This window comes from Schistocerca gregaria, chromosome X, assembly GCF_023897955.1.
Source record: "Schistocerca gregaria isolate iqSchGreg1 chromosome X, iqSchGreg1.2, whole genome shotgun sequence".
Classification (NCBI taxonomy): domain Eukaryota; kingdom Metazoa; phylum Arthropoda; class Insecta; order Orthoptera; family Acrididae; genus Schistocerca; species Schistocerca gregaria.
This window is the reverse complement of record NC_064931.1, coordinates 824,835,730-825,989,162: the sequence shown is the minus strand read 5'-3', so window position 1 is coordinate 825,989,162 and position 1,153,433 is coordinate 824,835,730. Positions and strand designations below refer to the sequence as shown.

General features: G+C 42.8%; 1 non-coding gene and 1 pseudogene across 1 annotated transcript; both read right to left on the bottom strand.

Annotated features, from left to right (window-relative positions):
* Window positions 1–29,429: 29,429 nt before the first annotated feature.
* Window positions 29,430–29,504, bottom strand: Trnas-cga (transfer RNA serine (anticodon CGA)). The gene has a single exon. It is a non-coding gene; the product is annotated as a tRNA-Ser (tRNA).
* A 249,932-nt stretch (window positions 29,505–279,436) lies between these two features.
* LOC126299934 (5S ribosomal RNA) lies at window positions 279,437–279,554 on the bottom strand (annotated as a pseudogene).
* Window positions 279,555–1,153,433: the final 873,879 nt, after the last annotated feature.

The window sequence follows — 1,153,433 nt, the reverse complement described above, 5'->3', positions numbered from 1 at the left end:
AAGACTTCTATTGTGTTCTTGCAGCTGCTTTAGTATCGTTGTTGAATACACAAAACATTGGCGAAGTGACGGCCAGGTAATGTAGCAGCAATTTGAAATGAAGCATTAGTAGTTAATAAAGGCTGAAACCGGAGGCTAGGCTGTGTGGTCGCGAGTAACCCTTTAAGTGTAGTGGCTCCAACTTATTCCGTGTCAGAGGAATTTATAGCTATTTCTTTTTTTGTGAACCTAAATAAAATTAAGGCTACAGAAACAACGTATTCACACTAAAGTATAATCGGTAATGCCAGACAACAAATCCAATTTTTTTTCTTTCAACAATTTAAGTCTCAGGTATAGAATAATTTACTACAACAAAATCGGTGTGTTAGTGTATCTCTGATACAGAAAACTTGCGCCCAAAGCAGTGGTAGTGTTTAACGAGCCAGCAATCCATTTAAGCAATTTACAAAGAAATCATCGACCTCATATTACTAATTACTGGCGCGTCAATAAAGGTTGAAAATACTGATGCAGCAATTTTTCTGTGAGGCCTATAATTTGTTCTTCAAAAGAATTTATAACGTATTGCTTTACTTTAAGTAATACAGTAACTACCAATTCTGTACCTATTTTACTTTATACCAATACGCGTTTCGGACTTTCGCCCACTTTCAGTTGGTGTAATACATATTTAAAGCTTCATTTAGCACATTGCTGAAAACGTTGATAGCAATTTGGATGCAACAGTTAACTTGTGCAAAATAACAATTCTTTTAACTACCACACTTCGCTTGAGTACTACAGGGTGTTTCAAGACGAATTTACGCGTTTTAAGGCTTCTTAGCATTAATTTCATTCAACTTACAATTATAAATAACACATCAAATGAACGAACAGCTCATACATGTTTTCTTACAAGTGTTCAATGTGAGCAGTATACGTCACAAATGGATTCGATAGGCCAGTTCTTCGCAAACCTTTATCAGTGTCCGAAGTAACTGTTGCAACAGAGCTGTTTCTGAAGTCGTGTAGATCAGCTTGTAGTGGAGGCACACATACATGATCTTTTATGAACCCCCGAAGGTAAAAATCGCATAGTGTCAGCTCACGTGCGAACGTGTAGGTGATGCAAAACAAGATCTGTCATCCGATTCTTTGCGGACCAGTCACGTGGTGAGTTATGGCAATTAGGCGGTGCACTAACTTGCTGCCAAGTAAAGTTCTGTGGTTCAGCTTCTTCCAGCTGACGAAAGGGCCATAAATCTAGACCGTAGAGGTAAGAAAAACGTGTTACATATGCTTCACTGAGAAAGAAAAGCCCATAAACATTCCGCCGGGTCATGGCACAAATAACATTCAATTTAGGGGAGTCCAGTTGCAGTTATATCATCGGGCGCGGATTTGCGCACCCCCAGATGTTTACAGTATGTGTGTTCACATTTTTGCTTAGATCAAAAGTCGATTCATCACTGCAGACCACTCAATCCGCAAAAATCTTCATCGTCATGCAACAACATTTTGTTTGCAAAGATGGCACATAAACCCTAGTGTATAGGTTTTAGAAATTGGAACAACTGTGAAAGTGAAGGAGAATAACAGGATATGCTGAATGGAATGAACATTCTTATGAGTAGAGAATAAGGACTGACAGTAAATCGAAGAAAAATGGAAGTAATGAAAAGTAGCAGAAATGATAACAGCGAGAAACTTAACATCAGAATTCATGACAGCAGAAATGATAACAGCGAGAAACTTAACATCAGAATTAATGATCACGAAGCAGATGAAGTTAAGAAATTCCACTACCTAGGCAGGAAAAAAACTATGACGGACGGAGCAAGGAGGACATAAAAGGCAGACTATCGCTGACAAAAAGGGCATTCCTGGCGAAGAGACGTCTACTAGCATCAAACCGAGGCCTTAATTTGAGGAGGAGATTTCTGACAATGTACGTTTGGATCACAGCACTGCATGTTAGTGAAACGTTGACTGTGGGGAAAACCGGAACGTAAGTGAATCGAAGCATTTCAGATGTGGTACAGAGTAATGTTGAAAGTCAGGTAGACCGATAAGGTAACGAATGAGGAGGCTCTCCACAGAATCGACGAGGAAAGGAATATACGGAGAACACGAGAAAAAGTGACAAGATCATAGGACGTCAGTTAGGAGATCAGGGAATAACTTCCATGTTATTACAGGCAGTTGATGAGAGTAAAAACTGTACAGGAAGACAAAGACTGGAGGGAATGCATCCTGCAAATAGATGAGGATACAGGGTGCAAGTGCTACTCTGAGATGAAAAGGTTGGTTCAGAAAAGGAACTTGTGGGGGGCCGAATAAAGAAAAAGATGCGTAAGGACGTAGCTATAAGCGTATCCTTAAAAGTCTCCACACAGACGTCACTGGAATTACTAATTTCTTCCGAAATCATTTCTTAAGGCTATGCATAAAACACTTTCACTAGTTCAACACGTTCTTAGTCACTCATGGTCGTTCTGTACCCCTCCCGCTGCGCGCCGGTATACAAACAAAATTGTTTGAGTTGCTCTTTCATTTGATGTATTATTTATAATTCTAAGTTGAATCTAGTAAATGATACAAAGGCTTAATACCCGCATATTCATCTTGTAACAGTCTATACACTGTTAATATACAACTAGCGAACTATTGTACTGAAATAAAATTATTAATTTCCACAGGGCAGCTGCAGCGTCAAAATTTCATTCCCTGTTTTTAACGTTGTATTAACTGAAGATTTAAATATATGTTATATTACTGAAGGTGGATGAATGAAGGTCCGAAACAGGCGTTGCTGTAAATAAAAAATGGTTGATTGCAGTATTTCTTAAAGTACTATATCCCACAGCCACGGAGCTCAACAACCAGTAAAATTAATAAATTAAACTTTTAGATCATACTGCCGTATCCTGAAATACTATATGTGCGACTGGTCATCGTGAAACACATTTTGAATGCTTTCCGGAAAGTAACTGTACTGAATGTCGTGATAGGTCCTCTCTAAACGACACGGAAGATTTCCTAAGTCACAGTTTTCCAATCAGAGCTACTACGAAAATCAAACTTTTTCTCTCGCGACCAGGCATTGAGGGTCACACGATGCCTAACGGCCGCCTTGCCATCCTCTGCCATATGGTGCCATTTGGATCCATTTTCTAGAGGAGTAGGGTTAGCGTACCACTCTCCCGTGCTTTGGCAACTGTCCGAACTTTAGTGCCAGCACTTCTCATTCAAGTTATTCCGCAGCTGGTCTCACAGGGCTGAGTGCACTCTGATTCAGTCCTCCACCAAGAAAAAATTGTACAGAGTACTAAGAACTGAAATGCGGTTCTCCGAATTGCGGTCAAATACTCTGAGGGTTAAGCTAAGGAGACGAACTGTTGGATATACACCGCAAACACGCAGTTGAGTCATAACCCTTAAATAATACACGCTGCATAGATGATGATGCAAATAATGTAAATTTATCTTCAGCACAAAGGTTGAAGCGCCCATGAATCTGGTATAGGTATGTGTATTCAAATACAGAGATATGTAAGCCGTCAGAATACGGCGCAGCGGTCGGAAACCCCTGTATAAGACAACGAAGTCTGGTGCAGTTGTTAGATCGGTTACTGCTGCTACAATGGCAGGTTAACAAGATTTAATTGAGTTTGAACGTGGTTTTATAGTCGGTGCACGGAAGATGGGACACAGCATCCCGAGGTACCGATGAAGTAAGGATTTTCCCGTACAACCGTTTCACGAGTGTACCGTAAGTATCAGGAATCCGGTAAAAATCAAGTCTACGACATCGCTGCGGCCGGAAAAAAGACCCTGCAGGAATAGAGCCAACGAGAACTGAAGAGAATCGTTCAGTGTGACAGAAGGGCAACTCTGCCGCAAATTGCTGCTGATTTCAGTACTGGCCCATCAACAACTGTCAGCGTGCGAACCATTCAACGAAACGTTATCGATATGGGCTTTCGGAGCCGAAGGCTCACTCGTGTACCCTTGATGACTGCACGACACAAAGCCTTACGCCTCACCTGGGCCCTTCAACTTCGACATTACACTGTTGATAACTGGAAACATTGTTGAGGATGCCCAGGAGAGTGGTACGTTGACCCTACTCCTCTCGAAAATGGATCCAAATGGCACCATATGGCAGAGGATGGCATGGCGGCCGTTAGGCATCGTGTGGCCCTCAATGCCTGGTCGCGAGAGAAACATAACCGCTTAGTCTGACGAGTATCGTTTTAAATCGTATCGAGCGGATGGACTTGGACGGGTATGGAGACAAGCTCATAAATCAAAGGAACCTGCATGTCAGCAGGGGACTGCTCAAGCTGGCGGAGACTCTGTAATGGTGTGGGATGTGTACAGTTGGAGTTAAACGGGACCCTGATGCGTCTAGATAAGACTCTGACAAGTGACACGTACGTAACCATCCTGTCTGATCACCTGCATCCATTCATGTCCACTGTGCATTCCGACGGAATTGGGAATTTCCAGCAGGACAATGCGACACCCCACAAGTCCAGAACTGTTACAGATTGGCTCCAGGAACACTCATTTGAGTTTAAGCACTGCCGCAGGCAACCAAACACGCCAGACATGAACATTATTGAGCATATCTGGTATGTCTTGCAACGTCCTGTTCAGAAGAGATCTCCACCCTCTCGTACTCTTACGGATTTATGGACAGCCATGCAGGATTCATGGTGTCAATTCCTTCTAGCGCTACTTCAGACATTTGTCGACTACATGCCAAGTCGTGTTGCGGCACTTCTGGGTGCTCGGGGGGGGGGGGGGGGGGCCTACACGATATTAGGCAGGTGTAATAGTTTCTTTGGCTCCTCAGTTTTTATTGAAAATACTAGCTTATTTTCGTATTCCTAAGATCAGCTACTTCTTCACTATAGAAGGATGCTGACTTTAAGGAATGAGAAAGCATGTTACTGAAGTAAGAGACAGCTGTATCGCCATTTTTCTGATGGAAGTTGAGTGTGTGCGTGTGTGTGAGAGAGAGAGAGGGAGAGAGAGAGAGAGAGAGAGAGAGAGAAAGAGAGAGAGAGAGAGATAGAGAGAGAGAGAGTATGTGTAATAGAAGTGGAATGTAGAGTGCTTATAGTGTCTACAATGACTCGTGATGAGACAAGATTAGTTTTGTCACTAACACGTAATGTATGCTCGTAAAAGATTGCCACACACTGTAAAATTTTTTTAATACTAGACCTGTAAATAATTATATGCCTTAAAGTATGAACTTTTAAAAGTATATATTATTTTTAACTTCTAATAATTTAATATTTATTGTTGTGTTAATACATGCCTATTTACGCAATAATATGATCTGTGGATGACTACATTACTAACAAACTCACAAAGACAACCTGTACTCCCATTGCAATGACCTCGTCGTGAATCCCTTTGTAGCCCTTTAAGTAGTCACCAAAAAGTAGCGAAAAAGCGTATGAATAATCGTTGTAAACAACTTCCATATTTAAGGTCGTGCATTTGAGGGCTTATCAGCAAGATTGCCCCCTTAATTGTCTGACCAACAGCAATGACTGGTTAAATCTGTTTTATGCCTGATCGTTGAGCAAATTTCTGCGTTGGATTACCGAAGGCAGAAACTTCTGCAGAGCGAATAACTGCCCTCTATCGAGCGATGAAGGTGATGGGTGCATTTGCACCACACACGAGCCTACCCCAGGGAAGCAGCGCTGGCGGAGAGCCAGACAGCGGCATGCGCTCTTAAGGTAACTCTCAGCACTCCACTCCGCCTGTCTGTCATCGATCCGAATGAATGGAAGACCAGTGCCTCCATCTGCGTTCTGTATGGCAGGTGCCGCAACACATTTTTGCAGTCAGTATAAGAACGCCACATTAGAATCAACACTGTCGCGACACGCTTCACTGCATGTTCATATACTCCTATTCATTTTTCCTGCATTTTCTGGCAGGTCTTATCAATTGAGCAAAGAGATACACGTCCTCGTCCACCGACTGAGGTGACAATGTGGATAGAAAAGAGATCAATTCATCGTCCGGCTGTTCTGATATGGATTTCCCGTAAATTATCCCAGACAAATGTTAACAATATAATGACATATTTTACAATAGTACATCATATAATAATAATACGACGATGAACTAACCGATCACTAGGATATATTTCCTTATCTCAGCTGGTGCTCTGTCTACAGTCATCTGAACGTCTACAGGACATTGAACTGTAATTAAATAGTGATAAGAACTACGCTCAGCTTCTGCAACTGGCATGGTTTCGACATTCTTTTTATCACAGATGAACTTCGGTTATTTTGGAAAGGTCGAATGGTGATGACAGGTGAAGTCTAAGCTCATTCCTAACCTGTAAGGTCCCTCTAACGTTTATCCCAGACTTGTCTTTGTCAGTCGTCGAGACAAAGTAATGAAAGGATTAGGTGCGGCTTCATATTACTGTCATTATTTCATAATTGCTCGTATCCATTACTTATTTATAATATTCTTGAAGAGATTTAATTCATTTTTATCATAAGTTTATTAATGAAAATCAGCACTTGAGGTGATTAGTATTTAATGGAATGTTGCGGCACCATTAAGGAATTAATAGGTCAATGAAAAGACCAAGTAATATCACAAACTGGTTTGTTCCCAATAACACTCTGATTTTGGATACAGATGCTTGGATAAAATTACTGGGCAGCTGCACTAAATTGCGGAAGAACCCGCATGCGTATGTAGATCCAATAACCTTTGAGAATGGAAGTAAATTAGAGACGCAATGGTTACATCTATCTTAACAGATTTTGCAGGAAGCAAGATGGTGCAGCACTTAGGAACTGGATTCGTATTCGGCCAATCGTATCGCTCACTGAACTTGCAGATTTGGAGATAAGTTGCAAATTGTTTTTATTCCATTTTGAACATCAGCTGAGTTTCCTTGTTACTTTGGCTGCGTTACAAGGCACAGCACAAAAGTGCCTGGCTTTGCAGTTTAATTTTTAAAATTCTCTCACGGCGTACATGCTTGGGAAAACAGTCCACTATTACTTGACTACCACAACTGAGAAACAAATGGAAAGCATGCATTTGAAAAATAATTTTAAACTATCATTTAAAATGAAAGTGCGGAATCATTCATATTTGTGCAGAAAAGTACATTTTTATAGTCGCAAAGCGATTTCTCCGCACGGAATGATGGTGTTCGGTATACAAGCCATTGTTGTCTCGTAATTTCCTTTATGTAACTTAAGGCCGTGTTTTTGTTTTTCATAATACTTGCAGGAAGAATATACGGTGTTTTTTTTTCCTTAAAAATAAAAAATTAATCATTTTTCCAGTAAGAAGAGAACTGACAATACGGCTGCTATTTTGCATGGGAGTAATGTGAAGCAGTCATTACAAGCAGATAACTAGAATATCAGCATACAGCAATATAAGTGCATGATTAGTAGATAAGAACCAGTTCAGGAACGGCACTGATTTTTCAAATACTCAAACATTAAATCATGATTTTCAGTTTTAAGCAAACTAATGAGTCGTAAGCTGCATTATTGTATCCCTGTAACTGTTTGGAGCAGAATCTTCGTCATTTAGGCCGTCACTACAGACAGTCTTTAGGCTGGACGTCCCACCGATTGTTAAAAAGGCCACATGTAAGGAAACTGATCAATACCTATGTCATTTTTGAAGACTGAGATTATCTAGACCCATAAGCACCAAAAATTGGCAAAATCTTTCTAATATGATGGCGCTGGCTTCCGTGGCCAGAATCAGTTGACATAGAAGATTTCTGAATATGGTCCGCGTCATAGCTTAAAAACTCAGTTGTACACATCATGACGTGGAACCATAAACAGAAAACGTTTATGTCAAAATATTTCTAGTTTGTCTACATCTTTCGAAGCGAGGAGCGGGAAAGGGTTTCATTTTCGCATCATCTCTGACATTAGTTCGCCACTGACGGCACTGCCAATGTGTTTTGAACAGCTCAATACAGAGAAATATACCGTAATCTTCACCAACTTTCTGGTACGAGAAAGTATCCACCAAAAAGCAGACTATGAGAAAAGAAACAAGAAGAAGATGGTGGCTACGAAGAATGAATAATTCAAATGTTCGTATAACACACGACATTCGCGAGCAGCAAGCTCCAGTTCAAATATGCAATCACGCAGTGAGACTGCGGCGTAGAATCGAATTCATTTTATTAATGACAACGTTTGACATTTTGATAATTTGAAAGTTGCAGTGAAGTGTACACAAAAGAAGAAATTAAAGTTTTCGCTGACCAAAAACGACTACGTAACGTAATTAGTGTCGCATTTTTTAATCAGACAGGCTAAATTCTTCAACTGACCTCAGAACTCTACGAATAGTTACGACAGATATTAACAAATCCCGCTACACGACAATGAACTGGGAATCCTGTGTGAAAGTAGGACAAAAACTAAAAAACAATTCTTCAGTGGAAGCTTCGGATATAATAACGAAATCTTCGGGAGTCATACATTATAACAGAGAAATTTCTGGACCTACATAAAATTGCCAATCGAGTCGAAGGCTTCCATCGCGTCGACGAATCTAGTGTGGTAATATGTCACAGCTAAACGAAAGCTCAAGTGTTGAACTTCGAGTATGAAAACTCGTTCACGCAGGAAGATTGTACTCATACCACTGTTTGACAGTCACAGGCTCCAGTGTTGAAAAGACAGAAATAGATATATATTTGCAGCTCTTTCAGTTGTTTCTCAGCGCCAGATATCTATTTCTGTCTTTTCCACACTGGAGTCTGTGACTGTCAAGCAGTGGTATGAGTACAATCTTCCTGCATAAACGAGTTTTCATATCTAGGTCCGAACGAAATCCCAGTTTGGTTTTCAAGAGTGTACTCTACACAATTGCCTCCTTAGTTATCTCTCATTTATCGGGAATCGCTGGCCAAGTGCTAAGTCCGAAGTGATTAGGATAAATTTTAGGCTGCTCCCGTACACAAGACGGATTGATGAACGGACCCGCAAAATTAAAGAACCATATCCTTAGCTTCGGAATGCTACAGATTTCTTGAGCATTTACCGAGTTCGAATATAGTAAACTTTCTTGCGACAAAAATGATTCTTTCCCCAGATTAGCACTATCTGCAAAGCACCACTCGTGCGAAATTCAACTCGAAGTTTTCTCACACGGTGTCGTGTGAACAATGGATGAAAGGCAACACGCATACTCCGTATTCCTATATTTCCGGAGAGCATCTTACACCGTGCTCCACTTGAGAAAGTAACAAAGATTTTGGCATACTTAATAGTTTCCCAGATATGTGAGTGGCTCGCGGGCTTCTTACGTAATAGAACACATTTCGTTGCCCTCGAGGGCCAGTGTTCATCAGGACAAGTGTATCGTCAGGAGTTCCCTAGAGAAGAGTAATAGGACCGCTCTTGTCATCTATACGCATAAATGATCTGTCGAAAACGGCGAGCAGCAATCTGCGACTGTTCGCCGATGACGCTGTGGTGTACGGAAACGTGTCGTGGTTGAATTGGTGTAAAAGGACACAGGACGCCCCCACGCTTATTACAGGGTGAAAATTAGTGAACTACATGAAATAAAATCGTCATACCTTCTGAACGATTTGCGTTAGTACGGCCAAACTGCACGGTTGGCCGCCGGGCAAGATGGGAATTAGTATGATTCGGTTTAGAGACGAAGTCCACTTTCACTTCAATGGGTTCGTCACTAAACAGTATTGGTGCATTGGGGGGGGCTGAGAATCCGAATTGCGCGATCGATAAGTCTCTTCACTCTCAACAGGCGACTTCAACAGGCGACTGTGTGGTATGCAATGTCCAATCACAGAATAATCGGTGCGATATTTCTGTTGTCTCATAACTTCCGTTATGTTAGTTAAGACTGTATGATTGTTTTTGAAATACTTGCAGTGTGTTTCACCGTGTTTTGACGATTTCGAATCTGAATAACGTGCGCATCAAAGAAAATACAGTGACTGTGGCACCATATACTAGTAGCGTGGAATGTCAAGTTTCATCCATTTACACGTCAGTAAACGTGTCGTACTGGTCGAAGAAACATCGTGCCTTCGCGGTGGAGTGCTATTTTCGCTACGGCGAATCCATCGTGCGCCTGCAATGAGCCTTTCTTACGCATTTCAAGATTCGGCCGCGATATCCAATTCCTACTCGTGGAATAATATGAAATTGGGTAACAACCTATGACGCAACTGCTAGTTCATGGAATCGAAAGTCAACCGGCCTTGGAAAAACGTGAGAAATCCTGGAACATCTAACGTGTGCGCAGCAGTTTAGAGGCAAGCCCTCGTCGATCGTTACGAAAACATTTCAATAAAACTGCGCATGCCACATATCCAACAACATCTTGCAAGTTCTCCGTGAAGCATTTGGTAACTACATAATTCCAAATGCGCTAGCGTTGAACGGCCGCCTCTCTCGCGTGATGTAACCGTTCCAGAGTTACTTGAAGGCGAGAGTGTACTCCGACAGGCTGAGAATTTTGCAACAGTAATGAGATTTAATTCACGATTAAATTTCCTGAATTACTCCACCATTTACGAAATATGTGTTCAAAAACTGCGTGAAACGCCTCGAGTATTGTGTAGCCCAGAATGGTTGTCATTTGTCCTATGTGTCATTCCCTAAGTAAACTCGAATAAATGTTGTGCCTTGTGTAAAATGTTAACTATGTTTCAAGATTAGTCTGTATATTATTCAAATCTGAAATTATCACAATATTGCTAAACACCCTGTATGTATAGTTGATGTGCATAGTTTAGTTGGGGCACACCACTTTTTTTCTATCTGTAACAGAGCAGAAGATGGCAATAACCGATACAGAAAAATGGTTCAAATGGCTCTGCGCACTATGGGACTTAACCTTTGAGGTCATCAGTCCCCTAGAACTTAGAACTACTTAAACCTAACTAACCTAAGGACAACACACACATCCATGCCCGAGGCAGGAGTCGAATATGCGACCGTAGCGGTCTCGCGGTTCCAGACTGAAGCGCCTAGAACCGCTCGGCCGGCCGATAGAGAAAACTGCAAATTGTACAACCTGTGTGTTCAAGACTGACATTTACAAACAAAATTTCTTATTAGTTTTGCTCTTTTTCAGTACTGGAAGTCTCTGCTGTTAAACATTCGCCGAAGCGTCTGATATTTGATGTTTCTCTGTTGTTTGCGTTACTCTTTCCTTCCCGGACACCGTCTTGGATGCCAGAGAGGGCAGTGGTAGTGCGCGGCCAGAGTCGACCCTTGCAGTTTGTATTAATTGTTCCGCCGCTTGCCGCTTACTCGAAGCTGTGGGCGGCACCTGCTCAAACGCTAGCGGCCGCCTTTCCAAACAATGCCGGCGTGCTTGTGCCGCGTACTGCGGTGCAACTATTGTCCCGCTTAACGAGCGCTGTGCTCTTATCCCTCGGCGGATATAAATAAAATCAAACAAAACTGAAGCGGCATTCTCTTTCTTTTGGACTCTTCCCGGCTGAGCAGCTTTTCATGTACGCGCACTCGCCGCTGCCAGGCGAAGTAATTAACGTGTCCACTATGGACGGTGGTCTCTTTTATCTGGTTGAGTGACCGCCATGACAGCGGCCACCCAGTGATCGGCCTACAATCCGGAACCCCTCGATTCCGTGGGGTCGTTTTATGTGCAGTTCATCGTAGGGGTTTTAAGGTTTTTAGCTTGTTTTTGGTATTCCATAAATGTGATGTGAACTCTGCATTTTCATTCGATGTACTATATCTCGTATTTCTACAAGGAATTCTTAAGGGACCAAACTACTGAGGTCATCTGTCCCCAGAGTTACACACCACTTAAACTAACTTAAACGAAATTATGTTAAGAACAACACACACACCGCCGGCCGGTGTGGCCGTGCGGTTCTAGGCGCTTTAGTCTGGAACAGCGTGACCGCTACGGTCGCGGGTTCGAATCCTGCCTTGGGCATGGATGTGTGTGATGTCCTTAGGTTTAAGTAGTTCTAAGTTCTAGGGGACTAATGACTACAGATGTTAAGTCCCATGGTTCTCAGAGCCATTTGAAGCATTTTCGAACACACACACCCATGCCCGAGGGAGCACGCGAACCCCCAGGGGAGTGGCCTCGCAATCCGTGTTATGGAGCCTAGACCGCGCAGCCACTCCGCGCATCTCATATTTTTCAAACAGAAGTTCTCAGTTAAGAGTTTCTGATTAGAAGCAATGTGGACTTTGGTGGACAGTAGCATTGTCATTGCCAGTAACACACTATGGGGAGTTGGTGAGTCGGGTGTCGGTCACGATACTAAGCAGTCTAGAATTTGCTAGCAGAGAACAGCGATAAAGGTACAGAAGATGTTGAATTTTGGAAATACGATTTGCTAAAGATTTATTTAAGATGTGTGAAGATTTTCAAGTAATTTTGCAGCATTGATTCCTTGTATGTAATTTATTATGAGTTTGGAAAAGGGAAAGACTTTACTGGAATTTTTCTTTATTGGTTCGCATCAGTTAGCATTATTATCGAGACGCAATTAAAACAAAATCATCTGTTCGCATAGGTTACACTCAGAGGTAGACGTTCACCACTCCTTTACCACCACAGTATGGCAGAATAATATATTTTTATACAAGTGGTTCTTGTAGAGATTGTGATATTTGTTAAGGTATCAGAGGTTCAGTATAGTTTCTGAATGCTAGTGTCTTTTACATCATTCAGGAAATGGCATATCCTCCACCGTCTCCTCACCCAAGTTTCATTTTCTAACAATAGTGTCGCCACACTGCACTGAGAGTAAAGGAAAACAGCTCTACAGAATTAAAACTGGAGTTTAATATGCTCAGAATAGTTGCATGTCCTTTCATCGTACTGCTCAAAAGGCTTTCTTTCCTTTGCCTCATTTGCTGCTGTGCTGTATTTTAATGTTCATCACTTTTGAGCAGTACCGAGTTTCCGTAGCCACAGGTAAGCATTGAAACTTCGTTAGCTCCAGTTCAACCTTACCGCCAAGACAATAAGACTTCTCATAGTTATGATTGCATTTCAGAATTAATATCAAGCTCAGTTTAGGTAACGTTGGGTTTAGATGTCATTTCTTATGCAGACAATATTCTTCTTACAGTGCTGTGTTACATTTGCGTGTACATCCTTTAATGTTTGAAATTTTATTTAGTCAGATTGCGTATGTAAAATAACAGGGCATTTTTACGGAAACATTTTGGTTATTTATTCTTTGAAAATTCGATTTCAAATTTTATTCAATATTTTTATTCTGTTCAAAGGGTTCAAATGGCTCTGACTACTATTGGACTTAACTTCTGAGGTCATCAGTCCCCTGGAACTTAGAACTAGATAAACCTAACTAACCTAAGGATATCACACACATCCATGCCCGAGGCAGGATTCCAACATGTGACCGTAGCGGTCGCGCGGCTCCAGACTGTAACGCTTAGAACCACTCGGCCACCCCGGCCGACTGACTCATTTCATTAGATAGCGTTATCATTAGATAGCGTTTTTGTAGTTACGCTACTTGGCGTTGTTCAAGATCACAATGCACACACACACGAAGCTATAAAGAATAGAAAGACAGTTCAGTTCTTGTTCACATAATCAAAACAAACATTTTTTTTTAAACGCGTTAAACTGATCATACACTTTTGCGCTTCTCGCAGAGACAAGAGCACTTTACAAGCAGATTCTCTGATGAAATGATGTCCATGCAGGCCTCATTTCATTCCTACCGTAATTTTTTATCTGTTGTATAGCCACAAATTAGCTTTAGTTTATTATATAACATTATTTAAACTGTACGTTGGGCATGTGACGATAGTGCTTGTAAGTTTGAGTATCAGAAAACCTTACTACAAAGTATCCGAAGCAACCTACATCTTCCCATGGCACAGATCAAGGGATCCACAGAAACATGATACTCGAGGATTCTGATCCCTATTATATTAGTTGCCTATCCCTAAATTATTCCCTACAAACGAATATCGGGATGCTTTCAGAATAGGTTAATGTGAGTGCTGTGCCTTCGCCAGCGATAGCATCAGAGGGCGTCACGTAACAAGCAGTCTCAGCGTGACAACACCAATATTATGTTCAGTCACCTCCCAGATGGCGCTCAAACTAGGGCGTTGAATTAGTACTGCAACACAATTTTTTTCGGCCAATTTCAGTTGAAAAAATGTGGAGTTTGCTGTGAGACATTGTGGAAGATTCCAGCTTCAGCCCCTATAGTTTCATGAAATTCCGATAGGTGGCAGCGCCATTCGTAGCCTTCAAAATGGCGGCTGTATCGGAGGTGCCTTCCATGCAGAGAGCTGCCATTGAGTTTGTTTTGGCGGAAAACCAGATACTCAGGAAATTGAAGAAACTGCTCTACCGGGTTCGTCGCCAGAAAAATGCAAACGATCTTTTCTTTCTCCATGATAACACAAGGCCTCACGCACGTCTGCGATCGGAGAGGAGCTCACAGAACTTCGCTGGACTGTTCTTCCTAATCCACGTTACAGCCGGATCTCTCTCGTTCCGACTTCCTTCTTTGTTGCCAATGAAGGATGCTCTCAGCGGTAAGCAGTATGTGGACTATGGAGTATTGACTGATGCAGGAAGACATTGGCTCCGCCCCTCGTACCAGGGGGTATATTATGCTTCCGCTCAAGACATTCAAATAACCCATTCCTCTGACAATAGATACGTCTGCCACCGGAGAGAACGCTGAAATCAGGACCTGTTTGACTCATCCGCCAAATAGTTAAGATGATGACAAATACATGCCGAGGAGATGATTCAAGCAGCCGCACACCGACACTCAGCAGTGATCGGCAGTTCCAGCAGTCAGCGTCCAGTTCTACATTTGCCTACAAGTTATTTCCAGTGCCGAAAAGCCTTATCGTTTAACAATTTACGCCTATTGTCGAGCCAGCCGGAGTGGCCGAGTGGTTCTAGTAGCTACCGTCTGGCACCGCGCGACCGCTACGGTCGCAGGTTCAAGTCCTGCCTCGGGCATGGATGTGTGTGATGTCCTTACGTTAGTGAGGTTTAAGTAGTTCTAAGTTCTAGGTGACTGATGACCTCAGCAGTTAAGACCCATAGTGCTCAAAGTCATTTGAACCATTTGAACCTATTGTCCAACATAAGAACAAGTGACAGTCAAAGAGTTTGTGATTTGACTGAACTTAAGCTCTCCAAAAAGAAGTCCTTACTGATCTTCTGTTAGAATAGTTCGTTAACATCTATTATGTTGCATTAGCTTAAGTGAAGAATTTACGTAAGTACCATAGCTTATCTGCAAGGCAAAGCTTAGTACAGATTTATGTAGCTATCTTATTAAGTAGATGATGTTTGTTGTTTCTCATGTGTTGCCTAGAGATTTTGTTTTACAAATATTGTCCTTCGAAAAGTTCGTAGCTAGCATACAAGCAGACCGATTCCATTTAGCTACAGATGTCGTACAGAATGATCGCTTCCTGTTACCTTGGACACCTACTTGTGGTGTATACAACACTGTGCTAATGGCTAGATTATTGACGTACACAAAATAGTGGATTCCCGTTATTAGCAACGAGGTAGGGGATTTAAAAACTGCTAAATCGAATAAATTTTCTGGGTGCTAATTACGTTTGTATGAACCATTGTGCAGAAATTTTTCATTGAGATCCAATGCCATCTGCTCACTCTACGAATGCTGCCGGATGTTGGGGCTGCCCCCTCAGGGGCAAGATGTGTTTTCGGTAGAGGATATAACAATGTTGAAATATCGACATGTAAGGCCCATACTGATTTCCGCAACGTCGAAAAAGCCTGAACAGTGCTCACTGAAAACATGTATCTAACAAAACAACAATACGTAAATCAATGCATAACGAATGACATTATCATATTTGAACAAAGTAATAAGTGTAATACCGAGAAGAATAGACTTACAGGCACATTTTAAACATATGGAAAAACTGGGAGGATTCTTGGTGAAGAAGGAAGTAGTGAAAGTAGGGGGAATTCAGATCCTACAATCTGTGCATAAAAGTTTTAACAGTAAAAGAAACAGCGTGCTGTGGCAGTTTAGGGTAAGTAAGGATCTCCTACAAAGGAACATTCCCAAGTGTCAATAAACGAACCTGATGAAACTTGCTTGGCGGGTGTGTAGAGAGGGCAAAATTGTGCTATACGTATCTCTTTGTTTGCGCCCCAATTTCGCCTAAAGCCGTAAAATCACCCCGGGATGTAATCTGGCATTTTAGGTTTAGAGGGAATATTTTCGAAACGATGATATATAAAAAACTTTTCATATAAAAGTTGATATGTAATTAATGTTCTTGAAAACTCTTTAACTGGCTTTTGTAATAATTTAGAATTTAGCAAATACCCCACCACCATTAATTATTTTTTTTAAATGAAAACTTTTGTGAGAACATAAATTAAAGAAGCTTCCAAGCCACATACGTTCCAGTGTAATAGGGCTGGTTTCCGATATACCATTTTTGGAAGCTGTACAAATTGTACTGTCAGAGTGTTTTCAAAATACCTCATTAAATTATTCACACATAATTAATTATTCTAAGTATTTGTTTTACCTATATTTGTTTCATCTTTCAGTTTATTATTTTACGTTTTACAATCATGTTTTTGTTTTGTTGTTTTAGTCTATACTTCCATATACGTGTATTTTGTTAGCTGAAAATAATTACTAACTCATTGTTAGGATAGAAAATAATTACAATAACTATAATCGGTAAAAAAAATGCTTAAAACGTAACGTCTTATGTACCATGCACATAAAATGAACGAAATTTCTTCACCTAATATAAACGGCAGAAAATACAAAAATAAGTCACCAGGATTTCAAATTGTCACGAGTGATATTTAAATTCCTGATTTGTATCGGGCATATTTCATTTCATTGATAAAACGTGGTGAAGAGGACTGATTAGGTACTAATGATTGACTAGACTCATGGAAATTGAAATAAGAACACCGTGAATTCATAGTCCCAGGAAGGGGAAACTTTATTGACACATTCCTGGGGTCAGATACATCACATGATCACACTGACACAACCACAGGCACACAGACACAGGCAACAGAGCATGCACAATGTCGGCACTAGTATAGTGTATATCCACCTTTCGCAGCAATGCAGGCTGCTATTCTCCCATGGAGACGATCGTAGAGATGCTGGATATAGTCCTGTGGAACGGCTTGCCATTCCATTTCCACCTGGCGCCTCAGTTGGACCAGCGTTCGTGCTGGACGTGCAGACCGCGTGAGACGACGCTTCATCCAGTCCCAAACATGCTCAATGGGGGACAGATCCGGAGATCTTGCTGGCCAGGGTAGTTGACTTACACCTTCTAGAGCACGTTGGGTGGCACGGGATACATGCGGACGTGCATTGTCCTGTTGGAACAGCAAGTTCCCTTGCCGGTCTAGGAATGGTAGAACGATGGGTTCGATGACGGTTTGGATGTACCGTGCACTATTCAGTGTCCCCTCGACGATCACCAGAGGTGTACGGCCAGTGTAGGAGATCGCTCCCCACACCATGATGCCGGGTGTTGGCCCTGTGTGCCTCGGTCGTATGCAGTCCTGATTGTGGCGCTCACCTGCACAGCGCCAAACACGCATACGACCATCATTGGCACCAAGGCAGAAGCGACTCTCATCGCTGAAGACGACACGTCTCCATTCGTCCCTCTATTCACGCCTGTCGTGACACCACTGGAGGCGGGCTGCACGATGTTGGGGCGTGAGCGGAAGACGGCCCAACGGTGTGCGGGACCGTAGCCCAGCTTCATGGAGACGGTTGCGAATGGTCCTCGCCGATACCCCAGGAGCAACAGTGTCCCTAATTTGCTGGGAAGTGGCGGTGTGGTCCCCTACGGCACTGCGTAGGATCCTACGGTCTTGGCGTGCATCCGTGCGTCGCTGCGCTCCGCTCCCAGGTCGACGGGCACGTGCACCTTCCGCCGACCACTGGCGACAACATCGATGTACTGTGGAGACCTCACGCCCCACGTGTTGAGCAATTCGGCGGTACGTCCACCCGGCCTCCCGCATGCCCACTATACGCCCTCGCTCAAAGTCCGTCAACTGCACATACGGTTCACGTCCACGCTGTCGCGGCATGCTACCAGTGTTAAAGACTGCGATGGAGCTCCGTATGCCACGGCAAACTGGCTGACACTGACGGCGGCGGTGCACAAATGCTGCGCAGCTAGCGCCTTTCGACGACCAACACCGCGGTTCCTGGTGTGTCCGCTGTGCCGTGCGTGTGATCATTGCTTGTACAGCCCTCTCGCAGTGTTCGGAGCAAGTATGGTGGGTCTGACACACCGGTGTCAATGTGTTCTTTTTTCCATTTCCAGGAGTGTATATTGTTTCTCAATTGCAGACTGATATCATAATCATTTAACAGAAACAAATCGGAAAGTTCTTCCAACATCGAAAGCTCTGTAGGTCACACGTCTGTATCTGTGCCGTCGAGCCATTGTGTACAGCTTATTTTCCAAAAATAGTATTTTGGAAACCAGATTTATCACACAGGGATGCAGGTGGCGTGAGATGTTCTTTAATTTATGTTGTAACAAAACTGAATTTCAAATTATTGCAGAAGTTGATTATACAGTTTTCAAGCGATTACATACCAACGTTTAAATGGAAAACATTTTCTAAATATCATCGTTTAGAAGATATTCCCTTCTAGACTTAAAACGCTAAATCATTTTTCAGGGTGAATTTTGCCCCTTAAAAGTGAAATTGTGCACAAACAAAAGTATACGTATTGTACTATTTTGACCCTCTACACACTCGCCAAGTTTCATGAAGATCTTTTATTGACACTTGGGAACCTTCCCTTATTAGTAGAGGCAAATCTGAGGAGTAACAGCTTATCATTGCCAAATTCGAAAATAGTGTTCGGTTTCGATAAATGATGAATCTGCTTCCTACTGTCGTGTAATGCGATGGGAAAGTGTTCCCAGAAGAGTCTAAGTTGAAATTATAGACATAAAATACCATATTGAATATTTGCTCAACCTTCTGAATATCTGGAATCAAACATTAAAACCAGTAACTATTTAGTGAGCAGAGTAGAGCATTTTGATGTTGAAGATTCAGAAATAATTCAGCTTTGAGTGTCAAGAAAACTAAGGAACTCTCAAAAAAACCAGTCCATATGAGAGCGAATCTTCGTACAACATGTGGCGTGTAGTATATCTAGCTACTGCAATGCTTAAATTGGTTGATTTTATAGCTGATATATTTGCGTGGAGAACGAATAAAACTTTGAAAGACGGATCTTTAATTTACGTTCCATCATTGAAATATCAACTTCCATCGTGTGCTCCAAGCGCAAGCTCCTTTTTAATTGTTTTTCTGTTTCCAGACAAAAGTGAAATTAGCTCCAAAGTTGCTAAATGAGGTTCTTCAGGGAAAATAAACTCGTCTCAATAGTTATTACTTGCAGGAAAGATTTATTTCGGTAGTAAGAGATATAACGGCAGAGAATCCTGCACCGAAATGGAAAGAAAACAATAGTTCCGTTCCGTTCAGAAGTACAAATTATATGCAAACATGCAGCTGAAATGCCGCACATGCCCTCAAACTGTAACTGAAATTATATATCATCGCATCTTATATATATTTCTTCGAGAAAGCACACAGTACCTGACCTTTCCCGACGGTAAAAAGCAACAACTCCATATTTCAGACAGTAATCTGTCCGCAAGTCATACGTAAGCATCTGAAATTTTGTTTTCAAAGGAGCTGCGTATAAGACTGAATCAATTGTGTGTGCCGCTATATAATTTAATCATTGTAATTCATTGCTCTAAAATAGAGACATTATAATATTTATTGTTTGACAGTTTTCCCCGTGAGCCATCGAACAACGTCAGATTTGTGGCAGGTTTGCCCCGCAATGCATGTTAGTAAATACAACTTTAGAAATGCGGAAACCCTTACAAAATAACTAACCTAACTATGGTATTTTACGATGCGGAACCAGAGTGAATTAAGATTTTTCTGGAAATATCAGCACTTCCCACTATCACGCTTAAGACAATGATTAGTGAGACATACACACATCAAAAAGTTCTGCATCACCTCGGTTCCGAGACTTCCGGAACCAGTACAGAAGACTGGAATAGAGATCAACATAAACATTATTTCTGTCCTTTTTATTCCTCATGAAAACAACACATTGCATGTTGTACCACCATACAGCGAAAACTTCAGGGGCGGTGGTCCAGATTGCTGTACACGCCGCTACCTCTAATACCCAGTACCTCTTGCATTGATACATGCCTGTATTCGTCGTGGCATACTATCCACAAGTTCATCAAGCACTGTTGGTCCAGATTGTCCCACTCCTCAACGGCCTTTCGGCGTAGATACCTCAGAGTGGTTGGTGGATCACGTCGTCCATAAACAGCCCCCCTCAATCTATCCCAGGCATTGTCGATAGGTGGTGGTGGTGGTGGTGGTTAGTGTTTAACGTCCCGTCGACAACGAGGTCATTAGAGACGGAGCGCAAGCTCGGGTTAGGGAAGGATTGGGAAGGAAATCGGCCGTGCCCTTTCAAAGGAACCATACCGGCATTTGCCTGAAACGATTCACGGAAAACCTAAATCAGGATGGCCGGAGACGGGATTGAACCGTCGTCCTCCCGAATGCGAGTCCAGTGTGCTAACCACTGCGCCACCTCGCTCGGTCATTGTCGATAGGGTTCGTGTCCGGAGAACATGCTGGCCATTCTAGTAGAGCGATGTCGTTATCCTGAAGGAAGTCATTCGCATATGCGACACTCATCGGTGAAAAGAACTTGTTGCCAATCCTGAGTGGTCCATTCGTCATGTTGTTGGGCCCATCTGTACCGCGCTGCCATGGTGTCGTGGTTGCAAAGATGGACCTCTCCATGAACGTCGGGAGAGAAGCTGTTCATCATGCATCCTAGTGCGCACAGTTTAAGTCGTAACACGACATCCTGTGGCTGCACGAAAAGCTTTATTCAACATGGTGGCGTTGCCGTCAGGGTTCCTGCGAGCCATAATCCGTAGGTAGCGGTCATCCACTGCAGTAGTAGGCCTTGGGCGGCCTGAGCGAGGCATGTCACCGACAGTTCCTGTCTTTCTGTATCTGCCCCATGTCCGAACAACATCCCTTTGGTTCACTCCGAGACGCCTGGACACTTACCTTGTTGAGAGCCCTTCCTGGAACAAAGTAACAATGCGGAAACGATCGAACCGCGGTACTGACCGTCTAGGCATGGCTGAACTACAGACAGCACAAGCTGTGTACCTCCTTCCTGGTGGAATGACTGGAACTTATCGGCTGTCGGACACCCTCCGTCTAATAGGCACTGCTAATCCATGGTTGTTTACATCTTTGGGCGGGTTTAGTGACATCTCTGAACAGTCAAAGGGAATTTGTCTGTGATACAATACCCGCAGTCAACGTCTATCTTCAGTTCTGAGAACCGAGTTGATGCAAAACTTTTATTGATCTGTGTAAGCTGTCGAATGGCTGCATCTAGTGGTAAATCTGACACTAAAGAAACAGTTGAGTTGGGTTTATGGAAAAGTGGCTACACCTTGCTGGTGTATTGAAACAATTGTCTCTTCTGTTGCTTACAGCGATATAATCTCTGGTGGCATATGTAACTTCTTTCATCGTCGCATGACGCCATCACAACGTAATTCGTTCACCTATTACACATAAAATACCGGTACAGCCAGTTCCTGACGACGACTGCGGAAGAAACAGTCAAAAGCTTGGGATATCATTTAAATCTAAGACGGTCAGAAAACCTAAAGTATTTTAATTATTTCTCAGAGTTTATCTTACAGGCTCGAGCAACCCACCTGCTGTGACTTTCGATGTTCGAGCATCGTATTCACTATAAACTTAGAAATTGTCTCCCTTTGAGTGAAGGAAGCAGTAAACTTATTCATTCTTTACCTTGAGCCCTTCTCTGTGATGTTAATGTTTCCGTAAACAGAACCTCTTGCTACATAACGCTACTATAATTGACAGTATCAATAGTATCACATGAATTGCTATAAATATTTCGTTATTAACTGCGTCGATTTCCCTTTAACAAGAGGCATTGCCCATTTCCTTTCAAACGCCCTGTGTCTAAGGATCTCGGTACATTAAACTCTTAATTTTTCTTCCTTCCTCCTGCATTTTCAGATCTCTTTTATAGGAATAAAATGTTTCAGATACGTTTTTCCTCGATCAGATTTGACATTAAGTAATCAGAAATAACAAATAAAGCCGGCTACGAATGTTTGTGCTCGCTAGGTATACCTTTTAAAAATTATACGCGACAGAAAGAAAGAAACTGAAATGCCGAAGACGCAGTGTAAAATAACTACATCCGCCAAGAGTAAGGACTGAGGGAGCTATAAACTCGGATGCAGAAGGATCGTTGTTGGATTCCTGATTAAAGTTTTCGGCCGCTTCCGAACTCGGTCTCGGAAAGCCTGTTATGGTTCGTTAGGCAAGGCCATAGTCGATTCCTTTCTTTGTGGCTGCAAGGGCTGTGCTTCTAACGACTTCCATGTCAACATTGTAGAAAGAGCTACCATGGAAAAATGAAATGAAAAGCGAGGCTTCCAAGAGCCAGAGGTAGTTTATTTTAGATGCTTAATAAATGTATCTATTAAAAATAGAGAAAAACGAAGAATAGCAAATAGGGAAATTGTTTGGGGTCAAACGGTGTTTTCAGAATTTTCTCTGCGTTGCAGTACATACAATCATGTTACTTTTTCCTTCGACGAGTACGCCAAAATTAATTTATCGGAATTACGTTCAAATGCCTCTGAGCACTATGGGACTTAACATCTTAGGTCATCAGTCCCCTAGAACTTAGAACTTCTTAAACCTAACCAACCTAAAAACAGCACACAACACCCAGCCATCACGAGGCAGAGAAAACCCTGACCCCGCCAGGAATCGAACCCGGGAACCCGGGCGTGGGAAGCGAGAACGCTACCTCACGACCACGACATGCGCGATCGGAATTATGTAAAAATAGCTAGTTGAAGACACACAGCTGCAGTTCTAGGTTTTTCAGTGGTGTTCCAGAGTAAACTGAAAGATCATTCGTAGTGCTGCTTCTCGTTTCATATAAGAAAACGAAGGATTTGTTCCTTTAATTTGCTGCAGACACTATATCAATAAAGTAAAGTAAATACAAAGAGATATATTATTTTGTAGAAACGCCATCACAGCCATAGTATATTACAGCATTGATGACGAAAATTTCACAAGAACGTCTGGTAAAGCTGCTGTCATCACTAAAGGAATGTATGTGTAACCAACGAGGTTTACGAACGACGCAAGTAGTACAGAGCTTAGCTTTGCAAAGTCGGTTGTGGACCTAATGACTATCCGATTAAGCCCCAGCAGACGGTTAGTTGTGTGGTGGCAGACTGATTTGCAACTTTCACAGATGGTGCCAATAATTGCCATCAACTGTATGTCGTCGAGACCGATTTCCTTGAACAAAGGTTGACTGAGTGATCGTCTGAGAGTATGGAAACGGCGGAAAGTTTCCCCAGTAGTAGAATCAGCATCAACAAGGCGGAAAATAAACTTTACTGAAGCTTCCAGCAGTTCCTCAGAGACTGCAGTGGTCATCCCTGAATTGTGTAGAGTTTGTCCTAAAAGTTTCAAGAGTAAAATTCTCCAACGATACAAAAGGGCTAGATCGATGCGGTTTCCTTCGGGGACGGTGGTAAGGGATTGTGGCTAACGAATGCGAGTTGGTTCAATCACCTTCGGTTAGTGACAGAACTACACTATGTGATCAACCTGAACCCTGGCTCAAAATGGCTTACAAGTTTGTGGCGCCCTCTATCGGTAATGCTGGAGTTCAATATGGTGTTGGCCCACCCTTAGCCTTGATGTCAGTTTCAGCTATCGCAGGCATACTTTCAAACAAGTGCTGGAAGGTTAGATCAGGACTCAGTGCAGGACAGTCCATTACAATGAAGTTACTGTGGTGTAACCACTCCTCCACAGGCTGTGCATTATGAACAGGTGCTCGATCGTGGTGATAAATGCCGTCGCCACCCTCAGTTTCTCTTCAACAGTGGGAAGAAAGAAGGCACTTAAAACATCAATGTAGGCCTGTGCTGTGATAGTGCCAAGCAAAACAACGGCTGAAAGCCCCCTCCATGAAAAACACGACCACACCATAACATCAACGTCTCCAAATTTTACTGTTGGAATTACACACGCTGGCAGATGAAGTTCACCGGGAATTCGCCATCCCCACACCCTGCGATCGGATCGCCACAATGTGTACTGTGATTCGTCACTCCACACAACGTTTTTCCACCGTTAAATCCTCCAATGTTTACTCTCTTTACACCAAGCGAGGCGTTGTTTGGCATTTACCGACATGATGTGTGGCTTATGAGTAGCCGCTTGACCATGAAATCCAAGTTTTTTCACCTCCTGCGTAACTGTCATAGTACTTGCAGTGGATCCTGATGCAGTTTTTAATTCCTGTGTGATGGTTTGGATAGATGTATGCCTATTACACATCACGACATATTCACCTGTCAGCGGTCTCTGTCAGTCAACAGACGAGGTCGGCCTTTATGCTTTTATACTGTACGTGTCCCTTCTCGTTTACACTTCACAATCACATCTGAAACAGTGGACCTAGGGATGTTTAAGAGTGTGGAAATCTAGCGTACAGAAGAATGACACAGTGACACCCAAGCAACTGACCATGTTCAAAGTCCGTGAGTTTAGCGGAGCGCCAAATTCTGCTCTCTCACGATGGCTCATGACTACTGAGATCGCTGATATGAAGTACCTGGCAGTAGGTGGCAGCACAAAATGGAAAACATATGTTTTGTCCGGATACTTTTGATCACAGAGGGTAGCATCGCGTCTCTTGCGTAGTTGTTTCCGTGATGCTTCGAAGTTCGAGACGCAATAGTTAAATGAACAGCGATAAGCTATCAAATTTTGCGTTAAATTGAAACACTTGGATGCAGAGACGGTGGGCCTGATACAAAAGGCGTTTGAGGAGGAAGCCAAGTCCTAGCCAAGAATTTATGAGCGGTACCCAGTTGTTCTAGGAGACCCGAAGAAACTTTGACGACAACGATTGCTTCGAGCATTAGTGAGCAGCCCAAACCCACGCAAATATGGAGTTAGTACGGAGACCTTTGAACATGGATCGACGCTTAAATGTATGAATCATAGCAGAGAATTGCAGTATTGCGAAATTGGGTGTTTATCGCATTTTAAGGATTAGAATGTTATGTGGGAACAGGAAGAAATCGGTATGTTGAAATGTTACGAGTTGTTGGAACGCAGCGATAGTGAACGTAATTTGCCGACCGTTGTAGCCGAGAAGTTCTAGGCGCTTCAGTCTGGAACAGTGACACCACTACGGTCGCAGATTCGAATCCTGCCTCGGGCATGGATGTGTGTGATGTCCTTAGATTTGTTAGGTTTAAGTCATTATAAGTTCTAGAGGACTGATGACCTCAGATGTTAACTCCCATAGCGCTCAGAGCCATTTGAGCCATTTATTGACCCTAATTTAGTATTCAGAGCTGTGATAGAAGACGATACATGCGTTCTCGAGTATTTCTCGAATCAAAAACGCAAAGGCCGAGTGGCGCACGGAAAATCCATTCCTCCTGAGGAACACCAACGTACACAAATCATAGGTTAAGATAATAGTCACTATGTTTCCCTTTTAATTCCGACGGTGTGATTCACAGAGAATTTTTGCCTCATGGACAAACAGTTAATGACCAGGTTTACACTCAACTCATTTATCTGTTGCGTTGCAGTGCGAAACAAGACTCAGAAGACATCATGAAGAACTTGATTTTGCATCAAGACAATGCGCCAAGCCAAGCCGCCCTCGTTGTGCAAGAATTTCTCCCCAGGACCTGTGTGGCAACTCTGCGTCATTCGCCATACAGTCCTAACATGAAAGCATCGTACTTCTTTTAATTCCTGAGGATGAAGAGAAGGTTGGAGGGACGCTATCAAAGGTGGCATGACAGGGTAAGAGAGGTTTTGAAGTGCTTCCCAATGGATGGTCACTACAATGCCATCAAGGAAGGTAATTTGGAATGAGCGAAAAGTCGCAGCCTTGTAACATTAGCCAACTTACTGCTGGTACTGTGAATGGCTGAAACCGAAGGGAATCTACAGGATGACAGTTATTGAACTATATGAAAAAAAGTAAATTAGTTACAAACTACGGCGTGCACACATTTTATTCAACATATAAACATCACATATCCTCTGCATCTATTCATCTCCCAGGGTACACATTTCTTAGGGCAGACAGATCAAAAAAGCGAGGTGGCGGGGTCGGCGCATATATACGAACAGATCTCAAAGCGAAAGTCTTATGTACGTCAAATCCTGCTGAAGAAAAAGAGGCTGAATTCATGTTCATTGAAATAAATATACAAAGTCGGAAATTCTTGACTGGCGTCGTGTACAAGCCGCCAAAAATAAGCTCAATGAGTTCTTTCCAGTCGGAATTATATTCACTTCAGTGTCAATACGAACATGTCATCGTAATGGGTGACTTGAACATAGACCTGCTAAGAGACACTCCCTCCGCAATAAACCTAAGAAGATTGTTTAGTTGCAATAGCATGAACATTCTTCCATTACAACCTACACACCATACGGCGCACAGTCATACTCTTATAGACGTGATCGCAACGAAACAGACTGACAAAGTAAGAGATGTTGGTCAATCATCGGCCCCTGGCCTCTCAGCACATGATGTAATATTCCTGGCCTACTCTGTGCAGCCCCCAAGGATCAAATCGCGTTACATAACTTGTAGGAACATGAAACGTATTGACCTTGACGCTCTAACAGCCGATTGCTCAGAAATCTCATGGCATCAAATAATCAGAGAACCTACAATCGACGGCAAAATTAATGAACTTGGTGATAAACTCACTGCCCTCTATGACAAACATGCACCTGTGCGCGCAGTCCGTGTAAGAAAATCTCCTGCTCCATGGCTGACAGCTGAATTACGTCAAATGATGACTAATAGGGATGCTGCCCACAGGCGTTTCAAGGCAGATCCGAAACCCGAACGTTTTGAAGAATATAGAAAGCTACGGAACAGAGTGAAACAATGCATTCGCAATGCCAAAATCAGGCACGCTCGCTCCCTCGTATGCAGCGATCTGACACCCACGACTCTATGGAAGAATCTCCGTAGCTTGGGGGTCGGAAAGGCAAAATCGGAAACTACTTTTCATGTGTCAGCTAACGAATTAAATGAATTCTTCTCTGCACCTCTGAATACCAGCACGGCTGATGATTTCCGTCCACAAGAATCCCCAAACAGGATAACTAACAACGATACCTTTCATCTAAAACATGTAACAACAAATACGGCAAGAAAAGCAATAATGAGAATCTCTTCTGATGCAATAGGCAACGACAGTATCGGTATAACCATGATTAAGAATGTTGCCGATATCTTAGTACCTGTCTTAACTGACATATTTAATTTTTCCCTCGTGAACGGAATATACCCCACTGCATGGAAAAGAAGCATAATTCGACCCATCCCTAAGGTCGAAAACCCGCAACTGCCTAGTGATTACCGACCAATTAGCATACTGCCTGCTGTTTCCAAAGCACTGGAATATATTGTTCATGACCAAATCACTGAACACTTGCATGAATTCAGTCTATATGACAAATTTCAATCCGGTTTCCGTAAACATCACAGCACAAACACTGCTCTAATTAAAGTAACTGATGACCTGAAATATGCCATCGACAATCGAAAGGCAACAATATTGACGCTACTGGACTTCAGCAAAGCTTTTGACACTGTTAACTTTGACATATTACTCAGAAAAATGCAACAGCTTAATTTCTCGGATAGTGCAATGAGATGGTTTGAAAGCTACTTAAAAGACAGACAGCAATGTGTTGTCTGCGCAAATGAAAAATCTTCCTGGAAACATGTTTCTTCGGGAGTGCCACAAGGATCAGTCTTAGGACCACTTTTGTTTTCTTTATATGTCAACGATATTTCGTCGGTTTTGTCCTCCTGTAAACATCATTTCTATGCCGACGACCTCCAGCTCTATCTCAGCGTCAGACCTGAAGACGTAAACACTGCAATCGCTCTGATGAATGATGATCTGTCTTCAGTAGTGACATGGGCGAAAAACCTGGGGCTTAAATTAAATGCAAAAAAGACGCAAGTAATCTTAATAGCCCATCAGAAATTAATAAGTTCAGATTTCCGCGAACGGCTACCTCCTATTCTGCTCGAAGGTACTCCAATACCATATCAGAAAACAGTGAAGAACTTGGGTGTAACTTTGGACGAGCATCTCAACTGGGCGGAGAATACAGTCGCAGTGTGCCGAAAAACGTCTGCTTGTCTCTATGCTCTCAAAAAGTTTCGGAACATATTCCCACAGGACTTGAAACGCCAGCTCGTGCAAGCACTCGTTCTACCGAACCTCCACTATTGTGATGTGATTCAACAAGGCATGAGTAGTGAAAACAAAAGACGGCTAGAGCTAACCATGAATGCCTGTGTGCGTTACACCTGCAACATTCGCCGATATGATCATGTTAGTGCTTCATACTCCGAGCTAGGGTGGCTGCGGCCGGACAAACTGCGTGACTACCACACTCTATGTCTACTTCACCGACTCCTCATCGCGCAAGCACCCCAGTACCTAGCTTCAGAGATTAAAATCCTGTCATACCATCATAATCGAAACACGAGGTCACTCTTATCTGGTATCCTAACTGTGCCCACTCACAAAACAAAAACTTTTGCAAACTCCTTCTCAGTTGCCGCTGTCCGCCTCTGGAACAAACTGCCCCTTACCTTGAGGAAAATTCAATCTCCTGTTGCTTTTAAGAAGAAGTTGAAGCATTTCCTACTATCATCCGCATAAAATTCTCCACAAAATTAATGTGCAAGGCAAATCCTCTCATCTGTCAAATAGCAAAGCTAGTGTCTCCTATCTTGCTCCTGAGATGTCTTCCTCTTCATCTATCTCTATTAGACACGCAGTCTCCTTTTCCTTTATATTTTCCTTAATTATGTTTCATCATGTCTCTCTATTCTTCTCCTCGCTTCACCATGAGTCTCCCTCATACTCCCTGCTGCCAGCACTCCTATCTTAAATCTTTCTCTTCAATAATGTATTTTTCGAGGTGTACCTTTCTAATTGTTTATCTCACTTTTTGTATTAGGTGTAGTTTAACATGCCTACTGAAACATATGACTGTAAAATAAGTAGAATGCCTGGTTAGATGTAAGAGAGGGCCTGATGGCCCTAATCTTGCCAGGTTAAATAAATAAATAAATAAATAAATAAATAAATAAACACTACCGATGAAACCTCCTGGCAGATTAAAACTTTGTGCCCGACCGAGACTCGAACTCGGGACCTTTGCCTTTCGCGGGCAAGTGCTCTACCAACTGAGCTACCGAAGCACGACTCACGCCTGGTACTCACAGCTTTACTTCTGCCAGTATCCGTCTCCTACCTTCCAAACTTTATAGAAGCTCTTCTGCGAGACATGCAGAACTAGCACTCCTGAAAGAGAGGATACTGTGGAGACATGGCTTAGCCACAGCCTGGGGGATGTTTCCAGAATGAGATTTTCACTCTGCAGCGGAGTGTGCGCTGATATGAAACTTCCTGGCAGATTAAAACTGTGTGCTCGGTCGGGCACACAGTTTTAATCTGCCAGGAAGTTTCATATCAGCGCACACTCCGCTGCAGAGTGAAAATCTCATTCTGATCACTACCGATATTCGGGTTTAGGTTATGGCATCTTCGATATACCTGCTATGATCGGTGATGACGTGGCGCTGACGAATAGCGAAATTCCGCATGACCCGCTGAAGTGTCGGAACATCGATGCTGTCGATGACCTCCTCATCTGCTATTTTCAGAAGTCGCATGTGTTCAGATCCGGAGAATATGGCGGCCAATCGATGCCCATGCCAGTGGCCTCTGGGTATCCCAGAGCCAGAATGCTGTCCCTAAAGTGCTCCTCCAGGACATCAAACACTCTCTGGCTTCTATGAAGTCGAGCTCCGTCTTGCTTGAACCATATCTCGTTGAAATCAGGTTCTCTTTGGAACAGGGCTTCCTGGTCAGGTCAGTACAACTTCATTAACACAAAATCTGATAGGGTAATGCAGGAATAGGTCTAATACTGACTAAGAAAAGAGAAAGGCAGGTAAGCTTCTATGAACAACATAGCGAACGCACACTCGTAGAAGACATAGTCACAAAGCCAACGCCCATCACAGTAGCAGAAGTTCATAATCCACACAGCTCCATAGATGATGAAATGGAAAGAAAGTATGATGAGAAAAAGGAAATTATCCAGACTGTTGGGGCAGACGAAAATTTAATGATGCAGGGGGACTGGAATTCGATGGTAGGAAAAGGAAGAGAAGAAATATCTGAATAGCGTGGACTCGAGGAAAGGAATGAAATAGGAAGTCACGTGGTAGAATTTTGCGGAGAGCGTAATTTAATCAATATTAATGCTTGGTTTCGGAACCAGAAAGAAGGTCGTGTACGTGGTAGACAACTAGGGACACTGAGTAGTTACAAACTAATTGCATAATGGAGATTGCGAAACCAGGTTTCAAACTGTGAACCATTTCAAGGGGCAGATGTAGAATCTAGCAAAACCGGTCATTTACCGGTTATGAACGAAACACTGAAACTAAAGAAGTAGCAGAAATGTAAGTAATTAAGCAGACTGTACGCTGGATAACTTTAAAGAAGCAGACTTTGATGTGTGTTCAAAAAGGGATCATTACACAACTACAAAATGAAACACGGGAGAGAAATACAACAATAGGCGAATGGATAGCCTTGCGACATGAAATAGTAATGCGTCAGAGGATCGAATAGGCCAAACGAAGAGGTCCAGGAGAAATCCGTGAATATAACAGGAGGTATTGTGTTTAATTGATGAAAGGAGGGAATATATAAATGCGACATTAGTGTAAGCAAAAGATAATACAGATGTGCTGTTTCAGACATTCCCGTCATAATAAATGCTTCGGTGGTTCACGGGTGTCGCGTCGAATGCTGTTGTGAAAGCAGGACATTATTTTTACGAGACAGATGCTCGTGATCATCAGGTGCTTACAGAGGTGTTGCTGCAGTGGATCGCCAATATACTCGTTGGCTCACTAGAAAAGAGCAGGCACCAAGGGCTGAGGCTATAACGTCATCGTAGACGATCATAGAGGAATGTGAAGTCTTGTGCCCCTTCTGGTAAGGCCGGCCGAAGTGGCCGAGCGGTTCTAAGCGCTACAGTCTGGAACCGCGCTACCGCTACGGTCGCAGGTTGGAATCATGCCTCGGGCATGGATGTGTGTGATGTCCTTAGATTAGTTAGCTTTAAGTAGTTGTAAGTTCTAGGGGGCTGATGACCTCAGTAGTTAAGTCCCACAGTGCTCCGCGCCATTTGAACCATTTTTGTCCGACAGATGGCGCTTCATCTGATCAGAATAGCAATATTTAGCATAACAAAGTAAGACAAAGCAAAGATGATGTTCTTTATAGGAAATGCTCAATACGTCCACCATCATTCCTCAACAATAGCTGTAGTCGGGGAATAATGTTGTGAACAAGACTGTAAAGCATGTCCGGAGTTATGGTGACGCATTGGCGTCGGATGTTGTCTTTCAGCATCCCTAGAGATGTCGGTCGATCACGGTACACTTGCGACTTCTGGTAACCCCAAAGCCAATAATCGCACGGACAGAGGTTTGGGGACCTGGGAGGCCAAGCATGACGAAAGTGGCGGCTGAGCACACGATCATCACCAAACGACGGCATCTGTCGCACATTTTATGAACTTTGTTTTTTTTTTTGTTCTATTTAAAACCCATGTCATTCCAAGCATGTGTGTCAATTTTTACCTTTGTGTCTATATTATTCTGTGGTTTATTAAGTTTTCAAATTTATACCGACTTTTTGATCACCCAGTGTATGAGTAGTTATACTCTGACAACAATTTGACATAAGCTGAAACAAGACGTCAATAATAGAGGATTTTTTTTTAGAATTGTTGTGGTCTTTGGGAGGGCCAGCTCAGACATATATATTTAGTTTACAGAGGGTATTTCATAGTTACTATTACAGGCTTCTAGTGGTGGTAGAGATGGGTTGGTGGATAAAGTTCTGATCAGGAACCTATTTTCGGAAATGTACCGTTTGGATATCAAAGTTTGGACATCGGTTCACTTTAAAATCTCCCGCCTCACGGCACGCATACAAACTGAGAAGAGGGTACCGTCGTCAGACCTTGTTGAAATGATGAGATCACGTCCAATTTTTGTCCGACTGTAACAATAGCTGCAAGAAACAAGTATGTTTGCAAGTAGGAGGGTTGCACTCTCAATTTGAAATAAATGGCTTTTGTCACGAAGATGAGATCCCGATGACGATTGCTCGAAACATTGGCTACTCCATGGGCTCCGCTATGTGCATACCGTGAAGCGAGAGATTTCAAAGGGATACGATCTTCAGAATTATTTTACTCGGAAACGATACATTTCTCGACATGGGTTGCTTATGAGAACATTATGTACTATATTTCCTCTGAAACTCATAGAAGCCTGTAATAGAAATTGTGAAACGCCGTGATTACGATGCGTGTTATGTTGAAGAACGTTGAGTTTCATGTACTGTATTTCACTACTGCACAAATTAAATTACCTGAATGTTGTAGGCAGATAATTGTTACGTGTGTGGATTATTTAAGGTGTGCAGCATATAGAGGAGGGTACTTAGTACCAGTATTAATGACTTTGTCCAACTTCATTCGCACATGATACGGTGGTAAAACGACTAAATTAGTATAATTTGTAATTTATATATGTTCGCCGTATTACCTTTCCTAATTTATTCTGTGTGACAGGGACCTGAACCTTGGACAGTATCTTGTAACAGAGTACTATCAAATTCGTTGTATTTTATGTATGCATGATCAGGTCTGTAATGACACATAAAGAGAGCGGCCATTTATTACACCCACTCATTATACTGTGTAAGTCATCCTACATTTGTTTACTATCATCCGGCCTCGAACCATTCATTTAGATAACAGCTTCGATAAAGAAGAACATGAGAATGCCGCTGATACTGTCTGATAAGTCATTTATCTAAATCAAGAATATTTACAGTCTTGTAACACTTTCCTACGTCACACAAGATGCTACATTCACTTCTGTTGGTTTATTGTCGTTCAATACAACGTACTGAGTTCTATCAGACGAAAATACTTCAAACCAGTCATCCATTTGTGGAGACACTGTACAGTTTCGAACGCACTCTGGACATCTAAGAAGCCTGCTTTCCAGAATATTCGTTCCGTCAAGGATTCTTGTTTAGTATTAGTTAAAATGAGTACTCTGTGCAAAATCTAACGCCGATTCTATTATGACCTTGTATCTTGAATAGTGTTGCTAGTCTCCGAATATTTCGCAATACGAGCGGTACTTGCTTCAGTGACAATCTCTTTTGGGTTTATGCAATAAAACACCGGCAAGATAGTAATTTCATTATGCATCAATGCATTTTTCATTGCTTAACTTAATATTTCAACTCTCTATTTTTTAGTTTCATCAGCAGACTATTCTGCGAGATATTTAATGCAAAGTTTGTACCCCTCTACAGACTTTACGGAGGACCAAATCTCTCTACGCATTTAATGCACCATTCATCACGTTTTGAATATGGAAACTTAAGTAGGCTTCGTGAATGAAAATTCTTTTAAATGCACGAATGCCATTACGTTTACTCGTATTGTTTCGTAGTGGGAATGTAGCGATCTCCGAGTTCGCAAAATCATACAATAGCGCAATTAAGCAAAGGTGAGCATTCCTTACTGACCTGTAGCTGTAACTACAACTGTTTCACTGCTGTCGAATTTCAGTTAAAACTTCGTTATTCATCTTTGCAACAAGGTGTTAATGGCTTATATGTCAGTTCTATCAAATACAAATACTTCTTGAGTTATCTTTATGAACTTTTCGCCTTTGACATCCATCGCCTCCAAAACAGCATCTTGGCTGCTATTCCCTGTCCATTTGACATCACACTAGACAAAATTGGGTATGTTTTAGCAAAGATGCCTCAGATGTATCTTCAAAGTAGCTATTTTATAACACATTGAATACTAATTCGCACGACTACCTGTCCTTACCGCTGATAGTAATGCACTGTCTGCCATCTCGATTTTCAGTAAATTAAAATCGCCCTCTACCACTACAGCAGGATCCAAGTATTTCCATGCTGTCGTATGTGGGCTGTGTTTGAACTCCTACACAACCAGTCTAATGGCTGGTACAAACATTAGATTGTCTAGACAACTCCGTCCATAGGTAACACTTGCGTTAAGCAATTCACTCAGGAGGGTGTCTAACAAACCTTTCCTACATTCATTGGATTTATTGTTGAAAGTTTCTCTGCGTTCCACTTCATATTTCAGCCAACCCACAGTTCCTAAATTTTCTTTAATTGTATTGCTTTCTTGGAGTGAGGTAACGTGTGGGACATAGTTGTGAACGCTGTGACATTTAACATCTGGTGTTTTGATGTTCTCACTCTCCATATTTGAATCCGTTCTGTCTTAACAGTTTTTTTCCGAACGATTGGTTCCCGTCTGGGGATATCTAAGCCTCTAACACCCACGAGATATAGGAGCGATACTTCAAATCGAAAGCTATGCTAAAATCTCAGTAGTAAGGCTAGCTGTCTTCGTTGTTGTTCATCAGCCTAATTCTTCTTGACTGAATTATAGTTAGTTTTACTGATAACATCTCAAGGGTTTTGCAGTTTTGTATCTGCAAGCATACTAGACCCGAAAACATACTTAAATCATTCTTTGTTATTATTATTGAGATCCAGTTCGCGAACAAAGTTTTATGTCTGAAGTGTTCATCGCACACGCAAAAGTTTAAAAAATTACTTCGTAAGTGACACGTTCCTTATAAAGTTTGTTTTGCACTGCGACGTGCATGAAACGTTATACATTAATAAAGGTTTTGTTCGGAAACATTTTGGAACTCAGTATATTGAACATGTGGTACTGTTTACTTGTTTCTCAGTTATAAATAGTATGTGACAAGAATCAAAGTTGCAACTGCCTAAGAAAAGTGTCATTGATCACTCATTTATGTCTTGCGACGAATCTATTCGTTTAAAAGATACATTCTTAAAAAAAGCATTAGGATTACTTTATAAATGCGCAAATAACTAGATTTTTCTGTCATTGCATGATCGTCGTAGATTATATGAATACATAAATTTGTATGAACGTTTGTGAGTAGGGGTGCGGAGAGGGCGGCTTTCTGGGTGTGTACACTCGCGTGCGAGGGAATAAGGGCTGAGAAGGTAGAGAGACGGAGGAGGAATGGGGAGGCACGGATTTCTGACAAATGTGGGAAGAAATACCAAGTTTTGTTGTTTCTTCCCGCAACCAAAGATCGGCCCTTTTCGCTGCACGACTAGTGTGAGGCGAGGTAGGACTACGGCTGGCGACCACTTAGGCGAGAAGAAATTAATGACTTCCGAGTCCCGGATGAAGTGCACCCATTAAGGTGGCCCTTTGAACGCTCGTGACCTACGTTGGATTGATGACGATCGATATGAGAGCGACTCCGTCGTGTTCCACATAAACGATGAGGATGGTACTAATGGAAATGTGTGCTTCGTTACACGTCCGCCAATTTAAATTTTTCATACTATCGAAGTGAATAGCAATTCGTGTAAGGCATACGTGCCACTGTAAGACTTTATCAACAGCTTGAACCACGCAATGTATAAGCGGGAGGACGTATACACTGGAAAAACTGTGCTTCACGAGAAAATGTACAATGTGCAAGAACAGAATGCTGAGATATAAAGCTAAGCTTTGAATATAAATACAGAAAACTGAAACCAGATATTTTTGAAATATTTGTTTATTCCCATTAATTAGTTTTCGAGCCTCTTCAGGCTCATCTTCAGATGCGGCATCCTTAAGTTAAACCTGCATTACCGTGGCATCAAGCAGGATATTGGCTCTGTGACGAAATGATAGATCGTAAAACAAATATCGCCGTGACTGGTGGTTATATGGAAATTAAATCTGAAGTTGCCTGGTCGATACTAACTACAATTCTGTGCTTACTGTCCTGGAAAGTAAATCATTTTTCAACACATCTTGTCACTTTACTATCTCTCATGCTGATGCTATGAAGTTTTTTAACCCCGATGCAAACATATGGGTGTTACAAGTTCAACGTGTGTATCTGAGTATCTATCTGTGGCATCGTAACTCCACAACAAAGGTCCGATTTTAATGTGAAAACCTGGTTTAATCGTGATGGTTCTTAGCTATTTTCCAGGAAAGACTATTCAGAATTTTAAATTTCATCAGCTAAATTAAATAAAAATATTTTCCGGCAGCACGCTCTCTTGATGTACGCTACGTAATAAGTAAGAGCTTCATCAAGCTTCGTAGTACCTGACCGTAGAGCTCAAAAAGATTTAAATGAAAGTCCGCGAGAGATGTGGTTATCTCTACTCTTAATCAATAATAATGATTTTTGTCTTTTGAAGTCACCCTGTTCAGTACCCACAAATCAGAAAAATGGTGATTTTGACTCAACTGTAAAAGATAAACATATGATTTCGCAGTCCTTGTTGTAGTTTTTTGACGTCTACAGTTCAGTACTAAAGCAAGTGATTTTGCCCTAATAGTATATGCAGCCGGTTGCAAGAGAGCGCAATGGCAGCTCACTTTCCTCCGACTCGACTTAGAGCCATCACCACTGCTTATAGCTTATGTTACCTAAATTAACTGAATATATACTAAAATATAGTCAACGCATATGTGTGTGCATTAAAAAAAGAAACACTTATACAACGTAAATGGGAAAGATATAGCGTCGCCTCTTGTTTCGTTCCAGGAAGTATTTGTGTGAATGTGGGAATAGAATGTCGATCGTACAATGTCTATAAGTAAAATATACAGTTTAAAAAACATGAAATAAAACTTAAATTTACAATTTAAGAAGCCTCGACACAAAGAAACCTCTAAAAAGTAAAAAAAAATGTATTGCCAGTTGAAAGTTAATATTAGTAGTAATATTTTGACCGAGCGTCGTCTCGTCGGGGGACTGCTAAGTAAATAAAACAGATATAGCATACATCTGAAAACGATAAAACATGAAATTTAAATACAACTGAGCTATCTAGGCAGTGCTGGTGGATCTCAAAACAACAATATCCAATCGTCGAGTCTAAGTCTTAATTAGTTTACTCCAAAAAATTCGCAGTATAGACACAAACCGTGAACGACACCTGGCCTCACGGGGTTCGTCTCACACTCCTCACCACACGACTCGTGCTGGCTGTTTTAATGTATAGCGAGTTAGTTTAAAACCCCTGCAGGACATCGACCTCGTAAGATCGATTAATGCATCAAACTAAATTCGTAAGTGATTGTTGGAATATGAAATAAATAGGTAACTCTATTCGTTAACGATGTTAGGCTAAATAAAGACGGATTGAAAATGGTTCAAATGGCTCTGAGCACTATGGGACTCAACTGCTGTGGTCATTAGTCCCCTAGAACTCAGAACTACTTAAACCTAACTATCCTAAGGACATCACACACATCCATGCCCGAGGCAGGATTCGAACCTGCGACCGTAGCAGTCGCACGGTTCCGCACTGCGCGCCTAGAACCGCGAGACCACCGCGGCCGGATAAGACGGATTGATTTCCGTATTTTATGTAACAAGTAATTATAACTTCACTACCCATTTTGAGGTGTGGATGCAAGATGCGCAGGACTTCAAAGATAATGTTAAACGGAAAAGGGTTGTGCCCGGCAATAATGAAAGTATACTATTCTAGATAACATAGCTGAAGTTAACTTCTATTTTTTATTTACTTAACCATACCCTGTCACTTCGACGCTTGGATCAAAATAATACTACTTATATTAAACTCAAAGGGGAAATACACTCCTGGAAATTGAAATAAGAACATCGTGAATTCATTGTCCCAAGAAGGGGAAACTTTATTGACACATTCCTGGGGTCAGATATATCACATGATCACACTGACAAAACCACAGGCACATAGACACAGGCAACAGAGCATGCACAATGTCGGCACTAGTACAGTGTATATCCACCTTTCGCAGCAATGCAGGCTGCTATTCTCCCATGGAGACGATCGGAGAAATGCTGGATGTAGTCCTGTGGAACGGCTTGCCATGCCATTTCCACCTGGCGCCTCAGTTGGACCAGCGTTCGTGCTGGACGTGCAGACCGCGTGAGACGACGCTTCATCCAGTCCCAAACATGCTCAATGGGGAACAGATCCGGAGATCTTGCTGGCCAGGGTAGTTGACTTACACCTTCTAGAGCACATAGGGTGGCACGGGATACATGCGGACGTGCATTGTCCTGTTGGAACAGCAAGTTCCCTTGCCGGTATAGGAATGGTAGAACGATGGGTTCTATGACGGTTTGGATGTACCATGCACTATTCAGTGTCCCCTCGACGATCACCAGAGGTGTACGGCCAGTGTAGGAGATCGCTCCCCACACCATGATGCCGGGTGTTGGCCCTGTGTGCCTCGGTCGTATGCAGTCCTGATTGTGGCGCTCACCTGCACGACGCCAAACACGCATACGACCATCACTGGCACCAAGGCCGAAGCGACTCTCATCGCTGAAGACGACACGTCTCCATTCGTCCCTCCATTCACGCCTGTCACGACACCACTGGAGGCGGGCTGCACGATGTTGGGGCGTGAGCGGAAGACGGCCTAACGGTGTGCGGGACCGTAGCCCAGCTTCATGGAGACGGTAGCGAATGGTCCTCGCCGATACCCCAGGAGCAACAGTGTCTCTAATTTGCTGGGAAGTGGCGGTGCGGTCCCCTACGGCACTGCGTAGGATCCTACGGTCTTGGCGTGCATCCGTGCGTCGCTGCGGTCCGGTCCCAGGTCGACGGGCACGTGCACCTTCCGCCGACCTCTGGCGACAACATCGATGTACTGTGGAGACCTCACGCCCCACGTATTGAGCAATTTGGCGGTACGTCCACCCGGCCTCCCGCATGCCCACTATACGCCCTCGCTCAAAGTCCGTCAACTGCACATACGGTTCACGTCCACGCTGTCGCGGCATGCTACCAGTGTTAAAGACTGCGATGGAGCTCCGTATGCTACGGCAAACTGGTGACACTGACGGCGGCGGTGCACAAATGCTGCGCAGCTAGCGCCATTCGACGGTCAACACCGCGGTTCTTGGTGTGTCCGCTGTGCCGTGCGTGTGATCATTGCTTGTACAGCCCTCTCGCAGTGTTCGGAGCAAGTATGGTGGGTCTGACACACCGGTGCCAATGTGTTCTTTTTTCCATTTCCAGGAGTGTACATATTACTGTCTCTAGAGTTTTTCGCCTCTTGTTTAAATTTTTTTTATTTAAGTTTATATTATCTAACTTCTTACCAACTAGCATCATGGTATGGAAATGAAAGATGTAATTTGAATATGAGATTTAAAAGACTTGAAAACTAGTTTATGGGAATCAACTCATATTTCAAAAAGTAACTGGCTGCAGTTTTCTGTATTGATATAAATTACAAAGTCACAGATTCAACAACATTCGTAACGGATAAGCTTTATGTTAAGCTTTCGGAATTTCGGATGTCATCAGATGGCACTTATCTATAGACAGAACTAATTTATGGTGGGGCCTTAGTAAGTGAAACAGGGCCTCACATAAAAGGGTATTCAAAGAATTTGCGTCAAACGTATAGGCGTGATAGATCACGTCATAGGACAACTTTTATTCGAGGCAAAATGATGTATGAGATTTACCCTCCGACATTAGGCTTCCGTTTATAGCGATTATGCCCCCCGCGCACGTCAAGGATACACTCTGCTGCGGGCGGCAGTCTTGTGTGTCGTCTGTAATCCAGTCATCTGCTTCGTATTAAAGTGGACAGGCCCAGGATAATCAAAGTTTCTGTTTCGCTTCTAAAATACCTTTCCCCGCTTAGAGACACGCATTGTTCGGGTTTTCTAGTTGAAAATCATTCAGCACACCTGATTAATAGACACCCTGCTAATTCTGTGAAATCTGGTCCTCCCGGAGCCGGCGAAAACTGAAGGACGCGTAGCGTCACGGGGAAGCTTCGGCTAATATTTTGTCTCTAGTAAAAGTTGTTCCCCCTGACGCGATCTATCACTCGTAGACGTTTGATACAAAGACTCTGGAACATCCTGCATACTTATGACATAGCCAAAGGCATTGGTTGCATTCCGACATGAAGCATTGTAACATCGGAACAAAATACGAACGGAGACAGTCATTAGGAGGAATATCTATTCCACTTAATTTATTTCCAGTAACAACTACTACCACTATAATTATAATTACTGTTAGTAGCACTGATAAAGTAAAAGAATACGATGTACAAGCACTTATCTGAACTTGTGGCATTGTCTCGAGAGTTCATTATGTGGTCGTAACCAATCTACAGTTTTCGGCCATACGTCACTGCTTGTGTTATCATCCACCGTAAGACAGTTGAGCAGATGTGTACAAACAGCACACACAAAACTTCCATCACTCACATATTTCGGCAAAAATGGTGCTGAATTGTTCATGTTACGACATGAATTTCATCTTTTTGATGAATATGCCATGAATGATAACTTACACAAGACAGTAATTTCTGCTGACACAAAATACGAAAACTATTGCGGATTGGTGTGTCCTAGAATACGAGAAGATTGGTTACCTTAGCGCAGATCTGTAAGTACAACGATCTAACATCAGTGTAGTATGAGTAACGCACAAGGCAGTTATTGGACTGCCACGGCATGGTTTCTGAGGAAACAGCGAGTGGTCAACGGCAAAAACCGTACGAAAATCAAAGGCAAAAACCGTACACAAATCCGAAGGAAAACCGAGAATAATACAAAACGGGAAAGCCAAGCAGCGTTAACAGGGTACACACAAACCCACAATAGCAAACTGGGAGAAGATCCGAGAGCAAGTGAGCAACTGTGTGCGAAAGTAACGGCAACAGTCGGAAATCTTAGGAAATGGCAAAACACAAGTGGACGAGCAAAGCGCACATTTTTCCCCTAGCTTACGCCTCCATAGTGTCTTACCAGCTGACGCGATGCCCACACCGCGTCCGGTGTGGACGCGAAACCAAACAACTGTGGATGGCAAACGCTCATGTGTCTATTTCGATCTCCATGTTTGAATCCTATGAAGATACTAAAATACTCAATTTGCTTTGACACTGGAGGGCAACTATTATTTCCTTGGCTGAGAAAACCGCTGAGATACATATAGAAACTGTATCATTGTTACAGAGAACATGCACACTTACAATATCGTTATACGGGCTTAGAGAGCGAAGACCCCCTGCGATGGAAGAGAAGAGAGGTTTGTTTATCTTCACAAAATGAGTACCATAGTTTTTCAACTAGTAAAAGATACAACAAACAGTTGCAAACAACGTTTATGGCATATGCACATTTCGGTCTTTGTCCAGTTGGGACTATGTGCACGTATACAACGTTTTAATGTTTTTGCTTACATTTATTGCACTGTAGATGACCACACGATACCCGAAATATGGATATGGACAAATGTTTTTTGCTACTGATTGCTGTACCCTTTGTTACTTGTAATAGATACAACCGCTGGGCACAACTGCATCCCAGTGGAATCAAACCTGGCTACTGTTTTTGATTGCTTCTAATGGAGAATAGGTTTTCTACTAACTACTATTGCAACTGCTTTGCAGCTAAAGACAAGGAACTCTCTAAACGTTTGTCGATTCTATTACTATCACGGTGTGTATACTGACTACAGCCATACTCGTTCGTCTGTTTCATCTAAAAGGATTACATTCAACGTAATCAGAAAGGTGATCGGCGATTTGATGTTGAACGACCCCTGTACACTACATGTTAGAAAGACCACGCCTAACCAGTGTGGTGTCACCGCCAGACACCACACTTGCTAGGTGGTAGCCTTTAAATCGACCGTGGTCCGTTAGTACACGTCGGACCTGCGTGTCGCCCCTATCAGTGATTGCAGACCGAGCGCCGCCACACGGCAGGCCTAGTCTAGAGAGACTCGCCAGCACTCGCCTCAGTTGTAGAGCCGACTTTGCTAGCGATGGTTCACTGTCTACATACGCTCTCATTTGCATAGACGACAGTTTAGCGTAGCCTTCAGCTACGTCATTTGCTACGACCTAGCAAGGCGCCATATTCAGTTACTATAATTACTTCAAGAATGTATTATGAACAGATAATATTGTGAATCATGTACCGTCAAGAGCGACGTTCATCATTAATGGATTAAAGTTAAGTATCAAACCAATTATGTCCGCTTTCTGACTTCTCATTCCTTGTCATGTTCCAGACCTTAAGTCAGTATAGTTCTTCCATCTTCACGCCATGTGCGTGAGCTAAAACGTGTGCATTTCGGCCTCCGCTCGTAACACGGTGTTGGCTCTTCTGCTAACATAAAAACCAGCGTCCATAGTTCCGATCTATACCGCAATATGTTCAGCTTGCTCCGTTGTTAGGCATGGTTTCACTTGGACTGGACTACTCGTATGTTGGGCAAGAGGTCAATTTTCCCATTAAGTCTGCACAATCACATATGATGGGTTTGTTGGTTATTGGGAGCTCTGAGTGTTGGGTGGGTGGTGGAGACACTCAGGGAAACGGCAGATAAGTCTCAAAGAAGGGTAGTGAGCAGTCGGTATATTTTCCTTAGGTTAGTTAGGTTTAAGTAGTTCTAAGTTGTAGGGGACTGATGACCATAGATGTTAAGTCCCATAGTGCTCAGAGCCATTTAAGCCATGTTGGCCTGGCGGTCTCTCCGAAATTTTGGGGGGTGGGGGGGGGGGGGTGGGCGAGAGGCTATGCCAGCTACTACTGAACAGACTGGGCACAACAGACTGCGGATAGTGGCAACGAAACCTGCTGCTTGGGTTCTGACGCCATCATCGGTTCCTTTGAGCTGTTCGCTGAGTTGGTGCAGGCAGTTAGCATCGCTCGCGGGGTGTAAGCTCAGTCCTCTATTTGTAGCATCGTAGTCAGAGTTGATCGTGCTCCTCTGGTCTGGAGCAGAGTGGAAGGTCTAAACCAGTGGATCAGACGATTCTGCGACGATTTCCGATGCAGATTTTTCGACCTTCGCTATTGAGTGGTGAATTGTAGGCTCCCCCGGTTAGGTGTGCACCACCCGCAGGATGAAACCACTATGGAATCGTAGTACATGTGGCGTGCACATGAGGGTTTTTTTATAGAGGAGAATGTCCCTGGGATCAGTGATGAATTGCAGGCCCAGATCTAAGTGGACTAAGCCACGTGATTCACAGATAACGTTCATCGCCGATCTGAAGTAGAAATGGTTACTTTGGTATTACTACGTTGCCGAAGTTTACACGATAAATTTCCAGGATTATTGCTGTTTGTTAAAGGTAATAATGCGTAAATAGCATTAGGAACAGAAATTTCCTGGAAGTGAATACCAACGAAATCCAATAAACATAACGAGAATAGGTTAAACAACAATGATGGCCGTGTATTTATTATGTTAAAGAATTTAATAATGTCTGGAGAGTTTATTACAGGTTTAGAATGTGAAATAATCTGGGTAAAGGGGTAAATGTAAGCATAAAAAATTGGTCAAACATGGTAGTCAGATGCTTTTACAGACCAGAAATGTCAGAAGTTTCAGTGGCACAGAGCTTAAGACATTTGCCAAAGAGAGGGATTCCTGTGAGACGGTTCTGTACGTCTTGTCTGAAAATTACTTGGAACACACAGACATTCCACACGTGACAGCAATACCTTCGGCCTACAAGTAACTAAGAGACCCGAAACTTTCGAATCACCTAAAGTCGAGGAGGCAGTCGTTCATCATTAGGCTCTGACAGCATCAATGACTAAGGGCATTACAGGGAAAGTTAAAAAACTTCGAAAAGATTTTCGGTTGACAAGAGTGGCAGAAGACAAACTGTAGTGTCTACTTAGTCACCATCAAATATTCGGCTCCAGGACGAAGATGTGGAGCCCAAATGTGTAAAACATAGATGCATTGTACAATATGTCTTAGACAATTATGTGCTGACCAAGGTTGTGAAAGATGGAAAAGATCGTCCGTGGCTCAGTAGCTGATATAGAAAGATGCAGCGAAAGCAACGGCAGCTGCGTTTCCGATTTAAGCCTGGTTGAGAAAGAGAAGCCGAATGAACCCAAATTGAGCGTGAGGAGAGACATGAGAGAAGTGTTCAATAAATGCAAGGTACGCTCCGCCTTGCACCATATTCATGTAACTGTACCTGTTGTAACAGGTAACGCAAAATGGTTTGTGTTGCACTGTTATCGTCTTCTGGGCTCGACACTCATAGGGTGATGAAGGAGCCAAAGAGTGAGCTGAACCACGTCCGTATCTTCCCTAATGGTAGCCGCGTCATAAGGATAGTTACAACTGGAGCCAAAGTAAACCTTTTGTTTCGATGCGTAAGCTAAAATCTATCCCCAGATTTTCGCTTTAGTAATGCGTGAGATATAGGCTTGTGAAATCGAATGAGTGCTTTCGAACGCCCAGTATTGTGTCATATACACTACTGGCCATTAAAATTGCTACACCACGAAGATGACGTGCTACAGACGCGAAACTTAACCGACAGGAAGAAGATGCTGTGATATGAAAAATTATTAGCTTTTCAGAGCATTTACGCAAGGCTGGCACCGGTGGCGACACCTACAACGTGCTGACATGAGGATAGTTTCGAACCGGTTTCTCATACACAAACTGCAGTTGACGGGCTTTGCCTGGTGAAACGTTGTTGTGATGTCTCGTGTAAGGAAGAGAAATGCGTACCAGCACGTTTCCGACTTTGATAAAGGTCGGATTGTAGCCTATCGCGATTGCGGTTTATCGTATCGCGACATTGCTGCTCGCGTTGGTCGAGATCCAGTGACTGTTAGCAGAATATGGAATCGGTGCGTTCAGCAGGGTAATACGGAACGCCGTGCTGGATGCCAACGACCTCGTATCACTAGCAGTAGAGATGACAGGCATCTTATCCGCATGGTTGTAATGGATCGTGCGGCCACGTCTCGATCCCTGAGTCAACAGATGGGGACGTTTGCAAGACAACAACCATCTGCACGAACAGTTCGACGACGTTTCCAGCAGCATGGACTATCAGCTCGGAGACCATGGATGCGGTTACCAAAAATGTTCAAATGTATGTGAAATCTTATGGGTCTTAACTGCTAATGTCATCAGTCCCTAAGCTTACACACTACTTAACATAAATTATCCTAAGGACAAACACACACACCCATGCCAGAGTGAGGACTCGAACCTCCGCCGGGACCAGCCGCACGGTCCATGACTGCAGCGCCTTAAACCGCTAGGCTAAATCCGCGTGGCTCTGCGGTTACCCCTGACGCTGCATCACAGATAGAAGCGCCTGTGTACTCAATGACGAACCTGGGTGCACGAATGGCAAAACGCCATTTTTTCGAATGAATCCAGGTTCTGTTTACTGCATCATGATGGTCGCATCCGTGTTTGGCGACATCGTGGTGAACGCACATCACCCGACGCGATGGTATGGGGTGTCATTGGTTACACGTCTTGGCCACCTCTTGTTCACATTGACGGCACTTTGAACAGTGGACGTTACGTTTCAAATGTGTTACGACCCGTGGCTCTACTCTTCATTCGATCCCTGCGAAACCCTACAGTTCAGCAGGATAATACACGACCGCATGTTGCAGGTCCTGTACGGGCCTTTCTGGATACAGAAAATGTTCGACCAATGCCCTGGCCAGCACATCCTCCAGATCTCTCACCAACTGAAAACGTGTGGTCAATGGTGGCCTAGCAATTGGCTCGTCACAATATGCCAGTCACTACTCTTGATCTGTGGTATCGTGTTGAAGCTGCATGGGCAGCTGTACCTGTACACACCATCCAAGCCCTGTTTGACTCAATGCCCAGGCGTATAAAGGTCGTTATTACGGCCAGAGGTGGTTGTTCTGGGTACTGATTTCTCAGGATTTATGCACCCAAATCGCGTGAAAATGTAATCACATGTCAGTTCTAATATATTATATTTGTCCAATGAATGCCCGTTTATCATCTGCATTTCTTCTTGGTGTAGCAATTTTAATGGCCAGTAGGGTATTTTGCTCAGACTGAGGAGAAAATTATGGTGATGTGGAAGACAACAAATCGATCAAAATAGATGAAATAGTTTGTTTTTCTACCGTACGAATATAATTACTGAAATATTGTCAGGGCATAATCTGTGTATCTAGTTCTGTCTCCGGCGGATTAGTTTCGAGGTCCGGTGTGCCGGCCAGTCTGTGGATGGTTTTTAAGGTGGATTTCCATTTACCTCGGCGAATGCGGGCTGGTTCCCCTTCTTCCGCCTTTTTTACACTATGTCGGCGATTGCTGCGCAAACACTGTCTCCCCGTACGCGTACACCATAATTACTCTACCACGCAAACATTGGGGCTACACTCGTCTGGTATGAGACGTTCCCGGGGGGTCGACTGGGGAGCGAACCGCACAATAACCCTGGATCCTGTGTGGGGCGGCGGTGAGGTGGGTGGACTGCTGTGGTCTGTTGTGGGGCTGAACCACTGGGAACTACGGCGGGACGAAGCCACTTCGTCGTTTCTAGGTTCCAGTCCAATACACAATACACGTAGTACAGCACACACTTTATCTGCCAAGGAAATGTTTGGAATGTTTTTATTTTCTACTCACGTGAACATGTTAAGTACATGGACGACGATAAAAGTTTCGTTAGAGTTTTAATATACCATCAACATTAATCACTTGTGGAAAATGCTAACTCATTCAGCTATATTTTCGAGACAATGGATTTAGGTTATTTATAATCAGTTTTATTTTCTTAAACTATAAATATTACTCATTCCTGAATTCTTCGAGGATTAAACGTGCTTTTTGTTTATCAAAAAGTAATACATTGAGATAAAGATATACCTTAGAAAAACATGATTGCCGAAGAAACTAAAAGGAAAGAAGACAATCAGTAATTGAACTAAATTTTACTTATTAATGAAATATAAATAGCGAAGTCATGAAATATATGTGAGAAGCAGTAACTTTTCATAATCATTTGAATGTGTCACTCTCTAAACTGAACATTTTAACTTTATTTCCTGGTACAATCTTTGAAGTTCTTCTCTCCACAAAATATAAGAATGTACATTCAAGGTGATGTCTCACGGCCTTTCTGCAATACAATTACAAAGTTCTGAGCATGAGTATGAGTTACCACAGAACTGGGGAAGAAGATTCCTTGGTATGTAAGCACAGCAAATTGCTGTAATATCGAAGTCACGAACTAGAGTTCGTCTGGGTTAATCACAATTCCTACCTTGTAGGATATCCCTTTTTCGTGTTTGGCGGTGATAGTGCAGACCTCAGCCACGTAAGGGCGATGATATCGTTATAGCGATCTGCAAAACGTTTTAGGACAATGGAACAACCCGAGGGATGTCATAATTAAATTCCTAACTGATTTCCTAATGATCACTGAGGACAGGCTGGTTTCTTTTTTCGAAAGTTCGCTCAGCCGATCTGCGGTTGGAACGCGGCGGCCCAAAGGCAGCACACCTAATAATTAAATTCCATCTCTCCAAAATGGCGCATATTGTTAGGTGCTATTCCGCACAAAGCATTCTATTATTAATTTCCGCGTATCGCGGAGATATAAACATTAGCATTCGCTACTGTGCTTAGTAATCAGTTTTCATTGCTTACTGGAATCGGAAGTAACTTAATCATATTTCCTTGCATTTATGTTCCTGCTGTGATGTATTTGGAGTTAACTTTTTTAAAATCCCGTAACTGTCTCCCTTTGTGACGCAGAACTTCCCCTGTAATGGTCCAAAAACGTGGCGCCCTGCGTCGTTACACTCGGCCTCGGCGACGCTTTGAACAGCAACGTGTCGACACGTGCGAAAAGAAGGTCAGAGCTCATAAATTCATCTTAGGTGTACAACACGCGCCACTGTGGGCGTGCCACACGATGGAAGCGTCGCCTCACCCCTCTTCCCAGATTTCACCCGTTCTTTTAACGCATCTGCGATAGTGGTCAGAACAGCGATGCCCAGCGTTGAAATCACGCGGTTTTCTAATGATTGGGCAAGGAAAACATTTCAGACACACCTTTTCTCAGTATCGTGTCGAAAAGGTCTCAAGAGGAGGAGTAAAGGGTGTCAGAGTAACCACCCATTCCCTCGGGGTGCTCATTCTCACACATTTTGCGGTCTAAAACGACTGTTCGTAGTCACACTCTTGGCAACCCCCTGGACGATTCAATCCTTCTGAAAGGACTTCGTGAACCTGCAAACATACTAATCGTGATCGTACCCGTTTCCTGTGAACTGTAGCTCGACCGTAACTTTTCCTTTGGTATACGCGGTGGAACTACTACGGACCATTCAAAACCATCTGAAAAATTTTAAATATGATCCGAAGAGGCTAAAGATGTTTATGCTTCTTCATCCCTCGTGTTTCACGCCATCCTGTGGCGTGATAAGGTGTGGGTGCAACATTGGCTGCGTTAATAAAATAACGGTACAGGTTTCCCCTGAGTCCTCCCTCCGCCCCCCTCCCCCTTCCCAGTTCTCCAACACAATGAGTGCCACCCACACATCTTGACTGAGCACGTGTATAGAGACAGCCAATCATTGATTACTAGCAGCAGGCCTGACAGGTAACGATTTCGACACCTCTGGGATGAATGGCCCAATGAGGCTGACCTAGCTCCTGTTGGATGCATGCAAAATCTAAGGTGCGTCAAAAGGAATGCCCGTCACCCTAGCACCCACTAGTCAGTGACTGGCTGTCTCTGTATAGGTACATTTTTAAATGCTCAACAGAGATGAGAGTGGGACACCGAGGGTATTGCCCAACTAGGGGGACGGGCTAGCATCTTAGAGGGAGCCTTTGCCGTTTAGTTCACTCATGTGTCAATATCGCACACACCCGTGATCTCTCTACAAGAGGGCTGAAAATATATAAATTCACCCTTTGCTGCATCGGATCAAGTTCAAACTTCGCCGAATGGTTTTGAATGCCCCCGAGTGTTTCCACTCCGCATACCAGAGCAGAAACTGCCGTCGCGCCACAATACAAAGGGGTACGAGTAAGTTTAATATTGTTACAGGTCCTCGGTGGCCTTAGAGAAGATTTGAATCGTCCTGGGAGTGTCGGCAGCCGCAAAAGATGTCAAGAACGTCGTCCTGTTGCTCATTGCACTTCGAACTCTCGTTTTCGACAGCGAAATGTATGGTAATTAACGCTCTAAGGGAATGAACGCTTCCTTTGACGCTATTTCTGCCACTCCCTAAGGCCTTTTCATGCCAATACAGAGTGGCGGTGTGTCTAAAACGTTTTCCTCGGCCGGCCATAAGAAAATGAGTGGTTTAAAAGCTGGACATTGTGGTTCTCACCTCCATCACAGAGGCGTCGAAAGAAGGGGGTGTGACTGAGCCTCCTGTCTTGTATGTGTCTCATGCATCGTGGTGTTGAGCAGCATTGTGGTGAAAATTGGTGCCAATGTGACAAAATTAACCCAATTTTCACTTAACACGGTTTTCTGAGCTCTGGCCTTTTACGCATCTGTCAACTCCATGCTTTTTGCAGCGTCCTTGAGCCCGAGGGTGACGTCGCCGTGCTTCAAGCCTCTGGGTGACGCCAAATGTTTAGATGCGTGTGAAATCCTAAGGGGCCAAACTGCTGTGGTCATCCGTCCCTAGACTTACACACTACTTAAACTAACTTATGCTAAGAACAACACACACACCCATGCCGGAGGGAGGACTCGAACCTCCAGGGGGAGGGACCGCTCAATCCGTGACATGTTGCCGCTAACCGCGAGGCCACTCTGCGCGGCTGGGTGACTTCTCAAGGTGACAGGAACACAGGTAAGTGTTCTGTAACAGTTGAATAATTTGTACTGTACTTCCATGCTCTTACATGTTCCTCTCATCTGGTGTCAAATGTCCTCCTGGTTTCGCCTATTTGTCACCAGGTACAAAGAACATGTAGGAGCATCTAAGTATAGGACAAGTCATTCAACTTTTGTAGGACACTTACACTAACAGCAACATAAAATTGAAGCGAGACACACGGACATAGAACTCATAAGGACAAACAACAACAAAATCACCTCCTCACATTACAGGGAAACGCCCACATCGAAAAAATCATAACAGAAAAGAAACAACTCATAAATGATCAGACCGACTGGGCAAACCACACACTCCTTAAACTATTTGACCACTTAGTATAACATTAAATGTACACATATAACCACAGGCTTCATTTACCACTACCATCTCCTCCCTGATTCTACCCAATAACCAGCGTCCAGGCCCACCCGGTTCCACCATCCCCTTAAAATTTGTCAGCCCACCCGCTCCTCTCACATCTCTACCTATATGCAAACCTACAAGACAGTTTCACAAAATTTCGCTAACTCACACCCACACATAAAGTCGTTTCGCAGATTGGCAACACTCACAACCTGGACGAAAACAAACGAACAGACATGAACACTGTTCCAGTGCGGAATGAGAAGCTGTTAAGAAACTAAAGTGTAAGTAATGTAGCGCAAGAAATACTGCAGAATCGTAAAAACCGCCAAGTGTAAATGTGAAACGAAGTCATTCGACATCAACTGCTGCTAGCAAGAAGGGAGGAAGCAGAATATATAAAGAAACACCATAAGTATCCTGCACACTTGCTTTAGAAACATAACGACGTTTTTAACCTAATACTACCAAAATGTACAAACGTATGTGTCCAATTTGCAAAATAACCACTGAATATGCTTTATAAATAAAAGCTAAACGCGTTTGGTGTAATTCTTTGTAATTAAACTGCCGTCAGCTCAAGACGGGTAACATATAGTAACATATATAGGTAAATTTCTTACTGAGATGCGTTTTCGCTGAAGGCCACAGTGTTCTTAGTATATACGAAAAACGCGTTTGAAGGTAGTTTTTGTACGTTTTTCCTGAATAGTTCGTAAACTGTGGCCTCTAGCGAAAACATATCCCACGATAAAAGTTAACTACATTAAATTTCCTACGAAAAGGTCCTGTTCAATTTTCCTGCAGGACTAATAAGGTAGGTTGCGCGTAGCGAGCCGGAGTATAAAAATCTTCAAATGGTTCAAATGGCTCTAAGCACTATAGGACTTAACATCTGAGGTCACCAGTCCCCTAGACCTAGAACTACTTAAACCTAACTAACCTAAGTGCATCACACACATCCATGCCCGAGGCAGGATTCGAACCTGCGACCGTAGCACCAGCACGGTTCCGGACTGAAGCACTTAGAACTACTCGGACACAGCGCCGGCTAAAAATCTTCCACGCGGTATTTGGATGTGTTGTGGGTTGAATAAAACCCATGAATACGGACAGCTGGATCACATTTTATACATTGAATGCTGAAGCAAAATAATTATGACCACTGCCCTACAGACTGCCGCCAGGTGGCTTTACAGGTACGTGATGGGGTCGAAACTATAAAAGCAAAGCACACACCAGTACGTTATCATTCCAGTGATACTTGTAGCAAGTAGGGATATCCAGTGATAAAAGCAAATCTGAAAACAGCATATTCTTATGACGCGGTGACGGGAAATGTGCATCTCGAAATCGGCGATGATGGTATGCTGTTCGCGAGATATTGTCGTGAGCATATTCGAAAAGTGCCTGAAGGACAGTAAAGTTACGAGTACTCGACAAGGTGTTGCACGTGCACGGTTCATTACAGAATGTGGAGGTCGGCTTCTTTCCCTCTCAGTAACGCAGCACAGACGAGAATCTGCGGCAGATCTGACGACGCAGTACAATTTGCTGTACTACAAGTGTTTCGGAACTCAGTTCTGTCCACTTTGTTGAACATAGGGCTTCCCAGCAGATGATCCCCACCTTTTCCCTTGCTGACCTAACGACATCGTTATTTACGTTCCCAATGGTAAGATGATCATCAAGATCGGAACGTTGATCTATGAAAACGTATCGCTTAGTCGGTGAATTCCGTTTCTTATTACACCCGGCCGATATAGTCATAGCGAATAACCTGTCATCTAGGTTAATGACTGCTCGAAATATGTACCTCGCCACGGATGGTGGAGTGGCATTATAATGTGAAATGGCATACGCCTGGGCTTCCGTGGGACGAGTGATATTAATCTACGGCACCGTGACAGCTGTGGACCACGTGAACATTATTGCACCTGCACCCTTTCACTTTATTTGTTCCCCGACGCCGGTCGTATCTTCCAGCAGGATAGCTTGTAATGTCTCTGGGATTACAGCACATGAAGTACAACAGATGCACGACCACGCCACCTGTGCAGTACCCTATGCAACATGCAGACGTGCACGAGTAATAGTAACATATGTGCTAATGACAGGAGGTTTATACTCATCCCACCTGGTAGCCGAAGAGTACGACTGCGTATTTAATTACAGCTACCCACCACTAGGAGGTAGTTTATATTAAGAATTACGACAGGATATAATCTACATCTACATCTACATGACTACTCTGCAATTCACATTTAAGTGCTTGGCAGAGGGTTCATCGAACCACAATCATACTATCTGTCTACTATTCCACTCCCGAACAGCGAGCGGGAAAAACGAGCACCTAAACCTTTCTGTTCGAGTTCTGATTTCTCTTATTTTATTTTGATGATCATTCCTACATATGTAGGTTGGGCTCAACAAAATATTTTCGCATTCGGAAGAGAAAGTTGGTGACTGAAATTTCGTAAAAAGGTCTCACCGCGACGAAAAACGTCTATGCTGTAATGACTTCCATCCCAACTCGTGTATCATATCTGCCACACTCTCTCCCCTATAACGTGATAATACAAAACGAGCTGCCCTTTTTTGCACCCTTTCGATGTCCTCCGTCAATCCCACCTGGTAAGGATCCCACACCGCGCAGCAATATTCTAGCAGAGGACGAACGAGTGTAGTGTAAGCTGTCTCTTTAGTGGACTTGTTGCATCTTCTAAGTGTCCTGCCAATGAAACGCAACCTTTGGCTCGCCTTCCCGACAATATTATCTATGTGGTCCTTCCAACTGAAGTTCTTCGTAATTTTAACACCCAGGTTCTTAGTTGAATTGACAGCCTTGAGAATTGTACTATTTATCGAGTAATCGAATTCCAACCGATTTCTTTTGGAACTCATGTGGATCATCTCACACTTTTCGTTATTTAGCGTCAACTGCCACCTGACACACCATACAGCAATCTTTTCTAAATCGCTTTGCAACTGATACTGGTCTTCGGATGACCTTACTAGACGGTAAATTACAGCATCATCTGCGAACGATCTAAGAGAACTGCTCAGATTGTCACCCAGGTCATTTATATAGATCAGGAACAGCAGAGGTCCCAGGACGCTTCCCTGGGGAACACCTGATATCACTTCAGTTTTACTCGATGATTTGCCGTCTATTACTACGAACTGCGACCTTCCTGACAGGAAATCACGAATCCAGTCGCACAACTGAGACGATACCCCATAGCTCCGCAGCTTGATTAGAAGTCTCTTGTGAGGAACGGTGTCAAAAGCTTTCCGGAAATCTAGAAATATGGAATCAACTTGAGATCCTTTTCGAATGATGTGTAAATAATACGGATATGCATTTATTGTATTTATCGTGTCGTATGCTATCATTATGTACGTCTGTTTGGAAAAACATCATTATTTCTGTAAGAAATGTGTAGAACCCATTTGTAATAAGAGAGAGAGTGAATCTGACGTAAAAATCTAATTATATAAATATATTAGTAGTTTGTTTATTTGCGATTGGCAAGACAGCGAAGGAAAGTTAGACTAAAATAGAAGCTGAAGTTGGTTTGGCGCTTAAGAAGTAGTTCTGAAACTCAAGAGACAGTTGGTAGTAAGAGCTGGGATTTACGAGACAATATGGCGAGGTAGCTTACAGGACTGTCTGGCCCGCCAAAGTTTACAAAAATATGTTAGGTGACTACGGGTGAGATTACGGAAGAATTTTAATTCATTTTTTGTCGTCCACAGCATTTTATTGTCTGTTACACCAGAATTTCTGTTTCATGCATTATTTACCTGTCATTGATTCCTTTTTCTTGCTAGCAAATCGTCACAAATTATTCTGAACTGATAATTCCCAGAACCATTGTCCTTGATCCTTTATGTTCCTTTTTTTTACTTTGGCCTCCGTTCTGCATCGGAATCCTTGATTTTTGTCTTCTGCGTGCCGCAGTTACTAGTTTATGCCACAACTGTAGTCCGTAGCAGCGTAACACTGTGAAAAAGCTGGAAGATAACCTTGTACTAATTTCTAGCAGTATACAAGATGTTCGGAAATTCCCGTTACAAACTTCTAGAACTTGTTGGCTGGAGTGAGTTCATAATATTTTAAACGGGAACCCATGTACGGAACCGTACTGTTTCCGTCCTACGACGGTTTCAGTTCAGATGCGTAACGCGCTCACGCCTGCTGAGTTAAGAAGTAAAGCTCCAGAGTTGCTTGTCCTGATGCACAATAGCGTAGATGGGATGACGTGTTCTACGTCAGACCTGATGTCACTTACCGTCTACCTCGCTGCGAGACCCCTGCAGAGGCAGAAGGAGATCTCCCTGCAGCAGTTCTGGCCACGACCTTAGAAACTGAAGAGGCTCGTACAGTATACTGTGTTCTCTTTTGTTTAAGAATAATGTAAACACGTAATGTTTAAGTGTTAATACAAAGAAATGTGCTTAAGTGATAAACTGATGTTTGATTATGTTTCCTGTCTAATTGTTTCCTAATAACAGTACTGCGTCACGCCTAATTCAATTCCTTAAGCAGAGACAGATGATTTAAACAACTGATCGAAGCTGTCGTAGAACGGATACGGTACGTTTCCTCACATGGGTTCCTGTTCACAATGTTATGTACTCACTCCCCTCTACAAATCCTGGAAGTTTGTAACAGGAATTTCCGTAGTCTTCGTATGTTTTTAAATGAATGCGTTCTGTTCGAACCAAGGTTGCATCTGAGGGAATAGTGCTTTCGACCCCGCAGCTTGTCTTCTCTTCTAAATCACTTTTGTTCAATATCTGTTTCATTAAAGGCCTCTCTCAGTCCCATTTCTCTCTCTCTCTCTCTCTCTCTCTCTCTCACACACACACGCACACACACACACACACAGCGAGAGAGACAGAGAGAGAGAGAGAGAGAGAGAGAGAGAGAGAGAGAGAAGGAGAGAGGGAGGGGGAGAGAGAGAGACTGAACTGTGCTGTGATGTGTGGGGAAGATGATTACTTGAGAAGGGAAGATGGGTGCTTGAGATTTTCGAGTAAGACTCGTGTATTTTTCAGCATGACTGATCGGGGAGAAAGGGGACGATAGCACGGCTACAAGAGAGTTGCCTCCGGCTCGCGAGAACAATGCCCCGCTGGCAGCGTAATTGCGACTCTTTTCGACAGAATGGCGTTGGCTCCGTGCCATCAAACACTCAAGAAATCGATCTGGACCAAGTGGAGGCGCGAGCCTCCGTAACATTTAGCGGAAGGATGTTCGCGACCCTCCATAACGAAACTAAAGGCCCCTAGTACAAAATATCTTCCCGTCCAGTGCTTTGTTGTGCCTAGGCGGCGTGCCGTATAAAATGAGCTACAGTATGTTGCCAGAAGAAGCGGCGGCGGCACGCCAACAGCAGGCAGTAATTTCTGTGCGAGACGCAGCAGCAGCGGTAGGCGTGCGGCTGCAATGCGGATGACAGCGCGGCCAAGTCGGTCAGCGCTCGCTGGCCGAAGGCGGGGCAGCTGCGCACAGCCACGTGTCCGCAGCTAAAGCAGTCAGCTATTCTGAGCTTCGCCACAATTAATTGTCAACTAAAACTCAAATTCGATAAACGAACCTGATCGGAATGACACTGCAATACCAGGGATCTGTTGTTGATCCTCTTCTTTCAGTTCGGTAACAAATCTATTCTTCGCTCAGTGTAAATGTCATATTTTTCTTACCTTCATTCTTACACAGTAAATAACAAAACTGTTTACGATGGCAATAAACCGTAAATAGTTTCCATTCAAACCTTTGAAGACAAAACGGCGGTAGTACCAAAATGCGTAAGATGTGAAACCACTATTATCACATATCGATAAAAATCCGTAGTATTAGTTGACATCCTTTGTCGAGAGTCGAGATGGAGTGACAGGGAAAAACTGTGTCCGCTCTAGAAAGAGACAGCTTCGTCAGTTTCTATGCAGGATTCCCAAAATGTATACTTAAGATTCTGTTACAAAATGAATTAGCAGTTTACGAACCAGAAAGCACTGCAGCAAATGCATTAATTCCCAAAAGGATTTTCATTTTTTGCAGTTCCCGAAGTGCTCCCCAACCTACCCAGCACATGTACCCTGCAGTTAACAAACTTCGAGTAGCCATTTATTGTTTGTTCGCTTTTAGAGCCAGGGGAGTCGTTACCAATTACTTAGTACCACGACAGACTGAGGAATAGCGTTCCCACTAAATGTGCTCACTTCGCTCGCGCTGAAGCACCGTGCATGAGTGTGACGATTCAGTCCGTAACCGCCTGACTGCTACTGTCGCAGGTTCGAATCCTGCCTGGGGCATGGATGTGTGTGATGTCCTTAGGTTAGTTAAGTTTAAGTAGTCTAAGTTCTAGGGGACTGATGACCTCCGATGTTACGTCCCATAGTACTCAGAGCCATTTGAACCATTTGAGTGTGGCGAAAACTGGCTGTGGCTGAGTGGCCTTAGGCTGCGGGCGCTGATGCCGCGGTGTGTGTTACACGCTTCCTCTCAGCATTTGACTCGTCTCTCAGAAGACGATAGGTCATTCTGCTCTGATGCACGGAGTCTTTGTATGGCGGGATAACCCGCCACCGTGCTGTGCAACTTCCTTTAACGAGCGACGTAACGTAGTCATCAAAAAAGTTACTCTCTTTCTGCGGGCGGCGGTCTGACACCTCGTTCGGCCGGGGTGGCCGAGCGGTCCTAGGAGCTACAGTCTGGAACCGCGCGACCGCTACGGTAGCAGGTTCAAATCCTGCCTTGGGCATGGATGTGTGTGATGTCCTTAGGATAGTTAGGTTTGAGTAGTTCTAATTTCTACGGGACTGATGATCTCAGAAGTTACGTCCCATAGTGCTCAGAGCCATTTGAACCGTTTTTTGTCGTTTCCTTAAAATGCAAAAGCTAATGCCGGGATATTTCCGTTCAAAAACAGACTTCTGATTTCCTTCCATAATCTGAGCTTCAGCTTTGTTCCTCGCGACCTTGTCGTCAGTCCGATGTTATACCGTCAACTTTCTTTCTTCACTTCTTTGTACTCCACATTTTTACTGACAGTATTTTATATCAAGACCAAAGGGTAACATGGTAACATCTGGTTTTGACGACTCGTCTACCATCTATCTTATCAGGGGATTATGCTAATGTGATGCGTGTTCAAAAATTTTATATTTTCTTAAATCTCCTAATTAGCATGATAAGTAGGAGACCTTATGGCGTTATTAGGGCGGTTTACCATCCGTTTATTTTCTTAGTGATCATCCAGCTACATATTCCCGACCAGTATTTTCTTCTTCATTGAACTGAGTATTTGTATTGTAACATCAGGTGTTAATTATGTGAATGCGTGGTGTCTGTACTTTCCGACATGTCAGGAAGTACAGACACCACATATTCATAGAACTGATTGGCTTCAGTGGGCAATGAATCCAAGATCTTTCGTGCGGATGCACAATTACGTCCGACCTCGTGCTGCGCCGCAAATAAGCACAGGCGTAGGTTTGGCGAATTCTGGTAAATCTCGCGCATCTATGGCCGGAAGGCAGTAGTTAAGGGAACGATTGGTACATCGGATGGCAAGAGCGGGCGGTGTTGATACTTTGTAGATGATACTGCGAGGCATGTTTACGACATCGCTGGCAGGCTAGAAGGCTCGGCCCGGCGGGCATTGTACAAAAATGCGAAGTAATCAGGGCAGCTCAGGGCACCTACGTACTGTGAAGAACCCATACGTTGTAGTTACAACACCGCCTAGTGACCTGTGTGTAGTGGCCGAAACGAGCTGAGGGAAGCTAACGTTGTTATTATCGAACAGCACTCCACTTGTCTCTGCTAGAGAAACTACGTCATACGCGTAGGGAGGAGACGTATAAATAGGGAGGCCGGAGGCTCAAAGCGGGCAGTCGTATCGCCATTCTGTCTGCGTGCAGAACGAGACAGAGTTACGATTGCTTAAGTTGCAGGCCCACCACGACGACCCTTTGGTGACGGATATCTGCTGCACTGACGCGTCACTGCAGTGGCGGGGCACGTCGCACACTGAAGATACACCGGCACGAGGAGCGAGAGGGCTGCAAGCCTCCGATCTCTGGGTGGCATTGTCCGGCGGACAGCAAGCTGCTGTCCGCAGGAGCGGCTCCGCTGCGAGAACTCGCAGCCTCCCAGATGTGGAGCTGTCTGCGGGCACTGGACGAGCTGCTCTGTGCGGACGGCCGGGGCTGCTAAGGCTCGCTATGACGACGGCGGCCGTGTTGCCGGTCACGGGTACAGTTAACGCACGCGGCGGCCACATAGCCGTGGTGCAAGTGGATAGCTACGTCCGTAAGGCCGGCCAACCGACGCTGCAGATTCCGACGTTCGCGGTGGCGCTGTCCAACGCACGCCTCGCGGAGCCGTTACAGAGTTCAGATGGAAGCCCGCTGTATACCTTCGATGTAATAAAGTCAATGACACACTTGCCTATGTTTCTCTGCACACTTTGGAGTGAGCCATCCCTCTCTCCCAAACCGTGCCTCTCGATCGTTCTGACATATTACAACCCCTGAGCTCGTTGGGTTGTAACACTCTTGTTGGAATCTCAAAGTAGCGAGCATGGAGGACATGGTTCGAAATCACGATCAGTTTCGGGAAATTGTGAGCTCATACAAGACTGTAATAGGGAAAATTAAGAAGCTATAATAAGCGACTGTATGATGATGATGATAATGATTGGTTTGTGGGCCGCTCAACTGCACGGTCATCAGCGCCCGTAAAATGTCCCTGTTTTTACAAAGTCCAATATTGCCGCTGTCACGAATAATGATGATATGATGAGAACAACACAAACGGTCTAAGGCGCTGCAGTCATGGACTGTGCGGCTGGACCAGTCGGAGGTTCGAGTCCTCCCTCGGGCATGGGTGTTTGTGTTTGTCCTTAAGATAATTTAGGTTAGGTAGTGTGTAAGCTTACGGACTGATGACCTTAGCAGTTAAGTCCCATAAGAGTTCACACACAGAACAACACAAAGATCCAGTCTCTAGGCGGAGAAAATCTCCAACCCGGCCGGGAATCTAACCCGGGCCCTCGTGATCCAGAGGTAGCAACCCTGGCCACTTTTTGGGGGGGTGATCTTATTTTTTTCTATACTGTTCGTTGTATTTGTTCTGGGCGGATGTCCGCTGACACCCGTTTAGGTTCTTCGTTGATCCATTCACTCAGTTTTTTGTTACAGAGGGTAGCTAACCCTCTGACCAAACACGCTGAGCTACTGTGCCGGCTTCACTAGACCACGAGCTGCGGACCCGCGACTATATGAGGCTTAAGACTAGTTGTTATCATAACTGTGGGGGAATGACTATCCATCTCTAAAAAAGAGGTTGATAGGGTCGCGTTAGTCAGAATAAAAACGCGAGTGTCGCACCAGGTAGCCACAAAATAACCGATGGAAACTGAGCGGTCGGAAGCAGTTAAAGGAAGGGAAATACTAAGAATCTATCACACAACAACGTAAGATGACTTACACCGGTGGGGCGCGTGGCCACCTCCCACAGTGAACACAAGGCTGCGGGTACTTGATCGCCGGATGTGAAGCCGAGACACCGAATGGTGCCAGAAGACAGCAGCGCTGGAAAACTGGCGACCATCGTCCTACAAAGGAATGTGCGGCCACCTAGTGGCTATAGTAGTCTTGAACACCTGCTTATAGGTTATAGCTGCCTCAAACCGGTCGTGGTTTAGATCCAGTTAACTATTTCCAGCTGAAGCGGTTGATTGTTTTTCTTTCTCTCTCTCTCTCTCTCTCTCTCTCTCTCTCTCTCTCTCTCGCTCTATCCCACACACACACACACACACACACACACAACACCTTCATTGTTTTTAAAGACGTGCCCGCTCGCAGTGGCTAAAGCGCTTCGCTCTCAACAGTTATAGGTAGGAGTGCCTTACTGTAGTAGTGCAAGGTAATTCAGGAATCTATAAGAAATATTAATACCAACTGCCGCTGATTTTATTCTATCGTGCTATCCCTCACTGCTTATCAGTCGCCTCCTTCTTCAGTATCTTTGCGCACAACTTAACAGCTGGTTTGTTCAACTTCATAGGAGACCTATGTATTTTGTACAAAGGTATTTCTATAAGTAATATCGACCTGTCTTCTTGAATGAACTCTCTCACTATTTTTTCTTTCCCGTCAATCGTCAAAGCTACAGCTGGGAAGTACAGCTGACATGCGACGTGGACATTGCGTATTAAAACCTTCTAAGACATCGCATGCCTGCTGCTCAACTTTAAAAGTAACTCCAACCTTCCTCTGCTCCCCGTGTAATACTAGTTCTAATAATCTGCATTTCTGCTTTGCAGCCATATCGACCAGCTTGCTGACCAAGGAGAACGCCTTAATTAGCACATATCCGTTATCATATTAAGCTAGGTTTCATCGTAATAACATCTTTAACGAAGCTAAGCAGCAAAGCCACATGGGTTTTCACGAACGCAGAGGGAGATGGAGAGATAATTATCGACTACAGAACACGAGACCGCTACGGCCCGAGGTTGCGGCAGACGAATATACGCTAAACAACCTTGCCTGGTTTCAATGGCAGCTGTACGTCTGCGGCGAAGCGTAAACAATGATACTGTCTTCTCTGGATATCAGTTTGGCTAATGTTCGCATCTCCTGTCTAAATGAGCCTTTACCGTGAGTTTTCTGCTGTTAGTATACAAATTCAGGTCCACCGCGAACTCCACTCGAGAAGTCAATATCTGATTACAAGTAGCATAGAATGGCGCCGCCAACGGTCCAGCCGGTATGAGTACGATTTCGCAGTTTGCGATAACGTCAACCCTCAGCCGGGAATTATACACCCTCCCTTCATCTGCTGTTTATTCAGACTCCAAATACGAAGGGAGTCGACGGCAGAGAAATGGCATAACAGTGGAACATAACACTCTTTACTCATTTGACAGTGAGAAACATTAAAATTTCGGACACGCAGCATTTGTAGTAGTAGCATTAAAGCTTCATTTTTGAGTTACTCTGTATTTTCCATATTGACTCCATGTAATCGCTACATTTAGTCAATATGTTGGAAGTGGTTTTATGCGGTCGACTCCAAATTTAGTGATTTTCATTGAAAACATAAATTAACATTCTTCTGATATTGATTTTTAACAACTTTGGGATGAACGGGTATGTCGATAAATAAAACTATCAAAACGTTATTTGTGATGAAAGTAGTTATTTAGTTTCGCTCCTGCAGGAACATCTTCCCATCGTGACTAAAGGTACTGAAGATGCGTGTTGAAAGGGGAAGGCACGTGTGACTCAGTGGTGGAACTTGATGGCAGTTGAAAGCTAGATTCCATCCCGGACCTTGAGCCCGGAACCTTAGCTTTTGCAGGCGGTGTGTGCTTGTTAGAAAGCTTCGTATGCCGCTGTTCCGGAGCAGTAGGTATATAGTCCCGGTGTGTTGACTGTATTACTCGATGACGATTTCCATCCAACAGAGATGTCGTAAGTTTCAAGCTTCTCTTGTCTTCTCAGGTTCTTTCGAGACGAAGTCGCCAACGGTCTGTATTCTATGAATTTTCTACAAGTGAAATAACGCTATTGCTTCCCTTCATTTTCATTTTAAATTCCGAAATTTGTTCACTGACCGCGAATTCCTTGACATGAGTTGTGTTAGGTATAGACCTACCAGCCATTAGTGACATATGACAGTTTGTGCCGGACCGGGGCGAGTATCCGCATATCCCGCTTATCGCGAGCGGTTGCCTTCACAACATGTCTGTTGGGGAAATCCAAGCAATTTTGCGAGACTTAGTGAGGAATTTAGTAGACTACGATATAAGGATGTAGGCAGTATAACATATGAAAGTCTAGGCCGATAGACGGTGCGTGCACGCATAGCCCAAGTGCTTAAGGCGACTGCTCGTCATCAACAGGAAATCCGTGTTCCAGCTCCAGTCCGGTATACATTTTCATAAATCACTGTTTGGTAGTAGATCTATACCTAATACAGCTGATGTCAAGGAATTCAGACTCACAGTAAGCGAATAAATTTCGAAGTGTTTCGCAGAGCGGTGGATCGTCAAAAGTTTCTGTACTTTCAGACATACGTGTCATAGTTAATTGAAAATCATTAACAATTTGAAAGCTTTCCTCTGTATCTACGATTATTTTGCTATTTCGTGCAGCCCAGGAGGGAGTCTTTTCACAGTACCCCACCTAAATACGAATATCAAACCTTTAATTGTTTGGCCCTATAGTATACCCGTGGAAGTAAAAAACTTGGATAAAAATATATTACATAATCAGAGGACACGGAATACAAAATACGTTATTAAAAATATTGCGCGTATATTTACTAGTTTATGTTATAGCTCCTCACCGTACGCGAGAGGTTAATACATAACTGAGAAAGTGAGTACAAACTACGTAACGCACACAGTTGTCTCACTATATTGCCGAAAATGTACTGTATATGCAGTTTTAATTATTGCACTGCAACAGCTGAGGCAATGTCACCCAGGAAACTATCGAGCTCAAGTCAGGTGGTTTATTGGTATCAAGAAATGATTAGTGACCGAAAAGAAGAAACTGGTGTCATGTTGATTACCAAAGAGTCGTGACTCGCCCGCATTGGTTCAGAATAAATCATCAGATCGGAATAGGTACATTTTTAAGCAGAGCGCCACAAGTTACTAGTAGATTTTGATTTCTCTCTTCACGTTATGTGATCTTGATTCGTTCTCAGTTACACGTACAGTTTACGCCTCGTTGTTAGTTTAAAAACGTTTTAGCAAAAACGCGACTGAATAGAGCTCAAACTGTTGCATAATGAACATAGTAAATTGGCTCTCAACTCCCTATGGCTCGGCGACTACGCTTTGCAGACCATGTCCCCCAACCAGCCGAAAGCTATCCAGGGCGAACAGTGTATCTGGTTTACCCACTGAACTGCAGTTTTGAACACGTCACCAGAGATTATGGAACCATACTGCGACTCACATCTCATAAAAATTCGTATAGCCGAATGGTCAACAAAATGTCTGTCGCATAGCTAAATGATGTGGATGATCGTGGAGCCTCAATACAGTTATTCTCGAATCATGTGGGAAATGATGAAAGAAGTGACAAACTGAATTCAGCCCTCTCAAACTTTTCGAGAGGCAAATTAGTTCCTCCAATACAAGTGGAGAATTTTGCCGTAGTTGTAAGTAATATGATCCCACATCTACATCAAGCCACCTTACTGTAGGTAGCGATAAGTATTTTGTGTATCACTGACACTGCCCCCTTCTCCTGTTCCAGTCGCGTATAGTTCGCATAAAGAACGATTGCTAGTAATCCCCGGTGTGGGCTCTAATCTCTCTAATTTTATTGTTATGGTCTTTTCGCGAGATATCCGTAACTTGAGTCATCTCCGTTTGCTGCACGCAATAACGTGTCTGAGACTGTGCGCGCATGGTAGGTGTATACATTTAGTATGAAATAATATTGAAAAACTAGGCGAATAGCTAGGCTCTTGACATCACGTTTTAACTATAACAATGTGTTTTTAAAGATATTCTTCAAATTGTGATATATAATAGAGACTGTTTATGATTGTCATCAATGATGCACCAAAACATTATAACTACTTCCCACCTCTGCACTCCGTGACACGAGTTGGCATTGCGGGCAGGAGATGTGCTAAACAATGTACATATAAGCGAACCATAGACCAATATGGACCGGTCTGGTAGCGAAATGTGTCGTAAATGGGGAAATTCAGCAATCTAAGCGACTTTACAAATGGCGGATTGTTACGGTCAGATCAACAGTGCCACTTCTAGTGGCGGCAGCGAGCGGATGTGTTTTTACTTCCGAAAAGACGAAACGCGAGTTATTCGCGTCTAGCGAAAGAGTAAGGAGCATTTTATGCGAGAATAGTAAGCATATTTTAGTACACGTTTGCGATCATAGCAACACACAGTTATTTGCACAAATGGCCGAGCCCCTGGCGGTGGTCAAGTCATACAGTCGGCAACGGAAATTTGGCATCAAAATGCACCACCAGCGTGCAATGCAGCCGACGTCGGAGACCGAGATCCAGCAGGGTCAACTGACGTTTCAGATCCAGCAGCTGCTGCTACTACAGGGACTACCAAAAGAACGGGAACCGCGGGTGTTGTACTAACACCACCAACAAATACAATTTTTACAGCAACAACTGTTCCAGAAGCACTAGCTCCAGTTTCTGTACCTACAGCAACAGCATCAGCATAAGACACGTCAGAAAGCAACATGGCACTGATACGCAGCTCTCCATGACTAACCGCCACCATAGCCGCGGCGCTAGCTCTCGCCTAGTAAGTAAGCCATTTCGAATCCTCGTGGAAAGCCGGTTGAAATCCAGGTGATGGATGAAGTTCCGCGACCTCTTTGGTTCTGTTCAAGAGGAGTGGGTTATGTGGTGGTGCCGGGTTTCTCACTCTTCCTGCTTCATTTATCACTGTGCAACACTAGACACCCAACCATTGCGCTTACCTGCTCTCTACAAATAGAACACAACATTCACACTGCAGCAAGAAAAGGGGCCAATGGGAGCGGAGTAACAATCCAGCCCGTAGCATACACCAGCCAACAATGCCGTACAACGTTTACGTTTGCCGTACAACATTTATCGATAACATGCGACAGAAAAGCGGTCCCATCAATAGACGGCAGTGTGTAGGCTCTAATGCTGTTTCAAACTGTGAATGAACGAGATACGGGGTCCACACATTCCTGAAAATATCAGCTTAGTGTCAGAAACAACTGATCATTCTCGGGTCCAACAAGCGATCCCTTAAAACAATGTGTTTGTGCGATCAAGTGAAAAGAACAGATACAATTGGTATCATGCGGTACCACTCATTGTCTTCGTGGAGAGCCTGGACGAGAACATTAACAAACTACACCCTATGTTACTATGCAAGACACCATCAGCCTATCAGACAGTAATTTAATAGATACATCCTTTCGTAAAGATCATAGCTTAGACGTGTCTGTCCCCACCATCTTGCTCCATATATAAGGAATTATCCGAGATATCAATATCAGCCTGAAAGTATAAAAATATAATTGACGCATTGGTGAGTCTGTAAGCTATTCTTGGTACCAATCGGTACACGAAGAAACTTAATAGAAAATGGTGTCAATTCCAGTCTGCATGGAGGTGTTTCGTTCACAAAATTGGCCCTACCATGTTAACATCTTGGGGACACTCTGCTATTTTGAGTGGCAAGACTCCCTGAAGATCAATACAGAAACTGTTGGCGTTTCCATCATCGGGCGAACGAGTGCAGAAGTCATATCTATATCTACATCTGCATACATACTCCGCAATCCACTATACGGTGAGTGGCGGAGGGTACCTCGTACCACCATTAGCATCTTCTCTCCCTGTTCCACTCCCAAACAGAACGAGGGAAAAATTACTGCCTATATGCCTCTTTACGAACCCTAATCTTTCTTATCTTATCTTTGTGGTCTTTTCGCGAAATATAAGTTGGCGGCAGTAAAATTGTACGGCAGGCAGCTTCAAATGCCGGTTCTCTAAATTTCCTCAGTAGCGATTCACGAAAAGAACTCCACCTTTCTTCTAGAGACTCCCACCCGAGTTCCTGAAGCATTTCCGCAACACTCGCGTGATGATCAAACCTACCAGTAACAAATCTAGCAGCGCGCTTCTGAATTGCTTCTATGTCCTCCCTCAATCCGACCTGATATGGATCCCAAACGCTGCAGCAGTACTCAAGAATAGGTCGTATTAGTGTTTTATAAGTGGTCTCCTTCACAGATGAACCACATCTTCCCAAAATTCTACCAATGAACCGAAGACGACCATCCGCCTTCCCCACAACGGCCATTACATGCTTGTCCCACTTCATATCGCTCTGCAATGTTACACTCAAATATTTAATCGACGTGACTGTGTCAAGCGCACACTACTAATAGAGTATTCAAACATTATGGGATTCTTTTTCCTATTCATCTGCATTCATTTACATTTATCTATATTTAGAGATATCTGCCATTCTTTACACCAATCACAAACCCTGTCCAAGTCATCTTGTATGCTCCTTCAGTCACACAACGACGACACCTGACCGTACACCACAGCATCATCAGCAAACAGCCGCAGATTGCTATCCACCCTATCCGAAAGATCATTTACGTAGATAGAAAACAACAGCGGATCTACCACACTTCCCTGGGGCACTCCAGATGATACCCTCACCTGCGATGAACACTCACCATCGAGGACAACGTAATGAGTTCTATTACTTAAGAAATCTGCGAGCCACTCACATACTTGGGAACCAATCCCATATGCTCGTACCTTAGATAGAAATCTGCAGTGGGGCACCGAGTCAAATGCTTTCCGGAAGTCAAGGAATATGGCATCCGTCTGATAATCTTCATCCGCGGTTCGCAAGATATTATGTGAAAAAAGAGCGAGTTGCGTTTCGCAGGAGCGATGCTTTCTAAAGCCGTACTGATGCATGGACAGCAACTCCTCTGTCTCAAGGAAATTAACTATATTCGAATTGAGAATATGCTCGAGAATCCTGCAACAAACCAATGTTAAGGATATTGGCCTGTAAATTTAAGGATCCGTCCTTCTGCCCTTCTTATACACTCCTGGAAATGGAAAAAAGAACACATTGACACCGGTGTGTCAGACCCACCATTCTTGCTCCGGACACTGCGAGGGGCCTGTACAAGCAATGATCACACGCACGGCACAGCGGACACACCAGGAACCGCGGTGTTGGCCGTCGAATGGCGCTAGCTGCGCACCATTTGTGCACCGCCGCCGTCAGTGTCAGCCAGTTTGCCGTGGTATACGGAGCTCCATCGCAGTCTTTAACACTGGTAGCATGCCGCGACAGCGTGGACGTGAACCGAATGTGCAGTTGACGGACTTTGAGCGAGGGCGTATAGTGGGAATGCGGGAGGCCCGGTGGACATACCGCCGAATTGCTCAACACGTGGGGCGTGAGGTCTCCACAGTACATCGATGTTGTCGCCAGTGGTCGGCGGAAGGTGCACGTGCCCGTCGACCTGGGACCGGACTGCAGCGACGCACGGATGCACGCCAAGACCGTAGGATCCTACGCAGTGCCGTAGGGGACCGCACCGCACTTCCCAGCAAATTAGGGACACTGTTGCTCCTGGGGTATCTGCGAGGACCATTCGCAACCGTCTCCATGAAGCTGGGCTACGGTCCCGCACACCGTTAGGCCGTCTTCCGCTCATGCCCCAACATCGAGCAGCCCGCCTCCAGTGGTGTCGCGACAGGCGTGAATGGAGGGACGAATGGAGACGTGTCGTCTTCAGCGATGAGAGTCGCTTCTGCCTTGGTGCCAATGACGGTCGTATGCATGTTTGGCGCCGTGCACGTAAGTGCCACAATCAGGACTGCATACGACCGAGGCACACAGGGCCAACACCCGGCATCATGGTGTGGGGAGCGATCTCCTACACTGGCCGTACACCTTTGGTGACCGTCGAGGGGACACTGAATAGTGCACGGTACATCCAAACCGTCATCGAACCCATCGTTCTACCATTCCTAGACCGGCAAGGGAACTTGCTGTTCCAATAGCACAATGCACGTCCGCATGTATCCCGTGCCACCCAACATGCTCTAGAAGGTGTAAGTCAACTACCCTGGCCAGCAAGATCTCCGGATCTGTCCCCCATTGAGCATGTTTGGGATTGGATGAAGCGTCGTCTCACGCGGTCTGCACGTCCTGCACGAACGCTGGCCCAACTGAGGCGCCAGGTGGAAATGGCATGGCAAGCCGTTCCACAGGACTACATCCAGCATCTCTACGATCGTCTCCATGGGAGAATAGCAGCCTGCATTGGTGCGAAAGGTGGATATACACTGTACTAGTGCCGACATTGTGCATGCTCTGTTGCCTGTGTCTATGTGCCTGTGGTTCTGTCAGTGTGATCATGTGATGTATCTGATCCCAGGAATGTGTCTATAAAGTTTCCCCTTCCTGGGACAATGAATTCACGGTGTTCTTATTTCAATTTCCAGGAGTGTACAAGGATACACAAGGATTGTATGTAATTAAATATGCAAGCTCACAAACACTCGGAAAGACATTAAGTATCATACTATAAAAAAATATGAAAGCTAAATATGCGACTCGTTGCAGCAAATGTGGCGATCAGCAATCAGAGGATACGTGTACGACAATAGTTCCAACTTGCTTACGTTGTCCTGATCGGCACACAGGCACAGACAGGATGTGACGAGTATTTATATGGCAAGAAGAGCTAAAACGTGTAAGGTCCTACACTACATCTGGAGGACATCCGTAAGTTTTCAACATAGATACTCAACTTTATTAAGACAAGTTACCAATCACGAGACTCATGCGAAGTTTTGAAGTTTCTCAGGCAGCAGGTGACAAAACTGAAGCATGGGGTCAAGGTGTGCCCTGTAGGACGGCAGATGGCTTGCACGAGGGAGTGGCAGTGGTGGGGTCAACACGCGCGACCAGCGCGGGCAGACCCAGGTCGGCCCAAGCAGCAGCGGCCGCCACAGCGCCACCGACACCAGTCTCTGTTTCCGACTTCCGTCCCGCACGAACGTTCGGCGTGCCCTAAGCGATGGGCTGCTTTTAATGCTTGCCAGGACAAAGGCCACATCGCCTCCTGCGTCGTTCGCCGAAGGTTGCTCAGGATATTGACATGGACGTGCCGGCTGGTGTGGCCGAGCGGTTCTAGACGCTTCAGTCTGGAACCGCGCGGTCTCAGGTTCGCAGGTTCGAATCCTGCCTCGGGCATGGATGTGTGTGCTGTCCTTAGGTTAGTTAGATTTAAGTAGTTCTAAGTTCTAGGGGACTTATGACCTCAGATGTTAAGTCCCATAGTGCTCAGAGCCATTTGAACCATTTTTTGACATGGACGTAAACAGTGTGACTGGAATGCTTTCGACATCTCCCGAGTTGTTTATTGAGTTAAATGTTTTCCACCAAGTGCTCCAGCAACAGATCGTTATAGTTGCTGCAGTGACGTTACTAAATTCTCAAATTTATGTGAGTTTAGGCTCGCCACCGTTGACATCGATCACGTGGAAGCTGGTCAGTTACATTGCGTTGTTGGGACAACGTACGGCATGAACCTCTTACAAGTCAGTGGTTCGTCCCATTACATTTTTGGTGGTTGTTGATACTGTTGTTGAGAACTTCTTCGGGATGGAGACAATTCATGCATATGGATGTTCTATAATTGACGCAGTTCACCTTCTGTCCAATCAGGTAGTGTATTCTCAATTAAAAACATTTTGTGTTGACTTTCCGAACTTGTTGTCGGAAGTATAGGTCGTACTATGAATTTTTATGCTCATATTTTTTTGAAATCCAGGGCTCGGTGTCGTTTCTGTCATGCGCGCCCTATTCCTGTCGCCCTAAAAGATCAAGTGAAAGCAGAATTTGACATACTTCAGTATCTGGGGGGAAGTGCAACCTGCTATGTCGTCGAAACTTCGCCTCTGTGGCGACTTCTCCGACTCCAGAAGGAACTTTTGGCGAAAATACCTGGTAGCCAGTACTTTTCAGAAAATTGTTTTTTCTCAAGCGAAACTGTGGGTTCCTGTGGACGAAGAGCCTCGGTGAGTTCTGGTTTCGAATACTGCTTTTGCTCTCTAACAGTATTTACGGATTCCTTTAGGTGTGGCTAGTGCCCCTGCTATTTTTCAAAGACCCGACAGCAGTTGACTATGCCTTTTCCTGGTTGCATTAATTATCTGGATGATATTGTTAACACGGTCTCTACCACGACTGATCAGTTGAAAAATTTACCCACTATGTATCCCGTGTTAGTCCGCAGTCTTACGGTGAAACCTTGTGAAATCTCAGTTTCTTCAACCTTCTATTGTATATATGGGATTAGAGGACTCGAGGGATGGTATTCTCACTCTGCCAGACCACATCTCCACTGTTACGTCTGTGCATCGCCCCTCGTCCACGAAGGAGCTTCAGGCTTTCCTGCGGAAAATGGCCCACTACCACAAATTCCTCCCCGGGGCATCCGCAATGTCACACCCGTTGCATGCCTTGTTACACAAGAATGTACATTTTTGCTGGAGCTCGGATTGCGAACTTGATTTATGGCTGGTGAAATCCAAACTACTATTGGCACCTTGTTTATCTATGATCTTTCCGGACAAGCACATAGTTTTGGCGATTGATGCCTCACAGCATGGCGTCGGAGCGGCCGGCCGTTGTGACCGAGCGGTTCTAGGCGCTTCAGTCCGGAACCGCGCTTCTGCTACGGTCGCAGGTTCGAATCCTGCCTCCGGCATGGCTGTGTGTGATGTCCTTAGGTTAGTTAGATTTAAGTAGTTCGGAGTCCAGGGGAGTTATGGCCTCAGATGATAAGTGTCATTGTGCTTAGAGCCATTTGAACTATTTTGAGCCTCGGAGCGGTCCTAGCGCAACGATATGCCGACGGCTGTGAACGACCTGTTGCTTTCGCCTCTAAATCTCTCACTCCGGTCCAACAGCGTTACTCTCATCAGACGGAAAAAGAGGCTGTTGCTACAGTCTATGCCAGGCTCGTCCAAACTGTTCCCCTGGGGCGCTAGCGCCCGTGATCGCTATCGGCCAGCGCCACGGGCGAATACGTATGTTGTCGCAGTGGCCTAGCCGTGCCGCTTAGCTGGCCGTGCGGACCGTCCGCCCGCCCGCCATGCCTCTCGACCTTATACCGTTATAAGACACAACCACAGGTTTGGATATTTTTCTAGCCGTGGTAAACGTGTTAGAGCCAATGGATTTAAAATGGGAACGCCTGACCAGTGTAACAACATATGGAGCCCCTGCGCTACGAGGGATACGCGCTGGATTCCTGGGTTACGTCAGGTCAAAAGTGGCTAAAGTCGGCTGTTCCTTATCCGCGGCAGTCTATTGTCTGATATACCAGGAGGCACTCTGTGCGAAGATTGTCAACATAAAAAATGATATGGACACAGTACTTCGAACGGTTAATTATCTTCGATCGTATGCACTCACACATCTCCAATTTTAAGAAATTCTGGCTGATATCTAAGTTGAATACTCGGACATCCCCTACCACACTGAAGTAAGATGGCTGAGCAGAGGAAAGGTGTTTCACGGGATTTTTCTCCTTGAGGGGTGAAACAAACGTCCAGAAGAATTACTTTGTGATCCTAAGTGGGTGGAGAATTTGACTGTTTTGAGTGACCTTACTGGTCATTTAAATACTTTGAACATTTCACTCCAAGGCAAAAATCAGTCTGTTGCTGATTTAGTTCAGAGGATTCGAGCATTTAAAAGAAACTTATTTTGTGGGGAAAACAGTTGCGCCAGAAGAATTGTGGACATTTTCCTGCAGTATACAGTGTTAAAGAAGATGAGAATTTTTCAGATTATGTTCAAATCATTTGCGAATTACAAGAACAGTTTGAAAACAGATTTTTGGAGATAAGTGAGCTTCAACCGGCCTTATATATATTTGTTCGCCCGTTTTTCCTTCGGGCAGAGGATGCCTCACAAGTGCTTCAGCTAGAGCTGACAGACCAGCAGTGCGATATCCACCTGAAGAACCGCTTCCTTATGTGTAAAACTTTGGATGACTTTTACAGATGTTTCCACGAGGGAAATGTCCTCTTTTGCACAAGCACGCGGACAAATTTCTCTCAATGTTTGGTTCTACGTATATTTGCGAGCGCCTTTTCTCTCTTTTAAAGTTTGCTGAAACTAAGAACCGTTCATTACTTGGCGATAAAAATTTGACTAATTCTTTGAGGTTAGCAGTGTCACGGAATATTCTACGAAACCTAGATAAAATCGTTTCCTCGAAAAAGAAAAACGTGTAAAATGTTAATTGTCTTCTTTAACAATGTTGACTGTAAGAATTAAAGAGCTTCATAACCTTAATTCTATTTTTAATATGTTTTCAAAAGTTCTTCAGTTAAAATTATTACGTGTAAAACAGCAAACTAAGGATCCGATTTCTAAACTCTGAAAAGGGATAGAAAAAGCTGTAGCACAAAGTATAACAAAAAATATTTACTTGTAACTACTATCAGTAAGAATGAGACACTGTATCCCTTACAAAAAATTATTTCTAAAATAGAATATTTTGTCTGCGTTGGATCAGACCGCGGGACAGTCCAGCGCAGAGCAGTGCTGTGCGGTCTCACTCGCTCCGCAGCTCTCTCTCTCTCTCTCTCTCTCTCTCTCTCTCTCTCTCTCTCTCTCTCTCTCTCTCTCTCTCTGTCTCTCTCTCTCCTATGGCGACACTAGCGTCACACGGTCGCAGACGGGGCGCTGAAGTACACTGTCTTGCGCCCCCGGGGCGCGGGTGCTCCCGCCGGCCGCAATTCTTGGATGAACCTGCTCAATGCTATCCAGAAACTTCTTATATCTTTTTTTTGTATGACGTCAAGTTTCACTTTATTACTGACTACAAACCACTTCCTTGCCTGACAGGGTTGCACACAACTTACACCATTGGCCGCTGTTCTTGTCTCGCTACAATTATGAAATCCGTATTCCACCTACGTCTAAACATGCCAGTGCCAACACCTCGTCCCACCTTCCTGCGGGTCCTGATTCCGTCGGGTTCGTCCGGCCGTTTCGCGCAAGGATCGCCGCTTTGGGTGACAGTGTTTGGTCGCCGGCCCAACTGCATAACGGCCACTGTTGTCCGCCATCTGCGTGAGGCCGGTAAGGCCGACGGGCTAGTGGCGCGCCACTTCGATCCTGCTGTGGATGTGTCCCATCGGCTGCCTCTTACACGTGAGGCGTTCTCGGGACGCAGCTCCCCGGCGCCAGGCGCCGGTCCATCTGTAGCCTCAGATCAGTTTCCGCAGCCTGCTGTTTTGGCGCCTCTCGCCGCCATCGCCTCAGCCTTCGTCGCCGGGGGTCCAGCCCCGTCTCTCGCACACTGGTGCCGTCCGCGTCTTCGTCGGGACCGCCTGTGGCCGCTGCCCATCCGCTGGATGTCTCCCCCGTTGCCTGGGAGCCCACTTCGCACGAGGGAGAGGTGTGCTGTAACCTGCTACTAATGTGCGTGAGTGTGAGTGAGCCGAGTGTGGTGCCGCCGCGCTTGTATACTTATACCAACCGTCACCTATATCAACGCGGACCGGCCGCTAGAAGCGTGCACACGGCACCGTCTCCGCCGCGGCGTCTACCGGCGCCTCGCGCCTTTCTACTCACGGAGCAGCACTCACGATATGTTCTTTTAGTGTGTACCGCTCACTTCAGTTCTTCTGTGCATCGCTTATGTTGCACATTTGTGTCATTCTTTTGTCTTGTTAAGTGTAGAGTCACGAGAGGCTTATTTTCATTATTGTTTAGAGGTTTGTGAATAGAGCTGTATTTGTTTTACTTGGAGCGCTTTCGTGTGTTACTTGGTTACTACAAAGACCACGGCCAAACTTGCAGGAAACATTACTCACACGCAAATAAAGAACAGATGTTATGTGAACATGTGTCAGGAAACGCTTAATTTGCGTGTTAGGGCTCATTTTAGTTTCGTTAGTATATATTGTACTTCCTCGATTCACCGCCAGTTGGCCCAATTGAAGGAAGGCAATGTCGACTTCGGTGCTTGTGTTGACATGTGACTCATTGCTGTACGGTACTAGGATCAAGCACATCAGTACGTAGCATCAACAGGTTAGTGTTCATCACTAACGTGGTTTTGCAGTTAGTGCAATGTTTACAAAAGCGGAGTTGGCAGATGCCCATTTGATGTAAGGAGTAGCACGGGGCAATAGCCGTGACGCGGTACGTTTATATCGAGACAGATTTCCAGAACCTAGAATGACGAGGACACCTGCAATGGACGAGGCAATTCTTCGTGCAGTTGACGATAACCCTAATGTCAGCGTCCGAGAAGTTACTGCTGTACAAGGTAACGTTGACTACGTCACTGTATGGAGAGTGCTACGGGAAAACCAGTTGTTTCCGTACCACGTACAGCGTGTGCAGGCACTATCAGCAGTTGATTGGCCTCCACGGGTACACTTCTGCGAATGGTTCATCCAACAATGTGTCAATCCTCATTTCAGTGCAAATGTTCTCTTTACGGATGGGGCTTCATACCGACGCGATCAAATTGTAAAATTTCACAATCAACATGTGTGGGCTGATGAGAATCCGCACGCAATTGTGCAATCACGTCATCAACACAGATGTTCTGTGAAGGTTGGGGCAGGCAGTGTTGGTGATGTCTTGATTGGACCCCATGTTCTTCCACCTACGCTCAATGGAGCACTTTATCTTGATTTCACACGGGATACTCTACCTGTGCTGCTGTAACATGTGCCTTTAGAAGTACGACACAACTTGTGGTTCATGCCTGATGGAGCTCCTGCACATTTCAGTCGAAGTGTTCGTACGCTTCTCAACAACAGATTCGGTGACCGATGGATTGGTAGAGGCGGACCAATTCCATGGTCTCCACGCTCTCCTGACCTCAACCCTCTCGCCTTTCATTTATGGGGGCATTTGAAAGCTCTTGTCTACGCAACCCCGGTACCAAATATGGAGACTCTTCGTGCTCGTATTGTGGAAGGCTGTAATACAATACGCCACTCTCCAGGGCTGCATCAGCACATCAGGGATTCCATGCGACGGAGGGTGTTTGCATTCCATGATTAATGTGATTTGAGGAGAAGTAATAAAATGAGCTCTAACATGGAAAGTAAGCGTTTCCGGATACATGTCCACATAACATATTTTCTTTCTTTGTGTGTGAGGTGTGTTTCTTGAAAGTTTGGCCGCACCTTTTTGTAACACCCTGTATATATATTCAAAGCATTTTGTCTGAGATACACAACAAAAAGCTTAGACTTATGTGTAATGTTATATCCATAGAATATTCCACCACCCAAAGTATCCAGATTATTCTGTTGGTTTACATTGCATCAAAGTTTTATGATAAATCTGTACAGTTATGACTATCTCCTGCTGTATGTTCAATGTTGCCTAAAGCCAAAATAAGGAAAAAATGGAAGTTATGTTCAGGCCCTTGCGAACGACTATCTCTGAAATGATGAATCTCGTCGACTGTTCGCATGCTACTGTCTCAGCATCTATGGAAAGTGCACGTGAAACGACGAGTAGGTGACACCGTGTAGCACGTCCCCGTCTCATCACAGAACGTGGATGTTGGAGGCCAATAAAGCAGCCTAGGTGGCGATCTTTGGCCTATATGATGACACAGTTCAGTGTTAGTCCAGGCACAAGTGTTTCAGACCACATCGTTCAGTGCAGTGTCGAACATGGGGTTCGCAGCATACCACTCCCACGCCTTCCCACGTTGATCCAACGGCAGCGTCAATTACGATTTCAGTGGGCACGCGATCATCATGATTGCATCGTGGATCGCTAGAAAATTGTCGCCTGGTCAGAAAAATTAAGTTTCTTGTTACACCGGCTCAACGGTCGTGTTCAGATACGCCGTCATCAAGGCGAACGTCTGCTCTAAACAAGCACCACGCCTCGCTCGCAGACCGGTGAAGGGAGTGCAGTGTTGTGAGACTCCATGGGACCTATGGTAGTAATGACAGCTGTGGACTATGTGAAAATTGTTGCGAACCACTTACATACCTTCATCCTTGACGTGTTCTCTGGCAGCATTTGCATCTTCCAGCTCGATAAATACACGTACCATACGGGTAGAATCGTGTGGAACACGGAAGTGAACTCACGTTGATGTTGTGCTCCATCGGGTTCACATCGGGTGAATTTTGTGACTACACCTGAGATGCTCCGTGCCCACAGACCGTGACCCGTAGTTGCGGGACCTGAGTGTAGACAACTGGTGCCACATTATCAAAGACTTGTCCAGTCCATGGCACTCCGAGGCGCTGCTGTACTGCGTTCGGAAGTTGGAACAACACGCTATTAAGCAGGTGGTCATAATGTTCTGGCTCATCAGTATCTCTGTACTGTAGTCAACTAACAGGGTCGATGAAATGACGAAGAGGTGAATCACATCCCGACCATGTAATACTTCCGAAGAGTGTCATTTAGAGACTGAAGCAACAGTGGTTCTGCGAAGCTTTCACTGTACTGAGAACGTCTGTGTTGGTAAACGTAAGCGAAACATACATAGAACCATGCCGGATGAAACAGAACTTAAAACAACACGGTGAAATCTATAAAATAATAAAGACTTTTAATTCTTAAAAGTTGGCAAAAGGGATGGAAGACGAGTTTGGCGTACAACAATCCGTCGGGAAGAAGCACAAGTTCTGACTGGACAAGATCTGGAATGCAAAGCGTAGTGTCGTTTTCAATCTAACCATCCGATTACTGGCCTAAAACGACTTAGGGAAACATCGAAAAATCTTATCTGGCCGGGGTTTTCTATTATCATCTTTCCAAATGAGAGTCCAATTCCAGGGGTATGGAAGTAGTGAACCTTGTAGCTATTTTCCCAACTCTGAAAAGGAATAACAAATAAGCATTTTGAGTGTTATATAGGTATGAAAGATGGTAAAATTTTTATTTAACCTCTTGTAATCCCCGAAGACGTTCTACAATACTAAAAAACAAGCTCAAGGTATCAAAATATTTACATCTCAGAATCAGAGTGGAATTTTCGGAGTTCTGTGGGTAGACTATATTGTAAGGAACTTGCGCGCTCTTCGAGATTGGAATAATAGAGAAATATTGTGAAGGTGGCCCATCACGTAGAAAAATTGAGGCATCATGGGTGAAGTGTATGCTCAAGGTTGGAGAAAAATAAGTCATGTGTGAAGACATATAATCAGTTCGTTATCTTTCAGAAACTAAGAGTGGGTGAACTGAATACCCATCTCGAGAAAGAAATGTGGTGCAAGCGAGTGTTCGCAAAAATATCTAACGTGAGCTAGAGAATAAAACAGCATCCGCCGAAAGAAAACAGCTTTGCAAAAGAAATTTTATGTTCCCACAGTTTGACGTCTATTGAATACCGCTGCTTCATCGAGTCAGAATTCATTTAAAATGTGGAGTATTAGAGTATCACAAGCCTAGTTGTTTTAGTTAGAAAGACGCTGCGCTGTCATAACTAGAGGGTACCCGCAACAATACGATGACTTCCAGTGGCAAGATCTCAAACGTGTAGGCAGCATACCCTATAGAAGGTGTTAGGCCACATTCGCAGTCATAATCGATTAGTCGTGCTGCCCTTAAGCTCGGAAGACATCGCAAGTCCAGACTGAAACATCGTACACAGAGGCTGGCCGCTGGCTTGTGTTTCTGGGAATCCAGGTCAACTCCTCCCACGAGCAGCGTGTAACCTGGCTGTGTCCGCCAGGTAAGCAATGGCGAGATCAGCTGACAACAGATAACATCGTAAGCGCCGCTGTGGCTCTGTCTAGGGATTCAGGGCCGCCCGCAAGTTCTCAACTGTTCGCGCTAATTTCTCTAATTTGTGCTCAACTACCGATTGTTTCCTAGACGGAGATGCACTGCGCAAGTTTTCGCATTTATCCGAAGTGCCTGGCTAGTGTAATGTTGATACCTGAGCAACGAAATTATTCATCTGCGCCAGGCGAGTAGCGAAACTGTCTCGTGCCTGTGCATCCCACAAGAAAACAGTGAACTCCAAGTTACCATAAATGTTGTGCTAACAGCATACCACCGTCAACTTTCTACTAGGTGGTCATGTAGACAACGCAGAAGGCTATTCTACTTTTCAAAGTACGAAACCCTACTTTTAACTACGTGCTCACGTTGTACGAGCGAGAAACTAATAACTCTGTACTGAACTACAGTTTTTCATTTTTTCTATCTGACTTCTAAATAAATTATTATTTAGAAAATCTGGTTAAATGTCTAGAGAAAAATTACTTCAGTAAACATACATAATTATGACCTCTGTCGTCTATACCTTTCTTGGTCCTGCTTGTACATGAAAAGTAAAGGGTTTTCCTCTCAATTTCTATGCAGTTGTCTGAATCGTTCAATGAAATTTGCACGGGTTTTTTGAATTTTTAATGCATTTGTTCCTTTAAGAAATCCCAGACAATGAAATCCGGAGATGTATGATCAGGTAATTATGAAGAGCAGTTTATTGTATTATCCAATCGGAGACAGTTACTTCTGTAATTGCGAGTTGATGCCGCCCGTGCATTTCCGTGAGTCATGTTCTGAGAAACTATCATCCCGTAATTACATAATTCGGCTGTTTGGAGACTAATTTATTGATTAAATGATGGTGATTAGTCTTTGGAAGGTTTGCATGTGTTTTTCCATACAAGAGGCATTTCCAAACAAGCAACAACGACCGATAGATTTGCCACCTATTTTTTCACTGAGGTGACCAAGGGTACTCATGAACTTCGCGCAAACGATACACGGCGAAATAAATCTTCCAGGGGTTACGTTGTCATTATCTTTGTATCGTCGTTACTGTACGCAAATTTGCCTCCATGGTCTCGCGTAGAAAAAAATCTGAAGCATATGTAGCTTCGTACCAGGGTACGCACTAAACTTACGTATCTTCCGAATTCTCAACTCACAAAACTGTCGTATCGTGTTCCCACTATTCAGATGGCTGTATGGACAAGTACCAGAAGCCGATAAATTAAAAAGTAACCCTCTAATTTTTATAAGTCTGCTAACATAGCATCTACATACGTAGGTGTGAAATATGTGATGCCTTAATATTCAGAGGACACAAGTCTGAGATATTACAGGCATATGAGTAACGAAATCACGTCAGCCTTCATAGCAACAACAGTGTCCCCTTGATTTGAGCCGCTTGCAGTACCAACATCAGGAGGCTATGTTGGCTGATATTAGAAGGCAGATCAGTCAGAGTTAATCATCGACTGTTTCCCGTGCAATTACTAAATGTCATGCTGCCCCCCCCCCCCTTTAGAAACAATATGTTAGTCTGACACTTCCAAAGTGACCCATTGTGTTTACACCTAGGGTACGACTCCCCATGTCTTGCGGTATATACGCCACCCCACCGTGCTATAGTCGATGGTTCGAGGAGTAGGAAGAGGAGCTGCTGAACACGAATATGCAGTCAAAAAGGGATTCCCACTAAAAAAATCGAAGTTGATCACTGTTTCACAGAGCACAGCGGCATCCTATAGAAAAATGGATGGCTCTATATTTGGATCCGATCCTCCATGCACACCGTAGGATCCATATTTACGGAGATACACTACGTGCTCAAAAGAATCCGGACTCCTAGCTGAAATTGACTCACAAGTTCGTTCCGCCCTCCATCGGTAACTCTTAGCCTTGATGACAGCTTCAACCCTCGCAGGTATACGTTCAATCAGGTGCTGGAAGTTTTCTTGGGGAATGACAGTCCATTCTTCACGGAATGCTGCACTGCAAACAGGCATCGATGTCGGTCGGTGGGGCCTGGCAAGAAGTCGGCGTTCCAAAACCTCCCAAAGGTGTTCTATAGGACTAAAGCCAGGACTCTGTGCAGGTCAGTCCACCAGTCCATTAGAGGGATGTTATTGTCGTGTAAGCACTCCGCCACATACCGTACATTAATTACAGGTGCACGCTTGTGTTAAAAGATGCAATCTCCATTCCCAAATTGCTCTTCAACAGTGGGGAGCAAGAAGGTGCTTAAAACAACAACGCAAAACAACAGGTGGTGCAAGCCCCCTCCATGAAAACAGGACCACACCATTACACCACCGCCGTCGAATTTTACTGTTGGCCCTACACACGTTGGCAAATGACGTTCACCGGGCATTCGCCATACCGACAAGGGTATCGGATCGCGATATTGTGTACTGTGAGCCGACCTCGGTGGCCAGTGGTTCTAGGCGCTGCAGTCCGAAACCGCGTGATTGCTACGGTCGCAGGTTCGAATCCTGCCTCGGGCATGAATGTGTGTGATGTCCTTAGGTTAGTTAGGTTTAAGTAGTTCTAAGTTCTAGGGGACTGATGACCTCAGATGTTATGTCCCATAGTGCTCAGAGCCATTTGAACCATGTTTTGTGTACTGTGATTCGTCACTCCATACAACGTTTTCCCACTGTTCAATCGCCCAATGTTTACACTCCTTACACGAAGCGAGGCGTCGTTTGGCATTTACAGGCGTGATGTGTAGCTTATCAGCTATGAGTTTTCTCACCTGCTATCTAACTGCCATAGTACTTGCAGTGAATCCTGATGCAGCTTGGAATTCCTGTGCATTGGTGTGGATAGATGTCTGCCTATTACACATTGCGACTCTCTGCAACTGTCGGTGGTCTATGTCAGTCAACAGACGAGATCGGCCTGTACGCTTTTGTTTTGTACGTGTCCCTTCACGTTTACACTTCACTATCACATCGGAAGCAGTGGACCTAGGGGTGTTTAGGAGTGTAGTGACACCCAATCACCTGACCACGTTCGAAGTCCGTGTGTTCCGCGGAGCGTCTCATTTTACTGTCTCACGATATCTAATGACTACTGAGGTCGCTGATATGGAGTAGCTGCCAGTAGATGGGAGCACAATGCACCTAATATGAAAAAGGTATGTTTTGGGGGTTGTCCGTATACTTTTGATCACATAGTGTATTTTGATGTCTCAACTTAAATGATCCAAGCTGGATGCACCAGGAAGGAAAATTAGGGCTAAACATCTAATGCTACTACGTGTTCAGAGTTGGAGCACTAATTCGGATAGGACATGTGTGGGAAACCTGATTGTGGTTATAAACGCCTTTGACAGTCAGTATACAATATTTTGATCAGTTTTGGTAGTCATTTGTAGCTATGAGAAATGCCATGCTGCAGCATGATTCGAAGTCCACTTTAAAATGCTGATCTCCCTCTACCCAGGTGGAGGTAAGGGTCTACCAGGTTTAAGAGAACTAACATCCACAGATTACAGTACTAAGGTATTCAAGCTAACCTTCTATATCAGGACAGCTTCAATGAAACTTCCTCAACAATGAACATCTTCTTTCTGCCAGATCGTCCCATCGAAGTTCGATAATTGCTTTCGCAAGACTGCCGGCCGGAGTGGCCGAGCGGTTCTAGGCGCTACAGGCTGGAACCGCGCGACCGCTACGGTCGCAGGTTCGAATCCTGCCTCGGGCATGGATGTGTGTGATGTCCTTAGGTTAGTTAGGTTTCAGTAGTTCTACGTTATAGGGGACTGATGACACCAGGTGTTAAGACCCATAGCGCTCAGAAACGTTCGAACCATTTAAACCTCCTACGTCATCCTCGAGGTCGGCGACACTTCAAACAGCAAGTTGTCGACACATGCGAAAAAAGGATCAGAGCTCAAAACTTCATGTGAGGTACAAGGTGGGTTAACAATGTCACATTGTCACCAAATTTCACCAAAATTCTGTACAACGCGACTGTGGACATGTCATACTATGGGAAGGTCATTACACTCTCTCTCACACATATTTCATCTCTTCGTTGACGCTTCTTCGATGGAGGTCAGAAACGCGAGTTCTAACGTTGAAATCACGCCGTATTCTTACGGATAGCCAAGTAAAACATTTCAGGCGCACCGCCGCTCTGAACTGACACGACAAGGTGTCAAGGGCGGCATAACGGGTGTCAAAGTATCGCTTTCTCTGGGGGTTGATTCCCACACAATTCGCGGTCGACATCGGCAGTTTGTGATGTGATGAGTGACAGGACGACGTTGGCAGCTTTTGACACTCCTGACCCCACCCGGACGATTTAGAACTTCTCTAACGACATCTTACGCTAGAAAACCCCTCTGAAGTTAGCGCTACCGCAGTTTTTGTTCTGCTCTGGTGTTCAGTGTGGAGCCACTGGTGTCCATTCAAAACAACTCTACGAAATCTGAATGCGATGTGAAGCAGCAAAGGGTGCCTTTGTTTTTTCAACAGTACCGTTTCGCGCCCTCACTTGGCGTGATCACGGAGGAATGCGACATTGGCACACGCGTGAATAAAGCAGGAAGGGTCCCTGTGTCACACGCAGTTCGGCAACACCTTCAGTGCCACCCGCCCGCCGTTGTCGAGCAATTTAAAGCAGAGACAAGCTGAGAGGAGAACCCTAGGCGCTGGCAGGCGAGCTACGCTAATGCTATTCTTTTGTCTGCTAGCAGACATGCTGAATCAGAGGGAGGCAAAAGGTTGTCTGTCTGAAAGCGTCTAGGACTCCGACACAACAAATTTTTGTTAACACTGTACCCTTTAATGTAGCCAATAGTCCGAAAATGAACGCAGGCTTTCGAAACCCGTCACCTATACTAACAGGTATATGCAAGTGTAACAGAAACCCAAATAAATTGTAAATAAGTATTTTGGTTTCTACTCATCCGAATTATTCTACAGTTGCTCCACGGGGATAATTCTCTTTGTACAACTACGCACTCAGCAAACTATAAAAGTTTGTCTCTCATAATGTATGACATGTGTTCTTAAAATCTTCGATGCATGGTGTAATGATAAAGAGAACGTGTAAGATTCCAAAAAAGTACCTTCACAGCCATAGCAGTCGACTATGGTCACGCTATACTTCTTGACAATGTTTATAAAGCTATCGACTTTGTATTTCGTTGACTATCTAATGATGTGTAATGTCAGTGTTTCTATGAATAACAATTTCAGTATCGTATATGTTCCCAAAGGTGTATTGTAGTTAATAGTGATTACGTCAAAGTAAAACAAGTATTTTATTTGCACGTTCTCTCATCTTTTTATGTTTCATTCGAGGTATTTTATGTTTCCGGTACCGCTTGTGGTTTGGTAGTTTAAGCCCTACATGAAACCGTTGTCGCTACAGAAGAGCAACGAAATGCTCGAAGAGAGGACTAGGAAGGCAGAAGTGGCGTGCGGAGCCGCCGTTGCTGGGGTTCTCGGCTGTTTCCTGCCGGAGGTTAGGTCTGAGAGCCCGCCAGCCCGCACCGCACGTCTCCCGTTTCCGCCTTTCAGCCTATCACACAGTTGACATGCGACCGTCGCTTTTGTCTTCTTCCTTATTTTCTCCGTTGTTAGGGTACTAACCAAGTCGACATCGGGTCACGCACTCGTCTGTTACCTTCATACATGAGGACCGAAGCAGGCGGATGGAAATATTTAACTCCTACCTTGACGATGGTCTTAGTGGAATGCCTATTGCTCTTCACAACCTACTTAACCGAAGACAGACACACAAATGTCTTCTGTCACTCACTTTTATGAGTTCTTCTTCCCTCAGAAGTTGCGTGTATGTTGATACGGAACAAGGTAATACAACTACCACGAAACGACGTATAATGTGTCTGAAATGTCACCGAGTACGAACGAGCTGAAGAAGGGGATGGAACGGTATAGTTGTGTGTCGTACTTGGATAGTTGCCAGTTTCGCCTCGGCGGTCGTAGCGGTCTGTCACGCGGTTGTCTACTCGTGTGTGCTGCAGTGTGTTTAAGGTTACGTGTTATTCGTGGTGCCTCTTTAGCGTGTATTACACAGAAGCGTTACGTGGAAAGTGAGCAAGCTTACATTTAGTTTAGTGTATTAAAATGTGTACACAATAATGGAAACATACCTCCGGAGGAATACTGTCAAACTGGAATTCACCAGGGACAACGAGCGACTAACAACTCTAGAAACTCAGAACCTAGGTAATACCTACATGAAAGTAATAAAAGATCACGTGCAACTTAATACAGGTGAATCGATATTTTATTTCAAACTATGCTCTAGTGTACGGGAAAGTAATCCGTGAGATTGCCGGTAGGTAGAGGTAACGTTATCAACAGGCTCGGTCTCGAAGTATACCATTACTGGAGTCGAAGACAGTTCTGCATGTGTGCCTGTTCTTAACATTCCTTTGGAAGTACGAAACGAACAATTGAAACTCAGTTTTCAGGCTTATGGACATGACAATGCAATTTGAAATGAGGTCTGGCAAGATTTTTTTATCCATCCCTGTCTGAAATGAAATAAGATTTAGGAAAATGGAGCTTACAAAAGCGACGCCCTCCTCAGTGTGTACGGGGACTGTGAAGCATACAATACATACTCTGGGCACCTACAATCATGATTCATATATAATAAAACGGATCATGCAAAACGAGACTGACCCAGATAAAAATTTCGTCTCGAATGCAACTGAACTAAAGTTAAACATTATTTTCTAACCCCATAGCCGGAATAAGTATAGAACCAATAGAGAACACTCCTACCCCAAGTAATTCAACTCCTGTTAATGACCCGGAGACTGTGCACAATACGCTTGGAAACATTAGCGACGTTATAAATGTTGTAGGCGAACATGCATTTCTCCTTTTGGGCATATATGGAGAAAATGGTGACAATGGACGTACGTGGAATACTGATCCATTACATAACAGTGTAGCGTAGCCCAGGGTACAAGTACAGCTTAAGATAATACTTGTAGAACAAGTGGTATTAGCAATGTCGAGGCAAGAAACTGTAAACAACAACACCGGTAAACTGACATTACAGTTGCGGTCAGACAGCTTCCAACAAATAACTAAGAAACGTTCGCGATGGTGATCATTCAGGGTGACGCCACTGATGCTGTTCCGAAGACGTGCCGTGAAACACAATCGATGGTATAGAAGAAGAAGCATCTGTGGATTGACCACCTGCAACTACAGGGCAACCACACATGCTGCGCAGGAAAACTGAGTTAAGGTTTGGATTAAAAGTCAAATAGGAAACTCTCTGCGAGTAGCAACTAAGATGGGAAAAACGATGTTGAAAAACAGAAATCTAGATTGACGATACAGAAATATCTGAAATAGAGGTAATATCGTATGTCGAACAACAGTTGTCTACGGTCAGTCATAAGGGAAGAAAGAAAATAGCAATTTGAGGAATGTAGGTTCAAATAAAGCCAAAGAAAAGGAGACCCGAATCAATTGACAGGATATAGAAACACTATCAGGGTTCTTCGTATACTTATCGCTACATAAGTTTCATTTGCAGAATAAAAGAGACACAATGGATTTATGCAGAAGTAGAAATTTCTGAAAATTTTACGACGAAAGGAAAATGTAATCAGGAAAGAGGACTTGATTATGTTATTAATTGTTTGTGGTTGCATGATATGAAAAATTTTCCACGTACTTTTCTATTAAGGCGAACTGACTTTAAACAAATAAGAAAAATAACAGCTATAGGACAAAGACGTTGCTGTGTTGAAAAATAAAACTTAATTCATTTCATTTCTTTCATCTTTCATGTGAATTATTATGTATAAACAATCAACATAGGAGAAAGACACCTTGGCACTTAACAAGAAGTACATACAATGAGGTGACAAAAGTCATAGGATACCAAAATACACATAGCGGTACATAGCGGTAGTATCGCATACACAAGATACGTACGGGCCAGTTCTCACATTTGTACATGTCAAAAGGTTTCCGATGTGATTATGGTGCAAGATGGTAATTAACAAACTTTGATCGCGGAATGGTAGCTGGAACTAAGCACATGGGAAATCTGTTTCGGAAACCTTTAGAAAATTCAGTATTCCGAAATCCACATTGTCACGAATGTGCTGAGAATACCAAATTTCCGGCATTCTCTCTCACCACGGACAACGCAGCGGCCGACGGCATTGACCGAGAGCAGCGGCTTTTGCATGGAACTGTCTGGGCTAACAGACGAGCACAACTGCGTGAAATAAGCTCAGAAAGAAATGTGGGACGTACGACGAGCGAATTCGTTAGGACAGTGCGGCGAAAACTGGTGTTAATGGGACATGGCGGCAGACGACCGACGCGATGCGACTGCCTTTGCCAACAGCAGCGCCTCTCCCTGGCTCATGACCATATCGGTAGAGCCCTATACGACTAGAAAACCGTGGTCTGGTCAGATAAGTCCTGATTTCAGCTGGTAAGAGCTGATGGTAGGGTTAGAATGTGCCCCCACGAAGCCATGGACTCAAGGCACTGTGCAAATTGATGGTGGCTCGATAATGGTGTGAGCTGTGTTTACGTGGAATGGATAGGATCCTCTGGTCCAAATTAACCTATCACTGACTGGAAATGATTATTTGCTGCTATTTGGAGACAATTTTCAGCCTTTCATGGACTTTATCTTCCCAAACAAAGACGGAATTCTTATGGATGAGAGTGCACCATGTCAGTGGGTCACAATTGTCGGAGATTGACTTGAAGAACATTCTAGACTATTAGAGCGAATGATTTGGCTATCCAGATCGCCCAACAGCAATTCCATAGGATATTAACGGTACGGCCGGCCGGTGTGGCCCTGCGGTTCTAAGCGCTTCAGTCTGGAATCGCGAGACCTCTACGGTCGCAGGTTCGAATCCTGCCTCGGGCATGGATGTGTGTGATGTCCTTAGGTTAGTTAGGTTTAAGTAGTTCTAAGTTCTAGGGGACTGATGACCTCAGATGTTAAGTCCAATATTGCTCAGAGCCATTTACAGTACATAATCGAGTGGTCAGTCCGTCCATAAAATCCTGCAGCTGCAACGCTTTCGAAATTATGGTACAGCTGCAGAGGCAGCATGGCTCAATATTTCTGCAGGGGACTTGCAACGACTTGAGTCCACACCACGGTGCGTTGCTGCACTACGCCGGGCAAAATGAGGTCGAAGCGATATTAAGAAATATCCCATGCCTTTTGTGTCTCAGTGCGCAGTTAAACAGCACAGAAGACTGGCCGAGAAGGCAACTACATGTGCGTGAATTGAAGGTCTATGAAACAAGGTGAGATGACCCATAAAATAACAGTTCAGTCAGTGGAGTACTTGCTCGTGAAAAGCAAAGGCAGTTCGAGGTTCAGTGTGGCATAAACCGTTAATCAGCCAGGAAGTTTCACACCAGGGCTCGCTCCGCTATAGAATAAAAACTCATTCTGGAAAGATGAATATACGACAAAATACTGTACGATGTATTTTTCAGAGATGCAGCATTAATTCCGATCAACAGAAAGTCTGACTATCATGACGTCCTACTGAAGATCTTGTAAGTTATATTTACAACAGATATGCACATTTCAAACCACGCAAATTTGCGCTAGAACTATTAGGACTTGCTGAAAAATTATGCATCAGAATTGATTATGCGAAAACTGTTTAAGATTTTTAAATCAAATAAACCATAATTTTTGCTCTCGAGCACATGTTGGAAGCACTAGACACGGTTCGAAATCATTCGAATAAATTTGAACGTGATCCTAAGTAACAAAGGGTGCTTATGCTTTCCCCGACCCCCTGTTTTATTGTCTCCTGTAGCGTGATAGCGGAGGAGTATGTCACTGACACATGCCTAAAGAGAACGCACCACCTATAATGCAAAGTTTAAAAATTAACAAGTACAGAGACGGCCTGTAAAGTAGTCGAAGGCACCTGTATGTAGGCAAACCCTTGACATCCCTGCTGTTCCAGTTGCCTGCATGAAAGCTCCTCAGACTACTTTACAGGTTATAAATAAAATGTACTCGTAGTTCCGATTATGAACGATCATCAGGTAGGTAATGGAAATTTGGACGATGGAAATTTGTACCGGATCGAGACTTGAACTCCAGTTTTCTACTTATCGCGACCGGTCGCCTTACCGTTCGACCATCCGTGCACGACTCACTGCCAGACCCAAACATCAGTATGCCGTCACCCACGTGACTACAACCAGTACTCCTACGTCCATTATGCATATTTCCCCGCAGGGACGTTTTACATGAAAGCGGGTTGTCCGGTGTCGGCGGATAAATACGATATAGCAGTTCAAATGGCTCTAAGTACTATAGGACTTAACATCTGAGCTCATCAGTCCTCTACACTTAGAACTACGTAAACATAACTGACCTAAGGACATCACACACATCCATGCCCGAGGCAGGATTCGAACCTGCGACCGTAGCAGCAGCGCGGTTCCGGACTGAAGTGCCTAGAACCGCTCGGCCACAGTGGCCGGCACGATATAGCAGTAAGTGTGATATTACAAATTACTATGCAATGTTTCTTAGGAAACTCGACTTTTCCGAATGAACATTTTTTTGCCGTTTGGAATAACACAAGCACTGCAATATCGTACATTACAGATTGTCTCTGTACACATTAATTTCTAAATTCTCAGTAAAGGTGCGCAGATGTCACTGAAGGATTTTGCCGCACAGGGACGCTTAGGCGGATCCTTGGCAGTTTTTTGACGTATGTCTCAATTCCATAATCCTCAGTGATCACATCACAGAAGGACGCAAAACAGGGGATCTTGAAAAGCATAAGTACCGTTTGCTGATTCTAATTACGTTCAATGGTTTTGAATGGTCCCTAGTGGTTCCAACATATACACGAGAGTAAAAAAGTCGTCACGCTGCACTACAAAGGGATGTGACCTCGTCTAATGGTATACAGCTTCACAATGTCCTTCAAGAAGGACTGAAACGTCCGACGGTGTGAGTAGCACCAAAGGTTGTCAACAACGTCTTCCTGTTGCCCACCGCACTGCGAACTGTCTTTTTCGATCGAGAAATGTGTGGGAATCTGCGCCCCACAGAAAGACCTGGTTTAGTTGACGCCCTCTATGGCGCCCCTTGAAACCATTTAGTGCTGACTGTGAACGGCGGCGAGTTTGAAATGTTTTCCAGGACAACTCGTAAGAAAACCCCGTGATTTGAACGATCGGCGTCGCGGTTCCGACCTTCATTGCAGAGGCGTCTGTAGAAGGAATGAAACTGGGTGAGAGGGTCACGTCCACGGTGGCGCTGGGCAGAGTTGTAGAGAACTTTAGTGCTATTGCGACATCATTAAGACATCGTTAACCCACCATCCGCGTGACATGAACTACTGAGCTGCGGCCTTTTTTTCGCATATGTCGACAGCTTGTTGTTTGAAGCGTCGCTGAACCCGACAGTGACTTCGGAGGGTGCCACGCTTGGACCATTACATAGGAATGATGTACGCACCCTTGAACGAAATTTTAAAGTTATGGGTCTTAATGGGAGACAAATACGCGGTTTAGAAAAGTGATCCTTCAAAGATGACTTAGCATTTAGTTTCTTTGATAGCTACACGATTATATCACGACGCTACTAATGTGTGACACAATTTACATTGTGCTTTTGCGGTGTATCTGTTTTATATCTGCACAGTTTTTCTGAATTCTTCTGGAAAGGAAAACATGTTTTAGTAGGAAGTTTGTGGTATAGCTACAATGAGACAGCCTTTTCTGTAGCACAACAATACGTTACAGTACAGTACTTAATTCATCACGGCAATAAGCGCAGTAACTACGATATCTATACGCAAAGCATTTCACTTTTGTTTATCATGAGGTAAGTACATTGACTTCTGCAGAACTTAGCTTTCGGAGGACGATAACTGCGACACTTCCACAGAGATTATCTTACAACAAGACGCACAGTTTAGCACTACAGTACACGTATTTGAGTAATTAATTTTGTACTTAAAACATTTATTTTTAAAGATATTTGAAGTACAGTGATACAAAGTTTTTCCGTGATACATTTCATTCCATTGCTGTAATCTGTAACACCTGAGGATATAATTACGTTAATCCTCGGGGGGGAGGGGGGTGGGGGGGTACACGCTTACTTTGTGTACCATGTGTGTGGCAAGCACAAGGAGCCCTAGCTAATATGGTATTTGCTTACACAACTTTACACATTGGTACCATATTTCTCTAACACAGAATTACACAGCTATGTGATCATTTAACTGAGAAAGACAAATATTTATTTTACTACATCAGTGACAGATGTTTATGTAATTAGACAGTTGGATAACTTCAGACTTATGAAATTGTATTTTGTCTGTACATTGTGAACTGTACATATTTTTTCGGAACCATTGTGGTACTATGAGAGCTTTCAATGACGTATTTGGTATGAGATCATGATTTTTAAAGTACGTTTGAGGTAGATGACACTTTTGACATGAGCAGAGAATTTTTTTTTAGGTTTTGAAATTATTAGAGGAAGCTACGACGATTTTCAGAATTTGACTTAGGTGTTATGATATTATTACGATGACTATGTGTATTATGCTGTTGCGGTATGTTTATGATCAATACGCTGATGCTATATGAGTTATTTGATTATGCTACATATCTGTTATGATGAAATATTGAAGAAGTGTCGACGAATAAGGTAAAGAATAATGAGTAGTGGTTGGGGACTCTGGTTTGAGAAAAAGGTTGTTGGAAACCAAGAATCGTACTTTAAGAGTTATGACATGTATGTAAATGCGTGAACGTAATACAATACCGAAGAAATTTTTTTGGACGCTGTTATATTTATAGGATTTTATTTTCTACACATTTGTAACGCAAATTCTCAACCTGTGAAAATATTTTTATATGAGACTGTCACTGTAGCGGAAACTGCTGTCGTAAATTTTTCAGTAAGAATGGTAAGTGACCACCTGCACGTAATACGTCGTGGGCACCCAGCTGCGCGACAGGCGCCTGGAAAAATCGTTAGTGTGTGCCTTTCAGAGGCACAGGTGGAGAAAAAAAAAAGAGGCCATTATCCTCGCTATTGACATTCCCTTGTAGAAAGCATCGCAAATACGACACGCTCAAACTTGAAAACATATGATTATACTGTGGAGCTCTTAATTTATGATATTTACTGAAATGCCTAATGAAATGATGAGAAACATTTAACTCTATTGTCTTTCTAGTTGAGAGAATTTTTTTGCCTTTGGAGACGCCATTTGCCTAGTGAATGACGTTTCATATGTTGCTCATTTTGTTTAATATCTAGTTTCTTGCTGCACTGCAGCATTGGTTAAAATAAAATTTAGTAAATGTACTAATATAACAATTTTCTTTCTACCGACCCAGTAAAGAATAATTTTATGATGTACTTTAGTAAAAAAGGAGGAACACAAATAGACATTTCCCCTCACAGGAATTGTATAATTAATTTTTTTAACGACTTGGTAACTTTTTTTTGTGATGCATCACTCTAGTGTTAAGATGTGATATAGGTATTAAACATGGCCATTTTTACTTTAATATTTTGTTTTCTTGAGCTTTGTCATGATGAGTTATTACATTTGCTGCTGCTTGCTTTGACAATTTCCATTTTTGTCATTGCTGTTTGTGTTAATTGTTTTGCGCTGCTGCATTGCCTCGTCCCTTAGTTTAGCATCTGAGCTCAGTAGATTTAAGTTAGCTTAAGATGGGGTGGGCCATATAAGAGAACAAGTTATGACGAATTGGAAGAAATGCATTGAAAAGCTATAAGAAAATGGTTTGGCCAAAAAAGTTGTGTACAGTGGAGATAAACTATTTTTGAAAGAGGATGTGAACAGAATACAGAAAGCAGGCTTAGATAGGACTTTTTGGGAATAATGATGAACGAAGGGAGATCTCTATGTAAAATACTGCAGTAAAACAAACCCGGTCCTTTCCTTTTGTGTTATCCCTCTATGTGTTTGTGTACCCTTGTGTATTTGTATTTTTCCTGTCTTTGTGTGTTTAGCTGATGCGAGTTATGTTGTAGAATTTTTCTAATACTATGTTATCTACCTTGTAAAGATGCTTAGACATTATATATTCTGTTTTGTTTTAATGCTCATGTGTGAAGTTGATGTTTCAAAAGTTATTCTGATCTTTTGTGTATGTACTTATGTCATAATTCTTTTAACAATGGTGTACATGTTTATTTCTATTCTTTTGTAAAGCCTGTTTTACTACAAATGTTATCTATATTGTTTTGTTCTTTAATAATGTATTTTGTACCTTTGTTATTGTATTCTTATGTTATAAAATTGTAATTGACACCAGTTCATCAAATTAAGTAACTTGTAAGTTACATTTCACTGCACACGTTTCTGTTGGTCATAGTATATGGAAAATATGTGAGAAGTAGGGACTGATAGTGTTTGCACGTCTGTTAATAATTCAGCAAGAGACTGGATAACAGCATTGCTGGTTCTAAGGACGTCTCAAAAAAATAATTTGTGAGTGCACAAGTGATGGTTATGGACTTGCTATATTATCCACAAGACTCTTCAACGGTGATTGAGCACCAGCATAGACAAACAGATGGCTGCTGACCACCCCTACAAGGACTACAGTGGGTCTACACCTTTGATGACCCACCAATACCATTATTTCTACAAGGACTACACTGGGTCTGCACCTCTGGTGGTCCACCAATACCGTAATCTCTAACAAGACTACAGTGGTCTGCTCTGTGATGACCAACCCACCAATATTCTTCAAAACTTAGACTGACTCTGCTGTGGGTTTGCTCTGTTGTGGCCCATTACCTGTCAGCATGTGAAGAGTCAGCATTGTCTTTCCGTTGGAAGGATAACACTACTTCTTCAAGAAGGCATGGAAATCCGCAACTTCTGTGTGCATTTTCTTTTACTGCTCAGATTTTGAGAAAAGAAACACTGCAATTTTACTGTGATGAATGATCAGGACTGTCTTTATGGACTGTGAGAAAATTTTAGCTTTTGACTAACATTGTATTAATAAGTGTGTGCATTTGATATCTTTCTTACTGTAATTATGAAAAATTTCTTCAAATCTGTATTGGCCAGTGCCCAAAACAAATTGTAAAATTTTTTGTGTGGAGCATGGGGGCTATGTAAGTAGGCTGTTTAGGTTTTCTTATTGGTAACGCCACGTAGCGCTCTGTATGAAAATCACTGGCTGTGCTGTGTGCAGTCTGTGGCTAGTTTGCATTGTTGTCTGCCATTGTAGTGTTGGGCAGCGCATAACGTTGCGCAGTTAGAGGTAAGCCACCAGCAGTGGTGGATGTGGGGAGAGAGATGGCGGAGTTTTAAAATTTGTAAGACTGGATGTCATGAACTGCTATATATATATATATATATATATATATATATATATATATATAATGACTTTTGAATACTAGTAAGGTAAATACATTGTTTGTTCTCTATCAAAATCTTTCATTTGCTAACTATGCCTATTAGTAGTTAGTGGCTTCAGTAGTTCGAATCTTTTATTTAGCTGGCAGTAGTGGCGCTCGCTGCATTGCAGTAGTTCGAGTAACGAAGATTTTTGTGAGGTAAGTGATTTGTAAAACGTATAGGTTAATTTAGTCAGAGCCATTCCCTTGTAGGGATTACTGAAAGACAGATTGCGTTGAGCTAAAAAAATCTTGTGTGTCAGTTTAAGCACAGTTACGTATAATTTTCTAACGTACCTGCTCTATTAAGGGATCTGACATTCCACGCTCCGATCTGTAGAACGCCACTTTTCTTTCTCTTGATAACGACGTCCTCTTGAGTAGTCCCCGCCCGGAGATCCGAATGGGGGACTATTTTACCTCCGGAGTATTTTATCCAAGAGGACACCATCATCATTTAATCATACAGTAAAGCTGCATACCCTCGGGAAAAATTACGGTTGTAGTTTCCCCTTGCTTTCAGCCGTTCGCAGTACCAAAACAGCAAGGCCGTTTTGGTTAGTGTTACAGGGCCAGATTAGTCAATCATCCAGACTGTAGCCCCTGCAACTACTGAAAAGGCTGCTGCCCCTCTTCAGGAACCACACGTTTGCCTGGCCTCTCAACAGATACCCTTCCGTTGTGGTTACACCTACGGTACGGCTACTTGTATCGTTGAGGCACGCGGCAAGGTCCATGGTTCATGGCACCTAGTGAGCATGGCACCTAGTGAGCAAAATTCGAGTCAACGAAATATCTGACGAAGTTAGTTGTTGGATTGAAAACTTACTGCACTGCAGAATTCAACACATCTTTCGTATTTATTAATGGCGAGAACCATCTGTGGGAAGGTAGCCTGGTAGATACCACAAGAGGCTTTAACAGGGTCGTTTCTATCCACGAGATATGAGTAACTGACTGGATAACATCTGAAGCGACAAATATTGGTCGCGGACGATGCCGTAGTATGCACGAAAGTTACAACGGCAGAAAATTGTAGTTAAATGAGGGTAGAAATATGATCAGCGTTTGGTAAAGGGACATACAGATTGCCTGCCAAGTAAATGGTTGTAATTTACTACCTACAGAAAATTGTAGTGACTAATACTACCCTTTCTGTATAGAGCAAACCAAATACTGCGAATCATTACCAGAACACTTAGAAGCTGCAACAGGTTTACTAAAGAGACTGCTTACACCAAGCTTGTCCGCACTGTTCTGGAGTATTGCTGTGCGCTGTGGGTTCCGCATGAGATGTGACTGAGGGATGATATTGAAAAAGTTCAATGAAGGGCGGCTCGTTTTGTACTATCGCGAAATAGGGGAGATAGCGACACAGACATGGTACGTCAAATGGAGTGGCAATGATTAAAAATAAAGGCGTTTTTTGTTGCGACGGGATCTTCTCATGAAATTTCAGAGACCAGTTTTCTCTTCCGAATGCAAAAACATTCTGTTGGCACCAACTTACATACGGAGAAATGATCATCACGATAAAATAAAAGTAGTTAGTTGTCGCACAGTAAAATTGAAGTGTTCGTTTTTCCCGCTCGCCGTTCGAGAGTGGAACGGTAGAGAACGGTTGAGGGTGGTTCATTGAACCCTCTGCCAGGCACTTTATTCTGAACAGTAAAGTAATCATGTAGATGTAGATATAGATGTAACCGATGTGTGTTCTTGATAAGTGTTTGTGAACGCGAAGCTGTACTGACTTTGCGATTTTTCTCAGATGTTATACTGAAAAACGACAAGCCTGCGTTACAGCATTTGTCTATTTAGAGTGTTGACTGGAATGCATTCTTTGAAATTCAGTAGGTATCAGGGATAAAAAACAGGGAACAAGAGATTACCTACAACTGGTGGAGAAACCTGACTGCAGTTGTTTGTGTTGAAGACGTGGGACGGAGGCTGTAGGTGAGAAGCGAGCGACACAGCGTTATAGCTGGTCTCCGATCGTGTTCCATCTGACCACTGAGCATGCAGCCAAGGAAACCGAAACGAAGTATCGAAAAGATGTTAAAGATGAAGGAGAAAAATATAAAAATTTTAAGGAATGCGGGTAACACAGGCTGTCAGAGAGGGTAAAAGATTTTGAAGATCGTTTGAACGTGATGAGGCTATAATATGAATAAGGAGAGTAAAATAATGGCATTCGAGTGTAGCCGAATTAAAACCAGTGATGCTGAAAGAATCTGCAAAGGAAATGACGAAGTAGAGAATATAGGGGATATAAAATGCAGACTGGCGATGTAAAGGTAAGCATTTCTGAAAAACGTTAAATCTGTTAACATCGAATATTATTTTTAATATTTTTGTGAAATTTATGAAAGTACTTGTGTTGTGTTTAGCTGTATGTGAAAGTGAAGTTTGACCTATGAGTAGTACAAGAAAGACTAGAGCAGAAGCTTCTAAAATGTGGTGTTACAGAACAAAGCCTGCGCCTTTAAGAATAGAATTACACTTAGAGCATAAGCAACCATCCTCGGAATGTAAGATTCAACCTACATTCCGGGACTTCATTCTCCAGCGGATGCGATGGAGCGCAAAATCCACAACTACTTCTGTATTCTATTACCTCATCAACTTTTGCTTCAATCCGAACTACTTCGTGTGTCTAACGCACATACAGTTTTTGGTAACACACACACAGTAAATCAGATTAAACCGTGATAGTTTTCAAAATTTATAAGCAGTGTTCCACTAGTAACACAGCAATTTTTTTATTTTATTAAGGAGGAGTTCAGTTAACCATAATTAATGGTCGATGGGAAATACAACTCTCGCAACAAGCACCAATAAATAAATCATTAGCAGAGCATAAAGCTAAATGAGAGTAAATACAAGCGGTAAGATAAACGACTCCCGCATGCAAAGGCTGCATGCTAGACGCATCAGTGTGCGGTCCGGTGTCCGGCGCCACTAATGCGAGTTGAACGGGGGATCCATGCCGCAGGCTGATTGACCTTTCCCTGACATTTTGCACCCGCAGGAGCTGCACTTTTACTTTCCGATGCTGATTTCCAATACTGGGGGCTTCTCTGTTGGGCACTATATGCGTGCTTCACCATTTTTCCGACCATTTCTCAGCTGTTATTCCTACTTCCTCTGGAGGCGACTAGTTGTTTCGCGGTAGATAAACGCCTCTCTAAGCAAACAATGTTAAAATATATAGGTAAGGGAAAGTAACGTCCACCAAAGCGCTCAAATCAGCAAACAGAGGAGACTGCAGTTGTAATATTGTTCTAATGAGGAATATTTCGTGAATGTGGTTAATTTCACGACAAAATCATTACGTATAATGTAATCTGAAATAGCTGGCCTTTTAAAAAATCCTAACTTGTAACAAAAATTCTGAAACTACCGTATACTCAGCTCGGAGTAAAAAATGATAATCTCGACAGCTGCAAAAGATTACAGATTACGCAGGGTGTACTCTAACTAACTCGAGGTTGCTATTTTACTGCCTGAGTCTAGTGTTTTATAGTTTGGACTATCTTGTATATTTTGTAGTTAGAAATCTCTTCACAATTCCTCGTTGGAATGCACATCACTGATGAGTCGCGTATTATTGTGTACATTGACTGGAGAAAGTTTATCTGTAGCAGTTCGGTTAGGCCATATTAGCTGTGCATTCTGTGTTCGCTCACAAACCTTACGTCAAAGATATCTTCCACACGTCAAGTCTCTCTTATCCGCGTTGCCCAGAAGAGATCTCCGGCAGTCGCGTGTGCGGGCGAGAGTAAATTAGCACTCCAGCCACGGCAGCTACTTTCTCGCTCTCAGTTTCTTCCTGACGGCGTTTGGGCATTTATGGACAAGCTATAATCCTTACCTATGGGCTTCGGCTTGAAGCATTCAAATTTGTTCAACGGGTATAGCGCTACCTCTACTTCAAAAATGAATCTCTACTGTGGAGCGGAGCCTGTCCTGATTTGAAACTTCCTGGAAGATTAAAACTGTGAGTCAGATAGGGACTTGAACCTATACTCTTTGGTTTTTAAGGGACAGTGCTCTACCGACTGATTTATCCAGGTACGACTCACCTCTGCTTGCTTTAGATAGATCTTTTAAATTAGTAGCTTCCTACCTTCTCATGACGACTTACTACGATAATAGTAGCTAATCTTCCAAACATCTGAAAGTAAAAAACGGTCCTAACTCTTTACCTTCGTATATTATTTGCCACTTCTATTTTAACTTCTCGTAAGCATATTGAGGTATACCAGTGTAAATTTCCAGCAAACTCTGCTTCTTATAGTATGATGATCTACAGTCAAAGGCGACAGGGATACGTATTTAATAAACGTACTTTGTCGGGAATCAGATGGCGTTGTACGCAGCGAGAGAAAAAGAGAAAATCTCAAACAGAGAGAATAAGCAGCTGTTACGCAGAAGGTACAAGTTTCAAGAAAAGGCAGAATGTGCAGACGCGTGCAGAAACCGTTTCATAGTTGTTGCGACACAAACACTATCTGATCAAAGTCATTCGGAGTACCCATAAATTGACCACTAGATGTCTCGGGAGACAGACCCGCCCGTCTAAAAGGAGGATTGGAGTGCTTTGTTGTTAGTAGAAACGAAAACAGCAAAATGGGTTCGTAAGGAGAAGTCTGAGACTTGAACATGGACTAGTCATTGTATTTCACCAAAAAAAAAAAATCGATTAGGCGTAGTTCAGCCATTATAAAGCTACTCACATTGACTGTTGGTGATGTGATAGGGAAATGGAAGCCCGAAGGAACAACCACAGCTGACAGGTAAACCATAACCAAGCGGACTTCATGTACTGACGAAACGGGACCGGCGAGAGTTGCAGAAGGTGTTTCTAATAAATCACATGGAATCAGAGAAATCACTTGTTACTTGCAAAGTACTATCAGTAATGAAAGCAGCACAATGACTGTGCGTCATGGTGTTAAGCAGGATGTGGTACAATGCTTCAGATGTTTCTTCTGAACCACACATATCTGATAGTGAAGTCCTGAATTTCTAATTTACGCTGCCATATTACACATTAGAGTGAGATGTTGAAGTTGATGATAGTCATGATGATGATGATGATGATGATGATGATGATGGTGATGATGATGATGGTGATAATGATGATGATGACAATCGTGATTATTGTGTTCAATTTGCTTCGAGAATATATCAACTCCTCCTACACCTACAAAACAACGAAGTACACTAATGGCCATTAAAATTGCTACACCACAAAGATGACGTGCTACAGACGCGAAATTTAATCGACAGGAAGAAGATGCTGTGATATGCAAATGATTAGCTTTGCAGAGCACAAGGTTGGCGCCCGTGGCGACACCCACAACGTGCTGACGTGAGGAAAGTCTTCAACCGATTTCTCATACACAAACTGCAGTTGAAGGGCTTTGCCTGGTGAAACGTCGTTGTGATGCCCTTTGTAAGGAGGAGAAATGCGTACCATCATATTTCTGACTTTGATAAAGGTCGGATTGTAGCCTATCGCGATTGCGGTTTATCGTATCGCAACATTGCTGCTCGCATTGGTCGAGTCCCAATGACTGTTAGCAAGATATGGAATCGGTGGGTTCAGGATGGTAATACGGAACGCCGTTCTGGATCCCAACGGCCTCGTATCACTAGCAGTCGAAATGACAGGCATATTATCCGCATGGCTGTAACGGATCGTGCAGTCACGTCCTGAGTCAAGAGATGGAGACGTTTGCAAGACACCAATCATCTGCACGAACAGTTCGACGACGTTCGCAGCAGCATGGACTATCAGCTCGGAGACCATGGATGCGGTTACCATTGACTCTGCATCACAGACAGGAGCGCCTGCGATGGTGTACTCAACGACGAACCTGGGTGCACGAATGGCAAAACGTAATTTTTTCGGATGAGTCAAGGTTCTGTTTACAGCATCATAATGGTCGCCTCCGTGTTTGGCGACATCGCGGTGAACGCACATTGGAAGCGTGTATTCGTCATCGCCATACTGGCGTATCACCCGGCCAGATGGTATGGGGTGCCATTGGTTACACGTCTCGGTCACCTCTTGGTCTCATTGACGGCACTTTGGACAGTGGACGTTACATTTCAGATGTGTTACGACCCGTGCCTCTACCCTTCATTTGATCATTGCGAAACCCTACATTTCAGAAGGATAATACACGACCGCATGTTGCAGGTCCTGTACGGGCCTTTCTGTACACAGAATATGTTCGACTGCTGTCCTGGCTAGCACATTCTCCAGATCTCTCACCAATTGATAACGTCTGGTCAATGGTGGCTGACCAACTGGCTCGTCACAATACGCCTGTCACTACTCTTGATGAACTGTGGTATCGTGTTGAAGCTGCATGGGCAGCTGTACATGTACACGCCATCCAAGCTCTGTTCGACTCAGTGCCCAGGCGTGTCAAGGTCGTTATTACGGCCAGAGGTGGTTGTTCTGGGTACTGATTTCTCAGGACCTATGCACCCAAATTGCGTGAAAATGTATAATATATTGGTCCAATGAATACCCGTTTAAGATCTGCGTTTCTTCTTGGTGTGGCAATTTTAATGGACAGTAGTGTATCTGCTGTTCTTGTGACAGAGGAAAACGACATTGAGAATAAAAGTGAAGCATACGAATAAAATGATGAAACGAGTGTTTCTACAGATTTTGACTGGGGTAATGATGACTCAAATTATCAATAATGTTTATTGTAACAGACTAAGCCACAAATTGTCGCAGATGCTAACTAGTTTCAGTTACTTAATGGTCATCTTCAAATCTACAAATAAAAATAAAACTTTAAGAAGTATGTATTTAAGAAAGCAACCCAAATTAAAACATTTAAAAGGAAGCAGCCGGTCGCTGTGGTCGAGCGTTTGTAGGCGCTCAGTCTGGAACCACGCGGTTGCTACTGTCGCAGGTTCGAATCCTGCCTCGGGCAGATTCTGGCAACAATCATTCATTGTGCTTCGTTAAGAGTAGAAAGAGTTTGGCCAACCACAAATTATAATTTTAAGAAAGGCTTTGAATTGGACTAAAGGCTATAATAATAAGGAAAAGAGGCTATAGGCTATTAATAACTGTACTGAAAATTGTATTTCCATAACGCATTTTTCTTTTTACGCTTGCGGGCCGCGGAACACTGAAACTAAAAGAGTTAGTAATTACAAAACGTACGTCATAAATTCTATCGTCCGCGTATATGTTGGATGCATCGGTTTCCTTTCTTTTGCGCTAAGAGGTTCGCTAGCAGTCGTTTCTTTCAGATAATAATTGCAGTCTGACTTCCTGTTTACCAACTTGCTCTGACCGTTATTGAATTTGAGGATGTCTACATCACCGGATCAGATAATGTAACACGTCAAGAGAAGTACAATAGCGTAGCGTTTACATAGAAAACACGTATTTCAGGACTCAGACAAAAGACGAATTGGTGTAGAGGTGATAATGAGCGGCAGAATAGCTACACACAAACCGGCCCTTTGTCACTGGCATCGCAGGAGGCGCAGGTAAATGAATAGTCCAGAAACGCCCAAAAAATAATTTTGGGATTCTGGGGTGTATCCGACGCAAACAAGAATAACAACGCAATCGCTGTTCGGCGATGGTAACGAATGGCGTTTAGTAACGAACTTATTATCATTTCTATGTGATCCGTGGTGATGGAACAACGGCGTAAGCCTTGGTATTTGTATTTATGCATACACATGAGGTTTATACATCGTATTCTTTGTCAACAAACTACAAAGAGGTTGGAAAATGTGACGCCGCTGTCCCGTTGCAAACGGAAAGCTCGTTAGGCGGGAGAATCTCCGACCTTCGGCTAATTAGTCTCCGAAGCTCCGCGAAAAGTTTTCAGTAACGCAACCGAACACCGTTTGCCTCTATTCCTATATCGTCTGTATTTGAACTGTGTTCATTTCATTCTCTGTGGTAAGCCTTATAGCCACATAAATATTCCAGTTTGTGGTTTAAGAGAGAGCATTCATTTACAAAAATAGTTAAACTCGAAATTATTACTTTGTTCAACGATATCGCTCCTCAAATATGGGATATTTAAATAATGCAGAAGATTTCCGATTTCACAGATGAAAGCTTTGGATAACATCGCATGAAGTGTGTCCTTTATGGTCAAAATTCTTTCTTTTAATTGTGTGACCATCTATAAATAAATAGGTCCATACTAAGCAAAGCCCGCGACTTACAGTGAATATAGTTGTAGAACGAGTTGATGAGTTGGGCACTTCAGTCAGTTGAACACAACAGCTGGGTTGCCGGTTTAGTGAAAATGACACTGGTTTATTTTGTTAACTACAATAATATAAAAATGATTTTCTGTGGGCGGATATAACTAGTTTTAGAATATGCCAACGAGACATGGACTAAATTGTCGATATAATTCGAAACTTGAGGTCTGTTCACAGGCAGATGGAGAGGTGCGTGTTCTACATTACTAGAAACACACGAAAACAAATAAAAACATCAAACAGAATGGAGCACAAGAACTTAAATGGAGGTGGTAAAGACATGCCGTCAGACATACGGAGTATGAATGTGAAGTTCTCCGGGGGTTTTCAACAATCAGTAAAAGACTGAAATGTTGCCCTTGTGGAAGATACGAGCGCATGCTGAAACGTAATGATTCCGAATTTTTTATGTTTAAACTCTGAAAGCTCTTTAAATGAAACAAACATTATAAACACTCTGCACTTTTATTCTTCATATCTACTTATTTCTTTTCCGATATTTTCACCCTGGCGACGAGCACATTTGTCCTTACGAGCGACCAGTTTGTTAATAACATCACGTCTACTTCCACCGCTCCATCACTATCACAGTGAAGTCCTCGAAGATCTTCATTAAGTTTTGGAAACTGATGAAAACCGGGGAAGACTGTATGGAGATGATCTATGACAGTGAACGTAAAGTGTGGAACTTTTCGGATGTCGCAGCGCTCGTGTGTGCTCAGTCATTATCATGATGAAGGAGAGGGTGGTCCATGTATACACGAAGTCTACGTCATGTTTTCTAAGGTTAGAAACTGGATTACAGCATGCTGTTTCTCACAGTTCGACATAATTAGGTTACAACATACCGCCATGTTACACCATACAATTAGGAGCCCTCTAGCGCCAGAGGGCTGAAAATCTGTAGACCTGAAGAATAAAGACGTAGATTGTTAATATCCTTTGTTTTATTTAAGAAGCTTTAACAGTTTCCCCATAAAAATTTCGGATGTATTACTTTTCAGCACTCCCTAGTGGGTGGGTTATACATGCAGGAGCAAAGCGGATTTGTACGGCTTCATTCTTCAATTCAGGATAATCTCTAGAAGAAGTCACTACCTTGATGATGATTGTGGTTAATTTCTTGACTTTCATACATGTCGTTTCGCCATATTATTCTAGACGCTATACGTAAACGAACCTTATGGTGGTTGTTCAAATTTAATAACGTTTCATGAAATTAAGCTCCTCTTCGTATGTCTTTTAAGAGGTTACCCTTGTTTCCACGAGATATTTTGTTATACATTTCGACGTCCATGTTTCAGAACAAGTAGCAGTAAATTGCAGATAAAATTATTCCATTTCGCAGTTTCATCTCGACTTCTTTCTGAAATGGTTAGTACAGACGTTTAACAAAGGTATCTGCCGAAAGTTACGAGAAAATTAGCATAACTCATATAATTTAATGTTATTCTTCGTTCTATTCCTGTTGCAATCCTGTCTGACCAGCTCTGCAGATATTTCATTCGAGAATATACTTCAAAGGTATGGCGATAAATTTGCGAGCGAATAATTGTTTACCTTATATCTAGCACTGGAGAAAGGACGGTTATGAGATTAAGGGAAGAAACGAAGTTATATTTCACCTGTTCTTCCGAGAATTGTCGACGAAGTAGGAGAGGCTGGAAGATAGGAGCTCCAGGCGTGGCGAGCGCTGGAAATGGAAAATTCAGTGTCCATACGCAGGCGTATATTCAGGCTGGAATGCAATCCGTCTGAGATCGAAGGGCGCGCCATGGCCCGGCACGCAGCGCCGGCCGGCCGTAAAAGACGCGCCTTCTCGCCCCTGTCGCGCCCACACAAATTGAACCGCGTGCTGCCAAACCAGAGGCGGCGTAGCGAGTCTGTGACGGAACACACAACGACTTTTCTCTCGACTGAGTGTGGTTTAGGTACTGAATGAAAAAAATTGTCACTTCAGTTGTTATACTAACCTCAATTACCTTGACATTGTGCATAACATTAAAAAAATCGGTGGCAGTAATGTTTGACGGGATCTGTTTGGACGGGGAAAGAAAACTATATAGACTCACCGTCAGTATTTTAATTAATATCTTATTGTTGCCTTCACCATCATATGAGTCAATCTTGATTTTCTTAAGTAAATCCGTTAGAGATACCCACTTTACTATCTAATGAAGTGAATATATCATTTGCGAAGCCTGGCACCTAGGCAAAAAAAGATATAGCGAACACCTGAATTCGTATCACTACAGAAATGAGCCAATGATGCCGCCATGTTTTCTTCTACTAGCATTGTGTGCAAATGTTACTGTGAGGTTTCTCCGCTGCATCTTGTCAAAAAATTCCACTACAGTAAAAGAATAATTAATGTCGCCCTTAAGGAAGATGATAATACACATATCAAAAAAGGGTTTGCATCACCCCAGTTCCCAGAACTCCGGAAGACAGACGTTGAATGTGGATCACAGACATAGTCTCTTTGACTGTTCAGAGATGTCATTAAACCCGCCCAAAGATGTAAACAACCAAGAATGAGCAGCGCCTATTTGACGGAGGGGGTCCGACAGGCGATCAGTTGCAGTCGTTCCACCAGGAAGGAGATACACGGCTCATGTTTGTAGTTCAACCATTTCTAGACGGTCAATACGGCGGTTCGCTCGCGTCCGCATATTTTCTTAGTGCCAGGAAGGGCTCTCAACAAGGGAAGTGTCGAGGAGTCTCGGAGTGAACCAAAGCGATGTTGCTCGGTCATGGAAGAGAGACAGGAACTGTCGATGACATGCTTTTCTCAGGCCGCCCAAGGGCTACTACTGCTGTGGATGACCGCTACCTACGAATTATGGCTCGGAGTAACCCTGACAGCAACGCCACCATGTTGAATAATGCTCTTCGTGCAGCCACAGGACGTCGTGATACGACTCAAACTGTGAACAATAGGCTGCATGAAGTGCAACTTTACTCCCGACGTCCATGGCGAGGTCCATCTTTGCAACCGCGACACCATGCAGCGCGGTGCAGATGGGCCCAACAACATGCCGAATGGACCGCTCAGGATTGGCACCACGTTCTCTGCAACGATGAGTGTCGCATATGCCTTCGACCAGACAATCGTCGGAGATGTGTTTGGAGGCAACAAGCTCCGGCTGAACGCCTTAGACACACTGTCCTTTGAGTGCAGCAAGCTGGAGGTTGCCTGATGTTGTGGGGTGGCGTTATGTGAGGCCGACGTACGCCGCTTGTGGTCGTGAATGCCATCTTCCCACCGATAGTGCAACTATATCGGCAGCATACTGGCGAGGCATTCGTTTTCATTGACGAAAATTCGCGCCCAAATCGTGCACACCTTTTGAATGACTTCCTCCAGGAGAACGACATCGCTCGACTAGAGTAGCCAGCATGTTCTCCAGAAATGAACCCTATCGAACATACTTGGGTGGGACGGAAAAGTGCTATTTTTGGACGACGTGACCCACCAACCACTCTGAGGGTTATGCCGTTGAGGAGTGGGACAATCTGGAACAACAATGCCTTGATGTACTTGTGAATAGTATGCCATGACAGATACAATAATGCGTCAGTAGCAGAGGACGTGCTACTGTTTATTAGAGGTACCGGTGTGTACAGCGTTCTGGATTACTACCTCTGAACGTCTCGCTGTATGGTGATATAATATGCAATGTGTGGTTTTCATGAGGAACAAAAATCGTGGAAATGATGTTTATGTTGATCTCTGTTCCAATTTTCAGTACAGGTTCCAGAACTCTCGGAACCAAGGCGATGCAAAAAAATGGTTCAAATGGCTCTGAGGCCATCAGTCCCCTAGAGCTTGGAACTACTTGAACCTAACTAACCTAAGGACATCACACACATCCATTCCCGAGGCATGATTCGAACCTGCAACAGTAGCGGTCACGCGGTTCTAGACTGAGCGAGGTGATGCAAAGCTTTTTTTATGTGTGTATAACCGTAATCAGACGTAAGTAATAGGAGAAAACATCGGAAATATTAGATTATTGTTGAATTGCTGTAAATATTGGAATATTGTTCTCTGTCTTTTACGAGAGCCTGTAAACTATTTCTGTGGTCAGCAATAAAGCGATGGAGAACATTCTGACTATAGCTCCCAGTCTGCAAGTCCACATTCTTGTCCAGCCCACTGAGTGGAATGTTTCTATTTTCTATTTGCTCATCGGCATCAGGACTATGATTATAAATGAAGATTTTGAGTTCTAATTGATAGATGTATTTGCTAAAGTTTGACATGCTCAACATTGCAATATGCATTATGGTAACACTGACAATAAATCTATCCATCCTAAACAGCACTATGAGCGGTTCAGAGTCGACCTCTACAGTAACTTCCTATTAAATTATCTTTCGCCCTGACTTCCGGTAATCAAAATAATTGCTATCGACAGGAGCTGAAAATAACTGTCACCACTTGCTACACGGATCTGTTAACATTACAGGTGGGACACCAATAGTTACTTCCTCTAAAACTAAGCAATCCAGGGCAGTGTGTAGTCCTCGCGAGTTCACTTTCTATTGTTACTCAAAATAACAGCCTGTCTGTGACGCCATCCGAGGCTGGGCGCACTCCAACTTTTAACTGATACGTATCGTACAGTGACTGGGTGCGAAATGGAGCCTCCTCTTGCCTCTCGGGCTGTTTTTATATAAGTGGCACAGCGGACGGACAAGGGAACACCTGCTGTCATCCTCCCTATTCCCACGGTAGCCGGCGCTACCCTACACAAGAATCAGCAATGGGCCTCAAAGCTGGCGTCCTTCACTCCAGACGCTAATTCATGGGACGCCGTACGTTTCTTCACTAAACGTCGAACGCGGATCTCACCGCTGGACACTCCCACAGGCACTGTTTACACGCCGGAAGATAAGGCCAATGCCTTGGCGGATGTCTTCGAAGCACATTTTCAGCCAATGAACAATGACGTGGAGCAGCAGCACATCGCCAACATTGAGACAGAAGTCGACGACATACTCTCACAAGAAGACCGGGAAGACGACGTCATACCACCATTGACAGCAGAAGTAGTTCAACTTTACGTCCGAGCCATGAACAACAACAAAGCCCCTGGACACGACGGCATGCCAAGCAGAGCGCTCAAGCAGCTACCTCCAGATGCATTTTCAAGAATTGCGGCCATCTTCAACAAAATTCTCCGAAGCAAACGTTACCCCTCACAGTGGAAACCTGCTACAATAGTCGCCCTGCCCAAGCCAGGGAAGGGCAGGCAGCACCCATCCAACTACCGGCCCATCAGTCTGTTGCCACAGATCAGCAAGCTCTTCGAGCGTCTACTTCTAAAACGACTGATGCTCATCGTGAATGACCGCCAGCTGCTACCTCCAGAGCAATTTGGCTTCCGCAGCGGGAACTCCACAACACACCAGCTACTTCGAGTTGTGGAGTACATCACTCAGGCCTACAACAACCAGCAATTCTGTGCTGCGGTCTTCCTGGATGTTACAAAACCCTTCGATAGCGTTTGGCACAAGGGCTTAGTATGGAAGCTAAACAATTTTGGAGTGCCTTTGCCCTTCATCCAGTTCTTCTCCTCGTATCTCGAAGAAAGAAGCTTTGCCGTCAAAGTCGACGACTCTCAATCGACCATCCGCCCCATACGTGCCGGAGTTCCACAAGGATCCGTACTTGGACCAACGCTATATACCTTGTACTCTTCGGACCTGCCACAGTCTCCCAGAGTAGAGAGAGCCATATACGCGGACGACACCGTGCTATATACAAGAAACAGATGGACCGAAGCAGTGCACCGACGCCTACAAGATGCATGCCATGACCTCGAAGACTGGTCCCGCAAATGGCGTATTGGATTTAACCCCCAGAAGAGTCAAGCCATCGTTTTTACGGAAAGAAGAGCCTTTCGCATACAAAAAATCTCTCTCTTTAACACTGTATTGGAATGGCAATCCACAGTTACGTACCTAGGAGTCGTTATGGATGCGCACCTCAACTGGAAATATCAAGTTGACTCTGTTTGGAACAAAGTCAACCAGAGGACTGGAGCTCTCTATCCTCTGATTAATGAGAACTCCGCGCTCTCAGTCGAGAATGGTCTACTGATATTCAGGATGTCCATCAGACCAGTGATGGATTATGCATGCCTAGTCTGGGGCACTGCAGCACATACACATCTGCACCGACTTCAGACAATGCAGAACCGGATTCTACGCAGAATTTTCCACGTGCACTACATGTTTCCCCATCGTCCTCTTCATGAAGCAGCAGGAGAACCAGAAGTCTATGCCAGAATTCAAGCCACAGCAAGAAAATTTTACGAGAGGAAGGATGCCTCAAGCAGCGAACTTATCAAGAACCTGGGCGCACCGAATGACGACAGAGACCGCTATAAGCGGCCCGTGGCCCTGCTGTTTCGCTAATCGCAACAGCATCCACAAGAAGACGAAATAAATCAAAGTCAGTACCCAATTACTACCGTAATAAAGATGACATGAACACCCCATGAAGTTACAAAAAACAGTCCTACACTCTCAATAGTAGTCAATGCTCTCGAGTAAATGCTACACTAACACAGACACATAGTCTAAGAAGAAGACGGAACGGCGGTAGCAACCTCTAAACGGCCGCTTTCTCGGACACATAATGTTTTGTAACACTTTTGTGTATTAATTTAGAATATTCCCAATTTTTGTATTCATGTAGTTAAAATCACATAAAAAGCTTTAGCTCGCCTGAATTTAGTTTTTTCCGTCTAGAATTTTCAGAACGGAACTGACAGTAGAACCTGACCTCTGAACTACAACTTTAAGAGACCCTGTATTTATTATTATTTACATCCAGGACTTTAAATTTGTTATAGATCTACTATTTAATAGGTTTCATCGCACGCTGTAACCAAAGATTTCTAGCGTTAACACAGTAGATACATAATCGATTATAAATAAGAACGTTTTTGTTCCAAATTTAGTTTTTTCTAAATTACTCGAAAACTATTAGAGGTAGCTCAATGAGGTTACATAATTAATATTTTCTCTTGAAATGAAGCTTCATAAAAATTTTCATCTACATGACTACTCTGCAATTCACATTTAAGTGCTTGGCAGAGGGTTCATCGAACCACAATCATATTATCTCTCAACTATTCCACTCCCGAACAGCGAGCGGGAAAAACGAACACCTAAACCTTTCTGTTCGAGCTCTGATTTCTCTTATTTTATTTTGATGATCATTCCTACCTATGTAGGTTGGGCTCAACAAAATATTTTCGCATTCGGAAGAGAAAGTTGGTGACTGAAATTTCGTAAAAAGGTCTCGCCGCGACGAAAAACGTCTATGCTGTAATGACTTCCATCCCAACTCGTGTATCATATCTGCCACACTCTCTCCCCTATAACGCGATAATACAAAACGAGCTGCCCTTCTTTGCACCCTCTCGATGTCCTCCGTCAATCCCACCTGGTAAGGATCCCACACCGCGCAGCAATATTCTAACAGAGGACGAACGAGTGTAGTGTAAGCTGTCTCTTTAGTGGACTTGTTGCATCTTCTAAGTGTCCTGCCAATGAAACGCAACCTTTGGCTCGCCTTCCCGACAATATTATCTATGTGGTCCTTCCAACTGAAGTTGTTTGTAATTTTAACACCCAGGTACTTAGTTGAATTGACAGCCTTGAGAATTGTACTATTTATCGAGTAATCGAATTCCAACGGATTTCTTTTGGAACTCATGTGGATCATCTCACACTTTTCGTTATTTAGCGTCAACTGCCACCTGACACACCATACAGCAATCTTTTCTAAATCGCTTTGCAGCTGATACTGGTCTTCGGATGACCTTACTAGACGGTAAATTACAGCATCATCTGCGAACAACCTAAGAGAACTGCTCAGATTGTCACCCAGGTCATTTATATAGATCAGGAACAGTAGAGGTCCCAGGACGCTTCCTTGGGGAACACCTGATATCACTTCAGTTTTACTCGATGATTTGCCGTCTATTACTACGAACTGCGACCTTCCTGACAGGAAATCACGAATCCAGTCGCACAACTGAGACGATACCCCATAGCTCCGCAGCTTGATTAGAAGTCGCTTGTGAGGAACGGTGTCAAAAGCTTTCCGGAAATCTAGAAATACGGAATCAACTTGAGATCCCCTGTCGATAGCGGCCATTACTTCGTGCGAATAAAGAGCTAGCTGCGTTGCACAAGAGCGATGTTTTCTGAAGCCATGCTGATTACGTGTCAATAGATCGTTCCCTTCGAGGTGATTCATAATGTTTGAATACAGTATATGCTCCAAAACCCTACTGCAAACCGACGTCAATGATATAGGTCTGTAGTTAAATGGATTACTCCTACTACCCTTCTTGAACACTGGTGCGACCTGCGCAATTTTTCAATCTGTAGGTACAGATCTATCGGTGAGCGAGCGGTTGTATATGAGTGCTAAGTAGGGAGCTATAGTATCATAGTTCTAAGTCTAATATTTAGCGCCTTTAATTTTTCTTAAAAATGCAGAAAAATTTGGAATTTTGTGGTAAGGTCTTATGGGACCAAACTGCTGAGTTCATCGGTCCCTAAGCTTATACACTATTTAATCTAAGTTAAACTAACTTATGCTATGGACGACACACACACCCATGCCCGAGCGAGGACTCGAACCTCCGACGGTGCGAGCCTTGCGGTCCGTGACAAGACGCCGAACACCGTGCGGTTAACCCCGCGTGGCAAGCAAGAAAACAAAAATCGCGGATTCTGACCAAACTATTTCTTTAACCCAGATAGTCCTGAATTTTTGTTTTACAAAATTGATTTATATCTTATCAACATTCATTCACAAGGTTGTAAGGAAGAAAGTAAAAACAATTTTGAGTATTTATTTTTATTTAGTATTTTCAAAAATGGGCGTCCTTCCAGAAGGACGTCAGGATAATAAGGGAACATGTTTTTAAAGTATATGACATTGCACAATTAACTTGTATTGGTTTTTATAATTTCAAATAGACATAAATAAATTTGAATTATGGACTAAAACAGCTAATAAATTCAAAATACAAAGAAAATAACCTATACACATATTTTATGCACTAATATGATAAGACAAAAAGCAACAAACATGAAGTGGTTCGTTATATTTTACGCACATAGTAGTAGTTTTTTGTGGCAACTTCGACATTTCAGCTGCTTCTTCTGTTTTGTTATCTCGTCCGTTGGAAATTCAGAAACATAATGTTCTCTTCCATCAAATCTAGTTTTGCCCTCTTACTAGGACGTCCTATGCTGGTAGTGACTCTTTTGTAACTTTCAAGAACTGCAGTGACAATTCGACGATGAAATGTCAGATGATCTATGGGTTCTTCGTTGTGCTTGTAAAGATCCCAGGCATTTTGCTCTGCAATGTCTATAAAATGTGCAATGATCGGGAAATACCACTTTTTCCCTCTTATAGAACAACTATATAGGGATAAATTTTGGTCAGCACGATCTATGCCTCCCATGTGAGTATTGTAGGATTGTAATAAGTTAGGCTGAAGCACGCTAATCCTTTTCTTTTGTTACCTGGAAAATCTTGCTACAGAGCGTAGTGGTTGCACTCTGTCAAAGTTGGTGGCTACAGTAACAATATTGTTGTTATTTCAAAGTACAATGGAAATACCGGATACTGAGTCAGAACCAATTTCATATGATCCTCTATTTTTTTTTATCATTTTATCGACAGATGATAGAGAACAATTCTTAACTCTGTTTCCTCTTATTGTTCCTGTTGCTTCCACACCCCTCTCTTTTAGGCCATGTAGCGCAGTAGAATTGTGATGACTTGCTGGTAACTTATCTTCACTTGGATTTTCTTCAGCAGTCGAATTTTCATTTGTTACCTCATCAGTTGAATTTAGAGGAGGTGTAATGTTACATTCACACCAGTATTCGGTATTAACTCATCTTTTGATTCTAACATGTCCAAAAGTTCGATAAGTGTACATCGTATTCTGTGAATACAAAATGATAACATATTACCCTGACGTCCTTCTGGAAGGACGGTTGAAAACATTATTTAATTACAACTCGCGAAAACTATCTATCGTAATATGAACCCATAAATAATATAGGTTAACTCTTTAAGATGTTATATGACAAGTTTCAGAATTATTGACGCAGTTTGAAAGAAAATATACATACCCATCGATGACAAGGTCAGTCAGTTTGTTGATGGTAAAATCGGCCCTATTTTCAAGACACAGTTTCTCACTCACCATGACCGACATCGTCAAATTGACTGTCGCAGCACGCAACTAACATTGCCTGCTTCATATAACTATGTGTCACAGTCCGTTGCAACAAGGCGTTATTCGCAAAAATAAATACACTCCTGGAAATGGAAAAAAGAACACATTGACACCGGTGTGTTAGACCCACCATACTTGCTCCGGACACTGCGAGAGGGCTGTACAAGCAATGATCACACGCACGGCACAGCGGACACACCAGGAACCGCGGTGTTGGCCGTCGAATGGCGCTAGCTGCGCAGCATTTGTGCACCGCCGCCGTCAGTGTCAGCCAGTTTGCCGTGGCATACGGAGCTCCATCGCAGTCTTTAACACTGGTAGCATGCCGCGACAGCGTGGACGTGAACCGTATGTGCAATTGACGGACTTTGAACGAGGGCGTATAGTGGGCATGCGGGGGGCCGGGTGGACGTACCGCCGAATTGCTCAACACGTGGGGCGTGAGGTCTCCACAGTACATCGATGTTGTCGCCAGTGGTCGGCGGAAGGTGCACGTGCCCGTCGACCTGGGACCGGACCGCAGCGACGCACGGATGCACGCCAAGACCGTAGGATCCTACGCAGTGCCGTAGGGGACCGCACCGCCACTTCCCAGCAAATTAGGGACACTGTTGCTCCTGGGGTATCGGTGAGGACCATTCGCAACCGTCTCCATGAAGCTGGGCTACGGTCCCGCACACTGTTAGGCCGTCTTCCGCTCACGCCCCAACATCGTGCAGCCCGCCTCCAGTGGTGTCGCGACAGGCATGAATGGAGGGACGAATGGAGACGTGTCGTCTTCAGCGATGAGAGTCGCTTCTTCCTTGGTGCCAATGATGATCGTATGCGTGTTGGCGCCTTGCAGGTGAGCGCCACAATCAGGACTGCATACGACCGAGGCACACAGGGCCAACACCCGGCATCATGGTGTTGGGAGCGATCTCCTACACTGGCCGTACACCTCTGGTGATCGTCGAGGGGACACTGAATAGTGCACGGTACATCCAAACCGTCATCGAAACCATCGTTCTACCATTCCTAGACCGGCAAGGGAACTTGCTGTTCCAACAGGACAATGCACGTCCGCATGTATGCCGTGCCACCCAACGTGCTCTAGAAGGTGTGAGTCAACTACCCTGGCCAGCAAGATCTCCGGATCTGTCCCCCATTGAGCATGTTTGGGACTGGATGAAGCATCGTCTCACGCGGTCTGCACGTCCAGCACGAACGCTGGTCCAACTGAGGCGCCAGGTGGAAATGGCATGGCAAGCCGTTCCAGCGTCTCTACGATCGTCTCCATGGGAGAATAGCTGCCTGCATTGGTGCGAAAGGTGGATATACACTGTACTAGTGCCGACATTGTGCATGCTCTGTTGCCTGTGTCTACGTGCCTGTGGTTCTGTCAGTGTGATCATGTGATGTATCTGACCCCAGGAATGTGTCAATAAAGTTTCCCCTTCCTGGGACAATGAATTCACGGTGTTCTTATTTTAATTTCCAGGAGTGTAATTTCAACAGTGAGTTACGTCGTCCTTCCAGAAGGACGTCAGGGGTATCTGGGTTTTACGTTCAGACTTGTATCAGTTAATTTTGACATACACCTGCACATTATGACCAGTTTTTGGGTTGCTAGCTTTATTATTTAGTGCCACTTATTTTTTTCATGAAAGGATGTATTTAGGGAGAAATATTGATCTGATCATTTTGAGATTTGACAGTTAACTAATTAATATACTAACGTACATGCTAACAAAGTCTGCAAAAGCAACTTCAACTTTTAATTCCATTCCTAAATTGTGATGCAATACTTGTGTGCTACACACAGACGCGTTGTGGTGACGTGGCGCTACTAACAGTGAACTGAGGTAAGTCCAGGCACACTCGCTCGCCTCAGTATCTCACACACGATGCAGCACTTGTTTCGCCACAGGTGGATGATGTAAGACATGAAGAAGCACAACAGATTTATACAGCTCCAGACCGTAATGCATGGTAAAGTCTACCCCGATGGTAATGGTGATTAATTCGTTCGCTTTTGTATGTTGGCCATATTATTTCAGGCGCTATACCTACACGAACTGTATGGTTGTTGCTTAAATTTAAATACTTTTTGTAAAATTAAACTTCTCTTCATAAGTCTCTTGAATAGTTACGCTAGTTTTCACGAGATATTTTGTTTTGGAGTTTGACGCCCATATTCTAGAACGCGCAGTAACAAATTTCAAACAAAGTTATTTCATTTCGCAATTTTACCTCTTCGTTTCTGAAACGGATCGTATGGACTTTCACCAAAAAAATCTTTTGAAAGAACGAGGAAATCAGGATAAGCTCCATGTTTAATGTTATTCCCCGTCCTGTTGAGCAAGATGAAGTTCCTGTAGAATTCCTGTTTGTACAGCTCTTCAAATCATTCATTAGAGTTTTATTACAGAATTGTGGCGATAAAATTGCGAACGAGTATTTCTTTGCCCTATACCTATAACATCTAATCTTTTCTGAATGGGCATTAAACTTATCTATTGGTTTGCTCAAAAAGTAAAAGTTTGCCAGTACAAGTGTACCAAATCGTACTGCCGAACACTATTGAACCTCCTTGAATCTCTAATGGATGCGTTGAACCTACGTGGATCCTTACAGGATGCCTGAGGATGATCATGAAATCGATGAACCGTCAATTTCTGGGATGGTGTTATTGGTAATCGTGTTGTTGGTCCCCATTTATTTTGGGGGAGGGTTGGACGGGAGAACGTGCACCAACTTCCTTCGGAACGAATTATGTGCTCTGCTCGAATACATTGCTTTAAGATCGATTCAGGTTATACTGATGTAACAGGATACTGCACCTAGCCACTGCACTGCATCTCTGCACGAAGCTGCACGCAATCTTTTACCCGTAATAGGCTGACCTGTGGCAGTGCACCATCAGCTAGTTCACCTGATCTGTCAGTCCCCGACATCTATTTCTGGGCATCAATAAATGATATGGTGTGCACACAACAGTATTAAAACCGTAAAGACATGGAAAATATTGGTTCAAATGGCTCTGATCATAATGCGAATTAACTTCTCAGGTCATCAGTCGCCTAGAACTTAGAACTAATTAAACCTAACTGACCTAAGGACATCACACACATCCATGCCCGAGGCAGGATTCGAACCTGCGACCGTAGCGGTCGCTTGGTTCCAGACTGTAGCGCCTAGAACTGCACGGCCACTCTGGCCGGCATGCAAAATATTACGAGGCAGACCTCTGCACTTGATGGGTTGTATGATTTATTGCACGCAAAAACTATTATCCGTCCTACGCTGGAACAATGTTGAGGACAAAACGGCGGTTTCTTTAAACACCTACAGTGCTGCACTGATTCAATCAAATAGTGATTTCATTTTGATTTGTTCGTTTTCGTTTCCTTCTTTTATTATTTATTTATTTGATTATTTAATGAGTTTGCGTGGAGTTTTTTTATTTACAAAACAAATATTTGTTTATTCATTTGCTCTGAGGATTTGTTGTCTATTTTACTTCGCCTAGAATTTAGGATTCCTTTTTTATGTTAGGAGGAATTTTAATAGATCACTTGTCCACAACTAAGTATATATATAAGCCGCGCGGGATTAGCAGAGCGGTCTAGGACGCAGCAGTCATGGACTGTGAGGCTGGTCCCAGCGGAGGTTCGAGTCCTCCCTCGGGCATGGGTGTGTGTGTGTGTTTGTTTGTCCTTAGGATAATTTATGTTAAGTAGAGTGTAAGCTTAGGGACTGATGACCTTAGCAGTTAAGTCCCACAACATTTAACACACATTTGACAGCCGGCCGGTGTGGCCGTGCGGTTCTAGGCGCTTCAGTCTGGAACCGCGTGACCGCTACGGTCGCAGGTTTGAATCCTGCCTAGGGCATGGATGTGTGTGATGTCCTTAGGTTAGTTAGGTTTAAGTAGTTCTAAGTTCTAGGGGACTGATGACCAACGATGTTAAGACCCATAGTGCTCAGAGCCATTTGAACCACTTTAAAAAGAACACATATTTGAACACAAGAATCAGAAATAAATTAGCAAAATAAGCTCATGTTGATTATGTAATGCAAATGAGTTACAGAAAGTTGTTTTGATAATGACTAAGTAATTTATTGATTGTGTCTCTGTGTTTAGCTGAAGTTGTGGAAAATTTTGTACACCCATATACCATTTCATATGGTCGAGTATGTCTGACTCCTCCATGTGGCACTGGCAGACGAGTTAAAAAACTGATACGGAGATTTTGAGAGGGAGCTGCTTCTGCGTCTGCCTGGCTAGTGGTTGGTGAGGAGGCAACGACACTATGCTCTGAGACTACGAGGAACTCCTTAGTTTCATTTTAGATCACGAATCGGGTTTCTGTAAGTTTGTCCTTCACTTACGTATCGGGTTTCTGATAGTGAGCACTCTTGTTGTGGGTTTCAAGCAGTTAATACTTGGCTTGATTACTTACGTTATGAGGTATTTTAATGGAACTTCGGTTGTCAGAAGCTTTTTTTGAGCTGTAGCTCGCGAAATTAAAGTCATTGTTAGCCGTTTTCGCTGGAAAGAACTGCCGACTTCCTCCGGTAGCACAGATGGCATTTGGAGGTGGACAACACTAGCAAGCGACTTCCATAATCTGTGAACTAAATAAACCAAACGCATCAATCCCGAAACTGTTTGGACAAGAATATGGTTAAAGTACCATAAGAGGCCACATATCCAGGCGTATATCTATATTTTGCTTGCAAATCGCTCATTGCAAACACAAAGATACTTTCACCAATGTAGGCGGTGAGCTGCAGGAGTCATTTTTGTATTTGATTATGTCTCAATTGCTCGTAAGTATTTCGATTACCAGTGTCACTGAAGCATCAGTATCTGACTGAAATTATACAGGTTGAATGCCAACCTGCTGAGAGACGAACAGTGTGGCGAATAAAGTCTGACTGTGACTATTCGTTCTTATTTTCAGAAGAATTTCTGTGGCTGAGTTGTTATTGACGAAGGGCATAGTTGTATATCTATTAGATCGGAATTGGTTAGACTGAGGCTAGTTTTCCACTGAACGTTTCTCTGTGCGAGTCAGTCGCTTTCGTCCATTGTAACCTGTGTAGATTTCCAGCAGTAGGGGCTACAGTTTCAGAATGAGAGATCATAATTACTTCCTTTCGATTTTAAAGTGCGTGGATTACTGCAAAGACTTTTGAATACGAGCGGTAGTTTATTGAAACTGGATGCAGCAGTATACTGCACACCTTTCTGCACAAGAGTTAAGGAAGTCCAATCCAAATACAGGTTTGATTTCAGCCGAGTATTAACTGAGTGAAAGTTGTTTATTCTTGGGAATAAGCTAATATTGTTAACACGAAGTGACACTAAAGAATGTATATATATTGAGAGGACAATGTCAAAATACTCAGACTCGTGAACAGGGGTCGACAAGAGGTTCGTGAGCTTACACCACTTTTTGCCCGAACCGCCCGTTTCTGAACCAAACGTATCCTTTGAGAATGGGAAGTGCTACTACAAAATATAATACCATACGACATAAGTAAATGACAGTAAGCAAAGTAAACTAATTTTAGGGTCGAACGATCACTCATTTCACTTACCGTTCGAATTGTAAAAACGGCAGCATTAAGACTTTGAACAAGATCCTGAACATGGGTTTTCCACGACAGTTTACTATCTATCTGAATACCTAGGAATGTGAACTGTTCTGTTTCACTAATCATGTGCCCATTCTGTGAAATTAAAACGTCAGGTTTTGTTGAATTTGGTGTTAGAAACTGTAAAATCTGAGTCTTACTGTGATTTAGCGTTAGTTTATTTTCTCCAAGCCATGAACTTAGTGTCATGAGCTGTACTATTTGAAACTAGGACAATGCTGCAAACAACATCTTTTACTACCAAGCTAGTGTCGTCAGCAAACAGAAATATTTTAGAGTTACCAGTAATACTAGAGTGCATATCATTTATATAAATAAGGAACAGGAATGGCCCTACATTGATCCCTGGGGCAACCCCCACCTGACTGTACCCCACTCAGAACACACATCACAGCCATCGTCAACATAGTATTTTGCTGTTTGTTGCTAAAGTAAGGAGTGAACCAATTGTGAGCTATTCCCCATATTCTGTAATGGTCCAACTTCTGGAGCAATATTTTGTGATCAACACAATCAAATGCCTTAGTTAAATCAAAAAATATGCCCAGTGTTCGAAACATTTTGTTTAACCTATCCAGTACCACACAGAGAAAAGAGAATATAGCATTTTCACGGACTCTAAATCTGAACTGTACATTTGATAACAAATCGTGTGATATAAAATGATCAATTATCCTTACACACAGCCTTTTCAATAGCGAACTCTGATGGTGTAGAAATAGGTCTAAATTCTGTATATATATCTGATTTATCAGTAAGAGAAATATTTTTACTGCAAACTGACTTCATATCGTCGACCTTGTTCTCGTGACCAGACTCTACCTTCACAACTGACCACATGGTTTTAATTTAATCCTGTGAATTAGCTATTCCATTTTCATACCACATACTCTATGCCTTCCTAATAGCATTTTAGGCACCTTGCAATACTGTTTGTAATAGGCTACTGCAGCTTGATTGTGACTACTTCCAACATTTTGATATAATTCCCGGCTTGTTCTGCATGATATCCATATCCCATTAGCCAGCCACCCGGGCTGTCTATTACTGCTAGTACCTCGTTTAGAACGTTCTAATGGAAAGCAACTCTCAAAGAGCATGAGAAATGTGTTAAGGAAAGCATTATATTTATCATCTATGTTATCGGTACTCTTGTTCCTTGACAAGGTTTAAAAAACTCTCTATTGCTGTTGGATTAACTTTCCTACATAGTTTGTAATTATATGTGACATTTGTTTGAGTACAAACGCCTTTTAGTGTTAAAATTTTGTGCATCATGGTCTGAAAAGCCTTTCACCCTTTTACTAACTGAATACCCATCTAGTAATGAAGAACGAATAAAAATATTGTCTATTGTTGTGCTACTGTTCTCCTGCACCCTAGCTGAAATATTCAAAGTCTGCATCAGATCATATGAATTTAGGAGATCTACCCACATCCTTTTTTTGCACCATCATGTACAAAATTTATATTTAAGTCACCCCATGTAACTAATTTCTGGTACCTCCTAAAAAGTTAATCAAGAACGCTCTCTAGCTTGAGCAGAAATGCTTTGAAGTCAGAGTTAGGGACCTATAAACAACAACAGTTTGAAGTTTAGTTTTACTAAATTCAACTGCCCCTGCACAACATTCAAATGTCTGTTCAGTGCAGTGCCATGATACGTCTATGGACTCAAATGGAATACTGAGTTTTAAGTACATAGCCACTCCCCCACCCGGCAAGGAACTCCTTGAAAAACAGCCAGCTAAGCTGTATCTTGGTAAAGGATTTGTCAAATTATTCAAGTGGTGCTCCGATATACCAATAATTATTTGAGTCAACATCTATAAGCAGTTCACTAGCTTTATCTCTATTACCTCTTATATTTTGATAAAATATGCTAATTCCTTCTCTACTTGGAAACAAGACGTCCTCTGAAAGTGAACCCTTAGTTAGAGGGATTTCCTTTAAGCAGGTATGCCTATCAGCTGACTTTAATCTAAACGTCCAATGTTAGCTGCACTATCAGTTGGAATCTGGAACTGCAGTGCAATAAAAAAGACAAATGACAATACGGCCGCTGCTGACCTTCTTTCTCTCCTAAAATATTGTTGGTCTTATAGACCAACTGTCGTATCAAAGGATATGAGTACATATCGAAGATACATGACATGGCTGACATTTTACACAGTGAGAAATCTTTAACACACAGTATTTATAACCATTATATGCCCGTAACCTGCAGTCGTCATTTCTGTTCATCAACTGACATTAACATATATCAAAACATTGACAGAGATCGTAACAAAACGGCACAACTGTGTAACCCATATGATCTTTGCTTTACATAGACATTACTAGATAAATATTTATTTAGCTAAAAGCTTAGCATGTTCTTGTAATACATGTTCATATCACCTTCTTACAGGTGTACATTGTAATACTCCAAACTCAGAGTATAAATGTAACCATTTTAGATTCACCATAAAATTATGATCTCACAACGATCGCGTATCCGCATTGTTATAAAATCGTATTCACAGGTTCATGGAGACTACCATAAAAGACGTCACATCTGTACAGTGTCTTGCCGGCCGGCGTCGCCGAGCGGTTCTAGGCGCTACAGTCTGGAACCACGCAACCGCTACGGTCGCAGGTTCGAATCCTGCCTCGGGCATGGGTGTGCGTGATGTCCTAAGGTTAGTTAGGTTTAAGTAGTTCTAAGTTCAAGGGGACTGTTGACCTCAGACGTTATGTCCCATAGTGCTCAGAGCCATTTGAACCATTTTGTACAGTGTCTTGCACGATCTAAGTAAAATGGAACTGATAGATCCTGACGCAGACTTACTCATTGACATTCTCTAAACGTTTATAAAATACGAAAGTTCCTCACTAGAACACGACCGTTGAGTAGTAGGAGAAAGTAAAGGGTTGGGGAGGTGGTTGAGTGAGTGGCAAGGCGAGGGATTTTCCGACGATGTCACAGACAGGCCAGACATTTTTTAAAATGTAAGTAATGTTTTCAAATTCGAAGCAAATGCTTGTTCCTATGCCCTGCACTGTATGATACATAAGCTTCATTAATTTTCAATTCAACATGAACTTGAGATTGACTTTAAAGCCAAATCACATTATATAAAATAAATGTACAACTAAAATGGGGGAAATTTCTTTCATAAAAAGTACACACACACACACACACACACACACACACACACACACACACACACACACACACACACACACATTCAAGTCGAGATTTGTGAGGAACAGAATTTACTTAGCGTTTCTTTTACATGCACACTTGCTGTGTGTGCCCTGACGTATGATAGTGCCGGCATTCTGCATGGCGGAGAAAGCAATATTAGCGGTCATACGTTCCATACCGTTTCACACAAAACTATGCCAGGTCAGAACTAGTTGAAGAAGCGGCTCGGTGAGGCGCCCTTTGTATACGCTGTCATCTGTGGCGGAGGCTGGTCACAACACCAGGCACATTACAGTCAAGTTCAGAGAATCTCGAACTTTCTGACCTTCGATTACTCTAAGTCAGTCACTGAGCCTAGGGTTGCGATGCTTTAGATACGCAGCCCGCATTCTGTTAGCAGCAATATTCTGAATAATGTTATTGCGAAACATTTCGTCTTGAAATGATGTACCGCAGAGCAGTTAAATTTACAATTCCTGGTTACGTCGTTGAGTTCGGTGATCCATTCCTTGTTACAATGATTGTTACGAAGATGCGTACGAAAAAATCTCATCGAACAGCAGCTACATGAATCTGAGCTTCGAAGGAGTCGTTCAATTTGTTAATGTAATCTTCATACTGTAGGCTTTGGGGTTCTAACTGTGGGAGCAACATGCGACACAATAGGCAAATATGGACGCCTATCCTCGAAGAAAGAAACATCGTCGTGACTCGCATTATATGTTATATGCAGCGAAATGCTGGTCGAACTGCAGGGGGTACTCTGTCCATTCATCTTGTTTTGCATCAAAAGTGGGCAAGGGCGGAGGTGGCACTTGGCCACTAGCATTCTACGCTTCTTTCGTTGTCGTTTGCTGGGTTTCCTGTGCATCCATCAAGCTACTTTTAGCAGTGAACAACGAGCTGTTTTGTGGCTCAGAAACTGAGTAAGTGCAGTGACTGATTGCTCCCCAGAAGCCGTGCATTATAAACAGGTTCTCGATCGTCTTGAAAAATGCAATCACCGACCCAGAATTGCTCTTCAACACTGGGAAGGAAGAAGGTGTTTAAAACATCAATGTAGGTCTGTGCTGTGATTGTGCCACGCAAAACAACACGGGCTGCAAGCTCCCTCCATAAAATACACGACCGCACCATAAGACCACCGCCTCCGAATTTTACTGTTGCCACTACACACGCTGGCAGATGACGTTCACCGGGCATACGACCCTGCCATCGGATCGCCACATTGTGTACCGTGATTCGTCACTTCACACAACGTTTTTCCACTGTTCAATCGCCCAATGTTCACACTACTTACACCGAGTGAGGCGTCATTTGGCATTTATCGGCGTGATGTATGCCTTATGAGCAGCCGCTCGACCATGAAATCCAAGTTTTCTCACCTCCCGTCTAACGGTAGTTGTACTCGCAGTGGATCCTGATGGAGTTTGGAATTTCTGTTTGATGGTCTGGATGGATGTCTGCCTATTTCACATTACGACACTCTTCAAATGTCGGCGGCCTCTGTCAGTCAACAGAAGAGGTCGCCCTGTACGCTTTAGTACTGTATATGTCCCTTCACGTTTCCACTTCACTATCACATCGGAAACAGTGGACCTAGGGATGTTTAGGAGTGTGAAAATCTCGTGTACAGACGTACTACACAAGTGACACCACGTTCGAAGTCTGTGAGTTCCACGGAGCACCCAATTCTGTTCTCTCACGATGTCAATTGACTACTGAGTTCACTGATATGGAGTATCTGGTAGTAGGTGGCAGCACAGTGCACCTAATAAGAAAACCTATATTTTTGGTGTTGTCCGGATACTTTTTATCACAGTGTGGGTGGTTCTTACCCCACACAACAGTATTTCCAGCCAATAGGTGATACGTGTACAAAATTTGGCTGATATTGGTCCAGTTGTTTAAAAGAAGAAGTGGAAGATACAGAAGTACCTACATACGTACTTACATATATACATCAATCCATTTTTATAGAGTGTGTGGATATGTACACGTAGTAATTGAGATATACATAATTTTGTATTGCAGTTGATCCTTTTGTGGTGCAGAGTTACGTGCAGTGAGAGTAGTGCTCTTAATAGAAACAAATATTCTTAACTGCTGATGCACGCTGCTGAGACAGTGACACATTGAAATGTTAGCAGCGTCGTCCTACTGCGATGTAATTGCCCTACTGCAGTCTTTCATACTGTAAGTTAACTGTAGTCTCTGGGGCGAAAATCTGAGTGCGGCCGATATAAAGGTCAGGCAGTGAGGGCACGTCAACCCAGCGCGCTCTGGCATCGTGTAAGCGTGGCGAACCCGCCCGTCCCTCTCCCCTCCCTGTGGGGGACAGCGAGCGATGGAAGAGTGAGTACGCCGGGCGGTGTGCTGGCGGGAGGTTCAAATGTGCCGTCTCCCAAGTAGCTGTGAGTGGCGTGTGGTCGACCACAATGCTGTTGTTGAAACTGGCACACCCAGAAACAAGAAATACTGGACAAACTAAGAAAGAGACAACGCCAGATTAGGCTAATCCAAGGAAGATTGAAGGTTTCAGCAGCCAAACAGGAGTGCACACTTAGAAAGCTTTTATAAGGTCGCTGTTCGAATATAGTGCCCCCACCCCAGGGGGAATGTCTCAAACGGTGGCCAAGAAAATGTGTACAGCTGAAAGAAGATTACTACGCAGCTTTCTAAGAATACACACTGCAACACCAAGCAACGAAGTGTATCGAATGGCTAGAGTAATCCGGCTGTAAACGAGGCTATTCAACCTAGGACGCGAATCCTTCAGAACTGGCCTGACTTACAACACATACTATCAACGAATCCCAAATTTAAGTACACACACACGAACAGGTCAGTAGGTTAGATGAGGACAAAGCTCTTCTCGGACCTGGCACTCACCATGCTGCCTCTCACAGAACATAAACAAACAGCAGCACACCTGGATAAAAGGCAACAAGACCCGGGGTAATACCGAAACACGACGCTAGAACAAGGAACAAACAACAACAAAAACACAGTAGCAAGCAGTCACTGCACGCAGTGCGTTCGTTCATAAATATTTACTATCATAAGGAAAAGGTGAAATAATGGCGTGGGGAGGGGGGGGGCGAAGCACGTGCACTGCTCTGCCACAGATGACTTTGTTCGTTGTTCGTTGTCTGTTTGGTGTTTATACTCACTGTGTCTCTCTTGAGTCGTCCAGATAGCCTGTAAGACATACACTACCCGAACTGCAAGGGATAAGATATATGCCCGGTTTCCGAAGTCCTGGGTCATCCCTGACTGCCTCCAGCAAGACTGTTGTCTTGACTCGTGTGTGGAATATGCCCTAGCTGCGCGGGATTAGCCGAGCGGTCTCAGGCGCTGCAGTCACGAACTGTGCGCTGATCCCGGCGGAGGTTCGAGTCCTCCCTCGGGCATGGATGTGTGTGTTTGTCCTTAGGATAAGTTAAGTAGTGTGTAAGATTAGGGACTGATGACCTTAGCAGTTAAGTCCCATAAGATTTCACACATATTTGAACATTTTTGAACATGCCCTAGACATTGTCTTTCCGGAGTATTCTTCTGATTTTTGATGATGTGTTCCAGCCGTGTAGGATAATCGCCATCGCAACAGGTTTCTCTTCATCCTCAACACGCTGCGGCCTCTGCTTCTATGGTTTTATGGCACAGTGTATCTGGCGACTATTGTACCCGTTCATACGGAACGCGTCCTGTAGGTGCTACAATTCGGCTGCTATACTGTCTTCAGTGTGAGATTTTGTATACTCTGTGCAACGGTGTGCCAAGGATCCTTTCTCCTCGTGAAAGGGCATGGCAGTTCGAGACATGCAAGTAAAAATCTGTACACGTCGGATTACAGTAGACGCTGTGTCCTAATGTACTATCTTATCTTCGTTTGACGAACACATCCAGAAATGAAAGTTGATTATTTTCTTCTACTTCCAGAGTGAATTTGACGTTTTTGTGCAGCAAATTCAGATGTTCGAGGATGGCTTGTAGGTGATGCTGCCCATATGGTCGGATTACGAAGATAGCATCTAAATCTCGAAAAAGGCACCAGGACTTGTACATGTACGACTCCAGAGCTGCTTCTTCAAATACCTCCGTAGGCATATTGGCCACTTCCGGGGTCTTGTTTTATTTCTGCGTGCCACGAAACATCTAAAACTAACTTTCTCTTTCAATAATGAAGATTTTTCATTCACCAACACTTTGAAAACCCAATTCTAGTTAAAAACCGTTTTTCATCAAGTTTAATAATAATTTACGCCCATTGTCAACTTTTTCTTTGTCCGGGTGATGTAGCATGTGAACAACCTTTCCCTCTAACATATTTAGCCTCTCTTGTGAAATGGAAATATGCGTTTGGTGTCATTGGCTGGGAGGCGTCTTATGGGGCAGGTTCGGCCGCCTTGGTGCAGGTCTTGTTACATTCGACGCCACATTGGGCGATCTCCGTCCCGGATGGGGATGAAATGATGATAAAGACAACACAACACCTGGTCCCTGAGCGGCGAAAATACCTGACCTAGACGGGAATCGAACCCGGGCCACATAGGAGGGAGGTCCATCACGCTGACAATTTTCTTTTTAAACTAGGACGGCCTTTCGCCATCACTTCAGGTTTCGCCAACGAAACAGAAATTAAATATGCTTCTGAACGTTTTATAAAAAAATAATAAAAGGAGAAAGGAAAGGGTATAATACTTTATTATATTTTATTTGTTGTTCATTGTGTTCTTAGTTTGTTTTTGTGTATTTATTTGGATTCGAACGCAGGTCTCCTGCCCACTTTTTTTTATCTTTTTTTTATTTATATAGGTATCAATGTGCGAACAGTCATAGTTAATCAAGCCTGGAAAACTAAAACACAATGAAGACACCATCGAAGATATTAAACGTAAATAACATGAAAAGAAAGCTACCACGTCGTAGTTAGGCTTCCCAGCGACTGCGCACACTGATAGAGATTGTTCAGTATATGCTTGTCTGCAGTTCGTTCTGACCTCATCTGCCACTGCCTGGAACATCCCAGCTGCACGACGGGCCGCGAAAGGCACTCCATAGGTAGTTTGCGAAGCATTGTCGATAGCTGGTACGCCCGGAAATAGCATAATGTCTTTCTTGCAAATAGAGCTAGAAGTCAAGGAAATTCTTGTGTCCGTCACGACAGAGGTAATGGACCGCATGTCCACGTATCCAGGTGACGGAGTTGGTTCGAGTCTTGGGGTAAAATGTCTCATCCAGAAACAATAACGTGCGTGCAGATATATGCTCCGGCCTAACTCGCAAGAGATAAGCCAGTATCTGCCCCACTAGGTGCCAAACCGGTTCCGCCTCTCCACAGCTGAGGCGGTGCTCGTCAGAATCTACTGTGTTACAACTCACACAATTGGGAGATTCTGCCATGTGGATATTGTAGAGACGTTCTTGCGTCACCAGCTTCCCATTAGCTACCATTGGGAAACAACGTCGGAATCAAGCATGGCATCGTGTACAGTCTTCCACACCACGCGCTACCGTACGTCAGGATATTTTAGTTCGACCACATTTAGGGGGCGGCGTTGCAGCATGTCGTGATATAGGCGTCGAGTCGTGGCCATTGGTGGTGTCGTGAGCGCTACACTGCAATAACTTTGTTCTAAATAGAAACGTCCTATATAAAAGAGGGGTGCTGGGATGTCCTGTGGTGGCACCGGCTCTCTTAATGAAGCAGGTCGTAGCGCCGTCAGAAGCAGACTCGTGAGGCTCGTAGGACAACGCCGCAACAGACATAAATGTGAGCTAACATAGAGGGCAATTGCCCTATCATGGACGTTGACTAGGCCGAGACCACCTTTTTCCTTGGGGAGAGTAAGAGATACGTATCTGATCTTCAGTAACATACCAGTGGTGACGAAGTATCCCAGAACTGCCACAATGCTACGAGCTAAGGGTTTCGGAATGGGTAGCGTTTGGGCGACATGCGGTATGCGGGACGCAAGGTATACATTGGCATAATACGCCCGCTGAACGATGTTGAGGGAGCACAAGCGATGATTTGCAATTCCGGCCCTAATTTAGTGAAGAAGGCGTCGATAATTGAGCGTCGTCGCGCGTCGCATGTCGTTCATGAAATCTAAGCCCAAGCAGCGGACAGTATCACTGAAGCGTAAGGGGGCAATGTGTTACTGCGGTAGCCCAATCCAGATGCTCAAGGCGACAGACTTGTCATCGTTGATTTGGCTACCAGAAGCTGTACCGTAGGTTGCAATCCAGTCCAACGCCGCGGCCATATCGTCAGCTCCTCGTATGACGATCATCAAATCATCCGCATATGCGTTGCAGTGATAGATGGAGCCGCCGAACTGTATCCCATTGAGCCTTTCTCGGAGACCACACAACAAAGGTTCTAAGGCCAATGCAATTAACAATGTTGATAATGGACATCCCTGTCGTACTGATCGGCGGATCGGCATGGGTGCCGTCAGTCTTCAATTAACAAGAACTCGAGAAGCAGCACCATGCACAAGGCGTGTCAACACTGTGATAAAGGGGTCGGGATATTCCATGCGCCGTAGAACGGCCGTGAGGAAAGTGTGGCCCACACGGTCAAAAGACAGGCTAAAGTCGATAGACGCCAGGGCTGCCGGCAAACGTCTCACCCGTGCAAGGGAGATGAGATCTATGTAACGACATAACGCAGTTCTGATGTTGTTGGGTCCCCCCAAGGACATCTGATCGCTGGACAGGATGTGCAATAGTGTGCCGCAAAGACGTTCTGATAGCAGCCTCGAAAAGATCTTGAAGTCGCTGTTCAATAACGTTAAGGGGCGATAATCGCAGACATGATTCCGTCCCTTCGGCTTATGGATGGGGACAATCAGTCCTTCCAAGAACGGTGCAGGCAACGGTATACCCAGGGACATCAAATTTCAACCCAACACGGTACCAACAGTTGTTTAAATGCTCGATAGAACTCTAATGGTAATCCATCGATTCCTGGTGATTTTTGGGGAGCACCTTTACCAATGGCGTCGAGCACTTCCTCTTCTGTCACTTCTCCCAGTAAAGTCGGTACCATGTCTGGTGGAACTGTACCGTGGACATGTGCTGAAACGGTGTCTACCGTCGTCATATCAGGGAGCACTGCTGAATAAAGTTGAGCGTAATGCCCATAGAAGGCTTCTGCTATATCTGCTTGTTCTGCCACGTGTCGTCCGTCGTCCGTTATCATGTCGGTTACCAGTGCCCTGGGGCGCCTCATGCGTTCTAGGAGCACGTGATGCATAGATGGCCTTTCTGATTGTATCATGACTGGAGCACGCGACCGTATAACAGCGCCTTGTAAATGATGGCGTGCTAAGGAAATGAGCTGCGCTTTCGCGCGATTGACTATGATCTGCCAGTCAGGTGAGGGCTCCATAGCAAGACATTCCCCTATGACGGTGTAATAAAAGTTTTCCGTGCTCCCCCTCCATGCCGCCGCTTCCCGGCCGTAAGCCATGAAGGTGCGCCTAAGAGCAGGCTTCGCACATTCAATCCACCAACTGAGGGTCGATCGGTAACGACCACAACGCTGTAAGGACGCGTTCGACGACTCTTCGATAGCACCTTTACATGCCGGCTCGTCCAGATGGGCGACGTTCAGTTTCCAGGGGGGCCTACTGCGCCACACACGTGCTGGTTGGAGGGCAATGGTGCAAATATAGGCTGTGTGGTCGGTGAATGCAGAGGGCCAGAGCTCTGCTCCTCTCGTCGCCGTCGAAAGGGTGCTTGTGACGTAAATCCTGTCTAACCGACTTGCTGAATGACTTGTATTATGGGTGTATCCAGGAGCTGGGCCATGGGTGTGGCGCCACGTGTCAATCAGGTGGAGGTCACGCACTAGCATATCCAATTCCGCACACGGGACATGATGTGGCTGCTGATCAGACGGAGATAATGTACAGTTACAATCTCCTCCAATTACTATATCGTATATGCGGCCCATAAATAGACGCGTAATATCTTCCGAAATAAACCGGGCCCGATCTCTGCGTCTCCCTGATCCTTAAGGGGCATATACATTGATAAGTCGTACACCGTTGACAGTTACTGCCATGGCTCTTGCACTCGGTAAGTACAGTCCGTCCGTAGCCGCCAAACCTTCCCGTAGCAGAACAGCCACACCACAATCGGCAGAAGAGGCGTGGGAGGTGTGGGCGGTATATCCGTAGAAGTCAGGGAAACTAGCGACACATACTTCCTGTAAGAGGGCCACGTCGACGTCCGCCGCATCAAGTATGCGTTGTAGCATTGTCAGTTTGTGTGGTGCCCTTATCGCATTGATATTGACTGTGGCAAGGCGAAAGGTATGCTGCTTAGCCTCTTCACCTAGGGTAGACGCCATTGCAATCAAAGCTAACCGCAAGAGATGCCGCACCCACCAAACCCTTTACAAATTATGAGTCTTTCACGCTAGGAGTGGGATCTCCAATGCCACCCCCTCCCCTGTCACCCGTGCCCTCTTCGGGAAGTTCCTCAACATCGTCCGATCAAAGTGGCTGCAACACGATGCTGTGTAGCTGATCGGCTCCTAAATCTCCCGCACGTACGTCGTCTTTGGGAGAGGTAGACGGAGCGCCATCCATCGACGTGACCTGCTGCATCTGTGGTGCAAGAAGTAACTTGGAACTCGTAGTATGGGCATGTGAACCGTCTACACCACTTAGATCCTCAGCAGGCCCAGCATCCATGCTGTCTGATGAGATGTCACCTTCTTGACCGGCCGTGTGTAGGAGGCAATCGTCAGAAGGGGTCCACCGACGTCGTTCCGTCGTCGAGGCGATCGTTGCTTTCGAACGTGGAATGTGGGAGGCAATCCAACGTCGTATCACCTTCCGCTAGGAAAGCCGCAGTCGGGACAATGTTCGCGTCCACGTCCATCGCGTTCTGAATGTTACGTTGCGTCTGGAGTCCGTGCGACTGTTGCTGCTGTTGTTGCTGTGGAGGGGCGACATACGGGTTGGCATCGGGGATCCTTCCGCTTCCTCCCTTGGTACTTCTGGCTTCGATGGGTGTGTCTGATCGCCCGTTTCGTCCTCAACTATGGTGCGCATCGTCGTCTGAGCGTACGTGAGGGGCAGGATTGTCGTTCCCGTCGGAGAAACGGAGTCTCCCACTGGTATCTGCGTAATTTGACGTTGTAAGCAGCTCGATCGAACATGGCCTTCCTGCTCACATCCGGAACAGGTACGCGGTTGACCGTCGTACATGATTATGGCACGACACCCACCGATATTCAAATACGACGGCACATGTTTCTTGAGCTCAAGTTTAATTTGGCGCACACCATTGTAGACCTTATACGTCGAGAAAGTTTTCCACTTGTCTGAATCGTGGCTGATAACATTGCCATATGGTCGGAAGGCGTCCTTGACAACTTCCTCTGGGACCTCGAATGGGATCTCAAAAACCCTTACAGTCCTTAGGCTCATGCCTGCATGATCCACCGTCACTGCACCGATATGCCCGTCAGAATGTTTGAATCTGAGAGAGTTCGAGTACTTAGACACCACTGTCGCGCAGACCTCTGCACTGGTTATATTAACATAAACCACGCTCGCCGTTATAGAAAAATGTATTCCGATGACAGTCGCCGGATCTAAACGTAGATCGTCGCGTATGAACTGTTCTATTTCATAGGCTCGAGGAAGCGCGTGAGCTGGTTGGAAAGTAATTTTGATCGTATCGTGGCGCCATGTGTGTGCCATAGTCGCACTTAACTTGGAACTAATACAACTCGCGCCGCGAGAAGGTAAACACAAGCAAGCGCTCACGGTCGCGCACGGCGGGGCGCAGCGGACGTCCTCGCCCCACCGCAGCCGAAAGCAGACTGCGCCATTCAGCTGCCGGAGCGGATAGTATCTATTATTGCAGGCCACTAGTAGAAACAAACAGTTGCGGCCTCATGCAACTTTTGTGTCTAATCACGAATTCAAAGCTAATAATAAAATAAAAATTTTAGTGACCAAAAAGAATAGAAAGTGTTACTGTAATATGAGTGAGCACCGCGAAAATTGTTTACAGCTTCCAATGTTAGCAGACAACGCCATCGACTCCTGTTTCTGCGCTTGCGTAGTCTTCAGCACATTTAAGGTTGAATAACAAGTGCACTGCTTTTGTTCTACTGATTTTTGTTTACTTCAAACTAGTTTGTGGCTTATTGGGCCATCTTCAGGAAACAACTGACATGGGTCTCGAAGGGAAACTAGTTCTTGAATAACCAAACATTGTAAGCATAGATACAATCCACTTGTATGGAGTGTTGTGCATCAAACTTGTTTCTTAACTTTGAAATTAAAATTTACACAATGGACAATGTTAAACACAATAGATAATGAATATGCACAATATTACAGGTTAAGTAGTTATAATGCTAAGCTTTGTGAGTTCTTGACATTGGCTACGGAACTACTGAAGTGAACATTCTTCAAGTATGCACTCTCCATTTATGTTGTGCAACAAACATGGTTTCTAACACCACAAACTAAACTCTTCGGCAATGGACAGTATTATATATAATACTTAAAACACACAGTTTGACAGTATTACAGGATATACGTCTACGATGCCATAATTTTACAGGTTGCGACTTCAGTTGAGAACTGTCTAACTGAGAACTAGTAACTTATGTTGTGCAACGAACATATTTTACATTTTAAGTTCAATTTTCATGCAATGGGAAATATTAAACACAATACAAGATTAAAATTCACAGTAATAAGGTATTACAATTTATAATTTTGAGGTTTGTGGAGCAAACATAACAGTAATAGGAATGGGAAATTCTATTGTGTCTTAATTTTGTGGGTCAGTATGTGTCATTATAACTGTTTATGGGTATGTGGCTGGTTGACTGCACCATGTGAAGCTTAGAAGTAGGGATGCGCTCAGCTGAAACTTATCATTTAGAAGGAGCTGGGGATTTTGAGCTAAATGTATGTCTGTCTAAAGTGCTTCTAACGCTCTTAGTTATCTTCTTCAGTTGGCTATATGTAGCGCTTCTGAGTGGATTTGGTATCTGTGTCGTACCTTCAGTGCGTGATTGGCAAAGGTGGAGTCTGGCTTAAGTAATTTCCAGCTGCGTTCGTGTTCAATCAGCCTAGCTGTTACGGCACAGCCTGTCTGATCAGTATATATTTTTGGCAGTCGTTGCAAGTGATTTTAAGAACGCCACTGTTACTTGACAAATCTGTTTTGTCCTTGCTGTTGAATAGGATATGCGCTGTAGTGCCTCTTACATAAAAAGAAGTTTCGTAATTGCGAGCTTTGAGGGTTTTGGCTAATTTGATGGAGAGCATTCCTAAATATGGGGTAGTACACCAGACGGTTTGCGATACGCCTGTTGCTGCAGAAGGGGTATGCACTTAGGGTAACATTTTCTTCTTTGGTTTTTGAGCAATATGTTTTCAATTCTGTGGTATAGTTACTGTGTGATGCAGAATTCTTAATGGTATGTATATCTGTGTTGGCGTCTAAGAGTCTTCAGCGTACTCCCAATATTAGAACTCTATGTTCTGCCCGATCAGTTATTCAGTGGTGTGACTGATGCCTTAGCGACACGGATGGCGGTTGATTTATACTCGTTCATGTGACACATCCCCACCACGAGTAGTCAATTTTGATCAGAATGTCAGTCGTGTAAAACAGGTTAACCCTCCAACTCGCGTCTCGTAAAATACAAAGGCTTCTTACAGCACACCAACTGTTGCTTTTCCTTACAATAAGTTTGGATCCATGGTGCTTTCAGGCCTTATCTGTCAATAAACCACTACAGTATGTAAACTGTATGACTTCATTATCAGTAAAAGTGCTATTTTGTAGCAGACTCTGAGCACTGTGCCATCGTCTATTATCGCGCCGTCTCGGCAGTGCAGGGCCACCGTGGAGGTTACGAACCTTGCTTTCCTCCTTGCCATCTTTCACCCAAAATACTATTTAGCATAGTCAGTCAGGAACTTCTGTAAACAAACTGCTTGAGAGTGGAGTGCGCACATTCAATTTGGATCGAGCATTAAAGTTAAATGTTTTCCAGCGTGAGTCAAGGCCCGTGATTTCTCGATCGATGATCCTGATTCAGAACACTTAAATAAGCTCGACTAGAAAATAAATTTCTTTGCAGTAGAAGTATTGAAATGGAATGAAAACGTCTGAACAAGTCAAAAGACAGCATTCTATATTACAAAGAGCTCATCCGAACTCTGAATCTCCATCACGAAGCAGCGGAGCATGTAGCACGAATTGCCTCTGGAACGCTGCACGTGGCGTTGTGTTGATTGACTCAGCGGTAAGAAACTACACTGCGTTAATTAATACGCCGTCGCATACTGCAAGCTTTGATGGTCGCTAATTAATCAGCAAGTAGATGCAATTTCCGGAATGTATGACAGCGACTCGCAAACAATCAGAATAGCTGTGTGCGACGCTACTACACGTTCTGACAGGATGGTGTCGAGACGTGTGATAATCTCGAATCAGCTCCTTTAATCGAAAAGACAATAACATGTTCCTGAACAGCAGATGTAATCAGAAGAAAAAGCTTTTAACTCGAAGAGAAATGAAAGGTCGCAAAATTAAGATGACTCTGCGTGAGAACTTATGGAATCACCGTCACTATCTGCAGAAACGGTCTCTCCTGGCATGCTGAAGAAATGCGCTTCTAAATATAAAATGGGACTCAACAGCCTTATGCAGAAGCTTCATAATATGACGGTGACATTAGTTGTGCTACTTCTAAGGTACAGATAAAAAAACACCTCACAGGGTAGGTGTTTAAGTGTGCTTCTAAACTAGAATGGAGCTGACTTTTGTAGTAGTAATAATAATAATAATAATAATAATGATAATTACAATGATAGATGGGCAATGGGAAATGTAGTGATCGCTTACGTTCCTTCCACCTTTCATATAATTAACTATTTCTATTTCGAGTTAGAAAGCCTTTTCATAGAGAACGTAAAGCAGGGAGTAAAAGATAGACACGTAATGTCACAATATACGTACATTTCCAGATATACGCTATGAATCAAAAGTATCCGAACACACCCAAAAACATACGATTTCCGTATTAGGTGCATTGTGCTGACACCTACTGCCAGGTACTCCGTATCAGCGACCTCAGTACTCATTAGACATCGTGAGAGAGCAGAATCTGGCGCTCTGCGGAACTCATGGACTTCGAACGTGGGCAGGTGATTGGGTGTCACTTGTGTCATACATCTGTACACGAGATTTCCACACTCCTAAACATCACTAGGTTCACTGTTTCCAATGTGATAGTAAAGTGGAAACGTGAAGGGACGCGCACAGTACAAAATCGTACAGGCCGACCTCGTCTGTTGACTGACAGAGACCGTCAACTGTTGAAGAGTGTCGTAATGTGCAATAGGCAGGCATCTATCCACACCATCAAACAGAAATTCCATACTGCATCAGGATCCACTGCAAGTACTATGACTGTTAGGCGGGAGGTGAGGGAACTGGGATTTCACGGTCGAGCGGCTGCTCATAAGCCACACATCAGGCCGGTAAATGCCATACGAGGCCTCGCTTGGTGTAAGGAGTGTAAACAATGGACGATTGAACAGTGAAAAAACATTGTGTAGAGTGACGAATCACGGTACACAATGTGGCGATCAGATGGCGGGGTATTGTATGGCAAATGTCCGGTGAACGTCATCTGCCAGCGCGTGTAGTGCCGACAGTAAAATTCGGAGTCGGACGTGTTAGGGTGTGTTCGTGCTTTTCATGGAGGGGGCTTGCAGCCTTCGTTGTTTTGCGTGAAACTATCGCAGCACAGGCCTACATTCATGTTTTAAGCACCTTCTTGCTTCCCACTGTTGAATAGCAATTCGGGGATGGTGATTGCACCTTTCTACAGGATCGAACACCTCTTCATAACGCACGGCCTGTGGCTGAATGGTTACACGACAGTAACATCCCTGTAATGGACTGGTCTGCACGGAGTCCTTACCTGAACCCTTTAGAAACTCTTTGCGATGTTTTGTAACGCAGTCTTCGTACGAGGCGTAACCGACCGACATCGATATCTCATCTCAGTGCAGCACTCCGTGAAGAATGGCCTTCCATTCCCTAAGAAACCTTCCAGCATTTGACTGAACCTATTCGTGCATACTGAATTCGAGCATTACCTATAGAGATCGCCACAAAGCTGTAAGTCATTTTCAGCCAGGTGTTCGGATACTTTTTTACCACATGGCGTAAATAGTGAGGAGTAAATCGTAGGTTGCATATTACGTAGTATTGTGTTAATATATAAGTGTGCTGATTAAGCAATAAATTACACATTCCTGTATGTTTTTTTAAAGAATTTAAATTTGTGAAGTACACCGTTCACAGAAGACGGGGAGTTGTTACCCATACTGTGGTCAGGGGATTAGGTACAGAAAATTATTGGTAGGGATATATCAAGAAACACCAGCGTATCGGCGTTGAAAATTTTACTGAATATTTCGTACGTAGATGTACTCTCCGATGTGTCTAGCAAGAGATTATTTCTTTTTTTTTCATTGCAGTATTCGATCTATCCACGGAAACGTTGAGGTAGTTTTTGGAAGACCTAGGCGACCCAGCTCCAAGAACAGCTAAAGAGATAGACAATTTTTTTCCCGTAGGTAATCTTTCACGTTAGGTTCAGGCGGAAAACGTAGGTGGGCTCGAGTCTTCGAATCGTCACTACTACCTACTTGGGACTGATCACCTACCCGATGGTAACCAATAGACCAAGCGCAACAACAACAAACGAAATGCATAATTTCCACTGAAACGGGTACTAGAATATCCCTTGTTTAATTTGATAGTATATTGTAATGACAACGTTGTACAACAACAGCTAATAATCAAACAAATGAATAAATATTGCAGAGGCAGAGGTGGCTCAAGCTGCCTGAACTATGACATAGACTGTTATCGTTTAGCTCTTGTGTATTTAAGCTAACCTACAGCGCATTCAGTTACAGTAACACGTAGTATGTGGTGGACGTCTGTTTGTCTGAGACATTTATTCCATTTAAAATGTCTTCATTTAGTAGATAGTAATGCTTCGAAAAATGATTTTTGTGATACTGGAAGTATTGCTATTGCCTACTGCAGAATATTTCAGGGGTTAAGCCCGCTGACGTCTTGACTCGCATTGGGATGATGGCAGTTAAGATACCCATCCTCCCACCTAAATTTGGGTTTCTCGTGGTATTCCTACATCGCTTCAGTCAAATGACAGAACGCCTCCTTTGAAAAGGACACGTCCGATTTCTTCTCCCACCTTTCCCCAATCCGAGTCTGTATTTAATATCAAACGACATCGTCGTCGATGGGACGTTAAAGCCTGAACTTCCCCTTATTTGCAGGTGACACACTCCAGTTTTTTCGCCCTAGATGATACTAACGTAGAACACACTGCACAAAAGAATGAAAGTGTCACGATTTGAAACCTCATCATTTTACTCATAGCGGCGCAGAAGTGTGAAACGATCCTCTGCGATGGTGGAAAAGTATCGCCCTGAAACACCACTCTGGGATTCGTTGACGATTCAGACATCAAAGAATCAACACGTGCTGTGCGCTCAGAAGTTCGTGTGAGCTGAGTTAATGAGCTTACGTTGGCCCCAAATTTCACCAAAAATCTGCCCATTGCCATTGCAGACGTGTCAGAAGATGCGAAGGTCGTCACTCCTCCCTTAAACACATCTGCGATGGACGTTAGAACCGCTACGCCCAGCGTTGAAATCACGCAGTTTTCTTGTGGTTGACGGCGAAAACATTTCACACTCGCTACCGCGCAGAGTCAGTTCGAAAAGGCCTACGTAAGTAGCATAAAGGGCGTCAGTGAAACCATTCGTTCTATTAAGCCGTTCCTTTAGACACATTTCGCTGACCACTCAGCTACGGAGGCGGACTCCAATGCAAGTCGAAGAGACATCAACATCTTGAATAGATCTACATGCCTGAAAGGATCCCTCTCAATATAAAACATACTGTAACTTGTTATGAGACTACCTCTGAGCATTTTTGTTGACTCATTACCTTTTGCGTGTAGCAGTCAATTAGGGCGCATCACTAAAACGTTAATCTTAATAAATGAACCAAAGAATAGCAAAGTATTGTCTGATGAGTATTAAAAAGGATATTAAAAACGTACAAACTATGTTAAAGTGATTTACTCCTTCTAAACGCAACATTTACTTAAAAATGTTCTCACATCTCTTTATTGTGACTGTTTTCAAGTAATATTCGGTATTTTATAAGGTTAATTGCAATAAATTCTGCTACACGTTCCTGAGGAGTACTTGCAACTGAGTTAACTCTTTAACACAATTTGTACGTGAGGAACAGCTGTACAGTTCTTCAAGTGAGTCTTCGGTTAAGATGGTATTGAGATGCAGTAGGCGCGCCGTGGGCCGTACGTTGCACTGGTGTGGACAGTTACCGGGCCTGAGGCACCTGCAATCAATGCGGAACACTGTGGGGACGCTCGCCATGCACGCCCCACCGGCTTTGCCTCCACAGCGACCCTTCTGTCCTTCTGCTGCTCTTGTGCTTACACGCCACCCTGCTCTTAGCTACTAGCTATCGTAGCGACTCCTTCCACAAAAGTCTTATAATATGACCGTCATAATTTACTGGTAACTGAATACTTCCAAACGCTATAACCAACGACTATAGTCGAGTGGCATGCTGTTTCCTGTAGGCCTACGTCTTCTATTATTAAATAACACAATAAAATACCTTTACACTAAAGTTCGACTGACAACTACCATGGAATCCTGAACTATCAATTATCTTCGGGAAACCCACACTAAACTAAAATTACTAGCCGGACGCCCATGATGAAACAAGCCCACTACCCTTCACTCCTACGAGACCTACATCTAATCTGTCCTTACCGATTCCTTGATTTCTGCATCCGTTTACCGTCTCCACATGGACTGTTTACCACCTCATCAAATTACCACCCGCCGTCAGCCAAAGTGAACGCCACCGTTCATGCTACACTATCAGCAACTCGACTGAACAACCACCACATTTTCCCTATCATTTCCGAACCCATGTATGCTACCGCGTCTATACCTACACATCACATCAACCCAACTACTACTGACACTCCACACACTCTTCCAGCAAAACATCCATCGACTCCCTTTCCCAGACAATGATGTCTATTAATATGCTTTTCAGCTATCTCAGTTCTAGATCTCTTGTTCTTATCTTATCGCACCTTTCCGTAAAGCTCCGTTCTTCTTCATAATATGTACCAGACCACACCCACGTCTATTTGCCACCTACAGTAAAGCCCGACATCTACCCTCATCTCCACAGCCACAACTCGGCTAACATCTTTGTATATATACCCACACCACCGTACCGTATGTAATTTCTAATCTTCTCCCTGCTGACTTTATTCCATTCCAGTGAAGGTCCATGCAGTATCAATGAATGTGCTACTTTTTCCCGCCCGTCCATCTTTCGGTAAATGTTGATAAACTGAGTGATGAATTTATTTCCTAGAAACGTTTTCAGTTTCTTGTGCGATCACGTTTCCGACCCATTCGCATAAATTGGCTAGCCACAGGGTCCCGAACCAGTACATACGTCAAAGAATTCTGCCCTGAGTATATGATGTCAAACACAAATTTTACAGACAGGAGGAGGTCTGGAATAAGTAACGTATATGAGGCATGTGATTCTGAACTGGGGGAGGAGGTATATATTATACCTTTAGGTGGACGCATAGGCAATTAACTCTTTCCGTGTAGAACCATGAATGCTCAGGTGTTTGGAGCGCAACATCCGTAAGATACAGAGGCGATACAAAATGAGAAGAACACAAAATCAATATTACGGAAAGTGAATGGGAGACTTAGATTCTTTATAACATTTCTGAAGTAGTCTAGTGGATCTGTAATAAAAGGTCGCATAAAAGACGCAAGAGCTCTGTTTCAGCGTTCGGGGTACTTATGGAGTACAATTGACAGTAGACATTGAAACATTTCAAGAAGCTCTGCTCTATGCTCATAACAGGTTGTTTTAACCCATATGAAAAGCTATGGTAAAATAAACGAGATTTCTTGGGAGTGGCACGAAGTATTTCTTGTGAAACCGTGCTTCATGGGTTTGTTCTCTTTGTTGTTGTTGTGGTCGCTGTTGTGGTCTTTAATCCGAAGATTGGTTTCAAGCCACTCTCGAAGTTACTCTGTCCCGTGCAAGCATGTTTACCTCCGAATAACTACAGCAGTCTACAGCTATTTGAACCTGCACCCTCTATCCTTCACTTATTTAAATTTCAGCATTGTTCTGCATCATCACATTAAGCTGAAATCGTCTTCTAGTTCGAACTGCGTATCGTCTAAATTTCGCTTCCCTACAAGGCTACACACTAGAGACGTTCCTTCAGAAAATACTTACTAAAAATTAAATTTCAATTTGATGTTAACAAATTTCTCTCTTTCAGAAATGCTTTTCTTGTCTTTGCCCCTCTAAATTTGATATCCTCTCTACTTCGCCCTTTAACAGTTACTTTTCTGTTCCAATGGCAAAACTCATCTACTACTTTGAGTGTTTCATTATCTGATCTAATTCCCTCAGCATAGCGTGATTAATTCGACTACATTACATTCCGCTTGTTTTGGTTTTGCTGATGTTCATCTTACATCTTCTTTTCAAGAGACTGTCCATTCTGTTTACGTGCTCTTCCAATCCCTTTGCTGTCTCTGACAAACTTACGTCATCGATAATCCTCTAAGTTTGTATTTCTTCTCCCTCAACTTCAATTCTCTTTTCGAAATTCTCCTTTGTTTCCTGTACTGCTTACTCAACGTGAAGACTGAGTAACATCAGGGACAGCCTAAGGTTCTGTCTCTCTCCTTTCTCAGCTACTGCTTCCCTTTCATGCTCTTCCACTCTTATAACTGCCATATGGTTCCTGTAGAAGTTCTGTATAACTCTTCGTTCCTAGGATTTTGTCTCTGCTTCGTTCATAATTTCCAAGAGTGTATTACAGTCCACATTGTCAAAAGGTTTCTGTAAGTTTGCAAAATCTATAAACTTAGATTTGTCTTTCTTTAATATATCTTCTAAAATAAGTCGTAGGGACCATTATCACGTAGCGTATTCCAACATTTCTCTGGAACCGAAACCGATCTTCCCTGAGGTCGGCAGTTACGAGTTTTTTCATGTATCTGTTAAATAATTCGTGTCAGTGCTTCGCAATCATTACTTGTTAATCTGATGGTTCGGTAGTATACTTATCAGTAAGTCTGGTCCCTTTAACCCCCCACAAACCAACCAACTTATCAGTAACTGTTTCTTTGGAATGGGAATTATGACATTCTTCTTGATGTATATGGATATTTCCGCTGTCGCATGTATCTTGTACATCAGGTGGAATAGTTTTGTCATGGCTGGCTTTGTCAAGGATATCAGTAGTTATGAGGGCATGTCATCTTCACTTGATGTCTTGCAGTGCCCTTTTAAATTCTTCTCGCAGTATTATGTCTCCCATTTCATCGTAATCTTATTCCTCTTCCATTTCTGTAATATTTTCTTCAAGTTCATTTCTCTCGTATAGTGACTCTGTACTCGTTGAAGTGTACATAGCTACATAGGAATCAGATGAAGAAGAGGTGGACAGGATATATGAACAGAGAGAAGAGGTGGTTGATGACTTTTGTAGGAGATTGTGGACTAGAGCAATAGAATGAAAGAGGAGATAAACTGAAAGGGTATTATGAGAGTCTTGACTTTTGGATCGTCTCAGCTGGTTGAGGAATCAAACAAAAACTATATACGTCGAAAAGCCCTGGGGATAATACTACATTTTAACAGAGGAAAAGTTTAAAAAACAGCTTCGTGATGTCTAAAACTTTCCCTGCATTAAATGCCAATACAGATTAAAACTTACTTCTGGCAGAGATATATTATGAAACACATTAAACAGTAAAAAACTAGCAAAGAAGTGTAATGTGGCCAGACTGAAAACTAAAGATGCAGAGCGCTTTAAAAATACTGTTTTTTTAGTGTCAATGTTTCACGATGTACTACGCAATGTCCTTCATATACGCATCTCGTCTAGACCGTCCGCGACAAATAAGCCTCACCGAGTGCGTGAATCACAGCAACTGTGCGGGTGCAGGACGTGGACACAGGGTGACGTATAGGGGTTTGGGTCGATCCGGGAGTTTTTCTCGAACAGTCGAAGTTGTTAAGGCCAGCGCTCGCTTAAAGAGGTAAATCCGGTTTAGAGTCCCAGAACTGTGCAGCTGAAGTCTAATCGTAATCAGTGTTAGGAGTGTTTTTCTTCTTTCCTTTACCAACAGTACTTGGGAAGGGTGAGACCAAGTTTATATATATCAGTAGAATGGATTACCATCGGGGATGCAATGCTTGTAACTTCACAGAAACAATTTGGAAATGCGGCAAAAAGGAGGAATACAATTTTGCGGATCGCGCAGAATGTATTAAATATAACGGATGATCAAAAGGTTTCCGTTCGAAGGTCGTGCAGTCCCAAATTGGTTTTCCAATCAGGCGAAATCGCCGTGAGCATTGTGGCACTCATCTCACCGACCTACAAGGTTGGAGATAAGAGTTGGTAAACACAAAGTCTTGTTGCGTGAAGAAGACGGTAACTGACGAATGCACATCTTCGCCCGACAGGAATAGTCGACCCTTCAAGGCCTTTTTTTAAGGGACTGAAGTGGTGATAATACCATGGGGAGACATCATGTCTGTAGGGCGGGTGTTTGAGTGTCTTCCATATGAATTGGCGTAAGTTAAAAATACTGAAAGATACTGGTAAGGACTGTAGGGATAGAAAGTTGGTGAAGCAACTCTATATGGGTCAGAAAGTGAGAGTTCGAACGAAAGAAAGTGGAACTGAAGAGGTCAGTATTGCAAGTGTTGTGAGACAGGATTACTGAATGCCACTAGTACTACTCAATATATATCCTGAAAAGCTATTAAATAAAGCCTTGGAAATATCAAAATTACTTGCATTCAAGGGGAAAGCAAAAATACCATCAGGTACACTGATGTTATGACTGTTAGCTGAAACGGAGGAAGAGCTCCAGGTAATGATGGAGACTATTTGAAATGTGGATAAAGTGTTTGGAATGAAACTGAACACTGGCAAGATCAAAGTGATGAGAACCGGAAAGAAGACATCACGGTGAATATATTACTAGATGGAATGGTATTGGAACATGCTTAGTTATTCCAGTATTCGGGAAGCTTGATGACATCCAGCGGAAATTGTATAGAGGAAATGAGACCCTGATTTTCCAAGGAAAAGAGAACTTTCGGGTTTTTCTGACAGCCAGAAGCATCCTCAATATATTTGGGAAGAGATTTGCCAAATAATTTGTGCGGAGTTCGGTGTCTTATGATTATGAAAACTGGACATACGGGCATATAGAATAAAAATATTTAGTAAGGTTTGAAATGTGGTTTTAGATAAGAATGGAGAAAGTGAAACAGATTGACAAAATGAGAAAATTAAGAGGTGCTGAGCAGGGTTGGAGAACAGAGGAATTTCATGAGGATTATACAGAAGGGAAAACATATTCGGTGGTACACGTATTACCTAGGAGTTGTCTACTACAGAGAATGATGGTGGGAAAAGTAGAAGGAAAAAGGAAAGGAAGAAGATTTGGAATACTAACAGCTCTGAAGAGAGGAAATAGTTACAAGAAAATGAATGGAGGACGTCTTCGTTACATGCCTGTGGACCGATTTACTGAAAGGAGGCGAAAGACTTTTTAATTTTTCAGTTAGCGGTATCTGTCTGTGCTCTAGTTACATGTTCGTCTACAGACTTAACATTTCTCCTCCGGCCGGTCACGCTTAGACAATGCGCACTCTCATTTTTGAAACGTTTGTGCTCTATTTTGGCGGCTTCATTTGCTGCATTTTTAGATTTCATCGTTTAAATAATTAAATTTAGTATGTCCTACGGTGTACAAGGGGCTCTACTACCACTGGCTCCTTCATATTATCCAGGTTCCATCTCACTGATTTCTTAACTTTTTACGACTTTTTAGTTTTAATGTAGAGTTTATAAACAATAAATAGTGGACAGAGTCCATATATGCCCCATAAATGCCTTACAGTTTACGATCCGGTTCCCAAATCTACATCTCACCATTATACAACCAGTCAGCTACCTCCCAGTGTCTCTAGGACTCTTCCACGTATGCAGTCTTCTTTCATGATTTTTAAACCACTTGCTAGCGATGATTAAATTGTGCGCTGTGCAAAATTCAACCAGGCGACTTCCTCTTTTATTCCTTTGCCCCTCATATTTTCCTACTACATTTCCTTCTCATTACAATTAAATTTTCCTCTCAGTTTACTATCTTAACAATTTCTTTTGTGTCATCTTCCATTCTTTCAGTCTCTTCTGTGGTATCGACAACATCTTCGTATACCGCACCAGGAGGGCCGAGCGCAGAACACAGCTACGTGGGAACTGACAAATTTAAACCCGTGCCAGCGCGTCGCAGGCGAACTCCACATTTCACCGCTCGCTGTCTCTGATGGGTGGCGTCAAGCATACAACACCACCGGAGGACGCTTAGTTCACATGAACTCACTGCCTGCGACTCTGATTGGCCGGCGTGTCTTCTCAAACAGCTGCAATCAGACCTTCGCCCCAGATTTAGTGGGTCATCAGATCGCTTTCATCCTTAGTACGGAAGATGGCAGTGAGAAATTACGATGCTACTAAGCATTAGTTCTGGTTAGAGACTAGTGGAGTCTGACTGCATTCAGGGCTATTTGTATCTACCAGCAACATTACTCTCACTGCATGTAAGTTAACACCACGGAAGAATTCGCAACAATTATTGTTACATATATCTCAACAATAAAGTTTACATATTGAAAATAGATTTATTGATGTATTATCTTTTAGTAGACATCTTATTGTCTTTCTTGACCTCCTCAGTTATCGAGATATCTTCATCATCATCTACGGAGTTGGTTGGCTTATAAACTTGTACTACTATCATGGGTGTTGGCTTTATGTATGTCTTGGATACGGTTATGCGTTCACTACGTTTTTTTTTTCTTTTCTAGAATGTTACCTTCATTCCTCTTTCCTTGTTCGTTGTTATACTTGCTACATTACCTCTATTTGATTTTGTATTTCTATTACTGTACTCACTTAACCAGAGGTCCAGCTCATCCTTCCACTAAACATCAATTATCCCTATCATATCTAACGTAAACTACGCATTTCCATTTTTAAATGTCCTAATATTCCATCAGTTTATTTTTCTTGATGATGACATTCTCCTGAGTAGTTCTCACCAGAATATCCTTGAAAAGGACTAGTGTACGTCCGAAACATTTTATTCAAGGGGCCATTATCACTTAACCCTTCAGTAAAAATGCATGTAGTCCTGAAAAGCAACAGCTATAGTTCCCATTTATTTTTTGCCATTCCTAGTACCAGCACAGAAATGCCATGTTGGTTGATGTTACGTTGCCAAATCAGTCAATCGTCTCGACTGTTGCCTCTACAACGACTGAAAAGGCTACTTTCCCTCTTCAGGAACCACATGTTTGTCTGCCTCTCCACACATACCCCTCCGTTGTGGTTGCATCTACGGTGAGGCTGTCTGTATCACTGAGGCGCACAAGCCACTCCAGCACAAGGTCCTTGTGGCACCATGAAAGTTCATAGAACATGTATTTGAAGAGGACAGAGCTACCGTTATGCTGCACTGTCATATATCTCGCACAGGAATCCGGAGAATATAGTAAGAGATATTAGGATGAGTAAAGAGGCACACAGACTGTCTTTTGACTCTCCTCAATACGTGAGCGGAATAGCACAAAAATCGACAACACTGGTATCAAATAACCTCCGACTCGTACTGTACAGTGGCTTGCAGAGCATTTATATGTCGATGTAGATGTAATAGGAGATGATTTTATCCCACAAGAAGACAACCTCGTACCACACAGGATGAACAGGAAATACACTAACGGAAAAAAGTCGCAACACCCGGAAGGAATTGTGTGACGTAAACGAAAATTGGTAGGCGTGTTTCTCGCTAGTAGTTCCACTGTGAGGATGCAAATCAGGTTCTATTTAAATATACTGTGTAATGGTCATGAGTGTTAGTTACCTATGAGATTGGACGTGGTGAGCTGATGTTAGTCAAGAATGTGTTTAAGGTGACAAAGACGCTTTATCAACACCACACTGAGTGTGAATGAGGTCGTGTAGTAGGGCTACGAGAAACTGGATGTTCCTTCTGCAATACTGCTGAAAGAGTTGGCAGGAATGTAGCCAATGTACACCATTGCTGGCAGCAGTGGTCATGGGAATCTACAGTTGGATGAGGATCGGGCACCGGACGACCACGTGGCGCTACCAAGAGTGAAGTCCATCGAGTTCGGTGTATGGCACCTCATAATGCATCTGCAGCAGCAATTTGAGCAGCAGTTGGCACCTCAGTGACGCAACGAACTACTACAAGTCGGTTTCTTCAAGGACAGCCAGAAGTCCTAAAGCGTGCATCCCGCTGAACCCAAACCACCGCTATTTGTGACTTCAGTGGTCTCAAGCGAGAGCTCATTGGAGGGTATGTTGGAGGTCTGTTGGGTTTTCTATTGAAAGCTGGCTTTGCCTCGGTTCCAGTGACGTCCGTGTGTTGGTTTGAAAGGGGACAGCTGAGGGTCTGCATCCAACCTGTCTGCGTGCTACACACACTGGACCCACTCCTAGAGAGACATCGTATTGCAGCAGGAGCACTCTCGTGGTTATTGCTAGTACCATAACTGCCAATCTGTACACCACCCTGGTGATTCGGCCTCTTGTGCTGCCACTCACGACCAGCATACGAAAGGGTGTTTGCAACAGGATAACGCTCGTGCGCATACCGTTGTTGTAGTCCCGCAAGCTTCATAGAGTGTCGACTTGTTGCCTTGGCCTGTTCGATCATCATATTAGTATCCAGTTGAGCACATCCGGGACATCATCGGACGACAATTGCACCGTCATCCACAAACTGCATGAACTGTCCATGTATTGACCAACCAAGTGCAACAGGCTCGTTTGCATGCTTGCATTCAACATTGTGACGGTTACACCTGCTGTTAATTTCACACTTACAATGACTTACCTCACACGTACATTAACCTATGACGTTGCAATGTTAATCAGTTAAATCGTTTCCTAGACGAATGTATTCTCGAGATTTCATTATGCTACTTCTTTTTGTGCTGAGATTTTTTTCCTGTCACTGTATGTAACAAATTGAATGGCATCTTTAACGCCCGGCGTTTATTTCACGGAGATACGTTTTGTTTCATTCTTTTTAATCTTCACTATCATCACGATAAGAAAGAGAATTCACGGGTCGCACAGAAAAATTTAAGTGCTTGTTTTTCCCGCGTGCCGTTCGAGAGTGGAACGGTAGAGAGACAGCTTGAAGGTGGTTTATTGAACCCTCTACCAGGCACTTTATTGTGAATAGCAGAGTAATCACGTAAATGTAGACGTATTTTGGTGAAGGGATCCATTGTCATGCTAGCAGCATTCAGCTGTACGAGTTGCATTTACATCCTGCTAAGTTCGTTGACATCATTTTTAGGCGTATCACAAATTCTCGAATGTATTGCACTTTGGCCGTGATAAAAGGTATCCATAGCGATGTAGTATTCTTAAAAAAAGCGTCATTTTCGTACCTTACGAATCTTCTTCATGTTCATATGTAAACTGCCTCTCAGGAAATCAGATACCACGTTTCATTTGTGTCATATCATGTCTTCTAGAATTTGACGAATTTTAGTCAGATTAAACGGAGCTTGTATATCTTCTCTTTATTTTTTCTTGGTTTAGATCGTGTAATCAATCTAGCTCTATATCCCCCCTCCCTCCTCCCCAACAGAAATCTAATATACCACCTGGGTTTTGGCCGTGTTTGAACTTCTTTTTGTTTACAAAGTATTTAATTCATGATTTTGGAGTTTTCTAGTATTCGGCCAAAACTTTGCTTCATACATATTTCTCCGTTTATGTATCAATAATTACTTTTGCTGATACTTATGTTACGAGACTATACCACGAAATATAACAGTAAAAGAGTGTGTAAAAGAGAATATTACCACTTATTTTTATGTTACTAAGTCGTTTTGATGTTGTTCGACATGAATACCCGTATTCATATTTTTACTGATTTGCAATCGATATCCGGTTAAGGTATGAACGTAAATTAAACCCAATAACCTTAGAAATACTTACTCTTATTTTGCAACACAGTTAATGCCTGTTATTTTCATAAATATCTAAAAGAATTTACATCTGGGAAACATAAACTTTAAATTGAAAATGCTATTAACTTAAAAACGGAAGTTACATAGATAGTAATCTGATCAAGAGAACTTTCTAGAAGCTTTCAGAGCAGTCGGCTGGGTATATACTATTCTTGCTTGGCACCAATCGAGAAAGGGAGACTCATTCTGCATTTCAGAGAGTGAACATCACGAAAATGTCTTTGATTTTTGTGGTTATAAAGACAATGGCTCTCTTTTTAACTTCTATGTACATCCCGAATTTATATTTTCCTCGTGACAGTGGTTTGATTAATGTTAAATACTAAACTAAACTAACTCTGTCCGAACAGGCCTTGGAAGGCCCAATGATACCGACCGGCCGCCGTGTTATCCTCGGCCCACAGGCATCAATGGATGCGGATATGGAGGGGCATGTGGTCAGCCCACCACTCTCCCGGCCGTATGTCAGTTTACGAGACTGGAGCCGTTACTTCTCTATCAAGTAGCTCCTCGGTTTGCATCGCGAGGGCTGAGTGCACCCCGCATGGCAACAGCGCTCGGCGGACGGGATGGTGACCTATCCAAGTGCTATCCCAGCCCGACAGCGCTTAACTTCGGCGATCTGACAGGAACCGGTGTTGCCACTGCGACAAGACATTTGGCGATTAACGTTAAATGGTAATAAAAGATCGGATTATAGCTTCAAAGTTGTCATGTACGAATCCTATTTATACTACTCACTTACGGAGACCCCTGGACACTGACTTCATTTTCAAGTTCAGTGAATAATTAAAAATGTGTATACGGATTTATCTCTCGAACTTTATTAACATTGCTACCAAAGTGACTATCACTTATGTACAATGATATCAACTATTAAAATTTGAATGTAATTAATAAATGAAGCATCTTTACAATAGTCAGTGTATGTACGTGCTGCGTATTTCATACGAAGTCAAAATCAAAAATAATACTTCCAATTTCGAAATCAGATGTATGATATAAAAAATATATTTCATGCAACGATATACTGTTGTAAAAATTGAACCATAACATCCAAGATAAAATATTATGAATGATTTAATTTAGAGAACTTACTGTCCGAAAGGAACTACCGTGTGCCGCACTTCATTATTGATAATAAATTTGATTAATTGTCTAATGTAGATTACGTTGTTGTATTGGAACGTTAATACTTTGCTCATTTGCAAATAGAAGTTAATAATGTTTATCATCTGTGTTAGTATAATCTTTTTACCAACGCTATGCCTATGGGTTACGGTATCTCAAATTTTTGCTGTTATTGGTAATATCAGTTCTCACTCGAGAAACTTGCCCTTTCTTTGAGAAATTGTTGTCTTCTCTTTGTAGTTTAAACTCGGCGAACTAACTTACTCTGTCTAGCAGAGGAAATTTTGGTATCAATAGTACGTTCCGCTTTCCTATAGCTTTAGCAACTATTGATTTCCAATGTCAGTAGTTCTACTGCCATGGTCGACTCGTGAAGTTTATATGCAAGAAGTAATATGTTTCTCTGGCATTAATTGGAAAATCCGCTTTCGAAATTTGAAAAGTAAACGTCCAGATAAGGCGCAACGCTTTCCTTGCACCGTCTGACACTCAACCTGGATGGGCATTTTCGTGAACCATTCACACTTACCAAACGAATCCATGACGCTCTCACACTGGGAAAATGTCTGATAACAGCTTTCATATTTCTAAGACCTATCTCTCTGTCCATTCTTCCAGCCCCGTAACTGTATCCATCTGCTCCTTTCCCCTCACTGTCTACCCATCTCTTACTCCCACGTACCCTCTCCACATCATCTCCCCTCCTGCAATAGGAGGTTGCTGCTTCTTACCCTGACAGCATTTCTTTTCAGATATTATGTAATACCAGTACCATGTTTGGTCGATATCGATTCTGAGGTTTAGCCAGGGCTTTTTCGCGCGCCTTTGCGTAATGCAGTAGCTTTTTACGCAACTCATTATTTAAGAAATTATATGTGCTGAACTGTGTGTCGTAAAGTGGATATATTTTTTTCAAGTGCATTCTGTGCTATTTGTGAATACAATCTGAAAAAGTTGTTGCCAATAGAGTTGTTAGTAAAGAAACAATAAATTAAATGGTCATGCCTGTTGAGGCATTTTCACTGCATGAACAGCGAAAATGTAGTAAGAACTTTTTCTTTCCCTTATTTTTTGAAGATGCAGGTAAGAAAAAGTCTCATAATGGTTTGAAATTATGTGTGACGTTTGTTGCAAGTCACTAAGTATTCCCTTTCTCAATTATTGGATGAATATAATGTGGCTATTTGCACGTCGTTAGCTAAGCTTTTTTTCACCCTCGACCCTGATACATAGGTGGTTATCACGCCTACGGTGGTTCTTTCCAGACAGTATGTGATATTTGTACCAAGTTCGCTTAAAATCGAGGCAGTGGTTCAGGAGGTGATGTGTAACATACATACATTCATGTTTAGAAAAACAGGACACCTTGAACAACTAGAGATAGGACGTTATATTCTCATGACATGTACATTACTATGTTCTGCACAAATGATTAGCATTTGAACAATATCGACTAGCGGGTTCAGGGTCAAATATTGATATTGCGGCGCAACACCACGTATCGGGAAAATGTGCTTGCAGCTGTCGTCGCTATAAACCGAAGACAATTGATCAGTGTGACTTCTGCAGACGTACAGGATGGCTCGCAGACGTATGCGTAAACAGTACCGTCAAATCAGTGACATTGAAAGAGGGCGCATTATTGGCATGCGAGAATGTGATACATCAATTCGGGAAATTCCTGCTCGTGTAGGGCGAAGTGTCTCTGCAATGGAACGGGTGTGTTCATGGGCGGCCGCAGAACACAACGACATGCGTCAGTTCGCACCAGCCAGACCACCTTCTGAGAAGATCGACACCCGGTCCGAATGGCTTTGCATGATAGGTATGCGTCCTCCTCACCTCTGGTGCAACAGTGGAACAACGTAACACATCGTACACTATCAGGGGTGACAGTCCATCGTTGTTTATTACGGCATGGGTTACAACCTCGTTGTCTACTTCTCCGCCTACATACGACGAATGTGGAGAAACATGTCAGAAATCAATGGTGTATAGAACGACGTCATTGTGGACAGGAGTGGAATCAGATAGTGAATTCAAAAATGGCAGCACATAGTATTTTCGGTCGAATACAGGTTCAGTTTCTTTGAAAAGGGTGGCCGCATTTTGGTTCTGTGCAGACGGAGGGAGCGGCATCACAGTGACTGCATTCGCACAAGACATACAGTGCCAACTCAAAGCCGTGTGGTGTGGCACGCTATTGGGTACAACGACAAATCACAGTTGATGCGTGCCCAGGGCACTGTGGCCAGTGTGATCTTTCTGCAGAGACACGTGCCTTCTTGGTATCACAGGATGTTAGCCATTTGCCCTGGCCCTCCAGGTCACCAGACTTGTCCCCAATCGAAAATGTATGGGATATGGTCAAACGTCAGGTGAAGTGCTGTGACCCAGTGCCAAAGATCACAGATTAACTTTTTAACCAGGTGACTGCAGCATGGATGGCTATACGACAGGACGCCATTCGCGCCTTATAGGCGTCGATGCCATCACGCGTGCAACAAGTTATCAGGGCCAATGGCGGACTCTTTGCATGCTAGGCCACAGGACACACGCCCGACCGAGATGACTGAAATGCTAACCACTTGTGCAGAACATAATAATCTACATGTCCTGTGGAGATGGGCGTCCTATCTCTATTCTTTCAAGGTGTTCGCTTTTTCTGAACATGAGTGTACTTACATACTAGGGCTTGCTGAAAAGTAATGCATCAAAATTTTTATGTGAAAACTCTTTATGCTTATTAACTAAAAATGTTATTATGTTGGTATATTTATTTCTCAACATAGTCAAAATGAGGACGAACACATTTCTTCCAACGGGAGACCCGTTTGTTGGTATCGTTACTGTCGAATGTTTGGCTTTGTTGGCACTATCGAAGTGAGATCTTTAAGTTCTGGAAACAGATGAAAATCCTGTAGGGCGAATTCTCAGTTGTATGTAGGATGATCGAAGATCATGAACCCGAGGCGTTGGACCGTAGCAGCTGTCGCAGCGCTCCTGTGTTGTCCGACATTTTCAGGCTGAAGGAGTCCAAGTGTGGACGAACTATTCAGATTCGAAACTCGATTAGAGCTCTACGTCTCTCACACACCGACATAGGTACGTGGCACATTACTATGATACACGCTACAATTCCAAGACCTACGGCAGATGAGGGCTGAAAATATGTAGACACGACGAATGGAGACGTTTTTTTAAAAGTCTTAATAGTTTTCACGCAAAAAATACTGAGTCATTACTTGGCAGCTCGCTCTTGTACATACATCCATTTGTATAGTATGTATGGATTAAGGGACATACATAGGCATACAGACATTTGACTTGCTGAGTACGGTTTGGACTGGGTAAGAAAATATATATACTGCTACGATGTACCATCCACTAGTGGTTTCCAGATTGTATGTGTAGATACACGTTATTACAGATTTTCCAGATGGAAATACACGAGAGAGCTTCGTTCACAGCGCCACCTTAATAATGATCCATCCCGTTCGTACTTTAGTCTCTCTCACATAAGATGAAAAGATAGATCAGTTGATGATTATGTGTATGCACTTAAGGCATTGTTACGAGAACACAAATAAAATTACATTTTTCAGAATCAACAACTATTTGTCCCGCTCTTTTGTCAGTCCGCGTGACCCTCGGTCCATTGCTGGGTGCTTTACTCGTCTACAGAACACACTAACAACTATTCTGATTGGTTCGACGTTACGTAGATTTGCTGTTTCAATAACTGAGATGATGGAACGCGCGGGCAATCATCACGGCACGTTGCTTCGCAGCTAATGAGGAAATTTAATGCTCCGACGTTTCATCCCGTGGCAGAAATGACGTGTCGGTCCGTGTAAATGACAGCTTATATGGTGCTGATCAAAAACGAGGCGCCGATAGGGTTAGCTGGAACACAGCCTTGGGCGTGCGACGCCAGCAATCTCGTCGTGATGGCGCTGCTAATGGGGTACAAAGCGTGCCCGGCGCACACGGCTGACGGCAAGAGGAAGGTACCACTGTCTCACTTCAGTCCGTGCGTGTCACCTTCCATCCGCCTTGCACCGGATTCCATCAACACTACACTAAATGGCAGCCTGTAAACGTAACTCTTATAAAGCGTCGTAAGTTTCGCAACGACTAACATTTTGAAAGAAACATCGGTGATAGTGTGTGTGACGAACATTCACGTGATTACTACAATATTACAGTCAAATCAAAGAAAATATTTATTACCGTATTCGCGCTGAGACTCAAATCACGAAATTTAAATCCTGAATATATACGTAGTAGAAGGTGAAAGTACTGGGAGACTTACGTGACAGACATGCCAAAATCAGTAGTACTGATGAGGAATGGAAGGAAGCCAAACGACTTAGCAGAAAAACACATCAAGAAGCGTGGAAAATTTTTGTAATTGATAAGAGAAATGATATACCGGTACATGGGACACAAAAATCTCCTACGAGGTAATAAGGCACCTAAATCTGTCCGTAAAAGTTAGAGCCGTTCTAAATATAGCAAAGAGAAACAGCCACAAAATGGTTCAAATGGCTCTGAGCACTATGGGACTTAACATCTGAGGTCATCAGTTCCCTACAACTTAGAACTACCTAAACCTAACTAACCTGAGGATATCACACACATCCATGCCCGAGGCAGGATTCGACCCTGCGACGATAGCGGTCGCGCGATTCCAGACTGAAGCGCCTAGAACCGCTCGACCACAACGGCCGGCAAAAGAGGAAATACACTCAGTTTCAGTTAAATCAAATGTACTGTGAGCTGTGAACATAAAATAATGCCACAGCATAAATATTATAATTAATGAGCTTTTGTGACTAGTTTTCAAGAGTAATTGCGAAAATTTGATTGGCCCCCAAACAGTACCGTAGCCAAACCGCAAACAGCGAAAATGCGTTCTGAAACCCAGGAACAGTGTTGTTTGAATATTTCAATTTTTAATTCGTGGACTCACACGCGGGACTCAAGAACAAACCAACAAATTATTGACAGCATAATTTATTTCTTTTATACTAGTCATGTAGCGGCACGTCGATTGTAGTGATAATGTTTTATACGGTCACAATACCGTCAGGAAATAAATATGGCCACCCCGTTCCTCAACTTTCCGTAAAGTAGTGAATCTAATCGAGGGTAGGATTTAGCTGCCACGTAAGTTATGGTAGATGCCCATGAAAAATAGATTATCGGACTTAGGTAGCAGCTATCAAGGTGAACCGAGTACACTGCCAGAAAACGACTACACAGATAGCTTGAATGTCAGTAACCACGGAGTGACGGGAATATTCATCCTCGAAAGAAGTCTTCAAGGTTAAGGATACTGCGCTAAATGCTAGTGCGCAACGCAGCTACACAAAGATACACGAAATTCAATCTGTTAGTAATATTGTTGCTCTCAGTACCTTTGACTATGAGATACTCCATGTAAAAATGAAGGTAGAGAAACATCGTTTAGCTGTCGTCAAACGATAAGATTATGGTTTTGTTCAAGACCATTCTTTTTCTAGTTTCCCGTTCGGTTGTCCGTCAGGACATTTGGTGACAGGAAAACGCCTTTTCCTTTCTGTCGCGAGTTCGTTTACACCTCCCCTCTTCCCATTACATCCAGTCAGTCACTAAGATGGTTCCTGCTGTCTGTTAAAGCTTATCAGTCATTCCTTATCTCGAATGTGACACACGACGAAGTAGCATTCGTATCTGCAATGCCACATGCCACCTAATCTGTATAATGTCTGCGGCTTTTGCGGTATTCAGGACACACTTCGCCATTTTCCTCACTTGCGTGGATGCATTTACATTCAGCACATGCGACACATGAATTATACGCTGCGAACATTTCGTCATAAAAAAACAATCACGTTAACATCATTAGTCTCACGTCATGCCAGGGCCTTGAAAGCTTTTATGTGTTAAACTCGCAGCTTTTGTTCTTCTCATAGCAGCTTGACCCTGAGGAATTGAATATCCAACAAACCACACATACAAACATCATCGCTGGTCTACAACTGACCCTGTGATGAATCTCTCGTTCTGCGTAGAGGATACTGTAATGCAAAATGTGCGTTTTATAATTTCAGGAAATATGTGTAGAGTGAATTTTGGGAATGATTATGTTGATTCAGAGCGTTAACACAAGGGTTTAGGCACAATAGTAACGCAATGAAGCAAATGAAGACATTGTGCAAAATTAAATGAATTTCTCTACGTTTAGCTGAAATAAGTGAAAAGCAGTTAGATTCTTCACCCTATACTTAGAAAACTTAAAACACTTCTAGCGCTTTACGGCAGTTTATTCAACACAAAAACTGCACACTTATTTAATCAATCAAATTAAAACGACATTTGATTGTCAGTTTTAAGATGGATCTTGTTCTGAATAATAATTCATCAATTAGTGGCCCAAAGAGTGCATCTGTTGAAGAACTTTTCATGCACAACAGAAATTAATTTCATGTTATGTTTGTCCAAATCCAAGGCAAAAAGAAAGAGAAAGGGATTTCCTACGTGCACAGTTCTATACCACAACTAGCTAAACCCGCTCACGCTTCGCGGCGGCCCAGTCTGGTGTGAAACGAATGGGAAAGCTAATAAAAGTACTCTAGTAAACATAGATTCCCCGCAAAAACGTATCATTCAATTAAGTACCCTGCCTTGCGTTGCTCTGGCCATGTGGAATGAAAGGAAAGGTTGAAAAAAGGCATGCTTTCACAGAAAGTCTTTTTTTATTGTGAAGGTGGTGTATTTACCAAATTTTTTTTTGTTTTTTCAGTTTCCAGCATAAACATAAAGGACAGACGGTTTATCAATTGAGAAGCATGCGACGTGTAACTGGCCATGGAAGATGCTATCGTTGTCTAGTATCAAACTGCATGCTTGCAAAAATTGGCTCTGTGCTTTACTGATAGTCATGCCGAACGCAAAGCGTATTATAAATTGTAGTCGTTTGAATTCGAACTCCATGCCGATCGGAATGAGAGGTATTTGTGGAATTAATATGTTGTCACCTTTATGAAATCCATTCAAAATTATTGCTTCAATTACATTGTTTATGAATTATTCAACTACTAATCGTGTGCCATTGCATAACAGTGACTAGTTTATGTTTTGGAGTAATATAATTGGCACTTCAATTTTCAGATTGTGTTGAGGTTCTGAGGAATGTGGACAGAGTGTCCTTCCTTACTCTCGATCCAGATCATGAAGATTTTATCACTGAATTTGAATCAGGTGAGGTTTTTGGAATTCTGAGTGTTTAGGAAGGGTTCCTGTGAATGGCCCATGAATAGGTTGTCATAGGATGATGCCATGAGAGTGTCCATAGCCATACCCCGGATTTGTTTGTAGGTAATTCCTCAAATGCCTTTGAATTCATTCAGATGCCTTTGAATGCCTTCAAATGCCTATGAACGTATTACCTACAAACAAATCCGGTGTACGGCAATGGGCACCCACATGGCACGATCTTATGCCAACCTATTCATGGGTCATCTAGAGGAATCTTTCCAAAACATCAAGAATCTCAAACCTCTCACCTGTTTCAGATTCACTGATGACATGTTCGCGATCTGGATCCACATTCCACCAGAATCTCAACATCTTCTCTCCCATTCACTTCACCTGGTCCAACTCAACCCAGAAAGCCACGTTGCTTGATGTTGACCTCCCTCTCAAAGATGGCTACCTCCACCCGCATCAAACCTTCCAACCACCAGCAACACCTCGTCTTCGACAGCTGTCACTCATTCGCAGCTGTGGCCGAGAGATTCTAGGACCTTCAGTCCGGAACCGATCTGCTGCTACAATCGCAGGTTCGAATCCTGCCTCGGGCAGGGGACTGAGGACCTCAGATGTTAAGTGCCATAGTGCTCATTCCATACTAAGAAGACCCTTCCATACAGCCCAACCACCTCTAGCTGTCGCATCTGTATTGACGAGTGGTCTCTCTCGAATTATACCAAGGGTCTCATTGAAGCCTCCACAGACCGTAATTACCCTCCCAACATTGTACAAAAACAGACCTCCCTTGCCTTGTCCCTCCCGTCACGCACCACCTCACAACAGACGAATCGCGGAAACTGACAGAGCGCATGCACTGCAGCTTTAATATCAAACCTTTATGGGACATTTTCAACGGCGTAAAAATGTTTTCAGCAGTGTTGAGATGTTACCGCTAAACATTACATGATATTACTGAAAGTGGAATAAATGGTCTCTGACAAAACTGCTAGAGCTACGCGTGAAGTTAGAGACTTCAGCGAAGACAATTGTGGGCCGACGTATGTACATTTTGTCGAATGAAGAAATATTTCAGACTGGCAGCAAAAGTACGCGCAGTATTATAGGACAACAACTCCAACACAGTTATGAAATTTATGCCCGAGTGGGATACTGACGATGGAAAAAGTGACATCTAGTGTGACTAACAGTGACAAATCTAGTTTTCAGGCCTTTTCAGTTTTCTAGTTTTTTTATCACAATGTCCCTTCCTGAATATTTGGCGTTTTGTGACGTACAAAGCAAAATTAGACAAAAGGCATGTGGATGACGAGAACAGGAAATCCCTCTTTTAGTTTTCGAATTTTTCGCAGCAATATCTTCGTATAAATCCTTATCGGTATTCAAGCCACTTGAGTTCCCTGAGATATTCATCATCTTCTTCCGACGTTGAAGAGTCATCCTCCAAGAGGGGCTAGAGTACCATAAAAGATAAAGAAGGAAATACGTTTCGTTTCCTTTTATGTGTTCCCGTTTTTTTTCAAAATTGCGGACAACTGTAATTCAGCTTAATGGCTGAAATACGACGACAAAGCGGTAATTTTGCTATAATTCTTTCTACGAAAAAAATTTACAATTAATGTACGGGTGGCTATAATTAAACTATCGCCACTTGAGCCAGTTTAGACCGAAAACTATTTACCGTATGGGTGCCCAGCTTTGCAGAAATGATGTTCTGCAGAGCTGTTTTTTTTTTAAATAACAAGAATAGTTCTGCTACTCTTCACGAGTTTCGAGTCATTAGAGGAATACGGAGAGGTCCCCTTTCCGCAACGGGGTCGCAAAATGTGATTCGGAAGTTCGAATTAAGTGGTCATTTGGGAATTGATCCTGGGATAGGCTGGCGGCCGATTGCGCCACATGTTGTTGAAGAAGTTACTGTTGCCAAGGCTGAGAATTGTGCTATCTTCAGGCAGGGCATGAGATTTGTGGCGACAGCTGAAGCCCTGTGGTCCACCGCTCGAAAAGTGCTGCGAACAATCTGTAGCGGGGTTCCTGGCTGTCGTGGATGTAGATGATCGTCACAATGAGCAACGTTTCTAACCTGGAACTTAAACACGGTACGCAGTTAACAAATGTGGAAATTAGAATGTGGTTCCTTTTTCTATTGCTTATTCATTATTTCTGTTCCACGTATCCTTACAAATGTCTCTACAAAATTTTGTTGTCCTACGATCGCTCGTTTTTGTGCAGTCCCTCTCAAGTAGCGGAAATTTAATTATAACCGCCTTGTAATTCTGTTTCCTAATACTCTCCGACCGCAGCGTATTCACTCCATACAAAGAAGATGTCCTTTTGGCAGATACTTTTGGCGTTTACGAATACGTACAGCGACAGAATAATTGCAAGAAAATTCGCAAACATTCAGATCAGACCAAGTGTAATAACTACAGATAGCGTGGCAAAAGCGACTAATAGAAGCAAAGCTAAAAGTTCTTAGATTAAGCAACACCACACGTTCAACACAGCGTGTTCTCCTGGTATTTCACAAATTGATGAACATATTTTAACAAGGTTTTGGAGGAGCGGCAGTAAGCACTGACCAAGTACCGTTCTATGTTTGTGGTAGTCGTAACGCATTTATTTAGAAACTTTAATCTGAAAAGGAATTTTGAAGACGAAGCTCGTCGTAATTTTCGTTCTGTATCCTGGTATCAAAGTACTGATGTCGGTTACTTTTTCATGAGCGAATAATTTAATTCCAAAGATTAAGAAGCATTGTACCACTGTACACCTGTTTTCAAGAACGTCCTAAATGTCGTTAAGAAAGTATAGAGTTGGTTTCAGTACCTGTTGAGATAACTGTGCAGGGCACTGGCCTGCCGCGTAACAGACGCGGCAAAGGCGCAGGGTTGGTAGACGCCTCGGTACAGTCCAGTCCAAGTCTGGACGCAGGCAGGTTCAGTCGCGGGCGTAAAGCACGCATGGGCAATCTTTGATGGTCTGGTTCACATACTGGCTGTGTTGAAGGTGCAGTACAACTTTAATGAGTTCTATGACCCAAACTACTTAAGGTATTCGCACCTTGTTAGGCTTATATGACGCACTATCTCACAACGTTTTACGCCATCCAATCAATCTCACCGTGTGCGGCTTTGGTGGCACGCAAAACATCCGATCTGTATTCAAGCTCTGTTTACACTGAGCGCAACATATCCGCATCAGCTGTGGCAGTGGCAGCAACGATTAGGTTCTTTAAATTACTGATGTTGACAGGTGTTCAGTAGGCTCTATTCTTGGCGAATCCCCATAGGAAGACTCATATCGGTGTAATGTCAGACGACCTAGGAGAGCAGGGAATTGGACAACCCCTTCAAGTCCAGCGACCTGAAAACAGCTGTGTCTTGGCGGTCAGACAGTTGGTTAAACGCAAACAGCTCCACCATATTTACGTAACTGTTTGAATTACTTGCTTTTTTCCTAAGAAAAGGAATGGTCCCACAGTGCGATCAACCATCAAACACTTCACTTTAGGGCTTTCACGTACCTCTTCCATCACCGTATGTGGTCTAGCTGTGCCCCAAATGCGGTCAATGTCTTTGTTTACCTTACCATACACGTGGAATTTCGCTTCCTCAGAAAATGATAAATTGTTTAGAAAACTTCCCTCCTCCTTTACACCATGAAGAATATTCGCAGCGAATGGCACATGTTGGCGTGTGGCTTCAGTGCGTGCAACAGTTGCAATCGGTATGGATACTTCTGTAAACGTTTCCGAACGACCCAGTGCACGGTGATTTAGGGATTTGCAGCTACTGCGACGCTCTCTGAAGAAACTTCTGCTGTGAGCGTTGAAAAGCCAACCGTATACGTTCTGAGTCAGCTTCACTTGTTCCAGGTCGTCCAGTACGATACTTCAGATAAACACTTCCTCTCTGCATAAAATTCCTACACCACCGGCTTATCGAAGTCCGTTATTGGTGATTCCTAATCCGTGTTTGGAAGTTCCTTTGTACCTGCGTTTCCGATTGAGCACGAATAAACCATTCCACACACTAAGCCTTTTGTTGCACCGTTGTCGTTATGCTTCACTCACGACAACCTGCAAGAACCACAAACGAAACTTAGCGAGTTTGTCTGTCATATAAGCCAAACATGCTGCGAATATCTTAATCAGTTCGAGTGCTATAGTACATTAAAGTGGCATCGTGCGTTTTGAGACACCCTGTACTTACTTCATCCCACAGGCCGCCTCGTTATCTGACGGGACAGCAGAGCTCCTAGGGCATGAAGTCAAATTATAGCATCCGTGACTTCAACGTTTATGGGGTGGAGCATGAAACGCACGTTTTTGACATTACCTTAATTTTATTTTCACGCCATCTTCAGATGTTTACATTTATTTACGCGTAGTGAACTTTGTTTATTTACTTACGTTTTTTTATAAACGCTATCTTAATAAAATTCCATTACACACTTTCGCACACCGTTAGCAAAGAAACAATGTTCACGGCACGTAAATAAATGTATTTAAACAGTTGCAGTGTCCTAATATATCCACAACGGAGAAGAATTATTTACTAATGTTAATGGGGAAAGAACAGGAAAACAAAATACGGCTGAAATAGAGAATCCTAGTGGACAAGCGATAGGACTAACTATGTGAATTCCTCCCGAGGTCCGGATTGAAACCAATCGCATTGGAGCAATCACATCAGACGGCACCTGAGCCTCTGATATTGCCTGAACCGACCTCAATGCAAACCGCGGTTATCAGGAGGACAGCAAGTAAACTTAACAGTTCCTGCGTGTGGTTTTGCCCGGGCGAGTGGCCATTACCAAGCAGTGTGTGTAGTCAGAGAACCGAGATAGCGAAAACTCCAAGACCGTAGATTATTTCTCTGAAGCGCATGAGTAAATCTAGCTTCAATAAAGCTAAATCTCAGGCATTGACGCCACATAGAAGATAAACGTGGCGAGGAAGCACGTTTAATGACCCAGTCTGTAGGCGGAAATGTACGTTAGCTAAAGACTAAGGACGTTCAAGGTGTATATTTTTCTTTAGAAATAATAACAACATGAAAACACCAAAGGGATCGTAATGAAAATGTTAGCTCTTGAACGGCGCTACTGAAAGTCAGTTTCAGATTGTTTGTTAAATCATTGTAATTTTAATGATAAGCCATAAAGCTGATAGAGCTAAAACTCGTTTAAAAATAAAATAATTTTACAAGTAGTAACTATAGCAACACTATGGGAGGGTAAATGAAACGTATTATTCTTCTTAAGTTCAGACGGTTGGTTGAGAATAATTTTGACTGAATAGTCCTAATGAAATGTAAATAAATCACAAACTATCCCCTATAAGAAAATTTTAGTGTCACACCACTAGCGTTAACGGAATTACTGTTTTGTCTTGCCGGCCGGTGTGGCCGTGCGGTTCTAGGCGCTTCAGTCTGGAACCGCGTGACCGCTACGGTCGGAGGTTCGAATCCTGCCTCGAGCATGGATGTGTGTGATGTTCTTAGGTTAGTTAGGTTTAAGTACTTCTAAGTACTAGGAGACTGATGACCACACATGTTAATTCCCATAGTCTTCAGAGGCAATTGTCTCATGAGTAACAGCTGTGGAACTAATAAGACAGTGTTACTTCAGAATTAGAGTGCGGGTAAGCTACTACAAACAGCTTAGTGAACGCATTATTGTGGCCACGATAGACACGAAGCCCACACCTACTACAATAGTACAAGTTTATATGTCAACTAGCTCTGCAGGTGATGAAGAAATTGATGAAATGTATGATGAGCTAAAAGAAATCATTAAGGTAATCAAGGGAGACGAAAATTTAATAGTCATGGGTGACTGGAATTCGAGAGTAGGAAAAGGAAGAGAAGGAAACATAGTGGGTGAATATGGATTGGGGGAGAGAAATGAAAGAGGAAACCGTCTGGTAGAATTTTGCACAGAGCATTACTTAATTATAGCTAACGCTTCGTTCAAGAATCATAAAAGAAGGTTGTACACGTGGAAGAATCCTGGAGATAGTAGAAGGTATCAGATAGATTATATAATGGTAAGACAGAGATTTAGGAACCAGGTTTTAAATCGTAAGACATTTCCAGGGGCAGATGTGGACTCTGACGACAATCTATTGGTTATGAACTGTAGATTAAAACTGAAGAAACGGCGAAAAGGTGGGAATTTAAGGAGCTGGGACCTGGATAAACTGAAAGATCCAAAGGTTGTACAGAGTTTCAGGGAGAGCATAAGGGAACAATTTACAGGAATGGGGGAAAGAAATACAGTAGAAGAAGAATGGGTAGCTCTGAGGGATGAAGTAGTGAAGGCAGCAGAGGATCAAGTAGGTAAAAAGACGAGGGCTAGTAGAAATCCTTGGGTAAGAGAAGAAACGTTGAATTTAATTGATGAAAGGAGAAGATATAAAAACACTGTAAATAAAGCAGGCAAAAGGGAATACAAACGTCTCAAAAACAAAATCGACAAGAAGTGAAAAATGGGTAAGCAGGGATGGCTAGAGGACAAATGTAAGGATGTAGAGGCTTATCTCACTAGGGGTAAGATAGATACTGCCTACAGGAAAATTAAAGAGGCCTTTGGAGATAAGAGAACCACTACTATGAACATCAAGAGCTCAGATGGAAACCCAGTTCTAAGCAAAGAAGGGAAAGCAGAAAGGTGGAAGGAGTATATAGAGGGTCTATACAAGGGCGATGTACTTGAGGACAGTATTATGGAAATGGAAGAGGATGTAGATGAAGATGAAAAAGGAGATACGTTACTGTGTGTACAGTTTGACAGAGCACTGAAAGACCTGAGTCGAAACAAGGCTCCCGGAGTAGACAACATTCCATTGGAACTACTGACGGCCTTGGGAGAGCCACTCCCGACAAAACTCTACCATCTGGTGAGCAAGATGTATGAGACAGGTGAAATACCCTCCGACTTCAAGAAGAATATAATAATTCCAATCCCAAAGAAAGTAGGTGTTGACAGATGTTAAAATTACCGAACTATTAGTTTAATAAGTCACAACTGCAAAATACTAACGCGAATTCTTTACAGACGAATGGAAAAACTAGTAGAAGCCGACCTCGGGGAAGATCAGTTTGGATTCCGTAGAAATGCTGGAACACGTGAGGCAATACTGACCCTACGACTTATATTAGAAGCTAGATTAAGGAAGGGCAAAACTACGTTTCTAGCATTTGTAGACTTAGAGAAAGCTTTTGACAATGTTGACTGGAATACTCTCTTTCTAATTCTGAAGGTGGCAGGGGTAAAATACAGGGAGCGAAAGGCTATTTACAATTTTTACAGAAACCAGATGGCAGTTATAAGAGTCGAGGGACATGAATGGGAAGCAGTGGTTGGGAAGGGAGTGAGACTAGGTTGTAGTCTTTGCCCGATGTTATTCAATCTGTATATTGAGCAAGCACTAAAGGAAACAAAAGTAAAATTTGGAGTAGGTGTTAAAATCCATGGAGAAGAAATAAAAACTTTGAGGTTCGCCGATGACATCGTAATTCTGTCAGAGACAGCAAAGGACTTGGGAGAGCAGTTGATGGCATGGATAGTGTCTTGAAAAGAGGATATAAGGTGAACATCAACAAAAGCGAAACGAGGGTAATGGAATGTAGTCGAATTAAGTTGGGTGATGCTGAGGGAATTAGATTAGGAAATGAGACACTTAAAGTAGCAAAGGAGTTTTGCTATTTGGGGAGCAAAATAACTGATGATGGTCGAAGTAGAGAGGATATAAAATGCAGACTGGAAATGGCAAGGTAACCGTTTCCGAAGAAGAGAAATTTGTTAACATCGAGTATAGGTTTAAGTGTCAGGAAGTCGTTTCTGAAAGTATTTGTATGGAGCGTAGCCATCTATGGAAGTGAAACGTGGACGATAGATAGTTTAGACAAGAAGAGAATAGAAGCTTTCGAAATGTGGTGCTACAGAAGAATGCTGAAGATTAGATGGGTAGATCACATAACTAACGAGGAGGTACTGAATAGAATTTGGGAGAAGAGAAACTTGTGGCACAACTTGACGAGAAGAAGGGACCGGTTGGTAGGGCATATTCAGAGGCATCAAGGAATCGCCAATTTAGTATTGGAGGGCAGCGTGGAGGGTAAAAATCGTAGAGGGAGACCAAGAGATGAATACACTAAGCAGATTCAGAAGGATGTAGGTTGCAGTAGGCACTGGGAGATGAAGACGCTTGCACAGGATAGAGTAGCATGGATAGCTGCATCAAACCAGTTTCTGGACTGAAGACCACAACAACAAGAATGGAACGCCGGCCGCAGTGGCCGTGCAGTTCTAGGCGCTTCAGTCTGGAACGGGGCGACCGCTACGGTCGCAGGTTCGAATCCTGCCTCGGGCAGGGATGTGTGTTATGTCCTTAGGTTAGTTAGGTTTAATTACTTCTAAGTTCTAGGGGACTGATGACCTCATATATTAAGTCCCATAGTGCTCAGAGCCATTTGCACCATTTGAACAATGGAACACTCACTCCTGTCTGTTTATTCTGTATTTCATGCCTCAGCCGTGTTCGCTTTTTAACGTTATAAAAGCATTGAGTTCTCTTTTAAATTAATCGAACTGTACTTATTCCCACATAACGATTTTCTGCCAGCGGAGAATGTAAATGCTGTATTCCTGGTATTTTCTTTGCGTCGTTCATTATGTGACGGACCCAGAATTACGTATTTACTTGTAAAGGTCTCCAATCTTCGTCGCGTTGGCTTCTGCTTTAGTAAAAGTTCAGTGTACATGAATGGCAAAAGTGCATCACAATGGTCATGTTTTTCTCTTTTAGTTATGCTGCATTTTTCGGGCTGACGACCCATTTATAATATGAATGCAAAATACCCCGGAGTGGATATTCTATACAATGCGTTTCTGAGGAAACTTTTACGTCCCTACGTTCGCTATTAACCTGGCTGCCACGGACTCCACAATGCCGCCGTTCAAGTACTAGGAGTTATTTTTCTTATTCGACCGCAAATTCTCATTAAGGCATGGTGTATTGCGCCACGACAGTGTTACGCGCTTCACAGCGAATTCTTACACAAATTACTGGATCGATGGAACATAAAAGCAACGTAAAATATGTGGATGTAGAAATAATATATAGTGGATTAATCCATACATCAGCATTCTGTGAGAAACATGCGGTTCTCACTGAAGAGAAAATGTTCAAATCACCAACGCATATCTCATAATACGACTGTTATTTATGAAGTAAAAACACATCAAGAAATGCATTTTTAAAGCACGACAGGTGTTTAAAACGTGCATACTCAACATATAAATTTACGAGTCTGGTAAAGAGATTTCTTTCATTAAAACTAGTACACACGTTCACCCTTTTTCTCCAGTCTCTTTATCACTGCCTCTTCATCACTGTCGTCTAATCCGTAAAACTTAATTTATACATATGTCTAAGACTTCATATGATAAGCTGTGTTATTGAGGATCTCCTTCTTTCGAGATAGACACAGAAAATAAATTTTTTTGAAAAGGCTCAGGGAGATAACTATGTGGTCTTCCATGTGATATGGGCACCTTGACCATTTAATAAATGGTTAAAGATACCATAACACGTGTTTCGACAAACAGTATTATGCAAAGGGGTATACGTCGTTACCAGTGCTTTTACCAATCGTGTTTGAAAAGCGTGGCTCTCCAAAGGCTGTCAGTAGTTCTAATCGAATGTTGTCTACTCTCGGGGTCTTGTTTCGACTTAAGACTTTCAGTGTCCTGTCAAACGCTTCACGCACTATCATATCTCCTATTTTATATTCATCAACATTCTCTTTCATTTCCATAATACTGTCCTCAAGAACATCGCCTTTGTATAGACCGTCTATATACTCCTTCCACCATTCTGCTTTCCCTTCTTTGCTTAGAACTCGGTTTCCATCGGAGCTCAGGATGAAAGTGGTTCTCTTTTCTACAAAGGTCTCTTTAATTTTCCTGTAGGCAGTATCTATCTTACCCCTAGTGATATGCGCCTCTACATCCTTACATTTGTCCTCTATCCATCCTTGCTTAGCAATTTTGCACTTCCTGTCGATCTCATTTTTGAGGCGTTTGTATTCCTTTTTGCCTGCTTCATTTGCTGCATTTCTATATTTTCTCCTTTCAACAATTAAATTCAATATGTCTTCTGTTACCCAAGGATTTATATTAGCCCGCGTCTTTTTACCTACTGGATCCTCTGCTGCCTTCACTATTTCGTCCCTCAAAGCTACAGATTCTTCTTCTACTGTATTTCTTTCCCCCGTTCCTGTCAATCGTTCCCTAATGTTCTTCCTGAAACTCTCTGCAACCTCTGGTTCTGTCAGTTTATTCAGACCCATCTCCTTAATTTCTCACCTTTTTGCAGTTTCTTCAGTTTTAATCTACGGTTCATAACCAATAGATTGTGGTCGGAGTCCATACCTGCCCATGGAAATGTCTTACAATTTAAAACTTGGTTCCTGAATCTCTGTCTTACCATTATGTAATCTATCTGAGACCTTCCAGTATCTCCAGGCTTCTTCCATGTAGACAACGTTCTTTTATGATTCTTGAACCAAGTGTTAGCTATGATTATGTTATGCTCTTTGCAAAATTCTACCAGGCAGCTTCCTCTTTCTTTCCTTACCCTCATTCCATATTCACCTACTACGTTTCCTTCTCTTCCTTTTCCTACTATCGAGTTCCAGTCACCCTTGACTATTACATTTTCGTCTCCCTTAACTATCTGAATAATTTCTTTTATTTCATCATACGTTTCATCAATCTTTTCATCTGCGGAGCTAGTTTGCACATAAACTTGTACTACTGTGGTAGGCGTGGGTTTCGTATCCATCTTGGCCACAATAATGCGTTCACTATGCAGTTTGTCGTAGCTTACCCGCATTCCTATTTTCCTGTTCATTATTAAACGTACTCCAGAATTACCCCTATCTGATTTTGTATTTATAACCCTGTATTCACTTGACCAAAAGTATTCTTCCTCCTGTCACAGAACGTCACTAATTCCCACTATTTCTAACTTTAACCTATCGAGTTCCCTTTTTAAATTTTCTAACCTAACTGACCGATTAAGGGATCTGACATTCCACGCTCCGTAGAACGCCAGTTTTGTTTCTCCTGATAACCACGTCCTCCGGAGTAGTACCCGCCCGGAGATCCGAATGGGGGACGATTTTACCTCCGGAACATTTTACCCAAGGGGACACCCTCATCATTTAACCGTACAGTAAAGCTCCATGTCCTCGTGAAAAATTACGGCTGTAGTTTCCCCTTGCTTTCAGCCGTTCGCAGTGCCAGCACAGTAAAGAGGCCGTTTTGGATAGTGTTACAAGGCGAGATCAGTCAATCATCCAGACTGTTGCCCATTCAACTACTGAAAAGCCTGGTGCCTGTCTTCAGGAACATAGTTTGTCTGGCCTCTTAACAGAGGCTATCTGTATCGCTGAGGCACGCAAGCCTCCCTAACAAAGGCAAGGTCCATGGTTCATGGGAGGGGGAGGGGGCGTAAAAAGAAAATTTAGAACGGCAGTTAGATGAAACAACCAAGAGAAACAAATTACTAACATGTCACCACACATTATGTTTCGAGTAAGGGGAAGTGAGTGAACAGGAAAGTTTTCAAAAATTTTTATAGAGGCAACAAATTAATTAATAAGGAAGGAAGCAGAGGCACTACAAAATTCAGTAACAACGGAAAATAAATGGCTAAATGTAGGCTAAATATAAAGCGTCAGCCATTGACCATATTGAAAAAGTGTGTAAATATTCGAACAATGAAAAATTAATGTGTAACAAACGCAGGAAAAATCTTACAATTGTCTAAATTACTCACAGTTAACGACAATATAGAATAATTACGACTCTTGTGATAAAAATCATCATCTGGAATGAATAATATAGTTGGTCTCGTGTAGAGTTTGGGAGTGGTTGACCTTTACGATGGGTGCTGGAACTAGTGGTTTTTGCGCGGTCATGAAGCAATATTAATATGGCTGCTTCTCCGTTTTGGTATCTCAGAGTCCCACGAGCCAATATTACGCTCATTCATAATAACGTGGTCGATGACGTGTTGGATGATGCAATCGTAGGCTTTCTGCTAAGGACGGAAAAGCCTGCTGAGCGTAGCCTTTGCTAGATTATTGTCAGCGTTGCATGTTGTCACCGATCTCTCGCAGACAGCGTGATGCATTGCTCGTCGTTAACACAGCTTATTCTCAGTGTAGCACTTGTGTTTCACGCCGGCGACAAGAAGTTTATGTTACTTCTTTTACAGCATCCAGCGCCTGTAATTGTTTGTGTTTCCTTGCTTCAAAAGAATACGTCTTCTGAAGCTATTCGTCTGCAGGACTTCACACACCTGGTCATTGGCCCATGTCTTCCTCGAACTGCTACCTCGTTATTTGCTGCTGGAAGAAAGGCGGGAGCGACATCGAGTGTTATTTTCCTTTGTCTCGTTATAGGAATCCACGTACGTTTTCTAGAAACGACGCTACTCTTATTAGGATGTAGTACGTGCTGAGATAGCATTGAATAAAGTTTGCTGGACCTGGAAAATTTCAATTCCGCCCGCAGGTATGACGCAGTAATGCACATATGCAATGAATATATCTGGTTGTTAGTTGTGCTGTGCTGAATATTTCTTATACTCAAAATCTTCATGAACTTCTGCAGGACATGTGGAACTTGACGGAATAGTCCTAGATTTATCCAAACAAGTGCAATAAATCAGTTACAGGCCGGCCTGAGTGGCCGAGCGGTTCTAGGGGCTTCAGTATGGTACCGTGTGACCGCTACGGTCGCAGGTTCGAATCCTGCCTCGAGCATCGATGTGTGTGACGTCCTTACGTTAGTTAGGTTTAAGTAGTTCTAAGTTCTAGGGGAGTGATGACCTCAGATGTTAAGTCCCATAGTGCTCAGAGCCATTTGACCCATTTTTTAAATTTCACTTGTTGATTTGTGATTTTAAGGTTCCGTGTTTTAAAGCATTTTTGTGTTATCTATAGCTAAACATGCAGGTTGCGTTATTTAAAGTCTTGTTCTTCAGTTGTTAAAAAGAATCCATAAAGTTTGACTCTTGAAGTTATTTGTGGCGGTCTCAGGATGCATTAAGATTTTATGTTTTGCATGTTTTACAATGTACCTTCTCTGTTTTACTTATTCCTCAACGATCCAAGGAGCCAGTCTGCGAATCCCTTTGAGTTGGAACTGCATTATTGTAAGATTAAATTTGAAGTCGCAGGTTCCAATCCTGCCTCGGACATGGATGTGTGTGATGGCCTTAGGTTAGTTAGGTTTAAGTAGTTCTAAGTTCTAGGGGACTGATGACCCCATAGTGTTCAGAATCACTTGAACCATGTAAAATTCGGTTATATGAAAAACCAGTTAAATCTCAGGCCGTAAACTCAACTAAATACCTAGGAATTACAATACGAACAACGTAAATTGGAAAGGAAACATAGAAAATGTTGTGGGGAAGACAAACCAAAGACTACTTTTTACTGACAGAACACTTAGAAGATGCGACAGCTCTACTAAAGAGACTGCCTACACTACGTTTGTTCTTCTCTTTTGGAGTTCTGTTGCTCGGTACGGCATCCTTACAAGATATGATTAACGCAGTACATCGAGAAAGTTCAAAGAAGGACTACGTTTTGTATTATCAAGAAATAGGGCTGAGAGTGTCACGGATATGACACAGGTTTTGAGGTGGACATCACTGAAACAAAGGCGTTACTCGTTGTGGTGGGATCTTCTCACGAAATTTTAATCAGATACTTTCTTCTCCGAATGCGAAAATATGGAGAAACGATCATAATAAAGTAAGGGAAATTAGAGCTCGTATAGAAAGATATAGATGTTCATTTCTTTCCGCGGTCTGTACGAGAGCGGAATAATAGGGAATTAGTGTGAAGGTGGTTCGACGAACCCTCTGCCAGGCACTTAAGTGTAATCTGCAGAGTATTCACGTAGATGTAGATGTATATTCTGATGCCTGACGCCAGTCCGTGAAGTTGACGAATGCTTTCTCCGTTGTTGCACCTCTGCTCTGGACGTAAAAGGATTACAACTGCCCACACTGTTACACACAGAAAAGGCTTCATAGGCACTTATTCCTTACTACTCGTTTCGTATTCTGATGAAAGTTCTTCATTAGTAAATACTTTAGTCTGTAGCCTCATTACTTTCAGCAGTTCTCACACAGAGGCGAGGCCGTTTCTCCTTTTATTTTGTTCGGAGAATTCCTCCATCGGAGCGCAAAAGTTGGCGGAGGATAAATCGATTGATGTAAATGGACGGGAAGCCCTGGGGAGGCATAAGGCAAGCGCTTAATCAGCATACCGTTGCCCTCTGCTCGCACCCACCTTTGTTTCAGAAGGTGAAACGCAAAACACATTTCTACTTTCACCTTTTCGTTTCTCCTACACGTGCTTCATACAAACTACATTAGTACGTTACACTACCTCAATCGTCGTCTGAATTTTTTTATTCCGAAGCTAAATTTTTTATATATTATTTGCATTGCGTTTGTGCAAAGCAATAGTGATCTAGTTTACTGCAAAGTAGATCATAGTCACCCCATTTTCACTTCTAGCACACAAAAGAGAAAATCGTAAGTAAACACTTTAAGTTTCTCACGTCCCATACCTACTTAGATACCACTCACAGATAGCAAGAGAGTACTTTAGAAAATTAGTGTTAACGAAGAGACTATATCAAATTATTCATTCTAACTCGTGAGAAAAGTTATTTTAAATGAAGTTGAGGGAAAAAAAATTTGTACTCTAAAAAGAAGATTAAGATTAAACGTGTCCTCAGTGACGTGATCATTAGAGACGGAGCACACACTTGAATTGTGGAAGGATGGTCAAGGAAACTGACCTTTTTCTTCTCGAAAGATATCAATGAGTCATTTGCCTTCGCATATTTAGGAAGCCACGAAAAATTTCTCTCAGTTTGTACGTAGCAACTGAGAGCCACGGTCCTGCTGAATAACATCTGCTCACGAGTATTCCATGCGTGTTTCATGGGCAGTCTCACAATAGAGAATCGTATAAATCGAATACTACAGAACGCTTCAAAAATATCTTATCGTTATGAAACATGGATTTACACGGCACAGTCACATTAATGTGACCATCGCCTAACTTTCACGTCAACGTGCAATAGCCAATCGTAGACGGCAGATACGAGCACTAATAGTGGGAGCTATATGGATGGTGTCGGGGGAACGCGGAGAACAGTGCAATCGTTATCGCAATGCGGAAACCGAGCGATTTATTTGACGTCCAAAAGATCGTGAATATTGCCTAGCGTGGAACCATTTCGTTAAAGTGTAATTCTATAAACTGTTCGCCTTCCGCTGTAGTTAAGGTATTCAGTGCTTGGCAAAATGGCGCAATACTCAACCGGCGCCGAGACACCTATGGTTTCCCACGAGCCGTAGATGCCAGGGGTGGATGACGGATGCGGAGATGTGTACGGGCGAATAGACCTGCAGCTATTGAACAACTGACCATCCTGGTGAGCCAAGGGTCTACTAACGATGTGTCCTCAACGACAGTTGACCGAACGTTGCTGCGTTCGGACGTCTGCAGCAGCGCAGCAGGCGCCTGGTTTATGCACCCATGCTCACTGCTGATCGTCGGCGACGAATGCTGGAATTTTCACGCCAATACTGCAACTGGACGTCCAATGAGGGGCGACAGATGGCTTTTTCCAGGTGACAAATGGCCTTTGGCGTGTATGGTGTGACACGCTGCATCTTTCGTCGGAAATGTCCAGGCTGGAGGATGAAGCGTTATGGTCTGGGGAATGTTTTCGTGGTATTCTCTGGGTGATATCGTCATTCTGGGAGGTGCACTGGATTTACACAAGTATGTATCCATCTTTGTGGACCACGTTCATCCCTACATGCAGTCTGTGATTCTTCAGAAAGACGTCATCTACCAGCAGCACAATGCAAATGTCCCACATCGGTAAGGTACGTGTAAGGCTCGAAGAGCATCAGGATGAGTTTAATGTAGTTCCTTGGCCACCGGACCTCCTGGACTTAAACGACATGGATCGTCAACCGAGAAACCTAGCGCAACTGCCCACTGCACAGGGTATCTTCCAGAATCTCTTCCTGCACATCTCATAGCTGTCCACACTGCAAAAAGGTGAATATTCTGGCTTTCGACAGGTGGACACATTGATGTGATTAGACACTGCATCTTGCTGATAAGACGTCGTTCCATTCAGTATTTTTCAGTACTTACTGGTTGATATTTTTATTTTTAGTTGTAAGATGAAGTTATTACAGTACTCGGTTTCGTAATTCCAACATATTGGATGACACAAACACCAATGCGGTTTTACACACAGATATAAACTAAGACCTGAAGCTTTGATCCAGGAGTAGGACTCGGAACTTCCTTGTATTTCATGAAGAGACGACTTAAACACGACGGACTTACATAAATTATCAGCATCGCTCAACTTTGTCCTCGTAATCCTCGAACGAATGCAGTGGCGCAGTGTTAACACACTGTCTTGCATCTGGAAAGACGGCTCTTCAAGAACACGATTGCTATCCGCGGTTTCTCTAAATTGGCGGAGGCAAACACAGCCAACGTCCTCGTGAAACGGATACGGGCGAATTTCGTAATGATCACTACTTCTTAGTGTGAGTTCGTGTTGCATTTGTAATGCTGTCGTCATCGAAAAGACTTTTAACCATAGTCGTTCGTACCTGTTTGCTTATTTTACCTTACCCTTGTAAGTATAATTTCTGCCATCACCGGACGACTGAAATGAAAGTTCGTGTAAAGTCTGTCCGCTAGCTCTGGGTCAGCAATCTCGTGACCACTAAATATGAAACATGTGTCTGTAATTTATCATCCTCAGTGACACAACAGTCAGGGCTTACAAATCTTATTCTGTAAGCAGTCTACCTGTCATGACAAAGCAGAATATTCTGTCACACTCACACTAATGAAAAGATATTTTCTTTTTTTCCATACCTAGGAAGCCAATCTAGACAAAATAGTTAGGAAAATTTCATCCTTAACTTTTGTTGATGTTTAGTACCTCCTCGATACCTTCGGGGATAGATTTAGGACGATCTTGAGCGATGTGCATAGAACGCATTAGCCTACTTCGTAGTAAGACTCATCAGTTCAGATTAAACCACACAGTCAGATGAAATCCGCTCGTGTAGGACCTATTTACCATACACGCACGCCACACAACGGTCATGGACAAAATGTAGTCTGCAACTATTCTGGCCAGCAGTTGCTTTCTACAGGGTAGACAAAAAGAAAGCAAAGCCCCAGAAGAGCATGAGGAATTAAAACGAAACTTCGCCATTTCAGAGAGTATGCGAAATTATTTAAGTCATTACAAAATCGAGTCAAATTTACAAAGAGCTTGGTGGTACTATCACTCTTATCTGTATGACATTGCATTCCCTGTGGCCTGGATACGTGCACTAACTCTGTTAACCATTGTAAACTCTCTTGTGGCAAGCAGCCTAAAAATTGTTGTAGCTCGTCCTTGATATTCTGCATAGTGGTCCCACGCATGTTCTATCGAATTCAGATCTGGTAATCCTGTTGTTCACGGGAGTACCTCAACATCACGCACACAGTTCATAAAGGTACGCGTTGTCCTGTTGAAAAACGGCAACATGATACGTTCGCATGAGAGCTAACACATGAGAACGCTGAATGTTCGTGACGTGCCATTACGCCACCAGATTTCCCTCAATCACCACCAGGCGTGACCTGAAATAAAGCCCGATATCTTCCCACTCCTGACGCCAGGAGTAAGACCGCTGAGTTTGCAGGGAAAAAAATATCCTGTTGTTACCTAGTCGTTTTGAATAAATTGTATTCCAATTACCATATGACACATAATAAAATGTGCTTCGGAGATTCGGCTATATTGTTTGTTTCGAGGTCTCCAGCTGTGTCTGCTCTAAGGAAGAATCGCAGTTATTACATGTTATTACGACGTGGAGTGGGTACATTAAAGCGAATTAGCACCCCATATAGATAGGCATCGAACACTGAGGCAAGGTTTTTCTCTGCATGCACGCGAGCACTTGAACACCGTGTAATCGATAGTCATCTCAGAGCCGCCATTAACATCTAACTGCTTGATGCTGTCAGTATGATTGGCTTTATCCTCCAGTACACTGCCAGTTAACATTTACCTACATAACCACAAATATAAGATCTACGAGGTAGGTGTAGTTTCCTCTCCTGTAGACCGAAAATATGAAAATAAGCAAAAGATATTTTTTAAGATTTGGGTTTAATATTATATTTTCCTCAGTATGATTGGCTTTATCCTTCAGTACACTGCCAGTTAACATCTACCTACATAACCACAAATATAAGATCTACGAGGTAGGTGTAGTTTCCTCTCCTGTAGACCGAAAATATGAAAATAAGTTAAAGATATTTTTTAAGATTTGAGTTTAATATTATATTTTCCTTGAAATGTATCAAACATTTTGTTGTGTGCACATCTAAAACTTTGTGTATTGAGAAAATGCAATTTATTTGTAAGCAAAAGATTCGGCTGTACATCTGATCCGTTAGACAAGACGGGTAATTGGAAACATTGTGCAGAATACGGACTAATTAGGACCGGACAGTTATGAAGCTGTAACTTAGGCATTAATGGTGAATCAGGCAGCTTCACTTATTGTTTCATTGTGTCCCACAAAAATAGTCACCAAATAAATTGCTTGTCGTGACTGAAGTGATAGCTTTTAACTAGACTGGTACATCCTCCTTTTTTCAAAAATAATTCGTCCACGGTGAAATCTCTTCACATCTTTCTTTACTACTCTTACTAAACAAAACTAAATATGAAGGTAGTTACTGTAGCACCCAAACACATCACAGTGCCACATAGCAAGCACGGTTCGACGAATGACGTTTACAATTTATGCAAATAATATCTCTGACTTTGCCTTCGATGATGATGATGATGATGATTATGATGATGATGACGGCGATAACTCCGATATACAACTGATATCATCAGGCAAACCAAAAACAGAAAATATTTAAGGAATTAATTATTTATTCAGCGACCCGAAAGTATCTTTCATTACAAGTAAGGTCATTGAAGTGTGTGTGTAAGCTAAAGTGAGGGTCCAATATTACTTATTACATCTTTGAAAAATCACCGGTGCCAAGCACATATATCAAATAATTATGCTCTCTGGAAAGATTCTTACTGTTCTAAGCAAGCGTTTCTTACTTACAAAATATACAGGGTCATTAAACTGCCACTACCGATGTTGTTTTATGCAACCCGTAATGTTATATGCGGCCTTCGTAAACCACACATGAGATGGTCTTATTCTCTCTCTTGCTACGCGCAAACTGTTGGTCCGACAGAAAAAATTAACATACATTTTTTTTAGGACACATAGTGTTATTAAATTTGGTACTGAGATACGCTTTAGCTAGAGCCTGTAGTTTTCGAGTTATCTTCAAACGAGTCCCCACTCCCACAATTATCTCCCATCAGTAAACATTTCTAATATGTTGTTCACGGCACTCCCTCCTACCACTGTATAAAAACTTGCGACTACAGGAGTTATTTACCACATTCGATTGTTTTTGGTCCTCAATGAGTGGCTTTACTACGACACCGACATATCCGAGCACTTAAAAATTGTAAGACTGACGTTTGTGTAAATTTACCTAAAAATGGTTCAAATGGCTCTGAGCACTATGGGACTTAACATCTTTGGTCATCAGTCCCCTAGAACTTAGAACTACTTAAGCCTAAGGACATCACACACATCCATGCCCGAGGCAGGATTCAAACCTGCGACGGTAGCAGTCGCGCGGTTCCGGACTGCGCGCCTAGAACCGCGAGACCACCGCGGCCGGCTAAATTTACCTACCAATTTTGTGAATTTTAACAGCATAAAGGCAGCAGTTACATAATTCTATTCGCCATGCCTTCTGACTACGAAACTATTTTGCTTCTAAGACTTACGTTTGGCTCGAATTGTCAAAGTAATTAGTTTTAGCGTAATGTTTACAGGAGTCGTTTTTCTGTAATTGCCCTGACGGGCATTCTTAAATCAGTAATGTTAACGCGAGACCCGGGTATGCCAGTGACGTAATAGCCCAATCAATAGAGACCAACGAAGGTGGAATATCGGGAAAAACGTCGCACTAGAAATACTGACAGTTGAGGCATGAGTGTGGGTGTGAGGGGGGTATGGCGGTGGAGATGAGTGTAGTCACTTTTGTAGGTATTTCTTGAGTAACTCGAGAACTGTGATTTCCAGTGAAATCGTATCCCAGTGCAAATCTTCACTAAATTAAATTAATACATAAGACTTGCAAGCAGCAACGACTATATACAAGATCTCGACCCGAAACACACACCATACCACAACATGATGCATGGGACAACAGAGATACGATCACTGATATGGAAACAGATGAGCATATAGAGACAGATGATGACATGCACACTACAATATCACCAAATACACATACGTCATAGTAGCAGATCACATGCCTGCAACAATACTACAAGTAATACAAACATGGAATGTAGAAATAAGTTAGTCGCAGAAATAAAACAACGAATTTTCCTGTTTGTATAAGTAAAACGAGTACTTATTTAGTTCTATGGAAAATTGTTTTTAAACGTGTAAATGTGCATTTGTGAAACGTATAAGATGCAAAATGTAAATCAAGTGTACCTTACAAAAATTGTGCATAAACGTACGTATGCTCTATAATAAGACGTAAATACGCAAACACAAGCGCACAACATAGACAAGAAGCGCTCTTCGGGGAGACGAGGCTCGATGTCACCTCCCGAGGCTCCTCTCCCGCTTACGGCTCGGTAAAGTGGAGGTTAGTGAGAAATAGTACTGACATAACTTATACACAAATCACGTAAAGTTAATATCACGAGGTATATACGTGTAGTAGTAGCTATAATAGAATAGAACATGATAATTCAGGTGAGACACGCTGGAACTGCTCCCACTTGAAAACGTTAGGTAAAAGGGCCGCTCTTGCTGTTTATATTTCGTGTATTATATTCTTCTTAAGAATATATTAACTTTTCTCAACTGTACTGTATGTACCTTGTGTTTGTTTTGTTTTTATTCTTTAATTAACAATTTAAATATATAAAAACCAGAGAAATACTAAAATTCAGATTTTTTTTCTAGTTTGTAGTAGCAAAAGACCCACTAGAGTTATCAAGGTGGTGGGTCGCATTGTAATGTTAATAAATAATTAAATAAATAAATAATATTCATGTTTGCGTAGCGGAAAAAACTAAATCTTTTGGCCTGCACTACGTGATCTAGAGTTGAACTAATACTAGATATCCCTTTTTGCGCAGCTCCTCTTTGAATAACAACATCGATTTAAGTGCATTTAAAGACGTCAAAATTTCTTTTCTATATACGTGATCTGACGATATACATGCAGATGAGAGAGAGAGAGAGAGAGAGAGAGAGAGAGAGAGAGAGAAAAAGTGGTAGGTAGAGAGAGAGAGAGAGAGAGAGAGGGAGGGAGGGAAAGCGCACTGAGCACAAGCTCGGAGCAGCGGGATTAGCCGAGCGGTCTCAGGTGCTGCAGTCTTGGACTGTGCGGCTGGTCCCCTTCGGAGGTTCGAGTCCTCCCTCGGGCATGGGTGTGTGTTTTTGTCCTTAGGATAATTTAGGTTAAGTAGTGTGTAAGCTTAGGGACTGATGACCTTAGCAGTTAAGTCCCCTAAGATTTCACACACATATGAACATTTTTGAACACAAGCTCGGAATACGGAAGCATGAGTGTAGCGTGTTCAATAATTTGGAGGTCAGTATGCGACCACTTACCGGAACGACGTTGCGTGCTCTGTGGCCTACATGCATATACATTGTATCGGTTAGGAAGGTTGCCATAAAGCCGTTATATCCTTTTCTGAGGGAAGCTGACCCATAAGTGTCATATCTGGTCCTTGATATCCTTGATGATTGAACTGCGACGGAGGGGACGTCCGAGCCTGGTCCCATTCATCATCTGCCGAGGAGAGATCTGAGGATCTTATGGCCACTGGAGTGATTCCACGTCGCGCAAACACAAATCCTTGAGTGGTGGCGCGTTCTCCTGTTTAAAAATGGTGCCCTAACACAGTCTCAAGATGTCCGTGGCGTGTTGTTGGCAGTCAGAGCTTCCCCAGTCACTACCAAATGGCTTCAAAAGGCTCTGAGCACTTTAGTACTTAACATCTGAGGTCATCAGTCCCCTAGAACTTAGAACTACTTAAACCTAACTAACATAAGGACATCATACACATCCATGTCTGAGACAGGATTCGAACCTGCGACCGTAGCGGGCGCACGGTTCCAGACTGAAGCGCCTAGAACCGCTCGGCCACAATGGCCGGCACAGTCACTACCAGCCATGACCTGAAATCATACAGGGAGGCTCCCCATAATATGAGCCCAAGAATAAGGCCTCTGCGCCCCTCCAAAGCGTTAGAAGGTTGTGACATTTCCCATGCTCTCCGCTACACTCGCCAGCTGTGGTCATCCGTGGTAGTGCAGTAAAGCAATTCGTCGCTGAACACAATGAGGCGCCATTTATGAGCATTCACGGTGCCAGTCCAAACGCAGCCATTTGTGATATGTTGTTAACGGCAGCCAACGCATGGGACGATAGTTCTCTGGCCCGCCTTCTGCTAGTCTCCGTACTAAGGTGCGGGGTTGCAAGAATGTTGAGGCAGTCTATTACTTATTGTCGCGTGGCAGGTCCATGTGTGAAGGGCTTACAATGTGCTTCGTGCACAGTACGGTGACCTCGTGTGGTCATTCGAAGCTTAACGCATGATGATGATGATGATGACTATGTGAAGATGATGATAATGATTAGTCGCTCACGACCCTGGGTTCACTTTCCCATGCTGTCCAGTATCGGGTTACAGTCACATCGGAATGCCCTACAAATCTGGATAGTACACGATTCGACCAACTGGCGAAATGGAGCCTCACAATGGGACCTCTTTCAAACTCTGCCAGGTGCTGATAGTGCTGGTTCTCACCGAGCACACGGTATCTCCGGGTTCTTTAAGATGATCGCTAAACATTTCACACCCCTTACACACTATACTAGGGCCGATAACATTAAACATGGCCGGTCGCAGTGGCCAAGCGGCTGTAGGCGCTTCAGTCTGGAACCGCGGGACCGCTACTGTCGCAGGGTCGAATCCTGCCACGGGCATGGATGTGTGTGATGTCCTTAGGTTAATTAGGTTTAAGTAGTTCTAGGTCACTGATGACCTCAGATTTTAAGTCCCATAGTGCTCAGAGCCATTTGAACCATTAAACATCGCCGCACTGGGTAGCCTCGCGGTTTGAGACGTCTTGTCACGGCCCGCGTGGCTCCTCCCGTCGTAGGTTCGAGTCCTACCTCGGACATGGGTGTATGTGTTGTCCTTAGTGTAAGGTAAAGTTAGATTAAGTAGTGCGTAAGCTTAGGGGGCGATGACCTCAGCAGTTTGGTTCCATAAGACCTTGCCACAAATCTCCATTAAACATCAGTAACACGAATGCATCCTGGTGGCCGTCCTACCCGTCACGGAGGATTGTATGTCTAACAGCGTTCATACCCGTCAATAGCGCGTACGTGTACGAAGCAGCGTTGAAATTGAATGATGTCTTAAAGGTACTTCACTTTTTTGACAGGCAGAGTATTTGTGTGAAGTAATGGGAATTTTTTTAAAATTTTGAACCTAGCAAAATACTTTTTTTCTGGGTAGGACGTATATGAGTATAAGAGCAAAAATACTTAAGCGATAATGCTCCACAAAATCAAGCTTCCAAACACAGCCCCATGTTACCGAGAGGGGTGGCGCAGTTGGAAGAGATTGGACCCTTATTAAGCAGGACAGTTGTCCTTAAATCGCTTGGGCTGCGCTGGATCTTCTGCTTACCCATGCTTTCCCTATCCGAGGTGCCGATCCGTGTGTGTTCATTTCATTGTCCTTTTATGTTATTGTTCCGTTTTAGAAAGAAAAATACCTGAAGGAGAAGGGTTTTTGTAGGTAAGAAGAGTCCTTCTGTACGTTGCTGACACAAAAAATGCCGCAATGTAGAAAGAAAAGAAGGATTTTGTTCTGTAGGTATGTTTTACTTTTATCACACGTTTGCTAGAAGAAAATTACATTAATACCGAGAAGACATTCTCTAAACACCGAAAATATAGACACGCTTACTGCCGTAACTGATTTAGAGAGTACAATATCTTTATAAGCGAAATTTATTGGTTTTATATACGAAATTAATTCATAAAATATTCTGTATGAGTTACTCCAATATTATTATCGCCAGATGGCTACGTATTGAGAAGTGATCGACGCCTCTTTGCTATTGTCTATGTACTAAAATGTATTGGACCGAGCAGTACTGCTCAAAAAGGCGGTGTTCCACCGGGGAAGTATTAGCATCTTGGAGCTGGGCCATCTTATCGGACTTCTCCATTCCCTAATCGCGGGACGACGTCCTCTCTGAAGTTTGCAGTCGATTCAGACTTTCAGAGAGCTTGTCGCGCAGCTAGGAGCATCGCTGGCGCCTTTGCTCCCATACCCGCCTTCTTCTCACATTAAAGGGAAACTGGGTAATTCCCATTACTCGGCTAGCGCCAGTTCTGCATTGGCAGTCACATGTGTATCTTGATTTTCGACGCGTGAACGTTATCTGATAAACTCCCACGCTTATAAGGTATAGAATTTTACGAATGAATATTTCTGTAGGCGTTATCAACTAGGTAGTAAATTAAACCATCGTGTTCTGGGATCTTTTCATAGTTTTCCCTCAATGAACGCTTACATAATTTAACAAATGAGGTTGCCCAACTTCATTGTTGAAAATGGCTCTGAACACTATGGGACTTAGCATCTATGGTCATCAGTCCCCTAGAACTTAGAACTACTTAGACCGAACTAACTTAAGGACAACACACAACACCCAGCCATCACGAGGCAGAGAAAATCCCTGACCCCGCCGGGAATAGAACCCGGGAACCCGGGCGCGGGAAGCAAGGACGCTACCGCACGACCACGAGATGCGGGCAGCTTCATTGTTGGTAACCGCGGTTTCTTATTAAAATAATGTCCTCGAATATATTGAACACAGCTTGAACTTAATTCATGTAAGATAAGAAACTCATTTATTTAAAAATTGATACCAATGGCAACCAATAACAGGTAGTAAATATTCCTCATGGATCGTAGGAATATTTCTTAACAACCGATTTAGGCCAACATTTTTTATCGTTGAGCGCAAATCATCAATTTGCATCAAAGTGCCATGACAGTAAAGTAATCCTCTTTTCAGAGAGCAAGGTACTTCAACTGCAGCTAACCAACTTACAAATGAATACTTCCATCGCAAATATGTATTTTCTGTGTCTTATAATTAGGTCCTTGTACGACTGAACATGAAGCAATAATAACACGTTGTTGTTTCTAGTTAAACTAACTAACTTGCAAGTAGATATTTAACTTGATTAATAGTTAGCATTCTTGCAACTTTCAGAAGGTGAGAAATATAAATTATTTCCTTTTTTATTTTTAAACCATTGACATAGGTTAAAAAACGTACGCCGATAACCTTTCACACAGAAAAGATGGACACTCCTGAAAAATACCACGAGTCGGGTCAGCGAGGACTGTTATGGGTCATTGAACAATCCGGATGAGCTCTCAGGCCGCTCATGCTTACTCACATAAACTTCATACTGGTCACGTGTTTCAACCCAAAGCGAAACCAAACCATACAGACTATGAACGACTTATAAATGGCACCCATAAATTTTCTCTAGCATTCACTTCATTCGACATTATTCCTAAAGAATGGGCATGTGACTGGGTGGAATGGACCGTGAAAACGAAACAAAAAACTAAAATCAGACGTGTAAATCAACGTTCACTGACTTCACACACGCTTGTTGAATGGAAAACAGAATATGTTGCTTTGTATCAAGTGATTTTTTGCTATTTTCCTGATTTATTTGCGAAGTGTATCGCCTCAAATTTGTTTCTCTATATTAGAATTGTTGATGATTTGTTTTCGTATAGACGAGTAGTAACAAGGGATTAATAAGTTAATGAGGAACGTGTTCCCCCACGATCTCTAAATTCAGGCACGAAAACTTCTGCTATGCTCTTTTTTAGCTAAGCTATACTTTTAATTATGCAGAATATCAATTACACAGGAGAGAAAGTCAATAATATAACGATTTCGACGGCATCATAAGGGAATATTGAATATAATTGAAGCTAACGTTGGTATCATTTCCACAGGGTTCCGTGGCACTTTACTTGACTCTCACAGGAAATATGCACCACCGAGATAAGATAATTTTGTGATGGCTTTGGAAATACTTGAATGAAGCACAGTGAAAACACCATAAAGCAGATCATTTTTGTAGTGAGTTACTCCGATATCAAGATGTAGTATATTCTCATCTTGACAGCTGCTACACCGAAGATCCACTGGCAGTACGACAACCGGTGTTAAACGCAATTCCGTATGATTCTTGAAGTAACAAAGTGTGATACTTGTACCTGTGAGGAATGCGAAGATTACTTTTGTGACTAGTGCTTATCTCTCTTTACCTTATTACGGAAGTTATATGAACTGATTCTAAGTTGGTAATATTTCTTCTTTGGATATGTTTACTCTGGCCAGATTTTGTAGTCTGTTGAAGTGTTTTGAGAGTAGTGATGTAAGCAAGACGAATTCAGTAGCATCTAGCCGGGGTAGCCGTGTGGTCTAGGGCGTCTGGTCACGTTCCTCGCGGCTCCACCCGTCGGAGATTCGAGTCCTCCCTCGGGCATGGGCATGTGTGTGTGTGTTGTCCATAGCGTAAATTTAAGTTAGATTAAGTAGTGTGCAAGCTTAGGAACTGATGACCTAAGCAGTTTGTTTCCACAAGATCCTACCATATATTTCAATTTTTCAGTAGCATCTAGACAGAAAATGTTTTGTAATCTGTTCTACGGCTGTTCTAAATAAGTTATTACCACTTCAGTCACTCGTCATTTGTAAAGTCATTATTGCATACATCTAAAATAGTTACGAATTAGCATCTATTCGACGATGTAACGCTTTTGCGAGGAATATCACTATTATGAATGAACTTAGTGTGCATTGGCACTGTTTCCATTGCTCTTAAATTAAATCCTTCTGGATGTAATCTCAGAACTGAACAAGTGTCTCTTACTTGTGTAAAACATATTTCTGTTATAAGAGCCAGAAACTTCTGATCATGCGCCATCGAATTCGCCACGAAACAACAGAAAATCCGTCGGTCACTGTCTTGATACTTCCATGTAACGTTCCAACCAGATGAAAACATATCATCAACGACTTCAAACATGAAAAATGTCTGAGATGGAAGAGAAATCTGTGTATCATACTAGGAAAATGTTCATACCTGACTAGATAGCCTAGCGTTTCACCTGAAAGTCAAATGATAATTGATATTTGTGACAGAACACGGTTGCTAGTTATATGGTTTAACGGTTTGATTAACCTGTCTGGCCACTGTCAAAGCCAACGATAGTGGCGATAATTTGCATTGTGTGGCACGTGGATCAGCAAGTATCTGATTGTTTCAAAGATATAGGACTTAAGTAATAACAAAGTAAGTCTTTTCAGATGTTACTCAGTCAGGGCAAAGAGTCGGATAAATTGCCCGAATGAGGTAAGAACGCCAATAGTGCTACAGGTAGATGGTAGTTACATCTCGGCTGTACTGGCAACAGAATCACCTCCGATGACTCGAATATTCTGCTGTTTAATAAGGCTTTCGTTCCTCGTGCCTGATATACAGGCCAAATGCGCCACTGCTATATTTGTTTGGTGTTTATGAAACATTATCTGGAAAATGGTGATTGGTTGAAGCATTTCGTCATATATTTTAACAAATGCAGAAAACCTCTTCTCTCTTTTCTCGAAGGATGACCTGATTATCCGTCCTTTTTATCCAGGGAAAGCGTAAGAAAACGTAAACGATGGTTTTCACACGCATATACTAACAACGATCTTGCCGAATGTGTGTGTCGAGCTCATTATTGTCGCATCCTCTGGTGAATACACACAAACTCGATCCTCCACAAATAACAAGACCCTCAGATTCCAGTCAAAGAGTCTACCCTTGTGTTACACCACTAACTTATCTCCAGCACAGCCACCAAATCCGACGGCGACTAGGAGACTAATAACAAAAAGAGGAGTGCGTTCACCTGTTAGCAGGGGCCGGTGTGCGAGCTCGTTAGCTTCGATTTCCGTTGCTTCTCTATTTGGCAGTAATAGCGCGAGATCGGCACTGGCGAACAAGTACCCATTATGACGCACAATCGAAGCAAAAGGAATCGAGGACGTGGTTGCGGGGGCATGCGAGCCTGCGAGGGCAGCCGGCGTCCATTGATTCAGCGGACCTGCAACGCCACGCGAATTCTACACACAAGGGCCTCACGCGCTGAATGCCAATGGAGTGCCGCAGCGCACACGCTCGCCAGCTCTCTCCGCCAGACCCCAGTTCTCAAGCTTCCCTCTTTTCCCTAAAAACTGAATACATCGATGAAACACTGCTTTAATTTACTACCCTTATAAACTAGCGCTCGTTGCTAGCAGTCGAGTACGGTTTAGCAGTGTGGTTGAGTCCATTTTGTACGTTTAGAATCTACACCAGAAAGAGCTTCATGCAAAAAGCTTACAATAACACAGTTAAAACCACGCGGGTTGCAAAGTGTTTCTGTTTCTCATGATAAAGTATCCTGCAGTCGACGTGCTCTACCTCATACATTATTTATCAAGACAACACCCTTCTTTCTCAACACATAATAATCGTACAGGGATGAATGAGGTATCACTAGAAACCAGATTTTGACACTGTATATCTATTTTGAACTGAAACTTACTACTCGCGTAGAAATTTAACATAAAAGAGCCTTTTAACATAGACAAAAAGACATCATAGACGCCTAGCTTCATACCCATATTTTACAATGAGAACTTACTAACCATCAATAAGAGACCCCGTTTCATATTATCTTATTACAAATACCATTTTCTTTGTTTTAAAATCCTTATTAACTGGGTAATTTTTATATAGTATTGTTACAGATAGTAATAGTGACCACTGCTGTAGTTCATTATCTCTGCCCGTCGTACACTTAGATTTTTTTGGGTACCAATATACTTTCAGGAACCCAAAAATAATTGTCATTGTCACTAGCTGCTCTTATCCCAACGACTACACATATTCCAAATACTGTCATTGTTTACAGTTATGAAAGTACGGGAGTTCCGCACGGGTCCCCTGTTCACAAGAAGTGCTGAGCTGACTGACACCGGGAAAACAATTGTAATATCACGGATAAACTAAACACCATCTGATCAAAACACGCCTGTCCGACAGAAAATTAGGTAGATGACTATTAAAATTGCATCTACGATCACTACAAATAAGTCACTGGGACATACGATTCAAAGAGCACAATTGTATTTACCAAATCTCGTCTTTACTCACGAACAATATTGCCGCAGCTGTTTTCGTAAATTACACTGTAGGAAATGCTGCAACAATCGACAAGTTTTCTTGAAATGGTTTTATTATGCCATTAGTAGTTTTTGGCCTGAGCCCCTTGTCACATAGTAACGTTCACGTCTTGTAAGTTTTACATTTCTGTCCTAAAATATAACAGAATATTTTAAACTTAAAAAAGATGTTTCATGTTACGTTTGCGTCCCACAATTTGACAAAGCTTTTGTTATTTATTTTGTAAAATTTTTAGGACGTAACTGTAAAATGAAATGTCTTTTGTAGACTATGCATCAGAATTTTCTTTTATATATAAATGTGAAACTTGCATGAAGTAAACGCTACCAGGGCCGAAACTAGTAATGGTATAATAAAACCATTTCAAGAAAATTTGTAGCTGGTTGAAGTATTTTCTACAGTGTAATAAGATATGTAGAATGCTGAAGAGTAACGAAAACATCCAACATTTTGGTATTCCTCAAAGAAAATGAAAAAAAATTACACGAAGGTTACATTCTTGCGTGAAATATCTTTTACACGGAGGTATATCGTAATGTTCTGTAGATATTTTGCTCAAAATTATGTGCGTAGAAATGTATATGCAAGGATGTATAGTAAATTCATGATTATTATTTCACGGTGTTGGGTTCATTTTTAAGACGTTTTAATTCTGCATTCTAACAGCTATTCTTACCTTATCGACTCGCTTATTCCAAATAAGTTTCTGACGGATCACCTGAATTCATTAACCGGTCCGTAAGACGAATATCACTCAGACGAATATCAGGTAGGAAATCCGATAGCTAGTCGTTAGTGGAACTTCTGGACACCTTCCCGCGGCTTAGAAACCTTCCTCTAGGCTCACAGTCAAATAGAGGGTCTTACAAAACAAAAGCAATATATGAATCTTTTCGCCGTACTGTAAACGCGATGGGGTAATAAGAAACACAGGTAACGCCGCCATTACCTATTGGCAATCAAAAACTAGATAATCAAATAAAGAATGGTGCATAGGCAGATTCTACCGTTCTTCTCTCGTGAGTGACTTATAGCTTTAACTGGTCTTTCTGGCGACTCTAATGATCAAATATATGTTCAAAGAGGAGTTGGAAATACCCACCACTGAAATATCTACGTTGACATCTGCAGTTGCATACAGATTGCACCAAACATTAGGACAAAGTTATACACTCGGTAGATGGTACTGATTAGAGTATTTATAGACCAGAAATTAATGGCAGAAGCGAGATATGTCAGTTCATTCGAGGTTTTGCATGTAAGGAACTTGTATGTAAATTACTGAAGTTTCTGCACCGCCGTCTACGTGCTACCGGGATGACGCAGCTCCTCTCAAAGGATTAGCATGGACACAGCGTTAATGAGTCCAATGTAACCCATACGAAAGTCTAACAGAAATTCTCGGGGAACTAAAAGGAAAATTCTTGGACGAACGAGATGAACATCTCGCCAAACCTTCTCAGATGAATTTACAAATTCTTTGTTTAAAGAAATCTGTAGACCGTTACTGTGCCACAATCGTATATCTTTGCTAGGAATCATGAGAATAACATTAGTGAATCAAACGAATAAACGGAGAAGAAGAAGACGAATCTAACCTGAAAACGTAGAGTGGATCAGCGCAAATAATTGTTACAAAACTCATAGGACACGAGTAAAGATGGGTAGAGTTAACCATAGTAGATATTATATGCTCTCATTTCTTTGGAAAAATGAACATCAAGTTGTGTTCCACTGGAACGACGTTTCGTAAATCCATTACAGCTTTGTGTCAATGGATCGTCTACTTCCGTGTAATTCATTATGTTCGTATACAATATATGTTCCAAAATCCTACTGCACATCGACGTCAGTTGTATGGGTTTCTAATTCAGCAGATTACTCCAGTTTCCTTTCTTCACTATTGATGAAATCTGTGCAACTTTCCAGCCTTTAGGTACGGGTCTATTGCCGAGCAAGTGGATGTATATCATTGCTAACCATGGAGTTATTAAATCAGCATGCAGTGGAGGGAACCTGATTGGTATACAATCTAGAGCGGAAGACTTGCTTTCATTAAGTGAGTTAAGTTGCTTCGCTAAACCCAGGATATCTATATAAAAGGAACTCGCATTAGCAGTTGTTTTTGATCTGAATTCGGGAATATTTACTATATTTTATTTCTTTGGTGCATGAATTACGAAAATCTTGTTTTTCAACTCCATTTCAGTAGCAATGCCATCAGTAACATTACTATTACTGTCGCACAGTGAAGGTATTGATTGTGTAATGACGTTGATGTACTTTACATACTACCAGAATGTCTTTCGAGTTTCTGCCAGATTTTTAGACACAACTTCGTTGCGGAAACTATGAAAAAAAATCTTGTATTGAAGTCGACACCAAGTTACGAGCATCTGTAAGACGTCACCAATCTTACAGAGATTTTCGGTTATTTCAATTCTCACAAGGAGTTTCAGCTGCTTCTGCAAAAGTGCTCTGACCTGTTTTGTGTTCCAAAGGAAATCAGCTCACTTGCTTATTAACTTACTTGGTATGAATCTCTCAATTGCTGACAAAAACAGATATTTTTGGATTCTTTTTTTGGTGGATCCAGATGTTATGCTATTCATGCCCTTGTGATCACCAATCCCTGCATAAACTATACACATTCAATCATTCGTAACAGGGTCCCTGAATTTACTGTCCTCCAGCCAAGCATTCGCGTCAAAAAAAATGTTCAAATGTGTGTGAAATCTTATGGGACTTAACTGCTAAGGTCATCAGTCTCTAAGCTTACACACTACCTAACCTAAATTATGCTAAGGACAAACACACACACCCATGCCCGAGGGAGGACTCGAACCTCCGCCGGGATCAGCCGTTTAGTCCATGACTGCAGCGCCTAAGACCGCTCGGCTAATCCCGCGCGGCGCATTCGCGTTCAGATTACACACGGAAACGAGAGCTGGATTAAACAGGAAACTGCCTTGAGCAGTAGTCCGACAAAAACTGCCTTGAGCAGCTAGTTCGACAATCCTCATTAAACAGAAATGTCTTAGACTGTGTTGCTAAAAAGAGGTCTGACCTTATCGACAGTGTCACGTATAGACAAGGATGTCATCATAGCGGCGATGGTTCCTGTAGCTAATAAACACATCAAAGAGGCTGAGAGCGTTTTTATGATGGAGAGAAAAGCGAAGTAACTGTTAGCATCCTATCTAGATAATGAGCGGACATCATTTAGTTCCATTACCAGTGGCACCTGATTCTTTAAAGAATCAAACTCCCATGTACGAAGGCTATTCGGAAAGTAAGGTCCGATCGGTCTCGATATGAAAACCAATGTGAAAATAAAAAAATTGTTTTTTCTTTTTTTTTGCAACAGTTAGCTTTACCTTCCAGCTACTTCTCTAGATAGTCGCCGCTCCGACTTACACATCTATCATATTGTTGGAGAAACATTCCAATATTACCGTTACGGTCGCAGGTTCGCATCCTGCCTCGGGCATGGATGTGTATGATGTCCTTAGGTTAGTTAGGTTTAAGTTGTTCTAAGTTCTAGGAGACTGATGACCTCAGATGTTAAGTCCAATAGTGCTGAGAGTCATTTGAACCATTTGAACCATTCCAATATTGTCGTCATAGAAGGCGGCCGCTTGTGCTTTCCGTGAATTCTCTACTCTGACCTACAACTCGTTGTCTGTGCCAAAATGTTGTCTTCATAGCCAGTGTTTTATATGAGCCAGTTACGGACTGTATTGTAGGTGAGCAAACACTTCCCAACAAAAACGCTGCAGGAAGATCTTCATTGTCCTTGCAGGGCGAGACCGGGAATCGTCACGAAGAATGAAACACATGACAGTTGTGTTATGTGACTTGGCTGACATCAGACGAAATCCCTCACTAAGTTCTCATACTTGGTGAGAGGCATTATTTTCTAAGCGTAATTACGTGCTCTCTGTGTGCTCAGAACTGAAAAGAGCGATGCGACGTGATCGACGGGTATACTAGAGACACTGCCCAACACATATGCGCAACCTTCATCGGTTTTTCTCTGTGGTTTCTATTTTGCGTCAGATTGGACTTTACTTTCCAATAAACCCGTACAAACAGCTTCAAACGTCTGATTACTTTTCAAAGGAGTTAATATGATACATGAAACTTCCTGGCAGATTAAAACTGTGTGCCCGACCGAGACTCGAACTCGGGACCTTTGCCTTTCGTGGGCAAGTGCTCTACCAACTGAGCTACCGAAGCACGACTCACGCCCGGTACTCACAGCTTTACTTCTGCCAGTATCCGTCTCCTACCTTCCAAGAGTGGTAGAGCACTTGCCCGCGAAAGGCAAAGGTCCCGCGTTCGAGTCTCGGTCGGGCACACAGTTTTAATCTGCCAGGAAGTTTCATATCAGCGCACACTCCGCTGCAGAGTGAAAATCTCATTCTGGGAATATGATACATATTTCGGTTTAAGAATGTAAGCGAGAAATTTTTTTGAAAAGTTTTGAAATTATGCTTTGCTGGAAGTCACTAAGTGCTGTAACTATCAAATAGTGGATGAGTATAGTTAGGATAATAAGTGCTTTGTTTTAAGCAAAAGCTAGATTCTCACACTTCTCAGTGTTTATGAAGTCATGCATGTCTCCTGAACTATGTGTCGTAGAGTGGTATATTTTGCTGGTGCGCTCTGTGGTATATGTGAACACTGCCTGCAAACTCTGTTGTGAACAGCGATAGAAGTCATGACTGATGCAGATGTCTGACTGCACGAACACCGAAAATTTAGTGAGCGTATAATTTTTTTCCATTCGTTATTTTGTTTGGGGTACCAGAGAGAAAAAAGGTTTTGCAATTATGTGAAGTTTGTTGGGAGTCCCTAAGTATTAATGAAGTCTCTGTATACGCAAGCCTTGAGTTCACTGCCTCAAGACGAATACGCAGTTGCTAACTATAGTACATGCTTTCTGCGTTAAAATTGTAAAGTAAGATTATATCTATTATGAGTAGATGTATATAGCTTTCCAATTCTTAAATTCGTCAATAATGACCCAAAATACTGAAAGTCGGATTTTTGTTGCCCCTAAGCTGCAGCTGGTATCTGGTCACGGGCTCCGGGATAGCGTTTTAGTGTCATAAATGATGGACGTAAAGGAAATATGATCAAACTTTAAACAAATTGTAAATCGCGTTGTGGAGAAGTATGTACTGGGTAAGGGCAGTTTAGTAACAAAATTTGGAAAATACTTAGGAAACCGAGATTGTTGTACGCTAGGTTCAAAAAAGATAGCAGTAATATCTACAGGCAAATGTTAGATGAAGTTCGTCAGTCTATAAAAATGAGTATGGGGGAAGGACGTATACAACAACTTCCACCTTCATACATCGACGAACATCTAGCCGTCACCGGAGAGTCTCCTGGTGCTACGTAAAATGACTAAGGCTTCTGTCGAGTCAGTCGTCGACCAGTGTGCTGTGGCAGTAGATGGAAACTGAAGTCTCTAAATTTCATATTTAAAAAATCATTCAAGCAGGAGGATCGTGCAGACATGACGTAGTTCGACCGTCTCACAGACTCATGTATGGAGGACATAGTAATAGACTTTCTGGAGAAGCAACTAGAAAGAGCTGAAATCAAGTAAATAGCCAGGTCCTGATAGCATCCCAGTTCAGTTTTTCCTATAGTACTCTAGGGCACTGGCCCCTTACTTAGCTTGCATTTGTTGCGAATCTCTCGACCAGCGCGAAGTCTCAAGCGACTGGAAAAGTACGCACGTGACTCCTGTATATAAGAATGGTAAAAGAACTAGCCGTAAAATTATATATCAATATCTGTTGCAGTATTCTTGTGACAATGATAAGTTCGAATATAATAAGTTTCCTTGAGGCACAAATGCTTCAGTCCATAAATTTGCACAGATTTAGGAAGTAACGCTCGTGCGAATAGGATGTCCACAGCAGGCCCAACACTGTGATATCCATTGGCAACAGCTTCTCCTCAAGCTCCGAGACTGTAGCAGTCACCGCACGGAGCCGTGAGCTGAGGCTCACCAGCTCAGCTCTCATCCGAACAAAGCATCCAAAATCCCTGTATCTACGGTGTCTTCATGTTTACACAGGTCAAAGGACCAGGACTTGAACTATGTGAACGTAGATCGAGGAAGGATGTGTTTATGACATTCACCTGCGATGCAAAACTCTTCTCTAAGTGATGAAAAACTTTTCTCTGTTGTTGTCCTCGTATGATACTGTTCTAATATATAAGAACGTAAGTGAAGCAAAAGTTGAGATGGGAGCATGACAGGTTGATGAGTTTTTCATCACATCGAAAAAGTTTGGGAGACGAAAGACCGAATTGCAATAAATATCATATATAAAATCAAAGCTGCTATTATGCCACAGAAAGTTCACCTGAAGGTACTGTTCATATACATGGCGAAACGGATAAGGGATTTAGAAGAAAATGGCGTTTCAGTTGATGAAAGGAATAAGTATAATTAACTTCAGTGTAGTAGCTTATATCAAACATGGATAGTCTTTAAGTATTCGTAACAGGAATTTCATCACACATGACGTATGAATGCAATAAAGAAAATTAATGAGATTACTTCTAGTGCAAGATTTACAGTAATTCAGTGATAGTATGTGAGTGTTAAGGGTATTGGAAATATTCGTTCTTGCTGAGCTGTAGTTGCCCCATTTAGGTTTTATAAGCGATGAGCAAGATGAAGTTGCTTCATTGGTGTGGCATGCACACAGAAATAGAATGATCCTGCCGAAATTCGCCAGTGGCAGTACATTCTTTCTGAGAATTCTGAGACTGAAACGTGAGAAACCACTTCTTATTAAATGAAATGAAAGAAAAGGCGGCCGAAAGGCAGTTACCGGCAGTCGAAGTTTTTACTTAATAATAATAATAATAATAATAATAATAATAATAATAATAGTTATTATTATTGTTGTTATTACCAAGCATTCTATAAAGACAGAGTCAGAATATGACAATGAAGTGTATCATCAGCCATTCGCTTTGTAAGCTTTATTTATATCATTATAAATAATGACATACAGTGATGCTAATTCTAGCAACAGATTCTTCAACACATTTGTATTGGTTAAGCATATATGAAAATCTTGAATCACCGTTATAGATGACAGCTCTACGTTGCATCTGTTCCTGGCTCGATTTTAGTAGATTATTATTGCTGCATATAATAAAATAACGTTGAGGGAAGTGTCAAAGCTCAGTAAAAATGTCCCAAACAAATCCATATTCAAGGAATTTGTTATTGACGTTGCATTTAGGCCCATTTGGGTGCACCAGCGCCACGATGAAACCATAAAGAAAAGTCAAACGAAGTGTAAACGCGGAAGCAGGTGTCAGTGTACATTGCGAGTCGTGTATCACTAGAAGTGTGCAATCTTTGATGTCACTGCTCCATGTTCAGACACAGAACGCTGTTTCGCACCGACAGCATCTCCCGCTATCTTTCATTCCCAGAAGCTGCTCATGGAGAATGACAGTTGGTATTGTCTCCCTTTCGTGATGGTAATTCCGCCATAAATTTGTAAGCTGCATGTCTGCAATAGAGAGCACGGTCCTCCAGCTGCCGCAAGTATCAACATTGATGCCCTGTCGAGGAACACACAGGTGACCTCTTTGTTCCTATCGATAACGTTTAAGGCTACGATTACAGCACGTGTAGTCTTAACACCATACTGATTTCTGAAAGCTGAGATAATTTGCAGCTCTGTAATCCTAGTCGTTTGTTTGCCGTCGTGCGCCTTTCCTGTGGGATAAAATACCTTCTTCGACATTGCTATTTTTAGTGGCAACAATCTACAATTGCAACTGTTGCAAAACTACGCTCTTTCATAGACTACAAATAAGTACGAAATTTTACCGTTTGCCGATGGGAAAGTTGGTTATACGTAGCCACTACTGGCTCCAGCGATATGCAAATAATTCTCAACAGTCTAAGAAGTATCTTTACAGACATCATACATACGGATCGGTTATTTGCTTTGCTGTTAATCAAAATCTGTAATGGAAGGATAAGTGGATGACTAGAGAAGAGACTATGTGTATGTGCATGTACCAGTGCGTGTGAATTGTCATTAACCGTGAGCCACTAAGCTCGTAGCATCGGCAGTAGAGGAGTGTGCTGAATAAACTGGCAATATTCCTCTCGCTGCTTGCGCTGGCCGGCCTCCGTTATTTCAAAGTAAATATGACAGCAGGCTATTGCGTTTTGAGGCTGAACCTTATTTGTGTGACATTATCGCCAACAAGTAGTATTCATGTAGTGCACTTTGTGGCGCTGATGTAACTAGACTAATGGACTGTAACTATCAAAACACTAATGAGACATTGCAATTACGCGTTCATTTCCCTGTGCGCTGCAGCAACCGAGGACCATTGCAGTGTAGTGTAAAGTGGATCAAAGAGCTTACACGAGGTCATCGCTAATCACCGAACTGCAGCCGCCGTTAGGCTTATTCCATTCTGACGCAAAATCTAAATCACATGAACGACGTTTCCAATTAGGCGTATTCCGGTTCATACAACAACAGAATTACATAAATGCTATCACTTGAGTGACCAATTCTAACAGATTCATTGATTAAATATTATTTCCATTTTTCGCCTCTGTCGTGAAGGAGCTCCTTTCTGCTACAAGTATTATGTGTGCCGATATATATATTGGTATAATGATCATTTCTCTTGAAATATGACACATTCAGCTGACAATTGGCCTTCAGCGTCTAGGCAATCTCACAAGATTGACTAAGGGTGACTAGAATCTGGCAACTGATTCTTCTTTTTATAGTTTAGTCGTTTTACTTCAGTTAAGAGTCTCGAAGAAGTATAAAAGCTCAATGAATACTTACGGTTATTCGCCGTGAATCAACAGATTTATGACTGCCTCTATCCAGACATCTCAACAGCAGACAAGGTAAATGGAAATATAGCGTCATTGGTGCTTTGAAAGTCTCCTACGAAGAATTTTATTTATATTCGTACCTACTGGCCACCTCTGTTCTCACTGTGATATTTCGTATATGGCGCGTACAGATTTATGGGAAGAGACTGTGCTAATTGTGTGTAGAGTGTATCTAGTGTCGTTGTTGATGACGTTGTGCGCAACCCAATGATCGAGCTTCCGAGAAAGTTGGCGCAATTGTTAGCACACTGGACTCACACTCGGGAGGACAACTGTTCAAATTCGCGACCAGCGATCCAGACTTATTTTTTCCGTGATTGCCCTAAATCGCTTACGGTAAATACCGAGATCGTTCCTTTGTAACGGCACAGCCGATTTCGTTCCTCTCTTTGTGCCGCTCCTCTAATGGCGTCGTTGTCGACGGGCATTAAACCCTAGTCCTCCTTCTCTCATTGCAGAGCTTAACGTTCCCACACGATGGATGGCGTCATACACATTTACTTCATGCTATGCAGCGATCCCAGGGCGCAGATCTCAGATGGTTCAAATGGCCATGTTCTAAGTCAGTAATCCTTCCTGACCGACCCTTTCTACTCTTTCAGCTTCTCTACTGGCACAACAGTACTCGTTTTATACCGTCGGGTCAGCTTCTGGTGACATATAGTGATCAATTCCGCATTGCTAGTGCTGTTCGGGTGCTTTTGATCAGATAGCGTTCGTCATTAAAAGGAAATTCTTTTCAAAAGATTGCAACCGTGCTTAGCAGAGCATTCGAATGTTCAGTGTTTGTAAATGAAAGGAGTAATTAGTGAATATCTAAAAATAACTGGTTTCTCAGTACCTTGATGGCATGTGCCAAAAGGTTGTCCTAAGGAACCAGTTGGACAGCATTAGTAAAGATCTCGTTCTGAAGTTTCAAATAGCTCTGAGCACTATGGAACTTAACCTCTGAGGTCATCAGTCCCTTAGAACTACTTAAACCTAAGTGACCTAAGGACATCACACACTGTAGCAGCCCGAAGACCTCGTGAAACGTTAATCCTGTCCAACCTGCTGGCCGGGTGGCTGGTGAAACGTGTGTATCAGCGTCGGTCACCGGGGATTAGTATCCATGTGTCATGCTAAGTCCCCGCCCACGACGAACTGCTCTGTAGTGCCTTGAAACAATGGAGTTACCTCAGTAACGTTATAGAGCGTTCCATCTCAACACTTTACAGTACCAGACGGGGCATACAGATTCTCAAGGTTGACTACGCCGGTGGTGAGCCAACGCCTCGCACTGATGGCAAATACTGAATATCCGTCGGTTTTATGCCATCGCGTAGAAGTGCGGCCGTACCACCACTACATTGGTAGTTAAGGTGACGTAAGACGTGTATCCATATACTTCCAGGTGCAGATCAGGCCGTACCTCTTGAAGAAACACGATACCAATGCCCGCTGTCCGAATCATGTCCTTTAATAGCTCGGTTTTGATCGTGGAATAACTGCGTTGACTCTGACTGTACCACTCGTTTATACCTGGGTCATTGTATAGTACGATGACGTAACCTGCACCCGTTTAAGCCAGTAAGCGCCACGTCGCCCGCCTAACCGTCTCTGTCACCCGCACCATACATATTACTGATCTCCAGAGACAAGTGTCCGTCCAACGACCCACCACCCACGGCCATTAGGTTGTCGCTCGAGGCGGACATCATTCTTTCCATCGCCATCTTTGACGCCCAATCTCCAAACTGGAGCTGTAATACGTTAGGTGCCGGATGACGTTCATCTGGCTTATCTTTGTCCTTGGGCGGACGTTACCAGCGGGGAACCAGGACACGTTGGAGTGACGATCAGGGCCTGGGCCGCAGAGATAGTGTCCTCGTCCTCCTGCAACGTGCCACCAACTCGCGAAGCATTTACTGCCGACAGCCTTTTCCTCTTTTGTCGTTTGGGTAGCTTCTGCCAGCGAGACCGCATGTAAGCGTTCTGTGCATAGAAACGAACAGTAGACACCTCTCGCATCTCCATGTCCGAGCTCTAATCGATCTTTTGGTGCTCTCCTTCCTCACAAGACTGGGGTGCGGACGTGGTCGCTGCTGTCAAGCACGTCGACGGCTCCGATGCAGGCAGCGTAGTGGTGGGCTCCGGGTGTCGGTAACTGGAGCGGAACAACGTCCGCATCCCTCACGTTCCTCACTGCCACAAAGTATGTAATACGCAGCGTCTTCGGTTGCGATGTAGGGGTCGTATGCGCAGGTGGTATCTGTACGAGGGGCGTCTGCAGGCATTCAAAGCAAACATGCCCTTCCTTCCCACACCCCGATCAATTCTACGGTTGACCGTCGTAAATGAGGACCGCTCGACAGCCACCAACGGTCACGTACGATGGAATGTGTTTGTGCAGTTCGATTCGCACCTGACGCACTCCGTTCAGAACAGGATACGTCTCGAACGTGTGCCACTTTTCTTCCACGTGAGTTAGTATTTCCCAGTAAGGCCGCAGCGCGTCCACGACTAGTCGGAACTTCAAACGGCAGCTCGAAGGTTCGTAAGTTCCGGACGCAGAGGCCTGCATGGTCGACAGACACTACGTCCACAATGCGGTCAAAGTGGTGGAAACTACATCTGTCAGTGGAACCGTATATAAGCCGTTCGCACGCTGCTTCGTCGACAAATTTCAGGTATACTGTGCTGCAGACGATGGAAAGATGTGTACCGAGAAGTTCCTGTGGATCGACGTCCTTACTTCACGCAGGAAAGGCTCTGCTTCGTAAGACTTAGGTCGTGCGTACCGGGCATGGAACGTTAATTTTATCGCGGGCTTTCTGTACGAAAGCGCCTTCGTCGTTCGAGGTGATTTGTTTACACTGCAATATCACTACCCGAGCGAGTAAACGACGGCTCCCTCGCGGAGCGCCATCCACAGAGCCCCGCGCACAATCGCTTCGCAACACAGCTGAGAGCCGGCTGCCAACTCAACCGCACTAGATCCTCAACACCGTTATTCACAGACACGGTTGTCCTGTGTTCTGTTGTTTCTTTTAATTAACGTACACCCATGTTCTATTGGACGAGAGCACACAGCACGAACAGAAATGGTGGTTTTATTGATACTCTCTCGACATACGACGTATAGTACCGATCTTAGTGTCTGACATCTGGAGCTTTGGGTGTGATTAAAAAATTCACCAGGTAAATTTAATCCCTTCTAAATCAGACCAACAAGACTGACGGTGGTGTGATTGTGAAGCGGAACCGCGAAACATCTTCCACAGCTAAACCAATACCAAGCAGATTTTATGTACTGACGGACAGGGATCGCCGAGCTTTGCAGAGGCTGGTTGTAAAACTGCACGAAATAAGCGAAAGGAATTACTCTCGAGTTATTAAGTACAACCGGGAGTGCAGCTATTATAATAACTGTGCGTAAGGTGTTAGAACGAATTGGGATGAATTAGAATGTCGACTTCGTCCCAAAACCCAGAGTCCAACATCACTACATTATTTACTTTCGGGCCTCGAGGAAGAATGCCTCCACAGACACTCAGGCATCTTATTAACAGTGTCCCCAGCAGAACTGAAGCCGTCGTAAAGACAAAGGACGGAAACATCCCATATTAATGTCGATTGATAGGTGTCCGGATACTTTTGATCTGACAGTGTGTACTTAGATCTCACAGTCTGTCCCATCTAGTGGTTTAATGTCAGTTCTCCGTCCACGTACAAGTATATCACAAAGCAGGAGATTCGCATTGTGGTTTGCTAGCCACAGCTATTTGCGATGTACTGGTGTCGAAAGAAGAGCTATGAAGTCTAGAGGAAGACACAACACACTGTAATAGCAAAGAGGATTTTAATTTAATTAAAACAGAATGAAAGCAATTTTCCACGCAGTCAGAAATGAATTAATTACTTTTTTTTTGAGAAGAAGGTAAACAATTTCTTGTGAAGTTAGTTAACAGTTTCAAGGACACAGATAATCTGTATTGAGACGGAATCTCGAGAACACTGAGTGTTGAAAATTATTTCAGATTAATTAAAATGTAGTAATGGGAGTGAGCATTAAATAAACTTAGATAATTAAGGTATCCACAGATGTTTTATAAAAAATACTGAAACTCCTGACCAGAGTGTATCTAATAGGAGAATAAAACTAAATAAGAGAAATCAAAGACGTGGGTAAAGTTTGTCTCCAATCAACTACACTAGAACATAAGCGTTTCTGATGACAGGCTACGCTATGCTTCTGTTAATTTCTACTTTGTACTACACTGTGTGCTGTGTACTGACCCAAAGCCTTTCCATATCGTATCCGAATGACGCCATTGCCAGCCGGTCGGTGCTGGATGGGCCGACAGCACCAAGAGACGGAGCATTAGCTTTTAACTATTCGCTGTAGTAAAAGATTTGTTAACACATTTTGAAGCTGTTTTACGTAGGATCCCCTAGAAAATGCTACTTCAGGATAGCTATTTATGAGGTGATGGATTTATCATATTGTCCAGCTCGTATAGATAATTTACATCAATTGTGTTGTCAATAAAAGTATATCTAGATTCTCTTCATCTGTACATAAATTATCTATTTTTGACCAAGGCTAAATTGATAACTGTTACCTTTTACAATATTATTTACTCTGATGTATTTAAACCTTTCCAATTCGACCGAAGTGAAGGAAAAATATACCCACTGTATTAATGAGGAACCCGTTGCTTCTTGTTTTGAAAAGGACAATCCACCATGTACCACTTTGTGCAGCTCTAGTTTGGTGGCAGCGACAAAGACTGTAGCGTGGCAGGTGTGTTACCTTAGAGACGAAGCTGACACCAGACGAGACTGGTCTTGAGACTAAATTTCTCGAGCAGCCCTCCATCGTGTGTGGCAGTGAAATATACCCAGCGGAAGTAGATGGGAATTTCATGACTCCATGGATTTCTAGAAATTCTCCTCTGACTGTGTCTTACTTTTGGCTTTCTTTGTCGCGGCAGTGAAAGTATGTGTTAGCAGCTGCCGTTGCCCCTGAATAAATCCCCCTTTCCCACGCTAAAAAGCCGCAGTTGCTATAAAATTTCTTTTTAACAGCATACGAGACCATTGTTCAATTTGTCCATCTATCTCAAAGAATCGGAAAAATTGGTAGGATTGTAAGTTATCTCTTCATTCAACAGAGCTCAGGCTGGTCCTGTCACTGATCCTGCAGCCTCTGGTTCCTCCCGTAACTGCAAAAGAGACCGAGACGTCATCGTCTTTGATTCCTGTGTCTTTCGGCCGCCACACTTGGTGACTTATATCTTCCTCTGTAATTTGATGCATCTCTCACTGATTAGGAGCATCGATTTTCCCGCGAGCGCGACCGGCACGGGGAGGGAAAATAAAGTGATGGCGGTCGGCCGCCAGCGCCCACACCTCTGACCTGCGAGGCGCGAGCGGCTGCCGTGTTGACGCGGCCGCTTAAAACCGATAGCCGGCGCCAAATCTGCCGCCCGTCTCCCCGCCCTCACTCGGAACGTCGATAAACGAGTAATTACAGCTGTTACACTCTCTAACGGCCGCTAATGACGAATTGGCGCCAGTTTTTCGGAATCATTGCGCCACTCGGAAGCGCCGAATGGGAGAGCGAGGACGTTCTCCGACGTGTTTCATAGGTAGCGCCACTGCAGTTGCGCTGTTTGACTGTCCGGTAGCTGCAGCTGTGGATGCTAGTAACTGAAAAATGGCTTGTAAAAGTGGTAAACTGTGGGGCAGTATCTCGGGCGGTATGGACATCTGTGTTACGACAATCACGAGAGATGGCGTCCTGAACTCGTAATGGATGTTGCCTCAATTCTAGTCCAGCATCTGACGTTTTGACGTAAGTTTTCTTGGTTTCACTATAGCGGTCGACTGTCTCAATTACGGTCAAATCTGAGGGAATGATATCTCCGCGATAATGTCCCAATCTCGAAACGTAAAGTCCACGAAAGTCATACAGCTGTGGAAAGGGCGTTACTGACGAGCCAACATAATCCAAAACTAACAAAATTTTGTAGAGATTCATATATTTTACGTATAACAACTATTCTGGCGGAAGAAACAGTTACCATCTATGAAAAGCGTCTACTGAGGTGGAACTGTGTGGATATCCCGGCAGGATGAGATAGTGAAAAGATCCCAATATTATCAAATATGCGTGTGTGTGTGTGTGAGTGTGTGTGTGTGTGTGTGTGTGTGTGTGTGTGTGTGTGAGGGGGGCGGAGGGAAAATACTAGGTGTCCTATTGCTATAACATATTACTAATGAGTCAATGCAAGGCTCACCGGATACCTGACTATCAATGATTAATACAAAATAAAGGAATACATCGTATATCCTGTAGGCTGGTCGGAAGCAATCTGCTATTTAAAAGGAGATTGGATCCGCGGATTTGCCATAAGAAACGATGTCCTTCACATAAATGTATGGCTGATGGCCTCTCTTAATATATATTAAAATGACATGGTCTAAAGTAACTACCTGAAGGTTACGAATAAGAATACGATAACCACACATTTGTTTTGCAGAGAAAAGCTAATCAAGGCGAACACCTTCGTTCAAAATATCTAGAAACACATGAAGTATTAAACAGTCTCAGTTACATGTGAGTGTGGTGGGTCCGCAAGCTACTAGGAAACACGGTGTAAAAGAGGCGTTAGATCTAGAGAACGTGACAGAATAGATTTTAAATGAAGTGGCAAAAATAAATGAGGTTCGCGTGGTGCTAAGCAGAGTTCAAAGGTGCACCAGGAGAGTTAATGAGCAAGTCAATGGTAAGTGAAAACTCATTTTAGCAAATATTGAATCCCAAAACGCGAAACAGTTGAAACTAAAAGCTAAAATTCGTAACTATGGCTGTGAAACGACTGTAAATTGGTCGCAAGGTTCCATAACTGCATATATAGCGATATCAATGACATCCTAGTAATGCAGTGAGAATGCTCACCATTTGGGCTGCCATCGCGGAGCTCGAACGAAGGCCAACTGCTCTCCATCGATATCTTCTCTCTACCGCTCTCCAGGGCAGAATGTTCTCTGCACCGCTCACGACAACTCAATGTTTCGTGTACTTTTTAGTTTCTCTAACTCTGTCGTCTCAACAAAAATAATTCTGCCAAAAACTGGTGTGAGCCAACCAGGGCTCATGCTTATTTGCTTGACCTATCGGAAAAGAGTAAATTGTTCACGCGAGTTCCCTCCACTCGTCTTAAGAGCTTAAGAAAGATCTATGCCACATATTATCCACGACACATTAGTAGTCAATGAGAGCTCTAGGCTTGGCGTTAACCTATGTAACATGAGCAAATGCACTTCTCCCACTGTCATTGTATTTTCTGAAAGCTTCTTCACTGTTCCCACTGTTTTGGTTATCACCGTTGGTGGCGGTACATCTGCTGTAGGCGTAACTTCCTATTTACTCAGCAGGTTGTCAATGTAATACCGGCACAGTATGTCGCGTGGGGGCGAACACTGTATTTTATTTTCGGGGCTGGAGCCATCGCGTCTGCAAGAGGCAAAAGGAGTCTCTCCACCGTTGATCAGTGAAATGCCCCGGTGTATTTCGCCGAGAACGGATCATGACGAACCTCTAGTGGGCATGTAACGCAACAGCCCTTGTCAGCGCGTCCTCTGACTGTGTTACGTGAAGTTTCGGCATTGTACGAGGGATATAAGGAGGGCCACCTTGCCGGAAAGGCCGCGTGACTCGGTTGTGAAACTCGGACATACCAACGAAATGCTATCATCTCAGTGGGATCCGACTTTCTTGTTTCTTGACCTTTTAAAAGCAGTATCAAATTTTCTATCTACATTCTATTACAAGGAGCTAGTTATGAGGGTGACTGCAATTGTTTCTGCCCATTTCACATTGAAATTATTGCTGGAAACCAATCTTAACCGACTTCTAATGACATCAAGCGAATATATCGGTCAAAATTCCAGTAGTGAGACCCACACATTCATTTGGCCATGTTCCTTTTATTGACCTGCCTCTTTATCGTTTGTTAGACGGGATTTTCCTATTAGTTGGATTAATAATGAAAGCATGGCCCAGGCAGGCGGTATTATGTTTTTGTTATATCTGTAATACGTTCGAAAATGGTGACACTGGTTTATACATCAAATGTCTAAAAGCTCTTACACATGAGTACACTTTATAACCCAAGTTACTTACATACCTTAAGCTTCCAGCTTCATTTTGTATTACAATACATCGCTGGTACATGTCGACAGGAATACATCTTTCGTCTGTGCGTATGTGGCGCAATAACAATGCACTATTGTAAATGTTTGTTTTCAGTGTTTGAACGGTCGACGGAAGAAGGGCGTTCCTTTAAGTTTCTGATTGCCAGTGTGAGAAACAACCGTGCCGGCTAGTGGCCAGACTTCTCCTTGTTGATGGGGACGTAAGTCGGCGGTCCCCTTAATGTTGGTCAGGAAAGCTTCCTATGTGTCTGCATGGGCTTTAATCCTCTCTCTTCCTTCAGTTACGTCCAAATTATAACGACATAAATTAGGTAAGATGTTGGACAGGCCTCGTCACAGTTGCCCACGATCCATGGATGTACGTTTGATATGTCAGAACCGGTCAGAAGGAAACAAGGGATTATTAGCCTCTAGTAAGAAGCAACTCATGATAATAACGTCAGGTTTCGTACGGGGGTGGCCATTAAGAGCTTCCGCTTCAACTGCGCCTCAAGAAACTTGTATAATTTTCTCTCTGTCACACAAGGCTTTTAAAATGGAGAGGGGAGAAGACCCTAGGTATTTAGCGGCTACAAAATTCAAACTCGTTATATACCATACGTATAAAGTAAATTATTCTCTACAAGTCTTGAAGAATACATTCTCGAGGTCTAAGAAGTAGTAACAACGACCGTCTGTGAAGTAGTAACACCGAGAGTGCTTATGTCTATACACGTTACGTGAGCTGGCTATCACGATAAGAGCTCTTCAGCAACAACATTGTGAGTCATACTGATTCGAGTGAAACATTTGGCGTCCACTGCGTTGTGAGGTAGGGAAAGTAGTGGCTATCTGGCTATCCACACAACGATTCTCAGGGTTCCCACATTTTTTGTGGAGCTTGTAGGTTGTGAAAGGTTGCATTAAACGCAACAGCTTAAGTCGAACCGTGATTACTAACACAGCTGCAGCAGTTACCAAAGTACGAACCACGTCCAACGAATGGCGTACAGACGGTGTGATCCACCTTCTGTCTTCTGCTCTTCTGGAGCGGTCTCAGTAATCTATGTCGTCAGACTGCCCGCATGTAGAACACTTTTGAATAAGCTAAGAAGACAGATAGGAGAAATTTATCTCTAAGATAATGATGTTCGCTACACATAACATGTTCAGCAGGGCATTACATAGCCTCAGAGAATGAAGTGGTTAATGCTCCTTTAGCCAGCATGTCTCGAAAGGTATTTGTTGACGCCAGACCGGTCTTTCTTTCTCCGCTAATGCTGTATTATACTGAAGGAAGGTCGATTTGACAGTCAAACTCCCGCATTCTGTGGATCGGTTGTCAAGGGACTACCACACTCACTGTTACATATTCAGTACTGTTTTCTTGTTTTATTTTCGAACGAACTTCTCCGACCAGGAAGTTCGTAACGCATTATATTCCTGTGAAAGGTGTCCACCCCCCCCCCCCCCCCCCCTCCCACACACACACACCGCCCTGTTCTCCACTGTTTAATATAGCGACACAATTTGATTTAATGAGTTTCCACAATCGCAAAACCACGGGAGGGAGAAACACTGAATGCAAGAAGATATGAGCAGGTTTATACAAACAGCCGCCATTTCCTGCTATAGAAAGTTAAAATTAACTAAACTTAAAATATCGCCCAATTCATAAATGTTATCTAGCTTTATAAACATTTAGAAGAGCTAAAGTTTCAGAGCGGATTGAATCTGTGTCCCGAACCAAGAGTCGAATCATCTACCCTGACTTACTCGACCAAAGCTCTTACTGTCTGAGTCTGACGGCCAGTCCTCCGAGCTTCACTTCTTAGCTGCACAGGAGTCATCCTACATACCTCGTGGCCCCACCAAGACAGGATGTCCCCGTACTTTGTCTTTTTTCCTAGCCTTTTCTCGTGTCTTCATAGTGTCGGCATGTTAATTTGGTTAGAAAGTGGCTGGGTGCACTTCTCCCTCTACACTCTCTATGTCGGAATTTGTGTACCCTATTTATCTGCATTTAGCTTTATTTCACGGTAGAGTGTGAGAATGTTTTCGGAATGTTTCCAAATTGTGTAACTGAGGGGGGACGTCGGTACCAGTCCAGTGTTCACCTACCTGTATGTGGGGAACCGCCTAAAAACCACATCCAGGTGTGCTACCATACTGACACTCGGATTCAATTGCCACACACCCGAGTGCTCGAAGTAGAGTGATAAAGCTTGTTGCTGTCCAGACTGGTTTACTAAAACATGATATTAAAGAGAAATGGCTTAGCCACAGCTTAAGGGATTGTTTACATGATAAATCTTTCTTCCAGTGGTGCAAGTTCCGCAAGGTGTTCAGCAGAACGTCTGAGACGTTTGGAAAGTATGAGAGAGATACTGACAGAGAAAGAGTGTGAGTACTCTGTCATTAGTCGAGTCTGAATGCTTATCTGGGTGAAAGGCAGCGTACCGAGTTGAGTCCCCGTTCGGCACGTAGTTCTAAATCTACATAGATACTCTGCAGGCCACCGTAAGGTGCGTGGCTGGGGGTACTCTGCACCACTATTTGTCATTTCCCATCCTGTTCCACTAACAAGTAGAGCGAGGGAAAAACGACAGTCTGTACGCCTCCGTATGAGTCCTAGTCTCTCGTATCTTATTTACGTGGTCCTTACGCGCGACGTATGTTGGTTGGAGCAGAATCGTTCGGCAGTCAGCTTCAAATGCCGGTTCTCTAAATTTTCTCAATAGTGTTTCCCGAAAAGAAAGCCGTCTTCCTTCCAAGGATTCTCATCTTCCGAAGCATCTCCGTAACACTTAAGTTTTGTTCTAACCTACCAGGAACAAATCTAGCACCCCTTCTCTGATCAGCTTCGATGTTTTCCGAGAGATTTCATCAGCTGCCGAGTGAAAGATTCTTTTAGGATAACCAAGAGATTTTTATAAGGCTTGAACCTTGTAAGTGGAATACTTCTCCCACTCTTTAACCACACGAGCTTTGGATTCAGCCGCGTGGAGTGGCCGCGCGGTTTGAGGCCCCATGTCACGGATTGCGCGGCCCCTCTCGCAGGAGGTTCGGGCACGGGTGTGTATGTTGTTCTTCGCCTAAGTTAGTTTACGTTACCTTAAGTAGCGTGTAAGTCTAGGGATCGATGACCTCAATAGTTTGGTCCCTTAGGAATTCACTCACGTTTGAACATTTGGATTCAGCTTAAAAAAGAGGTTAAAGGTAACTCTGCATGGCCAACTAAGGTTAAAGGTAACTCTGCATGGCCAACTAGATTTCAGTAGTTCAATTCACAAATAGCAGTTCAGTACATTGGCAATTGATAGTACTACTAAATGTCAAATTCCTGTGTGAACAAGGAGAAATCGGCAATGATAACACTTATACCGTCAAGATGGCGCCGTGATTATGATGCATTACGCATATAAAGGAACAAACCCTGCTGCTCACCCAGACATATACGTTTTTCTAAATCACTCGCGGTGAACACCGGTGTTTTCATTCTCCATTCTGAGTTTGTGCTCCATCTTCCGTAATCTTGAGGTTAACCTCTTATATGCCTTTAATTTTTTTCATCAAATCATGACTAAAACTAGCAGCGCTCTATTTTCATTTCTGACATTTTTCAATGACCTGATTCACTTTACCACGATGCAAAGAGAGAAGAAAGCTCGAAGCGGACAGTAATCGCTGAGAGCTAGTTGTTAACAACGTACCAGCGGAGGAAGCTGGCAGCGCAGCACGTGCACGCTGACGGAAAATCGATTCCTTGGCAGTTTTCCTGGCGAAAAGCCTCAATCCCTAAAGTACATTTGCCCTCGCCGGTCGCTAGTACAAACTCGCATAATGCGCTCCATCCATTAACCAGCAGTCTGCGCAGGCGCCGGCGCCACTGCCTTAGCTCTGCTCTGAGCGATACTTGCCTTCGCACACTTGCATTTGCCTTCCGTTCCATTAGCAGGCCGAGACCGACTGCGCCAGAAAAGAAGGATACTCGTATGCTCCTGAACATACTACAGGAATGCAGATAGGACTGTACTTCTAGCAGCACGTTTCGTGAAGCAAATATGCTGCTGCAGTAGGTTAGCAAAGAAGAGTTATGATTTTTTTGTTTCCTGTTTGAATTTGTCATAAGTTAATGACTTAGACAGATGGGTGTTAGGAGGTATCACATTTATATAAATTATTCGAGTTCAGTAAAAATCAATTTATAAGGTGCGATCAAAATGTCTCTGTTTGAGGGCGTTGCTACAGCTTATGTGCAAAGTAGTGCGACTGAGATGTTGGTATATAAGCACCGACACGTAGATAAGGGATTAATATAGCATTCGTTTCTTTCCCGACTGTGGTAAATGTGGAAGCGTGAACTATGGAGGCGTTATCATCAATTACGTCCGAACCTGACCAACATGTTTGTATTCTTTTTTTGCTGCCGAAGGACAAACACCGGTAGAATATATCGGAGAACGAAGAATGTGTACCGGACAGCATGTCTGTCGAAAAGCACCATTGTGGAATGGTGTGAAACGGAGTGCTTCTACTTCGCGGTAACGCACGTACCCTTTTCGCAAATGTCGTAATGTGGAAGTTGCGCCAAGTCAACGGGTAGACACTCGATCAGCCGCTCTACAGTCGTGATCTCTCACCAAGCGATTATCACGCCTTTGGTGCCTTAGAGAAGTCCTTGAACGGTCAACTACTCCTATCGGACCTGGATGTGCAGCAGGCAGTTACGTACTTCTTCACGCAGCAGGACACGGTATTTCACCATACGGATATCTTCAACCTGTTGCCCTAATGGTCACGGTGATTTTGCCGTACTGGCGTACCGACCCTGAAATATTACGGCCTTCAAACGGAAACATATAGATTATCCATTACTCATTTCAAATATTAGAAATAAGGTGTTTATGATGCCAACATACTAATGCACTGAAAACAAACGCGATTTCTATCACTACTTCATTCTTCAAGCTCGAACTCTTGTTCACATATTACTGTTTTAGATAACGTTTTTATCTAATTTAAAGCATTTGCTTGCAAAGACGTGCATATACGTATATAGAAGATAAATTTGTGGATTGTTCAGACAGACAATATAAAATACATGATATTCCATATCCTGAGTGGAAAATAAATTGAATAATTCACAGTCATGTTTAGTAGTAACACCTATTCTGGTTCTGCAGTCTGGTTTCCGCAAACAGCCGAGACTTTTGCGATACGCATTTTTCTCAGTAAAATGGCTGTGATGTTGTTGTAGCCAAAAGAGCGTTTTTTCAGTGGCACTTCAGAAATTCTGCGTCTAAATCTATATTCTGTAAACAAGTGTAAAGTGCGTGGCAGAGGATACTTCTTGCAATATCTTCCCCCTCTATAGCGTAAGGAGTGATGTAAGGGTGGCTGTTTAAATGTCAGCAGACGCTTTAATTAGTTTAACTTTGTCTACGTGACCGTTTATGGGGGCTGTAATTTACTTATACATTCCTCATTGCCAGTTCTTTAAACTTCAGAGATCCAAGATGTGTGTTTAGAGATAAATAAATCATCATTTACCTTGTAGATTACGTAAAAATATTTAAAGCAGAGGTCAGTGAAGGGAACAAATCTAAAACGTTTTCCCTGTTCGAATTATCAGTTTATTTTACCACCTCTGAGAAAAAAATCAAATTAACAGGTAAAGACTTGTTATTGCAAAGTAGCTTCTCCAACAGCTTCGTTTCCGCCATCGACATTGATGCACCGTCACTGCGTCTTTCATTTGTCCTGTGGTGTCCTCAGGTCAGACTGTTGTCAGTTCTAAGCCCGACTTCCTTTATTCAGCTTGCCCGCTGAAGCGAAGCAAATTACTCACGGTCCCTCAAGCAAACACCAGCACCGGCCTAAAAGTGCAGTACGATCAATGATTTGCGCTTGGGACAACGCAGACAGCAGACATAGCTTGTGGCTCCTACACTGCCTTGTAAACAACGAGAGGGAAGCAGTCCAAGGAGACTTAGGTGCAAACAACATGACTACGTTCACTTATCTCTAGGAAAAGATGCTTACTTCAGTTTCAGAAAGTGAGTGAGGATAAAATTTTTACTGAAGGAATTAATAGGATTTAAGTGATAGTTTTGTAAAACAGAAAGTAAGTAAAAATAAGCAGGCTCGAGAAATACGGCCTAGCAATATTCTACGCCGATGGCTTCCTTATTCGAACATTCACCTGACATGAAAACTGCTGAGAGGTTCACATCACATTGCTTCTTTATCGAAGGGAGATTAATGGACGTAGCAGTAAAATATATATCCCTATCTCTTCTATAATAAGCACCCTGCAGGATACGAAAATACATAAATATCTAAAGACGGGCGAGATTATTTCAAACTATGATATGGCATCAAAACAATTAGACTGTGAGAGAGGTATCCTGCACACAACCAGAGCAACGCCTTCTGCCAGATATTGCTAGAAGAATATACAGAATGAATCGTAAGTAAAAGTGGGCTAAAGTATGTGATAACAGCCGGCCGCTGTGGCTGAGCAGTTCTAGGCGCTTTAGTCTGGAACCGCGCGACTGCTACGGTCGCATGTTCGAATCCTGCCTCGGGCATGGATGTGTGTGATGTCCTTAGATTAGTTAGGTTTTAGTAGTTCTAAGTTCTAGAGAACTGATGACCTCAGATGTTAAGTCCTATAGTGCTCAGAGCCATTTTTATGTGATAACAGCAGGAAACGTAGACATGCCAAGATCTGCGAATCTGTTACTACAAACCGCCACTGATATCCCTACGAAACATGGTCCTGGGTAGTATAAGTGGATTCCAAATACAGTGTCTGACGCGTATTACACTGAAGACAGACAAAGAAACTGGTACACCTGCGTAACATCGTGCAGGGTCACTGCGAGCACGAAGAATTGGCGCAACACAGTGTGGCATGGACTCGACTGATGTCTGAAGTACTGCTGGAGGGACATGGCACAATGAATCCTACAGGGCTGTCTATAAATCGGTAAGAGTACTTGGGGGCGGAGACCTCCTCTGAACAGCTCATTCAGACATCAATAATGTTCACGTCTGGGGAGTTTGGTGGCCAGCGGAAGTGTTTAAACTCAGCAGAGTGTTGCTGGAGCCACTCTCTGGCAATTCTGGACGTCTGGGGTGTCTCATTGTCCTGTTGGAATTGCCCATCTCTGTCGGAATGCACACTGGACATGAATGAATGCAGGTGATCAGACACGATGCTTACGTACGTGTCACCATTCAGAGCCGTATCTAGACGTATCAGGGGCCCATATCACTCCAAATGCACAAGCCCCACCCCATTACGGAGCCTCCACCAGCTTGAACAGTCCCCTGTTGACATGCAGTGTCCATAGACTCATGACGTTGTCTAAACACCCGTACACGTCCATCCGTTCGATACAATTTGAAACGAGACTCGTCCGACCAGGTAACATGCTTCTAGTCAGCAACAGTCCAATGTCGTTGTTGACGGGCCCAAAAGTTCATATCGATGATGTTTCGTTGAATGGGTCGCCCACTGATACTTGTTGATGGCCCATCACTGAAATCGGCAGCTATTTCCGGAAGGCTTTCACTTCTGTCATGTTGAAAGATTCTCTTCAGACGTTGTTGTTCCCATTCTTGCAGGATCTTTTCCCGGCCGCAGCGATGTCGGAGATTTGATGTTTTACCGGATTCCTGATATTGACGGTACACTCGTGGAATGGTCATACGGGAAAATCCTCACTTCATCGCTGCTTTGGAGATGCTGTGTCCCATCTCTCGCGAGCCGACTATAGCACCACGTTCAAACTCACTTAAATCTTGATAGCCTATAGCAGCAGTAACCGATCCTACAACTGTGCCAGAGACTTGTTTTCTTATGTAGGAGTTACCGACCTCAGTGCCGTATTCTGCCTGTTTACATATCTCTGTATTTGAATACGCATGCCTGTATCCGTTTCTTTGGCGTTTCACTGTAGTTAAGATATTTCCATCGATTACTGGGGCTGATATCTGAACAACATCACATCAGTATGTACGTAATTTGCGGACTAATAATTATAACTATTACAGGTCTTATGTTCTTAGGTTGGGTAGTAGCTCCAAGTACATGTGGCAAGAGGTACCCATTAATACTCATTTTTACTTGGGCAGCCAATCAGGTGTTAAAGTGGGACGCGTGGACGCATAACATGTAATCTATACTGCGGGGCGTCGTTCACTTCGCGGCACAGGTACGACTAGAAAACATCAGATCGTCAAAGCTGTGACGTGTTTTTGGGAAGACTATCCGACGAAAAGAAGAAACAACCAACATACTAATGTGTGTGCGTTTTAAGGTACCACATATAAAAATATGTGCACTTACACCTGTTTTCTCTGCCTCGTGATAACTGGGTGTTGTGTGGTGTCCTTAGGTTAGTTAGGTTTAAGTAGTTCTAAGTTCTAGGGGACTGATGACCATAGATGTTAAGTCCCATAGTGCTCAGAGCCATTAGAACCATTTGTTTCATTGGTATAAAATATCTGATTAAGTTGCCATCTAATTGCAATGGCACTTCAGCATGTTACATGTTGCAATTTTCTATACAATCTTCCCTGTTCATGGAGGGGTTCGACGTGTCGTCCTCGCATTTGAATGTGGTACTGCGCTCGTCTCTGCTTTGTGTTAGGCATTCTTTCTCACACCCCTGAATCATCTCATAAATCTTAAGAAGTATGTACAACTCACTGATCCAGTTCTTGAACTTTGTCAATATGAGTGCTGTAAGCTTCTTTTTGGGATATGCACAGACAGAAAAATTCAGAACTCTGAGATTGGGTGAACTTGGATGTCGAGGTACAGGCCCTGGTCGGGCTCTCCATGTTGAACCATACTGCAAAATGGGCTGCTGCCCTATCATCTCTCTACCACATTCGCCAGTTATGGGCTGTGCGTAAAAATTGAAAACATTTAAGACTTCTGGCAACGACATTCATCCACAAGCGTGGCTCCATCAGTTCTCTCATTGTTTTACTCCCAACTGATCAATAGAGCACAGATTAGAATTTATGTGTGGATACTTGGAGAATGAACCAGCTGTAAGAATGCGATCGGTCATTCACGATTGTCACAGTGGACGAGAATTTTATCATGCCTTCCTCTCAGCATATTGGTCTCAAGCTACACAAGACCGAGTAAAACATAGCATCATAATGATGAAACATTTCGAACAATCTGCATTTTCCAGTATTGTCAAATATTTCGAAGACATGTTACATAAGAATCAATATCTTTCAAACCTATACAGCCCCTCAGAACTCATCCGCATTTGCTTAATCAAATTACCTGAACATTTACTACAGATTATTTTAGCAGGACGATGCAAAGACGACATTGAAGCTTTTCAGGGACTGTTACAAGAACTGGAAATTGACACTGACAATCGCGGAACGCGAAAACAGGAGCACAAAAATTACAGGTCACAATTCCGCGATGACAGAAATAATACACGACAAGGCTATTCGTACAACGTAAATCGTGACCAAAACAGACACCAACCGTATGACAACCGTTGGCAGAGTAGTAATAATTACAGGGAAAGATCACCTCTCCGCGGTAATGACTATCACAGAGACAATCAGAGAAACAGACAATACGGAAACCAAAATAATTATTATCAAGGGAGACAAGGAAGACTTAAGACGCAACGGTCCAGCGCGCAGTTACGATTCAGGGAGAAATTCTCCACCACGTGACCGACAAGAAAGAAACTATGGAATCCACCGACATGACGACTGACGATATGATCATAACGACAGGCCTGAATTGCAGCAGAACTGGCGAGATTCAAACAGAGCAGGGCACTCTCGACAAGGTGAATTTGTAGAAGGTAGGTCTCCTAATCCCAATAACGACGCGCGCCAATAAAGAGACAGACAATGACCCGCACCGCAGGCAGCCGCGTGCGCCGGCTGGCTCAGAGAAAAATAACATAGACGCTAACATTGAGAACAATTTTACCATTCCTTACCGACGTATAGAACATGGTAATTGTTATGAAGTTTAACCTGTCTCCACTAGGAAGAGTAAAGGTTTACACCACATTTCACATGTAAAACCGTTTATTGAAAGATAATCTGCTTTTTAACTTTATCTTTGCCATTAAACTTTTCACTTCACGTCACTAGTATGCGTTGTCACACTTTGAATCTGTTATCCTGCAACAATGTTTTGAAGTTAACTATCCAGTCTAGAACCTACTGAACATATTTAGACAGTAATTACCTCTACATTGTGATAGTGTACAGAGGACACAGTGTTACTGTGTGTGTACATTCTTGCTTGATAGTTTCACGATTACTAACGACTATAAGGCTTACATACTTAGAACATATACTGCTAATGAGATTTTAATGCAACATTTTGGTTTACTTGAAAAGACATTCCCTATTTCAAGTAGTTTTTGTGACATTAAAGATGACACAGTGGTTAGTTTATTTGACAGCTACACGATTATATCACGACGCTACTAATATGTGACACAATTTACATTGTTGCTTTTGCGGTGTATCTGTTTTATATCTGCACAGTTTTTCTGAATTATTGCGGAAAGTAAAACATGTTTTACTAGTAACTTTTGTGGTATAGCTACAATGAGACAGCCTTTTCCGTAGCACAACAATACGTTACATTATAGTACTTCCTTGATCACGATAAGGTACGTAATAACTACGATATCTATACGCATAGCATTTCACTTTTGTTTATCATGAGGTAAGTACATTGAATTCTGCAGAACTTAGCTTTCGGAGGACGATAACTACGACACTTCCACAGAGATTATCTTACAACACGACGCACAGTTTAGCGCTACAGTACACGTATTTGACCGACTAATTTGGTACTTAAAACATTTATTTTTAAAGATATTGGAAGTACACTGATGCAAAGGTTTTCCGTGATACATTTCATTCCATTGCTGTAATCTCCAACACCTGAGGATATAATTACATTAATCCTCAGGGGGGTACACGCTTACATTGTGTACCATGTGTATGGCAAGCACAAGGAGCCCTAGCTAATATGGTATTTGCTTATACAAATTTACACATTGGTACCATATTTCTCTAACACAGAATTACGCAGCTATCTGAACATTTAACTGAGAGAGACAAATATTTATTTTACTACATCAGTGACAGATGTTAACATAATTACACGGTTGTATAACTTCACACTTATAAAATTGTATTTTGTCTGTACTTTGTGAAATGTTCATAATTTTTCGGAACCTTTGTGATACTATGAGAGCTTTGAATGATGTATTTGGTATGGGATCATGATTTTTAAAGTACGTTTAAAGCAGATGACACTTTTGACATGAGCAGAGAACTTTTTTTAGGTTTTGAAATTATTGGAGGAAGCTACGACGATTTTGAGCGTTGAATGAGGTGTTATGATGTTATTATTACGATGACTATGTGTGTTATGCTCTTGCGGTATGTTTATGACCAATAAGCTGATACTATATGAGTTATTTGATTACGCTAAGTATCTGTTATGATGGAATATTGAAGAAGTGTCGACGAATAAGGTAAGGAATAAAGAGTAGTGGTTAGGGACTCTGGTTTGTCAAAAAGGTTGTTGGAAACCAAGAAACGTACTTTAAGAGCTATGAAATGAATGTAAATGCGTGAATGTACTACAATGCCGACGAAAATTTTTTGGAAGCTGTTATATCAATAGGATTGGGTTTCTACAGATGTGTAACGCAAATTCTTGACCTGTGAAATTTTTTATATGAGACTGGTGTCGTAAATATTTCGGTAAGACAGTTAAGTGACGACCTGTTCGTAATGCGTCATGGGCACACAGCTGCGCGACAGCTACCTGAAAAAGAAAGCCATTAGGTGAAAAAAAAAGAGGCCATTATCCTCGCTATTGACATTCCTTTGTAGAAAGCATCGCAAAAACGATATGCTCATTACTTGGAAAGATACTGTTTTACATCGGCACACCTGATAATGACAAGCGTCTTTCTATGAGAGTTGAGGGAATTTGTACTAACTTATGAAATGTCACATGACTATTGAGTGATATTTTTATGCTTTGCCTTTCATAGTTGCTTATTTCATTTGATATCTGGTTTCCAGCTGTGTTGCAGCATTGCTTTTATAAAAGAAAATTAAATGCATTTGCCAATGTGAAAACTTTCTGTCAACAGAGCTATTAAATAATCATTTTATGATCCACGTTCTTCGAAAAAGGAGCACTTGGAAAGGAAAGAACAATAAGAAGGGATTAATAACAGTTACTGCATACTTAATTTTCTTATCAACTACTTGGTAATATCTTTTGTAGAATTAGTTTTGTGGTGCACCACTTTAATGACATAGATATTAATATGTGAATAGACATTTCCCTTTTCTGCATTGTTGTCTTTACTGTAATATTTTTTCTGCTTGAGCTTTGTCATGTTTAGTTATAAGTTATTGCATTTGCTGCTGCTGTGTGCCGGGCATAGTGATACTAAATTTCACTTTGTATTACGCTGTTAAGCCAGTTTTACTACTGATTTATTTTTCTTCTTTGCTGCTCATTGCCTTATATTAGTTGTATTATTGCTGCTTTCTTTGCGAATTTGAATTTTTGTCATTGCTGTTTGTGTTAATTATTTTGTGCTACTGCATTGCCTCGTCCCTTAGTTTAGCATCTGAGCTCAGTAGATTTAAGTTAGCTTAAGAAGGGGTAGGCCATATAAGAAACTAACTATGATGAATTGGAAGAAAAGCATTGAGAAGCTATAAGAAAATGGCTTGGCCAAAAAAGTAGTGTACAGTGGAGAAATACTATTTATGAAAGAGGATGTGAACAGAATACAGAAAGCAATCTTGGATAGGATTTTTTTTTTTTTTTTGGCTGGAGCAAATGTTGAAATCAGAGGGACGATCTATGGAATGAAGTTTGGACTGCAGCACCAAATGTTACCCTGAAAACAAACCCTGCCCTTTCCTCTTGTGTTATCCCACTATGTGTTTGTGTACACTTGGGTATTTGTGTTCTTCCTGTCTTTATGTGTTTATCTGATGAGAGTTACATTGTAGAATTTTTCTGATAACATGTTATTTACTTCGTAAAGATGTTTACACATTATTTATTCTGATTTGTTCTAATGCTCATGTGTGAAGTTGATGTTTCAAAAGTTATTCTGATCTTTTATGTATGTACTTATGTCATAATTTTTGTAACACTGATGTATTAGTTATTTCGAATCTTTTGTAAAGCCTTTATTACTGCAAATGTTATCTGTACTATCATGTTCTTTAATGATATATTTTGTACCTTTGTTATTGTATTCTCATGTTATAAAATTGTAATTGACACCACATCATCAAATTAAGTAACTTGTAAATTACATTTCACTGCACACGTTTCTGTTGGTCATAGTATATGGACAATATGTGGGAAGTAGGGACTGATAGCGTTTGCACGTGTGTTAATAATTCAGCAAGGGACTAGACAACAGCATTACTGGTTCTAAGGACATTTCAAACAAATTCTTTGTGAGTGGACAATTGGTGATTTATGGGCTTGCTATATTGTCCACAAGACTCTTCGATGGTGATTGTGCACCTGCACAGTCGCAACAGTTGGCTGCTAGCCATCTCTAAAAGGACTACAGTGGGTCTACACCTTTGATGACTCACCAATACCATTATATCTACAAGGACTGCAGTAGGTCTGCCCCTCTGGTGGCCCACCAATACCATAATCTCTACTAGGACTACAGTGGATCTGCTCTGTGATGACCAACCTAACAATATTCTTCAAAACTTCGACGGACTCTGCTGTGGGTTTTCTCTGATGTGGCCCATTACCTGTCAGCATGTCAAGAGTCAGCACTGTCTTTCCGTTGGAAGGACAACACTACTTCTTCAAGACTGCATGGAAATCCACTACTTCAGTGTTATTGTAATTATGAAAAGAAATTTCAAATGTGCATTGGCCACTGCCCAAAACTATTTGTAAATTTTTTTGTGGGGAGCATGGGGGCTATGTAAGTAGGCTGTTTAGGTTTTATTATTGGTAACATACTCGCCATTGTAGTGTTGGGCAGCTGGATGTTAACAGCGCATAGTGTTGCGCAGTTGGAGGTGAGCCGCCAGCAGTGGTGGATGTGGGGAGAGAGATTGCGGAGTTTTGAAATTTGTAAGAATGGATGTCATGAATTGCTATATATATTATGACTGTTATGGTAAATACATTGTATGTTCTCTATTAAAATCTTTCATTTGCTAACTATACCTATCAGTAGTTAGTGCCTTCCGTAGTTTGAATATTTTATTTAGCTGGCAGTAGTGGTGCTCGCTGTATTGCAGTAGTTCGAGTAACCAAGATTTTTGTGAGGTAAGTGATATGTGAAACGTATAGGTTAATGTTAGTCAGGGCCATTATTTTGTAGGGATTTTTGAAAGTCAGATTGCGTTGCGCTAAAAATATTGTGTGTCAGTTTGAGCACAGTTATGTATAATTTTTCTAAGGGGACGTTTCAAGCTTGGTACACATATCATTCAACGTCCGGAAAGAATCACTGTTGGGGTAGCAGCCACCCTCCTATCACAGAAATGGTGGTTGGGGTGTAGAAACAGTGTAGCTCACGAAGCGAGAATACCTACAATCGAGTCACGCAGTATTTGGAAATGAGTGCACTTAGAGATTTGAAAGAAACTTTACTTATAGTTTCATACCGTTACGAAACTTTTTGTCGCTGACGATCCCCACAAAATCATGTAAGGGATAGAGTTTATCGCTTACTACATTTTCGCTGCCCATGCAGTAAAAGTACCACATCAGGCGTAGCGTTTTAATTTATTACTTCGTTATTACTAACTTTATTCGTGACAAAATTTGCACACAGTAGTAAAATATGCCACTGAATTTAAGAGAATAATTATATCATTGTGCGACCCATAGTTCAAGAGGTATGAAGTAAAATACTGAGGTTCGTGAAAAACTGCCGTATCATGCATGATATCCCGGGTTCGATTTCCGGCGGGGTCAGGGATTTCCTCTGCCTCGTGATGACTGGGTGTTGTGAGATGTCCTAAGGTTAGTTAGGTTTAAGTAGTTCTAAGTTCTAGGGGACTGATGACCATAGATGTTAAGTCCCATAGTGCTCAGAGCCATTTGAACCGTTTGAACTAACTCTATCGACAACACATTTCCTAGACTTTAGGCTAATATAGGACTGGATTTACCTGTCAAACTGTATCGTTGTACAGCACATAGTCCACGAGATGCAACGTCCTAAACATTGAGCTGAATGAAAATGAAACTACAGGTCAAACTTCGGTAGAAATGCTGGTGAAATGTGTGTACAAATCCGCGCGAAGTACGTTAAATACATATGAAATATGCAGGGTATAATGGGTCTAAGTGCAAATATTTCTACTGGAGACTGAAGGCAGTGTACTGAACAATATTACATTAGTATTTACCTAATTTGCAGACAAGTAGTTATAGGCATTACTAGTCATATGCCGGCCGCGGTGGTCTCGCGGTTCCAGGCGCTCAGTCCGGGCCCGCGCGACTGCTACGGTCGCAGGTTCGAATCCTGCCTCGGGCATGGATGTGTGTGATGTCCTTAGCGTAGTTAGGTTTAAGTAGTTCTAAGTTCTAGGGGACTGATGACCACAGATGTTAAGTCCCACAGTGCTCAGAGCCATTTGAACCATTTGAACTAGTCATATGTTTTTAGGTAGGTTAGTACCTCCAAGTATATGTGGCGCTACCATTAATAATGCTGATTTTTCGCAAGACAACAGTTCAGGAATTGAAGTGTTGATGCATGGGCACAAAACAATCTATACAGACAGATAGAGGCAGATTACGACCGTGCAGAAAACATCAAGTCGAATTGTTTGTGACATGATTGAGGAAAAACTTTTTGACTCAGAGAAAAACAACCAATACAGTGATGCATGCACATATTAAGGTACCACAAATAAAAATATATGCACTTGTGCTCATTACACCTTGTTTCTTACATGTGCGTATGCACACAAAGCCACAGGTAATAAGCTCATCCTATATCCTTGGAACGATTTAAGTAAAATTTGGAACACATATTAGTTACACCTGGAAATAAATACTGTAAGGATAAGAACCACCAGCCTCCTGATGGGGTAAGCATAAAACGTAGAGAGAGAAGGGAGGACAAGGAAACTGACCAGATAGTGAGGGGGAAGCTCAGATAGGAGGAGGAGGAGGTGGACAGAAAAAAGGGTAGAAGAAATGGACAGAGAGAAGGATGAGGAGCAGTTGGACAAGGAAAGGAAAAAAAAAACTAGATAGAGAGAGACACGGCTAGAAAGCGATAGGCAGGGAGGTAGGGGAGAAGGAAATGGACAGGTACAGACTGGAAGGGGTTGGAGGAGATGGAAAGAGAAAGCGAAGAGGAGGAGATGGACAGAGAGAGGCAAGACCGAGAGGAAACGGGGGTAGGTGAAGAGAGAGAATTGGAAGGGGGAGAAGGTCAGAGTGTGTGGCAATCTCCTTCACACGGGGAATGGATGATGTGCTGTTCTTTATCATCATTTCATCATCACCGACACGCAAGTCGCCCAGTCTGCGTGTGATGTCTTTAGGTAAGTTAGGTTTAAGTAGTTTCTAAGTCTAGGGGACTGAAGACCTTCGATGTTAAGTCCCATAGTGCTTAGAGCCATTTGAACCACCCCAGGTTCGTATCCCGATCCGGCGCAAGCGTTCAACTTTACCCATTCATTTAAGTCAATGCCCATTCGCAGCCTGTGTCTGTAATTCCTTTGTGTCTTAATTCATAGTGGCAACTGTATCAAAATGGTGTCTGTTATTCTGGACATGTCCGGAAGAACAGACACCTCATATACGGTATATATGAATAAGTATCTCTTTACATGTAGATAATGTGACCAACATATTTGTCCCTTGAGAGGCATGTGAGTAATAAAATATCGGATGTCGGACCCCGCTGGCAAATGGTGCCGTAAAGACGGAATGAAAATGAAATGATAGTATGGCACTGATGGCCGGGGGTCCCCATCAGGGGAAGTTCGGCCGCAGAGTTGCAAGTCATTTTAGTTGGCTCCACACTGGGCGACTAGCGTGTCTATGATGATGAATGATGATAAGGACAGCACAACATCCATTCCCCGTGTGAAGGAGATTTCCGACGCGGTTACGAATCTAACCCAGGACCGCTGCAAAGCATTTAGACGTGCTGACCACTCAACGAAACAGGCGGACGGCAAGACGAAAGTTAACAGAGCGTACGTATTTATATTGGAGAAATTAAGTAATTATTATCAAGAAGAATTTAATAGTCCCAATTCCAAAGAAAGTAGTAGGTGCGGATTGCTGTGAATGGTAATCAGAAGAAACAAAACCCATGTTTACAGCATTTGTAGGTTTAGAGAAAGCTTTCTGCAGAGTTGGTTGGAACACACACTTTGAAATTCTGAAGGTAGCAGATGTATAACGCAAGGAGTGAAAGGTTATCTACAACCTTTCCAGAAATAAAACTTAAATTGTGTTACTCAGTCTGTACTCTGAGCAAGCAGTGAAGAAAACCAATGACAAATTGTAAAAAACTTTGTGGCTTCCCAATAAAACAGTAATTCTGTGAGAAAGCGCAACGATTTGCAAATGTACTTGAATGGAAAGGACAGTGTCTTGAAAGGAGGGCCGGCCGGTGTGCCCGAGCGGTTCTAGGCGTTTCAGTCTGGAACTGAGCGACCGCTACGGTTGCAGGTTCGAATCCTGCCTCGGGCATGGATGTGTGTAATGTTCTTAGGTTAGTTAGGTTTAAGTAGTTCTACGTTGTAGGGGACTCATGACCTCAGATGTTACGTCTCATAGTGCTCAGAGCCATTTCAACCATTTTTTTGAAAGGAGGATATAGAGTTAACATTAACAAAATCAAAACAACGGCAATGGTATGCAGTCGAATTAAACCAGGAACTGCTGAGGGAATTGTATTAGGAAATGAGACACTAAAAGTAATAGACAAGTTTCATGGCTTGGCCAGCTAATTAACTGACAATGGACGAAGTAGAGGGAACAGAAAATCAAAACTAGCAATAAGAAGGAATTTATTTCTGAGAAAACGAAAATTTTTAACAACTGATATACGTAGATAGAAACGTTAGGAAGTATTTTCTGAAGGTAACAGTTATGATTGTAGCCTTGTAAGACAGTCAAGTGTGGATGACAATGAACTCAAACAAGAAGAAAGTAAAAGGTTTTGAATCGTATTGCTGCAGAAGAATGCAGGAGATTAAATGGGTAGATCGTATTATTGAGGAGGATGTACTGAATGAAAATGGGGAGAGAAGGAAATTTATGGTACGACATGACTAAAAGAAGGTTCAAATTCAAATGGCTCTAAGCAGTATGAGACTTAACATCTGAGGTCGTCAGTCCCCTAGACTTAGAACCAATTGAAGCTAACGAACATAAGGACACCACACACATCCATGCCAGAGGCAGGATTCGAACCTGCGACCGTAGCAGCAGCGCAGTTTCGGACTGAAGCACCTAGAACCGCTCGGCCACATCGGCCGGCCTAAAAGAAGAGATCGGTTGACAGAAAATGCCGCAAGGCATCAAACCGTCTTCAACTTAGTAATGGAGAGAGCAGGATGGCGGGCAGGGGAGAAAGGTAAAAATTTTGAGTGATATTTCAACTTGAATACAGTACGCAGGAGCAAATGGATATAGTTTACAACAACACCTGGGTAGTTAACTAGCTCAGTGACAATACGACTTTCAGTAACGGAGACACTGAAGACGTTAGGCACGCTAAATATAACCCTGAACAAATTCTCGATCAGCACGAATACTGGAAATTCGATACCGTGGCTACAAGGAAATGGAAAAATAAAAAAGGTTTGCCCTAGCAAGCAGCTCACTAAATAGCTAATACACAGTTGCACGATATACTGCAGCCCGCCTACCGGCCACTCGGCGCGCGAGGCTCTGGTAAAAGCCAAGTGCGGACGCTGGTGCACGCCGCATTAACCCGGGGAAGGGCGAGCCGATAGCGCAGTGAGGCGGCCTGTCCGGAGTCCCAAACACTTAAATATTCCACTTAGGCGGGCGGCCAAGTTACTAAGCCGGAAGGAGCTGCGGTCAGCGGCCAAGTCGGCCGGTACTTGCTCCGGGCCCGGGCTGCCTCGCCCGAGTTGTCGGCAACTCCCGCAACGGCCGGAGGCCACCACAGACAAAACCGCACGCAAAACTCTTACAAGTGCCAACACTTGCCACCTGCGCCCCTCTGACGCTCTGAGTGCTTTTTCAAATCTTGTCCACAGTTGTAGCTCAAGGACTGTGATTATGCCACAGTTTTGATGCGCTTGCCAGGCGCCATTTAAGTTCTTAGACTGCTGTAAGCATCCTAGCCTTTCAGCCTCCACATCTTCGTACAAGATTTCCTTCTATAAACGACTTCATTCATTTACTTCTGTGAGCATACTATCAGTACTGCTTTCTGAAGGGACAAAATTTTCGCCTGTAAGTTGGAATAATGCAAGAAAAGAAGCAGAAACGCAAAATTATTATTTAAACGAGCGTCATTTTTATAAAGAATGGAAAATAAAACTCAGATATTATTCCTACAGTACATGCACAAAAAATAGAGGAAGACGCTCCCGTAACAAATTTACAGACTATTAATGTTGAACAATGCATACTCTCAGGAGACGGAAGTTCCTCTGTATGAGGCAGCTAAAATAACAATATCGGCGTAAAAGATAAATTTAAGGCATCGTTGCTAATAGTGTCGCACAACCGAATTTTTTTGTGGCTGAGAAGTTCAGCTTTTAGTTTTAATAACAAAACGTGCACGAGATAGTAAACCCAGAAAAATATCTGCAGAAGTCGTCTTTTATACCATATAGACAGAATACTGAGGTAATGAAACAAGTTTTATAATTTTTAAGGGGATTTTGTGTAACAATAAAATTATAAAGTGCCGAATTCTCCAACGCTGATGGAGAATATTTAGGACAGAATACAGGCAAGTGCCAGGAAACTCTGTAAATCTTTGTACCCTAATTTTATAGTTTATCATCGTGTTTTTTTTTTTTTTTTTTTCAAATGTGTGTGAAATCTTATGGGACTTAACTACCAAGGTCATCAGTCCCTAAGTTTATACACTATTTAACCTAAATTATCCTAAGGACAAACACAGACACCGATGCCCGAGGGTGTACTCGAACCGCCGCCGGGACCAGCCGCACAGCCGCCCGGAGTGGCCGAGCGGTTCTAGGCGCTACAGTCTGGAACCGCGTGACAGCTACGGTCGCAGGTTCGAACCCTGCCTCGGGCATGGATGTCTATGTTGTCCTTAGGTTAGTTAGATTTGAGTAGTTCTAAGTTCTAGGGGACTGATGACCTCAGACGTTGAGTCCCATAGTGCTCAGAGCCATTTGAACCATTTGAACCAGCCGCACAGTCCATGACTGCAGCGCCTTTGAGCGCTCGGCTAATCCTGCGCGGCACCAGTTTATCATAGTACTTAATGTGTCATATGTATGCGCTCATGCATAGTCACAGTGCTACGATCATCTTCTAGCCTCTGAAGTAATCACTGTTCATAACATACGCATCCTGGCGAATTAAAGGCTAATGAGTTAGTTGCTGATTCGACTGTAGTACTCCCAGCAGCATCTAACGGCACCGTGGTGAATTCATATGAACTCTACGATCAAGTTGAACCACCACGGTTAAGAGATTAGGTATGGGTTGTCATTGGAAGTTTACAGGTGTGCAAAAGTTAAGGACTGAAACAACTTCCACATGATGTGTTCTGCCGAGTAACACTGACCGATGAAACTTGGACCGTACATAGAAAGAACTGCTAGAGCACAGTACACAAGATAACTGAAAGAAATACGCAATAAGACCAACAAAAATGACTCACTTATTCAAAGACTATACTTACCCACAAGTCATCGCGGTTCATGACGATCCACTGGACATTAGAAAAGGCAGGACGTGGTTGGTAATAGGCTGTGTGATCACCACGGGCGGCACTGCATGTTCTGAAACGTGCTGCCATGCTGGCCACAAGAGGTGCCTTGGTAGGTTGCTCCATTCCTCCACCAGCACAGCTCGATGTGCATCTGGACGTGCTACTATGCGTCCCACCTACGCATCACACACGTTCTTGATGGGTTTTGTCGGAGAAATGGGCACGCCAGTGCAGTCGTCAAATTTCCTCTTGTGCCAAGAGCTCCTCGACCTGCGTTGTTCGATGCGTTCACGCATTGTTTTCCATGGATAGGAAGTCAGGGCCAAGTCCACTGCACCGAATAGCGCAGGTGGACGAGCTCTTGCAACATGAAGATATGCACTGGTCTTCCCGTACCTTCACTTTAATTCCATGGAGAACATGTATGATGGGTTGTGGAGTCGTATAGCAGCGTCCACAGGCACCAGCGACCTGCCAAAGTATTTCCTACCAACATGACAGGACGTTGCAGAGAATGCATTGCCGTCCTAGATGACCACGCACCCTATTAACAGTCACGCTCCGCCTTCTGTAATGTTCAGATCCCATCGCTAAACGCGGTAACTTCAGGCTAATTATTGTCATTGAATAAAAAAGTCATTTCTGTTAGTCTCATTGTGTATTTCTTTCAGTTATCTTATGCACTATATTGTAGCAGTTCTTTCTATCTATGGTCCAAGTTTCGTCGGTTTCTGTTATTTATCAGTGATACAGGATGCAAATCTTACTTTTTCCCTCACGTTTTGTACACCAGTGTCCACTGATGTTTTCTCCTTTTTCCCATAATCCATTTTCTAAAGGAGATTTTAATATTTCTAGTGTTTGCGTCAGAGATTAATCGATAGTGGCACTCACTAACTGTGCCTGTACGCATACATTAAGATAAATTTGTCATTGCAGTTGGTTGAGATTATTGCTGGAGGTTTGTGACTGGTCGTAGTACAGTTGTGATAGTTAAAATAGTTCCAGGATCTACTATCAGTGAGGTTTTGCCGCGTCTTCCAGATAAAACAAGATGGTAAGGTACCGTTTTTCTAAAGCAGCACAAGTATTGAGAATCCAAGATCACTTGATCACTTCTATTTAAGGCTACATTCTAATAAATACATTCAGGAAATATTTCCTGACATTTAAATTTGCAATTTGACTTTAACAAGTTTCTGTTTTTAGGAAATGTTTTTCTTACTATACCTGTATTATATATTCTCTCTTTTACTTTGCTGTCGAAATAGCAACGCTTATTGATTACTTTTACTGTCTCATTTTCAAATATAATTCAATCAGTATCACCTGATTTGTTCGATTAAATTCCATTGCGTTTATTTACTTCATAACTTCTTTTCCTAAGAGAAATACAATGTTATCGCAAACTTCGAACTCTTTATTTCATCTCCCTTGACTTCAATTACCCTTTCTGATTTCTCCTTAAGCTGTTTTATTGTTTGCTCAGTGTACGGTTTAAATAACATCGAGGAGAGGCTAAAACCCTGTTTAATTCCCTTCTCAAATAATCCTTCGAGCAACTAAGTCATTTTTAAATATTCTAATACAACTAAGCACGTATAAGTTACATTATTTTCTGTGATATGACTTAATGAAGAATCTGAACAGAACAATATGGAAAAGCTGGACATTTATCCTGAGATTTGAAATGCCAAATGAGTCTCCAAAACCTTGATGATAAAATGCCTGAATTCTACGTCTTCCTGGTTGTTCTACCAAATAGTACGTAGGAATAACCCCATCATGCAATTTAAATTAATTCCATAACGTATTCATGAAAAAAATTTATGCGAAAGAGTAATGCAACCACTAATGTCGCTGGAAAGAGAGCTGTTGAAATTGGGAACCAGTCTCTTCTGCGATTCAAAGCGGCCCTATTTAATGTCTTCTACAGCAGCGCTGGTGAAAATATTTCAAATGTTCCCACTGTGACTCAAAAAAATCATGAGAATCGCTTAAGTCTTTATCATTTCCATGCTAAACCCGTTTGGTAACTGTTCCAGGCTGTGGAAGAACAGTCAGGAACGAGTCGGTAGAGATATTTCGAATTAGATGTCGTCGTGGACATGATTATGTTTCTAAAAATATTCCAATAAATCTAATTCTCGGGCAACTAGATTTGTGTGGTTGTTATGTGAAAACGCAGTGTCACTTGTAAGACTTAAAATTTAACTGATACTGAAGCTTAATGACATGGAATGCTTTACTAGAAAAGAATTTAGAAACATTTCCCTTCTAACGAGAATTTCATTACGTCAGGCTACTGTCAATTTTGAATCCAAATGCGACCCGTCATTCGCAAACACAACAAATTATTCGAAGTTTCTGTACCTGTCTATGAATACTTCTTATTATAGACAGTAAAGTGCTACACTGGTCTGGATTTTTGAGACCTAACTCTGACACACATCGGCTTTTGAATGTGGAAAGTATACTCAGCGCATCTATCTAGGGGAACGGTACAAACGCCTACTTCCTTTTGCTTATTCGGTGGTAACCACGCGCTTGCGGCCGTGAAAACAATGTGCAAGTAATTTCTCAGTTTCTCAATTCGTATCGTGTCCTTCTGAACTTTAAATGAAGTTTGAGGTCCAGATTCCAATCAAAAGCGCATTAGCATACAAATTAATTTGTTTTCCTTTTCCATGGGACCAGTTACGAGAATCAACAGATCCTGCAATTTATTCTCTTTGAAAATATTCTTGCAACCCGACGAGATCGATTGTGGATTTCTAAGAAAAATGGTAGACTCATTTCTGAGCGAAATATAGAAGTGTGACCTTTTGATTTTTAAACAGAACATTTAAAATTACCTGAATTCAGTTTGTACTGTATGTATCTATCACTTCAAATGCCTCTGTCTCGATTACATAATGTGCTTAAGCGTTTCGTTTTAATTAAATACAGCCTTTACAGCCCAACATAATCAAGCAGTAAGGAATTTTAAGTGAAGCGCTACTTAAACTTCTGCCATTTATATTCGGACACGAACTGTGTCAATCAGCTGTAGCAAAGTAACTCAAAAACTTCGTTGTTATTTCATAACCGTATTTGCTGTATTATGCAAACCGCACTTTTTGCCATTGACAGTTCAGTGACATTATTTTATTGAGTATCTATTGATAATTTGGCAAAAGGATCATGCTTGTGGCTTAATTGCTAGCATTACGTTACTGAACGCTTATCTGATCAGTGATTGTTGTCGCTGGTTAGTGGCACCAAAGTCCTGGGGTCGATTCGCGATGAATCAGACTGTGTGGGAAGGTCTGTCTCATATTGTAATACCACAAAGTTCTCACAGAAACCATCAACTACTTGGCGCTCAAGTGGTATAATAGAGTTTCAACAACTGGGCGTTACACCTTTTATTTTATGTAAATTCGCTATGTAGATGTATTCGAGCTGTTATATTCCGCCGGCCAGGGTGGCCGAGCAGTTCTAGGCGCCAAGTCAGGAGCCGCGCGAACGCTACGTCGCAGGTTCGAATCCTGCCTCGGGCATGGATGTCTGTGACGTCCTTAGGATAGTTAGGTGTAAGTAGTTCTAAATTCTAGGGGGCTGATGGCCTCAGAAGTTAAGTACCATTGTGCTCAGAGCCATTTGAACCATTTGTTATATTCCAGTGCTATGTACATTCCCTTGGGGGAGAGATAGATAGTCCCAGAAGACACAGAAACAAACAAATGAAGCACTAATGTACATATGAGAACGTATTGTATCTCGGAATACACAAGGAATAGCACATGCTTAGAATGCATTGTTTATTTACTACAGTGAAGGGCAGCTTGTGTCTTCTCTATTTCTTTCTTTGATCTAACCTTTAATGTTGTGAACATCGGTGCTGTCATGAAACCGAGCCATTTAATTGTCATTTGCAAGTTGTATCTCGTGAGTGTCTAAGTCGAAGCGACTGCGAATGTACCAGAGATGTATAAGGTAACCGTTGCATTACACAAATGTTCCCCAAATGTTTTCACTAAATCACATACGGTGAAAGGTTGCTGCTTTTGAGTTGGCAGTGCTCTTGCTGAGGTTACAAAATATGACATGCAGACTTCCGGTACGGACTACCGCATTTTTTCTGCCATATTTATATTTTAATGTCGCTCTGCGTAATTGCACAATTAAACTCTGTGCCGGACCCAGTGGCTTCACACTATGAAAACTAAACTATGTGAATAATATTGTAAATTCTTTGTATCTTAAAAGTTATTAATGATGAAGGAAGTAGCAGAAAACTTATACATATGTTGTAGCCGATAATTTAGTTTCCTTTACGTGGTACCCAGCTTCAACTTGTGTCATCCCTCATAAAATGAAGGAAGTCCGAAAAATTAAATCAGGTGTTATATACTAATAAATGTTGCAACGAAGCCTTATTAATAAATTTTGGTTAAAATCTTATAACGTATTTGGGATTGAAAAATATTTACAGTCTATCAGTTGCTCTAGCAATTCCTTACTTTCTACTGACACTGTTATGCGTATAGAGACGCACAATGTCCAGGTGATTAGCGTTTCTTACAGTGTTGTTAATTTGTGAGCAGAAACACACGATATTGGACATAGTTTATATACAGTCTGAAGTTTATCTGTCACTATTGGCTTGTGCCTTTATCTCTACAGGAACGGAATATTAAATCAAATTATAAAATATAAAGGCATGCGGTAAAGTAATGCCTCCGAGTTTTTAATGCGAGCTCTCTGGAAGCTTTTTAAATGAAACAAATGTTATTGACATTTTTCATTCCTATTCTTCATGTCTACATATTTATGTCTAAACATAGTAACTTGACGACGGAGAGAGAGCTGTCGTTTGTACTCAGGTGATTCATGTGAAAAGATGTCCGTCATGGTTATGGCCGCACGAGGGGAATTAACGGACTTTGAAAGCGGTATGGTTGTTGGAGATAGACGCATGGGATATTCCATTTCGGAAATAATTAGGGAATTCGATATTCCGAGAACTAAAGCGTCAAGAGTGTGCCGAGAATACCAAATTTCAGACATTACGTCTCACCACAGACAAAACTATGGTCGACTGCTTCCACTTAAAGACTTACAGCAACGGCATTTGCGTAGACTTGACAGTTCTAACAGACAAGCAAAAGTATGCGAAATATCCGCAGAAATCAATGTGGCACATACGACAGTGCGGTGGAATTTCGCGTTATGGACTATGGCAGCAGAGTGTCTTTGGTAACAGCACAGCGTCTCACGGGCTCCTAACCTATCGGTTGGGCCCTAGAAGCCTGGAACACAGTGGCCTGGTCAGATGGGTCACCATTTCACTACTTACGAGCTGACAGGAGGTTTCTAGTGCGGCGCAGACTCCGCGAAGCTATCGACACAAGTTGTCAAGACAGCACTGTGCAGTCTAGTGGTTGCTCCATAGTGGTCTGGGTTGTAATTACATGGAATGGACTTGGTGCTCAAGGCCAAACGAACCGATCATTAACTGGAAGCGGTTACGTTCGGCTACTTGGAGACCATTTGCAACCATTCATGAACTTCATGTTCTCCAACAGCAACGGAATTTGTGTGGATGACAACACGCCATGTCACCAGGCAACAATTGTTCGCGATTGGTTTGCAGAACATTCTGAACAATTCGAGGGAATCATTTCACCATCTACATCGCCCAGCATTGGACATAATCGAGAGGTCAGTTCGGGCACAAAATCCAGCACCGGCAACGCTTTCGCAATTACTAACAGTTATAGTGGCAGCGTGGCCCATTATTTCTACAGTGGACATCCAAAGACTTGTGAAGTCCATGCCAAGTCGAGTTGCTGCACTACGCTGGGAAATAGGCGGTCTGACACGATGTTCAGAGGTGTCCCATGACTTGTGTCACCTCAGTGTATACCGTCACCGTACAGTGTTTTACTTCGTTGATGGAACCACAGCGTCACCTGTGCTTTCACCTCTTCATATTACTATCAAAATGAAGTCATCAAAGGTCTTCTTTAAGTTTTGGGAACAGGTGAAAATCAGATATTGGCACGCTAGGATTGTGTGCACGAAAACGATGACAGTGAACCTATGTCGACGGATTGTTCCAGATGTCGCAGGACTCGTTTGTGGTCTCGCATTCTCATGTTGAAGGAGAGGGTGCTACATGCGTGTAATACCTCTAGGACTCCCAAAAGCAATTAGAGCACGTTCTTTATCACTAACCGATATAGTTACGTTACACACTGCCATGTCACCCACTACCATTTGGAGCCCTAAAGCGGCAGAGGGCTGTAAATAAGTACACGTGGAGAATAGAGATGTAGATTGTTAATACAGTTTATTTTATTTAAAAATATTTTTAATATGTCACATGAAACATAGGAGGAATTACTTTTCAGTACACCCACGTACGTTAGAATGTTTAACCTTGAGGAAAAAGTTTTTACTATTTCTCATATATTCTTCTTCGATGTTACACTGTACTCAGAAAGTTTCTCTTTAGTTTACCATATGAGGTAAGTAGTAGTAAACAAACAAATACCTACTGCCATCAGTACGAGCAAAATATGGAACGTAGAAGCAATTCACTATTTTGTGTTTCTGCCTGCCTTTCATGGGTCGTACTTTAATACAATATTCCATCTCCTTCTGATAATGATTTTCAGTGTTCTGTACCTCTTAGAGACAATAGTCGTAGTCCTATCAGCTCAGTTATTCGAATTTGAGCTCTGTTTGCTCTGTGGATTATACACTTGAAGCACCAGAGAAACTTGTATAGGCATTCAAATACAGAGGTATGTAAACAAGCAGAATAGTCCGCTGCGGTCGGAAACGCCTATATAAGACAAAAAGTGTCTGGCGCCGTTGGTAGATCGGTTCCTGCTGCTAAAATAGCAGGGTATAAAGATTTAAGTGTTATACTTGGCGCACGAGCGATGGGACACAGCATATCCGGGGTAGAAATGAAGATGTTCAGGTACGACCACTGCGACCGTACCGTATGTAACAGAAATCCGGCAAAACCTCAAATCTCTGACATCGCTGCGGCAGTATAAAAGATCCTGCAACAACGCGACCAACGACGACTGAAGAGAATCGTTCAGCGTGACAGAAGTGCAAACCTTCTGCACGTACCTGCAGATTTCAATGTTGGGCCATCAACTAGTGTCAACGTGTGAACCATTCAACGCAACAATAGCGATATGGAGCCGAAGGCCTACTCGTGCACTCTTGACGACCACACGACATAAAGCTTCACTCCTCCTGGGCCCTTCAACACCGACATAGTACTGTCGATGACAGGAAACATATTGCCTGGTCGGACGAGTCTTGTTTGTAATGGTGGCGAGCGGATGGACGTTTACGGGTATGGAGACAACCTCATGAATCTATGGACTCTGCATGGCAGTAGGGGACTGCTGAAGCTGATGGAGGCTCTGTAATGGTGTGGGGCGTGTGCAGTTGGAGTGATGTGAGACCCCTGATACGTCTAGATGCGACTGTGACAGGTGATACGTACGTATTGTGTCTGGGCACCTGCATTCGTTCATGTCCATTGTACATTCCGAAGAACTTGGGCAATTCCAGCAGGACAATGAGACACCTCAGACGTCCATAATTGCTACAGAGTGGCTCTAGGAGCACTCTGCTGAGTTTAAACACTTCCGCTGGCCACTAGACTCCCCAGACATGAACAGTATTGAGTATATGTTGGGTGCTTTGCAACGTGCTATTCAGAAGAGATCTCCAGCCCCTCGTTCTCTTATGGATTTAAGTATAGCCCTGCTGGATTCATGTTGTCATTTCCCTCCAGCACTACTTCAGACATCAGTTGAGTCCATGCCACGTCTCGTTGTGGCACTTTTGAGTGCCCGCTGGGGCTCTACATGATATTAGGCAGGTGAACCAATTTCTTTGGATCTTCACTGTAGTTACTCACTTTTTATTCCTGGCACAATGCTATTTTAATTACCTTTACTTGTTTCAGTCGTCGATATTCGAAGGTTTTTATAAGGTATTAGAAGTGCTATTGCTTATGATTTAACAGATGTGTTCTAAATCTACGTACACACTCGGCAAATCACTGTGAAGTATAAGGCAGAGAGCACTTAGCATCATATTGCATGTTAGGGTTTATATACGTTCCTATTGCATATGTAACTTATGATGAGCGATACCTTAAATTTCTACATGCTTGCTGTAGTTTCACTAATTTTTCTCTCCAGCTGGAGAGACATGTAGGGGTATCAGTATCTTCACTTAATGTGGATTCATGAAACTTTGTAAGTAGGCTATCACAGATAACTCGCTTCCATCTTCCGTGTCGATTTCCAGTCTCGGCACTTCCCGAATGATGGTGGGGACAACACAAACACACAGTCCTCGGGAGGAGGGGGGAGAAAATCCCCTACGCGGCAGGAAATCGAACCCGAGTCCTAGTGATCAAGAGGCAGCAACGCTATCCACTAGATCACGAGCTGCGGAGACAGAACAAACGTGTAACTATTCCTGCAGTCCTTCTTTGTGTACGTTCAATCTACCCTGTTAGGCTTATTTGGTATGGCCTCCACACAAAATGGTTGAAATGGCTCTGAGCACTATGCGACTTAACTTCTGAGATCATCACACACATCCATGCCCGAGGCAGGATTCGAACCTGCGATCGTTGCGGAAGCTCGGTTCCAGACTGTAGCGCCTAGAACCGCACGGCCACTTCGGCTGGCGCCCCCACACATTTGTGCAATTTTCTGAGATGGGATGCACAAGCATTGGTTCAAATGGCTCTAAGCACTATGGGACTTAACATCTGAGGTCATCAGTCCCCTAGACTTAGAACTACTTACACCTAACTAACCTAAGGACATCACACACATCCATGCCCGGGCAGGATTCGAGCCTGCGACCGTAGCAGCAGCGCGGTTCTGGACTGAAGCGCCTAGAAACGCTCGGCTACAGTGGTCGGCCTGCACAAGCATTCAAATTCCTTTGTAAAGTGACTCAATTTACTCAATAGCCTGCCAATGAAACAACCTAATTTCCTCTTTACCTAAGACTGATTCATGTGATCGTTCTGTTTCATAATCGGCTGCTGTGGCCGAGCGGTTATAGACGCTTCAATCCGGAACAGCCCTGCTCCTATGATCGCAGGTTCGAACCTGCCTCGGGTATGGATGTGTGTGATGTCCTTAGGTTAGTTAGGTCTAAGTAGTTCTAAGTCTAGGGGACTGACGACCTCAGATTGTGCTTAGAGTCATTTTTTTTCTATTTCGTATTCCTACAACTTTTTCCACTCAGGTATTTGTACGAGTTGACTGATTCCATCTGTGTCACGTGAGTGTTGTAGTAATAGGATACTACATATAGTAGTCTTGTCAAGTGTATAACTGTACATTTCAGGACATTTAAAAAATTAGACACATGAAATTAGTATTAATTCAATACCAGGAACACTTTCCGAAAAGTCATGAGTATGAAAATTTGAAACACGTTGTGAAAATAATGACTAGAAATGGTAACGATTCCTCTGTCTGGTTCTGTTGACGCGTTATTACTATTATTATTGTAATGGACTCGAACAGTTGACGTTGTCTGTGTTGTAATGTCTGGCGTATTTCTTTATGGAATAAGAGATTTTATATAGTGTTTGTTCGTTGTAGCGTGTTTCCAGTCGCCTAATTCTGATTTAGAAGAAATCTCAACAACTTCTAACTGACGGAGCATACTGATCGACGGGAATGAAATATCTTTCTCCATCAGTAAGTTTGGAATTTCACAACTATGTGTTAAGAGCGATAGTTTAAAGCGCATATAGGGGTGCCTAATAATTCCTCGGCTCGTACATTCAGTGTACGTGGATAAGCGGCCAGGACGTCCACGTGTTGCGGTCCTGGAGACAAAATGTCGGCGCAGCTGCCTCGCTCGAGAAGCAGCCCCAGGCTATAACTGAATTTCAAATTTCATTTCTGGAATATCTGCACTAGTTCGCGTGGTAACTTGCTTTCACAGGGAAAGCCTGTGGCCCGATACGAAGCAGTTATTGAATTCGCTGCAAGGATCCAATGCCGTTCTGGAGCAACTGAGCCGCGAAAAACGTCGCGCTGCCGAGACATCGGGAAGGCGGAAACTACAACACAATCCCAGTCTCAGCCCCAACGTAAAACTTTCTTACCGCTAATTCTTTTCCATTAAAAGTCTGGTGCCTCTCTTTTTGACCCTTAAAGGAAGACCCCCGTTCCTAGTAGAAGCAAACTACCTTAAGGGCATGCAGCCATGATGTGTAGACACCCATTAGGTTTACTGTGGCAGCTAGACATTCATAGTTAAAAATATTTGAGTTTTGGTCGTTGTACGGAAGCGAATGCAGCACGACTTCCGAACACCAGCATCTGGCAGGTATTCATCCAGAGGCGCAGATGTTCTGGTTTCCGAGCAGTTATCGTCTGCGAAAGATTTAGCCTGACAAATTAAATTTCTGTCGCCATACATACTCACCCCGTGCAAGATCAGAACACATGTTACATCGATAAAAGCATAAATTTTATACCTTCGCGAATTCAGATATTTCCATGTATGAGTAAAATAAAAGTTCAACGGGTAGCACCTAAAGCAGGTTTCATGTGTTGTGGAGGATGCTACTTTGATTATTAAATAGAATTTTTGAACGCTTAACAGTTTTCCTCTTTATCAGCTACCTGAAACTCTTAAAGTGAATGTTTATTTATTTCGCGATTTACATTTACACTATCAGATGCTTTCGGCACCTTGCCCATTATCAGGTCAGGTGATTGGTTCGATAACCAAGATGCCGAGGAAGAACACTGGTGTGTTACTGACAAAGCAAATTATCCCAGAAGGTTTCTTCTTGTAAGCTACTTAACAGGATTCAGAGCTTCATCTTGACTTTATAGTAATTACAAGAGGACGATAGTGTAAATAATATTCCCAAAGAAACATTGTGCAATATCATGTGTATACGTCGAACTAACATTAGAACGATTCCGAGAAAGTAGTATTTTAATGCTGAAGAAACTGGCAGAGCTATCCACTTGATTAACCATCATTTCACAAGTAATTTAAATATAAAATGAATAAAGCAATATTCTCGCACATTTCCTAAGATATACAACGCACATAATAGTTTCAGCTAGTGGAGGATATCGCCTCTCCGGAGATAAAATGAATATAATCTTGAGGAAGATGGCTACTACAGCCGTCTGGTCATGATGATTGCACATTGAGTTATCTGGCCTGCGCTTAAACTTAAGCACAGAGCTTAAATTATTTAGTTTGCTTCTTGCTCCATGTTTCGGGAATTATTGCAAGGTTACCTTTAACAATTCATGTCTGTGTACTTTCGTTATTACAGTGTGTTGTGCTTCCTACTAATTCTGCTTATCATTTTAAAACATGTAATATCAAAAACTCAGTAATCATTGTGATTCTGAAATGTAACGTAACATTGTTTCACGCAATAACGAACTAAACAGCGTACAGCCGCTTGTAAATAATACAGAGATCGAAGAAATATTGATGCCGTAACAACATGTTCTAGCCTCTGGTAACATTCACAAGTCACTCATAGTATCTATTCACTACGGTTACTATGCTGTGGGGTTCTACAGCTTCTCCATCACTACTGAGTCTGTTTCGAGAATTTATGTTTTTAAAGTCTGTTCCTAGACATAAATTATTTGCTGTTTCAGAATAGATAATTCACTTATATTTATTGATATAGTGACATATTTCGAAGTGTCTCAAGTTTTAATCTGTTGGATCTGTCTGAACTTAATAATTTTAGTTGTTATAACTAATGTAAGAAGACGAAACTGAGTGTCCACTTTCGTCTTAAATCTAGGTGTTTGAATTTCATGTCGTCCCTTTACAATATCTGTAATCGACTTAATGTAAATGAGGTCTAACTTACTCCAAAACAGTGTGTAATTTTTATTTTACTAGGACAGCTATTTAGATAACAGGCTCTTTTCAAGCGAAAATGCGACAAATGTAGTAAACGGTGCCAAAACGAAGCTCAAATATATTGGTGTAATATGCAGAAATTGTGAATGGAGATAGGGTGCGGTCTCTTAAAACTGCAAATATGTAAAGACATGCTATTTAAATATTTAGATGTATTAAACCGTACATTTCCTGAATTTTCCTTTAACTGTGTTACCCACTGATTTTAGTTTCCCACGCTGCACATTAAGGACACTGCAAGGTTTTTACACAAGATCCTATCTTTGCTCAAGGTGGACCCTTACGTTTGAGTTACGTGGCAGAAATTAATTCTTTTAAGCATTAACGATTTATTTGCTAACTGCCTCTTTCACACACTGATCGCAATTGTCAGTGAGTTTGTAGCTAGTACCTGATAACTAGGCTGACATTGACTGGGGAGCCGGCCACTCGTTTGCTGAATATCTTACCTGACATTTCAAATAATCCTGATGAAAACCAAGTTTTTCGCACAATAAACTGAACGGTTAGCAGATATAAGAAATGAAGGCCAATCTAAGAACCGCCGTTCTCAGTCTCAGATTATCATACTGTGGGGCACGTCTTATTGACCTCCAGAGGAAAGCACACTACAAAAGCAACGTGTGTTAACGAAACAACATTTTCTACTAACTTCACGGAGAGGATTACCGTTTACATTCTAAGAAGACTGAAGCAAGATATTACTTCTGCCAACGTACATCATTAGAAAATAAAATGGGGCACATATCAGTCAAATTAGATTTCATACTGAGGCTTATCTGCGGTCGCTCTACTCATGCACTATTCAGGAATCGAACTCGAATACTGAGAAATGGTAGTGCCCTCCACAACACACCATGTGCTTTGCGGAGTGAACATGTGTGTACACATATGAATTACGTATAAATTTTACTATACAAACGTAATTAATGTTTTCCAGGACGTTACCTTAGTAAGTGTGACAGGTGTAATTATAATTTTTCAGTTTTTTGAGCAAGCTAATTTTCTTTCATAATGACTAAGGGAAAATGCAATATATACTGTAAAGAAGGTTAAATGCATCTAGAGATAGTGACGGATCAATGGCAAGTTTCTAAACTCAGCCAGTCGTAAATAAGATTGTTCTGAGCAGAATTTATGAGTCGAAGTAAGGTACATTCTAAGTAAATGCAGTGTTAGGGTTTTTGATCTTCTGTTACAGAGTTTGTTCGCCATTGCAAAGTCCGCTAGTGAAGACTAATCGCCCAAACAATATTTGGAAATTAGTTTTACTTTAATGCTGTGACAGATGTCTTTTATACGGCCACAGTAGTGATATGCCGAAATGCAGAATAAATTCCCAACAGCATCAGAAGAGTTTGGGTTAGAATTGTAGCTATTATGTATTAAGGATCCGATGCGTTTGCGTAAAAATACGGGGGAAATCACTTTGGCACTGTACGATACCAATGGCGGATACATCAGTCAACGGATTCATTCAATGTGGCACACCTACCTATTTCACAAGTAGCGCGTTAGCACTAGGAGTACGTCCTCCAACATGTGTCACACAGAACTTTTATATCTTAGCCCAAAGCTGCTATTCTTTTCACAAATTAAGGAACATTATGAATGTTAATGCCTATGAGAAAGTAGCGAGATATAAACAGTATACACCATAGTGCTGAGCGAATCTCAATTACAACGATGGAAACTTTCGTTATGCATGCCCCTGCAGATTAAGTATTTTCCGTCTGGTGGAAAATGCGATTTGCACGATAGTGCTGTTGCGAGCACAAATTCTGGTACATTAGTTGTTTACCATAGTGACAATTTTATTATAATCAGCGGAACGAAATACGCAAAAGCTATAACCGGAAAAACGCAGCCGCCTTGATTACGTATTCCTTTCTTAGATTTGTCAAGCTGATGATATTTAAGTAACAAATCCTGTCACTGGCACCCTCTCGACCCTTCACCACACAAGCACACGCACTCAACGCTGTTCTCGCTCAAAAACCACTCTGCATTCTGCAGGTGTTTCAATATTCATAAAGGCTCGACAATTAATTATGCATTCACGACTGCGACGATTTCTACATAAAAATAGACTACCATAAGAGTTTCTGTGACAAGATATCTCATCCATGCCAGCCTAGGTAGCACTACCACATGTAGTAAATTGTTCCTAAGATCCCTAATGGTTATAACAATGCTTGACAGATAATCTCAGCAATTCATTAAAGAACCATTTATGACAATTGCCATTCCACGACCCACACCGTGAAGTACATTCGAAGGACTAATTGTGAAGTTTTAAATATATTCTCGAAAACTAAAGTAATAATTATGTAGTTTGTTTGTAGGTAAATTAGACAAAACAAAATTAATCGCTTGTACTGACGACTGCGAGTAACTTCGGTTGTGTACATCTGGTACCACTGGGAACACAACGCACACTGGAAACGGGGTCAGCACTACATGTAGCACACTTTTAACATTGTATGTGCTCCTTTCTTGTTATAATTATTTTGCTTATGGATCTTCCCGATTTTCTGTGACTGCATATAATTACCGTATGTTCTTTCAACTATATACACAGTGTAACGCATACTTTTATCTATTTGGAACGCCCAGGTGTTTCTGCGTAGAACATATAAATAAGGGCAGCCCCATGTAGTTACGTGGTAGCAACGTGGCAGTGATTGAGAGCATGGATTTCCACAGAAGTAATTAACGTTTTCGTACCCACGATACCATTTTTTACATTGTGTTGTTTGTTGATGTGTTGCAAGTTTAACACGAATATAGCCGAGATATTTCGAACATGAGCCAAAGACGGGTATACCACAAATCGTCATTTACTTCCACGGTGTCTCAGCACACGCAGGCCACGAAAGTTAGGGACCTGTCCATCGTACAGTGTGATGTTTACATTGCGCTGTCACAATGTAAAAAAAAAACAAAAAATAAAAAAAATAAAAAAAATAAAAAAAATGGTTCAAATGGCTCCGAGCACTATGGTACTTAATATCTATGGTCATCAGTCCCCTAGAACTTAGAACTACTTAAACCTAGCTAACCTAAGGACAACACAACACCCAGCCATCACGAGGCAGAGAAAATTCCTGACCTCTCCGGGAATCTTTTTTTCGTTTTTGTTTTTTTTAAGACGCTACCCCCATTTTTTTTGTTTTTTTTTCAGTTTAAACTACTCACTTTTTTCTGGGGAACTGTTCTTTTTTTTAAGGTGGGGGAGGGCGGGGAAGGCAGAGTGATCAGGGGTCGTAACCCGAGGCCTGGTCACAGTGTCCCCCTCGTCCGTCAAGGAATCAAGGTATCAGGGATGGGAAGGAGAAATCTTTTGTGGGAATCATTATTTATTTGTTTATTTATATTTACTCATTTTTAATACAAAGTTAATGTGGTTTTACTTTATACCACAACAAAAATAAATGTATCTAGCACCGCATCGTGCTCTGAGTAAAAAAAAAGAAAAAGAAAAAAAAAATTATCTCGGCACGTTCCTACACCGAGGTAATGTATATGGGGAAAACGAAAAAAAGAGTGCTTCATACAGGGTGTGTCGCTACTCTCCTTACGCTTCATCATCCAGGTACGACTTCACGAATATCATGTTATTCCACCGAGAATCGAACTTAGTCTTGTCAGCTCACTCAATGGGTGTCTTCTCCTACCTGTTGATGATCCAGCTGCGTGGAGGGTCACGTAGGGCACTCCCTAAGTAATTAGAAAAATACTCTCTGTATTTTGGGTTCCGTACGCTCTTGCAATGACGTTCTTGTAGGTAGTTCCAAAAGTCGAATACATCTTTAGGTCCATCGTGAAATAAGTAGTGTACCGCATGCGCACGGATCCACGTAACAGCGTTGGTCTTGGCGCGCGGGAAATACTGTTGATCCGGAAATAGTAGAAACTGAGGTATAATGTGTTCCGGAGTCACTCGTAGAAAATACGACAAAATTTGTCGCACCAAGCGCCATACGTCTTCTGCCGCGCCACATGTGAGACGGTGTTCGTCCGTGTCTGGTATCCCGCAGTCTACGCAGAGAGGCTATTCCGCCATGTTTATCTTGTGGAGGCGTGATCGGGTGATCTGTTTACCATTGACTGTGATATACCATGTGGATCGGACGGCTGTGTCTAGTGTAACCGCGTGAATCGTCTTCCACACCACCTTCCAATTAATCTGAGGGCTTTTGGCCTCCACGATGTTTGGTGGGCGCCTCTGCTGTAGGACATGATATATATCCCACGCCGACGCCTGTTTCGTCGGTGCTACTGCGATACGGACATAGCTGTGTTCCCGAAGTAATAGAAGGGTGGGGGTATGTCTTGCGTCGTCAGTGGGGGCATAAGGGAGGGCGGAGCTAAGGACTCCAACAGCAAACCTGTCAAACTTTCCGGGTGGTGGCGCCACAGCTTGATGTGTGAGCTGACATACAGGGCCACAGCTCTGTCGTGGACATGGACTAGACCAAGACCTCCCCTTTCTGGGGGAAGGGTCAGTGACTCATAACTGACTTTGAAGAGCATGCCTGTACTGACGTAGGCTCCGAATGCCGCTAATAGACGTCGAGCCATCAGTAACGGTATTGGAAGAACACGCGCTATGTGTGGAAGGCGCGATGCGAGGTAAACATTGACGAAGTGTGTCCTTTGGAGAATGTCCAGGGTCCGCAGACGAAGGTTGAAGATCTGGACCCGAATTTGTTGTAATAAGTGGTGGTAGTTAAGAGCCGCGGTGCACCGTATGTCGTTGTGAAACTCTATTCCAAGACATTTGATAGTGCCACGAAGCTGTAAGGGTTCGACACACGCTGGGGTCAACCCGTCTCCTATGGCCATGGCGACGGATTTGGCGACGTTGAGACAGCTGCCGGAAGCCACACCGTACGTGGTAATCCATTCTAGTGCTCTGTTGACATCGTCGCGATTGCGGAACACGAGGACCAGGTCGTCCACATATTCTGTACAGCGAAATGTGACGTCACGTAGGGTAAGACCGGTGAGGCGTTGACGGAGGCCACAGAGGAGCGGTTCCAGTGCCAGAGCATATAGTAACGTCGACAAGGGGCAGCCTCGACGCACGGAGCGGTAAATCGCGAGGGACTGCGAGAGACGCCCGTTAACGAGTACTTTGGAAGTCGCCCCTCGGAGGAGGGGAATCGAACCCGAGAACCTGGGCGCGGGAAGCGAGAACGCTACCGCACGACCACGAGATGCGGGCTGTCACAATGAAGTGATCCAGTTCCAGCAGGACAACTCATCGGTCCACACGATGTAAATCGTTCAACAATGGTTTTCGGAACAGGCTGACGTGACCAGTGAACTGCCTGTTCGAGCGCTGGACTTGAACTCAATTTCAAATTTGTAGACAAAAATGAAGAGTCACACGAATTTGCAATTGCCGATACCGGCCCCCGGACATAGCGCTGGGTAAGAGGGACAGTCTCACGGACGATAGCTGGCCGCCTCCATGCCTGGTCGGATGAGGTGTGCAGTTGATGCCAGTGGTGGATGGACCTCATACTAGCCTCATTCCTGATGTGAACCTTTCCTCTTCTTACATTACTCCATTTCATATGACAATATATGATACAACTACATGTTTGTTAATTGGAACGGGAAATCATTGTGCTTTACATTTTATTTAATGAATTCGTGCTACTTAACAACCATGTTCACTTGTATAAGGCTCAAACAAGTCAATTAGAAATGGTGTCCTAATACGATACTGTCGGAGAAAGCACTTAATGTCGACGAATATAAGAACACGTAAACCCTAAAATAATAATATTCTCCTCCGTGCTTCCTGTTCACCATTCTATGCGTTTATTGTGCTAACTAAATGCAGTCAGGGAATAAAAAAGCTCTTTTTAAAGTCAAATTTTTTCGGGAGCCCTTGCTCTGTGCCCATTTCTCTATGATAATCTTCAGAGAAACAACCACTGCAGAGTACTCAGTCAGTGTCTTCTTCTTCAGATTGTACCTCTGAGCATGAAATTTGTATCAGCCTACCAATGACTGGAAGATTTTTGCTTGTGCTCTCTATTTTTCGTTTCCAGGAAATAATAATCCGCATCTGTCTTTTCTGTTTCCACTGTAGCTTTCATAGTTTTAAATTCTTTCGATCGTTTTCTGTATGGAGACCATATTTGCTACATAGAAGATTCAGAACGTGCTGATTTTCCAAGATCACGTGGTTCTTGATGCACCGTACTGATTTTGGGAACTGGCCGGATGCCAACTGGATTTATAAATACTCCATTATTTGAATCCAACAGCTGGTGTATTGCAAGCTCATTGTCTCTATGTATATGCCTATTAAATGTGAAGTTCTCAGTTTCCCAGAGGCAGTTCACAGCATTTCCTAATGTTACTGCTCCAAAGCAGGCCGCTTCGAATAACCTCCTTATCAAAAATTAGGTTGCTACTTTACCTGGGTTATATGCCAACCAAGTTTATATTTATTGGAAAAGAATTCGTTTTAAGCGGCCGCATGAATTCCACACAAGAGACTGTATTTTATGCGTGGAATGAGGTGATAAACAGATGATATGGGCAGTGTTTTCTCCTGGTTTGTCTATCATATAAATGTAATATGACGCCAGTCAAGTATTAGCACAAGAGGAACATAACCAGATGTTATCACAAAATTCACAAATCTGTCAAACCGATCATTAAGAATATGTTTCTGAATCCTGCTACTAGAATGACATGATGAAGTTAGCATAATATGAAATATCATACTTTCTCACTTTTAGGAACGCTTTCGTAATAATCAACTTTCCTCCATATTCAAAACAATTTTCAGTAATGATTGTATCTTTTGGGTAAATTAGAAAAGTATCAGATCAGTACATACATAGTCATTTTCTCAAATTAAATTCCAATTGCAGTGAGAAAAAGAATGGCGCAATAACTCATCTGGTGACTATAGTTTCATACCCACAGACCACCGACATAACTGAATTATATTTTCATTAAAAGCTACAGGGAAACGAACCAGTCTCTTCCGTTGGAGAATCATACTCTAAGCTTGTTCTGTAAATTGGATGACCGAGCTATTTCGTGCCCGTTTATCTCTTTCGGATCGTTGTCAACGTCCAACCGCATTTCAGTAAGTACTGTTTGACGAAATTTAAACGTTCTTTGCAGACCCATTGTGCTGAATAGTTTAACTTATTTTTCCCAGCATATTTGTAATTTTAGTTGAAGACCTAAATTTGTGAGCTCATCGTTAAACATTTCATTTTCATGATTTTTTCTGTTGCATCTGATTTTTCGTTCTGTCTACAATCTCTGTGAATAGTTTTATGCCCACAGATAAAACTTTCTCCTTGGCAACTGAATTTTGACGTGATTATTTTCAAAACTCAGAGTGATAATGAATTTTAGTTTTCCGAATAAAAGGTCAAAAGCATTGCTGTTGATCTTCGTTCTTCATTTTAATTGCATAATTTGATATAAAGTATGTCATTACCAGTTTCATTCGTGTCACAGAATTGAATATATATTGGACTAGCCAACCAGCAGTGCTTCACAATTGCTAAGTCTGGGAATTGGATATAGGGTGTGCATCCTCTCTCTGTCCACCTCTTCGTCAACCCTGTCTCTGTCTCTCTCTTCCTCCTGTCCCCTGCCTCTGTCCATAACCTGCTCCATCTCTCTCAATTTTCTCCTCCCTTTCTTTCTGTCCATCTCCTCCTCCCCTCTCTATGTCAAGTTCCTCCCCCACCCTACTGACCATCTCATCATCCACCTTCTCCGTCACCTAGTTTTTGCAAACGATACTTTGATTGGGGGCTGAATTCGCTTCAGACGAATGGGGAATTTTTTTGCATCACTAGAATGTGGGATTCGAGGAAGACCTCTCCAGCTGATCGATCTATCAGGATGGTAGCTTTAATGAATGTATTTTGTATAGTTTTAATCTTTGGACGGTTCTGAGCACAGCGTTTCTATGATTCAGGTTCCATAGTAGTATTCTAATCGTAAGTCAGAAAGCCTTAGAAACCACTTTTCTATTTTCTGTTAAAACCAAAAGCGAGTACGAAAACAAAACTGCATGTTATTGTGTATATGATTTTTTCTTAAAATTATATACCAGGACACACAATATATTTGAGGGAAATAGTCTAACAGTTTAAATTCCTTGATGTCACAGTTAAAACTGACTGCGAAAATGTTAACGAAGCTGCACGTTTTCACAGCACATAATTATCTTTCTCGCAGTTAGGTTTAACATAAAACTTGTCAATTGTTGTTTAAAATGTATATATTCTACGTCAGTATGAATATTTGTTAGAGAATTGTGTAATAATTGTGAGTAAATTGGTTAAGCACTTTTCGAGATTTTTGTTAACAACGTTTGTACTCGATGTATCACATAAATATTTATATATCATATCTATGGAAAATATAGAACCAGTTGTCGGTCCAAATTTGTATTAGGCTATCACTTAAAGATCTGAATTAAATCGGTGAAGAACGTTTCGAGATTTTTGGTAACAACTTTAAACTACGCTTGTCTTTATTGTATAGTAACATATATTTTTTACTCTCGCTCTCTCGTTTGAAATAGGAGCTTTATAAAAGATAAGGTTTTACTAGAAGTCTGATTGATCTAAAATCACTTACTCCTCACAATAATAATATTCTCTCACTCCCATAAAAGGATTTTCCTGAAAATAATTTGAATTAATTTTCTTTAAAATTTTGGGAGTTTTTGATATAGTTTCTTACCACTTACTACAATAATTCTCTTAAACAGTACAAATAGTACTCAGAACGATGTAGCCATAAAGACGAGAGAAGCAACCACAGACATGTTATTGGCAACTACAACGGCGGGGACGTAAAACGCAGTACTGGCCAGCTGGAGGAACCAAACTCTGGGTCAACGGCTGACTACCGGGCATAGTGACCGTGAGCTACTTGCATAAGGACCTAAACACCTCCTTTGCACCGCGTCTATGGCTGTCGGTCAAATCACTAACAGTTTCGTGATACCTGTCAATCTCCTGTATTTCTGTGTGTTAATATGCAGTGTTTTGTACAGTACTCTCAGTGGTACGATAATATGTTGCCGCTGAAACACAACATTGGCGTTAATGAGGCGAAAGTGTTCTCACGAATTGTGACGTGGCTGCATAAACCGAGAATTCCCAATGTTGGACTTGGCCGACTTCCGAGAGAATACTATTGTTTGGTCGACTGTACATGTCGGTAGCTATGGTACACACTGAAATGCCTGCGCCACAGTTCTCAGTACAATAGCACGCCGCTAGAAGTGCAAAACAATACGGCGCAGCTCAGTGACATGTGCGGAAGTGCTGCCGCATTCTGTTGCGCCTTACCAAGTGACGTGCTATTTAGTGTAGGGCGGGGATATCATCATGTACCTCAGCTACAGGCATATACCTGAAAACCAAGTTAATTGCCTACACTATGTGATCAAAAGTATCCCGACAACACCAAAAACGTACATTTTCATATTAGATGCATTTTGCTGCCACCTACTGCCAGGTACTCCGTATCAGCGACCTCGGTAGTCATTACGCATCGTGAAAGAGCAGACTGGGGCACTGCGAGGAACTCATGAACTTCGAACGTGGTCAGGTGATTGGGTGTCACTTTTGTCATACGTCTCTACGCGAGATTTCCACGCTCCTAAACATCCCTAGGTCCACTGTTTCCGATCTGATAGTGAAGCGGAAACGTGAAGGGACACGTACAGCACAAAAGCGTACAGGCGAACCTCGTGTGTTGACTGACAGAGACCGCTGACAGTTGAAGAGGGTTGTAATGTTTAATAGGCGGACATTAGTCCATACGACCACACACGAATTCCGAACTGCATCAGGATCCTCTGCAAGTACTATGACAGTTAGACAGGAGGTGAAAAAACTTGGATTTCATTATCGAGTGGCTTCTCATAAGCCACATATCACCCCGGTAAATGGCAAAAGACGCTTCGTTTGGTGTAAGGAGCGTAAACATTGGACAATTGAACAGTGGAAAAATGTTCTGTGGAATGACGAATCACGGTACACAATGTGGCGATCCGATGGCAGGGTGTGGGTATGGTGCATGCCCCGTGGACGACATCTGCCAGCATGTGTAGTGCCAACAGTAAAATACGGAGGCGATGGTGTTACGGTGTGGTAGTGTTTTTCATGGAGGACGCTTGCACCCCTTGTTGATTTGCGTGGCACTATCACAGCACGTACCTACACTGATGTTTTAAGCACCTTCCTGCTTCCCACTGTTGAAGAGCAATTCGTGGATGGCGATTGCATATTTGACACGATCGAGGACCTGTTCATAATGCATAGCCAATGGCGGAGTGGTTACATCACAATAACATCCCTGTAATGGACTGGCCTGCACAGAGCGCTGACCTGAATCCTATAGATCACCTTTTGGATGTTTTGGAACGCCGACTTCGTGCCAGGCCACACCCACCGACATCGATACCCCTCCTCAGTGCTGCACTCGGTGAAGAATGGGCTGCCATTATCCAAGAAACCTTCCAGCACCTGATTGAACGCACGCCTGCGAGATTGGAAGCTGTTATCAAGGCTAATGGTGGGCCAACACCATATTTAATTCCAGTATTACCTTTGGAGGGCGCCACAAACTTGTAAGTCATTTTCAGCCAGGTGTCAGGATACTTTTGATCACAATGTGTATCTTTGTTTTTCGACTTCGTTAAATCTTTATGATTACCCTTCATAATATACATGCCAAGGCACACACACACACACACACACACACACACACACACACACACACACACACACACACACACACGACAAAAGAAAATGCGTAATAGTATGTGTTCGAAGTCGGTGATGAGTCACTGGCCCCACATACAACAGTCAAGTACCTTGTAACGTCTGTACAGAGTATTTTAAAGAGAAACGATCAAGTAAATCAAGCAGATGCCACACTCAGATTAATTGGAAGAAGAGTAAGTACGAAACTGTTGTATAATGTATTAAGTATTGTCTGATGGTGTGGGACCGTGCGAAGTTGGATGAACTGAAATTCGATTATAGTTGCATAGAAGAACAGGGGCTCATTTATCCAGGACAATAGTGTTACAGAAAGTACCAGCATGCTGCTGCGGGGGCAACAATAATCGCCGGCCGGGGTGACCGAGCGGTTCTAGGCGCTACGGTCGCAGGTTCGAATCCTGCCTCTGGCATGGATGTGTGTGATGTCCTTAGGTTAGTTATCACCTTTGGAGAGCGCCACAAACTTGTAAGTCATTTTCAGCCAGGTGTCAGGATTCTTTTGATCACAATGTGTATCTTTGTTTTTCGACTTCGTTAAATATTTCTGATTACCCTTCATAATATAAATGCCAAGGCACACACACAGACACACACACACACACACACACACACACACACGCGCGCGCGCGCGCGCGCCAAAAGAAAATGCGTAATAGTATGTGTTCGAAGTCGGTGATGAGTCACTGGCCTCACATACAACAGAACAAATAGTTCTAAGTTGTAGGGGACTGATGACCACAACAGTTATGTCCCATAGTGCTCAGAGGCATTTGGACAACAATAATCGTGCTGTGCATCGCTGGTATCGCTAGGTACAAAACTTCAACAGCCGACGTTCCAAAATTGGTCAGTAAAAGTATCACTTCCACCAGCATTGATATCGCATAATGACAATGACAGTAAGACTAGAGAAACTCTGGCTGCCGCAATCTCCATTCTGCTTACAATTCGCGAATGGAGGAAACAATGTGGCACAATGCGTAAACACTGCTGTCTGGCTTCCTGACTACACATATGGGTGGGATTAGCAGCTACCGGCGTCAATAACAGGACTTGTCCGGGACAATTAAATATCGACGGCCACAAATGGAAGAAGTATTGGCTAGTTAAAAAGTTACTCAATATCATTTCTCATATCGCACTGCCGTGTAATTTTTTTCCTCAATCGAACAAATTTCCAACAAATAATCTTGTATGAAAGCAACTAATAAGCAAACAGTACTAGAAAAATAAAGCGAAACAAATAAAAAAAGAGTCTGTGGGCGACAAAATGTGATAGAAGAGCGAGTTTGTTTTGCGAGCAAAACGAACGCAGCGGGATTGCACGCCGTGAACACAAGCCGACCAATCGTGATTACGTCCCGTCCCCCGTGGGAGCGGTTTAACATCTCATCTCGCGAGTCAACACACGCCGGACACGGCTTTTTCCACACTGCCACGTAAGGACGATATACCAGTCCCACAAAAGTGTACAGGTATATGCCCGTTATCTGAAAAGTCTCTGCCATTTTACGATGTAGCGGTTGGGTAACTAACGATAACTAAAGTAAATGAGTATTTCTATTACAACGTAAACAACTGTTTCTAATAGTTATGCATTTCAGCGTTTGATACAGACGATACCATTATCACTGCACTAAAGACTCATAAGGCACTCCGTCTTCAGGCCACAAGTGTCTTACCGGGAACATCCGACAGCCGTGTCATCCTCAGCTGAGGGTGCGGATAGGAGGGGCGTGTGGTCAGCACTCCGCTCTGGTTTTCTTTGACCGGAGCTTCTCAGTTGGCATCACGAGGCTGATAGCACCCCGAAAAATGGCAACGGCGCAAAGATTTCAGATTGCCATAGTTTCCATAAATAAAGTTTCAAGTGGTCCCCTGAACACGGACAAGTATATATAATTTCTACGTCGTATGTTTGACTTGTAGAGCATTTAATTTTTAAAAGCAGAAAGACGTCCTAATATGCTCCGTTTCTTAATGTCACGATCGTAGTATACATTAAGCTCTGATGACGCTACATTGCTCTGTCATTCAGTTTCGTCGTCCATGGAAAGAAGAAACCATTTATGTATATTGTGAATAGCAGCGGTCCTATGACACTCCCCTGCGGCACACCTGAAATCACTCTTACTTCGGAAGACTTCTCTCCATTGAGAATGACATGCTCCGTTCTGTTATCTAGGAACTCCTCAATCCAATCACACAATTGGTCTGATAGTCCGTATGCTCATACTTTGTTCGTTAAACAACTGTGGGGAACTGTGTCAAACGACTTGCGAAAGTCAAGAAACACGGCATCCACCTGTGAACCCGTGTCTATGGCCCTCTGAGTCTCGTGGACGAATAGTGCGAGCTGGGTTTAACACGACCGTCTTTTTTTAAACCCATGCTGATTCCTACAGAGTAGATTTCTAGTCTTCAGAAAAGTCATTATACTCGAACATAATACGTGTTCCATAATTCTACAACTGATCGACGTTAGAGATATAGGTCTATAGTTCTGCACATCTGTTCGACGTCCCTTCTTGAAAACGGGGATGACCTGTGCCCTTTTCCAATCCTTTGGAACGCTTTGCTCTTCTAGAGACCTACGGTACGCCGCTGCAAGAAGGGGGGCAAGTTCCTTCGCGTACTCTGTGTAAAATCGAACTGGTATCCCATTAGGTCCAGCGGCCTTTCCTCTTTTGAGCGATTTTAATTGTTTCTTTTTCCCTCTGTCATCTATTTCGATATCTACCATTTTGTCATATGTGCGACAATCTAGAGAAGGAACTACAGTGCAGTCTTCCTCTGTGATGCAGCTTTGGAAGAAGACATTTAGTATTTCGGCCTTTAGTCTGTCATCCTCTGTTTCAGTACCATTTTGGTCACAGAATGTCTGGACATTTTGTTTTGATCTACCTACCGCTTTGACATAGGACAAAAATTTCTTAGGATTTTCTGCCAAGTCAGTACATAGAAGTTTACTTTCGAATTCATTGAACGCCTTTCTCATAGCCCTCCTCACACTTCATTTCGCTTCGCGTAATTTTTGTTTGTCTGCAAGGCTTTGGCTATGTTTATGTTTGCTGTGAAGTTCCCTATGCTTCCGCAGCAGTTTTCTAACTCGGTTGTTGTACCACGGTGGCTCTTTTCCATCACTTACGATCTTGCTTGGCACATACTCATCTAACGCATATTGTACGATGGTTTTGAACTTTTTCAACTGATCCTCAACACTATCTGTACTTGAGACAAAACTTATGTGTTGAGCCGTCAAGTACTCTGAAATCAGCTTTTTGTCACTTTTGATAAACAGAAAAATCTTCCTACCTTTTTTAATATTTCTATTTACTGCTGCAATCAAAGATGCAGTAACCATTTATGATCGCTGATTCCCTGTTCTGCATTAACTGATTCAAATAGTTCGGGTCTGTTTGTCAGCAGAAGGTCTAATATGTTATCGCCACGAGTCCGTTCTCTGTTTAACTGCTCAAGGTAGTTTTCACATAAAGCACATAAAAAAATTTCACTGGATTCTTTTTCCCTGATACCCGTTTTGAACGTTTGAGTCTCCCAGTCTACATCCGGCAAATTAAAATCTCCACTCAGAACTATAACATGTTGGGGAAATCTACTCGAAATAGTTTCCAAATTATTCTTCAGGTGCTCAGCCACAACAGCTGCTGAGCCCGGGGGCCTATAGAGACATCCAATTACCATGTCTGAGCCTGCTTTAACCGTGACCTTCACCCAAATCATTTCACAATTCGGGTCTCGAATGATTAGATGATGGATGTAAAAGAGTTAATAATGTGAAAAGACTATAATTTTGCAATAATAACTAGATACATATCCATATGCATCCACAATATGCAAACCACTGTGAAGCGTATGGCAGAATGTACTTCGCACTTAACCAGTTATTAGAACCGAGCGAGGTGGTGCACTAGTTAGCACACTGGACTCACATTGTGGAGGAAGACAATTCAAACTCGCGTCCGGCTATCATGATTTAGTTTTGCCGTGATTTCCCTGAATCGCTTCAGGCAAATATCGGGATGGTTCCTTTTACGGGGCACGGCCGATTTCGTTCCCCACCCTTCTCTAAGCCGATGGGACTGATAACGTCGCTTTTCGGTCCCTTCCCCAAATCCACCAACCAATCAGTTATTAGGGCTTCCTCTTGCATTCGCATACTGAGCAGAGGAAGAGTGATTCCTCAAAACTCGCTGTAATTTATCTAAGCTTCCAACCTCGATACCTAAAGGAAAAGTGTACAGGTTTTTTTAGTATATTTACAGATTCAAGCATGCATGCATGTCCGAAGGAATAGGAAGTGCGACGACTACAGGCGTTATGAAATACATGAAATGTATTCGCAGTTGCGAATATGGACAACGATTAGCAGTATAATCCAACGACCAAATGTAAACTTGCACCAGATTGGGAGTCGAACCCGGGAGTCCATCTTATAGCGAGCGGTCGCCTTACCATTAGGGTTCGAGTCTGAGTTCGAGTCCCGGTCCGCAACAACTTTTCATTTCTTATTTTCATTATACAGCTCATGGCTGTCCATATTCGTAACTGCGAATACATTTCATGTATTTCGGGCTGACTTTCTCGTTTGTTGCTTTTAAGTTAGACCAGTAGGTTACACATTTCATTCACCAAAACGAAATACAAGAGCGTGTATTACTCTATGTCCTATCCACTAACCACCAAAGGAGGTACCTTTCTGTGTCACTACATCTAAATACCACCGTCCATGCACCTCCATGCCATGTCCACTCTGCCCTGCTGGAACCTGATCCAATTCCTATTCGTCAACGATTAAATCCTTCTTCAGTTACAGCCTTCCTTCCAGTCCTAACCAGAAACGCTCCATTTCAGTCTATCATTTTGTTTTCCTTCCAACTCCATCCTCCCTCACAATGGCTGTAAAAAGGAAGGAAGGGAGATTAGGGTTTAACATCCTGTCGACAATGAGGTCATTAGCGACGTAGCATAACATAGGACTGTTTCAAGGATGGCAAAGGAAATCCGCTGTGCCCTTTCAAAGGACCCATCCCTTCATTTGAGTGGAGTGATTTAGGGAATCCACGGAAAACCTAATTCTGGATGACCGGACGCGGTTTTGAGCCGTCGTCGTCCTGAAAGCGAACCCAGTGTACTCATCACTGCGCCACCTCGCTCTGTTAGTCGCTTCCCACGGTCTCTCGGAACCTCACTGTCGTACTCATTCCACCTCCATCATGATCCTCATCGTTTTCATGCACCACTGGCATCACCATTGTACCACTGCATCATATCATCATCATCATAATCATCATCATTGGTTGTATTTAAAGATTTGTGCCAAACCATCTCAAATATTTTAAATATATTAAAATTTGTTCTGTATTTAAAAAGAGAATGTCTTCTCATCCTCTTGGCGAAAACACAAAAAATACTAGCGACCTTCCCTGCCTCGTGATGACTGGGTGTTGTGTGATGTCCTTAGGTTAGTTAGGTTTAAGTTGTTCTAAGTTCTAGGGGACTGATGACCATAGATATTAAGTCCCATAGTGCTCAGAGCCATTTGAACCATTTGAACTAGCGACCCGATCCGGCTTCTCTAAATGCAACAGGACGACTTGTCTGGCGTAGTACTAATAAGTCATATACGCAAACCTTCCCCGTGTGTCAATCCGTGCATTAGTCGAAACCGTATCAAAAACCCTACAGTAGATTCTTAGATTAGCCTTCACATAGAGACAGAAGGACACCTCCTCCCCCTTTTGTGGTAAATTGCTGCAAAGAAAAAAAATGCTATTGCCTATACCTATGTTCACAAAGGAACAGAAACCTTACGTCATCGCTTATGCTACGTGCATTTAGGTAACACTTCATTCTAGTTTTAAAACTGTATTCATAATTACTTGGCAGATTTTGTAGATTTTATAACTAATATTATTGTGCCCTCTTTTCCATCTGTAGACAGACTCGGGACAACTACTGGTTGGTTTTAACCGACAACTGCTCTTGGAATTTTATTTTGTGTCTGTTATCACAAGAAAATGAAGGAAGAGAAGTTGTTGATGCTCTGTCGACAGCTGCGTCAGGTTAATTGTTAGGGGACCAGAAAACTTCCGATCAGAAGTTCACTGCTGTCCAATGTATGATGACAATAACAATACTGGTGAATCATAGAAACCTGGCAAATAACAAGGAGTGATCATTTAGAATAGAGTGGACTTTGTAGCACGCTATATTTTAGAAGCCTGAGTAAGCCTTCTAGTCCACGTACCATGCAGTTCTTCGGAGCATGTTACTAATGCACTTGAGGTTTGTTATTCAGCCAACCAACTCCACCTGTAGATCGAATGCCCTATAGCCGCACAGGTGATCTTAACGAGTTTCGATATATTTAGATTTATGCAGCCGCCTAACGTTAAAAAGTTAATAGTTTTGCGTGAAAAATGTATATTTCTTACTCTGAAGCTTTTGGAAGCGTAAAGGTAATGCAGGAGTTGGTGGAATAAAGAAACAACGCAAAAGTAATTGATGTAAATCTGTAGCATGTGACTCAATAATAGCGCTGTTCACATTTCATCCCCGAAGAAGGAGATGAAAACCGCACTGTTGCAGTCACCGTACAAAATACTGGTGGAAGGCCGCTAGTGTCAGCCAGAGCTACTAAATACGGCCAAGTCGATTTAAAAACCTGCCAGAATTGTAATGGAGGAAACTCAGAGGTGATCGTCCCGTACACATCGAAATCGTGGCAGACGCGACGAGTGGCAAATCAGTGGACTCGGATTCAAGAATGGCCCGGTTCAAACGCCCAGCATGCCTTCGTCATTTAGATATTTCATGGTTTCTTTCTGAAATGACTGGGCTGATTTCCTTCTCCACCATTTTCTAATCCCAGAGTGAGAACCCTATTAAAGGACCTCACTGTCCAATTTAAGTTGAGCCCTAAGATTCCTTCCTACCTTCATAGAGGACGGAGAACTTCCTCCATTGTACAACTATTAGAAGAGAAATTCGCTGTGGGCTTACGAAATAACTTATTGCGGCATTTATAGGAAATGGCACAGGAAATCCACAGAAAACTTTAATGAGGATGGCTGGATGTACATTTCAATTTTTTTCTCCCGAGTATGCTACCTTAATCATAGGACTACCCTGTCCGGTAGAGGTGTACAGAAGAAACGCAGGATTAACACACCTGAATAGCTTTACGACTTGAAGAATTAGTATAACATCAGATAATCGGGGTGAACGGCGCAGACAACAGCACGTTGTAGTATTCGTCTTCATGGAATTATCGCGGATATAATTGATCATCTGAGTCAACGCGTTTTGAAGAATGGCTGCTCCAGCTAGCCACATTCCTACAATATCCTAAAATTCACTCTAAGAAAAAAAACTACAATAAAATAAAACGACTCACCACGGAGAACCGATTGGGACGGAAATTGGTAGCTGCGATATACATGTAAATCCAAACAAATGAGTACAACTTGAGAGACACTGGATAACACGATGGTTCGTTTATCTGTTGCCCTTATGAAGGCAGTTATTCACCTTGGCATTGAATGATATAGTTGTTGGATATCCTCCTGAAGGATATCGTTTAAATTATGTTCAATTGGCAAATTATAACGTCAGAATCCCGAACTGCCTGAAGGGACCCGCCCATAAAGTTCCAACATTTTCAGTTGCGGAGAGATCCGGTGATTTCAATAAATCTTCTAATTTTTCTGAAATTGCAATCATTTGTTTGTCTGTACATGTACATCACATTTACCGATTTCCGTTCCATTCAAATAATGGATAATCCCTTCGTGGTGAGTTTCTTTTTTCTATTTTTTTTTTTTTTTTTGTCTTACAGTGTAGATACGTGAGTGTCCGTCTACATTTTGTTGCTCTGAATTTAGTCAGTCATTATTGCTATCACTCCGATGGGGTGTCTAGATCAAACACATAATCAGATAACGAACTGTCAGCGGATAGGTGAATCGAGTTTCCTTACAATGATTATTTTCCTAAACTTTCCGTAATCTCTGTCATGTTCAATGTAGAGTAGTATTAACCACTTTTATTCTTGATCTATAATGAGGAATCTGTAAGATTAGTTTCACTACTTAAAATCTCACTGTCGATAACAGAAGTTCCCTATCACGAAGCCGGCCGGAGAGGCCGAGAGGTTCTAGGCGCTACAGTCTGGAACCGCGCGACCTCTACGGTCGCAGGTTCGAATCCTACCTCGGGCATGGATGTGTGTGATGCTCTTAGGTTAGTTTGGTTTAAGTAGTTCTAAGTTCTAGAGGACTGATGACCTCAGAAGTTAAGTCCCATAGTGCTCAGAGCCAGAGCCCTATCACGAAAATTCAAACAAACACGTCTGTATTTTCTCTTTTGCTTGATTCATGTACAGAGGCAAGAAAAACATTGAGCGCGCCTATACAGCAACAGCCACATAAAGACTCGGTAAGCCTTTCTTTGCCAAATGGCGTAAGTATTTGATTATTAATTGTACTGATCTAACTATGAATAGAGTTAACCTCGACCCTCTACCAGGAGATGCCGCTGTAGTCTGTATACTTTAACTTGCAATATGATGAAAAAAAAAAAGAAAGTAATGTTTGTATAAAAGTATTCTCGCTACAAACTGATCTTGGCGAATGAGATGAACGTTTCCATTACAACGTTTCGAGGCTAAGATTTAGCAGCCTCTAACTAGAGACTGTGATATACTGCGGATATTTTCAGGTCTGTTCCGCTGGGTAAAGTAGCCGTCTCAGTTGCTCGTTCAAATTTTCGAGCGCTGGCGAAGGAAATGTATCGCGCTCACACACGGGGCGGCCAGATAAAAGCTGCGCTCTATTTCCCAGGGGTTCTACCCTCGCCTCTCGCTGTTCATTAAAGCAGACTGGATGGACGGAAAAGTCGCTGCCCGCTCCGGGACCCGATCCCGGTTGTGCAATTAGTAGCTCGCCGCAGCTGCAGTGCTGCCCGCGCACCGCTCAATGCAGACTTTGATTTCTGAATGAGATTCTTCGCGGTTGGCTTCGTGCTGACAGACACGCTGCGTTTCGCTGCCCATTGATACCGCTACACTCGCCCGCACAACCTGGACGGTTCGTATACTCGTCAACCTTGTGTGCTAAGCACTGCGGTTTGGCCACTGTTTCGTCGAGAGTATAAAAAAAAATTGCATTGCATGGACCACTGTGTGGCTGACAAGGCCACTGTGAATTCCTTGAATTTTATTAGACGTGTTTTCTGAACTACAGTATAATTTTCCTTGTGCAACATAGGTGATTTTTCTTTTTCTTGAAGTGTGTTCAATGCTTATGATTGAAAACAAACTAATATTACTATTTATATCGGATCACTTTTGTTTTACACAACGGTAAACACTAATAATACATAAATCATAAATAATGATAACTTGCTATCTACCACAGTAGTACAGCACAAAACCGAAAACAAGATTCGCAGGCGGTATATTCGACACCTAGTGATGGAGAAGATCACTAGGTACCATTAATACAAAACACTCACTCTCAAGAAAGGTAAGTGTGAACGCGCTAAAGGCAAGAATAATTTTCATTGCGCTGGCTGAACTTCACCTGTGCCGATTCCAGACCAATAATGTCACACACTACACTTTTTCTTTGTGCGTGATCTGTTTTAGAACGATGAATGTTTCATGCAGATTTGGTATAAGCTACTAACATACCAAGAAACTGACTGTACCTGCTACTGGATATATTTAAATGCGTAGTTTTTGAGTGAAAACTTTTTTCGTGCCACGGAAACGAATACATTTCACAGTAAATGAAGAAAATGCCAACGTCAGATAATCGATACAAATTTACTGTTATGTGGATGGTGTTACAAAAAAATGGCATGATTCATTTCAGTCAGCGTAACTTTTAAAATTTCGATAATTTGCAGAAATATAAATTTTTGACACAAATGGCTTGTAAATTTCTTCTCTCATAACTAGATTTTCTATAGGTTATGGCAGCCATGCCAGAGTAACAACAATATCCTGAGCTTTTACGTAAGAGCTGGCCGGAGTGGGCGAGCGGTTCTAGGCGCTACAGTCTGGAACCGCGCGACCGCTACTGTCGCAGTTTCGAATCCTGCCTTGGGCATGGATGTTTGTGATGTCCTTAGGTTAGTTAGGTTTAATTAGTTCTAAATTCTAGGCGACTGATGGCCTCAGAAGTTAAGTCGCACAGTGCTCAGAGCCATTTGTACCATTTTTTTTAATGTAAGAAATTGTGCTATTTCATTGTTACTCGAAAAACATCTATAGTAAAATGTGAAATAATGCATTGTCCTGATGCAATTAGTGCTGTACGATTCTGATAGGATATTACAAAACCAAGGACTCATAGGTGTCGATAGTCGAGTAAGACAGTGTGAGGAGCACCAAATATGTCACTCTGTACGTCTAAATGAAATTACACTTTGTCACGATTTGCTGGGAATGCGTTTAGATATTATCTGGCTTTCTGAAGTCCCCCTAGAGATTATTGGATTGAGGATTATTGGTATTGGAACATGAAGTGCACAGAAATTTCGTATGTTGAAGACAAAATGAATTTACCTATTCTTTATGGCAAACACCTGTGTCGATAACAAAGCAATTATGGTTAATAGCGTGTTACAGAGAAGGCACGAGCTGACAGGTTTGCGTATTACTCTACCATCTGCTTAAGAAGTCATTGTTGCAAAATAATGACGCACATTATTTAGAGAAGGATGGAAAAAACTGGTAAAAGCCGACTTCGTGAAAGATTCATTCGGTTTCCAGAGAAATAGAATAGCACGCGAAGCAATACTGATCCAAAGCCTTATGTAAGAATATAAATAAAAGAAAGGTAAATCTATGTTTATAGCAATTGTAGATTTAGAGAAAGGTTATAACAATGTTGACTCGAATATACTCTTTGAAAATTCGCAGGTAGCTTGGATAAAATATGTGGAACGAAAGGTTATTCACAAGCTGCATAGAAATTAAATTGTTGTTTATAAAACTTGAAGGATATGAGAGGGGCGCTGTAGTAGAGAAATGAGTGAGACAGGGTTGTAAGCTGCTCCAGTGTTATTTCATCTGTCCACTGACCAGGCAGTAAATGAAATCATAGATAAATCTGGGTTGTCAGTTTAACTTCAGGGAGAAGGAAATAAAGTCTTTGAGGTTTGCCGATTCTCTCAGAGACGGCAAAGAACTTGAAAGAGCAGCTGGACGGAATGAACAGTGTCTTCAGAAGAAATAATAAGATCATCAAAAAAGTACATTTAAGTTAAAGGAACGTAGTAGAGTTCAACCAGACCGAATTACACTGGGAAATGAGACACTAAACGTAGTAAAGACGTTTTGCAATTTTGGCAGTAAAGTACGTGTTGATGCCGAAGCAGGGAACATACAAAATGCAGGCTGGTTTTAGGACGATATGCATTTCTGAAAAAGAGAAATTTCTTAACATGTATTATAAATTTCATTGTTGAGAAGTCTTTTATGAAGTAATGTATATGGAGTGTCGTCTTGTGCTACAATGAAACATGGGCAACAAGAAGAAAATAGAAGAATGCTGAAGGGCAAATGGGTAAATTGACTAACTAATGAAGAGTTAATGAATCTAACTGGGTAAAATAAGAAAATTTATTGGATAATTTGGTAAAAGAAGGGATACGTTGATAGGACACATCCTAAATCGTACAGGAATCGTTAATTTGGTAATATTGTTATTCGGAGATGAAGATGTTTGCTCAAGATAGACTAGTGTAGAGAGCTTCACCAAATCAGTCTTCGGACCGAAGACCACAACAGTAGCGGTGTGAGTCGTCGTGACGTCGGAGACCGTAACATAAATCAGTGTCGTGAAAGAACGTGGAATCCATATACTTGGCTGTAGCCCACGTCTTATTCGTTCCACTTTGGGTGAAGTTACTAAAGAGCTTAAACTGCAGGGCATCGTTCTAAAGCCATAAATAAGAAATTATTGGGTTCTTCCATCTTTCCGTTGATTTACGTATGTGGAGAGTGTCGGTGGCACACCAGGCAGTTTCAGGTTCTACAAAGAAACGTTTCACTGTCTACATTTACGCCCACTACCAAGTAAAGGCAGAATCAATATTCAGCTGAGCAAGAGTAGTCATTTTTCAACAGGAACATGAAACTCAATTGTATCAGCAGAGCTGATATCTACCGTCCGTCCAGCAGTGTTCTGACGAAATGTGCCTCAGAGATCAGATATATTGACTTACAGTGTAGATTGTGTACAATATTTCTGTATTTTCTGAACATATATTGTAATAATGTGGGTATGTTACATGTTTGCAACCCTTGTCTCAGTATCGTTACTAAATTCTCCTATTTGTTGACAACTCACGACGAAAGTAAAGTGGTTACAAGTAAGCGAGGAAAACGAACTATGGGCGCGGAATAACTGCCCCTATTATACTCATGTTTTAACTAACATTCTTGCTGTAAGTCGTCTACTGTTGGTCACACTTCATGTCGTGCGTTCATGCGCGAGTCAACACGCACTTGTCCGCCTGAAAGAATCTGCAGTCATCTAGTTTTCTGTGGGTAGTATATCGTTGGGTAAAAATTATGAATTATTTCTCAGCAAGTTATCACAGCCCTGACCCGAGTCTGCTCAGCGGTAGTACCAGCTCACGAAGCCGCGTGGTCGCCTGGCAAAGACTCGACTCGACACACTTCCTGCGCTTGCCGTTGTAGCTACGCGCTCGTCTCTTCAGCGCAGATTCTGTCTTGTAAGGAAATGGGCACAATAGAGCGACTTTATCCTAGTTAATCGTGAGATGTTTGCAGGCTCCCTTGCTTTCGCTGCATTTACATAAATGTCTGCTCATGGATCTTATAATTAGGGAACACTGCATTTCTTTATCCGAGACACTTTGCAGTCGTATTTCATGTGGGCAAGGTTAAATTTTTGTTGGTGTTCACAACTTCCTTAGAACACGCCGAGATCAATATCCAATTTTCATCCAGTCTTGTGTAATGCTAACTACGTATCTTGTTGCTCTTTCATTCATCAAATAATATTTCGGGCGTTAATATCAGTACGTGGTGGATTTTCATGGTCTGCCGTACATGGATGATAATTTAAAGACATGTGGTCCATTCTACACCTACATATACATAGATACTCTGCAAATCACATTTAAGTGCATGGCAGAGGGTTCATCGAACCACCTTCACAATTCTCAATCATTCCGTACGAGCTCTGATTTCCCTTATTTTATCTTGGTGATCGTTCCTCCCTATGTAAGTCGGTCTCAAAAAAATATTTGCGCGTTCGGAGGAGAAAATTGGTGACTGGGATTGCGTGAGAAGATTCCGTCGCAATGAAAAACGCTTTTCTTTTAATGATGTCCATCACTAATCCTGAATCATTGAATCATTGAATTGGATTTTGGTATGGAACGTGATATTTTGTACTCAAAAATGGTTCAAATGGCTCTGAGCACTATGGGACTTAACAGCTGAGGTCATCAGTCCCTAGAACTTAGAACTACTTAAACCTAACTAACGTAAGGATATCACACACATCCATGCCAGAGGCCGGATTCGAACCTGCGACCGTAGCGGCCGCGCGGTTCCAGACTGAAGCGCCTAGAACCGCTCGGCCACACCGGCCGGCTTTTTAACTCAGTTAGCATTAATTTTACTTCGAGATTCTTACAAACGTTTTCACTTATTTTGGTCTATGTTCAAGTTAACCTTTTATGTGTCCTAGATCTTCACATGTGTTCACTTAATAAACACATTCTCGAATATATCCTATTCACTTTAGTAGCATTATGGCCGCCAAGGTATATGCTGCCTTCAGCAGTGATGTGATTTCTATTTTAAATGAAATTTTCAGGTATGCTGGTAATATAGTATATTAGGTACTGTAGGATACAAAGTGCAAAATTAAACGAATTAAAACGGTAAGGTGTAATTCATACACGAATGCAATGCGTAGATGTAAGAGGTCTGTTGTAAGGATTGTGGCTCCAGTTTTGTCTAGGTGTAACTCTTGTTAACGCACTTTTAATTATTCCGTTACGCTATCCAATAGCTTACCCCACTATGAAGTTTAAGAACTAAGTTAGTGACATTGCATTTATTTACCATTGGGTCACATTTTATATGAAAGGGTACTGTTCCTGGGCAGTAAAATCCGGACTCATATTCTCTTATGTACCCACAGGTTAAAGTACAAACTAATGGGAAGTATAAAACAATGATCATCAGACTCATGTTCTAAATATGTAATTATCTTCTTTCCATATATTCTGTATAATACGTGGAAAATGCTAGCAGCTGTGCGCCAGTTTTAGTTGTACGAACAAATGATTTGATATGTAACGTTTTTATAGACAAATTCAATATGTACGATTTTTTTCCTCATTCTGTTTATTGAATTGTAAGAGAACGTGAGCACCCACTCACACACACAGACACACACACACAAGGGTATTACGCAGCGCGGCAGCTGCCGCATGACGTAAGTACACGCAGGTACTCAGGCGTAGCGACGTGCGCAACCTCCTAGCCACAGACATGGCATGCGAACCCAGCGAGTCCATCACCCACGTAAGCCCGTCACGAGCGTGTCTATAAGGACATGCTCATTTGCGTTTCTACTCGAGACATACTTTCTATAGTATCAAAATAACGGGCTGGCAAGGGAGCATAAAAAGCTAAAGTTCCAATCTGCTTTTGTCACATTGAGTGTAAGCATTAGCGACCTGCTCGTACAGATTAGCTCCCAGAGCGGTAATGTTGGACACAGGGGGTGAAGTATTGATGTACCAGTCAGGCTGAGTGTAGTATTTCCAGAGTTTCTCACACAAATTATAAGCTAATCGTTCTCCTTTTCTTCGTAAACAAAAGACGCGAACGCTTAAAACACAAAAATACGCACAACAGTACTTAGCAGACATGAATTCCGTACGTAATCTTCCCTCCTATCTCAGTTTAACGGGACACTTTAACGACAGGAATGATATCAGAGCATGGAAATATAATAATTCTAAAATCTCGGCAGGAAAGGGCCGTGGACGTTTTAAGCCTTAGGCCGAGGGAACTCCACGGAAACGAAAAGTGTTGACTCCTGTTAACGAGAAGCCAACTATTCCGCAGAGCTGTTAGTTGCAAAGTCTGGTAAACTAACTTTGTATGTACAGTGTACACACTTGGACAAACAGCGAATCGAAATCCGTTTGCTGGTGTGAATTCAGTACGTGGATAACAGATTGCCTTCATTTTGAAGGGAAAGTCTTCTAAAACTAGTTTTATAAAATTTAGCTATTACTTAAATCTCCATAAGAAATTATAGTGTTATCAACGATCATAAAAATAAATATTCAAGAAGCTACCATGAAATCAGTAGTAAAATATTCAAATATTGTCCTGCTGAACCTAGTGATATATTGAGTTGCCTATGTCATTCACCTTTACACAGTGATAGTTTCCTGGAATTTTTGTTACTGTCAGTTTTATTAAAAATGATGTTCAGTAAGTTTTATAAACAATCAGTATAGTAAAACACCCATCAGCTGAAAGATTATATTTCCAGGAGGACTTCCATGTGAATAGGCTTCATTTACCTTCGTATACGATGTGCTATACTCAGTGAACCAGAAGTAATAGACAGTGTTAAAATTTTGTAACGTGACTTTTGATAGTGTGAACAATGACATATTCGCGCAAATGCTGAGATATTTTGGAATAATAGGCACTATGACTCAATGGTGTTTATGTTATCTGAATAACATGAAGAAAAATGTATCAGTTCAGCTAAAAGGTTTGATTTCGGATCCTCTGTTGTTTCTGATAGACATAAATGACGTTTCACATGCTGTTTCAGAAGACGCAATTTTTGCCTTTTTTGGAACATGGCGCTGGTAGAAGAATAAAGCAACATAATTCATATCAAAAGAATTCTCAATTTCGAATAAATTTAGTACGTTTTTTGAGCGCTGCTCACGAATGTTGCACCCATATTAGCTTGCTTTAATTGAAGGAACAAAGGAAATCCAATGTATCGTCATCGTACAGTTTAGTAAGCGTGGCAACATACCGGAGATAAATAATAACTGCAGTGGGAAACACCACAGTTAAGGCGTTGTGCATTACGGGAGACTTTATGTTAAAATTCCGAGAGGGAACTTTTCAAGAGGAACCATGCTAAATGTTGGTCGCCCTCAAATACGTTTAGCGAGCTGACTGCGCTGAGCAAAACAGAAAAACAAGAGCTGTTACGGAGACTTGCAGACGGTCATTGTCGCCCCCCCCCCCCCTCCCCCATTCGTGAATGGAACAGAAAGGGGCGAAATGACTTTTGTAACAGAAGTACCCTCTGTCCAATACTACGAGTATACGTTTACTACATCTCACTACGAGCGACAGCGTCATGCCACACTGCAAGCATATTTCGAAATGCGTGTATTGACATTTAATTTGATCGGTTCATCTGTTCACTGATTTTACGTAAATAGTTCGTTTTTGCACGATGTAAGATCGCTACACTGCCTGATACTTAGAAAAACAATAACTTTGAGTCCTGGCATTTCTTGCAGAAGTATTGGCGTTCATTTTCGTAAGAGTCGCTCGATGTGTTGCTACAATTCAACGCCCTGAGCAACACTCGGGAGTATAGGTCCAGATTTTCTTCCCTGTTGCTGGATGAAACATTAATAATACAATGTTCAGTAAACATGTAATTCATTATGCGCGCACCTGATGATTTCACTTCGTACTAAACGCATGATTATAATTTGAAACAAGTTTTCCGGTGGAACATTAGATTCGTTTAAAATCAGTGAAATCGTCGTGTGATTATCATTTCATCTGATTTCACTACCTTAAAGCTGTAAATGCCTTTGTTTAAAAGTAAAAAAAAAAAAATGAAAATATAAGATTTCTGAAAACACTATTGACACAAGAGGCAGAAAAGCATTTCTTAAGAAAAAATATCGATGTTATGAGTATCGAAGGGTCTCAAGAAAACACAAACTATAGCAATATTTAATTTAAGCAAGGTATTCCTCTGAGCATGATGTCAATTAACTGCAATTTGTAATCGTGATTACATTTTATTTCGTAATATGAAAGAGAAGATATTTTGGGACTTGAGTGTTGCAGAGATTCCTAGTACTGATATTCCATGATACATGGATACCAGAGCACACCCAGGCCTCTAGTAGTGCAGAAGTTCATACCAAAGCGATGCAAAGAGAAATCATCCTCGCGTTCAGAGGAATGGGTTAATACCATTGCACTTGGTAGCAACAACAAATCCACTCCACCGTTTACGGCACACTAACTGCAACGGAGCCGGCCGCGGTGGTCTCGCGGTTCTAGGCGCGCAGTCCGGAACCGTGAGACTGCTACGGTCGCAGGTTCGAATCCTGCCTCGGGCATGTATGTGTGTGATGTCCTTAGGTTGGTTAGGTTTACGTAGTTCTAAGTTCTAGGGGACTGATGACCTCAGAAGTTAAGTCCCATAGTGCTCATAGCCATTTTGAACTGCAACGGAAGTTTCTGGTACTGGCCCTATGACAGACATATGATCGCAGCAAAATGTTAGTTAAAACTGTTCTTGTGTCGATATTAGCACCGTGCTCAGCTCTTAAGCCTTTTCTTACTCCATTACGATGTTGTATATAACTTTGCTGCAGGTATATTTGAAAAAAAAAAAAAAAAACTTTAAAGATAGGCAGTATAGAAACAGGTGAATTAATAAATAGAAACAATAAGACTCTTTTGAGAACATTATAGTAAGATGGAAACGAATAATTAAATTCAAATTAAGGAAATATGCTGATCTTGACAAGGTATAATGAAACACAAATAATGTGGCCTATATAAATATGTCTAAGACAAATACATTTTAGTAACAGAATCATAGAATAATTGCTGTCGACTTGTATTGTATTGTATATAAGACCGAATGTATCACAAACACAAATGTTTATGTATCGCCTGCAAGAAAGCTATAGTGACAACACTTGAGGTCTCTCAAAAAGGTTTTAGTTACATAATGTCTCTGTAGAATGCGAGTACCTGGAGAGTACGTGCGCAAACTAAACCGAGCATGTATTTATTAAATATATGTTTAGAATATTTTTTTCTGTTTCCTGGAAGTAATTGTCTGAATCGCACAGAGTTGCAATGCAGGAGTGCCTGCTGATCGTAATGACTGGAAAATCCAAACTGTCATCAGCAACTGCTAACATCTCACGTATACATATCACATTACCTTCAACATAATTAATCTAATGATTCTCAGTAGTAATCGAACCTGTGCCGAACACCAGTTACGAGCTCATCACTCGCAATTCCTGCTGTTGCGGAGCTACCGAATGCTGCACTTACATAATTGCAAACCTTGTAATATTTTCCGATTATCAATTGTAGTCTTGTGTCAAGACACTTCATCTAACAGCGATGTTATGCTAGAAAGCCTGTCTAAAAGTCAATCAAAAGAAATGTATCTTCCAAAGAACTCACACACAGTTACGGCAATAACAAGCAAAGTGTTTGAAAGACACTGGTGCGTACCAAACTTTTTGCTATAATTATTGTCATAATGAACCAAATTATCTTAGAAATTACCACCGAACGTAAAACACTCAGACGTAAGAGCTGCTAAAAAGAAAAAGAAGCAGGATGGGTGTCCCTACCAGATGATGGAATATATGCATGTTACCCGTGAAAAACCTCTTGAGTGGCGAACATATAGTTTACTAAAAAACTAAGCCTACTGAATCCATACGATGGGCAGCGCTTCAACTAATTTTACTATGAATCAGCAGCTTATCAGCATACCTGAAGTTAGAATCATCATCTTTTAAGAAATGGAACGTTTACTAGCGAAAGGGCCTCTTTTCACCTCTTAACGTTCTAACGGTTATAACCGAATAACTTTCTTAAGATCCTGAAAACATTGTTGAAGTTCCCTTTTATAAGTCTCATTTACTGCTATCAGGATCCTTTGGGACAATTGTTAGTAGTTCCTGTAATGCACGTATAAACTTCATGGTTCATGATTCTGTTTTCAGTTCACTGGTCAGTGGATATGGAAAACGTATATATCAAGCTAAAAGGCGTAGGTGAATGAGCAGGCAGAGAACGTAGCAGTTGGTGCGTTGTTTCTGTAATTGGCGGCACCTCGAGCAAGAAATTAGAAAACTTACTTCAATTAACAGAACCGCAGAGCGCGACTTGCAATTTATCGGTATAAGGATTGTAATTACCCCAGGGTAACATATTCTATGCGGCCCATTAACACTTGTTAGACAATAAATATCTTGTTAGAGACTGCATCTCTGAGCACATCGGGCGGGGTCTATGTTACCTGCAACCTCGCTGGCCGTCTAACTCATTTTATCCCATTTATTCCTTCTTCCAGTAAACTAGCACGTAAACAATTCAAAAATGCTGAATGAATTAGTTCTGAATATCTCATGTAAGCAGTTTTTTCATTGTTGAGAACGTTTCTGCTGGAAATGGCTATTACTCGTTTGTACGACTCATTTATTTACATTTAAACAATCATAGGTAAAGTGTCTTCAGTTCCTGTTATTCACAGTTAATGTATTTCATCTGAAATAGAAGGTGATTCTTCACGGAGCGGAAACGAAATTGCTTTGTGCCTGATTGAATTTTAAATTGTTTCTCCGCAAGTGTTATGTGATGGATTGCGTTACTACGATCAGCCTGCAGTTTTTTCTAGAAGAAACCTAGAGAATAGAGGAAAAACTCACCGGTTATACATTTTTTTTATCACGTGGAAATCAGCCACCATACTTACACTGGTTCTCGCTAAAACTATTGGAGAATCAAGCAATTTGGTACTCAGTTTGTAATTCGGGTACCACGGTGAAGTAGGTTGATGAGGTACGCATAAAAACTACAAGAGTTCTTTCGGTACTGGGCCGTTGCGGCTTTGCATCATTTTCTTGATTCTGTAACCTAAAGCCATGTTCGGTCTTCGCTGTCATTAAATCAGTTACTTGTAAGATACTTGTAACAAACAGTACGATAGCTGACATCGCGTCGTTATTGATGAGACATATCCTGATAGATTATAAACTTACGGGACTCAGCTCTTAGGCTTGATAAATGGCACAGAACACTGCACAGAGACATATATATGAAAAATTCTAAACAATGTTTCTGCTTTTTCTTTTTTGTCAGGTCTTATATGGAGTTGGACGGGGCTTACGTACGATGATAATTCTTTTAGAAAGTGGGATACTTCGTTTCAATCTGTATTTTATAAATCTGTGTTCTTATATTACGCGGTCCTCTTGCTTAAGATGACAGAGGATAACCGTCTCGACAAATTCATAGTGTGAAGCCAATACGAGAACTAAAAATCTCTCCAACCTTACACTTGTGTGTCAATAGAAAACATACATTCTCTTCTTCTTATTGATTGTCATGCACTGTTGCGTAGTAGTTAGTTAAGATGAAATGCTACTGACAAGAGATTTTTCGTACCTCAACTTCCAGTCTAGAATAAAAAGTATGGAAGCAAGAGTGTTTGGAAGAGCAGAAGAATGTAATTTGTACTTTATAAGAATTATTGTACAAGACTGCAGCGAGAAATAACGCCCTAAAAACTTTTTATGTGGAACTCTCCAAGCTTTTTCAATGACACAGAGTTTATTAATATTATACATCTTTATTCTCTATGTCTACATATTTATTTCTCAACATAGTCACCCTGGCAACGAACGCATTTCTTTGCAAAAACGGACATAATGTCTGATGGGATAGCAGCAATCAGTTATTGTATAATGTTACTTATAATCCGTCTTGATTACAATTTTTTTAAATTCATATGATCGGTTTTGGTTCATTCAGAACCCTCTTCAGATCTGATATTTCAGTTACAAGAGTAACCCGTCCAAATCCAGCAACTTTAACATGCTGCGTCACATAAAACGGGTTAGTCCTGTAACTGAAACATCAGATCTGAAGATGGTTCTGAATGAACCGAAACCTGTCATACGAATAAAAAAAAATTGCAATCAAGACGGATTATAAGTAACAGAACACATTTCTCCAAACGAGAGACCACGCTGTTGATACCGTCACTACAGATTGTTTGACTCCGTTGATGTAGCAAAAACGTCACCTACGCTGGCGCCGCTTCATCACTATCTAAGTGAATTCCTCGAACATGTTCTTTAAGTTCGGGAAACGAATGAAAATCGGAAGGGGGCAAATCGGAACTGTATTAAGGATGATCGTACTACATCTACATCTACATCCATACTTCGCAAGCCACCTGACGGTGTGTGGCGGAGGGTACCCTGAGTACCTCTATCGGTTCTCCCTTCTATTCCAGTCTCGCATTGTTCGTGGAAAGAAGGATTGTCGGTATGCTTCTGTGTGGGCTCTAATCTCTCTAATTTTATACTTCCAGTCTAGAATAAAAAGTACGGAAGCAAGAGTGTTTGGAAGAGCAGAAGAATGTAATTTGTACTTTATAAGAGAGATACGCGAGATATACGTAGGAGGGAGCAATATACTGCTTGACTCTTCGGTCAAGGTATGTTCTCGAAATTTTAACAAAAGCCCGTACCGAGCTACTGAGCGTCTCTACTGCAGAGTCTTCCACTGGAGTTTATCTATCATCTCCGTAACGCTTTCGCGATTACTAAATGATCCTGTAACGAAGCGCGCTGCTCTCCGTTGGATCTTCTCTATCTCTTCTATAAACCCTACTTGGTACGGATCCCACAGTGTTGAGCAGTATTCAAGCAGTGGGCGAACAAGCGTACTGTAACCTACTTCCTTTGTTTTCGGATTGCATTCCCTTAGGATTCTTGCAATCAATCTCAGTCTGGCATCTGCTTTACCGACGATCAACTTTATATGATCATTCCATTTTAAATCACTCCTAATGTGTACTCCCAGATGATTTATGGAATTAACTGCTTCCAGTTGCTGACATGCTATTTTGTAGCTAAATGATAAAGGATCTATTTTTCTATGTATACGCAGCACATTACACTTGTCTACATTGAGATTCAATTGCCATTTCCTGCACCGTGCGTCTATTCGCTGCAGATCCTCCTGCATTTCAGTACAATTTTTCATTGTTGCAACCTCTCGATACACCACAGCATCATCTGCAAAAAGCCTCAATGCACTTCCGATGTCATCCAGCAGGTGATTTATGTATGTTGTGAATAGTAACGGTCCTATGACACTCCCCTGCGGCACACCTGAAATCACTCTTACTTCGGAAGACTTCTCTCCATTGAGAATGACATGCTGCGTTCTGTTATCTAGGAACTCCTCAATCCAATCACACAATTGGTCTGATAGTCCGTATGCTCTTACTTTGTTCATTAAACGACTGTGGGGAACTGTGTCAAATGCCTTGCGGAAGTCAAGAAACACGGCATCTACCTGTGAACCCGTGTCTATGGCCCTCTGAGTCTTGTGGACGAATAGTGCGAGCTGGGTTTCACACGGCCGTATTTTTCGAAAATCATGCTGATTCCTACAGAGTAGATTTCTAGTCTCCAGAAAAGTCATTATACTCAAACATAATACGTGTTCCAAAATTCTACAACTGATCGACGTTAGAGATATAGGTCGATAGTTCTGCACATCTGATCGACGTCCCTTCTTGAAAACGGGGATGACCTGTGCCCTTTTCCAATCCTTTGGAATGCTTCGCTCATCTAGAGTCCTACGGTACACCGCTGCAAGAAGGGGGGCAAGTTCCTTCGCGTACTCTGTGTAAAATCGAACTGGTATGACATTAGGTCCAGCGGCCTTTCCTCTTTTGAGCGATTTTAATTGTTTCTTTTTCCCTCTGTCGTCTATTTCGATATCTACCATTTTGTCACATGTGCGACAATCTAGAGAAGGAACTACATTGCAGTCTTCCTCTGTGATGCAGCTTTGGAAGAAGACATTTAGTATTTCGGCCTTTAGTCTGTCATCCTCTGTTTCAGTACCATTTTGGTCACAGAATGTCTGGATATTTTGTTTTGATCTACCTACCGCTTTGACATAGGACAAAAATCTCTTAGGATTTTCTGCCAAGTCAGTACATAGAACTTTACTTTCGAATTCATTGAACGCCTTTCGAATAGCCCTCCTCACACTTCATTTCGCTTCGCGTAATTTTTGTTTGTCTGCAAGGTTTTTGCTATGTTTATGTTTGCTGTGAAGTTCCCTTTGCTTCCGCAGCAATTTTCTAACTCGGTTGTTGTACCACGGTGGCTCTTTTCCATCACTTACGATCTTGCTTGGCACATACTCATCTAACGCATATTGTACGATGGTTTTGAACTTTTTCAACTGATCCTCAACACTATCTGTACTTGAGACAAAACTTATGTGTTGAGCCGTCAAGTACTCTGAAATCTGCTTTTTGTCACTTTTGATAAACAGAAAAATCTTCCTACCTTTTTTAATATTTCTATTTACGGCTGAAATCATCGACGCAGTAACCGCTTTATGATCACTGATTCCCTGTTCTGCATTAACTGATTCAAATAGTTCGGGTCTGTTTGACAGCAGAAGGTCTAATATGTTATCGCCACGAGTGGGTTCTCTGTTTAACTGCTCGAGGTAGTTTTCAGATAAACCACTTAAAAAAATTTCACTGGATTCTTTTTCCCTGCCGCCCGTTATGAACGTTTGAGTCTCCCAGTCTATATTCGTCAAATTAAAATCTCCACCCAGAACTATAACATGGTGGGGAAATCTACTCGAAATATTTTCCAAATTATTCTTCAGGTGCTCAGCCACAACAGCTGCTGAGCACGGGGGCCTATTGAGACATCCAATTACCATGTCTGATCCTGCTTTAACCGTGACCTTCACCCAAATCATTTCACAATTCGGATATCCGTGAATTTCCTTCGATATTATTGCACTTCTTATCGCTATAAACACGCCTCCCCCTTCACTGTCCAACCTGTCTCTGCGGTATACATTCCAATCTGAGTCTAGGATTTCATTACTGTTTACGTCTAGTTTCAGCCAACTTTCTGTCCCTAGTACTAAATGGGCGTTGTGACAGTTTATTAATGAGAGCAGATCTGGGACCTTTCTATAGACGCTCCTGCGGTTTACTATTAGCACATTAATATTGTTATTCCCTGTAGCATTTTGCCTACTCCTATCTTGCCGCGTCTCAGGAGGCCCACAAGGTGTAAGATTGCAGCAGATGTCGCAGCGCTCGTGCGTGGTCGGGCATTGTCATGTTGAAGGAAAGTGCTGCATATGTGGACGAACTCTTCGAACTCGCTCTTCCAGTCTTCTGAAGGATTGCAACAGCCTCTTTCTCACTCACCGACACACGTAAGTTACGCACTGCCATGCTGCAATTCGGAGCCCACTAGCAGTAGAGGGTTGCTACTTACGTCAGCGCAGTGTGAATGTCAAAGAAGAAAGGAAGATTAAGTTTTAGTGTTCTGTCGACAGCGAGGTCATTAGACACCGACACAAGCTCGAATTACGACATAAGGCGAAAGAATATCAGGTATTCACTTTTCGAAGGAACCATCACGGCATTTGCCTGAATACATTTAGGGAAATCACGGAAAATCTAAATGTGGACGGCTGCACGCGAATTTGAACAGTCGTACTCCCGAATGCGGGTCCATTGTTCTAACAGTGGGAAAGTCGTCCGGTTAATATGAATGACATGTAATACTCTAATTGATGTTGAGAACAGAATTTTAAAAAATGGAGATATAACTGTTCAGGACGCCCTCGTAGCAAGAGAAAGTTTACACTTACTGAAGCATCCGTAAGAATTTTGTAAGAATTCCCTCAAGAAATTAATCTGATTTTTCCCTTCTGTTAGTGTTACTACGAGTATACTCTAAAGTATGGGAGGTTTTACTAACGTCGTCGGTAGATGTCAAATACAGCGTTTCTACAAGATTTCTTCAGGAGACTATAAGAACTTTCCACCTCGAACGTAAAAAGGTAGCGCAAAGCATAGTGATAAGAGAGGCTACTCGTATCTGAAGGTGGAATCCAGACTCCTGTCTAGCTCATCCCCTACGTATATTCCAGTCTCTGAAACTTCCTGGCAGATTAAAACTGTGTGCCGGTCCGAAACACGAACTCGGGACCTTTGTCTTTCGCGGGCAAGTGCTCTATCAACGTTTTTTCTTTGCATTTTGTTCGTTGTTGATAGTTGTTTTTCGTCGTTGCGGACGTCACATGACATTCGATCAAGTTCGTTTGTTGATCCTTCCACTCAGTTTTTTTTTATTACAGGCGCCAATCAGCGCTCTGACCGAATACGCTGAGCTACGGTGCCGGCTACCAACGGAGCTACCAAAGCACGACTCACGACCCGTCCCCACAGCTTCAGTTGTGCCAGTACCTCGTCTCCTACCTTCCAAAAGTTTCATATCGGCACACACTCCGCTGGAGAGAGAAAATCTCATTCTGGATTCCAGTCTCTGTAACTAATGTAAGTGAACTAATGAGGTGGACTCTTCATGGCCATTTCCGACAACCTTCTTCATTTCATATCATGCAGAACTCTAATGAGCTAAACAACAGGCGGACTTCAGCTTTCAGCATCTTTGCTTTTCCACTTGAGACAGGTCTGTTACATTATATGACCTGTAAACTTCTTAAGGCATAGAAAAGGAATAACAGTAATTATTACACTGTATTTTGGCTTATTGCATTGTACACTGTATGTTGAGTGAACAGGAGAGTACAACGAGTGGTTTCACAGATAAATAACTAATTGTCGGAAAAGGAGAACAAAGTGAGCAGTAAGTAACATAAAATGAAAACGTTTTGCGGAAGATGATATTCTATTTCAGTTCATCTTTCATATCTTATCTGATTTATTTTCTTAGGAAGATTTGACTTTCATTGCCTGCATATCAGACGTCGTACTGTCTTAAGTGTAGCTACAGATATTACAACGTGAAAAACACAATACATATAATTTATACGTCGTTATAAAATCATCTCACTTACAATGACTTTAATTGTACCCAAACTTAAAGAAATAAACGAGAATAAGAAAATGACAGAAAATAAAGAGCTAAGGAGTTAAAACTACCTGTCACTTTGTATTTCAGTAGGGAGTCTGTAAATCTTGATGCATATTGACTCAGAGCGAGAGAACGTTAACGGTATAGGTATTCAGAGAGATGGAAAATTAGTTTAGTTTCTCAGCTGCGGAAATCTATAGCTAGGTATCATGGGATAGGTCACGTCAAAGTTTACTGTTTTACTGTTTGTAGCACAAAAGCACCTGCACAAACACGTGTGGTATAATTAGGACTGAAAGTAGTTTAGTAAACATAGATCAGCTGATCCTCGATTGTTGAAGAAATGGGTATGCCATATTTGAAGACGAATATATGGGACTGTAATATGAACGAATCGATAATTGCTTTTAGGCTACATGTGACTATGACAGTTTCCAGTGGTGAGGATGATGTGATCATAAAGTAGCTTGGAGGTAATGAATTTAGCATAAGAAGACAGCCATAAGTCGATGCACAGTACAGATTTCTAGTACAAAAAAAAACAATCAAAAATGCCCGAAACTGGCATCAGGACCATTATCGTTTCAGTGTTTCTAGGAAAAACTTTTTTGTGTTATTGTGAAATATTAAGTGTCAGAAATGCCTTTAGAAAAAAAATTATTTGCAGTTCAGTTTAAATGTTAATTCGATGTGAACCAAGATTTCTAACTGAGAACATAAAGGAATGTCTACATTGTTTACATGGAACTACGGAATTGATTATCACTGATGTGATCGTATGAGTCATTACCGTACTGTGGTAATGTATTAAGGTTCTGCTAGGGTCTTAGTTTCGTGGCACATTCAAAAACAGCTTAGAGATCTCCGTTGATGGAGTCTATAGCTGTCTTCAGACTTTCTTGTCTAACGCTCAGATATATTGTAAATCATCCGAAAAAGACGGTAGTTACAATATAAAAAAGTAAATGAGATTTTAACGTTTCATGGACGATGGGGCCATTACAGTCGGATTACAATCAGTTGCTGGTAAAGGATGGGGAAGGAACTCCGCCGTGTCTTTCAAAAAATTTCATTGCGCAATTTAGTGAAACAACAGAATAAGTAAATCTGTAGCACCAGCAAAGGAGTCGATCGTTCGTCTTGCAGAAGACAAGTCCAATATTTAGTACTGCATCATCAGACACTGTGGGCTTCCACAGTGACAGGGTATGGACAATGTGTGATCAGCATGTAAGGAAAATGATACTAGTCTGATCAGTCACACAGTAAGGACCTCTGATGTTTAGTCTCTGCGGTGCTTAATGTATGTTTCCATCATTCCAGCCGTTTATGAGTCGTGACGGACAATCCAAAGCTTTACGTTTTTATTTTGTGGAATAGTAGAATGTTATAATTGGCAACGACCCATGGGCATGGAATTTCTTACCAAAAGTAAATTTATTTTTTATGCACTTCCTGGTGAGAAGTGCCTAAAGAAAGTAGACAAAACGTTCACTGTCATCTGCTTTTACTGCTATAAAAGTGATTCAATAGCAGTTCCAGTTCCATTAAAATATATTTACTGACACAACCAGTTTCGGTCAACAGATTGTTTTGAAATGAGCAATTAGTTGGAAAGGCTGGCGCTTCCTTGCGAAAACCTTTTCTCATATCATAGGTCTCCAGCACAAACTGTGTTAGTCACTTGTTGATAGCAGAAAGTGGATCTGCGGGTCGACTTGTACGGTTATGTGATGTATCTTTGTCAAATATAGGGATCTCTTACCGACTGAAATCGGCCACTGGGAACGCGAGTGGTTCCAGCACGCTATTTGAACCACGGAGAATTCAGCACTTCTAGTGTTGTCTTTCACCTGATGGGCGCTCAGGTAACAGGTAGTAATCCACAGCCGGCCGCGGTGGTCTCGCGGTTCTAGGCGCTCAGTGCGGAAACGCGCGACTGCTGTGGTCGCAGGTTCGAATCCTGCCTAGGGGCATGGATGTGTGTAATGTCCTTAGGTTAGTTAGGTTTAAGTATTTCTGAGTTCTAGGGGACTGATGACCACAGATGTTAAGTCCCATAGTGCTCAGAGCCATTTGAACAATTTTAGTAATCCATACGTTAGCCTTGTACGCAAAATTGAGGCTTCTGACCATCACAATTCCATCTAAATAACACGCATGGAGACGCACACACTGCAGTTGGTTTCATATGAATGAGATTGGTAATAATACTAGGTTCAGAAAATATGGTCACTACAGTGGCACATGCGAATTTTTGTATAGCATCATATTTTCTTTACAACACGTGGTGACCCACATCTGTTTCATTCACAGATGTCTGTATCCCGAAGCGAATAATAGGCAGCCCCTACAACAGTTGGAATGCAGTGGGAGTTTGGAATACAATTGATCACTGAATGAAGTCACAGACTCATCACATGACTTCATGACGTACTACGCGCATCTCCACCTCTCTTCCTATCCCTTCACCCTACAACCCTTCTACTTCGCTTCCCTCCCCTGCCCATACTCACACCACCGAAAAAGAAACCACAGTGTAGTATTTCAGCGGAAAATAAAGTGAAATAACCAAACACGATATCAAAAAGGATTTGAAACTGTTCTGTGTGATGTTCAAACATTTGTGACAACACACGATTTCCACCTCTGCATTATTTAACAAAAATGTTTATGTCGAATGCCCTGCTTACCACTCACTTGTGCGCATGCAGCATGTAAACTTAACATGAAACGCGTAAAAGGGCGTACTGTTCGAAACCAATGATCTTGCCAATACTAAAGTATTGGTAAAGACTATGTAAGTTTCTCCACATGTGTTGTGTAAACTGACGCTCTTGCCCCCCCCCCCCCCCCCCCCCTCCTCCCCACACACACACATGATTGTGCCACGAACCTCTTACAGGTTAAATAACACTTAGGAAAGATCGTATTTCGATGTACGAACTGTACTTGGTGGTACAGTTGGTACAATGGAACCTCATATTAAATACTTCCAGACCATAATTGTTCTGTAAAATACCAAAAACCTCTCAAGAGTCACATTATTAATTGAACGTCTAAAGTGTCAGCAAAAATACTTAAATTTCTTAATCAACACACTCTTATTTAAATATTTAAAATATTTAACAACAGTGATGCTTAAAACATGACTATGGACTCTCAAATTAATTTCCACGATGGTCATTCCACATGTAAATTGTTCTATACCTGTAACTTTCTCGGGGAAAAAGACAATAACACAAGTGTGGCTATGGAATTTTCAGGTTTAAAATGTCCGTTAAAAGATATGAAGAGTGTTTCTACGTCTAAAATGTGTGTAAAAAAATTGTAGTTTTTCAGTTATAGCGTGACATCATCAAACATCATTTTAAGGGTTAATTTTATTGTATTTAGTGTAGGCACTGAGGCTATGTACAGAAAAAAATTACAGGAAAGACTGGGACATTTACCAATCAGAATTAGTTGACAAGGCTCTCCAAAATATATATTATTTCCATGATAAACATTAAATAATAGTATAAGTTAACAATTATTCTCCAAAATGCAAGATGTAAGAACACACAACATAGTCAAACAGAAATTAACAGACCAAGCACTATTTTAGGAGGAGACGACAGTATTTTAAGGAGTTTTATATTGTCTTGTCACACTTAAACTGAATATTTACGTAATATGCCAGGAGACTTTCCAAATGCACAGAATACGAACGTAGACATGGCGAAAGACGATGGTGGAACAAGGTTACAGAAAAAGAGGCGAAACTTCAGTAACTATTTGCGCATCAGAATTGCTATCACAGATGAAAATTCAATCATTACAGAAAAACTTATAATTATTTATCAAACTTTCGAGTTCGTTAACACGAAAACACACGTTGCTTATTCTAAAACGTTAAGTGTAATTAAAGATCTGATTGCCAACGAAAATTCGATCGCTATGTTCAAATTAAATTATTTCTGAAAGTACAAACCATACTGGGCACTACTGTAATAACTTACATAACATTAAAAATGCGCTACTGATGAAGTTTATTTGTTAAGGCGATGATAAAATTTCAATTATTCTTAACGCAATGGAAGGCACAGATAAAATATCCCATCATCTAAACTATCTCTGTTACTTATCAGAATTCGTGTGGAGCTTAATTCGATCTTTGTACAATGCGTTAAGTAAACCAAAATACATATAAATAGGTTGTATAACTATACAGACACACATGTGATACTACTGCTGAACTAACGTGTAGCTTAAAGTGTGCTTATTGAATTGAATAGCTTGTTCTTTGTACCAGTGTAAACAATGTTACTCACTTGATATTGCAATTGAAAACATCTTATGCTTGGAAGAAGCGGTTTCTGCTAGCCCACCACTGATATGTAGGCCTATCCAAGTTTCAGATACATTTGGGACACTAATATGACCCGAATGCCTAACGCAAGGAAGTACTTTTTGTTGATACCGTGGGTGGCCAAAAATATGGAAGCACCACGAGAAATGAATGCTTCAACGTAAATGCACATACTGGCCAAACCTGCAAGTTGTGTTGTTCTATTTGACTACGAGTGACAGTTCTGCAGAATCTTCAGTAAGTTGCGGGTGTCCAACGTGGTCTGAACAGTGTTCTGTGTAGCTGTGAGTGCACTGAGCTAAGTGAAAGTGAAAGTGCGCAAATTATTGGCGTTCGCTGGTGGGTGCTTATGTCAACAATGTGGCAGAAATGTTTGGTGTTTCAAGAAGAAAACAAGTCGCAACGTGGAGGAAACTGTGTTTTGAGTGACGGTGGTTTGCGGTCATTGACAGGATTAAGACGACAAATAATGGAACAAAAGCTGTAAAAGTCACTGCAGAACTGAATGTTACACTTGCAAACCATGTCAGCACCATAACAACATGAAGACGCTCAAGAAGCATGGAAACGCAGGGAGAGCCGAAATTCCGGAACTAATCATCACTGATGCATATGTCGGTAACAGAAAAATGTGGTGCCGAAGACATAAAAACTGGACTGTGAAGCAATTGAAGAATATAATTTGGTCAGATGAGTCTTCTTTCACACGTTTTCAAACTCTGGGCCGAGTTCACGTCCCAAGAGTGAAAACTGGTGGGGATTTGAGAATAATTTGGACAGCCATATCATGTTATTCTATCGGCCCCATTGTTACTCCGTAAAGGCGCATTACTGCCAAGGATTATGTGATCATTTTAATTAATCAGGTTCATCCCAAGCCACAGTGCGTGTTCCCGAATTGTGATGCTCTGTTCCAAGATGACAAGGCTTCTGAACACTCAGCTGGCATCCAAGGACTGATTTTATGAGCACAAGGATGCATTTTCGCATCCCCCATCGTCACCACAGTAACCAGTTCTCAACATTGTACAGCCTTTGTGGTTTGCTTTCGAGAGAACTCTAATACTATTCCCTGAACCTGCCACTACTCTGCAGGAAAACCATGCATGACCTGTATTTATCAAACGCACAACGATTGGAAGCTGTTTTGAATACTAACAACTGTCCTACGCCGTATTAGGTACAGTGATATGTCGTTCTTGTGGTGTTTCGATACTTTTGTCCACTCTCTGTACGTCAAATCGCGACTGTCTACGCAGGTAACAAAAACTCTACGATGGAGGAGCCGTTGATAGTCACGGTTGCTAGTGCATCACACTGTAAACCGCCCACAGTTTCTTTCAGGCTTTAAACTGATGTCACTGTGCTAACCTGAAAACTGACCATCATTGCTACATTCTCAAATTTTCATCATTGCGCCAATTTTATTTTGACTATTGGCAGTCACCATACATCACCTGACCATCAATGCCCCAATTGCATTTAAGGTAATGGTAGTCAGCTCCCTCTTGTGTATGTTATGGGAGGCCGTATAACCGTGGTTGAACCGGAGCTCTGGGGTAAAGTCTTTTTATCAGGTCCTGGTTCAGTCCTGAGTTGTTGAGAAGACCGATGGTCTTTCTAGTCACAGCTGTTGTAGGGTCCTTCTCCACTTGTATCTAGGCCTGGTACTGCAGCAGCGAATTAAACTTGTCACAGAAGTCAGCCGCTCTTACCAGCACCGTCGCGTTCCCTTTGTCTGCTGGTAGAGTGACAGTGTCTTCATCTTCTCTGAGGCTGCGTATCGCCCTGCGTTCAGCAGGCGAGATGTTGGATTTCGGCATTCTCGCTTTGTCTAGGATTCTAAAGATCTCCTTTCTCAGCTCTTCAGTGGCTTCTGATCGCAGCCCACATATGGCCTGTTCGACGCGGCTGCTGATATCTACCGTAGTTTTGATAATGTGCTCGGAACCGGTGCAATGGAGAAGGAATTACATGTTTGCACCTGTTACTGTCCTCCAAAGTAGTCATCAGCGCTGTGTAGAACCAGTTTCAAGCGATATGTATACCGTTAGTAGAGCCTGTTGGGTTGGTGGTGCGAATGGAGCGGTCAACTGCCTGTCGAATCTGTGGAATAGTTCTGATGCGAATGCCACGAAGTAGTTCCTTCATCTTGGGAATCAAATCAAAGTCACTAGGACTTAAGTCCGGGAAGTATGGTGGATGGCACAGTACTTCCCAGTCCCATCGACCGAACAGAGCAGCCACAACTTGCGCTGCATTCGCCCGCGCATTGTCGTGCAAAATAATGGGTGTGTTGCACACGAAGTGCCGCCGCTTCTTTCGCAAAGCTGGTCGCAGGTGATGCTCCAGAAACGAACACTAATACTGTGCATTGACGGTCTGCCGTGGAGGAACGTAAGGCGTTAGGGTAACACTACCATAGTCGTACACGAGAATCACCACAACTTCCACCATACTGGGGCTCTGACGCACTTTCGACTTTCGCGGCGACCCCAAATGACGCCATTCATTGGTATAGCGTTTCACTTTCGGCTTCGTGGCTTTCGCTTCAGAACTGTTCCAGAGATTCGACAGGCAGCAGGCCGCTCCATTCGCACCATCAACAGAACAAGCTCTGCTAAAGGTATATTACGTCTTCGACATCGCTGTCGGCGGGTTCTACACAACGCTGGCGACTACTTTAAAGGAGAAGGACATTAACAGGTACAAACGTGTAACTCATTTGTATCGGATGTGAATAAATAGTCGCCACTATTTACGTTCCAACGCCCGTAGATGTGATATACGTCATAATATGTCAGTTGATTGTAAAATATTTATTTGCTGGTGGCAATAGCTAGATAGTGTTGGTAGAGAAGGATGTTTAGTGCAACATAGACAGTGCATCAAATAGTGCAGTTGATGGCTTTTAGAAAATAAATGGATGACAAATCACAGTAAGATTCAGATTTTACAGTTTCTAACACACTAAAGCTAAACTTAACTCCGTCCGAACAGGTCCATGGACACCCAACGGTACTGACCGACCGCCGTGTCATCCTCAGCCTACAAGCGACAAGGGATGAGGATACTGAGGGGCGTGTGGCGACCACACCACGCTGCCGGCCGTTGTCAGTTGTCGTGACCGGTGCCGCTACTTCTCAATCCAGTAGCTCCTCAGTTTGCCCAACAAGGGCTGAATGCAACCCTCTTGCCAACAGCGCTAGGCAGATCTGACGGTCCCCCATCCAAGTGCTAGCCCAGCCCGACACCGCTTAGCTTCGGTGATCTGACGGGAACCGGTGTTACGACTGCGGCAAGGCCGTTGGCCGTTCCTAACACGCAACTGGGCTAAAACAGACATTTTAATTACCCTGAGTGGGCATATGATTAATGAATCTGAGCAATTCAATTTCCTGTGTGTTCCAATAGATGGCAAGCTGTTAGTGGAAAGCCCATGTCCAGGATCTTGTTCAAACACTTAATGCTGCTATATTTACCATTAGTACACTGTCTGAAGTAAGTGACGGTCCGACATGAAAATAAGTGTATTGGTTATTTTCATTCGCTTATGACACACGGCGTTAGTAGCTGGGGTAGCTCTTCCCATTCAAGAACGGAATTATTTGCTCAGAAAAGGGCTGTTCGGGTAATATGTGGTGTACGTTTGCCAACTTCTTGTCTACCCCTGTCCGGGGGTCTGGTAATTCTGACACTGACCTCTCAAACTTTATTTTACTTAATTTCGTTTCTTTTCTGTCTGCATTTGGATCGCACCTCCATGACTCTTTTGCAGGAAAGCATGCAGGATTCTGCTGCATCCATTCTCAATAGGCTATTGCAAGAATTTAAAAAAAAAACTGCAGTAATCCTCGCACATTCAAATCCAAATTGAAAAATTTCCTCATGAATAACTTTTTCTGTTCTATCGGGAAGCTTATGTTAATTTCGTGTACTGACTAGTTCCGTGACCATGGAGATTTGCTCCTCAGTTGAGACGTGTAAAATGAAAAAAATTAAACCAAAATAACTAGGCGACCCTCGTCAATTTTTTTTTTAAATTAAAGTCTAGGATGAGAAGTAAACTTGCACTGTATCACAGTACATATGCTTCTTACCCCGAATAACGAATTACCTCGTTATATATGTTTACTCCACAACATCACACTCATGTCTTATTTTACTAAGAAAATAGTTCGTTAATTTCTATACGAAGACGGACTACAGACATTTTTAGCAATAGATCAACATGGACAGCATAATATGGCCTCTGGGTGGAATTTTATCATTTTATGTGTTACAGTAAACGTGTTACGATATTTTTAACAACCTGTAACATTACAATCGATATTGTAAATAATTTGTACTGAATAATTCTGAGTAATTTAAAATGTATACTCATTATTATGAAATGTCTTTGATCTACACTAAAGAAGTAGAGTTGCGTGAAATGTTTACTGTTTGCGAGTTAAGTTCTTTGTATTAGTTGGCTTCTTAATATTTGTAAATGATGAGATTTTTAAAGTATGTTTGTTGTAACTATGTAATAGCTGGTTCATACCTAGAGACTTTGCCTTATATAAAGTAAAACCAAGAGTTATTCCCGTCTGCAACGGAAGTGGTTCGGCGCAAGCGAAAAGGTGGTATCGATGCTCAGCTTGGGCGGCAAACGAGAGAGCAAAGTAGTCAGGCAGCCTGCAGCCGATGAACGATCAGCGCAGGTGCTGAGAGAGGCGCACAGTACTGCAACTGAGATGAAATGGTCTCGGATGTAATTTGTGGCTGAAAATAGTGCTCTCGCATTGGGAAAGGCTCTAAAAATGATATCAACGACGCCAAGATGAAGAAAATAGAACTTATTGATGCCAACGTATAGACCACGTAACCGCGACAAGTTCGCCACAACGATTGCGCAACCACTTCACCACACATACGAGAGGTTAGAACTGTATAACTGTATGAACCAGTACTTTTGTGTTTGGTTTGGTAAAATTACAATTCTAGTATTGAAAAACTGTGTTTAAACAATTATGTCCCGTGCACTTATCCAAGTAGGATTCTCTCCTTGTACGTGATGAAATCCGAGTATCCTCGTTATAAATAACTGGTTAATTTTCTAATTAACTTACCTGTGCCAATTATTTAGTGAGAAAATATTAATATGTTGTTGATTAAATTAACTCTTGCATAGACAAAGAAAGGCACTTCATTATTAATATATTTGAAAGTTTTAACAGCTACACATTGCTTTCAAATTGTGTGTGACAAAGTTTTGTGCTAGTACACTTAATATGCTTGGTAAAAGTTACTTGTTTCACGTGCAGATAAAAAGAGAGTCCTTATGTATGATCATTTTGAATCTTAAGCATAAATTGAACTTCAATAGAAAATCAGGGAAGAGTATTACCTGGGGAAGAGTGTTTTAAAGTTCATTTACATTAAAAAGTGTCAGTAAAATTCACTTTCTTCACAAGTGATGTAAAAAGAAAGTTGCTTTAGATGTTGATGGAAGCTTAACTTTCACTTGAAGTCATGTTTATAGTAGTAGATACTATTGTCAATGCTAGTAGTGTTGAAACATTGCAAGATTAAAGATCTCAAATGGGGGAGTAATCTGACTTTTACCATAATACCACATAATTCTGAAAGTGTGTATAATTTTGCTTTTATAATGAGGGGATAGTTTGTGTGACCACATTTCATTCCTTTATATCAGAAAAACTAATCAGAATAACTGTTTTCTAGCCAAACGAACTTAAAGTGATTATAGGAAAAGTGATTCTAGAACTTTGTATACAGTGACTTTATTGTTGTATACTGTAAATAAGTGTTATTTGAAATTGACTGTTATCATGTGCTGTATTGTCTGATGTGAGTTGTGAAAAACCAGTTTAGAAAATTAGTTAAAGGCAGAAGTAATGATTAAGATGAGTAAGGGAACGGTCAAACCTGTAACTGCTCACCTATAAAATTGATAACTGTTGCTACTTACTGTGGTTCATCCAGTTGTGTGTTTTCATTGCACTTCGCTAATCAGTAATTAATGAAAATTCCTCTTGCAATAGTAAGATTAGATTCTTCATGAATAATGTTTTCACATTATTGTGCCTAATTAGGCTGGCGACATTACTGTTATTTCATTCACCAGTAATTTGTCACTGAAATTTCTTGCCAAATTTAGTCTTTCTACAATCTGCCAACTACTATCATTACGAAGTTAAAGTTCGACGTCCTATTTCTATTAAGAAAAACACGGTCAAAACCAAAACTTCTCTCAGAGGGTAACATACACGGTGCGTAGTAAACCATATTTGGAAATTGATAGCACAATGGACGCCAATAGTGTTATAAACCCATCCAGGAAACGACAAGCTACAGGTGAATTGCACACACGAAATCCTGATATTACTAATGATTTTCACATATCTATTGAATTAAGAGAAATGGCCATCTTGTAGTACCCGACACAGCAGAAACCAACAGTTATTTTGCATCTTTTATTGTTAGGAGAGTGGCCTGAAATAATGTGGTTTTACTGAATTACTTCATGTGTATGTAATCTAACAAAATAGAACAACATGTTAACTAATTTCCATATATAGGTGCAGAAAATGAGCTTCTTTTTTCTCAGATACACATTCTAAACTTGGTCATCGAACATGTAATCATTTGGAAGCTAGTAATCGACGGACGATGAAAGAAGGGTGTCGGCAGCGCCTTAGCGCGAGGCCTCGGCCACTTACAGGGGGTGGAAGGCTCGCGTGAGTCCGGTTTCGCTGGCCTGTCATTGGAATGATTAGGGAGATTTCCGCCCGGGTAACTGGGTGACAAGCGGCGTATAGCGGCACGCTGCACGCAACCACACTCTTAACAGCTCCCCTCCTTCGTGCTCATTTCATTTTCTTCTCATCCGCTTCATTGTTTAGCAAGTCGCACGAGTCGCATAAATAAGAAACTCTAATTATTTCGTCTCCCTCCTACATGGGAAAACGTTCCTGCTTCTTAGCAGTACGCCAAGATATATTAAACAGCTAGAGTTATCGTGGCTAATCGCTGCATGATAGCAGTGAGGAATGAGGCTTCTAATTCTGATGCTCTCTCCATTTCTTCTTACTTTTGGCCCCTAGTATCACTTGTCTCATGGTGGAGCCAGGTCCATTGTTTAGTTGAGTGTTTCGTGGCGTTTCACGAAACGTTATCATGAGAGAATTATCTATGTAAAATAAATTAGCGGAAATGGATTTAATGCCTGACTATGGGGAGATAATACATTTAGATCTGCTACCACACTTAACAGAAGAAATGAAACCGGGACTAACATATTCGTATCGATTTATCATTTCCCGTCCTTAAATTAATTTATATATAAATCTTATATTATTAGTCCTGGTTCTTACCAGCCCAAATACATGTAAAAATTCTTTATTTCACTTCCGTTACCGGTTTCGTCCATCATGACCATCTTCACGTTGCTGCACTTTTTGTAGTACAGTATCATATTCCTCAGCACTATGTTCACTTCCACACAACATAAGGCTGTTTCCGTAGTAGGTTGAAAGCTTGAAAGCTTGCTAAGGTTAAATGCATTAGTCATCCTCACACAAACCTGTGTCGTTCGTTATTTCTAATTACCTCTCTGCTATTTAGCTACATACGGAGTTGAACTCGTAAACTTCACATTTCATATAGTGAGCTATGTAGGAAGTTTGATGTTATCGAATTTTTTCAAGTAGATGTTACGTAGCACTTGAAAAATATTTCAGAAACTATCAAAAGACAGTGTCGGTTACTCAAAGAGACGTCTACAGTTGCGGTCACCTCCCTTACACAAGACGAAATGCACTAGAGTTTCTGAATATTGCAGTGCTGTGAACGAAATACGAATGTCGTATGTACTCACTGGTTGACCAAATCTCTGAGAGAGAGAGAGAGAGAGAGAGAGAGAGAGAGAGAGAGAGAGAGAGAGAGAGAGGTGGGGGGGAGAGAGAAGAAAGACTATTGGAATTACGGAACGCTGCCGCAATCCTTGCCATCTTCGTCGTCGACGTATAAATACTACACATGAAAGTAGTATACCGGATGTGAAGATGAAACCTAGACATATATCATACTTAGCGAACGTAATCTTTATCAATAAAGTCTTGCAAGATACTAGACTGCAGCCATTTGGCAACGAGAAAGGGCAATAGCAAGAATGATCAGAGCCGTCGTTTTTTCCTAGCATCAGGAAATCGGAACTTGTTAGTCCTAGTGAGGACATAATAATTACCTTATAGTTCACACAGCTTAACACCTTGAATATTTAACGACGGTTGTGAAGCGTATGTGACTACGATTACGTTAGTGTGACAAATTTTTCTGTATTGAGCAGTCCTCAGCCAACACTGTTCAGGATATCTATCTACAGAAACTATCTTGAGACTGAACGCACATACGTAAAATAACTAATGAAATGTGTAATACAAAGCAGAAAACCGAGATTCGCGTAATGGTATACGAAACGAAGTATTCTGTTACAGTCTGCAATTGAGTAGCACTGAACACATCTAAGGACAGCCGCTCTCATCGAAGCTACTCGTGAACGTCAGTCTCTCACAGTGGCATTGGGTGCCACTGACGACAAAAGATAAAGTAAGTAACAGTGATACTTTAAGTTTAGTCATAATTACTCCGCAAACCAGTTTACGGCGTACTGCACCATAACACTTCCATGCCATTTGTCATTGTATTTGCTAACTGTGCTCCATAAAACGACTGTCGATCACCTATGAGCTTGTATTGCCCTGAGTTTACCATCTCCATAACTTGGCATGGCGTCTTGGGAGGAAGTAACATATTACGAGACCATTTTCGGAAAGTACGATCTTAGAATTTTAACAATAAATCTCTGCTAGGCGCACAACGCGCTGAATTTCTTAAGATTTCGTGTGTTTATTCCACCTAGCGATTCACAAGTACCTGTGGGATTTCAGAATACGGCTGCGCGAAAATTAAAGACATACAGGAAAATGTTACATATGGGTGGATAGATCATCTCTCCCAATTTCATTCATAATACCTGCAGTGACGGAGTTGCAGAATGCAGCACTATGGTGCAGACGTGTCACTACACGCAGACCAATCATCCACCCCTATTAATTCTCACTTGTAGAAAGGCAAGCCAATCAACAGTTTTCCAAAGTGGATAGATTAGCGCCTTCCCACAGAAGAGCCTTCAAACACGCCCATATTGCCGATTGCCGCATCACAACCGGCGACTGTGATGAGGATCTGTAATCTAAGTTACAAACCTACGAAGAGACTCTATCCACTGATATATATGTATACTTTCTGTATGTCTCGTAGTTTTGGCACAGTCATTTTCTTCAGGAACCCCAGAGTTACTTACGAATAACCTGCATTAATCCTACGTAGTACATTGAGGCGAAGGAAGTCATGGGACAGCGATATGCACAACATACAGATGGCAGCAGTATCCAGCACACAAGGGATAAAAGAGCAGTGCATTGACGTAGCTGTCATTTATATTTAGGAGATTCATGTGAAATGGTTCCCCTCATTATTGGGGTCGCAAGGCGGGAAATAACAGACTTTGAACGCATACAGAAATTGGAGCCCTACGCAAGGGCCATTCTATTTCGGAAATCGTTACGGAAATCAATATTCCGAGATCCACAGTGTCAAGAGTGTGCCGAGAATACCAGATTTCAGGTATTCCCTCAAACCACGGGCAACGCAGCAGCCGACGGCCGGCCTTCACAGACGACCGAGAGCAGTGGTGATCGTGTAGAGTTGTCAGTGCAAACAGACAAACAACACTGCAGAAAACAATGTGGGACGTACGACGAACGTATCCGTTACGACAGTGCGGCGAAATTTGGAGTTAATGGGCTACAGGAACAGACGACCGACGCGAGTGCCTTTGCCAACAGCACGACATCGCCTGCAGCGGCTCTCATGGGCTAGTGAACGAATCGATTTCCCCTAGACGAAAAACGTGGGGCCTGATGAGATGGGTCCCGACTTCAGTTGGTAAGAATTGACGGGAGGATTCGAATGTGGCTCAGACCCCACGTAGCCATGGACCCAAGTTGTCGAGAAGGAATTGAAAAACCTGGTGGTGGCTCCGTAAAGGTGTGAGCTGCGTTTGCATGGAATGAAGTGGGTCCTCAGGTCCAATTGAACCGTTCATTGACTGGAAATAGTTATGTTCGACTACCTGGAGACCATCTGCAGCCACTCAAGGACTTCATGCTCACAAACAACGATGGAATTTTTTGTTTGACAATGCCCCATATCACCCGGCCGCAACTGTTCACGATTAGTTTGAAGAAGATTCAGGAAAATTAGAGCGAATGATTGGCCCATCCATAATGGCCGACATGAATCCCATCGAACAATTATGAGACATAATCGAGAGGTCAGTTCGCGCACAAAATCCTGCACCTGCAACACTTCCGCAATTCTGGGCGGCTATAGAGGAAGCGTATTTCAATATTTCTGCAGGGGACTTCCAACGTCTTGTCAAGTCAGTGCCACATACAGCTCCTGCACTTCGCCGGGCAAAAGGAGGTCCGACACGATATTCGGAGGCATCCCATCACTTTTGTCACCTCACTGTAAGGGCCGTAGGTTTGCAAGCAGTATCTGAGAGTTGGTTAAACGAGGGTTTTATAAAATAGCTCCCTGGTAGGTAGAACAAATTTTTTTCACATACTTCCTGTGAATTTGTAAGAAAAAGTTAATGTATTGAGTTGAGTACTTCTGTAACTTATAGAGGAGAATGTCGCGATTATTCTGACACATGTAAGTAAAATTTAACACTTATGGCTACTGAATTACGATCTCGATTTTCTAAAAGCAGTTCGGTGGTTTGAGTAGATGCACTGAATTTAATACAAACTAAGTAATGTATGGAAAGAGTAACAGGATATCAGTGCCGCAAACCAACGTACACCAGTAATGAGAAGTAATACGTTAGCTCTGTTGTAGAAGACCCGGCCGGTGTGGCCGTGCGGTTAAGGGCACTTCAGTCCGGAACCGCGCTGCTGCTACGGTCGCAGGTTCGAATCCTGCCTCGGGCATGGAAGTGTGTGATGTCCTTAGGTTAGTTAGGTTTAAGTAGTTCTAAGTTCTAGGGGACTGATAACCACAGATGTTAAGTCCCATAGTGCTCAAAGCCATTTGAACCATTTTTTGTGGTAGAAGATTTGAGCAAACGCCCAACTGAGACAGGTTTCTGAGATTTTTCCTGCGTTATAAAAAGCTCACAATGTTATCATTCATCAATGATACTCGCCATAAATAAATTCAGGGCAGATAATAGTGCCCGTTTAATAGTCTTGACTTAAAACAGCACAGGCTCATCTGATATGGCATTTTATGTCTTCGTAAGTCTTATGTGTTTCCTTGTAGATCTGCTCGTCCAGTAGTTGTTAATTGTCACCACAGATTCAAGTCCAGAGGAGTTAGGCCTGTTAATAGTGCAGGTAACTTTGTATATCCAGTACGAGCGATCCAACAATCTCCAAAAGGTTTTGTAAAAAATGTCTGCCATTATCTACACAGACTGGGAGGGACATTCATCATGTTTGTGCCACATACACAATGTAATAAAAATATCGGTACACGCTCAAAAGCATACGTTTTTCATATTAGGAGCATTGTGCTGCTACCTTCTACCAGGAACTCCATACCAGCGACCTCAGCAGTCATTAGACATCGTGAGAGAGCAGAATGGGGCGCTTCGCTCACTTGACGAAAGATCTGTTCGTAAAGACTGGAAAGTACCACAAGTCACTCCAATATTCAAGAAAGGAAATAGGAGTAACCCATTGAATTACAGACCCATATCACTGACCTCAAATTGCATGCATATGGAGTATCGTCTCAGTTGTGTGACTGGATTCGTGATTTCCTCTCAGAGAGGTCACAGTTCGTAGTGATAGACGGTAAATCATGGAGTAGAACAGAAGTGATATCTGGCGCTCCGCAAAGTAGTGTCATAGGCCATCTGCTGTTCCTGATTTACATAAATGATGCAGGTCATAATCAAAGCGGCCCCCTAGATTGTTATCAGATGACACTGTAATTTACCGTCTAGTAAAATCATCAGACGATCAATTCCAATTACAAAATGATCTAGAGAGAATTACTGTATGGTGCGAAAAGTTTCAATTAGCACTAAACGAAGAAAATTGCGACGTTATCCACATGGGCACTGAAAGAAATACGAAAAAGTTGGGTTATACGATAAATCGCACAAGTATTAGGGCTGTCAATTCGATTAAATACCTAGGAATTACAATTACGAACAACTTAAATTGGAATAGAGATCAACATCAACATCATTTCCACCCTTTTTATTGCTCATGAAAACCACACACTGCATGTTGTACCACCATACACGGCTGTACACATCGGTACCTCAAATACCCAGTAGCACGTCCTCTTGCACTGATGCATGCCTGCATTCGTCGTGGTATACGATCCACAAGTTCATCAAGGCACTGTTGGTTCAGATTGACCCACTCCTGAACGGCGATACGGCGTAAATCCCTCAGAGTGGTTGGTGGGTGACGTCGTACATAAACAGTCCTTTTCAGTCTATCCCAGGCATGTTCAAAAATGGTTCAACTGGCTCTGAGCACTATGTGACTTAACTTCTGAGGTCATCAGTCCCCTAGAACATAGAACTACTTAAACCTAACTAATCCAAGGACAACACACACATCCATGCCCCAGGCAGGATTCGAACCTGCTACCGTAGCGGTAGCGCGGTTCCAGACTGTAGCGCCTAGAACCTCTCGGCCACTCCTGCCGGCCATGACGGCGCCTTCCGCGACCAGCAGCGGCCTACGTCGGCCACACATAATGCCACTCCAAAACATCAGGGAACCTCCACCTTGCTGCACTCGCTGGTCGGTGTGTCTAAGGCGTTCAGCCTCACCGGATTCCCTCTAAACACGTCTCCAATGCTTGGTTGAAGGCATATACGACACTCATCTGTGAAGAGAATGTGATGCCAATCCTGAGCGGTCCATTTGGCATGTTGTTGGGCCCATCTGTACCGCGCTGCATGGTGTCGTGGTTGCAAATATGGACCTCGCCTTGGACGTGGGGAGCGAAGTTGCGAGTCATGCAGCCTATTGAGCACAGTTTGAGTCGTAACACGAAGTCCTGTGGCTGTACGAAAAGAATTATTCAACATGGTGGCGTTGCTGTCAGTGTTCCTCCGAGCCATAAGCCGTAGGTAGCGGTCATCCACTGCCCTTTGACGGGATGAGCGAGGCATGTCATCGACAGTTCCTGTCTCTCTGTATGTCCTCCATGCCCGAACAACATCGCTTTGGTTCACTCCGGGACACCTGGACACTTCACTTGCTGAGAGCCCTTACTGGCACAATGTAACAATGCGGACGCGATGGAACCGCGGTATTGACCGTCTAGGCGTGTTTGAGCTACAGACAACACGAGCCGGGTACCTCCTTCCTGGTGAAATGACTGGAACTGATCGACTGTCGGACCACCTCCATCTAATAGGCGCTGCTCAAGCATGGTTGTTTACATCTTTGAGCGGGTTTAGTGACATCTCTGAACAGTCAGAGGATCTGTGTGTGCGATACAATATCCACAGTTGACGTCTGTCTTCAGGAGTTCTGGGACCCTGGGTGATGCAAAACTATTTTTTATGCGTGTACAAAAGTTGCCTCTTCTACATGGCGTACAATGAATATTTGTTACGTTCTGAAAGGCACTATATAAGTGTCTCAGAGCAAACGTGAGTTATTCTAATTTCTAACGATTGTTTTCAGTAATTTCATTAGTCTACGTTTTTCCAAAACGCGAATAAGACTGTATATTTCTGCATTGCTTGGGAATTTGTAATATTAAGTGGCACATCTGGATCTCTTAAAAGTCGGCAATCCTGTACAGGTTCAGGAACTCTCGGAACCGAGGTGATGCAAAACTTTTTTGGTGTCTGTAGATTACCTGGAGACATAAATAAAAACAAAAAATAAATAAAATCGAGGGAAGCATAGGAAATCAGTATCTCATTTGAGAAACCAACTCAGCCACTTCATGTCAGTGATATTTCTTCATTTTTGGGGTTACTAGATCCACCGCACATAGGACGAACTCCGAGACAAACAAGTAAAAATCTGTGGTCCAACGTAATGGTTACTTCTCCAAGGACTACACGTACGTGTAACGTGTGTCATTAGTCACTGATGTAACAATTTCATGGCGAAAGAACTGTTTGCATATTATTGTTTCGAAAGACAGTCCTGATTTTCAGAATGAAATTATTGATATGATGGTTACGTGGAACCTACTTATCCGTTATCTAAGTAACGTAAATGACATCAACAACACTGAAATGTCGTTAATAATTTACATTTTCGAGATATTTCTTAACCTGTAGCGCTTTGTTAGCAGCAAAGTTGTTGACATGTTGAACCGACCGCTTGCCACACAATTTATCCCTCTTCCCCAGCCCGATTATTTCCAGATAGTCGGCCACGTGTTGTGATCACATTTACGAGCCAGCCGTGTCATTAATGGACTTGCGGGCGCTGCTGGCGGCGTCAGGCCATTGAAACCTGCTGCCCGCTACACCGCTGCCCACAATGCCCCTGATGAATTTATGAGCCACACGCGCCTGCTTTTGTTGGCAATTTCATAGCAATTTTCAGTTCCTGCGACGTCATCAACATTTTTCTGTGTTGCATTTGCTGCCAGAGCATACCTTATATCAACCGTATTTTATAGAATTTCTTTTCCCTTCCGTAAACTCAACGAAGCAAGATATGGTTAACATGAAGTAAGTGACATACTATTTAAGAAAATGAAGGATAAACGGACGGAAACATTCCACAAAATATTGTTCATTTGCCATTACGCGTTTAAAATGGTTTAAAACACGAAGGAACAATTTCAGCGACTAGTGTATCATTTTAGAACTACTGTTTCTCGTAATTTTTTTTCTTTCCATAAATATTTACTTACTGATTTAGACTGGTAAGATTAGTTGATTCGGGTCGTCTGTTACTAGGTGGAGCAGACCTAATAAACCCAACTGGTGTTCCGCAGGGGAGGGGGCGATCAACGCCACGTTCCTCCATACAGATTTAGGTTTTGCATGATTTACATGAATGCGAATATCGTAAAGGTTTATTGATACTTCACAGCAGATTTCCTAACCTATCCGTCCCTTATTCGAGTTTTTTTTCTCCATCTCTAATGACCTAATCGGTGATCGAACGTTAAATCGTGAACTTCCTTGCTTTATTACTATTGTATCTAACCAGGCATCAAACATATTTTATGTTACATACAGTACAACACACGTGTCTGCGTAGAGAAAAACGCTACAAGATTGCTGTCCAAACGTGAGTCTAGGCGCTTCTTACCACATCATATTTAAATTATAAACTTTCAAAGCGGTTACCGTACACTCTAGGGTGCGTTTGATACACTATGGGAATCCTGTATGGCTGTCCACGGTCAGATCCTTGTGAAGACCGATTACCATTCCTACTACCAACCTGCTATTAAATGTCAAAAGTAAGTATGTGTCGTGTGATTTTGACGAGTAATTGTATACTGAGATGAAGTGAGAGGATTACATGGAATTAGGGAAACTGCGAGGATAAAATATTTTGCCTTTTCCTCACTAATATAACCAAGCAGACAGTCCGCTAATACGGTAATATACAACCATTCTACGGGTAATTCATAATCCCTATGCTTTCGCTTCATGGGTCTATGGTGAGACGTTTGGAATATAACCAAGAGTTTTGACAAGTTGTCATATCTCCTTTTCTTTCATGGGAAATTTCAGCGATATAAATTTATTCCAGGACAAGAAAACGAACAAAAAATCTCCAACGAGAGCTCGATTACAGAATAGAGTAAATTATTGACTCATAAAACAAAATTGGCTTTACACAAAGATTAGCTGCTGAAATTCTATTCAAGTATACATATAAACTATTATTGTGTCTCTAAGTAAATTTTCCTATCTGGAAAGCAATCGGTAACGGATACTTCTTATCACTAACAGGTCTGCAGCGTTATAACGTAATTTCTTGTATTACACATTGTAGTGACTAAGGTTATCAAGAAAATGCGGCTCGCATATAGAAATTACATTGCGATGGAACTTCGATTATACGGACCCACCACGCAAGAGTTTGGTACTTTTGCCCAGGATTTAGTCTGATTAGATATGTGTACAAGCGGAACACAATTTTCGAAAATTGAATACACAGCACAAGAAATTCGTTTTCTGAATGACTGGGACATGATAGAAATAGCCACTCATTAGCAGATCTATGAGGCCTACTTGGGCTAGGGATTGAGTAAATCAGTGATTGACATTTGAATCAAAATTCTGGAATGTCCAAGTTGAAAAGCCAAGTGGCAATTCGTAAAAGCTACGAGAATCTGGTGCAGAGTTCTGGTGAGGTGAGATGGCACACGTCGCTTACATGCGCCTCTGTGCCAGTGAAAAGACTGCTGCCAACTGTTTATCGTATACGTGCTATGGAGCGCTCCCACTACTCTGCGCGGCGAACCTAAATCTAATTCCACTACGTGTTGAAGCACTTAATCGGTATTTCACAACACAGTTAACTTCATTTTGCCCACACTAAAAGCCGAAAACAATCGGGGCCACAACAACGTGGCAATTCACAGAGTTAGCCACGTTTCTCCTTAACTGTCTTTGTGGAATTCAATTACACGGATTGAGTTTGTAGGCTCACACTACAATAAACTTATTAAATAGTTTACTGAACCTCTGCTGCCTACAGATATCATCTTTAACTAGTATCTTACTGACATCGTTCTGTGAGTACACCTGACAACAGAAACCTATAAATCATTACCCAAGAAAGATTCTACCACAGAACCTTCAAGATACACCGCCGTTTGTCTTCTACCAATACCATGCAACACTATAGAATACTCTTACACAATTAAGGACCAGGCTGGTGGCAAATTAATAACCATTAAAATTTTAGATGAATGATAGACAAACACCCGTAAACATTTCAGCACAAAGATTGCTCTGATGAAAGATACGGTCAAGTCATATTAACGTGACTATTCATATTAATGTGCCTATTTTCGACTCAAAGTGCAATAACCACTCACAGACGACAGGTGGAAGCAATAGCAGTGAAGAGTATATGAAGCGTGTCGGAGGGCGGAAGGGGCGGGGGGGGGGGGGGGGGGGGGGGAGCGGAAAACAGTGCGGTAGATGTCGTAATGTGGAAACGGAGCGATTTATCTGACGTTCGAAAGGACATGATCATTGGCTTTTGGGGCAAGGCTGGAAGCATTTCCAAAACTGCTACGTTTTTAAACAGTTCTCGTGCCACCGAACATCTACATCTACATCTACATCCACATCTATATTTCTACTCAGCAAGCCACCCAACGGTGTGTGGCGGAGGGCACTTTACGTACCACTGTCATTACCTCCCTTTCCTGTTCCAGTCACGTGTGGTTCGCGGGAAGAACGACTGCCGGAAAGCCTCCGTGCGGGGTCGAAACTCTCTAATTTTACATTTGTGATCTCCTCTGGAGGTATAAGTAAGGGGAAGCAATATATTCGATACCTCATCCAAAAAACGCACCCTCTCGAAACCTGGATAGCAAGCTACACCGCAATGCAGAGCGCCTCTCTTGTAGAGTCTTCCAGTTGAATTTGCTAAACATCTCCGTAATGCTGTCACGCTTACCAAATAACCCTGTGACGAAACGCGTCGCTTTTCTTTGGATCTTCTCTATCTCCTCTGTCAACTCAACCTGGTACGGATCCCACACTGGTGAGCAATACTCAAGTATAGGTCGAACGAGTGTTTTGTAAGCCACTTCCTTTGAAGATGGACTACTCCCAATGAACCACAACCTGGCACCCCCCTCCCAACAATTAATTTTATATGATCATTCCACTTCAAATCGTTCCGTACGCATACTCCCAGATATTTTACAGAAGTAACTGCTACCAGTGTTTGTTCCGATATCACATAATCATACAATAAAGGATCCTTCTTTCTATGTATTAGCAATACATTACATTTCTCTATGTTAAGGGTCAGTTGCCACTCCCTGCACGAAGTGCCTATCCGCTGCAGATCTTCCTGCATTTCGCTGCAATATTGCAATGCTGCAACTTCTCTGTATACTACAGCATCATCCGCGAAAAGCCGAATGGAACTTCCGACACTATCTACTAACTCATTCATATATATTGTGAAAAACAATGGTCCCATAACACTCCCCTGTGGCACGCCAGAGGTTACTTTAAGGTCTGTAGACGTCTCTCCATTGAAAACAACATGCTGTGTTCTGTTAAAAACTCTTCAATCCAGCCACACAGCTGGTCTGATATTCCTTAGGCTCTTACTTTGTATATCAAGCGACAGTGCGGAACTGTATCGAACGCCTTCCGGGAGTCAAGGAAAATGGAATCTACCTGGGAGCCTGTATCTAATATTTTCTGGGTCTCATGAACATATAAAGCGAGTTGGTTCTCACACGATCGCTGTTTCCGGAATCCATGTTGATTCCTACAGAGTAGATTCTGGATTTCCAGAAATGACAAGATACGCGACCAAAAAGTTAAGTATATACACTGCATGGCAAAATGGCGCTACCTTAACCTGTGCCGATGCAACTGTGGATCACCACGGGCCACAGAGGACACAGGAGAACAACGGCTGTGGGATGCGTGCGGGAAAAAAGACGTGCAACTATTGAGTAGATGACCGCCCAGATGAACCGAGAGATTACCGACAATATCTCGTCGACGAGTGTACAGCAAGCGCTGAAAGTGTTGTGCCTTCGACATTTGTCAGCCAAGTTCTTCTCCAATTATATCTTGTACTTGTGAGAAGGTATCATGTGTGTCAAGAAAGGCTTCTTTTGCAGAATAAGCGTTAGCTCTATTGAGTAATTTTTTACTTTGTGGGCTTAAAATTTGTAGTAAAGGTGATTTAGGGATCACTGCAAGTTTACCTCGTGAATGTATCTGTGCTACCCTGAAACAATGATAACTACTTCTTGTATAATTATATTTGATCAGTAGAATTTATACTTTAGAATATTGTACACGGTCAGCACTAGTGGTATAGTGCACACTATTTCTTAGCAAACTTTCATTCCATGTCGTTATATGTTATAATTTTTTGAAGTTACTTCTTTTAGATGCCCTGAATATTTTTACCCAGCTGATGTATACCTCTGTTGGACGAGTTGTGTATACTTGAATGATCTGAGACACTCTCTGACCTTCGTGGTCTGTTTGTATACAGATCTTACGCCGTGGGTGGTGCAATATACAACAAATTCTGCCATTCGCTCTGGGAATGTGCAGCAGGAAGTCCGCATGTCGCACAAATATGGCGTGAAGATTTTGCACAAATTTACCAAGAAGATTAGAGCGAGTTTCAGGTTGATGCGTTAACGAAGGACAAACGGAGCCTATTCATAGTGTCGGGCGTATACCATGTATCGCGTGCAAGTGAAAAAGTCTACGTTGGAGTGATGGGACGCTCCATCACTACTACGATCGTCGAACATAACGGCAACAGATAGAGGAATCGACTGAAGTGGAGCATGGATTTTGAGAGTTGGAGCACGCAATAAAATTCGCTGACATGCATCTGTTCGCTGTGGAGAAGAACTATCACCACGCAAATTAATAAGCTTATCAGCAGTTTCAACAAGAACGAAGATAACGAGAGCTTGAATTCCCACGCTGTAGCGGACAACCGTTGCAGGTAACAAGGGGAGAGCTACAGCGGTGATGACCCTTAGACGTTGGCGTGGCGAGTACTTGTGTAACTCCGACTGCGGGCTCGACTCCCTTCCACCTCCAGGAATAGTGGGTGAAAGTCTGACGACGCTGGGCACTCGTGCTGGCGAAATGTAAGGAAAACAACTAAACGCTCGTCGGCCGACGATCCCGAGACGACCGTTGACAGCGCTAGGTATCACTATACTGCATCGGCCGTTAAGCCAATTACAGCGTGTACAGAGGCATTTAAGAAGCAATTCCTCTCTCGGTCCATACGCTAATGGAACTGGAAGAAACGTTCATGACTGGGTGTATCTAATGAACATTATTGATTTCAACATTAATATACTAAAAGAATGCAGCACCCATTACCTGAACTGAAGCCAATGGAATACCTTCATTGAGAGCGCACGTGTTCAGTATTATTCAACAAATTATGAAACTTTCTGTGGAACATACGTTCACTGAACTTTCTTGAGTATGTTAGCTACAAGCGCCGGGGTTTTCTCCTGGAAAACTATTTATTTCATGCAAGGAGTATTTTAGATGCACTTAACTCTGTTGTGTGAATGTAAGTCCCAAAAATCAGTGGAACGGTGACAATAGGCTTGACATATTGATACGTGAATAATTGACTGTGTTATCATAATTGTGAATCATTCAGATACACAGAGAAGTTGAAAAACCGTTCATGTGAGTAGTATTCAGGGTGCTTTTGCGTAATCCGGGTATTTGGTGGAGCAGGAGGAGATTATGTGTTAACATCCCGTCGAGAGCGATGTCATTAGAGACGGAGCGCAAGCTCGTATTAGGATGGATAGAGCAGTAAATCGGCCGTCCTCTTTCAAAGAAACCATCCTGACCTTTGTTTGAAGCGGTTTGGGGGCACCACAGAAAACCTAAATCAGGATAGTCGGATGCGAGGTTGAACCGTCATCCTCCCGAATGCGAGTCCAGTGTGCGAACCACTGCGCCACCTAGTTCAGTCCGTGTATTAGGATTTGGCTTCTCCGTTGTAGTTCTAAATCACTTTACGAGCAAGCAGGAATGATTCACAGCAATAGGTACGCCGTTCCCCTTTCAGTTACTTATCATTAAGACCTACAAATTGTTAAACTACATGTTTATTCTCATTATTACTGTTATTTGTATCATTATTATTTCTAATGACCTTTTCATTCAGTAATTCATAATTTCATATATTGTTAAAACGTTTTGACTGGTTCTATTAATAGAGTTGAGTTTCTGTCATGTGTAATTTTCTGACATTTACACAAATTTCCAACTAAATAAAAATGAAAAACACAAATAAGTATGTAAATATGGTCTCAAACGAGTATATGATGTTACGGGGCAAAACATTTCTCTTTTTTTAATGACGTGGAACTAGTCCGACCTACAGCAAGTTCACTGATGAGCCACAGTTACATGTAAATGGTTCAAATGGCTCCAAGCACTATGGGACTTAACATCTGAGGTCATCAGTCCCCTAGACTTAGAACTACTTAAACCTAAGTAACCTAAGGAAATCACACACATCCATGCCCGAGGCAGGATTCGAACCAGCGACCGTAGCTTTCGCGAGGTTGGAGACTGTAGCACCTAGAAACGCTCGACCATTATATGTAAAGCGCAGATACTTATACAGTATGCGAACATTGACTTAGCTGCCTTATCACAGACGATTTGGTCTGAAACTACGAGGGTAATTTTTTTTCTGAAGGTTCGATTGCTCGGTAAATGTAAACCACAGTGCAAATCAAAAACATTTCATTTGCAACATTTATCTACAGCTTCCCGCTACTTCTCTATATGGTCTCCGCTCCGTCTTAGACATTTTTCGTAGCCTTATAACAACATTCCATTAGCCTAATCATGAAATATAGCCGCCTATGCTTTCCGTCAATTCTCCGCAGTGGTCTGAAGCTTCTTATCTGTGAGAAAATGCTGTCCTTACACCCAGCGATTCTTGTAAGCAAAGAGGGAGCCAATTCCGGGCTTTATGATGGATGATCAATGACTATCCATCGAAAACACTGGAGGAGTGTCTTCGTTACACCATCAGTGTGACGCTGTGCTTTGTCATAAACGAGGATATCACCTGGTGACAACATTAATTTACGCTTGTTCTGAGTTGCCTTATATAGACGATGTTCTCGAATCGCACTCGCTTAACAAGATCCTCAGTTGGCACGAACATCCTTCTAAGACGTCCTGAATTCTGATCGTCTGTCCGTGCTCTTTTAACATTCCAGCGCCATTGCCGCGCTTCGATGTCATGCATGACCGTTACTTTATGTGGGATGCAGGAAATTGGGCGAGCCCCGTCAACAAAAAGAAGTCGAATGAGCGCACTCACATCATAGTTATTGGGAGACTATTCTTTTAGGCATCTTTACACGCTCACTGTCACTCGTAATTTAAAATTGCAACTTTACGTGATTGATTGGCACACAAGAAACACTGTGCAACACATCTGTGCGAAACTTTATCATATTTTCACTATGGTTTTAATTTAGATTGATTGGGTACTGAAAAAAATCATCTTTCGTAAAAACATGTAACATTACACCAATTTTAGTCTCACCGATCCTCGGTCTTAACAGTTATAGAAGCATAGAAACTTGCTGAGTATTGATCAAACAGCCGAACTACACTGCAGTTTGTATAAAGACGTAGTTGTCTCTCCACGCCCTACGGAAATCATCTGGAGCTGTGAGAGGAGTTCGTAGAATTACAAATACTTCAGCTTTCGATTATGATGATATACACACGTGAACCCAGACGGGTTGAAGCAGGTGTTGAATCAGCGTAACGCGTGAGTGATGTTTATATTTCAACCTAAATCATTTCAGTCTTCTTTCTGTTCAGTAGGATACAAGTGCACGGGACGATTTGTCTGAAACATCACCGAAATCACTAACGTTCCCAGTTTCAGAGGAAGGGTAACGGTTTTTCTTCCATAACGATAGTATCCTCTCTCTTAAAATTTGTTTGCAGCTCGATATAATCTATCTTCAGTATCCTCCAACACACATGGAGAGCCATTTATATTTACAATGTGCCTTCATTTCTCCAGCATTATCTCTTCGCGAGATATACGTAGGAGGAAGCAATATACTGCTGGACTCCTCGGTGAAGCTATGTTCTCGAAACTTCAACAAAAGCCCATACTGAGCTACTGAGCGTCTCTCCTGCAGAGTCTTCCACTGGAGTTTATCTATCATCTCCGTATCGCTTTCGCTATTACTAAACGATCATGTAACGAAGCGCGCTGCTCTCCGTTGGACCTTCTCTATCTCTTCTATCAACCCTATCTGGTACGGATCCCACACTGGTGAGTAATATTCAAGCAGTGGGCGAAAAAGTGTACTGTAACCTACTTCCTTTGCTTTCGATTGCATTTCCTTAGGATTCTTCCAATGAATCTCAGTCTGGTATCTGCCTTACCGACGATCAATTATATGATCATTTCATTTTAAATCATTCCTAATGCCTAATCCCAGATAATTTATGGAATTAACTACTTCCAGTTGCTGACCTGCTATATTGTAGCTAAATGATAAAGGATATTTCTTTCTTTGTATTCGCAGCACATTACACTTGTCTACACTGAGATTCAATTGGAATTCCCTCCACCATGCGTCAATTCGTGGCAGATCGTCCTGCATTTCAGTACAATTTTCCATTGTTACAATCTCTCGATGTACTCCAGCGTACTCCAGCGGTCGGGCACACATTTTTAATCCTCCAAGGCGTTTCATATCAGCGCACACTCCGCTGCAGAGTGAAAATCTCATTCTGGAAACATACCCAAGGCTGTGGCTAAGCCATGTCTCCGCAATATCCTTTCTTTCAGGAGTGCTAGTTCTGCAAGATTCGCAGGAGAGCTTCTGTAAAGTTAGGAAGGTAGGAGACGAGGTACTGGCAGAAGTAAAGCTGTGAGTACGGGCCGTGAGTCATGCTTCGGTAGCTCAGTTGGTAGAGCACTTGCCTGCGAAGGGCAAAGGTCCCGAGTTCGAGTCTCGGTCGGGCACACAGTTTTAATCTTCCAGGAATTTTCATATCAGCGCACACTCCGCTGCAGAGTGAAAATCACATTTTGTGAATAGCTTTTCGCTGTCTGTATTTTACCCTTGCTACCTTCATAATTCCAAAGTGTGTGCTCTAGTCAACATTGTCAAAAACTGTCTCTAAGTCTGCAAGAAATGCAGATTTTCCGTTCCTTAACCAATCCTCTAAGACAAGTTGTAGGGTCAGTATTGCCTCTCGTGTTCCTACGTTTCCCCAGAATCCAAACTGATCATGCCTGAGCTTAGCTACTGCCAGTTTTCAATTCTTATTTTAATCGTTTCGATGTTTCTACATTACCCCTTCATTCAAGAGTTGCATATTTTATAATTCTTGAAGTTTCTATCATGATTGTTATAACATATTCTTTGATGTCGATTCTTGATAAACTAAGTTTTGTAAAACACGGAATTCAAAGTTTGATGTCGTTACACTATCCTCACTTACTCTACAAAATAGTAGTCATGTTGATCAAACAGTCCACGGATGAACCGGCGGTTCACTGTGCTTTGGTGCCCAGGGACATCGTTCGCAAAACTACGCTGCACAGTGAGGAACGGCACCGCTCATGCACGCGGCCGCGACTTTGCTGAACGGTAAGTTACAAGTCTCCAGGAGGCGTACCGGGAGCGAGGCCGCTGCAGTACCGCCTAGCCTCGCTTCTGCCAGTCACGTTGCACTGCATCACTTCCGGAAGAACGGTCATTCAAGCAGACGCAGTTACAATAGCGGATAATTCAACGCAGGCATGAGCCAGGTTGTGATATTCACGCGGAAGAAGCTACCAGCGGACATCTAGCCGGTGCAGATCATGGGTGGTCCCATCCTACGGTCACGCACTGGTCTGTACCTCGGCGTTACATTGGACATGAGCCTGACGTGGAAGGCGTATATCCGGGAGGTGCGGGCAAAGGAGCTGGCCAGGACGCGAATTCTGTACCAACTGCTCAACCCAGAGACGACGCCGCTACCCCCAGACTGCGGCAGGAAACTGTACCAAACGCTCATCAGGCCCACTGTTGGAATACGTCGCCATATTTTGGGGAAACGTGGCCGGCCATCAGTGACGTTGTTCCAAACCGTGCAGAACAAAGCCCTCAGGCTTGTACTGCATTTACCACGTGAATTCCTCACGATGGAACTCCACCAGCTTGTCGGAATACCGCCGCTTAAACAGCGCATCCGGCAAGTAGCTACGAGATTCTACGCACCGACGAGAGAATCCGAAAATCAGCTCGTCAGTGGCCTGCGTAGCAAAGTCCACTAGCGGCCGACCACACGCTGGCGGGCCTGCTGAGAGTATCGAGCGCGCATCACCAGCAAAGGAAGCAACGCAGTCCGAAAATCTGTGACACCGAGAAGAAAAACCGAAAAGAAAAGAAATAAGCACCATAGGCAGCTGTCGGAACAGGCTGCTTAACCTATGTCGCACTGAGGCAAGAAGCCTTATGAAGTCACAACGGCGCACAGCGGATCGGCTAGAGCTGGCCATCTCGTACGCCGGCTGCACTGCAGTCCGTCAATAGCTCTCGTCGGCGTGCCAGCGAAGTAGACGACAATCCGAAGTGAAGCTTCGTTTATGGCGCTATCTGTGTAGATTGTATATTTTCTGCCCTACTCTTGGGCGTTATCTAGCGTTCAGATTGCTAGGGTATGTGTCTTCTCGCAGGAGGAGTGGAAGACACTTCCTGTTTAATTTTTGTTCTTGGTTGACCTTTCTGAAAGGAATAAAGAACCATTGTGAAATACTAGGGCCAGTCGTTAAGTACCAATTTAGCAACATTATAGATAGTATCCAACGGCTACATTATTTCGGCGATTAGACATGCCATTATCAGGTACGCTGGAGAACTGGGGCCGCACTGGCAACTTACACTGGCGTTCAAGACTTAAGGATTAAAGTAACTTTCACATGATGTGTCACTGCCAAGTAAGACCCCGAGCGAGGTGGCGGAGTGGTATGCAAACTGGACTTGCCTCCGGGAGGACGACTGTTCAAACCCGTATCCGGCCATCCAGATTTATGTTTTCCGTGATTTCCCTAAGTCGCTCCAGGCAAATGCAGGGTGGTTCCTTTAAAAGGTCACAGCCGATTTCCTTCCCCATTCTTGACACTATCCGAACTTGCGCTCTGCCTATAATGACGTCGATGTCGTCGGGACGTTAAACCCAATATTCCTCCCTTTCTTACCAAGTAACGTAAGTTGGTGAAACTGGAATCGTACATGGAGAAAACTGCTACATTATAGTACAGAAGCTAACTGAATAAAATACGAAGTGGGACAAATGTAAATGACATTTTTATTGAACGACACTAATTACACTGAAGCCACCGGGATATGTGATGGTCCATTGGATATTACAAAAGGCGGGACATGGTTGTCAGTTGGGTGTGTGATCACCACGGATGCCAAAGTATGCTCTGCAACGTGCTCCAACGCTGGCCACAAGGCCAGTAAGGAGTCCTTGTGGTGGGCGTTCCATTCCTCAACCATAGCGCGTGACATTTGCTGAGTGGTTGTTGGCTCATGTGGATGTACTGCTCTTGTAAATTGTAGTAAAATTCAGTTTTCAGTGTGCGTAACGCACACTTCAACTAAAACTGACGTTTTCATTGCACAGAGTGGCCTTGTGATTAGTGACCCTGGAAAATTATTATTTTCATGTATTGAAATAGACAGTAAACTGTCATGGCAAGCTCATGTCAGAATCTTGATCAAAAACCTAATGTTCCTATATTTATCACTAAGAACTGTATTAGAAATAATTAATGGTCCCATAAGAAAATTAGTTTACTTCGCTTATTTTCATTCATTGTGGTATTGTACTCTGAGGTAACTCTAACAATACAAAAGAAGTCATTTCGGCTCAGAAACGGGCAGTTCGAGCAATGTGTTGTGTAAGGTCGCCAACCTCTTATCGATCGCTGTTGAAGAGTCTTGGAATTCTGAGTTCCGGCTCTCAATATTTATTTTCTTTAATGTCATTTATGGTTATCAATATGAGCTTATTCACAAGAATTGGACGCTTTCACTCATTTAATACAAGGCAGAAACTAATCTGCATTTAGTTCGCACGGCCTTATCTCTTGTGCATAAAGGCTTATAGTAATCTGATGCACCCATTTTCAGTAAAGTACCGCAAGAATTAAACAATCTTAGCAGCAATCGTCGCACATTCAAATCCAATGTGACAAATTTCCTTATGGCTCGCTCCTTCTGCACTGTCGGGTGTTTATGGAATAAATTAGGATACCATAATCGTTGATTATGGTAATATATACTCGTAGCTCCCCGTCTGCACAGGATTCGTCTACATTTCATTTTATGTTCGTTAATTTCAATCAGTCGCTCATTCCATGACTGTGCAAACTTGCTCCCGGGTTTTGTCCTGTGGAACCACAGGTGTAAATTAAAAAACAGACGCATCCTTCACGTGCTTTAAGTCCGGGGAACGGGCAAGCAAGAACATTCGCAGAATATCCTCTCGTTTCTGGAGCTCCTTCATCTGCGCTGATCGACGCAGCCGCGCATTGTCATCCATAATAATGAAGTGGGGGTGAATGCTCCCCTGAAGAGACGCACGTTGGGAAGGAGTGCAGCGTCACGATAATCTTGAGCGATGAGTGTACCTTGTTCCAAGATCGGAAGCAAGTACGCCTATCAAAATTATGCCTCACCACACCGTACCGCCTACACCACCAAAACGATAATGTTTGGCATTGTTAATGGGTGATTTACGTACCCTCTTTTGGTCAGGTGTAAACACGGCGTGCACCCAGGAACACTGTCGCACATGATATTTGATGGTCTGGGGGTTATAGTACTGGGATAATGTTGCATGGGCTTATTCTCTTAAGAGATCTTTCAACACGGTACGCTCACGGCCCAGCATTATTGTGACACTGTACTCCTTCCCCATGTGCGTCCTTTCAGGATTCATTCGGCCCTCACTTCAAATTCTCATATGACAGTGCATGACCGCATCGAACGACCCAGGGGGGGGGGGGGGAGCTCTTGGAACGAGAGGATATTCAGCTACTGAACTGGCCTTCCCGTTCCACCGACTTAAATCACATCGAGACGTACTGTAACATGTCCTACCACAAAACCTCTTACGAACCTTGCGGCCAGAGTTGGAACACTTTACAGAGCGTGCTTTGTCATTCGTTGCGAACCACGTCCCACCTTTTGTAACGTCCATGGGACCGGCATAAATCAAGGTGGCTTCAGAGTAATTATTGTCTTTGAATGAGTGTATCATTTCTGTTTGTTCGCTTGTGTATTTTTTTCAATTAGCAGTTCTTTCATTATGAGAATTTCGCTCCGCATCGGAGTGTGCGCTGATATGAAACTTTTCTGGCAAATTGAAACTGTGTGACGGACCGAGACTCGAACTGGGGACCTTTCCCATTCGCGGGCAAGTGCTCTACCATCTGTGCTATCCAAGCACGACTCACGCCCCGTCCTCACAGCTTTACTTCTGCCAGTACCTCGTCTCCAACATTCCAGACTTTACAGAATCTCTCCTGCGAACCTTGCAGAACTAGCACTCCTGAAAGAAAGGATACTCCGGAGACGGGGCGAAACGCAAAGGTTCCGAGTTCGAGTTTCGGTCCAGCACACAGTTTTAATCTGCCGGGAAAGTTTCAGTTCTTCCAGTATATGTCCCAAGTTTCACAGAGTAATTTTACTTGGCAGTGCCACAGCATGCGAAAGTTACATTCGACGTTAAGTCATCCCAGTAATTGTACTTGCATGTGCGACCTCCCCGCTATCCGCAACCAAAGGTGCCCGCTGGCGGCCGAAAAGGCGACTGCGTCGGCATCTGTGAACGGTGGCATCCGTGGGGGACACTTCTGCTGCAGTAGCATAGCTGTAGGCACTCCGTCTGTCGATTCCACAAATAGGAAAACCATTGTAGGTCGAACATAAAAATGGGTGTCCTTCAATTAAAAAACCATCGCTAGATAACTATCTTTACAGAAAGATCAAGGCTGCTTCCAGTAAGAAGATGGAGAACAAGAAGACCAAGGCTATTAACAGTTTTTGACAACCCCTTTTCAAATCAAATAATTGGGACCACAAAGGCCTGTACTGCAAAGACTTCAGGGACTACCTAAGGTCCACAAAAGAGTGTGTCATTACGCACCACTGTCAGCAACATCAGTGCTTTTATATCTTTGTCAGAACAATACTTCAAAGACAAACTAAACCGTTAAGTAAATAAAGCCATCACATTTGCAATTTTATGGATTTTGTGAAACGCCTCGACACCTTCAGGCTGAAGGAGTCAGGCACCGTGGTGAGATGCCATATTACAGGGCCATTCTAAATTATGAACCCATTTTCAAAACTTTGTATTTATTCAAGTACAAATCCAAACTGAACAAGCTTTATACCAATGGAAAGAGGAAGTTTCAAAGTGTCTTTTTCATATTGTTTGATATCAATTGAATAAATTTAATAATTTGTAATTAATTTTTAATAATTAGTTAATGATTAGAAATGTGATAAATTTTATAAATGTTCAATTTGTCCACCGTTGGCTGCACGGCAATCATCGATGCAGTAGCCAAACTCGTCCCGCGCACGCGATGCGTATCTGCTGTTATTGAGTGTATGGGAGAAGTGATCCGGTTCCGTAGATCGTTCAGAGTGGTGGGTAGAAGCGGGACGTAAGCAGCTTCCTTCACATAATCCCCTAAGAAATAGCCGCAGGGTGTGAGATCAGGAAATCTCGGTGACCAGAAGTGCAGAGCCAGGTCCTGACGTCCCCTGCGTCCGATCCAGCGCTGAGGAAGGGAGTCATTCAAAAAGCCGCGTACATCACGGTTCCAATGGGGCGGAGCTCCACCCTGTTGGAAAATGAGGTCCTGGAAATCTTCCACAACTTGAGGGAACATGTCCATTTGTGTAATTCCCGTTACAGTTCCTTTCGTAAAGAAAAATGGTCCATTAACCATTTTACGGGATGCGGAACAGAACACGTTGATCTTCGGTGAGTCTCTGTCATGTTGCAACAGTGAATGTGGATTTTCCAAACCCCATATGCGAACTTTGTGTGTGTTGACTTTTCCACTAATGTGGAACGCCCCTTCATCGCTAAAAATTCTAGGCTGTACAAATGCTTCATCTTCAATCTTTGCTAGCACGTAACTACAAAATGCGAAACGCTTCTCTTTGTCATTATGGTTGAGAGCCTGCACAGGTTGTCATCGGTGCGGCCTGTACAGCAAACGCAGCCTCGGAACTTTCAATGCAGTTGCTTGGGGTATTCCAAGTTCTCGACTGGCTCTATTGACAGACTTGCTGGGACTGCACACAAAACTTTCTTGAATCCGTCGGACATCATTCTCCGACACACGCGGTCGGCCTTTGTCCTTCTCTTTGCTTCAACCAACGACTAATGGTTTTGCGAGTTTGTGGTTGAATACATTTGGTACGAAATCCCCTCTGAATTACTATTTGCGACTCACTTTTCGCGAACTCAAGAACGCAGAAAACCTTCTGCTCCACGGTTGCCATCTGACGTACAACTGACAGTGAAACGGAATGAAGCCCTACTGCCACGTGAACTCTACCGGCTGCTTCTGAAATTATCACCGCTCGCCCGGATGGCGTCCGCCAAAATCTTTGAAACTTCGTATTCTCATTGGTATAAAGCTTGCTCATTTGGGATTTGTACTTGAATACATAAAAATTTTAGGAAAGGGTCCATCATTTGGAATAACCCTGTTTCTCATTTCTCTAATTCCCTCAGCATCACCTGATTTAATTCGACTTTATTTCATTATCTTTGTTCTGCTTTTGTTGATGTTCATCTTATACACTCCTTCCAAGACACTCTCCATTTAATCAACTCCACTTCGATGTTGTTTGCTTTCCTGACAAAACTACAATGTCATGGGCAAACTTCAAAGTATTTAATCTTTTCTCTCAACTTTAATTCCTACTCCAAATTTTTGCTATACTGCTTGCTGATTGTACAGACTGAGTGACAGGCTATAGGCTACAACACTGTCTCACTCCCTTCTCAACCACTACTTCCCTTTCATGCCCCTCGACTCTTAGTACTGTCATCTGGTTTCTGTACAAGTTGTAAATAGCCTTTCACTCCCTGTATCTTACTCCTGCTACCCTCAAAATTTCAAAGCGAGTATTCCAGTCAACATTGCCAAAAGCTTTCTCTAGTTCGAGAAAAGTTATAAAAGTAGGTTTGTCTTTCTTTAACCTGTCTTCTAAGATAAGTTGTAGCGTCAGTATTGCCTCTCGTGTTCCTACATTTCTCCGGAATCCAAAATGATCTTCCCTAAGGTTGGCTTCCACCAGTTTTTCCATTCTTCTGTAAGGAATTCTGTTAGTATTTTCGCAACCATGACCTATTAAACTGGTAGTTCGGCAGTATTCACACATGTCAGCACCTGCTTTCATTGGAATTGGAATTATTATATTCCTCTTAAAATCTTAGGGTATTTCGATTGCCTCATACATCTTGTTCGCCAGAAGAGTTTTGTCATGGCTGGCTCTAACAAGGCTATCAGTAGCTCTAACGGATTGTAGTCTACTCGCAGGGATATTTTTGGACTTACTTCCTTTTGTCAAATTCTTCACGCAGTGTCATATCAGCTATCTCAGCTTCATCTACTTTCTCTTCTATGTCTATAATATTGCCCTCAAGAACATCTCCCTTGTTTCGACATTCTTTATACTCCTACCACAGTTCAGATTTCCCTCCTTTTTCTTAGGCCTGGTTTTCCAGCTGCGCTCCTGATATACAAACAGGTGGTTCTCTTTTCTCCAAGGTCTCTTTAATTTTCCTGTTGGCGGTATCTATCTTTCCTCTAGTGATATATGCTTATAAATCCTTACATTTGTCCTCTAGTGAATCCCGGTTAACGATTTTGCTCTTCCTGTCAGTCGTATGTCTTAGGAGGTCGTATTCCCTTTTACCTACTTCATTTACTGGTTGTCTGGATGTCAACGTATTTTCCTGTGTAATGGAGAACTCTGAACTGATGGAGAGTGTCGCACTGGGCAGCCCACTATCGTCTATAGTTACCAATCTCAGTATGGAGTACTTCGTTCTAAAATCAAACAAATGGAAATCCTCTTCATTCATCGATTAATGTAGACAACAACGTTCGACCTTTGTCCTCATGGAAGTGACAAGCTCCATGACTTCATCCCGGTCACCAGTGATCTTTCCTCGTTGAAGACACCCGTTACTGATAGATCACCGCACTTAAATGAACTCGGGTGTGGGCTGTACTTGGATGGGTAACTACCTGTTTACACCATGTGCTACTAGCTGTTTTCTCTTTCCGTTTATAGCAGAGGGGAAGGAATGGTGGCATTAAGTTCGTGATCACCAAACTTTGCGCCTCTATTCTAGACTACAGTTCATACCCTTCTGCAGTTTCTCATGAAGTGAGGCATGTAACCGTGTTGAAGATAATCCGCCCATTGGACGTGGACGTTAAGTTCGGTGGAACCCTTTATACTATGCGACAAGAGTAGGCTGTATGCTCGCACCATGTTCCACTCTCACCGCCTTCTCATCATCATCCAACACAAAATTGCAACCACATTACACACACCTATTACAGTCACCTACAGTAATCAAATACCATAAAACACACAACTCTTACACAACACAAAAGGAAAGGCACCACTGAGTTCGAAGGATATAAAAATACTTTCCAATCAGGCGGGTGAAACTTACTTGATCTCCCTACCGACAATGCCATGCAACATTAATTTTCTTCATTTCCTTTCACATCTGAACTATCTAAACACTATGCATCCGAATGTCAGATTCACTGTGGAGACCGAGGCGTGGGGAAGATTCCCTTTTCTGAACACATGGCCGAGAGGAGGAGAGGGGAGGGGAGGGGAGGGGAGAGGGGAGGAGAACAGAAGGGAGGGGAGGGGAGGGGAGGGGAGGGGAGGGGAGGGGAGGAGAGGAGAGGAGAGGAGAGGAGAGGAGAGGAGAGGAGAGGAGAGGAGAGGAGAGGAGAGGAGAGGAGAGGAGAGGAGAGGAGAGGAGAGGGAGAGGAGAGGAGAGGAGAGGAGAGGAGAGGAGAGGAGAGGAGAGGAGAGGAGAGGAGAGGAGAGGAGAGGAGAGGAGAGGAGAGGAGAGGAGAGGAGAGGAGAGGAGAGGAGAGGAGAGGAGAGGAGAGGAGAGGAGAGGAGAGGAGAGGAGAGGAGAGGAGAGGAGAGGAGAGGAGAGGAGAGGAGAGGAGAGGAGAGGAGAGGAGAGGAGAGGAGAGGAGAGGAGAGGAGAGGAGAGGAGAGGAGAGGAGAGGAGAGGAGAGGAGAGGAGAGGAGGAGAGGAGAGGAGAGGAGAGGAGAGGAGAGGAGAGGAGAGGAGAGGAGAGGAGAGGAGAGGAGAGGAGAGGAGAGGAGAGGAGAGGAGAGTAGTGAGTGTCTCGACCGGTAAATGATCACCTCAGAACAGTGTTCTGGGAAAAAAGGTACTCGAAATGGCAGAGTAAGGGCCTGTGCGCGTTACTATTACAGTACAGCCTATGGAGACGGACGATATTGAGAAGAAAGCGGCAGCCACCGTACATCAGCATCCTATCTGGAAAAATCGTGCGCATACTGACAAAGTACCGAGCAAGAACTGTCATTTACCCGTCCAGCAACACCCGAGCATTATTGGGAATCTTCAAGATGGCGCCGTTGTACGGGAGGTCGGTGTATACCAGATCCTATGCAAATGTCGCAAGACACATATTGAACAGACAGTCAGAAGTATCGAAGATCGTTGCTGAGTATATTAGCGGCACACTTGGCTAACCTATATTAACAGCTGGCGGCCAGGGCAGACGAGGTGCCTCAGTATCTGTCTCGCGTGTGTCGACGCCGACAAAATTACCTCTTCGGTCCACACGTACTTACGGAGAGGCCCAACGAGGATACCGGTGTAAGTCGGCCGTGTGCCCCTGAGGTCTGTTTTGGAGCCCACCTGACGATGGCGACATGTCTGATAGCCGAAATATTGTGCTCGTTCAACACTAAGAACTCGCAGTACACCTATGGACTGTTCGGTCCACTAATACGCAGAGGGAACTGAAGGATCGCTGTAATCACGTAATCAGACTGGGACTACAGTACGTCAGCCTTTCACAACAACATCCAACAATAACACTAGTCTCATTTAGCAATTGGAAAAAATTTTAGAAACTAAAATTTGATTAATATACAAAACGAATTACGCAATTCAGTTTAGGTTCAAAAAGAAGTGAAACGTAAGTTTCCGGTTCAAAACCAAAATTGGTAAAATAAAATTACTTTGACTAATTAGAAACTACCAACACAGGACCGGCAGATACCATAAATTTTGCCCGAAGTACATGAATAGCTATTGGTTAAGAAAATGGAAATCCCACAACATCCGATGCAAGAGGGGGCCTGAGAGGAATCGTATGGTCAACTAGAATTCACAAATAACTGTCTCAGCAACAGAGACTTAGTCACAGGAACGTACTGGCGTGTACAGTAAACATCAGTACAAAGTCTATTAATTTATTTTATTTATTGTCAAATAGATCGATCACTAAATCGTATGTGTTAAAGAAGAAATTACTTGTCATAAAATGCATGTCTCTGTAGCGTAAATAATTAAATAACGTTGCACGATACTATATGTCATCAAGAGGCACTATACTTACGTAGAGAAAGCACTTGAGCACTTCTTACAGATTAAAATCCATAAGTGTTACATACACAGAATTCATATATTGTCGACGACACACAATAAGTCGCATTAACAAAATACGAAACGTCGTCGTTGCCCCTCCCCCCCCCCCCCCCCCCCCTCCCGTCACCTAATCTCTTGTTGTAGTGGTGACAGCATAATGTATAATGCTGGCAGAAAGAAGCCTTTCGGATTCGGAACGGAAGTCCGTGCAACATCAGCCACTTAGAATATCCTTTAGAGTCTCTTATTTTCACGTTCTCGCTTTAGACCTGTGTCAGCTAAAGGGTGCAAAAGAAATTCTAAAAGCAGACGGTGAAACACACAAAAGCCGGCAGAAGGTAATCTGTGAGCCGCGGCTTTGGCGCGTCGACAATAAACTGTCAAGTGTCGACACGGCGGTCGATAGCTAAGCCGGCGCGCGAGAAGCGATTTCCCGCCTCGGCCTATACACGCCTCTCCAGAGTTTAGCCCGGCTCACACATATGCGCCTGCTGACATGCTCTCTATCGCCGACGTTCCACAGCTGGACCTCAGTGCTGCTGCTGCTGCTGCTGCAGCCAAATTGAGAATTACTCCCAACTTGGCAGTTTGTCACTCCTTCTGTGAACTGACAGTGCGCAAAACGAAGAATATTTCATTGTAAAAATTACTTATATGTGAGTACACATTCGTATAGAAATGAGATTCAAATCAGCTCGTATGGAATATCAGATAGCGACAAAATTAAGGGCCAGCAATTACAATGACAGGTATGGTATTGTTTACACGGTGGTTCACCTGTTTCCGATAGCAGTTCTTATAATCACAAACGTATTTTTTACTCTTAAGTGTACACCAGTGCCAGCCATTTGGCATCTGCTGTTAATAAAGGTTCCTCCGCACCTTTCCAAACATCACGACCTGCAGCTATGATGATTCATGCTAATCACACGTGTTTTCTAGTTTCATGTACTGATCTACCATTACGTCGTTTACGTCACTTCTGAATTTAGGGAACAGCTACCTTGCTCCATCTTTTATCCAACTGCCTAGCTACATTTCAGTTCCTATGTAGTCATCAATATATGTTCCGCTCCAGTATGTCGCCTAACAGTTTTATTTCCATTATTGTCCCCCTTCGATTTTTTAACATGCACCTCGCCAAAGCTCATTGAACAAGCCTCCTTTTTTGAAGGTTTTTCTCATTGAAAGCCCACGTGTCACAGCCGTGGATCAAAACTGCTCACTGAATGTAATCCTTGAGTTTCAGGCACTTTCGAATTTTCCCTTCGGGTATTTTCTTTAGTTTATCGTAAGCTCTGCAGGACATTTCTAATCACTGTTTATGTATGGGCGTTCTTTTGTGTCGAACTGCATAAAGAAGAAATTAATCTCCTACCAAACGTTACTCTATAACTGACCCGGAAGCCGTAGTTGACTATTTATGTCATATTTATGGCTTTACCACCTTTTCTGCATCCCTCCAAGGGCAATACGTCTGTCCTTCTAAGATTGGAACACTCTCGAATTGTTTAATATTTCAACGATTATACTTTCACTAACCTTCCATTGACCTACATGTACCATTAATATCAACTTTGCAGTTTCTAGACCAACATAAATATTTTTGCCTGATATCTATCCTTTCGCCTCGAAAAGGAAACATGTTACATTATTTTCTTGTGTGGTACATATAACAGGTTGCATATGAAATTATAAAGAATGTAGCAACCAGTCGCTTCCGCGACGTCTGTCTTCTTCTTGTTGTAGAAACTAATAAGACATTCACTTTTACTGGCCTCAGGGAATCGTGGAAAAACTCTATAATGTGTGGAAAATCTATATATATGTGGACAGAGGTTTGTACCCCAGTACTTCTGCATACAATGGAGTGTTTTAAGAAGTGCACCTATCTCATTGGTCGTTAACTTCAGCAACTGAATTGATTCAGCATAAAGTAGTGAAAACGAGAAACAAGGATATAATAATACTAAATTCGTACACAATGTCATACCAATGTAATGTCACTTGTACAGACCGTTGTGCTACCGCGCTAGCTGGAACAGATTAAAGAAACAATTTCTCATTCTGGAGGAGAGATGTTCAGCTGTTCTGTTTTAGGGTGTCCCTGGATTCAAAAAATCACTTCAGAATGCCAAAATGGTTCATTCAGTGTGGTATTATTCCATATCCATTGCACCTTGCGTCAGCTGATACTCCGTCTCTACTGACCTCGCCTCAAATCATCCCTTTCTACTGTGACGTGCACAGTGTAACGAATATTGCGTCAAACGGCCCCGACGTATTCAGATAACATTTTGCACAGTTGATATGTCTAATTATTATGTACACTTCGAGAGATGTTTGACTGTTCAGGCATCAGTTAGAGATAAGTTACATGTTTGTTTCCAGGGGTAATTAATTCTGTACTGTGCAGTGGATAATGTGAGCTACCACATATCACTGTGATAAGTCACTAAAATGTTAACGACAATACACGGTCCACTCACATCAATATGACCACCGCTCATGTCCCACATCCACTTGTAATACCCACTCACACAGGGCAGATGGGAGCACTAGCAATTGAGGGTATATAAAGTGTGTCGGTGGTGGACACTGAAAACCTGCAGTAGTTGTCGCATTTAGACACGGAGCAACCTATCTGATGTCCAAAAGGGCACGATCATTGCCTTTCGGGATAAGGGAGGAAGAACTTCCGAAACGGCTAAGTTTTTAAACTGTTCGTATGTCACCGTGGTTAAAGTATGCCGTGTTTGGCAAAATGGCGGTACCCAAAACCGGCGCCGAGGCTACTGTGGCCCAGCACGGGCCATAGACAACAGGAGTGAAGACGGTTACGGAGATGTTTACAGATCAATAGACATGCAACTGTAGAGCAGCTGATGTCCCATATGATCCAAAGGGCTCTAACAGTGTCTCCTGAACGACAGTTCAGCGAGTGTTGCTGTGTATGGGCAGGCCCTCGTTTCGTGCACCCATGCCCACTGCTGCTCATCGGTGACGAAGGCTGGAATTTTCACGCCACTATCGCAACTGGACCGCCACTGAGCGGCGAAAGGTTGCCTTCTCAGATGAACGACGTTTGATGTTCCATAGGACAGATTACTGTTGGCGAGTATGGCGTGACACGTCTTAAAGCAAACATCCTACTACAATTGTCGGTAGCGTCCGGGCCAGAGAGCTTTCCCTGGCTGATTTAGTCATTCTGGAAAACACTATGGATCAGCACAAGTATTCGTACATCCTTGGGGACCGTGTCCACCACTACATCCAGGTTGTTTTTCCTCGACACGGTGGCATCTACCAGCCGGACCACGCAACATGTCATACAGCTCACAGTGTGAGTGTGTTGTTCGAAGTGCACTAGGATAAGTTTACCACACTCTCCTGGTAATCACACTCACCGGATTTAAACCTGATCGTGAATGTGTGGTACCACCACGATCAGGCTCTTCGGGTCTTGGATCCCGAACCGACAAACTTAGTACAGCTGATCACGGCTCTACAGTCGGGTTGGCTCCACATTCCTGTCAGAATATCACTGCCTCTCCCTGCACGGCTCAGAGCGCCCCGCGATGCAGAAGGTGGCTGTTCCGGCTTCTGACAGGAGGCAACACAGAGTAACAACAACAGCAACAATAATAATAATAATAATAATAATAAATACACTCAACAGCGATTCAAATAAATCTTCTCTCACATATTTCTGAGGAAACAGGTATAGAAATATACTTATCCGAAACTAAGTACGAGACTAACATTTTGGATGCTATTACATAACTGTAAACAGATTTTGGGAGGTTCATATATGTTCAAAAATTCAAATGAGTTGGAGAAATTACTTAAACAAATGCATGAGAAAAGGAAGCGTATCACATTTGAACCTCAAATATTGAGAACCCTTACCAACTATCCAAGGACATCTAACATAAAAGATCAGTCTTCCTAAATACAGAAATCAAGTCTTACGTTATTCTGATAAAACTTGCAATACTCAACGAAGCTGTATGATTGCTTTATTTAAAACATAAGAAATGAAACATACATTAAAAACACCTAAATTTCTGGGACCAAAACCAGTTTCAATTTCGACGTATATACTAAGACGCAATAAAGAACTTCATAGGAATCTTCAGAAACAGTTTAGAAAGAAAAACCTACCACATTCAAAAAATGGCTCAAATGGTTCAAACGGTTCCGAACACTATGGAACTTAACATCTGAGGTCATCAGTCCCCTAGAACTTAGAACTACTTAAGCCTAACTAAACAAAGGACATCACACACATCCATGCACGAGGGAGGATTCGAGCCTGCGACCGTAGTGCTCACGCGGTTCCAGACTGAAGCGCCTAGAACCGGTCGGCCACACCGGCCGGCCTTACCACTTTGTTTGGTGTTATGAGAAGAATGGAGGCAAGCAAAGTTACTAAAAAACAATCCCGACTATAGAACACCAAAAAGAAAAATAAGTGGATTAATGAAACTGTACGAAACGTAGAGGAAATGAATGTTTCTGAAGATTTCCAAAGCAGAGTTGCACCTTAGCTCTGCTTCCCCCAGAAAAGGAACGCCAAGACCACCTTAACACGAAACGCCATAGCAGACTGACACAAAAAATCACAGGACAAATTCGTGTTAAGTGCTCCGCATAAGACGCTGTACGTGTATTATGCCGACGCCACAAAAACCGACAAAGCAGGTCGGCTCTGTTGTCACTTAGGAGGGACCGTTTCGGAAACAATGACAGACGGAGTTCGTATAAATACTAACCATTTTAGATAGGCAGTATCAGCCAGTACCTGAAGATAGATTCGAGGGGGCGGTTACGTCAGTCTACGACTGGAACAGAGTCACCAAGCTACTACCTCCAGACGCCGTCTCCACTAGCTCACGGTCTGCTGTTCGTGCTGTGTCCGAATACTGCTGAATTGCTGCCTTCCAAACGGTGGGCCACCTGTTGGCTAACTCCCATCCAGCGCTGGTCGACTACATTGCGGATGCACGGTTCGTGGCAGACCCACCTAGCTGCCCAGCCTTCATCGTCTGTGTGGGCAAACCCTGTTTCAGTCCGTTATCGTCTTTGAGAGCACACGTCACCGCTGTGAGCCTCCGCCTTCCATTCTGGGTCCACAATTTGATCCTACACGCTCCGCTGCGTCCCACACTGAGCTGACTCGTACTAGGCGGTGTGACTGCCTGCCCCGTTTCGGAGCCTGAGCCAGCGCTGCGCCGCTAGAGCGCTGACAACGCCGCTTTGTCCCGCCTTCGCCTGCTACCCAGGCCGATGCAGCCCGCCGGACACGATCCGCTACAGTACCATCCGACTCCGACTTGCGCCATGAGAGTCTCGACCACCGCCTAGTATCACTACGACCAATGTATTATGGTGTGGAATAAAAGATTATATGTAAATGTTGTCGTTCTTACTGGTCGTCAGCGAACGACCTGGTACCTACCCTCCACACTGCTACAGCCATGCCAAGGATGGTGAAAAAAATGGTTCAAATGGCTCTGAGCACTACGGGACTTAACATCTGAGGTCATCAGTCCCCTGGAACTTAGATCTACTTAAACCTAACTAACTTAAGAAAATCACACGCATCCATGCCGAGGCAGGATTAGAACCTCCGACCGTAGCGATATCGGGGTTCCAGACTGAAACGCCTAGAACCGCTCGGCCACTCCGGCCGGCCGGCGGTGCTATGCAGACTGTATTTCAAATTTCGATGTTTGATTTCAATGAGCCTTCGAGAAAGAATTACAGATAAAAAGTAAGTCATTACGTTGCACTCCAATGTTATTCTTTACGCACATAAAAGCTCGTTCCGAGCCTACCAATATTCATAGAAGATAGGAACAAAATACACTTGTGTTGTAGTAGTTATGTTTTAAATTATCATAACAGTTACGAATGGTAATTCATGTAAAATATCACAATTACGTAAAGCTACGTGTCTCTGAGTACCTAAATTGATTTATTCACGCTGCAACGATACGGAAGACACATACACTAGCCGTGTAGCCCGATGTAGCCTGAGATCAGTAAAAAATGAGCAGATAACTTTACCGTCACACAGCATTTTCGGTTCCCAAATATTGGATTTCGGCTTCGGTAATGAGTATGAGGTCAAATGCCGAGAACATTCGCAGCACGTGCAAGAACATTTAAAATTTGTGGAGGTTAGTAGACGGTGTCGGCAAGCAAGAATACACCTGGAGGAAATGGTGTTGACTCTGACTGCGAGAGATATGTTTGCTGAAGGGGAGACGGGAGGGCCAGCCGCGGCGGATGGAAGTTAATTATCAAGTTTAGTGCTGGTTAGCACGCCATACTTGTTTCTATGCAGAACGATCGACAAAACGCCTTGGCGCGGTCTCCGCGGCCCGCGGCCGGTCGAGCCTCCTGCAGTATCGCTGCGTCTCTCTTTGTACTCGCTGTTCATTAACCCTGGCGCCCAACAACTCTCAGCCAGCCTCTCACATCTTCGTGTCGTACCCAGCAGTCACAAACTGCAGCTGAACTCTTTCAATGCCGTGTGCGTGTCATTAGACGCGAACCGATATTTAGGAGAGAGGCTCCGATTGCAGCATACACAGCGGCCGGTTCCTCCGAATGTCTCACCGGTTTTAGACGAGCTAGAGCGGCCTTGGAAAGACGTGAGAGGGCCGGCTTCCGCGATACCCATTGCATGTAATGCCGGGAGCAGCTCCAGCGTCTTACAACATGCGTATCAGCAGTTAGTTGGAAGGTGGTACATAACGAGAAGGAGCCGAAAACAAAATAACGTAATTGCCCATCCAAGTAATCCTCTTTATGTACAATAAACGTTATTAGCCGTGCGGGGTAGCCGAACGGTCTCAGGCGCCTAGTCACTGTTCGCCCCCCCCCCCCCCCCCACCGGAAGGAGGTTCGAGTCGTCCCTTGGGTATGGGTGTGTGTGTTGTCCATGTTACATTAAATAGTGTATAAACTTAGGGACCGATGACCTTACCACGAATTAAAAAAAGAAGTTTACTGAAATGTTTACAATCTAACTGGAAACTGTCAGTGGATATATTTTATTACACGTCTACAGATGTGTTGTATAATAGGAAAATGTGTACTTTATAGGATTCTTTTAAGACACTGGTCTAAGAAATCTACAGGCGTCAGATCCAGTCGGGGAACTAAGTTTTACAGACTTCCTGAGTTTCTGATTTAACTAACATCATTTTCTCTGTGCACTAGAGGAAGAGTACCCTGTGAAGGCTTTGTGCATTTTGGAATACTGGAATAATTTTCTCGTCAGTTTTGTGCCGTAACCTGACACTGACATAGGCAGATCACTGTCGTGGACAACGCAGCGTGTGGAAACCGGCTTTTAGTCTCCTAAGAGCAACCGGTATCTATTGCCTGCTTCTACGGGGTTGCCAATAGTGTTAGCTTACGCGGAAAGGCTCAGAGCTTTAATTTGAACACCAGGGCAGAACCTGCCTCTCGCAGCTGCCGGCTAACTGGTTTCTGACTAGCTACCTTTCATGACGTCATGAGAAAGGCAGAAAGTCGGTAACAGCACCGCCTGGTGACTTCCCCTATAAGGTCTTCTACTGACTTACTACCTACACAGCAAAGCCTTTAAATACAGATCTACCCACGGCACAGTTGTCATATTGGATGGCGAAGTCAATACACATTACGAACTGAAGCTTCGGTTAAGTAAATGAAATGTCGAAAGCACGTCGGTGTGCTATAGACCTCGGTTGTTGTGACAGACTAGTCCGTGGGATAGTCAGAGTAGATTGGTAGGTGATTGTCACTACGAATTACTAGTGAAGTAACAGTGATTTATAGCAAAACACAAAGTCTAGATGATTAGCATAGTCAAAAAAAAAAAAAAAAACTGATGGGTGTATCCTCCATTACCTCGGAACTCGGAGTCATTTACGGATATTTCATATTGTGGAAATGCGTAGTTTTGATGACGATATGCTTCTTTCACACAGATAATTTAAATACTATAGCTGCAGGTCATGCAACAACAAAAATTAGCTTGATGATATTATGATTTTATGACACAGGGTCTCGATGTTTTTTCAACATATAAATCTTCAGAGGTTTGCAGTACTTAACTGCGAATTTGCTTTTTCATCGGAAGCAGCAGCAGCAAATGAGGAAAACCGGACTAAATATGTGTGAAGTTTGCCTCTTGCATTTTTAATGTAGTTTATTACGATATATGTAGAAAATATAGACCAAAATACTTATCAGAGTCTTTAAAGATCAGAAGGACGTCGTCGAATGTTACGTGTCAGTCGGGTGAACGTGTCCGTGTTATGATATCCATCGTAATGTAACCAAACCCGATCCAACGGAAGCCTAGATCTACTCTGGGATGTCTGAAAAGGTACGCATACTGGAGAAGGGCTTTGGAAATGTGAGCAGAAATCAGACGCGGCTTTAGCTGGTGTGCGCCCTCGCTCTGTCATTCCCATCTCGGCGTGCCTCCCGGGGGTGCTGGGCGCGGGAAAGCCTCCTAAGATATTGGAAGCGACGGCGGACGCGGGCGTGGACCTCGCCCTGCCAGTGTGGGGCGGCGCGCTCCCCTGCGGCCGGACACCCGTCCACATCCACCGATAAGATCGGAAACGACACTCTTTCAATAACACCACATTCCCCGATTTTCTTATTCTCCGCTTTAGTCACATACAGGAAAAGTAATTGCTACTGTTTTCGTACTGTTTGATATAAGATTAAAATTAATTGTTATCGTAGCCAGAAATGATTTTTTTACGAACAAATATTTTTCATCGACCAGCTAAATTTAGGTATTTGCTAATACGAGTAGTTTGGTAGAGTCACTTTAATAAATCATGTCTGCAAAATACTAACACGAATGGAAACTCTGGTAGAAGGTCAATTTGTATTCTGGAGAAATGTAGGACCACGAGAGGCAATACGGCCCCTACGACGTATCTTAGAATATAGGTTAAGGAAAGGCTAACCTTTGTTTATAGCAAAGGCGAGAACGTTTTTGAGAGTGATGACTTTAATACTCTCTTCGAAATTCTGAACGTAACTGGGATAAAATTCATGGAGTGAAAGGCTATTTACAACTTGTACAGAAACCAGACGCCGGGAATGAGAGTCGACATGCATGAAAGCAAAGCGCTGGTTAAGGCGGACACAGACAGGATTGTAGCCTATCCGATATGTTATTCAATCTAAACAATCAACGAACAAGAAAGGAAGCCAAAGAAAAATTTCGAGTAAGAAATAAAGTTGAGGGAAAAGATATAAAATCTTTGAGATATGCCGATGACATTGTAGTTTTTTCAGAGGCAGCAAAGGACATCGAAGAGTAGTTGATAAGAATGGACAGTGTCGGGAAAAGAGGCCATAATATGAACTTCAACAAAAGCAGAGCCAGGATAACGGTATGTAGTCGAATTATATTAGGTGATGCTGAGGAAATAAGGTTAGGAAATGAGGCACTTAAAGTAGTAGATGAGTTTTGTTATTTCGCCAGAAAAATACCTGTAGTTGTTCGAAGGAGAGAGGATTTAAAATGTAGACTGTCAATGACAATAAACGTGTTTCCGAAGAACAGAAATTTGTTAACATCAAGTGTAGATTCATGAGTGAGGAAATCTTTTTTGAAAGTGTTTGTATGGAGTGTAGCCATGTATGGTAGTGAAACATGGACGTTAAACAGTTTAAACAAGAAGAGAATAGAAGCTTTTGAAATGTGGTGCTACAAAAAATGAGGAAGATCGGTGGGTTAGATCACGTAACTAATGAGGAGCTGCTGAACAGAATTGGGGAGAAACGAAATTGGTGGGCCAACCTGACTAGAAGGAGGGATCAGTGGTCACGATACATTCTGAGACGTCAAGTGATCACCAGTTTAGTATTGTAGGGGAATGTGGAGGAAAAATCGTAGAGTGAGACCAAGAGGTGAATACGGTAAGCGGATTCAGAAGGATGAAAGTGGCAGTAGTAACTCGGAGATGAAGGGGCTTGTACAGGATAGAGTAGAATGGAGAGTAGCATCAAACCAGTCTTCGGACTGAAGATAACAACAACTACAGTTTTTACAGCACCTTAATGTTTTACTGCATCTCCTCTACAATTCAGGAAGCGCTAGTGTCAGAAGCGAAAGAAGGATCCGGTGATGTTCGTATGTTGCAGGAACCTATAGCATGTTTCAAGCTCAAAGAGTATGGCTTTCTTGAATAAAATCAACTCTCTATCATTCAGAATAAAAACCACTTGCGTGAAATATGGCTTGTTTTTTTTCATACTTAATTTCTCCCAACAACAGATGTATTGAGGACAAATACATTACGTCTTCTTATATTTGTGTGGAGGCTCGAGTGACGAAACAAAAATTCTTCCTACTGTACTTGAACTTCTCCCTAAAAACAAGTATGAAACACATGTTTGCCTGTTTCGTCTGATTAAAAGAGTAGTTCAGTGACGTCCTAGATAAGTGAACGTCGATTTTGAGGTAGCTGCGGTATCGCCCCTTCGTCCAGTTTTCTCCTCAAGTGAAATAAATTAATGCTATTTCATATCAAGAAGAGTTTATGGAGCAGACTTCAAGATCTCGAGGATTACCGGCACAACAAGATTTTAAGATTTCACATCGGCATTCTTGTAGCTCTGGTATTTATAAAACCGGAGGACGTAGGTAAAGGGTGGTTTGAGATCCATGCACAAGCTCCTGGTAACGAAAGGCTCTCTCAGTATTTTGACAAGTTGGTGGACCACTGGCTACTGAATGAGGCTATCCCGATAGCAATGTGAAATTTCTACAAAAAAAGTCACCGAAAGACAAAAGCTCCTGAAGAAAGGCACAACAAAATAAATGGTATTATTGGAAATACTCAACCTAGCATCACTTATTTGTTGAAGTGTTTGAAAAAGGAGGCGGAGCTCACAGACTGTACGTACATGACACTGGAGATGAATCCTGGAGGGAAGAAGAGGAAGAAGAAGTAATGGAAGCTAGACGACAAGACAGAGACAAGTGTAATAAACCGTGAAGAGACTGGCAACATTAGGTCCTGCTTCAAAGATATCGCCCATAATCAAAAATTGGACAATGTTAAAAAGAAGTGTATTAAAAATTTATGAAGACCACTAAGTCCTCGCAGTTTATCTACTTCAAATTGTTAAGTATACTGAAGCAGCATTGTTATTGTTGTAAATAAAGTGTACTGTAGTTCTTGCGTAAAAAGACAAAAAAATGGTAAATGATAATTTATCATTTATAGTATCTGAAGCCTGTACTAAATGCAATGGGAATCAGTGTTCATTAATTGACAAAATTAAAACTGTAAAAAAAAATTGTAAGAAAATTCAGGCTTCACTATAGTATCCCTAGCTTAATGACGAAATTAGAAAGTCGCAGCTCAGTTCACTAGTGTTTAATCAGTTACCAGTGGGATTTGGATCAACTAAACCAACACTAAACATAACTCAAACTACCCTCTTGTCACCAGAAATTACAGCTACATTTAACTTTCTTCAACTGTAATTTCCTAGTCAGTGACAGTACTTACTTTCTCTGATTTGAACTTTGTCCCGCGACACATAATAAATGATCTCTTGGCCGCAAGAGATATCAGCGTTCAAAATGATTAGCGAACATTCGCATTCTTTTTACATCGTTCCTTTCCTGTTCCTCTTATAGCTATGGGCTGTTTCTATGTGATTCATTAAGTGTGGAAAGAGGCTACTGAACTGTCGGAGGGAGGGCTGGGCTATATTTATGCTTGGAAGGACTAATAACATATTGGAATAGTCGATGGAATTGTTTTGGTTTCCCAAAATGTTAAATATTTCGATTTCTGGATACTGACAAGAAGCTGTATATTTCCGTACAGTGGAGCGGTAGGTGGAAATATATTGATGTTGTTGTTGTTGTCTTCAGTCCTGAGACTGGTTTGATGCAGCTCTCCATGCTACTCTATCCTGTGCAAGCTTCTTCGTCTCCCATTACCTACTGCAACCTACATCCTTCTGAATCTGCTTAGTGTACTCATCTCTCGGTCTCCCTCTACGATTTTTACCCTCCACGCTGCCCTCCAATGCTAAATTTGTGATACCTTGATGCCTCAAAACATGTCCTACCAACCGATCCCTTCTTCTAGTCAAGTTGTGCCACAAACTTCTCTTCTCCCCAATCCTATTCAATACCTCCTCATTAGTTACGTGATCTATCCACCTTATCTTCAGTATTCTTCTGTAGCACCACATTTCGAAAGCTTCTATTCTCTTCTTGTCCAAACTAGTTATCGTCCATGTTTCACTTCCATACATGGCTACACTCCAAACAAATACTTTCAGAAACGACTTCCTGATACATAAATCTATATTCGATGTTAACAAGTTTCTCTTCTTCAGAAACGCTTTCCTTGCCATTGCCAGTCTACATTTTATATCCTCTCTACTTCGACCATCATCAGTTATTTTACTTCCTAAATAGCAAAACTCCTTTACTACTTTAAGTGTCTCATTTCCTAATCTAATTCCCTCAGCATCACCCGATTTAATTTGACTACATTCCATTATCCTCGTTTTGCTTTTGTTAATGTTCATCTTATATCCTCCTTTCAAGACACTGTCCATTCCGTTCAACTGCTCTTCCAAGTCCTTTGCCGTCTCTGACAGAATTACAATGTCATCGGCGAACCTCAAAGTTTTTACTTCGTCTCCATGAATTTTAATACCTACTCCAAATTTTTCTTTTGTTTCCTTTACTGCTTGCTCAATATACAGATTGAATAACATCGGGGAGAGGCTACAACCCTGTCTCACTCCTTTCCCAACCACTGCTTCCCTTTCATGCCCCTCGACTCTTATTACTGCCATCTGGTTTCTGTACAAATTATAAATAGCCTTTCGCTCCCTGTATTTTACCCCTGCCACCTTTAGAATTTGAAAAAGAGTATTCCAGTCAACATTGTCAAAAGCTTTCTCTAAGTCTACAAATGCTAGAAACGTAGGTTTGCCTTTTCTTAATCTTTCTTCTAAGATAAGTCGTTAGGTCAGTATTGCCTCACGTGTTCCAACATTTCGACGGAATCCAAACTGATCCTACCCGAGGTCTGCATCTACCAGTTTTTCCATTCGTCTGTAAAGAATTCGCGTTAGTATTTTGCAGCCGTGGCTTATTAAACCGATAGTTCGGTAATTTTCACATCTGTCAGCACCTGCTTTCTTTGGGATTGGAATTATTATATTCTTCTTGAAGTCTGAGGGTATTTCGCCTGTCTCATACATCTTGCTCACCAGCTGGTAGAGTTTTGTCATGACTGGCTCTCCCAAGGCCGTCAGTAGTTCTAATGGAATGTTGTCTACTCTGGGGGCCTTGTTTCGACTCAGGTCTTTCAGTGCTCTGTCAAACTCTTCACGCAGTATCGTATCTCCCATTTCGTCTTCATCTACGTCCTCTTCTATTTCCATAATATTGTCCTCAAGTACATCGCCCTTGTATAATCCTTCTATATACTCCTTCCACCTTTCTGCCTTCCCTTCTTTGCTTAGAACTGGGCTGCCATCTGAGCTCTTGATATTCATACACGTGGTTCTCTTCTCTCCAAAGGTCTCTTTAATTTTCCTGTAGGCAGTATCTATCTTACCCCTAGTGAGATAAGCTTCTACATCCTTACATTTGTCCTCTAGCCATCCCTGTTTAGCCATTTTGCACTTCCTGTCGATCTCATTTTTGAGACGTTTTGCCTGCTTCATTTACTGCATTTTTATATTTTCTCCTTTCATCAATTAAATTCAATATTTCTTCTGTTACCCAAGGATTTCTAGCAGTCTTTGTACCTACTTTATCCTCTGCTGCCTTCACTACTACATCCTCAGAGCTACCCATTCTTCTTCTACTGTATTTCTTTCCCCTATTCCTGTCAATTGTTCCTTTATGCTCTCTCTGAAACTCTGTACAACCCCTGGTTCTTTCAGTTTACCCAGGTCCCATCTCCTTAATTTCCCACATTTTTGCAGTTTCTTCAGTTTTAATCTACAGGTCATAACCAATAGATTGTAGTCAGAGTCCACATCTGCCCCTGGAAATGTCTTACAACTTAAAACCTGGTTCCTAAATCTCTGTCTTACCATTATATAATCTATCTGATACCTTTTAGTACCTCCAGGGTTCTTCCACGTATACAACCTTCTTTCATGATTCTTAAACCAAGTGTTAGCTATGATTAAGTTGTGCTCTGTGCAAATTCTACTAGGCGGCTTCCTCTTTCACTTCTTAGCCCCAATCCATATTCACCTACTATGTTTCCTTCTCTCCCTTTTCCTACACTCGAATTCCAGTCACCCATTACTATTAAATTTTCGTCTCCCTTCACTATCTGAATAATTTCTTTTATTTCATCGTACATTTCTTCAATTTCTTCATCATCTGCAGAGCTAGTTGGCATATAAACTTGTACTACTGTAGTAGGTGTGGGCTTCGTATCTATCTTGGCCACAATAATGCGTTCACTATGCTGTTTGTAGTAGCTTACCCGCATTCCTATTTTCCTATTCATTATTAAACCTACTCCTGCATTACCCCTATTTGATTTTGTGTTTATAGCCCTGTAGTCACCTGACCAGAAGTCTTGCTCCTCCTGCCACCGAACTTCACTAATTCCCACTATATCTAACTTTAACCTATCCATTTCCCTTTTTAAATTTTCTAACCTACCTGCCCGATTAAGGGATCTGACATTCCACGCTCCGATCCGTAGAACGCCAGTTTTCTTTCTCCTGATAACGACATCCTCCTGAGTAGTCCCCGCCCGGAGATCCGAATGGGGGACTATTTTACCTCCGGAATATTTTACCCAAGAGGATGCCATCATCATTTTATCATACAGTAAAGCTGCATGTCCTCGGGAAAAATTACGGCCGTAGTTTCCCCTTGCTTTCAGCCGTTCGCAGTACCAGCACAGCAAGGCTGTTTTGGTTAATGTTGCAAGGCCAGATCAGTCAATCATCCAGACTGTTGCCCCTGCAACTACTGAAAAGGCTGCTGCCCCTCTTCAGGAACCACACGTTTGTCTGGCCTCTCAACAGATACCCCTCCGTTGTGGTTGCACCTACGGTACGGCCATCTGTATCGCTGAGGCACGCAAGCCTCCCCACCAACGGCAAGGTCCATGGTTCATGGGGGGAGGTTGATACCAGATGAAACTGTAGTATATAAAAGCCATTTATGTAGTGGGACAAATGATTATATCAATATTTTCATTTGGCAACTTCATTTCAAGAAACCATGATGTCGAAGGAGGAGGTCACTTCCGTGCTAGCTGTGTCTGGTAACATGTGGAGACGTCGGTTTGAATGTGAACACGACGGCTACAAGGAAGAGCCTCCCTTGCCTGAGAGATCGCAGATCAAACTACCTGGCAAACGTGCTGACCGCAGATGTCCGGCAAACACTACCGACCGGAAATGTCCACGATCGCAATGATCGACAATGACCGCCACCAGTATCCAGCAGTTTAGTTAACATGAAGAGGATCACTAGAAAAGTAGTACAATAGTCGAATTTATAGTTGGTTTTGGTGTTTCAGAATGATGCATCCAAGCAGACAAAACACTGTTATTGCAACTGACAGCATCCATAAAAGCAAACGGACTGATACCATCTGCAGCCTTTAACATCACGACTCTATGTTTTCTTTGCTATTGGGTCCTTGGCAACAAATGTAGCTACGTTAATGTAGCTGCATCCTATCCTGACGAAGAAAGCAAACAGTCTAAGCTGCGAGTTCCGGTAGCAAGAATAAATCTGTGCTGAAACCGTTGTTGTCTGTTTTTGTGTTAAAAACAAGCATTCGCTGAGATTAACATGGCTATATCCTCTTCACTCCTGAGACAATATAAAAAAAAAGGAATTTTTCCTTTCCATATTTTCCACCAAACTAATAGGCAGGCATGATACAAATGCAAATGAAATATTTTTTCATGATTGACTAAGACATTAATATTGGTCCACGTATGTTGACCTTAAGGCTTGTTTGTCTTGAAAACATACTAGTTTTTGCTTTCTATCTTCTTTCCCCTTTCTTAAGTAAAAACATTATATTCAGCATCACATATATTTTATTTGATATGGTGAACTATATACGCTAGTGCACACAGAAGGTGTAATTCCTAATGCTAATATTTTTGAAATTCATTATTTCTTGTACAAGTTTCTGTTGTTGCGCTAAAACAACTTCACAAATTCAAGAAAATATTAATCATAGAATAATTTCGGGCATGTAGTAATTTGCTACTGCCTATAAACATATATTCACAGAATGTTTTATGATAAGCTTCAAAACAATTGTTTTTCACGACACCTAAATACATTCCACAATGGACGCATATGTCTCGAATCTTGAAAATGCAGCCGGGTTTCCGGAATGCCTTGGCACAACAAATCCTGGAAGGTGGCTGGACTTTAAAACTTCACTTTTGAAACTGGTTGCAACACAGCTCATCTTGGCTTTTTATTCATATTTTCTATATCAACTACATCTCACTGGCAGAGGAAGTCGCTGTACAAAGACGTCCTTTCTCTTAGCTACTGCTACGTCATATTAACGTTCTCATTGTTTACCAGTCTGTTTCATTTAAAAAATGGTTCAAATGGCTCTGAGTACTACGGGACTTAACATCTGAGGTCATCAGTCCCCTAGAACTTAGAACTACTTAAACCTAACTAACCTAAGAACATCACCCACATCCATGCCCGAGGCAGGATTCGAACCTGCGACCATAGCGGCTGCGCGGTTCCAGACTGAAGCGCCTAGAACGGCTCGGCCACACCGACCGGCTGTTTCATCAAGCTCAGGAGGACAATCACTAGGCAAATCCGAGAATTCGCCGTTTTCCCAATTAGCTAACCCCGTATTGCCGTCATTAAAAGGGGCTTCTAACTGCTCATCAGTTAAAATTCATGAACTGCTATGAAATGTAGAAGTAACAGTCATATGGGCGGCAGTGGGATGGGTGGACTACTGTGGCCTGCTGTGGGGTTCTGAACCACTAAAGGCTACCGCGGGACGAAGCCTTTCCGTCGTTTGTAGGTCCCCGGTTTAATACATACACAATACAGTCATATCAGTAATACATTATCGAAGACCAAATTGAAATTAGCAAATATAAACTCCTGGAAATTGAAATAAGAACACTGTGAATTCATTGTCCCAGGAAGGGGAAACTTTATTGACACATTCCTGGATTCAGATACATCACATGATCACACTGACAGAACCACAGGCACATAGACACAGGCAACAGAGCATGCACAATGTCGGCACTAGTACAGTGTATATCCACCTTTCGCAGCAATGCAGGCTGCTATTCTCCCATGCTGGATGCTGGATGTAGTCCTGTGGAACGGCTTGCCATGCCATTTCCACCTGGCACCTCAGTTGGACCAGCGTTCGTGCTGGACGTGTAGACCGCGTGAGACGACGCTTCATCCAGTCCCAAACATGCTCAATGGGGGACAGATCCGGAGATCGTGCTGGCCAGGGTAGTTGACTTACACCTTCTAGAGCACGTTGGGTGGCACGGGATACATGCGGACGTGCATTGTCCTGTTGGAACAGCAAGTTCCCTTGCCGGTCTAGGAATGGTAGAACGATGGGTTCGATGACGGTTTGGATGTACCGTGCACTATTCAGCGTCCCCTCGACGATCACCAGAGGTGTACGACCAGTGTAGCAGATCGCTCCCCACACCATGATGCCGGGTGTTGGCCCTGTGTGCCTCGGTCGTATGCAGTCCTGATTGTGGCGCTCACCTGCACGGCGCCAAACACGCATACGACCATCATTGGCACCAAGGCAGAAGCGACTCTCATCGCTGAAGACGACAAGTCTCCATTCGTCCCTCCATTCACGCCTGCCGCGACACCACTGGAGGCGAGCTGCACGATGTTGGGGCGTGAGCGGAAGTCGGCCTAACGGTGTGCGGGACCGTCTCCATTCGTCCCTCCATTCACGCCTGTCGCGACACCACTGGAGGCGGGCTGCACGATGTTGGGGCGTGAGCGGAAGTCGGCCTAACGGTGTGCGGGACCGTAGCCCAGCTTCATGGAGACGGTTGCGAATGGTCCTCGCCTATACCCCAGGAGCAACAGTGTCCCTAATTTGCTGGGAAGTGGCGGTGCGGTCCCCTACGGCACTGCGTAGGATCCTACGGTCTTGGCGTGCATGCGTGCGTCGCTGCGGTCCGGTCCCAGGTCGACGGGCACGTGCACCTTCCGCCGACCACTGGCGACAACATCGATGTACTGTGGAGACCTCACGCCCCACGTGTTGAGCAATTCGGCGGTACGTCCACCCGGCCTCCCGCATGCCCACTATGCGCCCTCGCTCAAAGTCCGTCAACTGCACATACGGTTCACGTCCACGCTGTCGCGGCATGCTACCAGTGTTAAAGACTGCGATGGAGCTCCGTATGCCACGGCAAACTGGCTGACACTGACGGCGGCGGTGCACAAATGCTGCGCAGCTAGCGCCATTCGACGGCCAACACCGCGGTTCCTGGTGTGTCATCTGAGCCGTGCGTGTGATCATTGCTTGTACAGCACTCTCGCAGTGTCCGGGGCAAGTATGGTGGGTCTGACACACTGGTGTCAATGTGTTCTTTTTCCATTTCCAGGAGTGTACGTTAGGACCTGAGGTCCACATGCGAGGCCCTTCAGAAAATGCGTTATTTCGCAGTAATGAACCAAATTTATTCAAATTTGAACTAATTCTCAACATCTAGAGTAGCTAGCGGACGTTTGGGATAAAAGAGACCGAGAGAATCTTAGTTTAATATTTAGGCACAATAGTAATTTCCATATCTTTTCGATTTGTAGAAGTAACCGTTGTCTGCGCACGACCTGCTGTAAACTAAATTACGAGTCGTACCTAGGAAGGTATTGCATCCTGGTTTTAAACCTAAATATATATGTGGTGTCGGTTCTTTCTGATATTTCCGAAAGAACAGAAACCAATTTGATCCTGCAGCTACTACGAATCAAGACACAACATTACCTCTCAGTTGCACTGATTTAAAATAATGTGGAAATTTGAAAATTTGTGGTAGACCGGCATTCGAAACCGCATTTCCTACTTACTAGGGAAATGTACAGACACCTGCGCCACCCGGACACATTGGTCACGGTAAACTCTGACACACCTCCCGGCAGGCCCAAATTCTCAACTAATAATCTAGGGCCCCCTGCCCATTATATTCATTACTCGCAGCATTTGCCGGCCGTGCGGTTCTGGCGCTGCAGTCCGAAACCGTGGGGCTGCTACGGTCGCAGGTTCGAATCCTGCCTCGGGCATGGGTGTGTGTGATGTCCTTAGGTTAGTTAGGTTGAAGTAGTACTAAGTTCTAGTGGACTTATGACCTAAGGTGTTGAGTCCCATAGTGCTCAGAGCCATTTGAACCATTTTTTGAACTCGCAGCGTTTCGCTGATTCCCGTAATACCTCGAGCGTAGTGTGCATAATCGGCAAAGGGCACTACTTCAGTAGTGAGTGGACAAGTTGACAATTAGGATCTGGTGGGAGGCATGCCAAGGCAGTCCGTGCTAGGACCACTGTATCCCGATGGGGCAGTGGTCAGCACATCTGTCAAGAAAGCAGAAGACTAGGGCTAGAATCCAAGTCTGGCATAATTTTCAACTTACCTCATTTATTTAAATCCGTGGCCACGGGCAACTGAGGCATTAATTCCTTTGTGCCTTAAAACTAAGACCCAAAAAGTTCACACTCAGGGACCTTCACTCTATAAGCGGAAAATTACCTCTGTTTACGGAAAAAAATAATGATCGACTGTCCACATTTGTGGACCGAAGGAACGAAGAGGGTAAATTAGCTGAAAGACGTCTCGGATGGACGCCGGGTAAAGAAGTGGGCTAACCACTGATAACGGACGGCACGGTATTTGTGCGGAAACGTTTAGAAGCAGACAGCCGAGCCGGTGATAACTTTGCGAGCCGCGCCATTACTGTAGCGCCACAAACTGACGTCCCACCATAACGCAGGAACACAATTGCACTTTTTTTATTCCCGTTTTATGAGAGACTTATTCTTGAGCCTTACCGCCAGTACCAAAACATAGCAGTATACAGTGTTTATGGTCGTTGGAAAGTAGTCATTTTCTTCAGCTACGGGTATTGTAGAAGATTTAAATGCGACACAGAGCCGTTAAACAGTTGTTTTCTACCACGTTTTCAACACTAGTGAACACTGGTAAGTGTCTCTTGTCGCTTAGAGACAAATCAACAACGTGAATGACCGCTCAGTGCTTGCGTGTCTCTTACACAAATAAAAATGACATGCCGAGAGTTGTAAAGTCGTACCGGAAAAGGTGTAAAAATGTTCTGGATTTTAAAAGCTATTCGCTTCTAACGGTTAGACATTAATGTTTTAATGTCCCATTGTGGGCGTGTAGTCAACAAGATTCCATCTGAAATTATCATCTCGTCGACTGAACGTTACACACTCATCATCCTTCCTTTCCTGATGAAGCCTCGACAAATGTTTGGCAGCAAGCGAAATTGTTCCATTTTCTTCCAATTCATTGCATTTAACCACATATAAATGTCGTAAGTCTTGTAACAGTTTTAAATAGAGGAACGTAAAAGAGTAGATATCCTATATGGAACTCAGGATCACTACTTTAAGCAGAAGGAAAGTTCAATTGAAACACTTCAACTTCTTGAACATAGTTTCCGTTTTTGCTTGTCTTTTAAAGAAATGTACCTACAACACAGATGTTAATTTCTATAAGAACGAAAGATGCGTTACGATATCTTAGAAAAAGAAACCTAGAGGTTTAGCTCACCTCGCAGTTATTAGTGGCAATTCGACTTAGCGAAGTGTAACTGTTTACATTAATTTATAGCCGAATTTAGTGCTATGAATATATTGTCGAGAAATCTAAGTAGACACACAGCCTGCCGGCCGATGTGGCCGAGCGGTTCTAGGCGCTACAGTCTGGAACCGCGCGACCGCTACGGTCGCAGGTTCTAGTCCTGCGTCGGGCATGTATGAGTGTGATGTCCTTAGGTTAGTTAGGTTTAAGTAGTTCTAAGTTCTAGGGGACTGATGACCTCAGAAGTTAAGTCGCATACTGCTCAGAGCCATTTGAAACATTTAAGATATACAGCCCATTTCTTCGGAAAAACAACAAAGTTGCTCCCGAGCTTAACATTCTAATCCACCTAACGGCTCAACACGTCATGAGACGATGCTAAATAGTGCTGTGTTTCAGCTGAGGCCTTTTCTCTCACTATATAATTTACATTCTTTTCTACATCTACGTACATACTCTGCAAAGCACCGTACAACGCGTACCGGGGTGTACCTTGTACCACTAATAGTCATTTCCTTTCCTGTTCCACTCACAAACAATGCTGATGAAAAATAGCCTCGGCTATGAGCCCTAATTTCTCGAACCCTATCTTCGTGGTGCTTACGCGAAATGTATGTTAGCGGCAGTAGAATCGTTCTGCAATCAGCTTCAAATGCCGGTTCTCTAAATTTTCTCATCACTGTTTCTAGAAAAGAATGGCACCTTCCGTCCATGGATTGCCAGCTGAGTTCCCGAAACACCTCCGTCACTTGCTTCTTGCTCGAATCTACTGGTAACAAACTAAGCTGCCCGCCTCTGAGTTGCATCGATGTCTTCCTTTAGTCCGACCTGGCACATAACCGAAACACTTGAGCAGTACTCAAGACAAGGTAGCACTAGCGTCCTCGTTTACAGATAAACCACACTTCCATAAAATTATTCCAATAAATCGAAGTCCACCATTCAGCTTACCTACTACAATTTTTACGTACTCACTCCGTTTCATATTGCTTTGTAACGTAACGTCCGGATATTTAAACAACGTGACCGTGTCAAGCAGGAAACTACTAACGCTGTATCCGAACATAATCGTTTCATTTTTGCTACTTATCCACACCTACTTATATTTTTCTACATTCAAAGGTAGCTGACAATCATCTCAAGAACTAAGAATTTTTTTCTAAGTTGTCTTGTATCTTACTATACCACCACACTACACATTCCCGAACACCACTATATCATCACCAAACAACAGATGATTACTGCTCACCCTTTCCGCCAGATCATTCATGTACATAGAAAATAAGAGAGGTCCTATCGCACTTCCCTGGAGCACTGCTGATGATACTCTTGTCTCTGATAAACACTCGCCATCGAGGAAAACATACTGGTTTCTATTACTTAAGAAGTCTTCTGGCCACTCACATATCTGGGAGTCGATTCCATATGCTCTTACATTCGTGAACAGTCTGGAGTGGGGTGTCGCGTCAAATGTTTTCCGGAAATCTAGAAATGTGGAATCCGCCTGTTGCCATTCATTCATATTTCACACTGTATCATGTGAGTTAAAGGATAGCTGAGTTTCGCGCGAGCAATGCCTTCTAGAACAGTGGTGATTCGTGGACATTGCTTCTTTGTCTCAAGAAAATTTATTATATTGGAACTGAGAATACGTTCAACGATGCTGTAACAAATCGATGTTAAAGATATGGGTTTGTAATTTTGCTGGTACGTTCCTTTACCCTTCTTATACAGAGTGAATGGCCTGAAACGTGCACCGCAAATGTTGCGGAAACGGAATGTTCTATTGACGTGCAGTTTTCTCAGATGGATTGGTATTCATGAACTTGTATTGTTAGACAATAAACAGATTATAATTTTGTGCAGATCTGCATGGTTTTGAATTTACCTATACCTACTGACGTTAATAAATTAAATATAGGATAAATCAGAATGTCACTGATGTTTGTGACAGGAGTCTAGTGCGAACTATTTACGAGATATCGTATTTCGAACAGTTTCCACGCCGACACTTATACAACACCTGTGGTAGCACACATCAGAGAACAACACAAGTGCATACACTAGAAATGTGGATGCTGAAGAGTAACGAAACAATTGACCATCGCGGGTTGTGTTCAAAATGACCTCCGGCAGCGGCAATACACGCTTCCAGTCTGGTACCCAGTGAGGTGGCGCAGTGGTTAGCACACTGGACTCGCATTCGGGAGGACGATGGTTCAATCCCGTCTCCGGCCATCCTGATTTAGGTTTTCCGTGATTACCCTAAATCGTTTCAGGCAAATGCCGGGATGGTTCCTTTGAAAGGGCACGGCCGATTTCCTTCCCAATCCTTCCCTAACCCGAGCTTGCGCTCCGTCTCTAATGACCTCGTTGTCGACGGGACGTTAAACACTAACCACCACCACCACCAGTCTGGTATTCAAATGGTTCAAATGGCTCTGAGCACTATGGGACTTAACATCTATGGTCATCAGTCCCCTAGAACTTAGAACTACTTAAACATAACTAACCTAAGGACAGCACATAACACCCAGCCATCACGAGGCAGAGAAAATCCCTGACCCCGCTGGGAATCGAACCCGGGAGCCCGGGCGTGGGAAGCGAGAACGCTACCGCACGACCACGAGATGCGGGCTCCAGTCTGGTATGGAACGACTGCTGCACACGTGATAGTATTTCAGTTGATATGTCCGAGCAGGCTGTGGTAATACGTCGTTACATATCATGGGGTGTAGGTCGTATTTCCTCATAGAAAGCGTCTTTCAGCTTTCTCCACAGAAAAAAGTCTACAAACGTCAAATCCGAGCAACGGGCTGGCCAAGGCACAGGTCCTCTGTGTCCGGTTCAACGATTCGGAAACAGCTAGGGAGAACATGCTGCAGTGCTTCGTGCACTATGGGCTGCACAGCGACCGTGTTCGTGCCACAGGTTCCCCCTAGTCTGCAAAGCAGCGTCTTCCAGCATCTGTGGAAGATGGTCTGTTAGGAGGCAGTGGAAAGTGTGCGCTTTTACTGTTCCGTCTATGAAACAGGGGCCTATCAGCTGATTCTTCAGCAACCTACACCACACGTTTACACTGCTCTGACTCTGACTTCCCACATGACTAAGCCAACGGGATTCGTCAACAGATCAACAGAGCATGTTTCGGCGCTTTATCTGGCCGTGATTACTAAATGTGGCTTCATCACTAATTAAGATACGTGACACCTCCGTAGTGTCTTGTCTTAATGCCCATGTACAGAAGTTAACACGATTCTCGTAATAGTTTCCACGCAGATCTTGATGGACAGAGATATGATAGCGATGCATCCTATGTCGGTGGAGAGCGCGCAGAATACTTTGCTGACTCGTGCCATTTCCTCGTAATTGGTTGGATGCTAACGGGCGGATCAACTGCAACAGCAGCAAGAACGTTAATTGCCCTTCTGTTTTCACTTGTTTCCTTCTGTCACTTTGTCTAGGTTTACTCTACCACCTTCACGTAACTGGTTGAAGAGGCTGATAAATGACTGCCGAGGTGGTTGACGTATATTGGGATATTTTGCCGCTTACACCGTACAAGAACGAACTACATGGTTCCTAGACTCTCCTTACACCATGAAACTATCGGCTTTTTTGCATTGATAAATTCCATTGACCATTCACGACCTACCTACATGGTTACTAGACTCTCCTTACACCATGAACGTATCTGCTTTTTTTGCATTGATAAATTCCATTGACCGTTCACGACCTACTGCTTGGATTGTCACTAACTGACTAGCAAGTCAGAGTGCATTCAAGGAACACCCAATCACATTGTAAGCAAACGTAACACCATCGTACCTAGCAACTACGCAGGTTGAATTATACAAACAAGTGTCGGTGTGGGAACTTTCGAAAATATGTTATCTCGTAAACGACTCGCAGTAGAATCCTGCAACAAACACCACTGACACTATAATTCATTCTACTTTGAGAGTGTTAATCTCAACAGGAAATTTTACTTTTGAAACAGTGTATTTTTGCACAATAACCCATTTTTTTAAGTTGTCTTACAATCTGTTTATCGTCTGAAAATACCAGTTCCACTCTGTGAAAACCGCACATCAAGCAACACTTACAATTTCCGAAATATTTGTTGTGCAAGTTTTCGGTGATTCTCCCGTATACAAGAGTCAACAGCGCTTTTTTCCAGTCGCTTGGGACTTGGTGCTGGGAGAGAGATTTGCTTTCAATCCCAGGTAAGTGAGGGCCCAGTCCCGCAGAGCACTCCTAGTAAAACCGAAATGGGATTCCATCCGGACGTAGCGACTTATTTGTTTTACCTCACGGTCTAGTGTATCCGGATTACGACATGTCTGAACGTAGGACCGTTGCTAGATTTCATCAGCTCTTAACCAGACCACATTCGTCCTAACAGGCCATTGCACCATACACCAGTAGGACTTCGGAGGAAATATTTTTAACTTTATTATTCCAGTTTCGCGTGACTTTCAAGGAGTACCTATAAATTTTCTCTAGAATCTGTTGGTTATTGTGGTTCATACGAGCAACTTGAGACGCTTTGGGAACTCAAATGGGAATACCTGGAGGAAAGGATACGTCCTTTTCGAGAAACGCTGTTCAGAAAATTAAGAAAACGGTTAACTGAAGATGAGTAAAGAACGATTAGCGTACATTTTGTGCCAGGACCACAGAGATAAGATAGGAGAAATTAGAGCTAGTACGCAGATATATTAACTGTCGTTTATCCCTCGCTCTACTTGCGAGTGGAACAGTAAAGGAAGTGACTGTCAGTGGTAAAAAATACCCACCGCCACACAACATACGGTGACTTTCGGAACTTGTATGTAGATGTAGAACTTACGTTACCGAGAAAGTTTTACAGTGCTACCTGTAATATACATGAAGATACGAGCAATTGTGCTCTAAGCCCAAATAACTAACATTAATGGAACTTTAGACTTTCAATCGTCATATTGCGTGATACTAATCTGAATTAGTAATGATTTGAGTTCCGAAGTATAAACCAGCGAATGCTATCCACCCGGCAACACAATAAACAGCTTTGTGTGTTATGTAACATTCTATTAATAATTTGGCTACGGCACACAATGGAAACAGCGTCAAATTGAAACAATATCTTAGTGTAATGCTAATTAATTTTGTTCAATAAGGGTCGCCTAATCATTGGATAGGTCGTAGGAAGTAGGTTTCATTAATGGAAGCCGGTATCACAATACTAGTAACCTATTCAAATTCAAAACCAAAATTGAATTTTGCTGCAGCGTAACTTCTTAAGAGCAAAAACACAGAAGGCTAACTGAAATAATGAAGTTAATTGTGTGAGATGTCGACTGATATAGTTAGGAAGACAGAAAGAAGAACAAAATCATTTTTTCATCCCTGCAACTTGCATTTTCAAATAATCAGGAGAACATGATGAAATAAACTTCACATCCAATACGCATAAAGAACCAGTCAAACTGCAAGCTGCTCAGATAGCAGACTCTGAAATATGAAGTCAACACCTCTTGCTGTAGTAAAAAGCGACTCTTACATCTTCAGACTGTACAGTCAGTATGGGACGACAACCAGGAAGCGAAATATAGCCTGCAAGGGACGACTTTTAGGAAACGAAATTATTAATGTTTACCGACTTTGAACGGTCTTGCACTACTGGAGAATTTGTCACAGTATGTGTAAAAACAGGGAGGCAATACACAGCGTTGTCCAAACAGAACATCTGTTGAGATGAGCTAAATTTCTCGCGTTTCATGGGTACGGAAAGGTAGGGCTATTGTTGGCATCTGTATTAAGTACATACTTGCTACAACTCAAATGAGCACTTGGAGGCTATGGCACAGCTGCGCCAGCACGCCAAGGATCAACTTCCACAAATCGCAACTTCAGAATGCACCGAATAGGTCTTGGAAACCACCAAGTATGCTACCCAACTTTCGAGTAATAACTCCACAGTACAAGCAGGATCTCACAGAATCCGCCTGCTCATGTGAGAACCTTTCAGCTAACATACAACAGCTTTCACTGCCCATTTTACTAATTAAGTAATTGTAACTGAACTGACACAGGACGCGTGAAGATATATCGACGAGCCATCTTGCAGATGTTTATGTGGGAGGTACATGACGCTAATTTCCTGAAGAACCATGCCGCAGAAAAGAGGAGTTCTAATAGCATAATATTTTGTTACATAGTTAATGCAGTAGAATCAGCAGGAGCGGAACCTGTAGGGATAAGCGATTGAAATCGTGTACGAATATTTCGAGCCTGGAACCCGCAAATATCTACACAGATGAACAATGTTCACTTCAACACTATAACCTACCTTTCTCTCATGTATTGATTTTATAATTGATTCAGTATTTGACAACTCACATTTGCGAAGAGGGAGGCATTTGATGTATATTTCACAGTGATATTAGCCTAAGGAGGCACTTCTGTGATATTTTGAGACGGATTTTCGTAACATTATTCGGGCACACTCACGAAAGTTACTGCGGAATTTGAACAGGATGTTTATTTGAACATCGTCGGTGCCCATCTCTTTTCCTTTCTTCCACAGCTTCGTTGTGAGTGTATTGTGAACACTTCCGTCTTCTAAGATGTCAAGAGCCGTGTTCACATGGAAACAAGGATTCTGGTTTCACCACCATTCAGGCTCTCTGTCACACATCGATTGGTCCATCAAAACAACCGATCTTGAACCTATGGGACTACTTGGAATAACAAGTGTAACCTACATCTACGAAATGTGGTAGCAATGCTTGATGCAACTAGCACTGGGTGGCTTCAAGCAGATATGGCGTATCTGGATAAACTTGTAGACCTTCTTGCGTAATACATCAGGGGATGACAAATTTTTTGTCCGGTGTTCTCATAACATTCTGCACCGAATGCGTAGTAGTCATTATTTCTTTCCTGGAACTCATTGCAAGGAATGCTCGTAACCAAAAATGGAACAAAAATTTACTAAATCTTTGTGAAATAGCAGTCGGATATGGCACTGCACCAGAACTTTAAAAGTCGCTACGATGAGTGTGATGTAGGCTACTTAGCAGCTGAGGGAAGGTGTTAGCCGTGCTAGGTTGGACTAAAGGGACACGCCGCTCCATGGACACAGTACTTGCTAGGACGTGGCGTCGAAGGTTTATCACTTCACTCAACGGGCGACAGGTTTCAGTTCCCATGACTGGCGGAGAGGGTTGTATGAGAAATACCACAGCTGCAGGAGCACAGCAGCTAAACTGGTGGTTTGGCACGTGGCTTGGAAAACCCAAATCAGAGCAGCCGTTTCTGAGTTGTTATTAGATTGGTGCGTAAATTCGTTTTTGTTTTCCGTGTCATTCAGTCATTTGGAGACGCTGATTGAAGTTGTGGACGTTAAAAAAAATGGAGTATCAAGTGGAGACATTGGAACACTTCCCACCTATTCTTCTCTTCGAGCTCAGTAGAGTGTGACAGCAACAGAGGTAGCCTGAAACATTTTCGCTGCAACTGGACGGAGCACGGCAAGAAAATTGTTTTCTCGTTTTAAGGAGGATCGTTTTGACATTAGTGACTCTCCACGTTCAGGGACCTCTCTGGGTTTGTTGAAGATTGTCTGAACTCATTAATCCACATTGATCGACGTTAGTGTATCCGAGTACGGGCACATGTGATGAACTACGATCATTCTAGCGTCGTGCGACATTTGCATGCAATGAGGAAGGTTCAAAAATTGGATGTATGGGTACCGCATGCTCTAAGCTAAAATCACAAAAATCTGTTTGTGGTCATAAGTGCATCGATGATTGCTCGTCATCAGTGGGATCGCAAGAAACGCCGACCAATCTTATCGTGTACTGGTAGTGGTGACCATATATGGTGTTTTTATACTAACATAAAGAAAAGAAAGGAATTGTTGATCCCAAATAAAACAGCAACTCACTGTGCAAAGGCCTCCTGGCAGTCGCAAAAGATTTTATTCGTCTGGTGGAACAGCGATGGTGTGATGTACTACGAATTGCTTCCCCAAGGTGTGACCATCAATGCAGACATTGTTGTCAACAACTGAGACGTCTTGCAGACACAATCCAAGAGTCAAGGTGTGATGTACTACGAATTGCTTCCCCAAGGTGTGACCATCAATGCAGACATTGTTGTCAACAACTGAGACGTCTTGCAGACACAATCCAAGAGTCAAGGTGTGATGTACTACGAATTGCTTCCCCAAGGTGTGACCATCAATGCAGACATTGTTGTCAACAACTGAGACGTCTTGCAGACACAATCCAAGAGTAACGACCTGGAAGACTGCGTGAAGTCATGCTAGTCAATGATAACGCCCGCCCGCATTCTGCAAGACTGACAAACATTGTCAACAACTGGGGCGTCTTGCACACGCAATCTAAGAACAACGACCAGAAAGTGATGCAACTCCACGGGAACACCCGCTTGCATTCTGCTAGACTGCCAAAAATACTATACAGTTCAAATGATTCAGATTCCTCTGAGCACTATGAGAATTGACATCTGTGGTCATCAGTCCCCTAGAACTTAGAACTACTTAAACCTAACTAACCTAACACATCCACGCCCGAGGCAGGATTCGAATCTGCGACCGTAGCAGTCGCACGGTTCCGGACTGAGCGCCTAGAACCGCTAGACCACCGCGGCCTGCTACTATACAGTTGCTGAGTCGGGAAGTCATTCAGCATTCGCTTTAGTTACTTGGTTTGGCGCCCTCAGATTTTCACCTTTCCTGCTCTCCAACGAACAACGTTCAAGGAACTTGTTTTCCGGATGAAAATGCGCTCCAAACATGGCTCGACGAGTTCTTCGCCCCAAAATCACCTGATTACTACAGTCGTGGAATCAATAGATTACTCCAGCATTGGAAGACTGCTGTAAATAGTTAACGGAAACATATCAGTGATGCTTAAAGTCTGTGCTGAGATAAACTGTTGTGTCCATCAATCTTATGCAGAAACCCAACGAAATTATGCACCAACCTAAGAGTTATCCAAGCTTTGTAAATAACATGAACTATATTTATGTATTTCCAAAGCTTTAGTCGATTTCGTGAACCTATATGTCAACGAACAGAGCTTCAGAAGCTGCATCAGAGTCTACTTATAGAAGTTGTGTACATAATATATAGTTTGAACTATACTTTAAAGTATGTGTTCCAAGGCACAAAAACATCGTTTTCACACAAAATAAAAATGAAATTGGCAAAAGTAGCGACAGAATATTAAAAAGGGATTTATGTGTAAAATGATTTATTTTTATACGTTTTAATTTTCTAAACAGGAAGTATTCTAGATTAGCTACCGCTTCGATAAAACTGTACTTTTTGAGAAAACTGTAAGACTCGGCCAAACTCTAACGATTTTATCGGAAATCTGAGAAATTTTTTGTCTATTTCGTTATGTTTCATGTAGGTTCAATAAGAGATAAATGTTTCTTAAGACATATCGAAAGTAATGTATTACAATTTTCGCGACGTCAAACTGAGGGCATAAACAGTCAGTGGAAATATTGACCGCAGGCAGCTGGGCCGGAGACCTGGAACAGACTACATTAGACTCGCGAGTGATTCGAAATTTTTTTGAGTATGAGTTCGGGGAGTTGTAAAAAATCTCATGCATCAGTGGTGAAAACTTACAAGATTCCTGGCGAAAGTTTCATATTGAAATGTAAAATTTCTGCAAGTTAGAGAGTGATTGGGCTTGCAGTAATACTCGCAGATTGTACAGAGTTGATCTATAATAATGCCGTGAATTTTTGTGAGGGTAATTTCACAGAAGTTCCCTAGTGTAGAACATGTAAAATTTCTGCGAGTTAACGAGTGTTAGGACTTAATAATTTCTCACCAGTTGGACAATTTCAAATTAGAACACTTCAGTGAGTTGGCGTGAGTTAGAGTTGTAGTAATTTCAAACAGGTTAGCCAGTGCGGAGTTTAATCTCTGAACACAAACGACTGGACTTGCAGTAGGTTTGCGACTTCACCGGAACTACTTAACAGTAATAACATGGTGCGCTGCTCTGATCAATAAATTCAGGAAGCATTGGTCCTGTAACTGTGTTAACTCAACTGCGAAACGGAATTCATAAGCGTTATTCACTTTCAATCGAAAGTTGAGAACATTATTTGAACATTAATCCAGCCTTCTTTTTTATATGAACTATTACACAAGTGGTACGAGGATTAATAGTTTATTGCGACAGATTCATTGGCTGTCCCCAAGACAATAAACTAAATCAATTAACTCAAAAGCAACAAGGCACTGGGAAACCCCCATAGATGCGCAAATTTATTTTCTGTACCGTCGCATCTTTCACATGAAGACACGCATATTAATATGCAGAGTAAATTAGTCTTATTTGTTACAATAATGATTACTGGCAGTAGACGAATTCGTGAAATTGTAGACAACGAACCGTACACATTGTTATATTACAAAAGTAATGCAATAAAACATAGATTACGTGTCCAAGACAATGGTTAATTGACTACAGATCAGTAAACTATACCTATTGCGTGAGTTACGAATAAGAGACAAACCGAGTCACTATAATCTTGGTTGATTAGTGCGAATAAAATATTATAACATAGCTCATAACTCGGAGGAATCATATCAGGAAGTGAGATCTGTTATTATCATCATTTGGACTGGTTGACGTCAAAAAATAACAACCGATTGCCGAAAGCTAAGAAATACACTATGTACATGTGCAAAAGTCCGTGGGCAATGCAGTGGCTGTGACGCTGTCTGAAAAAACGTGAAAGGATCCTAAACGGTGACATTTGGATGTATATAAGTTTAAAGTGAAGTACTACCCCAGGGTAAATCCGCTGAAGTCACGAATTTAAACTATATATCCACGCATGTATTACATAGGTTACTTGCAGCTTACACGGAATCACACCATCTCCTATAAAGGATTGTCTTCACGTTTCAGGCAGCCCATGGAACATTTTTAAAGCTTTTAAAAATTGGAACTTCCAAAAAACTAAATAATTGACTAGTCTCGTTCATTAAAATCCACCGTGACAAGAAAGTATTCATTTCTAAGAATGTTTATGAAAGTAAAATATCGTTAGAATTTCATCCATGAGAATTCAGTACAAGGCAATGTAGTCAACACTTCCTACTGCACCCTTCATACATACACAAAGCGATATCTTTCTCTGGAGTCAACTGAAAGATCTCCGCAATGGTGGGTTCTACACAGAAAAACTATGGTTCTGTATATACCTCATTCTTTCAGATACTGAGCTACATTTGATGTTCAATCTCAACCCTTCTGATTTAATATTGCGCTGCAGGTAATGCTCTTCCCGTGGATTTACTGAAGAAAAGAAATGACACATAATCGTAATTATAACATTTATTAAATCAAATAACTCTAATACAAGTATCGTTCACAAAGAAATAAATTCTTTAAAAGTGAGGGGATGTAAACTTGCGTCTGAGGATTATCTCTAGCTTCATTTGAAAGTGAAGAACTTGAACCATCGTGACAGATTAAAAGTGTGTGCTGAACCCTGTGCTTCTTAGGCAATGCCCTTCCTGACTGAGCTTCTGATGCACGGATCGCGACTGGCGAAACTGAGGCTGCCAGATGGCGTTAAGAGTTCTGTCTGGGCAACTCAGTCCGAAAAACATGTTTCTGATTCGAGTCCCACTCGACACACAGTTTGCGTGTTTACTTTCTCTTATTATGACTTTAGATAAAATTTTTGATACGAGCCTACGTTGGAAAAAAATACGTCTCATTTTGTGATACAGATCCACGCAGTATTTTTACTTAATCGACGCGAGTCTTTACTCAAGTCATGCTCCGAATCACCCGAAATTATTGGAACGTTGGCAGTAAACGTAGTCTTTTCTTCCATTTCACGTGATTTTTAGGGCGTGTTTTATTGCGGGCTCCCGTTTGTGTCGACCATGCCCCTGCAGCTTCGGGTCGCACTGGTCTGGGCAGTGGAGCTCGGACTTCCTTTGATGTGAAGCGCTGCCGCACGCTTGTCCGGTTGCATTACGGCCTGCAGGCGACACGTGTTTTTCTTTTATTTTACCGATACAATCGCGTTAAACCAGACGGCTGCTGGACGAGAAAAAAATTATCAGGTTGCACGACAGACAGGAATATTCCAATAATTTTGGTTTATTACATTTTATAGGACCGTTCCCATCTCTTATTCCCCGTTCTTCCTCGTCTAAATTCATTTTTACACGTGCTGTGTTGGAGAAATTTTTATCGGAGATCTTACCTGTCATTCAGTTAACATTAATGACGCAACGGTCCTACATTAATACATTCTTCGTTGAGGAATGGAATTTTGAAAGTAAATGGAGCAGATAGTGATGGTAAGTTAGTATTTCACGAAAAAGTATTTTGTTTTACTCGTACCTCACAAATAGAGTTACTGTAGACTGATTATTACATCAGTACTACCTAAAAAAATGATGTACAGGTGCGAGTAGACTCGCTCTATGGCAGATCCGTACTAACTTAATTCTGTATACAGATAGTTCATCTAAAGGCTCTGATGAACATATTTGCGAAAATGAAAACATGTAACATGTATGTCCGTGTCTTTTGATTGCATTGACTTGGAAACTTAAATTCTGTACACTACCAGCGGACCATCGATCTAAGTATTTAATATAACTTTCAAATTGATAACTGTACTCGTTCCTGAGAAAAAGGTGCCTTAACAGACGGAAAGACAGACAGACAGAAAATTGTCCCAGAAAATGGATGACCTTACGCTTATCACCGCTAGATGAATTTTAACTCAGTCAATTAGCACGAAATTCTTGTAAATTATATACACAAACCTTCCTCGTGAATCACTCTACCTATCACTGAAAACCAGATTAAAATCCCTACAGTAGTTCCTGAGATGTTTTACGGATTACGAATGCAATGTAAGTCTGTAAGTACAAAAAACTATTTTTATGTGATATAATTACAAATTAACAATTTTCGAAGATTTTAGGTCAACGGAAAGTACCCTATAGTTTTTATGGGTGGGTTTGTGAATCTGAAAATAATTGTTGTAACTTCGGATTGCTTTGACTTAACGCTTAAAGCCTCTATAACGCCAAGAGACCATAAACCTTAGTATTTCACCCGTTCTTAAGAGAAAGAGGTCTTAACAGTCGGAGAGTTAGATGAACAATTAAGTGATACTATGAGAGTTCCGTTTTTAATGATCAAGGTAAAGACCCTTAAAAATAGCGTTAAATGGTTATTACATTAGTCTTAGGTAAAAACGTATACAACAATTTAACTCACAATAAATGATAACGCAGTTAGAGGCAAACAAGTGGCGAAAATCTAAGAAAGTGAAGAGGGAATGAGAGGCCATGTAGCAGCTGTTCCATTGTTATATGTACACGTGTTCCCTCAAATGGCCGCTCGCAGTTGGAGGTCAGGAACGTTCTCCACTGGCACGGCCACTACCACGTTAACTTCCCTATGTAGCCGCGAATATGATTCTCGACACACACTACATAGATTGCTTCCGTAATTACCTGTTTGTGTGGTATTGTAAAGCATAGCGTCTACTTCTCCTTTAATCCAGTTTCTTAGTGCATCGAGACTGACCAAAATTTGCCAAGTGGAGTACATACTGAGGAACTTGATTCAGTACTCCTAAAACGGAATATAGCCATGTAATAAAATAACATCGAAAGGACGGCTGTATGTGCTCCATTTTATTACATAAGAATATAAACTTGTATCCTATCAAATAACAGTCATTTAATACCCTGGGTATATTTGAAAGTGAAGTTTAACAGCTATGCCTATATCGAAATCAGAATTCACTCAACTAAAGACGAAAGCACTTTTTTTTTCTACCAAGCGCAGATGCAGCTGAGCCAGGTCACACATTGGAGTCATACCTGTACCCAGTCATTCTGATCTGGATTTCCCATAGCTTTCCTAAATGACTTGCTGGAACAGCAGAAAAATCACTGCCGAAGCTATAGCCCTTTTTTTCGAAATAAGCCACTGTTAAGTCTCTAATGACTTGTGTCTCGACTGTAAGCTAACATCGACTTACATTCCAGCCTTCCTTCTTTCACTATGGTTATCGCACCTCAACCGTTTCATTAATGCTGTAGTTAACAGAATATTTAGTACGAATTAATACGTGAACAGAAGGGTGCTAGTTAATGGTCAGGCAGACCGTTACCGTGGATACTGTGTGCAGCGAAGTAGACGATTTCTTGCGTGGCATACGTGCCGATGCTACTGATGATGTGTGTAAGGGTCACGCACCGCTCCGTGACATTTACTGTTTTTAGTGTTTTTGTGCACTCTTTTGTCTACCTAGTAGTATTTTCTGGGAGCCACTGCGCCACGACGCATTGTGTTAAGTATTAAATTGTAGCTGTTGCACTTGTTCTACATTTCTCTCTGGAGGGAAGATCCAGCTCCTTGATTCTTAAGTTTTTCTCTCTGTATTTCATCGACGAGGCACATAAATAGAAGTAAATCGGGAACATTTAAGAGCTTGGATGACGCAACTCAAGTGTAAAAGTGAATATGCTTACTGGTACATACTTGCGTCCGTGAATCTAGGTCAGAAGCGAGCTCTTTTAATCTAAATATATAATCATTCTTTGTGTCGGTATCCCGTTTAGTGCAGAGTCACGTCTATGATCGCAAACGATAAGACATTTGTCTCTGTCTTAACGTTGCTCATAATGCCCCATCGCCATCTGTACGTAAACATAAAAAAGAATTATCTCACTTTTCCTTCGAATTCCTACAGAGTTTTGTAACTACTTTTTCTCTCTTGCTTCTAGTGCAATATATTGCCTCAATCGCAACACACTGTCAGCTTCGTTAGAGGCAGTTGATTTCGTAGAAATAGGTATGTTCCGTACGGACGTCATTTCGTACGGGCGAAATAACGGCGTTATTCAGAACATTACACGACGATGAAGCCAACTAGATATAAAACACAACTAAATTCTACAAAAATAAATAAATAAAATTAAAATAAACGAAGAAAATAAAAATAAAGTAAATAAAAGTAAAATAAAGATTCGTACGCCCCGGTAAGAGAAGTACTGTGCTACACAAGTGACTGGGGATCATATCTCTGAATCAAAGAAGTGCTATCACCTCCCACGGTTTTGTCTGGCTGTTGCATTACTCAGTTTCCATTCTGTACCTCTAGTTTGGAAACATATTTCCAGCTTCGTAGCAGGGTACGAGAATAGCGCTGCTGCGGCAGTCCGTTAGCAAGACGAGGAGCGGTGGCGCAATAAAGCACAAAAGAGCAAGAGGCGATAGTAAATTTTTCACTGTCGGAGGGGCGATGGAATTCCGGGCGCGCGTCACGCGAAACCTACCTCGCCGGACTGCGGGCTGGTCACGTGATGGGGCGAGCAACTGAGGAGTGCCTTCCTTCTGCGGGTACGTGCCGTGGGCTGCAGGCACAGCATGTTCACATCATTCAAGAGGCGCTATAATTCGCTGGTCCCTCAAATTAATACGTTGTAATGGTTACTGTTGTTGATGTCTTCATCCGAAGACAGATTTGAAGGAGCTCTCCACGACAGTCATTCCTGTGCAGGCCTCTTCATCTCTGCGAAATAATTGCAACCTACATCGAATTGAACTTTCTTTGTTTTATTTGAAGCTTTGTGTCCTATATTTTACCTCCCACATGACACTCAGTTACCAAATTAACTTTTCTTTGGTGCTTCAGCGTATATCCTATAACCCAATCACTTCTTTTGGTCAAGTTGTGCCATGAATTTCCTCCCCCATGACTAGATTCAGAATCATAATTAGTTATCCGACCTACCCATATCACTTTTAGCCTTCTTACGTAGGACCACATTTAAAAGCATCTCTTCTAGTCCACATCATTATCGTCCACAATTCACTTCCGTACAAGACTATATTTTACATTAATACTCTCAGAAAATTAAGCGTATTGCATAAATTTATGTTTCATGTCAGTCTGCATTTTGTATCTTCTTTAGTCTGTTCATCTTCAGTTATTTTTCTGCCAAAACAGAAGATCTCTCCTTCTACATTTAGGCTTAATGCTATAAATCGACTACATTCAACTACCCTTGTTTTAATTTTGTTAACGACTATCTTATAACCTCTTTCCAGCATAACCTGTATTCCGTCCAACTGATCTTCAAAGTCATTAACTGTCTCTGACAGAATTACAATGGCTTCGGAAAACATTAAATTCCGCCAATTGTAATTTAAGTCCACAGATACTGGAGCACGGACGACCCTGACGTAAAACAACATTGAAATTAATCTAAAAGTACATGTATACTCATAATTAGTATTTTCAAATAAATCACCATTATAAGTGCCAAGGACATTAGTATTCCTTTACTGAAGCATTTACAAATCTGTGTATGCTTATAAGGAACAATGAAATTCCAGTTATGTTAGACTGGATTTCTGCTGGACTCTCTCCAGTGGCTGAGTGACAATTGAAGCACTTACCATATCTCATGCAGCTGTGATCTTCTCTAGTAGCAATCTTACACGCTGCGTTGGGTAGTATGCGTAGCTTAGTAGACAGATGTCTAATATGAAAGTGCATTTGTGCTTGACGTATTTCCAGAGCCCCTATACGTTGCAGTGCTGTCTCAAACACGACGACAAACTGATCAACAGATTATCGCCAGGACATCAGCAGTGGTACACAAACACGATTTTGAGAAATTGTCGCTTTACATCCTATATCAGTTGCCATGCTGTTTGAAGTCATTGTATAACAAGGGAGTCGCTTCCTCATACGCAAGTCCATTTAATGGCGGCCTCTACGGCGATAGGACTGAAAATCGGTTCAAAACCGGAAATGGCGATGTGTTTGTTTCAGAATGAGTGCTAGAAGATTGTTAAAAACAGAGTTATCTTCCTGTGATGTGCTGGACAAACACTGAGAAGCACTGAACGGCATCGGAACGCAACAGATTCGATACTCCTACAGACTATCTTCATGGCTTCATTTAGCTGCACAACGATTTGGCTAATACGAACACTTCCATCTGACAGATGTTACTTTCATTTGTATCAAAGAGGTGTCGACACAAGTGAATGTAAGATAAAGGGGAAACTTATTTAGAGGTGGTCAGTTGTAAAACTGGGAAGAGGAACTACCAATGTCTTATCAGAACAGCATGCCAGCAGCGACAAATCACGATCTGAGAGCGAGGACTGTGGGAAAACGTAACGAGCTGGATGTGAGGGCAGGGTCAGAGTCTTGTTAGGGAGCTCGGAGACCAGTCTCATTACGAACCGGCCGAAAAAGAGCCATTTGCAGGCACTCTTGTGTTCCGCCATATAAAGTACTTGGCCGACCAATTTACAGAAACGGACGACGAAGCCTACGTAAAGCGGGCTCGTTTTCTCCAGGGCACAAGTTATTCTGCATGCTAATTGCTTTACTGTGCGCGTGCGCTTTATTTATGAATCCGCGTTGCGAGCTCTGGCCTGTTCATAATTCAGTCCTCTTCTTAAATTGGGCACGAGTCGGCCAGGCTGGCAGCGCTGCTCGGCCGGGGAATCAATTGAGCAAACAGCGCAGGCCGCACTGTTCTCAGGGATACCTCGCAAATCACTGACAGGTCCACACCACACTTACATGCTCTCTCTCATTTAATACAGAATCTTCTCGTGTTATGCATCAGGGAAAAGAAACAGTTTATATGCTTTTTTGCGATGTTAGTGTACTTAATTTCTCGCCGTCTGTGGGGTAGCAACACGATAGGCCTTGACGAACATTCGTTAATTCCGCTGAGAAATCAGTTTTTATGGAATTTTTATGTGAGTTTTCAGTTTTTCGTTAAGACTTATCCCACATCCCAAAGAATCTAGTTTCACTGATCCGGCACGATTTTGTAACATCTTCACAAATTTCACAAGAGCGTACGCTCTTATGCAGTACGGAAACGTTATTCTAAAATTATGTGATCATTTGTGCTGCCCTTCTTTCCAGTCACTCATGCCCCTCGTTAATTCAAGATATGGGTCCCACACTCTAGAATACTAACTCAGTTACGGCCGAAGAAGTATTTTGTAACCATTAATTTTGTAAAAAGCCGTAGATTACCAGTATCATATCAATGATACGAAGCTTTAGGCTTTATTTGCTTGAATTACTTACATGTTGTTCCAGCTCTTTTATCGTAACGAAGTTCACTGTCACTAACCTGTACAACCCACCTGACCCTTGTTCTGTTCACTGATAGTGAAGGAGATAGTCTTTATACTGGAGGTTCTGTCAATTACAAAGAAGTCTAATACACATCTCATTAGAGAAATCCATTTCGATTTGAAAAAATAATGAAAAACCAACTACCGGTTCTTACTTTTATCACTGTGTTTAATACTGTCCAAAGACAGATACTAGTGTGCTACTACTTCGTTCAACACGTGGGATTCACATTCTTGCTAATAAGTTTCATTTCTGAAGGTTGGACCGCGATACTCATGACGTCTATCGCGGGGTGCGTGCGGGAAATGAGGCGTTCCCGGAAAATGACAGACTGTATTTATTTCTGTCACAATCTTCTTGAGTGAAGGTAGTGATTTATCCGAATTTCGAATGAGGATAATCTTGGGCTTTTGGTCTGGGGAAAGGATATGGGGAGGGTGAAGAAGATAGTATTTAGGAGAGGGTGAAGCTTAAGAAACGTTCGAGTGCCTCTGCAGTGGAGTGTCTTTATGCGTGTGGACTCTGAGGTCACATTGTGAATTACCTTCGTGCAATCTGCGGGAATTCGCGTCCAAGTGATATCCAACGCGAACATGTACTACGACTGTGGGGGCCAGCTGACATGCTGCACTGGAATAGCACGTCAGACCTTCGGCGAGCTCACCTGTGTATGGCTTCTGAATCAGTCAGGCGTTGCCTCCATGTAAGCTAATATCAATGTATCAGTGGACTTGTGATGACTGGCCACTGGCGATTCCAATGAGTCCCTTTGTCATGGACGGACTTCGATCACACAAATAGACAATATTAGAGAACAGCTTTTCTTCAGTAAGCTCTGAAGGAATACAACTCGGTTGAGGTAGCGTATGGCATAAGGGATGCTCTTGGGTATTCTCTAAGAGTAAAAGTTCTCGTCAAAAACGCTCTCAGTTGGTTTCGTGAAGCATCTATCATCGAAGATTAAAGCTATCTACATTTCCACACGACGACCTGACCTATCCCTATCATCACACGTCTTACCACAAGGTTAGAAATAGTCTTAAATGTATGGCAGAATTCAACAAAATGTACCACGTAATTCCCTTCCACGGAAAGTATCGATACTAGCAACCCAATAAGCGTACACGTCTGTGGTACCAATACGATTGTTACGTTCGCTGCATGGCTCCGTCGTGAACCTTTCGACCGCCTAGGGGAACACGTGTGACACAATCGCTTTGGATACTTGTGGCCACCTTCGGGCATTCGACAGTTCCTCCTCTGGGCACCAGTAGGTGCTCAGCGTGACTCGACAGCGTTGGTGGCGTTATCAGTCTCAATAAACTGCAAAAATAACTAAATAATAACAGTAGTCACGGGAATGGCTTTACGTATGATGACTAATGGGTTTCTACGTGTGTAGTGAAAGAATGAAAAGTAACAGGCGTATTTTGGAAATACACTGAAATCGTCGTGGCACTAGTAACATACCGAAGGTTGGCAGACTGGCTGCCTAGCCGACCTCGTAAAAACATCATCCGCTGTAGACACGATAAACTGCTGTGACAGCTTGGAATATCCGTATGTTGACATAATTTGAGTGGCCGAAGGAATAATCTGTAGGGCGATGAGTTGTTGTTGCGGGAAAGATGTTCGTGAACATACAAATTGGGGTGTCGTATCTAATCGTGGCACACTTCCAGTGCTTCTTGCTCGAAGTTTCTTACAGAATAATGATCACTACGACGACATATTGTGACCCATGGAATCTATATTCGTCATGAGTTTGTACATGCGTTCAGCAGCTGACCACTGTCTAGCCGGCCAGAAAATAAATAACTACCGAGCGAGATGGCGCTCTTGCTAAAGTGCTGTAGTTATACTGTGGAAGACAGAGGTCCAATTTCCTCTCCTGTCGTTATGATTTAAGTTTTACACGGTTTAAATAAATCACTTCTTGTCTATGTAGTGGTAACTCCATGCCATGACGATGTGGACAATTCTTTCTTCCAGTCGTACCTATGTATGAGCTCCTCGTATACAGGAAGGTACGTCGACCAGTGCCATGTCACCCTCTTCCTTCCGGAATCAGGTGGATACGGTAAGGAGGAGAATGTGGTGAGCACATCGCCCTCCCGGCCATTTCCCCGACCTAATAGACCTTGCAGCCTCTCTTACTCGGTCAAGTAGCTCCTCATTTAACATCACGAAGCTGAGCGCACACCGTACCAGTTCTACCACCAAGGATAAACTCTTGGCAGTAGTGGAAGCTGGAACAGGGTCCTCCGCTTGGAAGTCATTTACGCTGACCACTCAACTACAGAGACGGAGAGCAATCCTTCCTAATGCTCATGCATAATACATGGAAATCGATAGCCAGTTAAATTATCACTAGTTTCGTTTTCCTACGAAGCGAAGTGGCCTTCCCGTAGAAGGACATAGAGGCCGAAATGCACGCGTTTTAGCTCACGCAGGCTGGTATGAGGAGGGAAGAACTATACTGACGTGAGGTCTGGAACATGACAAGGAATGAGAATTCAGGAAGCGGACGTAATTAGTTTGATACTTAACTTTAATCCATTAATGATGAACGTCGCTCTTGACGGTACATGATTCACAATATTATCTGTTCAGAATACATTCTTGAAGAATAAGACGCCTTGCTAGGTCGTAGAAAATGACATAGTTGAAGGCTATGCTAAACTGTCCTCTCTGCAAATGAGAGCGTATGTAGACAGTGAACCATCGCTAGCAAAGTCGGCTGTACCACTGGCGCGAGTGCTAGGGAGTCTCTCTAGACTAGACCTGCCGTGTGGCGGCGCTCGGTCTGCAATCACTGATAGTGGCGACACGTGGGTCTGACGTATACTAACGGACCGCGGTCAATTTAAAGGCTACCACCTAGCAAGTGTGGAGTCTGGCGGTGACACCACAGGGAGGAACTTGCTCAGTAGAAGCGCTGCCGAGCATCTCCAGTCCTGTGTTGTCGTACCGTCTGCTCGTAATAATGTTGACAGAATTGTTGGGATGTTAATTTGTTCTCTCTGTAACCTGAACTGTTTTCCTCATATGTTGTTCTGTAGTTGTGTTTTAAAGCTCTTGTCCTAAAGGTTTTGTCTTGTTTTGTTTAATTCTTCTTTGTATTTTTGTTTCACTTCAGGTATAGTTCAAGTCTAAGTTGTCGTTCTTGAGCTGTCTTGGTTCTTTGGTAGTATCTTCTTTTGCCACGTGAGACTTTCCCTAGTCTTGTCAACTTTGTAGACCGTGGTAGTTCATGTTTCCGACCGGATTTCGCCCGTATAATAGCTACTCACTAGGATCTTTGGAGTAAGTCTCATAAAACATACGTTTTGTTGTCTGTGCTGCCGTGGACAGCATATAGTGGAAAATCTTCTACAATGTCTCTAATTTTCTGTCAATTTGGCCAATTTAGAAGTAATCGCTGACGTTTTGAGTTGTGCTGTGTGTGTTCATATATCCGTCTGTGTGAATGATTATCGCATTGTGGCCACGGTGTGCTACTTTGTCCAGTACTTCCCATTTTCTTATGTGTGCTGGTGAGTTTTTGTTCCCTAGTTATATGTCTATATTACTTATTCCTCCAGTGTTACCACAATATGCTGTTACTTGTCCTCCCTTGTATTACAACAAGAGAAGGCCCCTACAGTTAAAATGGCATTGGCGCAGCTGCCACGACCATTCTCATAACGAGATTTGTTTGCGTTTCTGTGGTAACGTGTCAGTGCTGGGTAGGTACGACTTTAAGTTAGTGTTTCGGCAGACATTAACGCTTCGTGGTAGAAAACGCTGCTAGCCAGAAGGGCTCCTCGCGCCTCATTGTGTATGGAATACTGTCGTCTCCTTGAATTGTCTCTAGGCCTGGATTACACGGTAGTTATACATGCTGTGTCTACAACAGACTCCATGATGTGCAGAACTTGCATGGAGAAATTTTGCTGTTGCATCGCCTGTTATGGAATGTACTGCATTGAGGGAATGAATTCTTACCCGGGAGTAGCTGGATTCTAATCAGACACATGATTTACTTTTTTCCAGTTTCTCAAAAATAATTTTGATGAATGGCGAGATGTTAAGGGTGCGGGAAATTTGAACCGACATCATTCATCATTTTTCCAACTTCTACTTGATCCGAATGTATCACACACTCACAAAATACCAAAAGCCATCTAATCCATGTCCAGGTCTTCTTTACACAATATGAGCATGGCACAGGATTATAAGATGGTAAGTCTCTGCCGTACTCATATGTTCGTCCTCCATAAGTTTTAATCAGACCTGGTGGATTCGTGTGGAGGGATTCATATTACACGAAGTTCAAGTCTACGAACGGCGCAGTCGATGTGTCGAAGGATCCTAGAAAGATACACCTAAGGTACACGTATTTGCATAATGTTGTCTGTCAGAAGCTCCAGTTCCTCCTAGAGATTGTTTACAAATCTTCGAATTCTGGGGCTTTCATTTTGCGTCAATTTATCTTACAGCTGAAGTCACAAGAGTCACAAAACATTTGGTACAGTGCTACGGATATAAGAGTTGCCAGCAAGACACAACCGATAATGGGGTTTTAGCTGATGCCAAAAAACATTTCACAGAATGTGCTGAACTTAATGTGACATTATTCACAGCGACTCATATTCGACAGCAAATTGTAACACATTTCGAGAAAGAGCTACTGCGCCCATGTCAAACAAATGGGAGAATAGTTGGAATTTAAAATGACGACGCCGTTGACTTAATAAAGACGTAGCATTAACGTAAAAGAAAAGAAACTTGTGTGGTTGGGAACAATCTCTCAGTCTGCTTATTTTGTGATTGAAGGAAACCACTGTAAGCGTACAAATAAAGGACCATTCAACGAGCGGAGTATCGGATCTTATGTTTGTATCTTAAAACAGTGCGCCACTTCTGTCGGTCACGAGTCTTACATAGAAACCGCTTCTTTGTGAAGCAGGTCAGCCAGCAGCCTACGACGCTGTCAAGAATTAATAGTTTTATATGGGAGATGTAACGTTTACGTGCTCGATTCTGCGTATTTTGTAAGCTGCAAAGCACGTTTTTCAGGAAACGAGCCGTACGTGCATATGAACGGAGCATCCACGACATCCTTGAGAAATAACTTAGAAATATAGCGTAGATTTTGTCTACATAGGAGAAACATATGGATAATAGTGTTCATTAACATGACAACCAATGAAAGAAACAGTGCTTAAAAATCCTAGAAAAAAGCGCTCGGAGTAACAATGGATCAGCAGTGTTATGAACCCGGATAAGCTGCGGTTTTGTCAACCTGCTAAATGCAAATACATAGTTGATGGAGGTGTGGCATCGCTATTAGATGGTGGCTCCCAGGTTATCTGCAAGCCAACACAGCATCATATCAGCATTCATATGAGACTAAAGTAGTTATCTCCTGTCAAAGCCGGAGAATAATGACATTTCCATGGCGAATACACACCCCTGTATTGCAAAACGATATTCGGCCTCAGAATGCGCTCTGTTTCAATCCTTTAGTATCAGATTAACATTTGTGCGCTTGTTCCGTACACAAATTACTAAGTTGCCTTATCACATTCTCTTTGTTCTTATGCATTCTACACCTGTTATCTCTACGCAGATTATCACACGTAATGAAGCCATGAAAATCTGGGAAGTGTTGTGATGGGCAAGTGACAAGGATATAATTGCAAAAATCAAAAATAATTTTAAGTCAACCACATTACATTTCTTGTTTCATAATAAATTAAATAGAAGTTGTGGTGGGATTTTAAGGAGATGGGACCTGGATAAACTGACTAAACCAGAGGTTGTAAAGAGTTTCAGGCAGAGCGTAAGGAAACAAATGGCAGGAATGAGGAAAAGAAATACAGTAGAAGAAGAATGGGTAGCTATGAGGGATGAAGTAGTGAAGGCAGCAGAGGATCAAGTAGGTAAAATGACGAGGGCTAGTAGAAATCATTGGGTAACAGAAGAAATATTGAATTTAATTCATGAAAGAAGAAGATATAAAAATGCAGTAAATGAGGCAGGCGAAAAGGAACACAAACGTCTCAAAAATAAGATCGACAGGAAGTGAAAAATGGCTAAGTAGGGATGGCTAGAGGACAAATGTAAGGATGTTGAGGGTTATCTCACTAGCACTAAGATAGACTCTGCCTACAGGAAAATTAAAGAGACCTTTGAAGAAAAGAGAACCACTTGTATGAATATCAAGAGCTCAGAGGGAAACCCAGTTCCAAGCAAAGAAGGGAAAACAGAAAGATGGAAGGAGTATATAGACAGTCTATACAAGGGCGATGTACTTGAAGACAAGATTATGGAAATGGAAGATGATGTAGATGAAGATGAAATGGGAGATATGATACTGCGTGAAGAGTTCGACAGAGCACTGAAAGACCTGAGTCGAAACAAGGCCCCGGGGGTAGACAACATTCCATTAGAACTACTGACATCCTTTGGAGAGCCACGCTTAACAAAACTCTACCATCTGGTGAGCAAGATGTATGGGATAGACGAAATACCCTCAGACTTCAAGAAGAATATAATAATTGCAATACCAAAGAAAACAGGTGTTGACAGATGTGAAAATTACCGAACTATCAGTTTAATAAGTCACAGCTGCAAAATACTAACGCGAATTCTTTACAGATGAATGGAAAAACTAGTAGAAGCCGACCTTGTGGAAGATCAGTTTGGATTCCGTAGAAATATTGTAGCACCTGAGGCAATACTGACCCTACGGCTTATCTTAGAAACTAGATTAAGGAATGGGAAACCTACGTTTCTAGCATTTGTAGACTTAGAGAAAGCTTTTGACAATGTTGACTGGAATACTCTCTTTCAAATTTTGAATGTGGCAGGGGTAAAATATAGGGAGCGAAAGGCTATTTACAATTAGTATAGAAACTAAATGGCAGTTATAAGAGTTGAAGGGCATGAATGGGAAGCAGTGGTTGGGAATGGAGTGAGACAAGGTTGTAGCATCTCCCCGATGTTGTCAATCTGTATATTGAGCATGCAGTGAAGGAAACAAAAGAAAAATTCGGAGTAGGTATTAAAATCCATGGAGAATAAATAAAAACTTTGAGGTTCGCCGGTGACATTGTAATTCTGTCAGAGACAGCAAAGGACTTGGAAGAGCAGCTGAACGGAATAGGTATTGTCTTGAAGGGAGGATATAAGATAAAAATCAACAAAAGCAAAACGAGGATAATGGAATGTAGTCGAATTAAGTCGGGTGATGTAGAGGGTATTAGACTAGGAAATGAGGCACTTAAATTAGTAGACGAGTTTTGCTATTTTGGGAGCCAAATAACTAATGATGGTCAAAGTAGAGACGATATAAAATGTAGACTGGCAATGGGAAGGAAAGCGTTTCCGAAGAAGAGAAATTTAACATCGAGTATAGATTTAAGTGTCAGGAAGTCGTTTCTGAAAGTATTTGTAGGGAGTGTAGCCATGTATGGAAGTGAAACATGGACGATAAATAGTTTAGATAAGAAGAGAATAGAAGCTTTCGAAATGTGGTGCTACAGAAGAATGCTGAAGATTAGATGGGTAGATCACATAACTAATGAGGAGGTGCTGAATAGGGTTGGGAGAAGAGAACTTTGTGGCACAACTTGACTAGAAGAAGGGATCGGTTGGTAGGACATGTTCTGAGGCATCAAGGGATCACCAATTTAGTATTGGAGGGCAGCGTGGAGGGTAAAAATAGTAGAGGGAGACCAAGAGATGAATACACCAAGCACATTCAGAAGGATGTAGGTTGCAGTAGGTACTGGGAGATGAAGAAGCTTGCACAGGATAGAGTAGCATGGAGAGCTGCATCAAACCAGTCTCAGGACTGAAGACCACAATAACAACAATGTTGAGAGAATTATTGTCATCTTTTGGATAACTGATTTGGCATTCAGTATGAAAACAAATACCAAATATTTTTTTAAAAAAAGGAGGCTTTCATAGATCTTATCATTACAAATATTCTTTTTGCCATAGCAACCTCAGTACCCACTGTGTAAAGCACTAAATCCTATGCCACTGGCCATAGATACGCCACTATAAAACACAAATTACGTACTTCACCGAGAAGTGGCAAAATTTTATTCATTTTCCACAAGAGCCCTTGTCAGTGTTGGCATTACTTGTAAGTGTAATGTAAATGACGGAAATGCAATACAAAAAATAATCAGTTGGAATTCGTAATAATATCACAAATTCTTGGGGACGATGGAGATGGGCAAATATGGCAATCTGAGATAGGGAAAAGTAACCTAAAAACTACGGATTCAAAAGTTAGGAAGCCAAAAAGATTGTGGGAGACCTCTGTCAGAATGATACAAGAACCTATGAGTAGTTGTTAGTACGAAGTAATAAACAGATTCGTTATGTACACAACTGCTGGCACTGTAGGATAGGAAAATCCGACTAGTATGTAGGCTTTTTTTAAGAGGGGTTGGGGACGAAAGACTGTGGAAAGTATTGTGATGCGTACACTGTCAGGGTCGGCCGTGAGATAACGGTGTATACGACAGCAGCCTTACATTGCTATATTTTATCCTAGCTACCTTCATAATTTGAAAGAATGCGTTATAGGGAACACATTATAGGGAACAGTGTCAAACTCTTTTTTCTAAACCAACAAAGACCATAAATTTTGGTTTCCCTTTTTTCAACTTATCTTCGGTCAAAACTGGCTCTCGTGTTCCTACTTTTTTCCAGTAAGCAAATCCTCCCCGAGAACAGCTTCTAGCAGTCATTCATCCGTAAATAAATCGTGACAGTGTTTTACTACTATGATTATTAAACTCATTCCGTTATGTTTACATCTACGTTTCATAAAGATAATAATAGACCTAGCATGGTCCCATGTGTTCTTGACATCTTGACATTAATGTCGAATTTAGAGACGGTTAATGACTAGGGAGGTCTGTTGCCGATTGAGCAAGGAGACACAACTAGTGGGCTTGCACTGGTCTACGTGCAGTAGACCTGAACAGGAAATAATTCGTGGTACTACGTACCATTTGGTGAAGCCATCTCCACTAACGGATTTTATACGTGAAATGTGACTAACTATTCCCGAAGGAAAGTGGGAAACGTACAGTATAACATTAGACGAAGTACTAAGAATATTGGCGAAATAGTTCACGGGTTAGCGTCTAGCACATAGCCATCATTAGGCGCCTGATGATGTCAACGTGATCACTTGTGTCCTTTGGACACTGACATCCAGCCGTTCACCCGTGAACTGTTTGGCCACGAAGTACGCTGCGAGAAGCTAAAGAATCTTACTGCTACGTTTATATCCAGGGAAATATATTACAGTTTTTATGTACCTTCTCTTTCACGCATTATGTTCTTACTAGTTTTTATAACTCCGCAGATAATGCGCAGTCTATAGGAAGCCCACCAGCAACGGTAAGTGTCTGCCCGTTATACCTCACTACCATTCACAGCGCAAGAATTCGTCATATATTAAGAAGACTCACCGAATACGCTATCGGATGGAATGTGCACAAACTGCGTAACATCTTAAAATGTGAAAGTATAAATTAGTCAAGCCATCAGTAGAACCATGTTCAGAAAGAACGAGAGTTAATAAAGAATGGAAGGTGGAACAAACAGCATACATGAAGGGAATCACCGACAGAGTAGGAGGAAACCTCCGCCAAATGAGCATGAAACCGATCTATCGGAGCCACAGCAAATTTAGATATTTGCTGCTGTCAACCAGAGATTGCGTCGATACACTGCTCACGGCGGAAATTTTGAGGTGCCGAGTAGTCTATTCAGAAAGTCAGGACGACCTTTCAGAACATATCTTACAGCGCCCGTGCGTTACCCAAGGTTAGAACCTCACAAATCCGCGGTGGCTGGAAACAAAAATGAATTTAGTGAACACACAGATTTTGAAGAAACTCGTGTGCTAGCTAGACAGGAACTTATCTCCGAAAAAGGGAGCAGGGAGGCGATCGAGATAAACTAGCGCCCACCAAAAATGGATCCGGCTTCCATCGCCTCGGCTGACAGCTGTAGCCAGAAGCAAGTCGGCGCTTGTACTGGCCTAAGTGCTGCAGAAGCAAGTCCACGTCACAACAAGCAGCTCCTTCCTTATTCATCCATGTAATTTCATCTTAAATTACCATCTATTAAGAACATCAAGTCCCTCCTCCTCTACTACCGATATCGCGTCGCATGAAATTTTTTATTAACGCTCTATTTTAACAGCTATAGGAGCAACAGTGGAGAAAGTATGCCAGCGTTGAGAGTCAGTTTTCCCAAGTATTACGCCACGTGCTGATGAATCCCATTTGCGACAGTGATCAAAATTATTCTTACATTTTACAACATAGGACGGTTTACAGTCCAGAGGAATTTTATAGAAATACCATATTCGCAGCAAAAACCCATTTATCCTCTCTAAGGTAGTAGCAAATCGTCCACGGCTGTTTGTTACTCTCCGCACCTCGTACGTCTTATATTAGGGAACCAGTCCTTACCATCAAAAACTAGTGAAACAGTAGCTTCCAATCAACTAAATATTCTTGGTGTAGCCTACTATTACATTTTCAAAGATCTACGGATCTTTCATTGTATCGAAAAAAGAAAGAGATCTAGCTGCAATGAACTATATCCCGTGAGGCGCCAGCAATCATGGAGTAGCGATATGTATACATACAGGTGGCGGTAGTGGTGTCCGCATCAGGTGGGACTGACAGATGACATCGAAAAAGTTCAAGTAAGGGCAGCTCGTTTTGTACTAACGCGAAATACGAGAGATAGTGTCAGAGACATGATACGTGAATTGGAGTGGCAATAATTAAAACAAAGGCGTTTTTCGTTGCGTCGGGATCTTCTCATGAAATTTCAATCACCACTTTTCTACTCCGATTGCGAAAACATTCTGTTAGCACCCACCTATTTGGGGAGAACTGATCATCACGATAAAATAAAAGAAATGAGGGTTCGCACAGAAAAATTTAAGTGTTCTTTTTCCCGCGTGCTTTTCGAGAGTGGAACGGTGGAGAGAGCTTGAAAGTGGTTTATTGAACGCTCTGCTAGGCACTTTATTGTGAATAGCAGAGTAATCACGTAGACGTAAACGTAGATGTAGGAATTGCCTCTCACACGGACAACGCAGTGGCCTGTGGCCTTCAAGTAACTGAGTGAAATAACTGCGGAAAACAATGTGGTACGTTCCGACAGTAAGACGAAATTGGGCGTTAATGAGCTACAGGAGCAGACGTCCGACACGAGTGCCTTTGCTAACAGCATAATATAGCCTGCAGAGATTCTCCTGAACCCGTGAGCATATGTGTTGGATCCTAGACGACAGAAAACCGCTGCCTGTTGAAATGAGTTCAGATTTCAGTTGGTAGGAGCTGGTTGTAGGATTCGAGTGTGGTGCAGAACCCTGTGAAGCCATGGCCTAAAATTGTCGATAAGGCCCTGGAAAAGCTCGTTATGGCTCCATAATTACATGGGCTGTGTTTACATGGAATACAGTGGGACCTATGATCCGACTGAAGCGATCGTTGACTGGAATTGGTTTTGCTCGGCTACCTGGAGACCATTTTCAGTCATTAATGGACTTCTTGTTTCCCAACAACAATGGAGTTGTTATGGATGACAATGCGCCATTTCACCGGGCCACAATTGTTCGCAATTGGTTTGAAGAAGACTGAACGTTTCGAGAGAATGATATTGCTGCCCAGCTCACCCGACATGAATCAAATCTTACGTTTATGGGACATAACTGAGTGGCCAGCTCATCCTGCAACGGCAATGCTTTTGCCCATGGGACTTCCAACGACATTTTGTGTCCATGCCAAGTGAAGCTGCTAAAGCAGGCCTGACACAATATTGGTGGGAATCCCACGACATTTTTTACCTTATTGTAAAATCAATTAAAGGAAACAAAACGATAAACGCATTACAACGAAGGAAGCAAATGAATAGATATGTAACTAACAAATAACATTTATTTACTTGTACACCATAACTCCGTCTTAGTATAGTAAAATAAAAATTTTGCCTCGTTGATGGATGTCAGTTTAGCTCAGATAACTGATTTAACATGTAGGGCTTCCCTCTCCAGTCTGGAATCGAAAATTACTCTATTCATGCACTATTACTACGTCCAAACCTACCAGAGAACGCAGTCATCAGGAAGGAAGGTAGGAAGATTAGGGTTTCATGACCCAACAGCAATGAAATCATTAGAGACAGAAGAGATTCTCCGATGGGCCGATTGGGGGAGGTAATCGACCGTGCTCTGTCATAGGAACTATCAAATGAAAACCTCTGAAAAGATCGTAATTCCGTTGACAGTGGAAGAATCTGCTGTCCTCATAAGAGCGCTGAGGTTCCGAACTCGCCGCTTGACGGACAGGGGGCACACCTACGTCACGTCAGAGTGAGCACTTACCAGCGTCGAGCATCCACTACACTCAGTCTTGCTGTAAAGAGTGATATGGAGGCTTCAAAAGAAGAGTAAAATAGTGGACTGCGTTTTGTGGCGACGGAAAGAGTGCGGAGAATGGAAACTCGTTCAAGAATGACAAAAGACTACGTAGATCACTGCATGTCCATTGCAATTCCGAAGCTCACTCCAACGTTTGTAGCAGTGGGCGCTACCGAAACACGGCGGTCTCAAACAATTACGGTATGCACCAGCTGGACAATGGCATCGGTACTGCGGTATAGTGTTCCAGAACCTACATAACCGGGCAGCGACATCAATTTGTAACGCTGGAAATGCATATCCTCCTATTTCCATCTATTGTACTATAAATGTTTTCCTTATTTTGCCTGAAGATATGACATTTTTGCGTCTTTATATGTTGTAATTGTTATATATATATATATATATATATATATATATATATATATATATATATATAATTGTTTTGTAAATATTATTTGTATTTTTACGCTGGGTCTTGCCTAGGGAAAACTATGCTATCGAGCGATTACATCGATAGGTCGTGTGGAGAACCAAAGTGTTTAGGATCTTTGGTAGTGTTAACTCTGCCGCATGCAGCGCGGGCAGAGGGAGAGTCTGGCTGGAGTAGGGCGGTGCAGTAGGTGTGTTGTGTGACGCTCCCGCGAGTTGCCGCGCTTTCGGGGTTTGGCAGCATGTAATTGCGCTCGACTTGCTATGATAGTTTTTGATACAGTGTCGCAGACGGGAAACATTAGCTGCCGCACATCAAGAGCCCGTTTTGCCTGGCGACCGTGTCGGGAAGAAGGCGCGCCAACATCCAGCTTCTGCAACAGCGACGGCCGACAATGAGTGACTGTCGTCACCTCCTCGATCAACGACTTCAAACCTTCAATCAACCAACAAGGAAGACTGGAAGCACGTAAAGTTTTAGAACTGCATGGCAGACTTCAGCTTTTCAAACAGTTCAATATACTTCAAAAATTACAGCAACATAGCATGAACCTTTGTTGCCGATGGTCCCAATTGCATTACCAAACAGGGTCCCTTCCTTTTCCGGAATGAACCCGAGTGTCGTTGAAATTCAAACGTCAGCATTAAAGTAATATCATTCCATTTCGCTGCTTTAATTTCAAAGTTCAGTTAAAGTATTCATGGCTGGCTACAATATTTAGATTACACAAGCACAAATTAAGAGTGCGAGTTTTGTTACCATATTTTAGCTTACCTGTGACTGCAGTTCAGCTTGGTACGTGCTAAATTTTACTATTGTTAATTGTTCAGAATCATTTAATTCAAGTTCAAAGTTAAATCTCTTATTTCTAAATTGAGTAGATTCAAGTAGCTTGTGAAATGATTGTTGAGGTAGCCCAAGACTAACCTTATTTTACTGAATTTCGTAGTGCTTCAGAAACAAAGCTCACTATTCATTTCAGTCACTGAATTAACTTTCAATTTTCGGTTTTATTCATTCTTTTGCTAAATTAAGTCAGAGTGTGGCGAAATGTATTACTTCTGACAAACATTCAGGTCCGCAGCTCGTGGTCGTGCGGTAGCGTTCTCACTTCCCTCGCCCGGGTTCCCGCGATCGATTCCCGGCGGGGTCAGGGATTTTCTCTGCCTCGTGATGACTGGGTGTTGTGTGATGTCCTTAGGTTAGTTAGGTTTAAGTACTTCTAAGTTCTAGGGGACTGATGACCATAGATGTTAAGTCCCATAGTGCTCAGAGCCATTTTTGAACATACAGTCAGTTTTCACACAACACGTGTCAACCTTCAGTTGCCATGCTTTTAGTGCTAATTATATGTGCATTAAACTTTCATTTTCAGTTATTAAAGTAGTTGCCCATAGGACTGGCGACCGTAATTTTCCCCAAATCTCAAATATCTAATTAACGCCAATTAATTGTTGACGTAACGACCGTACATTTACTTTCTTTATTAATTTTACCCTTTTCTCAAAATTAATTTCCACCAATTTCATTTGAATTTTTCCTTTCAATTAGATGTAACCCTTTCCTCCCTCTTTACCGACAAATTAACTTCGTTGACGATTGCTTTTCCCAAATTTTCATTAGGTGCACGCGGTTTAATTTTTCACTGTCCTTAAGATCGATAAATGAGGGCGAGGTTACAAGTTCTCCTATGAATCACTTGTGCCACCCCTTGACCCTTGCAACGAACAAGCAGTTCTCTCCCTGGAGCTGTGCCATTCTTCGATGAACATCCGTTGCCCGCAGCCAGGGAACGCACTACACCTCTTTGCTCGTCTTTTGAAGACTTCGTTTCATTGTTTTCTGCACGACTGACAATGCGTCTTGTCGACCCCGGCACGTGTTGGAATTTTCGTCACTCACATGTGCGTCCCTTTCCCCCTAATGGTAAGTCTAGGACATCAACGCTCTTACAGGGACCGCAGCTTTTCCGAAAGACGTGACATTCCGACCCTTTGAGCAGCTTTCATTTTACAGCTTCCAACTCGTTCCTTTCTTAATACACCTTATTCATTTCAGGGTTTACCTCTAATTAGCGGCTAGTCTCTGTTTACGATATATTCAAAATGATTGAAGTTATGACAAACTAAACGACAACGGTAGGAAGTATTCTCCCCGTGTCTTAACTAACGTGCCACATAGATAGGAACTAATACACCAGAGTGTGTTGTGATATATTTCCCACACATGTAATAGTCATGTAATTAAGACAGATAATGCACGAATAGTTTTCACCCAAAGAAAATCTAAGAAAAATTAATGAAAATTGTTGTAACTTAGCATATTAGCATTCTGTCTGGATTGCGAAGCCACTGGTTTAGTTTACAGTTTGATATTTATGAAAACGTGACAGAATGAATCTTTAACTCTGTAGCAGGCTCTGCTCTGCTGTGAATCTTCGTAGCAGATTAAAACTGTTTGCTGTACTGACCCTTGTATTTCGCGGGCAAATCTCTTACCGTCTAAGCTATCCATTTACGCTCATGGCGCACACCCAGAGCTTCAATTCCGGCAGTAACACTCTCTCCTAATTTCTATTTTTATACAAAATTAAATTATAGTGTAATATTTAATAACCGAAAGCTATACGCAAATTTCAAAACTCTTCAAAAGTAGCCTAAGTGTCGTAAAGCCTAATTACTTCCCACAATACTGACTCAAGAAAAGTTTCAAAGTAGATGAAATACGGAAGAGTGTGTACGTCCGTCGGGAGAGGAACTGGTCGACATAGCAGACGCAGCTGTGCTGAATGTAGTCTGTTGTCCCGACTGCAGTGGATGCGGCGAGCCTAGCTTGGAGTACGTCGGCCTGAGACGGTGATGCAGAAGCTGTTTATTGGCGGCGGTAGCAGCGGCAGGCGCGACCCGAGAAATTACCCGTCCCACTTCCCCCCCCCCCCCCCCCCCACACCAGCGCCGGTCATTTATTAAAATTTGTGACAGAGCGTAAAAAGGACGGAAATCTCTAAAGGATACCATTTTCGGCACGCTGCTTCAGTGTCAAGATGAAATATGAGAAGTGTTATTATCATAATGAATGGGGGAGTCACTCTTTCCTCTTCTTCGTGTTTTTCTTCTTGTCTTTCGTGTGGATATCAAGAGCGTTCAACTGCTTCGATTGTACTTGAAACATTATTTACTCTTTAGTTGAGTATCGAAACTACAGTAACAGATGTCACTGAAGATGAGATAAAAATCGTATCTTCCTCATTGATTTTATTGCGACTTTTACTAACGAATTTCAGGCGTTTCTTTCTGAATAGCTTGTCTGTAGCGCCAGGAGAACCGACAACGTACAGCTACGGCTGTATGTTATTATAATAAAAGTTTATAGATCAGTGAAGTAATATTTTAAGAGATAATACTGGAATAAAATATTTACTCTACAGCTGATACAGCTGTACAAAAATCATAAAAATGGTAATTAGGGCACTGACAAGTCGCAGAAATATTTGCAAACGTATTACATAGGGATATCAATCATTGCAACTACCATCCAAGCTGTACGTCATATGCTACAAAGTTAATCTCGAATATCGACTAAAATGACGTAACACTTAATGAGAAGTGCCACTAAATAATACATTTTGCACATGATGGTGACTTTTCTTGTAAATATGAGGCAATACAACAGGATTCACGTCATCACATGAACGAAAATCTGAAGAAAACAAAATAAAATCCACGGATTGCAAACATGATTACAATGAAGACAAATGTGTGTCTCAAGAGAGAAGAGGTAAAACAGTTATAACTTAAACAGGCATGTTCAGGTGCTACTTTCACGAAGGCATAGTCAGAGACGACGTACAAGGGGGAAATCCCAGACGAAGCAGTTGTTTGACTAATCGATGTTAACATCTGAAAGTATTCGTTGCTACTAAAGAGCTCCTGGACGCTAAGGATGCATGCACGTAAATAACTGGGAACTTTCGACAGATAATTTTGGTAGAAAAATACGAAGATACCGTGAATAAAATGGGTGGCCAAATACTCCCAAAAGCGGAAACAGAAATTCTGTTTCAGGGAACTGTAAAATTATGTGCCTTAGACCGTTCAGAGTTGTTTACGTTCATCATTGATTGAAGGAAAAAGTAAAAGAAAACCATCTCTAAAGGTGAACGTTGTTGGCGTGTAAATAATTGACAATCTACGCCGAGGCTGAAACTTAGACCGCATCAACCTCGGGACTGCGGAGGTGAGGGATGTGGATTGCAAAGAGGAGAATAGAGGAAACCTCATTTGTAAGATCGCTTTACTATCTAACCGCGATATAATTACATTTGGCCTCGGGTGGCCGTTATCAGTAAAACGCGATTACGTTGCAACAAGCAAAAACTATATCCATTTTTTAGCTGTCGTATACATTTCGGAAGTCCGAATAACTTCACGGTCAAGTTTTCTGGTTGTTCGAACAGCCGAACACATTCTGATGGGCTTCAAACCCATCGGAAAATATACGAGTCGAGCGAAACGCCTTCGCTCCGGTGTGCAATAACATTGTGATCGACTGATACTTGAGGATGAAATGAAAATATTTACGATGAAAAAATTACGTAAAAATGTCGATAAAATTAGAGATGACCTTGTAGGGTAAGTAGCGTTTACGTATAGTGGAGGGAAGGGTTGACTGACAAGGGATCGCTTTCATTCATATGCCAGACAATTTTCCTCTGTCGTTCATTAATCTTATAAGTGCTACTGAAATCTGAGAATAAAAAGTAAACGGTATTCAGTGGAGATTTTTAAAACATATTGTTGTGAGTAGCAACCCCGGGTCCAGTACCAGACTGGACGATTAAGAAGAATGGTTCACATGTTGCATGCTATAATTTATCTTATTTTAGTGAAGCCTACACGAATTAAACTCTTCATGCAACAGAATTGTGCCACGCGAATTCCTCAAATAGTGGTTTACTACATTTCGGAAACAATGTTCCGAGAGAAAAATGTTGCCTTTCTTTCAGTTAAGTTTGCAGGGTGTCTGTGTTATACTTTGGTGTGAGTTGCACTAGGCTGTTACGATACTAGCAGAGCGTTTTCTTTGATGCTGACTTGACTAGCAATCCATAAATCCAGGACGACTAGCTATCTGGGATGAGGCTCAGTGTATGCAGTTACCGTCGGCCAGAACCATTGAATGTATGCCGATGCGCTGTGGTTTAGGGAGAGTAAACCTATGCACTACTCGATCTCGCTAGATAACCTCAGTTGACCCAGGGATGATTTTTGACGTCTCCTGTAGCTTCACACTGATTGAAAAAAAAAAACAGTAAGAAACAAAAAAAACTACATATCATGACACGATAAGAACATTTGAGGTTCGCAGTATGAAATACCTAAGCATTTGCTAATAAGAGTACATAGTACGTAGAGATGAAGCGTAATGAAATTACTTTTCCGTCATGAGGCGAGACAGTCGAAGCAAACTTTAATCCCAAAGTAACAAAACGGCCGTACAGGTAGAACGAGTCCATGAACTTCTGGGCCTCTACGACAGAACCCGTTGGCATTTTCATTTCACATTTTTATCCCTTCAGAACCTTTTAATTAGACAGATTCGCCTGTGCCATTAGAGAAAGGTGGCCTTTGACTTCTATGGAAGTGAGTTATCGAATTAATGCGTTAATTTATGTCTGAACGAGGTGTGCGGCTGCGAGGCTGACACTGCGCTAACAAGCTGTGGAGAGCGCCCGCCCCAACCATAATTACGGCGACGATCGACGTCGGCCGCGGCCGCTCAAAGGAAAACCACGGACTCCACAATTGTGGTCTCGCCCCAAGAAAGTCGCTTGCCACCGCTTGGTCGTAGCACGCCTCACATCTTCGACGACTAAGTTTTATTTCATCTACAAACGTAGTGAGCTTGGCGACGCGAGGGAACAAACATTCGCATTGATTTATCAGTTTTCATCGAACGCGACTTAGAGCAGACGGAGTGTTTTCTTAGTTGGCAGTTCGTTTGTGTTACAAAGAATGCACTTTGCTTGTAAATCGTCTACGAGACTTGTTCATATTTTTAGGCGTATTGTGTTAGCAACTTTTCTAATGTGTTTTACATTAGGATATTCTTCGTAGGTACTTGTAAAGACATATTGAAAAATATGTAATTTTAAAGTATTTTGCACATTTTGACCAGTATTTAATATGGCCTTAGTGAAAAAAGCAGCATATGATTTCATAAAAGATATATTACAACGAAAGTAGGTTTCCAAAAACTGATCGTATATCAAGGGGATAGATTAGTGTGTGCGTGTATTTCACATTCGCAGATTTTTTAAGTACAAAATATTGTATAAACTGTTTTAATAGCCTAATGTACATATCTGCAATATGAGGACTCTTTAAGTTACATGTACAGTGACATAATTAATGGTGTGCTTTCGGGTTTTATGCCGAGCTGCTGATTTCATTTTTATGCTCGATATTTCGACAACTGACCCACCTGAACGAGCACAGTTAATCAGTCACACCAAGAAAATATGAGAGAAGAGGAACAAAATGTTTTCTGAGGGTTCACAGGGACCTATACTCTTCCTGGATGGTATTGTGACAGTGGACAGCCTGAATGCCAATGGCGTAGTATATATCCTCCTCCGTGAATCAAACTTTTTGTGAAAATGTCAGTGAAACTGATTGTGGCCATTATATAAAACCACATTTTTTTTTACTTTTGCAAAAACTGTTATTGCAAACATTTTAAAATGATAGTATTATATAGTATATTTCTTTTTAAGAATTCTTAACTTTTGTTGCCTATATTCATCATTCCTTTGCTGCAATGTCATAGTGGATAAGAAGGAACTAGTGTAAGTACAACAATAATCGTGACTGTCAGGCAACAGAGAACCGCCAGCTTACACAAAGCAGCAGTGTTTTTCTGCAGGCATCGTTGCTGCGCTGTAGTTTCAATTAGCTGCTAGGCAAGTACAAGCAATTGTCTCTCGTTCAGCCACCGCAGCACAGGCATGGTAACTTTTCGAACAGTGACATCTGTTAATACATAATAATAGGGAAAGGTAAGAATACATAAGAAAAACCGCCTTCAGAACTAAGAAGTTTTGTTGCCCTGAAGAGGACTTGCAGCAGCCGTTAGCAACGTCGTTTTCATTTTATACAATCTTTCTAGCTTTGCAAACTGACGCTGGCTAATGCGACTTATGATATTATTGAAGTTAGCGTTCACTGTGGAAGCCTAACGCAACAATAATACAAAATCTGTCCCCTTCAAAACTGCTGGTTACGCTATTTCGTTTCACAACGGTGTTCTATGTAAACAAACACTTTGTTTCAGGAAAAAGTGACCTACATCAAATCAAAATGAACTCGTTTTGATCTTAGGTAACAACGATACGGAGTTTCCAATCCTAACTCACTCTAATCAGTCGTCTGAATTTACAGACTAAGACTGCACCGAAAACTCGATCACCAGTCAAACCCTCGTTCTTAAAATGAGAACCGTCTATGAGCAATAAAACTTTGCACTGTCGACGATATTAGATTTAGAGTTTCAATTTAGATCAACTCTATTACACTTACTTGAACAAATAAATCAGTTTAATAACTGATACTTGAAGTTCGCATATATAATTTCGCTGCTCAGAAACACAGGAAATACCTCCTTCAGTGATGACGTATTCTATGGAGTATAGCGGGTGTCAGGCGAAGAGTGCGTAGCTTGTCATACTAGTACACGTCTAAACCTACCTTCTTCCTAAATATAGAAAAACTTGGAACGAAATATCTCTAGTTTTAGTATATCGATAGCAACGACTACGTTGATTACGATTCACAAAAGAAACGAACGAATACATTGTTCATATGCGATAATGGTCAGAAACGTGTCAACGACTCAGGACGAATGGGTGCCAGGAAGGTTCAACTACTCGTGAGTGTGGTATACTTAATGCTACAGTTGTTGAGGCATATACTACTAAGAAATGTGGCAGCAGCTCAAAAAATAGGTGCTCAGTAATCATCACATAGAATTTATATTTCAGTGCAGAGGCAACCTTATAATGATGTGAAGATAAGCATCAGGAGTCCTTCTGCACGGTTAAGAGCTTGTAATGTGTCAATAAAATTTAACAATGGTTCTGTCTGTGCTTAGAGTGACTACAGCAAAATATTTCACGCTATCTTGTGGACGTGTAATGTAATAGTCTGATGCGAAACAGGAAGCTAATAGAGGAACTGTTCCCTAATAGAGGAACTGTTCCCTTTCGCGTAATTTCGAGGCCCAGACTCACTGGTTCCAAGAAGCCACTTTGAGAGGAGAAAGTTAACTGCCCTCTGTGTGTGTACACTAGTGGTGCTGTAATATTCGATGATGTCACGGCGGCGTTGTGGAGAGGTCGGGATTTGCATGAACAAACGCGGGACAGGACGCGAGAAGCGACTGACAACCGCTCGTAGCAGCCTACTGAAGCGGCCGCTGTCGTATCGTTCTCAGATATCAAAGTTTCTGTTTCTCTTGGAGACATGTACGTCTAGCGCACATTTCTTGTACCTACAGTCTCAGTTGAGAATGTAGGGCTCGTAACAATCTCACAAACTTCTCGGTAACACGAAGAAACAAAATACTGGTATACAGGAACCAAAAACAATCATATTTGCAACGTACGCAGCTCGTGGTATAGGCAGTTAGCTGCCTTCTGTAATAAAAAAAAAACTGAGTTATTGGATCAATTATGAACTTGAACAAGCGTCATGAGATGTCCGCCTCGAACACAAAGAACGAAGAATAACGAACAAAATGAAAACAAACAAAAAAAAGAAAGATAGTGGCTAGCATTGCTATCTCTGGATCACGGGGTCCCGGGTTCGATTCCCGGGCGGGTTTGAGATTTTATCTGCCCGGGGACTGGGTGTTTGTGTTGTCCTCATCGTTTCATCATCATCATCATCATTCGCGCACGTGGCTAGAATGGACTATGAAAAAAAAATGGGACTATGTACGGGCGCTGATGATCGCGTGGTTGAGCGCCCCACAAACCAATCTATAAACACATCAAAAACAGTTTAGCATCACCCAGGCTCCCAGAACTCCTGAAGATAAACGTTGACTCTGGATACTGTATCACAGACACTGGCGCTTTGACTGTTCAGAGATGTAACTAAACCAGCCCAAAGACGAAAATACCATCCACGAGCAGTGCCTATTAGACGTAGGGGGTCCGACAGCCGATAAGTCTCAGTCCTTCCACCAGAACGGAGGCTCAAGGCTCGTGTTGTCTTTAGTTTAACCACGCCTAGATTGTCAATACCGCGGTTCCATCGCGTCCGCATTGTTACTTAGTGCCAGGAAGGGCTCACAACAAGGGAGGCGCTCAGGCGTCTCGGAGTGAACCAAAGCGAAATTGTTCGAGCATAGAGGAGATACAGAGAGAAAGGAACTGTCGATGACATGCCTCGCTCTGGTCGCTCAAGGGCTACTACTGCAGTGGACGACCGCTACCTACGGATTATGGCTCGAACGAACACTGACAGTAATGCCACCATATTGAATAATGCCTTTAGTGCAGTCACAGGATGTCGTGTTACGACTCAAACTGTGCACAATAGGCTGCATGATCCGCAACTTCACTCCCGACGTCCATGGCGATGTCCATCTTTGCAGCCACGACACCATGCAGCGCGATACAGATGGGCCCAACAACATTCCGGATGGACCGCTCAGGATTAGGATCACGTTCTATTCACCGATGAATGTCACATATGCTTTTGTTCCGATACGATTGCCGTGACAATCTAAAAATAATGAAAGTAAAAGTTATTCAATAATGTAAAACTACATTCTGTTACCACCTACTTTAGACATTGCAATTGAGCTGGTTTACTGTAAATCAACTATGATTGTAAGTAAAATAATCGCTCACTTCATTATACACATTATTGCACGGAGTTAAGCACGGTGTAAGTCGTTACTATATTATGTTGAGAATCTGTGTTACAGCTTATGTATATAAAGCATATTTATGTAGTTATTCGATGTAAAGGTGAAGAGCTGCTTCCTGCAGTAGTGTTAAATCTTCGCTGGTTGGCATATGCGTAACAGACAAATGATTTTTATATGGATGGGTGGACATCGTACTCACAAAGGCAGACTCTATTGCAAAGAGATGTAGGTAGATCCAGTGTGTGATGTAACTGTCGTTCGTTAGGATTTAATTTTCGCGAAGTGGGCGCTTGACTGGACAGCTGCCTTTTCTGTTTATATGGCATTGCATCCACCACGTTTTGTTGTGATGCTAAGCAGGCGTTACACCAGTACGACGCTACGTATTATACTATTCGCCAGAGCGAACACACGTGACATCCGTGACTTTTCGTTTGGTGCACTCTGAAGCCACATGAAGGGAGTTGCGATACACAAAGGGTGCATCACTTTTACTTGGAAATGGAAACTGGAAACAACGTGCGAGGAAGACAAACACTTAAATTTTGCCGTGCGATCTCTGATTTTTTTCGATGATCAATTCTCTCTATGCAAGTGAGCGTCAACGAAGAAGGCCTCTGCTTTAGTGACTGCTGCCCCAAAATCGCGTAACACATCTGCAACACTTTCCCCAGTATTTCACGACAACAAAAAACGAGCTGCCTTTCTTTGAACTTTTTCGATGTTCTCCGTCAGGCCTTTCCCATATCGCAAGACAGCACTCTAGCACAGGGCGGAAGAGTCAAGGAACAGGCAGTCTCTGTAATGGATTTGTTGCATCTTCTAAGTGTTCCGTCAGTAAAACGTAGTCTGGCCCACAACATAATCGACGTGGTCGTTCCGACTTAAGCTGTTCGTAACTGCTATCCCCAGATATTTACTTGAATTATATCCAGTTGATTTGTGTATTTAGTGTACAGGATCTTAACCGATTCTTTTCAGCGCTCAGGTGGATGACCTCACATATTTTCGTTATTTGGGGTGAAGTGCCACTTTTTTCACCATAAAGATATTCTGTCTAAATTGTTTTCCTATTGGATACGATCTTGTAATGACTGTACTAGACAGTGGATGACAGCATCAGGTGCAATAATGTTAAGATGACTGCTCATATTATCTCCTAAATCATTTATGCTGATCAGGAACAGCAGAGTACGTATAAGAGTTCCTTGGTGAACGCGAGATATCACTTCTATTTTTCTCGATGCCCCTCCGTCAATTACTACGAAGTGTCACCTTTTCGCAGGAAATAACGAATCCAGTAGCACAACTGAGACGGTACTCCATAGACACGAAATTTTATTAGAAGTCGGTTCTGACGAACGGCATCAAAAGCATCCTAGAAATCTAGAATCAGTTTGGAATCCCCCGTTAACAACGCTCATTAATTTGTGAGAATTAAGAAAATGATCAACTATGTGAAAATTCCTAAGAGACCAAACTGCTGAGGTCACCAGTCCCTAGACTTATACCCTACTTAAATAAACTTTTGCTAAGAACAATTATATATAGATATACACACCGTCAGGTGGCTTGCGGAGTATATGTATATATATATATATATATATATATATATATATATATATATATATATATATATATATAGAGAGAGAGAGAGAGAGACCGGAAGTATACACACTTTATTCACAGAGATCTGAGTTCCTTATCGCAGTTACTATTGAAATGGTTGCATAGGGAAAGTTAGAGATTCTTCATTGTAGCTGCGACGAAGACTGAAGATCTCTGACTCTAAAGTCCTCATTTATGAAATCAAGAAAATTATCTTCAGCATGGCATTTGAGGATTTTGTAGTACATGAAAATGGAAAGTACGATACACAGAACACGATACAGTTCAAAATGTCACTGGCAAATGTAAATACTAAACAATTACACAGAATAAAAAAATAATAAACCTATACAGTACGTTATACAGAAGAGGATAACTCATCCAAAAGTAAGTCGTTCACAAAGGCGACCACTCATAATGCTCAGTATATTGTTCGTTTGGACGAGCACGCAGCTGAGTCGAATCTTTAAAGAGTACTTAATGGTACGGAAGCAGTATTTGCATTATTTCGGAAATTAGTCAAGCAGAATAACACGCAGAGTTTATAATATGTGTGAGAGCATTTTAAAAGCAGAGGGAGATCCTATGCGAATTAAATTAATAATTTGTGGAGTGATGACACCTGTGAAATATGAAAACTGACAATAAGAACAATGCAGTGGAAACATATTTCTCATAGCGAAATATGAAGATTTATTGCTTGTAAACTCTTGATATCTAACATCAAAAAGTTGTCGTAAACGGGCAGATTATTATAGGCGTAATGCAAGCGTTTATAACCTCACAAAGAGGAATGCAAATCGTAATGCCGCAGACCGGTTCATATTACCGATTTACATTCAAAACACATTGCTGGGAATGGATAGCAAAGAACACTCACAGGCAGCCATAAACACAAAAAAGTCCACTTTAACCACTGTAGAAAATATACAAGCAATTTTCATCAGTAGTACCTGTGCACCATACATTTCAAACACGGAAGATCTTTCACAAAATACTGTCACACTGCTATTTTTTAAATTTGAACGTACGAATACTCTAGAGAAATTTTGTGACTTTCTTTTACATTATTCTTATTAGCACAGCGTGATTATGTTTGCGATGCAAAATGGCGATGTTTTTATATATTCATATTGTTATAATAAGGGATTATGTTACAAATAACATTCTTTTAATTTTTTTCTAGTGCTTGTACTCGTAATTCTAAGCCCTGGCCGTGAATATACGAATATTATATGTACACTGTTGACCAATAAAACTATATCGTCATGAAAGAGGGGTGCAACATACGTCGTACTGACACTGAGTGAGCCGGCCGGAGTGGCCGAGCGGTTCGAGGCGCTACAGTCTGGAACCGCGCGACCGCTACGGTCGCAGGTTCGAATCCTGCCTCGGGCATGAATGTGTGTGATGTCGTTAGGTTAGTTAGATTTAAGTAGTTCTAAGTTCTAGGGGACTGATGACCTCAACAGTTAAGTCGCATAGTGCTCAGAGCCATTTGAACCATTTGAGACACATAGCCTCTTTCTCAGGAAAAACAATAAAGTTGCCACCGAGCTTCACTTTCTAATCCACCTAACGGCTCAACACGTCATGAGACAATAGTGCTATTTGAACAATTTGTGTAAGAAGGCATTTAGAGGATTTTGGTATGTTGAAGGTTAATTCTTTCTGCCAGTCTTTGTTCTATGATTCATTGAATTGTGGTCGTTGTTATTACGTCGAGATCAATAGAAAATCTCTGTAGGCGTTTTTTAGGATTCAAGGGCTTTAAGAAATAACATAGTTTACTATGACGCGTAGTAAGTGCTGTACCTACACCCGAACATTAATACTTGGCACTCTCTTTTCTGTACAATAAGTCGTCGAACCAGCCGGTCTGCGCATATTAACCACTGGTCCTCTTTGTCCATGCCAAGGAATTTGGATGTTCGTGATACATGTATTTGTGTGTAGTTCGATAGTCCGCATACTCCTAGGTGACTGACTACGATTTTATTAGATGCATTGGCACCCACTGAGGTATTAGGGGGATTGCCGTGATTTTGGATATGTGGATTTACGGTTCTTATTGTCCAGAGGACTAAAATTCATTGAATTAATGTACGAACAAGCACCAGTATTTTTGACAGTGGTATTCTGATATTATGGTCGTGCACCTGAAGTTGCCCATTAATTGTTGAGTAATATACTCGTATAAACAGTTATCAGCTGGAACCATTCGAGTTAACGAGTGACAAAGTTACAATTATTTCCTACTTAAAGTGACGACTTGCAAATTAAATTACCTCACGATAGTGGGTCCGCGTAGAACCAGCACCTGAAGAGACTAAAATTTGTTTACATCATGTAAGGATCAGACTGGAGGTGGCATGTAGGCTCTTTGTTTATTTTTTTAAATATTACTATCGTTTCACGTGGGTTTCATTGTCGACAGTTCTCGTTCGTTCGTATCGTCATGGTGCTGCTTGAATAAAGAAGTAACTAAAGCCTAGGTTCGCAAAATAAATTTGGAGCCCACGCATTTTCATTGGAAATAAATGTAATTTTCACTTAAATTTAACTGAAGCCTCCAAGAGAAAATAAGAAATAGCTTATAATTTGAAACCAACAGAAATAAAGAAAAAGGAAGAGTAACGGAAACAGAACAATAATGAAACCGAAATAAATGTTTCATTGAAGACGGGGTACTAATAGTTGCGGAAGGTTAAATTTTGGCAAAAAGTATCACAGATAGACATTGCTTCAAAAATTTCAATTTTGTAAAATATTTCGCATCTGCAACCAATAAATAGAAGTTATTGTATTATCAGCACAGGTACAGAGACTCATAGCAGAAATCGTTATGACACTTTTGTCTTCTAAAAGAAAGAGAGTAAAAATTTACGTAAACTAGTTATGAACAAAGGCAGAAATAAAGTGAGAAGCCTCTGACTGTATTTCTATCTTTGTTTCTAATTACTTTACATAAATTCTTATTCTCGTTCTCTTATAAGACAGAACTGTTATAAAGACTACTGCTATCAGTCGCTGTAGCTGTGCTGATAATACAATACAGATATATCTGTGGCTTAGCCCTAAATTATGTCGCGAACAGTACAACGATCGGCAGTAAAAGAACTGAAGAGCTTTAAAATGTACCGTATCGTGGGTGGAAGCAAATAAATAGTCGTTAAATTGTCATTTACACATTAGCGGCTTGTGTACGATTTAGATACAGTAATTAAAACATAGGGAATTACTAGGCTATTAACAGAATCATTTTGCCTAGTCAACGATGTGTGCATAGTCTCCGCTGGCGTCGGAACGCGTCACCAAAGAAGCATGCCGCTTAATTATCCAAGAATCTTGATTTAGTGGTGAATGCTTTAAGATCCTGTTAACAAGCTCGACTAATCGAGAATACGGGATAGCTAACAGTCTGTAGTTTATAGAATAGAGAAGATAAGAGAGAGATTGACGTATTAATTACTGGTTTACTTCACTGGGTGGTTTAGTATATTTTTATAGAATATCACTTAGTTGTACATAAATCGACTGAAAGTTAAATACTGCTTACATATTATTGCCCCCGACATACTAGCAACCTAATACGTCATCTAAGAATCTTTTGATGGTTAGCTGCGTTTGCATGTATAACTGTTAGTACGTCATTTGAACAGCAGAAAGTGTACTGGGACTCCATAACATCGTGTTGTATGCACATGGCACACGCACTCGCAGTAAAAGCAATATAATTTTGCCAAAGGTGTGTGTCGTGACTGTCTCCGAATTTTGGGCTCGGTAGTAGAACAACAACAATCGTATATTATTCCGAGTTAGTGCAGGTTGTTGGGAGGCTGGTATGTCATCACTCGGCGGCCTTATCGACTGATGCTGTTGGGCAAATTCTGAAGTCGCATGGGACAATACAACCGTACCTGCCATCCAAGCTCATTTCTACTCCACCCTTCCTCGAGCCACAGCCGTTCTCGCTATCACACGTGCCAGAACTGCGTATAAAATTTTGCACTCTGTAAACATCCAAATAACATACAAATTCGATCGTCTATTCTTCTTACCATACACGCCTTAATATACACGCCCAATAAGTAAAATTTCATTTCTCTCTATCCCTCCAGTTGTGGAAATTATAGCCGAGCAGTGTGTACACTGAACAGCCGAAATATTGTGACCACTCCCCACCTCGCAAATGGATGCCGCTAGATGGCGCTGCGGGAACGTGGCGCGGTGGGGAAAGTATGTAGGCGGAGAAGAGATGGCAGGGAAATCATTCTAGCGACGATACCGACCGCAAATGGGGAAATCTTCTAAAAAAAATGGTTCAAATGGCTCTGAGCACTATGGGACTCAACTGCTGTGGTCATCAGTCCCCTAGAACTTAGAACTACTTAAACCTAACTAACCTAAGGACATCACACACATCCATGCCCGAGGCAGGATTCGAACCTGCGACCGTAGCAGTCGCACGGTTCCCGACTGCGCGCCTAGAACCGCGAGACCACCGCGGCCGGCAAAATCTTCTAAGATAGGCGACTTTGGTAAAGGGCAGATTGTTATTACCCAGAGCCTGTGAACGAATATCTCCAAAACGATGAAGCAGGCCGAATGTTCACGTGATACAGTCCTGAGCATCCACAAATAGTGGTAGAAGGTCAGTGAAACTACCACTGGGGCGCTGAATGGATGGACGACCACGACTCTTCACAGAAAGTGTAGTTTGGAGCTTGTCTGCTCTGTAAAGTATGATAAGTGGCGATATGTGGCATCTCTGCTGGAAGAGCGCAGTGCTGGTGCACGCAATAGTGTTTCGGAGCCAATAGTTAAGCGCACAATATTGAACATGGGACTTGACAGCAGGCGACATCGTCAGTTAAGGTTGCAAAGGATACAGGATCAAGGTTAGACCGTGAATCAATCGAAAGATGTCGGCTGGTCGGTTGAGTCACGTTTTTGCTACACCAGGTTGATGGTCGTCTCCACAAACGCCGTCATCCAGATGAACAGCGGATTGGTGGGAAACGTATTACGCTATGTTGAACACTTTCTTACGCTGGCATGGACCTGTGGTTGTAATCAAAGACACAATGTCAGCTTAGGATCACCTGTATCTCTTCTTTCTTGATGTCTGCCCCGACGGCGATGTCATCTTTCAGCAGTAAAATTGCCCGTGTCTCGAGGCCAGAATGACGCCACAGCGGTTTGTAGAGCATATTAGTGAAATCACACTGACGTCTTGGCCACCAAAATCGCCTAATGTGAATCCGATGGAATTCACCTGGGTCGCTATATAGCTCCATCGGCGCATACACAAATCAGCAGCGCGTTATTTGCGGAAATTACATGACTTGTGCGTAGACCTCTGATGCCACTTACCTTCACAGATCTACCAACAAACTGTAGAATCGGTGATGTATTGTGACCAAAGGTGGCCCACCAAGGTAAGAAGCATGTGGTATTATGTATTACGTATTTAAACCGTGGACCTAGAAACAACGGAGAGGCTTCGTCCCGCCGTAGCTCTCAGTGGTTCACAACCCAGCTACAGGCCACAGAAGTCCATTCACCCCACCGCCGCCCCGTGGTAGAGTAATTATGGTGTACGCGTACGTGGAGACTGTTTGCGCAGCAATCGCCAACATAGTCTAACTGATGCGGAATAAGAGGAACCAGCCCGTATTCGCCGAGGTGGATGGAATATCGCCTTAAAAACAATCTACAGGCTGGCTGGCACACCGGACTTCACACTAATCCGCCGGACGGATTCGTCCCGGAGACCGGCACGCCTTCCCGTTCAGGATGCAGCGTGTTAGACCGCGCGGCTAACCGGGTGGGCTAGCAAGTAGTCATAATTTTCTGCCTCGTCGGCGTATAATGTTCACTAATGAAGAGTTGGCACTAATTTACAGAAATTGGAAAGAGTTGAGGCACCAGCAGTATTGGCTACAAACTGTAATTTTTATTATATGAGTTTTTAATATTGCAGGAAACTGGCACAAAAAAAAAAATTGACAGACCATTATGAATACCTCCAAAAAGCAAGCTTAAGACTTAATGATAAATTGTCTGTTCGAAACGATGAAGGACAACAAATACTAAAATATTAAAATATTTTGGTAACTGAGTGGCCGGCAGCTGCTTCATAATAACCATATTACGAAATTACATCAACATGTTATCCACAAATAGTATAATTTTAGTTTTGATTTTCTGAAAATTCTGGCTTACGCAGCCACTACAGTACGCTCTTTCAGACTTTCATTCAACAGAGGGAAAAGGAAAATAGAGAAAAACGCAACAAAACAAAATAGGAACTAATTGTTTGCGCTGTTAGTAAACTGAGACGGTATCTTTTATCCACTAATGTGCCTAGCGAGGCTGTGAAGCAAAGCCTGTCCACATGTACTATTCCGTCTCACACCGCCAACGGATGGCCAAACCGCGCGTAATCGATTCCAGCACCTGAGCGCACTTAAAAAAACGCCCTTAATTCACAGGGCGGCTTCCCAAGGGAAAGCCCCGCCGGCCACCGCCCCTTCGTACTCGGCGAAACCATTTCCCCCAGTTCTTCTCTTTTCCCTCCGCGCTAAAGCGCTAAAGTAGCGGACGCTTCGCTGCCTGCGCTAGTGCAGCTGACTTCAGCATTTAGTTCTTCCCACACTTCAACAAAACATTTTTACGACAACACGAGCACTATAACGCGTTCTCTGTGTACGATTTTCTCTGCAAGTTATACAAATGAAAAGCTGTTGGCTAAAATAAAGACCTGAGACAATTAGTTTCAAGATAATCCGCAATGTCCTTCATGTTGGGTCGACTTTCTTATTGTATGACCATATTTTCCTGTCTAATAACTGAAGAAAAGGAATATTAGGGGCCAAAGGTAGTTCGACGTCGAGCTGATTAAAGTTAAAGTACAGGCTCAGATTAGGGAAGGAAATTCGCCTTATCCTTTTCAATGAAGGTAGTCTGTCAGTTACCTTCACTGATTTACAGAAACCACGAAAAACTTAAATCTGGATGGCGTGATGGGTATCTGAAACGTTGTCCTCCAGAAGGCATTTCTAGTGTACTAGTATTACTATTGCTAACACCTCGCAATACTCGAAGATGACATTCAGTTCAAAGCATGTCTTGATATCTGCGTGTCCGATATTCAGCTAACATTTCTGTAATGATGATTTCAGCGTTTGGTTCTCCTTCGAGTGGAGGGATGTGACATTTAATAAACAATATGTAGTAGCATCGAGCCTTGTTGATGTGATGATAAACACTGTAAAGCGGGCCGGCTGGTGTGGCCGAGCGGTTCTAGACGCTTCAGTCTGGAACCGCGCAATCGCTACGGCCGCACGTTCGAATCCTGCCTCGGGCATGGACGTATGTGATGTCCTTAGGTTAGTTAGGTTTCAAGTAGTTGTAAGTTCTAGGGGACTGATGACCTCAGATGTTAAGTCCCATAGTGCTCAGAGCCACTTGAACCATTTTCTTTTTTTTTCTAAAGCTGAATGAGCCGTGTAGAGACCGACAGGGACTATCTCCAGCGTTATCTTCCTTTCAGACTACTCCTGCAAACCCCATAGGGTCCCGTCAGCATGTGTCCTAGAAATCGCTCAGAAACATTTTCAACGCGTAGTGCTCCTTGCCATGAGTAAATCGCTTAGCTACTAGAAATAAAAAGATATAAGGGAAAACTATGAAAAGGAAACTGGAAAAGAGAAAACTGTTAACATCTTTTTCAAAATAGATATACAAACAGCTTATGCCTTTTGGAAAAATCGATGGATATTTACAATTGTCATGGAGCAGTTACGACTCATACAGCTTCGTAGTCAGGTGAGGACATGATATCCATAATGTCGGAAGGCTACTTCATAAGTACCTGACGCTGATTATAAGCGAGCAGATCAGTTACAGCACACTATGGATCATTATATTTGTAATCACTTTCAACAAGAGATCGAGCTGTTGGACTTAAACATACTAATAGCCCTATGGCATTATGTTTCTGCCTAAAGAATGCTCATACATGAATGCACGTGGTCGGATCATCAACCGGTCGGATTCCCTAGCGGGTTAGATTAATAAAGTCTTCGAGTTTCGAAAAGTGCGAAATAGTGCTACTCATTGATGAGTGTCTTTCATCATCTTCTGGCGAAGACTCTCGATATAGTTATTTCTCCGGTAGACTTTTCTCATATGATTTAACACTGTAGGTAGGTTTCCTCAACCCCTATGATCTGATATAGCAGCTATGGGTAGTCCAATAATAATTTTAAAAAATAAAGATACGGACAACTGCGAGTAGGACTCGCGCTCTGAAGGTTCTGTGTGCGCGTGTGTGTGTGTGTGTGTGTGTGTGTGTGTGTGTGTGTGTGTGTGTGTGTGAAATCCTATGGGACTGCTAAGGTCATCAGTCCCTAAGCTTACACACTACTTAACCTAATTTATCCTAAGGACAAACACACACACCCATGCCTGAGGGAGGACTCGAACCTCCGCCGGGATCAGCCGCACAGTCAAGGTTCTGCACAAACTTCATTATGTATATAGGTAATAACAACGACAATAAAAATAATAATTTCGTCTGGCTCAATGGCCTGGTGCAAGTCTTTTTGTTGGACCTACTTCGCCGACTTTCATGTCCCTAACCCTACCCGGTTAATGAAGGGGAAAAGTTACATACAGTTTAACTTGGAATCTGACACTTGATGTTACTTCCGGTGACTTCTCGGATCGTTGAGACGGGAAGGATAGGTACAAACGAAGACTAAAAATCTGTCTTCCGACCGATATTCGATACCACGGCATCTCTAATTCTAAGCACGCACTTTGTCGCTAGACCTGTCTTTAACTTCTTCACATTTGTTGTTTTATTTATTGATCTGTTGTTTGTTGATGATCTGTAATGCACGGAGGATGATGTATGGCATGTTTCAATTTCGGTCTATGAAAACCTCATTCACGTTTTTCTATTACAGAGGGTTACCAGTTATCTGACCATACACCCTGAGCTTCTGCACTGGTGACAAGCACGCTTGACGTGCGTGTGGATATATACCAAAGAAAAGTCGCCAAACAGATGTACATTTTCAGAAGTTGTTTCATTTAGACAATTTCAGCAACTCATTAATGCCATCTTCAGGCGACCTATGCACTCCATGTCTACAGAATAAGATAGATCCGAACATGCATAACTGAAGCCATGAATATCTCGATTCTGTGCGGAACTTGAGAACTACTGAGCACACCTGTAATACGAGAAAGTTCATTGTTTCGCACTCAGTGGACACTAAAAGTCTCCCATCTGGGTAAAGTGATAGGGATCGTGAGGAAATGTTCCCTCAGTTCTCCTGTTCTTTCCTTGTCTCTGTTGAACTGGTGGGCGCATTTAGCGAAACCGAAGCTTTGTCAGTCCTTAATATCATACTGTGCTGTTCGAACAAAGGACATCAGAAAAATTTTATTACACTCTTCTGCGTGGACAGTATGAACGAACGAGTGACGGATCCAAGGCGTTCGCCGAATTAAAGCAAAGCTGCTGGAGCTTGAGAGGTATCAGATGGAAGGTTTGAAGGTCAAATCTGAACCTCGGTCACTTGCTGAACGGCAACTGACATCCTTGTACTACCTACTTCGCCATCAGGCGCTACGTCGTCGCTCTTTCGTCACCCTCACAATTGTTGAAGGCAGCCAACGGATTGCTCAACGTGATATTGTTAGATCCCTCCACAAATATTACGTGGAACTATATGCGGTGGATGGCAGTGTGAGAGCCCTTCCCGATTATGTTCATGGAACGTAAGTGTATTGATCACACCTGCTCAGAACATTGAATTTCTGACCTCGTTGCAGGCAAATGAGGTGTCTGCTCGTATTACTGCCTCTCCCTCTCGTAATTCACCTGGTCTGGATGGTCTCCCTAAGGAGTCTTATGTCCGTTCTTGGCTGTTTACAGAGCATGTTAAACCAGGTTAAGTAGAGGAAAAATGTGACCGCAGCCTTCAAGAACGGTAAAATAGTATTAATACTGCAACACCGTGGCCGTGTCAATGTGGATTCTTTCTTACCTCTCATTTTGCTTAATTTTGATTACAGAACTGTTTCTAGGACAATCAATAGCAGATTATCCTCTCTGTTGGAGAAAGTAAATGGAGAGCATCGGAGATGCTTTCCTTGTCGCTCGAGTTTGATTCCAATTAGCGGAGGACTGGCACATGATTTCAGTTGCTGCAGACACTTGCGTTTAGTATGTCCTTGTTTTTCTGGATTTCAGCGTTTCTCAGATATATTTGGCCCGTGTGTTGGGGATGTTCAGTTTTAGCACCGAGGCTCGTGTAGTGCTTTCCAATGAGTATCAGGGCGTTTTCATTAAGATACTTCCTAATGGTCAACGGGCGCCGCCGATCGGGAGTACAAGGGGTGTGCCTCGCGGCTGCCCGCTTTGTATTTCATTATTTGTTCTCTCTTTGGAACCTCTGCTTTTCTGTCTCGCACTTCGATTATGTGGTATACCCTTTCTGATGCGACCCCCAGGATTAGGGCGTAGCCCGACGATGTGAGGACTTTTTCTTCCTAAACGTGGTTTAGGTGATTATTTTCGAGTCTCTGATGTATGTCTGAATGAGGGCAAAAGGCAAAGTTTTACGCTTCAGCTCTTCGATGATACTGCTATTCCGCGGGCTACTGAGATACGTCACGGGGGACTCATCATCGATCGTTGCCCTATTAAAATGGCGACACATAATTGGCAAACTGCGAATGACAAATTTCAGGGAACCATACTGGATCACATACGGGCGAAAGTTACAGTTCTCAAAAAACGTCGCGTTTCGGATACTTATGTGTTGTGTAAGGCATTTCCCATTGCCAATGGTTATCGCTCCCTGCGATGATGGCAAAATATTCCACCATTCGTCTCGGTGGTTCTTATTTACATATTTAGGTTGCACTATGCGATCACAACCGCAGCACATATCTTCGCCGGTCTGGGCCCGGCTGATTTCAAGACCAAACTTTCTAATTTATACATTCGTCTCAAGGTTTTGATTGTTACCCAGGAGTCACATACACTGACGTCTCGACTATTCACCCTGGTGTGTCCATCGGGTCTTGCTCCACCTGTTGATGTCGGTCGCCGTAGTTTTAAAGTACACAACGTCAGAGAATTTTACATTCTATCTCTCCTCCGTCAGAACAGGTCTCATAAGGCCGAACGCTACCGACCGACAGCCGTGTCATCCTCTGCCGATAAGAGTCACTCGAAGCAGGCATGGAGGGGCATGCAGTCAGCACACCGGTCTCCCGGCCGCTGCCGGATTTCGTGACCAGAGCCGCTAGTTCTCATTCAAGTAGGTCCGCAATTGGCGTCACAAGGGCTGAGCGCATCCCGCTTACCAACAGCGCTTGACATATCCGGACAGTGACACATCCAAGTACTAGCCAAGCCGAATACTGCTGAACTTCAGTGATTTGACGGGAACCGGTGTTACCTCTGCGCCTAGGCCGTCGGAAATTTTACATTGTTGTGAGCTACTTGGCTGCCGATGTACTGCAGCGGCCGGTACTTACGAGCTGGTATTCGCTTGCTCGCTAGGAGTGGGTGACCTGTCCCAATCACAGTAACTATTGTCACCATAGATCGCCTGGAAGAGAATATAGAAGAAGGTTAGTCTCGCGATTCATTCCACGGCAATGGCCTCTTATTATACAAAGTCGTAAATAATTTGATCCTGTTTGCATCGGATTGGAGTGAGTAACATGCAAAAATGTAGTAACTGTGGTCTCATAGATACCACCCATCATCGATTTAACTGCTGTGGATATTAAGCGAACTAGTATTGGCTCCGGATGCAGGTGGCTTTCCTTGGTAGGCTTGTTGACAACGCCTACAACACTGACGTTGTTGTGTGGTCTTTTGAGAACGAAACATAATACAATAATGTGGCTGCTGGGTCATTCTGAGTACTTAATGGTTGCTAATGATGTTCAAGACGATCGCTTAGCGTTTAGCCAACATATGCATTCTGCATAATGGCGCAGCAGGCAGTTGCCCCGATTTCAGGACACCTTTGCGTCATGTTCTCCCTTACGTTTTACAGGCAGGACATTGACTAAGGCCGGATGCGGTTGCCGGATACTTGTATTGGCACGTCATGTGGCCAGCTCCATAACAACACTCACGTGAGAGAGGACTACACTAACACCAATAGCTGGTGGGTAGTGAAAACGTAATGGTACAAATTCAATTTATAAAATTAAAAAAATTCTGTTTAGCATAGTTAGTTGATGTGCTACGTTACGGCATCGAGGTTACTTTGGAATGGGTTTTGCGTCTCGCTGTATTCAAAGCTCTTCTTACGCACCTTTGTGTTTCCTGCATGCTTGTGGGGACAAAAATAAATAAAAAAGCTGAATTGTCAGTGCGTAAAAATTCCACGTGAGGAGCTCGGGTCCGATTCCCGGCCGGCCCAGAGATTTTCTCCTCTGGCTGTGATGTTTTCTTCATCGTCACGTCATCAGAGTCGACACACATGTCGCCGAAATAATGTCAAGCGTGAGGACTTTCACCAGGTGACCGGTCACCCGACGGTAGGCCATAGCCACACCCACATTTTATTTCAATGCAGTATAGGATGTACATAAGTAACCGCACTCTCAAATAATTCCTGCAGTTTATTTGCGATTCCTTAGGAGACGTGGTGGCTGCATAAAGAATCTCTTCAAACTTTATGTATTCGCCACCTGAGACTCTATACTATAGTACTTTAAGTAGCCGTGCTAAGAGGCTAGAGTAGTAGTGAATTCCTTTGCAAAACAAATTTTATTTTGGCCTGCCAAATACCAATCCCATAAACATGCGAGGTGTTACCAAGTGTCTGATCGGATACTACAAATCTTTACCTCTTAGCACGTAAGAATTGTTTGACCTACATAAATTTATCTAGCACTGTATACCTTCGATCACATTTTAATATCTCTTAGAATCCGTGTAGCAACAAATTCGCATGCATTTGCCTAGGTAAGATTCTGTTTTCGGTTTGTTATAGGCAGTAAGAACACTGTATGCTTTACTTCGCAAGCGAATATGGAATACAATGTTCAAAAAGATTATTTAGAAATGTCTCCCTACAGTGGTGTGTTAATATCGCCTGATAAATGCTGTATGGACTGTACGATGAGCCCCAGAAATGAACCTAAACGCCGGCCGCGGTGATCTCGCGGTTCTAGGCGCGCAGTCCGGAACCGTGCGACTGCTACGGTCGCAGGTTCGAATCCTGCCTCGGGCATGGATGTGTGTGATGTCCTTAGGTTAGTTAGGTTTAAGTAGTTCTAAGTTCTAGGGGACTGATGACCACAGCAGTTGAGTCCCATAGTGCTCAGAGCCATTTGAACCATTTACAACCTAAACTCAAGTTAAATAATAAAAATTAGCTTATAAATAAACGAACATTTGTTTATGAATAAAGTGGAAAGGGATGTACATGGCTTAAAAGGAAAATATGTGACCAATAATGAAAATCGCACAACAGGGCAGAAAAAATATATTTATTATTACTGATGCATTAAAGTATCAAAAGATGGTGGAAACAAAGCTGAGTTGATGATACGATGCGCAGTAGAAGTAAAAAACTATTTTATTAAGTGTCTAAACATTCTGTAAACTAATATGTATCTCAAATTACGTTCAAAGTGAAAAAAGTCATTGAACGTTTCGCCCAAATTAAATTGTCGAAGAGAATGACTCCAGTCAACAAGAGAAATCGTTTGTGTAAACTTCTGCCGGCTTCTACCGACACAAATATAAAGCTGCTTTTAATCTATAAGCTTCCATTTATTAGAATGAAGGCTTCATTTACCAAACACGATGCTCACTCAATATACGCCATACCGTACAACAAAACCATATTGTCTTAAGTGTTTTCCTAACGACAGTATTTCTCGTGGCCGTACGGTTTTGACGTTTCTGTGCCTCTATCACAAGAATCAATATGTATGCATGCCGTTGCGTCACTTTATTTCAAGCTTTTCCTGCAATTTCGATGTACCACCATAAAAATAAGAAGCATTAGCCTTGTAACAATTCTATAAACAGAGTAAAACAAAGACGGACTTTTAGTAAGATGCAACGCCATTCTACGCAGAGTTTTTTCTTCAGTCTGTCCGTTGCAGCTTACTCTCAACAACCAGTTTGCTACGACATAGGTCAATATTGCCTCAGTTGTTGTAAAGGAATCGCGTATTACTATTACAGCTTGTTAATTTGTTGTATCAGTTTTCCATACGTCGTGTTTATGAGATATTATTTTATTTCTTGTTCTTTGGATTTGCCCCACCTGTGCGGTTACCGTTTGGCAGTTGTTCGGTCACAATAAGGAAAGCTTTTATTTAGTTCTGATACTTAATGCCTTCCTCGTCGCTTTGAACATCAGCTATGCAAACAGAGAAATTTCCTGTGCTCCATCTAACAAACGGCTGTGTAAAGCTTCTTCTATGAGTGAGTATCACGCCTTTGTTTATTGCAGCAGTTGCTATTACTGTGTGTGCAAGATCGCAAGATCATAGCTGCTCAAATTTCTTCCTCCTTGCATGTTTGGAAGCTGTGTAACAAGGAATAGTCCATTTTGTGTTGCTCGCATAATATTCGCTTGGCTACAATGGTATTTTTCGAAGGTAATATGTACATTGTATCTGTAAATAGTGAATGCTGTTGACAGTACGTTATTACATGTCAAGCAGCTGCATGACGAACACTGGCACTTGCCACGGAGCTAAGACAACTTTAAATCTCTGACGACAGATAAAATGTTGAAAGAGTGGGTAATGAGTTACGTTTCTAATTTTGTTTTTAATTGGTAGGGATTCCCAATTTCCTGCTTTGTTCGGAAGAGTGTGAGCATTCCAAGAGTCTTAAAAAGCTTCTACAACAAGTACAGTTACATACTTCACATCATACTCTCATTACTTGCTTCTACTCAACAAACACTATTTACTTTGGGTGCACTGCCCCAGAAGATAATTCCACACAACAGGAAAATTAGCATATAGATGCAAACAAAGCCAACATTTGTCTTTAGGTCAGCACAACGAGAGAGATTTCTAAGGACATAACAGAGTGAACTCCCATTTAGTTGAACCATGTGTTGATTCCGTTTTAACTTTTTATTTACTTGGACAGCAGAGAATTTTGTGCTTAGAGCTTGATTCAGTGTATGGAAATGTCCCCTACTGGTACCAATAGGTCATCCAGTTTCGAATAAGCGTCGTAGAACAGATGCATATTATTATAGGCCTATATCGTTGACGTCAATCTGTTGTAGGTTTACGGAATATGTTTTATGCTCGTGTATTATGACTTCTGCGGAGGAGGAAAATCTTCTCTGTAAAAACGAACATGGATTCCTCAGGCAGAGATTTCGCGAAACTCAACTCGCTCTGTTTCTTCAAGAAATCCACAGCGCTCTAGGCATCGGCACTCAGGCTGATACCGTGTTCCACGACTTCAACATTTCACACTGTTATATGAATGTTGGGATATTCCTTCGGACATTCATACAACTGATTCGACTCGATGGGCAGTGAACCCACGACCTTTAGTGCGGATGCACGATACTGTTCGACCTCCAGCGGAAATCTAAATTAGGCGAGCATGAAGGACATGGACGGGGACAGCGGTTAGCTGGCGCTGGGGAGGACTGTGGGTCGACAGGGAGCATTCGATATCGTCCGCGCGTTTGCAATGGACACTGTTTCTGGGTAGCGCAGTGGTTAATGCAGTTGCCAATTAACCAGGAGATCCCGGGTTCGAACCCCGGTCCGCCATACATTTTCACTCGTCGCCGCCAATTCCGCACAGAGCCCGTTGCAGCTGATATCTTCAGTTAGTTCCCCTTCCCTTCCCCTGTCCGTCCTTCACCTTCAATTTAGGAAGCCTGACACTGTCTCGAGTGAAAAAATTCGAGCGTACCAGGTTGCAACTGGATTCAAGACTTAGTTGCAGACTGGACTCAACATGTCACTGTTAACGGAACAAAATCGACAGACGATGAGGTAATTTGAGGTGAAAGCCATGCAAGTGTGATAGGACCGTTACTATTTACAGTGTGTATAAATGATCAAGCAGCGTAAGTCGAAAGCTCTTTAAGGCTATTCAAAGATGATGCGCTTGTCTGTAGAAGGTAGCAACGCCGGAAGACAGCAACGATTTTCATAAGAACCTGCAGATGACTGATGAATGGTGCAGACACTGGAATTTGACCCTTGACGTAAATAAATGCAACATATTTCGCATACATAGTAACAGAAATCTACTACTGTACAGCTACACTATTGATCAGAAATGTAAGCTCCGTAAAATATCTAGGAATATCTAACTGGAGAGACCTCAAGTGGAATGACCACATAAAATAATTAGTATGAAAAGTAGATACGAGGCTCAGATTCATAGGAAGAATAATAAGGAAATGTAGTTAGTCCACGATGAAAGTGGCCCACAAGGCACTTGTTCGACGGATTCTTGAGTATTGTTCATCAATCTGGGATCCTTACCAAGTAGAACTGGTAAGACAGATAGAGAAGGTCTAAAGAAGAGTAGCGCGTTTCGTCACGGTATGGTCTAGTGGGCGCAAGAGAACTGCAGAAATTTTCAACTAACTCCCGACACAGACACTACAAGGGCGGCGCTGCGCATCACTGGGAGGTTTACTATTGAAATTTAGAGAGAGTACTTTACGGGAATAGCGGGAAAACATGTTACTTCCTCCCACATACGTCTCGCGAAATGACCACAACGAGAAAATTCGAGAGGTAATACAGAGGCTTCATAAGAATGATTCTTCCCACGTGCCATTCGAGAGTTTAATACGGAAGGGGGTGTCAGGGGTACCAGAATTCCCCTTGTTACGCCATAATGGATATTACCTACTGAAAAACGGTCTTATCTTTGTATGTTTTTACTTAACGTGACTCACGTACCACCATGCTCTCTCATGTAACACAGGTGTAAATGTTTAATTCATTATTTATGATAATATATGTAATTGCAATTAACTTCTGGATGTAGTTTCAAAATTAATGTGCCTTAAAGGAATATAAAAGTTAAAACTTTAATTATAATACTGGTTCAAGAATAGGGAAAGTAGGTTTGTAATTATGAAAAACATGGAGGGAAGTCACTCCGCAACATAACTGGCTAAGATGCAATAGAGAAGATGGATCTGGTGGTCGAACTGCAAAGCTACTGTGTGGCATGAGTGAGTGGGTGGCTAGCAGGCAAAGTGTGCGCATCTTGTGAACTGAAAGAGGCGATACGAACTGTAAGACTATATAATACAGCCTTGGGTGCGGAAGTAATTCGGCTTATTATTCATGGCATACTTTGGTTACCTCTGTACTATGAAAATCTGACGTTAAGAAGAGAATTTTCAGAGCTTGTCACACAGAAAGAGCCATGGATACTTTTGCTGCCTTTTTTTAATAGTACAGGAGATCTACACTGCCACCACCTTATCTCAAACTATCAGTTGAGTACTGCATAACTGCATGGACCAGTTATGTGGTTTCGTTTTCAATAATAATTTTGTGTTCTGTAAACTACGTTTTGAGCCATCGTATTTTATCCTTAGTCACTTACCTAGACAGGGTCGTATCCCAGATGCTACGAGAAATCCTAGAATCTTGTTCTTATTAACTGAAAAGCAATTGTCTTCTGCACAGAAGCTAACAATATTTGTAGAGCTCTAAAGTATATAATTATGTAGTAAGCATTAAATTTTTGTGGAAATTTGTGGCAAGGTCTTCTGGGACCAAACTCAGCAGTCCCTAAGCCTACACACTAGTTAATCTAACTTTAACTAACTTACGCTATGGGCAACACACACCCCCATGCCCAAGGGAGGACTCGAACCTCCGACGGGGGAAGCCGCACGGACAGTGACAAGGCCCCCTGACTGCGCGGCTACCCTGTGCGGCCAGTGAATATTAATCTTGAAATACCCCACGTAATTTCAGCAAATCGACAGTTTAAGTTTCGTCGAAGTACAAGTACTAAAAGAATATTTAAATCATTCAGTTGAAAGATCCTTCTTATTGCAATAATAGTGTTTCCAGTTTCATGTGTTGTGTAGTTAAGTTTTCCATATTGTGTTTCAAATGGCTGTGAGCACTATGGCTCTTAACATCAGTCCCCTATAACTTAGAACTACTTAAACCTAACCAACCTAATGACATCACACACATCCATGCCCGAGGCAGGATTCGAACCTGCGACCGTAGCTGTCGCGCGGTTCCAGACTGAAGCCCCTAGAGCCGCTCGGCCACACCGGCCGACTCCATATTGTGTTCTGACTAAAGTAAGCAGCCTCGATCTGAGTCTACCGATAGATTAATTTGTGGGTCCCCATGCTAATAGTTGAGCCAGCTTTAAACGTCATTTTACAGAAACAGCGACCAAGAATAAGCAGCAGGCTACAAATATTCAAACTGTACTAGGATATATACGAAAGATAGAACTGCTTCATAACTTTTTCAATAGTTATAATTTCCTATAATTAAACTGACCAATGAACCTCTGGTCCAATTCAGTAGTGCTGCACCATTAGTAATCATTAACCTAACATTATTATTATGGTCCTACTGCAATATACAGATAATATGTGTTATTGAGAGCCAGTTGTTGGCTCAAAGCATTAATATTCCTGTGTAGTTCGTGGCAAATCACTGGTACATTACTTGCTACACTGTGCTCCTGTCTTTTATCTCATAAGCAAAACGGAAATTCACTTCAAGTTATGTCAGTCCTAACAGTTAAATTTCTTTTGGAACCACGCTAGTACTGGGTACAACATTATCTAATTAGGCTGGCTACCTTTTTCTTTTACGTAATTACAGTTTATTTGATTAATAATAAAATCTTGATTCCATTCACATTTGTTTTGCTGTTGCTCCCTCTCAACAGCAATATTTCCAGAGTCGAAAAGAGACCGGCCCCTTTCCATTGCACACAGTCACCATCACATAATAAAAATACTTTCACAGGTTTAACAATATCAGCACATTACTCAATTAATAGTAGCCGGTAGTGTTGTACTTTGCTTGTTCTGTGACAGGACTGTAAGTGGTTCTGTTATACGCTCAGGCTGACATCGTCTGGTACCCTGCGATGTTTTAACGTAGATGCAGAATGTGTGTAGTGTTTCTGAGTGAGAGCCAGCCCGGCATTTGCCTAGATAGATGCCTGAATGCTACTAAGATCCGTCTCTATGTCGGCCGCTGTAACATTCCACCTGTCGTTAAACCGCGCGAGGATTCTATCCCACTATAAAAAATTTACCTCCGTTGCACGTATATCCGTACTCCATATGGTGTTTTTCTCGGTAAGCTATACTATCTAGTCGGTGGGGTAATCCGAATGAGATTTTCACTCTGCAGCGGAGTGTGCGCTGATATGAAACTTCCTGACAGATTAAAACTGTGTGCCAGACTGAGACTCGAACTCGGTACCTTTGCCTTTCGCGGGAAAGTGCTCTACCATCTGAGACGAGGTACTGGCAGAACTGAAGCTGTGAGGGCGGCTTCAGAGTCATGGTTGAGTAGCTCAGATCGTAGTCTCGCTTCGCGCGTCGGGCGACTAGGTTGTGCTCTTAGTTCCGCCTCTACCGTAGCGCAGCGTGTTTTCCTCCTGTCAGTTTAGTGCCGTGTTGGTCTCCGTGCGCGTCGCATCGCTGGTTGTCGGCTGGTGTTTGGTGTTCGTGCGGCCCTTCCTGTCGCGGCGTCGTCTCTCGCCGTGATGTCCACCATGGTTCCCACGAAAGTTCCGCGTACAGGTACAGTAAGTTTTACCTTTGACAAATCCACGCGTCACGTCCAGCCCGGTTCTTTGGAGATACATGACTGGTTAGTCGATACAGTTAAGATCACTACTGATCAGGTGCATACCGCATATTTCGACAGCGAATTATATGTGTTTTTTGTTAAGTTTCTTGACCCGCTCCAGGTTGATAGGCTACTTTCTCGTCATGGTTCTCAGGTACCCTTTACGCACCGTGATGGTTCCACTAGTATGGTTCTCTTGGCAAATGCAGAAGTGATATATACGAATGTTCGGGTATTTAACCTTCCGCCCGAGGTTGACGACTGTTTTCTGAAGTCCGTTTTGCTTCCTTATGGGGACGTACGCCATATTCGAAAGGAACGCTGGTCTGCTCAGCACCTATTCCTTCTCACCTAAAGGTATGTGGTTATAGGGTCCATATCACGTACAGTGGCCAGGAAGGAACATGTTATTATAGTAATGAAACTGGTCATTTCCGTACTAATTGTCCGCGGCGTGTGGTGGTATTAAAACCTACATACGAACAGCGTAAAAAATTGACTTTAGCTGATCTTCTCCCGCAAGGATCTCGGACTGAATCGCTCACTGTTACTGAGGGACGCAGTGGTCCGTTGCCCGACAATGGCCGTGATTTTCCCCCGTTGTCCTTGAGTAGGGATGTTGCTGCCCTTAATTCCGATGTGCCCGCGCGAATTTCTCACAACAAGCGTCGGCGAACACAGGATGATGCGGCTGATGAATCTTCCTTATTGGCCCGCCCTTCCGATGGGCCTCCGGTAAAGGACTCTCTTTCTCAGTCGGAAATCGTGGATGAGGACGCCACAGGTGCTATCACGCCTTTGCAGAAGCTCCCTGACACCTTATCTGACGTTGTTCCTGCTGCCGCGGCAGCCTCTTCGGAGACGCCCGTGACGGAACCTGCTTCTGGTTGCCACGTGTCTTCTCCGGTGCTCTCTGACACTTCTCCTATTGACTCTGTTTCGCATCCCCCTTCTGGAATTTCTGTCGCCCCCTCTGGGTCACAGCCTCCTCCCATCAAACAACTGATTGATTCTCCAGAGCCAGTGGATCCCGTTGTTATTCACCAACTGTCCCACCGTGAACCCATGTCTGCGGACGAGTGGGATGTAGAGGCCTCTCTCCCGCAATCTGACACGGAATGTCTACATGATGCTCCCACGCAGCCGAACGCTGCAGCGTCGGCACCGCGGAGCCGCAGTCGAATCCGTAAACAGCCACAGAGAGCCGCGTCACGGCCGAAGAAAAAGCAGTGGGAAGATGAGGGTTCTGTTTCATAGTTTTTCTCTCGGTGGTTCAGCGCTTGTTTCTGGTATGATTACTTGTATGTTGCTCCGTCAGCTGACGGCTCTCTACCGATCTTTGTTCTTCTTTCTGGGTTGAAGTTCCATGCAAGCATATACATTTCTTACTCTGAATATTAACAGAATATGTTCTGAGCTTCGGCTCGCCGCTTTCCGACAGTTTATCTATCAGTCTGGGGCAGATGTTGTTTTTTTTACAGGAAGTCCTATTCGACCAGTTTTCCATTCCTGGGTTCTCGACGTTTTTTAATGTCGCTTCCGAACTTTCTACGGGCACTGCCTTGTTTTATAGAGAAGGCATTCCGTTGATGAATTTCGAAGTACTCGACAGTGGAAGGGGGATCGGGTGCACGTTTTATGATCTCAGTTTACTCCTTCTTTATGCCCCTTCTGGTTCGGGTTGTACTACTGCACGTTCGAGTTTTTATAAAGAAGAAGTCATTTACCTGCTTCGTAAATCCCCGACAAAGATAATTTTAGGTGGGGACTTCAGTTGTGTTCTACGGCCGGTAGGTCAGTCTCCTAATTTTAATTTCAGTAAAGAACTCGACGACCTTGTGCGCTCCTTGCACCTGCGTGACGTGTGGGTTTCTCGCTATCCTACACTTGTGCGACATACCTACTTTACTCCCACGTCTAGCAGTCGCCACGATCGCTTTTACCTTTCCGATTCCTTGTGTGGGCAACTTCTGGCTGTTGATGTGATACCAGCCTGTTTTACTGATCATTGCGCTGTAGCCGTTACGTTTAATTACGAGCGACAACCGGTAAAATTGTTTCGTCCTCCTTGGATGCTCAATATCGCGTATTTGCAAGATACCTCCCTTGGTATCGTCCTGGAGGACATTTGGACTCGTTGTTCTCGTACTATGGACCGGTACCCGTCTATCGTGGCATGGTGGACACTGTATGCAAAACCACACATCCGTAGGGCTCTCATGCGTTTTGGGGCTGCGAAGGTGGCAGAAGATCGACGAACGCAAGAATTTTACTATTCTGTCTTACGTCAACTGTACGATAGTGCTACGCATGCTCCCCTACGGGTTACTGATATACAGCGCATCAAAGCCAAATTGCTGCAGCTCAAACGCATTCAAATGGAGGGCCTGCGGACGAGGTCTCAACCACGTTCCCTTCTACAAGAGGAACTGACGTCACTCTACCATCTAGTCCGTTTACGGTCGCGCCGGAAACGTGGGTGCCTTGCCTCCCTCACAACCGCTGACGGCCGCGTGTTCACCTCTCACCGTGACATTTCTGACTTCGTTTTCACCTATTTTACTGATCTGTACGATACTCATGTCCCGGCGGAAACCTCTCTTGACGACTTTACCTCCTTGCTGCCTCGCGTCGTCACTCCTCAATTAAACGACGCCTTTCTGCGTCCCTTTCAGAAGGATGACATATATGATGTTGTTGCAGGATCGCAGTCCCGCAAGTCGCCTGGATTAGATGGTATTCCTAAGGAGTTCTATGTTCAATTTTGGCCGCTCATTGGTGACACCTTAACGTCAATGGTAAATGAAGTGATGCGGGGAGTCTCACTTCCTGCTCCTTTTCAGGAAGGCAGAATGGTCCTCCTCCCGAAATCCACAGGTCGACCTGCAATTGATTCCCTGCGTCCTATTACTCTCCTTAACTTTGATTATAAACTTGTCGCTCGAGCAATTAATATCCGTCTCTCTAAGCTGCTCGATACCATTATTGCCGCCCACCAAAGCTGTGTGCCTGGACGCACGATACTGACTTCCGTTCTCGAATGTCGCGATGTAATCTCGGTGGCGGCTGCCGCTAATATCCCAAGGGCTTTGCTTTTTCTTGATTTCCAAAAAGCGTTCGATCGCGTCAGCCATGATTTTTTTATCGAGAGTGCTCACCGCTGTCGGCTTTAATAATGATGCTCGACAAGTCTTAACTAATCTTTTTACCGGTATAAGTGTCTCGGTGATTGTGAACGGTCACCCTACCCCCCGGATATCGATCAGACGGGGGTTACCCCAGGGAAGCCCCTTATCCATGTCACTTTTTGTTCTATCCTTAGAGCCCTTACTTCGCCATCTCACCATGCAATTACGTGGCTGGAATATATTGGGGGAAATTTTGGCAGTTCGTGCATACGCCGATGACGTCATGGTTTTAGTACGACATGCCGAGGACATACCGCGGCTTAAGGATACCTTGGATTCATTTTGTGGTCTTGCTGGTGCTCGCATTAATGATCGCAAATGCACGTTCCTGCCGTTGAGAGGCTTTGATCATGTCGTCATTCCTTGGGCGACGGTTGTCAATCGCCATAAGACCTTGGGGATCATAGTGGATCGTAATCCGATCAAAATGGCGGCACTAAATTGGCGTGAGGTTACGAGTCGTGTTCACGGGGCGATCCTTGAACATGACCGCCGTTCCCTTAGCCTCCTTCACAAGGCACGGGTTTTAGAGACCTATGTTTTCAGTAAAATATACGAGTACTACGTTGCGCAGGTCTTCCCGCTTCCCGCGATGATGGCCCGCAGGCTGAAACAGCTGTCTAGTCGATTTCTGTGGCGCCGCCATGTCTTCCGTGTCCGGTATGAAGTTGTGGCCAGGCCTCGGAAGCTTGGAGGATTGGGTCTTTCAGATATCAAAGTGAAGACGTCCATCTTATTTGCCCGCCGCAATGTTTTAACCTGTACGCGGGCTCCGCATTCAGTCACCTCTCGTTTACTTTCCCGCCTCCGGCCGGCCAGTCTGACGCCTCCTGTTGATGTTGGACGGATTAATCCTAAATTGCGGCACATTCGTGAATACTTTGTACTTGTCGGTATTCTGGGTGCTGATATACTTTCTATGACGCATATTACTACCAACACGCTACAAATCCGTTGGGGTACAGCATGTTTCCCTTCTTCTGTTGAACTTGCTTCCCCGTCAACGTCATGGAAAACGGTCTGGTCTCATCTTAGTCTTCCCATTTTGCCGATGGAGATTGTTTCAACGTGGTATAAGGTCATTTACCGTCTGATACCTACTGGTGATCGTCTTTTTCGTATTGGCCTTCGTCCGACTGATCTGTGTGAGGAATGTCATCAAACTGACACCTTACTTCACAGGCTAGTTGCTTGCGGACGGGATCATTGGCTCTGGGTCCGCCGTCAATTAGCTTTTCTTACTAGAGGGCCTGAAACCGCATTCCCAGACGACATCTTCTTACATCCGGACATCTCTTATTTTCCTCAGACGAAAACGAACACGATTGTCTGGCTCTTGGGTTACTATGTCCATTACGTCTTTGAAGGAGGTAATGACCCAGATCCCCGCGTTTTTCACCATTATTTGTCAACTGCTCATTGGAAATGGCAGCGGTTACCACAATACCGAACGCTTTTTGCGAACATGCTTTTTCTTGTGTTTAACCGTCAAGGTGTTGGTTAAGTTCCCCTGTGATTCCTGTTTCTTCCCTGTGCTTGAGTCCCCTCCCTTGTTGTATTTTTTCGTAATTTTTTTTTTTGCATGTATATATATATATACACCCAAAATTCATACGGGTGGGATAACGGGTTGGTCTTCCCCTTCAGAAGAAATGTTTTATTTGTGTTTCAACTAATATGTTGATTTTCTTTTTGCAGCTAATATTAAATGATGATTTGACTATGGTTGTCTGAATTCTCGTGAAATATACCAAGTCAATCTGATAATAAAAAAAAAAGATGGTAGAGCGCTCGCCCGCGAAAGGCAGAGGTTGCGAGTTCAAGTCTTGGTCTGGCACACAATTTTAATCTGGCAGGAAGTTTCGGCAGGGTAATATTTGTGATTTCTAATTTCATGACGTCGATAATTCTTTTAATGGTTTAATACTCGTAGTTGCACCTCAGAAAATATTTTTATATCAGTGTCAGTACGTTCCTTCTTTGGTTTGAGTACCTCGTAATTTACTTCATTGCGTGTGGAGCAAAGTATAAGGAGGAAAGGGAGTTTAATACCTAACTTCTCGAAAATGATTCAGCACGTGCTTAAAACGTGGTCGAAGTCCTATTGCACACCGTTTGTTCTTAAGCTTATTCTAGTGTAGAGGTATTTGTTGTTGTTGTTGTTGTGGTCTAAGTCCTGAGGCTGCTTTGATGCAGCTCTCCATGCTACTCTATCCTGTGCAAGCTTCTTCATTTCCCAGTACCCACTGCAACCCACATCCTTCTGAATCTGCTTAGTGTAGTCATCTCTTGGTCTCCCTCTACGATTTTTTCCCTCTACGCTGCCCTCCAATACTAAATTGGTGATTCCTTGATGCCTCAGAACATGTCCTACCAACCGATCCCTTCTTCTGGTCAAGTTGTGCCGCAAACTTATCTTCTCCCCGATTATGTTCAGTACTTCCTCATTAGTTATGTGATCTACCCATCTAATCTTCAGCATTCTGCTGTAGCACCACATTTCGAAAGCTTCTATTCTCTTCTTGTCCCAACTATTTATCGTCCATGTTTCACTTCCATTCATGGCTACACTCAATACAAATGCTTTCAGAAATGATTTCCTGACACTTAAATCTATACTCGATGTTAAGAAATTTCTCTTCTTCAGAAACGCATTCCTTGCCATTGCCAGTCTACATTTTATATCCTCTCTACTTCGACCATCATCAGTTATTTTGCTCTCCAAATAGCAAAACACCTTTACTACTTTAAGTGTCTCATTTCCTAATCTAATTCCCTCAGCATCACCCAACTGAATTCGACTACATTCCATTACCCTCGTTTCGCTTTTGTTGATGTTCACCTTACATCCTCTTTTCAAGACACTATCCATGCCATCAACTGCTCTCCCAAGTCCTTTGCTGTCTCTGACAGAATTACTATGTCATCGGCGAACCTCAAAGTTTTTATTTTTTCTTCATGGATTTTAATACCTACTCCGAATTTTTCTTTTGTTTCCTTTACTGCTTGCTCAATATACAGATTGAATAACATCGGGGAGAGGCTACAACCATGTCTTACTTCCTTCCCAACCACTGCTTCTCTTTTATTTCCCTCGACTCTTATAACTGACATCTGGTTTCTGTACAAATTGTAAATAGCCTTTCGCTCTCTGTATTTTACCCCTGCCACCTTCAGAATTAGAAAGAGAGTATTCCAGTCAACATTGTCAAAAGCTTTCTCTAAGTCTACAAATGCTAGAAACGTAGTTTTGCCCTTCCTTAATGTAGCTTCTAAGATAAGTCGTAGGGTCAGTATTGCCTCACGTGTTCCAACATTTCTACGGAATCCAAACTGATCTTTCCCGAGGTCGGCTTCTACTCGTTTTTCCATTCGTCTGTAAAGAATTCGCGTTAGTATTTTGTAGCTGTGACTTATTAAACCGATAATTCGGTAATTTTCACATCTGCCAAAACCTGATTTCTTTGGGATTGGAATTATTATATTCTTCTTGAAGTCTGAGGGTATTTCGCCTGTCTCATACATCTTGCTCACCAGATGGTAGAGTTTTGTCAGGACTGGCTCTTCCAAGGCCGTCAGTAGTTCCAATGGAATGTTGTCTACTCCGGGGGCCTTGTTTCGACTCAGGTCTATCAGTGCTCTGTCAAACTCTACACGCAGTATCGTATTTCCCATTTCATCTTCATCTACATCCTCTTCCATTTCCATAATACTGTCCTCAAGTACATCCCCCTTGTATAGACCCTCTATATACTCCTTCCACCATTCTGCTTTCCCTTCTTTGCTTAGAACTGGGTTTCCATCTGAGCTCTTGCTGTTCATACAAGTGGTATTCTAATCTCCAAAGGTCTCTTTAATTTTCCTGTAGGCAGTATCTACACTCCTGGAAATGGAAAAAAAGAACACATTGACACCGGTGTGTCAGACCCACCATACTTGCTCCGTACACTGCGAGAGGGCTGTACAAGCAATGATCACACGCACGGCACAGCGGACACACCAGGAACCGCGGTTTTGGCCGTCGAATGGCGCTAGCTGCGCAGCACTTGTGCAGCGCCGCCGTCAGTGTCAGCCAGTTTGCCGTGGCATACGGAGCTCCATCGCAGTCTTTAACACTGGTAACATCCCGCGACAGCTTGGACGTGAACCGTATGTGCAGTTGACGGACTTTGAGCGAGGGCCTATAGTGGGCATGCGGGAGGCCGGGTGGACGTACCGCCGAATTGCTCAACACGTGGGGCGTGAGGTCTCCACAGTACATCGATGTTGTCGCCAGTGGTCGGCGGAAGGTGCACGTGCCCGTCGACCTGGCACCGGACCGCAGCGACGCACGGATGCACGCCTAGACCGTAGGATCCTACGCAGTGCCGTAGGGGACCGCACCGCCACTTCCCAGCAAATTAGGGACACTGTTGCTCCTGGGGTATCGGCGAGGACCATTCGCAACCGTCTCCATGAAGCTGGTCTACGGTCCCGCACACCGTTAGGCCGTCTTCCGCTCACGCCCCAACATCGTGCAGCCCGCCTCCAGTGGTGTCGCGACAGGCGTGAATGGAGGGACGAATGGAGACGTTTCGTCTTCAGCGATGAGAGTCGCTTCTGCCTTGGTGCGAATGATGGTCGTATGCGTGTTTGGCGCCGTGCAGGTGAGCGCCGCAATCAGAACTGCATACGACCGAGGCACACAGGGCCAACACGCGGCATCATGGTGTGGGGAGCGATCTCCTACACTGGCCGTACACCTTTGGTGATCGTCGAGGGGACACTGAATAGTGCACGGTACATCCAAACCGTCATCGAACCCATCGTTCTACCATTCCTAGACCGGCATGGGAACTTGCTGTTCCAACAGGACAATGCACGTCCGCATGTATCCCGTGCCACCCAACGTGCTCTAGAAGGTGTAAGTCGACTACCCTGGCGAGCAAGATCTCCGGATCTGTCCCCCATTGAGCATGTTTGGCATCTCACGCGGTCTGCACGTCCAGCACGAACGCTGGTCCAACTGAGGCGCCAGGTGGAAATGGCATGGCAAGCCGTTCCACAGGACTACATCCAGCATCTCTACGATCGTCTCCATGGGAGAATAGCAGCCTGCATTGCTGCTAAAGGTGGATATACACTGTACTAGTGCCGACATTGTGCATGCTCTGTTGCCTGTGTCTATGTGCCTGTGGTTCGGTCAGTGTGATCATGTGATGTATCTGACCCCAGGAATGTGTCAATAAAGTTTCCCCTTCCTGGGACAATGAATTCACGGTGTTCTTATTTCAATTTCCAGGAGTGTATATTACCCCTAGTGAGATAACCCTCCACATCCTTACATTTGTCCTCTAGCCATCCCTACTTAGCCATTTTTCACTTCCTGTCGATCTTATTTTTGAGACGTTTGTATTCCTTTTTGCCTGCTTCATTCACTGCATTTTTATATTTTCTCCTTTCATCAATTAAATTCAATATTTCTTCTGTTACCCAAGGATTTCTACTAGCCCTCGTCTTTTTACCTACTTGATCCTCTGCTACCTTCACTATTTCATCCCTCAGAGCTACCCATTCTTCTTCTACTGTATTTCTTTCCCCCATTCGTTTCAATTGCTCCCTTATGCTCTCCCTGAAACTTTGTACAACCTGTGGTTCTTTTAGTTTATCCACCTCCCATCTACTTAAATTCCCACCTTTTTGCAGTTTCTTCAGTTTTAATCTACAGGTCATAACCCATAGATTGTGGTCAGAGTCCACATCTGCCCCTGGAAATGTCTTACAATTTAAAACCTGGTTCCTAAATCTCTGTCTTACCATTATATAATCTATCTGATACCTTTTAGTATCTCCAGGCTTCTTCCATGTATACAGCCTTCTTTTATGATTCTTGAACCAAGTGTTACCTATGATTAAGTTGTGCACTGTGCAAAATTCTACCAGACGTCTTCCTCTTTCATTTCATTGCCCCAGTACATATTCACTTACTACGTTTCCTTCTCTCCCTTTTCCTACTACTGAATTCCAGTCACCCATGACTATTAAATTTTCATCTCCCTTCACTATCTGAATAATTTCTTTTATTTGATCATACACATCTTCAATTTCTTCGTCATCTGCAGAGCTAGTTGGCATATAAACTTGTACTACTGTAGTAGGTATGGGCTTAGTGTCTATCTTGGCCACAATAATGCGTTCACTGTGCTGCTTGTAGTAGCTTACCCGCATTCCTATTTTCCTGTTCATTATTAAACCTACTCCTGCATTACCCCTATTTGATTTTGTGTTTATAACCTTGTAGTCACCTGACCAGAAGTCTTGTTCCTCCTGCCACCGAACATCACTAATTCCCACTATATCTAACTTTAACCTATCCATTTCCCTTTTTAAATTTTCTAACCTACCTGCCCGATTAAAGGATCTGACATTCCACGCTCCGATCCGTAGAACGCCAGTTTTCTTTCTCCTGATAACGACTTCCTCTTGAGTAGTCCCCGCCCGGAGATCCGAATGGGGGACTATTTTACCTCCGGAATATTTTACCCAAGAGGACGCCATCATCATTTAATCATACAGTAAACATGCATGGCCTCGGGAAAAATTACGGCCGTAGTTTCCCCTTGCTTTCAGCCGTTCGCAGTACCAGCACAGCAAGGCTGTTTTGGTTACTGTTACAAGGCCAGATCAGTCAATCATCCAGACTGTTGCCCCTGCAACTACTGAAAAGGCTGCTGCCCTTCTTCAGGAACCACACGTTTGTCTGGCCTCTCAAAGGATACCCCTCCGTTGTGGTTGCACCTACGGTACGGCTATCTGTATTTCTGAGGTACGCAAGCCTCCCCACCAACGGCAAGGGCCATGGTTCATGGGGGGAGGTAGAGGTATTTAAGGAAGTCAAAGATTTTCTCCGTCTTATTTTACTGTAGTAGTCTGCAATAGAAAATAAATTTGAGAAGGAAGTTGCCAAAATTCTCTGTACATGAATGTCCACTATCTAGACGTGCTGATAAAGAACTGGACGTACTATCCACTCTCATTTTTGAGCACTTACTCCCCTTCAGTAACTTTATACATGAGACCGTACAGAAGGATTTGCTGTGTGATGCAAGCGCAAATCAGATTTTGAAGTGGTATTGCGACAGAATATCTGCCATGCAGATGGGTACTAAGTGTTCGGTGGCGAGTGGACAAAGAGACCGCCAGACTACGCTATGTGAGTGATAACCAAGCTGCTTTCCGCTGTACTCGACTACCTGGACCGGCGTTTCACCGGCGCAGCTTCCGATTGCTGACACAGCTGGCATCACGAAAAGCCCCCAAAATTCCAGTCAGGCTTCACATTAAGTATCTATGAGCTGGTCTGGTAAATGTTCTTGGTATGTTAGCATCCATTGATAGGACTGTTGTATGTGTTCCGTACGACTTCGTACCCAATGGTAATGAGAGGTGGGCTACAGTGGTGCGGCAACTGACCGCAGCAGAAATCATTAGCGAACAAGAATACATAGAAAACAGAAGATACACTTAACCTGTGTTACTACAAAAGTGTGAAGACGCGTTACAAAAGTGCGACAACAAATACAGTTCAGCTCCCAATGTCAACAAGGAATAAACTCTCTATACTGGGAGGTTTAATAAGGTAAGTAAATCAATAAATAATCGTAACAAGGAAAGCAAATAAATTTCTCAAATGAATTTCATTAATAAAGAATTTAAAAGTTATCCTGCTCGATTGCAACAGGCTCTTGCACTCACTCTGTTACACGTTCTGGTATCCTGTACTCCTTTAGAACTGCTGTATGGATGGTACTTGTCATATAAACATTCAAAGCAAATATACCCGCGGCCCCAGCAACATCTAATAAACTCAATCTTCTCGCAATTACATCGTTCCTTTCAAAGTTTCGGAGGAAGACAAACTTGGCTTACATTTAAAAATCTTTCTTGATCGGGAAATGATTTTGATTCACGCCGAGCATACTACAATATTCCCTGAAAAATCTGTGCTGAATGTTGATCGTGGCGTACACTGTGAATCGGTATTGCATCCGCATGGTTGTGCAATTCCCGCTGTGTTTTCAGAAGTAGATTGCAATTCTGAAGCCTCGAAATAAAGTTTTTATCTTGGTGATGAAGGTAAACATCACGTGGCTAGAGGGCTGCACTTTGATGGTACTACTTCCACCGTGCAAGTTTGCTAACCTTCGTCGTCTATAAATGTGGTATCACAGATGGCGGTATTATTTTTTCCACCCCTGAAATCCAACATCGTACAAAACTTGTTATCAGCGACTTACAGTTTTCAGTTATCATCAAGATATGTACTGTAAATTTAATTTGGCGATTTACCGGATATGGAGAAAGTGACGTAAACATTTCTTAACGAGTCGGTTAAAAGGTTGACCTCCTCAATGCAGCAAGGATCAAATAAGTCATTAGCTTCTTATAGGCGCAATTCTCCAGACCCTGATTGAACACACCGCCGTGTACGAGTGCGTTGTGTTATATATACCCCCAACTGCGACATGAGTTAGTTTTGCTCCCCTATGCAATAACGGGGGCGAATGCTCGTCTCCATTCTACTCTGCCCTAAATTGTTTTCAACGAGGATCAAAATTTTTATTATTTATTAATCCAAGTCGTTTGAGGAATTTCTTTGCCTATCTTGTTACTATTCATTATTTATTTCCTTACTTATTAACCATCGTATTCCTTAGTTATGGAACTAAAATAATACAAATAAAAAAAGGTATTTGGGAACAGAACATACGTTTCCCGCTCCCTAGCCAGAGGCCTTGGTCGCCATGCAAGGGGCGGTATCGTTGCACAAAGTTTACCTTATTGGTGCATTAGCGGATGTCAAAAAAGTTTCTCTTCTTGATCCGTAAGAAAGTATGCGTTTACGCTGATGAAATATCCTCAGTTTTCAAGTACCTATCGGTCCCGTCAATTTTGAGTCAATGTCCGTCATAAATATTGAGGTATCAAAAATGCGTTCATGTTAAGAGGAAATGTCTTCGAGTGTTTAATTTTAGGTTGTACACAAGCGATCTGCCAAATGCGAACCGAATTGTTTGGCCGTGCCTTAAGCCTTCCCTTTGTAAGAGCGGCTCATGGTATTCTGAGAATAGCTATCTATGCGAGATTTCCGACCGTTTATAGGATGGAACATGGCATGTCGTTTATATCGGTACTTAACAATTTGTATTCATCCGCCTGGAGTTCAGAAGGTGATACCCGACTGAATACCCGAGAAATATTCAAAACAGACCTATGCCGGGAAAATATCATATCCACATTGTAATACAAACTCAGAAAATTACTATGCTCACCAAGTTAATGTCTCATTTCATAAACTTCCAGGCAACTTTTGCACACTATCGTGGAATTTACTTTTTTTTTTCGTTAGTTGGACGCGATCGTTGTGGCCCGTTAACGTGGGTATTCTCGAGAATGTTGAGACAGTGAGATACGATCCAGTACTCCTTGTACTGTATGTAGTGTTTGTCTGTGTAATATGGATGTTTATGAAGGTTGTTTGTGCAGTTTAGGAAGGAAGGAAGTTTAAAACTTAACGTACACTCGACGGAAGCAGATTCTGCGTGACCCTAACGATAGTCAAGAAGATTACGTTTAATCTTTGCTAAGGGAGTTACTTTTCCGTAAGACGAACGGATCAACATTACCACTGTGAGATGCGTCTTCTTTATTAACCACTGAACGGAGACTTAGGACATAGGACAGTGACCTAACCAATCAATGTCTTCTCCTTTCCGACTTACGTACCTGTGTGGACATTTGCTTCCACAAAAGTACTGAAAGTGGCAACCGCCGTGTGAGCTCCACGACAACAGCATGCATCTGCGTGCTCGGCTACAGAGCTGGCTGCTTGTGTATTTGATTCGACCCTTTTTACCTCATCTTCTTTCTTCCTATTAACTCTTAATTATCTTGCTCCTGCAGGTTCCCTTCATGCGAAGACCTTAATTTTGATCCTGGTATCAGTCCATCTATGAAAGTCGATCGTTATCCTATAGCTGTAGTTACCCTCCACTGGTGCGTATGAATTATTTCCATGATTCCATTTGCTTTGCAGTCCTCACTTTACAGTCAATTCTTCCCTCTTAGGCACGTTGCGCAACATACCTTCTGGATGAAAATGTCGTCCATCGTCATGAGGTGCCCACAGGTCTCAGTCTTCTCCTCAATATCAATCCTGGTACGAGGTTTATCACGAAGCTACTGTCTTCGTACATGAACGCAGGCTTCATCTTATTTTTCCTGCCCTAGATGTCTCTAAAAACCATCCGTTCCACCTCCTCCAGCTGTATCGGGGTCTCTTGTCGGAGATGGTTGTCTTCATTGCACGATATACAGATTCTTACCGTAGGTTTTCTTTGCAACATCTACAGTATTTGAGACCTGTGTATTGTGGGTCATTAGGTTTACGTCTGTGCCAGTTTTACATTCTTATTGCTCTCTTCCTTCTAAGTAAGATCTATACTTTGTGTAATAGCAATAAATCACTTAGTTGACAAAACGGTTGCTACAAAGCATTGCACTGCACGACAGGAATGGAAAAACTTTTCGTGTCGCAGCAAAATGCTACCATCAGAACCTTTGCTAATATAACCTTCCCCCGTCAAACAACATTCCCATTGAAGGGAAATCGTGCAACTTTCCTATTTTAAAACTTACTTCATGATATTTCCCACAGTTTTCCAGCGCCAACATTGACGCGGCGTGACACAATATATACCTTGTAATGTTCTCTATCCTTCACATTTACGAAGGATGGAGGATGGGGCTTAACACTTCATTTAGCTTGCAAAATCATTTTTGTCTCTCTTGAAGAATGTACATTTCATCTACAGTCTTAAGATCGTAGACTTCCAAGGACAGTGTCTATCTGAAAAATGGGGGCGACTAACTGCTAAACAAAATGGCTCTGAGCACTATGGGACTTAACATCTGGGGTCATCAGTACCCTAGAACTTAGAACTACTTAAACCTAACTAACCTAAGGACATCACACACATCCATGCCCTAGGCAGGATTCGAACCTGCGACCGTAGCGGTCACGCGGTTCCAGACTGAAGCTCCTAGAACCGCACGGCCACACAGGCCGGCGACTAATTGCTAGATTCTGTGCTGGGGATGTTCTGTGCTGCATGCTGTCTTATTTCGGTTTTCAGGTGACTACAGCCGGCACATTCTGGTATACCATGGGACAGTTCAGTACAACCATCATCCATAGAAATCATTACTTCGGAGAGGACCGCTGCAGAAATGCTCGCAACGTCCATGGCTAATTGATTTAGTGATTTATAAAGACGCGATCTTATATCCAAAAAGCTTTAAATTTTACTCAGATTTTGTGTATAATCTTATTTGGAACTGCAAGGTTTTATAGAGGGTGCTCCTAAGTTGAATCGCCTCAGTTTAAGAACTAGAACATTATAAGAATGAAGATGTCCGCCATGGCGTGCCACGGTCACTAGCTATTAATGTTCTGTTTTATTTTACATTTTAGTTTGTTCAGTTAATATCGGTGTTTATTACGTATCTAGATTGTGACTTTGACTTTTTACATTTGGTAGGATAATAGGAAGAGAAGATTTAGACTGAAACTGTTTGTAACCACAAGTAAACACTGCGAGTGTAAGTCCAAGAATAATTCTGTGACAAATTCATCGTCACTAAATTGTGTTACCTCCGGTTCTTATTTAACAATGCACATTCCCATGAATAGAGAGACGGACAACAAAATAACACGTCCGTTGTTTGTCACTCACCACACAGACCGCAAATGGAACAACTAGAGTCATTTGATTCAGGTAAGTGATACATCATCTGCATTTCAGTCGACATCAGAATAGCGGCCCAGTACAAAACGCAACTCACGATTCACGACATCTCTTTCTGAAAACTGGGAAGAGGAAAACACATTTCAAAACCTTCTTTAACCTACTTTCTTCTTCATTTTTAGTATTCTGAGAGGCGCTAGGCATCTGTAGTAGTGGAACTATTACTTTTCGCAAAGTGTTACAGTTGGTGCAGCAAACGTCGTCGTAGCATGCCGTCTAAAACCATAAAACTACAAATTTACTCTGCTATTTTTCTTAACTGAAGTTGCCTTTAATCGAAGCCATATTAAGCAATATTTCTTGATGACGAATTGTTCAGTTGCCAGAAGTTATACTACCACTGGTTAACATCTTTAGAATTATACTGATTACGACCACTTACAGAAATACACACGATAAGCATCTGCTCAAATCTTTCATCAATTCTCTAGACAGAGAAATCAGTCAGTGGTGCACGGTCAATAACTGCATGTAAATGTGCCCTCTATTGAGCTGGGTTAAGTGAAACTGGAGTGGCGCCTTAAGTAGGAAGGCTGTGTGCCTGCGCTGTCGTGACTACTTCGCAAAGGTCGCGCCTGATCAGTCTGTTCAATATTCAGCATATGACTCTCGGGTGCAGCCAGTTCCGAGAAGGGACCTCTTCTCATTCAATTTGGGGTTAACTCGCTTTCGTGATGAGCCGTAACTTGCCGTTACGCCGTTTAATTTTATGTAACGGCCTCTCTTCTGGCTAAATCAAAAAACTTGGATCAGCTCGCCTTTAAAGGAACTTCTCCGACTGCCGCCGGGGTAGATATGAACATACGATAGCAGTGCCCACGTTTAGCTGTTACTATTACTTGAACGTAGGGTTTCTACCAGCTGTACGGTGACAGTCCCGTGAAATTCTTCACGTTTACAAATACATCACCCCTAAATAGAAGCTACGAGATCAGTGAACTATCTGAAATAAAATCAGAAAAACAGTGGACAGTTGAGTAATGATAGTCATTTTAAATATTTGTAACATCGACTTAAATATAAAACTCAATCATATAATAAGAACTATGATTAGGTTGTAGTGCAGCGTTTTCCATAAATCATCTGGAACCAGGGAAAAATAGCAGGTGCAAGATTAATAATACGCTTGGAGCATCTAAGTGCCGTGCTCTTTCTCCGTCAAGCTGAATAAACGAATTATGTCCACTATTCCCGCCCACTGCTGGCCTACAGCCACAGCCTACTGTTTAAATGTAGTCCGTTTTCCCTAATTGGTGCACTTTTATGGAAAAATGCGCTACTGGCCAATTTCGACAGCTAAGGCAGCAAATTGACACGTATATGTTCGCTTTATATCTTGTGGGTTATAGTAGCCATTGGAGCACAAATCTCATGTTTTTCACAGGCTACAAGTTCTTATTGTCTTGTAACTTTCTGTTAATGTTTCTACCGCAATAAAGTCAGTTCAATGTTAAGTTATTTCGTCTACAGAACGACTCTGAGTGACTCGTAAGCGTCACCTTTTTTCAGAGGCAGTAATCACAGCAACCTAGCGTAATGTAGATGTATCCGATATTGTGCACATGACCTCTAAACGATTAGTTCCAACCTCATAAGTAAAATTAAAAGTAGTGTCCGGCAAAGCTAAACATTTTCGTAAATTACGGTAAAGATTCCATTCTGCACGCTTTCAAATGTTGCTCACAATCCACTGTGAGAAGATACGATGTGTGGCAAAGCCTTAGCAACCAAATAATGTAGACAGTAAATGACTCGAAGCCGAATATTTTGAGATAAAGAACCCTTGATTGAAAATGAATACTTTACGTGATAAAATGTCATGAATTAGTGGGATTCTGGCTCACAAGTGTTGACGAATGTTGCGTACTTCCGCCTGCTGCCGGGAAAGCCAGAGGGATATGTTTCCCTGCTGAAGCACACGCACGCATCGAGGTCCGTCCCTACTTCCGAGATGTTGACCTTGCTTGTTTGTGGCAAGCAGTGGCGGGAAAAGTTGTGTGTTTTGAAAATCAGGAGCGCTTAAGTTTGTCCGAACAGCGATGAAGCAGTGGAGGCAACGAATGTCGTTGTCCCCCAGTGACGGTCGCCTAGGTTTGCATAAGAGCAAGGTTCAGCAGAGGCCTGAAGTCAGTGTTACTGAATATTGCTAGTTCTTGAACTCGTCATCATATATGATACTGAGGGCAGGAACAGTTTGTGGATGGTATTGTCCCCACAGTGAGCACAAATATGCTCAGGGCTCAGCAGAATGAGGCCTACTTCATTTGACGCGTCTCACTTGGGACCGCCATTGTTTCCTGATGTGTCCGTAACGAAGGCAATCACGTCATTGCCTGACAGTTGGCACACAAGGATCTACGGAAATCTAGTTCCACGAATAGCCACAGCTTCCGGTGGGAGCTTGAGAGTCAACCAGGCGTGCAGTTTTGACGATTTGTTATTTGCCATACCTCTACGTGAATCTGCGAGCACCTCTAATAGAGAAGACAGATTGCACGACTTCCAAAATCTCGTCTTGTTCAAATTCTGTGTCAAATTTTTTTTAATTGATTCATTTTTTTTTTTTTTTTTTTTTTTTTTTTTTTTTTTTTTTTTTTAAAGCTGATGAGGTATTACTTATAACATTCTTGAGTTCTGGTAAGGGAAGATGCAAGCGTTTCCCTAAAGCCAAAGGGGCACACGTCCTATACTTTTATCAAAACGTTCGCTATAAATGACATAGGCCCACTGTCTGGGCGTTTGTAGAAATTAGGAGACCGCTGAGTAGTTACATTTCCCACTGGAGGAGTATTGGTAGCATTTTGTTGGTTGGCAGCGGAACCAGAAGCTACTGCTGCAAGTTGATCAGCACCGTTGAAACATTAATAGTAGATTAGACATGGTTAACTTCTTCACTGAAGGTTTTCTTATTCCATAAATTTGAACTAACCTCACTTTGTCGCTTATGTCTCGAGCTAGAGAAGCCACAGGGACCATGCTCCGACAACTTCATAGTCTGTTCTGTAACGCGTATTCCATATTCACCCTGCACGACTACTAACGCGTGGCTGATAACATCCATTCTGGTTTGGTTTCCAAAGTAGTACCTGAAGGCTCTAGAAAGGGAACTGCATCGGGATGTGGCCACTGGGCAGGCGATTTTAGTTGATGTTGTTCTGAGGGGACACTGAAATCACCAACCCCAACATACAAGACGGGGTTTGCTGCCATCAAAGGTCAGGTGTAAAAGTTCGTCGCAGATAACAGGACCAAAAGTACAACCAGTATTCACACACGAAAACCAAAGTCCTTCACTTGTTTGCTAGACGTAAACAACTCGAGCTATAGTGTCGCGGAAGTAGCAACAAGCCGAACGCTGTTGCGCCTCAAGCGGAACTGGTTGACTGTGTTATCTTGGAAAACAACCATTTGTGGCGTGGCTACGAAGAAGTTTACCACTACTGACAATTCACGACTGGTTATCGAAACTGAGGCCTTACTCTGTGGTGTTACCGCCAAGACACCACACTTGCTAGGTGGTAGCCTTTAAATCGGCCGCGGTCCGTTAGTATACGTCGGACCCGCGTGTCGCCACTATCAGTGATTGCAGACCGAGCGCCGCCACACGGCAGGTCTAGAGAGACTTCCTAGCACTCGCCCCAGTTGTACAGCCGACTTTGCTAGCGATGGTTCACTGACTTTTACGCTCTCATTTGCCGAGACGATAGTTAGCATAGCCTTCAGCTACGTCATTTGCTACGACCTAGCAAGGCGCCAGTATCCGTACTATTGATATTGCGAATCATGTACCATGAAGAGCGACGTTCTCCATGAATGGATTAAAGTTAAGTATTCCACCAGCTACGTCCGTTTTTCTGAATTCTCATTCCCTTGTCATGTTCCAGACCTCACGCCAGCCTGCGTGAGCTTAAACGCGTGCATTTCGGCCTCCTTTACTAACACGGTTGGCTCTCCTGCCAACCACAACATATTCCTACCTCGAACATGACCACAAGCGTATGAAGTACGAAGCAGCAATATGTGGTGAACCAGAAAGCGAAAATATATACAGAGGAACGTCTCACAACAAGCGATATCATGATTAGAGAAAATGTATCGTCGTCGATAGAAATTTATAAGAAACCGCGTCGTTTGTGCTACAGAGACCTGTCTCGACAGCAGTTCTGCACACAGTAGTATCTGTGGGGATAGTACTCGATCGAGAGGGGAGGAATAAGAATTAAGTACCTGTCAACTTGCCTCTGAAATGCACAATTCGAAGGCTCCACTGTGCAGAGTACCGATGGAGCATCAGTTACACGTGTATCATTAGCAACGTGAGCAAGCAATATGGCCACAGATTTTTGTTTTGTTCCAGAATCCAGTTCTATCAATAGATTATGTTGTATTTCTTGTTCTGATTTTGATGAACTGCTGTAAGCTGCATATTGGATATTTTGTTTTTTTTAGCTCATACGTCTCTGTCTATAGGATCTTTTACCATCTGTATAACTTAGAATGTAAAGGCAGGGGCACTCCTTATGGCGAGTTTTGTCCTTAAATATTATCGTTTTGACAAATAAACAAGGGTTGAGTTTGAGCAGAATTATATTTGTGTGAAACAGAAGTGTAAACCGTAAGTTTCATTTTCTTTGAATATGATTCACAGCTCCCTTTGGAGTTATTAGACACGTGGTAGTGAATCTCAACTGAATCGGCGCTATTTTGCGAACATTTACTTTTCCGACAGTTGGTTACTGAAAATTCTCCGCATGTTTCACATTAAAACATTTTATATCTCATTATACAAGCTAAGTACCTGTTGTTGCTCGTGTATGCATTTATTCCGATCTTCTATTAGTTTCCTTCTCCTACTCTGTCTGTCCATCTGCCCCTCCACTTCTCTTTGTCCATATCCTCCTCCACCTCTCTCTGTCCACCTTCTCCTGCCTTGTTTCTGTCTACCTGCTCCTGCCTAGATGGCTCCGTCCATCATCTTCTACCTCTGAGTGTCCATCTCGTCGCCCCATCTAGCTGTCCATCTGTCCACCTCTTCCACAACTGTCTGTCCATCCCCTCCTCCGCCTCTCTCTTTACCTTCTCCTCCCCCCCTCTCTCTCTGTCTACCTCCTCTTCCCATTCTCTCCATCCACCTTCACCTCCCCCTCTTTGTCCATCTCCTCCTCCCATCTCTCTGTCCATCTCATCCTCCCCTCTCTGTCCATCACAACGCTGTCACCCCCAACTCAACAGAAGGTTTGTGGTTCTTCTCTCCACAGAATTATCTCCAGACAGTATGCATTATGCGTACCAAGGGTGGTTGAAATCGATCCAGGGGTTTAGAGGGAGCTTTTTACAGGGTGCTTCGCACCCTTACGCGTATATAACATATTTTTCGCACATGTTTGTGCACATACCTCACCTGTATCTTTCGCGAATTTCACCCTGCAGTTTTCTTTTCACACAACTCTGTGTTCATGAAGACATATCTACTAAACTACGTGCCCTTCAGTGATACAATTTTGCAGGTATTTCTTGGTATTTTTCGATACTGTTTGCAAAACGTGTTGCGAATAGAGTTAGTAGTAAAAATGTCGTAAGTTAAAACGCCATGGATGATGCGGCTGTTTTACAGAACAGAAAAAACTAAACAAATTCCCTTTCAACATTTTGTGGGAGGTGTGAGCATGAAAAAGTGCTCTCATTCTCAAATACTAGAAGAATAAAGTGGGGGTATTTGGCATCGAGGGCTACGCTTTCGTTTCATACCCGTCTTTTCGACATTGTATTTCCATGTATTGCTTCTTACTTCCACAGCACTTGTTTTCAGTCAGTTTAATAGAAATGGATCTGATGGTTTAGGAGGAGCTATTGAACATACATACATATATACATACTTTTTTTATAAGATGTATTGATTTCATTAGTACTATGCTCGTCCATGCAGCTTTCATTTACTTTAGGCCATGTAAGAACACATGGAATGTATAGTCTATCATTAGGAAATGTAGGAGTTCCCTGTCAGAGTCCGGTATCACGATGGAAATGCTGCGACTATTGACTGGCTGGCATGTAGTATCACACGGGCTACTGGTCGCGATGATGCCGCTGGAATAATTCGTGCGGTGTTGCTCCGCGCACTGGCTAATGGAACTGATTCATCACCGCAGCCATCGTCCAGCCAGGTAGCAATGCCTAGCAAATGATTCCAGTTAGTTTGCGTTCCAAACTAAAACATAGTATCCCCTGTTTTGTCTTAACAAAACGAATCGTTGCCTATATTCTTGACAATCTGGATTGAAGCTATATTTCTTCCAGGCTCAGTTATGGCAGCTTGTAACTGGCTCATTCTAATCAGCACTTCGTGCTTCTACTGGATGGTGAAACTGTCGATGCTACGATGTTATGTTTCAGTCCTCGTCAGGTAAACAGACTGTTAACTAAGTCTGTAGAAGGTAGTATGATGTTCCATCTCCCGACAGATAAAGGAAAACACGGCCAACCGTGTTTTTACTCTACCGTCACAGCTTAGGTTTGGGCGTATGCATCTGTCAGTGAAAGCGAATGGTGAATGCAAAACGAAGGGAAGTAGTTTGGAACGTAGCCTTCAGAAGTATTTACAGGCAGAGAACTAAATGTTTTGGACAATGCATTCGGGGATTTTCATAAGAGTTACAGCATGAGAGGAAACAGGAGTAAAATAAGCTTCTGAATGTGAAGCAGAAGCGTTTCTCGTTACTGACCTCTCGGTACGCGCTGTCACATTCAATAACAGAGCTACTGAGAAGCGACTGAAGCTGAAGACGACTCGCCGCAACAGTGTGACCGTAGCTCTGGAACAGTTGTTACACCCACACAACAACGGTTCCAAGCCCCACGGTACTGAAGCATCGTACAGGCGCTAGTCAACCAGAAGACACGGTCGGATGTCAGTCCAACTTTGTACACGTACACAGCAGTTGAGGGTATGTTGATCTTTCGAAATGCAGTTCTTTGTGACAGATATATTTCCACTACAGTCCATTAGTGTTGTTCGTGTTTCCTGTTGTTATCGGGCACGGCAAGGCATATATGTGGTCAGCATCAGATTTTGAGTGATCAGAACACGGAGATGCCGCATACTGCTGTCATACAGAGCTACCCCCCCCCCCCCCTCCCCGCCGTGAACCATGGACCTTGCCGTTGGTGGGGAGGCTTGCGTGCCTCAGCGATACAGATAGCAACCACAACGGAGGTGTATCTGTTGAGAGGCCACACAAACGTGTGGTTCCTGAAGAGGGGCACCAGCCTTTTCAGTAGTTGCAGGGGCAACAGTCTGGATGATTGACTGATCTGGCCTTGTAACAATAACCAAAACAGCCTTGCTGTGCTGGTACTGCGAATAGCTGAAAGCAAGGGGAAAGTACAGCCGTAATTTTTCCCGAGGGCATGGAGCTTTACTGTATGATTAAATGATGATGGCATCCTCTTGGGTAAAATATCCCGGAGGTAAAATAGTCCCCCATTCGGATCTCCGGGCGGGGACTACTCAAGAGGAAGTCGTTATCAGGAGAAAGAAAACTGGCGTTCTACGGATCGGAGCGTGGAATGTCAGATCCCTTAATTGGGCAGGTAGGTTAGCAAAATTTAAAAATGGAAATGGATAGGTTGAAGTTAGATATAGTGGGAATTAGTGAAGTTCGGTGGCAGAAAGAACAAGACTTCTGGTCAGGTGACTACAGGGTTATAAACACAAAATCAAATAGGGGTAATGCAGGGGTAGGTTTAATAATGAATAGGAAAATAGGAATGCGGGTAAGCTACTAGAAACAATATAGTGAACGCATTATTGTGGCCAAGATAGATACGAAGCCCACACCTACAACAGTAGTACAAATTTATATGCCAACAAGCTCTGCAGATGTCGAAGAAATTGAAGAAATGTATGATCAAATAAAAGAAATTATTCAGATAGTGAAGGGAGATGAAAATTTAATAGTCATGGGTGACTGGAATTCAGTAGTAGGAAAAGGGAGAGAAGGAAACGTAGTAGGTGAATATGGACTGGGGCAAAGAAATGAAAGAGGAAGCCGCCTGGTAGAATTTTGCACAGAGCTCAACTTAATCATAGGTAACACTTGGTTCAAGAATCATAAAAGAAGGCTGTAACATGGAAGAAGTCTGGAGATACTGACAGGTTTTAGATAGATTATATAATGGTACGACAGAGATTTAGGAACCAGGTTTTAAATTGTAAGACATTTCCAGGGGCAGATGTGGACTCTGACCACAATCTGTTGGTTATGACCTGTAGATTAAAACTGAAGAAACTGCAAAAAGGTGGGAATTTAAGGAGATGGGACCTGGATAAACTAAAAAAAACAGAGGTTGTACGGAGTTTCAAGGAGAGCATAAGGGAGCAATTGACAGGAATGGGGGAAAGAAATATAATAGAAAAAAAATGGGTAGCTTTGAGGGATGAAGTAGTAAAGGCAGCAGAGGATCAAGTAGGTAAAAAGACGAGGGCTAGTAGAAATCCTTGGGTAACAGAAGAAATACTGAATTTAATTGATGGAAGGAGAAAATATAAAAATGCAGTAAATGAAGCAGGCAAAAAGGAATACAAACGTCTCAAAAATGACATCGACAGGAAGGGCTAAATGGCTAAGCAGGGATGGCTACAGGACAAATGTAAGGATGTAGAGGCTTATCTCACTAGGGGTAAGATAGATACTGCCTACAGGATAATTAAAGGGACCTTTGCTGAAAAGAGGACCACTTGTATGAATATTAAGAGCTCAGATGGATACACAGTTCTAAGCAAAGAAGGGAAAGCAGAAAGGTGGAAGGAGTATATAGAGGGTCAATACAAGGGCGATGTACTTGAGGACAATATTATGGAAATGGAAGAGGATGTAGATGAAGATGAAATGGGAGATACGATACTGCGTGAAGAGTTTGACAGAGCACTGAAAGACCTGAGTCGAAACAAGGCCCCCGGAGTAGACAACATTCCATTGGAACTACTGACGGCCTTGGGAGAGCCAGTCCTGACAAAACTCTACCATCTGCTGAGCAAGATGTATGAGACAGGCGAAATACCCTCAGACCTCAAGAAGAATATAATAATTCCAATCCCAATAATTTCAATGTTGACAGATGTAAAAATTACCGAACTATCAGTTTAATATGTCACAGCTGCAAAATACTAACGCGAGTTCTTTACAGACGAATGGAAAAACTAGTAGAAGCCGACCTCGTGGAAGATCAGTTTGGATTCCGTAGAAATGCTGGAACACGTGAGGCAATACTAACCCTACGACTTATCTTAGAAGCTAGATTAAGGAATGGCAAACCTACGTTTCTAGCATTTGTAGACTTAGAGAAAGCTTTTGACAATGTTGACTGGAATAGTCTCTTTCAAATTCTGAAGGTGGCAGGGGTAAAATACAGGGCTATTTACAATTTGTACAGAAACCAGATGGCAGTTATAAGAGTCGAGGGACGTAAAAGGGAAGCAGTGGTTGGGAAGGGAGTGAGACAGGGCTGTGGTCTATCCCCGATGTTATTCAATGTGTATATTGAGCAAGCAGTGAAGGAAACAAAAGAAAAATTCGGACTAGGTATTAAAGTCCATGGAGAAGAAATAAAAATTTTGAGGTTCGCCGATAACATCGTAATTCTGTCAGAGACAGCAAAGGACTTGGAAGAGCAGTTGAACGGAATGGATAGTGTCTTGAAAGTAGGATATGACTATCAACAAAAGCAAAACAAGGATAATGGAATGTAGTCGAACTAAGTCGAGTGATGCTGAGGGAATTAGATTGCTATTTGGGGAGCAAAATAAATGATGATGGTCGAAGTAGAGAGGATATAAAATGTAGACTGGCAATGGCAAGGAAAGCGCTTCTGAAGAAGAGAAGTTTGTTAACATCGAGTATAGATTTAAGTGTCAGGAAGTCATTTCTGAAAGTATTTGTTTGGAGTGTGCCATGTATGGAAGTGAATCATGGACGATAAATAGTTTGGACAAGAAGAGAATAGAAGCTTTCGAAATGTGGTGCTACAGAAGAATGCTGAAGATTAGATGGGTAGATCACATAACTAATGAGTAAGTATTGAATCGGATTCGGGAGAAGATACGTTTGTGGCACAACTTGACCAGAAGAAGGGATCGGTTGGTAGGACATGTTCTGAGGCATCAAGGGATCACCAATTTAGTATTGGAGGGCAGCGTGGAGGGTAAAAATCGTAGAGGGAGAGCAAGAGAAGACTACACTAAGCAAATTCAGAAGGATGTAGGTTGCAGTAGGTACTGGGAGATGAAGAAGCTTGCACAGGATAGAGTAGCATGGAGAGCTGCACCAAACCAGTTTCACGACTGAAGACAACAACAACAACAACAACAACAACAACAGCGCTACCACCAACGTAAAGGAGTTTGAAAGTGGAATCATGGTGGGTCTCCATTTGACCAGCTGGCAGAATCGTGCAATATTCAAATTTGTGTGGCATTAGGATGTGACAGTGGCCGATGTAGGAATTCTTGGGAACGTGAGGGTAACAATACTCGTGGTCAAGGTTCCGACTGATCACGCTTGACTACTACAAGGGCTGTATTGCGCAACAGGAGCATCGTAACCCATTCACATTAGCGCCTCGCTGCCGAGTACAAATCATGGACTCCCTGCAATATTCTGTGACATGGTGCATCATTGATCGGAGTCTAGTAGGCACCATATTAAATAATTATCGTCCAATGCGCAAGCTGCAGTTAACTTCACAACGCAAATGGTTGCGTTGGAGTGGTTCCGTGACTAAGAATCATGATCTGCGGCTAATGGTGCCACATTGTTTTCAGCTATTAATCGATATTTTGATCTTGGGTTCTCCGATGGCACTACTGTCCGTCACTGACATGCTGCGTCTTCATGTATTACTTACATCTTGAGCGACAGTATGGCAGCGCCCTTTTTTATCTGGACAATGCTCGTCGACACATGCCACGCGTGTTTATAACCTGCCTGCCTGAAATGCACTTACGTGGCCAGCAAGATCCCCACAACTGCTCTTGGCAGAACATCTGCGGGACCAGCTTCAGCGTCAGTTCTTCCCATTACTACGATCAAGCGGGTCAAGGACCCGATACAACAGTATATGAAAGTGGTATCTGTTCGTTTGGACATGAGATTTTGCAGATCTCAAATAATGAAATACAGACCATTAGCTACTTACAGGGGTTGATAAATATCAACGGGGACAGTTGAAAATGTGTACCCCGACCGGACTCGAACTCGGGGTCATCTGCTTACATGGCAGACGCTCTATTGTACTGAGCCACCGAGGACACAGAGAATTGTGCGACTGCAGGGACTTATCTCTGGAACGCTCTACGTGACACCCATATTTCTAACTTACTCTCCACACACTTCATTTGCAGTCCCCCTGCCCACTATACTCATTACTTGCGGCGTTCAATGTACCGGTTCCTGTAAGAGTTTGAGCAATGTAAGTGCGTCTGCGCTGAAGAAGATCATTGGCCGGTAAGCCTTATCCATGCGAAGATGGTATCTGTTCTTTCAGACATGTCCGAGAGAACGCATACCATCTGTTCTCTCGGACACGTATGAAATAACATATATCATCTTTATATACTATTGCATCTGGTCCTTGATACCCTTGATAGTGGTAATGGGAAGAACTGACGCTGAACCTGGTCCCATAAATGTTCTGCAGAGAGCAGATCTAGGGATCTTGCTAGCCACAGAAGTGGATTTTCAGGCAGGCAGTTTATAAACACGCGTGCCATGCGTCGACGAGCATTGTCAAGATAAAAAAATGGCGAACCAGGGTTCGAGACCCGATCGGGGGACATATTTTCAACTGTCCCCGTTGATATTTTTCAACGCCTGTAGGCAGCTAATGGTCATTATAGTTTCATTGTCATTTCATTCTTCGAGAGCTGCAAGATCACCAATGGTATCCGTTCTTTCGGACATGTCCGAAAGAACAGATATCATCTTCATATAGATAAGTCTTAGCGGGCAATGATCTTCTTCAGTGCGTTTGAACTCACATTGCTGAAACTCTCACGAGAATCGGTATACTGACTGCCGCGAGTAACGAGTATAGTGGGCATGGGCACTACAGATGTAGTGTCCGCAGTTCGTGGTCGTGCTGTAGCCTTCTCGCTTGCCACGCCCGGGATCCCGGGTTCGATTCCCGGCGAGGTCAGTGATTATCTCTGCCTCGTGATGACTGCGTGTTGTGTGCTGTGCTTAGGTTAGTTAGGTTTAAGTGGTTCTGAGTTCTAGGGGACTGATGACCATAGATGTTAAGTCCCATAGTGCTCAGAGCCATTTTTTTTTTACAAATGTAGTGTGTGGACAATAATTTGGAAATGTGGGTCTCACTGGGAGCGTACCAGAGATAAGTCCCTACTGTCGCACTAATCTCTGTGTCCTTGATGGCAGTGCCGGCCCAGACGCCGCCTTATGCGGAGTGGGGCACGTCGTCGGCCCTACGTCGCTGTAGCTTGTGAGCACAACATAGACATTCAGCTATGGAAGCTCAGATTAGGGTGTCTACGTTGAAATTTTCGTTCCCGTTTGGATATGACGGGCCGAAAGTTTATGAAATAGACGATTGGTTGTCTGAAAAGATAGGTTTACAAGATGATGAAGTTCACGCATTGTCATATGATTTCCTTGGTAATGCAGTGTATGTTGAAGTGCGAGATGTTGAAACACGTGCCCGAATTATAACAAAAACAGACGGTTTCGTGAATTTTCTTCATTCCCGTGGTGAATCTAGTTCAACTGCTATCAGATACGATGGTTTAGGGTTGCGATCTGTGCGCTTATTCAATCTCTCATTTGAACTGAAGTTCGATCTCATCAATCAACCGTGACGCCTTACGGAAAGGTTTTGCAGGTTACTGGTGAGAAATGGACGGGCAATAAACATTTAAATATTGACAATGGTGTGCGAAATGTTAGAATTGATCTTCATAAGGAAATCCCGTTGTATATTATGGTTCAAGACTTCAGAGCTTTAGTTGTTTATGGTGGCCAACCAAGGACCTGCGTAGTATGCGGATCGACGGATCATCTTAAGGAAACCTGTCCTGTGTCACATTCTTACGGAGGGAAAACCAGGCAGTCACCTCCGCGGGTGATGTCGTCATCAACAGAAACTGTCGTATGCGGAGACCTTGTCAGCCCCATTACAGGAAGCCGGGAATGGGCAGATCCCTGACGTATCACATCAGGGAGAAAATGACGGAAATCAGGATTCAATTTCACGTAGAGTACCACCAACTGAACAGAGTTCAACGGTTACCCTGCTAAACTGTTCGAATCACACTTCTCCAGGAGAGACTAATTCCCAGACCTTAGACGGTAGCAAGATACATGGAAAAGAAATTACTATGCCTGTTACACATCGCGATGTAACACTAAGTTGCAATATGATGATATTCCAGTGTCATCAGTAGGTAATGGCATGTACGCATGTGGGATGTAACAGGGAATGAGCTCACAGATATGCACAATGAGTTATTAACTAATCAGGCGTTCCCTCCTATATTTACGGAGGGAACGATTGCACTCATTCCTAAAAAACCAGATAGCATGAGGCTTCACGATTTACGACCACTCACCTTACTCAACCTTGATTTTAAAATTCCCACTTGTCTCCTGAACAGATGGATGAAGTTCCTCCTGCAGACTATCATAGGTCGTTACCAAACGAGTGCAATAAAGGGAATATCAATGTTAGACACCTTATGTGAGTAATATATATGTGCTCAATGTGTGTGAAATCTTATCGGACTTATCTGCTAAGGTCATCAGTCCCTAAGCTTACACACTACTTAACCTAAATTATCCTAAGGACAAACACACACACACATGCCCGAGGGAGGACCCGAACCTCTGCCGGGATCAGCCGCACAGTGCATGACTGCAGGGCCTTAGACCGCTCGGCTAATCCTATGTGAGTATATGGACGTCATAAACCTCACTTGGTTAAGTGTCAATAGTCATTAATTATTGTTTTTAGATTTTGATAAAGCCCTTGATAGGATAAATCATGGTTTTTTATTGAGCACCATGCAGAAAATGGGTTTCAATGACCGTTTTATAACTGTCATTCGTAAATGTATCAGTGGTGGTTTTTCACAGATTAAAATCAATGGTCAACTGCCTGAAACATTTCAAGGGCAACAGTCAGTACGTCAAGGATATCCATTGTCCATGGCATTATCTGCGATCGCGGTAGAACCTTTGCTTTCGACAATGCACCAGCACTAGAGAAGACTACAGACCTTCAATATTAAGACAATTAGTCACGGTTATACTGATGACATAAGCGTTATTGTAAATTCGTATAGTGAGGTCGATGAAGTGCGATGCTTGGTACACCAGTACTCACGATCCTCTGGCGCAAAACTTGATCTTAAAAACTCTAAAATAATGTATCTCTGCTCTTACAATAGTGCAATAGGTGCGCACTGCGCACTGGTTAGATGTAACTGAAGAGAGCCTCCAACTCGGATTGTGGTTAAGGACGAATCACAATCTCATGGCTACGAACAATTGGGAGCGAAACTTAATGTCATCAGAGCCATGTTGAAGGACCATGACATGCGACCTTTAGACCGACTGCAAAGAGATCACTTTATAAATACGTACATGCTCAGCAAAATATAACAGTCGCAGCAGTCTTACCGATACCGCAGGTCACCGCACATAAAATACTAGCTGCAGTGTGTTGATATTTGTGGAAACAAAATATCTTCGAAGTATCCCTCCACACGGCGACTTTGTAGAGGCAAAACGGAGGACTTGTAATAAAAGATTTTAAATCTAGATGTGAAGCACTGTTTCTAACTCTTGCTTTTAAACAAATACATGCCACTAACACAGGCATCACGAAACGTCTGTTCCTCTCGTTAGATCCTGAGGATAGGAACGCTCCTGTTAATGTGGCACATGCCAGCCTAGATTATGTCCGAAAGTACTATGTCGATTGGAGCTATATCAGACTTCCACCAGCACAAACCAACACTATAACCGCCTATGATCATGTTACCAGGCATCGTCTTCACAATCCAATCCAGGTTAAATATCCGACTAAAAGCTGGATGATCGTCTCGAAAAATATCAACAATAAAATTCTACCAACTAGAGTCAGTGCCGCATGGTACGACGTTGTAAACTAAACCATACTATCAGTGGAACGATTATGGAAAATCAAATTGAGACCATCTCCATATTGCGACAAATGTAGACTTGTAGAAACTGTAGCACACATGTTCTTATGTAAAAACAGAATCAGAATTTGGAACTGGACTAGGAAGAAATTAGCACTTACCAGCAGAACCGAAGAAAGTTATATATCGATAAGTGAAGCTGTACACCCCGACTGCAAATGTTACCCGTTCGCAAAGAATAACAGTTATTCGTGGCTTTTGGGACAGTTTGTATTTTAACAAACAAAACTTAGAACTTAGAAAAGTACATGTTTTATATAGCAGAAGAACATTTTAAGTTGAAGAATAACAAATATAAGGAATTGTTTCAAAATGTTTTCTCTATTACTTGATTTAGACTTCTAAGAGGTGGAAGGTTTTATTGATTAGAAGCAGAATACTATTCTATCTCTTATTTTATTCCTGGATTCTTTTTTATGTTGGATCTAAAATAAGAACTGTTCTAATTTGGCAAAACCCCTCTGGCTCCGAAATTTCTTTCATTTCTTGAAAATATACGGCTTCCGTACAGACTTCATATGCATCCAGTGGATAATAGCTTAAATTGTGAATGTGTTTCTGAATGAATGTTTCGTATGTATTTTTATGTCACACTTTTCCCTGTTATGAATTATGTCTACAAGGAGCGCACGCAGTTGGAAGCGGCAATCTGTAATTTATTTTACCTTAAATACCACTTCAGTTTTGTTCTACAATTTAAGGCATATATGGGAACAAACATGGAATACATGGGAATAATGGAGATACTGAGAGACAGGTATGGGGTAGGCACAGTGGCCAGGCCTCGGATCTTCCACCCATACCCTCTTTGCCTTCGCCTGCCTGTTACTGAAAGTCTTCTCAAAGCCAATAAAGTAAAAAGAAGTATACTACGATACATGTGAGCAGGTGACAGGTATGGGGGCCTCAGAATTCTTGACCCCTGCCCTCTTTGCCACCACGTGCCTGGCACTCACACGAAAAAGAAAAGGAAAAAAAAGTAATGGTGCAATGATCAGAGCGTAGACAAAAATGGCTCTCGGATAGAGCGTTTGCAATGTAAGCACATAAGAAAAAGGCTCTGTTGGATAGAATTAGCAGGAGATCCTGGGTTCGAGTCCCGGTAGGGGCACACATTTACACATTTTCAACTATCCCTCTTCGTACTTACCAACGCCTGTAAGCAGCTAATGGTCTTGATTTCATTGTAATTTCATTCAGATACATTAGTTTTGTACCAGATTGTGTCAGGAGAGGGTACAAAGGCTTTATGATATATTTCTCAAGCGAATCAGTGCATGCATCCAAGCCACAGGAATTGCAACGTCATACTGTTATGTGTGTTCATACTGACAAGTTATCTGTAAATTTCACTCGATTTTCTAATCACTGAGCCGCGCGGGATTAGCCGAGCGGTCTAGGCGCTGCAGTCATGAACAGTGCGACTGGTCCCGGCGGAGGTTCGAGTCCTCCCTCGGGCATGGGTGTGTGTGTTTGTCCTTAGGATAATTTAGGTTAAGTTGTGTGTAAGCTTAGGGACTGATGACATTAGCAGTTAAATCCCATAAGATTTCACAGACATTTGAACTTTTTTTTTCTATTCACTGAAATAACATTATATACCGTCTCAATCAGTAAAGTTGCATTTAGATTCGCCCTCTCCTTCTGGGTGCTTCACTTTTTAGTCAGCTAGTGTATTTTAGCCATGGGTATTCTCCAGCTGTCATTTCGGAATTAAATCAATAGAACTCTCACGTAACGCTGATGGTTTCCGGAGGGCGAAATGTGGATAGGAAGCCAAGCCTTCAAATTTCATCCGTTGAATCTGACGAGTAGGGAAAGTACAACAACCAACACCTACTGTAGTCCACCCTGAAACTATAAGTAGACTTTTGTGTAGGAACATTCGTAGTGTCAAACGGTGACTTAGTTTGAAGTTTCCTTGTAACATCCTAAGGTCTTGCCACTGTTCACGATATATGAGGGATGTTTCACTGTTGATGGGATGTAAGTGTCTGGCACGATCCAAACGTGGATACAGAAACATAGAATACTACTGGAAAAAATCTAGTGCGAAAGGAATATGAAGTAGCCAGGTGTGTGTACAGTGTTCTACAAGCTCGTGTGTGTTCGATGTCGTTTTTATCCGTATTAGTGAAGCAGGCAACAAAGGTCCAAGCCGGTGTGTAACACCATGAATAGTAGCACCCACAATAAATTACGAGAGCCTACGCCTCTTTTAACCTTCAAACGACTTAAGCTGAATAAAGAGGGAAACAATGAAGATAACTGAATAAGAAAGTTATACATTTCACCGAAAGGATGACCTCAGTGGGGGATGTTCAGAATGGCGATTAGCCATAGCTGTAATACATGCATATATCTCGTTTGTCCCTCTCCCAAACGACTTACAAGCCATTTTCGCATCACTGTGTGTACATCATAATATATCGGTATGGTCCACACATATTGCGGTGCGCAAAACTTAAGGGTGAAAGTAACTTACGACTAATTTCTCACTGACAAGGAATATGATTCTTAACATTGTGTGTAATCACTACGGACAGCATCTTATGTTCTGTAATTACGTCTCCTGACGATCACAAACCTGGTAAGGAGTTCTTTTGGTAGGGCGTCCCATTCCTTCACCAACGTGGTTGACAGCTGATTGACAGTCACTAGTGAATGTGGTAGAGCTCCGGTGTGTCTTCCCATTGAATCCCACACATATTGGATGGTACTTCAGACGAGGGAACGGGAACGCAGGTCCATTAGCCGAATAACGTCTCGTAACAGGAGCCCCGCCATCTGCACAACTCGATGAGGTCGCGCTTTGCCATCCACAAAAATGAAGTCAGGGGCGAATGCACCCGTGAAAACACGCAGCGCGGTAGTAGAACAGTGTTACAACAATGCTGGGCGGTTAGTGTACCGTTTCCAATTATCTAGTCACTATGTTCTTGCAGCATCATACCTCACTACAATATACTACGTGGACCACCCGAACGAATATGTTCTACAGTTTTCCTGCGTGTATTAGGTGTTCCCACCTCTCGTCATATGAGAGTACGTCCAGATTCATCAATCAAGACTGAAAGTACTCTCATTCGAGAAGAGCACGCAATTCCATTGCTCACTGATCTCTCCCCAATGCTCTTGGCACCATTGCAAACGGTGCAGTTGACGTGCGGTTGTCAGCAGAGCGCAACGTACTGATCGTCGGGCAAAAAGACCACAATCTACACAGTCGTTGTGTCACTGTGGAGCATGAGATAGTGGGCCTTGCAGTTAAATTAAATGTGATTAAAACTGAACCCGCTGTTTGACGTGGGTCCCTTCTTGCCTGTTTCACACTGTAGCGGTAATCTGTTGGTGTAGTTGACTGTGGTCGACTGCTTACTCTTCTTCGGACAGCAGTGCCTGTGGTTCCTAACATTGCCCATGCAAGTGGAAGAATGCTGTTCAAAAAATGGCTCTGGGCACTTTGGGACTTAACTGTTGAGGTCATCGTTCCCCTATAACTTAGAACTACTTAAACCTAACTAACCTATGGACATCACACACATCCATGCCCGATGCAGGATTCGTACCTGCGACCGTAGCGGTCGCGCGGTTCCAGACTGTAGCGCCTACAACCGCTCGGCCACGAAACAATGCTGTGAGCAGTACCAAATACATGGGCGATACTTGTCACACTTCAAATTTTTTCCAGTTTCCCAATAATCTTCCCAGTGCGAAGCCATCCACCTGCCTCCGAACATGTTGTAATGCAGAATACCATCTCAGCATACCGTAAGCGCTCGCTGATTGACACACACTGACTTACCCGTTCCTTCAACTGCCTCGTGTTGCAGGGCCATCCCCATTGGGCGCTATAGCCACGCTGACCTCACGTCATTTCTGCATCTTCATCTACATGGCTACTTTGAAATTCACAATTAAGTGGATCGGAGAGGGTTAATCGAACCACCAAGTTATTTCTCTACCTTTCCACTGTGCCACTGCGCACGGAAAAAACTAACAAAGCTTTTCATGCGAGCTTTGATTTCTCTTATTTTGTTACAAAGTTAATTCCTCCCTGTATTGGTGGGTGCCAATAAAATATTTCCGCATTCATGGGACAAAGTATGTGATTGAAAGTTCGTGAAAAAAGCTCGCCGCTACGAAAAACTCTTTTGTTCTAATGATCGACACAACAATCCGCGTATGATATCTGTGACACTCTCTACCATATTTCGCAATAACACAAAATGAGCTGTCCTTTTCGATGTCCTCCGTCAATCCATCCTGATAAGAGTCGCACACCGTGGGAAATACTCCAGAAGTCGACAGGCAAGCTTGGGGTAGTAGCGTCTTAGTGGACCTGTTGACGTCCAACATTCTGTGCACGGCTCGGAGACCTGTGGCCTAATCTTCGCGCACGCTCACTTATTTCCAACAAGTAGTTAGTTTCCTGTGTTACCTAATCTAGCTCGTCCTTAAGTTCTGCAGAGCAGTATATATCTCACCTGAGGAAGCTGCTGGTAAAGACAGTCCATCATACATCTTAATGTTTCCTTTCCCTGTATGGAGCTGTCAGTCGTGGGATTTTCACTCCCGTGGGGGTCGAAAGCCTGATTTCTTTCACGACGGACGTCTTTTCAATCATTGAGACTCGTTCTCATTAGTGTTTGGTGCATGGAATATAGTCACCAGCGGAAGATGGCACCAGCTAGTGGTGGTTTAAGTGAAGAGCTTTCACGATGCCATATTGTGATGGAGAAACTTATTTTGCTGTCAAGAAGGCAGCAGTAATTTAACTTGCGACGTGCACTCATATGTAGTTAATTGCGAAGAATGTCTAACACGCGGTATCTAACTTTGTCTTATGCGAATGTTTTGAAAACTGCTTATGTTTGTAGCATAGTGCTTGACTCATCCACTTTATAGGTCAGTGATGAACCAGTTACACATAAACAGGGTGGACAAAAATATGGAAACACTAAAATCATAGCGCAGTACTATCCCTAATACTGTGTAGGAGACCCAGTGGCATTCAGATGAGTTTACAGTCTTAACTGAATCGATAAATACAGGTTCTGTCTGAGTATTTAATGGAATGTTACATCAGTTACTAGTAGCAAGTTCACTTGACTATGATGGAGGGGAGTAGAGATAACGCACTCTTGTCTCAAGAGGTAGATCACAAACGCTCAATAACATTGAGACCCAGTGACTGCAGTGGCCTGGTGAGACGCGACAGTTCATCCTTCTACTCGCAAAACCATACCTGGATTATGCAAACTGTTTGAACAGGGGCCCTGAAACACAGCATCCCCATTGGGGACCATACATTGTAACATGAGATGGATCTGGATCTGATTAGCGAAAATGGCCGCATAATCCGTGGAAGTGAGGTGACCTTGGAGAGAACCCATGAGGTACCACGATATGGCTATCAAAATCATCAACGAATCCCTACTAAGTTTCACTCCTAAGTAGTGAACTCGGCCAGAAGTTGGAAACAGTGTGAAACAAGACTCCCATCGCCCATAGTCCAGGTTTCTATGGTTTCGCCGACCAAAGTGGCCGAGCGGTTCTAGGCACTTCAGTCTGGAACCGCGCAACTGCTACGGTCGCAGGTTCGAATCCTGCCTCGGGCATGGATGTTTGTGATGTCCTTAGGTTAGTTAGGTTTAAGTAGTTCTAAGTTCTAGGGGACTAATGACCTCAGATGTTAAGTCTCATAGTGCTCAGAGCCATTTTGAATTTTTTTATGGTTTCGACAGCTAGTTTTCCTTTTACAGGTATTTGCATCAAAGTCATTTTTGAATTATGAATTCCAGCTCGCGATGCAATTACCTTTTTATGGGACTCCCATCGTATTTTTCTGGTGCTGACGGATTTCGCGAGTTTCGACGTTCAGTTCTGATGTGAGTTTTGTAGCTGCCGCCCCCCCCCCCCTCACTCTTTTGTCGCAGTCTTCTTCGATGTCCTTCTGTCAATACCACTCGTCTGCGTTATTACTTAGCGGATGATATTTTTTCTGCTTTACCTGTATGCAGTATAGTTCTTCGATTCGTTGCCTCTTGAAACACCAAACACTTTGGCTACCTTGGTAGGGGGCACCCACCATACCAGCTCCAGCAATTTGCACACGTTCGAATTCGATTACCTTGAAAACAGTGCACTCACAACTACACACAACACTGTTGTGACCATAACTGACACTTGAGACGTGTTGTGGACATTGCACTGGGGCCATCCATGGTCAATAGCGTAACCTGCCAACGTGACTGTCATCTGCGTTTATGTTCAGGTATCTATTTCTCGCGTTGTTCCCACGTTTTTGTTCGACCCCTGTGTATGCCACAGTATTTCAGTAAATATCACAAAATGATAAGCATTCATCTACTGTCGTTAAATATTTGACAGACTTTGTAAACCAGAAACAGAAGGTACCATTGAGCACTGAATCAGAGTCATACAGCAATAAGATAGGTTCTAGAATATATTCCAATGCATCGCAAGGAAGTTATAGATTCTACGACAAGATGTTGGTAAACATGCAAAATACAGGAGTAGCACGTTCTAGCGTAAGCTGCTAGTGATTTAGGGAGACTGCGAGAAATGTGAATGAGTAGGGCCCGCCACATAATTTGCGGTATCGCCTTTCAGTAAGGCGCGCTGGACGCGGGGCCTGGCCGGTATTTCGGGCAAGCCCGCGCCGTTATTAACGACGTGTTAACTACAGCCCTTATACGATGCAAAGCTATTTACGAACATAGTTCCCTTATGCATATTCAGACCGCTAGTCCAGACTATCTCACAAGTTGGTCCGGCCGCGGCTCACTACGCCCCTCGGATTGCCATTAGTACCATCAAAAACCTTGTTCTCGGCAGTATGTAGCCAGAGAGCTCATTTGGCGCACATTCTCGTAGCTGAGGAACTCGCGAGTGAATATTTGTGTTCCGTATTAGATTACTTAGCGCCATATTAACTTGCTGGTAGCACGCATTGTCTGGCACAACTACGTCAAACGACCAAAATTAGTGGGCAGTACCATTCGCTAGGACCGATTGTTATCTGAATGTTACCTGCGTGGTTTGATGCAATTCAGTTGGGAAGAAGCAAATAAAATGTGTCAGATATCATAAGCATAATCGTTCTCATAAAAAAAACTTCGTTGCCATTTACTGAATTTTATCCGAGGCTTGTACATGACCACATAGTAGTGGTATGCATTTCGGAACAGTTGTTATCTAATGATGTGTATACAGATTAACTGCGTTTTGAAGTGGCTAATGGCGGTTATTTTCAATTTCATTTCTGCAACTAACTTCGTAACGTGTGAAGCGTCCCCTTCGAACAATTATACAAGACTGTGCTTAAACTGACACACTATATTTTTTAGCGCAACGCAATCTGACTTTCAAAAATCCCTACAAAAACAATGACCTTGACTAACATTAACCTATACCTTTCACCAATCACTTACCTCACAAAAATCTTCGTTCTCGAACTACTGCAATACAGCGAGCACCACTAGTGCCAGCTAAATAAAAGATTCAAACTACGGAAGGCACTAACTACTGATAGGCATAGTTAGCGAATGAAAGATTTTAATAGAGAACAAACAATGTATTTACCTTAATAGTCATAATATATATAACAGTTATATAACAGTTCATGACATCCATTCTTACAAATTTTCAAATCTCCGCCATCTCTCTCCCCATATCCACCACTGCTGGCGGCTCACCTCCAACTGCGCAACGCTACGCGCTGTTAACATCCAGCTGCCCAACACTACAATGGCAGACAACAATGCAAACTAGCCTCAGACTGCACACAGCACAGCCAGTGATTTTCATACAGAGCGCTACATGGCGTTACCAATATAAAAAACCTAAACAGCCTACTTACACGTGCGCTGTAACTACCTCATTAAAAAAAGAAACCTAATATTTAAATGTGTTTCCCAATGTTTTTAAATTACCAGTTTCCATCTTAACTGCCAGGAATGTTGTGCCATTGATTTGTATTCACAGTAAGAATATGGCGCTATTTCTCGAGATCATGTGTCCCCGAAACTATATTCTTCCGGTTCTCCCACCTCTCAGGCGAGATTCATAGTTGCCATGTTACACGATGCGATCAAAAGTATCCTAACGCACCTCCCCCCCCCCCCAAAAAAAAAAATACGTCTTTCATATTAGGTGCATTGTGCTGCCACATACTGCCAGGTACTCAATGTCAGGGAGCTCAGTAGTTATTTTACATCGTGAAAGAGCAGAATCGGGTCCTCTGTGGACTCGCGAACTTCGAACGATGTTAGATGATTGGGTGTCACTTGTGTCATACGTCTGTACGCGAAATTTTTCACATTCCTAAACATCCCTACGTCCACTTTTCCCGATGTGATAGTTAGGTGAAAACGTGAAGGGACACGTATAGCACAAAAGCGTACGGGCCGAACTCGTCTGTTGATTGACAGAATGCCGACAGCTCAAATGGTTCAAATGGCTCTAAGAGCTATGGGATTTAACATCTCAGGTCATCATTCCGCTACACTCAGAACTACTTAAACCTAAATAACCTATGGACATCAAACACAGCCATGCCCGAGGCAGGATGCGAACCTGCAGCACCGCGGTTCCGTACTAAAGCGCCTAGAACCGCTCGGTCACAGAGGCCGGCTGCCGACAGTGGAAGAAGGTCGAAATGTGTAATAGGCAGACATCTATCCAGCCACGTACGCACGAATTCCTAACTGCATCAGGATCCACTGCAAGTATTATGATAGCTAGGCGGGAGGTGAAAAAACTTGGATTTCATGGTCGAGTGGCTACTCATAAGCCGCACATCGCGCCTGGAAATGCCAAACGACGCCTAGCTTGGTGTAAGGAGCGTAAACATTGGACGATTGAACAGTTCAAAAACCTTGTGTGGAGTGACGAATCACGGTACACAATGTGGCGATCAGATGGCAAGGTGCCGATATGGCGATTGCCCGATGAACATGATCTGCTAGCGAGTGTAATGCCAACAGCAAAATTTAGAGGCGGTGGTGTTATGGTGTGGTCGTGTTTTTCATGGATTATCCTAACGCACACCTCCCCCCCCCCCCAAAAAAAATACGTCTTTCATATTAGGTGCATTGTGCTGCTACCTACTGGCAGGTACTTAATGTCAGGCTTGCACCGCTTGTTATTTTGCTGGCACTATCACGGTACTGGCCTACAGTGATGTTTTAAGTACCTTCTTGCTTCCCACTGTTGAAGAGCAATTCGGGGATGGCGACTGCATCTTTCAACGCGATCGAGCACCTTTTCATAATGTACGGCCTGTGGCGGAGTGGTTACGCGACAATAACATCGCTGTAATGGACTGGCCTGCACACAGTCCTGACCTGAATCCTGTAGAACACCTTTGGGATATTTTGGAACACCGACTTGATGCAGAGCTCACAGACTGACATCGATACCTCTACTCAGTGCATTACTCCATGAAGAATGGACTGCCATTCCCCGAGAAACCTTGATCACTTGACTGTACGTATGCCTGCGAGAGTGGAACCTGTCATCAAGACTAAATGTTGGCCAACACCATATTGGATTCCAGCATTACCGATGGAGGGCGCTATGAACCTTGAAGTCATTTTGAGCCAGATGTGCGGATAATTTTCATCACATAGTATATCTCATAGTTCTTGTAAACATCGCATAAGCCTAACGAGGTAGGTTTCACCTTTATTGCACAATGACGAATTTTTATTCTGCTGATTATTCTTGTCAGAGTATGCTGGCAACAATACTTGACAGGAGATCGATTTTGTGCTGAAGTAAGCTGCTGCCACCACACCAGTCACCAAAGAAGTTACAAAAAGATCTATAATAGGCGTTGAATCAAGCGCACCTATCAAGAGAGGGGCCAAAGACAAACTCGCAAGCAACGAGCCGCCAACGCCCTCTCGATCACAAGTAATTAGATCGGCGCCGCCGCCGCAGACCAGAGGTCCCAGATAAACAGTCAGCCCAGTCAGCCGCAGTTGCAGTCAGCTCAGTTGCTAGCTGTGTCACCATTCTAGTTGGTGTCTGACAGTTCACGTAACTGGCTACGAGTGTGTAGTGTTTATAGCAAGACTTGTACTTCTCCAGTAGGGAGGCTAACGTGGACTATTACGGAAGAGCTTGCACCACAATACATGGACTACCTTTAAGAGAAGTAGCTTTCTGTTCTGGTAAATAATAAACCATGTTAATACATGTGTGCAGTTGTGTTGTAGACAGCCAATACCGACCAACAAACAATATCCTCTCCCTTGCTTCCACTGGTAAAAACTCTACAGTGTCAACGACGACACGAAAGATTGCTTGAAAGTCTGCGACTAAGAAATAAAGGGATGTATACAATCTATAACGTCTCAAGAACTGGTTAATATTCACTGATTCCTCTATTTCTCATCACAGATTACTTCGACTTCAACAACATGGTATTTTGTTGCATTGTCCATAACTGTATAAAACCGCAACGACAATCACATTCTGGCAGACGAGAGATATTGGTCAGAATACACGCGACTATTCCGAATTCCTAACACAGCACTACCAATTTCGTCGTCTTCTCACAGACGCCTGAGGTTGATGCAAAAAGTACTGGTCACTTTAACCAAACAACATATTTTCGATCCATGTGACTTGCAAAATTGTTTGATGATAGCGACATCTTGTATATTTAGGATACATGCAGTAACGTGATACCACGTCTACAGATGTCAACGGTATTCTGATGTCTCTATTAGCTCACAGCAACAGGCCATATTAGTGAGTCGGTGTAACAGAGGTCTCATGCATGTAGCTCTGCTCCAGAGTTATCTTTGCAAAGCAGTTCGTCCCTTACAACAAAAGTAGTTTCAGTGAAGATTAATGACACACGCCGGATTGTCTTAATCGTTTTTCTACAACGAGTTCATATTGGTCCAACAGACCTCCATTGCGAAATCCACCATTTCTTTCACTAAGAGAGTTGCAGCAAGCTATAACGTAATTGCCACTACCTTTCAGTCCAACGGATCTACATAGCACCCTATGGTACTCGCGGTGAACGAGACGGACCTTACACTGTATCAACGCTATGGATACGATGACCTCTGTCCGTCAATTCCCAGATCGCTTTCTACTGCACCATCTCGGTACACATTATTTCTAGCTTCTGAAGTTATTCTTAGGCTCGACAGTCTAGAAGACAGAATCTTCTGCTCGGCGTGGTTATTCATGTATTACTATGACTGAAATGCAACTCTCACTGAGCGAGTGAATCTGTTACGTAATAAATGTAAAAAGGAAGTGCGCGATCTTTGACACTCAGAACCACACAAAAATGTACTCAGAAAGAATATCGCTCATTCCAAAACTAGTGTTCAGAGCGGTTTACAAGCAAAACTACGAATCTTACCATGAGGGACATTCGAATGATCATATGTTCAAGGCCTAAGAATGGAACTTTGGTAGGCCGGCTGGTGTAGCCGAGCGGTTCTAGGCACTTCAGTCTAGAACCGTGCGACCACTTCGTTCGCAGGTTCTAATACTGCCTTGGGCATTGATGTGTGTGATGTCCTTAGGTTTTTTAGGTTTATGTTGTTCTATGTTCTAGGGTACTGATGACCTCCGATGTTAAGTCCCATAGTGCTCAGAGCCATTTGAACTATTTTTTAACTTTGGTAACACGGGTAAACAAAATATCGGTATAAAGGACCAAAAACCCGCTTGTATGAATGTCATGACTTAATGCAATATTTACCCCTGCTTAAAATAATTTCGCTCTCTGAGAAAGAAATATCTTCAGCTGACATGATGGTGTAATACTGATAAATAAATAAATGACAATGGTGCACAGCTACTGAGTTTTCAAAGAGCAGGCGTGGGATTTCCATGAAGTTCTCAAAACAAAATAGAACAGAACAATATGCACATCTGATTACAGCCACTCTAACATTCAGCATCACTTCCGCGTTCAAGCAGGTTATGGCACTGATATACCAACACAATTGTTTGAAAACGTAAGTAGGGTGTATACCAACACAATTGTTTGAAAACGTAAGTAGGGTGTCGTTTGACATTGGAATACCTGAATGCAGAAGAGAATCTGAACGTGAAAAAGTGGCTTTCGTCATATGTTCATATCGCTCTGTTCCACTTTGCTTTGAAGACTGAATAGGTATACAACAATATAATGTCAACAGAAAAGTTTCTTGTTCAGATAGCTGAAATACTTTAAGCAGGAGGAAATACAGCAATAAGTCACGACGCTGAAATACCTGTGTGTTTGTTTCGTATTATATCCACAATTTGATACTTCGCTTTACCAAAGTTCCTCTCTTAGACCTTGAATAGGTGATAATTTAAATGTCTCTCGTGGTAAGATGCACGCTTTTGCATGCGAATGGCTCATTTCCTTGTTTTTGGGGTAAGCGATTTATATTCTAAGCACGATTTCGTGCGATTCTGAGCGTTAGAGGTCACGCACTTCCGTTGTTAGTGACCGAGCGGCTGAAACGAAGATAATTGGAACCACGAGTTTATCTCGAAGAAGAGGTTCCACGAAGTCTTCATAGGAAGGAACTATATACACTGCTACCCAACGGATAAACTGTACGATTTTCATCCGACACGTCCTCAGTGAAACGTGTGAAGACGAGAGAGAGCAAATTCTAAAATATTTCAAAGAAATTAAGCAATTTTGTACACTTTACAAAACGAAGAGCACTGCGATCGCTACAGGAGCAAAATAGCTGCCCCAATCAACAGGTATACTAGCACATATGTTAAGTTGTTGAACAGTTTATTCTGATAACTACACTCCACATTACGAAGTACAGCTGAAAAGTCACCTCTGTCGGATGCTGTGACCATGAGGCCAATAAACATAAGTCAGCTCACTTTGTTATTGGCTGTATGACCTCCACATAATCCGAGTGCGTGTCATTTGTTCTGGCCTTGCGTATCCCGGTTTCTCTTCTGATACCTTCCAGTGACTTTCAGCGAGCCCACTCCATGTTCACGTTTCATTCTCGATCTACGTTTCTATTTGTCTCTCGTTTGCTGTTTCGTAAAGTTTTATAAGTTGAAGTTTGTCGGTCACTTCTTGGGTTGTGCTTCACGGTTTACCCGTGCGTAAGATTTAACATACCGTTGCTGATACTGTATACAGGCAGCAAGTAGTAGTGACATTTATTTAGTTTGTCTTTGCATCGCATAAAACAACTTCGGCGAGGCGTAAGAGATATATGACACAGATATACAAAGGGAAATCGAACATGAACGGGAACTATTTTTTGTAAACTTTATGACATCAATCAAAACAAGAATACACCCATATCATTTTTTCTACGTGCTCCTGACCTAGCTACATGTTTTCTGCATCGAACTGGCAACTATTTTATGCCATCCTCAAAGAAAGAAAGAACATATGTCCGCAGCAACTCGCTCACCAACTCCACTACAGCTACGTTGTCATCAAACCTGTGTCCTCCAATTTCTTCTTTCAACGGCTGAAGCATATCGTAGTCGCAAGGTGATAAATCTGGGCTGCAAGAAGGATGACCGATAGTTACTCAATAAATCACCTCCAGTATTTTCTCGTTAAATTAGCGGAGTGCGGCCATGCATTGTCGTGCAGGAGACTCACGATTCAACTTGATGATCGGCGTCGTTTGTTGCGGTTTGCGGCTTTTGCCTGAACCAGAAGTCGGCATCATGTGTAATAAGGTCCTGTGCGGCACGAATGCACTCTTATGTGATGCTTGTTGGTGGTCATCTTGGGTGTAGTACGTTCTTCACAGCTACCCGTCGTACCACTAAATTTTTATGCCATTCATGCATTTGGGTCTTTGAAAGGGTTTCTTCTCCAAGCTGTGCACGGATATTCCTCAAGAGTTCAGTAGGTTTGGTACCTTCATTCGAGAGAAACTTGACAACAGACTTGTGTACTTCTTGCTCGCACGTGGTTGCCTGCTTCGGGCGCTCGCGTGTCAGTAACTACGGTATCACAGTGCTATTCCAAATATCGCCACCATGATGGTCGCACCCATATCTGTCCACTATCACAGCCACCGCATCTAAATATTTTATACACCGTTGCTATATTACTCTGTAATGTGTTTCTGTCGCCGCACGGGGTTCGCCGAGCGGTCTCGGGCGCTGCAGTCATGGACTGTGCGGCCGGTCCCGGCGGAGGTTGGAGTCCTCCATCGTGCATGGGTGTGTGTGTGTTTGTCCTTAGGATAATTTAGATTTAGTAGCGTAGAAGCTTAGGGACTGATGACCTTAGCAGTTGAGTCCCATAGGATTTCACACACATCTGAACACTTTTTTTTGTGTTTCTGTTTCAAAAATATCAGACAATTCGCGTCAGTGGTCCGCAAAAGACTAATGTTAGACTCTACGTTCACTTTGTGACTCTACGAACACGATAAGCTGCAACCGCTCGTAAAACGTATGTATTCAGTGGTAAAGCTCTACGAGGCCAATATATTACGTCGGACTGGAATTGCCTGCTTAGAATACGTTCTCAATCTTCCAACATGAAGTCAGCTTCCGTAGCTGACTGTCATTTGGTGCTCTTGGGTTAGAGTTCTTGTACTGATAAGGATTTTTCATTGGTGGGAAGACTGGCAAGGCGTGCACGCAGCCTCGTGAAGTCAACTAGGAGCTACTCGACCGATTAGTAGTGATTCCAACGGCAAGAAATCCGGCAACGACCGGGATAGTGGTGTGCTGACCGCATGATGGTCCATCCCGCTCCGATGACACCCATGGTATAGGAAGACACTGCTGTTGGTCGGGACTAATTGTCCCGGCTGGGGCCGGAAAGTGAAACTTCACCTTTTATCTTCAAATATCAAACAAACCCAGAAAACATTTGTTGCTTGAATGTTGACGATAAAGTTCGCTGCCAGTTGGGACACTGTTCTCCTAGACAGCTGGCTGTGTGGTTGAGGGCATGATCTGTCGTTCGGGAGGAGACAAGACTCCAGAATCTAAGCAATACTGATTCTCGTTCCCCTACATCATTTGAGGAGAGTGCTAAGTTGATTCCTTCCACAACGCCATGGCCGACTAGTCCTCCCGTCCTTCTGAAACACTTTTTTTTTCAGTCCCTAATGATCCTGCAATCAATTAGTGCAGAAATAATTATTTAATGCCTCAGGTGCGTTGTCATTGCCGACATACTCTTACTGCTGTATTGTGTCGATTCAGAAGTACAGTTTTGGTGAGCCTAAATTATAGATGACAGAATAGCCTATGGCTAGGTTGTAAACCTACCTTATGGAGGGGTTAGGTCTTCGGCGAAATACTAAATACTACTTTAGCAATGCAACTGTACAGCAGTAAATCAGCCCGTTTTGGTATATTGTTTACCAGTGGTACTGAATCACAAAATGAAAGATTCAATATCGCCTCACTCTCCACTCAAACCATCTCTCTCTCTCTCTCTCTCTCTCTCTCTCTCTCTCTCTCTCTCTCTCTCTCCTCCCTCCCTCCTTCCCTCCCTCCCCCACCCCCCTAGAGAAGTGGAAATTATCGGAAGGGGACTGGGTATTGCCCGAAGACACTATGCAGTACGCTGTGCAAAACTAGTTCACTGCCGAGAGGGAAAGAAATAGACAATATTTTTAAACAAGTACGCAGTGTAGAGCACAGTTGCACAGGTAAATGCGAAGCAGTAATAAAATTTTTGATGCGATTGTACACCGTTAGCGAAGCGTATTTAGACTGAGGAGCGATAACAGAGGATGGCGAGCTCAGTCGGGCTCACTTGGCACTAATACAAACAAGCCGCCTTCTCGCGTTTTGTCCTTGGTTTGTAGAGATGCGGTCGAGGTACAAAATTTCCTGAGTACGGACTCAGGACGCCTAAAATACGTAGAGTAAGGAAGGAATGTGTCCGTGTCATCAACAGAGCCTAATAGTAAGCATACTTCGCACTCGTGAACACACGTTGACGGAAAGATACTTTTTAAATAAAGCTGGACTTAAACATGCGAATCGATAGATAAAAGAAACAAGGAGTGTCTCGCTGACAAGGTGGGAACGGAGTGTGAAAGCCGGTGGCTCAGTCGAATACACACGGTAGACAACTTCTGACGGACTGTTCTCGATTAATTCCTAAGTGTTTTGATACAAGTCAACTTCTACTTTGACATCTATTAACGAATGACATGGTAATTACGTGTTAAATTTCATCGTTTCGCTTCCTCAAAGATGGCGTACGAGAGCTGAGGACCAAAATGCATACTACCATTTCAACAGTATCAACAACAGTCCTCTTGTCACATTATCAACCTTTCTTACACTAATAATTTTTTTTGGAGTTCATTTAAATTGGATAAGTGATAGAATAGCTTGTAAACATATTTCCGAAATGACACATTATTAGAACTATAAGTCGTGATGACGTTAAGAACGGAACATTCCTAAAGTTTTTCTATTTTATTCTGCCACTGAAACGCCCGTAGGTATTTTTCTCTTCATTGCGGAAACTCACAGTATTTGACAGAGACATAGGCTGTTAGGTGAATTTTAATAGTTCTATATTCTCAGTCATTCTGAATATATGAAATGCTAGTAGAGTTGTATTCATGTTCGAAAGTAAGTTGACTCCCGAATCGCGTAATATCCCGTTTTGGCTGTAGAGCCATCGTTTTCCGTCGTAAACTGCAGTTAAGTGAAAGAACCTATATCTTATGGGCAACTATGTTGAAAGAAATGAATATACTTGTGCGGTGAAAGGCATACGAAGAAATTCTACACTGCTATAAGCTGAAACAAGTTTATCTGGCTGGCTGATTCGGGGGACGGAACCAAAAATAAGATCCGATTAAGGAAGGATGGGGAAGGAAGTCGGTCGTGACCTTTCACAGGAACCACCCCTGCATTTGGCAGACGCGATTTAGGGTACTCACGGAAAACCTAGGTCAGGATGACCGGACGCGTTTGAACCATCGTCCTCCAGAATACGAGCTCAGTGTGCTAACCTCTGCGCTAGCAGGTTTATCAGTTAGGCCTAGTCAGTGTTGTGATCTTGAAGATTTGGACTGTAACGTGGTAGAGAAAACTTTGACATCATATTTCTGTAAACTGTCTCAAACAATGTGCAAGAAGTGTTTGATACTTGAAACTTGGTAGAGCACTTGCGCGCGAAAGGCAAAGGTCCCGAGTTAGAGTCTCGGTCCAGCACACAGGTTTAATCTGCCAGGAAGTTTCATATCAGCGCACACTCCGCTGCAGAGTGAAAATCTCATTCTGTTTGGTACTTGTTCTTCGCCACGCGGAATTAGCCGAGCGGTCTCAGGCGCTGCAGTCATGGACTGTGCGGCTGGTCCCGGCGGAGGTTCGAGCCTCCCTCGGGCATGGGTGTGTGTGTTTTTCCTTAGGATAATTTAGGTTAAGTAGTGTGTGAGCTTAGGGACTGATGACCTTAGCAGGCAAGTCCCATATGATTTCACACACATTTGAACATTTTTGAACATACTTCGGCTTCACGTGTTACGTAATATGAAACATAAAATGTTTTTAGGATTAATTTAAATATTTCCTCAACCGAAAGATGAAAAATATCAATGTTCTGCTACGTTGGATGAACTCGAGTAAATATGGAAAAATTAGTCGAAATACGATAGATATGTGCAAAAAAATGTGCGATTACGCTGGGACTCGTAATGGAGAAATTGGGGTTCATCCATGTTACCGTTAAAACCATCATTCATAAAGATGCAGGTGCGTGGAACACAGTCTGAAGGACAGCATTGTATGGAAGAAAAACTGGAAGGGAAAGGACAAGGAAGATTTCACATATGGTTTTACAGAAGGAAAACGCTGACTATAAGAGAGATAAGACGACAGCACTTGTGTCAAGAGCCGGCCGATGTGGCGCTTCAGTGTGGAACCGAGCAACCACTCCGGCCGCAGGTTCGAATCCTGCCTCGGGCATTGTTGTGTGTGATGTCCTTAGGCTAGTTAGGTTTAAGTGGTTCTAAGTTCTAGGGGACTGATGACCTCAGATGTTAAGTTCCATAGTGCTCAGAGCCATTTGAAACATTTCTTTGTGTCGAGACATCAGATAAATCGTTCCTTGTACTAGAGGGGGCTGCAGGGGAGACGCGAAATTAAAGGTGAGAACTGAAGTGGATCATACAAGTAATCGCGAGCTTTGAGATAAAGAGGTTACACACGAGAGGAAGCCCTGACGGGTAGCATCAAAGCAAGCCGGAAACTGCTGGAGGTTTATTATAACAGGTTATCGAAATCTATCTTTCCTGAAAGTCTTCATAGGAAGGAACTATATACGCTGCTACCCAACGGATAAACTGTAGGATTTTCATCCGACGCGTCCTCAGTGGGCAGCAATCTGCATCGTGTTCTATAAACATGTAAAGACGAGAGAGAGCAAATTCTAAAATATTTAAAAGAAATTAAGCAATTTTGTACACTTTACAAAAAATGTATTGTGCCAAATGGAGTTCTTTTAAGGCAACGAAAGAATATGCCGTTTACGCAGCTTGTATGTAATTATACTGACACAGGTTTGTCGCGCTGTAATGCACTAATACAATGGCGAAAACCTGAATTAGGGACAGGTATCGGGACTGGAATATTTGTGGGTGACGTAACAAAAGCGTTATACTGACAGACTCGATATTGGCACGAGGATAGGAGAAGCAAATGTATTTCATCCGTATCACCTCATTCCATGTCTAACGAAGTGCTAGCGCTGGATTATTCTGTCCCCGTTATATCCAAGTTCTGCAGCAAGTAGTTAGAAAACCTCTATTTCGACATGGGTCTCCGACACATGTCCGACAAGCGCCGCAGTAGGTTACCCCAGAATGTAATAACGGTTACAATGGCCAACACGCTACAGGTCACTCGTCATTTCGGTGCTGGAGAGAAACATATGGCCATATGTGCCATTCAGAAACAAATGCTCGTTACAACGATGCGGAAACCACCGACCTCACCACTACATATTCCGACCGCGCTTACGGTCAATTGACGTGGTAATAGACTATGGATCACTCGCGCCAAAGGGGTATGGTTTCAGTCGACGGTAGCGTAATCGTATCGAATAAATTTACATGCAGTAAAATCACAACATCTGTATTGCTGCCGTTCGCTCTATACTGATCAACCACAGGTGCAGGTCTACTAGCTGTTAGTCTAGAGTGGGGATCTAAAGATCCTCACATAAAGATTGCGGGATATTAGACTCTGTCCCGTCATTCCTAAAATACCGCAGCCGTTTGTGAAAATTGAACAGATATGTTGATAACTGAATAGCCCTACAAGTTAACTAGTCTCAGTTCTAAGGAGTTCGAAGGATGTTAAAAGTGACATCGTGAAACGTGTAAACACGGTTTCTGAGAAGTGCGTGAATCTGTATGTCGGAAAATTCATGCCATGAGGAGGGGCTGTCATGCTAGTAGGCAGATGCGCCAAATTCGACTGTTGTTCTGAGTAAACGTGACAGTCAGCTTAGGCATATGACGATGATATTCAACAGTTGCAATTATGAGAACCCGTCATAAAGTAGGAGTACCTCCGTTAGTCTAGCATCTTGACTCTCAAAATGTTTTAGGTATGACAAGCACATATGCTGCTCCGCGTTATGTGGTAATCTGTTGACAGACAGGGCTGCCAGACCCAGATAATCTGTAAGTAGGCTGTATAGGTTTCTATGTTGGTGAAGTCACCTATCGCTCTGTATGAAAATCACTGGCTGTGCTGTGCGCAGTCTGTGGCTGGTTGGCATTGTTGGAATATTCGCCAATGTATTATTGGCAGTTGGATGTGAACAGCGCGTAGCGTTGCACAGTTGGAGGTGAGCCGCCAGCAGTGGTCGATGTGGGGAGAGAGATGGCGGAGTTTTGAGAGCGGATGATCTGGACGTGTGTCCATCAGAGACAGTAAATTTGTAAGACTGGATGTCATGAACTGAGATATATATATATATATATATATATATATCATTCACTTGCTAACTATGCCTATCAGTAGTTAGCGACTTCAGTAGTTAGAATCTTTTATTTATTGGCGCACGCTGTATTGCAGTAGTTTGAATAACGAAGATATTTGTGAGGTAAGTGACTCATGAAAGGTATAGGTTATTGTTATTTAGGGCCATTCTTTTGTAGGGATTATTAAAAGTCAGATTGCGTTGCGCTAAAAATATTGTGTGTCAGTTTAGTGTTGATCAGAATAAGTAAAGAGAGTAATGTCTGAGTACGTTCAGTTTTGCTGAGCTGTTTGAAAAGCAAATAATGTAAGAGGTTTATCAGCACAGCCATTCATAATTTTTCCTAAGGGGACGTTTCAAATCTCCGTAAACGGTCATGTTACTACAAGCGTGCGCCAGTACATTCAAGACAATGGAGAACCTTTTCGAAAATTCGTTGCCATATATTCCACATTTGTTTCCACATAACCTCTTAAATAAAAATATAATCTGAAAATGAATAAATATTTGTGTTCTGTACTTTAAGACAGAAACCTATTTTGTACTGGGCTTACGACCGGCCGTAGTTCATACTGGATGAACTAAGACTGGAAGACTAGTTTGTATAACACGTAGCGATGTGTACAAAACTTCCTTGTGGAACAGTCTGTCTGTCAGGGAAAACCGCATCAAAGTCCCTACAGTAGGTACTGATGTTAGCCGTAGCATACAGACAGAATACCGCGGCAGGAGACTTCAACACTGAAAACAACAATACTCCCATAAGTAGGGCCTCTACTAACATGAGCCTTTCAATTAGTATTATAAGAGTTACACGCTTCATAAAAGGCTAGAATGGACCTACATGCGCGGGACATTGTAACAGTACAGCTATATGCACACATACTTAAAGAATGACGGTGATTTCATTTGTATATCGGATAGTGCTACCTTCGGCAGTCACGATTCGAAGGGAGGCGGCAAACACGTCGCATGAGGGTGTTACTGGAAATAAATACCCGGTCCTTCGGGCGCGACGATGAAATCTCTGCCTTTCTCTTGCCTCTAGTTTCGATTATGTAGACCGCATACCACAATCATATCTTAGTACACCAATGAAAGCACAAGACATACGAAAATACTTCTCAAAAAACGAAACACTTCTCGTTATCATGGCTTTGTTTCCCAGCGGCACATAAAGAATGAACTGACACCCTTCCTAGATATCCTTATGAACTTTTACAGGAGATGACCCTGTGTCGTGTACAACTTTCTACATCCTGCTTTTATCCACATTCAACAAAAGAGAGAATGAAAACTTCTGTTACGAACCCGTCAGCTTCATTTCGGTTTTCAGCAAGTTTTGCAAAATCTTCCTCCGCTGTGGTCACATAAACATCTAAACCTTTATCTACCAACCAGTGTGGCTTCATTGCTACTCTCTCCACTAGCGCATCGTTTGAAGATGACAAAGCGTATGACAGTGGGTGTTGATCAGGTCTTCATAAGTACGCACTTTCAAAAATTATGTCCACCTTACTGCATTCTTTCTCTTCAGTATCTCACCCTGTATGTCCAGCACTAATTACTAATTTCCGTATCATCCATACTACCGTAGGTGTGCCTTAGGGCTCACTCCTTCCTTCACTCATGCATATCATCTGCACTGTTGATGTGTCTTAACCCCCTCCTCCGGTACACCTGACGGCACCTTCTTACTATCCCTATACTAAAAAAAAAAAAAAAACTGGTTCAAACGGCTGTGAGCACTATGTGACTCAACATCTTAGGTCATAAGTCCCCTAGAACTTAGAACTACTTAAACCTAACTAACCTAAGGACATCACACACACCCATGCCCGAGGCAGGATTCGAGCCTGCGACCGTAACAGCCCCGCGGTTCCGGACTGCAGCGCCAGAACCGCACGGCCACCACGGCCGGCTCCCTATACTCCATTCATCACAAACAATAACGTTCATCTTAACTTCATACCAAACTGACTACCTCCTTGTGGAACCAGTGGATTCTCAATTACGGAACTTCCAGGAGCCGGGCAGTAATTGTAGGATGAACCAACCGCAATTCTTTTTTGCATGGACCTCAATATTTTCGGCCATCCTATCCTTTTAACTAAAATACCATCGACCATAAAGTACTATAGAAATCCCATCAACTAACTATCCGACAAAAAGCCCACAATCGTTAAGTCACTAACCTGTCGAATATAGGAACTGCATCCCTCTAACGTACTCTACATCTGCAAGGTTATATACGAACAATCCTCCCTTATGCCACTGTAATCTTTTTTTCTTTTTCCTCTGCCCGCAGGCGGGTCTTATTCCGCGTTCGTGCTTAGTAGCCGCTCGCTTGGCCGATGGCGAAATCTCCGCCGGGTTTACACATTGTTTTCTCTCTTCTCTTAAGGCAGCTTCTGTACGTGCGTATCTCGATTGCTTTTCGGAACGAACGAGGGAAATAAGGGAAGAACACTGCGTGGAATGGGTTGAGGATTCCGGGACTGCACAAGATACTGGCGGCAATAACATAACGGGGCGAGGGAGAGGGCAGCGATACACGACAACAAGCGCGGGCGGATTAGGGGGGTCTGGCCGCCCGCTGCCTCTGCCTTCTGCCTGTCCGCACGCCACGGCGGAGGAACAGCTTTCAATCGTCTGTGTCGTGTTGCGATGCACGGCGATAAACACAGCCAGGCACCAGAGGAGCACTACATTGTATGCAAACACAAACTATACTTGCTTCAGTGATACTGTCACAAAAAATCTTTCTCTCCTGATCAAATGCTTCCCATAATTCAAATCACTCTGCTACGTTATGTTCAGCCTAAACAATGGAAGGAGTCTAACTGACAAACTTTGAGTCTTACGAAAGACTCACTGATAATTAATATTTGGTTGTGGAAGACACACTCTTTCAGATTTTCAGGATCTGCAGGTTGATAGCAGGTTCTGAAAAATCTGTCGGAATAAAAGCGATCAGACATTCCAGGTGCCTTCATCTCTGAAATGATCTTTCATCGGTTCTGCGCCTTTGTCCCTCAATTTTTACGTTTACGGTGATATACATTTGCCCACATTTTGCGGAATATAGACTATTAAGAAGTCAATTTGCGGAATATAGACTATTAAGAATACTTCCGACTTAAATATTTTGGCGAACTTAGATTTTGATTATATAATGTGGGCCTTTCCAAAAGTACAATGTTCACTGATATACACTCCTGGAACTTGAAATACGAACACCGTGAATTCATTGTCCCAGGAAGGGGAAACTTTATTGACACATTCCTGGGGTCAGATACATCACATGATCACACTGACAGAACCACAGGCACATAGACACAGGCAACAGAGCATGCACAATGTCGGCACTAGTACAGTGTATATCCACCTTTCGCAGCAATACAGGCTGCTATTCTCCCATGGAGACGATCGTAGAAATGCTGGATGTAGTCCTGTGGAACGGCTTGCCATGCCATTTCCACCTGGCGCCTCAGTTGGACCAGCGTTCGTGCTGGACGTGCAGACCGCGTGAGACGACGCTTCATCCAGTCCCAAACATGCTCAACGGGGGACAGATCCGGAGATCTTGCTGGCCAGGGTAGTTGACTTACACCTTCTAGAGCATGTTGGGTGGCACGGGTTACATGCAGACGTTCATTGTCCTGTTGGAACAGCAAGTTCCCTTGCCGGTCTAGGAATGGTAGAACGATGGGTTCGATGACGGTTTGGATGTACCGTGCACTATTCAGTATCCCCTCGACGATCACCAGAGGTGTACGACCAGTGTAGGAGATCGCTCCCCACACCATGATGCCGGGTGTTGGCCCTGTCTGCCTCGGTCGTATGCAGTCCTGATTGTGGCGCTCACCTGCACGGCGCCAAACACGCATACGGCCATCATTGGCACCAAGGCAGAAGCGACTCTCATCGCTGAAGACGACACGTCTCCATTCGTCCCTCCATTCACGCCTGTCGCGACACCACTGGAGGCGTGCTGCACGATGTTGGTGCGTGAGCGGAAGACGGCCTAACGGTGTGCGGGACCGTATCCCAGCTTCATGGAGACGGTTGCGAAGGGTCCTCGCCGATACCCCAGGAGGAACAATGTCCCTAATTTGCTGGGAAGTGGCGGTGCGGTCCCCTACGGCACTGCGTAGGATCCTACGGTCTTGGCGTGCATCCGTACGTAGCTGCGGTCCGGTCCCAGGTCGACGGGCACGTGCACCTTCCGCCGACCACTGGCGACAACATCGATGTACTGTGGAGACCTCATTCCCCACGTGTTGAGCAATTTGGCGGTACGTCCACCCGGCCTCCCGCATGCCCACTATACGCCCTCGCTCAAAGTCCGTCAACTGCTCATACGGTTCACGTCCACGCTGTCGCGGGATGCTACCATTGTTAAAGACTGCGATGGAGCTCCGTATGCCACGGCAAACTGGCTGACACCTACGGCGGCGGTGCACAAATGCTGCGCAGCTAGCGCCATTCGACGGCCAACACCGCGGTTCCTGGTGTGTCCGCTGTGCCGTGCGTGTGATCATTGCTTGTACAGCCCTCTCGCAGTGTCCGGAGCAAGTATGGTGGGTCTGACACACCGGTGTCAATGTGTTCTTTTTTCCATTTCCTGTAGTGTAGCTAACGACGAGAGACTGAAATGGGAACTGATTACGATATTGTGATACACGTTTCGCATAATTTTGATATTTCACTCTTTGCCACTGTTTTTCGCCTATATTATTGAAACTTTCAGTCACCCATGGCTACAACACAGAAAGATCTGCCTAGCCAAGCATGTCGAGACATACGTTCGTAATGTGTCTGTTACGTTATCAGTCGTCTACAAACGTGGATATGTTGAGAGTAACCCTCATAATAACTACCTGACTCGCTGCGGCAGGTCTGGATAGTTAGCCAGAAGTTTTGCACAATCTTGTGATGACTGCATCCACATGCAGCACACAATCACTCAGTAATAGAGATTTGTGGATTAGACTTCAACGTTCCACGAAAGAGTACTCACAGGTGATCGTGAAAATTGAAACACAAATAAGACTGCCCGAAACATAGCTATAGGTGCAAGACGGGTTGGGGGGGGGGGGGGGGGGGGGAGGGAGACGTAAAACAATGTGCTGTCAGTAAGTGATAGAAAGATGGGTTATACGGAGTGTCAGTCGTATTTGCTCTTGCGTGACCGAAAGGTCGGTGATACGGCACGTTGAGTGGTCCACCTGTAAATCTGAAGGCAATGTCGGTACGTGTACCGAGCGAGGTGGCGCAGTGGTTAGCACACTGGACTCGCATTCCGAAGGACGACGGTTCAATCCAGTCTCCAGCCATCCTGATTTAGGTTTTCCGTGATTTCCCTAAATTGTTTAAGGCAAATGCCGGGATGGTTCCTTTGAAAGGGCACTGCCGATTTCCTCCCCAGTCCTTCCCTAACTCGAGCTTGCGCTCCGTCTCTAATGATCTCGTTGTCGAGGGACGTTAAACACTAACCACCACCACCACCACCACCATCGGTACGTCTCACTGATGTCAAAGTGGCTCATTATCAGCATTTGAGTGAATTACAACACAACAGCGCATGTACTACGACCACATTTTGCCCCAGTCTGCAGTGGACTCTTGAACACTATCGCAGTCGTGAGAGTGACAAAATTTAGTATTTTTTGACATTTCCCACTTCATCCTGCCTTGTTAGACTTTCACGTCGACTACAGTACAGCACCAGCAGTGTTGGTTTAAGTCACTCTTTGATAAAACACTCCAACCCGGCTCCTACTTATTGACGGGAATATGAATAGCAACTTCTACCTCAGAGAAGTTTTTCATTGCGGTATACTGCCCATCCGTTAGCTGATTTCTGAGGTCATTTTATTTTTTCGGGGGACTATGCACGGACACATGATGTGAGGAAAGCACAAACTTCCTCGGCAAAACGAGGGGTGCAACTGTTCCAAATGCTCGCCCACTGAACATGCCGAGATTTGGTAGACAGTTACTCTCCATCAGCTGATAGCGTTCTTGTTTTCTCAGTTCAAATTAAAACCGAGTATTGCAATCACACGCGGGCCCTCACAATTCCATGCCACGATATTTAGTGTCTCATAGTACTGACCGATAAATAGTTCCTTGATCCCTCTTTTTCGAGTAATACCACTTATCTAATTACTGACATCAACTTCATTTCACTTATACATACTTTTCTTTAAGTTGCCATTTCCACTAGACCTATTATATTCAGGGTGAGGCAGTTAAGAAAGCTAATCCTAAGTATATCCAGAACGAGTAAATTAATCAAGGTGCTGTTTACGTTAAGTTACAGCGAACGATGTGCCTAATTTCCTGATGAATGCAAGAATGTTTACTTTTTCTGTAATCACATTGTACACCAGTTTTTGTGGCATTGGAGCTAGCATTCGAAGAGGACTTCCACGACTTGACATATGTGGTACTTGATCCAACAGTAACAAGACAAGAGCGTCGCAGTCCACTGCGCCTGTGTCAGGAGAGGCGCCTCCCCTGCCTCATGCACGGTTTCTTGTTCTCCTTTGTGCTTCAAGTCCAGCAGTCTGTACTCTGCTACTGAAGTAACCAGATGACTTACTCGTGGAGCTAATAAGACATTCACAAAAGTAACAAGGATGGTTTCATGACAAATATTGCCAAACCCTTTAATCAGCGTCGCGGTTGTGTGGTGACAAGCCCTTTCTTTGTAAACATTATCAAAATAAATTCGAGAAACAGTAAGCATAAGGAATAAAATACATCACCACAAAAGGAGAAACTAGTAAGGGACACTCAACTAACATTTCAACAGTGGTAACACACACACTCACTATGAGGCAGCACGAGTGTCCGACGGCGGTCAGTGCTTTGCGAATACTACATTCCACCGCATATCGTCCGTTTCACATTTCCCTACATCAGTATCTTTTAAAAGAATCACAGTTCAGGGAATGGTGTCTGCGAGAAATGCAAAGTGCTGTGGAATGTACTAGGTCTGTACGTGCGTAGCGTATTCTATGCTGATTACTTATATGTGATGTAACCTTTGCAACTTGCAGTTTTGTGTTATCAGACGTTTTATGGATCATGAAACCGTATTACACACATCGTTTACTGACGTTCTCGAAATTACTGTTAATTCTGGCTGATGGATATTGAGCTATGTTTATGTTGTTATGGTAAAATTTGAGATAAAGAAAGGATACGATGAACCATACAGCGGGCATCTTAGTCTTCCTCCTCTCCGACATCGGACAGGCTAGAACTAGTTTAACATTGTGCTTCAACTGATTGACTAGCCGGCCTGGGTGGCCGAGCTGTTCTAGGCGCTACAGTCTGGAACCACGCGACCGCTACGTTCGCAGGTTCGAATCCTGCCTCGGACACGGATGTGTGTGATGTCCTTAGGTTAGTTAGGTTTAAGTAGTTCTAAGTTCTAGGGGACTGATGACCTCAGAAGTTAAGTCCCATAGTGCTCAGAGCCATTTTTTTAACTGATTGATTACGATCAACAGCGCCATATGTCCTTATTCTGAGAAAATGTGGACGTATTAAGTTGGACAGTTGGTGCACATTGTGCTGATCAAATTTTGTGCACAGCCTCATCTGCTCACTTGCCAGATATTTATGACGAAATTGTCGTCAATCATTGGATTTGGAACCGTCTGCTTTCTGTAGTAGCTTAACCTGCGGCAGCGGCCATACATTATTAAAATAATGCATGTTTGGTAGAATTAAAAAACACAGAAATAACCTATTGACACAGTTTACGTATAAATCATACTTTTTTTGACAACACGGAATTATACACAAGATGAAACATATCAGGGAAAGTTATGAGGTAATCTGAAAACAGTGGCAGTTTTCCTTAGTTGTGGCCTCATTTAAGGTAAAATTCGGTTCAAGAGACAAGTATACTACAAGATGAACACGTGTGGAATTTTTTCTGGTAATATTGATTTACCTGACCAGTAAAGACTGCTGGTAGTAATTTGCATTCGTTATAGAAAAAAATATATAGATTTGAACTAATTTTTTCATAGCAAAGGACACCAGTTAAGTCAGCATTTTGAAACGTTTTTCTAAGTGCGCTGTTTTTGAAACATGCTTCCTTCTATGCAGCTGCAATGTGTTAGACGCGAAAGCGCTTTACTGCAAGAGCAGTGCATTGCGTGTTACTTCATGCACCAATAAGTAGAATAACGAAATTATTTTTAAAAGAAGGTCTCACTTTAAATATAAATTCCACAACAAAAATGTCCATCGTTACATTTGTTTCCTCAGTGGAGAAAAGCGTCTGTAATAGTACGCTTGGATGGAAAACATGAGGATTATTGATTCGGCTGCTGTCTTCATTGGTTTATTGTCCTTTTTAGATTTTTGACGGGAAATCTGTCTATATTCGTTTCTGTTTCCCGATGTCATAGTTTCTGCAGTCGCTCTAAGTGGTGAGTAGTACAAATATGAGTCAAGTATACTAAATGACGAATCATTGGCCAACCAGAAAACTTTGTTTGAACATGATACGAAAAATGGCCAACTAACACTACAAATGACAGTGTTGTGAATTGGGTGTCTCATGCTAAAGGTATTTAATAAATAAGAAAACAATCCAAAGGAGTTTTATAATTTTAATTTGTTCCAGTAATTTACATGAAATATGAGTACGAAAATTTGGTTTACCTTTTAATTTAGCTCACAACTAAATATGAGAATTTCAAAGTGAGCAAAGGAATCTTTGTAACTATCTCATGCGACAGGTAATTGAGTACAGAATGACAGAAATGTAAGCATCACACGTGCTGCTAAGTGGACACAGCGCATTCGACAAGGCGAAATAACGATCGAACGTCTCGATCCGGAATTAGCCCGACTACACGCTCCGCAGTGAGTTCCTAAGCTATTTATGTGACTCACTACGTGCGTCGGAGCTCTGACAAATAAACCGACCGCTTTCCATTTAAAGAAAGGTTAGGGTTCAAGCGCTAAGTCTGTGTCAATGCGACCATTCCGTCTTAAAATAGAAGTGGCGCGTCCGTGTGACGTTCGTGACTTCTCTCCGTGCGGGCCCCTCTCGTTGGCCAAACTGATACAAAACAGGCCGCGTAATCAGCACACTACGCGGAATTGTTGCAGGAATACGAGCTGTGTGCCAGTGCGGGAGCCGTTCTGGCGAGTGGGACTTTATTCCGGCAGCTGCTCCGAGAAGTCGTTTACGCAGCCACACTGTTTTACTGCGAGGCACTGTTCTGCCGCCTTACTAGCAGTTACTGCGTTTTACGGGTCGTCAGAGAGTGACCGATAGCCCGAGATACGGCGCTACAGGCCTCATCTCCTCTACTGTGCGAAACACACCACCGTCTCAAGTCACCTTCTTTGTCTGTCGCTTTGCAATTTTCTGCGTAATGGGCAATCTAGAGACAGGTTTTCTTCATTTCTGTCTCTTCTAGTCGCAACCGTATTCTTCTTTCAGCATCAGATCTGTCCTTAAGTTTTCTTCTTTCCAGATAGGGAGCCTCTTCTAGTTTCTCTCCAGATAGTACGTACCAAATAGCTTTCCTCTCGCGAATCACACTCAGTATCCAGCTATTCTGACACCCAGAGTAAACAGGTGCGATTTATTGCCCTGTTCGAGTTTTCTTAGAGGCACCATATGAAAAGTTTACTTTGACAACTACCCACATATCAACGCTCTAAAAATTGTGTTTGTAGAAAAACTTGTCCAAATATGACTAAACATTTTTAGATTATACGGTTATTATTATTCCAATTATTTACACATCATCGGATCCAGGAGATTGGGTGGAATTCTCTATCACAAGAACTCACCATCGAACCTGGGAAGTATTTGAAATATAGTTGGTTTATTCATAGTGAGGAAGTAATTTCGAGTTTATCATAAAGATAGGGACATACAATATATGAAAATTTGAAACATAGCAATATTTCTAGCGCCATGTTTATTTATCGATTATGCTGTACCCTGCTATCCCACAATTTCTTGTGAGTAATAACAAAGATTTGCGTGTTATGTAATGGCTGTGACTAAGTGGACTGTCAATGTGATGTGTGTACATAGTAATGGTAAAGAGGCTGATAAGATTTCAAAATAATAACTGAAAGATTTAATTTTTGATTGTTCCTCTAAGAATCATCCTTTGTTTTTGTCACGTGCAGCTGGTCCAACAACACCCAGAATGAACAAGAAAAATTCATAGCCGGTATCAGCCTCGACTCCCATAACCACTAGGAGATCTTATCTGTCATTTTTATTGCTTCTAATTGTTGTATAGCGTCACATCGAACCAATCTGAACGCGTTTTCTTTCCGTTTCCCTCAGGGCCAATGTCTGTGAGCAAATCAGGGCTCTGCTGCACCAGTGGCACCTGCTTTCATAAAGGTACTACCAGCCTTCTGATAAGCGATAACCTTTCCGTGATGAGTGCAGGGTTTCGAGTGGCAATGTCCAATTCAATGCCCTTGATTTACCAGGACCGTTATCAGACATTCTAAATTCAATATGTGGTCAACATTTTCTTGACGGTGATGTTCTACCAAGTTCAGCACTGCACTCATAGATCCTCCACTTCTATGTGTTCTCCGCCTCTTTCATTACCCCGTTTAATGTGCTTTTCAAGTTTTTCCCATGCAGCTACCGACGCTAGGTCGTCTGCAAACCTAATTATCTCGAAAATTGTCCTTCGTACTGTAAAATATTCTGTTCTTGCATTCCTTCATTTTGTACTGTGGCTCATACAGTTTACTCGTAAACAGAATCAGTGGGAGGCAGTAACACTGACGTATACCTCCTTCTACTACTCCTTTCTCCCCACAATCAAGAAATTCTCTACTTTAAAAGCATCTTACTACTACATTTCATGTCTTTTTTGGATGCTGTTAATGTAGTGGTGATGCGCAAGGGATGTAATTTATTAAAATACGTTCTTATTTTTGCCATAGAATGATGCTATATCTACATCTATGTGATAACTCTGCTATTCACAATAAAGTACCTAGTAGAGGCACCTTCAAGCAGTCTCTCCACCATTCCACTCTCGAACGGCACGTGGGAAAAACGAGCACTTAAATTTTTCTGTGCGAGCTCTGATTTCTCTTATTTTATCGTGATGATCATTTCTCCCTATGTGCCAACATAATGTTTTCGCAATCAGAGGAGAAAACTGCACACGTTAAGAAACATTCCCAATATTTCTATTATTGAATTTCCAAGTCGAGCTTTCAATGTAATATACGAATTGTTTTCTGTTATGATTTTCATTTTCTTCTCCAGATATTTGTAAGAGGACACAAAAAGTTCAATATGGCTCTGAGCACTATGGAACTTAACATCTGAGGTCATCAGTCCCCAAGAACTTAGAACTACTTAAACCTAACTAACCTAAGGACATCACACACAACCATGCCCGAGGCAGGATTCGAGCCTGCGACCGTAGCGGTCGCGCGGTTACAGACTGAAGCGCCTAGAGCCGCTCGGCCACTACGGCCGGCGACACAAAAAGTAGTTATGAAGACATACATAATTAGTTTGCCTGTTTCCTTGTCCCAGAAAGTATTATATAATTTCTGTATTATAAGTTAGTTTTTGACAAACTAGTTGTAAGTGGAAAAAAGAAACTAAGTTTTTTCTTTAATAGCGCTTTACTGATATTATGTATCTAAAAGACATACCAGTACCTGACTACTCTTGACTTGAAAACAGGCCTATGATCGAGTCCCATGAGCTGTACGCAAGCGAAGGCGACTAAGGATACACGCAACGTTCAGATCTGCCGAAAGTGCCGTTTAGCTCTATGGAGACGTACAGTTGCTGTCTGACGCTACGGTTCCGCAAAACAGGACAAAAGTTGAGAGGTGAACACAATATCAGGCCCATATCAGCGGTCATCCTTTATTACTGTTTTTGTTCTCCCAGTTACTTTTCAACGCGCGGGGATCCATGCCAAGGCAATAACGAGGGCCCATTTGCTTTCAGTTAGGCTATTTTACTTCCCCTTGCAAATAACCATTGCAAGCTGGGAGCACATAAATCGTATCACAAATGTGTCGCAGAAAAAACTGGCCAGGAAACAGGTGAATAATAGCTAGCCGCTGCGAAATAAAGTAAATCGGGGAACAGTGTTCAAAGTAATGCCGTAATATTTGGAATCAATACGTACGTCAGTCCCGTTTTGTTTCAGCACAATGGACAAACAGCATCATTCATTACGTTTCGTTACGTCTGTCGAATCTCTCTATGCACGCTGCTCTATCTCTACGACTTTTTGATGAAAATTCTAGGAATGTCGCTATAGACGGAGTAAATGCTGATAGTAATTTATACGAGGATCAGATATTTGTTGTTTAATTAAAGAAAGTTAATAGAAACGCCGAAGTAATTTGAGGGAGCTTTCTGTGTGATTGCGTGAAATTAAATTTAAAATCACTCCATACGTACTAAGAGTGTAAAACTATGACTCAATACAAATAATCTAAAATTTGTGTTTAGCTCCTCTTCCAATATTTCTGTAATACAGGTAAAGTTCATGCAACATAGCAAAACGTGTATTTTTGTATGAATCTTCCTCCACTTTTTGATGCTCTCTTTCGATATCATGAATTCGGGTTGTATTTTGCTTTCGTTACAACTGTGTAAAAATCGTACAGAGAGAATATATTTAATGTTCGGGTCTTACCGTCTTAACTGTTAACATTTTTTCGGCAATGAGACCACGTGCGACATAATGGCATTACACAACTCACTGCAATTACGTTATATGCTAGAAATAAGAATGGCTGTGAGAAAGTGTAGGACAGGTACCCGAATGGATCCTTATGCTATAGTAGCAAAATGCGTTGTGAGATGTTGCGGCCATGTCTAATGCAGTCGAAAACTGATATTATTCTTGACCATTGTGTTTATTAATTTTATACTGCATTATGCGTTTCGGGCTTACCCCATTCTCAAAGGCTCTACAAGTGATATATGAAAAGCTATCCATGAAAAAACATTAGTAAAATAACGTAAAGCGTTCATCGTCAAAACTAAGAGAAAGTACACTGATATAATACATTATATACCAATCACAAAGAAAATAGAGAGATAGAACTCAATAACATATATATAACACATTTCTGAGTAAAGAGAATCACATCTGTCTCTATGCTGTTCATTTTTGGAACACAACCTACGACCAGTTTAGAGACAGAAGTGATGACACTTTCTGTGGGACCTGAGCATCATTTTGCAGGACAATGCTAAAATACGTACAGTGCAAGATGTTACTGATTTGTTTGACTGATGGGGCTGCTAAGTGCTATACCACCTACTACACTCCCCTGACTTAAGCCCTCGTAAGTTCAACTCGATTTCCAAACTGAAGGAAACTCTTCACGGAATTCGATTCAGAACTGCTACAAATTCGTATGGCAATAGACCGCGCCGCTCGAACTGTCAACACAACTGGCACTGCTATGAGTATCCTACGACTTCCACATCGCTGGCAACGGGTTATACACAATGCTGGTGACTACTTTGAAGGTCAGTAAAACTTTGAAATACGTATCTATTTTGTATGAGCTGTAAATAAACATTTGCCACTATTAAAGTACCAACCCTCGTATATTCTATGAGGGTTGTTATCCATTTTCTAACTGGACATGGACCTTACCACGCCTACATTAGCAGAAGATGATGAAATAAGGAAGGGATGTTGGGATTTACTGTCCCTTTGACATCGAGGTCATTAGAGATTAAGCACAAATTCGGAATGATCCAAGGATAGAGAATAAAATCGGAAGTGCCCTATAAAAGTAACTATCGAAGTATTTGGCTGGATAGATATAGGGAAATATCTAAAATCTAAAATTGGGTCTTTAGATGTGGTTCAAATGGTTCAAATGGCTCTGAGCACTATGGGACTTAACTTCAGAGGTCATCAGCCCCCTATAACTTAAAACTACTTAAACCTAACTAACCTAAGGACCTAACACACATCCATGCGCGAGGCAGGATTCGAACCTGCGACCGTAGCGGTCTCGCGGTTCCAGACTGTAGCGCCTAGAACCACTCGGCCATTCCGGCCGGCTTCAGATGTGGGTTTTAGGCGAACAGAATATGATTCCAACTTAATGGCGACTATGGCTGTCGATAAACTGGAATGCCAGACCAAGGTGATCGTCTCGGAATTCGTTTCAGAAGGACGCCTTTGTGATGCAGTTGAAGTAGGGGATGAAACAGTACACAACATTATGCATGATGTAGCAAAGTGGAATGAGATAAACAGAATAGCCGAGAACGTGTCCAGTGGAGAGATAGAGATTTATCTACAAAGACAAGAGAGAAATAACACTGCCTTACCAAATGAAGTAAAATACAAGTAAGTTCGCGACGTGGACATGAGTTGACCTGCGTGGGTGAGGTGATAAACGTTGAGGAGCACCAGGAGTTACTTCTGTGAACCCAGGGCGTCCGTCCGCCACACACTACGGCTCACCGATCAGAAGAGTGGACACATTATTGTTGCACTGTATGTCCCTACTGGAGTTAAGGAGGCAGCTTCACAGTCGGAGGACGTATCTATCTGATACCAGCACAAAGTGGTACATGTGTCAGTGGAAGCTTTCCTGGGTTTGATCTGGTCATAACCTTCGGGGACTCCAAAAAGGTTAGGCTAGAGCGTGTGACCATAGATCAAACGCTATCTCTTATGAAATACAGATATCTTCATTGGTAGTAGATAAAAGTTCTGTGTGTTTATAACTTTAATTAGTTAGTAACGTTATCGTAGTAATTAATGAATTACTTGAAAACTTATCTCTTTGAGATAGTTACCAAATGATATCACAGAATCATACTACACACAACAAAATTTTACAGTCTGCTTTATTTTATAGTTAGCAAACTTAAATGGAAGTCAACTATAAACAAATAAATTATTCACAAACGTGATCTCCTACACAATATTGGTGATGACGGTGATAACGCGCTGGTATGAAAGCTCAAAAGCAAGTGTAAAAAAATTACTTATGAGTTTTGCTTTCCGCATTTGCCTTTATTACAGAGTTCTGAAAAATCAGACAGTTTAGGAAATCGCAAGACCTAAGACACAAATTAGTACGAAATACTGACATGCTAACGTTGCAGAAGCTTATATCCATTGTGATTTTAGTTGTGCTTGCTTTATAAAAATTAATCGCTACTTCCCGTCTCCTCTGTAAGAATGTACGGTTTTCGACACTAGGCGTAAATAGAAAAAGTAGTGGAGGAATTGTTATCAGCCTGAATGAATATTCCACTACTTGCAAACATTCATTTTCAGTCATACTGATCACAACTATGGGCAACTGTGAGAAGTGCAGTCTAGCCAACCTTTTTCTGTTGTCAGGTAACTTAACGTCCAATGTACAACGAGACAATGATGGAGGATGTATTTAATTCCTACGTCAGAGCACATTAGCGCAAGACCAAAAGAGCAGAGTTCACCATTTGAGCGGTAGTTAACACCAACACGAGGATGAAGATTGAGCTGAAGCGATCGCAGTGAATTTTCGGAAAGCTGCTGGTGTGACATAAATTACAGCCTAATTATCCCTGGAAGAGGTAGGTGTATTGCGAGACACGACGGCCAATACCAACAGATTTTCCTGGACAAATCATCGTGAGTCATAAAGCGACATTTCGTTTGTCCAATAAGTTCAACAGGGATGTTGTTGTGGTCTTCAGTCCTGAGACTGGTTTGATGCAGCTGTCCATTCTACTCTATCCTGTGCAAACTTCTTCATCTCCCAGTACCTACTGCAGCCTACATCCTTCTGAATCTGCTTAGTGTAGTCATCTCTTGGTCTCCCTCTACGATTTTTACCCTCCACGCTGCCCTCCAATACTAAATTGGTGATCCCTTGATGCCTCAGAACATGTCCTACCAACTGATCCCTTCTTCTGGTCAAGTTGTGCCACAAACTCCTCTTATCCCCAATTTTATTCAATACCTCCTTATTAGTTATGTAATCTACCCACCTAATTTTCAGCATTCTTCTGTAGCACCACACATCGAAAGCTTCTATTCTCTTCTGGTCTAACCTTTCTATCGTCCATGTTTCACTTCCACACATGGCTACACTCCATACAAATACTTTCAGAAACTATCTCCTGACACTTAAATCAATACTCGATGTTAACAAATTTCTCTTCCTCAGAAACGCATTCCTTGCCATTACCAGTCTACATTTTTTATCCTCTCTACTTCGTCCATCATCAGTTATTTTGCTCCCAAAATATCAAACCTCATCTACTACTTTAAGTCTCTTATTTCCTAATCTAATTCCCTCAGTATCACCCGACTTAGTTCGACTACATTCCTTTATCCTTGTTTTGCTTTTGTTGATCTTCATCTTATACCCTCCTTTCAAGACACTGTCCATTCCATTCTACTGCTCTTCCAAGTCCTTTGCTGTCTCTGACAGAATTACAATGTCATCGGCGAATCTCAAAGTTTTTATTTCTTCTCCAATGATTTTAATACCTACTCCGAACTTTTCTTTTGTTTCCTTTACTGCTTGCTCAATATACAGATTGAATAACATCGGGGAGAGACAACAACCCTGTCTCACTCCCTTCCCAACCACTGCTTCCTTTTCATGTCCCTCGACTCTTATAACTGCCATCTGGTTTCTGTACAAATTGTAAATAGCCTTTCGCTCTCTGTATGTTACCCCTGCCACCTTCAGAATTTGAAAGAGAGTATTCCAGTCAATACTGACTTTCTCTAAGTCTACAAGTGCTAGAAACGTAGGTTTGCCTTTCCTTAATCTTTCTTCTATGATACGTCGTAGGGTCAGTATTGCCTCACGTGTTACAACATTTCTCCGGAATCCAAACTGATCTTCCCCGAGGTCGGCTTCTACTAGTTTTTCCATTCGTCTGTAAAGAATTTGCGTTTGTATTTTGCAGCTGTGACTTATTAAACCGATAGTTCGGTAATTTTCACATCTGTCAGCACCTGCTTTCTTTGGGATTGGAATTATTATATTTTTCTTGAAGTCTGAGGGTATTTCGCCTGTCTCATGCATCTTGCTCACCAGATGGTAGAGTTTTGTCAGGACTGGGTCTCCCAAGGCCGTCAGTAGTTCTAATGGAATGTTGACTACTCCCGGGGCCTTGTTTCGACTTAGGTCTTTTAGTGCTCTGTCAAACTTTTCACGCAGTACCGTATCTCCCATTTCATCTTCATCTACCTCCTCTTCCATTTCCATAATAATGTCCTTAATAACATTGTCCCTGTATAGACCCTTCTTTGCTTGGAACTGGTTTGCCATCTGAGTTCTTGATATTCATCCAAGTTGTTCTCTTTTCTCCAAATGTCTCTTTAATTTTCCTATCGGCAATATCTACATTACCCCCCGTGAGGTAAGGCTCTACGTCCTTACATTTGTCCTCTACCCATCCCTGCTTACCCATTTTGCACTTCCTGTCGATCTCATTTTTGGGACGCTTATATTCCTTTTTGCCTGCTTCACTTACTGCATTTTTGTGTTTCCTCCTTTCATCAATTAAATTCAGTATCTCTTCTGTTACTCAAGTATTTCTACTAGCCCTCATCTTTTTACCTACTTGATCCTCTTCCGCCTTCAATACTTCATTCCTCAAAGCTACCCATTCTTCTTCTACTGTATTTCTTTCCCTCATTCCTGCCATTTGTTCCCTTACGCTCTCCCAGAAACTCTTTACAACCTCCGGTTTAGTCAGTTTATCCAGGTCCCATCTCCTTAAATTCCCACCTTTTTGTACTTTCTTCAGTTTTAATCTACAGTTCGTAACCAATAGATTGTGGTCAGAGTCCACATCTGCCCCTAGAAATGTCTTACAATTTAAAACCTGGTTCCTAAATCTCTGTCTTACCATCATATAATCTATCTGAAACCTTCTAGTATCTCCAGGGTTCTTCTATGTATACAACCTTCCTTCATGAATTTTGACCCAAGTGTTAGCTATGATTAAGTTATGCTCTGTGCAAAATTCTACCAGGCGGCTTCCTCTAGCATTTCTTAGCCCCAAGCGATATTCACCTACTAAGTGTCCTTCTCCTCCTTTTCCTACTGTCGAATTCCAGTCGCCCATGACTATTAAAAATTTTCGGGTCCCTTCACTACCTGAATAATTTCTTTCATCTCATCACACATTTCATCAATTTATTCATCATCTGCAGAGCTAGTTGGCATGACAACAGGGATAAGCACCCAATATGGCTATCAGCGAAACCTCATGAATTAAATGGAACTGAACGTGGAAGTCCAGTTGCACATATATTTGAAGCCATATCTAAATGACATGCGGTTGGCTCAAATTTCATTATCGGTAAAAGTGCATCGATACACGTGGGAAGGTGAACAGAAGGACAGGGGAGTGGGATGTGTGGCATACGGGCATACGGGCACTGGGGAGTATCGAGCTCAAGTCTGCCAGATGAATGTACGGGTCGTGCATCGGGTAGAAATATCGGCTGCTCATTTCCGCACTGCTCATTGTGTCCATCTCTTTGTTCAAACACCATCTCCAGGTAGCTAATCGCTCCAGACTCTGATACGAGGCCTCTGCCTGCCGAGAGTGTACACTGTCGATGAAAGCACAGCGGTCGTCCTCATACACTTGGAAATCTGGCGCACGGAAACAGACTTTCAACTTACTCTAATTCTCTCTAATGAATAAGAAGAAAAAAAATTATTAATGCTGTCATTGTTGCCTTCAGTCTGAAAACTGGTTTGAGGCGGCTCACCACATTAGTCTATCCCGTGCAAGTCCCTTTACCTACGTAGAAATTAAACTGTTTACTACATTGGAGACCGGGCCTCCCTCTACTGTATATACCCCTGTTACTCACCGCCCCTCCCCTTCCCTTCCATTGCACTTCGTTCCGTCATCAAACCGACGATTTATTGATACCGTAGGATTCTTCCTATCAGTTCATCCCTTCTTTTAGACAAGATGTGGCACAATTTTCTATTATCTCTAACCCGAATTTAGCTCTCTAGCACCCGTTGCTGCCCTTGGATCACGGGGTCCCGTGTTCGATTCCCGGCCTGGACGGCGATTTTCTCTGCTCGGGGACTGGGTGTTTGTGTTGTCCTGTTCATTTCATCATCATCATCATTATCATTCGTGAAAGTCGCTTGATTGGATTATGTAAAAATTGGACTGTGTCAAAACTGGGACTTTGTACGGGCGCTAATGACGATGCAGTTGAGCGCCCCACAACCCAGACATCATCATCATCATCATCATCATCATCACCATCATCATCATCTGTAGCACCACTGTTCAAGAGCTTCTATTCTCTTCTTGTCTGAGTTGTTTATCGCCACATTACACTTCAGACCAGGCTACACTCTAGAAATATGTGTGAAGAAAATACTTCCTAACATAAAAATTCATATTTGATAATAACAAATTGATCTTTTTCTGAAATTCTTTTCTTACTTTTGCCAGCGTGCATTTTATATTCTCTCTATTTTATTCATCGTCAACTATTTTGCTACCTTTGCAAACATCCTTCACTATTCCGAATTTTTTATTTTCTTCTCATTGTCGGTTGAGGTATTACATGTCGTGCATATTACTCGGACGACCTTCCAGTTTCTATAACGGAAGTTGCAAGCCTCTGCCGCTAGAGGAATCCGAACTGTAGCGTGTAACATGGTGATGTGTAACGTAACTGCGTTGGTGCATGAGAAACGGAGTACTGTTATCGAGTTTATAACCGCAGAAACTGAAAGCACAAAAAGACCATACAGGAGCGCTGCGACACCTGTAACAGTATGACGCCTTAGATGCGATCATATTCCATATAGTCCCGATGTTCATCTGTTTCCAGAACTTTAAAGAGCAGTTTCGGGAACTTCTGCTTCACAGTTGTGAAGCGGTGCAAGCAGACGTGAGGTTATGGCTCCGTCAAGAAAATCCAACCATCTACAATGACGGTACCAACAAAGGGGTCTCTAGTTTGGAGAAATGTGTTCGTGTCCAGGATGATTATGTTGAGAAATGAACATGTAGACACGAAAAATGAAGATATAGAGTGTTAATAAAGCTGCACATAAAAGAATCAGAAGCAATACATTTCAGCACCCCCTCCTACATTTGGTATCTAATTTCCTAATCTAATCCTCTAAGCATCGCCTAATTTAATTCGACCACATTTTAATGTCTTTATTTTACTTTTATTTGTATTTATCTTATAACCTTATCCGAAGACACTATCTCTTCTATTCAACTGCTCTTGCAAGTCGTTAGTCGTCAGTGACAGACCTACGCTGTCAGCGGGCAGCCTGAAAGTTTTTATTCCTTCGCTCTGAACTTAACTACCTTTTCAAAATTTCTTCTATGTTTTTTTCCCACAGATTACTCAGTATACAGACTGAATAACGTCGGGGCTACACTACGATCTTGTTCCGCTCCCTTATCAGCCGTTGCATCCCTTTCATGGCCCTTCTACTATAGGAACTGCAGTCTGGTTTCTGTAGAATTTGTAAATAACCTTCACTCACTGTGTTTTATGCCTGTCAAGTTCATAGTATCAATGAGTGCAGTCCAGTAACATTATGAAAAGCTTTCTTCAAATCTACAAATGCTTACATAGTTTTGCCTTTCATTATCCAAATTCTAGTGTAGGTCAGAATCAGTGCTGTCTTGCTTCTTTCTACATTTCTCTGGAACCCAAACTGATATACCCAAGCTTGGCTACTAAGAGTTTTAGCACCTCTGATTACGAAGGAACACTAATTACAGATTCCAAACATTTTAACCACTTTTACAGGCCAGCTCTGCTCCAAATGGCCTGCACTGTCTAGGAATATATCTGATGGCTCCTTGATTCGGCGAGCTACCAACGACTTACAATTTTTTTTTAAACATTCCTTCCTCGTAGCCAACAAGCTTCTGGTGCCGAATCCAAGCACTCGCAATTGTCAGTCCCTCCTGCCAGTGATATAACGCCCCTGGAACCTGCCATGTCTTGTTACCTGCCGCGTCTTGTGAAGATTTTTCCGAAGCTAAATTCGTGTAGGTGCTGGAAACCGTCGGCCCTCACGGGAAGTCACTAGCCGGTCAAGTGGGTTCCTTCTTTATGTAGATTAAAGGAGAATTAATGCATGAGCTGCAGACTGGACGAAGTTAATTTCCAGCAGGTGGAGGTTCTTGCGTCCCTAACAGATAAGGGCACGACCCTAAGGCGCAGACGGTAACAATACAGCACAACTGTGAGAAATCCGATATGGTTCCACTGAAAAGGATGCAGCACATTTGCTTCCGCATCCTTCCTCAAACCGAGCTGATGACCCGTTCCTAGTGAGCTTAAGCCTGTAGCGTGTTCGTTTCATTGTGCTGCAATACATAGCTGAACTCTATGGTCTCATAATCACAACAGACACCACCTGAAGACCAGGCTAAGTCAGTTAATCTTCGGATCAGAAACAGAAAAACGGAAGTGCGAAGAGAGATGCGAAATTACCGCGTTTCATATTTCCTTTTATTTGGGCCTCAGAACGCGCACAGAGACCGAAGGTCAATTTGAGTGGTGGGACGTAGCAGTAAATCAGAGTAAATGGGGTGGTGGTGTTTCGGCGCGGAGCAGCTGGCGTCGGGTCAGCCGCGCTGGCTGAGAGCAGAGCGCACGGCCGGAGCGCCAGCACTAACTCGTGGCCTCGCACTGAAAGCAGGGCGCAGAATGCCTGCCCCGGCCAATGGCGCCATCACCATCCTCCCAAAAATTACACTCCCTTGCGGCTCTTACACCCTCTCCTACGTATAACCTGCCTGCATTTGTAGATGAGGTGGCTACACATGAGACCAGTTTAGCACAACGCACAGATAGCACAATAATGCGACACGTGCAGTAAGCAGTTCGAATTACGGAACCAAGACGTTAGACAACTAATATTTAGTGAAGTTTTAATGTCTTGTACCTTTATTAGGTCTCGTTGTAGTCTTCATTAAGGACACTGGTTTCTTTTAACTCTTCAAGCAAGTCTATCTTGTGCAAGTCTTTTCATGTCCGCATAGTCACTTAACACTAAAACCAGCTCAACCTACTTACTGCATTCGAGCCCTAGTGTCTTTCTACAGTCGGCCACGCCCCTCTCTCCCATCACACAGTCTTCCAACCAATTATGAATTTCCTTTATGCTGGAGAATTTGTACTCTTAACCGATCCCTTCTTAGGCCACAAATGACTTCTCTCCCAGCTTCGTTGTAGTACATCGTAATTTGTTTTTTGATCTACTACTCTAATCCTCTGCATTCCCATGTAGCACAACATTTCCAAAGCTTGTATTTCCTTCTTGTGTATGCTGTCTAATGCCTACTAGTTGCATCAATAGAAGGCTCCACTACACACGATACCTTCAGCTACAACTTAGTAACACTTAATTTTACAGTATGCAGTAATTAATGTCTTTTTTAGAATAATTCTCTTGCTATTTCTAGTCTACATTTAATATCATATCTATTTCGGCAACGGTCAGTTATTTCGTTGCCCAAATACTAAAATTCAGCCACTGTTGTCAGACTCATTTCCTAATCCGATTCCTTTAGCATCGCCTGATTTAACTGACTGTCCTTCATTACCTTCATGTTCTGCTGTAGATGTTCATCTTGGAACATCTTTTCATGATACTATCGATTCTGCTTAACTGGTCTTCCATGTCCTTTGCTCTCTGACAGAATTACACTTTCATCGACATAGCTAATTTTTCTTTATTTCTTCTCCCAGAATTTTAATGCTCTCCTAAATTGTGGTTCATGGTGTGGGTTCCTGTAGTCATGTCCTAGTTCAGGAACCACGGGCAACGTATGAGTGGCCAAGTAAGTGGTCCCGACAGTCGGGATACCAGTTACTTTGGAATAAGGCTGGGCATCTCGGACATATTCTGAGTCGTGGTCACCTTGTGCTCATACGGCAAAGACTACAAAATCCACCGGTTAGTCCCTCAACCGTTAGGGGTAAAACTCAATGGGACTCGGGGAAAGTAAGGCTAGCAACCAGCTTCCTCGATACTTTAAATATGATGCTGGCAACAATCAGATAAGGGGGCTATGCTCCAGTCTGAACGCTGAAAGGCATAATCAGTCTTAAATGATGATGATGATGATGATGATGATGATCCTAAATTCTCCTTGCGTTTCTTTTATTGATTGCTCAATGTGCTGTTGCACAGCAACGTTTCCTGATGCCCTAATAAAATTTCTAAGCTATTGTTCGACACAGACAGCGAAAGAACTAAATCTGATTCAGATAGTGCGTCACAGTCATAATCTAAAGCACGCGATGAGTGAAAATATTGCAAAAGCACACTTCTGGTTAATGAGGGCAAAAGGCCACGAAACCTGCTAAAATGACGAGATGTCTGCCACTGAATATCCGCGTTTCTGATATCTCGTCCTCATTGTCTGGTCATACTGTCTGCATCACTAATCCAGACGGATTTACAGTCTCGCTAATTATAGGTTAACTCTTCTGGCGAACCGTTATGTGTACTTGCTGCCTGTTTGTTGACTTCAACTTCGAGGCTGCAGCTTGCAAACTGTGGCTAGACGTCGCTGCTCCACGCTGCTGCTACCGACGTGTTACAGCCGTGGCTGATAGACTATTTGGACCTAATAGTCCTTACTATGATGAAGGGCCGAGCCGACCGGCTGCGAGCTACTATCTTCAGCTTGCTGGGTGGAAAACTGAGTGCTGCCTCTCAGGCTGTACGTGTACTGCCTTCCTATCTGCACGTTGTGTGTGCTGAGGGATCCCTGCCTTCACGACAACCACCATACTGTAGTTCCAGGTCTAAGAATGTATCCAACTACGAGAGCAGTGAGGCCCATCGTATCCAGAGAGCACGTGCATGGGTCTCCTCGCTGTCTCCCTTTACCGCACCGCACGCCACCTTGCTGCCGGGCAGTGTGTCTGCGCTGCCGCAGGCTGTGTGAGCTGCTGGAGTATTGTCTCTAGCATTCCTCATCGATGTCTGAGCGAGCAGCCTGGCCTATTTCCTGCGCACCAGAGAAGTTAATCAGTGTAAAAATCACGGTAATAGAGTTTTATTAAGGACACCTCTGTATCGCTGACGCCATCGAGCTTAAGACTGAAACACTCTCCAGTCCTCGGAGCTCGGTCTCCAGCATTTGTAACGCCATCGCCTCACCTGTCCAATCTCGATGTGCACTACCCTCCTGAGGCGAGAGGTAACCATTACTGTGCGGACTCCATAACATGGAGGATATTTAGCAACCCCACCCTTCTTCTTTCTCAGTACTGACTTCCTTTCATGCCATGTCTTTCCAGTCTTTTAATTGCAGTTGAGGATAACTGTACCTCTGCATTCTATCCATGATTCCTGTTGGTTCCAATCAACTTTGTCACAAGCTGGTACAGCGAAAATGTTTTTTATATTGTAAGAAGTCCCTTTCGTAACAGCAATCGAGAGCCTTTGAAAACCTCAGCACACAGATATAATTGACGATGTATTTTGCAGAGAAACGCCACAAAAATACGGAAAGTGTATTGAATTTATCTTGGAAATATGGTGGCACATGACACTTCCACCTCCATTGCCACACAGACATCGTGTAATAACAGGGGCCAGGCCGCTGTTCCAGCTAAGAAAACCGAAATTACTTGACTATGTTGATGGATAAATGGAGAGTGGTGAGGCGTGTTTAGACACTGGAATCGCAATCGGGAGGGAAGGAGATTATATCTCTGTCTTGAGACGCAGAATTACTTTTTCAGAAGATTTCGTGCCCCTCTCGAGGCGACTCTTGGATAGTTACTTCAACAAGGTCACAGCAGATTTAGGCCCCTATCTCCAATTTTAGTTTATACGGTCTTCTCATATCTTCTCTCCTTCAAGCTATGACGTTTGTAACAATTTTATTACCAAGCGAGATATTTTAACCTGTTCACCGCTGACAAATTTTAACCGTTACTCACCATGTTCAGGTCCATTAAGTAGCACTTCATGAAATCTTGTGTTTACGCAATGATTGACTGTGACAGTGCGTGGTCTGTGCATAAGTAAGACATTACATCTGCTTCTTATTGTGAGTGAGCAGATGGACTATTAATCACTGACCTCTTCTTTGACGATACATCAAGTCTTCCAGATACAAACGTTGCAATTACTCACCACACATCACAAAATGCTCGCCTCTTTGCGCTGTGTGGTTTGTATCACACCATTGTTCGATGTCTCTAACAGTTTAAGAATTGTTGTAGGTACGCATGTCACGTGCGTCCTCTGTGTACGCGAGCCTTAAAGGATCGTAGAGGGTTAATAATGGTTCAAATGGCTCTGAGCACTATGGGACTCAACTGCTGTGGTTATCAGTCCCCTAGAACTTAGAACTACTTAAACCTAACTAACCTAAGGACATCACACACATCCATGCCCGAGGCAGGATTCGAACCTGCGACCGTAGCAGTCGCACGGTTCCGGACTGCGCGCCTAGAACCGCGAGACCACCGCGGCCGGCCGTAGAGGGTTATACACGCAGGGATTGTGCACTGTGAACTCACGTGTTCAGATTAACTGACTGATAATATGACAAATATCACAGATGAGAAGCACATTTTATGAAAGTCACATTACGCAGTAACTGAGTTTGGCACATATACACGTTGATATAGAAAGGCTATAAGTGAAATATCACAGATGAGAAGCACATTTTATGAAAGTCACATTACGCAGTAACTGAGTTTGGCACATATACACGTTGATATAGAAAGGCTATAAGTGAAATTTAGAAAATTCTCAAGTACTAAATACTCGTAACTGCTGTCAGTGACCTTGCCATATTCTCCCCGAATATTTAGCTTCCTCGTGGAGGTATCATAAGATTTCAGAATGAGATTTTCACTCTGCAGCGGCGTGTGCGCTGATATGAAACTTCTTGGCACATTAAAACTGTGAGCCCGACCGAGACTCGAACTCTGGACCTTTGCCTATCGCGGGCAAGTGCTTCCGAGTTCGAGTCTCGGTCGGGCACACAGTTTTAATCTGCCAGGAAGTTTCATCATAAGATTTGTTCAGGGATGCCGTACGTGGTTCGTATCTACGCAACGATCTCCTGGGATGAACAGTCGTGACTAGCTCCCCACATCAGGCATCTAAGTAACGCCTAGGATTAGTAGCTCTTAACAGCTTGACTTCAACAATGTAAAAAAATGCCACAAAATTGGTCTTTATCTTCATACTCTTAGTAAGCAATGAAAAAGAGAACAAATTGGCGCAGGCCGCGGTGTCAGAGCGGTTCTAGGCGCTTCAGTCCGGAACCGCGCGACTGCTACGGTCGCAGGTTCGTATCCTGCCTCGGGCATGGATGTGTGTAATGTACTTAGGTTAGTTATGTTTAAGTAGTTCTAAGTTCTAGGGGACTGATGACCTCAGATGTGAAGTCCCATAGTGCTCAGAGCCATTTGAACCATTTGAACAAATTGCAAAAAGTAAACAGTCATTTGTTTTAAAGTTGTGGGAAGTTGTGTGGAAACAACTGCGACATACGATTTTCAACCACCTATCATGTCGTGAGATATATTTGAAAGCAATTTCGCAGTTTTCCTAGACACAACCGTACTTCTCGAAAGCTCGATGAACTCGAATTGGCTAAAACAAACTCTAGTTGTAAATAACAACAACATTTGTCTGAATTTAATTAATTTATATGGAAAGTACGTACTGTTCCAGTGGTGTCCTTTCGAAACCACTTATATCGGCAGTACTAAAAACTCAAATTTGCGTTATAATAACTTTGAAAATATTTCCTTCCATAAACAACAATATCCTTAGTACGGCAAATATATAAAAAACTAGTGTCACATTTCGCTACAATGAAGTAGCACTGTTGCTTTGAACGATGTGAATGACTGCTACACTGCACTACATTCGTAGAAGTACCTCAGTGTACCACTAGATTTCTCTATCTTACAATAGCGTTGGTGGTTTTACACGAAATGCACTGGAACTTTAAAAGAATTGATAATTAATAAAATGGTGGTTTCAGGCAGAAACCATTGGTACCCAAAAGGCTAAATTAGGAGGCAGCCAGTCTGTGATAAATGTCCAGGATGATATTTAAAACACTACTTACTGACTAGCACTCTCATTGAGTACCTGGTCTAGCAGTCTCGCACACCCTAGTCCCTGCAGCCGACTACAAGTAGTCCCAATATTGTCGATAAGCTTTCAGATGATGGCACAGCTTCATTCTTAGAAGTGCGGTAGCCTTTAAACGGTAGCACTGCGCATATGAAAAGTTAAGTGTATTTCGCTGCTATTACAAGTTCTCAATTTTCATGATGAGCATAGAGGCAGTTCGAATGCGTTGGAAGTATTATAACGATGAAATGCGGTTATTACGAAAAGAATAGGCCTGGCCATAATTTTGGCGATACAAGTCCACCTCCGCTGTGAAACACTTTTGTAATAGAACAATCAAATGGCTTTGAGCACTATGCGACTAAACTTCTGAGGTCATCAGTCGCCTAGAACTTAGAACTAATTGAACCTAACTAACCTAAGGACATCACACACATCCATGCCCTAGGCAGGATTTGAACCTGCGACCTTTGCGTTCGCTCGGCTCCAGACTGTAGCGCCTAGAACCGAACGGCCACTCAGACCGGCTGCAGAACAATCACTGGATGAGTTTGATCCCACAAAATATCCCTGAGAGTGCGTTCGGAGTGATCTGAAGTGGAACGAACACATAAAATAGTGACGAGTAAGGCAATGCCAGACTAAGATTTACTGGAAGAATTCTCAGGAAGCGTAGTCCATCAACAAAGGATTTAGCTTACAAAACACTCAACCGTCCATTCTTGACTATTCCCTCTCAGTATGGGATCCGCACCAGATAGGAATCCTAGAAGAAATACAAAAGATCCAAAGAAGAGCAGCATGTTTCTTTACATGTCCTTTCAGTAAAACGAAGATCCTCAGCCAGCTGTAATAGAGGCGTTTTAAGTAACGTTATGGACTACATTTAAATTTCCGAGTGCATAAATTCCTAAGAGAGTCAGTCAGTGTATTGATTCCTCCTACGTTTATCTCTTGAAAAGGTAGTGAAGATAAAATTACAGAGAATTGAGCTCAATCGGTGGTTTATCAGCAGTAGTTCCTACCGCGAACGTTGCGCGACTGGAAAATGGAAAGTGACACAGCTACACAGTCCCTCCACGAACCACCGTAGGGAAGCTTTTGAAGTATAGATGTAGATGTATGATCCCGGCTTGAGGGACCGTCTCACACAGCTTCTCGGTATGGCGCAGTGAATTGGAAACTCGGAGCGCTAGGCGCGTGCGCAGGTCTCGGTAGGTTAAAGCGACACGCCAGGGCAACTCACCTGTGTGACACCGCTACCTGGACACGAAAAAAATTGCTTGGGCTCCTCAGATTACTAGAGAACTATCTGTATAGACGTATTACGCCGGAACTGTCATTTTCTGCAGGCTTCAACTGTATTGTTAGTCTGTGCGAAGTTTCATAAGAGTGGTTCAATTCATTGACAGTAGTGGTATACTTGTTCCTGCGTTCCAGCGGACAAAGTACTTTGCCAAGCCCAATAAAAAAAAATAATCAAGCAACAAATTTGTTCTTTTACTAATGGCAACCATCAGTAATGGAACATATTCGTAAATATGCTATTACTTTCTATTAATATTTGTCAGTCATCTTATACAACAGTTTGCGACAAAACGCAAGAGCACGTCTATTGCCAGTTGGTCGATCGTTTCAGCTGGAAATAGTCCCAGTTTAAGAGCGTAGTTTAGGGGCAGAAAGTGTCACGACACGACAAATACTTCTTTATTTATGCTAGTTCCTTACGCGTCATCGTAGAACTTTTCCTACCAGAGAACACTTCTGTTATTATAGAATGGACCTGTTAGCTCTCCTTTCGATGGCTTCTCCGGAGATTAAGCTGCCTCGAAACGTACAACCTTTTACAATTACAAAAATATGTATGTTCAACAGAAGCATTTACTGGAAAATGAATGAAATAGAAACAAGACTCCCTTACCTCGCTCCGCCCTTCTATGTTGTTGACTGAAATAATATCAAACAACGCAGTGCGATTTGCCACAGACATTATAAATATTGTTATGTATCAGACGAATTAACATAATTTCTCTGCCTAATGCTACACTGCTAAAAATAAAATTATTTATTGTGTCTAGTATCTAACGGTGTAAATGAGATAACCGCTTGTTCCAACTTAACTTGCACTGACTTAACATGCATCTCAAACGCACTGTTATTTTGTAGATTTAGAAATTTTGTTAAAAACTCATTTATCATTTTATAGGAGTCGTACCTTACAAAATAGGCTGAAAACGCTCCATCTTTTATTTCCATGTCTAATGCACTCAAATGTGAAAGAAACGTTCTAATGAATCACAGTTATTTTACGTTTAATTTCATTTATATCTGTATTTGCTCCTATTACCGTAATTTTATTTGCCTCAAGTGGCATAAAGAAAGCACAGAACTTGTTTAACTTTATTTTTCACACATTTTTGGCACCGTAATTAATTTTGATTATCTCTAAAATAAAAAAAGTTAATATACCTAGTCATATGTGAGGTAGGAAGTAAATGAACTACTTGTTATAAACGATGTGAGTTTCGAAACAAAACGATCACCAGTTTACATGGTATTAAAATTTTAGCTACAGTTTTAAAACGTAAAACTTTTTAGGACACTCAGTTGTTTAACGTTAACGAGAGGACGATACTGTTATGCTTAGGTGCCCGCGACTAATTTGTTTGTTGAAGCCAGGAAAGGCTGTAGATAATACCTTTAGGTGTGGTGCCGGCTGAGAGAACTGGTATCGGGCAGAAGGCTAGTTTTCTAATCACTGAGGCCATGTTGAAGAGTTTACTGAGATAAATGAACAAGTGAAGTTAACCAATTTATAACCTTTTTACCTTTTTTAATTCACTTAATAACCTTGCGATTAGTCACTGCAGGAAATTTTAAGTTACTTACAATGGAGACCCCTGCATGTGAGGTATTCTCGTTAGGAATAAATGACTTCTCGATCATACTTTTAGAAAGACAAGGTAAGAACCAGTAAACAGTATTAACCAGTGGAATAGCTGACCGTTCAAATAAATCTGGGACAATAAGAATGAGTAGTTTCCACTACATTTCGTTATAAACGGTATGTCGACGAAACGACTTACGTGTACCCTACCCGGTCGAGTGACAGCAGCAGACAGTAGGTAAGCCCTGTTCTCTGTTTCATAGGATGGATGGATGGACATCCGCAAGTCCGAGTTGTAACCTGCAGTTACTCTTCACATTGAACTGTTTGCTTTCTTTAATTCCAGTCGATGATCATAAACAAACTGTCGTGAGATTATCGATATTGGAAAGTGTTGGCCATCTTCAGATTTGAATAAAACATAAGAGATCTTAAATTATCCTAATATGGTTAAGCCAAAGTGGTATCACCATAAGATATAAAACAAAGTTACCCTGGTATTTTTGAACGGATATAATAATGCAGTGCACACCAGGCCACAGTGCTGGGACAATCATCATATGAACACCGTTGCTTTTCACATAAAACGCTGTTATTTAAGTTTGAACATGGCCCTTAGGGGTGGAAATCGATACTCTGACGAGAATTCGTTTGGGAATCATGAGAGAATTAGAGGAAGAAATTCTGTTCTTCATGGCGCTGTCTTTATTCGGGACCACGTCGCACGTTGTAACAGTCAGTATACTGCACTGCGCAACAAAATTAGAGGATAAAATTTTCGAAACCCGTAACTGTGTATCACCCCAACATCTAAGTATTAAATTCGGCTCGAAGGTGGCTACTACCTGCCTCTGTAGTGGCGCAAACGCATAGCGCTCTGGTAGGTCACCACTCTTCAAACAGCAAGGTGTCGATACATGCGAAAAAAAGGCCACAACTCAGAAGTTCATATGAGCTTTAAGGAGAGCTAATGATGTCACAATTAGTACCAAATTTTATCACAACTCTACCAAACGCCATCGGGGGCGTGTCACAGGTTGCGTAGATCGTCACACCCCTCTTGCTCACATTTCACCTGTTCTTTTGCCGCCACTGCGATGGAGATCAGAACCACGAAACCGAGCGTTGAAATCACGCCGGAGGAAACATTTCAGACACGCCAAAGCTCAAAATCAACAAGGAAAGGTCTCAGGGGGTGGCAAATAGGACGTCAATCAAACCACCCCTAACCTTGGGCCACTGATTGCCACAAATTTCGCTGTCTACAACGACCGTTTTCAGTGCGATCAGCTACAGACAGAGCGACGTACTTGTAACCGTTAGACATTGTTGCAAAACCCCTTTGTGTTTCAACCCCTCTCCAACGCCGGTGTTTAGTAGCAGCCCCACTGAAGGTGTTCTGACACCTTTTGGAGTGTAGTGCGACTGTAGTTTTTCCTCTGGTATACAGGGTGGAACCAACAGGGGCAGTTAAAAACCATTCGACGAAATTTGAACGTGATCCAGAGTAGCAAAAGGGCTTTGTGGAAAAAAAAACAGCAAAGAACCTCTCGGAAACCCGTAGATCGACAACACCTTCGATATCACCCACATACTTTTGGTGGGAACGTCAGAAATGTACCTGTCGGAAACTTCGACACCGAGTCAGCCTCGAGGCTTCTCTAACGCCTGAAGGTAGGCAGAACTTTCGACATCTCTTAAGTAGGGTTTGCCTACGTCCAGGCACTAGAACAGCCAGGAGATTAAATTGGTGTCGAAGTTACCGACATGTACAGTTTTTAAGTACTCAAAAAAGGTGCGTTTGTGGTATCGATGGTGTTGCCGAAATGGAGGTCTTATAAGGACGCTTTGCGGTTCTATTCAAGCACATGTTAATGTTTATTAGCAAGTGTGGACACCTTGCTGTTTGAAGAATCACTGAAGCTGAGGGTGACGTCGCAGAGTGCCACGCATGGGCGTCGTTACAGAGTGAAACTGTAGGCATCTTTGCGCCAAAATTCGACCTTGTGTGTTGGAATGGGAGACAAATACGGGGTTTCCAAAAAAAATATCCTTTAAGTTTGTTGCACAGTGTAGTAATCAGTTGTACTGATGTGTCGCGGCAGTGGGTGTCTCCGAAAGGAAAGGAAAATTAGAGCAAATGATGGAATGAAACTTACATTAGCGCCAATTGTGATGTCGTCATCGTGTCAACATTTTGACATGAGACTAGGTGTTTGCTTCAAATGGTTCAAATGGCTCTGAGCACTATGCGACTTAACTTCTGAGGTCATCAGTCCCCTAGAACTTAGAACTACTTAAACCTATCTAACCTAAGGACATCACACACATCCATGCCCGAGGCAGTATTCGAACCTGGGACCGTAGCGGTTACGCGGTTCCAGACTGTAGCGCCCAGAACCGCTCGGCCACTCCGGCCGGCTAGCTGTTTGGACGGTGTTAGATAACAGCAGACAGTTGAGAGAGTGCGCACAGTTTCGTTTCACTGATGGAAGGCCGCCTAGCTTTCTCTTAGAAGGCACTGCACGCCCGGGAAACCGCCGGACAGCGTAAGCGCGGCGTTGCTTTGACAAGCCGTGAGATTGGCGCCACGCCGTGGGCTGCCGTAATGAAGTGACTGGGGGGCAGGCGGTACACGTAATACGGCAGCCTGCGTCCGCTGCGGATGAAATACTCGCACGTTTCCCCTTTAATTTCCCTCGTCAGCCTCCGGGGTGCCTGGCTATGCGACGGCTGCTCTCTCCGAGCCGGGCGCCTGGAATTTCTATTAATCCTCTGCATCCGTTCTTGCGTGTGCCTGTGCTCCTAACAAACAGCCGCTCCTCTCAATGTTTCCCGCTCCGCGGGTCTCATAGCGATGCGTCTCGCCATTGGTTATAATTCCGTAAGTCAAAATGAAGCACGTGCAGGAACAACTCTAGACCGTTAGAACTAACCGTGTGCATGTTACAGCTGCAATATTCGCCTGATCGACCATACCAATTCTTCAAACGCTCAGTTAGGATATTTGTGGCCTGAAAAGTTACGTCAATGTCATATGGAATGTCTATTGCATTTGCTCCTCAGCGTGCAACCAACAAAGCACCTCGTATCAGAAATCATGTACCCTTCGTTCCATCAGAATCAGAAATCGAAGTACCACTTACCTAGCATCATAGCAGTTCTGCTGCATAAAAGAAAATCGTTCACCAGTTGCTTCTATGATTCTGTTGTCCATCACTGGATCGAGCTACCGTGCACTCTACGTAGATTTCAGTGCCCTTAAGCATTCGAGAAAAAGTTGAATCAAATAGTTTTTCCAGTCTCATACGTTTACCGTTAAAAGTTAACAGTAAAGCAAGCCCTTTTTTCTTCCCTCAGTTACATTTCCTTCCCTTATTGCTTTCCATTTTGTCACGTGATCTTTCCCTCCCTCCTCATTACTTGTCTTTCATCACGTTTCTCTTGTACTCACACTCTCTTCTAGCTACAGCAGTTTCCACTGTTCGTGTTACTGTTCATTTAGGTGTTGGATTCCACATTAACCCTAGCAATATCAGCACGTTTTCCAAAACGTGTAATACCAAGAGGGGGGCGAGTGATTACTTTATGCCAGCCATAAAAAATCTAAAAAACTCAAAATTCGTTAGTTCTTGTTAAATTTTATAAACAATATACTGTCTAATTAGCTACTGATGTATAAGTAGCGTGGTGAACCAGAAAATATTTTCTAGCACCACCATAGGTATAGCGAAGCATTTTCCGTACTGTGTACCCCAAAGGAGGTTTATTTTATGATCACAACAAAAAATTTAAAAATACAAATTTAGTTAACTGTCACTGACTTGTATTCAAAACGTTCATTTAAAGATATATAGACGTGTAAGAAGTCTCCTGACCCTGAAAATGTTAATATAACTTCTGTGCGAAAAGTCAAATTCACTGCTAAGTTGTAAATTTTTGGGGTAAGATTTACTGAAATATTTCAAACAATTACCGAATCAACTATTAGGAATAATTAAAAGCAATAACTATTTTTTCCAAAATTTTAAAATATAATGTACATGCCTGGATAAGAAAAAGCTGGCATTAAGTGCCTCCCCCACCTCTTGGTATTGTGGGTCTAAATTTAAGATATTTTGTAGACGGTGTTTCTAATGCATATAATGTACAGTACACTGCCTGAGAAGAAGGTGAGATTCCCAGAAGGCGAGGAGAATACGAATTGAAACATCACAGATTAAGAATGCATTCAATGTTATTTACAAAATCGAGTGAAATTTACAAACAACTTGCCAGCACGACACCACTTCTCATTGTAACATTGCACCCTCTCTGGCTTGGACGCATACACTGACTTGGTTGGCAATCGTGTTATCAAAATGGCTGAGCACTATGGGACTTAACATCTGAGGTCATCAGTCCCCTAGACAGAACTACTTAAACCTAACTAACCTATGGACAGCACACACATCCATGCCCGAGGCAGGATTCGAACCTGCAACCGTAGCACCAGCGTGGTTCCGGACTGAAGCATCTAGAACCGCTCGACCACAACGGCGCTTGTTATCAAGCCGTTGTAGCTCCTCCTGAGGCAAGCAGCTCTACAACAGTTTTAAGCAGTCCTGCATATCCTGGTTACTGGCCCTGGAACGGAGTTCACATTGGAGCTTGTCCCACATATGTTCTATGGGGGACGGATATGAAGATTATGCTGCCCCCAGTATAACTCAACGTTACGGAGACAGTTTGTAGAGACACGTGCGATGTGTGCACGAGCATTTTCCTGTTGTAAAAATGCAGCGCAATACTGTCGCAGGAGAGGTAACAAAGGACGACGCAGGATGTCCGCGAAGGACTGTTGTGGCATCAGAGATCTCTCAAACACTGCCGGCCGCGACCTGAAGTCGTACATGATGCCTCCTACACCATGAGGTCAGGAGTAACGCCGCCATGCCTTTCCAATACTTTAAAAGAATGTTACCTTTCCCCAGGTCGCCATCATACTCGCCCACGACGGTCATCTGTGGTAGGTAAGAACGATGATTCACCGCTAGACACTATTTAATAGCAATCCCCGCGTCCCGATCACGGCATAACACCAAACGCAACTGTTTGTGTAGTGGTGTAAATGCCAGCCTTCACATGGAATGGTAGTTCCCTAGTCTGCTGCCGATAATCTCCCACCAAATGATGTGAGACTACAGCTACCATGAACGTTAGCAGGTGACCGCTGCTTGTGTTGTGCGAGACACAAGGCTAACTCTAAATTGACACAGCTGTCAACAGCATGTGGGCCTTAAGGATGATATACGAGGCGCTTCCGATAAGTAAGGTATCAATATTTTTTTTCTGAAAGCAGGTGTGTTTTATTCAGGATTCCAGTACACCATATTGTTTCCCAATCTCTTGGCTACAAAACCCAATCTTTCAAAATAATCTCCGTTCAATGTGACGGCCCTACACCACCATACTGGGAAGACCTGTATGCCCGCATGGTACGACTCTGCTGGGCGACGTCTGAGCCAATGTCTTGCTGCATCAACAATTATCCACGTACAGCTTCCCTTGGGGTGCATCATTGAGTGGGTCTAGCAGATGGCAGTCTGTAGGTGCGAGATCCTGGCTGTACGGTGGTGGAGAACCAACAGTCTAATAAAGTTCTGAATGGACTTCTCGGGAGCGTGGACGTATGTGAGGCCTCAAAGTTAGAGGAACACCGTTCCAATAATTTCCAAACTGAGCTTAAGACCCTCCTCAAAAACACTAACTTCCTGCTTAGTGAAAGAGAAAAGCACCAATGTTTGAACATGAATCCATCAGCACCACGCCTAAGATCTCAATCAAAGTCTCACAAAAAATATCGCTCCATAAGACCGATTTCTCAATAAATTACCCTGGGTGTAAAATTTTGATGGGAACTTTATAAGATCCTACAGAATAAGCTTGTATTTGAATGTAAATACTCAATAAAAATAGCCTCTCACTTTCCAATGATAGGAAAGAGATACACAGTACTAACATATGCCAAATGGTCTCTGTAGATGTAACAAATATGTATACCAACATACATATTCACGATATTTTATCTGATATTAAACAGAACCTTACAAAATGCAAGAAGCTCTCGCCTGCAGAAATCACAGAACTCATTAACCTTGTGGGAGTGGTACTGAAATATAACATTAATGGAAAAATCTACGAAGATAAAAGTGCTCTAGCTGTAAGTTCCAGCATATCAAGAACTACAGCTGAAATAATCCTCTACCACCTAAGCCACAAAGTTTTCACAAGAAGCCAACATGCATTCTAAAAGTTCATTTCATAGGGAAGCTATATAGACGATATAGTTCTCACCATTTATGACGAATATGATTTCAAAGACATCCAAACGTTCAACAAAATGCACAAGAATATTTAATTTACCTGTGAGTAAGAAATAAATAAACCATTCGTTTTCTTGATTTAACCATCTGCAAATAATATAAGTATGTATTTCAAATATACAGGAAACCAATCACCACGGACATAACCATACATACTTCCTTCTGCCATCCCAACATGCACTGTTTAACGATTCACAGAGCTCTGAACATCTCACCGAGTGATGTAAACCTCCAGAATGAAAAACAAACATCTGCAGCGAATAGGTGTAAACCAACACTAATAGACAATTTACTTAAAGAAACACAGAAATAAAATGAACAATATAACCAACCAGAACCAGGAAAATACACAAACAACATGCTTCCCCTTCCTCAGTAATATCTCTTTAAAATGGCCAATATCTTCAAGCAAAATTAAGTAGGAATTGCATTCCAAACAGACAATAAAATTCGCCAAAGACTACATCGTAAACTAAAAAGCAGTCAAGATGAATTATCATGTTGTGGCATATATAACGTCATATGTAGTTAATGCCCAGCCAAAGAGGAAACTTAACCTACACTGTCCTTGGTCTACTACTGTGAAGAGACGTCTGTGCTCTTTACCTACACTATTTATGTGAATATACATTTACCTGAAGATGATGGTGTGAGCCATCGGAATGCGTATTGGCAAAATAAAGAGGTGACTGACGCAAAAAATTTATTTATATTTATTAATAATCGCAGGCCTCATAATGCCGTCCTTTATAGATGAAATATTCATTCGAGACAAATTAGTAAAATATCATAGCATTAGTAAAATATCATAGCTGGGAAAGCGGTCTGCGTGGCGTCACCTGGGGGAGGTGTGTTGCCTTCCGAAACTGGGTTAAAACCGCCAGGAGACCCTCTGATTCCTGGAAATCTTCAGACACGTCTGAATTGCTCTTGGCTCAGAGGAACCTGAGTGGGGCGGGGACCGCAATGTCCTATCCCGTGGCCTTGACGTGGCCCTGGCGCTCAGTAGCTCCCTCGAAAGGAGTGAAGCTAACACGGGAAGGGCCGTCCATGCATGACGTTAAAAGGCTAGCCCTTAACTGGGTGCAATCCTCACGGTCTGCACTGGCCCACCGTGAACTAGCAAAAGCGGTGGGTGAGACGTGGTCGGTCATGATCCCCCGGTACGTGTGGAGACCCCCATGGGGAACGTAACTCGGGCTTGAGTGCCGCACCGTCTCGATGATGTCGAACTCCACAATATAAGACCCAGTCATGTCCATCTTTGGGCTGTGGATTCGTGAGGGTTGTCGTGTGTCAAGGAAGGACGTTAAACTCCCGTCATGGTAGGACGCAAAACGCCCCCAACCCAGGCGAAAGCAAAGGGTGCATGGCTCAGGGGTAGCTGCATTACGGGAGACACTCCACCTGTCTCCCTTGAGTTGAGCTCGGTGGTCGGGCGAGGGTATGAGGGTGAGCCTCACGGCTTTCCTGGGGCCCTGCAGTCCGGCTGCCGACGTTCCTCACGTCCTGGACGACGTTAAAAGTCTCCCAACCCAAGGCGAAAGCAAGGGGTGCATGGCGCAGGGGAAGCTGCGCAATAGGGACACAACATCTGTCCCTGGGGAGGGGAGGGTCGAGTGGGGCTGCTCGGGGGTGGGTGATGGCGCCTTTGGCGACTCCCCACCACTGGGTAGCTTCTGCTCCCCTCCCCTCCCCTATTTTTACGCAGGGCACAGACCATCAGGTGCCCTGCATGCTGGCGACCTCTTTTGTCGGCGTGGGACCTCGGCGCGATTCGGCAAGGGTGCTTCGCCGCGCCTCTGGGTAACCGAGGCGTGGTCTGCCAAACCCAGATGGTGGTGACATCGTCTGGGCCAGGTTAGCTGGGTCCAGACCGCCGAAAGACTGGGTGACCGGCCCGCCACCTGAGTAGGAGCGGGTCCTTGGCCGAAAGGTGGAAGCTCGGGCGAGTAGGCGGCGAAGGGCGAGAAGTGCATCCGCTTCTCCGGAGTGCGGGGTGCACTTGCCGGTGATCGCTGGGTGAAATCGTCGATGAGGAGGCCGCTGAAGAGGACCAGTGCGTTGGAAACGGTGCGCTGAACCTGACAGCTCAGGAATGCTCTTGACCTAGGGGCGAGGTTGGTGAGCGAGCTGTAGTCTAGTCCCCCCCCCATGCCAGAGGAACCGGTCCGGGGAAAGAGACGGGTTCCCAACCCTTTTTTTCGCTTGTCCAATGATGATGATGGCTACTAACGAGACAAGCGAATTGAGTGCGCCTGCGAGGCTTTCGACGATAGCTGATCCCTCGCCACAGGAAGGCCTGGGTCAGGCAATGGAAGAATGCAGTATGGAAAGGCATCTTAGATTAAGCCAGTTCTTGGACCATAATGTCAAGAACGGTAAAATTAGCCAAACTGCGGTACAGGCACTGAAAAACGAGTTGGCGGTATGGGCAATAGCCAATGCCAAACTCGAAGGACGAATAGAGGAGCTTGAAAGGGAGAATGAAAGGCTCCGGAAACAGCCTGCTAGGACATGGGCCGGGGTCGCGGCGCAAGCTGCATCCAAGCCCCCCACAACTAGGGAAACTATCGTTAAGGTGTCCAAGCGGCCGGAAACAGCGGTCTTTTTGAGACCAATGCCTGGCCAGGACATTAAGAAGGTCCAAGAAGTATTCGCGACTTCAGTCAACCCAGTAAAGGAAAAAATTAAAATTAATAGGATTAAGGCAACAAAGAATGTAGTGATTGTCGATGTTGCCACTGAGGAGGACAAAAACAAGCTTTTGGCAAATCAACAGTTATGTAAGGCAGTCAGATGTGAACCCCCCCGTAAGAAGAACCCCTTGGTCATTCTTTATGATGTGCCAAAGTCCGTAACGGACGAGGACCTATGTAAGACAATCTATGAGCAAAAATTTGACTCAGAAGGTAACATGGAAACTTTTCTAAAAGACTTTAAACTTAGGTTTAAAACTGGGCCTAAGGATAAAGATACAGTCCACCACCTAGCAGAAGTTACAGGATCCCTCTGGAGGAAATTGACAATTATGGGCAGGGTCTACATAGGTTTTCACTCCGTTAATGTTAAGGACTACCTTGTTGTCCCCCGGTGTCAGAACTGTGGGGACATTGATCACATTCACAAATACTGTAGTAGGAAACCTGCTTGCTCCGGATGCGGAGAGGAGGAACATATGAGGAAGGAATGTAAAAAGTCCGTGGTGTGCATTCCATGCACACGGAGAGGAAAGAAAACCTGTGGTATGGCAGGAAGAAACTGCCCGACCTACAAACTGCTAGAGCAGAGACTTATATCTCGAATTGACTATGGCTGATGCTGTTAACATAAGAAGGTCGAACATCAAAAGGAAGTCTCCCAGCAAAAGAAAAAGGGACGCTGAAAGGGCAGAAAGATTTAATAAATTTTTGAAGTCTCTAAAACAAATGCAAGAACGAAAAGCAACGATGATTGACTTCAGTACACAAACTGACTCTGATCCGAGATTCAAAGAGATAAGAGAAATAATGCAAGAAATAAAAGAAATTGAGGTAATTGTAGCCGACTTCTGGGCTGCAAGTGAGTCTCCACCCTCAACATCTCCAGCTCCTCACTCAAAATTAAACCCTGAAGCTGAAACATTCGTTTCAAAGCTTGAATTAAAAGGGACACAGAAAGTAAAAATGGTTGATCTTTGTATTCAAACAGAACCTGAAGAAGAAAATGAGGAGCATGATGAAAAAGCAGCTAACCCAAGCTCACAGCCTCAATCACTACCCGGAAGGAACAGTACTGCTCCTGTCCCAAGGAGTCTTCCAACTTTTACCCTGCAAGACAGCACAGTCACAAGCACCACTACGAGCACAAGTATGGCACAGCTGCAAGACGATAAACCAGCTGTAGGAGCGGACCCAAGACGGGTTTATCCCAACTTGGAGTTCGCGATGCAGCTATCGCGTCTGGAGCAACCAGCGATCCTCACTACAGCGTTGAGGCACGTCGTACGCGTAGGTCATGAACATGGCAGAATGGTCACCTTCACGACGATGGAGGCTGTAGATAGAATACAGCTGAAGTCAGTGAATCTTCCCACTGAGTTCGGAGCCCTGCGTGACCTGATGAAGAAAGTATTTGAGAGAAGAGGTGAAGAGTTCAAGCTGGACGAAATTTACGCACAGGCTGTCCTAGCTAATGGTAGAATTGCATTCGACTTTAACAAACCATGGCCTGAATGTTACTTTCACACTTATTTTCCTTAATGACAACCCTAAAATCAATCACGGTAGGGCAGCTAAACACTCATAATAGTCGGCTGGTCATGCAGGAACTCCGGAAAGTAGTGGAGGAGAGGAGACTAGATGTAGTCTGTCTACAGGAGCCATACTACTGGGCCGGGCAAATATCATTCATGTCGACAACATGGCAAACCATCTTTACAGGAGAGGAGCCAAGGGCGTTAATAGTAATAACAAATAAGGCCCTTAGAGCCACAAAAATAGCGCAACTCTCTGATTGCCACTGTAACGTCATCGAGTTGCAGTCACCCGCCGGGATATTACATATTGTTAATATGTACTTTCAGTACGGGGGAAATTTCGAACATTTCATAGAACATCTCTCTAGGGTAATGATGGCGTTACGTGGGCGTAAGGTAATAGTCACAGCAGACATGAACGCGAAATCCCCCCTATGGTACAGCGGCACCAGGGACGAAAATGGTGAAAGGGCAGAGGAAGCAATAATGGCGTCTCAGCTGGTGGTAGTAAATAAAGCAGGGAACCCCCCCACCTATGCGGGAGGAGGGGGACAAGGCACCAACATCGACGTGACGTTAGCAACACCGAATGCCATAAACCTCATCCACAGCTGGAATGTGATAGAGCACGCTACCACAAGCGATCACAACTTGATTACTTTTTGCATAGGAGATGAAGAGTGCCGCTGGGACCTGGGGTGGGAGATTCAATACAACTTTCACAAGACAAATTGGGAATGCCTGGCTCAGGAGTGTGATGTTCCTCCGTTGCCTGAGGGTGGCCTGGATGTCGACAGGTACGCCGAAGAACTGGTAGGCTCCATCGTTAGGGCGGTAAAGGTCGCTGTGCCAACCAGGAGGAGGGCCGTGGCGGCCTCACCATCACCATGGACTGCCGAACTGGAAAGTATGCGTCGGTCTGTTAGACGGGCGAGGAGGTATTACCAGCGAAGTGCCGTCTGGCAAGAGAAGCAATACTGGTTGCAGCGTTACAGAGATGAAAAAGAAAATTTTCAAAGGGAATTAAAGGAAGTAAGAACAAGGAGTTGGGAGAAGTATGTGCTAAATCAGCTCGATACCGATCCCTGGGGAATACCCTACAAACTCGTAAGGGAAAAGGTTAAATCCCCCGCGGTTCTCTCGACCATCCGAGATGGAGACCGAGTGACAGAGTCGTGGCAGGAAACTGCTGAAGTTCTCCTGCGCACTCTGTTACCGGACGATGACGAACATGATGATGATGACTCTCAAAGGCAAATCCGCAGGGAGGATTCTCTAGAATATACCAATGATACTAGAGTGTACCCTTTCTCGGAAGCAGAAGTCGCAGCACACATCAAATTATTAAAGAAGGGGAAGGCGCCAGGACCAGACGGCATTGTAGCGGAGGTGGTACAGTTCCTCGCCCCACAGCTGGTGGCTCCTCTAACGCAGCTCTTCAATGAGTGTCTCACAGCTGGGAAATTTCCGAGAGTATGGAAGACAGCAAATGTAGTAATCATACAAAAAGGAAAGGACAAGGACCCCATGGATCCCAAATCCTACAGACCTATATGCCTGTTAGACATCATGGGGAAGCTGCTGGAGAGGCTGCTGGCGGACAGACTGACCGCACACAGGATGCTGCGTGGAATGAGTGACAGGCAGTTCGGCTTTAGGCCGGGGCGATCAGCGTCTGACGCAATTGCCCTGGCGGCTGAGGTCTGTGGCTCATCCACGCACAAGTATGTCGTAGGCATCATGGTGGACATCAGTGGCGCCTTTGACAACCTCTGGTGGCCCTCGCTCTTCTCGCGTTTGCGTGAGATGGAGTGTCCGGCGCCCCTTTATGGCTGTCTGAGGAACTATTGCATGGACAGGGAGGTTTGGCTATCATCGCCTAGCGGGAGAGTAAGTAAGACCTGTACGAAGGGGTGCCCCCAGGGATCGGTCCTGGGGCCACTCTTTTGGGACGTAAACATAGAGCCCCTGTTAGACAGATTACAACAATGTAGAGATGTGCTAGACGTGATAGCCTACGCTGACGACCTCCTCCTGCTGGTAGGCGGCCGTAGCCGAGAAGACTTAGAGCCAAAAGTGGAAAGGTCAATGCAAGTTCTCCAGGAATGGTGCCGAGAGGCAAAAATGAAAATTGCACCACACAAATCAACATATCTTCTACTAAAAGGCAGTCTGATAAGAAATCCAACTGTCAGGATTGCGGGAGCCCCAGTTCTTCGGCGACGCGAGGCTAGGTATCTTGGAGTAGTAATAGACGAAAAATGGAATTACGCAACGCACATAGAAACGATTGCACAGCGCGCGATAGAAATCCTTAATAACTTAATAAACATAGGACATAAAAGATTTCACTTACCCCCCCCCCCCCCCCCACCTTATAAAATTATATCACAATAGTATTCTGACTTCCTTAGTAGGGTATGCCAGCGGGGTCTGGGCACACAGGCTCACGAGGGTGGCGCCTGCCATGGCCGTGAGGAGGGTGCAGCGAAGTATGTTACTAAGGTCTGCTGGGGCATATAGAACTACTCCTGGGGGGGCGTTGCTAGTTATTATGGGATTATGTCCCTTGATATAAAAATTAGGGAGCAGGCAGCGTGGTATTGGGTAACAAAGGGGAAAATTGAAAAGACTAGGGAAATCATGGGTGTGGAAGTAGGGGACAAATATGCAATCAAGAGAAGGGGGGAGGAACTATGGCAAAGTCAGTGGGAAGGGGAAGGAACAGGGAGACGAGTTTTTGAGTTACTTCCAGATGTCGCAGAAAGGTTAAAAATGGGACACTTTCAGCCAAGTAGGGGTCTGCTGCACTTCCTGACAGGACATGGGCCATATCCGGCATACCTTTGCCGATTTGGTAAACAGGCGACACCAGCGTGTGACTGTGGTGCTCCGGAAGGAACACCCGAACACGTCATCTACAACTGCACGTTGTATGATGGCGTGGCAAGTGAACTTAGAGCGCAACTCCCTAGCCAAGATACATATACCTTGCTGCGGCGTGCCGACACATTCAAAGTCCTCAACAGTCTGGCAAATGAGATCTCGATGAAAGTCATGAGAGACTTTATTAGGGCAAGAAATTAATCAAGTACCAAACCGAACTTGACCAAGCTGCACCTGCACTACCGCCAGGCGCGGATCTGGCCAGCCATTCCGTGGCTGGAATCCGCCGCGTCTTTGGACAAGGACGGCAGGTGCATTACCCGGACCTGGAAATATCGCACAACTCTCTTTGATTAGAAAGTAGCTTTAGCAAGAACTAGAAATACTAACATACAAACAAGGTAGGGACTGCAGTGAAGTAAGAGTCGTAGCCAGCCCAGTGCCAGGGGCACGCCCACTGGGGTTAGCTCGGTGGGCAGGCAAAATAACAGTAGGTTTGTATGCATAACTTCTGGCACATACTGTAACACTGCAGATCACACTAGTTAGTCATGTAGGGTAGTCTAACAAGTAGCTTATTAGTCATGCCCGTAGTTAGTGCCGTAAAAGTAATACACTGCCAAGTAGTAGTATGTATTAAGGACCCACTAATTATTTGAGGTAGTGGGTTAATAGTATGGGAATAGTTTTTTGTATTTGACTTTTGTATCATTTTTTATTTATATATATTAAGATGTTGTATAATTAAAATTAATGTTGTGTCGTATTATTAATAAAGGTTTTTTTTTTAAAAAAAAAAAATATCACCAACTGCTCTAGTAACTCAAAGAGTTCCCTCTTGTGTGTGTTTCTAACTCGTCAACATATGGGATCAAATTGTTGAGCGTAAGATGAGCTACCATTTTAAATGTATACTGGCAGCACAGTGTTAAGAAGAGGTCATTTCTGGGAAGTAAGACGGGTAAGGTGCCGAATAAAAGTCAAAAGAAGAACGAAAGGTGGGTCAAAGGCAGGGGGGTAACTGTCAGCGATAGCACAACATTTACAGTAACAGTAAGGATTCCTGAATTCCGATATAACGTTCGAAGTATGAAAAGAGGTGCATGAGCTGATTGAGAAATTCTGGGGATATTTGGACACAATGAATCGTCTACAAGTAAGTTAAGGTAAGGATGCTGAAAGTAACTCAGCAGAAAAACCTCATCATAAGAATAAATAAGAATTTATAAAAGTGAGTAAACAGTCCGAAGAGAGGGAAAAAGAGGAGCATAAACAAAGTCTCATTTTGATGGAAAGTCTGGGAAATAGTAACGGAATGAACTGCAGCTTCTGGCAAACCCTACTCCCATTCCGCGGGACGATTTCACTCTACTAATCACTGGCACATTGCTGTGTCTGACCATGCGACTGAAACAGAAATACATGACAGAATCTTCTGAAGTGGGGATTCTCGGGAATTAAGCTTAAAAAAAGTCTGACGCGCTATTCTACAACGTTTTAAAACGAAGTAGTGGAAAATAAGTCATGTGGGACATCGGTGTGACTGCCTACTGCATATCAAATTGAGCAACGATAAGTATACTACACCTATGATACGGTGTCCAGATGAATTCAAAAGGCCGAAAAATGGAAAAGAGTGCCGTTATTATTATTACGGTATCTACATAGATTATTCTTGACTGTATTTCTTGACATCATTATCATACGGTCTTTAGTATACAGGTAAGACTAAAATCTTTGAAATTTCTCAAGGAAGTATCGCAAAGGCCCAACTGGGTGAACTACTTGCGTCTCGATTAAAAATGGAACAGTATCGCAATATCAGAAGATACGATGACATCGGCAGCTTAATTAACAGGATAGGCTGCTTGATCAGCGAGAAGGAACTTGTACTTCTTACAGTTAATTAACTAAGGTTAATGAAGCCATACGCAAGTACGCTACCCACACGAACTTCGGCGCGCGTTAAGACAGGTCCCTCGTGTGCGGGGAACCTACTAGCAGCTTCCGTGCTTTGGTAAGTTCCTCTCCAAGTAAGCTAACACACTTAAACGTAGAAGAAATTGAAATCGAGCGCTATCAATTTTCTAGCTTACTCGAATATAAATACAGAGAAATTCGTCATAATTTATGTAGACACAGTGTGGTGAGAGTGTTGGAACTGATCCTATTCTATGCAGCCCTGTGTCATGTTGTGACAGTATTTTTCACTACATAACAGGACGTTCTTTGTTACTATAGCCCTCTTTCGCCAAATTCGTTGACGGTTGATCCGAAAACATTACTGCCAATATTGTGCGTTTTGTTATTGAAACATCTAGTGCCCAGTTCATAATTACCTCGTCTTCTATGGAATGACAAACTGCCTCGATGAAAGAAAGAGCTTATTTTATTGTATTTCTTGGGCTCCGTTCACTCAAATAGAATCATTATTTGTTTCGACTTCCTAGCAATTCAGCAAACAAGATCAAAGAAATCAAAGAAAGAGGCCTGAGAAGGAAACTAGTAGAAAAATAAGTTATAAAACAAATTAATTTTCATTACACAACTATACACACTTCAACACGTTATAGTAACCCTTCAACTGAACATTCGATTGTTAGAGCGGAGTCTACACGGTGTTTAATCGTATGAGGTTCATAACGTTCAGATTGATAGTATATGATTAAAATACTCACAATGTGTATCTGATAGTCTGAAAAAGCTCTCTAACAGTTAAAAACAGTGAAAAATCACGTAACATCTTGTGTAGGTAAGCTTGACGTATAATCTGACCATGTTAAATGAAACCCGCCTGCAGGCGCGATGCACAAGTAAATAATTGTAGAAGTGTATAACAAACTGCTAGAGTGAAAGAAAACGTAAATGAAGCTAATATTAGACAATTACACAATTCAGCCACATTAATGTGACCCCTGCGTCTGTTCGACGTCACGTGCAATAACCACTCACAGACGCCAGGTGGCAGCACTAGCAGCGCAGGGTACCGTATATAAAACGTGTAGGGCAGACGCGGAAAATAGGGCACTCGTTGTCGTTATGAGGAGAAGGAGCGATTTATCTGACGTCCAAAAGGGCATAATTACTGGCTTTCGGGCCAAGGGTGGAAGCGCTTACGAACAGGCTTAGTTTGTAAACCATTCACTTGCCGCCATGGTTAAGGTATACTGTGCATGGCAAAATGGCGCTATCCAAAACCGGCACCGAGGCAACTGCGGTGCAGCACGGGCCGTAGATCAAAGGGGTGAACTTGGGCTGTGGAGATTTTCACGGGTGAACGGAAGTGCAACTGTTTAGCAGTTGACCATCTTGATGATCCAAGGGGCTACCAACCTTGTCTCCCCAACGACCGTTTTTGCGTCTAGTCCTCCGCAGCTGGCGCCTGATTGATGCCCCTTGTTGACTGCAGTTCGAAGAGCAGCAGGACGAGTTAATCGTGTTCCACTTGCCAGCACTCTCCCCATACTGAAACCCAATCCACAATGTGTGGGACGACCTCTATCGGGCTGTTCGAGCCGTGGATCCTGAGCCGAGAAGTCTAGCGCAGTGGCCACGGCACGGGAACCGGCGTGGCTCCATATCCCTGTCCATACCTGCCAGAACCTCGTCGATTCTCTTCCGGCATGTCTTGCACCCGTCCACGGTGCAAAACGCGCTTTTGACAGGTGGTCACATTAATGTGACTGGACAGACAGCACAAGAGGTAACGACAGCAAAGGAATGGAACAGATCAGGGAGAACAGACTTAATAACAGATCGAAGAATATTTTGACAAAGGCTTTGTTGCGGAAATCGCTATGTTGATATAGAAAATTTCCGTGGGTATCTTTACTTTAATTAGCTCTAATTTTCACTTAAAAGAGGCATCTCTTACAATCAGATTTATATCGTCAATGGCTTTAGTCAGGTATTTGCTATAGCAACTCCATTCCATGATGTAGTTAACTGTACAGCTCAAGTATGACTACATTGCGAGCACCTCACTCGAACTGCTGACTTGACGAGTTAACCACGTAACAAACTTAAGTACATGTACGAGGAAGTGCTGGAAAGTAATGCCTTCGATTTTTTATGCGATAACTCTTAAATCTTTTTAAATAAAATACTTACTTTTCTTTACATGCGTTCGTATATAGTTTAATTTCCGTTGTAATTTACTTCAAAAATGGTTCAAATGGCTCTGAGCACTATGGGACTTAGGATCTGAGGTCAGCAGTCCCCTAGAACTTAGAATTACTTGAACCTAGCTAACCTAAGGACATCACACACATCCATGCCAGAGGCAGGATTCGAACCTGCGCGGTTCCAGACTAAAGGGCCTAGATTCATATTTTATTACCCCTGGTATCTTCCTTTTTAAAAAGATCGTCTGATAGCGAATTACGGAGAAGTCTAAACCGGAGATGATTCTGCCTGTGTGACTAGGTACGAAATATACAATAAACGAAATCCGTTACAAGAAGGCAGGGTCTTCCGCTTCGCTCAAACAATGAAGGCATTCTTTGGAGATGAACTGAAAGGAAACAGTAGGTGGTTAGGTATATCTTGTATCCAGTTACAACATCAGAAATATTTGAGCAGAAAAATAGAGCAGTTGGTTAAAGTGGCTCTCAGCACTATGGCACTTAACTTCTGAGGTCATCAGTCCCCTATAACTTAGAACTACTTAAACCTAACTAACCTAAAGACATCACACACATCCATGCCCGAGGCAGGATTCGAACCTGCGACCGTAGCGATCGCGCGGTTCCAGACTGAAGCGCTTAGAACCGCTCGGCAACTCGGGCCGGCATAGAGCTGTTGGGTCACTTACAAAACGAGAGACATTTCTTGTCGTACCTTCTGTCGATGAGCCTTAGCTAATGTTATTTAATATAAATCTATGGCTCACAGTTTGTCGCTGAGAGTGGCATCTATATGCCGCTGGAGGAACGACGATAAATCATGAACCTAATGAGCAGTTCCTTCTTCACCTAACATGCACACACGTATCTGTGAAAACTGATGCAACGAATCGTGACACTGGGATGAAGAACTTCTTCAATACATCTTCATATCCTATGGGACCTCCTTTTACCTGGCATGGACTCAGCAAGTCGTTGGAAGTCACCTGCAGATATAATGAGCCATGCTGCCCCTATAGTCGTCCATATTTGCATAATGTTGCAAATGCAGGATTTTGTGTACGAACAGACCTCACGGCTATGTCCCATTAATGCTCGATGTGATTCGTGTCAGGCGATCTGGGAGGCCCAATCACTCATTCGAATTAGTCAGAATGTTCTTCGAACCAATCGCTAACAACTGTGACCCCATGATATGGTTCACTTTCAGTCATAATACTCCATCGTTGGCTGAGAACATGAAGTCCATGAATGTCTACAATTGGTCTGCCAGTAGTCGAACATAATCATTTCCATTCAACGATCGTTTAAGTCGGACCAGAAGTCGAAGACCATTCCATGTAAACACAGCCCACACCATTACGGAGCCACCACGAGCTTGCACAACGCCTTGTTGACAACTTGAGTCTATGGCTTCGTGGGGTCTGCGCCTCGCTGGAGCCCAGGAGAGGTGCTGTGGGTGACGTCGTACTGCTAGCAAAAGCACTCGCTCGGTCGTCTGCTGCCATAGCTAATTAATGACAGATTTCGCATCACTGTCCTAATGGTTAAGTTCGTCGTACGATCCACATTGATTTCCGAGTTTACTTCACGCAATGTTGCTTGTCTGTTAGCACTGACAACTCTTCATCAACGCTGCTGTTCTCTGTCGTTACGTGAATGTCGTCGGCCACTACGTTGTCCGTGGTGAGAGATAATGACTAAAATGTAGTATTCTCGGCACACTCTTGACGCTGTGGATCTCGAAATATTGAATTCTCTACTGATTTCCGAAACGGAATGTCTTTGCATCTAGCTCCAATTACTGTTCCGCGTACAGAGCTCAGCTGATGCACTACCCTTTCATATCTGGAGTACGCCATCTGTGTAAGTGTATATCGCTGTCCTATGAGTATCACCTTAGCGTACGTGCACAACGTAAGAGTAGTTCAAAAATAGAGATAATTATAGAGGATGACTTTAGTTAAAGACTTAGCCCGAAGCACAATGCTCAATATTCTGATCGTAATACAAATATCTAAGGTAGGTGAATGCAATCCTAGAGTAAGATTTTATCCGAGTGAGAAACAGCTTTGTAAAAGCCGTAATACTAAGTAACATCTACTCAGCAGGTGTAGCCCATGTCGAGAACAGCGCGTATCCTTGCAGACTTCACTGCGTCGCCCATTGAAGAGGTGAACTGGCAGAGACACTGGGTTCGAGTCCTGATGCATACATTCAAATACAGGCTTCCCGTGGCCGTCTTGGCTAACACACACAGTACATGCGTGGGACGATCCGTCTCTACGATTTCGTGTTATTATAATAAATAAATTGAACTAATGCCAGTTTACGCAAAGTTGAATGGTTCACCATGTGCCTTTCATGGTTTGATATGATAAGAATCAATTTCATCAGTATATACAATAAATCGCATTTAAATAACGTGAATGTCGTAACTGCCCATTCACACAAATAAATAAAAATAATTAATGGCCCTCTGCGAAAACATGTGTTAATTCAAAAATTATATAGGACCCCTGTACAAAATGTGATAAAGAAACTATTTGCTACGTAAATTGTATTTAAAAAAATGAACATCCCAACAATGACAGCCACATTAGTCTTTCCGAAAAGGGTTACGTTGTTGCTCATACAGTGCGTGAAATAAACGCAGAAATCAGGACGTTTGACGATCTTATCCTTTAGGACAGTGCGGAGAAACCTGGCGTTTAGGGGCTATGGCAGCAAACGACCAACGCGACTGCCTTTGTTAACAGCGTGACATCATCTGCAACGCTGCTGCTGGGCGTATCAGTTGGACTCTAGACGACTGTGAAGCCGTGCTCTAGTCAGATGAGTCACGATTTCAGCCGCAGACCCCACAAAGCCGCGGACCCAAGTTGACGACAAGGCAATGTGCAAGCTGGTGGTAGCTCCATAATGGTTTGAAATGTATTTATAAGCAATGATCTGGATCTTCTGGTCAAACTGAACCGATAATTGACTGGAAACGATTATCTTCGGCTACTTGGAGACCAATTTCAGTCATTCTTGGACTTCAGATTCCCAAAAAAAGCGAAGAGATTTTTATGAATGCAATGCACCGTACAATCCGGCAACAGTTGTTCGCGATTGGTTTGAAAGCATTCTGGACAATTCGAGCGAGTGATTTGACCACCCAGATCGTCCAACAGCTATTCCTTCGAACATTTATGGTACAAAATCGAAAGGTCAGGCAACGCTTTCGCAATTACGGACCTCTATAGAGGCAGTATGACTCAGTATTTCCCCAGGAGACTTCCGAAGACCTGTGGAGCCCGTGTCACGTTGAGGTGCCGCACTACACCGATCAAAACGAAGTCTGACATAATATTAGAAGGGATCCCATGACTTCCCACGACTCCGGGATAACAACTATGACTAGCTCCTCCAACAGAAACAGCTTGCGCCGAACATCGCAAGTACAGCGCGTGTTATGAAACAATACTCCTGACAGGCAGTAACACAGCCGGTGACAGGCTAACCTCTAGCAGGCGCCACGAGAGGCGCCAGTGTGCGCCACAACGACCGCGGAGCTGCGATCACAGACTGTGTTGTATCTGAAAGTCACGTGTTCAGCGAGGGACGTGTGATATTCTTCTTACTTCATCAACGGCCCAATGGCTAGCAAGCTGCATACACTGAAGCTACGGGCTTAAAGCCGGCAGCGCCGAAGGGCCCTTCAATCACAGCCTAAATTGCATACGGTTGTCAAGACGTACCTCATACCGTGCTCACGGCATATGGTTGGCTTTCCACCCTCATACTAGGAAGATCCATTTCAGTCGTATCAACTAGAAGTCACATTATGAACCTGCTGTGTTAATAAGGTGTTGCTTACATGCTGCTTACGAACTCAAAAAATGGTACAAATAGCTCTAAACACTATGGGACTTAACAGCTGCGGTCATCAGTCCCATAAACTTAGAACTACGTAAACCTAACTAACCTATGGACATCACACACATTCATGTCTGAGGGAGGATTCGAACCTGCGACCGTAGCAGCCGCGTGGTTCCGGACTGAAGCGCCTAGAACTGCTCGGCCTCTGCGGCCGGCCAAGCTTACGAACTCATCATTATTTGTGTGTAGCCTACCAGTCATGACGCATCAGTATGATAGAAAGGTAGAACAGTCTTGCCACACGGTTTACAGTGATTTGTATAATATGTATGATTACCTAACGTTCTGTACAAGAAATTCTGTTTATTTTGAATTGTACATTGCTTTTCTGTTTCCATGGAGAATCGTTTCCATTCATTTGAAAGCTGTTTATCATAATCGTCGTTTGAGTTACAGGTACACACAAGGAATCCTGTGAGTGTGAGGTCATAAGTTCAATATTTAGCAAGCACAATTTGCAAGTGTTGTGTTAAAAGTTACGACAGGAAAAATATTAGCTGCTAATAACTCAACACGTGCAGCAGGAGGGCGATTACAAATGAAAGTCCTGGAGGTGCAGAGACCCACCTTCTATGGGTTATATGTACTACACTCCACAAAAGGGACATCGCCGACATTCAACAAATGTTCAAAACAAACTATTAACTTGCACCATGAACACCGAATGAAAAATGGCACGCCACAGAGCTCAGGAAGGTTCGCACCATCAAAATAGACGGCGAACTTCTTGGGAGTTACAAACTGTACGCGACATTCAGCTACGTATTCATTCCTGATGAGGTATATAAAATAATATTTGTGTATAAGGTTGATGAGAAATGATGGAATGTGATGGCATGCAACCGAATGCGAAACAGTCTGTCGTGGACCTTATCGTGAAACTGGCTATTATTTAAGGCGTAGCTGCTGATAGTGCGATAATATGCTTTACAGGCACAGAATATAAAAGCATCCAGAGGCTCAATGTACCCAGTGGGTTGAGGTGGTATGAACTGCAATATCACACACTTTTCGGGAGGGACAGTTTACTCTAAAGTTGGATGAATTTTATACGCAGTCCAGAAATCCAGCAAAATAGAATTATTTCGATCAGCTATTGGCCATAATCAGTGCTCATACCATTGTTATAGTTCTTTTACGCCCATTTCCCCACGCCTCCTTGCTGCGACATAAATATTCCCCACTGCCCCTGCAAGATCATTTAAATGAGGGAGAATCGCATGGGGCACAGCATCTCCAACTTCTCGCAGCACAAAAACCAACTTTCCAGCCAACTGACCACCCAGATTAACAGTCGGAATAATTGTGTACGAATGCGTTAAGGCATTGATGTTAGTTAATCTTGATACAACTCTTCTGGTACCTTTAATTTCCAGGGTTGCTTTCCTATATATACATTTCCCCTTCAGATCCCGATTACTCGGAGACGATAATTTAATTACTGGATGGTGAGATAAGTTTGTTTATCTCATCTATAAATCTTCGGATCTATTCCATAGTTTTCTGTGCATTGTCAAGTTATCTTACGTCTTCCAATTCTGTACCATTGTTTGAAGTTAGGCAACCATCCACTTCTTCCCTTAAAATCTCTGTAATCTATGTCATTCGCAATTTGATGTGCACAATGTAGTAGGTCACTATCATGCAAATCGAGTTTTTTTTTTTTTTACTAGGGACAATCTTTCATATGCGTAATTACGTTTAGTGTTCGTTCCTTATACAATGACTGTCCTTTACTGCATTTCCCTGGAGACCGGATTTGTGGCTGCATATTTCCGATAAAGATGATGAAATACATGGTTAGACACCTGTATGAGTATCACTTTCAGTTTTGAAGCACGTATCGTCATCATTGTACTCCTCATGTACATTGTCCGCGCTGTCGAGCGTATGCGACGCCACACATTCCACTGAGTATTCTTGCAGAGAGGCTAATACTTTACCTGCCACATCTTTCTCGCAGTGCAAAATTTCTTGGTTTTCTTTCTGACGATAAGTCAACTTCGGTAGTTCCTGCTGTAGATATAATGCAATGTTTGCTTTGTTTGTTGTGGTTATTCCCCTGCTTTCTGTCAACACCACTAGCACTATAACACTGTTGTGAGCTATTCGTCGATTAAGCTGTTCAATTACGCTCCGTAGCATCATGCTCAACTCACCATTGGATATCCTCAGTCACGTCCCCTGTTGCCACTAGCAGCCAATATTGTGGTTGTATGGTAGGCTACATGTGCGGCGTCGAATGACGTAAACACAACTGTTCTTTTGTGACCTCGCATTCGAGGGATTCCTAGTTTGGCTGGTCCCAGTGGAAGTTCGAGTTCCCATTGGGCATGGGTGTGTGTGTTTGTCCTTAGTATGATTTAGGTTAAGCAGTGTGTAAGCTTAGGGACTGATGACCTTAGCAGTTAAGTCCCATAAGATTTCACAAACATTGGAACATTTTTTAAAGATTTCACACGCATTTGAACATTTTTTTTATTCCTTATTAGTACACAAGTCATTATTCGCTACAAATTTACATGTAACTCGCAACAGTGAAAGTCATGCGTTTGGAGTCAGACCACAGTATTCTTGAGTTCACACGCTGAACAATGCTGCAGTTTTCCGAAGATTAAACACTAGTATGTTCATAAAAGCTCGAGTCATTCCTTAGAAATATCTGAATCACTGGCAACTAATGGTTTCTATTACTTTAGATTGATTAATCATATTACTATGTAGCAGCGCAGAAAGTTAAAATAAAGAATATTTATTACGTGTCTTGCTTGAACAAGCATTCTGCGCAAAAACAAAGTCAGACGTTCCTACTTTTGCCTGCAGGTATTTTCGTCAAGTCGGGAGGGCAGCTAGCCCATCGGACAGATGCGCCTGCTGAGATATCGCAAGATCTCACGCAAACACTGCGAGGCGACAGCAACAGCGCAAAGGCGCCGAGATATGTCAGCCTGACAGCAGCTTCTGCTAACACGTTTCTGTTCCGCTTGCTGTTTGTATTCGTCCGCTGTAAGCAGCTCGCCTAGACAGGGCACCTGGATATCACGTAAATAGGCAACACGCGCCTGACAAATCGTACAAATTACTTTGTGTCACATAGAACAATAATAAACCGCTTCGATAGCGAACAATTGTTTTAGTGTTAATTTTTTAGAGTTAATAATTCAAGAAATAAGTGTAAATGGAATATATCAAAGCACTACCGTCTTACTGAGCAGATAGTTCAGTTTTTTGCAAATTCACACGAACTTACACAACGAATTGGAGAACTAAGTAGAGCAAGTTTGGAAGAATGCCTGAAACTGAGTTATAATAATCCTAAAGTGATGTAGAATTAACAGAAGGAGACAAAATGGAATAAACTGGCGATGAACTAATGGAACACATTTGAGTGTTTCTGTATACACCAGAACGACTATATGTACAAAGAAACAAATAATCAGAAGAGTAAAAGTGTCCGGAGCTCTATTGGGAAGCCAAATGGATATTTAAAAAATAAGCTCCCAAGGAGTATAAGAATGAAAAACTGCAAATAGTGTACATTAGGGGTTCTTACATAGCGCAGTAAGACATGTGCTACTGCTGCAAAAACCATTCAAGAATTGACGGTTTCTCAGTGAGAAACTGGGAGATATATGTTGGTAACTACTAGAAGCGATAGATAGACCGATCAACTGGATCGCGAGACGCACGAGTGGAAGATGGGTCTAATGAAAATCAAATACAGATGGAGTCGGGCTAATGAAATATAGAAGGGTCTAGGAAGTGCTTTGCTGGATGCCAAGAGATAACAAAAGAGCAAGTCGACGATCTAATGAAAAGTAAGCACAACATGTACGGGACTGATCTGAATGTACGGAAAAATCTAAAGTATGCCCTTCTGTACCAGTGGACGTCAGATAATGTCAGTAAATGTTAATCTTCAAAATTCGAGATTGCTGTAACACACTATGCGTCATTTAGTCTTTTATACTACATGATCAAGCATAGAGACATTTATTACAAATACCTTAGATCTAAAATGTTTTGGTGAAATGTATTATATGACAACTGTTCTACAACCTTCGGAGCGTAAGTTGTGGTTTCATTAGATATACAGGATTGTAGAAAGAAACAGTGTGTCTGCAGCCCATGTTAAGTGACAAACGTGGAGAAGAAATACACCAAAAAAGCCTACACGATGAAGCAGTAAATAGTAGACAGGCAAATGACAATTTAAGATATTCCTATGCGAGTTATGGTGTCTTTTTTAACTTTTGTTCATTTAAATACAATTGTGCCTTTGAAACAGAATTTTATGTTCCTTTGACATTGTAACGAAATTGTCTCATCAGTACTCTGAACCTTTTCCTATGAAAAGTGCTTCGAAATTTTCATAGGGAGCTAATAGAAAAGAAACCACTACTCCGCTCAGAGAAAACTGACGTAATGTATCCCTCGACTATTAACAATTATAGCTATTTAAAAATTAACACTCAGTCTGGGTGATCTGAGTTATACAACGTACTCGATTTGCGGCCAACCGCCATACGTCGCCACTTGTGCAAGAACACGCCGTTGCCACAGCGCCAGCAAATCGGCGAGTCGCGAGCCCCGGCCGACAACGCAGAATTCGTCTCCCTGCTCCAAAACGATAACATTGTGCTGCTGGACGACCGCAATTTATTGTCGGAATGCTTGAGCATATCGATCGCGATTGGCGCGCACGCCAGCCAGCGCTGCAGCTTTCTGTTCGCTGGGAAACCCGACTTCGCAACAATTCTGTTCTCTCGAAACAGTTTCTCGCGAACCCGGAATCAACAACTTAACCAAATACGACAGGCTCGGTTAACAAAAAGAAAGGAGTAATTCTTCTATACACGTTCTTCTATTAATATCACAACAGGAACACTGAGGCGACAACAATCTCAAAGCATCATTTATTCGCTGTTTGAGGACAGAAACGATGTCGATGACCTGCACTATCGCCAGATTCATACAGCAGTTGAAGGTGTTTTTAACTTAGTTAACAAATTCATATCACTGTAAAACTACACCTTGCAACGTTCTTAGCATATATTACATGAAAATACAAAGTGAGTTTAGTCATGAAAATGTTCTTGTTTTAAAAATTCCGTATTTAATAGTATTATTTACACCCAATAAGGGCAGGCAAATATACATATTTTGTAGATTCATATCTTTCGGCATGACAATGTGCACCAAACTTCGGCGAATTATTAGAAATGCTGTGTCGAAAATCGTTTAGTGAGAAGCAGAAGTGTATGGCAGATAAACATTACTTTCACAAAACTCTCACTAAAATATTGTCAGATAATTTATTCTAACCTAAAAACGTATGCTGTGATAGGAACAGAAACGTTTGATTCAACGTGCCCACGGATTGTTCCAATTTACTTATTCCATGATTATGAGTAATTAATATGTTTCTGTTTTTGCTCTAAACATGGGTTTTCATTGACGTTTTCGATTTCGGTCAATTAATTGTGACTTTTTGACAGGAGTCTATTTTCATTGGATGTAATTCCTCAATTTAAAGAAGTAACGAAGCTTTCAAAAATTATTCCTTACATAACAACTATAAAGTCCCGTTTGAGAAACGCGTACGTTTCATATTTAGATTGATTTCTCGTGAGGGAAATTCCACTCTGGCGGCAGGAAACTACCAGCTACATATTTTACTCAATCTAATCGCGTTTCTGTCGTATGCGGGACGATACGTGCATGATTTAGGACGCGGACATCTCCGATGATTTACGGAAAACGCAGAACACATTACCCAGCATGAATTGCGGAATCGTTCTCTAACGAATGTTGGTAGCGGCAGCTTTACAAGTTCTTGCTAAATCAGAGTGCAACGACGTTCGTTACAGATCCCGCACACAGCTGTGAGGTGGAGATTGCCGTCTTTTGTTCTAATTCAGACGACAATTTAATCTTAAAGTTTAACACAGACTTAATCAGTAATAACGGGAAAAAATGTGTACAATTGTACTACGGTCCATTATTTACCTCATGCAAGGCTTTCTGCTGCATCTCACTTAGGCCGATTACAGTCCTACCTCTGAGATATGTAGCTATAAAGTCCATGGCAGTGATTAGACCATGTGGATCAATAGAGCGAGCTTACTTAAACAAAATGGCTCTTCGTCGTATCCGTGTTGATATCTTCAGAGATTTTCCGTTTTCCGAAGCATCATAATAAGCAAACATGAAACATTATTCGTAAATATCAGCAGATTGCTGTTTCCAATTTTAATTACAAGAATGAAAGTTGTATGAACAATTTTGTTGCTATCCAATATAAGATACATACTGAAATGGGAATCTACGCCGAGCTGATTATAAATTGTATATCACACGACCCTCGTAACTTTGGTTCAGACATGTGCTTGATGTGAGCCCTTCAATTATTTACTAATATCTGACAACGGTGTGAAGGTTGATACATATGTGATGTAGGGCATTTTAATGCATTCATTTATTAGAGGCAGAAGCAAATAAAATTCATGGAAATTAATGAATGGATTAGAATTACGAAGCTACACTACAGTTGCCCAAAATCTTGCCACATCGGTTACGCTCGAACTTGCGAGCAAGAGATCTTCTGTGCAAGAAGTTTCGGGACATAGTTGAAAGACCACTAGGTGTTCCATAATGTATTGCTCTCCGCAGCAGTAGGTGGTATTCACAGGTAAGTGCAATCTCTGAAGGGTACTGCTGGATCTTCCAACTCCAGATCGGAGATGTTTAACTGACCTCCAGTCGATCTAATTCTTCTCATGCCCAGGTGGGACGGTTTCCGAAAGGACTGTCCAGGTAGAGTTATACTCGTCGTGAAATGCAGTGTTGTTTCCTTGTTATATCTGCTGTTTTCGCAACACTGAAGTGGTCTTGATGAAACTTCTTCTGGACCTTCTTCTGAACCGTAACCTTATGACTGCTGGAATGTACCCATATAGCGGGTGAATTTTCTAATAAGCGTATTTCTTCTCTCCTCATTGACAGTTACATCACAGCCGTATTCTAAATATCACTGACACTGATCATTGTGCATGAATGACAGTTTTCCTCCATTTCAGTAATATGTAACTAGAATAATGATGTAGGCTTGGTGTATGTAATTGTCTCATTCTGATTCGATCTGTGTAATTTAATAAGCGCACAAACTCAATGCAGTACCAGCAGCTTTCATTACTGATTCGAGTTTGCTGCGAAATACGCTTTATTTCTGAGGCCATTTGTCGATGCTATGACTTTATTGTTTTGTTATCGTCTAAATTATTTTCAGAATACTGCACTGCAAAGAAGAATAATGAAAGACATAGATGTAACACGACATAATGTGAAGGCTGAGAGGAACTAATAATACAGATTTATCTGCAGTTTATCTCAGAACACCCGACTCTTACAGTTATCAACATACTCTCTCTGGAAAACAAATTCAGTAGTATATTTTCATTCCAAAGGATTACCGGGGAGCTCCATTAAAAATATGCTGCGTCGTAGGGGACTTGACATTGTTGCTATTTAAGTACTGAATTCACTGATGCACAGCAAGTGCGTGTCCCACAGACAAGGTGAATCGGACAGAAAAATGGAGCAGACGTAGCCTTTAATCTGCTACCCGGCAGTACCAATTAGCAACAGACCGGCTCCAGCCAACGAGTAATTACGCTAACAGGGTGAGCAACACGCGTCGTGTGTCAGTCTGTCTTATGTCCACGGCCATTCCATTCGAAAAGCTGGCCCTATGTCTACGACAGGGCTTATAACTCTAAGTACGGCGAGTATACAATTTTCATTCCGAAAGTTCTTAATACATGACAGTCGTCAGCCTTATTGTGTTGACGTAACGGTGTCTCGGAAACACAATGTGCAACGTTCAGAGCAGTGCCTTGCTGTTGCTTGTATTTTACCTACAGTGTTTTCTGGGCGTCTGAACCCTTTCAGAAAATACAGGAACATGGTAAACGTGAGACTTTGTCAGAAACTAGTAAGCGGAGAAACTCTTGCAGATAAGCAGCATAAACGTCAGCACCTGTATTCTCGAAATGCTGTACGTAAGGTGGCACAAAAAACAAGTGTGCCGGCACTGCGCATCTAACAGAGCGTGCGGATTAACATACGTGTAGGAACAGTGACACTGGGAGCTCCAGTAGTGTGAAAAGGTATGCAGGTGAGGCAACGAAACAGCAGTTATAGCTCATGGACACTGCTCTAGCTATGCAGACGAGGCAATGAAAGTGCAAGGATAGCTCGCAGTACATTGCGCTTGCTGTGCAGACGAGGCAATGAAACTGCAATGCCACCTCACAGTAAACTTTGCGAGCTGTTACGAGGTAAAGAAACTGCAATGATACCTTGCATTACACTGTGCTAGCTGTACATATGATAGAACGGAACTCCACTGATAGCCCGAGGAACATTGCACTAGCTGTCCAGACAAAGAAATGAAATTGTATTTACAGCTCAAGGTACATCTGTGGACGAGGCAATGAAACTAGTGACAGCTCGATGTACACTGCGCCAGCTGTTCCATATTGCTACATTGCGCTAGCTGTCCAAATAAAGCAATGAAACTGCAGTGATACCTCATGACGCAGTGCACAAACTGTGCGGATAAAGCAATAAAACTGCGCTGATAGTTCGTGGTACACCGTGCTAGTTGTGCAGATGAGGCAACGAACCAGTAGTCATAGCTTGTGGTAATGCGCGTTAGATGAGCAGGTGAAGCGATGAAACCGCCGTGATAGCCCATAGTACAGTGCACTCACTGTGCAGACGAGGCAATGAAATTGCTGGGAGGGCCCAGGGTACACTGTGCTGACTGTGCAGCCGAGGCGAGGTAACTGCCGTGATAGTTTCTGGTATACTGGTTTAGCTGTGCAGATTAGGCCATGACACTACAGTGATAGCACACGGTACACAGTGCTAAAAGTGCAGTCGAGGCGATGAAACTGATTCGAAAACACGTGGTACCCTGCACTAGTTGTGCAGACGAGGCATTGAAACTGCTATGACAACTCACAATACGCTGTGCTAGCTGTACAGACGAGACAACGACACTGCAATTATAGCTTCCAATTCATTGTGCTAACTGTGCAGGCGAGGGAACGAAATTGCCGTGATAGCTTGCGGTAAATGGCACTATTTGGCCATACAAAGGAATTAAATTGCTTTGATATGTCACGATACTCTGTGCTAGCAGTGCAGATGAGGCAATGAAGCGTTTGTCGTGCCGTAGAGGTCGTAGCATCCGCAAAGTCTCTATAGCTGCCGCGGCCAGAATCTGGGAACACTTCGCGATGACATGCATACCAGACAATTTATGTAACATATTGTTCTCGGTATTTACTGTCAAATATTACAATACTTGGATTAATTGTGTGCACTGCCGCTCTGCTAAAACCAGTCCAAATAAGGGTCGCTAGCCTCGTTTGACCCGACAGACAAACTTATAAATTTTTCACTTACGTAAAATAAATAGTTACTGCTTTGCAGGTATATAACTACACTTGGCAAGATTTCGAGATCCTACAAGTAGACTGTTAAGCATTCACCGCTACACCTCAATACGCTGCCTTCGATTGGTTTCTAACAATTTGCTCCAAAAGTTTTCACAAACATAGGATAACAATTGAAAATCAATAGGTAAAGTGTCATACAGAGACACGATGCAACGAAGTTAATTTTTTGTATTCAGTTAAGAATTTATTGAAAACTACCTTCAGGTAAATAATTACTTCTTGACCTCAAATGAGGCTAGTTGGTACGGAACACACACACGCTCATCAAATCGTAACTCTCGCATGGGAAACTGAATAATTACTGAGCAGAATTTCACCCTCTTACGCTGGGACATACGTTGAATTCTAGTAGACTTTTGGGATTGGATAAGCAGCACTGCTCTCTACGAAGAGTCACTGAATCCCAATTTCAAAAATGTTAAACACTTTAAAACCCCACCATCGCCCCAGAAGGCACACCAGTTGCTTTCTCTACCTGTGGAGTCCGTCGGCCGACTCCTCGATTTTACAAGCGGCAGGAATTTCCACGAAATTCAGTCGTCACATCCGGGATATTATTAACTCTTGTACCAATATTTCGGCTGACAACCTTTCACCCAGTCTCAAGTTGAGTCATTTGCAAGATTTTTAAAGCACTTTACGAAGACTGTGCAGTCGTGTAATAATATATAAATACACGAAAGTTGTACATTTCACTAAGAGTGCTGCTACTAATAAGATTACCCTCAAAGTACGCTTAGCACTGGTTCGAGAGAGACTCAGATATACTCTTAGGAGTTTGGATTTGATCTCGGACCAGCTGTATCACCTACGTCTCAAAATAGCATCTTGTATTCCTCCTATTACCTGGGAATGGGCTGATGGTGTAACTTGGGCAAAATTTGACTGCACACATCAAAACTCCACCAGAAGGTGAGTTGCAAAGTTTGATTCACTTGCCTACTTTCTCTCAGCAAGATGGGCCTTTTAAGTATCCAGTTTCTAATCTAACGAATAAGAACCTGGACATCTCAACGATTGCTGCTTTATGAAAGGTCTTGAGTTTTGTTCCTACACCGAAATCCTGGATTAACGTCTTGTATCTGTAGAACTGAAGAAGCAATTAGAAAACTGCTGCAGAAATAAGGCGTGAAGTATGGCGAGAACGAACAATATCCCGTCAACAGAAAAGCTATGCATCCTTGTCTGAGGGAGCTACATTACGTTAATATTTGTTTCATTGAGCATGAATACGACATTTCGTAATGATGTGGAACGTGTCAGTTTAACATAAGTTTTCTTTAGACAACATAGTCCATTTTTTTACAATTAGTACTTCATTTCTAAATATTTATCTATTGAGTTTTAGGAGTTCTCATTAAAAAATTCTTTTAATTTGTTTTTAAATTCTGGTTGACTATTTATCAGACAGCTTAAATCACGGCCTTCTGTGTGAAAGCCAGATTTAACCCAGAATGCTGAAGATCATCGTTTCTTCTAGTGTTGTAGCTAAGCACTTTGCTATTATTTTTGAACTGATATGGGTTGATAATAACACATTCCACAAGTGAATATATGTGTTGCGCAGGTACTGTCAAGATCCCTAATTCCTTAAATAACTGTCTGCAAGGTGATCTTGGGTGGGGTCCAGCTGTTATTCTGGTTCAAAATGTTTAAATGTGTGTGAAATTTTATGGGGCTTAAATGCTAAGGTCATCAGTCCCTAAGCCTACACACTGCTCAACCTAAATTATCCTAAGGACAAACACACACACTCATGCCCGAGGGAGGACTCGAACCTCCGCCGGGACCAGCCATTATACTGGTTACAAGCTTCTGTGCAATTGATACTTTTTCTCTTAATAGAAAATGTAATGCCATTTGAAAGCAGCGAACGGAAATAGTCATATCATGCAAATTCACTAATACGTTTACCACCAAATTTTGCAAAAACCCTAATTCCTTAAGTAGCTGGACACAAAAGTTTCAGCACATCAATAAATGTATTTCTTCCAATTCAGTTTGTCTTTAGTGCACACATTCAGGAATTTAGACTATTCTGTCTTAGCAACAGACTTCTGTTCAAAGTCTATATTTGTGAAACGTGTTAAGGCACATACTGTACAGTAATGTATATACTGTTTTTTCTCAAAATTTAGTGATAGTGCACTTCGTAAATTCTGGAACAATTCTCGCACGGTATATATTCCTGTAGACAATTGTAATGCCACTGTTTTGCTGCCAAAAGACGTATACAAAGAGGAAATGTACAACCTACTTGCCGGCCGTTGTGGACGAGCGGTTCTAGGCGCTTCAGTCTGGAACCGCGCTACCGCTACGGTCGTATGTTCGAATCCTGCCTCGAGTATGGATGTGTGTGTCGTCCTTAGGTTAGTGAGGATTAAGTAGTTCTAAGTTCTAGGAGACTGGATGACCTCAGATATTAAGTCCCGTAGTGCTCAGAGCCATTGGAACCATTTTTGGTAGCTTTTCAGTTGTTGAAGATTGTTGATTTTCACTTCATACACCTCGGACCTGATAAATTCCCGAACGAAAACGTCCACTGTGGTCATTTCAGACAAGCGGGGAGGCGGAGGTCTTGGCGATGCACGGCCGGTTCATCTCCTAGCAAAAGTCGCATTCACGTAGTGCCTAACGCAGTCGATCAACAGAAAAAGCTGTTCTTTATTCTCTTTTGTATGTTCTTTTATATTACCTGCAAAAAAGTCAAAATTTTTAGCTCTATGGCAGCAATGGTAAGGGACTTTATGAACACCCTTTATTTCCCTTTCTGTGCTTCATTCTGTCAGATATTATACGTATATCGGCAGTAATTGAAACCGCACGTACTTTTTTTCCTTAAGAATGTTACATTTGTTGTAATAAGTGTGTAATATGTTACTGTCAACCATGTAGTTTTTGTAGTAAGACGTGAACAGCAATGTGTCCATCGATAGTTTGGGCTTATTTAGATATTCCTGAAATGTTGCGTTGAGTGTCCAGGTATAGATGCCATGTTGCCAACAACCCAGCCGACACACATCTGTCGAACACCTAATCGGTAGCTGTACAAGAGAAAGTTAACTATCGAAAGAGGAGACATTTGGCATTTAAGTTGCGGCTAGCATCAAAAAATGGCCGCAGTCGTGCATGGGTTGCGGGATGGCGACAAGAATGGAGTGGTTGGGTGACGATGCACCATCTGACAACAGACAGGCTCCCACCCTTACTTAAATCTCATTAAAAATCGTTGGTATAATGTTTGACACACGAGTATGTTGGTATTTCTTAACTTTTACGTCTCAAGAGACTAATATACGAGGGTGGCGACTCTATGCAATAGAATCTACTATTGTAGCTGATAGCACACGCTGTTGACATACCTACATTACTTCCGAGCAAATGGACTCGCCCGTCCCTTGTCGCAGGCGGCGCACAATGGATGGAAACACAGTCACTTGTGAGCGTGCGGTCCAACGTAACGCAATGTATTACTGTTCGTTTTGGGAGCATCACCTGCCACCAGTTATTCGAAAGAAGCGGCGACACTTTCTTCGCAACCCACCCATCATTTTGCACGACAATGCTCGGGCGCATACTGTTCAAGCTGTGGCTGCTCTGTTCGGTCGATAGGACTGAGAAGTACTGTACCATCCACCATACTCCCAGAACTTACGTCCTTATGACTTTGATTTGATTCCTAAGATGAAGGAACCACTCCGTGGCATTCGGTTCATAACTGTTCCAGAGATTCGACGCAAAGTAGATCGCTCCATTCGAACCATCAACAGAACAGGGTCTGCTAACGGTATACTACGGCTTCCTCATCGCTGGCAACTGGTTCTACAAAACGCTGGTGACTACTTTGAAGGACAGTAACAGGTGCAAAAATGTAACTCTTTTGTATCGGTCGTGAATAAATACACTCCTGGAAATGGAAAAAAGAACACATTGACACCGGTGTGTCAGACCCACCATACTTGCTCCGGATACTGCGAGAGGGCTGTACAAGCAATGATCACACGCGCTGCACAGCGGACACACCAGGAACCGCGGTGTTGGCCGTCGAATGGCGCTAGCTGCGCAGCATTTGCGCACCGCCGCCGTCAGTGTCAGCCAGTTTGCCGTGGCATACGGAGCTCCATCGCAGTCTTTAACACTGGTAGCATGCCGCGACAGCGTGGATGTGAACCGTATGTGCAGTTGACGGACTTTGAGCGAGGGCGTATAGTGAGCATGCGGGAGGCCGGGTGGACGTACCGCCGAATTGCTCAACACGTGGGGAGTGAGGTCTCCACAGTACATCGATGTTGTCGCCAGTGGTCGGCGGAAGGTGCACGTGCCCGTCGACCTGGGACCGGACCGCAGCGACGCACAGATGCACGCCAAGACCGTAGGATCCTATGCAGTGCCGTAGGGGTCCGCACCGCCACTTCCCAGCAAATTAGGGACACTGTTGCTCCTGGGGTATCAGCGAGGACCATTCGCAACCGTCTCCATGAAGCTGGGCTACGGTCCCGCACACCGTTAGGCCGTCTTCCGCTCACGCCCCAACATCGTGCAGCCCGCCTTCAGTGATGCCGCGACAGGCGTGAATGGAGGGACGAATGGAGACGTGTCGTCTTCAGCGATGAGAGTCGCTTCTGCCTTGGTGCCAATGATGGTCGTATGCGTGTTTGGCGCCGTGCAGGTGAGCGCCACAATCAGGACTGCATACGACCGAGGCACACAGGGCCAACACCCGGCATCATGGTATGGAGAGCGATCTCCTACACTGGCCGTACACCTCTGGTGATCGTCGAGGGGTCACCGAATAGTGCACGGTACATCCAAACCGTCATCGAACCCATCGTTCTACCATTCCTATACCGGCAAGGGAACTTGCTGTTCCAACAGGACAATGCACGTCCGCATGTATCCCGTGCCACCCAACGTGCTCTAGAGGGTGTAAGTCAACTACCCTGGCCATCAAGATCTCCGGATCTGTCCCCCATTGAGCATGTTTGGGACTGGATGAAGCGTCGTCTCACGCGGTCTGCACGTCCAGCACGAACGCTGGTCCAACTGAAGCGCCAGGTAGAAATGGCATGGCAAGCCGTTCCACAGGACTACATCCAGCATCTCTACGATCGTCTCCATGGGAGAACAGCAGCCTGCATTGCTGCGAAAGGTGGATATACACTGTACTAGTGCCGACATTGTGCATGCTCTGTTGCCTGTGTCTATGTGCCTGTGGTTCTGTCAGTGTGATCATGTGATGTATCTGACCCCAAGAATGTGTCAATAAAGTTTCCCTTTCCTGGGACAATGAATTCACGGTGTTCTTATTTCAATTTCCAGGAGTGTATTTGCCACTATGTAAGTTCCAACCCTCGTAGTTTTCATTGCAAACGGTCAAGGTTACAGCTCAGCAAGTACACCATGCATGTAGGGATTTAGAAAACATGAAAGAAACTAAAATTAGAATATCTTTATCAGAATTTAGACCCTTCTCGTAAGACGTGTCTATTGTATTAAGCAATGCGCTACCACGATCAGCATAACATTCGGTATTCACGCATTGCGGGAGTTATTAGCAAACAGAGAGAGGGCTTCAAGCAGATCCGTCCGATTTCAAAAGACTACATCTTCTACATGTAATAAGATAGAAGTTTAGGCTGTATTTTATCTCACGCATAGTAACTAAACAATTACTTTAGCGCCAGTCCAGGAGTACTTCCTCCAATTAATTCTCACATCACTAAAAACATGTTTGAAATAGATGTTAATGTCAGTGGCATTGGCAAGCAGCTGAAATTATTAAAAGTGAACAAAGCTCAAGAGCCCAATGAATTCTATACTAAATTTGCGGCTGAGGTAACTCATCTTTGAACTATTATCTGCCGTAGATCCCTCATTCTAAAAACCGTGTACTGTATTTGGGAGAAAGCGTAGGTCACACCCATCTAAAATAAGCATAGCAGAAGTGATCAACAAGACTGCCGTGTAATACCCCTTGACATCCTTGGGCTGCAGAATCTTAAAACATATTATAGTTCAAACGTAATGAGATATCTCTAATAGAATGGCCTCCTTCATACTAACAAGTGTGGATACCGAAAACACCGATCCTGCGAAGTCCATCTCGCACTTTTCTCACTTGACAAACTGAAATGATGGATTAAGGCAGTCAAGTAGATGCAGTATTCCCCGATTTCCAGAAGGTATTTGATTCAGTACGACATCCACGTCTATTACCGATAGTACTCTCGTGGCGGGTACCAAATGAAATTAATGACTAGGTTGAGGATTTCTGGGTAGGGAGGAGTAGGAGGATCTTAGTGTTTAACGTCCAGTCGACAACGAGGTCATTAGAGACGGAGCGAAAGCTCGGGTGAGGGAAGGATGGGGAAGGAAATCGGCCGTGCCCTTTCAAAGGAACTATCCCGGCATTTGCCTGAAGCGATTTAGGGAAATCACGGAAAACCTAAATCAGGATGGCCGGAGACGGGATTGAACCGTCGTCCTCCCGAATGCGAGTCCAGTGTGCTAACCACTGCGCCACCTCACTCGGTTGGGTAGGGAGGACGTAGCAAATCGTGGTGGATGAAGAGTCATCGACGGTTGTAGATGTAGCTTCGGGTGTTATCCAGGGAAGTGTTGGTATCTTTGCCGTTTATACTGAATATTAATTACCTAATGGACAATACTGTTAGGGACCACAGATACAGATCTATTTAGTGAAGTACGTCCTGAAAGAAGCAGTTCAAGTATTCACTCAGATCTTAATAACATTTTAAGGTTGTGCAAAGACGGGCAACTTCCTTTAAAAGCAAAACTGTGCACTTCACCAAATGAAACATAGTAACCTATGACTTTAATATCAATGGGTCACAATTTGCACTAGTCAACTCCTTCAAGTATCAGGGCAGAATAATTTGCAGTGATATGAAATGGAACGATCAAATAGGCCCAGTCGTAGGTAACGCAGGTGGCAGACTGTGGTTCATTGGTAGAATATCAGGGAAATGCCATGAGTCAGTCTACAAAAGAGACAACATAAAAATCTCGTGCCACCAATTCTAGAATATTGTTGAAGCATGTGGAGCCCGTATCAAAAAGGACGAACAAGGGATACTGAACGGACAGAAAGAAGGTCAGGACGAATGGTCACAGGTTTGCTCGACTCATGGGAGACTGTCAAGAAGATGCTGTAAGAACTGAACTGGCAGACTCTTGAAGATAGATGCAAACTGTTCCGTAAAGACCTACTTACAGGGATTCTAGAATCTACTTTAAATGGTGAACATAGGGATGTGTTAAAATTCCCAACGCACTGCCACAATAACGATAGCGAAGACAAGATTAGACTAGTTACAGCACGCATAGAGAGATTGAAGCAAACATTCTTCTCGTGCTCTGTACTTGAATGGAACAAGAGAAAGCCCTAAGAACTGGTACAATGGGACGTGCTCTCTGATATACACTTCACAGTAGTTTTCAAAGTATACAGGTAAATGTGGACTTGGATGTAAAACTTTGAGTTTTAGGCGAGGGTGTCCCTGATGCAGCCAGTTTGATCGTTCGCTCGTTGGTGGAACTTGATATTTTGAAAGTTTACTTATTTCCACAGTTGCGAGAACGTTCCGAAAATTTAATTTTTCAACGGAACGGAGCGCTTGTATGTAACAGCGTTTGCTTAAAAATGAGCTGCATCAATGACGGATCGGTCTGAAGAGGCCCGCGACCTCAAAGGATTGCCTCATCTCACGGAATGTGATTTTTATTTTATACGGATTTGTGAAAGACTCCGTCGATGTGCCTTAACTTTCAACAGTTTTTGTGAACTGTGGCGTGGCATAGTAACAACAGAGAATGTTGTAACTCTAGATTGCTCGTAGAAGAACGGGGCCAATGACGAAGTTCCGAATGATTGTCGTACGTCCGATGGAGAACACAATGAACATTTGTGAGAGATGAATTAAAACTTTGATCGTAAACGTAAATGTAAATGTACCCGTACTGAATATGTACAGTCGTGGACAAAACGAGCGAGACCTCTCGCCTTTTCGTTATGCTGATCCGCACAGCTTTAAAGTCTGTTACACAGCATATCAAGCAAGGCGACGAAGTGCTACCAATATACTATGCACAGGCGTGAAATTGACAAACTATCCGAACTTTGCCCGACGGTTTTCAATCATGTGTAAGAGTATATTAATGCTGATTAGTGTCTTAAATGTAAGATATAAATGAAAGAAGAAAAGCTAATGAGTATGAACTGTACTAATAAAAATGAATTTCAGCTTATCGAGATAACATAACTGTTTTAGTAAGACAAAGTATCCCAGATCATTACGAATTAGCAAAATATTATGCTCATTCGGTCGCGAAACGATTTGTGTCAACGTTGAGACCAGTCATAGTGGGTTGCCGTTGCTGACCTACTATGAAAGTGAGCAAATATAGCAAAGCGTAAAGATTCATAACGAAATTCAGTCAAAAATCATTCAGTGCCACACGTAAGTCAATTCAATTATTTCCAGAAGTGGAAAAAGGAAGGCAGTATCAACTATGAAATTCTACAACAGTTTCATATTGACATTCACAGGGCGCCAGTACAGATTGAATGTGGCAATAAAATGTATTGGGGGCGCAAGAATTTCTTAAAATTGCTTTACTATTAGTCTATGTGCCTCCATCGAGATTGGAACCGAAAACAAACTAGACCTCCCTTGCACTACGCTAGCAGACAACCCAGGCAAACTGCCCTCTATTATTACCCCACACATGAATAAGCCTGAAATTTCGCAATGAAAATGGCAAAATGATCTGCAGTTTGTGTTGCATAGAGCTTTCTGGACTCTAAAACATGAATTTTCTACCTTTACGTCACCGCTTATGTGACATTCATTCGGGATGTTTATCGAAATAAGAAAATACTGTTATTAGCAAGTAAATTTCGTAGGATAATTCTGCACCACCCCAGGAAATAAACGACTACATAGCTGCCAAACATATTCTACAATGTTTCGATTTCTCCATTGGACTCGCCACAGTCGCAAGACGTTCATTAGCCGAAGTGTTTCTTAAGCTAGCTAGCAATGGGAATGTTCGCACTTCTAAAACGCGGTGGCATTAATACTATGATCTGCATTACTATGTGTGTAAGATGATAGATTTTATTTGGATTCCTGTAAACGTGATTTGGGTCGAAAGTGTAGCTACGAGTAATATGCTGTTGTATCGACTGCAACTAGAACATTTCGAATAAAGATTAGGGAGGATTATTTATGCGGCCGTCATCTTCAGTAACTGTCGTAGCTATTTTCGTTGTTAGGATTTCGTCACCTAAATTGGTAAAAATTGAACCCTACTAGTCTCAATTTCTTCACCGTCCATCTGTCTACCCAACCCTTAAAAACTGTTTACCTGGAGTACGCGTAGACATAATAAGAAGAAATGTATCGCTCTTCCTGCGGTATATGATCGCTTCGTGGTGCAAAAAAGGGAGCTTCTGTATCAACACAATCTAAAGATAGGGCCGTTCATGTAAAGAAAATTTACGCGAAAGGTCAAAAAATGGCTCTAAGAACTATGCGACCAAATTGTGTAGGCCATCAGTCCCCTAGACCTAGAACTACTTAAACCTACCTAACCTAAGGACATCACACACATCAATGCCCGGGGAAGGATTCGAACTGATGGAGCAAGCAGCCGCGCGCTCCCCAATATGACGCCGTTGAACGCACGGCTAACCGGCGCCGGCAAGCTGTTAATATCATCTGGTGTTGCTAAAAAGTTATTCACTTCTGGTCAATGATTTTCTGCGCAGTTCATTTAAGATAGAATAACTAAAATATATTTTATGTGACGAAATATGAAGGACGCGTAATTCATTTCCCCTTTTCTTTATTTATGGTGTGAGATTCGCAATCTGAGCATACGTAGTATCCATAAACAAATCTTAGTGCCAGGTCATAGTCACAAATATGCAAATACATCACATTGGCTTATACTTGAGGTATTTAGTTTCCCACGAAGTGGTAGAAGACGATGCTGTAGCGTCTTCGAAGCGCGAGCTTTTCAGCACATCAGCTGAGCGAAAGGTTTCTTCGTGCTACTAGTCTAAAGGACAATGGCAACACCGTAGAATGCGTTTGACAACCATGTGACCATAGATTTACGTTCTTGAATGGTTCATAGTTATGTTAGTAAATCCACTCGATATTTTTATGTCGTTTAAATTACATTTGCTATATGATTCGCACTGAGGACGTAGGAAATGTATGTTATTTGGTCCAGGAAGCATGTTCCAACAGAAATTGACATTTATGTTGCGAATTAGTCGTCTTATCCATCACATGGACAAAGAGGATGATCTATTTTGTACAGTCGTACTGTGTGTGCCGGCCGGTGTGGCCGTGCGGTTCTAGACGCTTCATGCTGGAACCGCGTGGCCGCTATGGTCGCAGGTTCGAATCCTGCTAAGGCTTGGATGTGTCTGATGTCCTTAGGTTAGTTAGGTTTAAATAGTTTTAAGTTATATGGGACTGATGACCTCAGATGTTAAGTCCCATAGCGCTCAGAGCCTGCCCGTACTGTGTGTTGGCAGCGTTGCCAGTTTACATACTGCGCATTCGACACACAACAAAAGCATTGGATGTCTACAGTGATCAGTCTACTTGAAAAACTATTGTTGTCATCGTAATTTATGTAACTTGCTCTTCGACTTCCAATTTGACAATTTGTGTAAAAATGTTTTACCATGCTTGTCCTAGTTTCAAACACTGTCTGACTGAAAACGTAGGCATAAAAGAGTCATTCAAAGCAATTATTCGCGATTATAGCAAACTTTTGAATCCACTGGACTCTTGAATCTTCTGTATAGATTCTGAGAGTCTTGTAAATCCTCTCGCAGAATTTCATACTTGTTACTGCCTTCCTTTTTCCGCTTCTGTCAGTGATTGAATTGACTTACGTGCAACACTGAATATTTTGTAACTGAATTTCGTTATGAATCTTCACGCATTGGTAAATTTTCACACTTTCATGGTAGGTCAGCAACGATAATCCACTATGACTGGTCTGAACGTTGACACAAACCGTTTCGCGGCGGAATGCACATAATATTTTGCTAATTCGTACTTTGTCTTACTCAAACAGTTGTGTTATCTCAATAATCTGATATTCATTTTTATTAGTACAGTTCATACTAATTAGCGTTTCTTCTTTTATTTAGATCTTATATTTACGTGCTGTGATTAACACACCAGTCAGCATTAATACGAAGATTGGAACGTAAGTAGTTCAACTATTTATTCACAACCGATAAAAAAAAGTTATATGTTTGCACCTGTTACTGTTCTACAAAGCAGTCACCAGCATTCTGTAGAACCCGTTGCCATCGATGTGGAAGGCGTAGTGTACCGTTAGCAGAGCCAGTTCTGCTGATGGTGCGAAAGGAGCGGTCTAAAATTATGGTGATTCTCGTGTACGTATGTGATGGTGTTATCCTAACGCATTACGTTCCTGCATGCCAGACCGTCAACGCACAGTATTACTGTTCGTTTTTGGAGCATCGCCTGAGACCGGCTTTGCGAAAGAAACGGCGACACTTTCTGCACAACTTATCCATCATTTTGCACGACAATGCGGACGCATACAGCACAAGCTGTGGCTGCTCTGTTCGGTGGAAGGGTTTGGGAAGTACTGTACCATCCAAAGTCCTCGTGACTTTGATTTGATTGCGAAGATGAAGATTCGCTTCAGAACTGTTACAGAGATTCGACAGGTAGTAGACCGCTCCATTCGCACCATCGTAAACGTACCCGTCGGGTAGACCTTTCGCCTGGTGCAAGTCTTTCGAGTTGACGCCACTTAGGCGACTTGAATGGTGATGGGGATGGAATGATGACGATAAGGGCAACACAACACCCAGGCCCTGAGCGGAGAAAATCTCCGGTATTCGAACCCGCACCGTTAGATATGACAGTCCGTTGCGCTGACCACTCTTCTTTTTATTTCTTTTTTCTTTTTTTCATTTTGTTCTTTGTAGTTCGTGTTTGGTCGTTGCGGACGTCGCAAGATATCCTGTTCAAGTTCGGTGGTTGATCCTTCCACTCAGTTTTTTTTTTTTTTTTTTTTTTTTTTTTTTACAGAGGCCAATCGGCTCTCTGACCAAACACGCTGAGCTACCGTGTCGGCAGTTACCAGGGGCGGACAGCACAGTAGGGCTGGCCGCAAGATGAGACGCAGGTCCGCGAGGCGACGCAGGGTGACTCACGGTGAGTTTTTGCGAACCACACAACTGAATGCTGCTGCGCACGTTGGAGCGCAGCGTGACGTGGCGCGGTTTCTGCGCTTGGTGACCCTGCGGACCGCAGTCTCCTGTACGCAGTTTATTGAGAGGCTCACGGTGGTTCTGGCCTTGTGGCGTTGCATCCCTGTCTGTCAATTTCATTCTTGATGAGACCATACACTTCTTGGAATTGATCACGGTTTAATCTAAAATATTTCGTGAATTTTTCATCATCAAATTCCTTAGTTAAAGTGAATTCCCCATAACTTAGTCTTCTTTTCATGTTCGCTCTTTTTTCTGCTTTTTGTTTCATCAAAGCGATGTAACACACCGTTTCGAAATCAAACTCAGAACTGGAATCCGATTCTGAACTTATATCTATTAACAAGCAGAAGTAGTCTCCATCTCTGCTAGAACCAAAGTTCCTCAGCAAACTGCCTATTGAAACTGCGATCCAACTTGCGATGATTGTCGCCGTGACTTAACTGCCGTGAGAAATTTGGCGTGAGCCCTCCTGCGTCACCTCATTGGCCTGCGTCTCATTTCGCGGCCCGCCTAGTAGGAGAGAAACTATTTAGAAAACAGAGCTATCGCTGTCTTTAAAGTTCAGGACTCAAGTACGAAATTAGAGCAGAGGCGTCTTATGACGACATAACACGTTTGGCCTACGTTCTCCATATTGACTCATTAATTCGGGCACGGATTACGTTCTCCCTAATTATTCTTCGCAACGCGCTCCTTGAAAGCTACCGAAATATGTACGTCGCATTTTGGAGTGGAACATTTAAGCTTCACTCCAGCCCGTGTGGTCTTTATGAAACTGAGACCACCTGATTGCAGTTTGGCCTCAGTTCCTCTTGCTGCTCATGTGGAATACATTGTATTGCTATTTCGCTTTGAAATTTATCCGTTGATGGCCAAAAATGTACGATCCAAATATAGAGAGAGAGCGGCATGGAATCTTCCCAGGAACTTTCAACTGTAATATTCTAATAGTGACCCTGCAGATAACATATACACTACTGGACGAAAGTAGTCTTATTCGTTTCTGCCGCGGTCCGCTGCTTGCGCCGTTCCACACGTTTCGAAGACTATACGATAATACATAGCCAATATTTTCATATAAATATTCCCAGGTATCCTTTGATGGCATGTAGATTATAATAAATTAAAACGTCGTCAAGTAACGATTTGATTTCCTCTTCAGTTAAATCTGTCATTCGGTTCTTCTGTGGTGACTTCGTTTGTAATAGGTTTTTAGACGTTTGTTTTGTTTCTATCAGATCAAAGTGATCATAAGTGCACCGAACAAACAATTTGTCAAGTACAGGACACATCACGTGTAACACCCTCTCTAACTTTGATAATGGCCTCACTTAGACGAGGAAGAAAGTCTCTAATTTCTTCAGGTCGAAGTGCGACAGCTGCGTGTCAAACCAGGAACTATGCAAGCAGTCCTGTTAACGCGACTATTGTTTTGGAAGGCGGGAGTGCTCACAGGATACTAACAACGAAAATTTAGAAGAAAGACAAACACATGTCACCTAAAACATTGAAATAAACGTGCTACATCATTTTCATAGCACCGTGAATAAGTGGCCTCAAGGCAGAGCACAAAACATGCACCTAGAAAGTCACCGAACCCTCAGTGGGGATCAGACGCCTTACTGGGTGTTTGGCGCTGTGGACGCCTTCCTTCATTTTAAAAGAGGCAAAGTGGCCATTAGTTGAACTAACCCAGTCAGTTTTTGGTCAATATTTGTGTTGCTTGGCAAACTGAAGGCGTAGAGCTTTATGCGCCGCTGTGAGCAGTGCCCAAGATTTTTACATGTCATTGTTTCTCGGCGGCTGGGATCCTCAATGGCAGCGGTACCGACGAGACACTAAACTAATATTCCTTCCTTTTAAGGAGCAATCATCCTTGTAGAACGATAACCGAAAAATAGACATTACTTTATATGATGTGTCTGTTGTCTGCCACCAGGAATAAATCGATGCAGAAACAAAGATGCGGAGGTGATCATATGAGACATATCGTGAGTTCCGAGCACGTCGCAGGGGCGATGTTGATACAGTGTGAATCACAGCGGCATCAAGGCTAGCCAAATAATTGTTAAAGTTTCCTCAATATTCTCTCGGAATGAGGTTACTGAATTTCGGTCGTAAATTAAGGAAGCTTCGTTTCAGCGTATACTCGGTTCCACAGTAGTGATCGCTGCACCGTCCCGTTTCCTATAAACATACTCACGACTGTATGTAGAACCACTGGAACAGTGTTTGCTACTAGTATACGCAAAATACTATTGTAACGAGGCTTTTCTCAATTTTATACGTGGTAATCCTTACCTTGTCTACACTACTAAACATTAAGTGCATTACTCGTGAAATAAACTTAAAACTACAAATTCGCGGGTAACACATATTTCAGGCAGACACGTTTCTCAGAGAGAATCTATAAACACGTTGCATAAATTCTGACCGCGAGGGATTAGCCGAGCGGTCTAAGAAGCTGCAGTCATGGACTGTGCGGCTGGTAACGGCGGAGGTTCGAGTCCTCCCTCGGGCATGGGCGTGTGTGTTTTTCCTTGAGATAATTTAGGTTAAGTAGTGTGTAAGCTTAGGGACTGATGACCTTAGCAGTTAAGCGCCATAAGATTTCACACACGTTTGAACATAAATTCTGTTTTTGAGGAAACAAGATTTTATGTTATACATAAAAGTGTACGCAACGTGGTTCTTCTGTTGTCCACTTATAGACTTATAGACAGGAAAACACAGCTCACTTATAAAGCCCTCCAGAGAAGCTACAAGTAACTGTATTTTGTTACCGCAGTCGGAAGATCATTTATGCTAATATGGACTGGATGGTCGCTGCTTTCGGTAAAAAGTCTTGCTGTGCCTCCACTCCTCTGAGACTGTCCAATCGCCGTAGGCCGCTAACTGAAGAAAAGTGTAGATGAGCTCAACCCGCAGGTATCCTGTTCGAACCCTGACCGTGGAAGACATTTTCGCACCCAGTATTTCGCCTACAGGGGAAGATGAATTTGTGGCTGTATAGTATAATAGTGTTGTTCTGTGCGCCACTGATCTGTATTGATTGCCAAAGATGTTCGCCGTGTCTCAGAGAGTGGAGAAATGTAAGACTTTCGATTATCTTTGCGTGGGACGGGTACTTCATGCTCACCGGTTTCCATAATGAGGAGTAAGTATATACTGGTACCGGCTTCACATTCTTCTTTTTGTCTCATCTCATACAATAACACGCTAATAAAATTACGTTACACTCACTCGTCACAGTGAATTAGACGAAGCATATGCATTTAAAACAATATTATACAATGAGTACCAATAAAAAAGTGACTCGGTTAAGGTTTTTCCAGCCAACAGTGCCGCACAAATTTAGTATTAGATATTTATGAAATGAACTGATGTCGAGTTATGTGAAGTTTTCATATCTCTCGATGTCGACGGGACGTTAAACACTGTCTTCCTTTCGCTCTACTTTTAGCTATTATTCCATACCAATACCTTCACCTTTGTTAAGGCTCACAGAAAGTCCTGTAGCAACATTTTTCACAACCCTCACATCTTTTGGGCAAGGGCTCTTCGTCGGTCTCCGTGTGTGTCTGGTAGACAACACGTTTTATTTGGTGTCAAAGTAAAAATAAATCAAATGCAGTCAGACGAACAGGACGTACTAGCGTAGGAACTGTATTAGATCTGATCGAGACTCAGACAGGTCTCCATAAAGTATGGACGCTAATTCTGTACACATAGTACCAGTTACTCGGGCGCGCCCACGCCAACAGATCTGTCCGGAGACAGTGCCCTATCCTCTCCATCTTCTACTCTTTACGAATTATGGCTGGTTTCTTCATAAGCCATTGAATTACTGTAGTTGCTTCTTGTATGGTCTGCAGTTACGGTAACTTCCTACACGATGATTGGATGTGTACTTCGCCTGACCTTGATGTCCACAACGTTTTGAAACTATCAGCAGAAAGGGGAGACCAGGGTGTAAGTTCCTGTCGATGATGAGGTCATTAGTAGCCAAATCCGCTGATACATGACACTATACTCCATTAATCGTGTGTCATTGTATTGTGTGAGCTACAGTGCACTTCAGTAAAATCGCTTCTAGCCCTAACACAATAGATGAAACCACTGCTTCATGCATTGACGTACTGGGCCACAAAATACATGAAGAACATTGTATCTCTAAGCGTAACAAGCCACATATCTCTGAGCCTACCTTTCTTTGTAGCCGCGCGGTCTGGGACGTCTTGTCACGGCCCGCGCGGCTATCCCCGTCGGAGGTTCGAGTCCTCCCTCGGGCATGGGTGTGTGTGTCGTCCTTAGCGTAAGTATGTGTAAGTTAGATTAAGTAGTGTGTAGGCTTAGGGAGCGATGACCTCAACAGTTTGGTCCCATAAGACCTTACCACAAATTTCCAATTTCTTTGTAACGCAACTTTACTATTTCCCTAGGTGACATATCAGTAGTAGTTCTTTGTTTTATGACAATCAGATTCATTAGGTGTTCCACATCACATATCTTCCACACGTTTCCTAACAATTTAGACATCGATCATTTCGGCCCATTCCGAGATAACTTAGCTCGAAACTGAAACTGAGTCTTTATCAGTCATGTCATTTACATTTCTCGTGGATTTGTCAAACATCAACTGTTCAAAACCAACCAGTACGGGGCACTTATCTTCGCACCCAACAACAAGCAGCGTTTTAAAGCTTCTGTCCACACTGATCTTATGATACTGCAATGTGAAACTCTTTACATCGTTAGATGTTACGATTGATACAATTCCCATGTCCTGCAAGCTGTCACAGTGTTCCTCTCAGCTTCGCAAATTCTGGCCGTAATTACAGTGTGACAAATATTCTACATATTAAGATTCGGATACAGTGGTGGACTGAAACATAGCAATAAAAATTTTAACAATTTGGCCGCATTTGTTTTGAAACGCAAACTATTTCCTGACCATTCACATCTCACTGAAATTTCTGATATCAAGTGAATTTCAGTACAAGTTAATGAAAGTAACTAACATGAAGGAATATTAAAAATAGTATCGTGAACCAACGCTTAGATAATGACAGCAGTCTGATAAATTCTAAAGCACTTACTTTGTCAGTTTAGTGTACATCGTCTCTCTGCCGGAATACTGCATGCTTGTTTTCGACGTTACACAAGAAGAACGGCATCCCAATTAGTAAACTAAACAGGATAATCTGCAGCGTATGGTGAGATATCTTGTATTAGGTATAGTTTGACTCCATTGAGAGAGGATTTCAGTAATATTATACGACACAATTCAATGAAAAAGAAAATTTCCTGCAGAAAGGAAGGGTGAATTATGTTTGTGGTTCCAATGGAAACTAAAACAGATAGCAAAGAAAAGTAGGCTACAGCTTTGTAGACCGAGTAACGTACTTCAATTCGGATTATTGACTGCAGTCATCATATATATGTGCAGCCTCTCTCTTAGCGCCCGAACCTTAAATGAATGTTTTTAAAGTCATCAAAAGCCTTGTTTCAATGCATTTAGCTTTTTAAAGTACCGATAGCAGATTAATCCCTCGAGAGTCGTCTTATGTACGTCTTAACTGATGTGTGACTTACTTCATCCAACGGCCAGCCTTGTTAGCACACTGCCGAGAAGACAGAAATTACTGCAGCCACGCAACCGCTTCATATTATTAAGCACAAGCATATACTTCAAAGCGGTAAGAGCGAATCTAATCTCTTTCGGAGACTCGCGTCTTTTCATCTTGGTAGACAGATCTCTATTAATCTTCCCCCAGTTCCAATATTCGTTTTGTGGGCACGCTGCTGAAACCTGTCGTTTCGTTCGGCGTTAATCTCCCTTTTACATGCCGATAACACAGAATTACGCTGAAGAAGCCATTCGTACGAATAATTTCCACAGTCCTCTTTGGTGCTGAAGCAAATATCAATTGAAGGAGTCGGCGGAAGACAGTACTTAGCCAGAAGAATGTATTTTGAGCTCTTTTATGTTGTAAGTTTTATAAACTAAAATACAAAAACATGAAGACTATAAGATAGACTTATATAGAAGGACATACTTTCTAGCAGTATACAGATGCGTTCTTGTTACCAACATGTGGCGCATTCGAAAAAAAACTCATTTTGGGATAAGACTAATCCTTACAAAACGAAGGGTTACTAGTTTCTTGCAACTATCCCATCAATTGTGCAAACTGAAAAAGACGTCCACTTAAGTACTAACGTTAATAAAGCTTTTATGGTAAATTACTTCCCCCTTAATTACTAGCAGAAGACTTCAAATACTCTATCTTTTTCTACAGTACAATAAAAGAGTTCGAGGGATCAGTCATGACTGGCGTGAGGAGACGCTTCGTTTTCTTTCTGAACATTATCGTCTGTAATATTTAACCTTTTTGAAAGCATGAAGCATGATATAGTTCATATTAATTTCAGTTCCCCCTTACAATTACTTGCACGATATTTTCACCGGGCACTCGTGCACCTGTTACAACCTGCACTGATAATCGAACATTGTGACCATTTGGTTATTAGCATTTTGTTCCAGCACTGAAATGCACATTGTCCTGCGAGGCTATAATTAAAGTTTAGCTGCTCACGGGCTTCCAGTTTAGTCAGTAGTTATCGTATGGCAGTGAAACGTGGTAGGTATGTTAATGCGTTAATGTGGAACCGATTTCAGCTGAGAAAATTAGTTCGAGTTTTGACTGTCAGGTGCAAATGTGGAACAATATACTATTTGCATGACGGTATGACGCCAGCGATTAATAATAAAATCGAAGTTATACTTTTATCACTTGTTTTCCCTTTCCAGCCCACGTTCTGTTCGGAATCAATTACATATCGAAACATTTCTGCACGTCTTTCTTGCATTCGCAGCGCCAGGTTTGCACCTGGCGGCGAAAACTGGAGGTAATTTTTTCTGGGGTAAATCGCTTCTGCATTAACTCTTTAATTATGATCCATCAACTTTCTCTGACATACGGTAATTACAGTCCACATTAGACCTCTATGAGTAGTTACACCAGCAATTATGCATGGCATGGTTTCGACAATATCTTGATAAGTTTGCGGATGTACGAGTATGTGCACCAGATGTCTACGCATAAGTTACGTAAGTCCCGTAAATTAGGGCCCGGTTCTTTTTGCGAGCGGATCTGGCCCCTCGATTGTGGAGCAGTTGTATCCCAAGTACAGACCAGGCAAATTTGGCGACCAAGACACAACGTGAGATCAGTTTCATGCCCTCACAACACATTAGCACGATGATGACGTTGTGAAGTGAACAGTTGTACACTGACGATGTAGCACGACAGCAGCCGAGCAGGTTCATGGATGCCGAGATGCTCGTTCCCAGACGCCGAGCCATCACAATACGCCCTTTGTCAAAGTTGCTTACATCAGTGGATTGCACGATTTGGGACCCGTATGATTCCACATTGTTTCTGCTCCGCTTGTTTATCTTCGATGCCATTTCACATTTTTGCAACACCCTCAGCTGACATTCAGTCTCGTCGTGGGGGACTGGATGTTTGTGTTGTCCTCATCATTTCATCATCAACCTCCTCATTCGTGGCAGTGGCTAGATTGGAATGAGTAAAAAACTGGACGTTGCACGGGCGCTGATGACCGCACAGTTGAGCGCCCTACAAACCAAACATCATCATTATTATCGTGGGCAGTGGTTATCATCTTTTCCCTCACCAGATCATGATTGTGGTACCAGAACTACTCTCAGCTCTACTCCACAATTGACTTGCAGAGCATAGATTGATATATTTAGATGAAGCTCTGAGAACCATAAGGGCTCGAAGCACAGAAACAAAGTTTTTGAGAGAAATATACGCTTTTGAAAATCATATTTGTAGGCAAAGCACCAGTCTGATAGGTTGGACTTGTTTTTTAACCAAGTCTCAACATCCTCTATTTCCTATAAAAATAATATAAACACTTTATGTTATGTAATTTTAATTAATATTTGAGATTACTATTATTAATATTAATTCTCAAAATTTTCATGTATAGGCTAAAGCCAACAATGTTTTCTGGGCTGTTGTAAGGCGTGTAGTTAATGCGAAACTAGGCTCAGAAGATAAAGAACAGGTAATAAATGTACCACACATGCAATTATAACCTATAACATTTCGTGATCTTTGTTGTCCTCATATTCATTAAGCACATTCTCTGGGTCAAGGTTCAGATAAAACTGTCTGATCACTTCAGGTGTGAAACCTAGTAGTTGTGTTAAGTCTGTGAGTTTCCAATTTGAGCTAGTAGTTTTTTAAAGCGTGTGTTTCCAGGTTTATATCTGCCTTTCACCTACGCATTTGAACACTAGATTTTACAAGGCATCTATAAATTATGGGGAAATGATAAACTGTGAAAATTTCGGAAATGTACATCGTTACCATGAACATCAACTTTTGGTTTGATAGTGAGGTTGGTAACACTCTTGAAGGTTTTGAAATCCTCAGCGTTCATTTTATAGTTTAAGTACCGAAACCATGGAACGAGGTTGCTGTAGCCATTCCTTCAAGAAATTCCAGCCTTAATGAAGAAATAGGTGTCATTTTAGCGAGTGAGCATTCCTACAGCAATTAAAATCAGTGTTTTGGGCCCATATGGAAGTGAACATCAGAGATATCGGGAAGACAGCTTTTTGCAAATGTTCATACACGGCTGTATAGTGGTACAGCACAGATAAAGCTGGTTCACCGTTAGATCAACAGATGTCAGAAGCATGGGTACACGCTACAATCTCAAAATCGATGACAGTATGCTTTATTCCATTATGATTCTCAGGGCCTCATATGTTAGAGATGCGAGAACTCTTCGAGTTCAATTCTTGTAATTTGTATTTCACTATATAAAGTAGTGCCAAATCCATTCCATTTCAGAGCTGTTGTTCAAAGGCAGGATTCACTTTAACGTCCTGACAACGATATGGTCATTAAGATGGAGCAATACCTAGTCCTGGAGAAGCATGTTGTGGGAAATTGTGGAGATTTTTCGAAGGAAGCATCCAAGCAATGACCTGAAGTGACATGAGTACACAAGCGTAGACCTAAACGGAATAGACTGTTGCAGATTCGAATCCTGTTCCCCTCAAATGTGAGTTCGTGTTAACCAATGTCAAACCTTGTTCGGCAGGCAATATTTTAAAACTTAACATCCCCCATCGGAAGCGGTTGTGTAAATGATGTAGAATTTTTCCCATTAGGTAATACTGATGGATACTCCTTTTAAGTAGAAATAATGAGAAAGCGAGAGAGAGAGAGAGAGAGGAACAGAGGGGGGGGGGGGGCAGGAGATAGAGCACGTGAGATGCGGAGATATACGTGGGCCCTTGGGAATCTGACGGTAGCTTTCTTGCTACACGCAACGTGTCATGACTAAAGTTGCCAGGGTGTCCAGCGTTTTATGAGCATGCCTACCCAAATATATAGAAGCCCATCCTATCATGCTTATGTTAGGGCTTTTACTGATGTGGTAGAGAAAGCACAACTAAGGCCCGTTCCAAGCTAATGACGTAAGCGCGAAGAAAAAGTGGGTAAGGAGATATACGATAAGGATATATAAGAAGCACTGTTCTTATGTCTGTGTCCTATCTATTTCATTGTAGGTTGAACGTGTAACACCATAGCTCTAAAGCGGTACGGATTTATTTTGCTTTTGTTTCATTTAATGTTACCTCATTAAGCTTCTGTAAATGTGTTTGATTGAACCAATAACACAAAATTGTATACTCCTTTCTTTGTAAGAACTTTGATGTCTTTGTTTGACTCTATGCAATGTAGTATATCTGACATTTGAATTCTTTGTCTCATTTGGAGGGAACAAAACTTACTGTATATGATTGTAATTTTGTGTGAATAATTTTTGGTAGAAATGTCAGTATGTGCAAATGTTTTGTTTTATTTAATGTATTTGATTATTGTTATGTAAACTGCTGATCCTCACTTAGGGTTCTTAGTTAGTTTGTATGTAAAAGGTGTTGTGGTTCCCCTCGGGGACGGAACTGTGTAGCGCGCGCAAATTGTGGTTGGCCTAGGTAGAAAAGGTGGAACTGAAAGTCAGTCGTGGACGTGCTACGAGTCGGGGACGAGCTACCAAACTGTGCACTGCCATGTAAATGTTGCATATTGTGCTGGTCCCGATAGAGGAATTTTCAGCCACTTTACACTGCCTCGGATGGATGGATAAATAGCTGGAACTATTCTGGAATTTGTATCTATCATCGCCACCAAGAAATGACTGAGTCCAGCAATTCTACCTGTAATTCCACCTACCGACATGCAATCGCCACCACATTGCGCAATCACTGTAATGGAGCACTATAGCAATGTACAGTGAAGGGTCAGCTTAATGGATGTGTTAGTGTGCTCAAATATAAGGTAATTTATAACTGAGTTTACGTACCTACCTTGATTTTTCTCCTTATTATCACACCTCTCAGGTTCCTTTCCGTTTGAACTAAAGTGATTTCCGAGTGTCCCTACTGAAAGAACATGAAAGACCCGTGTTTTTGCTAATTAATGCCTCTTGAACATAGTAAAAAAAAAAAGAAATTTAATGACAGTAATTTTCCTAATAAAACTACTTATTAATGTATTGTTGCCAACTTCAAATTAAGAGTTCGTAAGACTGAGACTTATAAAGTTTTGCTTCGTAAATGATCTCATTACTGCCTGTTGTAAATCACAGAAGGTGAGTCAGTATCTTACATATATGTTAATTTTGTCTCTCAATGTAGTAAGAGTGGAAAACTGCAGTATGAAATGTTATATACTCATGTTTGCTAAGTGTTTGTCTCTCTTGTGTGTTAGAAATGCATATGAATAATATACCAGGATCCACAGTTTGTCTATTCTGTTAATGCTCGGTAACAAGTAACGGAAAGACCATTAATTATGAAAACCATAATTTCTTTATTGAAATGATAGTGAGAAGCAACCTGTTATTGGATTCCAATTAACTTTCATTTTAATTAGTAAAGTATTTAACTGAGAGAGACTTAACCTATATCCAATTAATGATTCTGCAGTGAATAGTAATAATAACGTTATAAAGACGATTCAGTTGGTATAAGCCCTGAAAGTAATAGTGTGTTCCGGTATCTGTTACAATTTTGCAAATAGTTTGTGCTGCTCCAGTTGTTAGCTTCAATCTTAAAACATACGTATGTGTGAAGAGTTCACTGCACTCACGTGTGACAAAGTATAGGTTGTGTTTATCCATTAAAGTTACTATTAACTATTTTCTTGAATGAGAATGTTAATCATTCTCTTGCCTAGTTAGGCTGGCGACCGTTTTTCTTTACCCGTTAAACAGTACAGTTAGGCAAAAATTTTGTTTGTTACTGTTCAAATATTTCCGTAATTCTGACTATCACTTCCGATAAACCACCTCCGTTAGGTACACGGTCAACACAACAAAATTCCTCTCAGAGGGTAACACTGTTCTGTTGCGTTATACCATAATTGCTTTAATAAGATTGTTTTATTTCACAACCTGCTTTAAGGTTATGGTACGGAAGTGACAGACACTGGTGTTATAAACGAACGTAACAAACAGTGTCTCAAGTACTCTGAGCGAGCACACCACAGAAGCTTCTTCCTCTACGTATTCTACATTTTAACCTTAAGAAGGCGGGAACTGAAGCTCACTTACTAGAGTTACAGGCCCTATTCCACGATACTGCTGAAACGAACAACGTGTTATGAATCAGAAAAACTTTTTACAGAAATTAATTTCATTTTCCCCGGATATCATGAATTGTAACTACGGCGGCCAAGACAGAGGTGGAGCCAACAACGTTTATAGTATACTGATATACGTTCCTCAGACCGCTAATATGATTGGCGTTTGATGTGTTGCTCACATGTTCAACAGTTCTGTACACGCTATTGAATATTTACCATTTCCGTATACATCACTGTGAGGCAAATGCACAATTAATTTGCCATCTTTGCAGCACGAACATAAGCCTTGAAACAAATGTATGCGCCAAGTTCGAAGAGTATTTTAAACAAATTCCCTAGCAATGAAATACTAGATAACTGACTTCGTGCAGGCCGCGGTGGCCGTGCGGTTTTAGGCGCTTCAGTCCGAAGCCGCGCGACTGCTGCGGTCGCAGGTTCGTATCCCGCCTCGGGCATGGATGTGTGTCATGTCCTTAGGTTAGTTAGGTTTAAGTAGTTCTACGTTCTAGGGGACTGATGACCTTAGAAGTTAAGTCCCATGGTGCCCAGAGCCATTTGAAAGAACTGACTCCGTAATCTGTTAAGAGAGTTTTGCAAATGTGCGAAACATTCAAAGCATACTTTCTTTTATTAATTAACCCACCTGGAAAACAAAGATTTTTTCAAAGAGGACATCTCTGAGTGTTATTTATGTCTTTTATGGCTCTCACACTATTTTAAAGCTAAATATCAAAGCCGAAACAAATGCCCTGAAACTTCAGTCATTTCTGTTAATGAAGTGATCGCTCAGTGTTCACAAATAGTGGATAACAGAACTGAAAGACTCGTGCAAAACTTCTGTATAATGGAAGCTCTTGGAATTTTAAAGTGATTATCCGAGACATATCAAAATCAGGCGGAAGTATTTAGAGCAGACACGAATTACGTGCACAGAATTACCATAACCTACTTAAAATCCTAGGAATTATAATTTAGTTCCTAATTTAAGAACGTTCAATGGATGATACTAGCTGATATTCCAACCTGGGAACAAGCAACAGAAACTTTGGATATTTTGTCTAGGAAAAACGTAAAACTGGACTACAGTAAATTTTTTGATCATTCGCAAATATTCACTTAATTCATGTAAGAAAACCTGACTTTGCCTTTATTAAACTTTTGGCTCACGAGAAGTTGACAGCTTATTTTAATTCGCAGCATAATGGAGTATTTTATCCCGAATTATTGAATATTGCTTTGCAATGCCAACCCCAAAAGGATGACCTATTTCACAAACGCCAAACGGCCAAAGAAACGCAATAAATTGAAAACAAACACAGATATGATGACGTATCGTTTGAAATTATCCTGTCAAGAGCTACTCGAAACGATTTCCAAGAGAAATAACGATCTTGGTAGTATGGCTTGTGATAAGGATTATTAATATTTAACTGCCTATTATTATTATATCTTTAACTCTGATTTAAATGTCTAGTTAATTGAGTATCATTTCGTTTTCGTTCGCGTAAGAATAGGTATTTATTTTGTTTGAGGAAGAACTTGCCGTTTATTTGGACATAGGATTATCATAGGAAAAAGACGGAACTGTTATAAAGACTGGGCACTTAGTTCCTATCGAGATTACCAAATTGTGACGCTGCTAATTGTTTTTCTTTAGTTTAAAAACTTTTCAGGTTAAAATAGCAAGAAACTTACTGGGGGTTATTAATAAACTATTGAAAATGCCCAATTGAATACTTCTCTTCAAAATGGCTAGTACTGCTCTTAGGGGTAAAGGTTCGGACAAACATAACGCGTTGTCCGGCTTTACTATTTTTGCTCCTAGCAACCGTAGTCACGACCCCAGAGAACGTTTTCGCAGGCCCAGGGTGACGTGTGCTCGCTCGCGAATCAGGCAACTCTTCAAGTCGTGCCCATGCACTGGGCAACAATCGAATATTAGTCACTGCCTCGAATTATTCAAGACATGAATAATAGCCTGATTGATGTTTAACTTACTATAAAACTTTGTAAGGGTTAAAGTTACAATAGTATGAATTTCAGACTTTTAGTAACTTTTGGTGTACAAAATAACACCTAAAACACAGAATTTATGATTTTCCTTGAGAAGCAACTTCCTTACACGTTAATATTTTTTTGTGTGGAAGTCAGAGAGGAATGTTATATAACAACTCATATTTAAATAACAGAGTGTACATAATTTTCACGAAAACACTGAAGTTACGTAATAGTATCAATTTGAGGCTACTGTTATTATTTTATTTACTGGTAGATATTATTTTCATCTGTTATGTTTGAGTAAATAAGTGTGTGAATGTGCCATATATGTGAAGCATGAATAACTGAAATTGTGAATAAGGAAGTGTGAGTATGGGAATTACGTTATGCAACCTTATGTATGCCACAGTCATGGGGGAAAATGATAAAGTAACCAGTTTTTGAGATTCCAGATTTACTCAAGTTTTTCAGACGCTTCAGGATGCAGTTAATTTGTTTTCATTTCCTTTTTGGGAATTTGTTACTTTGTATTTTCATGTAAGCTCATTTTAAATGGTCCAAGTGGCTCTGAGCACTATGGGACCTAACAACCGAGGTCATCAGTCCCCTAGACTTAGAACTACTTAAACTTAACTATTCTAAGGACATCACACACATCCCTGCCCGAGGCAGGGTTCGAACCTGCGACCGTAGTAGCAGCGCGGTTCCGGACTGAAGCACCTAGAGCCGCTCGGCCACAGCGGCAGGCTGAAACTAATTTTCGTACGGGGCTTGGTCCAAAGAGGGAGAGTACCGTGTTGAGTCAATTACGATGCAAAGTAGATATACTGCTGTGTTATTTGGTCAATCAGAGGAGAGATCTTTCATGCATTTTGGTACTGGTAGAGGAGAGTGACGCTTGAGTCGGAAAGAGTTCGTCGTCAGTTCTTGTGACGAGAGGCCACGTACCACAGATCTCAAGACAATTTCGTTAAAGCTAGGCTGTAGTGGTTCTTTGGGGAATAAGATTTGTCGTTAACAGTTTATGGTCATTCGGGGATGACGTCTACGAATATTTCAGAGTTTTTAGTGAGGACTGAGATATACTTTCAGAGGGTGTAAATTTTGCATAGCGTGCTGTGCAATCATAAGTGCGAACGCGTCCAAAAGTAATTATTTGTATTACTTCATTTCTGGAACTATATTTCAGGACGGACTTGATAGCAAACGTGCCACTACAAAGTGACAGTAAATGTTTGTACACATTCTGCCCTAGATGAAACAAAACTTTTGTTTTGTTAATATAATAGATATGTACCAAATTAGCTGGTGAATTTACAGAAGCGAATATGAAGTCCCACTCTGCATCGTTTGCACATTTTTAGGGCTTGTGTACATCGTTACTATGGTTCAAAGGCCCTTAACGTTTTCTCTGTTTTCAAATTTAGAAAATTTGTCTTCATGCAGAATATAAGAGAGTCACACCAAAGAACACTGCATTAGTAGGTAGGAATGTTAGCGTTTAATGTACCGTCTATGTGATTATTAGAAATGGTGAATTTAAGCAGCAGTGTGTTGTGAGATAAGGTGAGGTATTGCTTCGCCATGATCTGAAAACACCGTAAAGCAGTCCCCCAAATGGAAACCACCACGCCTTCCTTTCCTAATATACATTAACAGTATCCCGTTCAGAATCTAATCGCGAAGCTAAATCTTGTACAATCATATGAACCGCTAACATAGGACATCCCTTATTAATCAATACTGAATCACTATTCTTCAATTTCTTAAGTTTCCGTTACCGTTTTTCAATTAAAAACTATCCGAAATTATGTAATTTCTACTATTGGATTCCAGGCTCTTAATAAGAAAGCATTGAACTCCAGAATATAGGTGTTATATAATTCTTTTCATATTAAATGAAACTCTTTGTAGCCCCAAATTTTTCACAGAAAGAACAGCTCTTAACACGGAAAAATTTTTCGCCGAACACAAATGGCCCTGAGCACTATGCGACTTAACTTCTGAAGTTATCAGTCGCCTAGAACTTAGAACTAATTAAACCTAACTAACCTAAGGACATCACATACATCCATGCCCGAGGCAGGATTCGAACCTGCGACCGTAGCGGTCGCTCGGCTCCAGACTGCAGCGCCTAGAACCGCACGGTCATTCCGGCCGGATCGTCGAACACACAGCTATAATTTTCGTACATCAAACGTGTGAGTACGCATAGTGCACTGGCTGAGGCTATGTTGGTAAGGTGGAAGTTTGATCACACGTACTAGAACTTAACTATCAGCAACGTTGCAGTTATCGATAGTGGCAAACCATCTTTCTATCATTTGAAGTGATGAATTCAGAATTATCTATTATGGTATCGAAGTGAGCCTCACCTAGTAAGTTACATTCTAATAGCTCTGTAGACTCGCCAAATACCTCAGGTCGGAATCATGGAAGTAACTTTTCCATTCATCAATTGCGACTTCCAGCGGTAGCACAGAATAGCGCTCGCGCATAGCCCAAGTTGGAGCACATTATGAAGCACGTGCGCGGCGCTAATTTGTGGGCCAAGTTGGGCCGGCGGAGTGGCCTGCGACTGCGTCCCTCCTGTCTCCGTGCAGACGCCCCTACTGTGACCAGCACGCCGACGAACGTGGAATGCGGTGCAGCGGAGGTAGAAAGAGCTCAACAGTAATTTCAATAGAACGGATTACACATTCGTGCCACATTATTGCGACTCCCAGCTTTTCCAAAGAGTATGCAATACACGGTGTAGGAAGTGCGTGGCATTACGATTGATAGATATTCAAGGACACCTTCATACTGCCGTAGAGGTTTCCTTGAATCCATTCTGTCTCTAATGATCTCCCTGACTGGACGATAAACCCTAATCTTCTTTTCTTTTTTCGAAATCATTTGATAAACCATAACTCTATCTACACCGCCTTGTGTTCTTATAATAATGGCTGCAGAATGTTTCTTCTCCAATGCTACCCTGTGAACACTTCTACGTTCTTATATCGTGTACGGTAGAAACTTGAAACATCAATGGAAGCACCGCAACGGTCGCAGGTTCGAATCCTGCCTCGGGCACGGATGTGTGTGATGTACTTCGGTTAGTTAGGTTTAAGTAGTTCTACGTCCTAGGGGACTGACGACCTCAGATGTTGAGTCCCATAGTGCTCAGAGCCATTTGAACCATTTGTACCACTAATTAGTTCATCAAGGTCTAATAAATAAGATTTACACCTATTTTTATTTTCCTGGTGTAGATGGCAGTGAAGAAATAACAGGACAGGCAGAGATTAATAAAAATCGGAGAACCCGACATCCTACTGTTTCAGCAGATACGAGTGATTTAGAAATGTGTAAGTAGCCGTTGTGAACAAAAAACTGTGTGTGAAATCTTATGGGACTTAAGTGCTAAGATCACCAGTCCCTAAGCTTACACACTACTTAACCTAAATTATCCTAAGGACAAACACACACACCCATGCCCCAAGGGGGACTGGAACCTCCGCCGGGATCAGCCGCACAGTCCATGACTGCAGCGCCTAAGACCGGTCGGCTAATCCCGCTCGGCGCTGTGAACACATTATCAACATATTCTCTGATATTTTTAGGTAGGAGCACCTTCCGCAAACTTAACAGACTTCCGTAGACTGAAAAATTAGAAGGAATCAGCCCCAATCATAGTTCTGCTGGGGACGAGCGCTCATTACACTGGAGCATTAGAGGACATAAACTTCAGGAGCCGCAGAAAAACTGTGCTAGAGATTTGGCTATGGTCATGAAGAGCACAGAGCATTTCACATAGTTTCTTTGTTTCCGGGGCCGAATAGAACTAGAGGGAGAGTAAGACCTACAACAATCTGAAAGAACAATCTGCGGTACGATTTGATAAAGGTGATAAAGACCACCCACAGATGTATGATGGAAAACGTTCCTTGATGAAGTATGTGTTCTAGCAGGCAAACCACGCCTAAATTGGAATGAAGGAAAGTTTGTACATTGTATTTGAAACACATTTTTCATTTCAAATATTAATATTTAAGCATCGCGTCTCCAGGCACTCGACCAGACAGGGGAACTGACGAGGATGGTTTGCGAGCGTTCGTAAGCATTGAGAAACGAAGGGTGGAAAGCCTTGTCGTTGCGTTGTATTGGAGGCGGCGGCACGGTGACCCGTGGGACCGGCGCCGTCTGGGACTGCGATTTAGCCGCCGGCTTACCTTCCACCCAGGCGCCCGGCAGCCAGCCACTACAAGCGAACACTTCCCAACTTACAGCAACGCCGCAACTTCGTACAGATTTCCGCTCCGACACAGGCGATTCCCTCTTTCACACTGACTCCGCAGACATGCTAATTTTGTTACACAGTGCGGCAGCACTGAACAGTCACTGTAGCTATTCTGGATTCAGTGGTCATTGTGGCCGAGAATGCTCTAACTTTCTGTGGAAACCAGCTAAAGCAGTTAAACATATTTTCTAATTTCCTTCCAGGGAGAGATTCGGCACGCTTGGAGATTATCGAACAGGGTACAAACGTACTCAGCACAAAAAGTTGAAAATGTCTATTACTGTTCCACTACAATAATACGGCAAATCACTGGAAACAGTAACTACCGTAAATACGAGTGGCATTCGGCAAGGAACGCAACACTTGTTTTTCTCCGTCAGTATCGGTTGAAACAATGCGGAATTTATTGTGGGGCATCGTAGAATATTCCCGCTTCAGCCCCTCTAGTTTTATAAACTTCCGATTGCAGATAGCGTTATAAGTAACCTTAAAAGTGCTGTCTACAACGGAGACGCGTTCCAAGCAGAGAGCTGTCACTGAGTTTCTTTTGACTCTAAAACAGAGAATCGCAGATACACGTAGGCTCAAGCGGAGTGTCTACCGAGACCTGGCAATGAGCAAAGGTACTGTGAGTTGCCGGCGAGGCCTCTGTTATCATCGCTGCAAAGTCGCGCAAACCTGTCTGATCTACCCAATCCGGCTGGCTGCACACAGCTGTGACTCCGTCAGTGTTGGAGCGTGCGGACACTCTCACTCGAGATGGTCGGCGAGTCAAAATCAGACACGGTGTTGCACAGCGGCACGTCTCTGATGGTAGTGCTGAGACACTCGTCCACCGGTTGCGGTACTCAAAGTTGAGTACCTGCCCGGTTCCTCTCCGCCTAACAAAAGTCAATATAGAGCTTGCGAGTTACGAGGCTGATCGCGACAAGTTTTGGGGAACATCGTCACAGACGATGTGTTCATCACACCCAACCGGAAACGAAACGGCAAGCCATGAAGCTGGAACACACCACCTCTCCTCTGAAAAAGAGAGTTGAGAGCCGCATCCTCGAACTATAAAGTAATGGTGACAGTCTTCTGGGCCGGCCGGAGTGGCCGAGCGGTTCTAGGTGCTACAGTCTGGAACCGTACGACCGCTACGGTCGCAGATTCTAATCCTGCCTCGGGCATGGATGTGTGTTATGTCCTTATGTTAGTTAAGTTTAAGTAGTTCTAAGTTGTAGGGGACTGATGACCTCAGAAGTTAAGTCTCATAGTGCTCAGAACCATTTGAACAGTCTTCTGGGACATTGGAGGGGTTATTCTGTTTGACGTCCTCCCTCATGGTGCGACGATAAATTGTGAAATGTGTTGTCCTACCCTCAGCAGACTGAAGAAACGACTGCAGCGTGTTCGTCACCACAAGACTAAAAACCAACTTCTCCTTATCCATGATAATGTAATGCATCACATAATTCCGCGCACTCGAGAAGAGATCACAAACGTTTATTGGACTCTCGTTCCTCATCCATCCTACAGCCCGAATCTCGCACCTTCCAATTTCCTTCTGTTTGGCCTAATGAAGAATGCACTGCGAGTGAAGCAATACGTTGGTGATGGGAAGGCTACTGATGAAGCAAGACTTGACTCCTACGTCGACCAGTAGAGTGGGACCATGCAGACAGACAAACCCTCCCAGTAAAGTAGGGTAGGGCAGTCGCGTTGAACAGAGATTATACTGAAACATAGAATTTTGTAACCAAAAGAGTGAGGAATAATATGGTGTATAGGAATCCTACATAAAACCAACCTACTGTCAGAAAAAATATGTTGCATTAATTATTGAACGATCCTCGTAGCTAGAAGTAAACGACTGGCGCGATATACAGTAGAGCTGTGCGTTCCACCACGAGCTATGTTACTAAGTGTGAGAGCGTTACGGAGATTCTTGGCAAACTGCCGTGGCAGGTGCTAAGAGAAAATCGTTGTGCATTAATGAGAGTGACAGTGATGAAATTTAGAGAACATACGTTGCAAGAAGAATGGATTAAAATACCAAATATGTCTCGCGAGGTGACAACGATGAGGAAAACAGAGAAATAACAGCTGATACTGGATACGTTGTTATCGCGCGTCATTGTCGACCGCAACAGGAATGGGGAGATGATAGTACTACGAAACGTGGAGCAGAGCATAGAAGCAGAGAAACACGTACCCTCACATTTAAAACTCTGTTATGTATATTTATCCACATACCGTTGATCCTAAGCCATTTTTATCGGGTAACATTTGATGATTGTGGCTCCACTTAACGAAACACTCATCATCTATGAGTATAGGTCTCAGGTGGAACAACTAAATGCAGTTAATCCTTTATTTTCCCTTCAATAACCCTTACAGATAGTTAATGAATGTAGTTCAGAGTGTTAAACCGGAACGTTAGTAATCCATCGGTTGAAGTAAGAAGTGAATCGAGCACTTTTACTAGTGCTCGATGTTGAGGCGTTTTAGGATGTGAGACTTACCGCCCGTGTAGATGCTTTTATGAAAATGCTAGGTGTATTTTATGGTTTGACAAATCCAAATCCGTATCTCAACTGAACACTCATTTGTACAACTCTCCATTAACATGGGTAACTGCATTACTCCAGACCCATACGGAAGAGTCTGTATCTTCCACATAGAAGCACTCTCCCTTTGACCGTCATAAGTAGTGGCGATGACCTGAACTGCGCACCTGACCACTAGTGCGGTTCAAGCCTTCATCACTAGTTATGACGGTCAAAGGGAGAGTGCTTATTGACAGGCAGGATGAACCAATTACAAGTGCGCCCTGAAAGGGTAGGAATAAAACTGTTCGGATGCCTCACTGGCAGTTTGCGACCGGTTTTAGAAGTGGCAACACGCCAACTAGTGTGTTAAATGCAACTCCGTGTAAAGACGGAATTATTTGTAACAAGTTGCCTAGGAAAACTAATTTGTGCCATCTCTTGTGGACTGTAAGATCGTGTGAAGCATATTTTGACTTCTGCAGTGATCAAGAACTAGTGATTGACCAGGAATCTGCTTATGATCATTAATGACAGACTGTCTACAGAATTCGTTTTACGAATTTTGCGATTGGACACAGAAAGCAAAATTAGTTGGCACTCTAACGTTTTGCGATGCTCATGATACTCAGCATTTAAATCTTCTCACTTGCCACATTCTTATACACTGATTGTGGCACAAGCGTTAGAGACCGTGACCGAAGGAGAAGAAACCAACTGGACTACGTCTTTGAGACGCGATGTAAGAACATTGATTACAACTCAGTTACAAGAAGTGGGGGACGCACATGCTGGACTCTTATATGGAAACCACACGTAGCATCACTTTGCGTCCCCGTGTACATGTTGTGACAGACGATATCTCGAACATTCATTCTCCTGTCTACTGTGATAGTGTTACACAGTTAGTAAACAACTAAATAATTTACTTCGATCTGTAGTCTAACACTAGGGAAATTCTTCTTAATATCTGTTTCAAAATTCTGTACCAGACAAAAGTAGTGAAGGACCCAGAAGACATGGTAGGACGCCAACGTAACTTCGTACACGTAGACACCATCGACGTGTCTGTAAATGATTAGAGCTGCAATTGTCTGTGACAGTTAAAAGGCCACAGGAGTGTATTAATGCTGTTTGTGTTTAGTGTTGACTACGGGTCTATTTGTGTTTTTAAGGGGCGACAAGAGCATCGGATTTTTGGTCACTATGAAGGCATGGCAATAACATTTGCACGTGTGAGACAGCGCTGTCAGCACCTGATAGTCTGCAAGGTGTCTCATTGTTGGTGAAGATGATAATGATGTCTAGTTTGTGGGGAACTGTCGGCCGCTGTGGCCGAGCGGCTCTAGGCCCTTCAGTCTGGAACCGCGCGACCTCTGCGGTCGCAGGTTCGAATCCTACCTCGGGTAAGAATGTGTGTGATGTCCTTAGGTTAGTTAAGTGTAAGTAGTTCTAAGTTCTAGGGACTGATGACCTCAGATGTTAAGTCCCATAGTGCTCAGAGCCATTTGAATCAATTTTTGTGGGGCGCTGAACTGCGCAGTCATCAGCGCCCGTACACATTCCCAATCTGTACACAATCCAACCTAGTCACTTTTACGAATGAAAATGGAATGGTGAGGACAGCACAAATACCCAGTCCTCGGGCAGAGAAAATCCCCAATCAAACCTGGGCCCCTTGATCCAAGGATGCCGTCCCGTTGTTGGTCTCCATTTTGCCGACTGGTCGAATCGTGCTATATCTAGATTTGTGGGGCATTCGGATATGGGACCGATGACCTCGCAGTTTGGTCTCTTGCCCCCTCTTTTAAACCAAAATACCAACCATTCGGATGTGACGATGGCCCGATGTTGGATAACAGGGGAAGGTCAGCTGGCATTCTCTCAGTCAAGGTTTCGTTCGACCACATCTGACCACCACACGGCAGGTTAGGCGCGTTGTGCACCAAGCACGTCTTAAGACTTTCACATATGAGCCAGCAACATTTTGTGTCATCCCACCTCATTGGTTGGACACTAGCAGCAGCCAGCCGAGGGGATCATCGTCCCATGCGGAAGCTACCTTTAATGGCACACGACAAATGGCTGCGTATGGAGTGTACAACAGTATCGTGGTGACATTTCTCAACAGAAAAGCAATCGTCCACTCATGTCTATGATCTTGGATAATATCTTGCTTTCGTATTCGATGGAAACTTTTTGAACAGGTGTTAGGTGTCGGCTTCGTTAAATGCTTTGCTTTAGCTTCATTTTAATTCAGAACAAATCTTTTTTTATCTTAATACCTTCTTATCACTGCTGTTCAATACTGGAATTATTTTCATCTATAAAAATGTAGCACAGCAGGTACGTATCTACTTTCCAATTAGTGCCCTCACACTGGATGCAAGGGAACTTCATGCTAATACTGTACAATGCCATCATGAAAACCTCATTTCGGTGAGCATGACAATCCGAAATGTTCTTCAGGCGTGCTGTATCCATACAGAGCCACTCATCCATGGTTATATCCCGTATAGTCACCAAATTGTTAAGAATGGTCCAAGACATTTTCTATGCGGTTAACGTAGTGTGTCCTAGCGAGACAGTGGAAGTGTGACAGGGTGTGGAGGTTTGCGTCAAACTAGAAGCGTAAGTGTGCACCCTGCGGTTCAAAAATGGTTCAAATGGCTCTGAGCACTATGGGACTTAACATCTATGGTCATCAGTCCCCTAGAACTTAGAACTACTTAAACCTAACTAACCTAATGACATCACACAACACCCAGCCATCACGAATCAGATAAAATCCCTGACCCCGCCGGGAATCGAACCCGGGCGTGGGAAGCGAGAACGCTACCGCACGACCACGAGATGCGGGCTGCAGCCTGCGAACTCGTCTGTTGTCATCTTGGAAGACGGGTAGCCCACAGCATACTCCTGACACATTAACTGGAAGAAAGTGCTGCAGTTGGCTATTAAGAATGGTGAAATAAACATCATCGTTCATGTCAAGGTAACCTGAATGAGTGGGCCTAGGTCGTCGTACAATAAATATCCCCAAATCATTAAATTATCACACACGGCCTGATCTACACCTTCCACACACTGCAAGCTGAACCACTTAATGGACCATCGGTGCACTCGTCACCTAGCGTTATTTGAAGGAGACAGAATCGTTAGTGTTATCCGTACCATTGTGCAGCCTTATGTACCACGGTGCTTAATCGTCTTTTACGTGATACCCTCTTCAAATGTCGAATGTCTGCAGTTTCCTTCGTAATGTTCTCTCGGAAATTTGGTGAAATAGATCTGCATCCATTGAGAGCTGCATCTCTAACCGAACTTGAAAATTATTCTCATTGACGAGGAGTGATCAGTGTCCACGGTCCCTGTCGGCTAGAATCCTTACTACCACTGTTCTTCATGGGCACGTCGAAACACAATAACTCTTTTTTACCAATTCTGAGGCGTTTTACGTCGCCCTGTCTTACTGCGCTATGTCCATACTCAAAGATCTCTTCACTGCCATGACTTTCCACAGCGATGGAAGGTCACATGATCCTTTGGTACGAGTTCTATACCACCTACAGCGTCCTAAAGTGACCAGTGAGTGTCCGGGAAGCATGTATCTTCGACATTATCCTATCCCACAAATGTATTTCCGTTTGCTGCACAAGTAATTAGGCTCTAGTAAAATAACTTTAAAAATGAAATCATAAGAACAGCTGAACACTTTTAATGAACTGATTTTAAAACAACCCGAATTTGTATTTGGTTATCAGTTTCGCATATTTAATCATCTGTAGACTAAATTCTCTTAAAAAGAAATAAAAGGGTCGTAAGAACACGTAAAAATTATGGTAGAGGAAAATAGTGCGAGTCACTATAATTTTAAGTTGGCTAACGTGATCAACCAACTGACGCTAACAATCAGCCACTCATTGCCTTCTGACGAATCTGACATAAGGTAACTCCGATCACACATGTTACAGAAATCGCAATGGTTCAATATAATTTGCAGCAGTACTACTACAAAGAGCAGATATTTAGCTATTGAATAATGTGTTATGCTGAAGATAGGGCTAGTGGAAGAAAGTAAGATTTGAGGTTATGATTATTATGTCGCTGGTTGCCAAGAGTGGCCACTAAGACGTCGGCTTTCATAGTGCAACATTTGGAGTCTGCTGTCTTGGACGCCCTGTTTCTCAGTGTATGCCTTGTTTGTTTCTGTTGTCCTGATAACTACTAGCCCACGCATAATTTGAATTGTTATCATTACAATTACAGTAATGGTATAGTATAGTAATATTAGAACTGAAAGTATCAGAAGACGACCCAACTATCCTTATTAATGATGACATAACTGGTGTCTCCGTAAGCCTTGATGAAAAAATACATGAGATATGTGATTGCAGCAGGAGTGTTAAAAGCTTACCCATTTTAAGGAAACATGGCAAGAAAGTGGAAACGCTTTCCAATGACAGATTTAATGATTCTATCTCTCATCCAGGTCAAGATTAACTAGTGCTAAAATTGCTGCTAAGATGAAGATTAAACAAGGTAAATTTGAGAAACATTCAAAACGGTCCAAAACCAGAAATCTAAATTCGGTTATTCAGGGATTCCTACTAAGAGTACGGAAAACGTAAGGAAGAAAATAACCGCTCAGTTTTTTATATTTGCGTGTTGCCGAAACGTAAAGTCGGTATAAAAGGCAAGTCAGTGCACAACAAGTCTCAAACTGTATCAAGTTTTAAATTTTTCGTGGAAAAGGAAAAAGCAAAGGCGTGACAAGAACTTTGTTAAAAGGAATAAAGGAGAAAGGAAAGAGGTAAGAAGCTTACAGGAAAATATGTGAAAGGAAATCAGGAAATAAACGAAGACGGGAAAAGTTCAGAAATTTACCAAATCAAACCGATATTGCAATAGCGACGTGAAGAAAGAAAGATGAAGAAGAATAAAGCTTCTGTGCCGGTTGCCATGAGACCTTTGAAGATTGTAGGGTGTGGTGTGGACAGTGTCAACAATGGTGACACGAGGTGTGTTCTCATTATGCATGCTCAGTACCTTACATTTGTGACCGTTGTTAAAACTTTAAAATCACTCGACTCCATGACTACCACAATCGTACTGGTGCAGCAACCCTAATAGAACTTTATAACACAGAAATGCAGTCTTGCTTGCACAAAACAGATTTACTTAGTGTCGCCTGTTCTAGGCATCGTCTGACAGTCTGGGAAAATTACAAACTGGTGTAAGTATAAATTGATATTATAGGCAATAGTGAATGAATAAATTAAAAATAACAAGAGGAAGAAATACACCGATTGGACTATGGAGAACAGGTCCACATTTGTGTATCGGGGGGTGGTGAGAGGTATAACTTTCAACTGATAATATATTGCACGATAACTGAGCTTACCTATAAAAATTCTTTCTATTCGTAACCCAGGCACTGAACGTAGCAGAGTCCCAAAGGACTGGGAGGTAGCAGCTAAATAGCCATAGTCAATACTGCAATACATCATTAAGACAGGTACTGACACTAGGTAAAAGAAAATTACTAAGCGTGGAGGGGTACGTAACTTAGGCAAATAGGGATATTCAGTGAGCAGGAAGAGCTCAGTTGTTCAAAATACGCTTATATAATGTGGAAGAACAGACACCACTCGGAACCCGCAGCCGTGGTACATTAGACGTAAACTGAAGGTAAGTTAGGGGAGGCCGGGAGGGGGGGGGGGGGCTGGAAGGAAAGGGAAGGGATTACTGATGTCAGCTGAATCGGAACATTACGCGGAATCAGCGGCGACGAATGACAATGTGTGCCGGACTGCGATTCGCACACGGAATCTCCTGCATATTGGGCAGGTGCGTAAACCATTGCGCCTTCCGGAACACAGTGTTGCCGCAACTGCGTGGACTGTCTCGGCACGCCACACATTTCCATCAAGCGCCACCTATTCGTAGTAAATTTCCGCGTCCTCCGAGGTCGCTATTCTGAGATTTCCACGTGAGTTCGGTCGTATTTGTGTGTCCAAAAGAACAGACTTAATACATTGCTTGGGGCTTGGGTGGGCAATGGATCCACCACGTTCTGTATGGATGCTAAAGTACGTCAGACCTCTTGCGGGTGCCTCAAAATAGGGAGTTTGGAGGAAATGGACAGGGACTGCGGATACATGGCGCACTGAGTCCAGAATGGCGCAGTGGTTAACGCACCTGCCTACTCACTGCCTTTCCAGTCGTTGCTGCTGATTCCGCGCAATGTCCTCATACAGCTGACATCGGTAATGCCTTCCCTTTCCTCTCTCTCCTCCCCACCCCCTCCAACTTCAATTTACATATAAAGTGTCAAGACCCCGAGGAGCCTCAGTGAAAAAAGTCTCAGAAGCTGGCGCGTCACTTGTAAACATCAAATAAGACTCTCTTGTGCTACCAGGATTTTTTTTCTGTTATAAAAATTGTTAAAGTTTGTAGATCGCTCAGCTTTAAGCGCCATCCTGTGCAGACTTTCCAGACAAAGCGAAAATTAAATGTTTTAAAATGTTCCTATAAAACATAACATGTAGTTAGATTTAAGCTTTCATAAACCTGATAAAGTTAGACTACAGAGAAAGTATACATTGAGACGATTTCGTTTTTTTTTTTTTTGCAATAGTTTTTTCACCTTAAAAAAGTATGTTAAGTGGGCATTCTTACTCGACTGATCTTTACAACCAAAACGATAAAAACATGGATGAGTCTTTCAACGTCCAATGCGAGGTGTCAATATGCGAGGGAAGAAAGTAGGGAAATTAGGGTTTCGCTCTCCGTAGACGAAGGCATCTTTCGAGATAGAGCATATGCTCCGCTTGGGGTGGGAATCGCCCTTGTTCTTTTAATAGGAATTGTCGCGGCAGTTGGTTTAAGAGATCTAGGGAAGACACACCGGAACTTGAAACTGGACTGACATCGAGGGATTTGAACTAAAGTATTCGAGAACGTTAGCTCAGTATGTTATAAGTCGCGGGGAAAAAGCGGGTAACAGTCAGTCTCTGAGACCACACAATAGTTTCATTGCATCCAGAAGGGGTATTACAAGACTTACCATGCCTTTTATTATTTTCCATTGTGCTACAACTTTATACGTATTATTAAGGGCCATTTTATTCTTTTTCACAGACATTAATCAGAAGATGGGTGTCATGAACAACCTAGTGGTCATTGGTTCCTTAGTTTACGTTTACTATGCCGAACACTTGAAGCAGTTTGTTGCCAGGTCATCTAATATGTTACCATCACGCGTCCATTATCGAAATAAGAGAAGACTTTGGCAATAATATAGCACGAATCTTTCTCCTGTTAACCTCAAGTGTCTGCCTATGTATTAACGACCAATAAAAGTCTCCCCGAATTATTGTAAGGTATTCGAGGACTTTCCGCGCAACTCTGTCGAATTCTATCACTAATGTTCGGTCTATTCTTCTGTAATTGTCTCGTACTAGTAATGGCTGTTTACCTTAATATTATGATTGGGAACTTTTCGGCATTAAATACGCCATGCTGCATATCCTTCAGAGACACAGTTCATCCGGAAATATTTATAGCGGCTGTTTATATCTGGTGTTAGTATTTGCCATTACAGACCCGTAAGAAGTGAGGAAAACTTCGGGGACATCAACTATAGTTCACTTCAACTATTTTTACAGTCAGTCTAAATCTCAGGGATTTATATTACCTTTCATAACACTAGAGGTTATTGTTAAATTTCTTGCAGATTATTGGTAATCCGCACAGGCAATTCCTCTCTGAAGTCGGCTACCGTAAAATATAGTAGAATGCTTACAATGTAAGACATGGCAATGTTGACTGGTCTGATTTTGTTTACAATGCAACATGTGCCACTTTTACATCTTGCTCACAAAAAACACACTGACCCACAATCATGACTGTTTCTGTGAAATCGCGATATTATGCGAGAAACGAGTCGAGCCATAAGCTATGGTCGAATAAATCACCTGCTGTTAGTATCATTCGTGATACTGATTCAGAGTCGACATACATTTTTCTTATGTCAAAAAGGGTCATTCCGATATAAACACCACTGTAGAGTGAAAAGTTTCATTTTGTATTAATAACAAGTACTCTTGCGTGTGACTTAAGTACAGGGTTATTTCGGGGTTTCAGAAGATGACTGAGCGTAAACTACGACCCATAGAAAACAGATACATATTAGTGCATTGAGAATCTCTCAAATGTTCAAATGTGTGTGAAATCTTAAGGGACTTAACTGCTAAGCTCATCAGTTCCTAAGCTTACACGCTACGTAACCTAAATAATCCTAAGGACAAACACACACACCCATGCCCGAGGTAGCACTCAAACCTCTGCCGGTAGCTACCGCACAGTGCAGGACAGCTGCGCCCTGACCGCTCGGCTAATCCCGCGCGGCTGAGAATCTCTCAAAGTTCTTAGCGCACATACAGGTGTTCAATATGGGCACCGTTTAAGATGAGGGAAACTCTAATAGGGTAGAACAACACATGCATGTAACTCACTGAAGTCGCTGCTGCCTGAAGAGCCGTAAACGCAGCAGTATGCTTTGGAAATCTATTCACTAGGTTGCCATCTGCAGGAGCGAACTAATTCGATGTGACAATAGGGAGCAGATCATTTGATTATATGTTTTGACACATCTGCCCACTAGCGCCAAGCTTAACAACTACACCGGACAAGTGTCTCGAATCGAAACATGGTATATGGTGCACTATGTGATCAAAAGTATGCGGACACCCCGGAAAACATATGTTTTTCATGTTGGGTGCATTGTACTGGCACCTACTGCCCAATATTCCATATTAGCTACGTCATTAGGCATCGCGAGAGAGCAGAATGGGGCGCTTCGCGGAACTCACGGACTTTGAATGTGGTCAGGTGATTGGGCGTGGTATCATATGTCTGTACGCGAAATTTCCGCACTCCTAAACATTCCTAGGTCCACTGTTTACGATGTGATAGTGAAGTGGAAACGTTAAGGGACACGTACAGCACAAAAGCGTACAGGCCAACCTCGTCTGTTACCTGACAGAGACTGCCGACAGTTGAAGAGGGTCGTAATGTGTAATAGGCAGACATCTATCTAGACCATCACACAGGAATTCCAAATTGCATCAGGACCCACTGCAAGTACTATGACAGTTAGGCTGGAGGTGACAAGCTTGGATTTCATGGTAGGGCGTCTGCTCATAAGCCACACATCGCGCCGGCAAATGCCAAACGGCGCCTTGCTTGGTGTAAGGAACGTAAACATTGGACGACTGAACAGTGGAACACTTAGTGTGGATTGACGAATCACGGTACACAATGTGGCGATCCGATGGCAGGGCGTGGGTATGGCGAATGCCCGCTGAACGTCATCTGCCAGTGAGTGCAGTGCCGAAAGTAAAATTCGGAGGCGGTGGTGTTATGGTGTGGTCGTGTTTTCATGGAGGACGCTTGCACCCCTTGTGGTTTTGCGTAGTACTATTACAGAGCAAGCATACATTGATGTTTTAAGCATCTTCGTGCTACCCGCTGTTGAAGAGCAATTCGGGAATGGCGATTGCATCTTTCAACACGATCAAGCACCTGTTCATAGTGCACGGCTTTTGGCGGAATGGTTACACAACAATAACATCCCTCTAATGGACTGGCCTGCACAGAGTCTTGATCTGAATCCTATACAACACCTTTGAGATGTTTTGGAATGCCGACTTCGTGCCAGGCCTCACCTACCGACATCGGGGGCTTCCATCCCCAAGAAACCTTCCAGCACTTGATTGATCGTATGCTTGCGAGAGTGGAAGCAGTCATCAAGGCTAAGGGTGGACCTACATCATACTGTGAACCGTTGAGTGGAACAAAGTAATTTTCAGTTCTGAGAAGAAGTTTAATTTGGTTGGGCCAGATGGCTTTCAATATTACTGGCATGATATCCGTACAGAATATACGTCAGAGTGTACAGAAAGTTTGGCGGTAGCTGCATTATGATCTGGGTAGCATTTTGTGCTGAAGTCACGTCCAACATAGCGAGGTTGGATCACAGAATGAAGTCCGATGATCATGCAAGAATGCTGGAAATCAAGTTAGTTCGTATGTGTGAGCAATTTGATGATAATAATTTACTATTCCAATACGATAATTCTGAGATTCACAGGTCTGCCAAGACGCAGTCGTGCTTTCAAGACAAAGAAATTCCACTTATGAGAGGGTCATCGAGATGTCCGGACCTAAATCAAATGGAGAATCTATAGGGGATCCCAGCACGACGTGTTTATCGCAAAGGACGACAGTTTGAGATGATGGCCGAGCTGAGAACTGCAATTCGAATGGAGTAGACCTGTATCTCGGAAGAAGAGATTACTGCCCTTATACAATCAATCCCTAAGAGGATTTTCGCAGAACAATGAAGAGTCCACTAAAAACTAATTCATCGTTTGACCTATTTACTGCATACGTTAGGTTATTGTGACAACAGTTTTTAGGTGCTTTTATATCAATTGCCACCGCTATGGTTGTCTTGTGCTAATGGCAATATGAAAATGAATTTTCTCTAGCTTTGTTGCAAACTGTAAGGAACAAATGCATTACGAAATATGGAAATAAACATGTTTCTTCAACAAATAACCACGTCCCTTTATAGTAACTTCCGCCATTGTAGTTCCTTTGCATTGTGAGGCTAACTTCTCTAAAGGTAACAAAATTCAGTTCCGAAAAGTCAACCACATGAGTCATAAAATTGAGAAATTAAACTACAAAAGCTCACTGAAAGGCGCGAACTGCCTGGCAAATGTTATACCACCTCCAGATGACGTAGCTCTCAGTTCAAATTAGCGCGCATGGACAGAGTAACCTAGTGGAAGTGTCTACTATTAACTACCGAGGAATAGTCAGAAACAAATGGCATAGCTTTATTTACTGGCATGGAAGTAGTTACAAAACACTCATACGAGGTATACTGAAGTCGAGCAATAGATGTGTACTCAGAACCAGATTTGTTTCACTGGATTTCTGAACATCAAGTGCGGAAAGGAACACACCTTATTAGAGTGTTCCTTCAAATCGCGTTTGATCCATAAACGCCGACACGGACCCGTAATTTCATCGCGTCACGTTTCACAATCAACGCTTTTTAAAGAGGAACTGAGCGCATTTAGCTCAGGTGTGACAATAGCAGAACACTTGTGGTTAAATGTGAAAGACGTTTGAGCCTCTTTCTGTATGAGAACATTACAAGTTACGTAATAAAAGATGGTAAAGAACATTTATGGTTTAATTCAGCCATTCATAGACTGGTGCTGAAACGGGAAATCCTACACTCTCGATAGAAAAGAAATTAAATGATTCTAACAGAGAAAGTTAGCTGCAAATCATGCATAACTAAAAATGATCATGCCAGAAACCTATGATAATTTTGACAGCGAGATCCTAGGACAAGTTCTCAAAATAGCTTACAAAGCATAATGATACTGAACGGATCCAAATATTCAATTCTAAATCTAGTGCATTTGTCTTGTGTCGAAACTGAAGGCAGCAGCCCAAAAGTAGAAATCTTACATTCCACATTTCAAAATATATTCACACAAGAACAGACTACCGTAAGAATGGTTGAAGGAAGGAAGTTAGAGCTGAACGTTCCGTCGACAACGAGATCATTAGAGACGGACGCATGTTTGCTCGCCTCATTAGCTCACAAATGAGAGATAATGATATCAGATACATAGGTGCTGAAAATCAATTAAGTCCACTTAAAGTGAGCAAGGCACAAGACCCTGACGAAATTCGTTACATTTTACACTAAATACGCTGCGGATTGTATCCTTTCCTACCTCATATTTGTCCACAGTTGATTGAGAAGCGAGCTGTTGCGTGTGACTGAAAAAGTTACACATCAGTCCTGTTTACAAAATGGTTAAAAGACCGGATGCACAAAATAGCAGATCAGTATCGCGACTTCCGCCTTTTGTGGGATCCTAAAGCATTTCCTCAAACGTTATGACGTTCTCAGAGGAAAACAAGGTTGTCTCAAAGAAAAAGATCGCTCCTGTGATACACAGCTCACTTTATTCATTTACAACATCTAGCAAGCAAAAGACGCACACCAACAGGTACATTCCGTATTGCTACATTTTTGGACAATGTACAGCTAATCAAAAAACGACCGTAAGGAGTAGGTTCGCAAATATATCACTGGCTCGAAGAATATTTCACTAATAGAACTCATTGCACTATACTGAATGATAATGTTCCCCAGAAACTAAAGTAAAGATGAATGTGCCCCAAGGAAGCAAAATATGACCTTTAATTATTTCAGTATACACAAACGATTTATCAGATATGATAGAAGCGCAGTAAGAATGTTCTCTGATGATGCTGCTGTGTACACAAATGAATCATTGTTGAACTTATTTTCTTTCAAAGCCAGGAACAGAAAGGGCTGAAGACATGTGGCTTTGCTCTTCATGCTATAAGTTCGACAGTGAACATATTCTGCTCACTCATGCCAATAACTTCTTTTTCAGTCAAGGAGAAATGAAGTTTTGCAACGTTATTAAGAAACATGAACACTTAAACTCAGCCCTTGGCACATTCATTACACCAGCCGCTACCCGCGAAAAACAATTGCATCTGGAGAACAGGGCGGTGTCAGCAGTTCGCCGACGCTAATATATTTGCGGTACGAGCTATTTGGCATGTCTGACACAAGAAACAAACTGAATTGAGCAAGGCTGCCTCCCAAAAGAAATAGTGCTCAACATCATTCGTTACGGCGTTACCAGCAAATTCAAATGGTTCAAATGGCTCTAAGCACAATGGGACTTAAAATCTAAGGTCATCAGTCCCCTAGACTTCGAACTACTTAAACCTAAGTAACCTAAGGACATCACACTCATCCAAGCCAGAGAGAGGATTTGAACCTGCGACCGCAGCAGCAGCGCGGTTCCGGACTGTCGCTCCTAGAACCGCTCGGCTACAGTGGCTGGCTACCAGCAAGTCCAAAGTTGAATGTGAAATGGGAACTTCCTGAGAAATGTGGCTGAACCATGTTCATTGGCCTGTTGTAATTATCCAGGGGCCACCACCAGTGTCAGTTCTCCACTTTGTTTCGTGTTCGTGTAAGCTGAGCCATGGCGGCGCATGCTCCCTAAAAAAAAGCAGGTTTGAAATGTTCTTCCATTAGCAAGAACTACGGTATAGTCAGTTGTGAAAACGTTCCTGCATTTATGTGTGACCGAGCGAGGTGGCGCAGTGGTTAGCACATTGGACTCGAATTCAGTAGGATAACGCTTCAAACACGTGCCCGGCCATCTCGATTTAGGTTTTTCGTGATTTCCCAAAATCGCTTCAAGCAATTGCCGGGATGGTTCCTTTTAAAGGGCGCGGCTGACTTCCTTCCCCATCCTTCCCTAAGCCGATGGGTGCGATGACCTCGTGGTTTGGTCTCCCTCCCCTCCCCCTTTCAAATCAACCTAACCAACCAATTTTTGTATGAATAAAGTGAACAAGTAGATTTTATGGACGTTATTGAGGAAACACACGTCGAAATCACTGTTGGAAGAACAGTTCGTTCTGAGACCCACTCGATGAAGTTATTCTGATTCTACTACTCGATTTGTTTCTGGTGTTACCGACGGACTAGGCCAATCAAAACGTAGGAAGTGACTCACGTATTGTCACGAAGTGCGCCAATGGTTGAAGTACACTGTCATAAGTATTACGCAAGTAGACTCGACATTAACGAATGTGAGTAGATGTTAATGCTTAATGCCTAATGCCTAATGCTAATGGGTAATTGGATCCCTGTATTCCCATCTATGCTGTGTTAATGAGATGGCAGTGCTTAATCAGTTGGAATTATTGATCGTCTAGGTTAGTTTGATGTCCAGTGGGGGACAAAAGTTTAATTGTAGTTCTTAAGGTAATTTCACTAGACACAAAGTGTGCAACACGATGTTTCATTTGTATTGCATGGTATCTTTATACAACTGTAATTAGCTACGTCTATCGGTTTTCCTATTACCACTAATAATAGTTCAGTTTTCTGTCAGTGGTCATTTTTTATATGTAACACAATGAGTATATGATGTACATTTATAAACATGCATGAGTTAAGGCTGAAATTCCCTCGAGCTTAACTTCCAATAGTGATGTATGAATCCCAACACACGGATGCCCAGGAATCACCCGAATGCACATTGAGTAACTGAATACCGTAAAGGGAAATGTTCAGTTCCAATATATAACAAATAATATATTTGTTCTACATCAACATAAACTGAAATAAAAATGTTCAAAAACTAGGTACATGGCCATTTAGGACAAAATTTGAGAAACTGATATTTTTTGACGAACTTTAGCGCCCTTGGTATTGGATGCAGAAAGAAGTTGTAGTAATCAAATTTATTGAGAAATCTGTGCTCTTTTGAGAAGGAAATAGATGCAGAAGCGTCAGGAGTACAAGAAACTGCGGTTGTTTCTCAGAACACTGAAAAAGTACTGAATTTTCCACTTGCCGAACATAAATTTGATAGCACAACTTAGTTTTCCAGGTTTTTCAACCAAATAAATGAGTTAAGAAAAATCTATTGCAAGGTCATCCACTGTCTGATAGGATTAGCGTTTTGGAAGCGTTACGAAGACAAACTATAACACACTTCTAGACGGGCGGACGTCTAGCAGGTCGCACCAGGGTAGCCAGCCCCGCTCTCAAGCAACCCGCGCATCGGCGACAGCTGGGCTCTCATCGCAGGGACTTTGTTGCATCACCGTCACGTGCTCGACCTGCTGCCAACAAAGATGTCACTCTACACCAAGCAGGTAGCAGGCCTTGACTCCGTTCTCACGGTCCGTCATTCGGAACTCACACCAGCCTATCCGCCAGTCATCACTTTGAAGCCTTCCCTCGTCCGACGCGTGCCTTCCCCGTACTCGGTACCTCAGTGGTCAATACATGTACCATTAAGAGTTAAGAAAAAACTGTTGCAAGGTTATCTACTATTTGACAGGATTAGTGTCGAATTCACGGTGCAAGTCACTACAGACTCTTGGCTACGCTACGTTAATTCGTTCCTTCAGTGCTGAAAACTTGTGTGAATCAAGCGGATGTACAGTTACCGAGGTATTCAGTACATGGTTCCCCATATTACCAGGTTAAGATAACTTCATACTTGCTTTAAGGGGGGTAGGACGTCAACCAGCCCGACCTGGAGCAGGAGAGGCACCACAGGACATTTTATTTTCTACTGTCTATACTTTTACAAATAAATTCATAAAACTTTGTCAGCATGACCAGGAAGGATTCAGGATTCACACTCATAGCAGTGGAAGTGCAAAAACATAACAAAATATTTTTTTTTACATATGAAATTTCATCATTTTTTCACTTACTGTTGGCTGCATTTGTTGCTATAGGTAAATTTTTCTTCAGAAGTAAGAGAGATTCTTTGATGAATTTTTCACAGCATAAAAACCATACTAACAGGTGTATGAAACTCTAGAATTTTCCAAATCTATTAAAAACTGTGGTTAAAATTGAGATAATTAACTGCAAAATTTGATTTTTTTCTAAACATAAAGTTTAAAACGTAACAGCACATTTATTTTTTCATAAATTTAATAGATTCTAGATTTGCAGACACCTGTAAGTATGGTTTGTATGCTGTGCAAAATTCATCGAACAGTCTCTCTTACTTATGAAGAAAAGTGTACCTACAGCAACAAATGCAGCCAATAGTAAGTGAAAAAAATGATGAAATTTCACTTGTAAAAAAAAATTATTTTGTTATATTTTTGAACTTCCGCGGCTACGAGTGTGAATCCTGAATAATTCCTGGTCATGCTGACAAAGTTTTATGAATTTACTTGTAAAAGTATTGACAGTGGAAATTAAAATGTCCTGTGGTGCCTCTCCTGCTCCAAGTCGGCCCCTTAAACTATACGTATTTTCCAAGCAAGCGATGAGTCTCTTAGGTACTTAAAGAGCCAGAATATAGAACGATCTTGTGTCCTCTACAAGGAACCAAGCAACACGTTAATTATAGATATAATAATGATTCAATGAAAAGGAAGAAAGGAATGTTACTAGAAACTTTAGGGTTTCAAGCCGTGTTACGTGGTTAACAGCCTACGAGCTTCGGGTAGTGACCTCCTTTGCCACTGTTAAGTGGTGAACTGTTGTGGGACTGCCGCTGCCATACATCCGCGCCGTCACCAGTGACATCACTGGTGCTCAGTTCCGTTACATATATGGTAATGTTTTGTGGCGCGACCGTTTCAACTCCCCAATCGCAGGGATACCAGGCCACGCTCAGCTGCAATCCATCTTCTTTATTGAGGCTGTTCTCCGATATTTTGTCCTCTATTGCTTCGTTTATCACGCTTTCCCAGGAGCCGTTGGTCTGTTTAATAATAGAAGTCTCGTCGAATGCAATTTGGGGTCCGTTTTCCTGTGCATGTGCCGCTACATCTGTTGTTTCGTGATACCGAAAGCGGAAACACCTTTCATGTTCTATGGACTGGTGTTCAATAAATCGGAAATTCTGGCCGAAATAAAACTGCCCCCCCCCCCCCCACACACACACGGTATTTTGTATATTCCTGATGTCCTGAGGCGTACATCGTCTTTCACAGGCTTCATTCGTTTCCGGGTCTTTGATGAGGGCCTGAAGACTGTGTCGAATTTATGTTTCTTCAGGATACGGCTAATCTTTCCTGTTATTGAGCCACAGAACGGTAAAAATCCAATCTCCCTCGCGTCTTCTTCAGAGGCCTTCTGCTGTCATGGATTAGAAGAAACTGCTTGTGAAACATTTCTCCGTTTTTCTTGAAAATTTGACGAATGTGGCTCAATGCTCTCGATGTACCAAGGTCCTCAGGTCGGACCATTTCTTTGCTGGGTAACTGTAGTTGGTGGTGTGCAAATAACCATCCGTGTGTGTGGCCTGCCGTAAACACTGTGACCGAGACACCCATTGAGTTTAGGGCGAACGATGACGTCCAGAAACGGTAAGGAACCGTCCTTCTTTACTTCCATCGTGAAATTTATATGGTCGTGGATGCTTTTCATGTGTTTCACAAACTATTGCCGCTTTTCATATCCATGAGGCCATGAGACGAAGGTATCGTCGACGTAACAATAAAAACAAACAGTCTTTGCAGGAGCCGTGTCCAAGACGGTGTCCTCGAAATGCTCCGTAAAGAGGTTGGCTAAAGCTGAAGCTAATAAGCTCCCCATCGCAACGCCTTCCGTCTGGCTGAAATACTCTCCACCACGCAAAAAATGATGACGTCACGATATCTTCAAATAAATCCACAACGGTATCGTCAAAGAGCCGGGAGAGTAATTCTATAGAGTCTGTGATGGGCACACATTTGAATATAAGTGTTTAGAGTAATATCTCCAGTAATGTCATTAGAGATGAAGTACAAGGTAGGGTTAAGGAAGGACGGGGGAGGAGATCGGTCATGCTCTTTCAGAGGAACCATCCCGGAATTTTACTTAGACGATTTGGTGTAATCCCAGAAACCCGAAATTTCGAGGACGTAGCCAGAAGGGGATTTGAAACGTCGCCTTCCTGAATGTTACTCCACTATGGTAACCACTGCGCTACAACGTATGCTCCTCTCGTTCATGGCATTTTTGTCGGTTTACCGAGGAAAGCAGTTCATCATTGCCTATCAAGTGCAGTCGGTTAATACACTCACCCGTGCAGTTGTTTAAAGGAACTGTTAAAAGAAGAGGAATACTAAGATAATGTTTGGCCGCAGCAGGCGGCTGTCTCCGCAATCGTCTATATCCTAATGCGTATCAAGACATGCAAATTGTTGAAGAATGTTTTACGGAGAGCACCAGCTGTCTTATCAGTGTTTAAATCTGACGATAGAGAACACAGGCCAACAGATAAGAACAAATTGGCAATGTTACTCTTTTTATCCCGTGTAGTTCGACGTGTCCATGTGCGATACCTACGAATTTTGTTTGCTAGGATATTCCTGGAAAGAACTAAACATTTGTAATTTTCTTTGCTTTTTTCGTAACACTTGCTTTCTGAGAAACGTTTGGAGTTATTTTGTAAAGTGTGCAATGAATAATTACTTGTTTGAAGGGTAGTGAAGAGAAAAGCATTTCTGAAATCTAGAATAATGAAATGGCATCTTTAATTATGGCATGGAGTTCTTACCAAGAAAATGACGCATTTATATCAGAGACCATGGAAACACGTCTAACAGACTGAATCTAATCATCGATTTGCTACTGTCTTAACAACATTTTCTGAAATCTGTGTATTTTGCTCTGAAATCACAAAATAGGCAGATCTGCAATGTGTAAGATATAATAATGGAGAGCTTATTTCTTTAAAAAGACGTAAACATATCAGTCATATATTTCGTCCTGAACAAGAGTAAATAATTCTAGCGTTTTTACAATATTCGACCTTGACAGGATAGCTCAATCTCCTTTTGATGACAGGAATACTATGTTTTCTCTGTTAATGATGAATGATTCGAAAGTGTAAACTGAAGAACTCAGAAGCAGGTCAAGTCTTTAACAGTTCTAGATATGGGTAGAAAGATGCGCGAAAGTGCAGAAAGGTGACTCTGAGACTTGTCGGTGATAGTAACGTGTGCACATAGAGGTTCCTAGCGAATTTCTTCCTAGATCAGTAAACTCTTCCTTTTTGTATGTTAGGCTATGAATAAGAAAGTAAATCTTTTTTCATAATGTCTCCATCTTTAATTTATAGCACGAGTAAATTACATAGCAAATAAATATGTTAATAGAAATAGTCGCAATCAACGTCGAACGATATTCTGCAGAAAAACAGTAATCTTGGATAAACCGTATGGATCTAATTAAGGAATCTGTACGACCCATAAAATTAGTGACGAGAAGATATGAGGAATAATATTTGTAGATAATGTTTGACGTTTAACGTAGGCGGTCCTATTATGGGAGCAGCAGAGTTACTTTCAAATCACATAACTATTGTAATTTCCTTAATGAGCAAAGGATTCAGGTTCCTCCCAGATATATCATTTCATATCTAATACCATGTAACGTTTAATACTAAGTACCCCAAGACAAAGTAGAGAGAGTTCCTCAGTGAATAGAATATTGTAGCGAAATGCAGGAAGATCTGCAGCGGGTAGGCAGTTGGTGTATGGAGTGGCAACTGACCCTTAACATAGACAAATGTCATGTATTGCGAATACATAGAAAGAAGGATCCTTTATTGTATGATTATATGATAGAGGAACGGACACTGGTAGCAGTTACTTCTGTTAAATATTTGGGAGTATGCGTGCGGAACGATTTGAAGTGGAATGATCATATAAAATTAATTGTTGGTAAGGCGGGTACCAGGTTGAGATTCATTGGGAGAGTCCTTAGAAAATGTAGTCCATCAACAAAGGAGGTGGCTTACAAAACACTCGTTCGACCTATACTTGAGTAATGCTCATCAGTGTGGGATCCGTATCAGATCGGGTTAACGGAGGAGATAGAGAAGATCCAAAGAAGAGCGGCGCGTTTCGTCACAGGGTTATTTGGTAACCGTGATAGCGTTAAGCAGATGTTTAGCCAACTCAAGAGGCAGACTCTGCAAGATAGGCGCTCTGCATCGCGGTGTAGCTTGCTCTGCAGGTTTCGAGAGGGTGCGTTTCTGGATGAGGTATCGAATATACTGCTTCCCCCTACTTATACCTCCGGAGAAGATCACGAATGTAAAATTAGAGAGATTCGAGCGCTCACGGAGGCTTTCAGACAGTCGTTCTTCCCGCGAACCATACGCGACTGGAACAGAAAAGGGAGGTAATGACAGTGGCACGTAAAGTGCCCTCAGCCATACACCGTTGGGTGGCTTGCGGAGTATGAATGTAGATGTAGAATACCCAAATAATAGTAAATTGGAGATGTGGATGGAGAAATGTTAATCATTAGCGCTTATTTATTTTTTGTTTGAAACATTCGTCCACGAAAACATCTATATATGACAGAGGGGACATCATCTTTTTGGATAGTAAAATCCTTTACACCGGCTAAACGCGTACGTGAGCAAGTAGGTGATGGCTACAAAACAGGAAAATTCTCCCATCTGGAAATATACTACCTCCAACGCAGCTCTCTCAGCAACTCGTAACATGTCTAGTATCTCTTTGCAAGATAATGAGAAAAGAGGTATGTTTTCCTTAGATGTACTTGTTAGGGTGTCTACTACCTGTTCCCCACCGATGAGAAGAGTGCTGAGGGCTGACTGGTCGCCTCAATGCATGTAATCTTCAGAAAACCCATCTGTGCCAATACCGGGCATGGTGATTCCAGTGGGCACAGAAAGAACAGACAGTATTTTAGGAAATGTTGCGAACTCGTTCCTAGGAATACGTAACAGCATTGGAGACTGTCAGAGAGATTGACGATCCTTAACAGAAATTTCTGAGTATCGAACATATGGCAACTATTGTGTAGAAATAATAAAAACCTTATTTGTCCACTTTGGATATCTGTCATACTGGCTTTCCTCTTGGCCGTTACTTTCACATTTAGAAACCTTAGCCGCTGCTAGTCGCCGTATTTAGAATACTGGCAGACGCGGACCTCAAATCCGCCATAAATTTCTTGTACTTTTCTCTAATCACGGAAGACGGGATTGTTCCTTTGAATTGGATTTTCTACCTAAGTTTTGTATCGTCTCCAAGGGCCTTGTCGTCGATTGATCGTTAGTGTCTTATCTTTCTAGCTTTCAATCTGCCACTTTCCCTCAGTCCCTGTTCGTTCTGTATATCACGCCTCGACGCTCTCTGACCAGGACGGAAATCCTAGCTATCTTCTATTACTCCCAGGGTGGCTGATGCTCTGGTGATACCAGACACCATAATTTTCTGCAGGCTGACGATGAAAAGACAAGTACATCTACATAGATACTCCGCAGCGCTTTGAGGATGTCATTTGGCCACCATATGAACCGATACATGATCTCCTCCATTCAATAATACGGCGTGACAGAATGAGTGCATGTAATCGTCTGTAATCAACCTAATATCTCTTATTTTTACGATGCAGGCAGAGTAATTATGAACGGGGCACCTCGGATGTTGGTTCTCCACAGTGTTTTGCAGGTAGCACGTCACTCTGCTTCCACAGAGCTACTACAGTGGTAGCAATATACCGAGATTTTGACTAACCTTATTTATACACCATAAGGTTCTGATAGTTTTGGCGGCTAAAATCCACGTATTTAAACTAAATCATCACTGTCGCTATGTAGATACAGACTACCACTTTGTCCTGTTTCTTGAATCAGTTTATAATTCCAAGTCAGTCTTGAGCCCGCAATATTCTGAACAGACTTGAAGTCAGACTATTAATGAATGTGGTTATGGCAAGGAAATCTGTTTACCTCTGATTATTGGTTACTTTCTTGGAATGTGTCAGCATATTATTCGTTTTCAAAGGCATAGGAATTGTTTTATAAATTCATTACCATCGCTCTCAGAAGTCAAATGGAAGGTATAACGCAGTTGTTGAAGCGGATCCTCGTTTATTCTTTGTGAAGAGTTTTCATACATAGTGAATATTAGTTAACTGCGTTAATAACTGAGTCTAGATAGTAATATAAGATATGACCTGTACAGTAAGAAGCTATAAAAGTGTGTGTATGTGTGTGTGTGTGTATTGTGTATGTAACGAAGGGAGCATTAGACAGACAGAGAGAGAGAGAAAGAGAGAGATAGAGAGAGAGAGAGAGAGAGAGAGAGAGAGAGAGAGAGTATTTTCTTCCAGTCCACCCACCATATTTTCGTGATGTACAAACTACTTTTGTTTGCTGACGTTTGTGTGTTCCATTCAACGCTAAGGTCTCGTCAGATAACCTACAAAACACCACCATTCTTCTATCACAACAGAGGCCGAGGTAGCTAATCCAGTATTTGACACCTCATATACGGTATGGACAAAGTGAAACTGGCCCGGAAAATATTGTCAGTAATAGTAACGCGGAACTGATCCTTGTTAATGAAGATCACAGAGGGTGGACGAAATGCCTACCGCTGAGACCGGTGCAGCTCTGTGGTGATATTTCAAACTTTGGGACACGCGTAACGGCTCTGCCTAGGGGATAGGAGCAACAGCGTTCTGAGTGTTCTGCTGTAACTCTTTCAGTGTGGGGATTATTTGACCACACCTGAAGCTTCAATCTTCCCCACAGGTGAAAAGAACAAGTAGAGAGATCAGGCGATCGACGTGGCCAGGAGTTTGCGCTGTCTCTGTTGACTGTCCTCTCCTCACAAAACATCTCATGCCCTCTTGACAAGGTTGTCGAAGTGTTGTGTGCTGTTGCCCCACCTTACGGAAAATATTCGTTTATTTTTTCATCTTCTCAAAGCTGATCCTCGAATGGATTGAACAGTTTCTGGAGATAGAGTGAGCTTAACAGTTTGGTGAAGGAATCGTGCAGACACCAGACACTGCGCAGCAAACACCGGTCCTAGGAACTTGCAAAGCTTCTTCAAAATACGAGTACTTTCTGTTGCACAATGGCCCATGTTCTGTGAGTACACAAACCCTGACAGGCTCAACCAGACCTCATCTGAAGTAATGAACAACCGATTGTCCAAAAGTACTGATTGTGCGTGACTCAGAAACGACCGGCAGAAATGAACACATAGAAGTTCGTCTGAACGCTGTAACCTAACCTTAACAGTAAATTTATAAGGGTACATAAAATGCAAGTGCTTTATAATAACGTTCCGAAGCGAAGAACTTTTACTTCTCACTCTCACAAGTAAACGACGTTGCTATTTCGTCGGATTTTGTCGAAAGCTTTTTTTCATTCCAGCAATTATTTCTAGTATTCGGACTCTTTTGGCTATTTAACGTTTCTAATTTCCTATTGAGCACGTTGCTCGTCATTTCACCACTAAATTTTGTGTTTTAAACTTTAATCGAGGTTTTGCCGAAACACTTCCAGTCATAAACACTAGGGCAAACAATTCCACACACTGTTACCACGAACTGAGCTCCGCGTAACATCCGACAACGAACGTGTGCTGTCCCATCGTGAACTCTTCCGCCATTACCTCATCTCCTCTGCGAGTTTCGCAGGAGAGCTTCTGTGAAGTCTGGAAGGTAGGAGATGAGATACTGGCGGAAGTAAAGCTGTCACGACGGGTGGTGAGCCGTGATTGGGTAGCTCAGTATCAGCATACCGGAATTCTCTGGTCTCCAAAATACAAATAAACGGCTTTTTCCCAAGATAATTCTGAGTTCAGAGCTGCCAGGCAGCGATGCCCGTTGTCCATGATATTATTTACATTACCCTTGGAACCAGACATCCGCTCAGTCACCAACCAAAACTGTCTATTAAATGTTGTTGCACAAAGGTTCGCCGTTAACGCTTATTCCGACGATATAACCATTGTAAACACGCAACATCAAGACGCTGGAAAGATATTACAAGTAAAGGTTTCTTATAAGATAGCAGCAGGAGCAACAATAAACAGCAACAAAACCCAAAACCCAACTCCTATAGTTCAATGGAACGATGCTTCTCACTTCACATATCTCCACAGAGTGCGACGAAATGGAAGTACACGGCTTCAAATTGAAGGACATGAACGAATTAATTCAGGATAATTACAAATCAGTGGTGGAAAAAGTAAGATGCTCCTTAATAGCGACCACTCGTAGGAACACAAACAATATTCAAAGAATTCAATATGTCAGAATGTTGGCTGTTTCAAAATTATAATATACAGCCCAAAAACACCCACAGAGCGACATTATACTGCACGAATAAAGGAGTATATAGTATGGCTCATCTGCAAAGGACTGCTACTCCCTGCATCTAGATACCAGTTAAGGAAACCGTCATATGAAAGTGGGTTAGCCACAATAGATTGTAAGACAAATGCACAGCCCTCATAGTTAAAAATCTTATAAGCTCCTTGAATCCACAAACAAGTCACACGGATTTATTGGAGGCCAAATGAGGAATCACTACAAGAATTGGAACTCAACGACGGACACCCACATGTATTACTCACACTCATAAAATCACAACGCGAATTCTTGAGAAACTCCTAAACGAAAAGAAATTCACTCCGAAAAAGATTATGGGAGAACTACAGGAAGAAACGGTCCACACGCCAGTTAACCAAATAAAACACGAAGATCTTAACTGAAAAGTAGCGTTGTGTAACTTTTCGGATGTGACTAAATGTTGAGCACAGCCCTAGGCAGCTAAACTCCGACAAGATTAAGGCGACACCACCCGAGACGCATGGCGAACCCTTACTGTGAGCATTATGGCAGCCCTGCACCGAACAGTAGGCTGTTCAAGAATCCTAGGCTTATGGGTGTGGATAAAAATTTAAATGTGCTACGCTATTAACAAGCACAACGGCTGAAGGTAACACCAATAAGAATATGTACAAAGATTCAAAACATTCCCAGCTTCAAAGACAGAGAACACACACATGGCTTGTACGAGGGTTGGAACTTTAATAGTGGCAACTCTTTATTTACAGCTCGTACAAAATAGATACGTTTTTCGAAGTTTTACTGACCTTCAAAGTAGTCACCAGCATTGTGAAAAACCAGTGGCCATCAATGTAGAAAGTCGTAGGCTACCTTTACCAGTTGTTGTGTTGACAGCTCGAGAGGCGCAGTCTATTGCCCGACGAATTTGTAGCAGTTCTGAAGCGAATGCTTTAGATATTGAGCTGAACTTACGAAGGCGTAAGTCAGGGGAGTGCATTAGGTGTTACAGCACATAGCAGCCCCATCAGTGAAACAAATCAGTATCAGCTTGCACTGTACGTGCTTGAGTACTGTCCTGCAAAATGATGGTCAGTCCTGCAGAAAGTGTCATCACTTCTGTCTCTATGCTATTAATTTTTGGAACACAATCTACGACCAGCTTTGAATGTGTGTTCGAACAATACTTATTTATGCCGTATAAAATTTTCCTTATTTGGCGATCACGTTAATCTAATAAATCAACATTAAGTTGTGCGACATCGATTTCGTCATCCTCCTTGTCTATGATACGACAGTTTTCATGTTCACTCATGTCTTTGTTCGAGCCACTATAACATGTGTTTTCAGCCTCTTAACGGTCAAATTCTCTTATTTCCTCTGGAATTCTGTATATATTGTCAGAAGACTTTTTCTATGTCTACCAAAGAACCTTCCACCTATTCTGTAACCAAAAATAAATAAATAAATGTGACATAAATAACAAGAAGGGGTGATTTTTTTAATTCCATCGCATACATTTCACAAATATAGAGGGTGATGGAGAATAAATCCAGAGAGACTATTGCCTCCTCAACGTGAACAACTATTTATAAGGTGATGGAGAATAAATAGTTGTTCACGTTGAGGAGGCTATAGTCTCTCTGAATTTATTCTCCATCACCCTATTAACAGATTGTTTAGAATAACTGATAAATAACAGAAACATTTGCTGAGAGCTCCTTTTTCTTCCGTTCTATTATCCAAAATATGGCAAAAATTAACAGATTCATTGCAAAACAGCTGTTGCCTTATGTATAACAATATATTACAATCTATTCACAGGGGCAAAAGATACATAAAAAATTAACTGGAATACAAATAAAAATTAAAACAGATAATAAAGGAAAGGAGAAAAATTGGTTAAATACTTTTTCCTGTTTTCAGTTTGACTGCTTCTTAATTGTTTTGAAATTTTCAAGGAGAAAATTTCTGTAAAACAAGCATGCTTTATGATATCTAGAGAAAGATATTTTTCTACGTCATATGGTTTAATTTTTAAAATACCAAAAGATATAAGGACCAAAAAATTAGAATTATTAAAAAGAAGTATTAATGTTCCATTCTCCAAATATTCCAGCTGTCGGTGTCATATGGCTAAGTTATTTAATTCCTGTTTTCTTTTTATTAGTAGATTCTACATATGCCATATTAGTAGGCATAATTTTGATTGGTTATGAAGTAGGTTGTGGGATGTATATATTCCTTTTCTCACCCTGACCGGTATAATAGAACTTGTTTTTATTAATTGTAGTTTTTCAGTAGTTACCCGTTTTGATATTGTAGAAAATAATTCAAATGATGTAGAAAAATGTTTCCCAAGATTTTATGAAGCATGTTTGCTTCACAGAAATTATGTATTCGAAAAGTTCTCTGCAATTAATAGGCAATTAATAGGCAGACGAAACATACTTAACTACTATTCCCCTTTCTTCTTTATTATCTGTTTTAATTTTTGTTTATATCCAGGTAATTTTTCTGTGTTTCTGTTGCTCAAATAAACATATACAACATTATTTAGTAATGAATCGGTTTATTTTGGCCTCATATTTGGCAATGAAACAGAATTAAGAGGAGCTATCTCAAAATACTAGCAGTTACTCATTATTACTTCTAAAAAATCTGTTAATGAATCGAATTTCTGTTCTTCTTGGCATTCAGTGTTAAAATAACTATAAATCGATGTTTCGAATTTTGTAATTCCGTTTTCCTTGTCAAATTTAAAAACAAATGATTCCTTTTATCGCCTGTCAGTAAAATTTGAAATATCTGTTATGGTTACCAAGTTATCATTAATTCCTGTACCTGATAATAGAAAAACGAATTTTCTGTAAATCTTTATCTAAAATTAGAATCTATCAAAGATCAGCAGCGTCTTCCCACTGTACCATTGTGGTTAACTATTACATTAGATTCCTTCTTATATTCACCTAGCATTCGAAAATTAAAATTTTTAAATGATTATTCACACACTTTTTTCTATGTTAAAAATTCCTACAAAATACGGTGTTGTATCTCAGTGCAACAATTAATCATGGCCTTTCGTAAGTTTTTTAGAAATTTAGTAATTCTGTTCATAATGTATCTAATTTAAAATCTACTAATTCTGTTTTATAAGGAACATGAATAGGATTTTTATATTGTTGCTTAATAATTTTTATATTTTTATCAATAATTTCTTTAGTACCATTAAATGTTTGTACATTACAATCTACTAAACAAGAAACTTTTGCTTTAACTCTATGTCTAGCCAAATTAAATTTGGATGTTTAGACCTTAAAATACTATCAAAATTTCCAGATGCTGACTTTTTGCCAGAATTTTATTATTTTCAGTTTCTCCATCACCATCCATGAATTCCAATATTTTAAAAACCATAGCATTATTGTAAAAGAAGTTCTGTAATTCATTTAAGTAATTTTAACTTTTCTCTCCTCTTTTGTCATTACCTACAACATTTTTAATAAGATTATTATTATTATTATTATTAAAATTTTCTCTATGTAACCATAATCAAAACCTTTCATTGGTTGTCGTTTTGATTCTCCAAGTAATTCTGTTACAGAATATATTTTTTGTTTGTATCACACATTTTATTTCCAGCTTCCATATGTAGAAAAAATTTTTATTGCGTTTGTGTGAAAGTAGCTAGAATTAGAAGTGCCAATTATTATTATAAGACTTAAAATTAATTTGTTTACAGAAGTAGTTGACATTGAGGTAGCTGCAAGTAAATTGAAGTGATTTTTTATACCTTTCTGAACTATGTAGAATGTGTAAACAAACAGTAAAAACTAAAAATCAATAATTTTACTCAACAGAATACTATAAACTTAAGACAGTCGAACAGTTACCTGAAGCTATCGAACCACAGAATCCAAGGAATGCGTTTATGGTAGGCAAATTAAGACAATAATATTAAAAGCTAACTCAGACACAAAAGTACTATATATCATTCTATGTAGTCTTTAGCCAACTATGCAATATTATGATTATTATCCTGACTGACACAATAGAAAAATATGTGGACTGACATATTATGCCAAAATGGTATACATTTATAAAATTTAAAGCATTGGAACCAAGAGTATCATATCATCCTGTATTTCCAGTATGAAGAAATATTGATAATAATGAAAAACTGGTGTTTCCTTTAATATGGAGAGGACTTACTAAGTAAATGCGATCACAATTATGACAACCTTTATTGGAACTTGGATAACTTATGAACTAAATAAAGCTATTGAAAGGGGATATGACGTTTAGAAGTGCACAAAATACATAAGAGCTACATGTTATTTACCACTTATAAAAGATTCTATGAAAATTAAGTTAGAAATTAGCCTGCAAGGTTTTGAAACAGATCAGATGTATGTCAAAGCAATTAAAGTCATATTTGATATTGACTTTGATCATGAGAGAATAAAAGAAAATCTTGGAAAATATGCATCTACTAAAAATGTCTGAATTCAAACTTGGACAACAACATAATATGGGTAAAACATAGCATGTGACCGATTTACAACTATTTTATGAGATATTATTAGATGATCAATTAGGTAATATTGGCTTTCTTTTTATTAATGAGGATTTGCTATAAATGAAGTACAACTTCAAGGATTATTATGTAGAAAATAATGCAACTACACATATTTGTATTCCAGCATTCAACATATCAAATTCAAGACATTTTACAGAAAGTAGCAGAAGCTGTTATATATTTTGATATTGTTGTACAGAAGACATTGATTTACTGTACTGTGCAAAAGTGGTGTATGCTTGGTGGATGGATGGATGAGTTAAGAAATAATTGAATTATTGAGTCAGCTTCAACTGGACCTTGAAGTTTACCAGAAAAACGATAAAAGCTCATATATGAAAGGAAAGAGCTTCACTTTAAACTATAAACATATTCTAAAGTTGAATGGTGAATTTTTTATAAAATTGACTCAGAGTGAAGTGAAAGAAAGGATACAATAGGAGTGCAATCAGAGAACAAGATATGTAGCAGCTTAAAGATTTAATAAACAAACAAGTTAAGATAGAGTTCTCATGTAAATATGATAAGGAATAGTTCTACAAAATTATAATAGTGCCTTACAGATGTTAAATTATTATTTAATACATTTTTACAAAATAAAATTAGTGTAAGTTTTCTATGACTGCTAATGTATAAATAACTTCTATATTAGCTATTTCATTATAACCATGGAATAAATTTATCACTTACTTTTTATTGTATTCTCTGATATATCAAATGTTTTGAATTAGAATTTTTGGTTATTAAATAAGAACTTTTTCAAAATAATACATTAGCTTTAATGGACTTTTTCATTGTTTTGTTAAACTATTTATTGGTGAATGAAGATCATAAAGTGGATAATTCACTATTCGTTTACAGTTACAAATGCTCAGAATGTGACTTTTCTCTTTTTTCCTCACATTTCCGTATCAGTTCCTCAAATGTCTCTTCTTCTCCATAAGCGTTGTGTCTGATACATCTCAAATGTTCTATAATTGAAGACAGCTTAAAACAACTTTTGCGAGTATCACATACATCTTATTTCTCTTCTGATTTCAAATTTCTCTCAACAACAATAGTTTCGGCAATTTATATTTATTCCATTCATTACTCATATTCATCCTTATTTAACTGATTACTAATTTTGAAGCATAATAAATTTCTAATGGAAATAAATACAGTGTCTACTCAACAAGCTCAGTAACTCAAACAGTTGCAATTGGTTCAAAAGTATTAGTGCATTAGAAGTAAATAATTTATATTACATTACTGGCTATGGATATACAGGAGAAAAAAATTGTATAGTGCTTCATAGTAAATTTCGAATTATTTTGCCAAAAAGATATTTGTAATTAATTAGTGTTTGGGTTTTCAATTTTTTTGAAGAAGAAAATATTAAACCGAGATATTAGGGAATGATGAAACTTAATAATAATCATAATCAATTTTATGATCTAAAATCTTTTTGTTGGATTTAAATTTCCAGCACCATCTGTGGACGACAGTGAACAGTCACACTGAACAGTGCAGATGTACCTGATCTTGAAACGAAAGAATATTCGGCGAATGGACTAGCCTGATCTTTTCCTAAATTAAATCCCATCGTGCACGTGTGGGATGTGCTAGTGCGATGTATTTGCGCACACCCACAAGCAGCAACGACCGTATAGTAGTTGGCAATCGCGCTGGTGATGGAATGGAAAGTCATATCACAATAACTCCTCGCCAAGCATGTGGCCAGAAATAGATCACATTACAGACCATGCATTCCTGTCTGTGGCTGTCACACATCCTATTAAGAACGATGTATCACCTTTTGTAATGTCCATGGAACCATCATGTATAGCAGTGGCTCCAGTGAATTTATTGTCGTTGAATAAAATTTTCATTTGTGTTCGTTTCTTTCAGTTACCTTCTATAACAAGATGATGATGATGACTGGTTTGTGGGACTGTGCGATCATCAGAGCCCAAACAAAGTCCCAATTCTTCCACAGTCCAATTTTTTTCACAGTCCAATCTAGACACTGTCACGAATGATGATGATGATGGTGAAATGATGACGACAACACAAACACCCAGTCCTTGGGCTTTCTATACTAGACTGTGGCAGATATTTCTATGTATGATCCAAGTTTCTACGAGTTATCTTACTTGGCTGTGACATACCATATGGAGGTTAATTTCGTCGTTAAGTTTAGCAGACAAGTACAGTAAAACAATAACAGGGGTGTACTAATACCCAACTTCGTGGAGACCATAGGTGACTGAGACAGTATCAGTAATTCGATGTGATTTATTTAAGGAGAGGGCACCTTCAGTTCGATGTGGTTCCAGAGGAAACCATTATCGATTATAAGTACATAGTTTATACAATGTTGTTATGTGTATGTAACAATGAATTGATTGTTCTGCATTAGTTACGATCTTTGAATTGAACTTTATAAAATATGCGTGCTCGTAGAAGAGAAATTGTGCTCTTAATACTGATTCATACTTTAGGAAGTTGTATTATATAAAGGAAAAGGTGTAGGGAACCCGCTCCACTACGGAAGGGGCTAGGCGCGCGATAAAAGGTGGATTTGACGGTCAAACTGGGTGGAAAGATAGAGAGCACGTTATGCAGTCAGTGGCCAGCAGCTATACAGTCAACATTGTAGGTGCCAAGTGAGGCATTCGGAAGTCGATTTGTGTTGAACTTGCCTCGGATGTGATTTCGGCTCTAATATGGTGATCTTGTGTTATGGAATGGCTCTGAAATGATGACTACGTCGTCATGAAGAAATTTGAAAAGAGCCTTAAACTGCAAGAGCTGAGACCAGGTAGCCGACTTGTACTTGCCACCACTATTGTGCGACTGCTCAGGTAACTTCAGGAAATCAGATATGTATTTTAGTATGGACCAGTACATTTGTGTGTGTTTTTACAATAACAATTTCAGTGATAAAAATATGTGTTTGAACTTTGAAATTTCCCTGATCATGAAACCTATGCAGGGTCCAATCCTAAACGTGCTAAAGACCGAGTATTCTGTTTCTGAATAATCAGTGATTTGTTTCTACTTTGAATGTGCCAAAGTTTCTATCGTAAAGTGTTAAACCACCTGCTTCACAAGTAATGAAAGAGCAATATAATTTGAACTTTCATGAAAATGAACTTCGTTGTGACTATTAGTAGCAACTAATTTCTGAAGTGTCATTTAAAAACGTCATTTGAGAAAATTGCTATATAATAATGAAATATAAACAAATTCAAGTGGGGTTAGAAATCCATATTAGTGTAATGCATTTGTTCCTGAAATAATTACAGAATTTACCTAGAGGAAATGACAGTTTATGGGCCCCCACTATGTTCTTATCCACTATGAGAATGTTAATTTAAAGATTTTTTTGTTGCTATTAAAAGAAAACTGTTACATTGCTAATAATGAAGGCATAATAAGTACGGCTGTAGGGTTATTTAATTTCATTGGTGGTATGTATGTGTTAACTGAAATCAGAACTCTTCCCATGCACAATTTCAGTCCAGTGTGTGTTTACTAACATCTTAATGTTGAATTAGTACAGAATTAATTAATGATTGCAATAGTAACTTTTTTTACTATGAGTGAAGTATTACTAAGTTCTCTATGTTTGCTGGTTTGTGTGAAAAGCTGTCTACTGCTAACCACTAGGTAGTTCGTTCGTTAGTTGTTTGAAAGAAGCATTAATGGAAGTCTCTTCAGCAATACATGTTCATTTTTCTTTAAACTTAGTGTTACAAAGTATAATGCCTAATTGGGCTGGCGACCGTTTAGTATTTCATTTACGTGAACTTTGCTATGTTCATTACTTACAAAATTAAACGCTTTCAGCGTTCTATTAACTGCCATAGTCACAACATCCATGTTCGATACCCTCTGGTCATATTTGACATAACGTACATCCAGGTGTTATAACAAGATATTGATGGCATGCTGTAGCTTATGTTTAATGGAAGTTATATAACATGGAAAGGAATAATTCTACAACAGAAAAGGATATGCTTAGTGTAATCTACGGGATTACGTATTTTCGATGCTATTTATATGACAGACGTTTCAACGTGATAACTGATCATGGAGCATTGAAGTGGTTGTTGGGGATGAAGAAACCTCCAAGCAGATGCCCAAGGTTGGCATTGAGACTAAATGAGTTGGACTATGAAGATATTCATGAGCCAGGAAAGAAACATGTCAACATGGACTATGAAAGCAGGAAGGTTGCAGCAGTACAGGCACTCAGTCATGGCCCTGCGGAGTGCCAGACATCGCAAACTCCTGACCCTGAATGCAAACCGTACACAACACAGCCACATTTCATTGTGAATGACAGCCTGTTATGTAGGTCAACTACGATAGAACCATGCATGGTAGTGTCTGCTAAGCTGAGCGGTAGTGAAGAGAGCACCCGAGCACTTGCTGTTTGGGTTTGGGGGTTAGAGGGCACTGAAATGCTGCAGAGCATTAATGGTGGGAAACAAGGAGACACGACCTAGACCTGTATATAAAGAATTGTGTAACATGTAAACAGTAAGTGCATACCATCCATCAGCGAGTACTATTACAAAAGAGGTCACTAAACCTTTTTAAATGTTGGGAATTGAAATTCTAGTCTCTTTCAGGTGGACTCCAGTGGGGAAACCGATATATTTTAACGATTACTGACTATTTCATATGGTTCATGAAAATGATCAGCATTCCTAATCAACAAGCAACTACATTGATACAAGCCAATTTGAACAAGTGGTTGCTGATATTCCGTATCCCTGAAATAGCACTCATAGACCTAGATAATAATTTCAAGTTGGACTACATGAAACAAATTAGTTACTTTCAATGGGTCTGGAAACTAAGAACTAGCTCCCTGAAACTGTAAACCAACGGTAGAACAGAACATGTGCATTATATGATTAGTGGATTGTTGAGTTACTAGGTGAACTCGCACTATAACAATTGGCATATTTATCATTTGTCGCAGCAGCATACAGTTCCAAAGTTCGCTCTAACTCTACTCCTTGTGAGGTAGTTTATGGAAGGAAGAAGCCTTCGCAGCTTGACATTATCGACCCAAAGATCAGAAAGTCTAAGGATCCTATTTGGGATTTCACCAAGCCACTAGAAGAACACGGAAATGTATACAGAGGGGCAAACACCAACGCCTTGAAACGTCAGGACGATATAGGAAAACGTACAGACAAGTACCCACATTATACGGTAGGATCAAGTGAGTTGTTACTGAGCATGTATACTCCAAAGAGTAAAATACACTCCTGGAAATGGAAAAAAGAACACATTGACACCGGTGTGTCAGACCCACCATACTTGCTCCGGACACTGCGAGAGGGCTGTACAAGCAATGATCACACGCACGGCACAGCGGACACACCAGGAACCGCGGTGTTGGCCGTCGAATGGCGCTAGCTGCGCAGCATTTGTGCACCGCCGCCGTCAGTATCAGCCAGTTTGCCGTGGCATACGGAGCTCCATCGCAGTCTTTAACACTGGTAGCATGCCGCGACAGCGTGGACGTGATTCGTATGTGCAGTTGCCGGTACTTTGAGCGAGGGCGTATAGTGGGCATGCGGGAGATCGGGTGGACGTACCGCCGGATTGCTCAACACGTGGGGCGTGAGGTCTCCACTGTACATCGATGTTGTCGCCATTGGTCGGCGGAAGGTGCACGTGCCCGTCGACCTGGGACCGGACCGCAGCGACGCACGGATGCACGCCAAGACCGTAGGATCCTACGCAGTGCCGTAGGGGACCGCACCGCACTTCCCAGCAAATTAGGGACACTGTTGCTCCTGGGGTATCGGCGAGGACCATTCGCAACAGTCTCCATGAAGCTGGGCTACGGTCCCGCACACCGTTAGGCCGTCTTCCGCTCACGCCCCAACATCGTGCAGCCCGCCTCCAGTTGTGTCGCGACAGGCGTGAATGGAGGGACGAATGGAGACGTGTCGTCTTCAGCGATGAGAGTCGCTTCTGCCTTGGTGCCAATGATGGTCGTATGCGTGTTTGGCGCCGTGCAGGTGAGCGCCACAATCAGGACTGCATACGACCGAGGCACACAGGGCCAACACCCGGCATCATGGTGTGGGGAGCGATCTCCTACACTGGCCGCGCACCTCTGGTGATCGTCGAGGGGACACTGAATAGTGCATGGTACATCCAAACCGTCATCGAACCCATCGTTCTACCATTCCTATACCGGCAAGGGAACTTGCTGTTCCAACAGGACAATGCACGTCCGCATGTATCCCGTGCCACACAACGTTCTAGAAGGTGTAAGTCAACTACCCAGGCCAGCAAGATCTCCGGATCTGTCCCCCATTGAGCATGTTTGGGACAGGATGAAGCGTCGTCTCGCACGGTCTGCACGTCCAGCACGAACGCTGGTCCAACTGAGGCGCCAGGTGGAAATGGCATGGCAAGCCGTTCCACAGGACTACATCCAGCATCTCTACGATCGTCTCCATGGGAGAATAGCAGCCTGCATTGCTGCGAAAGGTGGATATACACTGTACTAGTGCCGACATTGTGCATGCTCTGTTGCCTGTGTCTATGTGCCTGTGGTTCTGTCAGTGTGATCATGTGATGTATCTGACCCCAGGAATGTGTCAATAAAGTTTCTCCTTCCTGGGACAATGAATTCACGGTGTTCTTATTTCAATTTCCAGGAGCGAAAAAAAAGTTACAAGGTATCGGGGAACGTACCAAGTGACAGAAACAATGTCACTAGTTAATGTCCACTTTTAGTTGCCAACTGACGACAATAGTTCACGCCGAATACCTACGGACATTTGAGAGCAACCCAGATGCATAGCAACAAGTATGAGCATCAAGCACTAAGGAGGGTGAGCTCAAGAATCTTGCACCACCTGCCTATGGGATACAGAAACAGTTGAGGCTAAGGAAATATGAAGAAAAATAATATGTATCATCATATTATGGTTCATGAAGGTAGGATGTTATTTTGGACTATAATTTTAGTTAAGGTGTTATGATGGTATAGCTGGCGTGTGACTGCCGCATAGCAAGATTTCATTGCTATACAGGCTGTATGGAATAAACGTTTTGTCATATTTGTTACTGTTTTACATCAGAGGTTTTTTATCTAAGTATTCAAGTAACTATGTTGGGTGACATCGGATTTTTTAAAGGGGAGAGGGATAGTAATTACGGTTTCCTGTTCCCAGGTTGCTGCACGCCAGGGAAGGAGACCATGGAACCTTAATCATGGTAGTACTTCATCTCTTCACTAAGTGTGGAGTGGGAGCGCTGTGGGATCTGCAGTCAGAATGTGTAGCTCTATGAACCAGGCATAGAGGCTGTTATTCTCACCAGTCACCCATGGACGCTGAGACTGTCGTTTAATGCATGGGGGATGAGTGATGAGCTTAGGTGGTTGGAGGGAACGCTTTCGATGCTAGGCCAAGAAGCAGTTAATACATGTGTATCCAGAGAAGTGTGGGGGAATTTAGTAAATAAAATATGCCCTATCAACAGTTACAGGGGCAAATGCAGTAAGCAGTAGATTTAGTACCACATATTCTTCAACGGCTCAAGAGGGGTTGTGATTAGATGTGGGGTGGGGAGTGGGGGGGGGGGGGGAAGATATTAAAAACGGTGTTTGAGACTGCAGACGACAATAATACCCGAGAGCCGAAAGAAACCATGGCCATGGGGAGGATAACTCTCAGGCAGTGATGCTGTGGACTTACTGCTCTTACAAGTTTTCATGTTTTAAATATTGCTTTTTGCTTGGTTGAGCCGGTATTGTAGCTGTAAGTGTCAATTTTTTACGTTTTAAAGTCATGAATGGCGTATATTTTCCTGGTTAAAAAGCATGTACGCCATGTGAAGTTGTCACGTAGACATTTTTCCGCTGTGAAGATTGTCCCTGATCGAAACCAGTAGTGGATAAATATATTGTAAGAAAATACAGCGTGTGCCATGCATTTTGCAAGTAAATCGATGCTGTTGACAAATGTTTTTTATATATGCTTTGTTTTATACTTATTATGCAGTAGTCTCTGTTTTCTTAAAAGTTTTTTTCGAGCGACTGTATACCATAAGGGGTACCTTCAACCACGAACTGTTCTTCTAGGCACATATCTATCAGTTGCGTAGTCAAATATTCTTCTAAACCTGAACGACAGATTTTTTGGGTGCTCCTCTCTAGTGCTAAATATTTCGAGTTCCTTATTGAGATATGACATTACTTTACGCATAAGCTGGTTACTGTAACTAGCAGAATATTCGTAACCAGATTTGTATAGCACATCAGTTTAATGTAATACAGCATTATTGTGAACATTCATGCCTAAAGCAAAGTTTTCATTTCGCTCCTCTGTGTGTATCATACTGAGTCCTCGTGAATTGCATCTGAGGAAAAATAAATAAAAGTTCTCACTGTATGCGAGGGAGAGTTACATTATGCCACAGCTAGAGTTTCCCTTAAATTCATAATCACTTCTAAGTCATCTTCAGAATAGACTTGCTAATTTATCTCGCGATTTACTTGTAACCAGTTAACGAGTAACTGCCTCCTATGGACCCCCATGACGTCTAAGGATCCAACAAAAATTCAAATAGCCATCGGAGTGGCGGAAGCGCCGAGACGCAAGTTGGCCAAACGAGTTGCCGAACTTGGTCTGTACCGGTACTTACCACGCAGAAAATTTACATCTCAAAGCATATGCAGCTCTCTTTATGCGGTGCAGCCCTTCCTAATAAATATTAATGCAAATTCAATTTGTTTGCAAAACGCAAAAGAAAATAATTCCTCTGATCGTGAAAAACGAGGTCCTGATTGTTCCTGATGAATACAATATCAATAATAACTTGACTCAATGTGCTGGCTTGACCTGATTTTCACCTAAATATTGTCGGGCGTACCCATACAATTGATGTTTCGTTTGCTGCGATTAAAGTAAGAAACTAGATCTGTAGAGCACATCTACTTATCACTTTTAGATGTGTAGTGCTGTAAGGACAGTTTTTTCAGTGACTAACTGTTGAGTACGATGCCAAGATATTCTGTCTGTTAACGTTTATCAGATAAGTGAGGAGATAATTTTGGAGTCTCCATCTGAGTTGATACTGCCACTTTCGCGCACTGTATGTCGAGGACGTAATTACTTGTCTCCTTCAGGCGCTGCGAAAAATGGTTGACTGTGGCCTCGCTGCCTGGACATCGACAAGACTCTGGGGTAATGTTGGTATCGTATTGCTTCTTCTAGACTAGTTCTACATTTCGTACCCTACATATAAGTTTCTAATTACTAAATTTATGTCTAACGTTTGGTAATGGCTTGATGTGTACAGATAGTGTGGATTTTCTATATAAACTGTGGAAATATAGGAGCATAGCCTCACACTATTGGGCGGGACGGCGTGATGGTAGAGTATGGATGAAAGCGTCGAAGTAACTGGTTGCAGATCATGAAACTTATGGACGGGCTGGATGTTAGCAATGCTATTTTGCCCAAAGCAGTATATTCGGATTCCTCTTTTATGAGGGCTACGGAAGGAAGGTAAGGATTAACGTCTAGTCGACTTCGAGACATAGAAGTATGGCGCCATGTGCTCTTCAAGGATACCATTCAGCATCTGCAGTAATCGGTTTAGGGAAACAACGAGAAAACTAAATCTGGATTGTTGGACGAGGATTTGAATAGCGTAATCCTGAATGCGGGTACAGGATCTTACACCCGGTCTACCATGCTCGGTTTATGGGGCCGATGCAGAGACGATGGCTCCCCTGACTATCTGCCAACCTTGTGGGATGAGCTGGTTGGTTGGTTTGTGGGGGTTGAAGGGACCAGATTACAAACGTCATCGGTCTCTGGGATGGGCTGATAGGTACATGACGCCATTGGTATCTAAGACTCATTACCGTCCCCAAACCGCTCCCCATGTCTATGTCCACTTCTACGCCTGTGCCTAGTGATGCTTTCAGGATTGCTAAGATGGAGACATAAGTATGTATGATCAACCTATCAAGGTCACATTTTCTATACTTATCAGGTCTTGACAGTGGGTAAGCCTAGTCAAATGGGAATCTATCCACGCTCACTCTATAGTTGATTCTGGTTGTACCTACACCTCGTTGTTCTCATACACTGTTTGTTATTGCTTGTTGGTGACTAAAGGTGATTCTCTCTTTGTGTGCATTCTCTATAGGAGATTAAGATTTTTGCGCTAGATTCCGAAGCAGTGAATGGAGTTTGTAGGGGGTACTGTCTACACTTTAGTACCTAAAGCCTGTTTGTAAGGTGCTTATTCACGATGTAAATCTGGTTAGTAAAGTTCCGCTCAAAATGAAAAGGAATTACTCCTCTACTATTTTCTTAATGACATGTAAAACAAAGATACCTGTAACTTTTGTTATGTCTCATTGTAAGTTTTATACTAGGGTGGATAGAATTAGGTGTTCTAAGAAGTAATAAAGTTTTTACATTCGTTGTGTTCATACCACAAAAATTCTTTTGGTGCCTACAAAGAAAAAACTTGACCTAAACTCAGGAGATTCTAGTGTCATTGTTTCAAAAATTTACTTGTATTAGTCCACAAGGACATTTTTAATACTGTTGTTGTGTATTTACGAACAGAAGAAGTTTTGGCAGCAAACGTAAAAGTGCAGTGAAACAATGAAACTTTTTACATCAACAAGTTCCAAGGAGTTAGACAGTGAGACTGTCGTGAGGATGGATACGACATGAAAACTGAGGATAGTACCCATTTTCTAAACCGCGGTTGAGTAGAACACTCACATAGCTAACGTTGTGTGGAAGGTAAATCAAAGACTACGTCTTATTGGCAGAACTCTTAGCAGATGCAACAGGTCTAATAAAGGGATGCTTACACTACGCTTGTTCGTCCACTGTTAGAGTACTGTTATGCTGTGTGAAATCCTTACTAGATAGTATCAACGGAGGACACCGAAAAAGTTCAGATAATAGCAGCTAATTTTGTATTATCGAAAAATAGAGGAATAGTTTCATGGGAATAATAAGCGAGTTGCGACGGAAATCATTAAAACCAAGGCGTTGCTGCTAGATCTTTTAGCGAAATTTCAGTCTCTGACTTTCTCCTCTGAATGTAAAAATATTATGTTGTTTGCAATGTGCATTGGTAGAAATGATCATCATAATAAAAATTTAAGGAAAACAGAGCTCATACAGAAAGGCTTTATTGGTCACTTTTCCCACGCACTGTTAGAGAGTGAAATGGTATAGGTTAAGTCTGAAGTTGGTTCGAAAAACCCTCTGCCAGGAACTTAACTGTGAAATGCAGAGTAGTCATGTAGGTGTAGATGCTGACACTTTTAAATATGTTCACTGACAATAGGGTTAAGATATTTTACCAACTGTTATAGGAGTGACCCAGTATTGGTCTCTAATGTGTTAGAGGAATATCACGTGTACCTTAGAAAGGCAGCGCTGTTGTGCTGCCACTACCGCGCTTATTTTAAGAAGCTTTCAAGCGAAGCAAGATACACACAGGAGGCGTCATGTTGTTCTTTTATGAACGACATATACATGCATGTATGCATGTATACGATCGAAAAGCATCTTTTAGTCCAACCTAACGTTAGGATATTAGCGTTGGAAGAACTACAGTCTATGTTCTCTACCAAAAGTATGTAGGTGCTACTTCTTCTTTCTTTGAGTTATTCGTTTTGGAGGTTGACGCTTTCTAAGTCCTCCACCGGTTTCACAGAAAGCCTTTTTCGACGCTTTCAGTGGGAGAGAAGGTGCAAAGTGCTCCACAGAGCTGATTTAATCTTCTGTTGGCAGCACCTTAGGAGTGGGCGCGAAATTTAGTCCTTTGCTCAGGACTCTTACTTTCTCCTCGTCCAGCCACTTTTCAGTTAGTTAACCCGGCTTCTTGTTTCTGTTTGCTCTGAATTTTGTCTTCCTTCGTGCACATGTTTTCAACTGCACTGAGTCAACTTGTGGACATGTTGTATTGCCAGTAAGCCAGAAGGAATCTGCATATGTAGATATAATGTGTACCGTTCTTAGCGTTTGATGGATCCTCTTTCTTAATAGTTCCATGCTTTGACGAGTGATTGTCCTATTAGCCGTTGTTGTGTTAGTTTAAAAAAAATGGTTCAAATGGCTCTGAGCACAGTGGGACTAACATCTGAGGTCATCAGTGCCATATAACTTAGAACTACTTAAACCTAACTTAAGGACATCACACACATCAGTGCCCGAGGCAGGATTGGAACCTACGACCAAAGCGGTCGTGCGGTTCCAGCCGGAAGCGCCTACAACCTCTCGGTCACAACGGCCGGCTGTTGTGTTAGCATTACACTTAATTTCGAAGAACGTAGCAGCGACATATCTATCCCGGCATCTTGCTAGGAACGTCAAGGGTCTGAGGAGTCAACGTACATCGTATGTGATTTATTGATGGCGAGTTCCTTGGCCACTTATATTCTACGGTTGTAAAATTTCCTTTTCAATGGTCAAAGGTAAATCAAATAAAACGCTCAATAGAATTCAAAAACATCTAATGTTTTATAAAATATTGGTTTCATTACGTAGTTCTGAGGATTGATGTAATGAATTGACTGTAACTGATCTCAGTTTAAAAACTATTTATTGGCTTAAGATTAACAGTAACATCCACAAAGTTTGTGACATACTGCTACCATGATGTACAATATACATTATTATGTGTATAAGTTTTATGTTATCGAGACATATATAATACAAACTGTAGTTTTTGTTTATCCAAAACGATAAAAGAATTCCTAAAGTTCCATCACCACGCAGATCTTAAGGTTGTAACGCATTATTTCCACGTTATAACAAAGTATTTTGTGTAGGTTGCAAGTGAAACAGTGCCTGCATCACCCTACTAATACGGAAGAATTAGAAAAGAATTTACATTTGTTACTGTCATACTTCGTTATTGCAAATATAGCTCTCGAAATATTTAAGGAAAAATTATTTTTTCTGTCAGAAATATTATGTTTTATATAGTTACTCCAGGCTAACTGGAGGACAGCCTTAATACACAGGACGATATCCATCTCTCACTCTCTCTTTTTCATGTGTCCACAGGCAAGAAAGCGCATACGCAACGGTCTGTGTGTGTGTGTGAGGAGGGATGCGTGCGAGTCCGCCGCGCACAGTAGAGCCCATCTCCATCAGTGCACTGTGAAACCGACCCATTACCACCAGCAATTTGTTTCGATTAAAGAGGTCGCTGTTATTCTTGTGTCTGCGGCTTCTTGCCACCTCTGATCCTCTGCTTTGGAACGCTAATTAAAATGAAATTGAGAAAAATAACAGTAAATATAGGGACGAGAAGAAGCAAAATTTCACCCACAGTACACATTTTCTTCTTAAGTAATGACCTGTGTCAGCATAAACCGAGTTATCTTCTTTTGCTCTCGCTGTAAGATATGTTTACACTGCAATGCAGACCAGAAAGATACTTTATAGGAAAAAATGTTATATATCGTAACCGGAGATTCGCATACTCTTTTCGTATATGAGCACTGTCAGCACGTACTGTCATCTGTCACTTATTGCAGAATCAGCCACTGATTCTGGCTTGGAAAACGATCTCTAGAAATCTCTGAGTTGTTTACCCATAACCTCATGAAGTTATGGAGTTCAAAGAAAGACAAATCAATTTAAAATTAATAAAGATTTCTTGAATTTTCTGTTACTACTGGTTTACTCTTTAGAGCAAGATATTGTGATTGAACTTCGCTGCGTTAGGACTCATCGAGAGCGGCGGCGCAGCTGTTAAGAAACTGAGAATTCACTACGGTACCAGTTGTCACTCCAACTATGCTTTAATGACGCCGTGGGAAATGGTCGGCAGCATCACAAGGTCCCCGGCAACTACTCACGGATAAGTGTCTCGATTATATTAATAATGGCGCACATTTGTTCTCTATTTAGATAAAGCGATAGGCTCCAGTACAGATGCCCACACATGGAGAGGTCTGATAGGGATGGAAACTGTACGAGAGCATTTTCATTAACTCTTACTGAAAGAAGATGTGAAACGTAATTATTGAACTTAATAGTGCTTTGATTTTTAAGAATTATCAGTGCACTACATAATTCGACTACGTTGTCACAAAAAACCGAAAGAGATCAGTTAAAATTGCTTTAAAGCGGAAGTCATGAGAGATGTGATATATCTCTTTAGAAATCGCAACCTCTCTATTTTTATGTTAGTTCGTAAAACTAGTATAAACCCTACTGTGGTCTGAGTTCAATAGGAATACGGAAACACATGAAAGAACTCTGAGCATGCATCTGTAGTGGGACATCCATCTCATGGAAAGAAGATAAAGTAACACCACATTCAATAAGAATATATCCGTTTTTGTCATCGCTCTCTTAAAGCGAATATCTCATCCGCGTATGTCAACCAGCAACAGACTCTGGATCACATCGTGGTATCCGGGAACGTGTGTTCCTGAGCTTCCGCGAAGTCGAGGACTATACAGCCAATAGAGTAATTACTGATACCGTTACAAAAGACGGACTGGACTCTGCAACGGAGCACAAGCAGCGGTTTTACGGTAATTACTGAGAAGATTAGAACGAACCATACATACGACTGTTATATTGCATTGGTGAATCCATTAAGCTTCTTCTTCCATAGAATATTTTTGTACAGTCCATTGCCGGCCACAGACAGCAATCAGAGTAACATCAATAATTAAGTTGCAATTTTTTTGGCACGTGAAGTAAGTTTATGTGATGTAGCACTAAACCTCAATGTGACGCAGATGCATGCCACCATTTTTTTTTTTCAAGATAGTCACTAAGTCTCTGTAAACATCGGTCGCAACGTTCTACCGATCGTTGAATTAGTCGACAGAACAAATCCGCTACTTGGTCATGGAGCCATTCGAGATTCGCTGCGCGAAAGTCGTCATCGTTGGAAAAATCACTTTTACCCTATACTTTCTTCCTTGATAGCCTGGGCATTGTCCTGAATGATCGATGTCGATGGCCTTCTCTATCGATCAGCATCATCCACGTCTGTGTAGCTTTTGTCAAACTGTTGGCACCATTTCACTTCAGGTGTAAGCGACATTGAATTTGGTTCTTTTTGTGGGCAATTTAGACATTTAGCCTTCAGGAATTCTACTGTCCCACACGCCTCAAATATGGATTACGGTTCCAGTGGCTGCACCGTTTCACTCCCACACTGTGATGCACCTGTTCCATACTACAATTCCAGAAGTGTGTCTCCAGGAAACACTGAACATGTATTCTCATTGTGGGACGACATGTGAGACTACCTTTGTGATGTCCCTATGCATAGTACAGTTCTCGTTCAACCTGAGTACGGAACTATCCGTTGGAATATACGGTCACAGACAGAGTCACTGCAACTTACACTGCTTTCTCTCTAACGCTGTAATCACCAAAAATGAAATGATGGACGACGGGCTCGACATAATAGCCATGCTGGTGGAGTAATACCTCTTCTGATACCCTTGAGTAATGTGCGTAACCGACTCATCAGCACTTCTCACAGTCTCGCCATCCACCGAATCTAATTTGTTTGCCTTTGTATCCGGCAGTGATTTGGATTCGCTGCCAAGGTGCAGCATCGATATGGAGTGTGAACAGCTGCAGACGGCGCAAACCGAGAGCACAATGGCCGTGCCCTTTGGCGGACTTCTGCGTCGTCACGTACAGCCACTTGCCTGTTATCGCTTCAGGCCTTCAGACCGCGCCATTTCACACACTGATAGACTATTGCTTGTTTTACGGTTTTCTCTCTTTCGGTATTTATTCTGGACCGACGTTATAGACATATGTCGACCCTGCTGTGTTTTTCGATTGTGGGTCGGTAGGGAAAATGTTACGCACCGGTTGTCGAACGTGTGATATTTTCTTCGCAACGTGTTTCGGGACTATGTTACCCCGTTATCAAGTGCTATAAAACAATTAAACAAATCATTACGTCGCAATACTACACAGTCTAATAACAATAAAGTACACTCCTGGAAATTGAAATAAGAACACCGTGAATTCATTGTCCCAGGAAGGGGAAACTTTATTGACACATTCCTGGGGTCAGATACATCACATGATCACACTGACAGAACCACAGGCACATAGACACAGGCAACAGAGCATGCACAATGTCGGCACTAGTACAATGTATATCCACCTTTCGCAGCAATGCAGGCTGCTATTCTCCCATGGAGACGATCGTAGAGATGCTGGATGAAGTCCTGTGGAACGGCTTGCCATGCCATTTCCACCTGGCGCCTCAGTTGGACCAGTGTTCGTGCTGGACGTGCAGACCGCGTGAGACGACGCTTCATCCAGTCCCAAACATGCTCAATGGGGGACAGATCCGGAGATCTTGCTGGCCAGGGTAGTTGACTTACACCTTCTAGAGCACGTTGGGTGGCACGGGATACATGCGGACATGCATTGTCCTGTTGGAACAGCAAGTTCGCTTGCCGGTCTAGGAATGGTAGAACGATGGGTTCGATGACTGTTTGGATGTACCGTGCACTATTCAGTCTCCCCTCGACGGTCACCAGAGGTGTACGGCCAGTGTAGGAGATCGCTCCCCACACCATGATGCAGGGTGTTGGCCCTGTGTGCCTCGGTCGTATGCAGTCCTGATTGTGGCGCTCACCTGCACGGCGCCAAACACGCATACGACCATAATTGGCACCAAGGCAGAAGCGACTCTCATCGCTGAAGAAGACACGTCTCCATTCGTCCCTCCATTCACGCCTGTCGCGACATCACTGGAGGCGGGCTGCACGATGTTGGGGCGTGAGCGGAAGACGGCCTAACGGTGTGCGGAACCGTAGCCCAGCTTCATGGAGACGGTTGCGAAAGGTCCTCGCCGATACCCCAGGAGCAACAGTGTCCCTAATTTGCTGGGAAGTGGCGGTGCGGTCCCCTACGGCACTGTGTAGGATCCTACGGTCTTGGCGTGCATCCGTGCGTCGCTGCAGTCCGGTCCCAGGTCGACGGGCACGTGCACCTTCCGCCGACCACTGGCGACAACATCGATGTACTGTGGAGACCTCACGCCCCACGTGCTGAGCAATTCGGCGGTACGTCCACCCGGCCTCCCGCATGCCCACTATACGCCCTCGCTCATAGTCCGTCAACTGCACATACGGTTCACGTCCACGCTGTCGCGGCATGCTACCAGTGTTAAAGACTGCGGTGGAGCTCCGTATGCCACGGCAAACTGGCTGACACTGACGGCGGCGGTGCACAAATGCTGCGCAGCTAGCGCCATTCGACGGCCAACACCGCGGTTCCTAGTGTGTCCGCTGTGCCGTGCGTGTGATCATTGCTTGTACAGCCCTCTCGCAGTGTCCGGAGCAAGTATGGTGGGTCTGACACACCGGTGTCAATGTGTTCTTTTTTCCATTTCCAGGAGTGTATTTATATCGTCCTGTAGTATGACATACCTTAAGACTTTTATACCATTACTCACCTCCAGAAAGAAAACATTTAAAGAAATCAAACACGCATTGTCAGACATCAAATTCTTCCTATTACATCTCGTATTGGCGCCTTATATTCGTAAGCGTCAGTCGTACACTAAAGGCAGCTGCTTCCGGTAGCGCCTTCCTGCAACGCATATGTTACAGCCCCCAACAATGCTGCTATCTATCATAAAGTCTATGAACATTATATACCTAGTCCTACCAAATTGTAAAATCAATACTATACCTATGTTGCAATGTGTGCATCCTTAAAGAATAACCTTCAGAAGAGAATAAACTTGATGCTGCTAATTTGAATAAGTTGATTGCTGCTTCACGAACAGAACATTGCTAAAGTGGGCCCAGAAATGCACCTTGGACGCTTCTCATTTAACACGGTGACGCATTCTTTTCTTATGGGGAGTAGGAATTTTTGAAATCTATTAAAAACTTAGGTACAAATTGAGGTAATTAACTATAAAATGTGTGTTTTTCCTAAACACGAAGTTCATTCGTTTTTTCATAAATTAAATAAACTGTAGAGTTTCATACACCTGTGAGTATGGTATGTATGATGTGCAAAATCCATCGAAGAATCTCTCTAACTTGTGAAGAAAAGTGTACCTATAGCATCAATTGCAGCCATTAGTAAGTGAAAAAATGATGAAATTTCACACGTAAAAAAAAATTATTTTGTTATGTTTTCGAACTTCCACTGCAATGAAAGCGAAACCTGAATCCTTCCTGGTGATGCTGACAATGTTTTATGAATTTATTTGTAGAAGTATAGACACTGGAAATTAAAATGTCCTGTGATGCCTCTCCTGCTCCAAGTCGGCCCGTTTGACGTCCTACCCCCCCCCCCCCCTTAGGGCGTAAAACATCTCCACTTCCTCTAAACCTAACAACGACCACCCTTTATCCCCGAAATGCAAATCCCTCGTGCTGCCTGTGATGTTACCCAACGAATGTTGCTCATTGTTGCGGTGCTTCGCCACCGACGATGAGCATTTTTATTTGTTTTTTTATTACTTATAGCACTAGATAATGGGACAACGTAGTAGCGGAACACTTTTTGATAATTCATACGTTTGACAAATTGTGCGCAATATTCTCAGGACCGATTAATGACACAGTTGTAAGACGGCATTACAACAGATATCCTTTCGGATTCTATTTCTAGCCAGCCATTCACGCCGTGGGCTTAGTTGTTACCGACCACGGCGAACTGTCGTTTATCCAGCGGTCACTGCGTCACTATGAGTCATGCCGAGTGATACTCAGCGTTCTCTACCGCAGCGAGTAGGAGAGAAAAGTTTTCTGGTACAGTACACTTCCTTTATTTCTTATCAGGATTTTCATCCAACGAACTTTACAAGGAAAAAGAGGAAGATCAGGGTTCAAATCACGTCGACCACTACATCATTACTTGTGGAGCGGAAGCGGGGATTAGGAGAGGTTAGGGAAGGAGACCGTTCATATCCTTTTCAAAGCAACCATCCAAGCATTTGCGTTAGATGACATACGGAAACAATAAAAAACAGGAGTCTGGAGGTCTGGATGGGAATCTGAACTGGCGTCCTCCCGTGTAAAGGCGAGCACCTTAGCTCCGCGGTCCGGCTTATTCAGGGTACTCGAATTACGCTAGTAATCGTCAGATGTGAATGTTTTGGTTCACAAAATTGCAATAGCTTACTTTGCCACGATTATCATTTGTTTCAGAATTTTAACAGAATCGCGCAGTCAGTAAAGAAAATTGGAGCCAGCAGCAGTGCCTCATACCTCGAACTGGCGTCAAGCGAATTGTTCATACGGAGAAATGGGAAAAAACTGTAATTATTGGTCTGTGTAACAGGGCACAGTTTTCCATCATGTAAATGTGTTAACTCAGAGAAAATCGTGGCAACTAAATGGTTTTATTTTCATTTGGCTGAGCATATTGTTACAATTTGCAAGAAGATATCACCTCCATACCCTACAAAAAATAACAGTTTCTTCCCTTTATAAAATTATTGACAATTCTGCGGCCACTTCTTGATGTCATACGCGTAGCCTGTCAGCGCTCGTCTCGAAATCTTCGATCCTAGGTCATATTGTTGCAATACATCCAAGATTCGATCTCCACTGCTGGCGGTAGGGACATCTGCAGATGCTGATGAATACGTGCATACGATAAGTATGCGACATGCGGCTTCTTGAGCAAATTTTACCAACATACGAACATGTTGAGGATTAGGTGGGTGGATCAGCGAATGAATCAAGAGGTAGTGGTTCAAAATGTGAAGAAAATAACTTTTGCCAAAGTAGACTAAGAGAGGGATCGGTTTATAGTACACATCATGAATCATCAAAGAATCTTTAGTTTGGTAAGAGGGAAGTTTGGGGGGTGAAAACTGTAAGTCACCAAGACTTGAGAACGCTACGCACATTCAAACGGATTTCGGTTGCAGAAGCAACACAGAGCTGAAGACGTTTGCACAAGATAGACTCCCGTGGAAAGATGCATCCAGCCAGTCCTCGGATTAAAGATCACAAGAACAACAACAGCAGCAGCAGCAGCAACACGCTCAGCTGTCTCGGAAACTAATAAAGAAAGGCAGAGATTCTCCATGCACTCACCGTCCCTACCCCTTGGGCTTCCACTCCATTAAAGAGCGGATAGAACGTCGGAGTCTTTCTTTTTGCACCCACCATCCTGAATTGTACAATGTTCCATTCAGTCAGTGGGAATTTCGCAGTGCCCTCGCTGCTTGTCCTGATACCGCTCCTGGGCCAGATAGCATCCATTCTCAGATGCTGAAACACCTTTCAGTGGACTGCCAGCGACGCCTCCTCCACCTTTACAACCGTATTTGGGTTGAGGGTGAGTTTCCGTCGCAATGGCGGGAAAGTCTTGTTGTCCTCATTCTGAAACCAGGGAAGAACCCCTTGGAGGTGGAGAGCTACCGTCCCATTAGCCTCACCAACGTTCTTTGCAAGTTACTTGAACGGATGGTGAGCCGGCGCTTGAATTGGGTTCTGGAGTGTCGGGGCCTTCTGGCTCCCGTCTCAGGGTGGGTTCCGTAAAGGCCGCTCCGCCGCTGACAATCTGGTGAGCCTGGAGTCGGCGATCCGTACTGCATTTGCCCGCCGTCAGCATCTGGTCGCTGTCTTTTTTGACATGCGGAAGGCGTATGATACCACATGGCGTCAACACATCCTTTCTACGCTTCATGGATGGGGACTTCAGGGCCCTCTGCCGATCTATATCCGCAATTTTCTGTCGTATCGTACCTTCCGCGTACACGTCGCGGCCTCATATACTTCCTCCCAAGTCCAGGAGAACGGTGTGCCACAGGGTTCTGTTCTAAGTGTCTGCCTGTTTTTAATAGCCATTAACGGGCTCGCTGCGGCCGTGGGAAATTCTGTCTCCGCTTCCCTGTAGGCTGACGACTTCTGCCTTTACTACAGCTCTATTGGCATTGCAGCTGCTGAACGACAGCTACAGGGCGCAATCCGTAAGGCGCAGTCTTGGGCTGTAGCGCATGGTTTTCCGTTTTCGGCAGCCAAGACCTGCGTTATGCATTTCTGCCGGCGACGCACAGTTCGCCCGGAGCCGCAGCTTTATCTTGACGGCGAGCTTCTTCCAGTGGTAGAGTCTCATAGGTTTTTGGGGGTGGTTTTTGATGCCCGGTTGACTTGGCTGCCCCATATTCGGCAGCTTATACAGGCGTGTTGGCGGCATCTAAATGCTATGCGATGCCTGAGCCTCACCAGTTGGGGCGCCGACCGATCTACTCTCCTACGGCTTTACCAGGCGTTAATCCAGTCCCGTCTGGACTATGGGAGTCTGGCTTATGGCTCAGCATCCCCATCTGCGTTGCAGGTGCTGGACCCAATGCTACACAGCGGAATACGACTTGCCACTGGTGCCTTCCGGACCATCCCTGTGGACAGCATACTAGTGGAGGCAGGTGTCCCTCCCCTGCGGTTACGACGCCAACGTTGCTGCCCACGTTTTTAGCTTGCCTGGGCATCCCAACTATCGTCTCCTGTCCCCACAATCGGTCGTCCATCTCCCAGAACGTCGGCCTCGGTCAGGTTGTACGATCGCGGGCGGAGTCAAAGAGCTTCTTTCCGGGCTTAGGGTTTTCACTGTTCCACCTCCTTTCCGGGCCACATTGCGTACACCCCCATGGTGTGTTCCTCGCCCTTGCCTTCGGCTCGACTTGGCACAGGGCTCGAAGGACCTAGTCCCTCCAGAGGCCTTCCGCCGCAGCTTTTAGTCCATCCTGGCCACGGATCAGGGCTCTGGCGTTGTATACACTGACGGTTCGATAGTTGCTGGTCGTGTTGGTTATGCGCTAACTCTAGGGGACCATTCCGAACAACGCTCCTTTCCAGATGGCTGCAGCGTTTACACTGCTGAGCTGGTCGCCATCTTTCGAGCCCTAGAGTATATCCGCTCCTGCTCAGATGAGTCCTTCGTTATCTGTAGCGATTCCCTGAGCGGTTTACGAGCTCTCGACCAGTGTTTCCCTCGTTCTCGTCTGGTGACGGCTATCCAGGAGTTCCTGTGTATTATTGCGCGTTGCGGCCGCTCTGTGGTCTCTTCGTCTGGACCCCAGGCCATGTTAGGATACCCGGCAATGAGAATGTTGACCGCCTGGCGAAAGAGGCCACCAGTACACCATCTCTGGACATTGGCCCATTGGCGTTCCTACGAAGCAAAATTCTGGACCTTTGGGACACTGAATGGCGCGCTCTGCCTTCACGAAACAAATTTCGGGCCATCAAGGAAGGTACCGGTGTGTGGCGCTCCTCCTTGCGGGCCTCTCGCAAGGAGCCTGTTGTCCTCTGCCGGCTGCGCATTGGGCACACATGGCTGACGCACGGCCACCTATTGCGACGTGAGGACCCACCTTTATGTTGCTGCGGCTCCGTTTTGACAGTTGTCCACATTTTATTGGACTGTCCACTTTTAGCTGTGCGCAGGCAGTCGTTCGCACTGCCTGACACGCTCCCTGCACTTTTAACAGATGACTCGGCTATGGCTTACTTAGTTTTACGTTTTATTCGGTCAGGGGTTTTTTATCGTTTAATCTGAGTGTTTCTGTTTCATTTTATTGTATTGTGTTGATTCTGGCCTTTGGCCACGATTTTAAACTGAGTTTTTAATGTGTTCTCGGTGGTTGGCTTTTCCTTTTTTATCCCTCTGGTCGGCCAACCACCGCCACACTCTGTGTGGTTTTACTTTGTTTTGTCTTTTCTTTGTCTGAGTATTTCTTGTCCTTTGTCGTCTGCCGTCTTTACTGATATCTGTTTCTGTTCTCTTTAGGAGGTTTTAGTTTTTTTTTTTTTTTTTTTTTTTTTTTTTTTTTTTTTTTTTTTGGCAAAAGGGACCGATGACCGTAGCAGTCTGGTCTCTTTAACATCCCACAAACCAACCAACTCACTGTCCCTCACCACCTGCTCAACGTGTATAGTCTTTTAAAACTCCCCTCGATCTTATGGCTCCTGTCTGCTGTCTGAGAAGATAGCAGAAACCATATTCCTCGTATGAGTATAATCTTTCGTGTCATATTCCATCACTTAGCTACTTCAGTATTTATTTTCAGTAGCAGGAAATTAATTGTCTAGTGATCTCCCCTACCGTATCAAGTAACTAGATAACATCTCCACCTGTAACAGATAGCAAACAAAACATGAACTCACACAACAACAACATCTGTTGTGTTCTTCTCGGACCGCAGGTTCCGTATCTCACATTGTTCAGTGGAACACCCTCCTGGTACACACATCATTTACTGTCTGTAAAGAATCACTGTGATTTTAAGAACTACCCACCTATCAAGGGGGTCAGTGTGGGGGTGAAAAAGCAATGTAGCCCACGACACGGGAATACGCATTCTTCAGTCATGCAGTACCTGACGACCATCGCAAAATGATGAGAAGAAAAAGGGTTGTCACTTACTACATTTTCGCTCTTCATGCGGTAAAACTGCTATATTAAGCATTACGTTTTAATTAATTACTCCTTTGCTGGTAACTGTAGTACTGACACATTCACCAGACAGTATTCACAGATATCACTGAATCTAACAGAAAAATTACATCATTGTACGACACTCAGTTCAGGACATATGACGTCATAATTACAGAAAGCGTGAAAAACTATCGAGTCATGGAAAACATATAAATTTGTGACAAAAATGTTCAAATGTCTGCGAAATCTTAGGGTCATCAGTCCCTAAGCTTACACACTACTTAACCTAAATTGTCCTAAGGACAAACACACACACCCATGCCCGAAGGAGGACTCGAACCTCCGCCGGGACCAGAAATTGTGACATCATTGGCTCTTACTCTATTCGCAACACTTTTCACAGACAAAATCCACATTTGGAGTTGGATCTACATACCGAAACATTTCATTGTATAACACACAGTTAATTAGATATGAAGTGAAATACTGAGATGCGAAGATAAACTGTTGCAGTATGTATGACGGTTTTTGCTACTACTTTCACTCACAACACATTTGATGGACAGGACAGGTAGTTTAAGTGGTGGAAAGGGGCCAAAATAAGCGGTTGTCAGTTACACTCGAACATACAACCATTTATTTGATCAAACATTACAAAATTTAAGAATTTTTTTTAAACACATCTTTAGTTTTGGAACTTAATTAGTGGCTGAATGCGCCGTACAGTCCCATGCCTTAACGTCAAGACCACTTTAATTTAAAACCAGCTGAAAACCAATAACTTAAAGCTCAATCAAAATCAGAAATTTAAAAGGCAAAGCCTTATCTTACAACAGTTCCTTAATTGGGTTGAAGGCCCAAAGAAATTGACACTTAAAGAGCAAAACAACTTAAATTCAAAATAGGCTGAAGGCCCAACACTTACGACTAATGTTAATTAATTTTAAAAATGCCAAAGGCTTTACGTAAAACAGTTCTTAAATTAGGCTGAAATCCCAAATCATCTGACGCCTTAAGGGCAAAACAACCTTAATCTAAAAATTGGCTAGAAGCCATACACGTACAAACAAAAAGAACAAACAAGAAATGGCAGTACACTCAAGGGCTCTCAGAAGTTCTGAGGGTCGGCCTGGAATTCAAACGCTGATGCTGGCTTGGCGAGACAGGCAGTATTCCCAACCATTGTCGATCCGACGACTACCCAACGGACAGAAAGTCAACGGACCCACCGACAAGATGAACTCCGCTTCAACCGACCAGCACACAACAGTTAGTTCAATAGAACAACGTAGAAGGCATTAGCGCCAAAAACCACTTATACATTGAGCTGTCAAACTACACACCATGCTGGAGAGCGACAACACGATGAGGAAAATACACTGTCTGAATTTACGTCAACGGTCTTGTGGGCGTTAACGTTCAAAGACATACTTTAAAGGAAGACGTGGAAATCCCAAGAAATAAGACAGATGCATAAAAGGTGGGAAGATGAGGTGAGGAAAACGGAAAGGCCGAGTAGGGTTTTCAGCTTCTGCTTTTCCGCCAATAGCTATTTACTTAACGATTTTGTCTAGGCAGAGCATCCCTCCATTATGTGCCTACCCCTTCTTGGTTTTTCATTCTGGCCCTAAATTTGGACTCAGTAGTTTTCATTTATTTTCTCCTAACCTGTAGATCACTATGGTACCATTTGTTTTGGGCCCATCCACTTTTGGCGGTGTTTTGTTTTGACGGAAATTGAAAGTTGGGAAACAATATTCCGAGCTTTTCCGCTCTAATGTTTTAATCATGTGAATAATAATATTTTGATATTCTCCTGTAAAATTTTTAATATTTAGAAAAATTTAGTGTCTTAAAATAATTTACCATACCAGTGTATGTCTCGGGTTTGTTATACCTTCCGGATTTATTGTTATGCATGTGTTGACCTGAAGATGTGGCTTTTAACGCCACGAAATCTGTTGTGATCCAGTAATACAGGGCTGAATACAGCTGAAGCGGATATTAATACCCAAGATGAACCATATAATTATTTCAAGAACCTACCGTGTATTAAACATGTATTTCCATTATACTTGATAGTACAAGGTGGGGCAGATAAAAGTGTCCCGGGCGATTGACTACGAGTGGATCTGAATGAATGCAACTAACCACACCCCGAGACGCGGGCACCTCGTGCCACGTTATCCATAACGGTTCAGGGCGTAGTGTGGGCTGTGGAAGTGTGGATGGAGCAGCGCAGAGAGGACGATGATACTTACAGTGGCGCAGTGGGTGTTCGTTGTTGGAAGTTATGTGACAACAAAGTCGTGAAAATTCTGTGGTCAGCTGTTTGCTAAGAAGTTTAATGATGTCAAAGTGCCAGGAAAGAGAGCCACGCTACGCTTAGACCAGAAATGGATCTGTTTTGAACACGTCAAAAAACATTCAGAAATGTGCCCGTACACAAGAAAAGGTAGCTGCACTTCATCAGAAAATGCTTCAGAGGCCTACCAGATCAACCCGACGTCTGTCTCAAGCCACCAGCAAATCACGTCGTTCATGCGTACCAATACCCACCTGAACCTGCACATGCACCCCTACCGAGTGTCTGTCGTTCATGGATTAAAACCAGCAGATGTTCCTCAGCACCCGCAGTTTTGTGAGTGGCTGTTCACTGAGATGACAATCTATGGCTACGAAATCGAATGCAAGCCAGTAGTACCAGGTTCTCGCAAATTATTGAGAAATCCGCTGTATAAAAACAGTGTTCTGTTTTTGAGCGTAATTCAGATCCACTATGATGTCGTATCTCACAGCAAATAATTACTTCGTAGAAGTTTCGCCACAGATGGACAGTGTTACACTAAAACATCACAATTTGTTATGAGGTTTACTCGTTATTATGGATGACTTAATCGGAACATACCTTTTGACAGCATTGGTGCTAACTGTGGACCGATTGTACCACAACGCCTCAAACGCAACATGAAGAGTGGTGTCTGATCAGGAAACTAGCGTTTTATATTCGAATCCCCTTTCGGTGATAACGTAGTACCCTACAAGTATTGTGAGGCACATCGACTATGGCAATCGTTCAGTATGAACATAACTCTGAAGATATACTTCTGGAAATTGAAATAAGAACACCGTGAATTCACTGTCCCAGGAAGGGGAAACTTTATTGACACATTCCTGGGGTCAGATACATCACATGATCACACTGACAGAACCACAGGCACATAGACACAGGCAACAGAGCATGCACAATGTCGGCACTAGTACAGTGTATATCCACCTTTCGCAGCAATGCAGGCTGCTATTCTCCCATGGAGACGATCGTAGAGATGCTGGATGTAGTCCTGTGGAACGGCTTGCCATGCCATTTCCACCTGGCGCCTCAGTTGGACCAGCGTTCGTGCTGGACGTGCAGACCGTGCGAGACGACGCTTCATCCTGTCCCAAACATGCTCAATGGGGGACAGATCCGGAGATCTTGCTGGCCAGGGTAGTTGACTTACACCTTCTAGAACGTTGGGTGGCACGGGATACATGCGGACGTGCATTGTCCTGTTGGAACAGCAAGTTCCCTTGCCAGTCTAGGAATGGTAGAACGATGGGTTCGATGACGGTTTGGATGTACCGTGCACTATTCAGTGTCCCCTCGACGATCACCAGAGGTGTACGGCCAGTGTAGGAGATCGCTCCCCGCACCATGATGCCGGGTGTTGGCCCTGTGTGCCTCGGTCGTATGCATTCCTGATTGTGGCGCTCACCTGCACTGAGCCAAACACGCATACGACCATCATTGGCACCAAGGCAGAAGCGACTCTCATCGCTGAAGACGACACGTCTCCATTCGTCCCTCCATTCACGCCTGTCGCGACACCACTGGAGGCGGGCTGCACGATGTTGGGGCGTGAGCGGAAGACGGCCTAACGGTGTGCGGGACCGTAGCCCAGCTTCATGGAGACGGTTGCGAATGGTCCTCGCCGATATCCCAGGAGCAACAGTGCCCCTAATTTGCTGGGAAGTGGCGGTGCGGTCCCCTACGGCACTGCGTAGGATCCTACGGTCTTGGCGTGCATACGTGCGTCGCTGCGGTCCGGTCCCAGTTCGACGGGCACGTGCACCTTCCGCCGACCACTGGCGACAACATCGATGTACTGTGGAGACCTCACGCCCCACGTGTTGAGCAATTCGGCGGTACGTCCACCCGGCCTCCCGCATGCCCACTATACGCCCTCGCTCAAAGTCCGTCAACTGCACATACGGTTCACGTCCACGCTGTCGCGGCATGCTACCGGTGTTAAAGACTGCGATGGAGCTCCGTATGCCACGGCAAACTGGCTGACACTGACGGCGGCGGTGCAAAAATGCTGCGCAGCTAGCGCCATTCGACGGCCAACACCGCGGTTCCTGGTGTGTCCGCTGTGCCGTGCGTGTGATCATTGCTTGTACAGCCCTCTCGCAGTGTCCGGAGCAAGTATGGTGGGTCTGACACACCGGTGTCAATGTGTTCTTTTTTCCATTTCCAGGAGTGTATTTACATTAAAATGCATCATCATCAAACGATAAACAGGACTATGACAATGAAAGACTCTAAATAAGCAGGCATCTGTTAAACGTGGGAAAATGGAAGACAAGATACATGTGCGGAAGGAAAACTTGCGCAACCATTCCGTGCATTAATAGTAAGGAAGGAATATTGAGGCTGAACGTGCAGTTGGCGAACGAGTTAATTCGAAATTAGCTTTAGGAACCCCCTGGGAAACCCAAATCTGGATTTGGAGTGCCGTCGTCCCTAAGCCAAGTGGCGTGTGCTTCGCTGCATCAGAAGTGTCACGGTGCAAGACTCACCTTGACCATATACCCATGAGGAAAGTTTCAAAGCTCTACGATATAAGACGAAAGCGAAAAATTATCTGTAGGAGTAACAGGTAGAAGAAGACTTTGACTTATTTGGAGAATTATGGGAAAGTGTGGCAACTTGCAAAGGACGCCACGTAGGGGGCTTTTAAGCTGAATTGTTTCTAATAATGACTGAATGATACTTAACCAAGTTAACAAACAATTTGCTTCAATTTAACCAGGTGAAATACTCGAAAGGACATTACAGAAGAATATTCACAAAAGAGACTAAGACATTTTCGTGAACATCTGTTGCAAAATATTAAAAAACGGTAGTCCTGCCTTCATCAGTGGTCTTCCTGAATTAAGAGAAGAACAATAAAATAAGGAAGATTATGGCGCCTCCGTTAGACCGAGGAAATCCAGTAATTGGAAGAACCAACAACAGGCTATATTCTGTGAGGTTTTGTGAAGAATTCGTTTAGATGAACGTATAGCAGCACAGAGGGGAAGAAGCTCAAGTGAATAAACTTGCTGTTACGGCGGGATCACTTGCTCAAACAAGAGTAGGACGAGGGAGAAATCTGACGCACTTTTCAAAGGGAAAACTCCTGCAGAACCATCCAACCAAGTGTTTTACCACTGCGCCACATCGCTCGTTGTGTCAACAGCTTTTCAGATGTCAGTACATAACGCTTAGTGTACATCATCCAAGTTAAATTTGCCAATTCGTCAAATATGTGTTCAAGGTGTTTCTCTCCCGCATCTGTTTTCTCGTTGGAGGACGGAGCTAATTATTGTATGTAGTGAGTCGCTAATTTAACGTAAGTCAGACAACACGAAATTCTTTAAGTGGGGTGCAAGTACGTTGAACGAGATGCTTCGCGACGTGCCTTTCCAGGGAGAGCGGATTAAGTGGGATATCTGATTTAGACTGAGTTCTCCAAATTAGTGGAGGGAAACGTGCAGATACGGCACGACAACACGGTATCTGGCTGTCGGCAAATCCGCGCCGCTGGCGAGATCTGCAGTTAAGCGCTGCCGGCCTGTTTGGCCTTTACGAGTCCCCCTCTAGCACCGCGCCGCTTTCTTTTCAGCGCTGCTGTCAGAGTGAGCAACCTAAGCCACCGCCGCCAGATCCCGTTTCCTTTGCCTGCGTCTCCTTGCCTCCGCACAATACGCTCGTAGCGACATTAAAGGGAACTACCCGCATGCCTCTGACGTCTTTAATTGCCACGAGAAAGGGGCGTTCGCAGCTTAACTAACTTTACTACACTTATTTACCAACACTTTTCATAATCTTCCATATCATTTAAGTTTATTAATAATATCCCGACAATGTAGCTGTCTTTTAATCAATATCGAATTATTTCCTTCCACTTACATTGAACTCACTTAAAACTGAGATATTCTTATGCAGTTATGAATTCACTAAGCGCCAGATCCCTCAACTTACTGAAATAATTTTCAGTTTATAGTCGCTGTCATACACTATTAAACAGAGAACGTAGAGTATCAGTTAGTATCTCTAACCTTTCGTGCATAACGTATTTACGGGGACATGCTGAAAAGTAATGCCTCCGAACTTTTTATGTGAAAGTTCTTAGAGTTCTTTAAAGAAAACAACATTTTACCGCTTTAGTCTTGATATCTACACATTTATTTCTCAATATAGTCACCCTTGGACGAACAAATTTCTCCCAACGAGAGACAAGTCAGTTGACACCGTCACTGTAGAATGTTTGACTTCGTTGACGGTGCCACAACCTCACCTCTACTTGCAACGCTTCATCCCTATCGAAGTGTCCTCGAAGGTGTTCCTTAAGTTTTGGAAACAGATGAAAATCGGATGGGGCCGAATCAGGGGGGGGGGGGGGGGGGGTATGGAGTATGGTCAATGACAGTGAATCCAGTGTGTCGGGTGCTTGCAGATGTCGCAGCGCTCATGTGCGGTCTGGCATTGTCGTACCGAAAGAGAACGTGGTCCATGTGTGGACGAACTCTTCGAATTCGAAACACCGATTAAGCACTATGTGTATAACGCGCCGACGTGGTTATGTTATACACAGCCATGTTACACGCTATAGTTCGGAGCCCTCATGCGTCAGAGGGCTCTAAATATGTAGACATGAACAATAAATATGTAGAATGGTAACAACGTAGCTCTTATTTTAAACAAAAATACTTTGAGTTTTCACATAAAAAACCGAATGTATTGCCTTTCATCACGCCCTCGTAGAGCAGTGCTCGCTGACATTAAAAAAAAAAATGGTTCAAATGGCTCTGAGCACTATGGGACTTAACTTCTAAGGTCATCAGTCCCCTACTTAAACCTAACTAACCTAAGGATATCACACACATCCATACCCGAGGCAGGATTCGAATCTGCGGCCGTAGAGGTCTCGTGGTTCCAGACTGTAGCGCCTAGAACCGCTCGGCCACACCGGCCGGCACTAACATTAGTTTTCGAGTCATTATCTAATATCGGATACAATTTACCAGACCCGAGAGCACAATTCTTCAGAATGATAAACCAACTGAGAATAACTCAACTACCACTGCTCATTTAAGACGGAGCTTCGCTGCCGTCTTTCACTAGATATGCACTACGAAATTGTTAGTGAATAATTCTAAGGAAGTCAAATCTATATTCCATACTATTTTTCATACTTCCTATGAACGACATATCGACCTACAGTTGTTCAGTACTGCCATTCCGAATAAAGATCCACATAAAAGTATTTCCTCTGTTGTCAATGATTAATAGCAATAGTTCTGACATACAGTATGTTATATATGTTCAGAAAATATTATATTTTTCATTAGACCATCTGGCAATGATATCTGTCAACGTGAACGTCCAAGAATTTTTCAGCAAACAACTTTTGTATTTAATTAATTGTCTGCCCGTAAAACTAGAGGTATGGGATAATGTAATGAATGGAAATTCCACTGGTAGAATTTAGCGGAGCACTAAACGTTTAAGAGATACATTCTTCAAACATTGTGATACCAAATTCTGACAAACATTTTGCACCACGCACCACATGTTCCTTGCGAAATCTATTTATTTAAGAAAAAAGTTATGCTTATTTTCTATAATCCGAAGGAGTAGAAACGATTTTAAGATATGGGTCACTATTGTTTTTCAGGATGTCGTTCCATGTATAAAGCTGTTACTGAGCAAGCGTCCCACTTCTTGGATTCATAAGTGGTATCTCTATTGGAATACAATTTCTGCTATCGTAACGTTTACTGGGAAAGTTCGAGGAACTCTTACCATCATTTCACTGTTATCAGTGTAGATGTCCGAGATACACTATGTGATCAAATGTATCCGGACACCTGGCTGAAAATGACGTACAAGCTCGTGGCGCCCTCCATCGGTAATTCTGGAAATCAGCATGATGTTGGCCCACGCTTCGTCCTGATTACAAACTTGCACTCTTGCAGACAAACGTTCAATCAGGTGCTGGAAAGTTTCTTGGGGAATGGCAGCCCATTCTTCACGGGTTGCTGAACTGAGGGGAGGTATCGATGTCGGTCGGTGAGGTCTGCCACGAAGTAGACGTTCCAAAACGTCCAAAAGGTGTTCTATAAGATTCAGGTCAGGACTCTGTGGATGTCAGTCCATTACAGAGATGTTACTGTCGTGTAACCACTTCGCCACAGACTGTGCATTATGAAGAGGTACTCGATCGTTTTGAAAGATGTAATCGCCATCCCCGAATTACTTTCCAACAGTGGAAAGTAAGAAGGTGCTTAAAACATCAACGTAAGCCTGTGCTGTGACAGTGCCAGGCAAAACAACAAGGGATGCAAGCCTCATCCACGAAAAACACAATCACATCATAACACCACCGCCTTGTAATTTTACTGTTGGTCGTACACACGCTGGCAGATGACGTCACCGGGCACTCGCCATACCGACACACTTCCATCGGATGGCCACATTGTGTACCGTGATTCGTCACTCCACGCAACGATTTTCCACTATTCAAACGCCCAATGTTTACACTCCGCACACCAAGCGAGGCGTCATTTGGCATTTACCGGTGTGATGTGTGGCTTATGAGCAGCCGCTCGACCATGAAATCCAAGTTTTCTCACTTCCTGTCTAACTGTCATAGTACTTGGAGCTGATCCTGATGCAGTTTGGAATTCCTGTGTGATGGTCTGGATATATGTCTGCCAATTACTCATTACGACCCTCTTCAACTGTCGACGGTCTCTGTCAGGCAACAGACGAGGTCGGCCTGTCCTCGTTTGTGCTGTACGTGTCCTTTCACATTTCCACTTCACTATCACATCAGAAACAATGGACCTAGGGATGTTTAGAAGTGTGGAAGTCTCGCGTACAGACGTGTGACACAAGTGACAGATAATCTGTGAGTTCTGCGGAGCGCCCCATTCTGCTCTCTCGTGATGTCTAATTTCTACTGAGGTCGCTGATATGATGTACCTGGCAGTAAGTGGCAACACAATGCACCTAATACGAAAAACGTACGGTCTTCATGGTGTCCGCATACTTTTGATTACACAGTGTACAAATGCATATGCATGATGTGGAAGACCTGCTAGAAACCACCGATGCTAACAGAACAGCCTCATCATTGGCCGCTCTCAGGCGTATGTATTTTATGTAAGTCCATTTTCGTTTGGTGTGCATGAAGAATGGAGGCTGAAATATTGAAAAGTATTCATAGCGCAACGAATAAGTGCTGTAAACTGTAAGAAGCAGACTATAAAAGAAGCTGCGTCTGTCGATAATCATCGATGGCAAACAGCGTTTCAAGTATATGCCTCTTAAGAATGGTTTCAGGAACCTTCCGCTGTCTCCCAAGAAAGTAATGGGGGTCTACTACTTTATGACACAAAGACGGACCATAAAGGCCAAGAGGTAAGCACTATTCGACAAAAATACTACAGAGACGAGAGATTAACATCCATATCAACACTCATTCATTTATCAATGTTTCTTGAAGAATTATTATCTCTCATTTGAAATATCCTCTAAACTATCCCATGTCTACTGCAGAAGAACGTAGACAGAACTCTGAATTTTTGCTCTACACTTTATTGTCTATAGCTCCACATATTATCTCTGATGTTTCTTCACAGAAGGTGTCCGTCGTTCCGTTTATCGTTCTGAGTTGTAAACTGAATACCCCAGTGCGACATCAACCGCTGATTTCAAAGACTGTCGTTCACTACACGACTCATGAACATATATCATCCCCGTCCCATCATACAGTTGACAAGTCCTGAGCCTGTTACGGCTCTGCCTCGTGAAATTTCCTTATGTCTCCATATTTATTCATTTGGTGCACACAGAATCGACATTTAATGGCCGCACGGTGTAGCCGAGTACTCTGAGGCTCGCTGCCACGGCTCGTGCTGCCACCTCCCTTCGGATTTTTGAGTCCTCTCTGCGGCAAGGTTGTGTGTGTGTGTGGTTCTTAGCGTAAGTTAGTTTAAGTTAGATTACGTACTGTGTAAGCCTAGGGACTGATTATTTCAGCCGATTGGTCGGACAGGACAAATTTCCAATGCTACCACAGAATCGACAGAGAGGTTTCTTATTTCCATCACTTTGCACACAGCGTAACTTACCATGCGTCGACTGACCAGCGAAGACCTCGTCGTTCAGTGGTGCAGTACTGATAGTGCTGCTCTGACTCGATCTGTTCTGTATACATTTTGAAGCAAAGCAAGCGCTGTATCATGTATAAGATACAGAGGCGAGCGAGTGCACGGGACTTACCCTAGTTCACTGCTAGTAGCGTCACGTCATCGTAACGCGCCTGCATATAGTATTGCACCACATTTAACATAAAAGTAAAAATTAAGATTTGTGTGTAAAACTTTGTTAAAGTATAGTTCTATGTAATAATGTTTCAGGTAACAAATCTTAATGTTATAAAATTAGTAGTTTACGTAAAATTCACGTTTTGAAAGAAAAATAGGAGGCGCTAAATAATGACGCTAGGAAGCCAAAATTTGGTGAGAAGGTGCAGTAAGAAGTCATTAATGAGTGGTGCTGGTTTCCAAAACCATAAAACTAAAATTGACTCCAGAATCCGCGTTTTTCGGAAAAATCAGAGGCGCGAAATAATAGAGCTACAATATTGAAAATTGGTAGGATGCTTCAGTTCACCCTAATAATAATAATGGAAATACCACAATCAGTTACCTCTTCTAGTTTTTTTAGTAATTTAGTAAAAACTACTTTTGTGAGTAAAATGTACATAAGCATTATAGATTAAGTACTTTAAATTTTAATGATAAAACAAATTCTTTAAGACCAATGATCAGATAGGACAATTAACAAAGCTACACCAAGTTTTAGTCTTGTAGCATAATTAACAGCTGATACAAGTCTTGATAAAGCTATGGTTCAGAGGTAACAATCTACCGTTAGTTCCATTGTAAAAATTCTAGAGAGTAAAGTTTTAATTTTAGCGGGCTGAGATTTTCTACGTGCTTCTGTACTGCTCAGATGTATGTATACAAAAATTGAGAAGTTTGTAAAGCTATTATTAAATGTGATATTTAAGATTATGTGCCTGAGATAGCGATCATTTGGAGGCTGCAGGCATCTGCATAGGAACGGAAAGAACAGATGCTCTCTTGGCGGTACGCGCCGGAGCTATATAAAAAGAGCGGCAGAGGCAGTAGTAAGCTCACTCCGCATTAGACCAACGCCTAGTCCACGCGAGCTTAACGTCCGATCGCGCCTCGCCTCGGGTGACGTCATAGCGGGCTGTGACATGCGCGTACTTAGCAATGTAAACGGACATTGAAAATCGCGAGGACTGTACACCGTCCTGGATCGTTTAGACTTCGGTAACAAACTGTTATTGTGCCGTCCGTGTGAAGTATAATTCCGCGTGGCAAGTGGTGACTAACTCCACTTTTAAGGCGAGCATTAATCTTTTTTTTTAACATTATTGCGAACTATTAATAGAGCACCGTTAGTTAGAGTAATGAACTATTCGGGAGGAACTTGCTGTAGAAGTCGCCTCTGAACTATTAAACGATTGGCTGAATTAACAATATTTAATGTCTTTAGCATTTTCAGAAGTTTCGAGTAATTTGTGTGAGCCTTTAAGATAATAAAATCTTGTTTGGAACTTTAAATTTTATTGAAGCAGCCCTAATCCCGTGAAGAACTATGGATATTTTTCGTTTAGCTGGGCTGTACAGGAATGTGGCCGTGCAGACTGGGAACTAAGGTCAGTAAGTTTCCCTTCGCTTTCTGACTGGCCACCAAATTAGTTGCCAGGCTCGCGTGATTTAAGGTGGCAATGTTCAACTTTCATTCAACATTAAACAACGACTTCTTCGCCGTCCCACATATGTTGCATCGGCAATAGTCTGTTACGTGAAATGAACATTCAAACAACTCATTCGACAACTTCTTCGCCGCCCCACAATTTACGTAAGACACTGTCGCTTGTCATGAAAACTAGCTGGTGATATCTCTTTCAGTTCATCGTCAGCATGGGTTGATCATTGTGAAACTTGTCATTCATCATCACATCGACCCCTTCTGCGAACTCATTAATTACTTTTGATGTTTTCCACGTTTAAATGCGTTTTACAGTGCATATTCACTGGCCCAGAACTGAATGATCGCACCGCGTTACGCACCACTGGTTTAATCACTGCCCCTCCCACGCAGATCTCGCAAATTCTAAACTAATTAGTGGGGACAGTCTTCATACCCACCAATGAGATTTCATGTGGACTTTCCGTCAGAGCGTTGATGACCATGATGTCGAGGGCCCCTCAACACAAATCATCATCATCAACATCTAAACTAATTATCTGCTACTGCAACGGAACTGTAATCTGCACAGGAGTAACAACCTAAGTCACACATGCGATGTCTGTTACGACTTATTTTCGTCTTTATGTACCTTCATCGCTTCGCATATACACCTCACACCCAACAAAAAATTATCATCCTACCAACACCGGAACCTTTCTGAAGAGCATGAACCATGGGAGCAGCATAACATTGTAGGCAGGATTTATCACTTCCTCGAAGAAATACCGTATTTTTAAGGCTTCTAGAAACATAAAATATACAGTGTGCAGTTCCCTCTGCGAAGCCTCCGTCCTGTACTTACTGTTAAGTACAAATTCATATTTCTCCATAGACATTCATATATGGCTTCAGCACTATGGGACTTAACATCTATGGTCATCAGTCCCCTATGACGTAGAACTACTTAAACCTAACTAACCTAAGGACATCACACAACACCCAGTCATCACGACGCAGAGAAAATCCCTGACCCCGCGGGGAATCGAGCCCGGAAACCAGGCAGCGGGAAGCGAGAACGCTACCGCACGACCACGAGAGACATTTATATACCTAATTGAAAGTGTCCCCAGTAGTGTTCGAGCCGTCACACTAACATTAATGTCCACTAATATGCGTACGAATATTTCTGACCAGACGGTATTCTGCCAACAAAATTAACTTTCAATTACAATAGCTATTCCTCAACAAACGTCTCAAAAATGAGATCCACAGGAAGTGCAAAATGGCTAAGCAGGGACGGCTAGATGACAAATGTAAGGATGTAGAGGCTTATCTCACTAGGGGTAAGATAGATACTGCCTACAGGAAAATTAAAAAGACCTTTGGAGAAAAGAGAGCCTTTGGAGAAAATAGAGCCACGTGTATGAATATCAAGAGCTCAGATGGAAACCCTGTTCTAAGCAAAGAAGGGAAAGCAGATAGGTGGAAGGAGTATATGGAGTGTCTACACAAGGGCGATGTACTTGAGGACAATATTATGGAAATGGAAGAGGATGTAGATGAAGATGAAATGGGAGATACAATGCTGCGTGAAGACTGTGACAGAGCACTGAAAGACCTAAGGCGAAACAAGGCCCCGGGAGTAGACAACATTCCATTGGAACTACTGACGGCTTTGGGAGAGCCAGTCCTGACAAAACTCTACCATTTGGTGAGCAAGGTTTATGAAACAGGTGAAATACCCTCAGACATCAAGAAGAATATAATAATTCCAATCCCAAAGAAAGCAGGTGTTGGCAGATGTGAAAATTACCGAACTATCAGTGTAAAAAGTCACAGCTGCAAAATACTAACGCGAATTATTTACAGACGAATAGAAAAACTGGTAGAAGTCGACCTCGGCGAAGATCAGTTTGGATTCCGCAGAAATGTTGGAACACGTGAGGCAATACTGACCCTACGACTTATCTTAGAAAATATATTAAGGAAAGGCAAACCAACATTTCTAGCATTAGACTTAGGGAGAGCTTTTGACAATGTTGACTGGAATACTCTCTTTCAAATTCTAAAGGTGGCCGGGGTAAAATACAGGGAGCGAAAGGCTATTTACAACTTGTACAGAAACCACATGGCACTTATAAGAGTCGAGGGGCATGAAAGGGAAGCAGCGGTTGGGAAAAGCGTGAGACAGGGTTGTAGCCTGTCCCCGCTGTTATTCAATCTATATACTGAGCAAGCAGTAAAGGAAACAAAATAAAAATTCGGAGTAGGTGTTAAAGTCCATGGAGAGTCGCCGATGACACTGTAATTCTGTCAGAGACAGCAAAGGACTTGGAAGAGTAGTTGAACGGAATGGACAGTGTCTTGAAAGGAGGATATAAGATGAACATCAGCAAAAGCAAAACGAGGATAATGGAATGTGGTCGAATTAAATCGGGTGCTGCTGAGGGAATTAGATTAGGAAATGAGACACTTAAAGTAGTAAAGGAGTTTTGCTATTTGGGGAGCAAAATAAGTTATGATAGTCGGAGTAGCGAGGATATAAAATGTAGACTGGCAATGGCAAGGAAAGCGTTTGTGAAGAAGAGAAATTTGTTAACATCTAGTATAGATTTAAGTGTCAGGAAGTCGTTTCTGAAAGTATTTGTATGGAGTGTAGCCATGTATGGAAGTGAAACATGGACTGTAAATAGTTTGGGCAAGAAGAGAATTGAAGCTTTCGAAATGTGGTGCTACAGAAGAATGCTGAAGATTAGATAGGTAGATTACATAACTAATGATGAATTATTGAATAGGATTGGGGAGAAGAGGAGTTTGTGGCACAACTTGACGACTAGAAGGGACCAGTTGGTAGGACATGTTCTGTGGAATCAAGGGATCACAAATTTTGCATTGGAGGGCAGCGTGGAGGGTAAAAATCGTAGAGGGAGACCAAGATATGAATATACTAAGCAGATTGAGAAGGATGTAGGCTGCAGTAGGTACCGGGAGATGAAGAAGCTTGCACAGGATAGAGTAGCACGGAGAGCTGCATCAAACCAGTCTCAGGACTGAAGACAACAAAAACAACATTCCTCATTGTACATATGTGTAAATCGATCTGTTAGAAAAATTATTCGTAACAGTATCGGAGTCGTTTTTCCCGATATTTTTAAATATTATTGAGACAATGTGCAAAATTATAAGTTGTCATCCTTTCACTGGGGAACTACGCAAGCTTTTAGCTTTGCCAATTGAATAAACAAAATCCAAAAAGATGAGCGCTAGATCATCCACAGCTAATTACGGTGTATGCAGAAGTGCCCTGTGCCCATGATCGGTACTGAAACACATTTCATTCAATTACAGTTTGATGCCAAACTTTTAATACGACGCCTAATTTATGGTTTACAAGACGCTTTCACTTATTCATAAATCGGAAAAATAGTCGAATAACCGACTCAAACATTGTTACGAATAATGTTTTCTTGTACAGCCTTTTCCACATCACACATTGAGGAATAGGTACTGTACTTAACAGCAAATATTGTTAGAACTGTAATGTCTCATCAAAAGTTTTCATGCAGGTATTAGTGGACATTGATATTATGTATGACGGCTTTAGATCTGCTGGGACACTTTCAAATTTGTGTGCGACTGTCTGTGAGGAATGGCAGACCATTCTTCCTCAAGATAGTGTTGTAGGACGCAGGCAACCTGAGCGAAGTAGACGTCGTAACTCATCCCAGAAGAGTCCGAATCGGTTCATGTCGGGACTCTGTGCAGGCTAGTGCATTATAGAGCTTTTATTGTCCACAAACCACTGCCTCACAGATGCTGCTTTATGACAGGGTTCATTGTCAAGCTGATGCAATCATCGTCCCTTAACTGTTCCTGTGTGCGGAGCACTCGATAGAGTAAAATGTGTTCATATGCTTCCGCATTTAGCGTTTTATTAAGCGTAGTAATAGGACCACACCGTTACTAGGAAGAACTTCTGCATATCGTAACGCCATCTCCTCCGTCTTTCACTATTGTCACTAAACGTGATGGAAGTTAACGCTACGAAGGCATTCACCAAACTCATGCTCTTCCATCGGACTCCATAGGTTACAGCGCTATTCGTCACTTCAGAGCACTCATTTCCATTCATACTGTGGCCAGTGGCGTCACTCTTTAGCACTAAATGCAGACATGCTTAGCTTGTGACATCTAGTAATCATTTCCGCATTGCGTAGACGTGTACGGATACTTTTTATGAGGTAGTGTACGTAACATGTTAGGCTGTTCAGTTCCACTGTTGTTGTTGTTGTTGTTGTGGTCTTCAGTCCTGAGACTGGTTTGATGCAGCTCTCCATGCTACTCTATCCTGTGCAAGCTTCTTCATCCCCCAGTACTTATTGCAACCTACATCCTTCTGAATCTGCTTAGTGTATTCATCTCTTGGTCTCCCTCTACGATTTTTACCCTCCACGCTGCCCTCCAATGCAAAATTTGTGATCCCTTGATGCCTCAAAACATGTCCTACCAACCGGTCCCTTCTTTTCGTCAAGTTGTGCCACAAACTCCTCTTCTCCCCAGTTATATTCAATACCTCCTCATTAGTTATGTGTACTATGAAAAAAATGAAAACATGAAGGGAATTAACGTTTCATCGACGTCATCGACGTTAGAAATGAAATATTTGTTTACATGGAGAAAACTGGAGGAATGAAATGGCAGCACTTTCAAGACCATGTGTTCGTGAAACATAGTATGACGTGGCGTAAAATACTGATTTCAGTGCAAAGATTATATTAATCTACTTTCTTCACGCATCATTTTCACTCGTTTCGTCACGTATCATTTTCACATCTCTGGCTTAAAGCTGAAGCACAGAGGTAGGATGTTGGTTAAGAACTCTGCTTCATTTTCCGTCTGCCCGCGGCAACTGCGCCGGATTTGCTTATGTTAACATGAGATTGCTGTGGACAGGTACCAAAATTAGTGTCTTTCTTCTGACTTCACGAAGTGAGCCCCGAAGATCCTGTTTAATAAGTATCAAGAGCTTTGTGAATTAGATGAGGGGGCAAAATAGTAATTCACTACATGGTTATGACTGTGTGTCGATGCAACTACAGAACTTCCACTCTAAGAAATAATGTCTACCTTCGAGTACATTCGTGATGATAAATCGGTAATCTAATTACGAGTAGACACTATGTGCAATTGTAAACAACAATGATTTCCACTTCTATCTCGTAACTACAGAGCATATGTATGAAATGAAAAATGTGTCAAATCATTGAGGTACGTACTTGCTCCGAAAGTTTTCTGGAACGAAGAAACACAAAAAAAGTTTCAAATGCTCGGTATACCTTCATCTCACGCACGTAAAAGATCACATCGAAGCGGATGACGTGCATAAACAACTTATTGTTGCCAAGGGCACTGCCGATTACATACTTGTTGACAGAGTAATATGGTATTAAGTCAAACGGTGAAATCACACGATTGTAAGGGGTTCGTCGTGTTTGTCTTTTCTCATTAGTTCTTAGTGTTTTTCGTGTAATGAGAGGTCGTGTTCAACCGTACTCGTCTCATTGTAAATGGAAATTTGTCGTAAGGTCTTGTGGGACCAAACTGCTCAGGTCATCGGTCCCTAAGCTTACGCACTACTTAATCTAATTTAAACTAACTTACGCTAAGGACAACACAAACACCCATGCCCGAGGGAGGACTCGAACCCCCGACGGTCGGAGCCGCCGTCTCATTGTTACGTTTATGTTTAGCTTAGCTGTTCTTGACTGACAGTGAGAGGTATGCCCCTATGCGGCTTCGGTTGCAGAAATATCTCCACCCTGCCAACGAACTTGAATGGGAGACCACAGAGATTCATTTTTGGTCCAGATCCGTGCGTCCGTCCTCTCTGTCTCTCTCAGGCAACAGTAAGGTTGTACATCACGTCACGACTAACTGGATTTCCGGCGACATAAATTTCTACTCCGTCTTTAATGAACCTGTTTGCATGCCTCTGAATTCTCGGAGTACTGGAGCTGAAGTTCTTCCGCTAGTCCCGGGGGGCAACGCAGACATCTGGAGCGATCTCTCTCTCTCTCTCTCTCTCTCTCTCTCTCTCTCTCTCACACACACACACGCACACACACACATATATATGTGCGCGCAAGCGTGTAAACACCAACAAACATTCCACAGGAGCTTTCTAAAGTGGACGTGTTTCTGTTTTGGAGTTTATTAGAGAGAATTACTTTGTAAAAACAAATATCTTCGAAAACGCTGAGTACCCACATCCGACCGTATCGGAATTCGCGAGGGCCAATGATAAGCTTAATATACACTACAGTATAGAAAGGAAAGCAAAAGAAAGCTAATGTACATCTCATCATTTTATACCGTAAGTTTATTGTTAATTTGTATTTTCAAACTGAAAAACACATGAAAACTAACCTTGGATATATGTACTGTAAACTACGTAAATTATTAACATGATCAGAAGAACGTTGCACCTTCCGGGAAATGAATAATGAAAATGAAAGCATTCATACGATGTCGAAAATCAGATAATTCTGTAATCTTTTTCATGCGTCAGGGGGAAGTATATCAAATGGTAAACTGCAGATTCAGGGGCGTGGAATACACTTTATAAACGAGCAAATTTGCGGTCAACAGTGATATGTCATTAAGTTTCCTATAGCCCACAATGTTAAGTATGGTGAAACAGAGTGTATTCTGGTAAATGTGAAGGCAGGAATCAGTGCCTACTATGAAACTGACACAACGATGTAAGAAGATAAGATAAATGGCGTCAATCCACAGAGATAGTTCTGTCTCATTTTCTTTGGAATATCTCTGCGGAAGTGTCAGCAAAAATTATATACTGGAGCAACGATGTATTGAGGTCTAAGTTCAAATGCTATAAAACAGTGAAAAAAAATTCAACACAGTCATTGAACTACACCCACATCTGTTAAACACATATTGTTTGATATAATTTCTCAAGACGTGTACGTCGAAAACGTGTTCACATACTTTCAAAATTTTTGCTTCCACTGAAGGAAAAAATCTATCTCTCCACATGATAAGTTTCGTTGAAAAATTGTTTGATGAGTTATTTCTAAAAATTTTAGCTCTGTAAACTGTTCCGTCAGATTAGTAACGATAATCAGCTGAACCAAACTGATCTAGATTGTTCCTCTGTCTTCGGTAAGGTCTGATTTCCGGCTAGCTTTCGATGTTCTTACTTTCAGTATATCGCAGCAAAATAAAGGAAGAAGTAAATAATTATCTTGTCGTGGTTCTTTGCTTACCTATAACAATTTTTTAAAAAAAAAGAAGATTTCATGTCTACTGTTTCGCTGAATTTTGCTGGCAATCACACAATCTACTCCCAGAGGCGTATTAATTATATGGATATATACTTGTGTTGTCTCCAGTGCATAACGCAAGAGCTGCGACAGACTTCAAAGTTTTTGCAGCTAAATCTTTTTATATTAATGCATAATCACGACCCTGCTTGGAATATGATAACCATGGTTATGAGTCTCCAAAAACTACTCAGCAACACATTTTATGGGAAGCAAACGGTTCGAAAACAGCAACTCGTAACAAGAAAGAGTTGCGAAGAATACATTAGTAGGAAAACAAAGAGTAAAATTTATCACTTTACAATATCGTGTAAGCTTCATAATGATGATCTAAGAAGGGTGGAAAAAATAGAACAAACTTGTTGTTACGTCATAGTAGCTAAGATACGTAACCCCTTGGTCTCCTTCATCTCATAGATCCCGCGATCATTGTTGAGGAAATACTGATGTTAATGGCAGTGTATTGACAAATGGCCTGCCTTCTGGAAGATACTTCAACATTTTGAACATTCGAAAGTAAACAGCAATATCTGATTTTTGATTTCTTCCGTTGACAAACAATGTTAAAATCCAAACTGTCCATATTGAGGTCAGATATTGTTGCTGTTGTTATGGTCTTCATTACGAAGACTGGTTTGATGCTGCCCTCCATGGTACTCTATCCTATGCAAGTTTCTTCATCTCTTAGTGACTACTGCAACCTACATTCTTCTGAATCTGCTTAGTGTATTCATTCTTTGGTCTCCGTCCGCGATTTTTTCCCTCCACCCTTCCCTCCAATACTAAATTGGTGATCCCTTGATGCCTCAGAATGGGTCCTACCAACAGACCCCTTCTTCTAGTCAAGTTGTGCCACATATTCCTCTTCTCCCCAGTCCTATTCAGTACCTCCTCACAAGTTACGTGATCTACCCATTTAATCTTCAGCATTCTTCTGTAGCATCACATTTCGATAGTTTCTATTTCTTCTTGTCTACACTATTTATCGTCTATGTTTCATTTCCATACATGGCTACACTCCATAAAATAGTTTCAAAAAGGACTTCCTGACACTTAAATCTATACTCGACGTTAACAGATTTCTCTCCTTCAGAAATGCTTTCCTTCCATTGCCAGTTTACATTTTATATCCTCTCTATTTCGACCATCATCAGTTATTTTGCTCCACAAATAGGAAAACTCATCTACTACTTTAAGTGTCTCATTTCCTAATCTAATTCCCTCAGCATCACCTGATTTAATGCTACTGCATTCTATTATGCTCGTTTTTGTTCATGTTCATCCAATATCCGCCTTTCAAGACACTGTCTATTCCATTCAACTGCTCTTGCAGGTCCTTTGGTATCTCTGACAGAATTACAATGTCATCCGCAAACCTCAAAGTTTTTATTTCTTCTCCATGGAATTTAATTCCTACTCCGAACTTTTCTTTTGTTTCCTTCACTGCTTGCTCAGTATACAGATTGAATCACATTGAGGATAGGTTACAACACTGTCTCAGTTCTTTCCCAACCACTGCTACCCTTTCATGCCCCTCGACTCTTATAACTGCCATCTGGTTTCTGTACAAATTGTTAATAGCCTTTTCCTCCCATTATTTGAGCCCTGACACCTTCAGAATTTGGAAGGGAGTATTCCATTCAACATTGTCAAAAGATTTCTCTACGTCTACAAATGCTACAAAAGTAGGTTTTCCTTTCCTTAATCTATTAAGATAAGACGTAAGTTCAGTATTGCCTTCGTGTTTCAGTATTTCGACGGAATCCAAATTGATCTTCCCCGAGGTTGCCTTCTACCAGTTTTTCCATTCGTCTGTACAGAATTCGTGTCAGTATTTTGCAGCCGTGATTTATTAAACTGATAGTTCGGTAATTTTCACACCTGTCAACACCTGGTTAATTTGTGATTGGATATTAACAAGTAGATTTCAGAAGATGACGTTGGTAACCAGATTAAAACTTAAATGAACATTATTAGCATGATACAGTGGTAGGTAGAGTTAAAGGCAGTCGCCTGAAAGTGTGACAAATCTACCGTCAACCACACACCTTTTTATTCAATAGTGCAATTATTTATGCAAATCCGAAACAATATCTCTCCACAGAAGGAAAATATTATCATAATAGGGCTCATGATAGATACAAAATTAATCTTTATTCCTTTGGTGACATAGTAGGGTCTCACTTGCATTCATATCTACATAGGAACCATGGAAATAGGATTGTCTCTTTCAAGAGGGTCAGGGTGTGCACAGAAACCTTACTAACGGAATCGTCCTTTGACTGCATCTTTCACTAAAATAAGAAAATATCCTTTCTGCGGAACTTAGTTTTACCAATCAGAAATATAGCAATGGCTCTACAGTGGAATATTTCACATGAAAACTTAACATGTAACAGTAGGATGTCAAGTTTGTTTGCCTCGTCTGATTACCGAGAAAGCACAGTATCTGAAAGAACTCACTTCATTCCTAACCAACGATTACAACCGTAAAACAATAGGAAGAGCTAGAGAGTTCAGTAGGTAGCCAGACACACAAAATGAAATAAAAGAACAGTTCCTGGTGATGCGCTTACTCTGCATCAAGGGCGTCATTGAACGAGTATGCAAGATAGTCCGCCGACAAGGCATTAAAATAGGTTTTCAAACTGACCGCAGGCTCCAGGTTTTTCTTGTATCTACTAATGACACAGTAAAGGCCTCAACACCATAATGTTTGTACCACTTCATAAGCAATATCTGGACACCACAACGCTGTACGGAACGGACCACTAGGTGTCACAAGAGGCGGACCAACATTCTAAGAGAAGACAGGGATTATTGTGTTATCAATAGAGAAGCAATAACAACAGAATTTGGCGGTCTGGGAAGCCCAATGACTTCAAACGTGGACCAATCATTGGATGTGACAAACCCGTCAGGGGTGGTTCAACCCTTATAAAGCTATAAAAGCATATCAAAGCACTCTTGGTGATGATGTGATCACTCACGAGCTCCAGAATGTTACTAGCAGTCCAACTAGAACTACATCTATGCGTAGGGAGTTAAAAGGAGTTACAGTGGTCGAAAGCTCATCATAAGCCCCAAATTCCTGTAGCAAATGTTAACCGACGCTTGAGACGGTGTAAGAAACGACGCCACTGGACAGTGGATCACAGGAAAGGGATGATACCCCTGTGGCAGTCCGATGGAAGGGTTTGAGTAAGGCGAATGTCTGAAGAACGTTACCTGCCATCATGTGTGTCGACGATAGTTAAGTAAGGAGGAGATAATGTCAGGGTATAGGGCTGTATTTAGAGGTTAGGGGGTGGTAACCTTATTGCCCTTACAAAAACGCTAAATGAGAAATTATATGAACACATTTTACACTATTGTGTGCTGTGAGCAGTAGAGGAACAGTTCCGCAACGATGAATATATCAGCGTGACATTTCACGCTGTCATAAAATAGCATCCGTGACGCAGTGGTTTTAGGCAGTAGTCTTCCTGTAATGGAATAGTCTCCCCAAAGTCCCGACGTGAACCTAACAGAACATCTTTGGGATGAGTTAGAACGTGTAATTCACTCCAGAACTTTGCGTCTAACATCATATCTTCTCTGGTTTCAGCTCTTGAGGAAGAAAGGTTTCCGATTCCTTCATGGACGTTCAGACGCTTCTCTAGTAGTGTCCCCAGCAGAGTTTAAGCCGTCATAAGTCCAAGGGTGGACACACCTTACAAAAATATCCGCCAATATGCTTCCGAATAGCTTTCATCGGTTAGTATACTGTATAAAGTGTAAGTGTGGTGCCGCACACATCAGGGAAACTGCATAGCATAGCATGAGGGCTATGTCTGGTTGGGGCTACATAACAGATTGGTGCTAGCGGAGCACCATCGCGATTGTGGGCTAGCTATCAAGTTTCAAGGAGCACGAATACTTAGAAGACAGCTTTGGAATCGCACACGCGAAGAAAGCTGTGCAATCGAAATCCCGAGGAAGCAGGACATCATAAATAGGGAAGACGGTTATTGGCTTCCGTCGCCCTGGATGCCAGCAATCCCAGTAGGATGGGTGGCGTACGATAGCAGGGCAGCAGCCTCACGGGACGCTGCCGTGATCGGCTAAGTAAACAGCGGCTGTACAGCTGGCGCCGTTTCTCCGCTACCAACAGCTGGAAACTCCTCCACCAGTGGCTAGTTGCTGATTCGTAGAGGCTACCAATTACCTGCAAGCCGTCCAACCCAAAAATTACCTGCCAAATTTTCCGTGTCTTTTTCTTAACATCCGCAGTGTTATTTGAGGGCTAATAAAATCTAATAACCATGTCGTCAGTGGTCTAACGACACCATTACACCCATATATTAGCGATGATTGAATTACTCTCTATCAGACGACTTCCTATACCATTACCTTTCCCCATTCCATATTCACCTAATATTTTTCCTTCTCTTACCTTCCCTACTACCAAAATTCAGTCCCAATATCAACTAAATTTTCGTCTCCCTTAACAGTGTGAATATTTTATTTTTATTTCATCACTCATTTCTTCAAACACTGAATCATACATTTCTTCAAACTCTTCATCATCTCCGAAGCCAGTTCGCATCCAGACTTGAATTACCGTGGAGGATGCTCCTTTCACGTTTATCACGGCTACGATAACACGTTCACTATGCTGTTCGTAGCAGCTTACTCGCATTCCCATTTAATACTAGTTATTAGACCTGCACCTGTATTACCACTATCTGATTTTGTATTTACAACCCTGTGCTCACCTCATCCGAGGTCCTGTTCCTCCAGCTACCGAACTTTGGCAATACGCACCATATCTAACTTCAACCTATCCATATCCGTTTTTAAATTTTCTGATCTACTTGCCTGGTTAAGAGATCTAACTCTCCAGGCTCCGACCGTGGAATGCCGGTTTAGTTTCTCGTGATGACGGCAACCTCTTGAGTAGTCCCCGTCCGAGATCCGAATGGGGAACTATGTAACCTTCAGAATATTTTATTCAAGCGGATCTCATGATCATTTCACCTTAAGCCTCGACTGTGGTTGCACCTACAGTACAGCTATCTGTATCGCAGAGGCACGCAAACTACACTACCACTGGTCCATGAATCATGGTATCAAGGGAGAGGGAGTGGGTTATTAAGATTATAACTATTTAGTTGTCAAGTCGATGACAGCCTTAGCTGAATAACTGCTCTACTACACACAGATTTCAAATTGTCACTGACAAATGCAAATGACCATTCTCACGATTATGTATCGAGGATTTCTAGCGGCAGTGACAGATTTCTGGAAATATCGTGATCTTCACGTACTATGACGCAAATGACACCCATGTCAATTCAGATGGTGCATATATAGATTCGATAAAAGCTAATATCGGATTCAAAGTAGCAACGAAACACGTAACTACGCGTGAACGAGTATATTTGTTAAACAAACTATACAGTGAAAACCTCTGACACCCAACACAAACGCTTAATCAATATTTTCGCAATCGTACAACAATGGCAGCATCAATAATTCCTCGAGATCTAAGATGCAGACTGCATCTTATAAGCGACCGGATGTAGCAAAATGCAGCCACAAATTAAAAAAAATGCATAAAACCAATGCTGTAATGACAGTAATGAAGGACTAATGTTCAGCAACGAAAGCAACTAGCAACATGGACAACAGAAAACATCAATTGTTCGAAAACTGTTTTGCACCACATGCATATATACGGATGTGTGTGGCCTCAGATTGAAGAGGAGTAAGATTCGTGAAGTTCAAAGAAATTAATAAAAAAGAGAAATCAAAATAAACGCATTCTGTTCGCAAGTGTATATCTCTGCAGACTTGCAAAATAAAACTCTGCCGCTGGGTAGCTCCGAATATTGCAATACTCGAAGTCGTGCATCCTAGCATACTTGGCTTCTCCTTGAAATACTGTCCACAAGGTGGTCTACGGCGACGTCCCTCCGCCGATTACACATGTCCGAGGGGGGTGCCTACCTTTACGCACAGCTAGATTCAACTGGTTCGAAGCATGTTCAATCGGGCTTATGTCAGCCGATTTGTGAGGTCATTCCTTTCTTTACATTCCTTCTTCCTAAATGAAGATTTTTACAAGGTGGACGCGAGGAGCTAGTATATTATCGTTTCGAAAGCGAGCCCATCGCCGAAATGTTAACTGTAGGTATGGGCAATACGTTGGCGCATCGTGATCCGATATTGCACATCCCTGAAATCCTGATATGATAATGGCCCATGGGACTGCATATGTGGGACGGGTATTAACGCCCTCCCACTTCCACACTCTTTCACTTATCAAGCTTCGGACGAATACTGCACCCACCGGAAGACCATTGATCAAGTTCTCTTCAAGGTGTTCCTTGGCTCTCCTGTTTGGTGCACAACGTCGCTGGTGAGTTTGTACTGTTACTCGCAACGGACACGTAGATGCCAAGTTGATCATACGGAGAAGTTTGTGTATTGTCTCAGTCAACGCAGTCCTCCACGAAGGCAGCGTGCAGTTGTATTCTTCTTGGGTTATCTAATAGCCATAATCTGTACGTAGCGGATATCAGCTCGTGTTGTTAATAGCGGACCACTACTATAGAGCAAATCTTCAAGAGTTTGTGTCTCACTACAGCGGTTGACGTTCCGGCCGTGCCCTCCAATTTTTCAGGCACTTTCCCGGGCTGACAACTGTTCCTGCTGTAAAATGACAATTCGTTGACCATTTAAGCTGAAAATGACCCTTCGAGGTATGTTAACGAAGTGATAAGTTGATAGAAACAACATTATCCCTTTCACTGCTAGAGACAACGCATTCTCCTGAATTGCACTGACAATGCATGTCCAGTTTTACATCCTTTATACAAGTGGATGTACGTAGAATTTGCACGTATGAAACGCAATTACAGAGAACATAAACGATACAAGCAAAATACGTGTGGAGTTTTCTTTTCGAGCTAGAGGGATTCATACGAATTTTTTGGTACATCCATTTAATACGTCGTGATGAGTCAGTCATGTTATTATCTTCTATAAGATAACATAACTAAACGATTTTTATTCACGTTCTTCCTATTTACAGTTGTAGAAACGAGTTTGAGTCTCCAAATACATTACTGTTCATTCCTTGTCTGTCGGAAACTATGAAACGGAACTGATTCAGTATTCATATAATCGAGGACGAGCACACACGTTTTTCACATGAAATTCCAAAACAAAAATAGCATTCACTTCCTGGAAAGAATTACGTACCTGTACTGCGGATAAACACTTAAAACCGTACAGACCTCTTAAAATAACATTCAAGATACTTTTCCGAAACACAAACATTGAAACGTGGAAACATATTTCGTGAATGATCCACTGCTTGGTCTCCATAATAATATGGGATTCAGTGCTATCGTGTGCATCCAAGATCTAAGAGGAGTAAATACCAACTTGCTCGGCGAAAATACAAACAGACTCGTGTATTCGCAGGAGTGTCTGGGCGCGGCAGGTCCCACAGCACTACACAAATCCCCAGACTTCACACCCAAGGAATAAAACATTAATCGACGTTACAGAGCTGACGTCAATTATATAGTACCAAAGAGCTCCCCCCCTCCCCCAAATGAAGAAAGTAGCTTCAGTACTCACGAGAAGCTTCCTCATATTACACATAGTAGCCGTCGGGATAAGTAGCTGCCGCCCGATAGAGAGAAAGTAACACAACCAGTTGAAATAACTGTGAAATAATTTCCTGAGACAGTAAGTCTGTAACACACTGACAAAAGTTTTTATCAAGATAGTACGTCGCAGTAAATAATAGAAAATACGTTTGGAAATTGACACAAACTGCCCAAATCCTTAGGTTTATGTTTTCTGAAACTACTGAGTAGGAAAGCTGATGGTGAATCATATACATATGAGTACAGATCTGTATTTGTGTGATAACTGCATTAGTGAGTTTTGTCACGTTTTTCATTGTGAGAATAAAATTGCAAATAACCTCCCAGTTTAATTTGCGAATTTAACCTATGTTTATTATCTGTGTTTCAAAATATCCATGATATCTGCACCAGAAGTGATTTCCTACAAATGGCCTACTAGTGCATATCGAAGAAAAGCAAAAAGGAAACAAGGAAAGAAAGAAAATTGCATCTTGTCATCCAGGGAACCAGCTGTGTCCGTTACAGAAGAACAGGCTCATCTACACCTTCATCGATTCAGGGAGATCACATAAAATCTAAATCTGTGCATCTGGACCGCTCTTCGCCGGTCTGCGGGTCAAGACCTTCGAATACAAAAACATTTCGCTTGATAGGTCAAAAGTTAGTTAGTTGTTAGAGCGTTATTTAACGCCTTTACAATTCCATCATGGGCTATGCTTGAGTAAAACTACTCCCTGTCACTTATACATCAACCCTTCTCACTTTGGTCAATCTATTATACGTGGCATGGTTTCATAAACAGTTATGACTTATTAATTCCTCGTAATTAAGTTATGAGGTCTCTCTTGCACTCTCTCACTGGAATTCGTAGTGTTCCTTCCTCTCTCTCGTGCCAGCCAAGTTAATGTCATAAATCTCCCAAGCTTATTCAGCCATTCGAATATCATACCTTTATGTTCGCGTTTTTTACGTCAACAGCAGATGAATTAACTGAAAGTAACTACTTTAATATGCCTAAAATCTGAAACTATGAACATTCATTGTCTTAATTGTGCTGTACTCCAGATATATTTCTCTACAAACAGCTGAAAATCGTCGTCTCTAATGGGGTGCGTGGTACAGATCACCAAAGCTTCCCACTGAACATCAGTACAATTAATTAAAACCGAGTTAAGGAACCCAATATGTTAATTGGAAATCAAAATGATCAGACATGCAAAATGTTCAATGTGTGTGAAATCTTTTGGGAGTTAACTGCTAAGGTCATAGTCCCTAAGCTTACACACTACTTAACCTAAATTATCCTAAGGACAAACACATACACCCATGCCCGAGAGAGGACTCGAACCTCCGCCGAGACCAGCCGCACAGTCCATGACTGTAGCGCCCAGACCGCTCGGCTAATCCCGCACGACAGCAGTTATGGATCAAGGAAAATTCTCTACTTTTAAGATACAAAATATGTGTATTTCGTGACTACAATTTGTAATTGTTGGTTTTACTGAGTAAGGCAGTATCTTTTTTAACTCCTGTGTCTAGAGATATTCAGCTGATTTTAATGAAGTTCTTGTAGACACAGTTCTCAGAGCGTGGACAATAATCCGCACTGTCTGCATCACCTCTGTTCCTACATCTGTGTGCACCATACTGCCGTCATCACTGTCCTTCTGATATCAAATATTTCCTCAATACTAATTTCTCATATCTTCCCTTCTTTTGTCGTTAAATATCTCTGTGTGCTCGTTTCTATATTTCAATACTCTTTAATCCTGAAAACGCATTCCCACCAAATCATTAAGCACTTAATGTTTTCCTCATTTCAAAAAAAAAATTGTCAAAGAATACGTTACCTCCTTACTTTATCGTTGGGTTAGCATAGCACTACTACATACTTCTCAATCATATTAATAGAAAGCCCAAACGTCTTGCAGATGACATTGTCCTTAATTAATAACTGGCTGAAAAATGTGCACGGATGTTCAGTCAGATCTAGATAAGATTTGAAATGGCATAAAGATTGGTAACTTCTTTTACATATTCAGAATGTAAAACGTTGCGGTTCAGAAAAGGCAAAATCGTACTACGGCATGAAAACAATATCAAAGAGTTAGAATTGAAATCAGTCGTCGCATACAGATACCTGGAATTTACAAACTGTAGTGGATATGAAAATTTGTTACCACTTAAGCTTATCTGTAGTTAAAACAAGTGATATATATCCGTTTATTCATAGGATACCAGGAAACTGCAGTGAGGTTACAAAGGAAATTGCTTACAAAACACTCGTACATCATAGAATATTACACACGTTTGTGGCACTTAACAATACAGGATTAACAGGGGTTATTGAACGTATAGAAAGAGGAGCAGCAGGTGCATTCGACCCACGTGAGAGCGGCTGTGGGTTGCTGTGAAAATTACGTAGTCATTTTTGCAATAATTCTTCGTGGGCACCATATGCGGAAGGAACGAGATGTCCTCTAACTACGTGCTAATTTGAGAAGAATCCTCTACCACGCACAGTCGTTGCAGAATACAAATGTAGATGCTGAATAAATCCTAACTATTGTGTACTTTCCGTGTCTCATCTCGCACCGTCTTTTCCTCCATTCCGCTTCTCCAACTTGTTAACATTAACTTCCGTTTCAGGCTCGCGTTCTTACGCTACAAGTTTCATTTTCGACTTTCTACAACCTGAATTTTATTCATCAGCTTGTCATCTACTGATAACCGGCAGTTACTGAACTATTTGACCTTTTACTGGCTGTTAGATAGTTTCCTTTAAGACTGTATGTGATACGGCGTGGAAGCAATTTCAAATTAACCTCACTAAATCATTACTATATCTTGAATGTTATAGTGATACTCATAGACGGAACATCAAGCACGGAAATTCCGTAACACGAGCTAAATATTATAATGTATCAAAAATATGAAAATGTAATTGGAAAAAAGTTCGAAAGTTAGCAAGTAAACAGGTGGCTGTTAAAATGTGGCGTGGGATAGCAGCAGGTAGAATGTGGGAGGGCGACCTCGCTACGAGAGCACGACGGAAGGTTTGGGCCGGGCCTCACTGTAGTCGATATGCAGATTGCTGTCAATCGGCTATCTCTACGCCCTCCGTATCGACCACTTCATGCGGGACTCGTGAGCTTTTCCACAGACGCAGGCTTGCGGCGGCATTGAGACTTCCTGCTATCTAACTCTTCTCCTTCTACTGTTGTACTTCGTTTACGAAACCCGGGCGTCTAATTAACATATGTTTTTAAGTTGCGACCTCATAAGCCTAAAAAATGTGAGACACTTTCATTATAGAAAGATATGCATTATTTTTAATTATACTGTGAAACTCATAATGACGGAACGCATATCCCCTAATAGTCCCGTAGGTCAGAACGTCGCACAGCTCGAATATCACGATCCAGTTTTGATAGGCGGGTCCTCACAAACTGGCGGGAACGTATTTAAACATTTACAACTATACTTGTGTTTTTGGTCTCCCACAGCGAACAATTTTACAATGTCATTAAAATGAAACGAAATTTTCACTCGATGACCTTAACAATGAGAACATGCTACTGTCTTTGAAAGTCAGTATGACATTAAATTACGCCAAGACCGAGAACACAGAGAATTAATTAGAGTGTTAGTAAATTTGAACTCGAGAGCCATCTATAATTGAGGTAGCAAGTGTACGAACATAAATGTACTGTACTTTATACAAAATTCAGATGGTAGAGCGCTCCATGTATAGCACAAAAGCGTGTAGGCCGACCTCGTTTGTAGACTGACAGAGACCGCCGACAGTTGAAGAGGGTCGTAATGTGTAATAGGCAGACATCTATCCAGACCATCACACAGGAATTCGAAACTGAATCAGGATCCACTGCAAGCACAATAACAGTTAGGTGGGGGGAGAGAAAACTTGGATTTCATGGTCGAGCGGTTGCTCATAAGCCTCTCATCACGCATCGCTTGGTGTAAGGAGCGTAAACATTTAACGACTGAACAGTGGAAAAACATTTTGTGGAGTGACAAATCACGGTACACAATGTGGCGATCCGATGGCAGGGCAAGGGTATGGCGAATGCCCGGTGAACATAATCTGCCAGCGTGTACTGCCAAAAGTAAAATTCTGAGCCGGTGGTGTTATGTCGTGGTCGTGTTTTCATGAAGGGGGTTTGCACCCATTGTTGTTTTGCGTCACACTATCACGGCACAGGCCGAAATTGGTGTTTGAAGCACCTTCTTGCTTCCCAGTGTTGAAGAGCAATTCGGGGATAGAGATCGCATCTTTGAACACGATCGAGCACCTGTTCACAATGCACGGCCGGTGGCGGAGTGGTTACACGACAATAACATCCCTGTAATGGAGTGGCCTGCACAGAGTCCTGACCTGAATCCTATACAACACCTTTGGGATGTTTTGGAACGATGACTACGTGCCAGGCCTGACCGACCGACATCGATACCTCTCCTCAGTGCAGCACTCCGTGAAGAATGGGCTGCCATTCCCCAAGAAAGACTCCAGCACCTGATTGAACGTATGCCTGCGAGAGTGGACGCTGCCATCTAGACTAAGGGTCGGTCAACATCATACTGAATTCCAAGGCGCCACGAACTTGTAAGTCATTTTCAGCCAGGCGTCCGTATACTTTTAATCTCATAGTGTACAAAATTCTCGGGCTTACGTGGTGCGAGGTAATCGAAATAGCGCTACGATAGGTTGTGATTGACGCCCAATATCTTCTGGCGTTGGAAGTGTAGCTCATCTTAACATTGCACCATTTCGTCATCACCCGTCTGAAAACCGAAGATATTCTGCATTATTTCGACTCTGCATGAAGTGCTTATCCGTCTGTCAAAAAATGCCAATATGCTACCTGCTCTTTCTGCGTGAAACGCGGTACAGAGCGGTATCTAGGGAGAGCGCCGCAATCACAGTGGCCCTCAGATGGCGCTCATATTAACAACCTCTTTGTGTTTCCACTACAAGACTTATAAATAAGCCACTCATCTACCAGTACTTACGTCTGCCACCACAGAAAGCGCTGACACCCGGAGCTATTTGAAGCATCCCTCAAATAGTTCGCTGGACGACACTCATACGAAGGGCACATGACTTAAACGACTACATGACTCGGATCACCCCCCCCCCTTTTTTTTTCTAATTGCGTTGCTGAGTGCTGAGGTACTAAAACCTTGTGGATGGACTTCCTGGTTGATAGATAATGGGGCAATTTACTCTTTATCTAAGCCTAAGAAGGGCTTGGAGTGATCCTTGAGGCCTTCTGGCTGGTTGTTTAAAGCACTGTGAAGTGTGAAATGATTTCGTGACTGCTAACCTGCACCCGACCGTTTCCAGTTTTCGTCAGCTCTAGTTCCAGTTCCAGTTACTGCCCAGTAGCTGCCAGCAGTCAGTGTCTCTGTTGCCTATAGCTGCCTACGAATTATGTACAGTGACTCATAGTCGAGTGCTCGGGCAGCTTCTGCCGAGTGTCAGGGATTCTTTAGGTGACAGACCAAGTGCTACATGCTGAGAGACTGAACTTCAGCTCTACGAACTTCCATTAGGCTATCTAGAAAATCTCTAATGTATTGAGTTAGGCAAGGTTCATCGGCGCCACTACTTCTCACTAAGCAAAAGATGGGTCAGTTCAAATGGCTCCAAGCACTATGGGACTTAACATCTGAGGTCATCAGTCCCCTAGACTTAGAACTATCTAAACCTAACTAACCTAAGGACATCACACACATCAATGTACGTGCCATGATTCGAACCTGCGACCGTAGCAGCATCGCGGTTCCGGACTGAAACCCATAGAACCGCTCGGCCACAGTGGCCGGCGATGGATCAGTTACGTTATGTATACTCATTTAAAAAAATACAGTTATAATACTCGTCTTTTGCCACTAGTGCTTCTATTTTTAGCATAAATATTTTGTAAAGAGTGTTTCCCAGCTGGCCGGTTCCATGAAGCTACAGGTATCTGGAGCAGGGGGTTCGCTTCCTTCTACCTTCACGTTGGACACAACACTACTTCAGATAATATGATGCCAATTTGCAACCCAGTTCAGTGAAACCAGTCCCCATCAAAAATGGCTCTGGGCACTATGGGACTTCTGAGGTCATCAGTCCCCTAGAACTTAGAACTACTTAAAACTAACTAACCTAAGGACATCACACACATCCATGTCCGGGGCAGGATTCGAACCTGCGACCGTAGCGGTCGCGCGGTTTCAAACTGTACCGCCTAGAACCGCTCGGCCACACCGGCCGGCTCAGTCCACATCGAAGAGGAGCAATTGACTGATAAAATGATAAGCTGGACTAACTATTATGTTGACACTGAATGTAGGGTCCACAGTGGTAGAACTCAAACATTCGCGTTTACTGTTTTCTCATTAAACACATTCAGATTAAAATAAACACGTTACTTAACGGTTATAGCTCTAAATGAGTTGGCCTAAAACTATTTCTGTATATTTCATTCAGTTAGCAGTATTACTCACTAAAGTTAACACGCTGTTTCGTGATAATTCAGTTTTGACAACTCATAAAACTGTTTCACCGCGTCAGTACTAAATCACTATTCTGACAATGTCTAACTTGTATCCCGAGAGAAAATCAACAAATTTAGAAGTCGCTGTACCGTGTATCGTCTGCTCCGTAACAGGCCATTCGTGACAAAATAGCCCTCCAACACAGAAACGAAAAACAGAACCTTGTCCAAGAATAACACTAGCTTTTTTCCGAGTAGCGTCGTCAAGATCTTGTCATTGAAGATTTTAACCTGACAGATAATATTCAGCCAGATGCACACTGTTAATTGATAGTGTAATGTACTTTCTCGTGTTGTGTCCACGAAGAAATGCTCTTTCTTACGAAGTAACGAAACACTCATATGGTTAAAAAAAAACAGTTATGATGCATAGTAACAAAATTTTCTGAATTCATGTTCGTTATATGTCGATCGATCGTTTTCTTCGAGACATTTCATAAATCTGGTACATATTATGTTCCAAAATCGTTAACCAAATCAATGTCAATCTCAATGATATGGGTCTAATAATTAGGGGATTACTTCTATTTAATTTCTTGTGTACTGGTGTGAACTGTGCAAATTTCCAGTCTTTAGATCCGTATTTTCTTTGAACGTGCGTTGTACATGAGAGCTAGTTATGAAACCATTTCATCACATAATCTGAAAGGAACGTTATTGGTACAGAATCTGGATAGAAGACTTTCCGTCATCGCAGTTCTGTACTTCTAAACTGCTCGTGTTGACTAGTGTTCTCGATTCGAATTCTACAATATTTATGGCATATTCTATATGAAAGAATATTCGAAACATCGTGTTTAGTAATCCCCAATAGAGGCGCTGTCGTCGGTCTCAGTATCATTGTCATTACACAGTGAAGGTACTGACTGTGGCTTTTTGTTGCTATAATTTACACATTACCAGAATATTTTCGGATTTTAGCGAGATTTCCAGAGAGAGTTTCTTTGTGGAGGCTATTAAACGCTTCTGGCCCTGAAGTCTGTGCTAAGTTGCGAGAATCTGAAAATCGTTGCCGCTCTTGCAGACATCGCGTTCTTTTGTTAATTTGGCATCAGTGCCCTGACTTGTTTTGTGCACCATAGGGAACACGCTCCGCCCCTTATTAATTTACTTCGTATAAAATTCTTAAGTGCCGTCAATACTACTTTTTTGAGTCATATTTGATGATGCATATATTTACAAGGAAAGGAAAGAGACTGTCTCGTAGATAAGCGTCCAGTGAATTTTAAACCGATTTTAGAAGCAGTGCAACATGGACTTGGCAGCCATGTCCCTTAGGAGCTCCATAACAATCCTGAGGTTAGCACTACCGATAATCCCACCCTCTGCAGACGTCCTGACGAAACATGCCCAAAGGCATCCTCTGAAACAGAACAAACGACTTCAGCTGTCTCTGTATCACTTCCAACCACATAATGCGCACGAACATGTTTATCTGACGAATCTGGGAGGCATTTAGATCAGGCTCACAGAAATTGTTTTGCTGACTGCCACATGAGTGCAGGATACGAACCATTGGGACAGTGATTAGAGCTCAATCATTGTGCATGAATTTGCCGTCTAATTTTACAACCGACTATATCTCTCTTATACAAAAATTTTGTATTTAGCGTACAGAACCGATTAGCGTTTCCTAGAAAGTCTATTGACATGCTATGACGGCCCTATGGAGATGCAACACTACTTGTGCACGTTAGGATTTCAAAGAATTCTGTGCGGCTGTGCTTTCCGCCCCACATAAACGTGGAAGTTAACGAATTGCTCCTGTGTGCGGCTCTTTGAGACACTGCTTAGTGGAAACGAAGCACGGAATACCATGCGGGTCCCCACAAATGAAGAAACCTGACTATGCAGTCTCCCATAACACACAATTTTTAAGTAAGACGTAAGTTCTAAATATTACCCCAAAACTAAAAACATAGTAAAAATCAGATTTTATAAGGGACGAACAAAAAGTCTCGGTTTGAACCCCGTAATGTCCAGAACGAGCATGCCACTCTTTTTAATCGCCTGTTATAAATATTTAGTTGACTGCTGTAGGATAATTAATGTAAGAGAGATTATGAGTTAAAATACAGGCTAAATGTTAGATTAAGTAATTATTTTGCTTATACTTTTATGTTTAAGCTAGCTGAATACCCGGCGTTGTTCTGGTATGTGTTTATTCCAGTCTTCCATTTGCCCATCTCATCCTTCTCTGTCTGTGTCCATCTCCTCTTTCGCACCCTCTCTGTCCATATCTTTCATCCCCTGTCTCTGTCCATTTCTTACAGACCCCCTCTTTTACGTCTCAAGACACGTCTTCGCTAGTCATCTGGGCTCATTTGGAAGCGGGACTCATCACTGAAGAGAGCTATAGTCCAGTCATTGAGATTCCAGGCGGAAGACGTGCCTAGAAACACCCTGGACAGCGGTGGGGTACCAGCCTGACTGTCGACCGCCACACGGTCTGACATTGTCTTGAATACTATTCCTTTTTATAATAAAACCCCTTTTGTTGTCATTCGCGACGCCCTTACAGCACAGCGGTGCGTTTACGATATTCTACATCTCGTTTTGTTGCCCTTCGTGGCAAACCATCCTGGGATTAAATTCCAGCAAGAGATTTTCTACTGCGTGTCTTCGTCTTTGATAGACCCTACCTTGGCCAGCAAGATCGCCTTGCCTGTCCCCACTTGAGAGTGTTAGGAGTATTACGGGCAGAGTAATCCAATCGAGTCAGGATTTTGAAGGTCTAACGCGCCAGTTGGACAGAATTTGGCGTGATATCCCTCAGGAGGACGACCAGCAACTCTGTCAGTCACTTTCAAGAAGAATAACAGCTTTCATCAGGGCCAGAGGTTGACCAACGAGTTACTGACTAGTTCAGTCTGTGAAGATCTTTCTGTTGAATACACCATCCAGTCTTTCTGAAACTGAATCATTTGTTTTTCTGTATACGTACACCAGACCTGCCGATTTCCGTCCCATTCGGGTTACGGCTACGTCGGATGTCTTTTGTTTTACCTTAGAGTTTGCATGTGTACATACACTGGTGTCCAAAATTGAAGCTACAAACCGCTATTTCCCCGTCCTGTGTATAACTCGCGATGTAATAACATAAATTGGCAACAGATGTCCGTACGATCGTGTTGTGCACGGAAGATAGTATTTCCGTCAACGGAAAACCACTCCCACGATAACGCCAGGGCACTTGTCGAACGGAGTAGTGTTTGCCGGGTAGTCCCACATCCACAATCGCTGTCTGCACAGTCACAGACGGTGCAGTATGGCACAGAGAAGACGCCTACCAGACCCTCTGCGGTGATGTGCCATAGGAAGAATGGGAGCAGGAGAGCCGCAAACTCATGTGGCCTGATGTCTTAACATGAATCGTTCTGTTGTTTCTCGGATGTGGCGACAGTTTATAGAGACCGAAACTGTACCCGAAGACCAGGACTGGGATGATCACGCGTGACATCAGAAAGAGAAGAACGTTATCTGGCAGTAAGTGCACGACGGTACCACCTTAGTACTGCGCAGCAACAGGAATCTGACCTCGCAGCATTCACTGGACGTGTTGTATCGAGGCAAACGGTGTGCAGAAGGCTTCAGCAGAGTGGCCTTTATTGTCGGGAACCTGCTCCGTGTGTGCCTCTGACGCGTCTTCACAGAAGGGAGCGTCTAGAGTGGAGTTGTCAACATGCCACCTGGGCAGTCGAAGAGAGGGTCAATGATCTCTTCACAGGTGAGTTCCGATTTGGTCTGTAGAATGATTCTCTACGGATTCGCATCTGAAGGAAATGTGGAACATAATTTTGAACCCCGAAAATCGTGGAAAGAGACCGACATCGAGGAGGACTGCTAATGGTGTGGGCAGGGATTATGTTGACCACTCGAAAACCTCTTCATGAAATTGTACGGGTTGTGCGGTATCGTGAAGACATCTTGGTACCTCATGTACGGTTGTTGCGAGGATTTGTGCCTCAGTCTTCGTATTGTTGGACAATAACGCTCGACTTCATAGAGCACGAGTAGTTGATGTTTTCTGGAAACGGAAGGTGCTGCAAGCATGGTGTGGCCTGCCGGCTACCCCTATTTGAATCAGATACAGCTTGTCTGGGATGCACTAGGGAGACGGGTCAACATCCATCAACCAGTCGCGAAGACTTGTGACCAGCTCCGTAGGAAGACTGGGAGCTATTGCCTCAACATGACACCGATGACGTTATTCTCAGCTTGCTCTGTCGTTGTCAGGCCTGTATTACTCCCAGAGGTGGTCACACACCATAGTTGTGCATCAGCCAGTTGTCGAAGTGTATGTGCAAATCTGTTAAGTTGCAAAAAAAAAAAACGAAGAACATTTTCGACTACCGTTATGCATGTTGCAGTTGTTCACAATCTGCATTTTTTACGTTGTTTATACTTTTGGTATCACCTGTTTATCCTGTTTTATGACAAAATAAACGTAACCTTGCAAAATCTCCGTTTGTTGCTTTTATTTTGGACACCGGGTAGATATGTAGATTTATTTTAAAATATGTACGTAATAGGCAAAGGCCATTTAGCCATAGTGATGTTTCCTCTATAAGCATAGACTTGTAAACTGGTTGCACACACGTATATTAATTTTTTACTGCTGCGTTTTCTATGGGCACAGATTCTCAGCAGTGACAACATATTTAAAATCCACACACACACACACACCTGAGGCAGGATTCGAACCCACATTCCACGGTCCTTTTGCTGACGACTCACTACACCTACTAATCTGTGAGATTTGTCATTAACATATTGCACTAGTTTAAAGGATGCAATTGAGTACCCTTAATGGACCTGAAGACTGAGACATAGAGGGTAGGAGGTCATTAGCTCCTTATCGTTCAGAAAAGCGTGCTTTACTTTAACACGGACAGGAATTGATCAGTAAGATAAAACATATTTTCAGGTTTTGGCTCAAGTCTTATTGAAACTGTTTCTTCACGATGATAATGATTACTTAAGTATCATAATTTAGTAAATATTTTTACAGTATAACTGTTGTTACCCAACTCAGCTACAGTGTTTTGTGTTTGTCATTGGCATTCCCAATTCATGTGACCTTCTTTACAATATGCCACGGACATCCCCATCCACAAGCATATACGTTAAAATCTTATAGTTTCACATTATTATTATTATTATTAGTGTTTCAATAATATCAATTTAATCTAAAAATGGGTTCATCACCCTTCACTATTTTTATATACGGGAAAAACGTACATAAACATAATCTAAATAAATATAGATGAAGATACAAGTCATTGAGATCGATGCGTATTTATAGCAGGTTTTCAGCAGTTGTTTGTGAGTTATTCTGAGCGTTAATTGTGAAGCACCTCAACGAATGTTTAGTTTTTTTGGCGGTGTAAGCGGAAAAACTGATGTGCCATTTTGTTCCACGCTTTCGTTTCTCTCGGACAGCTGCTAGTTTTGTGGATATAGAGTGATCTCCACATGCTTTGTTTTTCTCTCTGTAAGTAAGTGGATATTTGACAGCGGAAGTACACTATATGAACAATGTACTGACAGTTGAGGCTTATTGATGATCTGGTTCAGTCCTGCAGTAGTATAACTCCCGGTCCTTTGACGCTACAACTGTTTCAGCCACCTTCTGTAACTCCGTTGTTCACCAAATAGATCCCCGACAGAACACGTGTACAACTATTAGATTCAACTTTCTTCAAATGGCTATGAGCACTATGCGACTTAACTTCTGAGGTCATCAGTCGCCTAGAACTTAGAACTAATTAAACCTAACTAACCTAAGGACATCACACACATCCATGCCCGACGCAGGATTCGAACCTGCCACCGTAGCGGTCGCCCGGCTCCAGACTGTAGCGCCTATAACCGCATGGCCACTCCGGCCGGCTTCAACTTTTTTGATGACCAGTCATCTATGATATCGTATGACAGCTGCGATGTCTCTCTACCAGGTTCAGGATCTACTCTTGTGCTGTCTGAAACTTCGATGAGCACAATTTTTTCAAGTTAAGATTTCTTAGTCATTTTGAATGTAAAATTAGGCTAGGATGGTGTTATGGCAATAGGACCAGTCGGGCGGAAGATTCATCCAGTAAAAACTTTAAAAAATAAAAAAGAGACGGAGAAGACGACACATTTGAATAACAATGTAATCTTATGACCAGAAGTAAAATCAGTGTTGCTGCATTTGTCTATTCCTGTTGTTTTCATTATCAGTTTTCGATGTAGTTATGACCCAATGAAATGATACAGAAATAAGTGGAAATACCTGCAACGATTTGCGAAATTTGCAAATGCAGCACGTTTTGTGAATTCTTTGGAAGCTTAGAAGCGAGAAAGGCACCGCAACCTTGACCACTGTCTTCTGCGTCTTATCTTCCTGGGAAATGTATTGCTCCGAAAAGTATCAGGAAGTGCAGTCATCGACAGGGCTGTTTCGTGAGGACCGTTACGTTCTGCATTATCATTTATTTTGCGTAGCTCCAGTTCTCCGATGGAAATTACGTTTGTAGACAGACCTGTTTGTTTTTAATTAACAATGATTTAGTCGTGTTTGTTCGCATATAGGAACACGTTCCGGAGCGGGAAGCAGGCGAGCTAGGTACAGTGTGTTCCGAGACCGCTGTTGGCGTGTCCGCCGAATAATGAACAAGCCACAGGCTGCAATGCACGAAGAGCTATACGCCCTCCCGTCCCTCCTACAAATGAACGTTAATCGTTCATTTAGGTAACTGACTGCACACAAAATTGACTATGATTAATTAATATTCGAGCCATTAATTTACTCCAAATTATTACCGTATTATCGGAGGTGAGTGACACGCGCAGTTCTGCTTCCAGCTGACTGCATGCGGCTGAATCGCAAAAATAAGGTTATTTCCCGGACTACCGTGAGAGAAAATAATCTCATTCCCAGGAAGATTAATTTTTAGCATGCTGCCGTAAAAGACCAGTCTGCCCTTTCCTGTAAAGAGAATTACGCCGGCTTTTTACGCCTAGCTGCTCCTGCCGAGGTGGTGCTCAAGCCGTGGAAGTAATTAATGGAAGGAGGCCAAGTAATCTGAGCGAAGCCGTTTAGCACGTGGCACTCTACGGATCTGACAGTGCGGCAACTAGCATCACAACAACGTGTAGGATGTGGAGGTGGGTACCCGCACAAACCCACTCCACAGCACTGGTTTCTGCTTCAGTCTCCACCTCATGAACAGGAATCGTTAGTCTGAGATGTCTCGCCGCAAACACGGACTTGATGAGAAGTAGAAAGTCAGTGACCTGTGAACTACGTCGTTAATGTTCCTTTCCTTCTTTTCTTGCGAAAACGTTAGAACATCCGTTGCCCTCTCCCACGTGCTCGATTAAATGTACAACGCAAGCCCTTTCGTTGCGAGACATCATCAAAGCACAGCCGGTAAATAAGAAAGTTCCCGAGTCTGCCTCTTGCACAGTCTAGCTTGCAGAATAGTTTTGATAAGCCTCCCGCTGTCTCTTTAAATTGCGAGGCAGCTGGGATTAATCAGCAAAGATTTAGATCCTCTTGCTACCTAGCAGCAGCCCTGTAACCTGCCACAAGACTGGAGCTTATACAATATCAGTCTCCGCTTAAGCTCGGATGGTTCCCTGCATGATCCTTGTATCAGTTATCATAATAAAAGTACAAAGACATTGCGATCATTCAAACTAAATCAAACACAGAAGTTCCCAAGCGAATGATACAGTTTATTTTTACTACCATCAAGGTCGATAATTCCAGTGGAAGGAAGACGAAAGTTTCACATTCCGTTGACAACGAGGTCGTTGGAAACGGGACAATCACAGACAACCGATAGTGTCCCTTTTCTAAATCAATATTTCCGACATTTGCCTTAAGCGAAATAGGGAATTACAGCAAGCCTAGATATGGATTTTCTCTCGAGATATTGACGCATGTTCTTCCATAAAGGAAACGCAGTGTCTTTACAACTGCTCCACCGCTGGTTTTCCTTCCTCAGCCAACTGTTCTTATAGGCAGCTATCCGCTTCACCAGCTACCACCACACTGCCATTGGAATACGGCGTACGACTTTTACATATAGATATTTGACAGTGTTTTGTTTATAAATTTATACGCATTTCGTCCGCAGCTCGTGGTCGTGCGGTAGCGTTCTCGCTTCGCGCCCCCTGGTTCCCGGATTCGATTCCCGGAGGGGTCAGAGATTTTCTCTGCCTCGTGATGACTGGGTGTTGTGTGATGTCCTTATGTTAGTTAGGTTTAAGTAGTTCTAAGTTCTACGGGACTGATGACCATAGATGTTAAGTCCCATAGTGCTCAGAGCCATTATACGCATTTCGTTTGTGGAATGCGTAATAAATCTGCAAAGTTGTTTCATAATGCAAAGAAAGACATGGCGTTACACAGACTAAAATCTGTTCAATTTGAAAGTTGGGAACACTTTTTCAATTTCAAAACAGAAACAAATTCCTATACATAAGCTGAACCAAACACTGAATTTACTTTAGCGGCTTTAGAGGCTTGTTTGTGCAAATCGCTCTGGTTCAAATGGCTCTGAGCACTATGAGACTCAACTGCTGTGGTCATTAGTCCCCTAGAACTTAGAACTACTTAAACCTAACTAACCTAAGGACATCACACACATCCATGCCCGAGGCAGGATTCGAACCTGCGACCGTAGCAGTCGCACGGTTTTGGACTGCGCGCCTAGAACCGCGAGACCACCGCGGCCGGCGCTTGTTTGTGCAGTCAGGAATATTGATCATGTGACAACAATTTATATAAGTCTGGAAAATTCCTGCATTGGTTAAATAGGCCGTTGGGGCAGGTACTCACTAGCAGCTCATGTTGGAAATAATGACGTACAACAGTAGCCAAAAGCGAAACAAATCTGACAAATAAATCGAAATCAGTCTTCAATCGTGGAACGTCTTGGAACCTATTTCGGATCTCGTGATGAAATTTTTCAGTTACTGAAACGTGGTCAGTCATTTCTGACTCAAAAATGACTGCAGTGAGTTCCAGGAAATGTTCCATGTCATTAAACTGAGGCTTATCTTTCCATAGTATTAAATTTTGTTTGCTAGCACCAATCTTGTCCGCCGTAAATGTTATAAAATTATTCTTCCTTTCCATTAACAGATGAAATGAATCCAAGTAACTGGTGATGTCGACTGTAAAAGATTTTGTAACCACTCTACTTACTCTTCACTCTTTTTTCAAAATGACCGCCTCCAGTTCAACCAGCATTCACTGTCGTTCGTCATAGGACATGTGTTCAATATTGCCTTTGTGACTGAGCTGTAATGAGGTTCCAGTGAGTCTTTTTCCATCTCATACTAGTGCAATGGCATATTGAGCACGTTAAATGGTATTCAAATAGTACGAAAAGTAAATCCTTTTCTATTCAGCGTTGGATGATGCGGCTTCTCTACATTTTCTTTTTTTGGATGATTGCATGGACGCTATACTGTTACTAATGAAGAATGTAAATCTGACAAGTACAATTGCTATCAAACTGTGTGATAACTGTCTAGCTACAGGCGCCCGGCTACAATCAACCTTTCCCTTCTCACCGCACTCTCTGCTGCTTTCGAGGTGCTGGACAGGAGAGCAGTTGGAGCGCTCGCGCCCACTGAGCCCCGTTTGACCAGGCCTGCTCTACTTGTTGTCAAGGTGATAGCCGAACTAGGTGATATGCTCGTCGCAGATACAGCTCCGAAGTGTTCACAAGACGGAATCAAATCCGCCGATGCCTCTTACGTTCTCAATGATCAGAAATTAAACCAAGGCTGCTTCTTTCACACGTGCCAAAAATTAAATAAGAAAAGCACTCGATGAATTACAATTCGGGTTGGATGATTTACTAGTATCAGAGCCGGCTCTCAAAAACGGTCGGAAATGATGTTTTAAATGACTTGCCTGTCGCTTATGCGCTTGCTTGGTTCATTAATTCAAAACGATGAAATAATTTTATCAGCTCTACTATATTCAGTAAAAAAAAAATAAATGCAAATGAAATCAATGAGGTGAAACGCTAATAGTGATCACCATTAGCAGGACAGCAATAAGTACCACAGGTTTGAGGTCAATGAAGGCATCACTTCCTGTGTACAGTTAAACGGTCCTTCAGGATATGAGATGTAAATGACCTTGAACTTCATGACGTTACTTTAAGTGTTATCCAGTTGGTCATGTTACATTCTAGTTCACTCAGGGAAGCGCCTGTCACACCCATATATCTCTTAAGAACTTCCAATGTCAGGTTACATTTTACCTTGAGATATGAGATGTTAATGATCTTGGCATATGAGACGCAAATGAGCTTGAGTCAATGTATCAGACAGCGTGTCCATGCACCCAGCCTCCTCCCCGTTCCATTCCCCTCACCGGGTCTGCCCTTGCACCTCAGGCGCTGCCGTTTCTGGATAGCCTTTGTCTTCTTTCTTTATGTGACCATTACGGCATTCCAACCCCAGTTCTCGATCCCAGTAATATCGTACTACTTTTCTGCGAAGTAACAGACATATTTTTGTGACAATATTCACATTTGGTTTAATTAATGTATAGGTAGCTACGATGTATCGATATATTATAGTGATATGGTTCTTGTGTGTATTCATTTCTGTGAGACTGTCATAATCTTTGACTTACTTGTAACCGTTTTGGCGCGAATGCGCACAGAGCAGGCTTTGCTTCACTTTGTCATGTTAATATTTTTCATTCCACCTAAGAGCGTTAACTGGCAAAGAGTGGTGTTATCCGTGCAATTTATCTAGGAGGGCTGTTCGGAAAGTAAGGTGCGATCGGTCGCGAAATGGAAACCACAGTGAAAATCCAAATTTTTTTTTGTTCGCAACAGTTAGCCACACCTTCCAGCTACTTCTCTAAATAGTCGCCTCTCCGACTTAGAAATTTGTCGTAGCGTCGTACAAACTTTCCAGTACCCTCGGTACGCCGGCTGCGGTGGTCTCGCGGTTCTAGGCGCGCAGTCCGGAACCGTTCGACTGCTTCGGTCGCAGGTTCGAGTCCGGCCTCGGGCATGGATGTTTGTGATGTCCTTAGGTTAATTAGGTTTAAGTAGTTCTAAGTTCTAGGGGACTGATGACCACAGCAGTTGAGTCCCATAGTGCTCAGAGCCATTTGAACCATTTTGAAACCTCGTCACAGAAAGCAGCCGCTTGTGCTTTCCACCAATTGTGTAACCTTGTCTGACTTTCGTTGTTTGCGCCAAAATATTGTCTTCGTAGACAGTGGTTAATGGGAGGAGAGATGAAAACGGAGGGAGCTAATTAAATGCTGCATTGTGGGTGACCAAACGCTTCCAATCGAAAGCGCTGCAGGAGCGTCTTCATTGCCCCTGCAGAATGCGGCTGAAAACTATCTTGAAGAAAGATTCGCCTGACATTTATGTTCTGTGGGCTCCATAGCTTCAGACTAAATCTGTCACCAGATCCATATACCTGGCGGGAGACACTGTTGTTTTAGGCATTTCTACGTGGTCTCTTTGCACTCTGAACTGAAAAGAGCGATGTGAAGCAGTCGAAAGGCAAACTAAAACACTGCCCAACACATCTGTATAAACTTCCATAGGATTTTCACAGTGGTTTCCATTTCGCACCTAATCGGACCTTACATTCCGAATACGCTTCGTAATATCAAAAGTGCCAGCACCTGTTAGTCGATATTTACTGACTGGAGTCTTTCGTACCACTGTTTTCTCTGACAGAGCCCAGAACAGCCGCGACTGTTATGGAGAGGATTAAACATACACTGTTTGTTTGAATGAAATGTAGTGCTTTGCACTGCCTACTCGAGTTCGTTTTTCCGTGTCAATAGTACGGCAGTTGCGAAAGGTGTTGCCAAAGCTACAGGCGTCCTATTTGACCCGCGTTCATCGGGTAAATGCAGGGGCGAGTTCATCGTAATCTAGGTGTGTTTTTGTAGCAGTGTAGTATTTTGCAAATTGGATATTTATGCACGTCTTAGAAATCGATTAGCTCTAAATTTTTTACAATGATGTCATAAATTTTGTTTGTATTTACAGTAATTTTTCCATGGCATAATTACTTTTCCCAATACGAGAACAGACTCGTTTAAAAAAAAAAAAAAGGTTCAAATGGCTATGAGCACTATGGGACTTAACATCTGTGGTCATCAGTCCCCTAGAACTTAGAACTACTTAAACCTAACTAACCTAAGGACATCACACACATCCATGCCCGAGGCAGGACTCGAACCTGCAACCGTAGCAGTCGAACGGTTCCGGACTGAGCGCCTAGAACCGCGAGACCACCGCGGCCGGCGTGACGAGGGTACTGGAAAGTTTGTACGACGCTACGACAAATTTCTAAGTCGGAGAGGCGACTATTTAGAGAAGTACCTGGAAGGTGTGGCTAACTGTTGCGAATAAAAAAAAGTTTTTTTGAATTTCACTGTGGTTTCCATTTCGCGACCGATCGCACCTTACTTTCCGAACAGCCCTTCTAGATAAATTGCACGGATAACACCACTCTTTGCCAGTTAACGCTCTTAGGTGGAATGAAAAATATTAACATGACAATTTACAAACGACATCAAAAAATTTAAAAAAAGTAAACCAAGCGTTATTAGTTTGTGACGTTACTATAGAATGCTTGTACAGCCACGGGAACATTTGAAGTACATACGAGTCCCCAGTACTCAAATGAGAATGAGAAATGGCGACAGTGCAGCAAAAATAAGAAGTTTCTACTGTATTTACAAGTCATTGACTTACCGAGATCATGGACATATTTGACACTGTACGATAAATACATCCGCAGAGCTACAGCATTCGCGAACCCTCTTTCAATAACTCGAACTAACAACAATTTCGTCTTTCTCATTCAACCACATGCCGAAGACACACATGTAAAAAATAGAGAACCGAACAATTACGTACAAGGAGCTGCACGTCTGCTCAGGTTTTACAGCCGGCCTGCCGACGCCATCCCGCCCAACTCTGACGCCGACTGCAGCCGTCCTCGTAGCCGCTGTCTCGCGCCGCAGCCGCCACAGCTAGCCTCCATCCAGCTCAGAAAATAAAACCTTAGCTGCAACTGGTCGAACACATCTTTTATAGAAATGCACTACCCAGGGGGACTTCCGTTTTACCCGTGTACGTAACCGACGGTGTTCAGATTGCGAACACATCACACTCATTGGCTACCAGTAAGACTGGGCAGAGAGAAAACAGTAACTGACAGAAGTGTTCTCCTTCACGTTGTGTCTACTCTCTGGGCATATCAGACGGCTGGAGATGCCATTAACGCCCACGACAATATACCGGGTGATCAAAAAGTCAATATAACTTTCAAAACTGAATAAATCACGGAATAATGTAGATAGAGAGGTTCAAATTGACACACATGCTTGGAATGACATGGGGTTTTATTAGAACCAAAAACAAACAAAGTTCACAAAATCTCAGACAGATGGAAATGCGAGATTCTGGTTTTGTAACTGGTACCGTGACGGGTGAGAGGTACGCCAATATGTTACAGAATCGCATCATCCCCAGCCTGGCTGATAAACACTCGCTGGAACATACGATGTTTATGCACGATGGAGCTCCAGCCCATATTGCTAGACTGGCATAGTGCGGTGTTTTATATGATTTATATACTGTTGAGTTAAAGTCTCAATCGGTGTTTAGTAAGAGACAGAAACCAGAATCTGCACTGTTTACACTGAGAGAGGACAGATATTGTTGCTCGTAAATTAGTGACCCTAGACAGTGAGCATAAGTTTGTACCCTAGCGGAACTAACTGACGAAAAACGACGATATTCCATTGACTAATAGGGTGACCAGTTAGCTTTCAATTAGGGATGATCAGTGGGAGCACGAAAGCCAATCTCTGAAGAGGCTGAGTACTGCTTGTAACTGTAAATTTAGGTAAAACATGACAGTGGTAGGTAGACTTCTTGTTTTAACATTTTTCTCTTTCCACATTTCCTATTAGTGTGGGGTTCAGCTTTTGTGTCACTGATTCGCATTGAAGTTTAAAAGTTGTAGCGAAATTCGTTAACTGAATTAAATAAAGAAACAGTCAAACTTATATTTGTTTTACGTGTTCCAGTTTATTCGAAATGATAGAACTCCCACTGAAACAAATCTACGCAAGCAGCATAAACAAGGAAAAGGTATTATTTTGCGTTTCAAAGCATTCAGTAGCAACTATTTCAAAGATTAGCAATTTCTTAAAAAATGAAGAAAGATAGACAGCGGTCTGTCGTACTTATAATTCAATTACGATTAAAGTTCAGTAAATATGTGGTAAGATTTTGATTAGAATTTCGTTTGAGACATATAAAAGGAAATACTAACGTTCATTATTAAAAAGTTATTTCAAGTTCTTAAAGCGATAAATATAATAAAAGGTATAATAAGGAAGAGAGTTCAAAGATCATTGAAATTAATATTATCGCAGAGGTAGCTACCGCTGTATAGTAGGTTTAAGGTAAAATTATAACTTTGACTGCTACGATCGGAATCCTCGTTATAAAAAGAGCCGTTGGCGTTTAATGTTTGAGAGATTTTATTAAATTGCTATTTACAGTAAGTGAGATTAGTAGTAGCTGCGGTAAATATTTAATACGTGTGTTGAAGTGCACTCCTTTTTTGTAGTAATTTGATGCGTTCCGCTGAAGGGCACCTTACCGATCGATAGCATTGTTTCGAGATAAATAATCAGAAATACGTCAAACACTTGGAAATAGAAAATATCGTAACTGATAACACCGCTCTAGGCGTGACATTACGTGTACGTAATTTCCGTAAGAGTTATTGGATTATTGATTTCCTTAGCAACTACTGTACGACAGAAATAGAGATCGTGTTTAGATATCATTTTAAAGTGCCGTGAGCACAAAGTTTAGTCATTTCACATTTTCTCTCAGGGATAATACAAGCAATGAGGAGTAATAGCTTTTCACCACTTCCCACGTCTAGTAACATCATTGACAAGCACAGTAAATTAGATGTAGAGTAGGTGACGTTATATGCAAGTACTAGTTGCATTCGCCTGAATTCTTGTGAAATACAAAGCTGATGTGGTATTTGCGTGCAGCCTCTAGAACCAATACGTAATTAACAATCCTGGATTGAAATTGACCTTTTTTTTTAATACTGGGAACGAGGTGTGGCTCATCGCAAAGGCCAAGCTATATCATTTGGACATGTTAGCGTAACAACACGTCGCGTCACTCTATACATAGAAAGAAGTGGTATGGTACAAGCCGTTATATATTTGAGGTGTTAATCCCTGTGGTTGTGCCTGTCTTCGAGATCGGAGTAACCTTATCATCGAATAAAATGACACACGGTTGCATGTTGCCAGCTGTATACTAACCGACCTCGATGCAAAGGGCACTATAAAGTTGCCTGTGCAGCACGTTCTCGCGATCTCTACAGTTTCAAAACAATTGGTCATAGGTTGCCAAGACTCTGACACGCTATTCACCAGGCACTACGATTGACGAACTGTCTCTCTGAGTTAAAGGAGCATGGAGTGACGTAGTTGCATCTCACCTTCAAGCTCAGCTCCACATGAAACCCAGCCAGCTTACAGCCATTGTTGCTATACTGAATATCGTATTCTGTCTGGCTCCAAACCTTTTAAATTGAAACATGTTTGCTTTCAAGAGTTTGCCTGTAATTACAGTAAAGGTACTCACGGACGTTCAGTGTGGGCTGTAATTGAACTATTGGAGCAGGACTTTGTAGATATTTTAATGCGTTTACCGAGTTATGCAGGAAAAATTTAATTCCAATTTTGGCGACCAGGTGCAAATCTGGCGCTGTTATTGCAAGAAAGACGTGTAGTAACGTTCCCAAATATAATGGATTCGGAATTTGGCGTGGGTGGAAAATGTGAAAGAAGTGAGAGCGGCATAATATTGGTTTTATTGTTAATCATTTTGCATGAAAATAGTGGTTGCTGCACACTTGTGCTCTTTCAAAGCAGGAATCACTTTCTGTGTGCAGACATCACAGTACACCTGACAGACCACCTGGGTGTATACTCTTCAAAGAAGAATGGACCAGAAAAAAAGATGCTAGTGAATTCACACCATAAAGTCACACAAGGCGAGTGCAGTGGCTCTTCAGAACTCAAACTTGGCAGTTATGTGTATCCACCGCATCCTGTAGTGTAAAATGTGTCTCGTCACTCCATGGTATAATGCCTGGCCACATGTCATCAACCGCGATCCCCGCCAGAAACCGAAGAATAAATTCAGAACGTTGCTGCGTATCATGAGGTTTCAGTTTATGCAGTACTTGAATTTTGTACAGGTACAAGTGAAATACAGATCGCAAAACTTTCCGTACTTTTGATCTTGGGATGGACAATTCTCGTGACACTGCACGAGCAGTAGTACTAGCCGGGGCACGTGCTGCATGGTCAGTTACAGCAACAGTCTGGTACCGCGCGCTGCGGAATTTGAATCCCCGCCAGACGTCATGGACGTCGAAGACCCATAGAGGTCTCTGCACCATCGCGCCGTAAGTTGTGGTGCCGGGCGCCTCCTGGCCCACATTTAGAGTGAGGGCGCCACAATAGAACACGTGGTTGCAGCGGCCAATAGCGGCGTCCCCGATAGAGTACTTAAGCGACTGCCTGTCATTCAGCCTGCCCCTCCCCCGCCCCCCCCCCCCAAATTCTATGTGTCCCTCCAGATCCTTGAGCGTCATGCACTCCGCTTCGCCTTCCGTATACGCCTCCCGTCCCCCACACGGATCCTCTATGACCTCATTCCTTCCCCCATCTGCTCCTATTCCTCGAACATACCCGCACACTCTACACCTCCTGCCGCCTTGATCCCCCTCACCCCCTGGTTGCTCCTCTCCGCCCCTGTCCCGCCCCCTACCACGCCTCCACTGTTGTGTCCCTCCTACCCTCCATCTCTACACCCTTCATCTCCTTTCCCAAGGTGGTTTCCATCAACTCCCCCTTCCGGATGATGCCCTCTCTCCCTCCATCTATCCTTCCTATCAACTCTGATCCCCCCCCCCCTCCTTTCCTCCGTCCTTTCTCTGGGCTCCCTCTTCCCACCTTCCATTCTGTTTTCTCCCCACCAAACTTCTCCCTACCTCCCTTCTCCACCCCCCCCCCCCCCCCAAGTCCTTTTGTATTCCCCTCATCTGCCTTCCCCACTCCCTGTCGCATCTACCCAGCACCCCCCACCCCACTTACGGGTCCTCATCCTCCATCGGCTCCTTTCTCGCCTCCCCCCCCCCCTTTCACTTTTCCTCTCCTTAGCCCCTTTTCTATCTTCCCCTCATCTGTCTAGTTTCCCCCCATGTGCTCTTGGCTGTGGTATGTCATATTTTAGTGCAGTGTTCCAGTGAATGTTCAGTGTTGTTTCATCTTTTCCTGTGTTGCGAACAGAAACCATGACGTTGCTGGGTGTGAATTGTATGTACTTTGCGAACAGAAACCAGACTGTCGCCGTGTTTTTTTAATTGTCTGTCTATTATTTTACCTGTCTGGTTCGTATGTATTTTTATTAACATCATCATCCCTTTGTTCTGTTTTAAGTTCCACGATTTTTTTTCGCCATGTTACCCTTTAAGCTTCAATTTTAAAGCCTGTTTTTTATTATGTATTATCTTCACCTTTTTAAAACGAAATCTGTAGGCTGAAGAGCGACATACTAAGCTGCTGCCAGCACCCCCCCCCCCCTTCGGGGGGGAATCGAAATTCAATAAAGGAAAAACAAAGTTCAGTCTGCACAGTCTTACCTTGCGTACGTCTCAGGACATATCGTCTCGCATTAGACACCGTATTTACTTTCGTATTTTCTTTACGAGTGGACGTGGTTGTCTTGTTTGGTTTTCTTGACTCTGTTGTTCCGTTCTTGTTGTTGTGGCAAGGCTCAAATGGTTCAAATGGCCCTGAGCACTATGCGACTTAACTTCTGAGATCATCAGTCGCCTAGAACTTAGAACTAATTAAACCTCACTAACATAAGGACACCACACACATCCATGCCCGAGGCAGGATTAGAACCTGCGACGGTAGTGGTCGCTCGGTTCCAGACTGTAGCGCCTAGAACCGCACGGCCACTCCTGCCGGATGTTGTCGTAAGGTCATTCGTTGGTCGTGTCCGTCCTCTCCCGTTGTGTTGTTGTTCGCGGGCCGTTCCTCGGGTCCCGCCGCGTTTCCGTCACTACAACCGCGCGACTGTTCCGGTTGCCGTTGCAACAAACAGCAATCTCGCCAGTGACATCCATCGGGATAGTAGCCCTCTTCTTCGAGCCGCCACACAAAGCTCATCCGTGTTTTCGTATTTTATTGACATTTTCTTTAAACCATTTAATGACATTGGGCCGGTCCAAAGTCCTTTCAATAGGCGATACTTTCTCATTGCAGCACTGCAATTGCTGTAATTTACATAAAAGTTTCCGTAACATCAGAGGGCCTCTCTTCTCGTTGTCCATACTGTTTACTCACGTGTGTATATCGTACCATCATAAAAACAGTATTCAACCCCAGATTCGCATCCAGTGGCTAAAATTGAAAATAATTTTTTTCCAGCGTAAATCGGTTCCGCATTAACGCATTAACATATCTAACAACTTTTGCTGCCATGCGATAATTATTCATTGAGTAGCTGTACTTCAATAACAAGCACCCTGTAATGTACAGTGGTAGTAGAACGAATAAAACGTTGTTATTTGATAACCTTCCTGGTATTCAGTTTTAAAACCCGGAAACGTACTTTATACTGTCGTGAATTTAGTGAGCATGATATTCTAGATGTTCCACAAAATATAGTAGAATTAGTTCTGTTTCTAAGGGCGCTGGAGTAATACATTTCGGATTTACGTCTTCAACATCTAACATTTTCCATACCATGTAGATGAAGAATTATAGTGCTATTAAAAAAACTGGAGTCGCAAATCAAGGCAAAAAAACTGTACCCGAGGCAACACGTATAACAGCCTGCGTAAAGAGAGCTAGCCACCTTGACAACCGATATCTCATTTGCTTTCGTCAGACTGTCGAACGTCCGTAGTCGGAGACACTGACCACATCAGATACTCTACAGAAACTTCTGTAAAGCTGAATCAATGAATATAAAGATGATCCTATGCCTACCACATTCAGTTATTTAATCACAGGCAACGGGAAGGAAAAACCATCAAACAGTTAGAGAAACCAAGGATACAAACAGTAATACAAAAATCAATTACACGAGGAGAAAGCGAGTAAACCATCAGGGCTAATGAACTGTGCTAGAGGCCCGCAAGAAAATGTAAGTAAAGCAGTTAATGTTACGCGTCATTGAAACCATTCACGACGTGCAGTAATTTAACGTCAACACACATCCACGGTTCCCATCTCTCCGCTCGTTGTTCATCTCGAAGCGCCGCCACTGCCGGGACTTGTTATTCTCTACACCATTGTTGTTTTCGCTTAAGTCCCCACTGAGTTAATCTCCTGAGATTATTCAAGTTGTTTTTAGTGGATTAACCATATTCACCATTATTATTACATTCATGAGAAAACAGTTTTCATTGGTTGCTTCTTTTTCCCTGAATGTATGCACTGTTGCTTGTCTGCCCGCCACCGACTGTTTACAGCACATACTCAGTTCCAATAATGTATGCGTATACGTGAAGAGCTCGTAATTATCACAGAAGGTAAATATAAGGGCTATTCGGAAAGTAACGAACGATAGGTCGCGAAATGGAAACCACAGTGGAAATCAAAACTGTTTTATTTGCAATAGTAAACAACAACTTCCAGCTACTTATCTCCATTGTCGCCGATCCGACTTAGACGTTTGTCGTAGCGTTGTACCAGCTTTCCAGTACCCTAGCAATAGAAGGCAGCCGCCAGTACTTCCCGCCAATTCTCTACGCTGGCCTACAGCTCGTTATCCATGCCAAAATGTTGTCTTCATAGGCAGCAGATCATGTGAGCAAAAATGAAACTCAGAGGGGGACAATTACGAGCTGTATTATGGGTAATCAAACATTTCCAACTGAAAAGGATGCAGGGGCATCTTCATTGCCCCTGCAGGAGGATGCGGCTAAATAAATGTAAATGTCGTGTGACTACCGTGCACACCGTTCGCCGGGTGCAAGTCTCTCAATTTGACGCCACTTAGGCGACTTGCACGTCGAAGAATGCTGCTGAGAATAGTCTTGAAGAAAGATACGCATGGTATTCATGTTATGTGGCCTGCATAGTTTCAGACGAAATTTCTCACCAGGCCCTCGTACTTGGCGGGGGACACTATTGTTCAAGGTATCTTTATGTGCTCCCTGTGCGCTCAGAACTAAAAAGAACGACGTGACGCGATCGACGGGCATACAAGAGACACTTCCTAACATACCTGAGCAAAACTTCATCGGATTTTCATTGTGGTTTCCATTTCACAACCGATCGTTCCTTACTTTCCGAATAACTCTCGTACTGTTCGCTGCAGAACGTTACTCAAACTTCTGAGGGAAATGTTCTACATAAATGAGTTGCGGAAGTCTCGGAAACATTATCGAAATGCAGAAATTATTCGAGCTCGTCGTTGAATATCACCATTTCTGCCCTAATTATTTCTGAGCCTGAGCTGTCTGTGAGTGCTAGAGATAATGTCATAGCTGCGCAAACAACAAAATAACTGTGTTTTCAAGGTACGATGATTGGATTTCAATCGCCTGTTCATATGGTGGCATCTCCATAGCCAAGATGTGTTGAACCTGGAACTGTATTATCATTTCTGTTTCTAAATTTATTGACATTGTTCCTTCAAAATTAATTTTTTCGTCACAATAGTACTCCCTGAACTTTGTCACAGTAAGATGTCAAATATCATGTTTAGTGAATTTAAAGTTATTTCAATGCATCCTCCAGTAAAATTGATTATCCACTTCTGGTATCGTTGCTAAAAGAAAAAGGACTTCACGCTGTTCATGTTTTACAGCACGTGTATTTGCACAACATAAACGCTATCACCACTTGCCGGAGTCATATGAAACCACGACTCCAGCTCGTAAATGAACCCATTTTATGTCCAAGGCTCTTGCGGAAGATTTTCACTGAATGTTGACAGAGGAGCTGGTGCACTTGATAAACGAAGATTGCTTCACAAATTGAGACTGCGCTTCTATATGTAATAAGAGACAAACTTCAGAATCCATCATGCCCGTGCACAAAGTATAGCCCTGAAAGAAATCAAGGTGTCTCGTTGCTATAAACAACTGATTCCTAGTGGAAGTTCGTTGGCTTTCGTGGCCGTAGTGTTTCACAAAATTCCTGTATTATATAAACCGATATTTCAACAGCAGCCAAGACATCGATACATTTCTTTTACGACGATAGGAGGTCCACAGCCCAGAAGAGATTTGTGAAAAATTATTTCCTATTCGGAATATTTGTGGCTCTCCTTTAGAACGTCTTGATTATTAATTACTGATTACAATCCAAAATAATTTTGTTCAGACTGATTCCTCTTTGGAATGTCTGTGAATCTCCTTCCGACCATCTTGATTGTTGTTCTGAATCACTCGACGAGTATTCTGGCATAGTTTGTAAAAACGGCCTGGTGGCTTTCGTCCAACATACTTCCCTAACAGATCCACTGCTCCATTCGAAGTATCTTTAAATCGATGAGTGGTTAAAATCGAATCTTCTTAATAGTTCTGTAAGACTTTGGGGACGCTACAGAGGGAACCAATTTTAATTTGAGGATTGCTTCTTCTGACAGCACTTAGTATCCTCCTACTCCACTAAGCTACTACAAGTGTAGAGAAGTGAAGCAGAAAACCTCTGCTTTGGAAATATTCGTATTGACATCCTTGTTGCTAAGACCCAATCAGTTAAAGTTAACGATAACGCGGAGTGAACCTCGGAGTCAAATACAGGTACATGGAATATTTCTGCTTTAGGATGGTAATTCATTTCAGACCATTTTACAAACTTCCTTTCCATGTCTACTGTACAAGGTCTTGGATATAAAATTATTACAATCACTTTGAAAGGTAAGGTGTCAGCAACCAGAAAGGTGGTTTTAACACCAGAAGGCTTTGCTAAAAAGGCTTCTATTAGAGGCGGTATGTCCTTGGCTTCATCCGCCCTCTGAAATGACTTACCTAGTCATTTACTGGGGAAGCTACAGTTTATCGTGGACTCCAAACCAAAGTGGAGCTTGGGATTTTTCACGTCAGTAAAATACTTTCCGCAGTGAAGGAAGTGGCTGATAAAAATACCTGTGATTGGACAGGCATCGACTCGAAAACTATGGACGTGTAGTCTAGTAATTTACCAATGACTCATTCACATTCTTTTACCTTTATTTCTTGACATTTGTCTTTGAAATATCTATATAAAAATCATCTCCAGATAGCTGTACAGCCACCTGTACATCGTTATAATTATTCCGTTTGAATCTGGAGCAGGCAAACGCCGATATTAGCTATTTGGCACGAAGCCCAGAGCTGGTAGGATTGTGATGGAGAGTGACACTCGGCGAGGCGGACAACGCGAAGCAGCAGGCCTGTCCACGCCAATTAACAGTGAGGATATGCAAAACAGAGCAACAACGTAGCCAGGCGAGCGTGCGGCCGGCCACCAGGGCCGAGCGCACCAGCGACCCGTGAAACTCAGGCCGCGCTGCCAACCGCACTCCGCGCCGCCCACAACTACGCAGTCCCACGCTACTCTAGCCGCCAACAACAGTCCTTACAAAAGAAACGCGCTAATTTCGATAAGTTACGGAAAAGAAGCAACAAATAATTATATATCGGGAGAACGTGCAACCTCTGAAATAAAATCTGAATATATTGCTATTACATTATGAATGTGTTGCAGTCAGCTTGTATTTTCGGTGGATAGAAGGTGACATCCGCAGGAGCAGGAAAGTATATGCTCCTCTTGCGTAACAGAAGGGAGAGCAGAAATGCTGTAGGGTCAAATTCCTAGGAGGCATGACTTACAGGACCATCTGTGAAGGGCGAAAATGGGAGCAACGAAGATCTGAGTACTACGTCCCGTCGCTTGTGGCGTAATTAGACACGGAAGAGAAACCCAGAGTTTTGCAGGAACAAGGCAAGAAGTCGCGTGTGCCCTTTTCGAAGAAACTATCCCAACTTTTACCTTAAAGGGCTCACGTTACCACGGAAAACCTACGCCTGGGTGGCCAAATGGGACAACCCGATTCGAGTCCAGTTATTTACCACTGCGAATCCTCGCTCATTGAGAAGCAGAATAAAAGCGGCTCAAACAGAGACAGAGGTAACGATTTGGTTACTCATTGGGCCTCTGACGAACCACATGCCTGAGGTCCAATCAATTAATAAAGCTTTTTTCTGGAGCAAACTCGAATTAATATGATAGTTCACTCATTTTAGCAACAAGCTACCTGTCAAGAAGCGGACGGAATAATGGTGTCATCAGGAGAGTTGTGATTTGGCGTCCTACGAATGTATACTGCTTATCACTCCTCATATGAATGACTGTTCACAATGAGCTTCGTAAAGGTGCGTTGGACTGCACCTGACTGGAGAACAGTTCAGTTCTCAGATGAGCCATGGTTTAGTTCCCATCGTAAGAGCAAACATGTTTCGATTGGCGAAAGCAGGAACCCGTCATCGTTCTTTAACATCTGGACGAGACAGCGGCAATGTGTGCGGTGTCATATGTCGAGGAGGACATAGGGCCCATAGTATTCCATAGGGCTATGTATGTGCTTACGCGGAACGAGTTGTGATGGTTTCGAGCTATGCGATGAAAACACTGGACCACGCAGAGGTCACGTTGATAACGAATAGCTTCAACAACATACTAAGATGGGACTGTGGAGGAAATGAACGGCTGGATGTATCACGGATATTCAAGTATTCCCACCAAGAAAAATTCTTCCCCGGTTTGGTTATGGGAAGGGGGGGGGGGGGCAGAAAGGAGGGGTTAATGTGGCTACCCAGTGTGCGAGAGAGAAATGCAAAGTCTTTAGTCAAGGAAGTAAACGATGAAGGCTACACGATACTTCTATATTGCTTTTGACTTTGATATTTCAGTCTTCACACAACAAATGAGGTAACACTTTCGGAAGGCTATAGCACGTGATGGATACGACGGCGGAGGTTCGAGTCCTCCCTCGGGCATGGGTGTGTATATTTGTCCTTAGGATAATTTAGTTTAAGTAGTGTGTAAGCTCAGGGACTGATGACCTTAGCAGTTAAGTCTCATTAGATTTCACACATATTTGAACTTTTTTGATAGGACGGCGCCGCATCCGAATGCAGGGAATAGCGTCGTCAGTTGCAGTTGTGCGCTCTGGGGAGCCGTCTTATTTTCTGGGCTATACGTCTGCTTAACAAGTATCAGTGAAAGTAGTTTTCAACCATTCCTCTACTGCGCAGCGTTGGACTTGCAATGTTCCAATGTCCGATATAAAACACGTTAAGATATTGACAAGTATGGCCAACGTGCTTCAAATGGCTCTGATCACTATGAGACTTAACATCTGTGGTCATCAGTCCCCTAGAACTTAGCACTACTTAAACCTAACTAACCTAAGGACATCACACACATCCATACCCGAGGCAGGATTCGAACCTGTGACCGTAGCGGTCACGCGGTTCCAGACTAAAGCGCCTAGAACCGCACGGCCACAACGGCCAGCCTGTGGCTAACGTGTATCGACTTTTAGTGATAATATATCTCATCTGTCCTAACACACCACTTAAGCTAGTTGACGAAGATTTGTCAACGTTGCATAAATTTTCCTCCTGAGTTAGCAATTTTAAGAAAAGGCAAGAGCAGAATATGTCTAGGAGAACGATCCTGCAACGCTATTGAAACATTGGATTCAAGGTTGGAAAAGATGGCGCAATACTGAACAAAAAAAAAAAAACATAATGACCACTGACGACCGCGATACTGAATGTCGCCACTTGACGATGCGGACCATTGGCTCGGTAAGGACAATATACCGTGTAAGCGGAGCAGAGACGATTGGGGACCCGATGCAGTGATGATATCTACATCCACATCTATAAAATATATGTATACGTACTCCACAAACCACCCTACGGTGTGTGACGGCAGGTACCCTGAAAAACTCCTAATTGTTTCCTAATCTGTTCCACTCCCACATGGGACGGGGGAAAACGACTATCTGCAAGCCTCCATATTAGCCCTGGTATCTCATATCAAATCTTCGTTGTCCTTACGCGAAATGAATGCTGGCAGCAGTAGAGTGGTTCTGCAGTCAGCTTCAAATGCCAGTTCTCTAACTTTTCTCAGAAGAGTTCCTCGAAAAGAACGATGTCTTCCCTCCTGGGTTTCCCATTTGGCTTCCCGAAGCATCTCTGTAACACACGAGTATTGCTTGAACCCATTGATAACGTATCTAGCACTCCACCTCTGGATTGCTTCTGATGTCTTCCTTTAATCCGAACTAGTAGTGATCTTAAACGCTTCAGCAGTATTCAAAAATACGTCGCACAGCATGCCTATTCCTTTACAGATGAAACACACCTTCTCAACATTTTCCCAATGAACCGAAGTTGACCATTCGCCTTTCCTTCCACAACCCTCTTATGCACGTTCCATTTCATATCGCTTTGCAACGTTACGCCCAGATATTTAAACGACGTGACTGTGTCACGTAGGACACTACTAACGCTGTCTCTGAACATTACGGGTTTGTTTTGCCTATTCATCCGCTTTAACTTAAATTATTCCACATTTAGAGCTACTAGTCACTCATCACACAAACTAGAAATTTTGCATGTCACCTTGTATGCTCCTACAGTTACTCAACTGCGACACCACATCATCATCAGCAAACATCTGTAGATTGCTACCCATCTTGTCCGACAAATCATTAATGTAGACAGAAAATAATAACTATCCAATCACACTCCACTGGGACATTTCAGACGATACTCTGGACTCTGATGAACAGTCGCTGTCGAGGACAGTATACTGGGGTCTATCACCTTAGAAGTCTTAGAGCCACTAACGTATCAGACAACCTAACAATATGCTCGTACCTTCGTTGACAGTCTGCACTGTGGCAATGTGGCAAATGTTTCCTGTAAATCCAGAAATATGGAATCCAGTGCTGGCTGTATATGATGTGAGAAAAGGGCAAGCTGAGTTTCACATGAGCGGTGCTATCTAAAACTGAGAGGATACAAGGACACAAGCTTCTCTGTCTCAAGAAAATTTATTATATTCGAACTGAGAACATGCTCAAAGAATCTGCAGCTAATCGATGTCACGGATATTGGTCTGTAACTTTGCGAGTCAGTTTTTGTATTACCATTCTTATACACAGGAATCATCTCAGCTTTTTTCCAATCGCTTTGGAATAGGAACTGGGCGAAATATTCGCGATAAATGCAGTCTAAGCAAGGGGATAATACCGTAGAACATTCCTTGTGAAATCGAATTGGGATTTCATCCGAACCTGGCAACTTATTTGTTTTCAAGTACTTCAGTTGCTTCTCTAGACCAGGACTGCATATTACGTCCATATGGGAATCTGTTCGATGGTCAAACAACGATATGTTTGTACGATTCTCCTGCGTGAACAATTTCTCAAACGCGAAATTTATAACTTCACCTCTAGTGTTGCCATCTTCAACTGACGCACCAGATTGGCCAATGGGTGACTCGGTGGAAGCGTTAGCCCCACTTAGCGATTTTACGGAGAACCAGAATTTTCTCGTGTTCTCGGCCAGATATTTCGCTAAGGTATGACTGCGTTGGTTGTACGTTTTACGCAATAATCTCTACTAGCGTTTATCTATTGCTATTTGCGCGCTATATGCTCCCTCAATATTTTCCGAATTTAATTGTTAAACCATGGTGGGTCTTTACCGTCCTCAATCCACTTCCTAGGCACATGCATCACCAGACCACGATTTACAGTTGTTTAAACTTTGCCCATCACTCCTTTACGTCCATCTTACTGGAACGAACTGATCTCACTTCACTGTCTAAATGAGATGGTAACAACTGCTTATCTGTTCTTTCAAGCAGAAACACTCTCATAATTTACTTCAAAAAATGGTTCAAGCGGCTCTGAGCACTAGGGGACTTAACATCGGTGGTCATCAATCCCCTAGAACTTAGAACTACCTAAATCTAACTAACCTAAGGACATCACACACATCCATGCCCGAGGCAGGATTCGAACCTGCGACCGTAGCGGTCACGAGGTTCAAGACTGAGGGCCTAGAACCGCTAGACTACCGCGGCCGGCTAATTTACTTCACTAATTTATTAATTCTGGTAACCATAGTTGCTATAATAACGCCATGATCACTAAACCCTGTCTCTATACTGGCGCTCTCGATAAGGTCAGGCCGGTTTGTAGCTACAATATCTAAAATATTTACATTGCGTGTGGACTACCGATTTAGCTGTTTAAGACAGTTTTCAGAAAAGAGGTCAAAAGTATTTCAAATTACTGTGTATCTGTAACCCTGGCAGTGAAACTGATGTATCCAGCATTATTAAATCTCCGCAGCGAGCAGCGGGTGCTCCATTACGTGCGGACGAAAAATGCAGCGTTGGACGCACTTCTCCGTGTGTGGCCCGCTGCCAACATCGCAGGCGCCTTTCAAGTGCGCCTGCCCGCGATTGACCACCCGTAACACACAGCGATTGTCCCCCCCCCCCCCCCCCCCAGAATATGCAGAGACCCCAACCGCCGGCTCCCTTAACTATGGGGCACTATTCAACGCCGCTACCGACGTCTACAAGCCATTTCTCGTCGTGCTATGTTTCTACTCCACAATTCGGGAATGCTACCCTGTGGTGGACCTGGTGTTCGATGTTGATTCGGCTGCACTCTGGACTTAGATTCCGAATGCTATACTGGAACTTGGAATTAAACGTTCACTAGGCTTAGCATGGCAACGGACTTGTGATTTCCGTCGGAATTGTACATTTGACTGGCGCTTCCTCGGCATTCGTACTACCATCATCAGCTTATATAATTTTCCATAAAGTGTTCATCTACAACTTGGCGCTTAGTAACGAATTGTAGAACGGTGGCATATTTATTGCGTTATTCCTAGTTACAACCGAATACGCAGCCGTCCTAGTCTATGCTCGGTAGGTTAAAGCCGCCTGTGTGTTTACCCGCTGCTGACTGTAGGCATCCTTTGAAAGAGTCTAGAAGTGTCACAACGGAATCGTGTGGCTTGTAAACGGATCCAACAGTTAACTTGGTTGCACCTAGACCTATTATATGCCAGTATACAGGGTGTTACAAAAAGGTACGGCCAAACATTCAGGAAACATTCCTCACACACAAAGAAAGAAAATATGTTATGTGGACATGTGTCCGGAAACGCTTACTTTCCATGTTAGAACCCATTTTATTACTTCTCTTCAAATCACATTAATCATGGAATGGAAACACACAGCAACAGAACGTACCAGCGTGACGTCAAACACTATGCTACAAGAAATGTTCAAAATGTCCTCCGTTAGCGAGAACACATGCATCCACCCTCAGTCGCATGGAATCTCTGATGCGCTGATGCAGTCCTGCGGAGTGGCGTATTGTATCACAGCCGTCCATAATAGTAGCACGAAGAGTCTCTACATTTGGTGCCGGGGTTGCGTAGACAAGAGCTTTCAAATGCCCCCATAATTGAGAGTCAAGAGGGTTGAGGTCAGGAGAGCGTGGAGGCCATGGAATTGGTCCGCCTCTACCAATCCATCGGTCACCGAATCTGTTGTTGAAAAGCGTACGAACACTTCGACTGAAACGTGCAGGAGCTCCATCGTGCATGAACCACATGTTGTATCGTACTTGTAAAGGCACATGTTCTAGCAGCACAGGTAGATTATCCCGTATGAAATCATGATAACGTGCTCCATTGAGCGTAGGTGGAAGAACATGGGGCCCAATCAAGACATCACCAACAATGCCTGCCCAAACGTTCCCAGAAAATCTGTTTTGATGACGTGATCGCAAAATTGCGTGCGGATTCTCGTCAGCCCACACATGTTGATTGTGAAAATTTACAATTTGATCACGTTGGAATGAAGCCTCATCCGTAAAGAGAACATTTACATGGAAATGAGGATTGACACATTGTTGGGTGAACCATTTGCAGAAGTGTACCTGTGGAAGCCAATCAGCTGCTGATAGTGCCTGCACACGCTGTATATGGTACGGAAAAAACTGGTTCCCCCGTAGCTCTCTCCATAAAGTGACTTGGTCAACGTTACCTTGAACAGCAGCAACTTCTCTGACACTGACATTAGGGTTATCGTCAACTGCACGAAGAATTGCCTCGTCCATTGCAGGTGTCCTCGTCGTTCTAGGTCTTCCCCAGTCGCGAGTCATAGGCTGGAATGTTCCGTACTCCCTAAGACGCCGATCAATTGCTTCGAATGTCTTCCTGTCGGGATATCTTCGTTCTGGAAATCTGTCTTGATACAAACGTACCGCGCCACAGCTATTGCCCCGTGCTAATCCATACATCAAATGGACATCTGCCAACTCCGCATTTGTAAACATTGCACCGACTGCAAAGCCACGTTCGTGATGAACACTAACCTGTTGATACTACGTACTGATGTGTTTGATGGTAGTACTGTAGAGCAATGAGTCGCATGTCAACACAAGCACCGAAGTCACATTACCTTCCTTCAATTGGGCCAAGTGGCGGTGAATCGAGGAAGTACAGTACATACTGACGAAACTAAAATGAGCTCTAACATGGAAATTAAGCGCTTCCGGACACATAACATCTTTTCTTTATTTGTGAGTGAGGAATGTTTTGTGAAAGTTTGGTCGTACCTTTTTGTAACACCCTGTATAAGCTCACTGTCGCTTATTGTTTCGACCTCAATACAGATAATGATGTAGGGGACGCAACTGGGGAAATTAACTGACGTAAGCGACATTAACAAACGGGACATTTTTATAACCTGGCACCTGGGAACAAGTGTCTCGGAAACGACGAAGGTGGTCGGCTGTTTGCGTGGTACTACCGGGAGCAACTACGGAAAGTGCTGGGAAACGGCGAAATCACGAGTAGGGGACAAGGTGTGCCACGTGCACGACCCATCGCAGAACGTGGAGTTATGATGCTTACTTGGTCTGTAAAGCAGTCATCGAGACTGCACCGTGGATTAATAGAAACAATTCGCATGATCGGATGAATCATGTTGACGCAGACAGGTAGAAACGATACAATGTATCGACAACGTTCAACTGAACGTATTCTGGTAGTAACTGAAGGCACGTGACTGCTGTGGGACTCCGTGAAAATTATTTCGGACAACCTGCATCCCTTCATGCTTGATGTCTTCCACAACGGCGATGGCATCTTTCAGCAGAATAATTGTACGTGGCACAAGGTGAGACTCCCTCTATAATGCCTTCAGTGACGTGATAGTGAACTCACTTAGACGTCTCCGCTACCAGGTTCAACTTATTTGAACCCTATAGAACACTTCTGGTAGCTATCGAGCGCCAGCCTCCCACGCACGAACCACCTGCCATAAATTTACCAGAATTGTGTGATTTCTGCATAGATTTCTGGAGCCACATACCTTCGGGAACTAACCAACAACTTCTCGAATCTATGCTACGCAGAATCGCTGTTTTATTGCGTTCTATAGGTGGACTAATACCCTATTAAGTAGATGGTAATATTGTTTTGGCTCGTGAGAGTTAGTTTTAGCTGCCATGACGACAAACATGAGACTACATACAGTTATGGACTTTCTCAAGCAATAGTTAAGCAGCTTCTGTTTTATTTGCACTGTTACTGCGTTTGTTAAATTCAAACAAATAAATGAAGAGTGATAAAATCTACTTGGATTGCAAGTAAGGTCACCTGAGAAAATTTTAATCGCCTTGCGTTTCGAAGCATATAGCAACTACTGTAGCTCCTACATAGTGTGAAATTACACAGTGAGGGAAATTGTGGTTTGAGAATGTTGGACAATGTTAGGATACCCACGGAGGCAATAGAAAAGTGCTACTATTATCCACCGCTTGGAGTATACTGATTAAAAACATATGTAATGGAAGATATCCAGTGGTAAAGAAGTTTATTTCACAGCTTTTATAGGAGCACACTATCCTATGGGTATACCGACCGTGAGTGTCATTTATATGAAAACTAGCAACGAATATCATCACCTTCATATAACTTACGAAATGTAAACAGCGCACGTTACGAATGTTGCCTTTAGACATGGATGTTATGTGTTCGATATTGAATTGGCTTTGGAGTGACGTCATATGGCAACGATTGTTGCAGATGGCCATGTAAGGACTCGTTGCATCTTCCAACCAACGTAAATACTGTATGTGAATCATGAGTGTATGTGTGTGTGTGTGTGTGTGTGAGTTATTAAATATATGTAGGACATTTGCTCAGATGAAACAAATAAAAGAAGTTAGAAAAACGTTCATAATGTGTGTGCTAAGCTCGTGTTACAGAACTCCTCTTGTGGACCTTAGTACGCACTGTGATACATTTTTGAGACTCATTGCCACAGTTCTTTGTCGTGTAATCATCACCGTGACACGTAAAGAATCGAGTCCACATCTACGTGCGATTCCATGAAAGCAGGAAGTTGAAAGCTGAGTCATCTGCTGTGCTGCTGAAAGACCATGTTGTATGTAAACGAGGTGAAGTTGCATAAGTGGTTACTAAAAAACGTCTTACTTGTAGCAAAAGAAGTACACGACCACATATTTTGGATTCGCGTGATCTTTTGCTATAAAATTGTTCTGAAACTATTGCAATCAACTGGATGTCACGTAGGCGACGTGGATGTCACTGACCAGTTATCAAGCCGGAGAGAGGGGAGCTAAAGTTCAACGTGGAATCTGATTCACGTATTGTTCCTGGCGAATCTGCTTATGATTGAGAAGTCAATGCTATGTTAAAAGGCCGAGTGAAAAGAATGACCAGCCGGGCTACTATTCCACAACTTCTCGGTTACCAGTCACACGCTCTATCGCTTGGTTTTAAATTGAACAGTCACCAAAAAAAGCTTTTTCCCGACAAAAATAAACTTTAAATCTGGATTGATGACATCTTTATCTCCGACCTAGCTGCCTTCTATGGGCGTGGAGTCCAGAAACTACCTGAGCACCATTAGACGACTTTAGCTAATGTTAACTATTTTGTTGATTATTAATTTCTCTTTTATGTTTGTCTTTTATACTCAGTAAACCAACGAGAACCACTATAACAATGCGCGCTGTTCTAACGTAACAACCTACCAGGATACCCCTACGACAAAAGTCTAATTTGATAAAACAGATAGTACAGGGTGGGGCAAATAAAAGTGTTCCAGGGGACAGAGTCCCTGGGTACAAAGAAACACTACACAGGATAGGATATGCAATACTATCCTTACAATAGCAATGTTGAAAGTGACAACTATTCATCTCTTTGGCACTTTTGGCCCCTGGTCAGCAAGTTTCTGAGGACGGATCGAAGCTGGACTATTGGAACTGCTGCAGTCTCATCCGAAATGTTCTGCAGTAGTTCTTGAAGAATACAAGGTGTGTTGCGATGCACCTTAGACTTGATGCCTCCCGACGCAAAGTAATCGTACACTGACATGTCAGGTGACCTAGGTGGCCGCGATCAGACTGACCTTTACTAACAATTTTGTCAGGAGTGAAGATAGTGTAAACGTGCTCCCAGGCTCGGCCGGCTGTATGGGCAGTTGCTCCATCCTGTTGGAAATACGTCTTTTCCTCCTGCGTTAATGCTGCCACAAATTCATATCCACTTGTGTCCACTCGGTCGGGCCACTTTTATTTGCTCCACCCTGTATCTGTAATGCAATCCTGCCAAAAACACCACGCAATAGAAAGATAATATGTAATTTTAACCACGTTATTGTTTTTCTGTATACACAAAAAGTTAAAATGGATGTCGGTATAAGAAAAGACATATACGCTTTGACAAGGGTGCAATACCACAACTTCTTTAATTTTTCACCTTTAGATCAGGAGGTACTAGGTTGAGATTGTGACAAGAATTAAGATGGAGGAATTAGGATATATTTAATGGTTTACGATCTGGAAACTTACAGCTCCGTAAGTGAAGAATCAGTAAGCAGAAAAACAAATTTTGCATATAGGGAAATTATAACACAGAGCTTATGCATCTTCCCGTTCATAAGGAAGTAACTTTACCTACTTTTCTTCAACCTGTATGTAAAAAGAACACAATAGGTGAAACAGCTTGTCGAATACAGTAACTAGAAATGAGAATGGTGACACACCCCGATATGGTGCCTCGACATGTCTATCAGATATGGGCCGCGCCAAGCTCCCCACCTAAACCTATTAGAGGCATTCGAATGAAACCTGGTCACTAGTGTAAAATAACGGTAACGATTTTATTAACTCAAAAATGTAGTTATACACAAAAAACACACTCAAAGATAATCACCAAAACTGTTGGCACATTTATTCCACTGCGACACTAGCCGGTCGATTCCATCCTTGAGGAAGCAGGTAGGCTACTATCGGATCCAGGCGTGGACCCAGTAACACACTTCCTCGTCCGTTGCGAATCGATGTCTGTGAATAGCTTGGATTAGAGGTCTAAACACGTGAATGTCAAGCGCTGAAAGGTCGGGACTGTAGGGCGGATGTTCCAGCGTTTCTCACTGAACCTGCTGCAATGTCGTCTTTACCGCACTGGCTGTGTTGTTGTTGTGGTCTTCTGTCCTGAGACTGGTTTGATGCAGCTCTCCATGCTGCTCTATCCTGTGCAAGCTTCTTCATCTCCCAGTACCTACAGTAACCTACATCCTTCTGAATCTGTTTAGTGTATTCATCTCTTGGTATCCCTCTACGATTTTTACCCTCCACGCTGCCCTCTAATACTAAATTGGTGATCACTTGATGCCTCATAACATGTCCTGCCAACCGATCCGTTCTTCTAGTCAAGTTGTGCCACAAACTTCTCTTCTCCCCAATTCTATTCAATATCCCCTCATTAGTTAGATGATCTACCCATCTAATCCTCAGCATTCTTCTGTAGCACTACATTTCGAAAGCTTCTATTCCCTTCTTGTTCAAACTAGTTATCGTCCACGTTTCACGTCCATACATGGCTACACTCCATACAAAAACTTTCAGAAATGACTTAATGAAACTTAAATCTATACTCTATGTTAACAAATTTCTCTTCTTCAGAAACGCTTTCCTTGCCATTGCCAGTCTACATTTTATATCCTCTCTACTTCGACCATCATCAGTTATTTTACTTCCTAAATAGCAAAACTCCTTTACTACTTTAAGTGTCTCATTTCCTAATCTAATTCCCTCAGCATCACCCGATTTAATTTGACTACATTCCATTATCCTCGTTTTGCTTTTGTTGATGTTCATCTTATATCCTCTTTTCAAGACACTGTCCATTCCGTTCAACTGCTCTTCCAAGTCCTTTGCCGTCTCTGACAGAATTACAATGTCATCGGCGAACCTCAAAGTTTTTATTTCTTCTCCATGAATTTTAATACCTACTCCAAATTTTTATTTTGTTTCCTTTACTGCTTGCTCAATATACAGATTGAATAACATCGGGGAGAGGCTACAACCCTGTCTCACTCCTTTCCCAACCACTGCTTCCCTTTCATGCCCCTCGACTCTTATGACTGCCATCTGGTTTCTGTACAAATTGTAAATAGCCTTTCGCTCCCTGTATTTTAACCCTGCCACCTTCAGAATTTGAAAGAAAATATTCCAGTCAACATTGTCAAAAGCTATCTCTAAGTCTACAAATGCTAGAAACGTAGGTTTGCCTTTTCTTAATCTAGCTTCTAAGATAAGTCGTAGGGTCATTATTGCCTCGCGTGTTCCAATATTTCTACGGAATCCAAAGTGATCTTCCCCGAGGTCGCCTTCTACCAGTTTTTCCATTAGATTGTAAAGAATTCGCTTTAGTATTTTGCATCCGTGACTGATAGTTCGGTAATCTTTACATCTGTCAGCACCTGATTTCTTTGGGATTGGAATTATTATATTCTTCTTGAAGTCTGAGGGTATTTCGCCTGTCTCACACATCTTGCTCACCAGATGGTAGAGTTTTGACAGGCCAAGCTCTCCCAAGGCCGTCAGTAGTTCTAACGGAATGTTCTCTACTCCCGGGGCCTTGTTTCGACTCAGGTCTTTCAGTGCTCTGTCAAACTCTTCACGCGGTATCATATCTCCCATTTCATCTTCATCTACATCCTCTTCCATTTCCATAATATTGTCCTCAAGTACATTGCTCTTGTATAGACCCTCTATATACTCCTTCCACCTTTCTGCTTTGCCTTGTTTGGTTAGGACTGGGTTTCCATCTGAGCTCTTGATATTCATACAAGTGCTTCTCTTTTCTCCAAAGGTCTCTTTAATTTTCCTGTAGGCAGTATCTATCTTATCCCTCAAGAGATAAGCCTCTACATCCTTACATTTGTCCTTTAGCCATCCCTGCTTAGCCATTTTGCAATTCCTGTCGATCTCATTTTTGAGACGTTTGTATTCCTTTTTGCCTGCTCCACTTACTGCATTTTTTGTATTTTCTCCTTTCATCAATTAAATTCAGTATTTGCTGTGTATGGCCGGGCATTATCAAGCACGAGGATAACGCCATTGGATAACATTCCTCGGCGTTTCGACTTGTTGGCTCGTCTAAGATTCTGTAAAGTGTCTTGATAACGCTGGACACTGATGGTGGTTCCCCGTTCCGGGAACTTGACAAGCAGTGGGCCCTTGTGGTCAAAAAAGGACATCATGACCTTACCAGAACTCGTGTGCGAGGTCTTTGATTTTTTTTGGACATGGTGAAGTCACATCTTTCCACTGCATGCGCTGACGCTTGCTTTCCGGTTCAAAATGGTGGCACCATGTTTCGTCACCAGTGACATTACGCGACAGAAAGCCGTACTCCTCCTTGTGATAACGTTGCAGATGACTCAAAGACAGCGCCATTCGAGTATTGCGCTGTTCGGAGGTCAGTTGCTAAGGAACCTGCTGTGCACAGATTTTTCTAAAGTTCAAGTGTTGAAGCATTATGTAGTACCCAGTAACTGATGGATCTCATCCAACGGTGATTCTGCGGTTGTCCAAGACTAAAGCATTCACTTCCGCAACCATTTTCAGTATGATGACACGATGAGACTGTTCAGGACGAGCATCGTCTTCCAGTGACTCGCTCTCCTCAAGGAATCGTTTGCGCCATTTCACAATACTTTAACGTTTCGGACTGTAATCACCGTACACAGCCTTCATAAGTCGATTCATTTTACGGTCTCCAACTCCCTCCGCCGCCAAATATCGAATCACTCCTCGTTGTTCCTGTTTGCTCGCCTGCATGTTCGGTAGTGGACGATAACTTGAGTGACCACCTTCTCTTCGGCGTGAAACCACACTGGCGCTATGCAACATCAAACGGTGCGCACGTGTCAATCTCTCTACCAATAGACGTCGCCACCATACTAACAGGTACGTGGTGTTTCAGTACGTGGATGGCAAAGGTAGACGCACTGACCAGCTTTCATTTGAATGAACCTAATATATCCTGTGCGGTAAACGTGAGATTTAGAACGTTAGCAAAATTGCCCCTAGAACGGAGCAATCGGAAGGCGTCCAAATGTGCTGCACGCAGGTGCACTTAAGCAACAACCAACAACATAATGTACAAAATGAGCATTTAACTACATCATGGGATAAGTCTTCCATTTCGGAAAGAAGGAGAAATTCGGCCACAGGATAATGTCGGTTGTGCAAGCAGTGACAGAAGTCCTTATGAGGAAAGCAAGCTGTTGATTCCGCAGTCAGAGCCAGTTTCCCAGCTGACCTCGGCAGATAAATCTATATGGACTCGTGTCCAAGGATCCACATCGATAACATGTAGCCGTATCACTAAGTCAAATTCGGTGTAGACGTTCCTTTGTCAGTAATAACTTATTAATGTTCTGTACCAAGAGGAAGCCACTTCCATTGTGTGAATCGGGAGACTGGTGTTGGTCCATACAATCTCCCAGAGCACACGCGGTGATAACAGTTCAGTGGGATTGAGAGAGACCAGCCCGCCCCCGCAAGCGAACGGGAAGTGGGTCGTGACCGCTTGCCACATCAAGATGTCGTCCTCCAGGCAGCTCGCCGCAGTATAGAAATGTCAAACGTGACGCAGTTTGAAATGAAGGCGACCCACGTTAACAGACGAATCAAGACTCACTGGCTGTACGAGAGTGAGGAGCCGTGACGTGGAAGTATGCAGTTCACGCGTACTAATCAGTGTCATGCATGGGATGGACAATGCCGACCCTTTGTGTGTGATACCTGAGAGAAACAAGCCTCGTTCCGTGAGCGGCTTCTTCAACATCTCGTAACGTATTTAAATACAGGGTGTTAAAAAGGTGTCGAATATTTCGAGAGATGGTAGTACTCATCGAAACATGAAAAATAAGCTCAGTAAGCATCGGTCCGGTAATGCATGCTTTCCGAGATATAGATGTGTTTGTAGGAAGAACTGAGCGATTCTTTGTTGTTGATATTAGCACAGTCGTTGCATTCACGTTCCGTCAAATGTGTCGGCAGGGTATTATGGCGTCTTACAATACTCTGACTAGCATTAGGTGGTCTGCAGTCAACTATGTGGTACGAGCCATGTTGTATGATACGTTAGTTTTCATCGTGGTTGTGTACCTTATTGTACAATACTGTTATCCCTGGGTACGTATCATAGTGTTTTACCTTCTTTCAGACGTGGTTCACTTATTTGTTTACTGATTTTTCCCCGTTTGTACTTAAAAATGATGTAGTAGATTTAAATTTTCTTTCTTCCACGACTTGTTAGCAGCGGAAGTCTATAACTCGACAAGTGAAATAAATGACGCATATGATTCTCTGCTATGGGTTGGCAAATGTACGTACGCTGCTAGCCAGTGCCTTCTACGCTGAACAATATCCCCAGCGCAGAGTGCCCTCGGCAGACGTTTCCAGCATCTGAGGGACAAAGGTACCACTGCACCTCGGACAACTGGCAGTGGAGGGCTCGCACCGTGCGCACGTCGTACATGGAGGAGGTGTGCTACGACGTTCTGCTGCACAAACCCCTGGGACCAGTGCGCGACGATTAGCAGTAGCAGAAGGCTTATCTCACTCTCTTATCTGGCGGGGGCTTCATGAACAACTGCTATACACATATCGTCTGCAGTGCATTATTCAGGCCCTAAGGCAACAGAAACTTAACATCAGGATTGATGGTCACGAAGTCAATGAAGTTAAGGAATTCTGCTACCTAGGCAGTAAAATAACCAATGACGGACGGAGAAAGGAGGACATCAAAAGCAGACTCGCTATGGCAAAAAAGGCATTCCTGGCCAAGAGAAGTCTACTAATATCAAATACCGGCCTTAATTTGAGGAAGAAATTTCTGAGGATGTGCGTCTGGAGTACAGCATTGTATGGTAGTGAAACATGGACTGTGGGAAAACCGGAACAGAAGAGAATCGAAGCATTTGAGATGTGGTGCTATAGAAGAATGTTGAAAATTAGGTGGACTGATAAGGTAAGGAATGAGGAGGTTCTACAAAGAATCGGAGAGGAAAGGAATATGTGGAAAACATTGATAAGGAGAAGGGACAGGATGATAGGACATCTGCTAAGACATGAGGGAATGTCTTCCATGGTACTAGAGGGAGTTGTAGAGGGCAAAAACTGTAGAGGAAGACAGAAATTGGAATACGTCAAGCAAATAATGGAGGACGTAGGTAGCAAGTGCTACTCTGAGATGAAGAGGTTAGCACAGGAAAGGAATTCGTGGCGGGCCGCATCAAACCAGTCAGTAGATTGATGACCAAAAAAAAAGTCAATGGCTGTTCCAGAAGTGTGCCGTAGACCCACTGTTTACATCCAAGATTTTATTTACCGATGAGGCAGGGTTCACAAGAGATGGTGTTGTGAATTTCCATAACCAGCATGTATATGCAGATGTAAATCCCCAAGAAATTCAGAAAGGAGGACATCAACACCGCTCGTCAATCAGTGTATGCGCAGGCATACTTGGCTTTACATTAACAGGGCCATATGTGATGCCACAAAGGATAACTGGAGCTCGTTTTTTTTTACCGTGTCATTAATGTATTGCCTTCCGTGCTGCAGGCTGTGCCATTGCAGTCCAAGATTCCTCACATTAGAACAAAAATATCATCAGCACTTCACTTCGTGTGTAGACTAAACAGAAATGTCATCCTCGTGTTTCTTGTAAGGAAAGTGTAGTGGAGAAAAAACAGCCAGTCGGCACCCTCAGTATCAAGCAAAGGAGATTCTCGGTTGATTAAAATACTGACGGCGGCGGCTTTGAAAGACGCTCAACGCCGGAATTATCGCTCAGCATCACCTGGGATTCTCCACGCTACCTCTCCAGTTATGTTTTTCATGCTTCATTACGTACTGCTATTTTAATTCCCACAAACTCACTAATTTGAGAGATATCGTCGATGCTAATGTATGCTACGTCCAATGTAGCGAGGATACCTTTAGTAGAAAGATACATAACATTGTGCTAGTCCCGCTGGTAACTAATCCGTGATTTTAGTCAGAGGTTCACTTACCGAACTCATATCTGCAGGGCAATAGTAAAATTATTAACTTCTTATCAATATACGATTTATTCGCTCTGCTTGTTTTCAGTTACATTAAAAGCCATTTTGTCTTAAAATATAACAAATTTACTGTAGTGGTAACTATTTACCATTTCCTTCCTGCGATATCCTTAATTAACGGCAGTTAGTCAACGCCATCCAGAGTTTATGATTCTTAAGAACTGAACTTACTTTCTCAGAAAATTTGTAGTGGATGGTCGTAATCGTCTTCTGACATATTTTTATAACGTCAGTCCAATGGCAAGTAGAGGAGCAATTTTTCTTCTGCGAACTCCATCAATGCTCTGCCTTGTCATGCGGCAGCCTGTCAAATTTTTATTCGCAGTTGCCGCATACACATGAAATAAGAATATGTTGACTCTATCCAGCGTGGAAAGTGACAATTTCTTGGTCTGTACACAACGCAGCGGAGGTGAAGACCGATATATCCATTTGTTGATACAAATGCCACCTGAAAACACGCGCCTTTGCGCACAAGCTCTTGACGAAATTCTGGATGGGTTTTTGTTACCATCATAAAGGATTCTCGACACACCGCTCACAGTAATACAGCGAATTCTTTTCTATACTTAGAATGTTTAGTAGAAGAGTTTTGTGAAACTACTGCATCACTTTGTGATTCTTATTTTCTGCTGTAGGCACTCGTAAAGAAACTAGTGTAAGTCTATTCAAAGCAGAAGTTTTTCTGATTCGTGACGTTACCAAAAAGTGACTGAGCAATAAATCAGTTCAAAAGATAGCAAACATCAGGCTGAAGATGCGTGAAGCTGTGTGTCTGACAAAGGGAATTATTAAAACGCTGATACCGATCTGTACGTTACATAAAAAAACAGGACTACCAATAGCATATTACTTTGTAGATCATTACCTTGAAACCCACGGACTTCTAAAGATCGTTTTTATAAAGTTTACGAGAATATATTTGAAAATAGAACTCTGTAGCCGAGGTGATTGGTGGCGGTGGCGGATATGGTGGTGTCGTGATAGTGATGATTCCACAATACCCTGAAATCAAATCTTGAGATTACTGTTCAAATGAAATGCACGTTTTCTAGCAAATAAGACGCATAAATAGGAAACCTGATGCGAGCCCAAGGTGAAGTACGCTAATATAGAGTTTGGGAGTGGTTCTTACCCATGATGTACGTTCACGGGTCATTCTCACATTCACGGAACGATGCCGTATTGAAACAGTCAGTACAACACTACCAGTTTAAGCCTTTTCAACATTCTGAAGCGCCCGTATACCTGTGGAGAGGGTAACGCGGATCTACTGCAGCAATTTTCTTCGGAAGGCTTTTGTTATCGTTTTCAGGAAGCGCATGATTAGGGGAAACAACAGTTGTGAACTACTGTTTACCGTTTTAAGCGCAAAAATTGATCTGAGTTTGGAGGTTATCTGTTATTTTTTTGATTATGTTAGTCGAATACTCAACGTAGGTTAACCTTCTTTTTCTACCAAATGCAGAAAAAAGAGGTGCCAGTAATCATCTTGTACTCGACAACTAAAAATACACACTATCGCCTTTATATCTGACGGTTCTTTCAATTTACTCAGACATTATCAGATCGAAAAAAAACGATCTGGTTACGAACTGCGAAAATGTAGCGGGTACAGCTCGAAGTGGTACTTTCGGAAGAAGTGTTCCTTTGTGTCCGTAAACTGCCACACCTGAAAGCAGAAGGGACCCAGTCAAAATGCAAAGACGGACTAGCAAACTCATCTTTGTCCACTCCAGGCTTGAGTTCCATCTCCAGTGAACGACAGGGCGTTATATCCTGATATTTGTCCCTTTGTAACTCTAAGCCTCTCATTGTCGAATGAGAACGTTTAAGAATCTTACCTTTAAGTGCTATTTCTTTGTATCATGTTATCTCACACTAGTCTGAATTAAAAATGGTAACTAAGTGATATCAGCAAATATTAAGTATATTTACACCTTCGTAATCCTTATATTACTCTCATACGCAGCGAGATGGGGTAGTACTAAGACAATGGCCTTGTCTTTGGGAGGGTGGTGTTTTAAATTCATGTCAGACGTCCAGATACAGGTTTTCCGGCCAACCGGACGCCAAACCCTATCGTACCTCGCCTTATCCTCGTCTAACTGCCAAGTATTCTTTCTTGAACACTCTTCCTGTCCAAAACCTTCTGGCTACCAAAACCTTTTTATAATCTCATCAGAGTCTCATTATTTCTAACAACAATAAAAGTTAAGAAATTTTACTTCAGGTATATTTCGGTTACAGGTTGTTTGTTTCAGTTCGAGGTAGAACGTGCCATTGTGATCCACGTTAATCGTATTATTCTGTTGTAATCTGATTTGTGGCTAACGTTTTAACTTTCATTCACATCGGAGTAAAGAGAAGCAGTTACTGAAACAAAATTAATGTGAGGAAGTAATATCGCTGCAGTAGCAGAAAATAAAACACGGCTGATTGAACTTTTTATCTGCCTTGCAGCTAAACAAATTTTTTTTTCATCGGGGTTTCTTTTTTTTTACATTGAAGCACAAATCTCACAGATGCACAGGAAATCGAATGAAGAATCGAGTTGATTGTAATGCGTCTTATCGCGTTTCAATCAGCGAAATTCGGAATTGCACTGAAGCAAATTTACTAACTGTTCACGATGAAGAAACGGGAATTTTAATATCTGGGGTATGTGATGAGGCGATCACACTCTTAAAGCTAACGCGTCGGCAAAAACTGTTAACAACCCTGGATATGTCAAAATAAACATTATGAGTCAGAAATTTATGAAGTGTGCATCCCACTTAATTCTGACACATTTCTTGAACGGAATGGACAAAAAAAAAACACGTCAGCAACCGGCAAGGGTAACGATAATCATTATACGTACTCTGCAAGCTTCTGAATAGTGTACGGGTGTGAAAACCTCCCACCTTCCTCTTTTATGTCATTCGGGGATGGCGCGTGATATTGTCAGCACCGGAGCGCATTCGTACGAATTTTTCTAATTTGAGCCCCGTAGTTCTTGCGGAACACGTAAGTTGGAAGCAGTAATAAGTTTCTTAACTTGTTTTGGAGACCGGACTCACAGAACACCGAGTGTAAGGCTGTCCGTTACCTAGAACACCTTCCTTGTGGCGTTCCACAACGCAGTTTGCTGAGAATTTCTCTAACACTCTCGTGCAGACTAAACAAGCTAGCGACGGACTGTGAAACTTTTCTTACAATCTTATCCCCTTCCTTCATGAATGCGATGAAGTCGCAAGATTTGCATATTAACGAAAAACACTCCAGTGGCTCCTTCAGGACAAACTGTGGCAGGACTTAAATATTATCTATCGACAAAACTACAGTAATCACGTCTCATAATCAGTAAGTGATGGAAATGATACAAAATATATTTAGTTCATATTTTTCGTACTTACGTATGTGGAACGTTGATTTATACTGAAAGTTTTTGTTTGCTTATAGTAAGACTATTAGTTACTAAATGAAGAATGATTCCAGTGCGTTCTCATTAGATTTTGTTAAAAGTTCGGAGGATATGTTATATCACCGAATATATCAATCGAAAGAAGTTTGTTGAAAAAATCCAGAACTAGTCTTTAATGACACGGTTAATAAGCCGTATATGACATTCGTAACTTGCGCGAGGGCATTTTTATTACAAAACCCATTAACAGTAACGAAATCGAAATAGTAAGTAATTCTCATAAAGTTTCGAGTCATTGTTTTATATAACTGTGATGTCACAATCAACTAGTTTCAAACAAATGTCGTTGTTCTGTTTTTCCAAACGGAAGATTCGTGACACCTCCGTATTTGGACGAAGATCGTCTTCGAGTAGCGTATAGAGGTTTCCTCTAGTGGACAGATAACAATTGAAACGAAAGGAGTGGCTGCGAGGTGCGCAGATAGAGACGGCAGCTGCCCCTTATCCGCCCGATTTAGGTTTCCCAGCGCTCGCATAAATCACTGCAGACGGATACCGCGACGCCTTCCTAACACGGCCCAGGGAAAAACTCTGGCGCCTACCAGATGAGGATGAATAAAAGCCGCCTTGCAAGGGCTAAGCCGTAAAACACTGCCTTTTAGGTAAACGACGCAAATCCCGCGCGGGGATTTCGGCAGCAGGAAGCCGCAGCAGCATCCGCAAGCTGCAGTTTGGAGCGCTCCCTTTAATCTTCTCTCATTGTTCAATAAACCTTAGCGAGGCGGGCTCTGCACCTGCTAAATATATAAAACACACTAGTGCCGCTTCGTTGTCGCAGTACGGCCACGACAAGCCACCAGCTCCGTGACACCTGCGGTCGTCCTGCTCCTGCAACTTCTTACGTACGTGCTAGGCTTCAGTTTACGCAAAAAAACTTCGTGTTAAATAATGTGAGAACTTCCTCTCATCTGAAATCCCTTAGATAATTTTTTCTTGTTTAATATGTGTAGCACGCTGGAGTACAGCTTTTAGGTAAGATTTGAAGAAAGAGATACGTGTCTGTTAACGATTGCTGTCGTGATAACGCAAAGCGAAGGATGACGAACTGATGGTTTCTCTTTGAACTGAAAATTCCGTACAGACGGAGCTGTGTCTTTTGAAGACGAAACTTCTGTCAAGAGAGCCATCCAAGCACTACTCACATCTATCAGCACCTTTTCTTATTTTCGATTCGCGACACAGGCTTTCCTACATTCGTAACTGAGCTAGACCCTTAGAAAAAAAGGATACGGAGGAAAATAGCATAGTCATACACTACATGTAGTTTACAGAACGTGTCTTTCATCTCGTAGTGGAGTTTATGCTGTTATAAAAAGACGTCTCTATACCAAAGTCCTGGCTTCATCTTTTGATACTCTTGCCTACATAGTTATTCAAAGATGACCAACAACCTGAGTGACTTTTTCAATCTGTCAGAAGGTTTTCGTTACCCTTTATACGCCATTGGTAACGCCAAGGATGAAAACCGTGCTCCGAGCTCGAACCATAGAATACTGATTGCATTTACTTCGTCAGTAAGTTACACAAAAGCCTACAGCCAGCACGGGAGTGAAAAATCGATTCAAATATCGAGTGTTCTACTGTTCGTACAATGGTGATGACTGTTTAGAATTTTATAGCAACTTTACAGATATACCTTGTGCCCAAAATGTTCCAAAGCAAAGTAGGACCGACGGATGTTCTCATGGAACATTCCTGTAACTGTTATGGGTATATCTAACTGTTATCAAAAGTTCTGAATGCAGCCATTCCGTTCATAACCAACAACCCTATGGCCTGTGGATAGGCATAATTCATTATGTAGGATACGTGAACTACCGCTTTAGGGATGAAATGTCTTCCAGAGAATGTTCCAAAATGTAAGGCGTACAAATAGTTTTTCGTGGTTTCCTATGGATACTCTTAGCAGAATAAAAAGTTAGTTGTTTATTAATATGTGCATGTCACTCTTTCTTAAACAGTCGCTGCTCCCTTTCTATAGTAGCGAAAATGACTTGGGCCCCTGTTCAGGGTGGCGCAGTTGTTCGGCACCTGCACTTTGGCCAATCCCTATAGGTTTTTCTTGGATTTTTTAAAATAAATGAGGCAAATACCACAATGTTTCCTTAGGAAAGGTCATGCAACCAAGCTTCTACCCGATCTTGCGCTTCGCCCCTAGTGACATCGTCGTCGAAGGGTCGTTAAATACCAACCTACCTTCCTCCTTTTTATCCGAGGGTTTTTAGCCACTTAGCTGTTGCTACCTGGTATCGGAAACTGCTTAAAAGTATCTTACCCATCTTCAGACTAGTTAAGTCGTAATTACCCCAATAGCTTAAGATGAATACCACGATAGATCCTTTGAAAGGGCATGGCTGCTTTTCTTCCTCAATACGAACTTGAATTCCGTCACTAATGATCTCGTCTTCAACTCCAGTCTTACTTACTTCCTTTCTTCTTCTTAAGTTTTAAAAACATACGAAAAATCTTACGGACATAAGCAGTATTCTCAGACGGCTGGATGCTCTCGACAGCGACCTAAGGTATTCGTTGTTTTGCTGTTTCATAAATAGTAGTCCTCTCGCGTAGCTGTATCAGCGTGATCATTCGCCGATCACAGATCTCACACTGCCTTAAATAATGCCTCCTCCACTGTCGATCTAGTACGTAGACCTTACAGTCTGCTAAGACAGTTAGACAAGTTATACTAGTTAACGTAGACGCTCGTCCGCTAATTAGTGCAGATTCCTGGGGTTTTCCACCACGACATGACTGGGAATAATTTCTTCCGACAACGTTGTCTAATGATGATCCTACTACGACGCGCAACCAACTTAAAGAGTCACTTTTCGAAACCTCGTAGCTGTGTCACATTGCAAAACAGAAGTGTGAAATTTTGCTAGAAGTGCCTACAATCTTCCTTTGTAATGGCGCAAAAACGTGGCGCCCTGCAACTCACTCATCAGATTCGGCGGCGCTTCAGACAGCAAGGTGTGGACACATTCGGAAAAAAAGGCCAGAGCTCTGATGCTCATGTGAGGTGTAAGATACATTACTGCTGTCACATTGCCATGAATTTCACCACAATAGTGCCGAACGCCACCGTGAAAGTGTCACACGATGGGAAGTATGTCACATCCCATCTTTCCCACGTTTCAGCCCTTTCCTTAACGCCGCTGCTATGAAGGTCAGAACCGCGACTCTCAGTGTTGGAATAACGCAGTTTTTTATGAATGGCCGATAAAAACATTCACGATACTCCACAGCTCGAAAAAGACACGCAAACACCTCAGGGGGAAGCATTAATGGAATCACTGAACCACACATTTCTTTTGGGGTTGCAAACGTTTCGCACGTGAAGACTGCAGTTCGCAGTGCGTTGAGCAACAGGACGACGTTCTTGAAAAGCTTTGAGGGTGCTAAGACTCACAGGATGGTTCAACATTTCTCTGAGGACATCGTGGGCCTCATCACAACTAAATGTACCCCCTAGGAACGTAACGCGGCTGTAATTGTTGATCTGGTGTACAGGGTGGAACAACTAGGGACCGTTAAGGACCATTTCACGAAATTTGAACGTGATTCGAAGCAGCAAAGAGTTTACGCTTTTTCAGTCTCACTGCCTTTCACCCTATTGAGGCGTGATCGCACTGAGGGCAGTATTGACACTTGGGTAAGTAAAACGGTAAAGGTTCCCTCCATCACCCCGAACTCGGCAACATCCTCACTGCCACCCACACATCTGGGTTGACCATTTTAAAAATTTTCCTGCACAGAAAAAGTGATTCGCTGATCTCTAGTGGTCAGTGTGACCGGCCTGCACGTGATGGTGGTGGTTAGTGTTTAACGTCCCGTCGACAATGAGGTCATTAGAGACGGGGCGCAAGCTCAGGTTAGGGAAGGATTGGGAAGGAAATCGGCCGTGCCCTTTCAAAGGAACCATCCCGGCATTTGCCTGAAACGATTTAGGGAAATCACGGAAAACCTAAATCAGGGTGGCCGGAGACTAGCCACTGCGCCGGTTCTGCAGGTGAGTGGCGCCATGCCGCTGAACAAGCGTATGCTGGCCGCACGCGGTCGCAGCGTGATCCTTTGTAGTTTTATTCACCCATGTGTTAATGTCGCATCCCCCTTGCGATCATGTCACAGGAGGGGGGGATCAGGAAGGCTGAAAAGCATTAACAGCCTTTGCTACCCCGATTAACTATCAAATTTTGTCAATTAGTTTTTAATGGATCCTAGTGGGTTCACCCGGCATACTGGAGCAAAAGTAGCGGTCGCGCTACATACCAAAGTGGTGCGATCGCATTCAGTGGGGTTGCAGTCTCACACTGTACTTAGAGAACGGCTAACTCGTCCTGTGGGACGTCAGCAGCGTCAAACGTTGTCACGAACGTCGTCGTGTTGCCCATTACACTGCGAACTGTAGTCTTTGACCGCGAAATGTGTGGAAGCCCCAAACAAGTAGGTGGTTTAATTAACGTCATTTGTAGCACCCCCGGAAACGTTTTCGTGACTGAAATGTGTTCCTAGGCTACCCATAAGAAAACCGCGTGATCTTAACCCTGTGCGTCACGGTTCTTGCCTCCAAGGCAGAGGCATCAAGAGAAGGTGTGAAATGTGTGTAAGAGAAGATCTTCCCATCGTGTCACACGTCCACTGTGGCGTTGGGCGGAAATTTCGTGCCAGTGCTTCCACCATACAGCTCATATGAATTTCTGAGCTCTGGCCTCGTTTTTCGAGTGTGTCGGCAACGTTACTGTTTGAAGTGTCGTCGGGCACGAGGGCAGGGCGCCACGTTTTTGCACCATTAAAGAGGAAGTCTGTAGCACCTTCGAACTAAACTTCAAATTTCTGTGCTGAATTGGGAGACAGTTACATGGTTTTGAGAAGTGATCCTTCAATTATGCTGGACAACGTTGATCAGCTTACCTTCGACTATGTTCGTTATCATAATATAGCCGTTTGTTTGTTATCTTTCCCACTCTCTCATTATTTTAAATTTAAACGACTGAAGGCTTACCTTCGTCATCCTTCGATCAGAGATTTCAAACTTCATTTGATCAGTTCTAGTTCTTGTTTTGATGGAGTCTTAAATTTGCCACTAAACAATGCTTCCGTCCAGCTGATAAAATAAATGTAAGGAGCTAGCAATTACGTGCGTGGGATTCCTCTGCTGGACAAGTGGGGTGCCACGAGTGGATAGAGCTACCGCTTGCAGGTGAAAGACGCTGCAGATTCTTGTAGCTGACCACTCAGATAGCCACAACATTGGTGCCGGTGAGCTTCTGCGAACAGTAAGGACACCTAAGACATGTCCGAGGGGGGGTAGCAAAGGATGCGCTACAGATTACAGATACGTTTCCACCAAATCTCACAACAGAAATAACTAGAGTAGCACAACAATAACTGAACTTCACAGTTCCACGATTGAAACAGTAGCTTACAATATAAAGAATCTGGCTGCGGTAAGAAATTCATAATTTAATACAAGCAAATTTTAAAAAGGAATAGGGAAGTAGACAGAGTGAGGGGACGGTTGCCTTCTGATTGCCTGGTGCTCCTTAAGATATACTGAACTACCAGAGCGCGCTATCTGCCCAGCTTTCTCTGTCTCTCTCTCTCTTCCCAGGACAGACTGTAAATTTCACAGCTAGCCGAGATGTGGTGGCATTGACTTCTCATGTAGACGTGGGTGACTGAAGATGGCAGAATGGTCTGTTGTCTTCATAACTGTTATTAATGTTGAAACACTCTCCTGGCTGCAAAACATTCGAGGAATTTATGTTTCTGTGAGAGTTGAGATATTTTTGTGGATAGAATTACTGTGTGTAATGAGTCAACATATGTAGGATGTAAGATGTGATGATGCTTGAAATTCCTTGCTAATGTTTCTCTACAGGACTTAGGTGTGTGGGTATATTGACATGTAATGTATGTAATCGCTGGTTTTGTTGGAGTATTCTCACTCCTGGCGACCCGAAGCGTAATAAGAATATTAATGAAACCGTAACATTTTCATCCAAATTCCTCACATTGTGCATCGGCCGATGAGCATAGGGCCAACATAAATACAAACAGATGTACTAAGACTTGTCTCACTCAAGTAACCTTCCTATATATAGTACGGTTATTTAAATGAAAGTGTTGTAAAACACAGCGAATTTCTCAGACTTTCTCTTCTAATTGTTTCTTCTCCTTCAATTCGATATGCAATTTATTGTGTTAGCCGACTCATCCTTCAGGTTCTTAGTATTCCTGTAGTAACTGCACACTTCATCCTCCTGCAGATCAAAGGGCGTCATCTTCGTCTTCCTAAGGTATGGAAACCAATTAGAAATGCGTTCTCATTCACAAAAAATACATAAATTGTTCACTAACATAATTATTGTCTTTAACTTGTACAAAGCCAGTGAATATTGTATGCTAAACAGAATTAAATCAATACACTGTAATGAATCAAATTTAACTACCATCTTCCTAACTGCACACGCGTTATTTCTGTGGTGGCTGCTGGAGTAAGGAGGTAATGTAATGTAAACCCATTATGCGAAAGCGGGTATGTATGGGACGTGACTGCCTATGTATGTATTAATGAAATATGGTAATCGCCCAACAGCATTACCCCGATGGTGATTGGCATCCGTATTATAAATACCAGAACTATGCAGAGAATGCTGTTGTGTCGAATTCCGTATGAACAAAGCGATATTAAAACGTTAATTGGAGTGATGAATGTACACGCCTAATTTAATTAATGCATATCAGCTATAAATACAACAAGCTCTGCCTGCGTATTGCACATTAAATAATATGCTGGGAAATGCTTGCTGACTCACGATCAAAGTACACCTCCATAACTGACATTAGGATGGGGTATATTCCAGTTCAGCACTCTGTCGTACATTCTGTAGTAGCCACTTGAAGACTATAAGAGAATAAATAAATAATTATCATTGTTGCGGTAGAGGCCATCAGCTGATGCATAGAGTAGTTAGTAAAACAGTACAATTTTTACATTAATTATCATTTTTGCACTAATTGTACGCACAGAATAAGTTCTCACACAGTGAAAAACTCGCAATGGACCACAAAAGGTGACCGAGTACAGGGGGGCTAGTTTGACGAATCATGTGAGTTTCGTTTGTAGAGTTTCAAAAAATTATCAGCCTATTTCTAAAATACTGGTTATTGTTTTGCTGTGATAAGCGGCTTTGGAAGTACACAGATCATCCTCGGAACAGTAAAGTCTGCTTTGGTGATACGTGAAGTCGATGCGTGGAGCCGCTGTAATTGAGAGAAGCACCTGTAGTCAAAAAATGGCTCAAATGGCTCTAAGCACTATGGGACTTACGATCTGAGGTCATCAGTTCCCTAGACTTAGACCTAACCTATGTAAGGACATCACACACATCCATGCCCGAGGTAGGATTCGAACCTGAGACCGTAGCAGCATCGCGGATCCAGACCGAAGCGCCTAGAACCGCTCGTCCACAGCGGCCGGCACCTGTAGTCAACTGCAGCTTTTGTAGGATAACGTAATGTCTCGACTACGGCATAACATTCCTTGAAATTGACTGTTTCTGTTGTATGAAAAATTCTATATCAATCTACTGAAACTGAAGTCAATATATTACTCAAATCTTCACTTTTTGTTCAATTCTGAGACATTATGCTTAAAATTACTAACGTTTATTGACTTTCACAGTTACAGGTTTTGTGAGGAACGGGTTTCATAACCTACACCCATATAATCTGATACAAAAGCATTAAATTACTTAACTTTGGACACGTTTTAGAAACAGTTTTATGTAATGATTCAGCTATCTTAATCGAAACTGAGGTTCAAAGTATGCACAGTACGACATTTTAATTACTATGGCTTAGTTAAAAGATAATGAGAAAATACCTGGTACTTCTTATAGAAATTTCTGTGACGAAATATGAATCCAGTATCACATCCCTCAGAATAAATGCTATCATTTTATATACAACAAGATGGTATTCATTTTAATTTTTGTATTGGTAGTAGTATTATGTAATAATTTCGTATGTTTGCTCCAGTGACATCTTGTCGCGGAGACTGTTCTGTTAGTACCTTATAACCATGATTTATATGAATAAAAAGGACTGTGTGAAGGACTCTTTTTCATGTTATTAATCACCGGTTTGTAGCTAACATATACAAAATAGTGGCTGAGTGTCGAGTTACCAGTCATGTCATCATTACGGTCTATAGTTTCGAAGTTTGCGTGCTTCGCTGAGTGATGCAGGCTCGGCAGCTCAGCGTGTTAGGTCAGAGGGTTAGCTACCCTCTGTAATAAAAAAAAGTGAGTTAATGCAACGATGATGAATTTGAACAAGCGTCATGGGACGTCCACCACGAATAAATAGGACGAACAATCACGAACACAATGAGATCAGAAAAACAAAAGTGGTTACTTGCTTGCCTCCCATGCAGCGGGCCAGGGTTCGATTCATGGCCGGGTTGGAGATTTTCTCCGCCCGTGCACTGCTTGTTGTGCTGTCCTCGTCATCATTTCAGCCTCATCATGGGCACGCAAGTCGCCCAATGTGGCGTCGACTGTAATAAGACTCTCACTCGGCGGCCGAACTTCCCTGGATGGGGCCTCCCAGCCGACAATGCCATACGATCATTTCATTTCACAGTTTCGAAGAATGCCGACAGGAGCCACAACTTGAAAAATACCTCTATCAGTTGAGGCAAGGGCAACAGTTGACGGCTGAGATATGTTATGTCCAACGCGTATTACTCGTTTAGCACCGCTAACAACACTTTTCTTTTTGAGGTAACAACTAAAAACATAGGGTATACAAAGTAATCACTTATATTTCTCGGTGAGCAGATGAATAAAATAACATCAAAACCTGAAGAGAACATTTATGAGGGAGTGCTTAAAGCTAATGCCTTCGAATATTTTATCTGAAAACTCTTAAAGCTTTTTACATGAAGCAAACGTTATTAACATTTTGCAAGTAGGCTGTTTAGGTTTTTTTATTGGTAACGCCGCCGCCACGTAGCGCTCTGTATAAAAATCACTGGCTGTGCCGTGCGCAGTCTGTGTTTAGTTTGCATTGTTGGCTGCCATTGTAGTGTTGGGCAGCGGCAGCTGGATGCTAACAGCGCGTAGCGTTGCGCAGTAGGAGGTGAGCCGCCAGCAGTGGTGGACGTGGGGAGAGAGATGGCGGAGTTTTGTAATTTGTAAGACTGGATGTCATGAACTGTCATATATATTTTGACTATTAAGGTAAATACACTGTTTGTTCTCTATTAAAATCTTTCATTTGCTAACTATACCTATCAGTAGTTAGTGCCTTCCGTAGTTAGAATCTTTTATTTAGCTGGCAGTAGTGGTGCTCGCTGTATTGCAGTAGTTCGAGTAACGAAGATTTTTTGTGAGGTAAGTGATTTGTGAAAGGTATAGGTTAATGTTAGTCAGGGCCATTCATTTGTAGGGATTATTGAAAGTCAGATTGCGTTGCGCCAAAAACTATTGTATGTCAGTTTAAGCACAGTCGTGTAATAATTTTACAAAGGGTACGTTTCAATTTGACATCTTTATTCTCCATGTCTACTTATTTATTTCTCAATATAGAGACTCTGGTGACGAACATATTTCTCCCAATGACAGATCAGTTTGTTGATTCCGTCACTGTAGTATGTTTGACTTTGTGACGGAGCAACCAACTCACCTCTGCTTGCAACGTTATGTCACTATCAAAATGAAATTCTCGAAGGTGGTCTTTAATTTTTGGAAACAAATGAAAATCTAACGGGGCCAAGTCGGGACTGTATGGTGGATGAGCGATGACAGTGAACCCATTGCAGGTGTCGCAGCGCTCGTGTGTTGTCTGGCATTTTCATGTTGAAGGAGAAGGTGCTCCATGTGTGAATGACCTCTTCGAATTCGAAACTCGATTACAGTATGTTGTTTCTCACACACTGACGTAATTCCGTTACACACAGCCATGTTCGATAGAGTTTAAAGCCCACTAGCGGCGGAGAGCTGCAAACATGTGGACAGGAAGTTTAAAAATGTACAGTGTTAACAACGTTTGTTTTATTTAAAAAGCTCCAGTAGTTTTCAAATAAAGAGTTTGGTAGTATTACTTTTCAGCGCATCCTCGAAGTTCAGGATTAGAGACTAGAACTTCAGGAGAAAAGCACCGTCTCCACGAAAATGGATGCAGCACTATTGACGGCTTTTCGTAACTTATAAATATTGAGATATCAGTCGTCAGTTGAGATAAATATGTCGCTACCTAACAAACAGAGGACGAGTATAAGACTTTAAATCAGTATATAGTTCGTCTGCCAAGCAGGGATCCAGTTGTGCGCTTTTAGTTTAAGCCCTTATAAAAGCATCGGTTATTCGTATAACGTGACTAGTGGAGAATCTGTGAATAGTTAACAAAGGAACATAACCAGATGAACAGATTACTTAATAAGGGTGATAAGAAAGGAATGATCTCAGAAGATAATAATAAAGCCTAAGCACAGGATTAAGTTTCATTACCTTCATATCCAGATCACACATAGTTATTTCGAATGATGGCTTCACACAGAGTAACATACAAAGACAGTGAAGCAGTTAGAAATGACATAACTGGCATACCATAGCGTTCGCAGGAATGATAAAAAATCCCTCAACCTGAATAAAATTCTAAAAGATCAATCATTTCATTCAAGGTTATGTACAACAACCAATTCATCGCAGCGAAAGGTTAGTCATGGTTAATGACAGTAGCTTCGCATACTTTGAAAGTCCTAAACTATTACCCTAAATGTAAATGTCGTGTGACTGGGGCCTCCCGTCGGGTAGACCGTTCGTCGGATGCAAGTCATTCGATATTGCACCACTTCGGCGAGTTGCGCGTCGATGGGGATGAAATGATGTTGATTAGAACAACACAACACCCAGTCCCTGAGCGGAGAAAATTCCGACCCAACTGGGAATCAAACCCGAGTCCTTAGAATTGACATTCTGTCATGCTGACAATTTTTTTTTTTCGCCTGGACCAGCCGCACAGTCCACGACTGCAGCGCGTTTTTTTATGTCTGTTTTTTTTTCTTTTTTAAAAAATTACTACCGCATAAATAGTGTCTAAAAAGTCCATATGTTGACAAATAGTAGCTAATTAGAAAATTAATTAATTAAGGAAATGAATAAAACTCAAAATGGCCAAATGAAAGGCATGAAGGCATTGCGGATACTACAAATACAAAAGAAACATGCTCCTGTAGCAAAGACATGAAATTCGTGTCGGGGGCGACACCTGCTCACGACCCGACGTTCGATAGAGCAAGAGAGCCATCTATCGACTCGTTCTCCAGACGTTGGTGTAAAACTGGGTCGTCTTCTCTAAATTAACTAAGGGTCCGTAAGTGTGATCGATGTCTATCTCGGATTCTTCGTCTATCTCATCTCTCACTCATCACACCCCATGTGGCCGGCGGGTCGGCAAATGTAAGTCGCAAGTAATTAGCGAAGTCTTGCCTATATTTCTTATGCTGTTGCATCTTCTTGTGTCCATCCAGGAGAAAATGCCAAAAATCCATTTTGTCCTTTTCCGATTCGTTATACACGTAGTCCACCACCATTCCCCGTACCCATGTCACCGCATTGGGTTTTTGGACCGGAAAATAAGATCCTTGGGGAAAAAAAAAGTGTGTCTGATGAAATTGTGTGAGGGGCGGAGCGTAACAGGAACGCTAATATCTGTTGTGCCAAGTGCCATACTGGAGCCACCACATACCATGTTGAGCGTACCGACGTTGGGAGATAAACGTTACGTATAACGCGCCATATCTGTCGCCAGTTCTTGTCTGGGTACTTCTTTTCCAGGGTATTCCTGGGGCACCGGCGCAGTAAGAGTTGGTATACATCTCGCGTCGTCGGCAGTCGTGTTGTTGGGAAGGAATCTCTGACATAGCTAAGATAAAAAAAAAAAGGACTTGAAATGTTACAGCTTCGGTGAAATACGGCCCACATTGACTGGCGGCAGCATTGAAGTGGGCGCTAGTACATCGGCCAATGCACCCGAGATATTGCGAAATTGACCGCGCCACAGTCGGAAAATCGTACTGACGAATAACGCCCGTGCGTTTTCATATACGTTCACTAGACCAAGTCCAGCCTCTCCAGATGGTAGCGTAAGCGCTGTGTATTGGATCTTAAACAGGTGTCCCACACTCACGTAGGTTCCGAAAGTTGCTTGTATCCGTGATGCCACTGTGCGCGTTAAAGGCAGGACATGCGCTACGTGAGTGAGTCTCGGTGCTAGGTATACGTTAACATAGGTCACCCTCTGAATCATATCCAACGCTCTTAATTTCTGTAACAGCACCATTGTCCGCATCAGCTTCAATATGCGTCGGTAGTTATCCGCTGATGTCCGCTACACATCCGTGTGGAACGTAATACCTAGGCATTTTATGGTCTTAACTAACATGAGCGGGCCTTCCTCCCCCGGTTGTAATCCTCGACCGACATTCATGCAGCGTGATGTATGTAGATTAAGCACGCTTCCTGCCGCCATCCCGTACCGCTGTATCCATGCCAACGCCGTTCGTACTTCTTCGCCTGTCCGTGCCACCAGCATCACATCGTCAGCATAAGCGCGGCAATGAAAGGTCAGTTGTGGCAACGGCACTCCCTCCAACCGTCTTCGGAGACCATATAGACAGGGTTCCAAAGCCATTGCATACAAAAATATCGAAAGGGGGCAACCTTGACGAACTGACCTTGAAATAACAATGTAGTCAGTACCCCGCCCATTCACTGAGACCTTTGATCGTACGCCGTGTAACAGTCGCATGATCACTAGAATGAGGGCCTGTGGGATTCCCAATCTGCCCATCACCGCATGCAAAAAGGTATGATCCACTCTGTCGAACGCATGATCGAAGTCAATAGCGACGAGTGCTCCACGCACTCGGCATGCCGCTGCAAATGCGATGATATCTCGGTAGTCACCGAGCGCCGTATGTACGTTACACTTACCGCCGAGGCAAGTTTGATCTATGAGGAGTCTATCAGAAAGTGAAGACAGCAGGCGAGCCCCAAGGATGCGCGCGAAAATCTTATAGTAGCAGTTCACGAGAGTGAGTGGTCTATAATCTCCTTGCCTTCTGCCACCGCGTGGTTTGGGTATTGGGATGATGATACCCTTCGAGAATTCGGCAGGTATCTCAATCTGCGGTAACAGCAGTTCGTTGTACATCTGAATCCATGTCCATCCCATGAGGTATGCAAAGGCGCGGTAAAATTCAATTGGGAAGCCGTCCTGTCCTGGGGACTTGTTCGGAGCCCTCCTGGCAATTGCATCTGTCAGCTCGTCCTCTGTTATCGCTGTGATGAAAGTCTCTGCATCCAGTGGTGGTCCTCTATCTGGCATTTCCGAGATGACATCATGTAGCGTCTCGTAGTTCACATGTACAGGTCCATATAGCTGGCGGAAATAGTCGGTAAACACATGCGCAATATCACGCTGGTGCACAACTTGCTGGCCAGTTTCAGAGATTAGTTCCCTGATCAACGTCCTGCGTCGTCGTTGGCGTTCGCGTACTACGTTGTGCACGGAGAGGGTTTCGGTAGCAACTGTGTCCGTCAATCTCGCCCGGACCATTGTACCTTCCATTCTTAGTCTCGTCAGCTGTAATAACTTGGCGTTTATCCCGCGCATGGCCGTGTGCCTTTCCGGCGATGGTTGTTGGGTCACCAGCTCCTTCAGGGCTGTAAAATAAAAATCCACTGCGATTTGTCCTGCCCGTATCGTATCAACGTTCTCCGTAACGTTGGTTTTGCGCATTTAATCCACCACTGGAGAACCGAGGAGTATACTCATTGGCGGCGAACGCAGGTCTCCCAGGCCGCCTCTACCGACCGCCGACATTCAGTGTCACGCAAAAGTGCACAATTCATTTTCCAGTGACCCTTACTCCGCCATATCTTCTGATGCGTTAGTGAAATCGTACAGACGTACGCCATATGATCCGTAAAAGCCGCTGGCCAGATTTCGGCATCCCGTATCGCCGTCCGTAGAGCTCGTGTCACTTACACTCTATCAAGTCTATTCGCCGAGTGTCCCGTTACAAACGTATAGCCCGGTCTGTCGCCATGCTGCAGTTCCTAGGTATCCAGAAGCGCCATTTCGGTAATCAAAGCACGCAGTTCCATGCAGGGCATATAACGAGGTACTTGGTCCTTTTTGTCGAAGACACAATTAAAGTCTCCGCCCACTATATAGTTATCATAGCGTCCAGCGAACAACGGTGCTATCTCTTCGGTGTAAAATGTCGCCCTTTCTCTTCGTTTTGTGGAGCCAGATGGCGCGTATAAATTGATAAAACGAACGCTATGCCACGTGCCGAAGGGAGAGACATGACGTCCTCCAGTCCTATTCCTTCCCTGGTCAAAATCGCCACACCGCATCCACTTTCATCGTGCACTGAATAATGTGCCTCGTAGCCGTAGAACTCTGGCGGCGATGTGAAACGCACTTCTTGTAGGAGTACAATATCCACGTCCGCAGCGGGTAACATGTCTTCCAGCATTTGAATTTTAAGCGGTGTGCGAATGCCATTAATGTTTATCGTGGCAATGCGGTACGTCTGGCTTGTGTTCATCAATTGTACGGCGGTGTCATTAAGCGTCTATCTGCACCCCCGGCGCTCCTCACCACACTAAGTTGTTCAACATTTCCCGACCCCTCCCGGCCTCTGGCCAGGACTATCCTCAATCGCCGCGTTCGTATCTTCATTCTGTTCCTGTTGGTCCATTTCTGGCGACCAGTCCGCCAGCATATTTCCCGAACTGGTCGAAGGATGGGAGGCAACGTTGTCGCCGCTCTGATGTTGGACAGTTGTCATCTCCACTTCCGCTTTCCGGTCACCAGAAGGAGAGTTCAAGTTATCGTCGCTGTGTAATTCCTGCATCGTCATCTCGGTATCTGTTGAATCCATTGGTGTCAGGTCGATACTGTCGTTGTCGTCCACTGTCCCCTCGGGATTAAAGCTATCGTCAGCAGAAGTCAATCGACGCTTCTTTCTTCTCTTCGGCGAACGCTGTTTCCGTTGCCTTGATTCCGCATCGGCTGTTTGGATTGCGTATGCTCCGTCTTGGTCCTGGCCTATCACGCTCTCGGTGGAAGCACTGGCACCCACCGCTGATGAGCCTGGAGCGGCCGTCAGCTGCGCCTCTTGTGTGGTGTCCTGTGTCTGCTGTGGTGGAGCTGGTGGTCGGAGTTCCAGTCCGTTGGTGTCCAAGTTCTCTATTAGGGGCAGCTGCTGGTGCCCATCGGAAATCTCCCTCACGTCGCCTCTCAGGGCTTCCACAAAGGTCAACGGTAAGGCAGTCATCTGTTGTGGCGCCTGAACGTGATCCCGTGGAGTTTGCACTAAACGTCGCTGGAGGCATTCCGAGCGGACATGACCTTCTTTCCCGCACCCCGAGCAAGTGCGAGGGTGCCCATCATAGATTATAATCGTTCGACAACCTCCTATGTACAAATAAGAGGAGACGTGCTTTCGCAGTTCCATCCGTATTTGTCTCACCCCATTTAAAACGGGGTACGTGGTAAAAATCGTCCATTTTTCGGCCACATGGGATAGAACTGTACCGTATGGTCGAAAGGCGTCCATAACAAGTTCAGACGGGACCTCAAACGGAAGTGCGAAGACTCGTATAGTGCGGATCCCCATTTCTGCGTGATCGACCGTAGCCACACCAACATTCCCGTCGGCATGACAGAAACGATACCCGTTCGGTGATCGTTGTAGAAGTCTTTCGCAAGCAGCCTCGTCAACAAGCTTGACATAGGCGACGCTTGAAACGATCGATAAATTGATTCCCACGATTTCCTGTGGATCGATTTTTACTTCTAGTCTTAAGAAATGTTCAATCTCGTGTGCCTTTGGTGGTGTATAGTCGTTCGCAAAACTGAACTTCAAAGTCGTTTTTCTGTACGAGTGTGCCATCTCGTTCTAGACTCACAACACCGCACACGCGAAGCTGTTCCGGCGTAAACAAACAGGCGCGCCGGCAGGCAACACGGTCCGCTCTGTGTCACAGCCGAAGGCAGACTGCCATTCAGCTACCGGGGGCGGACAACTATTACACTGACAAATTACTACTTTTAGAACTGGAGCACATTACAAAAAACATAACTCCGAAACATCACTTAAATACTCGAAGCTCACTGGTCGTTCAAACCTTAGCAGTCACTTTGCCCAGTCATACATGAGCATCAAGAGACCACGAACCAAGTCTTGCTCACCTGTTCGAAAATCTGATACAAGACCCACTACTGCTCTCAAGTGAGTGGTTTCGAAAGAGCACACAATTATAGTGAGTACATGATTTACAAGTTTATATATTTTAATCATATATAATATGCATGTTTAGACAATTTTAAGACGAATTTGGCTTCATTACTTGTTAAATAGTGTAGCGTATTAAATTTTGATGAATACTTTATATATCGCAAATCAGAATGACTAGCGCTAGTCAAACACGTAACTTTATTCAGCTTGTCGCTAGTGTGCTACGCTACTCGAACATAAACCTTAGAAATATTTGCTTATAAAACTCCTATTAACAAATATAAAGAAAGTGGAAGAACAGAACAAATCATTCATGTTGATGCTAATCTATCGTGTAATGTGGAGGCACTCTATTAGAAGTTGTTGTTGTTGATGGTGTTGCGGTCTTCAGTCGAGAGACTGGTTTCCTTCAGCTCTCCGTGCTACTCTGTCCTATGGAAGCCTCTTCATCTCCGAATAACTACTGCAGCCTACATTCTTCTGAATCAGCTCTCTCTTACTCTTGGTCTCTCTCTACGATTTTCACCCCCCACACTTCGCTCCAGTACTGAACTGGTGACCCCTTGACATCTCAGAATGTGTCCTGTCGATCTGTCCCTTCTTTTAGTCAAGTTGTGCCTCAAATTTCGTTTGCCCGCATCCTGTTCAGTACCTCCGCATTAGGTATGTGATATACCCATCTATTCTTCAGCATTCTTTCGTAGCACCACATTTGAAAAGTTTCTGTTCTCTTTTTGTCTAATCTGTTTATCGCTCATGTTTTGTTTTTATGCGTGGCTTAACTCCAAACAAAAACGTTTTGGTTTTCTCAGAAACGTCTGTCGTTTCACCTCGCGTTTACTCGTTTTGAACGGTCAATGCACTTGAATTATTCAAAATTTTCTGTTTTTACTGGTATTTATCATTTTAGCTTCCCTGTACCCCTCCCCGACCCCTACATTGTTTATTCCAGTAAGAAAACAAGTCTGATGACTCCATAGTCAGCGGACAGAAGATTGGCAGGTGAGAATACTTTTATCTGCTAATAGGAAAACAGTGACAGTCCGTATACCAGATTTCTCTCATTAATTCAATATCTACCATCCTGAAAAATCAACAATAAGACCACGAAAACAAAAACAAATGGTCCAAAGGTTTCTTTTTAAAAAAAAGAAAGGGGTATGAGCTAAACCCATTCAGAGAAATAACTTTCAAGTGGCCCTACGAAGTACACCAAAGCTTATGGAAATCCATCGTTCACAAGGTCTAGTCTCTCCTTGTTAGCAGCAGTGCACAAGAACATAATTTAAAACATGCTTTAGCAATGCTTAATCGTCTGTAAGAAATAATGAAGAACTCGAAAGCAAAGAAACGAAAGTTAACATGTTCCAGCCATTTCCGCTTCTGGGAATGATTAATGTTCGTGTAACATGCTATGATGCATTGTGCAATAGAGTCCATGTCCGAATACAAATCGCCTTGTAATTAGCTGGTTAAGTTGTTTGACAAGTTTGACAAGTCAGAAGAAGGCAAGGCTATCCCAACACCAATAGGACTATTACTAATACAGCAGTACAGCAATGTTGTATTAAGATTAACCAAGCACTGTTGTCATTCCAATTCCGACCTACTATGGAACTCTGTAATAGTTGTCCAAAGATAAAGTCCACATCACTGAACTCAGCAGTAAATTCGGGGAAGTCGGGAACTAAAGGGAATACTAGTATCAGTTGAAATTGTGCGGCCCCATAACGTACTTCATTCATGCGACGGACACACAGACTACCGCCGATGGCTCCTATACAGTAGGACCCTATGACTGACAGTCTCATGGTCTCATGTTAACCAACCGAGTAAGACTGAACATGAGTGCCGATTTCCGCGGCTTATACACTTCCTGACAAAAACAGTGAAGCATCGAGGATACATGGACGGACGTCAATGTATCTTCGTGCACGTAAGTAATGTAAACTGGCGGGTATGTATATCATTAGAGCCGAAATTCTCTGTGACAGGTAAAGAAGAGACCGGAGTACATGCGACAGGCACCCGATGTTGGACTGAAGAGAATGTGAGGGCAGACCACGCCTGACCGCCACAAAGGAGATTCACGCTATTGTGCCCCAAGCTCATCGTAACTTCTTCACATGTGTGTCTGCCACTCGACAACAAATAAGGCAGTCCCTGCACATTCTATGCAAGCTTACGAGACTTGTCGGAGGCTGACAGCAACCGGACTAGAGAATTACCCTACGTGCGTTGGCTCTTGTTAATACCATAAGGAAAACGCTTCGTCTGCAGGAGTGCCGCGTGGACTGCTGATGAATGACGTCGTGTGCTGTTCAACGACTGTGGTTCTGTATGGCCATCATCAGCGAGTATGGCGACGAGACTGGGAACCATTAGCTTTGACTTTGGGTAATGGCTGGTTGAGATTAAGGGAATCCTGACAGCACAACAGTACATCACAGACATCACGATTACTCACGTGGTATCCCTCACGTGACAGTATCGTGGTGCCATTTTTCAAGAGGACACTGCTCGCCCACACATAGTACATTTCCTTATGATCTGTTTTCGTGATGTGGAGGTACTCAGGGCCGGCACGAGTGGCCGTGCGGTTCTAGGCGCAACGATCTAGAACCGAGTGACCGCTACGGTCGCAGGTTCGAATCCTGCCTCGGGCATGGATGAGTTTCATGTCCATAGGTTAGTTAGGTTTAATTAGTTCTAAGTTCTAGGCGACTGATGACCTCAGAAGTTAAGTCGCGTAGTGCTCAGAGCCATTTGAACCATTTTTTGAGGTACTCAGGTTGGCAGAAAGATGCTGAGATCTGTTCCCGATAGAACACTTGTGGGACCAGGTCACCTCTATCCCATTGCTAGTATGAATGATATCAGCGACCAGTGACAACATCTGTGGTCCAGATTTCTTCATGAGAGGCTACGACTGGTTTACCACACCATTGATAACAAAGTCATTGCATGCTTCCAGGCGAGAGAGGATGCAACGTCATACTGATAAGTAGGGTGATATTGCCAAGTTGTTTGTATATTTCATTCGATCTTGTAATCTCTTAAATAATATCAAAATCCCTCTGGCTCTGTGAAGTTTCGTTTCGATTCTTCCTCCTCATATCTCTACTTCACTTCTTTTTCTCAAGCAATGTATAAACACACAACCACAGAATCCTTACGATAGTTTCACAGATATATAATTCTGAGGCACAATTTAAATTTAACATACTGAATATGCCTCCAAAGATGCGTCTTTTGACGCTGGTTACTCTACGACCTTTCGAATGTACGTATAATACACGATATTTATATGGGCATAAAAAATGCAAATATGACAACATGATGAAATATACAACAATACAAATAACCAAGCAGATAAAATTATTACGCTACAAAAATGGTTCAAATGGATCTGATCACTATGGGACTCAACTTCTGAGGTCATCAGTCCCCTAGAACTTAGAACTAGTTAAATCTAACTAACCTAAGGACATCACCCATCCATGCCCAAGGCAGGACTCGAACCAGCGACCATAGCGGTCGCACAGTTCCAGCCTGTAGCGCCTAGAACCGCTCGGCCACTCCGGCCGGCTATTACGTTACACATAGCCTTCTCAAACTAGCGGCACCAAATTTGAATAAAATTTAAATTAATTATTGATGATTTAATAAATCGTTAATTTTATTAATAATAGAAACTGAGATACTGTCTGGATACGCGTGGGTGAAAGTTAGGCATTGGTAGTTACTGATATGACTTAATAATACATCTTAATCGATGTGTATATGTGGTTTGGCTTGGTTAATTGATTCGGTGTTCATTAAAATGCCTTTAATGAGGTGGTGTGGCGTGCGTGCCTTAACCATAGAGATAACCGCACCATAGATGAAACCACATTAGAGGTATTTGTGGAGAGCTCGGATAAATTTACGCTTGATTAACAAGGGCAGAGGCCTTTGCAGGCCAACAGTCTGAATGATTGAAATGGCTTTGTAACATTTAGTCAACATTGCCTATCTATGTCGGTACTGCGAACGGCTGAACACAAGGAAAAAATACAGCCGATACTTCTTCCTAATGTATTGGTCTCTGCTGTATTACTTTATGATAATGGCATAGTTTGTGCAAAATATTCTGGAGGTAAAATGGTAACTCATAGGGATCTCCAGATTGGAGGTGTTTAGAAGCTTATTATCGGCAGAATCAAAATTCACGATCTAAGTGTAGGTGCGTTGGGCCACTTGTGAACGTAAATGTATCAATGGAAACAACCGGAGACTTTTGAGGGTGATAAACGTAAAAAGAGATAAAATGTAACAGAAGACGAATGGATGGCCTCCACAGGTGAAATACTAAAGGAAACAGAGAATCAAATAGGAAAACAAAGACAAGGCATAGTAGAAAAAAATTGTATAATACAACTGTTATTGCATTAATATAGGAAGAAGAAATCAGAAAAATGCAGTAAATGAAGCAAGAAAAAGGGAATGCAGATGAGCTCAGAAATGCTTGACAAAAATTGTCAAACGTCAACGCAGTACTAGCTATAGGACAAACGCAATGCAGCAGAACATGCGTAACTAGCGGAAAGATGCAGTCGCCTATATAAAATGAAAGAGACTTTTGGAAAAAAGAGAAGCAACTGTGCCGGTATTGAGAGCTTAGATAGCAAGCCAGTGTTAAGCAATGAAGGAAAAGCTGGAAGGTGGAAGTTAAGTAAAGGACTGTACTAGGTAAGTGAACTTTAGGACAGTATTACAGGAACGGAAGAAGAAGTTAATAGATATGAGACCGCGTGGAGAATTGGAGAATATGACAGAGCTCGGAAATAGCTATGTTGTAACAAGGCCCCTGGAATAGATGACATTCCCAAAGAATTATTTATCCTTGATAGAGCGCACCACGACAAAAGCTTTCCATCAGGTGAGCAAGAGATATGAGAGACAAATTACCCTCAGATTTCACGAAGAACGTAATAATTCCAAATAGAAAAACGACTGGTACTGAAAAGGGGTGACTTCTACTGAACTATCAGTTTATTAAGTTACGTCTGCCAAATGTTGACGCAAATTACTGACAAAATAATTCAAATATTAGTAGATGGAGAACTTGGGCCTGATCAGTTTCGGTAAGAACAATCGAGGCAATACAGACCCTACGGCTTAGATAATAGTTTAAGGAAAGGCAAACCTACGTTTATAGCATTTGTAGACATGGGGAAAGCCTTCGATAATGTTGGCTGAGGTATACCACTTACAGTTCTGAAAATAAAGGAGATATAACACAGGGAGCGAAAGATTATTCAGAACTTGTACAAAAATAGGATTAGTTACTAGTGTCGAAAAGACATGAAAGGGAAGCAGTGTTTCAGAAGGAGGTGCGATGGGTTTGTAGTCTTAACCTGATATTAATGAATTTGCGTACTGAGTAAGCAGTAAAGGAAACGAAGAAGAAAAGGAATTCAACATCACCGGAAGAATAAAAAAAAGTTTGACGTTTGACGAAGATATTGTAGTTATGCCAGAAACAGCAATGGACTTGAAAGTGCAGGTGAAAATAATGGATAATGTCTTGACGAAGGCTATAATACGACCATTAAAAAAGTAAAGCAAGGGTAATGGAATGTAGCTGAATTAGATCAAGCGATGTTGAGGGAATTAAATAAGGAAATGAGACATTAAAAGTAGTAGATGAAAATGGCTCTGAGCACTATGGGACTTCTGATGTCATCAGTCCCCTAGAACTTAGAACTACTTAAACCTAACTAACCTATGGACATCACATACATCCATGCCCGAGGCAGAATTCGAACCTGCGACCGTAGTGGTCACGCGGTTCCAGACCGTAGCGCCTAGAACCGCTCTGCCATCCCGGCCGACAAAAGTAGTAGATGAGTTTTTCTGTTTGTATAGTGAACTAACTGAATATAGTTGAGGTGCAGAGGATATAAAGCCGACACGAAGATAAGAGGGTTTCTGAAAAAGTAAAATTTGTTAACACCGAATATAAATTTACTTGTTTTGAAGTGTTCATAGAACGTAGGCTTGTACGAAAGGGAAAAATTGGCAAAAAACGGTTCAGACATGACTTCAGTAGAAGATTTTGAAATCTGGGGCTACAGAGGAATCCTGAACATTAAATGGGTAGACTGTATTACTGTTAAGGAGGTACTGAACCGAACTGGGAATGAAGAAATTTATGGCACAACCTAAGCACAGGAAATGACCAATTGGTAGGGCACAATCTGAGCCATTAAGGGATCGTCAAATTGGTGATGGATGGCGCTGTGGGAGAGCAGAGCAGGACCCAGTATTGAATTCAGTGAGCGGGTTAAAACGGATATAGGTTGCAGTAGTTACGCAGAGATGAAGAGGTTAGCTCTCCATAGATAACTGTGTGGAGCAGCATCAAACTAGTCTCCGTAATGAAGGCTACAACAGTTATAGCCGCACATTTCTAAAACTATAAACGGATCTGGATATCGATAAGTGCCTCTTTTGATCTATAGGATTGTGTAACCTCTGCTCGGAGATCGATTGTCTTGTACCACCAGTCATGCTCCGAGAGCTTGTAGAAATCATTCCAGAACTGGTTTCGGCGTGCCGAAGGTGGACTAACAGGCAACAATTATTCTGTTTAATAATTATGTACCATTCGCACACATATTTGACACCACACCACTAAAATAATAATAGCATATAGCTGAACCCTGAATCGGCGGTCTAGGGGTCAGTTGTGTCCGAATGACACAGTTCCTCTTCGAGCGGCGAGCGAGAAGGTTCTTGTTTATTTCACTTGCCGCAGCGTCGTTTGTGTGGAGTCTTCTTCGTTTGCGTTGTTCTGTCTGTCGAGTGACTCGTAGCGGCTCCGCTCCGCATCTACTGTCTGTTTGTGTTCGTCCACTTTCAGTGGCGTCGGCCGCTCCGCTATGGATACCATGGTTTCCACGAAAAGACACTGTGAGCCTTAATTTCGATAAAGCAATGCGACACGTGCAGCCCGGGTCTCTAGAAATCCACGATTGGCTTGTCGATACAATTCAAGTGAACTCTTATCAGATCAACACTGCTTATTTTATGCAGACGAGTACGTGTTTTCCGTGAAATTTGTGGATCCCCTTCACGTTGAAAGACTACTGTCGTGACATGATTCTCAAGTCCCGTTCAAGCATCGCGATAATTCAATTAGTATGGTGTCCCTCGCAGATGCTGAAATCGAATATACCAATGTTGGAGCGTTCAGCCTTCCGCCGGAAGTTGATGACAAGTTTCTGAAGGACATATTAACTCCACATGGTAAGGTGAAAAACGTCCGTCGTCAAGGCTGGTCTACTCAACACAGATAGCAGTGTTAGAGTGGAATTTGTTGCGTGGAAATGCATGTCAAACGCAATCTTCCATCGTATTTACAAGTGTGTGAATACCGCATTCGTGTCATGTATACTGGTCAAGACGGAACCTGCATCCTATGTAATTAAAGTGGACACGTTCGGGCTTTGTATTAAAGCCGTCGTTAGTTCAGCGTCATAAATTGGCGGTTGCTGATCTTGTTCCCTCTACTACAGCCGTCGGGCCTACTTCTGCTTCGGATTATAATGAACAAACAGTCAGTTCTGATAATCGCGTCAATGAATTTCCGCCTTTGCCTCCGCGACAGGTTCAGACTCCTATGGGCCAGAGGATAGAACCCAAAACGGCGACAAACAAGCGACGTCGCACTCAGGATGGTGATGGTGAGGATTTGGCTGTGCCTTCTGCGCCAACCTCCTCCGCATAGATTGTGTCCCCTGCTCCTCTCGATGCTACGATACCTCCCGCGGGTGGTTCAGTGAGTGGCGAAGAAGTTATCTCCAGCATCTCTCCTGCTCACGAGGTGGCTCCTTCTGAGCTGCCTGTGTGTGGAGAGTGAGCGGAGTCCCCCCTCTCCCTTCGTCATTGTGTCCTCCGTTACAGTCTGAGACAATTCGATGTCCTCCTGCTCCTTCGTCTTCAACCGCTGACGGTTTCCTGCAAATGCCGGCTACACCAACTCCCAAGGAGAATAAAATTAGCAGCCAAGTATCACCTGTTGCATTGGCAGTTCCATAGCCTGCTTCCGCCTTAGTGGCTGGAACTGCATTACATGACCAGTTCTGAGGGTCAGGAAGCTGTAATGGACCATGACTCCCAGCTGTGTACTTAATTCTACTCGGCGGTTCCGTACATCCCTCTCCAGCTGTGATCAGTGACCCAAGTCTACACGCTCCTTTCCTTAAACGTTAATCGTGTGGAATCAGAATTACGATCAGCTTCCCTGCGTCAGTTCATTTATGATTCATGTGCCGACGGAGTCTTCCTGCAGGAGGTGTTATTTAGTAATTTCTCCTGACTGGTTTTCGTATGATCTTTAATGTAGCACCCGAATATTCTGCGGGGACCGCCTTATTCTTTCGCGAAGGCATTCCTATTGCTGAGGTGGAAGTGTTGGATTCTGGTAGGGGCATAGATTGTCAACTTTTTAATCTTGAATTCTGACACTGGTCGCGCGGTGGACCATTCGCGTTTTTATAAAGAGGATATTGTTTATCTGTTGCGTAAATGCCCTCCGGGTATTCTGTTGGGTGGTAAATTTAACTGTGTATTACGACCTGCAGATCAATCTCCTAATTTTAATTTATCTCGTGAATTACACGAATTGGTCCATTCCTTACGCCTGAAAGATGTTTGGATATGTAAATCCAGCCACTTTCCTACGACTTCTAATAGATAGGTTTTACTTATCAGACTGCCTTAGCGATAGTATTCTTAATATTGAAGTCATCCCAGCTTCCTTTGCGGATCACTGCGCTGTGGCCACAACTCTCAGTCTTGAACGGCAACCAGTCAAATTGTTTTGCCCTCCGTGGATGCTAAACGTCGCTCAACTAGCTGACCCGTCTCTCGATGACGTGATGCTAGTCGCGTGGGAGCGTATTCTGCGGTTCACTGGGAAATACTCTTCCACCCTTGAATGGTGGACACAGCTAGAAAAACCGAGGCTCAGGCAAAAAAAAAAAAAAAATTGCTCTGAGCACTATGGGACTTAACTGCTGAGGTCATCAGTCCCCTAGAACTTACAACTACTTAAACCTAACTAACCTAAGGACATCACAAACATCCATGCCCGAGGCAGGATTCGAACCTGCGACCGTAGCGGTCGCGCAGTTCCAGACTAGCGCCTACAACCGCTCGACCACACCGGTGGGCTCAGGCAAAATTTGATACTTTTTTGACTGCCAAAGCGCGAGACTTTCGGAGAACTTATGAATATTACTATTCCATTATGCGTGAACTTTATGCTGCTTCGGATCAGGTCCTTCTGCGAACTAGTGATGTTACGCATGTAAAAGCAAAATTGTTGACCTTGAATGGAGATTTGAAAATCCGATCGAAACCGCGTTCATTGGTGACGGAAGAACTGACTTCTTTATATCATTTGCTTCGGCTTCAGACCCATCACGGACGCTCTTGTATTCATTCTCTGACGAGAAATGATGGACGTACCGTAATGGCGCAAGCATATACAGTGCGTATCTTAAAGCAGTAATATGTAGACATCTATGACATCTATGGGTCCAATGAAACCTTTTACATCCCACTTCTCAGCATCTTGGATACGACAATTACACCTAAACATAATGCAACGCTCTTAGCTGCCTTTCAGCCTGAGGAAATTTACAAACTTATTGTGGGATCACCTTCTCAAAAGTCCCCGGGTCTAGATGGACTTCCCAAAGAATTTTACGTTCGCTTTGGGCCGTTGTTGGGTGCTACCTTCACCTTCCTTTTGAATGAAGTGTTACAGGGTAGAGTAGTGCCGTCCTCGTCCAAAGTGAGAAAAATTGTTTTAATCCTTAAACGCACTAGACCGGCTGCCCATGATAGCTTTCGCCCACTGACTTTGTTTAACTTTGATTATAATACTGGCGAGGGCAGTTAGTAGTAGGATGTCGGCTCTAATGGAGAAGATTGTTGCAAAACGTCAAAGCTGCGTATCTGGTCGTACCATTCTTACGCCTATAGTCGAGTGTCGTGACGTGGTTTTGGTTGCTGCTGTAACGTCCGTTCCTTGCGCCCCTGCTTTTCTAGACTTCTATAAGGCATTTGATCTTGTTAACCACGACTCTGTGCTTCGGATTCTGGAGGCAGTTCGTTTAAACTGCTGACACACGGCGAATGCTCTCAAATCTGTTTAGGGGTATTTCGGCTTCGGTGGTTGTTAATGGCCAACTGATGCCACCAATAAATATCCGTATGGGAGTGCCTCACAGAAGCGCGCTGTCAATGAATTTGTTTATGTTGTCTCCTTCAGACGTTAGCATCCCAGCTGACAGGTTGGACGCTTTCCGGTGGAAACCATAGCAGTTCGTGCATACGCGGATGATGTGATGGTTCTACTTCGCAATCCTGCTGAGATACCTCGGTTGAAGGCTGTAATCGACAATTTTTGTCGGAGTTCAGGGGCAAAACATAATGAAGATAAGTGCAAGCTTCTTCCCTTGCGAGGTTCTGATGACGCGGTTGTACCATGGGCTACTGTGATGCATCGGCATACGTCTCTCGGTATCATCACTGATCGTTTTCCCCTCAAATTGGCGACGTTCAACTGGAAGTCCGTTACGGACAAAACTCCGGCAGCGATACTAGAGCACGAAAGGCTTTCTCTTACTCTGTTCCAGGAAGTCCGAATACTGGATACATGTGTCATATGCAAGGCTTATTACATAGCCCAAGTTTATCCGCTTCCCTCCGAAATGGCGAAGAAACAACAACTGTCTGGTGGTTTCTTAAGGACGGGACATATTTCGCTTACGGTATGAGGTGATCACGAAGCCTCGTTCCTTTGGGAGTTAGGCCTGACTGATATACGGGTGAAGACTCGGATGCTATACCTGCGGCGTACTGTTTTGAGGGTGACACAAGAAACTCACCCATTCATGCCTCATTTATTTCTCTGTGTCCGTCCTGATAGTCTTGAACCCTCTATTGATGTTGGTCCAATAAATTATATGTTAAAACATATTCGTTCCTCCTATCATGTGGTGGGCTATTTAGGGGCTGACGCATTATGGAGACCTGTCCTCACCATGAAATTCCATTGTCCGAACCTCGTTGAAAGAGAATCGCCGCGCGGGATTAGCCGAGCGGTCTCATGCGCCGCAATCATGGGCTGTGCGGCTGGTCCCGGCGGAGGTTCGAGTCCTCCCTCGGGCATGGGTGTGTGTGTTTGCCCTTAGGATAATTTAGGTTAAGTAGCGTGTAAGCTTATGGACTGATGACCTCAGCAGGTAAGTCCCATAAGATTTGACACACATTTGAACATTTTTAAATTTTTTACAACCTGGACGACAGTTTGGTTCAATATCAGTCTTCCGATTTTGCCGATGCGCGTAGATTGCTCGTGGTATAAAGTAGTAAATAACGTGATTACAACGAACGAGCGACTTTTCCGTATTGGGCTTAGTGACACGGACTTATGAAGTGGTAGTAAGTCTGCAGATACGATACGACATCGCTTTACATGTGGAGGTCATATGGAAAACTGGTCTTGGATCAGGACACAATTGGCCTTCCTTAGTCGATCTTCTGAGGCTGTATACACAACCGACATCATATTGCGCCCATATTCTTTTCTCTTTCCACAGCCGAAAATCCATACTTTTACGTGGTTGCTGGGACACTTCACTCATTATGTTGTAGAAGACGAGGACGAAGATCACATTAACTTCATGCAGTACATGATCACTGCCTATTGGACGCGCTTGCGAATGCCTCGATATCGAGACCTCTTCGCCAACATGTTGAATCTTGTTTTCCGTCGGCAGCGTGTTGGTTAATTTTCTTTTTCTGATAAGTGTTTTTCTTGTTATGTATGTTCCCATCTGATTTGCTTAGGCTTGTCCTCTCCAGGCTTCGCTGTTATTTTGTTTTGCGTATTGACACAGCATCGCTCCAATTCTACTGTGAAATGTGTATAGGCTAGATGAAGTATAGATTTACATGAGCGTCGAGAATCTTTGCAGTCAGATTTGGATTTTTCTTATTTTGCTATTTCGAATGTAATCTGGTTTCGTTTTCCTTCTACTTGTAGATTTTATTAAAAAGATAAATAAAAAACACAAAATAAGAATAAAAAAATTTGCTAAAAGAACCATTTAAAGATAATAGGCCGGCCGGAGTGGCCGAGCGGTTCTAGGCGGGACCGCTGCGGTTGCAGGTTCGAATCCTGCCTCAGGCATCGATGTGTGTGATGTCCTTAGGTTAGTTAGGTTTAAGTAGTTCTAAGTTCTAGGGGACTGATGACCTCAGATGTTAAGTCCCATACTGCTCATAGCCATTTGAACCATTTTTGAAAGATAATAGTTCATACATATCTTGTGAGCTTGGAGGTGGTTTGTCGACTATGTTCTGTTTTCTTTTTCTTTTATTCTTTTCTTTTTTCTTATTCTATTATCATCATTATTTTTTTCTCCCATTTGCAGCTTATATTACATGATGATTTGACTATGGTCTACTGATGTGTTACGATAGCACCAAGTCATTCTGATAATAATAATTGCTTAAATTTTGATTAATAATAAGACTTCCGGCATAAGAAATCACCCTCATTCTGCCAATGGCCTTGTCAAAAAAGGTGGAGGAATGGAGAGAGGTTCAGGGCACTCTCTAGTCCTAAGGGTGAGAAACTGCCCCTAAAAGCCGAAGAATCAGCTGTGATCAACGACATCAGGATGCAGAAGGCAACGGAAAGCACTGCATTAAAGACCCTTAACTTTTATTCCCAGGGCACGAGGCCTGTAATTGAAAAGTGTCAGGATGATCTCTCCATTGGCAAAGGATTGAGGAACTATACCCCATTCTCATCTCCGGGAGGGGACTGCCAAGGGGGAGGTTACCATGAGAGAAAGATTGAATAATCAACGAAAGGATAACATTCTACGAATCGGGGCATGGAATGTCAAAAGCTTGAACGTAGTAGGGAAACTATAAAATCTGAAAAGGGAAATGCAAAGGTACATTCTAGATGAAGTAGTGATCAGCGAAGTGAAGTGGAAAGAAAATAAGGATTTCTGGTCAGATGAGTATAGGGTAATAGTAACAGCAACAGAAAATGGTATAACGGGAGTAAGATTAGTTATGAATAGGAAGGTAGGGCAGAGAGTGTGTTACTGAACAGTTTAGTGATAGGGTTGTTCTTATGAGAATCGACAGCAAACCAACACCAACAACGCTAGTTGAGGTATATATAACGACGTCGCAAGCTGGAGATGAAGAGATAGAGAAAGTATATGAGGATATTAAAATGGTAAAACAGTACATAGTGGGAGACGAAAATCTAATAGTCATGGGAGTCTGGAATGCAGTAGTAGGGGAAGGAGTAGAAGAAAAGGCTACAGGAATTATGGGCTTGGGACAAGGAATGAGAGAGCAGAAAGACTGCTGTAACAAGTTTAAGTTGGTAAGAGCCGATACTCTATACAAGAATCACCAGGGGAGTAGGCATACCTGGAAAAGGTCGGGTGATACGGGAAGGTTAGATTAAATCATGGTCAGACAGAGATTCTGAAATCAAATATTGGATCGTAAGGCGTACCCAGCAGCAGGCATAGAATCAGATCACAATGTAGTGATGATGAAGAGTGGACTGAAGTTTAAGACATTAATCAGGAAGAATCAATACGCAAAGAAGTGGGATACAGAAGTATAAAGGAATGGCAAGATATGCTTGAATTGCTCTAAAGCTATAGATACAGCAATAAGGAATAGTTCAGTAGGCAGTAAAGTTGAAGAGGAATGGACATCTCTAAAAATGGCCATCACAGAAGTTGGAAAGAACAAATATGTACAAAGAAAATAACTGCGAAGAAACAGAAGAAACACTTCATTTGATCGATGAAAGGAGGAAGTACAAGAATGTACCGGGAAACTCAAGAATACAGTAATACAAGTAGCTGAGGAATGAAATAAATAGGAAATTCAGGGAAGCTACGATGAAATGGCGGCATGAAAAATGTGAAGAAATCGAAAAAGAAATAATTGTCGGATGGACAGACTCACCATACAGTAAAGTCAAAACGACCTTCGGTGACATTAAAAGCAAGTGTGGTAACATTAAGAGTACGACGGGAATTCCACTGCTAAATGTAGAGGAGAGAGCGAATAGGTGGAAAGAATACATTGAAAGCCGCTATGAGGGGGAGATTTTTATGATGTGATAGAAGAAGAAACAGGAGTCGATTTAGAAGAGACAGGGGACCCAGTATTAGAATCAGAATTAAAAAGAGCTTTGGAGGACTTAAGATCAAATAAGGCACAAGGGAGAGATAACATTCCATCAGTATTTCTAAAATCATTGGGGCAAGTGGCAAGAAAGCGACTACTCACGTTGGTGTGTAGAATGTACGAGTCTGGCGACATACCATTTGACTTGCGGAAACATATCATACACACAAAATCCGAAGACTGCAAGAGCTGACAAGTGCGAGAATTGTCGTGCAAGTTGCTGACAAGAATAATATACAGAAGAATGTAGCAGAAAATTGAGGATGTGCTAGATGGCGATCAGTTTGGGTTTGGAAAAGGTAAAGGCGCCAGAGAGGCAATTTTGAAGCTGCCGTTGATAATGGAATAAGGACTAAAGAAAAATCAAGACATGACCTGGAAAAAGATATCGACAATGTAAAATGGTGCAAGATGTTCGAAGATCTGAGAAAAATAGGGGTAAGCTATAGGAGAGACGGGTAATATAAAATAGGTACAAGAGCTAAGAGGAAATAATAAGAGTGGACTACCAAGAAAGAAGGGCTAGGATTAAAATGGGCGTAAGACAGGGATGTAGTCTTTCTCCCTTTACTGTTCCATCTGTACATCGAAGAATCAATGATGGAAATAAATGAAAGGTTCAGGAATGGAATTGAAATTCAAGGTGAAAGGATATTAATGATGCCATTCGCCGATGACATTGCTTTCCTGAGTGAAAGTGAAGAAGAATTACATGATCTGCTGACCGGAATGAACATAAAAAACCGACGACAGACGGAGCAAGGAGGACATCAAAAGCAGACTAGGAATGGCAAAAAGACACTCGTGCCTAAGAGAAGTCTGCAAGTATCAAACATAGGTCTTAATTTGAGTAAAAAATTTCTAAGAACGTACGTCTGGAGTACAGCTTTATATGGTAGTGAAACATGGACTGTGGGAAAACTGGAACAGAAGAGAATCGAAGCATTTGACATGTGGTGCTACAGACGAATGTTGAAAATTAGGTGGACTGATAAGGTAAGGACGCAGAATCGGAGAGGAAAGGAATGCGTGGAAAACACTGATAAGGAGGAGGACGAACAGGATGATAGGACATCAGTAAAGACATGAGTGAGTGACTTACATGGTACTAGAGGGAACTCTAGAGCGCAAAAACTGTAGAGGAAGACAGAGATTAGAATACATCCACCAAATAATTGAGGTCGTGGGGTGCAGTGCTACTCTGAGATAAAGAGGTTGGTACAGAAGAGGAATTTGTGGCGGGCCGCATCAAACTAGTCAGAAGACTGACGACCCCAAAACAATGCTAAACGCTGGGAAATGAGCGTGGAGAAACTGTACAAGATACTGGCTTCCGATCTTGAGGAGCGATTTTTTAATCTCAGTTTGGTCATCATGATTCTAGTTTACTTCAGTTTTCCTAAATCACGGGACGGAGTTTCCGTGTTAACTGTGTTACGTGAGAGTTAATAGAGACGAAGTGTAGTTTAAGGTTTGTCGATGTGGTTGTTATTGTTTTTCTTAATGATGTTGTCGATAATGACGATAAAGGAAATGGTGGAATCCGGTGTCAGCATACAGCCTACTCGTCATCAATACTACAAATGAGGCCGGCAACCTCAGTATCTACAAAGACAGAGTCGTTACTTGTGGTTCATTCACTTAGACAGTGAAAAATTGTGGATTCAATCTAGCTATCTTCCAATTTAATGCTTCAGCAGAAGAGTGCTTTAAGGATCTCTGCTACGAGGTAGGCGTACTGCAGCTATTATTAAATATATTTGCAGAATTAGGATAAATTATAGGGATGAATTGTTTGAAGAAATTGTATACTAAGATAAATTTTAACTACAAGCTTTGTGGAGTGCTTGGTCTCCATTTTGTTGCATCCAGAAGTGAATCGCGGAAGGGAGAACCTAAACTGGGGAGCGTCATTTTACTGGCACGCGAATAGAAATACGTCTCATTAAAGCCGTTCACTGAAACTTCATTTGCTTCGCAGATATACACAGTAATTAAAAATAAAGAAAATCAATAGCGCTGTAATAAAATGTTGAGCAATAACAATGGCGCCTCCTAAACAGTCATGAGCGACAGGCCTATTTTCCTTTGCACGTAATTCCAGCTTTTGGTATAAGTAGATATCCGCCGTGGGGTATGACTTCCGAATTGTGACGTTAGTTACGGCGAGTATGCAGTGACCTGGATAATGATTGTGTCCAGCGTTTCGCTAATTAAAACCGAATTAATTACTCTGCCATTCTGTATTTCAGAGTTTTTTTCAAAATTAAAGCTCAGGCCCAAATAAGTTTGTTAGGCGGGTAAAAGCGTCGCCACAGAGACTAACTGTGTATTCTCTTACAAAAAAGTGCCGTAATATGCTTTCATTAACAGACCGCGTAGTTTAAAATTTCTTAACCACCCTAACATTGAGCATGTTAATACGAAGATCAAAGGGTGGACTTTTTCCGGCTCCCTTGAAGTGTAACAGCCGATATCTGGGATGGTTCCACTGATTCGGTGCAGATAAGTGCTCAATTTTGCACCTCTAAGTCTCTCGCCATCAAATGGACTTTAAGGAATTAAATAATAAAACGCTGCAACAGTTACGCGGTGCATTTCGTGGATTTAGTCCCATTTTTAGGTGAGATTATTTTCAGTGGTATTTTACATGATGTCTACATGTACGGTGCTCTGCCTCTCTTGCCCTGTAATCTTCTTTAGTGTGATTTGACATTGTGCCTCCTTCGTTCTGAAGAAATTCACAAAAACGCCAATCAACACTCAAATTACAGAATGAATTATTCACTCTGCTGCTGAGTGTGCGCAGATGTGCAACTAGGAAGGATTGGGAGATAGGAGATAAGGCGCTCGTCGAAGTAAAGCTGCGAGGAGGGGTTGTAAATTGTGTTTAGGCAGCTCACTTAGCAACCGAGGAAGGTGAAGGGCTCGAGTCTCGGTCCGGCACACAATTTTAATTTTTAGGAGGTTGAGGTGGCTCTGAGTACTATGGGATTTACCATCTGAGGTCATCAGTACCCTAGAACGTAGAACTACTTACACCTAACTAACCTAAGGACATCACACACATCCATGCCCGAGGCAGGATTCGAACCTGCGACCGTAGCGGTCTCGCGGTTCCAGACTGAAGCACCTAGAGCTGCTCTACCACAGCGGCTGGCTAATTTACAGGAGGCTTACACTCACATCGTTTTGAAGCAAATAGTGTGAATGATGGTTTCCGTGTGTGAGAATTTTTCCAATTGTTGCACTGAACATGAAGGACGTACACGCAGTTTAAGAAATATATCAGGTATGTTTGCATTGATTTACCCAGAAATGAAGTTATGTTTACGGTCGTTGGAGGGCTTAACAGCTGTTGAGCAACAGCTATCTTTGCAGTATACAGAAAAATGCTAAAAATTACGGGTACGTCGAAGAACTAATAACGATCTGAAGAGCAGAACTTGAATTAAAAGAAGGTATTGCTTGACAGGACACATTCTTGGGCATTTGTCAACAGCTGATGTGGTAACTGAGCTAAGTGTTGGGGATTAAAATCGCAGAAAGAAAGCAGAGCTTCCCCACATAAAACAGGCTGAAATGGATGTAATGTGCAGTAGCTAAGCTGAGATGAAAATTCTTGTACGTGGTAGAGCAGCGTGGAAGTCTGCATCAAGCCAGTCTTCGGACTAAAGAACACTAGACAAACAACAAGAAATACAAATTTTATACACTTACTTCACTATGTTCAGAAAGCACTACATACAGACATCAAACATGAAGGCATGCAGGTGCTCTGGTGTAATGTTCACCTAGTCCACAGCAGTCATGGTGCCTTCAGATCCTCCCCCCCCCCCCCCGCCCCCCTTCCCCCTCACCCTTCCATCATGTTTTCAGAGTGGGTGATATCCAAATTCTATGACGAGGCGTGGACGTCCAACATCTCGTCTCCTACTCGTATCAGCGTCCTACAGCTACTTTTTGTAAATGTTGACGGCAGTGGCACGCGAGCAACCCACCAATTTCGCGTTTCCGAGTGACTCGTTTCCAAGCACCGTGTCATAACAATCTGCTTTTTGCCAAGTCGCTTTCGTCATTCAGTAGTCATAATGATTTGGCTCAACAGTCTATTGTGATAGCTCTCTGAAATGTCCCATAGAGTGTAGGCACGTTGCACTGTTAATTACGGTACAGTGGCTAGGTTTATTACATTTAATGTCGGATGCTTCTTGGTGCTGTCTGATAGGACATGGCAATGAGCTTCATAGAAAATTAAGTCACTTGCCACACTCTTTAATACGACAGAACATTAGAATTACCTTCTGACGTCGTGAAAAGCAAGTCTAGGATAATTAGAGATGACACGAGCAGAATAGGAAAACGTTCAGTTTTGGTTTAATCACTCACTCCATTCCAAGCAAATATTTGCCAAGAGGAAACGAATGAATTTGCAGAAAAATGGAGATGCTAGATTGTTTCATTTTACACCAAAAACAATTTGTCCTGAGTGATGGAAAGAACTGATCTGCAGTTCGTTGTTAATTTGCAGTGTGGAATGTTTGTTGGCCGTCAAAATCTTCTTTCGTTTCTTGAACTAAATTTTACTCAACAAACGTTTCATATGCCTTGCATTTATTTCAATTGCAGCTGTTTTATAACTATTTCAGTTTCCTCTGACGTTGCAAGAGCACACACTACACATACAATATTCAGTCACAATTTAGCAACGGACATCATAGGGCCGGATGTAAAAGCCACAGTAATGACGATCAGTTGAAAAGACTTGCGTCGTTCAAAATGCTGCACGGTAAGTATTGCATTTCCTCTTTGCCAAAATATTTTTACACATTGTTGTATTTTATTTATAGCTATGCGAACTTTATTTTTTCATCTCATTCGTAAAGAAGGAAAGTTAAATTTTAATGGCCCATCGAAAACGAAGTCATTATGGAGCAGCAGAAGCTACGAGCCAAAAAGAATGTGCGAGGAAGTAGTCCGTGTTCTTTTGGTAGGAAACATCCCAATAAAATCTTTAAACGATATGTATGAGCCACAGAAATTGGAAATTGGTTAGCGATAGGCGGATTTCAATCGCCACTGCAACACCTCTATCGCAACATCATCTGTAAGTTTCCCACGGCTTCATAATTGATTAAGTATTACCCAGATACAGTGAAATAACCTTTGTGACATACCTACCAAAGATAAATTAGGCTACTTAATTTTAAGTGATATTATGAACTTGAATGAGGCCGTGTGCAAAGATTAATAATTTTTGGTGACTGAATTGATTATCTGTGATCCTAGGTATTCGGTGTCCCCGAGGACGAAAGTCTCAATGGTTTCTAGTTTGTATACTATTGAGAAAAATGTAGCTCCGCAAGTAAAAAGAAAACAACTCCTGTACAGCTTTCCTGTAGAAATCAGGCCAGCTATCCACTCGACAAATTTCTGACAACTAAAGTCACACGGCATGTCTTTGAACTGAGCTGTGGAACTTCATGCAGTCAATACGCCTTGGAACGGTTAAACATGTCTGTCACCTAGTAGCGGCAGAGGACATGTATCCCTAATTGGCTCTTCTAATGACTGATCTGAAATTTGCTATTTGGAATGTTTGAGTGGCTGTGCGATTACGGTGTGACACGCAGGAGCCAGTGGTAACCTGGCGCTGCGGCGGCGTGCGTGGGAAGCGGGTATGACAGCAACATGACATCGATTCGCCACTCCTCATCTGCATACAAAGGCCTCCCCGCTGCTCTCTCTCTAATCACTTGAGACACCCCTATTATAAGTTAAAATGTTTCCAGTTACCGAAATTTAAGTCCCACTTCCTTTTTCCCTTGTTCGACAAAGAATCCTTTTATGAAGTTCTATGAGGTGACGACGAGGACCGCATCCGTGAATGGGATTTTGTTTGTGAAGCAGTCACTTCTAAGTCACTTTAAACTCTAGCAAATTCTTACGAGGTAATATTTCTCCGCAACGTGAATTCTTATAGTTGCTTGTACGGTGCTTAGGGTTCACAAGCTAGTGGCAGAGTAGAGAGTCGTGAAGCAGATTGATGTTTCATCTAAAATAGGTTAACTCTTAAGAATGGAAGTCGAAGAAATTTCGAAGATATCCGGTATTTCTTTTATTTACATTTACTGTTCATCAGTGGAGATGTAACATAAATGTCCCTCTTTTTATCGTGAAAGTTAGGCGAAAAATGTCTAGATATTCGGTTAACGTAATTTCAGAATTCTTCTTGAAATCCAAAGCCAGAACGATTATTCATATTACGAAAAGTTTCTAAACTCTGGGCACATTAATCTACTGTGTGTTTCTCATGAGGTTGACATTATCACAATATTCCCTCGTTCTTTCTAGATGACCGTCCCTCATTCAATCGGTCAACATTTTGCCTTTACTCGTTTTTCATTATTCCTGGAAATCCGGTTGCCTATCACTTTCCTTATTCAGAGTGTCCGATTCCATTATACCATCTGAAAGTACACCACGATTCTCCTTAGGGAAATTTCTCGTCACAGGTGACAGTAGTAAGAATCCTCATTTTCCTAATTTTGTTTGCAATTTTCTCCGCCGGTGAGTATAAGATATGATTGAGTGACCTTCCGTTATATACAATTTCCATTGTAATTTTTTAACAGACACAAGATCTTTCTCATGACGTTGTTTTTTTGCGTCTAGTTATTCTTTAAATCCTATTTTATTTGTTATGAGACGTTCTATTACATACACATATCAAAAAAAGTATTGTATCACCCCGGTTCCCAGTACTCCTGAAGATGGACGTTACTGTGGATACTGTATCACAGGCACAGTCCCTTTAACTGTTCACATATGTCAATAAACCCGTCCAAAGATGTAAACAACTACGCATAAGCAGCGTCTATTAGACCGAGGGGGTCCGACAGCCGATCAGTTCCAGTCATTCCACCAAGAAGAAGGTACACGGCTCGTGTTGTCTGTAGTTCAGCTATGCCTAGACGGGCAACACCACGGTTCCATCGCGTCCGCATTGTTAGTTTGTGCCAGGAAGGGCTCTCAACGAGGGAAGTGTCCAAGCGACTCGGATGAACGAAAGTGATTTTGTGTCCTCACTAAATGACGCATAATTCTTTTTCGTATCTATATTAAATACAGAGATATCGCTATCCTGCATTCTAAATGATGTAATTTCTCCGAAATTACGGATAGGATTTTGGAGGAGGATTATAAGAAGTTATTGCTATAGTTCCAGTCAAAAACGTGCAGTTGGTATCGATATCAATGAAGGTTATATAGCTATGAAACAGACTATAGGTTCTTTAGTGAGGTCTCTCCCACAATTCGCCTGGGTGAAAATAGAATTACTGTAACAAAACGGTGCAGTGAACATCTAAGGAGGGCAGGTTAGGTGATTCCCCCTGCAAATATTTTGGGAGATTGCAGTATAGAGTAATTGGAATAAAGCATTCCATATTACATGTGTCAAATTTTCGTTGTCTATAGACAGAAGTTTTTTTCGCGTAATGGTACTCATTTTGCTGTGGGTTTCTCTATGGATGGTCATTTTTATTTAGAAATTCAAGTTGTGAATTTATGCTTGAGTTTATATAATTAACACTTGAACTGTGATAATTATCCTTTCGTCAGTTCTACAGTATCGTTTAAGCATGCCTTATGTATTTGCAAATGTTGAGTACGCCGATATGGTATCTGTGTACGTGTTTTGTATTGAAAACATAGCTGTTTCTTCTGTAGTAGAAATGGGCAATTGTTCTAGCTCTGGGGCCACTTTATGGACGCAGAGGTTAGTGGAGGGCAAACGTTTTGAAATGGTTGCATTCATTACTTAACTTTACATTTATGAAAAGATATAAATTATATCATAAAAATCAACAAGTATAAATTAACTAAAATTGTAGCACCTTTAATTAATATATTTATTGGGCTAATTTCATACCATCTATAGCTGCAAGCACATTTAATTTTAATATCAGTTCAATGAGGCAAGTGTATCATATCACCTATAGTTCTTTTTGTCCCTCTTTAACCGGGCGTGGGAAAGCTTGTTTAGATTCTCATCAAAGCCTGCAAGTTAAGAGCATCTATATTCACACCAATTGATTTTCAAGTAAAAAAAAGTACTTTACTCGCAAATGTATGTGGACCCATACATAGAGAACATTCTCCCAACAAATTTTTTCATACGTCGAAGTTTTTCAGCAGACAAAGATTTGTAAAAGACAGTTAATGTGCCAGCATTAAACGTGCCTTTTACAGTGTGATCTGAAAGCGTGTCAAGAAGTTCAAGGTCCAGATCCTGAGGCGCTGCGTCCATACCGTTCATGACGGGATGAGAAAGCAAGCTGAGCTGAGGCAAGTTTCCTCACTAGTGATCTCGTCCTCTAAACACTGCACATGATCGTTAAAATTAACAGAATACTTTCAGGCACCTTCTGTCTTCCTAATAAACGGAAATGAGAATAATTGCTTCTACCTGTTAACCTTGCAAATAGATCTAGTGCTCCTTTGAGTGATTTTACGTGCTTCCACAAATTGTGTGCAAATACCTCCTTTCAGTGCAATGTCGCATTTAGTTCATTACGTATCCCAGATGAGTTAGCTGCAAACATTATATATCTCCACTTTTCACATACAATTTGTATAACAAAAAGGTTGAAGTATCTCCTTCGTGTCCAAAGATGAACGTATTTCGCTCTACAGTGCCTAAACTCTTTTTAAAACTTTGCACAACCACGTTTCACTGCTGGGGTAAATTACGTCCTCACATGCTGCTTCCACAATAAAAGATTTGAACTGTCTCCGGTGGAGCACCTTCGCCTTTCTTGTGTTCACCAAAGCAACAATAGAATCATCCACATGCTTTAAGACCAGTGCAGCTTTACAAAGGATCCTTTGTTGCAAATTGGAATGAAAAGACAGTATTTCGCTCACTCTTTTTCGTGCTTGTAATTTCTCTTTTAAAAGCTTAACTGTGCCTACATTTATCTCGCGGACAGCTCGGGTCCCATCTGTTATAATGCTTCCAATTTTGTTCCAGGATTATCCACTTTTCTACACACCATTCACAGCACTCTTAAGGAAGTCCTGACCACCGCTTCTATCTTTCATGTATTTTACTCCAAGCATTTCCACTGTGATGACAAAATTTTCATTAATTTCACGGGTAAAAACCAGATTTTGCAGTGATTCGTGGTCTATTTTCTCATCTGTTTCCAGAGAAAACCAAAGGAAAACTTTCTCACAGTCTTCAGCTCTTGTCTAAGTTCGTCACTTCATCATTTAGTCAATGCGCAGCATTATAGTCCATCATAGCAATGAAACGCTTTCACATTTACTTTTAATGTCAGGAAACAATATGATTTCACTCTCGAGCGTACAATGCTTAATAAATTCAACATCCAACAAAGACTTGATGTGTTTAGCATGGTTATAGGCTACCATGAAACTTGCATCTCTAGCGCTATTTGGAACTATTTTGATTGATTTGTAAATAATGTTTGTTTGCTTCTTCAGAACGTTCTTCATACACTCCGCAGATTTCATTTTACGTTCTTTCTTGGAAAGTTTGCAGCTAAGTTCGCTGTGTTATTGTTTTTATACTGTCTCTTCGGATTTTACTTCTTAAGTACAGCTTCCGTTTTATGACTCATTAAACACACTGCTTTATTTACTGTATTAATAAGGAAATAACTGTTTCTCCGTCCATTACACACACGACAGTCATCGCTGGTTTTACTGTTTTCTGGTGGGTTCATGGGTTCACTAAAGTTGGAAATGTATATATTTCGTGTTCCGGAGGCAAAATGGAAATAAACCAAATCAATCAGTAAAGCACTGCACATCTTACGATTCGTGCAAACCAAGTTGACATTCGGCGCTGTGGTTGATGTGAGCACCCGTTAAAGGGAAATGTCTTTAAGGCCGCTTCCGTCAGCCACAGCGATGAGTGTCAACTTGGTTTCCTAGGATAGAATTTACACCGCGCCGGTTTCTTGAAGCGGCCGTCCTAGTGGAAATCTTAGATCTGCACGGGGAGGAAATCTGTTTAAAATGGATTTTCTGACTGTCCTGTCAGGCAGCACAAAAATGTTTAGCGGACATCCATTTGCCCAGTCCAGTTTTAGAGGATATGGTACTTGATTTCCTAACTGCAGAATATTCGATTCACAACTGTTTACTTGTGTTTTCATGAACTGCGTGATACTGGTGCATTCCCCAGCAACTGTTTTTGGGAGACGTATTGTAGCAGCTTCGTATTGTGGATGGCCCGTGTCATTCCTGTTCCTCTTCCAGAGCACCGACTACCAATATGTGTTTACTTCTGACAAGAAGCGATCATTATCGGCAACCTTATGTGATCAGAGAGATTCTTTTATTTAACATTGAATGTTGAAGCTTTCTGCCAAGTTCAAGGGAGTTGTTGGAGAGTAGTATAGTGTACCAGAAGAGAGTCATTTTTCAATGACACTCTCATTACGGCATTCAGCCATTTATGTAGCCATCATAATTTCACTTTGCAAGAAATATTTATGATTATGAGTAAATAAAAGCAGAGCGCGCCAACAATAGATCTTCAGTACTATTCTTACCACCAGCGAGTGAGATGGACAAGTGCAAAATCACAATCACTGGACTCATACTCTGGGGGACTGCGGTTCGAATATCGGTCTGGCCGTCCTGATTCAGACTTCCGTGAATTCCCTAAATCGCTTAAGGCAAAGGACCCGGTGGTACCTTTCAAATGATAATGATGATTTCTTTCACAATGCTCCCCTGATTCCAGTTTGTCAAGGTCTACGGTAATCTCGTCGTTGACGGGGCGCTAAATCCTAATCTTCCTTCAACCCCTCATTCTTGCTTCGTTCTGTGAGAGAAGAAAACGTCTGCTGACAAGTTATGAGTTTTTAGTTACAAATTCTGTAGGGCCAGTGCTTTTTTAAAAATTAATTAGTAACTTAATACGCTTTTTTACGATATGAATCCGTCATATTTTCGCGTTTACTTCTATATTCCGATGTTATGCGGTATAGAAGATGGTGGCGTTTCCTTATAAGTGCTACCAGTAGCTATATCGCTGTTTACTTGCAATGCAGTTTTCTACGCCATGTAATGTGAAGCATTGTAAGTAGGCTTTCACACACAGTTGGGGTCTATCTTGAACCGTCAGCCAGTTTAGGATTTTAAGCATTTCCGACAAGCATTCTTCATACATACCTGTGACGCTAAAATGTATATGGGTCCCATAGGCTAGAGCAACATTTTAATATGAATCACACGAGAGTTATGTCGGCAGTCTCCTTAGCACACTGATTGCATTTTTCACTTGTGCTATCGATGGAACAATGTCTCCCACCTGCTTTAGCTACCACTGCCCAAATTGTTATTCCCCGGAATTTGTTTAAGTTGACTGATTTCATTTATAGCTCACTGATATTGTGGCCATAGGATACTACATTTGTGCATTTCATACATTTCTACAAAGCATATTGCCAATCTTTACACAACTTTCAGATCTTATCAACATCTCATTTAGTTTTTGTACAGGTTTTTTAGATCATACTTCATTATAGACAGTTCTATTATGTGCAAGAGGCTGAGGTTACTAGTAATATTATATGACAGGTAATTAATATACAACATGAAAGAATAGTTCCAAAAAGCTTTCCTTACTAACCATCCTGGTTAACATGTTCTCCCCACCAGACAATTCCCGATCCAATCACAAATTTAGTTACATTCCATTCAGTCATATTGTAGTTGATAAAATACTTTTACGTAGTCAAGAACTACTGCATCTGTCTAATTTAGGCTGTTAGCCAGATTGGTATTTGAATTGTTCGAAATGGTTCAAATGGCTCTGAGCACTATGGGACTTAAATTCTGAGGTCATCAGTCCCCTAGAACGTAGAACTAGTTAAACCTAACTAACCTAAGGACATCACACACATCCATGCTCGAGGCAGGATTCGAAGCTGAGACCGTAGCGGTAGCGCGGGTCCAGACTGTGGCCCCTAGAACCGCTCGGCCTCTCCGGCCAGCTTTGAATGGTGATTCTCGAATGCCGTCTCATTCCAGACCCACTCCAGTCCACCTTCCCCCGTCCCAGTATGCTACTTCAGGGGTTCTGCATCAACTGACTCTGTACCAGATGTTTTAATTTCGAAAAGCGCTATGCGTGATTTAAAAAGTTCCTGTACCAACAGCGCATTAATTCACCCACTTTAATCGTGAGTGCACTATATGGCAACGAATCCAATTATTTGAAGAAATACAACATCCAACAACTTTTTACAATGCTTTATTTACGGAGCGCTTTCACCCATACCTCCGATGGCATTTGGAAATTTTTGGTAAGTTCCTATGTGACCAAACTGCTGAGGTCATCGGTTCCTAGATTTAAACAGTACTTAATGCAACTTAAACTAACTTACGCTAAGAACAACACACACAACCATGCACGAGGGAGGACTCGAACCTCCGACATGGGGAGCGTCGCGGACCGTGGCAAGGCGCCAGAGACCACGCGGATACCCCCCGCTGCCCAGATGGCATAATACATTTACAAGGCTGTTTAATAAGTAATGCAACACTTTTTTCTCGGCCGGTTCATGTTGTAAGAAGGCATCTTTTTTGTTTTCTTTTTATTTTTGTTTTTTTGACAGCATGGAATATTCCCGCTCCAGTCCCTATACTTCCATAAAATTCCGATAGACAGCGGCGCTTTATTTTACTCTTCAAAATGGTGTCTGTAACGGAGGTGCTTTCCAAGGAGAGAGCTGTGACTGAGTTCCTTTTGACGGGGGTGGGTGCTTGCTGAATGTCTATGGAGACCTGGCAGTGAACAGAAGCACGGTGAGTCATTGTGTCAGGCGTCTTTAATCACCGCAACAAGGTCGCAAAAACCTGTCGGATCTCTGACGACCGCATCTTGTGGTCGTGCGGTAGCGTTCTCGCTTCCCATGCATGGGTTCCCGGGTTCGATTCACGGCGGGGTCAGGGATTTTCTCTGCCTCGTGATGGCTGGGTGTTGTGTGATGTCCTTAGGTTAGTTAGGTTTAAGTAGTTCTAAGTTCTAGGGGACTGATGGCCATAGATGTTAAGTCCCATAGTGCTCAGAGCCATTTGAACCATTTTGTTTATCTCTCACGTGCCGACAGGCCACACGGAGCGGTGACTCCTGCGCTGTTGGAACGTGCCGCCTCTGTCACTGCAGGTGACCGACGGATCACAATCAGACATCTCGCTGCGAAAGTGGATGTCTCTGTTGGTAGCACTGACTCACTCGTCCACCAGTAACGATTCTCAAAGGTGTGTAACCTCTGGGCTGCTTGCCGCCTAGCAGAAGACCACGCAGAGCAGCGAAGTATCAACTGTACGGAGTTGCCTGCCCGTTACGAGGCTGATCGTGACTTTTTTTTGTCGAAAATCGTCACAGGTGATGAAACATGAGTTTATCTCTATTAACCGGAAACAAAACGGCCGTCCGGGGAGTGGCCTACATCAGCTCTCCTTCGCAGAAAAAGTTAAAAGGCACACTGTCACGATGTAAAGTTATGGTGACCGTCTTCTAAGACTCTGACGGTGTTACTCCGTTTGATGTTCTCCCTCACGGTGCAACGGCCAAATCTGAAGTGTATTGTGCTACGCTCAGGAAACTGAATCAACGACTTCCACGCATTCCTCGCCACAAAAATGCAAACGAATTTCTCCTTCTCCATGACAACACGACCTCTTAAACAATTCTGCACACCCTAGAGGTGACTATGAATCTTAACTGGATTCTCCTTCCCCATCCATCCTACAGCCTGGATCTCGCACTTTCCGACTTTCATCTGTTTGGCCCAATGAAGGACAGTGGGGATGTTATTTATGCAGCGATACGTTGGCTCCTACATCGACCAGTAGATAAGTACCATGCGGTCATATAGGAAAGTGGTGTAAGGCCAACACATTGCACGGAGATTATGTTGAAAAATAGCATTTTGTAGCCAAAAGAGCGGGAAATGATATGGCGCATTGGTATTCTGAATAAAGCCAACCTACTTTCAGAAACAAAAGTGTTGCATTAATTATTGAATACTCCTCGCAAATCACAACTATTCCAGAGTTCAGAATGAAGTCGATGAAAATGTTATGTGAGGGCGTGCTGAAAAGTAACACCTTCGAACTTTTTATGTGACAACTGTTAAAGCTTTTTAAATAAAACCAATTCATGAACATTACGTATCTTTATTCTTCATGTCTACATATTTATTTCTCAATATAGTGACCCTGCCGACCAACACATTTCTCCCAAAGGGAGACCAGTTTACTGATATCATCACTGGAGAATGTCTGTCGACGGATAGACAACCTCGACTCCGACTGCACCGCTGCAGCACTGTCACTCTGAAGTCCGTAAGTCTTTGAAACAGAAGAACGTCAAATGGGGCCAAGTCGGTGGTATGTAGGGTGATCGATTATCGCGAAAGCACTGTCACTCTGAAGTCCGTAAGTCTTTGAAACAGAAGAACGTCAAATGGGGCCAAGTCGGTGGTATGTAGGGTGATCGATTATCGCGAAAGCACTGTCACTCTGAAGTCCGTAAGTCTTTGAAACAGAAGAACGTCAAATGGGGCCAAGTCGGTGGTATGTAGGATGATCGATTATCGTGAAAGCACTGTCACTCTGAAGTCCGTAAGTCTTTGAAACAGAAGAACGTCAAATGGGGCCAAGTCGGTGGTATGTAGGATGATCGATTATCGTGAAAGCACTGTCACTCTGAAGTCCGTAAGTCTTTGAAACAGAAGAACGTCAAATGGGGCCAAGTCGGTGGTATGTAGGATGATCGATTATCGTGAAAGCACTGTCACTCTAAAGTCCGTTAGTCTTTGAAACAGAAGAACGTCAAATGGGGCCAAGTCGGTGGTATGTAGGATGATCGTGAAAGCAAGGCGTCGGGTTGTTGCAGCTGTTACAGCGCTCGTGTGTTGTCTGGCATTGTCGGGCTAGTGTAGATGATGCTCCACGTTTGGGAGAACTCTTCGAATTCGTGTTTCAGTTTTCTAGGGGTTACAGCACACTGTTTGTCACTCACCGACGTGGTTAGTTTGCACGCCGCCATGTTATATGCTACAACTCGGAACCCGCTAGCTGCAGAGGATTGCAACATGTGTCAGCGAATCGGGAAGTCCACCCAGTAATATGCGCGACATGTAATACCTCAACCGATATTGAGAACAGAATAAAATATTTGGAGGCGTTAGTAATCAACACGCCTTTGTACTTACGAAGATATAAGTCTTATCATGCCAGATGAAGATGAACGGGTGCTCGAAACGCCCCTTGTCATAACTAAACCTGTGTGAGAAAGTGGTTGTATGTCTTCACGTAAATAACCGTGCGTTATGAGTACACGTGCCAAGCCTCCCCTCTCGAGCACACTTCCCGACAGTGAAACGCTAGCGGCTACAATCTGCCCCTGAACTTGCCATCAGTGCAGCACAAGACGTAGGAATCGTAGCCACGGTGTGGAGCTGTTTTTGATTGCATTGTGGGTGGCTGGAAGACGCACAGACTAATGACTGTGCTGTGCGCCGCAGCCACCAGAATCTCCGGCCAATTATCAGCCAATCTGGCGAGCGAGAAGCGCGTGGCGGGCCATTAACGTGTAATATCCTCTGCATTAGCCGGCGGCATGCAGCACAGCCGCCTTCTCACCGCTCGCCGCCACCGCAGATCCGACCAGCCCTGTTGACCGCCGCCCTCCTCCATATTTCTGTTATTCACTTAGCGTGCCAGACAGTATCTATCAAACGGACATGTCTGGAGCTTCACTTTTACTAAAAACGTACAGCGAAAAACATGCTCCTGTTTTCAGTGGTAGAGATAACATTTCACTTCAGCACGGTATTTCTTTGAGACATGCATGACCAATTTCTCAAGAAAGTTAATATCGAAACTTTAAGAACGACAAAGGAAAGTACGTGCCACATCTCACACAACGAATAATTGGCCCTACTAGAAAACAGGAATACTGGACAATCAACTAGAGTTGTTTCCCAGTATTTCAAAGTTGAAAGAGTACGAACTCTAGTGCATATCATTGTAATTTATTGATTATAGTATTCCCTCTCTTATGTGGTGTGGGAGCGGAGTGGGCTAGGACGTTAGAAATACTTGACACGGTGAAGTCATAGGAGGATTTATTAATTACGTTTGCGGAAATTGCTTCATGCCAATGATCTTCAGGTACGTGCAATTTTAAGGGAGCCACTGACATTTTTTATGGTGATATCAGTCTTTCCATACAGGTCTGTTGGGCACACGGCTGTATTTACTAATGAAGTATGTCTCAAGTATTCCACACAACTGTCTTTATTTATGATTTTCATATATAAATTAGGTCATCGATTTCGGAGTTAAAAATCGATAAGATAATGCAGGGTGGCACAAGGAAAATAGTACATTTTCAATGGGTAGCCTTGGCAAGATGTAAATGTCCTTGCACCATCCACGGCATCTAATACGACAGACGTAGTATGCCACTCGGTTAAGTATGAGATGTTGGCCATTGCGGGTGGATATTGAGGCAATGGAGGAGTTCTGCAGAACCCTGAGGCTCTCCATCGCGCAATGTGCAGCGGAAGACACCGCCGTTTCCATGTCCCAGACTGAATTACAGTGTGCTGGTGCACAAATCAATGGCATGAGGTGCTTCACACTGGTTACAACCAGTGTGAAGGATGAGGTGCTTGAAACGACAATTAAAATGCCGGAAAGTATCCGCCGAATTCGTGCAACGTGCAACGAAACCCACAGCGATTTGTCAGTCACCATTCGAGAACTTCAGAAATCGCTCACTCGCCCTCGTAGAGGATTTTGAAACTAGGCTTAATGTTGAATACCGCAATGTAGGATAAATTACCGGTCATTCCTCAAAAAATAATTCAGAACGAATTAAGGAGCTTTCGCGGTCTTCAGGAGTGCATTGTCATAACCGAAGCCATTTTTGTGATGTAATTTTTAAGAAACAAGTTTGTTTTCAACTTTCCAGTAATGTAAATGTAAGCTAAACTTCATAATAACCAATGAATACATATACGCCACACGTCATAATAACGAATATATATATAATGTGTGCTGCGATCAAAAATATCCGGAATCCTGTCTGAAAATGACTTACAAGTTCGTGGCGCCCTCCATCGGTAATGCTGGAACTCAATATGATGTTGGCCCACCCTTAGCCTTGTTGACAGCTTCCACTCTCACAGACATACGTTCAATCAGGTGCTGGAAGGTTTCTTGGGGAACGGCAGCTCATTCTTCACTTAGTGCTACACTGAGTAGAGGTATCGATGTCGGTCGGTGAAGCTTGGCACGAACTCGGTGTTCCAAACCATCCTAAAGGTGTTCTGTAGGATTCAGGTCAGGACTCTGTGCAGGCTAGTCCATTACGGGGATGTCATTGTCGTGTAACCACTCCGCCACAGGCCGTGCATTATGAACAGATGCTCGATCGTGTTTAAATATGCAATCGACATCCCCAGAATTGCTATTCAACATTGGGAAGCAATATGGTGCTTAAAACATTAATGTAGGCCTGTGCTGTGATAGTGCCACGCAAAACAAGAAGGGGTGCAAGCCCCCTCCATACCGTAACACCACATCTCCGAATTTTACTGTTGGTACAACACACGCTGGCTGATGACATTCATCGGGCATTCGCCATACCCACACCCTGCCATCGGATAGCCACATTATGTACCTTGATTCGTCTCTCCACACGACGTTTTTCCACTGTTCACTCGTCTAACGTTTATGCTCCTTACACCAAGCGAGGTGTCGTTCAGCATTTACCGGCGTGGTGTGTGGCTTATGAGCAGACGCTCGACGATCAAATCCAAGTTTTCTCACCTCCCGCTTAACTGTCATAGTACTTGCAGTGCATCCTGGTGCAGTTTGGAATTCCTATGTGATGGCCTGGATAGATGTCTGCCTATTACGCATTACGACGCTCTTCAACTATCGGCGGTCACTGTCAGTCAACAGACGATGCCTGTAATTGTTTTGGTCTGCCCATGTCCCTCCACGTTTCCACCTCACTATCACATCGGGAACAGAGAACCTAGGGATGTATAAGAGTGGGGAAATCTCGCGTACAGACGTGTGACACAAGTAACAGCCAATTACCTGACGACGTTCGAAGTCCGTGAGTATCGCGGAGCGCCCCATTCTGCTGTCTTACGGTGTCTAATGACTACTGAGGTCGCTGATACGGAGTACCTGGCAGTAGGTGGCAGCACAGTGCACCTAATATGAAAAAGTGTGTTTTGGGGGTGTTCGGATACATTTCATCACGTAGTGTGCTGTTTCTCTGGGCCAGCCTGTATAAATAAAGACAGTTGAGTGGAATATTTAGCAGATAAATTGTTGAATGGTACTGACGAGCAGGTGTGCAGCATCTTTTGGCGGCTTTGCTTACATTTGCAGATGGTAGAGTGTGGATGAAATGAGGTAATGCGACAACGTCTGAGTGTCGAAAAATGGAAGAAAAGACTCAACGTCTACTCACATTGCGATCATTTGAGAAGGGGTCTAAGCTGTGGTTGAAGAAGGGTAGTGTATGAAATCGTCTGTGGTCTCTTCATAGAAAGTACCATTGGCGTTAAGTAATTTGCGTAAACTTCGGAAATATAAATGTGTCTGCACGGTCTGGAACCAGTGCCGCATCATCCACCGCCTGAAGCGCTGAGCCACCTTGGTGGATAGAGCAATGGCAGGAAGGAGCTGGTGCTCCCGCTAGTCTGAAGTCTTTCTGTGCACTCGTCTTGATAAAATGCATGTGCTGTGAAAGTTTTACTGATAAGTAGGCGAACAGCTCTAGTGATACCGTGAAGACACTTAAGGTTGACTTGATAGTAGCTTTGATGAAAATAGGAATGTGGTCCTAGTTTTTATAAAAGATTTGCCGTAGCCTATGCTATGCGTATTAATGGTCACTCTATGACGGCCCCTATTGTAAATATAGCGTCTGTTATAACGGAGATCATATTACTTCGACTACTCAGAAGAGACAAGTTTACATTGTTACTTTTTCATGCATATTTCATTTACTGTTGCAGACAGTATATCAGGCAACAGTTTTCCCACAGACGAAATAAACTCTGTTCAAATGATAGCTTACACTTTGAAAGTGCTGTTCCTGCTTAGAATCGCCTCGATTAACACAATGTCTTTATTTTTTAGCCGAATACTGTTTACCAGCCACTACATCTTTGATAGTTACCCAGTTTCGTCATTCTGTGCTGTGGAGGGAGATGCCTTGTCACGAATGCAGTCATGATTAAACACAGTAGCATATTCTCTAATATTTACATAAGCTGCATTGGGAAGAACTTGCTGCCCAGAAATGTCTACGAATTAATGTATTTATGAAGATAAAAACATCGAAATAATTGACGTTGTTTCTTGGTGAATACGAATAGAGACTTGCCATCAGTCAAGTGGGCGGGTCCGTATTCCTACGCTCTAGCTCTTTTTTCAAGAGTTTCGTAGCAACAGTTACGTCGCATTGAACTGCGTGGTTTTTTTCCTTTAAAGCATTAAAAGCTTGTGTTTATTTTGCTCACTGCGGACCTAATAAAACTACCGCTGTTTTTCGACACCACGAAGCTTAATCAGATGGCCGCAGCTCAACTGTGACATGTTACCCTACAATAATAATGAGGCGGCCTATGAGGTTTTTATTTATTTACTTATTTATTGCCTTTAAAGGAAACTCTTTATACCCCGTATTTACTCACTTGAGTAATAGAGGAGCCTATTTAGTATGTTTTCTGTGCTACTATATAATTTACTTCGGTTGATCTGACTTCTGATACAAAGTGGAAGGATATATATAATTCTCTTTCCTCCGTATCATTTTGTGAGCTAACTTATGGCTACACCGGTCTGGCAATGAATGGCTTCTCGATAACTTCTGTTTACATACGTTCAATTCAATCGGTTTGGTCGTATAGAAGTGAGGGCCAGACTTGTATTACTGTCTAAATTCTGAATATGATTAGGTAGTCCACGTGTTCTACTGCCACAAGATAAAGAGTTTTGGCACACACGATGCTATTCAACATTAGAAAGGATTTTGCTTCAGGAAGTAGGAGCATGCTGCAATGGAACTTCAGTATCTCAGTGCTCCTAGTAACTATCAACAAATTAAAGCAAAATAAAAGGAAAATCAGAGTGAACAGTGGAACTGAATGCCTTATCATCTCTCGTATTAACCTCGTATGGACGTCGTATAGACCAGAAGCTTAGCGATAAGACTGTGAGAATATTTTACAATACTTTTTTAGAAGTATTACAAAATAATCGCAGTGACGGATTAGAAATACCTTAAAATTGGTAACTTGTGATGACCAAATAAAGATGAAATTACAGTTCATCTCTATTGTAATCCACAAAAGTAACACAGCTTCGTAACAGACAACAGTACTAAAGTCGGCTTGAGAGACTCCACACAACTCGGGTGTTGGGTAAATAAATCAGCTGAAGGGGTAGAGAATGCAGGGAAAAAAGGCCGATGCGAAAATGTTTTCACCCAATGGAATAAGGTAGAACACAATATCGAAAAACCCATAAAATAACTGCAGTGAGTAAAAGCAAATTGCTAGTTAGGAGTTAGAGTACGGATCATGGCAGTAAAAATAATTACTGCGGGAATGGGAAAGGTATTACGAGTAAGTACTCGTACGGCGGTGACAGCCTCGAGCGCTAGCACCGAGCTTAGAGACAGCGGACTTGTGAAAAGTTCATACTATCTGGCTGCACATCATTTCTCGTGATGGACTCACTCTTCCATTAATGAAGCTCTGTAGCTGTGCAGCTGGCCAATCTCTTGGACACACAATATCTCGCATTCCATAGAGATGCTAGATTGTTATCTGAGTATTAAATTTTCTGCCGATGCGCGATCTCCTCCGTCATTCTCCCTTTCTAGGACATCCAAAGGAAGCGTATAAAAACAATATGGGGAGTAATAAAGGTCCCGCCTTCGGCTGAATTCTGCTAATTACAATATAGCTGTTTTATTTACTTCCACCTTTTCGTAACTTCATGGAAATCGAAATTTTTTCACCTCTTCACAGTATTTCTGCATTCAGATCATCAACATGAATTGTAGCATTACCATCATCGACAACAACAAAAGTACAAACAAGAACCATAATAACAAAATTATCCGTTTGCCTACAGTTGTCGGATAAGTTCAAAAATGGTTCAAATGGCTCTGAGCACTATGGGACTTAACTTCTAAGTCCATCAGTCCCATAGAACTTAGAACTACTTAAACCTAACTAACCTAATGACATCACACATATCCATGCCCGAGGCAGGATTTTAACCTGCGACCGTAGCGGTCGAGCGGTTCCAGACTGTAGTGCCTAGAACCGCGCGGCCACCCTGGCCGGCCTGTCGGATTAGTCCTTTTAACTTCCACATCCACTATAGTCTTCAGCGATATGCAGTTATCGCTCCTGCCCACCATACCATCGGCGGCCGTCTCCTCCTTGTTTTTCTCTCTCCGACTTTAACAACATTCAGCTTGTAACGCGTATCGTTCACCTTTGTCTCATTTTTCATTACAGACTTACATCTTTCTGTCCAGTCCGTTTCATGACCACTTTTTTTTCTTTTCGTTGCTTTTCTAATAATTCCTAACGCATGTTTCTCCACTGTCTGTTAAGCAGTCTTCAGTCTGTTAACGTTAGGAGATTTAACTATACAAGCTAACTGAAACCTCCCCGATTCAGATTTTTTTAGCTTAGCTCTGAAAACTGTTATTTACTAAAATACCGATCTCACTTATCTATTTATTTATTTTGCTGCTCATCTAGTCTTCGTCTTTCACTCCTCTCGAAATTTCTCATTATGCTTATATTGCCTATTGATGAGTGGATATTGTACACAGTTGCGTTAAGGTGCCTACATACGAAACAATATCAAAGAAATATCTATATTTTTGAAAGAAAAAGAGTAACTATTAGAAAGAAATTGTAAATTTTAATGAGCATAATCTGTTTTTAAATGACACTGTATTTAAGTTAGAAATGTATACTACGAAAAATAAATACAGTTTATTATGCTCTGGACTGAAATTCTTAGACATGATACGACTCGTTCCAAATTTGATACACATTTGATATTGTTATTTAGGTTATACATAGAAGGTTGAGGTCTTCAGAATGAGATAGAGACCACACACAACGATTCATATGTATAACTGGGATTTTTCTGTGGGAAAGTTTCTACGAAATTTAGGGCTTGAAACGTATATCAGAGAGAAATTGAGAAATTTCGTTCCTTGTTTTCTCTACTTTTATAAAGTCTCTCAGCAATGGGTAGAAACTGTTTACAATTATACGTATACAATAAGTATCATGTATTTTTTCATTAACATCAACAGGACTGTACAAAGCAGATTCCTCCTTTGCTATTTCCCACACCAGTAACAACACAAGGAAATTGTAGTTTCTCTATCACATCGCTATTATTAATAAGATAAATGTCTTTTTCATTTAAATAAAGAAGTATTTTGTCTATGTTCACAGACTTTACAAACAATTTCTAGGTCATTTTCCAGTATTTATTGAGTGGTCCAGACATATATATATATATCTATATGAATTCCTCTTTCCTCCTAGAAATAGAGCCAAGATGCAATCTCTGCCACCAACATATGCTGGATCTGTCATTACAAAGGATTTAGTGTGGGTTCAGCAAAGAGATCGCCTTTATCCATGCTATTGTGGGAATCAGTATCAGTCTCCTCACATCCTTTCTTTTTTGTGCATTTGCCATAGTTTTGGTCACAGGCATAGCCTCCTGACTCTCCTGTGTTTGGTCTCTACTTTTGCGATTGGAAGCTTTCTTTTTCAGCAATGAGTTTGATACTGGAGGTTTGGTCTCTGGCAGTTGGGGTGCTGGAGTATGGGAAGAATGGCAACGCGCAGTTCGCCTCTGTGTGACCGGTCGATGGGACTTAGCCAATAGTGTGTATCACTTTTGGGTATCAAATGTGTCATATTTTGTAATGGGGCGTATCATATTTAAAAACTGTACTGAGTGCTTAGTAATCATCCCCTAATAATAAAAATAGAATTAATGAATAATTCAAATGATAGAGTAGAATTTGTGTGTATGTAATAAATTTGTTGGCTACAAGGCCAATACTTGCCTAAGTGTGGCCAATATCCTAGACTGCGCGCAGTTTTAGTCGAAAAGTGCTGTTAGTGAAAATTATTTTTTACCTCGAAAGTGAAGTTTCTAGTGGAAAAAGAAATTATGACGAAATGTTTATAACAGTAGCAGAATAGCTAACAGTAGGAACATTTGTGATAAGTGTGGTTTTCTTTGAATAGATAGGACGTATAGTTTTAGGATACCTCATCCTACAGACAAACACTCATCGGAAGTCAATCAAATATTACTAGTACATAATAACATAGAAATACAAAATTTCACATGCGTGATAGTAAATATACTGAAGAAACGAAGCTTAAACATAGCTTACAGAACAAGAAATACGCTTCAGCCGCTGTTACACAAGTCAAATGAAAAATTAGACAAATTTCGAACAGATAGTGTATACAGAAAAATGTCAACGCTACAGGATGGTGTATCTGTACATAACAGGCAGAAGATAGAATTGTACGAAAAAAAAGAAAAAAACTATACAAACAATGCGTAAGTACTGCGAAGTGCAAAAACAGCCACTCAGGCATTTCCAAACATCAAAAATAGCACGGCTATTAACCCTCTAACATGGAACAAAATATAAAAATTAGTACTATGAACAATAGCAAACGAAAACTGCTAGTGTATCAGGAGAAATTCCGTTTACAGAAATCAGTTACAATGAACAAGGAATTAATTAAAAATTAAATAACATAAATAATAATAATTCTGAGGTATGTGATACAAGATATCTACGCACAGGTCGCACGGTTCCCGTAAATTCCATTTGCGGTCCGTAGCGTCGCTGCAATTTTGCCCCATGCTCTTTTCATATACATTGCTTATAGCGTCAAGTGCCCATATCATCATCAATCGGCATTCGGGATCAGCGGACAGAGGTCATGATGCTTTGGCTCGTCAGTGCTTATGAAAATCACCGAATGAAATCGTAAGCGGATACAAGCACTATTAAGAAAAGTTGTTTTAAAATACGTATAGATAAGACAAGTTAACTTTATTTATATTATGTCTAATATGTATTTAAATTTGTATCACAGGCCACTGGAGATAATAAAAATGCGAGAAGCGAAATGCAACTGGCAGCCACGGCTGGTTGGTTGGTTCATTTGGGGGAGGGTACCAAACAGAGAGGTCATCGGTCCCATCGGATTAGGGAAGGATGGGGAAGGAAATGGGCCGTGCCCTTTCAAAGGAACCATCCCGGAATTTGCCTGAAGCGATTTAGAGAAATTACGGAAATCTAAATCAGGGTGGCCGAAAGCAGATTTGAACCGTCGACCTCCCGAATGCAAGTCCAATGTGCTAACGACTGCACAGCCTCGCTCGGTAACTGGCAACCAAACAAACAGCCGTTCATTCTGTCATTAGCACGGAGTTTATAACATAAGAAGATATTAAAAAAACGTGCGTTGACTGAGCCGATGTCCTGTTTCTCACACGCTCTTATTAGTGATTTAGACGAAACTTAATATCCAGTTCCTTCACATGGTAGAGGATGCGGTAATTCACATGTTCCACAATTTCGTTAACGACTTACATCTGGTGGTCATATATTACAAAAATATAATCACGTCTTACAAATGGTTGTCAAAAATTACAGAAATATTGAGAATGTATTTTCGCCTCCATATTCGTACTACATGTTCGAGAGATGTCTGAAAGTGGTTGTTAACAGAAATTGGAACTAGTTACCTCGGCAAATACTTTTAGTTAAAGCAGCACAGGTGATGTAACATTTTGTGCAACAATTCAATGTCCCTCTCGAAGACTGAAATACATGAAATTTTTCTTTCATTCAGAACTGACGTACTGTTAGTTGAGATATTGGATATAAACTTCGCATCCTTCGACGAAAAAATATAATTTTTAATTCTTCTGTTTGTAACATCTGGATGGAGCAATGAGATAAAATGCATTCTTAATTCTATGTTATTTATCGAGACTAGCAATCCCTGCTACCGGTTTTAGCGTCATCCTGGCTACGCCCATGATTATGGAGGGGAGGTTTCTTGTTTGTCATGCTGTGTGCACTGCGCATGACGACAGCGCTTTTCTTTTATCTGTATCTACATCTTCATCTACATGACTACTCTGCAATTCGTAATTAATTACCTGCAGGAAGGTTCATCGAACCACCTTCAAGCCATTTCTTTACTGTTCCACTCTCGCACAGCGTGCAAGGAGACCGAACACTTAAATCTATCCGTGCGAGCTCTTAATCTATTATAATGAAACTTCTCCATACGTAGGTGGGCAAAAATAATATATTTTCTAATTCGGGGGAGAAAGTCTGTGATTGAAATTTCGGGACAGATATCACGGCAACGAGAATCGCAGTTGTTTCAAGGATAATGTAAAACAAGGTGTCGTTCTCTGAATTTTTCTATGCCGTCCGTTAATTCCACCTGATAAGGATGCCTCACCCTGCAGCAGTACTCCATAAGAGGACGGACAAGCGTAATGTAAGCAGCCTCTTTAGTGAAATTGTTGTATCTTCTAAGACGTCTGCCAACAAAATACAATCTCCGGATCAACTTCCCCACCAAGTTCTATACGTGATCTTTCGACCTTCATTTGTTCATAGCTGTAAGCCCTATGTATTCATGTGAATTTGCAGCCTTACATTCGTGTTATTTAACCGAAATTTAGCGCAGTTGGTGGGTTTACTTGTCATTGGGAGCTACAATGATAGGCAGGCGATGGAGCCCCTTAGGGATGTGGCAGCTAAGGACGGGAAGAAAGCCAATGTGCGCTCTGTGCACATACCGGGGGGAGTCATCCAAGATGTGCAGAGGGTCCTTCCGGATGCCACGAAGGGTACAGGGTGTAACCAACTACAGGGGGTGGCTCATGTCGGCACTAATGATGTGTGTCACTATGGATCGGAAGAGATTCTCTCTGGTTTCTGGCGGGTATCTGAGTTGGTGAAGACTGCCAGTCTTACTAGTAAGATTAAGCAGAGCTCATCATCTGCAGCGTCGTCGACAGGACCGATTGCGGACCTTTGGTACAGAGCCGAGTGGAGGGTCTGAATCAGAGGCTCAGACGGTTCTGCGACCGTGTAGGCTGCAGATTCCTCGACTTGTGCCATAGGGTGGTGGGGTTTTGGGTTCCGCTGAATAGGTCACGTGTCCACTACACACAGGAGGCGGCTAAAAGGGTAGCAGGTGCTGTGTGGCGTGGAGTGGGCGGTATTTTAGGTTACAAACTCTTGGGAAGGATCAAAAAGGGCTCCAGTCTCAAAGGGGACAGGCCAAAGAAACGACGAGAATCGACCAAGCAAAGGTCGGTATTGTGGTTGTCAATTGTTGTAGCTGTGTTAGAAAATACCAGAGCTTCAAGTGATGGTAGAAAGCAATGAAGCTGAAATCGTTATAGGAACAGAAAGCTGGCTAAAGCTGGAGGTAAATTCTGCCGAAATTTTTCCAGAGGTGCAAACCGTGTTCAGAAAGGATAGATTAAATAAAGTAGGTGGTGATGTGTTTGTTCCTGTTGGTAGTAGTTTATCTCGTAGTGAAGTTGAAATAGATAGTTCCCACTAATTACTATGGGTAGAGGTTAGACTCAACAGCCGTACCAAAATAATAATTGGCTCCTTCTACCGACCCCCGAATCAGATAATAGCTGAACGCTTCAAAGAAAACTTGAATCTCATTACAAATAAGTACCCCACTCATACAGTTATAATTGGTGAAGACTTCAATTTACCCTCGATTTGTTGGCGAAAACATATGTTCAAAGCCGGTGGTAGACAGAAAACATCTTCCGAAATTTTACTAAATGCCTTCTCTGAGAATTACTTTGAGCCATTATTTCATGAGCCTACACAAATTATAAATGGTTGCGAAAACACATTCGACCTCTTAGCCACAAATAATCCTGATATAATAGAGAGCGTCATGACGGATGCAGGGATTAGTGAACACAAGGTCATTGTAGCGAGGCTCATAGCCATATCAACCAAAACCACTAAAGTGTGCATTATCTGAAAACTACCTTGAGCAGCTAAGCAGAGAACCTTCTGGTGACAAGCAGACCTGAACTACTTCAAACAGATAATGTAGAACAGGAAATCAGCGATCATAAAGCGGCGACAGCATCGGTGATTTCAGCCGTAAATAGAAATACTGAAAAAGGTAGGAAGATTTTTATGTTTAGCAAAAGTAACAAAAAGAAGATTTCAGAGTATTTGACAGCTCAACACAAAAGTTTTATCTCAAGTACAGATAGTGTTGAGGATTAGTGGACAAAGTTCCAAACTATATGCATTAGATGAATATGTGCTAAGCAAGATCGTAAGAGATGGAAAAGAGCCATCGTGGTACAACAACCGAGTTAGAAAACTGCTACGGAAGCAAAGGGAACTTCACAGCAAACGTAAACTAAGCCAAAGCCTTGCAGACAAACAAAAATTACACGAAGCGAGATGTAGTGTGAGGAGGGCTATGCGAGAGGCGTTCAGTGAATTCGAAAGTAAAGTTATATGTCCTGACGTGGCAGAAAATCTTAAGAAATTATGGTGTTATGTCAAAACAGTAGGTGGGTCAAAACAAAATGTCCAGACAGGCTGTGACCAAAATGGTACTGAAACAGAGGATGACAGACTAAAGGCCGAAATACTAAACGTCTTTTTCCAAAGCTGTTTCACAGAGGAAAACTGCACTGTAGTTCCTTCTCTAGATTGTCGCATAGATGAAATAATTGTAGATATCGAAATAGATAACAGAGGGATAGAAAAACAATTAAAATCGCTCAAAAGAGGAAAGGCCGCTGGACCTGATGGGATACCAGTTCGATTTTACACAGAGTACGCGAAGGAACTTGCCCCCCTTCTTGCAGCGGTGTACCGTAGGTCTCTAGAAGAGTGTAGCGTTCCAAAGGATTGGAAAAGGGCGCAGGTCATCCCCGTTTTCAAGAAGGGACATCGAACAGATGTAGACCTATATCTCTAACGTCGATCAGTTGTAGAATTTTGGAACACGTATTATGTTCGAGTATAATGACTTTTCTGGAGACTAGAAATCTACTCTGTAGGAATCAGCATGGGTTTCGAAAATGACGATCGTGTGAAACCCAGATCGCGCTATTTGTCCACGAGACTCAGAGGGGCCATAGACACGGGTTCCCAGGAAGAGGCCGTGTTTCTTCCGCAAGGCGTTCGATACAGTTCCCCATAGTCGTTTAATGAACAAAGTAAGAGCATATGGACTATCAGACTAATGGTGTGATTCGATGGAAGAGTTCCTAGATAACAGAACGCAGCATTTCATTCTCAATGGAGAGAAGTCTTCTGAAGTAAGATTGATTTCAGGTGGGCCGCAGGGGAGTGTCGTAGTACCGTTGCTTTTCACAATATATATAAATGACCTTGTGGATAACATAGGAAGTCCACTGAAGCTTTTTGCGGATGATGCTGTATGTAGTATATCGAAAGGTTCTAACAATGGAAAATTCTACTGAACTGCAGGAGGATCTGCAACGAATTGATTCATGGTGCAGGGAATGGCAATTGAATCTCAATGTAAACAAGTGTAATGTGCTGCGAATACATAGAAAGAAAGATACTTCGTTATTCAGCTACAATATAGCAGGCCAGCAACTGGAAGCAGTTAATTTCATAAATTATCTGGGAGTAGGCATTAGGAGTGATTTAAAATGGAATGACCTTATAAAATTAATCGTAGGTAAAGTAGATGCCAGACTGAGATTCATTGGAAGAATCCTAAGGAAATGCAGTCCGAAAACAAAGGAAGTGGGTTACAGTACACTAGTTCACCCGCCGGCCAAGGTGACCGAGCGGTTCTAAGCGTTACAGTCTGGAACCGCGCGACCGCTACAGTCGCATGTTCGAATCCTGCCTTGGGCATGGATGTGTGTGATGTCCTTAGGTTAGTTAGGTGTAAATAGTTCTAAGTTCTATTGGGCTGATGCAGCAGTTAACTCCCATAGTGCTCAGAGACATTCGAACATTTGAACTTGTTCGCCCACTGCTTGCATACTGCTCACCGGTGTGGGATCCTTGCCAGATAGGGTTGATAGAAGAGATAGAGGAGGCCCAACGGAGATCAGTGCGCTTCGTTACAGCATCCTTTAGTAATTGCGAGAGCGTTACGGAGATGATAAACTGTGCAGGAGAGACACTCAGTAGACCGGTACGTGCTTTTGTTGAAGTTTCGAGAACATACCTTCACCGAAGAGTCAAGCAGCATATTGCTCCCTCCTACTTATATCTCGCGAAGAGACCATGAGGATAAAATCAGAGAGATTAGAGCCCACACAGAGTCATACCGACAGTCTTTCTTTCCACGAACAACCGATAGAGGTACTCAAGGTACCCTCCGACACACACCGTGTGGTGGCTCGCGGAGTTTGATGTAAGATGTAGGTGTAGAAAATAAATGCAAAATATATTTAAAACAGCAGGCAAAAATTCTCTTGATGCCTTCCTAAGAGAGAGTCTCCATTTCTTCCAAGCTAATTATGTAAGTGTAGACCAGATATGGCTCAAATTCAAAGATACAGTATCGACAGCAATACACAGATTCATACCGCGTAAGTTAATAAGAGACAGCACTGATCCACATGGTACACAAAACACGTCAGAACACTGTTGAAGAAGCAACGAAAAAAGCATGCCAAATTCAGAAGAACGCAAAATCCGCAAGACTGGCTGTTTCACGGAAGCTCGAAATTTAGTGCGGACGTCAATGCGAGATGCTTTTAATAGTTTTCACCATGAAATATTATCTCAAAATATGGTAGAAAACCCAAAGAGATTCTGGTCGTATGTGAAGTACACCAGTCGCAAAAACAGTCAATACCGTCACTGGGCGATGGCGTTGGAAATATTACCGATGATGGTGCCACTAAAGCGGAGTTACTAACTATAGTTTTCCGTAATTCCTTCACGGAAGAAGACCAAGTAATTGTTCCAGAAGTCGAAACCAGAACAGCTGTTATCATGAGTGACATAATAGAAGATATCTTAGGTGTTGCGAAACAACTCAAATCACTTAAGAAAGGCAAGTCTTCTGGTCCAGATGGTATACCAATCAGGTTCCTCTCCGAGTATGCAGACATAATAGCTTCTTTCTTAAAAATCATATATAACCGCTCACTTGACGAAAGGTCTGTTCCTAAAGACTGGAAAGTAGCACATGTCACACCAATATTCAATAAAAGAAATAGGAATAACCCATTGAATTACAGACCTATATCACTGACCTCAAATTGCAGTACGATTTTAGAGCATATACTGTACTCGCACATTATGAATCACCTTGAAAAAGATGACTTATTGATGCATAACCAACAAGGATTCAGTAAATATCGTTCTTGTGCAACACAGCTAGCTCTTTATTCCCATAAAGTAATGGGTGCTGTCGACAAGGGATCTCAGATCGATTCCATATTTCTAGATTTCCAGATGACTTTTGATACCGTTCCTCACAAGCGACTATTAATCAAAATACGTGTATATGGCGTATCGTCTCAGTTGTGTGACTGGATTCTTGATTTCCTCTCAGAGAGGTCACAGTACGTAGTGTCAGACGGTAAATCATCGTGTAGAACAAAGTGATGTCTAGCGTTCCGTGAGGTAGTCATAGGCCCTCTGCTGTTTCTGATTTATATAAATGATCTAGGTGATAATCTGAGGAGCCCCCTTAGATTGTTTGCAGATGACGCTGTACTTCACTGCCTTGTAAAATCATCAGACGATCAATCCCAATTACAAAATAATCTAGACAGAATTTCTGTATGGTGCGAAAAGTGCCAATTAGCACTAAACAAAGAAAAGTGAGTGGTCATCCACATGGGTACTGAAAGAAATCCGATAAATTTTGGGTATACAATAAATCGCACAAATCTAAGAGCTGTCAATTCGACTAAATGCTTAGGAATTACAATTACGAGCAACTTAAATTGGAAAAACCACGTAGATAATATTGTGGGGAAGGCGAAACAAAGACTGCACTTTGTTGGCAGAACACTTAGCTGATGTGTCAAACCCACTAAAGATACAGCCTACATTACACTTGTCCGTTCTCTGCTGGAATATCGCTGCGCTGTATGGGATCCTTACCAGGTAGGACTGACGGAGGACTTCGGGGAGGTGCAAAGAAGGGCAGCTCGTTACGTGTTATCGCGCAATAGGGGTGAGAGTGTCACTGATACGCCGCGCGGGGTTAGCCGAGCCGTCTCAAGCGCTGCACTCATGAACTGTGCGGCGGAGGTTCGAGTCCTCCCTCGGGCATGGGTGTGTGTGTTTGTCCTTAGGATAATTTAGGTCAAGTATGGTGTAAGCTTAGGGACTGATGACCTTAGCAGTTAAGTCCCATAAGATTTCACACACATTTGAACATTTTTTTGCCACTGATACGATACGCGAGTTAGGGTGGCAGTCACTGAAACGAAGGCGGTTTTCTTTGCGGCGAGATCTATTAACGAAATTTCAATCACCAACTTTCTCTTCCGAAAGCGTAAGTATTTTGTTGACACCCTCCTACGTAGGTATAAATGATCATCATAATAAAATAAGAGAAATCAGAGCTCGAACGGTAAGATTTAGGTGTTCCTATTTCCCACGCGCCATTCGACAGTGGAATGGTAGAGAAGTAGTATGAAAATGATTCGATGAACCCTCTGTCAGGCACTTAAGTGTGAACTGCAGAGTAACCATGTAGATGTAACGGATTCCTTTTAGTACAAATGTGGATGACCTAATACTTGCGTTATTAGGTTCAATTGACACTTTTCATGCGAAACGAGTATCTTGTCTAAATCATATCGATCTTCTAGGTCTATGAAGACTTACTACCGTTTTCATCAAATACAAATTTGTTAAGTGCATACTTAATGGAAAAACATTGTAGGTGTCCTACAGAATTTTACTCTTGTCCAAATCTGAGAAGGTAACACCGGAGTGTTAACTGAGAATTCATTCAGGCAGACAACTAAGAATCTTTATAAATTTATATACGTGTGAAAGACTTTTCTCTGTTATCCAGCGAGGTGGTGGAGTGGTTAAACTCTCAATTCACATGCTTCAGTGTAATGGTTCAGATTCTCATAAAAGTATCAAGATTTAATTTTCCAGTTCTTTCTCTACATCGCTTAAAAAAATTCCTGGATGGTTCCGTTGAACACGGAAGATTTAATTTCTATGGCTTATGCTCTGACTCCAGTGACCTTAGCGACGACGGGACGTTAAACTCTATTCTTCCTTCCTTATTCCCCTCCTTTCCTTTCCTTATTATGTTTAATATCCATCTCTGGTGTGATTACAAAGATCCTACATATATTCAGAAGAATGTAGCCGCCTTGGTGACCGGACAAAGTTTCTTAATAACGAAACTAAATGACGCGTCGCTAGAATAAGTTTATAAATTGTATTCGAACTTCAAACTGAAGGACGACAACTGGCAACACTAGGCACTCATCCCCTTGAGCTGACTTGATAATTATCCCTTCTCCATTTCCTCATTTCTTTATGGTATCCTTTTGTTTCTCTGAAAGTTGTGAGCGCTCATTTACCTCTTGCGGAATCAGATGCTAAGTGAAATGAGAGTGTAGCACAATGTTGGCATCAAGTTTTTGTATGGGCGCTATTCAGGAATGCTGGAATTTTCACCTTTCATAAAGATGGATAGACGGGTGTAAAATGATAGCTCCTCCAACTTAGGAATACAGGCTTTTGAAACCCCTTAAGGGATAGACCGGTAATCTTTTGGTACCTTTCATTCGTATTATGTATCATAAGAAAGTAACTGCTACGGGGTGAGAAGAGGCTGGTCCTTACCTGGCACGCTCGCTCCTAAATTAGAACATGACCAGAGTTTCGATAAGCAGTAAAAGTTTGACTACTAAGATACGATGGTCCAGGAGGTATTATAAAACCAAGAAGCATAGTTGTCAGACGGGGTGAGGGGAACTCGAATAAGCAGTGGCAGATAATGTCCAAATAATTAATGAGCCATGCTATCGACCACCGTTGAATCCAGTGCCGCATTAGGTGCACGGGAGTCTGCTTTTGTCAATTCCATGCTGTGCTCTAGCCTCAGAGTGTTTCGCTGATGTCTCTGTTTTAAGTAACTTGTACTATGTATACGTAAAGCACTGCGTCTCAACAACTGTCATGTTCAGAAATTATTTATTTTAGGTACCAAAATCAAATGTAGATAGCTTTTATCCGCTGTCATATGCTATTTAAAGTGAAGACAAAGGGGTGAGGGTGAGCGAACGAATAAATAAGGAAGAAGAGCACGACAGGGTGGGGATATGTCCAAGTTTTGAATCCTCTTGCAAAAAATGATCGTTTTGCACCACAGCTGCAGCACTACCATCAGACACTTCTCAGATTAATTATAATCTGTCTGCTAACACAATCCGTCCTCCTCATTACGAATTTATATGATATTCTTTATGCGTTTCCTAACCGTATTTCTATACACCTACTTTGAACTATTAATTTGAATGTTTTATTAACGGAACGAAATGGAAAATCAGTGAGTCCTTATTGATATTAAAAAGAAGATTTGGCATTTTATCTTGTGGTTCCGTTCCTTCCATCCATAATTCTTTTCCCGCGGCCGGGTTCCCGGGTTCGTTTCCCGACGGGGCAGGGATTTTCTCTGCCTCGTGATGACTGGGTGTTGTGTGATGTCCCTAGGTTAGTTAGGTTTAAGTAGCTCTAAGTTCTCGGGGACTGGTGACTATAGATGTTAAGTCCCATAGGGCTCAGAGCCATTTGAACCATCCATAATTCTTCAAAAATCCGACTTCCTCTCACATCTTTGTTCGAATGAAGTAATTCTCCGCTGGGCAATCTGGTTTGCACCACTTGCGTATCACTAACACATAACACCAAAGTACAATCTTCCAAGCGCCCCATCTCCAGAATAAATTCGAGATTTATTGTAGAAACATTACCGTTCTTATTTTTGGTATTGTGTCTAAAAGTGTAATATTAAATAGAAGTAGAAGGGGAAGAGAGGAACTGAGACGAACGACACATGTAAACAAAAAATGCTTACGTGATTGTAAATGCGTTCTCCCGTTCTTTGTTGCTCGAGAAGACTATTATTTCGCTCGTTTTTCATTCACTCGATCTTTACGACTCATTCTTTATGGAAACTGTTCATAACGTACAGACGATGAAAACTGTTTCAACCGCCGCGAATATAATCCGCTAACCTCAGAAAGAACTAACAGTACTTCATCGCAGTCGAGCGATACAACCGCTAAGCTCAACAGGGCTGCGCCAGAATGTCAGAGTTCAGTATGAGCGAAGTAAATATAAAAGGATAAAATTTTATTAAAATAGCCCTCAAATGGAATCCTGCATATCTTCCCAACTATTTAAGTCAATTGTTTGTCTTCGGTACATTTTTATCTTCGCGTGTTGTAAGTCATTTATCTGAATACATGGCAACTGCGTAAAAACACTGAACTCGTATAGGCATGCGTATTCAAATATGTAAGCAGGCAGAATACGGCACTGTGGTCGGAAATGACTATATAACAGAAAAAGTGTCTGGAGCAGTTGTTGGATCGGTTATTGTTGCTACAATGGGAGGTTAACAAGATTTAAGTGAGTTTGAACGTGGTGTTATAGTCGGCGCACGAGCGATGGGACACAGCATCTCCGAGGTAGCAATGAACCGGACGTTTTCCCGTACGACCATTTCACGAGTGTATCGTGAATATCAGAAATTAGGCAAAACATCAAATCTCCGATATCGCTAAGCCGGAAAACGATCATGCAAAAACAGGACCAACGACGACTGAAGAGAGTCGTTCAGCGTGACAGAAGGCCACCATTGAACGAAACGTCATCTATATGAGTTTTCGGAGCCGAAGGCCCACTCGTACACCCTTGACGACTGCACGACACAAAGCTTTACGCCTCGCTTGGACCTGTCAACGCCGACATTGGACTGTTGATGACTGGAAACATGTTGCCTGGTCGGACGAGTCTCGTTACAAATTGTGTCGAGCGGATAGACAAGTATGGGTATGGAGCCTCATGAATCCATGGACCATCCGTGTCAACAGGGGACTGTTCAAGCGCCGGCCGGTGTGGCCGAGCGGTTCTAGGCGCTTCAGTCCGGAACCGTGTGACTGCTATGGTCGCAGGTTCGAATCCATCCTCGGGCATGTATGTGTGTAAGTAGTTCTAAGTTCTAGGGGACTGATGGCCTCAGATGTTAGGTCCCATAGTGCTCAGAGCCATTTCAACCATTTGACTGTTCACGCTGATGGAGGCTCTTAACTGTGTTGGGCGTGTGCAGTTGGAGTGATGTGGGACCCCTGATACGTCTAGATACGATAGTGGCAGGTGACACGCACATATTCATCCAGTCTGATCACTTGCATCCATTCATGTGCACTGTGCATCCAGCAGACTTGAGCAATTCCAGCAGGACAATGCGACACCTCACACGTCCAGAATTGCTACAGAGGGCCCCAGGAACACCCTTCTGAGTTTAACACTTTCGCTGCCCACCAAGCTCCCCAGACATGAACAGTATTGAGTAAATCTGGGATGCTTTGCAACGTGAAGAGATCTCATACTCTTACGGATTTATAAACAGCTCTGCAGGATTCATGGTGTCAGTTCCCTCTAGCACTGCTTCAGACATTAGTCGAGTCCACACTATGTCATATTGCGGCACTTCTGCGTGCTCGCGGGGGCCCTTCATGATATAAGGCAGGTTTACCACTCCCTTTGGCTCTTCAGTGTATATGAAAATTTCTACAGGTAAATTACGTGTAAATTCATGTGATATTATCTTACGTGAATGAACCAAGGTTCTTGATAACATTTTCCCATCATGATCCCGTATAGTTCTTGCAATTCTCCTCGTGCAAAACTATTCAATAGTAATACATCACTACCTAAGGGTTCAAGAAGTTCTTCCGGATAGTGCGAGGTTTCCTGTAGGAATATGTGCTCTCAATTTTTTTTTCTTTTAGCTTAACAGAGAGACCAAAATGTAAGTCGGCTGGCCGAGCGGTTCTAGGCGCTACAGTCTGGAACCGCGCGATAGCTACGGTCGCAGGTTCGTATCCTGCCTCGGGCATGGATGTGCGTGATGTCCTTAGGTTAGTCAGGTTTAAGTAGTTCTAAGTTCTAGGGGACTGATGACCTAATAAGTTAAGTCCCATAGTGCTCAGAACCATTTGAACCATTTTTGTAAGTCGGCATAATAACAGGAAGCTCACTATTCTGCAGTGTACTCAACTATACCCGAAATGCTGGATGTATTCGTATAAATATTATACATGTATGAGGCTTCCAGCGCTGTTATTTCAAAAATTACGTCTATTATAAACGAAGAAATTTACAGTTTGAACATGCGTAGAAGAACGCTTGATAGTGTTTTCTAGCTTGATAGCCAATACTGAAGTTACATGTTTCTATGTTTAGATAGTTTGACGAGAGATTTCAGTTAACTGCTAATATTCAGTTTCACTTCGAAATTCCAAGAAACGGCACAGTATGGCCGAATGCTATTAAATTGAGGTAAAAAATAAAAACTATTGTTCTTTGCAGACACTCTGCCGCTTTAAAGGAAATACTAGTGCATAAAATCTAATGGTGAACTGAAGTAGGCAGAGAACCTCTCTTACTTCATAGCTGATGGGATCCCTGTAGATCTTCAGGGAAAGACATTCTTTCGTTCATTTTGTCTAACGTGAATGGGGTTTACTTGTAAAAAAGATTCCAGGTTTATTTCATTTATTTATTCATTTCTTTAAATTCGCCACATTGTTGCCTTCGGGCCCTCTATTATGTATGACTAACCAACTTACACCTTGCAATGTCAACACTATTTTTTTTGAAAATAGCAGATATTACGTCCTTTTGTAGTTCAACGGCGATAATCATTCACAAACAATTTTTTCCTCTCTTGCGCAAACTTTATTTCTATCTCTCAATAAGGAACAAGAAATTGTCAAAATTATGTTGAAAACTTCGTGAGACTATCCGCTGCATACAGACTAACCTTCAATTTGTGAGAGCGACGCTTACAGGTAGAAGTATGTACAATGCAAACCACCATGGGAGACCTAAGAAAGCAAGTCCCACATAGTACACAAGAGTAACTTGAATAGTAGATCAGATGATAGAGGATAAAGCCATAAAATGCTCATAAATGAAGCCTCATGTTGATTCAAATTCTTGGGGATCTTAATCTGTATGTAGATACCATAGCAGTATACTAAACACCGACTTTCGGCTTCATTTCCTAATTAAATTCACCTCGTACCGCGATGGCCATGGCATCATGAGGCGGAATTTTGGTTTTTCCATCGTGGATTGTGCTTGTAGCACGGAAGCGTAATCTGTATTTAAAACTCAGAGCTGTAAGAGGGTTATGAGTAGTCTTTGTTCCGTTGCGAATGGAGGTTTTCTACACTCCTGGAAATTGAAATAAGAACACCGTGAATTCATTGTCCCAGGAAGGGGAAACTTTATTGACACATTCCTGGGGTCAGATACATCACATGATCACACTGACAGAACCACAGGCACATAGACACAGGCAACAGAGCATGCACAATGTCTGCACTAGTACAGTGTATATCCACCTTTCGCAGCAATGCAGGCTACTATTCTCCCATGGAGATGATCGTAGAGATGCTGGATGTAGTCCTGTGGAACGGCTTGCCATGCCATTTCCACCTGGCGCCTCAGTTGGACCAGCGTTCGTGCTGGACGTGCAGACCGCGTGACACGACGCTTCATCCAGTCCCAAACATGCTCAATGGGGGACAGATCCGGAGATCTTGCTGGCCAGGGTAGTTGACTTACACCTTCTAGAGCACGTTGGGTGGCACGGGATACATGCGGACGTGCATTGTCCTGTTGGAACAGCAAGTTCCCTTGCCGGTCTAGGAATGGTAGAACGATGGGATCGATGACGGTTTGGATGTACCGTGCAGTATTCAGTGTCCCCTCGACGATCACCAGAGGTGTACAGCCAGTGTAGGAGATAGCTCCCCACTCCATGATGCCGGGTGTTGGCCCTGTGTGCCTCGGTCGTATGCAGTCCTGATTGTGGCGCTCAAGTGCACTGCGCAAACACGCATACGACCATCATTGGCACCAAGGCAGAAGCGTCTCTCATCGCTGACGACGACACGTCTCCATTCGTCCCTCCATTCACGCCTGTCGCGACACCACTGGAGGCGGGCTGGACGATGTTGGGGCGTGAGCGGAAGACGGCCTAACGGTGTGCGGGACCGTAGCCCAGCTTCATGGTGACGGTTGCGAATGGTCCTCGCCGATACCCCAGGAGCAACAGTGTCCCTAATTTGCTGGGAAGTGGCGGTGCGGTCCCCTACGGCACTGCGTAGGATCCTACGGTCTTGGCGTGCATCCGTGCGTCGCTGCGGTCCGGTCCCAGGTCGACGGGCACGTGCACCTTCCGCCGACCACTGGCGACAACATCGATGTACTGTGGAGACCTCACGCCCCACGTGTTGAGCAATTCGGCGGTACGTCCACCCGGCCTCCCGCATGCCCACTATACACCCTCGCTCAAAGTCCGTCAACTGCACATACGGTTCACGTCCACGCTGTCGCGGTATGCTACCAGTGTTAAAGACTGCGATGGAGCTCCGTATGCCACGGCAAACTGGCTGACACTGACGGCGGCGGTGCACAAATGCTGCGCAGCTAGCGCCATTCGACGGCCAACACCGCGGTTCCTGGTGTGTCCGCTGTGCCGTGCGTGTGATCATTGCTTGTACAGCCCTCTCGCAGTGTCCGGAGCAAGTATGGTGGGTCTGACACACCGGTGTCAATGTGTTCTTTTTTCCATCTCCTGGAGTGTATTTTAGTTTTAACTGCATCACTGATACATCAATTTTTAGTGTGGAGTGCAAGTTGAAGTTTCGAAGAATGCTTAAGAACAAGAGACACTGCCACCTTCAGCATGCATCGCCCGATACTTTTCTTTTCATCCATAATATCACTGTAAAATAAAACAAAATCAGATTTCTTAGTCAATGAAAAGTTGAAATGCGAATGAGAACTGTTAATATAACCTAAGAGCCAAACAGTTATGGGCACTGTCGGCCGCGAGTCTCTATGTCACCTTGTGGCGCTACTGATACATGATGTGATACGGGAAGTATATAAGGGGAGCGGAAACTCATGGGGATGATACAAGTAGGGGAAATACACTAAATGCACTCCGTCAGCAGGCCACAAGTGGCCCATCGGGAACATCCGACCGCCGTGTCATCCTCAGATGAGGATGCGGATAGGAGGGGCGTGTGGTCAGCACACCGCTCTCCCGGTCGTTACGATGGTTTTCTTTGACCGGAGGCGTTACTATTCGGTCGAGTAGCTCCTCAATTGGCATCACGAGGCTCAGTGCACCCCTAAAAATGGCAACAGCACATGGCGGCGCTGTGATCTGACGGGAATCGGTGTATCTCCTGCTGCAAGGCCGTTTCCCCAAATACAATAAATACGCCGACATAAATGAGTTTGACGAAGGGCAGACTATTGTGGCTGGTGCCTGAGAACGAGCATCTCGGAAACTGCGAATGTTGTCTGCTGTTCATATGCTACTGTCGTCAGCATCTACGGAAGGATGGTGTGACACCAGGAATGTGCGACAGCGTGTAAGACGCCCACGCCTCATCACACTACGTGGAGGTCGGAGGCTTGCCCGCTGTGCAAACCAGAATAAGTGGCCATCAGTGGAAGATCTGACGACAGTGTACAGTGCCGGGGCGGGCACCAGCGACTCATAGCTCACCGTTCGATGTATATTGTTTAATATAAGGATCCTCAAAAGACGATGCCCTCTGTGGATTCCCATGTCGACACAGTGAAATCGTCAACCACGATTGTAGTTGTCACATGGTCATCGAAATGGGGCGTGAGACGTGGAAACGTGCCGCCTGGTGGAAAGAATCACGTTTCTTGTTACTCCAGATCGATTTTCATTTTCTGATGCGTCGTCATACAGGGGAACGGCAGCTCCAAATATGCACAGCTCCACGGACAGAGGCCAGTGACAGCGGTATTATGCTGTGCAAGATCTCTACTTGCGCGTCCATATCACATGTGGTATTAATAGAAGCATCGTGACAGCTGTGTGCATTGGGAACAGTTATGAGGTCACATGCATCCCTCTGTTACATGGCAATTTTTGCCCAAACTGTCAGACAACCTATTTTGTAGCTGTAATATGCTGATCCCAATAGTCAGTATAGTCGATTCTTTAACGCTGCATCAAAACTACAGACAACATTCTCTCCTCCCAAATGATTTCAGTGCTACTGACTTCCTCTTCTCCTTTTCTCTCCTTACGGTGATATTTACCTATGATTTTCTGCAGCCTTGGGACTTTCTTTAGCTGAATTACAACGGGGAAGTTAACATAGAACGACTAGAGTGTCATAAACTTGTCTCGTGCTGAAAGCCATCTCCGAGCAGGTGTGGAACAGGCAAGTCGCAATGTTCTGTGTCTCTACAGCAGGCGCATAAGACGCCGGCCTATGTTCCGCACTGTGCGACACAAAACAAGGAATTCTTTTTGGTGGGATAAGATCTGAAAACCAGATGTAAAATTCAGAGCTTGTGACCATGGTTTGGCCATTGGTCACAGCCACGACACAGGAATGATCGTTTAAATGTGAATGAGAGGGTTTGTGATTGGTTCACGGTAATTATTTCTCTAGAAGGCTCATTTTCTCATGCATATCTACATACAAGGCGTTTGGTTGGCCGTGGTTGAAATTCTATCATGTAGTGGGAGATGTTTCTGCTTTCCTTCCAATGCTACATCATTATTGGTTAATCACGGCAAAATCTGCAAGAGTATAATTTGTTGAACTTGTTTATTAAATGATTATTGATCAGAAGTCTCAAGATCTGCTGCAATTAGGTTGGAGAGATTCCCATAATGGCAGAAACAGCTAAGTTGTGGAGAGGAAGTCAACACACTTGCAGTAGGGAGGTTGAACAGGACATCCTCATCATAGACACCGTCGGGTATGCACTTCACTTTGGAAGCTACAGAAAGAGATGTTTCCGACTTAGAGCAGAGTAAAAGGGTCTAGCTGGAATCAGATTTCCAGCCACTACTGCTGCTATGATTAACACTCTCTCTGTTTAGGAGTGGTGAGCATGAGCTATTGATGTCATCACTGAGGCTTGGTGTACGCGAAACTAGTAAAACTGCATCCGAGTTTAATGGAGTAGTTTTAACATTTTAAGCCAGATAGTTGCACCCAACATGCAATTTTACCAATCTGTTGGAATTCATTCGTGCTTTTCCAGGAAGCTATCTTTAAATCACTAATCTCTTACGCAGCCATGGGCCTTATGTGGTAAGGTCTCATATAATGCTTTCATATGTCCACCTACCTTTGCCATAGTTAGAGAGATTTGTCCATTTATTAAATGTTAATATATTTGTTTCAGTGGGTAAATCATTTTATCTGATGTCTTATGGCAATAAATCAAATTGTTAAAGTGACTGCTACTTTTTTAGTAATTGGATCAGCCTAATAATACATCTATATGAGATGTGGTACACATACATGTTTAATTGGGCCATCCCTAGCAAATCTTATTTAGTAAGAAATTAGACACTATCCATAGCGCTAGATAGTTTCTCTTAACTGGCATGATCTTATGGAAGCTTCCTTTTTCTTTGGGTCACAGGGTATTGGACTTGTAGCATCTTAGTAGAGCTACGCTACACAGCTCAACCGATACCTCACATCTTCATGCTTGATGTCTTCCGCGATGGTGATGGCATCTTCCAGCAGGATATTTGACCCGTCACAAAGCTATGAACTTGCAACAGTGGTTTTGAGAAGAACTATCAAACTCATGTTGATGTCTTGGTACCAACCTTACCTGATCTGAAATGGATTAAATTCATCTGAGTTGATATCGGGCACCAGCTCCAAATCCACAGACCACTGGCTCAATATTTACGGGAACTGCGTCTCTTGTACGTACACATCTGGTGCTATATACCTCCAGAAAACTAACAATAGCTTATCGAATGACTGTCATGCAGAATTCCAGCTGTATTGAGTTTCAAAGTGTGCCAACAGGATATTAATTATTCATCTGAATGTCTCCTACGACGTCAGTATCTGTTATTTCATATATTATAGTTTTACTGCTCGGTGTCTGTCATGCGTTTTCTATGGTTGGACGTTAAACTGGCTTAAATGATGTAGCGGTTGCTGGTTGGGTGTCATTATGTGCTAGGAGCAATTAATAAATTGTATTTATTTCTTCCCACTACAGAACTGCAGTCACTTTTTTTCTGTTTGTAAGACGGGCGTTACAATAATGGAGAATTCATAGATGACTGAATCTGTACTAGCAGAAAAAATTAGAAGAACCACCAAATAAACGCCTGGGATCAATACAAGGAAATCAAAACAAGCACAAGATAATTTCCTGGGACACTCACAGTACCTGTTCCGACTCTCCACAAAGAAATACTCGATGTAAGCAGTTACACGTGCATGTTAGGGGCGTACTCGGTCCCTGTGTGTAGATAAGGCAGCGTCACGTGCTCCTATTGTCAGCCGCGGCTGGGGCTAATCCCACTGGTCGCCTCCCTCGGGACCGAGGACGCGTCCCTACCGCTGGGACACGCCCCATCTGCTAGATTTGCTCAATTTGTTAACCTCTGTGTGTCGATGCATTGTGTCCTATACGATCAAGTCGCTAGTGGCCATTCAGATAAGTACAGCCACAACTTTCGTAACTCACCGAATAATACTCTGGCAATAGAGGCCTCTCTGCAGAGAGTAAGTTAATTACCAGACAAGGTCTTTCTCGGCAGTGTGCAGTTCGTTTAAAATCCTAGCTATCCCCTGTCCTTAATTCTTTCATACACCACATTTCATAATTATTTTTGCCACTGGGTGGAAGCATTCTAATCTTTAGTAAGCAGTCAGTGCAGTTCATGTGCCGGCCGACGTGACCGTGCGGTTCTAGGAGCTTCAGTCGGAACCGCACTGCTGCTACGGTATCTGGTACGAATCTTGCCTCGGGCATGGATGTGTGTGATGTCCTTAGGTTAGTTAGGTTTAAGTAGTTCTAATTCAAGGGGACTGATGACCTCAAATGTTAAGTCTCATAGTGCTTAGAGCCATTTGAAGCATATTTGAGCAGTTCATGCTTTCCTCTTCTCCTGTTTCTCGGCAATTCTGTTTTGACCCTACAGGGGGCAAACATTCGACTCCGCTTACATATTTCTGCTCTTAAGTGAAGATATGATATGGTGAACAATTTATGACAGCTAAAACTGTATGTTTCAGCAGAACGCACGTCCGAAGATTAGTCCAATATAGACTTACATCTTTTCAGGAGTTATTTGTTCGCCTGGACATTTACAAACTGTCTAGGCACCATCAAACTATTTTCAGTGTTGCGGTCTTTCCAAGCCGTGTTAATTTTGCTGATTTGTCTGCTGTCATCCGACATCCAGGTACAGGGGATAATTGGATAATATGTCTTTTCAACTCTGGTAACTTTTGTGAGTAACCATATGAACATAACAGAACTGGCTGCTCGGCTGGTAGCAGCATTATTTTTGCAGACGCGCTCCACTTCAATATTAGTTTTGCGAATTTTTTCTAGGTTTCTCTCTGGAGGCCTCAACATTACTGCTGCCGATGTTCCGTGATCACATATGTCGAGGAAAGCTACTCATAGCCGCCTTATCAGGAGTTATTGCTACAGATTAATGCCAAAAGAGTATGGATCACAAGCGAGAAATAGTATTCTTCCCTGTCTACATAACACACATGTGACTCTGGAGGTTATACAGGGTGTCCAAGAAAACAAGAACACAGTTCAGGGACAGTTTCCTTACACCAAAAGAAGAGAAAAAATGTCTAGTACGTAAGGGCTCTAGAGCCCATACCTTAAGAGATATGAGCATTTCTTCATTTTCAATTCTATGATACTCTTCTACTGCGATCTCTATGTTTTTCATATTTTGGGAGGGGGCTAATACAGATCAGAACAATAAAAACTGCCTAGTAAACATTGGATCTAAAGTGCATACCTTAAGAGCTATGAGCACTTGTTCAGTAGCTTTTCCACACTAGCGAAGATGAACAAATTCTTATAGCACTTCATGTGTGCATTTTAGACCCCATCTTTACTGCACAGTTTTTTCTTGTTTTGGTCAATACACTCTGCTCACAAAAAATGGAAAACGCAGTCCTTGCAATATAAGAGATCTGTTTCATACTATCGAAGATGAATAAGTGCTCATACCTCTTAAAGTAAGCATTTTAGAGGCCATGTTTAGTAGACATTTTTCACTTACTACTGTATAAGGAACCTGTCTCTAAACTTTGTCTGCGGTTTTTACAGCACCCTGTATATAACTATTTCAAACTTATTGACTTTTCAGAGCCCAATACTTGCTTCAAAAACTTACTTGTGAAACTAACATTGATTTCGGTGTGGCTTGACGTCTACAGCTCGGGTAAGTACTACTGGCAACCACAGTAATCATCGTTATCTTCTTCGTCTCCATAATCTGACACCCACTGTTGGATAAAAGTTTCCTCCAGAATCTTCTGCAGCTAAACGCTTGTGTGTTCCTTCCGCGTGTCTTCTGATGTCGCCTATCCGCCTTTAATTGCGACGTCGTCTATGACTGCTGTTACCTTTAACGCAGCAGAGAAGTTCCTTGGTCAATGTGTCATTCGTTAACCAGTGGTATATGTGCACCTCACCCCCATTATATGCTATTCCGTTGAACAATTCTCACTCTCACCTGACGAACGGACGACCGTTAAATTATCTCGTGTCCTCTCGCCTTAAGATTGTGTGGAGGGACTAACAATTTATTCCTAGCACTGCTGCATACTCCGCTCATAAAGAAGTTATCAGTGCTACCTCGTTTCGCTTGTTTGCAATATTCCATAGGTAAAAAGAAGAAACACTAAAAACGAACAGAAAATTTTAAATCCTGTCGGGATGACTCTGCGAGTCCTTAACACGTCTACTTCATGAATATACTGCAAGCAAGGTCTTTGTCCAAGACCTGCAACTATAACAGATGCGAGGGGTGACAGTTCATTAGGAACTGTGTCATAAATGTTGCTGCAATGTTCTTGTTTGAGGGAAACACTCTCTGTAGAGGGAGTCGTTAATGCAAGCCAGTACAGTAACGCTTGATCAGAGGTGACCTATTCGAATTCTGGTAATTTATGATATAATCACACTAGCTATTTGGCTAGAATGAAGTGGTGAGATCGTGGCGTAAGACTCGTCGCCGGACTACGCGCTTATATCACTGGTGCAATCTTCTCCCGTTCAGCGTTGCCATAAGCCCAAACTGTGCAGTCTGAAACCATCGACTGCACACCGACCAGCGCAGTGTGGCATCAAGAAGGCGCCGACCAGCGCACGAATGGAAAGAGCGGGCAGCGCCACACCTTCAGGAACGTAAGAGTTCACCGCCCACTGTCAACGCTGAGTTAATCAGCTGCCCCTCGCAAGTCGAGCCCAACTCGGTCCCAGACTTCGACAGAAACAACAGTGAGTAATAGGAAGACGATATTCAGCCTGCGTTCTGCGAGTACTGATGGTGGGTAAGGAAACTGCATGCAGCAGGCACAGGAAGCACACGAAGCCACCTCATAACGAGAAGTTAAGTGTTCCATTAGTCTGCAGCTGTTTTGTACAAATTATTTTGGGTTCCTGTCACCGCCCATCCCAACTCCTCTCCTTGCTTGTGTGTGGCGCTGCTTACTCGCGCAGTAGCTGACACAACACAAACACTATGCGACTTTGCCTTGTCATCATAATGATCTACATGGCAGGATTAAATTTCATAAATGTGTCCTGTATGATGACAAGAGCAAACCACAATTGTAGAAGTAAGAGAGCAGCAAAAGGCAGTTAATATAGCCAAGGTGTTTAATGTAGCACAGTCAGTTTGTGGCCCCGAGGCACTATAAAGTGCTTGCTTTCACCGTCTGTTGTATGAGACTCCATCTGGCCAGTTATGTACAGCTGTTGAGGCTTCGGGCTTCATAATATCCTAACTTTGAAACTTGTCGCGTGGCATTAAACACCGTTAAAACACTAGATATCTCTTCAATCATTCTTTGCTGCATTTAAGGCCCATCACTCATAGTGGGAGCGTGTCCAGTGAGCTGGCAGAAACAAAACCTATTACGATTTAGGCGACTGGAATCTTAGGCGACATCTCACCAAACAGCCAGCCGCGGTCGCCGAGCGGTTCTAGGAGCTTCAGTCTGGAGTCGCGGGACTGCTACGATCGCAGGTTCGAATCCTGCCTCGGGCATGGATGTGTGTGATGTCCTTAGGTTGGTTAGGTTGAAGTAGTTCTAGGTTCTAGCGGACTGATGACCTCCGATGTTAAGTTCCATCGTGGTCAGAGCCATTTGAACCATCTCACCAAACGGAGCATACCACTTAAGATTCAGAAGGTATTCCCTAGTTTACGATGAATTTTTTCTTGATTAAAGAAGAAAATTATTAACAATTTGTCGATGCCAACTTTTACATACCCCCCCTCCCCCTCTCGTTACCTCCTCCGAATTCAAACATTTAACTTTCACAAATTATATATATTTATACTCAAGCAACGTTTTGTATATTTTGTACATTATCAGGAGAAACCTATGAATAAAGAGAGGGGTCTCCACTTGGAATAAGATCATACTGAAGGCTAATAAAATGTTTTCTTGCACTGATTTCGTTCAATAGCAACTCCCGCATAATAGAGACTAGAAAACATCTTACACTATTTAATTCACAGTTTGTCATTGATTTTTAGCTACTACCCAAATATTATACATCCCTATGGGAAGCTGCCTTTATCTGCAATTCTTTAGGTATGAATGTCAAGAAATACGGCGTACAAGATGCGCTCCATCCAGCTTTACCTACAATTCCTCCCTCACCACACAGCAGTCATGGCAGCGGAATATTTGAATACTCATGTAGAAATATAAAATACAACTCTCGAAATCCTTCAGTTTCGCTATCAATATCTCATTTAACGCACTTTGAATTCTATTACGAATTTAATATCTTAACAACGAAAAACACAAGATACCAATTAGAAGCGGGAAAATATTTTCATACACGCAAACGAGAGAGGATTGTGACGTGTAAACAAACAGCGGAGGTCCTATTTCAGAATTCACTGACAGCTTAAAAAAAGATATGCATTTCGATGTGTAATGTATCCAAACATAATATAACGGAATACTCGTTAATGCATTAGCTAAGGTAGATATGAAACGTGGTGGGACAAAATACACGTTGCTAAATATACGTTCGCTGTTATCAGCATACGCCAGCCGTTGAGAAGCTCAATGCCAATTCTGCGTAAAAATCTGCTGCTGCCGGAACACAGAAGGGGAAAGCGCTAAAATGAACAAACAACACAAATAATGAAGAAAAATGCTATGTACGTGAATCATGTGTTACTAATTCTAAATAAAAATTATTTTAGTATACGCATAATGGTTATTATGGTTCGTCAGTAGCTTTAGTCCATACTAAAATGCGAAGCAGTACTTGGCGCGACACATTATCTACAAGAAGCTAATTCATGAAATTGTGCTGACGACTGGAAGCAGATTTTTTCAATCTTTGGGTAATACGGACTGCAGCAGTCAAGACATAACACCCAAAATACATTCAGAACGACGAAATGTATGAGTAGGTGCGGTTTTGACTAAGCTATAGTGGGCAGTGTAGCGAATTTTCTGATGTACACAAATACTTTTAAGCGTTTGTGTTGTTGTGGTCTTCAGTCCTGAGACTAGTTTGATGCAGCTCTCCATGCTAATCTATCTTGTGCAAGCTTCTTCATCTCCCAGTACCTACTGCAACCTATATCCTTCTGAATCTGCTTAGTGTAGTCATCTCTTGGTCTCCCTCTACGATTTTTAGCCTCCACGCTTCCCTCCAATACTAAATTGGTGATCCCTTGATGCCTCAGAACATGTCCTACCGACCGATCCCTTCTTCTTGTCAAGTTGTGCCACAAATTTCTCTTCTCCCCAATCCTATTCAATACTTCCTCATTAGTTATGTGATCTACTCATCTAATCTTCAGCATTCTTCTGTAGCACCACATTTCGAAAGCTTCTATTCTCTTCTTGTCCAAACTATTTATCGTCCATGTTTCACTTCCATACATGGCTACACTCCATACAAATACTTTCAGAAATGACTTCCTGGCACTTAAATCTATACTCGATGTTAACAAATTTCTCTTCTTCAGAAACGCTTTCCTTGCCATTGCCAGTCTACAATTTATATCCTCTCTACTTCGACCATCATCAGTTATTTTGCTCCCCAAATAGCAAAACTCATTTACTACTTTAAGTGTCTCATTTCCTAATCTAATTCCCTCAGCATCACCCGACTTAATTCGACTACATTCCATTATCCTCGTTTTGCTTATGTTGATGTTCATCTTATACCCTCCTTTCAAGACACTGTCCATTCCATTCAACTGCTGTTCCACGTCCTTTGCTGTCTCTGACAGAATTACAATGTCATCAGCGAACCTCAAAGTTTTTATTTCTTCTCCATGGATTTTAATACCTACTCCGAATTTTTCTTTTGTTTCCTTTACTGCTTGCTCAATATACAGATTGAATAACATCGGGGAGAGACTACAACCCTGTCTTACTCCCTTCCCAACCACTGCTTCCCTTTCATGTCGCTCGACTCGTATAACTGCCATCTGGTTTCTGTACAAATTGTAAATAGCCTTTCGCTCCCTGTATTTTACCCCTGCCACCTTTAGAATTTGAAAGAGTGTATTCCAGTCAACATTGTCGAATGCTTTCTCTAAGTGTACAAATGCTAGAAACGTAGGTTTGCCCTTCCTTAATCTAGCTTCTAAGATATGTCGTAGGGTCAGTATTGCCTCACGTGTTCCAAGATTTCTACGGAATCCAAACTGATCTTCCCCGAGGTCGGCTTCTTCTAGTTTTCCCATTCGTCTGTAAAGAATTCGTGTTAGTATTTTGCAGCTGTGGCTTATTAAACTGATAGTTCGGTAACTTACACATCTGTCAACACCTGCTTTCTTTGGGATTGGAATTATTATATTCTTCTTGAAGTCTGAGGGTATTTCGCCTGTCTCATACATCTTGCTCACCAGATGGTAGAGTTTTGTCAGGACTGGCTCTCCCAAGGCCGTCAGTAGTTCCAATGAAATGTTGTCTACTCCGGGGGCCTTGTTTCGACTCAGGTCTCTCAGCGCTCTGTCAAACTCTTCACGCGGTATCGTATCTCCCATTAAATCTTCAAATACATCCTCTTCCATGTCTATAATGTTGTCCTCAAGTACATCACCCTTGTATAGACCCTCTATATACTCCTTCCACTTTTCTGCTTTCCCTTCTTTGCTTAGAACTGGGTTTCCATCTGAGCTCTTGATGTTCATACAAGTGGTTATCTTATCTCCAAATGTGTCTTTAATTTTCCTGTAGGCAGTATCTACCTTCCAAGGATTTCTACTAGCCCTCGTCTTTTTACCTACTTGATCCTCTGCTGCCTTCACTACTTCATCCCTCAAAGCTACCCATTCTTCTTCCACCGTATTTCTTTCCCCCATTCCTGTCAATTGCTCCCTTATGCTCTCCCTGAAACTCTGTACAACATCTGGTTCTTTTAGTTTATAAAGGTCCCATCTCCTTAAATTCCCACCTTTTTAGCGTTTATAGCTGCGAATTAAGTATACGACCTGCTTTTTTTTTAAACTTAAATAGTACTCTATACTTTTCTTTGTTCTGCTGGAAAGGGCCTATGAAGAGTTCTTTGGCGTCGTACTACTTGTGGCATTTGATAAAGTAGTAATACGTTTACAGCGCCACAAATCACTATTCCTCATCGAGCAGGATGGCGCAGTGGGTAGCGCACATTCGAGAGGACGTCTATTCAAATCCGCTTCTGGCAATCCTTATTCAGGCTTCCCGTAATTTCCCTGACTCGCTCCATGCAAATTCCGGGATGGTTGCTTTGAAAGGGCACGACAGATTTAATTCACTATCTTTGAAACTATCCGAGCTGGTGCTCTAATGACCTCTATGTCTAAAGGACGTTAAAGCTTAATCTCCCTTCCGTCACATTCCCTCCGCCAGGAGATGTCCCACAATCGTCTGCCTTGCTGTATTAAATGTAAACGAACACGTCACTCTGATACGGTTCGTGGGTTTATTTCTTTTTGTTTCGTTGCCACGTAAATTGCCACGTTGGCCTAGAATAAGAGTTCCAGACGGTGGAATGCATACCATTGGTAGTACGCAGGGTCATTTCAAGAGGAGTACATCAACTAGACAAAACTCCTCCCGAAAAGACAATGAACGCCCAATGGTACCGACCGGCCACCGTGTCATCCTCAGCCCATAGGCGTCACTGGATGCGGGTATGGAGGGTCATGTGGTCAGTACACCGCTCTCCCGGCCGTATGTCAGTTTCCGAGGCCGGAGCCGCTACTTCTCAATCAAGTAGCTCCTCAGTTTGCATCACAAGGGCCAACTTGTACTTGTATAAGTAAAATTATTTTGCATTACTTTAGGTTTGAAGTAAAATGGTAGTGTTAAAACTAATATAAGTGGTATCTGTATAAAGTTAATGAAAATGGGTGTACCGCTGGATGTTTCTTTCCCACTGTACGCAGAACGCTGGAAGATCGGATTGTACCCTCCCCACGTCATCGCTGCCTTGGATGGGAATGATTTGTCTTGTTTTTCTGTTGGCGATTTTTGGTCGGGTCATATTGGCGGTTACTCGAACGTTTTTGTGCTGCTTTGCAACAACTTACACTGTTCAAATGGTTCAAATGGCTGTGAACACTATGGGACTTAACATCTGAGGTCATCAGTCCCCTAGAACTTACAACTACTTAAACCTAACTAACCTAAGGACATCACACACATCCATGCCCAAGGCAGGATTCTAACTTGCGACCGTAGTGGTCGCGCGGTTACAGTCTGAAGCGCATAGAACCGCTCGGCCACTCCGGCCGGCACTTACGCTGTGTACCAGCGCGTTGTGATGCGGTAGTCATTACTCAGTGAGCGGTTTATTGCCAGTTTGTTGGTGTATAGACGCGTCCACACCGGCTGCGCTCTGCCGTGCCACTCAAAACCGAGAAAAGAGTTTCGGGACATCACGGCGCGGCCGCTGTTTGCGTCAAACCGCGCCGCACTGCGCAACAACGAACAAGTTTTATCTGTGTCAGTACATCTAAGGAAGCGGTCCGTTCGTGTGCTGCTTTGTCTGGACGGTGTTTCTCGTTTCACATTGTTATTCAGTGAACAGTGCTGCACACCTACGCACATTTTGCTCCATTATGCGCAGTCCCGCATTTCTCAGAGCCCTTCCGAGCTATAAATCCGCGGGGCGACGTTGCTCAATGCGGCGCGTCCGGTGTGATGCGAACAACGCTCCAAAAAAGTCATGTAATACGCATTAACAAGAGGTCTGGGAACCCCTGGCCTAGAAAACTGATGCAGCTTATAAAGTGATTCCTGACCGATAGTGTGCCACGTTAAACTTCATCTCGATTTATCGCTGCAACATTCCGTGTTATACGACATTTAATGCATTTTGAAGTTATCGATATTTCCCTGTAGACCTCTTGATTAAACTTTCGCCAGAGATGAAAGTCCTGAGGTTTTGTATCTGGTGTGGGTGGAAGCAAATTTGTGTTTCTCAAGCGCCCGGTCCAACGAGTTCCTAGTGCTCTGTTTAGAAGGCGGAGAATGGGCAGAGTATTGGTCGGATATCCACCGTGTTTGTACAATATGAACTGTCTTACGTCCAGTGGGATATCGTACAGATACTATGACAGCATAATTATCTGTGAGGAGCTGTAGGTACTCACGGCTATACAGGGTGAACCACCAAAAACTAGCACCTCAAATATTGCGGAAATGGAAGGTTGCTAATGATGTGCGGTTTTCACAGAATGGATTGGTAGTCAAGGGCTCGTACTGTTAGCAAATTAACATGTTGTAATAATACTTAAAAAGCAATTTTTTGTGTAAACATGCACTTTTTTAATTGGGACAATGCATATTGAGATTAACATAATACATGTAGGGTAAATTAGAATGTCAATGGTGTTTCGTTCTGTCTATAATTTCGCTGAGTATCAGTGAAGGCTTTAGACTCAAAACCAATTGGGCTGTCCTCTGCGACGATCATGTGAGACGGTACTGCGCCCTCCCTGTTGTCGGACGCCTGTTGGAAGATCATGAGCAGAGTGTCCAAATAGTTGACCAGCTCCTGAGCATGTTTGCCTGGGATGAGAATGTCACCTAAGGAATTTGCTATCCCCAGTACATTGTGAGTGAGATGTTCCAGATATTACTGAAGTATCACTGGGGCAGTGGTTATGCCAAAGGGAAGTCTTTTGGGGTGGAACGAATTGAAGGGAGCGTTGATGCTTAGGTTAAGTTCGGATTCTTTGTCCAAAGGCATCTGGAAGTGTGCATCCCGTATGTCCACTTTTGCAAACACTTTTCTGCCCTCTAGTCAGGCTGTGACGTCATATACCTTATGTATTACGAAAATATAGACAACTGATTAGACGTTAATGATCATCTTCATATCTCCACAAGGGCACCATTTGGTTTTTCAGCTATGGCAATGAGTATTACCTACTGGGTGTTTGAAACTTAAGTAAGGATGGTTGGTCATATACTGTAGGTGCTGTAATCCCCCTGAAGCTTACACTTAAGCGCAAAATGAATAATTATAGTTTCAAAAAGTTTGGCATTACCGATGGAAGGCAGATTACATGGGCTTCATTATCCTCAACACATGAAAAAGGTTATGAAAACATGGATCTGAATTTTACAAATAAAAGAAAAATGAATTATTTGATGTACTGGTTTGCACCCATGGATTTGACCTCCGGGGTGAAGTCATGAATTTCTAATCCAAGTGCATTAAAAAGGCCCATATCATGAGAGGCTGAGCTGTCCATGACGTCGTTTGACCGATACTGTACATGAGCTATGAACTGTCCGTTTATTTTTATAAGGTCAATCTTATAACTTTGCGTTAGGGTATCGAAGAGTTGGCGGGAGTGGACCCAGCACTATATAATTCTCATTCGATAATGGTCAAAGCGGATCCAATTTCAGCCTGCAAGGAGTGGATACATAAATGATTTTAACAGTTAATGAGAGACTTTTGTGAAGTGTGGGATCACTGAATATATGATATATCTGAGTACAGTTCATTTGCATTGTGTGCCCCCACATTTGAGGGGTCCATGCTGGTGCAGTCCACTGACATCTTCAAAGCTGATTGGTTCAAATGGGCACTATGGGACTCAACTGCTGTGGTCATCAGTCCCCTAGAACTTACAACTACTTAAACCTAACTAACCTAAGGACATCACACACATCCATGCCCGAGGCAGGATTCGAACCTGCGACCGTAGCGGTCACGCGGCTCCAGACTGTAGCGCCTAGAACAGCACGGCCACTCCGGCCGGCTTCAGAGCTGACTGACACATTTTAGCCCTATGTCCAGATCTCCCACAAGAGCTGAACTTTGTCCTTCAATAATAGCCTTGGTGTGGCTGATAATAGCTCAAAGTCTGACTGCAGAAATGAAGCTGTTGGAGATGGCACCAGGGGCTGTGTCTTAGCGTGAACTATGTAGGTCCGAAAGGGTAAATGTCCATAACTGAGTGTGAGGATGATATATTGACCAAATTGCAAAGACTTGTGAGAAGTCCTGTATGGTAAGTGAGAGCTAGTCAAATGCCCTAGACATGGGTCCTTGAGTTTCAAGAGATGAATTTTAGGACTGATGTGAACTGCATCCTAATCCGACCCTTATATCGGTTAATATTTGACGCTTAATTGAGCATATGAATCACAATTTTTTGAAGTGGGCAACGGCCTCGTCCAGCCGTTGTATTACTGAGGGCCGGCGAGCCCACAGTAAAAATGGAATTCACCCATGGTGTGGCTGAAGTGAAGTATTAGGAGGGTCCTGGTGTCTTGGTGCAGGAATACTACTAGAAAAAACTACAAGTAAGACACAGTTTGCTTGGACCGACATCACATAGGAACAAGCCCTTGTGGATGGAGAAGATAAAGTAGTCGATCCAGGAAAAGCAGTGCGACTAGAGGTTTGTAGAAGCCGGTGTGTAGCATAATCAAACCAAAATCGTTTATGTTAGTGTCGATTGAGAACGGACCTTTGGCTGATGCTGGTTTCATTTCAGTGGCACACTAAGATTTTTTCTCGTTCATGTTCCTTGGCAGTCAAAATACGGCAGTCGCATAGGAAGTGACTTTTATTGGTGTTCTGTAGTTATATGTTTGACAATGATGATACCTGCTACCTTAAACGTAGATTGCCTAGATGAACGAAGTTTATATTATGACGTTACACAACCTCTCACCTTGCTGTTGGAAAGTAAGACGATATTTACTATTTTGTACTGAACCTTCTTAGCGCTGAGTTAAATAGTCACTACAGACTTTTTGGTTGTGGGGAGGGGTGTCAATTTTTATAGCCTGGCAGAATGTCGTGAGTGTTTAGTTGCCAAGCGGATTCAGAACTATGCTGGTGTTTCGCTCTCAAGGTTCCGTGTCGCAGCAGTGTTATGATGACCTAAGATGGGAGTCGCTGGAAATTAAATTTAAAAGTGTTTGCTGTCAATCGGAGTTAGTGGATGCAATATAGACTCAGAGAATTCTGGTGCGTGGCAACTATATCTTTTCGTCTGCCTTCTTGCTATGTATACCTGACTAATCGGAGGACATAGGACACCCACAATAGTAATGTTAGAAAAGTAATGCCTCCGAATTTTTACGTGAAAACTCTTATTGATTTTTAAATAAACATACGTCATTAACATTCAACATCTTTACTATCCATGTCTACGTATTTGCCACTAGCCGGCTCCGTATTGTAGTGTGTAACATGATGGTGTGTACCGGAACTACGTCGGCGCGTGGAAAACATCGTGTTGTGTTCGAGTTTCGAATTCAACGGTTCGCCCACACATGGAGCACCCTGTGTTGCAGCATGACAATGTGAGATGACACAAGAGCGCTGCGAAGCCCTTAGTTCAGTGTCATCGATCATCTTCCATACAGTGTGGGCTTGACCTCATCCGGTTTTCATCTCTTTCCAAAACTTAAAGAACATTTTCAATTACTTGACTTTGATAGTAATGAAGCGGTGCACGCAGAGGTTAGGTTGTGGTTCCATCAGTAATGTCAAACATTATGCAGTGACGGTGTCTAAAAACTGATCTCATGTTGGGAAACACGTGTTCGTCGGTAGGATGACTATGTTGAGAAATAAATATGTAGACGTACATACTAAATTTGTAGAATGTTAATAACGCTATTTTGTTTACAAGCATTAAGAGTTTTCATACAAAAAATTCGGAGGTATTACGTTTTAGCACGCCCTCGAAATTATTCATGGCTGTACAGCCTGAAACGTTACAAAGTAGTGCATTTCTAAATCAATAAATTAAAAAATAACGTGTAAGGAGGCACACTCTTGATCTCTAAGGCCATTTCAACTTAGTTACAACGAATAATCAATATTTATTTTCCTACTGGAAGGAGAAAATTGATTTTCATTACTTGGTGGAAACAAGCAGTCACCGAATATTAAATAGTGAGTTGCAGATTATCCACGTATGTATTCGGCACTAAAAGAGAGTCAGCGTTAATAGTCGTCGTAGTGTAGTTTACAAATGGCAGTGATCTGTCATACTCAGTAGCCATATAAGGGAAACTCGCGAAAAATTTAATTTGTAGCCGGTACCGACCAAAATATAACAGAAAACTATCCTATGAATGGGAAGCTATACCAGATTGGGACTCTTTCCGGGAGGTAGGGATGGAGCTGAGCAGCGACTGAATGAGAAAAGCTGGCAGGGCGGCCATCCGTGCTTTCGTGACTGCCGCCATAAACGCGCTCTCGCGTGATACGACCTACACCATCCGTCTGTCTCGAAACAGAACCTACAGCGTTCGCACTTTAATGGTCGTAGAACTGTTCTACGTCGAACTGGGCAAAGACCCGAGCTCGTAGATGGCCTGCTCGGACCAGGAAAGATCCTAAGAACACAGCTGTTGGTTATGCCGAAGATATCGTTAACTGGCTTGTGTATTTATTTAGTATACACTTCCATGCCAGTACCTCGTTGCCATCTTCCACCATCGGTTTCATTCTATAATGAAATAAATCAGTAATTTTCTAACTATATGCAAGAACACATTATCTTTTTTGCTAATGAAAGCTGAGGGCATAATTTTGCGCCGTTAGCGTACACAATGACTGTTACTAAACGTTGGACGCGTAAAAAAGAGCTAGTGGAGCCCTTCATGCACGGTTGTAGGCGCTTCAGTCAGGAACCTCACGACCGCTATGATCGCAGGTTCGAATCCTGCCTCGGGCAATGATGTGTGTGATGTCCTTAAGTTAGTTAGGTTTAAGTAGTTCTAAGTAAGGGGACTGATGACCTCAGATGTTAAGTTCCGTAGTGTTCAGAGCCATCTGAACCATTCTGAACAAGCCCGCTACATCCTCTCCCTGATCCTTAGATTCAAGAACACGTTGCTTGTGCACGGCAGTCAGATGGCCAGACCACGTGTGTCGACCCTTGCCCTACCCGTCGTCCTGGTCCTGCAGCTGTTTCTTAAAAAAAAGTAATCGTCGTGCATTCTAAACATATAGTTACGTATTCTCGTCCGACTGTATCTCCTTATTTTTTGCCAACTTACCGCCCTCTTCTAAAGCTATGAGACTGATTGAACATAAAATATAATTCGCTTCACGATCTATCCAGCAGTAATAACAAATACTTCCAGAATCAATTCCGCAGGACAGCTCGTGGCTGCGTAACGATCAGAACAGCTTACGCTGGAGCGTTTCCTCGCGCTGTAGTGGGTACCGGCCTCGGATAGTCGCCAACAGCCGCCTGAAACAGGGTGCCGCCCATGTGGACGCGGCGCGACGCTATCAATGTGTATATCGATTATCACCTTCGAATTTGAAGTTATAGTTATCATCTTGCAGTTAAGCTTCGGATTTTGCATACTTGAAAATCGTCAACTATGGTTAAGCGTTGTAAAATTGGTTTGCAGGTGTAAAAAGGTGTAACTTCTGCAACACAATATTTACTTTTGGTATAATAGAGGGGTGAATTCAGAGGAGGCAGCTCAAAAGATCTGAACTACGTGAGTCAAGAGAGTGCTTCCGGAAAAAGTACGCTAGAAACAGATATCCTTGTTTCAAGAACGATCGTTCTGACATGAATGATTTTCCACATTAAGGAAGTTTCTAATACTGATATAAGTGACATATTACCTTTTAACAATCATGCGACATTTGCATTCAACAGGCAAGTTTCAGAAGTCTGGTTTAGGAGTACTGCATACTCTAATTCGAAACAAAAAAATTTACTGGGCGATTATTATTGCAGTTTTTCTTGAACGTCATCAGGTCGCTCATTGAGCATTCCTATGCAATACTGTTACTGGTGACGAGTTATGATGCCTTTATCTTAACTTCCTAAGAAGAAATGCTACCAAAAGACGTAAACTCGAGAAAAACGTTGCGTGAACATAATATTTTACACCTGTTAGTTCCAAAAGTGTGTTTTGCACTACGGATTCCTACCCAAAGGTGTGTCCGTATCAGCTGGAATTTGCCAACAACTGATAAACACCTCGATCGCAGTGTAAAAAAATCGGCCAATAAAACTACATCACGTGTGCTACTGCATGATAAACTGTTGCTGATTAATTTCGCTTTGATGATTACGTGTTCAATAATCTAATGGAAAAGGAAATTAAAGTGTCCTCTGTACTAATACAAATTAAATTCAAATTACCACAGAAATATCACGACGGCAGTCTATCTTAATAAGCCATTAAGTGTCTAAGTCTATTGTGCCTATTTTGACACGAATTGTTAGAATATTACCGACTTTTGACTTCAAAAAGTCTGTTTTTACTTCATGTAAATAATACTCAAGTATTATGGGAATGTGACAGTTCATAGATAAAATTATGTATTCACAACAACAAACAATATGTCGGCAGAAAACAAAAGTGGCGTTATGAATTTTCCAGTACCATAAGGTTTTCGCTCTGACACTAAGGGGTACTGAAAGTAGCAAAACGATTTTGACTCTAGCGTTATCTTATGATTCCCTTATTGTGTTTCTGTCTGTCTGCTTGTACCCCCTCCTATAAGAGAAAGGCGAACGAAAGCAGCTTGCACCTGGTGGACAAGCACGTTACCTCGGATCTAGCGAAGACGTGCAGCAGCCATGCCTTACTTATGGGCCCAATAGTCGCTATGACATATAAATCGCAACATAAGAGACGAGAGTATTTGTATTTCCCGTGTGGAACGACTTTCGTGGACAGAAAACCATTAACTATTATCCTTATCTCACATCTCAAGAGAAAATCATTCACATTATTCACTTGGAATGACACGATAATATCAAGTGAATTTAGCAGGATAGATCTGTGCAATCAAGGAAGTAACTCGTCAGTTACAGAGTTGCCAAACATATTTTGCGCTGTTGCCAAGTTTCAGTGCTATTGTCAGGAAGGATATTAGCCGATGTGTTCTGTGAGTGACCGCGGAAGTGACTATAGCTTCTTCTCAAAGTTGTGGGTAGCAAGAAGTGGAATATACACATTATCTGTCAATGAGTTTTATTCGTCATTCTACAACTAAGTTTAGGGGCTAGAGTGTAATTACTTGTAACACATCGATACACTGAGTGCAAACGAAACGTCATAAATTAATAACTGCGACTATTACTTGTGTTTTCTGTCTTAATCGGATCGAAACCTTGAAAGCGTATTAACCAAATGCGGCTGACAATTTTGAAGCTTCTCCAGTGGTTGAGTGGGCAACGTATCTTTGCTATACAATATTGTTACTGAGATCACTGTCATTGGCACATCCGACAGAAGACAGGCATCACCTGCCTTCTTGTTGTCAGCTTTTCTGACAGCTGTTATGCTCGAAACGTAAAGACTTAAGGTGAATTCGAATATTCCATATGGCGAGAATCTGATGTTTCTATTCTTCCAGCCCTAACATTCAAAAAATAGTTACAATAAGCGGCAGAAAAGTGCCTGTGAACCAACAATTAATAATGCAGTCATTATTAGTGTCATATGACAAACAACATGTTTCATCTATTAATTGTGAAAAATTATTTTTTTCGTCTCCACAGCAGTGCAGTATGAACTCAATGTTTCGTAGGATTCCAATCATTAATTACGTTGTCAACCTTTTCAGTGACAGTACAGGAGGAGCTAAACTACCTGACGTGAAATAAACTTTTCCAGTTGGGTTTGAATCTTGTGAATCTTTGGCTACAGTTGCAGTAGCACGTCCAATGAGGTATCAAGAAAGCGAGCATTCACGCATTGCTGTAGTACAGGCTAGGGCAGAAAGAAGCAGGTTTCCCACAAAGTAAACGATGAGAGACACTGTAATTATTCATAAACTAACCATCTCGCAAACGTATTGAACATCAATTGCTCAGAAAATTCCTACTATATCTAGTGAAATGAATAGGTTAATGCAGCTCCAGTCCGTCACAATCACTGAGTTGCCAAACATTTTCTGAAAATATATATATATATATATATATATATATATATATATATATATATATATATATATATATATATATATATATATACTCCTGGAAATTGAAATAAGAACACCGTGAATTCATTGTCCCAGGAAGGGGAAACTTTATTGACACATTCCTGGGGTCAGATACATCACATGATCACACTGACAGAACCACAGGCACATAGACACAGGCAACAGAGCATTCACAATGTCGGCACTAGTACAGAGTATATCCACCTTTCGCAGCAATGCAGGCTGCTATTCTCCCATGGAGACGATCGTAGAGATGCTGGATGTAGTCCTGTGGAACGGCTTGCCATGCCATTTCCACCTGGCGCCTCACTTGGACCAGCGTTCGTGCTGGACGTGCAGACCGCGTGAGACGACGCTTCATCCAGTCCCAAACATGCTCAATGGGTGACCGATCCGGAGATCTTGCTGGCCAGGGTAGTTGACTTACACCTTCTAGAGCACGTTGGGTGGCACGGGATACACGCGGACGTGCATTGTCCTGTTGGGACAGCAAGTTCCCTTGCCGGTCTAGGAATGGTAGAACGATGGGTTCGATGACGGTTTGGATGTACCGTGCACTATTCAGTGTCCCCTCGACTATCACCAGAGGTGTACGGCCAGTGTAGGAGATCGCTCCCCACACCATGATGCCGGGTGTTGGCCCTGTGTGCCTCTGTCGTATGCAGTCCTGATTGTGGCGCTCACCTGCACGGCGCCAAACACGCATACGACCATCATTGGCACGAAGGCAGAAGCGACTCTCATCGCTGAAGATGACACGTCTCCATTCGTCCCTCCATTCACGCCTGTCGCGACACCACTGGAGGCGGGCTGCACGATGTTGGGGCGTGAGCGGAAGACGGCCTAACGGTGTGTGGGACCGTAGCCCAGCTTCATGGAGACGGTTGCGAATGGTCCTCGCCGATACCCCAGGAGCAACAGTGTCGCTAATTTGCTGGGAAGTGGCGGTGCGGTCCCCTACGGCACTGCGTAGGGTCCTACGGTCTTGGCGTGCATCCGTGCGTCGCTGCGGTCCGGTCCCAGGTCGACGGGCACGTGCACCTTCCGCCGACCACTGGCGACAACATCGAAGTACTGTGGAGACCTCACGCCCCACGTGTTGAGCAATTCGGGGGTACGTCCATCCGGCCTCCCGCATGCCCACTATACGCCCTCGCTCAAAGTCCGTCAACTGCACATACGGTTCACGTCCACGTTGTCGCGGCATGCTACCAGTGTTAAATACTGCGATGGAGCTCCGTATGCCACGGCAAACTGGCTGACACTGACGGCGGCGGTGCAGAAATGCTGCGCAGCTAGCGCCATTCGACGGCCAACACCGCGGTTCCTGGTGTGTCCGCTGTGCCGTGCGTGTGATCATTGCTTGTACAGCCCTCTCGCAGTGTCCGGAGCAAGTATGGTGGGTCTGACACACCAGTGTCAATGTGTTCTTTTTTCCATTTCCAGGAGTATATATATATATATATATATATATATATATGTGTGTGTGTGTGTGTGTTTGTGTTGTGTGTGTGTGTGTGTGTGTGTGTGTGTGTGGGAGGGGGGGGTCTGTTCTTTCGGACAAGTCTGAAAGAACAGACACTAAGAATCGAAACAGAGAGGCTTGTTAATCAATTAAATATCGAAGGACAGATGTCCAGGCTGCCACAGCGAGTTTAAATACAGCTACGGCGGCAGATGAAAATTTATGCCTGACCAGGTTAGAATCCAGATTCTAGGTGTCTTTTCTTTCAGACAGACACCACACATATATGAATATACAGCGTGTTTCAGGAGAAATAGTAGATATTTTCGCAAGATGTAGTATAAACGAATTGCAAAAAAAATTCCGTATAAACGTGTCCACGTCTTATTGAGTACAGTGATAAAGCTGGTAGTAAGTAACTCTAACAGACTCAAAGCAAAGGCAAGTGAGGTCGTCCAAAGTTGATTTTCAAAAACTCCCCCACCTGCTACAAAGCACTTTTGACTCCATTTGATAATACCACGTGTAGCTCTTCTGAGGTCGCCTTTGCGTTCTTTTATGAGAGCTGCACTATTCGTAATCCGAAAGATCAAATCGGCTCTTGGGTTTACTTTTTCTTTGTAGACTTCGCCTTTCAACCATCCCCACAGGCAAAAATCCAAGGGGATAAATTCCAGGCACTGTCCAGATCTACTGATCCATAATTCGGGAAATGTTAGGTTTGGATGATGTGTCACCTGACGACTAGAATGTGCAGGAGCCCCGTCATACTGAAGGAGCATACGCATTCTTGTAGCCAAATAATGCTGGAACCTCATTTTCATGGAAGTGTAGACAATAGGTGGTCCTGTAAGGACCGACGAACGAAACCAAACGAAAATGCATTGAACCCGGCTGTATGTACACAATAAAAATTGGGCACATGTTATATGGCATTTTTTCTGAAAATTGTCTATACTACCACCTTCAGCAGTACTTGCTATTCCTCCTGAAATATCCTGTATAATTATTCAGGTCTCGATGGGCCACACGCACGTCATCGTCCGAACCCTCGCGGGAATACAGTGTGGCTGCGAGCATAGGGAATAATGGTCGTGGGAAGGGAGGGGGGGGGGGGGGGTACCGCGTGTGTGGTATGTGGCAAACATGGGAATTTGCATTTGATGAGGAGCGTGTGAAGATGGAACCTGCAGGAAGTTAGCTGTTGTGTGCCTATAGTGTAATGGTCAATGCGACTGCCTGGTTCGTGGAAGATCCAGCTTCGAACCATGGTCATGCACAAATTTTCATTTGCCGCCGTTGCTGTATTTCAACGCCCTGTGGAAGTGAGGACGTCTGTCCTTCGATATTTAAAATTCTATTTTTTTAGGCAATGCTTGTTATTTGCGAACATTTGTCTTGCCTTCACTGTAACGGGACTTCAACGGCGTCTATTCCTTAGTCATTGCTTTGTGATGGCGCTAACCCATGGCATATACATGCGTATTAGATTGTAGAGCATATTTCGTGAAATAACGAACGGTCAGTATACAAGTATTTACGAAAAGTAGAAAAAAGTGACTCTGAGCACTGTGGGACTTAACTTATGAGGTCATCAGTACCCTTGAACTTAGAACTACTTAAACTTAACTCACCTAAGGATATCACACACGTCCATACCCGGGGCAGTATTCGAACCTGCGACCATATCGGTCGCGCGGTTCCAGACTGTAGCGCCTAGAATAACTCGGCCACACCGGCCGGCCGAACAGTAGAAAGAGGATTACAGCGAACTGATTACTTCACCAAGGGTAACATAGAGTACATGTGTAGTGAGTCATTTCAGCTGTATAGCTGATGGTAATGTGGCTCAAATGGCTCTGAGCACTATGTGACTTAACTTCTGAGGTCATCAGTCCCCTAGTACTTAGAACTACTTAAACCTAACTAAACTAAGGACATCACATACATCCATGCCCGTGGCAGGATTCGAACCTGCGACCGTAGTGGTCACGCGGTTCTAGACTGTAGCGCCTAGAAACGCTCGGCCACACGGGTTGGCTGATGGTAATATTTGTCAAGCAATTCACTGCAGAATTAGTGTAATACCCGCACAATGATCTCTGTAGTCATACTGTATCATTAGCTGCTCGTGAATAGAGTACTATGTTCGTTAAATCAGATTACGCACGCTGATACCAAATATAGAGAGGCGACGACGCCAACACACATCTTTGCTTAGTTAGTCAGCGCTGGATTATGTGCGCCACCATAACGTTGCTGTAAGCAGTTTGACAGCATAACACCACCACATCCACTGAAAACCTGTACCATTATCATCACACAGTTGTTACTCGCAGTAGTTACAGGTTGTTGATGTTCGTCAAGAATAGCGGATAGCGCCTCATGAATGTGAAGTTTCATTTGCATGACGCCTAGGAGAGAGAGAATCCCAAATAACTGTAAGAGGTTACCCATTGAAGGAAAGAGTCCACGTATCGTCTCGAGTTCTTCCAGTTTGATATTAATGGAGTTCTCGATGGTTACACTCTAACGTGTTCTTTTGGCTATATGGGAATTATCAAAGTGTAATTGCTAGAACACTCAGCTATCTAAATAACGTCTCATTTTGGATTGAATATGACGTTTCTGTCCGTCTCCTGATGACTTACTGAATGAAGTCTGAAGTGCACTCACAGTTGTGTTGCCTACAGCATGAATTCTGTAGTGTTTTGGCACCTGGCACTCATTGCTGAATATAGACATGTGCAAATATCTTCACTGCTCCAGTGGAACTCGTCTTAGTTGTATTCCTTCAATACCGTAACTAGCACAGTAACATAAGGTATATTCTTCTGAAGAACGTGATGCCCTCAAGTCCTTAAATAAGAATCGGCGAGCGGTAGTAATGCATGAAAGGAAACAGACTGTTGCACAAAAGAATGGAGAGCTTTCTCCTTTCTGGGTTTCCGATAGGCCTATTATAAGAATCTTGTGTCATATTATGCTTCAGAACCATAAACTGATTATTTTTTCACTTCATACTTAAACAAAAGCTATGATATGAGAAGAGGAAATTATTTATATGCTTCTCAGAAACTTTAGTTTTTGTGTTTATTTTCTTGCTTCATACTAAAACAAGGGCGTTGATATGAGAGGAGGAAATGAAGTATACCCTTCCAGAACATAATATTTCCTTGTGCGTTACTACTGCTCGAATAAAGGCTCTGCAGTAAATTCGTGTGTGTTGGATAAATTTTGATATCACCTCACATTACTTTGTGAGAAGGTTCCTATTTTCTTGGGATTCAAATAGAGTGGACATTTCATCACTGGTTAATGTCATGATACCCGTTCCAATTGCTCCATGGCACCTGTGAGTAGTCTCATGTTGGTTTCTATATGTCGAGCGGTTCTAGGCGCTACAGTCTGGACCCACGTTACCGCTGCGGTCGCAGGTTCGAATCCTGCCTCGGCCATGGATGTGTATGATGTCCTAAGGTAGTTAGGTTTAAGTAGTTCTATGTTCTAGGGGACTGATGACCTCAGAAGTTAAGTCACATAATGCTAAGAGCCATTTTAGCCACATTACCGTCAGCTATGCAGCTGAAATGACTCACTACACATGTACTCTATGTTACCCTTGGTTAAGTAATCAGTTCGCTGTAATCATGTTTCCACTGTTCGGCCACACGGTGTGGCCGAGTGCTTCTAGGCACTACAGTCTGGAACAGCGCGACCGCTACGGTCGCAGGTTCGAATCCTGCCACGGGCATGGATGTATGTGATGTCCTTAGTTTAGTTAGGTTTAAGTAGTCCTAAGTACTAGGGGACTGATGACCTCAGAAGGTAAGTCCCATACTGCTCAGAGTCACTTTTTTCTACTGTTCGTAAATACTTGTATACTGACCGTTCGTTATTTCACGAAATATGCGCTACAATCTGATTCACATGTATGTGCCATGGGTTAGCGCCATCACAAAGCAATGACTAAGGAATGGACGCCGTTGAAGTCCCGTTACAGTGAAGGCAAGACAAATGTTCGCAAATAACATGCATTGCCTTAAAAAAAGCGATAGCATCTTAAATATCGAAGGACAGACGTCCTCACTTCCACAGGGCGTTGAAATACAGCTACGGTGGCAAATGAAAATTTGTGCCTGACCATGGTTCGTAGCTGGATCTTCCACTAACCAGGCAGACGCAGTGACCATTTTTGATTACTATAAGAACATGCAGGCAGTGATTTCCGCTTACTGCAGTCAGAGCCATGGTGATTTCTTTATGTTTAGCGCTAAGCGTATGCTGCAGTGTCCACGTTCAGCCAACAGAAAAAAATCGCGGCGGCATTGTGCACTGCTAATCGCTGCACTGTCGCGCGCCTCAAGTGCGCACTGTCTCTGCTAACGATATTATGGAGTTCATACATCTTGGGGAAACTTTAATACATCTTGCTTGCCGTACTATGCAGGACATGGGATGAGTAAAAACTCGGTTTCTAGTAACCAGCCATTGCATTAAAATACTTCACAGTTATATTTGGTGCAATATTTATTGTAGCTTCTCTCTCTAATGTAAATAGTATTGATTCAGACTGTGCATGAACATGAAAATACACTCTCACCCAGACATAAACACACACACACACACACACACACACACACACACACGCGCGCGCGCGCGCGCGCGCACGCACACGCACACACGCACACACATACACGCACGCACACACACAAACACACACTCACACACACACACTCACACACACACAAACATAGTCATTGAGTCCAGTGGGAGACACGGGTGCTGTCTGTTGAACAACACATGCGCCGATTAATTCTTCAGTTGGCGTCGAGTGGATGAGATTTCTAAGTTACCTTGAATTGCAAGATTTGTGAGGAGAAGACTTAAAGTAAATGGACTTGTATGCTAAAGAGCTGTGACAAAGCAAAGCTTCATTGATTATCATATGATCGTAAACATGGGCATGGGTTTTGTAAACGAGTATACTTTTAGTAACCAGTCCACCCACCATCATTACGTTAAGATTTCTCGAAGACGTCGGGGCAATAAGGTCCTCGGTAGTGTAGCGTGATGGTTTACTTGCCATCATACATTTTCTATATTCGTCCAAAGGTCGCTTGCATTTGTAGGTCCACATGGCAATGACCTCGTTACCTCTGCCCACATATTCTCTATCGGGTTGAAGTCCGGTGATTGTGGAACAAACTGAAACAGCTTTATCCTTTCTTGGCACTGAAACCAATTTTGCAGTACTCTGCTCTGATAGATGGGGCTATGGTAGTGCAAATGAATTATCTCGTTACTTCATATATTTACATTTAAATAAGGTATTTCTAATTACTGCATTGTATTGGTATTTTCCTTAGTGTTTCAGAAATCACATCCTGTCATAGACAAGTGACAGTCCGATTAGGAATGTGGTTTACCGAGTCTATTATATGATGAGAGTCGTAGTCGGGAATCTACATTAAGACTAAGTGGCTGAATTAGATTAGAACGATCTGGTATCGAAATGAGATTACAGAAATCGGATAATTTGAAAGTCTTTATTGCAAACAATGCTGCACACATAAATTCCTTTGATGAAGTAGTAGGTGGCAACTGTCTAAGAATTAGTGAGGAATATGTCTTCTAGCAGCAATGCAACGTAATTATAACCTATATTTATGTGCTGCAAACATTGAATCGAATAATACACATCTGTTTCAGTGGTGGGAAGAAACACCATATCGGATTTTCTGATATAATAATAGTAATAATAATAATAATAATAATAATTCCGTGCGAGGTTGTTGGATCCTCCATCTGGCGCCTCCCCAGGTGGTCGATAGTTAAAAGCCTCCCAGATATGGGTGGTACCGGCGAAATCAAATATTTGGGGTAGGCCAAATACTAACACAATCCTCAATGGCTATTCAACCCGTTGTACCAAAAATCCAGACACGTCTGAGCGAAAATCAGTGGTACTCCGGTCAGCGTCTGTTAGGTGAAAGAACTCGGCTGAAAATACGAGTATTTGGTTCCAAAGGCTTCAACAACCCCTCGTCCTATCCGGTTCTGGTGTCATTCAGGCCAAACCAATGAAACACAAACATGAACATTGCAAGTAAATTCAACTTCACCCCGGGTGGTACACAAACCGACAGACGGCAAATTGACTGCATAGCAGAGAATATCGGAGATATCTGGCAAACTTCCCTACAAGCAGAAAACATTCATTGGACCACAAAATATCAACACATTGATCCAGACAGGAAAACTACATAATCTCACATAAGAAATCGACCGACAAATAATTCTCATCCTTGCTCTTCAAGAAACATGACTAACTGACCATGCAATCTTCCATTATGAAAACTATCGCATCTTCAAGAGCAAAACACAACAAAAGGTCGCAAAAGGCGTACCAGTCTTTGTCATGGCATTTCTCGTACACAGATCCATCATCTACTCTGTGAAAAAAGTCACACCCATCAACAATCGACTTATGACTATGCGCATTCAGAGAGCCAATAAAAAATATACGTTCATCAGTGCACATGCCCCCAACAACATCGAAAGTAAGAAAAACCCAGAAAACGTCGAAAAATTATGTAACACTCTCGAAAAAACCACGAGCAAAAGTCACCAAAATGAGGTGAAAATCCTAATGCGAGGCTTCAACACTCAATTTACTACAGAAGAAAACCTATAGAAAAATCATCGGTAACAATTCAGCACACCAAAACAGTAACACCAACAGCACACTACTGATTGACATTTGCCAACAATTAAACCCAAAATGATGTCTACCCACTTTAGGAAAAAACCAGAAGAACAGAAAACATGGCGATACCCGACCCAGAATATTGGTGAATACCACGATATTCAAGTCCGACATTGACTCGGACCACTACCTCACACGAGTGAAAGTGAAATTCTCTCTGAAGAGAGAAAAATCTCTGCTCCAAAAGCTCGACATATCCAAAATTCAAGAAACCAATATCACAGAAAGATGACAAAAAGAACCGACGAACAACTGGACTGACTTCTGCAACAAAATTATTAGAGAAGCCAAAGAAAGAATCCCACTCTAAAAAAAAGGTAAAACACCCATAGTGGGTCTCCAACTGCAATCAAGCCATCATCAATCGCCGACTCACCATCCAAAAACACAACAGCAACATTTTGACAGGAAACCTACAACACTTCCTCGACATCCTGAAACAGACAAACAGAACCATGAGAAAAACCAAACGCAACGACATCACCGAACAGCTGAAATCAGTTAAGGACAATTTCAGAAACTAAGACAGCAGAAATTACTAGAGAACTTTCGCAGACAAAATTAAAGGTTACCCACCACAAAATCTGACCTTCGAGAAACAAAATGGGAAACTCGCTCTCACCAACCAAGAAGACTGTGAAGAACTGGCATACTACTTCTCCGATCTCCGTAACTACCCTGAACCACCCGGACGATTCCCACACATATCTCCAATATATGCAAAACCCGATGCCGATCCACCGACACAAGAAGAAATCCAGCACCACATCAAAAAACTCAAGAACGGACTGTCGTCAGGAGAAGACGGAATCATCTCAGAAAAACTGGAAAATTGTGGACCACGATCACTGCAGGAAATATCACAGATCATTCAGGAAATCTGGCGACGTGAAAGACTCCCAGATGACTGGAAACGTGTGCTGATCCATCCACTCCATAAAAAAGGAGACAAATCTGATGTCAGTAACTATAGAGGAATTTCCCTTCTTTCAGTCCGTTATAAAATCATCTCCTCGTGCCTCTTACAACTTTCGACTTGTTCTAGTCGAGCTCCTAAGCAGTGAATACCAAGCGGGATACAGAGCACACAGATTGGCCCAGAACAAATTTTTAACCTGAAATCCACACTGAAAATACGAGCCATAGGAAATCTTCCAACCATCTGAACATTCGTCGACTTCAGGAGACACAACGTCTCCATTGACCGATAATCCCTTTTTCATATACTCGAGGAAAGTAATCTCGACCCTAAAACACGACGACGCATCCAACAAACCCTAACAGAAACAACTTTCAAAGTCTGATTCAACAATCCTCCTCCATCGAGACTGGCGTCCGGCAGGGCGATGTTCTCTCTCCATTACTCTTCAACATCGTCCTAGATAAAGTCATCAAAGAACGGGAAAAAGACTTTAGAAACACAAACATCTGGGGACCCACCAGGCTAGGAAGACAGTAGCATAACATCAACGTCTCACGCCTAGCCTTTCTTAGCGATTTTACGATCCTTTGCGGAGATGAACAGACAGCAATTCATCAGATCGAAGTCCTCAAGGAATGTGCTGATAAAGTTGGACTACAAATTTCTTTCTCAAAAACCGAATTCATGGCCACAAAACGCGAAATTTGATCACAAAATACGTCACAATAAACAAGGTCGACGACTTTAAATACTTGGGTGAAATCATTGAACCCACAGGTACAGAAAGATTAACACAAAGGACACGGGAACCAAAAATGTGGGAAGCATATGGAAAAATCGCGGGCATCTGCAACAAGAAATGATTGAACATCAAAACCATAATTCGAGACTACAAGACTGTTATCAAACCTGGAACACACTACACCAGTGAAATCCTAAACCTCATTTACAAAGAGGATATCAAGAGGATATCAAGAAATCTGGAAGAAAATTTATCCGAAAAATTCTTGGGACAAAACTCACAGATCAAGGATATCGTCTAAAATCACACACAGTAATAGAGAAATACTCCAACATGGAAACGGATTTCCGCAAACGACGACTGTAAGTCTACAGTCGCATCACGACCTACTAACGAAAAAATGTTGATGCTACTGAAACTAGAAACTACAGGTCTGGATCAAAGAAGTCCAAATTGATCTCAAAGATGCTAACACCACACCCACAGACATCGACGAACGAAAAGCCTTCAGACATCAAAACCATCTCTGGGAAGCAGTATCAGAAGATAAACCCAACATATCTAGGAGAGAATGGACAGAAGGAAGTTGCGCTAAACACAGCGCCATGATCAAAGAATTCTGGAAGAACAAGAAACATAACAGCAACAGATCATAATTTGCGTATATGTGATCCTCTATGGGTCCAAACAATGTAAATAATAATAATAATAATAATAATAATAATAATACCAACAGCATTAGCAGTAGTAGAAAATTCAGAAAATAAAAATGACCACTGAGGTGCCATCCAACACATTATGAAAGAGAAGATTCAATGTAACATCTAATTAAGCAGACCACAGAATGGCAACGAAGAAAAATACTAATGAGATCAAGGCAGATGGAAAAGCATTGAGTACTAAAAGTTAATCACGTCGAGCTTTTCAACTATGTCGAATGTGGTGTTTAGTACTGATGCTTAGTACAAGTGAATAGAAGAATCGTAATAACAAAGGAAACATTTATAGCCAAGATATTTCAACAATTAAATACATCAAAGAGGTAATGCATAAATGCAATGCAAAATCGAGCGTACAGGACTGACATCTCTATAACTCTGGAGAATCAAGTAGAGAACTTTCTGGAAGCAAAATAGTTTACATGCAAGGGACAGTGATAGGACAATATGGATGGAAACAATGAAAAATCTCGAAGCAGTACGAGACGCAAAGGAAGACAATGGAGAAAATAAACAGAAGGTAGATGCAAATCGTTTGATACATCTTTACATACATCATCATCCTCATCAATGTATTTTAATCGTGAAGCAACTTGTCTTTTGACTTCACAGTATTTCCTACATTAATAAGCACAATCAGAGTAAATATCAACACGTATTGTGTACTTCACTAGCATCTTGTATACTTAACTGAGGAAATAAAAGTCTAAATCACGCGTTGGAAAATAAGCTATTCCGTGATACTGCACTCGTAGCAAAATACCTACTACATAAAATTACCTACTTCATTGAAAACCACTTAGAATTCAGGTTTTGTAACTGATAGGTTAATAATTAACTCGACATGTCTCTACGTTAATATTAAGCGAATCCTTGGAATTTCTTGTAAACAGCTACTTACAGAACTTCGTTTCACAGTATAAATGAAAATATGAAGTTGTGCATGACAATAAAAAGAAATAAACTAATACAGGAAACATTTCGTACTTTGCTGTATTTATCAGCATATGCAGATGCTGCAGATCCTTCAAAATGTGTCTCAAGAAAACGGATAGGTGAAATCGTCGTTGAGTTTGTAGCGTAGCAATTTTTCCTAAACCAGGAGACATACAGTGACAGAAAACAACTGTGAAACGTGTCACACTCAGTTTTAAGTGTTTATCTGCTTCCTTCGCATAGAAGCTGCGGCTGAGGAGAAACGCTTGACAGGTTATATCTGAAAGACGTATTTGGAATATTCAAACATGAGGTTTTGTATTTATCTACGTCGAAATACTTCCTTTAACGCTATTGTAGTCAATGTAATAAGCTTAAAAGCGCAATATTTGCTGGAGGGAATAGCATGTGTATTTTGTGCCGGCGCAACCGCAAAGACGAGCGTCAGAAAGCCGCGGCGCTTGCGCGTCCATTAAATATCCAACGCGGCTGCTCCCAGGTAAGCCACTTGAAGCAAAATACGGCGCTTCCACAAAGAAGCCATGTCAGCTGATAACACACCCTTCCACCCAGCTGACCACCACACACAGCACAACACCTGCACTACTCAACGCGAAACTTCACTGCACCTTAGTTTCCTAGTGCAGGTTTCAGCTCTTTATTTAACGGGAGACTCGTTGTTGGTAACTACTACAATAGTAGAACTGTTTTCAGGGTCTTCTAATTTTGCTACTTCGTATTACTTTTTAAATGTACATTCGTTAATATTTTAAGCGTATTTCCCATTGACTCAAAATTTGCGACTATAAAATTGTTAAATGCAGATTTAGGCTAAACGATACGTAGATATCTTGTTTATTTTATTTCTGTTTTGCTTTAGATTCTGTGAAAATCAATCACTACCCCCACGTATTGAAGCGTAAAGATTTGCTAGCATCACTATGATTATATTCAGAAAGTAACTGGTTCAAATGGTTCAAACGGCTCTGAGCACTATGGGACTCAACTGCTGTGTCAGAAAGTAACTGCCCTTTTATGCTTACAGTAAACAGTTCTTAGACCAACTTGAAATTACGTTGGAAAATCTGAATTGATATGGGTAGCAGAGATCTCCTAGGTAAAAATAAATTTTGTCCGCGACAGTATTTTGCACCTCAACAACGGAGACGTAGGCTTAGTACGACACTTGGTATGATCTTGAGTACGAAATTCTATAAAAATGGTTACTCGTTCAACATTGTCAGCCAAAGATTTCAGCGAATTACTGACAGTTTTTAACCTGAAACTCTCACAAATAATTTAGTTACCGAAATAACTGTATTTTCCAAAATAAGTAGAACAGAATAACTGATAAATACTATCAAACACTATTTGTATTTTACTTATATTAACTTCGGGTGTCTGAGGGCAAAGCGTGTGAAACTTTTAGATGCAGCAGGAATGACGTATTACAAAATTGCAGTATTCTTATGTAAGTACATCTGCTGATTTCAATGAGAGAGAGAGAGAGGGAGGGAGGGAGAGGAAGAATGAGAGAGAGAGAGAGAGAGAGAGAGAGAGAGATAAAGGGGAGGGGATAAAGAGAGAGACAAAATGATATAAATTGTTGCGGGGCAGATGTGCAGCAGATGTATGAACAAGAGAGAGCTGTTGGCAGACTTGGAAACTCCAGGGACACGAACTGCAGACGCGTGTCGGTGGAGTGCCGTCCCGCCGATGTACGGACTTGGCACAAGATATGGGGGCAGAGAGCCCAGCAGGATTTTCCCAGCCCGAGAAATATGAAAGTGGGACAGCGGCTGTGACCCCCAAGGGGCAGCTCTGGAACCAATAGTTGCCCATCGCTTTCCCGCCGTCTACCTTCGGCACTACTCTTTTTTGGTGTTACTTTAGTTTAAGGAGTATATCCGAATACGTCCACTCGTTTTTAAGATCATAGAATACTCAGAGTGTTTTTATTCGAAATCATGGCCAAAAGTTTAATACGTGAATGTTGAATTAATGTTAGGGCAATTAGGCAATGTTTAAGAAAAGAGGAAAGAAAGAGATATGGTTGAAGCGACTGAAGAAACTATAATAACTCTGTAAAAATGTTATCTGTGAAATCCTGAAACTAAGAACAGCGCTAACATGTGATCTTAAGTACAACTTAAGTAGTAGAAACGATCGTTTCAGGGACACGCAAGGAAAGCAATCAGGAAAGTTTAAGGAAGATAGAAGATTCACTTTGCAATATATCTCAGCTGCATCGTTGAATTACTCGTCATACTGGAATCAATGTGTCATTCTAAAATGGATTGTCATGATTGCATTCTTCACTATTCCAAAATGAAAGGCAAGGTTAATATATTTTTTCAAATTTAAATGGCTTAAAGTATTTGATGCCTCATTCGAATCATTGTTTGATGGCAAATAATGAAACACAGTAAACAATCATCTTCTTCAGTCGATTTCTAACGTTACGATAAGTCGGGTTCTTATATTATAGGAAGTCAAAGAATGAGAAACTTTCACGGTTTACATCGGTGTTTATTTTCTTTAAATATCAGCGGCAAATTCACCTCCTTCGCCGCTCTACTATATATTCGAACCTGCCTCTTTCTGTCCCATTATAACGGAAAATCTACTTTGGAGGATTGCTGTGCGTCCATAATGGACTTGTTCGCATACAATACATGTCAGAGAAGGATCTTGGTGTACTTACTCTTACAGAGTCCACCATTGTTCCCTACTGGCTCTCTTGAGAGACCATAGGCACCGCATATCACCATACATGTGCTTTACTCACAGGATTATGAAGCATTCACAGATGTTGGATAAATTTTCTTACTGTTACAGGAGGGTCAAAATTAAACTGCCCTGAAAGGCATTTTATGTATTTCGTGACAAGCTAATGATAAATCGCGCACGGCACTGCTTCGACGTCAACGGCGGTTATTTTTAGCATCTTCTGTAAAGAGCAGTTCTCCTGTAACTTGCTTTTGTAAGTCAGGCAAACATTTAAAGTATTAGTTTTAACTCTAGTCGCTCTGTGCGTTTCACGTTAACCGTGCATATTTGCCAAAATTAACATCATCATCTTCTAGAAAAAAAATCTCTCGTGACTCACTTTTTTAATTGAATGCATGAGAGCATTAAAAGTCAATGAAGGAAAAGCTTTATCTCAACAAAGCATTCTAGTAATGTTATTTTGTGTTCACGCCAAAGGTCTTGCTTTCTCCAATGACCATTCATTCGCATAATAATTACTTCCGTATAAAAAATTAAAAAAACCGTTATAAAGAAAGGATTTTCATCCACGCATGTAGTTTGACAGCACTGCCTGAAGTTATTTCACTAAGTTACGCGTAGTGCCTTTTCTCTTTATTTCTTTCTACCAACTTGTCTACAGTGACAACGTAATACAGTGCGCGGGATGTTCTTATAAGATGAACTGATTTGCGGAAGCTTGGACCCTCGCCATTCTGAAATGTAGGTGGTGCAGCCAGTTTCCAATGACTTGATTGCATCATGTATTAATAGATCTTGCATTGATCATATTATTTGACAAAGAAAGTGTTACAGTCAATAAAAAAATCTATATAAATATACAATCAGTTTGGGAGTAGTGCACATTCAGATATAAGAGTAAGGCAGCTACTTACAATAGAGTATTAATTGGAAATGCTGCTAGTAACAACAGGAGATGTCTCGTCAAAAAGAGTACGGAACATTCTTATAGACCTGAGACGATGTTGCACCGCCCGCGATGTTTTAGATGTTGATGATGGCTAGGCACTGCAACAGAACTATCATACTTTCTTATCCATAGACTGCCTACCATTAGTCGTCGTCTTTTTAGTTTGCTGGGGTTTTGTTATATTAATGAAGATATTATTGGCTCTTTCGATACTTCCCGTTCATTCCATTAAGTTGCAGTACCCCGGAACCGTATTTTATGCGACTTACACAAAAATATACTTAACCAATAAAACAGCGCAAGCCAGGCTTTATTAGTACTAGGTATCCGCTTTCGGTTATATACTGTCCTCAGACCAAAATATCCACCATGAGGTGGCAAGGTTCGGAGATTTCTACTAGGTATCCTTCGATATGTAACGTTAACATAGTTCTTTATGTAGAGGTGTCACAAGTTGTTTCCTTTAGATGTTTCCTTTAGAAAGTTGATTGGTACGTGTTAGAAGGTATTACATCAGCGATGCTGCTGACGTTGCCACGTTTTGGTCTCTGGCCGGTTGTAGAAGTCAGAGAGAGTCTCCGAAGTCTAGCGAAAAGCAACAAGTAATGTTTAATCAACGTTACAGGCTACACTGTAGTCCACTGGACCATCCCATACAATTTATGCGCATCTGATTGCGCTCTCATGAGACTTCGCATATAAACGGGAAAGGGCAGGGAAGAATAATAAAAAGCTGTAGACTGTACCATACGTAATCTGTAAGGTGTCTAGCACGAACAGAAATTCTGTGCAGTTGTATTATTTGATATACAGCAGGCCGGACGGTGTGGCCGAGCGGTTCTAGGCGATTCAGTCTGGAACGGCGCGACCGCTACGGTCGCAGGTTCGAATCCTGCCTCGGGCATGGATGTGTGTTATGTCCTTACATTCGTTAGGTTTAAGTAGTTCTAAGTTCTAGGGACTGATGACCACAGATGTTAAGTCCCATAGTGCTCAGAGCCATTTGAACCATTTTTTATATTATTTGCTGTACAGCAAATAAATATGTACAGTTTCAGGTCCACGATCAAGAGAGATGCTATTAACATTACAAAATATGTTACTAGAAAACATATTTCTACCGACAAAGTTTTCTATGCGTTGATGTAACTGATTTTAACACTTGAGCACGAAGTTTACGACACGACGTGCAAGTCACTTAATGTTGTTGTTTCAAATAACTATAACGAAATATCACAGAATAGCGCTAGTTTCCATAACATATCTAATTCATCTGCGTCCTCTTATGATAGGCTTCACGTATTAGCTTTTAGAATATTTTTCAAGCTTATTTTCATTTAATGGTTCCCTTGTACACTCACGTAGTTTTTATTTAGTTAAAGAAAGTGGAAAGCTTATCTTATCCTTTTTGCGAGAAGGCGGACAAATATTACTGACGATCCGCTTCGTCTCTATAAACTGCACAGCACTTACAGACCACGCTGTGCGTGGACTACGTAGCTCATAGGGCCAGACCAGTCATCAAGGGCAGTGGCGCGGCGTATGATGGCAGCGACCTTTTGCACGCCGGAGTCGTGCGAAAACTTGTATCGAAGTGGCGCTCGAGGTTCGGCCCGATGAACTTGCTTCGTTTACTTAAGCTGCTCCAACTGCGCACCTCTGCCACCAACTTACACCCAAGTTTACGCCTCTGATACTTGCACTTACATGAAAGAATCGGACGGAGTTTAGAAAATGCAGTAAAATATCTGTGTGTGCTCTAGCACCCAGAATGTACATGACATCAACTTTCATTGAATGAATCATAGTGTAATCTATAGCACAAGTTTAACGAATCAGTATGATATCAATGTAACCTTACATTTTCTATAATGGTGCATGCCCGACCACATAATTTCTACGCCTTGTTTGGAATTATTCTCGCCCTTGATCGATGGCAGGTAGAAAAAATAAATAAATAACATTCGGAGAAGAAAATAGGACAAATTGAAGAGTCAATGACCGCTAGTGCTACTGTCTCATTCCGATTGATTATTACAAATGACCTCGTGTAGAATCAGTTGTCAGTTCGGAATAACGCCTCGATTTCGAGCAGGAGAAAAAAAACTCGGATCAAGTTGTATAATAGTGGAAGTTAATGCCTTATTTACATCCTCTCAGTTTCAACTATTCAAAATATGTAAATTTAATTAAACAGTAAAATGAAATGTGTACTGGTGCAGAGAGCTGTACTCCGGAAAGTGATCTGATAATAACAAATCGGTCAAATTCATTTTTATGGTTATTAGTACCGAGGCTTGATACTTTTTTGAACCAACAGGTTACTAGAGTGAATATTTTTACGTAACTTAGTATACACTCTAGGTGATACAGTCCCGAATACGTGAGGAATCATCCATTGTTTGAAAATATAGCATGGTGTACAAACCATTTGGTTTTATACTAAACAAGGTAGAAATGTAGTGCAGATGCTCAGTAATGATTCCACAGAAGTTTCTCATGCCAGTGTCTTATCTCACTGCTACTGTATTATGCGTCAGTCATTATTTACATTGAAGTACGAATTTAGAATGTAGATTAAAACAGTTTCTTAAATAAAGCTCTGGAATTGTGTTATTAAATAAAGCGACACTAGAGCATGAAGAAACAAATTAAAATTTCAAACATATTCGTACGAAAAATCATTCCGTAAAGAAACCAGGTTGTGAGAAATAGTTGCAAACTTGTCAAGTTACAAACCATTTATGTTATTTTCATTAAAGAATAAATTTATTGATTCACTCTTAAAATGCTGTTGACTTAAACTTTCGCTTGTGATGGAGGCTTATCGATCTCGGCGATGCTGATTGTGAGTACTTGTTAACAAATACGTATCCCGAAAACATAATAGGACATAGCATAAAACCCTGAGCATGATAGTAATGTTTCAGGTAACTACGCACCTAAATTCAACGCTCAAATGAAGTTTTTCTAATACTCTTTTCACTCACATTTTGAGAAGGAAACACAGTTATTCCATTTTGAAGAATTTTACTCCTGTAATAATTTCCAAGAAATTTTTGCAAGCTGTCGTTACAAGGGTCTTGGACTTTGCCCACAGCGTTCCATCAGCTCCCAACTGTAACGTCCCTGTCGTAAAATGAAATCAACTTACATTCCTTAGTGTAAGTACAGAAATTGCTGTGTTTTTATTCCACTTAACTTGTTACAATATGACACGCCATTACGACGACAGTACTATATTTACCCAAATTTATCACGCGCTCCGCTGTAATACACGTGAATGACACAAACATCCAAAATAGTTACTAGAGACAAATACCAAGAACCACACCGAATACAATTCACTCTTTACTGTTATTATGCCTCACGACCGTAAACAGAAAACCTAGTCTAGGAGTTTTCAAAGTTGTTTTTGCTAATGCCATCTCGAACTTGATCAGTGACGTATGAGTATTACAGAATTAAAAAAAATGGCATAATAGGTAGAATTATGATAATTATTGAAAGTGTTTGCAATGTGTATACAATTACGTGAACATTATAATATTGAGTATCAATAACGAATCTGCTTTACGAAGGATAGAAAAATACTTCATCGTTTATCAGACGTTCTTGCGGACGAGGGCCAGTTATTTCAAAATGTTACAGTAATTACGAAATCTGTCCCGTCCCCCTCGTGCTCTATACACACCGTGATGAGTGTGTTGGCTGTTTACATAAGGACGACACAAATTTCCAGGGCTGACGGAGAAGGACAATGAGAAAATTTTCGAGACACTGTTGAGTTTTGGACGTTAACAAAAATCCTAGTAGACACATTTTTGTAATAATTTGATTTTCCCGCCGTAAGTGCTACATTCACATCACTTGTTCCAAATGGCAGCACATAGGTTCTATATAGGAGTGACATCGTTTCAAAAAGGTACAGGGTATCCGCTCGAACAACATCATTTTTTACGAGCGGATGCGCAGACAGGTAGAGATATCCTCTCTTTTGGATGGTAACTGGTAACTTGTACAAGTGACTGTACAAGAAGATTTAAAATAGGTTATGAAAGGAGAATCAGTTAGTCACATGTTGATGGGTTTTGCCTATCATGCAGTATTGGTATGTTAATATAACTCATTCACTAGCCATTCTCCATCCTTCCTAATACAGAAGCATCCGGTAAATGAAAAGCCGAAGCGGGTATGTTGACAAATACACTGATCACGTTATAATCACCTACCTAATAGACGGTATGTCCACCTTTGGTACGGATAACAGCGGCGACGTGTCGTGGCACGGATGCAGTCAGGCGTTGGTAAGTGGCTGGAGGGAGTTGGCACCACATATTCATATAAAAGCCACATAATTCACGTAAATTCCGGGGAGGCGGGCGATGAGCTCTGACGCTACGTTCATCTCATTCCAGAAGTGTTCGACTGGGTTAAGATCTGTGGAGTTGGGGGACCAGCACCCAAACGGGAACTCTCCAATGTGTTCCTCGAATCTCCTGGGCTCGGGACAGGGCGCATTATATTGCTGAAAAATGATAGTACACTAGGGAGATATGATCGTCATGAAGGGTTGTACGTGGTCTGCAAGCAGTAGTGCACTTCTATCGGCACGATGAAGAAGTTATCGGAATTCATCATACCATGCTACGCTCTACCACTGCGCCATCGTCCACTGTCAATTGACCACGTGCAAAGTGCAGTCGTAGTTGCCGATGTTGCGGTGTTAACATTGGCACATGCATGGGTCGTCGGCTGCAGAGGACCATCGTTAGGAGTGTTCGGTTCACCCTGTGTACAGAAACGCTTGTACTCTGCCCAGCATTAAAGTCTGATGTTATTTCCGCCACAGTTCGCCGCCTGTCCTGTTTTGCTAGTCTGTCCAGCCTACGACGTCCGACATCTGTAATGAGGGGCGAACCGCTCTAACTCACGATGTCAGGACGTGGTTTCTCCTTGGTTTCGCCACGTGTTGAAGGCACTCACTACAGCACTCCTCGAACAGCCGACAAGTCGTTCAGTTTCAGAAATGCTCGTTCCGAGGCTTTGAGCCATCACAATCTGCCCTCGGTCAAACACAGATAGATCGAGCGCCTTCCCCATTCTAGACACGGACAGCTCGTTCATAGATACTAAATGCACCGTGCGTGTGTGTGACTAGCTGCCATTCCTCGCCCAGTCATCAGTAGTGGATCGGTAATCAGCGTGTAAGTGCTTGTGCGTCTCCATCTGTGTCCGCATAATTATTCTGCAATTCTCAATTAAGTGCTTGTCAGAGGGATCATCGAACCACCTTGAAGCTATTTCTCTACCATTCCATCTTCGAACAGCACGCGGGAAGAACGAACACGGCCAATCTTGTGGATTTTGCTCTCTTTTAAATTTGGCTTGCTTATCTCGTTGCTTCTGAAACGGTTATTGACCTATTTTGTATGGGAGATCAGTACCATCTTTTACTTTAATGGGTATGTATCTCTAAATTGCCGTCGTTACTATTGTTTTGAATTAAAACCACAGCTTGTTTACGCTTAGGCCAGCCGGGGTGGCCGAGTGGTTCTAGGCGCTACAGTCTGGAACCGCGGGACCGCTACGGTCGCAGGTTCGAATCCTGCCTCGGACATGGATGTGTGTGATGTCCTTAGGTTAGCTAGGTTTAAGTAGTTCTAAGGTCCAGGGGATGATGACCTTAGAAGTTAAGTCCAATAGTGCTCAGAGCCATCTGAACCATTCTTTTTGCCTACGCTTACACAGTCACACAGCTAGGCGTGGAGACTTTTAGAAAGCCGTCAAACGTATTTTTATCTGCTTTTTTAATGAGATTTATTCTACGTGTATTTTTAGTGAATTACAATATAACAATACTCTTGCTGCGCTAGTCTTGCTGCAATGACCTTGTGACCACTAGTCCTTGCATGCATGATACCTCTTACTTGCTCATGGTATTTGTTGCAAGGAAGCATTTATACTTCGAGTGAGTTCCTGAACTAACTGTTCAAAACAATTTTCTGCAGCGAGCAGTGAGCTGCAAGTATGCCGAGTGTCAGGCCCGAAATGTCCAAACCCCGCAGATGGCCTCCTAATAAAGGAAGCTGTATTTCTCAGCAGCCTCGGGACTCTTACTGAGAAGGAAATCTTGCACTCGTGAAGTTCGTGTACGTTTCTCATCTCGCTGTGTGCCACACTTAGCAATCTAACATTACGTCCGAGGTAAAGAAATTCTTTGTGCTACTCGTACATGAAATGAATCTGAGAACCTATTTTCCAACGGGTGTGAAGAGAAATACAACGTCTTTAGAAAACATTGATACTGAAAAGAAATTTTCATAATAAAAGAATCCATTGACACATCTTTTTCCGACTTAAGTACGAGGGAGGTTCAATACGTAATGTAACACATATTTTCTGAAAGAAGTTTGGTTGAATCAAGATCCCTATACTCCATATTATAAACAATCTTTTTCAGCACAAAATCCAATTTTTCAACACAATCTCCGTTCAGTGCGACGACCTTACGACTCCATACTCTCATAGTACCACTGTACTGGTCAACGACGGAGCCAACGTCTTGCTGCATCAGTAACCTGTCCATCATCAGTGTACTGCTTTCTGCGGAGTACACCCTGCATTGGGGCAAACAGAACAGTCCATTAAAGTTTTGTGAGCTTCTCTGGGGTGCGCAGACTTACGTGAGGCCTTTGCTGTCACGGAACAGGAGAGATTTGTTTGCGTTTTTGTGGCGACGAAAACGCCTGAGCCGTTTCTTCAGCTCGTGTGCGGCTGGCTGGTGCGCGGGAGGTCGGGCAGGCTTGCGACTGTGACGGACGCCACTCCCAACCACTCACCGTTCTTTTGTTCATTCCCAGGTCTCCGGAGACAATCTGCAAGCACCTATGAATATCTGAGGTGCTCTGGTTTCCGCCAAAAGAAACACAATGACAGTTCTCTGCTTGCGACGCACCTCCGCTACAGGGGCCATTTTCGAGGCTGCGTTAGCGCCGCCACATATCGGAACAACGTGAAACCAGGGCTGAAGCAGGAATATCTCACGGCGTCACACAATTTAAAATGCCTGAGAAGAAACAAATGCGTTTTATGAATTACATAAACCCCTCGTTGAATGATTAATGAATACTATGTGTTATATTTTAAGTTAGCGGAGTGAAGAACTAAGTTTTGTTCCCACAAGCACAAAAGAAATGTAAATATTTCTCAATCCAATAAGGCTACAGACTCTTACTTTCTTTCTAAGTGACAGAAAAAAGACTAGAGATAAATGTACCGTCGCGTCGATGGTGAAGCATGACCTCTTGTCGCAGTGATGTCAGAAAGCAGTTGCTGCAGCCTGTTTCGGAAACCACTCCAACAATGATTTTTAGAGATCACAGAACATTTAAATCTGTATCATTTGTCCCTGCACCTGTAAGCGGCTCAACTGTGCTCTGAAGTGAGATATTTATCACTGCAATATTTTTATGTTCTTTTCTGTATCAAATTTTTTCTGCAAACTATGAAATATATTCCAGTTGTATAGCGGTTGCGTTCATTGTTCCATTCAGAATAGTAGCTGGTGATGAACTCCTTACCACAAGCGGTTAGCTTATGTGTTTAATTAAAGGCATAGCAGCAACGAGCGTTCGAAATATTGGCTGGCAGCAGTCGGTGCTCTGTGCCAGATGTATCGTTTAATTCTCGACATAACAGCGCTCTGTACGTAAAAACGCTCTGATTGTTTGAGCAGCGCCGCCCGCTGCAACCAATTACGCTATGTAAATTACCTCGAATAAACATTTCGCTGACCACGGCGTACGTTGCTTTAGTAATTTAATTCCGGCTCATTTTTGCTCCGCGCTCGAATATGAATTTTAGATACGGACGGTCTGTCAGCGGCGCCCGGTGACGTTTCTTTGTCTAGCCAGGGCGCTGATTAACTGCCAGCAGGGCGCAGCCCTCACGCCTAAACTAATTCCCGCTCCTTGGCAGTACCTGCCGGCCGTATAACAGCGACGCACCAAAACTAATTGCGAAGCTCGTCTGCTGGCCCCGACTTCTCTCGACTCTCCTCGATCATCATACCAGTGCCCGCTCTGAATGGGTAAGGCCTGTCCTCTATGTACACAGCGCTCAGACTGTGTGCAGGATAGGGTATGTGACTGTTTTCTGGAAATTGTCTTAAATGATTATTTATGTCATTTTATGCTCCTAACATGCTTTTTTCCTCTCAAATTTCAATTTCTTTTGTAAAAACGAAAATGAAATTCAAATAATCTGAAAGTCCGCTCAAACGCTCCATTCGAGTCATGTGATGACTGTGAGGTCACTCCCTATCTCGCTACTCCTACTGTCATAATGCTGATTCACAGTGACGCCTTGTTTTGGAATTTACGTTTCGGAAAATGGGTTACAAGTGGTCTTCAGTACCATGCTGTACAAATACATCTATAAAAACTCCTGAAAAATTGCTTTTGATTGTTCCAAAGAATGAGAAGAAACGTAAAACGTTGCACGAGTTCCGTAACTTGATTAAAAATGTTTTGCACTGTGAAGTTAACATTAATTTACCTCCGAGATATGCTTTCTCACTGTTACAAGGAAAGATAATGTCTTTCAACGAAATTAAATTCTTCATAAAAGTTTTCTTTTTGCCCATCTAAACCCAAATCATTCGGAAGCTCAGTCGTTAGATTGGTAAACCGTCGCAGGTCGCTGGCTCGAATCCAGCACGGAAAAATATTTTAAGTTATTTGTAAAACGACTCGACAATCCTCTCATATGAAAACTAAATTACAATTACAATACTTCACCACACCAAAGAGAAACTGAATATTACTGCCGGCCGGGGTTGCCGAGCGGTTCTAGGCGCTACAGTCCGGAACCGTGCGACCGATACGGTCGCAGGTTCGAATCCTGCCTCGGGAATGGATGTGTGTGCTGTCCTTAGGTTAGTTAGGTTTAAGTAGTTCTTAGTTCTAGGGGATTGATGACCTCAGAAGTTAAGTCCCATAGTGCTCAGAGCGATTTGAACCATTTTTTGATTATTATTGTGTTTTCCTTGCTGTTAACATGCTCTTGCATTTGTATTCCCCGATCACACACGCCACATTCAAAAAAATATTTTCTAGTTAATGTGACCACACACTCTTTACTTAATTAGAAACAATACTTTTTTGTATTCATACTGTACATCTATGATCCTTGTTGTTTAAACTTTGGAAGTTTCACCATCTTACATAACGATGTAGTAAGTTTGCTTCCGAGACTAACATCAGTTTACACTCAAAAACATCACAGCCCTTACGTCTGTGTTATCGGCATATTGCACATGCTTTTTATCTCTCTGTATTGAAAACCTCATCCTCCTACATCACGTTGTACTGTGGACGTATGATGATATCTAGACTACTAGTAATTCTTTCCAAAAACTAGAACTGATTTTAGCAAAGTAATTGCATTTGTCCTCTGTTTCCCGCTTATCAGACTAAGATTAATGTGAAGGTAGATACGACGGCTGGAACTTAAATAGTGGCAACTATTTATTCACAACCGATACAAAAGAGTTAATTGTTTGCACCTGTTACTGTCCTTCAAAGTAGTCACCAGCGTTGTGTAGAATCCATTGCCAGCGATGTGGAAGGCGTAGTATACTGTTAGCAGAGCCTGTTCTGTTGATGGTGTCGAATCTCTGGAATAGTTCTGAAGCGAATGCCACGAGCCAAAACTGAAACGCCAGTCCAACGAATGTTGGGCCTCGTGTACAACTGTGATGGTGTTAACCTAACGCATTACGTTCTTCCACGGCAGACCGTCAATTTAAAATGTTACTGTTCATTTTTGGGGCATCACTTGCGACCAGCTTTGTGAAAGAAGCGGCGACACTTTCTGCGCAACTCACCCATCATTTTGCACGACAATGCGCGGGCGCATACAGCGCAGGCTGTGGCTGCTATGTTCGGTCGATGGAACTGGGAAGTTCTGTACCATCCACCATACTCCCCGGACTTAAGTCCTTGTGACTGATTTTACTCCGAAGATGAAGGAACCACTTCGTGCATTCGTTTCAGAACTGTTCCAGAGATTCGACAAGAAATAGACGGCTCCATTCGCACCATCAACAGTACAGGCTCTGCTAACGGTATACTACGCCTTCCTCATCGCTGGCAACGGGTTCTACACATCGCTGGTGACTACTTTGAAGGACAGCAACATGTACAGACATGTAACAGTTATGTGTCGGTTGTGAATAAATAGTTGCCACTATTTAAGTTCCAACCATCGTATAATACATCCTACCACCGAAACAGCTGCTACGATCAGTTCTTGTTAGCGCTATTTTCATGTATCGTGTAAGGCTTTTAAAAATATATGATTTTCCCAGGATTCGAATATATGACCTTTCTGTTCAAGTCACACGCGCTATACCTTGCGTCACCGAGTCCCTGCTCGGAGCGATATCTCTGCTGATTGCCTTTTGTAGAGTAAACTAGCATAAAGATTTGCTAAGAGTAATTTTATCGCTTTCGAGTCGTAGTTCATGACTGATAATCGTCCGTCTAGTTATATTATACACACCCATCTCCCAAAGTTCTGCATTTCCTTAGTTTGAAGCGAGTTTAATGATACCGCAGGCAGCAGGGACAAAAATGTCCGTTGTTGCACATATTCGCCGCCCTAAATGTGTGGAGCATAAAGGCATCAATTTTTCCTGGGTTTCCACCATAAGAGATCACAATATTCCTTTCTATTGCTACTTAAAAGTTGTAATTTCGTTTTCCATGACTAAATAACTAAACTGTTTGCAGCAAAAGTCTCCTAGTCTGTGACGTTACCAGAGCTTCTGCCAATAATAGATCATCTTCGATAACGTGACCAAATATTGATATTGAATTATTTTTAAACTTTAATTAAATAAAAATAAAAGATATTTTGTTAGAATATTGAACGTAAATGATATTTGAATTTTATAATCAGTCAGATGAACGACAATCCTTACTAATCATTTAATATAGTAGAATAGCCTATCCCTGACGACATAAGAAAATCATATTCTCAGAGCAAGAAAAGCAACAGCCCTGACTACTTTCGATGAACTCGTACTGCATCCCACATCATCAAATGAGATGCAAACGGGACGAATGTGCAGCGATGACATTCGGGAGGGAGGTTAAGTATTTTAAATAGCAATGCATAATCTCGAAGTAATATGAATTAATAAAATCCTCTGGAAACACTCATTATGTTCTCGGTGGACGATTAAATAACCAGGGTAGGCAAGACACAGTCCTTCTCTGCTTCTACCATGAGCTTTATGTTGTCGATGCCACTGAGTTGTTCCTTGACGCACTGTGCTGATGGCAGCACAAGGCGTACGCGTATTGCAGAACAATGCAAATTTTAAAGAACTGCGTAATTTATCGAATATAAACTATCCATTCTGGTTGTAGAGCTCCAAGTACCAGAAACACTATACTAGCGCTGGAGGCCATAAACGTGGCGGTCTCTACTTTGCGTACACCATCTCGGCTTATTTGACTTACTCCTCGGACAGTGTGATGTTTGTCTCAGTCACAGTATGTATAGACCAGTGGGTACATGCTATCTCTCATTTCCACAACAACACTCCTGTCAAGATCATGGAGCATGGAGCGGAAACCATCGCAGACGCCAAAGATTTACCACTAAAATTTAGTCACCTAGAACATTCGTGATACTATCTCCAGGTATCGCAGATCCTACCTGAGAGTAGCCCAAGGAAACCACCATAGAGCGAAGACGGACAACGTAGAAAGTTTGCGGTTTTCTTCACTGCCAGCGAAGGTTAGCTTACATGAATCAAGTAGACATTAAATCCGTTTACACTACCCCAGAAAAAGTGAAGGAATTCGGAGGCTTCTCAAGGAAACCTACTGAGAATACAAAATACGTGAAAATAGCTTCTGAACATGTTTATTAACGTATCGAAAAATCAGTGAACATTATAAAGCTACAACAAATAAATAAATAGAGGTTTATGATCCTGGGATATCCCAGTCAATCAGCCGTGGTAGAACATCATTTTAAGGTGGACACATAATTAGTATCGCATCGCCAGAAAATGTGTTTGAAAGAGAAAGATAGTGTTATTTGGCAATGAAATGAGCACAATGAGCGCCACAACTGATAGTACGTCAATAAGTGGAGTGTGTTACTGTTGCGGACCGTTGTGACGTTTAGGATTCTGCATGCTACTTCCATCAGCAATGTGCCAGCTGTCGGTCACTGTGCTCTTTGGCAGGCAGACGTATTTCACGCTCGTCCACTTTTCGCACGTTGTAAAAACCTCACTCAAACTTGTCAGTTAATGAAGTCATTTTTCGTACACAAACCGATATGAAATTTAATGCAGCCTCTCCTACACAACTGGCCATTAAAATTGCTATACCAAGAAGAAATGCAGATGATAAATGGGTATTCATTGGACAAATATATTATATTAGAACTGACATGTGATTACATTTTCACGCAATTTGGGTGCATATATCCTGATCAATCAATACCCAGAACAACCACCTCTGTCCGTAATAAGGGCCATGATACACCTGGGCATCGAGTCAAACAGAGCTGGGATGGCGTGTACAGGTACAGCTGCCAAGGCAGGTTCAACACGATACCACAGTTCATCAAGAGTAGTGACTGGCGTATTGTGACGACCCAGTTGCTCGGCCAGCATTGATCAGACGTTTCCAATTGGTGAGAGATCTGCAGAATGTGCTGGTCAGGGCAGTAGTCGAACATTTTCTGTATCCAGAAAGGCTCGTACAGGACCTGTAACATTCGGTCGTGTATTATCCTGCTGAAATGTAGGGTTCCGCAGGGATCGAATGAAGGGTAGAGCCACGGGTCGTAACACATCTGAAATGTAGCGTCCACTGTTCAAAGTGCCGTCAATGCGAACAAGAGGTGACCGAGACGTGTAACCAATGGCACCCCATACCATCACGCCGGGTGATACGCCAATATGGCGATGACGAATACACGATTCCAATGTACATTCAACCCGATGTCGCCAAACACGGACGCGACCATCATGATGCTGTAAACAGAACCTGGATTCATCCGAAAAGATGACGTTTTGCCATTCGTGCACCCAGCTTTGTCGTTGAGTACACCATCGGAGGCGCTCCTGTCTGTGATGCAGCGTCAAAGGTAACCGCAGCCATGGTCTCCGAGCTGATAGTCCATGCTGGTGCAAACGTCGTCGAACTGTTCGTGCAGATGGTTGTTGTCTTGTAAACGTCCCCATCTGTCGACTCAGGGATCGAGATGTGGCTGCACGATCCGTTACCACCATGTGGATAAGATGCCTGCCATATCGACTGCTAGTGATACGAGACCGTTGGGATCCAGCATGGCGTTCCGTATTACCATCCTGAACCCACCGATTCCATATTCTCCTTACAGTCATTGGATCTCGACAGCGCGAGCAGCAATGTCGCGATACGATAAACCGCAATCGCGATAGGCTACAATCCGAACTTTATCAAAGTCGGAAAAGTGATGGTACGCATTTCTCCTCCTTACACGAAGCATCACAACAACGTTTCACCAGGCAACGCCGGTCAACTGCTGTTTGTGTATGAGAAATCGGTTGGAAACTTTCCTCATGTCAGCATGTTGTAGGTGTCGCCACCGGCGCCAATCTTGTGTGAATGCTCCGAGAAGCTAATAATTTGCATATCACAGCATCTTCTTCCTGTCGGTTAAATTTCTCATCTGCAGCACGTCATATTCGTGGTGTAACAATTTTAATGGGCAGTAGTGTACTTGAAAAAATTTTGACGCACTAAACTCCAGGCGTCAGACAGTCAGATCGGTACAAAATGTTGAAAATCGGCAGAGTATCAGTCAAACCTCCGATATAGCTGGTACCATGTACTGTCATCCAGAAGAATGTACATAAATGGCAAGTAATAGATAACACATATGTTCCGGCGTAGCGTCACGCGCCGGCACACCGATCGGGAACGCTCGTGCAGAGAGGGCTGTGAAGAAGACGTCAGCCAGTTGCACGCTGACAGGTCCCTCTGTAGGATGGCAGCGAGACAGCAGCGGCCACCAGGCCAAGAGAACGTAAGCGCCGCTCCCGACAGGTCGCGGCCCAGTTGAGGACTGGCAGTTCTACTTCTTCCACAGCGGCATCAAGAATAGGCAGCGACTTCGGAACTGTATTACTTCTCTTGTATGTACGTACGAGGTGCTTTATTTGTCTGTCGCCCTCTGCTCGCGACACATCTTTATTTCACAATGTTAAGTATTGTAATCATTTCCTTTTCTATAAACTTCATTAATACGCTTTGCTTGAATTGTTGTCTAGCGAGCCGAGGAAGCAGGTCTCCTATGCATCCCATACTTGACGAGTAGGCAGGATACAACAGCATAAAATACGGAGCACAAGAAAAGCGTAATTATCAGCGGCCATCATACAGATCTCCTGTAGGATACTTGTTTGACGGTTAGTTTTGCGTACCAAGGGTCCCGGGTTCGAGCGCTGCTCTTGCCAGTGTTTTACTGCAGTATGCGTGAAACTGTTATGTGGGACAACATGTTCGTGACGTGTAATACGACTGTTCGGATTTATAGCAGTGTACTATTGGCAGTCCGCACTCGTTTCGTTTATTTGAAAGTAGGAAATCTATAGTTTCTGGTTTCACACAATAGGCACAACAATTGAAACAGAAGAGTAAAGAAACTACTGCACCACATGTTCGGAAGTATTAGTGGTACTACTACTACTACTAATAATAATAATAATAATCATAGGCATAAGAATTACTACGATGGCAGCACCGTCGTACATCTATAAGCTCCGCACTGTCTTTTTACATGTCAGGAACATTTTGTCACATATAGCAGTTTCATGCGTACTGTATAAAAAGTGGCATAACCAGGCCTTGAACCCAGGTCCCTTGGTACAAGGAACTAAAACTTTACCAACTTTCCTTCGGAAGCTCCACACAATAGACCTTCACATTTATGATTTTCCTGCGCGCTGTAGATAATTTGGTACTTATTACTTACGGTTTACGCACGTTATCTCTGACGACAGCGCGTACCACAAACTACATCCGTGTTGTGGCTGATATTCTATCGATGGAGAATATTTGGTGTTGATCTGACTCTCTGACATTTGGAGGTTTGGTTGTGAGGTACGTAAAATTAACTAAAACCTAGATTCTATAACGTCATATTAGTAACATCCTCTGACACTTTGCTGTGTTTTCTTGAATACGCCAGAGAGGATCTTTAACAAAGCAGTTTGTTGACAATTGGTTAATCAAAAAATATTTTGCTCATCAAACTATATTTTGTGTGTTGGTTTTGGGTTGCTACACTAATGATTATTTATATTTGTTTGACGATATTATTTTTATTTGTTATGCTGCTGCAGTGAGTGTGAGGTTGATTGCAGCACGTATGTAACAGACAAATGTTTGATTTGTTCGTGATTAATTAAGAACGAGCGTGTGAATCACAGTGTGTACTCATCCAGTGAGTCACATACGTGGCTTGAATTGCTTATTGTAGAGTAGCAGTGAAAACGTTATATGTCGTTTCAAGGCAGGCAGTGGTTCTGAAGAGCTCACTGACGTAAATGGTTGAGACGAGGGAAAGGAACGGAATGGCGCAACCGCACTACCGACTACGCATTGCTAACCTACCAAAACACTGAAATAACTGAGTTATGTTTGAGTGCAAGCTAACAAGGGTATAGCGCACAGTAAAGTTCCAAGAAATTCCCCACAATGGACTGAATCTAGTAATAGCCTGGGGCTGGAGACTTTACCTTTCCACCCTCTGACACACCGACAAAAGACTTATCGTACCTATTTTGGCCTTTCACAGTGCTGCTTGAACTTCATTGAGTCTTAAGGTCTCTCCACCTTACATTCCACATCCAACTACGTCATTACGGAAGTTAATTTAGCTTCCACGTCTCCCCCAATTCCTAGAACTTCTCAGTAAACTCCAACTTCCGTAAACTCGATCAGTAAGATCCCAACATCCCCCCACTCATCACATAACCTGGCCCTCTGCCACGTATCTACCTACACATGGTACTACTGCACACTCGACATTCCGTCACTTCAACCTATACTCACTTCCTCATCCATAAATCCGTACAGAAACCTATCTCTCCCGACAATAGTCCAGCTCTTCCTCTCTCTTCCATGACTCAGGACTCTTTTATTTACCACTCCAACGCTCGTATCACGCCTCGGAGTACCACTCCACATCTAGTCACTCCACGCTCTGGCTAATTGGATTACTTCCCACGCATCCCCTCACGAATGTAGTTAAAGTTACCAGGAGCCGCAGTGGGCAACCACGAAATACTATCAGCTATATTTTTCGTAAATTTTTAACGCTATTTTCAACCTCATTCAGTTACTAAATCAATCCTGTACGTTTTCAAAATCATTTAGGCTGTGGCATCTGACGTAGCGCTCATGAATAGCGGAAAAGGAACGATCATAAAAAAATAAAAGATAACTGACGAAGACTGAAAGACGGTCTATCGATCTGTTCGTGTGATTTGATTCTATAAGATTTCACTTAGTACTGGCCATTATAGTAGCCAACTAATCCAGTGTAGAAGTGCAGACTGGGTTCGTTAAACAGAGTGAAATCAGTGCACTAGAAGAATTTAGTAATTTGACTGCCAACCCTGTCAACTGCAGGACTGCTGAGCCATTCCTTCGACAGCGCAAGATTCCTCCAAATTTTAAATACCCTACAGCTTATGTTGACAGGTTCTAATGGTCTTCATTGTGTTTCGAATGCACATGTAGTTTGTAAAACAACCATTTATTGTAATAATTGTAGCTGATGAAAAGTGGCAGCTGTTCATTCAGCATGTAATGAAACGAAGGACAGGACTTCACTTTTCCTTACAGCCGACGAAATATTGGGTGAGTTGGAGCAAGATTTTGATGACAGTGACGGTAAGGATGACGATGTAGACGACTCAAATGGTGATACTGGCTTTGTACAGTGAGAGTTAAGTCGAACGTCAAGTAGGTATTTCTCGATATGTGTTCGTCAAACTCGAGTTGAAACGCTGCGTTTTTTTTCTGATGTTTCCACATTTTCTGAACCATGAAACCTCTTGTTATTTATTATAGGCAAACATGAAAAGTTGCAAGAACAGACACTACATAACATTGCTGCAACTGTAAAATAGTCATGTGCAAATAGCCATGTTTCGATGTGTATCACAGAAAAATATATACTACTTGATTCAATTAATGTTTAACGATTTATATTGTGGATATAGAAGGTAGAATAAGGGACAAGAATGGTAAATAAAAACTAATTTGGCTTTGGGGTAAACTTTAATATTGTCCGCAAAACTTAATATTCGTTAAGAATATAAGCAAAAAACTAAACATTGAAAGAAGCTGCAGATATTTTAACCAGAAGAAGACGTTTCAGGCTTTGATAAAAATTTAGTATCACAGTAAAATTGTTGCTAGTGTTTTAAATTTAAAAAATACTGAAAGAACATAGAAATGGCAGGCGTTCTGAGAAACGAGAAGGTTTACGTGGTGTGCACTCATGGTGTTAGACAAGTATTAGTGAATGGTTAAAACAAAGCGTAGGAGAGCGAAGTACTATTTAGCAAAACTAATCGAAGGAAATTATTATAAAATTCAGAGGACTGAGAGTAAAATTGTACACTCTCCGAACTGAAACACAAGGCCTTAATGCGCTGATCTAAAGGTGTGAAATACTGATCAGCTAAGGAGTTAAGATCTGAAAGTTACTGAGAGTGTGTATTAAATTATGTTAATATAATTCGATCCAAGCCGCATACTGTTTCCAATGCAATGTAAATTCACACTGTCGATAAAATATGATAAAGTCTTTAAACTCGATGATTAAAGTGAGCACTGTGGCGTGAGGTGATTTGCGAAAAGGCAGAGTTAGTCAGTTGCTGTATATTGAATGGGAAGTGGTTTAAAATTGATTTAACAGTAAAATACAGGCTGTGGATGAAGATTAAACTGTAACCTACTGGTTATGAAAGTAATGTAGGGAAATCGCTACATGCACGAGTACACCTGCCAAGATTATAAAGGCTTACATAGCTTTCGTGAAATGACTTACTCTGGAAGTGAGAGTATCTGTAATAACTTGGCTGCATGCAGAAAAATGAATTATATGCTGTTTCCAACGTGCGTGGCTTATAATTAAGCACCTGTTTCCAAAAAAAAGGGGTATGGTTTAGGCAGGATGTGTGAGGACTAGAATCCGCGAGCTAACATTTAACTATCACCGTTGGACGAGCGCTAAAGACTGCGTTTCCTTAGTTTTTCTATTCGAAAATGAGGTCGCATCTCTTGAGACTTTTACTAAAGCTCGCCATTTCATTATTCACAGTCAGTTGTATGCTCGTCTGGATCCTGTACTGATAGAGAAGGAGACCAATATTAGGACATTCAGACAACGATAGAAGACTCGATGTAAACGCTGAGGATAGGCCCTGTACCTACGTAGCCAGCAGTCGACATTACATTCGTGGGAAGCTATTACGTAACTCATAGGGAGTAGCATTCCCGAAGGCAGACGCAACATGGCCACACTCACCTCGCCCACCTCATGATATCTCAGAGTCCGACAGAACTCACTGGCCCCAATGACGTAGCCTCCTCCACGGACCACATTACTGGAAGTATTGGCTACTGTGTGCTGGTGCCAAGGCTCCATTTAGGCTATCGCTCGAGCCACAACGGTCAGTTCATTCTGCGTGGGATTCCCGAGCCAGGCGCCAAATGCAGCTGCGTTCCATCAAACAGGAACTCATTTTGGAGCCGCCTCAACGACGATACCTTATTTCATGTCATTGATCGGCAAGTGGATTTAGAAGATTTCTTTCTTTGTTTCTACCCCGGACCTGACTGTGTCGCATCATAGTGGAATCTTGAAACTGAACTGTCCTTGTCAGACTTCAAACATGAACTTGAGCTAACTTGGTGCCCTGTGTATTTACTTTTCAGGAAAATTTTCTGGGCGTGTTTGTTTTCTATCTAAAGGCGTTCAGCCTTAAGACAATATTGATATTTATTCGTTTTTCCAAGAAGTCACTGTTTTTGTTCAGACCTTTGACCTCCCTAATTGTATTACTGATATTTCACTACTTGAGAAGAGACTTTCTTTTCGATACTGTTTATTCCTTATTCAAGAAGTAGCTGCATTTTTCAAGCGATTAATTCTCTGATTGCACTAAAGCGCACTTCGGAGAAGACGTATTTACTTTTGTTCAATAAAATTGGCTATGCTGTACCCCATGAATATTTCTTGTCCGCTAAACGAGACAACAAAGCAGTAAGAATTTTCTTAATGGTAAATTGCTGAACTTACAGGTGAGCTGGACATACTCTTTACGGGGTAGTCGACGTAGCCCCCCCCCCCTCCCACCACTTTCAACAATTCGCGAGGAAGAATTTGCATTATTAACATGTTGGAAGCAGTAATTTATCACACCTGGAACACTCTTTAAATCATCCTAATCAGATAGTCAGGAAGTGGTAGGAAGTGCTATAAAGTCTATAAAGAAAAAGATTTTTGATCAAGTCTGATTTGTCAGTGAAATGTAGTGGTCATAGACCAGATGTTCCATCAGCAACTATTCATTCTGAAATCTGTCTTTCAGATTGTGGGAAACTCTTATCGAAGGAATTACAACTCCGCTTGGTAGATAAGTTACGAGATGGGATAATGCTTTATTTAGAACTTTTGCCAATCTGAAATAACCTTTTACTTAAGCCCAGCAGCGTGCCCATAAATATTTTGTTTGGTAAATATTGCCTTGACGCTAGTCTTAAGGAGGAGGGTAAATCGCTAACCAGCTGCTGATAACAGTTTGGCACTTGAATGTCTAAGGGCCCATATGAGATGTATTTCAGGGAACACTAATTCGACGTTTAGCTCAGTAATTATATGAAACCAATTTCCTTTTCTCATCTGTATTGCTCTCTTTTATGGCTATTAAATATCTTATGTGCGGGGAACTGGGTTATTATATGGATAAATTACTAAATTAGGCGAAATTCATGTTAATTGTTTTTGCAGAGCCAAAACTTTTAAATGTCATCAAAATGTCAATTAAGCTCAATTCTATTTCAGATTCTTATTGCGTAAAAATAACATGTTTTCAACTTTTGCAAATACAGGTTTTAAACACAAGTTCTCTATAGTTCAGGAAACATTTAGTGTGGAAAAAGTTGCGAGACTATCTTGTTAGATCGCAAAGCCCGATATGGGAAATAGGTGCCCAACAAACGCAACGTTTAAATTGATCGTTAATACAAGCTCTTCAGTGCTGGTGCTGGGTCGGTGAGGTAGAATTTTGTGGAGACATTAACGAATTAGGAGATAGATAAATCGTTGTTTCCTCATTTTGCTTTATGATGCGGTCAACAGTTCAAAAGAATAACATGGAAACTGAGTGTAGGTCAAAATATTTCCAAAATATCTCGGAAAATTCACAAAGACTGCCCGTTACTTCGTTTCAAAGGTAGAATAAAACAATTGCAAGAACAGCCCTTGCCGACAGTCAGGCTAAACAAAATAAGCATAAGAAACTTATTAGTGGTCCCACTTATAAAACAAGCAACATGAAGACAAAGCTCTGCGATTTGAAAAGTGTTGAGGTTAACTATTATGTTACAAAGTTTATACAACGAAAACAAACCAAAAATACCGGTGGTTTTCGAGCATTTCATAGTAACGACGTTCTGTGATGTTGCAACTAACGTCACAAGACTGACTTTGTATGCTAATAAAGCGCCATTTTCCTGATATAGCTCAGGAGGAACACGAAAAAGTTTTATTAGGTCTTTGCTATAAGGTCGCGGTTGCCACTGCACGCGTAGCTGCGAAGCCAGGGCCGTGCCAGCTATTTCGGTGCGAATGTTCAGCCTCGGAGTAAAAACTGTTCCGAACAAGTCTTTGGGCTATTTGTCTTGTGGAACGCGGACAAAAACCCTTTTTTCACAAGAGGCAATAAACGTTCTAGTGGTGGTGTGTGAAGAAGTGCCTCTCTTCTTTGTTAAAGTTAAAAGTAGGAATTCAGAGAGTTATTACAGGAAAAAACATAAAAATTTTCGGAATTCAGATGCGTGTGTGTGTTTATGCCGTTTCATTAAACAATTGTCCCCCTCCCCACGCCCTCAAAATTCTACCTATCACCCCGATATTTCTGTTCGGAACTCATCTGAATTGAACGATCGTACTGCCCTTTGGACGAAATTATTCGTACCTACTAGTACTTCCACGAAACCCGAAGATCTAATACTTGTAGCAGTTCATTTAATTTATACTCAGTCTTCTGAAAATTAAGCGTATATGATCTTGTAGCAGTCGTGAAAAGGTATTCACCAGTGAATTGCGTGACTGCTTATATTTGGTACAGTGTGGCAGGCGTCCTCAGGTTGCTTCTGACCCCGGGCAGCAGATTTCGTCACTGATATCTTCTTACTATTTGATAAAGTTCCACACAAGTATGTTGCTGAAGTTCTCTTCGAAGGCGCTGTGCGATGCCAAGAATCAGTACAATGCCATATTTGGAGATGTCGTAGTTTGGTATCTACGTAAACTAAAAATTACTTTCATAGTACAGAGAATTTGTCCTTTTAGCCTCTTTAGCTTAGTGAAAACAGCACTTCGTTACATTTAATCGTTCTGGATATATATTTGGTGACCTGTTTAGCTGCTCACCCCGGATACTACGTCAGTGAATCAGAGCATTGCAGTTCATCTATGAAATGGCATCTTTCTCAACTATAAACGTAACTGCCGAAGAGCATGTATCATAACCGAGGAAGCATAGAGTATTTTACCCTCCATTTCTACCACTGTGACGTATGTCAAGCAGAAACCTGTAACAGTCGTAAATTTCTGTAAGAAGCTATTATAGCATTCCTTTCCAGCAAATTTAATGTAACAAAGTAGAAAACTGTATTACTTTTAAAACTGTAATATATTGTCGTGGGTGTTCCAGAACAATAGCATACTAAACAGCCTACTATCAGAACATGGAAGCTTTTTGATTCAGCAACAGCACGTTTAGATAAGACACACTACACTATCACCAAACAAGCAATGGTACAATAGTTTATACATAAAATCATAATATTGACAAACACGTAAATTTCACTATGCGTATCATAAATACATTAACACCCACAGAAGGAGAGAAATGTGGCCAACGAGGAAGGAAGGTAAAGGTTTCACGTTCAGTCCCCAACGAGGTCACTACATACAAAGCACAAACTAGTACTGGACAGTGGTGGTGAAGGAAATCTGTCGAGTCTTGTTCAAAGGGAAACTCCCCAAAATCACTACTGCATTGGCTCCCTCGGCTTCATAGTTTACATAGGACAGATCTACTAAAACCAAATTTTCTATAGTAATTCAAGAAAATTCCAGCCTTCAACACTATAAATGGCTTGCTGAGCAGAGAATTAATTTCAGGTTTTCATTTCTACATTCGCTTTTGAAACTACCAGATTCCCTGCACAATAAATAGTACAAAATTCCGGTCAACACTATTTCCCAAACAATCACAGCAGATCCTTGAATTGCTTATGGTTCTACAGGTATTTTAGATGAACGGGGTAGTGATGTCCAATGAAGGAAGAGCCGTGGATACTTAGCATCGACGGCGCAGGTCGAAATGGTGGTTTTGTGTTGTCTGGCACAGTATCCGTTTGAAGATGATTGATGGACTCGGGTTTTGAATCGGAGATTATACTAAACACAGTGTTAAGGTACTAGTTTTTATGGAAACTAAGCTGAAGTCTGTAACTTTTCGGTTCCAACGGCAAACATATGATATGTTTCGGAATTATAAAAGTACATTGAGTGTTTACCGCACATATTGTATTAGTGAGATAAGATCAAAGTTTTAGTAACCGCTTCATTCACACTTTGCTGGAGAAGGTAGAAGTTATCTGAAGTGGATGAGGTTTATATTGTCCTCCAAGTGTTATATTTATCGACTTTCTTATTAATTTTACAAAGGAAGCAAATCCACGAGATTAATTTATGAGGGCACAATGAGTAATCTGTTGGTGGGAGCTACCTATATTCCTGCGTTCACTCTAGGAAATAAATAGCAAACATTACGAGGAATATCAACGCACTAATGTGATTCCTTGCAAAACAGACAATGAAACTGAAAATAAAGTGCCAAATTAATTTGGTTCCGAAGCTAACAATATGTTGCAGTACTAGTCACGGTCTACATCCAAAGCCTTACTGAAGTCTTATTTGCATCCTGAAGCAATGCGACATGTTAGGTTTACACACGACTTTCCATCATTTTTTATTCACCATCGTGGATTGAATCTACTTTAGTTTATTGAAACTCAAGGGAAAAACAATACGCAGAAAACAGCTTATGAATGAGTTTCCATAGTCACTCCGTTTTTATATAGTTATTCGAATTAAATTGATTACAATAAACTGATCATATTGTGAAAGGATTATTTCCCTTTGTTAACCGTGAGACACAAGGACTCGTATGTCACTGATAAGCATTGGTTTTAACGAGATGCTGAAGTATTTCCTAAAGTTTACTAGCGCCGAGCAGAGGTGCTGGATATGGCAATGGCTAGTGGCACAAATATTCGCTGAAGCGCAGAATATTACTTCGGTATTTGGAAATATGAGCCTTTCTAGGTGATGTATTACATTATCCTCGGCAGGTGGGACGAGATGGACCACCTCATCAGCTTATGTTCATAACCTCTCGGTTACTGGCCACCACAGGGGGTAAAACAGAAAGCACTCAGGTCAAACAAGCATCCTAATAAAAGCGGGAATCTTTCGCTGGCTGGCAAAAGCCCAATATCCGTTGCGCTGCGCTCTGCTCGCCAGCAGATGGAACGCTCCGCATGCGTCCCACAGGAACAATAGTGTCTGCACAAGCCACGCAAACTGTTGCCACTCTAGCGAATTTTTTCTCTCTCAGCTAAGAATTCTCGTTTTTGGAAGCTACTGTCCATTATAACTGCATAACGAATATACATCTGTATGTGTCTGTGGTTTTGTTAATTACAGAAATTGGCGATTTTATCCCAATGATGATAAAATTTCGGACACTTAAGTGAAGCTAACTGGTAACGTTTCAAAAATACAACCAGGTAAGGAAAGGTTGGTAATTGTCAACGAAATTTAGCACACGTTACGTTAATAAGGACGAAAACGGCTGTCTACAGCTGACTTTTTTTTTTAAAAAAAAAGGGCATACTCTCATGGCCATTTCCAAAACCTCAACGCGCATGATTGACGCCTTCTTAATTTTCTCTATCAGAACTTCCTGCAGATAGGCCAAAACTGTATCTGAGTGGTGGGAAACAAATCAAATACTTGGGGCTCTCTATCAGTTCAGAGTTCTTTAGGTACTGACATCGTTGACTCTAACGAGTACACGGCATCCCCGTGTCCTTGACAGTGTCCACTCAACATTGGAGGCTGTTGACGTTCCGTATATAACCTACCACGGCTGGTAACAACGTAAAACAAGGACATCACTAAGGCATTCTGGTTACAGCTATACCTGCCATAGACACACACATCTAATATCATTTACACTCCTGGAAATTGAAATAAGAACACCGTGAATTCATTGTGCCAGGAAGGGGAAACTTTATTGACACATTCCTGGGGTCAGATACATCACATGATCACACTGACAGAACCACAGGCACATAGACACAGGCAACAGAGCATGCACAATGTCGGCACTAGTACAGTGTATATCCACCTTTTGCAGCAATGCAGGCTGCTATTCTCCCATGGAGACGATCGTAGAGATGCTGGATGTAGTCCTGTGGAACGGCTTGCCAAGCCATTTCCACCTGGCGCCTCAGTTGGACCAGCGGTCCTGCTGGACGTTCAGACCGCGTGAGACGACGCTTCATCCAGTCCCAAACATGCTCAATGGGGGACAGATCCGGAGAACTTGCTGGCCAGGGTAGTTAACTTACACCTTCTAGACCACGTTGGGTGGCACGGGATACATGCGGACGTGCATTGTCCTGTTGGAACAACAAGTTCCCTTGCCGGTCTAGGAATGGTAGAACGATGGGTTCGATGACGGTTTGGATGTACCGTGCACTATTCAGTGTCCCCTCGACGATCACCAGAGGTGTACGGCCAGTGTAGGAGATCGCTCCCCACACCATGATGCCGGGTGTTGGCCCTGTGTGCCTCGGTCGTATGCAGTCCTGATTGTGGCGCTCACCTACACGGCGCCAAACACGCTTACAACCATCATTGGCACCAAGGCAGAAGCGACTCTCATCGCTGAAGACGACACGTCTCCATTCCTCTCTCCATTCACGCCTGTCGCGACACCACTGGATGCGGACTGCACGATGTTGGGGCGTGAGCGGAAGACGGCCTAACGGTATGCGGGACCGTAGCCCAGCTTCATGGAGACGGTTGCGAATGGTCCTCGCCGATACCCCAGGAGCAACAGTGTCCCTAATTTGCTGGGAAGTGGCGGTGCGGTCCCCTACGGCACTGCGTAGGATCCTACGGTCTTGGCGTGCATCCGTGCGTCGCTGCGGTCCGGTCCCAGGTCGACGGGCACGTCACCTTCCGCCGACCACTGGCGACAACATCGATGTACTTTGGAGACCTCACGCCCCACGTGTTGAGCAATTCGGCGGTACGTCCACCCGGCCTCCCGCATGCCCACTATACGCCCTCGCTCAAAGTCCGTCAACTGCACATACGGTTCACGTCCACGCTGTCGCGGCATGCTACCAGTATTAAAGACTGCGATGGAGCTCCGTATGCCACGGCAAACTGGCTGACACTGACGGCGGCGGTGCACAAATGCTGCGCAGCTAGCGCCATTCGACGGCCAACACCGCGGTTCCTGGTGTGTCCGCTGTGCCGTGCGTGTGATCATTGCTTGTACAGCCCTCTCGCAGTGTCCGGAGCAAGTATGGTGGGTCTGACACACCGGTGTCAATGTGTTCTTTTTTCCATTTCCATAAGTGTACATACCTGCCGATGGTGAGCACATACACGATATTATATTAACATCAGACCACGTCTTTTGGATGCTTCACTTTCTTTTTGTCAGGCTGTACATATAAGGCCTTCTTCTGTGCTTCATACATCTCAGTCCCTAACCTCAATTACCAAATATCTGCATCACATCATCCTCATAATAAAGAGGATGTAAATTATATAGCAACTACATTTTTATAAATATTATCAACCTTTTTAATTTAAAATTATTTTATATTACTCAAATAGAATACAACGGCCGAAGAGTGGCAACTTATCGGCCGTGTATTCGCCACGTTCGGGGAATGTAAGTAAGAGTTAATCGAAAAATAAAATATATACATCATTATCAACCTATCAGTCGTCATCAATTTCATCGCCTGAAGCTGGCAGCTTCACACATTGACCATATCGAAAAGGTCATCAGCCTCACTCTGTATATATATAAATAAACCAGTACGCATTAGACACCATGCGCTTCCTAATAAATTCCAAAACAACGTGCATAAAAACGAGAGTTTTCTGACGCTCCTACCTCGGGTTTTCTCTGTGTTAGAATGGTAGAGTCTAGCGTTTTGGGCAGCCCTTGGGCTAGGGATCATTTGTATACCCAACAGAAGCATGGTCTTACTGTGACTATCCCACATTACAGGGACAAAGTTTGAATTTTACACATCCACTCCAGCTTAGGCAAATGGAGCAAAGCAGTTTGTTCTTTTTGCATTATATTTGGTCTAATGTGCCTCTTAAGCAGCTTATGGAGGCACCATTTTGTTCTTGGGCAGTTACTCAGAAAATCCGAAAAACGTGGGTTCGGGGCATCGAACTGAGACGCGGACAGAAGGAGGCTGTGCACTGTAAATACCTGAAATGTTTACGATATTTTTGCAAGATCCCGAACTCGAACAACCTCGAAAAATGTTCTTTATATCTTTATTTTATGTTCAGTGTTACCCTCCTTCTCAATGTAAAATACGCCAATAAAATACAGTGCGAGGTGAAATGTGAACAATAAATAACCACAGAAAATTGCTGAAATTTCAAAGTTATATTATCTAGGCAGTTATGTAAAAGTTCCATTATTCTGTTATCGGCAAACACCCCAAAAACATCATTTTTGGTACCAAAAGCGAGCTACGGATTGGAAGACATTTATGCACAGCATGGCTGTTATTTTTGCGATATATACCTAAAATACCGATCTCGAACAAAAAATGGTTCAAATGGCTGTAAGCACTACGGGACTCAACATCTGAGGTCATCAGTCCCCTAGACTTAGAACTACTTAAACCTAAATAACCTAAGGTCTTCACACGCATCCATGCCCGAGGCAGGATTCGAACCCGTGACCGTAGCAGCAGCGCGGTTCCAGGCTGAAGCGCCTGGAACCGCTCGGCCACAGCGGCCGGCGATCTCGAACAGTTTTGGAAACATTCTTTATATCTTTACGTGTTTCCGAGATACAGAATTTCAAAGTTATTCTTTTTGTACACGTAAAACTCGCACGTAATATCCGGTGTGAAGCGAAAACGTACTATGTAAAGTAATTTAGAAGGGAGACATACTGTGAAGTGTCTCCGTTATCATCAGAAGGGTACTGGGAGTCCCATTTTGTAGTACTGAAGCACAAGCACAATTTTTGTGCACGTAAAATCCGGTCCGAAATGTAAAATTAGTATTGCGTTATTTTAGTTTCACATAAGTTGTCTATCAGGGACATGCCCTGCTGTAATAGGGGAAAGAATGGATCCAGTGGAAAAATACCCCAATGGAAGAATAAAAAAGGCTAACATACTCATGTTTTAAAAGACTGACTGAAAAGTGGGGTACCAACTGCCTTATTCTACCTTCCTGAATATCTATACAACTTATTGAGAAAAATTTTAAAAGTGTTGGGGAAGGTAGAATAAGGCAGCTGGAACCCCACTTTTCCGTCAGAAAATTGCAAAAATATTTAAAGGTATTGAGGGATAGGGCAGCTGGTAGCCCCTTTTTCAGCCAGTCTTTTAAAACCGGAGCATATTAGTATTTTTAGTGCTGCGGTAGGAGCATTTTTCCGCTGGTACACTTGCACCAAGCTCGCTTTTCTCATCTCTGACATCCTGTTCCAGAATTAAATGATTAATAATTTCCATAATTTCCATCCCCTGTTTCTGACAAATATTTCAGAAAGGTTTCCATTGGTTCTACTGAAAATACCGGAACTGAAAGTCCCCAGTTGATACATATTATGCCTCATTGGTATTTGGCTGAAAGCACCCTGATTCTATAACGGATCAAGCTTAGAACATTCCACGATTTCTTTTAGTGGTACAGAATGAATATCACAAAATGTGATTTTCTCTCCAACCGGAAATTTCAATCGCAAATAAACAAAGAGTGTTGACAGCGATAAGCGATAATTACCATGCTTAACGTGATGTGCTGTACCGATGGTTGTGCCTTCCGACTCTGTCATAATAACTAAGACACGAAAAATGCAGAAGTAATTGTTTTGGCGACTAGAGTCATAAGGGTCTTTAGATGCCAACGGGCTCCAGGCTCCCCAGTACTGCTCAGGAAGTACCACGTTATACCGTTAAAACAGTTTCCCAAAAATGAAATACAAAAAATGAGTAAAACTAGGAGAATACTTAGGAACTGCGAAGGGTTCCTACATAACGTATAGACCTGTACAAAACTACTGACAAACTTTAAAAATAAATAAAAAATTGAGGCGCTGTGCACAGCGAGAGGCGTCGGCAGGCGATTAGTTATTCGGCCCGTTCTCCAGCTCCGGCTCGGCCGGTCTGCACATTTCACGGAGAAAGTCGAAAGCCTCTGCGGCGCAGCGGCAGCGGCAGCGGCTGTTGGCGGTAATGATTAATGGGCCTCCCTGTGGGGGCGGGGGCCGCTGCAGATACGCCAGCTGCGCTATTAAAACCTATCACCAGCCACCCACTGAGTGCGAAATTGGTCAGCTTTGTGTGAGACTACAGAGAGGACGCGCGAGATTTTCTTAGTGATACCCGGCGAAATCATTCTGTTTTCTCCAGGAAGCGTTCTGAATTTCCCAAGCTCTTAAAGGAAGGCCGCTTTCATCTCGGAAACTACCTGACATCGTATTGCAGTGGATCAGACGCCCTCCACTCTTATATACAAACGGGGATAACGTTGTTGCCTGTTTAATAGCGTACAGTAGTTTCATAATGAGTGAAACGGAAAGTCTAAGTATTATTGGTAGCGTATATTCCTTCCTGCGCACTGTCGAAGAGATGGTGACGACGAGGACACAACGATGTCGATGAAGACAAATAGAGTCAAGCATTCAGTAAATATGAAACAAGCGAATAATTTGTTGTAACTTTAGTTTACTCTTCAAACAAAGAGAAGTTCTCACTCCCTCCTACTCCTCCCCCGTGTCACACACACACATACACACACACACACACACACACACACACGCATCCCTTCCTGGTTAAGGAGCAGTCGTATCACACGCAAAATTTACTGACACGCTTTATATTTGCTTCCCCAAATAAGTTCAAATTTGAATTTCTATTACAAAATCAATTCCATTTGATCATAATAGGATGACTTATCGAATGATGGTGGTTATTCTGCTAGCTCATCTGGCGCTGCATCAACCGTATCTCCCTGTGCTCCTACGTGTTCTGCTGCAAAATCGAAACTTGTCAGAGAAAGGAAGATCAGAGTTTAACGTCCGGTCGACGCCGAGATGATTATAGACGGAGCACAAGTTTGGATTAGAAAATGGTGGGGAACAAACCAGCCAAGTCCTTGTCCAGTGTGGTAATAATTGCGTCACCTTCATCATTGCGAATAGCGTCTTCCGCATTGTTCTTTGTTTCCTAAACATTTTAAATTTTTTCCCTTGCTGGGGCTATTTTCTGTACCACTCGTAGGGCACTGACGAGATTAAAATATATGCTGAACAGAAACATTCTTGCAAATCAGAAATACATGCCAAACCTAGAATCGAGTCCAGAAAAAGTTTGTGCGTTGGTGAAACCGGGAGATCGATTAACACTTGCTTGTAGGAGCATTAATGCAACTTACGACTCGGACAGCAGACACGGGGTACTTCACGCTCGCCGTAAAGAAACTGAAAAGCTCATTAGTTGTTGCTGACATATATTAACAACACACTTTTTAAAGACGTAGTGTTGCATGAGAGGGTCCAAAACCTGAAAATATATTCTAGCAGTATCAACGCGCTTTCAATAACGTATGCGAGTAACGGAGGGGTGGGTGAGGGGAACAGGTACCTTACCCCCATGCCAAAAAAGAATTAAAAATGCAAATTTGGTTAATTGTTGTTGACTTATATCTCATAGCATACTTTTTAGAGAGATTCTCATGTGTAACTAAGGTCCTGAATCTCAAATTACTGAATATGACATTCATTGGGGAAGTGACATCTACTCCTAAGACTTAAATTCTTCAATTAAAAAAATTTAAACCTTTATGACATAATTCATTAAAAACAATAGGTATTTTTATACAAATTTACAATATTAAAATATTTCCTAAAAGTGGGCATAATGATCATCCCTCCCCCTCCCCTTACAAGGTATTGCGAGGGTTAAAAAATAGATTAATTTGACTTCCTAACAGTGATACAACTTGGGTTGCAATTTGTACACAGCTCAATGTAAATTCCGTGAAATCTATCATAAAATCATATAAGTTCACTAATTTTGTAACGAATGTGGGTGACTACAAAACAGCAACAACAGAAAATCAGTCCAAACGGGATCTATCTGCTTGTTATTTTCTGTTACCTCCATCTTAAAAAGTTTCAGTGACAGTATTACCTAAAATTAAGTATTTAATAAAAAGTAAACTAGTCCATTTCAAGAGCACCTGTAGCATTGATAAATATTGTGATCACGTTTCTGGAGACTTTCGAATATTACATCAGATTGAAGCAAGAAACTAATAATTTCTCCTTTCCACATTCATAGAATTAGTCAAGTTCTTTGGAGTTCACTGCCATACAAACGACGTATAGATAGTTAATGGAGGGCGATATTAAAAGGGAATGTAAAAGTTTCATTGTAAATACATGGTATTTGCTATCATTCAATGTTAACAACAGAACTAGTTCATTTAACGGCACTCTACGTTTCTTCTTCGTTTAGGTCGACTCTGACATATTATAGGTTCGGAATATGGCATAGTTATTTCATTACATTTATTAATGAAGGAACAGTTCTCTTCTAACTTTTGGTCAGTAGTCATCTGAAACTATCAACATGAGACATTCGTGCTACCACTGTCTACGATAGCCAAGACGACCGTTGCCGTTCCAGGAAGAAGAATTTCTCTGATAGATTAGAGTTTATTGTTGACAACATGAATATTAGCCGGTAGCTGGTGGCCACTTCAACTAAAATCAAAATGCCAACGCAACAAATGAAGTCTTAAAAAACAAATTACAAATCGAATTTTACAGGAGTCCATGATATTCCAGTGTGTTTCGGTACATTTATCGAACGGTAAAACAAGCAGTCACCTTTTTAAAACCACAGACTGAAGAAGTCTCGAGTCTGCAGAGCTCGTGGAATACCTCAACAACAGTCAAAAAACAGTTTGGAAACATTTTACCTCCATGATAAGAAGTTTCCTCATAAAGCACACAAGCTATCGATCAAGTCGTTTTCAAGGACAATTATTGTAACGACGGACGTCCCATATCTGTTCCTATGCACATGTGTAGAGTTTTCCGCGATATATGGGTGACTATCAGCGCAACAATTTGACATATTCCTCTTAGACACATTGGGGAAGAAGCACTGATGTCAGTGACCACAGCCGCAATGTAATGGGAGATTACCTATGGGAACTTCTTTACGAATATCCACGTATGTTATGTTTTTAATTTTAATGCGCTAAGAGCGTATAACACTTGCAGAAGGATTTGAACCATCCTGACAGATTAAAAGTGTGTGTCGGACCGAAGCTCAAACGTGGGAACTTCGCCTTTTGTGGTCAAGTGCTCCACGTACATCTTTTTGACCATCGTCCACTTCTACAGCTTTTCCTTGCACCCCCAAATAATGCTTTCATCGGCTACCTTCCTTCAGCTATACTCATATTTTACATCAGTAAGTTCTTCCTCTGAAAATTAACTAAAATTTCTATTTTCTCATTGTACGGACATAAATATTTTATTATGCAGTGGAATATAAAGTAATACAGTCAGCGTATCCTGCCAAATTAAATGGTTTAAAAAACACATGCAACCAGAATGAAAAGTCTTCGTCTTCTTCCGAAACAACTGCATTATTTGTAGCCTCTCCCGCCACTTGATCAAAGCGTAATTGACTGTTAAAGGCTCATAAACTATAAAAAGGATTCTTCGTTGGTAGTAGAGATGCTATGACTTGCGTTACACTAAATCGTCTTTTTGATACAGAAAATTACATGTAAAATAAGTTCGAGTACTGTAATGTGAAAACATAAAGTAGATGTAATTAAAATTAAAAGTAAAATTTCCATGCTATCACCAAGTATGGAGTGTAGTTATCTTTTCTCCTTTTAAGTTCCACTGCAAAGTTCCATTCGTACTTCCTTTTCAGTCCCAGCAAGTTTTAGTGTTAAATATTGTAGGAAATCATCTTCAGTTTAGTTCTCTTCTATCAAACAGCAAAACATTGTACCAGGAACTCACCCCTGCCATGTCTCCGCATTATCCTCTGTTACAGAAGTACTACTCCCGTAAGGTATGCTAGAAAACGTTTCTGAAGTTTGGAAAGTAAGAGATGTGGTACTGGTGGAAGTGAATCTGTAAGGCCTCGCATAATTCAGTCGCGGTAGCTCAGCATGCTGGGTTAGGGGACTGGCTAGCGGTCATCTTCATCGTTGCAATTTCAAGGACGTCATGTAACGCCCGAGCAGAACTGCAGGAAGAAATCGGCGTAGGAACTGATGGAAAGAAAAAAAAAATGCGGTAGAGCACTTGCTCGCGAAAGCTAAGGTCCCAGGTTCGGATGCCCATTCGGCAGGCAGTTTTAATCTGGCAGGAAGTTTCAAATCTCAGTACATTCCGCTGCAGAGCGAAAATTCATTGAGGAAAATTTCCGAAGGAGTTTTTGTTTGCTTTTGCTCTACTGTTTCTCTAGAAAACTGTCCTACCATATTTTTATACGTATTCTACCTCTTTAAAAGCAGATAAATCGAAATGAGCTGAAGCGCGTGGATTCTATTACATCAAAAGGAGAAGTGCATTGTGATAAGAAACAATTATCTGATGTTTCCAATATTCTCTTGCCTATTTTGTTTCAAATGGAGCTGTATTGTACTGATACACTGCCGTTTTAAGACAGCGCAATAATATTAGTTTTAAGTAAAACTAAAAACAACATAACGTGTTATTTTTGTGTATTATGTTGTTTAAATATATTTTTCGCCCTACGATACCACCACCACTTCTATTTTTGTGCAGCTATAATCCAGTGGACCTTCTGGATTTGACATAAGTTGTGTTCGTCGTAAACAATGCAATTGTCTAAACAGGCGAATGAAGGAGCATCTTATTAATTTTAGGTCATAAGGAAGCAGTCACGTAGGAAGCGAGAATCAACTCACAAACAATAAAGGAAATTTGCTTCCTAGTCTATTATCGATCAAATTTTTTTAACGGAAAGATCAAAGGTATAATAAAATGAATTAACACTGAGAGCAACAAGAGGCCCAAGTTTCCCTCTTTTACGAAATACGAACTTCCTCGAGGAAACTCCCCGAATAGAAGATTACAGCAGAGTTTGTGATTCCTCATAGATTAAGGTTAACCGTACACAGATCCGCCAAATGCCTTTCTATGTACGATAAACTGCGTTACAAAAACTAAACGCGTTAAGACTTCTCCTGCTAGAGAGATATTGGGTTTACGGGATCCGCCACGCTTCGAAGTCTCTAATTAAAGCAAGACAAAATCTGGAAGAGCTGGTTCGGCAAAGCAGGCCCTCCTGGAATTACGCCAGAGAAGTTGCGTATGCTTCGCTTGCACGTGGAAACTCCAAACACACACATGCAATGGCTCAGCAGATTCTGAGCTCGCATCGATTGCCGAGATGAAACACTGGGGCGGCTAATGTACTGCGATGCACGCCACTTAACGACGCTCAAATTTACTGCGGCTGTAGCTGTTAACCGATGTTTATTAATGACACGCCAGCTAAAGTTTATCCGCTCAGCCGTTATTGATAAGCAGGCATTTATTTTAGAACAGAGCCTTTACCTTGGAAGAAAGTCATTTAGTTATGAGTTCTGTAGGGAATGTTATTATTGTTCATTTTGTTGTTGTCACATTCAGTCGAAAGACTGATTTGATGCAGCTGTGCACGCTACTTCAGCCGGTAAAAGCCTCTTCATCTCCGAATAACTACTGCAACATACATCCATTTGAATCTGTCTACTGTATTCTTCTGTTGGTCTCCTAAAATTTTGACCACTACACTCCCTTTCAATACTAGATACGTGATGTCTCAGAACGCGTTGTATCAGCTGACATCTTCTTTATTCATATTATATCACAAATTCCTTTTCTTCCTAATTCTCTTCAGTACTTACTCATTATTTATGCGATCTGCTCATCTTATCTTCTTCTGTAATACGAAATTTCAAAAGCTGTTCTGTTCTTATCTGAACTGTTTCATGTCCACGTTTCACTTACGCACAAGGCTATACTATAGACAGAAAACTTCAGAAGAGACTCCCTAATCTCTAAATCTAGATTCGATCCTAACAAATTTCCCCTCTACAGAAATGCTTTCTTTGTCATTCCCAGTCTGCATATTACATCCCCCATACTTCAGACATCATCTGTTATTTTACTCTCCAAATAGCAAAACTCATCTACTATTGAAGTGTCTCATTTCCTAATCTAATTCCTTCAGCATAGTCTTATTTAATTCGATTTCATTCCATTACACTTGTTTTGATGTTGTGTCTTTTCAAGACACTTTCCATTCTGTTCAACTGCACTTCCCACCCAGGGGGCTCGCCACTCTTTGGTGGGTTCGTGCTTGGCTACCTCTGGGCCCCAGCCTTTGGAGCATTCTTTCCATTCCGTGCTGCATGTCTAACCTCTTGCTATTCTTTTTCCCCTCCCTTGGGTAACAGGTCTGGGGTGTTACTGGCAATGTTCTGCATTATGTTAATGAGGTCAGAACACTTTCATCTTTGTTTTCCGCTCCATTTTCCTTTGTCTCCCTTCTCCTCTCGTTCCTCTGCTTCGGCGTTTGAGGTTCCTCTTTTTCGTCTTCTACCTGTGTGTTCCTGAAGACCGGCCCAAGCGTCTGAGGCGTAACAGGTGACTGGGTACCGCGTAATTCACAGTCCCAGGTTCTCACGTACCACCTTGTGCAGGCCAGACCCAGGGAGGTGTGATTGCCTGCACTGTAGCCTTCACAAATTGGCGACTGGTTCCTCTGTCAGGTGTTCAGGAGATGTGACCTGAGGTGTGAACAATTACCTAAGGCGGGTGCGACCCTTGTGCAGGGGGGCCCCAGTTGGAAGGGGCGTGACATTAAACATGCTGGCAATCATACGGGATTTCCTCGCGATGAGTCAGTCATCTTCTGACTCAACATCTGAAGAACGTAAACGTAATGAAGCTAATGATTCAAAGACCCTTTCCGCTGCACCACAGTTCCTCGTGGTCTGACGTACTGAAGACGGCCAGTCCTTCGCCACGGTAAATCCGTTTATTACTCAGAAAGGTGTTGATGCAATTGCCGGCCCTGTGATATCCTGCACTCGTTTACGGAACGGCACCTTGCATTTGGAGACCACATCTGATTCCCAAGCACAACTACTGCTTGCTGCCCCGCTTCTCCACAGTTACCCTGTTCTTGTCGAGACACATTAAACTTTGAATTCTTCCCGTGGTGTAATTTACACCAGGCTGCTTGACGGTCTAGCTGAGGCCGAAATCTAATCTTGCCTCTCTGATAAGGGCGTCATTGCCGTCCATCGTGCGATGAAACACCCATCCAGATGTGTCACCTGTGGTAGGGATGCGCATGAGCGTGATTGTCCACCTCTTTCTCCCCTCTGTATCAACGGAAATGGCGGCCATGCCGCCTCCTCTCGGGATTGTCCCGTGTATCTTGAAAAGGGGGCTGTTCAAGAGATCTGGGTGAAATAAAAAGTGCCTTACACAGTCGCTCGCAAGTTAGTGGGTAGTAGTAAGCCCTGCGTTCTCTCGTCTGGTATCTAGAGTTCTGTCCTTGTTACCCCTCGCTCCATGAAGGACATGGCCACGCAGCATGTGACCTCCAATCCAGCTCTGAGGTTGAGAAATCGCCCAGTGTCACGGTGGCATCGCCATCCACCTGTCCAGCTGTGCCACAAGCCATGAAACCCTCGCCTCAAGGGGCGAAGCCACCAGCTACGCAACCGATAGGCCGGAAAGGATAGAAGGAGTGCTCCCGTCAAAACTTACTCCATTCCTCCTGCCAAACAACACCCGAGTCTTCCTCTAACTGGAAAGGCTCGAAGAAGTCCACCAAAGGCTAGCGGTCTTCTCCTTCACCAACTTGAAGATCCCCTCATATGGTGTCGGCATATGATACCTCAGCCCAGCCGGTCTCTGCGTCGCTGGTGCGCACCAACAACCGGTTTCCAGCGTTGGACTCCGCAGACCAACCGCACAAGCAAGCCGATGCTTCTGTGGACCCCATGGAGCAGGATCCTCCTGCTCCTGTGCCCTGTAATTGCGACTCTTCCCCGGCTGTCACTCAGCAGCCACTGAGGTGACACACCTACATCTCTTCCTCATCCTGACTTGCCTCCAATGGAACGTTAGCCGCCTTTGTTCCCACAAAGAGGATTTACGGCTGCTTTTATCATCGCAGCGTTCCCATGTACTCTGCCTTCAGGAAACGAAATTGCACCCACACGACCACTTTGAGCTTTCATATTTCTTACCGATTCGTTTTGACCTTCCCCCTGACCTCGGCATTCTGTCTCATGGGGGCGTCATGCTGCTCATACTGAATGACATTCATAGTCAACCTATCTCCCTTACTACCCATTGTCAAGCTGTAGCATTTCGCCTTTTCCTTTCCCACCTGACTTTCTCCCTCTGTACCATTTATGTCCCACCATCATTCACTGTCTTCAGCAGACTTCCTTCAGGTTATTGGGCAGCTACCTCGCCATTTTTGACATTCGGTGACTTAAATGCGCATCATCCCATTTGGGGTTCTCCAAGGGCCTGTCAGAGAGGTGCCCTCTTGGGTGACCTAGTCAACCAACTTAAACTATTCTGCCTTAACACGGGAGCACCTACTTTCCTTTCCGACTCCTAGCACATCTATTCCCATTTGGACCTATCCTTAGACACCCCCTCAGCTTTCCCCTCGTCTTGAGTGATCCGTTCCTTTTCCTAAGGCTGACTGGGAGCTCTACTCCTCCCTGGCGACCTTCGAAGAACGAGATTTCTCCAGTTGTGATGACAAGGTGGAATATCTCACAAACGCTATCCTTACTGCAGCAGAACATTCCATTCCCTGCACTTCCTCTTTGCCACGTGGTGTTCCTGTCCCTTGGTGAACTGACGCGACGCAATTCGAACACGGAGACGTGCTCTCCGCGTTTCTAACCGCCATCCTACGATGGCCAACTGCATTTATTATAAACAGCTACGTGCAAAGTGTCGTCGCGTTATTCGAGATAGCGAAAGAGCTACCTGGATTTCATTCACTAATTCTTTTAACAGTTCTACCGCTTTGTTGTATGGGCCAACCTGCGACGGCTCTCTGGGACGAAGATCCATTCTCCAACTTACGGTCTGACAGTAGCTGACGATGTCATCGTGGACCCTATTGCTATCTTCAACACCTTGGGCCGCCATTTTGCGGAAGTTTCGAGCTCTTCCCACTATCACCATGCCTCCCTCCCTCCAAGTTAGGAGGCTTGGTCGATACAATTTTTTTCTCCAAATCTTGAGTGCTACAATGCCGCGTTTACTACGAGGGAGCTAGGTCATCCTCTCAGTTCACCCCGCTCCTCCGCCCCAGGGCCAGACGCCATTCACATTCAGATGTTGCACCACCTTTATCTTGCGGGCAAGAAATTTCTTCTTAACATGTACAGCCGCATCTGGGCAGAGGGCATATCTCCGGGATGTTGCCGTGAAGCCACCGTCATACCCATACCTAAGCCCGGCAACGACAAAAACCTTCCTTCTAGCTGCCGCTCCATCTCTCTTACCAGCTGCGTTTGCAAGGTGAAGGAACGTATGATTCATGTCCGGCTGGTGTAGTGCTCGAGTATCACAATTTACTGACGAATGCACGTTGTGGATTTCGAGCGCGTCGTTCTGCAGTTGACCATCTTGCTACTTTGTCTACCCATGTCATGAATGGTTTTCTGCAGACACCCCATACAGTGGCCGTGTTTTTCGATCTGGAGAAGGCCTACTTCACCTGCTAGAGAACTGGTACACTCCGTGCTCTTTACATGTGGGGCTTCCGTGGGCGTCTGCCCTGTTTCCTTCAGGCATTCTTAAAAGCCCTGGTTTTCAAGGTTCGTGTGAGGTCTGCCTTGTCGGACACCTTTATCCAGGAAGACGGTGTGCCTCAGGATTCTGTCCTGAGATTCGTCATCTTTGCTATCGCCATTAACTCTATAATGGCCTATCTCTTGCCGGGCATCTCCGGCTCCATTTTTGTTGACGACTTTGCCATCTATTGCAGTTCTCCACGAACCTATTTCACTTAGCGGCGTATTCAGCGATGTCTTGGTAGTCTTTACTCCTGCAGTATCGACAATAGCTTTCGCTTTTCCACTGACACAAACGTTTGTATGAATTTCTGGCTGCGCAAATGGTTTCTCCCACTCTCTTTACAGCTTGGGCCTGTTGCCCTTCCATTCGTTGAAATTACGGAATTCCTGGAGCTCCTGCTCAATATGAAACTAACTTGGTTCTCCCATGTGTCTTACATGGCAGCCTGCTGTACGCAGTTCCTTAGTGTCCTATGTGTCCTCAATTGTACTTCCTGGGGTGCCGATCGAACCATCCTCCTCCATTTGTACCGGCCCCTTCTCCGTTCGAAACTCGACTATGGGTGCTTTGTTTATGCGCCTGCACGTCCATCCACATTACGCCGTCGTAATACTATCCACCATCGTGGTATCCGTTGGGCCACGGAAGCCTTTGACACCATCTCGGTTGAGAGTCTGTATGCTGAGGCTGCTAAATTACCACTGTCCTACGGCCGTGACTTTCTCCTCAGCAGGTATGCATGCAGTTTGTCTGTCAAGCGTGGCCACCCATCATCTTTGATGATTCCTTTGATCGCCAGTATGGGGCGCGTCCCTCTTCTCTGTTACCCCCTGGAGTCTGCTTTCGGCACTTTCTACGGCGGCTTAACTTCACACTATCTGCACCTTTGCCGGTGGGTGTGAACCCTTCTTCACCTTGACTTCGTGAAGCGGTCGCTGTTAACCCTGGCCTTCATTCGTTTCCTAACGACACTACTACTGCCTCAGTCTACCGCCTTCAGTTTCACGACCTTCGCATGGAACTTCGCGATAGTACCTTTTATACACTGACGGCTCTCGGACTGAACGTGGGGTCGGGTGTACCTTCGTCATTGGGATCCGTGTCTTTCGATATCGGCTTCCAGCACAATGTTCAGTATTTACAGCCGAGGTCTTCGCCTTGTATCAGGCCATGGAGTGCATCTGGCAGCACCGCGTTTTCGATTATTTCCTCTGCTCAGATTCACTCACCGCCCTTCAAAGTCTATATGCGCTGTACACCGCCCATCCCTTAGTGCGGCGGGTCCAGGAAATCTGTCACTTGCTCACTCTTGGTGAGCCAGCGTCATGTTTCTGTGGGTCCCTGGTCATGTCGGTCTGCCAGGAAACGAGATTGCTGACGCTGCTGCCAAGGCTGCAGTCCTTGTACTTCAGCTCGTGAGTTACTATATTCCCTCCGATGAGCTCTGTGTTGCCGTCTGTCAGGAATTGGTGTCCCTTTGGCATCGCCAATGGTCCACGCTCTTGCTTATTAAGCCTCTCCCAGTGGCTTGGACGACCTCGGCCCTCCCGCCGGGAAGAAGTCATTTTAAGCAGGCTGCGTATTGGGCACTGCCATTTTAGCCATCGTCATCTGATGAGTGGCGCTACCCCACCACTTTGTACACATTGCGCCGAAGTTTTAACTGTCCGAAACTTCCTGACGGACTGTCCATTTTTAAACCGTTCACGTTCCGGCTAGGGTTTGCTATCTGAGTTATCGGCCGTTTTAGCAAATGACGCGCGGGATGTTGACTGCATTTTTCTTTTTATCCGCCATAGCAATATGACGAAGGCCAGTTAATTTTTAATTTTGGACGTCCGTTTTTGTATGGTGTCTCTTTCAGCCCTTTTTCCACCTGTCTTCTATTATGTCCATTGGGACTAATGTATAGGAGTTTTTTAACTCCTCTCAGTCTTCGTATTCTCTAGTTTCTGACGTGGGCGAGTATGACCCTAGTTGTTTTTCGCGCCCTGAAGCAAAACAAAACAAGAACTGGACTTTCAAGTCCTTTGCTGTCACTGACAGAATTACACTGTCATCGATAAACCTCAATTTTTTTGGTTTTTCTCCAAATTTTATTTTGGTTTCCTTTCCTGCTTGATGAATGTGCAGGTTGAGTAACATGTGGGACAGACTACAACCTTGTCTCATTCCCTTCTCAACTACTGCATCTCTTTCATGTCCTTCGACTATTATCACTGCAATCTGGCTTCTGTACAAACTGTTTACGTAACCTTCCACTGAAACTGTTAGTTCGTTTATGTATACACCATGTCAGCACTTGCTTACTTTGTGAAAGGAATTATTACATTCGTCTTGAAGTTTGACGGTATTTCCCCTGACTCATATAAGTTGCATAGGAGATGGAAGAGCTTTGTCATGTCTGACTATCCCAAGGATGCTTGTAGTTCTGAGGGAATGTCGTCTACTTCAGGGGCCTTGTTTCCGGTTAGGTCTTGCAGTGCTCTGTTAAATTCTTCTCGCAGCATCGTATCTCGCATCTGATATTAATATATTTCCTCTTCCCTTTTTGTAATATTGCCTTCACATTCATTTTCCTTGTATAGACTTCCACCTTTCAGCCTTCCCTTCATTAGTTAGTACCAGTTTTCCATCTGCGATCTTGATATTCATTTGGCTGCTTCTGTTTTCTCCGAACGCACTTCAGTTTTTCTATGGGCGGTATCTGTCTTTACCCTGATTGTGAATACATCTATAATCTCGCATTTGTCTTCTGGAAAGTCCTGCTCAGCCATTTTGCACTTTCGATACGATACTGCAGTGCCTGTGTTACTACGAATTACGATGCAATGTTCCTTCGGGCATGCGTGCAGAAAAATGAAGATATGAGGAAAGAGGAAATTGTGTTTAATATGAATAAGGAAATCTCAATTTTAGGAAAAAAACGGAAATAGCATGAAACAGTAATGCAAGAAACCATAACATCAAAATCAGAGCTGAAGTATAAGCCGAAGCAAGGACGAAATCAGAATAGCTGCTCAAAGAAAAGATGGGCAGAGTAATTCGCCTGAGGGTGAAAAAAATAGGGATGATTAAAAGCTCGTTGTAGCTGGTGATTCTGATGACTAATGTAGTAGCGTTGTAATACACGATAATCAACGTTGTAGAACGGACATCTAGTTAAAAAAATGGATTTTGCATGTAACCTCCATGATAAAGCTCTGGAATATGTTTGCGCTATTAGATGTTTCTGACTTCCGAATCCCAAATGCGTAAATGTTGCTGGTTAGACAGCACTATGTCTGGAAACATGTATTTCGAATTTTTATGACCGAAATTGAACTTTTATGTAATGGCGTGATAGGTTAGAGTTTGAGAGTATTAGGCAATGTTGAACCATGGGAACTGACTGCCTGCATCTTGTTTACCTGTCCATTGAAAATATCGTTACACGGTTCCTGTTACTTTTTGCTGACATTTGGCTATCATCGTAAAACCACCTGCAGTAGCTGCATAGTATCATTCTTCTAATATATACTGCAAGACATTTTTAATGAACTGTCGCTGTTGAACAAAATTACGGATGACGTTTCATAATCATGTGACCTATATAAGAAAGTTTCCAACTTTCGTCTGGTATTATTTAGATAAGCCACAGAGAACATTAATCTGTGTCGTCAGAGACGTTCGATCCGTGATCCTTCCAAATGAGTGTCCAACGCCGAAACCGCCGTACCAAAGACCTATTTATATTATTTTTAGAATTGTGGAGAATATCCAGTTACATTTGGGCGCAATGTAAGTGTGGATCGGAGGAAAGATGATGACGAACAACGTTTCCATAGCTGACGTTCCTGCATCATCACTTCTCAAGGGGATGAAGTACCAAAGTCTTTTTTCATTGTTTTCACTTGTCATCGTTTATCTCCAGTCTGTGATTTTAAATTCACTCTAATAGCAAGTTTTTTCTGAGAATGGTCCGGTTAAGTGAACAGATGATATTTGAATAACGCCTTTTCGGAGCACAAATCGGCCAGCTTGTGAGATTTAGGGAAGGTTTCTCACCTGGATGAGGGCACACATTGATGCATTATCAGATCTAATTGCAGTATGTAATCTACCTGATAGAACATTAGCTGTGCTCACGAAGTTAGTTGTAGGTCCAGTAGGGAAGAGGGTAGTATAAGAACAAACTGCGTGGTGCCTATTGTAGCACGCTTCGGGGACCACATATTAACGGCGAATAAATACTGTGAAGCGAACAATGCTTCCACCTACATATACAAGCTGTGTTAATAAGCAGCAAAACAACACGTAACCAGTAACACAAGCTGACACTTCCTGAATTTGTAATGCGAGACACTCGTTGCCCAGCCACAAAACTATTGCACTGTATTTAGCATAAAATACCTTCACCCATGTGGTGAGTGACCCGGAAATATCCTTCAGTTATTCACTGAGGACTAGGATTATGTGTTTATTATATATTAACTTGTTTATGAACTATTTATCTGTTGAAAATACAAGGGCTATTCGGAAAGTAAGGAACGATAGGTCGCGAAATGGAAACCGCAGTGGCATCAAAACTGTTTTATTTGCAACAGTTAGCTACAACTTCCAGCTACTTATCTCCATACTCACCGATCCGACTTAGACGTTTGTCGTAGCGTTGTACCAACTTTCCAACACCATCGTGATAGAAGGCAGCCGCCAGTGCTTTCCGCCAATTCTCTACGCTGGCCTACAGCTCATTGCCTGTGCCAAAATGTTGTCGTCATAGCCAGCGGTCCATGTGAGCAGAGTTGAAACTCAGAGGGAGACAATTACGGGGTGTATTGTGGGTAATCAAACATTTCCAACGGAAAACGATGCAGGAGCATTGGCCCTGCAGAATGCGGCTGAGAATTGTCTTGAAGAAGGAAACGCACGACAGTTATGTAATCTATGCTGCATAGCTTCAGGCGAAATTTCTCACCAGGCCCTCAGACTTGGCGGGAGATCTTTATGCTGCCCGTGTTGGCCAAGTGGTTCTAGGCGCTTCAGTTTGGAGCCACGCGACCGCTACGGTCGCAGGTTCGAATCCTGCCTCGTGCATGGATGTGTGTGATGTTCTTAGATTAGTGAGCTTTAAGTAGTTCTAAGTTCTAGTGGACTGATGACCTCAGATGTTAAGTCCCATAGTGCTCAGATGCATTTGAACCATTTGAACGAGATCTTTATGTGCTCCCTGTGTGCTCAGGACTAAAACGAATGACGTAATGCGATCGACAGGTATATCAGAGACACTACCCAACACACCTGTGCAAAACTTCATCCGATTTTCAGTTCCTTTCTTTCCGAATAACCCTTGTACGTGCAAAAACAGCAGATTACAAAATTATTGGAGGATTTATCACCGAATGCAGTTCTCTCTGGTTAATATGGAAACAGTCACATTTCGAGCCAGTCGAAAGTTTATTAGAACGTCTTTACTCTCATTACATGGAAGGGATGACTGATGGAGATGCATCCATTAATATGAAGCAACCCACTTACAAAAAATGGACATCGCTTAAGCGCAAAATTTTCCGAAAAAACTGAAATGAAATTTATTCCAATACTGCGTAACTGGATGATGCACATATTCTCAAAGGAGGCTGTGTAATACCAACAATATATAATTCTGCAACAGCTTATCTGGAACCACAGATTCTGTTTCTTGTGGCTGTGATTTACTACTGATGTTTTTAAAAGTATTGTTGCCGACTGTACAATGTTGTTGTATCCGGATACCACTACAGCGACTGCTAGGTCTGGGCGGTTACTATAGAGTTTGACAATGTTAGTTTCAGAGGGTGGCCGGAAGCCCTTCCTGTCGCCACTCCGTATCCCCTGGGACAGAAAGAGTGTACCTCAGCTGTCTGCGTTTAGTGTAAACTATGAAATAGTGCGAATGCTTGGCAAATGTCCGCGAGTCGTGTAACTGAGGCGGGAGTTGGGGACCAGCCGGGTATTCACCTAGTGGGATCTGGGAAACCTCGTAAAAACCACATCCAGGCTGGGCGGCACACCGGCCCGTCATCGTTAATCCGGATTCGATGCGGGGCCGACGCGCCTACCCGAGTACAGAAAGCAGCGCATTAGCGAGCGCTCTCGGCTAACATGGCGGGACCCGAGTGAACGTCGTTTGTCATATTTAGTGTAGGGGACTACATAAGAAGTGAACTTGATGTCTGTTCGGGTGAAAAGGAGAGACAAAAGCTAAGAAAGTGTTTTACATGTCCCGTATTTCCCAAAATATCTTCATATAATAGCAGGGATGTGCCCTGTCAACGAGATAACGAGTCAGTCGTTTCCGTACGTACGTACGTAATATTGTCTAGAGCTTCACGTATAGTACCCTCGGAAAACTACGATTAGTTAGCTTTTCCCGTCCTATCGACGACGATGTAATTATATATGGAGCACATACTCGGATATGATCAGGTTGGGGAAATAAATTGATTGGCATTTGCCGGAATCAGTTTGGGGAAACCATTGGAAAACCTAAATCAGGACGACAGGATGTGGATCTGAACCGTGATCTCCATTAACCGCTGAGCCATTTAGCTTACAAATGGTCTCGATTTCGGTGCTATGTTAAATCATTTTTCTTCGTTGTTTCCCTTCCCCTTTTTATGTTCGATGCAATACATAGGCGAAAACTCTATAAATAACTGCATCTCAAATGAGGATATAGTTCACAAATTGCGTGGTAGCTAGAAACTGAAAAAGAAAATATTACAGTATCTGATACCCAAAAGCCGTTCTCACGCTGTTCGTGTAAATTTCAGCGTTAATTCAATGAAATTAACTAATAAACATTCCACTACCTACTGAAGGAAAATGTGTTCACGAATGTTCCATAAAAAATTAACAAGCGACTTAGTTTAATAATTAGTCATAGACGAATTTATAGGCTCTTATTGTGTACAAGTACGAAAGGTTATTAGAATTATGATAACCAGTAAAAACTTCATGGAAAGCTTCAGAAGAATGACGACGTTCCTTTTGAGAAAATGGATGGTGAAACAAATAGAAGTACGCTTTTTTGTAGTGTTTGTGATTTGTGAATTTCCTATACTTCAGACAAAACCACAGTTTACGACGCATTCATAACCGGTTTCGGCCCATATTGCCCATCTTCAGATAACATTAATCATGTATCGTATTTGGTGAACAAAGTTTTGACAGTGCGTCTAATGAACATTTTTTCACCCTACCGTTCCCGTTCCTTGCCCGTGACTAATACTATCTGAAGATGAAAAACGTAGGTCCAAACCAATTATGATTGTGTCATAAAACATGACTGTGTCAGAAATATCACTGATTTTCTTCATCATTTTTTCATTTAGTTATATGTATCGGAAGCAATTGAGAGGCTTATACCAAATAAACTAACAAACGACGGAGCTGATCCTCCTTGGTGCACAAAACGAGTTAGAACACTGTTGCAGAAACAACGAAACAAACATGCCAAATTGAAACAGACGCAAAATCCTCAAGATTTGCGATTATTTACAGAAGCTCGAAAATTAGCGTGGAGTTCAATGCGAGACGCCTATAACAGTTTCCATAACGAAACTTTGTCTCGAAACCTGGCAGATAATCCAAAGAGATTCTGGTCATATGTGAAGTATGTTATCGGCAAGAAACAATCAGTGCCTTCTCTGCGCGATAGCAACGGAGATACTATCGAAGACAGAGCTGCCAAAGCAGATTTACTAAACACAGCCTTCCGCAATGCCTTCACAAAAGAAGACGAAGTAAATATTCCAGAATTCGAATCAAGAACAGCTGCCAACATGATTAACGTAGAAGTAAATATCCTTGGAGTAGTGCAGCAGCTCAAATCACTTAATAAAAGCAAGTCTTTTGTTCCAGAATGTATACCCATTAGGTTGCTTTAGGAGTATGCTGATGCATATGCTCCATACTTGACAATCATATAAAACCTTTCGCTCGACGAAAGATCCGTACCCAAAGACTGGAAAGCTGCACAGGTCACTCCATTATTCAAGGAAGGTAGTACGAGAAATCCACTAAATTACAGGCCCATATCGTTAACATCGATATGCATTATGAATTACCTCGAAGGGAACGGTCTATTGACACACAGTCAGCATGGGTTTAGAAAACATCGTTCCTGTGAAACACTAGCTCTTTATTCATATGAAGTGCTGAGAGCTATTGACAATGGATTTTAGATCGATTCCGTATTCCTGGATTTCCGGAAGGCTTTTTACACTATACCACACAAGTGGCTCGTAGTAAAATTGTGTGCTTATGGAATATCGTCTCAGTTATGTGACTGGATCTGCGATTTCCTGTCAGAGAGGTCACAGCTCGTAGTAATTGACTGAAAGTCATCGAGTAAAACAGAAGTGATTTCAGGTGTTCCCCAAGGTAGTGTTATAGGCCCTTTTCTGTTCCTCATCTATGTAAACGATCTGGGAGACAATCTGAGCAGCGTCTTCGGTTGTTTGCAGATGACGCTGTCGTTTATCGACAAATAAAGTCATTAGAAAATCAAAACAAACTGCAAAACGATTTAGGAAAAAATATCTGAATGGTGCGAAAAGTGGCAGTTGACCCTAAATAACGAAAAGTGTGAGGTCATCCACATGAATGCTAAAAGAAACTCGCTAAACTTCGATTACACGATAAACCAGTCTAATCTAAAAGCGGTATATTCAACTACAATTACGAACAACTTAAATTGGAAGGAACCCACAAAAAATGTCGTGTGGAAGGCTTACCGAAAGCTGCGTTTTATTGGCAGGACACTTAGAAAATGTAACAGAACTACCAAGGAGACTGCCAACACTACGCTTGTCCGTCCTCTTTTAGAATACTGCTGCGCGGTGTGGGATCCTTACCAGGTAGGACTGGCGGAGTACATCGAAAAAGTTCAAAGAAAGGCAGCACGTTTTGTATTATCGCGAAATATGGGAGAGAGTGTCACAGAAATGATACAGGATTTGGGCTGGAAATCATTAAAAGAAAGGCGTTTTTCGTTGCGACGGAATCTTCTCACGAAATTCAGATCACCAGCTTTCTCCTCCGAATGCGAAAATATTTTGTTGACATCGACCTACATAGGGCGGAACAATCACAATGATAAAATAAGGGAAATCAGAGCTCGTGCGGAAAGATATAGGTGTTCATTCTTTCCGCGCGCGATACGAGATTGGAATAATAGAGAATTGTGAAGGTGGTTCGATGAACCCTCTGCCACGTATTTTAATGTGATTTGCAGAGTATCCATGTAGATGTAGATGTAAATGTAGATGTTGCATGTGTCACTTTTCTCGATAAATCTTAAGGACGGGGAACAAGAGGTTTTAGATTTCGTTGCATGCTGACCATTTGCACTTGAGTTCAAGTAAGAAAAGTAACATTTAGTCTAATAGCACAAGTATTAACACTAATGCGCTAAATAAGCTACTAGCTTGTCAACAAATATTGTTGTGTCGAATGAAATCACCGTCGTGCCTTTACGGGGAAAATCGTGAGATGTGTATAAACCTAAGACTGTCGTCTAGGACGCGTAGTCTTTTTATCTATTTATATTGACGAATGCGGCACGGGAATAACAAGAATCTCTAATTCTATCTATGACCAGGTTGATTACACAGCCGATAACTTCAGCAGGATGAGATTTATAAGTGTTTATTCTCGCCCAGTTTACCTTAAAAATACATGAAGTATAGCTACGTAAGGTAGCAGCGGAGGTAACGGAGGTGCAGTATGCCCTTTGTACACAGAGTGCAAGTGCTCTTCGTGTGAAACTGAAGTAAACACATAAACACTGAAGATGTTGACTTACTTGTAATGAGCACATATTTCCGTTATGTGCAAAGGGCAAAAAGGATTGCACTATGTACAAACATCCAAATCAATGGGTCTATTATGGGAAAGCTGTTTCCGAATCCCGGCTGGCAGACAGAAAATTTGCCCTTATATCGTTGACTGGCAGTTAACCTAAAAAGTCGATGAACAGTTCTGGCAGCTGCCGAGTGCAGTATCAGATGCGCCCCAATAACACCGACAGTCGAACAAATACGCAGCAATAGCCTAGTGAGAGACGGCGGAGTAAACTGACATTTTTAGTGAATAATGTTTCGCATTTCTTATTTGTGCGTTACCCTAAGTTCATTTTCTATTGTTGGTGTATTAGTTTGGAACTGTAAGTTCGGTTTCCATCGACTTTTGACTTAATATGAAGAACTAAAAGTTCCAGGTTTCGTAACATATCTTCTACATCATGCTAGCATTCTTCAATGTTGTTATCCATTAGTTTTTTACTTGTGTATTACATCATGTTGCTTACATATTCCAGACTGGAACATTGCCTTTTTGTGTGTCTTACAAAAAATGGTTAAAATGGCTCTAAGTGTGTGTCTTACACTTCCGTGGAGGATTCGCTCAAGCGTTATCTCATCACTGAGCTATGTATATTTAGTTCATAAAAAATAGGTTCCATGTATGCGAGAATTGCTAAGTATTCATGTAATTCTTGTGAATGCTTTAAATGTGTGTTTTTTTAATGTAATTGCATACTTTGGTCGAATACATTCCATAAAAATGTCATGCACGGATGAGAGCATTTAACTCAACGCCTAATCTCTGAACAATCTCGGAGCTCCATCACTAATTTGATATGATTAATTATAGTAATAAGACCCCTGCCATTTGGCAGTGTTTTCTGCATCACAGGAACAAAGAGACTCTACCACGTGCGGTGCAAACCAGAGAAACGAAGAATAGTCCGTTACGATGTACGTAATACAATTTTGTCGATTAATATCCTCACTGTGATGACATGGTTTTTAGGTGTTGTTATCTCATTCAGAAGTCGTAGAATTCAAGTAACCACCTGACCATACCAATTTAGGTTCTCCATGGATTTAGTGCACTATTGATGCAAATGCCTAGATGGTTCCTTAAAACTGGGTGATCACTATCTCCTTCCGATTTTCTACAGCAAAACCTTGAAATTTCTCAAAGGGACCTGAAGGGAATGCAAGTATACCGTCATGGTTTTCTCAACAATGACACATTCGCTTTCCTTCGTCATCATTACACTGCCGGTAAGGATTTAAATTTTGACATTAAACAGTTATCTTTATTACTCTACAGTTTCCTCTTTACATGAAAACTAAGTCCGCGATGTTAACCAGGTCTTACAAGGCCCATTCGGGTGAAGAACACGCGTTGTGAAATCTCCACACATACAAAAGAAGCGGTATATGTTACGTAAACAGGAATCAGCCACAGTTGGCTGACTCAGGTGGGTTTACACAGCGAAGATGTTCAAAACGAGTGAAGAATCTTCGTTAATTGGATTAGATGTCTTTACATTTCTGGAAAATTGTAATTATAAACTTGACTCATGTTGAACTGAGACTTAATTAACAACAAGGAAATTAGAAGACTCTCTATAATTTTTAAATGCAATTGTTACATTGGGTGACCAGTTCTTCATTTGGAGGTCTGTGGGTAAACGTATTTCACAAAGTTATTATGCAGAATAATGGTTCTCTTGACAGCCACTATAAATATAATATTTACACACTATGTGTTGACTATTAGCCTGACTTTGAAAACTTATATCAGAACGTACGTCTAATTCTAAATTCCGATACGTTTCACTAAACAATGACCGACTTCAGAAACGTCACGGAACCTATATTGCTTCCATTGTAGCATTCGTCCTACCTCGACACATTGCAAGATTGATATGGACTGAGGATATCTAGGAAAAAGGAATCGGCAGTCATAAAAAAATCTAAAGACACAACTGGTCCTGCTTCTTCATTGCCGATAACTCGTCAACCGACACGTAGAATGTCATAGGTAAGCAGTCTACGAAGGAAGAAAAGAAACACATTAGTTTGCAGTTGTTTCCTCAACTGCAGTTCAGTCTGTGATTCATTTTTAATCGAGTGCTTAAATGAGATAGGTTATAAATTCATCATATGTATTTTCTTAAGTTTGTTCGCTCATAACTATTTGACCGGTTGACCATGTTTAATAAATGTGGGTGTGCTTGGTATAGGGTACATGTTAGACGTTCTTATGCCTTCGAGAGCCAGTGACGGTCTGATAAAAATGAAATACTACTTTTTAGAGTAGATCCACGAGACAAAATTGCCTTGTGGGCTGCCCTTTTGCTACATTGTAGGCGTTCCAATTCAGCGATGTGACCTAATGTTACTAATACGACGCTGATTTGAAATGTGACATGTTTCTGTTACATTAAATATTCAAGAAAAGGATTTCTTGAATATCAATGTATCAGAATGAAAACTGCTCTTATCAGAGTACAGAAAAGTCAAATACGTAAAGGGCGGAGTTAGGGATGTAAAATAAGGGTACTTGCTTTTTATACTTATCTGGCATCTTGAAGCACATTGAAATCAAGACATCTTGACATATTCGCACTTTTTTAATTATTGGTATTAGTACCTTGATTGTAATACACTCCTGGAAATGGAAAAAAGAACACATTGACACCGGTGTGTCAGACCCACCATACTTTCTCCGGACACTGCGAGAGGGCTGTACAAGCAATGATCACACGCACGGCACAGCGGACACACCAGGAACCGCGGTGTCGGCCGTCGAATGGCGCTAGCTGCGCAGCATTTGTGCACCGCCGCCGTCAGTGTCAGCCAGTTTGCCGTGGCATACGGAGCTCCATCGCAGTCTTTAACACTGGTAGCATGCCGCGACAGCGTGGACGTGAACCGTATGTACAGTTGACGGACTTTGAGCGAGGGCGTATAGTGGGCATGCGGGAGGCCGGATGGACGTACCGCCGAATTGCTCAACATGTGGGGCGTGAGGTCTCCACAGTACATCGATGTTGTCGCCAGTGGTCGGCGGAAGGTGCACGTGCACGTCGACCTGGGACCGGACCGCAGCGACGCACAGATGCACACCAAGACCGTAGGATCCTATGCAGTGCCGTACGAGACCGCACCGCCACTTCCCAGCAAATTAGGGACACTGTTGCTCCTGGGGTATCGGCGAGGACCATTCGCAACCGTCTCCATGAAGCTGGCCTACGGTCCCGCACACCGTTAGACCGTCTTCCGCTCACGCCCCAACATCGTGCACCCCGCCTCCAGTGGTGTCGCGACAGGCGTGAATGGAGGGACGAATGGAGACGTGTCGTCTTCAGCGATAAGAGTCGCTTCTGCATTGGTGCCAATGATGGTCGTATGCGTGTTTGGCGCCGTGCGGGTGAGCGCCACAATCAGGACTGCATACGACCGAGGCACACAGGGCCAACACAGGGCATCATGGTGTGGGAAGCGATCTCCTACACTGGCCGTACACCTCTGGTGATCGTCGAGGGGACACTGAATAGTGCACGGTACATCCAAACCGTCATCGAACCCATCGTTCTGCCATTCCTAGACCGGCAAGGGAACTTGCTGTTCCAACAGGACAATGCACGTCCGCATGTATCCCGTGCCACCCAACGTGCTCTAGAAGGTGTAAATCAACTACCCTGGCCAGCAAGATCTCCGAATCTGTCCCCCATTGAGCATGTTTGGGACTGGATGAAGCGTCGTCTCACGCGGTCTACACGTCCAGCACGAACGCTGGTCCAACTGAGGCGCCAGGTGGAAATGGCATGGCAAGCCGTTCCACAGGACTACATCCAGCATCTCTACGATCGTCTCCATGGGAGAATAGCAGCCTGCATTGCTGCGAAAGGTGGATATACACTGTACTAGTGCCGACATTGTGCATGCTCTGTTGCCTGTGTCTATGTGCCTGTGGTTCTGTCAGTGTGATCATGTGATGTATCTGACCCCAGGAATGTGTCAATAAAGTTTCCCCTTCCTGGGACAATGAATTCACGGTGTTCTTATTTCAATTTCCAGGAGTGTATAATTCATCGTATCAAGTAAAATAACTTGATGTAAGCTGTCATGTCTTATAACATGACAGGTGACATCATGTCATCCCACATGGCGTTTGTCATGTCATGCAGTATGCCATAATGTGTCTGTCAGTGACGTTTAGGAAGCACGCGACCTCACTCTGGGATACTTCCTACTGCAGGTGCAACTCTCAGATACTCCATATCGTAGATGTATCCCACTCTCTAGAAGCTCAAAAATTTTTGTCTATTTGTCCTTACACCCCTCATCATACATGAAACACGGGGTGGATCCGGGAAGGAAATGGTCCCCTCGGGGAAAAAATTCACACCTACCCACCCAGAAATCAGAAAAAGGATGTTTTAGTGTTCCAGTAGCAATAAACCCATAACCAGAAATTTTATCCTCCGATAAAAACCTTTTCAGCTGTTATATGTATGCTCGTGAGCAATATGATGTATATTATTTACTATGGCGGGCGAATGTTCTGGATTTTGGGTGCTGGATCTGGGACTTTAGCCTACACGTTGTAAGATGCAGATGTGCCAATACCTTGCAGCTAAGAGAGCTCACTGCGCTGGGGAAGTAGGCTTAACTCGTACAAAAACACTAATATGTCTAGGTGTTCTGATTCTGTCTTTGAAGGTGCCAGATAAGTCGAAAAGCTATCCCTTATTTCACATCCCTAACCCTGCCCAGGACACGTTAGCCTTTCTTACTGTCTTTCGAACGATGTTGCTTATATTGTGGCAGTAGTTAAACCTTTTAGAAAACAACTGGACGATGATTAATCAAAAGTATTTGTCTATCTTCTTTCAAAATCAGAACAGATCCGCTCATGTCTGAAACACAGAAGTCGCGCTTCAGAAAGCTCCCACAAAAACGTTCTTTTTGCATGAAAAACCTAGTGGGCTTAAAAAACTCACAAGAAACGGATTTTTTGCAACTAAAATCCGAATGTAGATACAGTTCAGTTTTATCTTAATGATGCATTTTTATTTATTTTATTCACTTTAAAACATTTCCACGTATTCAATTCTACGTGGTACATCGTATGTCGGCAATGGATAAAGATCACTGGTTAAAAAAACTGTGTTTGACTTTATCTATTTATCTGCTTTTTTTTTGCAAAGTTGGGACCATTTCGTTCAATTTTGAAGTACAGAAGTGGCTTGCGTCAAATCCACAAAGGGAAACATGTTATTTATACATTAAATACAGCGCGTAAAAAATTCACAAAAAAGTCTTTTTTCACGTGAAATCCGAATGAAGGTAGATTTTTGAAAGCGAGTTTTCAATTGTATTGTAAGAATGCATTTTTTATTTACCTGACTCATTTTAAACCGCTTCTACGCATTCAGTTCAGGTAAGACCGAATTTACGTACTACATTTAGCTTGACTTTGAACCATCGTATCAACAGCGGATAAAGATTATTGGATAAAAGAAATTCGTGTTGTTGTTATCCACTTATACAGCTTCGTGCAACATTTGAAAGGATTCGTATGAATTTAAAGTATAGAAGTGGCGCTCTTCAATAGTCTCCCATAAATGTGTATTTTGTATGGTTTGCACGTAAAATCCGAACGGTGATCATACAAAAAGTACCAGTAGCTGAGCATTAATTTTAGCCCAGTTAAAATATTTTGCGAAACAATTAATCGATTTGCACAATTTGCCTGGGCGTCAGGAGCGGTTTGTCTGGGACTGATTTAGGTTTTTTTTTTGTATTATTCAGAGATTGTCTTCAATACTCTAAATTATGAAGGTTATCTGCTACAGTAACTTTGCTGCTTTGGTTCAAAAGAAGGGTGATTTTTTCAGGTTTTTTCATAATATCTTTGGTAAAAACAAGTTACTTGTTCCTTACAGTAATCTTGTCTGGAACGATTTTTAACTATCATGGTTTTAGAAAACCGTATATTCCTTCATTATAGTCTTTGTTTAACTCCTGATAAATCAGGTTATTCTGGAAGTAGAATCATTACCTACATTTCTTGCAAAATGCCTAAGTATGAATTACCCTTTTTTTAACTCTTTTACTGCACTTAATTTATAATTGTGCTGTGTGCATAATGAAACGTACATATTCAGAAGTAATGTAAGTTAAAACACCAAAGAGACGATTTAAACATAAACCTCATTGAAAGTACGTACTGAAGTAAATTTATCTTTCAATACAGGGATAAATTTCCCTACATAACCTCACTGCCACAACGTTATCGCACTCCAAAAGAATCTATAATTCAGAATTAATATGCGTGCAACAGTAAAGCACGTGATGATGGCGACATGCTGTCGAAGAACCTAGTCCAAGTAAATATTACTAAAAAGTGACTGGGGCAGGAAAATTAATTTATAAATACGTAGAAAGATTTGCGCATCCCAGAGAGACGCCACGTTTCTTCGTCAGGAAGTTTTCCGATTTCACCGTAGCATCTTAGACTTCAAATAGCCCAAACTGTTGACAGCGGCCTGACTATTGTTATTCATAATATTGTGAATGATGCACTGCGAGTCAAGGACTGCCCTTGGAGATGTCTGTAAATGCGATCATTATGATGTGGTGCTGATTAGTACTCTACCATAGCACTGAGCGCGGTAGTGCAGGAGGTAAAGCTATGAACTCGCTATCTGGTGAAGCAGCTTTCAAATACCGAACCAGTCATCCAAATTTTCATTTTTTTTTAATTTCTCTAAAACCTACGGCAAATTTTTCGATGGTTCGTTTCAGTCGGTCGCGAGTCATTTCCTCGCTTTTCGTGAAGAATCTGAGCTTGTGCTCCGTGTCCTCTCTAATGACGACATTGACAGGAACTTAGATCATGGTATTCCTTCTTTCCACAACAGTATTGTCAGTTCTACGTTCTGTTATTACGTGTTTGAAATAGATATTAAGTAGATTTGAGACAAATGTCGAAATCCTTCGCAGAATGGAGGTATTTCCTGTATTTTTTGTTTAGTTAATATAACAGGCAATAAGCATATCTATTCTACTGCTCCGTGAGTTTAAAGATAACTAAAGCATAAGGCGACAGAGAAATATTTCGTCATGCGCTTTCTGGTAATCAGTGCTTATTTGGGAACTACTGAAAATACATTACATTCGAATGCTGTTTGTGACCATACGAGACGATCAATAGCTACTGGTAAAGTGATAGCACAGTATTTAAAGGTAAATATTCTGCCGTCACACAGTTATGAAGGAGTCGAGACTAGTTTTCTGAGGTGACCTATGGCAATATCCTGTGACCCTGTAAATTCCAAATTAAGTTCACCTACTAAAATCAAACTAAATAGTGTTGCAATAAAGTACTTGACTTCGAGTAGGGATAATTTCTACTCGAACACAGTGCCATTTTTACTGATGGGAATCACCTCGTCAATGACAGGACTATTCCTAAAGAACTTGTTCAATCTTACCACCATATTCAATTTGAGCGGCTGTTACTATGCCTTACAGGCTATTTAAATAAAAAATAATAAAAGTCTTGGATGTCAGAACCAGCACAGAAATTTATGCTCTTAGATAGCTGCATAATAAACAATGGCATGATCATTATCTGTAATTTTCTCATCTTCCAAATTGTGCTGCGAAACTAAAGGTTGACTTCAGGAGCAAGGGGTTTCCTACTGACGTGAAGGCGAGGAGATCCGGATATTTAATTAATCTCTCAAAAGAATAAATTCCTAGAAGGTGGTCCTCCTTGGAATTCACGCCTTATATTAAATGGTAAGAGCGGTAGGGATATTATTATGGGTCCCAAGAGGAAAAGTGCAGAAATATTCTGGGGCCCATCACGCAGCGTACCTCTAGAGAAAGGATCTTACGGATACAAAAAGAGAGTTACGTTTGGCTGCAGAAGATAATGGCAAACCTTTCTTACGTTGTTTGATTTTTTGATAATAGGAAATCAAGAAAGTTATAGTGCAATGAATGATCCAATTAAAGCAGACACTGCCGGATTAAATCACGAACATTTGCTTGGGGCCATAGTCTATTTACGTGGATCACAATCCATAAATTTAATTTGTATTATATTTCTTCTGGTTGAAATACAAAATAATTCGATACCCAAAACCAAGTACCCGGAACGGACTCTCATTTGCTAAGGAACCACGTGCCACTATGTAGGATTATTACTTCCTGAGGTTCGCAAAGGGCCGTAGGAGGGAGTGACAGAAAAAAATGTGGACTCTATTTCGATACTGTTATTTGAAAGGTTGCATCCCCTTTGACTGGAAGACAGCTCCAAAACTGCTGCCGCACCCAGTACAAACCACTGCAAACCTGCGTTACATGCTAACTGCTAATAGCGGAGTATAATCCATCATACTCGGCAGTACTAAACATGCGGGTCGGTAGAATCGCAGAGCATTAGTTGAAGAAATGTTTGAGAATTAAGTGCTCAACAATGAAAATTCTGTCCACTTTGAAATTATGTGTGCCACAGAGGCACACAGTAACTGCATACTGCCAGATGATTCATCAAGTAGTAAGTAATCTAAGACATAGCAACCATTCACACTGAAGGGATGCGTGTCTCGTATCACAGTATAATGATTTCTTTAATGAAAGAATTGTTGTTCCATGAGACGTAACATAAGGCTGTGAGTTATAAATTATGAAGTATGGTGAGGTCTTTTGAACTAAATGACTTAATTTCATGACTGCTGCTATGTATGTTGATTACTTCGGATTAATGGTTTAGTTACAGATAGCTCGATGATGAGAGCACGACTTGAAATGCGTAGTTATATGCTAACATTGTTTACTTGCGTTATGCGCTGAGTAAATGGGGGAAGTAATATGTCTTGCAAATTGACTGATGAAGCAGTAGGTTTCACGTATCACAATAAAATAGCAGTCCGCACAATCAGGGAAGGTGTGTCTTTCCACAGGTGATCCAGGTAACTACTTGGAGCTACAGTCGGTAATAACGGAAAATGAGAACGTCGCTTGTCAGCGCAGGTCGAAACAAAGCCTTGTGACCGACTCTCACCAAATTGAATTCTTTCGGGTCTCTTCCTCGTTAGTAGTTCGGAAATTGTCAATCGGGATTTGAGTGACGGTTCGATTGTGATTTCTGCAACGAACTTGGCTATTGTTCTTAAGCCTTTGCTCCAGCTACCGTCATATTTTTGTTGAGGATATGTAATTTTGAATGCAGAATACACTGTAAACTCCAGTATAGAATCCACTTAGTACTACTTGTATAATCCGCAGCCGTTTTTGATGTGTCTTCAACAGTAATTCTTGAACGAAGAACTTTCTTAGCTTCAGCTCAAGAGCTATTGTTTGATTCTGCTGAAGTAAAGCGTGATTGTTAAGCTGGCTCCGAAGGTAGTGCTCATTTCAGAAGGTAGAACTTCCACTCAAGGAGTGCAGTCATTTAAATATTGTCACGATGTCGGGAAGAGACAAAAAGGCGTGATATCACGTGTGCTGAAGGCTATTTACCGTAGTAATGACACCATATTACAAGGCGCTGGATTTAAAACCTGTCAAAATCTCTTCCTTTCCTCGGAACGCTATGCGTATGTCTTTGTGTTCTTACTTCTCTTATTCTCTATTCATTCAAAAAATTATGTACTTTACTATTATTTTTCAAACTGCCTAAGTAACATAGCATATATCACCAACACTGCTTTTACATGGTGCTTACAAAATGGAATTTCGTAAACTGATTTCCCAATACCGTAATGAAAAACCATCCAGTGTAAACACTCAGACATTGTTTCCGGAAATACGATTCTAGCTACCGGATGTGCTTTTTCAATTTTCGCTCCCTTGTAAACGCACAACCGTATTTTAAACGTGCTTGGATACTTAAGTTGCGGAGTGACTATTTGTGCAATGAAGGAGGAGTATTAGACTGAACATGAAGTTGCCTACCTCCTGTATTGAACTAAACATAAATAACCATTTTGTTCATTAAATCGGAAACAGGAACAGCTCATTTCCAGAGGTTATTAGTGTAAATTAACTTACGATTGGAAAACCAATATTTTACCGTTACCGCTTCAGTTCTTAACATGTAAACATGACAGCGATAAACTTTTACCGAAATTCGGTTTCCGTCTTCAGGAAACGTAGCAAATATCACGTATCGTAGACGACTGGCCAGTAGAGGCCACTTTCAGATGTGTTATCTAGAAACTCGTCGCAGGGATTGTTGCACGTTGTCAGCTCTTTACATATGTAGAGAATGCAGTCTTTCGCAAGGGCTCTGTTGTTCAAAATATTTTCAGACTTCTTGCCTCGTCGATCCAAGGGAAAGCCTCGAGTTTTTGACGATTATCTTCGTCAGGAGCAAATGACTGTCGAAAGTGCTTTTTTTTCTTTATTGTTATTTCAATTCCCCATGAGGGGGGGGGGGGGGGGCTGGTGGCGGATAAAAAACGCTCTTCAGCCGAAGGTTACATAGACTTTATGTAAAAGATTTTTAAAATATATAAAAAGATGACAGTAACAAATAATTTTGTAAAAAACACATTGTTGCACGATATTTATGATTTTTACATTTAAATGACAATAAACAAGGGTTCTGTAAAATACATAGAGATGAAAAATATTGATGGTTTTTAAAACTCGTTTGATGATTTTATATCACAGTTACAATGTAGTCACTGACGTATGTGAAAGGTGCCATGGTTCAATGACAAAACTGCTCCGTGGTGGCCTTGTACAGCCGATAGACGGCTTGTTATTGGTTCGTAATTACATGATTCTGTCGCAGACGGTGGCGTCACCACTTCCGTAGTAGCGCAAACATTACGACGAATCTCTCTGTCTTTCTCTGCATCTGTAACTCTCTTCCATACAACGCTAAGATTATAGCCGCTGTTACGGTTGAAGTTCAGCTCGTTACAGCGTCTCTAATTACAGAATCCCAGTATGTAGCAGACTGGCACAAAACTTTGGTTTCCGCAAAAAATGTTTTGTGTTTGTTTGTGAGACTGTGCTCAGCAATTGCAGATTTCTCCAGCTTTCGATTTTACTATCCTGTTGATACTCTGCACAGCAGTCGGAAACTGTCTGGATGGACTGACCGATGTAATTTTTCCGTACTCACAAGGGATGTCATAAATCCCAGGGATCCTGACGCCGAGACTCTCGTTCACAGGGTGCAGCATCTCCTTTTCTTCTTTGGAGGACGGAAAACACGTCATATACCTCGTATTCCCAGGATTATGCCTACTTTGCTGGATGTAGCGCCATGGAAAGGAAGGAATACAATTGGTGGCTCAACAGGTGAATGTTCAACATTTTAATGTTTCCTTTTCTTGGAGAATGCTCACTTCATATCACGTGAACCATAACCATTCTCTCGGAACACGTAATTCAGATGATTAATTTCGGAATCCAAACGGTCCTCGTCGGAAACAGTTTTTGCTTTGTATACAAGTGTATTCAAAACTGCTCTCTTCTGGACTATACGGTGAAACACTGGGCGTTATAAATCGGTGTAACGAATGTCGGATGTTCGTGTCGGCCACTCAGTGTGCTGCAAGCTGACGTACACTGATTTACATCTTAGCACCTGACACGGATTACTCATAGAAAAACGGTAAAACTGGTAAATGCCGCAATCGGGAGAGATCAGTCTGTGTTCAGGAGATATGTACGGACACAATTGACAATACTGTACACGAGTATTTAAAACAAAAATGCTTTACACATTGTTGCCTGGAGTATACTGTTTGAAATTCTGAAGGTAGTAGGGGTAGAACTCATGGAGTGCAAAGTTACCAACAGGGTGTAACAAAAATGTAGAGCACAAATTAAAGGACACATTCCTCACACGTAGACGAAGAAATTATGTTGCATAAACATGGGTCTGAAAACGTTTTGTTTCCATGTTACAACTCATTTTCTCAAACTCATTAATCATGGGAAACACAGGGCCATTTGTCACCAAATCTGTTATTCAGAAGGCGACGGACAATAATACAAAAGCGAAGAGCAGCTCCTCGTGCGTGAATTACATGTTTTGTCTCGCAGTTAAAGACACATCTGTTAACAGACCACGTAGAACATTCTCTACGAAGTTATGGTAACTTTGTCCGTTGAGCCTGGGTGGAAGAAAGTGAGGCACTACCACACAGTCGCCAACAATACAGGAGCAAATACTGACAGTATATCTTTGCTGATTACTTGCTTCAACAACTGCGTGAGGACTGACTTGTGGCTATACATGCCGACTGTGAAAATTTACAACCTGATCTCCCTGAAACGATGCGTTATCTGTGTATACCTTCACTGCACTAAATTTAGAGTTGACACTTTTTGGATAAGCCTTTCGCAGAAGAGAACCTGTGTCGGAAAATCAGTTGCTAGTAATGCCTGCCACACTGTAAATAATAAGGGATACAGCTGGTCCTCGTGTAATAATACCCACACATTCGCGTGGTCAACATTCAGTGTTGCAGCTACAAGTCTTCTCCTGACACCAGAGTCGTCAACTGCATGAAGAATCGCTGCTTCCTACTGCGGTGTCCTCGTACATCTAGGCCTTCCACGGTCGCAAGTATCAGGCTTAAATTCCCCATGTTCTCTAAGTCGACGATCAGTGGCTTCAAACGTAACCAGACGTCACCAAAAGTGCATGTTACCCATGATTCTAACGTTCTGTGTTTCCCTTGGTTAATGAGTTGGAGAAAATGAGCTGTAACGTGGAAACAAAGAGTTTTCAAACCCATCTTCATATAATTTCTTCTTATACGTATGAGGAATGTATGCTTCAATCTGTGCCGTACATTTTTCGCACACTGTATAACTTGTTCTGAAACCAGACTGAAGAAGTATGTGTCGCCGAAACTAAACGGACTGAGGGACGGTTTTAGACTATTCCCCCATGTTATCCCAACAGCATAATGAGCAAACAGTAGAGGAAACCGCAGAAATATATAGAAAGGGAATTAAAGTTCATAGAGAAGAAATTAAAAACAATTAAGGTTTGCCAATAACACTGTAATTTCGTCAGAGACGGCAAATGACTTGGAAGATCAGAGTGTCAGGGCAAGAGTTAAACAGGATGATTCCGAAGGCACTAGATTAAGAAATGAGAGAATAAAGCAGTAGAAGAGTTCTCTCATATAGGCAGCAAAATAACTAAACATAGCCGAAGTTGAGACGACATACTGACTACCAATAACAAGCGTTTCTGGGGAAAGAGACGTTTGTTAACATCGAAAATAAGGTCAACTGTTAGGAAATGAATTCTGAAATACTTTGTCTGAAGTGTCGTCTTATACGGAAGTGAAAAGCTAGCGATAAACTGTGGAAACGTGGAGGAAATAGAAGCTTCTGAAATCTTGTGTAACAGAAGTATACTGAAGACTACGTGTATAAATCGAATATCCTGTATCGAATTACCTAATCAAAGACCCATGACCGTAGCAGTCTGGTCCCTTCAATCCCACAAACCACAATCACCTAATCAAACTAGGGAGAAATGAAATTTATTGTACAACTTGACTAAAAGAATGGATCCGTGTGTATGACATATCTTACGGTATTGATTAGGTATTCAAGGGCACTCAGGGGTGAAAGGCTAAGAACTGCAGAGGAAGACTAAGATTTGACCACAGTAAAGAGACTCAATTAGATGCAGGTTAAAGTATATACGTATAAATGAAGAAGCTTTCACAGAACTTACTAACGTGGAGAGCTGCATCAATCCAGACTTGGACTGAAGGCTAGAATAACATGAGCATGTGCAGTCGATGCCTGTAACTCCAATGGGGACTGAGATGCATCTATTGCGTATGTTTTTGAAGAGCTGTAGCTTAAATTTGGTTAGAAAGACAGCCTAGTAGACTTAAAGTGACTCTTTTTTGCGTGTATGTTGATTTATCGAACAATACGAACGGATGTTGTTGTCTTCAGTCCTGAGACTGGTTTGATGCAGCTCTCCATGCTACTCTATCCTGTGCAAGCTGCTTCATCTCCCAGTACCTACTGCAACCTACATCCTTCCGAATCTGCTTAGTGTACTCATCTCTCGGTCTCCCTCTACGATTTTTACCCTCCACGCTGCCCTCCAATGCTAAATTTGTGATCCCTTGATGCCTCAAAACATGTCCTACTAACCGATCCCTTCTTCTAGTCAAGTTGTGCCACAAACTTCTCTTCTCTCCAATCCTATTCAATACCTCCTCATTAGTTATGTGATCTACCCATCTAATCTTCAGCATTCTTCTGTAGCACCACATTTCAAAAGCTTCTATTCTCTTCTTGTCCAAACTAGTTATCGTCCATGTTTCACTTCCATACATGGCTACACTCCAAACTTCCTGATACATAAATCTATATTCGATGTTAACAAATTTCTCTTCTTCAGAAACGCTTTCCTTGCCATTCCTAGAAACGTCGGTTTGCCTTTTCTTAATCTTTCTTCTAAGATAAGTCGTAAGGTCAGTATTGCCTCACGTGTTCCAACATTTCGACGGAATCCAAACTGATCCTCCCCGAGGTCTGCATCTACCAGTTTTTCCATTCGTCTGTAAAGAATTCGCGTTAGTATTTTGCAGCCGTGGCTTATTAAACTGATAGTTCGGTAATTTTCACATCTGTCAGCACCTACTTTCTTTGGGTTTGGAATTATTATATTCTTCTTGAAGTCTGAGGGTATTTCGCCTGTCTCATACATCTTGCTCACCAGCTGGTAGAGTTTTGTCAGGACTGGTTCTCCCAAGGCCATCAGTAGTTCTAATGGAATGTTGTCTACTCCGGGGGCCTTGTTTCGACTCAGGTCTTTCAGTGCTCTGTCAAACTCTTCACGCAGTATCGTATCTCCCATTTCGTCTTCATCTACATCTTCTTCCATTTCCATAATATTGTCCTCAAGTACATCGCCCTTGTATAAACCTTCTATATACTCCTTCCACCTTTCTGCCTTCCCTTCTTTGCTTAGAACTGGGCTGTCATCTGAGCTCTTGATATTCATACACATGGTTCTCTTCTCTCCAAAGGTCTCTTTAATTTTCCTGTAGGCAGTATCTATCTTACCCCTAGTGAGATAAGCTTCTACATCCTTACATTTGTCCTCTAGCCATCCCTGTTTAGCCACTTTGCACTTCCTGTCGATCTCATTTTTGAGACGTTTGTATTCCTTTTTGCCTGCTTCATTTACTGCATTTTTATATTTTCTCCTTTCATCAATTAAATTCAATATTTCTTCTGTTACCCTCGTCTTTGTACCTACTTTATCCTCTGCTGCCTTCACTACTTCATCCCTCAGAGCTACCCATTCTTCTTCTACTGTATTTCTTTCCCCTATTCCTGTCAATTGTTCCCTTATGCTCTCCCTGAAACTCTGTGCAACCTCTGGTTCTTTCAGATTATCCAGGTCCCATCTCCTTAATTTCCCACATTTTTGCAGTTTCTTCAGTTTTAATCTACAGGTCATAACCAATAGATTGTGGTCAGAGTCCACATCTGTCCCTGGAAATGTCTTACAACTTAAAACCTGGTTCCTAAATCTCTGTCTTACCATTATATAATCTATCTGATATCTTTTAGTATCTCCAGGGTTCTTCCACGTATACAACCTTCTTTCATGATTCTTAAACCAACGGTAGGTGCTGCGATATTAGGTTGAATACTATTAAACATCTCTTTCACTAAGATTTTAAAATAATGCTTGCAGCAAGCACTGAGGAATACTTCTAGGAAGGAAGACGTTGTATTCGAACCTATCCATTCTCACACTCATTACAACAAAAGTAAGTCCGATCTCTTCTTGGCCAAGTATGGCAGTCGTGTCTGCTACACACGTATCAGTATCCTTGGAATGCCTATTGCGACTATTCTTGGAACACATGGACTTGGAATTTCAACACCGAATCTCTCCGTGATACACAACGTATGACTTTAGCGTTCGCCACTGGAGTCTGTTGAAAATTTTCCTTAAGCTCTCGCGACTGACAGTTGATTACGCAACGAAATTTGCCGCTTTTCGTTCAAACTTCTCATTCTCTTGTATCAATACGACCTAATAAAGTTCTCGTACCGATCAAAATACCACTAAATCCTTTGAGCGACTGTTTCGTAAGGCACTTCTTCTGTGGATGAACTGCATTTCCTTCAGATTGTTACAGTAAATCTAAGTTTAGCATCTGATTTAGTACAAATAGTTCTATGTGATCATTCCCTTTTACGTCACACCGAAGCGTTGTTACCATGCATTTTATGATTGTTACTGTTTCAGGTGGTTTATTGTCCACATCAGTATTCCAACAATAATGGAACTATTCGTCTGTTTACGTTTAACACATTACATTTATTCAGGTGCAGGTTCCTCTGCCATTCCATTCACCAATAGTCAATCCTTCGTAGTTCTTCCTGCATTTCGCTGCTTTCTTCGCATTTTGAAACATTTCTCTGAGCAACAGCATTGTCCGCAGAAAACTTTCCGGGGCTTTCACTAGATCGTTTATTCGTATTGGAAATAAAATTTTCACAAAACTGAGTATTTGGTTTTAATTCCTCAGATACTCAGCAGCTTCTTTCTTTTACTGTGACTACACAAAAATATTTTCCTACCTTTCTTAAAATTCCTTGTAACACCTATAGTCAGTGCCTTATTGTGACTGACTCGCTGCCCTACGTGAACTGTTTCGAGAAGTTTGGATCTGTCTGCAGAACGTTGCTCTCACTAACAGTTCCACATATTTTTCAGAAAAACTTTCAGAACGTCTTTAAAACCAGTTTTAATTACATGGTTCCCCCATTCCAGAGCTAACAAATTTAAATCTCACCCTCTTTCAATGACGTGGTCCAAAACTTTATAATATTTTCTAACTTTTCTCTGACGTTAACTCTCATCGCACCTTCAGAGGCACGCGATCTATACAAACATCCGGCTGCTTCGTTTGACAGTACGTAGCTAAACATAGCTCTCAATTCATCCCAGGGACTAAGAGGGCTTCTGCTATCATAATAACAACAATTTGTTAAATTTCGGCGACTGACAAAGCGATCATTTAAACAACATCCTATTCTCACGTAGCTAAACATAGCTCTCAATTCATCCCAGGGACTAAGAGTGCTTCTGCTATCATAATAACAACAATTTGTTAAATTTCGGCGACTGACAAAGCGATCATTTAAACCACAGCCTATTCTAAGGCTGAACTCTTAGTCATAGCCCTACAGCAACATATATATCGCTTCCTGAATATCCATTTTGAAAAGCAATGTAGCGCTGTTTCGGCTAGTAATACACGCCAGTGAAGTTTCCACCTGCATAGTACACAGGAACTACCTTGAAAAACAATTAATTAAATTAAATTATGACCTAGGAAGTTACGTGACCTCACCTGGATCTCCAAGAAAAGTTTTCTTGCAGCAGTTCCAATTTAATTTCGTGGCGCCTCACCATTTCTGTCTCGAATGTTTATAGTTTAACGCACTTAGCATCATGTCTCGGAATCTCCGTAATCCTTTTCTCTAGGATCACTTGGTAAGGTCCCCTAGGCCAGCCGCAGTGGCCGAGCGGTTCTGGGCGCTTCCATCTGGAACCGCAGGTTCGAATCCTGCCTCGGGTATGGATGTGTATGATGTCCTTAGGTTATTTAGGTTTAAGTAGTTCTAAGTTCTAGGGGACTGATGACCTCAGATGTTAAGTCCCATAGTGGTCAGAGCCATTTGAACCATTTTTAAGGTCCCCGAATTCTGACTGCAGCGCACTCTCCCACAATAATCCTACCAAACCTAAGCATTTAATTTCTCATTTTCAAATAGATAAATAGCTCTGATGTACCTTATCATTACTCTACTGGATTAACACTCGATAAAATATTCTTGTCGACCCTGTAAGACAGTTTTTATTACCCCAGCTCTGTTTATTTGTGGAAGTGATACGCACTGTTATTAAGATGTAACAAATACGAACAGAATGTGTAAATAGCAGAGTCGCTAGGTGTAACGATAGAAGATCGGGAGCAGCAGATACGGCGGCGCGAAAAAGGGCGGCAGGAAGCGCTTTGCTGGGTACGTTGGCGTCACGCGACCACTTGGGGGCTGTCACTCCCACTTCCTACTCCCACCTCAAATCGCTCACAAACGCCGACAGCCGTCGCTCAGTCTATGTTAGGGAACCCGCAGTGCAGTAACCCCTCCTGCTGCCAAGAGTTTCAATCAACCCTCTACAGTACGAATAAAACGCAAACCGCTGAGAATATTGTATAACTATTTTAATAACCAGAACTATCACATAGATATTATTTTCTCCCAAAGTGATCAAAAAGAGTTGCAACTACTACATGCAAATGAACAAATAGTTTGCGACTCACTAGATATTCCGTCATTTTTATCTGTTTTCCGTCTTTCCTTCGGTCGCTCTAAATTCGTTGAGATATGTAGTTGCATAGACGGTACATACCTTCACGTCACTAGATATACCTAAGGCGTTCGACTAGGTACCACTTTGTCGACTGACAGTCAAGGTGATTTGAGTGTAATAAAAAATATATCATTTGCTCAATGAATGCTTGACTAACAGAAGCCAGTATGTTATACTGACTATCGAACCTTCAACAAAGATGAAAGTAGCATCGTGCGTGTGGAACTGTGATAGGAGTTGTATTGTTTTCATTGATCACGAACGATTTATCAGATAGGGTTATCAACACTGTTTCATTATTCGGTGATAGTCCTCTTGTCTGCTGGCTGTGATTTTAAGGAAATGCAGGACAAATTTCACATAATTTCTTAAGAGTTCGGAGAGTGGCCGCTACCTTCAAATGTGACTCAGCAAAAGCTATTGACCATAACAAAGAAAAAGAACAATATTTTATGAGATAAATGCTTAACTTTTGGAGCCAGTCACGTTGACTGATCTTTAGAGATAATAATGACTAGCGACATGAAATTAGGACCTAGCGGGTTCGGAATTGTAGGAGCGTTCTGGGGAAGTGCAGTTCGTAATGGCTCTGAGCACTATGGGACTTAACATCTGTGGTCATCAGTCAGTGCAATTCGTACAGTACCGGTCCAGTGTTTGAAGTATTTATGATGTTCACATGGTATAAGATGGCGAAATAGTTCATAGAAGCCCTGTTAGAATTGTAAAAGGTCTGCAGGGCAAAAAAACTATAAAACTGATGCTGAGTGAATTTTAGTGCGACGTTTTGCAAAAGAATTCATGTTCTTCACCCGAAATCATCTTCCATAAATTCTGAGAACTTATATTGCAGGAGGACTGTGGTGAACCATTTCGTGTGTCCCGCTGTGTACTGGGGCTGTGAGACTTATTGTGCAAGTTGGTGAGCCCTCTGTAATAGTGTGGGCTGTATTTACATGGAATTGACTGGATCCTCTGGTCCACGTGAACCGATCATTGACTGAGAATTGTTATGTTCGACTACCTGGAGGCCATTTGTAGGCCAACATTCATGGACTTCACGTTCCCCAACAACGGTGTAATTTTTGTGGATGACAACGCAACATGTCTTCGGGCCACAGTTCTTCGCAATCCGTTCGAAGAACATTCTGGACAATTGGAGTGAATGGTTTAGCCATGTAGATCGCTCGGCATGAGTCCCTTCGAACATTTATGGGACATAATCGAAAGGACAGTTCGAGCACAAAATCCTACACTGGCAACACTTTCGAAATTATGGACGGCTATGGAGACAACATGGCTCAGTATTTTTGCAGGAGACTTCGAACATGTTGTTGAGTCCATGCTACATCGAGTTGCTGCACTAAACCGAAAAAAGGAGGTCCGAACGATATTAGGAGGGATCTCATGACGTTGGACACCTCTGTGTGAGTAGAGCTATACAGTATAACGAAACATACGATTTTACATTATATTCAAGAAAACAAAAAGAAATGTCATGTTTCTATCTTTAACTCACTGCTTTTGGGTATCGCAGTCCGAAGTATAATTACACAACGCCACTCTTTCATGGTTATTTACTCGCAGATTAAGAGTTCAAATAGAATGTGAAACAGAATTTACGGTATATATTTTATAAAACAAATTCTGTCGACTATCTGTGTTTCGTTTGTTAGATCTATAAACGGAAATAAAATCCTGGAAACCGAAATAAAGTCAGTCGACGTACTTTTATTCATAAAATACATGTGTTTCACAGTTGCTATGGGCTACGTGAAACCACTATTAATTCATTAGAATTTACAGTTATTACTTTAAACATTTTTTCCTGACAACGTTTATATATATTTTCCTCTTCCCTTCACGGGGGGACACTGTGTTTAAAAAAACTGTGACGGTGAAAACTGTTTCCTCTTTCCTTTGGCTACCCACGTGAAAATCATTGACTGCTCTCGCAGACATGCGTTATTTTGCAGCTTGAGGTCACGCACCTCGAGTGTTGGCCTATTGCGGCCTATTCGCACATGGCATACGAAATTTCAAATTAACAGCAGAGCTGCGCGTATTCATAACATGGATGTCAGCTGTTTGAGAATTCATTTTTTTTCCGGGAAGCTGGGCGTCTGTGTTCACAAACTAATCATGGGTAAAACGAAGCAAGTCTCAGGCTTTTACGCATTTACAACATTAGAACAGCAACAAAGGCATACTTGTTCAAACAAAATATGTTTCCCAGTAACAGGGAAGCAACATTTGAAATGGGTGCTACACACCTAATGTCAATTATATTTGTCAAGCTGCATTCATCGAGTACTGAAGTGTGAGATGCCCTTATGGATCCCCTTCTTGGTTGTTTACCGGGCCTACCTCGTGTGACAAGCACTGAGATAATTGATACCAACTTATTTTCAGACCAGTTTGTTAGTTTTACGTAGGTTAAATAAGTGCTGAACTTCGTTATGAAAGAAAGGCTGAATCAAATATGCCTATTATACCTCAAAAACCTCCTGCTGGAAAAATCTGGCACCTTTGTATATTTTAAATCTTAATTGATTCTTTACGTCCTGGGAATATAGACCGCACCGAAAGAGGAAGAAAGACGAACATCTGCAGATGTTACAGGAAAGAGACTCATCCCTCTGATGAATGTTCTCTTACAGAATGGGCAAAACACGGATTATATTTAATGATTAACACGATATCTAGTATCACAGAATATCACGTGGCGCCTAGACTACGCCGCCTCTGGCCTCGCACTCATTGGTTGCAATTAGGCTATTTCAGCCATGAACAGGACGTGATTTATGGAAGGTAAATTTTCGGTATAGTGGCATCCAAGAGTTTTATGTACAATGTTAAGACAGCCGTAGTAGTTTTTTCTAGATGCTGCTACCTATGGTTTCCATGTGTTCGCTAATTTTACTCAAGCTGACAGTGAGGCAGCGTGATTTATATCCAAGTGTGACTCGCTATATGCACCACTCAATGTTGGTGGTAAGTTCCTATTGGACCAAACTGCTGTCATCGGTCCCTAAGCTTACACACTACTTAATCTAAACTAACTCAACGCTAAGGACTATACACACACCCATACCCGAGGGACGGCGGGAACAGCGCGAACCGAGGTAAGGCGCCTCTGACCGCACGGCTACCCCATGCGGCCACTCAGTCCTCTATCACTGGCGCCATCCTACTTTGAACTGTAAGGCTGCGGCACGATGCCTCTCTGTGCTTTTTTACTTACATAAGGAAGGCAATGTTCTAAGACTTAAATGCTAGAACAATAGTGTCTGGCCCACCAAATTGGCATCAGTATGGTAGTGTTTATAACCTCCTAGCTGCAATAGGAGTGAAGATACGGGCATAACTAGGTTTTTTGAGCCCCTTCTGTACTGGCTGTCCTTCAAGACACATGTGCTGTGTGGGAACAGTGTACGCCTGCCTTCTAGATGTGCTTGGTAGGGAACCTGTATGTCAGAGGAAAACACAGTTTTCGTGTCCCTAACATGTAGGCTGTCCTCCATGACAGACATTTTGTGGGAGTATCTTGCTCTATCAACCTTTCTGCAGGAATGGACGTATGGATGGGAATGGCTGGGGAATGTTGAGATGGACAGAGGAGGAGTTGGACCAAGAGAGGGGACTGGAGGGGATGGAAAGAGAAAGGGACAGGCTGTGATGGAAGGAAAGATGGGCCAGGAGGAGATGGACAGATTCAAATGGTTCAAATGGCTCTGATCACTATGGGACTCAACTGCTGAGGTCATAAGTCCCCTAGAACTAATAACTACTTAAACCTAACTAACCTAAGGACATCACACACATCCATGCCTGAGGCAGCATTCGAACCTGCGACCGTAGCGGTCGTGCGGTTCCAGACTGTAGTGCCTAGAATCGCTTGGCCACTCCAGCAGGCATATGGACAGAGAAGAAGAAGGAGGGAGAGAACACAGAGACAGGGGGGTGGAAACTGCGATATATATATATATATATATATATATATATATATATATATATATATATATATATATATTGTGAGCAGTAGATGGACAGAGAGAGAAGGGAGAGGAGGAGATGGACAGAGAGAGCGTCTGGGGAGGTAACAGAGAGGCAGAGAAGGGAGAAGGAGCTAATCGGATGGAGACATAGGGAGGGGGAGAGGAAGAGATGGAGAGAGAGGCAGATATAGGAGCAGATGGAAAAAAGAGGAGCAGATGGACTGAGAAATGATGTGGAGGGGATGGACAGATAGAGTGGGGAAGGTGAAACAGACAGACAGAGAGCGGGCATGTGGAGATGGACAGAGATGCGCAGGAAGGACTGGGAAGATGAGGGGAGTGGGGAAGGTGAAACAGACAGACAGAGAGCGAGCATGTGGAGATGGACAGAGATGCGCAGGAAGGACTGGGAAGATGAGGGAGGAAGAGATGAATAGAGGTGGCGAGGAATAGCTAGGCAGAAGTGGGGAGGAAGAGGTGGGCAGAGAGTGGAGTGAGGAGGAAATGGGCAGAAAGTGAAATGGGGAGAATATTAGCGCAAAGGAGAGTGAGGAGAAGATGTGTACTGCAGAGACTAGTAGGAACTGGCCAGAGAGAGAGTGAGGAGTAGGCAGGCAGAGTTGGGTAGGAGATGAACAGATTGATGTGGGAGTAGGAGAGTGACATAGAGGGGAATAGGAGATTGAGAGTGAGAAAGAGTGGCGAGGAGGATACGTAGAGACATAGAGGGGAGAGGAGGAGAAGAGCACTGTGATGTGAGAATGAGATTTACGGAGATGGAGATGGATAGAGACAGCGTGGACGGACGCAGAGAGAAGGGCAGGAGGAGATGTGTATAATGTAAGTGTGGAATGCGTCCGCCAGCGAAGTCGAGGAGAAAGAACTAATACTCAAATAAAAGTAGGGGAAAAGACTATTAGAATTCCGAGAAGTCTGTCAGTATATATTGTTAATGTGGGAGTTGTTATACTACAAGAAGATTCCCGGAAATACTAAAGGCTATTGACTTCTTTCAGATGAAGCGTTTAGAATGTGAAACTAAAATATTTATTCTGCAAATATACAAAAATTACGTCAGAACGTGACACTTTTTGACGCAATACTCTCCGCAAAAGAAGTGTTTTACCTATATGGGGCGAACGTAGAAACAGAAGAAGTTCTATCAAGTAATGCCATTATAGTTTATTCTTTCGCAGAAGCGGATAGCCCTAAAACTGCATTTGTGAATGAGGATGTTAACTGATGTCAGTTTCAGATGGAGTATAAAGAAAATTTTAATACAATGTTGCAGCGAATGTGTAGTTTCTTTGCAGAGTGAGACATTGGGAAATCTCATGACAAATTACAACTAATCACTTATAAGTGCAAGATTCATTTATCAATGCATATTTCAATCCCTAGCCTTATCTTCAGTTTTCGAGTTGATGAGTAATGGGGTACCATAACAGCCAAGTTAACACGACAGGTAGATCCGAAAACTGTAAAGCCGAATGTAAATCCGTAAATGTGATCCGTGAAAGATGTGAAATTAAGCAAAACTGAGTTCATGAAATTTTTAAACTTATCATAGGTATCTCGGATTATTGCGGATTCATTGCACAGTAAGTTGAAATCCTGAAAATGTTGTTGTGCTTAGTAATTCGGAACACGCCTGTTTTGTTTTCCAACGAAGCTTTAGGTAGTCCACGATTTGATTTCGTCATTTCAAGCGAATACTGAGACCACAACCGATATCCTCTCGCATAGTTACTGACGCTTAATGATTGCACTGCTACCTGGGCGTAAAAATCTTTCAGAGCGAAATCTCTGTTTCACACTAAAATTTCAATTACGCAACCCGGTACGTATCGCTAAAATAGGTATTATACGCGCACAGAGGCGTTTAAGCAGTAAGAGTATTCTTCACGCGAAGGGAACGGCAAGAAACCTTAATAATTGGTACACTGAGAAGATCTGAATTTCACAGTGTTTTACAGCGTGTATTCGTAGATGTAGATGAAGATGTCACCTACAAACGCTTGCTAACTGAGTGATAAATGCGAAATCCTGAAAAAATGTTATATATTAGTCGCAGGAAAAAGGACATTTCGTAAATGAAACTGAGGAAGTCAACGTCTTTTTCGGTGCTGGTGCCAAAGCAAGACAATCCCACAGATATCTGAGACTGTGCCTGCGAAACATATTTTAAGATTAAACTGCATACTTAAGATAGAACGTAAAGTGAGATCTGAGATACGTAGAAAGGAAAGAGAGTAATGAATGGAACAGCCCCAGAACTTGTAAAGGAGATGCATGTGCGGAGTTAAAGAGGGCAGTAACGGCAGGAGAACACGCGGAGTACAATCCCCGCAAAGCGCTTTAGTGGCAAGATCCCGGCTAAGACGAGAACAGCCCGCTACAGCAATCCATTTCTTGCGAGCGCCAAATTATTCCGTTTAGCTGTGGCGCAGCCGCTGCCGCGCCAGCCTTGACGGCCAGTATAAATGACGTATCAGTTTTTCATCGGTAAGCCGACCACGCCCGACGCAGGCTTAACTAGTTAACGCCGCCGGGCCCGCCGGCTCTTATAAGATTCGCAATGATTTGTGACGTGTATTACGGGCTTGACTTCGCGGCCACACACACAGGCTGCCCTTCATCAGACCTGCCCTTTGGTGCTCCAATATACACTGCCACATGGCGTCCTGTTACACCGAAGAATTTCATCATAAAACTGAACCAACATCCGTGACCAACATCGCTAACGTGCTGTAGTGTGCTGGCACTCGACTAATAGGGTAACGGGTTCAAATTCTGGTAGCAAAAGATAATTTCATGTAGGGCGAAAGAGAATGAGGAGTAGTGGTAGTGAGTAGTTTCTAACCGTTCATGATTTTTGGTGTTACTTCTCCGTTATGTCTGCGGTATCTGACAAAGAGAAGGTTTGTGTAAATGTTGTGATGATCTTTCCATCGTGAGATACCTTTGAAATTTACGCCTCCGTTGATTGTGCTTGAGATGAGTACAGTAGGTATTTAAGAGCGAAGAATTTTAAGAGACTTTCAAAAATGCAAGTACGAAGCGACTTAAAAATTCAGTACCAAGGCAAACCTGTTTAATTACAGTTGTTGGTTTTGGTGCCTCATGTGTTCCGTACATTATAAGTGACTGTGATCAGTGAGCGTCGAGTGCAATGTTATTTTTACATTGTTTTTGACTATGAGGCTGAAGGCAAATGGTGAAATCTGGCTAGAGGAGAAAACTCACTCGCCCTGAATACGATCAGTGGGAACCCCTTCAACGTTCAGTCGGCTGGGCAGATTACAGTCGACAGTACCATACACTGTGGTGAGGGTTGAGAGCTACCCTGCCGCACTGACGCAGGTGTGATGATATGGAACGGATGTATCTCACGATACTGCAGAGAACGTTCGGTGCTACTTTAGGACATTAATACTCAGAACCGTCATTCCGCAGCCGTGCGGTCTGAGGCTCCTTGCCATTGTTCGCGCGATTCCTCCCATCGGAGGTTCGAGTCCTCCCTCGGGCATGGGTGTGCGTGTTGTCCTTAGTTTAAGTTGGATTAAGTAGTGTGTAAGCCTAGGGAAAGATGACCTCTGCACTTTGGTCCCATAGAAACTTAACACAAATTTCCAACATTTCTCATTCCTCTCTAAAACTTCCTACTTTGGTAGATACTTGGTTGGCATCAAAATTTCTCCCAGCACAATATTTAGGAACAGATACATTAGGGAAGCGTGCCAATGCTGACGACATGGGTTGCGATGGCAAGAAATTAAAGCGTGCTGGCGCCTGGTGACAAATTCTCTCCCAAAATGTGCCATGCGCTGTAACAAAATAAAATAGATTGATTGTGGGGTAGTTAAGGTCTCTCTCAGAAATGCACCGCTACAATTCTTCGTGTCGAACGCGTAATGTTGTTGGACAGTGCCTCGCCCGTTCCACGGAGCAAAGCTTCAACGATCCCGGTCTATTTTTGTGAGGTAAATTGACAGCCACGTTTCGGGTGAACACACCGTTTCTAGCAACACAGTCGACTGATTTATTAAAGGGCTTCCATTGCATGGAACAGACAGACAGTTCTGGAAGCGTTGTCTGCCACTTCGAGGGTTCGCTACTTCGGAAAATCGTGTCGCTATGATTTAACCAGGATATTCCACACCAGTTGTAGCAAATCCCATTTGCGATAGCGTATTTTCAGCGGAGTACAACTTTTTTTTGTCAGTCGTCCGAAGGGTTCTTAAATGAATTACGAAGACATACTTGAGCCTTAGAGCTTTTAAAGCTCCTGCAAGAGTCACTGATTCAAGGCGAAAAAGTTGCATTTGTACCATCTCCTTTAGCTGGACTGTGTTAAACAGTTCATAAGTAAGTTACGAAATGTACAAATGAAAAGCGTGGTACTGTATATATTTTACATCATCACACCTTAACTGTCGTCGTCACTGATAGTAGACTCTTCGTGATAACATCGAAAAAAAACTATACTCTTTATTGAGGCAAGAACACAGAGTAAGCGTTATTGGTGACACAGCAGTGGTAATTCAATTAAAAAGGTTAAAAATTAAACAGTAAATAAATGTAAAGAGAGCAACCGTTAACACCTAACTAGAAAATAGTGTCTATATAACAGTTTAAATTAAATTACATTCCCAATAAAACGAGGATTAACACTTGACAACAATACCTGAAGAAGGTTTTACGTATGGAAAGTGATATAGAAGTAAATAGTAAATAGTAAACGATAGGAGAGTGCGCTGACAAGTAAAGCCTCCGAGTTTGTTGTGTGAAAATTCTGAAGTTTTTTTTTTAAATAAAACAAATTTTATTAACATTCTATGCCTTCAGTCTTCATGTGTACATATGTGCAGCCATCTGCCACTAGAGGGATCCGAATTGTAGCGTGTAGCATGCCGTAACTATGTTGGTCCGCGAGAAACAGCGCGCTGTAATCGACGTCCCAGTTCGAAGAGTTTGCCGACACACGACCTCCCTCACCTTCAGCATTACAATCCCGGATCAAACACGAGCACTACGTCATTTACAACAATCCGACGCCTTAGTTACACTGTCACCGATCATCCCCTATAGTCCCCCGACTTGGCCCCATCCGATTTTCATCCGTTTCCAAAACTTACCGAACACCTTTTAGGACTTAACTTTGATAGTGGTGAAGCGGTGCAAGTGCGTACGAGGCTGCAGCTCCGTCAACAAAGTCAAACAATCCACTGTGACGGTATCACCAAATTTGTCTCTCGTTGGGTGAAACATGTTCGTTACCAGAGTGACTATGTTGAGGAATAAATATGTATAAATAATGAATAAAGATGTAGAACTTTTTTGTTTCATTTAAAAAGCTTTAATAGTGTTCACTTCTCAACACTACTCTCGTAAATGAAGGAAACAGTCGAGGCATATGATAAATTAGTTGTATAGAAAATACACAGTGTTATGTTTTTTTATTTATTATTATACTGTTGTACCAGCTAGAGACGCAAGAATCAGTTAATATGATTATGAAGCGTAAGTAATAGCGAATAGCCTCTTAATTCTACATTCTCTATCTTCTTGTGCCCGCAATAAGGGAGGTACTTAGGACATTATAATGGGACACACATTTTCTTTTCAGAGACCGCTTCTTTGAATAAAATCTCATCTTATAGAAATATTACATGATAGTTTACAAAACGAACGTCTCATATCGTCTTTACGCACCGTTCGGCGTTATATACCCCATTAGCACTGCGCATGCAGCATCTTTTTAGAGATAATTTCGTTAGCTGCACTAGAACTGCTGTATTTCGTCTGTGTAATACCAGCAGCGTAATATAATTACTGACGATTCCTTATAAGCGCCCAAAAAAGACGGGTCCTTGGGGCGAGCACTTGAAAATGGCTCTGAGCACTATGGGACTTAACTACTGTGGTCATCAGTCCTCTAGAACTTGGAACTACTTAAACCTAACTAACCTAAGGACATAACACACATCCATGCCCGAGGCAGGATTCGAACCTGAGACCGTAGCAGTCGCGCGGTTCCGGACTGCGCGCCTAGAACCGCTAGACCACCACGGCCGGCTGCGAGCGCTTGAAGGAATTAGAAGATGGTTCCTTAGGGTACTATATTTCTAATTCGATCATATTATCACTAGTGTCTTATTTCTAAGCTTTTTTGTGAGTGAAATCAATACATTATTTTTGACTTTTACAAAGGAAACAAGATTTTTCAGAAATAGCCAGTATGTCCTCAGTCAGTCTGATTTGATCTGTGTGATTAGTTTCGCGGCAAATGGTGGAACACTCCAGTGGCCAATGTATATTTTATCATGTCATTCCTTTTATATTTGCTCAAATGTGTCACTGTACGTCAAATGAGTTGCCAGCTGTGTCATTACAGCTCACATCCCACATTAAGCAATTTATGTCTCTGGTGAAACATCACATGAAGGCAGTGTCCCCTCCTTTCGAAAGACTATGTTTCGAGTAACTAATGTTTAGTTGTCCCATTAATAAAAACACACGTATTGTTTGAATGGCGGCATACCATATATATTTTCTGTTGTAGCTCACTGTGTTCGAGCACATTGTTTTTTTAGCGTTTATGAAACAATCACGAAATTTGTTGTGAGTAATGCTATGCGGCTATTTAAAATTAATGAATGACAATTTCTCCTCGCTGCCTCCATTTTAGTTCATACCCACTAAAAGACGAACGACGAGCAAACACACACACACACACGAGCGAACTGGGTGGCGGATGACGTTTTCCTTAGGGGGTGAGGGGATGTGGGGGTGGACTGACATACAGGTTGCCGGTAACAGCTGAGAGAGGATGACTGACAGACGTGGACGGTGAATGAAATAGTGTGGTGAAGGTGGCAGCAAATTCTAAACGTGGCCGTGTTGGAAGGAGAGTAGCAGGTTGTTGGCGTCAGACTACGTTAGACCACCTAACAGATCCCGTGTGCTGTTATCTACCAAATAAATTCTTTCGGCACCCCCAATTATCACCCTGTATCACTTGAGTGGTACTAAATGTTGTGCTTAAAGTTCAAAGTCTACTCCCTTTGCCTGAGTTGAACTGAGTACACGAACGGTAAGCTTTAGCTTTATTAAGCCTTAACTATATAAGATCGCTACCAGTCTCCTACAAAGGACAATAGATTCAATAACTACTTGCAAGAAGCTATCCAAGGCGTAAATACGTACTAACTTCAAATAGATGTTCGTGACTAATTAAATTACGAATTTATTTTAACATGCGCTGTAGTTTTATTCACTTTAAACATCTTCATTTTGGGCTGATTTCTCTTATAAATAGAAATGCATGTATTTCGTGCAGTAGCTACAGTCTCCCTAAAATCTCTTTGCGCTGACAGTATTTTAAACAACAAAAGGGAAAGTAACATCGTTCACTGACAAATAAAGGATCGTAAGCACTTCAGAGAAACAACAGTGTATATAAAATTACACTCCTGGAAATGGAAAAAAGAACACATTGACACCGGTGTGTCAGACCCACCATACTTGCTCCGGACACTGCGAGAGGGCTGTACAAGCAATGATCACACGCACGGCACAGCGGACACACCAGGAACCGCGGTGTTGGCCGTCGAATGGCGCTAGCTGCGCAGCATTTGTGCACCGCCGCCGTCAGTGTCAGCCAGTTTGCCGTGGCATACGGAGCTACATCGCAGTCTTTAACACTGGTAGCATGCCGCGACAGCGTGGACGTGAACCGTATGTGCAGTTGACGGACTTTGAGCGAGGGCGTATAGTGGGCATGCGGGAGGCCGGGTGGACGTACCGCCGAATTGCTCAACACGTGGGGCGTGAGCGCTGTCTACGCATTATGGCTCGGAGGATCCCTGACAGCAACGCCACCATGTTGAATAATGCTTTTCGGGCAGCCACAGGACGTCGCGTTACGAATCAAACTGTGCGAAATAGGCTGCATGATGCGCAACTTCTCTCCCGACGTCCATGGTGAGGTTCATCTTTGCAACTACGACACCATGCAACGCGGTACAGATTGGCCCAACAACATGCCGAATGGAACGCTCAGGAATGGCATCGCGTTCTCTTCACCGATGAGTGTCGCATATGACTTCAACCAGGCAGTCGTTGGAGACGTGTTTAGAGGCAACCCTGTCAGGATGAACGCCTTAGACATACTGTCCAGCGAGTGCAGCAAGGTGTAGATTCCCTGCTGTTTTGGGGTGGCATTATGTGGAGCCAATGTACGCCGCTGGTGGTTCATGGAAGGCGCCGTCACGGCTGTACGATACGTGAATGCCATTCTCCGACCGATAACGCAACCAATCGGCAGCATATTGGCGAGGCATTCGTCTTCATGGACGACAATTCGCACCCCCATCCTGCACATCTTGTGAATGAATTCCTTCAGGATAATGTCATCGCTCAACTAGAATGGCAAGCATGTTCTCCAGACATCAACCGTATGGAACGTGCGTGGGATAGAGTGAAAAGGGCTGTTTAAAAGAGGACGTAACCCATCAACCCCTGAGGGATCTACGTCGAATCGGCGTTGAGGAGTGGGACAATCTGGACGAACAGTGCTTTGATGAACTTGTGGGTAGTACGCCACGACGAATATAGGCATGCATCAATGCAAGAGCACGTGCTACTGGGCATTATAGCTACCGGTGTGAACAGAAATCTGGATCGCCTCCTCTGAAGGTCTCGTTGTATTGTGTTACAACACACAATGTGTGGTTTTCATGAGCAATATTGATCTCTATTTCAATTATCTGTACAAGTTCCGAAACTCTCGGAACCGGGTTGATGGGCCGGCCGATGTGGCCATGCGGCTCTAGGCGCTTCAGTCTGTAACCGCGTGACCGTTACGGTCGCAGGGTCGAATCCTGCCTCGGGCTTGGATGTGTGTGAGGTCCTTAGGTTAGTTAGGTTTAAGTAGTTCTAAGTTCTAGGGGACTGATGACCTAAGATGTTAAGTCCCATAGTGCTCAGAGCCATTTGAACCGGGGTGATGCAAAACTTTTTTTGATGTGTGCATATGGAATTCAGGAGGCAGAAGGCCAAAACAGTGTAAGTAGGCAGATTTAGTCTTCCTTTTCCTACGTTATGTTAGCTTTTGATGAACTCGGTTTATAGTGAAACGTGATCTTATATATGTAACCTTACATAATTATATTGCATGTTATGTACATTATTGTATGTGCGAGATGTAGCCTAGATAACTGATTAAAAGTGTATTGCAAATGAATAACCAGATAAACTCATTAAGTCATACAACTGGGTCTATTTAGGAAGGATAACGTAGCTATAGAGGGTACTTAAGTGAGGAAACGTTTGTGACAGCTGCGGGTATGTCTCTGTGTGAAGGCACTTGGTGGAGGACGCCAGCTGGACAGGGAGGGCGCGGTCGCAGAGGAAAGCGTGCCGCTGTAACGCTTACAAATGACGGCCGCCTTGTAATTGATTATTCGCATTAGCGTGCTGGATGCGGACGTATCGGCCGGCGCGTCCGCCACTGTATCATCGCCAGGTGGCGCTGCAGGCCCGCGCTCCTCTCCGTTTCGTCTTGCGGGGCCCCCAAGCATCGCAACAAAGACCTCACTTAAATATTCGTATTACAGGACGCAGGGGTAAGCCAAACACTATCCTTCATCAGCATCTGCTGCCGCATTCGCGTCTATGCCCCGTAAAGCAGTGTCACTTGTACGGCAGATAGTTCTTTTCATTCCGCCACACCCGCGTCTGCGTGTGTGCTGTAATTAATTTCACATTATCTACAGGATGGACTGTCGTATATTCTTCACTTAATACTAGTTCCTGATATTGTGAAAGCAGGATTTCAGGGTAGGTGATACCTGTTGTCGAGTGTCTGCCCGATAGGTTTCTCAGCTCAGTGTTTCTCAAGTGAAACATACCTGTGACAACTCGTCCTTTCCCAATTTGTGTACCTTCAATGTCCCCTGTTAGCCCTATGTGGCACAGACCTCACACACATGTGCCATATTCCGCACAAGAGTTTTGTAAACACAGTTCTTTCGTAGAGAGAGTGTATTTTATCAGTATTATCTCTGAATTCCCTCCCCCCCCCCCCCCCCATGAACTATGGACCTTGCCGTTGGCGGGGAGGCTTGCGTGCCTCAACGATACAGATAGCCGTACCGTAGGTGCTACTACAATCGAGGGGTATCTGTTCAGAGGCCAGACAAACGTGTGGTTCCTGAAGAGGGGAAGCAGCCTTTTAAGTAGTTGCAGGGGCAACAGTCTGCATTATTGACTGATCTGGCCTCGTAACACTAACCAAAACGGCTTTGCTGTTCTGGTACTGCGAACGGCTGAAAGCAAGGGGAAACTACAGCCGTAATTTTTCCCAAGGGCATGCAGCTTTACTGTATGGTTAAATGACAATTGCGTCCTCTTGGGTAAAATATTCCGGAGGAAAAATAGTCCCCCATTTGCATCTCCGGGCGGGGACCACTCAAGAGGACGTTGTTATCAGGAGAAAGAAAACTGGCGTTCTATGGGTCGGAGCGTGGAATGTCAGATCCCTTAATCGGGAAGGTAGGTTAGAAAATTTAAAAAGGGAAATAGATAGGTTAAAGTTAGGTATAGTTGGAATTAGTGAAGTCGGTGGCAGGAGGAACAAGACTTTTGGTCAGGTGAATACTGGGTTATAAATACAAAATCAAATAGGGGTAATGCAGGAGTAGGTTTAATAATGAATAAAAAAATAGGAGTACTGGTAAGCTACTACAAACAGCATAGTGAACGCATTATTGTGGCCAAGATAGACACGAAGCCCACGCCTACTACAATAGTACAAGTTTATATGCCAACTAGCTCTGCAGATGACGAAGAAATTGATGAAATATATGATGAGATAAATTATTCAGCTAGTGAAGGGAGAAGAAAATTTAATAGTCATGGGTGACTGGAATTCGAGTGTAGGAAAAGGGAGAGCAGGAAACATAGTAGGTGAATATGGATTGGGGCTAAGAATTGAAAGAGGAAGACGCCTGGTAGAATTTTGCACAGTGCATAACGTAATCATATCTAACATTTGGTTTAAGAATCATGAAAGAAGGTTTTATACATAGAAGAACCCTGGAGATACTAAAAGGCATCAGATAGATTATGTAATGGTAAGATCTAGGAACCAGGTTTCAAATTGTAAGACATTTCCAGGGGCAGATGTAGACTCTGACCGCAATCTGTTGGCTATGAACTGTAGATTAAAACTGAAGAAACTGCAAAAAAGGTGGGAATTTAAGGAGATGGGACCTGGAAGAACTGAAAGAACCAGACGTTGTACAGAGTTTCAGGGAGAGCATAAGGAAACAATTGACAGGAATGGGGGAAAGAAATAAAGTAGAAGAAGAATGGGTAGCTTTGGGGGTTGAAATAGTGAAGGCAGCAGAGGATCAAATAGGTAAAATACGAGGGACAGTAGAACACCTTGGGTAACAGAAGAAATATTGAATTTAATTGATGAAAGGAGAAAATATAAAAATGTAGTAAATGAAGCAGGCAAAAAGGAATACAAACGTCTCAAAAATGAGATCGACAGGAAGTGCAAAATGGCCAAGCAGACCTTTGGAGAAAGGAGAACCACTTCCATGAATATCAAGTGTCAGTAAGTCGTTTCTGAAAGTATTTGTATGGAGTGCAGCCATGTATGGAAGTGAAACGTGGACGATAAATAGGTTAGACAAGAAGAGAATAGAAGCTTTCGAAATGTGGTGCTACAGAAGAATGCTGAAGATTAGATGGGTAGATGACATAACTAATGAGGAGGTATTGAACAGAATTGGGGAGAAGAGGAACTTGGGGCACAAGATAGAGTAGCATGTAGAGCTGCATGAAACCAGTCTCAGGACTGAAGACCACAACAACAACATCTCTGAATTAGGAAATGTGTGAGGTCGTCCACATAAGTAGTAAAAGAAATCCCTTATATTTCGGTTACATGATAAATATCACCAGTATAAATGCTGTCAGATAAACTAAATACTTGGGAATTAAAATTATGAACAACTTAAATTTGAACGATCATATAGATAATGTTATGAGGAAGGCAAACCAAATACTGCGTTTTATTGGCAGTACACTAAGCAGATGCAGAGTTCCACTGAAGAAAGTGCCAACACTACGCTTGTCCGTCCTCTGCTAGAGTACTGCCATGAGGTATTGGATCTTAACCAGATAGGACTGACGGGAAACATCGAGAAAGTCCAAAGAAGGGCAGCTCGTCTCGTATTACTGCTGAATAGGGGTAACAGTGTCATGGATACGATGAGGGAGTCGGGGTGGCAATCATTAACACAAAGATGGTTTTCGTCACGGCGAGATCTTTTCACGAAACTTCAATCACCAACTTGCTCCTCTGAACTGGAAAATATTTCTGTGTCGCCAACCTACATATAGAATAATGATCGTCGTAATAAAATATCAAAGGGATTAAGTGTTGATTTTTCTCACGCGCTGTCTGCCGGGCACTTAAGTGTGAACTGTAGTGTAGTTGTGTACATGTATATATACCCTGCCAATAGAACGAAGTCTGACACTTGCTCTACCTATGACTGAGTCTTCTGGATAATTGCAGTTCATATCCCCACAATTTGCTATATTTAGGTATTTGATTACAAGTGTGACTCATTGCTACTAAAGACATAAGTTACCGTGATTTTCTGCTTTGTCAAGTGCACCATTAACATTTCATTACATTTAAAGGAAGTTACCAATCCTTGCACGATTTCGAATTCTTATCAAACTCTGACTGGGAATTTGTGCTTGTTTTTTTAGTCAATGTTATATTTTATACCACCTCCAAAAAAATATAGCACCAAGAAGGCGTGGTCGGATATCAGTTTAACTTTTGCTTTATAAGGAGACTAATCACTGTGAAAGACCCAGAGGTGGAGATTATTCGTGTGGGGCAGCACAGTTTCGTACTGGTCCACATTGTGGGCCTCCATTTGTCTGCTTAGTCAAATCGTGTTACAATCAGGTTTTCACGGCATTTGGATGTGACAGAGGTCCAATGTTGGACTCTATGGGAACTTGAAGACAGGCGTAGTAGCCGTTAAAGTACTAGTTGGCCACGTCTGAACTCCACAAAGGAAGATCGCCGTATTGTGCACAGGGAACATCTTAATCCCTTCACATTAATAAATAAACAATGGACTCCGTGCAAGATTCTGAGTCATCAAGCTCCATTTGTCGAAGACTAACAGCAGACAGACTGGGGTTTCACCGTCCCATGTGTAACCTGCCGTTAACACAACAACACAAGCCTCTGTGTCTGGAGTGTTCCCGTGGTCGGAAAGCATGAACTGCTGATGAAGGCGTTGCATTGTGTTCAGCGATGAACAGCCGTCCAGCATAACCTCGGATGATCATCTTCGACAATAATGGTGGCGATCTGGAGAGTGATCCCTTTATTCAACATTTTGGGGAGGAATAGAAATGGTATCAAGATGTGGCAGCCATGAGAATGACTCCAAGTCACTGTTAGTAGTGATTGAGGGAACTGCAGGGCAAAGTGGTGTCACGGACCTTCTGCTTCCTCGTGCCACGGTGACGTAGCGCATTTCTCGACAGGACAGTGCTCGTTCATACATGGCACGTGCCTCTATAAACTGTCTGCATGATGTCGAGGCATACCCATGGCCAGCGCGATCCTGGAATCTGTCCCCAGCAGAAAATGTGTTGAGCCAGTGTTCGGTATCCCGGATATCCAGGACCAGTTACAAGAGTTTGCTGCCAGTTTGTACAACGGCATTAAGACACTATGCTCAACCGAGTCAGAACATGCATTCAGGCCTGTTGAGGTACAATGTTAAACTAATAAGTGGGCTCATACTGCCAAGTTCTTTGTAAATGTGAGTCGATTTTGTAATCACTGAAATAACAAAACGTACTCTGTCAACTTCACAGGTTTTGGTGCTTCTCCTTTTTTGTCAGGAAGTGTAGATAATTTTATCTTCTGCATTGAATCTTAGGTTGTTACTAATGTTGTCTGCCATGTTCTATTATGCAACAGGAACAGAAAGGATCCCAACAAATTTCTATGGGACACGCTGAAGTCCCTTTTAAGGCTATCGACGACTCTTCATCCAAGAACGCTCCCTATCAAGACATCTTCGACTTTTGATTTCCAACTTGTATTAAAAAGACTTAGTGTGGTACTGAGGCAAACACTTTTTCGGAATACGACAAACACTGCATCCATCTGACTGTCTCGATCCATCGTTTTCGGGATGTGATGTGACAGAAACACAAATTGGCTGTCGCATCGCTGGTGTTGTCGTAATCCATATAAGTGGCATGAAGGAAGTGATTCTGTCCGTGATATCTCCTTAATATTAACGAAATGCAGATTCGTGTTAGCTTATGGGATTGTACGTCAAACATGGAAGACCGGCCATAGTGGAACAAAAAAATGGATCAACTTTGGAATAAGATGCTCGTCACTGGAAAAAAGATCTGTACACTTTCCTTGGTCTTTTCCAGAGCACACCGTAGTTTTTGAGAAAGTCAGAGTCGAAATTTCCTATTTCCAGTACTCTCTGATGTCTAACCAGTTGACCAGTCAGTCCTGTAAACCAGCGTAAAATGATTGTTCTCTGGGTTTGCTGATTCGATTCGGTGGTTGGCTCGTTGATTTCGGGGCGGAAGGAGTACCAAACAGCGAGGTCATCGGTACTATCTGATGTGGGAAGGATGGGGAAAGAAGTCGGCCGTGCACTTTCAAAGGAACCATCCCGGCATTTGCTTGAAGCGATTTAGGAAAATCAGAGAAAACCTAAACTAAGGTGTTTAGAGGCGTTTTTGAAACGTCTTCCTCCCAAATGCCAGTCCAGCGTCCTAACCAATGCACCACTTCGCCCGGTGCTGATTTGCGTTTACGCCCACCTCCTTGTACTTAAGAAAATTTTTTGCTTGTGTAATATACACTGATAAGCCGAAGCATTATGACCACAGGCCACCGCGACATTGGACCCTGGCCTGGTGACCTTGCAGGCACGGGACCGCTATGAAAAGTATGTGAGACGGATGGCGATCACAGTAGCCAAGATATGGGATGCAAACGGGCAAATCCACTGACATGACCAACTTCCTCAGGTTGCAAATTTGCAAATTTGTGGTAAGGTCTTATGGGACCAAACTGCTGACGTCATAGGTCCCTAAGCTTACGCACTACGTAATCTAACTTAAACTAACTTACGCTAAGGAAAACACGCACATCCGAACCTCCGACGGGGGAGCTGCGCGGACCGTGACAAGACGCCCTAGACAACGCGGCTCTTCCTCAAATGAAAGATTATTATTATGCAAAGCTTGTGGACGAGTATCTCGAAAACGGCGAAGTTAGTCAAATGTTCACTTGCTGCTGTAGTGAGCATCTGTGTAAGGACATAGAAGGACTGTGAAATTACACTAAGCGCTAAATCGTTGGACGTCCACGACTCTTTACAGAACATGCGGCTTGAAGGCTTGCCTGCTCTACAGAGTAGGATAGATGGTGATCAGTGGCCTGGTGCACGCACAAGTGTTTCGGAGCACACCGTTCATCAGCATGCGTGTTATCACGTTGATCCAACGACATCAACATTTACGATTGCAGTGGGCGCGGAACTATCAGGTTTTGACCGTCGATCAATGGAAACGTGTCGGCTCTTTATCGCGAATATTTTTGCTACACTAGGTCGTTGGCAGTCTCCACAATCGCCGTCATCGAGGTGAACGGCGGCTCAAAATGAGCAGTGCGCCACGGACACGGGCTGATGGGAGCAGTATTATGTTGCGTGAGACATTCTCCTGCGTTTGCATGGAAGCTGTGGAAATAATCTAAGACGCGCTGACAGCTGCGCACCACCTGCATCCCTTCATGCTTGTTGTCTTCCCCAACGACGATGTCATCTTTGAGCAGTGTAATTGTCCGTGTTTCGGAGTCAGAACGGTGCTACAGTGGTTTGAGGAGCACTTTAGTGATCTCACGTTGATATTTCGGCGACCAAATTCACCTGATCTAAGACCCACGGAACCCATCTGGTGGTTGTCGGGTGCTCATCGCGTACTCAAATCAGCCGCCCGTTATTTACGCGAATTACATGGCCTGTGCGGTAGGTATCTAATTCCACATACCTCCACAAACGTACCAACAAACTGTCGTATTCGTGATTCGTGGAATCAGTGATACATTTCGTTCCAAAGACGGACAAGTTAGGTATTGAGCTGGTGGTCATAATGTTTTGGCTCATTAGTGTACACATTTTCGACAAAACGATTGGCATTTCAATATTGCAAATATTTTTATTCCTATGACATAGTAGAACTACCAATGAGTGTTATTTATTTTCAGTGCTTATAGCAGGAAAACTTCATTTTTCTCCCCTTTTCAAAAGCAGACCTCTAGGAACACTTGCGATTTGCAGAAAGTAAAAGCTAAAATTATGGAAATGGTACAAAATAATCCCAGATAGATGAACAATACTGATGAATCGGGCGAACAAGCGCCTTATAAGTCACTTCTTTGGTGGAGGAGTTACATTTCCTTAAGATTCTTCAGATGAATCTGAGTTTTGTGTCTGCTTTTCCATTATCTGTTTTATATGGTCATTCCACTTAAGATCACTCTGGATAGTTACGCCTAGATATTTTACGGCAGACGCTGTCTCCAGCTGTTTGTCGTCAATAGTGCAGGTGTACAGGAGTGGGTCATTGAGTGTTTGACGCTGGAGTTACCTTACTCCACGTCTACAGTTGTATTGACTGTTCTGTACGCAACACTTTGACCTTGGAATATAATCTGCAACGCAATTAGATCTTACCTTTAAAGCGAGTAAGATTTCATTACTAGTACTATGACATCCCTCCATAAACAATTACATAGTTATGGTTTGTTATCTTGTGTTTAAATAGAAGCTTCTATGAATTTTTACATGTTCTTGATGATTGATTACACTCTAAGCGAGTTAACTGACCTACGTATCGTTAAAAGAGAGGCACGATGCAATAGTCGATGGCGTCAGGAAGGGCAACCAGCCACGAATTATCACTAGAAATTCCTTAACTGTTATGCTAATCAAGTAGAAGGAACGGGAATTCCAAAAGAAGAAGTCGATGCAGTAGTTGACATCTTCGTGATACTGGAGTCCTTATACCAGAGCAAAGGAAAACTGGTAAACCTCGCAGCGTTTAAACTGATCAGTTTGAGAAGTCTGTGTTACATCAAACTGAGGATAACCTCAACATAAGCACAGTATCAGAAGCCAAGAAATTAAATATCTCGAAAGCCAATGTGTGGGACGTCTTGCAGGAGATGGGCATGCATCCTTCAGAGTTTCTGAAGGTACAAGACCTATCATCTGATGACTTTCCCCAACGCGTGAAATTCTGCCTTTGGCATATGCACCAAATTAAAACAGCCTTGGTTTCCAAACATTTTTTTACTGACGTCACTGACGGGACTACCTTCACAAGAGAAGGAATATCAGCAGTGACGTCAGCCTTGTCTGGAAGTTGTAAAATCCTGTTCCACCATCAACAGAGATTTATCATAAATATGCGGGCAAGTATTCTTCACGACCATCAGATGTGACCGTAAGTTCTGGATAATACACTCGGTGGAGGAAATTATCTTATCTGAAGTGCTACCGGAAATGTAGTAGAAGGTACCGCTAACAACCAGAGAATGATTATGTTCCAGCATTACAGACCCCACATAACTTTGCCTTTGATGTCAAAGAACATTTAGACAATGCTTACTCCCAACTGTGTTCTCCCGAGATCACTTCCATGGATTTCTTTTGATGGAGACGCTGACAGATACTCCAGAAGAGCTAACTGTACTTTTGGCTGAAGGTGCAATCATTGTTCGTGGAACACCTGGGTGTTTTGAGCATTTCAGTCTAATAATTATCACACAGACGCCAATTGTTCATTAAGATATGCAGATGACCGTTTCAGCATAATCTCTACTACATTATACACTACATGAGAATTTGAACACTGTTTCTGAACACCACTAGCGTCTAAACATTCCTGGACCCCTGGTGGGGAAACGGTGCACCTATAGCAATTCCGTCACATGAAAAGGTCGTGTTTCCTATCTCCACGAAAAACTTCACCATTTTGTGTAGACAGTTTTTCGCACCACGTATAAAGATAAAGAATGATGTGTCTAAAGTAATTTGCAATACTGAAACGTTAAGTTTTCTAAGACAAAATACTATGTCTATATTACATAATAAAAACTGCTCCGCAATTTCATAATGTGATGTGTTCTCCACCGAATCACAGACTTGATCGTCAGGTGGCAATAGTGATGAAAGTTTATGTAACAGATAAATCTTTTACAATACTATCCTCAGAAACTAAGTAATGTCGTCCAAAAGCCAAATGACGAACATTTGAGGAAACTTTCACTCAAATCCGTGACATAGCATTCGCATCCGTACTGTACAAACTATTTCGCTTTACGTTGCAGATTTTATATCTGTTGCCAATATTTCTTAAAAAATTATATCTATAATGCTTTTTACGTGACAGTTTTTGTCAAAATTGGTATGTACCATAATTATACTTCAATAAATTAACAAAGTCAGCCAATGCAAATTAGCCTCAAGCTGGAAACGAGAGTATAAATATGTTAAAGTTAATTTCAGTGGTTGCCACGTCCAGTTACCTTATTTCGATATTAAATTCTTCTTCCTGCGGTTTGTTTAAATGTAGTTGGGTATCTTATTGAATGAAAATTGAGCAGAGGCCAGCTGAGCATGGGAGATAGCCACTGTCCGGCCATTAAGAGGGGCAGCAGGCCTTTTCAAAGGACAAACACCTCCACTATGGCAGGGGGATGAGAAGGCAGGCAGAAGGTTCGGAACAGTGTATTGTGTGCGGGCTAAACTCAGCCAAAGAGGCGCCAACTGTTTTGTGTCCTAAATGATGAAAAGCCATTGTATGGTGTTTTTAACGTGGGCAGCAGTCAGCTGGCGCCCAAGGACGACACGCCGCGAGCAGACAATCATGGAGGGTAGTATCGCTGCGCTCTGACCTTTTCTGATAAATGCTAGACCCCAAGCAATACAAAGAAGATCAAATTTTTGAAGTGGAATGAGACAGGAGGCCACCCGGCCCTTTTGTCTGTAAGACGATGGAACCCGCAGCCGTGAGGCTTGCACCAAGATAATTACCTTTATCTTGTGTCTATAGTGTAAATTGAGAGAAAGGAAGAGGCTGTGTGTATGTGGAGATCTGGTTGGATAACACATGAAGTAGGACAGATGACGGCAAAAAAACAAAAAATCATAAAGGACAAAACTTCTGAAGTCATCGGTCCCTAGACCTACACACTAATTAAACTAACTTAAGCTCACTTACGTTAAGAACAACACACGCACCCATGTCCGAGGGAGGACTCGAACCTCCGGCGTGAGGTGCCGCGCAGTGACATGGCGCCTCTAACAGCGCGGCAACTCCTCAAGGCCAGGAGATGTTTTTTTCCGAACTCCAGCAATAAAAACCTTCATGAATGGTTAGTTATGTTTAAATTGTCTCTGGAAGGGAGACTTTTGCAAAATTAGAATGAACCAAATTGGTCAGCACATGGAAGAATCACGGCCATTCATACTCAAACACATGTACAAGGCTCATATCAAAAAAGGCGCAATAAAAATTCTGCTTCTCACTGTGCGTGCTCTGTGGAACTTTCTTCCTTCTGAGACATCAGTGCAGGGACAGAATTAGAATTTTCAGTCACCACAGCTGCCACTCGAAGGCACGAGTAACGCTAAGTATGGTGAGCAACCGCAGTGTTTGTAAACCAGGTGATACAATGAATGAGGAGTTTACACATTGACATCAAGCCCTTTACATTCCTAATTCATGTAGGTTTATTAGCAATCTCCAACTCAAAATGTGCTCAGTCAAAACAGCGGGTGCATGAATAATTCTTTATGTTGTTCTTTCTTTCCTCAATCATTAATATTTGGCAGTTAATGTGCGATTTCCGCGAACTTTACCAAGGTGGTTGCACTTTAATTCGTTTGTAACTTGTATTAATAGATAATGAACATAACACTTCGATGTCCTGGTGTTTAACTTGGAGTTCACAGCAAATTATAACAAATAGGGTTGTACGGTGACCCTCGTTTCATTCATTAGCTTTATGCAACTCGCTATTTCATCAGCTTGCGAAATAAAGTACCCACGTTTCTTTTTAAACGGCCCTAATAAGTACAAAAGATTGATATTACCATGCAACATTTCAGTTGCAGTGGTGCTACTGGAAGTAGTATAAGCTTACCTTTTCCCATAGTGCCCTCTTAATCACTAGAGTATTCTACTGCTACAATGTGTACCGTTATTTATTTTGGTTATTTTTCACATCAGATTTAGTGTAAAACACCGAACGCAAAATCTCGTAACGTGTATTCGGTTTTTTACCTACTGAGGCTACCCGGGACAAGATAAAATACACCCTTATACCATTTCCTGAAGGCAGGTTATTGCATCTAATCAAGGGACATTAAGCAACTCTCTTTTTTTCAGAGTCAAATGACAGTCGAGGCGAGCTCAGGTGCGGACCGAGAGAAGGAATGGGGAAATCGTAGAATTCAAATGCCTCTGAGTAGTATGCGACTTAACTTCTGAGGTCATCAGTCGCCTAGAACTTAGAACTAATTAAACCTAACTAACCTAAGGACATAACACACATCCATGCCCGAGGCAGGATTCGAACCTGCGACCGTAGCAGTCGCCCGGCTCTAGACTGTAGCGCTTAGAACCGCACGGCCACTCCGGCCGGCCATAGAATTCATGACTTCAGCAAAGAACATACTACTAAAGTGGTTGTATATTTAAATCAATTTCCAGATTTCGTAACTAAATAACGGAGAATGAAATACTCATAGTATGCAAACTGAATGTTTCAGGAATGGGAAGGAATTTTGAAAAATTACGAGCTGTGGTTAACATAGAATCATTTTCTGTTAATAGCCCACGTGGACTGGCTTGCCTGACCGTCTGTAGAAAACATTCCATAATGGAAACGTGACCACTCAAAAGTTTCACACCAACAGGAAACTTACATCCACAGGCGGAACCACCAAACTACAGGATACCGAGGAGCGTAACACATAAAGGAAAGGACCCTCCATTAAAAAATTATAACTCTTACTTTCTCGAACGCATGCGACCTAAAAGAAACACATTGTGAATCACTCAAGGATTTTGTCTTAAAATTTCGTAAGGTGACCTTCCAAAACTATTCGTTAAATATTCTAACTCCTCCCCAGTTACACGCAGTACAGTAAAATTAAATAATTGACGACTAAAAAGTGCGCAACATTATTTCTTTTTCCCGGAAATGAACCGGTTGCACGAGTTACCACACGAAGTATACGACACTCAGCAGAAAGTGGAAGTAGACGTAGATGACGTCGATGTAGATGGAGAAGAGGTGTCGCGCAGACGGAGCACTTGTTAGAGGGAGGCGGCGGGGCGGCTGCTGCAGCCAGATCGCCAGAGTTACGACCCTGCTTTCTTTTTTCCTTCTGGCTGCGCTGTTTTTCTTTGAGCGCAGCCGGAGGACCAAATCTGTTAACTGATATTTACTGTTGTTGCACGGCTAGCTCTCTGTGTCCGCGCCGCGCCACAGTAAATGATTTCTGCCACCGCCGCACAACCACTGACACAAATGCACACACACAAATATACCCGCGAGAATGTGCACCCCAGCTGAAGCTACAGTTCCATGCATTTCAGAAAAGACTTCTGTGATTTTTGGCTTGCACATTTCTTTGTTTTCGTAACAAATAATATTATTTTATCAGTCTACTGGTTGGAAAACGACGATTTGTCACTCAGTAACATGCCTTATAATTTACCTACGTAAACGTCTGTCTATCTAATCTCTGTAAAGAGATATGATATGACACAGTTATATATACAAAACGAGCTCTGTTCCAGATTGAGTGATCACAGGATACATGAACCGTCACCGTTTGTTCGCAGTACACTTCTTTTTCAGTTGCCTTATTCGGCAATCGTCACTGCGTTGGCTTTTTAAATCCCGATTTGGCATTGCTAGTGTAATATGGTGGCCTGATTCCTTTCCTGTATTGATGGGAAATGAACTCCAAGATGCAGTGCTCTCGTGTAAGAAATAAGTCACAGTATATGACCATAATTACAGGATAATAAATATGTGGCATGACACACTACCCTGGGTTTAAAATCCGCTCCTTCATGAATCTACCGTGGTAACCGAACGAGGTATCGCTTCATTATGTTCACGACGTGTTTGATGAAGGAGAGTTCCCGTCATATAGAAATGAGAATTTATATGTATTAAAATATATTTTGGAGGTATAAAAATTTTAGTACTGTATAACGTGAACCATTACAAGCTATTAAAAAACATATTTTCCACGTCCATGCACCTAGCGACCTGTTTGGGAATTTGATGGACAACATTGCGGAAAAAAGTCACCACGTTCTTTTTTCGTACAACAAGATTCGTTTCACACGCCATCAGTTCATCACTTACCTCACAACATAAGATGTCGTTACTAATTGATTTCCAGTAACAGCCGTCTGGATATACGGTGAGAGCGTTATGGTCAGGAAACAACACAGTCCTGGTCAACCACCTGTTAGAAAATGTATCGTGGAGACATCGGTATACTTGCCTTGTAGAGAACATTATTGTTTAGAAGAAGCAATACTATCATTTTCCCGAGTGCAGCATATTTTACTGAATTATTGCTTAAGAAAGGCTATAGCTCTAAAAGCAACATTCGGGTGTAGCTTTCCGTCGACGACGAGGTCATTACTGATCGACTACAAGGCCTAACGCTATTATAGGAACAAAGTTCATCGAAGGCAAGAAGGACACCAAGTATGCTAGGAGAATATTTGTGTGTTGATAGATCTGATACAGAGTCACTTTCAGCGTATTTAAAAGTCGAAGTGCTTAAAGTTGTAAGATGTTATCAACCATCGTAAAAGTGATAAAAGAGACCCTACCTAGCTTCATGGTGGCATTGGTGCAAGGTAGCGAAAACAGACACTCGCTACAAGTGAGATTTGAGGGATCACAAGTAAAGAGGATCCTTTAAAGAGAGATAACATAGTTCCTGTAAATTCAGAATTGCTAAATTTAGAGAACCTGTATGGTAAGATGATGGAGAGATCATTATGCTGCCACCGCCGTATCTCTCTTGCTAGGGGTCACGGGAGAAAGGTCAGAGAGATCACGGCAAGTACAGAGGCGCTTCCCTCTCTCAGCACGCGAATGGAATAGAAAAGAGAATCAGTAATACTGGCACAATGTACATTCCGCCATGAACTGTACAGTGGTTCGCGGAGGACTTAAGCAGATGTAGATGAAATCGATTTAGAAAGACTAACAAAAAAACTAATTCAGAGTGTGCTTTAAATCTCACGTTCCCTGGAGGTGGAATTTTGAAAGCAAGCTCAGGACATAACGTCCCGTCTATTACGAGGCTATTAAAAGACTGAGCACTAGCTCGGGTTGGGGCATCGTAGGGAAGAAAATTGGCACCGTTGTTTTGAAAGGAACCATCCCAGAAGTTAGTTTAATTGTTTTAGATAAACTGCAGAAAACATCGACCTAGGTAACCAGACAGGAACCTAAAGTGCCCTTTTGAGCGTCTTACCACTGTGCCACCTGCCTCGGTGAGATAAGTGCGAGGCTCGCTACGGCAGACACGAGGACTGAAAACAGTTGCGTAACTTTCGTTGAAAGACGTGTCGAATCATTGCTCTTGCTAAGAGGAAATCAGTAATTCCATAGTGTTCTTGAATGAGTGAAAATATCGTGTATATCAGCCAACGATTTCCTGCAGGATTTTTTATCACTTGCTCTGCTGATACGTCAAGTCGAGATTTGAGACTGATGCGGTATGAATATATTTATTTAGAATTGATAACTGCGATAGCTTGATAACGCATAAAGTACCGGTTTCGTGTTGATGATGGAGAGCGAAAGCGCAACACTGCGTGGCTTTCTCCACATGAATCAACTTGAAGGACCCGCTGTAGCCAACGTCTTTCACCGACGGAGGAATTATCGACGGCATCTTATGCTCTCACCAGGGACGTCTCTCTGGAGAGGACTATAAAGTAACTCGTACTGCACGCAGTTACCAAGTAGTTTGCTGTTGTCTTGTCTCGACCAGCTCCCTGAGACGGCCTACCGTAATCCAGTCAAGAACTTTCGCTAGTATTTTCCTATCAGCATTTGCCTCTTACCAATGTAATCTGTTAGTACCACATCAATTGATTCACAAAAACCGTTCAGCGTCACCTTGCCAGGGGTCTTCGCCTTATTCGGAAGTTGTGAGGCCTTATATTTCCACATTTCGCTTTGCTCCTTCATCTCGGGGTCATAGTGATACACTCATCACGCCTCCATTGCGAATAAGTGGCTATATCTACATCTACATCATACTCGGCAGGCCATCTGATATTGTCTGGCGGAGGGTACGTTTGTAGTACTCCAACCCTGTTCCACCCCTGAATAGCACGGGGGTAGAATAATTGTCGGTAAGCCTCTATATTGGCTTTAATTTCTCGAATTTTCTCCTACGGTCATTACGCCAGCCGTATGTAGGGGGAAATAATATGTTGTTCCGACTCTTCCCGAAAATTGCACTCTCAAAACTTCAATAGCAAATCTCTCCGTGATGCACAGCGCCTCTCTTCTAACGTCTGCCAACAGAGTTTGTTGAGCATCTCCGTGACGCTCTCGCGCCGACTAAGCGATCCTGTGACGAATCGTGCGGCTCTTCATTGGATCTTCTCTATCTCTCCTATCAGTCCTATCTTTTAGGGATTCCAGACAGATGAACAGTATTCAAGGATGGGTCAAACAAGTGCCTTATAATCCATGTCCTTCGTGGATGAGTTACGTTTCCTTAAGGTTCTTCCAGTGAATCTGAGTTTGGCATCTGCTTTTCTTATATTTGTTTTATGTGGACATTCCACTTTAGGTCACTTTGGATAGTTACTCCTCGATATTTTACGGTGGATACTGTTTCCAGTGGTTTGTCATCAACAGTGTAGCTATACAGTTGTGGATTTATTTTCCCATGTATGCGCAATATGTTACATTTATTTACGTTCAGGGTCAACTACCAGAGCCGGCACCATTCATCAGTTCTCTGGACGTCATTCGGCAAATCGTTACTATTTTCTGGCGTTGCTACTTTTTTTATAGACAATGGCATCGTCGGCGAACAGCGTTAGAGAGCATCCCACGCTTTCTAATACAATAAACAACAACGACCTATTACACTTCTTTGGAATACACCGGAAATTACCTTTACAACCCGGAAATTATCTTTACACCGGTCGATTTTGTTCCGTAAGAGGGAAGAGTTGAGTTCTGTTTGCAAAGAAGTCTTGAATCCAGTCGCAAATCTGCTCCGATAATCAATAAGCTTTTATTTTTTCACTGAACAGCAACAGGGGACGATAAAAAATGCCGTCCTGAAGTCAAGGAATACGGCATCAATCTGAGCGCCATTATCTACAGCATTGTGGATCTCATGGAAGAACAAAACGAGCTCAGTTTCGCAGTTTGCGGAATCCATGTCGATTTTTATGGATGAGATTTTCGTTCTCCAAGAACGTCATGAGTGTATATTTTCATAATTCTACAACAGATTGAGGTCAAAGGTATAGGTCTACACTTGTGTGCATCTGTCCTACAGCCCTTCTTAAAAACGGAAATGATCTGCGGTTTCTTCCAGTCGCTAGGTATCCATACTTGCTCAAGCGATCTACGATAAATTAATTATAGAAGGGGAGCAAGTTATTTCTCATAATCTTTGTAGAATCTTATAGGTCTCTCATCTGGTCCTGACATCTTTCCACTAAGCGATTGTAGTTGTTTTTCTATTCCGCCATCGGCTATCTCAACATTTCCCATTTTGACGTTCGTACGACGGTTGAAAGGGACAGCCGCCACGTTTCCGCTGCTGGCTCGGTTGGGTGGGCTTTTGGAATGGGCGTGAGCAGTCGTGGAATCCTGTAAGCTGCGACATTTTTCATGTCCAAAACGTCGTGCAAGATGATGTTTTCACTATCACCTCGATTGTGATACTTCGAACTTCGGGCTGCAGGCTCTACAACCCCTTGAGATTACAAGTACTTCACAGAGAATTGCTCTGCTACTTCCTCTTCGCTCATTCGGACATGTCTGAACACATTCCAAGCGTCTGTGACAAATAGCCACTGCGTCATGTGCTGCCGTAAATTTCCATCAACCTAGCACGGTTTGTCACAGGATTTTTCTCCTTCAAAAGTAGGAAAACGATTTACCTCAACATACTCCATTCTGTCGTCCGCCTCTGCAGCTGAGTGGTCAGACCGGCTGACTGTCATGTAGGGACGAGGGTTCCATTTCTGGCGCTGCCAGGCATTTTGCCTGGTTGGAGGGCTGGTGCTGGGGTCTAAGGTCTGCCGACGAGCTACTGGGCCGATTACTAACCCTTCTAATGTCAAGAAACCTGACGATGGGAAGACCACGTGCGCTTCCGTACCACATCCAATGACGCCACTGTCAGATGATGGTACGTGTAGGGCAAAAACGCGGAACTTTACCTTACCTTAACCTTCTACTCATCTTTATCAGTGGGCTACGATCTTTTCTTTTGATCCTGTAACGGTGTGATACCATAGGGGAGATGGTGCAATTCCAAGTCATACAGACAGTACCAGTCATTTGATATCGTAGTAAAAATTTCGTTCTGAAGAGCTCTGGTTGGTACTGCCATCACAGAGCAACAATAGGAACTAACACAACTCTGTCAGCTGTTGCCTGCCGGTGGCGCTTACAGGTAGGCAGTTCTTGAAGGTAGCATAAAAAAAGTCATATCTTAAAGGACCAAACTGCTGAGGTCATCGGTCCCTAGATTTACACACTACTTAAACTAACTTAAGTTAAGAACAGCAGACACACCCATGCCAGAGGGAAAACTCAAACCTGCGACGGGAGTGGTCGGGCAAACCGTGACATGGTGCCTCTAACCGTGCGGCAAACGTAGCATCAGTTTCCTAATAATTCTACCTGTGTGATTCAACCGAAGTAAGTGTGAGTACTCTTATTAGTTTTGCAAAATGCTTGTGACTTATACCTTGGTTTCATTTAGTAAGTCAATGCGATAATTTGATGTGTAATCGGAATTGCATTGTTTCAACTAATTTGAAAAGTTGAAGGCGGTGGTTTGGCGTCAACACTACTGGCATTGTCTCCACGAGAGGCATTTTGCTTTTAATCTCATTTAGGTCGCGAGAATTCGTAAAAAAAAGTTCGAATAAGGCCACACGGACACAAGAGCATATATAAGATGTTACTAAATCTTGCAAAGACTGAAAATCTGTAAGGTCAGTGGTAAAAAAAATCCTTTCAGTAACTTCCATGAGAGAATAGACAAGGGAGTGGAGGAAGCTCCTAGGATGGGTCGCAAATTTGTGTTTACTGTTGAGCAGAAGATCGAATTTGCAGAAGATGTCAAGAAGTTAGCAGACATGTTTTAAGGCATCGGGCCTCTGGATCTTAGAACAGCTGCAAATGAATTTGCAGAAATTGACAAAATAGTTTACAATTTCAACCTGGCTGCGCATATGGTTGGTACACATCGATTACAGAGTTTTCTGGCCACGAATCTCACCACTTCTGTAAGGAAGTCAGATTCAACGATAGCCAGATTCAAGGCTTCAATAAGGAAGATGTGTCCACATTCTGTGGTTTTCCGATTAAAAGATTTAGTAACTTAAATGACACTCAGGATGAATTATCTTTCGGGAAAAGTAAGTCATTTGCAGAATTATCTCCAATTCGAGATCCTAGCAACGCCTCGAAGAATAGACAACGACAGAAACGACAGCACTCTCTAATCCTGAGTTCCCCCATGAAGAAAATTCTTAAAGAGTAAATGGCCAAGAAGGCGGGAAAGATAAACAAAGACAAATCGAAGGCTTTGTAGAAGAGGAAAACAATCTTGTAGAATAAAATTATAGGTCCCAAGAGGAATGTAGCGGCTGCATTTTATGATATTACATCAGAGAGTGACACTGATATCTTGTGCGATGGTAATTCGGACGACGACAATGAAATTGGTGGGAGAAGAGACTAGTTTGTGCAAACTATAGAGAGAACTGCGAAGTATGGTGTAGATTTATAATCTGTAATTTGTGGATACATTCAAGTTGTTCACGTTTAGATGAACCAGATTATTATAAGTGTTATTTTTGTGTAAACACAACTCCAAAATAATTAGAAAACATTAACGTATTCAAATTTCGCCAAAATGTTATTTGTACAAATTTCATATTCCTTACACCCATAATGTGGAATCTATGATTCTGCATGCATTCTTCTTGGTTTTAGAGTTGTTTTCATTCATTACAGTATTATATTAGTCTTTTTTCATGTTTGCAGCACCGTAACTGTTACTCACACTTAATTCCATAAAGATTTCTCTGACCATTATTACCCACACCTGTGGGTATTGACGGCCAAAGCAGTATTTTCATTTGATTCACTTGGTACACGACATAAATAATAGTGAAAAACAACATTGGCCCTAAATTTATACATTTAGATGAATATAAACATTCCGTTTAATAAATAAGCATTCAAGTTTTTCATATACAAATTTTGACTTCTCTTAAGTCACTATGATTTCCCCCATTTCCCTTACTGCGGCGTGGGGATGTCACTGTGTAGCAGGATTGCTTGCAAACAGACAACAAATGTATTATGTAACTTTATGTTTTCGAGGTAATATTTAAATATTTGTGACTACCCTTCGTGGGAAGACTTCAGGCTGATACTTGTAATCATTCAGCTCAGTCTGCGTGGTTACTTCGTACCTTAGTTCTTAGGGACCACGTAGTTTCAGTTCCTGAATGCCAGTTAGCTGCGTTATGTGACGTTGAAGTAACTTTTTGCGAAACAGGTATAACGAAAGACAGGTTAGAAACACGTTGCCATGCCGAATAACTGTTAACCGGTCGAGTTATGCGAATAATAAGCTAGCGCTTAAGTACACAGTTCTTTTTATACGTAGGTAGTATTTCAAACTGAATTGAGTCTTACTTAGAAGAAACTTGATGTGATGTGTATTTTTCTACCAGCGTCTAAGCTTAGGACCTACTTAGAGCATTAACTGACAAGCGTGGATTGCGTTAGGTGGTTGTCTGCAAACGAAATAGAAACATTGCAGATAATATTAATAATAAAAAACTTAATGGTGGTAAAGCCGTAGTAAGGGAAACAATTCTAGAACCTTTCATGAAGTTTCAAAGCAAACACAGCTATCAAAGAACTGTAAGAAACAGCGGTCATTCGTAAAATTAGTAAATGGATCAGTGACCTCTAACCAAGTATAAATTTATCATGATGGCACGTTAAGGGATGATGATAAAATGAAGTATTACGTGCTCCAATCTGTTCTGTACAATTAGTTATCAGAAAAGCACATCACAGTTCCTAGTTTTGGAAGAGGAACGGGGGAAAAATCCGATTGATGCTGAAATAAGTGAGCTCGTAGCTCGGAATTAGTAAACAACTCAGGGCGATCGATAAAGGAAAGGTCGGTTGACCTGATGAGGCTATGCGTTGGATTCTATATCTTATCTAAGGAACAACTTACAATGTTTTGTCGTAAGTGGTATGAATGATACAGCATTCCTCGAGGTGAAACGTGCTATCCATTAAAGAAAGAGACGTCGATTTGTAGGTGCTCAGTATTATAGATATTTCTCACTTAAATTAACTTCGCTCTAGAGTTATGAAACGTAGTTCGTCATCTGTGAGCACTGTTCGTCAATCACTTATAACTCATCTGCACGATTATGCACGGATACTCCAGAACTAATCGTGTGAAACGCAGCAGTTTCTGTTTTTTTTCACCTGATCCAGAAGATCTTGAATATCATAGTCTATGTTGATGAATAGTTTCTCATCGTACGGGAAGCTTCGTATGCTGCTCCGCGCGGTTGCCCATTAAAAATGTACACGTTTATAAATGAACTCATATCTACGGTTGCGTTCAAATGGAACTGTGTACACTCTTTGCAAAGGGGAGACATCTTAAAAAGCGGACAAAGCGCCCGATGTACGTCTTAAACGATGACCATCTTTACTGCGTATAAACTACTTAGCAGATGAAGTCCTTAGCTCTATTTGTCTGCCTGCAAACGACGCGGTTGTTTATATGCACGCTATGCCAGAAATTTACGACGAAATATGGAAAGACATCCAGGAGGTCAGCACTTCGTGCCAATAATGGTAGCTGATACTAAACATAAAGAAAAGTAACGCAAAAGTACGAAAATATTTCATAGCGTTTATCTATATCATCAGTCTCTGTACTTAGTCATAACTCTCAGGTGTCATCGTGTCTCTCATCTGAGAGATTTAATGTGAAATTTCTTCACTAATATCGCTACAGGGAAAGCAGGTGAAGACTATGACTTTGGTGTAATCCGATCAAACTGTAGTGCCACAGCGATGGAGGGGTTTAAAAAAAATAAATCGTCTGACCAATTTGTTTTTTTTTTTTTTATTTTATGCCGAGTGGGTCGCTTTACAAGCTTACCGAAGCAAATAGAGATGATTCAGGAAAAGTTGTGCATTTCGTAACTGATTCGTTCAGTCAGCGAGAGCTCGATACAGGTGTGATCCACAAGCTTAAACCTGAGTTGATACAAGACAACACACATCTGATGTCATCTCTCAGATTTTCTCGGCCTGATTGGTAAATGATGTGCTTTCAAATGGCTCTGAGCACTATGGGACTTTGAAACACCTCAGGTCATCAGTCCCCTAGAACTTAGAACCTAACTAACACACATCCATGCCCGAGGCAGGATTCGAATCTGCGACCGTAGCGGTCACGCGGTTCCAAACTTAAGCGCCTAGAACCGCTCGGCCACACCGGCCGGCAATGATGTGCTTTCAGCTATAAAGTCATAACGGCATGTCTCGCATAATGACCACGAAATAGAAATTAGAGAAACTCGGGCTTACACGGACGTATATCGGCAGCAATTTTTCCCACATACCAAATGCGAATTGAATTGAAAATGCGAAAAACAACTCTCAGTTCTCAGCAACATGTACAGTTCAGCAAGCAGCGGAACGAAACGGTGAATGTTGAAGTAGATGTATCAACCTTCGTGTGGCTGCAACTGCGGCCCGCAAATGAAATGTGTTTCACAGGGTACATAATACTTAACCAACTTTCCTCAGACCACAGTCTCTCAGTGACAGCCATGACTCGACGCTGTAGTACTAGATTGTCTATCTTAGCTGTTTCTCGCACTGGCGTGCTGCTCCCACTCATTTAACGATACATACATGAATTCATTTCCATTAATCCTTTTGCAAAGCAATTGTAAAACTTGTGACAACCTTATTTGCAGGTTATATGTCAAACGACACGACTTCTAGGAGCCAAATACAGTCTCATCCATCATCTACATTCAGCATTCTCTTAAAACTGCGTTTGTAGTGAGCATATATGAGCATATCTGCCTTCGATAATAAGTCAGTCAAAAGTGGCAGTTCACAAGCATTCCTTCCCGGTTACTCCTCCGTGACCACGACAGCCAACAGTTCGCTACATAACCTTTTTCCTTTTGCAACTGTTGTAGATGTGAGCACAAATCAGGACGTCAGGCTCTATGGTGTAACTAAAACGTTTTCAGATCGAAGCAAAACTGAATGCAGCCCATGTTCGCTGTACGAGAAGAAAAATCAAAGACTGGAACCGCTTGAAATGCCCACGGTGTTTTTCAGAGCTCACGTGAATTCTCGATAGCTGTTGCAAGAGGATCACCAAGGAACAAAATGAAATAATAGATCTAAAGAGGCAGTAACATCATCCACCATTGCTTGCATTATATATTCTTCTGAGCGATGGCACGAAACGAAGGAAAACCAGCGTTCCAGGAGATAGGTAAATTCCAAGTGGCAGCACCCACAAGTAATGGTCTGGAATGTTATTGTATGTCTGATGTCCTCATCACTGATCAACACATCATTTTCGCTAAATGACGGTTTCTGTCGGTTCTAGAAACTACAATACATTTACGGACTGCATGTTGGTGCCTGCGTTCCATAAGTGGTTGCTGTTCATCGCGACACGTAGTATGTCAACGTGGCGTCAGGCCGCTCAGCCAAGTATGTTAAGGAAGTGCCAAAAGTAGAAGAGTTTTTTTGATGCTCAAAGCAAAATCCATAATGGAACTTCTAGACAAAGGTGATATAGTAAATTCTTGACAGTATCTACAGTTGAAATAACAGGAAAATAAATATATTTCGAAACGTCAATTTTTTGCTCAAGAAAATACACCGAACTGCAAAAAAACTGATAAACCTGCCAAATATGATGTATGGCCCCCGCGAGCACGCAGAAGTACCGCAACACGGCGTGGCATGAACTCGATTTATGTCTGTAGTAGTACTGAAAGGACTTGACACCAAGAATCGTGCAGGGCTGTCAATAAATCCGTAAGGGAACGAGGCGGTGGATATCTCTTCTGAACAGCACGATGCTCAATAATGTTCATGCCTGCGGAGTCTGGGAAGTGTTTGAAATCAGAAGAGTAATCCTGGAGCCACTCTGTAGCAATTCCGGACGTATGAGGTGTCGCATTATCCTGCTGGAATTGCTTAAGTCCGTAGGAATGCACAGTGGACATGAATGGTTGCAGGTGATCAGACAGGATTCTTACGTACGTATCACCTGACAGTGGTATCTGGATGTAACAGGGGTGCCATATCGTTCCAACTGCACACGACCCACACCATTACAGAGTCTCCACCAGCTTGAACAGTCCCCTGCTGACATGCAGGTTCTATGGATTTATGAGTTTGTCTCCATGCCCGTACACGTCCATCCTCCTTGATACAATTTGAAACGAGACATGTGCGACAAGGCAACGTGTTTCCAGTCATCAACAGTCCAATGTCGGTGTTGACGGGAACAGGCGGGGTGTAAAGCTTTGTGTCGTGCTGTCATCAAGGGTACACGAGTGGGCCTTCGCCTCCGAAAGCCTACATCGATTTTGTTTTGTTGAATGGTTCGTATGCTGGACAATTGTTGATGGCCAAGCATTCAAAACTGCAGCAGTTTGCAGAAGAACTGTACTCCTGTCTATTTGTACGATTCTCTTCAGTCGTCATTGGTCCCGTAATTGCAGGATCTTTTTCCGGACGCGGCGATGTCGGAGATTTGGTATTTCAGCGAATTCCTGATATTCACGGTACAATGGTGCAATGGTCGTACGGGAAAGTCCCCACTTCATCGCTACCTCGGAGATGCTGTGTCCCATCGATCGTGCACCGACTACAACGCCATGTCCAAACTTAATTAAATCCTGATAACCTGCCATTGTGGCAGCAGTGACTGATCTTACAACTGCGCCCGACAGTTGTTGTTTTATATAGGCGTTGCCTCCCGTAGCGCAGTATTCTGCCTTTTTACATGTATCTGTATCTGAATATGCGTGCTTGTACCAGTGTGGCGCTTCAGTGTATAATTATGTTCATGAACACAACAAGATGGGTTTAGAAGGCAGCAGTTATTGTCTTTGGTCTTAAAGTTTAGCCTGGTTTCTTTAAAACTGTCAAAAGAAATATCACGGAACTATACATTTTCCCCCCGAACGGAAATGAACCTTTTGCTGTTGAAGCAATTTTCAGTAGAAAACTAGGTTATCTGTTACGTTTTATTTATGAATAGTGATGGATTTTCCTTTGTACGTGTACTGTAAAACCTAAATAACTCTCGACATCGTGATATTAAGTCTCTCTTGTGGGAGAATACTGTAAGGAAAAGTATCAAGCCCTCGCGCAACTTTCAACACGATAATAAAGGAAGTAATACAATGGAAATTAAGATGTTCATGGCGAACACTAGTTATCTTCTCATGACGACAGAAGACGCCGTCGTCAATACACAAGTTTCCGTTTTGAACAGCAGCAAATCGAACGCGGTGTTGCCATCGCCACGTTACTGGCACAACGTTAGTTGCTGCGCAGCCGGCCACAACGATACTCTCGCTGCTTAAGGACGCTGCTGCTTTTCAGCTGCTGGACAAACAATTGTTTTGTATTAACGCAATTGTATTATAGTTCACACTTGGAAAAACTAATGTACAGTAAAACTCCCAGGTAGCCGAAGGAACACTGAAACGTGCCAGAAAATTGTTTCATTTTCTGTATTTCATTGCAAGAATACGCCGACGGAAAATAGTCACAACAAAAAGAGGGAGTTGTGTGACATAAACCAAAGATACTAGGTGTGTTTTTACATTGAAAGATGACGTCTATTCAAATGTGGCTACGGTCGCATAAGAGTGGCCCCAGTTGCGCCACTATCAGGTTTGCTTTAAATCCACGCTGTGACCGTCGTGAGCGTTAGTTACCACGCAGATTGCACGTGGTGAGTCGATGTTAGTCAAGAGTACCTTTAAGGGAACAAAGATGCCTATATCAACAGCTCACTGAGTGTAACGTGTAACAGAGCTACGAGAAATTGGATGCTCTTTCTTCGATATTGCAAAGAGACTTGACAGGAACGTAGCCACTGTACATGACTATTGGCAGCGGTGTCCACGGGAACGTACATTTACGAGAAGACAGGACTCCGGACAGCTACATGACACTAGCGAGTGGGAAGACCGTCGTGTTTGGCTTATGACTCTGGTGCACCGTACTCTATCCGCAGCGGCAACATGAGAAGCAGTTGGCACCACAGTGACACAACGAGCAGTTACAAATCGATGACTTCAAGGACAGCTCAGAAGCCTTGTAGTATGCATTCCACTGACCCTAAACCACCACCATTTGCGACGTTAGTGGTGTCAAGTGAGAGCTCATTAGAGGACGTAGTGGAGGTCAGTAGTGTTTTCTGATGAGAGCTGTTTCTACCTCGATGCCAGTGATGGCAATGTGTTGGTTAGGAGGAGGCGAGTTGAGGACCTGCGACAAACCTGTCTGCCTGATAGACACACTGGATCCGAACCAGGAAATAGGGTCTGGGATGCGATTTCGTATGACAGCAGGAGCACTCTCGTGCTTATCCTATACACCCTGACTGCAAATCTGGATGTCATGCTCGTGTTTCGACCTCTTGTGCTGCCAGTCATGAACTGCTATCCAGGAGGTCTTTTCCAACGGGTAACACTCAGCCACATTCTGCTGCTGTAATCCTACATGCTCTACAGAGTGTCGACACGTTGCTTTGTCTCCAGTCGAGCACATTTGGGACATCATCGGACGACACCTCCAGCCCAGCGTCATCCACAACCAGCATTAAACGTCCCTCTATTGACCGATCAAGTGTACCGGTATGGAACTCCATCCCATAAACTGACAACCGGCACCTCTACAACACAATTCATGCACGTTTTCATGCTTGCATTCGACGTTTTTATGGTTACACCGGTTATTAATGAATCAGCATCTCACATTTGCAATGGCTTATATAGCGCTTACATAACCTGAGGTCTTGCAGTGTTAATCATTTAAATATGCTACCAAGACAAATATATTCCCAAAATTACATTATCTATGTGAATTACTTTTTGGTATTGCGATTTTTTTGGAAACTGGAAATTTGTGGTAAGTTCTATGGGACCAAACTGCTAAGGTCATCGCTCCTTAGGCTTACACACTACTAATCCAGCTTAAACTAGCGACAACACACACACCCATACCCAAGGGAGGACTCGAACCTCCGACGAGGGGAGCCGCGTGAACCGTGGCAAAGCACCTGAGACCGCACGGCTACCCAGCGCTGCTGCAGTTTTTTACGTCATTATATGTCGACTAATGTCGATTAGCTCATAACGTGCTCGGACCCATTAAATTTCTGCTAGAGTGCAAAATAGACACGATAGTTTAACCAGATAGTCCAGAGAGCAAAAACCAAGTTGTTCCGTTCAAGTCCTTCATTGTAGTAATTCGGCACCTGTGCAAATCAATGAGCAATGCCTGGTTTCCTGAATCACTTCAGGCGATGTCAGTAACTGCCTGACCATCGGAAGAGACTCATCACGGCCGGTCCTCTTGTACTGGTCATGCGACCTAGTGGAGGGCACCTATTTGCGCATTGCGGCTGCTCCATAGCGCGGGTGCTGTGTCTGTCAGCGACTGTACTGTGGTGGTAGCGGTCTCGGTCGGAGTGTGAGTTGCCAGCAGGCCGGGATACAAGATTAATGATGTATATTTTATAATGTAAGCGCTACCGTGTTAACGGCGTTTCCTTCATGTAATCTGTTTACAACGCTTTAAATTTGATGTTGATTTACCTTTAGGATCGTGTCAACCAGCGATCATTAATACAGGGAGTGGAGAGCAGCCTCAGTTCACAGTTAGTTTGCCGGCTCGAGTCGAGCGAAGCATCAGCGCAACATATTTTGGCACCCAACGCGGGCCTCGTTAAGGCTGCCGTTACACTATGGGACCGGCAGCTGAAAGCTGAGTGAAATAGCTGGAGAAGCAGCGGCGTGCCTAGCCCAGACCCCAGGCGCGCGGCCATTCGGCTGCTGGAATTCCGCCGGCTTTGGCTCTCTCGGCTCGCACTGCCGACAAAGCTCTTCGTTCCGGGACACCTCCACACTGCCTTTGCAGAGGTGACGCACTCTGATATAGCCTCGTTTTAGATATCAAATAGAATTTCAAGATTGAGATCACCTTCCAATTTCATGGACTGAAAACCTGCTCAGTGAGTGTGACTTGTGGCACAAATTGTCACATTTCAGATGCAAAAAGTTGTGGTGATTTCTCGTAACACACCTCCACAAGCTATTCGTCACTGCACTAAACGTATTTTCATTAAGTCAGACCCATTTGCCGTTAAAAACATCCACTTCGAAAAAACCATGGTAAGTGGAAGTAAAGGCAAAATTATTATGGAAGACAGTACCTGATCCAATGACAAGTCTGTTCGATAAATAAACGCCCCTTTTCCCACAATAGTTTTATTTAACTTACAACTGTTTTGTTCTTTTTTGTTACCACGTACTGCCGCTGACAGGTCCCTAACGATTTTCTCCACTCCTTCCTTCCCACCCCCCCCCCCCCTATTCCCCTTGCACAATATAATTCCTGTTAACTGTCATCTTCACAGCTGAGAATGCCGGCGCCGTTTTCCGGTATCCGCTAGAAGAAGGTTTCGTTCTAGCTGGGTACGATGTATTGCTCATTTGGCAATTTTTGTGCTTGGTTTGTGGTCGGAGCCAACTATACTGGCTTAAGGCCAAGTGACTTTCGCATGAAAGCAGGTGTTCACCAGCAACTATTGAAAATAAAATTCAGAAAATTCCTGAGAGAAGGAGATAGCGAGTAACGGTGCCTGGATTATGCTTCTCAAACTTACTTGACGAAAAGCAACGCTCGCGGCCGTTAGAGGCTTGTAGTGTGCCTTCTGGGACGGAGTTACACAAGCCGACAGTTAGTGATCCTTCGTGACAAAAAAAACTACTCTGGGTTCCCATGCTTTGGTGTGGAGTGCTGTTCAGTCATTTTGCTGTATTCTAGGCGAACGTTATGAGTAAGTAAACGTTTAAGTTCTCTGTGCGTAAGAGGGCAGTATCAGTGAGTGGATCAGTTAGATAAATGGAGGTGGCGTTTAACACAGGAGAGATAACTTGGCCATGTCTAACTGAATACCTCTGTTTTTGTTCGACTTCTGACCTTATTACTGTACCTGTATTTTCCTGGTGCTGATAGCAGTTGCTAGTGAACCAGCTAAAGGCATTGTATGAACTATTAGTCGCGCATTTTTTCCAAGCCATTGATCAAGTCTCGCAGTCGAGCTGGATGTTGTCAGATAGCTACAGGGTTTTAATAACTGCTTTTGGAGGAGTGACAAGTTTAACCTTGCTTCGTGGGTCAAAGGGATCCTGGAGAACCTTACATAAACTGATTTCAGTGGTGTAGTAGTGCAATAAATTCATTTCAGTCTACTTGTAAACGTTTCTTAGTTAATATTTTGAATAATACGTCGCGTAATTGGTCTTTGCACATCCGTCATATCATAATTTGCTGTTGTGTAACATTCGATACCATTACGGTCCACCTTTGAGTCGGAAGACGCGAGGATCTTCGTTGGCATGCTGCCCACGAGGTGGTCGAGACGTTGCTGCTGAAGCCAGCTGTACAATCCGGAGTGCGTCCACAGACTGACGAGTATCCCTGATGTGAGGCAGTACTAGTTTCAGATGGTCCCCAGCACGCTTAGCCAAAGTAACGTGAGCAAACACCGCAGGCCATTATATTCGTTTGATTCCTGTCTCCTTGAGGCCGGTTCTATCGAACTTGTAATGCTGTCCTCCGTGAACTACGATCTTGAAGGACGGTGGAAATGTTAATTCTAGGGATGGACAGCCTATTCTAGAATCCTGTACTGTTGATGCATTGTCCTAAAATTATCCTCGATAGCAATGAGAGACGTCATATATCCGTACATGACACCGAGCAAAAATACACTTCCTTACTGACCTCGTGGAACTGAATGTAAGAGACCTACGTTGGTGACTGGCCGCTACAACACTTTCGTCAGTCGGAACTAAGCATGCATTCGTCGGTGCAGAGAACCTGTAACGATGAACCAAAGTTAGTAAGTACCGGTCGTCAGCTGTTGGTATGGACCACTGGCGACGATTACCAGGTCAAAGTTTTGTGGCACACGATAGCAGCTGATTTATCTAATGAAGTCTCCGTGTTGAAATCGAATGTGTGTGGCGACAACTATTTTCGTCACTAAGTGAGAATACGCTTGCGGTCTTAGCTTCAAATCACCTTTCGAGGAGTGTTGGAAGATTCAGCAATGTGCACGAGCCGCGTCGCCTGTCCCCGACTCATCTCCACTGAGAATGCAAGATTCCAAAGGCCAGATTATATAGCGACTTTCTGTGCTCAAAACAAGTGTTGAAAATATTTTTCGTAAGAAATTTACTGTCCCTCCCACCTCACCACTTTCATTCTCGTTGTTCTTGTAATTCTGAAATTTGTAAAGTCGCCATGGTTTGACTCAGAGAAGAATTTCTAGAAAACTAAACGAGGAACAATAACGTTTGTTGTTTTTAGTTTTTTATCACAGTCATAGGTACAAAGAAACCTACAAAAATGAAGTTAAGGAATACATAAAGAAAACTGTAACGTACAACGTAGTGCCTTGTTTCCGCGTGAAACAAAACTGCAAGTTTACGGCCCTTGGTTACGCTTCCCTTTTACATCTGCTCCTAACATGACCATACGCTGAAAGTGAACTTTGTAATAATATTTGACTTCCCAAGACCTGCTTCGATAGCCTTTATCTCGAACGTACAAAGTTTTTGTTGCGCTTGTCTAGGAGTTAGCCGGTTGTAATCTTGTCCGTGGAAGAAACTGATAAGTGGGGAATAGCTCGTAGTATGCGGTTGTAGACTGCACGGCAGTGCCTTTAGGAAAATACGATACCACTCCGCAATGTCTTGTCAAGTGGTGATCTGACCCCCGAAGTGCCAAGTGAGGCTTATCTGCTTCCTGAGTGCTATTCGAAAGGGAACCTATTCAGCAGTGATCGGTACAGACATTCATACGATACAAATGCACTTTTAACACATCACGCTGGCGAAGCATGAAGATCGTCACCTCAACATTTCAGATTATCTCAGGATACACTACGAAAACGGATCAGAACACTCGTGTTGTAATCTCCTCGTAACACAGATTTTTATTGTAGCCTGCGCAAAATGTAAACAGATTTTCTTGATGATTGGGCCTGCAGTGAAATATGGAAAAACACTGGAAATAAGGTTCCAGTATCACTGCTTAAAATATTTACTGATTATTACGACGGCTGTTCTGAAGATTTCTATTTTCAAGTACCTGCGTATACAAAGTTTGCAAATTACAATGTGTTACAGTTCTATAAGAATTCTGGGCTTAACTTTTTTACAAGTACAGAACTCTGTGAAGTCTTGTGGTATAACTGAAATTGCAGTCATAATTTTCATTCGCACGAATTACACAAGCATCTGTGTTCTAATTAATTTTTATATTTCTAATTTATGTAAGTAAGAGGGAGACACATCCACGATGTTGTGACTTACATATAACATCTGGTGTGACTGTATCTGGTGACTGTTCTCGTTATATTTCGTGTGAAATTCTAAGATATTGATTTCACGTGAAATATAACGAGAACAGTCACCAGATACAGTCACACCAGATGTTATACATACGTTAGAACAACGTAGACGTAGTGTCCGTCTTACTTACATGATATACAAATATAAAAATAAATTACAACATAGTGGTTTGTGTAAACCATGATAGTGAAAATTATGATTGCAGTTTCAGTTATGCCTGAATAATTCACAAAATTCCTCACTTACAATAAAAATAAGTCGAAAATTCCTTAAGAACTACAGCACACTGTAATTCTCAAACTCTGTACACCCAGGTACTTGAAACTGAAATCTACTGAAACAGCTCTCGTAATAATCAATAAATGTTTTAAGCAGTGAGACTGGAACCTTAGTTACAATGTTCTTTAATGAGGTTTTCTTTGACGAACGCACTGGGTAATTTCTAAGAAACGATTATGTAAGTGTAAGAACCCTTTTCCTTAGTCCACAGCTCGTCGTCGTGCGGTAGCGTTCTCGCTTCCCACGCCCGGGTTCCCGGGCTGGATTCCCGGAGGGGTCAGGGATTTTCTCTGCCTCGTGATGACTGGGTGTTGCGTGCTGTTCTTAGGTTAGTTAGGTTTAAGTAGTTCTAAGTTCTAGGGGACTGATGACCATAGCTGTTAAGTCCCATAGTACTCAGAGCCATTTGAACTCTTTTCCTTCTAAATGTTACATAAAAGGGCATGTAGTTGCATAAAATCTTACAATAATTAAATAATATCTAAAAGTGAAGTACGTAATGAACAATATTCGCCTCCAGTCTAATCAGTATTGGCCCGGCATAGAAGAAACAGATCAAACTACACCGTTTACACTTAGACTTTACGGCTTTATAATTTGATAGTGAACAGCACCGCCAGGTTAGCGGTTGAATTGCAGCAGTTAATTTAACTTTATCAATGCAGCCAACATTTATTCACATAAGAGTCTTTATAGGACATAAATGTCTGCCCGTGTATCATAGAGCATAGCATGAGAAAGGGGAGACCCAAAGCCGGGATTAGCGATCACTGATATGGTACATCTTACACTCTGAGTGTGAGTTCGAAGTGGTTTGCCACACTTTTGTAGAAAAATTATGACTCCAAGCAGAGGAAGATTTGCTCAGTTCTCAGACAGAAAGCACCAATGACGTTCTTCCCTATGATAACTGACGTCTGTGGTGACAAGAAGGACACCTGGTCCCAAAAATTAAATTTAGAAACCAGCCAAATTAAGAATAGCAGACTGTGCATCGTTAGCGGACGCTGCTATCAACGATAAAAGAGGAGATAATGAGGAACCCTATTCCGCGTCCTTCTCGCAGCGACAGAATAACATGCCGGACCAGGATTGGATCCCGGACGCCAACTTTTCGGAGCACTACCAACTGCACCGCTCTCACACACCTTAGATCTCCTCCCTTCTCCTTTCCATCTGTGGCAAGTTGGGATTCAGAGCTGGTCTGTGAGGTCGGTAGCGCCCAGTTCGTCAAATCATGGCGTCTAAGTTCTAACCCGGTTCTAGAAATGGATTAATGTAACACGGCGCTAAATTGAGAATACCTCAAGGCGACCTTTTAGTATCCAAACCTGAGAAATTGAGAAATAATTGAAATTATGTTTCTTTTCGACAACACCTTCTATTCCACAAATTAATATGTATTTATGCGATATGTGAAAGGGAATGGGCACAATTTTGAATTTACATTAGAAAACAAGAACTGTTTGTAAATATTGATAACGTAGGCATATTAACATATGGATGTATAATATGAATGTAAAATGACGCGTTCCACGATATTACGATCAACGTAAAACTAACTAAATAATTCGACATTTTTATGAATAACGTTTTAGTTAAAACGTACCTTTCAATGTAAAGTAACAATACGCAATGTTTATTGAATGTCACCCGTGGTATGTTTAAAATATGAACACGAAGTTCCGCCATAACAATAATGGAAATAATGTTTGGAATGATTTTCAAAAAAGGTCCTAAGTTTGAATTACTCTACAGTAATGAAAAGCAGAGACAGAGGAATGGTGTCGTAGAACCAGGGCAGGAGAAAGGATCGCTTGTCTACGTTTGAATGTTACCGATGGAAACGCAAATTCCCTAGGCTAATCGGAATCTCATTTTAGCATTTTTCAAACGGGATTCTTCCAGCCTATCTCAGCACAGAAACACTTTATCCTTCAGGGAATTCTATGATCTTCGTGCAGCTAATGATTGTTTGTTTAAGGCTATGAACAGTTAATAATCCAACACTGAGCTTGGAGGTAATCCACATTTTTAGAATCCACATGTAATTACTCTAAGATGATTTCTGTATGTTCATTTTCTCCAAAGGGAGAAACAGTAAACCACACTGAATTATAGTTGCAGGCTCTCGTCAATCACCTCCCACATACCTGCTTACAAATTTGATTTTACCCCCAATTTGACGTAAGCCATTGTAAAAGTACGATAATGAGTCTCACTTTTCATCACCGTTACCTGATATGCTATGAAAAAAAAAAAGAAAACGGAGAACGTTCCAGTGTATTTCACGAAATTGTTGCTCTTTTCTACATGTAGATTCGTCCTATCGCACACACATACACACACACACACACACACACACACACACACACACACACAAACACAAACGCGCGCGCGCACAGACGCAAAAACCACTGATGAGCCAAAATACTATGACCACTTCCTCAATAGCTTGCTTGTCCGTCTTTGGAACGAAATATATCACTGATTCTGCGTATCACGGACAGTTAGCTGGTAGGCTTGTGGGGGTACGCGGTGCCATATGCCTATGCACAGGTCATGTAATTGGGATGAATAATGGTCTGCTGATTTGCGTAAGCGATGATGGCGCCCGATTGCGACCCAGAGGGATTCCACAGGATTAACATCAGGGAAATTTTGTTGCCGAGGTATCAAACTGAGTTCATTATATTGCTCCTCAAATCACTGTAGAACGGTTCTGGCTCCGAGACATGGACAATTATGCTCTATGCTGCTGAAAGATGACATCGGCATTGGGGGAAGGTAACAAGCATGGAGGGACGCAGGTGGTTCGCAGCTGTCAGTGTGTCATCGATTACTACCACAGGTTCCATGCAAGCGCAGTAGAACAACTCCCGTAGTATAATACTGCTTCAATCAGCCTGCATCCGTGGCACGCTGCACTTTTCGAAGCGCCGTTTACCCCGATGACGTCGTTTGTGAAGACGACCAGCGACCTAGCGAAGAAAGAATGTGATTCAACTGAAGAGCCGAGACGTTTCCATTGATAGAAGGTCAAATACCGATGGTCCCGTGCCCAGTGCAATCGTAACTGACGATGTCGTTGGGTCAACATGTGGATACGTATGGTTGGTCTGCTGCGGAGCTCCATGTTCAATAATGTACGATGAACAATGTGCTCCAAAACACTTATGGGTCCGCCAGCATTCTGCTCTTTCGGCAGAGGTGCCGGAGATCATCCATCTATCGTGCTTAATAGAGCAGGAAGGCCTCCGAACCCCACGTTCTGTGCTGAGTTGTGGGCGTCCCACCATTCAGCGCCTAGTGGTAGTTTCACTGTCCTTCTGTCCCTTTCCGTAGATGCTCACGACAGTAGCACGTGAACATTCGACCAGCTTCGCCATTTTAGACATACTCGTTCCAGGCTTTGCGTAGTGATAATCTGTCCTTTGTCAACGTCGCTTATCGCAATAGATTCCCCTTTTAATTATATAGTACGTAAGTGGAACTTAAATATTACGAAAATGACAATGATAGTAGCGCTGAAAAGGAAAAAAGTGAGGCAGTTTATTGAAATACGAAGAGAAAATCGAAGGTCTAAATCTGTCGTACATTTCTAAGAAATGCGTGTCCAGTAATTCATGAAAAATAAATCAGATTTGGTGTGAATCACGGAAATAAAAAACAAATCTTTCGGATGAAGCAATATCCAGAAATCACAAAAAACGACACTAATTCTTTTATGAATAATGTACGATGAACAATGTGCTCCAAAACACTTATGGGTCCGCCAGCATTCTGCTCTTTCGGCAGAGGTGCCGGAGATCATCCATCTATCGTGCTTAATAGAGCAGGAAGGCCTCCGAACCCCACGTTCTGTCCTGAGTTGTGGGCGTCCCACCATTCAGCGCCTAGTGGTAGTTTCACTGTCCTTCTGTCCCTTTCCGTAGATGCTCACGACAGTAGCACGTGAACATTCGACCAGCTTCGCCATTTTAGACATACTCGTTCCAGGCTTTGCGTAGTGATAATCTGTCCTTTGTCAACGTCGCTTATCGCAATAGATTCCCCTTTTAATTATATAGTACGTAAGTGGAACTTAAATATTACGAAAATGACAATGATAGTAGCGCTGAAAAGGAAAAAAGTGAGGCGGTTTATTGAAATACGAAGAGAAAATCGAAGGTCTAAATCTGTCGTACATTTCTAAGAAATGCGTGTCCAGTAATTCATGAAAAATAAATCAGATTTGGTGTGAATTACGGAAATAAAAAACAAATCTTTCGGATGAAGCAATATCCAGAAATCACAAAAAACGACACTAATTCTTTTATGAATAATGTACGATGAACAATGTGCTCCAAAACACTTATGGGTCCGCGAGCATTCTGCTCTTTCGGCAGAGGTGCCGGAGATCATCCATCTATCGTGCTTAATAGAGCAGGAAGGCCTCCGAACCCCACGTTCTGTGTTGAGTTGTGGGCGTCCCACCATTCAGCGCCTAGTGGTAGTTTCACTGTCCTTCTGTCCCTTTCCGTAGATGCTCACGACAGTAGCACGTGAACATTCGACCAGCTTCGCCATTTTAGACATACTCGTTCCAGGCTTTGCGTAGTGATAATCTGTCCTTTGTCAACGTCGCTTATCGCAATAGATTCCCCTTTTAATTATATAGTACGTAAGTGGAACTTAAATATTACGAAAATGACAATGATAGTAGCGCTGAAAAGGAAAAAAGTGAGGCAGTTTATTGAAATACGAAGAGAAAACCGAAGGTCTAAATCTGTCGTACATTTCTAAGAAATGTGTGTCCAGTAATTCATGAAAAATAAATCAGATTTGGTGTGAATCACGGAAATAAAAAACACATCTTTCGGATGAAGCAATATCCAGAAATCACAAAAAACGACACTAATTCTTTTATGAATAATGTACGATGAACAATGTGCTCCAAAACACTTATGGGTCCGCCAGCATTCTGCTCTTTCGGCAGAGGTGCCGGAGATCATCCATCTATCGTGCTTAATAGAGCAGGAAGGCCTCCGAACCCCACGTTCTGTGTTGAGTTGTGGGCGTCCAACCATTCAGCGCCTAGTGGTAGTTTCACTGTCCTTCTGTCCCTTTCCGTAGATGCTCACGACAGTAGCACGTGAACATTCGACCAGCTTCGCCATTTTAGACATACTCGTTCCAGGCTTTGCGTAGTGATAATCTGTCCTTCGTCAACGTCGCTTATCGCAATAGATTCCCCTTTTAATTATATAGTACGTAAGTGGAACTTAAATATTACGAAAATGACAATGATAGTAGCGCTGAAAAGGAAAAAAGGGAGGCAGTTTATTGAAATACGAAGAGAAAACCGTAGGGCTAAATCTGTCGTACATTTCTAAGAAATGTGTGTCCAGTAATTCATGAAAAATAAATCAGATTTGGTGTGAATCACGGAAATAAAAAACACATCTTTCGGATGAAGCAATATCCAGAAATCACAAAAAACGACACTAATTCTTTTATGAATAATGTACGATGAACAATGTGCTCCAAAACACTTATGGGTCCGCCAGCATTCTGCTCTTTCGGCAGAGGTGCCGGAGATCATCCATCTATCGTGCTTAATAGAGCAGGAAGGCCTCCGAACCCCACGTTCTGTGCTGAGTTGTGGGCGTCCCACCATTCAGCGCCTAGTGGTAGTTTCACTGTCCTTCTGTCGCTTTCCGTAGATGCTCACGACAGTAGCACGTGAACATTCGACCAGCTTCGCCATTTTAGACATACTCGTTCCAGGCTTTGCGTAGTGATAATCTGTCCTTTGTCAACGTCGCTTATCGCAATAGATTCCCCTTTTAATTATATAGTACGTAAGTGGAACTTAAATACTACGAAAATGACAATGATAGTAGCGCTGAAAAGGAAAAAAGTGAGGCAGTTTATTGAAATACGAAGAGAAAACCGAAGGTCTAAATCTGTCGTACATTTCTAAGAAATGTGTGTCCAGTAATTCATGAAAAATAAATCAGATTTGGTGTGAATCACGGAAATAAAAAACACATCTTTCGGATGAAGCAATATCCAGAAATCACAAAAAACGACACTAATTCTTTTATGAATAATGTACGATGAACAATGTGCTCCAAAACACTTATGGGTCCGCCAGCATTCTGCTCTTTCGGCAGAGGTGCCGGAGATCATCCATCTATCGTGCTTAATAGAGCAGGAAGGCCTCCGAACCCCACGTTCTGTGCTGAGTTGTGGGCGTCCCACCATTCAGCGCCTAGTGGTAGTTTCACTGTCCTTCTGTCCCTTTCCGTAGATGCTCACGACAGTAGCACGTGAACATTCGACCAGCTTCGCCATTTTAGACATACTCGTTCCAGGCTTTGCGTAGTGATAATCTGTCCTTTGTCAACGTCGCTTATCGCAATAGATTCCCCTTTTAATTATATAGTACGTAAGTGGAACTTAAATATTACGAAAATGACAATGATAGTAGCGCTGAAAAGGAAAAAAGTGAGGCAGTTTATTGAAATACGAAGAGAAAACCGAAGGTCTAAATCTGTCGTACATTTCTAAGAAATGTGTGTCCAGTAATTCATGAAAAATAAATCAGATTTGGTGTGAATCACGGAAATAAAAAACACATCTTTCGGATGAAGCAAATCCAGAAATCACAAAAAACGACACTAATTCTTTTATGAATAATGTACGATGAACAATGTGCTCCAAAACACTTATGGGTCCGCCAGCATTCTGCTCTTTCGGCAGAGGTGCCGGAGATCATCCATCTATCGTGCTTAATAGAGCAGGAAGGCCTCCGAACCCCACGTTCTGTGCTGAGTTGTGGGCGTCCCACCATTCAGCGCCTAGTGGTAGTTTCACTGTCCTTCTGTCCCTTTCCGTAGATGCTCACGACAGTAGCACGTGAACATTCGACCAGCTTCGCCATTTCAGACATACTCGTTCCAGGCTTTGCGTAGTGATAATCTGTCCTTTGTCAACGTCGCTTATCGCAATAGATTCCCCTTTTAATTATATAGTACGTAAGTGGAACTTAAATATTACGAAAATGACAATGATAGTAGCGCTGAAAAGGAAAAAAGTGAGGCAGTTTATTGAAATACGAAGAGAAAATCGAAGGTCTAAATCTGTCGTACATTTCTAAGAAATGCGTGTCCAGTAATTCATGAAAAATAAATCAGATTTGGTGTGAATCACGGAAATAAAAAACAAATCTTTCGGATGAAGCAATATCCAGAAATCACAAAAAACGACACTAATTCTTTTATGAATAATGTACGATGAACAATGTGCTCCAAAACACTTATGGGTCCGCCAGCATTCTGCTCTTTCGGCAGAGGTGCCGGAGATCATCCATCTATCGTGCTTAATAGAGCAGGAAGGCCTCCGAACCCCACGTTCTGTGCTGAGTTGTGGGCGTCCCACCATTCAGCGCCTAGTGGTAGTTTCACTGTCCTTCTGTCCCTTTCCGTAGATGCTCTCGACAGTAGCACGTGAACATTCGACCAGCTTCGCCATTTTAGACATACTCGTTCCAGGCTTTGCGTAGTGATAATCTGTCCTTTGTCAACGTCGCTTATCTCAATAGATTCCCCTTTTAATTATATAGTACGTAAGTGGAACTTAAATATTACGAAAATGACAATGATAGTAGCGCTGAAAAGGAAAAAAGTGAGGCAGTTTATTGAAATACGAAGAGAAAACCGAAGGTCTAAATCTGTCGTACATTTCTAAGAAATGTGTGTCCAGTAATTCATGAAAAATAAATCAGATTTGGTGTGAATCACGGAAATAAAAAACACATCTTTCGGATGAAGCAATATCCAGAAATCACAAAAAACGACACTAATTCTTTTATGAATAATGTACGATGAACAATGTGCTCCAAAACACTTATGGGTCCGCCAGCATTCTGCTCTTTCGGCAGAGGTGCCGGAGATCATCCATCTATCGTGCTTAATAGAGCAGGAAGGCCTCCGAACCCCACGTTCTGTGTTGAGTTGTGGGCGTCCAACCATTCAGCGCCTAGTGGTAGTTTCACTGTCCTTCTGTCCCTTTCCGTAGATGCTCACGACAGTAGCACGTGAACATTTTAGAGATACTCGTTCCAGGCTTTGCGTAGTGATAATCTGTCCTTTGTCAACTTCGCTTATCGCAATAGATTCCCCTTTTAATTATATAGTACGTAAGTGGAACTTAAATATTACGAAAATGACAATGATAGTAGCGCTGAAAAGGAAAAAAGTGAGGCAGTTTATTGAAATACGAAGAGAAAATCGAAGGTCTAAATCTGTCGTACATTTCTAAGAAATGCGTGTCCAGTAATTCATGAAAAATAAATCAGATTTGGTGTGAATCACGGAAATAAAAAACAAATCTTTCGGATGAAGCAATATCCAGAAATCACAAAAAAAGACACTAATTCTTTTATGAATAATGTACGATGAACAATGTGCTCCAAAACACTTATGGGTCCGCCAGCATTCTGCTCTTTCGGCAGAGGTGCCGGAGATCATCCATCTATCGTGCTTAATGGAGCAGGAAGGCCTCCGAACCCCACGTTCTGTGCTGAGTTGTTTGCGTCCCACCATTCAGCGCCTAGTGGTAGTTTCACTGTCCTTCTGTCCCTTTCCGTAGATGCTCACGACAGTAGCACGTGAACATTCGACCAGCTTCGCCATTTTAGACATACTCGTTCCAGGCTTTGCGTAGTGATAATCTGTCCTTTGTCAACGTCGCTTATCGCAATAGATTCCCCTTTTAATTATATAGTACGTAAGTGGAACTTAAATATTACGAAAATGACAATGATAGTAGCGCTGAAAAGGAAAAAAGTGAGGCAGTTTATTGAAATACGAAGAGAAAACCGAAGGTCTAAATCTGTCGTACATTTCTAAGAAATGTGTGTCCAGTAATTCATGAAAAATAAATCAGATTTGGTGTGAATCACGGAAATAAAAAACACATCTTTCGGATGAAGCAATATCCAGAAATCACAAAAAACGACACTAATTCTTTTATGAATAATGTAATAAATTTAGAACACCATTAATGCAAAAAGTAGTTACTCTTTCAACCTGTCCTGGCACAAGAAGAAAAAAGTAACGTAGGGATGTAATGAAAGCCTGTTCCAAGCAGTCAAAACAATCAAAAGATAACAGGAATTGGTGTTGGAATGCGGTATCCATTGATGAATACGAAACTACATACGGTGTTTCACAATTGCTATTAAAGGGCTGACATAGTAGTCAAATTTGTTGTAAGTCACCCATCTGCGGAAATGTAGCTTTTCGATATAATTTAAGTTAATGATGACGTCACTTTGAAATTTAGAGCTTCGCAGCACAGTACTTCTACTGAGCTGTATATCGAAAACATTTTTCATACGATCTCAGTACATCAGCACCATATTTGTCCGACAGCAACAACTGCTGTGAGAAACTGATACGTTCTCAACTCGGTGGATTGACGGACCGTGTTACGGTAGCATGCATCGCGGACAAACCTTGCGCAACGATCAGCAGGGTCGCTACGTGACCAACTCTTGTAGAGCACACAGGTCAGAGCTCATTACCTTCTCTGTGTGTACACTGTGAAGCGGGAATTTCGAAAGTGATCCCATCTACAAATTTATCATGCATACAGTCGATATATTTTAGGACATAGATTCTTCCTTATCAGAGCCATAGCCACTATGTCCCGCCTACAGCCCCTACAAGAGTGTAAAGGTAATTGTTAAACACGTTTTATATTTAAAATTGGCACGGCTTGGAGTGTCGGACACTTAACGCCTCACGACGGCTTGCCTCTCCTCACATTTACGTAAGCTCTTGGAAGAATTGTTTCAGATGAACGTTGCTGCACCCTACTATGGTCGGATATAACCGTCACTATTTGTATTTCTAATCTTAGCACGTGTGTCATTTCCTCTCCCGTTTTTATCACTACGACTGTTTCAAGATATTAACTTTTGATTACCCATACGACATGCAGTGGTTGTTCATTGATACTTACTGTTGATAATTTATTTTGGTCGTCTTCATCAAGCATTTTTCAAAACAAAAGCACGTATGTTTAGAAATTGAATTCTCTTTGGTTTCATACGAATAGTTTTACGTTAAAATATTCTCACTTTATGAACGTCTTCTTCAAGTTCAATTTTACCTTCTGTAAGCAGTGCGTCAGCTGGAATTGCTATCCCACTGCCCACGATTTTCAGTAGACCCATCGAAATGTCAACATTAAAATCACTTCCAGCTGTAGGAAAATTTCCGTATGCGGTTTGCGACGCGCTCCGAGGACACGCTCGTATTTTGCACCGCGGCCGCGACCAGATCGCTTGGGCGGGCTCGCGAGCAGAACTGGAACGAATTTGCCGCGTGGGACAGCCGCGCCAGCCTCATCGAACTCCGGCGCGCCGTCCTGATTTACGTCCCCAGTCGCGAGCGCAATAATTCTTGGGGGTAACTACCGCGTGTTCCACATTCTGCGCTGGAGCGTCCCAGTGCCCGCTGACTGGAAAAAGGCACGACACGTCAGCTGGCCGTCCGCACCTCAGTCGCACGACAGCCGTTCCACCGAGGCTGCAGCGCTCTACCACAGGCAGGATCATGGATACTGACCTATTAAGCATTCTTTTAGCAACAGTCGTATGACATGGTAGGCAACCCGCACAATCTCACCTCCCATTGGCAAAGTCTTCGAGTAGCACCTAAATTAAATAGACTGAGGCGACACAAGTCATGGGATGGAGACATGCTCATATAGAGATGCCGGTTGTATAATGTACACAAGGTACAAAGGGTTAGTGCATTGGCACAGTTGTCATTGGTATTCAAGCGGTTCATGTTAAAAGGTTTCCGACGTGACTATGGGGCACGTAGGAGACTAACAAATTCCGAATACGGAATTGTAGTGCAACCTACATCTACATCTACAACCGTACTCCGCAAGCCACCCGACGGTGCGTGGCGGAGGGTACCTTTAGTACCTCTATCGGTTCCCCCTTCTATTCCAGCCTCGTATTGTTCGTCGAAAGAAAGATTGTCGGTATGCCACTGTGTGGGGTTTATTCTCTCTGATTTTATCCTCATGGTCTCTTCGCGAGATATACGGAGGAGGGAGCAATATACTGCTTGACTCCTCGCTGAGCCGGCCGCGGTGGCCGAGCGATTCTAGGCGCTTCAGTCCGGAACCGCGCGACTGCTACGGTCGCAGGTTCGAATCCTGGCTCGGGCATGGATGTGTCTGATGTCCTTAGGTTAGTTATGTTTAAGTAGTTCTAAGTTCTAGGAGACTGATGACCTCAGATGATAAGTCCCATAGTGGTCAGAGCCATTTGAACCAACTCCTCGGTGAAGGTATGTTCTCGAAATTTCAACAACAGCCCGTATCGAGCTACAGGGCTTCTCTCCTGCAGAGCCTTCCACTGGAGTTTATCTATCATCTCCGTACCGCTTTCGCAATTACTAAATGATCCTGTAACGAAGCGCGCTGCTCTCCGTTGGATCTTCTCTATCTCTTCTATCAACCCTACCTGGTACGGATCCCACACTGGTGAGCAGTATTCAAGCAGTGGGTGAACAAATGTACTTTAACCTACTTGCTTTGTTTTCGTTAGGAATCTTCCAATGAATCTCAGTCTGGCATCTGCTTTACCGACAATCAACTTTATATGATCATTCCATTTTAAATCACTCCTAATGCGTAGTCGTGGGTAATTTATGGAATTAACTGCTTCCAGTTGCTGACCTGCTATATTGTAGCTAAATGACAAGGGATCTTTCTTTCTATGTATCCGCAGCGCATAACATCTGCGTTACCCTTACAACACAGCGGTACGTCAACGATATTCTGCGCACCGTTTTGTTTCCCTTCCTGACAACCCATCCCGGACATACATTTCAGCAAGATAATGCCCGTCCGCATACGGCGAGAGTTTCTACTGTTTATCTTCGTTCTGGCCGAGCTCTATTTTGGCTAGAAAGGTTGCCGGACCCCTTCCCAGTTTAGAAAGTTTGGAGCATTATGTGCAGCGCCTTCAAACCAGCTTGCGATTTTGACGGTGTAACGTACCAGTTGGAAAGAACTTAGCACTATATCCCTCAACTCTTTTAACCAATGCCAAGCTGAATAACTGCTTGAATAAGGTCCAGATGTGGACCAACGCGTTATTGACTTGTTCAATTTGTGAAGCTCCCCCTCTTGAATGAATAATCAAATTTCTCTGAAATTGTAATCATTTGTTTTACTGTATATTTACATCACATCTACCGATTTCCGACCCACTCTGGTAATTCCTTCATGGGGGATTTTTTTTCTTAGTCTGTGTTTTTCACCATCTATGTAGCATTGGCAAAGTAAGAGTTATCTTCGGGAGGGCAGACCGTCTCCGATTAACACAAGGACCTGTGTAGTTCGTGCCAGATTTGCGAATAAAGATCTTTATCTACACGAGTCACGTCACACGCACTTCCGGTCAGTTTGTGGTGTGAGTGGCTTGGCGAGGCGAAAGCGGGCGGCGTGGCAGCAAGCAACCGGAGCTTTAGTAATCTGCTTCCGTGTCGTTTCAACTATCTAATTAGCAACGTTATCCAGAATGCAATTGCAGCGTGCTGGACATACTGTATCCTAACTTTTCTGTCTTTTTACGAGTGCCTGTGTCAGCATTACAGAATACGGAGTAGCTTCATAACGTAAATATAAAGATGATAACACTGGTCGCTGTACTACCTTATATTTTGACTGTGAATGGTATACACCCTTGGGAGCGATGTTAAATACATGTTAAAGTTCGCGCTTATAGTCACGATCCACTGTTTCTTTCCCGAATACATTGTATTCTCGTTCCTCTATCGTAAGGCATTCCTTTTTTACGTTTTTATTTAGGGTTCCTACATTTGTAGTTCCGCTTTTAGGTAGTTGATAGCTAACTTCCGTAGTGCCAGATGTCCTCCGCCTTGAGTCACTGCGGAGAGGTTTCGAATTTAAAGCAGTACACTGGCTCAAAGTCCGCTGATACGGAGCAGCAGCACCACCTCTCTTCCCTTTCCCACTGAAAATAATGGCGATGAAAAACGCCAGAATTCGAACCACTACTACTTCAAAACTACACACAGCAATGGTAGTGATATCTCTAATTATAAAAGGCACACTGCCATCTTCATTTAGCTTCGAAGCATGGAATTACTACCTATGAATCTTCTATCAGCCTAGATGGTCGGAATTGTCATGTGCTTCTTCTGCTGCCATCTCCAAACTAATCGCATAAACATGGCCAACATCGATCACAATACAGGCTGATTCCAGATGACGTTATATTTTTTTCAGAATTGGTGTAGAAGGCTAAAAGTATCAATTTTAAGTAAGGGCCCCTGGTCCTGGAACGACTGAGTCGATAGTTCTAAATGAAAATCGTTTTCATACCTCTGACAGTGGATTACGTGTACTGGTACTGTTTTCGCTAAGATTTCAGGCTAGGCAACTTTAAGAGGTGGTAGTATCAACCAAAACAAGACAAAGATATCAAGTGGACATGGGTTCTAAAGTGATCACATTAAGAGCTATGAGCACGTCTTCATCTTCCATACAGTGAAACACATCTCTTCTACTGAAAGCCGTTTGGTTTCCGTATTTTTGGAGGAGGTAGAATGGGACAAAACAAAATATGTCAAACAAACAAGGGCTCTGAAGTTCATAACTTAAGAGCTACGAGTACTTGTTTATCTTCGATATCGTAAAACACATCTCTACTGCTGAAGAAGGGCCCATAGCTCTTAAGGTATGCAATGTTGAGCCCATTTATACCATTATTTTCATGCTTTGGTCCATAGTACCACTTCTGAAAGTTACCAGCCCTACAGATTTAGTAGAAACAGTAAAAGTACATGTATTGTACTGAAACTTCTTGGCAGATTAAAACTGTGCGCCGGGCCGAGACTCGAAATCAGGACCTTTGCATTTCACGGGCAAGTGCTCTATCATCTGAGCTACCCAAGCACGACTCACGATCCGTCCTCACAACTTCAATTCTGCCAATACCTCGTCTCCTACCTCTCAAACTACACAGAAGCCCTTCTACGGTTCTCAGGAGAGCTTCTGTGAAGTCTGGAAGGTAGGAGACGAGGTACTGGCAGAACTGAAGTTGTGAGGATGCGTTGTGAGTCGTTCTTGGGTAACTCAGATAGTCGCCGGCACGGTAACTCAGCGTGTTCGGTCAGAGGGTAAGCTGCAGTTTGTAGTAAAAAAACTGAGTTAATGGATGAACGACGAACTGCGACGTCCGCCCCGACCAGATACAACGAACGAAAGCGGACAAAATGAGATTTAAAAAAAATAGTAGAGCACTTGTCCGAGAAAAGCAAAGGTCCAACGAAGTTTCATATCAGCGCACACTCCGCTGCAGAGTGAAAATCTCGTTATGTATTGTACTGACTGAAGTACGATAATGATTTCCGCTTATAACTTTTGTCCTTATCGTCTCCGAACCCGTATCCCTTACGTCAGATTAATACATTTAGACTTCATCATCCCCGAAAGTTTGTAAAATCATATGGAGTGACCCTGTATACACAGACAGCTACAAAACAAGAGAGGGAAATCGCACTGCTTACTTCCTGTACCCTTCTGCGAGAAGACGCTATCTTGAGCTATATTTAAATTTACTATAGAAACCAGTATCTTCACTTACAAAGTGAAGCAAATCAGTTCGGCGTCATCCTTAACGTCATGATTCACGGAGATCCCTGGGAAACCCACGAAAACAGCAACGGAACTCCAAAACTAACGGACATGTGATTCACGTATTTCAATTAATCAACCAGTGTGAATGCCAACAAGAACATGGTAATTTTCTATGGATCCAGGTGCACACTGATAACTCGCAAAAGGAACTCATGAACAACCACGGCAACTTAGTGTCATTGGTTGCCAACTATAATTCACTTACCTACCGTATACGGGTTTCATTCTTAAATTAATGAAGAAAACCTTTTAGGAATGGACATGGATGTGTCAAATCCAACAAAAATAGAAAGGAGGAAATTACGCGTCAATACAGCCTAAAACAAAAATCTGGTTTTCACAAATGAAACTGCACTATGTGATCAAAAGTATCCGGACACCTGGCTGAAAATGGCCTACAAGTTCGTGGCGCCCTCCATCGGTAATGCTGGAATTCAATATGGTGTTGGCCCACATTTAGCCTTGATGACAGCTTCCACTTTCGCAGGCATACGTTCAATCAGGAGCTGGAAGGATTCTTGGGCAATGGCAGCCCATTCTTCGCGGGGTGCTGCTCTGAGATGAGGTACCGATATCCGTCGTTGAGACCCGTCGCGAAGTCGGCGTTCCAAAAATCCCAAAGGCGTTCTATAGGGTTCAGGTCAGTACTCTGTGCAGGCCAGTCCATTACAGGGATGTTAGTGTCGTGTAACCACTCCGCTACAGGCCGTGCATTATAAACAGTTGCCCGACTGTGTTGAAAGGTGCAGTCGCCATCACCGAATTGCTCTTCAACAGTGGGGAGCAATAACGTGCTTAAAACATCAATGTAGGTCTGTGCTGCAATAGTGCCATCCAAAACACAAGGGGTGCAAGCCCTCTCCATGAGAAACACGACCATACCATAACACCACTGCTCCGAATTCTACTGTTGGCACTACACAAGCTGGCAGATGACGTTTACCGGGCATTCGCCATACCCACACCCTGCCATCGGATCGCCACATTGTGTACTTTGATTTATCTCTCCACACAACGTTTTTCCACTGTTCAGTTGTCAAATGTTTACTCTTCTTACACCAAGAGCGGCACCGTTTAGCATTTACCGGCGTGCTGTGTGGCTTATGTGCAGCCGTTCGACCATGAAATCCAAGTTTTCTCACTTTCCGCTTAACTGTCATAGTACTTGCAGTGGATCCTAATGCAGTTTGGAATTCCCTTGTGATGGTCTGGATAGATGTCTGCGTATTACACATTACGACCCTCTTCAACTGTCGGCGGTCTCTCTCAGTCAATAGACGATGTCGGCCTGTACGCTTTTCCACTGTATGTGTCCCTTCACGTTTCCACCTCAGTATAACATCGGAAACAGTGGACTTAGGGATGTTTAGTAGTGTGGAATTCTCGCGTACAGACGTGTGACACAAGTGACACTCAATCACCTGACCACGTTCGAAGTCCGTGAGTTCCGCGGAACACCCCATTCTGCTCTCTCGCGATATCTAATGACTACTGAGGTAGCTAATATGGAGTACCTGGTAATAGGTGGGAGCACAATGCACCTAATATGAAAAAGGTATGTTTTTGTGGGTGTCCGGATACTTTTGATCACATAGTGTATTTAGGCGACACGCCACTACAAGACTGTCCAGTGACATCAATGTGCCGGTTCTCGAAGGCATGAATAAACACGGATCGCTGCGAGAAATGCAGGGAAAAAACCTGAGATTCTGAAAGGTGCTGACAAGGGGAGCGTGTGGACTCCAGGTTTCTCGGTTGAGGATCCATGGCACGTCCAGCCAAACCAAGGTGGCCACACAAATTCTCGATTGGATTTAAACCTGGGAAGTTTTGTGAACAGGGCAGTACGATAAACTCATCCTGATGCTCTTCGAGCTGTGCGACACGTTGCTCTATCCTGGTGGTAGATACCTTCGTGACGAGGAAAAAACCAGCTGCTTGTAGGGATGTACATGGTCCCCAAGGATACATGTATACGTGTCCTGATCCACTGTACCTTCCAGGACGACGATACCATTCACAGAATGTCACGGAAACACCCCTAGACCTTAAAGCTCCCTCCTTCGGGCTGGACCCTTCTGACGACTGTTGCAGAGTGCTTTCAGATGTTTCACGCCATAGACGCCGTCGTCCAACTCTCCTATGGAGTATAAAATGTGATTCATTTGAAAAGGCCTCCTTTCGCCACTCAGTGGACGTCCAGTTTGTCATCCATGGTCTGCTCTAACCATTCCTACCTTCGTCGCAAATGAACAGCAGTCAGCTTCGATTCACGAACCTGCCGCCTGCTGCTGAGACCCATTCGCCGCAAGTTCGCTGAACGGTCTCTGAGGAGACGCAGTTGTAGTTATTGGGCAGTCAGATGGTGGTAGGTTTCACGCCTCTTCTCCCGTAAGCATCTTGGCAGCTGTCGTGCAGCCGTGTAGTTTATGGCCCGTCGTGCACCACAGTTGCCTCCGGGCCAGTTTTGAAAAGCGCCATTTTGTCATCCGTGGTATACTCTAGCCATGACAGCACGCGAACAGTTTGCATACATAGCCGTTTGGAAATGCTTGAACCCGTGGGCCGAAAGCTATTGATCATGCCCTTTTGGACAGGCGGTCCGCATTATGACAACGATTGTACTTTTCCAGTGCCCCGCGCCTCTACACGCTTTATACACCCACCATGCCATCTGCCGTCTGTGAGTGGTTATTACCCGTTGACATCGAACATAGACGGTGGTCACATTTATTTGACTGGACCGTGTATAGCACGCATTAGGTTTGGCCACGCCTATTATCCTTCACACCGAAGCATGCTGAAGTTCAGCCATTTGCGTATTGCGAAAATCGATCACATATAATCACAGACCTCAACCATACGATGCTAATGTGTTCGAGTATGAAAGACAATAAGATTAGCTGCTCAAAGACTTAATAAGAGCAGTAATTAACCAACCTATATCTGTTTTGGCAGTTGTTCACGATCGACTGTTTCAGTAACGCGTGTTTCTGGAAGAAGCGGATATACAGCTGTAACGCAGACGCAAAGAAGAGGAAGAAAATATATTGCTGTTAGATCCCAGTAATCAACAGTCTGACTGATAAATTATTAAGCAGTCAATTACAATCCAGCGTGAGATTGCACATGCGTAGTGTTGCACAATCTGTGGTAAGCAAAGCGGATATCGGCGAGATACACTCCCGATGTTGTCGGATGAACAGCCACCTGTCGGTGAAGTGTCTATGGGACTCCATATGCTGAAAATATCCAGACACAATGTACACAGCAGACCGCCTACAGCGTCTGTGAAAGGTTATTCTGATATTACAAGCAGTGAAACAAAATAATAACAGCTTTCAATTTTACAAAGTATATGGTGAAGGTTGAATTGTAGTTTAAAATGAAAAATGATTACGGAGTATATACTGATTCTGAGCAAGAATTTCTTAACACTCCATTCCGTTGCCAAATGACTAACACCAGAGACCAGTTAAGAAAAGCGTGTAAAGCGACCACGGCCAAGGAGACGAATATTATGTCCATGTGCTAATACAAAAGTCGGAACTAGGTATTGACAAAACGTTATCGTTATTCTAGGAGCAACTAACAACTCTCAATATAGAGAAAATTATATCTTGGAACTTCATGAATAGTGTATGAATTAAAATCAAAATTATTCTAACCACAAACATACTTCAAAATGATTGTGTCTGCGATTGTTAAGGTAAACGGAAGATTTAGTGTCGCTGATAGTATACATCGATATGGCAAGAAGGAAAAATAGAGTCTGTATTAAGAAAAGCACCAAACAGGCATTGGCCTTACGCGATTGTAGGAAACCGCTTTAAACCAATTTCTTTATTGCTGAAAGGTATTGAACCATCGTTCTCCCGCGTACGAATCAAATAATTCAAATACTACGCCGCCTCCCTGATTATGAAACAGACACTGGTCGACGAAAGTGATACGCACGGATTAGTCAAAACATGACGTCCATAGCGTGTGATTATGTGTACGATTCGACAAGTCGTTGCTGTGTTTCCGGAGGTCATACATCACGAGATTTCAGTAATTGACGTACAGGTGGTTTGTGGGCACGCAGCAGGCGTCCGATAACATTCCATATGTGCTCCACTGGTTTTTTTAAAATTTTTTATTGGCTTTCGGGACGTGCGCATTCAGCCATCTCAGTCGTGGAATGTCAATTATGACGATACGGACGTATGGACAACACAACACCTATATCAGACGAAGCGAATTTTGTGGTAAAAATATTCACAATAGTGCTCTTCGAACCACTGTAGCACGATTTTGGCATTGTAACGCGGACAGTTATCCTATCCGAAGATGTCATCGTCGTCTGAAAAGACATCATGTATGAAGGGCTTCATGTGACACGCAAGATGTCCACGTAGTCCACAGCTGTTCTAGTCCCTTCCAGTGAAAGCTCAGATGAATGTCTCCGATAGCATAATACTGACCCCACAGGCCTGTGTCCATGGCGCGGTGCATCTTACGAGCAGTCGTTCCCCTATGGGACGGCGTATCGGAACATGACCATCGAACTGGTTAACAAGAAGCGTGATTCATTCTACCTGGGAGTCCGTTTCCATTGTACACTTCCTAATCTCGGTGTTCCCGCACACCGTGACCACTGCGATAGGTCAACATGGGAACACGTAGCTGCGGAGCCCATGTTCAGCAATGTGCACTGAACGTTGTTTTCCGAAATTCTTGTGCCTGCACCAGTTTGTACAACGTAGTCAGTTTTGCCTCAAGCCACCGCCTGTACTGCTTTACAGAGCAGCAAGTCTGGACCCCGACGTTTTGTGACAAAGCTTGGACATCCCATACGTTGTTGCCTATTTGTGGTTTCACCGTTACTCAACCACTTGCCATATATGCTCAAGACAGTGGCACGCGAACAGCTGATCCTACCGCTTCTGAGATACTTTTCATAAGTGCCGGTTCATAGCAAACTGTCTTTTATCATAGTCCCTAGTGTCAGATGATTTCCCCATTTGAGGTCCGTGACATCGGTAGAATTATATTCTTTGCCTACTGCTTGACATCCCCGCAACACCAATTCACTGCATTATATCCCGCAGTGGTCATTGGTGATAATGTCTGGACCCATCAGTGTAGAAACCTTGAGTATCCTGTACCAAAAACACGCTCAAGTGCATGGGACTCATGCCATTTATCTAGTTCCACTGACAAAGGAGGAAAAATTTACAAATTACTGTACTTAAATCCAGACAGGTTCTGTGTCTTTGCCTAAGCAGTTTTAGCAGGTTCGTCTTACAATTTGTCAATGTGGTTGAAGTGGTGGCACCACACTGATTAGTATCGCTAAACAAAGTGTCAGATATGATTTTCTGTCGGTCTCTTAGCTCGCACTTACGCCACGTCAGTGTAAGTATTAATATAGCCGGGCCTTCATCAAACGGGTGCACAAATAAATTTCCAGTATTCTTCTACTACAAATGGTGGTTCAAATGGCTCTGAGCACTATGGGACTTAACATCTATAGTCATCAGTCCCCTAGAACTTAGAACTACTTAAACCTAACTAACCTAAGGATAACACACAACACCCAGCCGTCACGAGGCAGAGAAAATCCTTGACCCCACCGGGAATCGAACCCGTGAACCCGGGCGCGGGAAGCGAGAACGCTACCGCACGACCACGAGATGCGGACTACAAATGGTGCTACTATTGTTCTGGTATATTGTCCTTACAGCTTAACGAGAAGTTATTGACGACATACAGACGCACTCACATTGTGATGCTTGCAACTGATGCGACAGCTACCATTTGAACAGAGTAAAAAACAGAAACGACGGGTCGTAAGAATTTAAAATTTTCAGTCTTATTAATGGTTCAATGTAATTTATTTCCCATGTATCCATGAGCACGGATGCTGAAATAAATGGCTGACTAATCTAACAGTTTGTTCGGTACTGACGATTTGTGTAAGTCAGATAGGACAGCTCTGTATTTAATAGGCAGTTTTGATGCGTGCTACGTACTCGCTCGCAATAGCTTCGAGGTGTTCTGCGCAACAGTGGTTATCCGGTATATAAATTTTTCTGTTACAAAATATGCTTGTAGTCATGCAGTCGTATTACTGCCGTTCTTACTTGGAGCATTGCTGAAGACAGATGCGATTCGATGCTTCGCTGCGGGCATCTAGCACGGCAACGAACGCGTGCAATTTTAAACGGGCGGGCGTCTGGAGACGCGACTGCGTGGCGCTACGGCCTTACGCTTTACCGTACTGGGAGGGCACGTGCGTGCCAATCACAACCGCTCGTTGACCTGAATCTGTTACCGCAATCCATCAAATGGGCAGGCAAACGAAAGCCTCGCGAATATATCCAGATGCTGGGGAACAGGGGGCAATAGCTTCGAGGTTTTCTGAGCAACAGTGGTTCCCCGTTATATAAATTGTTCTGTTACAAAATAGATCTTCAGAAGACTTAGAATGAATGGTGTTGTGCATACTTTTCTTATTCTTTTCCTTCTTCCTAGCATTTGTTTCGAGATGACGGGTTTCACTTGACTTTTACGTAACGATCTGGCAAATACTTACTTTTATCTTTGTTATGACTACATGACATAATCAGAAATGGTTCAAATGACTCTGAGCACTATGGGACTTAACATCTCAGGTCATCAGTCCCCTAGGACTTAAACCTAACTAACCTAAGGACATCACACACATCCACGCCCGGGGGCGATTCGAACCTGCGACTGTAGCGGTCACGTGGCTCCAGACTGAAGCGCCTAGAACCGTTCGGCCACAACGGTCGGCCATGACATAATCAGTCAATGCTGGAGGCCATCTATAATTTTTTTATTGTATTTTTCTTTTTAAAAGCAATTTATTTCCCAATATCACTATGTAAAAACAATTAATAGATTACTAGTAGAGGTAATACATATTGTCATATTCCGATCAAAAAAAAAAGTGGACAGTGATAGCAACGTCATAGAATACTTACATCACCGTGTCAGATGGGGACTACACAGTATGCGTCAAGGAGCCTAGACATTAGAATGACATGCCGTAACTACGTGCCTAGACAGCCCCTCCTACTGTCGTTAGTTTCCCGGCCGGTGTGGCCGAGCGTTTCTAGGAGCTTCAGTCTGGAACCGCTCGACCGCTACGGTCGCAGGTTCGAATCCTGCCACGGGCATGGATGTGTGTGATGTCCTTAGATTAGTTAGGTTCAAGCAGTTCTAAGTTCTAGGGGACTGATGATCTCAGATGTTAAGTCCCATAGTGCTCAGAGCCATTTGAACCATATTTTGTCGTTAGTTTGTTGTTTATTGACCTGATAAACTGTTACGTAATTTATTTCGACGAATGGAAGTATTTTTACCTAAGGCAGGCGAATGTAAAAGTCTAAATTTAGTTGGGAAATCCTGTATGTCTTCAGTTGGTTTTCAATCTACTATAGCCACACTTCGGACATAATCTGTAATGTAGAAATTAGTTTGGAACACGGGTTGCTGCTAAACCTGTTCACATAAACGGATCTATTCCTACGATAAAACATCTGCTGTGCACTGATGATACAGCTAAATTTGCAATTTGAAGCAAGTAACGACATCTGTCTGGCTTTCTACGTACTGTGGTTTCTACTACTACACTATTGTTCGTCTAGAAGTTCTGTAGCCGACTTGGTGCATAACATTCTTCATAGGAACCGCGAATCACATTTTTAATCCCCCTATTGCTATTGATACTTCTGAAATAGTCAGTTATTTAGAGAAATGTTGTGACACTCTCGATAGAAAGTATGCGGTATTGATGAATCATTTCTGCCCTGACCCGATGACAGTGCTGCTACAGGACGTAACTACGCTATTGTAACGTGCAATCATTCGATGTGACTAGATTGCTATATGGAAAAACTATATAATAAATATGTACATTATTATGGAAACTAAGAAATGAAGACCGACGAGCCCAAACATTATGACCACTGCCCACCGCAGCATTAAATGCCCTTCGTGGTGGTGCGGGAACGTGAGAACTGTGGACTACGTCAACATTAAATGAGAACGAAGTCTTTCGCGACGGCACTTCCTGCCCCGCAACGTTATTGGGAACCACCTACACCCTTTCATGCTCGATGTGTTACAAGAGAGCTATAGCATCTTTCAGCAGGATAGCTGCCAGTGTCACAAGGTGAGAGTCGTGCTACAGCGATGTGGGAAACCTACGTTGATGACCTGGCCACCAAATATTCCTGTTCTGACCCCGATGGGGCCCCCTATCGAGTGCTAGCTATTAATCCGCTGGCCATCGGTCGGTATTTTACGGGAATAGCATCCCCCGGCGTAGACACTTGGTACCAAATACCTTAGGAAACCTAAGACGTACTTTTTCAATACACGCCAAGTAGAATCGCTACTGTATTGCGCTTCAGGGACAGAAGCGAACCAACACGATTTTGAACAGGTGGTGTTAATAAGTTGACTCATCAGTTCAAGTTCCTAGGCAAACGCATAGAAACCTGAAAAGTGTGTAACGTGAATTATGTTACACGCTGTAGATGTATATGGATTTTGGTTCCAGAACAAATTAAACGTCACTGCAGGAGAGTCTCGGATAAAGCAAGAATTCTGTGTTACCTGTATTCTTTTCGAGTAAGACATAAATACGTAATAAATTAATATCTAAAATTAATTTATATGTAAAAAAGCAGTGCCTATATTCTTGTTCCTTAAATTTTCTGCCAAAATTTGGCGATATATACAAAGATGATTTACCAACGTGTTCTACTGAAAACTAATAGCAGATGTCGACTACGAAAGCTTTCTTTATGTACTGTAGGTAGGTCTTACAGATGCACTGTACGAGATGTAGCTTTGATTATCACCTCGTAAAAATTAAGTTGCGTAATTGATTATTGTTTTGCAGGTACATGTCTACAGTTTTGGTACAAATTAACAGCCCCGCGCATAGTGCCGCAGTACGCCGCTAAAGGAACCGAGGGCAGAAAGACTTAATTATTCCTTCCTCAGAAACTTTTATTATGTTCCTTTTGCGGTGAGGTACGGTTCTGTGGTGCGAGGAATTCCTTGTTTACCAATATTGTATACATTTACATGAAAAGTATAGCTTTAAATTTTCGCTGTGAATATTAAAACCTTAAGACTATCTTTTTGTAATCTTCAGCTCTCAATAATGTCTGTTGCTGTGCGAGGCCTTTAATAGTGCTGCATTCTCCGATAACTCGTCTGCTTACAATGCCATTTCATTTGCTGTACATTAGGTTCCCTAATGTAAATGACTTAGTAAACACCAGAAACAGAGAAGTTCTACCATGCGAAATAGTGTAGGTCCTTGTTGTCAAATGCATAGAGTAAAGGTTTGTTTTATTCTTACAGGTATTTTTTAAGTACGCAAATACGTTTAGAGTTTTGTTGTGTACATACTCAACGCCATTCATTTGTAAGCGACTATTTCATCACCTGAGGACTGAACATTGTTCACAAATTGATGCCTGGCACTATGTCTGCCAAATTGACCTACAAAGACCTGCGCAGTTAATTCCCGGAACGCTTTGTCATTTCCATGTCAACGTGCGCCAGAAAACCCTGCGAGATTACAGTATACTTAGAGATTGTGATAAATTTCCAAATGTACAACCTGGAAGATAAATGTCGGTGAATATATTTCGTTGTCATTGCTTTTGAAACCTGGACTCACTGATACGAGGCGCACCGCAGCTCACTACGAGCGGTGTCGACGACTATATCGTAAAGAGACGCGGAAATACTCCTAACGGCTTCACATTCTTATCTCTCTTACGATGTTTATGTGTAATTTTTTCATTCTGTAGAGGACGTAGCTGTTTTGTACACACAGTCGGCACACACACACACACACACACACACACACACATACACACACACACCACTCACGCAGAGTGCCTGATGCCGAGGAGCGCTCTACGAGGAATGTTATTTACTACGAACGGCTCTGTCCAAGGTAAAGGGAGAATTTTGCGTATGCGCATAGCGGCAAGTAGAGAAGCAGCGGCACGCGCATCATAAAGTGAGTCGCACGCAACGAAAACACAACGCGTTACCACAGCTACAACGCAGTCACACACGCGTGCTAGAAGTGCTGGCGCGGCTAAATTATTCAAGCGGAGCCGGGCTTCGTGTCGAAAATAATCAGATAGCGCAGAGACACTGGATTTGTGACGATTTCCTCCGCGGCGGCTCGTCGTAAAAGCAACCGCGTTGACGGCTGTTCGATCGCGACGCCCAATTTACGACAGGCTGGCCACTAGCTCTCGTGGTGCCCGTAAAGCCGGGCCGATTCTCAAATTTTTTGTGCTAAAACATTTAGCAGCTACCCACGCCCACGCCTCTAGCGTTTCGTTTCATAATTTGGTTTGTGAATACTTCGCTAGTACTAACAACGGAAGTTACGCGCAAATTTGAATTCTTGAGAAAACAAAAGTTTGCTTTATATCTGTCGGAATTATTACCTATTCGAGTGCTCTTGGCCCCCCTTGTTAATGTCCGTAGTTTTCCTCTTTAGAAACGTGAATCTGCTGCCATCAAACACAAATATTATTTAAAACGCTCCTAAAACAAGACTAGTGAGTGCTCCTCCACTCTTACAGTTGCAGGCGTATCTCCAATGTTGGAAGTTTCCAGAGCATATTTTATATTTCCTGTCGATTTCTCTTCTTCAAATAAAAATATTCCATAAATTAAAACAAAATTGTCCAGAATATCTATTGTCGCATCGACTACGTGACGGTACTGCAAAGCAGCCAACGTACATAAGACGCTACTTTCAATTTACCAGCCGTTTCTAAGTTTATTAGTGATATAGAGTTTCCTATGCTTCGAGAAAAAATATTGATAAGAATCATACATAACATTTCACACGAGATTTTAGTTGTTCCTTACAGTAAACGTGAGTACGATATCATAAGCTTAACTCAGTGATTTTCTGTTTTGGACTGATCACGTCATTTTTAAATAATCAGGTATCTTTCCATTATTTCTTTATTCTCTGTTTCGTACAACATAATTTTCAGTACTCTTTTTTATACATCGATGAAAAACATTTGTTTACATTGCAGTCACGTTTGTTAGCAAAAAAAAAGTAGTTCAAATTATATCAGTAGAGTCAAACACATAGACGACGTTTCCTTGTGGACACATTTGCTGCGGATTTGTTCACTTGTTCCATTATCTATTTTACTTTTCTACTTTACAACACCACAGCAACGTTGTGACGTATTCTTCGAACAGTAATTCCTCACTAATAAAGGGGAAATTAAAAATATCTAACACTTAACGAAGATAAAAATGTTGACAATAATAGCAGTAGGAATCATAATAATAAGAAGAAGAAAAAGGAAGAGGATTAAGTTGGAGAACAAAGAGGAGAAGGATATTGTATTTATAAAATTTGTTAATTTCACAATATTAATAATTGGGCGGTAAAGGGACGGTTGTAGTTATAAGGAATTGTTATAGTGTAAATGTAGCAGTATTGTTGGCTGTGTCAGCTGAGAATTTCCTGACAGGTGGTTGTTGGACAACGCATACAACTTCCCATGGTGACTGTTCGATTTTTATGCCCAGAAATGTAAGTTTAAATTAGCGATTATGTCACTCTCTACTCTTACTGAAAATAAATGTGCTTGGTGCCTGGACGCAAACTTGACAACAGTGACTAAATCCGTAGTATAAAAGCTGAATTGAAGCTCATTGTCATATTTGAAACTCCTCACTGTTCTGTACGTTGTTTTTCCGCCGTAGCTGCCCGAATGGTTGCATGCATATTTGAATGTATATTCCTCGTTTAAACACGCTTTTGAAATAATTCTCAGTTATTCCAATGTAATATTGAAAGGAGGGGCTCAATTTCAGGCCTCTGTACATCTCAGACAGGTGTGTCCCTATACACATCGCATTCACAGCTGCTTTTCCATATGTACACTTCTTCATCGATACCTCGCTCGTTTTTGTCATTCTAAGACACCGAAAAGTCCAACCTGTGACATTGCAGCATAATTTTTTAACGGGAAAATACGATTAATTAACACTTGCTCGAAAATATTAACACATAAATCAATAACAAAGCATTAAAATTAATGGCAGCTTAAAAACTTATCCAAAAATATGTCACATTTTTTTCTGAATTTAATTTTAATCATTGGTTTTTATTTGTTTAATTTCTATCTTCAGTTTCATAATGACTTTAATTTTTGAAAATTACTGTCACGAAAGTCGTATTAGCAGGTTGGTTTTTTTTATATGCTGTATTTGGCACGAATTGCGCTTACGGCACAGCAGAGGTGTGGAGGTACAACGTAATGCTAGAATCTTCTACAAAGATTTATATGTTCACAAAAAAGCACTGTCTGTACGATTACCAGCAAGTTTCAGCTTAGTTCACTTCATTTTTGAGTCGGTTTTCCGTGTTTCAGTACTAAGGTTTCTTTTTCTATTTAATGCTTGTCATGTCAGGTTGCAAAGTGCAATAGGAAATTAAACGCTGCAGAATCTCAGCCGGGCCGTTGTGTGTATTATCTGTGACTAAAACATCGCATCCGGCAATGAAAACAAAAAATACGAACCGAAAACGACACAGAAACAGTGTACATTTCCAAATACGAATCTAAATTATACTATTAATTAAAATTTCAGTATTATTACGAAATCAAGGGACAGCGAAATAATTATATGTGCTTGTCGCTTACTTCACGCAATAAGACATACACACTTTTGCTTTTGAAACGTCTGGTTCATTATTTTATTATTAATCTATATTGATTTAGATAAATAAGGCAAATAGCGGATTGTTCTCTTTTGTGTAGCTCGGAATTCCTAACAATAGTTCAGTGTTGTACGGGGAAGAATTCTCGTAATTTTCACAATGAATCGAAAGCACAGGCAAGTCGTGGATAGGCAGCCCGCAAGTCACGATATTAAAAACTTTGTAGCAGAGCACATCAGCGACGGCCGAGCGTCTCCTCACAGCCTCAGGCGTAGTTTTCTACTTCCTACTTGATGGGAAAAAAACTGGCAGAAATATATAAAAATCATATACATCCAATTCCATGAACGAGTTCTCCGCAATTAATCTGGAGGGTAGGTACTACATTCAGTTGGTTTGATTTTCGGTACTCGTTTAGTAGCTCAGTACATAAGATCAACTTAAATGTGTATAGCTTCCAATAAACATTAACTACGGCAATTACTTTTTTTAAAATAAACGTAAAGCATCACTACCGGAACAAACACTATTTTTGCCCGTTCTTGGGGGATTATGTCATAAAATTTCAGCAAAGTCTGTTGAACTAAGACAAGAAGTAGACACAGTTTTAGCTGTTGCGCAGAAAAACGCCTAAATTCATATGTTCACAGACAGGTATGTTTATGAGGCCTTCTCCGAAACAGAAGCATATCGTGTTAGTTTGTTAAGAACGTCTTTGGATGGACGTAGCGTCGTCTACATAATAGATCGCAGTCTGGCAAATGAGGAGAAACCTGTGAGTTCTGCTACCCTTTTAACTGGTGTACAATGATGCGTTTAGTCAGCTAAAGGAAAATCGTATGGGTCTATTTACTGTTGGCTACGAGGCGAATGGAAGAAGAAAATAAGCTTGTAGGTGGTAGTTTGGGAAAAGACAATCAATCGAAAGTTGATGCCAAGGTTTATTCAGAAACTATACGACGACTTTGTGTATTGTTAACTGTGCCAGCGAAGGTGCGTATGATCCAGGCCAGGAAGAGAGAAATTTCTGGAAACATGCTTGCTGTACGTGACACTCCTCTCATTCTGAACTGTTAATAGCAAAGATGATCACGGTCACTCTGAGGAAGGTTGGCTGCAGCAGTAGTCGAACGGTTCGTAGCTTTATCACATCACGACGGGGTTCAACACGCAGAAGTGAATAAAAGCACTTAATGCTGTGCTAGGTGCATGTCGTATCCGTTAACTCAGAAGCATCTTCAGAGGCCCAATATAAAGGCCATTTCCACACACTGTGTATCATTTATAAAATTTTAAACACCTAGTGCCAAACTCGCCATAACTGTCAATAAGATAAAATCAGATTATTAAAATATATTAATGAAATATTTTACACGCAGATATGTATCTGTTTCAGGAAAATGAAGATTTTTGGTGATCCTGGAGAAATATGTACAGCAGAACATATATTGCGTTTACGCCAATAGATGAGGCCTCATTTTACTTGGACATAAAATTTCTGGGAATTTACTACAGCGGATTAGGCTCTCCTTCTAGGATGAAAAAAAAGGTTGATCGTCCCTAGCTGCCAGTTTTATTCCAGTGGAACCTACTTGTTTTGATATTGCACTCGACACGTCCGATAGTTTTTGGTAGAAAAAGTGATATACTTATTTCGCACTACGTGTAGAGCGCGTACCGACATGTCTGGCTCACGTCGACCAGTTAGCGAGGTAACAAAGACGACGGGAGACGTGCCCCCAACTGGAGCGAGTTTCCACGGAAGGGAAACTTCCGTCCAGTGGAAAAAGGGTGGTCGGCGGTACACGTGGCGAGTACGCATTCCAGTTGTGGACGGCACGCGACTGGAGGATCCGGCGAGGGAGAACGAGAAGCGGGCACGTGACTGCGGCGGGGCGGCACTTACCGCAGAGCAGCGCCAGCAGCAGGCCGAGGGCGCGCATCTTGGGGGCGGCGGCGGCGGCGGCGGCGGACGCACGCGTCGGACTGGCGTCGCGGCGGCGGCGGCGGCAGGCGGCGTCCCGGCCGCGCCGGCGCACGCGCACTCGCCGCCCACTGCGACACTCGCGCTCCGCCAACAATGCGGCCGCTCGTTTGCGCCCGCTGCCTGTCTTCTGGCGGGACACAGGTCATTAACAGACCACCATTTGTGTGCGCCACCCGACCAGAAGACGTCATTTCCCCAGCCTAGCTACGGGCCGAATTCGTCAGATGCGGAAGTAACTTCCGGAGCAGGGCTGTGACTGAGCCAGCAGAGACAGGCCTTCCTCAGTGCGCTGACAGAAATGGAACGTGCTATACTATATCACATCTGTCCGATATTTACCAATTTTATTCTATATTTATCGAATAAAAATCCGCTTCAGTAGACAGTGATTTCTTAATTTATTCCACGGCTGGATTGGAAGCTTAAAGCCTCATCTTTAGGTGCCACCAAACAATTACGAAAACACGAATGTGAGGCGATCGGGCCAGTCAGTCATTGCGGATCACATTCACGTTGAACAAACGCACGAGAGCGTAGGGCCAGCAATTACAGCGCCCACTTGGAGAACGCGACGAGGAAATGAGTAGTGCAGACGGCCCAGAATCCACGTGACATCCGCAGCGCAAGCGACTGACGTATCAGCCAATGAGGTGGGGAAGCGAAGTAAGTAGATACTAACGAGCAGGAAGCGTGGCTTGTATGGTCCGTCCGCTTACATAACTGTAGTTCACGAGACCGATAAAAGCCGGCCGTGGTGGCCGTCCGGTTCTAGGCGTTTCAGTCCGGAACCGCGAGGCTGTTACGGTCGCAGGTTCGAATCCTGCCTCGGGCATTGATGTGTGTGATGTCCTCAGGTTAGTTAGGTTTAAATAGTTCTAAGTTCTAGTGGACTGATGACCTCAGATGTTAAGTCCCATAGTGCTCCGAGCCATTTGAACCATTTTTGAGACCGATAAAAACTGGAACTACAAATATAAAAATAATAAAATAACATACAAACGTGGTAATACGGCAAAAATGTATAAAAGCATACGTGAATCGTACATCGTATTAAAGAAATATAAGATAAAATTACTACTAAAGCAGTGGGTGCGGATATTACGCAAAAATATCAAATTTTTGAAAACATTATCAGCGATCTTTAAAATTAAAATTTTAACATTAAAAACAGTCTTGATCGCACCTATTCATTTTTATTTGAGTGACTGGTTTCGATTCTATTTAAGAACAAAAAAAATGGTTCAAATGGCTCTGAGCACTGTGGGACTTAACATCCTAGGTCATCAGTCCCCTACGACTTAGAACCACTTAAACCTAACTGACCTAAAGATATCACACACATGGCCGTCACTTAAGAACCACCTTCAGACTCTGAAAAAACATATTACCAGATAGAGCTATCGTTATAATAGTAAGTATATGTAACAAAATGTAGAACTAATAAATAAATACACCCAGAACGGTGGGTGGACTCCGTGGTGCAAATTGCGCCGACCCTCGACGCTGGAATAAATGGTAATCATAGACGTTTTTCTGATTGGTAAGCAATGATGTCACGCTCAGGACTGTGAGCGTGACCAAGCCTGGTTAATAACAGTTCTCACGTTGGTCCGATTATTCCAGCGTCGAGAGTCGGCGCAACTGGCATCACTGAGTCCACTCACCGTTCTGGGTATGTTTATTTATTAGTTTTGCATTTTTTGTATATACTTACTACCATAACGATCCCTCTATCTGCTAATATGTTTTTTTGGAGTCTCACTCCGGTAAAAATAAAAAGTTGCGATCAAGACTTTTTAATCTTTAAAAATACAAAAAATATCAATAAACTGGCCAATGAGACAACGAGAGATATCGTATGGTAGGAGAATGATGTAAACCGCTATGACCGGTGGCCACTGTTACTGTTGTCCTTACAGAGCAAAAATATCTTCGCATACAAAGCTTAGTTAGGCTTAAAATGATAAACGCAGAATGAATAACGACGTAGATAGGTGACACAGTTCTTAGCGTCCAAAGGTAATAAAATAGGTGAGGACTAGATAAAAAGAGCAAAAAAAAATTATACTACGTGTAATGTGTGCGATACCTGTGGTTGGGCTACAATAATACTTTTGCAGCAACAGAGGTTTTTGAAATGAAATAACCTAAAATTCTTAGTCCTACGCTCCCATTCGCTTGATTGACGTGGGTGTGATCCTCAGTGACTGACTGGCCCGACCGCCACGCTTCATGTTTTCATAATTATTTGGTGGCACCTGAAGATGAAGCTTTACGCTTCGTAATCGGACGTCGATTAAATTATTAAAATCACTAACAACCGAAGCCGATTTTCATTCTATAAATATGTTCCTCAGTTGTGGAGGCTCACCTGATCAAGTACACTCCTGGAAATGGAAATAAGAACACCGTGAATTCATTGTCCCAGGAAGGGGAAACTTTATTGACACATTCTTGGGGTCAGATACATCACATGATCACACTGACAGAACCACAGGCACATAGACACAGGCAACAGAGCATGCACAATGTCGGCACTAGTACAGTGTATATCCACCTTTCGCAGCAATGCAGGCTGCTATTCTCCCATGGAGACGATCGTAGAGATGCTGGATGTAGTCCTGTGGAACGGCTTGCCATGCCATTTCCACCTGGCGGCTCAGTTGGACCAGCGTTCGTGCTGGACGTGCAGACCGTGTGAGACGACGCTTCATCCAGTCCCAAACATGCTCAATGGGGGACAGATCCGGAGATCTTGCTGGCCAGGGTAGTTGACTTACACCTTCTAGAGCACGTTGGGTGGCACGGGATACATGCGGACGTGCATTGTCCTGTTGGAACAGCAAGTTCCCTTGCCGGTCTCGGAATGGTAGACCGATGGGTTCGATGACGGTTTGGATGTACCGTGCACTATTCAGTGTCCCCTCGACGATCACCAGAGGTGTACGGCCAGTGTAGGAGATCGCTCCCCACACCATGATGCCGGGTGTTGGCCCTGTGTGCCTCGGTCGTATGGAGTCCTGATTGTGGCGCTCATCTGCACGGCGCCAAACACGCATACGACTATCATTGGCACCAAGGCAGAAGCGACTCTCATTGCTGAAGACGACACGTCTCCATTCGTCCCTCCATTCACGCCTGTCGCGACACCACTGGAGGCGGGCTGCACGATGTTGGGGCGTGAGCGGAAGACGGCCTAACGGTGTGCGGGACCGTAGCCCAGCTTCATGGAGACGGTTGCGAATGGTCCTCGCCGATACCCCAGGAGCAACAGTGTCCCTAATTTGCTGGGAAGTGGCGGTGCGGTCCCCTACGGCACTGCGTAGGATTCTACGGTCTTGGCGTGCATCCGTGCGTCGCTGCGGTCCGATCCCAGGTCGACGGGCACGTGCACCTTCCGCCGACCACTGGCGACAACATCGATGTACTGTGGAGACCTCACGCCCCACGTGTTGAGCAATTCGGCGGTACGTCCACCCGGCCTCCCGCATGCCCACTATACGCCCTCGCTCAAAGTCCGTCAACTGCATATACGGTTCACGTCCACGCTGTCGCGGCATGCTACCAGTGTTAAAGACTGCGATGGAGCTCCGTATGCCACGGCAAACTGGCTGACGCTGACGGCGGCGGTGCACAAATGCTGCGCAGCTAGCGCCATTCGACGGCCGACACCGCGGTTCCTGGTGTGTCCGCTGTGCCGTGCGTGTGATCATTGCTTGTACAGCCGTCTCGCAGTGTCCGGAGCAAGTATGGTGGGTCTGACACCCCGGTGTCAATGTGTTCTTTTTTCCATTTCCAGGAGTGTATTTTGTGTCCTTCTATATGCACCGCAGCGTCAAATAAATGGTACAGGCACGCGTATTCAAATAGAGATACGTAAACATTCAGAACACGGCGCTGCGGTCCGCAACGCCTATCCAATAAAACTGGTTGGCGCGGTTGTTAGTTCGGTAACTGCTGCTACAATGGCAGGTTGTCAAGATATATGTGAGTTTGAACGTGGTGTTATAGTCGGCATATGAGTGATGGGACACAGCATCTCCGAGGTAGCGATGGAGTAGGAATTTTCCCATACTACCGTTTCAAGAATGTACCAACGATACATCATCGATATGGGCTTTCGGAGGCGAGGGCCCACTCATGTACTCTTGATGACTGCACGACATTAAGCTTTAAGCCTTGCCTACGCCCACCAACACCGACTTTGGACTGTCGATGACTGGAAACCTGTTGCCTGGTCGGAAGAGTCTCGTTTCAAACTTTACCGAGCGGATGGATGTGAACGGGTATGGAGCCCACCTCATGAATCGATGAACCCTGATAGTGTGCAGGGGACTGTTGAAGCTGGTGGAGGCTCTATAACGGTGTGGGGTGTGTGCAGTTGGAGTGATACTGGACCACTGATGCGTGTAGATATGGCTCTGACCGGTGTCACGTATGTAAGGATCCTGTCTGATCGCCAGCCGCGGTGGTCTCGCGGTTCTAGGTGCGCAGTGCGGAACCGTGCGACTGCTACGGTCGCAGGTTCGAATCCTGCCTCGGGCATGGATGTGTGTGATGTCCTTAGGTTAGTTAGGTTTAAGTAGTTCTAAGTTCTAGGGGACTAATGACCACAGCAGTTGAGTCCCATAGTGCTCAGAGCCTTTCAGATCACCAGCATCCATTCATGTCCATTGTGCATTCCAACGGACTTGGGCAGTTCCAGCAGGACAATGCGACACCCAACAATCCAGAATTGACATAGCGGGGCTCCTGGAACACTCTTCAGAGTTTGAACACTTCCGCTGGCCACCAAACCTCCAAGACATGTACGTTATTGATCATAACCGGGATGCCTTGAAACGTGCTGTACAGAAGATGTATCCGCTCTATCGTACTCTTATGGATTTATGGACAGCCCTACAGGATTCACGGTGTCAATTCCCTCCAGAACTACTTCATACATTATTCGAGTCTATGCCACATCGTGTTGCCACACTTATCTGTTCTTGGGGGGGGGGGGGGGGGGGGGGTCCTACACGATATCAGGCAGGTGTACTAGTAACGTTAGCTCATCAATGTATACGTTCATCACATAACGGTTATTGAATGATTAAACTTACGTTTTAATCTAAACTGACGTACATCACCAAAATCAGTACAGATGTGATCGTCACGGTCACGAACACACTCTTCCACTTGTTGTGACATGGGAGCCTTCGAATATCATATTGAGGAATTTCTTGTCATGTGTGGTACACAAGCTCTATCACTTCGTGGAGAAGCTCTCCTGGACTGACACTTTTCAAGAATTACACTACAACTTCAGGGTGTTTATAATTAAACATTCGCTACATGAGAAGTGTCCCGTGAGAAAAGAGTGATAGTAGGAGAATGAAACTTTGTTCAAATATTTGTAAGGGCATGCGAAAGATAAATAACGAATAAATCATTGAAAGAAACATATTTTAATTTCCACATGAGAAAATAACAATACGGCAAGAGGACTGCGTATTCCCTTAACGCGTCGAAACTCGCGAAGAACATCAGTTCTGCTTCCGCTCCATTGATAAAACAGCTCTAAGACTAGAGCCCTGCTCACCTTGTCCAGAGCCATGTTGACTGTCTGCAATCTCTGCAATCGCACGGCACGCGGATGCAGATGTTTCAAATCTACGTCGCACTACCTATTCTGCATACAGTCCAAATCCTGTAGGGCACAGTCAGAACATCATTCCTATTTACCACACGGTAAATAGTTTTCTGTCTACACCGACTCAACTAGCGAAAGTTTAATTACAGCCGCCCTGTGGTATCAGTAATTCTGTCGAAGTTGCGATGACTAGTGTTGGACACGACGTTCATTATCAGACCGTCGCCTTCGTCCTCAGTATTGAGGCACAATATAACCAGAGATTTTGCAAATAGCCACAGTCGGCAATCTTGAGTAACATTTTCAAAGTCATCTACAACAGATTAGCAGTGATTCTGTCCACACAGCACCAGGACACAAATTACTCATGATTTCTATTGGCAAATGCACTGGTTATATAAAGTTTATGTTCTTATGATGAAGGCGATTGTTTGATAATAGACGCCTTGTCAGAAACTAGTCTCCGCAAATAAAGAATATGTCCCATTCCAATTAGTACAGAATTACAAACAATACTTTTCATAAAGATAAGTTACTGACTCGTTTTCCCTGCATTACGCTGGAGGTCAATAAAATTATACGTCTTGCCATCGCATCCAGGCATGTACTAATAGTGACAAAACGAAAAACTAAGCAGGCCAGCCAAACCTCTGTACGTTCCTCAAAGCATTAGTGTTCTATGCTTCAGTGTGAGTTTTTTCACTATCCTTCTGGAATATGTCATTTGATACCCAGTCTGTGAACAAAGGATTTAGCACTCTCACCACATACTGCCGAGCCTCCAACATTTCTTTAACAATTACTTTACTGTTGTTACATCCGATAGCTCCACACACAGTGATTAGACTAGTTGAAGAGTTATGTTACTCAAGAATTGCTGCTTCCTGTCACCTTTCTTAAGGTCGTCTATTGAAGCACTGCCGTCGATCTCACCTATAAAAACAGGTGCGAGAATCGTCACTGAAGGCCAAAGAATGTCATTCATTGTCCCTCTTAACTATAGCTTTGCACCAAACAAGACTGTTGACTGCGGTATGGTGCCACCGCTAAACGGCGCATCGTTAATCGGGATCTCAACCCTGCATCTCGTAATACAGTGAAGAGCCAAAGAAACTGTTACATCTACCTCATATGGTGTAGGGCCCCCACGAGTACGGGTTAGTGCCGCAACAAGACGAGGCGTGGACTCGACTAATGTCTAAAGTAGTGCTGGGGGTACTGACACCATGAATTCAACAGTGCTGTCTATAAAGTCATTTGAGTACGAAGGGCTGGAGATCTCTTCTGAACAGCATGTTGCAAGGCATCCCGGTTATGCTCAATAATGTTCATGTCTGGGGAGTCTGATGACCAGCGGAAGTGTTTAAACTCAGAAGAGTGTTCCTTGAGTCACTCTGTAGCTTTTCTGGATTGTGGAGTGTCGCATTTTCCTGCTGGAACTGCCCAAGTCCGTCGGAATGCACAGTGGAGACGAGTGGATACAGGTGATCACACAGGAAACGTACGTGTCACCTATCAAAGTCGTATCAAAACGTATCAGGAATCCCGTATCACTCCGACTGCACACTTCCCACACCATTACAGAGAGCTTGAACAGTCCCCGGCTGACATGTAGGGTCCATGGATACATGAGTTTGTCTCCATACCTCTACACACCCATCCGACTAGACAACATGTTTCCAGTCATCAACAGTCCAATGTTGGTGTTGACGGGCGTAGGCAAGGCTTAAAGCTTAGTGTCGTGGAATCATCAAGAGTGCACGAGTGAGCCTTTGGCCCCGAAAGCCCATACCGATGGTGTTTCGTTGAACGATTTCCACGCTGATACTTTTTGATGGCCCAGCATTCAGATCAGCCGAAATTTGTAAAAGGGTTGCACTTCTATCGCATTGATCGATTCTCTTGAATCGCCGTTGGTCGCGTTCTTACAGAATCTTTTGAGGTTTTACCGGATTCCTGACATTCAGGGTAAATTCGTGAAATGGTCGTAAGCGAAAATCCCCACTGCATTGCTACCTCGAGATGCTATGTCCCATCGTTCTGTCACCGACAATAACATCACGTTTAAACTAAGTTAAATCATGATAACCAACAATTGTAGCAGCAGTTGCCGATCTAACAACTGCGCCAAACAATTGATGTCTTATATATGCGTTGCCAACAGCAGTGCCGTATTCTCCCTGTTCACATATCTCTGTATTTGAATGCTCATCCCTACACCAGTTTCTTTGGAGCTTCAGTGTCTGTTGCCCTGACTTCTGATATTTTCTTCCTTTTATTCGGCAGTCGCAGCTGAACAATCCTATGACATCGTGCTGTAGTCCTTCTGGAAGGTCTCGTGCCCATTCGTTTGCCAACTTTCAGCCCTTGGTGCATCTCGCCATCACCAGTTCTGCAGACACTACACTAGAGCCAATTGTGCGATACTTCGATATGATTCTCCCATCCGCCTCCTGCCGATGACTGGACCTGTTTTCGAGGTCAGAAGTACGCGACAAGCTGCACGTGCTCCTCCTCTACGCATGTCGTGTTGAGACCTCATCACGAAAAATACAAGTAAAGTTAGATACATGTAATAGCCATCATGTATTCACGCCATTGTCCATCTGCGGGAAAGCAAAATGGCTCTGAGTACTATGGGGCCATGTATTCACGCCACTGTCCATCTGCGGGAAAGCAAAATGGCTCTGAGTACTACGGAGCTTAATTTCTGAGGCCATCAGTCCCCTAGAACTTAGAACTACCGAACCCTAACTAACCTAAGGACATCACACGCATCCATGCACGAGACAGGATTCGAACCTGCGACCGTAGTGATCGCGCGGTTCCAGGCTGTTTCACCTAGGACCGTTCGGCCACTCCGGCCGGCTGCGGGAAAGCACTTTTGTTTACTGAAAATACTGTACCTAAAAAAGACTACCTTAAGGGTGAAATTTTAACCAACGTATCCCAAACGCATGAAATTGTAGAAGTAGTAGCGTGAATTCAGATGTGGTTTTAATTAACTTATTGCGGACGACATGGCAAATTTTCCTACGTGCTCAAGTAATTTTTAGCGTTTATAGCCGTGGAATTACGACAACGTCTTAATTTTTTAAAATTTTAATGGAACCACATTCTCCTCAGTGGCGCTGGATAGTTTTCTCCAAGAAGACTTTAGTGAAATAATGTTCATGTAACTAGATCAAATTGTAGTGAGATAACAACGCCGCAAATCATAAAGATAAGTTCAACCAAAGTTTTTGCCAACAAGCTAGCGCCGTTCATAATGGACTGACTGAATTCAGTTGAATGTGGCGCTCTTGTCGCTGTTAGATACAGTTTAGTTTGTAGCTGATCAGAAGTTGGTAGCTGTTGCGAGTTTGTATGGATAGAGAGAATACACGATAACCGGAAGAAATTAATAATTGCTTCGTTTCACCGACCAAATCACTTACACTTTAATGTGCCCTTGATTTTTGTTGTGGAAATTCATGGATGAAGTTGTTGGTGGACATGAAAAATCATCCCAAATTGTACTAAATGCATCCTCTGAAAATAAGTTTGACCAATTAGCTCAGGAGTGCAAATATTGTTCAAATAGTTGTGAAATCGTAATTCATGTCTTGGCAACAACGATCCTAAGCAATTACAGACCGTCATGACGGATACAGCGATTAGTCACCATAAAGTTGTTACAGCGAGACTATGTCATAACATCCAAATCCACCAAAAATAAACTCACACATATTTATTTAAGAAAGAAGATAATAATTTTTTACTGAAAGTTTCCTAATACATAGACTCCATTTCTTCGTATGCAATCCTGTATCAGATGGATTCAGTGAAATAGTGTTGACGGCATCTGATGGATTCATACCAATTAAATTAATAAGAAACTTAACACATCCACCATGATACACGAAATAGGCCAGCACACTGCTGCAGCAGCTACAGAGCAAACATGAAACTGAAATGACACAGTTTCAGAGACTCTCATCAGATGTGATTGTAGGTATATAGAGTGAAGCGGCCGGGAATCGAATCTGATTCTGCTGCTGACTAGCCAGATGCGTTATCCAGTAAGCCATCTTGTCACAGAGGTCCACGCATTGCTCGTACTGCACTGACCCCGCCCTCCCACCGGAGGTACGCCAGCCTCCTCCGGCTTCTCTCACATGGAAGGGATCCCTAGGAATTCTACCTTCTAAGGTACAATCCAGCATGACAGGTGCCATCAGTCAGTGGCTCAAGGAGCCATGAGTGGCAGGTCAAAGAGCTTTCCACTCTTCGTCTGTCCTTGGCCCTCCTTCTGAGACTGCCTCCCAGGTTGCTCTTAAAGAGCAGCGGGAGGAGGGGAAGATGAAGAAGAAAAAGAAAAGGGTGGGTAAGAAGCAAGAGGTTCAGGTTGCCTCTGTGCCACCTGTTATCACCAGCTCTGCAGGTTTTGGCGTCCCCCAACGTCCTCGAACTCGCCTCTATCTCAGACGCAATGGTCCTCGATTCAGGCTCTGCTTCAGTGGTGGTAGATAACCCAATGGCGTAATCTGCCTTCTCCGTCCCTTCACGCCTTTTTCGTTCGCAGACAATGTCATTCTGCAGTGGAATTGCAGCGGTTTCTTCCAACACCTTGCAGAGCTCTGACAACTTATCAGCCTTCACCATTTCTTCTGCATTGCTCACCAGGAAACATGGTTTCCAGTGATGCGAACCTCCACCCTCCATGGCTATTGGGGTTACTATAGGAATCGGGCACCTTATGCCAGGATATCTGGTGGAGCCTGCGTCTACGTATTCAACTCTCTTTACAACGAGTATGTACCTCTTCAAACACCTTTAGAGGCTGTCGCTGTTAGGGTGTGGACGCCTCAGGCTGCTACTGTCTGCAGTATCTATCTCCCACCGGATGGTGACGTCCCACAGCATGTTTTGGCTGCACTGATAGCCCAACTCCCGCCACCTTTTCTGTTACTGGGCGACTTTAACGCCCATATCCCTCAGAGGAGTGGACTGGTGGCAAGAGGCCGAGGCCCTGTCGTTGAGCAAGTGTTGGCACAGCTCGACCTTTCCCCCTTAAATAATGGTGCCTCCACACATTTCAGTGTGACGCATGACACGTAACCAGCCATCGACCTTTCGGTCTGCAGTCCAGGCCTTCTTCCATCTGTCCAGTGGAGTGGGCATGACGACTTGTGTGGTAGTGACCACTTCCTGATCTTTCTGTCACTGCCACAGCCTCGCTCTTTTGTGCGCCTTCCCAGATGGACCTTGAATAAGGCTGACTGGGACTCATTCGCCTCCATTGCCACTATTGAGACACTTTCTCATGACGACATTGATGTGGTGGTTCACACGATAACAACTGACACTGTTTCTGCAGCGGAATCTGCAATTCCCTGTTCATCCGGGTCCCCTCTGCGGAGTACTGTGCCTTGGTGGTCACCAGAGATCGCTGAGGCGATTAGAGATCGCAGGCGGGCCCTCCAACATCATAAGCAGCACCCATCACTGGAACATCTCATTGCCTTTAAGTGGCTCCATGCCCGAGCCTGATGCCTCATTCGCTGATGGAAGCTTTAGTGCTGGGAAAGGTATGTCTCCACCATTGGCGTCTGTACCTCTCCATCGCAGATTTGGACCAAGATTAGGCGACTCAATGGATATCAGATGCTCTTAGCAGAGCATTATGCTAAAAGTTCCACTTCTGCGACTTACCCATTGGCTTTCTGCTCCCTGAAAGAGCAATTGGAACATCGGAGCCCTTCATTCCATATGTGCCACCCCGAATTGTACAATGTTCCATTCAGTGAGTGGGAATTTCAAAGTGCCCTAGCTGCTTGCTTTGGTACGGCTACCGGGCCACATTGCATCCACTATCAGATGCTCAAACACCTGTCGGTGGACTGCTAGCGACATCTCCTAGACCTTTTCAACCGTATCTATGTTGAAGGTGAGTTCCCATCACAATATTGGGAAAGCATCATCATACTAGTGTTGAAACCTGGCAAGAAACCCATGGAGGTGGACAGCTACCTCCCATTAGCCTCACCAACGTTCTGTGCAGGTTCCTCAAACGCATGGTGAGCCAGAGGTTCAGTTGGCTACTTCAGTCTCAGGGCCTTCTGTCTCCATCTCAGGGTGGGTTCCGTAAGGGCCGCCAATACTTGCGTCATGCATTTCTGCCAACGTCCACTATTCACCTTTAGCCACGGCTTTATCTTGACGGCGAGCCTCTTCCAGTGGTGGAGACACATTCGTTTTTGGGATTGCTTTATGATACCCAATTGACTTGGCTCCCTCATATTCGGCAGCTTAAACAAACGTACTGGCCTCATCTTAACGATCTTCGTTGCTTGAGTCACACCAGCTGGCGTGCCGATCGGTCTACCCTTCTCCGACCACATCAGGCATTGATTCAGTCCTGTCACGATTATGGGAGCCTGGCTTACGGTTCAGCATCACCTTCCAAGTTGCAGTTGCTTGACACCATACTTCACTGTGGGATCTTACTCGCAACTGGAGCTTTCTGCATGAACCCTGTAAACAGCCTAAATGTGGTGGCTGGTGTCCTTCCATTGTGGATCTGGGGACAACGATTGCTGCACATGTATGTATGCCTGGCCATCTAAATTACTGTCTCCTGTTCCCCAACTCGGTTGTCCATCTTCCAGAATGGCCAGGGTGTACGATTGCTGTTCGCATCTGGTCCCTACTCCCTGCGCTTGAGTTTTTCCCTTTCCCACCTCTTTTACAGGCCCATCTACGTATACCTCCATGGTGTGTGCCCCACCCAAACCTTCAGCTGGATTTGAAGCAAGGCCCGAAAGACCCAGTCCCTCCTGAGGCCCTCCGCCGACGCTTTATTTCCACCTTTGTCGCGTTTCACGGCTCTGACGTAGTCTATACCGACGGTTCAATGGTTGCTGGCCGAGTTGTTTATGCTTCTACTCTTGGGGATCAATCTGAACAGTGCTCATTGCTGGATGGCAACAGTGGTTTCACTGCAGAGATGGTAACTATCTTTCGCGCCCTAGCGTATATCTGCTCCTGCTCAGTTGAGTCCTTCGTTATCTGTAGTCACTCCCTTGGTGGTTTACGAGCTATCGACCATTGTTTTCCTCGCTCTTGTATGGTGACGGCTATCCATAAGTCCATCCATACTCTCGCCCGTTGCGGTCGCTCCGTGGTTTTTGTGTTGACCCCAGGTCATGTCGGCATCCTGGGTAATGAACATTTTGACAGTCTTGCCAAACAAGCAATCAGTGAACTGGCCCTGGAGATTGGCCTTTCGGAATGTGATCTCCAGTCGGTATTGTGGCAGAAACTCCTTGGTACCTGGGGTGTTGATGGCGTACCCTGCCTTCACCCAATAAACTTCCAGTTATCAAGAAGACTACCGGTGTGTGGCGCTCCTCCATGCGAACCTCTCGCAAGGACTCCGTTGTTCTCTGCACGCTACACAATGGCCACACCTGGCTCATGCACGGTCATTTACTGGGCCACGAGAATCCACCTCTATGTCGCTGTGGATCAGCGTTGACAGGGGTCCACATCGTGTTGGACTGTAACTTTTAACTGCACTCAGGCAGACGTTTGCACTGCCTGATGCGCTCCCTACACTTTTAACAGATGACGCCGCAATGGCGGGCTGTTATCACTCAATCTGAGGGTTTGTCTCTTTTGTGTTTTGAGTCTGGCCTTTTGCCTATGGCTTTCGATTGGGGTTTTTAGCGTGTCTCCTGGTCGTGGGCTTTTCCTTTTTTGGTTCTTTGTTTTGTTTTTGGTTTCCATGGTCGGCCAACCACTGAAAACCACTGTGTGCGTTTAATTCCTTTTTTCTGGTCTTTGTCTGTGTCTTTCTTGTTCTATCGTCCCTTGTCATCTCCGTTGCTTGCTTTTATTCCCTGTGGGTGTTTCATGGTCGTGGAAAAAGGGACCGATGACATTTGCAGTCTGGTCCCTTCAACCCTACAAACCAACCAAGCAACTTGTAAAATCAATGGAGAACCTTGCTGACAAACCCAACGGACTGCGGATATTGCAACAAGGTCATGACATTCTCCCAAAGCTGTCTGAATGGTAGCCCCACAATTACCTTCCACCTGTTCTGGTGAAAGAACCGTAGGTAAGACCAAGCATATGCACATCGCCAAAAGGCGTGCATAGGTCTTATAACTTGCATTCATTAATGTAAGGAGGTCGTCATCACAGTTTGCATCTGGAGACAACTCCGACAGCAGCATTCGAGTAACAACCTGCCCGGCCCCATTCTTTGCATTGTCAGCAATGCTGGACGTCTTTTGTTTCGCATGAGAGGCAACTGAATGCCTCCACCAAGCTATTCCTTGTGTACTACTACCGACGGCTGGAATAAGGGAATTGATTGGTCAAATCTTCTGTCATCCTGGCGTCTGATTCCACACCCCACGGGTTACTATCGAAGGGTCATTTATCATAGGGAAGTGTTAAGCTTAGAGAGCGCTTTTGTACACCAGACCGACAAAGCTGGTTGAATGAGAGTGCAGATGACGAAGCAGTGACCCAAAACGCAAAGGGCGATTTTTCTGCTTGGGAAACTACATTTCCAAGGTGAACGGAGATGTAAGACCAGGTTACTCTGCTCACCGAATGTGTTGTGTAATGGATATAACCAGGGGAGTCCCCACAATCTCTTTTCCAAATGTCAATGAAATGAAATTCGTCGACCAACGTACTCAGCTTCTGGCCCAGTGAATAACCAAATGTCTGTTCTTTGACTGAAGGACGCATTTGAAATCGCCACCCATGATGAAGCCATCATAGTGTCTGGAAAACAGGGGAGACATGTCGTCTGCGATGAACCTCTGCCAGACAGGGTAGATATTGATGATTCATGATTCAAATATGGTTACAGCCATTCCCTGGTGAGGCGGGAGGACTATCATGTTCATGACCAGGATCCCCCAGCTTATGTAAAAGACCACAGCACCCCAAGTGATCCCCAACAGATGTGTATGAGTCATAGCTGTAAACTGGTGGTGGTGAGGCAACACAAACTTCTTGAAGAAGGCCAACATCGAAGTCAGAGGCTTTAAATGTATCACAGAGGAGCTACAGCTTTGGTGCAGTGTCGACCATATTGATGTTCAGTATGTCGAACTTATATGTCTGTGCTGGCAGTGGTGGACATGTATCCACTAACATCAGAAGGGGAGGGGGCGGTTTGTGGTGGGGACTACAAGGAGGACCAATCCTGCCAGCTGCCATGCTTCAGATCCGATATCAATGGGCAACTTCTTTGGGATGGGTATAAGAAGCGACAGCAGTCGCATGGAGGAGACATTTTGTCCTCCATTTCATCATCCCATACTTTAGTGCCAAGGGTATAGCCAATGTCCATGTGAACTCTGCCTTGGTGAAGCATCAGGAGGGAGACAGACGTCTCAACCTCTGCACTGGTCAGACCTATGTTTGTGGTGGATTCACTGTGTTGGTCATCATTAGTACCACCTGTCGACAATGCTGGGAACTGTCGGCTGGTTGGGTGGCTTCCCCATCACCTTGGATGAGAGTTTCATCAGAACCCGTGGACTAGCAGTGATGACGTTTGGACCAATGTGGAGAGCGTTGTTTGAAGACGTATTCCTCAGCATCGGACAAAAGCAAAGACTAGCATTGACTAGGTTAGAAGGTCTCAGATGGTGCAATGAACTAGTGTACCTTGTGCTGTGGAGAGGTACCTGTCTCCATGACGTCCTTCATGGGAGCCCAGGTGGCGGTCATGTGGTCAAGTGGAGTGACTTCACTGTCTGAGGGTTGGTGGGATGGCAGGATGTGCCGACTGGAGTGACCATGTGGCAGGCTGGGCGAAGCTGTAGGCGCGGCGAGGGCAGCTGCGAAAATTATTGCTAGGTAACACAAAGGCTTGTGAGCTGCACGACACATCGTTGGACACATTCACGCTGCAAATGGCCCTCCGTCCCGCAACTGGTACAGGTGCGATGCTGATCGTCATACATTATGATGGCATATGATTCTACAGACCCATACGAACATGCCTGACGCCGCTTAAAAATGGATCGGTTCGGAATTGTACCCATCGTCAAAGCGCCGCAGTGACGGCGTCTGTATGTAGTTTGGACGGTAGGTTGAATATTAGTATTGTTCGCACGCTGAGTCAGGCATGATCGACGATAACAAGCCCTACGTTGCCGTCGTAATGACAGAAGCGTAGCCCACGTGTCGTCTACTGTAGCAGCTTGTCAACACTGCATCGTTAATCATCTTGGGGTAGCCGACATGGTACTACTATGACAGGTAATTCCAATTATAGCTTGTGGTGCTATTACAACGACACTGTGAAGAAATCGTTAGACATCAAATGCTTTGGGACGGGCGAAGTCTGAACAAAAGGTGAAACGTAAAGTAGTTTTGCAATAGTTGTGCACTATGTTGGTCTATAAGGAAGACGGTACTTACCAGTGGTCGAAGTAAACAGAACATGCGACAGGTACCTCGTTACGGCTAAGCGCATATTGAGACAAGTATAGCGCCTTTGACGTGACATGACACTACAGCGCGATGCTGACGTTCCGCACGTGCTGCGCTGCTCCTGTCCATATTGAGACGCGTACTCATTCTTCGAACGCCCCAGTTGGCGACTCTCTGCGCTGACAAAATCAAAGCGCGCGCATCCTGTAATCCTTTTCAAATGGTTTTACATAAAGTATTTAGCAAAAACATTTGATTTTTGCTTTACTTGTAGCGTTGTATATCAGCTTCGTGACGAAGTGCCCATCTTCTCGCTAATGGTCATACTCATTGTGATATACCCATTTAAGTAACACACTGCGTAAAATATGAAAAGTTTAGCAAACGAAAAAGGGGGTCGTTATGATTTTGAGTTTTATGCATGTTACACGACGTGTTACTGCATATGAAAGTTAGCTAAAATATTGAATGTTTCTGCATTTCTCTTGTTGCCACGTTTAATTGTGGTTCTTTTGACAAAACACAGCATAATCTGCACAAAATTACCTTGCAGTAGGTATTTCGGCAGAGTTCTGAAACAGAGCGTCTCATTAAATAAGTAACTAGCGACCAGAGAAAACAATAGCTTACAAAACCTCATTCTGTCGGTTTGCAGTAATATTTGAAAAGAATTCTCACGTTCATTTTCAAACTAGGAAATTCTCATTTCACTAGCCGTCAATGACTCTTAAAAAATTACAGTCTGTGGAGTGAAATATTTGGAAATTTGTGGTAAGACCGATGACACCAAACTGACCGGGGTGGCGCAGTGGTTAGACACTGGACTCGCATTCGGGACGACGACGGTTGAATCCCGCGTCCGATCATCCTGATTAAGGTTTTCCGTGATTTCCCTAAATCGCTCCAGGCAAATGCCGGGATGGTTCCTTCCAAAGGGCACGGTCGACTTCCTTCCCCGTCCTTCCCTAATCCGATGAGACCGATGACCTCACTGTCTGGCCTCCTTCCCCAAAGAACCCAACCCATTAATCCCAAAGCTTACATACTACTTAACCTAACTTCAGCTAACTTACGCTAGGAACAACACAGACCCATGCCCGAGGGAGGACTCGAACCTCCGACGGGGGCCGCGGACCGTGACAGGGCGCAACCGACCACGCGGCGGAGTGAAAGAAAAAACTACAACTTCTGATATAGCGCCATGGATAACAAAGTTCGACTTGTTAATAATTTGGCAAAATGCTCTTCTTCTTATGTGCTGTCATTGGCCAAAATCTCGTTTCGGTGCCTCGAGGAGATTCGGGGGAAGGTCCGAATATTTCATTCTCGAGCGTGCGATCAGGAATGAAAGCGCTCTGTACGATCCTTTCTCTCGAGATCGGAGGCAGATTGAGACCTCATTCCAGGTCTAAAGAAACGTTCATAAATTTCACATGCTGTAGCTTACGTTGTAATATGCGCCAAATACAAAATCGTAACGACCCTTATTTTTCGTTGTAAACTTTTCGAATGTTGCTCAGTGTCTTACTTAAATGGCTATATCACAATGAATATACCATTAGCGAGATGATGGGCACTTTGCCACACAGCTGATATGTAAAGCTACAAGTAGTGCAAAAATCAAATGTTTTTTGTGAATAGTTTGCGTGAAATCGTTTGACAAATATTACAGGGAGCGCGTGCTTCGATTCTGTCAGCGCAGAGCGTCGCCAACCGGTGCGTGCAAAGAATGTGTACGAGGCTCAATACGTGCAAGAGCAGCGCGGCACGTGCACAACGCGTGTCGTGTCATGTCACAAGCGCTATACGCTTCTCAATTTTCGCTTAGCCTAACTGAGCTCTGGCGCGTGACCTCTGGCGGCAGACTGGATTGGCTATCTGTTCCAGACTATCGCCAGACCCAGTCTGCCATATGTTGTGGTTCATGCGTCACAGCCTGCACGTGTACGTGTTACGTAATTCCCATAGAGGAGGACATTTTAGTTGAAAGTCGCTATGTGGTATCGACGGATACATACGATATTGCAGGCCTGTGTTCTTAAGAGGTACCATTAAATATACCTCTGGACATGACATGCATACCGCCTAGAAACTGAAAACACCTTGTCTGTATTGTGACAACAGAGCACACCAACTTTATAAACAAAAATGCAGTTTTTAATCTAAAATAACCAAAAAGTAAAAACATGTGTGTCCAATTTGCAGCATAACCACAGAAGATGCTTTATAAATAAAAGCGATATGCGTGTGGTATAATACCGTCTTTAATTAAACTTAAGTAAGCTTAAGGTGGAGAAAATAAAGATGTAACTTGCTACGCAAGAGCAATATATTGCATATGGTCATTTATTTTGCCTGTGTAATTTCTTTATTTTAGAACCACAGCTTGACATTTATGCAAGAGTTCTGCACAGGTCTTACTTTTACATAATGATTGTGGAGTAAGGTATTTTTGCATACCGTTGTGAGTTTTCATATTTTATCAGCGTATGTGTACTTCCCTCACATTGGTGGTAACTTGTAATCTCAACAAGTCCTAACACCACCAACATCTGTCTTCAAGTAACAGCCACTGTCTCCATGATGTCGTCATATGACGAAGTTGCATCACGTTTAGCTGTTTTTGTAAGCTCGCAATACGTGCTTGCGTGCATTCTCCTCCTCACGCTGGCTGCATCAGCATACCTGAGCTGCTCGCCACTAAGTACTTTCCGCCCCAGGTCAGTACAATACACAGTGGTCAGTCGTCGGAGGCCGGAAATTCCTATTTCCATTCTTACACCCGCAGGTAACTTTCCATGGGCTTCTCATACGTGGGAACAGCTTTACTTACCGAGCTACAGTCTTTCTAGCTGTGCTGGGTGTTCACAGCTAAGTGACACTGTATACAACTCACGTAGCTGGAATATCAAAACACACTCATCGCCAACACCGATGTTCACTCTCGCTCAGCTCTCAGATTTCAAATGGGGCGATGGGGGAGGGGGGGACACCTCCCCTTGCTGAAAATAGTTCCAGGTGCAGTACTGTAATCTGATTGAAACAAATTTTCATGTCTGTGTTGTATCTGTGTCTGCATTTAGAAGATGATAAGACACAAATAATGGCTTGCACCTGAATCGGAGTGGAAGTACAGATTAAATGACCAATTGGCAGAATGTTTTAGGATGGACGCCAGGCACACAAGGCAAATCCTTGTGATTCATGAAATCGGAGCAGTACATTATCTACGTTAGAGCCGAATTACAAACAGCCAGTCTTGAAAAACATGAAGGCAGAACAAGACCGTAGTATATATAACATTTTGCAGAAAATTAAAATTAGATAGGTACATTACAATATTAGTGGGATGAAAAACAAGGTCGATGAGCTTCAAGTATGTTTAGATGGTAGGGAAAATTCTGAAATGATTAGATCATGTGTGCCTTCCTAAACAGTATGTAACAATAGGGTTAATGTATTTAAGTGTCAGGAATTACAAACCATTATCATTTTCATGTAGACTTAATATGGGAAGAGGTGCAGTTGTAACATACATAAAAGTTAGACATAAATTCAAAAATGTAAAAAAGCAGGTTTTTTTCTGGATCAGGTCCTAGGAGCATGTGCTTACTGCGAAACTTTCAGCTATATACGAGTACGACAAATCGTGATGTATTATTGAGCTACCTATCAAACATGAGAAAGTAGTTAGTAGTTTGTGAATATTTAATTGTAGATTTCTTGAAAGAACTCTAACAGGAAAAATGAACCGGTATTATTTTTTGGCTATTTCAATCTCATTTTAGTAGGGAATTTTCCAACTTGTGCGCACCGAGATCGATCATGTATATTCATACACAGCTACGAGATAGGCCTGCCATAAATTATTACCTCCTCATATTATTGAGTGTTTTCGCGGGAATGTTTTGCGTGCCGGCCTGGGGAGCTCTTGAACAACTGTTTCCATAATTACCCGATGATGCGTCCCTCTCGAAGCTCTGAAATGATTGACACGATTTCGTTCATGTGGCTTCCATTCCCTACCTGAACTGATATCATAGGTATGGTATCATTTGGGTCATCACAATACACATACTTTAGAGATGGATTGTTCAGTCTTTTATGGTGAATTTTAACCCCTTTATGTGTGGCTTCTCATGCTTGTTTAATTATAATATTGTATTTGCGTCTCTTTGAAGCTTTCATTTGTGATTTTGAGGTATTGTTCTCCCTATATGTGTTAGTCATACGTAACATTTCATCGGACGCTTTTATGTCTTTCTTAAATACTTTTTGACATTCGAAATTTTTAAGAATATTATCTCTAACAAACAAGCTATTCTCTCAGATTCTAAATTCTGAACTGATCTTGCAATCTCAGTTGTATGTATCTAACATACACGGTTTCCTCCTGCTGATCCTGTATGTTCCGTCTAACTGAATATTACTGTGGTTGTTAATGGGATCAAAACTAGAACATACTTCCTGTCCTTCTCCTTCCCCTTCATCATATTTTCTGCCTCCATGAAAAGTGTGTGAAATTCTTTTCACACTTTCAGTTACTGAGAGAGACATATCCCATTGCAACTGCTCCAAATTTTAAAAATCGCAATTCCCGTCGCATAGCTTTCTGCACTTCAATAAATTTATTCATTGCCAGGGACATGCGGGTCAGCATACAACTTATATATATTGTACGATTAATGGTGATGATTGGAGTCAAGTGTTTTAGCCACTGCCTTGATACATCCACTCTGCTAGCTTTGTGTTGACTTGTTTATTTCTCTCATTGACATATACTTCATATTGCTCTATTGCAACATACAACTGCTCCAAAACTTCACCATTTTTTGCCATCGCCTAGATAAGACTTCCCAGTTCCATTAATTTACCGCTTTTTGCCTCGAATTTTCTGTGAAGGTATAGTTGCATGTTCTTTGCACCTCTGGAACGAGTGCGTAATACACGTGCAAATTTGTTCATAGTGCACAGTGTACAGATAGTATTATGTCTATACACGATGATCAGAAACGGTCTCAAAAGCTTGTAACCGTTTTGCAGGGTAGACTATACTGAGAAATACTCGTTAAGGAAAAAATTAGTTCTGTTAGTCTATCAAGCCATTGCATGCTTAAATTCAAGAAGACGTCCAGATACTATTAGTGTCAGTTGCCCTCATAACGCAGAAGGTAGCGCTAAAGACTTTTCAGCTTTCAACTTGTATTCGATCCTTAATACTGCCCATGTCCAACTTTTCTTTTGCTTGTTCAGTTTTAGGAAACCAAAAGAAAAACGTGTTTGCTGACATCGCAGCTGGTGGGAAATTTAAATTTCCGTGCACAATTGTCAGATTTGCTGACTTCAATGCTACTTAACGCCTAAGTGTTTTTTATCGATTATTTCTCAGCACGACGTACTCTGCAACACGCTTATAAGATTTTGAGGCTGTTTGCGAACACCCTGTATAGGCTCACATGCAATTTCCCAGTTTTATCAACAATCAGAAAGCCATACTGCAAGTTATTTCAGCAATCCACACATATGGTAATGACTTCGTTGAATGACATATTCGTTTATACATGTGGCTGGTAAACTTCCTTCATATTCGGATTGTCCTGTTTGAAAGTGATAATAAGGTTTACGTTAACCGGAAACATCTTGTTTTGGATCCTTGAGTATGTCTTGCTCAAATAAAATGTACTGACTGGCATATGGTGTCAAAAGCAAAAATATTTTTGGCTCTCTTCCTGTTTTTTCACTTCTACGTCGTTAAATTGAATAAGCTGTTTGGCTTTGCTTTTGCAGGCAGTCGAAAATTGCTGCTTTTGCTGGTATGTTACTACCTCAGTGCCTTGCAAAGTCTCCTGCAATTGCTGATATATTTAATGATACACGACATTTGAAAATGTACATATATGCTCGAGGTGGACCCCGCAGGATGCTTTAACAGTGTGAAATAAAATTAATGTTATAACAATCTTAAGATTCAATAACTGAAGCACAAGTGTTATTGGGCACTAATAATCCATTGTTCTTCTTCCGTTTTCTAACATCGTCATCGCAGAACCAGGCGCTTACTACAAGCCCCTTGTGGTGTGGTTATTTCGTTGACTTGGACACAGTGGTAATATTTCGTTGACTTAGTCGTAGTGGTAACTGTTCGTTTACGTTAGGATGCATGGGGTTTTTTAGTGAAATAAATGATAAACGTATGACTTTTAAACTTTTTTAAAATTTATGAACACTTATGCATATATCAGGTTGTACAAATAAATAAGATCGTAGTTCTATGTCCACATCTGGTAAAACTGATCCATGCATTTATACCTCCATCAATGCATAACAAGCATAACTGAGATGAGTTATGGTTTCTTCTGATGGGTGGAGAGTTTGGCGAACTAACTCGAGCATATTACTCCACACTGTCTCATAGAACCTGTGGACTTTTGACTGCCACATTTTTCGACATTCTTGCTCCTGCTGTGTTGCATAACTGCTAAACATTGAGCTATTAACTGTCTGCACCTGTAGAGGTGTGCACCCTCTGTTGTTAAATATTTTAACTGTTCCAGGGAAGTTCCATACAGAAACTGTGTGATCAGCCAGTATCAGCGACTCATTATTTTCGAGTCAGGTGGCCGTTTCTGCAATAACTTCACTCCACCTGTAAGGAAAAAGAATTATTTGTTAAGTTTATTTGTTCTTTCCTGCCTACATCCCTATTTATTGCTGTCAGCGCTAATACTTACACTACCTTGTGCCAGGGAGTGTTAATTTACACCTCAACATCTTTACACAGTGATGATTCTCTCGGCACTGGATGAACTATTTGACGATCCCCAGTGGCAAGTTCATCAACATGAATAAGGTTATTATTATGATCCTTGATATTAATTTCAAAGCTGTGGTGCTAATTGTCAAGTAATATATCTTTGAATACACTTGGAGCTAATCACACAGGCTTATGCTTACGTGTTCAAAACATTTAGGAAATTTTTCTAGGCAGTTCGTTGTGAAGAGTTACAGCCTTGGTTGTAATGATTTATGCTCAATATGATGCTTCATGGCTGATAAGCATCTCAGTGTCAGAGGCATCACATTTACACAGTGCCTGTCTGAGACAGAATATTTAAAGTTGTTATTTTATCATTACAAGCGTGGAACCAAGTATGTATCAGTGAATATACCCTCTTTATAAACTGCAGGTGTGTGTGTGTGTGTGTGTGTGTGTGTGTGTGTGTGTGTGTTGATATTGACAGACTTTAATTAGGATATATTTATTTACAGTTTTACAATATTCTTCCCAACTGTGGACTGTTGCTCCTGCTGTGACCTCATCCACTTCCTGGTCCAGCTAGCGCTATAATAATAACAAAAATCCTAAGTATAACGACATAATAATGAAAATTCTAGAGGTATGAACAGTTACGCAATTGTTAAAGATCCTTGCGTAGTGGGACACTGGCTAGACATTTTAAAAATGGTGAATACTTCCAGCACAAATGCACCACAGTCTGTTGGTGGACCCAGTCAGGTAATGCACCTTCTTGCTATTCTGTTGCTTTGTCGATGTAATCAGTTGAACACATGAGATGTCGAAGTACATACAGACAGCGAAGAAACGATGGTGCATAGGTTTGCATTATGAATTTTACATATTAAATTATTCTTTTAGCATCATAATTGCACGCATCAGTAAAAGGCAGTGCTCACAAATTAAATAATTTTTCGAACTGCGGGGAAGTAAACTGGCATGCCATTGGCTGAGAGCATGATGGTTAGTAGGGCCGCTTGGTGTGGGGGTGAGGTGCGGGCACGCGAGTGTGAAAGATAAGGAAGGGCTGATTCTGACGTCAGCGAAATATAACAAATACAATTGCCTCAGAACCGGATGTGATGATGGCAAGCGTTTCAAAATAAGAAAGCGCTGACAGCTTCTGAGTCAGTGAATTGCTTGAGAATGCCTAGTGACCCATTACTGGCATTTTTTATAAATATGGGTCCAATGAAATGGGCAACAACAAAAACGCATTAGACTGGATAGTTAGTTAAAAGTAAATACTGAGTGACAGAACCACATGAAGTCACTGAATGTGATTTGAAATAAAGACAAATAATTGGCGAGTAGGAAAGCGATGTACACCACTGAGACAATATGAACATGAATTGTTCGGTGGACAAGTAAATCGTGCACCGCTTTGCTAATTCTGAGACTGGCAGCGAGCAAATTGCTCATCACTGCTGCCCACTGGACATCAGACATTCGTCGATGTGAAATTACTACTACGAAGCATATGGCTTTGTAGATACCTATGCTGATCTATTAAGAGCTCCTGCACTACATGACACCTGATCAAAGGGGATTCGTTATGAAGCTGAGATATTACGAGCTAGACTGCCATTATTCGAGACAACTCACAGGCCAGCTAACCGACGACATTCATTTATACACTCCTGGAAATGGAAAAAAGAACACATTGACACCGGTGTGTCAGACCCACCTTACTTGCTCCGGACACTACGAGAGGGCTGTACAAGCAATGATCACACGCACGGCACAGTGGACACACCAGGAACCGTGGTGTTGGCCGTCGAATGGCGCTAGCTGTGCAGCATTTGTGCACCGCCGCCGTCAGTGTCAGCCAGTTTGCCGTGGCATACGGAGCTCCATCGCAGTCTTTAACACTGGTAGCATGCCGCGACAGCGTGGACGTGAACCGTATGTGCAGTTGACGGACTTTGAGCGAGGGCGTATAGTGGGCATGCGGGAGGCCGGGTCGACGTATCGCCGAATTGCTCAACACGTGGGGCGTGAGGTCTCCATAGTACATCGATGTTGTCGCCAGTGGTCGGCGGAAGGTGCACGTGCCCGTCGACCTGGGACCGGACCGCAGCGACGTACGGATGCACGCCAAGACCGTAGGATCCCACGCAGGGCCGTAGGGGACCGCACCGCCACTTCCCAGCAAATTAGGGACACTGTTCCTCCTGGGGTATCGGCGAGGACCATTCGCAACCGTCTCCATGAAGCTGGGCTACGGTCCCGCACACCGTTAGGCCGTCTTCCGCTCACGCCCCGACATCGTGCAGCCCGCCTCCAGTGGTGTCGCGACAAGCGTGAATGGAGAGACGAATGGAGACGTGTCGTCTTCAGCGATGAGAGTTGCTTCTGCCTTGGTGCCAATGATGGTCGTATGAGTGTTTGGCGCCGTGCAGGTGAGCGCCACAATCAGGACTGCATACGACCGAGGCACACAGGGCCAACACCCGGCATCATGGTGTGGGGAGCGATCTCCTACACTGGCCGTACACCTCTGGTGATCGTCGAGGGGACACTGAATAGTGCACGGTACATCCAAACCGTCATCGAACCCATCGTTCTACCATTCCTAGACCGGCAAGGGAACTTGCTGTTCCAACAGGACAATGCACGTCCGCATGTATCCCGTGCCACCCAACGTGCTCTAGAAGGTGTAAGTCAACTACCCTGGCCAGCAAGATCTCCGGATCTGTCCCCCATTGAGCATGTTTGGGACTGGATGAAGCGTCGTCTCACGCGGTCTGCACGTCCAGCACGAACGCTGGTCCAACTGAGGCGCCAGGTGGAAATGGCATGGCAAGCCGTTCCACAGGACTACATCCAGCATCTCTACGATCGTCTCCATGGGAGAATAGCAGCCTGCATTGCTGCGAAAGGTGGATATACACTGTACTAGTGCCGACATTGTGTATGCTCTGTTGCCTGTGTCTATGTGCCTGTGGTTCTGTCAGTGTGATCATGTGATGTATCTGACCCCAGGAATGTGCCAATAAAGTTTCCCCTTCCTGGGACAATGAATTCACGGTGTTCTTATTTCAATTTCCAGGAGTGTACATGACCAGCCAGCGATATACAAAAGGATGGAGTGACTTAGTAATACAGCTACCTGTTGTGTTGAAAAGAAAATTTAAAATTTTTAAGCACCGTGTGATTCGACAGAAACGATTTTCCATGAATACCCTAGAGGTGCTCATGCCTAAGAGGCCGTCTATTATTTTGATGGAACATTTATTGCTTCCCATAACGCTTAGTAGAATTCAGTGTTTATGAAGACCTTAGAACGATATACCACTTTCATTTCTCATCCACTAAAAATTAATACCATCATATGATCCTGAAAGCAACATGTCTCCTTCTAAAATCAGTGCTTATATACGTCTAGAATATAACGCTTTTAAATAATGTATTTTCACAAATATGTGTAATATAAGAGGAATAAAATTAGGTTTAAAATGCCCTGTCCATTACAAGGTTATGAAAAATGAAAGACGAGTTCTTATGATGATTTAGGATGACATAGGGAACCAGTCGTGCTCTATGCTAAGGGCCGTCTCGGCAAGCACAGTAAGTGAACGACGGAAGCCACCAGAAACCTATATCTCGCTGGTTTCTGAATTCTGTTCCTTCCATAGGTACTACGCCACTCTCATTGTTTATAAGGCGTCGACGTACTAATTAACTGAGAGCCACGTTTCGCTTACATCTGAGAGCTCAGTGACAGTCGAGTGTAAGGTTCCTGCCTCAGGCACCATTTTCGGCCCAGGGTTAGCAGACAGCCGCTTGTTGCCTGCGTTATAGACATACGGCACTTTGCCTCATCCCTGTTCTACTTGTCCTTACAAGATGTGACTCAAAACTTGAGCGAGAAGATCATTCAGCATACGCCCAACGATACCCAGAGCCGATTGTGGTCTCGGACAAAAAGAGACATAAAAAACCTAATGACGCACCCAACGAGCCCCTCTTTCATAGCTTACGCCTTGAGCAGCTGACACTGTAGACTTTTAAATTTAAAAGCAGAGTGTGACTTGTTCTTACCACAGGTACATCAGACTTTCTATTAAACGAGTTGCTCTTGCGTCACAGACGTGCAAAATAAGGCACTCGGCATTCTGACTTGCGCGATGTTTTTCTTCTCCTCAGAACACTTGAAACCACTTACATGGCAAGCGTTTATTTATAGCCAATTTCGATTTTTTACTGCACGTTCGCAGTATTAAAGCAAATGAGTTTATATAGTGCTGTGACGCTGATGTCTGTGTTAAGAGTCCTGTATCCTTCAGCACGTTTTCGATGAGTACCAAACAGTTATTGTGGTAAAATAAGAAGTCAAATATTAAGATTTATACATCAGTACAAGGCTATACAGCTGACTGATAACTGGTTTTATTTCGCAGTACAGAGTATGTGATATTTCTAGCAGTAAAATGAAAGAAAGCATCTTAAATTGTTATCGCTGCATCTTTGGCTTAGATGCAAGTTTTATGTCAAGCACATAGAGGGCGGCAAACTGACGCATTATTATTACGATAATATTTTGGATAAAACTTTCTTTAAGAAAATTTTCAATGCATGTCAAAGTAGTGTAATGCATTGTAGAAGGTTACGCAGGATGTAAAGGAATAAGTGCTTGATCCGAATGGATCATGTGCTAGTCCCGCTTCTCGCCTACATTTATAAACATTCCCTCGCATACTGAACAGTCATACGTGATTACAGCAGTGAACAGTCCACTGTGGATTACAAGAAGATTAAAGACTAGGTTCACAGATTAAATAAATATGCAGGGTGAATCACGTAAAACGTAGCACCCTTTTATTTGGTGAAAGATTCCAGGTACTGAAAAGAGATTTTCTGCAAATCTACATCTACATCTACATCCATACTCCGCAAGCCACCTGACGGTGTGTGGCGGAGGGTACCCTGAGTACCTCTATCGGTTCTCCCTTCTATTCCAGTCTCGTATTGTTCGTGGAAAGAAGGATTGTCGGTATGCCTCTGTGTGGGCTCTAATCTCTCTGATTTTATCCTCATGGTCTCTTCGCGAGATATACGTAGGAGGGAGCAATATACTGCTTGACTCTTCGGTGAAGGTTATGTTCTCGAAACCTTAACAAAAGCCCGTACCGAGCTACTGAGTGTCTCTCTTGCAGAGTCTTCCACTGGAGTTTATCTATCATCTCCGTAACGCTTTCGCAATTACTAAATGATCCTGTAACGAAGCGCGCTGCTCTCCGTTGGATCTTCTCTAACTCTTCTCTCAACCCCTACCTGGTGCGGATCCCACACTGCTGAACAGTATTCGAGCAGTGGGCGAACAAGCGTACTGTAACCTACTTCCTTTGTTGTCGGATTGCATTTCCTTAGGATTCTTCCAATGAATCTCAGTCTGGCATCTGCTTTACCGACGATCAACTTTATATGATCATTCCATTTGAAATCACTCCTAATGCCGCTTCTGCAGCCTGTCAGACAGAGCCCTCCGTCGCCTTCGCCGCGACCACCAGCCGCTGAACGTGCGTCAGCTACTCCCGACGGCCCCGCTTCGCCAGTCCTGTCTGCCCACAAGCTCGCAGAGTCGTAGGACCGTCTCGATACTCATCCAGGGCACCGCACTGTTCATCGTCACTACGACGTTCGTGGACTTCGTCATAGTGAGCTCCTGTTAGGCATAGTCAGGGACTGACATTTCAATTGTAATCAAGTTGTGTGGACATTCGGCCTCATAAGCTGTACTGAATTTAACTGATGGTTAACAAGCAAATAGCTGTTATTCCAACATGTGTATTTCAGTTCTGTCGGTTGCACCAATCGATAAAGGATAAAATACCTTCCTCGTCACAGAGCGAGGGAGCTGCCATGCACAAACGTTGTAGTGAAATCACAGGATAAAGATTTATTGCTGACAGTGGTGCCATATAATGCAGGGAAGAGTACTCTCATAGAAATTAAGCAGCTACATTGACAACAAAAGCCGGCCGGTGTGGCCGTGCGGTTCTAGGCGCTTCAGTCTGGAACCGCGTGACCGCTACGGTCGCACGTTCGAATCCTGCCTCGGGCATGAATGTGTGTGATATCCTTAGGTTAGTTAGGTTCAAGTAGTTCTAAGTTCTAGGGGACTGGTGACCACAGATGTTGAGTCCCATAGTGCTCAGAGCCATTTGAACCATTTTTTTGACATAAAAAATAACAAGTGCGTCCACATATCAGACAAACCGCAGAACTATCTTTCACAGTCAGCCACACACATGAAGACCAAGAACTAATGGTTTGTGGCTGGGAGTGCCAGACTGTAAAGTGAGAGATTTCTTTTATGTGGTTTCTTATTTTTTTATTATCCTCGTAACATAACCTTCATATCAACTATAATAGGAGGAATTAGCATTGCTAACGTGACAGTATAATGACCTTCTGCCTGTATGTTTCTTGTAAGATTGTCGATTTCGCACCTGTGGAACCGTGGTATACGGGGAAATCCTAATTTAATAAGCTTCGCATGTGCAAGATGATAACTCACTTCGATGTTGCGGCTCTGAACCCAAGCAGTCATTTCTTCCTTTCAGTTTGACATGGTAGGCGTCTTGTCAATAACAGGCTAATTAGCAGCATTATCAAGAACAATTGTTGATCGTGTGAACATATTTGTTATTACTGACTCTAACAGCCGCGCGGGAGTTAGCCGAGCGGTCTGATGCGCTGCAGTCAGGGACTGTGCGGCTGATCCCGGTGGAGGCTCGAGTCCTCCCTCGGGCATGAGTGTGTGTGTTTGTCCTTAGGATAGTTTAGGTAAAGTAGTGTGTAAGCTTAGGGACTGATGGCCTTAGCAGTTAAGTCCCATAATATTTCACACACATTTGAACATTTTAAGAAAAGCTAAATAACTCTGACATGTCATAGCGTGTAGCCTTTCACGGCCGGCGTCTTCAGTAAGTAAAACTTCCGGGCTATGAGGCCGTGGTCCACTAGTAGAAATACTTCTCCCTGACGCTTCGTTGCCAGCTGCGGGCAACATCATCTGAGGTAGACTCACCTCAGATGATGTTGCCCGCAGCTGGCAACGAAGCGTCAGGGAGAAGTATTTCTACTATTGGACCATGGCCTCTTAGGCCGGAAGTTTTAATTACTGAACTCTGACATGATTCATTTTTGATGAAAATCACCTGTCTTCTTTGATTTAAAAATAAGGATACAGTTCGGGTAAAAGAAATGCGAGACACCTCCATGAGGCAGGATAACTCTGCGTTTCTGGACAGAAGGCGTTATCATTGTTTCTCTAGCCATGTCTATCGAGTCATACTTGAGAATGTGGCCAGAACTGACTGACTTTTTCATCAAGTCACTCACTTTATCGATATTCACACCACGGACCTACGTTTAAAACTGTAATTACCACGCAGCTACAGCCTCTCAATTCATTAATAACGTTCGACCACAGGGGTGTCTATAGCGAAAACCCATATTGTTCCGAATTGTTAACAGTGATGTGCCATTACCTTGAGAGAGACCTGCGATCTTAAGGGTGGCTAATATTTTTCCGAAATTGGAAAGGTTATTTCAGTAATAATAGCCACAAAAATGACATCTTATCGTATCCTCATCAAATAAATTTATCTTGGTTATTTGCTTATCCCTACGGCCCTTTACCCTGATTTTCTAGTGTCATCTTCTTTCCAGCACACTCTTAACAGAAACGTTTTCGTTTACCTTCCAACCTGCAGCAGCTCTCGTGTTCAACTTCTCAATGGAGAAGAGAGGACTCCCATTACTAATGACGCTGTTCTGTAGTAAATTGTTGTGATGAGTTTGTGGATCTGTTAAAATACAAGTCAGTTCTTATCCTAAAGTGGAAACAGGAGCCAGTCTCTATAATACAAAACTAACTTCTTTCTTCTCTAGTACACCATCACACAAAGTTAATTTCAACACAACAACATAAACAGCCAACATCGCATGCACAGTATAACACAAATCTGTTTTTAAACGTGAACAACTGTCTGACGATGAATTTTTCGGTTTGAAACCGGTAGCGGTGCTATTAGTTGTTTGTGAGTAGTGTTCCTAACTGTGAGTGTCGATGTTTCTACTTATTTGTAACCAATAAGTTTTCGTTTGTGGAAGTAGACGCGTGAGTCACAAATCGTCTCTCTCTACTGACCTCGTACGGCATTCCTCTGGCCACTACAACGACGTAGAACTTCCCAAATGAATTAGACCTGAGAAATTTTCTTATGACCTTCTTCAGTATCACACAAAAAGCAATTCTAACAACAGGTAAAATAAGGTCGCCGGAGAAAATAATAGTGACCCCTTAGAGCACTGTAGATGGCGTGGAACTGCTACATGGCGGTCTTGCGGCTCCACCGCTAACCCAAGTCCTGGTACAGAGTGGTGTGTGTGCCAGCTGCTTGTATAAATCTAGCTAACGTAGACACATTACAGAATGCCTGAAAGGAGATACGAGTTTGAACATGTCCATGACTAACCTCTAAATGACAATGCCACATAAGTTGGCATAGGAACGCCGACCGCCCAATGTGGCAAGATTAAACACCCGCAGTTACGAGGGCGTGCTGAAAAGTAGTGCCTCCAATTTTTTAGGAGGAAACTCTTAAATTTTTAAATAAAATAAACTTTATTAACATTCTACATCATTATTCTTCATGTCTACACATTTATTTCTCAACATAGTCACCCTGACGACGAGCACATTTCTCCCAACGAGAGACCAGTTTGTTGATAAGGTCACTGTGGAATGTTTAACTTTGTTGAGGGAGCCACAACCTGACCTCTACTTCCCCGATTTCATCACTATCAAAGGGAAGTCCTCAAAGGTGTTCATTAAGTTGTGGAAACAAAGGAAGACCGGATGGGGCCTAGTTGGGACTATATGGAGTATGATGGATGACAGTCAAACCACGGCGTCTGATCGTTGCAGATGTCGCAGCGTTCGTGTATGCTGTGGCATTGTCATGCTGAAGGAGGGGCGCTCCACATACGGACGTACTCTTAGAATTCGAAATTCGATTACAACACGCCGTTTGTCACGCACCGGTATAGTTACATTACAAATAGTTCATATGGCTCTGAGCACTATGGGACTTAACATCTAAGGTCATCAGTCTCCTAGAACGTAGAACTACTTAAACTTAACTAACCTAAAGACATCACACACATTCATGCCCGAGGCAGGATTCGAACCTGCGATCGTAGCGGTCGCGCGGTTCCAGACGTTACATTACACACAGCCATGTTACATGCTACATTTCGGAGCCCTCTAGCGGCAAAGGACCGCAAATATGTAAACATGATGAATAAAGATGTAGGATGTAATAACGCTTGTTTTATTTGAAAAGCTCTAAGAGTTTTGAGATAAAAAATTCAGGGCCAATACTTGTATATAAAACGACGTACGAACAGTGGTCGTAAAATTATCCTAGCCGACAGCGACCGGACAATGACAATCGCTTTCAAAATCGAGAGGAAATGCTGCTGTTATTAAATGTAGATCGATCTCAACTACCTTCTGAACGAACACTGCGGAGGCAACCAAATGTAGTGGAGGTTTGGAGGCAAGTGCTTCGAAAAATGATGTTCTTTACAGTGGCTCATAAGCCTCTTCGTCTTCGGTGGGCCACAAAATGCAGAAATTGGACAGTAGAAGACTACAATAGGGTAGTGAGATCCTACGTTTCGTGATTGTGCTTGTCTTTACATAATGCCAGGTGGGATTGACGGAGGACATCGAAAGGGTGCAAAAAAGGGCAGCTCGTTTTGTATTATCACGTTATAGGGGAGAGAGTGTGGCAGATATGATACACGAGTTGAGATGGAAGTCATTACAGCATAGACGTTTTTCGTCGCGGCGAGACCTTTTTACGAAATTTCAGTCACCAACTTTCTCTTCCGAATGCGAAAATATTTTGTTGAGCCCAACCTACATAGGTAGGAATGATCATCAAAATAAAATAAGAGAAATCAGAGCTCGAACAGAAAGGTTTAGGTGTTCGTTTTTCCCGCTCGCTGTTCGGGAGTGGAATAGTAGAGAGATAGTATGATTGTGGTTCGATGAACCCTCTGCCAAGCACTTAAATGTGAATTGCAGAGTAGTCATGTAGATGTAGATGTAGATGTAGAATGCAACGCATCGAGGGCACCGACTGGCCAATGAGACTTTCAACCCTTAATGTCTGGAGGTTGTAAAGTGGTTAAGCTATGTCTGGAGGGTGTTCACTCATTCAAGTTACCGTGAATGTGAACTCTGATGCATGTTTAACAATCTCGGAACGGTAACCCATCGTTCTTCTTTTCTATTTCTTTGTTACAGTGTGCTATGGACATCCCCATCTTCCAAGTTGACAAAAGCTGTGTTAATAGGGCTGCACGCATACCTTCCTCGTTTGATGAACACTCAGTTACACTGTTCAACCACGACAGACCTGCTAAATCAAGCCTCCTGAATTATATAGCAAATATAAATGTAAATACCACTTAGAGCTTAGTTCCTAGGCCTGTTCAAACTGGTCGACTGCTGTCTGCAAAGCAGTACGTATTGCGATCTACGTTCGGGGGACATGTGATTAGCGTATCACCAATCCTTCCAGCCGTTATTGCCATTGGTTGAATTCTAATGTTGTCGCTGCTTCTTTATGCAAGCAGCTCCTCATCTGCTCATATGGCGGCTGTGCAAATTTAGTACTTTGCCTCCATCAACCCCTACACCCCGCCCTCGCGATTGCCAGATAATGCCCTCATCTGCAAGCTTTCTTTGGCTATATTAGCATTTTCCCAAAGTCAATAAATTCTTCTCGTTTAAAATTAACTAACAACTTCTATTTTTCTTAAACTAAAGTTTTCTTTTTCTTAAGGGAAGTTATTATATAACTGGTAACATTTTAAAATATTTGGAAGTAAGTTCTTTCGTTATTAGAAATTATGAAACTAAATTGTACACCTACATGCACACAACTTCTTCCTCTGAAATGTAGTTTTTTTTTATTTTCATTTTCAAAACATCCTTCAGTTTTTAAAAGAGACTAAAACGGGACAAATGCTTGTTTCTTTCAGTTTTTGTATGCTATTCTGTTCGTTTCTTGCTTCAGCTACTGTCAGAATTAAATTACAGCTTCACTACCATGGATGTCATATTTTCTATAGCAATATTTTAGCCACGTGATTGCTCTCGTCGTTGAAACCGGGAACGTTCTGAAATACGTTTACATTATCATCTTATTGATAGTTGTAGCCGTTATCGTCATTAATAGCATTGCAAATTTAAATGTTACCCACTCCCATAGCCTATGATTCTTGGCTAGCCTACTGCTCAGTGAATCACTATCTACGACAAGCCATAGTCTTTGCAGAGCAATTTTCCCTGAGTGACAGTTGGCGTCGCCGTGATGGTGTCCGCAACAGATCTTTTAAGAACATGTAAGCGGCCGAGCAGAGCGTTGAACTTATAGCTGGAACCAAGAAGCTTGACAATGCTGTCTTCGAGTTAATAGCTATGTGTTTCACTTGACTGACCGGACTTTGTACTATTTCTTTCTGTAGTTCCCCCATAACGTTTTTCGCAGTGACGCTCTTATATTTGGGAGTTTTCCCAGAATACCCTTATATATGTGGTGTCAGTCCGTGAGCTCTGCTTCTTGTAATTTCCCACGAGACCTTCAATAGGTCCGACGGACTTGTGGTTGTTTCAAAGATTTTATAAGGTTTTTTTACTATGGGGCCTATGAACTTTTTCTCACTATCTATGACGGCCGTGGTAGCCGAGCGGTTGTAGGCGCTTCAGTCCGCAACCGCGCGACTGCTATGGTCGCAGGTTCGAATCCTGCCCCGGGCATGGATGTGTGTGACGTACTTAGGTTAGTTAGGTTTAAGTAATTCTAAGTTCTAGGGGGCGGATGACCTCAGATGATTGAGTCCCATAGTGCTCAGAGCCATTTGAACCAAAGTATCGCTTCTGAGTAACCAATGTTTGATAACGATCACAGAGTTCTGATTATTCCCGCTCAACTTGGAGCAGATTGCAGTGTAATTTCCAGTACCCCTTCCTCACTACATTAGGCTGGGATAAATCTCAGGCTGTAATGATAACCGTGTGTTGGTTAAAAAACTTGAGATATACACAGAGTGGGATTGCGTAATGGTTAGTCTGTCTGTGACGTCTTTCAGATTTAGACCTTCAGATTTGTATGCCCCTACATGTCTCGCAGTATGTACGGGATACTCTCACTGCAGAAGCCCTTCAATGCATTTACTTTAACTCAGTCCAGCAACATTAGTGTGACCACCATCCACGCTCACTGTCAACTTGTAATAATCACTCACAGACGGAAGGCAGCAACACTAGCAGTAGACGGTGTGTAAAGTGTATCGGGGGACTCGGAAACCAGTGCAGTCGCTATCGTATTGCTGAATCGGAGCTATTTATCCGACTTCCAAAAGGGCTCGATCACTGACTTTCGTTGGTCTGCGCTGTTGATCTGCGACGAAGGCTGCAATTTTCACACCCGATCCCGGAACTGGAAGTCCACTGAGTGGCCACAGGTGGCATTTTCAGATTTACCAGTTTTTATGTTCCATTGGAAATATGGCCGTTGTCGTGGACGGCATCAAAGGTCAGAAAACAAACAACGTGCAACAGTCGTTGGAAGGCTCCACAGTGAAGGGCATTCTCTGGATGATTTTGTTATTCTGCAAGGCACAGTAGATGAACACAAGTACGCGTCTATCCTTGACAAACATGTCCACTGCAGTCTGTTTTTCCTCGGCGCTATGACATCTACAAACAGCACAATGCAATGCCTCACATGGCTCACGGTATAGGTGCGTGGTTCGAAGAGCACCAGCATTAGTTTACCGTACTGCTCTGGCTACCAAACGTTTTGGCTTTAAACCCAATCGAGAATATGTTGAACCACGTCGATCGGGATGTTCGCGCCATGCATAACCTAACGCTACTGGCCACGGTAGTGACTCCACATCCTTGTCAATATCTTGGAGAAATATGTTCACTCTCTTCCACCACGTCTCGCACCGGTCGGTGCTGCGAAAGGTGGTTATTTAGGCTTACCTTTGTCGGATGGTCTACTGAATGTGACTGGACGCAGTGTGTTAATTGTACCTCGCAAACACCTAGAAAACGTGGGAAGGAATAAGGAATACGAGACGCAATAAATATTCATACAGACATAATCCTGTTATAGCAAGGATTTTGTTCATTTAGACCACTTTGAATTCGATAGTTTTTGACCTTTCCATGGCATGTCAATATGACGTAATTCAAGTTTATCCTGGGTTTTCAGTAACATACACTCTATCGCAAAGTAAGTATGAAAATTCGCCAAAATGCAATATTTTTCATTATTAGTTTGAATAAACTGTGGATCACCAGAAATTCCGAAATTATCATACAGTCAGTAATGAATTCTTAAATCCTTTAGTTGCAGGTTCTTTGTATTCTTATCAAAAGCGAAACTCAATGAATTCTTCCTGTGGGAATCCATGGACATGATTTATACCTACAAAGTGGAACCTCCGCTTCACAAACGACGTACAACAGTGAATGCTGAAGGAGCACTATTTACTTACAAGTTCGGTCGTTTCAAAAAGAACACCACGAACACGTATAATAACACATGTAGACGTAACCAGTCAGCCATACCACGGAGCGGCGCACACCACATCTCCAAAGGCTGCTCTCACTGCGGTGACTGTAACGTAAACACCATTCTGGGATGAAGCATTACAATTGAGAGTTTTGTGCGATGTTGCAAGCTCAGTCTTTAGTAAGGCTCATTTGAGAGAGTTGTATTAATAATTACGAGAGGAAAAATATTAGCTGCTTATGACTCACCATGTCGATCAGGAAGACGACAGAAAATGAGTGTCCGGGAGGGGCGGAGATCGACCTTCTGTGGGATGTATGAACTACACTTCACAACATGCACACAATCGACATTCAAGAAATGTTCAAACAAACCATTAACTTGCGTCATCAACGTCGAATGAAAAATGGCGCGTCACAGAGGTCACAAAGGTTCTCACCATCAAGACTGAAGACGAACTCCTTGGGAGTTCAAACCGTTCTGGACGTTCAGCTAATTATTCACCCTAAAAGAATGCATATACAATCATACAGATGTGACGGTATGATGAGAACTGATGGAATATGATGGCATGTAACTGAATGCAAAACAGTCTGTAGAGGAGCTTATCGTGAAACTGGCGTAGCTGCAGACAGTGAGGAAAAAACAAATAGCCAGTTTCTGAATTTGTCCAGTGATTCCAAATGAGTTGCAATGTCACACAATTTTCAGGAAGGATAGCTTGCTCTAAAAGAGTGTGATTTTCACACGAAGACCGAAAATCAAGCAAGAGCAAATTATATTTACCAGGTATTGGCCAAAAGCAATGTTCATAGCACAGCTGTAGTTCTCGTTCGTCGATTTTCCGACTGTTGCTTGCTGTGATGTAAATATTCCCTACTGTCCTTGCAAGATCTAGAGCACGCTAAGGAATCCTAAGGGGCAGACGATCTCCAACTTTTCGCAGTACAATACATAACTTTCCAGCCAATGCACTGTCCAGATTAACAGTCGCGTAACTGAATACGAATGCGTTAGAACACGTTAGTTGATTCTGATACAACTCTTTTGATCTAATTCCCTGGGTTTCTTTAATTTTCATTTCCTCTTAAAATCCTGACTGCTCGGACTTGAAAAGAAATTGGTCACTATACGTTTGTATAAGTCTGTTTATCTAATCTACAAATTTTCGCGCTGATTCCACGGTTTTCAGTGCACCGTCAAGTTGACGCTTTATATGAAATTTCGTTATCTTACGTCTTCCCATTCTGTAGGACGGCTTCAAGTTATGCTTCCCTTGAAATAAGTGCATTTTTTCTCCCGCAGTTCGATGTTCACAGCGTAGTAGGTCACTGTTATACACATCAGGTCACTGTTATACACATCCCGTAAATTGTATCGAGCATCCTTGAAACACGCAGACACCAAGTTTTTGTAATTAGTCTGCTTTGTCCTCCAGGAAATATCTGGAGTTTTTCTTATCGACTAAACGGTCATATGGCTGCGTACTTACTCGAAATCTGTTCATTTTTTTGCGCCTTATGATCATCCATGTACATAATTATATTTAGTACCCGTTACTAGAACAACGATTGTCCTTTATTACGTTTCACTGTAGACGGGATTTGTCTTTCACTGTCCGAAAAGGGTGATAAACTACATGGCTCGACACCTGTTTCAATATCACTTCCACTTGTTAAGAGCGTATCGTCATCATTTTACTACTCATATACATTATCCGTAAAGTCCACTGACTCATCTTGTGGAAACGCCAAAATTTCAGGCAACATCGGCTTGTCTGCATAGTTCCATGCTGCATCTGGAACAGTTGTAAGTATGGCGACCTGATGCCATTCTCAATGACAATAAGCTGGTTTTCAACAAAATTAACAGTAGTATTAAAAATGTAAATTTGTAGTGTTTTGGGGTCGTGTTAACTGTCGGTCGCTGGGTACATGGGTTTATATCATAGATTTTGTAGAGCGTAACAGAGCAGTAAAGTGATAAGAACAAGGACGGAGAGTCCCCGCTGCGGCTGTCAAAGCCACAGAGCCTCAGCGCTAGCCAGCGGCCGGCCGGCGCGCCCTCCAGATGCAGTAAATATGAATCTCGAAGGAAATGGAGCTCCGCCCGGGGGTACCGCAGCGCTGTCTACATTTTTCAGACCGTGTCAGCGTTCCAGAAAGGAAAAGATACTCCTCACTGACCTCTAGAAATCCTGTTTTCCTCACACAAGAATCGAAGAACCTTTTGACGTAATTTAGATCAGCTGCTAACGCCATTACACCGCTTTGGGTTTCAAAGGTTAAGTCAGCCGGTGTGTCGCAATGTAACACTCTGTTAAGGTAAGAAAATGTTTTATAACGAATTGAATTTAATTGTACCCTATATTCTTCATTTAAACAATTATATGGTAACGAATTGCATAAACCACCCGACAAATGACGAGACAACGTGAATATTATTGTTCGAATCTTTCAGGATTTATTCGGTCTTTTATTTATGTTAGTGTTTAATATAGATATACTATACTTCCAATCTTCTAACTTTCAGCCCTTTGTGCTGCAGTGACACCATGATTTGTGTTTCATTTGTTATGCAGCATTTCAGTTTTCAAAAGTTTTAAATGCAATGAAGTAATTAAAATCCTGACATAGAAAAAAATGCAGCAGTCGAATTAAAAAAACAAAGAGGGAGAAATTGTTCCATTCGACCATACCTATCAGTTGTCATACATAGTTACTAGTGTGGGCATTCTTATATTTCTTCACATGAATATTGTATACTGAGAAATATGGAAAATAATACTTCTTTAAATTAAACTGTTATGAGTGGCATGGCTCTCAAAACCCAAACTACTGATTGGAAATATCATAGGTCGCTTTCAAATGCAAGAATAATATCGTGCTTGCCTATGGATCTGGTGCATCGTACTGCATCTGAGCAGCAGTTGGCACTGCAGTGACACAATGAACTGTCACAAACCGGTTTCTTTAAGGAGAGCTCCGAGCTAGACGCCCAGTAGCATGCATTCCATTGACTCCAAACCAACGCCATTTGCGACGTCATGGCGTCGAGTGACAGCTCATTGGAGGGCTTTGGTATGAAGGCTGGTTCTGCCTCGATGCCAGTGATGGCCGCGTGTTGGTTAGGAGGAGGCAAATTCAGGGCCTGCAACCATCCTGTTTGCGTGCAAGACACACTGAACCTACACCTAGAATTATGGTCTCGGGTGCGATTTTGTATGACATGAGAAGTACCTTCGTGGTTATCCCACGCACCCTGGCTGTAGATTTATACGTGTATCTGGTGATTCGCTCAGTTGTGCTGCCTGTCATGAAAAGCTTTCCAGAGGTGTTCTCCAACAGGATAAGGCTCGCCCTCATACCGTCCCACAAACTCGTATTCTGCCCCTGTACAATACAACACATGGACATTTCCATGATTGCAATCTGGCGATTATACTGGTTACTAGTGTACTAGTACTTCACATTTGCAATGGTTTGTCTCACCTGAGATCATTCAATGTTAATCGCTTAAATATGTTACCTAGACAAATGTGCTCCAGAAATGTCATTACTCCACATTAATTATTTTTTGTTGCGATTTATTTTGTGTCAGTATATGTCGAAACAACTGTCAAAGAACATAAAAAGTGACGTCACTTGAATTATATCTTGCGCGAAATTCTAATACACATACGGAGAAAAATAGTATTTCTAAGAGTATCAAAAGTATCGTAAGTTTCTGATTAGATATTTATGCCACTGTTTAGAATTAGTAATAAGTCGGCGATCGCACTATTAAAGTTCCCACTGTTAAAGCAAGTTTTACAATAGACTTCTAGGTATTTTTAATCTAATACCAGTTGTAATAGAATGGGTGACATATTTGGAAGGGAAATCTAGAAATTAGTGACATATTCACTGGAAGTGAATTATGGCAGCCTTAAAACTGTAATCTAGCTTACCTAAGTGGCGTTTTTAAGCAGGTTTCACGCGAATATCTCTTCTGCAACTGAATACTGTTTTCGAAGTCCTGCGCCTCCCTTAATTCTGGAATGTTGGATGCTACATACAGAAATACACTTTATTTCAAAACATAAATGACACTGAACGCTAGTGGGAACTCAATAGCATCGCAATAAAACAACAATAGTAGGTCATTCAAAAGTGATGTCACTTTTCTTCCCGATCACGATCTAGTCAGCACCGTGTCCTTAAGACATTTCCATTAAAGAGCCTATATGCGACCACCCGAAGAAAAATCCAAGTGGCAAAAATGCGAGTGGAAGTAAGAGCTCGCTAGTTTTCAGTGTGATACTAGACCCTAATCTTCCTTATCTTTGTATTATCTGAATGCCACTTGAGAAGAAATATGGCAGTACGCGTATCAACCACGTAAATTATATTCATAGGAAGAACCCTTATTGGCCAGATCTGCAAGCCTTTTCGAAAGAGTTCTATCGCCTCAAAATTGTTCTCCATTTTGGCCGGCCGGGGTGGCCGAGCGGTTCTAGGTGCTACAGTCTGGAACCGCGCGACCTCTACGGTCGTAGGTTCGAATCCTGCCTCGGGCATGGACGAGTGTGATGTCTTTAGGTTAGTTAAGATCAATTAGTTCTAAGTTCTAGGGGACTGATGACCTCAGAGGTTAAGTCCCATAGTGCTCAGAGCCATTTGAACCATTTTTGTTCTCCATTTTTCATACGTCCCCTAGCGGTTCCGCTACAGCCATAGTAGTGTACGTGCTGTAATGTGCGAAATGATACACTCCTTCCCAGGAGTTAAGAATAATCATAAAAGAAATGAGCAACCACTGTGAATGAGCGTACTGTATATGTACTGAAGTTCAAAAGAAACTGGTATTGTCTTTTCATATTCAAATACAGACATCGCTACGGCCGGAAAAAGACCCTGCAAGAACGGGACTAGCGACATCTGAACAGAATCGTCCAACGCGACAGAAGCGCAACCCTTCCCCAAATTTGTGCAAATTTCAATGCTGGGCCATCATCAAGTATCAGCGTGCGAACCATCCAATGAAACATCATCGATACGGGCTTTCGGAGCCGGAGGCCCACTCGTCTTCCTTTGATGACTGCACGAAACAAAGCTTTACACCTCGCCTGGACCCGTCAACACTGATAGACTGTTGACGACTGGAAACTTGTTGCCTGGTCGGACGAGTCTCGTCTCAAATTGTATCGAGCGGATTGAAGTGTACGAGTATGGAGACAATCTCATGAGTCCCTGGACCCTACTTGTCAGCAAGAGACTGTGCAAACTGCTGGAGGCTCCGTAATGGTGTGGGTCGTGTGCAGCTGGAGTGATACGGGACCCTTGATACGTCTAGATACGACTGTGGCAGGTGATATGTTAGTAAGCATCCTCTGTGATCAACTGCATCCATTCATGTCCACTGTGCATTCCGACCGACTTATGGAGTTTCAACAGGACAGTGCGACATCCCACACATCCAGAATTGCTACAGCGTGATTCCAGGAACACTATTCTGAGCTTAAACACTTCCGCTGGCCACCAAACTCCGCAAATAAGAACATTATTGAGCATATCTGGGATGCCTTGCAACGGTCTGTTTAGAAGAGATCTCCACCCTCTCATGCTATTACGGATTTATGGACAGCCCTGCAGGATTCACTGTGTCATTTCCCTCCAGCACTATTTCAGACATAAGTCGAGTCCATGTCACTTCAAGTTGGGGCACTTTTACGGGCAAGCGGGGCCCTACACGATATTAGGCAAGTGTTCCAGTTTCTTTGGCTCTTCAGTGTATAATGGGTATTCCCCACTTAGAATAGGCATGTGTAACATGATGACGAAGAGCAGTGCATTAGTGCCACATTGTGGAAAATCTCCACGCACTTTAGTTGAAAGCACTATGTAGTCAAAAAATGTGTGTGAAATCTTATGGGATTTAACTGCAAAGGTCATCAGTCCCTAAGCTTGCACACTACTTAACCTAAATTATCCTAAGGACAAACACACACACCCATGCCCGAGGGAGGACTCCGCCAGGACCAGCCGCACAGTCCATGGTTGCAGCGCCTTAGACCGCTCACTATGTAGTCGCTCAAGGAAGTTTAAGGCAAATGCCACTATTTTCTTTCAACAATAATCATTAACTGCAGGGAATTGTTTTCTTCTTTGCCTTTTACCGTTTCTTCACAGGGTCGGCATTGTTATATGACGTTGCGACAATGGTAGTTGTATGGTAGTTCGTGGTCGAATTCAAGTCCTGATGCACAAGCGTTTATGAATATTCCCCAGTTTCTTTCTCTGCAGTCTGAAGTTCAATGACGACACGTTGCGTGTAACGTACATCACCTACAGACGCCATATTGAAACTGTTCTGCAGCTGTGCTATCTCTCGGAAGTGACGAACTCAGCACGCTCACTCAGAGACTTCAAAAAACACATACGTAACGTTTCGCATTCGCAGCATTGTTTTCAGCTGAGAAAAACAGTGCACACCATTACTTTTTGGGGAGCTCTCGTATTTTACGATTGATACTGTTTCCAGCTGTTTGTCGTCATTAACATAGCTGTACGGTAGAGGATTTCTTTTTCTACGTATGCGCAATATGCTATATTTATTTACGTCCTGGGTCAACTGCCAGAGCCTGCACTATTCGTCACTTTGCAGATTGTTACTATCTTCTGGCACTGCTACTTTGTTACAGACAACCGCATCATCTGCCAACAGCCTTACAGAGTATCCGACTCTTTCTACTAGATCATTTATGCATATTGTAAACAGTAATGCTCTTATCACACCTGCTCGGGGTACTCCGGAAAGGTACTCCGGAAATTACCTTTACATCTGTCGACGTTGTTCCGTCAAGAACGGCTTGTTGAGTTCCATCTTCAAGGAAGTCTTAAATCCAGTCGATAAGCTCGTATTTTTTTCACTAAACGGCAGTGCGAGTCGGTGTCGGATGCCTTCCTGGAGTCAAGGGTCACTGTGTCAACATCAGTGCCGTTCCCTACAGCGCTGTTGGATCTCATTGAGTAACAGAACGAGATGAGTTTCGCTGGATCTTTCTTTGTGGAATCCATTTTGATCTTTATAACGGGGAAACTTTAATTCTCCAAAAACGCCTTAATTCAGTGATTAGTAGTTTCGGATGAATATTCACCCGTCTTCAGATCTAAAATAGTAACATGAAATTGCTTTTAAGGGGAATGAACTAATATTCACCCATTTTCAGATCTTACATAGGAACAGAAAACTGCACTTAAGGCGGAATAACTATATGTGTTCCCTGATAAATGCAATTTACTATCCCCAGTCTGGCTGAACATTGAACCAAAACAAGTTATCATTAAATTTTATGCATTTTCAATCTAGACTATTAGAAGATGCTGATTCTTAAATTTTAGTGGGATCTGTTCCACTTCAGTTTGCAGTACATTCATAGGGAAGGAACCTGGTCTCCAATAAATATTTCAAAATGCTTTGACGCGAAACGAGTCCAGTGCTTTTCATAGGAAATCATCACGTTGAAAGCTTGACATCTATATTGGACATCAACAGTTCTACTAAAAGACTCCTTACTCAAAGTCTACCCGCCATCTTCTGGAGAATGGCTGTGAACAGTGGGACTCGTATCAGATAGTATTAATGGAAGACATCGAAAAAGTTCAAAGAGGGACACCTCCTTTTTATTATCACGAAATAGGGGAGAGAGTGCCACATACGTGATAGAAAATTGGTGTAGTAAAGGCGTTTTTTACTGTGGCAGGATCTTCCCATGAAATTTCAATGATGTACTTCCTCCTCAGCATGTGAAAAAATTATGTTGGCTTCCTCCTAAATAGGGGGAAATGAGATTCATGACAGAATAAGTGAAATCAGCACTCACACGGAAAGATTTAAGTGTTCGATCTTCACTTGCATTATTCGAGGGTGAAAATGTAAAGAAATGTCTTAAAGGTGGTGTGATGAATTCTCTGCCAGCCACTAAATTGTAAATTAAAGAACAATCATCTAGGTGTAGGTATAGATGTAGAATACTGTTAATGCTCCTAGTTTCAAATGAAATGTGCAATTTTCGAAATTTGCAAGTACTCCTTTGGAAGTCGCCTCCACACTGTTGCAGCTGCCAACATAGCTCTAGAGGTGGCTTATGGAGAGCAGTTCATTTCGTTGCCAAGCGTGTGCAGTAGATACGAGTAATGATATGCCCACATATATTAACTTTTTGTTGCACTGGATGAGATTCTAGTGTCTCGATACTATTTAAAATTACATAATCAGATTCCAGGACATTTCTAATTATATGTCTGTCAACATTTATCTATCGGGAGTCTTGAGATTAACTTTTCCCGTGTTCTGTAATCATTCCAATGACGTCTTCATCTAATACGCTATCTACGTCGCCTCTAAAATAAAAGCAGCAAATCAAAACATTTCTAGAAAATTGGACAAGAAAGTGGAAGAATATGAAGCTGTCATAACTAAATCAAGTAAAAGGAATACAGTAGCATTTTAGGTGAAACAGAGCATACCAGGAAAACAGAATAATTCCAAGATGAAGACAATATCATTAAATTAGTAATTGATCCCACTATGAGGAACTAAAGATACACAGTGAAAATTTAAAGAAAAGCTTCAGATTACCATCAACAAATTGCAAGCTAGATGGTACAAAGAACCCCAGAGAACCCTATCTAAATTGTCCATCAAAAATCTATAAGCTCAGCACGTGAATTAGATCAGAAGTTAAGTTGCATTACTACAAAGATTGTACAGTTTCAGGTAATTAGAAAACACCATTGACCTGATAGAAAAATGATATAAATGCACTATCAACATCCAATATCCTTTGATATTAAATCCGTGTACAAGGTGTGTCAACAGAAGAAACAATCAGTATAATCAAAGCACAGTTGCAGGAAAAAGGATGCACAACAGAAGTACACATGGATGAAATTAGACCGTCTAACTCTTATAATGGCACGTAACTACTTCACATTCAATATGGCGTTCTGATCAGAAAAATAAGGACTACCCATGGGGTCATCTGATAGTGGCTTACATATTTTTGAACCACATTGAACCCAAATATTCAAAAAGCTGTACATGTGAAACAGTACCAGGTTATTTACGGGCACAGTTACATAGACGACACCATTTGTTTGATGAATGTGCAGACTCTCAGGAAATACAGAGGTATAACGACAAAAGCACCCTCAAATTAAATTTATCATTGCAACCGTAGTAAATATGAGGAAAATTTAAGTATATCACCACACACAAGAAAAATAAATTTGAAATACACAAGAAACCTACTACCGTAAGTATAACTATTCACAACTAGTCCAGTCAATCACTGCCACACAAATATTCGCGTTTTAATGCATACCACATAGTCTTAATGGACCCACTGGCTAAACTCAGCTACTTACGCCAGTCTGTTTACAAAGCGCAGAGATCCAGGAACTTTTAATCTAAGTATTTTCATGTACTCAGAGCCTTAAAAGTGACATTATGCACATCACTTTAGCAAATCAAAAAAATGGCTTGAGCACTATGGGACTTAACATCTATGGTCATCAGTCCACTAGAACTTAGACTACTTAAACTTAACTAACCTAAGGACATCACACAAATCCATGCCGGAGGCAGGATTCGAGCCTGCGACAGTAGCAATCACGCGGTTCCAGACTGAAGCGCCTAGAACCGCACGGCCTCACCGGCCGGCTTTAGCATATCATTTCATAGCTGAAAACCAAATAATATTGAAACTGATCAACAGCTAAGGGAATCGTCTCTATGAAAACTTGCTACAGATGCGAACTACCACATTCAAATTGCGGTAATACAAGGAAAGGAAGTTTTCAATGTGTACTCAGCCCTATGTAAAAACACGCTACTTGCAGTACCTAATGAATAACACAAAGTCACTTCCTCGAAGAAAACACAGCCCATTAAACATCTATATGATTATGGCGACATAAATTCACTCCGACATCACCTTCTTTGTACAGAAATGTGTGAGACCATGAAATGGTGAGGTAAAAGGTATGAAATCGGTATTTGTACTTCCAATGAAAAGAGAACAAACCAAAGATGCACTAGAAGACGATATATTGAAGTATAGGATATATTCCACATCTATTCTTCGATAAAGCATTTCAAAATTGCCGGCCGCGGTGGTCTAGCGGTTCTAGGTGCTCAGTCCCGAGCAGCGAGACTGCTACGGTCGCTGGTTTGAATCCTGCCTCGGGCATGGATGTGTGTGATGTCCTTAGGTTAGTTAGGTTTAAGTAGTTCTAAGTTCTAGGGGACTTATGACCTCAGCAGTTGAGTCCCATAGTGCTCAGATCCATTTGAACCATTTGAACTATTTCAAAATTAATAACTCTTTTAGGGAAATTCTTCATACGATGACACTTTGTCAAACCCTAGAGAGGCCTAAATGCAAGACAATCTGTACAAATACACTTCCACAATTAATTCAACATCTGGAGAACAGACCAAAGAAAAATTATTATGTTTTTATACTTTAGTCAGAAAAGTAAATATAACCTCAGCACAACATTTTTACAAAAATTAATTGAAGTCAACAGAAATTATATGTAGGTGTAGAAACGTGTTTGGTAAAATAGAATATAAAAGAACATTGTATTTAGTGGAAGGCGGGGTTTAAAATCCCAAATTTCAGTTCTTGGTTTTGCTTAACTTCCGTTTACAAGTTTTTCCCCGAGTGGGCTGACCGTTTACTTATCCATTTACGATTCCATCAAAAAGCGAGTGATTTTTGCAGTGTGCCCGTCTGTACCCAGAGTTAGCCGAATCGTAATACTCAACACGTGGTCAGTCACCACAGCTAGTATAGGTGGCATCACTTTTAATCACCGCAGACTCAGCCACAGGCATTTAGTATGATTGATCCCACTCTGCGGAAGCGCTATGAGATCTTATTACTTGCTCATTCTGTGTTTCTGTCACTTACACGTTTAGTACTAACTGACGATATCATGCTCATAAGCTACGAAGTCGAAGTAAGTACTCTCTCCACCGTAAAACAACTCAGTTTAAATTTGTTACTCATCACAGACAGAGATATTCTTCAATTCCTTTCCTGACGTACACATCACATCACACTAGAATAATCTCTCAACGCTGGATGCCTAATCCGTGTAATGGTCGCACCATGAAGATAAATAATGTCAGTTCCGCCTGTTCACCGAGTCTCATCTAATCTTCTACTCGTACTAACAAGAATAAGAAGTAGAAGAATGGAATTATGAACATTGCGAGGATCTAAAGTAACTCAGTTTCAAATGTAGCAGCTGTGGGTTTTTGTAATATACATGTAATCTAAGTGGATTCTCAAAAGGACAAATACCTTATCTGAAATAACAAATAACAAAAAAATTATCAGTTCCGCGATTAATTGCATAACGCTCGTTTCTAAAAGACAAAGTTCAGATTCAACAAAGAAAACAGTGTCCGTATCGTCTTGTTACAGCAGTCGAAAGAGCTAAAACAGCTAATTACGGAAGTCAGAGCCAGGTAGAGCAGTAATTCGGTATCCTCGATAACTTTAACTTCTATACACTCAGACCTGAAAACTTTACGGTAGCGCAGAAGCAGATAATCCTGTGTAGAATGTTCGTCGTCTAACAGATTTCACGATCCGTCTTCGAATCAAAATTCAAGTAGAGTAACATGATGCACGCAGTGTCACTTCATTTCACATGGTCGTGTATTTTGTAACTATACTAACTCGACTTGTGTTCCTAAGTATTCAGGTTTTCTTCCAGTTTCCACCTATTTCATGATGTTGGTCATTCTGTTGCCAAGAATGAAATCTTCAAAAAACAGCGGCTTCACGTTCGATGGCGCGGTGGTTACGACAGTATACTTGTGTTCACCCACATTCACCCACCCTGTTTATGGCTTTCAGCGATTTCCTAACAAAATTAAAGGCGAGTGCCAAGACTGTTTCTTGTGCAATATCATACTCACTCAGATGAAGTAGAGTCATTTACCCAATGACGTCAACGTTTGCGGTTAGTCTAGTTTTAATCTTCAAAGAAAGTAAGGTGAGATAATGAAATAATGAACAATGAAACTACTATTGTGATTGTCTCTTATAAAAACATAGTTTTGAAATTTTTCCGAGGTGGTTTGTATTGGGGGAGGGGGCAGGGGAGATGGTGGCTTTCGTGGTTGTTCGGCTACGGATGAGGTCTAGTTCTGCTGTGGGAGACGATAATTTCGGTTGGAGGCACTTTATGAATACCATTTCTAAGTACGCTCTCCTTGAATTCTCAAACAGGATCACTTGACTGCGAACTCAGTCATCCTGATTTCGTCGAAACTCCCTTATTTTCTGCAGTTTTTCTTCATTCCTCTGTATTGAGAAAGAACGGAAGGAACAGCATACTCCATTCTTATTTTTGAAATAATGTTGTAGGATTGGGTGCTTCAATGGAACCAGTTCCAGGTTTTAAACGTGATATTATGTAATATAGCAGGATAAGTTGTATTTTTCACATACTGTATTGTCAATATTTGTTTCTTTTGTCAACTCCATAACGGCATTTATAGCTATATTCAATCAATAATTTTTCGTATAAGCAAAATATAGGCAGGAGTCAGCTGCAGTTTGATACAAGATTTGATACAAGACTTCATTTAATTGAATTGGCAGGAAGAGCCGACTGGCTTCCAGGAACATGGAACCTTTCCTATTATGCTGGAAAATTGAGAGTAACGACAAACTCCATGACACCTGGATTTCAGGAGGTTTGGAAAGCTGTTTCGGTATCTGAATCCATTTGTTACGTTTGAGACTAGAAATAAATGTGGTACCCTATGGCAATTCGTATCGTGTATGAAAGATACGAATCTCTGTCCTACTTTATTTCATGTTTTTCAGTAGACCTGTGCTTGTTGTAACACTTCGTATAAAGTACGAAGTCGACAGGTTACGGATTAAAGCGACATTTGTGGAGCCTGAAACACAAATCAATAATACTATTTTCAGAATAAGCATGAATTTGTAATTGCTGGAAATATAATAGAAGAAGTAAACTATTTTGTTTTCTTTGGGAGAGAATTTACGAAATCTGGTGGAGTGAACGATTGTGGATGGATAAAACTTGTGAAACATTGATCAGTTTCTCCTAATTATTTCAATGCGGTACCATTTCGAGAAAAACTAAGAAAATACTATTGAACGATGTAGTGAAATCTGTTCTCCTACAGTATTTCGAAACACGGAAGGCCGTAAATCGCATCATGCACTAACTTCACTTATTCAGAAATATTTATAATCAGCAACGTATGAGCGTCAGTAACTAACACGTCATTTGAGATTAATACCCACTATGTTAAGAAGAACTACGGTCACAGCTGGTAAATAGTTGTTTGTTAAAACACGGTCAGATTCAAGGCCTTAAGCCGCATCACCAGGTGAACAATGTTAAAAGATCATAGCAGTACCCAGCGCTCCTTGTCAAAAACTATATTCAGAAAATATCGTCATCTCGCCATAATATTGACGATATTCTCTGAATAGTATCTTTTAACTAGGAACGATGGGCTTGCGTGTGATATTAATGCGGCTTAAAGCCGCGAAACCGGTTGTGTTTCAATAAACAACACTTTCACCAGCTGTAAGCGGAGTTCTTAACATCATGTCAACAGCTGCTGTTGGCCGGAATGTAAAATAGTTTGTGAAAATTAAAGACTAACGAAAAATCAGTCTATAAATTGAGAAGAGAATTTGTGAATGGTTAGGACACACCCTAAATAACCCGTGTAGTATAGTTTAAAGAAAGACTGATTTGAAAAAGAGAGAACAAAAAAGTTGCAAACCTGACGTTCAAGAAGAATTACGGGAGTAAGTGATAAACTGGTAAAGATAAGCAGCTTATCTAAAACATAAACCAGCAGAAGGTCTTTCGTGTGAAGCCAGTATTTCGGCAATAATGGGAGAACATTTTAAATACGCATTACAAATGCGTCTTTCTTTTTAAGAATGAACGTTGACTGAATTTATAGGAGCTGCAGTCGGGCCTTAAGAGAACAGGAATGCAAAAATGCCATATGATATGTGTGAAGTAAGCATAATGAGTTTGCACGGCAACCACATCTTCTAAAATAATACGTTATTCTACGAAAACTATCCACGCTTGCGACTATATCTAAAACATCCTGATGTATCACGTTATCCTCCAAATTAGAGCTAATACAGGGGCTTACGACAATCGTTCTTCCTGTTGAATGTAACTGTAAAATGTAAACTTTCCTTCCCTCGCGCAAGTGGGGATCAGTTAAGTCGTACCTTCCGCCATACATCGCTCGCGCACTACTGATGTAGATGGTGAGAGTAGTCTATAGATACTGGAGTAATACCTGGTGCGCCCCAGGGGCTGAAAGAGAACTGTTGCTGTTCTTGTTATATATTAATGATTTAAAAAGTGTAGAATTAGTTGCAGTCCCATGGTTTTCACAGATTATGTACTTATCTGTGAGCAAATTATACACGGTAAAAGCTGCGAACAGTCTTTATGGTAGATATGTGGAAAGTAGTTCATTTTCAGAAGCTTAGAAACGTGGCAGCTCTTAGTTACAGGATTAATGGCTCTCACCTATAGTCAGAAATGTCATATTACTGTTAGGGAGTAATAGTGCACCAAGATATAAAGAATAGCTAACACGTAAGTCCACTTGTCACGTATTCAAATGATAGGCTGCTATTCTGCTGGGATATGGAGGAGTCTAATTTGTCTAAAAAAAAGGTTGCATACAAAACAGTTGTACCATCAGCCTTGAATGTTTTTAAACTGTGTGAGATGTGCATCATACCTTACTCACATGGATAATCAAACTTATACAAAGAAGTGAGATGTTAGGGGCCACAACCTTGTTTGATTCGTGAGACAGTGTAATAGAAATGTTGAATTATATCAGTTGACAGACGCTCAAAGGATGACAGCCTTCATACACTGCGAACCTGCATAGAAAAATCCCAGAACTGACTTTAATGACAGGAGCTAATAAACAGCTATTGTAAGACAAATCGTGGTTTAATTTCAAAGAAGCTTCGTTGTAGTTTATAAAAATATTAAAGAGTGACAGCATATCAAGAGTAGAGTCGAACCTCATTTTGGTTGGACCTCTACCTTGATTTAAGCACACGGTGGTGAAAAGTATATGAAACAATGTGCTGCAAGCTTTCTTAAATAATCTGGTTCCTCTGCAGTCATGGTGAAGTCTGTCTAATGTGTCCAGTCTCTCTCGTATTCTCGAACAGACATGATAGGCCAGTCCAAGTTTACCCAATATTTTCTCGCGTACTACTACTGGAACTAGTACTATTTTTGTTGGGTAGGTATTTTTCTGTGGACAAGCTGACGTACTTGGTGTTTCGTTGGTGCTGCTGCTGCTGTCTCTGAGCTCACTGCTACTGACTATCATTACTTTGTGCAGCATTACTACTCACCATAGCTACGTTTGTAATAAAAATTGCAGTGTAATGTTACATTTGTGAGTTTTGCATCAATATTTATTTTCCTTCGTGCACCTGCCATCGAAAAACAGATGAGTGAAAAAAACGTTCTGTTTAAGCTGACATCCCAGGATCAGATGACAATATTTAGGAAAAACTTAAATTAGGAAAAGTTGGAACTATACTAAACATAAACTGCTGTCACTAAAACTTAAACATCAGGAACGATGGCAAAAAATGATATTTCACTTAATGTACATGGACAGTATTAAAGCTGACCCAGGTGTCAGGATGGAAGCGGTGGAGGATTGAGGTGGGATAGCAGTCCGTTGGAGGCCCAGAAAGATGCAGCTGTCAAAATTAATACTGTATTTTCCACTCGTACATTAGTGCTACGTTAGTTCAGAGTTGGTTGCACGTCCCCACTCCACGGGAAGGGCTCCAGGTGGCTTGCAAGATATGAGCTAGCGTCTAGCCAGTTGGCTGCAACATGTGGCCCAGCTTTCTGACGCTTGTGCTCACCGCGTGGTACGTGACCTAGTTGTGTGGAGCGCGCCAAAAACATCTGGCGTCTGCGGCACACGAAGACCAATCTTGCCGTCGTAGTCAGCTCTGCTGTGAATGATTGTATCCCGAAGGCCGTTGATGTGAAGCACGGACGTGCACCTACTGTGATAACGGAAGACGGCTGCACTGTACAACACACGATCTGCTGTCCTTGGGCAGGAACCCGGCTTCAGCTGGAGTGAGCCAGGAAGCCACCTTGCGCTGCGCCACTTAGATCAGACGGCGGACTTATTGCAGAAACCTGGTGCGGTGATAGAGACTCAGCACATATTATGCCAAGACACTGCTTTTGGTCACATACACGACTGCACCAACAGAACACGCTGGTGGTGAAATCCTATTCCCCACACTACAAGAATTGTGTATGATCACTGCACTGACAGGTTTCACTGATCGACCCTGTCCTCAGCTCGTTTTCTATAACAGAGAACAACATGTAGCTGCCATCACTAGGGGCTCTCGCACTACTGTTCCACATATTCTCAACGACTCGTAATTGAAATGGTAGTGGCACTAGACTATCCTCCCCAATCGGAAGACCTGGCCCCTCAGGTCTCACTTAAACCGATCTACAGTAGCACTTCACGTGTCCACACTAGTTTGCGTTATAAAGTTTGTGGCACCCAAACCCACCAGGTTCATACACCACATTTAACTTAGAAACGTTACTGCTAGATTTTTTATTATGATACTAGGTTGGTTACTACTACCCCACTTAACACTCCATTAAATCCTTTAGAATGCATATCACTTCATGGTTTCATAATTCTACATCTTGCTACGGAAGTGTCCTTTGACGATTCGTTGGCTGGCCGGAGTGGCCATGCTGTTCTAGGCGCTACAGTCTGGAGCCAGGCGACCGCAACGGTCGCAGGTTCGAATCCTGCTTCGGGCATGGATATGTGTGATGTCCTTAGTTTAGTTAGGCTTAATTAGTTCTAAGTTCTAGGTGACTGATGGCCTCAGAAGTTAAGTCGCATAGTACTCAGAGCCATTTGAACCATTGAGTGTCGCCCTAACCGCCGTCTGCTTCACGTCTGCTGTGCAGCGAACTACCTTAATTTAAGTATTAACTATATTTTTCTTACTTGTCACTTCTTCTTCGGTGTGTTTTTGCTTTTAGGAAGCTTTAATGGTCGAGTGCTAGTAATAGTGTTCCATAGATTTCGTGTTTGTTTTGATACAGTCAGAGAGTCCCTTTAGTCAGCCATAGTGCCAGTAGTGCTAGTGTTTGTTTTGAATACAGTCCAGAGACAGGTAGTGCTATTTTCATTGTTTTCTATAAGAAGTGGTTAGCAATCACAGTTTAGTCAATAATCAGCCGCCTTTAGTGAATTAGCTGTCCAGTTAAAAGTTGAATAAGTCTCTTCAGTAAATTGATTCCTTAGGATGGATAGGATGTGTGACTGCTGTGTACGGACGCAGGAGGAGCTGGCCACTTCGCGAACAGCTAAGCGTGTTGATGGCCGCGGTCAGCCGTCTTCAGGCTGCTGCCTCGGAGTGTGGCGGCAGTGCGGAGTCTGGTGCGTCGCAAGGTACACCCCAGGTGTTACATGCTTCACCCACTGTCCCTGCTGCCGAGACATCTTCGCAGGTACCGGGCGCGGTTGGGCCACCCTCTCCCGAAGGGGAGTGGCGGGTTCAGCGGCGTTCGCGGCGCACGAGGCGGAGGGTCAATGTGGACGCTGGCCATGTGGCATCGCCCGCTCTGCCTGTGAGTGGACATGTGGCTGCTCTTTCAGCAAGGTCCGAGCAGGCACACGAGGGGAGGGGTTTATTAGTTATTGGGAGCTCCAACGTTAGGCGGGTGATGGAGCCCCTTAGGAAAATAGCGGAAAGGTCGTGGAAGAAGGCCAGTGTTCACTCTGTCTGCTTGCCGGGGGGTATCATCCAAGATGTGGAGGAGGCCCTACCGGCGGCGATAGAGATCACTGGGTGCACCCGACTGCAAATTGTTGCTCACGTCGGCACCAATGACTCCTGCCGTCTGGGTTCAGAAGTCATCCTCAGTTCGTACCGGCGGTTGGCGGAGTTGGTGAAGGCGGAAAGCCTCGCTAGTGGGGTGGAATCTGAGCTAACTATTTGTAGTATCGTTCCCAGAACCGATCGCGGTTCTCTGGATTGGAGCCGAGTGGAAGGCTTAAACCAGAGGCTCAGACGATTCTGCGGAGAGCTGGGGTGCAAATTTCTCGAGCTCCGCTATCGGGTGAAGAAATGTAGGGTCCCCCTGAATAGGTCAGGCGTGCACTACAGGCCGGAAGCGGCTACAAGGGTAGCGGAGTACGTGTGGAGTGCACATGGGGTTTTTTTAGGTTAGAGAATTACCTCCCTAGGCCTGATAAGACGCCTCCTGAGACGCAGCAAGGCAGGAGTAGGCAAAATGCAACAGGGAATAACAATATTAATGTGCTAATAGTAAACTGCAGGAGCGTCTATAGAAAGGTCCCAGAACTGCTCTCATTAATAAACGGTCACAACGCCCATATAGTACTAGGGACAGAAAGTTGGCTGAAACCACACTTAAACAGTAATGAAATCCTAAACTCAGATTGGAATGTATACCGCAGAGACAGGCTGGACAGTGAAGGGGGAGGCTTGTTTATAGCGCTAAGAAGTGCAATAGTATCGAAGGAAATTGACGGAGATTCAAATTGTGAAATGATTTGGGTGAAGGTCACGGTTAAAGCAGGCTCAGACATGGTAATTGGATGTCTCTAAAGGCCCCCGGGCTTAGCAGCTGTTGTGGCTCAGCACCTGAAGAATAATTTGGAAAATATTTCGAGTAGATTTCCCCACCATGTTATAGTTCTGGGTGGAGATTTTAATTTGCCGGATATAGACTGGGAGAGTCAAACGTTCATAACGGGTGGCAGGGACCAAGAATCCAGTGAAATATTTTTAAGTGCTTTATCTGAAAACTACCTTGAACAGTTAAACAGAGAACCGACTCGTGGCGAAAACATATTAGACCTTCTGGTGACAAACAGACCAGAACTATTTGAATCAGTTAATGCAGAACAGGGAATCAGCGATCATAAAGCGGTTACTGCATCGATGATTTCAGCCGTAAATAGAAATATTAAAAAAGGTAGGAAGATTTTTCTGTTTAGCAAAAGTGACAAAAAGCAGATTACAGAGTACCTGACGGCTCAACACAAAAGTTTTGTCTCAAGTACAGATATTGTTGAGGATCAGTGGACAAAGTTCAAAACCATCGTACAATATGCGTTAGATGAGTATGTGCCAAGCAAGATCGTAAGAGATGGAAAAGAGCCACCGTGGTACAACAACCGAGTTAGAAAACTGCTGCGGAAGCAAAGGGAAGTTCACAGCAAACATAAACATAGCCAAAGCCTTGCAGACAAACAAAAATTACGCGAAGCGAAATGTAGTTTGAGGAGGGCTATGCGAGAGGCTTTCAATGAATTCGAAAGTAAAGTTCTATGTACTGACTTGGCAGAAAATCCTAAGAAATTTTGGTCCTATGTCAAAGCGGTAGGTGGATCAAAAAAATGTCCAGACACTCTGTGACCAAAATGGTACTGAAACAGAGGATGACAGAGTAAAGGTCGAAATACTAAATGTCTTCTTCCAAAGCTGTTTCACAGAGGAAGACTGCACTGTGCTTCCTTCTCTAGATTGTCGCACAGTTGACAAAATGGTAGATATCGAAATAGAGACAGAGGGATAGAGAAACAATTAAAATCGCTCAAAAGGGGAAAGGCCGCTGGTCCTGATGGGATACCAGTTCGATTTTACACAGAGTACGCGAAGGAACTTGCCCCCCTTCTTGCAGCGGTGTACCATAGGTCTCTAGAAGAGCGAAGCGTTCCAAAGGATTGGAAAAGGGCACAGGTCATCCCCGTTTTCAAGAAGGGACGTCGAACAGATGTGCAGAACTATAGACCTATATCTCTAACGTCGATCAGTTGTAGAATTTTGGAACACGTATTATGTTCGAGTATAATGTCTTTTCTGGAGACTAGAAATCTACTCTGTAGGAATCAGCATGGGTTTCGAAAAAGACGGTCGTGTGAAACCCAGCTCGCGCTATTCGTCCACGAGACTCAGAGGGCCTTAGACACGGGCTCACAGGTAGATGCCGTGTTTCTTGACTTCCGCAAGGCGTTTGACACAGTTCCCCACAGTCGTTTAATGAACAAAGTAAGAGCATACGGACTATCAGATCAATTGTGTGATTGGATTGAGGAGTTCCTAGATAACAGAACGCAGCATGTCATTCTCAATGGAGAGAAGTCTTCCGAAGTATGAGTGATTTCAGGTGTGCCGCAGGGGAGTGTCATAGGACCGTTGATATTCACAATATACATAAATGACCTGGTGGATGATATCGGAAGTTCACTGAGGCTTTTTGCAGATGATGCTGTGGTGTATCGAGGGGTTGCAACAATGGAAAATTGTACTGAAATGCAGGAGGATCTTCAGCGAATTGACGCGTGGTGCACGGAATGGCAATTGAATCTCAATGTAGACAAGTGTAATGTGATGCGAATACATAGAAATATAGGTCCCTGATCATTTAGCTACAAAATAGCAGGTCAGCAACTGGAAGAAGTTAATTCTATAAATTATCTGGGAGTACGCATAAGGAGTGATTTAAAATGGAATGATCATATAAAGTTGATCGTCGGTAAAGCAGATGCCAGACTGAGATTCATTGGAAGAATCCTAAGGAAATGCAATCCGTCAACAAAGGAAGGAGGTTACAGTACACTTGTTCGCCCACTGCTTGATTACTGCTCAGCAGTGTGGGATCCGCACCGGATAGGGTTGATAGAAGAGATAGAGAAGATCCAACGGAGAGCAGCGCGCTTCGTTACAGGATCATTTAGTAATCGCGAAAGCGTTACGGAGATGATAGATAAACTCCAGTGGAAGACTCTGCAGGACAGACGCTCAGTAGCTCGGTACGGGCTTTTGTTAAAGTTCCGAGAACATACCTTCACCGAAGAGTCAAGCAGTATATTGCTCCCTCATACGTATATCTCGCGAAGAGACCATGAGGTTAAAACCAGAGAGATTAGAGCCCACACAGAAGCATACCGACAATCCTTCTTTCCACGTTCAATACGAGACTGGAATAGAAGGGAGAACCGATAGAGGTACTCAGCGTACCACACACCGTCAGGTGGCTTGCGGAGTATGGATGTAGATTTAGATGTAGATGTAGATTTTGACGATTCGTTCTGTAGCCTGATGTCCTCTTAAACTCTACGAAATGCATTCCTAATCAACACCACACAACAGCATTACACATTCATACACTTTTACGGCCAAGAGATACAGTCTACCTGCGTCTGTACTATCAGTGGCTTGAGTCGAAGGGTGGCTCTCTCGCTCAGATAGTTGAAGCCTAACCAAAGCAGAATTAGTGCCATTGCGGCACTAAATGTCGTGACGATAGAGTTCTCGGTTGCTCATAGTTGCCCTCCCCTAAATTGCTTAACATGCTGTTTCAACTATTCTGTTGAAATCCACCCTTCTTCAGTATCTATTAATTAGTTGAGGTAATTGGTCAGGTCTGATCTCAGTATATTATTCACAGAGGATAGATTCCTCTTCGAGAGTACTTCTACCGGTTCGTCAGGCATGAACTATTTTTTGTTACGTTCAACTGGGCGATTCCCCTAAACGTGACTGGAAGATGAAAGGTTGGCCCCGTTGTGTTATATACTGTCCTGTTACAAGTGGCGTTTCATAAATAATGGAAGATATTTTTGCTTGGCCAATTTCGGCTGAAGAAAATGAGTAATTTATTTTGGGACGTCATGGCATATTCCCACTTCAGCCTCTACTGTTTCATGAAGTTCAGACAGGTAGTGTCACTATCCGTAGCCTTGGAAATGGCGTCTGTAACGGACATGCTTTCCAAGGAGAGAGTTGTCATTGAGGTTCTTGTGGCGGAGAACCAGAGCATCAGAGATATTTATCGGCTCTTGCAGAAAGTTTAACTGTGACAAAAGCACTGTGGTTTTCTGGGCGAGGCGTCTGACATCATGGCAACAAGGTCGCGCAAATCTGTCCGATCTCCCGAGTGCCGGCCGACAGCAATGAATCCTGCAGTTCTGGAACGTGCAGATACTCCCATTCGATATAATCCATAGATCACAGTTAAACACGTCGCTGCTCAACTTGGCGTTTTTTTTTGGTAGTGCTGACACACTCGTTCATAAATTGGGCTACTCAAAGGCGTATGTCCGTTGGGTTCCTTGCCGCCTAACAGATTGCCAATGATCAGTGGCCCAATGAAGGATCAGTCCGCCAGAAGCAGAAGAGGTGATGGGGAGACGTTGGCGCCGACGTCGACTAGTACAGTGGTACCGTGCGGGTCACAAGCCCTCCCAGTAAGGTGGCGTCGAACAGAGATTATGTTGAACAATACTGTTTTGTTGTCAAATGAATTTGGAATAATACGATGCATTCGAGTAAAAATATGGCTCTGAGCACTATGAGACTTAACATCTGTGGTCATCAGTCCCCTAGAACTTAGAACTACTTAAACCTAACTAACCTAAGGACATCACACACATCCATGCCCGAGGCAGGACAGGATGCGAACCTGCGACTGTAGCAGTCGCGCGGTTCCGGACTGAGCGCCTAGTACCGCTAGACCACAGCGGCCGGCGTATTCGAGTCGTGAGTAACATCAACCTGTCTCAGAAAAAATGTTCTGCATTACTTAAAAAATGTCCCTTGTAATCAGCAACCCACTACCCCTCAGCTTCATCCGTATTCTTTCTCTGAGCCTTCCATCCTTATAGCAACTTTACCATCTTATAGTAAACAAAATAAATCCATTGTAATCCCGCTTTCTAGAAGTATGGTTTACATTCCACACAGTCCCTCAGTCCATCCTGTCTTAGTGTTTTAATCATGAATAGCTGCTCCACGCATGTACTCATACATGTCTGAATCACCCTGGCTGGACATACTGTAATCTTATCCCTCTGACAATGCTGCACTTCATCTTTTATCATCACCACATGTCTGTCCCCCTCTTCAGAGATCAACAACACACGACGTGGTGTAACATTTGAATTGTGCGTACTTCCGCAGTAATGGGAACCTAAACAGAATGTGCAACTACATCTGGCCAGTCCTCATCTCTAGTGATCTAGTGATGTGTGGTAGTAGGAAGGTGAAGCCTGCCTACTGGGCTCGACTATCAGTCTCAGCTTCGATTGTAGTTCCCCATGCACATTCCGCAATCCCGACAGAATGGCGCTAACAGCACGAGATTCAGCTGGCTGTGCAACACATGATGAATGGTTTCCTGTAAGCTCGCCAGTTCCACCCTTGTGTCCCATATGCTGTCTGCTAAAAATTGTAAAAGCCTTGTCACAGTGATTCTTGCATTTTACACATGCATCTGTACTTGCATGACTCCCAGATCCCGACTTACAGTGTCCTCTGATGCCTTTGCGAACTACATCACCTCGTTTGTCAACTTCCACACCATAGGTTTATCGATCTCCACATCACCTCGTTTGTCAGCTTCCGTATCACAGGTTCATTGTTCAACAACACACTTTTTACGGTCGCTAGTGCGTGATATGCCTCTCCACCACCGACTTGCTAACCTCTGTCAATTTCTTCACTGGCTCCATCGTCCCATTCAACTCTCTGATGTGAACAGCACCTGCTTCTCCAAACACAGTCTTCAAACTTCTTCTCCCAGCGTCTATCTAAGCCCTCTTCCGCAGACGTAGTGAAAGCAGCACAGCCTCCACTGCTTGTTTCATCTGTCCTCGCATTTTCTTAATCATTATGCAGCTTTCCACATTCAAAAGAAACTTCCCCAGGTACACTCCTGCACTTGTCTTCCCGTCGAAGCCCAGAAAACACCTTCTTCTCACTTAATTCCTGAATTCCCATACGTTTAAAAATAAGCTTAGCGACCACTGATGTCTGGTAACTACCACGTCCTCTTGTTAGGCAAAAAAAAAAATCCTTCCTCCATGTGCTGTTTCACGGCGCCCCCACTCTGCTCTAGGCCAAGAGGTTAAGCACTGTCTATACTAGCAACCTTCCCACCATCGTCCTCAGAGAAGATCAACCTGAGAACAGGGAATATCATCATCCTTCCCTCTCAAAAGGATACTACCACTGGTCAGCACTCACATACGAAGAACATCAAAAGCACCCTCACTCTAACACCAAAAGGTATACTTCTGCAGCTGGTCGGTGTGGACGTGCGGTTCTAGGCGCTTCAGTCTGGAACCGCGTGATCGCTACAGTCGCAGGTTCGAATCCTGCCTCGGCCATGGATGTGTGTGCTGTCCTTAGGTTAGTTAGGTTTAAGTAGTTCTAAGTGCTAGGGCACTGATGACCACAGATGTTAAGTCTCATAGTGCTCAGAGCCATTTGAACCATTCTATACTTCTACACTCAATATATTGCAACTCAATATCTCGCACATACTACGGCATGCTGAAAAATAATAACTCCGAATTTTTCATGTGAAAGCTCTTAAAGCTTTTTAAGTAAAAGAAATTTTATTAACGTTCGACATCTTTGTTCTTCATGTCTACAGATGTGTTTCTCAACCAAGTCACCCTGGCGACGAACACATTTCTCCGGACGAGGGACCGATTTATTGATACCTTGACTACAAAATGTTTGACTTTGTTGACGGAACCACAAACTCTCATCTGCGTGAATCACTTCATCACGTTCTTTAAGCTTTGCAACCAGATGAAAACCGGAACTGAATGTATATGATCGGTGGCAGTGAACAAAAGCCGTAGGATTATTGTATGTAGATATCGCAAAGTTCGTGTGCGATCCGGGATTGTCATGGGGAAAGAAAGAGTGTTACATGTGTGATGGAATTCTTGAAATTAGAGCTTCTATGAAGGTGACGCAATACCTTGCAGACTTTATGGTAGTGCTTTTAAGCATGAATTCCAAATACACTACATCTTGAACATCCAAGAATACTGTGAGCATGACTTTGTCTTTATTATCTTCGGCCATAATGGCTACGTTTGTGAACCGTGACTGTGTGGGATAATTATATAATTTTAATTTGTGCTACCAGTCACTTTTATTTGTTTTATGTTTAATCTGACATGATACAACGTATTTGGAACATGTTCTGTTCATCATCAGGCTTTTATACAAACATACAGAGAAATGTTACTTAAAAATAAATTGTCTTAAACTAAATTAACCTAGAATTTTTTGTCCATTGTTCTTTACAGCAGTGCTCGTGTGGCATTTGGGTGGGAGACGGCAGTGGATTGCCCCCCTCCTCCCCTACATGCCACACGAGGCACTACATTAACGAACAATGGGCAAAAAGTTCTTGGTTAATTTATTGTAAGCCAATTTATTTTTAAGTAACATTGCTCTGTATGTATGTATGTATGTAAGCCTGATGATGAACGGAACATGTTCGAAATACGTTGTATTGTGTTAGATTAAACATAAAACAAATAAAAGTGACTGGTAGCACAAATTACAAATAAATAATGACTTTGCCCGCTGATTGTACCTTTTTGGGGTCGATGATCCTTTGTGGCGGAACTCCATTGATGTTCTCTTGTTTTCGTCCTCAAAATGGTGAACTCAGCTTTCATCAACAGTCAAAATGTTGTTAACGAACTCACCACCATCACGCTCTTGTTGACAGATATGTTTTGTTTCATATCAAGAGTGAGCATTCGTAGCACTTACCGCTAACAATAGTTTTCTGCACTGCAGTTCTACAATGACAGCCCTTACGTGCTCTAGTGATATGCCACACTTACCCAACAGCCTTGTCTGCGTTATCCGACCATTTTCTCTGATTATTTCGTTACTCAGACTCCGATGAGTCTCGTCGTGCGTTGTACGCCGTCGTCGACTCCGAGCTCTGTCGCACGCTTTGAGATTAGCTGCACCGTTTCCTCCATTACGAACACGAACAATCCAACGTCGTACATATCTGATATCAATACAGTAATCATGATACACAGTTTTCCTTTTTGTATGGATTTCAGTTGCAGCCACATTTTCTTTGGTTAGAAACGCGACTGCGGCACCGACGTACTTGCGTTACACGCCGCCATGTGGCACGCTACAAATCGGAACTCTCTAGCGGCACAGGTATGCAACTTCCGTCAGCGAGGAGTGAAAGTCGACCCAGTAATACGCACGACACATAAAACCTCAACCGAAATTGGGAAGACAGTAAAAAATTCGGAGGTATTACTTCACAGCACGCCATCGTAACACCCCAAACAGTCACCAGTAAACACAATCAAAATATAGCTGTCACTTCCTTGAACTTAATGTTTACGGAAGTTTCCGATCAGGTCCATCTCCACTCTCATGCCAGCGTCTCTGCTTCTTCCTCTTTGCACCTTTCTCTAGCTCTGCTGTTACTACTTGTGGGGTTACTTCCGAAGGATCTCAGAATGGCCGTCAGCGTCCAACATGCACTATTGTCGACCTGGTTGAGAGCTGTTACCCAATTTTTCAATTCAATAAAGTTTACCAGAAACCGTACACTTTCAGATATTTTATTTTATAAAATTTTATTTTCTAAAGTTTTCTTTATTTTACAAAGTTTTTTGAATTGAAAAATACGTCTCTCCGTTCCCACGAAATCAAGGACCGACCCTCCGTTCTTGCCGCTTGTTCACTTAATCGTGTCAAACGGCGGCAGCATTTTTCTGCCATATACTACCTCTTACGAGAGTGCCTTGTATTATTGTGGACCTAGCTTACGATGCACCCGTCCCGTTCTTCCATTTGACTGTGGATGGAGTGGACTAGTTCTCAGTTTCTTCACACTGAATAAGGCGCATAATTCCTTTCTCAAGTCCGACGTAAAACTTATCCTTTGATGTGTAATCATCCCCTCTGACATCCCAAACTTAGGTACAGAACTGCTTCGTGTCCCACTGCAATTGCTTGCTGGATCTGTATAGCAAACGTCTCGTCATAACGTGAAAAGTTATCAGTTATTGACAACACAGAACGATCAAGGTTCGTTGCTCTGCACCCTCCTTTATCATGCACCTCCCTCATAAATTCTTCCTTCAACTTAGCCAACACTATTACTCACACCTCGAACCCTGTTCCCTTGCCAACGGACCGTCATACATGCTGAACTGCGATTGCTTTTTGTATAGCTTCCAGTCAATGTCAGCTTTCTGTGCTGCTTGCCATTCGGCAAGAATGGAATGGGTACATAGAACAACTGAAAAAATATTAAGTTAAAGTGTGAACGCACACCACAATGACTGGGGAACATATATTAGGTATATCATGTCATCGTATAATTGAAAAGTATACATGAATACTGGGTTGTTCCTTACGAGGTAATGTGTGGTCGGAAAATACCATCAGTGTTCGATTTGATAAAGGCAAAGGAAGCTAGTCATGGGTATTCGATATGTGAGTTTGCGAGAACGGCATGCGAAGTATAAAAACGAGTAGAGAAGATGAATATGAACAGGTTAGAGAAGGAGGAGGAATCAGGAAAATGTATAGCGAACTTACAGCAGTGTAAAGTAGGACAATGAGTGATGTTATCCAGTCCTTACACTCCGAAAGTGAAGATGAAGAAGTTGATCACACAGTATCAAGGACCTTAGCAGGTGGTGGAGAATGTTTCGCCGCACTTTCATTTGCCAACAAGAATGACGATTGTCTACCTTGGGTGTCTACGAGTCCAGAGTCGAACTGAGGTGTTTCAGTGGCGGAACCAGAGGAGAAGAATAGGAGACGAAATCAGAGAATAGATAGGAAGATGTGGTTCAGCCTGTCCAAGAAGTATTGAATTCGTGAAGACAAAGAAGATGAGGGGTGGTTTTCAATGTTTTCTTTTCTTTATATGCTTGTGTATGTATAGGACTGTAGTCAATAAGTTATGTTAGTGTAAAGATTTTTTTCTGTTATTTTTGTTGTTTGTGAATGAGGAGCGAGGAAGGGTGATACTCGTCCCTATCCTCTGGTTGCTTTACATCGAGGACGAGTATGGAAAGAGTGGAATTCATATCAGTGCTGAATTTTGTCGTCTGAAAAGTGCTTGTCATGGTTTCAGAAAAAAACGAATAAACCTAAGATCTGACTGAAGCCTGATCAAGGAACCCAGCTGATAAAACCTACCACACAGCATTAGTAGAAGTGAAAACTGACTGAACACAATTTTATATCCAAATCCAATTCCTCGTAAGAAGAAAGCATAACATTTTAAGTGTTACGCCATTCACACATACCCAATGAAGTTGGGAGTTCATGGAAAATACGAGCAGGTTTGGATCCTTGGGATGTTATTAATTTCGGAAGATAGAAGCAGGCAGGCAATAATGATATAGGAAGAGTTGGAACATTGTCGTAGGGGGAAGTTCACATTATGTTCGACCTGTGCAATACCAACCAGCCAGAGCAAATGTGCTCTACAGTTCTTCTTAGCCAGAGAGAAGGGACTGAATTGTCTGAGGGATATCGTGGAACACAGACTACATTTCCAGCAATCAGGTTTACACTGTATTTACTTCAGTTATGATGGCTTGGTAGCAGTGGTGAGTTGTTACGAAATGGGGAAGCTCACGGAGCACAGGCAGATTGAACTTAAGGGAAGTGCGTTATTAATTGGTGGTACTACGTGCGTTATAACAGGGCCAGCATTCAACTGTCTACCAGCCACGATTACAGGAATCACGGAAGTGAAAGTCTCAAAACTACAGTTGTGTTGGCCATATGCACCGTTGGAATTTCTGCCTTCAACGAATATAACATTCCTAAAGCAGTTCGGAGAAGGTTAACCATGCATGACAGTGATTTTCAGTACTACAGTACCAAATTCGACACAGGCTCTAGCTCTGACGTGCATAGATTTTATTCTTTTGTGGAGACCCAACCAACAGCATAAACCACCAACAATCCAGATTCTAGTAGACTGGATCCCTAGAGCATAAAAGATGATCAGAGTGTAACCTTTTAGTGTCCATACGGAAATACGAAAATTTACGTTTGAAGTGGAAAGGAAACAATGGGACAAGCCATGAAAGTTAAACATCCAGGAGCTCAATACAAATGCGATAAATAAACTCGCAAGTAGCCATAAGCAGTATTATAAGTAAGATTGCATTCCGCGTCGAGCCCACGTGGGCAAACCGCCAGTCGTTTCGATTACCAGTTATTCTGTATTTTGTACGACAATGTAGTAATCGTGTCATGTAAAACTACTTTGAAGATCGACGTGAGGGACCGGGTCTTGTTCATAAACAGGGTTAATGTAGCGTAGTGACCATATATGGGCATGTTGGTGTGAGCCTGAGTGGTGGATTGCAGCAGCGCTGATAGCAGGTGAGCGCGGGATGTTGTCACTGTAATAATTCAAAAAGGGCGGCGCAATGTGGCGATCCACGTTAGCTTGGCGAATCAGCTGACTCATCGGTACTGCACACACTAGTGCAGCAAGAGGCAAGATATATTTCAGCAATGACAGTGGCAGTGATTGTTTTAGGATACCTAGGCGGTAGTGGCGCATATGTACCAGAGGCGCACTGCTGCCGACTATAAGTACAGGTCATATTTGTAGAGAAATTTTTCTTAGTTTCCCAGCACTACCAGGAAATGGGGCTTTGCCAGCAGAAGGCACTGATTCAAGGCCTCGGCTGGGCAACAGATCTATGCACTAAGTCCCCCCCCCCCCTCTCGTACTTATTGCACGGTACAGCTGGCTACCCCAGGTGAGCTCCAGCAGCATGGCCGATTCCAGCCCAGGGGCAGTGTGCCATTCCCTGTGCATATCAGCGTTCTACCACCTTTGCAAGATGAGTATCTCATCAGTATGGCATCCACCGTGGGAGTTGTCCGTACATAGCAGACAGAGCATATCGAGTATATATGCTCCTGACACGAAAACCGCATGGCCGACTTACGTAATGGGGCTCGTACCTGCGTCAGCATTAAGGCGAGTGCAAGCAGCCAACCCAGCAGAACCCTGCCAGTGACGTGGTGCACAACACAGCGCTGATGCTTCAATAAAGAATTTGTTACCTTTGCAGTTCTCTATGTCAGTACTGCCAGTCAGTGAACAAGATACCACAATAATTAAACTAAGAGTGGGTATTGTGACATGATTCTAAATGTAACAGCAAAAATAGGATTACATGGTTCAGCTGAAGCAGAGCAATAGAATATAATAAAATGCTATTCCACAACATTTTAAGCAACTAAAATAACACCAATATCCTTTACTGAAATTAATAGAATTACAATAATTCTAAAGAAAAGGCTCATATGGCTTTGTTGGAATTTCAAAAAGGCTTACGAAAATTTGTTCTAATGTAATAAGTCATGTCGTTAGTAACATATGTAATGCATTACTGGTACAAGGTATTTCTCCAGACAGGTTAAAGTATGCAATTTTTAAGCCTCTTTACAAGAAAACAGTGATACTTTTCCAAAATATTACAAAAGTTATTTACTTGGAAGTAGTCTCATATTTAAGTAAAAACAATATACTTAACATATTACAGTTTGGTATTTTGTGTGGTCCTTCCAAGGCTTTTGGTTGTGGAGTCATGTTACACTTCTGGACAAACCTAGCTTTATGGAATTTATTGCTTTACACACAACTGGTTTGAATCATAATTAACCAACAGAATGAAAGAAGATGTGCTTAATAATTCACAACATGTTGGAAAGGCAAGAGAAATCACAAAGAGAGTCCCACAGGGTTCAATTATATACTTCATATCCGTGAAAGAGCTTGTGCTTAAAATCCAACAGCTCAAATTGGTACTTTCTGCAGATGATAGTAGTGTTGTAATAAATCCCATTAGAGAGATATCAACAGAAGATATTGTTAATGATGTTTTATAGCTAGGTATTAAATGGCCAGCTGAAAACAGACTATTCATTAATTTAAAAAAAAAAAAAAAGACACACACACACAAAATTCAGTTCTATACAACAAATAGTCAAACAAACAACTGATTTAACATACCAACAAGAGTCAGTACATAGGATACCATGCTCCAGATTTTTAGGTGTACATATTGACGAAACCATGGACTGGAAAAAGCGTAGCTCTATGCTTATTGAACTACAGCGTTCAGCTACTCTTGCGCTTCCTATAATTGCTAATCTTGGAAACAAGCAAATCAGACCCCTTACGTATTTTGCGTATTTCCACTTTGTAATGTCTTACGGAATAGTTTTCTTGGGTGGGTAATTTATCACTTAAAAATATTGATTGCACAAAAGCGAGCAGGTGGAATAATATATGGTATCCATACTCAGTCGTCATGTAAGTACCAACTCAAGGAGTTGGCCATTTTAACTGTGCCATGGTTCAAATGGCTCTGAGCACTATGGGACTCAACATCTTAGGTCATAAGTCCCCTAGAACTTAGAACTACTTAAACCTAACTAACCTAAGGACATCACACACACCCATGCCCGAAGCAGGATTCGAACCTGCGACCGTAGCAGCCCCGCGGTTCCGGACCGCAGCGCCAGAACCGCACGGCCACCGCGGCCGGCGCAACTATGCCGTCACAGTACATATACTGGCAGGCAAAATTCGACATAATTAAACCTTCACAAGGCAGAATAGTGGTACCCGAACCTAGAACACTAGAAGAAAAACTGGCATTCTCATGATCGATTATTGAAACTGACAGGCGCTCAGAAAGGAGTTAAATATACAGTAACAAAATTTCTTGATCATTTGCTCCATATCACAAAATGTTTGGCATTTCGTAAAACACGTTTTTTGGAGAAAATTCTATTTTATATACATATGGAACATGCAACTAACATGTACTGTAACTAAAAGCAAAGATAAATCTAGCTGTACGAGATATCAACAGGAAAGAACTATTCGGATTTTTATTTTCATTCTGAGTCAGAGAAGGGGCCAGTTTTTACTCTATTACGATTTCACATGCTGTCAGTACCGCTCGTTACATGCAAATCGTTTGACGAAATGTAATGTGCTACTTGGGAGAAATTGGCCGGAGTGACACGGGGGAGCCTTTGATGCGCATGTCAGTGTGGGTGTTCTGAGGTGAAAGTTAATTCCTATATCTTATGTGTTAGGTCCTCAGCGACATCTGACATCTCAGAGTGTCGCAAAATTGAAACAGATACTTCCTGTGAGTTAGTATGGGCAGAGGTCATTGTTGGCAACCGGAATAAATAATAATTGGATCCTTTTACCGACCTCCCAATTCAGATGATACGGTTGCTAAAAAGGTTCAAAGAAAACTTGAGTTAGATATCAAACACGTACCCGACTCATACGATAATAGTTTGTGGTGACTTTAATTTAGCCTCGATATGTTGGCGAAAATCATGTTTAAGTCCGGAGGTACGCATAAAATATCATCCGAAATTGTGCTAAACGCGTTCTCTGAAAATTATTTCGAACAGTTAGTTCATGAGCCCACGCGAATAGTAAACGGTTGTGAAAACACACTTGACCTCTTAGCAACAAATAATCCTGAGTTAATAACGAACATCAAAACCGATTCAGAGATTAGTGAACAGAGGGCTTCGTAGCAAGATTTAATATTGTAATCCCCAAATCCTCGAAAAATAAGCTAAAAATTACCTATTCAAAAAAGCAGATAAAAATTCAGTTGACGTCTTACTGAGAGACAATCTCCACTCATTCCAAATTAATAATATAAGTGTAGACCAGATGTGGCTTAAATTCAAAGAAATAATATCGGCTGCAATTGAGAGATTTATACCAAATAAAATAACAAACAACGGAGCTGATCCTCCTTGGTACACAAATCGGGTTAGAACACTGTTGCAGAAACGAGGAAACAAACATGCCAAATTCAAACAGACCCAAAATCCTCAAGATTGGCGATCTTTCACAGAAGCTCAAAATTTAGCACAGACTTCAATGCAAGATGCCTATAACAGTTTCCACAACGAAACTTTGTCTCAAAACCTGGCAGAAAATCCAAAGACATTCTGGTCGTATGTGAAGTATGTTAGCGGCAAGAAACAATCAATGCTTTCTCTGCACGATAGCAATGGAGATACTATCGAAGACAGTGTTGGTAAAGCAGAGTAACTAAACACAGCCTTCCGAAATGCCTTCACAAAAAAAAGACGAAGTAAGTATTTCAAAGTTCGAATCGAGAACAGCTGCCAACATGAGTAACGTAGAAGTAAATATCCTCGGAGTAGTGAAGCTACTTAAATAACTTAATAAAAGCAAGTCTTGTGCTCCAGACTGTGTACCAATTAGGTTCCTTTCGGAGTGTGCTGATGCATTAGCTCCACACTTAACAATAATATACAACCGTTATCTCGACGAAAGATCCGTACCCAAAGACTGCAAAGTTGCACAGGTCACACCAATATTCAAGAAAGGTAGTAGGAGTAATCCACTAAATTACAGGCCCATATCGTTAACGTCGATATGCAGCAGGATTTTAGAACATACATTGTGTTCGAACATAATGAATTATCTCGAAGAAAACGGTCTATTGAGACACAGTCAACATGGTTTTAGAAAACATCGTTCTTGTGAAACACAAGTAGCTCTTTATTCAGATGAAGTGCTGAGTGCTATTGACAAAGGATTTCATATCTATTCCATATTTATGGATTTCCGGAAGGCTTTTGAAAATGTACCACACAAACGCATCGTAGTGAAATTGCGTTCTTATGGAATGTCGTCTCAGTTATGTGACTGGATCTATAATTTACTGTCAGAGAGGTCACAGTTCGCATGTACTTATAGTTTATTTGAAGTGTAATGAACAACAACCTCATGGCCAGTTCTTTATGGCACTGAGTCCGCAAATATTTAGTATATTTTACGCTTTCATTTTATATAACTTAGTGTTCATCTTGTCGTATTAATTGTTTTGTAGTTTTGCTAAGGAAAAAGATCTCTGTTAGCGCCACCTGACAGAAACTATTTTACTGTAAACCTTGATGCAGAGCATCGGTCAGTCTTCTGCCTGCCTCGATATAGGTATTTCCCTGGTTACCGAGGCTTGTGTAATGATTGATAAATTATGTACTAGTTTCTGGTTTGGAAGAGACACCTTGTTCTATGGAATCCATAACCGTCACTGTTTCTGACATTAGTTTGGAACAGATAATGTCGCAAATATGATGACAGCGTCCATGTATGTAGAATACCTGATTATGTCTGTGTGCATAAGTTATGACGGCCGATTATTCTGTGAAACAGTTGTAATAAGAGTCTATATTTCCTCTTACATATTTTTGTATTGTAATTATACTGGTCCGATTGAATATATGAGTTTAGGTTAATTTACGTAACTGTTGCATTGGATTGTACAACAAACGACGCTGTAACACGCAGCTGTGCTCTAACCATTGTCAAAAATGGCTCTGAGCACTATGGGACTTAACTGCTGAGGTCATTAGTCCCATAGAACTTAGAACCTCTTAAACCTAACTAACCTAAGGACATCACACACAACCATGCCCGAGGCAGGATTCGTACCTGCGACCGTAGCGGTCGCTCGGTTCCAGACTGTAGCGCCTAGAACCGCTCGGACACACCGGCCGGCTCTAACCATTGTCGTGTGACTGCTACGGTCGCAGGTTCGAATCCTGCCTGGGGCATGGATGTGTGTGATGTCCTTACGTTAGTTAGGTTTAAGTAGTTCTAAGTTCAAGGGGACTGATGACCACAGATGTTAAGTCCCATAGTGCTCAGAGCCATTTGAACCATTTTTTTTCTAACCATTGTGTTTTGTTTTGGTATGTATAGTGTAATGCAACTTTTTGTTAACAGTTTTAACTCCCTCTTAGATGCAATGTCCTATATTACAGATCTTAAGATGGACTGTATATGAGACGAAACTAGTAATCATGTAAAATAAACTTTTGGTCTTGATTACCAAGTGTTTTTCTGAATGCAAAGCTTCCGTACAACAGATCGCTTACCTCCATGTTCACCATCTGAAACAATTCAAGGCTCCATCGCAATTCGTAGGAATGTGATCGAATCCGGATGCTCCAGAAAACATCTTCTTGGCGATATGCAACCGTGGGTTAAAAATCATTCAAAACGCAGTAGTATTTGTCTTTATGGAGTTACAAAGGATAGACGTAGCTTAATACGGTGGCAGTGTCTGCAACACAATGTAGTACGCCTGAGCACACGGTCATTTCCATACTCGTTCTCGTGACGGAGAACCGTTGTAATTTATCTGATTTTCCTTGAGTTATAGATACTGGTGTGCATCGATAAAAGCGAAATACAATACACACACACACACACACACACAAATAACTGTTACATAATGGGACAGAGAAATAAATTTCACAATCTTTTCTGATTTAATCGAACAGACGCATTTCGTACCCTCAACACCATCTGCAGACTGATTCAGAAGCGAGGAGTGGAAGCGTTGAGGCACTACTCACAAAAGAAGAAGCTCTGCATTCGTTAAGCCGTCACGTTCTGCTTCAGTGCACAGTTCTCTGCGATGTGTAAAAGCTTCATTATGCAGTCAGTAACTGCATAAATTAAATATAACTTTTCAACGCATTTCTGGTTAGGGGTGGAAGTGTGGTAATCGCAGTTGTATTTTCAGTACAGATCTAATACTTGTCATATTGGTCCCTTATATATGGTTTATATATATTTCAATCGAAGAATCTTACATTTTCTTTTTGTGTTATCATTTTTTCTTTCACTACAGTCTGTAAGGCAGTCCTATTTAGATTTGAATGATTTATATATCACAAATGTTTCTGTATTCAAAGTTTCATGTTGAGGAGTAGTCAAAATGTTAAAACGAAGCATTGAAGTAATGGCTTTTACTTTAGACAATGTAGATCTGTATTTCAAAAAGCAGTAGCCCAATATTTACGGTATTGGACTCAACAGCGTTTCACGAAATTCAAATCAAGATCAGCTGGCAACATGAGTAATTTAGAAATATATACCAGCGCTGTAGCGAAGCAACTAAAGTCTCTTGATAATGGCAAGCTTTCCGAAGATAAGGAAGGAAGATTGGGTTTAACGTGTCGTCGACATCGAGATCATTAGAAGCGCAGTTCGAGCTCGAATAGTGTCAAGAACTGGGAAGGAAATCGACCATCCTCCTTCAAAGGAACCATTTCAGCATTTGCCTAGAGCTTTTTAGGGAAATCATGGAGAACCTAAATCTGGATGGCCGGACACGGGTTTGAACCTACGTCGTCCTGAATGTGAATCCAGTGGGCTGACCACTGCGCCACATCGCCCGATGGTAAGCCTACCAGACCAGATTGAATTTCAGTTAAGTCCCTGTCGGCGTTTTCTGATGAAAAAGCTCCATTTATAGCAATTAAATACAACCTCTCGCTCTGCGAAAGATCCATATCTAAGGATGGTAAAGTTGCCCAGGTCACATAAATACACAAGAGAGGAAACCGATATAACTCGTTCAACTATCGACCTATAGCATTGACATCTATTTGCAGTAGAATTTTGGATAATAAACTGTGTGGTATACTTCCAAGAAAACGACCTATTGAAGCATAATCAGCACGATTTCAAAATAATATCGTCATTGCTAACGCAACTGGCTGTTTATTCACGTGAAGTTATAAGTGCTGTCTAAAGGAGATGTCAAATTTATTCCATATTTCTACGTTTCTCGAAGGCTTTTAATACTATCATATACTATCATGACAAGAGGTTCCATCAAGTATAGTCTCAATTGTATGACTAGATTCATATCTTTTTTTCTTTTTGCTATAAAGCTCACTGTTCGCAAAACTCATGGGAGGTCTTCGCTTGAAACTGGAATGAAGTTTGTTCCTCTCCAAGTACGCGTAATAAACCCGCTGTGTTCGTACTCTATATAAACGATTTAGGAGACAATCTGAACAACGCTCGTACGTTTTCTTCAGTTGATGCCGTCGTTTGCTGCCTTATAAAGTCGTCAGAAGATTAAATCGAACTACCAAATAGTTTAGACAATACATCTGCAAAAATTTGGAAATTTGTGGTAGGGTTCTATGGGACGAAACTGCTGAGGTCATCGGTCCCTGGGCTTGCACACTAGTTATTGTAACTTAAACTAACTTACACTAAGGACAACACACATACCCATGCCTGAGGGTGGACTCGAAACCGACGGGAGGGAACGGCGCGAACCATGACGAAGCGCCTGAGACTGCACAGCTATCCCGCGCGGCAATACATCCGTACGTAGCGAAAAGAGGCAGTTGATCATAAATAATAAAAAGTGTAGTTCCCTCACATGAGTACTAAAACATTCCGTTTAATTTAGGTTAGACGATAAGTCACACAAATTTCAAAGTTTTCGATTCCACTAAATTCCTAGAACAACAATTTCGAACAACTGGAGGCCGGGCGCTGAGGCCGAGCGGCTCTAGGCGCTTCAGTCCGGAACTGCGCTGCTGCTACGGTCGCATGTCGAATCCTGCCTCGGGCATGGATGTTTCTGATGTCCTTAGGTTAGTTAGGTTCAAGTAGTTCTACGTCTAGGGGACTAATGACCTCAGATGTTAAGTCTCATAGTGCTCAGAGCCATTCGAACCATTTTTGAACGACTGGAACTGGAACCACCACACATAAAATATTGTGGGTTTGGGGTTGGAAGTAAAACAAGAGATCGCGTAGTATTGACCGAACACTTAGAAGATGCAACAAGTCTACTGAAGGGACTATCTGTACTACGCTTTTCCGTCCTCTTCTAGAGTGCTTCCGCGTGTTATCGCATCGTTACCAGACAGCACTGAAGAAAATTATCGAAAAGGATCAAAAAATTCAGTTCGTTTCCTACTATCGTGTAATAGGGAAGGAACTATCACTTACGTGGCAAGCTGGTTTTGGTGGTAATGATTAAACTACTGACGTATTTCGTTGCAGTGAGATCGTCCCCGAGATTTCAAGTTTCTGTTTTCCTTTCTGAATGCGAAAATATTTTGTTGACTAGCAACTACATACGCAGACCGAGCGAGGTGGCGCAGTGGTTAGACACTGGACTCGCATTCGGGAGGACGACGATTCAATCCCACGTCCGGCCATCCTGATTTAGGTTTTCCGTGATTTCCCTAAATCACTCCAGGCAAATGTCAGGATGATTCCTTTGAAAGGGCACGGCCGACTTCCTTCCCCTTCCTTGCCTAATCCAATGAGACCGATGACATCGCTGTCTCGTCTCCTTCCCCAAACAACCCAACCCAACCCCTACATAATCAGAAATGACGTTCGTAATACACAGAGCAACAGAATTAAAGGATCACTTCTTTCAAACCCGGTAATTGTCAACCAATACGATGCGGAAGTTTCAAATTTGGCTCGAAGCTACCTACATCCATTTTCTGTATCGGTACAAAAACCTAGCCCTATGCAAAAGCGACGTATCCCCTGGCTGGGCAAGCAACGACGTGTCGACAAATGCGGGAAAAAGCCCAGATCTCATAAGTTCGTGTGAACTCTAAGGAGCGTTAACAACGTCGCATTGGCATCAAATTTCACCAGAATTCAGCCCAACGGCACCACGGACGTGTAACTCAATGGAAAGATCGTCATACGTCGTTTTACCTACTATTTCAACCCTTAGTTTGTCGCCTCTGCGATGGAGGTCATAATCGCAGCGTCTAGCATTCAAATCACCAAGTTTTCTAATGGGTGGCCGAGGAAAACATTCTGAAGACCCCGCCGCTCAGAATCTACAAAAAAAGATCTCAGGAGGTGGCATAAAAGACGTCAATGAAATCATCCTTTCGCTAGAGGCGTTCATGTTCACACGTTTCTTGTTCGAAAACTACAATTTTCAGTGCGATGTACAGCAGGACGACGCTCTTTTCTGGATGATTCAGTCCTGTTCTAAGGAATCATAGGGCTCGACCCACGTGACCTCACGCTTTTGGAGTGTGGTGTGACCGCATGTTCTGCTTTGGTACAAAGGGTGTACTCATTAGGGACCGTTGAAAACCATTCGACGAAATATTGACATGTCACAAAGCAGAAAAAATGTTGTACTTCTTTTTCATCCCTACTTTTTCTCGATTTCTTGTGGGGTGTGCACAGAGGCGTGAGACATTGACATGCACGCCCATGAAACTGCATACACTTCCTCTAAGGGGCGAAGTGGGTGGGGTCGGACACCCCACCCCCTAGTTCTGCCACATCCTTTATGCCACTGAAGCACCTTTGCTGTTAACTTCATAACTGTCCCTGTAAAGAGCTACTCATTCGAGCTACTCATTCGCTGTTGGCTATGCACAAGCAGAACAATCAGCCCGCTCCACATTAGCGCTAGCTACCGCATAAGATATCAGATAGGTGTCGATGTGGTTGTCCACGTGGCTGGCGGGCAGAGATCCGTAGATGGATGTCAGTGTACAGAGTCACTTTTAAAACGCTCAACAAAGGTGCGAAGGTGGCACCGATAATATTTCCGAACTATGGAGATCTTAGCGGGACCCTTTGTCATTTTATTCACGTGGGTTTCAATATGACTTCTCCCCTCGGGTGTGGATGTGTGTGATGTCCATAGGTTACTTAGGTTTAAGTAGTTCTAAGTTCTAGGGGACTGGTGACCTCAGGTGTTAAGTCCCATGGTGCTCAGAGCCGATTGAACCATTTGACTTCTCCCCCAACACACACCACATAAACATAGTTTTCTGCTTCAGAACAGTTTCAAATTTCGTCGAATGGTTTTGAGCAGTCCCTAGTGGTTCCACTCTGTGTACCAAAGAAAGGAAAAAAAAGAAGAAAAGTTTTCACGCTCGACTCCAAAAGGGTGGAATCATGCTCATTGGGTTTGCAGCCCCGAAATATCCTTCGAAAAGGGTTGAATGGTCTGGCGGGTGTCACCAGTGACACAATGTGTCACGAACGTCGTCATGTACATCGCACTGCAAACCGTCGTTTTTGAGGGAGAAATGTGTGAAAATGAATTCTCCTAGGGACGCCCTTTAAACCACCTCCTGGGCCATTCTCGTGTCAACTCTGAGCGGCAGTGTGTTGTAAATGTTTTCCTCGGCTACCCACAAGTAACTCGCATGCTTTCGACGCTAGGCATCGCCATTTTGACCTCCACCTTAGAGGCGAAATATAGGTAAGAGCGTGTTGGACAATCTTCTCATTCTGTGGCACGTCCGTAATGGCAGTGTGAAGAGTTATGGTGAAACTTGATGCCTCGCAGTTCACATGAACTTCTGAGTTCTGGGCTTTTTTCTCGTATGCCGATACTTGGTTGCTTGCTGTTCGAAGCATCGCCGATGCAGAGGATGACATCACAGGACGATATGCGTTGCAACAGTGCAGAGGAAGGTCCGAGGCACCTGTAAGTCAAATTTCAAGCTTCTATGTTTGTAATGGCAGACAATTACGGTTTCAAAAAATTATCCTTTTATTGAGTTGCATATTGTAAAATAAGGAAGTGAGAGCTCCCTCGGAAAAAAATTATATGTCTGTTTTTCCCGCACTCTCTTCGAGAACGAAACGGTCAATAAATAGTCGGGAAGTTGTTCTACGAACCCTCCGCCAAACACTGATGCGTCAATTACAGAGTATTCATGTAAATAACATACTGATTAGCAAAGGAATCTGAGTCAGTTGTTATCAGTATAATAGATAATGACCACGGCAGCTTCATGGACTCAGCAATGTAAGGCCGTCATGTTGGTAGTTGATGACTTCTCGACTTGCAGATCTCTAGATGGCCGTATTATCCCCGCTATCTGCGTCCCAGGTTCACACGTCACGAGCCATGGAGCCAATCACAGTTTCCCTGAATGTACTAGTCTCCAAACTCAACAGTCTGCTTCACGTGATAGCGTATGTCCATATTCTGAGTCCTTGGGGTCTGATAGCTGGTGCACTCAAAGTCCCATCTGATCCCAAGTTCTCTGCTCAACGATTTTATCGCTGGAATTGTGATTAGACTATACTTCTTTCCAGTTGTATCCAATCGTCAGCATGCATCGACATAAATTTCGGATGATGTGGCCTACATGTTCATTCTATAGTACATATTCAACGTTTATAGGACACTGCAAATATCTTAACCTTGCAACGTTGCAGCGTGTGGTTAGCAGACATGTTCCTGAACTCTAAAGATTCGAAATATTTCTGAACGATATGGCAGCTCTGTTGTCACTCTTGGCCACCACTTAACTGATACGGTATCTGATTCGTAGGTTGTTTACTATGAAGATGCTACTGTATTATAGTATAAAAGCCTTCTTCTTTCCTTTTCTTTTCTCAACGAAGACAGAATTGCACTAGTGCAAGTTTTCTGAGTATTTCTATACAGGGTGGTCCATTGATAGTGACCGCCCCAAATATCTCACGAAATAAGCCTCAAACGAAAAAACTACAAAGAATGAAAGTCGTCTAGCTTGAAGGGGGAAATCAGATGGTGGTACGGTTGGCCCGCTAGATTGCACTACCATAGGTCAAACGGATATCAACTGTGTTTTTATAAAATAGGAAACCCCATTCCTTATTACATATTGGTGTAGTACGTAAAGAAATATGAATGTTTAGTTTGACCACTTTTTTCACTTTGTGATAGATGGCGCTGTAATAGTCACAAACGTATAAGTGCGTGGTATCACGTAACATCCCGCCCGTGCGGACGGTATTTGCTTCGTTATACACTACCCGTGTTAAAATGGGCCGTTTACGAATTGCGGAAAAGGTCGATATCGTGTTGATGTATGGCTATTGTGATCGAAATACCCAACGGGCGTGTGTTATGTATGCTGCTCGGTATCCTGGACGACATCATCCAAGTGTCCGGACCGTTCGCCGGATAGTTACGTTATTTAAGGAAACAGAAGTGATCAGCCACATGTTCAAATGGCTCTGAGCACAATGGGACTTAACATCTGAGGTCATCAGTCCCCTAGAACTTAGAATTACTTAAACCTAACTAACCTAAGGACATCACACACATCCATGCCCGAGGCAGGATTCGAACCTGCGACAGTAGTGGTCGCGTGGTTCCAGACTGAAGCTCCTAGAACCGCTCGGCCACACAGGCCGGCCAACCACATGTGAAACGTCAGCCACGACCTGCAACAAATGATGATGCCCAAGTAGGTGTTTTAGCAGCTGTCGCGGCTAATTCGCACATCAGTAGCAGACAAATTGCGCGAAAATCGGGAGTCTCAAAAACGTCGCTCTTGAGAATCAACATCGATTGCACCCGTACCACATTTATATGCACCAGGAATTCCATGGCGACGACTTTGAACGTCGTGTACAGTTCTGCCACTGGGAACAAGAGAAATTACGGGACATTGAGAGATGTTTTGCACGCGTTCTATTTAGCCGTGAAGCGTCATTCAGCAACAGCGGTAACTTAAACCGGCATAATATACGCTATTGGGCAACGGAAAATCCACGATGGGTGCGACAAGTGGAACATCAGCGACCTTGGCGGGTTAATGTATGGTCCGGCATTATGGGAGAATGGGCAATTGGCCCCCATTTTATCGATGGCAATCTAAATGGTGCAATGCATGCTGGTTTCCTACGCAATGTTCTGCCGATGTTACTACAAAGTGTTTCACAGCATGACAGAATGGCGATGTACTTACAACATGATGGATGTCCGGCACATAGATCGCGTGTGGTCTAAGCGGAATTGAATAGCATATTTCATGACAGGTGGATTAGTCGTCGATGCACCATACCATGGCCCGCACGTTCACCGGATCTGACGTCCACGGATTACTTTCTGTGGGGAAAGTTGAAGGATATTTGCTATCGTGATCCACCGACAACGCCTGACAACATGCGTCAGCGCATTGTCAATGCATGTGCGAACATTACGGAAGGCGAATTACTGGCTGTTGAGAGGAATGTCGTTACACGTATTGTCAAATGCTCTGAGGTTGAATGACATTATTTTGAGCATTTATTGCATTAATGTCGTATTTACAGGTAATCAAGCTGTAACAGCATGCGTTCTCAGAAATGATAATTTCAAATGGCTCAAATGGCTCTGAGCACTATGAGACTTAACTTCTGAGCTCATTATTCCCCTAGAACTTAGAACTACATACACCTAACTAACCTAAGGACATCACACACATCTATGCCCGAGGCAGGATCCAAACCTGTGACCGTAGCGCTCGCACGGTTCCAGACTGTAGCGCCTAGAACCGCACGGCCACTCCGGCCGACTGATAAGTTCACAAAGGTACATGTATCACATTGGAACAGCCGAAATAAAATGTTCAAACGTACCTACGTTCTGTATTTTAATTTGAAAAGCTACCTGTTAACCAACTGTTCCTCTAAAATTGTGAGCCATATGTTTGTGATTATTACAGCGCCATTCATCACAAAGCGAAAAAAGTGGTCCAACTAAAACATTCATATTTTTTAACGTACTACACGAATATGTAATAAAAACCGCCAGTTCCTATTTTAAAAAAAAACGCAGCTGATATCCGTTTGACCTATGGCAGCGCCATTTAGCGGGCCAACCATAGCGCCATCTGGTTTCCCCCTTCAAGCTAGACAAGTTTCGTTCTTCGTAGTGTTTTCGTTTGACGCTTATTTCGTGAATTATTTGGCCCAATCACGATCAATGGACCACCCTGTATACAATCTGTAACTGTCATCGAACAAACAATTATTTTCCATTTTCTGCTGTTGTGTGCTTATATATTTATCAACATACTAGGTGAGTACCTGGCGTGGCCCAGGTATGTATTTATTCCAGCTTTTTATTATCCCATCTTCTCTGTTCCGTTCTCTTTTTCCATCTAGTCCTCCCCTCTCTGTTCGTTTCCTTCTCCCCCATCTTTATCCATCACCTACTCGCACTTTTTTTTTTTTCATCTCCTTCTCCCGGTGGAGGTTCGAGTCCTCCCTCGGGCATGGGTGTGTGTTTGTCCTTAGGATAATTTAGGTTAAGTAGTGTGTAAGCTTAGGGACTGGTAAGTCCCATACGATTTCACAAACATTTGAACGTTTTTGAACATCTTCTTCTGCCCCTCTTTCCATTCATCTCTTCCTCCCGCTTCAAATCCTACTCCTCGACCTCGTCTCTTTGTCCCCCTCTCTCTTTCCACATCCTTCTCACCCCTATCCCCATTAACTTCTCTACCTCCTCTCAGTGTTCACCTCGTACTACCCCCAGTATTTTCCCATCTCCCCTTTCCTTTCTCTACCCATCTTTTCCTCTTTCCTCCCTGTGTGCATTTCTACCCCCCCCCCTTTCTCTCTGTCGATCTCCTTCTCCCCTTCTATCTCTCTGTCTGATTGTTCATATCCTCCTCCCACCTTTCTCCAACAACAGGAAGTGGTGGTTCCAACCCCCTCCCCCCTCACGGGATTTCATTCCAGACTGTAACTACTATATGTACCAAATTTGGTTGAAATCGTTCCAGGCGTTTGGGACGAGCTTTTCACCAGTTTTCACAAGTGGTTTTTGCCCATGTACACACATATCAAATGTACTTCAGACACGTTTAACATATTTCGTTCGTATTTATACATATATTTCAAATGTATCTCAAGCTCATTCCGCCCTGTGGGTCCATCTTCACGCAGCTCAATGTTTACGACGTCGTATCTCATCTACATCTACATTATACTCCGCAAGGGACCTAATAGTGTATGGCGGAGGGTACTTTCGGTACCACTATCTGATCCCTCTAACCATGTTCCACTCGCGAATAGAACGTGGAAGAATGATTGTCGGTAAGCCAGTGTATTGGCTCTAATTTCTCGAATTTTCTCCTCGTGATCAATATGCGAGATGTATGTGAGGGGAAGTAATATGTTGCTCGACTCCTCCTAGAAATTGGTGTCCCGAAATTTCATTAGTACATCTCTCAGTGATGCACAACGCCGCTCTTCTAACGTCTGCCAGTGGTGCTTGTTTAGCATCTCCGTAACGATCTCTCGCCAGCTGAACGATCCAGTGACGAAACGCGTCGCTCTTCGTTGGACGTTGTTTGTCTCCTCTATCTCCTCTACCAGTCCTACCTGATAGGGATACCAGATAGATGAACAATACTCAACAATCAGGCGAACAAGCACCTTATAGGCTGGTGTCCGCTTCTTCCACTATCTGTTTTATGCGGTCATTCTACTTAAGGTCGCTCTGGATAGTTACGCCTAGATATTTTACTGCAGACATTGTCTGCAGCTGTTGGTCATCAATATTGTGGCTCTACAGTTGTGGATTTCTATTCCTATGTGTGCGTCATATGTTACATTTACGTATGTTCAGCGTCAACTGCCAGAGCCTGCACCATTCATCAATTCTCTGCACGTCGTTCTGCAAATTCTTACTATATTCTGGCGTTGCTGCTTTGGTATAGATAACTACATCGTCTACGAATAGACTAAAAGAGCATCTCCTGAATTACGTGCTGCACAGTGATTTTGCAGGCACTTTCAGTTGTATACGTTCTTATTGTCTGTGAATAGAGTTAGTTGTAACGAAGTTATAAATTAAAACGTCATATGTGACACGGCAGTTTTCAAACTTCTTAGTGTTTATGACGTCATATCCCCTGAATTATGTCATTCAATAGTATAATTTGGCTGATACATTCAGTGGCGTACGTGAATACCGCCTACAAAATGTGTCGCGAATAAAGTAGTGAGAAACGAAAAAGTCATGCTTCATGCTGTAGTTTTAATGCATGAGATTGAAAATGTAGTAAGCGATAAATTTTCCTCCTTCGTCATCATGCTGGCGTTGTAAGCGAGAAATTGTTTCGTAAGGGTTTGAATTTATGTGTAAGTTCCTTGCAAGTGATCAAGTGCCCTCATTTTCAAATACTTGATGAATAAAGTGCAAGTATTCACGCGTCGTGGGCTACACTGCTCTTTCACCCCCACCCAAACCCCACCCTTTTGACTGACGGGTTGTTCTTTCCCCCACAGCGATTCTTTAAAGAAAGTAAGTGACATGTGTGCCAAATTTGTTTCGAATTAGTCCATTGGCTTAGAAGGAGATGTGGAACGTACATATATACATACATATACAGTATACATATGTACGTACATATATACATTTACATAATATGTATGAATTCTGTATATGTATGAATTCTGTAAATTAATGTAAAACTGTAACTAATGTATTCCTTCGAAAGACACCACCCCTGAATCGTATGTACAGGTTGCTAGCTGAAACTGTAGCAAAGTAGACTGGATAAAAGTTGAGAAACTGAATATTGTCGTGCATGAGAGAGCGACCGCCGTCTTTGTAGCAGCAGATTCAGACTGTGTTTTGGTGTATAACGCGGACGGTTTCCTATGCATATTACGGTCTGCGAAGTTAAAATACAAATATACTCAAGCGCCTCCTCTCCTGGGCTATTATCCCAAAAAGTAATTTGAAAACGGCCATATGCGACCCGTGGAGTAACATTTTTGCTGAGTGGACTGCTTTCGGTACGTAGAGCAGAGAATGACTTAATGGACGTATTGGTCAAAGCGATTTTATCGATATACCGTTATGCCAGAAAATAACAACCTGAATGCTGTGATGTTCAGAGTGAAGTACATTTGGTCGACATCGCCGACGACTGATTATGCAATCGATGAGGAGTTTGCTAGTAACTCACTTATTACTGCATGGCTACACATGTAGCCATTTTCAAGAGGACGATTATAGCGGCAGTTCGTCCACTAACATTGTTTAGGGCCGCCACGCTGGGATGACGACACACCGGTACTCACAGTTGAGTGTTCCTTCACCGAAAAGTGTCGCTCTTGGGAATCTCTTCCCTTGTAAACTTCTCTCTAAAAGGCTTATGTGATAAACGTATAATGTTTTGCTGAAATTACTTTTACGACTACTTATTGTTGCTACCTATGCCACGTAACCAAACTGCTAGACAATTTAAAACATACTTTCAGTACTTTATAAAGGTTAAACTGAAAATAATCTCCTTTATTAAATGTTTCTTCACAAAAATGTATTTTATACTTGCAAGACGTTTCTTTTTGTCTTTGCTTTCACTCTTGTAGCATTTACGTGCGTTGTGCATTCATCTGTAGTTATACAAGATTTTTCATTTTATGTTATCTACATCTTGTACAAAATAAGTTGTTAGTTTCAGTGTTGTGAGAGTTGCAAATTCGTTTTCCATTTTTATCTTAATTGCATGTTGAATTACCAACAGTATTTTGCAGTCTGAAAATAAAATGAGACACAGATTGGATTTTCGGAAAGGTTAAGATACAAGCAAAGCAATAGTGTCACTGCAAGTTCTGGTACAAAACTGCTATAATAAGGTTAAAAATGTAGGCCTCTGTTTTATTGACTACTTAAAAGCATTCACTAGAGTACAACATCAGAAACTCATGAAAATTCTTAAAAGAAATGGTATAGATGAGAAAGATATCCGCTGTATAGAGAATTTATATTGGAATCAACAGGTTAAATTTGATAATGAGGTCACAGATTTGGCCAATATATGTAGATGAGTCCGACAGAGATGTAACTTATACTTTGAGAGTATTTTTCAGGAGGCACTTGATGATGTAGAAAAAAGCATAAAGGTTAACGCAGTGTGTATCAACAACATGCGCTATGCTGATGACACGGTATCGATGGCTGATAATTTAGATGACCTCCAACAACTCGTCAACATAGTAGGAGATTACAGCAGGACTCTAGGTCTTAATATTAACATAAAAAAAAACTAATTTTATGATTGTCACACGAGAGCCCGAGTCATTTAAAGATGCAATTCTACGATTTCAAGGGTCTGTAATACAGAGAGTCGACAAGTTAAAATACCTCGGAACCTGGCTTTTTGAAAACTAGCGAACAGACTTGGAAATAAAATGCCGCATAGAGAACGCAGGAAACACCTTCATGAAATTTAAGAATATTCATACAAGCAAAAAACTAGACTAAACCTTAGAGTCCGATTTGTAAAATGCTATATCTGGTCCGTGCTTCTATATGACTGATGGATGGACACTAAATATGACAACAACGAAGACGTTATAAGCCTTTGAAATGTGGATTTATCGCACAATGCTTAAGATACCGTGGGCTGCAAGAATAACCAACAGCGAAGTACTCGAAAGAATGAAGAAGCAGCGAGAAATGTTGATATTGCTTAAAAGAAGAAAAACTGCATAACTAGCACATATAGTACGGAACATCAAATATATGCTTTTGTAGTTAATAACTGAAGGGAAGACTGACGGCAACAGAAGACAAGAACGAAGAAGAACATCCTGGTTGGACAATATGAAGCAGTGGACAGGACTACGAAGTGTAGACCAGCTATTACATATTGCGGTTCACAGAACATGTGGTCGCCGAAATTCATTAATGAATAAACAGCAGCAGCAGAAGAAGAATAAAATGTATCGGTCGTATAGTGTCCGCCATTGATCCAGTTGACTATGACCAGTCAGGAAATAGTTGGTGGACGTTCATTGGTGAGGCATTCAGACTGCGTGAAAACTTTAAATCTGATAGGTCTATGTTTTATGACGTTTGTTTACATCTCGGAAATCGTTATACTACAGTATCACCGTAGGACCTTGCTCATCTCTTAATTGTTTCATTTCGAGTTAGTGTAATCTTAAGTGAATTTTGGTAACAGTAAAAATTTTAAGTTATTTGTTACTCCAAGACTACATATTTGAGATCCTATATTCATTTCTAAGACCAATGATTTTTGTTTTAAATTTCCTGTACAAACACGTTCGTTTCTGCCAGAATTAGTATTACGGAAGCTCCTGTTTCATTACATTACATTACCTACTGCTATGACGAAAATCAGTCAGTGGTGGCTCCTGTCATCCACGCTTCAGAAACCCATCCAGTCATCCTCCTTAGAGTTTTTCGAGGTTTTTTGAATCAGTAAAAGCGAATACTGAACTAATTCCTTCAGCATGACTCTGAACGATACTTTTCTTAAACCGCTAACGAAGTACATACAATGACATGATGGCAACAGTCAGATGCAGTCATAATGGAGACAGAAACATCATGTCACAACAAAGCCCAATTACAACTCAACATTAAATACTGGGCAACTGATGCAGCAGAAAAGGGCGCCTGGAAGCCGAAATTAAGGAAGTCTGAAGCCACCAGGAGAGTTGTCCAAAAGAGAAAACAACTGCACATCATATCCCTGCTACTGCCACTGCAGTCGAGGGAAGGGATAGAGGCAGCATAAATACTGCGTCCTTCTTGATAAATGATCTCAATTGCAGCTGTTCTGTGATTCACAAGAGGCTGTCTGTCGACCCTCTGTGCACCTAATAGTTTACGATTTCCAATGGAGTCGCAAGTCTCGCTGGAGGGACGCTACCACTTTATGCTGCAATGCCAAATTCCGGGTCATCACTGAGAAGGTTCAGAGACTGCCATTAAGCTGCTGATTTTGGAGACTTGACCACTGGGGCCAAGAAGCCGAACGCCATCCACCGCTATAGGGGCGGGGGGGGGGGGGGGGGGAGGGGGAACCACTGTTGTTGCTTGCCCCGTACCAGAAGCCGACACTCTTGCTGTTGGCCTCTGTCTCACAACTGGAGGGCGCGGGGTGAACTCTTTATGACAACGAGCACTTCCGGTTGGACTAGAGAGCGAGTCTTCTTTGGCGTCAATGAGAAAAATTGTGAGATCAGTTTGCGGAGCCATTGTCCACCGCCGTCTATTGCAGGCCACACCGGCTGTGTTGCAGTGGGGACACTTGCCCATTATTGCTAACGGGATCCACACACCATCTGCTCAACACAGCTGTCACCGCCTGTGGAGGACAGTCCTGTATCATTGTGGATAATGCTTTCTTTCCGCTCTCGAGATAAGCACATCTTTCTGACCGCAGTCCTGCTCAACAAGGTTCCGACGTCTGTAGGGATCTAGGAATGGAGCGCTACATTTGGTATCATTTGGTTAACTGTGTCGTTCGTTAGGCCACAAAAACCTGCGGATTTGTGTTACTTCCGTGGGAAATCTAGCAAGGTTGACATGCTCCAAGTGAGATGCAACCATTGCAGTTTGTCTGGATGTGATTTGGCACGTGCTCAAGCTTCGCCACCTACGTGCCATACTTGTAGGAGGTTCGGTCATGACACCCAGCGTTGTACAGAGAACCGTTGGGCAATGATACAGCACAAATACTTAGTGTACTGTGTACTTATTTCTGTATTGGGTGTTCTGTTTCCGTAGTTTTCTTGTATAACGACTGATGGAGGTTACACAAATGCCAGACGCAGGGGCAACGTCTTTGAACGAAATGATGGAAGCAATGAAGGGGCAAGTAGCCGTGTTGTTTTAAGCTACTGCCCAACATAAGCAGTACAATGAGGCATTGTGAAACTGGGGGCTGGGGGGTAGATGAACGGGAACTCGTTCCGAGTCCGACATAGGAAAGAACAAAACTTTGTTGAATGTACCCGTCCCTTCCGTTGATCACAAAGCAGCTAACCTTATAGCGTTCTTTTCCGTAAAATGCAGTTTTTATCGCTGCCATAAAGTCTCCGTCGAATTGAGAAAATGATCAGAAGAAACAACCTTGATCATGGCTAAATGGTGGTTAATAGGGGACAGGAAAATGTACGTTATGTAACAGAGACTTTAATTAAGGCTTCGACGTCTGATGAGCTGGCTAACGGTCTCATCCAGCGTTACCGTAAGGAGAATAGCGCCAGGTTTTTCCGAAATACGTGCACTGGAATGTCGTAGAAACGCGGCGAATCAGTAGATTATTCCTGTGACATAATTAGGAAGTTGAATACACAAATGTAGGAGGTAACGCACAATGTGGAAATCACAGAGTCATCCTCTCTGAGGCACAGAATAGTGATCAGGATTTATTTCTAAGGAATATTTCTGCTTACATGTCAAGGAGAGTCAGAATGGAGAAGCCATGGATTGCCACGCAAATGGAGGAAATCGCCAGTGCTACTCGGAGGCAGGGTAATCTTGGCATTTTCTCCTCTGAGGTTAGTGTTATAGGTGTGGGCATGTGGGCCAATCCGGAAACAATGTTGTCAGCCCATATGTTAGGAATGTGGGGAGGTGGGCCAAGAGGTGCATGATTGTCGGAAGGAAACTCGGAACAAGCAACGTCTGAATAATCGTCGTTAAATGGGAATGAGGGTGCCTCATTCATCGAACGGGATTCCCAGTAGAACATGGGACGGCAACAACAGAAGGAGAGGCCGAGTGCTGCTTATAGGGAGAAGAGGACAGCGAGGAACATAAATTTCTAGTGGACGCAAGGGCTCAAGTGTCAGTTGTCAGTCAGAACCTCTTAGACATAATGAGATTGAGTCCCCACTGTATAGGTTGTGTGGATTGGTATATAATGACATGAGATCACTGGGAGAAACATTGTTCAACTTTAGCGTAGCAACTAAGCGTTTTCGGGAGAATGTGTAAGTGTTGTCAGGTGTTGATGAAGGGTATGAAGTGTACTGTTCTATCCTGTGGATTCGGCTTTTTTGTAAACATCATGCAGAAAATGACTTTTTGCAGCGTTTAGTTGAACTTGGTGGGACATAGTTTCCTCTAAAGACAACAGCTACAAGTGTTACGATATCAGAATGTTCACCAGTCATGAAGGTGCAACCGAATAAACGTGGACACAAGAGCTAAAGACTAAATCGTATGATACATTATCACAACATACATGGAAGTTCATCCAGGTTAGCATAGGTAGAGACTTCATATGGTTTATTATGTGTGTACAGTCATTAGAAACTAACGAAAAATTGGATAAACCACCCTGCTTCTTATGCAAAAGTATAGTGAGCATCAGTGATGGGGATGGAGATTATAGTGTTCCAGTTACTCTCGTAATTTTGGTGTGGATGAAATGAGTCTGCCAAAGTTTATTGCTGATTTGGTTGAGGAAAATGTCATCGATAGGTCAGCTGAGAACCTCTGCAGAAAGCAAACTGTCAACACATCTGCATCACATAAAAAAGTAAAACATTCACAGGTGAGTGATACGAAGGCAATGAAAAACCTTTTTACGGCAGTTCACAGATTTATCCAGTCTGAGTGATCTATTACCGCCAATGCCAGTTATGCAGCACAGAGTACCAACAGAGTATAGTCCCCCAGCAAATAAGAAGACAAAATGAGTTCCCAAATGTATGCAAGCAAGAATGGAAGAATTAATTTATCAACAGCAACCAAAAGGTATCATTGCATATAGTAATAGCCTATGTGGAGAACCCTTCATTTTGGTACCATGCAAGTTGCCTGAAGGCACTAGGAAATACATGTATTGCTGTGACTGCCGTTACCGTAACGAATGAACCATCACCAATGCGTATCCCATATGGAACATAATGGAGACTCTGGACAACTAGGGTCGGTGTAAATATTTCTCCACCACGGATTTGAGGAGCAGGTATTATCAACTGAAGGCTGTGCCGAAAGATCAGCCGAGGACTGCTTTTACCACCATCTGCAGCTGTTTTCAGTACAGTTGAATGCCATTCGGACTCATAAATGCACCAGCCACTTATCAAAAGTTATTGGATGAGGTACATAGAGGAATGAAGAGCCGCGCGTAGTGACCGCGCGGTTAGAGGCTGCATGTCACTGACTGCGTGGCCACTCTCGTAATTGGTCCCTTAGAAATTCACACACTTGAACAGGCCTGAAGCCAACACAGTGGATGGTTTACCTTGTTGACATCACCGTGTTTTCAAAGAACGTGGAAGAGCATGTACGGTAGCTGGAGGAAGTGTACATAAGCCTGAGGACAGCACGACTGTCGCTAAGTATTTATAAATTTCATTTTGCAGCAACAGAAGTAAATTATTTTAGGCATGTGATTAGTCAAGAAGGAGTGAGTACAGATCTATACTTAATCTCAGCAGCTTGGAACGTCTCCCTTTCGAAGACAGCCAAACACTTGCAATCTTTTTCGGATCTCTGTAATTATTATCATAAAGCTGTGAAGATCTTCGTTGCAATAGCCAAACATTTGTATGATTTGTTATGTCAAGGTGCAAAATTTGAATGGTCTGCCAAATTTCAGTGTTCACTAAATTGAAACAAGCTATGACATCAGGTCCATTTTCGATATTTACAAACTTCGAGTAGGAATTCACTCTCTCTTGTGATGTGAGCAATATGGTGGTTGGTTGTGTTCTTAGTCTGAGCGTAGATAATAGAGAACATCCCAACACCAGACGAATGCAGAGCAAAATTATTCTAGGACTGAGAAGGAAGCGTTGGCAGTTATCTAGGGTATTTATTACTTCTGCTGTTATTTATACAGTGGGTGATACTAGATTAAAATGGTTCCTAGGGCTGCAGGTGGGTCCTATGTTTGGGCAAATTTGATAACGAAGTAGTGCAGAAGCCAGGGTAGAGGCATACCAATGCAAATTGTTTGAATAGGAAAATTTCAGTTCCACAAGTACGTGGCAGAAGCACTGATGAGTTGGAAAACGGACGAGGCAACTGACGCTGAGTGTCTTACCTCGCAGTTCTTTATTCACTATGGCTTATTGTGCAGACTAGGAGTGGTAAAACATGCCAACATTCTGTAACAAGCATATACCCTCATTTTGGCAGGTCATTGTCGGCAGAAAGCAACTGACAGATGGGTTGCTGAAAAACTTTGCTACAGGACGAGGTAACGAGATGTCTAACAATATGTTAGGAACTGTGTACTGTGTGCACAACAGACTGATCTTAGTCACTGGACATTTACATTTCAAAGGCTATTGGAAGTGTCTGAACCATTTAAAAAGTTATGGGTTGTTATTTTAGGCCTTTTCAATAGGACACCAGCAGAAGGCAGGTACACATTGACCATAATCGACCATTTCTCACGAAATATCATGAGGGTTGCAATCCCTCACCAGCAAGTGAGTACAGTTGCCCAAGCAAAGGTGAACAATTCGTTGCTCACATCTGGCGTTCCAGATACTATAGTCATAGAGTAGGGCACAAATTTTATGTTGGATCCTATGAAACAGTTCTGTCACTTGCAATGAAAACTTTAGAGAAGCCCCTTTCACCATCAAGCCGATGGGAGAGCAGAGAAACTTCGTCACACGATTTCCATGATGCTGAACTGTTGTGTTAAGAGTAATGGTAAGCTTGACAATTGGAATATATACCATATAAATGTGAACGCTGCATACAATCCCAAAAGTACACACAGCCATCCGTTTTTCGCCGTAAGAGGTAATATATGGGAGAAAAATGCCATCACATTTCAAAGTGCTAAATCACTAATTGGAACTGACGCTAAATGCGTGAAAAAATTCAAGAAAAATTTGGGAGATGTTTAAAAACAAATGAAATGGGCAAATACGAAAGCCTTAGAGCGCCATGAGCGGATAGGGAAATGTGTGAGGTACTTGCCACAACACAGATTTTGCCAGTGGGTATTGGTAACAAATCTGTACACATCCATGAACAAAACGAAGAAATTCCTGACTCGATACCTAGGACTGTGCCAAGTGGTGGAGACGAAATCACCTGTCATAGATAGGTTATAGATGCCAAAAAAATTTTCATTACTTTTGTACAGCACAGGACGCCATTTAAGGGAGCTGTGGATGCCTTGCCACAAATATCTACAGTGTAGAATACAAAATCTAGGAGAACGAAGAGGGAACGGACACTTGTGAATGAAACATATCCAGCAAGCAGTTTGGTCACATCGACAGCAAGTATTTGAGATTACTGTTTGATTGTATTTTAATGTATTTGTTTTTATTTGGTTTATTGGAGAGTATTGCAAATTTTTTATCCAATTCATAACATGTTTGGAGTTATTTGTTTACCTTTCATTCTTTGTTCATAACTTAAGTTAAAGGACAGATTTAAACAGATTTAATATTACTTTTGTTCTTGAAGGGTTCTATAGCTCTGTCCAATTACCCCCGCATTTAGCAGCGGGAGGGGAAATGATAGAAGTTTCTTTCTCTCAGGTGGCATAACGAAATGTGGATCCTAGAGGAATGAAATGGAAGCTGCAGGTACATGTAGAAACAAAGGAAGTGCTAATAACCTAATAATATCAGAGTAAAGGGAGAGCTACACTCTGATGTCATTCGCAGACTGAAGGGGATATCAGAGGGAAAGTATTATCATCTGTCCTTGTAGGATGATAGGGACTGGCGTTGAGATATGCGAGGTACATAATTTCCTGGAACAAGCTGAAGCGAGTCACCGTCAAATGTAATTATTACCGCCGCATCCTCAATTCCAGAGCGTAGGCATCCAATGGGTTTACTGAGGTTTACCCGCGGGAAATAGTAATTGTAAATTGTTATGAACAAAGAAATTCGAAGAGCATGACTAGAATGGAGCTTCTGAGTAGTGGAATGCTAATAAATAGTAAGGGTTGTGACGTAGTGAGCACGACATTCCTTCTCCCAGCTGCAGTCACTGGTGTAACTAGTGTATTAAGTGGACACATGCAATGTTTTACTGGCCCGAGTATCCACTTAAGGTGCTGCCTATCTTAAACTTGACCTTGCTAGAGGAAGCCTGAACCTGGGCGTCCAACGCTCAGACAATGAACTAGTAGCAGCACTGAAAGGGAGAATAATAGTAGAACAAACGCCGCGGCACATGCAGAAATATGAACTGGCAAACTGGCGAAGTCTCAGATCTGAGTAAATAAAGATTCGTACCTGCGACAACACAGTACAGCTTTTACAAGTTCTGGCGGTATCCAAACAATTTATTGTACGTTCAAACCGAAAACGAGGGCAGATTCGCTGTATAGGGTAACACTGGTCCGCGGTGCAGGTGGGAACCGAGTGCACAGGAAGGCTGATGACATTGTGCAGGTGAGATCTGAGTGCACGGAAAGGCGTGCTGTCATTGGCCAGGGGACAAGGGAATGCACGGGAAGACAGGACAACGTTGCACACGTGAAAAGTGTTAACTCTAGTGTGTTCGGTGTTGGATGCTGTAGTTTTTCTCACCGAGGTGATTATAGTGGCGTGGGATTTGGGGAAGTAAATGAGGGAACTGTTGTGAATTGGTAGGCTATGTAGCAGAGATACTAGGAAAGTGGGAAAGGAGAGGGAAACTGCTGACTTCCAGGCTGTATTAGGCAAGACTAGGAAAGATATGGACATGTTATAGAGGAGGAAGGGTAAAGAGAAGTGGGAAGAAGCAATACGTAACAGATGGAACAGCCACAGATCTTCATCTGACAGCTTTGTGGATAATGTGTAAAATAAGTTTGACCTGTTGCTTCAGTTAGAATCTGACGAGCCTCAGGCAGACGCAGATGTAGACACGGCAGGACAAACTTCAGCGTTTAGTTAAACAATACACCTGGAAAGAAGTCAGTAAAAAGAAAGAAACATTTGTTGTTAGATAGCTCTCGTGATGGAGGTGTAGGCCAACTTTTACAGGATGAACGAAGGTCATATTATCAGGGCATCAGCGGTTTTAAAAATAGTGATGGTCTGGACAGAGGAATTATGAACAGAACTAATACTGCTAAGGTTTGATGATTGTTTCACAGTACTTTTAGGTTGAAAAGTCCCCTTAGAAAAATTGTCCACGACTGTGCTTAAGCTGACACACAATATATTTTGCGCAGCGCAATCTGACTTCCAAAAATCCCTACGAAAGAATGGCCCTGATTAACATAAACCTATACGTTTCACAAATCACTTACCTCACAAAAATCTTCGTTACTCAAGCTACTGCAATACAGCGAGCACCACTACTGCCAGCTAAATAAAAGATTCAAACTACTGAAGGCACTAACTACTGATAGGCATAGTTAGCGAATGAAAGATTTTAATAGAGTACAAACAATGTATTTACCTTAATAGTCATAATGTATATATCAGTTCATGACACCAATTCTTACAAATTTGAAAACTCCGCCATCTCTCTCCCCACGTCCACCACTGCTGGCGGCTCACCTCTAACTGCGCAACGCTACGCGCTGTTAGCATCCAGCTGCCGCTGCCCAACACTACAATGGCAGACAACAATGCAAACCAGCCACAGACTCCACACGGCACAGCCAGTGATTTTTATACAGAGCGCTACGTGGCGGCGGCGTTACCAATAAAAAAAACCTAAAGAGTCTACTTACAAGGTACGCTCTGACCTCAACTTATTTCCTGTTCAACAGGAAACATTACAAACAAACCGATAGCGTGATAATGGATAGTTCATTACTACCCTACCAATACATGGAGAATTTTGAAGCCAAGGCACTAAATCAGCCAAGCTGACACCAGTGTGTTTCTGTCGGTACATGGGAGGCACAATGGTGGCGTGGCCATATCGAGCAGAAAAAGTTTCACTATTCCGTAAAACGCTTAAACTATATCCATCGTGATATAAAAGTCACTATGGAACTTGAAAACGATAGTGTAGCGTAGCAAAATATTATGATTTGACTTCTTGCATTGAATTCTTAGCTTGCCATGGAGGCGGAAAGAGAGCAGATGTTTGGTTCTCATGCTGCAGACTTGACGCTGGCTAGCGATGTACATGCTAAACGCTGCGTGCGATACGTTACACATACTCTCTATGAATCTGAAGAACTACTATTAAATATTAATCGATCTTTTTCATACTTAGTTGCCCAATTTCTATAGATAACACAACCATACTGCTAGAATTTCAAATCAGTAACTTCAGTACTTTCGGAGATACAAAGTTTTAGCAAAAACCCATAATAACCGTGCTGGCAATGTGAAACGGATCTAGTATCAATTGAAAATACAGCTAAGATTACAGTACAGGTTCACATAATCTAATTTCCTGGACGTTTCTTCAGATTTATTACCACAGATTTTCGACGTAATTAAAAGTTGTTTGGAAAATCATCATTTGATCGTGTTTTGGTTGTGTGAGTGTTTTGGAGAGACTGAGATAGCGAATGGATGACATACGTTAAGTGAGGATGTGATATTTTATTAAAACTATGTAAATGTATGTGTGAGAAAGCTGTTGTGCTATAAGGGAATTTGTGACTCATGTCCGAGAGAGCTTGATTTTGTAAAAGGCAGCCGGAAGGGGCGTTGCATATTAAAATTACTACTAATTTATTTTGGGGAAAGGAATCGCATTTTGTTGTCATTAAATTTTATTTACTTTCCGAATTAGGAAATTTCTGGTTTAAATTACTTCTGGTTATCTGATTCGCTGACATTAGATTTACCGCGGCTATAGAAGTGCTCGAGATCGCAGAGTGAAGGGGCAGACAACCTGAAAGCTATCCAGGTTGGAGGACTGATTGTCTAAAGGATAATGAGAGACCTACCCGCCCCGCCGCATTTGGTGCATTTAGCTACCGGGAGAAGTTAGGTTCAGTGTTGAATGAACTATAAAAAGCAGCAGTGTAAAACCCGCAACAGGAAGAGTCAGGCGTGTGCAGAATTACACTGAAGCGATAGAAGAAGGACTTAAACCAGTGCAGATACGGTGAACAATAGTAGCGGAGGGGTAGAACACAGCAGACAGAGAGGTCAGCGAACTACAAGAACGCCCATAGACGCAGCTCGGAGCAGCGAGCCATAGCAGACAGGCAGCAGGAGCAGTTGCTAAGCCGTCGGCACACGGACCGTGCTGTCGAACGTTAACGTTGAGCGTGCTAAGTTCAACGTACTGCTGAACGCTCATGAATGATGCGACTTGTGCATACTGTACGTGGGCCCCAATGTGGTATACGCGATCGCAAGGCACTCCAGCGGCAATTGAGGGATGTTTCTAGTTCGTAAATCACACTGTTTACTCAACGGGCGCGCGTAAAATGCCCACGTTAGCTCTATTAAAACGCACATTTCCTTCATCGTCCACAAAAAGGAAAGTACCATGTCCAATCAATAAGGACAGAAACATATAAAAGTTCCATTACAAACAGTACGGTACAAATTTGGAATACTTCTCCGCATAAGATAAACATTATTTCATCATTCCCACATTTGATTAAAACCCCAAGGTCAGTCTTACTTAATCACTGTTCCAACCCAATAGTAGAATCTTTGCAACATGTGAATTACGAAGCGTAAAAGAAAAAGGAGCAAACTGCCTTTGTACAAATAGTGCAAGCTGTCCTGTAGATTAAGCCAATCGGACAGTCACCCCTCAAAAAAGGGTGAACTTACATTTACATAACACCAAATGTCATAGTATATACTTATATTAAACTAATAATAAAGTATCCGAACATAATAAAAACGCTAATGTTAGGAAATAAGATTTAGGAGCGTGAAGACGCGAACCTCTGCCCCATCCATCAAATCACTACGAGACAGTGACGCAACTTTTTTTATTGTTTTATTTTTATTTTCTTATTTTGTTTTGTGTAGTTTGGTTGTGTATTTGATCAGTGGCCTTCTGCGCCCTGCTGGTAATATGTTGAGTCACGTCTTCTCGAAATGGATGTGTTCCGTTGAATTGTTCAGAAATATTCATTGGTTCAAACAGGAAACCTTCTTCTCTCTTGGCTTAACACATTCCAGCTGCGAGGCGGCTCGTGGAAAGCACTCCCAAGGAAGTTCGAGAAAAATTGTCTGTATTTCGGATGACGGGCATCGACATAATGACGGTCATTGAGGTATGTCCAAAAATCGAGTACAGGGTCTACAGTTTGTCCAAATAGGTAGGCACGTCCGCGAATCCAATTCACAGAATTGGTCTTTGTCCTAGGAAAATAGTCACGTTCCGGAACTAATAATGAAAGGGGAGTAATCCGATTCGGAACGTCCCGCGTTAGAAAAGCCACAATATGTCGAACCAAGTGCCAAACCTCCACCGCCGGCCCGCAAACAAACCGATGTTCATCATCGTCTGGCACTCCACACGTGGAACATAGAGGTGATTGGGCGAGGTGGATACGATGAAGGCGAAATTGGTTGATTTGCTTACCATTGACAGTTAGGTACCAGACAAGCTCGTTACGCTAATCCAACAACACACAGTTACAACTCACAAGTAATCAAAGTATCTTACCAGTTGCAGAAAACCTTATTGTAGATATATTACTAATTCAAACTTAATTATAACAAATTGTACCAAGAATAATGCCTTTTGGGTGGATCTTCCGTGTGTCACTGCCTTCTGATAGCCTACTCTCATAAGACGCAAGTTACAATACTTCTTTTGCCGTGAATATTTTATTGGAACGAAGTACGGGTTTTCCAATGATTCTGAATTTGCTGGTGCTTAGAAACGGCATATATGCATATAAGCTTGAAATGAATGCCAGTATGGCGCCTCACAACTCTGTACTGAAGGGAGACGGCTTGCGTGTGACGTAGGTGGCGTTGTGCCATCTCATCGGTCAACGCTCAGACGCACGTTCAGAATATCTGGCATTCCAGATATTGCTGCGCCATAGGTTATCGAAGGTTCTTTTAACGTCTAAGAACACAGCCCCTGTTTTTTCGTTTGGTGTGTGAGTGTACAAAGAAACTTGTCAACATGGAGAAAAGTGATAAGCCTGTAATAAGAGAAAGGAGGGAAAGTGTAGGTTTTGATGATTCAGTACTTGCAGATGATAGTATGAGAGGAAATTTTAGTTGTAATGTGTCTCACATTAGTGATTCAACCAAGATCAGCATCTGATAATTACAGGTAAATTAATGAGTAAGACACGGTAGAAGCTCATGTTCAGTTTGCACTAGTTCTTGTGAAGGAAATAAAAAGGGAGTCTAATTTTGATGTTGAGAAAAAAATGAGTACTCGTATTCAGGAAACAAGTAGGCAATAGACTGCTGGTCCTAATATTAAATTGGTACCATTTACTGTTACTGGAGCGAAAATAGAGCCAACAGGGGAGACCGCTGAGCAGTAAGTTGGCATTTGCAGCCATGTCCCAAAACATTATGAAACAGATGCAGGATACTAGACTATGAATGGAATAAATAGTAAAGCAAGTGGACTGGGTATGGATATAAATTTTATGAATACAAAAATAAACCAACTTGAGTCTGATGTGGACAGTGAAATAATTGGATTAGTTTCCTAAATTAATCAAGGGTTATAAGACAGTCAGAACAGTTAAAAAATAAACTGAAAAACTTTCAGGAGGAAATTCAGGGGAAAATGGATCACAGAATTTCAGGTTTAAATGATTCTGTAAAAAATGAGATATCATAACTTAACGAAAGCGTGAAAGGGCAAATTTGCCATGTGAAACAAGAATGGAGGAATGATACTCTATCAGTAAAAGGTGAACTAACCATCCATACAAAGGAAGTTGCTGAAGGTAGTAAAGTACTAGGTGAACGCTTAAGTGCTGCCCTGAGTAAAATACAGCTAACAAATGTAGAACAGAGAATTATTGACAATAGTTGTCATGTTATAACAAATAGTGTTGCAGAGTCCTCTGAAGTTGTTTACAGAGAGTGTTTTGGATTTTATCCCAATAAGAGTGTGCATCCCAAAGAGTTCTGGGGTGATTTTGAGGATGTATTGCCTAGGTCATGGAATGACAAACTGATAATAGGCTTTGTGGTATCTAATCTTATGGAGGAAGGTACTGTTTGGGGAATTTTACCTGTGGACAAGTATTACAACATAGGAAGTTTCAAACAGGCTTTCTTTGAGGAATACTGGGGAAAAAGAAAACAGATGGAAACATTAAACAGCTTTTGGTTAGGTAAAAAGTTTAACCCAAAGAAAGACACTATTAAGAGGTTTGTACAGACGTGGGTAACTATTTAGTCCTACATGACTACCAAGTTAGAAACAGAACTAATTACAATTGGGTTAGAAAGCAAATGGCCTTTCTACTGGTAAAATAAAATAATTTCTGCACCCAGAAAGGACATTAACAAGATCATTGGTTACTTGGAACGGGTAGAGAAACTTTTGAAAGGAGAGGAAAATACTAATATAGATTATAGGGTTCCGGCTATGCAAAATGAAATGTAAGTAAGCAGAATAGGTGTGCATAGAGCTGATTATTGCCGCGGATGGTCCAAAGGACGAGTGGGTTTTACTGGAAACAGAAATTACGACTGGAACAGGAGTGACAGGTACCAAAATCAGCAGTCAGTTGAGACACCAGAACAGCATTCCAGACAGCCGAACGAACAGAATGACACGCCTAATAGCAGAGTAGGCGATGACGAAAATTAATAGTAGTCTGTAAGGGTGTTAGCGTTTGCAGACTGCCAAAATGTAGGTTAAATACGCCAAAAAAGCTCTTTGTAAGCCAGCAACCAACGCAACACAAGAGTGGTAAAGGTACTATGAACTTGTCAGAGGAAAGGAAGGAAGTGAGAATAAGTACTTTCCAGGGAAACGTGGCAGGATTTTCATCTACATCTACATCTACATTTATACTCCGCAAGCCACCCAACTGTGTGTGGCGGAGGGCACTTTACGTGCCACTGTCATTACCTCTCTTTCCTGTTCCAGTCTCATATGGTTCGCGGGAAGAACGACTGTCTGAAAGCCTCCGTGCGCGCTCTAATCTCTCTAATTTTACATTCGTGATCTCCTCGGGAGGTATAAATAGGGGGAAGCAATATATTCGATACCTCATCCAGAAACGCACCCTCTCGAAACCTGGCGAGCAAATTACACCGCGATGCAGAGCGCCTCTCTTGCAGAGTTTGCCACTTGAGTTTGTTAAACATCTCCGTAACGCTATCACGGTTACCAAATAACCCTGTGACGAAACTCGCCGCTCTTCTTTGGATCTTCTCTATCTCCTCCGTCAACCTGATCTGGTACGGATCCCACACTGATGAGCAATACTTAAGTATAGGTCGAACGAGTGTTTTGTAAGCCACCTCCTTTGTTGATGGACTACATTTTCTAAGGACTCTCCCAATGAATCTCAACCTGGTACCCGCCTTACCAACAATTAATTTTATATATTCATTCCACTTCAAATTGTTCCGCACGCATACTCCCAGATATTTTACAGAAGTAACTGCTAGCAGTGTTTGTTCCGCTACCATATAATCATACAAAAAAAGGATCCTTCTTTCTATGTATTCGCAATACATTACATTTGTCTATGTTAAGGGTCAGTTGCCACTCCCTGCACCAAGTGCCTATCCGCTGCAGATCTTCCTGCATTTCGCTACAATTTTTTAATGCTACAACTTCTCTGTATACTACAGCATCATCCGCGAAAAGCCGCATGGAACTTCCGACACTATCTAGAAATATTAGATGAAAATCTAGAAATATTAGATGAAAATCGAAAATCTAGGAACCAGGTTGGCTAGGAACATGGGTTTTCTTATAAGACTGTGGCACAAGATATTAGTCTAACTAATCACTGCAACACTAAAGCGTATCCTGGAAGGAAAATGGAAGAAAGCACTTTATATGGGGAACGTGTAGCAAAAGAGAAAGAGAAACCGGCAGATGAAGTTTTAGGTAGAATACGAGAGAGTCTGTCTAATATTGATGGAGCAGTTTTCGATGTCGAAGAAGGTGTAGGTAGAGTGAAAAAAGTTCTTTGGATTGTGATGCAGCTACAGAAGTACATGAAGCTGGGAGGTCTTTTGAAAATTCTGTCAGTATAGAAGGAAGTGTTGCAGATTCTGAGAGGATTAGAGAAGGTGAATATTCAGAAAAATGTTTTGACTTGTCTCTAGCAGACAGATTAATTAAATATAACACAATTAAAGAAGAAAAAGACCTCATAAATGTGTGTGTCATTTGCGCAAAAAGGTATAGGTTTTTACCGACGTGAGGTAATGCGGGATTTATTGGAGGAGCCAGACCCTGAAACTGTGGAAGAATAATCAGGACAACCAATAAAGATATTATAGTTTTTGGTGAAAAAGTCACTTGCTTTTTTGGTAGTGGTTCAGAAGTACGTCCAGTGACAAAAAAATTTGGTAGGTGCTACTTCTAATCGGAAAGAAAGAGTTTTACGCCCATCTCCAGAATAACATTGTAGTACCCACAGATAAAAATAAGAAAGCAGTAACTTACGAGGTCTGTTACCTGTAAAGATCCAGGGTCAGCAACTATGCCAGGATTACCTGATAATTTTCAGGTTAAATATTTAGTTGTTGATTGGGGCAGATTTTTTGCAAAAATACAAGAGGATGGCCGATGTTAGAAATAACTAAGCTGTCATTACAGTATATGGAAAGCGCTTGGCAGTGCTATTTTCTGGAAGAAAGTAATATCCAGCAGGTGAGCAATGTGAGGTATCTACACATTGCTACAGAAAAAAAACAGGATACTGTGGGGTACAATGAATATGAAGAAAGGAAAGTTATTGACCTAAAGAGACATATACAGAAAGTTGAAGAGAACAGTGCCAAGTAAGTGTCCTCATAGCCATGCATTCTTTGCGACATCACCTGTTTGACGAACACCAGGTATCCCGAGAAGTTGGCAATATTATTTCGTTTTCGTATTGGTAGCCTACCTCTTCTTCATTCAGAGCTTTTGTTATCGTCTGTTATTTCTTCACTATCTTCTGTTTATAGTGTGCATAGTGTTTTTTAGGCGATAAGAGGTATTCAAAAAAATATTTGAATAAATTTCAGTAGTAAAAGCTGTAGTAATACACTAAATACCTGATGAGGAGCGAGCGAGGGGAATATGTGAAAGTTATGTCGAATAAGATAATATAAAATGTTAGTATAGTGAAATTTGCTTCTGATTATGTAAAAGTTTCAGAACAGAGACAGTACTGTTATGATTGTCAATGTACAAATCTAAGAGATTTTCTGCAGAGATGACGGTGAACATGCGTATTTTATCACAAATGCAAACTGAGGCAGTTGCTATAAATGTTTAAAGAAATTTTTCATTCATTATGTGTTTGTATATGTTATGTAAAGCTTATGAAATAGTAGATGTTAGCCTTAATACGTAAAGATTTTCTAAAAGTTATGAAATGTGATTTCTAGTATTTGAGAGTATAGTTGGAAAAAATTATGATAAGAAGCCAAGAAGTTGCATAATAAAGTTAGATTTCTTCGGCTCTAACTTGCTTGAGAGAATTTGTGTCTGAAGTGCCTTTTAATCATTGCTGTTTTGGAATTTGAGTTGGGTAAGGATATGGATAGTTAGAACAACTTTTGCTTCTGAATAGTTGAGATTAGTTCACTTTTTACTGTAAAATATTTTTCTGCAGAAGAATTTATATTCAATAATGCTTTACTGGAGTAATGTTACTATTGGATGTGTAAAGTCAAGGAAATCCAAAAAATGTCTTTGTAACTGTACGGATTATGACAAATTAATAGTGTATGGATTTGGAAGAAACATATATAGCATTCTTCTTCGAAGGAAGCAAAGTAATGATTGTTTGGTGTAGACGTACTGTATTTTGCAGGCACACCCATTAGGGAAACCCACCCCACAACAAGAGCCATCTACTTTTCCTCGACGTGTTAGTTTAGAGAAGAACTGAGTGATCCTGGATCACAATGTATATACAAAACCTATGCAAGCTGACTGTTCACTATGCCTCGTACCATTACCATCTGCCACAAAGAAATTCTGTGGTCAAGAGTTTGGTCCATCCTTGTCACAATCTGTCTCCATGCCAGGTACGACCTGTAAATTTTTTACATGCGTGTTTTTAACTTTTAAATGAAAATATGTCTAAGACATTTAACTATTTCACGTCCACGTGAAGCATTTCACTTGTGACATATGGAAGGTCAATTAACATATCTTTTTTTCTGTGTAAACCTTTACTGTATATTCTTGTTTTCTGACATCTTCTATACCCTGGAGGACCTCTTCACTATGGATCTATTGGAACGAGAAGCACATTTAATTTAATATAATGTATTCTTAAATAGTGTGATTGATGGCTTCACTTGAGACACAGCTTTTGTTCCAGTAGCTTTACTTTTCTAAATAACAAGTTGCCTTAGTATTTCGTGATCCTCATCGTTGACATTTATGGTAACTTGATATGAGAGTATTCCCAGTTGTCACCATTAAACTGTTTATTTCGGGAATAATACTATTACGTGAAAACTTACTGCCAATCAACAGAAGAGTAATTGTTTCACATAACATCCCTATTGGGCACTCGTACCATATACTTTGCGGTGCGTGGTACCTGTTTGAAATAAATAAATATAATATTTCCAAATTTAGTAGTCTCATGGCCCACTTCCAAGTACATATTTGTGTTTCGCCAGAAATATAGTCACAGACTTGGTCACATATGGAAAATAGAAAGTTAAGACACTCTTCAACACATAACGAAGATGTCCACAAAAAATGCTGCTGTAAACATCGGAAATACAACAACAGCAGAAATTACTAGAAAACGTATATTAGAGATCGACGTCAGTATGTACTGTAAAATAAATTGACCCATACGGTCTGTTTAGATATTTCTCTATAGCATTTGATCGACATTTGAGTATGAGAGTTGACCTACAGACTATCATTTCCTAAATAAACAAATTTTAATTGTTTTTTGGAATAAATTCATATAAGATTTACAGATGTCAGTCATGTGACCCACCATTAAGTCCATCTCCATGACGGTAAAGAGAATTGTCAGCTGCGTAGTCTACTCCATTTAGAACATTACCGACTAAAATCCTTCTTTGCCAACAGCAGTCTGTTCTCCACGTAGCTGGAGTGCGGCGAAAAATATGTGATTCCATTGTTTTAATAACCATTTGATAGTATACGGTATGGTATGAATTGGGGCGTGTCTTAATAGAACTGCTGGAATTTGTATCGACAGAGCCACCGACGAATCTATGCTGTGGTGATGGGTGTAATCTCGTACTCAAGGTAGGTGGAGCTCAGATTCGAGTACGGCCATCCTGATATTCCTTTTCCTAACCCTTACCTCGGTAAATCCTGGTAAGATTTCATTAATAAGATAATCCTCCCGGACAGCCGTTGGTATTAAATCACCACATCCACGACGTGGAGGTGCGCAAACTCCGGATCGAATCCGTCTGGCGCATTAATGTCGAGGTTCGATGTGTCGGCCATCCTGGATGTTGTTTTTTGTCTTTTTACGAAGCCCCGGTAGGTGAACACCAGGCTGATATCCAATTGTCGCCTCAGTTACACGATTAGCAAACATTCAGAAAAGTTTCGCTCACTTTCGCATGAATAACAGTACTCGCAGACACACAGTCCGTTTTAGGAGGTAACAGGGCGGCGACCGGAAATACATCCGGCGATCCCTTAAATTAACCTTAACAAACTCGAAAATATCTATACGAACCCGATGCAGCATAAGAGCACGAGAAAATGATGATGATGTTTGTATGAATAAGCCACTCTCGAATTTCTTCTCGATCATTGTCCATATAAGCCAGTGCCCATCTTTAAGGAAATCAGGGTCAGTGTGACTTTAGATTATGACCTGTCATCTTCCTTCAATCTTTCCTTTCTTCCTTCTTCCCTCCCTCCACCTCGCTCCCTCTTACCACCCATCCAAATATCTGCGAGTCAGTCCAGGAATGTCACAGAGCTGTATGAAGCTGACCACGACATGCTTAACAGATCATGAAATACACGGGAAACGCCGAGGACAGGTGTGACGAGGGGCAGGGTGAACCTGACGCAATGGTTATACATTGTCAAAGAATTTCTGTAAATGTAGGGAAATGCAAGGAATGCAACACGTACTTGGCGAAAAGAAACTGCGCGAACTCTGGAGTATGCACTTAATGGCTAAAGCTAGCGATAAATCCATTCAGTTTAGAGCTCTACTGCTGATATGATTTTTTTATGTGTATGTGTGTTCCTACGTATTACTGCACTGTATTAAACCATCACTTATTATCCTTGATACGAAAAGGATGAAAATAATTAATTAATGCCCTACACATAACGAGATGTATTTCCGTCGAATCAAGAGAATGAACAACACAAGTTCGAAATTTATTTCTTCAATTATTGCAAATGCGCCATGAAAACAAAAGAAAACTGTGATTCATTTGCATTTCTGTCGTTGTCTTAGATTTACTGTGCACGGCCCCGAACAGCTAGATTAGCACATTTACGCCGTAAATTCCATTATCGTAATCCAATACAAATGTCAGGCGCTCTCTGTAGCATATAAATGCAGCCAAGAAACTCATTTAAAGTATACGTCTGTGGAACTGAAATTGCGGTATCCAAACACATAAAGCAAACAATGAAGCTCTCTATGTTCACTGGAAAAGTTAAATGGCTTGGCTGCACGACGTTGTAAATAAGGACTGCCATGACTAAGTTCCAACTCTGTTTCAGACGACAAAGGTTTTCGTTTTCATTAGAGGGGATTCTTTAAGAAGGAAACGTTCTTTCGTTTAAATGTCACGCGCATTCAAGTCACTTATTCGTTTGATGATAGCTCTCTGCTTAGCTATGCTTTTTATGTAGCACGTAAGTCATCGTACTTCATTAATAAAACTTTAAGGATGTATGCAGACGTCTTAAACTTTCCAGTAAGACTGTCGTTAAGTAAGGAAGAACTGTCATCGAAAATAGAATACATTAATTAACACCAACATATATCTAAATTAATCACTACGATACAAAAGTAGTACCGAAAAAATTATTTTCTGTATTACAAATATGCGACAAAAGGTTAACAATCATCCACTGATATACTACGTCGACTAAAAAGCTTTAAGTTTCAAGAAACTTTCCGAGAGAAGTGGTACGAAAACTTCAGCTAGAAAGTGATTATAATTCTTTTAACATATTTAAATAGAAATGGAAACCTTCCACGCCCGCACTAGGAAGGTGAACATCATAAGACGTTCTACTGCCACCTCCTGAAAGGTTTAGTATGTTAATCTGGACATCAAAGGATTCGGGCCTGTGGTGTCGTCTGTACGTCTGGGTGCCATCGCCCAGTAATGGGATATAATAGACATAAGTGACTGAAGCGTAGCGGGTTTTAAAAGCACTGTGTGTGTGTGTGTGTGTGTGTGTGTGTGTGTGTGTGTGACAGAGAGAGAGAGAGAGAGAGAGAGAGAGAGAGAGTAGTAGACCTGCTGTCGGATTTATTCCTATGAGGTTGTTGGGAAAAGTTTGTAGAGAGGTTTCAGCGTTGAAGCTGGTGTCAGAGGATGTAAACTGGGCCAGCTGCAGCGTCGGCATACCTGTAACACTACAGGTCGTCATCTGAGTGGTCAGTTGGTCATAAATCGACCACTCGTTGTGTGGGGTCATGTAGGGTTTGTTTGTGTTCCACGTGTTCAGTTTCCCTTTCCGTGCCATTTGGTAGGCGGTATGCACGCAGCTGCCAATTCCAGTCCGCTGTGGCCTTGCGGTTCTAGGCGCTTCAGTCCGGAACCACGCGGCTGCTACAGTCGCAGGTTCGAATCCTGCCTCGGGCATGGATGTGTGTGATATCCTTAGGTTAGTTAGGTTTACGTAGTTCTAAGTTCTAGGGGACTGATGACCACAGCAGTTGAGTCCCATAGTGCTCAGAGCCATTTTTTTAAGGCTAGGGGACTGATGGCCTCAGATGTTAATTCCCATAGTGCTTAGACCCATTTTTAACCCAATTCTAGTAAATTTTACTGTGAGAGACAGGTTGGTCGAAGTTGAGCGCTTAATTGAATCCTGTTGTAGGTGGTTTGTTTCCTCCATGGAAAAGCGTTTTCGAGCGGTTGTGCTTCCACCCATGGTTGTGGCCATAGTTCCCCAGATTCAGAAAGAAGGGGTTGTTCGAGTGGGTCGAGATTTTTATACAGACGTGTGGCGAGATTTTTTTGAATACCTCCACGAGAATATGGAATCGTAATTCACTATGCGACACAACGGTGCGTGTGTATCTTGGAGCATTGTTTGTGATTCGTAACATCTTATTCTGTATAATCTGCTAACAGCGCAAACTATTTGAAGCTGTGTAGCACCAGACTGAGGCTGCGTACGTCATCAGTGGTCTGATAAGTGTCTTGTGGATAGACCACGACACCCTCTTATTATTCTTTTCCTGTTAAACATACGGTACAGCTGTTTCACCGTCGTGTACACTTTGTCGGCAATGTATTGTATGTGTTCCCCCCCTCCCAGTGAGTTTCCGGTCCAGACAGACACCGAGATTCCTGTCTTTCTCAAGGAAACGTATTAGGCGTACGTGTAGTGTGATTTGTCTACAGTGTTCACGTTTGTGCAGTTGTTCTGGTCAACATGTGAACAGAACTACTACACACTTGTCGACGTTAACCTCGATACGCTTTTTCTCCAGCCAAGGATAGACAATTTTGTGCTCTGTCTGTAGTCATGAGGTGATGTTCGATGATTTCCAGGCTTATGCTAAGATGGCGGTGTCATGTGCCTAGATGGCCACCATCCTGTTTTGTGTTGCTGGAATATCGTTAATGTAGATGTTAAACCAGATGGGCCGCAGTATGCTGCCCTGAGACACTCCGGCTTGTGTACATCTACATCTACATCTGTACCATATCGTTTTGACTGTTTACCCTGAATTTCCGTATCGAAGCTTATGTTTGTTAGGTATGAGGGCAAGTGAGGCGCGAATCAGTCGGGAAGCACAGTATATCTGAGTCTGGGAATGAGACCGCTGCGCCATAGGCAATCGAAGGTTCTTTTAACGTCTAAGAACACAGCCCCTGTTGTTTCGTTTGAGTTGTGTTGTGTTATGTGTCCATGTTGGAGGAGCGCTGTGTTATGGAGTTGGTGATAACTGAAGCCGAGCTACTTGGGTGTTAGGTTGTTGCTTTTGATGTAGTGCCTACCGAGTCGTTTTAGAAACACTTTTTCAACAATTCTGTTGAACAAGTCCAGCAAGCTGATGGCCTGGTAACTTTGTGGGAGGAAGTGGTCTTCCTCAACTTCAGGACCTTGGCCGCCTTCCAAACGACAGGGAAGTGTTGCTGCCGTAGAATGGCTTTTGTGATATGCGTTACGTATTGTATAGGTTTATCGGTGAAATCCTTGAGAACACGGTTCTGAATGCCATCAGAAAAAGCAACTTTCCTAACTGAGATGTCCTTAATAGCCCATGTAAGTTCGTATGTGCTAGCAGGTCTGATTTCGTCACCTACAGATTGGTTGCAAGTCGTGTAAAATCCTGGCCCCATTCAAGTGTGAATGCTGAGTCTGAGAGACTCTGACTCGGTGTAGTTGTTGCTGCCAGAGTTCTGCGTATCACTGCTGGCCTCTCCTCCGCTGAGTAGCCTAACATTCAAGGATAAACACTCAGTACTCAGCCATAATTGTAGTTCATCCATAGATTCTGGAACATTAGCAGCTGAAATAGAGACCAGTCTAGTAACATGGAAGGTTATGGCTCCACGTGACTCCAGCAATGTAGGGAGCGACAGCTGACATCCCACGGCGATCGGTCTCAGCTATTTAGGTCCAAGGTGTGAACACGTCGTTCCATGGTATCACAGATGGACAGAGTATGATCAAGAGCAGCTTTGCATAGACACACACACACACAAATACACACACACACACACACACACACACACACACACACACACACGCACGCATACGCACTCTGTGAATTGTTGTACAAACCATTCTGATACAATCTGTAAGCGCCTGGATGGTGCATTGTCTTGTTGAAAGTACATTTTTTCGGCAAAGTGTTGAATGACAACAAAATAATGCAGATATCGCTTAGTAGGGTCCTTTACATTTCACCAGTTAAGAGACGACGACAAACCTATTAAGGATCCCGCTTCAGTCAATATAAACAACCACGTAACAAAATACCTCCAACATCAGCCTCAGCGGTGCTACTTTGGCAAGCTGTATACGTATTATCAGGTGGTTTTCGACGTGGCCATTGACCTGTACTACAGGTACCACGACTAGTCAATTCGGGAGGCGTATTTCTGCGTTTTGAGCGTTAAATGGCGTTGTTCCTCTGCTAGCGTTAATCGCTCTGAGATAAGAGGTACGCGTGTAGGCCCTTTGCTATCTATTCCGCAGCGGAGAATCAGATATGAATGTCATGGCTGCTACGGGCAACATGTTGTTATAACTGGTGGACAGCAATGTTCCCCTGACCGAGGTAGAGACAGTGCATACGTGACAAGGTGGCACGTGAAAAGCCCATTCCCTGTAGAACGTCGAGTATGTATCCCATATGCCAACCGGCTAGATACAATCAACGCAGTAACGTGAATCGACGTGGAAGTGTGACATAATCGCCTTTAGACGTGCTCATGACCATACCGAAAATGAATTGGGCCAATAAATTGAAGTGTCAACGTTCTCTGCTTGGGCCTACAAGTAATTGTGTACCACACGCAGCCACGTACACTGCGGAAGAACAGTGGTCGTTAAAAGAAGCTAACCAACAAAAACCGTGAGAGAGTGCTACGCCTTGTTAGTCATAATCGTTTTCAAACTCAAAAGCAATTTCTGAGGTCTGAGGTACAGGTTATCCAATCGTTTCCGAAACAGCATTGCAGAGAAAGCTGAATGCAACATACATTTCGAGCCTAGGACCTCGCAAAGGGCCGTTACTAAATGTCTAACAAAGGGCCAAACAATACAGAAACTGGACACAAGATGACAGTCAAGATATAATGTACTCCGACGAGTTGCGATTCTGCCTCTTTTGAAACTATCAAATTATGCAAGGCGCCGAATGTATTGACGACCCAGTGAGACGTTTAAACCAAGCCTAAGTGCATAGGAGGAAGAATACCAGAAACATGACAAGTATCTCATCTTTATAGATAAACTGAAGACACTGGATTACTCATACACAATCGTGTAATTTCAAGCAGTAATTCTCTGACAATGGATACTGCGACATGAAGTATTACGTTTGTATTACTTTTTGTACCCAAAAAATACTTACAGTTCTAGTTCATTACATTACTGCACAATTTATTCACCTCTCATCAGTGCATACGTCACACTCTCTGAACAAAGTACGCACGCAGGTATAATTTGCCACTCTTTAAATTTGTAGCTGTGCTCCTACATGACTGAGAAATTAATTACTAAAAAACAATCCGCATACAGTAGTTCTTTGTTAGTTTCTATGTTTCGTCTGTGCAGTCACGAGATCTTCCGTGGAGTGATTATCTTTTCTGGATAAAGTCATACGTCATACAGGTGCTCTCAACCATAGTAACTGAGGGGAGCGATGCTAAAAACACTTCGCCGCTTCTTAAATTGCATGTGCCAAGCGCTTAAGTCTCCGGCCACGAATAGCTTGGGCCCATTATCAAAAGCACGTGATGAGCAAACGCTTCCGGATACCTGCTCATAGCTGTCTATAGAGTTAGTTTCTACATGCCCCTTCTAGTTTCCAAAAGTGCTTTGTGTACATTGGTCTACTGGTACAGTACTTGCTTCTAGCTTACGTGTCTTAAAATGAAATTTGTTCTTTGCCTTAAGACTTTTTAGTGCCGCTAAAACTTCTAATATGACTTCAAAATTTTTTCGTCACTGTATCTACAAGTTTTCATTTTACCTTCCTAGCTGTTTTGTGGACTTCTGCTTTTTATTACGTGACATGTCCTTTGGAACTTTTGAGTTTTTGAGCTTTTCATTACAGTCACTTGTTGTGGCTGACGTTCTGAATATCCCTCTATTTGGTTTTCGTAAATAAACTAATAAACCAGTAGGCAAGCTGTAGACATCTTAGGAAGCTACGACCAAGCGAGCTGGTGCAGCCGTAAAACGCTCAACTCCCGTTCGGGGGAACGCTGCTTCAAATCCCCTTCCGGCCATTCAGATTTAGGTATCTGTTGTTTCTCTAAATCCATTAAGTTAAAAGCTGGTAATATTGTTTTAAAAGTAACATGACCGACTTAGTAACTAGTCCTTTCCCATTCTGATATTGCGCTCTGCCTCCCATGCATTTCCTCGGCCTCGATGGTAATGTAAAACCCTAATCTTCCTTCTCTGTTTTTATTTAGTTTGTCTACAGTATATGACGAAAAATAAAAAAAATCAGTTTCTCTATTTTCCTCCACACAGACAGTGGATAAAAATATACGTTCGTTGTACGAAAATGCGTCAAATGAATCAAGAATAGGTTTAGAAATTTTTGTGGAAACGTGAGCTTGTCTCTTTCGAATGAGATTGTACTCATGCAAACACTGAATACGGCCTTTGTTATTGGCGTGGAGCATTTTGAGGACAGTTAAAATCAGCTCAACTGCGAAATTTCGCTTTAGATGTATGAATGGATTACTCAATAATAAAATTCTCTGACCAAATTATTTACTATTTTATTTCATACACAAGAATATTCTTTTTCCCAACGATTGAAGTGAAACCCAAATACTGAAACATCGGACATTGGCGGCATGGATGTGTGTTGGAGGTTGGGGGGAGGGAAGGGTGACTCTGATTAACAAGTACGCTGGTGTGTTTCAAATTTATCATGTAAATACCAATGCGCCATTAGAAACAAGGCAGTTATTTTGGGGGTGTCGCGAAGCGCAGAAGCCGCGAGCAGACGAAGCAGTGGGCGCCAGTGGCTGTGCCTTATCCCGATCTCTGCGGCGCCCTTCCACCTTCCACGTCAATGGCCGAATCGATCTGCTCGCCTCTTGTGCGAGTGGCGAATTAGTGCCAAACACGTCCAGCTCGCTAGAGACACAAGCCCTCTACAGTACGCGTCACGTATCAGTAACAAAGCGCCGTTCTCTGAGTGCAGGGGCAACGTTAGCCACATCGTGACTCTGCTTACACAATCCCTGTCATTTCCAGCTCGACACAGTTTTGCAGCTATGTTAGGAATGGAGATAAGTGACAGTCCACATCCGACACTGTGTGAAGGTGTTCGCCAGGACTTTGCTGGCATTCGCGGACGGAGAGTGTGTGTTACAAACGATATAAGTCGATACCCCCGAAGGATGTGGTACGGCCGCCCTTAGTTTCATTTTCTACGCTGTTTCTAAACTTTCAATACACACACTGAGTGCTTGTAGCTAGTGACCGAGTGAGTATCATGTGGAATGGGAATTACATATTGGAGACATACCCTTTCGTAGTAAGGGTACAAATATGATAAATCATATTTTCCACTCCTCCATTACTACATTTTTACTCGCCTCAGTATCGCCAAATCTAACAGTGGTTTCAGTAGCGGAGCGTGATGCAGATTTTTACATACTTTGTGTGCCCTGTGACGTACCGATGCTACATGCACTGAAACCTCGCTAATCCCACTTCGGATGGTCCAACTCCCCCCTTCGTCCGACTCCCATTTACTTAACACTGGCCGCTGCTACAGTAACGACTGGACTTGATAGCTCATCGCCTGCGTTATGGATCAGTAGACTGTACCGTTACTACGTGCGACATTTTCATCACTTGTAGTATGGAATAACTTGTTTCCAACTCCATCGGTAAGTATTACAATGAACACACTTTTTTCCTTCTTTTTGTAAATTGTTATTTACATATTAACGTGTGAAACTAAATTATGACAAAAACTAAACGTAAGCACGTGATGCTGTCTTCACCAGCGTCCGTTAAGCCCAGTGAAATAAGCAAATGGAACTGTACTGCTGATGTCTACCACACAAGGAAAGGAGAATTAACTGTCGACTAACTCACTGTCTTTGCAACCATAACAACCGTTGAGAACTAGAAAGATGATGTCGACAACGAAGACAGTGGACCTACGGCTCGCGTATCACAAACAGACATTAAAAATTCATTCGATACAGCTCTTCAGTACATTGAAAAAAGCTCTAGGTCTACCCCAACAGACATTTTGTGGGTTAGGAAATGGTAGAACTTACCCGCATAACCAAAGTTGTCTTCTGTTAAGCAAAAGGCACCTTACAGACTTTTTCGTTTTTTTTTAACTGTGTAATTTCTCATGTTTTGAACGGTTACATGCGAATCAGTTAAGTGTCAATGCAGTATTGTAATAAGGTATGAACAGAAATTTTCTCTTATAGTAACAATACATTACCATACGATACAGACATGTTTTGTGGTACATGCGCCACCGTCAATCACACTTCCGCGTAAGAATTTTTTAGTGCGTGAATATTTTCTTTATGTTTTGTCACGGTTTAAACGTGGAACAATATTTCAGACAGTATTTCCAGTTGAACATAAGTTGAACTGTGCTGTACTATGATATTTTGTGTGTATTGTCTATTAAACTGGGGACCCAGAACGATGGAGAGGGTTCGTTCCGCCGCAGCCCTCAGTGGTTCACAACCCCACAAAATGCCACAGCAGTCCACCCACCCCACCACCGCCCCACACCGAACCCAGGGTTATTGTCTGTGATGTTATGGGAAGTGTTACTCTGATAATCCGGCTATTTTTGCGTTCCGACCATGCTCCCGGTCTCGAAAAGTACGGATTAGCGAGGTTCTACTGTATTAAGCCGCCCGCATCTCGTGGTCGTATTGTGGCGTTCTCGCTTCCCGCGCCCGGGTTCCCGGGTTCGATTCCCGGCGGGGTCAGGGATTTTCTCTGCCTCGTGATGGCTGGGTGTTGTGTGTTGTCTTTAGGTTAGTTAGGTTTAAGTAGTTCTAAGTTCTAAGGGACTGATGATCATAGATGTTAAGTCCCGTAGTGCTCAGAGCCATTTTTTTGTATTAAGCCCTATAGGCTGGTACAACAAGAGTTACTTAGTAAGAAATGAATAAATTATAATCACAGTAAATTACAATCGACCTTTCAGTCAACTGACGCTGGGCACTGAGGTACATTATTTTTATTTAGTGTTTAGTTAGCGCGGTGATAATACGTTTCCGGACGTGAGACCGTGTTCGCAATGATATGAACTGTGTTCTTAATACAGAGTTTGTAGAAACATTGTTTATACAGGGTGAGTTATAAGTTAAGAAAAACATTTTCTCGATAGTGCTACACATTGAACTACAAACACGATTTGCATATCGATGTTCCTGTTTCAGTAAGTAACATATGACAGAAACTCATAAAATAGAGAAACGTGAAAGAAAGTATTGAACGTTGCTGTGGGCCTGCATAGGAAAGGACCCTCCAGCTTGTGCCTGTTGTAGTAATCTGTCACGCCCATTATAAGGCAAAGCGTATCACATTATGTGACGACCCCCTTGCGAAGAAATAAGAGCAAGTATCCTTTTTTATTATATTTTTTTGTTATAGTCTTAAAGTACTGCACAAATAATCACAAAAAATGCTAATAATGCTTTATGTCTCACAAAGACCAAACGAATGCAACCCAAGTATGGAAAACAAAGATATCGCAAAACCTTAGGCAACATTTTATTTACAAGTATTGTTCGAAATGGCGGCCCTGGTGTGTATATGCCTCGTCGACTCTTTTCACAAACAGTTGATGAACATGATACGATATGTCTGTAACCCATCGAGAAATATTTGTATTCGGTCTCGTATCATGATGATCTCAGAAATTTCTCTTTCATAATTTATAGATTTCAGGTAGCCCCATAAATCGAAATCATTTGCATTAAAAGGTAGAGGATGGTCCAGATGGCTTTAGATCTATGGGACTTAACATCTGAAGTCATCAGTCCTGTAGACTTAGAACTACTTAAACCTAACTAACCTAAGGACATCACACACATGCATGCCCGAGGCAGGATTCTATCTTGCGACCGAAGCAGCCTCGTCGTTCCGGACTGGAGCACTATAACTGCTCGACCACAGCGGCCGGCGAAGTTAGTGGAAGATACATCATGAATGAACAATAATTTCATGCCATAGGTCGAACTTCTTCCAACAACTACAGTAAAGAAGTATCAAGCAAACGCAACCATTGAACGTATGTCAATCTTGGTGGCATTGCATGTCTCTTAGCAAGGTAATCACAAATAATACCACACCAGTATGTGGTTGGTACCGACGTATTTGCGTGCTGCGGTGGATTTCTCCTGTCCACTCACTCGTATTATGAGGGATTCACTACACCCGCTCTGAAGTAGGCTTCGCCGGTGAAAACGAGTGTGCTTTATTGATTTTGGCCTGTATCTGATGATCTATAACGCAATATTTGCTGTTTTTCCGTACTATTTGTGGTGATGCGTGTGAGTAGACTGGAGTTTGGCAGTAGCAAGTGCAAGCTGCCTGCCCCGCTCTCAAACACACTATTAACTCAACAAGTAATTGTCCTTGTAGGTCCACAACACAAAGGAATAACATTGATAATGATAATCACTCATCGTGTTCAGTGCAAAAAGAGGTGAAGTTTGATTATCCAAAATAAAAAGATTAAAAAATCCGTATATAGAAAAATATAGGGTGTAGAAATGAAACAATTATCTTCCGCAGTTAATCGGAAATTTTCCTAGTAATGAATCTTGTCTTACCCGGAAAACAGTCATAGTAAAACAACAATTCAGTCACGTGGAACTGATTGACGATATTTATTGAGAGTACGGGGTAACCTTATTACACAGTTGTAGGATAAAAATTATGATACTCAGGCCGTCAAAATTAAACATTAATTTCTTTCTTTTCAAAATGCTTTTCACATCAAGGTAAACAACAACTACAATTCTCTTTATCAAAGACAAAAATTAATGGGCTTGGAACTAGAAATCGATGTACATTAATTAATAGTGAGACAAGTTTCATATCAAATCTGAAAGCCCTGTATAAATACATAAAGCACCTGAATGCTATGTGGAAGACTGCTACTCAAGAGTCAAATGACTTCCCAAAGTCTCAGCAGCTCGCAAAGCAAGAATACTGGAGATTATCGACTCACCACCAAGTGTATCTGTCTGCTTCCCACCCAGTACCTAACCGCTCCCAGTTGTAGGGGAAGGTTTTGTCACTGTGACAACCAAAAATGTCTCCACATTTTCCAAAATGCAGAGGAAACCCATAGAATTTTCTCAACAATCGCTTGCTGTATTTCCATGAACACACTAGAAATTAGCACTGGACGGGTTATGACCTTGTTTGGCCGAAAGTTCGACTGGATTCAAAATGCAGCTCGTTTCCATTCTATTTGCAGTGAACTGGCTGTGGCTCATTATCTGCATATGCTTTTAGGAAAGTTCTCGTCTGGCCTCCCCCCAATATCTCTCATAGTTCATACACCTCGGAAAAGGCGCTTTGTGGAGCTCTGGTCTGGGATCACCAGTACCTGAAGGAGCCTTCACAACGCGACGGTACCGTCCTTGGGGAGAATTCAGGGAACCCTCCCGAGTGTTCACTACCTGACCACCCAGCACAAAAGCCTGCAGCTAGCCTCTTTCACCAAATTTCAGTAATGAGAAATTTGACAAGCTCAAATTCCAGACTTCACACGCCCCGTTTCTCCATACAGAAAATATAGTATAATACAATAAGCGATTTACTTAATGTCACTTTGTTACGTGTGACTAACCAATTACCTTCTTACCGCCCAAATTGAAAGAGTGAAACTCCATTGACATTGATTCTCGATCGTCAGTGCTTAGTGGCACAACAAAGAGGGGAATTTATTCTCAAATTTAGCATCCAAACTGAACACGAAAATCTGAACTCCTAGCAATCTTCCAGTAGTCAAATTAAAGAAATATGTGAAACCCAGTCCCTGTATCATAACAGAAATTAAAACTATAGTGCTATTGGAACAGTTTGGGCTTTTATGAGCATGATTTGAAACATAGTGTGACATTACAAAAGAGTTCCATTGGGCGCACATTTCTGCGATTTTGTGCAGTTACACATATAAAATCTACGTTTGGTTAGAACGCGCACTTTAAACATTAAATGTAGGTCTTCTTTGACAAAACACATTGAAAAACAATTGAAAACGCAACTGTACTAGCTAAACCATTTAACAGGAGAACCAAAGGCTCTTCAAATAAAGATATCTTAAATCAACGTAATGCATACTCAAATGACACATTATGCACTGTTGTTTATGTCGGGTGGGAATGCAAAATTAACAAACTGTGTAGCTTTATTATCATGGTCAAAAGCATCCGAACCACCTCAATTGAGTTTCGCCTAATTTGTATACAACTCACGTCACGTAACCTTCTTTCTGGTCCTCTGCTCTCTTTTAGGTACAGTCGTTTGACTAGACAAAATGGATACTTCATGAAGCCATGAGATACAACTGCTCTGTGTGTCTACCAGTCTAGATGTAAATTAATATCACGATAATGAAAATGTCACAGAACGCGTTATTTTAGAGATTAAACAACCACAAGGTTTGCAAACTCGAATTATTACAGTAAATAACATTTAAAAAACAAGTTTTAGCTTGAAATTACATTACGAACAATTTTCGCTGGACGGGTCTAACAACTGCTGTTCCTGTGGACTAGCCACGAACGATCTTCAATCTCATTTCGATCACAAGTAACAAGTTTTATGTTGGCCGGGGATTCGAAATCAACACCTTAAGCACAATCAAATTTTAGAAATCGTAATTTTTAACCAATACTGAACTGACTGAAACTTAAATGACGAGACGAAATAGTTTTCACTTACTGGGATTCGCTCTTACAAGGGAACCTCCCCATCCCGCCTGCCTCAGATTTAGTGATAAGTTGGCACAGTGGATAGGCCTTGAAAAAGTGAATACAGAGCAATCGAGAAAACAGGAAGAAGTTGTGTGGAACTATGAAAAAATTAAGCAAAATAAACTTTTGTGCCAAATCAGGATCTGAGTCGAGACACGTGCTTCATGGAGACTTTGAAGAGTTGCGAATCTTGGGAAAACAGTGAAATGATGGGATTGCATCGTCTCAAATGCGTCAGACTCAGCCGAAGAAGAGATCTGAGGTAGAATTTCAGTCCAGTATCAGTATTTTCAGTATCTGAAATTCAAATACAATAAGACGTCAATCTCAGTGAACCATAGATGACGAGTCTCTCATTATTAAAAAAGAAAAATCTTGTAAGAAACCAAACTCATGACATAGTTTGTAGGCGTAACTACCGCCTCTGTCGTCCACCGTGTCTCCTAAACTACATACCGAAGGGCCGTCATGTATAATGTGGCTTTAGAACCACGCGTAACCCTACACTACATTTGACGAAGTGAAAGTAATAGTCCGCCGGACACAGAAGGGACCGAGGATCAATCACTTCAGGTGTGACACGTAGCTAACAAGCTAAGATCTTCTGTGTCAGTCGCCAAACGCCGGAAGACGACACGCACGTGGAACGATGTTGATCGGTGTCCAAGAAGCGACAGTCAGGGCGAAGTGGGGAGTGCTTTAATCTGATAGCGTAAAGTCGGTGTTTCGTTGCATACTTTCCGTTGGTGACTTGATATCACGTCGCAAGCACGGTGATTGGCAGAAAGTGGTGGTGTATCGTTTTCCACACTCTTGGACAATCGGCAGTTGGGTACTTGGTTTCACCACGTTACGCGGAACTGCCCGCAGAAGGATGGTTGTGGGGAGATCCAAGGTCACATAGCTGTATTTCAGAACGAATGTCGATACTTCGGAGAGATGTGTCGTTACGTGCCCCATTGAGACCGGTGAGTCGTGAGAGACCGGCATCAGAACCACCAGTAGACGACCCCTGAGACAGGCATATCCACTGACATACTGCTTCTATAAAGGGTAGCCGCCCATTCTCGGACGTCAACCAGTCCCAGCCCTCCGTCGCGTAGCGGGAGTGGGGAGGGGGGGGGGGAGGGGGGGTAGGAATGTCATAACATACTTTAAATATGCAGGGTGATCAAAAAGTCTGTATAAATTTGAAAACTTAATAAACCACGAAACAATGTAGAGGGAGAGGTAAAAATTGACACACATGCTTGGAATGACATGGGGTATTATTAGAACAAAAAAAAAACGGAGTTCACAAAATGTCCGACAGATGGCGCGTGAAAGATCTCTTGCGCGCGTCGTTTGGTGATGATCGTGTGCTCAGCCGCCACTTCCGTCATGCTTGGCCTCCCACGTCCCCAGACCTCAGTCCGTGCAATTATTGGCTTTGGGGTTACCTGAAGTCGCAAGTGTATCGTGATCGACCGACATCTCTAGGGATGCTGAAAGACAACATCCGACGCCAATGCTTCACCATAACTCCGGACAAGCTTTAAAGTGCTGTTCACAACATTATTACTCGACTACAGCTATTGTTGAGGAATGATGGTGGACATATTTAGCATTTCCTTTAAAGTACATCATCTTTGCTTTGTCTTACTTTGTCATGCTAATTATTGCTATTCTGATCAGATGAAGGGCCGGCCGGGGTGGCCGTGCGGTTCTAGGCGCTACAATCTGAAACCGAGCGGCCGCTACGGTCGCAGGTTCGAATCCTGCCTCGGGCATGGATGTGTGACGTCCTTAGGTTAGTTAGGTTTAATTAGTTCTAAGTTCTAGACGACTGATGATCTCAGAAGTTGAGTCGCATAGTGCTCAGAGCCATTTGATCAGATGAAGCGCCATCTGTAGGACATGTCATTCCAAGCATATGTGTCAATTTGTACGTCTCTATCTACATAATTCCGTGATTTAATCAGTTTTCAAATTTATACTGACTTTTTGATCACCCGGTATGTCCTGTGGATAGGAAATAACCTAAGTCCGCCTGAAGTCTGCGACCCATTTCTGAGTGTGCCACGTGATTCAGTTTTGATGCCGTGCAGAGGTTCAAGCATTCCACACGTTGCCGTTGGTTCAAGTCCCAAAGCAGTTTGTGGCGCACCGCGACGCGTACGATCTGAGGTAACCGTCGGTAGTTTGCAACGGCCGTTCCGCCCAAATCCTTTGTAAACGTGACTCCCAAATATCTGAGTTCAGTAACTGGTGGGAAGGGGCGACGGATTCCGGCCCGAGACCGCCGGCTTGTTGATATTCAGAAGAGGCCCGCAGACTATCCGTATTGCTCGATCCGATTTAACATGCTATGGGCTTCATTGTGACACAGTTATATTTTCATTTTGAAATGGTAAAAGAAGAGTCGATTTGTTTGAGGCGTGGTTTTACACAAGAAAGATGAAAATTAACTGATAAGGTAAGAGATGCGGAGCTGCAGAAACGCGACGAAAGGAATATATGCAAAATATTAACTTCAACAGGGTGACAGAACAAGTGTTGAAACAGTAGGAGAAAACATCCATGATACTAGAGAGAGCCGTAGAGGGCGTAAACTGAAGGGGAAGACATATACTGAAAAACATCAATCTTATAACTGAAAAAGTTTAGTGCAAATGGATAGGCTGGCACAATAGAGGAAGCCATGTCGAGCTGCATCAAATTATGCTAAAGACTGGAGGAAACAAAGCATTTCATTAGAGAAATATGTATTTGTTGCCGCTGTTTTTACAGTTCTGGTCTTCAGTCTCAAGACTGGTTTGATGCATTTCTCTACAGTAATCCAGCAAGTCCAGTATCTCTTCGTAAGTACTACAACCTGTTGCTACTTGGACCTTCTTACCATATTCAAACTTAGGTCTTTCTCAAGTGTTCTTCCCCCCCCCCCCCTCCCCCCCTCCTTCAGTAGACACGCTTCCATCCATTGCCAAATCACGATTCCTCGCTACCTCAGGACGTGTCCTATCAAACGATCCCTACTTTCAGCCAAGTTGTGAAATAAATATCTTTCCTTCCCAGATCGATTCAGTACCTCCTCACTGTCTGATCTACCCTTCTAATCTTCAGCATTTTTCTGAAACACCACGTTTCTAAAGCTATTATTTTCTTATTGTCTGAACAACACTTCAGTTCTCTTCAAGGTTACACTCCAGACATATACCGTCCGAACAGACATTCCAACATTTAAATTTATATTGGATTTAAACTAGCTTCTCATTTTCAGAAATGTTTTTCTTGCTGTTGTATATTGATTTTTCTGTCGTCTCTACTTCAGCATCTTCAGTTATTTTTCTGCCTAAATAACAAAACACATCTACTACTTTTAGTACCTCATTTCCTAATCTAATTCCCTCATCATAACATGGTTTAATTCGACTACATTTCTTTATCCTCGTTCTACTTCTGTTGATATTTATCATATCATTTCTTTTCACGACGCTGTCCCGCTATTCAGCTGTTCCTCTAAGCATTTTTCCGTTAGCGAAGAATGGAAATGTCATCGGCGAAATTGAAACTGTTTGTTTCTTTCTTTTTCTCTGAACACTAATTTCCTTTAGAAATTCGCGCTTAATATTCTTGACTTGTTGCTCAATGCACAGATTGAATAACCTCGAGGCTAGGCTAAGTACTCTCTCACTTCCTTTTCAACGACTGCTATCCTTAATGTCCTGCGGCCACAATCCAATTTTTATACAAGTTGTAAATAAGCGTAGACTCCCTGTATTTTATCCCTGCTGCCTTCAGAATATCAGTATATCCTCCAGTGAGCGCTGTCAAAAGTTTTCTTGAATACATGAATGTTGGAAACGTAAGTATACTTTTCTTCAGTATACTTTCTAAGATAGGGTCAGTGTTGCCTCAAGTGTTCCTACAATTTTCCGGAATCCAAACTTATCTTACCTGAGCCCAGTTTTCTCTATTTATTATCTTTGATACATCTGTAAATAACCTGAGTCAGTATTTTGCAACCATGGCTTATTAGACCTATATTTCGGTAATTGTCTCTTCTGTCAGTAATTGCCAGCTTTGGCACTGGAATTATTATGTTTTCTTGACGTCTGAGGGTATATTTCCTATAGTATATTCCTTGCACATCCGATGGGATAGTTTTGGTATGGTATTTTCTCCAGAGGATCTGAATAATGTTCAGGGAATGTCGTCTACTCCAACTGACTTGTTTCGACTTACGTGATTCATTGCTCTGTCAATTCAGTTTATTATCTAATCCATTATACAAGGACCTTGTTTGCCTATCAATAAAGCTACTGTCTGTATTAAACCTTGTAGCAGTAATCCTTAACAAAGGGAAGTTCCAACATGAACTTATATTCCGATAAACAAACAATAGACAGTGAATTCAATTATCAACCATGACGTGGTGCCTGAAAAGTAAATGGGGTCATGGTGTGTCGATGCATTTAACATATAGTTTAGCCGCTTTTACCCTGTCAAAGATTGAGTATGAGTTACAATGACGCACCAGCAGTGGCTCTTCAATTGTGTCCAGCAAGTGAGCTCTTCAGTTCACAGTACACTTAGGACAATAAAAGTTGATAGAGCTACTGAAGAATTGGGCCACCCAAATTATTCCTTCTAATCTTAATTTATGGTGCTTCCGCTACAATCGGTGAATCTGGAAACTATTGATAACTACGATTCAGCTTCGATCCCTAGTTCTAGAAATTCAAATAAAATTCATTGCCTTATGTTGTGGTTGGCAGGAGAGCCAACACCGTGTTACTAGAGGAGGCCTTAAGGCACGCGCTTTAGCTCACGCAGGCTGGCGTGAGGTCTGGAACAGGACAAGGAAATTAGAATTTAGAAAAACGGACGTAATGTGTGGAATACTTAACTATAATCCATTAATGACGAACGTCGCTTTTGACATTACATGATTCACAGTATCAATAGCAATTGATAATGGCGCCATGCTAAGTCGTAGCAAATAGCGTAGCTGAAGGCTATGCTAACTATCGTCTCGGCAAATGAGAGCGTAGAAGTCAGGGAACCATCGCTAGCAAAGTCGGCTGTACAACTGGGGCGAGTGCTAGGAAGTCTCTCTAGGCCTGCCGTGTGGCGGCGCTCGGTCTGCAATCATTGATAGTGGCGACATGCGGGTCTGACGTATACTAACGGACCGCGGCCGATTTAAAGGCTACCACCTAGCAAGTGTGGTGTCTGGCGGTGACACCACATTCCTCCCCCGGAAATCGGCGTACGATCGTGGCACAAGGCTTCCGCCCGCCGTGGGGAGGACCCCATGTTGACGTATACAACGAGGTGGGGAGCCTAACAACAGGCGAGGCTGTGCCACCCGCACCGTGCCATTCGGACCGCGGGGAGCTAGGAAACGCCTGAAAACCTGCTCCAGGGTGCACGCCAACATGCGGTTTATGTGCCCGTAGAGAGACAGGAGAGGCCGAAGGGTCGACCTCAATCGGGCCGGGGCACCCGACGGGCGAAGACGACATATGGTCTGGAGCGGGCAAGAGTTCCATGTCGGAGGAGAACTGGGCACGGGAAGCGATCGGCGGCGCGTGATCCAGGGAGGCGCCCGGCGGTTGCAGCGACACGATCACTGCGGGCGTCGCCGGCGGGAGAACAGGCGGCGGCTGCGGCGGCGGCGGCGGCGTGTCGCCATGGGGCAAAATGGAAGGCAGCGCCGGTAACACCTGGGGCTGAGGCGAGCCAGTAGATGGGTCCCCACGGCGCTGACCGGACGACACCGTCGCCGAAAGCAGACGGCGAGTGGAGGATCCCGTGCGATGACAGAGGCGCAGCTGATTGAGATGCTGACGCACCCCGCCAGAGGCCCCCAAAACCAGGTACATAGCGCGTCCGAGGCAGCGAAGAATGCGCCCTTCGAGCCAACACCGTGAACCTCGGTAGTGGCGATAGCAGACAACGTCGCCTGGAGCAAAAGCAGGTGTCTGCCGCTCCACAGGAACCTGATGCGGCGGATGTAGCAAAGACATCAAGGTTCGATGCGGGCGTCCGTGGAGCAACTCAGCCGGCGAGTGACCACCTCGAGTCTGAGAGCGATACGAGGACAGAAAGAGCAATAACGCGCCGTCCCGAGAATGCGACTCTTTTAACTTCAACATCTGTGACTTGAAAGTCCTGACCAATCGTTCAGCGGTACCGTTTGACTGTGGCGAAAACGGCGCGGACGTCAGATGTTGAATACCACTGGCCTTGCAGAATGACTGAAATTCTGCGGACATGAATTGTGGGCCATTGTCGGAAAGAATACTTTGTGGAAGAGCTTCAATGCAAAAGATAGCGTGATAACGCTTGGATGGTGGCAGATGACGTCGTGAAGACATCCGGACAACAAAAGGAAAATTACTGAATGAATCTACCACAACCAACCATCGAGCATTCTAGAATGGACCAGCAAAATCGATGTGTTAACGTTGCCAAGGGGAAGTGGCTTCTGGCCATGCAAAGAATTTCCGCGGTGGTGCTGATTGTTGTTCGGCACACACCATGCAAGAAGAGCACATATTCGTAATCGCGGCATCGATTCCAAACCAAGTACAGTGCTGACGAGCAAGTTGTTTCGTTCTCACTATACCCCAATGTCCTTGGTGGAGAAGCTGTAAGACAGAGGACTGTAACGAACGTGGTACCACGACCCTGGACTGATCATTATCAGAACGCAACAGCAATACACCACGTCGTACAGAAAGTCTCTCCGTGTGAGCGAAAAGTCGGCGAACCAGAGGGTCCCCGATCCGTACTTTGAAAGGGCCATTGCGTAGCAACAAAACGCAGAACGGGAGCAAGGACAGGGTCGGCAGCTGTGGCTGTAGCTACACGACGAAAATCAATCGGAAACGATTCGACCACGTCATCGGTTTACACATCAATGAACGTGCAAACAAGTTCGGAGGAATCGAATGCTATATCCTCAGCAACAGGCAAGCGGGACAACGCATTGGCGTTTCCGTGGTTAGCAGTGGACCGATACAAGATATCGTAGCGGTACTGCGCTGTACGTGGAGGTACAAGCTTGGTCGGATGAAAAAGCGATGTCAAAGGTTTGTGGTCTGTGATTATGGTAAAGGGAGGACCATACAAGAAATCATGAAACTTAGTAACACCAAATACGAGAGCCAATGCTTCTTTCTCGATCTGTGAATAATTTCTTTGCGCAGACGAGAGCAATTTGGACGCAAAGGCAATAGGGCGATCGTGCGATCCATCTTTGTGCGCAAGCACAGCACCGATCCCGAAATCCGATCCATCCACCATCAACAAGAGGGGCTTCTGCGGAACTAATGGCGTAAGGCAAGTATTGGAAAGCAACGCCGATTTCAACTGGCGAAAGGCACGTTCGCATTCCGTCGCCTAGACGAACGGAACACGGAACACCCTTACGGCGTAAGCGATGAACCGGAGCTGAAATGGAAGAGGCCCGTGCAACATATTGATGATAATAGTTGGTTTTTCCCAGCACACTCTGTAGCTGCTTCAAATTTCCGCGGCGACGGCAAGTCTTGTATGGCACGAAGGTGCGTGGGACTGGGATGTATGCCTTGGGCATTGATTACATGTCCCTGGTATGGCAAGTTCCGAGCAAAAAACACACATTTGTCCTTCCGCAAGCGAAGACCATTTTGTCGCAAGACCTGAAATAATGTTCTAAGATTGGCCAAATGTTCTTCCTCCGTCTTTCCGGAGATCACAATATCGTCCAGATAATTTGCTGCAGTAGGGACCGACGCACAAACAGTTTGTAGATATTGCTGAAACAATGCAGGGGCGGATGCACACCCGAATGGCAGTCGTTTGAATCGATAGAAACCAAGATGCGTGCTAACCACCAAAACGCGCTGGGATTCTTTGTCCACCGGTATTTGCAAGTACGCATCTGCTAGGTCCAGCTTCGAAAAATATTTACCCAGGCACAGTTTGTCGAAAAGATCTTCCGGGCGGCGTACAGGAAAAGTTGCAATCACTAGTTGTAGATTCACTGTTGCCTTGAAGTCCACAGAAAGTCTCAACTTTCCGGAAGGTTTTGGCAAAATTACTAAGGGTGATGCCCAGAGAGAAGCCTGAAAACGTTCAATTACACCTTGTGATTCCAAATCGTGTAATGTTTTTGCGACCTCATCACGCAATGCGTGGGGAACATTGCGCGCTCTGAAAAATTTCGGTTGCGCGTTTGCTTTCAGTTCCAAATGTGCTTTATAGTTCTTAGCGCAGCCGAGGCCGGGTGCAAAAATGTCTGCAAATTCTTCGCATAGACAAGAAACGCTGTCTGAAGGCACGGTCTGGTTCACTGGTAGGACCTGATTTACTAAAGACAAGTTAAACAACTGAAATAAATCGAAACCAAACAAGTTCACTGCAGAAGAACGAAGGACGTAAAATGACACAAGTGTTGTTTGTCCTTTGTATGTTGCAAGAAGGCTGCACTGTCCTAACACAGGGATACCGTGACCTGAACAACTACTTAACTTAACATTTGCGGCACGCAACGGATGTGTGTCCAGCAGTTTGTCAGTGTCTTGATTGATCAGTGAAACTGCAGCTGCGGTATCGAGCTGGAATGGTATCACTTTGCCGTTAATTTCCAAGTCTACAAAAAGTTTATTGTCCTGCTGTCGACAAGAGCAACTGTCTCGTGCAACGTGAACTGAAATCACTTGCGACTTGACGGAACTTCCGGCGATGTCGACGCACACTATTTTTGGGACGAAGACAGTCACTGTTGAGAGATTGGCACTGGGCGGAGTGGAATGAACTACATGAATTTCCATGGGCGAAGTTTCGCGAGCCTGAGTATCCTTGGTTGGAGTCCGATTCCGGTGCGAAGCAAAGGTCCTGGAACGGTTTTGAGCTTCCGATCTGAGCTTTTTCTGGAAAACACTCTGATAATGTCCTTTTTTATTACAATAAAAGCCAATAGCTTGGCGTGACGGGCAATTCTCACGCGAATGTTTAGTAGCACACCGCGGGCATGATTTGATCACTGCATTTGCTTGCCTGCGCGGCACACGTGGCTGAAAGCCTGGCGGCAGCGGCGCGGCCGGGCGCGATGGCTGTTTACTGCTCCGTGCAGCTCCCCCAGCGGGCCGGTTAACCTGACACACTGCTGGCGAAGTTTCGAATGATTCCTGAGTAAAGTCAAGTGTGTCCTGCCGATCCAATATGTCCATCACTTGTTGAATGGAGGGATTGACTAGTTTCCCTTATGCGAACATCAGAAACGTTCTGTGCAATTGCATCACGTACCATAGTGTCTGAATAAGGGAGTCCACACTGACACTCAAAAGCACAATCCCTAGTAAGGCCTTGCAAGGTTGCAACCCACTCCCGATTAGTCTGACCTGCCGTACGTTTTTTCAAATGGTTCAAATGGCTCTGAGCACTATGGGACTTAACATATATGGTCATCAGTCCCCTAGAACTTAGAACTACTTAAACCTACCTAACCTAAGGACAACACACAACACCCAGCCATCACGAGGCAAAGAAAATCCCTGACCCCCACCGGGAATCGAACCCGGGAACCCGTGCGCGAGAAAGGAGAACGCTACCGCACGACCCGTACGTTTTGTACGAAAGAAGGAATACCTTTTCGCAACTACATCGACTGATTCTTTGAAATATGCATCTAATGCACACAAAATTTCTTCGTAGGACAGAGTTGCTCCGTCGCGTCGGGGATATAATTTGACTATCACACGGTACGTGGTCACCCCTACTGAAGAAAGGAGAAAAGGCTGCCGCTCGTTACCTTGAATTCTGTAGGCGGCGAGATGGAATCCAAATGGCGTGACCACTCCGCCCACCTTTCCAGTGCAGCATCAAAAGGACGAAAAGTGGGTGCAACTGCGTGTTGTGGCTGCGTTAGCGGTGCAACGGCGGCTGCTGCATCGTTTTGCATCGCACGTTGACCCTGGACGACCTGTCCCAGGGCATCCAGTAAGGCCTGCGTCTGCTGATTCCGTAAGCGATAAAATTCGGACAGTACATCTGGAGATGGTGGCGAAGCCATTACACAAGTAAATCAGGGCAATTTAGATAAGAACACTTTTACTCTCGTCGCCAATGCTGTGGTTGGCAGGAGAGCCAACACCTATTTGCTAAAGGAGGCCGAATTGCACGCGTTTTAGCTCACGCAGGCTGGCGTGAGATCTGGAACATGACAAGGGCATTAGAACCGAAAAAAACGGACGTAGCTGGTGGGATACCTAACTTTAATCCATTAATGACGAACGTTACTCTTGACATTACGTGATTCACAGTATCAATCGTAACTGATAATGGCGCCTTGCTAGGTCGTAGCAAATGACGTAGCTGAAGGCTATGCTAACTATCGTCTCGGCAAATGAGAGCGTAGAAGTCAGTGAACCATCGATAGCAAAGTCGGCTGTACAACTGGGGCGAGTGTTAGAAAGTCTCTCTAGACCTGCCGTGTGGCGGTCGATTTAAAGGCTACCACCTAGCAAGTGTGGTGTCTGGCGGTGACACCACACCTTATTTATTTGGTTAACTAATCAACTACCTGCTCCATGTCTTTCAAAAGCAGGTGGGAGACGTACAAGATACAGCTTAACTGCCAGAGACATGACGTCCCACAATATATTTGGTAACACTGTGACCTTCGATTTATTTCCTGAGGGGAAGAGGATTATTCTTCTATATTTATCTCATATTTTCTTGTCATTTTAATTAAATATTCTGAATGATTCACCTAAGGGATGAAACAAAGTTGGAAAATTTATGTTTTTGAGCCCAGAGAGCTCGTTACAAGTCGAAACTACAACCACTCTCGTCTTTTACATTTCAAACGATCCGTCCTGTCAGTCACTAGGGCAAAAAGAGAGCTGCATGAGAGAGTTGTACGCTATCGCAACGGTTCAGTCTGCTTTAGGCAGCGGTAAAGCGAGCATGCCTTATTTGCGTCTCGCCCGGTTTGCTCCTTGCGAACGAGCGCTCGTTTGTTTACTTCCGAGTAACGGCATTTCTTGGTGTCCAAATTCACCAACCATCATGGCGTTTCCCTCCCGCCAAGCCTCGATAACACTGACCTTTCCTTTGGATCATAAACGACCCAAAGCGTTTTAAGCTGAACGATTTATATGGAACGAAATGTGTCTCCCGTCGCAAGGTATTCTCGGAATTCATTTTTCGATTCTTAGCACTAAAGTGTGCATAAATCTGGGGAATGAAGAGCTATGCGACGCCGTTGTGCGGCGCCATGCTAACGATCTCCAGTTCCTGTACTCTGACGGGCACACAGGAGCTGTCGTGGCTGATCATACTGGTTTTCATCTCCAAACGTTGCGGGATTTCGAACTCTCGTTTGAGGTGCCGTCGGACGTTCTCATGGCCACATTTAAATTTTATGGCAACAGCGTCGGTCACGTTGCTGAAGTGTCGAAGACGTTGGAAACATTTAGTGTCCTCGATGGTGTCCGGCAGACAAAAATTGAACTGAGTAAGCACGTGTCTTCCTACTTGGTAACTGCCGGCTGCAGAGCTGTCGTCATCTACGGTAGCCAGCAGGGCACTTGTCCAGGTTGTGGCCAGGAAGGCCATGTCCGTTCTGAACGTCTCCGACGTAGACTGGTTCAGACGCCGGTCGGAGAAGTCGCATTGCCTGCGGCGCTCGCTCTGTTACCTCAATCTTATGCGTCCCTTGGTGGGGCTGCCTGCTGTGCCCACTATAAATAAGTTGCCACCAGCGTCGATTCCTCTCGACAATGCGATGGACGTTTTGCCAACTCTCCTATATTGCCACCGGATGCAAAACCAACGGATGATGGCCGTCAGCAAATGCAAGCCGTCCGTTCTGACCCCATGGTTGTTGATCATAGAGATGAACCGCCCCGGCTTCACTGCAGTCGCCCCGCCCTCCATCCGACAGGGAACAATATGTTAGGAAGCAACGATCGCCGAGGAAAAGGATGAAAAAATGACGTACCCTCCTGATGACTGCCTCCATCGGATGTGTGCCCAGGATGACAACCCTCCTACTGACGATGCGCTATCCTCTGACGCCCTGGCACCTCATGACGCGACATCTTTGCCGCCTCCATCAGCATCCACCTACGGACACCGACCTTCCGCCACCCTGCGTCTGGTGCCGTTGCCTCCCTTTCTGTGTCTGATGCTACCTGTGGGCACCACTCAACCGGCCCAGTGAGACGTCTGTCGCCTGGGCGGACGACGTCGATGATGAGGATGGGTGTTGTGGGGGATGTACAGAGTGATCAAATCTCCTTCGTGGGATCGGCTCCCTCCCCATCACAATGTGCCCTTCCACGGGGGCCTAACGGGGAACCTCCCCATGTTTGAATCGCCGGGTCAATTGTAATGTGCGCTTCCAATCGTCGGCTTTGAGCAATGACGTCAGAGACGCTACACAGCGGCAATCTTTGAAACCAACTGATCATATTCGTAAACAAACGAATGTAACATACCATAAACTACAAACACAGGTCGCATGAATTAATTACTTGACCATAAATTATACCGACAATAATTAAAGGTAACTAAAAGAAATAAGAATGAAAGAGAGAAGTATACAGGTCTGAAATAAATTACTATCGTAATTTATGCGAGTACGAAAGGCTCAGAGAACCTTTAAATTCAGTACAGTATAGGGCATGATGAACTTATGTTATGAATCAGCGTTAACTTTTAATACTAATTGTGACATCTAACGGGACGAGTACACAAATAACGAAAACTGACAAAAAGTAGAGTCTAACAAATACTGGAATCGGTAACTGGTGGTGGTGGTTAGTGTTTAACGTCCCGTCGACAACGAGGTCATTAGAGACGGAGCGCAAGCTCGGGTTAGGGAAGCATTGGGAAGGAAATCGGCCGTGCCCTTTCAGAGGAACCATCCCGGCATTTGCCTGAAACGATTTAGGGAAATCACGGAAAACCTAAATCAGGATGGCTGGAGACGGGATTTAACCGTCGTCCTCCCGAATGCGAGTCCAGTGTGCTAACCACTGCGCCACCTCGCTCGGTAATCGTTAACTGGAACTGATCTATATAGGATAATTCTTGTTACCGAGTCCAACCATTCCACAGTCCGTTATTTAGATCGTTCTAACAAAAGTGTGTGCACTAAAGTGATACAAGATTTCTACATATACTCTTACTGTCTTCATTACTATAAAAAAAGAAAAATTTGAAAGCTGTATCTGCAGTATTTATTAGTTTTCGTAGTAGTTCTGAGATCACTAAGAAATCTAGGAATTCTACATAAACATAGTCCAGAGATTCACTGTAAAAATGTCCAAAATTATGAATCATCCAAAAGTTGGAATCGGTAACTAGAATTAACCTTGTATATAGGCCAATTCTAGTCACCTATTCCAGCCATTCGATGCTTCATTAATTAGATCGTTTTTTCAGCACGAGTGTGCACTAAAATAGGCTAATATGATTTTGCATTTGTAACTGCTCTCTGAACTACTGCAAAGAATTTACTAATATTGGAATCGGTAACTGGAGTTGACCTATATAGAAGGTCAGCTCCAGTTACCGATTTCAATATTTGTTATACCGCAGACGTTTTAGAGATCAATTACAAATCTAGAAATGGTATTACGTTTCAGTGCATACAACTGCAAAAATAATTTATATATGAATCACGAAGCGGTCTGATTCTGTAAGTGGAATTTACCTACATATGTTAATTCTAGTTATCGATTTCAGTATTATTTATTTTTTGTAGATGTTCGTTTATCATGTACTGACTTTTATTTTAGAATTTAATGTGCCGATTTCTCCCCATTTTATGCTACTGTTTCGTATTTGTTATCATTCATTTAATCGTCCCATTTTTCTGGTACATTTTAGTTTCTCCCCCCCCCCCCCCCCCAAAACTCCCATTTTCCTGCGCTTCGCCCGTTACATTTAATAATTAATATAAAATTAACGCTATTTTGTAACACTATGACTTCACCACGCGCTTTACTCTAATGCAATTTTAAGGTTCTCTGTGCTTTCCTAGTCGCATAAATTACGATAATACCTGTTACCGCACGTGAAACTTTGTTTTTAATTCTTGTTCTTAATTATTTTCGTTATCTTAAGTTCGTTTCGTTATAATTCGTGACTAAGTAAATAACTGCGTGAATGTGATTGTAATTTTATCTTATGCTACATTCGTTTCCTCACGGGCATGATCCGTTGCTTTCACAGATTGCCTACACGTAGTATCTTTACCTTAGGTATGACGCAATTGCTGAAAGCCGACGAGTGGAATTGGACACTAGAATCTATCCCGTCCTCCTGGCAATGGCAGCTTTTCAGACTTATCGCATAGCCACGATCAACGTCAATACCACTGGCACACGCCACAAACTGCCCTTATTCCATGACATGGTGTATGCTGCGAACTTTGACGTTGTACTCATTCAGGAAGTGTACGTTTGCAAAGTTTTGGGTTCCCCATTGTTTTTCAGCACATTTCTCCCGTGCTTCCCTTACTGGTACTAGGTGCTCGAATGATACAGTTGCCTGTCTCCCTGATACCAGAGATATGGTTCGGGTCTCCACCGTCAACCTTCCACTTCCTTGTTCCAGACAGTCACGCCTCTGTGCCTGGGTCGCAGCATGCATTGATCATCGGAGGCGATTTAAACTCCACCCAGGCACCTAAAGACCAAGTACCACTGCACTCTCCATGAACAGCGCTAGCGACAATTATGCAGCACCTCAACCTTGTAGATTCTTGGGAGCACGTTCATGGTGATCGTCCGACGTTTACTCATTTCCCTAGCCTTCCTTGTAGCTGCCTCTATCGTGTTTAAATCTCACGCGACATTGTCAGTGGGACGCAGGTTGCGAAAGTGTGGCCCTTTGAGTTCTCTGACCCTGATGCATCAGTCTGCCGCCAAAGGGTGTGGCGCGGCTGTGGATCATGGAAACTTAACACGATCCACCTCACTTCGCCAAACTGTCAGCAACTCATCTTCGACGCCCTGTTGCATATCAGTCTGCCCTTTTACGGTGGGTGCTCTGCTTAAAGCCTGCCCCCCGTAAGTCTTGACTAGTTACGGAAGAGAGGTCGTGGCCTGGAGGCGACGAAACCAGGATTACTATTTCACCATTCTCCGGGAATGTACTATGATGCTGTATTCGCCAGAGTGTCAAGCGATAGTGAATAATGGCAAGGCACAGCTCACAGCCCTCTCTCGCCGTCACCTTGAAGGAGCTATTGTCCTGGCGTAACCACAAGCGCCGGAACGAAGAGGAAGAACGCAACACCAGAGAAGGCAGTGAGGCGACGTCAGCCAATAGCCTGCTGATACGGACCGCGCCACGACAGGAGTGACTTCTGCAAGAAGTAAATGCAAGTGCCGCCCCAGCCAGCCACAGTTGGACATTAGCGGACAGTATTAGCAGGGCCTGTCAGAGAGTGCTACGATGTGAGTTATTAGTGAGCTACATCAATTGCTTGTTTGGACTTAATCGACAGCGACGAACATTACTGTTTGCATGTCGCCCATCGCTTGTGACACTTGTTCTAAATACAAAGTTAAGTACTATCAATCTGCTTTATTGAAATAAAACTACTAATGTTATTTGCTTGAATTGTTGTATAGCATTCCGAGAACGCAGTATCCCTTACGCTCCCAATACGTGACGAGTGGGCAAGACCCCACATTTGGCGATGAGGACTCAACAGCAGTGGTCAGGGTGCGTGCACATCACGGGTTAGCGCAGGAGCTATCATGTCATAGCGCAACGTCGCCACTGTATGACTTTCATTAATGTTGTTACGAGTGATGATAGGTGGAGATTAGATACCCAGCGCGATATAAGGCCTGCCTTCCAAGCATGTTATGTTATCCTGTACTCTGAACAATGTCACCACGCCGCCAACATTACGGTGGTCTCCAGACTCTCCTTTGGATTTACACGCCAACGTCGCTTCTGATAGCTGCCTTAGCGACCAAAAATCGAGAATGGTAGCTATAGATGTGGGCGTCCTGCTCTACTGTGTGTAGTTTCTACTATCCGCTGCTTAGTATTTGATTTCGAAAGAGATCTGCGCCACACATTTACCCTCAACTGCCGGCGCCTACTGTCCCAACTACGAACTGGGCTCCTAGATCACCGTTTACGGGTACTCGATCTTTTGCAGCGGACACAATATGTAAATGTGTATTGGGTGTCAAGCATCCCCCACGTGGCAAAAACACTCCCTATTCCGACGTCCATGGCCCGCCGTATGCTAGCGGCATTGGGTTCATACGTTCCCCATGAGGTACGAGACCCTCACCCTGCCGCGGTTCCAGGGCACTTGGTCTGTATCATGGGTCTGACAGAGCGATAGCCCTTTTCCTCAGCTCTCCCATGGCGCTGTGGCACCGTTGTCAAACGTGCCTTACTAGTGGTGGAGGCCCTTGCACCAAACCCTCTGTCATCGCCTGTCCAGCTCCCGGATGGTCCGCCGCCCTTCTTTTACTTCCGCCAATGTTTCCTCGAACTGACCTACATCCTTATCCGATACTGCCAACGCACTTGACATCTACGAAGGCGATCTATAGCTTTCATCAGTAGCACAGGCCAACGAATGTGGTTGAGACAAAGCATCCACACATCGACTGCAGTGCCATTTGGCGATCGGTGTGAGCTCCTTATCAAGACACTGACGTCCAGTCTTCATGGTACCTTACTTCGCTACTCATGTTTCGGTCACGTACGAAATTTGGAAATATGTGGTAAGGTGCTATGGGACCAAACTGCTGATTTCATCGGTCCCTAGGTTTACACTACTTAATCTAACTTAAACTAACTTACGCTAAGGACAACACACACACCCACGCCCGAGGGAGGACTCGAGCCTCCGACGGGGCGACCGCGCGGACCGTGACAAGGCGAGAGGTGTCTGGATCTTGTTGCTACATATGCTGGCTCCCACAAAGGAAATAAATAAGTAAATCACTGATGTTCTTTGCCCATCTACTCTGTTCCTTACACTTTTCTTGGTTCCTGGGTGGAGGGAACGGGACATGGTGGCCAGGCGTAGCGTGGCAACCCCCGGCCCCCTTTGCCCGCAACCCTCCATTTGGGAGCCAGCAAGGTAAGATTCCCATCAAAGGGAAGACTGTAGTAGAAATCGGGTGTAATCTCGCTGGAGATAATATTCTTTTTCTTCTGTAGCGAAGTTACAGTCTTACAGACCGACAATCAGAAAAGAAATTCTTAGGAAACTTCTACCTCACACGTGTATTTTTTATGTTGATTCACTGCCCTGTAGATTTAAAAATGAAGAGTAATTTAAAAAATCATTTGAGAAACTAGCGAATATCGATGTCGATGAACAAGGAAATGAGTGTATCGAGCAGATTGTAGTCAACTTCCAGAGAATCAGAATTGTCCTTCCGTGTGGAGATCCTTCTTTAGACACAATGAAGCACCATATGTCTGTCTAAGTTGTTTGTCTGTTGGAATGACGGTAGCTACGTATGCATAAAGTCTGGGTTCGATTCACACATCAGGCAGCTATCTTTAACAACCACAAGTATATCCCCATCACCCTCGGTATCGCAAGCTAAACGATGTATGGTATACATTGTCGTTCCAAATCAACGTTAAACATGACATCCCTTCGATACCTACTTTAGTAGAGTCAGTGTGGGTTGGGGCATGATAGAGGCAGTAGTTATGCCAGGTAGAAAGATGTCACGAGCTTGATTTCTTACACGATTTTTAGTAAAGATGGAATCATCGTGTAAGGTCAACGGACACTTTTTTCTTGTGGCACCTGAATTTGAGATATTGAAAATACTGAAATTCGAACTCAGATCTCTCTTTCGCTGGGTTTGATGCCTCTGAGACGATTCAGTTCCATTATTTCCTCAACATTCCGAGCTTCTGAGTCCAAATTTGGCACAAAAGTTTCCGTCCTGTCATTTCAAGTTGTAGCATGCGCACACCAAAGTACAGCTGACGAATGGTTACGATTTTTAACACCTCTCTGTACGTTTTCAGCAGTAGCTGTTCGTACCGGTCTCGGCTCTCAGTCAGACACAGAACGTTTCGTCGTATCATTTCAAGTTGAAGCATGCCACTCTTAGTTACTGGTGAAAAAGAATTCGACAGTCAACGTCTCTTATTATGTAGTCAGCGACGATTATAAGTCCAGAGTGCGGTTCCTAGGCAGAATAGAACTTTAAGTCATGTTAATCGAGTTCAGACATGTGCACATCTCGCTCCTGGTGACGTAAACCGATTTTTAATGTTTATTCGTGAGTAGAAGTAAATGATGATAGGTACTGGGCTCGAACCCGGTGGGTGAATACTATTTTGTCTCGTCATTTCAGTTTCAGTTAGCTCGATATTGGCAAAAAATTACGATTTCTAACATTTTATCGCCCTTAGTTGACAATCCGATTACTTTATGAGTTCGAATCCCCATTCAACACAAAACTTTATGTGTTGTCAGTTCAAGTTTAAACTTGCGCAAACACTGTACTTGTGGCTGAAACCATATTTAAGGTCGTTCGTTGTTAGTTAACAGGAGAAATGGTTACTAGATTGAAGTCCAGGTCCCAGTCAAGTACAAAAATATTCGTAAAATAGTTTCAAGTTTAAACTTGCGTTTTGAAACGTCATTTACTATAACAAATTTGATTTCTCAAGCGTAATGTTTGTGTTACATTTAATAGCATGTTTTCGGATATTTTCATTAACGTGATATTAATTTTCACCTGGAATAATAGCCATACAGAGTAGTTACCTCTTGCGTCCTCTTGTAGCAACAAGTTTGTATAGTCAAACGACTGTACCGAAAAGAGATCAGAGGTCATGCATGATAGTTACGTTAGGTGAGTTGCATACAAATCAGGTGAAATGAAATTCAGATCGTTCTGATACTATTGAGCGCGATAGTAGATGGGTGTTTGCGTAAAATTGTCGAAGTCCATCTCAGCGGGCTCTTGGCCATTGAAAAACGTCGCGTAGTTAATCCGATCGTAACACAGGCGGCGCGCTGGGTAAGACAGCCGGACAGTTATGTCTGTTTCTGCCGGTTGAAAGGTTCACAAACCTGCAGGTGTGAGGCTTGCACGACGCTCTTCTCGGCTGGGGACTAGCTCCAGGTAATGGTCACCTGCCCTTTCCCACAGATTGCTAACATCCATGGCAGCTACGGGGAGGCCTCGCCCTGCCTATCTCTCGCTGCGCCATATGGACTGAAACTCATCGAAAACTCAAACAAGCAAGGCACATCGCCACTTAACCTTCTACGACCCCAGTTTGTTTGTCCTAACTGAAGTCGACTGGGTTTACAAATCAGTATAAATTGTAAAGTTGAAGCACAGACGAGGCAAAAAACTGAATGAATGAAATTCTACTGATGGCTTGAATAAAAATGTAGTTACTAAACAGATAGCGAAAGGGTGGTACAATATCTCCGTAATTCCGGGCTGGTAACGGCAATAATTTTAAAACTTGCCTCTGGGCAATGAGTCACTTGAATGAGAGCGAGAGATTCTGCGAGCGTAAATCGCACTATAAAAGAAATCTCGTCAAGCCTTGCACAATGATTAATAGCTTCTAAATGGCGGCTGACAAAACACATCTCCAAGAAAATAGCCTGTTCCAGGAGGGCTAACAGTTATTTTTACCGACGGAAGGCCATAATTTCACAAGCAACAGTCCTTATAAGCTCCAAAGAATTCTCCCGATAACAAGTGCACAAGGCCAAATGCCTCTCCACACTCTTATTAGAATGTGACAGTGAGTCCATGTCTACTTGAACAGAATAATACCACGGGTTCACAGTCAACAATGATGATAAAACACTTAATGAGCTGACAATCATATACACTAAAATGAGGCACCGTTTTGACAGCAAATAGACGCAACTGTAAAATGGAAATGAGTTGATACATGACGTAATGTTACCTACTGCTGTGCTTTCTGGTATATTTAAAATAAATAATCAGAAATTTCCATCAGGAGAACACACCAAACTTGCTGATCGCTCTCGTGGCTCCCCACTCCAAACTCTACAACAGCCGAGAACAACTATTAACATCTACTAGAAAATAGGACTTCGACAACATGGGCGTAAAAGAAGGGCTAAATCATCTTTATACAGACACACCTAGACCTCCAAAGATATACGTAAAGTATAAAGAGACTACCATGAAAATATAACAAGCACATGCACACACAACAAAAGCCCTCAAAAGGCAAAAAATTGCAAAGACTGTACGTTGGCAACAGTGAACTACATTAATGAGGTAATCTATGACAAATACTATGTGCAAGTTATGGGCCGTGAGTATTTAACTAAATAACTAAACACTATTTACGTCAGCCTTTATTAAACTACTTCTATTTTACGAAGGGGTTCAGATTGAAGAAGAGGTATATTACAGGAATTTCCTTCGTCCGCAGTTTCGAGCTTGGCCGCATTTCCGAAAACCACCTGCTTTATGTCGTAAGCCCCAATGACCAAGGAGAAAAACTTGTGCGTCTTGTTCTTCGCTTTGTAGGACAGGCGGTGACCTCTCACTAAGACCTTCTGTCCTATGAACGAGAAACACTGCTTGCCACTTGTCTCACTCCTCTGCTGCCGTTGTAGCGCCACTCTTCTGAAGTCGGCAATGGCACCTCGGCCATTTGCCTATGCCGTGTCGGCTGCTGCGGCGGAAATCAATCCACTTCTCTTATTCTATCCTCTGGATCTCGGTTCAGTGACACATTGGTTGGTTAGGCTCGGTCTGATACAGATACTGCAGCAGAAGGCAGTGATTCCTTCAAAATTACATACTACTAGGCTGAGCCATTCGACTTTAAGCTCCTGCATGCAACACTACATTCACCATCCGTGTTGCCGTTCAGTCCTAACGGTAAGAGCAGTTCTGTCATCTGCAGTCACTCCATCCCTTTCATTAACATTGCCATGTCTTGTTTAAGCGAGACCAACTCTTCTAATTACGCAGTTCAGTCTGATTCTGTCGCTTCTGAAACCGCATGCACCTCTGAACTTTTCCCTCTTTATACAAGACCAGACTTTGAGTTCTCAATCTCTGTAACTTCCTTAGCGAGGGAAGAGTTAACTTCTTCCACCTTCCTCATTTTATTTTCGGCCTGGAAAAGCCTACCTACTTCATTCCGAACCGTTTTTCTGACATCCTATATGCGCCCCTCAAAGGTTATGAATGTGAGTTCTAGATCAGCCAACTTCTTCAAAAATTCGTTTCTGTTTTCCCGCATTTCGTTCACATTGCGTCTCCTTACTTCTGATTGGATTTTGCTTTCTTCTTTGCAGTTTAAGCCTTTTCCACCATCGTTCTTACCCATGGTGACATATCCCCACATCTTCAAATATGGACTGACTAGATAATACATTGGTTTCCCTTTCGTTTGACTGATTGTACCTATTTTCTTCACAAACTATAATGTCCTCCTGTTTTTCTGGCGTGGTTTTGTTTTTCAACCGATTCCTCCACTTGATGTTCTGCAAAATTAGTCTCGCATTCTAATGGAGTCTAGAATAAAGTGCAGAATAAAGTCGTAAAATGTGAGCTGCGCTGAACAAAGGCAGCGCAAACGCTAAAAGCAATACTTAAACGAAAGCAGTGAAATCAGCGTCAGGCTCGGGCCGAACATTTCACGATATCTCTGCGACGAACCATCGCCCTGCAGGAGCAAACACCAAGTATTTTTACGTTCCACCCCTTTCCTAAACGCTCCCCGCTGGAGGAGAAGATTCGCGAGTTTTGCTACTGTGACAACCATGAATTTCTCTGCACCTCCCACAATACAGAGGAGGCCCACAGAATTAACTCAAGAAACATTTGTTCTATTTCTGTAAACGAACTAGATGTCGGCATATGGCTGACTCTCACCTCCATTGGCTGAAAATTTGTCTGGGTGCAAAACGCAGTTAGTTTCCCATGCTGTATACAGAAAAATGGCGGTGACGCATTATTTGCATACGCATCTAGGAAAGTGCATGGGCATTTCCAGTTACCGGCGAGGGACCTAGCATAGTTTGCACAGCTCTGGAAAGGCAGTTTGAGGTACCTCGGCCTGGAATCTTCATTACCTGAAGAGGCTTTATTACGCGACTACACCGTCTTTAGGGGGATTCGGGGAACCTCACGAATATCCGCTACTTGACCACGCAACGCCTAAAGCTTGCAGCTCACCTCTCTCACCGCGCTCTAGCAAAAGGAAATTTCACAAGTCTAAACTCCAGATTTCGGAAGCCCTGTTTCTCCATTCAGAATATTTTGGACAATAAAATAGTTACGCCGCAATAACAGATTTGATGGACTCCAACTGCTGGTCCTAGTCTCCTAGTAGGAACGCTTGCACCTTCAGTTTTCGAAAGCTATGACACTCGATATTTGTGCGGTAGTCGTATATTGGAGCTTTATGAGATCCCTAATAAAATGACGAGATTCCTTGGGCTTACTACTTAGTGCTCCACAACAGGTATCAACAGATTCTGTTGGGAATCCACACTGTACATCGATGATTCGCCCCAGGTCACTAATTCCTAAAGATGCTACTAATGTACCATACTCCCTCAAGTGTCTATCCACGGGTAACATGTTTTCGCTGTTTTCTTCATACAGTTGTGTTATAATTTCTGGTGCTCATCTGTAAGCCCATACATGAGTGTTATATTGGCACATACCTCGTTTGTGGACGTTGCCAAGTAACTAACATTGTGAAGATGCCGTTAGCAGCTGCTGGCGCGGCATATATCACACAGTACGAAATGCGCATAGCTGTTGTAAACAGTATTTTTCTTCGAGCCATCGGCCCTCTTCCAGTTATCTTCTCCAATGTCACGGGACACTACACGGCAGTGAGCAATGTGTGAATTACAATATTTATACGATTCTCTGTACACTACGATAAATTCTTTTCAGGAACCTACATAGCTATGGCGAATACGAATCAGGTATGGTGTGCAATGGAATACAAAGGGTGTTCGGAAATTCCCGTGACAAACTTCTAGCAAAAAAATGGTTGAAATGGCTCAGAGCACTATGGGACTTAACATCTGAGGTCATCAGTCCCCTAGAACGTAGAACTACTTAAACCTAACTAACCTAAGGACAACACACACACCCATGCCCGGGACAGGATTCGAACCTGCGACCGTAGCGGTCGTGCGATTCCAGACTGAAGTGCCTAGAACCGCTCGGCCACCCCGGCCGGCAAACATCTAGCACTTGTAGAGGGTAATGAGTGGATAATATTTTGAACAGGAATCCATGTCTGGAAACGTACCGTTTCTGTTGTACGAAGGTTTCAATTCAAATGGTTAACTCGACCACTTCTGATTGAGGAACTGAACTAGGTGTGACGCATTACAGTTGTTAGATAACAATTCGAAAGGAAACATAGCGAGACATCCATTTATTACTTAAGCACATTTGGTTGTATTAGCACTTAAACATTGCTTATTTATGTAATTCCTAAATTCCTATATAAAACAAACCCAACGTACTGCACGTAGAGAACAGTACTAACGTATTACAACAGTGACTCAATGTGGCCACCACCAGTGTCGTTACAAACATTGTACCTACGAAGCATGTTGTGATACACACATTCCATCCCACGTGGTGTGTATTCAGTTTCTAGTGCAGCGGCCAGAACTTGCGACAGCACATCTTCATCTGTCTCTAATGGAGTCTCGTAAATTAAGCAATGTAGACACTAAGTGACATCCAGTGATCGTCTGACGTAGTACACATCATCTTTCCAATCTATTTCATACCAGCACAAGCAACTCTGAGACTTTTCTCTTTCCCTCAGCTGACGTAGACACGTTAGACATCTGATATGAAATCGCCGTAGAACGGAAACTGTAAGCTTCCGTATATGGGTTCCTGTTCAAAATATTATGTAGTCACTCCTCCCTGAAAGTCCTAGAAGTTTTTAACGGGATTTCCATAAACCCTTTATCGTTTTTATAGATTTTAAGATTGATCAGAATATCGTTAGAAAGTTACAAGTTTTTGTTTATTTTATAATACAGTAAATCCAGGAAAAAGAACAACGGTTCTTGACTTGTTGTAGATAGCAGCACGCACTCAATGAAATATTTTTCCTCACTTATGACTCAAGCTGTATAAATAAGTTACTAGACATGGCATACACAGACATTTTACTGATGAGGTAGTTACCTACCGGAATGTACAGTCGTTGCGTAACTGTCAGGGGATTCTGGGCGAGTTAGACAAAATCTCATTCTAGTGTAATTAGTGGCGGCATTTCACAAATGTGATTAAATTCGAGAAAAAAATACCTCTGGCGTCTCACTTTTGTGCACTAGCACATTCCTGGATTCTGGAACATGCACAAATCTTAAATGGGAGGAACACATAAAATTAGACATTTGAGCAGCAAAGACTCATATGAATTGAGAGAAGCATCGATGATTTCAGCCGTAAATAGAAATATTAAAAAAGGTAGGAAAGATTTTTCTGTTTAGCAAAAGTGACAAAAAGCAGATTTCAGAGCACCTGACGGGTCAACACAGAAGTATTGTCTCAAGTACAGATAGTGTTGAAGATCAGTGGACAAAGATCAAAACCATCGTAAAATATGCGTTAGATGAGTATGTGCCAAGCAAGATCGTAAGAGATGGAAAAGAGCCACCGTGGTACAACAACCGAGTTAGAAAACTGCTGCGGAAGCAAAGGGAACTTCACAGCAAACATAAACATAGACAAAATCTTGCAGACGAATAAAAACTACGCGAAGTGAAATGTTGTGTGAGGAGGGTTATGCGAGGGGCGTTCAGTGAATTCGAAAGTAAAGTTCTATGTACTGACTTGGCAGAAAATCATAAGAAATTTTGGTCTTATGTAAAAGCGGTAGGTGGAACAAAACAAAATGTCCAGACACTCTGTGACCAAAATGGTACTGAAACAGAGGATGACAGACTAAAGGCCGAAATACTAAATGTCTTCTTCAAAACTGTTTCACAGAGGAAGACTGCACTGTAGTTCCTTCTCTAGATTGTCGCACAGATGACAGAATGGTAGCTATCGAAACAGACGACAGAGGGATAGAGATACAATCAAAATCGCTCAAAAGAGGAAGGGCCGCTGGACCTGATGGGATACCAGTTCGATTTTACACAGAGTACGCGAAGGAACTTGGCCCCCTTCTTGCAGCGGTGTACCGTAAGTCTCTAGAAGAGCGTAGCGTTCCAATGTATTGGCAAAGGGCACAGGTCATCCCCGTTTTCAAGAGGGGACGTCGAACAGATGTGCACAACTATAGACCTGCATCTCTAACGTCGATTAGTTGTAGAATTTTGGAACACGTGTTATTTTCGAATATAATGAATTTTCTGGAGACTAGAAATCTACTCTGTAGGAATCAGCATGGGTTTCGAAAAAGACGGTCGTGTGAAACCCAGCTCACGCTATTCGTCCACGAGACTCAGAGGGCCATAGACACGGGTTCCCAGGTAGATGCCGTGTTTCTTGACTTCCGCAAGGTGTTCGATACAGTTCCCCACAGACGTTTAATGAACCAAGTAAGAGCATATGGACTATCAGACCAATTGTGTGATTGGATTGAAGTGTTCCTAGGTAACAGAACGCAGCATGTCATTCTCAATGGAGAGAAGTCTTCCGAAGTAAGAGTGATATCTGGTGCGCCGCAGGGGAGTGTCGTAGGACCGTTGCTATTCACAATATACATAAATGACCTTGTGGATGGCATAGGAAGTTCCCTGAGGCTTTTTTCAGATGATGCTGTGGTGTATCGAGAGGTTGTAACAATGGAAAATTGTACTGAAATGCAGGAGGATCTGCAGCGAATTGACGCATGGTGCAGGGATTGGCAATTCAATCTCAATGTAGACAAGTGTAATGTGCTGCGAATACATAGAAAGAAAGATCTCTTATCATTTAGTTACAATATAGCAGGTCAGCAACTAGAAGCAGTTAATGCCATAAATTATCTGGGAGTACGCATTAGGAGTGATTTAAAATGGAATGATTATATAAAGTTGATCGTCGGTAAAGCAGATGCCAGACTGAGATTCATTGGAAGAATCCTAAGGAAATGCAATCCGAAAACAAAGGAAGTAGGTCACAGTACGCTTGTTCGCCCACTGCTTGAATACTGCTCAGCAGTGTGGGATCCGTACCAGATAGTGTTGATAGATGAGATAGAGAAGATCCAACGGAGGGCAGCGCGCTTCGTTACAGGATCATTTAGTAATCGCGAAAGCGTTACGGAGATGATAGACAAACTCCAGTGGAAGACTGTGCAGGAGAGACGCTCAGTAGCTCGGTACGTGATTTTGTTAAGGTTTCGAGAACATACCTTCACCGAAGAGTCAAGCAGTATATTGCTCCCTCCTACGTATATCTCGCGAAAAGACCATGAGGATAAAATCAGAGAGATTAGAGCCCACACAGAAACATACCGACAATCCTTCTTTCCATGAACAACACAATACTGTAATAGAAGGGAGAACCGGTAGAGGTACTCAGGGTACCCTCCGCCACACACCGTCAGGTGGCTTGCGGAATATGGATGTAGATGTAGAAGCAAAGGCTTACAAGTATTTTGGTAATTCTTTAAAATTTAAATGCAATTGTAATGAAGACCAAGTACAATATTTTTGGGGGATTAATTCTTGACTTCTGCTACAGTGTTTAGGACTGTATTCACGCAATATTAAAGAAATAATTCGAGAGAACTGTAATGCGTGGTGCTAATTTTGAAACGGCTCAGTCAATAGACGAGTTCGATGGAAATGTACAGCGATCTCATAAGCAAATCTGTGGGAGAAAGATGGTTAATATGATAAAAGACGAATCGACAATCACATCTTAAGGTAGAATACATCTTTTGTGGCATAAGTCGACGGAAAGGCATCCGATTTCATTTAGTACGGTACAGCCACGTGTAGAGAAATGGTGCAGGAAAACGGAAAACGATTAACACAAAAGGGGAGATTGTTGTATAAGCATCATCACTGAATGGGCAGACCTGAATTAGCGTTTGTAAATAGCAGAGAAGTACATGAGATTGAGATTTATGATTTTGATGACATTAGTATCACTAATAACGGAGCAAATGTTCACATTGGTCACAGAAGATGAGTACAATAATGGGTGCCCTTTTCCAGGGGACTTTTCCAGCAGTCGCCTTACTCAGTTTAGGGAAAACATCACACTGGAAACGTGGGCTAGTATAAATTCCACACCTCCCAGCGCTTAGATCGCTGTTTGTATCTCTTAGTCACAACACGAAACTGCAGTCTGATTGTTGGATTGTAGTTGATACTGTAAGATCTAGAGGAAACTTCTAGGACTGCAAACATGGCCTCATGGAGTGGTGGCTACATATACCGGACCATCGGCGGTGGACAGTAACACACAAATACACGACTGACCAGAACCGAATTTAGTTACATGTTGGTGCTTCTCATGCTCGCAAACTGTGAGAACCACTTTCAGCCTCAAGTTAGGTGTCAAGAAGACTCTGCATGGACGTCCAAGAACTTTGACGCTCACACATAAATATTGCGTGTGGGTTTTTTCGCTCGATGGAATACTACCTCGAGCGTATACCAACTACTGACTGACCATGCTGTAGCTACTGAAAAACTGCTGCCATGGAGGTCTGTGCAGTGATGGCTTCAGTTATGTTTCATGTATGCAGTATTACATTTATCTGATTTCCTTCACTGGGTGAAAATTTCTAGTGACCACTGTAATGTGTGCGCTGGACTGTAGGGCAATAGAGAACTATGCTCTGTGTGGACAGAATTCGTTTCAATTAGAAAAAGCCACAACTATTACATTGATTTGATGGCAGCAAGTTATGCGACCCCTTTTGTCTTTGCTTTCATTTCCCCAGTCGTGAGCACCAGTTCTAGTGTTCATGGAAATTCTGCGCCTTGGCTTTTTAAAATGATGTACTATCCCTAATTGCAGAAGAATAATTTGAGATTGTGGCTCTCTGCTAGGGAAGGCAACGGAATACATATCCTACCGAGCTACGTGATAATTCCAGGTACGTCATTTCATCATTAGAGACAGTAAGGGCTAGCTGCATTACAAGCAAGTGTTACAGGAAAACTCGCTAAAATCACAATAAAGCAACTCTCCTATGTGGTGGCCAGGCGACAAGAAAGAACGAATTGAAAACCGAATTAATTAAATGCACTTAGGGTTCATGATTTCATGACGAAACAAGCGAATGATGATGTCAGCAGATGAAGAGAAATTTTCAGCACTAGTTAAATGCCTCATTTGTTAATTATGGCGTACGGGGTTGGAAAGCGTCTGGCTCGATTCACACGTAACTCGCATCGGGTATTCGTCCGAACTCGCGATAAAGTGTGCTCTTGGTCGTTTGTAGCTGAGTACTTCCTCGGGCTCAAGTACTTTAATTAAAAACTGTGCGTAACAAATTAATTTAATTATAAAGTGATGGCCTTGATGAAGCCTGAGTCATGGTTCAATCACATAGGAATATATAATTAATAAAAAGGAAGAGTTCATCTGTGTACAAAAGGAAATAAGATTCCAAATCTAAATAATTTATCACAACAGTTTAGCTGTTTAAACAAATTAAGTTAAATTTGATAATAATACCTAACTGACGTTCAAATATGCGAAGAATGCAGATTGAGTAATTGCTTAATTCTTCTGAGTCTCAACAATATAAAAAGTAGTTTTACAAGTTTTCACAAAATTGACCTTTATTATTACAATAAGCAACAAATGAGAGAAGAAATTCGGACCACTGGGATATACAGGGTGGTCAGAAACAGTATGAATAGCTTGTAAGTGTGTTTCACGGTAAACTGCGCTGAGAAATAATTATTAAGAAAAATGTCGATAAGTTGCTCCATTTCTCAGTTAAATGAAGTTGGTCAACCAGGTCGTGCGCGCGTAAATTCAAGCCGCCTACCAGAGTCGGTGTCGCCAACTGTGTTCTTCGTTTGGTTTCCTAAAACTGAGCAAGAGAGCGATACAAAAATTGGACATGTGTGGGTTGTAACGATCGAACACAAGTCAAAGGCTCAGAATTCTCGTGCGCCAAAATATACGCTATGACAACAACAGACAGTAATTTATTTGGCGGGCTGCTTCAATTCGAGCGAGGAATCGCCTGATTGACTAATTGGAATGCTAATTAAATCGAAAACGGCACGACGAGTTTAATTATTTTCTTAACAATTATTTCTCATCACAACCTACCCTTGAATACCCTCACATGTTTCCAGGCTGTTTCTGACCACCATGTGTGATTTTAAACCGCCCATCATTTCGTGAGACACATTTGGAAGCCAATTCACATGTTTTCTAGACACACTCCCATATCTCGAAACTTCCATGAATTCATAACTCCTAAAACAAATTGTAGTCCGAAATAACAAGCAAAATGGGCCTAAAATTTAACAAGTATACATCAAAAGTACAACTGCCCAGTATTTTCATTTCTAAACCACTTACAACAGCAGTAGTAGGAACTCAGATTTACGTTACAAGAACTTTAGATATACTTACTTTCATTGTCAATGATCTCCTCGGTATGATCAATATAAAAGGAACACGCGCCACACTCTCCTACAGTCACATAGCACAGTTTCCGCGCCGACTATTGCTTTGAACGCTGCTTCATGTGAAATGCCCTGGGTCTTAAAAAATTATTAAAACTGTGATTGCAAGCAGAAACCTCTGGTACTCAGATGATTAACATGAGAGATATGAAAGTCTCCGCAAAGCCCAGAGGGTAGTGGGGACATGTGAGGTTGACATCTCATTAAACAGTTGTAAAAGTAAAAACTGGCAGTACTTGCTCAGTGACTGTGTTTACGCCAAAGGGTTGTTAACTAAGACGTGCATACTGCGTCAAACAATGAGTCGTTAATGAGCCCTCAAACTCTACATGAAATTACGCGGTTCTCAACAGTTACTCGGTCATATCAAAGCGCTGACAAATTATATCGGCTCCGTCAATAGTATGCCTAACCATGCGTAATGTCAAATAATTCTACAAGTCTTTGAGCAGCAAACAGGGTGTGCCATGATCTGTTGCTGAGTGCTGCAGATGGGGAAGGAGTCCCTACTCGCTACCCACCGACGGATTAACGATTCCTCCTCGCTCTCCAGAGCTCGCTTCTGACCATGCAGTTCCTGTATGCCAACGAAGCGACTTTAGAATATTCTGACCAATGGTGCGGTAAAACCTCATACAACATATTCCCAAGGGATCAATAGCTTTGAAGCGTAAACCTATAGAAAGAAATAGCTCTTAATCATTTAATCTGACGTCCCCTCTCTGTAGTTGAGTTATCTCACCAGCCAATGCGCTGAGTTTCACGTTTGGACATTTTTGAAGCAAGTGTTGGGTTCCTACCTTCCGCTAAATGATTGATGTCAACCAATGTTGCAAATTTTCAACCAGTGGCCTGGGTGCCCATGTGGGAGGAGAAGGGCTTCCGCATTTCTCACGGTGCCACAAGGTGTCTGTCGTTCAAGAACACTCCTTCCTGGGCAAGACTTCCTGTCGTGAAAATGTAGTTCTTTTGTCAACAGTTACAGTTGGCTGCACCGAATTGCTAAATCTGCGAGTTGGCCCATATTCAGGTGTTCGTCCTCCATGTTATGTGATTTTCTGGAGAAGGCGGCCAAACCACACGTAGCGTCAAGTGCACTAAGTGAACCGCTACGCGGCCACGGACACAAGGCCTGGACAACGTCACGGCTCGGCCGGCTAAGTGCTCAGCTGCACAGGGTCTCCCCAGCTCCGAAAGGATGCTCATCCCCACGGACGTCACGGGATTCTAGCTTCGCTATTAACAGGCACAGTTACAGTAACGGGTTCATTAACTCCAAGAAACGTATCTAAAGTATTAGATTTCACCAGTATATATAGAGCGAAATAAAATGTTAACTGACGTCTTAATCTCCTCTATTGCTGAGGTTTCTTGCTACGTACATCATCAAATGACATCGATCGAATTAAAACTATATTATGTCAAATAAAATATGAAATTAAACTTGAGGCATGTCAGTCCAGTAGTCACATACTAGGTAAAGTATGAGACTGCAGTTTGCCTCTGCTACTCACATACTTCTCGATAGAATCTATGTCAACTATATTGGCCATAAGCTGACGGCAATCACAGCTACCTTTAACTAGTTTCGAGATAGATGCTGCTTCATCTAAATATCGGGCACAGGTGAACTGGGTCAGTAAGGTCCAGTGCTTACAGACAAGGCGTGTCCACGACGCGGAAGGAGCACTATGTTTCACTGACAAACTGCTCAAAGGATACCATTAATATCAATGAAAAGAAAGGTATGAAAAGATTTCTCTAAGGTTAGACGATTCTGTGGTGCTCCACACAACAAACGTCTCTCAAACATGTATCCATCACCGAAAATTGACAAAAAGGCAGTTTTGAATGAAATAGTTGTTGTAAAGTCCAGCAGCCTTATTCATTAAACTTATGTTCAATAAATGATTATAGCTATATGTAAAAACTTGGATTCCTAGATACTGCAGTTTCTTCAACTTCAATTTGTAACTCTCCTTCCTCTCTCAACATGGTGTAATATACATCAATTCAGACTAAAATTAAAGTGATGTCAGACAGTTACCTAACAAAAGTTCAAAATACTAATAAATGTTTCAGTGTATCTTTATGTTAAAATTTCGGGTCAAAAATGGCATCGTTTTCATCCAAGTGACCGTCAAGGTAACAGTATCGCCCTGATAAAAGGGAGTACCGCTGTTGACAATTACACACAGAAGCGGAAACCTAACACGTGTAACAGCACTCAAAACATAAGAATAATCATTCAGTTATCTAATTAAACATTGATGAACTGCGATAAGTACAGAACATAGAGTATAATGTGCTAAGACTGTTTTAGCGGGACAGCCATAAACCATCACCATTAATACATCGACAAAGCGAAGATATAATCATCGGTCTTGTGTGCTCCTTCCTGCATAACTGCCGAACACCACGACTTTCTGGAGTCAACAGTAGCAATTGTTTGTTACATTACTCACCCTTCCGCAAGTTCTTCTAGTGTGTGTGTCATAAAAGTAAGCCCACACCTGGATGCAACCCATGTTTTTAGTACAACAAAGCATACAAAACCGGGGAATCGAAGCATACAGACTAAGTTGGTGAAATCCAACGAACTGTAGGGGCGTAAGAAATTCTTTGATAAACTGGTAGCCAGTAAGACGTTTAAGGGTATAGGAACAAGTTTCATTATTGGCGAAATAACGTGTCACTTCTGAACTATGACACAAAACTGACGAATATTGTAGTGCCACAAGGTACAGAAGGAGGAGGGATGATCAATTAACTGACGCTGTTTGCACACGAGAAGTGATCTGATGTTGCTCAATGCAGATGTGGAGACTTCATCACAGCGGCGGACTTACTGGTCGCTGCAATGGTTGGTGAGTACGTGACACACGGAGAGACCGAGAAACGAGGCTCAACTGGCTTATGACTTTACGACGTCCGTCCGACTCCAGTGAGGCAGCGGACAGTAAAGCGTACCTTCTGGTCCACATAAAGGCAGCAACTACTGGGGCAGAGGACTCCAAGCTCAAGGAACATTTGTAATGTATTAACCTAACTGAATCTCGGGCGCACACGCAATAATTAACTCACAATAAATCTTCCAAACATCCCAGGATATCTTGAATTCTTCGAACAAATTGATTAAGTTTTCTATTGGAACGTTCCCTGCCTGTAATCTGTTTCCAAACATGTATATCGGATTATCGTTGGCTTACATTCCACAGTTTGCCACCCACCAGTTACTAAATGAAAGATTCGACAAGAACATGTCTACAATGTAATAAATATAATACACTCCTGGAAATGGAAAAAAGAACACATTGACACCGGTGTGTCAGACCCACCATACTTGCTCCGGACACTGCGAGAGGGCTATACAAGCAGTGATCACACGCACGGCACAGCGGACACACCAAAAACCGCGGTGTTGGCCGTCGAATGGCGCTAGCTGCGCAGCATTTGTGCACCGCCGCCGTCAGTGTCAGCCAGTTTGCCGTGGCATACGGAGCTCCATCGCAGTCTTTAACACTGGCAGCATGCCGCGACAGCGTGGACGTGAACCGTATGTGCAGTTGACGGACTTTGAGCGAGGGCGTATAGTGGGCATGCGGGAGGCCGGGTGGACGTACCGCCGAATTGCTCAACACGTGGGGCGTGAGGTCTCCACAGTACATCGATGTTGTCGCCCGTGGTCGGCGGAAGGTGCACGTGCCCGTCGACCTGGAACCGGACCGCAGCGACGCACGGATGCACGCCAAGACCGTTGGATCCTACGCAGTGCCGTAGGGGACCGCACCGCCACTTCCCAGCAAATTAGGGACACTGTTGCTCCTGGGGTATCGGTGAGGACCATTCGCAACCGTCTCCATAAAGCTGGGCTACGGTCCGGCACACCGTTAGGCCGTCTTCCGCTCACGCCCCAACATCGTGCAGCCCGCCTCCAGTGGTGTCGCGACAGGCGTGAACGGAGGGACGAATGGAGACGTGTCGTCTTCAGCGATGAGAGACGCTTCTGCCTTGGTGCCAATGATGGTCATATGCGTGTTTGGCGCCGTGCAGGTGAGCGCCACAATCAGGACTGCATACGACCGAGGCACACAGGGCCAACACGCGGCATCATGGTGTGGGGAGCGATCTCCTACACTGGCCGTACACCTCTGGTGATCGTCGAGGGGACACTGAATAGTGCACGGTACATCCAAACCGTCATCGAACCCATCGTTCTACCATTCCTAGACCGGCAAGGGAACTTGTTGTTCCAACAGGACAATGCACGTCCGCATGTATCCCGTGCCACCCAACGTGCTCTAGAAGGTGTAAGTCAACTACCCTGGCCAGCAAAATCTCCGGATCTGTCCCCCATTGAGCATGTTTGGGACTGGATGAAGCGTCGTTTCACGCGGTCTGCACGTCCAGCACGAACGCTGGTCCAACTGAGGCGCCAGGTGGAAATGGCATGGCAAGCCGTTCCACAGGACTACATCCAGCATCTCTACAATCGTCTCCATGGGAGAATAGCAGCCTGCATTGCTGCGAAAGGTGGATATACACTGTACTAGTGCCTACATTGTGCATGCTCTGTTGCCTGTGTCTATGTGCCTGTGGTTCTGTCAGTGTGATCATGTGATGTATCTCACCCCAGGAATGTGTCAATAAAGCTTCCCCTTCCTGGGACAATGAATTCACGGTGTTCTTATTTCAATTTCCAGGAGTGTATATTAGGTGAAGTAAAAATATATAGAGGCTACATCACTATTCATAAATCAAATTAAATAATTAAAATTCAGGATAGATTGGCCTGGGTAGATGATTAACGAGCGAGGCAGAGAAGTAAGTCATATTTGCAACGAATCAGCTGACGCCAGCAGGCAAAAAAGGTGTGATTTACAGATCAGATTTTTACACTCGTTTATACAAATTCTCATCTGAGTCGCAATCTACGTCTCAGTTACTGAATAAGTACGAAGATAAAACACAAGACGTAATATAAGAGCAACATGCAAGCGTTCTGAATAGTTGTGAGTATAAACTGCGTTAAAATTACATTGTATTTAACTGTTTGAAGTTACAAACGTAGACTAAAGAAAGAAAGGATGTGTACCATTTCCCTGATTGAAATTCTTAAATCTGATACGCTTCATCCAAAATATGACACACGGGTGATAATGTTATTGTTACGGTGCAAAGTCAGCGCCGACACGCCAGTCGGGAACAACAAAGAAGAGAAGGCTCTGAGAAGAGGTCAGCCAATCGTACGCTGACCGACGTTCCTCCAGGACGACAACGCGACAGTAGCGGACCCTAGGCGAAGACGACATATGCGCTGCGCCCGACTGGTGGCCCCCCACTCCGATAGGAGCTTCAACGTTAGCCTCTTCAGTAGCAATCACTAAGCAGCGCAGTTAGAGATCAGCAGTCACTGCAGTTCCGTTAACAGACTTTTGATAGTAGTGGTTGCTAGGACCAGAAGCGTTTCTTGTGTTTGTCTGTTATGAAGATGACTGATTATTTTGTACGTCACCCTTTGCTTGCGACACACTGCGTAATTACACTTATAGATGGTCATGTATAAAGGACACAAGAACTATCACATCAAACTTATGTAAATGCACTTGTCTTGCAACAAAACTCATTAATGCGAGTTGTTAGACTGTGTCTAGCGAACCGAGTATATAGGATTCCTAAACACAACAGTTATGTTCACAGAAAACAGAAGTTTGGGGTCTTAAAAATGAAACAGAGACAACACACAACGAGGCATATGTATTACAAGGATGTTTGTAGGGAATTTATGCCATGCAACGTACATCACAGGCAACTACCGAAATTTCGTATATTATTTTTCCTATTTTTGATACTAAAGTCAGCCATCAATGGGTAGTAACTGTTTACAATTATACCTAATATACTGACGTTAACACAAAAATAAGAGATACGGAAAAGGAATCACTATCTTTTTTCATGAACATCAACAGGGCTGCACAATACAGATTCCAATTTTGACATTTCCCTTCCCGGCACAAAATGAGGAATTGGCAGTTTCCCTACGACATCACTCATATTAATAAGCGAAATGTCATTTTCAGTTATCAGAGAAACAATTTTATATAAGTGCACAGACATTTAGAGACATAACCTCTAAGCCCTCTCCAGTATCTTTTGTATAGTGCGGACATATCTGTAGCTGTATAAATTCCTCTTTCCTCCTCGAAATTTAGCCAAGATATAATCTACTCCACAAAAATATGTTGGATCTGCCACTACAATAAGAACTAATGTGAGCTATCTAAAGAGATCGACACTCCCCATGCTATCGTCGCTCATCAAAGAGATGTAGGAATCAAAAATACTCTCCGCAGCTTCCTTTCTTTTTTATGCACTTGCCATAGATTTGGTTATACGCATAACCTTTTGGGTCTCCTACGTTTGGCCAACGCCTATTTTGATTGGAGAGTTTACTTTTTGAGCAATGAGTTTACTGCTGCAGGTTTTGTCCCTGGCGCTTGGGTTTGCTGCAATATGGGAAGGGCGACAACCCGCCGTACGCGCCTGTGAGGTCGGTGGCTGAAATTTAGGCGACTATGTATCGTCTTTTGGAATGAAGTGTATTATAAACTAATGGCCTTACAATTGCTACACCAAGAAGAAATGCAGATGATACACGGGTATCCATTGGACAACTATATTTTATTAGAACTGACATGTGATTACATTTTCACGCAATTTGGGTGCATAGATCCTGAGAAATCAGTACTCAGGACAACCATCTCTGGCCGTAATAACGGCCTTGATACGCCTGGGCATTGAGTCAAACTGAGCTTGGATAGCGTCTACAGGTACAGCTGCCCATGCAGCTTCAACACGATACCACTGTTCATCAAGAGTAGTGACTGGCGTAGTGTGACGAGCCAGTTCCTCGGCCACCACTGACGAGACGTTTTCAATTGGTGAGAGATCTGGACAATGTGCTGGCCAGGACAGCAGTCGAACATTTTCTGTAGCCAGAGAGGCCCGTACAGGACCTGCAACATGCGGTCGTGCATTCTCCTGCTGAAATGAGGGTTTCGGAGGGATCGAATGAAGGGTAGAGACACGGGTCGCAACACATCTGAAATGTAATGTCCACTGTTCAAAGTGCCGTCAATGCGAACAAGAGGTGACCGAGAGGTGTAAGCAATGGCGCCCCAATCCATCAAGCCGGGTGATACGCCAGAATGGCGATGGCGAATACACACTTCCAATGTGCGTTCACCGCGATGTCGCCAAACGCTGATGAGACTGTCATGATGCTGTAAACAGAAACTGGATCCATCCAAAAAAATTACGTTTTGCCATTCGTGCACCCACATTCGTCGTTGAGTACACCATCGCAGGCGCTCCTGTCTGTGATGCAGCGTCAAGGGTAACCGCAGCCATGGTCTCCGAGCTGATAGTCCATGCTGCGGCAAACGTCGTCGAACTGTTGGTGCAGATGGTTGTTGTCTTGCAAACGTCCTCATCATTTGACTCAGGGATCGAGACGTGGCTGTACGATCCGTAACTGCCATGCGGATAAGACGCCTGTCATCTCGACTGCTAGTGATACGAGGCCGTTGGGATCCATCACGGCGTTCCGAATTAGTCTCCTGAACCCACCGATTCCATATTCTGCTAACAGTCATTGGATCTCGACCATCGTGAGCAGAAATGTCGTGATACAATAAACCACAATCGCGATAGGCTACAATCCGACCTTTATCAAAGTCGGAAACGTGATGGCACGCATTTCTCCTCCTTACACGAGGCATCACAACAACGTTTCATCAGCAACGCCGGTCAACTGCTGTTTGTGTATGAGAAATCTGGTGGAAATTTTCTTGACGTCAGCATGTTGTAGGTGTCGCCATCGGTGACAACCTTGTGTGAATGCTCTGAAAAGCTAATCGTTTGCATATCAGAGCATTTTTTTTCCTGGCGGTTAAATTTCACGTCTGTAGCACGTCATCTTCGTGGTGTAGCAATTTTAATGGCCAGTAATGTATTCAAGGATTGTACAGTCCACTTAATAATTATCTCCATATAATAAATGGCACTAATAAGCAATTTAGCTGATAGAGCGAGGTGTTCTGTGTGTGCAGTATAAATTTAGAGTGTACAAAGTCAATCCTGGGGTAAGTGTGGCTAATGATCCAGAGCTGTGGGCATATTTATTTTCACTCTGAAAGTACTGTTTTTCTCAGAATTATTTTTTACCACGTAAATTAAGTTGATAATGGAGAAACAAAATGCGACTAACAGTTCTTAAGCAATGGCAGCGTAATTAAAAGTGGGAACATATGTGATTGATATGGTTTTCCTATGAATATAATGGTAAATTTGACGCCACGTTGGTGGCTGTTCTGTAATCGCTGCAGAGAGGCCTCTGTATAGTGAAGAAAATATGGGAATATTCAGAGAATAAGAATGTGAAAATATGTAATCTACATAAACAAATTTATCATCACTACACATGTACTCAAAGATTTCTTAAAACTAACAACATAGATACCAAATTTTAACCAGGGTATCTACTCTAGTACAGACACTGTTCAAACTCGGATGCTGCTGAAAGGGGCCCTTTTCTCAACAAATATCAACTTCAGATATTAGTAGTTAGACGTACGCAAAATAACTTGGTGCCTACACTGAGCGTCTGTATTCACACGAACGCAGCAGCTACCTTGGCGAGCTAGCAGCTTTTTTCAGCACTTTCTCTTACTTTCTGAAAGAGGATCTCTGTGCCCTATTCCGCTTACCTATTACTTATTTACCAAATGAGATACAACTTAGTTATTAGATCGAGAAATGTCAGTTTCTGATATGCATCCGTCTCGATTTAATTTAACATCAGCACACAGATAATCAACATATTGCTGGTTTCAACCGCTAACGAGGACGCACCCTCTCCTCGCAATAGTGTAGTGCATTTGAAGCCTACGTTCCTTTCGAAGGATCGACAAGGTATCACTCCAGGCTAGCCAGTATGAAATTAGCGGCTGCTTGCTGCGCCTCCATCCACCTAACCGCGCGACTGCTACGGTCGCAGGTTCGAATCCTGCCTCGTGCATGGATGTGTGTGATGTCCTTAGGTCAGTTAGGTTTAAGTAGCTCTAAGTTCTAGGAGACTGATGACCACAGATGTTAAGTCCCATAGTGCTCAGAGCCATTTGAACCATTTTTGAATCCATCCACTTACCTGACAAATATCTTAGTATGGAAAACGAAATCCCACTATAAATAGAAGGTGGAGGGGGTATAAGTGAATAGAAAGATATTACTGATATCACTGCATCGGGACATTGCGTGGAATCAGCGTAAATGCGTGAAATGTGTGCCGGACCGGGATTCAAACCCGGAATATCCTGCTTAGTGGGGAGGTGCGGTAACCACTGCGCTACTCCGGACAGGGTATTCATCGCATCTACGTGGACTACGTCTGCCCGCGTCACGGCCCACCCACAGAGCCACAGAGCTCCACCTATCCGCATCCCCTGTCCATTTACTCCGTGCTCACTACATGATTACATTTTATACAGATTTTCAAACGCAGTTGTGTATCCATATGTGTAAGAGAAGTTTTCTATTTTGTCATCGAGTCTTCACCCGAATACGCAAGAAACAGTAATTATCTTGCATTGAGTCGTTCTTAGGTACAGATCGAATTTCATGTTACTTTCTCACCCATTAAATAGTACCACAGGGATCTTAAAAAAATAATGAGTTCTTTCCTGCTCCTGTGCATGTGTGGTATTTGTAAAACTACAAGGTTTAGTTGTCGATTTTCGTTTGTATTTTCCTGGATTTTCCATGTTTATTTAGAGTAATAATTGAATTGAACTTAAAATCTCGGTGGCGTTATTGTCTCCTGAAATCGGACCCATCTGGGTCAGGGACATATATGCTCGTTCAGCCTTTGCTCTGATTGATAGCAGGCGATATCGCTACTTACTGTAAACTATCTACGTCCAGCGAAATCCAGGACACTAGCAATTTCCGTCATCATACGAAATATGTACTACATTTCCAGACGATTTTTAGGCCAATTACGGTAAGTGGCAAATTCCAGAGGACTTCGATGCACACGTTGCAGGCATGAGGATATTGAGACATAATATTTCTGGAATTAAATTTTAGTTATTAGTCATTAGGTCATAGAAAACACAATTCCGACAGCATGTATTCTATAAGAAAAGAAGCCGTCATCCTTACACGATGTATTGGGACGGTTTAAAAACTTTGACATTATTTTACCTTAAACGCAAGATAAAAGCACCAATAAGCACTGTCCATAGATATCAATGTGACCACCTGTCAGGAGCCTTCATAAGAACTTTTCGCAGACCGGACTGGTGCGAGACATGCACGAGGAGAGTCAGTGAGGTTATGGAAGGTTATATAAGGTTATGCATCCTTACATCATGCAGGGATGTGCAGCCTTGCCAACTCCAGGGCTGTGGCCTGCTGCGCTGGTTGAGGACCTACGGCGCTAACAGCCGGATCGTGGTGGTTCCCTCAGATTCTCGACTGAGTTTGAATCCGTGGAGTCTGGTGCCCAGGAGAGAACGGCAAACTCGACCTGGTGCTCATCGAATGGCGCACGTACACTGAAAGCTGTGTGACATGTTGCATTGTCCTGTTGGTAGATGCCACTGTGTCGATGAAGAGCAAACTGCATGAAGGGATGAACGTGATCCACAATGATAGATGCATACTTGTGTTGATCCACATTCCCTTCAAAAATGACGAGCTTACCCAGGGAATGCCACGATAACATTCTCCAAGCCATAATGCTCCCACCTCCGGTATGGACCCATTCGTCGATTGCCGTAGGGAATTTGCTTTTGGACGTTTCCCGCCGATACAGCATAAGACGTGATCCTTATGCAAAGGCCAAATGTCACCAATCAGTGGACTTCCAGATGCAGTGTTGGAATGCAAATTCGAGCATTCATCGCCGATGAACAGCGGTTCGCGTGATTGCATTAATCAGGCTCCTGCTGCAGAGACCCATATGCATCTACTTATGATGAATGGTCTTCGAGGACACACTGTTGGTAGCCCCTAGGCTCATCTGAGGGGGAGCTGCCGAACACTTGCACGTTTATTCGCCCATACACATCTCCACAGCCGTCGTTCACCTCTGTCAGCTTAGGTCCGTGGTGCACAACAGTTGTCTCGGTGCGGGTTTTGGATAGCACCATTTTGCCATGCACCGTATACTTTAACCACGTCGGCACGTGAACTGCTTTGAAACTTAGCCGTTTGGAAAATGCGTCTACCTGGGCCCGAAGGCCAACTATCTTGCCGTACTAAACTTCAGATAAATCAGTCCGTTTCGGCGTTACGACAACGATCGAACTTTTCCCGCGTCCTCCCGACACGCCATACATACCCTCAGCTGCTAGTGCTGCCACGTGCCACCTGTTAATAGTTATTTACCTCTGACGTGGAAGATGGCGGGTGGTCTCATTAACGTGCCTGGTCAATGCATATTCCGTTATGCTACGAAAGTTCTCTCACTAATGTGTTTTTCACAACACTGGTCAGATCGTGTTGTTGTTCACTCTTGGGTCAAATTGTGCGGTAGGAGCAATATTTTCAGGGCATTAGTACCGGAGTCATGACTTGTATGAATTCTTAAGTATCTAAAAACCGTTATGAACGTAGTCGTTCAAGATCTCATTCGACAGTCATTAGAAATTTGTTGAAAGAACTCTTACTTCTACTGATGCTACATACTTGCATATAAAATTGTTTATTTAAGCAGCCATTGGCTGGACATACTTGAAAGAAGGAAGTGAGATACGAGGTCGCTAGAATGGAGTAAAATTTTCCATGAAAAACGAAAGCTGTACTTTTCAGTAGAATTGACGCGGCACTTTTCTTAATCGATTTAGGGATAGTACCATACCAGGATGGTTGGACATGGATTACAGCTGTCGTTCTATCCTGCGCAAACTACTGCGTCCACCCTCTCGGCAGCTCTAGTTTAGCTCACCCAGAACTTTCGAAGCAGTCCCTAGATACGGAACCTCAATTACTAACAGAGTTTAAATCCCAGATCGAAGTGAAAGACTCAAAAGTGACATCACGCAGTGCGCTATACAGTGGAAAGTGGTGTATAAATGAGGTTGTAGAGGCAGATTAACGGATTAGCCTGTATCTTATTCACTAGAGTCACCGGTAGACTTCCTGTATCCCGTATAGCAGTTTCTAAACAGATGTTTTGGTAGCTGATGTGTCACTTACGAATTCCGACTGAACGATACAGAAATCGTGTGAGGTCGACGTAAGTAATTAACTTGAAATCGGTAGCTCTTCCCTAAAAACTAGAGCATGGGTAGAATTTTAAATAAAATAAGTTTTTTTATACTTTGTCACTGAAATTGCTCTAGGCAATAAGTATTTTGTTAAACATCTTTAAAAGTGGCTTTTTACTGAAGTTTGAACGTTTGTATTTTGAGTGCGTCTTGTCGACTTAGCCATTTCTTATTATGCAATTCTTCAGGCTTTCCCGCTGATATGTCGACATTTTGAGATGTCTGGTGTTCTTCGGGATATCAGTGTCGTTCATGTACAATAATTCGATAACGTTACTCGTTGTCTTCATGAGGTGCTATCTGAAATGCTAGTCGAGTGGAATGGGTCTAATATTTATAACTACTGCCTTCCCTCACCATGGTCCGTTCTAGGGGCTCCGTCTGCCGGTTTTTCTCACTAGAACCATTCAGACACTTTACCTTTCCCGCCGGGGCAGCAACCTGATGCTATGTTTTCGGTTCAGTGCGCTTGACATCGATCTGAAGCTTTTTCTCGGTACAGTGCACCTGGTGCTCTGTCATGGATTCGTTTGCCATTACCACATTCTCAGTTATTCTATTTGTTGAGTTCTGCTGCTGCAACCGTTACGTTTCCAGCAACTCCAGTGCACGATCCCAGGCTTTGCAGAATAGAAACCAATTGTCACGAGTCATAAGATTTTCTGCCACTTTTATTTGTGTCGACTGTCTTATGACAATGTCGCACTATCTCGGGTTCTTTGCCAGAACCCTCATTTATTCACAGGTCACCGTATGATTAAGTTCCAGACATCACTCGGGAATTGCTGATTTAGTTGCCTTTGATGTTCTTGGCATTTTATGTCTACTGTCTTGGTTGTTTTGCTAACGTACTATATCCCACTTTGGATAGTTATGCTATAAATTCCCGGCTTATGTAGACCAAGTTCATTTTTCACAATTCCCAGTGCGGAAGTTTGGTAGGGGATCTAAAAACTCTATGTTATGCTTCTAGAGAATCCCTTTGACGTTGGCAAAAATACATCCCTCATAGGGCAGGTAGGCCATAGTCTATGCTTCATCTTGCACTCCATATCAGTCGGACCGCCTAGAACCGATCACGGAGGGGGAAGATATTAGGTATAAGTGCTCGACGCGCTCACTCGACTAACACTCTCAACTAACACGTGTCACGTTGTCGAAATATTGAGTATGGTCCGCACTGATACCCGACATACCAACTGACACTTCAGAATGTCATCTCCATTTATGTTAATCCATAGTCGAATATGGCCCTAGGAATCTCCTCTCCTGAATATTCATATTTATTACACATGGCCGTAACAGAAAGCCTATTTACACTAGGTGCGCTATAATTACACATATAAAATCAGGTGTTAGGCAATCTGCTTTGCAGGTCAGGCATAACAGAGTTCCGCAATCTGACATTTGGTAGTCGGCCTTACGGAGAAGGCACTCCATTGTCTGCACTGGACGGAGAGTGTAAGTCGTGGCCACTCGTATATCGCGGCCGCTGCTGGCGAGGAAACTATCAGCGGCTTCCAGGCAGCACATGACAGGAGATAATCCGCCGAGAAGCGGCACCTCGGACGCGAAAAGGCTGGCCCCTACGTGATCCGGGTACCGTAGTGCTTCCGCCACAGAAAAGCGGCGCCACTATATATCCGCCGTGGAATGTGAATGTCCGGAAAAGTAGACAGAAGGGGATCCTACAACGAGAGGGCAGATAAGAACTTCGGCCATGCTGACTGTCATCTCGAGGCGAAAAGTGGACAACACTGCAACCTTCCAGAGTTACTCAGACAGTGGATGTGACTAGAAGCTGCTGTCAGCAACTGAGGGGATTCCCGCAATCCATGTATTCGAAAACATCAGCTGGAAAAATTATTTGTCTTACTTCTATGACAAAGACTTCAACTACTGACACGGCTGTGATGGTGAAAGACCAATGCTACTCCCACTCTGCTAACATTTCTTTTTTTTTAATTTAACTTTTCAACCTTTGTGAATGGGAAAAGATTCTTTAAGTTGTCAGTGTGAAGCCGTAGCTCTATATTATGTTTAAAGACGTTTTCTGGGAGAATGAGTTTGATACATTTACATCTATGCTCATCTAAATCTTCATTTACACCACGTGAGCCACCGAACGGCGCGTACAAGAGGTTACCATATACCACTATTAGACATTTTCTTTCCTGTTCCACTTCCAAATGGAGTGAGGGAAAAAGAACTGTCTATATGCCACCGTACGAGTACTAATTTCTCTTATCCTGTGCCGAGCGACCGCTGCGGTCGCAGGTTAGAATCCTGCCTCGGGCATGGATGTGTGTGATGTCCTTAGGTTAGTTAGGTTTAATTATTTCTAAGTTCTAGGCGACTGATGACCTCCGAAGTTAAGTCGCATAGTGCTCAGAGCCATTTGAACCAATCTTATCCTGTCTTCTTGGTCCTTACGCAAAATATACGTTGGCAGCAGTAGAGTCGTTCTGCAGTCAGCTTCAGATGTTGGTTCTCTAAATTTTGTCAATAGTGTTCCTCGAAAACAACGTCATCCTCCCTCCAAGGATTACTATTCGAGTTACCAAAATAGTTCCGTAATATTTGCGTGCTGCTCGAACGTGGCGTGAAGAAATCTACCATTCCGCCTCTTAATTGCTTCGTTGCCTTCCTTTAATCCAACCTGGTGCTTATCGCAGACCCTCTAGCAGTACTCAAGAAAAGGTCACACTAGCGTCCTATAAGAGTTCTCCTATATAGATGAACCACACTTTCCCAAAATTCTTCAAATAAATCGCGAAGTCGGACATTGCCTTCTCTACCATAGTTCTCAAGTGCTTGTTCCATTTCATATCACTCTGCAACGTACGCCCTGATATCTAAACGACGTGACCGTGTCAGTCAGCATACTTGTAATGTCGTATTCAATCATTATGGTTTTTTTTCTACAAATCTTCACCAGCTTACATTTTTCTACATTTCGAGCTAGCTGCCATTCATCACACGGACTAGAAATTTTGTCTAAATCATGTTATAACCTCCAACAGCTACTGAGAGATGACAACTTCCCATATACCACAGCATCATCAGCAAACAACTGCTTATTGCTACCCACCGTGTCCGCCAGATTATTTACGCATATAGAAAATAACAGCATTCATATTGCACTTCCATGTGGCACTGCTGATAATACCCTTGTCTTTGATGAACACTCACCGTCAAGGACAGGGTACTGGAATCTTTTGCTTAACAAATCTTCGAGCCGTTCGCATACCTGGAAACATACTGCATATACTCATACCATTGTTAGCAGTCTGTGGTGGTGTACCGTGTCAAGTGCTTTTCGGAACTCTAGTAATATTGACTCCGTCTATTGCTCTTGATCCATAGTTCGCATTATATCATATGAGAAAAGGGCAAGCTGAGTTTTTAGAAGATTAATAATAGATCGGTGGTGGCTAGTGGACCCTCCTGCATCTATGTAAGAACAGTATGTCACTTAATTAGATTACATTGAGGCAGGATATTGTTCTAAGTCATGCAGAATTTGTTTACTAACTAACCTCGTAGTAGTAGTTATTACGTAACCTAACAAACATCGACACAAAAGAAAACTCTAACAAACAACACATAGATTAGATTGGCATGGGCTGAACAAATGGAGTTTTCCAGAAGAGGGTTGTTCACGAGGATAACCCTAAAATATGCCGCAAAATGCTGTACCAGTACTGAAATCTGCAGTACGTCGTCGGTAAGCAGCGCCGTGATGATGTAGGCGCCGACTTCTGCCGTGCAGTGACTGAGGCAACCACTAGCCGCGAAGGCTGGCCGAGATTTCTAAGGTGTTCCAAAAACGAGCGACCAAGTCACAAGACCGTCGGACTCCGAGGAAGATCAGATCCCGAAAAAAATCTCTCTATGATCCGATGCAAGCCGCGGAGCCAGCATTGCTCAACTCCGTACTCTCCTCGAAAACCGCGAATCAGCATTCAGTGCTGATTCCAAAATTCCTCCACACTGTCTCGGAACGTCATTAGTGATAATAGCAACCGATCCCTCCAATTTCGAACAGGGCTGTATGACGTCAACTAGCCTCTGGTTAAGTTGACCAATCACGCCTCTGCTACTCAGCTGAGGGCACCGAACTTGCCGTTTGACCCGCTACGAAAACAACCTGCATAGACCACCGGCCATCTGGTGCCAGGCAGTCACACTCAGCATGGCACAGTCCACAAGTTTTCTCCGAATCAGGAGGACAATGCAGTCAGTCGGTGCCAGGAATCTTCATTCCGGACGCGTCGGAACGGTAAACACATACACTGCGGTGACACTCAGAAGTCTCGCAGGTCGTTTCGCCCTGCATACAACAGGCGAAACTCGACCGACGTCAGTCGTTCCGCCAGGCGCTTAAGCCTATTGTACGAACCCCTCAGAATTCAGGGAAGTGCAGCTCCCAGCCGGAAACGCAGTGTGCCACGTTCTACGATGCTCGCCTCGCCCAGGCCACCCAAGGAAGTAAAACAACATGTTTAGGAATCAAGTAAAAAGTATTTTTTGACCTCTCAGTGCAAATACTCTCATTACAGTAACCTTATTCGGTCTGTTACTACCTTGTAATGACATGGAACATTAATAAAATTGATGAAAATGAGAGGAGACATGCAAAAGAGGGCATGGAACCTCTCCCCCCCCCCCCCCCCCCCCCAGTCACTTTTGATTAGTTTTGGTACTGGTTGACTCACTTGACATATGCACTTTGTCAATCACTCAAAAAGTATCAGTCTAAACAGTTTCCAAAATGTCACAACAAATTGGCAGGTTAAATTGGAATTGATTATAAAATGAAAGGTGGAATTTTTCTTATGACTTTGCCAACATCTTACTCCCATTGACAAAAAAGTTACACGCAACACAGATTCACCCCCCGGGAGCCCACTGTCATACAAGGCCATACTCGCACAGTCATACAAATGTAGAACACATGCCAGAAGGCCAATTTCGAAGCTGCAGTAAAATTTTGACCTAATGGACCTGCAAATTTAAGAATGAGTTACTGGTGCCCTACTCAAACACACACATACTTCTGCATGAAGCCAAAAAGACGGCACTCACGACGTTTCCCCGAACAGAAACGATAATAATTTTTCACAGTGATAGACTGAATGATGGTCCATTCACCATTAACAAGAATTGTAACTGCCGATATCCCACTCACATACCCAAACAAGAATACTCTCGTCTAACTGTAGCATATTACTTTATGTAACATTTTGTAACTACTGACACATACACAAGAAATTTGTACATATAGTGACAATTGACAGGCATCAACATAAATGAGATGGAGAGATATATTGTACACAAAAAGAAAAAAATAGAAATCTTGTGAGTATACCTGTGTGATCGAAGATTATGTAACATCGTGTGCATAACCAAAAAAAAAAAGCTTTGTTCCAAACTGACATGATGATAGGGAATTTAAAACAAAACAATGTACATGTAGTTGACATGAAATAAATTTTGGGGGCAAAAAGAGAAAACAATATTTTCACTAAAGGCACGAATATTATTGTGTTCATACTGTTGTCTGAGGTAAAGGAGATAAATGTAGTTGACCGTAACATCTTTCACACGCTAACATCACACAACAAATCACTCAACACACGGACCTTACAACACTTGTCTGTGGAGCGGGGTGGTGGTTCCTGGCGAGGAGAAAGGGGCGCCTGCTACGAGCACTGCAACTAGTGGTGTGGGCAACCTATGTAATGTTTCTCAGAACCAGGCACAGCATCTGGAAGTATATCCAGTCATCCTTCATTCTCTGTAGTGGCGTTGTCTATCGACGCCAGCCCGTGTGGCCGAGCGGTTCTAGGCGCTTCAGTCTGGAACCGCGCGACTGCTGCGGTCGCAGGTTCGAATCCTCCCTCGGGCATGGATGTGTGTGATGTCCTTAGGTTAGTTAGGTTTAAGTAGTTCTAAGTTCTAGGGGACTGATGACCTCAGATGCTAAGTCCCATAGTGCTCAGAGCCATTTGAACCATTTTTGTCTGTCGACAAGAAGCTCGTGGGGTGGTACGACAGCCTATTGTTGGTGTGCAGTACAGTGCGGTACGGTGGCAAGCACATGTACAGGCTCTGATTCTACTGAGGACCGCAAGTTTCGGGACAGAGCCACAGGACAGGTAGTTGGCTGTCCGAAGACAGTAACACTTGGTCTTATCTAGACCGAAAAATTGCAAAACAGGAGACCACTCTTAGATTGAATGATGGAAGTTGAAACAAGGACAGCAGATCGATCACTGTGGCCGATTGCTCGGAATTGCTCTCTGTAGGAGAGGAGATAGTCATGACAAACTGTAGTCCAGCAACATCCAGCACAGAACTGCTTTGAGCATGCAGTCCGGCCTAATATAGTGTGTTATACGAACTCGTGCAACAACTGTAAATGGCGTCCGTCATATGTGCGGCTTGAGAGGTCTCTCCGAAGCTTCGTGGCGCCATTGTTAGAGCACGCCCTCGTCGTCCGGCACCTCTTCTGCAGGGGAATCCCCATTTCTGCATCACCACTAAGCGGCGCCGTGCTGCCTACTCGGCCAGCCGCCAACGGGGTCGCCTGTCCCGGTGGGAATACGAGGTAGTGTACGCCCTCAGCTGACACAGAGCTGTCCGCCACGTCATCAGCCGCTTTACTTTCACTGCGCTGTGCAGGTAGGCGGCACGCGCCTCGAGCCGTCAGGGAGAGGGGGATGTGTGCGACGTCAGCCGCCTCCCTCAGGCGTCTCCCTGCTGCTCGGGCCCATTTAATCCACACCGACCACCTTGTAGCGTCAATTCTCGTACAGCAGTTACTCGTTGTTCCCAGTATCCGTACAACACTTAAATCCTTTTATAAAGCGTGCCTCCCCAAAACAGAACACAGCATGTGGTTCCCAATGGAGAGACATCTACAGACGTTAAAGTAACCTCTGGCGTGCCACAGTGGAGTGTTATGGGACCATTTCTTTTCACAATATATATATATGACCTAGTAGATAGTGCCGGAAGTTCCATGCGGCTTTTCGCAGGTGGTGCTGTAGTCTACAGAGAAGTTGCAACATTAGAAAATTGCAGCGAAATGCAGGAAGAACTGCAGCAGATAGGCACTTGGTGCAGGGAGTGGCAACTGACCCTTAACATAGACAAATGTAATGTATTGAGAATACATAGAAAGAAGGATCCTTTATTGTGTGATTATATGGTAGCGGAACAAACACTGGTAGCAGTTACTTCTGAAAAATATCTGGGAGTATGCGTGTGGAACGATCTGAAGTGGAATGATAATATAAAATTAATTGTTGGTAAGGCGGGTACCAGGTTGAGATTCATTGGGAGAGTCCTTAGAAAATGTAGTCCATCAACAAAGGAGGTAGCTTACAAAACACTCGTTCGACCTATACTTGAGTATTGGTCATCAGTGTGGGATCCGTACCAGGTCGGGTTGACGGAGGAGGTCGAGAAGATCCAAAGAAGAGCGGCGCGTTTCGTCACAGGGTTATTTGGTTAGCGTGATAGCGTTACGGAGATGTTTAGCAAACTCAAGTGGCAGATTCTGCAAGAGAGGCGCTCTGCATCGCGGTGTAGCTTGCTGTCCAGGTTTCGAGGAGGTGCGTTTCTGGATGAGGTATCGAATATATTGCTTCTCCCTACTTATAACTCCCGAGGAGATCACGAATGTAAAATTAGAGATATTCGAGCGCGCACGGAGGCTTTCCGGCAGTCGTTTTTTTCCGAAAACCATATGCGACTGGAACAGGAAAGGGAGGTAATGACAGTGGCATATAAAGTGTCCTTCGCCACACACCTTTGGGTGGCTTGCGGAGTATAAATGTAGATGTAGATGAAAACTTTTTGCAAATACAGCATTTAGAATTTTATACAATTGTCTCTGGTAGTATTTTGTACATTCAAGAAAAAATTAATAGAAATGAATATTTACATAAATAAAACTGTTACACTAATTCAATATAAAAGGTCTTTTACTCTGCTGACAATATTGACCATAGTATTACATATAAAGAATAGCGACTTAACCTATGGGCCCATTCTTAATACTAGTGTGTGTGTGTGTGTGTGTGTGTGTGTGTGTGTGTGTGTGTGTGTGTGTGTGTGTGTGCGTGTGTGTGTGTTTGTGTCTGTGTGTCATTATGGATTCATTAAGATAAATAAAAGCTGAAGTACGCTACCCATAACACTAAAATACTATGGCCTACCCGTCACTGGAGCATGCTCACAACTACTGGCGACTATTTAAATTGACTGAGTGCGCTATCTACTGGCAGCACTGCACGTCTCTGATCCCAGAGGCCTCGACGGATCCCTCAAACTGCTCGAGACATGGCGGAGGCACACAGATACACAATCAAAACATATTAGACCAGAGAAAACTAACTGCAGTTGCATTAGTAGTGGAAATTAATAAACATACTACATGTAACTTATCGGAAACACCCATTTACCATACACACTCCCCCGTCCTGCGCCTCTGAGACAACTCGATGGGTGTTGCTGTCTCTGGCGTGGCCGATACGCTGAGTTGGTCACTACTCATCTGAGATGGAACTGGATGTACTGCAACTTCCGATGGAAAATTTACACAGAAAAAAAACCACGGCGGACCCCCGCAAGTTACAATGCAAAGACTCTACCTCTGTAAACAAGTTCTTATAAATATCATATTTGTAGACTTGTCATGTGTGCAAAGATCTCAAACCACAACACCAATTACCGGACTTGTTGAGGAACTCCATACCTTCTGCATTACACCTCTCATACGATAAATCACGACGACCGCGCACGTTCAGAGACGTGACATACCATCGTACGAGAAACTCGCCACACCCCAGAAAGGTTACGCCCAGCAGCACATAGCACACTGGACTCGCATTCGGGAGGACGACGGTTCAATCCCGAGTCCGGCCATCCTGATTTAGGTTTTCCGTGATTTCCCTAAATCACTCCAGGCAAATGGCGGGATGGTTCCTTTGAAAGGGCACGGCCAACTTCCTTTCCTGTCCTTCCCCAACCCGATGAGACCGATGACCTCGCTGTTTGGTCTCTTCCCCCCCCCCCCCCCCCCCAAAACAACCAACCAACCAGCAGCAGAGGTATGGGCGGGCACAATAGCCACATTTGTATATCCGCCTCCAAACCCTAAGAGTACTGTTGAAGGCGCTGTGGCGTGCCCAACGCGCCAACGAAAAAAAAAAAAAAAACTCACAGAAAATAGGTGCAACACTGCATATGTGTGCCCATGACATCAGTGACAAATACCGCGAAACCAAACAAATGGTGCAACGCTGTAAGACGTGCCCAGAACACTGTCGATATGCACCCAGGGGCTCTTCCTCCACAAAGACACAGTAATACGTATGGTGTAAAGACAAAACACACATGAAGATCGAGTCTGTGTCACCAATGACTGGAAAGAGTGGTGGCTCCCCCATTTAATGGAAATTCCGGAAAAGTGAATTAGACCGACACTTCGCTTTCTGAGTTAACCAAGTTCGAGCAAGATCATATGTCGCTTTGTAGCCTCCTCAAGTTACACATTTACATGTTAAAGAATATAAATAAAACAAATTGCCACACTTAATGTTTAAGATGTACACAACAGTAAGTAGTTTTCTAACCCAGTTAATTTTACAAATGTTTCCATTTTTTTCACACAAAGGCACCACATTTTTTTTTTCCTATACGAAAACTACGTTCCCGTGCTCCTCACATTTCAGCGAATGTTAACGGCTCTGTTCGAGTATGTGTGCGGATTTTCCCCGAGCCGAATCCCCACGGACTTGGCTTCAATCTTGCTCTCCATTTCTGTTTCGGTGACTGGAACTCAAGTTAAGACCACATATTTCGATTGACTCATCCCGTTGTTCATGTGAATCTCTGCGCCTCCAGCTCGTGTCGTACTGGCGCGTATCGTTTTGTCTCTGCAAGTTACTCTGCCATCTTGAATTTTGTCTCCCATAGTCCTGTCTCCCGGATGTTTCATCACACTCATTCCTCCTGTCATTGTTGTTGTTACTGCGAGGTGCTCCACAAAAGTCGCCATTGTAATGGTTATATTGCCCTTTCCTTCGAACACGTGCTGCTTCTTTTTTAAAAAATAGCTCCAACTCTCGCAGAAGGCTTTTGAATGTGTCAATATTCGATCCGTACTTTCGTACAAGCTCTTTCTGGTAGTTCATTTACATCTACATGGATACTCTGCAAATTAAATTCAAGTGCCTGGCAGAGGGTTCATCGAACCACCTTCACAATTCTCAATTATTCCACTCTCGTACAGCGCGCGAAAAGAATGAACTCCTGTTGCTTGGCAGTTTAGCGAAACACAACTTAATTATTTCACCATCATTATGTGGCACATCAAGAAACTGATTCTTTTTAATTAAAGCCTCAAAGAGCTTTGTGGGGCTCTTGTATCATGACGCCTCCAGATCTGGACACAAAATAATTTCTTGTTTTATTCGGTCTTGCATTTCCCGCGACCAGTACGTTCCGAGAAACGTGTCGGTGAATTCTTGGTACATTCGGCATGCACCCGCAACAAAGCGCATTTTCTCAGCTGCCGTGCCCTCGATGTGCCCGAAGATAAATTCTAATTTCGCTATGGCCAACATATTGGTAGCGTGTTAGAAAATTGTGACAGCCAAAGTTTTGGGTGAAGTGATCCTCCATTTTCCCGGAAATTTTGGAATTTGAGGTCCGATAAAAAGTGTTTGTAATCAAACTCTGGTCATTCGTGCACATTTCTTTTGGTTGTAGCATCAAACGCGCCCGTCTGACGCGAGCTAACATCTCCTGGTGCTTGCTGTGACCACATAGCTCTGCCCCATAATGATACTGGAACTGAGTGTTAGTTGTTGCGGTCGGGCTGTAATTTGGCATCCGTGCGCTCTCTGGGCTGCTGTGCGAGTCCACTACCTTGCGCCGAGCCCCGTGCACGTAGGGCCGCCATCCGGTGCCACACTTCCATGTCCGTCGGTCGTTGCCTCTGGACGCGATGTACCAATTTGTACTTGGCACTCCAGGCGTGCTACACGTTCTTCTACGCTTTCGCACCTTTGGGTGGTACCCGCAACGCGCTCTTCAATTCTTTCCATTCTCTGCGTTGTACTCACAAATGCTTCCTTCCCTTGAGCTTTTATTGCATCAATTCCTACCGCATTGATGTGACCAATTCGCCTAGCGATTCTTGCACGGTTCTTTGCGACTTTTGCCATTTTTTTGGAGCCAGCTGCTTCAACCGTTGCTAACTCTGCTTCCTTCTTTGCTTCAATGGCCCTTATCTTCGCCTCGACACTCGTCTTACCGACCTCCGCTATTTCATTCTTCACTTCGTTCACAACCGCAAGTACCTTATTCTCTACTTAATCCATTCTCTTTCCTAAGCTCTGTTTTATGTCCTTTACCACCCCAAAAATCTGTAATAATAAATCTTTCGGCTGACTAGGCCCGTCTTCACCAGTTTGTGATATTACTCTAGACACTTGAACACTGTCATACTGTCTAGGCCGAATTTTCCTCGGTATGTTCTCATATGTGTCCTTATTTAAATAAACAAGAACCTCCACATGCCTATCCACTTCTACCTCCACTTTTGTCTCACTGATTTCACCGTTCATATCCTCCTGTTCACCGTCTGCCTCCGATTTGCGTCTAACGTCTGTGTTCCACACCTCCAGTTCCGTAGAAAGACTCAACAATTCTTCATCTTGCTCAGCCCTGTTACTACCCTGATCCTGCTCCATCGTGTGCAGTCTATTTATTCGAGATGCGTTCGTCAACAGTCACGCCCTGCTACGAGTGAACATTCATTCAAAGAACAACAACAAGAAAAATATAACAGCGAAATCCCAGTATAACACTTGACACAAAAATTGCACCAATCGACTCCTACTACTAAAAAAAGAAAAATTTAACCCACAAGTACAAATGTCGATGATACAACCCCTCCAAAATAATATCAACGCTGAAGTAACGCTGTCAGTTTCAACGGAATGTGATGTGGTACAGAACCCATACACATCAACCAACACACACAAAATAAAACAACACGAAATTACTAAATAAATCAACAAAATCAGTCGCTATCACATGCGGCCGCAAAATATTTCTATCACGAAATCTAATTACACCAAAGATAATTAATATTTTTTAATCAGGAATTGTTATAGATCAAGTCCTGACAGCGTCTCAGCACTAACAGGCAAGACACGAGGCAAGGGTCGCCATATCAGTGTGCTCCCTGCCGCCGTTGGATAAGCAGCTGCAGCAGCAAGTCGCATAACCCTAGCTTACTTATTTGTTAGATAGTTTAATTAATTTCTTTGCGTGTTTTTGGGTACTTGCATTGTTTAATTCATATATTTCGGGCGTATTATAGTATTTGAGGGTTGTAGCATCGCGCCTTAGTACCTGAATAGTGCAAATTCGCGTAGTCGTCTGTCTTCTGTTTTTGTTTTGAACATCCAGTGTCGGTTGGTCACAGTCATTGTGCTCCCTGCCGCCGTTGGATAAGCAGCTGCAGCAGCAAGTCGTATAACCCTAGCTTACTTATTTGTTAGATAGCTTACTTATTTGTTAGATAGTTTAATTAATTTGTTTGCGTGTTTTTGGGTACTTGCATTGTTTAATTCATATATTTCGGGCGTATTATAGTATTTGACAGTTGTAGCATCGCGCTTTAGTGTTTACTTCGTAGATTCTTATTTAAATTGCGTGTGAGTTTCGTATAGGAGATGCAATTTCGAGTTTCAGTTACTGTAATCGTAAATTCAGCAGATTGTAGCGCAGTCGTTAGGCATTTGTACAGGTTAGTTGATACATTTTTTGCGTGTTCCGCTTGCGTTATCTAGGCACGGACTCGTGTTTCGGTAACTGTTGTTAAACATCGATTAGAAAGGACAGGGACTGCGATTGCTGTGTTCGGATGAGGGCTGACTTGGCATCCCTTCGCTCACAGCTGCAATCGGCGCTGACTTCGGTCGCGCAGCTTGAGGCTGTTGCCAATGGGCACCACTGTGGGGAGCCGGACTCGGGTATCACGGGGATGTCAACCTCGTCCCGTCTGTCCCCAGATCGGTCTGCCGCTGTGGTTGCCCCGGTTGCTGCCCGCAGTGGGGCTGAGCCCTCGCCTGTGGTTGATTGGGAGGTCGTTCCAAGGCGTGGCAGGCAGCGAAAGGCGTCCCCGGAGGCTGATCAGAAAGCCTCCCCGGCGCGTCTGACAAACAGGTTTCAGGCACTGTCTCTGGCTGAGCCAGATGCAGCTGCCTGCCCTGTTTCAGAGGATCATTCTCAGCTTTCAAGGTCCGGGCAATCGCAGTGGGTGGGCTTACTGGTAGTTGGGAGCTCCAATGTTAGGCGCGCAATGGGGCCCCTTAGGGATACGGCGGCTAAGGAGGGGAAGAAATCCAGTGTGCACTCCGTGTGCATTCCGGGAGGAGTCATTCCTGATGTGGAAAGGGTCCTTCCGGATGCCATGAAGAGCACAGGGTGCAGCCAGCTGCAGGTGGTGGCACATGTCGGCACTAATGACGTGTGTCGCTTTGGATCTGAGGAAATTCTCTCTGGATTCCAGCGGCTATCTGATTTGGTGAAGGCTGCCGGTCTTGCTTATGAGATGAAGGCAGAGCTCACCATCTGCAGCATCGTTGACAGAACCGACTGCGGACCTTTGGTGCAGAGCCGGGTGGAGGGTCTGAATCAGAGGCTCAGACGGTTTTGCGACCGTATTGGCTGCAGATTCCTTGACTTGCGCCATAGGGTGGTGGGGTTTCGGGTTCCGCTGAATAGGTCAGGTGTTCACTACACTCAGCTGGCGGCTACACGGGTAGTGGAGGCTGTGTGGCGTGGACTGGGCGGTTTTTTAGGTTAGAAGGCCTCGGGAAAGTGCGGGATGGGCTGCAATGTCAAAGGGTGCTTGGCAATTACAGGACGTGCTTGGATCAAGGAACAGTCGGAATTACAGTTGTAAATTGTTGTAGATGCGCTGGAAAAGTCCCTGAGGTTCAAGCGCTAATAGAAAGCACAGAAGCTGATATCGTTATAGGTACAGAAAGCTGGCTAAAGCCTGAAATAAGTTCTGCAGAAATTTTTACGAAGTCTTAGACGGTGTTCAGGAAAGATAGATTAGGCAGAATTGGTGGTGGAGTGTTTGTGTCTGTCAGTAGTGGTTTATCTTGTAGTGAAGTCGAAGTAGATACTCCGTGCGAATTGGTGTGGGTGGAGGTTATACTTAACAGCCGAATTAAGATAATAATTGGCTCCTTCTACCGACCCCCAGACTCCGATGATACAGTTGCGGAACAGTTCAGAGAAAGTTTGAGTCTCGTAACAAATAAATACCCCACTCATACGGTTATAGTTGGTGGGGACTTCAACCTACCCTCGGTATGTTGGCAAAAATACTTGTTCAAAACCGGTGGTAGGCAGAAAACGTCTTCCGAGATTGTCCTAAATGCATTCTCCGAAAATTATTTCGAGCAGTTAGTCCACGAACCCACGCGAATTGTAAATGGTTGCGAAAACACACTTGACCTCTTGGCCACAAACAATCGAGAGCTGATAGAGAGCATCATGACTGATACAGGGATTAGTGATCACAAGGTCGTTGTAGCTAGGCTCAATACCATTTCTTCCAAACTCATCAGAAACAAACGCAAAATAATTTTATTTAAAAAAGCGGATAAAGTGCCACTAGAAGCCTTCCTAAAAAAAATTTCCAGTCCTTCCGAACTGACTATGCGAATGTAGACGAGATGTGGCTCAAATTCAAAGATATAGTAGCAACAGCTATTGAGAGATTCATACCTCATAAATTGGTAAGAGATGGAACGGATCCTCCGTGGTACACAAAAAAGGTCCGAACGCTGTTGCAGAGGCAACGGAAAAAGCATGCGAAGTTCAGAAAAACGCGAAATCGCGAAGATGGGCTAAAATTTACAGACGCGCGAAATTTGGCACGTACTTCGATGCGAGATGCCTTTAATAGGTTCCACAACGAAACATTGTCTCGAAATTTGGTAGAAAATCCGAAGAAATTCTGGTCGTATGTAAAGTACACAAGCGGCAAGACGCAGTCAATACCTTCGCTGCGCAGTACCGATGGTACTGTTATCGACGACTGTGCCGCTAAAGCGGAGTTATTGAACGCAGTTTTCCGAAATTCCTTCACCAGGGAAGACGAATGGAATATTCCAGAATTTGAAACACAAACATCTGCTAGCATGAGTTTCTTAGAAGCAAATACCTTAGGGGTTACGAAGCAACTCAAATCGCTTGACACGGGCAAGTCTTCAGGTCCAGATTGTATACCGATTAGGTTCCTTTCAGATTACGCTGATACTATAGCTCCCTACTTAGCACTCATATACAACCGCTCGCTCACCGATAGATCTGTACCTACAGATTGGAAAATTGCGCAGGTCGCACCAGTGTTCAAGAAGGGTAGAAGGAGTAATCCATTTAACTACAGACCTATATCATTGACGTCGGTTTGCAGTAGGGTTTTGGAGCATATACTGTATTCAAACATTATGAATCACCTCGAAGGGAACGATCTATTGACACGTAATCAGCATGGCTTCAGAAAACATCGCTCTTGTGCAACGCAGCTAGCTCTTTATTCGCACGAAGTAATGGCCGCTATCGACAGGGGATCTCAAGTTGATTCCGTATTTCTAGATTTCCGGAAAGCTTTTGACACCGTTCCTCACAAGCGACTTCTAATCAAGTTGCGGAGCTATGGGGTATCGTCTCAGTTGTGCGACTGGATTCGTGATTTCCTGTCAGGATGGTCGCAGTTCGTAGTAATAGACGGCAGATCATCGAGTAAAACTGAAGTGATATCAGGTGTTCCCCAGGGAAGCGTCCTGGGACCTCTACTGTTCCTGATCTATATAAATGACCTGGGTGACAATCTGAGCAGTTCTCTTAGACTGTTCGCAGATGATGCTGTAATTTACCGTCCAGTAAGGTCATCCGAAGACCAGTATCAGCTGCAAAGCGATTTAGAAAAGATTGCTGTATGGTGTGTCAGGTGGCAGTTGACGCTAAATAACGAAAAGTGTGAGATGATCCACATGAGTTCCAAAAGAACTCCGTTGGAATTCGATTACTCGATAAATAGTACAGTTCTCAAGGCTGTCAATTCAACTAAGTACCTAGGTGTTAAAATTACGAACAACTTCAGTTGGAAGGACCACATAGATAATATGGTCGGGAAGGCGAGCCAAAGGTTGCGTTTCATTGGCAGGACACTTAGAAGATGCAACAAGTCCACTAAAGAGACAGCTTACACTCCACTCGTTCGTCCTCTGTTAGAATGTTGCTGCGCGGTGTGGGATCCTTACCAGGTGGGATTGACGGAGGACATCGAAAGGGTGCAAAAAAGGGCAGCTCGTTTTGTATTATCGCGTTATAGGGGAGTGAGTGTGGCAGATATGATACACGAGTTGGGATGGAAGTCATTAAAGGATAGACGTTTTTCGTCGCGGCGAGACCTTTTTACGAAATTTCAGTCACCAACTTTCTCTTCCGAATGCGAAAATATTTTGTTGAGCCCAACCTACATGAATGATCATCAAAATAAAATAAGAGAAATCAGAGCTCGAACAGAAAGGTTTAGGTGTTCGTTTTTCCCGCTCGCTGTTCGGGAGTGGAATAGTAGAGAGATAGTATGATTGTGGTTCGATGAACCCTCTGCCAAGCACTTAAATGTGAATTGCAGAGTAGTCATGTAGATGTAGATGTAGATGTTATGCGAGGTGCCGGGGTGGAGAAGAGTTTGTACCTCTTTAATTTAGACGAATTTTGCATGAGAACGAGACATGCACTCGATCTCCTCCTTATCAACCAGCTAATTAATTTTAAGCCCAACGGTAACGGAAGGAAATGATAGTGGACCCTGCTAGTTGGTAAAATAAGTAGTGCACACTCACAATAATTTAATAAATATTGTAATCTACTAAAGAAAAGAGAACTTTATCATAATAAACGACAGGAAATAGGATTCTGCATGTATCTACGAAATGGAAAGCGAATTAAATATTACAACGAGATGTATTACACATCGTAACATAAATGCACATGATTATCGACACAAACAGTAGGTTAAAGAATAGAGTATACTGAAATATTATGACAATAAGAGTATAAGAGTTGGCTCAAGAACAAGGGGATCCTACTCTCTGTGATGCAATAGACTGACGATAATGACTGGAGGCCATAATGAATCCAATGTTAGTCTCCCGACAATATACCAGTATCGGAATTAGTAGTGATATCTCAAATGGGATCACATAGAGAAACAAGCAAGCTCGCGTGCTGCTAAGGGACTCAGTATAAAACTGATAAGGTCCTATAATGCCAGAGCCGCAAAATGCTGTACCAGTACTGAAATCTGCAGTACGTCGTCGGTAAGCAGCGCCGTGATGATGTAGGCACCGGCCTCTGCTGTGCAGTGACTGAGGCAAGCCCTGGCTGCGAAGGCTGTCCGAGATTTCTAAGTTCTTCCGAAACTAGCGACCAAGCTGCAAGACCGTCCGACTCCGAGGAAGATCAGATCCCGAAAGAAATCTCTCTGTGATGCGATGAAAGCCGCGAAGCCATTAATTTAAACTCTGTTTTATTAGTGAATAATCATTCTTAAACTCTAAAGAAACTGTTTCCCCCTTTATTTCATCCTAATCATACACACATATAGGGTAGCGTCCTGGAGTTTAATTAATTCGAGTATCTATTTTTACAGACTTATGAAGTGCCAACTTAATATAAAGAGGCAACATTTAAGTTGTTTTTGTGTAAATAATGAGAGTAATAGCTTTTAAAATTAAGTTCCAGTAAGAAAGGGATTTTCTTGAATTGAAATATTCAATACAAAAAGTTTGTGCTTTAGTATCTAGGTATTTTAGTATTTAAGGTGGTTGTTATGGAAAGTGCTTTTCGAAAGATCCCCCTTGTCCAATTGCTTTTAGCTTCCTTGATGTTATCTAGTGGGCTTCTTCTCTTTCAAAAACGTTGTGTATAAGAGTATACTAGTCAAATAATTCGTGTCTGTACCACCATTGTTTACGTGTAGTAATATTTATTTGAAAAAATTGTTCAAATGGCTCTGAGTACTATGGGACTTAACATCTGAGGTCATCAGTTCCCTAGAACTTAGAACTACTTAAACCTAACTAACCTATGGACATCACACACATCCATGCCCGAGGCAGGATTCGAACCTGCGGCAGTAGCGGTCGCGCGGTTCCAGACTGAAGCGGCTAGAACCGCACGGCCACAGCGGCCGGCATTTATTTGAAGAAGCAACTACAATTGTATGAGCCCGTATAACGTTAGCAGCAATATCAGTTGGCCGACAAGCATTCGCTATAACTAACATGAGCATCTAAGCGAAAACAGTTCATTCTGAAAACATTATATAAGTGCAGATCCTGTTAAATACTTGCAAAGATACCGAACGGTTACTGCTACTGTAGTTGTTCTTCCGACAGCATCCTTTACGATCAACCCTTTATAGCCTGTAGTTACTCGTACCTTAGTTACTTGGGCTATGCACGGCTCTATTTAAAAAGAATAGCTCGATGTTGTCATTGGGTCGAGGTGTACATGTCTGCTTTCACGTCCACAGCTGAATCGCTGCAAATAATAGCGTGTAGCTGAGATTCTCTAGTCAAATAGTCTACGCATTGTGTGACCGAGCGGTTCTAGGCGCTACATTCTGGAACCGCGCAACCGCTATTTGTGGCAGGTTCGAGTCCTGCCCCGGGCATGGATGTGTGTGATGTCCTTAGGTTAGTTAGGTTTAAGTAGGGGACTGATGACCTCAGAAGGTAAGTCCCGTAGTGCTCAGAGCCATTTGAACCATGTACGCATTGTTCAGAATTTCTGGTTAATAAAACACAGAGAAACACAAAACAAAAGTTAAATAACTAATTTAATAACAAAGGGTCTATTCTAACGCTTGTAATTGATGTACGCGACAGAGAACTACAGTGAATAATGTTCATTCAGTAATGGACATCTCAAATAAACGCGAAACGGTCTACTATATTCAGCTAAATACAGACAGAAAATACCATTATCGAATGCACTAAAGCCACATTGAGAGTGTACGAGAATAGTAGCAAAATACCCTAACTAAACTGTAATCAAAGATATGCGAAAACAAAGTCCATTTCATAATCACAATACACGAGACATTCACCAGCTCAGAACAGTTCTGAGTTCAACATAATAATTCACAAATTAACACAAGCGATGCAAACAATAGTAACTCATTCTCTGTTTGTTCTCAGTTCTGTAATACAATCGGAAATAGTTAGAGCCCTACACTTGAGCACATGGAGACCTCTCGAAATATAAAGCCCCATCAGAAGTAGAAGTATGATAACGGCTATTGATCGCCCAGAATCAACAGCCTACGTGATCGCATATCACTCATTACCGCAGACAGGTCTGCCTCCGTTATGCACAAACGTAAATGTGTCCATAGTTAAGGCCTCATAGTGGCCGCTCACCATCCAGAATCTATCAACCACTCGGTAATATAGCCCTCGATACTGCAGGCAGGTCCGCCTTCTTCGAAAACGGACATCCTAGTGTCAAGAACCGCTTCCTTGATCTCTTCAATCGAAAAAGTGTCCCGCTCCGCTTGACTTCCATAGTATTCTGCTACTGTTTGCTTTCCATAGGCTGAAGTTCGACCCCAAAAAAAGGACACCATCCTTAAGTTCTACAGACATCATTTGACTCAGTTTGACTACTTCCTCGACTAAACTAATATATGACAAAAGTATTTAAACAAATAAATGTTGCAAGCGTTCGATCACATTCAGGCCATTCATAATAAATACAAATAAAGGTGTGTCCATAAATAAACAAGCCAGTTTTCTAGAGCAAGTGCGCTCGCGATAAATGAGAACAGATTGTTGTTAAATATTCCTTAAGCAATTATTTAGGCCTGCTGTGAGAAGAGTGTTTTGGCACTCTTTTCCTAAGGTGGTGTCAGCTAACATACGTGACTGACCACTCCTTAATTTACCATGAGTCTGTGTTTTCAATTGCAATTAATATTTGCATAAAGTTACTGGAAAAATAGTAAAATGTTCACTAAATAAATACACAACTACGACAAAATATGAGGTATTCGTGCTGCATTCATTTGCTGTGTGATTGTGGAGGATACTATGTTCCGATATACATTTGCATAATGAAAAGTTGTAATAAACGTAATAAACTGAGAAATAAAATAGATACAGATAAGTAGCTTTCAGGAATGATGGCTTCAGTGCAATATAGTCATCTGAGATATCGTATGTTGAAGACGCAGAAAGCATTTAAAAGTTGTTAATTAAAAGGTTCACTATGTAAATGTTTAGTCACTGTGAAATATTAACTTCTGCAGTTTCAAGGATATTGTAATACTGTTGTGTCATTAGATGAGTCTCATTTAGCTGAGATCGCAGATGCATTCAGATCTCCTTAAATAACTGACTGTGAATTAGTACAGAGTCTCTTAGAGTCGTATCTTAGCCATCTTCCAGCATGTCCGACACTCAGCCATTTCTTGGAGCATTGTCTGTTCTCCTAAGTGAACACCCGTAGTCAAAATTCCCAGTACCGAGATTTACGACATCCGGCCCTCTGCTGGAGCCCTTCCACGTGGCTGGCCTGCTGCTGCCGCTGCGGCCCGAATGGCCGCGACGTGCTCTCCATCCTGGAGCCGCACAACTTCGCAACCAATTTCACTACACCTCTTACTTATTCTAGGCTGTCGATTAGCTCGCCTACATAAGCGTAACGTTACATACTGTAAAACACAAGATTTTCAGTAAGTATTTATGAGATATAACCTTGTATACACAAATACATTTTAGGCCATTATAGCTGCATTACAATGAAGGAACATGTAAGAAACGTGAAGCTGGGGTGAAGTGTACCACATGCTGAAATACGCAATGGTCAGCATTTGAGCACAGTCTCTCAAAGTAGATAGGTGACCGCCTATGGATATTGTTTGCATATCCTTTAAGTTCAGGAAAGTGTTAAAACGTACTTACAAAAACCGACAATTGCGAATTACTTCATAGAGTACAGTGCCGTAAAATGGCACAAGCATTTCAACGTGAATAACGCAATAGTGTACTATAAATTTATTTGCTTAGTTTTAGACCACTATTAGTTCGAATTATATTAGAAATGTCCTTCCCCACCATCGTTCTTTTACTTTAGTGTAGAAACTCTCCAGGCAACTTCACATGTATAAGCTTCATGTATGTTAATCTTGAACGACCGTCTGATTAAGAACCTGTTGGTTCTAAACCAGGAAAATTTATGAACGTTGCTTGTAGTTCCTATTTTAAAAAGTACGCTACAGTCTTCCAGTAAGTTTCATTTCAACACCAGAGCAGTGTCTCAGGCACTAGTTTTCCTTATGGAGGCACTGATCAGATTCCACAATGTCCATTAACTATTGCGTTGGTTCAGTTAAGTAGGTTGTCGATTTTAAACGTGTCTCAACAATCATTTGGATGTTTCCACTCCACCTTCAATGTATTATCCGATAACCAAATTGCAGGCACCCCTGTCTAACAGATACGCAAGCAGAAACATTCACGTTAAAAGTTGGACGTCTGTGATTCTGCTGTGTGCATACACAAACTCTGAGTCTGAGTTATTATCGCGAATAGTAGCGAGCGAACAGTTGTCGACGGGAGTCGGAATTGTTCGGACGCTGCGTGCGGTTGCTGGCTTTAAAATAAATGATGATGAAATGGTAGGATGGTATTCCTAAACTAGGTACTTAAAGTTGAAACATTAAAGGTTTTGGCATGTTTCGTTGTCTAGCGTCTGGGATACGTAGTTGCCGCATTACAAACCAAATACTGCTGAGTCTACAGTACACATTATAGATATACACATGAATCGAATGGTCGAAGGTTCCTGTCACGTGGCAATCGCGAAGTAACTTAGAAATTTATAAATAAAAGAGTGCAATAAATAAAATCTGCAGGTACTATCTTAACGACTATAAATGGTGCGTAAGATAGTAGAAGTACTTTTGCGAATGTGGTATATATCAGCAAAACATTCACTGCTGTTGATGGTCCAGCAATAAAATAAAAGTTGAATAACAGGGAAACAATGGATTCCTACTGCTCGTAATTAGTTATGAACGACAACATATTCACTTCTAAAAGCATTCTACGTCTTAACTGCAGAAATCTCGGAAGTCCGCACTCCGAAGTATTTCTATCTGCCGCGACCAAGTACAAACCGCTCCACACTCCAAGCCTCTCTCACGGCCGTGCGCCCCTCGCGCCGTACTGTCCCAGACTCACTAACGTGTCCTCTCCTGTACTCCAGGGCTCTCCGTGTCCTGTGTCGTACTGCTCTTCCACTTCTAGCCAGTCTCCCCATTCACGCACCCTTTCTTTAAGCCAACGCAAATTCACAATCGTAATGACACATTCGAAATACTGGATTTACATTTAAATAACTTGAAATTAATTTAATATTCCTATGGTTGGACCATAAACACGCTCTAATACACATTATTAAATACATAAACAAATTAAATAAACATATATCAAAGCAATAGTAACAAAGATAGGCCTAATGTCTCTGTGCTTTCTAAAACACAGTAAATATTTAATCAAATTCTTCATGAATAGTATATATCGGATATAAACAAAGACATAGATTAATAAATATATTTGTAAGCATGCTGATATCGTTTTTTCGTGTAACTTCAAATGGCTCTGAGCACTATGGGACTTAACTTCTCAGGTCATCAGTGCCCTAGAACTTAGAACTGATTAAACCTAACTAACCTAAGGACACCACACACATCCATGCCCGAGGCAGAAATTCGAACCTACGACCGTAGTGGTCGCGCGGTTCCAGAATGAAGCGCCTTTAACCGCTTGGCCACACCGGCCGGCTTTCGGGTAACTGTGAAGTACTTATGGCCTGACGCGATCGATAGTAATCGGCCACTTTGACCTCCAATAACTCATGTACTATTGAAGTTACATGCCTGTAATTTATACCAATTTAGGTTTACAGTAATAGCTTTCTAAGGACACATCGATCGACAAAATCGGATGAACCGTTTAGATTATGAAAATCTGTTGCTGGTTGTTACTTGTGTAATTTATCGTCAGATATCTACATCTACATCTACATGACTACCCTGCAATTCACATTTAAGTGCTTGGCAGAGGGTTCATCGAACCACAATCATACTATCTCTCTACTATTCCACTCCCGATAGCGAGCGGGAAAAACGAACACCTAAACCTTTCTGTTCGAGCTCTGATTTCTCTTATTTTATTTTGATGATCATTCCTACCTATGTAGGTTGGGCTCAACAAAATATTTTCGCATTCGGAAGAGAAAGTTGGTGACTGAAATTTCGTAAAAAGGTCTCGCCGCGACGAAAAACGTCTATGCTGTAATGACTTCCATCCCAACTCGTGTATCATATCTGCCACACTCTCTCCCCTATAACGCGATAATACAAAACGAGCTGCCCTTCTTTGCACCCTCTCGATGTCCTCCGTCAATCCCACCTGGTAAGGATCCCACACCGCGCAGCAATATTCTAACAGAGGACGAACGAGTGTAGTGTAAGCTGTCTCTTTAGTGGACTTGTTGCAGATACTAAACTTTAAACTAATAAAGTTATTGAAAATCTGATTACACCATCAGAATAGTCGTGCAAATAATGGTAATGTACATGTTTCTTTTTGAGGTATCATGATTCATCTGGCTACTATTAATTTCTATACGAACAGTGAAATGTCTGCCATAATGGTTTCAAGAAGTCCGCCATCTATGGCACTCTCGGTATAAAAGTCTCTTACATCGATAGAGCGTCACAATGGATTTCCCAGCCACGCGCTCGGGCTGGACCCGTCTTGCTTTTGACAATGTCCAGCACCACGTGGCCGGCCTGCAGAGCGGCCCGCGCGGCCACGCCAACTCCTAACTTAGAATATCTTCAGGCCACCACAACTCGTCTGTTACCACACACGGTGGAGCGAAGTAGCGCCACGTGAGAGGTCACAGCCTGGCGTGATCGTGCTAGTAGCGCCGGAGGAGGCTTTGGTATTAAGTGAGGGTTTTTGGTAATTTGGCTTTTCGCTGCACGTACTTGTTGGTTGCCTGCGCATAGCAGGGATTTTGCCAGATTTGAGTATGCGTTCTTTGAGACTCATATTTGTATCTTTGTTGTGGCCAGAAATTTATTTATTCGGTATAGACACTGTGCAATAATTAAAAGTCTGTGTAAATTTCGTCTGTTTAAATAACATATTACAAATATAATAGACTACAATCTTCATTGGTTCCTTTCATTTTACTTTATATCGTTTAGGGTTAGCTGACCAAACCCCTCCTGATCATTCATTTCTTATGTGTAAAAATATGCCAATAATTGTTGCAATTAATCCATGCATTGCATTCTGCATGGATCAGAGTATTGGTTTTGAAATATTTTAGAATGTTGCTGATCATGCGGTTGCAGCGTCAAGACGAGGTAAGTTATCTGTTGCGTACAGGAACACTGCAGAACAGTTGTGAGAGAACAGTCGTTAGGAGGCGTAAGAGAATTTTTTGTTAACACTCGCAGTCAGATATTTGAAAATTGATTTATCTGTAATTCGTAGGAGGAGTATTAATTTTTCTGTTCGTAGTTCTGTTTCCTTTTGTTGTCAATGAGAATTACATTATTGCCAGGGTCGGAGCGTTACACATATGTTTCCGTACGTCCTTGCAAACTAATTACCAACAGACTTTCAACGTGTCAGCCAAATATTACTTCAGTTATGGTTGTACACCAATCGCAGCGGACAACCGTTATGGAGGGACTAGTGAGCTTATTGTAGCAGGACAGTTCCACAGTAGTCAGGCATTTCTTTCGTGACTTTTTATTTCGTATCATGAACTGAGTAATGAATAATAGATAACGACCTACATAAATGAAGAGAACTAAATCCCATGTGTAGGGGATAACTACCAGGAACTTTGTATTATAAAACTGTCAGCTATGTGCCGTCTGAGGAACAATACTTTCGCAACCGGTAAAATACTGTGCACGAACTTTGTAGAAATTACCCGTGGGCTAAATTTTCCATCAGCTATCTTTTGGCAGAATTAATTAGTTGCTTATCTAGAAAGTAGCGCCGAGCGTCAATTTGTACGAGGCAGCGGAAACCCTCGGGAACCGTGCATCTGTTCGTGACAGTTCTTCTTCTTTCGCATTGTTGCAACGGAAGCTGATGGAGCCGCGCGGGATTAGCTTAGTGGTCTAAGGCGGTGCAGTCATGGACTGTGCAGCTGGTCCCGGCGGCGGTTCGAATCCTCCCTCGGGCATGGGTGTGTGTATTTATCCTTGGGATAATTTGGGTTAAGTAGTGTATAAGCTTAGGGAGTTATGACCTCAGCAGCTAAGTCTCATACGATTTCACAAACATTTGGACATTTTTGAAGCTGATGGGTTCCACCATGCAGTCATTAATCTCCAGCACAGGAGACAGCACGGTTCAATTGCAGCTGTATAGTGCGATAACACCCTTCTACCTATTCGTTGTGTTCGCTAAATAAATATCAGCACAGAACCCGAAGTCGTGAACAACACGTTCCAAAAAGTAAGGGATTGGGTTGGGTTGTTTGGGGGAAGAGACCAAACAGCGAGGTCATCGGTCTCATAGGATTAGGCAACGATGGGGAAGGATGTCAGCCGTGCCCTTTCAAAGGAACCATCCCAGCATTTGCCTGGAGCGATTTAGGAAAATCACGGGAAACCTAAATCAGAGTGGCCGGACGCGGGATTGAACCGTCGTCCTCCCGAATGCGAGTCCAGTGTGCAAAAAGTAAGGTTCCACTAGCTGTACTGTTTACTGCTGCACAAAAAATCCTCCAAACTCAGCATACAAGTCCCTGTGCGTCTTCACTCTACGCAACCGAAAGTAGATAGAAGAACACCGTCCTAATTCCATGGACAACTATTCTCTCAGAAGCACTAACATAAATCATCGCTTGCAGGTCTAACAAACTAACGAATAAGGACCGCCGAATTTTAAACACCGTACTACGAACAGGTAGTCATATTTTCCTTTGTTAGTTATTATTTCATCCTCCTTTCCCTAAACGGCTGGGAGTGGGGAGGAGATGGGAGTCTAGGGCTGTCAGTATTATGTCTGATCTTCAGGCAGAGAGCGATTTTCAAAGATTAAAAGGTGTCAAATTAAAATAGTGGTCACTATCTTTCATGTTCATGGACTCCGATTTTGTTGATAATTATGTGGATGAAAACTGATGTCTATTTCTCACATTTGCTATTGCTAATTATGCTGGTAGTGCTCTATTTTTGACTATCAGAGAGTAGTAATTAAGTGGGATGTTTGTGATATGGGTGTTTTGGGGGAGTTTTCTGGAAAAGATGTGGAATGCAAGTGATAGGGAATGGGGCCCAGGATCAATCTGCTGAAACACAATTAGACGAGTGGCAAGAGTAGGGGCCCTGATATGGAGACGAAAAGGATCATTCTGTCACATCTGGAAGGATGGGCGTACTTCATAAGGTAGGGACAGATGAGTAACATATCGTTGCGGCAGAATGTGGCAAGGATATACGTGTAAGGTCATTGCATGGCTCTATGACGAGGATAATGTTCATATAACACGTGTGGATAAAAGTCGCAGAGTTTTTAAAACGTGAACTGTCCAATAAATACATAAGGAACGACCTAAAACACACACACACACTCACACACACACACACACACACACACACACACACACACACACAAAACAGAAATTACTTTCCCAAACCGAAAAATTACAGTAAAAATGGGAGAAGCAGTGGAAATATTTAAAATAAAACAGCAGGTAACTGCGACTGACTGATCGCTGGAATAGTAATAGTAGAATCAGCTACTCTGCAGCACACTAAAATTTCAAACCGAAAACCTTAGGCCAGTGTATGGACATCTCACAAAATTGTAAAAGCTGTATCACATTCGTTTCGTCATTAGCTAAAATAGACGACAGATCTCCACTTAATTTGTTACTGCTCACATATCACAGTATAAAATATACTCAATTAAAATGTGGTGGACATTGATTTCCACGCCACAAACATCACACAATAGGAGATCCTCTCCCGGAGTTAAATGGCACGCGTTATGGGGAGTACCCATTTCGGAGGCGGGTCTGGGCCACTGCATCCTTTTAAAGTGACCAGCATGGCCGGATAGCCGGATTCACCAACCGCAGCTTAATATCCGTCACTGCCTGTCACCCCTCCTCCAACGATTTCGTGGAACTTTGACACCCTAGCCAGCTATACAATGGCAGATTTTGTAACGCTCTGTTACATAATCTCCAGTCTTTGCGCCAATTTTCTGCATGAAATCCCAAACATCTCCACAGCGCCTTATGAAGTGAGGACATGTGGCACTTTTTTGTGATAATCCGTCCATCGGATGGGGAGTTTAAGCACAGCTAAATCCATTGGTGCTCTTCGAGAGGAGCAGGACATGTGCCGGCACTGGACATCACTCTCTCCGTTGTCTCATCACCTCCAATACGCATACGAGCCTACACTACCCACACCCATTACGGTCACCTACACTTAATACACTCCTGGAAATGGAAAAAAGAACACATTGACACCGGTGTGTCAGACCCACCATACTTGCTCCGGACACTGCGAGAGGGCTGTACAAGCAATGATCACACGCACGGCACTGCGGACACAACAGGAACCGCGGTGTTGGCCGTCGAATGGCACTAGCTGCGCAGCATTTGTGCACCGCCGCCGTCAGTGTCAGCCAGTTTGCCGTGGCATACGGAGCTCCATCGCAGTCTTTAACACTGGTAGCATGCCGCGACAGCGTGGACGTGAACCGTATGTGCAGTTGACGGACTTTGAGCGAGGGCGTATAGTGGGCATGCGGGAGGCCGGGTGGACGTACCGCCGAATTGCTCAACACGTGGGGCGTGAGGTCTCCACAGTACATCGATGTTGTCGCCAGTGGTCGGCGGAAGGTGCACGTGCCCGTCGACCTGGGACCGGACCGCAGCGACGCACGGATGCACGCCAAGACCGTAGGATCGTACACAGTGCCGTAGGGGACCGCACCGCCACTTCCCAGCAAATTAGGGACACTGTTGCTCCTGTGGTATTGGCGAGGACCATTCGCAACCGTCTCCATGAAGGTGGGCTACGGTCCCGCACACCGTTAGGCCGTCTTCCGCTCACGCCCCAACATCGTGCAGCCCACCTACAGTGGTGTCGCGACAGGCGTGAATGGAGGGACGAATGGAGTCGTGTCGTCTTCAGCGATGAGAGTCGCTTCTGCCTTGGTGCTAATGATGGTCGTATGCGTGTTTGGCGCCGTGCAGGTGAGCGCCACAATCAGGACTGCATACGACCGAGGCACACAGGGCCAACACCCGGCATCATGGTGTGGGGAGCGATCTCCTACACTGGCCGTACACCTCTGGTGATCGTCGAGGGGACACTGAATATTGCACGGTACATCCAAACCGTCATCGAACCCATCGTTCTACCATTCCTAGACCGGCAAGGGAACTTGCTGTTCCAACAGGACAATGCACGTCCGCATGTATCCCGTGCCACCCAACGTGCTCTAGAAGGTGTAAGTCAACTACCCTGGCCAGCAAGATCTCCGGATCTGTCGCCCATTGAGCATGTTTGGGACTGGATGAAGCGTCGTCCCACGCAGTCTGCACGTCCAGCACGAACGCTGGTCCAACTGAGGCGCCAGGTGGAAATGGCATGGCAAGCCGTTCCACAGGACTACATCCAGCATCTCTACGATCGTCTCCATGGGAGAATAGCAGCCTGCATTGCTGCGAAAGGTGGATATACACTGTACTAGTGCCGACATTGTGCATGCCCTGTTACCTGTGTCTATGTGCCTGTGGTTCTGTCAGTGTGATCATGTGATGTATCTGACCCCAGGAATGTGTCAATAAAGTTTCCCCTTCCTGGGACAATGAATTCACGGTGTTCTTATTTCAATTTCCAGGAGTGTATATACACTTAAGCATACAGCTCTCATACTTAGCGAAGAAACCTGCCTATGGGCGCGAAGGATAGGGAAATTCTTGCCAATTACGAGCTGAATCAGCCCTTTTGGCTCTCCCAGGCATTAATGCCATACGACTCTACTTTACTATTTGGAGACTATGATAAAATTTCAGTACGGAAATACGTAAATGACAAGTCGGATCAGGTTTTTTTAGGTGTGGCGGATGATCGAGTGCCCAATACTGTATTTCCTGCTCTTTTCACTTTGTAATCGTCGTTTTGGTGCGTTGTCGCACCTATGTCCATTAGTCATACGTAATATTTCAGCATATCATCTCTTCTGTTTGGCTTACACTGATGAGCCACATCATTATGAGCACTGTCCACCACGAGGTTGAATACCTCCTGGTGGTGTTGCGAGAACGTGACACGACTCAGCAGCTTTAGTGGCAGAACAACTGAGAGAAAATCTGAAATACATTTCACATAAATTTTGCTCACCATGTTATAGTCTTAGGTAGAGATTTCAGTTTACCAGATACAGACTGGGACACTGAGCTGTTTAGGACGGGTGGTAGGAACAGAGCATCGAGTGACTTATACTGAGTGCACTTCCCCAAAATTACCTAGAGCAATTAAACAGAGAACCGACTCGTGGAGATAACGTCTTGGACCTACTGATAACAAACAGATCCGAACTTCTCGACTTTGTAAGCGCAGAACAGAGAATCAGTGATCATAAGGCCGCTGCAGCATCCCTGATTATGGAATTAAATAGGAATATAAAAAAGGAAGGTTTATATGTTTAGCAAGAGTAATAGAAGGCAGATTTTAGACTACCTAACAGATCAAAACGAAAATTTCTGTTCCGACACTGACAATGTTGAGCGTTTAAGGAAAACGTTCAAGGCAATCGCAAAATGCGTTTCAGACAGGTACGTGCCGAGTAAAACTATAACGGACGTGAAAAACCCACCATGGCTCAACAACAAAGTTGGGAAACTACTGCGACAGTAAAGAGAGCTTCACTGCAAGTTTAAAAGCAGCCAAAACCTCTCAGACAAACAGAAGCTAAACGATGTCAAAGTTAGCGTAAGGAGGGATATGCGTGTTGCGCTCAGTGAATTCGAAAGTAAAATTCTACGTACCGACTTGACAGAAAATCCTAGGAAGTTCATGTCTTACTTTAAATCAATAAGTGGATCGATATCCAGACACTCCGGGATGATGATGGCATTGAAACAGAGGATGACACGCATAAAGCTGAAATACTAAACACATTTTTCCAAAGCTGTTTCACAGAGGAAGACCGCACTGCAGTTCCTTCTCTAAATCCTCGCACGAACGAAAAAATGGCTGACATCGAAATTAGTGTCCAAGGAATAGAAAAGCAACTGAAATCACTCAACAAAGGAAAGTCCACATGACCTGACGCGATACCAATTCGGTTCTACACAAAGTACGCGAAAGGACTTGGCCCCCTTCTAACAGCCGTGTACCGCAAGTCTCTAGAGGAACGGAGGGTTCCAGATGATTGGAAAAGAGCACAGGTAGTCCCAGGCTTCAAGAAGGGTGGTCGAACAGATGCCCAAAACTATAGTCCTATATCTCGGACATCGATCTGTTACAGAATTTTAGAACATATTTTTTGCTCGCGTATCATGTCATTTCTGGAAACCCAGAATCTACTCTGTAGGAATCAACATAGATTCCGGAAACAGCGATAGTGTGAGACCCAACTCGCTTTATTTGTTCATGGGACACATAAAATATTAGATAAAGGCTCCCAGGTAGATGCCATTTTTCTTGACTTCCGGAAGGCGTTCGATAAATCTCCGCACTGTCGCCTGATAAACAAAGTACGAGCATATGGAATATCAACCAGCTGTGTGGCTGGATTGAAGAGTTTTTAGCAATCAGAACACAGCATGTTGTTGTAAATGGAGAAACGTGTGCAGATGTTAAAGTAACCTCTGGCGTGCCACAGGGGAGTGTTATGGGACCATTGCCTTTCACTATTTATATAAATGACTTAGTAGATAGTGTCGGACGTTCCATGCGGCTCTTCGCGGATGGTGCTGTAGTATACAGAGAAGTTGCAGCATTAAAAAATTGCAGCGAAATGCACGAAGATCTGCAGCGGATAGACACTTGGTGCAGGGAGTGGCAACTGACCCTTAACATAGACAAGTGTAATGTATTGCGAATACATAGAAAGATGGATCCTTTATTGTATGATTATATGATAGCGGAACAAACACTGGTAGCAGTTACTTCTGTAAAATTTATGGGAGTATGAGTACGGAGCGATTTGATGTGGTGGAATGATCATATAAAATTAATTGTTGGTAAGGCGGGTGCTAGGTTGAGATTAATTTGGAGAGTCCTTAAAAAATATAGTCCATCAACAAAGGTGATGGCTTAAAAAACACTCGTTCGCCCTATACTTGAGTATTGCTAATTAGTGTGGGATCCGTACCAGGTCCGGTTGACGGAGGAGGTCGAGAAGATCCAAAGAAGAGCGGCGCGTTTCGTTATTTGGTAAACGTGATAGCACTACGGAAATGTTTAGCAAACTCAACCGGCAGACTCTGCAAGAGAGGCGCTCTGCATCGCGGTGTAGCTTGCTGTTCAGGTTTCGAGGAGGTGCGTTTCTGGATGAGGTATCAAACTCGAGGAAACCACGAATGTAAAATTAGAGAGATTCGAGCGTGCAAGGAGGCTTTCCGGCAGTCGTTCTTCGCGTGAACCATACGCGACTGGAACGGGAAAAGGGAGGTTATGACAGTGGCACGTAAAGTGCCCTCGGCCACACACCGTTGGGTGGCTTGCGGTGTATAGATGTAGATGTAGGAAGGAAATGAGCGAAAGAGAGACGAATGGACGATCGTTATAACGCAGGTACGGGCCGAAAATGCGGAAATCCACTGAAATAAACAGTTTTTACAATGAACACATTGGTGTGGGGCTGCAGCTGCAAACGAGAATCTCTGAAACGACGAGGCTTGTCGCCTGTTAGCGTACTACAGGGATTCGTACAACTCAATGTTCATAGCTATTTCCTTAGTATTCATATCCAGTTCCGTCAGTCATGCATTGACACTTGTGTTCACTGTTTCAATTTTTTCCTCTAAATTTGCCTCATGTTGCTGGATTTTGTAATTTAACTCTTCGATTACCGTAGGTGAGTCTTTCATAATGCTATCTTGTTCCGTTAATTTTGTGTTAACTGTTTGGTCACCTAACTTGATTCTATCATTCAATTGCGATTCACGTTTCATAGCTGCTACCGTTGTGCGAATATGTCCGCAGCGTGCAATATGCTGACAGGGCTACGTTTGGGTATACTGCCCCTTATTCAGAATCTCATCGAAGTCTCGTCTGTATCTACCCTCTTTCAGTGGTATAAAGAACCATGATACCATACTGCAAGCAATTCCACCAATCCCCACATCTGACTAAGAATTCATTGAACGATATGTCGGTCCCTACATGAGCTTGGTAAACATGTTTTAATTCAGATTGTGGTGTTTGAAAGCTGTGATAATGTGTGCATTATCCTCGACCACTACTTTGGGATCTTTCAGCATGTCTGGCTCAAATAAAATGCATCAGCTTTTAAATGGCGACAAAAGCAAATATATTTCTAGGTCTCATCCTGACTTTCCCACGGCGACATTTTGAAATACGAATACACAGTTTGGTCTTACTTTTACAGATGAAGAAATATCACACCTTTTGCTGCTCATCTGCTATGTTACCCTCTCAATGCCACACAATATCTCCTGCTATAGCTGATATTTTGCCGGTAACCGGGGTTTTGAGAAACTATACGAATGCAAAAAGCGGAACCCCCTCCTCCTCAGGACGTGTTAACTGTGTTAGAAGATTAGTCTTAGCACAACTTGAATGCCCTACTATTAAATCACATATGTTAACAGGAAGTAATGATCTATTCTTCTTCTTCTGCCTACAGTTTAGAGCACTATCATGAAGGAGCTCTTGGTTACCACAAGACTGTTATGAAGGGGGCGTCTCATCCCTTCTGTCGTGATGACGACTATGTCCCCAAATTTGCATGTAAGGCATTCTATAGAGAACATATATGTAGCCCCTAAACCTTTATCAAAACTTAAGTATTTCAAGATGTATGAACAGCATTAATCCTGTCGCGGCTGCGAGGCCTGAGCGTGGTGCCTGTCCGGTCGTCTGACGGGGAGAACGTACTCGTGTCTGGTAGGCGGCTGACGCAGGCTGCAGCACGGAACACGCCACTGTTGGCTACTCCTACCTTCCAGCTCACTTAGAATCACTCTGCAATAATACTCGCTATAAAATCAGTATCAGTAGCAGTTTCTGATAACACGGAAATAGAACTTCAAATCTAAAACACACATCCTATCATACATTTTTCCTGAGCTGAGAAAAAGTCACCTTAGCAAAATGATAAAAGCCTTTCTAGATGTAATCGAAAAATTCTGTGATATGAGAACACCAATATAAACTGACAAGACAAAAACGGCAATACCAAAAACGAGTTGTGCAACATAAACGAAAGCTGTTAGGCATGTTCCTGTATCAGATCGATGATGTCTACTAAATTTTCGCCACAGTAGTGTAAGAATGGCGCTACTATGCCACTATGAGGATGCAGATTACAGTGTATAGGTCGTGAGATTGAGTTACCTTTGAGACTGGACGTTGTGAGCTGGTGTTGGTCAAGAATGCCTTTAAGGTGACATAGAGGCCATTACCAACACCTCACTGAGTTTGAACGGGGTCTTCTAGCAGGGTACAAGAATCTGGATGTTCCTTCTGCAGTACTGAAGAAAGACTTGTTAGAAATATAGCAACTGTACATGACTGTTGGTAGAGGTGGTCACGGGAAAGTACGGTTGCAAGAGACCGGCCTCCACATTGCCATGTGGTACTACCGAAAGAAAAGATCATCATGTTCGACGTATCGCTCTCGCGCATCGTACTGCGTCTGCAGCAGAAATCCGCGCAGCAGTTGGCACCACAGTGAACAACGAACTATTGCTCCAAAGCCAGATACGAGTTACACGCCCTGTAGCGCGCATTCTATTGACTCCCAACCACCGCCGTTTGCGACTTCTTTGGTAAATGGAAATGAGTGTCTGGCGTCATTGGCCTGGAGGCCCCTTGCGGGGCAGGTACAGACGCCTTGGGGCAGGTCTTATTACATTCGACGCCAAATTGGGCGACCTGTGCGCCGGATGGGGATGATATGATGATGTAGACAGCACAGCACCCAGTCCCTGAGCTCCGACCCTTCCGTGAATCGAACCCGGGCCCGCAGGATGGCAGTCCGTCACGCTGACCATTCAGCTATCGGGGCGAACGACTTCAGTGGTGTCAAGCGATTGGTCACTCGAGGGTTGGCTGACGGCATCTTGTGTTTTCTGTTGAAAGGTGGTGATTCAGTGCCAGTAATGGCCGTGTGTTAGGAGGTCGGCTGCAGGCCTGCAATCAACATGCTAGACGCATTGGATCTATACCTGGAGTTATGGTCTGGGCCGCAATTTCGTATGACAACACCAGCACTCTCGTGTTATCGCACGCACCCTGTCATCTGGTGATTCGTCCCGTTCTGCAGCCTTTCATGGGCAGCATTCCAGAGCGTGTTTTCCAATAGGATAACACCCTCCCATCTACTATTGTTGTAGCCCAACATGTTCTACACAGTATGGACGTGTTGACGTGGCCTGCTCGATCACCTTATCTGTCTCCAAATGAGTCCATACTGGACATCATCGGATGACAAGTCCAATTTCATCCACAAACAGCATTAACCGTCCCTGTATTGACCGCCCAAACGCATCAGGTACCGAACTCCGTCCAAAAATCTTATATCCGGTACCTGTACAACACAATGCATGTACGTTTACATGCTTGCAGTCCACATTCTGCTGGTTTCACCGGTAATTAATGTACCAGCATTTCACATTTGTAATGGCTCATCTCGCGTTTGCATTTACCAGTGATCTTGCAGTCTAATCACTTAAATATGTTACCTAGACGAATGCATTTCCGAAATTTCATTACTCTACGTTAACTATTTTTTGGTGTTGCGATTTTTTCCGTAGATGTATTTGCCGTGTAACGCAATAAAAGTTGATTAACATCGAACGAATATATTTCAGGATATATACTTTTATAATTGTGCACTTCCTAGTAAGGACGCTCAAAACTCGGACGAACAGTTATTAATCATTAATAAAAAACTAATTATTGAACGTGAAGAGTAAATTGTATCATACAGCGAGAAGCAGAATTAAACAAAGATATTTATTTTTGTTTAACTTATTTTCCATGGAGCCTATTGGCTCACTTGAAATTAAAGCTCAGACACTATTATCCATAATGAAAAATTTGATAATAAGATTCTGCGTACTTGTCTATAGCTTTTTTTTCTCTTCCCATTTGTCGTGTTCAGCTAGATTTAGTTTTGTGGTTTTCCATTTTAATTTTTGATCTATGCTTTGGTCTGCTGCTGGCTGAGTTAAAAATTTCTTTTCCTATATTTTTTTTCTTTTTACTTTCCTTTTCTTGAAACATGTATACTTAATGAAACCTCTTAATATTTCCTTAGTGTGTGATATTTTTCAAAGCATGGATCCGTTCAAAGAGCAACGTCACCCTTTTTGTATCTTATGCGAGTCGTTTTTCGCTGTGAATTAACAACGAATTTTAGAGCCAACAGGGTCCACATGATTCGAATGGTACTTCCCCTTTCTTCATTTTGTCAGGCAACAGAATTAAATATTTCCTGTTTCTTCCTACTATTCTAATAGCTTCTCTGGGGAATCTTATTTCTCACTGTTGTTTCTAGGAATCCAGGATAATGCAGTGTAAATGGTGTTTTGTGTTCCTGAGATGTCAGTTTTACACGTTTCCCCATGAAATTTTTCCAGCAACGGGCGGATTAATTCAAAGTGAAATTTCACCAGTGGCGTGTTCCTTTTTAATTTCAAACACTGTTTTTGCATTCAATACGCACAAATCAGTCAAATGGAAGAATACCGACTTGTATCATACTGTATTTCGGATGCATGTTACAGAACTTAGCATTATGTCTGTCTTATGAACAGCACTCGTTGACATTGTTATTCACTACAAAAGCGGGTTGCAATTCGTTTTGGTCCATTTTATGTACCTTCTTCTCTCTTTCGAGAAAAGCTAATCCATTTATGATTGAAAGTATCCAGACTTTTTTGTTGTCTATCCATTTTAGAGCCAACAGTGTTCCACAGGATTCGAATTGTATTTTCTCTTTTTTTTCATTTTGACAGGCAACAGAGTTAAATATATCCCGTTTTTGCCTACTGTTACAATGACATTGTGATATTTCTTATCGAGCCATAGGGCTAACTTAACTTGGGTCCGAATGCCAGTTGTCTAAATAAATGGTATGACCTCCGTTAAGGTACGGCAACTCGAAACTTACAACAGCATCGCCTGATTTTCCTCAGTCTCAGTTTTCGGATTCTATTTCCGTGGAAATAGTGTAGACAGTATAACCTAGAATACAAATGAGGCACTGAGAACCACAAAGGCCCAAAACACAGATGCAAAATTTCGAGAAAAGTAGATGTTTGTGAAAATCTAAATTGTAGATAAACTATCAGTTTGGTATGTCTGACATGTTTTTTAACCAAATCTCAACATCCTACATTTCCTATGAGAAATTAATATACCCACTTTATATTCTGAAATATTAATTAATTTTTGGATTATATTTTTCATCGATGTTAACTTACAAATCTTACACACATAAGCAGGTGAGATACCGCCTTTTGACAGTCGTAAATTAATGTGAACCTAGAATCAGAGAATAAAGAACAGATTCTCAGTGAGTCACACACACAATTATGACCCGTCCTTCGTTCTCGCTATCATCATTTTAATTAAACATCTACTGTGGCCTGTTCAGATAAAACTGCCGATATCCCTTCGATTACGAGGCACTACTAGTACTTACAGTAGGTAGATACTAAATTATGGTTCCAACCATAGCTAGCAACTGAGCAGTGAAAAGCAACAAAATTACGCTTTGTGCTTTACAACCATATGGAATTCAATATCCTAGAAATCGCATTTCATGAATACTCATACATACACTGGGGACCTACAGATACAGATAACGCTGAATGACCGTAAGACCAACAGATGTCAACAGACTCCAAACGTGCGAAAATCTCAAAATCTATGACGGTATGCTTCAGGCCCTCATGATTCTCAGCTCCTCATTTACTTTGTATGTCATAAAGAATGAAAACGTTAATACCAAAATGGATAAGTTTGATTTTTATATACTGCTTAAATCGGAGCCTTCCTTTTAAAAGTAGCAGAGATTCATCTGTTACTAAAATTTCAAAAGCGGCTATGGCCTCACGATTTTTTTTTCGTGTGCGCACCTGCAATTAGCCTTACTTTCACAGGAATATCTTGAGAGGGTGCTGAATTGTCAGTAATGTATAATAACGCATAAACAGTTTGCACCCATCCCTGGACATTGTGTGTGAAAATACTGGTGTTTGAAACAAAGCATCGATATTCATTCATTTGTAACTTCTTAATTTTTGGCATAAGCAGGGAACACGTCAGGAAACAACAAAATCTGCAGGTTCTTATATGCTTCCATCGTGCTAACCAGTCTTAAATGTTTCACAAAGAACTACTTTAGAAATTGCAGAAACAGATTCGAGCGACGTAAAGCAGAAAGAAAGTCTAAATGACTTGCTAAATCATCGACGTCTATTCTTGCACAGCTAAATGTCTTGACAAAATGGCGTCTTTTCGTCCCAGGATGATTATCTGACAAAACATACGTAGCTTTTCGTGAAGAAGTTATGTTAACAACTTCATCTTCTTTTGGCTCCTGATAAAGAGAATCTTCCAAAAAAATTCCTCGTGGTATTGAAGAATCAGCAATACGTCCAGAAAAATTCACATCGTCGCCTGAAGAAATGTCTGAAGTGTCACTACCACCTTGGTCACTACTATTCATGAGGATTTATCTCATTTCCTTCTCCGATAAATTACGTTTCAACATTGCAAAGGCAATACAGGCACACGTTGTAGGCTTACCATACGTGGAAATAGGAGCGGCCCAATGCACGACTCGTAAGAGTGAAAAGCCGTGGAGCAGATAAACGCTGTAGCGCTTTCCGACATTACTAACAACGGAAGCTCCACATTGCACCACTCTAACATTTAGTGATAAAATGGCCCGTCAAAAACTGAAATTCCATCAGACATGAAAACAGAGAGAAGGGGTACTGAACTGTGAAAAAATAAACAAAATAGAGGTAGTGAGCAATCCAAGATGTAGACATGCAACACGGAACGAAATACCAAAGCCCCACCGTCGTGGCTGTGTGAACATGGTCTTTAAATGAAAAGCGCGCAAGATCCGTATTCCATTCTCCATTATGCACAATCTTTTCTAATTTTTTTATTTTTATTTTATTTTTTTTTTTTTTTACGCACAACTATGAACTTTCCGTCCGGTCATTAGCGTGTCCTTTCTCCTCCTGCAGTCTTGTCAACTGTCATACTATACACTGTCGTACTATACAGAATATGAATCATGTGGTAACAATATATTACCGTCACAAGTAAATGACATGAATAGTGAGAGCCGCTGATATCCCGCATATACTTCTCAGAGAAATGAAAACAAAAAAATAAACGAGTGTGAACTGTGTTACAACAAAGAAATTCAAGAGCTAAAACTGCCAAAACGAAAAGCAAGAGTCTTAACATGTGGTACCTGTGTAAAACAAATACGAGGTGCGTGTGTCTGGAGGTCCATTCCGTACAAATCGGTGTTGCCAACGGACATTGCACCACGAAACAGACACAAATTTGAATACCGCGTGCGGACACGTCAACGACCGGATGGACAGTTCATAATTATATGAAAAAAAATGTATGACCCGAGCCGGCCGCTGTGGCCGAGCGGTTCTAGCCGCTTCAGTCCGGAACCGAGCTGAAATTACGGTCGCAGGTTCGAATCCTGCCTCGGGCATGGATGTGTGTGATGTCCATTGGTTAGTTAGGTTTAAGTACACTACTGGCCATTAAAATTGCTACACCACGAAGATGACGTGCTAAAGTTAATCGACAGGAAGAAGATGCTGTGATATGCAAATGATTAGCTTTTCAGAGCTTTCACACAATGTTGGCGCCGGTGGCGACACCTACAACGTGCTGACATGACGAAAGTTTCCAACCGATTTCTCATACACAAACAGCAGTTGACCGGCGTTGCCTGGTGAAACGTTGATGTGACGCCTAGTGTAAGGAGGAGAAATGCGTACCATCACGTTTCCGACTTTGATAAAGGTCAGATTGTAGCCTATCGCGACTGCAGTTTATCGTATCGCGATACTGATTCTCGCGTTGGTCGAGATCCAATGACTGTTAGCAGAATATGGAATCGGTGGGTTCAGTGGGGTAATACGGAACGCCATGCTGGATCCCAACGGCCTCGTATCACTAGCAGTCGAGATCACAAGCATCTTATCCGCATGGCTGTAACAGATCGTGCAGCCACGTCTCGATCCCTGAGTCAACAGATGGGGACGTTTGCAAGACAACAACCATCTGCACGAACAGTTCGACAACGTTTGCAGCAGCATGGACTGTCAGCTCGGAGACCATGGCTGCGGTTACCTTTGACGCTGCATCATAGACAGGAGCGCCTGCGATGGTGTACTCAACGACGAACGTGGGTGCACGAATGGCAAAACGTCATTTTTTCGGATGAATCCAGGTTCTGTTTAGAGCACCATGATGGTCGCATCCATGTTCGGCGACATCGCGGTGAAAGCACATAGGAAGCGTCTATTCGTCATCGCCATACTGGCGTATCACCCGACGTGATGGCATGAGGTACCATTGGGTACACGTCTCGGTCAACCCTTGTTCCCATTGACGGCACTTTGAACAGTGGACGTTACATTTCAGATGTGTTACGACCCGTGGCTCTACCCTTCATTCGATCCCTGCGAAACCCTACATTTCAGCAGGATAACGCACGACCGCATGTTGCAGGTCCTTCTCGTTAACTTCACATTTCGCTGTGGAATGTTGTGACATCATATCAAAAACCATTTGGCATACATCGTCTATCTTCATCTCAGCTGCTCCACCGCCAGTGTAGAATTGCTCTCGATTACATTTTGCTTTCATTGTCTTTGCCTTCGCTTTCATCTTTGTGTCAGAGGTTCTGCCTTGTTTTCAGCGTGTATTTTTCCAAAGAATCCTTTTAGCTTTTTAGCATGTTGATATTGTGCCTTTTAGATTTAATAGTAGTCACGTGCTTTTTCATTATTTCATAAAACCACTGTTTTTCACTTTCTGGTATATTTTTTGAATGCTTGTTAGCACTGACATTGTCCTTGGGTACCTCCATGATGCCGTTAGCTTGTATCTCAAGCAACAAAAAAAGAGAAAAGTAAAATAAAGGATTAACACGTCTCTCCCACCAATAATAGCGGGGATAATGACTGAAAAATACATTTACCCATTGATACCACGTTTCTTTCTCAGAATACACCGATCTTATCCTAAGTACAACAGCACTTAGCGTCTTTGACTTTTAATAATCCCTTGCAGCATAAATTACTTTAACATGATGTTACGGTCTAAGAGTGATAAAATAATGTCTGCAGACAGTCAACATTTTCTGAGAGGAGACGAGGAACACGTGTCAGCAGTGCTCAGAAATGGCTTACGTATTAGTAGAAAGACGTTTTTACTTCAGTTACAACTAAAGAAGTAAATCGAAATTGAGCTCTCCAACATTTACTAAAGGAGTTAGTTACTACGGAAGCAACTTACTAAAGTAGTTCCGTAGCCCTGATTAAAGAAGTAAGAGTTACTACAACAGTAATATATACTATGTTGGTGCTCACCACCCACACGTTTGGAAGGAAGCCTGGCGTTTAACGTCCCATCTACGATGGGGTTGCAGCCGAGCGAGTAGGACAGAGTACTCCTATTAGAGATTCTAGCAGGTCGTGTCCTCTTCGTCCTTGCAGATTCTGTCTGATTTCCGTAAATCGTTATAAGACGAATTCCGGGATGGTTTCTTTAAAGGATCACGACCGATTTCATTTCCTATTGTCCCTCACTGAGTTTGTTCTCCGTCACTAATGACTACTTCGTCGCCCAGACTTTAATCTTCTTTCGTTCGTTCGACAACGAGCCACACGCTAGTTAGAGACGCACCACATGCTTCGATTGGATAAGGATGAGGAAAGGAAATCTTTACTGCTCGTTTCAAACTGTAGAGAATGGGGTATACGACCTGTATGGTGGCAGGTGAACCTGGATGTGATACGTCACGATGCAGTGCACTTCACCTCCCAAGGCGCGGCTGCAATGATCTGGTGGTAGCTGTTGGACAATGACCTGTTATAGACGCATTTCTAGTTGAGTTTTCTTTGTAATCCTTAGCAAATACTTTGATGGAGCAGAGCTGGGAAGACGTGCTAATTGTCATGCATATTAATTGAGTTGCATTTGGAAGTACTGCACATTGAAACTTAGACACACCTCCTGGCAATTCTGGAAGAAACTGGGATTTTTACACACCGTCTCCAAGTGGCTGGCAATACATTAATCAACGGAACGATTTTATTAACAACGAATTTTTCAGAAACTTCGAAATCCTCTTCCAGTCGTCCACCTCGCCGCACTGCACTTATGAGCGACAGTCCCACTCACCGAAAAGAGACAACGGCAGCGCATCGACTCACACACTGTCCTAGCATTACTTCGGCCTGCTGATTGGCTTCGCTACATATTGCAAAACTGCTCGCCGTAAAATGTCACCAAGCAGAAGCAAATGCAGTTAACCGTGTCACAGCCGTCTCCACAACTGTATTTGATTCACATGGTTTCACATTTATAATTTATTATTTTATGTTTCTTACTGCTTTGTACTTTCCTCTTTATAGTTTCTGACTACAATATTTAATGGCACTTCATGCAGTTCTAGATCCTCTACATAATTCGCCTCTAATTTTACCTCCTTTATGTCTTTCGCTATTGATACGTCCATTGTTCTAGGCCTATGCTTTTAATATTGTGACGAAAAAATCGTTATACAATTTTAATTTTATACTTTCAGATTAAGAACTTACGACTAATTTCACTATTTTATACCGCTTCCATTTTATACATGTATTGCTCCATACTATTAGAGTTTCAACAAGAATTTTCACATAATTATACGTTTTATAATTTGAACAGACCTCTCTAATTAAACTCATGACATTCTCACCACTCCCTCTCCGCTTCCTTTCCCCTCCTCCAATCAGCATCACTCCTTTTCCCCTCCTCCCCTCCTCCCCTCCTCCCCTCCTCCCCTCCTCCCCTCCTCCCCTCCTCCCCTCCTACCACCTACTTCCAACATCTATTTAAAATACTGACAGCTGTTGTCAAGTAGCCCGCATCTCGTGGTCGTGCGGTAGCGTTCTCGCTTCCCACGCCCGGGTTCCCGGGTTCGATTCCTGGCGTGGTCAGAGATTTTCTCTGCCTCGTGATGGCTGGGTGTTGTGTGATTTCCTTCGGTTAGTTAGGTTTAGGTAGTTCTAAGTTCTAGGGGACTGATGACCTAAGATGTTAAGTCCCATAGTGCTCAGAGCAATTTTTTTTTTTTTTTTTTTTTTTTTTTTTTTTTTTTTTTTTTTTTTTTTCAAATAGAGTATTCCGATATTTTGTGCTGAGCAGACGAGACGAGTTGGTGATGCCGTTCCTTAGGTAAATTCTACTTTTATGTAGAATTCTTTTGTGCTCTTCTATCGTAAAATATTAGATGGTACTTATTGAGCTTTACTTTGTTTCAAATCTGAAGATGATTCACAGACGAGACGAGTTGGTTATGCCGTTCCTTAGGTAAATTCTACTTTTATGTAGAATTCTTTTGTGCTCTTCTATCGTAAAATATTAGATGGTACTTATTGAGCTTTACTTTGTTTCAAATCTGAAGATGATTCAATGTACCCGAAATAAAAAAGGGTACAAGTGAGACGAAACAATAAATGAGAATTATATTAAATATCTACTCATATTCGTACAGTTGTTTAACTCTCAAAACTATTATGTCGACTATAGTGAAAACATGCAACTGTTTCATTGTCACAAAATATAGAATGTTCAGATATTATCATAAGGACTGTGCTAAAGTAACTGTTACGAAATATTTAATGTCAACAAATCAGTACCCTGATTGAGGGAAGTCGTCCCTTGTGTAACGTCATACATTGTCTTGACTATGCTTCCTCTGGGGGACGCTCGCGTAACAATAGCTGCAACAATTTAGCTTTCAATATGAACAGCAACTTATTCTAATAATTAATGAAAGAGACTACTTTGGTATGATCTCAGTACTGCACTATGTGAAGCTACGTCGTCCTTTCACAGCTACATGTTCTTATTCGCGAATTCATGCGCTAGGCAGACTGTACAAACCGCTGTTATAAGTCGTTGTGCGTTAAGCAAAAAGAAGTAACTTAAACATATCATTTATTTAAAATACTAGCAATGTGCCTTAGAAGCTAAAATTTTGACAGTGCATTTCTTTCGGCGAATTCTAGTTGCTTTAAAAATTTTAGGGTAGGTTTCGACATAATGGATTGGATCATTCCCTTGCGAGAGTCTAAATTAGCTGACATTTACATGAGCCAGGCTGGCTAGAGTCTCTCAAACGGCAGCATTCCTTGCCCCTAAGTCATGCTGGAGTCGCTACCCACAGGCGTTTGGATATCGTGACACAGTTTACCCCGGCTTTCCAGTTTTGTCGGCTTCTCGGCGCTGTTATATGTCACAACGCCGACTTTCAGAAGCTGTGGGCCGCTTCTTCTGCAATGCGAACGTACTGAATTCGTCTTCTTGTATACTGGATCGTCTTGCTGTGCTGAGGCACCAAACTGCCGAAACGACTCGTGATACCTCCTTATGGCGTCATTCTGATGAACAGACCAGGGTCACTTCTTCAGGCAAAAGCGTGTCGAAAACAAAATGATACATCTCGGAATTTTCATTAAGCGACTAACGGGAACCATCGGAAATCTTATTCTGGATGGCCGGATGGAGATTTGATCCACCGTCTTCCCGAATGCGAATCCAGTTTCTAACCACTGGACAAACTCGTTCTATGCTAAGAATTTCAGGTGCTTTGTATGTAGCATTTATTTATCACTACGAAGGTATCAGGAAGCATACTGCATTTTAGTCACTATAATCAGTACTGAGTTATATTTCACTTACTCTGAACAGTTTGTTTAAGTGTGAGGAAAAGAATTGAAGGAATTTCTAGATAATACTACTTGGTCTGCTCGCTTGAGTCAAACAATTTACTGCGTGGAATACCTTATATTTAATAGACTGGCCACGACGAAGGTCATTTGTATCGTGTTCTTTTAGAATGAGATGTTACGATGGGCGTAATTCATGAAAATAGAGACTTCAACTGTCACTGTTTAGTCAGCATTGGTTCCTACCTCGTCACAAAACTCAAAATAGTTTCTAATGTTTTCAGACGATTCTCCACTTTGGATTCATTTTCCAAATGGGGTATTCGTAGGTAATCTGTGCTCAAAGCGTAATGTTTATGTTAGTATCAGATAAGTATGCTTGCTCCTAATGGTCCACAGCAATTTCTTTTGAAACAGCAACCAGTAAACTTTATTTGATTGCTGAAACAGTCGTTCAATTAATTAACTAACTGCTAGGAAGACCAGGCCACCGCAGTTTATCTGTTCATCTAAATTCAGTACTAGCACTCGCTGTTCAACTTACATTATTTTTCATTCTCTGTTCTTCGTGGTAGTCGCCGTTGTGAAAAAAGAAAGTATCGTAACGTTTGCTTATAGCAGTAATTTTGTCAGGTTAATCTGTTATCACAATAATATGGATCTGTATCATCTTCTTTGTACTTGGAGTTTTGTCTAATAAGAGTTAACTCCAAAACGTAAGTTACACATTACTGTGACAGGCCAGGAAAATTTTATTGAATGCTGCACTACACTTCATAGTGACTCAGATATATGACGTTCTTTACACAAATAGTCTACAAGCCTTGGTAAACAACGTTCCGAACGTTCCAACAATCATTCAGTTGCTCGCCGATAGACATCCCCTCGATGGTCATGGAGCCATTCGAGACCGTCTGCACTGCTCAAAAATCTCTTCCACCACTCCCTATAAGATGTTTCAGCTTGCCGAAAAGTTGCAAAATAGTATGGGGCAATATCTGGACTTCCCAATCAGCATCTTTGCGACACTGGTCAAATTGTTGGCACCATTTAAATAATACTGAACTCGACATTTCATTTGCTCCATACAAAGGCAGAATTTCATGGCGAATCTGTGTGCAACTTAAACGTTTTGTTCACAAGAATCGTTCTGTCTCAGGTACTTCAGTTTTGTAGTACGCTTCCAGTGCCACTCCAACACTACGTCGTACTTGTTATCCGTACCACAGTAGAACTGTGCCAACTCGAAATCCATGGTAATGTGCCACTCTTGTTGCATATTACGCCGTAAAATCAAGCGCCGGCGCGCCAGCCGAGAACGAGAGAGCAGAGAGGGCTGTGAAGAAGACGTCAGCCTGTTGCACGTTGAGCGACCCCTCTCCAGGGCGACAAAGCGACACCAGAGGCCTCTATGCAAAGAGAACATAAGCACCGCGCTGACTTGCTGCGGCCCACTTCTACAGCATCATCTGGTTAGGCAATTCAAGACCAGCCACTAATGAATTGTATATGAGCCGTGTGTACTTTCATCTTCCACGGCTCATTTCTTGAGCGTCGTGTGGAGCCAATATTTTTGGTAATCGACAGTGTTTGGGCGCGATCGGGCTCTAGCATCTCATTGTTTTCTTTTATTGCTTTGCTTTTATTTCGTATTTCCGTGGTTGTTCAGGGTTGGTCTTTTATGAAGCTCTTTTGTTTGAACTCCCGCCCGTAGTGTACCCACTACCGATTGTGAGTTCTGTCTTTGGTGTACTTAGAAACCGTAGGTTGGTAACACGACCGACTCACGTGTTTACTGCAGCAGACTCTTTGGCCTACACTATTTATAGGCGAGCGCGGTCACGCTGGAGGAGGTTGGCGCACAGTGGTCTTCGTGTCTGCTCTGGTGACGTCGACATCCTGCCTTCCACGTACGGGTGGTGTTATCGAACCCGCATTTCTACCCGTTGAGGAACGCCTGCTTGGTTGGGCCTCTCTGTCCGCTCTTCACTGGTTGTCCGCGAGAGGCGGATGGCAGTCTAATCATCGCCTGCGTCGACGAAGGCAAAGAAACAGTAACCATCATAGGTCGGTGGAGCCGCATTTCGGCTAGGATTTGAACCCGGATGCAGTTCAGCTGGGTCGGTGTCTTTCGGGACAACTGGGGACGGCTCAGAATCGTGCACAGCAGTTCCAGACAAACGACGAAGTGCGCCGAGGGAAAGGAGAAAAGAAGTGTGAATTTTTCAAGTTGATCGTCCTTTAGAATTGAGTTCATCCAGTCGTCTTTCCCGCCTTGTGGCCACCGCTGTGGCAATCCTCTGTTCTGTTCACTGGTGCAATTCTGACACTGCAGATTCCTCCACGCATCGTTGTTAACCGGTGTAGTGGTGTATTTTGGTGGTTATTTGTGTACGTTTGCACTTCTGTGTTGTGGTAGTTCATCCTCCCGCCCTGTGGTTGCAGAATTTCGGGTCGGGAGTTAGTTCCTTGTCTCCCAAGATCTAGTACTGTATTATTAAGGTTAAATATAGTTGAGTCTAGTGTTCTGTTAATCCCTGGGTATGTGTGTCCGCCATACTATTTGCGCTGTTTTTACTAAAAGTGAGTTGCACTGACAGTAGTTGGGGGTTCGAGTCCTGTTACGGAGCTGATAAGGGGTCACATTAGTTTCGGCTTGTCAGTTGGAGGGTGTTGCCTTAGAGGTTTAACATTGGCATGTAAGCGTTGTGTAGCACTACCGGGACCTAAAGAGGAACATTGTGCTGATTAGGGAATGTTGTTACACGTTCTTGTTTTCATTTCGATATCTGTATTTGTGAAAGCAACCGCATGAAGTAACATCTGTTCTGAAGCTATGCTGGATCTTGCGCTCCTGAGAGTTTGGGTTTGGTTTTGATGCCGACTGTCTGGGTGTCAGTAATATGGAACTGTGTTGTTGATGTTTGGCTTGAACAGCGGATACGCGGCTTGTTTAGTACGTGTGTAGTGGCATGGCGTCCTCGTGAAGGCGTGCCCGTTAGATTGCTATTGCGTCTCCTTAGAGTGTAATTTCCACCTTACTAAAAACCCCTTGTTAAAAGAGAGGAAGGAAAAAAACCTTTATAAATACCTTCTATTTGCATTAACTATCCTACGTGCCGCTTAAGTAAATATCTGCTCAGTGATTAAGCTAATGGGAGATCCTATCCTAAAAACAACTAGCGCACTTCTGTTATGGTGGCCCTAGTGCCTATTTTCGTCCGAAAGATTGTATAAACAGGCTTACATGATCCGAATCGAACTTCTGATGTTTTTTGAGTGATTGTGGATTATTAAAATTGATTATAATGGAAACTTTGTGTTGTGAACTCATGTATTTATGTTTTATTTTGCAGCGAGGATTTAAATGTGGTAAACCCACGCTTTGTTGTTAATAATTAAAGATTTAAGAGTGCGTTCATTTAGCGCTTACTTATGTGTTCTGTTGTTATTTTAAAAATTATAATAGGCGTTTTAGTTTCTTAAATTAAAGCCTTTCAAATTCTAAAGTGGTGGGCCCCCCATTTTCGGCAATTGTAAGCATCGAAGCAGGATTTACGTAGTTTGTGTTATGTATTGTATGTTATGAATAAATTATTTATGTGTTAAATATGTCAATTCCTTGACCCTGCCCACACGTTGGTCGTAGTCTTTTAATATTAAATGATCAGACCACCCTTACAGTATATATAATGAAGAGATGTCTTATTTTGCATGTCGCACTTACCTTCCGACGCACCTTTGTATTTCTCAAAGTTCTGTATTGTCAATGTTCGTAATAAAATTTATAAATACGATTTGCTTCAATTGTTGTCTAGCGATCCGAGAAAGCAAGTTTCCTGGACACCCCACACTAGGCAGGGTTCAATATTGCACAATGTGTAACTTACACTCTCTAGGTAAATAGTGATTTGCTGGCTCACACTACAGCGGCATCATTCAGTTTCATGAACCACAAGATAAAACCCAACAACAACGATAATTAGGTAGGAGTTCCACATTTCATTTGTAGTTCTAAACGTGCTGAAATCTCATTTTATTTGTTCTTTATGGAACTTATAACATAAAGACGAAATTATCAGAAAGTAATGGAATTCATTCGATGCAAGACCCATGGCGAGACGAAGAATTGTGTTTTGTACATAACGATATTAGGTTAAAAACGTTATGATCTATGACACCGTCTTGTAACGTGATACTGGCCGTCACATATAGTGGCAACTAATCAAACATGGTTACAGTCTGTTATAGTAAAATGGCATTCCAGAGAGCTATTACCCTATTTCAGACGCCGTAACTGCTGTTTGAACTTCACAGGAAAATCAAGAAACGGATCCATTTTTACATAGCTTCGGGCTACAACACACATTAAGCTCCAACTACTGTTTCTTCACTAGAGCAACTTCTTTTTCATGTGGCCTATGACGGATATTAACCCGTGCGCTGCACATGTTCGTGGATGAATTTAGTTTCCTGAAACTCTGAGAATGGTTTATATTTGAGCTTTGAAGACAATTTTCTCTAGATAACATCTCTACTAACCAGTGACACAAAAATATTCAGATAATCTGCTTATCCCTCTTCAACCTGAAACTTGCGTGTTGGAATTGTGAACTTTAAGTTTCTCATTCTTTTACGCGTCTGTGAACTGTGAGAAGTTTTTGCTGTGATTATCAGTACCCGCAGACCTGTGGAGTAACCATTAGTGGCTCAGATGCGGCGGTTTGTCATAACGATGCTCTTTGGGGAGAGCAGTGGTTCGCCCAATAAAAATTTAACACGTCCAATGAGAAAAGAATGACCTGTGGCTTTTGGAGAGGAGGAAATGTTCAAGAGAGTTTTGTTCCGTTCTTTCCTGTGCTGCGGTGTGGTTATAGGGTGAAAGTGTGGCTGCTCTGATTTCCATTGTGAGAAGGAGAGTGATTGATGGTGACGATCTGGATTTGAATGTGAGACTTGCGACCTGCACTTCTCTGTGCATGAGGACCTGGAGTTAAGGTAATATTTTTTGCAAATCCGAAGCCTGACGTACCATATCGATGCAAAGTAATCACGTCTGCAATGAGCTATTAGGAGTAGTAGGGTGAAATATGCTGTTTCGATTAGTGTGGTTTATCCGATTGTACCTGAGATGTATAAAATTCATTCCTCATTCGCCTAACGAGTCCATGCATTTTCGTGGTTTTCATGAATATTTTGTGAGTAATGCTACAGCGTTGTAGGCGCCACGTGGTTTGTGTGACTTTAGTTGTTCTTTCCTATGAAATGACTGTATTTTTGGCTTCCAATAATTATCAGTTCTGGAATTATCTTCCCATATTTATTCACACTCCTTCCCAACGTTAATTTGAGTTTATTTTCGAGATTCCATGAGGCCATGGCCTTACAAATTATTTAGAAATGGGTAACCTTTTGTGGATCATTTGCATTCATCGTGGTTATTTGCTCACTAAGAATAATTCCTTTCCGTGTGGTGCATTCATTCAGTCAGTGTAAGATGACTTGCAGTATATTTAATAAAATCCTGACAAGGTCCGAAAGGTAAGTTGTGGTCGAGATCCTCTAATGAGAACGTGGCATATTGTTTCATACAATATCCTTCGAATGTTCAATATTTTTAGGTTCTTGTAGAAAGATGTTTAGAAACACATTTATGAGCCAAACATGCTCACGGCAAATGTGATGCCTATAAGGTGTGACATATTTAACTTTTCCAAGGTCAGATGGTAATTCCTTGAGAGGAAACTTAATCAGTAATCATAATTAAGGATCCCCGTGCCCAACTTAATCGTTGCGCGAAGTAAGCTCACTTGTGTTTAGTTATTCTAGAAATCGGGTCAGAGTACGTTACACTAGTACCTTCATGGGCCAGTATTCATAGATTTAAAATGAGCATATTAATCAAGGCAAATTTCTGTAGGTATCGCTGTGTCTACACAGATTAAATTCAGAAGCTGGCCACTTACAACTTAAATGTCTTCTAATACTAAATGATCAACATCTGTGGTAAAATTGATGTTGTATGTGGGATAGTTATGAATGTATATAGAAGTTGCTGAAAACCGTAAAATTAGAACTCCACAGCGCAGCAAAACACTTGCCTAACACTGTCACTACACAGCTTATATGTAAAATCTATTAGAGCGAAAATCAACATGATTCGTCCAAAACTGCAAAATTACCCTCTCATGCTACGGAATAGTAACTTGTACGCTGATAAATGAGGCAAAACTGCCCCAAGAGATGTTTTACGTTAAGAGTAATGGTATTTTTTATATAAAAATCGTTGTTGATCATTTATGTGCACAACCGAAGGTCGGCGAAAACCGGACAACATACATAATGTGGAAACCTATTTGCTAACTCTTACCGAAATTATCCAGGCTGTTCCTTGAAGACATTGTTTATGAAGATCGACTGGAGTTTGAAGTCCAGCCGAGGTCAGTGGGAAAGGCACACAAACTACTGTTGTAGGGGAAGCGGAAACGATCGTGGTATTGCTTCAGGGACCACTACAGCATTCACGTAAATGATTTGGACCATCTAGATCTGGACCACTAGACAGGGGCTATAACCTTGCTTCTTTAAAGTGAAGATTGCCGTAATCTAGCCTCAGTATTACATCCCCTTGGTGTAGGCAGCAGTGCTGAAGAAACAGCTAGGACAAGGATGTAGGATTGCCTACATCTACATCAATACTCCACAAGCCACATGACAGTGTGTGGTGGAGGGTACTTCCCCTCCCTTCCCCGTGAAATTCGCGAATGACGCATGGGGTGAATGACAATCGTAGGTGGGAGAAAGTTGTAAGTTGTGCCACTTATTCTGGAACGTACTGTCTCATAAATTCAATAGAAAACCTCATGGTGATGTACAATGCCTGTTTTGTATCGTCTGCCACTGGAGTTTGCTAAGCATCACGGTAACACTCTCCCTCCGAATAAAAGATCCCGTGACGAACTGTTGCTCTCTTCGATGGATCTTGTCTATCTCTTCTATTAATCTAATCCAGTTAGGGTCCCAGAATGAAGAGCAGCACTCAAGAATCAGTAGAACAAGTGTTTTATAAGCCACTTCTTTCGTTAAATAATTATATTTCCGCAAGATCATTTCTATGAATCTCAATCTGGTATCTGTTTGTCCTTTTACTTGCTTTCTGTGTTATTCCACTTTAGGTCGCTCAGGACGATTAGGTATTTTACAGTAGTCAGTGTTTCCAACGATTTGACACCAACAGTATAATTGTACTGTAGATGATTTCTTCTTCCACGTATGCCCAATACATAACATTTATTCATGTTCAGGGTCAACAGCCAGCATGCACCACTCATAAACCCCTGCAGGTCCTCCTGGAGTTCACTACACACTTCCGATGTCGTTAATTTATTACAGATAACCACATCATCTGATTCTTCTATGTATGTGCAATATGTAGTATTTATTTACGTTCAGGGTCAACTACCAGTTCCTGCATCATCTGTCAATCCTCTCTACATCTTCCTGGGTCTCGCTACAGCCTTCTGACTTTGCTACCTTCTTACACACAATTACAGACAACCGCCTCTTCTGTAAACAACGTCTTGGAGCTTTCAACTTTTTTTTGACTGGATCCTTTATATGTCGTAAACAGTAACAGTCCTGACACAGTTCCATGAGGTACTCCTTCACACTGATCGACATTGTTCCGTTATGAGTAGTGTGTTGAGCTCTATCTGCAAAGAAGTCTTCAATCCAGTCATAAATCTATCCCGATACACGATAGGCTAGTGCTTTTTTCACTAAACGACAGTGCAGGATGGCATCAAATTCCTTCTTGAAGTCAAGGAACATGTTATCAATCTGATCGCTCATGGCAACGGTGCTATGAATTCCATGGAAGAATAGAGCGTAATGAGTTTCGGAAGATCTCTGTATGCGGAATCGGTGATGATTTTTATAGGGGAGATTTTCGTTCTCCAGAAACGTTGTAATACGTGAGCATAAAACATCATTCGTAAATATACATTAGGTTGACGTCAGCGATACAGGCCGATAGTTATCTGAATTAGTCCTACGATCTTCATCAAAACGGGAATTGCGCTTCTTTCCAGTCGCTAGCTACCCTTCGTCGCTCCAGCGACCTACTACCGACAATAAATTGCTGTTAGTAGGGGAGCTGTCACGATACTAATCTCTGAGATGCTATCTTCCAGCAAATAATTATTAAAATCGAGTAATTGATGGGAGTTCCAGTATTCCAAAACTGTAATAGCCAAATAGTCTCAGACGCTTGTGACAGATAAATGTGTAAGATTAAAGATTTACTGCAAGCGACTCTATTAGCTTGTGATGATCAATAGTACTATGGCCTTCTACGTGCAATGGAGGTTCAGTATATGTATATCACGTAATGGGAAGCTAATGACTCCGTTATTATAACAATAGGCACCTCCATCGTAATGGATCACATGTGTCTTCCTTCAGGTGGAATTTAGTGGCACACTTCCGACATTCAGTGATGTAGTAAGCCTGTAGAAAATCATAGACTACCTAGATCCTGGCTCTAAATACAACACTATTATTATTACTTTAAGTGAGGGCAATACTTTACTTTAAAAAATTAACACTAAATAGAGGCTCAAATTTCGGCTGTTTCGTTGAATACTTAAGTGATTTGATTTAGTTTCCAGTACTGAACAAGGGATGATCTGGACCCACAACTCCTGCACAGGGCAGCTACACAGCTCTCCTCTCGCGGGCTACGGAAGTTAAAGTAAACAAGGAGAAACCTGCTTGTGGCTGACTCATGGAACCGTGAGAAATAAAAGGGAAAGACTTATCCTGGCAACACTACCATCAGAATAAATGCTATCAAGACCAAAATCGATAAATTAACAGAAGACCCACAATGTGGACTTTACAAATAAAGCTGATATAATAACTAATTCCGTCCTACAGTGTTTCAGAAAGTGCTCAGAAACGGATTACAAGCGGAGGCATAACACTGTGGAAAAAAAATGATACACTGGAACGAATACCAAAAATTTCATTTGGCAGTGGCAAAGAACTGGTAAGATTACCACTCAGAATAAAGAATCGAAAATGAACAAGCCACACTACTGTGGAGCTTCCAACGTCAGACAGATTGAGTTGAGAAGTAAGTCCATCAACTTTCGTATTCCAGATGATCGACGAAAAGGAGGTGGGAGAGCTCATGAATTCCGATGACAGGCAAATGTAACTTCAGTGCGTGTTACATAAAGCAGTAAAAGTGGCCACAGTTGTACTATGTGCACTGGGTGGAGTGTTCAAGGACCTCAGTGACCACCTGAATACTACTGACGTTGGTAAAACATCCCATTGTCAAATAAAAACTGTTACTTTGCTGACATCTGTGAACATTATCCGCTATGAAACACACAGTTCGAGGTACGCAAAAGGTAGCATAGTGATCATGTTTAATATGTTTACTATTGTCTTTTGTATCAGTAGGCACTTTTATTACAGATATTATCACTCAGTTCTAACACAAATATTGCTTACTGGCTAAACAGGTTTCGACAATGCCGCCACTTTCAATAGCGAATCTTACTTCTTAGGCGGTGGCTGCTCCAGTACGTAGTAGAAATGAGAATTTCTTCAAGATTCCCACTAGAGGGTACAATCGTCTAGCAGAACCAGTCCCTTAGGGGATCGAGTCGTCTAGACGATGTCTTGTGGACATGCTCATTCCTACGACATTCTGACAGCCATCGATTGAGAAGTGTTATGGACTTCTGAAAGTGAGTAAGTGCAGAAACCGGTTTTCCAATAAATAACAGTTGTGAGAGCACTGACTGATAACCATCCCAGTCAAATTTAGTAAGCTCATGGACGCTCTGTGCCAACAACGTGTCATATATGAACGGTCAGTAAATATTAATGGAAATGATGACTAACTGAAAACCTCAGCTGCCGACAGGTCTTGTTTATATACCTCGATGTGGACAGCTGAAAAAGTGGTATTGTTGATATACCTCGATGTGGACAGCTGAAAAAGTGTGCCCCGTCCGGGAGTCGAACCCGGGATCTCCTGCTTACATGGCAGACGCTCTATCCATCTGAGCCACCGAGGACACAGATGATTAGCGCGACTGCAGGGACTTATCTCTGGCACGCTTCCCGTGAGGCTCACATTCCCAACGGTCCACAATTCTACATATGTATTGTATCATATAAACATTTAAAAACTGGTAGAAGTGGACCTCGGGGAAGATCAGTTTGGATTCCATAGAAATATTGGAACACGCGAGGCATACTGACCCAACGACTTATCTTAGAAGAAAGATTAAGAAAAGGCAAACGTACGTTTCTAGCATTTGTAGACTTAGAGAAAGCTTTTGACAATCTTGACTGGAATACTCTCTTCCAAATTCTAAAGGTGGCAGAGGGAAAATACAGGGAGCGAAATGCTATTTACAATTTGTACAGAAACCAGATGGCAGTTATAAGAGCCGACGGACATGAAAGGGAAGCAGTGGTTGGGAAGGGAGTGAGACAGTGTCGTAGCCTCTCCCCGATGTTATTCAATCTGTATGTTGAGCAAATGGCAAAGGAAACAAAAGAAAAATTCGGAGTAGGTATTAAAATCCATGGAGAAGAAATAAAAACTTTGAGGTTCGCCGATGACAATGTAATTCTGTCAGAGACAGCAAAGGACTTGGAAGAGCAGTTGAACGGAATAGACATGGTCTTGAAAGGAGGATATAAGATGAACATCAACAAAAGCTAAACGAGGATAATGGAATGTAGTCGAATAAAGTCGGGCGATGGTGAGGGAATTAGATTAGGAAATGAGACACTTAAAGTGGCAAAAGAGTTCTGCTATTTGGGGAGAAAAAAACTGATGATGGTCGAAGTAGAGAAGATATAAAATGTAGACTGGCAATAGCAACGAAAGCGTTTCTGAAGAAGAGAAATTTGTTAACATCGAGTATAGATTTAAGTGTCAGGAAGTCGTTTCTGAAAGTATTTGTGTGGAGTGTAGCTATGTATGGAAGTGAAACATGGACGATAAACAATTTGGACAGGAAGAGAATAGAAGCTTTCGAAATGTGGTGCTACAGAAGAATGCTGAAGATTAGATAGGTAGATCACATAATTAAGGAGGAGATACTGAATAGAATTGGGGAGAAGCGCAGTTCGTGGCACACCTTGACGAGAAGAAGCGACCGGTTGGTAGGACATGTTCTGAGGCATCAAGGGATCACCAATTTAGCATTGGAGGGCAGCGTGGAGGTTAAAAATCGTAGAGAGACCAAGAGATGAATACACAAACAGATTCAGAAGGATGTAAGTTTCAGTAGGTACTGGGAGATGAAGAAACTTGCACAGGATAGGGTAGCACAGAGAGCTGCATCAAACCAGTCTCAGGACTGAAGACCACAACAACAACAGACATTTGCCCAACCACTCATTGCTCGCGCACCTGTCGGGAGCTGAGGTTTTCAGTTAGTCATTATTTATTCCAAGGAAAAGCTGCACAGTCATCAACAGTAACTGTTCTTTCGAGAACAAGTTACTGTCTTCGTATATATAGTTAAAGGCTACCTAGCCATTGACCTTCGTCTGTGCGAATGCTTACACGTTGCCCAAACTCTTTTGGGAATTGCCAAAGCGTGCGAGAGGAATGAGTGGTTGGGCAAGTGTCTATAAGGTACAATACATATGTAAAATTGTGGACAGTTGGGAATGTGAGTCTCACGGGACGCGTGCAAGCGATACGACCCTGCAGTCACGCTATTCATCTGTGTCCTCGGTGGGTCAGATGGATAGAGCGTCTGCCATGTAAGCAGGAGATCCCGGGTTCGAGTCCCGGTGGTCAGCTGTCCACATCGAGGTATATCAACAACACCTGTCGGCAGCCGAGGTTTTCAGTTAATCATTTATTCCAGGGAACAGCTGCACGGTCATCAACAAGTAGCTGTTCTTTCGAGAACAAGTAACTGTCTTCGTATATATACTAATTGAAATATTCATAATACACTTCTGGAAATGGATAAAAGAACACATTGACACCAGGGCCGTACAAGCAATGATCACACGCACGGCACTGCGGACACACCAGGAACCGCGGTGTTGGCCGTCGAATGGCGCTAGCTGCGCAGCATTTGTGCACCGCCGCCGTCAGTGTCAGCCAGTTTGCCGTGGCATACGGAGCTCCATCGCAGTCTGTGACACTGGTAGCATGCCGCGATAGCGTGGACGTGAACCGTATGTGCAGTTGAGTGACTTTGAGCGAGGGCGTATAGTGGGCATGCGGGAGGCCGGGTGGACGTACCGCCGAATTGCTCAACAGGTGGGGCGTGAGGTCTCCACAGTACATCGATGTTGTCGCCAGTGGTCGGCGGAAGGTGCACGTGCCCGTCGACCTGGGACCCGACCGCAGCGACGCACGGATGCACGCCAAGACCGTAGGATCCTACGCAGTGCCGTAGGGGACCGCACCGCCACTTCCCAGCAAATTAGGGACACTGTTGCTCCTGTGGTATTGGCGAGGACCATTCGCAACCGTCTCCATGAAGGTGGGCTACGGTCCCGCACACCGTTAGGCCGTCTTCCGCTCACGCCCCAACATCGTGCAGCCCACCTCCAGTGGTGTCGCGACAGGCGTGAATGGAGGGACGAATGGAGTCGTGTCGTCTTCAGCGATGAGAGTCGCTTCTGCCTTGGTGCCAATGATGGTCGTATGCGTGTTTGGCGCCGTGCAGGTGAGCGCCACAATCAGGACTGCATGCGACCGAGGCACACAGGGCCAACACCCGGCATCATGGTGTGGGGAGCGGTCTCCTACACTGGCCGTACACCTCTGGTGATCGTCGAGGGGACACTGAATAGTGCACGGTACATCCAAACTGTCATCGAACCCATCGTTCTATCATTCCTAGACCGGCAAGGGAACTTGCTGTTCCAACAGGACAATGCACGTCCGCATGTATCCCGTGCCACGCAACGTGCTCTAGAAGGTATAAGTCAACTACCCTGGCCAGCAAGATCTCCGGATCTGTCCCCCATTGAGCATGTTTGGGACTGGATGAAGCGTCTTCTCACGCGATCTGCACGTCCAGCACGAACGCTGGTCCAACTGAGGCGCCAGGTGGAAATGGCATGGCAAGCCGTTCCACAGGACTATATCCAGCATCTCTACGATCGTCTCCATGGGAGAATAGCAGCCTGCATTGCTGCGAAAGGTGGATATACACTGTACTAGTGCCGACATTGTGCATGCTCTGTTGCCTGTGTCTATGTGCCCGTGGTTTTGTCAGTGTGATCATGTGATGTATCTGACCCCAGGAATGTGTCAATAAAGTTTCCCCTTCCTGGGACAATGAATTCGCGGTGTTCTTATTTCAATTTCCAGGAGTGTAGTTATGATGATTTAAGTACCGGACTGCCACCACAGTGGAGATTTCCGGTTTCGTCCATGTAATGTAAATCACGTATCTGAGCCTGAAAATATTTTTGTGTTACAGTGATCTATTTATACACTCCTGGAAATTGAAAGTGAGCTACCGAAGCACGACTCACGCCCGGTACTCACTTGCCCGCGAAAGGCAAAGGTCCCGAGTTCGAGTCTCGGTCGGGCACACAGTTTTAATCTGCCAGGAAGTTTCATATCAGCGCACACTCCGCTGCAGAGTGAAAATCTCATTCTGGAAACATCCCCCAGGCTGTGGCTAAGCCATGTCTCCACAGTATCCTTTCTTTCAGGAGTGCTAGTTCTGCATGTTTCGCAGAAGAGCTTCTGTAAAGTTTGGAAGGTAGGAGACGGATACTGGCAGAAGTAAATCTGTGAGTACCGGGCGTGAGTCGTGCTTCTCTAGCTCAGTTGGTACTCAGCTACGTACGGGCCGATCTTCCAGTCGCCCGTCCTCCCCGTACAAAAGATTATTATCGTTTGTTTATGCTGTCCAACCCTTGCGACCCCATGGTGCTACGGCATCCTGACATTAACTGGCGCACAGTTTGGGGGTGTGTGCATGCACCCTTTTTACCGTCGTCTGTGTCTGCACTCTTGTATGTTTTAGTTTATGGAAAGTTCCCGACTAACAGTCGACTTTATCGTATAGGACTGGCCACCTCCCCACTCTGCCCTGACTGTCAGCTCGAAGACACCGACGAGCACCGTCTTACGTGCCCCCTGAAACAAAACGTATGGCTCCTCATCCAACGAATCGTTGTCTTTTACCTCCGTGCCCCGCCAACGACGGTAACACCGGATTTCCTGTTGTTGCCCCAGACATTTCACTACCCTCTTGCTAAGCACCATACTCTCATCTGGTTTCGAGGACTGGCTTTAGAATACCTCTTTCAAAATGATCCGCATACAGTCCTTGACTTCTGGTACAAAGTTGTGACCTCGCATAGCACCCTCACCCGAAAACCATCTTACAGACAAACTTTTGCTGGTTATCTCCGCAGCGTCTTCCTTGACCCCCCTCAAAGCTGGGGTGTACCATGCATACCTGTCACATGATGAAACACCCTTATCCACGTTCCCATGCATCGACAAAAAAAAAAAATTAAAAAAAGCAAAAAGACAGAATATGTTATACTTTGTTGTATTTAATGGTTTTTCTTTTTAATGTATTTATTTATTTTTTTGCTTAACTAACAGTTATTTGTATATGTTTAAAAAAAATTAAAAAAGTTGGTAGAGCACTGGCCCGCGAAAGGCAAAGGTACCGATTTCGAGTCTCGGTCGGGCACACAGTTTTAATCTGCCAGGAAGTTTCATATCAGCGCACACTCCGCTGCAGAGTGAAAATCTCTTTCTGGAATTTTTATGATGTTGCGCACTAAGCCCAAATTTCATTGTCAGTGTGTCATTACTGAACATTGCTTTCTTTCACTGCACAGATCTGTCTTTAAGGACAGTACAATCTAACTGAGCAGTAACAGCTTTATTTAGGAAAGATACGTTCAGTGCTTACAAGGAAGCCAATCACACTTTGTAGCTCAAAAAAATTGAAGTTGTGGAGGTAATGTTTCAGCACTCCCTACACATAAGCGACGAGTCAATATAAGGTAATGCATTGTGTACCTGCAGTAGGTGGATGAAATAATACGCGGTGCGCCTTTGGCGAGAACTCGTTGTTTGCAATGTCGCAGTGCATTCGTGCAGACAGGTTCGGCAGTCTAATTAGTGTGTCGGCAGAGCAGTACTCACGTCATTACTACAGCACCAAGCACCCTGCACCCAGTTATAATCACGAGCGGCCGGCTGAAATTTTCAGCGCGAGATGAACCCCTCATAATTGTCGGCTGCGCTGTCCGCTCCTCTGCGCTTGGCTGCCCTTCTGCTTCTATACCGGTTCGTGCTCGCGTCTCGCGCTAACTTAATGCCATTCCTCTGGAAACAAATAAAAACCATGTTGACTACATACTGTTAAATTCAAACAGCAGTTGTTCCTAATAAACGTAACCCCAGTGCGAGGCGTGCTTACAGGGTGTTCGCAAATTCCAGTCACAGACTGGTCCTTTTACACTGGAATGCCTTATTTCTGTGAGTATCCCTGGCAGATGCGCCTACCACTAGCATTTCATGGTCATTTTACGTTACTAAAACAGTTGTGGTTTGTTTTCCGCCCGTCACCGCGTGGCGCCCAACGCGAGAGTTACGGCGATCGGATGGAAACACACACGTAAATTAATCACACTTCTAGTGGGGTTCGAAGGCGGCCACCGAAATCAAGCATCCCGATGGTTTGGGGACTTACCACAGTCGACTTCGTAGCGAATGGAAAAGTACGTTACCATTCAAGTGGCTTACTTGCTAGAAATGTCAACGCCCGGCAATATTATTTGTACCGTACAATTGCGTTAGCAACACTCAAGTAACGACTGAACAACAATATCACCTCTTAGAACATTAAGTTTCACACTTACATCTTTAGTGAAATCTAGAATCAAATGAGTCCGTTCTTAATTGCAAAAACGCGCAAGATTAATATTTCTAGATTACTGCGCCTTCTACGGCGAATATGCAACAACTGTTAGGGTACACCGAACGTCGTTTTAGGCGTAGAATCCAAATATGCTTGTTTCTAAAAAAATATGTAAAAATCAGCCAACCGTTTGCACAGGTTTTCTATATATACCTTAACCAGGTTTCGTCACCTGTAAGGATGACTTCATCAGAAGGTAAGGTAATTACCTAAAATGAATATTTTTTTCTTTTATTGGATTTCGATTACCCTCGAAGGGGGCGGCCTGGCAGCAGCTTAGTATGCCGCTCTTCAGCCTACAGACTTTGTTTGAATAAGATGAAGAAAATAAATAATACAGGCGATAAAAACGGAGACTTAAATAGTAATAGGGATAAAAAATTTTGGGACTTATAACTTAGAACAAAGGGCTGATGGTGCTAATAAAATACATACGAAGCATCAGGTAAAATAATAGCAGACAATTAAAAAAACAAGGCGACAGTCTGGTTTATGTTCGCAAAAGACATAAAAGTCACACCCAGGGACAGCATGGTTTCTGTTCGCAACACTAGAAGGACGAACAACACTGAACATTCACTGGAACACTACACTAAAAAGTTGGCAAATGTGACATACCACAGACGAGAGCAGGTGGGGGGAAACTGGACAGATGATGGAAAAGTAATAAAGGGGGAAAGGAGAGGAAAAGCGAAGGCGGGAGGGGGGAAAGGAGCTGATGAAGGATGAGAACCCATAAGAAGGGTAGGGGTGCTGGGCAGACGCGACAGGAAGTGGGGAAAGCAGAAGAGGGAAATACAAAAGTACTAGAAGGGGGGAAGGGAGAAGGGAGGTAGGGAGAGGTTTGGAGGGAGAAAACAGGATGGAAGGGGGGAAGAGGGAGCCTAGGCAAAGGACGGGGGAGAGGAGGGGGTGAGGATTATAGTTGATAGGAGGATAGATGGAGGGAGAAAGGGCATCATTCAGGAGGGGGAGTTGATGGAAGCCACCTTGGGAAAGGAGATGAAGGGTGTAGAGATGGAGGGTAGGGGGAACACAAAAGTCAAGGCGTGGCAGGGGGTGGGGACGAGAGACGAGAGGAGCAACCAGGGGGTGAGGGGGATCAAGGTGGTGGAAGGTGTAGAGTATGCGGATATGTTCGAGGAATAGGAGCAGATGGGGGGAAAGGAATGAGGTCATAGAGGATCCGCGTGGGGGATGGGAGGTGTATACGGAAGGCGAGGTGGAGTGCACGACGCTCAAGGATCTGGAGGGACTTATAGAATTTTTTTGGGGGGGGGGGGGCGGGGGGGTCAGATATCCAGGCTGGACTGGCATAACAGAGGATGGGACCGATTAAGGATTTGTAGGTGTGTAGGATGGTAGAGGGGTGCAACCCCCATGTCCAGCCAGTGAGGAGTCGGAGGCAGTTATGGGCTTAGGATTAGACGGAGCAGAGCTGAGGGATCCAGGTGAGGTGACAGTCAATGGTGAGGCCAAGGTAGGTGAGAGTGGGGGAGAGGCGGACAGGACAGGCGCAGACAGTAAGGGAGAAATTCAGGAGCCGGAAGGAGTGATTGGTACGACCTACGATGATTGCCTGGGTCTTGGAAGGAATGATTGTCAGGAGCCACTAGTTACACTACCGAGCGAGGTGGCGCAGTGGTTAGCACACTGGACTCGCATTCGGGAGGACGACGGTTCAATCCCGTCTCCAGCCATCCTAATTTACGTTTTCCGTGAGTTCCCTAAATCGTTTCAGGCGAATGCCAGGATGGTTCCTTTGAAAGGGCACAGCCGATTTCCTTCCCAATCCTTCCCTAACCCGAGCTTGCGCTCCGTCTCTAATGACCTCGTTATCGACGGAACGTTAAACACCACCACCACCACCACCACCACCACCACCACCACTAGTTACACCATGAGGCAAAAAGGTCAAGGTGATTCTGGAGGTGTTGGGACTGTTGGAGGGTAGGAGCAAAGGCGAGGAATGCGGTGTCATCGGCATATCACAAGAGGTGTACTGGATGGGGGGGGGGGGGGGGAAGGCAGGTTGGGTTCATATCTGCCATGTACAGGAGGTACAGGAGAGGGGAGAGGACAGAGCCCTGTGGCGCACCTGCAGAGGGGTAGAAGGTGTGGGAATTGGCATTATGGATGGTAACATAGGAGGGGTGGCGGTAGAGGAAGGAGGCCATCAGATGGATGTAGTTGACCGGGAGGGCGTAGGTTTGGAGTTTAAACAGAAGACCGGGATGCAAGACACGGCCGTAGGCATTTCGAGGTCGAGGGAGACAAAAATGGCGGAGCGACGGGAGTTAAGCTGGAGGGAGAGGATATGAGTGAGGCGGAGGAGTTGGTCATCAGCAAAGAAGGAAGGTGGAAAACCACATTGGGTGATGGGGAGGAGACGGTTTTGGTGGAGGTGGTGATGGGTGCTGACATTAATATAAGCGAGTGTAAAACAAATAGTACTTACATGAAGAACATATCGTCAAAGATGTACAGTGATTTAATAGCTGAGTTGCTCAAGTCATACATTAAAATATGAAACATAATGTTCTTCAAAAGGCCAAACATTAAAACATAAGTAACACCGGTGTGGTGTGAGGAGACTGACTGTGAAGCAACTAGTCACACTGCCAAGTAAACGTAATGTAGGGCGCGCCACAAGCGGGCCACTAGTAATGTGAGCAAAACAATTTTGTATATTACACATTTTCTGAAGTAAATCATACGTATAGCCAATATAGCTTGTCCCTCCCCTCACTCCTGGTTTCCAGTACTTGGACAACAACGCACAAACCGAACTCAATGCCCCCATCACTACTCACGATATCATCGCTACACTCCGCACGAAATGCAACACCGCTCCCGGTCACGATTTCTGTCACCTATCACCACCTTCATGAAGCTCTTACCTTCTTCCTCTCCACTCTGGCCAGGCTCTATAATATTGTCCTGCCCACCGGCTACTACCCTGACCTGTGGAAAACCTCCCACATCTTGATGTTCCTTAAACCCAACAAACCGCCGTCCGCTGTCTCCTCCTACCGTCCCATCAGCATTACCTCGGTCTTCAGCAAGGTCCTGGAATCTATCCTTACTCGACACATCCACCAGCATCTCCGCCAGCACCGCCTCCTTCCCGTTACCCAGTGTGGCTTTCGGCCGTCCTTCTCTAATGATGACCTTCTACTTCACCTCACTCATCTCCTCTCTGAACAGCTCATTCCTGTCGGTCCCCTATCTTCTTCTCCCTCGACCTCGAACGCGCCTATGACCGTGTGTGGCATTCCGGTCTCCTCTTCAAGCTCCAAACCTTCGCCCTTCTTATTAGCTCCGTTCGTCTGATCGAGTCCTTTCTTTCCCAACGTCCTTCTTACGTCACCATACATAACACGGATTTCTACACATTTTTCCCCTCTGCAGGTGTGCCCCAAGGTTCCGTCCTCTCCCCTCTTCTGTACCTTTTGTATATGGCGGACATGCCGCCGCCTTCATCCCCCATCCACCTCCTCCAGTACACCAATGACACCGCCTTCCCTGCCCTTGCCCCCACCCTGCAGCGCTCCCAACGCCTTCTCCAATACCATCTTGACTGGTTCACCACTTGGTGCATCCAGTTGTTGCTTAAGGTCAATCCTTCCAGAACCCAGGCGATCATTGTAGGCAGAGCCACCCCTTCCTTTCACCTCCTCGACTTGTATGTCATCATCTATGGCTGTCCTATCGCCCTTGCCCCCACACTTAAGTACCTTGGCGTCACCCTTGACCATCGCCTCTCCTGGACCCCCAATCTCCAGACAATCTAAGGTAAGGCACACTCCCAACTCCATCTCCTCAAGCTCCTTCTGGCCGTATGTGGGGTCTGGACCCCTCCACCATCCTCCACACCTACAAACCCCTCATCCGCCCTATCCTCTACTATGCCCACCCTGCCTGGATCGCCACCCCTCCTACCTTTTACAAATCCCTTCAAATTCTCGAACGCCAAGCTCTTCGCCTGTCATATCCATCTCCTCTACTCCACGCGGATCCTGTACGGCCTTATCCCGTTCCCCCACCTCTTCCTTTTCCTCGAACAGATACGGATCCTCTACACCTTCTGTAAACTAGATCCCCCTCACCGACTTGTCTCTCACATCCTCTCCCACCCCCATTCCCTGCTGCGCCTGTTTCCTCGTCCCACCTGCTCGACATCTCTCCAATCTCCTTACCCTATCCCAAGGTGGCTTCCGCCAGCTCCCCCTCCCTGATGATGCCCTCCTCCCCTCCATCTACACCTCCTATCAACTTTGAACCTCACCTCCCACTTCATGTGTTTTTTTCCTTAGGGAACCCTCTCTCCCTTCTCTCTCTTACCTCCATCCTCCCTTCCTCCCCCCTCCTCCCCTGGGCTTCCCCTACCCCCATACCTTCATTCCTCCCACCATCTCCTCAGCCACTGGCATCTCTGCTCTCCCCTATCCCTCCCCCATCACCTTCTTCCCCTCTTGGCAGGTCCCCGGACTCGCACACATTCAGTGGACATTCGTAAGCCAGAGATCATCGCCATCAGTTTTTCGTGTGTGTGCGCTACTGTGTTTGTGATTCAGTGTTTTTCGCCGCCCACGCACCTTCGTTCACATGTGTCGTCTAAATCATCAGTGTTTGTGCACAGTGCCAACAGTTTTCTTGTTTTTCGTCGCGTGTGAACGACTTCATATTTTTTAATCATTGTATCTACTGTTTTTTAACCACCATTTTGTTACTTTTCTGTCTTCATTGGTTTTCTCTTTTAATGTACTGCTTGTGGCTGAAGAGCGGAGTACAATTTTTCCATTGCCAGCCCACCTTGTATGAGATGCAAAATAACAATAAAGAAAAAAAACATATGTAATGAAGAACATCTGTTCATTATATAATACAAAATTTGAAAGGAAAGCTTGCATAACTAGGGCACAGAGGTCATCTGGTAATGAGCGTAACTTAACAGAGGTAAAATAATGTTTCTGAAATGGAGGAGAGAACCTGGATTATAAGTATCATAAAACTGAGACACTGGTTTAAAAGCATTAAAGAAATTTCTATTTTCCAACTGTACTTGTTCATTCAACATGTTACCTTTATTTGGTGTGTGCCTGAAAATTTCAAGTTCTTCCAAGACATCAAGTTTTCTCCCTTTCTTTTCTCTATGCAGAATTGTCATTTCGTTTAAATCTTTAGGGTTATGCCCTGTTATAAAAAGATGTTCTGAAAATGTTGAATTGTGAACATTAGTGCCCTTTTTGCCCTCTGATGAAGTCACCCTTAGAGGTGACGAAACGTGGCCAAGATATATCGAAAACGTGTGCAACTGGTTGGCTGATTTTTACATATTTTTCAAATTTGTGTATACGGTTGCTGCAAACGTCAGCCATGTTTAAAGTTGTATCCAGATATGCAATAAAAACTGGGGGTGGATGGCAAGGGGGTCTCATTTTAAAGTAGAAAAATTCTCCGCTCACGCAGGAGTATTATTGGGAGGTGGCCTGTTGGAACAGTAGGATATCTCCTTCACTGATATTAACTTACCACGTAGAATATTTTCTTCGTATGGTGCGTTGTTTTCGAGATTTCCGTTGTCTCAAATTAAAGCGAACACCTTGTATACTATTCAGAAAAGTAGTCTTTACAAAATTTCACTCCCTCTGAAAGTCTAAACAATGAACATTGTTTACATTCAGATCTATTCAAATGTCCATATTTATCCAAAAATGCATACATCTGACTGTACCCAAAATCCCACTTTCCTCATTAAATTATGTTCCGGATAAGAATGTGTGCTCACCATCTCTACACTCATTATGGCAGCAAATGAGGGGAAGAAAACCAATTTGCAATCCGTGTGCATACCGGGGGCAGTCATTCCATATGTGGAAAGGCTCCTTCCGGATGCCATGAAGGGTAGACGGTGCATCCATCTGCAGGTGGTCGCTCATGTCGGCACCAATGATGTGTGTCACTATGGATCGGAGGAAGTCCTCTCTGGCTTCTGGCGGCTATCTGATTTGGTGAAGACTGCCAGTCTCGCTAGCGGGATGAAAGCAGAGCTCACCATCTGCAGCATCGTCGACAGGACTGACTGCGTACCTTCGGCACAGAGCCGAGTGGAGGGTCTGAATCAGAGGCTGAGACGGTTCTGCGAACGTGTGAGCTGCAGATTCCTCGACTTGCGCCATAGGGTGGTGGGGTTTCGGGTTCCGATGGACGGGTCGGGAGTCTACTACAAGCAGTAAGCGGCTACACGGGTAGCAGGGGCTGTGTGGCGTGGACTGGGCGGTTTTCTAGGTTAGATGGCCTCTGGCAAGTACAGAAAGAGCATCAGCCTCAAAGGGTGCGGGGCGAAGTCAGGACATGCGGGGGCCAAGGAGCAATCGGTATTGTAATTGTAAACTGTCGAAGCTGCATTGGGAAAGTACCGGAACTTCAAGAGCTGATAGAAAGCACCGAAGCTGAAATCGTTATAGGTACAGAAAGCTGGCTGAAGCCAGAGATAAATAATGCCGAAATTTTTACAAAGGCACAGACGGTGTTTGGAAAGGATAGATTTCATGCAACTGGTGGTGGCCTGTTTGTCGCTGTTAGTAGTAGTTTATCCTGTAGTGAAGTAGAAGTGGATAGTTACTGCGAATTATTATGGGTGGAAGATACACTCAACAACCGAGTTAGGTTAATAGTAGGCTCCTTTTACCGACCTCCCGACTTAGCAGCATTAGTGGCAGAAAAACTGAGAGAAAATTTGGAATACATTTCACATAAATTTTCTCAGCACGTTATAGTCTTTGGTGGAGATTTCAATATACCAGATATAGACTGGGACACTCATTTGTTTAGGACAGGTGGTAGGGACAGAGCATCGAGTCACATTATACTGAGTGCACTATCCGAAAATTATATCGAGCAATTAAACAGAGAACCGACTCGGGGAGATAGCGTCTTGGACCTACTGATAACAAACAGACCCGAACTTTTCGACTCTGTAAGTGCAGAACAGGGAATCAGTGATCATAAGGCCGTTGCAGCTTCCCTGAATATGGAAGTTCATAGGAATATAAAAAAAAGGGAGGAAGGTTTATCTGTTTAGCAAGAGTAATAGAAGGCAGATTTCACACTACCAAACAGATCAAAACGAAAATTTCTGTTACGACACTGACAATGTTGAGTGTTTATGGAAAAAGTTCAAGGTAATCGTAAAATGCGTTTTAGACAGGTACCTGCCGAGTAAAACTGTGAGGGACGGGGAAAACCCACCGTGGTTCAACAACAAAGTTAGGAAACTACTGCGAAAGCAAAGACAGTTTCACTGCAAGTATAAACGCGGCAAAAACCTCTCAGACAAACAGAAGCTAACCGATGTCAAAGTTAGCGTAAGGAGGGATATGCGTGAAGCGTTCAGTGAATTCTAAAGTAAAATTCTATGTACCGACTTGACAGAATATCCTAGGAAGTTCTGGTCTTACGTTAAATCAGTAAGTGGCTCGAAACAGCATATCCAGACACTCCGGGATGATGATGGCATTAAAACAGAGGATGACACGCGTAAAGCTGAAATACTAAACACCTTTTTCCAAAGCTGTTTCACAGAGGAAGACCGCACTGCAGTTCCTTCTCTAAATCCTCGCAGAAAGGAAAAAATGGCTGACATCGCAATAAGTGTCCAAGGACTAGAAAAGCAACTGGAATCACTCAACAGAGGAAAGTCCACTGGACCTGACGCGATACCAATTCGATTCTACACAGAGTACTCGAAAGAACTTGCCCCCATTCTAACAGCGGTGTACCGCAAGTCTCTAGAGAAATGGAAGGTTCCAAATGATAGGTAGTCCCAGTCTTCAAGAAGGGTCGTCGAGCAGATGCGCAAAACTATACACCTATATCTCTGACGTCTATCTGTTGTAGAATTTTAGAACATGTTTTTGCTCGCGTATCATGTCGTTTTTGGAAACCCAGAATCTACTCTGTAGGAATCAACATGGATTCCGGAAACAGTGATCGTGTGAGACCCAACTCGCTTTATTTGTTCACGAGACCCAGAAAATATTAGATACAGGCTCCCAAGTGGATGCTATTTTTCTTGACTTCCGGAAGGCGTTCGATACAGTTACGCAGTGTCGCCTGATAAACAAAGTAAGAGCCTACAGAATATCAGACCAGCTGTGTGGCCTGATTGAAGAGTTTTTAGCAAACAGAACACAGCATGTTGTTATCAATGGAGAGACGTCTACAGACGTTAAAGTAACCTCTGGCGTGCCACAGGGGAGTGTTATGGGACCATAGCTTTTCAAAATACATATAAATGACCTAGTAGATAGAGTCGTAAGTTTCATGCGGCTTTTTGCGGATGATGCTGTAGTATACAGAGATGTTGCAGCATTAGAAAATTGTAGCGAAATGCAGGAAGATCTGCAGCGGATAGGCACTTGGTGCAGGGAGTGGCAACTGACCCTTAACATAGACAAATGTAATGTATTGCGAATACATAGAAAGAACGATCCTTTATTGTATGATCATATGATAGCGGAACAAACACTGGTAGCAGTTACTTCTGTAAAATATCTGGGAGTATGCGTGCGGAACGATTTGAAGTGGAATGATAATATAAAATTAATTGTTGCTAAGGCGGGTACCAGCTTGAGATTCATTGGGAGACTCCTTAGAAAATGGAGTCCATCAAGAAAGGAGGTGGCTTACAAAACACTCGTTCGACCTGTACTTGAGTATTGTTCATCAGTGTGGGATCCGTACCAGATCGGGTTGACGGAGGAGATAGAGAAGACCCAAAGGAGAGCGGCACGTTTCGTCAGAGGGTTATTTGGTAACCGTGATAGCGTTACGGAGATGTTTAGCAAACTCAAGTGGCAGACTCTGCAAGAGAGGCGCTCTGCATCGCGGTGTAGCTTGCTCGCTAGGTTTCGACAAGGTGCGTTTCTGGATGAGGTATCTAATATATTGCTTCCCCCTACTTACACCTCCCGAGGAGATCACGAATGTAAAATTAGAGAGATTCGAGCGCGCACGGAGGCTTTTAAACAGTCGTTGTTCCCATACGCGACTGGAACAGAAATGGGAGATAATGACAGAGGCACGTAAAGTGCCCTCCGCCACACACCGTTGGGTGGCTTACGGAGTATAAATGTAGATATAGATTTTGAGAGCGAACAAAAAAATTGACAAAGTGCATCACTCAATGAATTACTCTTTTCAGCCTAAGTAGAGCTTGTTGATTCTCTAAGACCAGCTTCACTACTGGCATTAACAGCTGTATAACTAACGTTTGCTACAGCACAGCGTGTACTTGTTAATTCACTAGCACCAGTTGAAGCGTGTCTATATAAGCCGCTCAGGGTTGATAGCTACTTTTAAATTTTTGAACAACATCACTTATGTAACGGTGCCAATACAAATTCAAACTGAGAGAATGAATAGCTCTGTGTTGTATCTGGCAGCCATTCAGCATTGGTGATTTTTCAATACTTAAGTACCATACTTGAATTGTATTTCATATATAAATCATTTGCCACATTAGCTAGACACATATTAGGAATTTGGTTTTGTACAGGAAATATATTTGCGTTTTTTGAGTTAATGTTCAATGCGCTCTTTTTTAAATACATGGCCGAAAGAGTCAGGCTACAGGAATTGTGAAACGAACCCTGTCGTCCAGGACCGAGTGCCACAAAGGGGAACACCCTGTAAGCACGCCTCGCACTGAGGTGAAGTTTATTGGGAACAGCTGTTTGCATTGAACAAAGTGTTAGGCAACATGGTTTTTATTTGTTTCCAGCGGGATGGCATTAAATTAGCGCTCGACGCGGGCGCCAACCGGTACGAAAGCAGACGAGATGGAGAAACTCACAGGCGTCTATTGCCTATTCAGGCCTAAGCGCTGTAGTGTGCGAGTGAGACAGGCGAGAACCTACAACGTAAGGTAACCCTGTTGAAGGTTTTTGTGGCCGAGGAGACGTAGCAGAGTTAAATATGTCAGACCTAAGATCGGCTATAAAGGGAAACAATTTAATTCTGTAGTAATGCAGGGAATTAAGCCACACTTATTTTAATCTACCATCCTTCATAAATTTTCATGGTGTTCCCAATAAAACTTGAATATTGATCATATCTATAATAGTTTAGGATTTACTGATAAAGTGAAATTAACAGGTTTTGAAACAAAGACCTAAATGCAAAAATCTGAACGCTTTGGTCGATATTAACGATCGACATTTTATGCAGAAGTGCATCATTAAAATGACAAACATTGTAAATATCAACTTTGTTAAGAAGATATAGGAAATTTAAATTATCAGCATTTCCAGTTAAGCATCAGATCATCATTTCCTCCACACAATGAACGATGACAGCATGACATCTTATTGAATCATTAGGTAATATAATGTTAGCCGGCCGTGGTGACCGAGCGGTTCTAGGCGCTTCAGTCCGGAACCGTGCGAGTGCTACGGTCGCAGGTTCGAATCCTGCCGCGAACATGGATGTGTGTGCCGTCCTTAGGTTAAAGTAGTTGGCTCAGAGCCATTCGAACCATTTAATAGAACATTTGTAGTAAAGTTTAGAGCATAATACATACTTTAGTCTTTATTTACTTATCAGAAAGCACAATTGTGCAAGTCTACAGGGTATGACATTCAAAGTTAAGAAGGAAATTGTACTGGTTTCATGTAAATAATTTAACGTCTGTTATGTAATGGATATTATTGTTACTTTATGTAGAACGTGAAAGTGGTCAAGCTTTGATTATTTAAATATGTTAAAATGTAAAATTATGTAGAATAAGCGGTAGCCAATCAGATAGACGGCTTAAAGAAAGGGAACTGCCCTAGTCAGTTGAGTGACGATGTTCGGCGCGCTGGAAAACCCGAGCGGGGACGGGCAGAGAGGGACAGTTCTGGTCTAGACACCAAAAGAGTGCAGTTCGGCTGGAAACACCAAAGGGTACAGCTCTGGTGGAGACGCGAAAGCGGACGGTCGGTCTTTAGGTAGATAGGAAGTGAGACAACTACAGAAAATTTCGCGCCTGGTTTTCGCATGGTTAACATGAGGGAGTATCGAACACGTATTTCGCATTGAGATTGTGAATGATCGACTTGTGTCAAATGGATATGCGCTCAAGTGTAACAGTAACTCTAAATATGTCCACTTTCGCTATTAGTTTGCTTTCTGAATAAAAATTATTCCAACCAAATAGCAAATGTGTGGCCTACATAATTTAACGGGTGTTAATTTAGTTCCCAATATTATTGTTACTGTTATTACATGTTAAATTTGTATTTCGCAAACTTGTCATCAGCCAGACAATTTAACTAAAGGGTTACAAGTGTCTAATTTAGGGCGTGTAATGCGATAAGTTCGGTTCAACCCTACACGAGTTTGAGACAAGACATTTCGACGATGAGGAACCACAAGTAAGCCCGAACATCTATGGACGTTAGGTCGCAGTTGTTACTCTATGTTTTCCTAGTTCTATCCATCTCCTTATCTGCTTGGAAGCGTGTTTGTAATCTGCAGAAGTTGTAATATGTCTTTGGCATTTGGGTAAGTTTGTGTGAATGTAGGGACAGCTTAACCATCTCTTGTTTATTGTAAAGAGAAAATCTGCTGGATTAGAGAGACACCGGTGAGTAATGATCTGTCGTTTTTGTTAAGTTGGCACGGGTAGAATATGCATATTGTCTGTGTGCCGGCATCCGGTCCGTAGCAGGGGTTCTGGGTGAGTAGCGAGCAAACTCCCTGTGCTGGGAATCGTGAAAGAGGTATCATATACATTCACAAAATTGCAACACTAAGGACTAAAAGTAGAAGTTTCAGCTTAACTGAGCCATTAATTCGTTTCTTAGTTGGTTTCAGCTATTATAGAATTACACGGAATTCCTTGCGTTGACAGGAACTGAGAATAATTTCGCGACTTTTGCACTTATAGCAGTGTCTTCCTTGCACTCTATATATGTGGGATTGCGAATCTATGAGTGTGACTAGATTCGTGAATAAAACGTGTAACTGATTATGAGCATTGCGTATGGTTTTAACAATCGGTATGAATATTAAGAAAAAGGCCATGGTGTTTTGTGCAGATTTCAGTGAGTTTTCTTTGTACATGGTTGGCCGCCATTCCAGGTATTTTGTTGGTCAGACTGTGCTTTAGTATTCTATCCTACCAACTGAACCAGTTTCACTGCTTAATTAAATATTCGAGCTTTATTTTTTGATTTTGTGACCTTTCCCATTGTGAATTTTTGTTACATTTCATCGATTTTTCTTCGTAGTGGGTAGTCAGGTGTTTATTAGTGATTCCCGGTGGCTCCTTCTTATTGGAAACATTGTTGAAGGGACATAGTTACTATTAATTGTTCTTAATTGCAGTCTTGTGTAATTTTCTCTAAATTTTCTGAATAATCTCCTGTTAAAGTATTCGACCATCGAGGCCAGTACTGCTCTAATCCAGTTTAGAACTTGTTCCCTTTATCAGATTATTGAACAACTTTTTCCCTGTAATGAATTGTTAGTCTGCATGTGTGCTTGTATAATACATCTTTCCAACAGCTTGTTGTTCAGGTAGGCATTTCAGTTCGTGTTACCAGCAATATTCAGTACCAAAACTCCATGGCAGGTTAAGGTTTTTCTGTTAAATAAACGTTTGTTGTTGTGCTTTCCTTTTAAAGGATAATCCTGAAATAAATATGTAGTAGAAGGCAGTACTTGTGTTCAGTAACTCACCTATTATATATCAAATTTCCTATCGGCGCTCTTCTAGGCCAGGTCACATATGTATGATTATTACTACATTTAAGAGCATTTTCCAAGCTCATTCTCCTACACAGCTGAGCAAGAACTGTCAAGATATGTCAAGACTTCATTAATTTTTATTAGACTGAAGCCTATTCACTGATTTTTAAACAAATACCCAGGGTAATTTAGTGGAAGGTCAATTGACTTGGCGGGCCGAGGGACCTTCTGTAATAAACAATAATGTACCTTGCTATGTAAAAAAAAAAGTTTTCAATCAGCCAGATTCTCTGGAAAACCTGTAGAAATGCTTGTTGTTAACCAATGCAGAATCCAGGTGAACAGCCCAGGAATTTCAACATCAGTTTTTTGTGTTGACTATTCTGAAAAACACACAATTATTGATTACATTTCCTAGAAAAACAGCTAATGACACATCAGACTTATTTAAATAAAGAACGAAACAACTCAGCTTAATTCATGGTAGAAGATAATACGTTTCATTTATGCATAACCAAAAGTTAAATATCTTATCTTAGTGTTAATTGTGGACAATATTTTCAGTAGGAATTCTTTCTAGTTCCAAGGTGAAGGCTATGAGGTTTAAAGCATAAAATCGTATTACAAAGAAGGTGTAACAAAATATAATACGCAGTATGCAAGCAAGACACGATCAAACCAGCCGCCCATAGACAGTTCTCAAGAGCCAATTACTTGGCTTTATTTGACCCTCTATGGCCTCAACTGATATGGAGATGTTTCCAGATTTTCGATATAGTTTTCATCCCCGTGACGCATAGTTTGAAATACAGCCTCTCCGCATGAGCCGAAGCTCTTGAAGCATTGTGCGGTAGGTGCATCGTCCGGTAAGTGGCATAGCTGCCCTTCTCACTACCTACGAGGAAATCATAGCTGTTGACCACTGAATTGGCACCTTCACGCCTGCACGTTTTCTATACCGATGAGTCAGAACATCAAGACTGCCTGTTTAAGAGCATGTTGCTCCAGTTTTTAAACACAGTACAGCAGACATTCTGCTTGGCATGAATTCTACAAGTCCTTGGCAGGATTCCAGAGGTATGTGGCTCCATATGTGTACATATAGGTCCAGCAATTACCGTACATTGCCGGACGGTGTTTTACGGGCGCACAGCTGGAGACCGATATATGTTCCTATGGGTACAGATCAGGCACATTTCCTGGTCAACAAACCAATGTGAGTTCACTATAACACCCCTCAGACCACTGTAGCACGATTGTGACCTTGCAACATGGACAGTTATCCTGCTGGAAGATGTCAACGCCGTAGGGGACACTTCAAGCGTTAAGCGATGCAGGTGGTTCCCAATAATGTGGACGAAGTTCACTGCTGTTAAGATGTCTTCGATTACCAGCATGTTTCTTGAGCCATTTGCCTGGATAATGGCATATAAGGACCCAACCAGAGACCTGGTGTAACAAAAAATGCGGTTTATTCGACAGGCAACACGTTTCTATTGACTGACGGTGAAAACTCAGTGATGCTGTGTCCACTGCAATCATAACTGACGATGTCTCTGGGTCAACACAGGAATACGTAGGGGTCGTGTGATGTGGAGTTCCATGTCCAACAATGGCCTTTGAATGGTGTGCTCCGAAACTCTCGTGCCTGCTCCAGAATTGTACTCTGTCGTTAGATCTGCCACAGATCGCTGCCTATCCTGGGTTACGCAATGTAGGATACTACTGTAACACCATAGCTCTAATGCTTTACTGATTTATTTTGCCTTTTGTCTTGGTTTAATGTTATAACATAGAGTATCTGTAAAGGTTGTTGGATTGAATCGATAACACAAAATTGTATACTCCCTTCTGTGTAAAAAGCTTTGACGTCATGGTTTGATTCTATGTAATGTAGTACATCTGTCATTTACATTCTTTGTCTCAATTGGAGGGAGACAAATCTTTGGAATATTTTTAAATAATGTTTTATGGAAGTATCAATATCAGCAAAGGTTTTGTTGTATTTAAAATGTTTGTTGTTGTGTAAACTGCTGACCTTCACTTAGGGTTCTTAGTTATTTTGTATGTAAAACGTCTCGTGGTTCCCCTCGGGAACGGGACTGTGTAGCGCGCGCTAATTGTGGTTGGCCTAGGTAGAAAAGGTGGAACAAGAGTCAATCGGGGACGAGCTACCAAACTGTGCACTACCATGCAAAATTGTATATTGTGCTGGTTCCGAGAGAGGCTTTTCCTGCCACTTTCCAATGCCTCGGATGGATGGATAAATAGCTGGAACGATTCTGGAATTGGTATCCATCATCTCCACCAAGAAGGGACAGAGTCCAGCAATTCTGCCTGCAAATCCACCTACCAACATGCAGTTGCCACCACATTGCACAATCACTATAACGGAATACTATAATAATGTAGTGAAGGATCAGCTTATTGGATGTGTTAGTGTGCTCAAATATAAGGTAACTTATAATTGAATTCATGTACCTACTTTGAACTATGATTACCGAGTGTCCTAGTTTGTAAAAAACAAATGAAAACCTCCCAGGGATGGAAATAGTCTAATTTAAAGTTCTGTGGAGTTTCAAAGTCACCCATTTAATCATTTACTTGAATGTAGAAGACTGTGGTAATAAAGACAATTTGCTGTTTCTTTTAAAGATTAAAAGCTCTTAAAACTGAGGCTTATAAAGTTTTTGCTTAGTTAATGATCATAGTGCTACTTGTAGTAAATTTTAAAAGATGAGTCTGTTTGTTACAAATATGTTAATTTTGTGTCACTGTAGTAAAAGTGGAAAACTGCAGTTGTGGAAAGTTATATGTTCATTTTGCTAAGTGTTTGTCTCTCTTGTGTATTGGAAGTGCATATTAATAGTATAACAGGATCCACAGTCTGTCTATTGTGCTAATGCTAGGTAACAAGTAACGGAAAAATCACTAATTTATTTATTCAAAAGACAGTGAGAAGTAACCTGTCAGTGTATTTCAACTAACTTTCATTTTAAATAGTAATGTATTTAACTGAGAGAGACTTAACCTGTGACCAGCTCATAATTTTGCAGTGCATTAAATTTAAAATTTTATGTCAGCTAGAAAAATGCGTGAAAAGTAATACTGAACTTATGTCCAATCTATGATCTTACAGTGAATATTATTAGTAATGTTATAAAGACCATTCAGTTTGAACAAGTCCTGAAAGTGATAGTGTGTTTCGTTATATGTTATATTTTTGCAAATAGTTTGTGCTGCTCTAGCTGTTAGCTTCAGTCTTACCGTAAATATATGTATGTGTCAGAGTTCATTGCACTCGCGTGTGGCAAAGTATAGGTTGTGTTTGTCCGATACAGTTACTCATACCTACTTTCTTAAACAAGAACGTTAATCTTTCTCTTGCCTAATTAGGGTGGCGACCGTTTTTCTTATTCTTTAAACAGTATAGCTAGGTAAAATATTATTTGTTACTGTTCAAATATTTACGTAATTTTGACTTTCATTTCCGATAAGCCACTCCCATTAGGTACAACTCGGCCAACATAACAAAATTCCTCTCGGAGGGTAACCCTGCTCTGTTGCTTTATGCCATAGTTGTTTTAACTAGATAATCTTATTTCACAACCTGCCTCCTACTTTAACGTTACGGTATAGCAGTAGCACACAGGAGTGTTATACTACAACCTCTACGTTTTGTGATGAGAAGTGATCGTCTAATACCATACGGCCTTCTACTTATTTCACCATCCTTCAACCACTTTTCACAGTTGCTCAAGACAACAGTACAGCTTCCCCGTTTCAGGGATTGTCGTTTCCAGCCGCAGTGCCACAACAATGTGACCTTTGTCAAAACCGCTTATAACTGTGTATTTCCGGGATTGCTACGCGTATCTTCAGTATGATGACTACCCATTTGTCTCTCTTTCGCTTACATTCTTTCCTTACGGCATCACGTGCCCGCAACACCAACACGAGGCATTCAACCTCGCGGTGCGCTGAAGTTATAATGCTTTTGCTCATCAGTGTACTTAGACTGGCGTAAATAATAAGCTTTAGGCACGGCTCAGCGGTCTGTCCCTCGCACCTGATAACGTCTGTCAGTAGTGCCGATGAAATATTCCGGGGATTTCACAACAGCATCCGACGTCTCATTCGAGAAAAATTTTTACAGCCTCCTTCTTTTTCTTGTCTTTTTCTCCGTACCTTTACTAGGTCAGATCGTTAGGTACTGAATTTGACAGTTTAGCGGTAGAAGGTGGCCTGGTTAGATGCTCTTGCTGTAACCGCTAATCATTTTTATAAGAATTAATTTGAAAGGCGGGATCTGCTACTTGTTATCTGTTGAAAACATTACTGTTTCGGGTTATTCATCTGTAACTCAGAGGTTTCAGAAGTAAACTATAAAAGATACAGAAAAATTACACCATCAGTAGATAATGCATTTTGAATTGTACTATGCCAGTGCCACCTAGAAATAAGGCCTCTAAACTTGCTTTGGAACCGCTCGTGGCGTAAGCTCTACAGGTCATAACAAACAGAGCGAGATAAGCACTGTTGGTTGCTGTTTCTATATCTTGGTACGAAGATTGTGAATCTGAATACGGAGAAAATAATTAAATGGTTTTGGTTAATATTATTTTAACATTTCACTATGCCACGTAGATGCTGTATGCCTGCTTGTAGAGACAGTTGCAGTTTTTATGCAGTCATCCTCTGAAACACCACAGGTCTTATGAGTAACTCTCTATTATCAACGACTGTAAAACAAGACTAATATCTAGTCAGAATATCGAATAAAGCAGAAGTCACTTTTATGTAAGGTAGGAAAATAAACTACCAATCCCTAAAGACTATACATAATGCGATAAAATGTATTTGACTGAGAGAGAAATAAATTAATTATTTCTTCCGTAAGGTTAAATTTTGATACCGCCTTCTTTAAACAGAAGTTAACTTTAGTTTTACATAATCCGCCGGTGTTTATATCTTTCATTTCTTTTTCCTTGGTAGTGATTACACTACCGGCCATTAAAATTTCTACACCAAGAAGAAATGCCGATGATAAACGGGTATTTATTGGACAAATATATTATACTAGAACTGACATGTGATTACATTTTCACACAATTTGGGTGCATAGATACTGAAAAATCAGTACCTAGAGCAATCACCTCTGGCCGCAATAACGGCCTTGGATAGCGTGTACAAGTACAGCTGCCCATGGAGCTTCAACACGATACCACAGTTCATCAAGAATAGTGAATGGCGTATTGTGACGAACCAGTTGCTAGGCCATCATTGACCAGACATTTCAGTTGGTGAGAGGTCTGGAGAATATACTGGCCAGGGCAGCAGTCGAGCATTTTCTGTATCCAGAAAGGCCCGCATAGTACCTGCAACATGCGGTCGTAGAGATGTAGGGTTTCGCACGGATCGAATGAAGGGTAGAGCCACGGGTCGCAACACATCTGAAATGTAACGTCCACTGTTCAAAGTGCCGCCAATGCGAACAAGATGTGACCAAGACGTGTTACCAATGCCACGTCATACCGTCACACCGGGTGATATGCCAGTATGGCGATGACGAATACACGCTTCCAATGTGCGTTCACAACGATGTTGCCAAACACGAATGCGACCACCGTGATGCTCAGAAGCTGGATTCATCCGAAAAATCGAAGTTTTGTTATTCGTGCAGCCAGGTTCGTCGTTGAGTACACCATCGCAGGCGCTCCTTTCTGTGATGCAGTGTCAATGGTAACCGCAGCCATGGACTCCGAGCTGATAGTCCATGCTGCTGAAAATGTCGTCGAACTCTTCGTACAGACGGTTGTTGTCTTGAAAACGTCTCCATCTGTTGACTCAGGGATCGAGACTTGGCTGCACGATCCGTTACAGCCATGCGGATAAGATGCCCGCTCTGTAGGAATCAGCATGGGTTTCGTGTGAAACTCCGCTCGCGCTATTCGTCCACGAGACTCTGAGGGCCATAGACAAGGGTTCACAGGTAGATGCGTTCGATACATTTCCCCACAAAGTAAAAGCATATGGACTATCAGACCAATTGTGTGCTTGCATTGAAGAGTTCCTAGATAACAGAACGCAGCATGTCATTCTCTATGGAGAGAAGTTTTCCGAAGTAACAGTGATTTCAGGTGTGCCGCAGGGGAGTGTCATAGGACCGTTGCTATTCACAATATACGTAAATGACCTTGTGGATGACATCGGAAGTTCACTGAGGCTTTTTGCAGATGATGCTGTGGTGTATCGAGAGATTGTAACAACGGAAAATTGTACTGAAATGCAGGAGGATCTGCAGCGAATTGACGCATGGTGCAGGGATTGGCAATTCATTCTCAATGTAGACAAGTGTAATGTGCTGCAAATATAGAGAAAGATAGTTCCCCTATCATTTAGCTACAAAATAGCAGGTCAGCAACTGGAAGCAGTTAATTCCATAAATTATGTGGGAGTACACATTAGGAGTGATTTAAAATGGAATGATCATATAAAATTGATCGTCGGTAAAGCAGATGCCAGACTGAGATTCATTGGAAGAATCCTAAGGAAATGCAATCCCAAAACAAAGGAAGTAGGTTACTGTACGCTTGTTCGCCCACTGCTTGAATACTGCTCAGCAGTGTGGGATCCGTACCAGATAGGGTTGATAGATAAGATAGAGAAGATCCAACTGAGGGCAGCGCGCTTCGTTACAGGATCATTTAGTAATCGCGAAAGCGTTACGGAGATGGCAGATAAACTCCAGTGGAAGACTCTGCAGGAGAGACGCTCAGTAGCTCGGTACGGGCTTTTGTTGAAGTTTCGAGAACATACCTTCACCGAAGAGTCAAGCAGTATATTGCTCTCTCCTACGTATATCTCGCAAGGAGACCATGAGGATAAAATCAGAGAGATTAGAGCTCACACAGGAGTATACCGACAATCCTTCTTTCCACGAACAATACGAGACTGGAATAGAAGGGAGAACCGATAAAAGGTACTTAGGGTACCCTCCGCCACACACCGTCAGGTGGCTTGCGCAGTATGGATGTAGATGTAGATGTAGATTTCGACTTCTAGTGATACGAGGCCGTTGGGATCCAGCACGGCGTTCCGTATTACCATCCTGAACTCACCGATTCCATATTCTCCTAACAGTGATTGGATGCGACCAACGCTAGCAGCAGTGTTGCGATACGATAAACCGCAATCGCGATAGGCTACAATCCGACTTTTATCAAAGTCGTAAGCGTGAAGGTACGCATTTCTCCTCCTTAAACGAGGCATCACAACAACGTTTCACCAGGCAATGCCTGTCGACTGCTGTTTGTGTATGAGAAATCGGTTGGAAACATTCCTCATGTCAGCACGTTGTAGGCGCCAACCTTGTGTGAATGCTCTTAAAAGCTAATCATTTGCACATCACAGCATCTTCTTCCTGTCGGTTAAATATCTCTGTAGCACGTCATCTTCGTGGTGTAGCGAAATGCCCGTCTGCTTCTAGCAGCCCTTTTTACATAGCATTACTACAGCACTGTAAACTCCTGTCTAGAATGCTTATGTTGATAAAATAACGGTTAATATGTCTTAAAATACGGTAAATATGTCTTGGAAGTACTCTTATCTTGCATTAGGCAATACAAGATAGCCGGCCCGAGTGGCAGTGCTGTTATAGGCATCGCCGTCACGTTAGCTCAGCGTGTTCGGTCAGAGAGCTACTGTCGTAGGTTCGAATTCTGCCTCGGGCATGGATGTGTGTGATGTCCTTAGGTTAGCTGTAATTACTTCTAAGTTCTAGGCGACTGATAACCTCAGAAGGTAAGTCGCATAGTGTTCAGAGCCATTTTGCAATACAGGATAGGCAGGTAAACACTGGTCGAGAATGTATTTATAAGACTGATACGGAGCACGTTACACTTGCTAATGCACGTGAGCTGCTGTTTACAGAAGATGCTGAAAATGGTAACCGCTAACTTGGTGTCTTTTCTGATTAGAGTAAACTGTCCCACCGATCTGTGTATCGTATTGGTTAGCACAGTGGATTCGCACTCGGGATGGGGGGTGGGGGGAGAACGGTTCAAACCCGCACCTAGCCATCGTGATTTTTTTTCTGTGGTTTTCGTAAATTGCTTAAGGCAATTGCCTGGATGGTTCCTTCGAATGGTC